The sequence below is a fragment of the Crinia signifera genome, chromosome 1 (genome assembly GCF_055691185.1).
Source record: "Crinia signifera chromosome 1, ASM5569118v1, whole genome shotgun sequence".
Lineage (NCBI taxonomy): Eukaryota > Metazoa > Chordata > Amphibia > Anura > Myobatrachidae > Crinia > Crinia signifera.
Genome location: NC_139217.1, coordinates 81,951,718 through 82,931,689, shown reverse-complemented (window position 1 = coordinate 82,931,689; position 979,972 = coordinate 81,951,718). Strand labels below are relative to the sequence as shown.

The 979,972-nt window shown below is 44.5% G+C and overlaps 3 protein-coding genes and 1 long non-coding RNA gene across 14 annotated transcripts; 1 reads left to right on the top strand and 3 right to left on the bottom strand.

Moving 5' to 3' along the window:
* Positions 1–14,128: 14,128 nt before the first annotated feature.
* Positions 14,129–496,874, bottom strand: SCFD2 (sec1 family domain containing 2). The gene is made up of 9 exons (XM_083168483.1): positions 495,986–496,874; positions 488,106–488,274; positions 473,720–473,847; positions 436,959–437,134; positions 332,753–333,002; positions 108,778–108,923; positions 66,919–67,053; positions 37,107–37,226; positions 14,129–14,981 (listed from the first exon to the last, which is right to left on the bottom strand). The coding sequence occupies exons 1-9, from the start codon at positions 496,857–496,859 to the stop codon at positions 14,889–14,891; spliced, it is 2,091 nt and encodes a 696-aa protein (XP_083024609.1). The 5' UTR covers positions 496,860–496,874; the 3' UTR covers positions 14,129–14,888.
* Positions 496,875–502,669: 5,795 nt separating this feature from the next.
* FIP1L1 (factor interacting with PAPOLA and CPSF1) lies at positions 502,670–556,279 on the top strand. Of its 9 annotated transcripts, none has more exons than XM_083168481.1 (19): positions 502,670–502,784; positions 506,577–506,625; positions 507,034–507,091; positions 508,843–508,943; positions 509,029–509,093; positions 510,607–510,711; positions 511,099–511,229; positions 513,418–513,527; positions 514,405–514,501; positions 518,719–518,881; positions 521,222–521,269; positions 523,542–523,568; positions 533,123–533,177; positions 534,356–534,388; positions 537,067–537,122; positions 542,483–542,711; positions 547,711–547,782; positions 553,769–553,924; positions 555,877–556,279. In XM_083168481.1, the coding sequence occupies exons 1-19, from the start codon at positions 502,721–502,723 to the stop codon at positions 556,019–556,021; spliced, it is 1,764 nt and encodes a 587-aa protein (XP_083024607.1). In that variant the 5' UTR covers positions 502,670–502,720; the 3' UTR covers positions 556,022–556,279. The 9 variants fall into 9 exon arrangements, with proteins under 9 accessions (XP_083024607.1, XP_083024602.1, XP_083024599.1 ...); XM_083168476.1 differs by lacking the exon at positions 502,670–502,784 and adding an exon at positions 502,815–503,057 and having other exon boundaries at positions 514,408–514,501; XM_083168473.1 differs by lacking the exon at positions 502,670–502,784 and adding an exon at positions 502,815–503,057 and having other exon boundaries at positions 555,880–556,279.
* A 7,084-nt stretch (positions 556,280–563,363) lies between these two features.
* LNX1 (ligand of numb-protein X 1) lies at positions 563,364–720,422 on the bottom strand. 2 transcript variants are annotated; one of them, XM_083168392.1, is made up of 10 exons: positions 719,997–720,420; positions 657,309–657,550; positions 650,034–650,195; positions 644,867–645,069; positions 635,908–636,279; positions 608,604–608,738; positions 594,878–595,055; positions 589,402–589,636; positions 570,784–570,942; positions 563,364–567,835 (listed from the first exon to the last, which is right to left on the bottom strand). In XM_083168392.1, exons 1-10 carry the CDS (start codon positions 720,086–720,088, stop codon positions 567,700–567,702), a joined length of 1,914 nt encoding a protein of 637 aa, XP_083024518.1. In that variant the 5' UTR covers positions 720,089–720,420; the 3' UTR covers positions 563,364–567,699. The 2 variants fall into 2 exon arrangements, with proteins under 2 accessions (XP_083024518.1, XP_083024519.1); XM_083168393.1 differs by lacking the exon at positions 608,604–608,738 and having other exon boundaries at positions 719,997–720,422.
* An 18,296-nt stretch (positions 720,423–738,718) lies between these two features.
* On the bottom strand, positions 738,719–781,235 carry LOC146056614 (uncharacterized). Of its 2 annotated transcripts, XR_014469375.1 has the most exons (6): positions 781,172–781,235; positions 780,501–780,634; positions 777,551–777,639; positions 771,510–771,642; positions 769,263–769,391; positions 738,719–739,163 (listed from the first exon to the last, which is right to left on the bottom strand). It is a non-coding gene; the product is annotated as an uncharacterized LOC146056614 (long non-coding RNA). The 2 variants fall into 2 exon arrangements; XR_014469376.1 differs by lacking the exon at positions 777,551–777,639.
* Between the last annotated feature and the right edge of the window lie 198,737 nt (positions 781,236–979,972).

Genomic DNA, 979,972 nt, shown 5'->3' with positions numbered 1-979,972 from the left:
TGATAAAAACAGAACTTTCCTCACACGACAAGAGAAGGACACACTATATTTCACTAATAGAATAAGAGTTATAAAGGACTAAGAAATTAACAGCCTATTACCTTATTAAGGCTACTCAATCATCATGCTATCCAAGTTACAGGTCGTATGAAACTGTTATATTGTTATAATGTCGGCATATAATGTCTGCATATCTGTTTGATCACAGTGTTTAGTTTAAGAAAACCGTTAAGGAGCCGCTAGGGCTTAGGAGCACTAGGAAAAGATTACGAACGAGAGAAACAACTAGTTTCCCCGGAACGAGACAAGGAAGTCTCACAAAGATGTTATATTCTAGTTTTTGTTATGTTTTATTCCCCCCCTTGTAATTCCCCCCCCCCCCCCTAATTTGCATGCTTCACTCAGCGTAAGAATTGTAGAAAATGATTCCAAATGGCCCTACACATAGGAAGTTGGAATGTAGGGGGCATTAACTCCCCCATAAAAAGGAAAAAGATATTAATTTACCTCAACAAACTGAATCTAGATTTGGTGTTTATCCAGGAGTCCCACTTAATCCCCTCAGAGGTAACCAAACTTAACATCCTGAAATGGAAGGTGATAGCCTCAGCATCTTATAATTCAAAGGCAAGAGGAGTCGTGATACTAGCCAAAAACCATTTAGATGTAAATGTAATTAGAACTGTTGCAGACCCAAATGGTCGATATGTGTTATGTCAATTAAAAATAGGACAACAAAACCTGATATGTTTAAACGTATATGCCCCTAATCAGTACTCAGAATCCTTCCTGAGAAAACTTGTATCACTCTTATCTTCACACCCAAATGTCCCTATTATATTATGTGGAGACTTAAATCTAGTATCCTTAACTCAGCTAGATAAACAATGCCCACCAAAGCATCCCAGGAAGCTCCCAAAATTTGGAGTCCCGGCTTTATGTGAATCTTTACACCTTTTAGACACATGGAGAGCACTCCACCCCACTGAAAAAAGTTACTCATGCCTCTCGGCAGCTACAGGTCATATGTCTCGTATAGACTATATATTATTATCACATTTTATGTTACCACGGATCGAATATGCAGACATGGCCCCAATTATCATCTCGGATCACGGTGTAGTACACATTAAATTATATCTAAATCCCCCACAAAATTTATCAACAATGTGGAGATGCCCACAGGCGCTGGCTACTTCCACACAAATAAGAAATGCAGTGTTAAAGGCTTGGGATGATTATGCAATAAACAATGCCCCTACCCTGGAATCCGACCCCCTGTTGTATTGGCAGGCTTCAAAGGCCACAATTAGAGGGGAAATAATATCCCGAATGTCAACATTCAAACGAAATATGAAAGCAGATTATATAAAAGCACAAGAAACCTTAACAGATTCCTTTCAACTTTACAATGCCACCCCCACACTAACCAACAAACAAAAATATCTAGAATCCAAAGCCCTCTTTGAACAGCAAATTGAGAAATCAGAATCCATCTATTCATTCACAAAAGCATCCAGATTTCACCGATTTGGGAACAAATCAAGTAAACTATTGTCCTCCCTATTACAAGGCCAAAGAACCCCTGCTACGATACACCCCCTCCAAACCCCCAAAGGTACACTAGCCACCTCAAACCCTCAAATAGCGCAGACACTCTGCGACTACTACACAAATCTTTATTCTCAGCCACTTACCAACCCAGACTCTGAGAAACAATTTTGGGATGGCTTGGCAACCCCCCAGTTATCCCCAGAAAATTCAGAGGCCTTAATAAAGGATATCACATTAGAGGAAGTATCCAAAACAATCTCTGGACTAAAAACAGGAAAAGCCCCAGGGCCCGATGGCCTTTCATCGGACTACTATAAATTGCTAATTTCAAAAATCACTCCAGTTTTAACTAAAGTGTTTAACACTATAATACACTCCAAAACCATACCCTCATACTTCAACTCAGCAAATATACGAGTCATACCCAAACCTGGTAGAGATCCCTCCTCACCTAGCTCCTACAGGCCCATTTCGCTATTGAATTTGGATTATAAAATATTAACCAAGATTATAGCAGAACGCTTGAAGGAGATGCTCCCCTCCCTCATACACAGCGACCAAACAGGGTTTGTAAAAAACCGCAACTCCTCCATTAACATCAGGAGAGTTCTGGCGGCGATGGCTGGAGCCCAGTGCGCCGTGTCGGATAGCCCGAAGGCCATCCTTTCATTGGACGCTGAGAAGGCGTTCGACATGGTGCACTGGGATCACCTGTTCCACACACTGAGAAGATTTGCCTTCCCTGAACAATTCATTGTCTTACTAATGACATTATACAAGAATTCATCATCTAATATCATCTGTAACGGCATGCTGTCTGATCCATTCCCTATACTGAGAGGCACAAGGCAGGGGTGTCCCCTGTCCCCTCTGTTGTTCGTGCTTGCACTTGAACCTCTGGCAATCACCCTTAGAGAATCCCCCAAATTCCAGGGTATCATGCTGAGACATGTCGACCTGCGGGTTTCATTATTTGCGGACGACATGTTACTATTCCTCTCATATCCGCAGCATGCCGTGCCGATTGTATTCCAGATCCTGCGCTCCTTCGGAGAATTCGCAGGATACAAAGTGAACACCGACAAATCCGAACTCCTAACCACACAGGGACCTACCCCTAACTTCTCATCAGGAGATAATCTAAATCTCAACTCCATAAAATTAAACTCCAATCAAATCAAATACCTAGGAGTACAAATCCCCAATAAGCTATCAAACCTAAATAAAGTTAATTTCCCTCCAATAATCGAGAAACTCCTCAAGAAACTACAAGATTGGAAAAACTTACCTCTTTCACTCCTGGGCAGAGTAGAAGTGGTGAAAACTGTATTGATGCCTAAACTAATGTATGCATTGCAAATGCTCCCAATAAAAATAAAACCCCAGGAAATAAAAATAATAAATCAAGCATGTTCCAAATTTATATGGAACCACAAAAAAGCGAGGATTTCCCTACCTAAACTGCAGCTCCCAAAAAAAGGAGGTGGATTAGGACTACCAGACCTGACAAAATATTCTAGCTCCTTACTAGCAAGATTTGCAGTAGGTTGGCTTGCAGAAACCGACACCTTCTCAATTTACGCCCTTGACAGCGCGATATTCTTCCCTTACTCCCCAAAAGCCTTATTACACTCCGACCCCAAACATATACCAAAAAATATAATGAATAACCCCCTTTTCAAAGATATTTATTTAACATGGAAGCAGATATGCAAAAAAATAGACACTACCAATACACACACTGAATGGATACCTATTTGTGGCAACCCCATGTTCCCCCCAGCGGTGAACAACCCCACATTCAATCGTATTCAGGCAAAAGGCTTGAAAATGATCTCACAAGTATTCGACCCTGGAGGTAAACTAATCCCTTTCTCAGCCCTCAGAGAAAAATTTGAATTGCCACACAGCAGCCTATTCCCGATTATGCAGCTGCACCACTACGTCCTATCCCTCTCCCCGTCCCGAATTATCTCACACTCTCACACAGCAATAAATAGTTGGGTAGACAGAATCTTGAAAGGTACCTTTAAACATAAAGTTATTTATGAAGTACTGCTACTCCAAGATACACAGAATATATGGAACAAATCAAGACTTACATGGTTACAAGACGTTCCTTTATTAGACACAAGTAACATATACGATAAATATGAATATTCAATGCGGTTACTCCAAACATCAGTACTACAGGAGGTCCACTTTAGATTCATCCACAGAGCATATATGTCGCAGAAACAACGTAGCTATTTCGACCCGGAAGAGACAGGTCGATGCCTCAAATGTGGATACCATTCGGCATGTTTTTATCACAATTTTTGGACCTGCGGAAATATAAAAAAGTTTTGGAACAAAATAAAAAATTATGTGAATTCTACATTCAAAATAAACATATCACTACATCCAATTCCCATGCTGTTCCTAGACTTCACGATGTGGCAACTGGACAGGACACATTCCCATCTGATCCCATTCCTAACTGTTTTGTTTACCGCAGCAAAGAAGGTGATTCTAGCATCCTGGATAGATAAACATACTCCCAATTTATTGGACCTAGAAAACCTTCTATTGAAATATATGTCTTGTGAACGATACAACTCATTATGTGCAACAAAAACATTGTCCACCAGTTTCATGAGAAAATGGGAACCATTTATACGTTCAAAGTCCCCAGAATTTCAGGCAAGCATCCACTCGGCCTTAGATCTCTGAATGAAATTGTACTATTCGAAATGTAACCTGAAAGTCTGTATATTCTTATTTGCTAAGTAAATATTGCTCAATGCACCTTTAATGTATACATATGAGATGTGACCAAGAGACATAACCAGACAGGACATGTAGGTAATCAAATAAACTGGTAACCTCCAGAACTCCCAACACCATCTCCATCCCTCTCAAAATTTTCTACCCCCCCCCCCCCCCTCCTCTTCTTTCCTCTCCCTTACCGAGACAAACAGAAACCAACCAACCAAACATACATTAACTTATAAATACCTGTTTATTAGAAGACAGCATTCTATGACGAACATGTGACGTATGCAAATTCCTCCTCCCTCCCTCCCCCCCCCTCCCCTTCCCCCCTCCCTTTTTTCTACCCACCCCACCACTGTATATAGTTAACCCTATCCCCCTCTTCCCTCCCCTACTTCATTCTCCCTTCCCTAACGACCTCCACCAATTCATTGATTCTACCCCATCTGACAGCAGACTGAAACTAACTACCATAAAGGTGATTCGAATCATTTAGAAACTCAAGACCATGAAGGTTCTCAAACACCCAAGCACCGTCAAAATTATTTAAAACGAAAACACCAATGGTGACATATAAACACGATAACCCATACCCCACCCTTATGGGTAAACCCTCCTCCTCAACTCCTTTCTATATTAAGAAATGTCATTGCTGGTGTAAAACAGTTTGTTGTTATGTTGGAGAAATTGATGTATACTCTCCCCTCTTTCTTCATTGCCAAATGTATGTAATGGAAGTCTTTAATGCAAAAAATTTCAATAAACATATATTTGAAAAAAAAAAAAAGTGGGCAAAACGGGGCGGAAACGTGGGCGGACACGGGGGAGTACACTTATGTTGGGGGGCGTACATTCGGAAACCACTCCGAATGCACGCGATCAAAAAGGGCAGAAATGTGCGGTGTCCACAAGTGTACTATTGCTTTGCGGACACCACTCGTTCATGCGGTAGGCGAACGTACGCCTAATGACTACAAGCATTAACACCTGAACCCAATAGAATCTACTCCTTTACTCATTACTCACTAATAGGCCGCTTGTCAGTGCTTTAATTGAAACCATTGCTGCTTCAAGGAAACCTTAGTAATCCCCCACATATGCTGTACTTGTCCCACACTTAAAAACTGCTAACAATGGACATGACTGAATATTAATACTATCAATACACATGTGTATTCGACATGTACTCATGAAACCACACATTTTGGGTAAAGTAAACACATTTATTTATATTCATGTCACACTCAATGCCAGTGTGATGCAAAGACCATAAAATAATACATACAAACAATAAACAACATGGCAGGAATGCTGCAAAATAAATAATAATACAAAACATATATAATTGCACACAGATGGACTCCAGCACCTCCTATGTGCCACTGCACATGCAGCCAGTGGGAAATGAGGAGGCTGCTGGCCCTTCTACAGCAGGGCAAGCTGCACCTGACCATTCAACAGCAGGGCACCCTACACCTGGCCCTTCTGCAGCAGGCCAACCTGCAGCTGGCTCATATGCACCATCAGCAGAATCATTTGGAACACAACCGGGGACTTCACAAGATAGTACCATGGCCATCACTTCAAGTACAGCTGACAGTAATGGCAGGCAAAAGAGGGCAACAGGGGAACCACTAAGGACATATGAAGCAAGGGCTCATCTGGTTACCCTGAGCACGTGATTGGACACAAGAAGCTGACACACACAGCACAATGGAAGATTTGGGAACACATAACGGCGGAGATTAATGCAGCCACAAGTTCATTTCCGACCACGTTTGGCCTTGGTAGGCTCCTTGGCCTGTGCAGCAGCTCTTCGGGGACGGCCAGATGCTGGGGCAGGTGGAGCAGATGATGTGGAGGGGTTGGCTGGTCTACCCCTCCTGCCAGCAGGGAGTGTTTCCGGTGGTAATGCACCAGAAACGGATGACATTAGGACCCTGTTGCTGGTAATCAGCTCCACCATAAGCTCATTATGGTGGAGGAGGAGATCATTTTGGCGGGTGGCTTGCTCGGCCAGCACCTGAGCACTTGCAGCCATGGCCTGCATGCTCGCAGCCATGGACTGCTGGGTGCTGACCAAGCTCGCCAGGATCTCCTCGGTCCTACGCACCCGTTCTGATGCCAAGTCTCCCTGCTGGTTGATGTCCCCAAGCACCTGGGCCAAGGCGGCCAAATCGGCTTGGGCCGATGCCTGCTGCTGCACAGGCCTACCTCTGGGGCCAGGTGGCACGGACTCCTCCACCTCCTGAGCAGAGTCCTCACCAAGCGGTGGGGTGTCTGTGGGAAAAGATAAACACAATTAGGAGACATTCTACGATAATTACTTGCACAAGTTTATGGCATGACCAATATTTACCTTCCAGAAAAGACGCAAACACTTCAGCTGGGGCCTCGCTATCCATCGTGCTCACCCCCCTGATCTCCTCAACTGCTATACAGCTCTCGGCCATCACCTCCAGGGGGGTGAGCTCTAGCCCTGATGGCATGGGCCCGGCCCCAGATGTCTGGCTGTGTTCCCACCGCTTGGTCATCTTCCTCTTCAGGTTGGTTTTGAAGTCCTGCCACCTGCAATGTAAGTTGACATATTAATACATGTCACTCCCAATGTTAGCTGTTGCAGCCATTGCTCTGTGCTACATATTACAACATGTGATTAATGTCCCATATATAATATTACATGCAACTATGATATCAACCGTTACAATACACATTCACAATCACCCTACTCTAACTCTCAACCAAATAACATGGCAATAATGTATGTGTATCGTAACAACCTCACGGCCCATTTGCTAAATGCATCTAAGCATCAATTCAATCATTACTTGGCTATTACTGGGCACATGTATCACAAAACAACTTGCCTCTTCTTCACATGGTCCGTCTCACGAACTTGTGGCGCTACTTCATTAATCTCTGCCGTTATCTGTTCCCAAATCTTCCATCTGCGTGTGTGTGTCAGCTTCTCCGATGGACACTCAATCCAATCACGTGCTCGGGGAACCAGGATGGCAAGCTCCTGTGCTTCATATGCCTTATTTCTTGTAGTTGGTTCCTCTGTTGCCCTGGCTCGCCCCTTGCCACGTCCCTGGCCACGCCCCCTGGCACCAGTCGCTGCACTTGAAGTGCTGGCCATGGTACTACCTTGTGAAGTCCCCGGTTGTGTTCCAACCAATTCTGCTGATGGTGCATATGAGCCAGCTGCAGGTTGGGCTGCTGCAGAAGGGCCAGGTGTAGGTTGCCCTGCTGTAGAATGGTCAGGTGCAGCTTGCCCTGCTGTAGAAGGGCCAGCAGCCTCCTCATTACCCACTGCCCGCATGTGCAGTGGCACATAGGTGGTGCTGGAGTCCATCTGGTCAAATAGTTGCTGCAGATCTGGGTCCACCTCTGGTTGTGATCCAGACATGTTAGCAACAACATTGTCACCTTCTAATACACCTTTATATACTGTTTGTGTATCCTGTTTGGCGGACATCAGCGGCAGCTGCGTTCCGTGCGTGTGCGTACGTCGCTGTTTTTTCGCGCCGCATACGGTGGCGGAAATTCCATTGTGTAAAACCTGGCGAAAGTTCTACATGAAATACTGGTCACCAATGCTAACATTGCATAGAATCTTCTGATAAACCTGTGACTATTGCACAATACACATGCTATTTGCTAGCATGACATGACATTTGAATTATGACTACTGTGGTATTGTGGCGTTTTATTGCAAGCTAAAAGTAGCCCAATCCCTTAGATAATCCAAGCCACAAATCATGCAATACTCATCTCTACTGTTATAGACCACACATGTGAGAGCCCTATAAATAGTGAGTTGCTGCTAGAATCATTTGTCTCCAGATCTGGACTTGTCAGGGTCTAAGGTAAGCTCTTCCATGCTCCTTGTAGATATGATATCCATTAACAATGTAAGTGTATGAATGTATGCACCATTGCCTCACTGACTACAGATTGTTGGGCCAGCAAAGTGCGTGTATCATTATTGCAACATGTCACATGTTCACTATTTCACTCACAGGTCTTAAACATGTGTGGGTTCATCTATTGCAGGACAACATGTCCCAGCAATAGATGAAATGTCTCATAGTACATGATGTCGGCAAAAAATGCTGACACCTTTATCTGTGTGTTTTGGACGGTGTGTATTGAGTTCATATTATTGTGTCATCATTAGAGAGTCAAATGGATCTGCGGGATTACACGGGGCGGCCATCTATTGTACGTATTGAAGGCTACAAATCAATTTGTAGTGGGATATGGCCATTATGTGCATAGGTGCCTCAGTATTTATGTTCATTTCTTTATAGGTTGCAGAAGCTATTCTGCGCTACATGGAGAGGAGGCTAAGGGCACTTGCGGCTCTCCCCACTCGTCGCCCAAGGAGGCCAGGACGTGCTAGAATCTATCGCACACGGGTGACTCTGTTTGCTATGCCCGATGATGAGGTACTTACTAGGTACCGGTTACCCCCACATGTAATTCTGGATCTGCTCACCCTAATTCAGAGTGATTTGGAACCTCTACACGGGATCACGACAGCAATTCCGCCTCACACACAGCTGCTGGCGGTGTTGCATTTCTGCGCCTCAGGATCATTCCAACAAGTAGTGGCAGTACTTGCAGGAATATCTCAGCCGGCCTTCTGCCGAATCCTGAGGCGTGTGACGTCGGCCATGTTCAGGCGCAAGGGGCACTTCATGGCCATGACATTTGCCACCGAGACCCTGCGCAGAAGCCAGCAGGCCTTCCATCAAATTGCTGGCTTCCCTAATGTGATAGGGGCTGTGGATGGCACCCATGTACCATTTGTGCCTCCATCTCGAAGTGAGAAGATATATAGGAACCGCAAATTGTTCCACTCACTGAACGTGATGGTGGTATGTGGCCCATCCATGGAGATTCTCGCCTTCAACTCGAAGTTTCCCGGAAGTGCCCATGACTCTCATGTCATCCGACAAACCGGGATATGGCAAAGACTACAAGAGCTGGAAGGCCGTGATGCGTGGGTTCTGGGTGACTCCGGTTACCCATGTACGCCCTGGCTACTTACGCCGTACAGCTACCCAGCACCGGGCCCACAGGTGGCATTCAATCGGGCGCATGTTGCCACCAGGCAAGTGGTGGAGCGCTCAATTGGCCTTTTAAAAGGTCGATTTAGAGTGCTCCACCGCACTGGTGGTGACTTACAATATGCGCCTGAAATGGTGTCGAGGATCGTGGGCCTGTGTATATTTTTCCACAACATTGCTGTGCGGCGTGAGATACCCTTTGATGAGTGGGAGGTACCATCTGAGCCGCAAGATCCGCCCATGCGCCCATCCCGCGCCCCTGAATGCCGGAGGGGATACCAGCTGCGGGACTCTGTGGCGCAAAGATACTTCAGGTACATGTTATCGAGTTCACAGAACACACCAATTATTGTACAAATCACCCCTGCAAATAAGTACAGTGTGTTAGTTGTCAGTGTTACAACACGAAAATTAGCCAGCCTGCCCTCCTAATGGCAAAGAAATAGGATATATTTATCATATGTGCTTAGTTTTGGGGGAAGTTAAATATTGGTGGCAATTATTATACCTTGTTCAAGGGATCTTATGTGTTTGTTATATCTTCATTATTGTAGTTGATACTATCCCTGATGACTGGTGAGTACATTGATTTATTCTGTAATGTGTTAGGGATTTTTTCATGTGTTGATGTCTGATTTGTTTGCAGATATATATATATATATATATATATATATATATCTATATATATGATATTAGAATTTATTCACATGTTTCTACATTTCAAGGAGCAGGCAGCCAGGCAGGCAGGCAGGCAGGCAGGGCTGTTGTATAATGGTGGTCTCAGGATACCTGCAAGTGTGTGTATGTGTCTTTTACACATAAATGTACGCATACACATAGATGCATAGAGTAAATAATGCTAAGTACAGCTATGCGTTGCTAAGCTATAGCACGCGTTGCTTGGCGGAGCGAGGCGTCATTGGATTTGCTAAGTGCATACACACTGTGTTTTATATATATCAGATTTGTTCATTGCCATACATCAACACTACTGTTTGGAAGGCAAGCGAATTTGTCACCATTTGTGTTTGCGCAGAGACGCTGTTCATGTAAAGATGAACAATAAAGTTATTAACACAAATAACTGTGATCAACCAATGCCACCAGCTGATTGGTTGATAGATGCCATTGTCAACATGGCGGAGACACGAAGGGCAGAACCCTTTACACATGCGGAGCTGCGGGTTCTTGTCTCCGTCATGGAGACAAGGCTGGGCCGTGCAGGGCCCTTTATAACCAACAGGCATAAGCGGAGGGCCTATGCTGCGGCAGGGCGCCGAATTTACGCCCGCACTCGGGTGCGGAGGTCCCTCGGGCAGCTGGAGAGGCGGTGGTCGGACCTCCGCAGGCGCCAGCCCCAGCTGCTTCAGCAACTCAGGGGCGAAATAGCTGAGTGTGAGTATTTTAGCTATGAAATTTCGCACTTACAACATAGCATATATAAACAATAAAATGTGTCTCATGATAAGTGGGTGTCCATGGGTTTAAAAGTCCATAGACTGTTATGTGTGCTTCTTCCTGGTTAACATGCAGTCATGTGGCTTTTATATGTAATGCCATAGCATTGAGGATTATGATGCATACAATGTGCCAGATCTAATATGTGTTACACATTGATAAATGCCTGGGTTGTAATGTGTGAACAAATTACTACCAATCACATACTAATTTAAATGTCACTATTTGGAATCCATTAACAGTAAGGAGCTACTTTCCTGCATCGTTTGCCATCATTATCACCCTTCCATGTATGTCTTGTTATGGATTAATACATGTGCCCCAATGACCCCACATTGACCATGATGTTTTTTTCTAACACACAGCACGAGCCCAAGCACAACAGGCCCGGGAAGAGGCGGAGGCAGCCCTGGCACATGAGGAGGCCCAAGACCCGGAGGAGGAGGTGTCGGAAATGGTGGAGGAGGAGGAAGTGGAGGAGGAGGAGATGGTGGTGGAGGAGGAGGAGGTGCGTGAGGAGGTGGTGGAGGAGGATGTGGAAGCGGAGTTGGTTGCGGAGGAGGAGGTGTTGGTGGCGGAGGAGGAGGTGGAGGAGGTGGTGGTGGTGGAGGAGGAGGAGGAGGAGGAGGAGGAGTTGGAGGAGGAGGAGTTGGAGGAGGAGGAGTTGGAGGAGGAGGAGTTGGAGGAGGAGGTTGTTGGTGGAGAGGAGCTTGCGGAGGAGGGGTCTGAGGAGGCCACGGTTGCCCCGGAGGAGTCGGATGACGATGGGGAGGAGGCGTGCCAGGCCCCGGAATATGAGCAGATCGGTATGTTAACATAATGCATCATTCATGAAGTAGTTGTACTGGTATTTGTTATGTAGCACTGTTGGTAAAAAAATTGTTTGCCATACTATTCATATAGACCCCAAAGTGGGTAGCTACAGATACAGGTACGGGTTAGATGGGGTGTCCAAGGCATCCCTTTCATCCAGGACACCTCTGAATTACACCGGTTTGTGGGATGGGTTGGAGCTCCATTTTGACTGCCACATAACCGTTGTAGTTAAACAGGATCCTGGAGTAAAGGGATGAGTGGATCATTTGTGGCTTAAATTCACCTGCTGCAAGCGTGGATTATGACCCATCAAATAGTGGAATCTATATTGTTGGTGAATGTTATTTATAAACTCTAGGATGTATGCTATAAATGGAGTATGGCCCGGCCTACCTTGGAATGGAGTCAGAAGTTGCCAGTGTCCCAGGAGCCTCCTCTACCTAAACACCCCCTGTACTTCAGATTTTTTTTTTGCCCTCACAGAATTGTAGGTTGGTTTAGACAGAATTATGATTTTGAGGATGTGTACTGTGCATTCCTGACATTTGCATAACTCCCATGCCACGAACCATCACTGAACTTAGACTGAGCAGATTGTGACAAGTTCTTATTGACGGAGGCCATGACCTGCTTGTCATTGGTTAGTCATGGGTGGGTTGTGACTGAGAAGAAACAATATGACTGTTATGTCTTCTGCAGAGTAAAGGGTATAGGGCAAAAAATACAGTATGTAGTAAATAAGTTAGCATGTATGTATATATGTATGTGTCATATCTATTTATCTATGTGTGTCTCTATCTCTCTACATCATGGGTCCTCAAACTGCGGCCCTCCAGATGTTGTGAAACTACAAATCCCGCCATGCCTTGCCACAGTTTTAACACTTCCTTATAGCAAAACTGTGGCAAGGCATGCTGGGATTTGTAGTTTCACAACATCTGGAGGGCCGCAGTTTGAGGACCCATGCTCTACATAGATATATATATATATATATATACACACATGTCACCTAGCATTTGTGCAATTTATGTCGCAGTATGTGAAATGTATGCAAGAATAACATGACTAATTGTTGCCCCTTTGACATGCCCACAGATGACACCACACCGGCAGATGAGGGTGTGCGTGGGGCCCTCCGGCGACTGGAGCACCATCTGCGGCTGGCTCAAGCAGACCTGCAGGACCTGAAAGACCTTCTTATTTAATTTATAATTTTATATTTTTTTATTTCTGTTAATTGTGTAGTTCATTAAATTCTTTATGCAAGTTCACAGTTGTTGGTTTTATTTGCACTTTAAATAGTATATGTGTAGATTGTTTATAATCTTTTACACAGGGTGTAATACAAAGCATTGCACTTACATTGCTGTAAGGGTTAATGTGTGCAATGCATGTGTTAGGCATGCTTGTAAGGATATATTGGAATCTAATTGATTCCAATTCCAAATAAGCAGTTTTTTATGAGGATAGGTAATTGAATAAGTGGGTCATGTGATGTATTGCAGAAGATACTTCATAGTGGGTTGTTTGGCGTAAATACTCCGCTTACGTGCGGTAGCACCGCTTGGCTCCCGTTCGGATGCGGTATTCCCGAGCATACTCTGTAATACTCTGTAATACCGTGCCGAATCGGAGTGTTTCTCCCGCACACGCATGCTTTGTATGTCGTCCGTAAACACGCCCTGTTCTTAAAGAGTGAGTCCGTCCGAATGCGGAGGACACGTGGGCGTTTCTACGGACGATGGCCGCATGCGGCAAAACACCGTGGCGTGCGGACCGCTCCGTAAGAATGCGGGAATTTCCGCACAGATCAGAATAAAGGCCAATGTGAGAGGTGGCTGGAGGGACAGAGAGAGAAGGGGAAGCTGCTGAAGGGACATGGGAGGTGAGCAGCTGGAATGACAGATATGTGTATAAATTAAATTATACTACCACTGTGGGCATTATGTGTAAGGGGCATTGCTACTGTAGGCATTATCTTTAAGTGGCACTACTACTATGGGCATTATGTGTATAGTGGCACTATTACAGTAGCATTATGTGTATAAACAGCACTTCTACTGTGAACATTATGAGTAAGTGGTACTGGTACCATAGTATTATGTGTATAAGCAGCACTACTACTGTGGGCATTATGTGTATAAGGGATATGGCCATTATGTGTAAGGAGCAATATTACTGTGGACAATTTGTGTAAGAGGTACTATGGCTGTGAGCATTATGGGCCTAATTCTGGTTGGCTCGCAATACAAAATCTCTCTCTAATGGTCAAAACCATGTGCACTGCAGGAGGGGCAGATGTAACATGTGCAGAGAGAGTTACATTTGGGTGGGCTGTGTTCAAACTGAAATCTAAATTACAGTATAAAAATAAAGCAGCCAGTATTTATCCTGCACAGAAAAAAAATAACTCGCCAAATATAACTCTCTATGTACATGTTACATCTGCCCCACCTGCAGTGCACATGGTTTTGTCCATTAAAGAAGGAGTTTGCATTTGCGAGCCAACCTTGAATCACCCCCCATGTGTATAAACAGCACTACTAATGGGTGACATAATGTGAATAAGGGGTACTACTGTGTGTTTAAACGTGAATAAGGACCACTACTATGTGATGTAATATAAATTGGGGCACTACTTGCAGTGTAATGTGAATACGATTGCGTTACTCTGTGGTGTAATTTGAATTGGGCATACTACTGTGTGACCCTTCCTTATGGGACAATGTTTGCCAGAAACACTGACACTGGCCTTGGTTCCACCTAATTGAGGGGGGGGGGGGGGTACAGATGGGTGTTTGTTCTTGGCCAGAGTCACTCAAATGCCATTATTTCAATGGGTACATTAAGGACATGTGTGCATCTTACATTAAATCAATCAACACGTGCTGTCAAACATGTTTTATTAGTGTCAAAAGTTAACGTGTCAAAGAGTTAAACAGATAATGAGCGATACTGTATATAAAAGTATACTTTCTGCTGACAAGACAGAGAACAACTGTCGTTGCTGCAAGAATACAGAAAATGGCAAGGGATGGGATGGGTAACAAGGCCCATCTCTGAGACATTGCTCTTACTACCAATTATCTATTTAAATACACATTTCAGAGCACTTAACAAAAACTTATTTAAAAATATCATAGCTCCAGGCATGTTTTAGAAATTAACACAATCAGAGACACAGTTGTGTTTTTAACCCAGGATCATCACTCAGCTGGAAGATGACAACAGTCAAATGCCGGTGTCTGGGTGCAGACGGTCTGTTGCAAACAGTAACTCAGGAATGTCGAGCGGTTTCAGGAGTCTTGTTGACAGAACAACCACCTACAGTAAGAAAAGAAAAATTCAAAATAGTAAGAAAAGATAAATTCTGTTATGATGCAGTTTGCATCGTACACTCCGATAGGAGTTTAAAAAGGTTTTTTTCAATCATATAAATATATTGACATATTGTATACTGTATATCATGCTCTAGAAATGTACCTGATGTCCTCAGTAGCTACCCTGACCTGACGAAAGTGTGAGGAAGTCTCCTGGAGGTCGTGGATCTGCTGCCCCTACTTGCTGGCCTGTTACGTACTGTAGTTTACACTGAACCATGGCCCTGCCCTCAGCATCACAATGAGCAGAGCCCTGCCCCCAGCGTGATGAGCACAGCAGCGGGGATTAGACACTGTGCGCATGGAGAGACAGAGAGCGAGAGATGAGAGTGAGACAGACATGGATAGAGAGGGGGAAATGGGGAGCAAGAGACAGACATGTGAGAAGGAAACAGATACTGTATGCGGGGAAAAACATGAGGAGTGAGAGACAGACGAGGGCCAGATTCTCTAAGCTTCAAAAGTGATCAAATGGAGAGTGATAAACAGCCATCCAATCAGCTCCTACCTGCCACGACACAGACTGTGTTTGAAAAATGTCAGGCAGGAGCTGATTGGCTGGCTGTTTATCACTCTCCATTTTATCACTTTTGAAGCTTAGAGAATCTGTCCCATGGTGAGAATGAAACATATAAGAAGAGAGAAAAGCATGAAGAGAGCCAGATATGGGAAGGGAGACATTGACCTGGTGAGAGACTGACTTGGCGGGAAAGAGACTATGGGGCGGGATTCTCTAAAATCCGCAGCCCAGTATCGCCGGCATTCGCATTTCTAATGACCACATATTCTCTAAAATATGCGGTCATTAACGCAAGGGACAGCTCTTGCGTGACGGATCCCTCACACAGCGCTGCGGTAAGAAGCCCATAGGCTTCTGCAGGGGATCGCCAGCTTTTTCTGGCGATTTCCTCCGCAGCGCTGACACTGCGAAGGGGGGTTAGAGAATACAGAAATGCGGTAAAAACCCCGATAACGGGGGTTTTACCGCATTTCTGTGATAGAGAATCTCGCCCCAAGAGAGACAGGGGTAGATTTATGAAGTATAGTGGAGAAGTGTACCATGGCAACTAATCAGCTGCTATGTATCATTTTTTGGAGTGCACTTGATAAATGGTTACTTAAAGCTGATTGGTTGAGACAAACAAGGGGAGAGAGAGAGACATGGGGGAAAAATTGCTTCTGTTGGCTAATAATGTGGTAAAACTTTGCTTAATGCTGCCAGCCAGTATAGCAGAGCAGCTAACTATACCTATTGTCCCAGAATCTGTGGGAGTCACTTGATTTTATGGTATTCCCGGAATCACCCCTCTCCGATTCCGTGCACTTCCTAGTGAAGTGGGCAGAATGGGGAGGGCCTAATGAAGCATTTCTATAGCAACAATTGGTAATGATGCAACTAAGCTGACTGTGCTGCTGCCCCCTGGATTTCTTCTCCGGGGTTATCAAGTAGAGGCAGGCATCAGAGTAGGCAAGCATGTGATGGTTTCCATTAGCAACGATAAGGAGATCTTATGTACACAACAAGCTTGAGAGCAGGATTATGGGGCCTACACACACAAATAGCGATAGCGGTGTGAGGCCCGCACAGCATGCTGGATAAATCTAGAGAATTGTTGACCAGGGACAGTGTTCCCACCGGAGAACACTGACCCTCACAGATCGCTCAGCACAACGCTGACACATCGATGTGTGCTGAGCGATCTTGCTGAGCGTTCTAGCCTTGCTTAGAATGCTTAGCCAATCTCCCCATGTGTAGGCCGCTTAAGTCCATAGCACAATTTATTATCCACAGCCCAGATTTTATTACCAATTCATACAATACACTGCAGCCTTGATTAAGAGTCATAGACATTTGTCACTTTTTTTGTTATATAAAATATAACTATTTTATTACATGCCTTGTTTGCATCTTATTATATTTGCTTTTAGAGCTAATTTTATATGACAATGTTCTAGGTCATTAGGGTACAGTCTGTTCATAGTTACTCTATTATAACAAAAGGATCTCAATAATGATATGAATAACACAGGACAGCAACAAATCTTAAAATTTAAAAATCCCACTCGCTTCCCATGATGACCATTTATAGTAACAGGGCAGCGCTATGAATAGATAATTAAATGGGACAACTTGACAACTGCGGTGAACTGCGGAGCTCTCAGGTCGCTGCGTCTGATCCACAGACAACACTTCTGAGAACCACTGCACTTATATCACTGCTAGCTATGGGAACAAGGACCTGGCCAGAGCTTTTAACCTCGAAAAAATGCACTTTCTGTGAGGCAGAGAACGAGAAATGAATTGTTGACATTTTTATCATTATACTCTTGTAATATTGTAGATCTAATGACCTGGGGAAGCAGAGGAGCGGCACAGCTATTCCCGCTCAGCCAAAGATGAAGCGTCTCCTTCTATACATTCAATGGAAAGCAGCCGCACTGAGGAAGTGCACTTTGCTTAATGCAAGATAGAAAAATATGGGATATGGTCGCTGACACATGAAATAGGTCGACAGAATCCGAATGTCGGCACAAGCATTAGGTTGACTATGAAAATGTCGACAGTCGAAAGGTCAACATGTGTTTTTTCATTTATTTAAAAAAAAAAAAAAAAATAGGCAGAATTTCATACCCTACTATCCACTAGGGCGTGGAGAAAGAATATAATAGTGTGCCAAATGCAGCAAGGCACCGAGTCCGAAGCATGGCGAGCGCAGGGAGCCATGCGAGGGGACTCGGTACACTGATATGGGGTCCTTGGCCTGTCGCACTTTTTTGCATAAGAAAATGTGTCTTATCCAAGGGCGTTTTACGAGAGTAGAGGCCAGTGTGCAGCCTCCTCAGCCGGGCCACCACCTCTCTCCCGGGAGCAGTAGGGTCTGAGTGCTCTAGTGCTCAGACCCTACTGCCCATGTGCAAACCTCCACTGCGCTGTGGAAGCTGAGCACTAGAGCGCATGTGCAGATCACCAGAAAAATGTCTGCTGCCCCATTTTTCCAGTTATTTCTGCAGGACTCCAGAGGGAAAGCATTACCAAATGGGTGCAATGTGCACGGTGTGGGCCCCCCTGGGACTCAGGGGCCCACGTACACTGCACCCATTATAGATACGCTTCTGCTCATATACTATACTCTCCAGTTTGCATAATTTGTTTAAAGAGACACATAACTAAATGTGTATACTAATCACTGCACAACAAAACACACACTATCATTCATAAAATAAGTACAAAATATATAATATGTACTCATGAATGCTACACTGAATGCAATGGAACAGTCGCAATTCATGCACTAAACTAGTCTGAACTGCTTCACTGAAGTTCATATGGTTTCTCCTAATTCAACAATGCGGAGTTATTATAGCTCCTGTCACTTTCCAGTGAGGAATGCCTTCAAATACCCTAAGGGGTTCCATTAACCCACTGAGAACAGATAAACTGAACCTTAAAAAAAAAAAAAAGGGGGTACTTGTTTCCTAGCACGGCGCCCACGATGTTAATCTTATGCCATCGTTTTGATCGCATCGATCACATCGCATCGCATGCGACCAGATCACATGCGATGCGATCAATGCAATCAAAAATATTTTTTAATTGTACATGCACCCTGATGGGTGTTGCAAGAACAGCGAGCCACCAAGTCCGAAGCGTGGCGAGCGCAGCAAGCCCCGCGAGGGGACGCGGATAACTTCACATGTATTCCGCATCCGCTCACCACGCTTCGGGCTCGGTGGCTCGCTGCGCTCCCCACACTATATAAAATCGACTCCACGCTGACGTGGATAGTGGGGGTATGAAAAGGCTGCGCTCGCCACGCTTCGGGTTGGCACACACTATCATTTATAATAAGTACAAAATATATAATATGTACTCATGAATGCTACACTGAATGCAATGGAATTGTACCCCCACTATCCACGTCGGCGAGGAGTTGATTTTATATAGTGTGGCGAGCGCAGTGAGCCACCGAGCCCGAAGCGTGGCGAGCGCAGCGAGGGGACGCGGATAACTTCACATGATCGTGGGCGGGGGGGGTTCCTGGTGGTGCTTTCGAACATATTAATCAACCATCAGGGTGCCTGTACAATGTGAAATCGGGTGTAATCGCGTCGCAACGCATGTGGTAATGGCATGTGATGCGACGCAATGTTAAAATTGTATAGGAAGCTCTTAAAACCCTAATATCGGGTCAGATCGGGTCCCATCGCAACCCTCAACTAATGGTATGCGATGGGACCCGACGGGCGCCGTGCTAGGAAACAAGTACCAAAAAAGGCATAGCAGACCTTGTGTTGTACTAAACGCATATAATTGGGTTAAAAAACGGTGCATTCTTTGGGAGAAAGTGGCCTGTAACCTAGGAGCGTCACAGCTGGTAGAACTCCTGGGGCACTGATCAACCTACAATGACAAGTCATATAGTAATCTATTAACATTTACAGGAAAGTTGGTTTATCATCTAAATCTAACATCTAAAAATTCCTAATAATGTTAATTTGTGGGTATGGTCCAAAAAACATCAACTGTGACGGATTCATGCTGAAATGTAGGACATTTCTAGAGCATTTAAGTTATTATTAATCGGGCAGACAGTAATGGCCACAGTGAGGCACACATCAATCTAGGACTTTGTCATGTGACTTCTCACTGTTACATCTGCTGCATGTTTCCGTTATTTATAACAAAAGATTGCAATGTACAGTATACTGCTGAACTCCAAAGCAACACATATAACAGGGCACTGTAGCTAGCACCACAGCACTGAATCCCCTCAATCAGCACCAAAGGTGCTTGGCAGAAGTCCAGGCTATGGGGGTTATTATGGTTTACTCACAAAGGCAAATTCACTCTCAGATGGACAAAAAACCATGTGCACTGCAGGTGGGGCAGATGTAACATGTGCAGAGAGAGTTAGATTTGTTTGAGCTATTTTGTTTCTGTGCAGGGTAAATACAGGTTGCTTTATTTTTACATTGCGATATAGATATCAGTTTGAGTACATACCCCTCCCAAACATAACTCTCTCTGCATGTTACATTAGGCCCACCTGCAGTGCACGTGGTTTTGTCCATTAGAGAGTGAATTTGCCTTTGCGAGTGAACCAGAATAACCTCCTATATGTGACTGTTTAGAGACTACTAGCAGAGGCAATTATAGAGGCCCATTTGCCATGTAATATTTGCAGCTAATTCTAGCCACAAATAGTGAGTATACCCAGCATGCATCATGGAGGGAATGCAGCAGGTACTCCAATCCCTGCTGCCCCACCACCAGCTGCCTCCCCCATAGGCTTCTATGGTGGATGTGATGCTGCACAATGTATCCCCGTCATGCAGCATCACAGTGGGTCCTTGGGCCACCGCCATTCTGAGATGGTGGTAGCCCACTGTAGAGTTTGGGCTGCATACCACATTGCTGGTGGGGTAACGTGATCAGCGCTGACTGCGCATGCACAGATCCCCCTGACACCAGGTGAAGCAGAGCACAAGGACAGGCTCCTTTCGCAGCACCCCTCTACATTCTGCTGCCCAGATCGCATTTCATATATGATCCCTCAATAAATGGGTCCAAGGGCAGGGACTCCTCCAAAGTACTAGGATGGAAGAGCGTTTAAGGGAATTATTTGTTATTTAACTAGGTTTTATTCCAATAATTATTGCATTAATTAGCGCTGATTTTTCTACAGTACCCAACTAGCGCTACTGCTTTGTATTTCTATATCCCAGCTGTGAAATTTAGAGGTAATTTACTGCATCATATTTCATAGAAGTAGTTTGAAATTTTGATTTAATGCACAAAATGACTGTGAATCTATGTTGGACAGACTAAAGGCCCCCATACACTAGTCCGACTTGCCCTAAGGACAAGTCAAACCAGTTTGCCCTTGAGAGCCTGCCGGCAGCTCCCCGGGAGGCTTGCTTGCAATTTGGCACTTGATGTGCCATTTTTACATGCAATAAATCGCATGCAATTTAATACATATAATCCTGGGGAGCTGCTGCGGACGGCGAAGCGGGAAGCGCTACTGAATTTGAAAACATTTTGAAAAGACTGGCCAGATGCTGATTGGCTGAGAGATTCAGTCAATCAGCATCTGGCCAATCTTTTCAAACTGTTTTCAAATTCAGCAACGCTTCCTGCCCCGCTGTCTGGTAAATAGTGCTACAAGCTCCCAGCCACTGCTGCCCATCCTCCACTGCCTGGACACCACTTCCCAGCCACCACTGCCTGAATCCCTGCTGCTTGGACACCACTTCATAGCCGCGACTGCTCGAATCCATGCTGCCCAGACCCTGCTGCTGCACATAGGTGTGTGACAGCAGTGCTACACCACTGGTACACACCTACAGATCAGACCAACACATTATGGCTGCTAAAAAGCACCCACGATGTGCGGCTGATGGGTCCGATCCGACAGATGAACTGCAGCAAGTTCAATCTGTAGGGTCCGACCCGATGCACACTGGAAGGCGCATAGGGTCTGATGAGGTTTCAAACACCATCCCCCACACAATCTCACCTCCCACAACCTCATTATCTATTGATGGCACTACCCTTTCTCGCACAGGATTCTACCAAGACCCTTATCCACTCTCTGGTCATCTCCAGACTGGACTACTGTAATCTCCTCCTATGTGAAATCCCTGACAAATGTCTCTCTCCACACCAGTATATCCTCAATGCTGCAGCCTGGCTCATCTTCCTTATTAAATGCAGTACCTCTACCTCCCCACTATTACAAGCCCTGCCCTAGCTCCTACCAACAGTTAGGGTTAGGCACCTCCTGGAGGATTGGAGTTGGGCTGCGCATTGGAGTTTCACTAGGAGTAGGGTTAGGGATAGGGCAGGTATGATCGCTGGGCTCAGAAGAAAATGCTGGAGACTCCTCTACCACTGGGATCAGGTATGTAACTGCTTGGCCACCAGAAACATTAATTTGACTTTCTATTATTTTGATATGTTATCCGTGTTGATATGATTTATGTCAACACTGTCGATGTGCTACATTATCACTGCTGGTAAAGTCCACATCTGCCTCAGCTGTACCAAGCAACCTGAAAAAAGCTTAAAAATGCTGCTGGCATAGAGTAAGTTCTTGATTTGAAAGGTCCGTTATAATTTTATTATACAGAGTAGAAAACACCTTTAAAAGAACAAAGTGCACTAACAAGCATGCAGCAGGAGGTGGTTTAGGAAGCAAGCCAACATTCCTGATGCATTCTATTTAAACAACTTTCTTATTAATGATGTGCTGATCGTTTTGGTCTTTATTAGGGTCTCATTGAGAGGCGGCATCAGCCTGTCTATCAGTATGGAACAATTGAATTACCACTGAAGCCAGCGAAAGCATTTCTGTTGCTTTATTTGAAAGCGATGAATGAGAAGTGAAAGAGCCACGGACAGAGCACAATGCTCAACTGAGTAGTAAATTGAGCAAAAATATCTGTTAACACTTTCACTGCTGTATGGCTAAAACCTTGAAACTAAAAGCTATTCCCCCCCCCCCCCCCCCCCAAAAAAAAATTGTGATTGTTCCGCACAAAACACTGATAGTAAACCTCCTTACAAGTAAATCAATCTTGAATTAAAGTGGGTATTTGACTTGGCAAAAGCTGCAGCTGTAGTCTATCAACCTAGGGAGAAGTATAGGACTGAGGCAGTAAACAAGGTGCCCCGTCTACTGTATAACAATCCCAGTTCACTTGAATGAAAAGGAACACTAGGGTTGCTGATTCTGCATCACACATCGCTATCGTAGCAGTGCCTGCATCTTTATGCTATTGCTAGTATCAGCCCTCCCCTGGTGTACATCTGTGTGTCTGATTGTGGATGGACTGAGACGCCCACTATACGTATCTTTAGATGCTGTTGTAGTGCTTGGTGCATCTTCAGACACAACCATTGGATGCACCATATGAACTTGAACCAAGCTGCAGAGGCGTACCTACAGTAGATATTCGTAGGCCCCATAGCAAAAGTTTGTAAGGGCCCCCTATTTAGCAACTGATGGTGATAAATGTATGTAATACATATTACTTAGACAAAGATGGGCCCCCTTCAGCTACGGGCCCCATAGAAGCTGCACCCCATGCACCTATGGTAGTTACGTCTATGCAAGCACCTGAATTCATAACCAGTTCAGTGGCACTCCTATAACACTCCTATGAGGATTTGGATGTGGGTCATGGGGTCGACAGAAATTAGAACAATTCAGCCCTAGAAATGAACCTCCCCGAGGTGTCACCAACAACTCACAGTAACAATGTTGAAAATGGAAGACTTGGGGGGAAGCATATCAAAAGTTATAGTCCATACAAACTTCTCATAATGGGGATGAGCTGCTTTTCAGTGGGTAGGGTCTCTCATGGACGATGTCTTAGCATATTGGTGCTTCGATTCATGTGTATAAAACATAAACAATCTAAATATAAAGAGAAGATATGAAGATGTCCCAAATGGGTCGTTCTTGTTATGTGTAGTTGAATCGAAACGTGAAGTGAAGATGGTGGGTGTACCCAACTCACGGAAAGATAAGGTGATTTCAAACACGTAGTGGTTTCTTTCATCGATCTGAAGTGCTTTCTCAATAGACCAGAGAACCTGTGGAATGCTTCAATGTGAATTACATAAAAATCCAATCCGTAGCTTTGTTCATATCGTGTAAGGAATACGTGACGTATAGATAGTATATCTTATCAATCGCTCAGTGTGGTGCAGTAAGACATATATCAAGGTATCTTTTTCAAAAACGATAAAAAATGGGTATACCCTAACTCACAGAAAGTATATGGTGCATGTTCATATAATGGATTCATTGTCACCTGCATGTTTCTTTCAGGACCCTTGGATGTCCAATGGTGAAAACTCAAGACGGTGGAGTATAAATAAATGAATGAAACAAAACAAGACCTCCAAGGTATATTGATGTCTAAAGATGTGTAGACAATATATCTAACAATTACCCAAATAATACCCCCCCACACACACACCAAAAGGTATCTTTATTCGATATATAAAACAAAATGATGAGCGTACCACAACCCACAGAAAAGAGATGGTGTATGTTCGTATAGAGGTTTCATTATGGTCGGTATATTTTTTTCAGGACCCTTGAATATCCAGCGGTGGTGGGTGACTCAAGGTGGAGGTATACAAATAAAAAGTGGAGAGCCTCCAATCTGTAGTAAGGTATAAAGTAGATACACCCCCCCCCCCACCCCAAGATTTAAAACAATTCCCGTGCCATAAGGGGAACCCACTCTAAGGATAAAGTAGGAAACTTATGTCTAGGTATCTTTTAACACTCAAAGTGTGACAAGGGGACTGATGGCATACCTTACTCACCACAGATATAGTGGAAAAACAATCATAACGGTTTCTTTCAGAGCTTACTACCACAAATATACTACACTCAAAGACACCAATTTAAAAATAATGGGCGTACCCCAATCACTGTATTGTGTAGAGGTTTCACATATTTAGCGGTTTCTTTAGGTGGCCTAATGGGTGCTGAATAAAACTTTCACCTTTTTATATGCAAAAACGCTTCCCAATCCTAAATCGGAAGTCAATTTAGGTTTGCAGGCATAAGTTGAAATGCTCTGGCCTGTTGCTTCTGTTGCCATGGCATCAGGAGTGCATCTATTATTGAAGAAAAATTGCAACATTAATATTGACATAAAAATGTACGGGTTCAAGCTTCTCATAAAATAAAGCTTGAACCCGTACATTATTATGTCCAGATTTTAATGCTGCAATGTTTCTTCTATCATAGATGCACTCCTGATGCCAAGGCAACAGAAACAACAGTCCAGAGCATCTAAGCTTATGCCTCGGAACCTAAATTGACTTCCCAGTTTCCGGGGGATTACTAAATATGGGCATCCATTTAAGGACTATGACCCACGTCCCTGTTACCATGGCGCCATCAGGACACCTTCCACACACGCGCCATCTGAAAGAAGGGTGCCTCCTACACAGGTGCCTTGTATCTTCAAATTAATTCTAGTCGGTGAAACGGTTGCGGCTAGAACCACATCTGTCTTTTGATATTTCCCATCATGCACTGGGTCCACGTATACCTGGAGGGGGAATATAAAAGTGTTGCGAGCAAAGCGAGCCCGTGAGGGTACAATCCAGCTGCAATCAAATCAAATAACCTAAACCTACGTAAATTATAGATAAAATACAAAATGCTGTGAAGGCATGTAAAAACTTCTGCCCTCACCTAATGTCACATCCTCATCAAAGAGCAGAAGTGGATCTAGACAACCTCAGTGGAACGCCTTCTGGATATCCGTGTTTCATGTCTGACCAATCTCGGATGACCACTTCCGCCGTCTGCAATCCACGAGTCCCAACACTTCCGGGTTTGCAGATACAGTGATCTTTCTCCATATACCCTCACATACTCTCTCTATGGGCTCAATAAACATTTCCCTGTTCTGGAAATTTATATAAATGTGGGAACCTCTATTGAGGTCACTATTTATATATACAACTCTGGAACGGAAGTTGATCCTGCTGCTATGGCAACAGGATTTATAAGCTGTTTTTTTACATGCCAATTTGCTATGGTATTTTCTCTTCCTTTTAATATATGTATTCATATTCATCGGTACCTAATATTTTACTGATATTTTAGACTTTTCAGTCATATTGTTAATTGATGACCTCACTTCCTCTGTATGTCTATTGGCTGTTCATCATTTATATATTAGCTTCTCACTCTCTTCAAACACATCTTCATAAATGTCCACTGACTGAAATGCATTAATTGCATTTGAGGAGGGTGAACGGCCTTTTACCACACTGGATGTTTGTATGTACTGTACTTCACTTTTTAATTTTTACATTTTATTTCAATTTGTGAACCCCTTTTTATGGTTCGCTGAAGGACCGTGAATATTTGTTTTTATGTGAACTCCTTTACTGCCAGAAGGAGATTCTATGTCTGTCTTTGTTGAATCTTTTATTGAAACTGTTATTGAATTATTAAAGCAAATTTCGGGATATTTATTTGGGATTGGAAAGCGTTTTTGCATACAAAGGTGAAAGTTTCCTTCAGCATCCATTGGGCCACCAAAGAAACCGCTATATATGGGAAACCTCTATTCAAGTGAGTGAGTGGAGTACCAATTATTTTGAAATTGGTGTCTTTGAGTGTGGTATATTCATTGTACTAAGTTCTGAAAGAAACTGTTATGAACATTTTTCCACTACATCTGTGGTGAGTAAGGTATGCCATCAGTCCCCAAGTCTGAACCAAAGGTCGTGCTTTGAGTGTTTTAAAAAATATACGTTTCCTACTATATCCTTACCTAAGTCCGCATAAAAGGGGTTCCCCTTATGGCACAGGAATTGTTTTAAATCTTGTTTTGTTTGTATCTACTTTATACCTTACTAAACATTGGGGCTCTCCACTTTTTATTTGTATATCTCCCCCTTGAGTCACCATTGTTCCATGCCGCTGATGCTTACGTGAGCATCAGCGGCACAACAAGCCTTTTAATCATCTAAGTGGGGACACACACCCGTGCAATATAGAGGCTCACATTTACATAAGGAGGTGCAGAGAACAAGTGCATCACGTAGTTGAGGTCTTTCTACTGATATCTAAGGAGGTTGAGCATACATCCTAGTAATATACCCTTGGGATCATTTTTTGTAATCATATATTGGGTCGCCAAACTTATGCCAGTGCACGGACTCCCCTTTTTATATTTTATGGTCGATACGTGTATATAATTTTTTTTTAATGTATCCATTGTTATTGTTTATATATGAATGCATAATTAAATTTAGTGTGCTTGATTTTTTAAGTAGTTTATGCTATTGAGAAAGCACTTCAGGTCGATAAAAGAAACCACTACGTGTTTGAAATCACCTTAACTTACCGTGAGTTGGGTACTTCCACCATATTCACTTTACTTTTCGATCATACTACACATAACAAGAAGGCACCTTTTAGGACATGTTTACATCTAATCTTTATATATTGAGATTTTTATGCTTTATACACATGAATCGAAGCACTAATATCCTAAGACATCGTCCAGGAGAAACCCTACCCACTAAAAAGAAGATCATTCCCATTACAAGTACTTGTATGGAATATAACTTTTAAGATTCTGTTTATGTGCCTCTTGATGTGTCGTCGTCCCCGACCCCCACCAATCTTCCATTTCAACAGAAATTAGGCCAACATGCACTTGGTCGACATGTGGAAAAGGTCAATATGTGTTTTTTTCACTTTTTTGGTGTCCATTTCTACATCTGAGCATGTGGACCCCCAATTAGTGTGCCGCTTCACGTGGCAGACTACCGTTTCCAGTCGTAGTCCAAGTGGATGGTAAAGTATAAAAAAAGTTCAAAGAATGAAAAAATTCATGAAAAACTTGTGTCGACCATTACCATGTTGATCTTTTGCCTGTGTTGACTTATTGCCCATGTCAACACGTTGAATGTCAACTTAATACATGTCGACCAATAGCCCGGGCCAACCCTATAACACCATTTTCACGTGCCTGAATAGTCACCTACCAGTTCTCCAGGAATTGGCATCTATTGCTGTTTTACTTCAAATAAAGAAAACAAATGCTTAGCAAATTCTATTTGATTTATATATAGATTAAATGGTAACATTTTAGTGAATCGGGCATAATTGGCAATTTATAAATCTGCAAAAAAGTGCTTTTTTTGTGGCATTATGAGTGTACTGGGTACTTCTCAATTTTAGATCACGAAGCAAAGGAACAGTAGTGGCTGAGATCAGTAAGCTGTCTGAGGCTACTAACAGACAGGTTCCTACTTACAAAAATACATTTCAGGGAGATTGTGAAGTTGGCACCTAGAGGTGCAGACATGTACGGCTACATCTGAGAGGCACGTTGTAAAAAAACTTACATCCAAATGTAGATGAGCCCTAAAGCAGTAATTGCGATCTAATGCACTTGTTGAAGAAAAGGAACAAATTCATGTCATGTATTGAGTTTTACAAATGGTTTCATATAAGTGGCCACGAGAAACCTTATTTGGTACTTCTTTACTTTCACAGCGCCAGCATGGCGCCGCGCATACTTCCGGGTTACGCTCGCCACTAATTAAGTTAAATAAACGGAGTTAACGCCATGCCAACATGGATAGTTCATACCTTCACTATCCATGTTGGCACGGAGTTGATTTTAATTAGCGTAGCGAGCCACCTAGCCCGCAGCGTGGGCGAGCGAAGCGAGCCCCGCAAGGGGACTCTGACGCGCGGCGCCATGCTGGCGCCGTGAAAGTAAAGAAGTACCCCTTATTTAAATTGCATGTAGCCATAGGTATCAATGTGGAAGATGTATTAAGCCTGGAGAAGTGATAAAGCAGTATAGACTGTAAGCTTGCAGCAGGGCCCTCCTACCTCCAAGTCTGTTTGTTGTTACCCAGTGTGTTTTATCACTGTCTACTACTGTAAAGCGAATCTGCTGTGCTATATAAACAGAATCTGCTGCACTATATGTACTATATATATATGACACTGTAAATAAATAAATAAACAAATAAATAAAGTGGAAGGTGATAACTCACCAGCCAATCAGCTGTGAAAAATTACAGTTAGGAGTTGATTGGCTGGTGCGTTATCACCTTCCGCTTTATCACCACTTTATCACTTTACCAGGCTTAACACATCTGTCCTTATAGACAATGCAGGAAAAGTGCACTTGTCAATCCATGTGAATGTATAGATTTCTGATTTATTTCTCCCCACAGAACTATTACTGCTATATACTGTAATATGGGTTAGGTGAAATCAGGGAGATTCCCAGACTCTTCAGGGAGACAGGGAGACTGCTAATATTTCAGAGAGTCTCCTGCTGAATACGGGAGGGCAGGCAACTATGCACTAACATGATCCACTATGTTTTTATTGTTAGGTTTTATGTTTAGAAGAAATAAGCAGCAATTTAGTAGTAAAATTCTAATTATTGAAGCAGGAGATACAAGATTGATCGTAGGCCTAATCTGCATTGATTTTATTACAATTACACGAATCCATCCCCCAAAGGATGAAGGTACTGTAGGCATGTTCCCCACATGAGTCCACAAGGTGCTGTAATAAGTAACATTTTCGCAGACTGAAGTGATTATGCGTCTGTAGCCTTCATTACTTATATTGCAATAATGCATTTCGCAAACTACAGTTGCCCCAAGAGAATTTTTGATTGCAAATGACATGTAAATTTATGGAGTCATCTCGTGTCGGCTGTGAATATAAAATGGTACACCTTTTTTTTTTTTTTAAAGAACCATAATATAAAGCATTAGCCCTAAAGCCATGTACGTACGGGGCGATTATTCTAACCAATTTTGACTACATCGTCAAAATCGCTTAGAAAGTTTAGAAAGTGTGTACACAGCGGGTGATAGCGTGTGCTGCCCTGCATCGTCGCTATCGACCGGCTGAATAGACACTAGAGGCAAGAATATTTTGTCTGGACAATGCAGTGCCTATTCGGCTATACGCACGGGCTGCTGCTGGGGAGGGATCACGGCTTATCTCCGGCAGCGACATCGCGATTTTGACTAAGCAAAATCTCTTAGTCAAAATTGCCCAGCTGCAGCCCGTGTGTGCACCCCTTTACATACACATATAAGTCAATCAGCTTAAGTAGGGGCTTGGAAGAGGCCAGGAACCTGCAGTCTGGTACAATATAATTGGAGGGTTGCCTGACATAACTTCAAACAGGATGTCAAAGGCATAAGAATGCAAAAGACATATCTGTGGTTAAATAAAATATTTTACCGGACATGGTTTTAATTGTAAATTGTTGGGTATAATTTTGAAATCTTTCCCAGAGGGCACACGGATTACCAGCTCTAGCCTGAGTAAAATGTATACATGTATAACGCCGATATAACCTTGTATGCCCCCATGTAGTGTTCATTATAAATTAGTGCTCACTTGCCCAAATATTTGGCCCAGTAAACACTGATATGAATAGTCAGTAAAGAAATGGAAATGCAGAAATGGGAAAAGATGGCATGCCACGCTCTCCTATAATAGTAATCAGTTTCAAAGTCTAAAGAATTACTAGCAAGGCAACACTGACACTTGTTTAAGATACCTAAAGGGCTACAGTTGCCATGCCTAGATCCATTACTGACAGGCAGAATGGACAGAACACAGTGACACCACGTCCACGGTCACAATGTAGCCAGCACCTCAATTGTTGCTTACCTCAGAGACTCAGGCTGTTTACACACGGTGCTATAGCCTTTCTGTTTGATCGGGATGGAATCGCACGGCAAGACAAAAGCACGCATTCGATTTTGACTATATAGTACAGATCTATCCTATATAGTCATTGCTGCTCTATCGATATGTGCAGCAACGAAACATGTTCGATCTCCGTTGGATGTCTATTGATACTGATTCGATTTTGACTATATAGTCAAAATCAAAGGTTAAATTGCACCGTGTGTACACACCTTAACGCTAGAGGACACAAAACATTGTCTGGCCACATTGCCTCATGTTTGGCAAACACCATAGCTCTGACTTATACACCACATTTCTTACATAATTGAGACAGCTGGAATTGTCCAAACAGAGGTGGGAATGGTGGCCAGAGTGAGAAGCTCATGGGTTTGATGGTGCAGAAACAAGATGGGAAAGTGATGTTACTCTATCCACCTCTCAGGCAGTGGCATATCAAGACGCTTGAAAACCCAAGTCAACACTCAAGATGGACCTCCATAGGCAGGGCAGGCAACAGAAATCTTGGGGCCCAATTCGCTGATATCTCTGTGGGCCCCACCTCCAATGCTGTAAGATAAACTAAAAGTGCCCTGTAACCATTACTGGAGTGGTGAGGAGCAGGAAGGGAGGGTTGGAGTCAGGGGTGGATTGGGATGGAAAAACAGCCTGGGAAATTTCTAGGAGCAGCCCTATTCCTTCGCCCTGCGCTCTATGAAACTGATGCTGTCCCTCACCTTGCGCTCTATCACACAGACGTTCTCGCTCACCATGCGGCCTGCGCTCTATCATACTGAGCCACTGTCCCCTTTGACACTCCCCTGACACCAGGCCTGTCCATCGGTACCAACATAGCCAAACCGGGGAACCAGGGGTAACTCGCATGGACAGCATCCTCTATAGGAGGACCCCATTGACTAAGGAACTGACTCAGATACAGTAAGTGGCCGACAGCTAGAGCTCAGATGGGCATAGCAGGCAGCAGTGTTGGAGTGGTCGTGGAAGACTGTGATACAGGAGACTGTAAATTCATGACACGGCTTTGGTCCTATCCAGATGCAGGAGCTCATTGAGCACACTTTGCCTTGTGTGCCCTGGGACATTTGCCAATCTAGCCAGCCTAGTTATCCCACTGCCCTCAGTTCCAGATCTGAACCACACTTATTAGACTACTTTCAGACCGCAAATGCCGTGTCGCACACGGGATTAGGACACGGGTCCCATCCCCAGATCAACACGGCAATGCGGTCTGATAGTTCCGACACGGCATATTGCCAAGTCGGTGACGTCACATGGGGCGGAGCTGGGCGGCGGCGCGTCATCAGGGGCTCGGGAGGAGGCAGTACTTGGAGCTGACAGTGCTGCCTCCTCCATACTGTGAACGGGACACGGGTCGCTCGACCCAGGCACCCGTTCACACTGCACTTGACACAGGTCATAGCCGTGTTCAACCCTGGTAATTACCAGGGTTGAACACCCGTGTTGCTCGACCCGTGGTGGCCTTTTCAGACCGCACCTTGACAAGAACACAGCAATAACCCGGATCTAGAGTGCGGTCTGAAAGCGGTATTATTATATTGCACTAGTATGTTTGATGCATGCACATTAACACACCTTTAGAAATCCATCCACATTCTGAATGCAGACACATACGGACCTGTGTGTGGCTCAGCAGGAGCTCTGTACAGGCTTCTACTAGCTTGGTTGACACCATGCAAAGCAGCGATCACTGCATAGGTGAAGTGATAGAACCTTGTGCTCATTAATAAGTTGATTTGTTACTTTTTTTAACAATAATCTTAGATTTTACCCTTTATAAACTTAACACTCCTGACCACACTCAGAGCTTTGAAAACATGGCTACATAAACATCAGAACCACTGTAAAATATGGACACAGTTGTTACAGATAAACGACTATGGGGCAGTTGCACTAAGCTTCAAAAGTGATAAAATGGAGCGTGATAAACAACCAGCCAATCAGTTCCTTCCTGAATTTTTTCAAAAACAGTCTGTGACATGGCAGGTAGGAGCTGATTGGCTGGCTGTTTATTACTCTCCATTTTATCACTTTTGAAGCTTAGTGCATCTGGCCTACTGAAATAGAAATATGGGACCAACATAATATACATTTTATTTTAACTATGTATTGCAGTGGTGAATCAACTTTCTTGAACCCACAAGGTCCTATAGTTTCAGAATTGTTTTAACAGCACCCAGTTGCAAGATGACGGCCCGACAGTCAGGATTCCAATGGTCAGTATACCAATATCGGAATCCCAACTGTTCAAATGCCCAACAGCAAAATGTATTAAATTGAGTAAATTATACTTACCCATCATTTTAAGGGTCAGTTATGGGGGGGTGCAGTTTAAATCCTGGCGGTCGGGATCCCGGCGTTCAAAATCCCGACGCCAGAATCCCGAACGCCGAAATCCCGACACTTTCTCCCCCCGTCCACGACACCCTCGGAGGGAGAATAAATTAGTGTGCCGAGCGTAGGGAGGCACCGGGCCCGCTGGGTGGCGAGCGCAGCGAGCCTGCAAGGGGGGGCGATCCACGTCCCCCCCTTGTCGGGATTTCGGCGTTCGGGATTCCGGCGTCGGGATTTTAAACGCCGGGATCCCGACCGCCGGCTTTTCATGCCGAATCCGTTATGGGGTGGTGGACAGGGTTACGCTCCTGTTTGCCCACACATTTTATAACTGGCAGCCACCAGTACTGGTTTTGCCAATCACATTGCCCGCAAATAATTTGATTTGGTCCAGGACCACAAACCCGCGGCACCACCAGTGGCCTGTGGCACCCAGTTTGGGAACCACTGATGTATTGTATTACCATAAATTGCTATAATTCTCAGAATTCCCAAAATGACTACTAAACATGCAAAGCTGTAGAAATAGTGTAACCTTTCAGCAGCAGTCATGCCCTCATTATTCCAATTATTATGTGGCAATGAGACACACTACCCCAGCCGGTCAGTATGTTCCTAAGACTACTGTACCCAGAGCTGGATTAACAATGGGCCTGATGGAGCTACAGCTCCAGGCCCACTCTCTAAATAGGCCCATTTTGTAGCTGAGGGTCAGGGCTTTCCAACGAGCCCAGCCTCGTGTCTTTAGCCCCCCGGGAACCGGAGATACTGCCAGGCAAAGCTGGAACGTTTTCCCCATAGGATAACATGAGACCCACAAATTCCGACTCCCACCTGGTTCCAACGGCATCACAGAAGCTCAAGGTCTCAGTCTAACCCAAATTGCTGGGCCTTCAATCTGATACCAGGATGGTCCATATGGGTTCATTGGTTCTAGAGATATTTCGTGTAAACCGATTTTTTTTTTTCATTTTTGAAATGTAATTTCATGGTTGTTCATGTTGTTTGAGGACAGATTTCTCTGGAACCAAATGGCCCAGTTTCACAGGACCAAATTCATTTGAAAATAATTCGAATCCCTCGTGTAAATGGGTCAGTTGGTTCTGAAGATATAGCTGGTTGTTTAAAGGGGGGAGGGTAGTTTTCTCTCCTCCTCACGCCAGAAAATGCAGGAACTAGGCTGGTGTAAAAGGGGTCAATCCGGGAATGTCCCTGCATGATCCTGGGTCAATATTCCTGGGTAAATCCCTGCATTTTCTGGTGTGAAAGGGGTATTATATCAAATAGCTGGGACCTACATTGCTCTGAATACAGCCGGGCAGCCCCCTGCTCTCTGTCCGGCTGTCAATGGCTGTCATTTCTGCCTGGCGGCGGCTGTCCCTCAGTTACCACAAGCATGTATTCCCCCTTGGCAATGAGCATGTAATCCCACATGGCAATGAGCATGGAAACTCTGGCAATGAGCATGGAACCCCTGGCAATGAGCATATAGGTAAGCAGCACTTATGTAGCATAATTTTTAATAGGCATTATGGTGTTTGGCTTAATACGTAATGGACATTATGGTATGTGGCTTAACATGTAATGGATATTATGGTGTAATTTTTAATGCACACCTTTGGCGCGCAATGCCCGTTTATGAATCATATTGTGCATTATTGCTCAATCTGTTTGGTATAGTGTGTATTTTGGCTCAATCCATGTGGCAGAATGTGAATTTTTGTCTTAATCTGTGTGGCATAACGTGAATTTTGACTCAATCCGTGAAACCATAGTGTGAATTTTGGCTCAGTCAGTGTGAATTTTTTTCTCATTCCATGTGGCATAATGTGTAAGAGTATAAAGGGGTGTATACAGTATAAAGGGGTTACTATTGTGTTGCATGATTTGTCTAAGGGATATATGCCGACAAGGGGGGGCTGTGGATCGCTCCCCCTTTCGGGTTCGCTGCACTCGCCAAGCAGAGGGCATGGTGCCTTGCTACGCTCGGCACACTATTTTATTCTGACTGGAGTGCCGCCTCACCCCGCAAGTATCTTAGGACATCGGCATCCTGCGGGTGCACCTTTGGATATCTCCCTGCATTTTTCCTATGTCAGCCCCCTGCTTTTTCCAGGCATATATAATTAGTTGAAAGTATTTACAAAAATAGAGACACACCCATGAGCAGACCACCCAACCAGAACACTGGTCACGCCCCCCACATTATTAGGTGCTGGCCACAACCCCTATTATTGCGCATAATAGGCCCTTGATCATTTTCAGCTCCAGGCCCATTTAGACCTTAATCTGGCTCTGACTGTACCTTAAACACTATTTTTAAAAATGGACATTATGGCACAAATATGCTATTACATGGCAACTGGATGAAATGGAGATAGGAACAGCAAAAAGGCAAATGAAAGAACAGGTTCAGAGAGAACTTGTACAATACATGAATCACCACATTACGTTTCCCTAGCTGCCCATGTTATCTCGTCTGATGTGTGCAGGAATTACAGCCATTCATACTATTTATAAAAAGGTGAGAAGACTGGGTCCTCTGATACATCAGACACCTTCTATGAGGAGGCACATTTCATCCTGAGTTCTAGATTCATGTCCAGCTCTTACTGTAACACTGAGAGCAGAGGGCGGTAGTGATAGTGCTAATGGGGCTTCATATCTTGAAGCGTAGTAGGAGCATTAATGTATTACGTTAAATCCATTAGACCTAATCAGCTGAATTATGGACTAAGCTCTCACACATACAGATAAAAAGACTATGCTAGAAACAGAACCCATCGTATATCCAGTCTCTCCGATAGTGTTCATGACACAAATGGGAACCGGCCACAGACAGATATATCAGCTGAGTCCGCGGGATTAGGAAGCAGAGCGAACACTATTTACTTATATTCTATGGGAATCATCTCACTCTGTGAAGTTGCTGTTAGACTTTACCATATACATTTGTCATAAAGGTTCCGTATGGAATTGCGATGACTGAAAAATGTTTCCAGCTCCTAATCCTATCAGGGATGTGAGGAGAGACCCTCCCCGGCATGACAGGTCCACCTCACTGATTAACATAGTCAGGGGATTACACGCTCGTCACCAGGGAATGTCACTGCCTGAAAGCTGTCATAAAGTAATACTTCTAAAACATTTCTGAGTAAGAAGAATGCAGCTAAAGATATGTTGGTTGTAAAGTTCAATCAGATCCCTTATACAGTAAACAAGGATGTTCCCCTTCAAAGCAACCTGAATCAGCCTTCTGCCTACTTCCACTGAAGGACGTCGCAGTGTGATCAATGAGAACAGTGGCGTAACAACAAATTATGCAACCACCCACCGGCCGGGAAAATTTAGGCTCCGAGTCCTCTTGGCTCAGCCTCCTTATGAAAAATGTCCCTCACAAAATGTCCGCTACCTCTTCTAGCATCCTCAAATACTGTCTGCTGTAAGGGGGTGGCCATTTTGTGAGGGACATTTTTCATAAGGAGCCAGCCAGGAGGAGCGCCGGGATGCAGGCTAGTAAATAAGCGGGTCCTGACTCCCGGCCACAGCAGATGCGGCGGCAGCATAACAATAGCCCCGCGGATCCCCGATGCCCACACTTAGTCAGCCCCTTCCCCCGTCACGGGGTCTGTGGTGCTATTGTTACGCCACTGAATGAGAATTATTGTTCTAACTAGAAAAGAAAGCTGACAGGGCTATTTACAGGACTTTGTCAGACTATTTCTTTGTAACGTTTCAAGGATCTTCTTCCTTTGAGCCTGATTCTGAGTCAGACAATGCCCCATATCCTGCAAATAAAGGTTTTAGCATACTGAATGTAAACATTTTTGCTTATCTCCAAGCAATTCTAAAGTTGGCTGGATCTCTCCTTGCATGTAATGGGTGTTTCTTGCACCTGGAGTATCTTGCTATTCTGAAAGGAGCACACAGGCCTGTATCTGACGGATCTCTGTCACCCAGATGACAAGTCAGGTGCCACTGCTAACTGCAATGGACAAGTAAACAGTGACCAGTGTGGCTTCCTGGCATCAACCTTAGCATAAAGTAGTTAATCTGCTGCTTCCCACACCTACAGCCACTTTGTGTCTGTCCCTTGCTTATGGAAGGATCTATGACCATTGATTCAGAGATGGACGCTAATGCGAACGCAGATTATGTGCGAAAATAAACAACTGCTGCAACCAACTGGAAATGCACAGAGATGCGCAAGCGGCTTCACAGATCCAAGCAAATGTGCACAAATACACAGCTTTGGCCCCAGATCTTTTGATAATCGAACAACTATGTAGCCACATGATTGCGTAGAATGGTGGCAAGAACTGAGCTTTCTGTGTACGCAATTGCAGATGTGTGCAGAGTCATGTACCGAAATGCTCAGTGTCTATGATTTACATGTACAGTATGCTACTCTCTTTGTGTGTAGATTAATGCGGCAGATATTACTGCCATATTAGTACCTGAACACCAGGCTTGAGTGTTGCTACAAGATCTTTTACCATCCGAACTTCTGAGACAGTGACTCCTCCAATCACAAACAGGAACAGGAGGGAAGAGTCCCCAGGATGTGGTCGGCTCACCTGGACATATAACAGAAAAAAACACAGGTCTCAATAAAACAGCAAAATAAAGACAGATCATTACTAAGTTTACAATAATAGTATTTATTTAGGGAGGCTCCAGAGGTGGGGTTGCAGCAAAGTTCAAAATTCAAATAGGTTAGGAACAGCAACTACCACCAACTGCCATTCCAAACTGACTCACTGCCAGAGGGTGTTGCTCCCTTATTTAATTTTGGACTGTGCTACAGCCCTACTTCTGTAGTCTCCACAGTAATAATAAAAGCACAATTGAGTTTTAACATTGTGGGGGAAATTTACTAAAGGAAATTTGTAAAAAAAATAGGTGTATTTGTATCCAGAAATACACTTATTTTTTACATTTACGATCCCGAAAATACGGCAATTCGTATTCGCATTGATGTGCTATCAATACGAATACGAATTGCCGTATTTTCGGGATAGTAAATGTCAAAAATAAGTGTATTTCTGGATACAAATATACCTATTTTTTACAAATTTTCTTTAGTTAATTTCCCCTGTATGTCAGGTGTGGCCAACCTGTGGCTCTTGAGCTACATGTGGCTCATTTCCTAATAACATGTGGCTCCCGCACTGCCGCATGCCTCCTCTGTCTGTGCACTACTCAGCTGTGTGCTCAGTGTGATGTCATGACATCACATCGTGGGAGGAGCATGTTGTACCCTGCATCATACCTCCCAACTTTGTGTGTTCAGCCGTCGGGACGCTGCTGCTGCGCGTCGCAGGCGTGCCGAAATTTTCGGGGGGGGCGCCCTAATTTGGGGGCGTGGCCTATACTCGCGGCTCTTCCGCGAGGCCACGCCCCCATTTTGACGCTATGGGGGCATGACCCAGAGGCTCTGTGAGCCTCTAGCCATGCCCCCAGCCCCCTGGCTACGGGAATAGACGCTGTGCGCATGCGCACAGCGTTTATTCCCCGCTGCTTAGCAGCTGACAGGGGGGGACTACCAACAGCCCCCCCACACTGCGGGACACTGCCGCCCGCGGGTGGGACAGCGGGACAGGTCCTGATAATCGGGACTGTCCCTGATAATCGGGCTGTCCCTGATAATCGGGACTGTCCCGCTAAAAATCGGGACTGTTGGGAGGTATGCCAGCATTAAGCTGGAACAGAGACTGCGAAGGGTGAGAAGCTGGGTGTGCAGCAGCAGTAAGCCAGGGCAGGTCTGCAGCTGCATAGCAGAGTGTGGCGGCTGTCTACTTACTGTTGAGTCTTTTTTCAACACTGAAACAAGCAAAATCAGAACATTGATCTGTTTATACTGATAAAGAAAACAAGGATTATAAAAAGTCCCACTAATAAAAAATTACAGCAAAGTGAAAAGTTATAAAGTTTTTTTATAATGAGAAGATTTAGAAAATTGTGCATTTTTAAAGTGCTTGTCTCACCCCCAGCTAGGGTGGCCAATCCCGGGATCGGGATCGTCGGGATCCCGGGATTTGGCCCCCAAAACACCTGGATTTCAATCCCGGGATTGGAGATTCCAATCCCGGGATTTTGGGATTAGACTGCGCATGCGCAGTCTAATGCCGGGCAGCGTCTGAGCATCGCTCAGACGCTGCCCGGCTTCTCCCATAGCCGGAGAGCACTGCGCAGCGTGACCTCTCAGCGTGACATCAGAGGTCACGCTGTACAGGAAGGCAGGCAGAGATCACGCCCGCCCACAGCAAGGGACTTTGCAGAGTCCGCAGTCCCGCTCCCCCATGGCTCCCGGCACTATGAAGGGGCACTCCAGCCCGCCCACCTAGCCAGCAAACAGCAACCCGGGGTCCCGGCAGTATGAAACTGCCCACCCACCCAGCAACCCGGCCGCAAAAGTAAGCAAATGCGGGGCGGCCAGGGTGTTTTTTTTATTAGGAAAGCCAATCCCGGGATTGAGCATTTTTCAATCCCGAGATTGAAAAAATGCCCCGGGATTGGCTTCCCTACCCCCAGCTTAACAAAAAAAAACGAGGTTTGACACAAGGTCATGCTTCTACAAATGTAATTTCAAAGACGCAAAAATGAGGCATGGCCAGCTAGGCCACAACCCATGTAAAAATGGGGCGTGACCTCACTGGAGCTAGGCCACGCCCATTTTCTGCATGTTATCGGCTCTTCGTAACACATTTTTGGCTCATTGCCTCTGATTGGTTTGCCACCCCTGTTGTACGTTGTCGTGAAGCTATAAGTAAGCATTGCACCAAGGCCACACCTCACCGTGTGATACACAATCTGTGACAATTTACTGTCATGGTGACTGGAACCTGTAACGTGGCAGCCATGAGCTGATTAGATGGTAGTTTATGTATCTCCACTTTATCATTTTCTAACTCCCCCCTCCCCATGGGCTAAAGTTGTCTGTGTGCAAATCACCACAAGACTACGGAGATCTGCAGAAGTGTATCTTTACTCACTGCAATCATATTACGCTGAACCATCGCTGCAATGTCACTTCCAGTATGACAAGCATTTCCTGACAAACATGGTGGCAATGATGTAACGCCCAACATCCACATAGGGTTGACAGTCATTATGTCAACAAAAGCATAAGATCGACATGGAAAAGGTCGACGTGAATTTTTCATATTTTTTGTGTCTATGTTGACTTATGGACACCATATAAGTATACCACATTCCATCGCATGGATCACTTCACCTGCCATGCTTCAGGCACTATTATCGTATCACTCTATGCCCACTTGGATAGTAAAGTATGAAAAACCGCATTTTTTGGAATAACACGTCAACCTATTTCATGTGTCAACCTACAGTGGTTGCCCTAGCGACGGCATCCACATAAATCATACATCTACATATAGGACACATTATTTTTATATAAGGTATGATGCAGTGGTCACAACTGGTTCCTGTCCCGCCACTCCTCATCTCTCTATCGAAGTGGACTGCGCAGATGGTAAGCCGCAATGTGTTAGCGAAGGCTGGCTTGGGAACCCTAGATTTGGCACAGGTGTGCAGACGATGATGAACATAGTAGTAAATGCAGGTGTTCTGATTTCTATCCTGCCCTCAGACCACATGCACATTCAACGTATTTGTTCTCGAAGCCATTGTGTTCCTGGAGAGGAGAATGGTTTGATACTTATGAGAAATGTGTCTATTACCTCTCTACACATGACACGTACTCGCAGACAGATTTACCAAACACTGCTGAGCATTGTTAGGGATGTAGGGAACATTGGTGGATTTTCACAGAGATTAATGATTTACGAGTAGCAGTTACTGGCTGAGATTAGTTAATCCAGTCAGTAAACATGACGATAGTAGGTCAATACACTCATTTAAATAGCTCAGCAGATTAATACATATAGCTGGGTTAAATGGATTACAATACAGTGCTGCTTACGGTTTGACGTGGCAGAAATGAAGGCGCAAACTGCTGGAACCGAAATGGAGCCACACACACATCCCTGCCCTATACTGTAGTTCACACAACCACAACCTGCACATGTTCTACCTCAATGCAATGTCAATATTTAAATATTAAAGCTATTCCAACATGAACCATTTTTTACACATTAAGTGGGTAATCGTATTTAGCTGCAGTAATTTATCGCAGACTAACTTAAAGGTGGTTTAAATCCGGGTCGGCGCCTTGTATAATGGGTTTAATGTGAAAGCGGCTCTCCGCCTCGCTGTGCAGCCCTAGCCAGCTTCTATAATGATGCAGACTGTAGAAGCCAGGCTTTTGCACATGGGCAGTACCACTGCTGGTACTGCGAAAGCACCGGGCCTGGTGCCTGACAACTGTATTGTACAGGCGCCAGGACCCTGACAGCAGGGACCAGCAGAGATCTGGTGGGGAGCAGTAAGGACCGGCACATACCCACCACTAACAGGTAGGAGCTACCCCAGGTTTGCTCACATCTACTCCAACCTTGACCATACTAAAATTGGGGGATTGCCCTCAACCATTCCTAAAAGATACCAAGAAGTGTTACACAAAGAATTTTGAATTTGGGTCTCTACGACTGTTAAGAGGGTCACAATAAAACCCTGCAATATTTCAAATATTTTTGGGGTTTTAGCCTGCTTTTCTTGCACTACCTCCACCCACGCTACACAGAAAAAGTAAAACAGTTTAAATTGAAAAGTAGGGGGCTCAGGATGTATCCACACCTGCAAGATGGCTTTTCGAGCAGCTGCCCTGACTGCCAAGACTACATGTCTACTTCCCGTGAGATTCCAAGTCCTCTCGGGAGAATGCCAAACAAAACGCATTCAGGTGTCAATATACATAATTAAATATGTGTTCCTGGGAATAATTGAGCACTTGTACTCAAAATCCAGGAATAAATTGACAGGACCAGAAGCAATGGAATAGTTTAGAGTGAGTTGTTGAAAGTCCCATCATGAATCTCCTATGTGGAGACATTTATAACCTAAGTAATATCTCTGTATACATAGTAGAGGAAAGAATATGACATAATCTAGTATGAGCCTTTATGGGATCCTGGGATCTGGCCCCAAAATTGCCAGGATTTACAATCACGGGATTGGAGCTTCCAATCCCAGGATTTCAGCTTCTCTAGTCCCTGGCTGTGTGGCTCTGCGCAGGATGACGTAGTCAGAGGCCATGCTGTCCGCACAGCTGCGCACACCGACCCCCAGCCGCCTTGCTCCCGGCCACAACGCCTACCCGCCTCGGCCACATCACCCGGCTACCGCACACCAGTCCAGCTCCCGCACCTGCACATATACAGTAAGTAAATATGTGGCGCAGCCAGTGTGGTTTTTTTTATTTTTTTATTAAGGAAGCAAATCTTGGGTTTGCGCATTTTTCAATCCCAAATCCCAGGATTGAAAAATTTCCCCGGGATTGGCTTCCCTGGGGAGGACAGGTGTTCTAGATGCATGTCAACCACAGGCAGTGCACCAAACTCAAACTGGTCTCCATTATCAAAGGGAGTATAACTGATGCTGGGACCGTGTGGGCAGGATGTACAAAGCACTTGTGGTTCATCTCTCCATCCATCATGCCAATGCTAATCACATATATCTAACACAGTGGTTCTCAATCTCGGTCGTCAAGTACCCCCAACAATTCATGTTTTCTAGGTCACTCAGCAGGTGCACTCATTAGTCACTGACACATTTTAAAAGATCACATGTGGAGCTAATTATTTCACTTGTGATTCTGTGTGGAGACCTGGAAAACATGCACTGGTGGGGGTACTTGAGGACCGAGGTTGAGAACCACTGTAAACCATACTTGACTACTTTTGAAAACTAGTTTCAGGGAGATTATTGTTGGTAGAAGAATTTTGCACAGTGCCCCATTGAGGGGGCGTGTCATGCTCCAACCAAAGGGCGTGTCTAGTTCTATATATGGATAGATTGTGAAAGGAGATTGTGAACGTGGCACCTAGCAGCACGGGTGTGCACTGCTACATCTGAGAGGAATCTTTTAAAAGGACTTATATCCAAATGTAGATGATCCCCATAGCAGTTAGTAAGAGCTTCTATGCTTGGTAAAGTGCTGGGAAATGGTGCTGATGATTCAATGTAAATGTATCTGTCTCTCATTCCTTTTTTCCCAAAAATGTAACAGTGTAATGTGGGCTAGGTGAAATGAGGGAGATTGGTAGACTAATGAGGGAGAGAGGGAGATTGCTGTTATTTCAGGGAGTCTCCTGCAGAAAGCAGGAGGGTAGGCAACTATGCTGTAAACAAAGTGTAGGTTGCCCAACCTACACTTTGTTTATTTTTGTATCCATATAGGAATTGACACTCCCTCTTCAGGTTGCTGCTTGGTAGACAACACATACAGGCGCCCCACCAGGTACACTAGTATCTGTTTTCCTATTTGAGAACCACTGTAATAACATATAGGAGCTGCTCTTCTCAATCAGTGCCGGTACGATCGCATTGCTGAGAGGTACACTGCATGCCGGTCACCTTACCCTGTCCTGGGCGGCCCCCAGCATACGAACGACTGCAGCTGAAGTTTTGTTATTTGTAATTGATCCTGAATTAGCCTTATTATTATTATTAGGCAATTAAAATGCATGTAGTTACAGTGTCATAAACGTTGTACTTCTGTTACTAACACTGATTACATTTTCTATCAGCAAAATATGAATAACAGATTGTTAGACTGGCAATTGTCCTAAGAGCCAGCTCTAAGTGAATAGAAGGAGTCGGACCATCTGGATTAGAATGAACATCACAAAAGGCTGCACGATCTCCGGACAATAATAACAGACATGTCTCTCTTCCAGCTGTGACTGCTCTTCATCTACTGCATACAGGTACGGGAATGACTCATGCACACACCATTCTCATTGATAAATCCATTTCAGTTATATAATGAACACACGCTGCTTCTGCTTCTCCTGTCTACTACGCATTTTTAGCCAATGGTGCATACGGCTAGTCTCGTACAGGCAATGATTAGGCCTCTGCTACTCTCGTAAAGAAATTATTGGTTGGAATTTAATTTGAAAAAAAAAAACTTTCTTCTGGGGACAAATGTGGAAGTTGTTGCATGATAAATCTGGGTACACACAATACGATTCCTCCATGAGTGATATCATTAATGATATTGCTTGAACAAACTAGCACTTAAAGACTGAACAATAATGTTAACGATATCATTCAGTGACCAGATGATCGCCTAGCCCCCGCTCAAAACCTGTATTCTGACAGTATAATCAAAATATTACTTCATGTTCAGACAACAGGGGGGTCATTAACCACGGGAGTGCGCATCATTAATCATATAGTGGGCGAGATGCACTAAGTGAAAAATGCAGTAAAACCCCCGTTTTCAAGGGTTTTACCGCATTTTCAAATGTACTAAGACCCGGCCGCCGCATCTCCGCCGGGCAGGGTATTGCCACCTTTGGGTGGCGCTACCCTATAGAAGCCTATGTGCTTCTATCGCCGCCTGCCGCAGACACCAACCCAATCCTGTCCTCCGTCAAACTACACCGCCCCCGCGCAACATGTCACAGCAGGATGTTCTTCCGGCTGTAGGGGGGAGGAGGTGCCAGGAGACAGCCGCCAAAGCCAGGGATGTGGTGGAGATGCACACCACATCACAGGTATCGCGGGGGGCCTCCACCACCGCATTGCGATGCTAGGCGCATACGTTAGTACATATGCGCTAGCATTGCTGCGGTGGTGCGGTGATGTATTTTAATAAATCCCGCCCAGTGTGTACCCATTAGATAATATCCTTAACGATATATTTATCATGCATATCATTTAGATAGTGTGTACCCAGCTTAAGGTGTGTTGCTCCATTATTTTTAATAATGCCTTCAGAAGACCGGCGCGGCATCCTTGATAGGATCAATATAATGACACTGGGGGGGGGGGGGGTAGATTTAGGCGGTGGGATGCAGCGGTTTGTTGTAGACACTAACTGGGAGGTTAAGTGTCAGACTGCGGAGGGTTTAGGTTGCTGTAAGGGAGGGTTAGGGGCGGGCAATTATACTTACCTCAGCAACCTGATCGCCATTCATCTGTATTTATCCCTGTTATACAGCAGAAGACCACTGCCCAGAGGCAAGAAATAAAAAAAAAAAAAGAATATCTAGTAAATTGAGTGTTTAAACTAAAGTAGTTGGATTTTCTGCTGAAGCTTTAAGTACATTGCTATAAATATTGGAGGGCGGTAACTAACCCAAGTTACACACATAGCTGCGCTCTGTGACATTTCCCTCTAGACTGCAGATAGAACATTCTAGGATGCACGTGAGTGATTAGGATAAAGCTCCCCCCATTAACTGAATCTATGCTAATAAGAGCCATGCGTGTGCCTCGGGTACACTGTGCACATGCTGAGGGGGTGAGCGATGACACTAACAGGGCCGTCTCTGCTTCACAGCATCAAATGTTTAACAGTAGAAATTATATAAACACAGCGCTGCCATAAAAACCCAAGGAACAGAACGTTGTGGTTTTATTTTCCTATTTCCTATGAAATGAGATTCAAATTGCTGGCCAAACAAAGCGGCATAGTAATAACATGCTTATGATAAACACACATAACATAATATTCTGTATATTATACTACTGTGGATTCTTACTATTATATCCCAAACAGGTGCTTGGTGCTTACCTGTATGACTTTATGGTCAGAGTATTCTCAGTGAAGTCCATGTTACACTCCTTTCACATCACAATGTTGGGTCCAACTCTGGAATGAGATCCCGGGTCCAATCCGGGTCAGGTGCTTTCACATTAAATCCAGGTCGCCCATTTAACCCTTCTTATAACCCAGGTCAAATTGCCAGGTTGGATGACCTGGGTTAAAAGCTTTGGTGCTTTTACACAGCACCTTGACCCGGGTCCTCCTTACGTCACCAACCCGGCAATAACCTGGGCCCAAGGTGCAATGTAAAATGGGTAACAGTGTCCTTAGTCAGTAAAACCTTGACAGTATTGGTAACAATGTAAATAGTGTAAGCTGACTGGGCCTGTTTCAAGTCCAGAAGCTATAGCGGCACAAGTGGCAAAGTACTGATGTTCAGTACATTGTGCATGCTCCAGACCCATACTGGAGTGTAGGTCTGGAACATCGGATGCAGGATGGCATTAGACTGTCAGTGATGGACAGTCATGCCAATAGGGGGCAGTGGGCGAAACAGGGGCGTGTTGCCAGCTCTGTGGGGGACAGACAAGGCCAGGATCTCCATCAGAGAATGGAGATTTCCTGGTCTCTTTGTAGCTTCTGCAACGTCCGGCATGTGTAACCCCACTGATGAAGCAGCCGGTCAGTGGTGCCACAGCTGATCTGATGCCACTCGGACCAGTAATACATGCAGGGGACATGATCTCATACCGTTTTTTTTATTCTATGTACGCATTAAGGAACTTTTTTTTTTATTTGCTGTGTTATTGCAAAAGAATATTATAATGGGTACTTGTTTCCTAGTACGGAGCCCATCTCGTTGATTGTATGCCTTAACTTTAAGGCACTTAAGGCATACAATCAATGCGATGGACCTGATTTTCTGTCAATCACCAGCTAATTTGCCGGTGAAAGAGAAAATCACGTTGATCGCGTCCATCGCGGCCCTTAATAAGGTGCCGCCATGCGACCGACGCGATGAACGCGATTTTTCCATAGACTTCAATGTTAAATTATTTTTCAAGTGAAAATCGAGTTGATCGCGGGCCATTATAATGGCCTGCGATGCGATCAACGCGATTTTACATAGGTGACAATGTGAAATGGGCCAATATGGCCCATTTCACATTGAATATAGTTGTAAAGTATCTTTAATGCCCCCGTCATTATTAACGCCACCCCGCTATTGACGCCAACCCGAAGCGTGGCGAGCGCAGAGAGCCCGCGAGGGGCGGCGGTACGCGTCCTCCGACCTTTTCATACCCCTACTATCCACGTCGGCGTGGAGTTGATTTTATAAAGTGTGGCGAGCGCAGCGAGCCACCGAGCCCGAAGCATGGCGAGCGCTGCGAGCCCCGCGAGGGGACGCGTATACCTGTGAAGTTATGCGCGTCCCCTCGCTTCGGGCTCACCACATTTTATAAAATCAACTCCACGCCGACGTGGATAGTGGGGGTATGAAAAGGTCGGAGGATGCGTACCGCCGCTCCTTGCGGGCTCGCTGCACTTGCCACGCTTCGGGTTGGCGTCAATAGTGGGGTGGCGTTAACAATGGGGGGGGGGGCATTTCAAACATGAGGGGGGGTTTGGTATTAAAATGGGGTGTTTTGGGGCTTTTTACATTGAAATCAATGGAAAATCGGGTCTCAGGGACCATTTTACATTGATTCCAATGTAAAAATCGGGTCGATAGCATCGCATGCGATTTGGTTGGCATGCAATGCGATCGATGGATACAATCAAAATCGGTGGCGCCGTGCTAATAAACAAGTTCCTTATAATGCACTATGGAGAATTTCATTATCATCACATGCCTTATGAAAGCCTGTAAACACATTTCAATAGTTATACTATCTGGTATACAGCATCGTGAGTGGATTAACTAAAATCATTTAATAGCAATTTACGCTTATTAGAGATGGAAGTTTAATTAGCCCCAATGATCCTTTGTGCAACCAATGTGCATAAATATGCTAATGCCATCTGGTCAGATGCCCTCCGACCGTCTGGCAAATCTCAGCATCTGCGTACAAACACACAGAAGTGCTTGCAGATCCTTCAATAACCGACCATTTGAGCAGTGGCATAACTACTGTAAGACAGCCCCAACTGCTGCTTGGGGGAGCAAGCGGCAGTGGGGTCTGTGTGGGCGCCGGCACCTGCTCGACGCACAGACATGCTGCTGTCTGCCTCTGCTCACTGGCTGAGCACTGGAGGCGAGTCAGCACGGGTGCGGCCATGGCAGAAACGACAAATCCCCTCACTGATTCAATTAACTGTACACAGAGCCAGCTATTGGCTACTGTGTACAGGATGGGCGGGAGGATGGGCGTGCTAGGGCGGCCTGGTATGCGCCGGAGCCAAGGGAAGCAGCAGTGTCTGCTGGTCTCTCTATCTCTATCCACAAACGTTTTGGCAGGGAGGAACAAAATTTATAGTTACGCCACTGCATTTGAGTAACCCTATAATCACGCAGTGAGACAGTAGCACCATGTTTTCTGCCTATGGTATCTGAGCTGTAGACAGAATCATGGTCATGGCACTCCTGCATTTTTGCCACCACCCTCTCCCCAAGCATTTCCTGGCTGTCAGACAGTTTACAAAGAAATCCTCAGTGCAACTTCAGCAACATACTTTGGCGCAAGTCCAGTGCAACAGTAACGCAGGCACAGTTGGACCAATAATTGCTCAGCTACGTTAATAGCAGCATTGCATACATCTTTGATTCAGGTAAAAAGGAGGTAACAAATATCTATAAATTGTTTGTTTTTCTATAATAAAAGTCTAAAAGTCAAGATGTTCCTCTCCATAGTTCATTTAGAAAGTAATCATTTCAGAGAATGTTGCTATATTTACTTGTCTAGGAAAGAGAATCCTCCTAATCTAACTGGCTTTATAAATTTTACACAAAACCAAATTGTAACCGCACCAAGCAAATGGACCTTAAATTCACGACAAATACATTTGATGCAAAAGCTACAACCACACAAAAATTAAACAAAAATCATTTTATAATGTTTCCTGGCGACCAGATTTTTTGCATGGAGGGAGGAAGCAGAATCTGGTCATGGGCAGGTCAGCAGCAGCACGGGCAGCGGTGCCTGACCCCCCCTCCCCCCACCTAACTGACCAGTGGCAGTGCAGGCAGCGGCGCCTGACCCCCCTCTCCCACTACTGCTGGAAGTCAACGGGAGAAGCCCGGAGAGGAGACTCTTTGCAGCACTTCTGGAGTTGGGGCGGAGCTTGACATCTTTAAGCCACACCCCCACATGGTAAATGTAGTGTTGTTTGCGGCTGTTCAGGAAGGGGGAGGGGCTAAGTGGCACAAATTACATCATTTAGCCCCACCCCCTCCCTGAACAGCCATGAATGCCGGTATTTTACTGGCAGAGGAGGTGGCTGCGGAGTGGGGCTGATGCGATCGGCAGGAATTCGGGAGGCTTACCTACACTTTCAAGGGGGCCTGGAGGATGACCCCAATTTCGGGACCCTCCCGGCCATTCCAGGAGGGTAGGTAAGTATGTATTAAGCATAGAGTGTTGGATATAATGCTCATTATGTGTTTTAAATACTGTATGTGCCAAAACATTTGTAAACTAATTGTAGCTCTGCTGTAGCATTCTGAATTGGATATGTGCAGTGATTAGATATTTTGTATAATTTCCAAATATCCTTACTGGCCTCTAAAAGCTAAGAGGGGGTCACAATGATGTCCCAAATGCAAATTAATTTAATGTATGTTGCTAGTTGGGCAGCTCCATAAACACATACCTCCCAACATCTGAAGACAGGCTGAATTTTTGAGGGGCTTGGCCTACAAAAAAGGGGCATGGTCTATACCCGTGACGCTGCCGCGAGGCCACACCCCATTTTTGCAGCTATGGGGGCATGCCCAGCAGCTCCGTGAGCTACTGGCTATGCCCCCAGCCCCTCTGGCTGCAAGAATAGAATGTGCACAGCATCTATTCATTGATGACAGGGGGGGGACACCCAACTGCCCCCTGCGGGACACTACCGGCCGCGGGAGGGACGCGGGAATGTCCCAAAAAAACAGGGACATTCCCGCGATAAGCGGGAGAGTTGGGAGGTATGATAACATGGTATGGTAGTGTTCATTCTATCACCCGCTATCTTTGAAAACCCATGCAGTTCCTCTTCCGTGCCTGGGGTGTCACTGTCTGCTGTTGTGCTTCAAGCAAAGTATGGACTCTATATCAGCACTGATATGAAGACCAGACCTGTGCTAGAAACACCACAGCAGACAGCGACACCCCAGGCAGCGAAGAGGAACTGCATGGGTTTTCAAAGATAGCGGGTGATAGAATGAACACTAGTATGTGTGTGAGGGATATTGCATACTGTAACATTCGTGTTTGGAACAAGATGTACAGTACAGAACATACTGTATTAGGTATTTCAATACAGACTGATAGAATCAATTTATTCTGGGTCACATTCCTCACCTATGTGCATTTAAGTGTAAATGCAAACTATCATCAAAAGGGAAAAGTGTGTCTGATGTACGTTAATTAAATAAGTACAAACTGTTCAAGCAATCCGATCTGGCGAATTACCTACTGATCTGTACACTATTACCAGTTCCTTCAGAAAAATGCTGTCAAGCAACTGTCACTGAAGCAGAATAGATAATTATGAGAATCTAGCCTATGGTGTAAGGTTTCTTGGCACCCTAGGCAAAACATCAACCTACTACCCCCCGGGGTGTAACATAACTCCCAGAGGCCATGGAGTCACCTGCCTCCGGACTAACAGCACTGAAGGGGCACCTGTATGTATGTACAGCAGCACCTGTGCGGTTCACAGTGGAATCCAAGTGTGACCGTTGCTCTTCCACTGGAACTTGGCTGTGCACCTGCATTGTTAACAGACTCTATCCCAGGATTCAGACTTGTTGGTGCCCCCAGATCCTGGCACCCTAGGCAGTTGCCTAAAGTTGCCTAGTGGTAGAGCCGGCCCTGCCTGACGCACTCAGTGATATTGCTGGTTCCTAGTGCTGCATTCTTAAAATGGCAGCTGACTGAATGGTTTATAGACAATATATGTGAACTGCAGAGCAACTTGTTCTTGTACTGTACTTTACAATGGAAAAAAAGTAAAACACAAAGTTAGATAGGCCCATAAGGATACAGAGTACACGGTACAGGGTACACCCCCCAGACTGTGTACTTGTATTGTATGTTACCTTATTGCCAAGGATTGTGGTGTATTTTCTAAAGGGCATTGCTGTTATTAATCTTGTACATCATCAAGCACACATTAACAGTATAATATATATTGATGAAGAGGCCCAGCCCACGCACTCTGTAATGGTTAGGCAAACCAATGTGGAGACTGGCCACACCCCTAAATATGGCCCCCTACTACTGGCCATTTATGCCCCAGTCCAACACTGCAGGTACATGTATGAGGGACGGATTGTTGGGATACTTACAGAGGTTTAAAACCTCCAGTGCAAAAATTATACAATATTGTACAATACAGCAGGTAGATTCAGGTGACCACTAGAGATTGAAGTGCCCTAAAACAAAGAGGCTTTTAATACAGAAAGTGGTACAGCCAGTGCAACAGCTCCTTTCACAGAAGTACAAACAGCAGCTCAGTGACACAGCAACTTAGCCTCACAGGGGAGCAGTAATACCCTCGGTCAGGGTACACAACAATTTGGAATTGCTTGATTGGAAGTGCTGGTCTCTGCCACATGGCTCTTCTTCGGATCTATCCATGTTGTCATATGATGTTATATTATTACTGACCTGGCACTCCCATTCATTTTTTGAAGAAAGTGCGTCTCCCTTACCGGTACTCCAGCAATCTATACAACAATGTGGTGCCACAATCCACCATATGTACATAAACACGTTTTCAGAGCCTAAGCTCCATGATCTGGCACTCCGCTCAGCAGTAAAAAGAGACCTCACACGGTCATTGATTAGTCAACGTTTCTGGAGCTTTATTATTGCTCCTTTCGTCAGGACAGCGTTAGGGCGGGGCCTGTGACGTCCGCTCCTTACTGCTGCCCTGGTTTTCCTGATTACTAGTTATATATGAATGTAGTATATCAATATGCCTGGCATGTTGTAGCCAATAACACAATCATTAATAGAAAACACATTGATTTAGAATTGTCATAGTTTGCGGACTGAGGGGGAAATCTCACAAGACATTATTCGGCCCAAACTACAGCGGCAGAAGGACGCGCTTCCATCCAAGTGCGATCTATTGTGCCAATGCTGCGCGCCCCCAAGACCCAGCGCACAGGCTGCTGCCTAATCAGCCTACTGGCTAATCAGGCCCTGCTGGTACCACCGGCACCACTATACAGGTCGGGAGACAATCACCTCTGTAAAGGGCGTGCGGGGGGGCGGCTAATGTGCCAAGTCACTCCTAGGAAAAGGGGGGGGGGGTGATTCGGCTGCGGACACCGAGTCACTCCAAGAGGGTGGGGTGGCGGGTGATGTGGTGAGGGCCTGCGGGGGGTTGCAGGTCAGATGTGACGCGGGACGCTGAGTCGCTCCAGGTGGGGGGAGAGTTGCAGCCGGCGTCGCTCACCTCTATTCCAGGGGGGGGGGGGGGGGACCTGCTCCCAAGTGCTGCCCTCCAGTGGCCAGCGCCCCAGGCAAATGCCTAAAGCTGCCTAGTAGTGCCGCCGGCCCTGCCTCTGTACTCTTGGTCCTTTTCAGATGACAACTTACAAGAACACCTACTGTAGTATACAGATCTGTGCCTGTAGCTCATGCTGAGATCACTGGGGGTTATACTTGTGAAAGGATCTTTACTTGCTAAATACACTTGCTGTGTGTACACATCTGAGCAGGCAGCGCTGGTTTGCAGACCAGAGACATTTTCTGCAGAAATCTATCACTGTAACAGAACCCTAATTTTCCCTTCAGTCAAAACAAGTCTACAGGAAAAACAGATTCTGTAAGACAGGTCTTCACCGGGGCCGATTCCAAACCACAAATTGCAATACCACTCATTCACAATGTCACTTGGTATGGGAATGGATTTTAAATTAAATTACAGTTTCAATGGCTGTGTTCTGGAGACAAGTGATTTGGGTATAGACTGGGGTTTTAGTTATTTGGCCGTGTGAAGAATGCTGCAGTGTTCCAGACTTCTATTTATACTGGCAGCAGTGTTGCTGCAGCTCAAGCTTTTACTTGAAATAAAACATTACCAAGGCCCTCGTCCCTATGACAGCAGTTTCCACATTATTTAACTATACCTTTACAGGGATGCAGTCATTAGGATGACAGTCAAAAGGTTAACAACTATTGGTTGACAGTCAAAACAGGGTCAAAAGGTCAACTCAATCAAAAATTCGACACAAGCAAAATTTTGACATGAAAAAGTTAATATGGGTTGACTTATGCGGTGTCCATTTCAACATATCACCAAAACCCGTGAAAAACCCATGTCGACCTTTTCCATGTTGATCTTTTGCTTGTGTCGACCTTATGACCATGTTGAGGTCTTGATGGCTAACCTTGACACTCCAGCTGTTGTTGAACTACACATCCCAGCATGCTCTACATCAGATTTAGCATGGCCAAAATAACAAAACTGAAGCAGAGCATGCTGGGATGTGTAGCTTAAAAACATCTGGAGTGTCAAGGTTAGCCATCAAGGATCTAAGGCATGTCAATCTTTTTCATGTGTCGACCTTTTGCCTGTCAACCCTATGGGGTGCCGGATGACTGCCCAACAGTCTGTACTCCGACTTCCGAATCCCGACAGTTTAAATACCCGACAGTCGGGATCCACGACCCCCATAGAGGGAGAATAGAACCTGTGGCGAGCAAATTGTCAGACCCCCATACCTCACCCAACCCTATGACCCATACCACATTTACCAATGTTAAAAGTTGGAGATAACAAAGATGTTTCCGACATTTGGAACAGTAGTGAGGCCATCTCTGGTGACGGAAATCATTTTACTACTTTTGTCATTGCAGGGATGGGCTTTAGAAGGGAACACCACTATATACAGAGATAAAAGACATTCATTTGCAGAGCACTCTAATTTCTATATACACCCTATAATGAGGAGGTGCACAGCCTGCAGGCTACAATGGTCCCTGCACACATTTACTATGTGTTTCATGCTTTGCTCCTAAACCATATAAAGCCATAGTGCTGGTCTGCCGGGATAGTGCCGAAAAACGAAGGCATGGATCACGATTGGGAATTGTCCTTTTACACGTACTTTTTTTAAATTGGGTAATTTTTTATTGAAGCAAATGAAACTAAATGTACATCTGCACAAGTAACATGTTACATAAATATTAATGACACATATTGAGTGGTACAACAATGAAAAAAATAAACATTTGACAACTTTTCAAAATGAGTGAGTCTTGGAGTGTTTTCTGCGTCGAAACTCAATGTCCACATACAAAAAACTGAATTTTAGTGGAAGTACAGATGCGCACATGAATCAATGGAGTATATTTTTTCCCTAGTAAACTTAACCCGGCACTCATAAGTTGAGTACCATCTCCCCACCCCCCTAACAAATAAAGAGAAAAAAAAAGAAACATATGAAGAGCGATTTACAAGTGAGCAATATAATGAGCAATTGAGATCACAATAAAGTACAATGTATTGGAATCATCCAACAACCCAGGGAGAGGGTGTTCTCATTGGATTGAGGCCAGTGGGGATGGTGTGATATAGACCGCAGCCTAGAGGGGGGAAGGAAGCGGGAGACAGCGAGGTCCCGATGTTGAGAATCAATGAGCGGGAGGCTCTCACTGGGGGCCAGCGGACAGGGCCAGCCTAGAGGAGGTCCATCTACCCCATTTAGCAACATAAGGGGCAAGCGAGCCCCGTGACCTATATGTAAACCTTTCGTGACCCACAACCTCATTAACGAGTGCCCTCCAGTTATATATATTCGGGTGTGTAACGTCAAACCATTTCCTAGCTATAAGCACCTTAGCAAGGGCAGTAAGGCAAAGGACATATTTATTAACTGGGGGCGAGTGGGATTCCTGGAGACCCAGAGCAAACATTCAGTATTTAGAGTCGAAGGGAGGGAGAGACGGTTCAGTGGTGAGTATGTCGGTCCAGACCAGTTCCCAGAAAGCCAAAATCGGCGGGCAGGACCACAACATGTGCCAGAAGTCAGCGTTAGCTGTCGCGCATCTGGGGCAGGTGTCGTCTGGTCTTAGCCCCGTTCGCAGCATGGAAACTGGAGAACGATAAGCCCTATGTAGAACATAAAATGATACTTGCTGATATCTCAAGCAGGGGGTGGTATGTCTAACCGAGTCGAGGGCCTCGGCCCACTGCTCTCCGTCAAGTGCCCCAATGCTTAGCTCCCATTTAGCTTTAAGAGGGTCAAGGCTATTAGTGTCTATTCGGTTGATAATACATTTGTAGATGGTGGAGACTTGTTTTGTGGTGGCCAGGGTTTGAAGGAGGGTTTTAATCGGGGAGTCGGAGGTAGAGGGGGGGAGTCCCCAAACTGAGCCTGGGCCGCATGCCTAAGTTGTAGGTATCGGTAGAAATTTCTATTAGGTATTTGGAGTTCCCCCGAGATTTGCTGGAATGTTTTAATTGCGCCTGCGGAGAAAAGCTAAGAAATTGATGTAAGGCGTGCCCTTAACCAGAAACCATCGGAGGATAGCTGCTTGAACTCCGAGTATGTTCTATTGAACCATAAGGGAGTTTCCCCATCTACCCCATCCCAACCACATATCTTGTGAGATTGGCGCCATACAAGTAGCGCCTGTTTAAAGAGAGGGGACAGAGTAGGCTTAAAGGGAGAGGAGAGGAGGAATTGAAGGGGGAGGAGGCGGGACCCCACACACTCGGCGAATGAGCCCTCAAAGGTAGGGCCGGATCTCCCCAACACCCAGTCTGATATATGTGCCAGTTGGGCAGCGAGGTAGTAAAGCCGGAAATCAGGGAGCCCCAGACCCCCATCCACCCTCGGTTTAGTGAGGGTCTTAAGTGCAATCCTAGGAGGTCTATTCGCCCACACAAAGGAGGAGAGAAGTGAGTTAATGGCCATGAAAACGAATTTGGGTATATAGATCGGGGAGTGTTGAAGTAGGTATAGGTACTTGGGGAGCATAGACATTTTGATTAGGTTAATTCTGCCCATTACTATCAGGGGGAGTTTCTTCCATAAGTGTATTTTATTTTTAAGTTCCTTGGTGACCACATTGATATTAAGGCCTACAAAGTCTGTAATATTAGGAGTTACCCAGACCCCCAAGTATTTAAACTTGAGGACCCACTGAAGTGGAGAGGTAGTTGACAACCTATCTGGTATTACACCGGAGAGGGGGAGGATGCTGGATTTTCCCCAATTGACCAGGAGACCCGAATACATCCCAAATGATTGTACTATCTGCAGCACCTCCCCAAGGGAGGCCTCAGCATCGTTTAAAAACAGGAGGGTGTCATCGGCGTATAGTGCGACAACGTCCTCCCGTCCACCAAGGGGGATGCCCCGGAAAACCGGGGAGTCTCGCAGCATGATGGCCATGGGTTCAATGGCAAGGGCAAAGAGGGTAGGTGATAGTGGACAGCCTTGCCTGGTGCCCCTACCTAGTGGAAACGCCTCTGTCACATAGCCATTGACTGAAATACGGGCCACCGGTGAGGAGTACAACAGACGCACCCATTGTATGAAGTTGGGACCAAAGGCAAATCTACGTAATACTTCCCAGAGATAGCCCCACTCCACTGAGTCAAAGGCATTGGCAGCGTCCAGGGACACCACCACAGCCCCTCACCGATCCGCACTACCCCCTGTATGTGACAGAACAGTCTCCTGAGGTTTCGAGTAGTGGAGCGGCCCGGCATAAAGCCAGATTGATCCTCATGTATGACTAAGGTTACTACTGAGTTGAGCCTGGTCGCTAGAATTTTAGCGAGTATTTTTACATCTGTTGAGAGGAGTGATATGGGGCGATAAGAGTCCGGGAGGGACGGGTCCTTCCCAGGCTTAGGGATCACTACAATAATTGCCTCCGCCATGGACGGGGGCAGGGCACCCCCTTTTTTAAGGTCTTCATACAGCTGAAGGAGGTAAGGCACAAAATAGTCTTTATATTTTTTGTATATCTCTATCGGCATGCCGTCACTACCAGGGGCTTTTTTATTGGGAAAGGAGGCTATGGCAGCCTCAATCTCAGAGGGGGTAATGTCTGCCTCTAACAGGGCAGCAGATTGTTGGGACAAGGAAGGTATATTAACCCCCGAGAGGTATTGGACTAGCTGTTGGGAGGAGTATGTCGCCCGGGATGAGTACAGTGAGGAGTAGAAGGCCAAGAAGATTTGTGCAATCTCTGGCGTGGTGTAGTGTTCCCCTCCCTGCGGATCACATATTTTTTGTATGGAACAGGAGGACCTCTCATCCCGTGCAAGATACGACAAATAACTACCTCCTACATCGGACTGGGAGTACCTGGCATGGGCTGAGAAGAGGAGCTTACATTTAGATTTGTCAAGTAGGTGGTCATTCCACAGTTTGCGGGCCACATCCCACCTCAGTCTATCTTCAGGAAGGCCAGAGCGCAGGTATTCGGCCTCACGTAGCGAGCATGCCCCCTCTAGTCTGACCTCCTCCTCCCACCCGGCCCTCTTGATGTTTGCTATTCTCTTAAGGAGGGAGCCGCGGATGACTGTTTTGAATGTCTCGTGCTTGACAGCCGGGTACCGGCATGAAGCATTATCCTCGTGGAACCCGGATCACTCCCCCATCAGCACGCTATTATCAGTCAACAGGGTGAGCCAAAAGGGGTTAAACTTCCAGGTGCTGGCGCCGCGAGAGGGCATCAGATCCAGCGTGACAGACAGGGGAGAATGATCCGATATTCCCCTCTGGAGGTACTCCACAGCAAGGATTTTAGGTAGCAAATCAGGGGAAACAAGCACGAGGTCTATCCTAGAAAATGAGTGATGACCCGGGGAAAAGCAGGAAAACTGCCTATGAGTGGGATGTCTATGTCTCCAAGCATCAATTAAGTCTAGTTCAGTGGTTAGTTTGGCAAACGGGGTGGGCGAGAGAGCAGAGGGGAGGGAGGGTGGCCCGAAGCCGACAATCTGTCAAGGGATTTGTCAAGAATATTATTAAAGTCCCCGATACAGATCGTGGGGGCCGACGGGAAGGAGGCAATAAATGCTCCTTTTACACATACTTGCCAACTTTCACATTTGCCTCTCCGGGGTTCTCCCGGAGAGGCCAGCAAAATCTTATGGTCGGGGGATGGGAACAAGGTGACCGACTCAAAGCCCCGCCTCCAATCCACGCAAACACCGCGATTTGCGGGTCCTCGAGCGGTTTGCGTCATTATAGCCCCGTCCCTCTCCGCGGACCCGCAATTTGCGGTAAACGCCGGTAATATGATCAGCGGAGAAGGGGGGTGCAGGGGCTCTGGCCGGCAAGTGGGAGACTTGCCCACCTTTCCGGGGTGTCAGGAGGCGGACGCGATTTTCGGGAGCCTCCTGGCCATTCCGGGAGGGTAGGCAAGCCTGCTTTTACCCATCCCACGTCAATTTTAAAGAGAGCATGCAGGTATTTCTCTTAAAGACCACTTTAAGGAGTTATTCTAAGGACCCAGCCAAAAACCTATCACTTTTAAGGATCCCATAGTTCTTTTGAATGATATTTTTTAATTGCCTAGAATGGGTATTAAATGTGGAACACAAATGGGTAACTAATTCTCAAAAAAAGACTTCTTTAGTTTTCAATACTTGTGTTAATAGGGATTCCTGAGTAATCTTCAAAACTTCCTCTTTAGCTTTCTCAAGAAGATGTACAGGATAATATCCCAACTCCAAAAAAGCCACAGAAAGCTCATCCGCTTGTCTGAAGAACTCAGTGTCATCAGAACAGTTATGCCGAATTCTCAAATACTGACTTCTGGGGATATTGGTGACCCATGGTCGATGATGACAACTTTTATAGTTAAAAAAACTGTGACAATCCACTTCTTTGCGATATGTGGATGTGTAAATAGTATCACCTCTGGCGGAGATGGCGATATCCAAAAAAGTGATCTCGGTGATGTGCATTGTGCTGGTGAAAGTTAACCCATAAGTGTTGTTATTCAATTATAAAACAAACTCGCAAGCAGATGTACAGATTTAACACCTGTCATTCAGCCGGGGCTGGCGATAGTATCGGCGCTGTCCGCTGGTGCCCCCCGCCTCCCCACACTCCCCCTAACCCTGCGCTGAAGCGGATACGGGCAGGGATTCCCCTGTCCACCGTCAAAAGATGGAGACAGACACACATGTGTGTGAGGAGCTAGCGCATCACCATCAGATGGAGTGCCTGTCTGCTGGCTCTTGCCAGCGGAGGGGATCTAGCGAGAGCTGGTGCTGAATGACAGGCTTTTCATCCGTAAAATCCCCATCCCAAATGAAAAAATAAATCATGTATGGAATTCAATGTTCTGGCTGTCGGGTGTCGGAAAGTCCGTTTATTGGTGAAAATAGCATTTCTGACAATACAAAGTCGCCTCCATAGGAAGGAGGGTCTGTAACAGGCATGTCCTGGCCAGGATTGAATGCTGAATTGCCGATATTTCCAGTGTGGGAAATATCGGCAGAGACTGCATATCCCCCATAGTATTCTGAGACATGTTTCCTCTTCATGTGACTTGTTCATGCTAATCAACATACTTCCTATATGTGCCTATGTTTGATTTGTTTGAAAAGCTAAAAACATATTATAATGTATACAGGGGCGTAACTAGACCTTGGTGGGCCCCATAGCAACATCTTGAAAGGGCCCCCCAACCTTGCGAGAGAGTGTGTGGCAGGAAGAAAGAGACTGTCAGATAGAGGAAATGTCAGGGAGCAAGAGAAGGAGAGAGCAGGATAGAGTCACAGAGGGAGCAACATAGTCTGGGTTATAGAGTGTCAGAGACGAAGTGTCAGGGAGAAGGAGAGAGAGTCAGTGTCAGAGAGAGACATAGTTGGGGAATGGGATTGTCAGATTTTCAGGAAGAGAGCGGGAGAAAAAAAAAGAGAGGCTGTCAGAGCGAGATAGAGAGAGACACACACACTGTCACATAGATAGAGGGGAGCAAGAGAGTGTGTTAGGGAGACAGAGAATGGAGAGAGACAAAAGAAAAGGGCTGACAATTTCAGGCAGATGGGGAATCATCTTTCACATGCATTAGAGAGCAAGGGGGTGGTGGGCATACGCAGGGCAGCAAGGAGGGGGGGGGGTCAGGCTCTGTAGACACATGCTTGGGAGCATGGGGGGCAGGCTTTGACTTGTGGGGGGCAATAGCAAGACAACATGGGGGGTCAGGCTTAGCAGGCACACCCTGGAGAGTGGGGGTGGGGCCGATGGCAGGTTGTGAAGTGCTGGGGGGGGGGGGGGGAACATCAGCGGGGCAGCAAGGGGAAGTCAGGCTCTGCAGACACAAGAGGAGAGTAGGGCGGCAGGCGGAGATATGCGGGGGTGAGGCATCAGCAAAATAAATAAGGGGGGTCAGGCTGCAGAAAGAGGTGGGGCAGGCTCTGCACATACCTGCATACACAAGCTGGAGAGCGGGAGAAGGGGGCCATCAGCAGCCGAGGGAAGCAGCCTGTGTGATCCACCATGCCGCTGTTTTAAATCCAGTATGTGGCTACCCCGGCACTCCCCACCGCCCACCTCCCTCTACCTGTTCAGGCAGCCGTGGGACTCGCTGGAAGGTTTATCCTTTTCAGTCTTCCGGTGGGTACACCGCTGGCTCTGCGTCGCTGCGCTTGGGGGAGGAGGAGACTGTCATGTCAGGACTCGGGACTGTACAGGGCTGACTGCACAAGCCCCAACAAATAGAAAACAGAAAAGGCAGCTGCGGCACTGCTGAGTGCCGACCTGTCTATATTCTGCCTAATTCCCTACCCACCCCGAACTCGGTGCCGCGGCTACATTATAAATTCAAAAAAATAAAGTATTTTAATTAAAAAGGGTGCAGGGGATTTCCTGCTGGGCCCTCGGCCCCCCCAAGCCCCGGGCCCCATAGCAGTTGCACCCCCTGCACCCTCCATAGTTACGCCACTGAATGTATAGCAGTACAGCAATTCAGCAGACCTTCACATGGATGCTTATAGAATGGCCCTGCTATCTTACCGTTACAGGCCTGCAGCTATCCGCCAATCAGCATGAGGACATCCAGTCACTGTCTGACTGCAGGCTGCCCACCCTTGCTCAAAGGCTCTTAGCATCTCAACACCCTAGACCAGGCATTCCCAACCACGGTCCTCAAGGCACACCAACAGTGCAGGTTTTAGTGATATCCAGGCTTGAGCACAGGTGACTTAATTAGTATCTGAGGGATTCTGATTAAACCATCTGTGCTGAAGCCTGGATATCACTAAAACCTGCACTGTTGGTGTGCCTTGAGGGCTGTGGTTGGGAATGCTTGCCCTAGGCAGCTGCCTAGTGTGCCTGATGTTAAAATGGCACTGTATATACCTATTGAATGCATCAGACAGGCGCAAAAAAAAAAGAGCCATGTGTCTGTGTTTATACATATATATATATATATATATATATATATATATATATATATATATATACATACCCATACATACATATACACACTGTATATATACTATATATATATATATATATATATATATATATATATATATACACACACACACACAGTATATATATTATATACACTAAAATTAATTAAACTTACCTTTATTGAGCACTATGAATAATGTAGCTCATTACACAGATAAACAAACGTGTTCTAAATACATTCCGAGCAGAGCGTCTTTTCTCATTTAGCGACCATAATATATGAGCAATTTTCAATGATAGTGGAAATATTTTTTTCCTTCTTTGCAAATTCACGTGGCCCATTTTATACAGATACACGAAACATTCACGTGTACAAAAGCAAGACTGTTCTTATTTAGCAGTTTGAAAGCCAGAATGAACAAATAATATCCACCTACATTGTTATATGATAATAATGGTTAAGTCCACTAAACACATCTCACGCACTTCCTCAGCTGCTGCTGCTGTCACAACATTGTGCCTTCTCCAACTGGGGGAATGTGATTAAAGGGAGGTTATTACGAATGTCTTCTGTGTAGTAACACATGCAAGGACATGTGCTCAGCTGTCTGCTATTCAAAGCTTTATTTGCAAGCGTTATACAATAGACGGACAAAAGTCTGAATCATGCGCAGGTTAAATAAGAACTCTATAAAAATGAAAGGCAAACATAAATATCAGGAACATTATATAGATTGTTATGTTATATTCTTTGGAATATTAATGTCTAATATTGAAGGAAGTTTATTGTATATTTTACAGGAAAAAATATTATGGAATAATGGGGCAGATGTATTAAGCCTTAACAAGAGATAAATGCAAGGGTGATAAAGAGAGATAAACGTCCAGCCAATCACCTGCCAACTGCCATGTTACAGGCTGTGTTTGAAAAAAGTCAGTAAGTAGCTGATTGGCTGGACGTTTAATCTCTCCTTATCACACTTGCATTTATCTCTTGTTAAGGCTTAATACATCTGCCCCTATGTCTGAAATACCTTATTACAAATGTTAGCAACTTAAACCACAACCTAAGGGGTCAATCCAATTGACCCCTGAATGCCCATGAAACGCTGGGCATTCACATATGCTAATGAGCCTGCCTGGCACCCCACACCCCTCCCCACCCAGCGAATTGATTTTTCGCCGATTTCGCACGCACCCAGTGTATACAATGCGCAAACCATCGGTCTCCTTTGCGAATTCGCACACATTCGAGTCAACCACAATAAGGCCCATGGTGTGTACACACGGTGAGATTCCTTTGCTATTCGACTAAGATTCGATTACTATACAATCTTTGCAACTCATGTGCTATTTACATACAATTCATACTATCTACATTCAATCTGCACTGTGGGCCTTATTCTAGTTCACTCTTAGAGGCAAATTCCTTCTCAGATGGACAAAACCATGTGCACTGCAGGGGGCAGATGTAACATGTGCAGATATAATTAGATTTGGATGTCATTTTGTTTCTGTGCAGGGAAAATACTGGCTGCTTTATTTTTAGACTGCAATATAGATCTCACTTTGAAGAAAAACTCCCACCCAAATCTAACGCTCTCTGCACATGTTATATCTGCCCCACCTGCAGTGCACATGGTTTTGTCCATTTGAGAAGGAATTTGCCTCTATGAGTGAACTAGAATAAGGCCCTATATACTCATGTCTATTTGGCTTTTCGATTTCAGCTGAACGGGAGCGTACATCTGCATCGATTCAGGATAGAAAGCTTAAAAATATGTTCTATCTCCATTTGATGTCTATGCGATCCCAATTCAATTTTGACTATATAGTCAAAATCGAATGTCAAATTGTACCGTGTGTACACAGCAATAGCCAAAGAGGCAGAGAACCACCCAGTGGTTGACCACACTCAGTCACTTGGGGCTGTTCCTACTGTGGCTTGGAAAATAACTCTGGAGCACTGACTAGAGCATAAGCACAATTGGTATGGGCTGTGGGGTACCCTAAATTCTCAGTAACCAGCTCAAGACCAAGACAAGCTAGACTGCTCATACTCCATGGGAGATGTATCAAACATTGGGCCAGATGCACTAAGCTTCAAAAAGTGATAAAATAGAGTGATAAATCACCAGCCAATCAGCTCGTAATTTACATGTCACAGGCTGGGTTTGAAAAATGTCAGGCAGGAAGTGATTGGTTGGTTGTTTATAACTTTCTATTTTATCACTTTTTGAAGCTTAGTGCATCTGGCCCATTGTAGAGAGAGAGAGGAGAGATACAAAGTACCAACTCATTGGCTAATAACAGTTAATTATCAGGGGCTCTATCTAGGGGCTTCCTGTGGTTGGCATGTATTTAAAAATCTTTTCTTTTAGCTAAATGTTGTGTGCACGGGAGTGGGGTAGCTTCACCTATATGCTGATGTGACAATGATTTATGGTGCTGAGCATCGGGAGTGCAATGCATTACTGTACACTGAGTGCACAAGTGTGCAATGCATTACTGGGAGTTGACTAAGTCCCATGAGAATGTGCACAAGAGGTCAGAGGCAGAGAGGCTTCTCAGGTCCGTGGAGGACAGCAGCAGCAGCAGTCTCATCATCGGAGGGTTTTTAATCAGAGGCAGTGCTGAGCCTGTGAGGTCTCCTACAGGTACAGAGGGACAAGCACAGGCTCTTCATGTGGTGTCTATCTATCTATCTATCTATATCCCCCCTGCAGTTACCCATTGACCAAGTTTATACTGCCTTTACTCTTTACTGTTTTGACAGTGCAATATTCTCCCGTACAATTTACTGCCAGTAATGACAAGAGAGAGAGAGAGGGCCCCACTGTTAAACGTGACCTGGGCCCCCGAAGGCCTAGGGCCAGATGCAATATGCTTCAAAAGTGATAAAATGGAGAGTGATAAACAACCAACCAATCAGCTCCTGCCTGATATTTTTCAAACACAACGTGTGACATGACAAATAGGAGCAAATTGGCTAGCTTTTTATCACTCTCCATTTTATCACTTTTGAAGCTTAGTACATCTGGCCCTTAATCCAGGCCTGCAACCATACATTAACCACCATGCTGTAGGATGCTTGTGTTCCAGGGCATTTCTACAGCTCTCATTTATATACTTACCTCTATCATTTCTCACGTGTGCTTTTTTCTTCATGTCTTTGTTCCCTTTCCTATTCACAAGTGTACCTTTTCCATTTGCTTAACTCTCCTCCTTACCCCACAACTGTTCTGGTTTCCTCTTTAGACTGGTGCCACACTTTAGCGTTTTAGCTAGGCAGAAAGGTGGTACAATGCGTTTTTTGGCTGGATCCCAAAGAACAGGATCCGGCCATTGCCCCCTCTGGATTTCAAGTAGAACACAATGCGGTGCTGCCACACTGTGTGAACACATACATCCAAAAGTATGTGTTAAATGCAGTTGTCCTGCCATCCTGTCCAACCAACTCCAGTGTGCTGTGGTTTCATCCAATGGCTGCACCCAGTAACCAATGCTCTGGTCTACATTCTACAGGTTATTTTTGAAAAAGTCACAGTATCATTAAGTGCTGTAGTGGTACTAAAAACCCCAACCAAGCCCTCTAGGAAACCTAAATAAAATGTAACATACTATAAACTATTATTAGTATCTTTTATTTACATGGCGCCACAAGGGATTCGTAGCACCCAATTACAGAGTACATAAACAAATATGAAAAACAAGAACACAGCAACTTACAGTTCCAAACAACATAGGACAATAACAGAGTATATAAACTTAGCTACATCAGCAAACAACACTGAAACAAGTATCAGGTTGGTAGAAAACCAAGGGATTTCATGCTGTCAACTTGGCGGACGAATTTGTTCGTGGCATTTGCCCCACGCCAACTGCCCCACGCCAACAGTTTACATATATACTCTCATCTAGTGTGCCTGATTTTATTTATTTTCGCCTCCAATAGCTCATCCGTATGAGCATCTTTTGAGACCATTATTCTATTTATAGCATGGTCATTTTGTGTATTGTTATTTATTACCATTACTATGTGTCATGCGTACTTATATTTTAGCTTAAGTTCGTCAATAAAAGTTACATTTTAAATATACAAATCCTTCTCATTCTACAAGTGTGCCCCAAAAACCCTTTTGTTCTCCCTTTGTCATCCTTGTGACAAATATTTTTTCGGAAATATAGACGTAGAAGGTTTGTGCTGCAATCTGCACCTCCAGACATAGGGGGCAGCAAAGGTAAATTATATATAACTGTATATGGCCCATGCACGGTAACTTGTTGCAACCTGCAGTTAGGGCGGGATGTATTAATATACATCACCGCCCTTCGCCCGGTGTCCGCCGCGATGCCAGCGCATATGTACTAACATATGCGGCTGGCATCGCGGTGCGGTAACGGAGACCCCCTGCGATACCTGTATTGTGGTCTGCGGGGGGTCTCCGTCTCCTCCCTGCCAGTTCCTGATGCCTACACGCCGAGGACAGCTAAGCAGGCTGTCCCCAGCGCCTCCTCCTCCCCCCTGCAGCCGGAAGGACGTCCGGCTGCGTTGATAGGGGGAGGAAGGGCTTACCTCGTTTTACCGCATTTTCCCTTTAGTACATCCCGCCCTTAGTCTGATATCCACTTATGACAGAGGTGCTGCATGTTCCTAAACCACACATGACTATGAAGCAAGTATACGACTACACTAATCTGAGATAAGGAACAATGTTATGTAGCCTACATAAAAAAAATTACCACACACATTTCTTATTGTAAACAAATGGGTTGGGATCATTTGGTCTACAGCATGATGGTCGACAGTCATTAGGTCGACACCATTAGGTCGACATGGTAAAAGGTTGACATGGATCTAGGTCAATGTGGGAAAAGGTCGACGTGGTTCTAGGTCGAAAGGTCATTAGTTCGACAGGTCTTTAGTACGACAATGTCTATGTCAACAGTTAAAAGGTCGACATGGGGTTTTTCAGTGTTCTGAGCGATGCTAGATCACTTCCGCGTGAATGCTCAGCACACAGCAATGTGTCAGCGCTGTGTGCTGAGTGATCTATTAGGGCCAGTGTTCTCACTGGCCCTGACTGATTAATATCCAGCGTGCTGGATATTAATTGCCGGGCGATAGTGACTAGCGAGGCCACGCATCGCTATGGCCCCTACACACGGAGTGACATAGGGGCATTTTCTAAGCGATCTGGTGAGATCGCTTAGGAAATCCCTGTATATCGCTACGTGTGTAGCCCCATAAGCTTTCTGCAACTTTTCTCTGGTTGGTAACGCTATCTAAAGATAGTTAAAGCACAGACAGAGCGAGACCCGCCGACCACTCCTGGGCAGCCCATGCACTCCTCCCCTCTCACCTAGGGGGAGATTCTCTAAGAATCTCCACCCCCCTTCGCCGCCCATCGCATTTATAATTATCGCATATGTTCTAACATATGCGATAATTATAGCAAAGGACAGCTCTTGCGTTAAGAGCTGTCCTTTGCGGTGAGAGTCGCCGGGTCCCAGCAGGTCCCGGCGGCTCTCCCCTCCCTCCCACACCCGGCGCTGCTGCTGCTGCGCCGGGCTCTCCTCCTCCCTGCACCCGGAAGAGGATCAGTGCAGGGAGGAGGTCACAGGTCCGGGCAGCACAGCTCTGTGCTGCCCGGACACAGGTGAGGGGGGAGGGGGCGATGCGGGGCGGCGGGGGGTCGTTGCGGGGCGGCGGTGGGATGCGGTAGAAGCCCATTGGCTTCTATGGGGCATCGCCAGATTTTTCTGGCGATGCCCCCCGCCGCGTTAAGCTTGCGGGGGATGCTTAGAGCATCCCAAAATGCGGTAAAAACCACGATAACGGGGTTTTTACCGCATTTCTTGTTTAGAGAATCTCCCCCCTAGTATCATTTTTACATGCCTGAAGTAAAGTCATAGCTATTGCTATGACGTTACTGTACACTCTATGCCAGGACACCCTCTTACCAGAGGTACAGGTAACACCCAGCAAGTGTTATTCATAAATTGCTCAGGTGCTAAAACCAATATTATTATTATTAGGGATGGGTAAAAAAAAATACAATTCTACTTAACTCACCTTCATAAACATACTGAATCCAGTCTTGAGTAGGTCAGTGAGGCCAGAAGACATGTGCTCGATATCCTTGGGTTCTGCATGATCGGGGTGAAAGATTTCTTCAACAACTTGCCTCAGTAGGGGCCTGTACGATGCCTGGGAAGAAATAATTACAGTTACTTACTGTAGCAATACCTTGGTAGCACACTGCTCGATAAATGGTTGTAATTAGTTTACACACCAACAGTAGAACAGAAAATAAGAAAGGGTGCCGTAAACCTGGAGCGGCATGGACCATGACGTTGGAGCTGGCTTGAGTTGTGGTCACCAGTTATAATTTTACCAATAGCTAATGTAAGGGATGCCATTTGTTTATGTCGTTTAAGACTCTGACTTAAGGGCTCCGGCATCTTTCCCTGAAGAAAGTTGTTGACTATTTCAGCCGGAAAGTATGCCAACTTATTAGGGTGGGTGCACTTGTTGGTTACTTGCAGTCATGTTCATGCAGATTTATTGGAAATAAAATGCCATATGTTTTAAAAATGTATTGTTATATTATTATTATTTATTGATATTGGTTTATCACAATCATTTCTTATTATTTTTCGTGTGATTTAAAAATATATATATATATATATATAGAAGAAACTGTTCACCTTTTATTGCATATAATATACAGCCTGTACTGGTACAACCCCTTTTCTTCTTGAACTCTATATTTGGGGCTGACAACCCCAGTACCACACACTTGATCTTTGAGAAAGCCGCTGACACAAGTAAGCGGGGAAACGCGTCAGTTCACAAATCCTACTGCCAACTGAAAGGTACGGCTTATTGGAGCTCCACCTCTAACTCTGTCTCTAAGTATTTGGGACCTACACAAAAATGCTCTCTTTGTGAGACTTTTTGATGCTAACAGCACCTTCTCTATGCCCCCCAGCCGAGTGGGAGTGTGGTAAATATACCAAGTGTCTAATCAATAATACTAACATTGGATTAATTATATGTGACTGTCTTCCATACTAACAATATTGGATTGCCTATTTACCATCATCACTAAACCTAGTTTGGGCTTGAGGTTGGAGAAAGTGGATTTATCCGATCTCATATTAAAAGAGGACGTTGATCTCCTCCTCTGCAATATATGGGCTATTTTAGTATATTTTAATTACTATTCAGGATAATCCTGAATTTTTATATATTTTTTACTGTTTACATTTATATTGTTATTTAATTGTTTATGTCTGGTATCGGCCAGTACCTATGAAATTGATTATTAAATCTTATTACTGTCATTATTATTGTTGGTACTTGTTTCCTAGCACGGCACCCGTCGTAGGTAATCGCATACCTTAAGTTAAGGTAACTTAAGGTATGCAATTGACGCGACCGACCCGATATTTTGGTATTTTTAGCCTTTTTTCCCCATCAATGAAAAAATCGCGTTGATCGTGACCATTGCATGCCATTATAATGGCTTGCGAGGCGACCGACGCGATCAACGCGATTTTACATAGGGAGTAATGTTAAATTAGCCGTCAATGACAAAATCGCGTTGATCGCGACCATTGCATGCCATTATACGCGATCAACGCGATTTTACATAGGGAACAATGTTAAAAGGGCCAATGGCCCCGATTTTTTATTGTATAGGAACCCTAATGGGTATTTTACATGTGAAATGGCCCCCCATTGTTAAGGCCACCCCAGTATTGACGCTAACCCGAAGCGTGCCGAGCGCAGTAAGCCCACGAGGGGTGGAGGTGCGCGTCCTCCGACCTTTTCATAACCCCATTATCCACGTCGGCGTGGAGTTGATTTTATAAAGTGTGGCGAGCGCAGCGAGCCAACCAAGCGCCCTCGCGTGACGAGTCCCGCAAGGGGACGCGTAATACCTGTGAAGTAATGCGCGTGCGCTCGCCACACTTCGGGCTTGGTGGCTCGCTGCGCTCGCCACACTTTATAAAAGCAACTCCACGCCGTGGATAGTGGGGGTATGAAAAGGTCGGAGGATGCGTACCGCTGCCCCTCGCCACGCTTCGGGTTGGCGCCAATACTGGGGTGGCGTTAACTATGGGGGGGCCATTTCACCCATGAGGGGGGTATGCAATAAAAATTGGGTCCCAGGGACCATTTTACATTGCTTCCAATGTAAAAATCGCGTTGATCGCATCGCATGCAATTTGGTTACATGCGAAGCGATCGATGCGATTTTTTAGGTCCCGATGCCTGCAATTAAAATCGCTGTGCCGTGCTAGGAAACAAGTACCTTATTGTTTCTGTATCTTTGAACGTTCTTAATTAATTTCACTAGAGATTGGCTTTATTCTATCCCCTGAATCCAAGCGCTTTTTTTGCTTTGTTGTTGTTAACCCCATGTTAGTGGCACACCTCTCACAACCACTTGTTTCAGATTGTTTGGGAATTCTGGGTCACCCTCACGGTAGGGGGCAGCGAAGACACATTTCCGGGTGGAAAGATTGCATTGGATATCCTATTTTTAGTTTTAAGAGCACCCTGAGGGTTGACATGGCCTGTTATGCAATTATTGTTTGGTTAGCATTATAGGGTTGTGCTCATTGGGGCATGCTGATCTTCCCTAATCCCAATTCTTGCTGAGAAAGTTCCATCATTTGGCTGCCCTGAAAGAAAAAAATGTTTTCCTTCTAACTAAGTGAACAAAATCTTCATTACTCTAATCTAAACTCATGCCCACGTGTCCTAGAGTCCTTCCGCAAAGTGAAAAGGCTCCCTGAAAGTTCCTTATATTGGCCCCTGATATAGATGTACATATTTAACATGTCCCCCCTTAAATGTCTCTTTTCTACTGTAAATAATTCCAATTTGTCCAATCTGTCTTAATAGCTTAAATTTTCCAACCCCTTTATTGGCTTTGTTGCTCTTCTTTGGACTTTTTCTAGTTCTATGATGCCCTTTTTATAGTGCGGGGCCCAGAATTGTACTCCATATTCTAGATGTGGTCTAACCAATGCTTTGTAAAGAGGCATGATTACATTTGAGTCCCTAATCTCCATAGCCCTTCTTATACAGCCTAGTATCCTGTTGGCCTTATTTGTTGCTATAGGACACTGAACATTATGGGGGAAATTTACTAAAGGAAATTTGTAAAAAAAATAGGTGCATTTGTATCCAGAAATACACTTATTTTTGACATTTACTATCCCGAAAATACGGCAATTTGTAGTCGTATTGATGTGCTATCAATACAAATATGAATTGCCGTATTTTCAGGATAGTAAATGTCAAAAATAAGTGTATTTCTGGATACAAATACACCTATTTTTTACAAATTTCCTTTAGTAAATTTCCCCCTATATGTTTACAAGCAAATATTTCTCATGTAATCACATTAGCAGAGAAATGTATATTATTGGTCAGTATGTACATATTATCTGCATATGATCGCCTCAGTCATTCAGAGATTGAATCTGTTTTATTTTGACAAAACATTGCACAATACTTGCAATCTCCTAAGCATATCATAATAGAGAAAAACAAGCACCTTACGCAAATCTTATTATTGTAATATGTTTTTAATTACCTGAGGCACAGCCAAGCACCAACACACACAGTGGGAGAGGGACAGTGTTATCATTTGGGCAAAAACACTTTGTTATGATTGTATGACTGGTGCTTAACCAAACATGACAACTCTGATCAACATCATAACTAATTATACAGATGAGGTCAGTCCTTCACCACAGGTGCTTGGGGCCCAGACGCTGTGCTTTCAAACCTGTATATGTTTTATACAATTTATCTTATTTATGTTATTCCCACAGACATGAGCTCTGAAGTTGTGCATGACACCGATGTCATAAACGCATAGTTTTCTCACTGCTACAGAGTGTGTTTAACCCATTGAGCGCCAAGTGAATTTGTCAGAATAGGTGTGAAAATTGACAAGCAAACATTGTTATTCATCATATTGTCCTGTAATGTTTACCTTATATAGCAACTTTTTTATTTGAGTTTATATAATAAATGTGAGCGACGCTGGCATTTTTTAGCAGATATTATGCATATCTCTCTCAGAGATGCTGGCACTCAAAAAGGGTTAATGCTAAGCATCATCCATAACTAGGGGTATGCAAATGGTACCTATGGGCAGGGCCACAGGGGAAGCTCTGTAGCTGGCCCTCGACATTTGTATGTGACTTGCAGGGTGCCTGGAACAGCACCATGCAGCCAGTAGGGCTACTGCAAAGCAGTGGACGCTCCAGGCAGGCTCCCTGCATCCCCAAGACAGCAGCCCTGCTCCCTAGGTGTAATGTCATGACGCCACTATTAGTACTACTACCACTGCTATTAGCACTGCTTCTGCTACCACTTATACTACTATTATAATTCATCAAAAGAATACATTTAGTTACTTAATAAACACATAGGGGCAGATTTATTAAGCTTGGAGAAGAGATAAACTGGAGATAAAGCGGAGAAAAGGTAAAAGGAGATAAAGCACCAGCCAATCAGCTCCCAACTGTCTTTTTCAAACACAGCTGATTGGCTGGTGCTTTATCTCCTTTTACCTTTTTGTCCGCTTTATCTCCAGTTTATCTCTTCTCCAAGCTTAATAAATCTGCCCATAATCACATACCTTTGTCCCATTATATATATATATATATATATATATATACAAGATATTGGTGGTACTAGCGCTGAGTGAATGCCCCCCTGTCAAGTCTTTTTAGGAAAATTGACACAATGTGTCTGTTTCTCTATAGTCCTGCCCAGGTCCTCTTTTTCGAGTGGCTGCTCCTCTCCTGTTGATTCCTGTTCCCGGGAATCTTTGTATGTGAATCTGGAAAAGAGTGAGATGGGCGCCTTCTGGTGCAGTATATTGATATCAAAACGGATCCCTCCACCTTAAGTGAATAGATCACCCCTAGTGCGTACAAGTGTACCGTAATCAGTGGTCTCCCAACCACTCTTTCATTCGCTCAATTGATAGATGCCTCTGGGTGTCTGGTAGCCTCAATATTTCTCAGCTCCGTGTATACACAACAACACACCTCAGGTTCACAGGAATGGAAAAAGGAATATAATAGCGTAATATTGCTAACACAAATTTATTAAAAAGCAAACAAGACAAAATATGCCCGTACAATAAAAAAGATTTTTGAGAGCTTATCTGATGCATTGGATGAGGTCATTCAGTCATCGCATAGGTAAGAATCCCTCTCTCAACGCGTTTCATCCCCCGCCTTACAACGGCTTGGACTTCCTCAGGAGTGTAAGTCCTCTCTCAAAACAGGCTTCTATTTATACTACTTCCATGGTTGTGGATCCCGCCAATTCGCGGTTCTCCACTCCCTCTTCCGGGTATGTGGAACGCATACGCGTCACTTCCGGAAGTCCCGTGACACGCACGAGGCTTCCGGTTCTAGACGCGACTTCCGGGTGTCTTCCCCGGCATTCTGAGCCATCCATAGACTCTCTGGCTACATGGAACGCACGCGCATCATCACCAGGAGTCCCGTGACACGCACGCTGACTTCCGGTTTCGTGCGCGATTTCCTGGTTCTGCTGTCACTAGCTAGAACCATTAGTAAATACCTCGGTTGTCATATATATATATATATAAACTGGTTCAAAAGCAATTCTACAAAGGAATGACATCTTGGCATTTGAATTATTATATGAATACATACAAAGTCTTATGAATTAGGGCCATCGAGGATCTGTCCATTTTAGAGCCCTGAGACATACCCCTTTTACACCAAAATCCCTGATCGGACCCTGGTCTTTGAACATGGGAGTTTCCAGGGTTGGACCCAGCTTTATACCCCATTTACACAGCACTGTGACCCAGATCGGACCCAGGTCTGCACCGTTTACACTGAACCTGGGTCAGCACTGCTTTTCCCTATGGCTGACATTAAAAATGTCCATTTTAGGATAAACTGCCATCCAACTTTCCCTCAATGATTTAAAATAAAAAAATTAAAAGACATGACAAGTTAGCACTGAAAAATGTTGGTTTTTTTATTTAGTAAAATATTTTTCAAAAAGTTTTATTCACTGCTCAAGCACACATAGCGGTATAAAAGTGCAGCATCACCCATGTGCTCCCCCCCCCGGCCCCTTCCACTGCAGCAGCAGACCGAATTTCCCATGTGCTCCCCCCCCCCCAAAAAAATATATAATAATAATAATAATAATAATAATAATAATATTATAAATGATACTGCATCCAATTGATTTCTGTGTGCACTGCCCATATCCTTCCTGGCTGCTGTCTTTTGCCATTGCAGCGCACTGTGGAAAGGCGTCCAGCACTTCTGGTATCCTTTCAGCACTACCCAGATGTCCCAACCTGGGTTGGTACCATTTACACCGCCCACGACCCAGGTCCAACCAGTGTTCAACCCTGGTCAGGACCTGGGTAGGAGACCAGTGTTACTGGACCTGGGTTGACCCCTTTTACACCAACGCTGACCTGGGTCCGACCTGGGTTATTTCTTGGTGTAAAAGGGGTATAATTCACTCAGAGACAAAACACATATACCCCTTTTACACCAAGGAAAAACCCAGGTTGGACCCAGGTCAGCTTTGGTGTAAAAGGGGCCAATCCAGGTCCAGTAACACTGGTCTCCTACCCAGGTCCTGACCAGGGTTGAACACTGGTTAGACCTGGGTCATGGGCGGTGTAAATGGTCCCAACCCAGGTTGGGACATCTGGGTAGTGCTGAAAGGATACCAGAAGTGCTGGACGCCTTTCCACAGTGTGCTGCAGTGGCAAAAGACAGCAGCCAGGAAGGATACGGGCAGTGCACACAGAAATCATAATTGGATGCAGTATTATTTATGTTATTTTTTTTATTGGGGGGAGCACATGGGAGATTCGGTCTGCTGCTGCAGGGGAAGGGGACTGGGGATAGCAGATGAAAGATGCTGCACTTTTATACCGCTGTGTGTGCCACTGAATATAACTTTTTGAAAAATATTTTACAAAATAAACAAACCAAAATTCTTCAATGCAAACTAGTCATGTCTTTTACTTTTTATTCTAAATCATTGAAGGAAGGTTGGATGGCAGTTTATCAGTCCTAAAATGGAAATTTTTAATGTCATCCATAGGGAAAAGCAGGGCTGACCCAGGTTCAGTGTAAACAGCGCAGACCTGGGTCCGACCTGGGTCACAGTGCTGTGTATATGGGGTAGGAAGCTGGGTCCAACCCTGGAAACTCCCGTGTACAAAGACCAGGGTCTGACCAGGGATTTTGGTGTAAAAGGGGTAATAGGGTACAGACTTTATGACTCACCTGAGGATTCTTAAGAAAATACTACAGATGAAAGGGTCAACAACGCAAATGTCCAGGAATGGAGAACCATACAGTAAATGCTTTTTGTATTTGGTATGAATTACGGTTTACTGTGTGATATTGCAATACAATTTTAATAAATTGTGTACCCGGCGATATTGGTGGTGGCGGGAACCCGGTGGAATGTATACACACTTGCTGATGACGGCGGGGAGGGAGCAACGACAGAGGGAGCGGGGGCCATGCTGCAGCTGCGTTAATGAGGCCCTCCCTTGGCTGACCTTTTCAGATGATAGAGGGGGTTGATAATTGGACTGCTCATCGCTAACGATGCTGAGAGTACACACTATAGTGTCCATTCTAGCACTCCCCATCTTTGAAAACCCATACAGTTTCTCTTTCCTGCCTGGGGTGGTGCTGTCTGCTGTAGTGCTTCTAGCACAGTGTGGTGTGTATATCAGCACTGATATGCAAACCAGACCTGCACTAGAAACACCACAGCAGACAGCGACACCCAAGGCAGGGAACAGGAACTGCATGGGTTTTCAAAGATGGAAGGTTCTAGAATAAACACTACCCTAGTCTAGATAGTGTCACTCAGAAGGGTGAATTTTATAATGAGCAGGTGTTTAAAGAGCTCCTACTTGTCTTTCTGGGTTTGAATGCATTATACCCCCCCCTCCTGACTTGCTCCTTTTCTCATAAAGAAAACCATACTTAAAAATTAGGAAAATCATATTATTATGCTGGTTTTATAAATAAATGCTTCATGTTGTGAGCAGGCAGTGTGTACAGTTCAGCGACACATGAGCAGCCTAGCCAACATGTATATTGTGACAGGTGCACATGATAAGGCCACGTGGCAAGTGACGCAGAAAGAAAACCTAAAAATATGTTCATTATATCATTAAGTCTTTGTTATGTCAACAAAACACCTAAAATACACAGCAAGATGATATTCTCCGCCAAATCTTATTTCCAGTAATCATTTTCTTCCTGACATCTTCAATACTACTGACGTCACATCGCACCGCTACAAACGAGAATATTTCAACTTAATTTCCATCTGAAGGCACTACTGAGAAAATATAATTACCCTTTTATTTGGAGTTAATTTCTCATGCATAAAAGAAGATGCAGAGGAGAATACTGCTCATGAATGAATAGAAACAACACTGTACTTGGATTCAAATACTACGAGCACCATATTCGGGTACTTATTGACGAGTAACAATATACTGCAATGATGGGTTGCTAGAAACATTGATACTCATCATATTTTTTATAGACTAAAGCTATACAAATCTTTTTCCATCCAAATTGTTGGGTTTTGATCATAGAGTCAAGTGGTCGACATGAAAAGGTGAATATTGACAAAAGGTCAACATGGAAAAGGGAGACACAAGTTTTCAGCGTTTTTTGCCGTCAATGTCGACACCTAAGCACGTGGAACCATAATGAGTATTATCCTTTGCTTGCCCTGCTATTTCTGCGTTCGACACACTTTACTTTTCCTAATCGGAATCCATTTTTGCTTCCAGGCATCCTGTTTGGAGGAAACCAGGCCATTACCATCCCTACAGTGAAGCATGGTGGTGGCAGCATCATGTTGTGGGGATGTTTGTCAAGGGCAGGGACTGGGGGACTAGTCAGGATAGAGGGAAAGATAAATGCAGCAATGCAGACACATCCTGGAAGTAAACCTGCTACAGAGCGCTCTTAACCTCAGACTGGGGCGATGGTTCATCTTTCAGCAGGACACGACCCTAAGCACACTGCCAATATTTCAAAGGAATGGCTTCAGTACAACTCTGTGACTGTCCTTGAGTGGCCCAGCCAGAGTCCAGACTTGAATCCAATTAAAAATCTGATAATGGCTGTGCACTGACGCTTCCCATGCAACCTGATGGAGCTTGAGAGGTGCTGCAAGGAGGAAAGAACAAAACTGCACATTGATAGGTGTTCGGAGCTTGTGGCATCAATTCAAAAAGACTCGAGGCTGTAATTGCTGCCAAAGGTGCATCAACAAAGTATTGAGAAAAGGCTGTGAATACTTATGTACATGTCCTAGTGTCTCCAGTATTCCCTCTTTCTTTTTCTCCCAATGCATTCACCACGATATATGGAGAAATTCAGAAGACCATTAATTAGATATCATTATGTGCATTCACTGATGCTAGGTGAAACATATAAAGAATGATGATGGATGGGCGTACCCCAATCACGGTAAGTATGGTGATGTAAAGATGGAGCCCCTCTCATTCATCCCCAGCGCCCCCCAGAATGTCCCCGCTGGTGAGCGCTGACTGAGAGGGACACCATCAGACTAGGACAGGCAAGCATCTCATACGCACGCGCAGCCCAGTCACTTGGTGGCAGAAACCCTGCCCGTTTCCGCTTCAGGGAGACAGGCAGGGTTAGGGGGGAGTGGGGAGGTGGTAGGGACCGGCAAACGGCGATGGCGAGACAGCAGAGGGGAGCTCCGTCGGAACAAGGCGTAGTGTCTCAATGGATGGCGGGGTCTGGTGTCTGGCAATTCTATCGCCAGCCCAAGCAATGCTGAAAGGGGCTCCATCTGTATGTCCTTGTAGCGTTTTCTCTTTCCTATCACCTTCTCTTCTGTGATGTGGACGTGGATATGAAAGTGAAAAATAAAAACAATGTGTAGGAGAATTGATTTCTGAGCGTACCTCACTCACCCAGAAATGAGAAGGCACATATAAAGGTTTCTTTTATTTGTCACATCCAGAAATCGTAACAGAACTTCCACGGTGTGGTGTTTCTTTAGATGTGTAACAGTTTCTTTATAAGGATAAATAATGGTTGGGCGTACCCCACTCACGGTAAATATAGTGATGTATGTGATTGTAGCTTTTTCTTTTTCCTAAATAAATAAGAACAATGTGCACACTTGTTTCATTTTATAGTGTTCAATACACCCAGTGAAAGAGGGAAATTAACTTGTGAGCGTACCTCACTCACCAAAAGATGAGGGTAGGCATTAATATAAAGGTTTCTTTTATTTGTGGCATTCAAAATTCGTACCAGAACTCACATGGTGTGTGGTTTCTTAAAGTACATAACGGTTTCTTTGTGGGGATCAGCAATCCTCACTCAAAGTATCCTCGACCTCGTACAGTGCATTCATGTATGGTAGGTGATATATACCTAAGGTGGTTTCTTTCAGAATATAATTAAATGATGGGCGTACCCGAGTTACGATTAGGTAAGTCTTTTAACTCGCATAGCGTTTTCTTTTTTTTGAAGCCTTGGTGTATGCCTGAGGTTATTTCAAAGTAGTAGTACCAGTGAATGGGAAAAAGAGGAGGGTCAATATCCCTAAATGTTCTGTTAAGGATATGTGGATGTGTGTACCCAGATTTCTTTCTATATCATAAAAAAACATATAATGTCTCTTCCTGTGTTTATCTTGAACTCCTTTAAGATATTCCAACAAAATTCTTACAAAATAATTTATTTGAACCAAAAGCACAATAAAAAATTCCCAACCCCAACAATGAAGAATTTTGATATACATCCAAAAAGACAATCCATGAAAAACAATTATTTGATAAAAAATAAAGCAGAAACACCAGGTAATTTGTATGATACGTACATCCAGTGCAGGATAAAGGGAGATGGCTGCTCACACTCCACAATGGCTGTCGACGTGTTTCGGTATGTAGACACCTTTTTCAAGACATGCCTTGAGAAAGGCATGTCTTGAAAAAGTTGCCTACACACCGAAATGGTGTGTAGACATGAGTCCTCATACATTAATGCTGCAGTCACGCCAATCTTCTACTGAAGAGCCTGGCCCCAGTATGATGTTGTTAGCATAACAGACATGCTGACCTTGATAAATAGGCCCCTCAGTGAGCCTCATGTATTAAAATGTCTATATCTCAGAAAACTCAAGTTTATTCCCATTTGCTTTCTAAGTTACAGTCAATTTAATGTATAGAGCCTCTGCTGTGTTCTATTCTTAGGGGGTAAAAATAACAAATCCTTTCTAAATGCGTGACAAATAGCTGGCTGCTAGATTAACCGGCTTACGGTGGCTTTAAACCATTCACGGTAACAATACATTTACTAATGCCACTTTAATCACTACAAACCACTCCCTGAACAGATTCTGTTTTTATTACTAGAACCACATATCTTCATGCCAACAACAAGCATCATGTAAATATAGTAAATTAAATGATAGCTTTAGTGCATGTGCAGTACAATTATAAAATACATGGGTACCTGTTTCCTAGCACGGTGCCCCGATGTCCATCGTACGCCAGCGCATCGCATATAGCCGCATACGATGCATGCGATGCGATGCACAGCACCCTCATGGGTTCTTACAATGTTAAATGCTCCCCCACGCCACCCCCACTATCAACGCAAAGGAGAAGCGCAAACCCGAAGCGTGGCGAGAGCAGCGAGGCCACGGTACGCGTCCTCTGACCTTTTCATACCCCCACTATCCATGTCGGCGTGGAGTTTATCTTCGATAGTGTGGCGAGCGCAGCGAGCCACCGAGCCCGAAGCGTGGCGAGCGCAGCGCGCCCCGCGAGGGGACGCGTATTACTTCACATGTATTCCGCGTATGGCATACGATGCGATGCAATATTTTATTGTACAATGTCGCATCGCATACCATCGTATACCTTATTTAGTATAATGGTATACGATGTGATGGGCGCCGTGCTAGGAAACAAGTACCTATACATGTGTATATATATATATATACACAGTATATATATATATACAGTATATATATATATATATCTATATAGATATAGATATATATATATCTATATAGATATAGATATATATATCTATAGAGAAAGTGGGGTATCAGAGTGCGCCAATTCATTTGCATATACAACAGTATTGTTGAACAAACGGTAATTAGAAGCAGAATCTTAAAATCAATTTTTTTTAAGCAGAATTCTTCCAAGAGATGATAGGGCCTGTATCATCTCTTGGAAGAATTCTGATTAAAAAAAATTGATTTTAAGATTCTGCTTCTAATTACCGTTTGTTCAACAATACTGTTGTATATGCAAATGAATTGGCGCACTCTGATACCCCACTTTCTCTATCTCTAAACCCTGGGTCCTGTCTAACAGGGGGCCCCTCAGAGGTGCTGCCTTCTCTCCGAGAGGCGCGGTTGGGTTTCTCGATCTTATATATATCTATATCTATATAGATATATATATATACTGTATATATATATGTATGCGATCTGTCAGGGCCAGTGTTCTCTGTTGGCCCCGACCGATTATTAACCGCTGTGCCGGTTCTTAATCGGCGCCAGATACAGCAACGGGTTTTGTTTTATTTTTTGCACACAACTGTTGATTATTAATTTATTAACAGTTATCAGAAAGACTATTTTAGATATGTTTTACTGCCAAGTGGCAAGAGAAATTTTGAAAAAAGCACTAATGGGCCATACACACGTAGAGCGATATTGAGGCATTTTCTGAGCTGTTCAGTGAAATTATGTAAAATCGCTCAGTAAATGCTTGAGTTTCGCTCTGTGTGTATATAGGGCCCATAAGTGCTTTTTTTCAAACTTTCTCTTGCCACTTGGCAGTAAAACATATCTAAAATAGTCTTTCTTATAACTGTTCATAAATGAATAGTTTTGCGCAAAAAATAAATAAAACAAAACCCCTTGCTGTTACCCATAACAACCAATCAGATGTTTCAAAACTGCATGAGAATCCTATTGGTTGCTATGTGATACAAAGGATTTCTTGCACAGCACCTGAGCACCACTATTGTATTAAATACTCCCTAGGTGGCTTTAGCTGCACAACTTGTGAAACGCCTGTACTTACAGTAAAATAACTATTTAATTGTTCTTGTTCCCTCCAAAATGCTGCTTTGAGTTCTCAATGATACACATCTGTTAAAGCTAAAAAAAAAAAAAAAAAATCCATACATTATTTACAATGTCGGTGTCTTACTTCTCTACATTCCTGGAATGTCCAAGAGACTTCTGAATTTCAGGACATCTCAGGGAATTCCAAGACAGTAGTCCAGCCTCCTGAATGACGTTCACTTCCCATGTGAACATGGTCATCCTAAAGACTCACCTGGCTCCCATTCAGCCACATTGCATGCTAAGAACAAATGCTACTACCCAGAGGCATAACTCTGGGAGGCAATGGAGTCATCTGCCGCCGGGCTCCTGCTCTCAAGGGGGCACCTCTCCACCACTGCCAGTTTAAAACCATTAATTGAAAGCCATCAAAATTGCTTCTGTGGCTGACTTCTGAAATGTGTTCTCTCTCTTTCTCTCTCTCTCTCTGTATATATATATATATATACAGTATATAATATATATTTCATAACAGACTATATATTTTTTGATTAACATTATGTGTGTGTGTGTGTGTGTGGGGGGGGGGGGGCACCAATATTCATCTTGCCTCCGGGGAACTGGGACAAACTTACGCCACTGCTACTACCAAGGCACCAAGTGATGCCCGCTTTGCCTTATACACCACCCTCAGACAGATAGTGGCCTTGGTACAGTATACAAACATCAGTAAAGGGCATGACTGTAGGCGTTAGATCAGTGTTGATGAATTCCAGTCCTCACGTTCACCAAGTAGATCATGTTTTTCTCAAAAACGTGCACGTGACTTACTCTAATTGGCTAGGTGATTAATTATCCTACCTGGAGTCGCAGACATACATTCTCAGATATGGGGGGAGATTCTCTTACATTCGCAGCGAATCTGCCTATTTAACGCTGCTTGAACGGCACATTTGCTGTTAACCCCTTCCCGACATTTGACGTACATTTACGTCATGGCCGGGATGTACTTCCCGACACATGGCATAAATGTACGTCATGACTTTAAACTGTCACTGCGTCTCGAGACGCAGTGACAGAGGGACGATGTCTGCTGTCCCTGACAGCAGACATGTCCCTGCATGCCCAGGGGGGGCTGCGATGTCGCCCCCCCGTCGGCGATCGCTGTGATTGGCTGTTCAGTGTGAACAGCCATTCACAGCGTTTTCCTGTGTTACCAGCGAATCAGACGCTCGGTAACACAGGTGTCAATCACCGCCGGGCGTCAGGGGGCATGAGCGGGTCATCGGTGACGATGACACCTCACCCCACCCTCACCCCACCTGCCCCCAAGGCTGTGATTGGTCCGTGGGACCCACGGACCAATCACAGCCAAGGCGCGACATTTAAACTAACGGTGACTGCGCTGCAGACGCCATTCCGGTCTGGAATAGCGTGCAGAGCGGTCACCGTGCCTATCTGCCGTGATACTGACCTGATCCTTGCTAATACTTACCTGATCCTTGCAAATACCTTACCTGATTACCTGATCACTGCTTGTAGCGTGCTGGACGCTTCCTGGATCTGACTTCTTGGGACTTCCTGCTGCTGCTGCAGTGTGATAGAGAGAGATAGAGAGAGATAGAGAGATAGTGACAGAGAGAGCTATATTTTGTGTCTGCTACCCCCCCTTTTTGGGGGTGCAGGGTTTTTTTATATATAAATAACTGTCAGTGCTGCTGCTGCTGCAGTGTCATAGAGTGATAGATAGTGAGAGATAGTGAGAGATAGTGAGAGATAGAGAGATTTGTGTCTGCTACCCCCCCCTTTTTGGGGGTGCAGGTTTTTTTTTTATATATATAACTGTCAGTGCTGCTGCTGCAGTGTCATAGAGTGATAGATAGTGATAGATAGTGAGAGATAGAGAGATAGAGAGAGATAGTGACAGAGAGTGATAGAGAGTGTATATTTTGTGTCTGCTACCCCCCCTTTTTGGGGGTGCAGGTTTTTTTTTATACATATAACTGTCAGTGCTGCTGCTGCAGTGTCCTAGAGTGATAGATAGTGATAGATAGTGAGAGATAGTGAGAGATAGTGAGAGATAGTGAGAGATAGTGAGAGATAGAGAGAGATAGAGAGAGATAGTGACAGAGAGTGATAGAGAGTGTATATTTTGTGTCTGCTACCCCCCCTTTTGTGCTGATCAGTATATATGAGCTGATCAGCAACTTTTTGGGGCGCAGGGTTTTTTTTTTTTTATATATATACCGGTCAATTGCTGCCAGTTGCACCAAAGGTTGTGCACCTGCTGCCCCTCACTGGTAATCAGTGTTGCATCACTGATCACCTTTTTTTTTTTTGAGGCTGCTGTGGGTCTTTTTTTAATTTTTTTTTTACACACACTGTGATTTTGTGGGTGTCCTGTGGCCACTGTGCGCTGATCAGTGACGTACATCACTGATCAGCTTTTTCGGCACAGGGTTGATCTTTTTTTTTTTTTTTTTTGATCAAATTCCTGTTGCCTTTGAGCGCTGTTCAGTGACGGACGTTACTGACCAACATCTGTGCTCAATTTTTGGCGCAGGAGCTTTTTTTTTTTTTTTTTTTAACCCCTTCAATTTTTTTTTTTTTTAATTGGGTTCAAATTCCTGTATAAAGTATTTTTTTTTTTTCTGCACTACATAATACACACTACACACTACATACCCCCCGGGTTGAAATAAAGTTTGTACCCCCCCCTACACTATACACGTGTTGAAACATTTCACTACCAGTAACACAAAAATAAAAATGGCATCCCAAATGTCATCCCAAATGTCATCCCAGTCATCCAGAAGAATATATTCAGCGGAGGAGGCATATGCCATGCTTGCCTCTGATTCTGACACAGCCAGTGAGGCAAGCGGGGAATTTGAAGGATTCATCTTAAGCTCCTCTTCCTCCTCTAGTGATGAGGGACCCCCTCAAAGACGCCCCCGTAGAGCAGCTGAGACTCCCCCCCCAATAATTGATCTCGTATGGACCCCACCACCAGACAATTTTGAGCCCCAGGTTCCTGAGTTTTTGGCCATGCCAGGAATCCAATTTGATTCCACAGGTCTCAGAGAAATTGACTTTTTCAAATTATTTTTCTCTGATTTTATAAATTTAATTGTGGACCAAACTAATTTATATGCCCAGCAGTTTATTGCTCAAAACCCCCCGTCATCATTTGCTAGGTGGACCCCTGTAAATGCAGTAGAGATGATGACGTTTTGGGGTCTGGTGTTTCATATGGGCATAGTAAAAAAGCCAGAAATTAGGCAATATTGGAGTACAGATGTTCTGTACAGCACCCCATTTTACCATATGGCCATGCCCCGGGCTCGATTTGAGACGATCCTTAAATTTTTGCATTACAACGATAATGCACAGTGCCCACCCAGAGATGATCCCACCTTTGACCGGCTATTCAAAGTCAGGCCGGTCATTGATCATTTCAGTGCCAAATTTGAAGAGATGTACATCCCAGATAAATTCATTTGCATAGACGAGTCCCTTATACATTTTAAAGGAAGGGTTAAATTCCGCCAGTACCTTCCCAGTAAGAGGGCAAGGTATGGCATAAAAATGTATAAGCTGTGTAAAAGCACCTCAGGGTACACCCACAGGTTTAGGGTATATGAAGGGAAGGATTCAAGAATTGAACCGCCAGAATGCCCCCCCTCCCTCGTAGGTGTTAGTGGAAAAATTGTCTGGGATTTAGTGCACCCCTTCCTGGATAAAGGTTATCACCTCTATGTGGATAACTTTTACACCAGCATCCCCCTGTTTAAGGCCCTTGGTTCAAGAGGTACAGCAGCTTGCGGTACTGTGCGCAAGAACCAAAGAGGCCTCCCAAAAACGCACATTGCCCAAGTAATGAGAAGGGGTGAAAGCAGGGGAATATGCACCGAAAATATGTTGTTGGTCAAATATAAGGACAAGAGGGATGTCCTTATACTGACAACAATTCACGGAGACAGTACCACCTCCGTCCCTGTACGAGGTACCAGTACCCACACCTCCAAACCTAATTGTATCCTGGATTACAATAGGTACATGGGCGGAGTGGATCTTTCAGATCAGGTACTGAAGCCGTACAGTGCCCTGCGGAAAACAAAAATCTGGTACAAGAAGCTGGCCGTGTATATCATCCAGATGGCACTGTATAACGCTTACGTGCTATTCCGTTCTACCGGCCAGAGGGGGACATTTATGCACTTTCAAGAGGAAGTCATAAAGGGCCTAGTATTTGGGAACCAGCAGGCAGAGGGCCCCAGTACTTCTAGTACTGGCCCCCGTATTGTACCAGGGCAGCATTTTCCTGATGAAATCCCCTCCACTGGAAAAAAGGGCAGGACACAAAAAAGGTGCAAAGTTTGCTATAAAAAGGGAATAAGAAAGCAAACTATTTTCCAGTGTGACACTTGCCCCGACAAACCCGGCCTATGTATAAAGGAGTGTTTTAAAATATACCACACATCTATGGATTTTTAGGTTCATCATTTCACCGTGCTTCGGGGGTCTTGCTAATGCCACATAGCACCCACCATTCATTCCACCAGAATCTGAGCCGCAAAATCCAAAAATCACTCCTTCCCTTCTGAGTCCTGCCATGCACCCAACTGGTATTTTTTGGTCACATGTGAGGCATTGCCGTACTCGGGAGAAATTGGGGCACAGATTTTGGGGTGCTTTTTCTCCTTCATACCTTCTGAAAATGAAAAATTTTGAGCCAGAACTGCATTTTTGTGTAAAAAAATGTAATTTTTCATTTTCACTGCCCAGTTGTATCAAAATTGGTGAAACCCCTGGGGGTTTGAAATGTACACTATACCCCTAGATGAATTCCCTGAGGGGTGTAGTTTGCAAAATGGGGTCACTTGTGGGGGGGTTCCACTGTATTGGTGCTTTGGGGGTCTTGATAATGCGACATAGCACCCACCAACATTCCACCAGAATTTGTGCTGCAAAATCCAAATATCACTCCTTCCCTTCTGAGTCCTGCCACTTTTTGGTCACACATGAGGCATTGCCGTACTCGGGAGAAATTGGGGCACAGATTTTGGGGTGCTTTTTCTCCTTCATACCTTCTGAAAATGAAAAATTTTGAGCCAGAACTGCATTTTTGTGTAAAAAAATGTAATTTTTCATTTTCACTCACCAGTTGTATCAAAATTGGTGAAACCCCTGGGGGTTTGAAATGTACACTATACCCCTAGATGAATTCCCTGAGGGGTGTAGTTTGCAAAATGGGGTCACTTGTGGGGGGGTTCCACTGTATTGGTGCTTTGGGGGTCTTGCTAATGCGACATAGCACCCACCAACATTCCACCAGAATTTGTGCTGCAAAATCCAAATATCACTCCTTCCCTTCTGAGTCCTGACACTTTTTGGTCACACATGAGGCATTGCCGTACTCGGGAGAAATTGGGGCACAGATTTTGGGGTGCTTTTTCTCCTTCATACCTTCTGAAAATGAAAAATTTTGAGCCAGAACTGCATTTTTGTGTAAAAAAATGTAATTTTTAATTTTCACTGCCCAGTTGTATCAAAATTGGTGAAACCCCTGGGGGTTTGAAATGTACACTATACCCCTAGATGAATTCCCTGAGGGGTGTAGTTTGCAAAATGGGGTCACTTGTGGGGGGGTTCCACTGTATTGGTGCTTTGGGGGTCTTGCTAATGCGACATAGCACCCACCAACATTCCACCACCAAAAATCACTCCTTCCCTTCTGAGTCCTGCCATGCACCCAACTGGTATTTTTTGGTCACATATGAGGCATTGCCATACTCGGGAGAAATTGGGGCACAGATTTTGGGGTGCTTTTTCTCCTTCATACCTTCTGAAAATGAAAAATTTTGAGCCAGAACTGCATTTTTGTGTAAAAAAATGTAATTTTTCATTTTCACTGCCCAGTTGTATCAAAATTGGTGAAACCCCTGGGGGTTTGAAATGTACACTATACCCCTAGATGAATTCCCTGAGGGGTGTAGTTTGCAAAATGGGGTCACTTGTGGGGGGGGTTCCACTGTATTGGTGCTTGGGGGGTCTTGCTAATGCGACATAGCACCCACCAAAATTCCACCAGAATCTGAGCTGCAAAATCCAAAAATCACTCCTTCCCTTCTGAGTCCTGCCATGCGCCCAAATGGTATTTTTTGGTCACATGTGAGGCATTGCCGTACTCGGGAGAAATTGGGGCACAGATTTTGGGGTGCTTTTTCTCCTTCATACCTTCTGAAAATGAAAAATTTTGAGCCAGAACTGCATTTTTGTGTAAACAAAATGTAATTTTTAATTTTCACTGCCCAGTTGTATCAAAATTGGTGAAACCCCTGGGGGTTTAAAATGTACACTATACCCTTAGGTGAATTCCCTGAGGGGTGTAGTTTGCAAAATGGGGTCACTTGTGGGGGGGTTCCACTGTATTGGTGCTTTGGGGGTCTTGCTAATGCGACATAGCACCCACCAACATTCCACCACCAAAAATCACTCCTTCCCTTCTGAGTCCTGCCATGCACCCAACTGGTATTTTTTGGTCACATATGAGGCATTGCCATACTCGGGAGAAATTGGGGCACAGATTTTGGGGTGCTTTGTCTCCTTCATTCCTTGTGAAAATGAAAAATTTTGAGCCAGAACTGCATTTTTGTGTAAAAAAATGTAATTTTTCATTTTCACTGCCCAGTTGTATCAAAATTGGTGAAACCCCTGGGGGTTTGAAATGTACACTATACCCCTAGATGAATTCCCTGAGGGGTGTAGTTTGCAAAATGGGGTCACTTGTGGGGGGGTTCCACTGTATTGGTGCTTGGGGGGGTCTTGCTAATGCAACATAGCACCCACCAACATTCCACCAGAATCTGAACTGCAAAATCCAAAAATCACTCCTTCCTTTCTGAGTCCTGCCATGCACCCAAATGGTATTTTTTGGTCACATGTGAGGCATTGCCGTACTCGGGAGAAATTGGGGCACAGATTTTGGGGTGCTTTGTCTCCTTCATTCCTTGTGAAAATGAAAAATTTTGAGCCAGAACTGCATTTTTGTGTAAAAAATTTAATTTTTCATTTTCACTGCCCAGTTGTACCACAATTGGTGAAACCCCTGGGGGTTTGAAATGTACACTATACCCCTAGATGAATTCCCTGAGGGGTGTAGTTTGCAAAATGGGGTCACTTGTGGGGGGGTTCCTAAATTTTAGCATCTTATGGTGCCTAGAAACCTACATGGTGCCTAAAAAATAATCTCATAAAAAGGAGGCTCCAAAATCAAGTAGGTGCTCCTTCTATTATGAAGCCTGTGGTTTGGTCAACGTGCACACTAGGGCCACATATAGGATATTTATGAAAACAAAAGAATTGGGGGAATCAATTTTTAGTCACATTTCTCTAGTAAAATGTACTGTGTTCCTTAGAAAAATGTATTAAAATTGCAAATCTGCAAAAAAAAAATGAAATTTTGAAATTTCACCTACACTTTGTTTTAATTCCTGTGAAACACCTAAAGGGTTAACAAACTTCCAAAATGCTGTTTTGAATACTGTGAGGGGTGCAGTTTTTGAAATGGTATCATTTATGGGGGTGTCTCACATACAAGTCCCTCAAAGTCACATCAGAACTGAACTGGTCCCTAAAAAAATCAGTGTTTGAAATTTTCTTGAAAATTTGAGAATTTGCTATTCATATTATAAGCCTCCTAGTGTCCAAAAAAATTAAAAGGAAGTTGAAATAATGATGGAAACATAAAGTAGACATATGGTCTATGTTAGTTATTAACTATTTTGAGTGGTATGATTATTTGTCTCACAAGCAGAAAATTTAACATTTTGCAAATTGCTAAATTTTCCATTTTTTCACGACATTTTGGTATTTTTCACAAAAAAACACAGACTGTATCGACCCAAATTTACCACTAATTTGAAGTACAATGTGTCACGAAAAAACAATCTCAAAATCACTGGGATAAGTAAAAGCAAAAAAAAGTTATCCCCACTTAAGTGATACATGTCAGATTTGAAAAAAAGGGCTCTGTCAGGAACGCAAAAACTGGCTCTGTCAGGAAGGGGTTAATGATACTCGCTTCACCTTATTCTGTAACAATCCAGTTAACGCAATCGGTTTGCGGTAACTCACCCCTCTGCGATCCCCGGCTTTGGTGTCCAGTGCGCATGCGCTCGCTGTGCGCTGAGCGGACATGTGCACCAGCACCCTCCGGATGCTGCGTAGCTCAGGGAGAAAATAGTAAATGGGAAAAAAGTAAAAAAAAGAAAATGCACATCAAAAACCAAAATGTATTAATTTAAATACATAGAAAAGGCACCACAAACTTCTGGACACACATACAATATAATAATTACTAAAGGGATAAACTACATCTTCGCTAGCCTAAAGTATACCACTGCTCTGTTTACCGAGGCGGGGCTTTGAGCATAGGGTGCGCGCGCCTCTCCTATACAGGTCAATGGGGAGAGAAGCGCGCACTGAAGAAACCTGGAATGCGGAAGTGAAGAGAAGCACACAACACCGCCGGCGGGACAGAGCATACGGAGAAGAGACAGCGGTGCCGTTAAAGATGGCTGACCGCTGCGTTAAAGGTTAGAGAATCTCCCCCATGATCTGATGGGGGTGAACAAGCAATGGAGTTCAGAAACACTGTGTATGGAAGGAGAGGATCTTCCTGCCAAGAAATAATTGCAGGCCTGACTGGATACTGGGGATATTAGAGATCTGTTTTCTGTAAAGCTGGTAATTGAATAAAAAGTTTCTTCCATTAAACCTCTCCAATTTCTTAGTCAGGTCTTACAGCCAGGAGCTACTGATCCTCAACTGTAGAATATTTCCCGATGGAAAATTCACACAGTATGCTTTCTGGCTTGGTGTAGTGCAGTGTGGACTGTATTCCTTTATGTATAGCATTAGGGGCTAGAAAGAAAACTGAAGTGATATTAGAGCTTTGGAGAACCGGCGCTGTTGAGAATTTTGAGGATTTTTCAACAAAAAAAACCCCGAAATTGCATCAGGACTGAATGTCACTCCCTTTATTGGTGAGAGATGTGACTGGGGAGATAACAGAAGAACAGTTTCTACAGAAAGCTTAAGGTGCCCATACACGATGCGAGAATCACATGCATTTTGGGCTAGATCGCATCGCATGCGTTTTGCATGCAATGTGCGTGCGATCAGAAAGCAGTACAAAAAGTATGTGCAGCATATACTTTTTGTACTGTGTGATGCGATGCCTGCGTGTATGGCCACCTTTAGCTAGACACATTTTGAGTTCTGTCAGCAAAGTTGCCAAAAGATTACCATCATTTTTGGGTCATCTTTTTCAAAAGGAGATTGTCCATATTGGATTTTGGCAATCACCCAAATCAGGGATTACCCAAATAATAGTTGATGCATGGGTGTTAAAATGAGGACACAAAGAAAATTAATTTAACATATTATTTACCACTGGTTTCTTTCCCCGTTATCCCAGGGTTGCCGACTTTCAGAAAATCCTCTCCGGGAGAAGCCCGGAGAGGAATCTTGCATTACGCGTTTTGGGGACGGGGCTTAACGGTGACATCATTAAGCCCCGCCCCCATTACGGCAAATAGCTGAATTAACTGATATCCATGGAGGGGGCGGGGCTAAAACGTCACGATTGTGCCGTTTTAGCTCCGCCCCCTCCCCTGAGACCCGCGGATTGCGGCATATAAATGCCGCGATCGAGGGGCTCAGTGGGGGTCCCCCTGATTCCGGGAGGGTTGCCCACCCTTCTGGGGGCCGGGAGGAAGGACCCGATTTTCGGGAGACTTCCGCAAATTCCGGGAGGGTCGGCAACCCTGCGTTATCCCCTTCTTATTTGTTTTACATCATTCACACCATAGTGTTTGAAAATACAATTTTCTATAAAAGATACAAAAATAATCTATTTTACTTTACTTTATTCCACTGTACTTTACTGTGGCCCTTGCACCGCTTGTAAGACTACACAAAAAAGAAACTGCATGCATGAAAGATGGAGCGGACCCAAGAAAGTGAAACAGTACAGAGCAACCAAATGCTAAAAAAAGGGTTAATTACTTTAGCAAAATAAGACTTCCTTTGAAAAAAAAGAAAGGACCAGCAATATAAATGGGCAGAAGAAAACGTTATTTTTGTGTACATGTGTGCGGGAAGCCACTCTTTGAAGCTGATTGGGGGTCGTCCCAGCACATGTGCTTAGCATCCAAGCAACACAAGATGACTGCCTGTGAGTTGTTGTAATAGAGAATTCCACAGTCAGTCTCAAATCCAGTCACGCAATGTTTAAAAACCTGAACCTTTGTTTGCAAGCTTGAAATTCAGCATGTAAGCAACATATGTTTAATATCCACAATACTGAAAGGAACCGGCACATATAAAACAATTTTAACTATAGGAAGTAGTGACTAAGGGTGTATAAATGCATCAGCCCATTGTAGCTGTAGAGGTATAACACAAGAGAACTATTCTCTACAAAATGTGCACACTGAGAGAACGCTATACATCTACTCAAACTGATAATACAAATAATAATACAAATAATAATAATAAATGGACACCATCTCACAATACATTTTGATTTTACTGCTCAGTTTTATTTGGATATAAAGGATAATGAATTGGCAATCACGTTTGCCTTTCAACAAGCTGCAGGTGTTTCATGCAGTCATTACAAGATATTTTAAAAATCCAGATCATTTTACTTGGATTTTTCAGCAAATAGCCCATTTCCATCTTACGTAACGTTTTTTGGGCCTGTACTTAACATAGCTAATGATGGGGCAGATGTATGAGGCCTGGTGTAGAGATAAAGTGGAGATAAAGTGGAAGGTGATAGCACACCAGCCAATCATCTGTATTTGAAAAATGACAGTTGGGAATTGATTGGCTGGTGCGTTATCATCTTCCACTTTCTCTCTTCACCAGGCTTAATACATCTGCCCCAATTGTTTGAATTAAAAGGACCAGCAGAAAAAATGTAGATTGGTTGCAGAACATCAGAAAGCACCCAACAGGGATCAGTCGGTGGGTTATATAACCCATACTTGTCTACTTTTGAGACCTCCCCTATTGGTCCAAGTGGCAAATGCCTGGAGAGCGGCTAGGTGACGCTATCCACATTGTGGCTCCTTTCCTTGTTGCACAATGCTTCAACTTGCTTTATAGTTGCAGGGGCAGCACATCACTATTTAAAGTCAGTACCCCAACCATTTCCAAAGAGAAGTAGGTGTGATCCAGGAGGATGCACTCTTCTCCTGGGAGTTAGGAGAATGCTACAAAATTCAGAAGTCTCCTAGATATTTCAGGAGAGTAGACAAGTATGTCATGACCATAGCTGCGAGACTCCCACCAGCACTCTATGAGCAGGAGAAGTCATGCTGTCCAATGAGGTTGACCAACAAGATGTCCGCTTAATGAAAGATTAAGCCTTACAAAGACAGAGAATGGTAAAGAACAAGGAGTGGGGGGTGGGGGTGGGGGCACAAGTGTTCTTTCAAACACAACATGCACCTTTGGCATGCAGCGGTATACCTTCTGCTGAAGATCCCGATATTCAACTCAGGGCGTGGGTGATATGCTTAGGCATACCTCCTATACAGGCATTTCTCTAGGTAGTCCTGCAGGCATCAGCTGTGTATTTGGGCTCTAGCATGGTAACAGGACATATATTAACAAAAGTCAATGGCAGGGCCCAAAGTTATGGAGATAATTACAGTGAGGCCTACGTGTGCCCATCACCACTGTTGTATTTGCATTTGATAATTAGATTAATAGAAAAACCTACAGATACCGATATCAGATTTACAGACCTCAGAGGCTCATATATAGATATTAGAGGTGGACACAAATCCCCCCCCCCCCCCAAGACTTTATATGCAGCAGCTATGTGAAAATATGTAAATGGAGCAAGAGGCATCTTATGGAAAAAGCTGCCCACTGCCAGCTTCTCTGATCCATTGCCTGTATCGAAAGAGTCTGCATCGGTTCAATACAGTAAGCATCAGTCGCAACCTCTGAGCAAATCTAAGGTCAGAAAAGCCAACATCCCATCAGGTCCGCCAACAGGGGGGGTCTGGAGTACCGGGCCCTTATAGAGAAGGGGGCCCGGACCTGTTCCTACAACTATTACCATCAATAGCTCCTTACCAGCTATCTATTTCTGCCCCTGTTTTCTGTCCCCGGACCTGTGGTGTGTGCATCAGCTAAGCATCCCATTGCTGCCGAGGCCAGTAAAGATGCATTTCTGGTAGAACTCCCATCGCTATATCCACACGACTGCAGCTTGTCAATCAGGCTGAGGAGAAAGACACTGTACCATTGTGATGCATGCGCACTGCAATTTAATGGAAATGCAGTCTATAGTGACTGAATCATGCACTATTTGTATTTTTTTTTTTTAAATAAAGCACATTCATACCCTTTTCCCGGCTAAATATTTTACCCAGCATTACAATCCTCTTTCTGACATGTATTAAAGTATTATGACTAAGTATTATGAGGTGCATTATATTTTCACCCCTGTGTTCCTTTGTTAGAACAATCACTTGCTTTTCTTTCCTCTCTGATCCATGCCTGCTCCTTTTCAATGCATAGGACTCTTTGGCAGTCATGAGGTTACTGAAATCATTGGGTATACAGTATTTCCCAGGTTTCTATATAGTGCCACATGCCTGCATACAGTATTATGTACAATATTATGTGCCCGCCTTTTGGCTAAGATAGAGTGTAGTATCTGTTCTAATCAGTGGGTATGGACTGGCCTCTGGCAGAGAATAGAGAAAGGCTGGACTGAGTAGCTGCTCTGATTGGCGGAGGGTTTGGGACCCCTCATGCCTGGGAGTGGTGAAAAGTCTGGCTGAGTACCTTAACCTTGGGATCGGAGAAACACTGAGACTGAGTAGATTGCTCTTCCGCCTCATCCCCTAAGAGAGTCATTCGAAAAGCCCAGTGGAGTACCCATTCCCATGCCAGGGGCTGGAAAGTGCCATACGATGGGAGCAGAGAAACACTTGGTCGGACGCTGATCGGTAGGCTGCCTGGGGTCCGAGGCTGCACTGTGCCCCTGGGGAAACTCAGGGGTGCCGGACCTGCACGGGTGAGCCCAAAAATCACCTTGCACAAGTAAGCACTTGCACTGCGCACTTCCCTCTAGGTTAGGCTGCACGTCCTTACCTCGTCGTCCTTTTGGATGGGGTAGGACAATTTTTCACACCCCCACCCGGCCTTCTGACTGGGGTCTCTTTATTATTTATTTCTTTTCCTTCTTCACGTTCGTCACTTTTCATGTTTTCTGTAGTGTGTCACATATTGGGTTGTGTGGTTGACCCCTATGGGCCTACCATTCCCCAATGTACCGAAGCTCTCATCCTTTTGGGGAGAGCTTTGGCCCCCTCGAGGGCGACCCCGAGTTGCAAGGCGGAGGGAAGCCTAATGCGGGTCTCTCCAAACCTTCAGGTGCGGAGGACCCACCGTCCTGACCCTTCCGGGGGTTGAGGAAAGAGGGTCTCTCAGCTCCGGCCTTATGGCTGAGAGGGGTTAGGGAAAAACGGGGCCCTTCTCCTTTGGGAGAGGGTCTATTTGATCGAACGACCCCCTATGCACGTGTTTAGGCACAGCACTGGTGGTAAGGAGCACACCTCGGGCTCCTGAGTTTTTTCAAACTCATTATGTGCCTTTGTCATTACTGGTGCTGCTATCTATAAAACAGTGTGCCGAAGTGCCACCTAGTGTATGAACATGAATGGTCAGTGCCACTGCCCATTCCAACAATTACAGCTATCTATTTCGGACAGCAGTCATTACCCTATCACCACAGCAGGGACACTGCCTGCAATGGCTGCCAGCTCCAGTCTGCATAGGAGATCTCAGGATAGTAGCAGAATCATACGCATGACCTGCATCCCTGTGGTAAAGAGGCAAAGCAGGAAATGCTATAGTGGCACTATCACTGCCACTCTAGTACATCTACAGTACCCCTGTGGTTGGAAAATGATAACTGATTGATTGGTACTTATGTATTCACTCTCACAGTTAGATCGGGTCCGCCTCCCGACCCCCCGGGAAGGTGGGCAAGTCTCCCGCTTTGTGGTCATAGCCCCCGCTCCTCCCCTACCCGCTGGTTTAATTACCGCAAATCCCGGGTCTGTGGAGAAAGGGCGGGGCTAAAATGACGTGACGTGATGACAGCCTTGCCCCCGTCCCCCTTATGTGCTGCCGGCTTCTCCCGATGAGGTCAAATTCAAAGTAGGCAAGTACGAGTTAGATTCTGGCTTGTACATTTTGTAAATCTTATTTAATTAACAGTTCTATTGTTAGAATCCAGATATGATTATTTTGGCAATATTTAATTGCCTATGAAGAATAACTCTCCAGTTACACATTCATGGTGTATTTATTTACAGGGATCTGATGGCATACAACCTACCAGGAAATTGCAGTCTGTGTGTGAAATAATGAAACATATTTGTAAGCACCAGGGAGAAGGGCAAGATACAGCACTGAAAATATATACTTTGGCCACAGCACAAAAAACCCTAAAAGTATGTAAAATATGTGATGTTAGTGACAGTCCATCAATGGCCATTACAGTCCAGCTTTTTAAAATATGCATGGATGAGAACAAGTGACTTAATTAACACCTCAGTCAATCTGATTTATCCTTCTGGACTCAAACATGGATATCCTTAAAACCTGGACTGTAATGACAAAGTTTGGAAAACTCTGCCAAAAGCTCCCCATACATTACGGTGACTTCTCCCCTCAGAGAAGGCACACGCAGTGCCCCCTTGAGCCGCCTGGGATATATCTCATGTGGTTCCAGCCAAGCCTGCCCGGCTTAGAAGCCATCTTGCAGATTACTTCTTCAGCTAGTGCGACTCGGAGGGTCCGATGAGCACAGGACCAGGCATCCATCAGACCTCCTGTCATTCTCCTGAAATGTGGCTCTTTTCCTATGACTGACCACCACAATCGCAGGAAAAGAGCCCAAATTGCAGGTGAAGTGCATAGTGTATCGGGGCCTTTACATGTTCTAGACGAGTGGTTCTCAACCTCGATCCTCAAGGACCCCCCAACAGTACATGTTTTCCAGGTCACCCTGCGGGTGCACAGCTGCACTCATTATTCACTGACACATTTTAAAAAATCCACAGGTGGAGATAATTACTTCACTTGCGACTCTGTGTGGAGACCTGGGAAACGTGAACTGTTGGGGGTCCTTGAGGACTGAGGTTGAGAACCACTGGTCTAGACAACGCTGTCAGACCTGGAAACTAATGGTGCCTCATTACATGTCTGTGACAAATCAGTATTAACATTACAAAATAAATCAGACTATAGAACTGGACAATTTGAGTATATTTAAAATAGAAATAAAATGCAGTTAATATGTATAATTTACAAATAAATATTTACAAAAATTTTATTGGATTTTTTTTTTAACCAGGGGAGGAATTGCCATATACCTTGGAGGCCACACACGGGGCAATTTCAGGGCATTTTCAAAGCGATCTCACTAGATCACTTAGAAAATGCCCCTACATTGTTCCTTGTGTAGGGGCCATAGCGTTAGTGATGTTTGGCCCCACACGTCACTATTGCCCGGCAATTAATACCCAGCATTCTGGATATTAATCTCTTAATCGCCAATGAGGGCTAGTGTTCTCACCGGAGAACACTGGCCCTGACAGATGGCTCAGCACACAGCTCTGATACATCGCTGTGTGCCGAGTGATCTTGCTGAGTTTCCTGAGCGATCTAGCATCGTTCTGAACGTCAGCCGCATCTTCTATGTGTAGGCCCATTAAGACTTTCCCTGGTCAGTCTGATGTCCGTTTTGTTTTTCTGTCATTCCATATATATATATATTTTTTTTTTAAACACAATTATTTTCCATATGGTTGTGGTGGGATGGCTGCCTCAGCTGTTTCACCTTATAACAGCCGTCCCCAGCCTAAAGAGGTCAGCCTGGAAGTTAGATAGTGGAGACAGGCATCCTGTTGTCTGTAATTGTTAAGTGGGGACTCATTCCAACCAGGAACCCAATCAGTGGAGTGGTGGAGACAGGGGACATATATTCAGGAAAACTTGGATGGAAAAAATAACTGGTATTTTCCATACAATACATACAATAATTTTATTTTAACGTTCCTGTTAAGTTCTTTCTTTTTTAAATTATATATATATATACTTCTTTCTATCTATATAATCAATATGTTTTCTTATAAATCGTTCCACCCCCAGACCCTGGGTTCCTGAACTTAATTCCCCCCCCCCATGGAGCATGTGGGCCCGCTTTATGGCACTGCAATTATATAATTTTTTATATTGTTTCATACTGTATTAACGGATGAAGTCACACCCACTTTTTACCTTTTTTAAAAAACCTTATGCTTTATCAGTCTTCCTTCAGCCTTTGCATTTTTCTTACACGATTGGCACCACCTTGATAAAGGCTGTTTAGGAGTTAAAATTCGTTGGTGCAGTGTCGCTATACATTCTGTTTTTAGGTGTATTCAATGCGTACGGCGGCGGCGGCAAGGGGGGTTTGTACGGCTAGGATGCCTTTTTTGGGCATGGAAAAGCCATCCTCGCCCTCCAACCCTCTTGGGCTTATTCAATGTTTTGCAAAAATCCTCTGATTCCCTTAAAGGGCGAAGTTCGCTGCAAATGCAAGGAGCCTGCTGCATTTTGTGGCGAGCCCCACCGTTTTGATGGCCACATTCACCGTTTTCACCCCGCCTCAGGGAACAGGCGGGGTGGAAACTACGAGTGAAGGGGAAGTTCCATAATGCTCGCCGTCAGGGGCTCACCGCCTGCACTGAATACACCTCTTTGTGTTTTGGAGCATCCCATTTGCAGTTATATTACTTTGTGTGTGGGATACTGATAAATGGGTTTAGTTGCCCTTCCCCACAGATGTCCAACACTTTAATTGTTAATTACAAACACCTTGAAAACACTGAAGATGATGTTCTATAGCACAGATTGTCAAAGTCGGTCCTCAGGACCTTACACAGTGCATGTTTTGCAGGTCTCCTCACAGAATTACGTGAAATAATTATCTCCAGCTGTGCATCTTGTAAAATGTGTCAGTCAGTAATGAGTACACCTGCTGTGCACCTGTCGGGTGAAACTGTGTGGGGTCCTGAGGACCGAGTTTGAGAACCACTGTTCTATAGTGAATGACCAAGGGGGTTATTCAGACCTGATCGCTGTTGTGTGAATTCGCAAACTGGTCGATTATCGAATGAAAGAGCATGTGTTTGGATCATTACACACATGTGTAGCGACAAGAACCAGCGATCGCTGTTTTTCACAATCCCCTCACAACTTGACTGACAGGATTCCGTCATTAGGAGGATGGTAACCTGCTGTTTTTTGGGAGTGTCAGAAAAAACGCAGGCATGCCCAGCTCCGGCCTTGATCAGTCTGTCTCTGTCTCAGGCTTGTGGAAGGGTCAGAGTTACACCCATTTGCACATACTAGGAAAATCATTCAGTGCAGTGGTGATTCACAGACTTGCACAGGGTAGGATTACACTGTCTGGGTGACGGCTATCTTCAACTGCAAATTCGCAAAGCAGCGATCAGGTCTGAATCAAGCCCCAAGTGTGCTGACCTTTACTGAATAGTGCAGAGTTCGTGGTATCTGCATATTTAATACCTGGTACTGCAAGAGTCAATAACTATTTAGTTTTATCATGCATCGCTAGGGCGATTTCCTGTGCACTGATTGGGAGAAGTTTGGAGCTCAGGCAGTGTTCACATGCAAACCTCCTGCAAAGGGGGAAGACAGGAAGTGTAAGTTATACCACTTTCAGACCGCACTGTGAACACGGGTTATTGCCGTGTTCGCAGGGCTTAAACACGGGTGAAGGTGCGGTATGAAAGCGCCACACTCAGAAAACCCGTGTTGAGCAACACGGCTTTTCAACCCTGGTATTTACCAGGGTTGAACACGGCTCTAACACGTGTTTGCGTGCGGTCAGTAAGGCCCCGACACGTGTCATCCGACACTACTGTTTGTGAAATGCCGCTATTGGTGGATTCCTGTGAGGTCAGCAGTCTGACCCCGGAAACCAACAAGCAGCACGCTGGAGCTGCGGACCACGGGACACAGGCAACATCCCAGCCTGCGCCCCACACTTCTTCAGCCTGCAATCCACACTTTTGGAAGCCTATAGCTCCACGCTGGTACAGACTGCAATACACACTTGTCCAGTGTGTATTCCACACTTCTACAGCCTGCAATCTAGTGTGTATTCCACACAGCCTGCTTTACAGCAATATGTCCTCTCTCTGGACAGATGAGGAGGTGAGGGAATTGCTGAACATTAGGGGTGACGAGGAGATCCGCAGACAGATCACCGGAACCGTAAAGGACGCTGTGGTCTACAAAAATATTGCGATGGTATTGGCATCCCGTGGCTACAAAAGGACACAGCAACAGGTGGTCAATAAGCTCAAGGCGCTGCGGAAACAATTCATGAAGGTACACGACCACAACAGACACAAAAGTGGTGCGGCACGCCTAGAATGGAAACACTATGACCAGTGTGCAGGTGTTTTTGGATACACAGCATTAGCCACACCAGTCAGGCTGTCATCCAATTTATCTGCTTCAAGCAGCCAGGCTTCTGCAAGGGACCATGACAACAGCAGACTCTTGTCCACCGTCGCCACTGTTAATAGATGATGACCCGGCAGACACCATGGAGCAACATCCTGGGGGCCATGATGACAGTATCGGTGCGTCTGTTGAAGCGACAGAAGGGACACAGGCCGTAGCCTGTACTTCATCTGGAGTCAATACATCGGCTGGAGCCACGCCATCTCCAAATAGCCAGACCCCACCGTTGCGCAGCAACAGTAAGTACAAATGTATTAAAAAATGTGTGATGCCACTATTTATTTTAAAGTGAGTGTGTGTGTGTGTGTGTATGTATATACATACATACATACACACACACACACACACAGACAGACTCACACCCACAAGTACTCCAAAAGTTAGCGTAATATTTATTTTTTTGGGGGGGTGGGGGGGTATGTGTGTGCAATCGTTTGTGTGTGTGTGTGTATATATATATATATATATATATATATACATATATACACACACACACATACATATACACACACTGACAACCAAAGAATCTTCCAACTGAAAAAAATTTCAACAACATTTATTAAATAAATATTTGTAATCTTTTGCAGTGTTGCTATTGTGGAGGTGGACGAATACCACAACCACGTGTTTGCTATCTCCACTGCTATGTTAATACAATATTAAGCTGATTGTAATGTTCCTTTTTTTTCTCCCTTTTCTAGTATATTCGGTTCCCCTGAGAAGAAAGCGAGTGAATAAAAACGAACAAATGGCTAGAGTCATGGCCAATGTCATTGGCGAAAAATTGCAGGAAATGGACGCAGCAATGTCCGCACAAGAAGATGCTCGCCTAGATAGATTCCTCAAGGCACAGGATGCTATGCAAAATGCGTTTTTGACACAGGTGATAGCCATACAGGAGCGTCAAAGCAGGGACGCAGAGTTACTGCAAAGAAATGCCCATCAGTTCCAGATGACATTCCTTGAGCGAATACTCGCCAGTCGCAATCAAGGGCATCCCTCAGTTCCACAAATACAACAGGCACCTCACTACCCAAATCAACCCTACCCCCAATATAACCCTGGCCCGTTGTATGACCATGCTCACCCTCCTGAAAGGGCAGAAAGGGTAGAAACTCCTCCTGAATACTCTGTGTACAGGAACTTATCCTAACTTGGCACTTTGTTTTTATATGCCTCCAGTTTTTTACATATGTAAACAGCACTTTTTATAGTTGTAGTTTCACTTGCCAGAACAAGGAATGTTTGTTTTTAGGGGCAAAGATGCTCCTTGCACTATAGTGTTTGTGTGTTTACCTGTAAATGGTAATATGTTTACAACAAAGTTTTTTACATGTTTTACCGTGTGTTGAAGTACACAATTTTAAACGGGTACACTGCTTGAACCAGAATAAACCTGTTTTAATATTTAAACCACAACTTTGTATTTGCATTTATGTTGACAGTAGTGAAGGAAGATTCACCATTAGAGCAGAGCGGATCTGTTCTGCATTCCCGCTATCATCCCCAACAAACTCTGCGGCATCCACAGATGAGTACTCAAGTGTAGAGTCCTGTACAGCCCACTCAGGGAGAAATTGCTCATTACGAGCCTCACATATGTTGTGCAGTACACAACAAGCTGCGACAACATCAGGCATAATCATCAGATCCACATCATTTCGCTTCATGACGCAGCGCCAACGTCCTTTTAATCTGCCAAACGCATTCTCCACGACCATCCTAGCAGAGCTCAAGGTGTGGGTGAAGGCAATCTGTTCAGGGCTCAACTGCACATGTTGCGTGAATCCCTTCATCAACCAGTGGCGTAAAGGGTAGGCCGCATCTCCAATAATATGCACTGGTATCTCAACCCCATCAATAATCTTTGATTTCTGTAAGCAAAGAGGAAAAGATAAGTATTTGTAACGTGTTAAAATTGCCTACACCACTGGTTCTTAACCTCGGTACTCAAGGACCCCCAACAGTGCATGTTGGGGGCCCTTGAGGACTGAGGTTGTGAACCACTGGCCTACACCATTGTTACCCTTCAGATGTTGGTGATCTACACATACAAGCATTCCTTGCACCACTTGTAGTATGACCTAATGTAAGGCAAAGCATGGCAGTATGTGTAGTTCATCAGCAGGTGGAGGGCCGCATATGGCTCACTTCTGGTCTCCCCCACAACTTGACAAACGTGTAATTTCTTACCTCTCTTGGGAACAGCCAGCCACCTTGCTTTTCCTCCGCTAGTTGGAAGAGGTCAGAATTGGCGAGGACTCTGGAGTCATGTGCTCGGCCTGGCCACCCAATGAAGACATCAGTGAAGCTAAAAGGAATGTATGTTTAGTTTTGAAAAATGGTCTAAATGCACATAACATCAGACACACACTGCAAAAAACTAACTTACCAGTACTGGTGATCCACGACTGCTTGTAAAACGATGGAATGCCACCCCTTCCTGTTGTAATAGTCAGCTGGGCTTTCACGGGGTGCAATAATAGGGATATGTGTCCCATCAATGGCCCCAGCACACTGTGGATACCCCCGCCTGCGGAAACCTTCGATGGTGTCCTCTAGGCGCTGTCCCTTTGGAAGGGAGATGGACCGCTGGAAGAGAGTATCCAGTATTGCACGTGTGACTTGGTAGACTATGCTGCAGACTGTAGAGATCCCAACTCCAAACAAGCAGGACAGCGTGCGGTACTCCCCAGGTGTAGCATACCACCACAAGGCGATGGCTAGCCTCCTGCTTGGCTCAATGGGTCTCCTGTAGTTGGTGGTCTTCATAGTGAGTGTAGGGGTCAGTACATCCAGAAGGTGTTTAAACGTGCCACGTGTCATTCGAAAATGAGCCATCCACTGTTCATCTTGGAAAGATTCCACAGCTAGCATGAAAGCTTGCCCATGACTCCGGTCTCTGGCCCACAATGTTCTGGCTGATGCTGTGTTCAGGTGTAGTGCGGTCGTCATCGAAGACGAAATAAATGCTCTCCTCCTGCGCAAATAAAGGCGTCGCTCTTTGTTTATCTCTGCCCAGAACTGTGCACTTTTCCTCAGCATGAAATAAGTGTACAGCATGTTGCACAGTGTGACACTCTGCTGCATGCTAACACCTGAATCACACAGAATCAAAGCACAAACATCCATGAGGTCAGAGAAGTCTGCCATGCTGCTTCTGCTGCTGCTGCAATGCTGTGAACAATCTCCGCCCCTCACTTTTATTTCCTTTGTGACATCATTATTGTGAGCCAGTCAATTTTTAATGACACACATAGGTTTTGCAGGCCGGACACGGGTTCAGTGTGTAAGCACCAATCAAGAAAACCCGGGTTGAAGTGCAGTGTGAAAGGGGTGTTTTAAGAGTCTGACACGGCTCTTCACAAGGACAAACCCGTGTTCAAAATACAGGGTTTGACACGGGTTTGCGGTCTGAAAGTAGTATTAGAAAGCAGCAGAAGTCTGGAGTGATAGTAAGGAGAAGGTGCATGCATGTTTGCTGGGACCATGGGACGGCCTGCTGTCGTTTCCATGGTCCCCAGCTTCGGAAACAGCAGCCATGAGTTGCACCCCTTCTATGGAGAGAACAGCAGCACCTGTGGGTTGCTGTGTATAGAGCCCATTTCTGAAGAGTAACATAAGGAGAATGCAGCCCCTCACAGCACATGTGGGAAGTGCTGCCATTCCCAGCAAGGCCAGAGAGAGAGAGACCGCAGTGTGAGAGCAGCAGTCCTGAGTCCAGTGAGAGGCAGGGGCGAATTTAGGGGACAGGCCGCCCCTAGGCACAACATTTTTGTGTCCCCCCCCCTTGTAGTTTTACGCAAAATGGATTCAGTATGACCATAATCTGACTTTTTTTTTTTTGTATCTGCGCCAATGCTGTGAATGTAGATGAAGTTGAGGGCATCTGTTAAATCTTAGGTGGGCATCTCTATAGAAATCTTATTGGCTGTTAAATTAGCATATTTTTACCCATACTCAAAAAAACGTATCTGAGGCAGTATTAGCATACAACTCTACATACAATACATACAAATCTGGCCTGTGGAGTACAGTAGGTGAGATTTATTTATGATGATTTGTGTAAGTACAGTAGTCAGGAGCATGAGATTCCTGGCTGCAGTGCTGTTGTAGTAACCCCCCCCCCGGATGTATATGTGCACGATTGCGGCGGCACTCCAAATAGGCAACAGATTATGAAAATGGTAATAAGTGCTGTGCCCTCCAAGCCGGGGGTCGAGCAAACAATAACTTGTGGGGGGATGGTGGCACTAGCAAAGAATACACAGCAGGCAAAGGGTTTACTAACGTTTCGTGGCAAATGATGTCACTTTATAAAGGTGCCAATGAACAATGCCAGGTTCATTGGCACCTTCATAAATTGGCATCCTTTGCCACGAAACGTTGCCTCCCTACAAGATTAGATTATATATAGTACACTGATGTTGGAGACATAATAATTAGCTCTGGTAAACAGAGACACACTTTTAACATTAAAATTTAGTAGCACTTACTGTTCATAGAAATGATGCAAACAGTTAAAGTGTCTGCTCCAGACACATTCCTCTCCGTGCAGCAGCAATATGAGGGGAGGGAGGGCTCGGTATTGTGCACGGAGAATAGTTCCTTGTGCTGCACGGAGAATAGTTCCTTGCCTCTTGCAAGGAACGGAAAGTAACACACTAGTAGATAACAGTTTTTTACAGCCTGTGTGGGCAGACTCCTCCGGAGTTTCAGGCTGTCCGTGTGTGGAGGCAAGCAGGCATACTGTCTGCATGAACTGCTCTGAAGGAGGGAGGAAGGGACAGAACTGTAGCTTCAGGCTGCCGGCGCTGCTGCCCAGAGTAGGACAGGTACAGCGGCAGCCAGCAGCCGTCAGCAGCAGCAGCGCTGAGCGCACACAGGCAGTACATAAGTGCAGGCACAGCTGTGGGAATGCAGAGAGATCCTCCCTGCACTGAGGAGCCGCGGCAAGCGGGCGCTCTGTAAAAGTGTCCGACTGACATACTGTACTGGGTGACAGCAGGTGCCTGCCCGGCGGCTGCCGCCCATGATAGGTGCCGCCCCTAGGCCCGTGCCTCACGGGCCTAGTGACAAATCCGGCCCTGGTGAGAGGGTGATGCCCACCTGTAGAGGTGCCCTAGAAGAGTGCCATGTGTGAGTCTCAGGAGAGGACGTATCTGGGTGAGTGGTCGAAGCCACGTGGCACGCTTAGTAGCTCCCCATTGACAAGAGTCCTTGTTATGTATGAGAGAGACAGTAACCTATGATGTGTAGCAGTACTGGTCCCAGGATGCCCTGGTATGTATTGTTGTTTGCCATATTTATGCTGCTGTAATTAAGTGATGTGCTGGAGGAGGTGCCCTTATGTATTGTAACCGATGCAATTAATGAGCTGGAGGAGATGACGTGCTTGATAAGTGACCTAATGTAACCATTATGCTTTGTGCTGGAGGAGAGTGTTCAAGAAGTTATCCCTGCTATATGTTAAATAAACTGTTTATGCTGTTTTATGAGATGGCCGGGCGCCCAATTCTTTCTGCGCTGCACTGACACCTGTAGTCCACTCCCACAATGCAACTGTCATTAAACTCCTGACTATTCAGGGGACCCCCTGGTACCTGTGCCTTACCCATGACCAGCCGGAGGAAAGTAAGTGTTATGCACTATACACAGTGACTGCAGGTATGCCATACCTCGTGCCAGTGGGGTTTTACACATACATAAAAAGGAAGAAAAGGATATGAACCACGGTGTCAGTTATAGCTGCTGTATGTGGGAGTGTGTAAAGCTCCAAGTTAATTAATGGTACAAGCAGAAAAGGGTATACAGCGCTTGGGTTATTCTGAATGATGGTCAAACACAAATAGGTTAAAAAAATATAAAGACATTTATTATAATACAATTTAAAGAGAATTCTCTGTATATGAAAAATAGAAAAAATTGCGCAATTAATTAAAAATGGGGGGGAATGGTAAAAACAGTCAATGCATGCAAAGTGCTCCCAGGAAGAAGATAAGGCAGTTTTTTAGGGCCCAAATGGTTTGAAAATAATTACCGCCAGTGGTGTTCACACTTCAGGGTCTCAATGACCAAAGAATAATTCCGGTCAATTTCCCAGCATGTGGGTCCAGGTGGCCTCAGATGGAAATGGAGCAGGAATGGTTGGTGGAATGATGTAAATGCCACCGCCGAGAGTCACTGCAACAGAGGTATGGACCTGTAAAACCCAGGGGGATGGAGGCTGGTCCGGAATAGGATTCACCACATGGAGACTGGAGCAAGGAGTTTGTGTAAGCTTCAGGTAGATACCAAACAATTAGTCGGGCTTCTGTATAGGCTGTAAGATAGGGCCAATCAAGTGGTAGGGCTCAGGGCCAATCAGAAGGTAGGGCTCAACGCGTTTCGACGTGCTAAACACGTGCTCCTGATGAAGACGTGTTTAGCACGTCGAAACGCGTTGAGCCCTACCTTCTGATTGGCCCTGAGCCCTACCACTTGATTGGCCCTATCTTACAACCTATACAGAAGCCCGACCAATTGTTTGGTATCTACCTGAAGCTTACACGAACTCCTTGCTCCAGTCTCCATGTGGTGAATCCTATTCCGGACCAGCCTCCATCCCCCTGGGTTTTACAGGTCCATACCTCTGTTGCAGTGACTCTCGGCGGTGGCATTTACATCATTCCACCAACCATTCCTGCTCCATTTCCATCTGAGGCCACCTGGACCCACATGCTGGGAAATTGACCGGAATTATTCTTTGGTCATTGAGACCCTGAAGTGTGAACACCACTGGCGGTAATTATTTTCAAACCATTTGGGCCCTAAAAAACTGCCTTATCTTCTTCCTGGGAGCATTTTGCATGCATTGACTGTTTTTACCATTCCCCCCCCCCCCCCATTTTTAATTCATTGCGCTATTTTTTATATTTTTCATATACAGAGAATTCTCTTTAAATTGTATTATAATAAATGTCTTTATAATTTTTCAACCTATTTGTGTTTGACCATCATTCAGAATAACCCAAGTGCTGTATACCCTTTTACACATACATAGTACAATTATGTTCTTAACACAGTTATGTTGAAGGGTTCCTGTCCTTACTTTGTTAAATTCCCAACAGCACAGCGATTGGCTGTGATACATTTGGAATGGGCTTGGTTATGATAAAATTAGCTTACTAATCTATATAATAAGTTGAAGTGTGTGTGCGTGTGTGTGCATGTCCGTTGCATTGTGGACACACCGTGGCACTCAGAGACACCAAATTCAGCAACAAGATACCTCTGGACCCGGTGGTGTGCACCTCGAAGCCGTTTTTGGGAAATTTCACTTAGAAATTTAAAAAACACCAAGTTTTAATTTGCCTTCATTGATGATCTGGGAAAAAGATAAACGATCTGGGAAACCGTTGCGAACGAACAACTTCACACCTGATTTCATTGCTGTCATTGAGTATGAATGACACATTCTAAAGGTGGCCATACACACGCAGTTTTATCTGCAGATCTGTCTGGTTGGAACAAAATCCTGGTAATGGATGAGAGCAAATGACAGTTGACCATTTGCTTGGAAATGCTGGAAAACTGACAAACTGTCACTCATCCATAACCATGTTTTTGTTCCAACCAGCCAGATCTGCAGATAAATCTTACTAGTGTATGGGCACCTTAACATTATGGTGGAGACTTTAAACAATTAGGAATAATTGAGGATATACATAGACCACACATCACACACAAACGTACACATTGAACACGCGCGCACACACACAGTACACCACATACGCACAAATAGTACACAACACACACATATATACGTAGCGAACCTCACACACTTACACATTGGACAGATACACACAACAAAACACACACATAACACACCACATGCAGTACATCACAAACCCATATACACTACAACACACACCCAAAAACAGTACAACAAACACACAGAACACACACACCTAAACATTGTGCAGATACAGAAACACACAGAACACACACAAACATTGCCAGGATAGGCACAGCACACTACACACACATGTATACGTAGCGCACCTCACAAACTTACACATTCGGCAGATACACACAACACAACACACACACATATCACACCACTCACAGTACAACACACACCCACATTCACTACAACACACACCCAAAAACAGTACAATACACAGATCACACACACTTAAACATTGCACAGATACACACAGCACACTACACACACACACACATTTATACGTAGCACACCGTACGCTCTTACACATAGGGCAGATACACACAGCACACACACACATAACATACATCTAACAGCACAACACACACCCACATTCACCATACACACCCAAAAAACAGTATAACATACACAAAACACACACTTAAACATTGCACAGATACACAAAACACACATACACATACTGTATATACATAGCACACCTCACACACTTACGCATTGGACAGATACATGCAACACACACAACCACATACACTACAACACACACACAAAAACAGTACAACACACACAAACACACAGAACACATAAGAAACATTGACGTTTATTTAACAGTCTGTACCGGCAAAAAAAACCTGTACCTAATGTACCGTTTTTTCTTTTTTCCCCATATCCGTCTCCAGTCCTCCAGCCTGTCACTGCGCTCCCCAGCCAGTTGCACTGGGAAATCTTTGTCCTGGCCAATGCACCCGTTGATCAATACAAAGTGCACTCACCCTGTTAGTCAGTTGAATGTTAGGCACTGCTCTGTCTTGAGGGTGTCCCAGATTCTTTTGGTTCATAGATAATGTTTGGGCGATGGGCATGAGCGCTGCATGTATTTGTTTGAATGTTATGAGTGTAAGAAGTTGAAGAATAACACTGAGATGAAGATTTGCCCTGTTAAAATGTACAATTTACTCAATAAATCGTGCAAAAAATATATGTACATAGAAGTAAAATCAAGAAATAAAAGTAGGATTAAAAAATAAATTCTAATTCAAACTGATAATTGTTTGGATGGAGGTGGGTTGCCAAACAAATCTATAGGTGGAGGGCGGTATGGATATTGTGGGCATAATTGGTGTTTGGTACACCTACAGGGGGTCCCCAGTTGATGAGAAATTTTCTCTTTAACATGGAAAATTTTATCTCAGTCTTATTCTTCAACTTCTTACACTCCAAACCTTATCAATGCACCCATTGATGATTGCGATGGCTGGATCGGTGGATTGGCCTGGCGGGTGTAGGGAAGAATTTGGCCCATTGCACCCGTTCCCAGTGGTGCGGGTAGCCTGCGTCGCGTTATGACGTCATGTGGCCAGGCCCGCGGACCTGCTCCCACACTCAGGGGCTGCCCCACTTGTAGAGATGCCTGGTGCATGTGGTTTACAGATCTCCAGACCTCAGAGACTGCTGAGTGGCAGGGAGCGTTGAATTTTTAATTAATTATGGCGCGGTAAGTAACGCCCACCCCGGTCTCCACGCACTCAGCGCCTGTAATTACACAACCTAGAAACTGTACCATTAAAAGTATAGAATTGGAGGTGTGGCCACATCCCTTTCTGATTTTGTACCGATTTCTGACCCTCAGATGTTGGAGGGTATGTCATGGGTCCTAAATCTCAGGAGTGGATGTAGAATTCATCAACGCATACAAGTTATCAACTCAGGATCGTTGTGTTTCAAACAACAACACCACACCTGAATTCATTGCCGTCATTGAGTATCAATGCAAACACATTCTAACATTATGGTGGAATCTACAACAAATTACAATCTTAGGTCTTTGGCACAGCATACTGTAAGATTACATTTTTCAGCAATTTTGGTAATAAAAAAACCCCAAGGTTTTCCCGGGCAACGCCGGGCGGGTCAGCTAGTAATCAAAAAAATCATGTGCACCACCTAAAATGTCTAATATATAATACATCAATGCAGAATTTTGTGATTAAAGGTAGAGAGGTTGGATGGCTTCAGGCCACGTTCTTTTCCCTGAGAAATGAATACTGCAGCTTCTGCCGGAAGGCATACTGTATAATACTAGTTAAACTCTATTGTATCATCTCTATGTATCTATTACTCCAAGCATCCAATGATTCACTGAGTTTCCAGCCTACTGGTAATCAGATAGATTTGCTCACCTGTTGAACGTTGCTCCCAGGGACATGAACCGAATGGAATAATTTCAGGTGAGCTCGAACCTTCGTGAGATCCCACAAAGATGCAAAGATTTCATCCACCGCAGCGGAGGACTTTTCCAGTGTTAGTTCCTGGGAACATTCACATCCTGCAACAAGACATAACTTTGTCATACAGCTCTAAGTACCTTCATGGTTTTCACAAATGAGTTTGTCAGCAATAGAGAATATAAGTACATACATTTTAAATACTGATACACACTGTAACAAGAAGTAGTGTGATTTACTTTATTACTATGGGCCAGATGCTCTAAGCTTTAAAAAGTGATAAAGTGGGGTGTGATAAACAACTAGCCAATCAGCTCCTAGCTGTCATACTACAGGCTGGGTTTGGAATATGACAGCTAAGAACTTATTGGCTGATTATCAATTATGAGACTTTAGTGCATCTGGCCAATGAGAATTAATATTTGTCTTCACTGGGATTTTAGTCATCCAGTATTGTGTGATTCTCCATATAACAGTGATTGCTTGTCTTGGAGTAATTATTTAATAATGTTTCTTCGTAAATATTTTTATCCAGAAAATCCAATTATGAAGATATAATGTAGAGTAGTTTGTAAAATAGGCAGATACAGTATTAATTATTCCAACAACTATTTTTTACCTATTGTTCCCCATGTCTTGTAGAAAGCAAAGCAATCTGGTCTCCATTGTTTCTTGAAGACGTATGTAATATGTTTGTATTATGGTCTACACAGTACAGCGCTGCGCGGCACGTTGCTTTGATATAAACCAGCCACAGGGCTTATTGGCAGGGGAACCGCAGTCCCAGGTTTTCTACTTTTAATGAAATTCCAGATTTGTCACAAACAGTTCTGAAGTGGTCAGTTTGCCAGTAAATGAATTTATAATTGAGAACAATCAAGCACGTTGTACAAATATTCACGTGGCCACTACCAATGGTGAGACCTGATCAGTACATGGCTAGTGTGGACTGTACACATCTGGCTGCACATGGCCAGAAGAAAGGAGAGTACAGGATGTACAGTACTAAGCCTGGACACTGCACCACTAAAGAATTCACATTAAACCGAAACTGTGTCTGTTAATATAACAAGGCATGAGGATCGGTCTGTAGACAACTCAACCAATGAATCAAGACGTAATAAAGCAAAAGAAACAAAATTGCTTTGCCCAGAAAATATTGTTGTGCAGACTGATTCGCTAGGAAATGGGCCTAGAGCCCAGAGCTGGCTTAGTAGACCAAAGTACAAATCCACAGCTGAATTTCAGCTTCTAAAGAAATCAAAGGCCTCAACTAAAAAGCCACAAGGTGCTGAAAGACAACCACACCCAGTATAAATGTCTATTTCCAGACTATCTGGCACTAGAAGCAATGAATACAGAAAATGTGCTACTATGAGCTAGAGATAGCTATTAGTGGACTGAAATTAAAAGACAGAATTCTCAAGACTGGAGGAGGGTCGCGTGAGACGGGCTTGGTTTGCTTGAATCATTGCCAAAACACACACACAGTTACAGTTCGGACTGGTAGCGTGACCCGCAGAGGCACTCTGCGGTTTGATCACGGTGCAGCCTGTTGCATGTTGAGCCAGGTGTGTGCCTTTAAACAATGAAACTACTTTTCAAGAATGCTTAGCCCTCATAACGACACGCCATTTTAATGTGCAATGTCAATAAGCTTTGATAAAACACTTCTGACATAAGCGATCTAGATTTCTCTTTCTTTACATAACATACTGTATTTGTTTTCCCACAGCAGAATCCCATTTATGTTAGAAGTATGGTAGACTTTCTTAATGCTAAAAAATAAAAACATCTAAATGTAAGTCTTGTATAATCAGTGGATTAAAGAAACTATAAAGCTAATAGGAAAACCATCACTAACGTTTAATCAGGATAAAGTGCTGCATTATGCTATTGTATACATGGTTTCACCGCGGTTCCTTGAGTACACATTATAAAGTGCAGTTGTTGGGCGACTGTGTAAAGGATCATTAGTGACGGCATGCAGCACTTAGATCACAGAAATGACTACTGTATATCTGTCTGTGGTGTTTGATCCTCTCCCCACACATTTGCCGTGTTGTATAAAGGATAAGGTTTGTGCATTAATGTCTTAAAACTTAGGCCCTTATTCTGGTTCACTCGCAAAGGCAAATTCCTTCTCAAATGGACAAAACCATGTGCACTGCAAGGGGGCGGGGGGTCAGATGTAACATGTGCAGAGAGATTTAGATTTGGGTGGGTTCTTTTGTTTCTGGGCAGGGAAAAATACTGACTGCTTTATTTTTACACTGCAATATAGATCTCACTTTTAAGTAAAACCTCACCCAGATCTTATTTTCTCGCACAAGTTACATCTGCCCCCCCCCCTGCAGTGCACATGGTTTTGTCCATTTGAGAAGGAATTTGTCTTTGCGAGTGAACCAGAATAATCCCCTTGCTCTGTTACTCACAGCAATGCTGGGTAGACACAATACCAAAACATCGGCAGTTTGGCTGGTCCGAAGGTTGGTGAGTGCCTACACACCTATTGATCATTGGCCTGGTGTGTGGTGCCTGACATCATTACTGGTTGGGCATTTACATGTGCCCGCCCAGTTGTCAGTCATCGGCGGCCTCTGCAGCAAGTGAACACACAGCACGATACATACACTGATATATCTGAAATATACCACTATCGGCTGTCCTGCTGGGTCGACTATGTCATTCACAGACATATCGGGGGTACACACATGCCCATGTTATGTCAGCCATTCAGTTGAATGGTCAACATGTAATTGGCCAGTGGTTGCCCATAGCTACATCACATGTGAAGTCTTCTTCCCATCTTAGTAAATTTCCCCCTATATGTGGCATATTATACATATATCACTAAAGGAGTATATTTACTACAGGTCGATTTTGGTTGATTTTAATCAATGGTAGATGGTTAAAAATCGATCTTTCTCAATAATAGGCATTTTTAAGCAATGTCGTTTAAAATCAACCGTTAGTATCTATACGCCTAAGATACATACTAGAGAAGTGGTTTACTATACGTAGTGTTCCTTCTAGCACTCGCTATCTTTGAAAACCCATGCAGTTCCTCTTCCCTGCCTGGGGTGTCGCTGTCTGCTGTAGTGCTTTTAGCACAGTGTGGTCTGTATATCAGCAATGATATGCAAACCAGATCTGTGCTAGAAACACCACGACAGACAGCGCCACCCCAGGCTGGGAAGAGGAACTGCGTGAGTTTTCAAAGATAGCGGGTGCTAGAATGAACACTAATACATAATACACTAGAAAATATAGTACTTACAGTACTACAGATAGTATACTCTACGTGGCTTCCTATACAACATAAGCTAATAACAACACCACCTCCTATACCCTGGAAGTGTTATATCTTGGAGTTATCCTTGACTTCTTCACTCTTCTACGAAACCACAATTCAGTAGCTACCACAGGCCAGATGTTTCCTCTTCAGAAATATCTTTAAGCTTAGACCCTTTCTTGCAGTGCAGACAACGGAAATCTTCATCCACCCATTGGTCATCGCCACATTGGACTACTGTGACCTTCTCTTACCTGGTCTCGTTTCTACTCCAATCTGGCTTCAATGTTGCTGCTCAGCTTATTTTCCTTCCCAAATCTACACTGGATCCCCTTCCCCCATAACCCAATTCAAGCTCCTCACACTTACTCAAAGCCCTTATTCAATGCTCTACTATTTATACAGTATCTCTGCCCACATCTCCCTCCATACCCATCCTTCCACTTTGCTCCACAATGTCGCCTCTCCTTCCAACTGATTACTTCCTCCCACTCCCGCCTTCAAGATTTTGCCTGTTCTGCTCCCACTTTCATTCTTTGCCTCTCTACAAAGTGTCAAACAGGCTCTCATGACCCACATCTTTATCAAAGCCTTCTGCATGAACAATATATACACCTAGTTTATGACATGTCATCCTAGATGGTGCAAAGTAACTGAAATATAAGCGTATAACTACTGGTCTGCTTGAGCCTCATAGAGTGAATATTCCCTCGATGAACTTTGCCTATCTGATAAATGCTCTCTTTACTTATGTTCAATTTCTATGCCAGCACAGAGCAAAAACATGCTACGCAGTTACACTACTCCAGTGAACCAGCACCATAATGTACAAATGTGGCCCAGGCTGCTAAGACACCATGGGGGCCCTGGTAGTTTAGGAGACCAAGAGCTGGCGATGGCAGCAGTGATGGACTGAGGGATGAAGGGCCCACCGGGGGAATGCAGTGGCAGGGTGTGGACAGTCTCCAGAGGGGGAGCAGCCAACTAACACTGAGGTTTGGCTAGCCATTAGTGGGTGCATGGTCTGTGCCCTTTGATAAATATAACCGTATCCCTAGAAGAAGAGGTGGGGACCACGGGCCCCCTGTGGGCCAATCCAACCCTTTCTGTGAGCGTGGGAAGGACTCCCTTGTGTTGTTATATCTTATTAATGTGAAAAGGAAATCAGTCCAGGTGTATCCCTCAAAAGGTTGGAGGTTTATTTACAGTAGGATAACAGTGGTCGTCAGCAATAATATAGGTAGGTGAGTGTGTATAGGTAGGTAAGTGTGTATAGGTAGGTAAGAGTAAGTGGTGGTGGGCGTAACTCTGGGAGACAATGGAGTCTGTGGCTGTCTCCCCCTTCTAACATCATTTTTGCAATTGTAATCGAACCTATGACCTGTCTTACTGGAGGCAGATACCTTACTGATTAAGCCAATTGGGGGGCACCAAAATTTATCTTGCCTCCGGGCAACTGGGATGAACTTACGCCACCAGTTATGAGTACAGTATCTGCAGCAAGACTTCCACATAGGAACATGTGCTGCGCCTTGCTACACACATCCAACATAGCAACGAAGGCTTCAATGTAGGATCAGGAAATAACTGCACATTATTGCACATTCTTACCACCCTACCTATAACAATATACCAATCATCTAAGGTACCCTATACCACAATCACAATTCTTTTATATTTAACGTAGAAAATGTAGTAAATGTAATTTTTGAGGTAGGATGATTGTTGTACAGGTTACACAGCGATGCCTGAGGATGGGTACCGGCAGCAGGTGGGAGATCTTCCAGAGGCTGAGCAGTGAAGAAATGTCATGCTGTGGACAATGTTATTCTCCTAAATGAGGGGTAATGACTGTAACTGAGTGTATAATAAATGTCATCCTGACCGAGAGCGATTACTGGTCTGCATCACTTCATGCCGTTACTAACATTTATTTCTCTTCTCATTATATCCCCCTTTATTATCAGCCCATGAAAAGTGACAGAACAACTTAGCAGTAAAATATATATATATATATATATATATATATATATATATATATATATAATAGTAATTTGGGCAGCACTCACATATAACAATATTATACAGCCTAGATGCCCTCCATACACATAAGATCTGGAATAGCGGCACTTAGTAATCATGTGATAGTAACAGCGCACACTGCCGTAACATTTCTGCAGCTATTCTATGCATTTAGATGGTGCTAAAACTTTTCAGTTGTTAAAACACATTAATTGGAAAATTTGTAAAGGTATAGGATACAGTATGTTGTTATATTATATATTTATGTTGACTGTGTCGACATTCAGGTAAAAAAAGGTGAAAACTTTTTCAATGTCGACCTTACCCATGTCGACCTAACCCATGTCGACATTTAGTCATGTCGACCTACTTGCTAGTGAACTAATGATCAATACCCACTACTGACCATTTGGCCTGTCTAGTCACAACAGTGGCTTAGTGTGCAGGCCTGCTGGCCAATGTATCTATAATTACTAGATTGTAAGCTCCTCAGAGCAGGGCCCTCTTCCCTCCTCTTGTCTAAGCCCTCTTCTCTTCACATTTCACTCACAGCTCTCCCATACTCAAGCACTCAGTGACCATCTTTGTCCACATACCCATCTCCATCTTTGGCCACCAGCCCCTAGTAATATGTAAATCCTCCTCACTACTTACATATAAGCTGTACTGTGTATTTAATTGTGGCATTACTTTTACCTGTACTCTATTTTTGTTATTCATTTATTGTAATGTTTTCGGGGACATTCCCGCATCCATCCCGCGGTTGGCAGTGTCCCGTGGCGAGGGGGGGGCTGTTGGGAGTCCCCCCTGTTGGCTGCTGAGTAGCAGGGAATAAAAGCTGTGCGCATGTGCACAGCATCTATTCCCGCAGCCAGGGGACTGGGGGCATGGCTAGAGGCTCACAGAAACTCTGGGTCATGCCCCCATAGCGTCAAAATGGGGCGTGGCCTCACGGGAGAGCCGTGAGTATAGGCCATGCCCCCATAATTAGGCTACGTCCCTTAAATTTTCGGCGTGCCTGCGGGGCGCAACAATCTGTCCCTCCTCCGTCTCCCTTAAAGTTGGGAGGTATGCACCTGCATTGCGCCATGCAAGTCGCACAATGAGCGTGGCTACATCTGTATACACACACACGCACACATTAAAATGATTGAACAATATAACAGTAATATCAGTGTCTGTGTGTGCTCGACTGGAGAAACACACAAATTGCTCAGTCGCACAATACTTGAATTCCCCCCATAGAGATCAGAAGCAGCATAAGACTTTTATTATATAGAATATTATAGTATTCCACCAAGGGAAAGCTATAGGGCATGCAATATAGGAAATAGCATAAAGGGGCATAAACATGCAGAGATAGAAACAAGAATGCTGATTAAGCAATGAGGGAGCATAAACCACTGATGGGTTCCTGCAGGTTGCACTTTGTAGTTAGTCATGTGATATGGTAATGAAGATGGGCACAAGGCCTATCCGAGCAGGGGGAGGGATTTAGCCAGGGTAAGAAAAATCACATGCTAGATGTGAACTTCCTCTGTCCTGTGAAGCCCCACCCACCCTTCCCTATTTCTCTTCTTCGGCGGCGGTAAAGAACGGTCATCCTTGTAAGATCTTGTGTGTGTGTAGATAGTGGGGTGCACTCTCCCTTGACATCGATTGTCATGGGCCGTGCTTCTGCACGGGGGATGGCCACACCACCTGCCTGGGTAGATGACCAGGGAGAGTGATCACCAGCGATGGTGTGTTTGGGTAGTCATCTTTAACCACCACTTTCCTATAGTGACCGTTCTTTAGTGCCGCCACCATTTATAGTCATAGTTTAATTGTCAAAAATAAATTTGACATTCATTTTTGAAGCGCCAGCACTTTGTGTCTGTGTCTTTTTTATTAGATAAGTTAGTTAAGTTAAGGTTAAGTTACGGTTTAGTGTGTTAAGTTGTAAAGTGTGGACCTGGGGATACCCGATGGTGAGTTTAAATGCTGAGTGTACTGAGTCTTGCTAGATCGTGCAGAACACTCAGCAAGATCGCTCAGCACACAGCGATGTGTTTTCCTGGCCCTGACCCCGGCGATAAGAGATTAATATTCAGGATGCTGGATATTAATCACTGGGGCGATAGTGACGCATGGGGCCTCGCATCGCTATCACCCCTACACACGGAGCGATGTACTGTATGGGCTTTTTCGGAGCGATGTACTTATGTAGGTCCTATTGAGGTGTAGATTTATCAAAGTTTGGAGGGAGAAAAAGAGAAGAAAGACAAAGTACCAACTAATCAACTTCTAAGTTATCGTGTTCCAAACACAGCCTTTAACATGACAGGATATGATTGGGTGTTACATGTTACTTTATCTCTCTTCAAGTTACATAATATACTTGTATAACATACTGTTAGGTAGAGGAGAGCGCTTCCTGTTCACAGGAGCTGACATTATAGAGGGTTGAAGGAAAATGCTATTTTTGTTTTGAGTTCAGTGTGTTGACAATTATACCACATTTAACGGAATGGCGGGTTATATTATTCAGATTAGACACTTGACCCATCAGTCCCACACAGATAACACATAGGACTGTTAAAGGCCATGAGAACAGTACACAGACATTGACCTTCCAAAATGATTTAAGTTTTACAAATGAACTGTGAGAGAAAAGTTGTGTCATAAGGCCCCATGTAATGTATATAATAATGGGGCAGATGTATTAAGCCTGGAGAAGAGATAAAGTGGAGATAAAGTACAAGGAGATAAAGCACCAGCCAATGAACTGTGTGTGAAAATGACAGCTAGGAGTTGATTGGCTGGTGCTATATCTTCATTTTATCTCTTCTCCAGGCTTAATACATCTGCCCCAAAGTACTATACATATATGTACAAAGTACATATATTTTTATCTTAAATTATGGTTTGTAATCAGGGCCGGTGTAAGGCTTCTCAGCACCCTAGGCAAAACTTCAACCCACTGCCGCCCCCGCCCCCCCCCCCCCATACTGCCACCAATAACCATTTTCCAACCCCTTAATGCATACTTGCCTAAAATTCTGGAATGGCAGGGAGCCTCCCAAAAATTGAGTGGCCCACCCAGCCTCCCAGGAAGGTGGGAAAGACCCTTGCTTTCCCTGGAGGCCCCAGCACTCTCCCCTTTGACACTCATAACAGAGTACAGGAAGGGAGGGCAAGGAAGTATGCCTCAAGAGAAAGTGTGGAGGAGAGGTCTTAGAAGTTCCACAGCAGCCACCTGCATTAATTACAACAAGGATCGTCACAGACATCATTGATTTTTTGATAGGCAGACTTGGTGGCGCCCCCTAGAACCTGGCGCCCTAGGCAACTGCCTAAAGCTGCCTAGTGATAGAGCCGGCCCTGTTTGTAATGTTTATGGCAGATGGAGGACTGGCGGCTAATTTGTAGCTTCTTTGTCCACAGACGTCTCTACTTGCTAAATACAACATAAACCAGCCTGTTTTTCACATGTATAATGTAATTGCTCACCTCACACATACAATGGCTATAACGCTCCCATGGGAACGTGGCATATGGTCGTTCAGGTGACATGCATTGAGTCAACATGGCTCAGGTCAAGACATGAAAAAGGGCGACATGGCTAAGGTTGACAGGGTTGGAAGGTCAACACAAGCATCAGGTCGACGATGGCTAAATCAACAGTCAAAAGGTCAACATCCATTTTTCACATTTTTTTTAGGCGACGTGCTAACAGGCACATGCCCTACTATCCACCAGGGCATGGAGGAAGAATAGAATAGTATTGGCTGACCCAATCACCCATAGCCAGGAATGTAACTACAAAATCAGCAGACCTGAGTTTTAATGACAGGCAGGTTATCAGTAGAACGTATGTGTGCCAGTCACAGTATCTACAGTTTAGAAGCGCTGCCATTGTTAAGGTAGAAAAGACAATCATAAAACACGATGTTGCTCTACAGCAGGGACGTGCAGTCAGGGGAGGCAGGGGAGGCAGAGCCTCCCCTGTCATAAATCATAAAAAAAAATACAATGATGATATTTATAACACACAATGGGGCAGATGTATCAAGCCTGGCAAAGAGATAAACTGGAGATAAAGTGGAGAAAAAGTGGAAGGAGATAACACACCAGCCAATCAACTCCCAACTGTCATATTTCAAACACATCTGATTGGCTGGTGCATTATCTCCTTCCACTTTTTCTCCACTTTATCTCCAGTTTATATCTTTACCAGGCTTAATACATCTGCCCCACTGTGTAATAAATATCTAATAAGTATTTTTTTTTAATAAGTTGCTGTGTGGGATTACTGGGAGGCATCGGGAGCCGTGCCTCCTGCTGACAATTCAAAACTGTCAGCAGCAGGGGCGGGGCTAAATTGCGGGGACAAAAAGAGGCTGAAAATCCCATTGAAAAGTAACAGGGAAGCGGCACCTATTCCTCTGCCTCAGTGACAGGAACGTGCCTTCAGCCCACATACAAAGCACGCCCCTGTCACTGAGACAGATGTGATAGGACAGCGGATCAGGCTGTCACACATTGACAGACTGATCCACTGTCACTAAGTCTGTAGTGCAGGGACATTTGGTGCTTACTGCTCAGAGCCAGGCAGCCCTAGGCATAGACAAACTAGGCATTTGCCATGCCTAGGGGTGGCTCATTTTTACATGGTTGGGGCATCTGATCGCGCTGCCTGCCTCAGCTGAGATCGGGGTAGCCACCAGCGCAGTGAGTAGTTTAGGTACATGGTGGAGGGGGGAGCGCCGTAGCTACTGCAGAGCAGAGGCACTGCTAGCCTAGCTGCCAATAATAATCATGCAGCCTGCTCCTAGCTGGGCAGCCGCCGGCAGTGCGACTCACACAGCTAATCTGACTTTAGGCTGCTTTGGGAGGGATTATGCAGAGGCTCCTCTGCCCATAGGAAACAGGTATATTGTGGAAAGAGGCTGTCTGGGCCGGCTCCCACTAACATATCCAGTGCTGTAACTACCAAGCACTGGATATATTAGTGGGAGCCGGCAATTATACAATACATTGCTAATATGCCCGAAGCCCCGCCCACCCATGACCCGGTAAGCCCCGCCCATCCACGGCCCGGTAAGCCCCGCCTCCCGCATATGGCAGGTGGTCCTTGGCACACTTCACTTGTGCAATGAGAAAGGAAGAGGAAGAGGCTGAGCTGCATGGCACAACTAAGTACAGAGGCAATACCTGGCTGAGGAAGACAGGGAAGCTGTCACTGACTGTGAGGTGACCTCTGCATGCATCCCACAGGTCAGTTATCTGGATTCTAGACCAATTTCCTTTGCCTTCACTCCCCCCATCACTTTCACCATAGCCTCTCAGCTGCACAACCACACTGCCCCCATAGACGTACACGCACGCTGCCCCCATAGCCGTAAACACACGCTGCCCCCACAGCCAAACACGCACAATGGCCCATAGCCACACACGCACGCTGCCCCCAAAGCCGCATGCGCACGCGGCCCCCTTAGCTGCACACGCATGCTGCCCCCATAGAAGCACTCACACGTACGCTGCCCCTATAGCCGCACATGCACGCTGCCCCCATAGACGCACACGCACGCTGCCCCCATAGCCACACACTGCTCCCATAGCCACACACGCACGCTGCCCCCATAGCCGCACACGTATGCTGTCCCCATAGCCGCACACACACGCTGCCCCCATAGCCGCACACAGACACTGCCCCAATAGCCGCACACTGCCCCTGTAGCTGTACACCCACACTACCCCTTAGCCTCATACACATAATACCCCATAATGGCACACACACACGCTGCTCATGCACAGACACTGTCCCACAGCCTCATTTATTTTATGCCCTCATGTGCTGACCCATAGCCTCATACACACACACACACACACACACACACACACACACATTTCGCCCCTGTCCTCATCCCATGAATCTTGTGTAGTCTGACTTCTGCAGACGAGATGCGGTCATTAGGTCGGCACACGAAAGGTCGACAGGCAGAAGGTCGACATGATCCTTAGGTCAACCGGCCGAATGTCGACACATATTTTTAGATTATTTTTTTTAAGGTGTCTAGATCTAGACATCTAGTTCTGGACACTGTCTAAGATCTAGATGCCTAAAAAAAAATAATTGTGTGGCATTGTGCACTGTGCTCCACTCATTTCCGGATGTGAGACTGGTGCGCAAAGATGCCAGGTGACGCAACACATTACGCTGCGTTCCACCCAGGCAAGGTGGCGGGCGGCAGAACATGATCATATACTGTAGTCTGCTGGTATGCTTAATTGTCTGCCATTATTAAGGGATCTGGTCTGTTGTTTAGTGTGGGTCTGGCCTACTCATTAGTTCTTCATGCAAGCATTGGCCAGGTGTTCCCATCAGTGTGCTAAACCTGAGTACTTTTATAGCTAACCTGATTTATTTGACTTTGTGCAGTCCAAGATGAAGGTGTAGAAACCACTGAAATGGTATTGTTGACTGACCTTGTACCTTTTAGCCAATATGTATGGGTGACTGTCGATATCCCACTTGTTTTCCATAGGCCATATGTATTTGCTATAACAGAGCTATAACTTTTGAATACTATATTGGTAGGGTTACCACCTAGTCCCTTTAATTCCGGACACATATTAATTACACAGGTTCTGTGGCTGGCTGACTTCAAGACTCCACTCCACCTGATTTTAAACTGCCACAGAACCTGTGTAATTAACATGTGTCCGGAATTAAAGGGACTAGGTGGTAACCCTATATATTGGACATAAATATACACACAAGGAAGTGAGCTGCATACCTCCCAACATGACCCTCTCCAGGAGGGACACAATGCTCTGTTTCTGGACTTCCCTCTTAATTTACGGTCCTTTCCGGCTTTAATAGCAGGTGTGGCCTAAAGTGCTATGAGCATTACGATGTGTGGCATAATATGATATGGACATTATGGTGTGCAGCATATTGCGACATTACAGTGTGTGATATAATGTGATTAGGGCATTATTGTATGGAGCATAATGTGATATGGGCATTACAGTGTATGGCATAATGTGATATGGACATAAGCTGTAAGGAGAATTACGGTGTTATTGGTATTATTATGTGGCCATGTCCCTTTTATCATGAAGCCACGCCAGTAAAATTTTGGTGAACACCTTCCCTGTTTTCAGTATGGGGGGGCACCAATTCCCTTTCTGGCACAGGGGCACCAAAATGTCTAGTTACGGCACTGGCAGGACTCGTTCCCACTTTGCAAAAGCGAGTGCCTCACCTGCCACTAACCTCACCGCACGTCACTGCTCTACAGAGTTTTGAACATAAAGTATGCTGATTGCAATCAGCATACTTTATGTTCAAAACTCTGTAGAGCAATATCGTATTGGTCAAGAACGTCATCCACTCCCCCTTTCTCTACATCCAAAGGCCTCTTCTCTATCCTCATCCAGCTTGATCTGTCGGCTGCCTTTGACACTGTTGACCACCCACTCCTGCTCAACACCCTCCGCTCCTTTGGCATCACTTGCACGGTCTTCTCCTGGTTCACCTCATACCTCTCCGATCGCTCCTTCTCCGTCTCCACTCCGAGCTCCTCCTCTCCTACTACCCTGCAGCCAGTCGGTGTTCCCCAAGGGTCAGTCCTTGGCCCTCTCCTCTTCTCCCTCTACACCACCTCTCTGGGCACCCTCATCAGCTCCTATGGTTTTCATTACCACCTTTATGCTGATGATACCCTAATCTATCTCTCCTCCCCCAACTTATCCCCATCACTCCTGTCCAAGGTCTCCGAATGCCTCACGGCCATCTCAGCCTGGATGACCCAACGCTTCCTGAAACTAAACATGGCTAAAACTGAATCTAATCTTCCATCCCCCGAACATCCCCTCTTCTCCCACTATCTCCATCAGCATTGGTGAAACCGAGATCATGTCCACCGACCAAACGCGCTGCCTCGGTGTCATCATTGACTCCTCCCTCTCTTTCACCCCCCACATTCGTGCTCTCTCACAGTCTTGCCGCTTTCACCTACGCAACATCTCACGCATCAGACCATTCCTCTCCACTGACGCGACCAAAGTTCTCATTCACTCTCTTGTCATCTCCCGCCTTGACTACTGCAACATCTTCTCTTTGGGCTACCTCTCACCCGCCTCGCACCTCTCCAATCCATTCTTAACGCTGCTGCTAGGCTCATCTTCCTCTCCCGCCGCTCTACCTCCACCTCCCCCCTCTGTCTATCTCTTCACTGGCTCCCCATTCCTTTCCCAGTTCTCTTTAAATTCCTCACCACCACCTACAAGGCTCTCTCCTCCTCCACCGCTCCTTACCTCTGTTCACTGATCTCTATCCACACTCCCTCCCGTCCTCTTCGCTCCATCGCTGACCTCTCACCTAATCACCTCCTCCCACTCCCGTGTCCAAGACTTCTCTTGCGCTGCCCCCCTGCACTGGAACAACCTCCCGCCACCCATCAGGCTTTCTGATTCCCTTACCTCCTTCAAGCGCTCCCTCAAAACCCACTTTTTTCGACTAGCCTATCCCTCCTCCTAACCTCTTTTGATCCTCCTATCCTGCCTCCGTTCCCCTCCGTTCCTACTTATCCTATTGTTTTTCGTTCGTCCACCCACCTATTTTTAGTATGTTAACTCTTATGAGTAGGGTCCTCCTTCCTCACGTACTCACCCTACCTCATTACCTCACCTGTGCTCCTGTCCTGTTCTTCCCTTCCTCTACTTCATCTTCAGTCTCCTTGACAATTTTGACACCTACTTCTGAACTGATGCTGATTTTAGTTCTACCAGCTATACCCCTATTTATACTGTATTTTTTCAACACACCCTGTACGTTACCTTGTAATTTGTTTTTTTTGTTTGCTATGTACGGCGCTGCGTACATTTTGCGGCGCCTTATAAATAAACGTACTACTACTACTACTACTACTACTACATGCAGTTGCTGAAGATATTGCCAGGTTGAGCTGCATGTACAGACGACATAGGGGTCCGTTAATGACCTGCAGCTGCTTGCTTTTTTTAATGATGTTGACCGGACGATATGCACGGCATATCGTTTACGCTGTCCATATAGTTAGTTAATGATATATTGCCCAGTCTGTACCCAGCTTATCTCTGCAACAGGTCATGGAGACATTAGCAATAAAGACGTAATGGTGAAATATGTAGTAGTGACCATATGCCATGTAACTTGGCACCAAACATTAAGTCATGTTCACTTACACCAGTGAGACTCATCTTTCCCAGCACTTCTGAAAAACGCTATACATGCAGTGTCGTAATTATAACTTTAACACCCTTCCCCCATGGCATTTTAGTGCTGCTTACACAGATAATGCCCCTTGTAGTGCCGCTTACACACATTGCACCCACTAGCGTCACTTAAAGATAATTCCCCTAGTATTACATGCTCATTGCCAGGTTTTCCTTGCTAGTTTCCAGGTGTTACATTCTTCTTTGCCAGGTTTTTTTTTTGCTTACTGCCAGGTGTTACATGCTCCATGCCTTGGGGTTCCATGCTTGTTGCCTGTGGATCACATGCTTGTTGTATACTGCATAAATGGGGTCCTGGAGTTCAGTACTTCCGAGTAGCACTGGGCTCCCCTGACAGACTCTAGAGGTCCAATAAAACCTTTAGTGTCTGTCTCCTCCAAGGTAGAAGTAATTTCTGGAGGGGCGCAGGGTCTCTGTCCATGAAAAAAGACACTCTGCGCACCTGCGGCACCGTTGCTTGAGCTAGTGGTACAGAGAATAGGCAACATATTTCTTACAGGTATGCTTAATTCACTCCTTCCTAGGTGTAGCGGAATGTTGTGCGAGAGAGCTATATGAGGTTTCCTTCCCATCTTAGCAGGTAGTGTGAAGGGAGCGGCAAACAGAAAGGAAGGAAGTCAGGTGGTTTAGAATGTATGGGGAAGGTCAAGCTTATATATTTCGTTGCACAGAGATATCACCTTCATTATGCAAACTAACACTGTAGACCACAGCTCTCATTGGGGCAGATGTATTAAGCCTGGTGAAGAGATAAAGTGGAGATAAAGTGGCAGGAGATAACACACCAGCCAATCAACCAGCCAATTGTCTCTCAATTCCTCTTCCATCATTGATCAGCAGCCTCCATAGGTGGGGCTACACTATAGTCTGAAATTCAAATACAACTGCTACCTCAACTGCTACTAAACACTACCGACCAGGACTCACTGTGGGTGTGGCTCCTCTATTTAAATTTGGGATTGTCCCGCAGCCCCACCCCTGGATATGCAACTGGAGTGCAATATATTGAGTGGGTGCTGGACAGTCATTACGCCGACGTCGGAATCCCGACTGCTCCCTTGTGGGGGTACATGACGCCCATAGAGGGAGAATAAAATAGGTGGCGAGCGCAGCGAGCCACTATGCCCGCAGCCTGGCGAGCGCAGCGAGCCCGCAAGGGGCTTCGTTGCGCTCCCCCCCGCTGTGCAGTCGGGATTCTGACGTTGGGCTAATGACTGTCGGAATCCCGACTGTCGGTGTGTTATACCACACCCCTATTGAGTATTATCCTTTTCTTGACTTGCAGAGAAATGAGCCTGGCCCTAACAAGGAAAATAAACATGAATCCAGCAGTGTCTGTGTTTCAGGCCAGTAAAGGAAGTGGGGTTTTCCATTTCTTGGTGTGTTTGTGTTAAAGGGAATTAAATTAGCTGCTGTATATGCATCAGAATGTGAGCTGACTGCTTCTCCACACTGTGACCTATCGCTTACTGTTTGGATTATAGAATATGTTTATATATTCCAAGCATATTTCGGAAGCGTATGCCACAGCGGAAGAAACAGGGTTTGGGAGTCGCTCTTAACTCCCTGCCAGCTCCATTGCTTCCTTCTCTTTCAGACATCGTAAAACTAAAATTAGAAAAAACAAATGTGAACCAAAACAGTTCAGCCAGTAATAAAATTCACCTAAAGGATTTGACTTCAAATGCGCTTTTTACTGTATTCATATTTCAGATTTTGTTTTCCATGGCACAAATCCAGGAGAACCACCCAATTCAGCTCCCAGCTACAACTCTTTGAAGTTTCAAAGATAATAACTAACCTACCACAAAGCCACCTGACTATCATATAAACCTGAGTAAACCTGGCTTTTTCTGACTACAGTAACCTGATAATAGACAAAAGATGACAGGAAAAGTTGTCCAGGACACGGGTAGAAGATGTATTTTCAGCTGCTGATGCCAAAACACACATCACGCGACCCTGCTTGTTACGTACCCAGGTCACAGCAGGTAATAACAAAATGCTTCGGCCAGCAACCCAGAGTACATTCTATATACACTCCTATATCGGTTCCCCCTCCCGGCCCCCCGGAAAGGTGGGCAAACCTCCCGCATTCTGAGGTGCTCACCCATTCACCTGCAGTCTCGCTATTTAAATACCGAAAAGCGGTGTTTAAATACCGCGATCCGTGGCTTGTAACATCCGTTTTTTGCAGGGCTTCAAGATGCTTCATGATGTCTGTATCAGTCCCCGCCCTACGCAGCTCTGCTGACAGTCCTCCACCTTCCCCCGGAGCTTCTTCTGGAGAAGTAGGTAACCCTGTTCTATATACCGTAACTAGTACTGCTTGGGCCTTGGGGCAGGCAATTAAGGGCAACACTCAATAGGTTGACACTTTAAAAGGTTGACATGGCTTAGATCCACATGGTCAACCTGAAAAAAAGGGTACTCTTTACCTAGAACGGCGCCAGCGATTGAAATCGCGGGCGTCGTGGGTAAAAATCGCGGTGATCGCGGTCATCGCGGGCATCGCGGTTAAATCGGGATGGCCGCGATGACCGCGATCACCGCGATTTTCCCATAGGGAACAATGTTAAAACGGCTGATTGACCGCGATTTTACTGTTAAATGCCTCAATGGACCCGATTTGGGGCCAAATAGGCCAAATTAACCCTTAAATGTCCCCCCAAATGTTTAACGCCACCCCACGATCCACGCCAACCCGAAGCGTGGCGAGCGCAGCGAGCCCGCGAGGGGCGGCGGTACGCGTCCTCCGACCTTTTCATGCCCTACTATCCACTAGGGCGTGGTGTGAGAATATAATAGTGTGGCGAGCGCAGCGAGCCACCGAGCCCGAAGCGTGGCGAGCGCAGCGAGCCCCGCGAGGGGACGCGGATACCTTCACAGGTAGACGCGTCCCCTCGCGGGCTTCACAGGTGTCCACCTCGCCACGGACACCTGTGAAGCCCGCGAGGGGACGCGTCTACCTGTGAAGGTATCCGCGTCCCCTCGCGGGGCTCGCTGCGCTCGCCACGCTTCGGGCTCGGTGGCTCGCTGCGCTCGCCACACTATTATATTCTCACACCACGCCCTAGTGGATAGTAGGGCATGAAAAGGTCGGAGGACGCGTACCGCCGCCCCTCGCGGGCTCGCTGCGCTCGCCACGCTTCGGGTTGGCGTGGATCGTGGGGTGGCGTTAAAAATTTGGGGGGACATTTAAGGGTTAATGGGCTCTGTGGCCCATTTAACATTGATTCCTATGGCCAAATCGGGTGGATTGAGGCATTTAACAGTAAAATCGGGTCCATCGCGCCTTTTAACATTGATTCCTATGGGAAATCGGGAGCATCGCGTCGCGGGCATCGCGGGTACATTTATGGACGGCCGCGACGCGACCGACACGATTTCAAAGTTTAACATTGGTTTCAATGGGAAATCGCGGGCATCGCGTCGGTCGCGTCGCGGCCATACATAAATGTACCCGCGATGCCCGCGACGGGCGCCGTTCTAGGTAAAGAGTACCAAAAAAAGTTTCACAAATGAAAAAAAAGGTACACAAATGAATAGCAGTAATAAGAGAATGTTAGGGGGTTCACTACTCTGCAAATGTAGCAGTTCTGTACCCCACCAGCATCTATTTCAGGGTTGCTGACTTTCAAATGCTCCTCTCTAGGAGAAGCCCGGAGAGGAGACTTTCATTACCCGTTCGGGGGACGGGGCTTGACTGTGGCGTCATTAAGCCCCGCCCCCATTACGGGAAATAGTCAAAATCACTGATCTCCATGGAGGGGGCGGGGCTAAAATGACAGGAGTGAGCTGATTGACAGGCACTGAATGTGACAGCACAACAAGAACAATACAAAGATCAGGCACTGTTCAATGAACTGAAGCTGTATTCCCAGTTCCTGACACCTCTGATCTCCCTACAGCAGAATGGTGCTTGTCTGTAGTTCCAAATTCTGTGCCTGGCAAATGGAAAATACCAAACAAAACTATCAGCTTTGAAATGGGATGGGGACTATGTTGAAAAGTGAATAGTGCATTACATAGAGGATAAACTGAGTTATCATGTAAAAAAAAAAGTGTTCAAATGCGTTCACAAATAAACAACTTATAGCCATGGAGGCATTGCATTCAATCCAGCCTCGTACCAACCAATTAGCTCCTATCATTTATAGCCTGTAAAATGATAGAAGATGATTGGTTGGCACTTTATTTCTCTCCACTCTTTATTTCGGGCACATTATTTGGCATAAGTATAACCAACCACGTATAGGGAAGTATGTATAGTACAGTGCACAATTGGTTCCCACTATTCATGTGGACCCAGACTCGGCAGGCAATTATCACTTTTCCTAATGTTTTTTTTTTTTAGTTTTAGTAATAAATTGTTTTGCATCTTTATAAGCTTTGCTTTCTATTAATCAGTCTCAGTGTATACTGTAGGTTCTTCTCCCTGACTTCATGCCCCATCTATGTACAGGGATTTGCTGTGTGGGCTCACCTCTGAAAAGTTCTACAATCTATAATTTACCAGATCACAGGGGAGAGACAGCAATATTTATACCATATTTAGATGCCTTATACAACTATGATTCATGTAGTGGGGGATATAGTGGGATTTTACACATCTGTGTTCCCCTCTGCTCTGTATAACATGGCTATGCAGCAGGCAGGATGCCAAGAAGCAGATGCAGACACAATACCGCTTGAGGAGCACAACGCTTGCATTACAACTGCTAAGATACAGATCTAGACTATAGTAACAGGAAGTCATTATCTTTGGACCAGTAGAACCACAATAGGCCATACTTGCATGTTTTTGAAAACTAGTTTCAGGGAGATTATAGTTGGAAATAGAATTTTGCCAAGCGCCCCATTGAGGGGGTGTGTCATGCTCCACCCAAAAGGCGTGTCTAGTTCCATATATGGAGAGATTGCGAAAAGAGATTGTGAATGTGGCACCTAGAAGCGTGGGTGTGTAAATTAAAATGACTTCTATCCAAATGTAGATATGCCCCAAAGCAGTTAGTAAGAGTTACTATACTTGCTAAAGTGCTGGGAAATGGCGCTGATGATTCAATGTAAATGTATCTGTCTCTCATTCCCTTTATCACCAAAAATGTAACAGTGTAATGTGGGCTAGGTGAAATGAGGGAGATTGCTAGACTAATGAGGGAGAGAGGGAGATTGCTGCTATTTCAGGGAGTCTCCTGCAGAATGCAGGAGGGTAGGCAACTATGCAATAGGCATATGTTTCACTTACCGGTTAATGTCAGTATTATCAGTGGGATTTTCCTGCTAGTGGCCAGTGCTGTTTAGCAAAAAATGTAGCAATGCAAGAAGAACTATCTTTTACAAAATATATTAATTCAATGAAAACCATGTAGACATCTAGCATAATTTGTTGACATGTGCAGACACCACCCTTTCAGGAGGTGGAAGCAGAACTGAGCCAAAGTAGTCCAGGATTATTGTTGAACAGAACTTGACTGGATCTGTCTTTCTGTAAAATTAGGTGATTAGTGGGAAGCAACTATACTGCAATAATGTGAGCACAGGGAAATACTAAGGCAATGTGTGATTCTGAGTCTTATATAAGGAGACGGGAAGCCTTTTTTTGTCAAATTTCTAGCATGGATCTTGCAGAACACAATCCTTGTATTTAAGCAGTACAGATGCTCACATGAATATAAGGTAATCAGGCCTCCACAGCTACAGACAGTTGAGAGTATTTAATCCCAGCTAACATTTCCAGCAGTCAAAAATATCGGCCATCAGTATTCAATTCGGGCCAGAGCACGCCTATGCAGATTTGATTTTTAAAATAGCTGCTGGATAGTCAAATCCGTGGCTGCTTTTGCCGATCCACGGGCTTTCCAACTGTATGGGCTTTTACCGCGACCCACCTCCGCCCTGCACCGACCCCCGCCGCCCTGCATCGATCCCCCCTCACTTGTGTCCGGGCCGCACAGTGCAGGGAGCTGCCCCTCACTGCAAAGGACAGCTCTTAACGCAAGAGCTGTCCTTTGCCATAATTACCACATATTTTAGAGCATATGCGATAATTATGTAGGCGATCTGCGACGATGTGCGGCGGTAAGGGGGCGCGCATGTTAGAGCATCCCCACTATTATCTTTTCCAACAGATGGAAAAACCGACCTGATATTGAATAGGTCAAATGTAAAATCGACCTATTTTTGACAAAAAGATCTGATATTTCCGCCTGTCAGAAATATCATTTGGAATTAAATGAATATCCCCCTTTGAGTACATTTAAGCCCCAAGAATCATGTAAAGTAAAGCTCTGCCTCCTGTGCTCATCCTCCTAACCTAACTAAAGTCTGCCATCCCTCTCTAAACTGGCATCTTCCCTTCACTGTTCAACCATGTAATGATTCCTCCTATTCTGAAAAAGCACACTCCTGACCCAAACTCACAGTGGGATGTATTAAGCTAAAAATGCAGTAAAACCCCCGTTTTGGGGGGTTTTACCGCATTTCCTAATGTATTAATGTCCGGCCGCCACATGACCACATAGCAGGGTATCGCCACCCTTTGGGCTTCTTTCCACCCCCCGCCGCAAACCCCCCTCCCCCTGGTTTACCTTGCTGCAGATCCTCCTGGACCCGGGAGGTAAACCCCTCCTCCCGCCAGCAAGGCAGCCGGACGTCCTTCCGGTTGCAGGGGGAAGGAAGAGGCGCTATCGGGGACAGCCACGCTGAGCTGTCCCGGCATGAAGGGAGCAGAAGGCGTAAGGGAGGTGACGGAGACCCCCTGCACACCACATTACAGGTATCGCGGGGGGCCTCCGTCACCACACCGCGATGGCAGCCGCATATATTAGTACATATATGCTGGCATCGCGCCCTCACTCTCAAACAAAGCTCCCATGCCCCTCCAAGCTACTTGAGAGTCATGCCTACACTTGCCTCACACACTTTCTAAACTCACACCGCTTATTGGACCCACACTTCAGTCAGTCTTTCTTTCCCAATACTCCACAAAGACAGCACTGAATAAAGTAGTTAAGGGTCTGCTCACTGCTAAGCCTAAAGGCCATTACTCACTACTTATTCTTGTAGATCTCTCTGCGGCATTTGACACTGCTGACAATTCTCTTCTTGTACAATCATTACAATCCCTAGCTCTTCAGAATACAACCCTTTCTTTATTCTCAACTTCCCTATCCCTACACTGCTAAAACTATAATCGATGCTCGTATAATCTCCCACATTGATTATTGCAATAGTACTAATAATAATTGCACTTTCTGGTCTTACAAAAAGAAACTCTCACCACAAAAAAACTTTTTGAAGGCAGCTGCAAGGATGAGCCTCTTCGCCAGACATTCATCGTCTGTGAAACTGCTTTGTCAGTCCCTCCATTGGTTACTTGTATTCTACTATATTACATATAAAATACTTAAACACAAGACTATAAACCAAAACTACACCAATGTACATCACTTTTCTTATTTGACCTGACCTCTTCGCTCCTCACAAGATGTACGTATCTCAGCCACACTCATTACTTGCTCCCATGCATGATTGCAGCACTTTCTTTAGGCTGCACCCACACTATGGAATGCCCTCCCAAGCACAAAAATACTCTCCTGTAGTCTCCAAACCTTCAAGCGATCCCTGAAAACTCACCTCTTCAGGCAAGCTTATAAAATTCTGGAACCACCCACATTACCTTTATAAACCTTTCCTATTTAATTACATCCCCGCTGTACAGTCCAAACATATCCTCGCTTATTTTTTCTTTTTTCACTTTCTCATCCTCCTGACCCCAGGCCAACATTGCTGGGTCACCGTATCATACAGCCCAGCAAGAACCTTCACAATCTGGTGGACCATTATGCAATAAGTAACACCTATCCTTGTATATCAATGCCTGTTCGCTTATAGATTGTAAGCTTGCAAGCAGGGCTCTATGACTGTATGTTATTACTCAGTTTTGTTTGATCACTGTTGCTTCCAACTGTAAAGCAAAGTGTGCTGCAATATATAAGAAACTTGCAAAATAAATAATATGAAGATGTACAAGGGATCTAACCAATAACAGACACAATCTGATAGAATAAATACTGGATTTGGTGGCTGAAATGTGCAGGTTTTTGCTAAGAGAACTGATTAAAAAAAAAAAGATTCTCTGCACATTTTCACATTAGCTGTATCCCCCTATGAGTCCAGGTCAGAGAATATGAGGTCTGCTATGCAGAGCACAAAGCAGAGGATCACATTCGCTCTCACTGTACTGGCAGAATGAACGGAAAGCTGCTTTTCATCACCGCACAACCTGATGTCATCTGTTCCGCCGCTCACTGTGCCCAATTCAATTTTACTGTGTTAACAGCACCATTGTGTGGAATGGGTCCCAAAGTGATACAGACAATGTGGTGGTGAAATGCATCCATCTTCAAATAATAGCTGAGCATTTAATTAAGAAAGCAGAAATCGTTTAAAAATCTGGCAGGATTTTACAGATTGCCTTCTGTGGAAGTAACAAAGCTGCTGTCTGACTTTCTAATCAAAACAAATCTGTCTATATTACAAATTAATTATGTAACATGCTAAGGGCTTTATTTACTAAACACAAAAACCTCTTTTTCCAGATGGAGAAAATAAATTTTTCTCGTCTCCCTATTTATAGAAGAGAAAACTGCAGTGAAGTCTACAATTTCACTAAAACCAATTTTACACCAAAATGCCGGGTCGCACCTGGGTTTTTGGACCGGGCTCCAACCCGGATGAGACTCGGCAGTTGACCCTTTTTACACCAGCGCTTCGGCCCGACATATCGACCCAACATAATGTAGAGTGGATGACATCAGAATAGGCGGATCCAAGGGTCGGGAAATCCACTAGCCAGGATCCCTACAACGCCAATTGACATGCTAGGGCGCGACAGCACCTGGGAAAGCTTCTGGACTGCCCCCAGCCTTTGTCCATGAGGTGAAAAGATGCCACACACAGGCTCCACTGCTATCTGCATAGTACAGCACACAACAGCAGAGGTTGTATGCACCCTTTGCCCAGCTGCCGAACTGGTGTAAACAGGTCGGTTTACCCGTTTACACTGCCCCTGAACCTGGGTCTGACCCAAGTTCAACCCGGATCGTTTCCCGGGTAGAATTGCCGGGTACCAGGACCCAGGTTATTTTTCTTCATCCCATTCACACCAAGCACTGACCTGAGTTGGGTTTGGTGTAAAAGGGGTGTGAGCTACTTCATACCAGAGAGGCTGCATAGAATTTGGCCATCGTCCTCTAATTCTTGTTGGAGGAAATGTGGTAACATTGGGGACATTTTCTACATATTTTTGGAATGCCCACACCTGCGGCCTCTCTGGGGGGGAAGTGTTTTGCATATGGACTAACATATGCCATGAGCAACGCAAAGTGCAGATCTCCTGATAAGAGCTGCCCTTTGTGATCCCCCTGGCTGCCTGGACTTCCTTGTTTTCTGACGGGGAAGTCCAATTGCACATGCGCAAAGTAGCCAATGTATTTTATTTTTTATATCTGTGTGATTGTTTTTTTTTTTGTATATGGTGGGCCAATATGTTTTTTTTTTTTTTCCTGTGGGGGGTCAATGTGTTTTGCCCTGTGGGGATCTCGTGGTGTGCCTTGGCAATTTTAAAATCTTATATATTTTGCCGCAAAGTAAAAAGTTGGATGTGCATCTCGAAAAGCGTTTCTAGGCACATGTAAAGATCATGATGAGAAAGGTGCACTTTAAAACCCTTTACTACTGAGAACGTTGGTCATATACCCTAACAAATTCCTAGCCTGTAGTAATTGAAGGTATAAATATAAAAAAAAAACACTGCACATTTTGTTTAACTTGCTAATCTACTTATTTGCGAGCTGTAAAATGTGAAGAATGTAGTCACCATTATCACAAAATCTCCCATGGTTTCTGTTTTCTCTGATATTATTCAGCTGAATATTTGCCTCTGATAACAGCACTGACTGAAAGGAATTGTGGGGCTTTACACAATCTTCAATACCAGGAGAATTACAGGGATTTCCCCCTATATATAGGGAAACCATGTGTGCAATCTTTTTCTCATATTTATTTTAAGAAGTAAATCATTTCAGTAGCTACTGTACAATTCAAGTTCTCAAAGGTGAATTCAATTTATAAACAGCGCTATTAATAATATCTAATTATTCCTTGATGGTTTCAGCTGAAAGAAAAACAAAACAAAGTTTCCCCTTACTTTGAAATGTGGCATACAGGGCGTGAATCATTAGGTGTCTAGACTGACAGTCAAAAGGTCGACCAATATTGGTTGATATGCAAAAGGTCAATACATGGAACAGGTCGGCAAGGATAAACGGTCGACAGTCAAAAAGTCAACATGGAAATAGTGGACAAGTTTTTTTTTTGTAGAGGGCATGGGCCCCCAATTAGTGTAAAGATTCGCTTGCCATGCTTTGGCTCATTTATTTTTTACACTTGCTACACTATTATATTCTCCCTCTGTGTCGACATGGATGGAGAAGAAAAAGTTGGTTTATAAATAACAAATCATGAAAAACATGTCAACATTTTTATGTGTATTTGATATAGTCTTGCCAGCAGTCTATTTTTCTATTCAATTTAGACAAAAAGGGATCAAATGCGTCTAAAATTGTTCATTTTGGTTAGATTTTGCTTCTAGAAGCAAAACACTATTCCAAAACATGTCAAAATCGAAGCATGTGTACACCCCCATTAAGCTAAAATAATACCGTGGATATATGCATGTCAATATTATAGTGTCAACAAATTGACTTTTGACATTCTGCATGTTGACCTATCATACCAAATCCATTGAGAGGGTCTGGCCAGAAGATAAAGAAATGATGATGTAGTTATGGTATCATTACTGAAAAGGTTAAAATGTCTTGAAATCAATTTTAAATATGAAAGGTAAATTTAGTTTGGAACGGAAGCATCTCTAAATATGGGATTACAGGAAGGGTAGGGTATGAGTGTTGCTACAGATATGGGATTACCGGAAGGGTACGGTATGAGCGTTGCTACAGATAACATGATATAAGTCAGTAGAGCGTGTAGCCGTAAGCAGAACATATACAGACTCGTTTTATGCATTTTATGTGAATCATGTTCAACCTAGAATGAAAATATTTAGTGTAAAGACAGCAGCTGTCGATTACAAGTAACGACTCATGGCTTCATTATTCCTTTTCTAAACGGAATATTATACAAACGACACTTTTTAAATAATTTCAACTTATTTTCTTTCCAAAGATGCAAACCCTGCTCTCACATTTAAATAAAACGGAGATTACATGGTATAAATAACATATCTGAATTACTGTATATGGTTTATTCATACTCAAATATTTTCAAATAAATATTCTGATCATGTAAATGGCAATTTAATAGTCTATCTTATAATATATTGTTGTGTGAGATCTACTACTAAGTGAAGGAACACTGAGGCATTCCACTAGACTGGATGTGACATTCAGGGGTGCGCATAAACTGTTCTGTAATGGTGGAGCAGGGATGGCCATCCCAATTATATTTATACTGTACATGCTGAGAATAACTCTGGCTGCTTGTGACAACTTGCTGGGTACCCTCTGTGACCAAGAGCAGAGTCCCCTTGTACAAATATAGGCGTTCTTAATGGCGGCACTCTTACAAATGACAGAACACCAGCATCATTTTTAACTGTCAGTGCCTTTAATGATGCTTTTGAAAAAAGGACATTAAAGGCTGATTTAAATTATGGAGTGCTGCTGTTTATATATCTATATATCAGACAAAATCACACGATTGTGTCTGATATTTGTCTGCATAACCTACTAAGTGCCAGGGTTTAGGCATCTGCCTGGGGCACCGGCCACTGGAGGGCAGCAGGAGGGAGCAGGATGGAGGTGAGCAACTCCCCCCCCCCCCCGGAGTGACCAGGCGGCCCGCGCCACATCACACCCACCCTTGCAGTTCAATATAGTCATGTGTCACAGTTAGCATTAGGCCCTGTATGGGAGTGATGCCTTTGTCTTCTTACAGAGACCTGTAAGTGGAGAAGTGGAGGAAGAGCAAGACTGAGGATGGTGAGAACCATCTTTGTTTGTTAGTCCCTGTGTGTCTGTCCCTATCTATTTCTGTTCTTTCTGGGACCAGGTAAAAGATTTGATTTTAACCTGGTGCGCGAGCACCCATAGGTGATAATTCAAGATCTGATGCCAAGGATGACCTTCACTTCATACTGAAGCTCTGATTTGGGGACATGTTGTGGGAAGGTAGGCACATTGGACTGAGTTCAGGAAAGACGGTACTCAAGTCATCTCCCTCCTCCTAGGTCATCGTGTCCAGGTCCAATCGGGGTACCAGGACGATTGATTTATATCTTGGACTGAAGGTAAGAGAGGGTGGAGTCAGGTGGTCAAGCTATACTTGCACGGAATTGCGCTGTACTCTTACATTTAGCATAGTCGGCAGGATACCTGGGGACACAACGTGGAAGGTCCCCCATGAGTGTGAGGACAAGTGATTGAGTTACGGTGTCAGGAGCAGACATCATTAAGTCTCAGAGAGAAGGGACCAAGAAGGCTGATGTGATCCCCTTCAAGGTGGATCGGTACTTGGGACAATTTACAATTGTCCCTGGCATAAGGTTACAGTGAGAGAAGACTGAGTGACATTCCCGAAAATCACCCAGATATGTGTACCAGGCATAAACAGGGCCGGTGTAAGGTTTCTCAGCACCCTAGGCAAAACTTCAACTTACTGCTTCCCCCCCCCCCCATACTGCCACCAATAACCACTGTCCAACCCCTTAAGACATACAGTACTTAAGGCATACTTGCCTAACATTCCAGAATGGCAGGGAGGCTTCCAAAAACTGGGTGGTCCTCCCAGCCCCATAGGAAGGTGGGCAAGTCCTCTGCTTTCCCTGGAGGCCCCCATCACCCTCCCCTTTACCACCCACAACAGAGTACAAGGAAGAGGGGAAAGCAAAGTAGGGAAGTATGCCTCAAGGGAAAGTATGGAGGTGAGGTCTTGAGGTCTTAGAAGTTCAACATCGGCCACCTGCATTAAGTACAACAAGGATCCTCATAGACATCCTTGGTTTTTGCGACAGGCAGACTTGGTGGCGACCACAGATCCCAGCTGCCTAATGGTAAAACCGGCCCTGGGCATAAAGCCTTTACAGGCTGCAGTTATGAAGGAAAACAGTAGCTGCTGCCACTGAAACATGTTCATGCTGGTATATTTTACGACTAATAAATTTTAAATTTCTAACACTACCCAGATACTGCTATTTATATCTGCATTTGAAGATTATCTTTTGTCTGTGTCCTGATAAACCTGGGCAGAGAATGACTTCCACTTCACTGAACAAGCTTTTCTGCTCAGCTCTGAAAGGTTGAAGCTAAACTGTATATTGTTCAGATCTCTGGTGGTACGATAGTATTCTATTGTCCAACCTACAGGGCTAACGACAGATACAATTCATTTCTACTTTCTCATTAAGTTTCAATTATGGCTTTTTGCCGGGGAGTGCAACCCCAAGAGATAAAGCTGCCTCTAATTCCAGCTATAATTTGATGAATTGGATTTGTATAAAAACAAACATGCATCTGTTCTTTATGACACGTATAAAAGACTCAATATTAACCAGACCTTGGACTTGATGTTTCCTTTAAATGTTCTCAAAACAAGTATCTCAATGATTGCATAACTGTGTACTTTACTGCATTGTAATACAGCTGAGAAACTAATTAGCTCATGAACTGTTATGAAATAACTAAAAGGAGCCAATGTATTTCTTATATGAGATGGCATTTATTTATGTAGACCATGGGCAAAATTTAAATTTACCAATGGTTAATTTTGGTGAATTTGATAGCGCTTTTTTCAAAATTTTTGGAATGTTTTGTTCTTTATTTTTTTATTTGTGCGGGCTTTTTATTTTATAAACCAGCTCTGGAACTCTAAAGGATAAAACGTACCAGTGGTGATGGTAGCGGGAGGCGGACTGCTTGTAGTGGTGGGCAGCGGGGTCCGAGCCGCGGCTGGACCTTGTAGCGGCACTTTGCCAGGCGGTGGGATACGGCTGCTGAATATTTTGCAATGACTGGCTAGACGTTGATTGGCTGAGACTCTCAGCCAATCAACGTCTGGTCAGTCATTTAAAATTATTCATGTAATCAATTATCACACTGCAGGTTGGGACGATATTATCACAGCACATCTACATCTGAGGATCCGGATGGTGATAAATCAGAAATGCGAGCAGTGTTGAAATTGTCCCCTAGATCCATCTGACTGATCTGCCGTCTACGTCATTTATTCCTCAGTTGTCATCAAAAGCTATTTGGACACTTTATTTTGTTACACAATCTTTTTAGTTTGCCTGTAGGCATATTGCACTGAGTGAGAGGCAATGCATTAAAGACTCAGACATATACAAGAATTTCACAAAAATGAAGTCTGCCAGATCGAGAGCTATTCTATTATTGTACCAGCCTGCTGTGGTTGGAGAAGTCCAATGTGTACTGTTCGTCTAGTAAGTATATTAGCAAATCACTGTCACTTTATATAAAAGCAAACACATTTATTTTTTAATGGCTGACTATCAGCGTTCTCCAAGTTGTTTAAAGACAGTGTAGATATGGTAACGATACATATTCAAAAGGCATATTCCATTACAGAATATACCATATTAAAGCCTATGGAAGTGCGAAGGGAGACAGGGCCCGTGCTAGGTTCCTCATCGCCCTAGGCAGTGGCATAACTATAGCACCGCAGCCCCCGGAACCGCGGGGGGGGGGCGCTGTGCATATGGGGGCGCCGGGGGCTGCGGTGCTATAGTTACAACTCCCCCCAATCCCCCGCAGGCTTACCTATTTCGCTGGTCCCGGCGGCTCCGTTCTTCTGCTGAGGACCACCACAAAATGGCCGCCCCCATTTTGTGGTGGTCCTCAGCAGAAGCACAGAGCCGCCGGGACCAGCACGAAAGGTAAGGCTGCGGGGGATTGGGGGGGTTTGCATGGGCGGCGGGAGGGGGGGGGGGGGCCTAAAACGTAGCTACGCCACTGGCCCTAGGCAAATTGTCTGCCCCCCCATATGCAAATGAGGGAGATATATATATATATATATATATTGCGGGTAAGAGGGGGTGGTGGAAGATAACAAGTTATCAAAAGGTGGGGGGCGCAAACGATGAGTTGCCCTATCAAAGCTGCTGTGTACTAAAAAGGGGTGGTCAAACCTGTAAAAGTGGACAAGACAGATGAATGGTGTACACTGCGCTGGTAAATGGATGTGACAGTTGTATTTATAGACAGGTGCCAATATAAATCAATAAAAACAATTTATTAATACATAATAAAAAATGTGAATAAAAACTGAATGGACATGAGTAACAACACTAAATGGCATTGAGTACTCGAATGGATAGAGCTTTTAGGGAGGGATTACAAGTTAAAGATCAGTCCATACGGTACCGTATTTCTTTGGGGAGTGATAGGTGAGATCCGTTCCTATGGTGCCTTTAGGATGTCCTTATTGTAGTCCCGTTAGATGGGGGGTCCTGTGCCTAATAGGATGGCGGTTGTTAAGGGGGTAACGTTCCCCAGCCAGATGGTAAGGCGCCCACTTCGGTGGACTCAGGACAAATCCTCCAAAACTGGGGTAAAGGACAAGATGGATACAGGATAGGCTAGTTCGGACTCAGATGAAATCTCCCAATGCTTGTAGCAATTACAAACAAAAAACTGCAGTTGAGGTGTATCTGTGCCAAATTGGACTGCTGCACTGTGTCACACCAAGGGATACCAACCCCTTTTTTTCAACAGACACCTATACACAAATGGTGAACACAATTGCGCTGTCCCTTAACTGAAGAATAAACAGTTCACAATAAAGAAGAAGAGTGAACTGTTTATTCGGTACTGCTTTCCTAGCACGGCGCCCATCTCATTGATTGTATGCCTTAAGTTTAAGGTTCTTATGCATACAATCAACGCGATGGACCAGATTTTTTAATCTCATGGATCTTATGCATCCATAAGATGCATGAGATCCATGAGATCCATGAGATAAAAAATCGTGAGCCCCCAATAACCATTGTTAACGCCACCAGCACTATCAACGCCAACCCGAAGCGTGGCGAGCGCAGCAAGCACGCGAGGGTCGGCGGTACGCGTCCTCCAACCTTTTCATACCACTATCCACATCGGCGTGGAGTTGATTCTATATAGTGTGGCGAGCGCAGCGAGGGGACGCGGACTACTTTACATGTATTCCGCGTCCGCTCGCCACGCTTCAATAGTGGGGTGGCGTTAACAATGGGGGGCCATTTCACCCATGAGGGGGGGGGGGGGGGTTAGCAATTAAAATTGGGGTTTTGGGGGCTTTTTACATTGATTCCAATGTAAAAATCTCATCGATCGCGTCGATTGCATCATCTCATGCATCTTATGCCGCACAAACACATAAGATGCATGAGATGCTTGAGATATCAGCCCCACACATACAATCTAGATCGTGAGCGCCGTGCTAGGAAAGCAGTACCGTTTAGTCTTCAGTTAAGGGACAGCGCAATTGTGTTCACCATTTGCTTGTAGCAATTAGTATGGGACTGTGGGTTCCCTCTCCTCCACCAACGCGTTTCGCCTGTAGAAAAGACTTTTTCAAGGTGTCTATAAATACAACTGTCACATCCATTTACCAGCGCAGTGTACACCATTCATCTGTCTTATTACGGGTAACAGCCTGGCAGTCAGGATGCCAGCAGTCCGTATACCGACGCTGGCATCCTGATTGCTTTCACAACACAAGAAGCAGGACTTGCCTCTGGAATATTGACAGTTGGGGTGGGGGGATTAGGTTTCGGCACTAGTGGCAGGACTTAGGGTTTTACTGCGGGAAAGAGAGGCTTAGGGTGAAGGGGGGAGGGTTAGGTTTAGGCACTTATAAAGGGGTTAGGGGGGACACCCTCATCCATACAGATGCAGCTGTAACACAGGGGGAGATGCCAGAGTTATCTGCCGCTGGGGTCACCAGACAGGAGCAGGAACAGAGGGTAGTGGCAACAAGGGAAGGAGTAGAGTAAGCCAGCAACACCCAAATCCCACACTGGTCTGAGATGAGCAGCACTGTGGGTGGGGGGGGGGGGGGGGCTGGGTAGGGTTGCTGGGGGACAGGGTTTCATCTGACCCCCAGGTCACTAGGGGGGGGGGGGGGTAGAGCCTCTGCACCTCATGCCTCCTCCTGTTCCGCCCTGGGTGCAACTATATTGCTTACTTTTCTTGTGCCCAACAGCCGCTAAACTGTTCCTGCAGATAAGAGTCCAGCGCTGGGGTGCACACACTGTAGTATGGCTGGATGGAACTGCAGAGGGAGCCAGCTGGTAACTCAGGATGAGTCATCAGCGCTGGCCCCACAGTGGTATTCTCCTTGCACTGTCCGACGGCACTGACAGGGGGGCCGCAGGTCAACAGCAGCTGCACAATGCATTGAGCTTTCATGTGTCTCCCAGCCATCGGGAGTGTTTTCACATTGTTATGTGGCTAACAGGTATGCAATACAGCGCGCAGCTGCTGTCAGCGGGCGGCCCCGGAGTTGTAAAACATTAGTGTCCTGGGGGGCAGGGTACCCCCGAGAACAAGTGCTCCTCCTGCACGGCGGTCCCCCCCCCCCCCCCGTCCTCTCAGACCAGTGTCGGATCTGAGTGCTGCTGGCAGGGCCGGTGCAAATGATATAGGCACCCAGCCGCTCACCCGCTGGGGGAGAGCGCGTTGTTACCGCTGCCAACATGTGGCGGGGGGAGGTGGATGCGGCCGCTGACAAATTGCATGGGGGGGGGTGTCGCCATCCTGCTCCGGGCAGGGAGGGGGTGGGGGGTAGATTCGGCCGCCGAGTTGCACAAGAGGGCCGCTGCTGTCCTGCTGCCTGGGGGGATGTGCCGAGTCGCAAGGGGGGGGGACGCCACCGACCTGCTCAAGTAGAGGGGGGATTTGTATCCATGATCTGCCGCTTACCTGGCTCCTGGCGCCACCGCTGACCTGCTTGAAAGTGCTGCCTAGTGGTGGCGCCGGCCCTGAAGGGAGATACTAAGCCGACCCACTACGCAACTCGTGGGACAATAAACACATTGCCCAATATGACGCTGCTCTGTAACATAACTTGTAAATGACAGACAGATATAATATAATGTTCTGTATGAGGTTATCTTTTGCCAGCCTGGCCTAAGTGCCTGACTATATTAGTTGCTCTGTCATGATGACAGCAGCCATAAAAAAGCAACACGGCACTGATTCCGGTACCTCAGTTCCACACAATCCCACACACCAGTTCCTCCTTTACAGAGGATTTATAGGAATGTTATACATGCATATTTACAGTAATCTGGTTCAAACCAGCTCGCAGCGGCTACAACCCAGCTTTGGTCCATAACATATTCTCCTGATAAATGGCCTTGAGAACAAGTACGAGACACCAAATGTCTTAAGACATTGCAGTCAATAAACTATGGCCAGTTTTTGGAACCCTGCCTACAGCTGAGAATGTTCCTTAACTCCTTCTGTCTAGTGAGGATCCTTTTAGCTGTAAGCTGGTTGTGTCTGAAGACGACTGCATGGAAAATGTTAAAGTAACGGAACACGTTCTATAGCCACGTGTCTTCTTGTTGGCCCATGTTCTCATGTCAAAGGAGGAAAAGAATAGTAAAGCGATTCCAAGGGCCTTATGGATATAGCAGGACGAAGTATGTAAAATAAATCATACACGCAAAGATAGCTTCCATTTATATTAAATGTTGTTTTTATGCTACAATAGGTTATCCAGATCCTCACATAGAAAAACTTTTTTTTCATGCTCGACCACAATGGAAAACAGTGTGTATTTTTGCATTGTAGTACAGACATCATAACAAGCTGTTTGCTTCAAAGTTGCTGCCTCATTCCTTTTTTTCAAACGGTAATGAGGTGTTTTATAGAAACCATCTCCACATAGACATCCAGAAGTTCCTGGTTACCTGCTCTCCCAAAGAAACTGAAGTACAGTATGCTGCCAACGGCATAAGATGTATTGTGTATATTTAGTAACAATAAGAACTGCTAGTAAAATACACACGTTTGCACTTAAGCAAGCAAAAGATCACACTGACAAACATTTTATTCAGGGGACTCATGGTGGTTAGTGAAACCAGCTGAGCTGACAAATGCTGCTTTCAGACCGCAAAACTGGCTTTGACCAGGTATTTTGAAACGTTTCTAAAAACGGGTTTGCCAGGTAAAACCCCTTTCACACCGCATCTCTTAAACGGGATATTACCATTTAAGTGCCGTTTTTTGACACTGGCAGACCTGTTTTTTTTTTGGAAACTTTCCAAATACAGGATCAAAGCCAGTGCGGTCTTCAGCAACCCCCCCCCCCCCCCCTGTAACACGCTGTGTAGCAGCGTGTTACAGTTAACACCCCCCCCCCCCCCCATGTGTTTAAGAAAAAAACCCATGCAGCCGGTACCTCATGCCTTGCGGATCCCGGCTGTGCAGAGTCCTGCTGCTTATGAAAAAAGTGACTTTCGGAAAATGGCTGCCCCATACCAAAGACAGTTTTTTCAAACAGTCTTTCCTATGGGGCAGCCATTTTCCGAAAGTCACTTTTTTTTTAATAAGTATCAGAAGCCGACAGCCGGGATCGTAAGGCACGAGGTACCGCCGCATGGGGGCTTTCTTAAACACATTTGGGGGGGGGGGGGGGGGAGGGTTGGACTCATGAAAAGAGGTATGGCGGCATGGGGTATGTCCAGCCTAGCTTACCCGGACATGCTGGCCTGCACCCATAGACTCATTTGGCTGCATTGCTGGCTCCTACACTCTGACAGGAGCCTAATGCTACAGAAAATGTCATAGTTCAGCATCAGGCTCCTGGTACAGAGGAGGAGCTGGCATATTGGTGTCACCTCTCAGAGGGTGACACCTGAATGCGGTCTGCACACCCCTAGTTATGCCACTGACTTCATTAACTACAGTACAAAACTATAGCTACACTAGGAAATTGATTATTTTCTGACATGAGCCCTGTGAAATAGATCTGCATTATGTGGTTGTGGCATATGTCTTTGGCATTCATCACTGATGTTATGCTGACATTATATTTATACAAGTGCTAAAACTTGTTCTGATTGATAAAGCTTGTTCCATATGATAAATGGTTTTCCAGCCAATTAGATCATAATTGTCATGTGTTGGGAAAATGACATTTGGCTGAAGCACCATTATGGAAGTTGGTGGCAATTACTGTGCCTCCCCTAATTTAATTTTAATTAAGCTGCAGCCCCTCCTCTGGAGCCTCCCATGCATTGTTAAAAGGGCCCCTTTATATATTGTGTGGTTTCCTGTATTTTTTTAAAGAACATACTGTATTACCAGGAAACTTAAGACATTATGACTACAGTGTATTGTGCAGTTTGAGGAATGAAAGGAATATATTCAAAATTACATTTAAAAAAAACGACCCCTGTGTTAGGTCTCACTGTTCCGGTGAGAGCTTAGTACTGTAGTCTAAGTGATGCTCCTCATAGTGACTGCAAGACCTGCTGGTTGCAGCTCTTTGTGTGACATTAGCAGAAAGCAGCAATTATTTTCGTTCTTTCTTTATCCAAGCAGCCTATTGTAGCAGTCATTATCACGCCTGCGCTATGTCCCAAGTTTTGATGCAGGTTGGGATAGAACAACCTGTAGCAAAACAGATCATCAGAACATTCGCAGCAGGAAATGAGTGTCCTCCGTTTCTATTTCAAAAAGAGGATGTGCCGATCTTACGATGATTTGTCAAATGCAAAAGATCTTGAAGTGACTCCATACACTGAGAGATCAGCACGATTCAACCGTATACTGATGAGACAGCAGGAAACCCGCTGAAGGATCATATATACTTGAAAATCAAATTAAAAATCAAGAATTTCTGGCATTTTCAACCAGATTATAGAACATCTTCATAACGCCATTATCCTGCCTGATGTGACACTGACAGATTATATTTCAGTGTAGGTCATTTACAATACGTTGACACACATGTGGTCGACACAAGTTCTGTTTTGCTTGATTTTATTTTTTATTTTTTCAACTTCAACTGAATTCGATACCATCCATGAGCACTACTATAGGGATCAATATCCAAGAGTAGCAAGACTCCTCATCCAAATGCAAGGGGATCGGGTATATTAATTGGGGTCACAAATAAAATGACATAAAATAGAGGGGAATATCCTTCAAAGGAAGAGACATATTCATACTCAAGGGCATACACCAAAACTGGAGGGAGGTTCGAGGGTAATTTTAGGAAAACTTTACAAAAAGGGTAGTGGATAGGTGAAATAGCCTCCAGTCAGAGATGGTAGAAGGCAAGACAAAGCAATTTAAAAATGCTCAGGATAGACATATGAATATCCTTACAAAGCATACATGAACAAATAAGTTTGAGGTTATCTAAAGAAAGAAACCCGATGGACGAATAAGCACAGAGGTGACATAAACCACTGAAGGGTTCTGTGATGCTGTCACTTAAAGTAGCATGTTGTTTAGTTGCTATGAGATCTGATGAGGTAGGGATTAGCCAATGGGGTAAAAGGGGAGGAGTAGGCAGGCTAGGAGAGGACAGGAAGTGATGTGATCAGCCTCTTTGTGAAGTTTTCCCCCTCCCATCCCTATTTTTTTATTCTCCGCGGAGGTAAAGAACGGGCACTTGTTTATATATAGTAGTATTAAGATAGTGAGTGGGCTCTCACGACATTGATATCTCATTAGCTCATGCTCCTGGATGTGAGATGGCTTACACCACCTGCACGGGTGGGTTGTGAAGGGAGAGTTGATCACCAGTGTTGTGTGAATTGTGTGTGGTGATGTTACCCCTTTCCCCTGACTGCCACCATCTATAGTCAGATCATAGTCGATCAATAAATTTGACATTCGTTTTGAAATTCCAGCACTTGTGTCCGTGTCTTATTTTAGTGTTAAGAATTATAAGGTTTAACTTGATTAAAGCAGGGGTCCTCAAACTATTTTGCTCTGGAACCCCATCAGACAATAAAAATAATGGCAGGACCCCAGCAAGTGACTGCAGAAGGTCATCACGTCACATGTGTAGTCAGCAGACAGCACATACATGGCAGCATTGTGGAGGCACAACATGATGTAAAGAGTCTCACATAACAGACAATTCAACAGATTATTCAGACTCGAATAACTGACTGAGATGAGATAAATCATCAGCCTGATGGTCAGCAACATGGAGTCTCGACCCATGCTGAGAAGGCTGGGACCCACTTTGGGGTCAGGTCCCACAGTTTGAGAACCGCTGGATTAAAGGATAAGTTTGTTACAGTGTATGCATAAGGATACCTGATGGTGAGTTTATGAGAAAAGGGTCAAACTAGATGGGCCAACTGGTTCTTACCTATCATCAATTTCTATATAACTCTCTGGGTCGTGGAACCCCTAGCTTCAGACAGCTATGTCTCCATCCCACAGTAATGGTGCCACCAATATATTAACTAAAACCAGTAAATTCACTCTTTAAGAAGCATATTGGTATAGTAATTCCCCATATACCGAGACAGCTTCAGTGATTGCATTCTCTCAGTTGTCAAGACAGAATAATCACATGGATCTGCAATTTGTCCTGCCATATATTTTACAAATGAGCTCTAGTCATTTACTAAATGACCTTTGGATGATCCTTTAAAAAGAGCCTTTATTCAAAGATTTAGAAAAAATGCTTATTTTTTTATGTGTAAGTAGAGAAAGCTCTGTTTTCATATGAACAATGCCAAGTATTTCTTAATTAATTCCTGTTTCCAGGTTGTATATTTCCTTTGAGTAGCCTGAGGGTCATTCCGAAGAAACGCTACATAATCAGTGGAAGGTCTTCTAAAAAAACGAACAACAAAATGTCCAACTCTGCGGTCTATAGTAATCTGTACAGAAATGTGTCATGCAACCTTTATAGAACAGCAAAAGCCACACAGTGATACAACAGGTTCCTCGTATAGAATGCCAAGGTTCCAATGTCTGCGCTTGTAGCAGTATTTTGTAGGTTGTAAAATCTGATGGGGTGCCAAGGTCAATCCTACTTGGTGTAGAAGGACATGGTAGATTTCAGTGGACTTGGGGAAATGTATTCCTGTTTAATGTAGAGCAGCTGGATGATAGCGTTCACCAGGAAGCACCAAGCAGACGGATTGATATTGTGTTGCCAATACAGCAGCAGAATTCTAACACAAACTAATCAGGGGAAAGTTTTGTATCACAACTATAATTGTGTTAAAAATAAGTAAATATTCCAATACTTCTAGCTGTGCTATGTTCCACTAATTTTTAATAATAACTTAATAGTATTAACTTAAATACTACTTACATTGATGAGCCAACACATTATGACCACCAGCCTAATAAGATGTTGCTATACTATGTGCCACCAAAACAGTTCTGACCCATTGGCATGGACTCTAGAAGACCTCTAAGGTGCATTGTGGGATCCTGAAACCAGATCTTATAGTACCAACTCCGTTAAGTTGCGAGGTGGAGCTGTTGCGGATCGAACTTGTTGCCCCAACACATACAACAGATGCCCAATTTTTATATCAGGTAAATTTGAAGACCAGGTCTATCATTATAGGCATAGTGGGGTAGTCAATTAGTCCCATTTGTTTGTCTAGGTGCCTTTTCATCCTTATTTGAGGGATGACTAAAAAGCTTGTCTTTTTTTGCCCATGCCAAATTTTTCATTTAGGTGAAAAATCAGCAACAATTGGATACTCCTCATAGTCGCGTCTGATTTGATGTGTGTAATGTACAGAATTAGTGTTAGTCAGCACTATATATTCAGAATATTGTCAGTATATTGCAAGCGCCACTCTACGTACAATTACCAGGTTCTAGCAACACTTTCGGGTTATTTCCTAACACTGTGCTGAATGAAGGGAAGCCATTTATCATGAGCAAGCACAGACTACAAATGATTAAGCCAATTCCTTCTGCATTATGTAATGCTGTTGCTGTCTTTTTCTAACACTCTAACAGCTCCTTGATTATTGTACTGTATAACAAAAGATAATATTGGCTAGTCTCCCGGCTGCAGGCGGCAGCCACACACATCAGTAGCCTTAAGCATTTAAATATATACACTGTAATATATATATATATATATATATATATATATATATATATATATATATATATATATGCACATATGTCACCACTGACATTGCCACTAATGCCACCGCTGGCACCCCCTCACCGTTGCATACAAGTTCTGTGTATTTTTATTATAATTTTTATTTGGCTGCGGATTCATATGGTTTAAGCAGAGCAGTGTGTAGAAACTTATCATACTGAACTACTGTACAACAGTCTTACCCACAACAGAGCACAAGGCAGCTGGGGACGCTAATACAATCAATGCATGGACTGCGACTGACCACCTTTATAGGTACAGCTGCTACGCTCCCTGTTAGGTGGAATTGCTGGTATATGATGTATGGAGTGCTACTGGGCACCTTTATAGGTACAGCTGCTACACTCCCTCTTAGGGGGAATTGGTGGTATATGATGTATGGAGTGCTACTGGGCACCTTTATAGGCACAGCTGGTACGCTCCCTGTTAGGGGGAATTGGTGGTATATGATGTAGGGAGTGCTACTGGGCACCTTTATAGGAACAGCTTCTACACTCCCTGTTAGGGGGAATTGGTGGTATATGATGTATGGAGTGCTACTGGGCATCTATATAGGCACAGCTGGTACACTCCCTGTTAGGGGGAATTGGTGGTATATGATGTAAGGAGTGCTACTGGGCACCTTTATAGGCACAGCGGGTACACTCCCTGTTAGGGGTATTTGGTGGTATATGATGTATGGGGTGCTACTGGGCACCTTTATAGGCACAGCTGGTACGCTCCCTGTTAGGGGGAATTGCTGGTATAATGAATGTACAGTAAGGAGTGTTACTGGGCATCTTTATAGGCACAGCGGGTACACTCCCTGTTAGGGGTATTTGGTGGTATATGATGTATGGGGTGCTACTGGGCACCTTTATAGGCACAGCTGGTACGCTCCCTGTTAGGTGGAATTGGTGGTATATGATGTACAGTATGGAGTGCTACTGGGCATCTATATAGGCACAGCTGGTCCGCTCCCTCTTAGGGAGAATTGCTGGTATATGATGTATGGAGTGCTACTGGGCACCTTTATAGGCACAGCTGGTAAGCTCCCTGTTAGGGGGAATTGGTGGTATAATGAATGTACAGTAAGGAGTGTTACTGGGCATCTTTATAGGCACAGCTGGTACGCTCCCTGTTAGATGGAATTGGTGGTATATGATGTACAGTATGGAGTGCTACTGGGCATCTATATAGGCACAGCTGCTACAGTCCCTGATAGGGGGAATTGCTGGTATATGATGTACAGTATGGAGTGCTACTGGGCATCTATATAGGCATAGCTGCTACAGTCCCTGTTAGGGGGAATTGCTGGTATATGATGTAAGGAGTGCTATTGGGCACCTTCATAGGCACAGCTGGAACGCTCCCTGGTTTGGGACATGAATTAGAATACTTCGTTACTAACAGATCAGAACCATGGCGCTGAGGGTTACACAGCCTTGCCTAAAGACAAATTGAATCTAAAAGTACATTTCCAATTTTTTTTAAATATTTTTCTTTTTCCCAGATCCTCATTTTTGCAACTGTATATTCAGCCTCTAATGTGCTGCTAATGAATATAGATACCTTGCTCATTCTCTGGCTCGTTGTGAGTAGCAGGATAAAGTGTACCCCTCAGCTGGCAGCCCGAACAGCTGACTATCCTCCGGTACATCACACTGCTGACGTCACCATGGATTGAAAAGCACAGTGTGAACAGAGGTCTGGCATTGCTAATAATACCACTTGAAATCAGGAGCTCTAGAAATGGACACGTGTGTTTCATGTTCAGAAAATCCTCAGCACCACTAGAATGTGAAGGAGAATTGCTGCTTCACCAGACCAATTCCGATCAGAACTTTGACAAATGTGACATAAAATGGTTTGTTAAAATACTGTGGTTAATTTCCACTAATGTTAATTATACTGTTACAGTATTTCATTTTTTTTTTTCTTATAAGCACCATAAAAAAAAACAAGAACAGTACAAAGCAAAGCTGTGCCAGTATCACCCAGATAGCAACACATAGTTTCGCTGCACATAAAGCACACAGAGGTATTAGTAATCACAGAGCTATTTCAGCAACTGCTTTCAGTACAGGAAAGCAAACAGTGCAATCAAGGGTATAACTACCAGAAGATACCTGGCAAAAAAAAAATCTATGGGTTCCAAAATAAATACTGTGCAGTTCAGAGGCAGAACTTGAAGGCAATGGAGTCATCTGCCGGCGGGCTCCTGCTCCCAAGGGGGCACCTCTACTCCCTTGCAAGTTTAAATCAGTTAATTGAAAGCCATTGACATTGCTTGCCTAGCATGATAGATAGAGGTCACATTCTTTATTTTAAACATACTATACAGTACATACTATACATACTCACAAAAATACATATATTTATACTGTATAAGGTGGTATATGTGTGTGTTTGTGGGGAAGGGGGGCACTAATATTTATCTTGCATCCGGGCAGGTGGGACGAACTTACGCCACTGGTGCAGTTCATTAACACCTTATATCATTACTAGTTACAGGCCCGCCAAAATGACAGCACCTGCAATGTACTTTCATTTTGAGCTGTGAACGTTTTTACTTTCACTTTGAGTTGTGACAGTTTTTAGGCCACAAACATTCCACCCCACACCAGTCCCTACCTGCTCCTACCTCCATTTTCTTCACAGATCCCTCTCTCCATATCCATCAAGTTTGAAACAGACCAGTGTCCCTGCAAAAATTGCTTTCACTTTTTGTTATGAAATGATGAATAAGCACACAAAGGAATTATTTGGTCTGTCGAGTGGCCGCTAGTGGTCAGCAGTGGTACTTCCCTAGATAGATAGATAGATAGATAGATAGACAGACAGACAGACAGACAGACAGACAGACACTAAACCACCGGAGGTTTCACCATAATGCATCTGTAATCTGCACTGACTCTCCATATCCACATCCGCAACAACAAATTCAGGGTATTTTACTGTATTTTTCTCCATATGGTCGTTAGCAAATCACTCACTAATGAGAGACTTATTGCTTATATAAATAGCACCAACCAACCAACCAACATGCACATGGCAAAAGCACTGGAAAATGATGGTGCACATATCCGACCATCTCCTGTACACAAGATATAACATATACACCAAAAATAGATAATCTTGTTTTGGGGGTGCTCCTGGAGAGATAAAGGACTTGGTCAGCTAAGTTGCAATGTCACGATGTCTGCACTTCTGGGTCACAATGTCATGGAGTCTTTGTGAGAACCCCTAGGTATTACCCCCTGGACAAGCTTCCGTGGAGAGTGACATCTTAGCCACTCGGTTGTTACGGCCCATTCATGAAGGCCAAATGCAGTGCCACATTTACACACATACTGTACAGTTGGGAAAATGCAAAATCTCCAACCATGGTCATATTAAGGCAGTGCTCTACCTAGGGCAAAAATATTATAAGACTAGATGGGAGCAGTACAATAATAATTTACCTAGTCCAACATTGCTATGCTAATTACCCAATGCCAGTCAGACAACACCAACTGTTAACTCAACTAATGGGTAGTTATTCCCCTTGAATCCATTTCAACACTTACTGAATCTGAGGAAGTGAACAAGAGATACAGTACAGTGTATAGTAGTCGCAGCTCTCCTGGACATGCTAGGAACACGGTATATTCAATGAGTGTCGAAACTGCTGTCTTGCCAAAAAAGATGGCAGTTTTCGACATGAATATATCGGAAGTGGTTCCTATCTATTCAATGATAGCTTTTTTTTTTTTGTCGAAATGTTTCGACATGCTGAAAAGAAGGTGGAGTAACGGAATAACCGCTAATACACCTGGTTTTGATGGAAACACAGCCAAAACCGAAAGGTTTTGGCTGTGTTTCCGTCATTCTCAATCCGACATAACAAAATGCTGGATTAAGGCAGGGAAGACAGCGCTGGGTGAGCAGCAGCAGCTTACCCGGCGCCGTCCTCCTGTCCGCTGCAGCCCGCACCCTCATGCCGCCGCCCACACCCTCCCGCCGACTCCCATACCTACATACCGCCAGGCCGGTTGAGAGTAGCTCACCTGGCTCCATCCAGGCTCCCGCGCTCACCCAACATCTGGATTTATACGCTGGATTGAATAATGGATGCCGGATCCATTCCGGCAAAAGAATGTCAGAATGGATCCGGCATCAATTGAATACAGTATAATATCGTTGTAAGGATATCATTCTGGTACTGCAGACCAGTCATAAGCATCACATTTACGTATAAACTAATGTCTCCTGCCCAATATGCAAGTATTTCCTGTTTTCCCTTACGTAGGACCTGTTCTTCACATGGGCAGTGTCCCCATCAGACTTGTACACAAGCTATCGGGTTACGTATTAATTACTTTCTGTAGCATTCTCTAGAAAATGTAATCCTTTTTGATAACGATTGGGGACAGTATTTTTTTCTATTGAATGAAATAGATTGTGTTACGATTACTAGAACCACAGCCTCAGATACACAGAGAAGAGCTAATTGTAGAACATCTGTTGCTCACCTAAATCTGTCAGTCATTTATACATTGTATGTCAATACTGTAGCGTATTTTGAATGTATTCTACTACTTTTCTTCATATTTTTGGTTTTGCAAAGGTGAACTATTTGGTTATCTTCTCCTACCTGTAAAATAACATCTACCCTGTATAATAAACACTTCATAAGTATCTCCTGCATTCATGAAGGAACTGCAGAGCACCGCTTTTCCACTAGATGGCAATGTAGTCTGATTTACCAAGTTCGGAGGAGCAAAGGTTTCTCAAGCTGGGTCACAGTGGTGTTATCTATAATGGCATATAGCCTAGGCTACAATTTTCCTCAAGGTGGGATCTTTGGGACACTTCTCAGCAACCCATATGGTGTGAACACAAGGTACGATTTTGCTTGCGATTCAATCCTGAATCAATTGGGAACGAATCGGGATCGAATCGATCGGTACGCAAAATGCATTCAATTTAGGCTATACAGTACAGATCTGTATTATATAGTCTTGCCTGCACAGTCTATTTTACTGTTCAATTTACACTAAACAGGAGCGCGCATTGGGATCGAATCTACATCGAATAAGGCTGAAAACCTTCTATGTCCATTCGATTTCGATTCGATTTTGACTATATATATACAAAATTGAACACAAAATCTCACCGTGTGTACACAGCAGTACTTGCAATTGTGTGGTGCATTGGCCTTGCCTATGGAGTGTCATGGGTCTTCAAACTGTGGCCCTCCAGATGTTGTGAAACTACAAATCCCAGCATGCCTTGCCACAGTTTTAACACTCCCTTATAGCAAAACTGTGGCAAGGCATGCTGGGATTTGTAGTTTCATAACATCTGGAGCGCCACAGTTTGAAGACCCATGTAGTAGATAATCTGACTATGAACCCAGCAGCAAGGTGAAAGTGCAAATAGGGGAGTCGCTATTTTTCAAGCAGTTTTATTATTATTGTATTTAAAAATTTTCAATAAATATTTATTTAAAAAAAAAGGAATTTTGTATTTTATTTATCAAGTCAGAGACTCCATTGCCTATTTGCATGTGTACTGGTCATGCAAGGGTAGATAGCCCAAGACTGTTATCACTGCTACCAGCCAGTATATTTTGTAAGAAACAGGTACTCGTTTTAACAAAGACTCGAGCTATGTAAAAGCTTTGCATTGCTGCATAACTGTACTGTAAGTAGGCCTGAATAAAAGGAAAAGATAGAATTTGGATATAACCTGTCCCTCACAACATTGGTGGTTAGAGGAGCGGGACACTGCATGCGTGACTGAAGGGCAGGCCGTCTTAACTGCATTGTAGACCCCAGGCAAAGCAATGCATTTGGGGCCCCACCAAACCCATCCATGTAAAAAAATGTAAACAAAAAAAAAATCATCACACCCCTCCTGTGGTCCCACTCTAATCGATGGATAGCTCCAGCATCAGCATGCTGACAACCATTCACTGTCTGGCTGCAAGCAGGGAGGCAGGTAGAGATTGCTGGATGCTGGTGAATGGCTGGAGCTATCCACCAATCAATCAGCATGCTGACAATCATTCGCTGTCTGGCTGTAGGCTAAGAGGTAGGTAGAGAACGCTGGACTCTGATTGGTGGATAGCTCCAGCCATTCACCAGCATCCAGCAATCTCTACCTGCCTCCTAGCTTACAGGAAGGCAGGTAGCTATTGGTGGATAGCTCCAGCCATCTGCCAATCAGCATGCTGACAGCCATTTACTGTCTGGTTGCAGGTTGGAAAGCAGGAAGAGAAGTATACCTAGTCACTCTGATTGTGTATAATTCACAATCAGTGATACCAGGCAGCATTCTATACTGCCTTCCAAGAAGCTCAGGAGACAGATGCACACAACCCAATCCTCCAAAGCATAAAGGTACATAGAATTGGGGGCCCTTGGGCAGCTGCCTAATGAGTCTTAACATTAAGATGTCCCTGGTGAAGGGGAGAAGCCTAAGAGAAAGGGTATGTAGCTCAGAGGCACCCCTATTCCCACCACTGTGTGGGTCTGATTAGCACTCTCCAAGTTTCTGGACTGCCTCCAGGGTTCTGGTACAGCGTGAATAGATGTTCTGCACTGCTCCCAACTTCTCCACAGCTCGAACAGACCTAGGAAAATGGGTCTCGCTGAATTCAGGACAGCTGGGAGGTACGCAGAACCATATCTAGACAAATTTACAAAAACAGAATGGCAACTTGTTTGCTACTACATAGTATTACTATTAGCACAAAACACTTTACATAAGATAAACCATCATTTAGAAAAAGACATAGCCAATAAAAAACCATTAATGTGATTAATATAAGACTATATTATAACTAAACCCAGGCATCTCCCTAGCTTACAAATTTTACCTTTCTAAATAAGTTTTTGGTCTCAAGAAGTGTAAAACATATTGTTTAATAATATTGGCAGTAACCATAGTAACCAGTATAGAAATCAGCTGATCAAAAGCAGTAAATTACTATCCTATAACACATTGATGTGGTTTCATATATGCATGATAGTAATGCAATACTGTTTATTTTTCAGGTTAAAATGACATCTGGCGATTCCTTTACCCACATATAGCAGCAAATGGATAGCTGCAGGCAAGATAGTCATCAGTAAGTGATCAATGAGATACAAGAAAGAAACAAAACGGTCATTTACAAACTTAAAACAGCAATCCTACATAGGGTTTTTCCTTGAATAAGAAGTTAAGTACCTTTTAAGCATGCGTCTGATTTTTCTCAGCTGTGGTCGTACAATTCATTACATTATCTCCTTTTCATAAACAATTTGTAAAGTAGACGAGGATCGCTGCCAGTCACACAGGCTAAAGGGAGGGGGAAATTAATGTAGCTTGTCCTGTTATCAGGATTTTATGTGATTTGTAGTTACACTGACAGATGTATTATGGGCAAATGCACTGTCACACTGCAGAGAAGATGCCAGATTCAAATGGGACGTAATGCAATGCTCCAATCTGATATCTTTCTGTTTAAGAAGAATTAGCTAAAAAAATAGCCAGAAAAGTAAGATGGACACAATCCTGTCCATTATTATCAATGTAAGATGGACACAATCCTGTCCATTATTAACTACTGTGTATGGCAGGGCTTTTCGCTGCCCGGTGTCAGCCGGAGCGTGTGAAACCACCCTTACAGTCTGTGGATCTTAAATACAGCATATGATTTGCCATGAATCTGAATTCATTTCACCCCTTAGACCAGGGCTGGGCAACACCGGCCCTCCAGATGTTGATGAACTACACATCCCAGCATGCCTTGCATCAGTTTCAGCATGGCCACATAGAAAAACTATGATGTGTAGTTCATTAACATCTGGAGGGCCGGTGTTGCCCAGCCCTGCCTTAGACTCTTAGTTTGTCAATTGAATAGAGAGGAGATGGAGGATTTACAGTGCAAACATAGTAATGTCCCTTGCAACATATTATGTGCCACACAGTAATGTCCCATGTGCCATATCATTCCCCACATGGTAATACTGCTGCCTTTACTAATTATGCCACAGTGCCTGTCAGGGACCCCTGCATGCTACTGCCAGCCTGCGGTCACAGCTAGATAGGGCCATCGATGATTCAAAATCATTGATGGTTCATGGCCGATGTCGAATACTTTCGCTATCGATGGGGGATATCCAGATGATTTCCCTCCATTGATGGAACAGCAAAACGATGTTTTGCTTTTTTTTTTTTTCAAAGTGCCGGGACACTGAGCATAGCTCTGACACCCGTGAAGCCCCCCCCCCCCCCCCCCCGTGTTTTAATTGGCCCACAGGACAATCAATCAAACACAATGGAAGACCATCGATATGTAAAAATATTGATGGTCATCCATTGCATAGTTTAGCACTATCGATGGCCAGTTGCAGAATTGCCATCGATGGCAATGGCAACGATGGCCATCCCTAGTCACAGCATTTCTAATGCCTGCCTGCCTCTTTCACTGAGCCGCTATTACATGGCCATCCCAAAATGAGCACCACCTCCTCCTCTAACATCCGTAACAACTGTATCCTCTGAGGCAGCATTTTGAGAAGGACATGGAGCTCCATGGGGCGCCCTCCAGTGGTCTAGGTGAGGAGCAGCTCTCATTATATATATCAGTATTTGCTAGATGGGAAAAATTAAGGATAATGGTATTTACCAAGTTTCTGATATACTGTCTAGATTGCCACAGTGATTTATGGATAACCTGTCCTGAATGAAATAGTGACAAACCTTTGAGAACAAAGTTAAGCTTGATAAACAATGGAGTGATAGGGATTGGTTTCAATATTAAAGATTGCCAGTACACCATCTGGAGTGATGTTAATGAGGGATGGAATGATCATTTCCATCCTTTCATTAGTATGCATGTTGTCACTAGTGAGATGGCCAGGTTTGATGTGCAGCACTTAAACCCGGACGTTGCATGCGACTGCAGGAACAGACACCTAGGCTGGTCTGATCCACCTGGCCTGTTGCTCAGTGTGTACCCAGCTTTAGAGACACTGCTCAAGACACCTCTTGAGGAACTTTCCATGAAAGACTGTACAGCTGCAAGACACAATCCAATGGGAGGCGATGACAAACTAGACAAATTCTGTACAAAACTTTTTTTTTTTCCCATCAATAAATTTTTATTAACACAAGTTTTTATATGGGGTACAGAAATAAGAAAAAAAGGGGGGGGGGGACTGCATATTGGGTCACGGATAATTTAGTGCGTCGTTTTTTACACCATAGATTTTACACAAAAGCAAACAAGCATAATATGTCGCTACATAGAGCGAGCTATACTAAAATATTAACAGTACAAAATCAGTTATAACATAGACCAAGGGTTAACATCTCTACGTAGAGATTGGTGGGGAAGGTGGGTCTGAATCAGGGGGTTCGTTCAGACTAAAGGTGGCTGATTGATCATGCACAGTCGGGGGAAAGAATCTAGTGCCCTCCCTCACCGTTGTGTATGTGGACCAAGGAGCCCACTTTGTGTGGGGCGAGGAGGGTTTGGGGGAGTAGGGTTGAAAACCGGTCTCCATATGGAAATGATGGTTCGTCTTTAGAATAACCTGAAGAAAGAGGGGGGGGGAAGGCTGTTTCCATTGTTGGGCTAAGTTTGCTCTTGCTGCTATTAGAATATGTCCTAAGACATATGTTTTCCCTATCGGGAGGTCCTGTGGGTATACATGGAATAGGGCTAGGAGGGGATTGGGGGAGAGGGTTAGCTGAATCACTTCAGATATCAATTTAAAGACTTCGCCCCAGTATGCCCTAAGTTTGGGACAGGACCAGAAGATATGATAAATGGTGCCCATGTGGCCACACTGTCGCCAGCACATATTGGAACATGTTGGCCAAAAGGTGTGGAGGCGGTCTGGAGTTAGATAGAGGCGATTGATCAATTTGATATGCATCTCCGAGTGGTTGAGGCAGCGAGACATAGTGAATGAGGATAGGAAAATCTTACGCCATTGGGGGGCGGAGAGCTGGATGCCCAGGTCCGCCTCCCATTTCCTATGGGCCGATGTTTTGGTGAACTCTACAGGGGTTATCAGGGTGTCGTACCAAAAGGAGATGTCCCCTTTGGAGAGAGTCAAGGAAGGTCGTGAGAGAACCGTCTGGTGACGGGGGTCCAAGGGAGGGCGTTTGGAGAAGTGAGAGTTCCACCAGTGTGCTACCTGTAGGTAGTGGAGGTACTCGTGAGGGGGGAGAGAATATGTTTCCTGGAGTAGGGAGAAGGGGAGGATTTTATTAGTGTCTATTACATCCCCTAGGGATGTGATCCCATTGAGTTTCCAGAGGGACAGATTGAGGTTAGGGATTAGCCTAGACACGGTAGTGATAGGGAGAGTATTGATAAGGGAGAATGAGGCGCGAAGGGAGGAAAGTAATTGGTCCCATGCGTATAGAGTAGCGGAGGTCGTTGGTAGAAGGGTGGGCAGTGGGGGTCTAGTGTGTTTAGGTATCCTAAAAAGGTCACATAGAGGAATATTAGGGGAATGGAATTGTTCAATATCAACCCAGGACCTAGATGAAGGACTTTCAAAATAGTGTTTAGATGGGGCAAGGAGACAGGCTATTTGGTATTGAAACAAGTCAGGGAGGTCCAGTCCTCCGAATGCCCTTGGGATTGACATTTTGGAGCGAGCAATAGCGGGGGTTTTAGATGACCAAATGTACTTCGTCAGAATTGTAGTAGCTTGTTGCAAGGATTTCTTGGGGAAAATATAGGGGATGGTGCGAAACAGGTACATTAGTTTGGGCAGGAGCGACATCTTAAATGCCGCCATCCTACCCATCCATGAGATTTCGTATGCTGACCATGATCTGGTTAGTGATGCGAGGGAGGTTAGAAGGGGGGTGAGGTTAGCCTCAAATACAGCTGTCATGATAGCAGGGATATGGATGCCTAAATATTTTATAGAGGTGTCTTGCCAGTTATAGGTGTATGTGGTTTTCAGTAAGGGGAGGTGGTCTGTTAGGTTGATCGGTAATGCGTCAGTTTTGGATGTATTGAGCTTGTAGTAGGATGCTGCGCTGTAGGAGTCTAATGTCTCGTGGATGTGTGGGAGTGTATGGGTGGGGTCTGTCACAAATAGTAGCACATCGTCCGCAAAGAGGCTTAGTTTATGGTCGGTGGTGCCTACTCGAAGGCCAGGAATGTCAGGGTTGTTGCGGATGGACATAGCTAATGGTTCAATGGAAAGGACGAATATTAGGGGTGAGAGTGGGCATCCCTGTCTTGTGCCATTGGAGATATTAAAGGGGGCGGAGAGAAAACCATTACTGAACACCCGGGCCGAGGGGGAGCTATATAAAGACATAATTGATGTCAATATCCGATCCTTAAAGCCAAAGCGAGATAAAACTTCCCGCATGTATTGCCAATTAAGTCGGTCAAATGCCTTCTCAGCATCTAATGAGATGAGGAGAAGTTCCTGGTCTGTAGACAGTGAATCTATTAAATTAAATACTCTCCGTGTGTTGTCCGGAGCTTGACGGCCTGGGACAAACCCCGTCTGGTCCGGGTGTATCAGCGAGGATAAGAAGGGGTTAATTCGGGATGCTATTAATTTGGCAAAGATTTTGATGTCACTATTCAATAGGGCTATTGGGCGGTAGTTTTGGCACAAGGCTGGATTCTTACCGGGTTTCGGGATGGTAACAATTCTGGCCTCTAATAGTTCAGGGGGGGTATGCCCTACCGAGGAAATTTCGTTGAACAGGTCTGTGAGGTAGGGAGAGAGCACTCCGCTAAAAGTCTTGTAAAAATCTGTTATGAACCCATCTGGTCCGGGTGCCTTGTTGCGTGGGAGTGACTTTATGACCGCCTGGACCTCCGTCTGGGACCATGGGGTATTTAATAGGTCAAGTTGTTCCTGGGAAAGTGAAGGGAAATGTAGGTTTTCTAGAAAACTATGGATAGAAGTGGGGGTGGGCTGTGGTGTGGAAGAGTCCATGGAGAGATTGTATAGCTTGGAGTAGTAGTCAGCGAACTGGTCAGCGATGTCTTTAGGGTTTTGGATTTTCTCTTTATTAGGGGAGGTGATAAATTTTATTCGGTTTCTAGCATGCTGGGCCCGTAGTTTTCGGGCCAACATTCTGCCCGACCTGTTGCTAGCGAGATAGAACCTATGCCTTATCCGGTTTAAAGCTGATTGAGTGCGGGCGAGGAGTATTTTCTGGAGCTGACTTCGTACTGAGGCCAACTCCAGCTTTAGGGAGTTGGAGGGGGTCGACTTATTTCTCGCATCAAGGTCAAGTAGTTTGGACTCTAAGGCTTTTTGGGTTTCGATGGCCTTACGTTTCAGAGTTGCTCCAGCCTGGATAGCTGCCCCTCTGGTAACCGCTTTGAAAGCGCACCAGTGATTGGTCACCGAGGTGTCTGTCGTTTTATTGTTGGACATATATGATTCTATTGCTTTTAGAATGGTATTTTTGGCAGAAGGGTCTATTAGTAGGTGGGGGAACAACCGCCACGGCCTAGGGGGGATTCTAGAGGACCGGAAATTCCACTGCCATACCACAGGGGCATGGTCCGACCACGTTATGGGGAGGATATCAACTCCTGCGGAGTGTTGGAGGGTCCACTTATCACAGAGGACATAATCAATTCTCGAGTACGTGTTGTGGACTTGGGAGTGGAAGGTGTATTCCCGCCCTGTGGGGTATGTTGTTCTCCAAATGTCATACAGGTCGAATTCTAAAAGAAGGTTACGTAGGGCTAGCGATTGGTTGTCGGAGTGGGATTGATGGCTGGAGGGGAGTCGGGATTTGTCCAGTCGGGGGTCAAGTACCAGGTTAAAGTCACCTAATAGTATCAGGGAGCCTTTTGTGATTTTTTTGTACAAGAGTGAAGAGCTTGCGGAGAAAGGCCACCTGATTTGTGTTGGGGGCATAGATAGAGACGATAGTAGTCAGTCTGTCCTCTAATAGGCCAGTTACGATCAAGTACCTGCCATTCTTGTCAGCGGTCTGGGAGTGACAAACAAATGGGGTATGTCGGTTAAGGAGAATGGCGACACCATTACGTTTAAAAGGTCCGTTGGCGTAAAAGGCGGTCGGGTAGTTGGAGTCCCTGAATGTGGGGGGGTGAGGGGAAGCAAAATGTGTCTCTTGGATGGCCACTATGTCCGCCTTCTGTTTGTGAAAATATGTCAGGGCCATTCTGCGCTTATGAGGAGAGTTTAGACCTTTAACATTTAAAGAAATCAATTTAGGCATGGTGGGGCATTAGAGAGCACAGAGGAGATCTAGCTACAACAATAGGAGGGTAAGCGAGAGAGGAGGTGAGATGGGAGGTATGCAGTCTATGGGGGAGAGGTGGAGAGAGGGGGGGGGGAGTAAAGAGTAAAGATAAGAGGGGAGGTAAAGGGAGAGGTAGAACAGAAGGGTCCATACACTAGGACCCGCATGACTACTGCAGGGGAAGAGGGAGAAGTTTTCGTGCAGTAGTATACAGAGAGGTTGGGGGTGGTGGCCTGGCATCTTCCGGGGAGAGGACAGGAAGCTAGGCCACCCCTCCAATAACGACATTGTTAACTTAACAAAACATTATATATAACACTCCGCCTGAGGAACCTAGGAGGAAAATCAAAATAGAAACAAGGTATAACAGTAAATACTTCTAACTAAGGTTACGGAGGAGAAAGAGAGAACCCCAGCCAGTGGGGAGCTATATTCTATAGTGGAAAACCGAAACCTTAAACTCACTAACAATGTGCTGCTACGGACAGTGAGCAGCTTGGATCCAATGCCTAAAGGCCTGCACCAATAATAGGAAATAAGAAAGCAAAAACTAATACTTATCGCTAAAGCCTCGACCCACGGTGGGGAGGTGGTGGGGGCCTGAAGGCACGGGTAACTGGTATTGGGTAATAACGGCTGTATAAGAACACCGATCATCAAGTGTTGGCCCATTCCCGGCGAAGGGGTTGTGGGCGCTGTTGTCCCTGAGGTACGGTGGTGGAAATGTCCCAATCTAGTAGAAGCTTCATTCCGGCGTCTAGTGATGATACAGTATATGTGGTGTCTTCATGGGTGATGATCAACTTCACCGGGAACCCCCAGCGGTACCGGATCTCATGATTGCGGAGTGCCTGGGTGATAGGAGCAAACGCCCTTCTGCTGGCTAGAGTTGCAGGGGAAAAGTCCTGAAACACTTGGAGGCCGCCGAGTGTGTCCTTTGTTTTTGCATCTCGGGCTGCCCTCAGTAGACGTTCTTTTACTGTGTAGAAGTGTACCCGAAGAAGGGTGTCCTTAGGTAGGTCGGCCGAGATCGCTTTGGGTCTTGGTAGTCGGTGGATACGATCTATTAGCAGATCTTTGGGGTCGACGGAGGGCAGGAGCCGACGGAACAGTGCTGTGGCGTAGCCTTCAAGCTCAGCGTTAGTCACCGACTCAGGAATGCCTCTGATCTTAATATTGTTCCGCCTGGATCTGTCCTCCAGATCTGCCATTTTGGATTTGAACTGCTCCATCTCGAGTTGCTGACGGTCATATGATGACACCAAAACATTGTGAGATGTGACCAGCTCCTCCATTTTCCTCTCTAATTGGTCTGTTCTGTCACCAATCGCGACCAGCTCAGTTTTCACCTCACGGATGGCCATTTTAAGATCTTTGGCCAGCTCAGCTTGGAATGCCGAGAAGACCTGGCAGAGGGATCTAACTGTCACTGGTTCATTGGATTCAGCATCTATGCCCGCTATTCCAGAGGGAGGGCTGTACTCTGTTTGTATACTCGAGGGGGCAGACACTTGTTTCAGGGGACTTGATTGTAGTAGAGGGGTCTGTGGGGGTCTCCCAGCAGGCATATTGATCTTGGTGGGGGCCGCCTCCTTGGGCTTCTTTGGAGGCATGGTAGGGACAGGCACTTTTTATATTGTAGGATAGAGAGTGAGGATCAGGCACATCGGGGGTTCAAGCAGTAGATACGGGTTCACATAGGGGAGTGGGTTTTAGTCGTCATGAAGAGGTAGCCATGCAGAATTGGTGATCACATTAGGTCCCGCTGGCAAGCTTTAGCGTGAGAGACCTGAAGGGGGGAGGCAGTATGGAGGGTGGCTCAGATGGCACCCAGGCAGCTGGTGTCTCCAGGGAAGGGATGGAAAGAATTGCCTCTATACCCAGCTGGGTGGGGACACGGGGGCCCGGGGCACGCCAAAACAAACAGAGGGGGGTATATTGTGGGCAAATAAGAGCGCAGTGGGGATTTATAGATGTGGGTGAGGGCCGCAACTGCAGGTGAGCACTGGCTTGATGTTAGGCCGCAAGGAAGATGGCGGCGTCCACTAGGAGGTCCCAGCTCTGGCCGGGTCCAGCCGCAGCCAGGACTGGGGAGATGGTCGGAGGGGTCTCTCCTCTGCAGTAGTGACTCACCCCCGGGATGGCGTCTATGGGGTCCGTACCTGCTGCGGCGGATGGTGCGGTGTCTCCCTGCGTCCGCTCCGGCAGTGAAGCTCGCACCAGTCGGGCGGCGGGGAGTCAGTTCTTAGCGCCGGCGGGCGGCTGGTGATGGTGCCGGCTGGCTGGGGAGGCAGAGGAGCAACCACCTTGGCAGCCGCGTCCCCCTCGTCCAGCTCCGTGGCGTCGCTCCTTGGCGTCTCTCCGATCTCGGCGCCAAACTCGAGGCCCCGGCTTCTGATCCCGGACCAGGCCGCAACCCGCAGCGGCGCTTAAAAGCACCGCCCGGCTCCGCAACCTCGGACCGAGTCAAACCGGGGCACAGATGAAGCAGGCAGTAGGTAAGGGGGGAGTCCAGAGGCGTTGGGGGAGATGCTGTGGGGTACAAAGCTCCGGGTGTAGCGGGAGCTCCGGGCATACACGTCCGCTCTGTAAGCGCGCCAGGCCACGCCCCCTGTACAAAACTTTTTTTACATCTTAGATCCAGTTGCCAAAAATGTTCAAATTAGCACAAACTATGTGATTTTGAGAAGTCTGATAAGCCTAACACAAGGTCAATTAGAAGCTAAAATATTATTCAATAATTTATTCATCCGATAGCTGAAGTATGATCCAGTTTTATACCAAATACTGTAATAAATGCATTCAAACCATACAGGGACCCATTGTTCTCAATGCCATTGCATACACATATAAACACTCCTCTGCAGTCAATTTACCTGGCTGTGGAATTTATGTTGGCAATGAAATCTTCTGGAAGGCACGTCTACACCATATGGTGCAAGAAACCACCAGGCTGACACAGACAGATCAGTGAAATGCCTCTCCGCACATGTTTATGCACTCTTACTCAATGACCTTATTGCTAGTTCTCACTTGTTTGATTGTTTAAAATTTATTGTCTTCAGAAAACCCTACCACAAGCAATGACAGAGAGATGTACCTGTAGGCGTAAATGTAGGTCACATAACCTAGTTCACATTGCATTAGCCTTGCAGATTGTCTAAAGCTTTCATTTGACCAAGATTCTTATCTTGTTACAACAGTTATCCACAGACCAAATGAGTTGAGGCAGACTATAAGATGCTGGTTGTTGTGTCTGTAAACTAGGGTTAGTATAATAAAGTTTCTGAGTTTTTCACAGTGCAGGCAGCCAATCCGGTGGTTTGTGACATGCACTTACTGACTGGGCCGGGCTGTTCAAACTGCAGCAAGATAATGGTATAGTGCCTTCCTGAGCTTTACCAGTTGTAATCTAGTGATTACATTTGATCACTAGATTTTACATTTAACACTAAATTTAACAAAAAATAATTTTCCACATTTGTCGGGATCTCATGCGTATGATAAATGAAAAGTCCACTCACCTCTTAACAGTGGCATATTTATAATGGGTGTGTGGTGCACACTGGACCCATTATTGAAATACTTACCCTCTGGAGTCCATCACATGAAGCAGTGATCGCCGGGAAAATGGCCACCGTGCCATTTTTCCGACAATCTGCACTCTAGAGCTTAGACTCCACACTGCTGCTGCTGCAGAAATCGCCAGGAAAAATGGCCACCGATCTGCACATTTGTAGTAGTGCTCAGATCCTGCTATTCCCGGAAGAGAGGAGGGGGCCAAGCCTGGCCTTGAGAAGGCTGCCTCCTTTTCACTTAAAATGCCCCTGCTCTTTTACCAGATTCAGCACATTGTTAGCATTTAGTTTAAGATGGAATAATCTAAAATGTACAGTATTAGCAGATTTTATTATTAATAGTCTTGTTTTTTTCTGTTTGGAAATTAGCTAAATGCCGCAGCAAGAAAGACTAAAAAAGTATTTCTTTGTTGCTTTTATATATATATATATATATATATATATATATATATATATATATATATAAAAATAAGCACATTTGTGTTTAAGAAGAGGAGGAATGAGGCAAGAAACATTGAAGCTCCCTGGGGTGAGGTGTGTGATAATGAAATCACTGCAGCTCCCTGTGATGTGAACAGGAGAATTATGAGGATGGGAAGGAGAAGGAGGAGGGGCTATACTGTGGTGTAATGTGTAAAAGGGATTTTGCTATGTGACGTAAAGTGTACAAGGGAAATACTGTGTGGCATAACATGTATATGGAACGCTGCTGTCTGGTGTAATGTTTATAAGGAGCTCTACTGTGTGACATTATGTGTATAAGTTGACTCATCTATTCAAATATGAGAGAAAAAGTAAAATCATGTTTAGCATTGTGATATTGAACAACGTAAGGAACATATTCCTTATATCTTTATACACTCAACTTATGATTTAATGTGATTATGTAAAAAACAAAACAGTAAAATACTGTATGGTCTTACAGTTAGAAAATATTACAAGCTACAAATCAAATATTTCCCTCTCTTCAAAAAAGTATTCATTTTGTTCAACTTTTAAAAAAGGCGTATAAAATACCTTTAAAGATGAAAAAGTATAAGCTACAAAATGCCTGATATGTCAATTCTCTCCATTTCCATTTGGAGTTTATTTTTAATATAGTTTTAAAACTAGATTAATTTAAGTAATATAAAAGCAATGAACACTTATACTAATGTGCATGCAGTTGGGAGTAGTAATATAACAGAGATAAGAGCTAATAGCCCAATTATTTTTATGTAATCCATATAATGCAATTTTAACCCCCACTCTCCCAGCTGCCTTAGTTTATTATTAAATAAGATCACCTGAAGTGTTAGCAAACAGGAGGAACATTAAATGGACGCTGGGCCATAAATAAGGTCAGGTTTCTGGTCAACAAGAAAGAATAACAATTGTTGGGAGTGGGGAGGGGTGATTTGATGGGGTCTTTAAAAAACCTTTTCATAATCAACTATGGCAGTGATTCCAAAACACGGTCTTTAAGGTACCTTAGCAATAAAACTCAAATTGACCGAAATACTAATTAAGCCACCTGTGCTCAACGATGGATGTCCTTAAAATCTGAACGGTTAGGAATCCTTGAGGACCACTGACCTATGGACTACTGAATCATTAGAACTTAATTCTAGACTTTCATTTTGCAGCCTTTGATTTTTATAGAACTTTATTTATCAAACAAAAGTCATCTAGTGCTTTGAAATCTATTTGTAGAGGGATAGAAATGAGGTAATGCAAAAGTAACAATTATTACATTCCACAAATACAATTTACTAAGGAATCTAGTTTGTATTGTATATAAGGCAATACAGTATGTCAAACTTACATTCCTACTAGACTCTAAGAATGAAATATGGCTGCCACCCAAACCTCAGACCTATGGGCCAATAGGAACTGACCATATGATGAAAGTAAGCTTGAATAGGTTTTTGTGTCTGAGACTCAATTTCAGTGCCAACACGTCTTTATATGGTTTAGATGTGGAATCTCTGTGAAGATGAATACAAACATTTATTGTTCTAGGTACTGTATGACAGCATGAATATCTTTCCAGGAAAGCACTGCTGAAGATTTTAAAACAGGCACGTCCAAACTATGACCCTCCAGCTTTTGTGAAACTACATGTCCCATCATGCCTTGCCACAGTTTTGCTATAAGGGAATGCTAAAACTATGCAAAAATGTGCATAGATGGCGTGACGTATGTCTCTTCTTACGTGCAGAAGAAGCTGCCAGCTTGGTCCTCTCTGTTCCACTAGCCGGCTTTCTGAATAGAAAAGGCAAATAAGTGGAATGATATGCAATGGCCAAGTCAATCACCTGACCTGACCATGCATTTCCCTTGAGGAAGACAAAACTGAAGGAAAAATGCCCCAAGAACAAGCAGAAACTGAAGACATTTGCAGTAGAGGCCTGGCAGAGCATCACCAGGGATGAAACCCAGCATCTGGTGATGTCAAAGTATTAAAATGTGAAGGTTTGATTTAGGATTGTTTGGTTTGTCCCATTACTTTTGGTCCCTTAAAATGTGTGAGGCACATATAGAAACCATTGTAATTCCTACACCGTTCCCCTGATTTGGATGTAAATACCCTCAAATGAAAGCTGAAAGTCTGCAGTTAAAGCACATCTTGTTTGGTTCATTTCATACCCATTGTGGTGGTGTATAGAGACCAAAATACGAGAATTGTGTTGATGTCCCAATATTTATGGACCTGACTGTATAAACCCAGGTTATAGTGATCCGAATACAACACATAACAACAAGTGTAGAAAGCAAAGTGTTTAGTGTTCACCAGAGCCCATTCCTTTAGTAAGTGCCTGCACAATGCAGCACATATGTTGCAGAGCAGAGTGCTAGCACAATAACCAGCATCAAAGGCAGAACACAATTCTGGTGTCAAGTACCCAGGCATCTCCCATCTGGGAACCAGGTTACAACACATTCTAGTGTCACACATAGTAAATAGAGTTCACTTGTCACTCATACTTCCAGTTGCTGCTAAATGGATCATGCCTGCTGGGTACAGACGTCATCACTGTGTTGCTTCAAGAGCCCGGGTTGCTGGAATTCCTGTACAAGATGACACATTTCTTGGTCTGTTATCTGTGCATAATGCACAACCACTTTAGTAGTGATAACATACTGTATATAACATTGGATTTATGATAACAAAATAAATAACTATATTTCTAGCTAGCCGTAGTAACATGTATGCGCATATTCTGTGAGACTGCCACAGCGAGGTACGCAACACTACACCATAGTATTTTATTGATAGACTCTGATGATAGATGAGACCATATAAAATTAGCTTTTTTGCTGCATATTGATATAGAGACCACAGTGTACACGGATTCGGTATGAAATCCCAACAGTCAAAATCCCAAATGGGTCATAATACCGACAAGGACAAAATCTGTCGGGATTTTAAATGTCGGGATTGTGTCCTTGTCGGGATTTTAAATGCTGGGATTTTGTCCTTGTCTGTATTATGACCCATTTGGGATTTTGACCCTGTCAGGATTTTGACTGCATCCCGTGTACACACATCTCTAATGTGATGATGATGTGGATGAGATACTGTGATTGGAACAGGCAACGCAGCTGTCTTACGGTTGGTTACGGTAATATCAAGGCGACTCATTCTATACCAGATGTGTGTGTGACCACAGGTTCTGTTTCAGAATATTTAGCTTTGCTTAGAACAGGAAACTCTCCCAGCTGTTTTCTATAATACACAGCATAGCAATGTATTACACTAAGAATACTCACTGCAAAATAAAGACAAATACACTTGACAGCATGTAAATCCATGTCTCATACATGCGCCATGTCTGAACTAGGGATTAGGCTCTGCAATGGAGTCTATTGATTACCTGGTAAATTCCTTTTATCTTAAGATGTCTCAGACTCTGACAGTGCTGTCCTGATCAGTAGTAGGTGTCATAGTCTGTCTGTCAGCAGGTGTCCTGTACTTGCTCTTTTCCTGACCTGTCCCCATGGGTTGTGGTATAAAAGGCCAACAGTGAAAAAGTTGACGATGTCTAGGTCAAATACAAAAGGTAGACGTAGACAAAGGGTTAACAAGGAAATGGTCGACACATGACAAAGGTTGACATGTTTTTTTTGGGGTGTCAATATGTAGATTTCAGCACATAGACAGCAAATTAGGGTACTGTGTCCACCATGCTTTGGGTAAGATGCCACTTTATCACTCACAATCTAGTTGTGGGAAGGGCGCAGGGGTGCGGGCGCGGCCTGCGCATACGTAAAAAAGGGGAGAGGGCCAGCAGGGGAGAGGAGTGGCCCCACCGGCATTACTATTGCCCCGCAGAGTAAGTAAGGGCTGTACTAGCACAGCACTGTTCCAGCCCTGGCTACTCCCATGGTTATACACGTGGACATATAACCCATGATGAACATGATCATTTTAAACTGTTTTTACAACCACCATATCAACATAAATTTGCTTCATATTTGTGGGAGGCCGTGGGGCGTACTGGTGGGATCCGGTCTGATCTCTCTCCGGAGGGATACGGATAGAAGTCCATAGGCTTCTATATGGTAATGTCAGCAAAGGCTGGTGTTACCCTCCGCACCAAATCCCTGGCATGCAGTAAAAATAAGTTTTTGGTGCATTTTCTCTTTAGCACATCCCACCCCAGAAGAGCTTGCTTTTGCGGTACTGATAGCATGTGTTAGTACAGATGGAGCAGAATGCCCCCACTGGCGAGGGCCGGCGGTGAGGCGCGCCATCTGACTGGGATGCGCAAGCATCTCACACACACACACACGTGTCCCAGTTTTCCGGCGGCTGGGAGACGGTCAGGGTTAGTGGGTTGCGGGGAGGTGACGGGGACCGGCAGACAGCGGCAGGGACCGGCAGACAGCGGCAGGGACCGACAGGGAGCTCCGTCGGAAGGGGATGCGTGCGTGTCCCCTTCCGGGGGCTGGCGGTTGGCGATCTAACCTGCCAGACCCCCGCGGCTCCATCTGTACATACGCGATTAGAAAAAACACAATGTGTGCTGGAATGTACCGTGGATGTGCTTAATACATTCAGCAAACAATGTAATAAGCTCCACACATCCAAGTCAGGGAGCAATGCAGTAGCAAATACAAAGTTCCACACCTGTATAATACTTATTATTATAATTATTGTTTATTTATATAGTGCCAAAACACCTGACTATACATAAATGAGTAAAAATAAGAAAATAATGAATTCCAGTACAAGGAAGTTTAGGGCAAGTATATGGTAAATAAAGACAGTTGCATCAGAACAGGACACGGAATACTGCTGTATATAGAGCAATGCTGTATCACATTATACAGTCTAGGTGTTTGTATGGGGAGTCTGGCTTGCATACAGATTAATGACTGGAACGTATGAGCACTTAATTTGTTATGAAAATCAACTGAGAACAAATGTAAAACGCTGCTAAGATGAGACATTTATTATGTAGGTGACATTTTAAAACTGTACATTTCCTTGAAGAATTCACTTATCTGTCCCGCCGGCTTTCAACGGGCGCTCTTGGCTATCTATTATCTAGGCCAAACGCGAAGGTGCTAAGGCCTAAGAAAACAGTTTCCGTGATGAAATAATACATTAGTCCTGCAGTGCGACCTCTTAGTGATAGACAGTAACTCTGCCCACTGCAGGTCACACACGTTCTCACCATTATCTGGCATGAGGCGCTAGCTGGACAGATTTGCTTGTGTGTTCTGGCACTCAGGGGGATTTATAAATTGCCTGCTATTTCCTGCAGGATGACTAATGGTGCATTGATTAAATGCATATTTCATTGTAATGGAGAAATGATTTACTTGTGCCATTTATTGCTCTTTGATTTCACAAGACCTTTGAGATGGATTACGTCTCTAACAATTATACCCCCTGCTACAGTGTTCTTTAATCTGGTAGAGACCTGGTGATAGATAGATCTTGTAATCTGCCGACGTGGAAAAATAAGATTTAGACAATACAGCTAATGTACAATGAGATATTTCATTAGCAAAGCAGAGGAGCTCATAAGGGGAACGGTGTGTAGAGAGATTTAAAGGCATACTTGCCTACTTTTAAAAACTACTTTCAGGGAGATTATAGTTGAAAGCAGAATTTAGCAAAGTGCCCCATTGAGGGGGCGTGTCATGCTCCAACCAACTGGTGTGTTCCATATATGGAGAGATTTTGAAAAGAGATTGTGCACGTTGCACCAGGAATCGTGGGTGTGTACTGCTACATCTGAGAGGCATCTTTTAAATTACTTACATCCAAATGTAGATGAGCCCCAAAGCAGTTAGTAAGAGATAAAGTGCTGGCTGGTGCATTGCCACCTTCTACTTTATTTCTTTGTCAGGCTAATGACTCAATATGAAGGTTTATGTCTTGGAATTATCCCCCTCCCCCCCCCCCCAAAAAAAAAAGTATATAACAACTACATAATGGGGGTAAGGTGCAATCAGGAGATTGCTAGACTCTTCAGGGAGTCCGGGAGATTGCTACTAGTTCAGGGAGTCTCCCTAACAATGAGAAGGAGTTGGCAAGTATGGACTAAAGTACATATATAATAATTCCACATTACAGTGCTGCCCAATTTGTTAAATACTACATATTATATATATATATATATATATATATATATATATATATATATATATATATATATATTAGAAATAGTAATAAGTACTTGGCGGATGTAACAGTTTGGTTTGGCCCATCGAACATTTTATTACTGGGTACATACAGTAATGAGTGGTTTGCATTCCCCATATAGACCCACGCTTGTCCTGTATTCTCCCGCAGGACAAAAAGGTACCCTTTTTAGTGGCCTCGGCTCTCCTTGTGTATGTGTCCGTGGTTTGTCTGATGTGGATGATTCTACAAAGCCAGTTCAATGCAAGGAAAATTGGCACTTCAGATAAATGTAATGAAACATGCACATCAAAGTGATCTCAAGTCCTGTACTTAGAAGAAAGTGCAGCAATGGTGGGAACCAATTACATCCATTACACTGTTGCCAGTAATCCTATTGGTGGACAGTGCTTTTGGTGGACAGCATCTCAGACCCTCTTGAAACAATAACTAGTAAGTTGCCAGTGTTATCCAATAATCAAACTGCTGGGAGCTAGATATGACAGAAAGCGTTATACCCAGGACTGCCGACTTTTCTATTCCCGGAGAGGAGACATTCAGGAGGCGTTTGGGGGTGGGGCTTGAGCGTGATATCATTGAGGCCCGCCCCCATGAAGGAAAATGACCCAATTTGCTGATCTCCGCTGAGGGGGCGGAGCTAAAATTAAGCTGTTATGACACTTTAGTCCCTCATAGAAGATCAACAGATCATGTTATTTAAATGGCGGAAGCCACGATCAGGGGGGGGAGGGGTTCCCCCCAAAACCGGGAGGGTTGCCTACCTTTCCGGGGGTCAGGGAGGGGGACATGATTTTCAGGACCCTCGCCAGGGTTGCCTACCCTCCCGGTTATACCCTGGTTATACTTTGCGGTATTGCCCCTGTACATTGACTAGTGGATAGAGCTTGCCATTCAGCATGTTAAGACCTTCCTTCACTTAGGGGCAGATGTAGTAAGCCTGGAGAACTCAAAAAGTGGAAGTTGATAAAGCAGCAGCGAAACAGCTCCTGTCATTTTTTTCAAACCCAGCCTGTAACTTGACAATTAGTAGCTGATTGGCTGGTGCGTTATCACCTTCCACTTTATCACTTCACCAGGCTTAGGACACCTGCCCCCTTAGCTTGGTGACTAGTCTGCATGTCATATAGAAGGTGCCGAACACATGAATGATCTCAGCGAGGGCAAATTACCATTGTTAGCAGCATACCTCTGCATCTAAAAAGAGCGACCAGTAAATCACTACACGGAATGGATTGTCAGTACTGGATTATCACCTTCCATGAAACAAGGCATAGTGTAATGCACATGTGCCACATGTAGAGCCTCAGGACTACAGGTTTGTAAGTAATAGGAAACCAATAATCCCTAAGGCATCCGTCTCTCTCTGAACCATATTTCTATAGCCTGTTCCAGCAAAGTAAATATACGAAACACATGTTCCCTCTTATATGTGACAATGAACCTCACAATGAATATACATTAAACAAAGGCACAGACAATAAAACTGTGTTAACATGTTATATTGCTCATTTTAAATGAAAGGCATACAATCTACAAATAAGGTGCAATATACAGAAGAACTTTTCTACCCCAGCTAGCTGCATCTGTAGTTCCCAGAATCTGTAATTTCATGTAAATGAGATGTCAAGTGGAATCTGCAAAGTGCTGCGATCTCGTTACATAACCCTTCCAAACTCTATGGGGAGAAATAATGACATCAGTTGTTTTACCTTTCCTATGGTTTAACGGACGGATCCGTCTCTTCTGTTTCCTTTATAAAGGGCTCGCACCACAGTCTCTAATTGGCTTTTAATATGAGCACCATTTGTGTTACCAACATGTAATTAGTAAATAGTCTGAGCACAATTAGTACATGTGAACTATCAGCGAGCAAAGACACAGATGTGAACATAGGGGGTTATTCTGGTTGATTCGCAAGGCTGCACATATTTCGATGGTTGCTGACCATCGGTCCCCGTGAGAACGTATTCTGGTTGCGAAGCAGGGGTGGTTATGTGGCCCATACAACAATCCTCTGCCTGACCATATATTCTCATAGTGTTATCTGTCCTCATCTCCAGATACAGCACCCAGTGCTTACAGATTTGTCTTTGGAAATGCCCCTATGTTTCATAATTGGCCAGGTACACCAACAAAATCCCTTTTTTTATATGTCATATGCAATTATTAACGTCTACTTTTATTATATACTGTAGGCTTTAGAACTTTAGAGTTCAGATAGTCAGTATGGCATGATGGGAGTTGTATGCGCCAAAATCCCCAAAGTTATAAATGTACAGTATGTCATTACCACAGCAATCTATCACAGGAAAAGGGCCCAAATGGCAGGTGACTGACAGCAGGTCTGATGCAATGCGCGATCCTTGTGCATATTACCGGATCCTCCGAATCTCCCCTGCAGCAGATTGCCTCAGGTGGGATTGCATGTGATATATATCTCATGTAATCCTGCCGCAAAGGAAGGTTCTGGGGTGGCTGAGGGAGCATTGCATGCGACTTCTACGAGGGGAGAAGTTGCTGCTGCAATGTATGGGGGCCTTAAGGACGCAGCTTTGAATTACCAATACAATTTTCGATGATTACAGGCACAACCAGCATGCGTAAGAGGACACAGATGCGTGTCAATAGGACGACCACAGGTCATTGGTCGACACATGAAAAAGGTCGACATGATCAAAGTGTCGACACAAGCAATATATCGACATGAAAAATGTCAACATGAGGTCAACCGGTGTTTTTTCATGCTTTACTATTCAAGTGCCCAAAGCATGAAGAGCAAAGCGAACTATGCATGGGGACACGGTACACTCATACTGTGTACATGCTAACATACATAACAAAAAACATGAAAAAATAATGTCGACCTTTTCATGTTGACCATTTCCATGTCGAACTATTGCTTGTATCGACCTTTTGACCATGTCGACCTAAAGCACAGATGTAGCGGGATTCATCTTTGCAGGTGATGGCGTCGCCATCGCCATCCCCTGCCCCACCGTCATCTGTATGCCGGAAGGGGACGCACGTACGAGGTGCGCGTGCTTCCCCATTCCGACGGTGCACCCCCCCCCCCCCCGCAGTGCCTGGGGTCCCCCCCAGCCCCCTCGAGCGGGAGGCGGACAGTATTGCGTCCGCCTCGCCGCCCGGATACTGAGACGCGTCAGATAGAGGTGCCGCGTTGCTGGCGGATCGCCAGCAACGAGGCCAGATTCATCTGTATGTCTACCTTTTTCATGTGTCCATTTATGGCCTGTTGACCTAATTACTGTCCACTCTATGACTCATATCTAATCTGAGCTGGATGTAAAAACGTATCTGGTCACAGGGAGTCATCCGACTCGTAATGAGTCCCTTTATGAGAACATACAGCCTCCCCGCTGCATTCACAATGCATTGTAGTGATGGAAGTGTAATGGAGAGCAGTAGGGAGACTACTGCAATAGTCAATGCGGGAGATAATGAGTGCATGGATTACAGATCTAGCTGTGCTTTATGAGACATATGCAGTGCCACCGAGACGGTCATGTACTAATTACCTAGACCCGGGCTGCTGGAGGAGCCTGTCAGAGCCTGTCTGCTGCACAGTTTTTAGGCCATGTCCCCCTCTTTTCCGGTACCTGGCATGGCTCTCTACCCCCTGGAGATACCCCCTGGAAATATTCTGAAAATGTTTCTTAGATATAAGTAACATGGAGGGGCCCCATAGCAACATACTGAAGGGGCCCCAGCCCCAATGCTTCTTTATACTACTCCACAGCAGTTCTTCATGTTTTGTACCCAAAGTAGTGCCCTAGTATGTTTTATGAACTATACTAGTTCCCTGGTTTACATGATGCCACACTGTAGGGCTTCCGGATCACATTATGCCACACAGTATCCACAGTTATTATGCCACCATAGTGCCTCCAATTCTTATCATGTAATTATGTATTATAGTGCCCTCCACATTATAATGAGCAGAGCAAATGACACATTACATTGCCCCTCCAGTTTATATTGTGCCACATGACAGTGGCCCCCAATCTATTATAACATCTGCTACACACTCTCACTGTCGGAGGGTAAGTACACTTATCTGACCCCTTTTTAGGATTTCCTCCTCCGGGATGCCCCCATCTGTATTCTGGCCGCAGGTAATCTGTATGTATCCCGGGATACTACCAAAAACTGCACCACCTTAAACCATTGAGTGAATTTGGAAGAATAGGTGTGAAAATTGCCAAGCAAACATTGTTCTTCATCATAATGACCTGTATTGTTTACCTTATATAGGAATGCATGTCGACCTAATGGTGTCAATCTAATGACTGTCGACCCAATGCTTGTAGACCTAATGACTGTATCCTGTACCAGGCACCCTACTTGTTTGAACAGATGGTAGGTTTGGTTTATGTGTAGGAAGACTGCTGGTGCAAATGGGTATAAGGAGAAAGACATTGCATGTTACCCATCTACCCTCCGGGTGCAGGACCACAGCTGGACACAACACAGGGTTCACTTTTTGGCTCATGAAGAGAAAACTGAGCAAGCGTTTGCCATGTGTGAGCTCATCATACCCAATCATTCTACCTGGCCATGTGCTGGACCCAGAAATACAATATGTGGCTGTTTGATGTACCCAGCTATAAAAATATGTCATCACTGCCCACCGAGCTGGGTGTTAGGCAGTTGCACAGCTGAACAAGGTCCCTAAATTTGGGGTCGTTCTACTTGAATGTACTGCTAAGAATGCCTCCGACTATCCCTGCACAGTTAAAGCAGTCAGCACATTATCAATAGCACATTCACATTACACAAATCCAGTCCCAGCACTACAGCTACAGATAATAACACAGAGACTCTCCGCCAGGTAAACTTGCCAGGTGAAATAGCAGCTGCATTCCTGCTACATCAACAGCTGTTTGCAGATGACAGATGGGACATAAACCAATTTTCAGATAAGACACATTAATTCTGAAACAATGTCGGATCTCAATAATGTGTCTTTTCATTCCTTCGTTCCTAATACATTATTTTCAGTATGCATTCAATTTCTAACTAGGTTGCAGGCTTGTTTTTGCCATAGTAGCTTTTGAGTTGTATGTATTCATGCTCAGCCATGTGACTGTTACACTGCATAGTTTCTGCTATGATGCTAGAGCGCCACTGTGTGGTCATACTAAAGAATACAGTATATCCTTTCATGCTGCATTGCTGCCATCTGCTGGTAGCTTCTAGTAATGTAAATATGTAATTCATTTTCTCTCACGGCACATCGTTTCACAAACAACTGTAAAAGTTGTTTTTCTTTCACAGCGCATATCATTTATTAATGTTATTAGCATATATCACAGTATTTATAGCTAATAAAATAACCAACAGAGTCATATCGAACAAGGAGTTATCAAGCCAAGCATTTTACAGACATTTCCTTCAATAGAGAAAGGGAGACCTCTGCTGGATGTTAGAGGTATAGCAAAATTAACAAATGCAGTGATACTGTATATCTACAGTAAAAAAAAAATCTGCAAATGACTATAAACGTTGCTGTCATGGATTTCCATTCAACTTTAAACAATATAACATTCATAAAATAAATTAAAAGTTTTTCTTATAATGTACAAATTCCACAGGAAAAAAAAAACACAAAAAGAGCACAAGACATATCAACCTTTACAAAGTGATAAAGCCAATCAGCTCCTAACTGTCATTTTACTGTCTAGATTTGAAAAATGAAAGTAAAGGGCTGATTGGCTGGTTGTTTATCACTCACTTTATCATTTTTTGAAGCTTGATACACCTGGCCCTAAGGTAGAAACAACAGAGGCCGTCTGACGCCGTCAGTGTAGCGTACCTGTCAGAATCAGCATAGTGTTCCCACGCCCAGTGTAGTTAGCGTAGTCAGTCAGAAGTAGCATAGCGTCTTTGGCTGCCTTACTTGTGTAGTTTCACGGTGGCAGCGTAAGCTGCGTTACCAGCATAGGCTGGTGAAGTGAAACTACACAAGTAACTACAGTTCTGTTGCCGGGAACAGCATCTCTGTCCCCAGCGTCCCTGGCAAGCCTAGTTAGGGCCTCTCTCACACCGCCGGCGCCAGCATGATCCCCTGTCTTTGGCAGAGAGGTGATCATGCTGGCACCGGCGGGGAGAGAGGCGCTCCATCTGTTTGAGACGCCGGCGCCAGCATGATCACCTCTCCCCCAAAGACAGGGAATCATGCTGGCGCCGGCGGTGTGAGAGAGGCGCTGACTAGGCTTGCCAGGGACGTCGGGGACAGAGATGCAGTTACCGGCAACAGTACGGTAGTTACTTGTCTAGTTTCACGGCGCCAGCGTACGCTGATAACGTAGCTTACGCTGCCGCCATGAAACTACACAATTAAGGCAACCATTGGGCTACGCTATTAGCGTAGATTCAAACGTAGCGTAAGCTGGCGCCATGAAACTACACAAGTACCACAACAGATTAGGGTTTCAAGTTTGGCATAGGTGGCAGTCTTGTTCACCCAGACATTTAACCACGCCCATCAGGGCCAACCCAGCAAACTGTGTATTGGTCTAAACCAGGGGTAGCCAAGTCCTCGAGAGCTACCAACAGTTCATGTTTTCCAGGTCACCTCGTAGGTACACAGGTACACTCATTACTTACTAACATGGATGTCTTAGGAGTTGTTGGAGGAGAAAATGGAGGTACTGGGGGTTTGACCAGTCAGGTCAATCACAAAGGAATCAGGGTTATAGAGGGTATGGGAGCCCCAGGTGTCCCTGGAGGTTCCCTGCTCCTAGATAGAGATGCAGACCAAGAAGAGAGTGAAGACAAAAGCAGGGGAAAAGGTCAGGCAGTAGGGCAAGACTCTGCAGAAAAGGGATTTGATGGTGGATGTGCGCTAAAATTGGCTGCCTTGTAGGGGTGATATCAATAGTGTGGTAACCCTAGAACCACAGAAATCATGTATTGCGTAGAAAAGGTAATTGATAACTCCTCCACTGGCGCCAATTAATACGTTCCTATATATGTGGGAACGGTCCTCTTCTCCAAAAATGGGGAAAGCTTAGGTATAAATACGGTACTCTTTACTTAGAAGGGCTCCCACGATTTTGATCGTGGGCATCGTTAGTAAAAAATCTGCCCGAGATTTCCCATAGGGAACAATGTTAAATGTCTCAATTGACCCGATTTTTTAGTGCATTCAATGCCCGAGATGGGCGCCCTTCTAAGTAAAGAGTACCCTAAATACCGTACGCCCCTTAAAGTATAAGAGGGCTCCTCTTCTCCGAATGGCTGAGCTCAATAGGATCACACGAGTGGACACCCAAATAAAGGAACTGTGTAGGTTCTTCACACGGTCGTCTCAAACAATGGTGACCCAAAATAAAGATAATGGGGGGGTATAGTGTAAAATCATTTATTTGTATAAAATAACATAGAAATGGAGGACAAAGAAACCAAATGGCATGTTACCGTCTTATGGAGAACAAAGAAATAAATCAGAGTTCTCAACAAGGTAAGTGAGGTTAGTCCAGGGGGTGAAGACAGCCCACGTTCCCTCCAAGTGCGGTTAGGTAAATGCCAGGTCCTTCAAGGAAATCCTCCACAAATTTGGTCCAAAATGACTCCAAAGACTCTGCCTGTGCCCCTACCGCCCAGCATTACCTAGCTTATTCACTGCCAACGTGAGATCTCTTCTAAATAAAATGGACGAAATTCAGGCAAGAATGGCAAGGCAGTACTTGCTTTAGACCTGCTCTCTTATGATATTTACGGAGCCTTTGTTGAATGAATCTGTTCTGGACTCTGCTGTTCAACTTACAGATAGGTCCGTGTTTAGAGCTGATAGAATGGACAACTCCGGTAAATCAAAAGGAGGTGGACGGTGTATATGTTAACAATAAGTGGTGCTCTGACACTAGTTTATTTATATCATCATGTTCAGCTGATGTGGAATTTGTAGTTGTTAAATGTCATCCCTTTTATCTACCAAGGGAATTTTCGGTAAATGTCCCCCCCATTTTAGTCGTAGGGGATTTCAACCAAGCGCGGTTGAAGTCAGTATTACCGAAATTTTATCAATACGTCAAAAATCCAACACGTGGAGAGAATATTCTCAACCACGTTTATTGTAATATTAAGGATGCCTGCCGTTCTTTTAGAGAGGCAAACATTGGTCATTCGGACCATGTTCCCTTGTTTTTAACCCCACTTATGTCTCTCTTGTTCAGCGTATGAAGCCGACAAAATCCGTCAATACTGTCTGGCCCGAGGGTGCCATGGCTAACCTGCAGGATAGGTTGGAATCTACTGATTGGGAATTATTTATTGAAGAGTCCATGGATAGCAACAACTTAGTGAAGATCGATATTCTGACAACTATGGTCTTAGGTTACCTGAATTGTAGCATAGAGATTGTGAATGTCAGGAAGCAGATACCTTCATTTGCTAATGATAAACCCTCGATAAATGGGGAAGCCCGCTCTCTATTACGCGAGAGATAATGCCTTTAGATCTGGTGACCCGACCATTTTTAAGGCTGCTTGTCTTAATTTAAAAAAAAAAAAGGAATTGCTAGGGCAAAAAAGGCTTATTCTGTAAAATTAGAGAACATTTTTTGCCAGGAAAATGATGCCAAGACTTTATGGAAAGGCATCCAAACTATTACAAACTATAAAATGGATAAAAATTCACTAAGATTAATATAGTGATTCCTCGTTTGGGGATAATTTAAACACTTTTTATGCCCGTTTTGATAGACCAACTGTGGGCCTTATTCTGGTTGGTGCGGTTCTGTCCGCGTGCGGTCGGTCCGCTGATGTTTTGTGTTTGCGCATGTGCAGAGGCATATCTGCGCATGTGCGAACGGGACGTACGTCCAAATACCGCATGAATTGTGTACACTACGAACAGGGGGAGGAGAGGGGTGTGAAGGGCTGTTTGGGCTCATTACCATATGTGTACACCCCGCGTTTCATGGGCGTTCCCATAAAAACGCTGGGCGTACGTATGGTAATGCGGCCGTGACGCACGTGTAGGGGGCGGACATATGACATTGCCGGATGTCTGCTGCCCGCCCAGATCCCTGCTTTTGCACAGAGAAATGCCCGAGTGGTCTCGAGCACTCGGTGGTGCTACCATCGAATGATGGGGGAGGTTCCCAGAGATGGAGGAGGTGTATACATGAGAAATCCACTCGTGCACCGTGCGGTCAGCGGCTTACAGCATTCAGACGCAGTGAGCGGTCCGTACGGAAGGCGGGGCTCAGGACGCTCGGTCCTGTCCGCATATTCGGATCCGACCGCACCAACCAGAATAAGGCCCTGTGTCACAAACCCTACCAGTGGGAAACTCTGAGGATGTAAGCCCTCTAGAGTTAGACGTCGATTCTGTTAGACAGTGTTTTGCCAGGACCAAGTTAGGGAAGGCCCCAGGCCCGGACGGGATCCCAGGGAAAGTTTTAACCCCTTCCCGACATTTGACGTACATTTACGTCATGGTCGGGAAGCACTTCCCGACACATGGCGTAAATGTACGTCATGGATTTAAACTGTCACCGCGTCTATAGACGCGGTGACAGTTTCAACATGTCTGCTGTCCCTGACAGCAGACATGTCCGTGCATGCCCAGGGGGGGCTGCGATGCCGCCCCCCCGTCGGCGATCGCTGTGATTGGCTGTTCAGTGTGAACAGCCATTCACAGCGTTTTCCTGTGTCACCGGCGAATAACGTTCGCCGGTGACACGGGATCAGAGGTGATTGGTGCTGTAAAGTACAGCACCAATCACCGCGGGGTGTAAGGGTGACACTGGTGTCACCCCACCTCACCCCGCCCGCCCCCAAAGGCCGTGATTGGTCCGTCGGACCGACGGACCAATCACAGCCAAGGAGGGGGATTTAAACTAACGGTGACTGCACTGCAGACGCCATTCCGGTCTGGAATAGCGTGCAGTGCGGTCACCGTGCCCACCTGCCGCCATATACTGACCAGAACCTTGCTCCATACTTACCTGATCGCTGCTTCATCACTGCTTGATCACTGCTTGATCTGTGCTGGATGCTTCCTGGATCCTGTTGCTACTTGTGCCTTCCTGTGCTGTGAAATTGTGCTGCTGCAGTGTAATAGCTAGATAGAGAGATAGATAGAGAGAGATAGAGAGATAGAGAGAGATAGAGAGAGATAGAGAGAGATAGAGAGAGAGATAGTGTCAGAGAGTGCTATATTTTGTGCTGCTGCAGTGTGATATAGTTATAGATAGAGAGAGAGAGATAGAGAGATAGAGAGAGATAGAGAGAGAGAGAGAGAGAGAGAGATAGAGAGGCCTAGTGACAGAGTGCTATATTTTGTGCTGCTGAAGTGTAATAGTTATAGAGAGATAGAGAGAGATAGAGAGAGAGAGATAGAGAGAGATAGTGACAGATTGTGCTATATATTTTTTATATAACTGACTGCTGCCCCCTCCTTTTGTGCTGATCAGTATAAATTTACTGATCAGCAACTTTTTGGGGGCGCAGGTTTTTTTTTATATATAGATATACCTGTCAGTGCTGCTGCTGCAGTGTCATAGAGTGATAGATAGTGAGAGATAGAGAGATAGAGAGAGATAGTGACAGAGAGTGATAGAGAGTGCTAAATTTTGTGTCTGCTGCCCCCGCCTTTTGTGCTGATCACTATATCTGAGGTGATCAGCAACTTTTTTGGGGGTACAGAGGTTTTTTTTTTTTTTATATATACCTGTCAGTTGCACCAAAGGTTGTGCACCTGCTGCACCTCACTGGTAATCAGTGTCGCATCACTGATCACCTTTTTTTTTTGTGTGTGTGCTGTGGGGTCTTTTTTTAATTTTTTTTTTACACACACTGTGATTTTGTGGGTGTCCTGTGGCCGCTGTGCGCTGATCAGTGACGTACATCACTGATCATCTTTTTCGGCACAGGGTTGATCTATTTTTTTTTTTTTTTTGATCAAATTCCTGTTGCCTTTGAGCGCTGTTCAGTGACAGACGTTACTGACCAACATCTGTGCTCAATTTTTGGCGCAGGACCTTTTTTTTTTTTTTTTTAACCCCTTCAATTTTTTATTTTTAACCCCTTCATTTTTTTTTTTTTTTTTATTGGTATAAAGTATTTTTTTTTTTCTGCACTACATACACACTACACACTACATACCCCCCGGGTTGAAATAAAGTTTGTACCCCCCCCTACACTATACACGTGTTGAAACATTTCACTACCAGTAACACAAAAATAAAAATGGCATCCCAAATGTCCTCCCAAATGTCCTCCCAAATGTCCTCCCAGTCATCCAGGAGAATGTATTCAGTGGAGGAGGCATATGCCATGCTTGCCTCTGACTCAGACACAGCCAGTGATGCAAGCGGGGAATTTGAAGGATTCGTCTTAAGCTCCTCTTCCTCCTCTGGTGATGAGGGACCCCCTCAAAGACGCCCCCGTAGAGCAGCTGAGACCCCCCCCCCAACAATTGATCTCGTATGGACCCCACCACCAGACAATTTTGAGCCCCAGGTTCCTGAGTTTTTGGCCATGCCAGGAATCCAATTTGATTCCACAGGTCTCAGAGAAATTGACTTTTTCAAATTATTTTTCTCTGATGATTTTATAAATTTAATGGTGGACCAAACTAATTTATATGCCCAGCAGTTTATTGCTCAAAACCCCACGTCATCATTTGCTAGGTGGACCCCTGTAGATGCAGTAGAGATGATGACGTTTTGGGGTCTGGTGTTTCATATGGGCATAGTAAAAAAGCCAGAAATTAGGCAATATTGGAGTACAGATGTTCTGTACAGTACTCCATTTTACCGTATGGCCATGACCCGGACTCGATTTGAGACAATTCTTAAATTTATACATTACACCGATAATGCACAGTGCCCACCCAGAGATGATCCCACCTTTGACCGGCTATTCAAAGTCAGGCCGGTCATTGATCATTTCAGTGCCAAATTTGAAGAGGTGTACATCCCTGAAAAATTTATTTGTATCGACGAGTCCCTTATACATTTTAAAGGAAGGGTTAAATTCCGCCAGTACCTTCCCAGTAAGAGGGCAAGGTATGGCATAAAAATGTATAAACTGTGTGAAAGCACCTCAGGGTACACCCACAGGTTTAGGGTTTATGAAGGGAAGGATTCAAGAATTGAACCGCCAGAATGCCCCCCCTCCCTCGTAGGCGTTAGTGGGAAAATTGTCTGGGATTTAGTGCACCCCTTCCTGGATAAAGGTTATTACCTCTATGTGGATAACTTTTACACTAGCATCCCCCTGTTTAAGGCCCTTGGTTCAAGAGGTACAGCAGCTTGCGGTACTGTGCGCAAGAACCAAAGAGGCCTCCCAAAAACGCACATTGCCCAAGTAATGAGAAGGGGTGAAAGCAGGGGAATATGCAACGAAAATATGTTGTTGGTCAAATATAAGGACAAGAGGGATGTCCTTATACTGACAACAATTCACGGAGACAGTACCACCTCCGTCCCTGTACGAGGTACCAGTACCCACACCTCCAAACCTAATTGTATCCTGGATTACAATAGGTACATGGGCGGAGTGGATCTTTCAGATCAGGTACTGAAGCCGTACAGTGCCCTGCGGAAAACAAAAATCTGGTACAAGAAGGTGGCCGTGTATATCATCCAGATGGCACTGTATAACGCTTACGTGCTATTCCGTTCTACCGGCCAGAGGGGGACATTTATGCACTTTCAAGAGGAAGTCATAAAGGGCCTAATATTTGGGAACCAGCAGGCAGAGGGCCCCAGTACTTCTAGTACTGGCCCCCGTATTGTACCAGGGCAGCATTTTCCTGATGAAATCCCCTCCACTGGAAAAAAGGGCAGGACACAAAAAAGGTGCAAAGTTTGCTATAAAAAGGGAATAAGAAAGCAAACTATTTTCCAGTGTGACACTTGCCCCGACAAACCCGGCCTATGTATAAAGGAGTGTTTTAAAATATACCACACATCTATGGAATATTAGGTTCATAATTTCACCGTGCTTCGGGGGTCTTGCTAATGCCACATAGCACCCACCATTCATTCCACCAGAATCTGAGCCGCAAAATCCAAAAATCACTCCTTCCCTTCTGAGTCCTGCCATGCACCCAACTGGTATTTTTTGGTCACATGTGAGGCATTGCCGTACTTGGGAGATATTGGGGCACAGATTTTGGGGTGCTTTTTCTCCTTCATTCCTTGTGAAAATGAAAAATTTTGAGCCAGAACTGCATTTTTGTGTAAAAAAATGTAATTTTTCATGTTCACTGCCCAGTTTTATCAAAATTGGTGAAACCCCTGGGGGTTTGAAATGTACACTATACCCCTAGATGAATTCCCTGAGGGGTGTAGTTTGCAAAATGGGGTCACTTGTGGGGGGGTTCCACTGTATTGGTGCTTTGGGGGTCTTGCTAATGCGACATAGCACCCACCATCATTCCACCAGAATTTGTGCTGCAAACTCCAAATATCACTCCTTCCCTTCTGAGTCCTGCCACTTTTTGGTCACACATGAGGCATTGCCGTACTCGGGAGAAATTGGGGCACAGATTTTGGGGTGCTTTGTCTCCTTCATTCCTTCTGAAAATGAAAAATTTTGAGCCAGAACTGCATTTTTGTGTAAAAAAATGTAATTTTTCATTTTCACTGCCCACTTGTATCAAAATTGGTGAAACCCCTGGGGGTTTGAAATGTACACTATACCCCTAGATGAATTCCCTGAGGGGTGTACTTTGCAAAATGGGGTGACTTGTGGGGGGGTTCCACTGTATTGGTGCAACATAGCACCCACCATTCATTCCACCAAAATCTGTGCTGCAAAATCCAAAAATCACTCCTTCCCTTCTGAGTCCTGCCATGCACCCAACTGGTATTTTTTTGTCACATGTGAGGCATTGCCGTACTCGGGAGAAATTGGGGCACAGATTTTGGGGTGCTTTTTCTCCTTCATACCTTCTGAAAATGAAAAATTTTGAGCCAGAACTGCATTTTTGTGTAAAAAAATGTAATTTTTCATGTTCACTGCCCACTTGTATCAAAATTGGTGAAACCCCTGGGGGTTTGAAATGTACACTATACCCCTAGATGAATTCCCTGAGGGGTGTAGTTTGCAAAATGGGGTCACTTGTGGGGGGGTTCCACTGTCTTGGTGCTTGGGGGGTCTTGCTAATGCGACATAGCACCCACCAAAATTCCACCAGAATCTGAGCTGCAAAATCCAAAAATCTCTCCTTCCCTTCTGAGTCCTGCCATGCACCCAACTGGTATTTTTGGTCACATGTGAGGCATTGCCGTACTCGGGAGAAATTGGGGCACAGATTTTGGGGTGCTTTTTCTCCTTCATACCTTCTGAAAATGAAAAATTTTGAGCCAGAACTGCATTTTTGTGTAAAAAAATGTAATTTTTCATTTTCACTGCCCACTTGTATCAAAATTGGTGAAACCCCTGGGGGTTTGAAATGTACACTATACCCCTAGATGAATTCCCTGAGGGGTGTACTTTGCAAAATGGGGTGACTTGTGGGGGGGTTCCACTGTATTGGTGCAACATAGCACCCACCATTCATTCCACCAAAATCTGTGCTGCAAAATCCAAAAATCACTCCTTCCCTTCTGAGTCCTGCCATGCACCCAACTGGTATTTTTTGGTCACATGTGAGGCATTGCCGTACTTGGGAGATATTGGGGCACAGATTTTGGGGTGCTTTTTCTCCTTCATTCCTTGTAAAAATGAAAAATTTTGAGCCAGAACTGCATTTTTGTGTAAAAAAATGTAATTTTTCATGTTCACTGCCCAGTTTTATCAAAATTGGTGAAACCCCTGGGGGTTTGAAATGTACACTATACCCCTAGATGAATTCCCTGAGGGGTGTAGTTTGCAAAATGGGGTCACTTGTGGGGGGGTTCCACTGTATTGGTGCTTGGGGGGTCTTGCTAATGCGACATAGCACCCACCAAAATTCCACCAGAATCTGAGCTGCAAAATCCAAAAATCACTCCTTCCCTTCTGAGTCCTGCCATGCACCCAACTGGTATTTTTTGGTCACATGTGAGGCATTGCCGTTCTCGGGAGAAATTGGGGCACAGATTTTGGGGTGCTTTTTCTCCTTCATACCTTCTGAAAATGAAAAATTTTGAGCCAGAACTGCATTTTTGTGTAAAAAAATGTAATTTTTCATTTTCACTGCCCACTTGTATCAAAATTGGTGAAACCCCTGGGGGTTTGAAATGTACACTATACCCCTAGATGAATTCCCTGAGGGGTGTAGTTTGCAAAATGGGGTCACTTGTGGGGGGGTTCCACTGTATTGGTGCTTGGGGGGTCTTGCTAATGCGACATAGCACCCACCAAAATTCCACCAGAATCTGAGCTGCAAAATCCAAAAATCACTCCTTCCCTTCTGAGTCCTGCCATGCACCCAACTGGTATTTTTTGGTCACATGTGAGGCATTGCCGTACTCTGGAGAAATTGGGGCACAGATTTTGGGGTGCTTTTTCTCCTTCATACCTTCTGAAAATGAAAAATTTTGAGCCAGAACTGCATTTTTGTGTAAAAAAATGTAATTTTTCATGTTCACTGCCCACTTGTATCAAAATTGGTGAAACCCCTGGGGGTTTGAAATGTACACTATACCCCTAGATGAATTCCCTGAGGGGTGTAGTTTGCAAAATGGGGTCACTTGTGGGGGGGTTCCACTGTCTTGGTGCTTGGGGGGTCTTGCTAATGCGACATAGCACCCACCAAAATTCCACCAGAATCTGAGCTGCAAAATCCAAAAATCTCTCCTTCCCTTCTGAGTCCTGCCATGCACCCAACTGGTATTTTTTGGTCACATGTGAGGCATTGCCGTACTCGGGAGAAATTGGGGCACAGATTTTGGGGTGCTTTTTCTCCTTCATACCTTCTGAAAATGAAAAATTTTGAGCCAGAACTGCATTTTTGTGTAAAAAAATTTAATTTTTCATTTTCACTGCCCACTTGTATCAAAATTGGTGAAACCCCTGGGGGTTTGAAATGTACACTATACCCCTAGATGAATTCCCTGAGGGGTGTACTTTGCAAAATGGGGTGACTTGTGGGGGGGTTCCACTGTATTGGTGCAACATAGCACCCACCATTCATTCCACCAAAATCTGTGCTGCAAAATCCAAAAATCACTCCTTCCCTTCTGAGTCCTGCCATGCACCCAACTGGTATTTTTTGTTCACATGTGAGGCATTGCCGTACTCGGGAGAAATTGGGGCACATATTTTGGGGTGCTTTTTCTCCTTCATACCTTCTGAAAATGAAAAATTTTGAGCCAGAACTGCATTTTTGTGTAAAAAAATGTAATTTTTCATTTTCACTGCCCACTTGTATCAAAATTGGTGAAACCCCTGGGGGTTTGAAATGTACACTATACCCCTAGATGAATTCCCTGAGGGGTGTAGTTTGCAAAATGGGGTCACTTGTGGGGGGGTTCCACTGTATTGGTGCTTGGGGGGTCTTGCTAATGCGACATAGCACCCACCAAAATTCCACCAGAATCTGAGCTGCAAAATCCAAAAATCACTCCTTCCCTTCTGAGTCCTGCCATGCACCCAACTGGTATTTTTTGGTCACATGTGAGGCATTGCCGTACTCGGGAGAAATTGGGGCACAGATTTTGGGGTGCTTTTTCTCCTTCATACCTTCTGAAAATGAAAAATTTTGAGCCAGAACTGCATTTTTGTGTAAAAAATGTAATTTTTCATTTTCACTGCCCAGTTGTACCACAATTGGTGAAACCCCTGGGGGTTTGAAATGTACACTATACCCCTAGATGAATTCCCTGAGGGGTGTAGTTTGCAAAATGGGGTAACTTGTGGGGGGGTTCCTAAATTGTAGCATCTTATGGTGCCTAGAAACCTACATGGTGCCTAAAAAATAATCTCATAAAAAGGAGGCTCCAAAATCAAGTAGGTGCTCCTTCTATTATGAAGCCTGTGGTTTGGTCAACGTGCACACTAGGGCCACATATAGGATATTTTTGAAAACAAAAGAATTGGGGGAATCAATTTTTAGTCACATTTCTCTAGTAAAATGTACTGTGTTCCTTAGAAAAATGTATTAAAATTGCAAATCTGCAAAAAAAATGAAATTTTGAAATTTCACCTACACTTTGTTTTAATTCCTGTGAAACACCTAAAGGGTTAACAAACTTCCAAAATGCTGTTTTGAATACTGTGAGGGGTGCAGTTTTTGAAATGGCATCATTTATGGGGGTGTCTCACATACAAGTCCCTCAAAGTCATATCAGAACTGAACTGGTCCCTAAAAAAATCAGTGTTTGAAATTTTCTTGAAAATTTGAGAATTTGCTATTCATATTGTAAGCCTCCTAGTGTCCAAAAAAATTAAAAGGAAGTTGAAATAATGATGGAAACATAAAGTAGACATATGGTCTATGTTAGTTATTAACTATTTTGAGTGGTATGATTATTTGTCTCACAAGCAGAAAATTTAACATTTTGCAAATCGCTAAATTTTCCATTTTTTCACGACATTTTGGTATTTTTCACAAAAAAACACAGACTGTATCGACCCAAATTTACCACTAATTTGAAGTACAATGTGTCACGAAAAAACAATCTCAAAATCACTGGGATAAGTAAAAGCAAAAAAAAGTTATCCCCACTTAAGTGATACATGTCAGATTTGAAAAAAATGGCTCTGTCAGGAACGCAAAAACTAGCTCTGTCAGGAAGGGGTTAAAGGAATGTTCAGCACAGCTTGCTGAAATTGTTTTCTATTATTTTTAATCTGTCCCTTAGTATGTGTTATGTGCCCAAAAGTTTTAAATCTACCATTATTATTACCCCAGTACCAAAAGGTAGGGCTTATACTTTAAATGATTACCGCCCAATTGCTTTAACTTCCCTTAAAGCATTCAAAAGATTGGTCTAATTACATATTAAGGAATGTATTCCACCCAGTTTTGACCCCTTCCAGTTTGCCTATAAAGCAAATAGATCCCCAATAAACCCCATGTTGACCTTTTTACTGTCGACCTTGCTCATGTCAACCTAATGCTAGTGTCGACCTAATTTCCCGTTGACCTAGACACATGTCGACCTAGACACATGTTGACCTGACCCATGTCGACCTAGACCCATGTCGACCTAATGGTGTTGACCCAATGCTTGTCCATCCAATTGGTTGTAGACCTAACGATCCACACCCTTTTAAAATAATAATAATAATCCTTTATTGTCATCAACTGTCAACATAAAATATGCACAATTAACGAAATTCCAATGTAAACAGCAGCATGAACAGAGCAAAATAAATAAGACGACATCAGGACATAGAACTATATATCATTACCACCAGTAATCCCACTATTTATTTAAAGTACAGGAAACAAACTTTCCCTAAACCGTCCAGTTTTACACAAAATTGAACGGTATCTCCTGTTCGATGGTAATAAAGAGAACAGCCCTCCACTGGGTTGAGTGGGGTCCCTCAAAATACCCTTCACCTTTGACAGTAGACGGTTTTCATATACTTGTTGGATACTCGGTAGAGCTACATACTCCAATTATTTTACTTGCCTTCGAAACGACTCTCTGGAGAGATTCACACTCAGCAGCAGAGTAAGTACCAAACCATGCTAAAACACCATAGGTTAAAACGCTTTAAATAATGCAAGAATAAAACTTCACCAATGTTCCCTTGCACATACCAGATGAACGTAGTTTCTTTAATAAAAAACATTCGTTGGTGGGCCTTTTTTATAACAAGTTCCGTGTGTGTACTCCATGTAAGATCACTTGATATATTTTTTTGGAGCTTCGGCGAAGAGAACCCACCAATACCTATTTTCCCCTCTTGGGTCTTTTGGCTGAAAGGGTTAGGGGACTAATGAGGCATTTCTCCTTTGGGAGAGGGTACATACGTACGTACGTATGTACGTACAGTACGTCCCCTATGCACGATTTAGTTCACTGCACTGGGTGTTTGGAGCACCACCTTGGGCTCCAAAAAACAAAAAATATGCACTTAACGCTGGTTAATACACCTGTGTTTGGTCACTGTATCATACAGCCCAGCAAGAACCTTTGCAATCTGGCAGACCAGTTGGTTTTTTCCCTATTTCCCATTGTTAAGTGCAATGGAACCTGCTGCGCTGTATAAGAATCTGTTAAGAAGGGATAAATAGTCATTTGTTTTCCCAAAGTGTGATGTCTTTTTTCATCATAGTTTTTTTTTGTATCCCTAACAGTGTCCAGTTTATTCCCCACTGTTATGATGCCAACATTATACCAACACTAGGTGATTCATTGCGCCCTACGGGCGCTCTTCACACCGTCGTAAGGGGCTGCGCCCCCTTTATTTGTGAACGTTTGTATCAACGCGAACCCGAAGCGTGGCGAGCGGCGGCAGTACGCGTCCTACGACCTTTTCATACCCCCACTATCCACGTCGGCGTGGAGCTGAGAATAGAAAGTGTGGCGAGCGCAGCGCTTCACAGGTGTCCGCGTCCCCTCACCACGCTTCGGGCTCCGTTGCTCGCTGCGCTCGCCACACTTTCTATTCTCAACTCCACGCCGACGTGGATAGTGGGGGTATGAAAAGGTCGTAGGACGCGTACCGCCGACCGCTCGCTACGCTTCGGGTTCACATTGATAGTGGGGGTGGTACAGCCTCAAAAATGCCAGTTGGGGGCCATTGAACATGTTTAATACTAATTCCAATGCATTTGGATGCTTTTCAGTGCAAAATCGTATGCGATCGCATACGATCAAATCACATGCGATTGCATACGATTTTGTCAAAAAACGGCCAAAATCTGTAAAAATCGTATCGCATCACATGCCACTATGTATGGCATGCGATGGCAGCCGTGAAATTCCACAAGTACCAAGGTTTTTGGCTGTTGCAGAGTAGGGATGGGCATTGGTGCAGACGCCATCAATGGTTGGCATTGATAGCGATTTTGCACCATGCCATCGATAGTAGTAACATATTACTTGGATAACCATCGATTGTTGTAGCTATCGATGGTCATCCAATATATCTGGCTGAATAGGCCGTGGGTCAATCAGTGGGACTTCCGGGTGCGGGGGGGCGGAGCTATGCTCTGTGTCCCGGCACCTTAAAAAAATTTGAAACTTGATTGGTTCTCCTTTGTCATTGATGTAGGGAAACCATCTGGTCCTTCCACATCGATGGCAAAAGTATTCAACATCGGCCATAAACCATCGATGATTTGAAATAATTTATGGTCGATGGGCATCCCTAGAACTGGAGGAGGGTGGGGGACAGTATGCAGCTCCCGGCAGTGGGTGAGCGTCTTCTCGCACTGGGAGTGGGGGGTGTATGAGAGCAGGAGGGGGGGTGCCGTGAATCACGGGAGGGGGCGGGGGTTGACAAATTGCGGGAGGGAGGCGCAGCAAATCACGGGAGGGGGGCGCGGTGGTGCAGTGAATCGCGGGGGTGCCATGAATTGCGGGAGGGGGGGGGGGTTGCGTGGCACCGCTAATCGCGGGAGGGGGTCTGTGGGGGTTGGATGTCATCAACCAAGATGCTCCGTACAAAAGATATTTTATTCCCTCCTCCTCACCAACGCTTTCAGGCTCACTGTTCAGCCCTTTTTTAAGGCTCACTGTTCAGCCCTTTTTCTAGACACCTTGAAAAAGGGCTGAACAGTGAGCCTAAAAGCGTTGGTGAGGAGGAGGGGACACATCTGACGGTGAGACCATTTGCTATTTTCATCTAGCAACACCTTTCATCCTGTTCCGGATGCAGGAGGGGAGTGTGAAATTTCTGGTCCCACACGTCAGTGTGCAACTTTTAATATAGTTTTATTGTCTGCTTTTATTCTGAATATGTACCTGGAATAAAATATATTTTTGTACGGAGCATCTTGGTTGATGACATCCTCAATTACTGGAGAAAGGAAAAAAAGACCAAAGAAACCTTTTGGTGAAAATAGGGCCTCTTATTGGGGTGAGTGTTGATCCACGTGGCTTCTGGTGTGCATATGGTTTATGGAAATTGATTGCCGAGTGATACAGAAGTTGGGGACTCCGCCATAAAGATACCTTTACAGACGGCGCCGGCCTTATGCTTGCTGGCGAATCGCCAGCAGCATGCTGCTGGCGATGCGCCAGCAACACGGCGCGCCATCTGACTGAGACGCGCGTGCGTCCCCCACGCACGCGCGTCTCAGTATCCGGGCGGCCGGCCGGCGAGGCGGACGCAATACTGTCCGCCTCCCGCTCGAGGGGGGCTGGGGGGACCCGAGGAGGCTGTGGGGGGGTGCGGGCGCCCGGTGTGGGCACCGGGCGACCGTCGGAAGGGGACGGCAGCACCGTCGGAAGGGGACGCGCGCGCACCTCGTGCGCGCGTGTCCTCTTCCGACACACAGATGGCGCGGGAGCAGGGAATGGCGATGGCGTCGCCATCGCCATCCCCTGCAAAGATGAGCCCGGCCCCATCTGTATGTGCAAATAGGGCCTTATATACAGGTCAGTAGCGGAGTGATTCCATACCTCAGGAACTTGTGTATTGAAGAAGAATTTTCCCAGGTGATATACATAAAGATACCTTTATGTGAACATCGGGACCCCTATAGAGGTCAGTAGGAGTCCTAACGTTCCACCGTGAAATTATCAGGTCCATTGCGACTACAATCAATATCAAAAAAGGATTTCACCTTATTGTTGGATAGCGCTGAAGTGTATTTTTCAGTTTTTGTTTGTAGATCCCTGACAGCTTGTGAGTGCAACTCGATAGGGGTGTTCTGTATGCGCCGCCAGAAACCTGCTCCTCCAATATCATAGCATACCACCCAATATACGTATGATTGTTTAAAGAGAGGAACAAATCCCTGCCTAAAGATAGTTATTGCTATAGATATACCTGTGTGACCGGACAAGGGTTAGGCTCTTGCCCCGGTTTTACAACTGCTTGCTTGTCACAAAGTCTAAATCGCTCAGTGTGTAAAAGAATAATCTACACTAGCACAATTCTGAGCACTAATCCATTGCCCCGGCTATCATCATCTATGAGTGTGCAAACTATATGCCACAAACAGTGCAGTGATTACTCACATTGCTCTATGTACATGCCACAGTATACGTGAAAATATAAAATCCATGCTTTGGCACTAACCTGCTGCACTATCCAGGCTTTGGGTATTAGAATACCTTCACGTAAATGCCACAATACTGATCTAACATCGGACTCACGCCTTGAAATTGCACAGTGTGTAGACCACGCATGATATATTATTAAAAAGCAGAGGGAAGGGTGATAGGCTGAACGGCACACACACTTCCTATCTGCGCTCTGATTACTGTATGCGAATATACACAAACTACACCCCATCTATGAAGGGATAATAGCATGCATAGCATGAGGTACTGAATTACTGTTACTAGATCAGACCTGTGCTTATATGCACTAATAATATGTGTGGCACATAAAAGTATATGTGAATAAGTGTGCATGGTGCATGCCAGACACGGAGGCAATATTATAGTATGAATGCAGTGTGGTAATAGCCACAAACCAAATTGCAACATATTTTTTACCCACTGTGACATAGATACAAGCAAATATTATCACAGGATATACCTACATCTGAATTAGACACATTTATGCAATAGCTACAATATATCTCTGCTGAGTATAGACACAGAGATACAAATGTTGCAAATGTGAAGATTATATACTATTCACATTAAAGAGAAACCCAGAATCATTATATGATCTGAGAACCTGGCTGAACTATATATCATTACCACCAGTAATCCCACTATTTATTTAAAGTACAGGAAACAAACTTTCCCTAAACCGTCCAGTTTTACACAAAATTGAACGGTATCTCCTGTTCGATGGTAATAAAGAGAACAGCCCTCCACTGGGTTGAGTGGGGTCCCTCAAAATACCCTTCACCTTTGACAGTAGACGGTTTTCATATACTTGTTGGATACTCGGTAGAGCTACATACTCTAATTATTTTACTTGCCTTCGAAACGACTCTCTGGAGAGATTCACACTCAGCAGCAGAGTAAGTACCAAACCATGCTAAAACACCATAGGTTAAAACGCTTTAAATAATGCAAGAATAAAACTTCACCAATGTTCCCTTGCACATACCAGATGAACGTAGTTTCTTTAATAAAAAACATTCGTTGGTGGGCCTTTTTTATAACAAGTTCCGTGTGTGTACTCAATGTAAAATCACTTGATATATTTTTTTGGAGCTTCGGCGAAGAGAACCCACCAATACCTATTTTCCCCTCTTGGGTCTTTTGGCTGAAAGGGTTAGGGGACTAATGAGGCATTTCTCCTTTGGGAGAGGGTACATACGTACGTACGTATGTACGTACAGTACGTCCCCTATGCACGATTTAGTTCACTGCACTGGGTGTTTGGAGCACCACCTTGGGCTCCAAAAAACAAAAAATATGCACTTAACGCTGGTTAATACACCTGTGTTTGGTCACTGTATCATACAGCCCAGCAAGAACCTTTGCAATCTGGCAGACCAGTTGGTTTTTTCCCTATTTCCCATTGTTAAGTGCAATGGAACCTGCTGCGCTGTATAAGAATCTGTTAAGAAGGGATAAATAGTCATTTGTTTTCCCAAAGTGTGATGTCTTTTTTCATCATAGTTTTTTTTTGTATCCCTAACAGTGTCCAGTTTATTCCCCACTGTTATGATGCCAACATTATACCAACACTAGGTGATTCATTGCGCCCTACGGGCGCTCTTCACACCGTCGTAAGGGGCTGCGCCCCCTTTATTTGTGAACGTTTGTATCAACACGAACCCGAAGCGTGGCGAGCGGCGGCAGTACGCGTCCTACGACCTTTTCATACCCCCACTATCCACGTCGGCGTGGAGCTGAGAATAGAAAGTGTGGCGAGCGCAGCGCTTCACAGGTGTCCGCGTCCCCTCCCCACGCTTCGGGCTCCGTTGCTCGCTGCGCTCGCCACACTTTCTATTCTCAACTCCACGCCGACGTGGATAGTGGGGGTATGAAAAGGTCGTAGGACGCGTACCGCCGACCGCTCGCTACGCTTCGGGTTCACATTGATAGTGGGGGTGGTACAGCCTCAAAAATGCCAGTTGGGGGCCATTGAACATGTTTAATACTAATTCCAATGCATTTGGATGCTTTTCAGTGCAAAATCGTATGCGATCGCATACGATCAAATCACATGCGATTGCATACGATTTTGTCAAAAAACGGCCAAAATCTGTAAAAATAAAAGTTCTGTAAAAAAGAATAATCTACACTAGCACAATTCTGAGCACTAATCCATTGCCCCGGCTATCATCATCTATGAGTGTGCAAACTATATGCCACAAACAGTGCAGTGATTACTCACATTGCTCTATGTACATGCCACAGTATACGTGAAAATATAAAATCCATGCTTTGGCACTAACCTGCTGCACTATCCAGGCTTTGGGTATTAGAATACCTTCACGTAAATGCCACAATACTGATCTAACATCGGACTCACGCCTTGAAATTGCACAGTGTGTAGACCACGCATTATATATTATTAAAAAGCAGAGGGAAGGGTGATAGGCTGAACGGCACACACACTTCCTATCTGCGCTCTGATTACTGTATGCGAATATACACAAACTACACCCCATCTATGAAGGGATAATAGCATGCATAGCATGAGGTACTGAATTACTGTTACTAGATCAGACCTGTGCTTATATGCACTAATAATATGTGTGGCACATAAAAGTATATGTGAATAAGTGTGCATGGTGCATGCCAGACACGGAGGCAATATTATAGTATGAATGCAGTGTGGTAATAGCCACAAACCAAATTGCAACATATTTTTTACCCACTGTGACATAGATACAAGCAAATATTATCACAGGATAAACCTACATCTGAATTAGACACATTTATGCAATAGCTACAATATATCTCTGCTGAGTATAGACACAGAGATACAAATGTTGCAAATGTGAAGATTATATACTATTCACATTAAAGAGAAACCCAGAATCATTATATGATCTGAGAACCTGGCTGAAATACATTTTTTTGATTGATGCAATATAACGTCTATGTAAAATTATTCACATTGGCATGCATAATTTGATAGGGCATAACAAAGCCCTCCTAATGTAAATTGAAATTAATAAACGGATTACAGGGACTAATTTTAATCTTCTGAATTTTCTTTTTCTCTATACTCACCATTCTTTTTTTTAACAATTTTCGCCATGTTAATCTCTGTTACAGGGAATAGATTACCAGGTCATATATAATTAATAAAATGATCAAATAGAAATTAAATTGATGGCCTGCTAGCTATAGAGTTGAATATACTTTAATAAAATATAAACCTTTCTAGGTATGATACATTGTTGTTTTCCCATTTACTGGCGGAAGATAATTTTCTACCTTTTTTTAATAAATGAATCTGTGTATTTAGTTGACGGCCCAGAAATGCCCATTTCACGGAAAGAGTGATCCATTGATGGACAGAACAATCTGCACACAATTGCGCTCTTCATCCGTGTGTCTACTCCTTGTCTTGCACAGGCGCAGTTGGCAATTTCGAGGTACGGTGCATGTGCAGTACACATGTAACCACACGATGCATCTGCTTTTCCACCTGTGTCCAACACAGAATCAGGCTCAACACATTTAGTAATGTCACTGTGATATACAGCAACTGTAGCCATGAATTTACAGGATTTTTTTTTACTATAATACATACTGTATAGCACAAAGTGATAGGATGTTACGCGTTTGCTAATTATAAATAGCTGCACGGCTATCTGATGCTGTCAGAGTACACATGATATAAGTGAACTATTCTTCCTATCTTTGGGCCTGATTCAGACCAGGGCAAAAGTGCCAAAATATCTCAAATCACTATTTTTGGACAACTGCACATGTGTGCGCGTGCACAAACACTTAAACACTCTCTCATGACTCACCCTGTTCCTCCTCTCTTATCTCCACTGATGCCTCCTATCTCTCTCGTGTCCCCCTATTCCTCCTCTCTCTCACATCTTCCCCTGTTCCTCTTTCCCTTGTCTCTCCCTATGCCTCTTTTCTCATTTCCTCCATTTCCTTACTCTCCCAGACATCTCTCTCTATTCTTCCTCTTTCTCATCTACAAACTATTTGTCCACCACTCTGTCCAGCCTTCCACTGTTCTTCCTCTCATCTCCCTGTACTTTTCCTCCTCCTCCTCCTCCTCTATTATGATGGAGCTGCTCCTGGCCTTTCATTCGCCACCGCCGCCAGAAGGGGGCGTGTGTGCACGAGATGCTCACAGGCCCCTTTCTGTCTGAGCCCTCCGCCAGTCTTCCCGCAGCCCCAGCAGATGCCCCAGCCTGCCCCCACTCCCTGCCTGTCTCCCTGAAGCAGGGACGAGCAGGGAAACCATTCCCCACCGCCTTGCTGACAGGGACACGTGAGAAAGTGAGATGCTAGCATGTCCCCATCAGATGGAGCTCCTGTCTCCTGTCCACCAGCCTGCGCCAGCTCAGGAGATCTGGCGATCCTGCAGGCTGGCTGACAGGGGCTACATCTGTATTTCTCATTTCTATCTATCCATTTCCTTTCAAAATTTCTCTTCTCTCTCCCATCTCAACTATTTCTCCACTTACCATATTTTTTTTCACTTTCCTTTTTACCCCTTTCCCTCTTTCTCTCTTATATCTACCCCATTCCTCCTCACATCGCTCGTTATGCTTCTCTCTCTCCCTTCTCCCGTTATTTCTACTCTCTCTTACATCTCCACCTATGCCTCCTATCTCTCTTCTCTCTGTCACATTTCCCCCTTTGCCTCCTTGTTCGCTAACATTTCCCCCTATTCTTCCTCACTCTCATCTCCCCCTATGCCTCTCTCCCTCTCCTTCCTCCAACCTTTCCTCCTCTCTCTGGGCGGGATGTATTAACATACATTAACATACATGCATATGTACTAACATACAGTATGCGACTAGCATAGCGGTGCGGTGACAGAAGTCCTTTGCGATACCTGCTATGTGGTGTGCGGGGGTCTCTGCCACCTCCTTGGTTATGCGGCGTCCCAGGCATCTCCTCCTCCCCCCTGCAGCCGGAAGGACATCCTCGGCTGGCTGTGACATGCTGCTGGGGGTGGAGGAGCAGCACGGAGGAGGTGGAGGGAGGGTGCGGAGGCTAAGGTGGGCGGCGATAGAAGCCTTTGGGTGGCAATACCCTGCCCTGCGGTGATGCGGCGGCCGGGTTTCAATACATATGAAAATGCGGTAAAATGGGGGGGGGGGGGGGTTAATTCCTTTTTATCACTTTCAAATACAAAAAATATATAAAACATCACCTTATGTATCATAAATACACTGAATGTACACATAACATAACATACAATATACACATACATAGAAACACAGTGGATATTCATTAATATTACCATTATACCTCCTTTCTCCATCCCTATACAACCACTGCATACCACATCCATATTGGACACACATACCTGAGACTAACAACCCTTGTCCGTTATCTCCTGCTTTGCTCCAGCTTGCAATCTAGTATGAGTTCTTTTATTCTATCCTCGTTAACCAGTAAATTATTGTCCTTATCTCCATATTAATTTAATTGTAATTAATAGGGCTTTCTTTTATTGAGTTCTTTTTTATCCATATGTGTATATATATATATATATACCAGAACTGCTGGGGGTGGAGGAGCAGCACGGAGGAGGTGGAGGGAGGGTGCGGAGGCTAAGGTGGGCGGCGATAGAAGCCTTTGGGTGGCAATATTGGTTAAGGTTTTTTGGGGGTACTCGGTCCTGCGCGCCTCCTTCGGCTGCCTAATGATTATCACTAAGGTCACCCTCTGACCTTCAGGTTATAGAAATTTTTGAAAGCAATGGGTGTGATAATTGTACTTGGCGCCAAAGTTTAGAATATAACAGGGTTTATTGATACAAACACAATTAAAATGTTAAGAACATGTAAAACACAATACAGTGTGTAAACACATAAAACACAAGCAAGTGTGAATCTTCTTACCCCTAAGGGCATTTGGAGCCAGCAAGGATGGAAATATGGCAGGATGCAGTCCGGATTGTGCACCCTGCTTGAGGCTCCAAATACCTTAGCTCTGGGTTGGTCCTGATAGGGATTGTGGATACCAGTCACTTCCGACGCGTTTCGAGCATCTGGGTGCTCTTCTTACTGGGCGCAGTGACTGGCATCCACCTTGGGCTGGTATTTATAGTACAGCAAGCGCTGCGTCATGTCTGTGACCGGAAGTGCGTCATCGTCACTTCCGGTCCGGCGGTTTTGACAATAATGTATAAAAAACGTGTATAAACATAATGTTTTACTAAAGCTGGTCCATGGTATGAGGGGGGCATATCTTAGCTTGTTTCCCCTATTAAGAATGTCCCGTTCCGTGACATAATTGCGATGTACGTATCGCAGCTTCCGGAACCTGGTCTATGGGGGTGGCAATACCTTGCCCTGCGGTGACGCGGCGGCCGGGTTTTAATACATATGAAAATGCGGTAAAATGGGGGGTTTACCGCATTTTCGGCTTAGTACATCTCGCCCTCTCTCTCTTTCTTACATCTACCCGATTCCTCCTCTCTCCTACTTTCTCTATGTTTCCCACTATTCCTCCTGTCTCACCTATACCTTCTCTATCTCATGTTTCACCCTATGCCTCCCCACTCTCCCTTCTCCTGCTATTCCTCCTCTTTTATGTCTACCCCAATTCCTCCCCTATCTCATGTCTCACCCTATGCCTCCTCTCTCACATTGCCCCCTATATCTCCTCTGTCTCACATATCCCCCTTATACCTTCTCTCTCTCTCACATTGCCCCCTATATCTCCTCTGTCTCACATATCCCCCTTATACCTCCTCTCTCTCTCACATTGCCCCCTATATCTCCTCTGTCTCACATATCCCCCTTATACCTCCTCTCTCTCTCACATTGCCCCCTATATCTCCTCTGTCTCACATATCCCCCTTATACCTCCTCTCTCTCTCACATTGCCCCCTATATCTCCTCTGTCTCACAAACCCTATACATACCTCTCTCTCTCTCTCACCCTATACCTCTTCTCTCTCACATCTCCCCTTATATCTACCCCACTCTCCCTCTACTCACAGTTCCTCCGTTCTCTCTCTTTAATGTCTCTTCCATTTCCTCCACTATCTCTCATGTCTCCCCCTATTCCTTCTTTCCTTACAAACTTTTAGATTGCCGCTTATATGCACGATGCCCACGTTCGCAGTACCGCTTATACACATAATGCCCAAATTTGCAGTGCTGCTTATACTCATAATGCCCACATTTGCAGTGCCGCTTATACACACAATGCCCACATTTGCAGTGCTGCCTATACACATAGTGCCCTCATTCGCAGTGCCGCTTATACACATCATGCCCTCATTCGCAGTGCCGCTTATACACATAATGCCCTCATTTGCAGTGCCGCTTATACACATAATGCCCTCATTCGCAGTGGTGCTTATATACATAATGCCCACATTTGCAGTGCCAGTTATTTTGTGCCCATCAACACTTTCCTCACTCCATCTATATGTTCTGCCTATCACACTCCACCAAATACTTTAAGTACATCACCCCCACCCCTTATTTAATTTCAGTGAGTGCAGCAGCCCTGCAAGGGAGTCAAAGAAAACCGGCAGCTGTGGGTCTGGACACCAAAGGGGATCATCGGAATTGGCAAAGTGCACGCTTTCTTGGTGGCCCAATCCGCCCCTGAGCTGAGCTGTCCCTAGGCCGGCTGTGCTCCTCTACTCTCCACCAGAGTGTGTGCGTGCCTGTAAGCATGACAGAATTTCAAATGTGTCACATGCATTCTTGGCTTGGCAGCCAATCAGGAGTAGCTGCTGTGGCTGCCTGTCCGCAAGCTCCAATTGGCAATCGGCCGGAGCCACATTTGAAATACTGTCAGTGCTATCGTCATGACTGCCCTCCGGCTAAGCAGCGCCCTAATTGTTCTGGCGCTCAACTGCAGGGAAGGTGGGCTGGCGGAGGTGGAACGGTTCCACCTCCAAATAGAACTGACAGAATGCAGTTCCACCCCATTCCGACCCACTTTAACCCCTGAACAAGTGTTACAGGAATGTAACTGGTGCTGTACCGGCCTACATTGTGGGTGGGCTAGATGCTTTATATGTTTTTAGTAGCTTATACAAACAGCGCTTTGCTAAATGACCCATATCCACAAGTACGAGCTGACGAACAGTAGAAAGGAACCAGTTGTGCTTCTCTGCTTCATGTAATATCTATAGCATGAACCGCTTCTCATATCACATCGTTTTCTTAAATACATGAGCTCCATGGAAATGTATAAGCGGGCCCGTACAGTATATTATGTATAAAGCATATCCTGAAACAAGCCTTGGTGTAATGTAATACCCTCTCGTCACTTACCAGGTTATTTCTTTCTAAAGGCAATTATTTCAAATTATTTCCTTTGACAATTGATTTAATTAGATTCCTTTTGGTAGTGTAGTATTGTTGTGGGTCACACTGGCAATAAAACTGTCACAGTACATCGATGTACACCTGATGAATTACACTATTGCATTACAGGCAAACGGTTCCAACTTTCCACAGCTGCAGAACTGTACTACGCTTAGGGATTACAGTAGATCAATGCGATTCTTGCATCCAATCCAAACAGTGATTTAATAGACAAGAGAAGCAGATTTACATGGTCCAGCCATGAAAAAGAGAAATGTGACCTGCAGAAGTCGAAAATTAATAATGGGAAATGGAGCCGATGTAGTCCCTGGTTATCACAACCAGCATACAGAGAGTTGCCAAGGGATTTTATGCTAGAAACAATGGAGACTTTTGGCCACAGTTTCTGTCCAGTAGAGCAGATGTCTTACAATAGACAGCAAAATGATCACTTGGGTTTATTGTAATAAATGATTAAACCCACACAGGCTACAGCTTCAAGAGCCAAAGAGAGACAGTGGGGATGACCGCTGACCACTTTAGTTTACAATCAATGATAATCTCTGCTTGATGCCAAGTGCTTTTACCCTCGTTGGTGGTCGGGGTTTGCACATAAAATCTGTGACAGGCAGCAGGGCAACACAGAAACTGTGACAGGCAGCAGGGCAACACAGAAACTGTGACAGGCAGCAGGACAACACAGAAACTGTGACAGGCAGTAGGTCAACACAGAAACTGTGACAGGCAGTAAGGCAACACAAAAACTGACAGGCAGTAAGGGAACACAGAAACTGTGACAGGCAGCAGGGAAACACAGAAACGTTGACAGGCAGTAAGACAACACAGAAACTGTGACAGGCAGTAAGGCAACACAGAAACTGTGACAGGCAGTAAGGCAACACAGAAACTGTGACAGGCAGCAGGGAAACACAGAAACTGAGAGGCAGCAGGGAAACACAAAAACTGACAGGCAGCAGGGCAACACAGAAACTGTGACAGGCAGCAGGGAAACAATAATTGTGACAGGCAGCAGGGCAACACAGAAACGGTGAAAGGCAGCAGGGCAACACAGAAACAGTGACAGGCAGCAGGGCAACACAGAAACTGTGACAGGCAGCAGGGCAACACAGAAAAAGCAGGGCAACACAGAAAATGTGACAAGAAACAGGAAAACACAAAATGTGACAGCAACAGTGAGAGGCTGCAGAGAAACACAAATTGTGACAGGCAGCAGAGAAACACATAAACTAACAGGCAGCAGGGCAACACAGAAAATGTGAGTAATAATAGTTAATTATAAGCTATTTGATATTAAAATAGCATAAAAAGCTGTAATACTGTACTTGTTTAGGGCCATTTGAGGCCTAAGAACAGTACAGTATAGTCAGGCTGAGAGTGGCTGTAGCCTTACAGATATGGGTGAGATGCATGAAAGTGAAAAATGGAGCCAAACCTCTGAAAATTAAGTTTTCAGAGGTTTGGTTGCATTCTGCATATGCACCAAGTCCGGCTTGGATGTGGTGGGCATCGCCATTATTAAACCTTCTTTGCCCATAAAAGTCTATGGGCTTCTACTGTGGATTCCTACTGTGAGGAATCCAATCGTATCCTTTGCACTATCCCTGGCAGTGCACACGTTACTCGGCACATGCACAGATGAATCTCAGGGTCCTTAACCAAAAAGTTCTATCATCGCAAAGGATGGCTCTTACCGCAAGAGCGATCCTTTGTCAAATTATTCATGCACAAGGCGCTACTAGGTGCCAGTATGCATGTAGAGACTGGCAGCAAGCAAGCATCACAAGTTGCTTGCACTACTTGCTGCATTCCGCCCAAGAACTTTAGAGATAAGAGATAAGCATTGGTACTAGCCAATTGACATTTTTGGCATCCAATACCCAGTTTATGGGATGTAAGACAAGACTGCAGACTATGAGATTGCAATCAGATGTTTGTATATATAATATATTGATTCTGGGCATCTGCTTAGAGATCTTCCTGGACGGAACCTAAACTGTGTTCAAAAGAATAAAATACATCTGTATTGTGTGAATTTTTTTTCTGTCAGCGGAATGAAAAACCCACACAATACAATGCAACATGCAGTAAGGAAAAAAGTACAGTGACAGGTAGCAGGGAATCAGAGAAATGGTGATATGAAGTCGGGACACACAGAAACAGCGACGGGCAGTGGAGACAAACAGGAACTGTGACAGGCAGCTTGGATACACAAGCAATGTGGCAGGTAGTGGAGATACACAGAAACTAACAGACAGTGGGGACACATAGGGGCAGTGACAGACAGTGGGAACACATATGGACAGGGACAGACAGTGGGGAGAAAGGCTCCGGGGATACACAGGAAATGTGACAGGCAGTGGGGATACAGCAGGAACCAACAGGGACAGTAACAGACAGAAGGGAATACACAGCGAATTTAACAATCCACATTAGCCAAACTCCCTGTTTTAATTGCTTTTCTCACTTGTTGCTCACACCACCATCATAGGTCTCAGGACTATCTTAGAGGTGAAGCTGTTCTGATGTATTCTGTGGTTGCCCCTAGTTTCTGTAGTTCCACGCCGCTCAACAATGCTCCTGTTTTCCCCAGAATCTACTCCCTTGTCTGTCATGGCGGCGATAATCGCAGTACTGCTGCATTAAGTACTACTGGGCCAATTGAATACAGCCCAAAAGCTTTCAAAACGTTTACAGTCTGGGGGAGGGGCACAGGGCACCCGACCCCCTCATCCCAACCGGCCTCTGTATATGCCCATGCATTTTGAGAATAAACTATTTGGAATATACACTTTGTATAAATAGGGTATATTGTCTCTTTAACATTAACATGTCGGAATAATTTCTTAGCGTTCTTGGCTTCTCTGAGCAAAACCAATTGTCCCCTTAGCCAAACGAAAGCATGAATGTATTTTCCGGAGCCCCATTTTCTAGCATTGGCCCTATCTCACCAGACCATAGTATGTCTGTAATGTCTGTAGTGCTGCCAAGAAACAGCAGAGTGTTTGGATTAAATATGAAAATATTTTTACGGCTCACCCATGAATTATTGTGAAATAAGGGTTGTGAAATTAGCCATATAGGAGACACAGGCTTGCTGGCTTCATTGCTGGTCATTTTCATGCATTCTGCGGGTTCTCTCACATTTTACTGTGCAAACTCACAGCAACCACCTGAGAGACATTAATACAAGCAGGCAAAAGTCTGTTTCAAAAGCAAAGTGACTTCTAAAACAAAAATTTCCTGCAATTGTTCCCTGAATATAAAATTGGGAAAAATCTTGCTATGAGTAATTGATCTCCTTCATTGGCGAATTCAGGGGGATGGACGAGAAGACCGAATCACATGCCCCAGTTAAGAGTGGTGAATTTAACAGAATGGGGGAGGGGACCGGGTCATATGCCTCCATTTAAGAGCAAATTAAATTGTACCAGGGAAAACTATGACCATACAATATGTAACATAGTAGGTAATATGATATGCTATAATCACACTTCCACTGATAATAGTACAACAATGCTGGTCATTTTATAACTGAGTGACCAGAGAGTCTGCCGCCACTTTTGTATGGTGGCACACAATATTTGTAGAGTGGTTATGACTATGTTAAACATGTGAGTTGCCACCATGACCAACTCCAAGTTATTGTCAATCATAATACTGTAAAATCCTGCCCTACGCACACAATGGGGCAGATGTATTAAGTCTGGTGAAGATATAAAGTGGAGATAGTGGACGGTGATTAACGCACCAGCCAATCAGCTACAGTTGAAAAAGGGACAGTTACTATTTTGATTGGCTGTTGCGTTATTACCTTCCAATTTATCTCTTCACCAGGCATAATACATCTGCCCCATTGAGCCTAATATTAATAGTCTAAGCGCTTGGCTATAAATCCAGGATATAGCAATAATAATAATAATAATAATATACCTAGGCAAGGAAAACAGCTATATACCCTACTACTAAGAGCATAAGAGGCATCTCACTGCCAGTTGCCAGCCACATCTATATCATAAAGATGGCTCCCTTACTGTATTCCGGACACAGATTGCACTTCACAGGCAACTTTAGGCATCTGAAATGCAGAGAGCAGATCACCAGGTGAGGCCTAGACTGCTACATAAGTGAGAAAAAAAGAAGGATGCTGGGAACTTGTAAGTAATGGATATCCCTATTGCATATACTGTATGTACTGAGTGTACAAACTAGACCACACCCATTGTACCGCCCTGTAAGACACAATTATGTACCCAAAATGCTGCAGCCCATCCCGATTCCAAACATGCAACACTGTCCTAAAGTATACAGGGGTTTCCCAGATCAAAGCTATTCAGGTGGAATCAGTTTGTGCACCTAAGTCATTATAAATAATTATATTACCATTTCAAGAGATTTGTTTGCATATATGAAAATTATAATACCATTTTGTGATCTCATGACCATGTTTTCTTATAAAGGCCAAAGCTGTGTGAAGTTTTACATTTTTCCCATGCTTGCTTGAGTTTCCTCTGAGTACTCCAGTTTCCTACCACAATCCTGGGACTGATCGGAAAAGTCAGATATTTTATAGTCCTAAGAACTGCTAATCAGAATATAATAAATTCTGCAATTCAACCCCAAAAAAAAAGAAAATTGAGGTGTTTAGCATAATTTTGGGTCAAAATTTTGGGCCTACCAACCATAACCAGGTGATCTGATAGAGTGGAACCCTAACACTAAGGTTCAAATTAAGGGCATGGTACAGATGAAGCCGGCCTTATTCATTGCCAGCGCCCGCCAGATCCTCTCCTCTAGCGAGCACCGGCGATAGGGACTGGGATGCGCGTGTGTCTCAGGTGCACGCGTGTCCCAGTATCACCGCGGCTGGGCAGTGTCTCCCTGCCCGTCTCCATTTCACAGGGGCGAGGGGGACCGGTGGCAACGGCAGGAGAGGTGGCGGGGACCCGGGGAAAGCTCCGTTGCCACAGGGCGCGCGAGCGTCTCGTGCCGCTGGCGGAGGCTGGCGATAGAATCGCCAGCCCCTGCAAGGAAGAGGGGTGCTACATCTGTACCCACCAAGTCAGCACAGGCCAACCACTCCAATAAATCACAGTAGTGAGAGGTTATAGTGTTAATCAGTGCTACATAAGTAAGAAGCAGAAGCTATGTGTTACTGTATATTGGTAAGAAGTAATAATTAGAATATTAAAAGGGTTACTTATACCCCTTTCAGACAGAAAAGTCTGAAAATCCCAGCAAATACACAGCATTTCAAATGCCGTGTCATTTTGCTGGGTGCAGCCTGTCCCCCCTTCACACAGAAGAACAAATTACCGGGTTAAAAATTTCCACCCAGTAATTTGCTGAATAACACGGGTATTTCTTCTGTGTGAAAGGGTCAACACGGGTCATAAATCCTGTGTCCTCGACCCTGGTCAATTCCAGGGTCGGAGACACAGGATTTACGACACAGGTGTGCCCCTTCACACAGAAAAAGGACCCGTGTAGTTAATGAAATTCCTGGGTGGAACTGCTTCACTCGGGTACTTCATTTTCAATGTGAAAGGGTTACTTAGGTAGAAAATTCATTAGGTGCTACAAAAATGCTAGATCGAACATTACAATGAGATGCCCCAAAGCAGCCAGATCACACCAACCCAGGAACCCAGCATACCAAACTCATCCGCAGGGCTTAAAGTGGTCCTGGAGAGGTGGTGGAACTCCGCTCCCCTAACACCGCCCCCTACCCCCATTAGGCAGAGCCGAGAACAGTGCTAGGGAATTGTGCCTTACCACCCATAAAGGGATAATGGTCCCACCATACATGGTAGCACAATCGTATACACATTACACCGCATGTAGTGCCCTTGATTCGTATTAAGTCACACAGTTATTCCCCTTATACACATAATGCCCACAGTTGTTCATCTTAACTTTACATTATGTACGCCGTGACAGAAGAAGAAGCCGATGGGACAGGTTTTTCTGTTGGAATTACTGTTCAGGGCTATGGTGGAGGTGGAACTCAGTTCCCCCTACCATTAGAGGTGGTGGAACTCAGTTCCACCCAGTTCCCCCTCACTTTAACCCCTGCTCATCCCTAACCTTAAGTTAAGGGTCCTCCATATGAGGTCACCTGGTCGCAGTTGGTAGTCCCATATTTTGGCCAAATGTATACAAAATACAAACATTTTCTCTGTGTTGAATTGCAGAATTTGTTCTGATTAGCAGTTCTTAGGACTATAAAATATCTGACTATTCCTATCAGTCCCAGGATTGTGGTAGGAAACTGTGGAATACTCAGAGGAAACTCACGCAAGCATGGGAGAAATGTAAAACTTCACACAGCTTTGGCCTTAATTTTGTTCGATGTTAGATTGCAGAGTTTATTATATTCTGTTTAGCAGTACAGGTTGAGTATCCAGGATCCGGAAATCCCTTATCCGAATTATTCCAAAAACCGTGGTTTTTGGAATCATTCGAATTATTATTATTTTTTTTAACCCCCTAACCCTCTTTTCATACTTACCAAGTCCCCGGGCGTCCACAGCAGGCCTCCGGCATCTTCTCCAGGGTCTCCAGCGGTCCTAGGAATGCATTGCGCGAGTGTGCGCGCGCGCCGGTGACGTCACCGGTGCGCGCGCACACTCGCGCAATGCATTCCTGGGACCGCTGGAGACCCAGAGAAGATGCCGGAGGCCTGCTGTGGACGCCCGGGGACTGCGTGGACGCCGAGGGACCACCGGACACCATCAGGGGACAGGTAAGTATGCTTTAAAAAATATATTCCAAAAACCGAAAAATTCCCCTATCCGGAATGCTCGTGGTCCCGAGCATTTCGGATAGGGGATACTCAACCTGTACTTAGTACGAACATGTGCATCTGCATTTTTATTTCTTTGTAGAATTACAAGTCTCAGCGTGATGGCACCGGGAAAAGAAGTAATAGAACTTGCGGACATGCACTGAAACTGGAGGGAGGTAGGTTCAGGGGAAATGTTAGAAAGAATTACTTCACAGAAAGGGTAGTGGATAAGTGGAATAGCCTCCCATCAGAGGTGGTAGAGGCTAAGACAGTAGAACAATTTAAACATGCTTGGGATAGGCATATGAATATCCTTACAAAGAAATAAGGATCAAAACGGGTTGAGATTACCTGAAGGATAAAAAAGAGGCAGACTAGATGGGCCAAATGGGTCTTATCTGCCGTCTAATTCTATGTTTCTAATGTCTGGGAAACTCCTGCTACTTTGGGAAGGTAGGCAAAGACTACTATTTAACTACACATAAAAATAGTTTTTTGTAGTTAAATCCGTGAGAGTCTTTATTAGCTTACAGGTATGAAACAGGGTAAGCACACCTGGAGGGGTAAAACAAATGGTTGATGATCTAGGTAGATTAGAGGAAAGAAGAAGAGTATAGCAATTACAGTTTAATGCCAAAAAATGCAAAACCATATATTTGGGTCTCAAAAATCCAAAGGCTAAATATAGTATAATTGGCACTATATTGGAAAATACTGTAGGAAACTAGAAGTGACTATTTCAGGTGACTTAAAGGCAGGTAGGCAATGTAACAAAGCAATGAGGAAGGTACTGTACAGTAAGTCAGATGCTTGGTCGCATAGCGAGAGGAATCAGCAGCAGAAAGAAATAAGTAATAATGCCACTGTATAGGTCATTGGTACAACCTCATCTAGAGTATTGTGTTCAGTTCTGGGGTTTTAACAAGGTCCAGGAGGGGAACAATCTTCAAATGAAGGGAAGTATTAGAACACGTAGACATGCACTGACACTGGAGAGAGGTAGGTTTAAGGAAACATCTAAAGAAAAATTACTTCACAGAAAGGGTAGTGGACAAGTGAAATAGGCTTCCATTAGAAGTGGCAGAGGCCAAGACAGTAGAACAATTTAAACATGCATGGGATAGACATTTAGATATCGGTCAGTGACGTCACCTACCCCACACTCTATACATGCAGTCTCTGACAATATTGACTGGTTGAGCTGCATGTACAGAAGATTGGGGTCATTAACAATATAATGGGTACAAACTGAGCAAATTGCACCATATATATAGTTAACTATATCAATACTGTCTATATCACCCAGTGTGTACCTAGCTTAAAATGTGTGAGGCCAGCAATATGCAGACATGAAAGCAAAAGAGTAATTTCTGCTGATTCCGTGTGTGTGTGTGTGTGTTACGGGGGGGTCAGTGTAGTATGCAAAATTAAGGCCTGGCAACAGAAATCTTATATATAAAGTTTTTGAGGCTGAAATGTCAACATTTACATACATACACACACACACACACACCCCATGGGTAGAGCTAGACACTACCCTTTCCTTAACACCAGAATCATCTGCTCCCTGAAAATATTTTCCAAAGATGGGTAAGTGTGCCACAAAATGGCTGCCGTTATTGTGCAGCTTGTGCAGATAGGAGAAGCACATGCGGTACAGTAAACACACTCTACATTTGTGTATTTTTCTTTCTAGCTCCATTGCTCTCCAGAGACGAAGCTGCGGCCAGCCTGCTCTGTGTTTTGTTTCATGCAGCGCTGGTCAGGCACACGTTATGGGACTTTTTGGGACACAAAGTTCAAAATTCAATCGACTTTATAGAGTTAACGGTCTGCTTCATAATTTAACTGTGACAGACTGAAAAAAAAAATGTAATGAGAACCATGTTTATCTACTCAGAGGCACAGAGGAAATTCATTACTCAGAGGAATAGTACACTCCACAAGTGAAATGAAAGTAATCTTATTTATGGCAGGAAGAGGCCTTTACTACACAGTACTCTAACACAATCAGACTGATACATAAAGCCTGATAGAAACTAAACACACAACTTCTACTGAAAACATTCTGGATTTAGAATGGTCCTCTCTAACCACCTCCCTCTGCAGCATCAGGGGAATACAGTTATTATTCTTTCAGTAGGTATGATGACATTATTGTTTCTAGATTTATAGATTCTTTATACAGTTCTTGTTCATTCTAGCACCCGCTATCTTTGAAAAAACATGCAGTTCCTGTTCCTTGCCTGAGGTGTCGCTGTCTGCTGTGGTGTTTCTAGCACAGGTCTGGTTTGCATATCAGTGCTGGTATACAGTATAAGTGATTCCAGAGCCGTAACTGGGGGGGGGGGGGCTGGGGGGTCACGCACCCCGGGCGCTAAATGGGGTGGTCACTGTCAGGGCCGGGCAGCAGGGGTTCGGGGACAGGCAGCGGGGGTCCGGGGACGGGCGTAGCGGCAGCTGGAATCAAGCTACGCTATTTGCCAGACGGGAAGCAGATTTTGAAAAGACTTACCGGGCGCTGATTGGCTGAATTCTCTCAGCCGATCAGCGTCCGGCAAGTCTTTTGAAAATCAGAAGCGCTTCCAGCTGCCAGGCAAATAGTGTAGCTTGCTACAAGTGAAAGCCGCTGCTGTCCGTCCTAGGATCCCCGCTGCCCGTCCCCCGCTGTACAACATAGGTACAGTATGTGGTGCGGGGGTCGCTCAGCCTCCGGTGCCAGGGGCAAGGCATTCATTTGGTCCCGACCAAATGACTGCCTTGCCCCGGGCGCCAGAAACCCTAGTTTCGGCCCTGGTGATTCTTAGTCAAATACAGACCAGTCCTATTTTTAATAATGTGAACTTTTGTTTGAATGTGGTGTTATTTAAGATATTGTATAATGAAAAAGGATTAAAACAGCAATTTCACATTCATTTTTAGTATTATTATTATTTTTATTATTAGATAGAAAGTTAAGTACAGTACTTTCTAAGCATGCATCTTTCCATCCTTCTACAAATCATTATCTCCCTTTCAAATCTCGGTGGAGTGGATACAAAGATGGCCACCATGTTCTCACTATGGCCGGGATGTATCAACGCTTACCGCTGCGCTGACATCCCGTTTTCGAGGCTTTTGTCCTTCTTCCTGATGTATCAATAATGTTTCACATTTTTCATTTCCGCATTTTTAAAGTCTCGCAGTGGTCCCGCAGAGAAGTATACTTACATTGGTCTGAATGTAAGCTGACGTCCTGTGATATGTATTAATATTCGTGATGCCCTTTGTTGTTTCTCCAAGTTTGACTGGCGGTATTGGTCTGGAGAGGAGGCGGGACCTGGGTGTAAGTTGGGGGTGTGGAGGGGAAAACACATCCCCCGGGTGCCTGAGCCAAGGGACAGATACTTTGACATGTGGGTGTCTGACCAGGGGCAGGAGGTCAGGATGCAAGACCTCTGCTGCTGGGAGCCTGAGCGGGTAGTGAGGCGGCATGCTGCGAGAGGTAGGGAGTGTGGGACCGGCGCCGGGTGACAGGGGTCGGAGCAATCTCCTGTCGGCTGGAGGGAGGGAGGAGTGCAGGAGATTGCTTCGACCCCTGTCTTGTCACCCGGCGCCGGTCCCACACTCCCTACCACTCGCAGCATGCCGCCTCACTACCCGCTTAGGCTCCCGGCAGCAGTCCTGCACTCCTCCCCCCTCTGAGGGAGAACAGACACAAAAAAAAAACTCGGAAAAATATCGGTGGAGGGCACAGTATATGCAGCCCAGAAAAAAAGAATACATAAAGCGGAAAGTCCCGCAAAACGGATGCGATACAGGCACGAAAAAAACAGGTAACACCCACGAATATTGATACATCCCGCCCTATTGGAGTATGTCATGTGATAGCAGAGGGTGGAGAAGAAAGGTGGAAACTGGAAAGAACATTTAATGGAGAGAAAGTTATGAATTGATTTGCAAATCAGCAATGCATTTGCAAGCCATTCCTAGACTTGTACAGGGTGAGATTTCACTGTGTGTGTGCGAAAGCTATTTGATCGCAGTCCGCTGCAGATCCACACAGCAGCAATCAGGTCTGAGTTAGGCCAAGTCTTACATACCTCCTAACCATCCCAATTTCAGCAGGACAGTCCTGACTTCCCACAGTTGATCAGGAGGCCTGGGTGAGTGGAATTTATTTAATGTTGGGGGCGGCTGCTGGATTGCTGGGATGACACCCGGCACGAGAAGACACGGGGGGGGCTGTGCACAGGGTCACATAACTTAAAGAGATACCTTCATGGGCAACGGTCTAGGTGGTAAATGCCACACCCACCTGTGTATGCACAGCATAAGAATTTTTTTTGGTATGATGTCATGTGCCATTGACTGTGGTTGCCATGGTAGTCACATAGAATCAGAGAAGTTGATGTCCGCTGAGAACCACTTGGCCCATCTAGTCTGTCCCCTTTTTATCAATTAGGCATACAAACTTTAAACCACATTGGCCATCATATGCAGCTCTATGATTAATGTATCCAGTCCAGTAGCCAGCACAAATAGCTCCATGCCCACCATACACATAAATGTCCACACAAGTCTGTTTTCTAACTGAAATCTTTAGCTAAAAATTCCTAATATTCCCATAATTCTTACTCTTGATTTACACCATTTACATTGGTGGGTACATTACCTAATTGGTGAATATACTGGTTTATTGGGAATTGTGTTATATATATGGTGGATTTAAGTTAAATAAGTTGACAATGACATAAAAGATAAAAAATATTCTTATTGGATATCAGTAAGTACCAAAGACAGGGATAGATTTCACAGTTCTACAATATAGTATTCCCTTGATTATCTATACATATTCTATATGACAAGAAACCTAGGTTTTTAGAAAAAAAACCATCGGGCGCAAACACTAGTATGGTCACACTTATGGAAATAGAGGGATGGTAGAAGAAATAGTAATTGGCAGCTCCCAATTAGCAAATTGGATATATTTGCAAACTAGATACAGGGGAAAGCAAGAAGTGTGTACTGGTAACTGTACACAACCAGAGAGCGCCAAACGATTGGGGAAGGTACAAATGATTTTTATTTTTATATTAAAAGTGTATAAAACAACATTATATCAAATTATAAACACATAATAATAGAATATAAAATTTATAAATGAAAAGACATATTTACACTCAATGTGAAATCGTAGCAGCAGTCAATAGTCCCAATTGCGGGTATATGCTCTCCTTTGAGCCAAGGTTTCTAATACTGAGTGTCCAGCTTAAAGATGATGGTAAATAGCGATCGATTATAAACAATTTGATGCAGTCTGCAGACTGCTCAAGCCACTCTGCCAGCTGACGCCGCCTGTTGACGAACAGCTGATTTTGTATTGAGCAGAGAGCGAGCTGTCTGCCTCGGCAACAGCTTGGATGGCACACGCTGAATTGCCGGAGACTTTTGCACAACAGGTATGACAAGTGCACTCACCCAGGCTTATGTGATTCTGCCGACGTGCGGCTAGCGTGGTTCTTGCTGTGACGGCTGGGGAGGCTTGATGCTTAAATCAGCTGGTAAGCAGGAGATGATAGGAAACCTTTGTGAAGGAGCTGCTGGAAAGGATTTCACGATTAGAGTGAGATTGGTCTCTGTATCTTGACGCGTTTCTCCGCTGTAACTGTACGTAGCGGTTTCTTCAGAAGGGTACCCTTCTGAAGAAACCGCTACATACAGTTACAGCGGAGAAACGCGTCAAGATACAGAGACCAATCTCACTCTAATCGTGAAATCCTTTCCAGCAGCTCCTTCACAAAGGTTTCCTATCATCTCCTGCTTACCAGCTGATTTAAGCATCAAGCCTCCCCAGCCGTCACAGCAAGAACCACGCTAGCCGCACGTCGGCAGAATCACATAAGCCTGGGTGAGTGCACTTGTCATACCTGTTGTGCAAAAGTCTCCGGCAATTCAGCGTGTGCCATCCAAGCTGTTGCCGAGGCAGACAGCTCGCTCTCTGCTCAATACAAAATCAGCTGTTCGTCAACAGGCGGCGTCAGCTGGCAGAGTGGCTTGAGCAGTCTGCAGACTGCATCAAATTGTTTATAATCGATCGCTATTTACCATCATCTTTAAGCTGGACACTCAGTATTAGAAACCTTGGCTCAAAGGAGAGCATATACCCGCAATTGGGACTATTGACTGCTGCTACGATTTCACATTGAGTGTAAATATGTCTTTTCATTTATAAATTTTATATTCTATTATTATGTGTTTATAATTTGATATAATGTTGTTTTATACACTTTTAATATAAAAATAAAAATCATTTGTACCTTCCCCAATCGTTTGGCGCTCTCTGGTTGTGTACAGTTACCAGTACACACTTCTTGCTTTCCCCTATATTCTATATGACTATTTCCACTGGTTATGTGATCTTGTGTAGTTATTGTACTGTATAATATAATGAGTGTGTGGAACAGAAAATATGATGTAACCACATACAGTGATCATCAGGTTATGTTGAGTAAGTGAAATGTTCTATGTCTTTATAGAAGTGAATAATAATCATAAACAATTGTCAGGTCAAGTTGCTAAATCTAGTTTCCTATGTCTGTAAGATTATACAGTAATTATGCTGTGTACACACTTGTACAATCTGCATGAGATCCAGATGAGATTTTGACTATATAGATGCGATGCGCGCTCCCGTATCGCAGCCAGAAAGTCTTGGCTGCATAGACTATATGGTGCAAATCTGCACTATATAGTCTAAATTGTATGCAGATAGTCTAAATTGTATATATTGTATGCAGATAGTCTAAATTGTATATATTGTATGCAGATAGTCTTGTAGATCTCATGCAGATTGTACAAGTGTAATGTCTAGAATTCCATTATAATTGTGTAGATTGATCTTGTGTAAAAGGACCCAGGCCAGTCCCACAATCTCAGACTTGAATAACTTGTACCCGCTGCACCTCTCGGCACCCTGGACTAAAATTATACAGTAATTTGGGAATTTGAGAAAGCTCAAAACAAAACCAATTAATTTCCATTTTTTTAGGACGTCGACCTATTCTGCACATATACTGGTTACTGTACATTGTACATGTACTGCACACACACTGATCACTGTACATGCACTGCACACACACTGATTACTGTACATGCACTGCACACACACCGATTACTGTACATGCACTGCACACACACTGATTACTGTACATGCACTGCACACACACACACACTGATTACTGTACATGCACTGCACACACACCGATTACTGTACATGCACTGCACACACACTGATTACTGTACATGCACTGCACACACACACACTGATTACTGTACATGCACTGCACACACACCGATTACTGTACATGCACTGCACACACACTGATTAATGTACATGCACTGCACACACACACACGCTGATTACTGTACATGCACTGCATGCACAGATTACTGTACATGTACTGCACACGGAATACTGTATATCCACTGCACATATACTTATTAATGTACATGTACTGCACATACATTGATTACTGTACATATACTGCACACACACTGATTACTGTACATCATAGTTGCCTACCCTCCTGCATTCTGCAGGAGACTCCCTCAAATAGCAGCAATCTCCCTCTCTCCCTCATTAGTCTACTAATCTCCCTCATTTCACCTAGCCCACATTACACTATTACATTTTTGGGTAAAAAACGGAATTAGAGACAGATATTTACATTGAATTATCAGCACCATTTCCCAGTAGCTCGTAGTAACTGCTTTGGGGCTCATCTACATTTGGATATAAGTCATTTTAAAAGATTCCTCTCAGATGTAGCAGTACACACCCACGCTTCTAGGTGCCACATTCACAATCTCTTTTCACAATCTCTCCTTATATGGAACTAGACACACCCTTTGGGTGGAGTAATGACACGACCCCTCAATGGGGCGCTGTGCAAAATTCTCCTGCCAACTATAATCTCCCTGAAATTAGTTTTCAAAAGTAGGCAAGTATGCTGTACATGCACTGCACACAAGGGCGTAACTACAATAGGTGCAGGGGGTGCAGTTGCTATGGGGCCCAGAGCTGAGAGGGGCCCACTTAGTCTGTCAAAGTATCATGTGCTGTATACATTTTCAGCATTAGGTGATAAATAGGGGCCCTTAATATCTTTTGCTATGGGGCCCACAAGTATCTAGTTACGCCACTGACTGCACACACGCTGATTACTGTACATGCACTACACACACGCTGATTACTGTACTGCACATATACTGATTAGTGTACATGCACTGCACGCACTGATTAATGCACACACACACACACACACACTGATTACTGCACATGCACTGCACACACACTGATCACTGTACATGTACTGCACACACACTGATTACGGTACTTATGTAATATCTGGACTCCCGTTTTTCTTATGAGACCGCGTCCCCTCGCGGGGCTCGCTGCGCTCACCACGCTTCGGGCACGGTGGCTCGCTGCGCTCGCCACACTATATAAAATCAACTCCATGCGTAGTTGGATAGTAGGGGTATGAAAAAATGGGGTGCATTTAACATGGGAGTCCAGATAATACATAAGTACCCTGATTACTGTACATGCACTACACACACTGATTACTGCACATGCACTGCAAATACACTGATTACTGTACTGGACATACAGTATACTGATTACTGTACATGCACTGCACACACACTGATTACTGCACATGCACTGCACACACACCGATTACTGTACATGCACTGTACCCAACGATTACTGTACATGCACTGCACACGGAATACTGTACATGCACTGCACATATACTTATTACTGTGCATGTACTGCACATACATTGATTACTGTACATGCACTGCACACACACTGATTATTGCACCTGTATTTTTGAATCCAGGAGTTTAAAATATGATAAGAAAAAGTAGAATAGACCTTACAAATACTGTTATACACGGGGGGGGGGGGGATTCAATTAACAGGCTAATTGATCCCATGGGGCTTTCCAATTAGCCCCAAAAGCTGGCAGTCACCTGTCTTAGGCAGGAGAACACTCAATATTCCACCATGTTAAACTGCAGAATTGATTATAATCAGTCTTATTACAATGTGCTTAGTGTTTAGAGTGTGCATCTGCATTTTCTATGTGATTGTTACTTATTTTCCAATATGTTAAACCATAGAGTTAAAAGCAAGGGTACTTTATTTACTTGCTTGTATGAGGGGGTACGGCTCATTCCACAGTAAAAAGGTTGACAGTCTAAAGGTTCGAATACTATTGGTGGACCGTAAAAAGGTCGACACATGAGAATTTCGGATGCATTAGGTCAACATGGTCAAACGGTCTACACAAGCAAAATGTCGACATGAAAAAGGTTGACATGGGAAAAGGTAGACGTGAGTTTTTTTTAGGTTTTGTTGTGTCTATGTCGTCATGGACTCCACATAAGTGTACCGTTGCACCTGCCATGCTTCGGGCACACTAAAAAACTCGTCAACCGAATGTATGTCGACCTTTTTCATGTGTCGACTGTGTAAATGTCTACCAATAGTGGTCTACCTTTTTATTGTCGACCTAATGACCGCATACCATATGTGTGTGTGCTTGGAGCTTTGATATTATACATAAATACATATATTAATATTATTATTATTATTATTAGGCAAAGTGCACCTAGAGCTGAACTACTTTGCTGAAGCGGGCAGTGCAAAATGCATCAAATCCAAAATACTGTGGGCCGCATTGCAAATTTTGAAGGCCCCCTCCCAACAGATCTCCACCAGAATGGGTATGGCTAGTACCGCAGAAGAGCTGTGGTTCGTGTTGCCCACCATTTTGAAGCAGGCCCACGATGCAACCCAATGCAACGTTCTGATTTTTTAAAAGTTGTTGACCTTTATTGAAACTCGGGGTCTTGTCAGTGGTTGGCTTTGGGGGTGGGTCACCAGGTCTGTGTATGTGTCGCTGACTGTACTTCTGCCTGCCGCAGAGGGGTTAGGGTTATTTATTTATCTCATCTCTCATATTTACCTTTGTTCCTCTCTTATAGGGCGTACACACAGTTCAATGTAGTCTCTTTCTATTCCATTTTGGTACAGATGGGGCAGGGGGGGAAGGGGGTGCGGAATAGGGTGCGCATGCACAAGACACTCGTGCACCCTGTTCCGACGGTGCCCTCCGCAGCTCCCCCCCCCCGATCCCTACCCATGTCCCTGAAGCGGATATGGGCAGGGAAAGCGCTCTCCACCGCCGTGTTGACGAGGATGCTCGCGCGTCCCTGTCCCATGGAGAACCTCTCCGCCAGCGATCGCCAGCTAAGGGAATCTGGCGCTGGCTGAGAGGCACTCCATCTGTATCTTCCATATTCTGCTACATGTATCTACTTTTTCTCGGTCTCTCTCATTCTCTTTTACACACACTATGTGGTATATTCAATGCTTTTTACAAGCTGTCACAGCGGTCAGTATTCAGCTTGCACGGTCAATATTCAACTGACCACCCCCCCCCCCCCTGCACACTCCATTTCCACATCGCTGGGTTTTTACAGCCGTTCAATACCCATATACATATAATGCTCCTGTGATGCAGACTGAATACATTCAAATAGTATAATACATGACAAATAAGATCCTGGTACCAACAGTAACACACTTCTCCCACAAGATGGCAGTCTGCAACTGCGGAAACAAAAATACTTTGTTTTGTACTGAATGGTCTCATTATATTTGTACTGTACAATGTGTACTTTTCCAAAACTAAATGAGACAGCTGCTTTTGTTGGAATTCAGATGTTTGTGTAACAGTCAGGTTAGATACTTACCCATAGTCAAGAGATAAGAAGTCAAAACGGCATAAGATTTACTGTAACGGACATTTTGGCGGTATACATTTACCGTTCCAAGCTTTGGATTTAAAGAAAACTAACCTGTTACCATTCTTTATTTATTCCAGCTATAATTAGAAACACTTGAAAGGCTTTGGTTAAATTCTCAGAGCCCACAAAACCTGCTAATTACAACCATGTATTGTTGATTTGTCTGAGGAAAATGTAGGGCACTAGGGCGTATCACCACCCGCTGCCAGAATTTTTTCTTTATTAGTTATTCAAAACTTGAGTAAATATTAGCAAGCATTCAGTCTCTAAATAACGCATGTTGCTGCTGTTATTATTTTACAAAAGAACATGCTGCTTCTGCATGTCAATCTTTCAAGGGGCGCAAGAAGAGCTCATTCAGAGTTGGGAGTAACCCTAACAAAAGTAGTGCCTGACCTGAACATACAAAATAAATAAAGTTTTGAATTTTGAATGCTGGTCTTTAACACAAGTGTAGAACCAATAACAACAGAGTCCCTGTTCGGATATCGAATTTCGAGTTTTCTGTTGCAAAACATTACATGATTTTAGCGGTTTCTATCTATTAGTATTATTATTATTTAACCAATGAGTTTTTTTTAACGATTTTTAAACCTAAAAAAATCTTATTCCGAACAAAACACTTAAGGGTGGTTTTGCAAAACCATAACAAGAGAATGAAATTAAAACCAAAACTAATAACCATAGGGGTCAGCGCACATCTCTACGAAATATGCACATATTAAAACCTGTTCCATGCAGAGCGAAGATTTCCACTACTCTGGACCAGTTCCAAAGCAACACAAGCGCCATCTATTACTCGCTGCTAATATTATAAGCTTGCTCCGTTGTTAAATAAAAAAACAAGTCATCAATGTTTTCCAGCTGAAAAAGCACAATGTACATAAATCTAGATTTACGCTTTGTTGCACACTGTCCATTGATCAGAAAGTTGTAACGATGAAAGATCTGTGTGTTTTGTTAAACCGTTTCAGACATCTGGAATTCTGTTCCCTCTGCACAAGGAGCTTTAGCCGACAGAAAATGACGGGAGCTCGAGCTATCCCGGTTGTTTCCAGACACTGCAGAAAACTAGTTATATTTTAAGGAAAACAGTAGAACTCAAAGGGGGAAATTTACTAAGATGGGAATTAGACTACACATATGATGTTGCTATGGGCAACCAATCAGATCCTGTCTACTATCTTCTAGAGGGTGCTAAATAAATAATAAGTAGATTCTGATTGGTTGCCTATAGCAACATCACATGTGAAGTCTATTTCCCATCTTAGTAAATTTCCCCCAAAGTGTTGTGTGTGCTTATATATTTCACAATTAATACTGCTAATTCATTTATTTGATTACTTCAGTTCTACCATATTCCACAGTGCAGTGCAAATAAAAGGATGTTTATTCATTGAAATCGGTCCCTGCCCCAATGGAGCTTACATTCTATTTTCCCTACCAAAGTCACAAAAACACATATACACAAACCAGAGCCAATTTTTTTTTTTCAGAGGCCAATTAACCTCCCATTATTGTCTTTAGACTGTTGGAATCTGGAGCATCAGGAAGAAACGCATGTAAATACAGGATCCACGCCTGGACGGAGTCAAACAGAAGCCTCAGCAGAAGGCAGCAAGGCTAACTGGCGTGCTGTGAACATGGATAATGATAGAATGTAGGTGGTAGGACAAGCTTGGAAATGGTCTCTTGTTTATGCTAGTTAGAACATCTGAAAAGCCACAGAGCTGAATAAAGCATGTGGAGAAGAACCTGGAGCTATTTTGCGGGTGTAAATTTTAGTTGCTGCTGTTTGTATGTGAACCTTGACTATCAATATGCGAAAGTAAATATGAACATATTCTAATAAACATAATTAGAAGTAACGCCATTACTGTGGATGATACGGCACTCCAGTTCAGCTGTGCCTTAGAGGCACACTGTCCGGTTGTAGCTAGTGTTCATTCTAGCACTCACCATCTTTGAAAACCCATGCAGTTCCTCTTCCCTGCCTGGGGTGTCACTGTTTGCTGTGGTGTTTCGAGGACAGGTCTGGTTTGCATATCAGTGCTGATATCACGTAGCCCTAGTTCAGAGATTAGGGGTGGTTATTTTGACACTGCCTGTGATGTCAGCACAAGCCCAGTGAAGCCTAAATGGGGCTCCCATGAGAAGATCATAGAGGGGGGGGGGGGTTCAGGGTGCATGGACATTATTTATAGATCCACCACCAAATTACCAAATTCTTCCTATCTAATTTACAAAGCAGCAGCAGCAGCTTTTAAGCGGTTCTTTAAATCTGTAGGCAACTATGGCAGGATGAGTATCACTTAACACTGTCATACGGCATAGCCATTTATCCAGTGGCGTAGCTAAGTTTTGCCCCCCCCCCCCCCCCGCCCCGACAAGCCAAGCACCATGGCCGCCCATGCAAACCCCCCCCCCCCAATCCCCTGCAGCCTTACCTATCGCGCTGGTCCCGGCGGCTTCGTTCTTCTGCTGAGGACCACCACAAAATGGCCGCCCCCATACTGCAGACAGTTTCAGAGAACTGTGTGCTATATGGGGGCGACCATTTTGTGGTGGTCCTCAGCAGAACAACGGAGCAGCCGAAACCAGCAAGATAGGTAAGTCTGCAAGGGATTGGGGGGTGTAACTATAGCACCGCACCCCCCCCCCCCCCCCCCCGCGATGGCGGGGGCTGCGGTGCTATAGTTACACCGCTGCATTTATCATCTGGTTAACATTTAGTTAAATGGTTTCAACTGATACTTCTCTATTGTAAAGCGTTATGACTGAAGTCATTAAGCTGTTTCAACTGTATAAAATTGACACAAAAATTGTGCATGGAGAAGTGACCCATGGTTAGATTTGTAATGCACAAACCAAGCATTAGGCTAAAAGCCACGGGACAAACTCTTCTACTTCACTAAACACATCTAGGAGACCAATGGACAGTACTGCATGGAATTCTCAGACGGTTGGGTGCGGTACTGCAGGCATTTTGTAACTGAAGCTGGGAATTATTAAAATGTCCCAGGGCACACTTTATAAATATCTTACATGTTAGGGGGTCTGCAATACAACCCATACATACACATACTGGAAGATGCCTCTCGACACTGCTGATTTACTGTACATGGATATCTGGAGCTCGGATACAGCTACGAGCCCTGTCACACTATACAGATATGCATTGTACTAATAAATGCAACTTGTGCTGGTTTATGAATTGAAGATAATTATTGCATTAACGTCTGTTTTATAATTTGATTTTTTTTTTTGGGGGGGGGGGGGGTGGTTTACAATAGGACTCCATATTTTGGTACTTGTGTAATATCTGGGCGTCCAATGTGTTTGATTGTATGCCTTAACTTAAGGCATACAATCAGATGCGATGCGATTCGATTTTCAGGAAAATCGCATTGCATTGCATGCAACCAAATCGCATGCGATGCGATGGACGCAATTTTCCATAGGATTCAATGTTAAATGGTCCCTGTTCATGAGGAAAAGGTGGAGCGGTTGCGCTATATATTACTATTCAGCCATGCATTCAATAAAACATGGGTTTTTATTACAATATAAAATATATAACAATAAAAAAAGTATAGATTTGTGTATTCACAGAATGATGTTAGTGCACACTTCTTAGGCCTGTGGCTAGAAGAATAAAAAAGTATCAATGAATACTTGTAACATGTAAAAATACATGGAAAAAATGCAAGAAATAGGTGCTGCTGTATTTTGTATAGGGGGATGAAAGTCCCAAAAAAAAGGTTCACCTCAGATCAGTTGTGTCCTGTCCTCTTTTGGGCCCAAAAGGAAGTCTTTTTTCCTTAGTGATGGAATGGATAAACCACTGTGTACTCTCCGTGGTAATTTGGTGTAGGAGGCACTCCAGGGATAGATGGTTCAGAGTCACCCCAATGATGGTATGGAAGTGGGGTCCTGGTTCGGCAGTGTTACAGAGGTGGCGTTCCTCCACAAAAGATGGTGTTGCCCGTCCTAGGATCCCGCACTCCAGGGGGTTTAGGAAGTCCCTGTGGGAGTCTGTTTTTGGAAGCTCCGCTGGTGGGCACAGACTGAGGATGATGGAAGGTGAACTGGCAGCTGGGTGGGTGTACCAAATGGCCGACGCGTTTCGCTGCCCCTGCAGCTTTTTCAAGGTGGTTTGCTAGGTACAGCGTCTGGGTATAAATACCCTCTATGATTGGGGTATTGTGCACATCTGTGTGAATTCAATTAATTTATTTTTTTCACAAAACATATCATAAATTGTAGCTATCCCTGGAGTGCCTCCTACACCAAATTACCACGGAGAGTACACAGTGGTTTATCCATTCCATCACTAAGGAAAAGACTTCCTTTTGGGCCCAAAAGAGGACAGGACACAACTGATCTGAGGTCAACCTTTTTTTTTGGGACTTTCATCCCCCTATACAAAATACAGCAGCACCTATTTCTTGCATTTTTTCCATGTATTTTTACATGTTACAAGTATTCATTGATACTTTTTTATTCTTCTAGCCACAGGCCTAAGAAGTGTGCACTAACATCATTCTGTGAATACACAAATCTATACTTTTTTATTGTTATATATTTTATATTGTAATAAAAACCCATGTTTTATTGAATGCATGGCTGAATAGTAATATATAGCGCAACCGCTCCACCTTTTCCTCTTTTTCATTGTAAGGGCGTGACACCCCTTTTTCAGGTTGCCGCTTGGCAAGGCATACCCATATTGGCGCCCCCTATCGATACCTAGGTATCCTTTTCTGGTCCCTGTTCATACCCTCACTATCCAAGTGGGCATGGAGTTGATTTTATATAGCATGGCGAGCGCAGCGAGACACCAAGCACGAAGCGTGGTGAGCGCAGCGAGCCCTGCGAGGCCCTTACTTAACAAGTATTCCGCGCTGCGCTCACCATGCTATATAAAATCAACTCCATGCCCACTTGGATAGTGGGGGTATGAATAGGGACCATTTAACATTGAACCACATGGAAAATCGCGTCGATCGCAACGCATGCGATTTGGTTGCATGCGATGCGATTTTTCCGACCCGATCAGAAAATTGGGCGCCCAGATATTACACAAGTACCCATATTTTTTTCCCCATCCCACAAATACTTATCTTGCCTTATTACAGGCTCATGTCCGACTAGATTAATTTATTACTAGTGTCATTATTATTATTAGTATCATTATTATTATATATTAATTTACAAGGCATGTTTCACAGCGCCGTACAAAGGAGCAGTACAGGGAGACAAAAAAACATTACAGTAAGTAAATAACAAAAATAGAGTACAGGTAAAAAGAGCGCCACAATTCAATACACGGTACAGCTTAGTGAGGACGCGATCAATGTACTACTGGGGGCCAGTGGCCAAAGATGGAGAAGAGTATGAGGACGAAGATGGTCGCTGAATGTTTGAGTATGGGAGAGCTGTGAGTGAAATGTGGAGAAAAGAGTGCTTTGACAACAGGAGGGAAGAGGGCCCTGCTCTGAAGAGCTTACAATCTATAATTAAATCGCAGTCATTACTATTGTATATTTAAAACAGTTGTGACCTTGTAGATAGAAATTAAACTCAATGGCAGAGGTATAGCTGCCTACCCTCCTGCTCCCTGAACTAGCAGCAATCTCCCTGACTCCCTGAAGAGTCTAGAAATAAGGAATTTGGTACTCACCGATAATTCCCTTTCTCCAAGGCAGCAGGGGACACTGCAGAGTCATGACGTACGGGATAGTGTTGGTGCTGTGGAGTCGGCACTTTAAGATGCTTTTGAAGTGGCTGGCTCCTCCCCCCTCTATCCCCACCAAGCCCCAGTCTTAGTAAAACTGTGACCGAGAGAGGAAGAGAAACAAGGCAAGAAGAACTAGAAGGAGGAGGAAATAAAACATACAACATGTAATATTTAATCAGATAAACGATCTGAGTTAGTAAGTAAGGTATAGAGAACAGAATCACCCAACATAACAACAACATGAATGATACACTCATGGTAAACTGAGTCCTCCTGAGGAAGGACCAACTTGTAGGAACATGTAGTAACCTATATAACCTGGTAAGAAAACAGCGCTGGGAGGGCGTGCAGTGTCCCCTGCTGCCTTGGAGAAAGGGAATTATCGGTGAGTACCAAATTCCTTATTTCTCCCTCGCCCAGCAGGGGACACTGCAGAGTCATGACGTATGGGAAGAATACCAAAGCACTACTCCCGGGTGGGAGAGCGCTGAGATTCCCCCAGGACAGCCCTGCCAAAGGACATTTCAGCCTTGGCAAAGGCGTCGAATTTATAGAACCGGGCAAAGGTGTTCGCACTTGCCCAGGTCGCAGCTCTGCACACCTGAGAGAGGGAAACTCCTCTTGCCAGGGCCCATGATGTGCTAACCGACCTTGTCGAGTGAGCCGTAATGGCTGAAGGGACATTCCTGTCTGCATGTCTGTAGGCCTCTTTAATGGTGAGGCACATCCAACGAGCCAACGTTCTTTTGGACGCAGGCCATCCCCTGCGTTCATGACAATAGAGAGTAAAAAGACTATCAGTCTTCCGCAATGCTGACGTTTTTTCCAAGTATATTCGCAATGCCCTTACAGCATCTAGGGAAGCGGAGTCTTCAGTGAAAGCTGGAATGACAATCGGCTGGTTAAGATGAAAAGAAGAGACCACCGTAGGGAGAAAAGAACTATTAGTCCTTAATTCTGCCCTGTCAGTGAAGAACTGTAGGAAAGGAGGCCGACATGATAAGGCCCCTAGTTCCGAAACACGACGCGCTGAAGCTAATGCAACTAGCATAACAGTCTTCCAGGTGACATATTTTAGATGTACCGAGTCTAACGGTTCAAAAAGGTCTGATTGCAAGTATCGTAAAACCACTGATAAGTCCCAGGGTTCAGTGGGTGATCTGAAGGGAGGTTGAAGCCTCAACACCCCCTTTATAAACGTTTGTATCTCTGGAATGACCGCCACCCTGCGGTGAAAGAAGACAGATAGCGCCGCCAGTTGCACCTTCAGAGAGGCTAAATGAAGACCTTTGTCAAGTCCTTCCTGGAGAAATTCTAGTAACCTAGGTAGGCTAAACACCGCCTTAGGATAGCCAAGCCTTTCGCACCAGGAAATGTAGGACTTCCAAATCCTGTGGTAATGCGCCGAAGTCACACTCTTCCTAGCATGGAGCATTGTTGGAATAACCCTGGATGGGATACCTCTGCGTTTCAGCAATTCGGCCTCAACAACCATGCCGTTAAATGCAGAAGCCGTAAGTTTTGGAAGGTAAATGGTCCTTGGAGAAGCAAGTCTTCTCTTTGAGGTAGGATCCATGGGTTGTCTATTGACATTAGTCTTAGATCCGAGTACCATGCCCTCCTCGGCCAGTTCAGGGCAATTAAGATGACTGTTGTTGTTTCTCTTTTCAGCTTCTTCAGCACTCTTGGAAGCGATGGGAAAGGTGGAAATATGTATACCAGCTGGTAGTGCCATGGTATTGATAGGGCGTCGACTGCCACCGCTCCTGGATCCAGTGACCTGGCACAGTAGAGAGGAACCTGATGATTCAATCTGGAGGCCATCAGGTCTATGTCGGGGGTCCCCCACCGAAGCGTCAGTTGATGGAAGACCTCCGGGTGAAGAGACCACTCCCCTGGGAGGAACGTTTGGCGGCTTAGATAGTCCGCCTGCCAATTCTCTACTCCCGGAATAAATATTGCTGAAAAGGCCTTGGAGTGGGCTTCTGCCCATTCTAATATGGGACGAACCTCTCACATGGCTGCCCTGCTCCTGGTGCCCCCTTGTCGATTTATATATGCGACCGCTGTCACGTTGTCCGATTGTATCCTGATCTGTAGACTTGGAGCAGGTTGTGAGCCTGTAGTAAAGTTAGTCTGATTGCTCTTAGTTCTAAGATATTGATTGGAAGCTTTGCCTCCTGCAGCGACCAGCGTCCTTGGAACCTGTGGCCTAGCGCGACTGCTCCCCAGCCCTTGAGACTGGCGTCTGTTGTGACGACTGTCCATGTGCAAGGGCTGAAACTGCGTCCTTGAAGCAGGTTTGGGGTGTGAAGCCACCAAAGCAGGGATGAGCGGGCCTTCTGAAACAAGATGATACACTTGTGAATTTGAAGGTGTGAGCCCGACCATTGTGATAGTAGATTCTCTTGGAAAGTCCGAGAATGGAAGCGACCGTAAGGGACCGCCTCGAAAGCAGCTACCATCAGACCCAAGAGTTGAGTGCACAGATGTGCTGAGAGTCTTTTCTGATGTAGTACCTGTCTGACCTTTGCTTGTAGAGTTATGATCTTGTCTGGTGGAAGGAAAATCCTTTCCTCTACTGTGTCCAATATGAGGCCCAGAAATTGTAGGCGTTGTGATGGGTTGAGTTGTGATTTTTTGAAGTTCACAACCCACCCATTTTTCACTAAAAACCTGTAAGTTGTCGTGGCATCTGCCATCAGCTTTTCCCGAGTTGGAGCTTTGAGGAGAAGGTCGTCTAAGTAGGGGATAATAGTTATCCCCTGCAGACAAAGAGCCTTGGTCATGCATGCCATTATTTTTGTAAAAACCCGAGGAGCGGAAGAAAGTCCGAAGGGTAGACCCCTGAACTGGAAATGGCGATCCTGCAGTGCGAATCTCAAGAATCGCTGATGAGGTTCCCAGATTGGAACGTGCAGGTACGCGTCCTTTATATCTTGAGACAAGAGAAATTCTCCTTTCTCCAGGGATGCAATAACTGACCGAATCGATTCCATCTTGAATCTGTGGTAAAGAACAAATTCGTTCAGGGGCTTCAGATTTAGAATGGGTCGGGCAGATCCGTCTGGCTTTGGGACCACGAAAATGCTTGAATAGTATCCCGTGCACTGCTGATGGGCTGGCACCGGGATAATTACTCCCGACTCGAGCAGGGTTTGTACGGCCCCGAATAGGCTCAAACCTGCCTCTACTGATGGAGGGCGACCTATTGGGAAGAACCTGTTTGGAGGTTGTGTGGCAAATTCCAGTTTGTACCCCTGGGAGACAATCTGGAGAACCCACGCGTCGGTGCAATGAGACCTCCATTCCTCCGCGAACAGTAACAATCTGGCGCCCACCTTGGGATCCCCCAAGTGAGCCGGTAGGCCGTCATGCCACTGGCTTGTCTGTGGTCTTTGGATTGAGAGAGAGATTGGCAGTGGTCTGGGGGGCTCTGGCCCCTCTGCCTCGGCGGCCTCTGAAGGAAGAGAAACCGCCTCTGGCTCTCCCCCTGAAGCCCGCATTACCCCGAAAGGAACGAAAGGAAGGACTTACAAATTGCCTCTTCGGTGCAGGAGCTGAAGAGGGCAAAAAAGTCGACTTCCCCCCCGTGGCCTGGGAAATGAGCTTGTCCAATTCTGGCCCGAAAAGCATATCTCCTGAGAAGGGGAGGGCTTCCACCGCTTTTTTAATTTCTGGCTCGGCTTGCCAAGAACGTAGCCACACAGTGCGTCTAGCCAGGACGGCAGAAGCTGAAACCTTTGCTGCTAATGTGGAAACATCAGAGGCTGCTTCCCCAACATAGGTAGAAGCGTCCCTGATACATTCTGCCAAGGGTAGCAATTCCTCCTTGGGAGTATCCTGTTCCAGGCCCCTGATCAAATCAGCGGCCCATGTTTCCATTGCCCTGGCTACCCATGAGGAGGCGAGGGCTGGACGTAATATAACACCTGCGGTAGTGTAAATATTTTTGAGGGCACTATCAAGACGTTTATCTGGTGCTTCTTTAAGCGATACCGCTCCCGGAATGGGGAGGGTGGTTTTCTTTGATAAACATGACAATGAGGCGTCCGGAGTGGGAGGAGTCTCCCATCTAGCTCTAGACTCGGCCGAAAATGGGTATAAGGAATGAAATCTTTTAGACATCTGAAACTTCTTATCAGGTGTCTTCCAGACTTTTACTAAGGGGTTATCTAATTCCTCAGAGTCTGGAAAAGTTATTGGTTGTTTCTGAACCCTGCCAAAAATGGATACCTGAGGCGGGATAGGAGAGTCAGCAATATTAAGAGTAGATCTGATCTCTCTTATGAGACCCTCAATGCCTTGGGCATCCTGATCATCAAGATCATCAGTAGGTATATTCTGATAAGGTTCGTCTATGTAGTCAGGGTCCAGTTGGTTATCATCATCTGGGGCAAAAACCACTGACGTAGCCTTCCTCTTCCCGGTTCCCGGAGAGGATGGCCTAACCTGTACTGAGGCAGTCACAGACTGCTGCAGTGAATCCACTGTGGAGGAGATCTGAGTCAATTGGGACTGAAAAACCTCCCTATCCCTCTTTGATGCCGCTAACTCGGCTGTGAGGTTAGCCAGAATAGCCTGCAAAGCCTCTGGGGACTGTAAGGGTGACTGATGTAAAGGTGAATGGCTCACACTGGTTCCCTGCTTAGAGGCATAGCATGACTCACAGAGGGATACTCCCTTAACATGTTGAGTGTATTGCCCTTTGCAAGTCTTACAGGTGTAAACCTTTTGGGCTGCTTTAGAAGAAGTAGTCCTGTCTGCCATGACAAACAGTGTATAACAAATAACACACACTCACACAGAAATAGAAAATACAGGACAGGTGAAGCTTGTGCTTCGATAGGGAGAGAGGAGCCACAACCCTCCCAATAAAGGCTGCCAATATATATAATGGCGCCCCAAAGTTACCCCCTAAGACTCACAGTGTCCCTGTGATCGTCGGGGAGAGCGCTGACAGTCGCAGATGCTGGAAAACCAGTTGCTGCCGGTCACAATACACAGCGTGCAGGAGACTTGCTGCTGGTTCCGAACAATGGCGCCGCCGGAGAGAAGGAGAGTAAACTCCTCCCCCTTTCTGGCGTGTCCTTCCCGCGCCGATTCAGTGGCGCCAATTTTAAAAGGTAGCAGTAATGGAGACCGCCGCGAGCACTGTAAGCTGCGGCTGTCTCCGTCTCCGTCGCGGCTGACGCGCTCACGTCAGCCGGCCCCCTGCTAATGGCGCTCAGCGCCGCTTACCCGTAGGCAGCTCCTGGAGTGCGGGGGAGAAGCCTTGGACCCGTCCTGCTAAGCTGCGTGCAGCCGCTACGGATCCCCAGAGCTGTGGCTCTGGTGGCCTGGGTACCGGAGGAAACACTGCGTGCAGTGTCGACCGGACCCCTCCAGGTCCCACGTAGCAGGCAGATGCCTGTCCTCCGTAAAAATTAAAAGTTAAAAATCCATTTTCTTAGTTAAAAAATTGAGTCTCCTTAAGGAGACTCCCACGTAGTGACCGACTCATCGGGCACTTTTACTAAGACTGGGGCTTGGTGGGGATAGAGGGGGGAGGGGCCAGCCACTTCAAAAGCATCTTAAAGTGCCGACTCCACAGCACCAACACTATCCCATACGTCATGACTCTGCAGTGTCCCCTGCTGGCCGAGGGAGAAATCTCCCAGATTTCACCTAACTCACATTATGCAGCTGTTATATTTTTTGGGGAAAAAAGAAATTAGAGATATATATATTGAAAAGGAATAATCAATGCCTGCATTGAGTAAAAGCACAATGATCCCTATGGCTACATGCATTCTAAATAAGGTTTGTCATGGCTACTTATATGGAACCACTTGTAAAACACAATACATGAACAAGCCCTGACACTTAGCTGTGTTGTTTCTTCAGCAAGTAATAATAATAATAATAATAATAATAATAATAATAATGTTATTTATATAGTATAGTAGCTCTTACTGACTGCTTTGGGGCTCATCTACATTTGGATGGAAGTCATTTTATTTTGTTTTTCACCTTTCAGACATCCCTGACACACCACCAGCCTAGTGCCAAGGCCCTAACAAGACATCTTAAAAAAACCTCTCATGAAACATTGAGTGTAAATGGCGTCAATCTCATACTCCAATGGACTTCCTCACATATAAGACTATCTACCGTACGGAGCTCAGGTGGAGGATATTCACACCCTACCTAGTGTAGTAGATATCCTTGGTCATTCTGTATAAATTCCCAAGGGTATCATAGGAATGGACTCTGGCAACATTTGAATGCATGTGGGGTGCCCTGTATTCATATATTTCTATTATTTTTATATATAAAATGTTTTTAATATATAATATGTTTTATTAAATCTTTGTTCAAGAACATCCAACCAATTTTTACTTTTCTTCATTGATTCTCGGTACTGTGTGCTGCTATAATATATTGGTGTTCTGTTGTTTCTCTATGGGACTAACTATCCCGTTTATCTAGCAGCTGTAAAAAAGTCCACACCTGGTAAGCGGCCCCCAGTTCTGCGCCTGTGGGTCAGTCCTAACCTCATACTTTTTCTTGTTATCTACCACTCCTATCCGCCAAACAAACATATTTCCAAACTCTGATCAGGCTTCTAACCCCAAATTACTTTTTAATACACTTACATCACGTCTCAACCCTCCCTCACCCAAGCCACCAGCCACTATCAGTGAACAACATCTTGCTTCATACTCAACGGACAAGACTGTCCGAGATTAAATTAGTCAGTGACCTGCTCAATTCCCTACCTGAACCCTCTTGTACATTCTCTTCATTTGATTCCCACAAATGATGATGAAGTATCCAATCTTTGCCTCGCGCTCATCACAACCTTAGCAAAAAAGCTGTAATTAGCATCCAGGTGACCTTGTCTCTATGGTGGGTCCCTAATACTAAGTTTCAATCCAGGGTGCGGGACCCCATAAAAGAAACTTAAAAAAGCCAGTAACCCCAGGGTAGCACACTTGTGTGTTAACGTGGGATGCACTAAAGTGAAAATGCTGTAAAACTCCAGTTTCAGGGTTTTTATTGCATTTTTGTATGCATTAAAGCCCCTCCGCTGAGAAGGGAATCACCAGAAAAAGCTGGCGATACCCTATAGAAGCCCATGGGCCTCTCTGCGCAGCGCTCACAGTATGCTCAATGGCCAGTGCCGCCAATTTGCGCATGTGCAAAGGGACTCCTGGGTCTCAGATCCAGAAGTCCAGCACTGAAGCCACATCTCAAAGAACAGCAGTTATTGCAAGAGCTGTCCTTTGCATTACTAATTGCATATGTCAATGCATATGCAATTATTATGGATGCGGTAAGCAGCGATGTGTGGCGGCAGATATAAGATCTTCCAGACCTTAGTGAGTTAATAAAAAAGAAACAAAAGCCAGGGGTTAAAAGGTGTTACATAGGTGAAAAATGCTAGAAAGTATAATATTAGTAGAAAATATATAGTGCTAAATGAATGTTATGGTGTGCCACCCCAAAGGCAACCCTGTCACACCAACTCAAGGGGAGCTGTGCCCCAAATTCATCCCTAAAACTAGCAAACTGTACAAATGTGTAGGATCTGTGACTTCTGTGGAAGTGTTGCCTGCTGCACCTGGGAATATGTAATTAGCCTCCTGTGTACACGTCCAGCCTCAGTTCCAAGCAGCTGCATGTCCACTTGGGGGATAGAGTTAGGTGGGGTTTGTTAACATCTGCCTTGGACTTTGAATTGCAGTGCGTGCTGAAATGGTGGCTTGACGCCACTGTACAGAAACTTATGAATAACCCTGTAAGTATCATTCGTGTTGATGAGATTCTTCAATGCAATGTGCTACTATTTATCCCTACAGCAGACATAGGACTGGTTATTTTATGAAAGAATATATTCATGCTACCTAAGCTTGTGGCCAGCTACATATTAACGTGGAATTAATCATTTAGCCTAAAACCTCCCAATCTATTTATGTAAGATTATGTGATGCTCTCCTAGTACCCACGCTACTGCTGCACAGACTAAATGGGCTGCACCTCTAACAGCCACCGGTCCCAGGTGATGCCGCCAGGTACTAGGACGCCGCCAGGTAGGCGAGGAAGCAGTGAGCTGGAGTGGTAATGTAATCGCGGGCTATGCAGGATGCAATGCAGGTATCAAAAAAATAAGGGCATATTCACTGACAGGCGGAGGCGGAATATTTTACACCCCCCGTCATGTAAGTCCAATACGCTGCTGAAAGCGCGGGGGGGGGACGACAGGATGGGATGCGGCTGTACCAGCCGCTCTCAGCAGAGTAGGTGTCGGTGAGCGGGCTGTCAGGATGACGGGGGACTAAATGTGGCTAAAACAACTCAGAGCAGCGTGTCAGCTATTCCAGCCACATCCAGTCCCCCGCCGCGCTGATAGCCCGCTCACCTACTCTGCTGAGCAGCATGTCGCTTTTCCAGCCCTTGGGCAATGACCCCCCTCCCCCCTCCGTGGCAAAAAGCAAAAAACGCCCCCCCCCCCCCCCTCCACTGTGGCAACGAACCTAAAATGCCAACCCCCTTCCCACCTCATGGCAACCAGCATAAAACGCCCCCTACCCTGTGGCAACCAGCATAAAATGCCCCCCAGCATGTAACCCCTGCAAGGAGCATATAACCCCTAGCAACAAGCATGTAGGTAAGCAGCACTTATGTGCTATAATATATACTTGTCATAAAAGTGTGTACTATAATGTGTACTGGGCATATCGGTGTGTTCTATAATGTGTACTGGGCATAATGGTGTGTACTGTAATGTGTACTGGGCATAACGGCCTGTACTGGGCATAACGGTGTGTACTGTAATGTGTACTGGGCATAAGTGTACTGTAATGTGTACTGGGCATAACGGTGTGTACTGGGCATAACGGCGTGTACTGTAATGTGTACTGGGCATAACGGTGTGTACTGTAATGTGTACTGGGCATAACGGTGTGTACTGGGCATAACGGTGTGTGCTGTAATGTGAATTGGTACTACTATGTGACCACACCACTTCCCCCAAAAAAACATGCCCTAAATTTTTATCGCGCGCACTGTCTCTTTTTTCAGGTTTATATAGTTTCTAGTGTATACTGTATGTATCTTTATGCGAGTGGGCCAATTGATACTTCCCCCCCGACACACATGTGCCATGCTGGGGAGAAGGGGAGAGGAAGCTTTATTCCGTTGGGACCCAGAAAAGGTCAGGTAGGACCCCAATTTTTAGAAGTGAAGGGTCCCCAGGACCCACTTTTTTGGGTGGCTTTCGCGAACACTGGGACCCACTCATTATTATTCACTGTGAGCTGGGGTCACGCTCATTAGCTGTCAGCACCCCCCACCCCCTGTAGCCCCCCCTCCTCCCACAGTGTCAGCACTGCTGATCCTTCAGAGCCAGCCCCAAACACCCACACACACACACACACACACACACACACACACACACACACACACACCCTGCTGTAAGTGTGGCAGCTTGGAAGGGGGAGAGAGTGCTCAGCCAAGCTGTTCCTCTTCTACCCCTTTTGCATGTAGCACATTTACATTATTTTTTTTATTTTATATATATATATATATATATATATATCATATATATATACACACACATACAATGAAAAGGTTAATGTTTTGTACACTAGTCCCAACAGAAAAAAATGTCTAGTTTACATTGTCTAAATCCTGACTTAAAACTGTCGAATTCATTTAGACAGTTTGACACCGAATAGGCTAAATCAGATTGACATTACAATTAGACAAAAAAGTCTAAATATTTGACTTTAGACAGTTGAGGCAAAGGAAATGAGTTGACAGGCGGAATGCTTTAGACTGGCGAGAAAAAAATAACCTTGAATAGGTTAAATCAATTCAATTTCTATTTGTTTTGCAGAAAATATGCTGTTTCTTCAAAAACAGACCTAATGACCAACACTGAATAACCCCCATAAACTAACCCAGGGCCAGGCATGGCTAGAACAGGCTGGGATCCTGGAAAAATTAACAAGGCAGGTACAAGGGCAGAATGGTAACCACTGACTAGTAGAGGTTATAAAGGTCAGAGATGCTACAGGGGTGTTTTCAAAATCACATTATTATAGTTTCACTGAAATGTATTAAATGCATTTTAGAGCAGTTTTTGTGAAAAAGGACAGTATTCTCAACCATTTAAATCAATTTCTTTTTTTTTCTCTAACCAGATCGCATTTCTCAAGCTTAAAATAGGAAATGCGATCTGGCCAAATTTACATGAATTAAAACAAAAGTGAATAAACGAAGGGCACACAAGCTGATCACTCCCCACACATATCCATTGAGCTGCCTGGGAATGTCCTAGGTGGCAGGATTGCATGTGATACGTATATCGCACAATCAATCCATGAGATTGCTTCTGCAGCCAGTGTGATACGCAGGCTACAGTGCGATGCACACAAGGCCGCACATACAGTATTGCATCGGACCTGCTTTCATTCACCTGCAATTTAGGAATATCAACATGTGTTAATTATACCATATGTTCATATTTGTTGTTATATTTATTATATTTGATTCAAAATTGATGACTTAACTTACTGTACAAACTGTGTACTGTACAGAAAATGTGCGCCATGCAACAATTATTCTGCAACATTTATCACTTGTTACGATATGGTTATAATATAAAACAAAATAAATATATAAATTGCATTCCGTTAAACTTAATTTTCATTATCAATGTATGATAGAAATATTAATGGGAATATTCAATGAGGGTGGTGAGCCGTGCCGATAGCTCGCCGTCGGAGTATTTAATTGCCCTCACTCGCCGTTTCCACCTCACCTGTTCCCTGAGGCAAGGTGGAAACGGCGAGTGTGACCATTAAAACGGCGGTGCTCGCTGCATTTGCTCACCATTTAAGGGAATCCTCACCGTTCTGATTTTGCCAGAAAATTGAATACAGCGAGCAGCCAGCGAGGGTGTTTGACGGAAACAAACTATCCTCGCCGTACAAACCCCCTTGCTGGAGGCATTGAATATACCCCTATGTCTGACCTTTCATACCAAACAAAAAATGGCTGCTTTAATACTAGAACATTACAAAAAATATAAATTAATTTACTAGTTAACCTTTTTAGTGTCAAGTCAACAGTACAGGTATCCGTCACGGCATCGCGATGCCAGCCTCATATGTTAGTAAATATGCGCTGGCATCGTGGCAGGGGCGTGGCGAAGGGCGGCGATGTATATTAATATATACCGCCCATAGAGTGAACTCTGCCCCCTCACACTCTGACAGGTTTGGGCTAAAACAACTGACGCTACCTGTCCGCCCAGTGGCCCCCTCCCTTCCCCCGGGCCATTGCTCACCTGGACTCCAAGCCAGGGGCACAACTACTTGCGGTGCAGCCGGCGCAGCGCACCCGGTCCCAAGGAGTTAAAAGGGGCCTGCTGCCCTCCGCACACATTCCGCCATTTCCATTTATTCAAAATATGTAAGTGCAGCGGCAGTGGCCCGCCCCGGCTCTTGCCTTACTGCTTTTCCCCCACCAGCAGCTCTTTCCCTGCCTTGTGCAGCTGACCAGCTCACCGCAGTGGAAAATGAAACTCCGTCCACACTCTGCCCGGCGCCTCCGTCCCACATCTGTCCACCAGCAACAGCTTTCTTCAAGCCAGCGAGCAGCGACATGCTCTCTGCTTCCTGTGCCCTGCCCAGAGTCAGGAAGCTGCCCCAGTGCCTCTCCTCTCCCCTGTCCTAAAGACCTCAAGCGGCTCCCCAGCCGGTCGCAGCACCGAGCGGGAAGCTGCTTCTCCTCTCCCCCCTCTGCATTGGCTGGCAGCAGCAATTTGAACATAGAAGCTCCCTGAAGCACAGTGGTTTACAGGGCACAGTGGCAGCTCCGCACCCCTCTCCTTCCCTCCCATCTTCAGCAGCAGCAACATGGACAGATGCCTGATGCCTGCCTGTGAGCATTATCTGTATTGGACACTACTGGGGGCATTATCTTTATTGGACACTACTGGGGGCATTATCTGTATTGGACACTACTGGGGGCATTATGCATAACGGACACTACTGGGGGCATTATCTGTATTGGACACTACTGGGGCATTATGCATAACAGACACTACTGGGGGCATTATCTGTATTGGACACTACTGAGGGCATTATCTGTATTGGACACTACTGGGGGCATTATACATAACGGACACTACTGGGGGCATTATCTGTATTGGACACTACTGTGGTCATTATACATAACGGACACTACTGGGGGCATTATCTGTATTGGACACTACTGGGGCATTATGCATAACAGACACTATTAAGAGCATTATCTGTATTGGACACTACTGGGGGCATTATGCATAACGGACACTACTGGAGGCCTTATCTGTATTGGACACTACTGGGGGCATTATCTGTATTTGACACTACTGGGGGCATTATCTTTATTGGACACTACTGGGGGGCATTATCTTTATTGGACACTACTGGGGGGCATTATACATAACGGACACTACTAGGGCAATATACATACCGGACACTACTGGGGGCATTATCTGTATTGGACACTACTGGGGGCATTATCTGTATTGGACACTACTGGGGGCATTATCTTTATTGGACACTACTGGACGGCATTATACATAACGGACACTACTGGGGGGGGGGGCATTATCTGTATTGGACACTACTGGGGGGCATTATACATAACGGACACTACTGGGGGCATTGTCTGTATTGGACACTACCGGGGGCATTGTGTGTATTGGACACTACTGGGGGCATTGTCTGTATTGGACACTACCAGAGGCATTGTGTGTATTGGACACTCCTGGGGGCATTGTCTGTATTGGACACTACTGGTGGCATTGCCTGTATTGGACACTACCTGGGGACATTGTCTGTATTGGACACTACTGGGGGCATTATCTATATTGGACACTACAGTGGCTATTATGCATAATTGACACAAATGAGGGCATTGTGTGTAATAGACACTACTGGGCGCATTAATTGTGGAAGCAGGAGTAGTGTGGGGCATTACGGATTGCCGCAAAATGTGTAATGCGCATTAGGATGTGAATGTGTAATGGCCATTACGGTGTGTGAATGTGTAATGGACACTATAGTGTGCGGCATAATGTCTAATAGGCTTTAAATTTAAAGTAAACAAAACAAAAGCACACTTTGCATTTTTTGGTGTGTGTTTGAGGCCCAAACCATATTACAGGACAAAGAGCCAGGGCGCGCCTATAGTGGGGCGAGGGCCGGAGCTCTGGAGCATGTGCACTGAGGGCATTGCTGAGGCCAGCATCCTATGTCATTCATTCAAGCATTTCCTATATTATATATGCCACTCCCCCATCCACACCACCCCTGCACACACACGCTCCTCCTCAACCCGCGGTACCACTGAACCTACCCACAGCACACCCGCAACTGCACCTACTGCGCATGCAGCACACCCACATCCATACGTGGATCACCTGCAGCCGCCCCTCGCCCACCCACAGTACCCTCACAACCGCCCCTCACCCACCCGCAACACCACCGCACCTGCCCCAGCACCACTGCAAGAGCAACTCCACCACCTGCAGCACACCCGCACCCGCCCCTCACACACCCACAGTGCCCCTGGACACCCTCCACCACCTGCACCAACCCCACACCTGCCACTCCCCCACCAACTCCACACCAGCCTCTCTTCCCATCCACACCGAGGCAAGACGTATCCTCAAACCATAATTCACCCAATAAAGGTGTTCACTGGTTAAAGGGGGCGCGATGAATCACCTAGTATATATATATATATTTTCGCTGTATGTCCGGCACTCCTCGCACTCTCCTATTGCCTTGCACGGGTGCCCTCCTTGGTGGGCAGTGTTTCACCCTTAGATAGCAGCAAAAGAACAGACGTCACTCTGGGTCTTGTATAGCAAAAAAAAACATGGGTTTACTTTGTGCTTAACGGTCTAAGCCATTTCGGGCATTCACCCTTCGTCAGGACCAAACACAAATTTTGGTGTTTGGTCCTGACGAAGGGCGAATGCCTGAAATGGCGTAGACCGTTAAGCACAAAGTAAACAAAAGATTTTTTGCAATACAAGACGCGGAGTGATGTAATTACTTTTGCTGCTATATATATAGTTTACTGCTTTGCTCATCATGCTTCGGTTGTGCTTGGTCCACTTTACTGATTCCTAATCGGCGTCCACAGGGATGATGAAGTATGAAACAGTTAAAAAAAATCCGCCACTGAAAAAAAGGTAAAAAAAAAAACAGGTTGACCTTTTATTGTTATTTATGTCAACCTAATGACTGTCGACAATCCGGATACCCTGATCTGCATGCGGTGGTTCTCTTGCATCTCTGCACAAACTTCATTGGTGTAACATTACAAGCAAAGTTGCTGTCAAGAATTTTTGAATGTCAGCGGTAAAACAAATGCTTGGAAACGTTGATGAGACCAATTTCGTACAGTTATTTCTGTAGACTCCATAAAAGTATGTGTCAGTTTTTAAAAATATACAAACAAAGAAGCCAAAGGTTGAGTCAGTTTAACATGTAATACATGTAACCAAAGCCTTAAATTGTATGGGTATATGCTTAGTAGGTAGGAATGAAACCTACAGTTATTTCATTATGGAAATGGAATTAAATAAAATATATATATATATATATATATATATCTGTGCACTTTTGTATATATCAGCTAATATATATATATATATATATATATATATATATATATATATATATATACACCATATATACTCAAGTATAAGCCTACTTTTTCAGAACATTTTTTTTGCTGAAAAATCCCCCCTCGGCTTATACTCGAGTGAGGGTCCCACTTGAGTCAATACGTTTTTCCCAGTTTTTTGTTGTAAAATTAGGTGCCTCGGCTTATATTCGGGTAGACTTATACTCGAGTATATACGGTGTATATATATATATATATATGTATTTTGTGTAACACTAAAAATTAAAGAAATATGAAAATGGCTATTAGTTATGGTTTTGGACGGATATTCGGGATTGAAGGAAAGTGAAATGCGCTGACCCTACCTTTCCCTAGTCTCAGGGCAGAGCAGCGTGCCTCTCTGACGTTGCTGGCCTGTGTGAGAGTCCCCTACTTCCACTGTACAACACGACACTACAGTGATGTCCTGCTTCATGCTGTCAGCAGTAAACACATTTACTGCAATGTATATTACATGTTACACATACAGTGAATGATCCTTGTACTATGGTACCAGCCAAAAAATCCATTTTAAAATCTTATGCACCTCTAAAACCGTATTTTACCTACTTTTTGGGGGAACTCCGCTCCTTGTATAAATAAACTCATCCTCAGCGCTCCCAATCAAATGATAGATAACACAAAAATCAAAATAGAGCAGTTTGTTATTCAATGTGTCCCCCAGGTAACCTCAGGGTGCAGTACTGTCCACTTAGGGAATTACTGCTATTAATCATGATTACAAGTCCTTATGGCATACAGTGCATATGCATAGATATCTTTAAGCTATCTACCACTCTGCAGGTGCCCCAATAATAGGCTGAGACTAATATCTATCAATATTGGGCTACATAAATTAATGTTATATTTTTATGCTGAGAGTGGCTAACACAAGTACAGTAATGTACAGTACTAGGACAGATGCAGACCTCCCATGATGCCTTATTATACAGAGCTACAAAGGAGAACAAGCCAATACATCAGTTTATAACTGGCAGATAAGATCCTAGAATCACAAACTAACATATCTTCTTCTCTTTGATATTGTGTGATGCTTCACAGAATAATAATAAAAAATATATATAAAACAAAGGGTTTGGATCCAGTCCTTATGGGGCCTGCACAAAATAATACTCCCACACTCCCTAAAACTGAAGATCCCCTCTCCAATTCCCCTATAACCTCTATCTAAAGCAACTCTTTTTTAAGAGCTAAATCCAAATGCATCTGAAGTTCCCTACTGATTTTTGTTTCCTACACTTTTTTAGTTGCAATATTAACACTTAGAATCACTTAGCAGTATATGATAATATCCGGGAAAATGTTTTACTGAGCCACCGCAGGGACAGGGTTCAGAAAGGAGCACATCCCTGTGATGCGTTCCGTATGGTAGCGGGACTCCGCAAATAATAGGCTGAAAATATTTCATAATAAATCAGCACCAATGGCATCTAATAGTATTGAAAACGTTTATACAGGTGGGGTCTCCTTTATCCGTGTAATCCAAAAACTGAAATACTCAGAAAATCGTGGTTTTTCAGAATATTTCAATTTTATTTTTTTTGATACCTAGCCCCTTTTTTCCATGTCCTTTTTTGGATGTCCACGGTGGCCTCCGGGATCCTCTTCAGTGGCATCTCCGGTCCCAGAGGTGCATTGCAATGCCTCTGAAGAGGATCCTGAATGCCACCATGGACACCGTGGACATCAGGGCACCACCAGGTAAGTATGGACACCGTGGATGTCAAGGGACCATCAGGGCACTTACCAGGTAAGTACTAGAAAAAAAAATTCCAAAACCAGAAAAAAATCGCTTATCCAAAATGCTTGTGGCCCAGAGCATTTCGGATAAGGGATATTCAACCTGTATTACTTATATTCTAAAGTAAAACAAGGCTTATAACTAATATATTTGATGTGAAGAAAATATGCTAAATTATTATTTTCCTGTTTTATTCTGTATGGTCTACTTTTTTCTCTTTTTTTGTTACTACAAGCAAAGCAATTTCTAAATTATGTAATTTTATTACAAAATATGTATTGAGGCAGCACGGACGGTGTAATAATAGTTAGCATTACTGCCTCACAGCTCTGTGGTCATGGGTTCGATCCCCACCATGGCCCTAACTGTGCGGAGTTTGTATATTCTCCCCTGTGCTTGCGTGGGTTTCCTCCGGGAACTCCGGTTTCCTCCCACAATCCAAAAACATACTGGTAGGTCAATTGACTTCCGACAAAATTAACCCTAGAATGTCTGTGTGTGCGTATACATGTGGTAGGGAATATAGATTGTAAGCTCCACTGGGGCAGGGACTGATGTGAATGTTCAAATATTTTCTGTAAATCGCTGCGATATATGTGTGCGCTATATAAGAAACTGTTAATAAATAAATATTAAAACAGTCAGCATGGTAAGTTTCATCATTTTCTTACATAATATGTTGTGTACATTATATTTTGGTGGGTGCTCCTGTTTCTGACACCAAAGTGCTACATGGCAGAGAACCATCAAGCTTGTGGTTTGGGCACATATTACTATCCTTAGACTGAAAGCCAACACATGAATAAAGGGAAACCCATGCTTGGATGCTGAGAAGCAAATCATATTAGGTCTACAGCAAATAGGTCGACAAGCATTGGGTCAAATCCACTAGGTCGACAGGCAGCAAGGTCGACATGGGTCTAGGTTGTCATGGGTCAAGGTCGACATGGGGTAAGGTCGACACAAGCATTAGGCTCACATGGGCAAGGTCGACAGTCAAAAGGTCGACATGGGGGTTTTCACAGGTTTTTTTACCCGAATGTCAACACTGTCGACGTGGACACAGTTTGAAGTGCACCGCATCCCCTTGCTTCGCTCACTACGCTTGGCACACTATTTTATTCTCCCACCACGCCCTAGTGGATTGTAGGGCATGAAATACCGCCTGTCGGCACATGTTGGCTCGAAAAACCACATGTCGACCTTTTGACTGTCGACATTGCACATGTCGACCTAATGCTTGTGTCGACCTAATGACCTGTCGACCTAAACCCATGCCGACCTAGTGGTGTCGATCTAATGCTTACAGAAAAAAATTGTGAAGCTGATATACAATTAGGCGCAATAAGATACTTAGAAGAACCCGTGGGGTATAGTCCTCTTTTTGTTGAGGGTGTCCCTTTTCAGTTATGTTGAAGTCCAGACCGTTTATGTCCGTTGCTGTATATATATTCGTGATGATCCAAAAAAAACAAAACAATAAAGGTTTTAAAATGTGTACAATGTGTAGTTCTAAAATTTCTTTCAAACGGATGTGCAAGATATTGTGTGCGTACCAAACTCACATTTGTCTACGCTGGTGAACACTTATAAAGGTATCTTTAGGTGATGTTTTTGAAGCAGAGGATTTTTTGCTTGAAGCAGGAGATACTTCCTCTTTCAGATGTGCTCAGAATAAAGAAAAAAAGTGCGACATGTGTAGCATTGACATGCACTAAATGTGGAACTTTTTTTATAATAATATTATATGTGAGGAGCTAAATTAGCGTACCTCACTCACCAAATAGTGAAGAGTAATAAACATATAAAGGTTTCTTTTATTGAAAATATGGGCGTACCCCAACTCACGGTATTCAGATGTTATTCAAACTCATAAAGGTTTCTTTGTCCTTTCAGCTTGTCGTATGGGGGTCACCCAGTTTATCTCAAAGGGAAGTTTAATAGACCGAGTATTAGAATTTACCAAGGTTCAGTTATAGAATATTATAATCCCGTTAGGGGTGGTTGTATGGGGTGGGCGTACCCTAACTCACACTTGTGTGCTGGGTAGTCCACTCATAAAGGTTTCTTTGTTCCTCTAAAGCCTGGGATTTTCACACAATTTCCTATTCACCGTATCTCATCCAGGGTATATATAAAGAGAGAATATGTACCCAAATGTAGATGTTGTTTCTATCATACACCAAATTTAAAGATAAAGATAGGCCAAGATTGTTGGCGTACCTTACTCACCACTTTAGGTGGCTTCACCAGACCTGTAGCGGTTTCTTTAGAATTTCCCAAAGATGGATACCAATCAACGTTTTTTTTAAAAATACGTGAAAAACTTTAATCCAAAAACACCCAACAAGGGCTCAAAACACGATAAAAACAAGTCCAAATGTAAACACCAAAATGGCGTAAAAATACAATTTAAAAACAGAACAAAATCCGATACATACATCCAGGGGGTGGTGGCTGTTCACTCCTCTCCAGTAGCATCAACGCGTTTCGGTCGTAGACCTTTCTCAAGATGTGCTGGAGTGGAGTGAGAAGCCAGTATTTATCTGATGAACAGCCAATCAGCATTTTGCAGGAAGTGATGTCAGTGAATGCATTTATACGGTTTAAAATAATCTTTTTACAATGAAACCATGAATATAAAATCATCTGAAGCAATAAAATAATCCCACATCGGGACCCAATGAAAATTACATACATAACCATGTATACACTTAAAGTAAACAGGTGTCAAAGTCCGTTGCCATGGGAACGTAATCAGCTTCCTTTAACAAATGTGTAGTGTGGAGTCTTTAAATGCTATTTATAGCCACATTTGGAGGTTAGGGGGGATAGCGCGATGTCAGCGCTTGTTCCCGCTGGTCAAAGAATTCCTGTACATATAGTAGATGAAGCGCAGTTTGTAGGAGCCTCCGTATACCCGGAAGCGCGCGCTGCGATGGTGACACGCACGCTGCCGGAAGTTCTCCCTCCTTATAGGGTGTAGATGGAACGCATGACGCGTATCTGCATCCTGTATAGCCAGAATGGACCAGGAAGTAGTGTATACATAAACAGATGACGCTGTGGACCGCAAAAAGCGGAAGTGTTATGCTTTGGAAGACATGGGACTCGTATTATCTCCATGGCAACGGACATCCACATCCTGAAACATATAAAGCACAAATTATAATCCAAAACTATATAGCAGAATTATAGTTTTCTACATATATGGCGCTTTATAATCAACATTACATATAAATGATAGAGGAATACTACAAATTCTTATACAAAAAGATAGGCAATGTTAAGGAACAATGATAATTATAAAAATCAAGTGTATGGAGCCCAGTGGTTATAAGAACCACTTGAGCTCGAAATCACTATTAAGCCCATTGGGCATAAGTGTGTTGCAATTGAAAATTAGGTTCATTTCTGCTTTGGCCAGGGTTGTTGCGCAGTCTGGTTGTCTTAGACTGCCTTTAACCAATCTGAGACCTCCAAAGTCAATTATCTCATTGGTGGAGCTTTGATGAACCTGTTTAAAATGCAGAGCTAAGGCATGGGTTTCCAGCCCCTTTTTTATATTTCTAAGGTGTTCCCCTAGGCGAGTTTTTAGGGGTCTGGACGTCCTGCCGATGTAATATTTATTGCAACTGCATTTAACCATGTATACCACATTTTTGGAATTGCAAGATATAAAATCCTTCACTTTGATGTTGTACCCATTAATCGAATAGTCTTGTCTTTTGTTACTACCTAGGCTTTTTGTATTTTTACAAGCAAGACAACTACCGCATCTGTAAAAACCCTTAGATGTAATCCCTTTTATTTGGGTCTTATTACAGAAATTACCACCTACCAGATCATTGCGTAAATTAGGTGCTTTACGGTAGATATACTTAGGGCATTTAGGAACAACTTTCCCTAGGATGGGATCTTTAAGGATTATGTTCCAATGCTTTTTAAAAATGTGCTCTATCTTCTTGTGTTCCATGGTATATGTAGTGATAAAAGCATATGCGTAATCATTATCGTTTTTTTCTCCTTTCTTAGCTTTTTGATTCTGCGCGGCCTGTTGATGTACAGCCGACTGCATACCTCTTTCTACTACATCCTCTTTATATCCACAAGCTATAAATTTATTCTTCATTTGGCCCGCCTGTTCTGAGAAAACTTTGTCATCTTTTACAATTTCTCCGTAATCTTTTAAATTGCCCTGTTGGCACAGAGTTGAGCCAATGGTCGTGGTGACAGCTTGTATATGGGATGTAGGTCCCAGAATCTGTGGGCTTTATATAGTTTTTAAATTTGAGGGAACTGTTCTCAACGTAGAGTGTAATATCTAAAAAATTAATTTCCACCATCTGGATATCGAACGTAAGTTTGATATTCAGACTGTTATTATTCAATGTATTACAGAATATCTTAAGGGTGTCTTGATCACCCCTCCACACAAAAAAAATATCATCTATATAACGTGCATAGGACACCAGATTCGCTCCGAGGGGGTTGTTTGCCCAGATGTTATCGAGTTCCCATGCGCCCATAAATAGGTTCGCATAACTCGGAGCGAATCTGGTGCCCATAGCAGTCCCTGTCTTCTGCAAAAAATATTCGTTATTAAAAATAAAATAATTATTCTGCAGGATAAATTGAATCCCATCCAAGATAAAGTTTTGGAGATCTTTAGATTTCTCAGATGTTTCAAGGAACCTTTTAACGCTTTGTACACCATCATTGTGATCAATGATGGTGTATAGCGAATTCACGTCAGCCGTGACCAAGATGTAATCATCCTTCCATTCCAAAGAGGATACCATTTTTTAAAAATCTCCTGTGTCTTTAAGATGGGATTTATTTAATAGTACTAAAGGTTGTAAATGATAATCGATGAGCATGGATAAATTGGCTGTAAGAGAGTCAACCCCTGAAATTATGGGGCGACCTGGGGGATCTGTAAGTGTTTTATGCACTTTAGGGAGTATATATATAATAGGAGTCAAAGGCTTCTCATTAATTAAAAACTGAGCTTCATTTTTAGTTAGTACTTCCTTTTCAATTCCCTTTTGGATTAAGGTTTTAGGTTTTGGTAGCATGGTGGGGGTGGGGTCGTTTCTTAACCTCTTATAAGTCGCGGTATCGTTAAGTTGTCGCATGACTTCCTTTTCATATTTTACTGTGTCAAGAATAACTACCCCCCCCCCTTTATCCGCAGGATTTATAATAATGTCAGGATTATTTTTCAAAGATCTAATGGCCTCTTTTTCTTTTCTAGATAAATTGGAGTATTTTTTGTTGATCTCCATGGATTTTGCTTCCTCTAAGACCATAGCAGCAAACGTTTCTAAGAAGGGTCCTTTACAGTGTTGCGGATAGAACACTGATTTAGGTTTGAACTTTGTATTACCTTCTTCTATTCTTTGGGTTTCCTCTTCTTTAAAGAAAAAACGCTTTAAAGTGAGCTTGCGAATGAAACGTTGAACGTCTATGTACAGATTAAAGGGATCAGTGTGGTTAGTTGGGGCATATTTCAGGCCTTTTTGAAGTAGGCCTGTTTCATCCACAGATAAGGTATATGAACTTAGATTAAAAATTTTCGTAACCATCAGTTTCTCACTGGGATTGTCCCTTTGAATAGAGGATGTACCTTTTTCAGTCGTCCTTCTTTTATGGATTTTTTTAGATCTTTTTTGGGGTTTCTTTTTTCCTCCTCTTTTGCCTCTATATGGTTTAATCATCTGTTTGTGGAGTATAGATGGTTTATCTCTAAAAAAGGAGACTGCGACTTTTCGTATCTTTCTGGCGTATCAAAGTCGTAGACTTCTAAGGGGGAGAACCGATTCCCTAACATGAATCTCTCTGGAGGGGTATGTTGTTTCTCATTCCTTCTCCTGTAGGGTTTAGGGGGTATTCTCCATTCTGGAGTCTTATTCGCCCTGTGGTACCTCCTATTCCTTTCCCCTGAGTGGTCTCTCCGTCTATCGTAATTTTTAGGTGATGGAGATCTTAGAAACGTTTGCTGCTATGGTCTTAGAGGAAGCAAAATCCATGGAGATCAACAAAAAATACTCCAATTTATCTAGAAAAGAAAAAGAGGCCATTAGATCTTTGAAAAATAATCCTGACATTATTATAAAGCCTGCGGATAAAGGGGGGGGGGGTAGTTATTCTTGACACAGTAAAATATGAAAAGGAAGTCATGCGACAACTTAACGATACCGCGACTTATAAGAGGTTAAGAAATGACCCCACCCCCACCATGCTACCAAAACTTAAAACCTTAATCCAAAAGGGAATTGAAAAGGAAGTACTAACGGCTGACGTGAATTCGCTATACACCATCATTGATCACAATGATGGTGTACAAAGCGTTAAAAGGTTCCTTGAAACATCTGAGAAATCTAAAGATCTCCAAAACTTTATCTTGGATGGGATTCAATTTATCCTGCAGAATAATTATTTTATTTTTAATAACGAATATTTTTTGCAGAAGACAGGGACTGCTATGGGCACCAGATTCGCTCCGAGTTATGCGAACCTATTTATGGGCGCATGGGAACTCGATAACATCTGGGCAAACAACCCCCTCGGAGCGAATCTGGTGTCCTATGCACGTTATATAGATGATATTTTTTTTGTGTGGAGGGGTGATCAAGACACCCTTAAGACATTCTGTAATACATTGAATAATAACAGTCTGAATATCAAACTTACGTTCGATATCCAGATGGTGGAAATTAATTTTTTAGATATTACACTCTACGTTGAGAACAGTTCCCTCAAATTTAAAAACTATATAAAGCCCACAGATTCTGGGACCTACATCCCATATACAAGCTGTCACCACGACCATTGGCTCAACTCTGTGCCAACAGGGCAATTTAAAAGATTACGGAGAAATTGTAAAGATGACAAAGTTTTCTCAGAACAGGCGGGCCAAATGAAGAATAAATTTATAGCTTGTGGATATAAAGAGGATGTAGTAGAAAGAGGTATGCAGTCGGCTGTACATCAACAGGCCGCGCAGAATCAAAAAGCTAAGAAAGGAGAAAAAAACGATAATGATTACGCATATGCTTTTATCACTACATATACCATGGAACACAAGAAGATAGAGCACATTTTTAAAAAGCATTGGAACATAATCCTTAAAGATAACATCCTAGGGAAAGTTGTTCCTAAATGCCCTAAGTATATCTACCGTAAAGCACCTAATTTACGCAATGATCTGGTAGGTGGTAATTTCTGTAATAAGACCCAAATAAAAGGGATTACATCTAAGGGTTTTTACAGATGCGGTAGTTGTCTTGCTTGTAAAAATACAAAAAGCCTAGGTAGTAACAAAAGACAAGACTATTCGATTAATGGGTACAACATCAAAGTGAAGGATTTTATATCTTGCAATTCCAAAAATGTGGTATACATGGTTAAATGCAGTTGCAATAAATATTACATCGGCAGGACGTCCAGACCCCTAAAAACTCGCCTAGGGGAACACCTTAGAAATATAAAAAAGGGGCTGGAAACCCATGCCTTAGCTCTGCATTTTAAACAGGTTCATCAAAGCTCCACCAATGAGATAATTGACTTTGGAGGTCTCAGATTGGTTAAAGGCAGTCTAAGACAACCAGACTGCGCAACAACCCTGGCCAAAGCAGAAATGAACCTAATTTTCAATTGCAACACACTTATGCCCAATGGGCTTAATAGTGATTTCGAGCTCAAGTGGTTCTTATAACCACTGGGCTCCATACACTTGATTTTTATAATTATCATTGTTCCTTAACATTGCCTATCTTTTTGTATAAGAATTTGTAGTATTCCTCTATCATTTATATGTAATGTTGATTATAAAGCGCCATATATGTAGAAAACTATAATTCTGCTATATAGTTTTGGATTATAATTTGTGCTTTATATGTTTCAGGATGTGGATGTCCGTTGCCATGGAGATAATACGAGTCCCATGTCTTCCAAAGCATAACACTTCCGCTTTTTGCGGTCCACAGCGTCATCTGTTTATGTATACACTACTTCCTGGTCCATTCTGGCTATACAGGATGCAGATATGCGTCATGCGTTCCATCTACACCCTATCAGGAGGGAGAACTTCCGGCAGCGTGCGTGTCACCATCGCAGCGCGCGCTTCCGGGTATACGGAGGCTCCTACAAACTGCGCTTCATCTACTATATGTACAGGAATTCTTTGACCAGCGGGAACAAGCGCTGACATCGCGCTATCCCCCCTAACCTCCAAATGTGGCTATAAATAGCATTTAAAGACTCCACACTACACATTTGTTAAAGGAAGCTGATTACGTTCCCATGGCAACGGACTTTGACACCTGTTTACTTTAAGTGTATACATGGTTATGTATGTAATTTTCATTGGGTCCCGATGTGGGATTATTTTATTGCTTCAGATGATTTTATATTCATGGTTTCATTGTAAAAAGATTATTTTAAACCGTATAAATGCATTCACTGACATCACTTCCTGCAAAATGCTGATTGGCTGTTCATCAGATAAATACTGGCTTCTCACTCCACTCCAGCACATCTTGAGAAAGGTCTACGACCGAAACGCGTTGAGAGGAGTGAACAGCCACCACCCCCTGGATGTATGTATCGGATTTTGTTCTGTTTTTAAATTGTATTTTTACGCCATTTTGGTGTTTACATTTGGACTTGTTTTTATCGTGTTTTGAGCCCTTGTTGGGTGTTTTTGGATTAAAGTTTTTCACGGATTTTTAAAAAAAAGTTGATTGGTATCCATCTTTGGGAAATTCTAAAGAAACCGCTACAGGTCTGGTGAAGCCACCTAAAGTGGTGAGTAAGGTACGCCAACAATCTTGGCCTATCTTTATCTTTAAATTTGGTGTATGATAGAAACAACATCTACATTTGGGTACATATTCTCTCTTTATATATACCCTGGATGAGATACGGTGAATAGGAAATTGTGTGAAAATCCCAGGCTTTAGAGGAACAAAGAAACCTTTATGAGTGGACTACCCAGCACACAAGTGTGAGTTAGGGTACGCCCACCCCATACAACCACCCCTAACGGGATTATAATATTCTATAACTGAACCTTGGTAAATTCTAATACTCGGTCTATTAAACTTCCCTTTGAGATAAACCGGGTGACCCCCATACGACAAGCTGAAAGGACAAAGAAACCTTTATGAGTTTGAATAACATCTGAATACTGTGAGTTGGGGTACGCCCATATTTTCAATAAAAGAAACCTTTATATGTTTATTACTCTTCACTATTTGGTGAGTGAGGTACGCTAATTTAGCTCCTCACATATAATATTATTATAAAAAAAGTTCCACATTTAGTGCATGTCAATGCTACACATGTCGCACTTTTTTTCTTTATTCTGAGCACATCTGAAAGAGGAAGTATCTCCTGCTTCAAGCAAAAAAATCCTCTGCTTCAAAAACATCACCTAAAGATACGTTTATAAGTGTTCACCAGCGTAGACAAACGTGAGTTTGGTACGCACACAATATCTTGCACATCCGTTTGAAAGAAATTTTAGAACTACACATTGTACACATTTTAAAACCTTTATTGTTTTGTTTTTTTTGGATCATCACGAATATATATACGGCAACGGACATAAACGGTCTGGACTTCAACATAACTGAAAAGGGACACCCTCAACAAAAAGAGGACTATACCCCACGGGTTCTTCTAAGTATCTTATTGCGCCTAATTGTATATCAGCTTCACAATTTTTTTCTGTTGGTATGGTTGTTTAAGTGTTGGTGACACTTACGTGAGTTGTAACATCAGGACAGCATAGCGCCATATATCATTCTGTCACTTTTTTCTGTTGTGCCTCGATCTAATGCTTGCCTAGTTGCTGTAGACCTAATGACCGTATCCCAATTATTTCACCCTCTCCTATATAAACATGCCATACCATACATAGGGTGCGGTATTGGGACCCGACAGTCAGGATCCCGACAGTCATGATCCCGACTGGCCGGACCCAGACAGCATGGTGAGCGCAACTAAGCCCGCAACTAACCCTATTACTCCCACAGATTATACCTAACCTCCCCATCCCGCAGCCTTACCCTTACACTCCCACAGCTTATACCTAACCACCCCCGTCCATAGCCTAACCCCTAACACTCCCACAGCTTATACCTAAACTCCACCTCCAGCAGCCAACCCTCCCTCAGGTTAATTCTTACTGGCAGGATGTGTCAGGATACTGACAGTCAGGATGCCACGGCCGGTACTGTGACATCAGCATCCTAACTGTCAGGATGCTGAATATGTTCGCTTTAATTTCTGATTGTATGTACTTTACAGAAAACTTATTAGGTTCCTACTGGTCTTTTTCATCAGCTAAGACAGTGGTTCCCAAACTGTGTGCCTAGGCACCCTGGGGTGCATCAGAACACTTGCAGTGGTTCATTGAGTTGGTGGACCATGATCAATTCATATTATTTATGTTCAATATAACAGGCAAAACCAGTGTTGGTGGCTGCCAATCATAATATATGAGGACAAACAGAAGCAAATCCTGTTCCTCACCACTTAATTGTGATATATATTTACAATTTACTTCATTTAATATTTTTTTCTGAATTTCTCAATAAGAAACATGTGGCCTAGGGGTGCCTTGAAAATATTTTAATGTTCTACGGTGCCGTGATCCCAAAAAGTTTGGGAATCACGGAGCTAAGAGCATATCATACACTTAGATATTCATTGATGTTTGATCAAATTCAGTGGACATACAACGGCACCTGCTACATATACAAATGTCTGTCCGCACACTGAACCCCATTCATGTCTGGTTGGTATTCTGTCTTGATGCACAAAGTATCTACAGTATTACTGCTTCTTCCATGAAAAAGTGCTAGTTGCTGCCAGTCAATCAAAAGTACAACTGTACACCAGCACATAACTGAGCCGAAGGATGACAGGAAGGCATCATTTACTTAATTTAATAAAGTTTTTCCAAGTTTTTCGCTGCCTAGGGGTCATCCTTGATTCTGAACTGTCCTTCATTCCTCACATTCAGTCTGTCTCTAAGGGGGAGATTCTCTAAACAAGGAATGCGGTAAAAACCCCGTTATCTGGGTTTTTACCGCATTTTGGGATGCTGTAAGCATCCCCCGCCAGGTTAACGCGGCGGGGGGCATCGCCAGAAAAATCTGGCGATGCCCCATAGAAGCCAATGGGCTTCTACCGCATCCCTCCGCCGCCCCGCGCCGACCCCCGGCCGCCCCGCATCGCCCCCTCCCCCCTCACCTGTGTCCGGGCAGCACAGCGCAGTGCTGCCCGGACCTGTGACCTCCTCCCTGCACTGATCCTCTTCCGGGTGCAGGGAGGAGGAGAGCCCGGCGCAGTGGTGTTTGAGGGAGGGGGGAGCCGCCGGGACCTACTGGGACCCGGCGACTCCCACCGCAAAGGACAGCTCTTAACGCAAGAGCTGTCCTTTGCCTTAATTATCGCATATGTTACAACATATGCGATAATTAAGTATGCGATGGGCGGCGAAGGGGGGCGGAGATTCTTAGAGAATCTCCCCCTCTATCATGTTACATGCATCTAAAAAACATATAAAAAATTCATCCGTACCTTACACAAGACACTGCAAAAACTCTCCTCCATGCACTCATTATATCACGCATTGACTATTGCAATAGACTCCTTACCGGTCTTCCTAAGAAACGACTCTCACCACTACAATCCATTTTGAATGCAGCTACAAGGCTGATCTTCCTGGCTAGACGTTCATAGTCTGCTGATCCGCTCTGTCAGTCATTGGTTACCTGTATATTACCGCATTCAATATAAAATACTTCTACTTACATACAAGGCCATTACTCTGACTTCACCGACTTATATCTCTTCGCTTATCTCAAAATATATCTCCACCCAACCTCTCTGCTCTGCACAAGATCTGCGTCTCTCATCCACACCCATTACTTGCTCCCATTTACACTTGCAGGATTTTTGTTGGGCAGCACCCACCTTATGGAACCCCCTTCCACACACATTAAGACTCTCCTCTAGCCTCCAAACGTTCTAGTGTTCCCTGAAAACTCAACTCTTCAGGCAAGCTGATCATATTCAGGACCCCCACACAAGCTCCAGTAGCATTCATATCTAATTGCATCCCATCAGGACAGTCTTGTAATCTGACGGGACTGCCATGCTATGGAATTCTATCCTTATGTATCCCTCCTATTATCCCAATAGATTGTAAGCTTGCGAGCAGGGCCCTCCTACCTCCATGTCAGTTTGTATCTACCCAGTTTGTTTAATCACTGTTTAAAATTGTCATGCGCAACGGAATCTGCTGCGCTATATAAGAAACTGTAAATAATAATAAATATATAAATAAAAAAACTGTTCTGCCTTGAAATAAATGCTGATACTCTAGGGCACTGTGATTCCAATGTTTGGAAACCTCTTATGTACATTGTTCTTATCTGCAAATGGAAAGATACTAGAATAAAAATATTTAAAACTAGGGGAAGATCAAGGAAACTTCAATTTCAAAATGACATTGATAATATTAACTTGTGTACAAACTACAAGTTGATGCTCAAACTTCTTTCATGAACAAAATAAATAATTGTTTAATTTGTATATATTATATTGTGCATCAGTTTAGTATAAACAGGCAAAAACAGCAGCATGAAAAAGTCACTAGTTTTCAAGGACCTCTCAACGTTCCCTTTAATGTATGACAGGCAATGAAACAATTGGAAGTTGCTGCTAATGACTACTGACTGCTATAGGCATTCCAGCAACTGAGTACCATGTTCAAATTAAGAATTTGATGTGTAGCAAACTATGGTTACACTCTTCAACAGCTTCCTAATACTTCCCATCCCTTCTAAAAATGACTAATTCCACTATCAAAGAAAGACGACCACATGCACCTATAAAGCTGTTTTTGTAACAGAAGCATAGTTGGGTTGTTGATTTTTTTATTTTAAGACAAATTATGTCTACACACCATCTCCAGTCTGAATACAGCCAGCTGCACCCCAGACAATCTTTTCGTATATCAACTATTTTTAAATGCTAAGATTTTCCCAGAAAAGGTACTGATACGTTCCAGATGTTTAGCAAAAAGAAAAAATCTAAATTGGATTTCCTAGAATGAAAGAAGGAAAAAAAATCTTCTGAACTGAGTCATGTTTGCTGCATGAAAATGGTGATATATGAAAATCCTAGCCTGTCAACAAACATTAAACATCGCCGGGTGTTCAGGCTATTGTGCAACACAAGTGACTTATATAATGATAAGTTTACAATGACAAACGCTGATGTGATCAGTGATAAAGGTCCGAATAATGCAAAACAACATTTCAAAATAGTGAATTAAAAATGAAACCACTAGAAAATAAGAGGTGGATTTATTAAGCTTGGTGAAGTGATAAAGTGGCCGGTACCTTATCACTGGCCAATCAGCTCCTAGCTGTTAAGATGCAGGCTGGGTTTTAAAAATGAGTTATGGGCTAATTGGCTGGTGATAATAGTCTGCCCTTAGATCTCTGAAGTGTTTACCATAAGATAACTAACCTAAAAAAACTGATTTTGAAAAGGTTTAAACATAATTGTACCCATGACTAAATAAAAATAGCCACAAGGGGACAAAACCAAAGGCTGAACTGGGGGCGTGGCCTGGCACGCAAGCCGAGAAGACGCATCCATAGCGAGCTCCTGGAGCACAAGTAGCTATAGCGCCTACCCTGCACCCCTGGTGCCCACTAGACCCTACCACAGACATCTATCGGGAGGGAGGCATCCCCCGGAACCTCCGGTCCACGGCAGCGGAGCCGGGCAGCTCTTTTAAGGGCTGCCGCGGGTTGCGGCCTGGTCCGGGAACGGAAGCCGGGGCCTCGAGTTTGGAGCCGGAGTCGGAGCGTCGGCGCGAAGGGAAACGCGGTCCTCAGGTGAGCCCCGCTCTCCCCCTGCAGTCACCCGACATCGCTGCCTGCTGCACACCGGTGCCCGGCCCTGATCGCTGCGTCCCCATCCCACGCAGACTGCCTGAGCCTGGACTACGGAGCGAGAGGCAGAGCCCTATCACGCGCCGCCTTCCGCGCACCTTCCCTGCTGATCTAGCGGGGCTCCAGCGAGGGAGCTGGGTCCCCACCTGCAAAGTACAGCTATCGGGGTTATCCTCCCCTCTCCCCTATACATTAGAGGCACCATCTTTCAGCCTCAATCGCCACAGGCGCCCACGTGGTGCCCGCCATCTTCCCCCCCAGGTCCCTATCATTAACCGGTGACCTCCACAGGTGGAGGCATTAGACCTTCCCCCCTCCCTCAGGGACCACGCAAATCTGCCACACCTTGCGCCCCACTACCCCCAGCCTCCTCCACAAACACAGAGCTCACCACATCACCTGCACAGGACTGCCTCCACCAAGTGAATCAGCCCTGCCCTGTGCTGCGGCTATTCGCTCCCTCTTGAGACCGGGCTCCACAAAGCCCATCTTGCTCCCATTCCCTCTCCTTAACTCTCCCCCCCCCTCTGCCAAATCCACCTACCAGAGCTTAATGTGACCAATGTAACCACATGGCAGCCTCTCCGTGACGACTACAGCCTGTCAACTTCCATGTGAAAACGCAACAGCCATAGGGACCCCCACAGTGCCTGATCTCCATCTCCTCTCCATACATTTAAACAGTGCCTGCCACCGTCATGCCCCCAAAGAGGCCTAGAGAAGTCACACCCACCAAGATCAACATGCCTGCTAGAAAATCCCCACAAACCCCCCAACACCAACCAAGTCCTCTGAAACAAGTGTATAATCACCCGAATGCACTACCAGAGCCCAGCCCCCCTCCTGGATTAGCTGGCATAGATGCGGAATCAGACGAGCCGGTGACGGTGAAGTCACTATGCCAAGTCTTCTCAGCTTTCCAGGCTGAACTGGCCAGAGATCTCAAACTGGCCATTCGGGAGGTTAAAACCGAATTAGTGGCAATAGGTGACAGAACAGATCACCTGGAGAAGAAGATGGAGGAATTGGTCACATCCCACAATGCTCTCGTATCATCCTATGACCGCCAACAACTTGAGATGGACCAGTACAAAGCTAAATTAGCTGATCTGGAGGACAGATCTAGAAGGAACAATATTAAAATCAGGGGCATCCCAGAATCGGTGACCAACGCTGAACTTGAAGGATATGCCACAGCATTGTTCCGCAGGCTCCTCCCCTCAGTCGATCCTAAGGACCTCCTCATTGATCGTATCCACCGCCTGCCAAGACCCAAAACGATCTCAACCGACCTACCCAAGGACACCCTGCTCCGGGTGCACTTCTACACAGTCAAAGAACGCCTACTTAAGGCGGCACGTGACGCAAAGCTCTCAGACACGCTAGGGGGCCTCCAGGTGTTCCAAGACCTCTCTCCCGCAACACTGGCCAGCAGACGGTCGCTTGCCCCTATTACCCTGGCACTTCGCAACCACGAGATCCGGTACAGGTGGGGGTTCCCGGTGAAATTAATCATCACACATGAAGACACCACCTATACAATATCATCTTTGGATGCAGGGGTGAAACTCCTGCTAGAATGGGACATCTCCATCGCCGCCCCCCAGGGGCAGAAGCGCCCACAACCCCTTCGCCAGGATTGGTCCGACACTTGATGTCTAGCCGCCGTTTACTACCTCCTTTCCTAAAGATGGACTTCCCACGCCAACGGACCTTCACCACCTCCCCACCGCGGGTCGAGGCCTCATTGCTAAGTATCACCTTTTATTATTTACCAATGGTGCAGGTCTAGGTGCACTGGGACTTTGCTGTTCTTAGTTTGTAGCAGCTCACTGTTAGCTTGTTAGCCTGTTTAAGGCTCCGTTAGTCTTTTATAGCTTATTGTTCCTCACTGGTTGGGGACCCGTTACCTCACTATCTTAAGTAGCCTTGATGGGATTTAACTTATGTTATAGCGTGTTTCCCCCCCTGAGTTCTCAGGTGGATTGTTATATCTATACGTTATGATTTAAAGCATATATTAAATGTTTGTTTAGTTACATATGTCGTTACTGGAGGGGTGGCCAATCTCTCCCCCCGCTCTATAATCAGAGTCGCCAGGCCACCACCCCCAACCTCTCCATATACTACTGCATTAAAATGCCTTTCTTTTCCCCTGCAGTAGTTGTGCGGGTCCTAGATATTGGACCCTTTTGTTTTTTCCTATCCTTGTCCCCCCCTCCCTGTCAACATACTATCCCTCTCAAGCCCATCCCTTCCCTCCCCTGGACTGCACTACTACCACCTACCTCCCCCTCTCTGCGCCCTCCCTTCATAGAAGCAGCTGCTACTTTTACGCATTACTTAACACCCTGCCATGCCTAAGTTCCTTTGGTACTTATGTAGTATCTGGGCTGCCGATTTCTAAATCGGGTCGAATCGGGCACATCGCATCGCATCGCATGCGACCATCGATGCGATGCGATGCGATGCGATGACCCGATTTTTCCATAGGAATCAATGTTAAAATGGACTGAGTCCATTTTAACATGGAATTCAATGGGAAAAAGGGGTCCTTTTCATACCCCTACTATCCAAGTGGGCATGGAGTTGGATATAAACCTGTGGCGAGCGTAGCGAGCCACCGAGCCCGAAGCGTGGCGAGCGTAGCGAGCCCCGCGAGGGGACACAGAATACCGGCCGCTCGCCACGCTTCGGGCTCGGTGGCTCGCTACGCTCGCCACAGGTTTATATCCAACTCCATGCCCACTTGGATAGTAGGGGTATGAAAAGGACCCCTTTTTCCCATTGAATTCCATGTTAAAATGGACTCAGTCCATTTTAACATTGATTCCTATGGAAAAATCGGGTCATCGCATCCGATGGTCGCATGCGATGCGATGCGATATCGCATCGCATCGCATCTGATTGTATGCCTTAACTTAAGGCATACAATCAAAAAATCGGCAGCCCAGATACTACATAAGTACCGTTCCTTTCACTAAATGTCAAAGGGCTGAACTCCCCCCACAAGCGCAGAATGGCATTGTCATACTTCCACAAACAGAAAGCCGACGTTGTGGCCCTCCAGGAGACCCACTTCGCCTCCCCCCGACCACCCACATTTAGGGATTCCAACTACCCGACCGCCTTTTACGCCAATGGACCCTTTAAACGTAATGGTGTAGCCAATCTGTTTAACAGAAACACCCCCTTTATCTGTCACTCCCAGACCGCCGATAAGAACGGTAGGTACCTGATCTTAACCGGCTCCCTGGAGGACAGACTTACGACATTAGTCTGTATCTATGCTCCCAACACGAACCAAGTAGCCTTCCTCCGTAAACTCTTTACCCTCTTACAAAAAACCACCAAGGGCTCCTTAATAATATTGGGAGACTTTAATTTAACATTAGACCCTCGCCTGGACAAATCCCACCTCCCATCTAGTCACCAATCTTACACAGATAATCAATCAACAGCCTTCCGTAACCTCCTCTCAGAGTTCGACTTATATGACACATGGAGAACAACATACCCCACAGGACGGGAATATACCTTCCACTCTCAAGTACACAACACCTACTCGAGGATTGATTATATCCTCTGTGAAAAGTGGTCCCTACAGCATTCCGCAGGAGTTGATATTCTCCCAATCACGTGGTCTGACCACGCTCCAGTGGTGTGGCAATGGAACTTCCATCCCTCCAGAGCCGCCCCTAGGCCCTGGCGCTTGTTCCCTCACTTACTGTCTAATCCAGCAGCCAAAAGCACCATCCAAAAATCTATGGAACTATATATGTCTAATAATAAAGTCTCAGACACCTCGGTGATCAACCATTGGTGCGCTTTTAAAGCGGTTACAAGAGGAGCTGCTATCCAGGCTGGGGCAACTCTGAAAAGAAACGCTGCCGCAACTCAAAAAGCCCTAGAGGCTAAATTAGTGGAACTAGATGCCAGAAACAAAGCTACTCCCTCTAACTCCCTGAAAGTAGAGCTGGCTTCAGTACGGAGCCAACTACAGAAACTGCTCCTCACCCGTACCCAATCGGCCTTAAAGAGAATAAGACACAGGTTCTACCTCGCCAGCAACAGATCGGGAAGAATGTTAGCCCGGAAGCTGCGCGCCCAGCATGCCAGAAACCGTATTAAATACATTACAGCCCCCAACAAAGTGAAAATACTAAACCCCAAAGATATAGCCAACCAGTTCGCAGATTACTACTCCAACCTATACAACCTCTCCAAAGACCCTTCCACGCCACAGCCCACCCCCGCCTCTATCCACAGTTTTCTTGAGAGCCTACACTTACCCACCCTTTCCCAGGACCAATTAGACGCTTTAAATGCCCCCTGGTCCCGTTTAGAGGTCCAGACAGTTATAAAGGAACTCCCGAGCAATAAAGCCCCAGGGCCCGATGGGTTCATTACAGAATTCTATAAAACCTTTAGTGACTTGCTCTCCCCCTACCTCACTGACATGTTCAATGAACTCTCCTCGCTTGGACGCGCCCCCCCTGAACTCTTAGAAGCCAGAATTATTACTATCCCAAAACCCGGTAAGAACCCTGCCCTGTGCCAAAACTATCGCCCTATAGCCCTCCTGAACAGTGACATCAAGATCTTCGCCAAATTAATGGCATCCCGAATCAACCTCTACCTACCCTTGCTGATACACCCGGACCAGACGGGGTTCGTTCCGGGACGCCAAGCCCCGGACAACACCCGGAGAGTCTTTAACTTAATAGACTCCCTGTCAGCTAAACAGGATCTACTTCTTGTCTCACTCGATGCCGAAAAGGCATTCGACCGCCTTAACTGGCAGTATATGCAGGAAGTCTTGTCTCGCTTCGGTTTCAGGGATCGTATATTATCATCAATTATGTCATTATATAGCTCCCCCTCGGCCCGAGTGTTCAGCAATGGCTTTCTTTCCTCCCCCTTCAATATCACGAATGGCACAAGGCAGGGTTGTCCACTCTCACCCCTAATATTCGTCCTCTCTATTGAACCATTGGCCGCGGCCATCCGCAAAAACCCCAACATTCCCGGTCTCCAGGTGGGCCCCAATAAGCATAAACTAAGCCTCTTCGCGGATGACGTGCTACTATTCGTGACAGACCCCATCCACACGCTCCCTTCACGAGACACTTACTGCTTACAGTGCCGCATCCTATTATAAACTCAATACTTCCAAGACGGATGCACTGCCAATTAATCTCACAGATCAGCTCCCCCTACTGAAAACCTCTTACACCTACAACTGGCAAACCACCTCCATAAAATACCTAGGTATCCACATCCCACCCAATATGTCATCAGTATTCGACGTTAACCTTTCCCCCCTCCTAGCCTCCCTTACAATATTATCCAGATCTTGGTCGGCCTATGAAATCTCATGGATGGGCAGGATGGCGGCATTTAAAATGTCACTCCTGCCCAAACTAATGTATCTGTTTCGCACTATCCCCTATGTCTTTCCTAAAAAGTCCCTTCAACAAGCTACCTCCATCCTGACAAAATATATCTGGGCATCTAAGCCCCCCACTTTGGCCCGCTCCAAAATGACACTCCCAAGAGCTTATGGGGGTCTCGATCTTCCAGACCTATCTCAATACCAACTAGCCTGCCTACTTGCCCCCTCCAAACACTATTCTGAAAGCCCTACTCATAGAGCTTGGGTAGATATTGAGCAACGCCACTCCCCCGATATTCCCCTTTGTGACCTCCTCAAGATCCCTAAACACATCAGGCCCCCTTTACCTTCCCTTCTCCCTACAACGTCCGCCACTCTTTCTGCATGGGACCAACTACTGTCCACCATGCGTGCCTCTACTTCCCTTATCACTACCCTCCCCATCACGACTGTGGCGAAACTAATCCCCAACCTCAACCTCACCCTTTGGAGACAAAGGGGTATTACAGCCCTGGGGGATATAGTCGACGTCAACTCAATCCGACCGTTTTCTTACCTTCAGGAAGCATACTCTCTCCCCCCCCAAGAGTACCTCCACTATTTTCAGGTGGCACACTGGTGGAACTCCCACTTTTCTAGCTGTCCCACAAAAGACCCCCGCCACCAGATGATCCTAACCCGCCCCTCTCAGACACTATCCAGAGGAGACATCTCCTTCTGGTACAACTCGCTTATAACCCCCACAGAGTTCACCAAATCTCCTGCCCATAAAAAATGGGAATCTGATTTGGGCATTCAGCTCTCGGGTCCTCAATGGCGTAAGATATTCCTATCCTCTTACACAATGTCTCGTTGCCTCAATCACTCGGAGATGCATATCAAACTGATAAACCGCCTCTACCTAACCCCGGATCGCCTCCACACCTTTTGGCCAACGTGCTCCAATATGTGCTGGCGACAATGCGGAAATATTGGTTCCATCTACCACATTTTCTGGTCCTGCCATAAGCTCAAGGCATACTGGAGTAAGGTTTTTAAACTCATCTCGGAAGTGGTACAACTAACCCTTGTTCCAGACCCACTCCTAGCACTATTCCATGTATACCCACAGGAACTCCCAAGTGGGAAAACCTATGTCCTCGGACACATCCTCATAGCAGCAAGAGCAAACCTAGCTCAGCACTGGAAGCAGCCCTCGCCCCCCCCTTTTTTCCAGGTTATATTAAAAATAAACCACCATTTCCTCATGGAAACAGGTTTTCAGCCCCACTCCCCCAACCCTTCCTCGCCTCACTCTAAATGGGCTCCCTGGCACACATATATGTCTGGGAGAGAGAGCTCGAGACTCTTCCCCCCAACTATGTCTGGACAAACCACCCTTTTTAGCCTGAATGAACCCCCAGACTCGGATTCAGATCCTCCCTCACCCCCTACCTAGGTCTAATCGAGGATCTCCCACCCTAGACTAACTTTATACCAAAATTTGTATTTGTATGTCTGTTTTCAGTTCGCTCTGCGTAGCGTTCTACCATGAATGTTATTGTCCTGTATAAAACTTTGTATGTAAACTATTATTGTCCTATATTGTTCGCACCCTCCCTGACTGCAGTCCCCCCCCCCCTCCCTCCCCCCCCCCTTTTTTTCTTTTCTGTACCCCATAAATAATTTTGTATCAATAAAAATCTATTGATGGAAAAAAAAAACCCAAAGGCTGAACTGCCATCAGTTCATGCTCCAGTTATATGTATTGGTAATTCAAGTCACATTTTAAGCTCAGAGAATATTACTGAGGTGTGACTCTGGATAATGGAGGGATTTCTAGGAAAGAAATTTTGAGCATAACTTAAAAGGCCTGGCATTGGTTATATTAGTTTTACATAGTTGTCTTGCTGTGCACCATGTTGTAAGAACCTTCCTGTTAGGAGCCCCTTTATTATGGCTCATTTCTGTCTTGTCAGTTCTATGATTTTTGCATGGTATTTGACTCTCTGGTGGCCTCCGGTGGTAGATCTGTGCCATTGCATCTCAATCTCCTGTGAGCTGATTTATGAACAAGTCTGAGAGTTAATGACCTCGTTATCCCAGCTTGGTAATTGGGCTGGATCTGTCACAGGTGTTTTGATCACCTGAGCCCTTCTTAAGGCATTCTCCCCAGCACTGCACAGCGGTTATAGTTCCTAGTGGAGTTCTGCTCAAGTTTTGTCTAACCCTTGTCAGAGTCCTATCATAGTCCTGTTACAGTCCTGTGTAATCCAGCAAGTACTCCTGCTGAGCGTCCTGAGCCCCAAGCCTTGCTTGTGCTACAGTGTTCGTGTTCCTGGTCCCAGTCAGCAGTCCTGTCTGCCTGCGCTGCAGTCTCCTGAGATCTGTCTGCTGTTATACCATCATTCCAGATGTCAGGGTCTTCTCCCTGCAGCTTCTTATTTTATTAATATTGTATGGTACCATCTCTGCACCAGCTCGCACTGGGGGTCAGGTTTGCCCTCTAGGGGTCATTCCTTCCCTGTGCAGTAGTCTGGGGTTGTATTGTTTATTTACCACCTTAGTGCATTGTTGCACCGATGGGGAATATTCCCCACATTTTTGTAGACTCTGGGGGTACCCCATCCTGTTTGTCTCTTTAGTTAGCTTCCTCTTGCGCTCTCTCTACCTCATTGGACACGTTGTCTCACGTAAGTCCTGCCGGCATCGGGTTTGAGCCGGCATAACCAGCTCCTTCGAACATGGCTGTTAGAGGTGAAGCTTAGCACCGCATATGTCCACCGACCACGGGGAGAGGCAATAGAGTTAGGGTTCAGGTTTGGGGGTGTTTCCCAGGGTCCTAACACTTCCTTTACATTGCCTCAAGGATACAGTATATACAGTTTTAACTTCTTCAGTCCTGTACCATGCGCAATGGCCCTTATTCAGATCTTATCTCAGTACAACTTTGTTCTCAAAATGGGCAAAACCATGTGCACTGCAGGTGGGGCAGATGTAACATGTGCAGAGAAAGCTGCGTTCTCATTGCTGCCCCTGCAAAATCCCAGGTTTTTGTTCCCTTGTTTTTGGCGGGGCACAGAGCATCTCGGCTCTACAGACCCCATTTATACTGCACCTTAGACCCGGGAAATTCCCGTGTCTGCCCCGTTCACACTGCTTCCCCTGGTATGCCTTCCATCAAGTGTGTGGCATCTAAGAGCAGCTTTGATTGGATGTTTAAAAAGTATCTTTGATTGGCTGTTTAAAAAGCAGCTTTGAGCAATGCAATGAACTTGCTTTTTTGCATTTTGTGAAAAAAACACAGGTCTAGCCTGTTCACACTGCCATACACCTGTGTATTACCCAGGAAAAACCATGCAAAAAACCCGTGTGCAATTCCTGGGGCATAACACCAGGGAATTTCACAAAGACCCTTTCACACTGAGACAGGACACGGGAAATTGCTGCTTGCCCTGGCAAAAACCCGGGTTTTTGCGGCAGTGAGAACAGGGGAAAACATGCTCTCTGGCAAAGTTCTTGCTGAATACATTGTTTTATATTGTGTGACCCATTGTGGGTTTTTACTATAGCGCTTACATCCTGTAAGCAGGGGGTTTCGTTTCATTTTTTTACCCTTGGATAAGGTACAGCTGCAGCACAGTTCAAAATTCAAATAGGAGAACCACAGCAACTGCCATTCCAGACTAAGGAGAGGTGTTTCCCTCCAATATGAATTTTGAACTGAGCTGCAACCCCTCCTCTGGAACCGCCCCATAAAAGGTTGAGCAAGTGGTTTCTGGTTGATAGTTCTTTTGTCAACGTCAAACTTGTGCTTGTCGACCTCTTGGTGTCGAAATATCGACTGTCTATTTAGACACTGTAGATCTGGACTGGAATGAGCAGCTGTATTGGAGAGCTAGGAAAGCATTGTGGACAAACAAGGAAATTAAACACGCGATTTGTATTTAGTAAAGGTTGCAGACTAGCATGTACGGTGACCACAGTAGCTTACTGCACTAAAGAGCAAGTCCAGAGGATATGGGATGACACAATTTATATGACTGTGGAAACACCACTAATGCCCTGTACACATGAGGGAATGGGAGCTTTGTGCTGAACGATCTAGTTAAGCACAAATCGTTCAGCACAGTGATGCCTCAGCAATGTGCACTGAGCGATCTGTCATGGCCAGTGTCCTCAATTGAGAGAAAACTGGTGATGACTAGATTTATACTGCATGCAATATGAATCTAGTCAGGCCATACCGATGCGTGGGTGCGTTGGGCCGCGTATTGCTGCCGGGGCCAATCATTTCTAAGCAATCAAATCAGATCGCTTAGAAATTAGGCTGTAATCGCCCCATGTGTATGGTCCATTACAGTGCCACGATTCCCATCATAAAGAGATGGGCACATAATGGCACGATTTGCTGAGACAATAAGACCGGCCTTCTCCTCTATAGAAGTAGGCGGGTTAAAGAACCGCAGGCCAGTACCAAGCCAACCAGAATAACCACCATTTAAAATTGTAGGAAAACACACGCAATTATTTCCCCCTTTATAATGAGGTTATTTTAGTGTTCTATATAGAAACATTGCATTTCTTTTGTAAGACAAAACTTGCTCAGATAACCATCTTAAATTATATGTCTATATAAGTATATACACACACACACACACACATATATATATATATATATATATATATATATATATATATATATATATATATATGTGCGTTGTCAGCCTGGCACTCCACGAGGATCTCGATGCAGTTGCCGCGGGTGCCTTCCAGTCCAGATAAATAAACAGTAATACGAAACAAGTAGAGGCACTCCAGCGGTCTTGGTGAGAAAACAAAGTTTACTGTGAAACAGACGTTTCGGGGATACAAACACCCCTTCTTCAAGTGTACAATAACAAACGTGAGACATGTAATGGCATACCTTTATACCGTGCGCATGAAGAGGCTCGCTCTCCTGTCTGGCCGTCCCTGCGGCGTCTGACGCGGCTTCCGGGTACGTCACTGGGAGGTGAGACGTCCTGCCGGTTCCTGGCGTCTGTTACCTGGCAACCAGGAGACGCATCCGGGCTGTCATGGCTACCGGGGGGCTGGACAGACTGCGGAGAAGGGAGACAAATGTTACATCCAACAGACAATGCAAAAAAAACGTAATCAATAAAAACACTTAGGAACCAGAAAATGTCATAAATCACTGCTCCCTGAATCATGATTTTGGGATCAGGGGGAAGCGGTGCGGTGAACTGCTCTGTGTCCCGAAGGGTACAGGCTTGTGGGTGGAATCTTGTGGGTATTCTAATGGGCCGCTAGTGAGGAGATGGGGAGTGTCCATACGTGTCCCCTCTCGTTGTGTAGTGGGCGCGGGGTGAAAAATCAAAGTGGATATGGGTAATGGAAATAAAAATATAGGAAAACGTTGACGCCCTGCAGGTATGGCTATCATAGGCATAGCCGTCTTCCTGCGTCGTCAAGTGCAGTCGGTGCAAGAGAAATGCAGCTTAGAAGTTAATCCCAGTTCTTGCTGTGGGGTTTTTTTTCCCTTTTTTATTTTCCTCCAATAAAAAGGAAAAAAAAACCCACAGCAAGAACTGGGATTAACTTCTAAGCTGCATTTCTCTTGCACCGACTGCACTTGACGACGCAGGAAGACGGCTATGCCTATGATAGCCATACCTGCAGGGCGTCAACGTTTTCCTATATTTTTATTTCCATTACCCATATCCACTTTGATTTTTCACCCCGCGCCCACTACACAACGAGAGGGGACACGTATGGACACTCCCCATCTCCTCACTAGCGGCCCATTAGAATACCCACAAGATTCCACCCACAAGCCTGTACCCTTCGGGACACAGAGCAGTTCACCGCACCGCTTCCCCCTGATCCCAAAATCATGATTCAGGGAGCGGTGATTTATGACATTTTCTGGTTCCTAAGTGTTTTTATTGATTACGTTTTTTTTGCATTGTCTGTTGGATGTAACATTTGTCTCCCTTCTCCGCAGTCTGTCCAGCCCCCCGGTAGCCATGACAGCCCGGATGCGTCTCCTGGTTGCCAGGTAACAGACGCCAGGAACCGGCAGGACGTCTCACCTCCCAGTGACGTACCCGGAATCCGCGTCAGACGCCGCAGGGACGGCCAGACAGGAGAGCGAGCCTCTTCATGCGCACGGTATAAAGGTATGCCATTACATGTCTCACGTTTGTTATTGTACACTTGAAGAAGGGGTGTTTGTATCCCCGAAACGTCTGTTTCACAGTAAACTTTGTTTTCTCACCAAGACCACTGGAGTGCCTCTACTTGTTTCGTATTACTGTTTATATATATATATATATATATATATATATATATATATATATATAAAATCTGTAGAGTGTGAACACATAAGGGAACGCTAGTGTAACACATGACACTGAAGATAATGACATCTCAGCAGAGTAATGTCAAACAACACTTCACTTCCCGCAACACTATGAGGGAAAACCTGGCCATTTGGACATGGGTGACATATGGCTGCTGTACACGACAGAAAAATAAATATTTCTGGAAAAATGTGCTCTTACTTCATTTCAGAGAATGCATTGTAAATCAGACACCCCAATGCCTGACCTCAGACCTTCACACATATTTGCATTCTGCAGTCTTGTTCCCAGTCTCAATAAACGTCAAAAAGGAAATCACAATGAAGACAAATTCCAGCTGTGTGTTATCCAAGAGGGACCTCTATGTCCCCTTCAGATCTTCCTTACCGATATTGTAATGTAGAGAATAAATATATACTTACACAGGTTCTGTTGCTGGTTACAGTGGCAAAAGCAGGATTTGGGTGTAGAGGGGTCGCGCATGCAGGGGAGGGGGATGGGGGGGGGGGGGAGGCGCCAGAAACTATTTTGGAAAAATTTATTAGCATTCATTCTAGCAACCGCTATCTTTGACAACCCATGCAGTTCCTCTTCCTTGCGTGTCACTGTCTGCTGTGGTGTTTCTAGCACAGGTCTGGTTTGCATATCAGTGCTGATATACAGGCCATGCTGTGCTAGAAGCACTACAGCAGACGGTGAGACAGTATGAGAAAAGGTATTGCAGCGGCCAAACTATCATAGCGATGCATGTTCAATATTCTGCCCCTTGCAAAATGATTTGACCACCAGCAGTAACCCCCTACATTTATATATAGGGAAACATAAAATAGTAATTACACCTTAGAATTCATATCGCTAATGCCACAAAGTACACAAAGGCGCATACAAAGTGGCTTCATTATAGTTGGGCAGACTCATTTCAACAGATCTGGTTCTGATAAATGAATGGTTTATTCACAGGTTGTATTAGACCACAATTAATTCCTGTAGATACTGACCTCACAGACTGCAGCGGCTACATGCAAATTAATACTCTATCAAGAACGACTTATAAACACTTTTCTGTAATGTGTTCAATGTGCAAATTCATTCCAAGCTAAAGGCTTTTCAAAGATGCCGAAAAACATCAGAATTTTCTATGGCTTAGTACACAAAACTGCATTAACGTTAAACTGATAAAATCAGTCAGAAGTTATACTGTAGATATAAAAGCCAACCCAGCATGATAACTGGCATAGCTATTTAATTATCACTACAGAAAGTCATTATAAATCTGCAACTTCAGAAGCTATTTAAAATGATAAGATGTATCTAGAGTCCATATTTGACTCTAGCGGCATACCTCTAGCCATTTCTGACAATTCGCGGCCGATTTCACCAATTTCAGGACTTTACAACACGACTGTCGGTACGTTGAATGCCAACAGCCGAATTAGTGTCGGAAGCCGGTGAAAAACATCCAGGATTACGACCGTCTGGATATTCTGACAGTCGGAATCCCGGATTTAATACCCCCTTAAGAACAAATGCCCTTTCACAGATTACACAAAACAACATTAGGGTGAGTGGTGTTATTCCTAAATCTTTGAATATGGAGACTTAGGGGTAGAGTTATGCCCCTTTAACACCAAAATCCGACCCTGGTTTTTGGAAAACTGTTCCATTCCGGGTTAGACCGGGGTAAGCTAAAGATTCTGTTTCACTTTCTAAAATGCAATAGCAGAAACTGATTCAAACTGAATAGCAGAACTATTCAAAATAGTTTTTAACAAAAGTTTTTTTTTTATACTTTGGAGTTTGTTTGAATATAGGCCTAAAATCAGGGGCATCGGGCATACCTAGAACTTTGCAGCCCCCATAGCAACATTCTGAATGGGCCTCTGTCCCAGTACTTCTTGAGAAACACCTCTCTGCAGCAGTTATTAATGTTATGCCCTATAGTTTATTTTATATACCATCTTGGTTCCCTAGTTTACATTTCGTCAGATTACAGAGCTGCCAGTACACATTATGCCACACAGTATACCCATTTCACATATGACAATGTTCCCATTTCATATTATGCCACATTACAGGGCCTCCATTTCATTGTTTACATAATTAGAGTGTCCCAGGTCTTATTATGCAACATCATAGTGCGCTCCACATTACAATGAGCAAATCAGATAAAACATTACAGGGCCCTAGAGTTCAAATGATGACACATTACAGTGCCCCCTTGCCATTATAACATCAACTGTATGGCACTGCGGACTACTTAATCTCACGGTTATATGAACCTCCAGAATAGTGTAATAAAACGGGACAGTTACAAAAAAGTGCCAATAAGCCTAGCTTTCTATTACAGATTATAGCGACCATTGAAGCAAAAATGTATTTTAAAATAAAATTAAAAAGAGAAAACCATGTATTTATAAATATTTGTTTTGTTAATACATATAAACTGAAAAGTTTTCTCCATTAAGTATTTTCTGTTATGTGGGGTACACACCAGGACGACCACCGTCGTTCACGACCGATAGACGACCATGGAACGATTTCCCTTGGACTTCCCGGGAGCTCCCAGGCAGTCCCCAGCAAACGATTAGCAAAAATTGTGTTTTTTTGCGGAACGATCTAGATCCGATCCCGATGCGCCCGCGATGGTCGTTAAGACGGTCGGATCGCTGGTTTTTGTTTTTTTTGCAAGAACACATGCGACCGTCGTCAGATGGGCCTTTGAAATTTGAATGAAGGGGCTGGACTAGCAGAGGGGGAGGACTAGCAGAGGGGGATAGGAATAGCAGCAGCCATTTTAAACCAGTGTATTTCTGCTTTGTTACTAGTGAGGCTTGGTTTATACCTGCTGAACGCTGGACATAGCTATTTACACATTACTTTGTTTTGCCTGCCATTACAAAGTGTCTTTTAACCCTGCACTATGGAGAATGCAGTGATGGGTAGTCACCAGCAACAGTACCTGCTCTATTATGCAGTTTTGAAGCTCAGGCGTCAGAGAGCCCAGCGCAGGAGAGAAAGATCATGCTGGACAAAGCAGTGGCTACTTCAGCGTCAGACTCGTTCGCACATGCCACTGCTCAGGGACATCAGGGAGAATAACCCAGACGATTTCCGTAACTTCTTGAGGATGGATGATGCCACATTCCAGGAATTGCTGCGTCTGGTGACTCCCCACATCGAGAAGCAGGATACCAAGTATCGCATGGCTATCCCTGCTGAGGAACGGCTGGTGGTCACCCTGAGGTTTCTGGCGACAGGACGGTCTCTTGCTGACCTAAAGTTTGGATCCCTCATCTCCCCGCAAGCTTTGGGCCTCATCATCCCGGAGACCTGCAAAGCCATTGTGAAGGTGCTGCAGTACCAGTATTGCAAGGTAAGGATGAAATATACACTGTACACTTTATTGTGCAAACAAAATATTTTTATTTATAATTTAGGCCTAGGACAGAAACAGGTTTTTTAGGCCTTTCATGGTTAAAACATGTAAAATAGTAAATAGATTGTGTCAACAAAAATATATTATAATACCATATATAAAAGATATTGTACAAAAACACACACTATATATAAAGATTTAAGTATGTATGACCCAGTTTAAACTTTCCCAATAAGTACGGGCTACTGTGTGGCAGAGGATGTCTGCCGCAGATAAGTAAAGGCTGCGGCCCACATGGCGCATGGCGCAGATGCAATGGTCCCGGCCCCATTGATGTGCGCCATACGCCATGTGAGCAGTGGCCATCACATACCTGCAGCTGAGACCATGTCTGCCGCACAGTACCCCATACTATTGGTAAAGACAAAAGGGCAATAAATGGAGTTTGCTATCCAGATTGAGGAGAATCCTGTTCTCCCTCTGGTAATGCAGGTACAGGTAGCAGCATATAAAAAAACAAAAAACACACTCTGGTAACTTCTGGAACAGGCACTTACAACAGTAGGGATAAGGTACTGTGTGGCAGAGGATGTCTGCTGCAGATATGTAAAGGCTGCGGCCCACATGGCGCATGGCGCAGATGCAATGGCCCCCGCCCCATTGATGTGCGCCATACACCATGTGAGCAGTGGCCATCACATACCTGCAGCTGAGACCATGTCTTCGGCACAGTACCCCATACTATTGGCAAAGAAAAAAGGGCAATAAATGGAGTTTGCTATCCAGATTGAGGAGAATCCTGTTCTCCCTCTGGTAATGCAGGTACAGGTAGCAGCATATATGTAGAAAACCAAGACAAAAGACACTCTGGTAACTTCTGGAACATGCCCTTACAACAGTAGGGATAAGGTACTGTGCGGCAGAGGATGTCTGCTGCAGATATGTAAAGGCTGCGGCCCACATGGCGCATGGCGCAGATGCAATGGCCCCCGCCCCATTGATGTGCGCCATACGCCATGTGAGCAGTGGCCATCACATACCTGCAGCCGAGACCATGTCTGCCGCACAGTACCCCATACTATTGGCAAAGAAAAAAGGGCAATAAATGGAGTTTGCTATCCAGATTGAGGAGAATCCTGTTCTCCCTCTGGTAATGCAGGTACAGGTAGCAGCATATAAATAAACAAAAATACACACTGTGGCCCTTGTGTGGCAGAGGATGTCTGCTGCAGATATGTAAAGGCTGCGGCCCACATGGCGCATGGCGCAGATGCAATGGTCCCGGCCCCATTGATGTGCGCCATACGCCATGTGAGCAGTGGCCATCACATACCTGCAGCTGAGACCATGTCGATGGTAAATGATAAAGTAGCCTATTTTTTAAGACAGATCCTCAAAAACAGGACACTCTGGATCTTCTATCAGTAAAGAACTGTAGAATTGACGGTACTGGGGGGGTTGAGAAGGCTGTGTAGGTGTTGACTGGGTATGTGTTGGAATTGTGCTCGACTGGCCTGCTACGGTGGCAGGCGGAGTAGGCACTGGTGATTCTAATGACAGTGGTGTGTCTGGTGCACTACCAATGCCAACTATTTTAGTGCCACTGTTGAGATACCCTAAACTGCCATTATACACCAACTCCATGCATAACTTTTCAAAAGTAAGTTGCTGGTCAGGAGCCATGTTGCGAACACACTCTGCCACATAAGTGAAGTAGTTGTCATGTTTGTCCGGGTTTCTTTGCAGGACTTGATGTGCCCGCATCATAAATTCTTCATGTGCCGCTGCTTCTCCTTTTTTTCCTTTGCCACGCATTTTTTTGGCACGGGGGAGTGGTGGAGTGGGTTCCAGGGTGGGTGGCGGAGTGCGTGCCGGAGTAGGAACTTCGTTAGATGTGCATGCATTATCAGATAGGACAGATAGGTCTGGGGTTGCAGGTGGGTAGTCACCAAGCTGTAAAAAAATTGAACATGTTTACTAATCAATTCTATTTACTTCTAATTTCAGTTCCCTACCAGCGTGAATGAATGGAAAGTCATCGCAGAGGAGTTTGAACAGCGATGGAACTTCCCAAATTGCGGTGGAGCCATTGATGGCAAACATGTCCGCATAGCCCAGCCTATCAATAGTGGTTCCTACTATTTTAATTACAAGGGCTATTTTAGCATTGTACTAATGGCTGTGGTGAATGCCAACTATGAGTTTATCTTCCTGGATGTAGGAAGGAATGGCCGTGCATCGGATGGTGGCACTTTCAAGGACACAAAGTTCTACGAAAGGCTCATAGCGAACACCCTTCACTTGCCGTCTGTCCAGGAAACTAAACAGGGGCTTAACTTTGTTTTTGTGGCTGACGAGGCTTTTGGCCTGCACGAGCATGTCATGAAGCCATATGCGCAAAGGGGCCTGAACCATGACAAAAGGATCTTTAACTACAGGCTATCCAGGGCACGGCGTGTTGTGGAAAATGCTTTTGGCATCCTGGCAAGCCGGTTTCGCATTTTTCACACTGCCATTAACCTGAGGGTGGACAAAATTGACTGGGTTGTCACGGCGTGCTGTGTCCTGCACAATTTGCTCCGCAGAAAAGCCACACAGCAAAGGGCTACAGGCACAGCACTCCAAGAAGACCAAGAACTGCCAGAGGAGGTAGTGCAGATATCCTCCTTGCAAACCCCAACACAACGCTACACAGGGAGTGCACGAGCCAAACAGGTGAGGGAAGAGTACATGGCCTACTTTAATGGGGAGGGCGCTGTGGATTGGCAGGAGGAATCAATTAGATAGCCAAAAAAATAGACTCACCGATGCAGACTGCGAATTCTCCTCCTCCTCCTGCGCCGCGACTTCTTGGTTTTCCTGTTCGACCATAAGGACTACTCCTGTCCTCATCGACTCCTGGCTGAGGGTGAATGTCAACCGGTCATAGTACCAGAGCGATGTTTGATACATCTCGTCGACTCCAGCACCAGACTTCTTTGCAGCCTCCATCTTCTTGTGTTCCTTTAAGAACACCGTGCGCATATTCTGGATGCGTTTCCTCACCCATTCAACATTGGCCTCTGGGTGAAATGGAAGACTGTAGCGTGCCAACTCCTCCAAGGCTTGGTTTCTTTTAATTTTGTTTGAATACTCCTTGGATTTGGTTCTCCACAGGCATTCGTGTGTACGATATTTTTCAATAAACCCTTCCAAAAACTCTTGTTCCTTTGCGTTGGACATTGGGACTGTAAAAAGATAAAACCATTTTAGTTGTTATAGTTATACCCATGTTTTGTTTCATATTTAAATTTTTATAGTTATAGTTACCAGTTTACCTAGTTCTTATGTTTTAAGTATTTAAAATGTTAATAAACTTTTATGAAAACCACTATACATTTTATTGTGCAGATTGCTATTCACACACACAGGTGAATGGGGCCTAGCAGAGAGGAGTGCATGGAATACTGCAATGGTGGACAATGGTTTATGTATATATATCTATATATACACAAACACACACACACAGGTGAATGGGGCCTAGCAGAGAGGAGTGCTTGGAATACTGCAATGGTGGACAATGGTTTATGTATATATATCTATATATACACAAACACACACACACAGGTGAATGGGGCCTAGCAGAGAGGAGTGCTTGGAATACTGCAATGGTGGACAATGGTTTATGTATATATATCTATATATACACAAACACACACACACAGGTGAATGGGGCCTAGCAGAGAGGAGTGCTTGGAATACTGCAATGGTGGACAATGGTTTATGTATATATATCTATATATACACAAACACACACACACAGGTGAATGGGGCCTAGCAGAGAGGAGTGCTTGGAATACTGCAATGGTGGACAATGGTTTATGTATATATATCTATATATACACAAACACACACACACAGGTGAATGGGGCCTAGCAGAGAGGAGTGCTTGGAATACTGCAATGGTGGACATTGGTTATATGTATACACACAGACATGGGGCCCACCCAAAAAAAACAGTGACATGGTCGGGTGCACGGTTGCCAAACCAGTGCTTTATACACACTATATACATTGGTGGCAACAGTGGGCATGCATAGAAGAGCATTGGGAGTGCAAACATACCAGGTTGTTGTTCTGGGAGATGAGACAAGAAGGAGAGTCCAACTGCTGCGCCAGCGCTGTTTGCTATGTGGAAAAACATGGCGCCGGGGGAGTGTTTAGGAAATGCCACTCAAATAGGCTGGATCAAACGACGGACGCACCGACGGACGGACGACGGAGGCGGCAAAAAACACTCACGATCTGCATACGATTGACGGTCGGTCGGCCTGGGATTGACGGATCCTACCTGCAGCACGTAGGACCAAAGATGCGACCAAACGAGCGGCGTGAACGCGCATTTGATCGGAATCGGATCAAATAAATGTCAAAAACACACGATAGTACATACAATCTGCATACAACCGGTCGGAATTGGATCTAAATTGACAGAATCGTGCCCTAGTCGTCCTGGTGTGTACCCAGCATTATTGTAACACTGAAACGGCAACAGCAAAAGGAAAATTGTGGTGGTACAAGGTAAATAGGCTTCCACGCAAGTGGGGAGGAGATTTAGGGGAACATTTAATATTGGGCGCTATTTCCGACAGGGGAAATAGCACCCGCGGCCTATTTAATGCTGCCGTTTCCGACATTGAAGGTACATTTTGTAAAAACATAATGTACAGATGTAGCGGGATTCATCTTTGCAGGTGATGGCGATGGCGTCGCCATCGCCATCCGCTGCCCCGCCGCCATCTGTATGCCGGAAGGGGACGCGCGCGCACGAGGTGCGCGCGCGTCCCCTTCCGACGGTGCTGCCCTCGGTCGCCCGGTGCCCACACCGGGCGACCGCACCCCCCGCAGTGCCCTCGGGTCCCCCCCTGCCCCCTCGAGCGGTAGGCAGGACAGTATTGCGTCTGCCTCGCCGTCCGGATACTGAGACGCGCGTGCGTGGGGGACGCACGCGCGTCTCAGTCAGATGGAGCGCCGTGTTGCTGGCGGATCGCCAGCAAAGATAAAACCGGCCCCATCTGTATCTGGCTTTGAAACCAGTCGGATCTGTTTTGTCGGAAATGACCGTGGATTGTCGAAATCACTGCCGTTTCCCGACAATCCACGGCCGCTTTCCCCGACATGCCCCCTTTTTGACACTCGACAGGCAGAACATTGCATTCCGCCTGTCGAGTTGCAGGCGAGCAGGCCCAAAATGGCCTGAGATTCCGACTGACAGTCAGAATACAACACTGAATACCCCCCCTTTGTCATGCATAAAATAAGACCCCAAATCACTCACAAGCAGTGTCAGGGCCATGAAGGGACCACAGGGGAATTTACGTGGTTGTGGCACTTGTTTAGGGATGTGGCCAGCTGCCAGAGTGGTTTATTCTGAGCCCCTTGATAGTGCATGCATGGTAATGTACTAGATTAATAACAGCAATACACTGAAAACACCTTAGCTCCATGCAGTATAAGGTAACATATATACAATATAATTTAAGTGCACAGTCCGGAACCTGAACCCTGGAGCTGGGCTTCCAGGCAGTCCAACACTGCTCACAGAGGTACATTTATACCCCATTCACACTGCAGCTCTTAACCGGTATATTGACGATTTTTTTTTTTAGCCTTTTAAACCGGTTAGAGCTGCAGTGTGAAAGCGCCAGTCTGCATTTACCGGTTACAAATAACCGGTATTTGCAAACGGTTAAAAAGCAGAGTCCTACACGGTTCAAAGCCATTTTTTATGCAGTGTGAACGGCTCTGAACAGGTATATAGGACTCAGGCAGTAGCTATGAGAGCTCAGTGCATATATAATGAGATGCTCATTACATACTGTATGCGCATATGTAATGAGCACAGTGCATATGTAATGAGTCGCTCATTACATATGCACATATGTAATGAGCAGCTCATTACATATGCACTACGCTGTCTTATAGCTACTGTCTGTCCTGCTTTCACACTGCAAACCTGCTTGAGACCCGGTATTTATGTGCAGAGTGAAAGGGGTTTAAAACGGTAATATACCGTTTTAAATACCGTTTCAAAATACCGGCTCTCAAACGTTTAGGCAATGTGAAAGCAGCATAAGTCAATCAGAGGATCAGAATATGTATAGCTCTCAACCAACTGATAGGGCATAATAATGTATACAGCACAACAGCTCACAGAGCCAACTGTAACAGTCAGTTACAAAATACAGCATAGTGACAATGTACCAGAGGCAGAACTCTGGGAGGCAATGGAGTCATCTGCCGCCGGGCTCCTGCTCCCAAGGGGGCACCTCTCCTCCACCTGGAAGTTTAAATCAGTTAATTTAAAGGAAATTGCTTCTATTGCTGAGTAATGAAATATAAATGTGTTCTCTATCTATATTTCTGAACAGAAAAATATATTGTATATAAGTTTATATAGGGTTGTGTGTGGGGGAGGGGGGGCACCAATATATATCTTGCCTCCGGGCAATTGGAACGAACTTACGCCACTGCAATGTACTATATTATATAATAAATATGGATATCCCGGGCAGGTATTGCTGGTTCAGGTTAATATAAATTATAGAAGCACAGGTTTTGCAGACAGGAGCGTTGAGAGACAGCTGGAAATCCGATCACTTTACGATAGCAGCTCAGATGGTCTGACAGAGAGGAAGAGATGGGAGAGCTGCTCATACACTGAGGCAGTAACTCTTTATGGACTGAGAAACACAAATTCACCTAAAAACAATATTGTGCTGCTGGCGGGGAACAGACTGGCTGCTGAAAGCCACTTGGGACGGCTAATATAATGGCTTACGGTAAGGCCCATTGTGGTTTTCTCTCTGTAAGTCTGTGTGTTACTACAACTGTTTATTATAGGACTCCCTCAGAACATACCTGTTATAGCCAACACATGTGTCAGGGGCAGCCTTACATTTTAGGAGGAATGTCACCTATAGTGAGACAGTTCCCAGGTTAGAGAGTGCACACTGGCTGCTAAATATCAGTAATATACGTATAAGCATTTTGGGACTGACTGGGTGCTCTGGAATGGTTAAAGCTGGACTTGCAGCTATATGATGTGTCACATGAAAATGTATATCAGTAGACTGACTCCGGATGCAGAGGGCCTACGCCTGATCCATGACCATGAAGTCACTGTTTGCTTACCCGTAGGGGCTCATCAGTGGGATCGTGGTTACTGCTGCTAGGTCACTAAAGGGGCATTTACTGATCCAATGCTCTCTGTTAGCGGCACACATTTATAATTATATATCCATTGCAGGCATTATTAGAACACTGTCGTTTGAATCTTTCACTCATATTACAGTTTCATAAATAAATATAACATACCATCAATTCAGATCAGCCAAATATATTGTATTTCTTGCAATTTCATTATATGCTTTATCCAAAGACTAAGCTGAAGTTCACTATTGTATGCTTGGGGAACTGACAGAACCAATATTCCTTTTATACAGCTCTCTAGGACGCACATAGTAATGTGGTATAGAGCACCAGAAGCTACAGTATACAGAACCCATTTTATAATGGCTGTAACTAGTAAGACCAGAGTAAACGATAACAAGGTATCTCAGCATCCTCTGTTACAAGGGGCACTAACAAACCCTTGCCACAGCTGACATGGCCGTCCATTCACAATGATTCTTTCTGCTAGAGACAGCACTGAACATTGTGCAGCTAAAATGGTTTCATTTAATCATATATTGTCAGTAGAAATTAAAACAGTATCTCCAATTTAATACTTTTAACCACTCCTCTACTAACTACATGTGCAATGTACTTTGTGTGTTCATGTCTATTGTCTTTAACCCAGGGTTGCCTATCCTCCCGGAATGGCCAGGAGGATCCCGAAAATCGGGTCCTCCTCCCGGGCCCCCGGAAAAGTGGGCAACCCTCCCGGATTCTGGGGGACCCCCAAGCCACCCCTCGATTGCAGTGTGGTCCCCCATACCTCTGGGTTTAAATGTGGCAATCCGCAGGTCTCAGAGGAGGGGGGGGGGAGCTAAAATGTCCACAATCGCGTCATTTTAGCCCCACCCCCTCCACGGAGATCCGTGAATTGGGGTTTTTAAAATACTGGGGGCGGGCTTAATGATTTAACGCTCAAGCCCCGCCCCCCAAACTGCAGCTGGAAGCCTCCTCTCCGGGCTTCTCCCAGAGAGGAGACAGAAAAAGTCAGCAACCCTGCTTTAACCACATGAAGCTCAGGTGTATTTTTAGGGGCTTATTTACTAATATGTGTAGAGAGTTAAAGTAACAGCCAAGCAGTGTTTGAAAAATGACAGAAGCTGATTGGATGGTAGTTTATCTCGCTCTCAACTTTATCACTCTTCAATGTTTAGTCCATCTGCCCTTTAGAACTTTCACAAGTCCAAACCAACTTTCAACCAATCAAGTTCATTTGAATATTCAAGGAAGAGATCAAGGGCCCAATTCAGACCTGCTTGCTGGGCTGCGTGTGTTCGGGCCCAGCGAGCAGGTCAACGCCATCCCCCCTTAGTTTGAACACATGTGCAAAGCTGCAAACGGATGTGTACATATCCGTTCACTATCGCCCACACAGAGGAGTAACCATCCGAGAATTACTCCTCCTTTGGCTGGCGGGTGTGGTATAATTACCCGACAGTCGGGATTCCGACAGTCATTAATCAGACGTCGGAATCCTGACTGCACAGCATGGGGAGCGCAATGAAGCCCCTTGCGGGCACACCTATTTTATTCTCCCTCTATGGGGGTCGTGGACCCCCACGAGGGGAGCAGTCGGGATTCCGACGTCGGAGTAATGACTGTCGGAATCCCGACTGTCGGGGAGCCGTCCGGCACCCTGGCTGGCACGTGACTCAGGAATCACTCAGCGGCTGCTTGTATGGACCCGAAATTGGGGAGGGCGCCGATGTCTTTGTTCCGACAGGCTCGCCCAGTGTTTCTGTTAGCACTGTTTTTGTTGGCACATCCATGAAGTCAGGCTGCGAGCACCTCGGCGAGGTAGAAATTTGCCAAAAGCTGTGGCATGCGCATTAGAGGCAATGCGCATGTGCATAGGGGCCGAATTCAGACTGCTGTGAGCACCTAACTCTCCATCTAATGTGCTCAGCAATGATCACATCTGGGGCCTGATTGGGATGTGGACAAGGAGCCTATCGCTGCTGCTTACATGGAAGCAGCAGCGATAGCATTACTACGGTAATGCTGCAGGAGGTGTAATGCCTCATGAATGAATCCATGATTCTAGCTACGTCCTGGTTGGGTGGAACTCTTCAGTGCTTAGTAAATAGAGTCCTTTGTATCTAAATTGACTCATATTTTCTATACCTTTTTATTGTTTTGAAAAGAAGTATAAGACAAACTATTGCACTGCTTTTCAGCTATAGACTACTACTTCTATACCTGTCCACTTTAAATATACAAAATACTAAAATAAACACTGAAATACTTGGACTGTGGCAGTGATGACACTGACTGTATGTGTAAAGCAGCAATAATTTACAAAGCAAAACCAGGCGGGTTTAAAAATATGACACTCCTCAGAATTCCCACACAGACTGTACTTCTCGGGCTGTTACATACTGTAAGCCACAAAGTGTCCTTATAATGAGTTGGGTCACACAAGTCAGCTTCCATAAAACAAGGCACAGATTCTGCTATTAAAGAGATGGAAGTTCTTCCATAAGTCATTCCATCCATTCAGGTTTAGTTCAAATGAGTGGAAATTACCATCCCTGGAAGTGAACCAGAGTCTCCAATGTTCAGTGACTATGAATGCTGTCTATAGGATGATATTTAAGAACATTTCACTCGCATAAAGCAGTAGATGCATCACCATGATTGGAGGTTATTACTATGTACTTACTTAAGGGTAGAATGGACCTAAGCTATACTTACTGGACTGTACTCCTTAAGCAACTATAGCAACTTAAGTGACTATAAATTTTGCTCCCCCCCCCCCCCCATGCCACCCCCCAGGACACATTTCATTATACACAGCCCCCCTCCCCCATGTTACCCCCTCCAGGACACACTGCATTATACACAGCCCCCCTCCCCCATGTCCCCCCCCCCAGGACACACTACAGTATACACAGATACACAGCCCCCCTCCCCCATGTTACCCCCCCCCCCCCCCCCCCAGGACACACTGCATTACACACAGCCCCCCCCCCGGACACACTGCATAACACACAGCACCCCTCCCCCCCAGGACACACTGCCCCTCCCCCCCCATGTTAGCCCCCCAGAACACACTGCATTATACACAGCCCCCCTCCCCCCCCAGGACACACTGCATTATACACAGCCCCAGTCCCCATTATACCCCCCCCCAAGGACACACTGCATTATACACAGCCCCCCTCCCCATGTTACCCCCCCCCCCAAGGACACACTACATTATACACAGCCCCTCTCCCCCATGTTACCCCCCAGGACACACTGCATTATACAAACCCCCCCTCCTACCATGTTACACCCCCCAGGACACACTGCATTATACACAGCCCCCTCCCCCAGAACACACTGCATTGTACACAGCCCCCCTCCCCCATGTTACCCCCCTAGGACACACTGCATTGTACACAGCCCCCCTCCCTCATGTCCCCCACCAGTAAGCACAACCCCCTCATGACTTCTGTGTTTCTTCCTTTGCAGAGCAGACTGGGCAGTATGGTGAGGCAGCTGCAGCACAGTCGGGCACATGAGGAGCAGGTGGCGGAGGCCGCTGGGCTGAGCCCACACTTGTGGGTGGGGCCAGCCCGTGTGTGAACTAAAGAAGGTGCCGAAGCTAGGAAGCAGGGGAGGCTCTATCTGAACACTGCCCGATCAGAGCGGCCGTGCTGGGAGGGCAGTCAGCCAGCATGTCAGTGCGCCGGGCACCAGCGCCCACCACAGAACCCGCTGGCGCTTGCTCCTCCAAGCAGCCACGGGGTCTGCCACATGGAAGCTACGCCACAGTCCTTAAACGAGTTATTCACATGAGCAACAAGACCTGGTCATTGTTGGCTTCTGTTTGAAAGCTTAACACACTCATCTGCAGGGGCAGAAGCTGGATTTCTGGAGGGAGTTTCCAAATATTTGAGTAAGGAGCAATTGTTGGCAGCCGTTGAAGGATGCATAATTAGCATGTTACAAGGTATGCAAAGATGCAGCGGCCTGGATGCAGAGTCTGAATCAGCCAATGTTTGTGGAAAATCAACAAGAGGAGTAAACTTAGGGGGAAATGTAATAGGGTGAAAAAAATATATATTTTTTAAAGCGGCAATCATTTACACTGAAAAACAAGTTTGATTTTGCCGTGTAAATGGTTGCCGCTTTAAAAAAATTGGAGATTTCTTACCAAATCTCTCACTTTCTGATTCTCTCATCCTATTACATTTCACCACATCTCTCTGCAGTTCTCACCAAGCATGCACCAACTATTCTATTGCCTCTTCTTCAACCCATGGTTACCAAAATACTGACCTACCAACATTTTCAAAGAGGAATCAAGTGATGTGAAGAGTTTAGGTAACCCAACAGTGTGGTAACACCTGCTTTTCATATTATTTCTATGCTTCATTTTAGTAGTCAAATAGTGTATATGTGAAAATGTGTGTACCTGTGACAGACACCTAAATATACAGATATAGTAAATTCAAGGGCACAAGTATAACCAGAACAGTCCAAGCAACTGCTACTATTCATGACCCAGAAGGACAGCGGACCTGTTCCAATGCAAAAATAATATTGTGCTAAAATAAAAATGTAATACCACTTTATTTAATGAAGTTATCCATGACCTGGAAAATAATCAGGACAAAAAAATGACTGTATATAACCATTACAGTACATGATGTGCTAGACTACAGCTAATGCAAAGAGGACTTTGCTATATTGGACATAGGGATCTATTTACTAAGCCTTGAATGTAGATAAAGTGGAAGGAGATAAATCACCAGCCAATCAGCTCCTAACGTTCCTGTTACTGCTGTGTTTGAAAAATGACAGGAGCTGGTTGACTGGAACTTTATCTCCCTCGAAGGCTTAGTACATAGACACTGAGCGCTGATGGAGCAGACATTGTGGTGAGTGATATGTCATTATGGTACACAGACAGCCCTATCACAGTCCTGCTATAAGACAGATGTAATTAGTTACGCCCCTGAATGCATACTACAATAACAGAGTGGATGGAACTTTGAAGTAGCAATACACAAATCCCGAGTATATAACAACTGTTCCAACATTGCAAGTCCCAGATTAATGACAAATAACAAACCCCACAAGAACAAAAAGAAAGACCACATGCGTCAGGCTTCCTGGTTACGCCAATGCAAGACTAGCTACCTTATCATGACTACATGTGGTATGTTTCAAGAGCACATTTAGATTTCATAATTGTTAACATACATTATTTTATCATGGTTAAATTGTAAACATTTTTTCTCTAATATACATTCATATTTAACACTAGAATTCTTATTATTGAGATTTAGTTTGGAACATTGATTAACCTTTTAATGAAGCAAAGTATTACCTTTTTTATGGATTATGACATATACATTACGAATATGCTACGTGCCAAAAAGTGTTTTCAAAGTCGCTCATTATGCTTATATGTTTGATAATCTTGTTTCAAACCATGGGCAATAAAAATGAGTTGGTCCTACATTGCTGTTAGAACAGCCTCCATTCCTCTGGAAAGACTCTTCATTACATTTTAGGTCATAGCTGCTGGAACTGGCATCTATACAGCTGCAAGAAGAGTATTAGGTGCAGGGCTGGCCCGCCTGTTTACGCAGGATACGCACAAGAGTAAGGCACCATAGTAATCAAGGCGCGGCCAGTGTCTTCTCCATTAATGTCAGAGCCCTGATTACTATGGGCCATTACTGTGCGCTCGCAGTAACAGTCAGGGCAGTTGGACAGTGGGCTGTACGCTTGTTTTAACATGGGTACAGCCAGATAGAGCGGAGTGTAGCAGAGGCTCAGAGCAGGTCCGTGGCTAATTCAAATGCCACGCCAATCAGAGCTTGCAAGCCGGCTCTGAGCCTCTGATACAGCCGGGTTGCCCTCCGCTCTACCTGGCTGTACCCATGTTACATCAATCGAACTGCTCACTGCCCAGCTGAGCATTGTAATCCCCCCGTGGCAAAAGGCATTGTAATCCCCCGCAGCAATGAGCATTGTAATCTCCTGGCATTGAGCATGAAATCCCTGGCATTGAACATGAAGCTCCAGGCAATCAGCATGTAGGTAAGCAACACTTATGTGGTATAATATGTAATGGGCATTACGGTGTGTGGTATAATATGTCATGGGAAATACGGAGTGTGGCACAATGTGTAATGGGCATCACAGTGTGTGGTCTAATGTGTAATGGGCATTACAGTGTGTGGCCTAATGTGCAATGGCCATCACGGTGTGTGTCGCATAATGTGTAAAGGACATCACAGTGTGTGGCATAATGTGTAATGGGCATCATGTTGTGTGGCATAATGTGTAATGGGCATCATGTTGTGTGGCATAATGTGTAATGGGCAAATGTTCACATACTTTTGGCCAAGTAGTATACAATACAGTCTAAAATATTGCCTCAATAAAATAATAGTGAATAACTATTATTAATAATGTTAGTGTATTTGTATTCTAGTGTGTGTACATATGATCTATCGTCTCTATTTTGGGTTGGATATACTGTTGCCCAGTAGCCCATGCGGTAACTTTATATAGGCTATATGCACTGATAAAAATATGGCTTTGCTCCACATAAGAAATCAGATTTATGTGTAAATAAACTGAACAATGCTATATTTCCATGGATTCTTTATATAATGTATCCAGAGAATAACTATATCATGCCCAAGTTACAGCCCTTTCAAATTTTACTTAAACATAAAAACAAAACACATATCTTTAAGCTGCTGTTTATATTACCAGACTCCTACATATAAACCAACTGGCCTAATCAAAACAGGATTCCAGCTGTATAGAACTGAATGTGGCAATGTCACGAGGATGTGCTCTTACACAGCTGTAAGCAGGGTACAGAGCGGTAATGCACCACCATTACATTATTCCTACATAGAACATCTTCATAAAGAGAAAAATCTAAATTTACAAGCAAGAGTTAAAGCTTATTGTAAAAAATGATTTCAAACGTTACGCTTTCAGAATAACAGGAACCAATGAGCTAATACAGACATGTACTGTACAGTAAGTAAATACAAAAGCACCAAAGGTCACTACTACAGTATAAATAAAGACTGCAATGGACAATCGATGGCTGTCATTTACTCAGTACAGTATATTGCAGCCAATGACCCAAAGTTCAAATCCTTATCTTTGGGGTCAAGTCTCACCAAGTAAGCCTATGCCTCAAGCACTTTGTCCCGTAAACTGGCACTGCTCCACCAAACATAGCAGGTATGACAGAGTGTACACCAAAAATAGCAGAAACTTGGGTACTTTTTTCCTAGAACGGCGCCCACGATATTGATCTTAGGCATCGCAAGGAAAAAAATTGCGACGGTCGCATCGCATGCAGCCAAAAAAATTGCATGCGATGCGACCGACGCGATTACCGCGATTTTACATAGGGAACAATGTTAAATAGCCCAATTGACCCGATTTCACATAGGGAACAATGTTAAATGGCCCACAGACCCCAAATAGCCACCCTGAAGTGTGAAATGGCCCCCCCAATTGTTAACGCCACCCCACGATCAACGGCAACCCGAAGGGGCGGCGGTACGCGTCCTCTGACCTTTTCATACCCCCACTATCCACGTTGGCGTGGAGTTAAGAATAGAAAGTGTGGCGAGCGCAACGAGCCACCGAGCCCGAAGCGTGACGAGCGCAGCGTGGCGAGCCCCGCGAGGGGACGCGGATACCTTCATAGCTATACGCGTCCCCTCGCGGGCTTCACAGGTATCCGCGTCCCCTCGCGGGGCTCGCCGCGCTTCGGGCTTGGTGGCTCGCTGCGCTCGCCAGACTTTCTATTCTCAACTCCACGCCGACGTGAATAGTGGGGGTATGAAAAGGTCGGAGGACCCGTACCGCTGCGCTCGCCACGCTTCGGGTTGACGTTGATCGTGGAGTGGCGTTAACAATTGGGGGGGCCATTTCACACTTCAGGGTGGCTATTTGGGGTCTGTGGGCCATTTAACAGTGTTCCCTATGTGAAATCGGGTGAATTGGGCCATTTAACATTGTTCCCTATGTAAAATCGGTAATCGCGTCGGTCGCATCGCATGCGATTTTTTTGGCCGCATGCGATGCGACCGACGCGATTTACATTTTACCATGCATTTCTATGTAAAATTGCGGTCATCGCATCGCATGCAATTATATTGGCATGCGATGCCCGCGATGGGCGCCGTTCTAGGAAACAAGTACCGAAACTTGACAAAAGTATAGGCATGTATATACTTGCTCTCAATTTTGTACGGCTAGGCAGTGGCGTAGCTACAATAAAGGCACCCCCCGCGGCTGCTTGGGGGAGCCACCTGCGGTGGGCGCCCGTGTACTAACTAGTGTGCAGGGAGGGATGACAGGCAGCAGCGCCGGCTGTGATGAAAGCAGCAGCTGCTGCTGGACGGGACTCAGGAGCCGGGGCTTACATAGGAGGGCAGCAGCAGCAGAGGAAGTCACTTTACTTTCAGTTTCCACGCTGCAGTTCTGAGCCCCGCCTCCTCCCTCCAGTCACTGCTGACTGAGAACAAGCGTGGATTCCTGGAGCCGGAGCTGCTGCCTCTTCTCTGCCCTGGACAATTAAGCTGGACCCTGCAAACACCTGCTGCTGGTCTCCCTAGTGCTGCTGCTGGCAGGCCCCCTACCCAGCGCCAGTGGTATGTTACTATTATTAATAATATATTGGGATATATGTATAGATGTCATTTTGGGGACATATGTATGTATGTATGTATGTATGTATGTATGTATGAGGGAGGCAGTGTATGTATTTATGTATGCATAAGGAAGTCAGTGTATGTATGTATGTATGCATAAGGAAGTCAGTGTATGTATGTATGTATGTATGTATGTATGTATGTATGCATAAGGAAGTCAGTGTATGTATGTATGTATGTATGCATAAGGAAGTCAGTGTATGTATGTATGTATGTATGCATAAGGAAGTCAGTGTATGTATGTATGTATGTATGTATGTATGCATAAGGAAGTCAGTGTATGTATGTATGTATGTATGTATGTATGCATAAGGAAGTCAGTGTATGTATGTATGTATGTATGCATAAGGAAGTCAGTGTATGTATGTATGCATAAGGAAGTCAGTGTATGTATGTATGTATGTATGTATGTATGCATAAGGAAGTCAGTGTATGTATGTATGTATGCATAAGGAAGTCAGTGTATGTATGTATGCATAAGGAAGTCAGTGTATGTATGTATGTATGTATGCATAAGGAAGTCAGTGTATGTATGTATGTATGTATGTATGTATGTATGTATGCATAAGGAAGTCAGTGTATGTATGTATGCATAAGGAAGTCAGTGTATGTATGTATGTATGTATGTATGTATGCATAAGGAAGTCAGTGTATGTATGTATGTATGTATGTATGTATGTATGCATAAGGAAGTCAGTGTATGTATGTATGTATGTATGTATGTATGTATGTATGTATGCATAAGGAAGTCAGTGTATGTATGTATGCATAAGGAAGTCAGTGTATGTATGTATGTATGTATGTATGTATGCATGCATAAGGAAGTCTATGTATGTATGTATGCATAAGGAAGTCAGTGTATGTATGTATGTATGAGGTAGGCAGTGTATGGATGTACTGTATGTATCAGGGAGGCAGTGTGTGTATGTATGTATGTATGTATGTATGCATGCATAAGGAAGTCAATGTATGTATGTATGTATGTATGTATGCATAAGGAAGTCAGTGTATGTATGTATGTATGAGGTAGGCAGTGTATGGATGTACTGTATGTATCAGGGAGGCAGTGTATGTATGTATGTATGTATGTATGTATGTATGAGGGAGGTACAGATATATATATATATATATATATATATATATATAGTTAGTGGGGGGGGGCGCCACAACTTTTTTGGCTTGGGGGAGCAAAATTTATAGTTACGCCACTGCGGCTAGGGCTGGATACACAGCAGACATAGTAGACCCACAGAGCGACCAATTCAAGTACTTACACTTACCAATTGGCCCGCTTGTGTTGGTCAGGACACCCAGATGGGTGGGAATTTTAATTTGCCCACCAGGCTCTGATATCAGCCCCTGCACCCAGTGTACAGGCGGTCAGTCGACCACCCTTACACACAGTCAGATGCACCAATATTTTTTTTAAATACTCCATATAGACCATTAGCTGTGCTGCACAACCGACATGATATGTGTGTGAACACAGTCATTCAAACTCCTGCTCCAATGGTCGGGGTTTGCGCATGAGAACCATGGGATTTCTGTAGTCCGTCACCAAGTTTGTCTCCTGATATAATAGCAATAAAGCTTTACAATAAACAGACTTTGAATACAGCACCTGTATGTCAGAATCATTCCAGCTCTGTCAATTTAGAAGCATTGTATATTATATCAACCCACCCCCCTTCTTCCTTGGCCCAACTCTGGGAAAAAAAGGGATTTATTTTTGAGTAAACAGTGCTGAAGTAGAATATATATGTAATATATTTAGCATACAATCTTAAAAGCCAGGTTGTTTTAAAAGAGGTTTGTGAAACATTTACCCATATTATTTAAAGCACTGTATAACTGCAATCCGTTCCCTTTATTGTCACCACTGTATGTCTAAGAAATTGTTAAGTGAGTACATGTCAGGCAAACACAATAATATGTCATGCTATAGTATTGCCAATTACTATTACTTTCGAAAGGTATAAGTGGATTTTGATATAGACCAGCCACAAATAGTTCAAACTATTGTGCGTACTGTAGATGACACTAAGCTGTATCTGCAAAGTGAATTTCCTATTCCGCTTTACAATAAATCTTAGTTCTTTAGATTTCATAGCTAATGAGTAATCGCAGTTCTGTCAGCACCAAGTTGACGTAGACCATCAAATTATTTAGATTGAAAATGAATGATTTTGTATTTACATGCATGATATCAGTGGTGTAAGTTCATCCAAGTTGCCCGGAGGCAAGATAAGTATTAGTGCCCCCCAAATAGCTCAAACAGTAAGGTGTCTGTCTCCAGTAAGGTCATGGGATCTAATACAGGGTGTGATACTTGCAAAAATGATGTTAGAAGGGGGAGTCAGCCACATTAGCAATATCAACTGCTTTTAATTAACTGATTCAAACTTGATGGGGAAGAGAGGTGCCCCCTTGGGAGCTGGAGCCCGGCGGCAGATGACCCCATTGCCTCCCAGAGTTCTGCCTCTGCATGATATATATATGCGATAAATGTAAGGTAGAAGGAAATAAAAAGAGAAATGTTAGGGTGCCAATATTAAGCCAAAAATTGAGATTAATAGGTAACCAGTATATGTTATGAGTTGCTATAGTCACACAATGCTTTTCGGTCACAACATATTTAGTTATATATTTATATTTAATTATATAAAATTACATATCTATTATATTTACATTTAGTTATAGGACAAGAGTAAGCATTGACTTGTCACCTTTTTTTCCATACTTTGGTACATTTCCATTCCCAAATCATAAGTACAATTGCTAAAACTAGGACATAACAGTTAACTGGGACCTTTCTGATTGCTTTTACTTTAAGACGCTATCCTCTTCATATACTGTAGATGCTTAAACTCCCCAAAAACATATTCTCAGAATTTAAGTTACATAATTAAATGCATTAATCTAACCTAATATTATGGGCAGTACAATTTTTTTTTTTTTTATTATTATAATTACGTTAATCCTGACCAAATGTTTTGTAATTTGCTACAGAGATGGCAAAGATGGTGTAAAATGGCATATAGTGTTACATATCAATTACAAAATAGCTACATTAGTATTAGGCAAAAATAGACCAGGTTAAAAGGCTGATAATCGGGTATGGAAGGTGTAGAAATACTGGAGGATTTAACTTACTGTATTTTGAAACTTAAAAAAAAACATTTTCATATAATACCAGATAATTAGTAATACTTAAGCCGTATAATAATACTACATACTAATAATCTTTTTCTGGGGATAACATTTTAAGAACTTCTACTGTTAAGGATTTATTTAATTTCTTCTTGAGAAGATAAGCAATGTGCATAGAGATTTAAGAATTCATTTCATGTATCATTTTAAATTTAAGTGACTAATGAACAAATGTTGAGAAATAATCGAAAATAAGCCGAAAAATTATTATATTAAACTTGTTATGATTTTAAAAAGCCTATTTTTCCATGCAAACAGCACATTTTGTACTGTACATGCACAGTAAACACATGTAACTATATTTACCTATGTAGATTAAGACATATATTGTCAATGTACAATAATATTGTATGTTCATGCAAATACTGTACATCACATGCAGACCACAAAAAACACACAAACATGAATCTGTGAAAAAGTGTATTACTTGTGTGTGTGATCAAATTGTGGTTTAAAATACACCTTGAGAAGCTGATAAATTGCCACTGATTCAGACTGGTTAAATGCGTCTTGGTTCAGGTCAATGCATACTATTGCTATAATTAGTATGGCTTTGATCTATTTACAATAAATTAGCAGGAAAACAAATTTCTATGCTTAGCAATACATCAACGATACACTTGTATATATGTATAAAATAGTTTTATCTGTTTGAGGGATATAACCACAAAGCATGTGTCACAAATAACGTAAAAAAACATAGGAAGGAAGGAAGGAAGAAAGAAAAGGACAAAGCATTTTATTTAAATTGCTAAAACACTTCACCTGTCCACTTCAGGTGTGTGAGAGTAGACATGCGAAAGTCTTTTAGGAATGTTTGGTACTGTAATCATGTTATGAGAGGAATCCTATTGTTGGCGAATATCTTCACCCAACTGAATCAGCGGTGGTCCAATCTTGCACAAAAGCGTTTGCTGTCACATAGAGTCAGTTGGTTGTACGATGGTATGAGATGTGGTGCTGTTGCTTGTGTTAAACATTGTGACAAAAGCAATTAGCACCCTTTGAGAGCAATTGAATTGCCCAATACATGTCTATTCAGTTCTTTTGAAATAAGCTAAAGCAGCATATTGTTTTACTATAATCACCAACTTTACAAGTGGCAAACTGCAATTGTACCTTCTTTGGAAAAAAAATGGTAGAACTCAATCATAAAGAATCACAAAAAAAAAATGAAAAAGTTAATCCTGGAGCATGCACAATGCAAAAGGATGCCTGTTACACCTCATAGCTTGTGCACAATATGTACACAAATAATATAAAATTAGAAACAATGACATGTACTAACACAATTGAAATGTTTCCAACAGAAAGCTTTAAAATAATGTACATAGATTGATAGCTTGATATACTGTAATGTATTAAATACAAATAATTCAAACTACATTTAAATTAAACGTTATTCAAGTGGATATATTAATAAGATTTATTTAATAAAACCAGCATTATAAACAGTCCGTTATTTCTATATATTTTAATATAAGAAATACAAGTGGAGATTTATCAAAGATTAGAGAGATAAAGGAGAGTATTCAATCATGGATCACGACTATTGATCCATCCCGACAGCGGTGACCCTGGTCCATTTTAGTTCTGCTTGACTGCATATCGCCAGGCGGGATGGCTCAATGTCTCAGCTGGCGATCAGGGAAAAGGGGGCGTGTCCGCGTAAACGGCCTTGAATTGTTGAGATTCAGCCGTGATCGCGTCAATTCACGGCCATTATCGACAAAATGGGCCCGACTGCTTTTAAACTCAGGCCTGTTTTTCAATCTGTCTCTTCAATGCTATTGGGAAAGACAGCACTGAATAGGCGCCCGCTGCTATTTCCCCTGTCGAAAATAGCTGCATGGATTGAATATGTCCCAAAGTACTAACCACACAGCTTCCAAAGTGGCCTACACACGGGGAGATTCTGTTGCTCAGAACACTTCAGCATGATCGTTCAGCACACAGCAATGTTTCAGCGCTGTGTGCTGAGTGATCTGTCAGGGCCACTTTTCTCTGATGAGAACACTGGCCCTGACACCGTAGATTCCAGACTTATCCAGCATGCGTGCGGGTCACGCATCGCTATCACTCTGGCCCTCATACACAGAGCGATGTAGGGGCATTTTCTAAGCGATCTAGTGAGAACGCTTAGAAAATGACCTCAAATCGCCCTGTGGGTCAGCTCCCTAACTTACAGTTTACAAGTTGAGTTGACTGACTGGTTCTTTAACTCTCTCCAAGCGTTGATAAATCTTCCTAACAGAGGTACTGTATACTCATTATTTATATATTTACACTAGCACCTATGGATTTCTGTCAGTTGTCATAGATAATGAAAATCTTTTTCAGTGACTTCCTGATCTCACTAATAACTAATATTTGTTTTCCCCTGATTAATTAGTCTTAGGTGCACAAATGCCAAGGAGACTGAGAATGGCGCCTGTGTTTTTCTAAGGTGTCATAGAAGTGTGTACAGGCGTTAATCCCTTCACTGTTCTCTACAATCCAACCAATGTTCCCTAGGCAAACCTAACCTCAATAAAACCATTACTGTCAACTCATGAAGGTCGCAAAACACTTGTAGAAATTCTTCATAGATACAGAGAAGTATTCACAGTATAAAAGCATAGATTTTTTTTTTAAATGTTTATATACTTGGGACCTTTGTCTGCATGATACAACCCATATATAACTGGATTTATTTTTAGCATACTGAAAATGTATAAAATGCTTGTTTTGCTATATATCAATCTGGGCTAAGCTCAAAAGAATAAGCAAAACATACTGTATGAAGAATTAGACATCATTGGGATACGATCCAAGTATCTGCTCCACATCTTGATGTAATTTACAGAAGGCTAATTGTATTGTATCTCCTCTCAGCGGGTGATCATAACGAAGAGACATTTATGAGCATCACGGCATCTTTTAGGTCACTTCTGTAATAGTCCTTTCACTCGGAGCAAGGGACCAACATCTTAATCATTTTTTTGTTTTGGGTAAGATGCATTATTTATGCAAGAATATTAATAATTTGCCTTGGCCAGGCCCTCTTATTATTCTGGGCAGCCATTTGCAGTCATACTGGGGGTTACTGTTCTTGCTTTCAGTAGAGGATTTTCAAAATGTAAATCTAAACATTAGTGATGTTGAGGGAAACATGGCTGGGCTCTTGTGCAACAAAGAATGCTAGTCATGTCCTTAATAATTAGAGCACTGTGTTAACGCCAGAAGAGAGGACGGGAAGGAAACCAGTCATACACTGCTCAAAATGTTCCTTGTGGCCAAGAAAACACATTCCTATCACTCAAGTCAAATACTTGTAAGAACATCATGTTTGTGGTAATCTCTTAATCACAGGCGAGCAAATTGAATGTTGTACTGTTTGCAGCGCTACATAAATTCAGATGATAAATACACCACTGGTATGTGTGTTTGTCACACGTTTTCACTTGTATTAGCTTCGCAATGCCTGTTTGAGTTTGCAATCAGCGCTGTTATGATTTCCGTAACCCTGCCACCAATCTGCACGTGTATCAATGAACTAATAATATTAGCCAACATGCGCTTTAATGTAAAGTACTAGATAAAATTACATAAAACATCAGGTCTGCCTACTGCAGTGGTTCCCAAACTGTGCGCCTAGGCTCCCTGGGGTGCCTCGGAACACTTGCAAGGGGTGCCTCAGGTCGCTGGTCTAAAACCAATTCTAATTATTTTTGGTCAATGAAATAGGCAAAATCAGTGCTTGTGGCTTCCAGTTATAAAATATGTGGGTAAACAGAAGTGAATCATGTTCTTCACCACATAACTTGACCTAAGGATACAATGAAATCCCAATTTATTTAATTTAATATTTTTTTCTGAAATTCTCAGTAACAAACTCTTGGCCTAGGGGTGCAGTGAAAAATATGCGGAAACTGAAGGGTGCCGTGTTTCAAAAAGTTTGGGAACCCTTGGCCTACTGTATTATAAAGCAGTACATGTATTGGTGCACCTTGTATAGCAAAGCCCAAGAACACCTGTTCAGGTGGTTTCCTAAGTGATAAACAGCAAAAAGCCATGGTGGAGGTCTTTAAAAGGCTGTGTGCAGGAAGTATGCCTTATATTTAACCTCTATGTGATAGCAAAAAAAGCTAGTTTCAGGGAGATTATAGTTGGTAATAGAAATTTGCAAAGCGTCCCATTGAGAGGGCGTGTCATGCTCCACCCACAGGGCGTGATATGGAGAGATTGTGAAGAGAGATTGTGACCGTGGCACCTAGAAGTGTGGGTGTGTACTGCTACATCTAAGAGGAATCTTTTTAAATGACTAATATCCAAATGTAGATGAGCCCCAAAGCAGTTAGTAAGAGCTACTATATGTGTTAAAGTGATGGGAAATGGTGCCTATAAATCATTGTGAATGTATCTGTCTCTCATTCCTTTTTTCCCCAAAATGTAACAGTGTAATGTGGGCTAGGTTAAATGAGGGAGATTGCTGGACTAATGAGGGAGATTGCTGCTATTTCAGGGAGTCTCCTGCAGAAAGCAGGATGGTAGGCAACTATGGTTCAAGGTGCACTGCTAGTAGCAGCCGGTAAGAGGAGTGTCAAACTTCACTATAAAGCACTGTATGCTTAACGGGCCAATCATTGTGTATGTACCAACACTGACTAAAAAATGAATAGCTAAATTTAGTATAAAATTCTATTACGTTTTTTTCTATACAATTAAATCTGTATTATAAACTACTGACACTAAGAACCTGCATTTTATGGACCAGTGTTGCTTGTTTGGACACTGTTTGGAGCAATTATTTTTTTCTACACTGAACATTTTCCACTTGTGGGGAAAACCCTGGCGGTTATCAGCATTTACAAGTGAACCAGGTACTGCTACCATCCCACTGCATAACCCCATGAGCAGCTTCTGTAAAATAAGGATTACACGGCTCTTTGACATTTGTGGAGATCTATCATCACCTGGTAAAACATTGCTTGTTAATATCCTTCTTGGAGAAGGTCCATTAATGACATAATAAGAGTGTTATTTTAAATGAGAGGCTATTTACAATTTGTCTGGATGGACACCGTCATTGTGTCAGTTTTACCTATCTGATTTTATTTGAGTGTTATTACATTTTATTTTACAATAAATTGCATTCTTTACAAAAAAGAGTCCTACCATTTGTTACTAAACTTAGATGTAGTCATCTGTTATAGCAACTGTCATGTTTGCAACTCTGAGTGCTAGCGTAGAACTGACCAGATGGGGAAGACTTCAGCACTGATATTTTATCAAATGTTGAAACAATTGAAACTAACGCTCTATGAAATAAGTTTGTTTGTAGTGTATGTAGGGCCTGATTCCAGTTGGTTCACAAAGAGCCGAATTGGGTCCGGGGACCAATGTTGCTGGTCTTCACAAGCATATTGGCGAAATACGCATGTGCAGACCCACAGTGGAAACGCCTTCGGCGACTATACCATTCGTCGAGGCAGTCGCACACAGTGGTGCTGACAGGAGGCTGGAGCATGGGGAGGCTGGAGCATGGGGATGCCCAGCATGTCCTGGGCGTTTCCACAAAAATGGTGCGTGCACCTAGAAAACCACTGGGCGTCCCAATGTGAATGCTGCTCGGGGTGGGCGGCTGACGTCATGCAGGCCTCTACACATCCATTCATGTGAACCTAATAAAATAATAACATGGTGTCCCTTTGGGTCCTATACAAACTCTCCACACGTTTCCATACAGTGATTGGCTATCAGCACTCTAATTGGTGGATAGTTCCAGCAATCAGCATTCTAACAGCAATTCACTGTCTGGCTGCAGGCTGGGAGGCAGGTAGAGATACTGCCTCACCGCTCTGAATGTATGTCCACCACTCACCTCTGCTCGAAGGACCCAAGAATTGTGGGATCCCGGACTGCTGCCCAATGTGCCCATACGTTAATGGTGTCCTGCATCTATGATGTCTAACTATCTACACATATACACAGAGACTGGCCCAACGAAGGCTAATTTTACCTTTATTGCAGATTAGTGCTCAGCTACATCTGCAGGTTTTGTGTGATTGATTGCTACAGTATAAACAGATGAATAAATAAGCCAATATAATGCACACAACCACCGATACATTCTGCGACTGCCAATGACAGCGTGTCAGCTGTCTAGCAATTATGCTACGAATGATGTGAAGGGAATAACAGTGCCATTAGTGTTGTGGACCTCAATCTCCAGTTCTGGCTCCTACAATAACAGGCTCTTACAATCACTCAAGCCTCCAAGAAGGACCTCATGCTGAAGGACTTTCAGCCTGATGCTACTCTTGCAACATGTGGGGAAACAGACTCTTCCTGCAATATCCCCCTACACTACCAAGGCGGAATTCAGGATAAATTATTTTGGAGAAATCTAATCACAAAGAGCTGACAAAGCTCTCACATTAAGTGCTGAGTGTAACATATTACACATTTAGACTCAAACTACTTTTGCAGCCATAATCCCCCAGGAACACCAACGCTGTGCAGTCACTGAGTTGTGCTATATAACACAGCGCCTGAAGGTGAAAAGTCTTACAGTATCCATCCCTCTCCCAGGACCCAGACATGAAACAACAAACACACTTTCTAAATATGTTGCAGATTAGTTTCCAAAGATCAAACACAATCTGTTTAATTTCCTAGGAACAAATATACTCCAATTGTGTGCCTTGTAACTTTATATCCAACCCTGCCTTCAGCTGCTCTACAGACCCAGAGATGTAGCATGAAGCCGCCCATTGCACACGTGTACAATGGCGACCACTCTGATGCAAAGGGGCGTGTCTAGCATATTAGGCTGATTTGCAGTGGTGGCTCCAGGGGTGGGGTTGTAGCACAGATCAAAATTCAAATAGTGCAGTCAAACCAACTGCTCGGGAGTCAGTTTGGAATGGCAGTTGCCGATAGTTTCTGTGGCTCCCCTATATGAAATTTTAACTGTGCTGCAGCCCACCTCTGCAGCCGCCACTGCATAAATGTAGCGGAGGAATACATCACCTTTATTACAGAGAACCTATTTTTCTGTATAATATATGTACAAGGTATTGCTTCAGAAATGTTATGCGTAGAGACAGGATTATATGCAACATAAAAAGCTTGAAATATGCATGCAAATATGCATGAAAAATACTTAAAATATGCATGAAAAGTGTTAAAATATGCTACATTAAATAATAAAAAAAAGTAATTTTTAACTTATTTATTTAAAAATCAGCATAAAATTTGTTGCAAATAAACCTCAAAAATAGGCCCACGGCATCTGCAGATGTCTAGCGCTATACACAGTATTTTTTTTCTACCTGGCTGCTGCATCATACTGCAGCGTCCAAAGCTCTTCTTGCATCAAATACACGGACACTCATCTCCAGCACCAATGGATCAAATGTCAGCATAGCGTGAGGGCGGCGCAGTGGAAGGCTTCCTCTCTGCGCCGCATACTCACTGTGACACGGCATTTCCTCCACGCCGCGTGATGTCACAACCCTTCTGCCCGCCTCCTCTGCTGCAGAAGTCTGTCTCTTGGTGTAAAGTCCCAGGCCAGGGGCAGGCAAAGGTTCAAGAGCTTCGTAATGGCATCCGCCCGACTTTTATCAATATGGATTGGCAGCCTAGAGCAGTGTCAGACATATCGTACATCCAAGGTTCCCCACACTGTGCACATATTGCCCCAGCCTGCACACTCTACCACTTCCTGGCCAGCAGTAGCAGGGCAAAGTAGTGCTGTGACTCGCGGGTGGAAAGGGGGCAGGGCTTAAAATATGCACCATCACTAGATTTTAGGTAAAATATGCAATAACCAGTGAGAAAGGGCAAAATATGCAAATGCATATAATCCTGTCTCTAGTTATAAGTGAGACAAATATTTATATATGGATTATAACAAACATCGGTTAAACATTTACACCCTCAAATCCAGAACCTAGGAAGACAAAGGTGAGTTCTTCTAGGCCTTATACCATTGTCCATTGCCCCTAATATGTCAATACACTCCTGCACATGTATCTTTTTATCTACCCCACCCAGGGGTGGACTGGGAATGGACAGTGGCCCTGGAAAGTTTTGTAGAAGATGCCTGACATGGGAAGCACCAGTGGCAACAGACAGCATGTGCCGTGTAGCCATATCAGCATCACTGAATGGCAGAGTTACTCTAATGCACAGATGGAATAACAAAATTAATGGGGACACTGCAGTGTACCAAGTACAGTGGGCTGTCTGCAGGGGGGTGGAGGGTACCTGTGAAAATAAATTATACTCACCAGCTCCTCCGGCTTAGATCGGTCCCCTTCGTTCCCTGTAGGAATCCACAGGTTTAAAAAATAACAAACCGCTGACCCAACAGTGGGGAGGAGCTGCAAGTGTGTAAATACACTTGTGGTTCCTCATGTTCGCATCGTGTTGGGTCAGGAGTTTGATATTTTTTACACCCGTGGATGCCTACAGGGAATAAAGCTGACCAATCTACACCGGAGGAGCTGGTAAGTATAATTTATTTTCATAGGTGCAGTACCACATTGGATTCTACTGGAGAAGTGGAATGAATCTATGTGGCAACATAGTTATAAGATAGTGTGTGCAAATGATTTGTTGGAACTTGTGGTTCGCCAAGTCACTGCATTCGGGGGAGGCTTGCTGGGACTTGTAGTTCCAAAACAAACCCCAATGTTTAGATTTCTATTTTTTTTAGACTTTTCATGGCATCAGCCCGGTGCCATGGCTGTCACATTTTGGCTGAGGGAGCTTGTGTCAAACGTCTTCCCCAGCTGTGACATGACACTGATTGATGTTTGCGCTTGGTGCTTGTTTACAAAAAATGGGGGACCCCTACTCATTTTGTACCCCCGGATTTTGGGAACCAGGACCGGGCCAAGGACCTTATTCTGGTTCTCACACAATGCTGTGAAATTCGCCCACCCCCCTCTCGCTCACAGAGTTCCCCCGCCCAGCTGCGAATTAATGTTTAGCATTAACATCCATTTGCAGCCTTGGGTGTTGGCGCCAAATCATTTGATTGAATGATTTCGATCAAATGATTTGGAAGGTGCACGCAGATGTAAGACACCTTTCTGGGACGGCAAACTAGCAGTTCCCAGTGCCCGCTCGCACCCAGCTTCTGCGCATGCGCATTAATGCACTGATGCTAAACATCGCTATAGCGATAAAATGGTACTCACCGCACCAAGGGAGAGCCTTGGCAGGGAGCCAGGAACCGGGTCACAGAAGCCAGGGTACATGCGACAGGGGAGAGCCGGGTAAAAGCAGCACTTCCAGAAGCTTAACTGACAGGGGCTGCTGTGACTGGACAACAGCTGGATCTGCTGTCCAATCACAGCAGCCCCTGCCAATGAAGCACTTCTAGAAGTGACGCTTTTGCTCTTATTTTTAATGGGCTTTTTTAGCCCACAGCTTATCCCCGTCCCAAGCACCGCGCTCTGCTTCATCCCTTTACACTAGTTAGTGGAAGGCATCGCTTATGGTGCCTCCATAACTAGTGTACAGTAAATGCTTCAAATTACTGAAATAATACAAAGAAAATACTTATGACACAGAAAATGACAGGGGAAGCACTGATGGAACTTCCCTGCATAGAGGAAGAGCTATACTTACAAAAAAAAAGTTTGCATAAATTTCTTTTAAGTGTAATATTTTTTTTCCATTTTTTAAAAGGCATTAACTTTTGATTGACTTTGTAGGCATTAAATAAGGCCAGGTGAAGATAATCCAGAGGTAAGGAAATAATGAATCTAACCTCTCAAGATGTTATGCCTTTCCTAACAACTGCAGACTGCATGGAAAAAAAAAGATTACAAAACAACACGGCAAACAGCTGAAGTTGGTAAAACAATACTTAATTCAAACTTTTTTGGAACTAATTGTGGACTGATAAAGCAAAAATGTAACTATTTGTAGACAAGTGGCGACATTCAAGCAGAGCATTTAAATAAAGAGCAAATTCCCAACCATGAAGCATTAGCTGCTGGGTTGTGTGGCAGCCAGTGACAGGAAATACAGTACAGGTGGGAGGAAGACTGGATTCCGCTAAATAACAACAAATCCTAGAAGAGAATAATGAAGAAAAGCTAAAGAGCTAAAAATACAGTACATTGGATATTTCAGCAAGACAACGATCCAAAACTTACCTCAAAGCAAACATGTAGCACTCACAGGAAGGAAATATTAAAGTTGTGGAATGGCCTTTACAGTCCGCAGTTTGGAATATTATTAAAATTCTGTGGGAAAATGTCAGATATGCAATGCATGTACGGGTATAAAGACCTAAGAATAATACTCAGCTAGAATTCCTAAAGGAAGACTGGGGGAAAAAACCCTAAAGGAAAAATCCTGGGCAGCACGGTGGTCAGTACGGTAGCTTCACAACGCTGGGGTCATGAGTTTGATATCAGACCACGGACAGGATATCGCCACCCTCCGCCAGGCTTTGCATTGCTAATGATTGCATATGCTCTAACATATGCGATAATTAACACAAGGGACAGCTCTTACGAGATAGGAGCAGTCCCTTGCAATGCGGCTCTGGACTTCCGGGTCTGAAACCCGGGAGTCCGTCTGCGCATGCACAGAACACGGCGCCGGCCACGGGGCATGCTGGGAGGGATATGTGACGGATCCCTCACACAGCGCTGCGGTAAGAAGAGCATAGGCTTCTGCAGGTGATTCCCTCCGCAGCGCTGACACTGCTGAGGGGGGTTACTGCATACAGAAATGCTGTAAAAACCCGATAACACGGTTTTTACGGCATTTCTGCTTTAGAGAATCCCGCCCCACGACCCTATATGTTTGGAGTTTTTAATTATCCTGGAAGTGGTTTTATTTATGTGTGCTGTGTTCTTCCCATATTTTGAAAACATACTTTATATCAGGGATGGGGAACCTTCGGCCCTCCAGCTGTTGTTGAACTACACATCCCAGCATTCCCTGCAACAGTTTTAGCATGGTCACATAGCAAACCTGTAGTAGGGCATGCTGGGATGTGTAGTTCAACAACAGCTGTGGGGCTGAAGGTTCCCCATCCCTGCTTTATATGGACCCTACAGTATCAATATAGAATTAAATCTACAATGGGATATTAATTCATATGGTAACAAATATTTTCTGTACAGTGCTGTGCAATTGGTGCCGTTATACAAATATACAATAATCCTATATAATAAAATGCTAACGCTGTTCCTCACCTCTATGGTGGGAATTCAAGTGTTTTGCATACTGGCAGCCACTCGATGGCACCAAACGGGAAAATTTAAGAGCTGCTTTTTGGGGCGAACACAGCCTCTGGCACTGACATTACTGTTATGTTGTTCTGTAGTAATTGTAATTGGTAAGTAGTAATTAGAATATTGCCTGACTTCACACTGCGCATGTCCAGAAACTTGCACACTCACATACACCCATGTAGATTTGTTTGTTCGTTGCCTGGCGAGTAACAGTGGGTGAGGGCAATCGAGAACACATGCAGACAGGGACGATGCTCGGGGAATCTGTGTTATGCACATGGTCTGAGGCAGTTACAAATAGCGGATGATGTGGAACACTTGTGATTGCCAGCTTACTAAGTGATAGTGATAGTGATCAATGCATTTATCATTGCTCATAGGGGCACAGACTCGGTGCTTAAGAACTTTTATTTGTGTCTGTGAGGTGGTGTCACTGGTGCACTAGGGGGTTTTGTAGTATAACTGATGGTTGTGTCTAGATCCACTTCGTTTTGTTTTTTTTACGAGGATGTGACGTTAGGTAAGGGCGGAGTTGTTAGATGAGCTCACAGTGTTTTTTTATTTTAATTTATATTTAATTTACATTGGGTTATTTTCTTTTATTGCAGCTGGATTGTACCCTCGCGGGCTCCCTTCGCTCACCACCCTTCGGGCACGGTGGCTCCCTTCGCTCGCCACACATTTATATCCGCCCTCCAGGTATACGTGGACCCAGTGCATGATGGGAAATGTCAAAAGGCAGAAGTGGTTTTAGCCGCAACATAGAACAGATGTCCAATAATAGAAATTACGTTTTTTACATGTCAAATACTGTAAATGGTTTAGTGAAGTAAGCCAGTAGCACGTCTGTGACTTGCGCATGCAGTACACCATACACACGTTACTGTGCTGGCTAGAATGCATCTGGAGCTCTGCATTGGCTGAAAGGCTGCATACTATTAGAGCAGGGAGGCAATATGCTCACGTATTACATCATCACTTATACTACGTATATTATAATTTGCATATTCTGCATAGGGAAATAAACGTAGGCTTTTATTATATTTTATCTTTATAATGGCTGCAGTGTGGGTTGCTACAGCGGCGAGGGATTCAGTTTATGGGTCTGTACAGAAATGTTGGCTACGAAAAGGGCATAAACTTAGGCCTAGGAAAGAGCCTGCTGCACTAAGGGCCAATAGCAGTTTTTTGCTTTTCTCTCATTTTGAGCCCAATATCGCCCACTCTGGGGTAAAATGTACAATTTGTCTTTACAAAAGTAACTAATTTGGCTTCTGCATAGCACCTGGCATTCCCCCTGGTGACATTTTGGGTATATATGCGTATCAAAGATTCCCATTTGGAAATGTCAAAGAGGAGACAAGTACGTGTTGTGATAAAGATTCAGAAAAAGTTTGGTGTACATACAGATGGAGCTGGTCTCTTCATTGCTGGCGCTGCGCCAGTGCCAGAATCTGGCGAAGAGACGCCCCATCTGACTGAGACGTGCGTGCGTCTCACACGCACACGCATCTCAGTTTCCCATCGGCGGGGGGATGGGAACCCTGTCCGTCTTCGCTTCAGGAGACGGAGAGGGTTGGGGGGGGGGCAGAGAGGCGGCGGAGAGCCCCGTTGTAAGGCGATGCGCGGCATCTCGTGCGCACGCGTCGCCTTACAGCGGCTGGTGGGGGATGGCGGATGGCGAATCTTCCACCATCCCCTGCAAGAGCGAGGCCCGCTCCATCTGTACTAGCTTTAAGAACTTGTCAAGAAAATAAAAGAGTCTTGTCTAGCATTGGTATAGTTAAGGTAGGAAAATTTATGGTAATTAACATGTTTAACATTGGTATTGTATTAGGAATACATGTTTTACCAAAATGAAAGTCAGCGGTTAATATGCTGACAGGAGAATACAGAAGAAGCCATACCCACACAGTTGTAGTTTAAAAGTATTTTAACAGTGTCGTCAATATAACTATAGACATGACCATAAAGCGTTCATTGCAAAGTTATGTTTATATGCTTATAATGATTATTTAACTAACAATACAACTGTGTCAGCATTATGCGGTCTGCATTCTGAACAACCTAATGGCTGGATAGACATGAAGTGAATTAAACATGATAAGCTGGGTGTGTACCTTGGACAGCATGTGACTCGGGGGAGCCTATAGGGACATTAGGAATGGCCTGTTAGCTGAGATATTAGTCCAGGAAAGGGAGGAGTCTTCCTCTCTTTCCTGAAAAGTTTCCCGCCCTCCCTTCCCTGTTAGGTGGTTTTAGGGTGGTGGTTAATCGCGTGAGCTGATAGGCGGGAAAGAACGGCAAGTTGATAGATTTTAAGGCTTTCATTAAGTTATGTTTGCAGCATATTTGGTTTGTTTCGGTGCGCTCGCCTCTCATTGGCTTAGGCCTTCGCTGGATCACCCGCTCGGGGAAAGCGACCCCACCCGGATGGGTGGGTAGTCAATGCAGTAGGTGGAGTGGATGCCGCTTTTTGAGTTAGGCCGAATTACATATCCTAGTTTTGGGGTGGCGCTTAGTCGAATAGCCGTTCTTTCTGGTCCACCACTAAATAATTAATTAATAATCAAACATTAAAATTAGCTTAAAAATGTTTCAAATAAATTCAGCTAACAATTTCTGCCAAACCTATGTCTCCGAGTCGTTATTTCAGGTTTAAGTGTATTAAGAGGTTTAAGTTATTATTCTATACATGCTAGAGGTCACACATCTGCTGTTACAATGTTTACTGATCCGCATAGTCACGGTCGACATATTGAGAGTTGACTACTTCCCTTGTATTATACAGTATGGAAATGTAGGGAAGCCTAGATATAATGGACACATACAATATGTTATGCCATAATTTGTAACTGTGTTCTATATATATGCTTTGTACTATTTATGTAGCATAACATGGAATACATTCCAGTGTTGTTCTTCAGATATAAATTCTCCATCCAGTGGTTTCCAGCTTGTTCCTTCCACATGCTCAGATGTGAGCCTCAGAGCTCCACTCAGATGTTTGTTATTCAGGAAATGATTCCATTACATTCCAAATACAACGCAATTTGAGTAAACTGAATTACTGGCTATCGATCAATAGCAAGTATGGAATTTACCCAGCAAGCATTATTATTTCACTATGCAAAGCAAAAAGCAGGAGTTTACATTTCTTAAGTAGTAAAACTCTTATCTTACATGCACATAGAATAACATAAGTTAACAATTATTTTCAGTTAAAACTGGGTATTTATATTATATACATATATAAATAAGCAAATTACCCAAATTACATCTGTATTTATACAAGAACTACAATAATACACCTTTCAGACCGTACAGTTATTGCCGGGTCATTACGTCACCAACCCAGGTCAAGATGTGGTGTGGTGTGAAAGGGTAACTGGGTCGATCAACCCGGGTCCCTTCACAGTATGGAGGAAGCAGTGCGACCTGGCATTTGAGCTCTGAAAGCAGTATTACTTACCTGTAATATACATACGGAAATTAATAAGAATAGCAGAAGGAAAACACCACACATTAGTCATACAGATGGAGCGCCTCTCGTTCAGTTACGGGGCTCGCCAGAATGCCCCCACTGGCAAGCTGGCGCTCCATCTGACAGAGACACGTGCGCGCTGGTACGTGAACCCTGCACGTCTCTGCTTCAGGGAGACGGGCAGGGTTGTGGGGGGGAGCGGGGAGGTTGGGGATGGTTTTTTGGGAACTGGCAACAAGGTGGTGGGGATCCGAGGGGAGCTCCGATTGAATGGGATGCTCGTGCATCTCATGCGCAAGCATCCCCTCCCGGCGGCTGGCAGCTGGTGATCCGACTGCCAGCCCCCAGCTGGATAGAGTGTGCTCCATATGTATATTGATTAATTTCTTTGAGGGTCTACCGGGATGTAATTAGCTAAATATACAATACACAGCTTAATAAATAAGTGCTTATTTCTGCTCCTATTGAGACACGAAAACCGTTTACCATGTGATTCATTGCAGTGCAAACATAACTTGACTTGTTTATAATTATAATTCTCCACTGAGTCAGGAGGAGCAAATTAATAGCAGTAAGCACATCTGCTTGTGCTTTGTTACCTGGCATTTAACTGTAGTTGGTGTTCTATGTTTGTAATCTAATACAATGTCCATTATATTCTGTAATTTCATTAAAAACCTAATCTATGGGATGTATTCCCATTGAAAGCTATTTCCTTTTAAATGTCTATATTAAACATGCGTGGAAACAGTGGCGGATCCATGGGTTGGGGATGAGGTGCAGCTTACAGGACCAGCCCCCACATCATAAGCAGTATGAGGCTGCAGAGAGGTCAGCAGACGGAACCCATCCTGCTATTGTGCAGCAGCAGCCAGGTCTTCACACACCTACCAACAGGGTTCACCCTGGCAGGGGTATAACTAGTGAGTTGTCGACAGGACAGAGGAGGTGCAAGAAGAGGAGTAATCTGGCTACACATGTTGGAATAACCGGCTGGGGAGATTTCAGGACTCACTCCTGGCTACAGATGGATTCCATGAAAATACATAGTGGGTGCTGTTACAGAGCTATCAACAACTGCTACATTGCTAATTGGCACATCATCAAAGTGGTGGGAGGTCTTCACACAGTGATTGGTGTACGGTAGGAGCTATACACAAATCAGATTGGGAGAACAAAGGGGAATAATTTAGGATGTCCCTTAGATCTGAGGTCAAAAAGGGGATGGGGAGGGGCAATTTGAATATGGAGACATAATTTGGATTTACCTTGGCCATGTTGGTCTCAGTTTTGGGGCACAAAACTAGTGTATCTGATGAAAAAAAACTATCTAGAACAGACAATACTGCAGACCCAGCAAAGGATCCTTGTCCAAGTAATAATTTGGGGAAGGGTATTCAAATAAACGTCCGATAATAATATGTGGAAGTCATATCGCAGCTGAAGTTATATCAGTCACCAGTCTTCTGGCTAATTTTGCAATAACGTCAAACATAATGCAGCAGCTGGCAACGTATCTGTGGGCGTATATTGCATTGACTGATGAGCCTGCTGGTCTCAGCACATTGGAGAATCCAGGACTGGAAGTGGGAGGAGTAATGTGTACAGAAAGAAGGAATTGAGATTCATTTTTTAAACCACCACCATCTCCTAAAAGACAAGTCCAAATCTGTCCCTGAAGGGAGGTAGCAGCTTGCTCGGTAAATAAACCACTAGGCCGCTAGCTGTTAATACTAACCAGGTATAATTGTCTCCTATACTAACAGACAGGCAGTTCATGATTAGACTGGTGTTAAAAGCTACAAATATTACAATTAATTCTCTAGGCTGGTAGAAGTGGTGTTGGTGACCACTTAGCACTGACACTGAGGAGCAGCATCACCACAGGCAGGTGGCTGTTGGGTATCCATATGTTAGGTCAGTGGTTCCCAAACTTTTTTGAATCATGGCACCCTACAGTATCAGAAATGTCTTCACAACGCCCCTAGCCCAAGATTTTCTTATTGAGAAATTAATTCTTAAAGGTCAGTTATGTGGTGAGGTAGAGTTTTCACTTCTGTTTGTCCATATCTGTTATGATTGGTAGCCACAAGCACTGGTTTTGCCTATTACAATGATCAGAAATAATTTGAATTGGTCCAGGACCACCAACTCAGGGCACCCGGCAAGTGTCCTGCGGCACCCAGGATGCCACAGCACACAGTTTGGGAACCACAGATCCATAGGTCTACCACTATTGGTTGACATGCATTAAGTCAATATCTCTGTAGGGAAATAAACACAACTCAATGTGGGTCGCACAGGGGCGGATTGGCCTGCCGGGAAACCGGGCTATTTCCCGGTGGGCCGGCCCATAATAGACCTAAAACGGCCGCTCACCCCCCTGGCTGGGCCGCGGACCGCACGGCCGCGGCCGCAGCAGTTTTCCCTAAACAAATATGGCTGCCGTAAGTAAAAGTAAATGTAAGCAGCCAGCAGTAAAAATGGCCGCGGGAGAGCTGGTGCGCATGTGTGGCCACACGCAGCTGCTCCCGCGGTTCTGTCACTGTTACCTGCTGGCTGCTTTAGACCCCCGCTGCTGTCAGGCTCTGTGGCTGCCCGGCAGACAGTAAACTGTCACACTGACTGCATTGAGGCAGCAGCGCCGGCAGCACACAGAACAGAGGGGTAGATTTATGAAGCAGCGCTGTGGGGCATATGCGTTATCCCCGCACGCTAAAGCAGGGGATAACGCTTCACTTCATTTATGACACCCGCGATGCGGGTCTGTAACGCTCGGCGCTATGGGGGAGGAGGGGTAACGTATATACTTTAGGGGGAAGTGGGCGCCTGCCTCATACCTTATTTATCAACATACTTTGTGGCCACGCGCTGCTGCTTTTAGCTCTTGTACATAGCGCCGGATTTTTCTGGCGCTGTGTAGTAGTTTAAACGGAGTTTTTTTTTTTTTGTTCATTAAAAAAACTTTATTGGTCCTCTGGGGTAGATTTATTAAGTGGAGATAAGGGGCATATGCGCTATCCCCATGCGCTAAAGCAGGGGATAGCGCTTCCCCTTATCTATGAAACCTGCGTTGCCTGTGTCCTAACGGCGGCGATGGGAGGGCGGGGACATAGCGCAAGTACTATTACAAGTACGGCGCTTAGCGGTCAAACCTGATTTACGATTTGCCGCTATCCTCCTCCCGGCGGCTTAGCGCTGCTGTCTGCTACGCCAGTCAGATCTGGCGTTGTTTCACTTCGTTATGAACTTTTTTTTTTTTTTCAATCCAAACAAACTTTATTGTTCATAATGTATTGGTCAGTCCGGCAGCAGCCGTGTCAGTTTCCTCGGCAGCACTACTCTTCACTCTCTCCTGTCATTGCAAGGTGTGCAATAACTTGTCACCCACTCCCCCCAGCCCCCAAATCCACAGTAAATAACACACACACACACGTCAGTCACCACACAACACTTAAAGATGTAGACCAATAAACCCTAAATTAATAACAGAAATTTACAAGCAGCCTCCAACATGAGGCATCCATCCACTCCTGCCTTGAGAGCAGTGCAGCTGCGGCACTCACAGGGAAAATAAACTAGAAAATGGGCCACAGATGAAAAATTACCACAAGGTGCAGGTGTAAATAATTGCAGCCCCGAGCTTCGCGCGTGCACCACTGACTTCCCCCCCCCCCCCCCCCGTCTGCCTTTGTAAACTGCGCATGCGCCGGATACCAACGCGAGACCAAGATATCCGGCGCATGCGCAGAAGACGCCGTCGGACGCCAGCGAGTCTTCCGTTATGGGAGGTAGCGTATCCCCGGCAGGAGGGGATAACGCACACCCATAACGTGCAGGCAAAGAATGATAGATTCGGGCGATAGACAGGTTCTCTTCACCACGATAAAGTGGTGAAGCGAACCTGCGCCCTTACAGAACGTTAGGGCTCTCTTCGTAAATCTACCCCTCTGCCCGGCTGACAGAGGTTTCTCTCCCCGGCGCCTGCTGGTCCCCGCCGTGCGACGGATGTATCTGCGCATGCGCCGGGTACACAGCGCCTGACAAGGTAACCGGCGCATGCGCAGTACTCGGGAGAGGGGGGAGCGCACAAACGTTATGGGAGGAAGCGTATCCCCGGCAGGAGGGGATAGCGCACTCCCATAACGTACAGTCGAACATTGATAGATTCGGGCGATAGACAGGTTCTCTTCACCACGATAAAGTGGTGAAGCGAACCTGCGCCCTTAAGGAACGTTAGGGCTGTCTTCATAAATCTACCCCTGAGCTCTCTCCTGGCTCCCAACCCCCTTGATGTCATGTCATCAATAATGACAACGGATCCTGGAAAGGGGGCGGAGCTTCACGAGTGGAAGGGGGCGGAGCTACACGGGCACTCAGTTAATGAAAGAATTTGAAAGAAGCCAGCTTTTAAGGTAAATACAGTTGTGGTGCTGATGTTACACAGCACTACTACTGGTGCGTGCATTATGCAGCACTACTACTGGTGCTGGCATTATGCAGCACTACTACTGGTGGCAACTGATGAGGGCATTATGCAGTCACTGCATAATGCCCTCACCAGTTGCCGACAGTAGTGACACTGCATAATGCCCACACTGCATTGCAGTGTCACTACTGTCGGCAACTGATGTGGGCATTATGCAGTGTCACTACTGTCGGCAACTGGTGTGGGCATTATGCAGTGTCACTACTGTCGGCAACTAGTGTGGGCATTATGCAGTGTCACTACTGTCGGCAAATGGTGTGGGCATTATGCAGTGTCACCAGGGCCGTTTCTAGAGGCGGACAAGCCGTGCAGCAGCCCGGGGCACCGCACGGCTTGTCCGCCTCTGATAAATAGCTGGGGCGCCCAGCAGCTTCTCTAGCGTCGCCGCCGCCTCCCCCCTTCCTATCCCTTGCCGCCCGACGAGATCATCACGATCACGGCGGCCGCGGCGGGACATTGCGACTGCGCACTTGCGTCCTGGCTCCAGCAACAAGCTGGCCGCCGGGACTCTGCAGTCTGCACAGGAATCCCCCATGTGTGCGGCGTGACATAATGACGTCACGCCGCGCTCGATAAACGAGGAGCAGCGCAGCAAGATTTGCTGCATGCCATGCTGCTTATCTGGAGAGAGGAGCTGCCTGACAGCCACCCTGACCCCGGGCTTAAGGTCATTAATTAAAAGTGCCCGGAGAGGGGACGGAATTGAGGGGGGGAGGGGGAGGGAATTGAGGGAGGGAGGGAGGGAGGGAGGGGGGGAGGGGGGGGGGTGCGAAGTGTGCCCACTACCCACCAATGTGTATACATTTATACATCCACTGCCCACCAATGTATACATTTATACATCCACTGCCCACCAATGTATGTATTTTAATATGCCCTCTGCCCACCAATGTATGTATTTTAATATGCCCTCTGCCCACCAATGTATATATTTTAATATGCCCACTATTGTGTATATTTTTATATATCCACTGCCCACCAATGTGTATATTTTTATATGCCCACTGATGTATATATTTTTATATGCCCACTGCTACCAATGTATATTTAAACACCACTGCCCACCAATGTTTATTAACAATAGGTGGTAACGTATAAATTAATGGCGCAGGCCAGCAATATATATGTTACTGCCTATTATTAATAAACATTGGTGGGCAGTGGTGTTTAAATAAATATACATTGGTGACAGTGGGCATATAAATATTGGTGGGCAGTGGGCATAAAAATATATACATCAGTGGGCATATAAAAATATACATTGCTGGGCAGTGGGCATATACAAATATATACATTGCTGGGCAGTGGGCATATACAAATATATACATTGGTGGGCATCGAACATTGGTGGGCTCATTACATTGTGCAGCGTAATGTGTAATTGGCATCACAGTGTGCGGCGTAATGTGTAATTGTCATCACAGTGTGCGGCGTAATGTGTAATTGTCATCACAGTGTGCGGCGTAATGTGTAATTGTCATCACAGTGTGCGGCGTAATGTGTAATTGTCATCACAGTGTGCGGCGTAATGTGTAATTGTCATCACGGTGTGTGACATAATGTGTAATTGGCATCACGGATAAATAGTGTATAATGATTCAAGTAGCCTGTCATTGTTTGGCCTTGATCTGTGAGGCGTACTAGCAGAGGCGGATTGGCCCACCGGGAAACCGGGCCATTTCCCGGTGGGCCGGACCAGATTTCACTCTGGCTGGGCCGCTTACCTTTGTTAGAAGCGGCCGCAGCCCAGCCTGGTCACGAACGGCAGCATTGCCCACAACAAACATGGCCGTCGCATATATGCATATATTAAATGCACATATGCGGCGGCCATATTGGTTTTGGGCAATGCTGCACTGTCTGAGGAGTGGACGCAGGATGCCGACGGAAGCGCAGCTGTGAGTGATGTCCGCACACCCGCCACCCCCCCTGGCCGTGGCGACAGCAACCCCCACCACCCCCCACCCCCCCCGCAGTGAGGAGCATCGGGCAGACAGGGGAATCAGCGGCCGTTGATTGGCTGAGAGAGCCCTCTGTCACGGCTCTCAGCCAATCAGCGGTTCACCTTTACTTTACTTTTCAAAATGGCAAGCCCGCTGTCATCGCTCCACAGCCCCCCTTCACTAATGTGCACTAAGTTTTGGGGCCATCCTGCTCACTAAAAGCTGCAAGACATGCACAGGCAGCACACTGCACACCACAAAGGTATTCATCCTGGGGGAGGAGGGATGCGAGGGATTGCATACATCTGTATGCTGTACTGTATGTGTGTCAGTGTGCCCCATGCCATTATACAATGTGTGTGTCAGCGTGCCCCATGCCATTATACAATGTGTGTGTCAGCGTGCCCCATGCCATTATACAATGTGTGTGTCAGCGTGCCCCTTGTTATTATACAATGTGTGTGTCAGCGTGCCCCATGCCATTATACAATGTGTGTGTCAGCGTGCCCCATGCCATTATACAATGTGTGTGTCAGCGTGCCCCATGTCATTATACAATGTGTGTGTAGGGTCACCACCCGTCCGGTTCGCCGGGTGTTCAGCAGTAGCTTGGCTGAGCTCCGACGCATTGCGGGTCCTCACTTGGGGCAGTGACCTCCTCTCTCTGCTGAGTGAGGTGACTTCCCCAGCGTGAGATTTTGCGCCTTCTCCGTTGCCTCATGCTGTGCTCATTTGTCACCGCCGCTGGTCCAATTGGGCCTCTTGTATCTGGTAAACTTTTTTTTTTTTTTTAAACCGTGTGTGTGCTGGCTATTTGTGCAGTGCGCATCTGCTTTGTGAAGTGCGCAGTAGTTCAATTTGCCTTTGACTCCAACCTGTGGGGCATATATATAATGGGCATCATGTGTGTGGCATATGTATAATGAGCATCAAGGTGTGGGGAATATGTATAATGGAGCATCACGGTGCGGGGCATAATGTGTAATGGGCATCACGGTGTGTTGAGTAATGTGTAATGGGCATCACGATGTGTGGCATAATGTGTAATGGGAATGAAAGTGTTTGGTATAACGTGTAATGGGCATTATAGCGTGATGTAATGGGTATTATGGCACGTGGTATAATATGTTTTGGGTGTGTGAAGTGTAGCAAGCATAACGGTGTAAATTTTTGACGCGCGCCTTCGGCGCGCACTTTCCCTATTGTCCTTGGTTTTTAAAAATTGTTGAGCCCTTGCATAACTCGTAATGGGCATCATGGCCTCTGGTGCGCACTGTCACTGTTGTCTTTCTTTTATGAAAAATTGTTGAGCCCTGGCATAATGTGTAATAGGCACTATGGCATGTGGTATAATATAATATAATTTTTGGTGCGTGCCTTCAGCGTAACATGTAATGGGCATCACGGTGTGTGCCATAATGTATAATGGGCATCAGTGTGTGTCGTAACGTGTATGTGGTATTACCGTGTGCGAAATCAAGAAAAGATTGAAGCAAATGTAAAAAATAAGGCGGGTCAATGGGTGGGCTGTGGGTGTGGGTGAGCTACTAGCCATGACCCCACAGCGGCAAAAATGGGGCGTGACCTCATTGAAATAGGCCACGCCCCCATGTCACTAGGTTACGCCCCCTAAAAATGTTGGCGCGCCTGCGGCCTACCCTCGGCCCCCCTAGGGCTGCTTCAAATAATTTCCCGGGCTGCTTTTAATTCCCAATCCGCCCCTGGGGTCGCACATTACAATATGAAGGACACACTTATTGAGTCTGTACCAAGTGAGCCTGAGCTCAGCAGCCGCACTGGGTACATGTGTTAGGCAGATGTCCGTGCTTTGATTAAAGTTTGGACACTTGTTGATGACTGGATGTTCTTTTTTGTTCCATTAACATCTAAAGCAGTCGTGTGACAGTGATCTGCATATCATCCTGTGTCAGATCTGTGCAGAGCAATGTTAGTGCTGCGGTATTTATTTGTGAACACTGACAGAGTAAAGATGATCGGCTGCTGGGCAAAATCTTGTCATCACCCCTGCAGTAACAGAACAGGGAAATGCAGCCCCATTATGTAGCAACAACAGTGGGTCTGAGGCGAGCTGAGTTACATACAGATGTAGCCAAGCTCAACTGTCCTACCATTTGGTAAATACAATATGATACGTAGTCAGTCATTCTCGGCCCGCCACTGTGTTGTACAGTAATTATGCTATGTAGATGCTCATTCAGCCCTAGGGACTCAGTGGGGAAATGTATGCCGAGTTTAGCTCCGTAAGAGTGGGCAAAGTTCTGCATACTGTACATTTCCCCACCGAGTCTCTCAGGCTGAATGAGCATCTACGTAGTGGACGTCACACACCATCCCATCAAATGCCTGGACACCTGCGGTTTTTTTCTGACACTCCCAGGAAATGGCCAGGTGAAACCCATTAATGCTGTCTTCCTGTCAATCACCTTGTGTATAACCAGCAATTTAAAAAAAGCTGGATTTTATCACAGGATGGCCTCGCGGACGTGCACTACAATCCGTATGTATGCCCACTGACCCTAACAAAAAATCTCTTATATATTTAGCCAGATCTGTCACTCAACCCCTGTGGAGAACGTTCCTGTGTAGAACAGTTTCACTTTCATGTGTCTGACGTTCCACCCCCTTGACATCACCTCCCCCCGCCCAGCCAGGGCTACAGTACACGCCCAACATCCACCATTACTCCACAGCCACCATACACCATCACTCCTGCACATCCCCCCTCCCGCGAATCGCGGGACCCCCGCGACCCCCCTCCCGCGATTCGCGGGACCCCCGCGACCCCCCCTCCCGCCATTCGCGGGACCCCGCACCCCCCCTCCCGCGATTCGTGGGACCCCCACTTTCCACCCTCCCGCGAGTCGCGGGACCCCCGCGACCCCCCCTTCCGTGATTCGCGGGACCCCCGCGAAACCCCCCTCCCGCGATTCGCGGGACCCCCGCGACCACCCCGGTATCCGGACTATTGTTAGACAGCACTTACATCGACAGCCATTACATCGACACCATTAGTTCGACAGCTCAATAGGTCGACATGGTTTTAGGTCGACATACCATTAGGTCGACATGTCATTATGTCGACAGCTCATTAGGTCGACATGTTTTAGGTCGACAGTGTCTATGTCGACAGTCAAAAGGTCGACATGGGTTTTTTCACTGTTTATTGAGCCGACATGTGCCGACAGGCGGTATTTCATGCCCTACTATCCACACTAGGGCGTGGTGGGAGAATAAAAGTGTGCCCGAAGCATAGCGAGCGGCTGCGGTACACTTCAAACTGTGTCCATGTCGACTGTGTCGACATTTCGGCAAAAAAACAGTGAAAAAACCCATGTCGACCTTTTGACTGTCGACATAGACTCTGTCGACCTAATGGCAGTGTCGACCTAAAAACATGTCGACCTAATGAGCTGTCGACCTAATAAGCTGTCGACATAATGACATGTCGACCTAATGGTATGTCGACCTAAAACCATGTCGACCTATTGAGCTGTCGAACTAATGGTGTCGATGTAATGGCTGTCGATGACGGTCTAATATCCGTCCCAGACCCGACCACCCCCTCCCGCTGGACCTCCGCGACCACCCCCCTCCCGCGAAACGCGGGACCCCCGCGACCCTCCCGCAAATCGCGGGACCCCAGCGACCCCTCCCTCCTGCATCCTCCCCTCCCGCGATTCACGGAACCCCCCGTAGCGCCCCCCTCCCGCGATTTGCGGGCCCCCTCGGCACTTCTCGCGATTTGCGACCGCCCCCTAACTCACACATTCGGGGACCCCACCTCCCGCGATTCATGCCCCCCTCACGCAATTCACGGCACCACCCACACCCCCCTTCCTGCGATTCGCAACCCCCCACGACCCCCCCTCCCGCGATTTGCGGGCCCCCTCGGCACCTCTCGCGATTTGCGACCGCCCCATAATTCACACATTCGGGGACCCCCCCTCCCGCGATTCATGCCCCCCTCACGCAATTTACGGCACCCCCCATACCCCCCTTCCTGCGATTCGGAACCCCCCACGACCCCCCCTCCCGCGATTCATGCCCCCTCCCGCGATTCACGGACCCCCGCACCACCCCCCTGCGCCCACCCTCCCTTGATTCACGCCCCCCTCATGCAATTCACGGCAACCCCCCACACCCCCCCTCCTGCAATTCGCAGCCCCCCCACGACCCCCGCCTCCTGCGATTCATGACCCCTCCCGTGATTCACGGACCCCCGCACCACCCCCCCTTGACTCACGGCACCCCACGCGCCCCTCCCGCAATTCACGGACCTCCGCAACCCCCCCTCCCGCAATTCACTAACCCCGACAACCCCCCTCCCGCAATTTGCGGACCCCCCTTCCCACGATTCAAGCCCCCCCGCGCCCCCGCCCACGATTTGCGGACCCCCGCCCCCTCCCGCTAACCGCGGATCCCCACACACCACCCCCCCTCCCGCAATTTGCAGACCCCCCAGACCCCCTCCCGGCAATTCCACCCCCCAGCCGACCACCGCGGCCCCCGCTCCCGCATTTCACGTACCCCCGTGACAATGGGGGATCCTGTACCACCACAAGCAGGTACCGCCCCTAGGTGGGAAATCCGGCCCTGGCTGCCGCACTGCAGGTTTCCCCACTGCCCTCTGCACCAGCGCCACAACTTTTATCAATGTCTTGCCCACATACCACTATTATACAGCCTCCTGCTCTCATGCACGCTCACTCCCTCCCAGTGGGAGGAGATGCTCACCCACTGCCGGGAGCTGCATACTGTCCCCCACCCTCCTCCAGTTCTAGGGATGCCCATCGACCATCAATGATTTTCAAATAATCGATAGTTTATGGCCGATGTTGAATACTTTTGCCATCAATGTGGGAGGACACTGCCCTGCCTCCTGTTCTCCTGCCCCGTAACTTCCGCCAGTGGAGACCCGCTCACCCTGTGTTGCCCACATTCCCCTATCATGCTTTACCACCCAGCCTCCTGCTCTCATGCACCCTAACTCCCACCCAGTCGGAGGAGACACTGACTCCTGTATTTCTGTGCTGCCACGCTGGACCCTCACCCACTGGCAGAAGCTGCACAGTGTCCACCACCCTCTTTAGTCCCCCGTATGCCCACACACCCCTATCACTACCCAGCTTCCTGCTCTCCTGAACCGTAACTTCCACCACTGGGTAATCGCTGACGCTGTGTTGCCCACATACCCCTATCATGCCTCATATCCCAGCCTCCTGCTCTCATGCACCCTAACTCCCACCCAGTAGGAGGAGACACTGACTCAGGGCCACCGTCCGGTACTCCTGTGCTGCCACGCTGGACCCTCACCCACTGCCAGAAGCTGCAATACAGGGCATCTTTCATACAGTTCTAACCATATTTCTCACAATACAAATGTTCACAAATTAAGGGGCGTAGCCCCTTACGCCGGTGTGAAGAGCGCCCGTAGGGCGCGATGAATCACCTAGTACTCTTATAAGCAGTACTGTAGTAAGGTATATGGACCCAAGAAGAGGGGAACATCTCCCCTTAATATAACTGAGAAACCTGGGGTGAGATTTAATAGGATGAGAGATTCAGAAAGTGAGAGATTTGGTGAGAAATCTCCAGGTTTCTTTAAAGCGGCAATCATTTACACTGCAAAATCCAACTGGTTTTGCAGTGTAAATGGTTGCCGCTTTAAAAAAACTGGAGATTTCTCACCAAATCTCTCACTTTCTGAATCTCTCATCCTATTAAATCTCACCCTTAAGGTGCGTACACACGGGGCAATATGATCGCTGGCAATATATTGCTAGCAATATATTGCTCAGCAATCATATTGCCCCATGTCCCGTTTTCATCTGCGACCAGAGATGGTCGCAGATGAAAATTTAAACACTGCTGGGTGAAGAGGCAGGGGATGTCGCTGGTCGGAGGAGCATGTTCCTCCGACCAGCGACCATTCAGGGGCTGAAAACGGGAGCGTGCACCCGGCGATTTATCGCTGGTGCACACTCCAATCACTGGCAATATGGTCGCTCAGCGACCATATTCCCAGCGATTTCAGCCCCTATCGCCCCCGTGTGTACACAGCATTAGTGTCACCACAGACTATTAATCAAGGGGTCTGTAGGACACTGGGGCTTGGGAAAATGCAGGAAAAGGTATTTTGGTTTAAGATTAATAATTCAGCACAGAGGAGCGCTACTTGGGGAAAGGTGGCCTGGGTGACTGGGTCTGAGAGATGTTGGACAAGAGGAAACTGAATATCAAAATGACAGTAGTATGGTCTGGGTTTATGTGGGTACTCCTTATGGTGGGAAGTCTTAGACATAAGAGATACTGTACGACAAGTGGTTTTAGGTTTAAAAGGGTACAAGATATGTTATCCTGGTTACGTGGGTTAAGTACAGGATGGGATACTAGCACTTCAAGTCAATTGACCAGTATGTAGAAGTTATTATATTTAGATAATATATGGTACATTACATGGAACATGCTGTTCAGGGTAAATATGCATTTGTGTTAAAGATCAGGGTAATTATGATCGGCAGGAATGTGAGGTCTGGGGGCGAAATTGCCCCTTTAAAAAACATCTGAGCTCAGCAAACATCCCGCACTGCAGCTGAACTCGGGTGTCATTACATCCCGCCCTGGGGATTACACAGAGAAATGGATGGTCACTTTTCACATACTGTACAGTAGATCAGGCATTCGCAACACAGTCTTCCGGGCACACCCACAGTGTAGGTTTTGGTTATAGCAAGGCTTCAGCACAGATGCATACCTCCCAACTTGTGTAAGGGTGAAGTCGGGACCGGCCGCGATGAAGGTGAGGCCGAGCAAAAAAAATGGGTTGAGCTACCAGGTGGGTGTGGCCTCAGGTACAGGGGCCACAAAGCCATTTTCAGCATTTTTGCCTGTGCTACCCTACCAGCTGTGCAGCCCCCGCTTCCCTCCAACTGCACCCACCTGACCGCAAGACATTGCCACCCACGAGAGGGACAGTGGGACAGTCTCCAAATAGTGGGACTGTCCTGCTGTAATTGAGACAGTTGGGAAGTATGCAGCTGGTTAAATAAAAAATTAAGTCACCTGTGCTTAAGCCTGGATTGCACTAAAAACCTGCATTGGTTGTGTGCCTTGAAGACTGAGGTTGGGAATGCCTGACATAAATGAAGTGTAAGAGAGGGGCTAGTCTGGTAGTCAGAGGGAAAGCATACAAAACAGCACTGGATGGTTGAGGAAGCCTCTATGCAGACAAGCTAGAAGGTAGTGACCTCCCTTTCTGGCCTGGACATCATACCCACTCCTGAGGGAGGGAGGTCAGCTACATTCTCCCTGCAGCAGTCACTGTAGTACCACAGAGAGCCAATGGATCTGTGAACGGAAGAGAAGAAAATGACATTGAGCAGAAGAAGACAGCACATGGCCAGCTGGGGAACTGAAGAACATGGGTCTGTAATTATGAATTAACTTAACACTTTCAGCAGCCATTTACGCTGTGATCACTGAACCTGGGTCACAAGCTTGTGTCTGATAAAATATCATTGAATGCCGGAAGTGGAAACGGGAGCAAATATCGCTAAGGGGGTGGTACAAACATTAGATGGTGCGGATGGGAGGAGCCCCCAATTTTATTCTCGCCCTGGGCACAATGCTTCAATGCTACTTAAATGACCAGGGCACATCGGTGCCACTGACTGGAATCATATCTCTTAGATGCTTCAAGTAATATATTAAATACCAATCAGATAGAAGACTGGGCAACACACTGTGCATTAGCCAATGGGAGGTGACCTCTTCTCACTGCTAGCTTACACATATCTCCTCACTGCGACTTTACTGTCAGGCAGCATTATTATAGCCCATATTTCAGTGGTAATAGAATTATAAGCAACTCTTCCCACATGAACTTGCGTACCCCATGCCGCCATCGCAGCCGGGAAAACTCAAATCATTGCAGAAAGAAAAAATACCCAGCAGCAGCAGCTATGAGGCCAACAGGAAACTATTAAAAGATAACGTATGAAAATAGTATAAACACAAATGTTGCTTTTATCCACTTGCAATCCCACGCACCTATACAGATATGATAGAAAACATGACTTCACTCCTCTGAAGCCCCATTAATTGAGGGAGCGTGTTTTCTCTCTATCACTGAGAAGTCCCTCCAGTGTAGTACTGTGTAGGCAGAATAACATTAGTTCAGTGTTATCTGCACTAACAAGGCGGCTGTTGTGGCAGGAGCTGCAGCTGTGTGCGTCCCTTTCACTCGGCCAGATCAATGCTACACATTGTATGTGCAATTTGTATGTGGGAGATGGGTCTTCCTGCGGAAACAGATGCTTTGTGAACACCCATTGTGAAATCCGCTAATTAATAGGAGTGGAATAAAACTTGTCTTCAGACATGTGAATTAATGGAAAGGGCACAGGAGATGCTAATGTGTGGGAAGAGAAAAGGTGATTGAAACAGATACACACAGACTAGAAAGAGAGGGGTGATACTCACGTGCATGGGCCATATAGACAGACAGCACAGCTGTGCAGGCTTCAGCCACAATGACAACTGTGTGCACACAGAAAAAGTACAATTCACCCAGATCCTCCTAAATGTGCCCTCTGCTGTGCTCGTTTCACTACATTGTCACCTGCATGCTTCTCTGCTAATAAATGGCTCCCATCAGCAACCGTTCCTACAAAAGTCCTGGTTTAGGACCACAAAAGCCAGACGTGATAATGATAACGCATTTTTTTCTAAAATATAAAACTAATAAAATTCACAAACCTATACATAAATATTCTCATACCTTGTAACAACTGAAATACTTTATTTCCATTTGTTGCGCAGTTAAACACTGGCTTTTGTTCTCTGTTATCATAAAGAGAACTAGGAAGGACTCGGATCACTCTGTACAGACTGCATTGTAAGGGGAGAGGGAATTATTTCACGTCACTTTTAGCTACCCTAAATGAGCATTTTTTTCTGTTGACAGCATAATTGGTGACTATGAAATGACCTCCCCTGGTGACATGGGGGATGGGGAGAAGCCCAAGGGTGTCCCCTAAAGGATTTATAGCTGCACAAGGGAGAGAGATACATGGGACCCTCAAGATAACACCTGGGCATCATTCATATCACATTCCCCACACTGCCCTAGCAGGGTATACAGTCGATGGGTGGACAGAAAAAAGGTTGACACATGAAAAAGTTTTTCCTGTTTTTTTTTTTTATTTATATATTTTACTTACTTGTCCTTACTTTACAATCTGTGGGCATAGAGGAAGAATATAATAGTGTGGCGATAACGGAGTCCCTGTCCCCGAAGCATGGTGAGCACAGCAAGCCATGTGAGGGGACACGGTACACTTATACAGTGTCCATGACAGCAGATTTCAACATAGACACCAAAAAAGTGAAAAACACATGTGGTCCTTTTCCCATGTCGACCTTTTTGTCAATGATGACTTTTTTCATGTGTTGGCCTATTGCGTGTCAACCAATAGTGGTTGACTTATTGACTGGTGACCTAATTACTGTCAACCTAATAATCCCCTTCCCCCAGGACATTTTCATAAATATGAGCATTAAACCTTAGGCCAGGGCTGGGCAATTGCGGCCCTCCAGATGTTGAGGAACTACACATCCCAGGATGCTTTGCATTAGTTTTGCTATGTGGCCTTGCTGAAACTGATGCAAGGCATGCTGGGATGTGTAGTTCCTCAACATCTGGAGGGCCGCAATTGCCCAGCCCTGCCTTAGGCCATCATGCAATCAGCAAAAGGGACGGGGGAGGAACTACCAAGGCAGACACTGTATGTTTTAATTAATTTCTATACACAGGGGGCAACTTAGAACACTGAAGGGTCTAGAACGCAAATGGTCTAGAAATAGTATAGCAGCTGGGTCATAATTGTATTTATTTTGTGTTGGGTACTGACCCCAGACCGACTGAGTTGCTGAAACCAGCAACTCAACTAACTAACTAACTAACTAACCAACCCTAATCTTAACCCTAAACCCGCCCCTCCCACTTTTTAAAACTAATCTATTATAGATATGCCACTTATTTATATTATAGAACACAATGATTCATTTTTGTTAATCCTAGATGTGGTCTAGGATTAAAAACAAGACAAAAAACAAGGGGTTCACATAAAAAGGAGCTCTACAGGGACTATAATCCCACTGTTTTATGGAGCTGTGCCTTCGTCGCCCAAACTATGGTCACATGTATTAAGCCTGGTGAAGTGATAAAATGGTGATAAAGTAGAAGATAGGTAGGAGTTGATTGGTTTAATAAATCTGCCCCTCTGTACTCTTCAATGCCAATATCCTCATAGTTTTGTCAGTTCCACTAAAGGTCCAGACACACTGTGCGACTATGCCCAGCATGTAAGGACAGCGATGATAGCATTAATCGCTGCGGGGAAAGCCGCTCAGTGCATACACACTGAGCAGCTTTACCCCTGCCCGGCACCGACGGTGGGGGGAGGACAGCGTTGCATAGCGCAGCGCTATGCAAAGCTGTCCCCAAAGCCACTCATCTGCTGGTATAACCAGCAGATGAGCGGCTTTCCCGGCGATGAAGCGTGAGCGCGCAGCAGCGCTCACCGCCGGGCCATACACACTGGCCGGCTTTGAGCTGAAAGCCTCTCAAACCTGCTGCTTTCAGCACAAAGCCGCCCAGTGTACATGGGCCTTAAGAAAGCAAAATCTGCTGAGGCTTTCATATGCACACAGGCACAAGTCAGGACTAGACCAACAGGAGTAATGACCCCAAGTTAGCCTGACTGAAAATAGAAGTAAGAACCAGGATTGAAGGTTTCTGGGCTCCCTCATGTAACCTGGATCCAGTCCCCATGCTGTTGTTGCTATGATGGTGCTGAACCTAGATAACATTTGACCTGACTGTGTAACTGCTTAATTAACGGCAGTTGCTTAAATTTCCCCAAGTTCTTGGATGCCAACAGACCCTTGGCAGAGATAATCTCCAGATGGCAAAGTTGTCTTTATCCCATTCCAGCATTAGGGGCCCATTTATCATGATCGCATTTACAATGAGATCTGGGCGGAATATTGCCGCCCATGATCGCATTGTAAAATGCGATCATATCGGGGCAATGTATCAATATTAAGGGCGCAGGGACAGGGCTCCGATAGGAGCCCGTCCCTGCGAAGCCCTAACCCGGAAGCCGGGAGGTCAGCGCATGTGCAGTTATGCGCTGACCCCCGCCGACCCCTCTTACCCGGCTGTGTGTGTTACAGTACTGTAGTGTGTAGTTTACAAGGACCTGGTGCAGTGCGTCAGGTCCTGGTGTATAACACACTTCCCTGCATGATGCCCCGCCTGCAAGTCTGCCCGCTTCTTCAGTAGAGTTGACTAGTTGCTGCGCCATCATGGTAGTGCGCAGTCTGTACTGCCGCTGCGGTGCCGATGTTCTTTGTCCGGTTATAGGATCCTTTCAATGTATACCCATCTCTAGTCTAGGGAAAAAACTTTGCACAGACTGTCACTATATCATATTGATATACTGACATTAATAGTTGCCTGGATGTCACATTATCAATGGCTATACCACACACAGCCATACATGGTAATCCTCATCAGCATCATCAATAGCTGCCAGGCTGTGTACCGTACTAACAGGATATGTAATCAATTTCTGGGGGTACCGCGTGTATTATAATTATATGATTTCCTTCCAAATCAAAGCGGTAACGTCAACGTATCTAAATATATTTTGGGGTAAAAGGGGAAAAAAAAGTTTGTTGACCCCTGTTCTAGAACATAGTAGATAGAATCTGATTGGTTGCTATGGGCAACATCCCATCTTCAATAGAACTCCCATCAACAAAGAGGGTGATTCTGGCTGGTTTGCAAAAGCAAACTCCTTCTTTAATGGACAAAACCGTGCCTGGGTGGGGTGTGTTCAAACTGAAATCTAAATTGCAGTCAGTATTTCGTCTGCACAGAAACAAAATAACTCACCCAACTGTAACTCTCTCTGCGCATGTTACATCTGCCCCACCTGCAGTGCACGTGGTTTTGCTTTTGCAAACCAACCAGAATCACCCCCAAAGTCTGTGTATATTGAACCATCAAAAGCAAAATTGTCATGAGTATGGTCATCAGTAGGTGCTTAAAAAAGCTGGATTTCACATAAGGGATACTCAACCTGTATGCACTTAAAACAAGCTATTCTTACATGAGGATGGATTTGAGGGGAGCAGTATATGAGTGCACACAGCGATGATGCTTAGGGGTCAGTTCCTTTGGCAGCAATGTAATAGAAGCCAGGGATGCCTTAACAGCAAAGAAATGCTCTGGGGTCCTTATTCACCAATTCATAGGATAATTGACAATGATGTCCCTTGACCCAGCCCACCCCGGCTCAAAGACCTTTAAAATAGTGGAGTGAATCGGCTATATTCCTTGCAGGGCAGATTCCCAGTAGGCCGGTGACCCATTGAGGCCACCTGTTAACCTGTGACTTATTTTATTTTTTAAGATTTGTGCCTTCCCAGAGTAGTGGCCCCTTCTCCCCACTGTCTCCCACACAAACAACCTTTGACTGTCACAAAGTAGAGAACCCGACACTGCAAATACTCATCTAAGGCAGGCACTCATTTTTTTTGGGGGGGGGGGTATTTGTGATATTTGGGGATTATGGTAATAAATTGTTTGTCTGCATGATGGATGGTTGGGGGACTCTGCTCAGTCTTAGTGGGGGGAGTTTGGGTATTATTCAAAATGTGGAAGTTAGTGGTTTGGTCACAGCAGCATAAAAAGTCTCGAGGCTACCATACTGCCAAGTGTATTGAACCCGACAGCTTCTACACAGGTGTCAAGATGTATTCATCCATCCTATATTGGTGTTGGTTCTGCCCACATTTGATTTAATGCTGCCTGTGTGAGGCCACTTCCAGAAAAATTTCCAGGGCTACTTTTAGTTACCAATCCAACCCTGCGTTGGGCCTTGTGCAGTTGCCTATAAGGTAAGGTGTCCCTGACAATAGCCTCAATGTGTGCAGTTTAATAGCCACCCCTATGGATCTAGGAACTAGCTTACAGAGTTTAGGGTTGAATTACAGAAGGTGTTGGGGAGATATAGGGTGCTTTTGCTGGCATTCAAAGATCATTACAATGGCACATTGCCCACACGTTGGGGGAAATTTAACAATGCATGAAGAGAGACAAAGTGGTAAGAAAGTACCAACCAATCAACTCATTGTCATTTTTCAAACACTGGGGCAGATGCACTAAGCTTCAAAAGTGATAAAATGGTGAGTGATAAACAGCCAACCAATGAGCTCCTGACTAGGGATGGCCATTTTTGCAATAGCCATCAATGGTCATACTTAAACCAGCCAACGATAGTAACAAACTATGTGATGATAACCATCGATAATTTAAGCTATTGCTCCGTGTCCCGGCACCTTGGAAAAAAAATACCTCAGTTCTGCTGTGCCATCGATGGAGGGAAATCATCTGGTTCTCTCTCATTGATTAAAAAATATTTGGCATCGTCCATAAACTGCAGTATCAATGATTTCGAATCATCGATGCTTGATGGCCATCCCTAAACCTAACTGAACTGACCCCTTTAGAGTAGTTGCTCAACAACATTCAGAACTGCTGCATAAATATGGTTTGTGTGACAATAAAACAACAAACTCAATCACAACAGGTTGACGCGAGAACTTCAAGGTCATTAGTACAGAAAAGCAGATGATTACAGTACATTTGCCTTGTGAAGCATTAAGCTTCTGGAGAAAAATCCTTGAGACATTTGCATGTTCAAGAAAAAAAATAATAACAGCAGACTAATGAGTGTAGCAGTATATTGATTTCCTGCTCTACTTGGCTGACTTGTAAAGTTGGCAAATGTACAGGGGGCCTGCACAGCTCCAGGCATATGTCTCATGTTAAGAAAGACTGCATGTTATAAACACTTCAATGAAAATTACCATTCAGTTTGAGGCCAATTCAGACCAGGTGCTGAATGAAGAATAAATAGGTAACATATGAACTCAAGAAAGAAAGAAATGGAGGGGGGGTGGAGGAGAGGGGAGATTATATAGATATTATTCCTTATGCGGAATCGAGAACTCATTTGGAAAGATGTATGGTGCACTACAGGCCAGCGAGACGATCCTGGAAAGAGTCCAAGGAACGAATAAGAAAGCTGATATAATCCATCGCTCCCTTTATCGCCACATGAGTCTGCAGCTTGTTCTATGGCTGGTTCACAATAATGCAGTTAAACAAAGGCAAAATTCTAACACCGTATTTATATATACTTACCAATGTTTTAAAGCCTGAGCTTTGTACGACAATGGCATATACGGACACGTTTGTTGTAATGGCACTTTTCCCCAAAGTCTCCGAAAATATAGGTTATGGTAAATCCTACTAATGACCGATAGGAGAATTGGATCCAGCAAAGGTTAATGTTCCCATGGGCTATTAGAACAGTTAATAAGGGAGCAGATGTCAGCGCCAGGCCAAGAAAGTCAGCTAGGGATTTGAAGTAAAGTCTCCAATTTTAATTAAAATAAAATTTACAAGGTCACAGTGTACTATGTTTATGCTGAAGGGTATGTAAAAAAGTTTCCTAAAACCACAAACTGCTAGATTCATATATTTAGCGTTTGCAGGTAAGAGACTAGAACCGAGGAACGTGCCAAGGGTTCTCCCTCTCCGTGCCTCCAAGGGTAGGACTGGAGTGGACAATGAATGTACAAGATAGCTGACTGAGACAAAAAGGAGGTGCGGTATTACTGTTTCACATAAAATGTGGTTTCCTGCAGCTAGCTTGTACTTTGATTTGTCCTCAAATCCACAATACGCATTTACTTTGGAATGAAAATACAGCAGAGCGTCATGCTTTAAAAAAAAAATACAAAAACCCTGTGATTTCTATTTATTTATTTTTTTACCCTTTTTCTCACTTTAAAAGTATGACATAAAACAGATAGGAGCCCTTCCAGTGTCTGTTAAGCAGAAAAAAAGGAGTACTTTCAAAATAGCCATTACTGTATGTAGGATAAGGCAATGGTCTGTTTTGTATGAACTATCAATTCACAAAAAGTTTCAGTGATGACCTTGGCTCTAAGGAAGTCATCAGCCTAAAGGTGCCCACAGACGCATCAATCCCGGCGTGCGTTCTGTGCTTAACTAGCACACATAGCATTGCATCGTATGCCTTGTGCATGCGATGCGATGCGATAAAAAGCTAGTACAAAAAGTATGTGCAGCACATACTTTTTGTACTGTGCGATGAGGTGCCGTGGGAGCGCGCACCCCATCGCATAGCATCGCCGGGATCGGTGCGTGTGTGGGCACCATTACGTTTGTGGATTGGTAGTGAATATTAGGTAATATGCGCTCAAATTTATCATTAGCATAGGAAAACAAAAACAGAAAGGACAAGCTGTTCGCAAGTGGGAGGAGCTATGAATTTTGGGAGTGGAGAGGGAAAAAAATGGAGGAGCAAAGAGATAAAGGGGAGAGAGATAAAGTAAGGAAAGAGAGATAAAGGGGAGATATGCTGTTGTTTTCATCTTCTTTTCTTCTTCTTTTTTCCTTCTACCAACATCGCTCCATATCATAAGGCATATCATATGCTTATTGATCTCTTTAAAACCCTAATAAAGTGATAACTGCAAAAGACATTAGAACCGATGAACACCCAGAACCATCGATTCCCACATATAAAGTACTCACATAGACTCCCCTCTAAAGATTATCTTTGCACACTACATAAACAGCTCTAAGAACTCACTCATTGAAGCTTCACCACCAGCCACAGCAAACAGATTATGCTCCAATCACCAATAATTACTGCCCAGCCTACAGACCTGTATATAAACCCCTCTCCACAGATCATCAACATTCCTTGACAAAGGCCCTAGTAGCTGAAACGCTTTGGGCCACCTTATCACCCTCTGATTTCACCCTCAGACTTCAACAATCCACCTCCGACATCTCCACCCCTCCTGCCGCAGCCTCCTCCCAGCTGGGAGTCGAGCCTGCAGTACTCTGTCAATCGTTTCCAAGGGAACCGTGATCTCGCAAAAGAAGAACCCGGAAGTCACGAGCGACAGTGACTGTGGAGCCGGGTGCTGGCGCACAGCTGTGCATCCACCCGCACCATCTACAGCAGCTCCCACCAGGCGGCAGAAACTCTCCTACAAGGATCCGGTAAGAGCACAAAGCGGGACGCCGCTCACTGTCCTCCACCCCGGCTACATTCAACAACATACAGCATTGGATAACCTCCATATCCTGTGAAAAGCACCACAATACGAGACTTTTACACAGTACCACAGGACTATTGCACCCTGCAATACTGTGACCATTGACTTTGCTATATGCATTCCCTCATCCCCTTGCCCTAACAGACCGCTGCGGTCACCCACATAGGTACATAGGTTCCAATTAAGGGACCTATGGCTTAAAGAGACCTACATAGGTCACACTTATACCTTTGATAATAGGCCTAGTGGAGTGATACCCCGCTGGCCTATTCCTGCACCACCAGGACTCCATGCATTCTCCCACTGCAACTCCACTTTAACTTTTAATAATCAATAAATTCGTTTTGAATTTTTACCAACATAACCATCTCATTCTTTTCATTTACTTATCTATCTATATACTGCATCATCACAATTACCATAAGCGCATCGCAGGTGAGCGCAGTTTATCTATTTCTTACGTTTGTGGATACTGAATAGGCCAAACACTCAATCGTGTAGGTGACAGGTACAGTGTAAAGTAGTGGCATGTGCCAAAGTGTAGTTAAACCTAAGGATAACTTTAAATAAAGTAATGAAAAATATTTTCCCTCCCAGATCATGTGTAGCTATATTAGTATAAGTACATGGGACTGTCCTTATAGTGTTAAGCTCCAGGATTCAGCAGAAGGCAGGCAGCCCATGCAAAGTCTTGGGAGCTTATGGAAAACCTGATGTAGCAATACACTATAAAGTAAGATAAATAGGGGCAGAAGTGTGTTTAAAAGCCGCAATGCACGGTTAATTAGAGGACTGTACACATAAACAGAATTAATCTAAGCACAAAGCTAAACTTTTTTGTGTCGTAAAAAAATATATATGAATGTAGTCATTTTTTAGGGTTCCAGATTTCTCAAAAAAAAAAAAAAGCTCTTAAAAGGTCTGATGTCTACATAAATGGGCAAGAGATGGAAACAATTGCATACACTGCTCTGATCCACTCAACTTACAGGAATATGAAGATTTCACCCTTGGTTTAGCAAACAGATGAGTATATGGCCACTTTAGACCCTGCTGTCCTTTTTATCCATGCCCCCCTTCTCCGCCACTCATATAGAGCGGTTTTACCCCATTTTCAAATTTACTAAAACCCGGCGTCCGCACCCCCCCTCCCGTGTCCTCCATGCTGCACCTCCTCCCCCAGCAGCATTTTGCAGCCAGGGATATCCTTTTGGCTGCCCTGGATCCTTCCGACCGCAGAGCCCTGGAGGTGACAAAGACCCCCGCAAACTACAATACAGGTATCGCGGGGGGTGGGGGCTCCGTCACCGCACCGCGATGCTAGCCGCATATGTTAGTACATATGCGCTGGCATCGCGGTGGCGAGGGGCAGCGATGTATATTAATACATCCCGCACATAGACTTATTTCCTTGCTAGCACCTTACAAATGATGGTTGCCCTTTGTGTGTTGATCATATTACAGTTTATGGCCGTCCTTGTCGGGATTGTGGATACAAGTATGGTATATACTGTGTGCGCAATAAAATTTAGATTTTTCTGCAAGTCAATGCCAATCTTACCACCTGCTGTAATACTCTACAGATATCATCGATATATATAAATGTCTAGTGTCCGTGCTGCTCCGAAACACCTGTTGGCAGAGAGTGAAACTACAGCTACTAGCTTTCAAAGCATTTGGTACGATCGGGCTTACTAGTAATAAATAATTACTATAGAGCACTACTTAAAATATAAAATATGTACTATTATCTAGTGCTTTAAATGTTTGGGCCCTCATCATCACAAGTCACTCACCTTAATTATTAAAGGATGTTATTAAGAAAGTGACAGTAACATAGCTGGAATGCATCTGTCAGGCTGTGACATCTACGACCTAACTCTTGCAGGTCTCCGGAAGCTGCCTTGCACTGACACAGAGCTGATTTGTATGGCTTACGACCTCTTAAGGGCATGAGACAGAGGTGACTGCTCAATATTAATTCCTCTTGACCTCTGCAGCATCTAATAGAAGGTCCATAGAGTTTATTAAAACAACTGTGTAACTGCTGCAAACACAGTAGCCTATTTGTCATATGGGGAAAAAAAACCTCTGTGAAAAAAGGGTATATTTACCAAAAATAACCCACTGACCTATACATCACGGTGCTCTTTTTAACTTTATTTTCGCACGTGGGACTGAAACGTTAAAATTGGGCCTTTCATACAACAGTGCATATGCCTGACAAATCGTCAAGTGAAAATTTACCACTTCGGGTCAGTATCGCCCAGCTGGCTTGGTGAGATTTATTGTTTATTACCAGTTATTTATATAGCGCAGAACTTTACAGAGAATATTTCACTATTTACATCAGTCACTGCCCCAGTGGAGTTTACAATCTATAATCCCTACCACTTGTACCTGCACATTCTTCATCTTTAATTATAATTTGGGGAAATGTCCCTGCATACTATAATTTTTTTTATCAGATATCATGGCAAAATTTTTTTTTATTTTTGTTATTTATCAAAATTCTCTTTCTCAGACTGTGGGCGATATTCAATTGATGTCGAAACTGTCGTCTTGCCGAAAAGACGGCAGTTTTTGACATTAATAGGTTGGAAGGAGTTTTGACCTATTCAGTGTTAGCTGTTTTTTTTCCGCCATTTCGGAATTTTCCGACCTGCCCAAACCCAGGTGGATTGATGGAATAGCCGCAAATCCACTTGCTTTTGACGGAAACACAGCCAAAACCGAAAGGTTTTGGCCAGGTTTCCGGCAAAATCAATCAGTCATTGATGCCAGATTGAAGCAGGGAGGACGGCGCCGGATGAACAACGGCAGCTTACACGGCGCTGTCCTACTGTCCGCTGCCTCCCGTACCCACCTGCCACACTCACCTGTCCCGCTGCTGGGCCGGGTCAGTGCAGCTCACCCAGCCCCATTCTGGCTCCCACTGTGCGCTCACCCAGTCCCCGCTCCAGCCGGGTGAGCATCAATCCGGCTGGAGCTGCTGCATTGAATAATGAATGATGGATCCATTACGTCAAAAGAATTTCGGAATGGATCCGGCATCCATTGAATATACCTATGTAACTCATACATGTCAATTTCCCCAGGTCCTGGACAAACAATATTTCGAGTAGTCCCCCATTTGCCCTATACAATGGGCCACCGTCACATATCCCATCCACTTCCTAGTGAAGTGGGCAGATTGGGGGATATAAATACCTTTAATCTGTGATCCATCAGTAAGGGACAGGGCCTAATATTATGATATTGTAAATTCATAATTTATAATTGACCTTATAAAAATGGCATTTTAACTGCAGGGGCCAGAGCCTAACTATGTGATTTGCCCAGCTCTGCCCCCTTCGCCCCTACCTGCTTTTCTTCTCCGGGCTTCTCCTGGGGAGGAGAATTAACATTTTTTGCTGTAACTCTGATAACAACTTGTCCCACAAAGTCATCTAATGTGTATGGGGATTTAAGTTATCACTTTACTGATGATATATGACTCAACTTGCCTACTGCGCATCTTCACTGATCAAGGAGAGCATACAGTAGGTGCTGGTGAGGGAAACGTACTGTATATACTTTTTTCAGGTTTTTTTTTAAATGTCGTCAATTATCCACAGAAACTCATTGGAGAGAGCTTGCAAGTCTGAAAACAGTGAAAACTAGGATGGTGTGGGGGCAATGAAGATATTTAACTTCCAAATAAATACCCCCGATACCTACATAATTCTCTAATGCCTGTTTTCTGAGCATTGGCCACAAAACAAATATAACCAATAGGCCCTTAAATATTATTTGGAAATGCAGTCACAAGCACTAACTCCTCCCCTGTATAATTGTATTATTTAAATAACACTTCTTAGGAAAGTATACATTGTGTATGCATTATTAACAGACAAAGACTAACCGCTATGGTGAACACTATAGCGAGCCCCATTCAATCATTGCTTGTGGGTCTTCCTGCACCTTGACAAAGCCTATACGGGCTGCATGACTGATATGTGTCTTGTTTGCAATAAAAAATATTATCAATCAATTTTAATTCAAAGGAAAAAAACTCAATAAAAAAAACTATTATGTTAAGATCATTTCAAATTGTATGTATTTTAAGACATCTTAAATTTAAATATGTTTCTTGAAAAATCTAGATGGATGAAAGTAAAAGATGTATTTAGGGACAAAGCAATTTCTTATGGGGGGAGGGAGAAAAGTAAAGAAATAAAAACCACAGCTTCGAGTTAAACTCTACCCTAGAGAACCATAATACAAGAATCATAGATTTAATCTAAAGAAAGTTTAAGTGAAATTCCAGATGTACCAGGAACACATGTATCAACTTATGCAAAGACCGTCATGTTTAAAAGCCATCAAATTGGTCAGTATGGGATTTACGTAATGTACCAAACTTTTTTGGAAGGAATAAAAAAGTATGACTATAGCAACAAAAGAAAGAAATTTGCATACCATGACTTTGTTTGTTAATCAAACATTGAGTGAGAAAGTTACATGGCTCAATGATGTGTCAAGAAAAAATAATCTTTGCACATTCACTTGAATATTGAGTATTATAACAGAGGCCAATTAGTACAACAGGCGACTTGGCAATGATTGACAGTGTTCTGTAGACTTCCTGTGATACACTGGGTTCACCAATGACCATACAGGGATGGAAGAAAGCCGTATTTCAGTACAAGGAGCGTTCAACACCAGGAATGGGGTCTTTGTAGTATTCATTAAAGTAATTATCTGATACCAGTGATAATATCACTTTAACAGGTGCACAATTGTTACTATTAATGGTGAACTACATGATGAAAACAATAATAATAATTAATATTTTATTGAGCTTTAGTATATGGTTTATACCCTTTTAATACCTTACAAAAATTATGAAATATTACACTTTTTTATCCAATCAACAGCTACTGCACATAGTATACTGCTTTAGTGGAAAAGTGTGATTTTCAGTATAGATCTAAGGTGTAAGGAACTCTCAGTTACATGAAATTAACTTTAATGAGAATAAGCTCAAAAATGACCTTGTAGGTTGGTGCACTGAATTCCCCATACAGTATACACACATTTTCATTTGGCACTTAAATGAGTCCCTGACGTACCTGGATGTGCTCACAGTCCATCATCTTTTTGATTTTAGGACAGATAAAGCGCACATAGCATTTGATTTACAGTGTACACAACACTAAATTATCTGAACGATTATATGCCTTAAAGCAAGGGCGTAAATACCATAGGTGCAAGGGGTGCAGCTGCTATGGGGCCCAGAGCTGAAGGAGGCCCATCTTTGCTGTTTAACTAATATACAAAATTTTGCTATGAGGCCTACAAATATCTAGGTACGCCTCTGCCCTAAAGTTAGTCATAGATCACATTTTACATGAAATACAGTATTAATAAACAAATGTAGAACAGATCATGTAGACACAATGGACGTGCACAATCTAGGCTCGCTGTTTTGGATAAATAATTTGTAGCAGGCAAGATCAGAGTGGTTATTATACAATAATTGGTCCTGTGTGCTATGTACACAGTGTGCAATAAATGGACGGAGCAGCAGAAAATCAGCTGCTTGGACCAATTATTGCACAGTTTGTTCCAGAGATAAATTAGAGCTGCACAGGGACACAATGTAACCTGAGGCGGACACTGTGACCTTATGTGATTATTTATCCTGCAAAAGTACTGTATACTGCAATACAGGTCTGTGTATTACACTAACCTGTTATCTTCTGGATAACAGGGCTCAACTCAGGTTCATCACACAAGCACTGGATGAGAACTTTCCTCATTTGACCTTCTATGACCTCTAGTTCCGAATTCTTCTGGACCTCTCCCGTCACAGAGTAAATATAAACCAGCAGCATGAAAAGCTCCTCGGTGCTGAAGTCATCGGGGCCCCTTTCATTGTGAGACTTAATCATGGGGTACATCTGATTGAGGACTGTCGGTAGCTCTGATTTCCCAGTACTCTGCAATAAAACCAAACAAATAAAAACTATTTATTAGACACCCAGCATAACATGAGTGTTCACATGCATTGCCAGCACAGAAACAGTAGCCCACTGGTAAAAAGCAAACAGACAACAAATTACATGTATAATAATGAGTGAACAATACCTAGTAACCTCAAAGTACTTGTCTGCCAAAGAGGCAAGGAATGAGTGTTACCAAGTGCCAAGTCAAGCAGTGTATTCTAATAATATTAACCATCATCCCACTGCTGTTTCTTTGTTTTAAAGGCATCAAGAGATTTATATGACTACAAGTAGTATCCAGAATGGAACCTAATGCCACATACAGCAACACAATTGTGAGCATTAGTAGGATTCCTTGTGGTTTCCGTACACTTGAAAAAATGGCCGGTCAGCCTGTTCGTTTCTCTACAGCCTATAACTATTAGCTGCTACATCTGTACCAAGTTTTCTAACGTAGTGTTTCCCAATCTTGGACCTCAAGTCCAGGTTTTAATCATATCCATGCAGATGGATATAGCAAAATAAATGAGGCACTATTTTAGTCACCTGTGCTCAAGTAAGTCTATCCTTAGATTATTGACTGTTACTGTGCCTTGAGAAGTTTGGTTGGAAGCCCTGTTGTAGTGGGTTGTGCAATAGGTTCCAAGATCACAGAACAGATTCCAGCTAAATGTAAAGTGCCAAGTAGTTATATGGCAAAACCAACGTTATAACCTATTCAAGCTTCTTAACTTAGCTTCATACTTACTGATATCATGGCAATTCCGTTGTAGCCACCGTAACTGCCACACGTTATAGACCAGCCTTCCCTACCTCCACATGTGATACTGTAGCCACTATGACCTCTGCATGTGTAACTATCATAACCTTCACATTTGATGCTGCAGCCACTATGACCTCCACATATAAATATTGCAGCCACCATTCTAGGTCCAGGGTCAGTTATGGATGTCATCAGGTAGAACGCGAGCCCTGGTATACTGTGGTCAAGAGCCAGGCTTATAGGTGTTGCAGCAGGTGCCACTGAAGCACTCTTGGAACTCAGAACCATAGTGCATAAGTGACTACTGTGATCCATAAAGCTAACATAGGCCTTTTACTTAATACATTTGGGTCTTTCTTATAACTATGGTGAAAAAAAAATATTAACAGTAACCACACAAATATAAAGTAAAGTTATACTACTGGCAGCGAGTGAAAATCTGCATGTAAGGGTAATACATAATACTGTATGTAAGGGTTTCCCTCACCCTTGTTAAGATTGATATTTCTGCAATTTACATGACTAGGAACAGTCAGTAGCCAAATGTAGCTTTTAATTGTGCATATCCTACTTTGATGGATTAAATCTTACATTACAAATGCTAGGGAGTAACATGGAAACCACGGTTTGTCTGTCTCCATTGGTCAAATATGCCGTACATCCACAAAGCCTCAGATCTGCATCGATACTCAATTTAATCCCATGCAATAAATGGAACCATATCAACCATATTAATATAAAATCAATGTGTGCCTGCTTGCCGGACCACCAATGGAAAGCACAGGTTTGGCAAGCAGGACAGTGTGATGCTTAACACAAAAACCAGAAAAAAAAAAAGATCTCTATTTGAATGCTATACTTTTTAGAACCTAGATTGTCTCGCTCTGAAATCCTACTGTACAAGAACATCAGCATTACATCACTGTATATTGCATTGTCAGGTGCACAGTTACCTACCTTCCAACTGTCCCACTTTCCGCGGGAACATCCCATTTTTGGGGACATTCCCTCGTCCCGTCCGGGGCTGGCAGTGTCCCGCTGTGGGGGGGGGGGGCTGTGAATAGATGCTGTGCGCACGGCGTCTATTTATGCCCCCACAGCGGCAAAACAGGGCGTGTAAAGACCACGCCCCTTCCCCTAGGATACGCCCCCACAATTTATGGCATGCATGAGTGTCCCTTCTCGGCCATCCTGAAAGTTGGGAGGTGTGCATAGTTTAGGGACAGTGTAGGGATGCCTGTCTGTTAACAATTTTTGCAGTATTTGTGGCTATTTATTGTACTGAGCTGTCCCAGATACTAATAGCAATCCCATACACACCCATTGCTCCAGCTAGCCACGAATGGGCAGGAACACTATGCTGATACTGACAGGGACGCTGACTACGCTGGCCGCGGGAACACTACGCTGATACTGACAGGAACGCTGACTACACTGGCCGCGGGAACACTACGCTGATACTGACAGGAACGCTGACTACACTGGCCGCGGGAACACTACGCTGATACTGACAGGAACGCTGACTACACTGGCCACGGGAACACTACACTGATTCTGACAGGGACGCTACGCTAACTACGTAACCGCCGCTGTGAAACTACACAAGTACCATGAAATCTATTCACAGAAAACAATATTGTAGAGAACAGTAAACAGCAAGCTGTACAGTATAAGTCCATAACTGCATTTTAGTCTGGCAAATGCACCTGGGCACTTGGAGCAGGAGGTAATTTATCGCACAGCCACAGACTGCAGCACCTCGCTTACAGCTACAGGAAGGGAGATGACAGGTAGCTGAAAAAACCCAAATGGCAGAGTAGATGTAATATTGATAGCATTGTGTATAAACCTACATCATTAATACTAAGCCCTTTTGTTACAGGGGGAGCTGCTCTTTATCTCTAAGCAGCACTGCAGGGAATAATAAGGCAACAATTCTACTGGCACGTTCATAAATTGATTTCTAACGTCCTCTGGGGGGTTACTGCTAAGAAATAACTGACCCATATTAGCTTGATTTACAACTGTGACTACATGTCCTTTGCAAACTATTACTCACGATATGCTACAGAAAACTCACATATACTTAATCACTAAAATACATAACTTATACACACAGGACGGGTGACTGTGAGACAGCTTCTAACAGGCATTTATAAGTAATGTCTACATACATTATTTACACGACAAGACACTGAAGATTTATATAATAGGAGGCAAATGTAGGCAGATTGTTACAAAGCTGTGTATCTCTGCTTCCTCCACAGGGGCCACCAATAGGATATTGTCGTGGCACAATGAACGGTACCGAACTTGGGTGCCCAAAGCTTATGAAACCCCACGTTATTGTCCCATGGAAATGCTTTGGATTTATTTCCTCACATATTGCTTTATTTTCTGAATCCCACCATAAAGTATTATGGAAAATGTCAATAAAATCCAAAGAATGATGGAAAAGTGCACTCTGAGATCTCATCCATTTTTTCCATTTATTTTTAATGCCTAAAAATGGCCACACTGCTCTCCCTATTAAACTTGAAGGTTCTATACCATTATTATGTTCTAGATTCCTCTATAATTGGCAGAAAGAATCCATTCGGCATCTGGGCATAAATGTCCCTGCAGACACTATGAAAGTTTTTGCAGTGAATCTACCATCCCTTCTTAGCTCCTTAACAACTCTTTCCAAGTCTTGGCTTGCATTCGACATCTCATGGCTAGGTTGTATGGCTGCTTTCAAAAAGTTTTTTACCTATATTAAGGTATTTATTTTGCACAATTCCATATATTTTTCCAAAACAGCTCGCCACGTGTAATTCAATTTTGCTTGAATACATTTGGTCCTCTGGTCCTCCTAAACTGGCCTGCTCCAGGATGATTCTCCCCAGAGCCAAAGGTGGATTGACTCTACCAGATTTGACCCTTTATCATGATGCATGTCAATTAGCCCAGATAAAATCCTATGTTGATGTGCACTCTGAGTTGAATTGATTGCGTCCTGAGGTCACACTTATCGCTCCCCATTGACGATATCTTTAGAATACCCAAATCTCTTAGACCTGACTTTCAACCACTCCTATCCTCCACTCTAGCCTCCCTTCTGGTGTGGGATAAACTGACCACTATACTTTCTCACCCTACGTCCCAGCTACCATATATCTCCCTGAAGACAATATCTAAATTGGTATCCAACCTAAACCTCTCACACTAGATTGCTTCTGGGGTGACAAAGTTGGGATATATGCTAGATGGCTAACATCTACTACCATTCCCCACCTGCGACAAAACTTATTTTTGCCTGATTTTGAACTTTTTTTTATTATTTTCAAATTTTTCACTGGTGGAACAGTGTTCCTAAACAAACTAGTCCACCCAATACTTTAACTTCACAAATCTAAACTCGTCTTACACAATCAAATTCTAGAGGGGACATCACATTCTGGTACAAAATGCTTTTAAATGTACTCGAAGTTCCTAACTCAAATGCACAGAAAAAATTGGAAGTTGACAAATATGACAAATTCAGACGCTCAATGAAGCACATCATCCTCTCTTCACTTTTCATATTCCATGTCAAGATGGTTGAATCATACCGAAATGTAACTTAAATTGATCCACAGGCTCAATATGACTCCAGTCATATGAAATACCTTTTGGCCTTCATGCTCTAAATTCTGCTAGAGACAATGTTGGGAAATTTGCCACATTTACCATATATTTGGTCTTGCCCATCCATTTCTGTATATTGGAGGGAAATGTAAGCGATATGTCCTAGGGCATATTTTAATTGCGGCCCGCATGGCCCTAGCTCAGAACTGACATCAATACACTGCCCCTCCATTATTGTGATTATAACTGTCATGTTACAGGTTGGGTATAAAAAAAATTACAGGTGAGATAGATCTGATTGATGCATCTGGCGCTTGGTAAGATATACTCGTTTGGCCAGGTCCCCTCTGGCTGCTCAGGACAGAATTCTGGTAGTGACTGGATAACACAGTAGTTTGAGCCATGTCCAGCCAGAATAGCGCATATGTTCAGCCTCTTCTATATCAAAAACATGCTGGTAATATGATAGCCGGAAATAGATCCATTTAAAAATGTATGATTGACATTGCTTCCAAGAGTCTGCAATTTCAGCTGGGTATTAATGGGTGAAACCTCATGCCCCCCCCCCCCCCCCCCCCCCAAAAGGAAATAAAAGTATTCATGATCATTTAACATGTTTTTTTCAGACATGCCACTATTCGTTACAGACCTGCCACTATATGATCCCTAACTGCTATCTCCTGCTGCAGTACTGTGGCTTCAGCTCCACCTACAAATCAGCATCCCTGCTGCTCTCACCCAAAGGCCCGCGACATCTCCGTCAAGCCCCGATACTTTCTCTGAGTGTGACCGGTGAGAGAGCCTTTTTCCATTGCAGGTTAGGAGAGGCGAGAGGGGGAAGGGGGGCGGTGCAGACACCACATACTTGCAGTCCCTACTCTCTTCCTTGCCTGACAATTACTTGTAATTCTTCCCCAGCATTTATAATACAAACCCCATTAAAAACAATGACGTGCCTGGAGTAGTGTTCATAACTTCAGAACGTTATTACTCGGGGAGGACACCGCAGAGGAGAACTATATCACTTTTCTGAAAAGCGGTTTCTGCAAAAGCAACTTTTCAGAAGTGATAATTTCATAATGGATGAATGAAAAAAGGATTGTAAATTATAAGTGTCCTTTGCTACCTGCCCCAGAACACCCCCCCCCCCCCCAATAGTATCCACTATGCTGTATTTTTATACAAATGTGTGCAAATGTAGATAGACTCTGCCAACAGGTAGGTGGTGTGGAGGTTAAGTCCAGCTGCCCTGAATGGCATTCAGCAATTAGGGGGCGCCAAAATTAAATTATATCTCGGCCCCTCAACCTAAATGGCTGTGGCACCCCTGCATAAAATCTCTCATGTTCCCCAAACAAAAGCAAACAATAGCATGGACAGGGCTCGTTCCCTTCTCTGTCTACCTGATGTTCTCTGACCTTGTCTCCTCTGATATCCCAACAGTTAAGTCACTATAGTTAATGTTGAAGAATTGTATTAACTGCTCAGTAAATCTGCAATGAGAACTCTCTAAGGGGCAGATTTATTAAGCTTGGAGAAGAGATAAACTGGAGATAAAGTGGAGAAAAGGTAAAAGGAGATAAAGCACCAGCCAATCAGCTGTGTTTAAAAAAGACAGTTGGGAGTTGAATGGCTGGTGCTTTATCTCCTTTTACCTTTTCTCTGCTTTATCTCCAGTTTATCTCTTCTCCAAGCTTAATAAATCTGCCCCTAAGTCAGGTTTCCCATTAAGAGTTTGCACAGTTATGTGGCCTCTCCAACACAGCATGGAATCCCAGCGCAGTAAATACCCCCCATATTCAATCCCGAGTCAGGACTGTCGGTCCCTCCCGACAGCTGTGACCCTGGCCCATTTTCGTTTTGCTCGACCGTAAATCGGCAGACGGGATTCAATGTCTCACCTGCCAATCTGCAAAAAGAGGGCGTGGTCGCGTAAACGGCTGCAGATTGTCAAGATCCGGCCATGATCTCGACAATTCACTGCCGTTCTCCGCAAAAAGGGCAAGATGCCAAATCCGTTTAAATTCCTTTGGGGTGCTGTTCAATGCTGGTACAGAGTCATTGCTTTATAAAACCTATTATGAAAGGCAAAAAATGTGACCCTGATGACTTTACTTCAACCTGAAACCTGTTTAGTGCACAGCAAATTGGAGGCCCTTTGGGCGGGTGCCATTCCTATAGTAAACCTGTGTGACTAATTTAGAATACATGCTGGGGGGGGGGGGGGGGTGTGCTTTAATAACGTTTGGAGAATAAAGTACTAACCAATCATCGTATAGCATTTTTGCTCAGAAAGTGTTGAAAACTTGTGGGAAAAAAAAAAATCACGATCCAGGTGCTTTTCACCACTGCCGAATGTTTGGTCTACGTGAAAAATTTACCCTCCATTTGAATAGGGCGAGTCCCCATTTACCCTAAAAAACATATACTCCCCCCCCCCCAAGCCTGAAATGTTGCTTATTGATGCACCATGTACAACATTAGCCAAAATGTATAAAGTAAGTGTACCCCAAACTGTAGCCAAGTTAATTAAAGCTCCATTGTCTGAGAAGCAGCCGTGTTGCCTCCAGGAAGCAGGGCTACAGCTACACCCATTACTTTAATCTACTCCAATACCGTGCACACATTCTGAGAGCACTTGGAGCACAGGGCTGCTTTGGCTCACTGCAATTTACAAGGGACTGGAATACTGCCAATATTAGTCCTCTGTTTCCAGATGTATCTTAGCACCCTTAAAATACATTAAACATATGGGATGTCTATAGGCAGCCCCATAAATTAGGCAATGTTATTACTAGTCACAAAATAGCACACAGCATTTATTCTTCTGCTGCTCATGCTGTTTTTCCACATTTTCTGCCTTCAATCCAACCAGCTTTCACTAATAACAGTACACAAATAATTTGTTGACTCCAGTGGACAAACAACTCATGTGTCCCTGTGTGGTCATCTGTACTGTATACAGAGCGATGAGTCTAATATAATCGGTCAGCTTAGTAAATGTGTATTCCTGGTGTGCCGGATGGTATACGGTTTTTAAGTTGACTCTATTAAGGTCGACATGCATTGGCTCAACCACTGAAGGTCAACAGACCTTAAGTCGCCACATGACAAAGGTCAACATAGCTAAGTTAAAAAAGTCGACACAAGCATTAGGTTGACAATCGGAAGGTCGACATGGATTTTTCAAGTATTTTTAAACGACATGTTCTGACAGCCTGTATTTCATGCCTTACCATCCACTAGGGCGAGGAGGAAGAATATAATAGTGTGGCGAGCATAGCGAGACACCGAGCCCGGAGTTGATAGATTTAACTTATCGTGCAGCAGATTTTGTGACATCAAACTACGTAATGGAAAACTATGAATGGGTTTACCCACTCAAAGTCATTCCTGCTCTTTCACTCACAGGACCATGGGCCAATCAGAACATCGAGATTGGGCTTTAAAGGTACTGGGGGTGGAGGTATGCTTGGCCCCAGAAACAACTAGGAAAAATAAAATAAAAACATCAGGGGGCTCTGTATCATTGATAGCGTAGTTCTCTTTGTTCTCTTCCATTGACGGCAACATGATCTATTATTGGTGGTTAACCATTGATGGTCAATGGCCAACCCTACTTTGAGGAATGGCTTTTATATTAAGATTTAGGGGTCTATTTAGTAACCAAAATGAAGGCTTTTCTTAAGTGTTTTGGCTGGAGAAAGCCTTCAATTTTGTTTCTCACTGCTTAGAACAGGCTTTCCCAACCACGGTCCTCAAGACACACAGTGCAGGTTTCAGTACAGCTGGCTATTTCAAAATAACTGAGGCACTTATAATGTCACCTGTGTTCAATCATGGAAATCGCTAATACCTTGGCTGTGAGTGAGACTTAAAGACCGTGGTCGGGAAAGACTGACTTACAATAACGGTGAGTGCGTGGAAATCACCAATTCCTCTACCTTTGCTTTTCAGTGCTGCAGCCCCCATAGGTTTTAAATAAAATGAGATACTATAAGGGAAGCTTCTCGCTGAAACATAACGCCATCTCAGGGATCTCATCATTGCACCCCGTGTTCTAGTTTCCTTTTTCAATCCTGTTTAAACACCCATTGATTAAACAAGGTGTCACTCCGGTGGCTTGTCAACAGAGACCATCTCTAGTCATTTCTCAACACTACTGACTGCAGCATTCTGTAGGTCTGCTTTATTTTCTTTTAATCCAGATTTCGCCCACATACCCTGCTGCATGTCACATCTGCTGGCCATTATATTGTGTAACTGTTGTAGTAGTGTCCATTAAAACAAAGATGAACTGGAAAGGTCTCAGAGGATCTAAATGAGATTTTGCACTTCTAGACCTGTGCCAACTAAAAACTACACAAGACAGCTGTTCTGTGCTTATTGCTGTTGTGTTTAGACATTGTCTTTCAGTGAGTGGTCACAGAACAATTAACTATCACAAAAGGGAAAAATCTACTCTTCAGAGACTGGGCTCAGTGTATAGGTCCACTCGATGGCCCTTATTCTGGTTGACACGCAAGTCCACCAAACCTCGCCTGGCAAATGCCCGGCCCCCCCTTTTGCAGCACGGGTTCGCCCACACTGGCTGCGAATGGATTAGAAAGTTGAGCAATTATTGAATGACTGTTCATGCATACCGCACGTACCTCAAATGCGTGAGGGAAATAGTGACTGAAAATGCATATTAACGGTAAACGTAGTCCACTTGCAGTGTGAATGACAGAAAATTAGCGTTTGGGGGTGTAAACCTGACGTTTTCTGGGTGTATGCTAAAAGAATGCACATGGGTTTTTGTGGTGGGGCTGTGACATCAGCACTGACCATTTCCAGAGTGTCTAAGAGTTGTAGATTAGTGGCAGCCTCAGACACTCAGATATGCAGAGAACGCAAAGAATATTTGATGTTTTGGGAATTGCGTATAAAGTGGATATTGATTGCCAATACATTCACAATTCTCTTTTCTTTCTGTCTGGGTAGCAGCAATCTACTCGCATTTCACTGCAAGTTCTCAGATTAGTGATCCATGCTGAATTAGGCCCATAGGGGGATAATCAATGCCCCGCCGCTTTTCCGACAGGGGAAATAGCAACAGAGCCCTATTCAACGCTGAACAGGGATCTTGGCAGAATGGACCCGACTTTAGAAGCAGTCATGCCCATTCTGTCGAGAATGGACATGGATTGTCGAGTTCCTGGCCATAACTCGCCGATCCACGGCCGTATCTCATGGCAACACCCCTTTTTTGGCATTCGGCAGGCGGACATTGAATCCTGCCTGCTGATTCTTAGTTGTGTCGGCTGAGAACGGGACAGGGTCACGGCTGCCGGGCCAGCCTGACAGTCAGGACCCAGAATTGAATATCCCCCTTAGTCTTGAAATCTGACAGTGAGGTTAGACAAGCAACCAAGTGTGCCTTAGAACACCTACATTCATTCACTGTGATATAAAAAAAATATATAAGTAATTATATTACACAGCTTAAATTACCGCTAGATTGTATAGGTCCATCGTACCTACCGCCAAAGCATTGCACCCTTGTTAATAAGAACAATAAAAATGGAAATAAAGGGGTGTACACACGGAGCAAATTTGTGCTATTTTCTAAGCAATCTGACTGATTGCTTAGAAAGTAAGCACAGATCTCTCCATGTGTATGCTCCGAGAGATTAAATATCTCTTGCTAACTAAGTCAGTGCATGCAGTCAAAATCTAGTCAGATTGCTTAGCAAATTACTGCAAATCTCTCAGTGTGTACAGAATGAGAGATACTGATCACAATCTCTCATTGTGAACAACTACCCGGCCTTTTTTTGCTTAAGCAAAATTGCTTAGCACAAATCTCTGCATGTGTATGTGCTCCCCATGGGAGATCTTGACACCAGCAAAATTGCTTAGCACAGGTCTCTACGTGTGTATGCCCCTATAAGATCAAGTAAAAAAAATGGCATAAAATGCAATAAAAGTAAATAAATATATAATCATAAACTCGCTAAATGTGCTATTTGTTTCATAGTACCCATATGCTTCTTCAGGTCCTATCAGGGGTAACAAAAGGTGAATGTTTTATCCAGTAAAGGAGGTAGTCCTCAAATGCTTATAGGCCAGATACTGTATTTCCAGTTGGATCTGCAATACCGCAAAAGGTGTATGCAGACTGGTTTTCTCAAGCTGGTTCAAAGAACCGGACTGTGGGTGTGCACCGATGAATGTTTTAAGCCGCCATTTGGTGCATTGCCGCAAACAGAAATCACCGCTTTATTTTTTCATTGATGAAACCAGTCACAGAAAAAGGAAACTATAAAAATGACAAAAAGATCCAACATTTTGCTTACAACGCCTATTTCTACAGTATATTATATTGGCAATGCACCAATAGCAAAGATGAAGTCTACAATTCTTAAGTGTATTCAATGTAAAACTACATTATTTCTATAAACTCACTCGTTTTAGCTGATAGCTGTGTTTTTTTATTTAACTTTTCAAGGAATGTTATCCGAAGGTCATATAATTCAAATAAACATTTAAGAAGAGTGACAGCACGGAGAAATCTGTAGCTGACTTGTGGTGAGTTTTCTTAGGGGGCAGCTCAGGGAAAGGGGCTTGATCGGTACAAGAATCAGCCTGGGCCAATGAAACGGGATATGTGTTATATGAAATGGAGCACTGTCTGGCTCGCTGGCTGCTAGGAAGCTGAATTTTTTTTGTGTAATTTAAACAACCCAAGTCCTTGACTGCAAACTAAAATATATATATATTTCAGGCATATAGTTACAATGATTAATAAATAGAGGAATGGTTATGAAAATATAAAGATCAATGTTAAACCAAAGAATAACGCAGAAACAATATACTTATGGACTTGGATTATTTATTGACACCTTAAAGATGCTTTTATTATCAACTGATGACTAGAAAACAAACAGCATGGTCTTTTTCTATTAGTATCTGTAATGTACATTTTCCTTTCTTGGTACCCTCCTAGCCCATGCTGGATACCTGGAGACTAGCACCTGCTGCACTAAAATGATTGAGCGTCTGCCAGTATGCATTTCCACTGCACAGTATGGGAATAAAGGACTTTGGACTCTACGATATCAGTATGGGAAGAAAGGACTTTAGGCTCTACAATAAAAGCTTATAATTAGGGATGTACTACGCCTACTGGATGCAGTTAAAATCCCGGCGGTCGGGATCCCGGCGTTCAGAATCCCGACGCCGGAATCCCGACCGCCGAAATGCCGACACATTCTCCCTCCTGGGGTGTCCACGACACCCCTGGAGGGAGAATAAATTAGTGTGCCGAGCGTAGCGAGGCACCGGGCCCGCTGCGTGGCGAGCGCAGCGAGCCCGCAAGGGGGGGGCGATCCACGTCCCCCCCTTGTCGCCATTTCGGCTGTCGGGATTCCGGCGTCGGGATTCTGAACGCCGGGATCCCGACCGTCGGGATTCAATACTGAATCCACGCCTACTGCTGCCACTGCTGGGAGTCAATCATCATCCCAGAGGGGTGTTTGGAACACCGCTACATCTTTCACTAAGCAATTGACCATCTAACAGTCTATTGAGATGAAGATGAAGTACGACAGGGGTCATCATATGGCAAAGCAGATAACTGTGGCCTTGACAGCTATATTGGTGTCAGATGTACGTCCATTATCTGCCATCAGTGGAGTGGAAACTAGATGATTGATGGAGGTATTGTGTCCCCGGGACCAAATCCCATCTAGATTCCACTTCACTAGGCAGGTGATACCCAGGATACATCCAAATAAAGTGTCCTCAGCCCTGAAAAATGTGGTTGTACCCACTGCCACGTAACTGTGGACAAGTGGTACAGGGCAAACTAAGGACTAAATGACAGCCCACTGGGTAGATGAGTCCCCTTTCGAAGCAACAGCAGCATCAGTAGCAGCATCTCCGAAACGCCAGCTTGTTCCAAGGCAGGAAACACTTTGGGGGAAATTTACTAAGAATACGAATGTGTTTGTTTATATTCGGATTCTTAATACAAATGAATACGACTGCATACGGCTGATTTAGCCATATGCTAATTCGTATTCCGGAGGGCAATTTACAAAGCAGTCAAATACAACTGCTTTTTAATCCCCGATGTCGTATTCAGTCAGATTCCCCCTGTGTATCACCGGTTCCACTAAGTGGCACAATGCTGACAACATCCTAGAGAAACTGAGTGAAATCATCGCACAGTGGCTTACCCCACTTAGACTCTCCTGGGGATTTGTGATATCAGGCAACGCCAGTAACATTGTGCGGGCATTACATAGGGGCAATTTCAAACATGTGCTATGTTTTGCCCACACAATAAATTTGGTGGTGCAGCATTTTCTTAAAAGTGACAGGGGCGCGCTTGGAGATGCTTGTGGTGGCCCGCAAAACTGCAGGACACTTTTGCCATTCTTTCAAGACTGGTGCGCCATCAATCCCTCCTGAACCTACCATACCATCACCTCAAACAAGAGGTTGTGACACAGTGGAACTACACCCTCTATATGCTGCAGAGGATGGAGGAGCAGCAAAAGGCCATTGAAGCCTACACAGCCACCTATGACATAAGCTAAGGAGGGGGAATGCACTTGACTCAAGCACAGTGGAGAATGATTTCCGTGTTGTGCAAGGTTTTCCAGCCATTTAAACTTCCCACACATGAAGTCAGTTCCGACACTTCCAGCTTGAGTCAGGTCATTCCCCTGATCAGGCTGATGCTGAAACAGCTGGAGAAAGTAATTTTGGTCACTGTGCTCGATCCTCGGCTTAAAGCCTATGTTGTGTCTCTCTTTCTGGCTGACACAAGTCTACAGAGGTGCAAAGACCTGCTGGTCAGGAGATTGTCATCAGAAGCGGACAGTGACACGGCAACAGCTCCTCCTTAATTTTCTTCCACACCTGAGGCTGCGAGGAAACAACTCAGATTTCCTACAAGACCCGCTGCAGTGATGCAGAGAAAGCAGGAGCGAGTTTGATATTGTCCGGACTGAAGGACCTGCCAACGATTGCCGACATGTCTACTGTCACTGCATACAATGCTGTCACCATTGAAAAAATGGTGGAGGATTACTTTGGTGACAGCATCCAAGTAGACATATCAGGCAGTCCATACCTGTACTGGCAGAAAAAAAAGGCAGATTGGAGGCCCCTGTGCAAAGTGGCTTTATTTTACCCGAGTTGTTCCCCACCCCCCTACAGTGTGTACTATGAAAGAGTTTTTAGTGCAGCCGGGAATCTGGTCAGCGAGCGGCATAGGCGGTTGCTTACACAAAATGTGAAGAAGATAATGTTCATCAAAATGAACCATCAATTCTTCAACGAAGACCAGCAATTGCCTCCAGAGACTAAAGAGGGACCTGTAATGGTGGATTCAAGTGGGGATGAAGTTATAATCTGTGAGGATGAGGATGTACGTACTGAATGGGGTGAGGAATTGGAAGATGATGATGAGGGCGACATCTTGCCTCGGTAGAGCCAGTTTGTACAGGGAGATATGATTTGCTTCTTTTTTTGTGGGGGCCCAAACAAACCAATCATCGAGTGGCAAACCCTGTCGCTGAAATAATTGGGTTGTTTAAGACAGTGTGCATTTCCTATTTACACAACATAAGGGTGGGTGCTTTGCACCTCTTTTTTTGGCATTATGTGCTCTTTGGGGCCTAGTTTTTCAACTGCCATCCTGTTTGCCGCTGCAGTGTCAATACTATATGGGCCGTGTGTTTGTGACGTCCACTTGTATCGATTAGCATAGCCATCCAGCTCGGTGCAACGTCTTGGCTTACAACAACATTGTGAGGTATTCAGGATAAGCTGGAAATGAGTGAAATTAAAGTCATTGAGGTTAATAATACAGCAGGAGCAAAAAAAAAAAGAGAGCAGTTTTTATGTTGTTTAAAAAAAAAAAAAAAATTGGTACTTGTTTCCTAGCACGGTGCCCACTACGTTAATTGCGTAGAGGGCTATTCTGCGTAAAAAAATCACAACGCATCGCATGCCGTTTTAGTGGCATGCGATGCAATTTTTTTTAGTTCATTTATTCACTGCTTTTATGTCCCCAGGCCATTTCATCGCATCTCCCGCAAAATTGCCTTCCATCGCCTGCGATGGGATGCAATTTTTTTGTTAATTTAGTCACTGCTCTTATGTCCCCAGGCCCATCTCATCGCACCTCTCGCAAAATCGCATGCGATTTTCTGGGGTGCTATGCCATGACATTAGGTATACAATAATATGATTGTATGTCCCAAAAATAGGTGTAACGCACCCCCCCCCCACTATCCATGCCACCCCGAAGCGTGGCGAGGGGCAGCAGAACGCGTCCTCCGACTGTTTCATTACCCCACTATCCACGTCGGTGTGGAGTCGATTTTAAATAGTGTGGCGAGCGCAGCGAAACACGGAGCCCGAAGCGTGTCGAGCCCCGCAGGGGGACGCAGAATACATGTGAAGTAATCCGCGTGCGCTCACCACGCTTCGGGCTCGGTATAAGTTCCGAGTTATAAGTTCAACTCCACGCCGACGTGGATAGCGGGGTAATAAAAAAGTCGGAGGATGCGTTCCGCCACTGCTCGCCACGCTTCGGGGTGGCGTGGATAGTGGGGGGGTGCGCTAAACCTATTTTTGGGACATACAATCATATTATTGTATACCTAATGTCATGGCGTCGCACACCCTATAAAATCGCATAGAATCATGGGCTAGTCAAGTGTACCGACAACTTTGAAAACCGCTTTGCATAGTCATCTATAAATGCAAGGGACATTGTCAGCGCTAGAAGATGACACCACATTCATTTTAATGCACATGGCATACTGTACCAATTACATAGTACAGTATATTTACTAGGAGACATCCATATTATCATTATTTGCCAACAACAATCCACATCTGCAGTAAAATGAACTCAGAAAAGAGTAGCAAATAATAGCAAACCCAACTTGTTATATGTAAATTATTAAGGAATGTGCTCAATGCGGAGACAAGAGGATTACACTGTATGTGACCTGATAATTGATTCCAGATCAAACTCTTTAGTAAAGATGACAGATGCCCGACACATAATACATGCTGCTAGAGTGATACATACAAAGTCGTGTATCCATATGATCTGTGCTACGGAACTTTGTTTTTCCTAAACGGTATTAAAGTCAACATGAAACTGTAATTACCCCGGCCGTGATTGCAAAGAAATGTGATAATAGCTTCAAGCTGTTCGTTCCTGATGAGGAAATTAAGATGATATGTAACCTTGCTCTATAGAACGCCAAACAATGAAAGTTAAATAACGTGTTAAAGACTGTACAAAACTACATTTCCCATAATCCTATGTTTGATGGCAATTATGCTTAAAAGCCCTCACAAATTCTGTTTTTCATAAACTGTACATGAAAAATGAATTGTAAACACTGACATTATGTTTAGGTTATCCCTCTTGTACAGGCTATTAGTGACCTTAGACAGTTTTGTATGTCATTTCTAGACATAGTAGCTAGGCACTCCGTGATGATTCCATCCCCAATGACTCCAAATACTTTGGGGTCAATTCAGTTCAGTGTGATGTAAATAGAGCTGGGAAGGAAGCCCTGTAGCTATTTAAGTGAGGGCACTCGTATGCCCAACCAGGGGATTGCTTCTTGCATCCCTCCTGAAGTGCGAGCAGAAAACGTACTAAACTTGTGTCGCGATGCTGGGTTCTGCCTTTAGCGCTGCGCAAACAGCATCCCCTTAAGACGGAGAATACTGGTTCTGCTACTAAACACCCGGCTTAAGTCAACAAATCAGAGTGGTCATTTGAATAGCTCCAGTAGATCCTTACCGGTGCAATAGATTCCTTATATTCTCCATCCTTTCGTTGCTGAGGAGGGATAATAGCAAGAGAACAATCACAGCTCTTGATTGTGGCTTATGATTGGTCTTCATGTTCACACCTCTAACCTGGTTTCTGCAAGTGTTGTGATCGCAACAGCCATAGGAACTATGACAGCATGGTGCAGTCTTCAGGGCTTTGGGGAGGGGTAAAGCAAAAGAAGGAGAAAAAAGACTCTCTTTTTGTTGGGGCACTCTTTAATTGACTGATTTATTGTAATGTAATAGGTATGGTGTGGGATTACGTTAATATTGAAAATAAACTCCTAATCAAAAATATTGGTTTTGCTGTGTTTTTGGGGTAATACCACGATGAAAATAGTTAAAATTTAACTTTTATTGACTCAAGAATAAAATAAATTAGGATGGGTTGACACGCACTGATACAGACACATACAAGACAAAAAACATATACTATGTGTACTCTAATACACTATATAGGAGAATCTGAATTTAGTCTCCTTCCTGGATAGATAGAACAGTAAGGTTATGCTGTACAAATGGAAAGTATAACATTGTTTTAGAAAGAGCTCATTACAATGTAACAATAAAAAATGGCAACATTGTTGTCTATCTGTTTGTTAGTTAGTTAGTTAGTTAGTTAGTTAGTAAGTATATCCAGGTTGTGCATTCAGAAATCTGTGTAAACTAAACAAACACTCTGTTAGCAGGTATTATAGCACCTCAATTGTCTCCTATCTGGATAAATTAGGGCAAATTAGTCTGATAAATCACAGTAATATAGTGTTAATAAGACAAATGAGTATATGCTTCAATCAGATTTAGAGTAATCTTATCAGGAAGAAATATCTGACAGATAATCAATAAGTCTTAGATCATAGTCTTCCTAGGTACTCTATTAAGTTTATAGCCAGCGAAAATATTATTCAAAGGTAAGACACATTTATCTGAAAACAACTGTAGAATTTTGTGACAATCCGCAGTACTAAAATGGTTAGATAAAGTCTATAATATTGTTTCAAATAACATTGGACAGATTATGCCATCAATTTCAGGAAGGACAATTTAAGGTTAACCGTCTCCCCTTAATGGTTGTAAGGGTTTAAGGGAAAAAGTCTCCCAGGTGTGTTATCCCACCCAGACTGCTGTTGCTCTACTTTGTATACCTGGAGAGAGCAGTGTTAAATCATTAGATGGTCATAGGAAGGTCCGGTATTACAGGGTCACAGTTTAGGAATATGTACAAATGCTGATATCTACTCTCTCCTTTATGGGGAGAGTTCCCTGATGTTAAATCCCCACTTGTGAGATGAAAGTTGCAGCGATTATAGATTGGGTAAACAGTTTGGCAGAGCAGTCTTTTCACTATACTGTTTGCTCTGCTGCTATACACATACGGGAGGCCCGCATTGGTGTATAGCAGGGGTGGGGAACCTCAGGCCCGGGGGCCGTATGCAGCCCCCATAGCCGGTCTGAGTGGCCCTCCCACCCGCCCGGCAGCTTTGCCGGTAGTCAAGTACAGCGGAATTCTTGTGAGAGGTCGGTAGTTCTCGCAAGATTCCTCTTAGTCAACAGCAGCCGGAGACTGTCAGTCCTATTCAGCTGCAGCTGCCGGAGTGTGGGACGGCTGCAGCAGGACAATTTGTCAGGGATATTTTTACATATGGCCCACGAAGGATATTTTCCCCATACAAACGGCCCTTGGCACGAAAAAGGATCCCCACCCCTGGTGTATAGTGAGCGGCATCAGGTAGTAATAGTGGAGAGCTGAAAGACAGGCAGCACCGGGTGGTGTCTGTACTTAGCTGGTGGAGCAGCTTCAGGTGAGAGAGAGAAGGAGGTGATGGGGAGATGGAGCGGTACCTTTAACCTTTGGGGAGGGGGGTCTTTAGGAAAAATGTTTGTTAATTGGTGCTGCTCCTTTAATACATATGCGTCCATTACGTAAATACAGAAATAAAAACACTAAAATATCATGGCTAATCTCTTAAATAAATGAATTTGCTGGACATCAAAGTTCATCTACTAAATACACAAGTTTCAAACTAATACATAAGTACATTGATGAGCACAACTCAGATCTTTGTGATAGACGTAACAGGAGACAAAGGCATGCTAAAGAACAACGTACCATACTCCCCTCCTCCTGATTAACCAGGAGATCAGCCATGTACTCATTACCTGCTCCGACTTCCTCTGACTGGATGACAACAGAAATGGGGGGCGAGACATCCTGAAGTGGTCAACCCATCACATGCCTACCCTATATGGTGCCATTACTCAAAATCCAGGATGATTAAAAGCATTGTGAAGCAGTCTGGAACCCCATGGGTCATCTAACTGGCAATTCAGCATATATATATATATATATTTATATATATGTGTGTGTGTATATATTGAATTTGACCGGGTATCATAATAACCGTGAGTAAAGTCCCCTTACCACCTTAGGACAGAAGCAGGTAGAAAAAAAAACATAAAAGAGTCAAGAACAGTAAATAATGAACAACCTGTATCTAATAAAAGCAAGCAATACCAAACATGGCATGGAAAAATACATGCTTACAGGTTTGCAGCGGGGAAAAAAATCTGCAATTCTCAATATTAAACAGACTTTCTTTACTGAACAAAGGTCTGACAACATCTTAAATGCATTTCACAATGGAAAGGAGCAGAACCCACTACAAAGAGCTCTTTTCAAGAGCCTATTGTTATGTTGCTGTTAACCCTGATTTGCCATTTTAATAATATGGAATTGTTTCCTATGATGCCAAAAATCCAGGCAAGTACTTCAGACAGACACCTGATCATGCTGCAACATTGACCGAGTGCTCAATGGAGACCCAGACACAGTCCCAAATTGGTTGCACATGACTGATTATTTTTTTAAAGAAACTTTATTTGAAGGAGAGATAACAGTTGAATGACCTACACAGAGGTCCATAATAGACAAATGGTACAACAATAATAAGCAGGAATCCTACAATATGAATAAAAACAGATAAGCTCTGTGCTGGTGTTATAGCGCACATGTTCTGCATTTGTGCTGCATCTCTGATGGCAATGTGTTGGTGAGGTGTCGACTAACCCGGCATTTTTGACCTGGGTTATAAGAAGGGTTAAATCCAGGTCCCCTCAGTATAACGGGCACCCAGGTATAATCTGAATGCGCCGGGCTCGGAATCGCAATGTGAAATAATGGAGGATAGGTCAAGAGGAAAAACTAAACGAGGCCTGATCTCACTGGAAATCAGGAGTAATTGCCCAGCAGAGGGTGGAACAACCAGTAGGAGACACTCAATTTGGTTGTATTTCATTTATATAACAAATGGAGATTTTACGGGAGCTGTATATCAATGTAAAGAATGCTATTAGAGGCCCAAGTTAGATGAAAGGGATTTCCCCAAGAGGGCAGTTAACAGGGGGCAAGGACATTGCTACCCTTTCCAATAATGACAATATATTCTGACACGACCACATTAGAAGAGCTTCTCCATAACCCTCTTGCAAACATTCCATTAGGTTGGAATTAAACTATGGAGAGTATTAGTGAAGGCTAATAACGCAAGAGATAAACGGCCAGTAGGAATGCCCTGGAATTCCTGGAGGGACTGAATGATCAGTATTAAATGACCTAGAGCTAAACTGAATAAAAAAGGAGATAATGGTCAACCCTGTCGGGTGCCTTTAGACATTCCAATGGGGTCCATACTTAAATTGATAACACCCGTGGCAAGATTATCATAAAACAAATGAACTAAACAGGTATAAGAGGGACCAAAATATCAAGTAAAGTCATCTTCAGAAAAAAACGCCTCAATTAACCTGCTCCTACCTAAAGCACAGTGACCTCCACCAACCCTGAGCACACTGTGAGGTAGGAAACAAGGAAAACGGAGGAAGGCAGAAATAAGGATACTGTTATATTGTTCATATCAATCACTGAGGCTGTGGGCAAGTTCTAAAAATCACAAAGTCCTTAATTTATTTTCCACTTCTATACTAGTCATAAGAAAACGTTTTGACAGCCTTTAAGTGTTTCATATGTTGGAACATATGAATAGAACAGTCCAACTGGTGAAGTCCAACTGCACAAACACTGTTTTATTTATTTCCATACTTTTTTTTTAGCATTCGGAAGTAAACATAAAACAAACAAATAAAAAATAAGAGAAAAAAAAAACAGACTCTGCCTGAGTCAAACCAAACATAAAATCAGCCAAATCAAAACTTCCATCTGCCTGGCATAAATCTATGAGGTTACATGGACCAATTAAATCCAATTCATTCTGTGCACCCCATTAACTTGGTTATTTATAACTGAATAAGGGACAAGTGCCAAAGTCAGCACAGAAGGTCCAAAGCAGTATACAGAATTCTAGAAAGACCGCACTTAGGAACTAGTCACAGAACTTTCATGGTACAGGTACGCAGCTTAAAAAAGGAAGATGGCATGTAAATAAACAAATAAAAATGTAATAACATTTAAGCAGAAGTCGGAACGGTACATTATGAAAGAATACTTTCTGTTCTGAAATATTTAAACACATTTTGGTATAAAATTATTTAAATTACATGAATGAATGTATTGGTTTATTTACTTCGTCTAGCTCAATTATGGTTTACTAGTCCTAAGGCCTGTCTGAAGGACGGGCGAAAGTTTATGCTTATGCAATTCTTGTACCAACTACCCTACCCAACCACAGTAGAGCAGAAGCTGCTGCAATAGCCAGAGCAAGTCTCCAACTATCCACATACCCTTCCTAACCACAGCAGGGCAGAAGCTGCTTCAGTAGCCAGAGCAAGTCTCCAGCTATCCACTCACCCTTCCCAACCACAGCAGGGCAGAAGCTGCTGCAGCAGCCAGAGCAAGTCTCCAGGTATCCACTTACCCTGCCCAACCACAGCAGGGCAGAAGCTGCTGCAGCAGCCAGAGCAAGTCTCCAGCTATCCACTTACCCTGCCCAACCACAGCAGGGCAGAAGCTGCTGCAGCAGCCAGAGCAAGTCTCCAGCTATCCACTTACTGTTGCCAACCACAGCAGGGCAGGAGCTGCTGCAGCAGGTACAGAAGAACCAGAAAACCCTCAATGAATAAGAAAACAATCAAGAGAAAAAAAGAACTGACTGGGGATCGATCTCCCATGGATGTCACAACGATTTCAGTTTGTCAAAAGTTCTGTAAAGTGAAAACAATTTTATTTAATGGACCCCTATCAGCTTTTAAGGGTCCCCTTAAGGGAGTCTGCTTATTGCAGGGGTTCCCAATCTTTTTTGAATCACGGCACCCTAGAGTATCAAAAATTTTTCACGGCACCCCTAGGCCAAAAATAAATTTATTAGATTGGGTTTATATGTGATTCTTTGGGTCAGGTATGTGGTAAAGGACAGGATTTGCTTCTGTTTGTACACATTTTATTAATGGCAGCCACCAGCATTGCTTTTGCTTATAAATAATTAACCATTAATAATTTGAGTTGGTCCTGGACAACCAACCCAGGGCACCCCTGCATGTGTCCCGAGGCACCCCAGGGAGCCACGGCACACAGTTTGGGAACCACTGGCTTATTGTGTTGTATTCATAATGTCATAAGCTTTCCAAAGACATATCACAATGCATGAAAACAAGAGAAATAGCATGGACCCTTATGACAGCACCCTTAAGGGCTTGTCCGATTAAACCCATCTTTGAATTTAGATCATCCTTTAAGATGATAAGGTAGTAGTATATACAGTATATGGAGAACCAGCACAGGCAGAGTCCCATCCCTGAGCTGTAGAACATAAATGCAGGTAGTATTTGGCTGGAAAGCTGGATGAACAATACACAAAGCTAATTGTCTTTCACTGTTCTGCAGACTCTAATGCTGCCGGTTTATCTATTATCAATGGGCTTTGTGCAGATCTTCTCTTTTGATATTTTAACCAGTGAGTAAAGGTTGACATCTTGCGGTGTAAAAGACAAGCAGAAGCATCGCTTGTAACTTCATGACTATACCAGACGTAGGTCAGATTTGGTGGGAGTAAATAATGCTAACATTTCCATCACTCTTGCAATAAATACAAACCAAAGTATATGTCGGCCAAACCTCAACATCCAGAGGGAGAAAATGTCTCCATATCTGCGGCTTCCTATATTATTATTAGTGTCATTCTCTAAGCGCATAAATATCTTGCTGCAAGAGTGGGTTATCTTATAATTGCATCTAGCCCATAATGACATCTATGTAGCGATCTCAGTAACGGGGATCTGTATTCTGGTTCCAAATGGAATTCACTGGTTTCACCAAACTTCACTGCAGAGTGTATAATGACATATCCAGATAAGGAAGAGAAATGATCAATTAATAATTAACCAAGAAGTTTTATACTTTAACTACTTAAAAGCCTGTCAAAATGACGGCTTCTACAATGTACTTTCAGTTTGAGCTGTAACAGTTTTTACTTTCACTTTGAGCTGTGACCGTTTTATCCCACAAACTCTCCACTCCAGTCCCTATGTGCTCCTAACTCCATTCTCTGTCTTCACAGCTCCCTCTCTCCATATCCAACAAGTTTGAAACAGATTAGTGTCCCTGCAAAAATAGCTTTCAGTATTTTGGTCCGTCGAGTGGCTTCTAGTTGTCAGTGGTGGCACTTCACCTCATACTATGGCCTCATTATGGCTCACATGAGGGGGTCATGATTAGGTATAAGAAACACAAGGAGACCGTGCTTTTCAAACTGGCACAATAGACATAAAATCCCCATATCTGAAGGGGCAGGATGCAGTATAGAGGCCCTTATTCTGGTTGGTGCGGATATTCCCGCATTCTTACGGTGCGGTCCGCACGCCACGGTGTTTTGCCGCGTGCGGCCATCGTCCGTAGAAACGCCCACGTGTCCTCCGCATTCGGACGGACTCACTCTTTAAGAACAGGGCGTGTTTACGGACGACATACAAACCATGCGTGTGCGGGAGAAACACTCCGATTCTGCACGGTATTACAGAGTATTACAGAGTATGCTCGGAAATACCGCATCCGAACGGGAGCCAAGCGGTGCTACCGCCCGTAAGCGGAGTATTTACGCCAAACAACCCACTATTATGTCAATTCTGCAATACATCACATGACCCACTTATTCAATTACCTATCCTCATAAAAAACAGCTTATTTGGAATTGGAATCAATTAGATGCCAATATATCCTTACAAGCATGCCTAACACATCCATTGCACACATTAACCCTTACAGCAATGTAAGTGCAATGGTTTGTATTACACCCTGTGTAAAAGATTATAAACAATCTACACATATACTGTTTCAAGTGCAAATAAAACCAACAACTGTGAACTTGCATAAAGAATTTATTTTAAATCAACATTAACATAAAAAATAAAATATAAAATATAATAAATCAAAGCAGCAGATCGCGGATGTCCTGCAGGTCTGCTAGAAGGAGCCTTAAATGTTGCTCCGCTCGCAGGACGGCCCCACGCACCCCCTCATCTGCCGGTGTGGTGTCATCTGTGGGCATGTCAAAGGGGCAAAAATTAGTCATGTTATTCATGCATACATTTCACATACTGCGACATAAATTGCACAAATGCTAGGTGACATGTGTGTATATATATATATATCTATCTATGTAGAGAGATAGAGACACACATAGATAAATAGATATGACACATACATATATACATACATGCTAACTTATTTACTACATACTGTCTTTTTTGGCCTCTACCCTTTACTCTGCAGAAGACATAACAGTCATATTGTTTCTTCTCAGTCACAACCCACCCATGACTAACCAATGACAAGCATGTCATGGCCTCCGTCAATAAGAACTTGTCACAATCTGCTCAGTCTAAGTTCAGTGATGGTTCGTGGCATGGGAGTTATGCAAATGTCAGGAATGCACAGTACACATCCTCAAATTCATAATTCTGTCTAAACCAACCTACAATTCTGTGAGGGCAAAAAAACAATCTGAACTACAGGGGGTGTTTAGGTAGAGGAGGCTCCTGGGACACTGGCAACTTCTGACTCCATTCCAAGGTAGGCCGGCCCATACTCCATTTATAGCATACATCCTATAGTTTAGAAATAACATTCACCAACAATATAGATTCCACTATTTGATGGGTCATAATCAACACTTGCAGCAGGTGAATTTCATCCACAAATGATCCACTCATCCCTTTACTCCAGGATCCTGTTTAACTACTACGGTTATGTGGCAGTCAAAATGGAGCTCCAACCCATCCCACAAACCTGTGTAATTCAGAGGTGTCCTGGATGAAAGGGATGCCTTGGACACCCCATCTAACCCGTACCTGTATCTGTAGCTACCCACTTTGGGGTCTATATGAATAGTATGGGCCAAAAATTTGTTATCACCAGTGCTACATAACAAATACCAGTACAACTACTTCATTAATGATGCATTATGTTAACATACCGATCTGATGGTACTCCGGGGCCTGGCACGCCTCCTCCCCCTCATCATCAGACTCCTCCGGGGCAACCGTGGCCTCCTCAGCCCCCTCCTCCGCCAGCTCCTCTGCCACAATATCCTCCTCCTCCAACTCCTCCTCCACCTCCTCCTCCTCCTCCTCCTCCTCCTCCTCCACCACCACCACCACCTCCTCCACCTCCTCCTCCGCCACCAACACCTCCTCCTCCGCAACCAACTCCGCTTCCACATCCTCCTCCACCACCTCCTCACGCACCTCCTCCTCCTCCTCCACTTCCTCCTCACGCACCTCCTCCTCCTCCACCACCATCTCCTCCTCCTCCACTTCCTCCTCCTCCACCCTTGCCGCCACCTCCTCCTCCGGGTCTTGGGCCTCCTCCTGGCCCAGGGCTGCCTCCGCCTCTTCACGGGCCTGTCGGGCTTGGGCTCGTGCTGTGTGGTAGAAAAAAAAATCATGGTCAATGTCGGGTCATTGGGGCACATGTATTAATCCATAACAAGACATACATGGAAGGGTGATAATGATGGCAAACGATGCAGGAAAGTAGCTCCTTACTGTTCATGGATTCCAAATTGTGACATGTAAATTATTATGTGATTGTTAGTAATTTGTTCACACATTACAACCCAGGCATTTATCAATGTGTAACACATATTAGATCTGGCACATTGTATGCATCAGAATCCTCAATGCTATGGCATTACATATAAAAGCCACATGACTGCATGTTAACCAGGAAGAAGCACACATAACAGTCTATGGACTTTTAAACCCATGGACACCCAGTTATCATGAGACACATTTTATTGTTTATATATGCTATGTTGTAAGTGCGAAATTTCATAGCTAAAATACTCACAATCAGCAATTTCGCTCCTGAGTTGCTGGAGCAGCTGGGGCTGGCGCCTGCGGAGGTCCGACCACCGCCTCTCAAGCTGCCCGAGGGACCTCCGCACCCGAGTGCGGGCGTAAATTCGGCGCCCTGCCGCAGCATAGGCCCTCCGCTTATGGCGGTTTGTGATAAACGGCCCCGCACGGCCCAGCCTTGTCTCCATGACGGAGACAAGAACCCTCAGCTCCGCATGTGTGAAGGGTTCTGCCCTTCGTGTCTCCGCCATGTTGACAATGGCATCTATCAACCAATCAGGTGGTGGCATTGGTTGATCACAGTTATTTGTGTTAATAACTTTATTGTTCATCTTTACATGAACAGCGTGTCTGCGCCAACACAAATGGTGACAAATTCGCATGCCTTCAAAACAGTAGTGTTGATGTATGGCAATGAACAAATCTGATATATATAAAACACAGTGTGTATGCACTTAGCAAATCCAATGACGCCTCGCTCCGCCAAGCAACGCGTGCTATAGCTTAGCAACGCCTAGCTGTACTTAGCATTATTTACTCTATGCATCTATGTGTATGCGTACATTTATGTGTAAAAGACACATACACACACTTGCAGGTATCCTGAGACCAGCATTATACACCAGCCCTGCCTGCCTGCCTGCCTGCCTGCCTGCCTGCCTGCCTGGCTGCCTGCCTGCCTGCCTGGCTGCCTGCTCCTTGAAATGTTGAAACATGTGAATAAATTCTAATAGCATATATATATATATATATATATATATATCTGCAAACAAATCAGACATCAACACATGAAAAAATCCCAAACACATTACAGAATAAATCAATGTACTCACCAGTCATCAGGGATAGTATCAACTACAATAATGAAGATATAACAAACACATAAGATCCCTTGAACAAGGTATAATAATTAGCACCTATATTTAACTTCCCCCAAAACTAAGCACATATGATAAATATCTCCTATTTCTTTGCCATTAGGAGGGCAGGCTGGCTAATTTTCGTGTTGTAACACTGACAACTAACACACTGTACTTATTTGAAGGGGTGATTTTTACAATAATTGGTGTGTTCTGTCAACTCGATAACATGTACCTGAAGTATCTTTGCGCCACAGAGTCCCGCAGCTGGTATCCCCTCCGGCATTCAGGGGCGCGGGATGGGCGCATGGGCGGATCTTGCGGCTCAGATGGTACCTCCCACTCATCAAAGGGTATCTCACGCCGCACAGCAATGTTGTGGAAAAATATACACAGGCCCACGATCCTCGACACCATTTCAGGCGCATATTGTAAGTCACCACCAGTGCGGTGGAGCACTCTAAATCGACCTTTTAAAAGGCCAATTGAGCGCTCCACCACTTGCCTGGTGGCAACATGCGCCCGATTGAATGCCTCCTGTGGGCCCGGTGCTGGGTAGCTGTACGGCGTAAGTAGCCAGGGCGTACATGGGTAACCGGAGTCACCCAGAACCCACGCATCACGGCCTTCCAGCTCTTGGAGTCTTTGCCATATCCCGGTTTGTCGGATGACATGAGAGTCATGGGCACTTCCGGGAAACTTCGAGTTGAAGGCGAGAATCTCCATGGATGGGCCACATACCACCATCACGTTCAGTGAGTGGAACAATTTGCGGTTCCTATATATCTTCTCACTTCGAGATGGAGGCACAAATGGTACATGGGTGCCATCCACAGCCCCTATCACATTAGGGAAGCCAGCAATTTGATGGAAGGCCTGCTGGCTTCTGCGCAGGGTCTCGGTGGCAAATGTCATGGCCATGAAGTGCCCCTTGCGCCTGAACATGGCCGACGTCACACGCCTCAGGATTCGGCAGAAGGCCGGCTGAGATATTCCAGCAAGTACTGCCACTACTTGTTGGAATGATCCTGAGGCGCAGAAATGCAACACCGCCAGCAGCTGTGTGTGAGGCGGAATTGCTGTCGTGATCCCGTGTAGAGGTTCCAGATCGCTCTGAATTAAGGTGAGCAGATCCAGAATTACATGTGGCGGTAACCGGTACCTAGTAAGTACCTCATCATCGGGCATAGCAAACAGAGTCACCCGTGTGCGATAGATTCTAGCACGTCCTGGCCTCCTTGGCCGACGAGTGGGGAGAGCCGCAAGTGCCCTTAGCCTCCTCTCCATGTAGCGCATAATAGCTTCAGCAACCTATAAAGAAATGAACATAAATACTGATGCACCTATGCACATAATGGCCATATCCCACTACAAATAGATTTGTAGCCTTCAATACGTACAATAGATGGCCGCCCCGTGAAATCCCGCAGATCCATTTGACTCTCTAATGATGACACAATAATATGAACTCAATACACACCGTCCAAAACACACAGATAAAGGTGTCAGCATTTTTTGCCGACATCATGTACTATGACACATTTCATCTATTGCTGGGACATGTTGTCCTGCAATAGATGAACCCACACAGGTTGAAGACCTGTGAGTGAAATAGTGAACATGTGACATGTTGCAATAATGATACACCACTTTGCTGGCCCAACAATCTGTAGTCAGTGAGGCAATGGTGCATACATTCATACACTTACATTGTTAATGGATATCATATCTACAAGGAGCATGGAAGAGCTTACCTTAGACCCTGACAAGTCCAGATCTGGAGACAAATGATTCTAGCAGGAAGTCACTATTTATAGGGCTCTCACATGTGTGGTCTATAACAGTAGAGATGAGTATTGCATGACTTGTGGGCTGGATTCTCTAAGGGATTGGGCTACTTTTAGCTTGCACTAAAACGCCACAATACCACAGTAGTCATGAATGAAATGTCATGTCATGCTAGCAAATAGCATGTGTATTGTGCAATAGTCACAGGTGTATCAGAAGATTCTATGCAATGTTAGCATTGGTGACCAGTATTTCATGTAGAACTTTCGCCAGGTTTTACACAATGGAATTTCCGCCACCGTATGCGGCGCGAAAAAACAGCGACGTACGCTCACGCACGGAACGCAGCTGCCGCTGATGTCCGCCAAACAGATTACACAAACAGTATATAAAGGTGTATTAGAAGGTGACAATGTTGTTGCTAACATGTCTGGATCCCAACCAGAGGTGGACCCAGTGCTGCAGCAACTATTTGACCAGATGGACTCCAGCACCACCTATGTGCCACTGCATATGCGGCCAGTGGGTAATGAGGAGGCTGCTGCCCCTTCTACAGCAGGGGAACCTGCACCTGACCATTCTACAGCAGGGCAACCTACACCTGGCCCTTCTGCAGCAGCCCAACCTGCAGCTGGCTCATATCCACCATCAGCAGAATTGTTTGGAACACAACAGGGGACTTCACAAGGTAGTACCATGGCCAGCACTTCAAGTGCAGCGACTGGTGCCAGGGGGCGTGGCCAGGGACGTGGCAAGGGGCGAGCCAGTGCAACAGCGGAACCACCCAAAAAAAATAAGGCATATGAAGCACAGGAGCTGGCCATCCTGGTTCCCCGAGCACGTGATTGGATAGAGTGTCCATCCGAGAAGCTGACACACACACGCAGATGGAAGATTTGGGAACAGATAACGGCAGAGATTAATGAAGTAGCGCCACAAGTTCGTGAGACGGACCATGTGAAGAAGAGGCAAGTTGTTTTGTGATACATGTGGCCAGTAATAGCCAAGTAATGATTGAATTGATGCTTAGATGCATTTAGCAAATGGGCCGTGAGGTTGTTACGATACACATACATTATTGCCATGTTATTTCGTTGAGAGTTAGAGTAGGGTGATTGTGAATGTGTATTGTAACGGTTGATATCATAGTTGCATGTAATATTATATATGGGACATTAATCACATGTTGTAATATGTAGCACAGAGCAATGGCTGCAACAGCTAACATTGGGAGTGACATGTATTAATATGTCAACTTACATTGCAGGTGGCAGGACTTCAAAACCAACCTGAAGAGGAAGATGACCAAGCGGTGGGAACACAGCCAGACATCTGGGGCCGGCCCCATGCCATCAGGGCTAGAGCTCACCCCCCTGGAGGTGATGGCCGAGAGCTGTATATCAGTTCAGGAGATCAGGGGGGTGAGCACGATGGATAGCGAGGCCCCAGCTGAAGTGTTTGCGTCTTTTCTGGAAGGTAAATATTGGTCATGCCATAAACTTGTGCAAGTAATTATCGTAGAATGTCTCCTAATTGTGTTTATCTTTTCCCACAGACACCCCACCGCTTGGTGACGACTCTGTTCAGGAGGTGGAGGAGTCCGTGCCACCTGGCCCCAGAGGTAGGCCTGTGCAGCAGCAGGCATCGGGCCAAGCCGATTTGGCCGCCTTGGCCGAGGTGCTTGGGGACATCAACCAGCAGGGAGACTTGGCATCAGAACGGGTGCGTAGGACCGAGGAGATCCTGGCGAGCTTGGTCAGCACCCAGCAGTCCATGGCTGCGAGCATGCAGGCCATGGCTGCAAGTGCTCAGGTGCTGGCCGAGCAAGCCACCCGCCAAAATGATCTCCTCCTCCACCATAATGAGCTTATGGTGGAGCTGGTTACCAGCAACAGGGTCCTAATGGCATCCGTTTCTGGTGCATTACCACCGGCAACACTCCCTGCTGGCAGGAGGGGTAGACCAGCCAACCCCTCCACATCATCTGCTCCACCTGCCCCAGCATCTGGCCGTCCCCGAAGAGCTGCTGCACAGGCCAAGGAGCCTACCAAGGCCAAACGTGGTCGGAAATGAACTTGTGGCTGCATTAATCTCCGCCGTTATGTGTTCCCAAATCTTCCATTGTGCTGTGTGTGTCAGCTTCTTGTGTCCAATCACGTGCTGAGGGTAACCAGCTGAGCCCTTGCTTCATATGTCCTTTGTGGTTCCCCTGTTGCCCTCTTTTGCCTGCCATTACTGTCAGCTGTACTTGAAGTGATGGCCATGGTACTATCTTGTGAAGTCCCCGGTTGTGTTCCAAATGATTCTGCTGATGGTGCATATGAGCCAGCTGCAGGTTGGCCTGCTGCAGAAGGGCCAGGTGTAGGGTGCCCTGCTGTTGAATGGTCAGGTGCAGCTTGCCCTGCTGTAGAAGGGCCAGCAGCCTCCTCATTTCCCACTGGCTGCATGTGCAGTGGCACATAGGAGGTGCTGGAGTCCATCTGTGTGCAATTATATTTGTTTTGTATTATTATTTATTTTGCTGCATTCCTGCCATGTTGTTTATTGTTTGTATGTATTATTTTATGGTCATTGCATCACACTGGCATTAACTGTGACATGAATATAAATAAATGTGTTTACTTTACCCAAAATGTGTGGTTTCATGAGTACATGTCAAATACACATGTGTATTGCTAGTATTAATATTCTGTCATGTCCATTGTTAGCAGTTTGAAAGTGTCTGACAAGTACAGCATATGTGGGGGACTAGTAAGGTTTCCTTGAAGCAGCAATGGTTTCAATTAAAGCACTGACAAGCGGCCTATTAGTGAGTAATGAGTAAAGGAGTAGATTCTATTGGGTTCAGGTGTTAATGGTTGTAGTCATTAGGCGTACGTTCGCCTACCGCATGAACGAGTGGTGTCCGCAAAGCAATAGTACACTTGTGGACACCGCACATTTCTGCCCTTTTTGATCGCGTGCATTCGGAGTGGTTTCCGAATGTACGCCCCCCAACATAAGTGTACTCCCCCGTGTCCGCCCATGTTTCCGCCCCGTTTTGCCCACTTTGAAACTACGCCCATGTGTCATTCCGCATGACGCCCATAATACGCCCCTATTTCCCGACTGATAGCGGTGAACAGTTTTGGACGGGATTTGCCCGAACTGGTACCGAGTCAAGGCGTGGCACATGCGCGTAGCGTTCTCCACGCATGCGCAGATGCCGTAAAGACGCGATCCGTAAGTACGCGGTAAAGTCCGCGTCAATCAGAATAAGGGCCATAGTACTCAAGTACCGCCCCAAAGTAATCGAGTATTCATAGAATATATTGTACGCCACTAATATCCATGTAAACTTATTTTCCTGTGGACTGTATATGTTTTACTATTTTATTCCTAAAGCACGTCAAGTGTATCACGGAACACAGAGAAAAAAGAATAGTAAGAAAATTTCAATGCAATTCAATGGAATCTGCTGCGTTATATAAGAAACTGTAAATAAATAAATAAATAAATAAATATGGAAAAGATCACATTTCTTATGGGAGCAAGGTGATTCTGGTTTCATAACGAATGTCACTTAGAATGGAATTCAATTAGGTGGGAGTTTGCATAATTAACAACACGCACTTCATGTGCGCATCGGAGAGTAGCACAATTTAATTAGAAATGCCTATTTGTACTACCCGCAGGAAGGTTATGCAAATGTTGTACAAAAAGCAAATAAGAGCCAAGACCTTCCTGTACCCTAAAACATGACAACTTCTATGCCGCATACTATCTATAATCTTGCAAATGATCCAGAAACCGCTCAGCTAAAAATTGATTTATCCCTGATTCTCAAGGCTAAGATACATTTACCCTCACTTGGCTTAAATATTATTCATAAATTTGAACATTCCTGGTCATTGGAGGAGTTTATTACGGTTATCGACTCTCTCCCAGCCGATGAGACTCCTGGCCCAAATAGCTTTAATACATTTTATTGCTGTTTTAAAGATACTCTTTCCCCTCTTCTGGTTCAAATGTTCAATGAAGCTTCAAATATTGGTGGCTTCCCAAAAGAAATGCTAGATGTGAGATTAGTTGCCTCTCTCAAATCGGAGGAAAATCCCCACTATTATAGCCAACTACCGTCCCATTGCACTACTCAATACAGATGTTAATGTCAAACTGATAGCCAATAGGAAACTCATTTCAATTCCTCCTCCCCCTCAAAATTCTCCAATCATAAATTCCCCACATGTTATATGTCCAATGGACTGACTAAAAAAAGCTGGGGTAGCTATTTTAATGGCCAGTTCCTGTGACTTTACAGTAACTAAGCAGCTCTCTGATCAGGAGGGCAGGTACTTAATTTTGGTGGGTAAACTTTAAGATAAACCTGTCACTATAGCTACAATTTATGTCCCCAACACCAAACAGGTTCCCTTTATCTGCAAGTTCTGTAATGTACTACAATCTTGCTTATCGGGCCATTTGCTCCTTTTAGGGTATTTTAATACGGTGGTTGATCAGAGCATAGATAAATCATCTAAGCTTCGCCCCTCGAAAGTCCCAAATAGATGTGACAACTCAGCTGCTTTTCAGCGTATAATTCATGAATATCTGGAGAGCCAAAAATCCTAAGAACAGAGATTTTACATTTTACTCCCCTGTCCATGGGTCGTTTTCCAGAATTGACTTGGCATTTTCAGATAAGTGGACATTGCAACAGATGAGTAAGGCTTCTATCCTGCAACTGCATGGTCCGATCATTCTGCTCTCCTGTTGACTTGGGATCTCCAATCCTTTAGAACCCCACCCAGCCCCTGGCGTTTAGGCGAGCATCTTTTAGCAAATCCTGAAACTAGAGAAATAATTGCCCAATCAAATTCCACATATTTGGACACTAATGACCTGATGGACACCTCAGTATTTACGCATTGGTGCACTCTTAAAGCGGTGACTAGGGGAGCTGCCATCCAGGCGGCTGCGCAGTTGCGTAAGAAGAGAGAGATTCACCAAAAGGAAGTTGAGACTTGAGGCTTGCAGATTTGGAAAATAGGCTTAAATCCTCTCCTTCCAAAAAAAACAGTATACCGAGAACTCCTTAAGGCAAGAGAGGAGTGGAACATTATTGCCCTGACAGAAGTCCACAGAAATGTATTTCGTCTAAAGCAGAGGTATTATACCCAGGAGAATAGGGTGGGTAGATTATTAGCAAGGCAATTGTGGGCAAAAATGGAAAAAATAGAGTGAAGGGGATAACTAATCCTCAAGGAGTAAAGGTTTCTGATCCGGCAGATATTGCATCTGCCTTTGCCAAATATTACTCTGACATATATAATTTGAAAGACGATGCTAACACCCCTCAACCAACTGCTTCAGATATAGACTCCTTCTTAAGGAAGCCATCTCTACCCAGTTTGAAGACGTCCGATCTCCAGGCTCTAGATCTCCCTGGACGGAGACAGAACTCATGCAGGTTATCAAATGCCATCCGTAAGACAAAGCCCCAGGCCCAGATGGTTTATAAACAAGTTTTATTCCTGCTTTCAGGAAAATTTGCCTTCTGTAATACTTGAAGCTTCTGCTGCAGGTTTGTTTCCTTCTGAAATGCTGGAAGAAACTGTGACATCAGTGATGTCACTGAAGGCCACTGCAGACTCCGGAGGACATCAGGGGACCAGGTAAGTATGAAAAAAAACATATATTCCAAAATCGGAAAAAATCCCTTATCCAAAATGCTCATGGTCCGGAGCATTTCGGATAAGGGATTCTGAACCTGTACCATAGTGCGAATGCGCAAGGCGGCTAGCGCTACATGGTAATGCAGGATGTGGCTTCCTACAGGTAGCCAGCTCTCTGCTTATTGCAGCCAGGACTGGCAGTCCCGAATGGAAGAAATGCCTCCCAATGGGACTGTCTTTACTGTGGGTGACTGGCAGTGACTTCCAATAGGAAGTCACTGCCAGTCACAGGGAAGGCAGTGCAGTCTCCCATACTGCAGTTGGCTTCATTAACTATGCCCATGGTGGCCGATTTTACAGTACCTGGACGGTCTGCAGTCCATAATTAAATCCACCACTGGTCACACAGCAATGTTGGCCAAAGCTCAGGAGGATGGTAATGTTCAGAAAGAGAAAATATGCAAGGATATACAGTATGTGGACTTGACAGAAGGAAGGTAAGTAGATAGGGAAGCACAAATGTAACTCGCAATGCGCACTTGCTGTGAATTCAGCTCTGAGCTTTCCCAACAAATGGGTATTCTGTAATTGGGTACGCACAAGGTATTACATTGTGTTATACTGTATCTAACTTTATTTGTTTACATTTCCTATTAAACAAAATTGTTGCTCTTATGGCAAGTTTCTTCACTTTTTATCCTCTAATATAAATATTAATGCAGGTCAGATGTGCTCTAAGTGGATGGCTTTCCTAACATGATTAAATTGGTTACACACACACAAACATATTTAAGGATGAATTTTTGGGGATTCTAATAAAATCACATTGTTGGAGGGAGGGGTGTTTAGGTCTTTAAAAAGCATCATAGTTACATCTGTTAGCTGGAAGATTCACATATCAAATTACACGTCAATAAGTTAAAGTTTACATATTTAAACAAATCCTTGACCATTTGCCATTTAAATAGCCCTGGCTAGGATATAATAATAAAATAACATTTTTATAAGAAAAATAATATACTAAAGTAATAAAAGAAACCGCACCCAGGTGGCTGGACAAAGTAGTAACAGGAAGCAAAGAACTGTTGTCCAGGCAATGACTGATATTACCGATAATTATCAAACAGCAGCCAACATTAGCCAGTAACAACATCTTCACCCATTCACTTTACTCCTATGCAAGCCTTCCAGCTTCAGCGCAGAGATGCTGACATTGGGGACTTGTAAGTCATGGGGGACTTGTAAGAATTTGCTAGCAATTTTGTTCCATGAATCAGGAACAACTATTTGTGGCAGATATATTCCTTATACAACTAAAATACTCAGGTCAAAACGAAAAAAAATTAAAAAATAAACCATTTTAGACAAGCACACAAAGCGGTCCATTTTTTTAAACATTTGTGACGCTTTGTGCAACACATATACTGTAGAAGTTATGAGTTTTTTGTGCATGTGCAGTTGTAAAACATTGGTCAACTGTGTGTACAATAGGATTTTGTGCAGCGTTGAATCAGGCCCAATGGGAGAAGAGGGCAGGAATACGGGAAGGTATGTTAAGCTAGAATTAACAAAATACGTTTTATAGGACAAACTTAAAGACTGGGGGCCAAATGTAATAGGGTGAGAGTTTCAGAAAGTGAGAGATTTTGGGAGAGTTTTCCCATGTTTTTTAAAGCAGCAATCAATTACATGGCAAAATCAACCTGGTTTTGCAGTGTAATTGATTGCTCCTTTAAAAAAAGGGGGGAAAACTCTCCCAAAATCTCTCACTTTCTGAAACTCTCACCCTATTACATTTGGCCCTGGGAGGCTGGATAAGAGTTAAATTGAATGAGGGAGGGAATTCCCAATTATCGGACCGAAAACCATCATTGGGACTTACAAAGGAGATCCAGCAGCAACTATTGACCCACGGGGACCACACCAAGTCTAATCGTATAAGTGGACAACATCCCAGATATGTGAGTGTCTTTTGACTGCATCTCTCCACCTCCCATGAATACTGTCCGAGGAGTAAGCTAACTGTATCCATCTATAGGTAGAAAAAGTGGGGACACTCTTTTCAGAGAAACAAAGGCCCACCACACAAGTGGAGCCGTTAAGTGCCATATATGCACGATTCAACATCCAATTGGCCATTAAGTGTACACTTCATGTGATTTTAACTATATTTATTCATTTATTAACATTGCATTATTTTATGTAAAAATGTATGTAATTAAATTTATATTGTTTATCAATTGATTGTTGATTTAGTTCCTCAAATAGCGCAGTTTTTCATCTTCTTTCCGGCTTTCAAAACATGGCCGCAGTCTACAAGAACATGGCAGCCGGCCTCCAGGGCTATGTGGAGGAGTACCCGGCGGCCTGTTCCTCCTGATGCCTGGCAGTGAAAGACGCTGATGACGCTGCCCGCCCGCCCATGCGTCAGTGGAGCTGTGGAGATGTGGAGCTTATCTGGCAGGCGGAGGACGGGGACTGTGTCCACGAACAAGTAAGCACTAAGTGGGGAGCCGCAGCAGCAACATTTCTGCTGTTTCCTGTGGTGTCCCCCTTTTAATGTGCCTGTTGTGACCTTTTATTATGCTGGGGGAGCACCCTGTGGTGCCCTTGTTTTATGCTGGGGGAGCAGCCTGTTTGACCTTTGATTATGGTCAGGAGCAATGCGGGAGAAAACCTGAATGCGAGAATTGAAAATTTGATCAATAAACTATCTCTCAATGATGTTTTTTATTGTAGAGAGTTATAAAGTAATTTCTTATGATAGTTTACAATAAAAACAAAATATAGGCATACAAGGATACAAAGTTCTATTGTAAAAGGATGACATGATATAAAGGGGTGTCCACTATAATAATAGTCCTATAAAACTTTTACATCATTGGTTATGAAATTGCATGATGTGTTTTCTGGAAAAATGGAAATAGCATTTATTTTTTCCAATGAAAACGATAGGCCAGGTACACAATATAGACGTAAGCTGTTACACACGTGCGCTGACAAAGTGCAGAGACGTACAACAATACTCTGATTTATGGGCATCAGTGAAATTGGATTTCATTTTTGGCCTTATTACGCTGCGTTGCTATAGGGACGGTGTGAGTTTACAGCTGCAGCGAATCCCTTTTAATGGGTTCAAGAGACTCCAAAAGCATCAGGATGTTAAAAATAAAAGTTGTGTTGCGGACTGTGCTCTTTGGCACTTCCAGTAAACAAAACGAAAACATACCACATGGCTAAATCCTTGCATAATTCGAGGATGTGAATCACCCCTTAAAGTAACTGTTTAAGAGGCAAATTGGTTTCTCTCAAAATTCCGATCTTGCAGGTTGTCAGGGGTTAGGAAGAACCTTGAACCCTAAAACACTTTCAGCGAACAATGGGGCAGATGTATTAAGCCTGGAGAAGAGATAAACTGTTCGAATTAAAGTGGAGATAAAATGAAAGTAGATAAAGCACCAGCCAATCAACTCCTAACTGTCATTTTTAAATAAAGTTCATTGCTTGGTGCTTTATCTCCACTTTATCTCCAGTTTCTCTCTTATCCGGGCTCAATACATCTGCCCCAATGTGACATGGTCCTGAGCAGCTCACCTGGATCTACTTTGATGCACTGAGTGAGGTTTAAGCCACATACAGTATAACAAGATCAGTCTGCCATAAGAAGCAATCAGACTAACGCAATGTTTTCCCTCTTCTTGACATTTTAATTTCACAAGAGTGGTCTGGACAAAGACGTCATCCTGTAAAAACAACTGCGTGGGTATATGGTTGACTTTGGGGTGTTTGGTTTGTCTAAAGTTAGAACGCAGATTATTTTATAAAGCTGACAGACTTGTTGTTTTCAAAAACAAAATGTGTGATGCTGCTTCACACATTCACCTTCATTCTGTATTTCTTTGTTTGTGGGGTAATCGTAAAATGAAACGCAAAAAGAATACATATAAAATGAAATATGCTGCTAGGTTTGCATATTGAGATGCTATCGGTATCCTAGCTCAAGGGATGCCAGAGGTCAGAGGATTTACTATGTACTTGTCCTAACTTGCCTTGTGCTTTTATTCGTTATTTTCTTGTTTCTCGCTCATCTATGTATTGTCAGGCACTGCGGAAGCCTTGTGGTGCCACATACAGTAAATAACGATAGTACAGGGTTGCCGACTTTCAAATGCTCCTCTCCGGGAGAAGCCCGGAGAGGAGACTTTTATTACCCGTTTGGGGGGCGGGGCTTGACTGTGATGTCATTAAGCCCCGTCTCCATTATGGGAAATAGCCGAAATCACTGATCTCCATGGAGGGGGCGGGGCTAAAATGACACGAGTGTCTCGTTTTAGCTCCACCCTCTCCTCTGAGACCTGCGGATTGCGGCATTTAAATGCCGTGATCGGGGGGCCGGGAGGGGGACCCGATTTTCGGGAGACTCCCGGTAATTCCGGGAGGGTCGGCAACCCTGCGATAGTAATAATAATAATAAAAATGCTATTTATGGGCATTTTCTTCTGGAGAAATGATCGTCATTGATTCCTTTCAGTATATGTCCACAGCAAGATATCGCACTATTACAGTAATACATAAAGCAAGGGTGACAGCGGATATCTTGCTCATTGAGAGGGAAGCTTGCTTACTAAAGTGAAGCTTGATTACTTAAGTGAGTTGGAAACTGAAGCAGGTGAGTTAGAATACTGAAAAAGGTGAGTTTGAACACAGTCTAAATTTTCATATTCTGTTTTATTGTAATATATTCATCTTCTTTCTATCCTATTGTAACCTGTTGCTCAATTTTGACATTTAATTCATTGTATCTATATTTTTCCAACATTGTATTTCATTTTACTCATTCACTATTATTTTATCTTATCTTTGCCACACATTTATTGCACTCTGTTTCCCTCTTCACGCCTGCTCACATTTGCCTCACTTCTGACCTTCTCTGTTCCCTTCATCCTCTCACTTGTAGTTGTTTCATACTTAATTGGATTACTCAATCAACCTGATTTTACCCACTGGTTTCCTCTCTGACAGTAGTTCCTTGCCTGTTACCTTCTCTCTCACTCTGTTTTCTACCAAATCTACTACAGACGCTGTCTGTCCTCCCAAATCCCTCTGTCTGCTTTCACTAACCTACCCTCTCACCTTCGGTTCCTCATGGCTGTTAATCTCTCAACTTCACTTTCTCCAACTGCTCCTCACCCCTCCCATCCCATACCTATCCTGACCACTCGCCCCCGCACCCCCACCCTCCCAATGACCCCCCCTCGCTTCTGCAATCCCAAAAACCTTATCCACATAAATACACAACCCACCCCCCCTCTTTCCTGTGCACTATGGAACGCCAGATCCATCTGCAACAAACTCCCTGCCATCCACGACCTATTCATCTCTAGGGCATTCCACCTCCTTGCTATCACCGAGACCTGGCTCTCCACCTCTGATTCTGTCTCTCCAGCTGCTCTCTCCCACGGTGGCCTCTCTTTCTCTCACACTCCCAGGCCTGACGGTCGCCAAGGTGGCGGTGTGGGTTTTCTCCTCTCAGCCTCATGCACCCACAGTGTCATTCACCGTGAACCCTCTCTCCTTTTCTCCTCCTTTGAGTCTCACTCTATCCGTCTATACTACCCCTACCACCTCCGTGTCGCTGCAATCTACCGCCCCCCTGGCCCTATCTCCCAATTTCTTGACAACTTTGCCGCCTGGCTTCCACACTTCCTCTCCTCTGACCTGCCATCTGTCATTCTTGGTGACTTTAACACCCCGCTGATCCTGGCACCTCCAAACTCCTCTCTCTCTGCTCCTCTCTTGGCCTATCTCAGTGGACTACCTCTCCCACCCACATCCAAGGACACTCCCTCGATCTCGTCTTCTCTCGCTCTTGTTCTCTTACTGACTACACTATCTCAGCTTTTCCTCTTTCTGACCATCACCTCATCTCCTTCTCCCTCACTGCTTCCCCCTCTCCCACCCCCCCTCCCAAGCGCATTGTCTCACGGCATAACGTCAACACACTTGATCTTGCTGCCTTCTCAAACACGCTGTGTCCTCTTCTCGCCCCAATCGCCCTCATGTCCTGCCCGAACCTCGCTGCCTCCCTCTATAATGACACCCTATCTTCGGCATTGGACTCTGCCTGCCCTCCCTCCTCTATCCCCCTTCGATGCTCCAACCCCCAACCGTGGCACTCACCTATCACCCGATTCCTTAAAAAGTGCTCTCGCACTGCTGAGCGCTTCTGGAAGAAATCACGCTCCCTTGCGGATTATCTCCATTTCAAATTCATTCTTTCCTCCTTCAGCTCTGCCCTTGCTCTGGCCAAGGAATCCTACTTTAAGTCCCTCATCCTTTCCCAATCATCCAATCCCCGCAGGCTCTTCGCCACCTTCAACTCCTTGCTCTCCCCCCCTCCTCCAGCTCTTCCGTCCTCCATCGTAGCCGCTGATTTTGCTACCTACTTTTCAACCAAAATCTCCTCTCTCAGGACTGCCATCACTGCTGCCATGACCTCACCCTCTCCCTCCTCCCCTCCTACATCTCCACTCTCCTCCTTCCAACCCCTGTCCTCATTTTACCCCACCACTGCTGCTGAAGTCCACTCTATCCTTCAATCCTCTTCTCCCTCCACCTGCCCGCTCGATCCTATCCCCTCCAATATTATCCGTCGTCTCAGTCCATCAGTCTGCTCTCACCTGGCTCACCTCTTTAATCTTTCCCTATCCTCTGGGATCTTCCCTTCCTCCTTCAAACACGCTCTTGTCTCCCCAATTCTCAAAAAAACAAATCTGGACCCCAACTCTCCATCCAACTACAGGCCCATCTCCAACGTCTGACCTATAATCGTCTCCTAAGCCACCTTACTGCTAACTCCATTCTAGACCCCCTCCAATCCGGGTTCCGCCCTTTACATTCCACTGAAACTGCCCTGACCAAAGTCACTAACGATCTACTATCGGCTAAATCCAAAGGCCTCTTCTCTATCCTCATCCAGCTTGATCTGTCGGCTGCCTTTGACACTGTTGACCACCCTCTCCTGCTCAACACCCTCCGCTCCTTTGGCATCACTGGCACGGTCTTCTCCTGGTTCACCTCATACCTCTCCGATCGCTCCTTCTCCGTCTCCACTCCGAGCTCCTCCTCTCCTACTACCCCCCAGCCAGTCGGTGTTCCCCAAGGGTCAGTCCTTGGCCCTCTCCTCTTCTCCCTCTACACCACCTCTCTGGGCACCCTCATCAGCTCCTATGGTTTTCATTGCCACCTTTATGCTGATGATACCCTAATCTATCTCTCCTCCCCCGACTTATCCCCATCACTCCTGTCCAAGGTCTCCGAATGCCTCACGGCCATCTCAGTCTGGATGACCCAACGCTTCCTGAAACTAAACATGGCTAAAACTGAACTTCTAATCTTCCATCCCCCGAACATCCCCTCTTCTCCCACTATCTCCATCAGCATTGGTGAAACCGAGATCACGTCCACCGACCAAACGCGCTGCCTCGGTGTCATCATTGACTCCTCCCTCTCTTTCACCCCCCACATTCGTGCTCTCTCACAGTCTTGCCGCTTTCACCTACGCAACATCTCACGCATCAGACCATTCCTCTCCACTGACGCGACCAAAATTCTCATTCACTCTCTTGTCATCTCCCGCATTGACTACTGCAACATCCTTCTCTCTGGGCTACCTCTCACCCGCCTTGCACCTCTCCAATCCATTCTTAACGCTGCTGCTAGGCTCATCTTCCTCTCCCGCCGCTCTACCTCCGCCTCCCCCTCTGTCTATCTCTTCACTGGCTCCCCATTCCTTTCCGAGTTCTCTTTAAACTCCTCACCACCACCTACAAGGCTCTCTCCTCCTCCACAGCTCCCTACCTCTCTTCACTGATCTCTATCCACACTCCCTCCCGTCCTCTTCGCTCCATCGCTGACCGCCGACTAACCTCTCACCTAATCACTTCCTCCCACTCCCGTGTCCAAGATTTCTCTCGCGCTGCCCCCCATGCACTGGAACAACCTCCCGCCACCCATCAGGCTATCTGATTCCCTTACCTCCTTCAAGCGCTCCCTCAAAACCCACTTTTTTCGACTAGCCTATCCCTCCTCCTAACCTCTTTTGATCCTCCTATCCTGCCTCCGTTCCCCTCCGTTCCTACTTATCCTATTGTATTTCGTTCGTCCACCCACCTATTTTTAGTATGTTAACTCTTATGAGCAGGGCCCTCCTTCCTCACGTACTCACCCTACCTCATTACCTCACCTGTGCTCCTGTCCTGTTCTTCCCTTCCTCTACTTCATCTTCAGTCTCCTTGACAATTTTGACACCTACTTCTGAACTGATGCTGATTTTAGTTCTACCAGCTATACCCCTATTTATACTGTATCTTTCAACACACCCTGTACGTTACCTTGTAATTTGTTTTTTTTTTGTTTGCTATGTACGGCGCTGCGGACACCTTGCGGCGCCTTATAAATAAACGTACTACTACTACTACTACTATCTGTGTGTGTGTGTGTGTGTGTGTGTATCTCATGTCCTGAAAATATCCAGTTTACACTAACCTTCTTATATAACGATGTATCCACAAACACATGGTCCATCTGTGTGTCCAATGTCCACTAAACTAAACTAGACGTGTCATGCATATATGTAGGGGTGGAGCTAGGGATGGAGAAGTGTTAATAACATGGGAAACGGATGTAATAGGTTTGATGGTATCCACGGCTAGAGGCTATCAGGATACCACCTTTCTCAATGAGAATGGTGCCTCAATAAGGTTTGGCGGTGAAGAGTGGGTGAAGGAAAGGAGTTTAAGCCGAGCAGCAGTACTGCTATTGACTTGATGGCACTGGTGGTGAGGAGACTGTCACAGCAAGGAGTGGCATTCCCAATATTCAGATTTATTTGATTTATTAACAGTTTCTTATATAGTGCACAATATTCCGTTGCGCTTTACACTAGGAGACAGTGATACAATAAACTGGGTATTTACAGACAGTCAAAGGTATGAGGGCCGTGCTTGCAAGCTTACAATAGGGAAATAGGCATTGATACATAAGGATAGATATTCTTTATTGCATAAAGTCCACCAGAATGCAAAGGTTCTTGGTGTGCTGTATGATACGGTGACCCAGCAGTTTGGCCAGAAGTCAGGACGATGGAAAATGTGAAAAAGAAAGAGAGAGAATATGAGAGAGAATATGTGTGGCCTGGTGGGGATGTGATTGGATAGGAACGGTATATGAAGGTTAAGTGGCTGGTTCTGGAATTTGATAAGCTTGCCTGCTGCTGATGGCACAGATAGCATTGTCTTAAGGAGTGGCACAGATGTTGTACCAATGGTGCTAGTGGTGAGAAGTGCTATGTTATATTCTGTAGTGGTAAAATCTCTGCTTACATTTTTTTATTTAATGTAGTTATCCTATTACTGTAATATATTAGAACCTGTACAAAAAAGCTAAATCCTTTAATTTGGCCAGTAACTGCTTTTAAAACCTCACATAAACTAGCCTGGCAGATCTCTAACATCACTTGGTACAGTCATCGGAACAGAAGGGTAGGACGAGAGGTGCTGTAATGCACACAAGCTTTGAACCTCACATGATTCAGCCGTGAAAGGCACCCTCAAATTACTGTGTATATATGAGTAACAGGTTGTATGCATTTCTGTATCACATCCTGAATGATCTTTAAAGCCATGGCTTTGTGGTAGGTGAGCATTGATTGCCCAAACATGTAATACACTGGCACACACTACCATCAATATGCCTTTACTATGTCAAAAAAACTATACATTCATAATGATTAAAGAAAAAGAGAAATCTGCAGGAAATTAGAGAAAAAAAGGGTGAGAATAGGATGTGAGATTCAGAAAGTGAGAGATTTGGTAAGAAATCTCCAGTGTTTTTTTTTTAAAGCAGCAATCATTTACACAGCAAAACCGGTGAAGTGGAAAGGATTGCCGCTTTAAAAAAACCTGGAGATTTCTAACCAAATCTCTCATTCTATTAAATCTCATCCAAAAAGTAAAAAATTCCAGAGTCCTCTTTTCTCCAATATTATTAAGTCACATCATTTTTCTCATCTCCATTCTGCTCCAAACTGCACACTAAAATGTTTATTTGGAATTGCACTAGAGATGACCTTCGTCACAGTATGACGAATGTAGAAATGCAGCTGTAATTTGTTGAAGATTCCTAAATAACAGGCTAATGTCCCAGCAGCTTCCAGTTGTCTGCCTGGTAATAAGCCCCTACAACTAATCGTAAGTGGCGATGCTCTCAGGTGAGAATGGATGCTTGCAGGGGACGGACAGGGCAATGGTTGCGGTGTTGCCACACATGTACTCTTACTTTGTCTGTGTACAGCATTTTATGGCGTTACCTCCTTGGTATTGCGGTAATTGCTGCAGAAAAGTCTAATCTACTCACTGACAGCTACTGAAGCAATGAGTAAAGGGCTTTAGATTTGTTTAAAATCTCCAGTCCAAATTATTTGCACATTTACCCACAGTCTTGCTGACCGCTTCTCCACTTATAAACAACTCCAGTCTGGCTGACCCTACGCCATCCATCACATACAGGAAATAGGTCTCACATTATTTTTGGAAATGCGCACAGCTACTGCCGTGTTTGCACATGTATTATAATGACATATCTCAGGTTTTGCTGGACAAAAGACAAAGATTTATAACTAGAACTGGTCCTCTCGGGAAAGGAACATTTACCTCCTGTGACCGCTAAAATCATTCACAGCCAATGTACAAACATCTATTGTAGCAAATGTCCAGAACACATTAGTATTAAACACTACATAATTCAAGTACTATCGTTAACTAAAACAGCCCTGCCAATCTCATGTCTTCCATGAGGACACTTTAGGGACAATGTAAATTTAGGGGGCTGCATCTTAAATGCTCAAAATTTTCACACCCTAGTTGCCCATTTTCTTCCTTCAGGAAGGGGGCAGTCAGGTTGTCGCTGTGTAAGGCCTGGCATAGCCAAGCTGGCAGTATGAAGTCATAATGCCAAGATTGCCAAAGGGTTGTTGCGAAGGTGAAGGGAAACATAATACAATACAGTTGGTTGATAAACATATAGAATAGTGTCACTTTGAGGAAACCAAAGGAAGGTACATATGTGTAAAAAAAAAAAAAAAAGGAGGAGGAGGTGGATCTGAGGCAGGAACGCCAAAGGAGTAGTAATGGGTGCATAATTGTTGGTGGCACTATTGTGAAGCTAGGAAAGGTTTGCCAATATCCTGGGATTCTGGATTTGAGCAAATTTGTGGGGGCAATCATGGAGATATTAAGTAATCTTTTCTATGTTTGCTACGTATCCAATAAAATTGTGAAGTGCCTGAAGAGTGGGAGGACAGGGTAATTTCCAGTTTTTGGCAATGAGAGTCTTAGCGGCTGATAGTACATGGGAGAATAATTTATTCATGTGGGGGTCAACGTTTTGAAAGGGGCGAGCAAGGAGACAGGACCAAGGGTCCATAGTAAGTGGGATGTCAGAGAGAGATTTCAGCAAATTGAGGACCTGGGACCATAAGGTACTGTAGCTATGATAGGGAAGGACCACCAGATGTGATATAAGGTACCTGTCATCCCGCATGCCCACCAGCAGGTCGGAGTAGTAAAGGGAACAATTTTAGGGGTAGAATACCACCTGTACTACAACTTGTAGGAGGTTCCTTTAATGCATGCCGAGATTAAGCACTTGGCAATCCTCTCTCTTACTTCTTCCCAGCATGAATCATATGTGGGGGGGGGGGGGGGGGGGGCAAGGTCTCTCTCCCATTCCATCTCATGGTGGGTTTGCTTGGAAGCTGCATCTTCTATTAGGATAGAGTATACGCGAGAGATCATACCCCTGCCTTGGATTAGCCAAACATTCACGCTCAAAGGGTAGGAGTTGCTATAGGCCTTGTGTGGAAAAGCGTACTAAAAAAAATGACGGATCTGGAAATATTCATAAAAGTGGGGATTCAGCAAGGGAAATTTAATGTTGAGACCATCAAGGGAGGCCAGTGAGCCTTTGACAAAGTGGTCCGACACTAGTTTAATGCCTACTTTAGACCAGGATTTAAATTGGTTAGGAGAACAGCCCGGTGAAAAATCTAGATTATCCCATAGAGGTATGAGATGGGACGGGGAGGAGGAGAGCTTATACTTGGTAGAAGAATTGTCCCAGAGTGTGAGGGGCCAGCAGGGGCCCTGGTCTGACCCCTCCCTTCCCCCTCTGTCCCTCCTGGGCAGCAACAGCAGCACGCTCTTCTACAGCATGTGCTGTGCTGACAGCAGGCTCAGCATGAGCGTCTCACTGACAGCATGAGAGCTCATTGTCAGCCCAGCGTTTTTCCTCATCATCGGTCAGCATACACGCTGGGCAAAATCACCGTGTGTATGGACCTTAAAGTTTCAGCATCATTACAAAGTCACTAGGAGCATGGTTTTAGAAAGGATAACTTACAGTCAATATATTGAAACAAAAAATGTTTTATATATTGTATCTTACGGTCATTGCATGTTGTACAGTAAATGTTATATATTGCATATCAATGATTGCAACTGATCAGAATCAGATCAGTTGCAATCATTGATATGCAATATCTAACATTTACTGTACAACATGCAATGACCGTAAAGGTGCCCACAGACGCACCGATCCCGGCGGTGCGATGCTATACGATAGGGTGCGCGCTCTCGCGGCACCTCATCGCACAGTACAAAAAGTATGTGCTGCACTTTTTCTAGCATAGCATCGCATCGCATGCACATCGTATGCACAAGGCATACGATGCGATGCTATGTGTGCTAGTTAAGCCCACAACGCACGCCGGGATCGGTGCGTGTGTGGGCACCTTAAGATACAATATATAAAACATTTTTGTTTCAATATATTGACTGTAAGTTACCATGCTCCTAGGTTTTAGAAAGGATAACTTACAGTCAATATATTGAAACAAAAAATATTTTATATATTGTATATTATGGCAATATAGGCAATTCTTACATTTCTTGAAATATTCCCAGATGCAAAAAGCGTGAACAACATCCGCTCTTACAGCGTGTGGTTTGGTGGAAATTATAAGCTGCACATTTAATCGCTTGAGTGTATCTTGCTTGTTTACTACTTAGAGGATACAGTTCCTGTGAAGAGTCTGGTTGAAACGCTAATCTCTGATTTTATCAATGGGAAGCAAAGGTTCTTTATGCGTATCGAGGCCCTTCAATAATGGAGAACAAAGAACATCTCAGTGAACCTAAGCCTCCGTCACACCACACAGACCTGCAGTTGCAATGGCGGTCACTAGACGTTGTATTTGGTCTGTGGCAAATTCCTGTCTACTTTCATGTGTTGTATACATATGATTTCTTTCTATAATTATTATATTCAGTAGTCAAATCATTGTCTGGATTGTAACATAGGATAGCTGGGTAAAGAGTGCGGGTAATAAGAGAACTACATGCATGGGTAACAAGAGGACCACATGCTGCTTACAGGAAAATTCCTGTAATTTTAAGAATAATGGTTGAATCTGAATAAGACCTCAACAGGAATAGTGGTGCAATCCGAAATTCTATATATCTAACAACATAGGAAGGTTACGAATAGGGCTTCATGCAGGTGGGGTGTAAAAGTGCACTACATGCACCAAGTATTGGTACATAATATTGGGCAGGACTGAAAAGCTCAATTTTAAATTCTACATGTACAGGTATTGATAGCATCTGTAACAATAGTCAACGTGGAATGCACTGTCAAGCCAGGAGTACATAAAGGTAATATGTAAAGGTAATGGTACAGTAGGTGGTTCCACTGTACTGTGATGTCTTGCAAATGCCCAGTTCTGCGTCAGTTGTAATCTACGATCTAGAGTCAGTTTGAACATTGGCTGATCATGGCAAGGTGACACAAATGATCAGAGCTTGAACATGGTATGATAGAAGGTGCCCAACGGATGGGACATTCCATTTCCGAAGTTGTGCAGACATTCAACCTTCCCATGGTGTCATGTGTGTACAAGGAATACCTCATCCTCATGAAAGAAATTGTTACCCACTATGGACAGTGCCGGGGCTGGCCATTTGTACTTAATAATCTTGACAGTAGTAAAAATCAGTGTTCTCTGGTTAGAACACTGGCGACCTGACTAGTTCTTGACTACATGTAATCAAGATCTAGTCAGGGGATGGCGATGAGTGGTACATTACCGCACATTGACGTCACTCAGGGGCATGCACACGGAGCAATCGTGCTTCATTTCTAAGTTATCTAGTCAGTATTGGCCTTAACAAGACCTCTTGGAGCCTGATCCAGCTTGTGGTCAGCAGGAGAAGGACAGATAGGGGAGGTAGCAGGTAGATCGCTGAGTAAGAAACCCACCTATCATGGAAAGTGTACAACGTCACTTGGCTAAGGGGTTAGACTCTGTCAAAGTACCTTGTGGAATGTATCATCCGCCCTGTGTGAGCTCAGCAACTCTCCTACAGTATGTGGAGCCTTCAGTGCTGTGTGGACTTATACAAATGTACTACTGCAGACTATTTCACGATCATGGCTTTGTGTTTGCGGTGTGGAACCCTGTGAAATTGGGCGGACTAATCTGCTATCACTGCTTTGTGGATCAGTGATAGCTTTGCTGTGTGGGCGGTTTCTGTTTCAATCCTGGGCGGAACTGTTGTGAAAGTGATCTTCTACAAGGACTGCCTGTCTAGACCGCTAACTGCATATTGGTTCCGCGCTACATTTACCTCTTGTTCCTGTGCTTCATCTATATCTGTGTGCGATGAGAAATAAACCATTATTTTGGTTTCATCTGCTCGGTGCTTGGGTGATAAAAGAACCCCATATCCTCACAGTCCACATCTATCTAGAGGTCTTTCATCCACTTGTGGAATCTATACCACATAGAATTGCTGCATATTGTCAGACTAGAGGGAGTTCTATTAAGCAAATATCCTTCTTTACTGTATAAGCACGATATTATAACATGGAGGTTTTTTGTAAGGCAAAAAGAAAGGGTGTGTTTCAATAGATCTACAGTAGAAGGAGTGGATAGTCAATACGTCAAACTCAAAGTATCAACATGCAAAAGGTCGACAGGGTCAAAGACAAAAAAGGTAGACCGTAGAAAACGTCGGCAGTCTAAAGTTCAACATAACTTTTTTCTGTGTCTTTTTTTATGTTTTACCATATCCAGGGGCGAATTGGCCCGCCGGGAAACCGGGCCATTTCCCGGTGGGCTGGTCCAGATTTGGCCGCTTTTCCCCCCTGGCCGGGCCGCCGCTTTCCCCCCTGGGCCGCCGCCTGGCTGTGCAGCCCGCACTAAATACGGCCGTGGCCGGCTGCGGCTTTGACCATTTGGAAGATGGCTGCAGCCGGCGCTGTGAGTGTGACACGCACTGAGCACACTGAGCAGAGTTCCGGTCTGGGGATTGCTGCTGCTGCCGCCACTGTGCAGGCAGAGTCCTCCCTTCCCAGCCTCCTCCCATCGCATGCTGTGCACCGGAGCCCGGCAAGCGGTGGTAGCACCCGCTCCCCCCCCCCCCCCGGGTCAGTAGCACTACTAGCACCAGTGCCCCCGGTCCTCTAGCATTACCACAACCCCCGTCCTCTAGCGTTACTGCCGCCTCCCCCCCGTCCTCTAGCGTTACTGCCACCACCACAACACCCCCACCCCCCACCCAGTCCTCTAGCGTAACTGACACCCCCTCGCCCCCCCCGGCTGCTTCAATGATTCTCCCAGGCTGGATTTACTCACCAATCCGCCCTTGCCCATATCTCAGCAAAATGAGTACAAATGTGTACTCTTGCAGACTCTCTTCAGGCAAGGTCTCTATTTCTAACAGTAGTCCACATGAATAGCAACCGAAGAAATAGTTGAAACAAATGAAAAAAAAAAAAAAACATTGTGTTGACCATTGTCATGTCAACATCATGAACCTGTCTAACTTAATCACTGTCTACCTTTCACCGGTCGACCTTTGCATGCCAACCATTTGAGATTGATGTGTTGACAATTTATTTGCTTAAGGTGTGATTTGATTTACACTATCTTGCAATTTAGCCCTAGATCAAATACATTCTACAGGTGAGATAGTCAGGATAGACTTGCCTGCACAGTCTATTTTTCTATTCGATACTGATTAAATTGAGGCGTGCATCGGCATCGAATGTGGCTGAACACTGTACATTTTAGACTAACTTTCTATTGGATTTTGACTATAGAGTCAGAATCCCACACAGTGTGACCACAGCTTTACTGTAGCTCTAGTAAGGAAATATTTAAAGAATTAAAGAGGTTTGGTCCCATTCTTGGTGCATGTACTATATTATTCCAAGCACTAAGGATTCACAGTTCACACCTTCCGTTTTGTCTTGGATGCCACAGAACTTGAACTCTTTCTAGTAGGATGGCAAAAATAAATACCACCTTAAACAGATCTAGCACAGCATTACCTTTCAGCACATGCCCAGCATAGCAATATAGATATGCTTCTGCTAAACTGACCTTCCTATTTATGCTTTTGTTCCCCCCCACAGGGCTAAATTAACTAAATGGAATTAAAATGAAAAAATGTGCCCTATAAATCAGAACACATGTAGAAATTATACTTTAAATTCAATTAATAAATTATCTGTAGAAAGTAAATTTTATCATCTGTAACCGGACTGAGTCACAAATAACACCCATTGGTGTAGACAAGGTTCACACTTTCGGTATATTAATTTGCACTGTGGACTGTTTACATGAACGTTGTCCTATTGCTGTCACCAGTTAAGGAAAGGAATTGGCTGTTTGCTTGTTATTCTGACAGGGTGGAAAAGCTCATTAAAAAAGATTATACAGTATGTGGTGGTAGTGCTGGGCTGAAAGGAAAATGTTACTGGATTTCCTTGTAAATAAAGTTTAACCATCTCCCATCACTGGATCTCTGCACCAAGACACACAATGGTAGCAAAATGCTGCTGTAATTATATCAAAGGAAATATCCACCTTTTGGTCCTTTATTCACTAATTTAGATTAAATAGACATATTATTAGACTTTTATTATTCCATTAGGTGATTCATTGCGCCCTACGGGCGCTCGTCACCATACCTCCCAACATTTGGACAGGTATTCAATGCTCTGGCGAGCGCAAGGTAGCGAATCCTGTTTTGGATTCGCTGTGCGCTCGCCAGCAAATATCGCTGATCTTGAATTCGTGTGGCTCCCCCAGCCCACACTATTCAATGCGTCAGGGGCTCGCTGCCCCTGACTTCGAATACAGGCGAATGGTAGTGGGGAATGGTAGTGGCGATTCCCCCCCCCACCCCCCCCCCAGCGCGCACAGCCCGCAGCAGCAGTCCTCCAGCTCTGGCAGCCCCAGCGCTGACATCACCGTGCTGTGGCTGCCGGAGCTAAAGGCCTGCTGCTGCTGCGTCCCTGTGGGGGCTCCCGGCATGAGTGAGGGGGGCAGGCGGCAGGCGGACGAATCCCTGAGGCGAATCCCCCTTTCCTCCCCCCCCCCGCACAGCCTGCAGCAGCAGTCCTCCGGCAGCCCCAGCGCTGACATCAAGAGGTCTGCTACTGCTGGAGCTGCATATCTCTCCCCCCTCCCGTCCCCTCTCCTCCCTCCCCTCACCTCACCCCCAGCAGAAGGGCAGGGTGCTGCTGGGGTCGGAGCCGCTGCACTCACTGGTCCCGATCGTGCCTATGTAATGATCGGGACCAGTGTGCAGTGAATATATGAATATTAATGAGCGGCTCCGGCTCCCGGCCCCCTGCTGGCGAATGTGTAAAAAAAAAAAAAAAAATATTGTTTAAAAAATAAAAAAAATTTGGAAAATATATTCATGTGCTGCAAGTATATGAATAAAAATAGCATGCCCTTTCATAGAAAAAATATTCTGATTTTTTAACACCAAAAAAATAAATAAAAACGCTTTAATTTAAAAGAACACATTACAGTTCACCTAAAAAAGATGACGAATGCTAAACGGAGACTCATGGCGAATTTCAATGGAGAATGCAGCACTCGAATGTCGGCGAATTCCACTGAAAACCCCATTGAAAATCACAGGCGAATTGTGGAGAATCATTTTCGGCGAATCGGCAGACATTCGTGGTTCATTTATGGCGAATTGCCTCCATAGAATATGGCGAATTGTTTTTTCTAACAGAAAATTCGCCATTCAACCAGGGAATTGCCAGATTCACTGAAAAAAACGGCGAATCTGAGGCACTGAATACTGGCCTTGGCTTGAAGAAATCGGGACACTCGCGCGGCTTCGAAAAGGGGGCGGGGCGTATGCAAATGAGGGCGCGGCTTATGCTAATTAGCCGAGACCTCATTTTCATACGAGAATAGACGCTGTGCGCATGCGCACAGCGTCTATTCTACTAGATTGGGGGGTCTCCCAACTGCCACCCCCCGCAGCGGGACAATGCCTGCCGCGGGTGGGACAGAGGGACAGGACCCGAAAATCGGGACTGTACCTCTAAAACCGTGACAGTTGGGAGTTATGTCGTCACATCGTCGTAAGGGTCTTTGCTCCCTTAATCTGGCACTATACGGGCACACAGCAGGCTGACTCCCGCACTGACACCTCCGTGGAGATGCTGGGCGGCGAGTGGCCGGGCTGTGGGCTGGGAGAAGAAGCTGGTGGCAGCGGCTCCGGGATTTTGGGGAGGAGGAGTTTGAAGTTCCTCCTTCCCCTCCCCCCCCCCGGTTGCAGGGATGTAAGGCACGGTACGGCAGATGTATGAACCCCTCTGGCGGCTGTGTCTTTTGTGCGGGGACGGCGGCAGCAAGGGTGTCATGGCTAAGTGACTGCTGTGAGTGGGGGAGTTGCAGGCAGAAGGGGACCTGCTCCCTCCCCTCTCTTCTGAGTGGCAGGGCAGGGACTGATGGCGGCCCTGGATAGGGTTATAGCCAGATCTGTCTGGCTATTATATAAGAGCTTTATTTATGAGGCACCAGAGTACCGTGAATATGAAACACAGAACAATACAGGATACAGAGAACTAAACATAAAAATTACTGAATAACTAAAAAAGAGCACAGGTGACAATTAGTACCACAATTCTCATTAGACAACAGAGCCGAGGAAGCAAAAGGAGTATTTGCTATACTACTGTGGGCAGGCAGCCATTGGTAGAAATGAACGTGTGAGAGGATATGCAAGTATAGATGGTTGCTGAGTAGGAGAAAGCTGTAATTGAAGCGCTAGAGAAGAGGGATGTGAGAAAAGGAGGAAAGAGGGCCCTGCTTTAACAAGCTTACAATCCAAGAGAAGACAGATAACATGAGGCGCAAGCAAGCAGAAAGTGGCCCGATGGCATGAAATAAGTAAGGAAGAGATGGGCAAGGCATTAGGCAGGGGGTTGGGATATTAAAAAAAAAAAGTATCATAAGATTCATAAAATCTAGTGGTTGTTTCTTGTTTTGTTCATTTTATCCCTCACTGAATGTTTTATTAACTTGTGTTATCTATTGTAATACTGATGACAGTTTTGTTTTTAATTCTAAGGCATAATATTACTGTAAAGTGCCATATGCCAATTTCATATCCAAATCATGACAATTAGGAAAATAATATTTTAACATCGTCATGATCGATCTGAATTTATCTAAAGGCAAAATGACTGGCAACCAATCCCTGTGCGTAAGCAAATAAAGGTTAATGCAGTGGTTGGCAAACTGTTTTCTTAGGCACCCTGTGGTGCCATAGAATACTTGCAAGGTTGCCTCAGGTTGGCGGTCCAGGACCAAAACAAATTATTTAACCTAAAAGTGATAGGCAAAACTAGTGCTTGTGGCTGGCACTGATAACATATGAGGACAATTAGAACCACAACTATGTCCACCACCACATAACTGAGCCTAATGGTGAAACAAAAGCACACTTTTATTAACATAATATATTTTGATATAATTTATCAATAAGAAACCTCTGACCTAGTAGTGCCTTGAAAAAAGGCTGATACTCTAGGGCAGGGGTCCTCAAACTATTTTCTCCTGGACCCCATCAGACAATATAAATAATGACAGGACCCCAGCAAGTTACTGCAGAAGGTCATCACATCACGTGTAGTCAGCAGACAGCACATACATGGCAGCATTGTGGAGGCACAAAATGATGGGAGGAGTCTAACATAACAGACAACAGACTCCTTAAATCACTGACTGACATTAGAACGGTCATCAACCTGATGGTCAGCAACATGGAGAAAGTTGGTACCCTCTTTGGGGCCTGGACCCACAGTTTGAAGAACATTTGGAAACTAGTGGGTTAATGTATTATGAAAAGAAGCAGACATTTATGGGTACAGTCAATAAGGTTGACTCGAACAGTCTTTTCTCACCTGTAAAATGCCTGGAGTTATTTAACTAGAGACCCAGGATCAACTTGCAATAAGCCCAGAGGTAGCAGTTAATGCTTATTTTTGCTGAGGAGCAAGGTGCAAACAGAATCAGCCAGCATAAGTGACATATTTGAGCCACAGCAACACTGCACATACTACATTTGGATGTGAAGATGTCTGATGTCTACATAGATGTATACTTGCCTACTTTGATTTTCACCTCTCTGGGGGCGGGATGTATTAATATACATCGCCACCCTTCGCGCCCCCCCCTAACATATGCGGCTGGCATCGCGATGCGGTGATGGAGGCCCCCCGCGTAGGGTTACCACCTAGGACCTTTAATTCCGGACACATGTTAATTACACAGGTTCTGTGGCAGTTTAAAATCAGGTGAAGTGGAGTCTTGAAGTCAGCCAATATGTGTCCGGAATTAAAGGGACTAGGTGGTAAGGCTACCCCCGCGATACCCGGAATGTGGTGTGCGGGGGGGGTCTCCGTCACCTCCTGCATCCCTCACGCTGGGGACAGCTAAGCAAGCTGTCCCTGGCGCCTCCTCCTCCCCCCTGCAGCCGGAAGGACGTCCGGCTGCGTCACTAGGGGGAGGAAGGTGTTACCTTTCGGGTCCAGGAGGACCTGGACCAGGTAAGAGAGGGAGGGGGAGAGGGGGGTCGGCGGGTTTTTCGGCGGAGGCATCGGGCGGCGAAAAAAAGCCCATAGGCTTCTATAGGGTATCGCCACCCAAAGGTGGCGATACCCTACACTGCAGTGACGTGGCGGTCGGGTAATAGTACATAGGAAAATGCGGTAAAACAGGGGTTTTACTGCATTTTCCCTTTAGTACATCTCTCCCCTGGAGAGGTAACACGTCAGGGGGGTGGGGACAAGGCTGACATTACTTGGCCCCGCCCCAGGCAATAAAACTCAGTGATTCGTGGGCCGCGGAGAGGGGGTGGGGCTTAAATTATGCAAAATGGCGATACTGCATCATTTTAGCCCTGTCCCCTCTCCGCGGACCCACAATTTGTGGTAATTGAACCAGTGGGGATGGGGGGTGCAGGGGCTCTGGCCAGCAAGCTGGAGACGGGAGGTGGACCCGATTTTCGAGAGCCCATTGTGGGAGGGTAGACAAACCTGCATAGATATTTGACCTCTGAAAGTATCTGGTTATCCTGTGGCAATGTGAAATGTCCAATAAAAAAAAAAACCTATATGAATAATGTATCTCCCCCAAAGAATCAATATAACACAATCATGCTCCCTATCTATATGTGCATATACGTATACCATGTACAGTAGAATGAAGGATATACGGGTATGGTCAATTTGGTCAACGTGCATTGGGTCAAACACTGAAGATCGATATGGCTTAGGCCTACACATGAAATAGGTCGACATGGTTGGAATGTCAACACAAGCATTAGGTCGACAATGACTAGGTCGACATTCAAAAGGCCAACACGGGTTTTTCACTTTTTTGTCCTGAATGTCAACAATGTTAACTATTATATTCTCCCTCCACGCCCTAGTGGATGGTAGAGCATGATATACCACCTGTTGAATTTTGGCTGTCGACCTAATGCAAGTGTCAATCTTCCAGCCCTATTGACCGTAGCCACGTCGACATTCAGTGGTTGACCCAATGGATGTCAAACCTTATATGTGTCGACGTGTCAACATGCCGGCTATATGCCTGCTATGCTCCTGAAGGAATTTAAGGCAGAAGAAATAAGTTGCCAGTAAATCAGCATAAACACAAAAACACTTCTTTCAGTGATGCCACAAAGTGAATTTGGGGCAAGAAAGAACAAGATTTACAAAGTAACCTAATAAGATTTAAAAGTTGTCATTTTACAGAGCGCCAGTTGGCTACAAAGAACTTGTCCACTTCTAACCCACCCCCAAAACAAAATAAAAAAATATATATTTATTTTCGGTTTTATTCCAAGAAATTATAAGTCATAGACAACTAACAAAAACAAACTGAAGATTTCCTAGCAGTCTCTTAGCAAAACCTTAGTGGTGGGCAGGAGTATACTTTAAAGTGGGAGATTTTTGAGGGATTTCGTTTAGCTGGGTGTAGAAAGAAAATGTGGTTTTGTGCATATTAACCCTTTCACGCCCCTTATCACGCATAACAAAAGGTGGGTCTTGTGGGTAAAATGGTCATTATGCAAAATGTTTCATCTAGCACTGTGCAATGCAGAAAGAATTGTTTGCATAAGGAAAGTATTAGACAAATGAAGGCTAATATCTCATTGGGCAGTACGGATGGTGTAATGGTTAGCATTTCTGCCTCACAGCACTAAGGTCATGGGTTCTATTCCCATCATGGCTATAACTGTGCGGAGTTTGTATATACTCCCCGTAATTGCATGGGTTTCCTCTGGGTACTCCGGTTTCCTCCCTCAATCCAAAAATATACTGGTAGGCTAATTGGCTCCCAACAAATTAACCCTAGAATGCCACATGTACATGTGGTATGGAATATAGATTGTAAGCTCCACTGGGGCAGGGACTGATGTGAATGTTCAAATATTCTCTGTAAAGCGCTGCGGAATCTGTATGCGCTTTATAAGAAACTGTTAATAAATAAAGAATTGGTCACTGTTAATTATAGTTTTACTAGTCCTATTTTATTTTGTGAAAATCAAATCCCCGAGGAGATACAGAAATAGTTCTACAGCCCACATAAGCAATGTTTATATTAGCCCCCTACAACATGGACTTTAGAAGCTACTCACTACATAATAAATGACCTGTTTCCTTATGTTTGCCACTGAAAGCAAAACTGGAACTAATTTTAAATCTGGGTTTGATGCCTGTCCACTCCCTGCTTTTATGAGCAAATTTAACGCTCAGCATTACTGCCGACAATATCAATGATTCACGTGTTAAGTGGATTTTGATTTGTTTTCTTAAGCAGCGATGTAAGCACCAGCAACCCCTATACCACCTTGTTAAATGCACACAGCATCCCGAGCACACCAACACAATGCTGTGAGCACACGCACTGGAAACACATGATGGGAATATCATTCAACCTCCAGGTTTGCAGACAGGGCTTGGAGCTCACCCAAGAAAAATGTCTTTTGTCTGTAATACACTATGCAACAAGAGTTTAGCTAGCGAATAATATTATTCACTGGCAGTCTATGATCTTGCTGCTCTTTTGTTAGACACAGGAAAACGCCAATTATAGGATGCTGAATCACATTTTGAGGTTAATTTCTATTTTATCCCCAACTACTTTATCTGCTTTTATTCTTGAATTAATGGCAGCATATATTCTTGTTGTTGACTGAATCACAGGGATAAGGGGTTTGAATTGCTAGTAAGAATAACAGAAGTGGTAGTCACTGAACTCTAATTAGCAACATCCTGTAAACCATAATTAAGGACCAAGGCTCATTTTCAATTTTTTTGGGAGCAAAAGATTTATTATCATTTACTCCCATACAGATTTTCGCTCCAACCAGAAAGTTTGGACAAATGATCTTATAGTGTTTGTGTATCTGTATAATACATGCTTTTTATATTTAAAACTATGTAAAGATAATTAAAAGGAGACCAACATTTAGCTTTAACATTTTAGTTTACTTTTTCAAATGAAACTTGTGATTGATTTAAAATGCAATGTAACCAACTTTTTGATAGGCAGATTATGTATACCTGATTCAGGAACATTTACAAAACATTTTACATTAATACCCCGTTCTCACCGCAGGCAAATTCCCGGGTCTATCATGTCGACCCGGGAATTTGCCTTTTAACACAGGTTTTTCTGTGTCGCATACCTGGATCTCATACACAGGTAAAACCCTTCTTTATACCTCTGTTTGAGATCCGGGTATGCAGACACAGGTATGCAGAAAAACCCGTTTTATAAGGCAAATTACCGGGTAGAACTTCTTCACCCGGGAATTTGCCTTGCAGTGAGAACGAGGGTCCGTCCCTGCAGTCCCCTGCATTTTAATGCCAGGGAAAAGCCATGTATTTCTCACTGGCAGTAAGAACACGGTATTAATTGTAAAATCTTTGTTACAGGCATAACCCGGTACCAAAAATTACTTCACATAATGGGTCTAGTCTCGCGGCTGCTCTAGTTGTCTCTGCTCACTCAGTGAGACGGGCTTCATAGCACAGGGACGAGGTAAAATGATTCAGTTTAGCTTTGTGGTCCAGTTTTTGCCAAGGTCAACATTGCAAGAAAATAAGTTTCTCGGAATCTGGCTGGAACTGAAGAAACGTAGAGCTACGTCAACACAAAAGCAGTTTCTGTTCATGTCTTCTATCTTTCCAGCAAAGAACACATACGGATGGGAGAGATTGCTGTAGGGCCCGATGTGTTTCCTCTCTGAGTCCTTCATTTGTCAATGAAACACTGATTAATTGTCTCATTCTGCTTGTAGAGCATTAATCTAATACGGGCTAGCTAGGGTACCTGAGGACATGCCAGTAGCTCTTTAAGTCTCAGCCGTCTCCATATCATCCCCAGGGCAAGGAACAGTAGATGGCATATCAATGTTTATGTGATATATACTGCATAAGTAATAATGTACTCTTATTTTAAAAATGAAAGCATTTAAAAAAAAAACAGTAAATAACATTACAAAATCTATAATGAAACAAAATTTTAGCTGTAATTGAATCACTGAGATTGAAAGGACAGTATTTGCTCAGGGACAAATAACAGCTAAAAAGGAAAAAAAAACAATAATACGAATAAGGAAACAGATTACTTATTTAGTTTTTTTCTTATTTAAAATTGTATATTGTTTTATATTGTAAATTGTTAGCTAATTTTTTTTTTGTGGAGGGTACAAATCAACAAACCAACCAATAGATGGCAGTGTTGTACTACTTTATTTAATCAGATCAGCTCAGTTACTGAAAGAAAAAAACAGCGAGAGTCCCTGCCCACATCATTTCATCACTTTTTATGCACAGCAGAAACGTGGCATAATTTTTTTGGAAGATATATTTAAAAAATAAAGATAACTTAGAAGTCATTCAACTGAGGAAGCTACATGATCACTATGCCAATTCCCAGGAGGAAATGCAGCCAGATCCCATCTCGCATTATAATCAGCCGCAATGTGGGTTTTTGATAGAGACAACAATATTTTTGTTCTACAGTTTAAAGTTAAGTAAACATTAATGCAACATTTGGCAACAGAACTGTACCCTTCTATTGTTCTTATTTATTTTATTAACTGCTAGCAAAAGTGAATAATTCATGTAATGGATAAGGGTCAGGGGAAGGCAGTGATAAGCTGCCTGCAGAAATTAGGTTATTGAGTGGGATGTACCACTACCCAAGAAATTGACCATTAAGAATACCCCCCTCCCCCCATAGTGTTCAATTTAAGCACATCACAAGTACACTGGGGAAACACTAAGTTCAAATATTTAAACTTGCCAGTAAATTGCTTGCACATTACACCCAGTATTTTCTAATGCAACAGATAACTGCTGTTCTCCCACTGAACAAGTGGCAACTAAGCAAGTGACCAGTATCATCTACCTGGATAGGTTTGTCGGTACTTCTTTACTTTCACGGCGCAAGCATGGCGCCGCGCTACTTCCGGGTTACGCTCGCCACAAACTAAGTAAAATAAACGAAGTTAACGCCATGCCAACATGGATAGTTCATACCTCCACTATCCATGTTGGCATGGAGTTGACTTTAATTAGCGTGGCGAGCGTAGCGAGCCACCGAGCCCGCAGCGTGGGCGAGCGAAGCGAGCCCCGCAAGGGGACTCTGATGCGCGGCGCCATGCTGGCGCTGTGAAAGTAAATAAGTACCGGTTTGTCATATACACAGAGAGAAGTGGACAAGTGCAGTAGTTGACCATAGCAATCAATCAGCTTCTACCTATTATTTAGATGGGAATTCACTGGACGTGGAAAATTTAAATAAAATAAACCCACGGCAAAGGTTTTTCCCTGCAGGGTCAATTAGAAGACTGAAAATTACGGTATGTAGAATTCTTTAGAATGTAAGCTCTCACGAGCAGGGCCATCTCTCCTCATGTGCCTTTTAGAATATATAAACCTCTGCCACCCTGATGATTGCTTCAGTGTCCTGTCCCCTGGTGCAACTATCCATACTAACCATGTACTTGTCCTAAACTGTCTTGTACTGTGATTTGTAATGTGTTTTTGCTCATAACTATGCTCTGTAAAGCGTTGCGCAATATGTGCGATATATAAGAAACTGTTAATAAATAAATAAATGATTACTGCCAGTGGCGGCTCCTACCTCTTTCAGGGAGGGGGACTGCCTCTGGCCTCAGGCACCCCCCTCCCCCTTTCAACGCCACTGCCTTCAGGTTCCTGGCGCCTTTCCTATGATGACAGGCGCCGGGACTGGCGCATGCGCAGTACAAACATATGTACTGCGCATATGGCCAGCTTCTATGGGCTGCTTCGGCAGCAGCCCATAGAAGCAATCATGGTCCCGGCGCCTGTACAATATAAGTTACAGGCACCGGGACCCACGCGTGCGCAGTAACGATATAGGTACTGCGCATGCGCATTTGCCGCTTTTGCACGGCAGCCCGCAGCAAGGTGTCCCAGAGGGAGGTAACACCTTCCAATGGGACTGCCTTTGTGAATGGCAGGTCAGATTTCCAATAGGAAGTCACTGCCAGTCACAGTAAAGCCAGTGCAGTCTCAAAGACTGAATCGGGCTTCACTATAGTGGTGGATTTTACCCGGGAGGGGGGGCTACAGCTCTGCGCAGCCCATATGTAAAAATCACCACGGATTACCGCATTTTTTTTTCTCACACCCACAACACAAGTCTGATTTTTCCTAAATTCATTATTTTTAGGAAAAATAACAGGACTTTCTCTTGCACCTCAGTGGCACATCCCCCACAAGGAATAATTAAGCAATTTCAAGTTTACAGATCGCTTAGTTAGTCCGTAATTATCCATCTTTTGAAACAGTGTTCTCTCATCCAGCATTAGGATCCCGATTCATGCGGCAGAGATGAGTAAATGAGTATATGTGAGTGAGTTAGTGTGGTCCCCGGCATATGCACGGCCCCCTGGAGACAGCAGCTGCAAGAACTACCTCTCCCTGTAGCCAGGTCTCTTCTCAGCAGCTCCCGAGCCTCCCAGAAGCCCTCTATCCATATTAAAGATGGAGGCGAGACCTAAGGGAGCCGTGGAGACCACCAGACAGGTATTATTATTTTTAACACATACTCGACCTGCAGTGTGTATTCAGAACAGAAAACACCAACAATTTAAAATAAAAATTGAAGAACACGGGACCAGTGGTGCCAGTGACAGTCCAAAACTGGGTGCAAGTTGAGCAAGGTTATTTGCTTTGCTACACCTCTCGCTCAACTGCATTTCCCCCAATATGGCTTCCTGGATGAGGAATGTTCTGATCTTGGAAATACTACAGACATGAAAGTAAGAATAGGAGAAAAACTGATGCCGGAACCATTCCGACATTCTTTTGCGTCATTGGACAATTCCAAGATGGCAACACTTATTACCGGCAGAGAACCTCCAGTTGGACAACGAGCTGCTGCCTGCACGCCAATCAGATGCAGGGACCAATGTGCCTGGACAGGTGAGTAGTCATGTCCTGTGCGTAAACCTCATCAGACCATGACATTGGGAGTATAATGGGTTTATTTTTCATCAGAAACACATTTGTGCGCATGATGGTTTTTTAGGTGTCTAAATGTACCTTAGATATTATGTAAGACTGCATTTCTTAAGTATTATTTTGAATTAATATTGCTTGAAATCGTTAATGGAAGCAAATAAAAAAAAAAATATTCTGACCTAAAAGAATCTGCAGAGAATGAAGGATCCCAAAGTAAGAATAATAATAAAAAAAAGGTTTCGGCCAACATCTGGAAGTTGTTATTGAAATAGTGCTGACTGAAACGGTGCAAGAACTTTCACACAAGTCAAATTCACTCTTAAATTCCTTTTACTTTTTATGAAAACTTTATATTAATAGTAATTAGATGTTAAACTAACACGATATCCTGCAGCGGTCAAACCAACTAGCATTCAATCAAAGATCAAAACATACAAATAGAATAGTGGTGGGAGGTGGCATATAATTGTTCATGACAACTGTGTGCAGATAAATGAGGGCATATATCTCGTAATTAACATGTTTTAGATATAGATTCTTATATATTATTTATTCAAAAAGGGTTCAATCATAAGGAGGGATTTATGTCTTTAAGGATCATTACACTTAAAATAGAAGTCACTTCATAGAAATCATTTAGTAATAACATTAACAAATATTTTGTAAGTAAAATAAGGGCTATCTTAACTAAAGTTGTGATAATGATGGGAGATTATATCATATTATTGGGAGATTATCCTGTTTATACTAAAAAGAATGCTGCCAAACAAATAGGTCCTGAGTTTAAGGAACCGGCATGTTTTCCACAAGTTAGCTGCTAAATTTAAAGAGGCAATAACTTGTTAGGAAAACCTACCTTATAATTGCCTCTTTAAATTTAGTAACTTACTCGCTGAAAACATGCCGGTTCCTCAAATTTATAAATCTGTTAAATATCTCACTTTGGGGTATATTCAATAACTATCGAAACTGCCATCTTGCCGAAAAGATGGCAGTTTTCGACATGAATAGATCAGAAGGGGTTCAGAAGGGGTTCGGACATATTCAGTGAAGGGGTTTTTTTTTCGGCAGGTCGAAATAATCCGACCTGCCGAAAACCAGGTCCAAGATAATGGAATAGCCGCTAATCCACCTGCTTTTGACGGAAACACAGCCAAAACCGAAAGGTTTTGGCCTTGTTTCCGGCAATCTCAATCTGACATGAAAACATGCCGGATTAAGTCAGGGAGGATGGCGCCGGGCGAGCACAGCCCAGTCCTTATATCTACCGCCGCCCGAAGCCTCCGGCCGCCACCCATACCAGGCCTGCCACACTCACCGGCCCGGGTGAGAGCATACCTTCATGTTATATAAGTAGAAGTGAAGGATGGAGCTAATCAGTAAAAAAAAAAAAAGGGTTGTGCATACATTTCCTATTATTTATAAGAACTTGGGGGGGGGGGGTTACAAAGTACAGGTTGAGTATCCGGTATCCGGACATCCCTTATCTGAATTAATCCAAAAAACGTGGTTTTCGGAATCATTCGAATTTTTTTTTTTTTTTTTTTTTAACCCTTAACCCTCTTTTCATACTTACCAAGTCCCTGGGCGTCCACAGCAGGCCTCCGGCATCTTCTCCAGGGTCTCCAGCGGTCCAAGGAATGCATTGCGCGAGTGTGTGCGCGCGCCGGTGACGTCACCGGTGCGCGCGCACACTCGCGCAATGCATTCCTGGGACCGCTGGAGACCAGGAGAAGATGCCGGAGGCCTGCTGTGGACGCCCGGGGACTGCGCGGACGCCGAGGGACGCCCGGGGACCATCAGGGGACAGGTAAGTATGGCTGCAAAAAAAATATTCTAAAAACCGAAAAATTCCCCTATCCGAAATGCTCGCGGTCCCGAGCATTTCGGATAGGGGATACTCAACCTGAAGTGTGGTGAAACCAGCAGTATAAAAATGAATAAAAATTTCCAGCTCACCAGTCTTAATGTGTCGGAATGATTTAGGGTGTTTTCAGAGTTTCGGCATTGGGAGAATTCTTCGGAAATGACACACAAGGGTTGGAAGAGCACCAGTCCCATCATGTACATTGCTTTGCTTGGGAGGAGTTTTCCTAAACAGCATTAGTGTATCTGGTCAGATCACAGACTGGGAATACAGTCTCATCAATGTCATCTACAGTCTCACATGAAACCTACGGGGAGATTTATTGGAAACTGCAGATATCGGTGAAGGTGGTAATGTCCCCAGTAACTGATATTTGATTGAGATTTCTAAAATGTTTTAGAATGATGTGTTCAAATAGGATTTTGATGGGTAAAGTATAGTTATCTGTGGAATTGGTTTTCAAAGGTATATACAGTTGCAAGAAAAAGTATGTAAACCCTTTGGAATTACCTGGATTTCTGCATAAATTGGTTTCAAAAGTCACAAACACAGTCTGCTTAAACTAATACCACACAAATCCCACCTCGTATTCAAAGTTTTTTGTGCAAGGGAAGTTATGCACAGTTATGAGGATTTAAGTTAAAAGCGAATTGATAAGTTCAGGGAAGATCACAGACTTAATTAACTAACCAACCAACCAACCAACCAACCAGTGATACTCTACCTATAAAGAGGATACCCGCAGTTAGGATGCAAGCGATCAGAATACAGACACTGACATGATGAAAGGTAGAAGCAATTAAACTAACCATATCCCTACCCATTCCACAGCCTAAACCTAACCCTCCCCTCCCACAGCCTAAGGGGGGTATTCAATGTCAGGGGAACGGCTGTCGAGCAAGCTCGACAGCCGTGCCCCTGTCCCGTTCTCGTTTTGCTCGCCTGGAGCTCGGCAGTCGGGATTCAATGTCCCGGCCGCCGAGAAGGGGGCGTGGCCGCGAGTTGATAACGAAAATAGCCTATTTCCGGCTTTTCTCGGCAGAACCCCTGTTCAATGCTGTCGTGGAAGACAGCATTGAATAGGGCCCCGCAGCCATCTCCCCCGTCGGGAGATGGCTGCGGGAGCACGCCTAACATTGAATACCCCCCTAAGCCTGACCTTTTACTCCCACAGCTTAAACCTGATCCTTCCATCCCACAGCCTAAACCTAATCCTCCCCTACCACAGCCTAACCCTCCACTCCCACACCCATAAACCCCCCTCCCACAGCGTAAACCAAACACTCCCACCAGGATGCCAACTACGTTTCCATTAAATAGCACTTTTGTTCTATGTTCTGACTTTGTCCTTACGCTTCTCCAGGGACAAGTTAACTGTAATTTTTCCTATTTTTATTTGACATTGCAAATACATGTCAAGGACTTTGAAACATTTTATTCTTGTAACCTATTTCTCTAAATAAGGATTGCATTTGTACTATTTTTTTTAAAAAAAAGTATTTTTTGTTACTCTTTCATGGGTGTGGTATATTGGCCCGACAGTCAGGATTCCAGAATCCTAGCTGCCAGTACTCCGACAAGGGGTGAGCGCATCAAAGCCCTTTACGGAACCCCCACAAGGTAGAATAGCCCTTGTAACTCAGGATCCCGACTGTTGGGCATTTAACAATCGGAAAGGATGTCGGTGTACCGACTATCAGAATCCCGACCGTTGAGCGGTCACGCAGCACCCCTCTTTGGGTGTGGTATAGTGACCCGACAGTTGAGATTCTGACTGTCAGTATACATACATCAGAACTCATATATGCTACTGCAATTGTTAAATATCGTGTTACGGGAGTGGAAGCCCCTTTGAGTAGTTACCATCGGTGGTGGCAGGATATGGTATTGGGTACAACGAGGTATTTAAATTACGGTGCTCTGACTTAAGTCCACAATGCAAACTGCCCATCAGTCAGGGATAGTTAATGAGGTTGCGGACACCCCCCCGAGAACCTGTGCAATGTGGATTGACTTGTATCAGATATATAGCACTTATCCACATGTACTTAATGTCTATCTAACCTTGAGAGCAGGGTAGAGCAAATAGAAATAAGTTGAAGACAAGTGACGTTTCCATGAAACAATCAAGAAACTGGTCTACGCATACAACCTTAATTACTCAAAGGCTGCCAATGCGTATTTTTTCTTCTTTTATTGCGTAATAAGATAAATTTGTTACAAGCAAACGACTATCAAATATAGCAGGAAAGAATCTCCCAATCATTGAGGGAAGAAGGTTGGGTGTAATTTACCAGTGTATCAATGGACAGAAGGAGGTGAGGAATACTAAAAAAAGCAAAATAATAAGAACTACGTACAAAACACATAGCAACGTTCAATTATATTCAACAACATCCAAAATACTCTATCTGAATTCATAATATACCACATCAGACTGCTTGTGCCTTGAAAGCTGTGGTATAGTGAGGGACAGGGTTTTTCCATCCACTGGTGAGACATAGGGCCAGATGCACTAAGCACCAGCCGCATGAATCCCCTCGATAGCATATGAGGGGAGGGGTACGGAATCCCCTCGCATTCGGCCGCAAGGAGGAGAAATCATTTGATGCTCGCACCCCATCATATTATTTTTCCAGCCTTCAGTCTGAGAAGTCTATATTTACTTTTCAGATGGCCACTGTCCTCTGAATGTGGGGTGGGTGCTGAAGTCACGTGACGTCCGCTGCCAAGCCAGCATCTCCACGCCTGTGATAGCAGGGGAAAGCCCGCCCATAAAATGCTGGGCGTTCCCCTGCTGCCACCCCCTGCCTTCAGCAAGGGGGAAACTTGTCAAAACTGTATACTCTCACAATCCCTGAACATTGGGGATGGGGGCGGAATTCGGATATGGGGGGGGGGGGTTTATGGGTGACTGAATTAAATGTTAACCGGCATGTACCTAGTGGGAAGGGATAGAGGGGCTCAAAAACATGTCTGCAGGGCAGCAAGATTTATATTCCCAGTACTACATAGGAGTCTGTGGTCCAGTCACTCATTTCTTTGTGAGCAACCAAAGAACACTTAATAAAATAAAGTGGTGCCAAATAAAATGGAAAATATCAGCTTGCAAAAGTTTCAAAGCAGGGAATGACACTGGATGGGTAAAATACTAAAAATTACAACTTTCCTGACAGAATTATCCTGCCAAAGTGCATAAAATATAGATGAAATTGGATGAACTGTGTCTTTGAGAACATTTAACTGGATAGTCCGGAAAAGAGGACACACATTGGGCCAGATGTGTCAAGCTTCAAAAGTGATAAAATGGAGAGTGATAAACAAACAGCCAATCCACTCCTGTCATTTTTCAAACCCAGCCTGTGTCATGACAGGTAGGAGCTGATTGGCTGGCTGTTTTTCTCCCTCCATTTTAGAACTTTTTGAAGCTTAGTGCATCTGGCCCATTATGTGAACAGAAGGATGGAGGGGTAGGTGCAGGCTAGTGAGGTATTGGTGTGGCCAAAAATTGTGATGGAAAGTGACTGCAAGAGTGTGAGACCGGGATTAGGGAAAGGCAGATAATGCAGTTTATATAGATTTATTTGGAAACTTCAAAGGAGGTAAAACTTAAGTGAGTGTAACATTAGCGAAGTTGGTTTCATAGACATAGCGCATCATTTATAAAAACTAAGACATTCAAGCCTCAAAGACCATAACTACTTTCCTTTTGGTATTAACATGAATGTGAACAACTAGCAGTTTGAGGCTTGAAAATTAATGTTATTTATATAGCACTTTTCTCCTAAAAATGTTTGTATTAGCCTTCTACAGCAAAAAAATACAAAACAAACTTAACAGGGTACATTAGTGAAATGCTTGGGTGAACAGGAATGTCTTGAGTCTCTTTTTGAATGTTTCCAGAGTGGAAGCTTCTCCAACTGTGGCCCTTATTCTGATCTGATTGCAGTACAAATTTGTTTGGAAAATGGGCAAAACCATGTGCACTGCAGGTGGGGCAGATGTAACATGTGCAGAGAGAGTTACATTTGGGTGGGGTGTGTAGAAACTGAAATCTAAATTGCAGTGTAAAAATAATGCAGCCAGTATTTACCCTGCACAGAAACAAAATAACTCATACATATCTAACTCTCTCTGCACATGTTACATCTGCCCCACCTGCAGTGCACATGGTTTTGCCCATTTTCCAAACAAATTTGTACTGTGATCAGATCAGAATAAGGGCCTGTGTGGGAAAGTGAGTTCCATAGAGTCAGTCACAGCTCTGAAAGCTCAACCTTCGGATAAATTCAGGGAAATTCTGGGTACTGTTAGTAGTCCTTCATGAACCGATTGCAGTAATCGAGTGGGACATAAGGGTTAAGAAGCTCCTGCAGGTACCTTGGACCCTGGTCATGTAGAGCTTTGAAAGTCAATAATCTTGAAAATTATTTGCCATCATTTATAGGCAGCCAGTGAAGGGTGTACAGAATGGGTGTTATGTGGCTTGAACGGGGCTGATTGGTTAATAGCCGTATTTTGTACCATCTGCAAGCCGCGCAATTCTTCTGCGGGGAGACCAAGGTAGAGGGCATTGCAGTAGTCAAGGGGATTCCGCACATGTTCCGTGTTTTGAAGTTCTGCCCGCCCAAGCATAATTGCTGTTGGTTGGCTCTTCTGCAGCCTTATCCTGTGACCTATCATAAGCACCTCTGTTTTATCAGGGTTCAGTTGCAGCCAATTGGCTCATCCACTCCTTAAGCTCAGCTAGACAGTGGTAAACCAGGCCATGATGTCTGATTATTTCACTTAGTGGTAGCATGTAAACTGCAAAAAGCATGGGAGATAATATGGAACCCTGCGGGACACCACATGGAAGTGGCATTAGTGATGCTGAATACACTCCAGATTAAAATCTGATCTACCAGTGAGAAATTATTTGAACCAGCTAAGAACTGTTGCAACCCACAGACATTTTTCAGGCTCTGACTTGGAATATCATGGTCCACGGTATCAAAAGCTGCCGAGAGATCCAGAAGGATTAAGATATATCAGTCATGAAGAAGAGGGACCAAAATGGCAACTGGATCAGAAAATACAGAGATGATTTTCAAATAAATATTAATTAACATTAAAACTATGCCATAGGGAAGGCATAGGCAACCTGTGTCTCTACAGCTGTTGTGAAACTACAAGTAACTTTGAGGGGAAAAGGGTATGTGGGAGTAGACCAAGGCACAGGTTAGCATGTATTATCTATAACAACGGAAAAGTGTATGTGATCCACAGTGTTAAGAAAAATAAGTTGGGCTAGTATACTAGCGTCCTTACAGAACAATATAGGTAGTGGAGGTGCTCCCTGGAGAGTATTGATAGTATTTTAGAAGAAAAGAAGGGAAAGACTCTCTCTTTGTTGGGGCACTCTTATAATGAAATTTTAAATTTCAATAGTTCAAAACAGTATTAAAGTATAAAGAGGGGACACACACAAAGGCCCCCCCAAAAGAAAACGGTAAGTATTGATTAGGATAATTAGTGCGACATTCGCTTTACATATGTGTATGAAAAATTCTTAAAATTCTCTTTAATAGTATGTTTATTAAAACTAAGCACTAAACACAAACAGACAAAAATACATGTAACATAGAACACTGATTGAGCTTCAATTGAGCTTCAATTGGTAATGGTAATCAGATTAATCAAATCAATCGGACCTGAGGAGAAAAAATATATTATCTCTAGGAGAGAAATTCTCTTCAAGGCTCAAAATTAGAATCACACTGTGGTCATTGTCCCCAATTTTAAGCTGCTTCCAAAAATGAGCTCAAATATAGACGTTCTAATAGGGATCAATTTCAATCACAGAGAAACAGTAGATGATGGGCTTTTGTGCTGGCCCGGGTGTCCACAGTGGTGACACGCTATTATCAGGTATAGATTAGGTTTGTCACTTCTTTCATAGTACCATAATGAACATCTACATCAAAACTGTTATTCCTGTGACATACTGTCTGATATACGTCCCTATTCAACAGTCAGAGAAATGTGTATCAGTTTATACAGTAAAATAATGGTCACACATCAATCAAAGAATAGCGAAAATATAATGTACATTTTTGTAAAAGAATTTTTTCAGTAAGTACAAGGGAAACACTGTCCCCTCTCCCCTAGAGGGTAAATATAGTGGTATAGTTGAGAAGAAGTAAAAGGGAAAAGAAAGGAAAGAAAAAAGCACTGTAATAGGGGGCGGGGATTTATATGGGAGTAGATGGAGAAAAGAAAAAAGAGAAAAAAGAGAAAGAAGAAAAAAGAAAGAAGAGTGTTGCCTCAAAGGGTGACAATTCACCAACTTAGTATACCTATAGTGTGCCGGGAAAGATGAGTTCTCGCAAAGAGGTCTCCCTCAAATGTTACTCGTCACCACCTGGCACACCAGCTGCCATCTATAATAGATGGGCCTTTAAGGTATTGTGGGAAGTCAGACCTGTGCTCCCTGATTTAGCCCCCTAGGGCTGCTGCTGCCCAGCTATATATACCTATGACCAAATGGGGGTACAACGATTTCCTTAGAGGGGTCTCCCCCTACTGTGTACTCAGTTATACCTCAAATTGGTCAGCTTCCTTTAGCAGATAATGCAAAAAAAGGGCTTTCGAGGTATTGCGGGTGAGCGAGTCCTATTATCAGGGGTTGCAGGGAGAGAGGATGGCACGCAGAGGGACAAGCAAACAAAGTATTGAACAGAAAAGAGAAGAAAAAGAGAATTGAGAAAGAAGCAGGAGAGCCGGAAATAACAAAAGATGGATGTTACCTCAAAGGTGACAAATCACCAACTTTATATACCTACAGAAGGCCAGGAAAGGTGAGTTATCGCAGTGAGGTCTCCCCCAAATGTTACTCGTCACCACCTGGCCTGCCAGCTGCCATCTAAGAATGATGGGCCTTATAGGTATTGTGGGCAGTCAAACCTATACTCCCTGATTTAACTCCAAAGGACTGCTGCTGCCCAGCTATATATACCTATGACCATGAAGTAGTACAACGGTTTCCTTAGTGGGGTCTCCCCCTTCTTGTACTCAGTTATATCTCACCTTGGTCAGCTTCCTTCAGCAACTAGTGCAAGAAGGGCTTTAAAGGTATTGTGGGTGAGCGAGTCCTAGTAGTAGGAGTTACAGGGAGAGAGGATAACAAGAGAAAAATAGAGTATAGAAAATAAAAAAACTCCCAAGACACTAATGAAATAGTGGTAGGGTAGATTCCCCCAGTTTAGGTTGATGTGGTTAAGCGGTATGTCTCTCAGCTCCCTAGTTGAGAGTTACTTGAGAGAGGTATGTCAGGTGGTATTGCTCCTATTATTCAGAAATTAAGTGTACACATGAATCCCCCATGAGTTATAACAGTGGGGGGATGGGCGAGGTATGGCCCCGGGTATATTGTGGATAACTGATAAGGGCAATTACCAGTAATAAAGAGAGAAAAAAAAGAAAAAAGTCAGCGCAATATAGAAAGGAAATATAAAACAAAATAAATAAATAAAAATAAAATGAAGTAGGAAGAAAAACTGGGTAAAAGAAAAAAGGGGAAAGAAGAAAGAAAGAGATTGGGGGAGAGGCACAGTGGATACCTGTAGTTTCACCCCGGGGATCTGGTCCTAGATCTCCACCGGGTCTGCCGCTGTGACTGGAGGTACGTGATCCCTGCTGTTTCTGTGTATACTGGTCTCTGGAGTACTGCCGTCAGGTCGCTGTATCAGCGATTTCAGGGTCTCTGGGTCGGTGTCTCCTTAGTGTTATAAGTCAGCCGCATAGGTATCCGAGTTGGGAAGCACCGGATAGGTATGCCGGCGTCCCCTCTGTATTGTAAGTCAGCGTTCCTATTCGCAGCATAGATGTGAGATGCTGTGAATCAGCGTCTCCATCTCAAGCGGGATGTATAGGTAAGAGTGTCAGCAGGCACTGGGCAAATGCACCGGTGTCTCCCGTGTGCTGTGAAGCCACGTTTCAGTCCAACAGGTGCTGTCAATCAGCGAATTTGTCACGAGCGGGATGCGCAGGTATCAAGATCAGGGGGCACTGGGTAGATGCACCGGTGTCCCTTCTCTGCTGTAAATCAGCGTTTCTGTCCACACAGACGATCGTTTCGCCACGGAGGCTTTCTCAATGTGTAACAGTGAATGGATGTGACGCCCTTAAGTAGCGTCTGGGTCTGTAATTAGTGCTAATTGATCTGCAGCCTGAAAGGGAGTAAAAAATCTCCTTTCTTGCAATAGCAATTGCGGTATACATATCTATCAGGTTGCTGTGTATAGGTTAATAGAAATGGAATGAAATATAAGGAATATATGATAACATTAAATATTGGATAATATAGAAAAGTATCTGAACAGGGAAAAAGGTCAAATGTCAAGCGGCCACCGGTTTTGCGGGGATTCTATGTTATATGGTTGGCAATGCTGGAGGAAAACCTGAAATGGAAAGTGATTTACAATAAGTGGAGCTTCATTTAAGATGAAGATAAATATAAATATAATTATAAGAATAACACATGAAATAAAGAGAAAGAGAGAAAGAAAAAAGGAGAGAGAGAGAAAAAGAAAAAAAGAGAAAAAAGAGAAAAAGCAGAGAAATGGCCAATATTGATTGTAGAACTGCATTGGTGATACTTTGCACGGTATAAGGGAGGAGTCGACACAAGGAAAAGACGACACCAACCTATTAGTTATAGTTCTGAAGGCTATAGGTAGTAGATATGCCATTGCAGACTTTATCGGGTAGTCTAGGAGCGGTACAAAAAATGTCAATTTAAAGCGAGGTGCCACATATGATTTTATATGTTGTTTTTAGTGTTGCTGCTAATAGGGCAGAACAATAGGTGGTGCTGATCAAAAAATTAGAATTTATATGATAAAGATGAATCTGTATGTCGACTGTGTCGTCTAATGTTTTATAAATAATACTATGGTTTCAAACATGAATCATAATAAATTAATCCTAGTGCTATCCTTAAAGTATATATTGTGGTCTTGAATGTTATGCATATTTGTAAAGGGGTTTAAGGTTATAGGATAGGGATTTGGGTGATAATTGAGAATAGTTAAATTAATGTGAAAGAGGGTGAGGGAGTATAGTAATCGTCTGGATGATCCATAGGTGGTAAACTTGTGTATTTACGTGAGTAAGAGTTATACATAAATTTTTTGAAAGGGGAAGAGAAAGGTATATTTTTTATTTTTTGGTAGATATAGTGACTAGAAGAAAAGGGAAGAGTATATAGTGAAAAAAAGGTGGGGGGTGGACGCGTAAAATATTTTGTGAAAAAACCGGTGAAAGTGTTTCTCCTAGCGAGTGACCCTTATGGTGTGGATGCACTATCCTTAAGTTGGTTAATCCAAAAGGTAAGTGAAAGTCCTATCCTGATAGGATGGAGGTATGTGAATGAGGAATTGGTGTGGGCATAAAAACCCTAAGAGGGGACCCACCCAACCTACATAATGAGTAGGGGGTTTTGTGGGGAAAAAAAGGGAGAAAGGGAGAGAGAAGAAAGAAAAAGAAGGGGTGTGCTGAATAAAATTGTTAAAGCTGGTTCTTAAATTGGACCAAATCCTGTGAAACATGAGAGTATCATAGAAACAGAATTACGACTAGGTTTTATTGTATGGTTTTGGTATGAAAGAAAGGAATTTACTGCAAAAAGGATCCAAATGTGTTGTTTTCATTTAGGCCGTATGGATTTACGGTATTCAATTCGAAAATCCATTTGCATTCCTTCCGTAAGAGCTCTTTTGTTAGATCTCCTCCACGTATTCCCATTCTGATGTTCTCCAAACCGTAGATTTTGAGTCCCTGTGGGGACCCTCCATGCTTGGTCCGGAAATGCCTTGCTACTGACGTTAGTTTTTTCATTTTCTGGACGTCAGTTTCGGCATTCCGGATGTTTCCGACATGTTCCAGGAGTCTTTGTTTTAATTTGCGGCTGGTCATGCCCACATACTTCATATTGCAGGGGCACTCCAAACAATATATCACTCCTGAAGTTTCACAGCTTATGAAACTCTGAATTTTGAGTATTTTGCCAAATCTGTTGGTTACCTGGTTTTTCTTCATAATATAGCCACATCCCTTGCATTTTCCACATGGGAATGTGCCTGTCACTTTTGGTCTGAATTTGGGATTTCTCTGGAAATGACTTTGTACCAAGTTATCCCTTAGATTCTTTGCTCTTCTCCAACTAAACTGTGGGCCTTTGGAGGTTATAGGGTCGAGGTCTGGGTCCATTTTGAGCACTGGCCAGTGTCGTTGGATGATACCTTGCAAATCTTTCCACTGATCACAGTAATTTGTGATAAATCTGGTGGTTTGTTCTTTTTGATCTGGTTTATCTTTGACAAAGATGAGATCTTCACGTCTCTTGTTGGTTGCTTGGTATCTGGCCCACTTCACTGACCTTTTGCTGTACCCTCGTTCAATCAATCTGGTGGTCAACTCGGAGCTCTGTTCCAGGAAGGTTTGGGTGGTTGAGCAGTTCCTTCTTAGCCGTAGGAATTCACCTTTCGGGATGTTTTTAATGGTGGGAGGAAAATGTGCACTACCTTGGAGTAGGAGGCTATTTGTAGCTGTCTCCTTTCTGTATAGCTTAGTTAGTAGTTGGTTGTTCTCTGAGCGATAGATATTGAGGTCCAGAAAGTTGATTTCATTCTTATCAATACAGTGTGTCAGTTTTAGGTTCAGATCATTCTCATTGAGCCTATCGATGAATTGTAACAGACTTATCTGGTCCCCTTGCCATATGAGCATAATGTCATCTATATACCTGACCCAGGTGATGACTTTACTGGTATATACTTCATTGGCCTCTGAGAAAACATGTTCCTTCTCCCACCATCCGAGGAACATGTTGGCATATGTGGGCGCACATGCAGCGCCCATTGCTGTTCCCCGGATCTGCAAGAAGTATCGGTCGTTGAAGGTGAAACAGTTACGGTTAAGGACAAATTCCAGCAGTTCTAGGAGGAATTCCCCAAAGTCGTTGATACCTTCCATTGTTAGGAAGTATCTAACTGCTGAGATACCAAGATTATGGGCGATGCTGGTATACAGGGATTCTACGTCTAGCGTGGCCAGCAGCTGATCCTCTTCCAAAATGACATCATGTATCCTGGCCAGGACATCCCTAGTATCCTGTACATAGGATGGTAGTGTATGTACATGATGTCGGAGGTGTTTGTCTATGAAGATGCTGGCTTGTTCTGATATGCCATTGATGCCCGACACTATGGGTCTTCCTGGTGGGTTCTGCAGGTTTTTATGCACCTTCGGGAGCATATAGAAGGTCGGGGTTCTGGGATGTTCCGTTTTGAGGAAGGCATGTTCGCTTTTTAAGATGGTACCTTTTTTGTAAGCTCCATCAATCAGACGATTATACACAATCCTGTAGTTGTCAGTTGGATTAAACATCATCTGTCTGTAACACTTTGTGTCCAGGAGTTGGCGGTTTGCCTCTTTGACATAGAGGTCTTTGGGCCATAGTACAACGTTGCCTCCCTTATCGGATGGTTTAATAATGACATCTTCCCATGATGAGATGTCCTTGAGGGTCTGTTGTTCCTCTCTGGTCAGATTGGGGATGTTACTAGGTCGAGTTTGTGTTGTTAGATTGTTCATGTCTCTGGATACAAGGTCCAGGAATATCGTGAAACTACAAGTCCCATCATGCTGTGCCAGTATTAGCACTCCCTAATAGCAAAACTGTGGCAAGGCATGCTGGGACTTGTAGTTTCATAACTGGAGAACCACAGGTTGCCTACGCCTGCCACAGGGCTTGCCAGTACGAACCAGATTATAATATGTCAGCAGTGGTAACTGCTGACATTCACTAGTAAAGGACATCAGATTTTTTCTTTATTGGGGGGGCCAATCCTGGGATCCCGTGATTGAGCATTTTTCAATCCCGAATCCTGGGATTTAAAATAAAATTACCTGGGATTGGCATCCCTACTCACAGGGTTGTGCATACTAAACTTTATTCAGCAGCCAGAAATGTCATTTACGCCATTAAATGTTCGTGCAACCTATTTTAAATAGGGAAGATTTCGCGCCCAATAAAAACACATATTGCAGAACATAAAAAAAGGTCTAGAGACACACGCCCCATCACTACATTTTAAAAAAAAACACAATTGTTTAGGATCACATATCACAGTTTTTTTTTTTTTTGGTCATTAAAGGTCATTACTCCAGACCTCAGAGATAAAGACACAGCAACGAGACTAGCAAAAACCGAAATGCACTTTATCTTTGACTGTAAATATTTAACACCAACAGGAAATAACAGTGATTTTGAAATCAAATGGTTTTTGTAAAAATAGAAAAGCAAAATTTAGCTTCTTTGATTGTTTGCCTTTTTCATTACATCATTGGGTAAAATGTATAACTTCCCACACTTCTCATTCTTTTCAGTTTTCAAAAATGATCTTTGGGAAGAAAATGTCATATTTACATATCCACTATATTTTTGCAATTTTTGATGTCTTACATATTTAGTTGTACTTTTATCATGTATGTATAGCCTAATATTTCTTGATGTATTCACATGTATTGATATTTTTATTGGTCTTAACATGTGTGTAAAGTGCAATCATCCTCTTTTTTATTTAAAAAAAACAAACAAACTATTTTTACTGCATGACCTGTAATTATAAACAGTATGCACAGCGGATATAGGAGATTGACTTCCTGGATAGTGGAACGCAAATCCAGGAAGTCCAAATCACTGTGGAGCGGTGGAACGCATCCGCATTACCGATGGAACGCACACAAGTAAATACTCATTCTATAAGGAATGATAGCGTGTTTAAACCCACTTATCCACCCCAGAGTCAGTTTCTAAAGGGGATGTTTGCGTAGATTTTGTAAAGATATACACTGTATTGTTGGACCTGGAAACAGGAAGTAAGGTTACTTTTGAACCATCAGCATCCCTTGAAAAAGATACATAGAGGATCAAAACGCATTGGGAAGCAGAGCAGGACCTTATTCTTCATCTTTTTGAGACTGGGACATCCTGATGAGAGTCACACCTTAGAACCCACAGTGAGTTGGAGTACGCTCCTCTATTGGAGATCCACTAAAGATAACCTTATAACAAAGATCTACCTAAGCACGCTGTGAGTGGGGGTAACAACGTCTTTTAAGAACACAAAAGATACCTTCACATATGGTTTCTTTTTATCACCTATGTGAGTTTCAGTACAACACCGTTAACATCTTCTGAGTGTGGAAGGACGTCTTTAGAAACACTCTTTCTGGATTTCCATGCACTGAGGTTCCAAATCAAATTGAATCTCTATTACTGCATTTTGCACTAATATTTGGGAAACAAAATAGCTGCCCATTTGGCGATATGGTCCTCAGAGGCTTTTTATGTCCTGGACCATACCATATCATCATTAATCCTTTGAGTGCCAAGGAAATTTGTCAAAATAGGTGTGAAAATTGGCAAGCAAACCTTTTTATTACCCCTTTGAGTGCCAACATTGCTGTGAGAGATCCTCAAAATAGCTCCTAAAAATGGCAGCGTCACTCACAGCGAATGTTCTTTATTTTGGTGCAATATTGAAATAAACTTAATTTAATTGACTTGGCTGCATTTGTATTTATTTATACAAAGAGAACAGTCGCTGTGAGCAACGCTGGCATTTTAGCGGATATTTTGAGGATCGCTCACAGCAACGTTGGCACTGAAAGGGTTAAGAAACTCCAGGACATAATTTTTCATGTGAGAACATACAGTAGGTTTAATATACATGGGGCCCTGTCCATGTAACATAAGATGGACACAGTGTTAGAGATGGCCATCGACCATCGATGATTCAAAATCATCGAAGGTTTGTGGCCGAATCTTTTGCCATCGATGGGGGAGAACCAGATGGTTTCCCTACATCGATAGCACAGCCTAACCATTGTGTTTATTTCTTTTTTTCAAAGTGCCGGGACACAGAGCCCCCAACACCCGCAAAGCCCCTCCCACGTGTTTTGATTGGCCCACAGGCCAATCACTCAAACATAATAGAGGACCATCGATGGTCATCCATTGAATAGTTTTACACTATCGATGGCCAGTTGCACTTTTGCCATCAATGGCAACGGCACCGATGGCCATCCCTACACAGTGTAGAAGAACATATGGCAGATGTCAGACCACAAAAGTCTGCCATCTCCATTACAATACAAACCATAGAAGAACCAGGCTCATCATAATGAAATTATCCAATGAAATGTTTTCTTGTAAAACAAAAGAAGAAATTCCACAATAAATAAAAAAAGAGGAGGGTTCATAAATGGGTTAATGGCCATGTTCTTACATCTAATAAACCTTTTTGGCCAAGTTACAGACACTCCTACACAAAAGCACTATTTCTTGCTGTAAACATCCACCTCCTTTCTTATCAGTCACTCCCACTTACTTGTGATGTCTTTCCAAAATTCTGCTACACACACTTTTAAACGGAGCAAACTGCAGTCAGCCGCATAATATACAGTAACTGCTACTGCTTGACAGACAGGGGTTTCCTGGCAAAGCAGTGCCCCGAAACTGTCATGCTTCCCAAATATATGGTCTGGGGCAGTTTTACGATTCAGGCACAAGATTTGTGGGCTCCTTAAATAAAATGGTAAATCCTTTATGTCAGAGATGACAACGTAAACTTATAATGGAAGCATTCACATAGATATGAAAAGTGGACAGTGTTTTTTTAACCAGTTATACCAGAGTATATTTCTGGTTATTATTTTTTTTTTAAAATAGGTATTATTGCATTTCCCTCATAACATTCCTATTCTCTGTACAATGTTTTACATTATATGTAACAAACAGTTTTTCAGGTTAAGTGATGCTCTTTGTTCATTTATATTTTTAAAATAAATTTGTCTGCTGTTAGTCTTTAGAGCAGCATTCACACTAAACGCTGCTAATGCAATCCGACTCCAGCCACTAGTACTTATTTATTTATTAACAGTTTCTTATATAGCGCACACAGATTCCGCAATGCTTTACAGAGAATATTTGAACACTCACATCAGTCCGTGCCCCAGTGGAGCCTACAATCTATATTCCCTACCACATGTACGTACGCACACATTCTAAGGAAGCCAATTAACCCTTTGAGGTCCGCACAACAAAAAAAGCAAAGGAAAAAAAATTTCTTTGCATTTTTTTATTCACTGAGGATAATATTAACAACCAACAACAATCAATAGTTTTTTTAAAATGAGACCCCACAATTTTTGAGATATAGGCCTCTACCAAACGGTTGAGAAATCCGTTTATGATAAACTTTTTTTTTTTTTGTGCGGACCTCAAAGGGTTAACCTAACAGTATATTTTTGGATTGTGGGGGAAACCGGAGTACCCGGAGGAAACCACGCAAGCATGGGGAGAACATACAAACTCTGCACAGTTAGGGCCGTACCCATGGCCTCAGTGCTGTGAGGCAGTAATGCTAACCATTACACCATCCATGCTTCCCCATTGCAGACCATTGCATTATGTTTCCAGCATTGTGCTTTTGGGTTTTAGCAAAGCATTTAAGCATGAAACACACCCTCTTCGTCATGCATTAATAAGTACCATCTGTATTTTTTTTTTATAAAGATTGTACCCTTAATATAACAATATATATATAGTTCAACACCAAAAGTTAGACATTGACAAACATTAGACATGCATTAGTTAGACGGTGACAAAAGAGACGACACAAGTAAAATGTCAAAGTCTATATGTGTAGATGGACCCAGTATAAGTGTACCGCGTCCCCTCCCATGCTTTGGGCATGGTGTCTTGTCTCTGCACACTATTTGATGCTCCCTCTATGCCCACAGGGATGGTAAAGTATGAACAAGTCAGTTTAAAAAAAAAACCAAAAAAAAACAGTTTGGTTGTCGGAATATGGAGTGCCTTGGCATATCTAACGAATGCATGTTATCGAATACATTTTGTCAATGTCTTATTTGGGGTTGGAAAACCTTTGGGCCTCCAGCTATTGTTGAACTACACATTACAGCATTTAGCATGGCCAAATAGAAAAACTGTAGCAGGGCATGCTGGGATGTATAGTTCAACAACAGCTAGAGGGCCAAAGGTTCCCCCATCCCTGGTGTAACTTTGTCAATGTTTAACTAATGCATGTTTAATTTTTGGTGTCGGCCTATTGACTGTCTGACTAGACATTGGGGGGTACTCAATCTCTGCCGATATTTCCAACAGTGGAAATATCGGCAGCTCAGTATTCAATCCCGGCGGGGACTCGCCTGCTACAGACCCACCTCCCCGCAGAGGTTTGTCTGATCTGTGGCTGTTTATTTACAAAACGGCAGTTTGACACTCGGCGGTTGGAACATTGAATTACGAATCCTGGATTGACCACCCCACTTGTCTGTCAGCCGTCTGTAACCCATATATAAATCATTGTACTGATGCAAATGGTTTAACAATTCATAACATTATTGTCAGTATCCAATTAGCCCTGTTAACTTATCTCTTCCCCCCAAAAACGGTCTGACAGCATGATTTATGAACCAGAATTTTGTACTTTTAATCAACCATAAGCAGGACATACTGCATTCACAATAAAGTTAGAATCTCAGGTTTGGGTACTCCAGTGTGGAGAGGGTATATAGTGCACTGAAAGTAGGAGGAGTACTGGTGTGTGCCAAGGGTGTGTGCCAAGGGGTGTCACCAAAATGCAGACTCTTGTTCAGCAACAGGAAGCAGGTGCTGTACTGTAAAGTTACACATCGGTACAGCACCCACATAACTCTGCGGTCTGGGAGATGCGGGCAGTACCAACAAAGTGCTGAAATCCATGCCCCTCAAATAAGGCCATGCCCCTTACTATGGCTGGCTGCACCAAGTGTCAACAGGATACGTCATGGTTGCATGGTAGGAGAGGAACTGACCTGCAACTTTCCATGTAAAGACAAATCTGCCTAGTGCCTTCAACAGTAAGGGTTGACAGCTTGGCAATGTCTGTATTAAAGAGCATAAACACTGAACGATTTTCGCCCATCCAATGGATCTTCCCCAGGGTGGATTGGTTTTCATATCAGAACGCTATAGAAATCCATTCACCACGCCGCTTATCTGCTTGTAACACTAGCAGATGAGCAGCGGCATGCCAGCAATGATGCAGAAGCGCGCGCATCAGTGCTCACCGCTCATTGCCGAGCCATACACACTGGGCGGCTTGTGAGATGAAAGCAGTTTTAAGCTGTTAAAGTGAGCTGCTTTCAGCTCAAAATCGCCCAGTGTTAAGAGGCCTTTAGGACCAGATGTATCAAGCTTCACAAAGGGATAAAATGGAGAGTGATAAATAGCCAGCCAATCAGCTGCTAACTGTCATATTACAGGCTGGGTTTGAAAAATATCATGTAGGAGCTGATTGGCTGGTTGTTTATCACACTCCACTTTATCACTTTGTGAAGCTTGATACATCTGGCACTTAGAGTTTTATGAACACTTGTTGCCATTTGGGGGTGCAACAAGCTTAGTTTCTGAAAATGGAGGTAGGTTTCCAATGTTTAGTGGAAAATAAGTGGTCTCAGAGTGCCAAGGTTTAAAGAGCACCTACAACACTGAATGACTAACATAATGACACCGTTCCAAACCCCCTAACTGTCCTGGTTTAATCAAGATGGATGCAACACCCCCCTTCCCCACTGTACAGGATCTCAGCACCACACTATAAGATCAGCTGTACAATGGCACAATATATTTTTCTATACTACATTAACTATAGTGCGTTGGCCATGGAAACGTTCCACTGGACATGCAGCACATCCAATGCAAGTGCTGGATATAATGCACTGGAGGTACACAATATGCAATGTGTATGATATATCATTCCGAATCTTAAGCCCCGTACACACGGGGGAGATATATTGCTCAGCCAAATATTGCTAGCAATATATGGCTGAGCAATATATTACTCAGTTTCTCCTTTTCATCAGCGACCAGAGATGGTCGCTGATGAAATGGAACCTCTGCCAGCGGTGCCGCAGAGGTATTCAGCTGGTTGCAGGAGCAAGCTCCTGCGACCGGCGATTAGAACGGGGCTGAAAATGGGAGCGCGCACCCGGCGATTTATCGCCGGGGCACATTCCCATCACTGGCAATATGGTCGCCTGCGACCATATTTCCAGCGATTTCAGCTCCTATCACCCCCCGTGTGTACACAGCATTAAAAAATATATTGGATGAGCTCTATTTTAGCAAACTGCACACATGAATCAAATTACTACACAAGACCCTGTACAGATAAATGCCCCAATAAGTGGCATATAGTTGTATACAATGTAGCTTATTTTCATAGGCTTATTATCTCTTATTGGTAAGTAAGCGTTAACCAGAGCAAGCAGGAAATTAAAACTGTATGCATTAACTGCCTAAATTTTAATGGACAATATTCCTCTGGGGTAAGCAGTTTGCCAGAACCTGACACTGGGAATGCTGCCATTCCAAAATCTCTTTTATTAAATAAAGATCAGATGCTTAGAAGAATATATTGCTAAATATTTAGAAGTTTAATTTGCTTTTTAAATTTATTGTATACAGCTATAAGTTACAGATTTTTCCGAGGGGGGAGTGAATGGCTAAACTGCACACAATGCTCAGTTTGCCTGTTATTAATCCCAGAAAATACCATTCATCAAACATTGTTTAAGCTAAACATTTCAGTTGAAAAAGTCTACATCACACAGTGAAACAATTTGTTTAAAAAAAACCAGAGAAGTCATCTACAATTAACACTTAAGGCCCATACACACCGGGCGACTTTGAGCCGAAAGCAGCTCAGTTCTGTCTTTTGAGCTGCTTTCAGCTAAAAACCGTGGTCCCGCATCATTGCTGGCCCCACCGCTCATCTATTGGTATTACAGATGAGCGACAGGGTGGAAAGCTTTCCATAGGATCCTGCTTTGGAAAGTCGTCCACCCACAAGAAAATCGCTAAAATGGGCGAAAAATGTATGTACTGAGCGATTTTCAGCCCAGTGAACTTCCCCATCATCATTGTCCATACACTCTAAGCAAAATCACCCAGTGTGTATGAACCTTTACTCATACCACATCCAGTCAGGATCTCTTACAGGATCTCTTAATGTTTAAATAGCATAATTATGACCTACAGATGGAGCCGCTGCAGTGTAGCGGGGATGTGGCGGTCGGATGGCCAACCACCAGCCCCCAAAAGGGGACGCACGTGCGCGACGCTCACGCGTCCCCTTCTGATGGAGCTCACCATCTGTGTTGTCCCCCCCCAAACCCTGCCTGTCTCCCTAAAACGGAGACCCAAAAACTGGGATGCGCGTGCGTCTGAGATGCTCGCGTGTCCCAGTCGCCAGCGGGGGCATTCTGGCGAGCCCCGGCGTGTGTAACAAAGTATTTTCAGGTGTTTCGCTACATATAGAACGGTTAAAGTATGTAGGATGCGTACTTTTTTAGGGGAAACACATTTTTGTATCTGAAGATGGGACTTGGAAGTGTTATTGCCCAGTAGTTTTTAAACTTGATAAAAACGATGAAAAATCTTATAATATACATTTTTTTGTACCCAAAATAATGTAGAGGCTTTACTTTTGTAAAAAAAAAACATTGCTTCAAAATAATACAAAAAAGGAAAAGCAAAGGTAATAATATCTGACGCTTTTGAATAACATCAAATACTTTGCTTATGTTCACTAGCAGCCTTCTATAAGGTCATCCAATCTTATTTGCCTCTTAGGTACTTGTTTCCTAGCACGGCGCCACTGATTTTAATTGTATGTAATCGGGTTGCAAAAATCGGGCCAATCGCATCGCATGCAACCAAATAGCATGCGATGCGATCGCCTCGACTGACCTGATTTTTTACATTGGAACCAATGTTAAATGGTCCCTGAGACCCGATTTTACATTGGCCCCAATGTTAAATGCCCCCCAGACCCCATTATTCATTGTATGCCCCCCCCCATTTTTAACGCCATGCCACGATCAACGTGAACCCGAAGCGTGGCAAGCGCAGCGATCCCGCGAGGGGTGGCGGTACGCGTCCTCTGACCTTTTCATACCCCCACTATCCACGTCGGCGTGGAGTTGATTTGATATAGTGTGGCGAGCGCAGCGAGCCACCAAGCCCAAAGCGTGGCGAGCGCAGTGAGCCCCGCGAGGGGCCACGCATTACTTCACAGGTATTACGCGTCCCCTCGCGGGGCTTGATGGCTCGCTGCGCTCGCCACTATATATAAAGTCAACTCCACGCCGATGTGGATAGTGGGGGTAGGAAAAGGTCGGAGGACGCATACTGCCACCCCTCGCGGGCTCGCTGTGCTCGCCACGCTTCGGGTTCACGTTGATCGTGGCGTGGCGTTAAAAATGGGGGGGCTTACAATGAAAAATGGGGTCTGGGGGGCATTTAAAATTGGGTTGGCGTTCATCGTGGGGTGGCGTTAACAAGGGGGGGGGGGCATTTGACATAGAAATTACCCATCAGGGTGGGTACACAATCAAAAATTGGGTATTGGGGGCAAATTAACATTGGTTCCTATGTAAAATCGGGTCCATCGCATTGGTCGCATTGTATGCCATTATAATGGCATACAATGGACCCGATTTTACATAGGAATTTAACATTACATACAATGCTTACAATGTAAAATCGGGTCGGTCGCATCGCATGCCATTATAATCGCATGCGATGGACCCGATTTTACATTTGTCGGGAAACCTCAAAAAAAGCCCGAAATCGGGTCGGTCGGGTCCCATCGCATACCTTAAGTTAAGGTATGCGATGGGACCCGATGGGCGCCGTGCTAGGAAACAAGTACCGCCTCTTATTTGTAATTCAGTTGATTTCACCTACATTTTTAGGCCCATCCTCTCAGGTCAACCCATATAGAATTGCCATGCTTAGGCTTTTACAATTGCTGTGCAGTTTTCAAGAGAATAAAACCTGGAACTTCTATGGTTGGAACTCACAGGTAACTTTATTGAGCCCAGAATATGAGTAAAAGGTGACTGTTTCATCTTGACTACAATGAATACAATTCCTGCCATTACTGGGACTCACTTTTCCAATTCACCATGTATATCATGAATATACTATGATTAGTTTCCAATTGGCTCTAGTTTTTGAGATATGTATAATGTATGTCTCCTCCTAGCCTTAGTGATGAGATATAAATGTGCAAACATGACTACCAGCTACGCTATCACAAATTAAACAAATTCTTGTTATTATTACAAAAGCAAAACTACGTCAATTCTTTTAAGTAAAGTTGCCTAGACTAGTAAGGTACTTTAAATGGAGAATATAATTGAATTTTATAGTTTTTATATTAATTTCACGGAGGAACAAAATTTTTTTTTTCTTGCCAAGGATTTAAGAGAAGTTTGCGAGTACTCGCATGTCCTATGCTTGCAATTCTCTCCAGTTTTCAAATGAAAGATAAATTACAAAATGTTATTATTTTCTCCATGTAAAAGTACCTCACTAGTTTAGGCCGCTTTACTTAAAAAAAAGCAAAACAAAGTAGATTCTGTTAAGAACTACCTTTTTTTAACAACAACATGAATTTATTTGTGATAACGTAGCTGGTGGTCACGTCTGAGATGCATTAACACATTCATATCTCCTCACTATTGCTGGCTGGAGACATATGCATAACTCTATAACTGGAGCCAATTGAAAAACAAGCATGGCATATTCATGATAAGGAGCACAAAATTCATCAAAATCAACATCTAAATCCCTGAAAACAGACTGACTGTTCCCATGGGTTACCTTTATTCATTTTAGTTTTCCAGCCTAGACAACATTACCCATTGTAATGTTTTAATTTCTCTGCTTTAAAGGAGATTTTCAACTTCATGTTATTGGGTATGTCTCATGGGGCCTTATTTTGGTTCACTCTTTCTGACAAAATCCTTCTTAGATGGACAAAACCATGTGCACTGCAGGGGGGCATATACAAAATGTGCAGAGAGAGTTAGATTTGGGTGGGGTTTTATTTCAAAGTGAGATCTATATTGAAGTGTAAAAATAAAGCAGCCAGTATTTTCCCTGCACAGAAACAAAATTACTCACCCAAATCTAATTCTCTCTGCACATGTTACATCTGCCCCCCTGCAGTGCACATGGTTTTGTCCATCTAAGTAGTATTTTGTCAGAAAGAGTGAACCAAAATAAGGCCCATGGTGCTGTAGGCATGGGCAATAAATAAAACATATGATTGACATACAGTGCAAACAAGTGTAAACTGTTTAGCGAAAAGCTAAAAATAAAAAAATCATTAAAAAACAGTTAAGCAGGCTTCCTACCCCTGTCATTGTTATACCCTACCCATTCTTACCTATTTTGGTGCTCCTCTATAGGAGAAGCCTGTTTAAGTTTGTAGAATACCAATTTGTGTTTTTATTACGTAATTCGATCAGGGGGTATAAATATAATTAGACTATTTATCAATATTTTGTTAATTTTAATTGCCTATAAAAAAATATTAATAAATAGATTTCTCACAGCCCTGATCTTACTTTAGACCAGGCATGTCCAAACTATGGCCCTACAGCTGTTATGAAACTACACATCCCAGCATGCCTTGCCAAACTTTTAGCATTCCCTAATAGTAAAACTGTGGCAAGGCATGATGGAACTTGTAGTTTCACAACAGCTGGAGGGCCATAGTTTGGACATGCATGCTTTAGACTGACTAGTTAAAGGTGTAATGTTATGTAAAGCATTTATCAATATATGATCTCTCCAGTAAATTTCAGATTCTTTGTAAAAGTAATTAAAGCTGTATACCCTCTTTTGAAACTTATAAACATAACATTGGAGTTTAACAAAAACAAAGCCGCAGGGTGAGAAATCGCATGAATAGTGTCAAATCACATGTGTTTTACTGCCATTTCTGATCCGATGTGCGGTTTCGTGGGCATCAGATCGGAGCCTGAGATCGCAAGGGCTACAATATTGATATATCCAATCCAGCAGCCTTGGCTTGGAATGCATACGATACATCGAACGGAAAAGACTTGATACAGTATATTATATGCAATAATGCTGCCCTGGAAGCTGCCGGGGAGTTTAAGGAAAACTGTATGCGACTTCTCCCCTCGAGAAGTTGCGTAAGTGTATGGTGGCCTTTCGTGTCATCACTTACAGACGACACTGATTTGATTTCTTTGCTGTGCAGATGTCAGTAATAAGCCCACCAGGAATAGATCAGGAAAGCTGACAGAGAAAGACTTTGCAAGAGGTAAGCCATGCTTAAAATCTGATTAAAATATCCATCAAAAGGGCAAGAGGCTTGGATGGGGGCAATATAGAACCCTAATTCACAGGTCTTAAGGCACATATATGGAGAATGATGTCATATGAAACATCTCATTGCACTAAATTAGATAATTACAATCTTTAGTAATCAGAGCGGATACTAAGTGCCATGTGTTGATCCAGTCAACAGTTTAATGATTTACTGTAATAAATAACTCTAGAAAGAAAAAGTTAATTTGTCAGTATATGTCCTACCTTTAAGTGACTATTCTTACATGAAACCGATATCACTATAGTTATAACATATATACATCAAAGACATTACAAGGGAGATTTATGATTGTAATAATATTTCATAAGTACTCTGTTTCCAGTTAAACCCATCCGAGATATTTTTCTGCAAGTCTGTTGGTTGCTGACTGGATTTTATTTGAAAACACACAATACAGAATACCATAGTGATCACACTAGAGTCCTATTATAAGCTGCATGCAGAGGTGTAGGAACTGGGGGGCAGAAGGGGATGCCCCAACCCCTTTCCCATAATTTCTGTTGCGTGAGCAAAGATTGTGTTTTGTTCCCCTTGAACACAAAAGCAAATGGGGATGAATGAAATGAAAATGAGGATGAAGCAACAATACCCTTTTTGAACTCGCCAACTGTTGTCCTTTCTGTTTCCCAAAAGTCCCCCAACACTTTTTTTTTCTTTCTTAGGACCAGATGTATCAAGCTTCAATAAGTGATAAAATGGAGAGTGATAACAGCCAGCCAATAAGCTCCTAACTGCCAGGTTACAGGCTGGGTTTAAAAAATAAAAGGAAGAAGCTGATTGGCTAGTTTATTATCAATCTCCCCTTTATCACTTTTTGAAGCTTGATACATCTGGCCCTTAGAAGCCCCACTCATTTTGCTATAACAATTAGCAGTTGGCATAAGCACACACAGGAGCCCAGGAAGCTGCACTTCCTTGTAAGACAATGAAACAAAACTTGTTAAACTTAAAAAAAGATGGTCGGAAGGGTCCCATACACTACAACGATATGTCAGACCCTGAAGTCGAATGCAATTTCCCTTGAACTCCCCCTGGACCTTCCCCGGAGTGATTCCATCTGATTTTGTACTTTGGTGTCTTTTTTGCATAAGATCTCTCTCCTTTGATTGATCAAGTCAAGATAAATCGCATGAGATATATCTTATGGCAGTGGTTCCCAAACTGTGCACTGCGGCTCCGTGGGGTGCCGCAGTGCTGTCACAGGGGTGCCGCGGCCGATGTTCCTTGAGAGAGGTAGCCACATGTATGAGTGGAGTCAGCTGGCGGCAGGGTTGCGGATGTGATGTGTGATGAACAGAGTCAGCCGGGACGGGTGAATGTGCTCGGGTGAGTGAGGCAGCCTGCGCCAGCGGTGTACAGTCCTGGCGGCTGTCAGAGGAGCAGAATAGCGCTTCTGTGCTGGCTGGCAATCCAAGTGTCCCCCCTGCCAGAGGCACTGCTGTAGTCCCAAGCACCACCCGCAGCAGTCCCATTCCTCCGCAAGCGGTGCTGCTGCAGTCCCGCGCTCCCCCCTCCCAGCAGCACCGCCGCTGTCCCATGTACCCAGCAGCCGGCGGACGCAGAACAGGGGACACTTCCTCTACATCTACTAGTAGATGGGGATATTATCAGTGTGCCATATATATCAAATGTGGAGAGTGTTGCAGATACAGTAAAGAGGAAGGGAGAAGAAGTAAAGTAGATGTTCTTTTGCCGAAAAGAGGTGAATTATATTGGTACTCTCTTGTCCTAAAGTGGATTTTTTTAAAGCCCCCTTAACAAGAATATAGAATCAAAGCAGTCAATGCATTATATTACAATGAGCATTGGAGATTTAGCTGTATGGTATTTATAAATTGTATTAACTGCACTTTTTACTGCTACTACATTTTATGTACCTTAGAATACGCAGAACTGTAGTTGAATTAATTGAACTGTTAAACTGAGCTAGGGTTACATTTTTTATGTGCAGGGTAAATAATGGCTACTTTTGCATGTTGCTTGCAAATGTTAGAAACTCAGTTTGAAAATACCCCACCTAAACCTAAATGTCTCTGCACGTTATATCTAGCCAACTGCAGTGCAACATGGTTTTGCTATTTTGTGTGCATTTTTGCTTTGCTTGCAAACTTGAATCAGGCCCTAAATCTGCTGTATGGTAAAACAAGCAGACATCTTCTACTTCAGAAGAGCATCCTAGAACTCACCATTAGATCTCTCAGTCACCAGTGGGCAGCCTACAGAACCAATGATGTTGTGCAAGCTGCTCACCGCAGAGGCCAAGAGTTCTATAATGGAGATCCCTGGCCTATTCTCGCTCTCTAAATGGTGGCAACATGTCTCCATTTTCACAAAACAAAGGGCATTAAAACCCACCCACACCCCCCACCCCCCCAGATGGCGGTAAACTACCAATCACTGACAGTCTTCTAGGGCTCTGCGTCCTATGACACAGGACCTGTTTGCAACTATTCCAGCTGAAAAAAATAGCCCTATTTATTCTTGGATTTATGTTTAATATATTTGTAACCAAGTTAATAAGTATTTTTAGCTGATCTAAATACTAATAGCATTATTTTTACAGAACTACTTAAAAAAAAAAGTTCGGTAATTATTTTGACTAAAGGGTGCCTTGAAAAAGTAATTGAGACCCAAAGGGTGCCTCGAACCTAAAAAGTTTGGGAACCATTGTCTTATGGTATACAATTGTATCATAAGATATATCGGATGGGCTAGATTAGGGGGCTAGAGGGACTGGAAACATCGGTCAAACTTCCTGCGATAAATCGCATGCACAAAAACACTCCCTTTTCCATCCGATTCCATGTGATTCCGATCAATCAATGGTGCAGTATGAGCGATCTATCTAAAACTCAGGGGACTTTATATCGGATGGAAAACACATACAATTTGCCACTTTACAAACTATATAATCGGCCCGAAACATTGAAATCAAATTAAATTGTGCAAAATTGTTGTAGTAGTGTATGGGGGGCCTTTAGAATAACGAGCAATTGTTCTTTATTACAAATTGGCTTAGTATACAGATTGATTGATTGATTGATTGATTGATTAGTTTGAAATCTCTTTGTGTCCCATTCATAAACATTTAATAATAACCTGTATTGATGACCAACTATTCACTTTACTTTTACGCTGAATTTCGTGTGGTGCATCCGATAACAAACATGAGATATACAGTAGCAATATAAATTGACAGCACATTCTATAACCAGATAGGCAGTGGACTAGATTTAAAAATACTTACAATCAAATGAGATTAGACTGTCAAATCTGAATAAAAACCAGGTTAATGATGAAAAGTGTTAATTTTTAAGATGAACTTCGCTATCTTTCGAAAAGTTACTGTACTAATTGGTAGTTATTAATAATAATAATAATAATAATAATAATATGTAATCATGTATAAATACATTTTTATAGTAAAAAGACAATGAAACTGGTGCTGGCCAACCTCAAAAACAATACTGGAAACTAACATAGAATTGGGAGTCTTTGTAGATCTGCACTCACTGTTACAACTGTGGTAAGCAAGTCTATAAAAGTATTATCAGAAGTAAGTAAAATTCTATTCACAATATTTTACACATAGGCGCTTTTAGTCATCGAGTCACAGGGATGTCCCCATCCTATAAATAGATACAGACAATATATATTTATTTAAGTGCTGTCAGAAATCTTAACTAGGTATCATCCTATGTATTACTAGAAGAACCACTCGAAATGCAAGTATATAGGATGTCACCACTAGAGGCAGGGCTGCCAGCACTAGGAAGTAGAACTTTGCTGGGAGCATCCTTAGGACAGTTCTACATTCTGCCCCTTGGACCCAACTCTGAAACAATGCTACTGGCCTTAGGCTGCCATTCCAAGCACCTAGCAAGCCAAATGCAGGAGTTGCGGAACAGCGCTCTGGGAGCTGTGACGTGTTATGTGTAGAATTCGGGCAGTCCCATGCAGGCGTGTGGGCATGTACACTGTATAAACTATCAGCCCCAATGTCTCTATAAATATGTCAAAGTATAAAAATTGCATCAGTTTAAGAGGAAAATACAAAACACAATTTATGGACAACCATGTGGCCACCTAGTGTCTTCTTCATGCTGAGAAGATGATGCGAGGCCTGGAGCTGTAGGCCAATGTGCCCCATTGTTAATCTGGCAATGACTGTTCATTTCCACAGCAACAGGCATTCAGTGGATATTTGCATTATTTAATCCCAGGCACAAATCGCAGCTGAGAATACATTGTTCTTGTTCCATAATAAATCATCAACGTAACCAGTGCAAATGTGTTAAGACACTAAATACTAGCACCCACTCATACATTCAGCCTTATGTGCCTTTGATATTGCACTATCTGCAGGGAACAAGCAATTCATGACATCTGCAACACACTCTTGAATGAGTACAATTGTGTATGGAAGCCCCAAAGACGATCAAGCACATTAACCACATGGTAACCAGATGGGGTTAGCAGGAGATGCTGATTGATGGCTTTGTACTGTGATACCAGAAAACTGTAACATAACCCAGTATGTCCAGCAGACCTCGCTACAGCAATCCGCTATTATGCAACTTACCTTACAGCACAAATATGCCCATTTATCTTCATCACAGAAACCCAACACAATTCCCATTGAAATTTTAACATATTATTGCTTATGAAACTGTTCACATTAAGGACTTTAAAAGTGGCAGTGGTACTTTTTTTTTTTTTTTTTTAAACATAGAATGCAGCATTTCCGCTATGGTTCTCCTTAGAGTTTGCACTATGACATTACTATAAAGAAAAATCTTAGCAGAAAGTCACATGAAATGTAAGATATTAATCCAACAAGTGTATTCACAGCATTAGCAGCTTCACCAGTGTATGCACTGCCACCGCTAGTGGCCACCCCCTGCAATTCTGACTCCTTCTCTGAGGGAAGCCCTGCTGCTAATCATGTACATTATAGAGGGCAGCACTAAAGCCCACCAGTGAGCTCCGCCCACCCATCTTCCGTGTCTGCAGGAACTGCGAGGGACATCATGGCATCTACCCAGAGGGACTTCCGCTGCATGCAAGAGCCATACCGCGGCTGTTGCTGGGTACAACAAAGGTACACTGCATAGCTGCTCTGTAACTCACAATGGGGCAGATGTATTAGTCCTGGTGAAGAGATAAAGTGGGGGAAAAGCGGAAGGTAATAATGCACCAGCCAATCAACTCCTAACAGTCAATTTTCAAACATAGCTGATTGGCTGGTGCATTATCACCTTCTACTTTATCTACACTTGATCTCTTAACCAGGCTTAATACATCTGCCCCTTTGTGAGTAATACCTCAGTGTGGAAGCCATTGCAGTTCAATCAGTGTGTGTGCGCAGACCCATTGGGGATGATATTATATAGCCCCTGATCCTATACACCATGATAACCTCCTTGTGTAGTTATCTTTTGAAATAGGATTATGTGGATTTTATGTCATTAAAGATGATGTGGTAGGTGCACAAATAATGTAGTGGGCATGAACAGGGACGCTGAGAGGTATGCCAGGCCCCGGTAAAATTGTAGAGGCGTGGCCTAATCGCGGTAGGCATGGCCACATCCCATGATTAGGCCACACCCCAAACTGTTTAGAGGGGGTGAAAAAAAAACCTCTAAAGTTTAAGGGGGGGGGGGGTTATTGCCACACCCCACCCCAGCACACACCTACAGCATGAGCTCGTACGCTGTCAGCACAGCACATGCTGTAGAGGTGTGTGTCTGGGAGGGAAGGGAAAGGGGTAGGGGGGCAGACCAGGAATGAATCAGAAATAAAAAAAGAAAGTGCTATAGATTATATGAGGGAGGAGTCCCCGAACCAGTACCCTGCCTAGGGCCCTGTGCGGTCATAATCCGACTCTCAGAAGTATGTAAATTGTATTTCATGGAAAATCAAATGCGCAGCAGAAAAAATAATCAGCACAGATGAAGTGTAAATCATTGTAGGTGCATTTACAGACATTTATACTCACATGGAAAGAGAGAAATCTGCCCCTGACAATATCGTTTACTATGAAATGTTTACACCCATGTGTCAGAGGCATTCCACAGCACTGCGGACACTTAATACCCCTTCTGAGTGCATGACACCGCCTTGACTCATAATCATTAAACACTGATGTTTTGAAGAGTCACTAAGAATATCGGTCACAATATTTATTTACTTAAACCTTGAAAGGCCAAGTAAATGATCAACTTGAATTTCACATTGGATGTTTATAATTACTATTGTCCTAAACATTTAGCAATCTGCCACAAACGATACACGAGAGAACATGATATATTTCCTAACAAACTGACTTATGAAACTAGAACCAAACCACAGGAATTGCCCTGTATGGTTTCGTACATGGGACCTCTGGCAATGCTGATCATCTGCTCCATTCTAGCCAGTGATAGACAGCAGTGCATACTGCACAAACATGTGCCTGCGTCAGCCTCTCAGGCTGTTTTATTGCCAAGTAAATATTTGCTATAAAATGGTGTATTTGACACGTGCTAGACACAATATGCATATACTGCTGCCCAGTGAGTGGGCCGTTCACATGTCAGTTATTGCTGCTGGGAGCTGCCAAACCTAGAGGACTCAGACTACACATTATCTCATGGAAAAACATTGCTGATTGCCTTTCTATAAACATTCAAATGAGGACAGGTTAGATTAGCTAACAAGGCAATTTACCCTGGCTGCTCATTTGCCAAATGTGCACATAATAGGAGGGGTTTAAAGGTTTCCCTGGGAGGATTGGGGAGTTGCAGGGAAACGCAGGGTTTAGGGCCTTTAGCAAAGCTTATTCCAGTTTTAATGAATTCAGTCTGTGGAGTCATTCATTTGTCAGGAAGGTCCTGGTTGCTTTTAGCTGAATTGTATCATCTATGATGTACAAGGTGCTAAGTACCTGGCCTGTACACTGACTTCTGTATTAAAGATACCTGCAGGACTTTCACAGTTCTCGAGTGTATATTATACTGCTTTGTATTGATGTGTTGAAACTAGGTAATATTTATTGCATAGAGCAGTGGTTCCCAAACTTTTTTCAATCATGGCACCCTTGAGTATCAGAATTTTTTTCACGGCACCCCAGGCGAAAACCTTATACTTAAGAAATTTAGATGTAAAATATTAAATTAAGAAATTTGTGATTATAGCTCATTGTTAGGGTTTAATTATGTGGTGATGGATAAGATTAAATTCTGTTTGTCTATATATTTTATAATTGGTAGCAAAAAGCAATGGTTTGGACTATTATATTAAATATAAACTATTTGAATTTGTCCTGGACCACCAGTCCAGGGCACCCCTGCAAGTGTCCCAAGGCACCCCAGGGTGCCACGGCACAAAGTTTGGGAACCACTGGCATAGAGGAAGTACTATTGTCATAATTGAAGGCACTTGCCAAGAGAAGGGGGCTTCCAGGCAACCAGAACCCCACCCCCTGCGTTTGCCTATGCATATCCCATGGAAGCTATTAAAAAGGCTTTCAGGACAATGCACACAAGGAACCCAAAAGGTGCACACTCATATAAGCCTGCACAAACAGATATTTAAATAATAATAATAATAATAATAATAATAGTAACTATTTATATAGTGTTTTTTCTCTATTAGGACTCAAATGATGTCTGCGACTTAGTTTCTGTCTTGTTTGGATTCTGCATTTTTCCCTATGTGACTCAGGAAGTTTTTTTTATGCCTGCACTTGAAACCGCCTTGGCCACACAATGTCATTTTCCACTTGCAAGTAATCTGACATAAAAAGTGTTTAAAACACCAAAGTTGAAATGCTCACATAATGTAGATTATAACATTATAACAGGGTACAGTACTTAGCCATTCCTTGTGTGCTCTACTGCCAGAAACCCACTATAAATGTATTTGTGTTAGTATTCTTTTAGATTCAATGTATGAAATGTTTTCCTGACACTTCCCTGAGCGCTGGCAAAGATAAATTGTTGGTATCCATTTCAGTGTCCGTTAGGAATTTAGTGTTGTGCTTGTTTTTATTTCAAATGTGGGAACCACACCCTGTTGTTCCCAATGTCTACCATATGAGCTCATTATCCGCTGTTTTGTTTCATTCACTAACTGAAAAAGTTACAGAATATAAAAATGGAATCTAAAATTTTGAACAGTGAAACAGAGTTCACAAGGGCACATAAGCAGACCAAAACTGATACTCCTTTTACACTCAGCAAATAACCCAGGATATTGCTTGGTCTGGTCTCGACCCTGGTCGCTACTAGGGCTATTTTTGGTCCAACCTGGGTTGCCTGTGGTGTCAAAGATCAGACCCTGGTTTTGTGATCCAGATTACGCTGCTGATTGGCTTTGTATGTGGAGGTCTGCATCAAAGGCAGTGGCGCCCTTGGAATACAGAGACAGTTTCAGAATTTGCTACTTGGTATCTGACAGCATGCCCCTATACAGGAGTGGATCCAGAAAAAAAATTACAGGGTGGGGACAACTCAACAGCGAAATGTGGGTGGGTCGTAATTAGCACCTGTGGAAATGAGTGCGGCCTCATAACAAGGAGCTTGGCCTCACAGCGAATGCTGCACCAATGGTCCACAAGATTGGTAAATACTGTACGAGAATGCAGAGCACCCTCAAATGCAGCCGGGACATGACTATTCAGTAAAAAAAAGATACTAAAAGAACGAGGGTGTGGGGAGGGGAGAGAGACACAGAGAAGGTGTAGAACCACACGTCTGCACTCCTACATAGAAACATAGAATTTGATGGAAGAAAAGAATCATCTAATCTGCCCTTTTAAAGTTAGATTATTAGTGTTACAGCCAGCTTAGATAGAGTAGGATCAGGGTTAGGGGTTTGGTTAGGTATTCGTTTTAAGGCATTACAGTCAAGATTGGGGTATTTGTGTTAACGTTAGGGTCATTCTATCACACAATATACTGCCTCCAGCCTTCTCTATTGAGCATCAGGAGCCCTACACAGACACACACACATGTAGGGTCTACACAGCACCTACACCTCACTCCCTGACGCGGTCTGACATTCAGTCACCGCCAAGCTGCCTGTTCTTCTGCTGTCGGGTGACATCAGGATGGAGAAGCCCCTAAGCCGCAAGATCCCGCCAAAGGCATTGCGCAGGCCATAGTGTAAAAATGCAGCTAGCATCTGTCACCTTGCCCCTGCTCAGCCCGCCACGATATCAGTCATAGCAGCTACAATATAAAATTTAAGTTCATACAAAGAAAATGTAAACAACAGAAAGGGGGATACGTGCTTGGGTGACCCCCTGCCTTGAATCTGCGTATAAGGTTATTTGCTGATAGTCTAGATCCATATGAACTAGGATAATTCATCTAATGATACAGTATACACTACTTCCATACATGTTCTTAGGAAGTGTGGTGATATAGTACAAGTATTACATAGTTAAATAGAAAATGGGTACTTATGTAGTATCTGGGCGTCCGACTTTGTGATTGTATGCCTTACCTTAAGGCATACAATCAGATGCGATGCGATGCGATTTTGCATAGGATTCAATGTTAAGAAGGTCCTGTTCATTTCCCCACTATCCAAGTGGGCATAGAGTTGATTTTATATAGCGTGGCGAGCGCAGCGAGCCACTGAGCCCGAAGCGTGCCGAGCGAAGCGAGCCCCGCGAGGGGACGCATATTTCTTAAAAAGTATTCTGTGTCCGCTCGCCTCGCTACGCTCGCCACAGGTTTATATCAAACTCCATGCCCACTTGGATAGTGGGGAAAGGAAAAGGACCCCTTTTTCCCATTGAATTCTATGTTAAAATGGACTCAGACCATTTTAACATTGAATCCTATGGAAAAATCTTGACCATCGCATCACATACGATTTGGTCGCATGCGATCCGATCCGATTTCTAAATCGGACGCCCAGATACTACATAAGTACCAGAAAATGTGGTGATCATAATTAAATGTAAAATGACTCTTATTACTGGCACCCTCAGAAGCCAAATTCTGTGCAGGATCTAATGACTTTAAACAAGGGAGCTATTTTGCTAATTAAATAGAAACTATTATAGCTACGTCAGGGTGCACCCCCAGTCAGCCTATGGGCTACTGTGTTTCTGATTCCTATTCCTCCCTATCGGCACGCAATGTCGCAGGCGCTGCCCTACAGCCACTCATGCACAATTATCTTAAGAGTGACATTACATAAATAAGGGGCATTGTTGTGAGGTGTAATGTGTAAAATGCAAATGGATACTATTATGTGGAGTAACGTGAATAAGGAACACTGCATGATGTAACGTGAATAAGGTTGCACCATTATGTGTCATAATTTGAATCGGGGGTAAAATTGATTTACCACGCCGCTTTGCAGCAAGACCACATTCTTTTTGCGATATGGGAGCGCCAATTCTCTTGCTAGAACAGGGCACCAAAATGTCTAATTACAGCTCTGGATAAGGATTGCTATTGGTCTGGGATGATAAGAGTTGCTAGCTGCTGCTGTGATCTGTGCCATGCTGGCTCAGAGGAAGAACTAGCGGTGATGCTAGGGAGCAGCAGACAAAATTTTGCCTAGGGCATTAAATTGGTTAGGGCCAGCTCCAATCAGAGCATACACTGTAGGGGATTAGAATACAGTGGAGGTTTAAGATTGCATCCTCACAAAGATTCCCAGATACATTATACAGTATATGAGGACTCAAGTTCAACATTGAGTATGGTACACATAACTGGCTATGGAGAATAATACAGTGGATTTTGCTTAAAGAAACCTTGATATGAAGTGCCCTCATTGATTTCTTGTGCGCTTCGTCTTTAACATCATGGATATAGTAGTTATTTGAGCATTTTACGAGGTGTACAGCTGTACTCATTACAATATATTAACACTACAAGAATATCATGGCTGTTTCACATCATTGAAGGATCTACAACGAAGACCAGAATAATGGATGCCTAAGTATAAATGAACTAGTTATTGTTTTTATTCAATTAGGATGGTCTGTTTTGGACTATATTGAGTAATTCTCTGATAAAGCTTCTGAAGATGAAGTGAAATGCATCAGTTTAGTACCTGCACCCTATCGTCATCCAAATATCCATTACCATACAGTATGTGCCTAAACGCCCGGAATTCTGGTATCCCATCAGAACTTATTTAGATAACAGGAGCTCAGCTTCACCAATTTCACCATCTCATATAGCCTGCACACACCAACAGTCATTGAAATTGCAATAACCAGATTGCAACCCCCCAAGTGGCATACTGACGGGGAAGCTAGATACCACCAGTATACTATCTACAGTACTAGAGGTCTGGTTTGACCAGATCAATATTTCTTCTCTCGTCACTTTACATGCTGTTTACATAGAACTTTTCCTACACAGATTTTTCAATGGTACAAGGGCAACATAGGAATGGACACTGTGGTCTAATGTATTATGTTTTTATGATTTTGAGGTGCATCTCATACACTCTATTTTTTATATTGAGAAATCTACCTGCTTTATTTACAATAAATCCACCAAATTATTATAAGTGCATTTGTTTTTAAGATTTCTGTCTAAAGATAGTTAATACCTATTTAATGAGTATTCCAATCGGGAGGCAGTTTATAGTCACATGATACTACTCTCAGCCTATCTCTGTTAAGCCAGTGATTACCGGTACATAAATCTACTTGCACAAGGTTTCATATCATTATCGCCTCTGACAACTCTCTCCTTTGCTTTCTTGGGCCCATTCTCAGTGTGATACAGACAATGATACCAAACAGCAGAACAACTTTTCTTCATTTAAATTGACTGAACGGCTGAAAAAGATTGAAGGCATAGGATTCTAATTCAAGAAAGCAATCCTTTTAAAATATCCCTGCAATCCATTTATTATCTTTTCTTAGGAGTCCCAACAATATTGTCCAGGCCACTCTGGAGAATAAGTAATATTCTTTTTACAGATTCTTTGCTTTATTCTATGACATAACAACAGCGTGCAGGTATACATGAAACAATAATTTTTCATTTAATCAAGTTTAAGGAGGCATAAAGCATTGTTTCAATAAGCTGTAAAGGTATCAACATTTGTCCAGGTCTGTAGATCTTATAGGTGAGACATCTCAAGCTACAGAAGTGACCTTAACCCACATGCAACTTCATCGGCCCCTTAGTTGTTTTCAAACCTTAACACATTACCAGCTGTATAGTGAATCCTGCAGTTTGGACACAAACCTACATCTCAGACTTTCCCAATATTTCAATGTGATTATAGATCATCTTTATATTTTACATAATTTGAGAAAATAGACTTTCTTGGGCTAGCGTACTCCGTGCCTGGTCACCTATACCAAGCATGATTCCTAAATGTTATTTGAAGAACTTCATGGCCCCTAGTGTCTAGTACCTTAACATCATACTCATATAAAAAAAGCTAATGATAAAAAGAATTAATGATGTTCTTAATGGTTATTTCTGGGAAGTGGTCCAACGGAATGGAACACATCTGCGTGATAAATCCCAGCAGTCTTTGTCATTATTATATCAAATAATCCTGGAAAGATGATGTGTACCATACTGCACTGGTCGGATCACTCGCCTCCACAATAATAACATTGAAAGAGACTTAAAGATAAAAAAATAAATCTCTACCCAGGACAGGAAATGAAACGTCACATATGAGCAATGCCCTAAGAGTTAGATAAACACTAGATCCTGTTCTTGCTAATTTTTTTCAGGGGGGGGGGGAAACACAGTCCTTAAAGTTTGTTCAAACGAACCGTTGTCCTATTGGTCTGTGGTCCTGAGAGCCATCTAAATAATATCAACTGCATAGACTGGGGTATTCCACTTATTAGGAATCAAATTTTACTTCTAATAAATAAATAAATAAATAATAAATAGGCCAACCTTTTTCATAGTAGAGAAGAATCTTCTTATTCTCAGTAACACACAAATATATAAAAAGAATTTAACAAGAGAATGGTGCCACCCCATAGTCAGCCCAACTGCACTGCCTAGTCAGCCCAACTGCACTGACTTTCTATGACCAGAGTCCTTCTTCTGGTGATTAATGGACAATGCTAAGTCCAATGAGAGCTAAAACCAGTCTGGAAGCATACAGTATAATGCTTAATGATGCACTACACTTCTAAGCTGCACTCCACTGAGATATAACATAGCAAAGAACTGCAAATGCTGCCACTGGTCTGAGAGGCACCAGAAGCGGCCAGCCATTCTGTGTGCTTGTGCCCTACAAAATTAAGACCATGAAAGAACGTCATAAAGGATAGGGATATGGCAAATTATACAGGCCACTCTCCCATACCGCACTAAGTAGCAGACACTGGGGCAGATGTATTAAGCCTTAACAAGAGAAAAATGCAAGGGAGATAAAGAGAGATAAACGTCCGGCCAATCAAATCCTTACTGACTTTTTTCAAACACAGCCTGTAACATGGCAGTTAGCAGGTGATTGGCTGGACGTTTATCTCTCCTTATCACCCTTAAGGTGCCCATAGACGCTCCGATGCGGCGGTGTCCGTTTTGTACTTTGAGATGCGCGCTCCCGCGGCATCTCATCGTACAATAAAAAAGTATGTGCTGCACATACTTTTTGTACATGCTTTTATTGCATTGCATGCACAAGGCATGCGGTGCGTGCTATTTAAGCACAAAACGGACGCCCGCATCGGAGCGTCTATGGGCACCTTTACCTTTTTATCTCTTGTTAAAGCTTAATACATCTGCTCCACTATATCATATCTCAAGTATGTTTTCCACATATATGTCACTTAGAATGTTTATTTGGAGCAGTATCCACCACCCAGGGTACTAGGATCACCTTATTTTGTTTTTTTATATTTTTCTTATATGTGAGGGAGCGTACACATGTTGAGATTTTAGGCTATTTTGGGAATCTAACCTATGACCTCAGTGCTGTGAGGAAGTAATGCTAATGTGTATGCCCCTTAACTTTCACATAAAAGAAGCAACTTTAATATTATGCAACATTTTAATTAAAAAAATATATAAATTTTTCGAAATAGTAAACATGTCTTAAAAATACCCAGTGATGTAACCACAGCCAGACATATACAGTGTTATGTACTCTTCCAAACCATAGATTGCAGCAGGAAGATTGGGTCATGGCGTGAAACGTTAAGCCTTTGTTTGTTTGCAAAGTGTGTACTTTGTGGTTTACATGGGTTACAAAACAACATTGCAATCTGTTATTATATTGCAAGTGGTATGCACATCACTGTCTGGGACATCCATGGACAAGCAGCGAGATACAATGCAGTTAGTACTAGTAGGTGGTTGATAAAGTATAATTACATCGGAATCGGTACATCTGTCAGACCACACTTAGGTCTACAGTCATTAGGTCGACCCCACTAGGTCGACTGGCAGGAAGGTCGACCTGACTTTAGGTCGACATGGGCCAAGGTCGACATGACTTAAGGTCGAAATTGCATAAAGGTCGACATGAGGAAGGTCGACTGGTCATAAGGTCGACATGGGTTTTTCACTGTTTTTTTACCCGAATGTCGACACAGTCGACATGGACACAGTTGGCAATGAGAATCGGACCCTCGCTTCGCTCGCAATGCTTCGGGCACGGTGGCTCGCTTCGCTCGCCACAGCTTTAATAACCTCCTCCACGCCCTAGTGGATGGCAGGGCATGAAATACCGCCTGTCGGCACATGTCGGCTCAAAAAACAGTGAAAAACCCATGTCGACCTTATGACCAGCTGACCTTCCTCATGTCGACCTTTATGCAAATTCGACCTTAAGTCATGTCGACCTTGGCCCATGTCGACCTTAAGTCAGGTCGACCTTCCTGCCAGTCGACCTAGTGGGGTCGACCTAATGACTGTAGACCTAAGTTCATTCTAATAGATGACCGCTTCCCATTACATCGCAGTTCTCTATAAAAAGGAAACCATTGTAAACTGCGCTTGTGAGGAATTATTTAAATGATATCACACAGCGTAGATAGCAAAAATCAATAAAACATTTATTAACACATCATTTTATAGTGTTCCCTTTAAGCTTCTTTTGCCCATTTTTAAAACCTCAAAATGCACCCTGCCCCTTTTGTGTGTGGCACTGTGCGCCCTTATGCTGCCCCCCACTGCGCTGACATGCCGCTGAGAACTTTCATGTGTGCCATCATGTGTAATGGGTATTACGGTGTATGCCATCATGTGTAATGGGTATTATGGTATAATGTGTAATACGGTGTATGGTATAATGTGTAATTGTCATTACGACAGAATGTGATTTTTTTTTATATATATATATGGTATTTTTTTGTGTCTAATGTAAATTTCTTTTTTTAAATAATAAATCTTTATTCTAAACTTCTAATATAAAATGTGCCCTCCCCATTGAACCCTGCCCTAAAAAAATCCTAGACTGAACATTATTGCTGGGTAAGGGCACAGATCACCCATTCTTTTTTCTCCATATAAAGGATCCTGTTCCTATAACAGACTCTACTTGTGACACAGTCAGTGAACAGAGGCGGGTATGCAGATGGTCAATTTTAAAAACATGATTTCTGGGAAGCCTCGCACCAATGTGCGGGAATGGTTGTTGCCCTTTGGAGTGGTGTCAGCTGGATGATGTCTGAATTTAGAATTGTGCTCCTCTAACAAGATTCAGTGTCCAAAGGTCCTGGTTCAGGTATCCCAATAGCAAGTCAATTATGACGATTCAATTGCTGGTGAATAAAATGGGGTGAAAGTGTCCAACGTGCTTCTTCGGGAGTTCCCAGCTTTTTTAAAGGCGTGTCGGCATAAGGGAAAAGCACAGGAAAGGGGCAGGGCACATTTACAAGTTAAACATACAGTATGGGCATGGCACAGAGCCCTTTCAAAACAAGCTTAGAGCGAACACTAAAGCTGTCCATACACGGCCCGATGCCGGGCTGTGCGTTCCTTGCTTTGAGGTGCGTGCTCCCGCGGCACCTCATCGCACAGTACAAAAGTACTTTTTGTACTTAGTTCACATCACATTGCATCGCATTGCATGCACAACGGATGCACATGCAATGCAATGTGATGTGATCTGAGCTATTTAAGCCCACAATGCACGCCCGTATCGGGACATGTATGGGCTGCTTAAGAACTATACATACTGTATTAACTTGAAATTACTGAGATCTATATTTAAACATAAAAATATATAATTTTGTCATGAGATTGACTTCGACAATTGTACTCAAATTATTTTTTATATACAGTTTATTATGAAACAAAGTAAAAGGAAAACCCTTATGACTCTAATACAGGAGGAATGTATAGGGGAAACTCCTTCAGGAAGAATACATAGTTAATAATAGCAGAAACACATGAGGCAAGGTATAAAGTGTATAGTATATATCATAGGTGTAGATAAGTGTTACATATTCCTGATCACTTGCTTAGGGTATATGCCAGTGGTTCCCAAACATTTTTGCATCACGGCACCCTACAATATCAGAATATTTTTCACGGCACCCCAGGTGCAAAGTTTGTTACCGAGAATTTCAGAAAACAATAAGTTGTGCTTATTTGTCCTCCTTAGGTCCAGTTATATTGTGATGTACAGGATTAATATTTGTTAATCTACATATTTTAAAATTGGAAGCTACAAGCACTGTTTTTTTCCTTTTACATTGACCATAAATAATTTTAATGGATTCTGGACCACCAAACCAAGGCACCCCTGCAAGTGCTACACGGCACCCCAGGGAGCCACGGCACACAGTTGGGGAACCACTGGTATAGGCAGTAATAAAAATGTGTCAACTTCCATTAGTTTAGGTGCCAACAGATCCACAATCTGTGAATAATAATTACAACTATGGTGCCAAAAACAAGGAACCAAAGCACCAATGTATTGTCCTAATTAATGATTCTATCATGTAAACACTAAAATAAAACAAATATGGAAAATGTAAATGATGTACCTGTAAGATGAGTCTTTCAAATGCGAGGAAGCTGTCCCACTTGGTGCACTGGGGATGCTTTAGTGTCTGGACTGTGGCCAGTGCCAGCTGGAGCAGGCCGCAGTGGTTTTCTAGGGCTTGCTGTTTCTCTTTGAAAAGCAGGACATTGGCTCGGAGTTGCTCAGGTGTTACTCTACCTGAAGAGACCACAAAGATATCTTTACTAAACAGAATGCAAACACATGGCCACATATACCTGTCTCAATGTGGACGAAAATCACGCTCTGAAAGCAAAATATGACTGCCTTGATTAGAGCAAATCCTACCTCTGAACCTTAGGAAGAAGTATGTTTTAGCAAGGGCACAGACCTTCCACGGGGGTTATCAAGCACACTGAAAGCAGATGTTAGTGGGACTGGGCCCTTACGTTACGTTTATATGACTATTTTGTATACGTTTCAGAAATATTACACATATAAGCTTACACTTTTAAAAATTCATTTTCTCTAATCTACTTTTCTCGCATTATACTACTGGGTATAAATACATATATTACACCTCTATTGATATACATATGATCTGTCCATTTAGCCTGTGCAACTTCCTACATAATAGATCTGATCTCAGCACACTATACGCAGTGACTTTCTCCCACAGGACAACACTAAGTAAAAAATAAATATTTTAGAAGAACAGCATGGCTAACATAGCAGTCACTGCAACATTATTTCATTCAGACTGTAGGAGACATCCCAAAAATATGTAGTAGACTAGAGCAAAAACGTACTTGCACACTCCCTGTGAGCAGCAGAATAATTTCTGAGATACAGGTCTCTTGTCAGAATCAGAATCAGCTTTATTGGCCAGGTATACTTGCATATACTAGGAATTTGGTTTGGATTGCTGTGCAACAGCCAGTTAATACAGTTAAACAGTGACAGTACAGATATACATAACACATACAGGCATACGCTTGATATACCCTGGGGATTATAGACGCAGGGAACATAAATTTGCTGAGCTGCACAACGCCTAGGCAGCCATCAGCGGCACCACTGGTCATTGCAGCAGCCAGGTAGGTAACTATATAAGCAGAGACAATACAGTTTTCACACAGGGAACACCTACCCGCCAAGCTGCACAGCATCTAGGCAGCCTCTTACTGCGGGAAATACATGTCTCTTGTGGGGGCAATGCTTCTACTGTGAGAGATACAGGTCTCTTGTGGGGGCAATGTTCCTACCATGAGAAATACAGGTCTTGTGTGTGGGTAATACCCCTACTTTGAGACATACAGTTTTCTCTGTGCGCGGGCAATGCCCCTACTGGTGGAGATACAGGTCTTTTATAGAGGGGAAACGCCCTTACTGTGGGACATACACGTCTCTTGATGGATTTAAGTAGCAGCTTTCAGTAACACTACCCATGAGCGGCTAAGTTGGACCATTGGTTAATCGTCTAACTTGTAAATCTATCACATGACAATTGCATTACCATTCCAGTCTCAGTGAGGATTAATTCTCAAATGATTGACGGGGAGGTTCTGTGTTGTGGGAGCTAATGGGTAGGGGTAGCCAAAATGCGAATGTCTTGTACACAGGGAACACATTTCGGTACTCGTGTAGTTTCACGGCGCCACTTACGTAGTCAACGTAGTGTCCTGTCAGCATCAGCGTTGTGTTCCCATAGTCAGCGTAGTCAGCTTGTGTCTGCGACTGTGTGTACGTTTGCAGCTAACCGGAGCTTACACAGTTAGCGTAGTCAGTCAGCGTTACGCAGTTAGCATAGTCAGTCAGCGTTACGTCACCGCTTATTACATTGTGTGAGAACCATTGACTATTTTTAACCTGCCTGACATGACAGGTGTGAACATGTTCCTTTACATGTATTCCGTGTCCGCTCGCCACGCTTCGGGCTCGTTTTCCAGCTGTGCTCGCCATGCTTCAGGCTCGGTGGCTTGCCATACTTTATAAAGTCAACTCCACGCCAATGTGGTTAATGGGGGTATTAGTGTTCATTCTAGCACCCGCTATCTTTGAAGACTCACGCAGTTCCTCTTCCCTGCCTGGGGTGTCGCTGTCTGCTGTAGTGCTTCTAACAGTGTGGTCTGTATATCAACACTGATATGCAAACCAGACCTGTTCTAGAAAACACCACAGCAGACAACGACACCCCAGACAGGGGAGAGGAACTGCGTGAGTCTTCAAAGATAGCGGGTGCTAGAATGAACACTAGGTATGAACAGGTCAGGAGGACGCGTAACGCGTCCGCTCACCACACTTTGGGCTGACGTGGATAGTGGGGGTTTTAAATGAAGGCATTTTCCAGTATGTAACATGGAGCACTGGCAAATGCGCCCTTTATTGTGCATGAGACACACTTGCGCCCGCACCCCCCCTTTGTGCACGAGACACACGTGCAACTGAATCCCCTAACCCTGACGTCTCCCTGAAGCAGACACGGGCAGGGTTGCCATACCCTGCCGCACAAATTACTGAGATGCACTTGCATATGAGACGCTCGTGCGTCCCAGGCAGATGGAGCACCTCTCGGCCGGCGATCCGGCAGTTACCAGCACTGTATGAGAGGCACTCACTAGTCTTGCCAGGGATGCCGGGGACAGAGCTGCAGCTCGCAGGGACACGATGTATGAGAGGCGCTCACTAGGCTTGCCGGGGATCCTGGGGACAGAGCTGCAGCGCGCGGGGACAGTACGGTGACTATGCAGGGTTGCCGTGGGGACACTACGCAGACCTGCTGTTGGCCTACACTGACAGCATAGCGGAACGTGGCGCAGTGAAACTACACAAGTACCCACGTCACCAATCACGCTCAAGGCATGTGAGCAGCGCTAAGTAAGGAATGGCACACAGTAATTAGTTGCAATAAAAAATAAGTTTACTTAAATAAAAAGAAACATGTAATATATCACAATATAAAAACAATTAATAATGACATATAAATAAGCTCTTCATATCACAGGAAAAGTAGGTGTATAATACACTGGGTACGATAGTGACCCCAAGGCGAATGTGTGGCTGGAAGAAGGAGGGGATGGGGCGAGTGAAATGGAGTCACAGGTAAGTGCACTTTACCAGAGGTTGGAGGTCAAGGTGTCCAAGGTTCCCACTTGGGTGGTAGTGAGATCCTCACGATGGTGTGCGGTATTATAGCACCCTTAGGAGGGCAAAACGGCTTCCGCCTAATTGAGTACCCCTCGTCTGTTGTATGGAGGGGGATGGGGAGAGATGGATTATCCCCAAAGAGCGGTGTCCGCCGATTTGGCCAAAGCCAAGTGGAGTGGTGATATCAGCTTACTGAGCAGTGTCCTCCTGTTTGGTGGCAAGTTGAAATTTTGCCGCTGGATGTATTTGGGAGGCGCAGTATTTACCAGACTGAATGAAAGAAAGTTCCTGGGGGGAAATATGGGTGCTAATACACCTGGAACAGATGAGACCAATTGCAGGTATCGGAGTTCACAATTGAGGTCCTGTGGATGAAGAGCAAGGCAGTCCACCTAACGCGTTTCAATGCCAACTGCAGCTTTATCAAAGGCCTTTGATAAAGCTGCAGTTGGCAGTGAAACGTGTCAGAGGCACTGCCTTGCTCTTCATCCACAGGACCTCAATTGTGAACTCCGATACTGTTTCCACCTCGCCTGTTCCCTGAGGCGAGGTGAAAACCGCGAGTGTGGCCATTAAAATGGTGGGGCTTTCCACAAAATGCGGCGAACTCGCTGCATTTGTAGCGAACCTCGACGTTCAAGAGGATCCTCGCCGTCCTCTCATGGCGGATTTGGCCCTTGCATTGAATACACCATACAAACCCCCTGGCCGGACGCACTGAATACCCCTCCAAGGTACCAGGGCAACACAGATCATATTAAATTAAATATATAGGATTCTTTTTTTTACAAAGCAGATCTTAACTGTGGCGATATTTTACACACTACAAACCACTAAGCAATATAAAAAAAAACAATCTGAAAAAATTTGCTTAAAAGAAAGTAGAAGTCTTAAGAAGATAAAAGCTCAATTTCACCCTGTCCAACAGCTTTCTTCAAAAGTGCGTTACATTAATCTGTCAACTGCAGTGTACAAAAGAAGAAATAAAAAAAAATCAGCATTTCTTTAAACTAAACATGCGCCACACCTGAAATAACACATTGGATGCTACATCAATGCAACCAAGTCTGAGGGTACAGCTATCCAAACCACTGAGACCTCAGCAGAGGGAACTTGGAGCAGGCGGGTTAATGAACCAAAGGGCAAAGTAAAGCACAACACAGGGAGTTTTGCATTGAGGGGGCTTTACATTTTACGTAACATACAAATAAAGCTACAATGGGAAATATGTAAATCTATGGTAGAAAAAAAAAACATCAATCGCAGTTCTGAATAATAGCAGTTGTCTCAGAATTATGACAAAACTACTTTGGATAAACAAACCTTTAGACAATTAGTAATATAGGAGAAGGTAACTGATATGTCACAGTCCCGCAGTCTATAGCCCCCTGAAAAATAAAAATAAAATCCTAAGGCATTTCAACACATGCTTTTCATTTCCTGCATGAAACATAAGCAAACATGTCATTTGTAAAATATACCCTTCTAATCGGAGAGAGGGACTCTAGGGGGCACTGCCTGCAAAGTCACTGCCAAAAGTGTTTGTGCAGCATAAAAGACGTGACGATTAATGCAAATTCTGAAACATGTTGTTTAATTCCTTATGCCAAAAGTCAGACGCATTAAGCCACTCTACTATGGTAAATGATACACATAATGGTTCCATTAGCATGTTAGCCCCACCAGGAAAAGATTACAGTACAGATGACTGTACTTCTACACTGAATAAAGATAAATGACTGTACTTTTTCAACCCACAGCCCGCATAAAGAAAGCACACTTTTAAAATACGTCTTTACTGACCAGGTGGTAATAAGATGCTATCAAAGTTCTTTTTTGCAATCTCCCACAAGTAAGAGAAAATGCAGAACATACTATTCAGCCATGCAAGTAAAAGTCAATTAAACTTTTAAAAAGAAAAATATGATGTGGCATAAAAAAGATAAGTTCTTAAGTTGAGGTGCAATGTGCAATACTACATCTGAGCTTCGACTGTTATGTAATGTGATAGCTTTACCCCAAATCGGTGCCCTTTATTTTTGTGTAGCGTTTTTATGGAAAAAAAAATTCAGATATGTGTTTTAGGAAGGTTTGCTAACTTCTGGTGAACCAGGAACCTCAAGCAATACAATGCAGGCCTGAGTCAACGTGCCACGAAGCAAATTAAATTCTAGAAGGGGCTGCTGCATTATATTGACAGTTTCCACTTAACATTTTCAAGTGGACTAATGAAATCCTTCACAGTTCATACTGAACAATGCATTCAGGGGAATCACTTTACTGTGTGGAGTAGAGAATATGGTGATTCTTTTAAGGGGAAAGGAAAGTTTTACTTCAAAATCCAGATATGTACCCAAGTTCACTTTTCCTGGATAGGAAAACTCAATAGCAATGTTATTAAAGAATGAAAATAAAATACCTCAGTACAGAACACTAACCATTACAGACTAATGTCCATTGTCTTTCCGTCAGACATAATGGAGGTGCTACGGTAATGAGTATGCTGGGACAGTCAATCAGCATGAACATGCAGAGACACTACATTCACCTGGGTGGTAGCATCCAGTCTAATGTCCTGCAGTACCTGCTGCTATCAAATGTAACGACGGGGTGGAGGTGGCTACATGAATAAACCTGTCCATTATATTATCTAGGAAACCATTGCGTTGTGGTATGGTATAGCGCACAGACCATGTCTAGGTCGACGGTCATTAGGTTGAGAGCAAAACATCAACATGCACAAGGTCGACATTGACAAAAAGTAAACAAGAGTTTTATGAAAACATTGCTGTCAATGTCGACATCTGAACACAGGGCAGGGCCGGCAAGAGGTATGCTGGGCCCTGGTAAATTGTTTGGGGGGTGGCCTAATCGCGGGAGGTGTGGCCACCTCCCATGATTAGGCTACGCCCCCAAAATGTTTAGAGGGGGTGAAAAAAACACTCTAAAGTCTAGGGGGAGTGTTAATGTCATTGTCCCCCCTCAACCTCAGCAGCACACACCTACAGCATGTGCTGTGCTAACAGCAGGCTCAACACGAGCTCTCACTGTCTATGAGACGCTCATGCTGGGCCTGCTGTCAGCACAGCACATGCTGTACATGTGTGCTGCTGCTGCCGCCCGGGAGGGACGGAGGGGGAAAGTCAGACCAAGGCCCCGGCCGGGCCCCTCCAGCAAGCCCAGGCCCGAGTAATTAGTACACCTCCACCCCCCACCCCTCTCGGCGGGCCTGTGCTTTGGCCAGGTGCCTCCTCCGCAAAGTTCAGTTCACTTTACGGTTTCCAATTGAGGCCACGTAGATGGTAAGGTATAAACAAGTTCAAAAAAGGACACCCCCCTCCAAAAAGAGCCACATCATCAACCTTTTCATGTGTCTAACTTTTGCTTGTGTTGACACTAATAGATGTATCAGGTCATGTTACATAGCACACACGGGATAACATTAAAACAATTTTGAAGATTCAGATGCAAAGTACTCAGAGGCAACCTTTGTTATTTAATTGGACCAGTGGAGAACTTGGATGTTGGAGCGAGGGCGTCCATTGATTGATAACCTTGATTTAATTAGGCCAGACCCCTGCTCTCACCACTGTAATGCATTCTCACATCTGGAACGCCAGGTCTGCTTCAAAATGTTATTTTGTCAACCAAGATCAAATGGTGGCAGAACGAATGGCCTCTTGATTACAGTTTGCGATTGATTCCCTCTTAGATCCACCCAAGGCAGGGCTGTGATGGGTAAAGCCAAAGCTTTAGCTGCAGGCAATTCTCTATGTAAAGCTGGCCATACATCTACAGAAAAACAAAAACCTGGTAATGGATGAGAGTAAATGACAGTTGACCAATTGCTTTGAAATGCTGGAAAACTGCCAAAAACTGTCACTCATCCATTACCAGATTTTTGTTCCAACCAGCCCAATCTGACAATCAATCTGTAGATGTATGGGCACCTTAAGTCCTGAAATAATACTGGAGATTGTATTGAAGAAACACAGACCCTGAAAATAAAACACAAAAAAGGTAACCAATGTATTTTGGGGCAGCGGGCCAACCCAAGTTTGTTCAGTTTATCAAGTGAACGGTCATTCTTGTTCTTGCCTTTGTTATTGGTGTTGCAGAATAAGCGTCTTTCAATCAAACATTATGGAGGTGTTTCAGGAATACTCACAAACTTCCTAGACCTAATACAGACAGGAAGGAGAATATTTTGGAACATTGTATTGAGGAAAAAACAAAACACACACATAGCACCATCTATGGTCTATCCTGATTGATCATTTAAATAGTGTTCCACCTGTAATCTGTTGCTACACTCTAACAAGTGGCTTTTTCTAGTCACAGATGCAGTAATATTGTTACCATAGTCTAGTCATCTCCATCAGTCCTTCTCCAACAACGGACGCCTTGCTTATTTTGGTCAGCGCACATAATTATCCCGCCCAATTAATAAACCAAAATGTCCAATAATTATTTGGTGACCTGAGCTAGTCTGGCTGTAGTTCTGTGTGTTCCTTGTGTGATCTAATCCTAAATACGTCTGTGTGTATGTACGGCACAACCTGATAGGACAGGTAGAAACACTAACGAAGCATGAGACCTCTGTTCTCTCCCCGAAATCTAACACTAGATTTAGTTCCTGTATCTATTTGGTTACCCTTTGGTAACCATTTAGCATGTTTTGTGGCATCCAATATTATTACGCTGTGATGTTTGTGTCCAAATCCATGCAGTGAAAGGCTCAGTACAGGCTCCCCGAGTCAAAGTTCTGCCCAGCGTATACCAATGGGAAGAGCAAACGGGACCCTAACCGCTATAATGCTTGGCCAGGATCCAACAGAAGCACGTAGCATTGGTTTCACCGCAGTTGGTTCAAGGGTGGCCGAAAGCATAACCAGACAAACAGAATGTTATACACAAGATTAGGTAGTGAGTGGCTATAGACTGTAGTAGTGCTGCATTTATTGCTGAGAGACAGAATATGGGGGTTATTCTGGTTGATTTGCTCTGATGCATATACACATCCTTGCGAGTCACCCTAACCCCGCCTTGCAAATGGTGGCACACTGGCCCACCATTCGCAAGGCGAGTTCCTTCGAACTGGCAGCACATTGATGTTTTGCATAGCCATCCATTCGCAGCATGCAGGGGAATGCCAACATTATTTGATGTTCGCCGACAATTGAATGATGTGGAACGTACTCGCAAGGGTCTGAGGCACCCTTACATATGCAAGGACATTCTGAAGGAAATGGGAGGATAGCTGACATCTAAGGATGTCAGCTGCTCACCCCCGTCGGCCACGTCATGGCCTCATTAGCATGGGAACGCACAGCGTTCCCATGGGAACACCCATAAAACACTGGGGACTCACATATGCTAATGGGTCCACCCGCCACACCTCTCCGTCCCCCGCCCGCTGTCCCCAGCGATTCGTATATTCACAGTGGGTGCACGCACCCTGCGTATGCACATGTGCAGAAATGCGCATGCACAGTAACAAAAAAATCATGTGAACGAACCTGAATAAAGTCCTATGTCTGTATGTTCATATTCTGAAGTCACTGACCATCAGGGCTGCCGACAAGGGGGTGCCGTGGGTACAACTGTTCCGGGCTCCGGCCTCTGGAGGGGCCCGAGCAGCTGCCCACAGTGGCAAAGCACCCCCCCCCCTGCACCCGCACGATGCATCCCCCTCGGCCAGGCACGCACAATACACAGTGCAGCCTGCAGAGCGCCGGGCCTAGGATACAGAGGGGCTCGGTGCTCTGCAGGCTGCACTGTGCAGTAAGTGCTCCGAGTCCCGACTGTTGGAGGAGGGAGAAGATGCCGCGCCGCCGCTGCTGGAGGGAGATGTTGGTAAGTAATACTAATTGGGGGGTGTAGGGGGAGGCGGAGTGCTAGCGCGAGGGGGGGTGCCGCTGGGGGCCCGGGCTGATGGTCAGTCCCGGGCCCCAACATCACTAGTGGCAGCCCTTCTGACCATACTAACTTCTGCATTTTCAACTCAGTGGGAGGTTCTTGCAGGATAATTGTGTGTTGCTCTGTGTTTAAAATAAGTGTTGGTTATTTCCTGTAAGGAAACAGAGAGTAAATGGCACTGTGTGAAGGATTTAGTCCAACAACTACATATCGTAGAGAACATATTCTCTAACTCCCCTTTCTAGTCTTTGCACCAAAATCCAAGAAGGCGGAGAAGATGAGAGGTGGGGAAACAGAAGGGGAGGAAGAAGAAGGGAAACAGGGAGGAAGAAGAATGGTAAGGAAAGGAAAATTATTGGACAGGCAAGGAGGCAAAGGAAGAAGCAGGAAAGGTTAAAAAAAAAAAAAGAGAAAGGGAAAGTAAAGCAAGAGGAACAGAAAAAGTTAACAAAACAAGACGATGAAGAAAAAACAATGAAGAGAAGATAAAGGAAGGGAGGGAAGGAATGGAACAGAAGCAGATGGAAAAACTAAAATACAAAATAAACCAAATTAAGAACAAAACCAAAGCCAAATTTGAAATGAAATGAAATAAATATAAGGAAAGAAAAGAAAGATACTAAGTTACATGGAAGATGCACACATTTGTATATATGTCTACACAAACGCTGCTGGGCTTTTGTACTTCCACGTCATTTGTGTTTATCCTCAGATGTAAGTAAATTCTGAAGTACCATCTTTCATCTGCTATTTACATCCATTAAAGCAGTCTGATGACAGTGCGAGATTAGAGCAATGACTGCATACTTAGCTATTAGTCACAAAAGCAATGCTGGATCCCGCAATGGTTGTGAGCAATTCCAGCTGTCTCACTCATCTGGACATTCCCAGTATTGGTGGACCTGAAATAAATACTATAAGATTAGGGATTATTTAGAATACCGCAGACAGAACCGACCTTAAGGCACATATACACTAGGAGATTCTGAGTTTAAAGCAGCTTGGTTTTCCTGTTTTGAGCTACTTTAAGCTCAGAATCTTCAAGTGTATATGGACAGGCAATCAGCGCAGAAGCGCTTCCACATTACCGCCTACCATTGTCGGCCTGTTTTACAGGCCAAGTGAACCACTTTCCACAGTCTTTTTCTGTGGAAAGTAGTTCACCTCCCGTGAAAACCACTGGGCCGGGTGAAAATCTCTCTGTGTGTATGCACCAAGTGATTTTGTCGCCAGTGATTTTCATATGATCACTGGGGGTGTGGATCGTTTTATCGACCATAGTTCGGTCGACAGTCATTAGGTCGACACAGTTGGGTCGACAGGTGGGAAGGTCGACATGGTTCTAGTCCAACATAGATGAAGGTCGACAGGTGTCTAGGTCGACATGGGACATGGTCGACATGGTTTTTCACTGTTTTTTACCTGAATGTCGACACAGTCGACATGGACACAGTTGGAAGTCAACTGCAGCCGCTCGCTATGCTTTGGGCATGGTGCCTCGCTGCGCTCGGCACACTATTTTATTCTCACACCGTGTCCTAGTGGATGGTAGGGCATGAAATACCACCTGTTGGCACATGTCAGCACAAAAAACAGTGAAAAAAACCATGTTGACCTAACGACCTGTCGAACTAACCCATGTCGACCTAATGCATTTGTCGACCTAAACCCATGTTGACCTAGAACCCTGTCTACCTTCCCACCTGTCGACCCAACGGTGTCGACCTAAGTGCTGTCGACAATATGACCGTATCCCGATCACTGGGCATACACACCTGCAAAAACACCCAGCTTTTGTTCACTTTAAGGCTGTAAAGTGAAATATAGATGAACCCAATCAACAATGTATTATAGATTTCCCACACAGATTATTTTGATATCCAAGGGCTTCCTTACAAACACCATACATCGAATACTCTAGCATCCTTTATTACGCTGTGTGCTGGCATTGGGATTAAGTTACTGCCACATCAGGGGACCCATGGCAAGACACGAAGTGACAGCTCAACATCACCGGCAGACATAAACTAACATAAGTGAATAGAGACATGTAAAGCCCAATGTAAGTCTACTGTGAATGCTGAGTAGTTGGTTACAATAACGGGCACTGTAATTGGTTACTTGAAATGTCACAGTGTAAAGAAGCATGAATAAAAGGAAAGTGACAGTTTCCATGCAACTCAAGCAGAAAAACAAATACACTAAGATAAAGCTAAATGTTAACATAAATATGATTTTATTAAATTGGCAGACAAAGTTGTGAAAGAAAAGATTTATCTTATTTTGTAAGAACATTTTTTTTTTTTTAATAAAAATGGACAAAAATAAACAAAAAATAGTAGCCTTCAAACAAAAATGAATTAATTATTATGGGTAATTAGAAAGACATTGGTACACATTAAGGCCCTTATTCTGATTGAGTCGGACAGTTGCGTATTTCGGACGGGCACCGGGTGTTCTTAACCCCGCCTATTGTATGGATCGCTCACACCGTCCGAATGCGGTAGGATGCCAGGGGAATGGACCGTGAGTGGATGTTTCATGTGAACACCAATCGCTGGCCTGTGGGAACCTCCCCCATCCTCCGATGGTCGCAGACCATCGAATGATTGACAGAGCGGTCAGGCAGCCACAAGTGCTCCAGACCACTCGGACAGTTATCCGTGTGAAAGCAGGGATATGGGCGGGCAGCTGACATCCACCTATGTCAGCTGCCCGCCCCCCACACGTGCGTCACGGCCGGATTTCCATACGCACGCCCATCGTTTTCATGGGAAGGCCTATGAAACACGGGGTGTACGCATATGGTAATGAGCCCAAACAGCCCTTCACGCCCCTCTCCACCCCCTGCTCGGATGGTTCCGTACAATCGTTTTACGCACGGAAGTCACCCCGTGTTCGGACGTGCGAGGCGTTCGCAAATGTGCAGAAACACCTCTGCATATGCTCAAACACCAAACATCAGCCCTCCGACCGCACAAGCAGCCGTCCGACCGCACACGCAGCCGTCTGACCGCACACGCAGCCGCCCGACTCAATCAGAATAACCCCCTTAGCGTTTACCTTAACAAATGAAAAGTAAACACAGTATGGCTACAGCAATTATACAACGCTGGAGGATTTGTACAGGGTGTTCAGAACTTATGCGAATCAGCAGCAAGCCATTGTGTATGGGGTGCTATGGACTGGGTGCTGGTGCAGTCAACCCTGTAACCAGACTGGTCACTGTGATCACATCACCCACTAGGGCTGCAGTATGACATTTTTCACAGTGGTGGAAACTGCATTAGGTTTCATATAAAGAGCATAAGTTGTTGTATATATCTTTTTGTCTGAATCTTGCTACCTTTGGAAAGCTAATACTGCGCATTAAACCCCACTACTATTACATGGAATACATATGGATGACCGGCGGATGGGATGACAGTGTGTCATGCGTTTGATTCCCACCTAATAAATAATCTATCCTGTAGCAGTTCTAGGTTGAATTATTATTATTTAATTTCTAAAGCCTCACATTGTTTATGCAGTGCTGCACAGGGAAACAGGAAAGTTTGACATATCAAAAAGGTGCTGTACAATCAATGCAAATTCAAATAATGGCTTAATGCAGAGCACGTAACAAACTAGTGATAAAGTAGGTAGGATGTGAACAGGGAATAATGGTAGATAAGGCAAGTGAATTAAAATGTATTAAGCCACCCAAATGGGCCCTTACGCCTAACACTTCTTGTCTGTCTTCGGGACAGAGAATTTTACCAAAATTGGCTGCTGCAACACGCAAAAAGATTCTCTTTCAGAGGATCGTGTCCAATACTCTGTCTAGAACACTACTTTTGCAGATGATCTAGTACCTCTTTCAAATGGACTGGTTAGAGATGTCCCTTAATAAAGAGACTAAGGCCAAGAAATTATTTGCGATATGGCTGCACATCCCTACCTCCCTCTATCAAAAATTCTCGCACCAGCCAATTAGCACACCAGCCAATCATCTCTCAACTGTCATTTCTCAAACACAGCTGATTGGCGGTTGCGTTATCACCTTCCAATTTATCTCTTCAACAGGCTTATTACATCTGCCACTGAGGGGTAGATGTATGAAGCAGTGGTAAGGGAGAAGTGATAAAGTGACTGGTACTTTATCACCGGCCAACCAGCTCCTAACTGTCCCTTTTTAAACCCAGACTGTAATTTAACAGTCAGGAGCTGATTGGCTGGTGATTAAGTACCATGCACGTTATCACTTCTCCTCCCTTATCACTGCTTCATACACCTACCTCTGAGTCACAAGGAGAGGAAGGCAGATCAGCCCTCAATGAGGCTACGGCCAATGAAAGTGGAGCAGAGGTGCTAAAGGGGACACGGAAACAGTAAGCTCTGGAAGCAAGGATAGTGCTGCAGGAAACATGAGGAAGGATGACCCTGACTGTGAGCACTCTAATAGGAGAGTGAATAATAGAATCCAACATAATGAGTCAACACTATGGGGGAAATTTACTAAAGGAAATTTGTAAAAAATAGGTGTATTTGTATCCAGAAATACATTTACTATCCCGAAAATACGGCAATTCGTATTTGTATTGATAGCACATCAATACGAATAGCCGTATTTTCGGGATAGTAAATGTCAAAAATAAGTGTATTTCTGGATACAAATACACATTTTTTTTACAAATTTCCTTTAGTAAATTTCCCCCTATGTGGTAAATTTACTAAGTTCTTTTAAAGATGGGATGTTGCCCACAGCAACCATATTCTGATTATTATTTAGCACCTTCTAGACCAGGACAGGCTAACTTGTGGCTCTCCAGATGTTGTGAAACTGAAAAGGTAAACCCGGGATTTCACTCCCGGCTACTGAGCACCTGCAATTGACCAGGGTTTTTCCCAGTATTTTACTCCCGGGTATAATACCCGGCTTATGTCTGAATGGTATTACCCAGTTTTTTCAGTTTTAAACATGTGATGTGGCTTTTTTTTGCTGCCGAGGCGTCTTCTAATGAGGTCATGAGCTGTAGCCGAGGAAGACGCCTCAGGCACATGTGCAGAGGCAGTGGCTGCATGTTGCTCCTTTGCTCCCTTTGCAGCAACAGAGTGCAGAGTCCTGTGGGAAGTCAGGTGGCATGGCACATCATTGGAAGGAAGAGGAGGTCAGGGAGCTGTTACATGTGCGTGGAGAAGAGAAGTTTAAATCTCAAATCACAGGCACTGTGAAGGATGCCATAGTGTATGCAAATATTGCAAAGGTCCTTGCCCATTTTAATGATGAAACACTGAAATGCATGAAAAGCCTGGCTTATGTGTGAAAGGGGTATACCCGGGTTTTTCCCGGATCTGAGGTGTAGTGTGAAAGGGAGTCTGTTACTAAAATCCAGGGAGTGACCTGGGTTGAAAATCCCAGGTAAACCTGGCCAAAATCCTGGATAGTATGTCTAAAAGGGGTATTAGTGGTGCTCTCCACAATCATATCTGTGTGTGTGTGTATGTGTGTGTGTGTGTGTGTGTGTGTGTGTGTGTGTGTGTGTGTGTGTGTGTGTGTGTGTGTGTGTGTGTGTGTGTGTCATTAACACAAAGCTGTGGCAATTGCTGCTCGTCTTTTATATGACATTGAAATGAGGACACCATTTCTAAATTAAAAGAAAAGAAGTGAAGCTGCTGATGGATCAGGCCTAAAATAGAAAAACTATACTAAAAAGTTAATGCAGAAATCCTGAAAATTTACATACGTTTGGCTAACAAAGAAGCCTTTCTCTTCCAGTGGTTTATGCAGACAAGTAGCGAAAATATTTGAAAAGAGATTAAAAGAAAGTTGTTACCACATGAAAGGTATTCCATGCTGTGTATGGCAAGCATTGGTCTCTCGAAGGAGAACCTGGCCTGCTGCTGGCATAATCGGACAACTGAGCATGGAACAGCACAAGAGACCGTCCCTTGTCTACTCAGCAGAGAGGAGATTTCAGAAGTGCAGATGCCCGTAATACAAGTAACTGACAAATAACATTGCTGCTACTACTACTGTAGACATTCACCAAGACTCCCATCACCAGTGATGAACTTTACAGGACTACTTTTACTCAGGAGAATTAAAAAGTATTATTGTAATGATTTTACTTAAAGCAATAAAAAGCATGCACAATGATGTCAACAAATTTCATGTTAAATTCAGCATACCTGCCAACCCACCAGAAACAGCCAGAAGGATCCAGAAAATGGAGTGGACCTTCTAGCCTTCCAGAAGGGTAGACAGGCTTCCAGAACCACACACCACTTGGATGCGGTCGTCCACTTCCTGTGAGAAGTGGTCAGTAGGGGTGGCCAGTGCAACGATTTGTGTTTCATCATGTCATCGTTGCCCTCCCCCCACTTCACAATGCCAATAATAAGTGTATGGTCTAGCATGGAAGGGGGGGGGGGGGGGTCACACTGATAATGCAATTATACTCATGCCACCAGCACTGCCCACTTCTACTTGCCTCAGACCTGGTTGCTCTCTATCTCTCAAGGGAGGACAGCCCAAATGTCAGCAAGTATCACATAACTATCTGCAAACGATTCATCGCTTATATTGGGGGCCTGTGCACATCTGATGGTAGCATCTAAATATGTACTATGTGGGCATCCCAGTCCTTGCACATTCATCCGCACACTTTTACACCAGGCAAAGACTACAGCAGACAACCCTCATAGCAGAGTAATAATGGGCCAGATGCTCGAAGCTTCAAAAGTGATAAAATGGAGAGATAAACAACCAGCCAATCAGCTTCTACCTGCCATGTCACAGACTGTGTTTGAAAAATGTCAGGCAGGAGCTGATTGTTTGGTTCTTTATTACTCTCCATTTTATCACTTATGAAGCTTAGTGCATCTGGCCCAGTGTCTGTAATCTAAACACTGCATTAGAAGCCAAAACCACTTTCACTGATCGCACCATACCGAAGGAACATTGAAGATGTAGGAAGCAGTGATAACTGTGGAGAAGCATATACTGTAGCAGCCAATCAGCTTTGATGTAGCATTTATCAAATACATGCTATAAAATTATACGAAGAAGCAGCTTGGTTGCCATGGGCAAACTCTCCACTCTTTTCTCTGCTTCATATAGGTCACCAATTATATCCTACTACTTAATGGAGCACCACCTAAGCCGCCATGGGTGTGTATAGTTTGGTCTACAGCAACTAGGTCGACAAGTATTGGGTCGTCACCACTAGGTCGACAGGCGTCAAGGTCGACATGGGTCAAGACAAGCACTAGGTCTACATGGGGTTTTTCACAGTTTTTGTATCTGAATGTCAACACTGTCGACATAGACACACAGTTTGCTCACTTCGATCTCGATGCTACACTCGGCACACTTTTATTCTCCCTAGTGGATGGTAGGGCATGAAATACCGCCTGTCAGCACATGTCGGCTCGAAAAAACCATGAAAAATCCCACGTCGACTTTTTGACTGTCGACCTTGCCCATGTTGACCTAATGCTTGTGTCGACCTAATGACCTGTCAACATAAACCCATGTCGACCTAGTTGCTGTAGACCTAATGACCGTATCCCACCTCCATATAACAATCATAATAAGGTACAGTAGTCTAGTTTACGTCAATTCAACCAGCTTAATATTAACTTTGGGGGGGAATTATTGGATGTTGGGAACTTTATATTAAAATGCATTGTTTTATATTACTTGGGGAGGGCAGGTAATATTAAATAGATATTATATGGTGAAAATTTTGGGAAAATGTGCTTAGAAGAAAAATGAAATGTTCTAATGCATCACTGGGATAATGCGTGTGACGGGATGCAGTCGGCGGGTCGACAGACAATAGGCACAAAAAAAACCCAGGAAAAACAAAGTTTATTGCTACAAAAAGCCAAACCAATTTAACAAAAATTGTAACAATAGCTGAAAAGTTATGTAGTTTAAAATAAAACATGTACAGCAAATTGTTAGATTCCAAAACATTAAAGAGGGTAAAATTACCACGTTGTAATGTGAACGTATGTTTTTGTGGAAAATGTACTGTGAGGTACTGTCACAGCAGCTTATATCCAACCTCATATTGTAATGACCCTGATCAATAGTCACAGCAGGAAGAAACCACCAGCACCATAATAGACACTGGCTCACAGCGAATTACCTGCAATTCATCATACACCTTAGCCAGGACTGCAGGGTGTGGGCATTCCTTCCAGCCATCTCGGTGGTCCGCTAACATTCTATTTTGGGGTCTGACAGTTGGCAGTCCTGTAACACATGCTAAGCATTAGCAATAAGGTGTGTTGGCTATATGAGGTGAATCGCTTTCCAAAACACATTACAAAGTGCCCTGGCACCAAATTCCCTCCATCTGCTGTATAAGTTGTAGCCTCATTTACTAACGGACAATCATTTCTATTCTAACTCTACTACCCACTTATAGAACCAGATGGAGAGAGCGATTCATTTTATTAAATAGTGTTGACAGATCACAGAAATGAAATCTACTGTGTGTGCCCCCAATCCAAAATGCCATATTTCCAGATGTCAAATGCCACGTACAGGGCCGCCATCAGGGGAGACCGGGGATACCAGTGTATGGGACCCACACCGATAGTGGGGTCGATCCTATTAGCGCCAAAGGGTGCGAGGTTCCATTCGGGTGCTGTTTAAAGGCTGAAAACAGCACCCGAATTCAGTCGATCTCACACTCTTCACTGGGCAGAATTCACTTAAAATAGCTCGCACCCCTATGGAGGTGCAAGCACTCTTAAGCGAATTCAGTCCACCGTAAAGTGCGCCTGGTGCCGTGATGATTCGCGAGTGCGAATCATCCGCACCTAATAGGATCCACCCCAGTGACTGATGATCCTGGCTACAGGTTGCCTCTTGTTCACATGTCTACCTTTGAGTAATAAGGCAATGCCCTGGCTGTGGCATTACACTGTACTAGTTGAGCCCAAACCAGGACCTGGTTTGGGCTCAACTAGGTCCTGTTCGTTAGCTTGGTGCTGGTTCTTAAAATACGAGAGAACTTTGCTCCCCCCCCCCCCCCCCTGTATTTTAATAACCAGGACTGGCTCAAAGATACTGTATATTCCTTTTTTCTACCTTTTTTCTAGGTATGGAGTCCTAAACCCGCACCCTGCTACATTGGAAGAGTTGTATTTTTTTTCCATTGGAAAACATCTGGAAGTGAATTTGGTCACTGTGCATTGTGGGAGAGGAATAAATATGTAAGTTTGCATGTTCTGGTACCCTATTACAGGGATGAGTTACTGTAGGTAAGTTAGAAAAAGGCTTGCCTGCCATCTAAGCCTGCATTTCAAGCGTGTCATCTGAAGCATGAGTTTGATTGGAGAGAAGTATTAAAACCATCTCATCTCCTATTTTACAGGTACATGAATCTCATTTTGAACATATGATGCTTTTCATTTAAAGAACAGTCTGCATTGTAAATTGTTTTGTTACTGGGAGCCTGCAACTTCCCCCACCATTAATTAACTTGAGCAATTTGTTCAAACACCATCCTCTCCCCCTGGTACCAGCTGACCCAAACTTTCCTTAAAATTGGAAATATTTGGAAGCCTGCTCAAAGGCTTGCCTGCCATCTAAGCCTGCATTTTAAGCATGTCATCTGAAGCAGGAGTTTGGACTGGATTTGGACCCATTTTATTTTCATCTAAGCTGATGAAATCTATTTATTACTTTTTGTTTACTGTTTCTTTACCATGATTTGTACCATGTACCTCCACCCCCACTGTATGCAAAGCCTGTATGCTGTACCACCACTGGTTGCACACCCTGCCAGCAACAATCTGCCAGCAACAAGCTATGGAAGAAAAGTGCCATATAAATAAAATTATTATTATTACTGCTTCCTTTGAGCAACATGATCAAGATGGCACCGCAAATGGATGCCTAGGAACTGTGCCACTCAGCCATATGTACCCCTGTGTCTCCCCTGTTTCGCACACTGCATAGCAACCTACAATCCCCAGTACACCTCGAGCGTATACCTGTATGTGTTATGTATATCTGTACTGTCACTGTTTAACTGTTACCTAAACGGCTATTGCACAGCAATCCAAATCAAAATCCTAGTATACACAAGTATGCCTGGCCAATAAAGCGGATTCTGATTCTGAAGTTTGGCAATAAACTTGCCCATTTACAGGTCTTGCAACCCTATTACATTTTGCCCCTGGATGGAATTTCTTACATGCACGAAGCAGTCACAGCACTCAAATTAACGCAGCACGAGTTGTCACACCCCTGGACGCGTTACTGATCATGATCTACACAACCATTGGCTGGCTGCATGACAGCCACCGCAGCAACAACAGAGGCCAGGAAATCTATGTCCTTGGACGGAGATGGAGATCCTGTCTCGATCACACAAAGCTATATAGAATGACTGCACAAAAAAAAAAAAACTGATGTTACTGTTCTTTTAAGAAGCGTTTGCATAAAGAACAATATATTAGGGATTAGTAATGTAGTTGAAGTGCGTTTTATACCTGTATTCTCTTCATACAGAAAAGGATGAACTGAAAAATAATATGGTGAAATTTAATAGGATGAGATTCAGAAAGTGAGAGATTTGGTAAGAAATCTCCATTTTTTTGCAAAATCAAACTGGTTCTGCAGTGTAACTGATTGCCGCTTAAAAAAATAAAAAAAAACCTGGAGATTTCTTACCAAATCTCTCACTTTCTGACTCTCTCATCCTATTTAATATCCCCCATGATGTTGTGCAGCTGGTAACATGAAAGCAATGAAGAAACAAAATACATGGCCAATAGAAGACCTCTGAATTAAACATTGAGACAAGTCCTGCAGTATGTGGTATATAAATATTGCACAAAATAATGCTTATTATTTGCTGTAACTTTTGATCTGTTTGGAATTCGCTCTCCTATTCCCCACTTCCTTTACAACCCTTTAATCCAGGTGGTATTATAAATAAGTACTTTCCGTAGCCTAGCGCGCTCCTGCTGAGTGATCAGAAAGGAAGGAAGGGAGCCTACCCTCCAGAGCCAGGCATGCCCACCCTATCATTTCCTGCAGGGACCCTCTTATTCCTCTACTACGGGCTGAGCAAACAGAAAAGACTGTAATGAGAAGCACTGTACTGCTTGCACATCACATTCCCAGCACATAGGACAGATTAGTGGAACACTGCAGAAAGCACAGTGTCGAGAATGGATGGAAGAGTTTGTAATTCCATCAACTTGCCAGTCAATTTTACAACCATAAAAATTGATTAAAAAAATCCTTGTTCTCTGGATTCAAATGGACCTGTGCATAAACATTCCATGTCATTCCCCCTGTCCACTTCATAAAAAGGAGGATATGGCCATTGGGTCGACAAGCATTGGGTTGAGACCATGCAGAAAGGTTGACATGGGTCTAGGGCGACAAGAGTCTAGGTCGACAGGTCATTAGGTCAACACAAGCATTAGGTTGACTGTCAAAAGGTCGACATGAGGTTTTTCACTTTTTTTGCGCCAACAGGTGGTATTTCATGCCCTACCATCCACTAGGGCGTGGTGGGAGAATAAAATAGTGTGCCGAGCGTAGCAAGGCACTGTGCCCGAAGCGAGCCATGCGAGGGGACGTGGTGCTACGTTTCAGTGTCCATATTGACTGAGTTGAGAATAAAAACCCATGTCAACCTTTTGATTGTTGAACTTGCCCTTGTCGACCTAATGACCTATCGACCTAGAGCCATGTCGACCTAGACCCTTGATGGCGATACACATCCCAGCATGCCTTGCATCAGTTTTGGCATGGTCAAATAGCAAAACTGTAGCATGGCATGCTGGGATGTGTAGTTCAACAACAGCTGGAGTGTCAAAGTTAGCCATCAAGGACATAGACCCATGTCGACCTAGACCCATGTTGACCTAATGGTGTTGACTCAATGCTTGTTGACCATTCTCTTGTAGACCTAATAAACCATACCCATAAAAGGATGACTCCTAAACACCTCCTGGGCGTCTATCAGTCTGCTTTCTTACTGGCTGAAAGCTGCAAAGAACTAATTGGTTGCCAGCGTTTAGTGCAGATAAGGGAAAAGCAGAATCAGAGCAAGTTAATACACTCTCTGCCACATGGAAGACAGAAGGATGGACAGCGTGGAACCCCATTGTCATCAGGGCCCAGTTAAAACAGATTGTTGGATATCTTGTCAAATATAACTAGCAACAGAGACAGTTCAGCATAGCTGACAGTGATATAGCTTTGCATTGCATACTTGAAGACGGATGTGCAATAGGAGTACCTAGCTGCAGAAAAATTGGACATTAACACCGTAAGTACAAAACATTTGTTTAAACCCTCAAGGGCTCCCTTGCTGTGTGCAAACAATGTCAGCCCACACCACGGTCAGTCAGTCATCTTCATTTAGCACATCTCTACTTTGAGGTAATACCATATTATTTATTCAGGTTCTTACTTAACATTTCTGTACTCTCTTCATGGATTGGGGCAGAGCAATACCTTAATCTGATTTAACAAGGTTCTGTCATCCTTTCGTAAATGCAGATATCTCTGCCTATCTTTCATTATCAAGCACCCTTTGGATGCTGTCCTCTGGGGTTCACTGTGGAAGCAACCCTTTTGATCTCCATAGTGTCTGCCTTTATCACTTTCACATACTACAATAGATTATAGCATTCTATGTGTTCTACTACAATTATTGCATTTGTTACTGAAGAGATTACGGTGGCATTCATTTAGGGTTGTAAATCACTTCAATGGGCATCGTTCTCTGACCTGTAAATCTTTGCTCTCCTACAGTATATAGACCAGTGTAATTGCCAACCTCCATCACTTTAAAATTCATATTGTCACCTGCATATTATTTCTCCTCTGGCAGTCTGCATATTTCCCTATAACTGGACTTCTTACAGGTCAATAACTACATTTTTTGGTACTCTTTACCTAGAAGGGCGCCCGCGATTGGAATCGCGGGCGTCGGGGGTAAAAAATCGCGGCCATCACAGGTAACGCTTTTCGCCACGGACACCTGTGAAGCCCGCGAGGGGACGCGTATAACTGTGAAGGTATCCGCTGCGCTCGCCACGCTTCGGGCATGAAAAGGTCGGAGGACGCGTACCGCCGCCGCTCGCCACGCTTCGGGTTCACGTTGATCGTGGGGTGGCGTTAACAATTGTGGGGGCCATTTCAGAGTTCACGGTGACTATTAGGGCTCTGTGGCCCATTTAACATTGTTTCCTATGTAAAAATCGCGGGCATTGAGGCATTGAGGCATTGAACACTAAAATCGGGTCCAATCTCATTTTTAACATTGGTCCCTATGGGAAATCGCGGCCATCGCGGGCATCGCGTCGCACCCGATTTTTAGTGCATTCGATGGTCGCGATGGGCGCCCTTCTAGGTAAAGAGTACCCATTTTTTTTATTTATATATATATATATATATATATATATATATATATATATAGAGAGAGAGAGAGAGAGAGAGAGAAAATGGGGTATCAGAGTGCGCCAATTGAATTGCATATACAACAGTATTGTTGAACAGACAGTAGTTAGAAGCAGAATCATAAAATAATTTTTTAATCAGGAATCTTCCAAGAGATGATACAGGCCCAACGCGTTTCGTCAACAGATTGACTTCATCAGGGGCATTGGAAGCAGAACGGTACAAAGCAATTTCACAGTATATAATTTTCATTGTTTGATTAAAAAACATACAGCAGAAGTTTTCATGCGAAAGGTAAAACCGGAAATGGTTTACGCACTAGGGATCAGCAACATTGATAAAGCATCGCAATCCAATGGTATCCAAAGTTAAATCGCAATTTCAGGGGGAGGGTAAGTATCCCCAGTATATAGTAATAGCAGAGCAGAACGGAAGTGAACTCCTGGGATCCAAAATGCTGAATGTTTTTCGGTTATATATATATATATATATATATATATATATATATATATATATATATATATATATATAACGAAAATAAAGGATGGCACTCAGGAGTCTTGGAAAAACGTGCTGTATTCAAGCGTGCAAAAGAGGACCAACGTTTCGGGGTGTGTACCCCTTTGTCAAGGTGCTAGTGAGAACAATAATTTAAACAAGGTGCTTACCTTATAAAGGAGTGGGTATGTGAGGGTTCGCGCCATCCAGCGCCGATCACCTGTGGCCGCGCCGTCTCCCCGCCGGAAGGACGGGGGCTCAGGCAGGACATGCGTCACACCGACACGTAGGACGGGATTGTGTGGTACGCAAGCTGTATAGTTGCTATGGAAACCGCTGCGTTCTGAAGCTGCGGCTGCGGCTGGCGGTAACCGGGGGCTGGACTTTGCGAATCCTATACAAAACATAATAAACAAACATTAAAGTGAATACTCGAAGACTGTGTGTCATTTAAAATGTACCTGTTGCGTGTGTATTAAAACTTTCATGAGCTGCCGTGTAGGACATATTGCACTGTTACGTGCCGTGATAGGAAGGCAGGGACCTGTCATATTGCGGCTCCTGCTGATGTGGTCTACTGGTGAATTGTGTTTTTTATAAAAGCGCTGTGTGTACAGTGTGGTGGTAGTGTATATACGTGCTCGGGGGTATGGATGTCCGAACTGCAGCACTGCACCATCCTAATTCCCACTAACGCAGATTCTCCATTGGGCTATATCCTAAGATATGTATTTAGCACAACTTAAGGCTTGTCAGTAAGGCTGTCAGGGATTGGCAGTTCCCTGAGTGTGCTACTCTTTAGGCTACATGTTGGTGGGCACTGGCCGGTGTTCGACCTCTCTATGTAAATGAGGCTACCGTCTTTTATATCTGGGCCCCATGTTGGGCCTTGTTGGCTGAGGGGAACGCGGCTCTCTGTGGTACATGATAGCTTCCCAGGGTATATGTGTGTGTTGGCTGTTCTGTGGTAGAGAGAAAAACAAGGATAGGAAAGGAGTTTGAAACAAAAAATTATGGAAAACGAAGAGAGCAACGAAAAGGAAGGAGAAAAAAAGGAAGGAGAAAAAAAGGAAAGAAAAAGAGAAGAAGGAGAGAAAGAAAAAGGGGGGAGACTAAGAAGAAGGAAAAAAGGAAGGGGAAATAGGAAATGTGAGGGAGGAAAGAAGAAACGGAAACTGACAGAAAAAAGAGAGAAGAAGAAAAAATAGAGAAAGTGGAAAAGAGACGGGGTAGATTGGAGAGGAAGAAATAAGATAGGAAGACCTTGGGGAAAAAAATTTTAGGGGAACAAAGGAAAGATAGCACAAGAAAAAGCTATGAGAAATGAGGAATGAGATCACAAGAATACTGCCAGTGATAGTCTATCATTGAGTCCATTGGGCTTCACTGAATTTAGGCGGTGAATCCACCGGGCTTCCAGTCTCAGTAGTTTGCCCGCTCGATCTCCCCTTCTCAATCCTTCCGGAATATGGTCCACTGCCATATGCTTCAGATCCGAAAGTCTGTGGTTTTTGGCCTTGAAATGCTTCGCCACTGGTTGCTCTACTCCTTTCCCTAGTTGTACTTGGCCAATGGCTGATCGATGAAGGGCCATTCTCTCTCGCATCGTCCGGATCGTTTTGCCCACGTATATTAGCCGGCATGGGCATGTGATGACATATATAATGTGGGTCGAGAGGCATGAAAGAACATGCTTAATGGCCGTTTTCTGTAGGTTAACTGGATGAACGAAGTTGGGGCCTGTGATCATATGCTGGCACGTCGTGCACCCCAAACATTTGTAACACCCCGGAGGGCGACTGAGAAAGTGAGTATCTCTTGGGACTGGGGCATCAAACCCTGTAATGTCACTATGGACTATAATGTCCTTAATGCTTCGCCCTTTAGTATAGCACATCATGGGTCGTTTGGTTTTCAATCCGGGGAGACTGCTGTCTGTTTTTACGATGGGCCATAGTGCTCTCGTGGCTCGAGGTAGTACTGCACTTGCTACATTCAATTTGGTCACAAAGGGTAGAATAGCTTCTTCTTTGGCGGTAGCAGATGTCCTGCTGTTTTTGGACAATAATAGGTCTTTCCTTTCGATGGCCAAGTCTTCCTCTTTTTGTAATTCAAGGGCAGATCTCCTGTACCCCCTTTCTTCGAATCTGGAGACTACCTGATCTAGTGCTGCTGGTAAGTTGCCCCGCTCACTGGTGATTCTGGCCGCTCTCACCATTTGGGATTTTGGGAGGCCTCTCTTCAAGGGTTTGGGATGAAAGCTGTTATACTTGAGGAGTGTATTCCGGTCAGTTGGTTTATGGTACACTTCCGGACGATGCGAGAGAGAATGGCCCTTCATCGATCAGCCATTGGCCAAGTACAACTAGGGAAAGGAGTAGAGCAACCAGTGGCGAAGCATTTCAAGGCCAAAAACCACAGACTTTCGGATCTGAAGCATATGGCAGTGGACCATATTCCGGAAGGATTGAGAAGGGGAGATCGAGCGGGCAAACTACTGAGACTGGAAGCCCGGTGGATTCACCGCCTAAATTCAGTGAAGCCCAATGGACTCAATGATAGACTATCACTGGCAGTATTCTTGTGATCTCATTCCTCATTTCTCATAGCTTTTTCTTGTGCTATCTTTCCTTTGTTCCCCTAAAATTTTTTTCCCCAAGGTCTTCCTATCTTATTTCTTCCTCTCCAATCTACCCCGTCTCTTTTCCACTTTCTCTATTTTTTCTTCTTCTCTCTTTTTTCTGTCAGTTTCCGTTTCTTCTTTCCTCCCTCACATTTCCTATTTCCCCTTCCTTTTTTCCTTCTTCTTAGTCTCCCCCCTTTTTCTTTCTCTCCTTCTTCTCTTTTTCTTTCCTTTTTTTCTCCTTCCTTTTTTTCTCCTTCCTTTTCGTTGCTCTCTTCGTTTTCCATAATTTTTTGTTTCAAACTCCTTTCCTATCCTTGTTTTTCTCTCTACCACAGAACAGCCAACACACACATATACCCTGGGAAGCTATCATGTACCACAGAGAGCCGCGTTCCCCTCAGCCAACAAGGCCCAACATGGGGCCCAGATATAAAAGACGGTAGCCTCATTTACATAGAGAGGTCGAACACCGGCCAGTGCCCACCAACATGTAGCCTAAAGAGTAGCACACTCAGGGAACTGCCAATCCCTGACAGCCTTACTGACAAGCCTTAAGTTGTGCTAAATACATATCTTAGGATATAGCCCAATGGAGAATCTGCGTTAGTGGGAATTAGGATGGTGCAGTGCTGCAGTTCGGACATCCATACCCCCGAGCACGTATATACACTACCACCACACTGTACACACAGCGCTTTTATAAAAAACACAATTCACCAGTAGACCACATCAGCAGGAGCCGCAATATGACAGGTCCCTGCCTTCCTATCACGGCACGTAACAGTGCAATATGTCCTACACGGCAGCTCATGAAAGTTTTAATACACACGCAACAGGTACATTTTAAATGACACACAGTCTTCGAGTATTCACTTTAATGTTTGTTTATTATGTTTTGTATAGGATTCGCAAAGTCCAGCCCCCGGTTACCGCCAGCCGCAGCCGCAGCTTCAGAACGCAGCGGTTTCCATAGCAACTATACAGCTTGCGTACCACACAATCCCGTCCTACGTGTCGGTGTGACGCATGTCCTGCCTGAGCCCCCGTCCTTCCGGCGGGGAGACGGCGCGGCCACAGGTGATCGGCGCTGGATGGCGCGAACCCTCACATACCCACTCCTTTATAAGGTAAGCACCTTGTTTAAATTATTGTTCTCACTAGCACCTTGACAAAGGGGTACACACCCCGAAACGTTGGTCCTCTTTTGCACGCTTGAATACAGCACGTTTTTCCAAGACTCCTGAGTGCCATCCTTTATTTTCGTTATACCCATCCCCCTGTGGAAGGGCACCGGGGCAGCTGACCAAGTTAGTGGAGTGCCGGGCCGCAGAAGCTCTCTCTCTCTATATATATATATATATATAGGCGTGGCCATCGTGACGTCTATCTTGGAAACTTCTGGCAGAGAGCAAGCACGAGCGGTGCAACATCTCCCCTGGAACCTTGCGAGACGCCGGCTGTCCGGAGAACCAGGAGGTCCCGTGAAAGCATCTGAAGCGGTGACTATACCTTGTGGAATGCAGCATTGCCAGTGAGGATTGTATATATATCTAGTGGTATTCAGCCCACTGCTGAGGTCAAACTCGGTACGAGTCCTTTTTATTGAGTGTTTTTTACCCTGTTTTTTTAAAAATAAAAAAAACTTTATTGCACTATTGGGCGCCCCCCTCTATCTTTCCATTTCCTCTAGATTCTTGGTGCTTGGGATAAGCACAAAACAGAAGGGGAGCGACGGTCCAATATATTATTTAAGGACAAGTGCAGCCTATAATTAATTAACTCCATAATGCCTGGAAAGTTCACCAATACCGGCACAAGAGCCCTGATATTCGGGCGTACTTCTGCAAGTGTCAGCGCTCCTTTACCAACAACCCATTCGATATATATATATTTAAGTTTTTCAAAGGGTAAGAAAATCATAACAAATTTTTTAAACACAAATCATTGTACAGACTGGATATAATAGGACAGTGAGTATCATCAATGTAATACTTACAATACCATGTCACGTCTCGTCCATGCATAGTAAAAATTAAAATCTCTACAGTGTCCAGTCTGGTGATTTAACCTTTGCATATTATCATAACCCTTCTAAGTACAATAATGATTGTATTAGCAAGACAAATGATTTAGAAAGGGTAAGGGTAGAGTTTAGGAGAGAAGGGGATTGTGGTCGTGTTAACATAAAACGTGCGCTGAGTGTATCTGATATCTCAGGTATTTCCCAATCTGTGTATTAGAGCATATATGTGGCCAGCCTTATATGTGGGGGAGGACTTAAAATTAAGCCAAGGTGACCATGTGGCTACATAATCTGATTGTTTTTCAAAGGTTGAATAGTATATGTCCTCCATGGCTCTATTGAACTCAACTCTCTGGAACCATTCCCAGATGGTAGGAGGCTCTGTAGACCTCCAATGGACCGGTATCACTGCTCTCGCTGTGTTATTAAGGTGTTTTAGAAGGGATTGTTTATATTTAGTGAACGGGATGGTGGTGTGGGATAGCAGCCAACAGTCAAGGGTATCGGGGGGCTCAGAATCCCAGTATTTCAGAGGAAAGTTGGATGACCTTGTTCCAAAAGGTCCCAATCCGGGGGCAATCCCACCATATATGTAGCAGAGTTCCCGCTGGGTGTTGCAACGCCAGCAAAGGGGAGAGATCGAGGGGAAAAACCTGTGTATCAAAGGGGGACATCGATACCATCTGGTAAATAATTTGTACTGTGTTTCCACAACCTCCAAACTCGTTGAGCATCGAGCCATATTATCGCAGTGGTTTTTACAGTTAATATGTATTCCCCATAGGGGGAGATCAGAGTCCCAGGCTGCACAAAAAGAAGGATCAACCCTGGAGTAGTTGTGGAGTATAATCTTATAAATTGTTGATAGAACATGCACGGGTTCTGAGGAGTGGGAGCACAGTATTTCAAATGGCGTGGGCTCTTTCATCAATGTGGTAGCGGACCTCTGTGAATGAATAAAGTGTCGTGCTTGAAGATAAAACCAAAGGTCTGTCGGAGGGATCTTATCATCTGTCCTTAATTCGTTAAAGGGTTTAAGCTTTCCCTCCGATACCAAGTGCATTACCCTGGACAAACCAGCTCGCCTCCATCTAGTGGTAATGTTTCCGACAGCTCCCGGCGGAAACCCCGGGTTGTTGATAAAAGGTAGCAGTAGGGCAGGGGTGGCCAACCCATCAGAGACAAAAAATTTGTTCTGGGAAGACAAAGAGCCGCGACCATTAAAAAGATGGGTGTGGCCTAACTCCCAGAAGGCCACGCCCCATTTTAAAGTGTTAAATATTATAATATACATATATATATTCCACGAGATCCCGGCACTCAAAATGCTGAATAGCTGTAGGGCTCTGGTGCCATCCGTGACTGCAATGTTCAAATATATTCCGTGTGAGCAACGGCACTTAAAGAGACTTTATAGCAGTGAAAAAATATCGTTTATTCCGACATATGTTTCGAGCAGGATCTGCTCGTCATCTTTGTCCCTGATGACGAGCAGATCCTGCTCGAAACATATGTCGGAATAAACAATATTTTTTCACTGCTCACACGGAATATTTGAATGAAGAAGGTTACCACAAAATGCTGCTTTCAGGCCGTATATACATACACACACACACACACACATTATATATATATATATATATATATATATATATATATATATATATATATATATATATATATATATATATATATATATATATATATATATATATATATATATATATATATATGGATAAAACAAAGGAATGGGAAGAGAGCGCTTCCTAGTGTATTAAAAGAGATTTTATTGGACACCAACACGGTAAAAATCCCAGGTACAACACTGAATTGCCCGTACCTGTAGAAAAGACACTGTGGGCTGGCTACCACACGGCTCAAACAGTATAACCAAAACGACAAGCTGCTCACACGGTCCGTACTGTAAGTGGCACCGGGTCTCAGTGGCGTGCTGACACTGGATTGCGCCACACGGAAACAGGACACCGGTAGGCGAGAAACAGACGTCCGAGGAGACACAGGAGAGCAGGAACGTAGCAGGCCACGCCCTGACGCGTTTCGTCACTGGGGACTTCGTCAGAGGGCGTGGCTAATGCTTACGTTCATGCTCATTACATACTCAACAGCTGCCAATCACAGTGCGAGGGCCCGACTCGTCTGAGCAAATAAAAAAATAGCTGGAAAATCCACAGCTGTTTATTAATGAATCTAAAAAGCCGTGAAACGACTAAACAGATTATGTTTAAAAAACATATTTGGAATAGAGGAATATTACCCCATACCCCAAACGCCTTCATAATATATACAGCGTATTATAAAAATAAGACAAGAAAGAATGAAACAAGAAAAAAATAATAAAGAGTAAAAACCGGCCGCGCACATATATTGGCAGCCGTACCAACTAATAAATATTACATGAACAACAATATTAAAAAAGTCACATTAATTCATACATATATGTAACAATAACACAATAAACATCTCCTAAAAAATTATCAATTAATAAAATATACATGCATTGTCGACACAGCACAAGAGTCGACTTAGTACAGTCAATTAAGTAAAATTCATCACATTAGGCAATAATTGATAAATGTAGGATATTATAACAACACAGGGGACTATGAGAACATACAATTAATTGATAAAAGGGGTAATCTCGTATCCCTCGTTCAAGCCAAAAGGAACAAGCGTATTGAGGGTCAAAATCCATGACGTCTCACGCTTGAGTAGAAATTTTTCCATGTCTCCCCCTCTTTTAGGTTGCTGTATTCTCTCAATACCTTTCACACGCAAGCTTGACGGGTCACAACCATGTACTTCTTTAAAATGTCGGGATACCCCATGGTTTGTGACCCCATGCTTAATATTTCTGATGTGCTCAAGGATACGGGTCTTCAGGCACCTTTTAGTTTTCCCGACATACCTTAAGCCACATCCACATTTAAGAAGATATACTACAAAGACAGAATTGCAGTTGATAAAATCTTTGATTCTGCAATCTGAATCCCATATGTTTGGACCTTTTTCTACAAAGGGACAGACCTTGCAGCCATTACAAGGAAAACTGCCCTTGATTGACAAGAAAGTATCACTGGGAGCCCGCGTCGGCAGACTCGCCAGCTGACTTTTAGAAACCATGGCTTTGACTGTTTTAGCACGTCTAAAAATAATTTTTGGCCACTCTGGTAGATGATTGGCCAAAATCGGATCCAATTTTAAAACGTTCCAATGTTTCCTGAACATCGAATGCAGTTCTTTATCTCCATTACTGTACTGGGTTATAAACATAGTGTCATAGGATGTACTAGTATTCGGGGAAGGGGGAGCCTCATTCTTAGTAACCAAAAGATTTCTTCTGTCAAGGTTTTTAGCTCTTGTTAGTGCAGATTTAATGATGCTTTCAGGGTAACCCTTCTCTCTGAATCTCTCAGTATAAATAGAGGCTTGGTCATTAAAGACCGCAATGTCAGAGCAATTTCTTCTCAGCCTAAGAAACTGTGAATATGGAATATTATCACGCCAGGGACCGTAGTGGCAACTCCTGTAATCTAAGTAATTATTGGAGTCAACCGCCTTGAAATAAGTAGATGTTTCAATGTATTCAACAACGGGAAATTTATCCACACTCAATAGTATGTCAAGGAATTCTATCTTCCTGTGCTGAAAGTTGGAGGTAAACCTAAGATTGTGTTCATTAATATTGATATAAGCCATAAATTCATTAAACATCAATTCATCACCCCTCCATATGATGACGATATCGTCAATATAACGCTTTATCAAAACGATGTTCTCCTTCCACAGACCTGTGAGACAGCTGGTTTCCCAGTCTGCCATATATATATTGGCCAGACTGGGTGCGCAAATCGTACCCATCGCTGTCCCACAGGTCTGCAGGAACCACTCGCTGAGAAACTCAAAATAATTGTGTTTTAACACAAAACGAAGGCAATCACACAAAAAGTTTATCATATCCCCTGACATTTTGACATCTAGCCTACAGCCTGTATACCTTTTTCATGTGGTATACTTGTGTATAACGCCTGAACATCTATAGTGGCAAATTTATAATCCGAATGCCACTTAATAGATTCAATCATTTGGAGTAAATGCGTCGAATCTCTAATATAGGTCTCAATTAATGGGACATAGACCTTAATATAAGAGTCAACATACTCTGAGATGCGTGAGGTCAAAGACCCAACCCCTGCAACAATAGGCCTCCCCGGTGGCTGCATTGCGTTCTTATGCAGTTTGGGCAGGTGGTAGAACGTAGCAAGATTAGGGGTATTGTTAAGTAAGTATCTATGTTCTTGAATACTTATTAGTTTATGGGTCAGCCCCTTTTTTAAGAGCTGTTCGAGTTCGCCCAAGTACAAATTAGTGGGGTCACTGCCCAATTTAACGTAAGATTGTTCATCTAATAAGAGGTTATACGCTTCATTAACATAATATTCTCTATCCATGATGACTGTGCCACCCCCTTTGTCAGCATTCTTTATCACGATGCTGGTGTCTGATGTTAAATTAAGAAGGGCATCCCATTCATTTTTACTTAAATTGTGCTTATTTTTATTTAAAGTACACATTTTCTCCATATCCTTTTTTATAAGTTCGGAAAAAAGGTCTATATATGGACCCCTGGATTCCACCGGGTAATACGTGGACTTAAGTTTTAGCCCAGAGGAATTAACAGATGTCTCAAGTTGTTGACTAGGTTCAGTGCTTGCATTTTTTCTTAGAAAGTGGCGTTTTAAAGTCAACTTTCGTGTGAAAAGATTCAGATCAATTAATAGATCAACTTTGTTGGGAGCTTTATTTGGAGCAAAAGAGAGCCCCTTTTGGAGAACAGATAATTCAAATGGAGTTAGAATTTTTTTAGAAATATTAAAAATACCTCTCGGAACAATATCAGTATCAGTATTAGGAACAGCAGACTCTTCTATCATTGTATGTATCTGAGTTTTGGTTCTCGTCCGGGAGCGTCTTTGTCCCCGCCTTCCCCTAGTCTTCTTTTTAGTCTCATTGGTGTTCTCTGGGAAGTAGACGGTCGACCCGATGTGTCGGCTGTCTCCCCTAATCCTAAAAAATGTTGGTTTTCAAGGTTGGGGTTATTAAGTGGTTCATATTTATTTCTATGCTCCCACGTTTTGCGTTCATATTTATCAAATACTGGTTTATTCCATGTTTTTTTTGGGTCTTTAATTCCATGCTTATTTCTAAAAGGAACTTGTCTCCAATTATTAGATTCGTCTCTTCTATTACTGTATGACCTTAGTCTATTTCTCGAGGTGCTATTTACAAATCTGTTATTATGGGGTGACTGAATTATCTCCCGATCATTAAATTGTCTCCAATGAGACGAATTTCTAACAAAGGGCTGCTTTTTATAACCAGTGTTTTGCTGGCGAGCAAGGTGCCAAGTTCTCACCTGGTTGTTCTGATAATCAGTTTTGTCTCGCAAAAACTTTTTCTGTTTATTTTCCATAATTTTATCTTCAATATTGGAAACTTTTTTATCAATATCAAGTTTTGCGATAGTTAGTGATTCTTTATCATATTTCTCATCTAGAGTAGGTAGAATTAGGGCTATCTTTTTTTCAACCTCTACTAGAACTTTTTTCTTTTCAAATATCAGGAGTCGCATTAGCTCAAATGAGCACTCATCTAATATTCTATGCCACTCCTTCATAAATTTCTCATCATCAATACCTGTGGTGGGGGCTTTATTAATTCTTAGACCACGTGGTACACGTCCACAGGAGACATAATTATCAAGTCCCCTGATGTCCCACCAGGTTTTAGCCTCTTTTATCAAGAGTCTTTCAAGGTCAACTAGCCCACCAACATTAGTCGACATAGTTTCAATTTCAACAACAGGTGTCGACAATTCTGAAAATATTCTCAATGAAGCCTGTGAGCGTTTGTCGTTAAGCTCACTATTTCTAGACATTTTTATAAATGAGAAACAGTAATATGACACAGAAAAATAGGCTCAATAGCACCAAATACAAAAAGCTGCTAAAACAATATTCTGAACCCAAAGGAAACAGATAGAAACAGTACTTGAATATCGTAGCGCTGAAGGTATATGGAAACGAATTAGTCCAGCAACACCACCTGAGATTGACTCAGGGGCACACATGCACCAAAGTCCTTTTAAAGACTGCAGCTCAATCTCCCAGCAAGCTCCTGGATTCAGTGGAGAAACAATCTGGATAAAACAAAGGAATGGGAAGAGAGCGCTTCCTAGTGTATTAAAAGAGATTTTATTGGACACCAACACGGTAAAAATCCCAGGTACAACACTGAATTGCCCGTACCTGTAGAAAAGACACTGTGGGCTGGCTACCACACGGCTCAAACAGTATAACCAAAACGACAAGCTGCTCACACGGTCCGTACTGTAAGTGGCACCGGGTCTCAGTGGCGTGCTGACACTGGATTGCGCCGCACGGAAACAGGACACCGGTAGGCGAGAAACAGACGTCCGAGGAGACACAGGAGAGCAGGAACGTAGCAGGCCACGCCCTGACGCGTTTCGTCACTGGGGACTTCGTCAGAGGGCGTGGCTAATGCTTACGTTCATGCTCATTACATACTCAACAGCTGCCAATCACAGTGCGAGGGCCCGACTCGTCTGAGCAAATAAAAAAATAGCTGGAAAATCCACAGCTGTTTATTAATGAATCTAAAAAGCCGTGAAACGACTAAACAGATTATGTTTAAAAAACATATTTGGAATAGAGGAATATTACCCCATACCCCAAACGCCTTCATAATATATACAGCGTATTATAAAAATAAGACAAGAAAGAATGAAACAAGAAAAAAATAATAAAGAGTAAAAACCGGCCGCGCACATATATTGGCAGCCGTACCAACTAATAAATATTACATGAACAACAATATTAAAAAAGTCACATTAATTCATACATATATGTAACAATAACACAATAAACATCTCCTAAAAAATTATCAATTAATAAAATATACATGCATTGTCGACACAGCACAAGAGTCGACTTAGTACAGTCAATTAAGTAAAATTCATCACATTAGGCAATAATTGATAAATGTAGGATATTATAACAACACAGGGGACTATGAGAACATACAATTAATTGATAAAAGGGGTAATCTCGTATCCCTCGTTCAAGCCAAAAGGAACAAGCGTATTGAGGGTCAAAATCCATGACGTCTCACGCTTGAGTAGAAATTTTTCCATGTCTCCCCCTCTTTTAGGTTGCTGTATTCTCTCAATACCTTTCACACGCAAGCTTGACGGGTCACAACCATGTACTTCTTTAAAATGTCGGGATACCCCATGGTTTGTGACCCCATGCTTAATATTTCTGATGTGCTCAAGGATACGGGTCTTCAGGCACCGTGTGAGCAGCTTGTCGTTTTGGTTATACTGTTTGAGCCGTGTGGTAGCCAGCCCACAGTGTCTTTTCTACAGGTACGGGCAATTCAGTGTTGTACCTGGGATTTTTACCGTGTTGGTGTCCAATAAAATCTCTTTTAATACACTAGGAAGCGCTCTCTTCCCATTCCTTTGTTTTATCCAGATTGTTTCTCCACTGAATCCAGGAGCTTGCTGGGAGATTGAGCTGCAGTCTTTAAAAGGACTTTGGTGCATGTGTGCCCCTGAGTCAATCTCAGGTGGTGTTGCTGGACTAATTCGTTTCCATATACCTTCAGCGCTACGATATTCAAGTACTATATATATATATATATATATATATATATATATATATATATATATATATATATATATATATATATATATATATATATATAGACACATACATACATACATATACACATTATATATATATATATATATATATATATATATATATATATATATATATATACACACACACACACACACACACACACACACACATATATATATACATATACATACACACACACACACACACACACATATATATATTACTCAAAGTGTTCCCACTATCTCCGGCACTCGCTTCAATTCTCTGAAAGAACTCACATACACACAAGGTGCATTGCACCTTGTGTGTATGTGAGTTCTTTCAGAGAATTGAGGCGAGTGCCGGAGATAGTGGGAATACGTGTGAGCTGTGGCTTGTCCTGCGCACCGCCGTGCTGATCACAGAGTGCAAGTGACGGCTATTCGCTGTATATATTACTCAAAGTGTATATAAATACTTGTGACAGACTCACTCCAGAGCAGTCAGTGTTGAGGATGGCAGAGCAGGAGGCCTCAGTGAAGGAGCAGACTGAGGGGAGGACAACTATGGTGCCGGGGACGCTGCCGCCTAGCGTGCCTGCACTGGGTCATCACGGCCGCGGACTGTGGTGCCGGGGACGCTGCAGCCTAGCCTGACTGCGCATGCGCCAGGTAATCACAGCCGCGGGCCGTCACGCTGTGCTGCCACGGCTGGACGGCGGCTGCAGGGGGCAAGGGAGCCGCACATAGGAAAAAGAAGAGCCGCATGCGGCTCGCGAGCCGCGGGTTGGCCACCCCTGCAGTAGGGAGTCAGGTGAGGAGAGACCCAGCTTGTAGCGTATTGATCTCCAGAGAGCCAGAGTGGGTTCAACTGTCAAGTGTGTTGAACGTACAATGCTTGGAAGACATGGTACTGCCCGAAGGCATAGACCAGAGGTGTATCTTGGGTGCTCTTCCGCCACTGTATATACGTGTATAGATCTATTTTGTTAAATGCAAAACATCAAAGAGATCGGTATGAACAGAGAGCTAAACAAAACTTGCAAATCTGTGTGTCAGAAATAACAGAACCTGGACACCAAGTGCGCAGACATGAAAAAAATTGTTTAGGTTCGTCCTCCTCCCCTAATTACTGCATTTCCCAGTATCCTCAATGTGAACCAAGGGGGAACTGCCTAAGTATAATTGGTGACTGCTAGGTGCTGTTGGGAGTATATAGGCTCAGCTTAGAGGGGATGGGGCAAGTGAGGGCATAACGAAGCATGTTCTGTTTTTATCTAAGTGCGAATTTAGGGAGGAATATTCTGAAATTCCACATTTTTGAATTAATATCCAATGTTCTAGACATCTACTGGCACCTAATAAATGTATAAATACTTATCTGTAAATCATCTGAGGAGCATGTTAATTATTCCATATATACAAGACTGAATGCTCACCCATGCTCATCTTAATGGGCAGCTTCTCCCTGCTGGCTGCATCTACAAGATGTCTTCTGACTTCCATCACCGCCTCCTTATGCTTCATGCTCAGCAAAGACTCCCACAAGGATTTGGCAGAAGGGTCACTACAAAACAAGATGGAATTGCTGGTTAATTAACAGAAATCTAAAAAAATTATAATAATACAACTATTGTGTACATGAACACGCACATCCACTAATTTCCCACTAGCACACAATGATCACTGTACATATACTGAATGTATTTTCTAATATTCATCTGGGTTGCAGATGGAGAACTAACCACAAAATTTAATTAAAATGTTAGAAATGAAGAAATTGCCATAAAGCCACACAGACAGAACCGTAAACATGGATTCATTTTGGCAGGTTTAACACAAAAAAAAATGGATCAATAGAAATATCGTAAAAATGACACTTTATAAAAATTTGTCTATTAGTGTTCAGAGAATTACTACAATTAATTGCAGACAAATACCATATTGTTGTGGCAATGCTGTCCAGCTGGTGTGCTTATGTAACCCGTGCTTGTGTACACAGTGATCGATGTTAATGAAGGATGGAACAATCACAGTTCTGTCCTTCATTAGCATACATTATGTCGCTAGCGATATTGTCAGGTTTGATATGCAGCACTGAGAAAGTCAGTAGTGGCCGCGGGAACTCACTTATCAGGTATACACCCTGGCCAATATGAGATATTCTAAGCTATCTACCGGATCAGACAACATATTGCTCAGTGTACAGTACATCTAGTCTTAGAACACCAACATTTTTTCCATTGTTTATTGGTTAACTCAGTTTAACGTTATGTACTCTGGAATGAAAGCATAGAACCATTTTGTTTAACAACACTGAATACAAATTTTAACTCCTCAAAGCAGTCACCTTGTGCAGATATAAACATTGAAGACATTCTTTCTGCAATGGAAGTTAATTATTGTTCTTCAGATGTGTTGTAGTTAGCTTTGCTTACACTCTTTTTCCCAGATTCATCCAAAACCAGCTTGATGGTGGATAAAGGCTGGAGACTGTGCCGTCGCCATTCCGTGATTTGAAGCCTACCATCTTGCCTTTTACCTCAGAAATATGTCTGAAGTAGTCTGGAGGGTCTGGAGGATCAGCATCCAGGCAGTCAGGATGCTGGCGTTCAGTATACAGTCACAAGCATTCTGACTGCCGCTAAAAGACAGGTGGCCAAAATCTCAAAAGGATCAGGATGCAGACACTGGGAACACGTCAGTTGGCATCCGGATTGGTAAGTATGCGGGCGGGTTATGTTTAGGTGTTAATAGGGGAATTTAGGGCTAGGCTGCAGTAAGGGGATGGTTAGAGTAAGGCTGGGGGTTAGGGTTAGGTGGTGGGGGTTATGTTTACCAGAGGGTTAGGGATAGGCTGATAGGAGGGGGGGGGGGGGAGTGTTAGGTTTAGGGGGGGGGGGGCAGGGGGAGAGTAAGTATACTTACCTGGCCCTTGTCTGGATTGCTGGCACCAGTATTCTAACTGCTGGTCATCCGTATGTGTCCCATCTGGAAATATGTTTTCTTACTGTACAACGAACCCTGCAAAATACTGTGGGTAGTCCTTTTGCATGAGGGTGCCAGTCGCCAACTTGGGAACCAAGCATAAGAGCCCCTCCCTCCTCCAAGTTTGATATCTGGTGTAACGGCTTTCTGAGAAACAGCAGGTTTAAACAATAAATGTAAAAACGGGAAATGCTTTTAATATCAAAACATGGGGTTTGCTTAATACATAAGCCCCACACACGTTTTTTTAATTGCTATGGTAAGCACCTTTGTACCATTACAAGTTGTTCAATGGTTGTGAATTGCTTATGTCTCAATAAAAACTGCTAAATAGGAGATGTTCTAGAACAGGGGTAGCCAACTCCAGTCCTCGAGAGCTATTAAAGGTGCCCACACACTAGAAAGATCTGCGATCGTAAGATGTGCGCATAAATTAGCCTTGAAATCTTTTTTCCGTTTTTCTTAAGATCCCCTGTGCATTCCTATGGATCTTTTGTTAAATCTTCTGATCTTTCGTGCAGCACGTAAGATCAGAAAATTCAGTTAAAGATCCACGGGAGCGCGCATCGGACATAAATCGGGCGATTTTCGACCGATTATTGGTAAACATCGGACACAGTTTACGGTTTCTTGCTCACCTCACAGGTGCACAGCTGTACTCATTACTCACTGACACATTTTAAAATAGCCACAAGTGGAGTTAAATACTTCACTTGTGATTCTGTGATGAGATCTGGAAGACGTTAACTGTTGGTAACTCTCAAGGACTGGAGTTGGCTACCCCTGGTCTAGAACTTTTAGTAGTATATACAGTTTTTTCTTAACCGAGTCCAAGCTGTTGTCACGAATAATTAACTATTGAAGTGTTTGATGAGCCGATAGATATTTCCTTTAATATACAGACAGAATCCCTGATTTGCAAGGGTGTAACTACCATAGGGGTGCAGCTGCTATGGGGCCCAGAGCTGAGATCGGCCCATTTTGCCTGTCAAAGTATCATGCGCTATATACATTTTTCAGCATTAGTTGATGAATAGGGGCAATTACAAACTTTTGCTATGGGGCCCACATGTATCTAGTTACGCCACTGCTGGTTTGCATTGAATCAAATTTAACATCTTTATTAGATACCAGCAATTCTAGTACAATTGTTATATACTTATAAGATTCCCATAGAGATGTGCAATAATCTATTTCTGTAAGTGCCAGCAGTATCTTTCATAAGTAACTTATTGGTGCCTAAAGTATTTAGCACAGGTTGTATTTTAGTCATGCTAGAAACTCATTCTTGTATAGAAATGAATAGCAAAAAATAAAAACTAATGCCCTAATGCCACCCAAGACCATTATTGGCACATACAACATTACATATACTAGACCTATCATATATATATATATATATATATATATATATATATATATATATATATATATATATATATATATATATATATATATATATATATATATATATATATATATATATGTCTAGTGTCCATGAGTCTCCAAAACACTGCCATCTGCTGGCAGAGAGTAAAACTACATCTCTTTCTCACACATGCACAAACACAGAAGGTAGCAGACTAGCTTTCAAAGCTTTTGCTTCAAGCGGGCTTACTAGTTTTATGACTATTTAGAAACACTAGTTGTAAATAACTTTTACTAACGAGCATTGTCCCTTCATACCTGAAGTTACTAAAGTATAAATTTATGAGAAAATATATATAAATAAATAACCTGTGTGTCGACACCCCAGTTGCGAGTCTGAACTGTGACAAGCTGTTTGTTATTATTAGCCAACAGGAAACGCTAACTGCATAAATGTGTTTGGAAACTGTGGGGTTTTTTAGAAAGTTAGACAAGTTCTGAATGAATGAATCAGTTCAGTTTTGGACAGTACATATTTCTAACACTGTGTTTGTTGGAATCACTTCAACCTTCGGAGGAGGCAACAATGGGAAAGAAAAAAAACTTTACAATGAGTTGCAGGCCCAAAGCGATTAAAGGGTGAATACATTTGATGATCACACGCCCAACTCCAGATGGAAAACATCAGTTTAAAAATCAATGGAGATTTCACTAAAACAACTTACACTAATGGAACTAAAGAGCACATATTAGAAATTAACTCATTTCTTGACAGATGGATAATTCAAAATGATATTTTGGATAAAACATGTATGGATTGTTTCATATTTCTCGTGATCTATTCCATGCGACATTGTCTTCTAGAACCCGGAAAATATTGCTCATGGCCAAGTCAATGTTATTACTCACAGAGGCGCAAACATGCGAAGTAGAACTCAGGTTATTTACATATAACAGATACTGAAGGAACAAACACAAAAGCAAATGGCCTAATGCTACTGTTAAATAGCTCCTATGACTTTTAAAAGGACAATGTTTTAAGACTTAATGGGTTTATATGCAGGTTACAAAGCTGAAAGTCCAATCACTTGAGTTGTTGACACTTCCCGGTCATGTGTATGAATCCACCAATAAGGCTCTCTGCAAAGCAAGGTTAACAAGACATCATTCACTCCATGGCCCTTATTCTGATCGGTTCGGAAACGGCCGCATGCGGCCGTTCCGCCGATGTTTTCGCTCTGCGCATGTGCAGAGGGCACTCTGCGCATGTGCAGGCGAAATCGCTGCACACTTTTTTTGACCGCCGCAAAGGGGGCGGATAGGGGCGTGAGGGGCTACTTAGCCTCATTTCCCTATGCATACGCCCCGCGTTTCATGGGCGTTCCCATGCAAACGCGGGGCGTATGCATGGTAATGAGGCCATGACGCGCGTGTAGGGGGCGGGCAGCTGACATCGCCGGATGTCAGCTGCCCGCCCCAATACAAGATTTCACACGGACAAGTGTCCGTGTGGTCTTGTGTTGCGGGACCTGGTGGAGCGTGCGGCCCTGCATTCGATGTTCGGCGACCATCGAATGCAGGGGCTGCTCCCAAGGTGGAGGAGGCGTATCCCCGTCCACTTTCATACGGATCGCCACATATCCGCGTACGGACGGAGGTGGCGATCCGTACGCAAGGCGGGGATTCGTCTGTGCGGTCGGAGCCGCATATGCGGCTCCGGCCGCACCGATCAGAATAAGGGCCCATGTCTGCTATGTACAGAAGCACCTGCTTCTAAGAAGTCAATTTACTGCAAATGAGACCACAATGGACATTTTTAGTCATAGTAAAAATATTAAAAGAACCATTTTCCTCACTGGGCGGTATTCAATGTGAATACCGGCGACGTGCAGCGAATCCTGTTTAGGATTCGCTGCACATTCGCCACTGCTCGCTGCGTTCCGGAGCCTCGCCGGCTCCGGTATTCAACGAGTCAAGGGCTCGCTGCCCCTGACCGGCGAATTTGAGCTCCTGCGGCGGACGCCGCAGGGAGCCTGAGGACGGTGGCAGGCAGGGAGATGGAAGTCTCCCTGCCTGCCCCAGAACGTTTGTGGGGGGGAGGTGGGCTCCCCGGGTGCCAGGCAGCACAGGCTGCCCCCCGGGGGTGCCAGCAGGGGACCGGGAATATTCACTACACCCGATCATGCATATGGAATGATCAGGTGAAGTGAATATATGAATATCTAATGAGCGGCTCGGCTCTGGCCCCCTGCTGGCTGGTCTGTGTCAAAAAAATATATATATATATATTTTTTTTTAAATTAAATATATATTCATGTGCTTACAGCACATGAATAAAAATAGCATGCCCCTCCTCAGAAAAAAATTCCAGATTTTTTGACACCAATTGTAAAAAACAAAACACTTTATTTTAAAAGTTCACCTTCCACTTCACCATAAAAAGATAGCGATTGCTACTCGGTGAATCATGGCGCAAAAAACCTTGAAATGTATTCGCCATCTGGTCATTGAATAGGGTGATTCACCGTTTTAGTCAGAAATTCGCCTTACAGCACAAAATCGCCATAAAAACATGGCGAATCAGGCTCATTGAATACCGCCCATTGTCTTTTTATTATATATCTTACAGCACTTTGTATTTACTCATTCCCCTATCCCCTCATTGACCAGTGAGAAGTACAGCGGTGGTATGAGGTACAGAGGAAGCCATGAAGCAGTATGAAGCTACACTAGTAATTGAGCTGTGATAAAAGTGACCTCTATAAAAAAAGTCAGGTAAATGGAGTCATATAGGCACACTGGATGTTTTGTCAAAAACACACAGGGCACAAGGCACCATGAACTATAGAGATAAAACCACTGTGACAACTTCAATTCCCTCCATAATGCTCAAAGTGACCACAATATAAAGCAGAGAGCATCACTGACTGCCATACAGTGGGGATTGAAAGTTTGGGCACCCCAGGCAAAAATTCATTTTAATGTGCAAAAAGAAGCCAAGGAAAGATGGGAAATCTCCAAAAGGCATCAAATTACAGATTAGACATTCTTATAACATGTCAAAAAAAGATTGATTTTATTTCCATCATTTACACTTTTAAAAGAACAGAAAACAAAAAAATGGCATCTGCAAAAGTTTGGGCACCCTGCAGAGTTTATAGCATGCACCGCCCCCTTTGGACAGCTGAGATCTGGCAGTGTCATGGATTGTTCTCAATCATCGTCTGGAAAGACCAGGTGATGTCAATCCCAAAGATTTTAAAAGCCCAGACTCATCTGACCTTGCCCCACCAATCAGCACCATGGGTTCCTCTAAGCAGTTATGTAGAACACTGAAACTGAGAATAGTTGACGTTCACAAAGCAGGAGAACCATGTATGAAGCATTTATGAGAACGGTATTTGGTTTAAAGAAGCCTAGACATTTGGTAGCAAATTAGACATTTGGTGGACAATTCTCACATAGGAAGTGCTAGGTTAATCGATACTTGTGTAGTTTCACGGCGCCATGCTACTTCTGGGTTCTACGCTCACCACAAACTATGTTAAAAAAAAGTAACTTAACTCTATGCCAACATGGATAGTTCATACCTCTACTATCTACATTGGCATGGAGTTGATTTTAAATAGCGTGGCGAGCGTAGCGAGCCACCGAGCCCGCAGCGTGGGCGAGCGAAGCGAGCCCCGCAAGGGGACTCAGACATACTGGCGCCGTGAAACTACACAAGTACCGGTTAATCCTCTTTGCATATTAAATACTGTGTTCAGATGCAACGCACTGGCAGAGACCTAGAGTTAGGTGCCATTGCATGGATTAAAAAACCCATTCTGTGCCTAGTGTATATATGGGGCTTAAAGCCGGTTTTTTTAACCCACACTGGGAACTGCAAACATACACCTTAAAAAAGCTGTTGGAAAAACAGCGAAAGGCGTTGGTGGAGAGGTGCGGACCTATATATTTATGCACCCGGAGACCCTGATCCAATTACCCTGTAAACCACCAACTTATTACACCTGCTTGGCAGAACTTATGTGGACAAATTATATTAATACCCGCTAAACTCAATATTGTGGATACCATCCGGCCAACTTCCATCTACTGGTTCAAGGGAGATCGGTATATTCAGCCTGCTGCTAAGATACAGGGAACTACCATCTCACCAGAGGCAAGCTACCTCACCAGCATCAATTTGGCAATCAGGACTGAAATCCAAATGGACGTTAAAAGATCTGGGGTCAAAGGCTACTATATAACAATTAATGCATGCACCTTCTATTACAGTTATCTTTATCAATAACATTGTTGTCTTTTTATTTTTATGTAATTTATTGTTTCATTTTCATATAGTTTGCTTTTTTAAACTAATAATTGATCTGAATAAAAAAATAACATTTAATTTAAAATGTATATTCATTATTCAACGCAGCAAACCCCTCGTTTTTGGTTTTGAAAATAGTCTAAGGGAGTGACTCCCCCGATATATTGCTGCTGCTATTGTGTAGGGCAGCCCTAGTCCATACTAGCGCCTTTTGAGATATCTTCATATCTGGCTTAAAGCAGTTTGCAGAATGAACAAGCGACTATAATCAGTCAGTCCAACACATGGGGTGAAATACTGCAGTTCAGACCAGTAAATAAAATACTGATTTACCTAAGCAATTATAATATCCATTTGTTCTCCTCTATTTTGGGTACTTGCATGTGACTGCTGAACTGCGAGCTGCACTACTGATCTCACACTTGCAGGGAGGAACAGAGGAGATTTGTTTCACCGATGTTGAACATATGCGTATAAAAGGAGTGGTGGACATACATTACCTTGTGGATATTACACAGGAACAAGCTTTGTTATATGGGACAGTGTTGTTGTGGAGGTTGCCAAAGATTTTATGAAATGTGGGAATCATCTTTAGGTTTCTTTGCCACTTGCGCATTTATTAGTTGGAAAATGATTTGCAATAACTTCATGTGCTTTATCCCCTTTCATGGCTACTGCTATCAATATATACTTGTCTTAACCAACCAAGATGGACACAGAACATACAAATCTTACCGACTGCTATTATGTCATTGTGTACAATATTTTACTATTTTATTCAACAAACTACTGTTGCAAAATAAATAATTCTCCCCTGCTGCGATTCCAGAGTACAGTTTCTATCACATCGGCTCTGACAGATGGTTTTGGACAAAGAAATAACCCGACACCCCAGAGATCTGTAGACATGATACATTGTGCATTACGGCTGTCATAATTATGGAAGATGAAATAAAGAACACAGTGTAAATCGCAATATCAGATCATCCTTACTTTGTTCCAAACCTCAAGTCATTCGTAGACTGACTTTCCCATGTGTACATTGGCAGGGACACAACATGTAGAGGTTATTGCTGGATACGTGCGCCAAATCTCCCACAGATAAACAATGAACAGAACCAGCAGCCATCCATTTACAGTCATGTTCATAGAGAATTACTGATGTACACTAAAAATGTAGGCCATTACATTAAATCAGTAGTATATAGGGAAAAGGGGGTTTACTGGTTACATGTGTCCTCCCCAGTATTCACCAGTCATTATAGAGAGCTCTCCGATAGGTACAAAGTTTGTACTCGATAGACAGCAGGACACATCTACAATGGTACATGCAGCATTGCAGCGAGCCATGATCTTAGCGTGTATGTATGTCACGTCTGCCATCAACGATCTCTCTAGAGGAAATGCTCCCATTCTACCCAGTATATAAGGGGTGCTGGACGGGTTCCCGACAGTCGGGATCCCGACAGTCATTTACCCGACGTCGGGATCCCAACTGTCAAAATGCCGACAGCCGGGTGCCCGACGGACACCCGCTATTTTCCCTCGTGGGGGTCCACGACCCCCATAGAGGGAGAATAGAATAGGTTGCTCACGTAGCGAGCCACCGTGCCCGCAGCGTGGCGAGCCAGCGAGCCCGCAAGGGGCTTTTTTGCGCTCGCCATGCTGTCTGACTCCGGGCAGTCGGGATCCCGACGTCGGGATAATGACTGTCGGAGTCCTATACCACACCCGTATATAAGTACAGTAGTCTAAAGCATATCGTACTACACGAGATATGCTAGTGGCTATAGTGATTGCTGATACTGGTGAATCACAACAAAGACTTCAGCTGGAACATACTGTATGTGCTACCATCTGCTTCACTATATTGAGGTATTTTGAAAGCCAAACTGTCCAGACAATAAATATTACCCTGAATTAACTTTTAATAAACTGTAATTAGATAAATGTCGGTAGAAGATAAAATAATTCAGTTATCATGGAGGTAGAAAATGTCCTGTTTAGAACCTTTAAAAAAAACACAATTAAATCCATTGTGTGCACATAAGCAACAATAATACCATCAAGATTCTGGGGTGATATTTATATGTGAAACATCCTCAAGGGTTGTAACGGTAGTGAGGCGGAGCAGGGTGCAAACAGGGTGCAAAGCAGAATAGTGGAGGGAGGGCAGCCTGGTGCACAGATTTGTAGTGGTTGAATTGCTGGTGCTACAGCTCAGATTAACGTTGGGCAATTCTAGAACAACTCAAAGCAATAGAGGTCCTCATACCTGTGGCTTCAGTCGCACCAAAACGTTTCCTTTCAGCATGCCAGGTCCCTGGCAACTAGGCTTCACCAGCAACTTTGTGGTTTAAAATGAATTCCAGTGCGGTAACAGTGCCCACGTGTATGAGGACACATCAGGAGGCCAGAACAATTTGGTGCTTTGTGCAAGATTTTAGCTTGTGCCCCTTAAATGACCGCAATTCCTACCAAGCACTGTGTGTTATGATTTTGTGTGTGAATCCACAGCCGTGACCACTGTTTAGGATGGCCACGGCAAGTCCTACTCTGACTCTGTTGCCTAATCACGAGGGTGGCTGGTACCTGCGGGGCTAGACGTTCACCTATAAAAACCACGTTTGCTGGGGCAAATTAAGTCTGCCCCAGCTTGGGTGCTACCAGGTCTTATGAGTGACAAAGTACCAGCGAACAGAAGAGGAAAAAGCAGAACTATCTAAAGGACCTAACTAGAATTAAATTGTGGCTTTCAGTAACTACCTAACACTGCAAAAAGCACCACTGACCAAGTCGCACACAAAAGATAAAATACACCACACCAAAATGCACAGCACAAACGATACAAACAACACGGAATACACCGAAAATGCCGGTAAAGGGTAAAAACCCAAACGGCACCAAACGGAGGTAAAGAATGGAGTTGAGGCCCACTCTGATAGCACCAGAGGAGTTACAAATAAATGAACAGGCCTTGAATGGTAGAAACATATAACTAGAAATAACAAAAGTCACTCAGTCTCCAAATGGAGAACTTACGGCACCAGAATAAGCAACAGCAGGGCTGGTCAGGATCATCCAGGAGCCGAGACACCACGAAAGAGCAGGGATGAGCTTATTCCTTTAAAGCTGCTAATGCAGAATGAGCCATTCAAGTAATCCAACCAGAGTATCAAAGGGGTAACAAGGGCCCTTGTTACCCCATTTGATACTCTGGTTGGATTACTTGAATTGCTGTGCTGCCTTGAGAATGGTCCTAAGGGACCGAAACGTTGGCAGGCTTCTCATTTGACTGAATAATTCGATTGGGACACTAATCCCATTGGCTACATTCAACAAGTCTACTGAGTGCTGTGTTCCCCATTGGGGAGTCTCTGTATCGATATAGCAGTGTGAGTCCTGGCTACACCACTATTTATACGGCACCCTAGCGGCTACCTGATATATGAGGATGAGAGTGCAGGTCTTGTTAGTGTGTAGGGCTGTAGGAATTACTGCGTGGTTTGCTGTGTGGATGGCTTCTGGACTTTATATGCTGTTATGACTCCTGATGACGGTGCCAAGAGGACAGAAACGTTGAGTATCTTATATTTGAATTATTTGCATCCTATACATTAAAATACACAGCTGTTTTTTATTCTAATAACTCTGGAGAGTGCTTCCTTTTTTCATTATATATATATATATATATATATATATATATATATATATATATATATATATATATATATATATATATATATATATATATATATATATATATATATCAAAGATGTGGGGCGGCGGCACTCAGGCAAATAAAAGCATGAAGAGACAGTGTTATAAACACTGTCTGTTTGTGCTTTTATTTGCCTGAGTGCCGCCGCCCCACATCTTTGATATTGTACCGAGAGATACTACTGGCTCTCCCGGATTTGGAAGGCACCGGATTTACTGCAATCCTCATTTATCAAGCCTGCAAAATAGCTTGGGCTCATTAGAGTGCTAACCTTATACCTCTCTCATATATATATAAAACATATTTTTTATTAGATTCAAGGAACTAAACATAAAAAAATTATATAATAAAGGGTGTAACACAATTACACAGAATAGAAAACAAAAATGTAAAAATGATGACAATATAAATATATATATATATATATATATATTATGTCATCATTTTTACAGTTTTGTTTTCTTTTTTTGTGTAATTGTGTAACACCCTTTATTATATAATTTTTTCAATTTTTATGTTTAGCTCCTTGATATGATAGATAGAGAGATAGAGAGATAGAGATAGAGAGATTTGATATAGATGAAAATAAATAACTCCATAAATGATTCCACAAGAAATAAGACTACAAACTGCAGTGATTGTGGTGGGATCGTATATCAGCTGTCAGACATTAAAGCGGTGAATGTGACTGCTGTACCACACACCACTACAGTATCTACCAAATATCTCCGTCTCTTTTGAAGACAAGATTGCTTCAATAGTTCCATATAAAGGCAAACAAATGTTCAGACAAAGATATAGATCTTGGCTCATAAGTATCCACATGACAGTTGGTATCAGCAATTTTGACAATCTATGCAATTTGAAATAAAAAAGGACATATGATTATAGGCATCAGCTCTCTCATGACTGGGTAGAAATATTAGCTTGGGGTAGTGATCTGGCAAAGGGGGAGATGGCGATGCTGGCGAATCTGGCAATGCCCCATAGAAGCCTATGGGCTTCTAACGTGACCCCCTGCCACCCCTGCACCGCCCCACACCGCACCCCCCTCACCTGTGTCCGGGCAGCACAGAGCTGTGCTGCCCGGACCTGTGACCTCCTCCTCCCTGCACTATGATCCTCTTCCGGGTGCAGGGAGGAGGAAAGCCAGCCCCCCCACCGCAGCAGCAGCACAGTGCCGGGTAAGGGAGGGAGGGGGGAGCCGCCGGGTCCAGATGGGACCCGCTGACTCACCGCAAAGGACAGCTCTTTACGTAAGAGCTGTCCTTTGCCATAATTATCGCATATGTTACAGCATATGCGATAATTATGTATGCGGTAGCTGGCAATAGGGGGCGGTAAGGGGGCTCGGATGTTAGAGCATCCCCCTCACAGTCTTTAGAAGTATACCATATACAGTACAACTCCCTGGATATGCTGGTTAAAGGGTAAATTAGTGTAATTTGCTTATAGGTAATCAATACTCAGGTCTGTACAATATGCATTATATATCTTCTGGCTTATTATATGTAGGGAATGAACCAGGGGTGCTATAAGGGAGGAGGAGGTCCATGTGCAGCATCCTCCATTGGACCCTTTCCTCTATCCCGGCAGTAGCGCCCTGCCACACAGCGCAATAGAGTCTGCGCACTAAAGGGCTCAGACTGTACCGCACATGTGCAGACCTCTGGGAAAAATGGTGCAGAGGCTATTTTATCTGCGATTCCAAAAGTGCTGCCATCATCACAGGACTCCAGAGGGGAAAGTATAATAAAATGGGTGCAGTGAGCTTGACCTGGGCCACCCCCTGGGGCTCAGGGGCCTGGGTGCACTGCATACATTCCACGCATTATAAATACGCCACTGGAATGGACAGTACAAAAATGTTTAGCTAAATTAGAAAATTCTGATTGGATGTAGGGGGTAGGAAAGTGCCAGAATTAACTTATTATGGACACATAACTTGATGAAGACCTAAGCATAAGGTTGAAACCCGTTGGGTGCTCTCCAGGCATGATGACTGCAATGTGGTGACTACCATCAGAAGTGGGAGGCCTGCAAGCCTACGCAGGACACGATCCGGTGTGAAGAGCCACTTGTGTTTTTGAACTGGATTCATTTTTAGTTCAAACATCTTTGGTAATCACAACCTTTGCACCCATTGCAACGGGGAAGTTTTATTGCATTTGTATTGCTTTGTGTATTTTAGATCTGCATTGTTATTTTATTAAATCGTATTACATTATGGATTTTCTCTCTTATCTTCTCCTTTATGGTGGATCATTACTGATTGGTCGGAGAGACGCAAGAAAAGATCCTGAATATAACGATAATAGGAGAAGTCTTTGTATTTCCATAAAGAGAAATCTGTGTTTATCATAGGTGAAGGGATTACTCTATTTCTTTTGTTTCCATTGTACAGTATCTCTTGGAGTAAAGAGGACTATGCTCAGTGTCTTCCCTATCTGGCTGCTGCATTGTGTGTGTTGTTGTTTCATTCAGCCACATGAAATGCTAATAGACTTCTGACCAGGGCAACAATTGAATAGCCACCCATTGGTATAGACACTAAGCAAGAAAGGAAGGAAACAATTAAATCAGTCATGTGTTTTGTTAGCAACAACACACCACAACAACCATGAATGATTCTGGATATTAGAACCTCATACCAGTTAAACACTATCCCCAATATCTGTAATAAATGACTGTAAAAGATGTATTACCCTATATGTAGTACACAATAACCCCTAAACCAATCTGGAGGGTGTGAACACTAATGCAATCACTTATTTTTTTTTTTTCATTATTACTTTTGACCGATAGAAATAATTTCCTTGCGAAACATTATCTAGTACTTTGTGTTGATTAGTGGAAAAAAAATGAAATCCATCATGGTACCCGGATGTCACAGAGCTAGTTTTAACAAAACCCTGTTGAACAGACCATAATCTATTCAATTATATTTACTTTGTAATGGCTATAAATGGGTTACTTCTGTATTTCGCTTATACCTTCGAGAACTTTATTAGCGCTTTGTGTCATTTATCATGCAACACCTTACTAAATACTATGGGGGTTATTCTGGTTCACTTCTTCTGGCAAATTCCTTCTTAAATGGACAAAACCATGTGCACTGCAGGGGGCCAGATGTAACTTGTGCAAAGAGAATTAGATTTGGGTGAGTTATTTTGTTTCTGTGCAGGGAAAATACTGACTGCTTTATTCCTACACTGCAATATAGATCTCACTTTGAAGTAAAACCCCACCCAAATCCAACGCTCTCTGCACAAGTAACATCTACCCCATCTGCAGTGCACATGGTTTTGTCCATTTGAGAAGGAATTTGCCAGAAGGAGTGAACCAGAATAACTCCCTATATGCTGCTTGACCCTAGTGTCACCTGCACCCATTATAAAGTTCTAAGTTTAGACTTATTTTCATTACTTACTTTGACTGTGACAAGCATCCAGGTGCTATAATCCCCTCATTGTCACCATCAATTCGTAAATGTGTGAGCACATCCATGTTAACCATCACATCAGTTTTGTGTCCAGGAATACGGGGAAGAATGGCAAGGACCTTCTCCACAAGACTGTCTCCATGATGACCAACAGCTCCTAAAACAAGGACGAGGAATCCATTTTTGAGAACTTCAACGCTACACTAAAATAAAACAAAATGTCCTGTAGCCTTACGACACCGAAGTAATAAACATCAAGCCATCAATATTTTTTTGTGAATATTTCCAGTTACGATAACCTAAAGCCCAGAAGTAAACTAAATATGTTTCATTGGGGCAGATGTATTAAGCCTGGAGAAGAGATAAAGTGGAGATAAGGTAAAAGGAGATAAAGCACCAGCAAATCAACACTCAACTGTCATTTTCAAACCCAGTTAATTGGCTGGTGCTTTATCTCCTTTCACTTTATCTCCAGTTTATCTCTTCTCCAGGCTTAATACATATGCCCCAATGTGTGGTTTCAATATTAATTTAGCTCTGGTTAATTTGAATACACCAGGGTTGCCGACTTTCTTATTCTCCTCTCTGGGAGAAGCCCGGAGAGGAGAGATTCAGTAGCCGCTCAGGGGGCGGGGCTTAAGCGTGACATCACTAATTCACACACAGGCATCCATTCCCCTCCTCTGCTGCTGTCTGCAGATTATAGCAGATAGTGACATCACTAATTCACACACAGGCATCCATTCCCCTCCTCTGCTGCTGTCTGCAGAGTATAGCAGATAGCAATGGAGGCTGTGTTCCCCCCCCCCCCCGTCCAACCTGCGGACACTTCGGTCCACAGGTTGTACGTCCCCCATTGATGTGGAGCCGGGTCGGATGATCAGGCGTATCCGTTTACACCGCCCTCTACCCAGGTCAGGACCTGGGCAAAAGTCCTGTGTAAAGGGACATGGTGTGACCCATTTACACTGCCGCTGACCCGGGTCTGACTTGCCGATGACCTGGGTTTTTGCGGCGGTGTAGAAGGGGTATTTTTGTAGTGGGAGAATAATTAGAGATCAAATTATGCTGTGTACACACGGGGGTGATTTCAGCACATATCGCTGAGTGACCATATTGCTGGTGCTTTCATGTGCTGTGGGTCGCAGGAGCATGCTCCTCCAATTTATGTCTAAAAATGCTTGTCACTGGTGCACAGGTGATTTCTAGTCAAAATGAGGTAGAGACATAATAGCTTGTAATTTTCAGCCAAAATCGCTGGTCGCTGATGAAAACAGTACACTGAGCAATATATTGCTGAGTGAATTTAAGCCAAAATCGCTCAGCGACCAAATCGCACCGTGTGTACACAGCTTTAGATTTAATTCAGGGCTTTTCCTATCAAGCCATTAATAAAATCACTTGAAGTTTATGAATCACTTCCGTCTGTTGCCTCTAATGTAATTATTCAATTTCTCAGTTTTCAAGAAACAAAATTGGGGGTTGTTTGGCCACCCAATAAATGTGAATACTAATCACACACCAATTTAATACTATCGGATGGCACTGATCAATATGCTATCTATCCTATAGAGAAGTAGGAACCAGGGGTGTATGTCCATAGTATTGACTGGTATCATTCCTTATGGGATTGTCCAATAATCAGGGGATTTTGGATAAGAGTGAAGCAAGATGTCAGGGTTCGGGTAACTGGTGTCCCCGGCTGCGGCAGCAGTGACCCAGTGGAAGGGTCAGGGAACAGGTACACAGGAGGCTTGAGATAAGGACAGTTCATAGAGCACTGGACACTGAGGACACAGGTGGGGGAGTTGACGAGACTCTGAACAGGCACACAGAGTCTAAGCCCACCGACGACAGAGTAAAGGTTGGCTCACAGTATATATGGTATGTGTATCCAGATTATAGCTAACATGCACAGGGCTCTACCACTTTGTGTTACTGCACAAATAAACGGATAAGCATGATTTCACTGTATAGAAAGCCATGTATGTGAGCAGAAATAACTGGGAGTATGCAGGTGGAGGAGACACAATTTGGGCCCATGCGTCACTATTTTGATAGACTATCTGTAATGCTGCCCATACACTTGTGAGATATTGCATGGAATCTTTCGACTTCAACCACATTTGGCCGATAAATCGAATGATTGTATGCATTGTTGAGGGACGATTTGACGCGATGCACGGGCACGCCTCCGAATGTTATGTCTATAGATCTTATGTGCTGCAAGTAATATCTATCGAATTGCAGGAGCAATCGCATGTGGTTTTTAACCACGTGATGCTCGAATGCAATTCGTCGGTGGGGGACAGGAGAGGGGGCTGGAGGGCCCGCTGGTGGCATAGGAGATGGCGGGCAGAGGATAGCATTATAGCGTAGCGCAAGAAGTAGCGCTAGTGGGTGGCAGGGGTCAGCGATGGGCAGATTTGTTTTAAACACTAGGCAGCCCTCTGATTGGTGAGCTCTCTCAGCCAATCAGAGGACTGCCCAGTGTTTTAAACACTTCTGCCACCACCATGCAGCTAGCGCTACTTCTAGCTCTCCTTTACAACACCGCCCTCTGCCCACCCTCTTCCAGCACCTGATGTGCCATCTCAAGATGTCATGCGACATCGGGTGCTGTAAGGGGGCACTTTTTGCACCACAAGATGCAATCGGGTTAGATTGCATAAGTGTATGGGAAACATTAGAGGGAATATATTATATACAGTCCTTCATTGATACATAACAAACATTACTACAGTATGTCCTACTGCCCTGATGGCTAACCTGTGACACGCCAAGGCACTTTCGGTGACATGCGTGCCGGTGTGCAGAGAGATATGCTCGGCGTTTGATTGGTATGCCTGGGCAAGGAGCTTTACTCTTCCCAGGAGATGCAGGCTTTTGTGGATGCAGTCGTCTGCTGGTTAAGCGAATTTGGAGATCAGCGTGTGGCCAAATGTCTTGTGTCCTCCTCTCCTGCCATGGAAGCCCACCAAGCAGCATTAACAAGTCACCAAGTCAGTGAGTGACCTATTTAAAGTTTGCAGGGGTGGCACATGCTGGCCGGGGATGGGGTGGGGGCAGTGGCGTAACCACTGTATAAGGCCGCAGAACCTGCTGTGGCTTGTAGGAGCCAGCGAGGTCTGCGGTGTATAATGGAGCCTCACGGTGTGTGGCATATGTATAATGGAGCCTCACGGTGTGTGGCATATGTATAATGGTGATCACGGTGTGTGGCATATGTATAATGGGCATCATCTTTATTATGGCTGCAAATATCACCAAATTATTGATATTTCTTGAAGTGACAGACAACTCGAGGAAAGCTACACCTTTTCATGAATTTTGGACACACCAAGCTGAAAAGGTTAGTCATCACTGTCTAACTCTATACTAGTGTGACTTACAAAATGTGCAATAACAACATTTGTACAGGCCTGCCTTATTGAATACATAATAAAAATAAATGACGCAAAATAAAACATTTAAGAATTTAATATTTATTACAAAATATAAACCTCAATATTTTAACCCAAATAGGTGAAATAATATGCACATAACTTCATCATAGAGAAGTCATTGAACTATATATAAACACACACACACACACACTAATACAATATATAATATATACATATACACATTATATATATATATATATATATATATATATATATATATATATATATATATATATATATATATATATATATATATATATATATATATATATATATATATATATATATACACACATACATACATACATACATACACATACACACACACACACACACACAGCTGGAGTGTCAAGGTTAGCCATCACTGATATAGATATATCTATATCTGTGATGGCTAACCTTGACACACCAGCTGTTGTTGAACTACACATTCCAGCATGCCCTGCATCAGTTTTAGCATGGCCAAATAGTAAAACTGTAGCAGGGCATGCTGGGATGTGTAGTTCAACAACAGCTGGAATGTCAAGGTTAGCCATCACTGATCTCTCTATAATATATATATATGCTGTTGCAGAAGCAAATTATGTGTATTACACACACACACACATACCTCAAAAAATAAAAGGGAACACTTAAACAACACAATGTAACTCCAAGTCAATCACACGGTACTTGTTTAGTTTCACGGTGCCCAATATATCGGATGCGATATATCGAAGCTATCCGATGCGATTTTTTACCTGTTTATAACCCCACTATCCACTACACATGGAGTTGATTTTATATACTGTGGCGAGTGCAGCGAGCCACCGAGCCCGAATCGTGATGAGCGGACGCGGATTACTGCGCTCGCCACACTATATAAAATCAACTCCAGGCGTAGTGGATAGTGGGGTTATGAACAGGTAAAAAAAAGGATCGGATCGCATCTATATAAATCGGCCGATATCGCATCTGATATATCGGGCGCCGTGAAACTAAACAAGTACCAATCACACTTCTGTGAAATCAAACTGTCCACTTAGGAAGCAACACTGATTGACAATCAATTTTGTATGCTGTTGTGCAAATGGAATTGACAACAGGTGGAAATTATAAGCAATTAGCAAGACACCCCCAATAAAGGAGTTGTTCTGCAGATGGTGACCACAGACCACTTCTCAGCTCCTATACTTTCTGGCTGATGTTTAGGTCACTTTTCAAAGCTGGCGGTGCTTTCACTCTAGTGGTAGCATGAGACAGAGTCTACAACCCACACAAGTGGATCAGGTAGTGCAGCTCATCCAGGATGGCACATCAATGCTTACTGTGGCAAGGTTTGCGGTGTCTGTCAGCGTAGTGTCCAGAGCATGGAGGCGCTACCAGGAGACCGGTCAGTACATCAGGAGACGTGGAGGAGGCCGTAGGAGGGCAACAACCCAGCAGCAGCAATGCTACCTCCGCCTTTGTGCAAGGAGGAGCACTGCCAGAGCCCTGCAAAATGACCTCCAGCAGGCCACAAATGTACATGTGTCTACTCAAACGGTCAGAAACAGACTCCATGAGGGTGGTATGAGGGCCTGAAGTCCACAGGTGGGGGTTCTGCTTACAGCCCAACACCGTGCAGGACGTTTGGCATTTGCCAGAGAACACCAAGATTGGCAAAATTACCACTAGCGCCCTGTGCTCTTAACAGATGAAAGCAGGTTCACACTGAGCACGTGACATATGTGACAGTCTGGAGATGCCAAGGAGAACGTTCTGCTGCCTGCAACATGCTCCAGCATGACCGGTTTGCCAGTGGGTCAGTAATGGTGTGGGGTGGCATTTCTTTGGGGGGCCGCACAGCCCTCCATGTGCTTGCCAGAGGTAGCCTGACTGCCATTAGGTACCGAGATGAGATCCTCAGACCCCTTGTGAGGCCATATGCTGGTGTGGTTGGCCCTGGGCTCCTCCTAATGCAAGACAATGCTAGACCTCATGTGGCTGGAGTATTAGTAGTTCCTGCAAGATGAAGGCATTGATGCTATGGACTGGTCCGCCCGTTCCCCATCCCTGAATCCTATTGAGCACATCTGGGACATCAGGTTTCACTCCAGCCACCAATGCAACGTTGCACCACAGACTGTCCAGGAGTTGGCAGATGCTTGAGTCCAGGTCTGGGAGGAGATCCCTCAGGAGACTATGCCCTGGTGTTGTAGGGAGGTCATACAGGCACGTGGAGGCCACACACATTACTGAGCCTCATTTTGACTTGTTTTAAAGGACATTACATCAAAGTTGGATCAGCCTGTAGTGTGTTTTTCCATATTCATTTTGAGGGGGGCTCCAAATCCAGACCTCCATGGGTTAATACATTTGATTTCCATTGATAATTTTTGTGGGTTTTGTGGTCAGCACATTCAACTACTTAAAGAACAAAGTATTTAATATGAATATTTCATTCATTCAGATCTAGGATGTGTTATGTTAGTGTTCCCTCTATTTTTTTGAGCAGTGTATATGAACAAATACACTACATGGGCAACAGTTTGTGGACACTTGGGGGGGTTGGCAGTGTCTAGATAGACACCAAAAGGTCAACATGTACAATGTCAATTTATAATTTCATTTATATATATATATATATATATATATATATATATATATATATATATATATATATATATATATTTTTATGTGCCCCATTTCTTTTGCTACGTATGTCTCCATTTGTGGGTGGTTTGTGAATAAGATGGATAGCGCTCAAGATAACTATATTCAGAGGTTAATCAAACCTCAGGTATATTACCAAAACCACATACACCTTGTTTTACTCGATGGTCATATGGCTGGTACACACAGGTCCCTCTTTTCTCTCCTATTAAACAAGCAGGGTAGACGCAATAGAACAGGACATAGTGCAGATCAATAATGTAAAAAAGGTTTAATACAACAGTTGCACTTACAATAAAATGATTGGTAAAAGCATGAGACAAGCAATCCTCATGGCAAAGCAGCATACAGACGTCAGGGGTAGAAGTTCTCTCAAACTGGGTTCACCGGTCCGGAATCGGATAGCCACAGTTCAGGGTCCAACTTCTATCAGGATGTGCCGCTTGCGGGATATGCCAGTCCAAAGGTGTAAACGATGGCACGCTTAACGCGTTTCGGAATTTATATTCCTTCTTCAGAAGCATGCCAAATAGTCTTAGGGCTCAGGTATATATACCTGTAGATAGGTTTACACAGCTGAACAAATTGCGCCGCTAATCGGCGTACAACTTCCGGGTTCCCCCTGAACAAACATGGCCGTGCGTTCCAAATGACGGAAGTACGTCACCGCGTTAATCATGTATAGTCGGAAGTGCCTTCTCTCTAATTCTTCCGTATGGGCTAACGTCTCCTTACGTTGTCATGACGCCCGCTTGCGCTCCGCTGTGAATTTGGGTATAGCTGCACTTGATTTCATTGCGCAACCATCTGTCAATAACTTTTCTTGATCGTGGGGTGGCGTTAACAATTCTGGGGGCCATTTCACACTTCAGGGGGACTATTAGGGCTCTGTGGCCCATTTAACATTGTTTCCTATGGAAAAATCGCGAGCATTGAGGCATTGAACACAAAAATCGCGTCCATTGACACTTTTAACATTGTTCCCTATGGGAAATCGCGGGCATCGCGTCGCACCCGTTTTTTAGTGCATGCGATGGCCACGATGCCCGCGATTTTTTACCCCCGATGATCGCGATGCCAATCGCGGGCGCCGTGCTAGGTAAAGAGTACCAAACAAATTTTGGGGTCAAATCTATTCTATGCACTGTGAATAGCGCAGGGAAAAAGCGCTCCAGGCGCTATTTTAATCAGCAAACTGCTACGGCCAACTAGCAGACCCTAAAGCGGGACGAAACACGTTGGATGAACCTCCGGTGAACTGGGGACGGCTGTGTGACACGTACATACTGGACAAGATCCTGCTGAAGGTTGCCAGTGAAATTTAATCAAACTGTTCTTTTGGATGGTTCCGACCAATCCGGTAATTACACTGCTACAACACTGTTTACACCACCACCTGGGGACATTGTGTTTAGTGTATATTTCTGTGAAGTATGTGTCAATTATGTATTAAAACAGTATTATTGTCTTGTAAGACACCTGCGTTAATAACACAACCTTGGATTTATCAGATAAGCAGAAATTGTGATAATTTACATTGGTTTGGAGAAAGGCCGCAGATGTAATATCCAATGATGGTAGAGTTCTCAGTGTTACCAGCATGGACTTAAACATAATGTAGACACATTTCTCATTTGCTCCAATAAAAAAAAAAAATAATAATAATCATCAAGCCGTCACCATATTTACACCATCAACACAGAACATGACTGGCGCTCACCCACCCCTCATAATGTCAAAGTATTTTCACTAAATAAACTAAATTGTGTCTGAAGATGGTCCTCATACCCGCAACATCGAGGATTCTGTCTACGAAGACCAGTGACGCCTTGTTCTGCGTGGTCTTCCTGCGGTTCTTCGCCTGGGGGTAATTGGCCAGTTCTCCAGCAATGACACGGCTGAGATGACCCACAGAGAAGCATTCCTCACGCACCCCGATGCCTTCCATGAGGTGGTGTAGACCGGACACCAAGCTCCTAATATGAGTCTGGAGCTCATGGGGGAGCGAAGGGAAGTCCACATCGCCCAAGCCCGGGAACCGCTTCTTGTCTGGACGGCTGCGGTTCAGGGCTTGCAGGTCCAAGGCTGGAAGGAGGGGGAAGAGGGAATGGAAGGCCGGTGCCAGAAAGAGGTGGGGGCTGACAGGGGCCAGCAGCAGTGGGGCCCACAGCACCTCCGCGGTGTAGCCCATGTTCCCCATCCACTCACACAGCTTCTCCTCCAGCTGCTCATGGGCGGCTCTCTCCTCCGGCTCCGCGGGGCTCAGCGCCGTCACCACCACGCAGTACTGGAAGCTGCTCTGGGTGACTACGTCCCGGATCACCTCCAGCGCCCGTCCCCGCAGCGGGCTGCTCACCACGAACACCGCCTTGGGCTGCCCGGGGCCGCCGGACTCAAAGCTAGAAAACTCCTTGATGTTCAGAGCTCCGGCCGCCAGGAGTAACTCGGTGCCGCCACACCAGTGCAGAATCTCCGCGCACGGCTCGTCCATAAACACCACCGCTCGGCGGGACTTGGCCAGCACAGGCTCCCATACCTTCAAGCTGAACGCTGTCACCGCTGTACCTGCCATACTGACAGCTGCTATCGCTGTACTGTCGCTGCTGGCAGGTGCCGGCTGATGACTTCTCGCAGTATGAGCGGCGCGCAAATGTGACGTCATCCTGGGCACGCTCTAGCCAGGTCCAGGCTGTCCAGACTCCAGACAAGCTGTGCACTGTGTGCTAGCTAGAGAGAAGCTGAAAAAGGCTTATCAGTTATCAGTAACCTGCAGAAGTGATGAAAGATTAACTTTTATAACAGTGTGGGTGTCCTGGGTTATATAGGTGGGTCTAGATTAATTTATTTCCCCGGTAATAATTGCAGGAGGGAAACCTCCGTAAGACCTGTAATTTCTTTCTACCAGATCGTCATCAACTTAGAACATGACAGGGTAATGTACTATACTGCGACTTGCATGTATTGGCGAGTGTCCAGCAAGTCTGGATGATGCTTGTCACTTTAAACAATGTCCAGACTTGCAAAGTAACTTGCCTATGCATGCAAGTCGCACATTTACCTCGATATCTTTAATCATGCGAAAGTAACACTTTTACTTTATTGAATTATGATTATTATATCCCTAGCCAGTGCAGTGGCAAGGCTTAAGTTCATCCGTCACCCAGAAACTAGTTGGAATTTCGTGCCCTCCTCCCCTTAAAAAAACAACAAAAAAAAGTGTGATAATGGGCAGTGGATCCGAGTCAGGCTTTCAGGATTCAGCCACCTACAGCATGCAGAATCAGCATTCATCGGCGGGTCCCATCTCACAGTCTGGCGGCAGCAGCAGCAGGTGCACCGTCTCTTGCTGCAGTGCAGGCTGAGCTGTCCAGTCCCCTGTTGCAGGTGTTAAGGTGCGTACACACAGGGGAGATATATTGCTAGCATAATATTGCTTGCAATATATTGCTGAGCAATATATTGCTCAGTGTCTCCTTTTCAACAAGCGACCAGAGATGGTCGCTGTTGAAAAGGAACCTCTGCTGGGGGTGCCGCAGAGGTAATTAGCTGGTCGCAGGAGCAAGCTCCTGCGACCAGCGATTACAATGGGGCAGAAAACGGGAGCGCGCACCCGGCGATTTATCGCCGGGGCTCACTCCCAATCACTGGCAATATTCCCAGCGATTACAGCCCATATCTCCCCCGTGTGTACACAGCATTAGCAATGCTCCTAGAACAGAACTTATTACAGCTGCAGCACTCCACTGGAAGAGCAGTGGTCACCCTTGGATCCCACAGGTGCTGCTGTACATGCAGGTGCCCCTTCAGGGCTTGGAGCCTGGAGGTAGGCAACTCCATTGCCTCTGGGAGTTACGCCCCTAATGCTGGCCACACATCAGACCAACTTTCCTCCAAATATCCAACTGTTAGCTTGGATGGAATAAAAATATAGTACTGGATGGGAGAAAATTTAATATTTACTTGAGGAATTTGCTCCAAAAATCTGGAAAAGAGACAAAAACTGTAGCTCAGACACGGTACTGAACCTGTTTGATTTAAACAATTTGACTGAATGTTTTTGTCCATTTTCCTGGGTTTGTGAGCACATTTCTGATTGTCCTTTGCTCCCATCCAGTACTATATTTTTATTCCATCCAAGCTACTAGTTGGATGGTTGGAGGAAAGTTGGTCTGATGTGTGGCCAGCATAAGCCAGTGGTCGAAGTGGGGGTATGGAAATTAAAAGGGATTTAGGCTGATATCTAGGCCCTAAGAACAAACCTCCCAACATTTAGGGCAAAATATGTTTATTGACATTTAAAGGGGTACAATAAACAGGGATACAACACTTTAGGATAGTCTTAACAATGATCCAACATCACATATAGAATATATGGATATATGGACATACAAAGGCTTAAAAAGGTAGAGAGTGGGGGGATATCGGGTAGGGGAGTAAAAGGGAAGGAATGGGGGATAAGAGTGGGAGGAGGGGTGGACCCGATATATAATAGCAAAAAAAAAAAAAAAGCTTGAAGATAATATGCCTATATTCCTGTAGAAAGCATAGAGGGTGTAGGATGTGCGTGTGTGGAGTATAAAAAAGATAAGAGTCTAATGCATGGTCAGCAAACTGGAGGGGCTCTAGGGTAGTTGTGGTGGGGGAGGTGATACAGCTGCTCTGTATGCGATAGATTCTTTAAAATTCATCCACACTGACCAAGTATCCCTAAAAGTAGCATAATCATTATCAGCCGAATACACTACATCCTCCATGTCCGTATATGAATCTAATCGGTGCAACCAGTCTAAGATTGTAGGGGGAAGAGGGGAGCGCCATCGGACTGGAATAACAGCTTTAGCTGCGTTATTCAGGCGGCAAAGGATAGATTTCTTGTATCTCGCGACTGAGCCTGTCGAATAATGGAATGACCAAAACAGAGGATCTGTTGGAGCTGGTTCACCCAATATTTTCCCAGAGATGGAGATGTATTTATAGATGGGCAGCTCCACCAGATGTGTAGAAGATCTCCCGGGCTCGCGGAGCACCGCCAACACTTGTTGGGAAGGCCTAAGCCCATTTTGGAGAGTGTGTAAGGACATCTATACCATCGCGACAACAACTTGTATTGTGTCTCAACCACTAACGTGTTAGGGGAGCAATGGTGTGCAAATTTGAAATTTTTTTCCCAATCAGCTTCTTTGAGATCTACCTTCAGATCTTTGTTCCATCTCGTAGTGAAAGGAGGAGGACTTTGGCTCCTGTCTTTCATTAGGAGACTATAGATCTGGGATACTGGCCGGGGAGGGGGATCCGTTGCGTCAAACAACTGTTCAAAGGGGGGTAAGAGTGGAGAGGATCGGGGTTAGGGGTTCAGGGATTGGAGGTAGTGACGCACTTGGAGGTATCGCCAGAATTCGTTAGCAGGCAAGTTCCATTTGTTTTGTAGATCTGTGAAAGGGACTATAGACCCTTCGGACATTAGCTGGCCTACACGGAACAAACCTAGATCATACCATGGGCGGAAAGTGTTGGCCTCACAAACGGGGGGGGGGGGGGGGGAGCGTTTATCGGAAAGAAAGGACATGTAAGGGGAAGAAAGTGAGGAAATGGATGGGAATTTGCGAATAGTCTTCCAGCAGGACAGGGTTGGGCTTATTGTAGGATGAGTAGAGCTAGGCAGATTTAAGAGCCAAGGCATAATATTTATGGGGGAAGGAAGTGAATAACTCTATCTAAACCCATTGCTTGATAGTGCGTAGTCTGGACCAATCAAGTTTTCTGTTTAAGAGGCAAGCTTGGTAATACCCTTGAACGTCCGGTAGTCTAATACCCCCTGAGTTTTTCTGTCTTTGTAAGAGAGCAAGGCCCACTCTGGGTCTTTTTTAACGTCACACAAAATCTCGGAAGAGATTGAATCTCTTTGAACCATCTAGGCAGGATTTTAATTGGGAGGTTCTGAAGAAGGTATAATATTTTGGGGAGTGAGTTCATTTTAAGGATCCCTACTCTACCAAACCAAGAAAAAAAGACTTAGATTTCTAAGATTGGTGATCTAGGCAACATTTGTATAGAAGGGGGGTAAAATTAATGTCAAACAATCTAGTGAGGTCTTTGGAGAGTGTAACTCCTAGATACTTGAGGTGGGATGCATGCCATGCAAATGGGAATGAGGATTTGAGGTTTGTCACAGTAGCCGGAGGGGCAGAAACGTTCATGGCCACCGACTTTGTAAAATAAATTTTGAAATTTGAGAGGGTACTAAAGCACTTAAATTCGGACATTAGGCTAGGGAGGGAGATCATGGGATTAGTAATGGTAAAGAGTAAATCATCAGCAAAGAGGGCAAGTTTATACTCCTGTCCAGCTATTGTAATCCCGCTGTTCTGATTACCTCTAATCGCCCTGGCCAGAGCTTCTATGCATAGAATGAAAATTAGGGGGGAGAGTGGGCAACCCTGACGGGTCCCATTGCGGATAGTGAATGTGTTTGACAGTGAACCATTAATCCTTATTCTGGCGGAGGGGGAAGTGTATAGAGCTAAGATCCATTGGAAGCATATTGGTCCTAGGCCAAGATGGCTCAGCACACCTCTCATGAAACCCCAGTCAATTCTATCAAAAGCCTTCTCAGCGTCTGTTGACAGAAGGATACCAGTGGTTTTAGTGGATGTAAGGTGGTGGTGTTCAGGGTGATTTATACCCCTTTTACACCAAAACGCTGGGTCGCACCCGGCTTTTTTAGACCCAGGTTCAAGCCGGGTGCGACCCGGCGTTTAGTGCAATTTACACCGCACCCGCGCCGCCCCCCGTGCTTGGAGATGACAGGACGATGTCATCTCCAAGCGCCAATCACCGCCGCCGCCGGACCGGAACGCTGCTGGGGGCAGCCCAGCACTAAGGCAAGCTGCTGGCCGGGCTGCCCCCAGTCCCCGCGCACACTCCCCCCGCCGTCGCACAGGAGGTGAATGGATGCCGCACACAGGCATCCATTCACCTCCCTCCCCCGCCGCCGCTGCTGTCTGCAGGGTATAGCAGACAGCAGCGCCGGCTGTCAGTATCAGGCTGACAACCCGTCCAACCTGCGGACGCTGCGGTCCGCAGATTGGACATTCCCCATTCATGTAAATGGGAGCCGGGTCATCCGACCCGGCTTTCCCATTTACACCGCCCTCTACCCAGGTCCTAGCCGTGTTCTACCCAGGTCTGGACCTGGGTAGAAGTCCCGTGTAAAGGGACACGGCGTTAGGGATTTACACCGCCGAAGATCCGGGTCTGACCCGCCTCTGACCCGGATTTTTCGGCGGTGTAAAAGGGGTATTACTTGGAGGTGTTATCTTTAGTTTCATGACCTGGTACAAAGCCTACTTGGTCACTGTGAATAATGGCAGGCAATAGGTGTTTTAATCTGTTCGCTAATAATTTGGCGTAAAGCTTCACATCAATATTGAGGGAGGAAGGGAAAGGGAAGGGTCTTTGCCCTCTTTAGGAATAACTGTTATATGGGCTTCTAGGGATTGGGAGGGAAAAGGATGAGAAGCGTTAACTGTGTTAAAAGCCCGTAGTAAAAGAGGGAGTAGTCTGTGTTTGAAACTATAGTAAGAGATAGTAAAACCATCTGGGCCCGGACTTTTACCAGAGGGGGTTCACTTAATTGCCTCTATCAGCTCAGACTCTGTAAACGGTCTATGGGCTTCTCTCTGCTGCAGCTCTCACTGCCCGGCTGTCATTTCTTTAAATTAGGTGTGTCCTACGGCTTCCTTACTCCCCCTTGGCAACAAGCAATCCCCCCCCCCCTCAGCAACGAGCTATTCTCCCCCCCCTGGCAACGAGCTATCCCCCCCCCCCTGGCAACGAGCAATTCCCTCCGCCCCTTGGCATCAAGCATGAAGCCTTCTTGGCATCAAGCATGAAGCCCCCTTGGCATCGAACATGAAGCCCTTGGCATCAAGCAAGAACCCCCTAGCAATGAGCATGTAGGTAAGCGGCACTTGTGTGTCAAATATATAATGGGCATTACGGCTTGTTATATAGCATATAATGGGCATTATGGTGTGTGGCCTTATGTGTAATTGGCATTATGGCGTATGGCTTTATGTGTAATGGGTATTACGGAGTTTGCTAAAATGTGTAATGGGCATTATGGTGTGTGGTCTAAAGTGTAATACCATGCCCCTTTTTGTGGTGCCATGCCACCTTCCCATGAGGCCACACCCCCTTCTCGCCACGCAAAGGTCCACCCTGCTTGTATATTTGGATTTGGGACCACCCATTACCATAATTCTAGATTCGCTTATGTATGGCATGATTTCATAAATGCTAAATTATTTAAAATAGCATGTGAAACTGAGTGCAAAGAGCGCATCTATTGAGTCTGTAGCAAATTTAGCAACTACCATGCCATTTATCTCTAACAGCAGCAGGGGCTGGGCACGCTGGGATTAGAATAACCACAGCTGAGCTGGAGAGGAAGCTGCTTGCTCGTGTGTCACTGATGGAAGCAATAAAGCTATCAGAAAAGGGCAGACGGTGACCACAGCTAACATGGCCGCTACTACAGCCGAAACACTGTCACGTGGTAGCTACAGCGGCTTCCGATTGCTTGCAGGTAGATCCGGGTACTGGCGGCTGAGGGGCTGGAGGACTCTCGCGATAACCTGATCCTTCCCTCCTTCTCCAGGAAAGATGTCCGCCGGCGGGGAGCTGCTGGAGAGGATGGTGGTGACAACGGAGAGCAGTACCGGCAATGATACCGCCGCCGTCGTTGCCGCTCCCTCCTCATCCGCCTCTCCTCCTCCGTCAGCCGTAGCCACCACTCCACCCACCACGGTGACCGCGGGCGGAGGAGTCGGGGATGAGGAGGAGGAATGGCTATATGGGGGTACGAGCGTGCAGCTGTGTGTCTCATGTCTCCACAACATATCCTGGTCTGCTATTGTCAGGGAGGGCACTCCGTATTCCTCACACGTGGGGGCTGATTTGACAGTATGTAGGGCCAGTATGCATCTACAGTTCATTTCCTAAGTTGATGAGTAAGGGCCTACTGTGTCCCACCAGGAGAAACCTGCCGTGTCCAACCAGGGGAAACATGTGTTCCTCCAGCGGAAAGGGTGCACACTAGTGTCCTCATTGCATCCCACCAGGGCAAAGGACACTAGTGTCCTCGCTGCAATCCACCATGGGGGAAGGGTGCTCACTAGTGTCCTCACTGTGTCCCACCAGGGGGGAAGGGTGATTGCTAGTGTCCTTGCTGTGTCCCACCAGGGAGAATGGTGCTCGCTAGTGTCCCACCAAGAAGAGAATGGCGCTCGCTAGTGTCCTCGCTGTGTCCCACCAAGAAGAGAATGGCGCTCGCTAGTGTCCTCGCTGTGTCCCACCAGGGAGAAGGGTGCTCGCTAGTGTCCTCGCTGTGTCCCACCAGGGAGAAGGGTGCTCGCTAGTGTCCTCGCTGTGTCCCACCAGGGAGAAGGGTGCTCGCTAGTGTCCGCCCTGTGTCCCACCAGGGGAAAGGGTGCTCGCTAGTGTCCGCCCTGTGTCCCACCAGGGGAAAGGGTGCTCGCTAGTGTCCGCCCTGTGTCCCACCAGGGAGAAAGGTGCTCAGTAGTGTCATCATTGTGTCCCACGGAAGGGCACTTGTTGCCCCCCCCCCCCCCTCCCCAGCTACATCCACCAGGAGTCAAGGGGGTTCACTGGTGCCCTCGCTGCATCCTACCAAAGGGAAGTGTCATTATTGTGTCCCTCCAGAGAGAAGGGCGCTCACTGGTGACCTTGCTACATCCCTCCAAGGAATAGGGTGCTCGTTAGTATCCAACCAGGGATAAGGGTGCTTGCTAGTGTCCATGCTTTTTCCCACCAAGGGTAGTGGCTCTTACTAGTGTCTTTTTTTTGTCCCTGGAACAAGGACCTTGACCAGTGCCTTCACAGTGCTGAAGGGAATGGCCCTGTGCCTAGTGCACCGGTTCTCAAACCTGGTTCATATTTTTCAAGTCACCTATAGATGTTTAAAATGTGACAGTTGGTGATACAGTGTACCTTCAAGCGACCTGTGTATGGTCATGAGGATGGGGTTTGAGAGCCACTGTATTAGTGCACTCATTGGCTCCATACTTATGTCTATGCTCAGGCTCTAAGGGGGCATACACACTAGGTGGTTTTTGCCTATTTTCTAAGCGATTTCTATCGCTGGCTCAGATACTTTAGAGCATGCACAAAATATCAAGTAAGATTGCTTGGCACAGAATGTCTTTTGTTTGTGCCCCTAAGCTTTACAACACCTGTTTAGGTTTGCACTAGTGGTGTAATTGTAAAGGGGGGGTTATCACTGTATGCTACCTGAGAGGAGGAGTTCACTACTGCCCTCATGTTCCAGTGGAAGAGGAGTGAGTTCTCCTACTTGTTGCCACTTATCAAGTGCAGGGGTGGGGGCGAAAGCTTTAACTAATGTCTTCACTAGTCACATGGGAGGGTGGCTTATTAATGGCCTTACTCTATCCAAGTGCATTGTGGGGCATTTTCAGTCCTCCATATGTCTGAATGCAAGTGGGATACAATTCTCTTGTATATTCCTAGTGTGAGAGGTCTTATCAGGCCCTAATCAGTGCAACAGAGTTTCTGCTTTCTGTAGTGTTGCTGTTTCCCGGTGTGAGGGGTGAGCAGCCGCACAAGTGTCCACTGTTACTGGGATGCGTAGTTCCGCAGCTACTGGATGGATGCATGTTGAATACCCCTGCTGTATTACACATTAATACTTCAATGCCCCAAACACTTGCTCAAGTAATGCCAATAGTTTCATGCATTCATTTAACACTTTTTTCTTTCCGTGACTGTTACATATTAATTCTGTGTGTGCAATTATTTGCATTCACCATGCTCAGTCCCTAAACCTTAAGTTGCTTGTTGCTATTTTTTCTACAATAGTCCATTTTGCTGTTCCCTGCATTAGTACCTGCGTTTGTTAAAAGAAAATGAGTTCCTTCTCATGTGACACGTCGGGCAGCCTGCTCCAGTGTGCCATCATTGTTAAATACAGAAAATTGTTTCCTCTTGGGCAAAATGGAGTTATGATCATAAATAGGCCAATCTGATATGACACAATAGCTATAGCAGCAGCAGTGAGCTTATGTTTTTATGTTGTGTCTATATCTTATAGATAATATATATATTTTTAAGTGTTTCTTAAAAACACCTAAAACTAATTCACAGATTCTGCAATTCAATTTCACAAGTTTAATCTCCGTAATGTTTAATCCTTTTTAGCTATGGTGACCTTCTAAAGCAGGCATGTCCAACGTTGGCCCTCCAGATGTTTTGACACTACACATCCCAGCATGCTTTGCAATAGTTTTAGCATTCTCTAATAGCAAAACTGTGGCAATGCATGCTGGGATGTGTAGTTTCATAACATCTGGAGGGCCAACGTTGGACATGCCTGTTCTAAAGCTAGGTTTGTCCAAGTTCACTATTGTCTTTATAATTATGTCCTGCTAGCTTATTGTCCTCATACATTGGTAGCACTGATCCAACGACACTGGCAATCTGTCAGGGAAATTAAACTTGTTAAAGTTCACGATTCCCGTCCATTTTCGATCACGGGATCAGGATTTTTAAACATGTTTAACTCTTTGAGTGCCAACTTCTGTGAGATGCGTAAAAATATCCTCTAAAAATGGCAGCATTTCATTGAGAGATAAAATATGAGTGCCAACCGCTCTGAGATCTATTGGCTAAAAATGCCGGTGTCACTCACATTTGTTCTATGAATTCAAATAACAAATGTTGTGTAAACAACGATTATATTTCCTATACAGGTAAACATTACAGGTCATTATGATGAATAAAAATGTTTGCTTGGCAATTTTCACACCGATTTTGACAAATTCACTTGGCACACAATTAATATTCCCGACTTCCCCAACCTGGCCATTAAGGGATCAGTATAAAAGCCTCAATGTGTTGGGGGCCATTACTCCTGTATTGTTTATGGTTAGCATTTCTTCCTACCTATGTGCAAGGTGCAACTACCTTATTAATCCCCTCATTTTGTCTAATTGAGATTAGTAGGGTATAGCTATAAGTGCTGGATATGAAATGTCATTAACAAAAAAGTTACAATTGGGGGTTTAAAAAAAAAACTTCACGAAATGACTTATTTTTGGTTATTCATATCTTCGATTGATACATCATTTTTACTTCAGAAAAGACATCCAACTAGAATAGCTCTTTATAACCATGGAAACCAGATCATTTCCACTTCTAGTAAGTTAGCCAACTTCCTATTGAGAACCTAAAGAAGCCTTCCTTTTCCAATTTTCTCCCTTCCGTAATTTCTCTGTACAGCAAAACGATGTTTTATGTAGTCGTTGGGTTGCACCTTAATTTACAAATTCTTGTATTTTTGCAGAGGAAAACGAAGCTGCGGGGCCAGATGATGATGAAGAGGATATAACAAGGTAGGCGGGTTAAGACACACTGAGGGCCGTATTCAATGTGGCCGGCGAGGGGGTTAAATGTTGGGGATTGCCGAAAACAAGCGCTGGGGAAATCCTCTCTGTGAGAGGATGGCGAGGATATCCTCAATCAGCGAGGCTCATGGCTATTGCATGGAGCGGCCGCATACACTGTTTCCCCCTCGTTCCACAAACCTAGCAAGGGGGGAAATGGCCTGTAGAGGGGGTCAGTTGAATACTAACCCTGCGCGCTGTGACAGAGAGCAGGCAGCACTGCTCGCTTTCACAGCCAGCAAAAAGCATTGAATACACCTCTATGTATATTGACGTTATGTACTACAAGCCTTCTTTATTGTAATGGCTCATTTTACATAATACTTTCTTTAATTTTCTTATCCATTTATTCCACAGCTCTCATCCCTTAACAGTTGTTGAAGCTGAGACTACTGAGAATGGCGTTGTAAAAACGGTAATATTCCCCCTTCTGTTTTCATTTCAAAGATTAACTGTTTGGTAATACGTGGATTCAGAACCAGAGATTGTAATCCGATTTGTCACAAGGAAGAGTAAAGCTAGTGTCACATAAACTAGAAAACAAAAGATGACAAGTTGTGTGTTTTTTTTTTTTTTTTTCTTTCGTTTTTTTAGTTAAGCGAATGTAGAATGTTTTAGGAATTTTCTTATAGAATTTTGGACAGCTTTTTGTATTGTACGAAACCTAAATACATTCATTTTTTAAATAAATGTAACATAGTTCAGTTGTACGAAAATTAATCCTTAATGGGGCCTACACACTGAAAGCCGCCCAAACTTGGTGTTTTGAGTGGCTTTCAGCTCAAAGCTACTCAGTGGGCGGTATTCAATGTGAATACCTGCGAGGTGCAGCGAATCCTTTTTTGGATTCGCTGCACATTCGCCACGTTCCGGAGCCAGCGGGCTCCGGTATTCAACGTGTCAGGGGCTCGCTGCCCCTGACTGGCGAATATAAGCTCCTGCGGCGATTGCCGCAGGGAGCCTGAGGACGGTGCCAGGCAGAGAGATGGTAGTCTCTCTGCCTAGCCCAGACCTTTGTGGGGGGTTAGGTGGGCTCCCCGGGTGCCAGGCAGCACAGGCTGCCCCCCCGGGGGTGCCAGCAGGGGGGCGTATATTCACTACACACGAACGTAACATCGGGTGCAGTGAATATATGAATATGTAATGAGCGGCTCGGCTCCGGCGCCCCCTGCTGGCTGCTGTGTAAAAAAATAAAATAAAAAAAAATATTATTTTTAAAATTAAATATATATTCATGTGCTTACAGCACATGAATAAAAATAGCATGCCCCTCCTCAGAATAAAATTCCTGATTTTTTGACACCAAATGTAAAAAACAAAACACTTTATTTTAAAAGTTCACATTCCACTTCACCATAAAAAGATAGCGATTGCTACTCGGTGAATCATGGCGAAAAAAACCTTCAAATGTATTCGCCATGTGGTCATTGAATAGGGTGATTCACCGTTTTTGTCAGAAATTCGCCAAACAGCACAAATTCGCCATAAAAACCTGGCGAATCAGGCTCATTGAATACTGCCCATAGTGTAAGGCCCGGCGATGAGCGGTGATGCGTGCTCCTGCATCATCGCTGGGAAAGCCGCTCATCTGCTTGTATTACCAGCAGATGAGCGGCTTTGTGGACGACTTTCCATAGCACTATGGAAAGCCATCCTGCCCCCGCTGACGGTGCCGGGCAGGGGGGAAGCGGAGCAGCTTTCTCCACAGCGATCATCCCTGTCCATACACAATGGGCAAAATCGCCCAGTGTGTATAAACCATGGGTCCTCAAACTGCGGCCCTCCAGATGTTGTGAAACTACAAATCCCAGCATGCCTTGCCACAGTTTTGCTATAAGGGAATGTTAAAACTGTAGCAAGGCATGCTGGGATTTGTAGTTTCACAACATCTGGAGGGCCGCAGTTTGAGGACCCATGGTATAAACCTTCATTTCATTTGATTTCTTGTTAGTGTGTTTTTTTTTTTAAATCTAATTGTGTATTGTATGTATTTTTGCATGTATATGGTTATATCAAGTATGTTTTTTGCTTGTTGGGAGCCAAAGTACTTTATAAATAGGAAAGTGCTGAGGCATTACATGTTTACAGCTCAGCGATGCCATTTAATGCTAATTCTGTGTCTATTCCACTGGAATTGTAACATGTGTATGTTTTTGCCTGTGTAAGGTGACAGAGACAGAGGATGACAGCGAAAGTGACAGTGATGACGATGAAGATGATGTCCATGTTACTATTGGAGATATTAAAACAGGAGCTCCCCAGTTTGGGTAGGTCGCTATTCTTTCAAGCATTTAGCTCGCTAATGTCCTATCTTATGAATGAAATTGTTAAAACTTGTAACTTCTGTTTTAGGAGCTATGGGGCAACCCCAGTTAACCTGAACATTAAAACTGGTGGCAGGATTTATGGCTCATCTGGTAAGACGCATGAAATATTGTGGCTGTTGCTTTTATAGAGCGAGTTTCATACATTTAAAATCTCCACTGGTGACTATCCAGAGATGCCAAGGGCTTTCAGCCCATATGGCCTGGCTGATTTTCACATTGTCTGAGTCTTTTCCCATTGGCAGGAACTTCTCTACAGTGTGAATAGTAGTCAGATGATGGTTCTATTGATTTGGATCTCGTCTGTCTGCTTCCCTTTTACATTTGTGTACTACTGATAATGACTTGGGCTGTAGGATTGGTCACAGGGGATACGGTCATTTGGTAACCAGCATGATAGTTGACATGCTTTACGTCGACCTGCGTCTAGTTGGACAGTCAAAAGGTCGACATGGGGTTTTTCATTGTGTTTTGAGCCAACATGTGCCGACAGTCTGTATGTCATGTCCTACCATCCACTAGGGCATGACGGGAGAATAAAATAGTGCGCCGAGCGTAGCATGGTGAGCGCAGCGGTGCACTTTAACCTGTGCCCATGTCGACTTGAGTCGACATTCAGGGAAAAAAAGTGAAAACCCCATGTCGACCTAATGACCCTGTGGACCTTCCTGCATGTCGACCAACTTGCTGGTGACCAACTGATCCACACCCGGTCACAGTTTAAGGTTTTTACTTAAAATACAAAAGGTTTCTTAACCACTGAACTGAGTAATATTTTTTCAAAATCAATTTATGGAAATAGGTTCAAACCCGAATAATGTCATTTTATTATTTAATCAGATTTGTTAGAAAAATGGGACTTAATAAGGGTCAAATAGTTCTTATTCATGGTTATATATGGAATCAAAATCAAAAACTTTCTAAAATGATTTTCTTTCACTTCACAGTCTCTTCCCCCCCCCCCCCCTTCCCCCCCCCCCCCCCCCCCCCTTCCCCCCCCCAACTATCAACAGGAAGAGATGCTAAAAGCCTGTACACACTGGGCAATTATGTCCCCCCCGCCGATATAATACTCACTGAATGATCTAGTTCAGTGACATTATTGGGTCCCCTGCTGATCATGCAGTCGCTGATAGTATTGTCAGACACAAGCATGCACAGACCCAGGAGTGCACATCCCTGAACCTGGGCTGCTGGAATATTGTCTTCCTGCAACTGGGGGATTCTTAAAATCTCCCTTGTCCTGGAAGCAGGATGCCGCGTCAAACAAGGGGCCAGCTGATTGGGCTGAGCCCAGCAACTGCATTGTGTTTACCTTACAGCATTCGCTGCAGGCATCTCTAACATGTTTGTATTCGATGCGACTGTGTCAGTGAAAGCCCAACTTGATGTGGTCACTTTTATATTTGCCAACCTCCTTCTCTTATAGTTGGTAATTGTGATTCCTATTCTAATAGACTGTTGCTTAAGGTTTACTTACATAGCTAAAAAACACTACATATGCAGCTAATGCTGACTTTCTACTGAAACTGTTACTTCATGTAAGTGAGGAATACTTTTTGTTTCCAAATGAAATTAATGAAACTTTTCTACTTTCTCTATGAAGGAAAAGGTAAAGGGGTAGATTTGGATGCCCCCGGCAATATCAACGGCGTTCCTCTGTTAGAAGTGGACTTGGATTCTTTTGAGGACAAACCTTGGAGAAAACCAGGTAATATGGTGTTCTGCATTATATTTGCCACCAATGTAAAACTAGAAACCATCCTCTTAGACAGCTTATGTACCACAGGAAACTCAAAAGATGCTCCGTGTCCTGAACTGATGTTTTCAGACCATTTAGTCACAATAACTAAAGCCTAGGAATTGTAAATGTTGTGTGTGTTTTTTTTTTTTTATTTATTTTTTATTTTATTTCTGAAATGGCTTTTAACCTTTTATTAGATTTTTTTTTTTTTTAAATTGTAAAATAGTGTGTGTGTGTATATGTATATGTGTGTATGTGTGTATATATATATATATATATATATATATATATATATATATATATATATATATATTTTATGTTCCTCCAACTTGAAATTTTCTTTGCATTTTGTAGGCGCTGATCTCTCAGACTATTTCAATTATGGTTTTAATGAAGATACTTGGAAAGCGTACTGTGAAAAGCAGAAGAGATTAAGGATGGGCTTAGAAGCCATTCCTGTTTCTTCTACAACCAATAAAATTACGGTACAGTAAAAAAAAAAGACGAACAAACAGAAAATATGCTTTGTTTCACGGCAAATAAGCCAAGAAATAATCCTGAACATTCATAAGTGCATGTATTCTCCCCCCGCCACTAAATCATGTCTATTTATGAATAATATATGTGGAAATTATATTACTATGGATACTGTGCGGGGAGGGTATTCAATGAAAAACCATTTTTAGGTCGAATTTAGATTCGACCTATTCAGTCAAAGTACTGTTTTTGTAGATCGCGAAATTGTGGTTGTCAACATTTTTTTATTCCTATATCGCTGATGCTGAATTCACCAGACTTTATTGAATACTCCTCTGTATGTGCCAGCATTAAATGCAATTCATTCATCTGAAAACCATTAAATCTCCATTATCAGTGCAGAGTATGTTTAAGGTCTGTATTTATGTGTGTTACTTACAGGCGAAACGCAAAAAATTTGAATATTGTCAAAAAGTTCATTTATTTCACTAATTCAACTTAAAAGGTGAAACTAATATATAGACTCATTGCATGCAAAGGGACAGATGTATTAAGCCTTAACAAGTGATAAATGCAAGTGTGATAATGAGAGATAAACGTCCAGCCAATCTCCTGCTAACTGAAGGTGCTCATACACTAGTAAGATCTGGCTGGTTGGAACAAAAACATGGTTATGGATGACAGTTTGTCAGTTTTCCAGCATTTCAAGCAAATTATCAACTGTCATTAGCTCTCACCCATAACCATGTTTTTGTTCCAACCAGCCTGATCTGAAGATAAATCTGCGTGTGTATGGCCACCTTAAAATTCACCCTTGCATTTATCTCTTGTTAAGGCAAAAAAACGCTTGCAATATCTCACTATGGGGCAGATGTATTAAACATCTGCCCCATAGTGAGATATTGCAAGCCTTTTTTTGTTATAATTTTGATGATTACAGCTTATGAAAATCCAAAATCTCAGAAAATTTGAATGTTGTGAAATGGTTTAATAATGTAGGCTCAAAGGGTCACACTCTAATCAGCTAATTCAAAACGCCTACAAAGGGTCGCCGAGCCTTTTAAATGGTCTCTCAGTCAAGTTCAGTAGAATTCACAATCATGGGGAAGACTGCTGACCTGACAGTTGTACAGAAAAGCATCATTGACACCACCCACAAGGAGGGAAAGCCTGACACAAGGAGTAGAAGGGAATCGTGTGGAAGAAAAGTGTGCACAATGTCGTATTCCTCTTGTCAAGCTCCTGAATAACATGCAACGTCATATACATCTTATCTGGGCTAAAAAAGAAAGAACTGGTTTGATGAGAGCAGATTTTGCATCTTCTTTGGAAACCAAGGTCCCAGAGTCTGGGAGAGGCACACAATCCAAGTTCATTGTGAAGTTTCCACAGTCTGTTTAGATTTGGGAAACCATATCCTTTGCTGGTGTTTGTCCACTGTGCTTTATTACGTCCAGAGTCCATGCAGCCATCTATCAGGTCATGTTAGAGCACGTCATGCTTCCTTCAGCAGACTAGCTATATGGAGATGCTGACATAATTTTCCAGTAGGGCTTGGCACCTGCCCACACTGCCAAAAGTACCAAAATCTGGTTCAATGAGTGTGGGATTACTGTGCTGGATTGGCCAGCAAGCTCAGCTGACCTGAACCCCATAGAGAATCTGTGGGGCATTGACATGAGACAGAACAATACAGAAGAGCTTAAGGCCGCAAGTGCAGCATCCTGATGTTCCATAACACCTCAGCAGTGCCACAGGCTGATAGCATCCATGCCATGCCGCATTTAGTCAGTAATTCATCCAAAACGGGCCCAAACCAAGTGCTGAGTATATACACCTTATTATACTGATATTTCTGTATTTAAATTATTTTAATCAAGGCTTTAAATAGCTCACTTTGCATGCAATGAGTCTATACTGTACATTAGTTTCACTTTTTTAAGTTGAATTACTGAAATGAACTTTTGGACGATATTCAAATTTTTTGCGTTTCGCCTGTATAGTAAGTTACTTGAGACCGCACAAAGTAACACTTTGACTGTCGGACATCACCACATATGTGGTTTATTTTTCCTCTTCATAATGCTGTTCATCCATATGTTCTGGCAACAAGTGTTATGCAGCTGTGCTTTATTGAATTTGGGTGACGTACAGAACACTTTTCCCCTTATACTTTCTTTGACTATATATCCATAGGTACAACAGGGCAGAACTGGAAACCCAGAGAAAGATCAGATCATACAACCTGCTAAACAAGAGTTTACTTCTCCCACATCATTATTTAAAGCTGGAGCTCCGCCCCCAAGGTGAGATATACAAGTGTTCTGTGGTGACTAGCATGGTGTTTTATGAGCACAACTGAGGAAATGTGCTTGCATTTCTCTCCTGTATGGTGTCTGTGTAGACACCTGAACACGTGGATCCCATGCTCTGGGCCATGTGGCAAAATACTGCAGCATATTTTACAGTTCCCAATGAGTCCACGTGGGTGGTACAGTATGAAAAAGTTATATACAAAAAATTGTGAAACTCATGCTGATCTCTTCATGTCTCAACCATTGGCGCGTCTATCTATTGATTGTCAATCTATAATCCTGATACAATTTTAAAGTTCTAGGCTTTAATTATAACATTCTTATTATTCGTTTGGGCATGAATGGAGTTTAGAACAGTTAATGTCCAATTATCTGTTAAGACACATCATATGGTTGTTCCTAGAAATTATTTACATCCCACCTCTCCGTTTAAAATAATCATTTGTTTAGTTAAATACGAGTTTATTTGTCAGGTTGGGGCACTATCACTACGGTTGTCTTGTTGGGGGCATTTAGGTTTATCCTGTTTGTGCCCACCCACTGACACAACCTGTTCAAGAGACACCAGCTATGCAGGTGTAATAGTTATCTGCCAATAAGTCTTTCTTGTGTAAGTACTGTATGTTTATGGGGTGAACATCCTTTATTGAACGTTTATCTGGCTGCAGGGGACGTGTTATTAACTTAAAGTGGAGATGTTCCTTAAAGCAAACAATAAGCTTCCTGCTAGCAATTTTGGGTAACTTTTCCACGTATCCACTCTTTAGAGGGTTTGATAGATTTCCTCCTGTATTGTTTTGCATAGTATTCACGTAATGATGTGCACTTATTTCCTTACATGTATTCTTAACATTGAATTGTTTTACAGTAGGAAGCTGTCGGGCTCAATCGATGTCATTGGTCAAACAACCACAATCACACGTGTTGAAGGACGGCGGAGGGGAGCCAATGAGAGCAACATCCAGGTGTCTCTTTGTGTGCATATTTTAGTTTTCTCCTGTTTTAATGGCAACTGACTTTTTTTTTTTTTACTATCCTATCCGTGTGTACACAGTCAATGCTACTGGCACTACTGCTACTAGGGATGTCTTCTGATCTACCCTGCAGCGTGGCTGACCAAAATACATCGCTAGCAATAGTGGGAACGAGCATATTGGTCATGCACACTTCCCAACATGTGCCAATATGAGCTGGGAAGGTGGGATGACCCATTGCCTTGTGTGTGTGCCCGGCTTTAATTCCTCAGATGTTGTCCAAGGGGAGAAGTCGCATCAGATCCCCCTTGAGGCACCTGGGGCCTTCCCGGGCGGCAGGATTGCATGCAAAACTTTGTCCTTCTGCATGTCTCATTGCATGCGATCCTGTTTGCCGCAGGGAGGGTGTCAGTCGGAGGTTGGACATGCAGCACGCCCAGCCTCCAACTCCGTCCAGATGAGTACGGGACCGGATGTCATACACATGCGTCCTGGGCTGTTTTTTTTTTTTTTTTTACCTGATTTTTTCATCCTGATCTGCTGGAATTGGGTGAAATCGTTCCAAAATCGTATAGTGTATGGGTACCTTTTTAATCTGGCCATTGCTCAATGTGTAAGGATGTTTTCTTCCCAAACTCTTCTCTATTGGTGCAAGAGGCAGGCTATTTGTGAGTCACTTGCGGGTGGGTTGATGTTATGACCAATAGTACAGAGGGGGAGCACTTTTTATTACTTGTGTAGTGACTTCTATATATTGCAGAAAAAGATAGGCATCCATTTAAACCAAACATCGTTTTCCTAAATTACTCTTACTTTACTTTTGCTAGAACATCTGTGAAAAGGCCAGCTGTATCCTCTCGCATAGTTACTGGATAGCAGACACGTTATTATACACGCCAGTTAATTTCTCCTTTTTGGTTTCTTATTCCTCCTATGGTATTTTATTACTGCTGTAATATGTAATGTCAGGTTTTGCTAAATCATTTAATTTGCTGAACTCCTCTAAAACAAAACAAGTATTTCATTGTGCTGCGTGTGCCCGAGTTGAACATGTTGCACAGTCAGGGGTGTAGTTTTGTCTGTTCAGTTGTTCCAAAAGAATTCTGAAAGAAAACACTGAACGCTGGGAAGTAGAAAGAATAAAATCTCCTTGATATATGTATTTTTTTTTTTTTCTTTCAACTGTCCCTGATATATGAGAATTTCCTGTTGTAAGTGTGGTGCAATTAAGCGCACCCCCCTATCCCCTCCCCCTTTTTTTTTATCTGCAAGCATTTGTGAATTCTGATACTGCAGGATGTGTTTCTTCTGGCAGCCTTCCAGTTTGTGTTCATAACTTACTAGCTAAATGACCTCCTTTCTTTGGTTGCTGTACAGGGCTCTAGGCTGTGACAAAGCACATTCCACTTCAACAGTAGCCAGCAATGTCAAATTTAAAAACAAACATAAGTGTTGTTGCAATTTAAAATGATTGTGGACCCTTTTGAAAGGGAAAAATAACAAACAGGACGCATACCCAATAAATGATGTGTGTACCTGGCGATTGGACACGGGGGCACCCTGATCGAGTGTATATGCCGCAGCGAGAGGGGAGGGGATTTTTGCAACTTTAATAAAATAAAAAATAAAAAAATCAAGAAATCGCATGTACATAAGTATTCACAACGTGTGCTTAATGCTTTGTTGATGCACCTTTGGCAGCAATTACAGAAGTCTTTTTGAATATGATGCCACAAGTTGGCACACCGATCTCTGGCCAGTTTCACCATTCCTCTTTGAAGCACCTCTCAAGCTCCATCATGTTACGTGGGAAGCCTCGGTGCACAGCCATTTTGAGATGTTTAATCGGATTTAATTTTGTGCTCTGGCTGGGCCACTCAAGGACATGCAGAGTTGTCCTGAAGCCAGCTGTGTGCTTAGGGTCATTGTCCTGCTGATGGATGAACCGTCGCCCCCAGTCTTGGGTCACGAGCACGCTGGAGCAGGTTTTGTTCCACGATGTTTCTGAGCATTGCTTCGGTCATCTTTCCCTCTATCCTGACTAATCTCCCAGTTCCTCCCTCTGCAAAACATCCCAACAGCTTGACGCTGCCACCACCATGCTTCACTGAAGGGATGGTATTGGCCTGGTGATGAGCGGTGCCTGGTTTCCTCTAAAAATGATATTCACGCCATAGAGTTCAATCTTTGTCTCATCAGACCAGATAATTTTGTTTCTCATGGCCTGAGCGTCCTTCAGGTGCATTTAGGTAAACTCCAGGTGGGCTGCCAATTTTTTTTTTTTTTTTTTTTTACACTAAGGAGTGGCTACCTTCTGTCCGCTCTACCATTCCGGCCTGTTTGGTGGATTGCTGCAGAGATGGTTGTCCTTCTGGAAGGTTCACCTCTCCACAGAGGAATGCGATTTCACTGACCGAGTGACTGTCGGGTTCTTTGTCACCTCCCTGACTAGGACCCTTCTCCCTCAATAACTCTAATTAGATGGCCGGCCAGCTCCAGGAAGAGTCCTGTTGGTTCTTAACATCTTCAATTTACGGATGGCGAAGGCTATTGTGCTCATTGGGAGCTTCAAAACAGCAGATCTTTTTCTGTACCCTTCCCCATATTTGTTCCTTGAGACAATCCTGAGGTCTACAGACTACAGTATTCCTTTGACTTAATGCCTGGTTTTTGCTCTGACCTGTACTGTCAAGTGTGGGACCTTTTTATATAGACAGGTATGTATCTTTCCAAATTATGATCTTAATTTTGAGCTTCATGACAAAGGTTATGAAAACTTATGTACATGTGATTTCTTAGTCTATTTTTTATTTTTGCTGAATTTGCAAAAATCTTCAAACTTTTTTCACATTGCCATTATGGGTTATTGTTTGTAAAGAGAAGAGTGACGTGCTGTGAATACTTTTACAAACCAGATTGGTCTTCCATAATATCATTGTCTCAGGATAGTTCTCCATTTCCCTGCTCCTTCTATCAATATTTTTGGTACTTGTTTCCTAGCACGGCCACAAATCTTGGCCATCGGGGGTAATTTGAGTGGCCTGCGACGCGACCGACGCGATGACCCCGATTTTTTTTCCATTGAAAACAGTGAAAAATCGGGTCGGTCGCGTCGTGTGCACCTAAAAATGCTTAAATGGTCCAGACACGATGCCCCCGATTTCCCCATAGGGAACAATGTTAAATGCCTCAATTTACCCGCGATGACCACGATTTCCCATAGGAAACAATGTTAAATGGATCAATTTACCCAAATCAGCATAGGAACAATAGTAAATGGGCCAAAAACACCCCTGAACATTGAAATGTCCCCCAAAAGTAGTTGACGCCACCCCGCCATCAACGTGAACCCGAAGCGTGGCGAGCGCAGCGGTACGCGTCCTCCGACCTTTTCATGCCCTACTATCCACTAGGGCGTGGAGTGAGAATAGAATAGTGTGGCGAGCCCGAAGCGTGGCGAGGGGACGTGGATACCTTCACAGGTAAACGCGTCCCTTCGCGGGCTTCCCAGGTGTCCGCGTCGCCATGGACACCTGGGAAGCCCGCGAGGGGACGCGTATAACTGTGAAGGTATCCGCGTCCCCTCGCGGGGCTCGCCAAGCTTCGGGCTCGGTGGCTGGCTGCGCTCGCCACACTATTCTATTCTCACTCCACGCACTAGTGGATAGTAGGGCATGAAAAGGTCGGAGGACGCGTACCGCCGCCCCTCGCGGGCTCGCTTCGCTCGCCACGCTTCGGGTTCACGTTGATGGCGGGGTGGCGTCAACTACTTTTGGGGGGACATTTCAATGTTCAGGGGTGTTTTTGGCCCATTTACTATTGTTCCTATGATAATTTGGCTAAATTGAGCCATTTCACATTGTTTCCTATGGGAAATCGTGGTCATCGCGGGTAAATTGAGGCATTTAACATTGTTCTCTATGGGGAAATCGCGGGCATCGCGTCTGGCCTATCGCACCCGATTTTTTTAGCGGCCGCGATGGCCCCGATTTTACCCCCGATGACCGCGATTATGATCGTTGTGGCCGTGCTAGGAAACAAGTACCATATTTTTCTTTATTTATACTATGTTTGACTCAGTTTTCATTACTTAGTACTCATTTAACATAGAACAAAAAGGAAGTTCTATACTAGACCGATCATGAACTAAGAACATATGTGATGATTTAAATACTTTTAAGTAAACCATTATGTGTGCTGTCTTGCAGGTGGTTACAGAACAATCTCCTTCAGAAGTGGATAATAATAATTTCATTAAGCCTCCACCACCATTCTTTCCTCCTGGTGCTCCGCCTACTCACCTACCACCACCTCCGTTATTCCCTCCTCCTCCAAATGTCAGTACTGCCCCTCCTCTAATTCCTCCTCCAGGTAAGATTAAAGTGTATAGTCACTACTATTGTGTGTCATTTAATCTGTAGGAAATGTCTATACAGGCAATCAACACTGCAAATTTGTATGTATGTTATGTGTTTCATATATTGTATAAATATATTCTACAGTATATTACACGAGGACTGCATAACTCCTAGGGCAGTGATGGCTAACCTTGACACTCCAGCTGTTGAACTATTTCCCTGCTGCAGTTTCTCTATTTGGCCTTGCTAAAACTGATGCAGGACATGCTGGGATGTGTAGTTCAACAGCTGGAGTGTCAAGGTTTGCCATCGCTCTCCTAGGGGCGTCATTTATTAAGGCATGTAATTCCCTAAAGGCAGGCTAGCATAGTATTAAGGGAACAATTAACAATTGCAGACCATTATAATTCTGTAAATTCTGCTGTTTTTGTGTGGCAAAGTAACATGCACCTGTGTGAGAGTCCAAAGGCCTGGTCTCTTGTCAGTGCCCGTGGACGGCCAATATTTAAAAGGTAGAATAACAATGTTTTATACACTTTGCATACAACACGTTCTGATTCATAAATGGACACTATTGTATATCCAGTCAGCTAGCTATACTGTGACTCGGGAACTTGCCAGGCTTAACAAGCTGGCAGATTCCAGGGTCTCTGCTCCATGATCAGGGTCCTGGACCTGTAAATTTATCCTGTTTTTTTTTTTTTCCACACATTCAGTAATACCGGGGTAATACACTTTCACGTGTAAATATCCAGGTTATAGCTTCATACATCAAAGTGGTATTCAATCCTTATTTTTTAGGTTTTAAAAGATAATTATTTTATAATTAATTTGCATATATGATGAGTCTGCATATGTGACTGACTGGTGAGAGCAGGCCCCTAAAATAGTTTCTCAACCTCCTTTAGAGTTTTCACCAAATTATTGGTATGACTAAAAGATTCTACAGGTTCCCAGATTATTTTGTCTACTAGTGATTTAAAACCTAAAAACTGTAAATAATGCCTACTTTCCAAGTACATTTTAACATGCTCTTTTTATTTCTAGATTTGTTTTGCTCACTCTAGAGTTAGATTCTCACTAAAGAGCCATAGTCCGCATTGTTTGCACTTTGAAAGGGGACAAACCTTTAGTCCTTATTTTCATCACTTTTATTGATCTGAACCCTGCCTGCGTGTCAGCACCTTGTCTCTACGCTTATAGATACAATATGTCTTTGCTCCGCAAGCAGGTTTCTTCCAGTCTACTCGCTGTAACTCAATAGTGGCTGTACATCTGCAGCAAACCATGCAGGCCTGTGGCTTTGGCTCCCAATGGGCCCTGCTTTATTTGTGCTGCAGCCAGCACTTTATCTTCAAAGCCGTTACAAAAATAGCGCTGTGCCATACCTCCTTGGTTCATCTGGGGAGGGAGGCACAGTTGTTACCTCATATTAACTGGGAGAGAGAGTAAGCCAAAAAATCAAGACTTGCAAATATAAAACATCCTGTGGAAGCTCTTTGGAAAGCATAAGCCACTTTGAAATCCGATTCTTAGACTGTATTTTCTTGCTCGTCAAACTCCTTGCAAGAAAAACCCTGCCTGATTTATTCTAGTAAGGTGACCTATTGTTTTATTAACACCGTGACTGTTCTATACAGCCGCTCATTCAGGAGAGCGATGTTTGGCACACAGCAGGAACCAGCATGTTACACTATCAGTAGGCAGATCTTGGTACAGTATGTTTATGTTTTGCTGGCCGGATTATTAGGCCTGAGCGTCAGTGGATACTATAAGTTGCCTGATCGAGAAAAATAAATCGTTCAGTTCCATGGCCTTGTTTCCTAATGTGTTCCGCTACGCAAGAATTTTCAGGCCTCTTTGTAACATGATCTCTTCACTTAGTGTGGTCGCAACATATGTCTATACGCCCTTGCGTATCCTGATAGCATGGCATTTGGGACAATAATGCTAATTGAAATTAGAGAATAAAAGAAGAGTTCTACCTTTTGGGTGGGGAGTTGTTAAATGAACAGAGAAATGGTATCTTACGAGTTAGTTTGTTGTTCAGTCTTATTAATGTGAATTGTGTTCAGTATTGCTTAGATTAAAGCAATATATTCAGCAGAGGGTTCCCAGATTGCATCATCTGCTCTAATTGGTGTAAAATGGTTACAGATGTGGCGTCTTAATAACGGGGTCGTTCTTTTATCTTCACCAGAGCATGTCCTGTCCATCTAACGCTGCTAGTCCAGCTTCGGTGCATGGAATGTGCGCTTATATCCGTCTGCTGTGTTATCTTGCCAACAATTATGCAAATGGCCTGTGCCAAGTGACTGTGTAAAAACCATGCCATTATCTCCCCTTCTTCTAGGATCTGGAATGCAGTTATCGTTCTCCATGCAAAAGCCATCTAGATATGGTACAGTGGATTTCCTAATACTCATGCTTACTGGATTTGTTTTTGAGGGGGGCTAGGCATTGTGGCTGAGAATATACTGTTAAGCAGTGGTGCATACTGTTGTGGTGGTGGATTGTGAATGATGTGTGTTGTGTAAATTAAGATTCCAATTATCATTGGATTACCTATCCTGCTATATTACTTTGAAATAACTTTGTTGCACTATTAATGCCGTCTGATTCATTGTGTTAGCCATTGCAGCACAGGCAGCCAGTATATGACATTGGGATTGTGCAGGAGACCTATATGTATACATGCAGATTTGTAGCTCTTTCTCTTCTCTTTAGCCCCATTTTTTTTCTCATTAACTGAAAGATTAATGCATTTTAGATTACTAACTCAGGAGTCACTGGCTGCAAACACTCCATTGGTTATAGCTAACTATAATGGCCGGGGGTGGTCGATTTTTCAGTGTACATACTGTGCAATATCTGTAAACAATATTGGGTACTTGTGGATTATCACGGCTCCCATCGCATGCCATATATAGTGGCATGCGATGGGATGCGATTTTTGCTGTTTTTTTGCCATTTTTTGTCAAAATCGAATGCGATTTTTAACTGAAAAGCATCCAAATACATTGGAATTAGTATGAAACATGTTCAATGGCATTTTTGAGGCTGTACCACCCCCACTATCAACGCGAACCCGAAGCGTGGCGAGCGCAGCGGTACGCGTCCTACAACCTTTTCATACCCCCACTATCCACGTCGGCGTGGAGTTGAGAATAGAAAGTGTGGCGAGCCCGAAGCGTGACGAGTGGACGCGGACACCTGTGAAGCTCGTGAGGGGACGCGGATACCTTCACAGGTGGCTCGCTGCGCACGCCACACTTTCTATTCTCTACTCCACGCCGACGTGGATAGTGGGGTTATGAAAAGGTTGTAGGACGCGTACCGCCGCGTTGATAGTGGGGGTGGTACAGCCTCAAAAATGCCATTTGGGGGCCATTGAACATGTTTCATACTAATTCCAATGCATTTGGATGCTCTTCAGTTAAAAATCGCATCGCATTTTTTTTTCATGTGTGATGGCCATCGTGGGAGCCGTGATAATCCACAAGTACTCAATATTGTTCACTGGTACCTGCTGAATATGCAGCCCATTGGCTATATAGCCAAGTTGACCTGCAAGCTCAGTAGACTGAAAGGGTCGTTAATATGCAGAAGCATGCATCCTCTAGGTCAGTGATGGCTCACCTTGACACTCCAGCTGTTGTAGAACTACACATCCAAGCATGCCCTGCTACAGGTTTTCTATTTGGCCCTGCTAAAACTGTTGCGGGGCATTCTGGGATGTGTAGTTCAACAACAGCTGGAGTGTCAAGGTTAGCCATCACTGCTCTAGGTAGTGTGTATGTAATTAAATGGTATGCAAATCAAGTCATTAGGCAGCTTAGGTTTTGTATCTTACCTTTATGTGGGGCCATTTTTTAATCAGAACTCCTGAAAGTCTATTGATCTCCAGTATATCTGAGCACTTATATAATGCTGCTCACAGGTCACGTCATTTGCTATGAGTGACCTTTTGTGGTAAACTGATGCTGCTTGGAAACCAATTTAAAACCCATATATTTTAATTTTGTACACCATTAGTGATAAGATGAGTGATTCACTTTGATTTCGAATATAAAATGTTGGACATGCACATGTTCTGTGTAAAAGGAGACCTACAAAGCAATGGGTATATATTTCAGCTTCAGAAATTAATCCAAAGGGGCATAATCCAATTACGCTCAGGGTTTCGTCATTCTGCATTTTCCTCACACGATAAACCCCATGACAAAGTGCAAAAACGTATAAATTCTATGTAAAGTGATGACATTTGTTGGTTTCTCTGCATGTTCTATCCCAGAGGCTGCGGTTGAAAACTTGCACCTCTGGGGCTTGTCTGGGTATCGGCAGCGAATTGAATTGGTCTTGGCTGACTATTATCCCATAGATAATTGGATATGGTTCTAAGTGAAACTGTTATAAACGCTGATAAAATGCAATGCAATTGTATTTGTTTTCAGTACTATACCCTTTTTGTTTTGGATCCATTTTGTAGTAGTGAACTCATCCATAGATAAATTCCTCTGCACACAGTCAATGTAGGAATTACTAGTGTGGAGTTTTCGACGAAGCCTCACCCTGCAGCAGAGCTTTGTGGGGGGGAAAAAAATTATATCTATCTATCTATCTCTTTATTAATATAAACTTTATTAAAGTGACATTTGTGTTCTGTTTTATAGGGATACCCATTACAGTACCACCACCAGGCAAGTATCTGCTTCCAATGTACTGCTCTAGTTGCATGTGTATTGTCAATTTTGTCATTTCTTTATCGCTTGCAAAATGCGACCATATAATTTTGTGATGCTGTAGCCACGTTTTGTGCTAGCACACATGTGTGTGATGTATTTCTGAGCTGCTCTTATGCCATGCAATGCATGTAACTTTATTTTAAAGTCTACAGTAATGTCAAGATGCGAAAAAACCCATGGAGTTTTGTGTGGGTCTTAGACAGGAGAGGGGGGCGCGATGGGGAGATTGGGTGGTCACTATGAAGGGAGTATTGTCATGTGTGATCGGCGTCTGAACAGAAGTTTTATAGGTCTTACACACATTTAGTTTTTTCATTGGTAATGGAAAGAACATCCAATATGTAACCAAATACAAATAAATGAGCTCCTCTTTTGTAGTATCAAGAGGAAACACTTCTGCCTGGACAATATAATTAGTTGAAGGTGGATTTCCTATTTATTCACTTTATTCATACTAAATAGTCAGGTATGCAAATATTGTGCAGTCCTTTTTTATGTTCCCCTTTATGAAATAGTTGGGTAAGACACTTGTAGAATGCCAAATCCACAAATATCCGTAATGGGACGGTATCTGTTCTAAGGGTCAACAATGTCTAGTTCCACCACTATTGGTCAACAGACCCTAGGTAGACTATGACCGGTCAACACAAGCTTAAGGTCAGCATGTACATGGTTGGCACAAGTTTTTCATGGTTTTTTTCTTTAATCATTTGGTTCATACTTCTTTTTTTTTGTAAACATATTTTATTGGGTTTTCAATACAGAATAAAGAAATAAATGTCAAACAGATGACCGATGAAAATTAAGCGGAACATGACAGAATCATGGTATCAATACAGTATACACAACAGTCCTATTTGACAGTGTCATATACACATAGCTTTACTGTAGCTCAATAGGACTAGTAGAGTGGAGATCCTGCAAGATATAATTATATCTAATACAGAAAAAAAAAAAAAATAGAGATAACATAAATAAAACTACTATCTGAAAATATATGAGCTGAATAAGGGGAAGACGGACAGACAAGGGAGAGGGGGGAACAAACATACGGGAGGCAGTATAGGGGGGATATATAGTGAAAGATCCAGGTCAGTAATTCTGGTGTAACCGGAGTAAAGTACAAATGAAACATATCATGATTAATCTGTCAGGAATGTCAATTACCAGTCGCTATCCGACGCAGCAAGCTCCAGGAGGTATTTTCAAACAGTCTCATGATGTGATCTTGAGATTGGGTGTCAAGGGTATTAATAAAGTGCTCCCATTTTTTATAGAATTTCTCTACACCTGCCTCCACATCTGGGATCGTAGAGCGTCTATCGCAATATAGGATTTGGATTAATTTCTGTTTGACCTCTGTAAGGGAGGGGGCCGACCGGGTAGTCCAATGTATAAGGATGGTTTTCTTGGCAACTGTGATTATCGTGGCCAGAAGTCGAATTTTATATTGTTTATTCTGTTTGTCAGGGCCTAAGTTCCAATTTTTGAAGTTCCCACAGATGCATGCTAGTGGATCTGGGGTCAGGTGAAGGGAGAGCATGGAGTTAATAAATTGAGTGACTTTGTTCCAGAATTTCCGTATCTTCCCACAACCCCAGATGCAGTGAAAGAAATCTGCGTGCGAAAGCATGCATTTGACACAGGCACCTGTCTCTGCATTTGTCATGTGTTTCCTCTGAGCAGGGGAGATATATGCCCTGTGGATCGTTCTGATATGGACTTCTTGTAAATAAGAGGAGTGTAGGTATTTAAGGGTAGTGTCGTATTGGGACAGAAGGTCAGGTAACAATGAGATGCTGGGGGTATCTGTGGACCATTTCTGTAAAGTTGTAGACCAACTGGAGGACGCTGTTAGGGATATTAATGGTATATATAGGGAACTGATTCTGTATGGAACAGAGGGAATGAGTTTGAGGAGGGATTGGAAAAGGCATGCCGTGTTATCCGAATTATTCGGCTTAGGAAGCGATTGGATGTAGTGTCTGGCTTGAAGGTACATGTAGAAGTTTTGAGAGGGAAGTTGGTATCGCAATTGGAGGTCAGCAAAGGAGAGCAATTCGCCTCCAGGGTCAAATACTTTATTGATGGAGGCTAGGCCCTTCATTTTCCATTGGGAAAAAGTAGAGTTAGTTAGTGACGGAGGAAAGGCTGGATTGCCCCACAGAGAAATGTATGGGGAGTATAAGGGGCTACAATGAAATTTCTTCGAAATAGTTATCCAGGCTCTGTATGTATCTGTAAATAAAGGATGTTCTTTAATAAAAGCTGGGAGGTCTGGCCATTTAGTGTGGAGCAGCCCGTTTGGCGAGAACGGGGCAAACAAAGCGGAATCTAGTTGGGTATCTGTGTAGGAACTATTGTCAAGCAGCCAGTCACCAATATACCTGAAGAATATGGCATTAGAGTATTGTGACAGGTCTGGAAAGCCCTGTCCTCCTTTGTTACGGGGTAGACGCAGTTTGGCGAAGGCTATTCGGGGTCTTTTTCCTTGCCACAGGAAGCGAGAAAAAAGGGAATTGAGGACTTTTATATCTTTGGGTTGAAGTGTTATGGGTAACATCTGCATTATATAAAAAATTTTGGGGAACAGAATGCTTTTTATCGCCGCTATCCGTCCTAGCAGGGAGATGGGCAGAGACATCCAACTATCCAGGTATCTCTTGATTTTGTCAATTATTGGGGTAAAGTTTATTTTGTATAAGTCAGCGAGGTCTGAGGGAATATTGATGCCTAAATATTTAATGGAAGTGAAGGAGATGTGGAAAGGTTGGAGTATCGGCAATGTTTGGAAATATAATGGTGCACCTTGAATTGGGAGGATCTCAGATTTGCTCAAGTTTACTTTATACCCTGAGACCCAGCCAAAGGCAGCTATCAAATCAAGCACTGCGGGAAGGGATGTAGAAGGATTGGAAAGGAACAAGATCATGTCATCCGCATATAAGGACACTTTTAGTACATGGTTTTGGATAGGGATCCCCTCAATTAGGGAAGAGTTACGTATCGCGATCGCTAAGGGCTCTATGGCAATGGCAAATAAGAGGGGGGATAATGGGCATCCCTGTCTGGTGCCCCTTGAAACTGTAAATGATGAGGAGATAGAGCCATTGCATGATATTTGAGATACTGGGGAATTGTATAAAGTACGTAGGATGTTGATTAAGCCAGGAGTAAACCCAAAATGGTGCATTGTTGTAAAGAGATATTCCCATCTAATGCCTTCTCGGCGTCGAAGGAAACAATTAGTTTAGGGGTCGAAGGGGGCGTGTATGACATATGATGAATAATTCCTAGCATCTTCCTAACATTTATTACGGAGTGTCTGCCTACTATGAACCCTGTCTGGTCCGGATGGATGATCCGCGGTAAATGGAATTTTAATCTATCTGCCAAGATCTTCGTAAATACCTTATAATCAAAGTTAAGTAAAGAAATGGGTCTGTAAGATCCCGGCTGAGCTGGATCTCTGCCCGGCTTGGGGAGCAATCTAATAACCGCAGAATTGAAGTATAGCGGGATGGATTGGGTAGTAATGATATGGTTATAGAATTTAACTAAATTATCACCAAGCCGGGGGAGGAGAATTTTGTAAAATTCCGCGGACATGCCATCCGGTCCAGGGGCTTTTGAAGGTTTAGATTGTTGGATCACTCTCGTGACCTCATCTAGTGTAATTGGGGCTTCTAGTCTATCGGCATATTCCTCTGGATATTGGGGGAGGGTGGGAAGTGCCCAAGGAGGGGGAGATGACTCTATTAGGGGGTTGTTTGTGTGTTGGGGGGGTTCAGTGTAAATCTGCGAATAAAAAGTCCTCATTACCTCAGTTATCTGGCTGCTTGACGACACCATAGTTCCATCTGCGCTACGCAGGGGGTGTACTAGTGTGGTTGGCTGTGAGCCACGTAGAATGTTGGATAGGAGTTTGCCCGTTTTGTTTCCATAACGGTGGAATTTGAAATTAGATGAAAACATATATCTATCGCTTTTTGATTTTAGATATTCATCATAGTGAATTTTAGCTGTGTTATAGGCTGCTTTATTGTTAGGGGATGGAGTTGATTTAAATGCCTGGAACGAGTTTGTTAGGTTTGTTTGTAAATCGAGGTAGGCTGTTGCCATCTTTTTATTTTCAGCTGCGACATAGGAGATAACTACTCCACGCATAACAGCCTTACCCGATTGCCAAAACAAAGCCGGATCTGACTCTGCACTCTCTGCGTTATTAAATTGAAAATCCATCCAGGCTGCATCTAATTTATTTCGGAAAGAGATAGATTGGGAGAGGTAGTTTGGGAATTTCCATAGTCTGAAGGAGCCTCTATTAGTGTTGGTTTGGAGTGTTATCCACATAAGAGCATGATCGGATAAACATATTGGTTCAATTACGGCTTCTTGAATATTAGGAAATAGTGAGGAGGCTAGTAAGATATAATCTATTCTGGATAGCGTTTGGTGAGCAGAAGAAAGGCAGGTATAATCTCTTTCTATTGGATTAATTGCCCTCCATGCATCTATTAGTTGAAGTTGTTTGGCTAGGGCCGGCACACCCAGTTTTGGCAGTACAGTGGGGGTTCTCTGTGAGGAGGATCTGTCCAGAATGGGCGAGGATATTAAGTTGAGGTCACCCAATAAGATTAGGGAAGAGGGGTTATACGGGAGTAGCCTAGTAATCAGGGAGGTGAAGAAAGATTTCTTGTATACATTTGGGGCATATATCGTACAGAAAACATAAGGTACATTGTCAATAGTAGTTTCAGCTATAAGATATCGACCGTCGGGGTCAATGTCGGTCTTTGTAATAGAGATATTTAAACAGCGTCTAACAAGAATAGCCACACCACGAGATTTGGAATTGAATGGGGCAGCTGCCAGTAATTTCCAGCCCATCATCTGTAATTTGAGATGTTCGGCTGCAGTTAGATGTGTCTCCTGGAGACAAGCCACATCCAATTTCAACTTGGTTAGATAAGTGAGAATTTTCCTTCTCTTGGCCGGGGAGTTAATGCCTCCCACGTTCCAAGTTCCAATTTTTAATGACATTTAAGTAATAGGAGAATTGTATCTGCACCAGTGTAAGACATAAATACTGAATCCAACAGAAGCTGAGTTATAGGAGGGGGGAAGGGAAAGAACACAAGGAAAGCAACATACGGACAGGGGGGGACAGTACGACTCATGAAAAAATAGGGCTGATAAAAGGTACATTGGCCCAATTCTAATAATCTGAAATAAGCAACTAAGCATGAACATATAATTTATCATTGTTGTGAAACCGAACTTTATCACTATGGTGATAGGAGGTAGAAACAATGAACCTCAAACCTGAACACTTTGAACAACCTACGTGTATAGAATGTATGTTAAATACGCTCTGACATTAATTTCTCTCTAATGCTCTATATGTTATTAGGAGCAATACTATTATGTTCAAAACGTTTAAAGAGCTATGAAAGCCGTTGAAACTAACTATGAACATTTTTTATGAAGAAAACCTGACAGTTGTTAGGCTGTAATTCTGTGGAGATCATCCGTGACCTGAGGGAGGGTCAGATATATCCGAAGTATGGTCACTATGTTGTCTGTCCTCCCTGAGGAACGACTCGGCATCTTGTGGGGTGTTGAAGTCTTTGAAAGAGGTCCCGTCAAAGATTCTCAATTTGGCGGGATATATCATTGCAAATTTTTTCTGCTCTGTCACCAGACGAGAGCAAATCGGGGAGAAGGCTTTCCGCGCACGAGACAGTTCCACAGAAAAGTCTTGGAATAGGTATAGTCTGGAGGACTCCCAGATAATTTCTTTTTTGCTCCGGGAGGCTGACCAGATGGCTTGCTTGTGGAGATAGTTAAGGCAACGAAACAATACCACTCGGGGGCGGTTGGATGTGGATGAGGAATTCTGGCCCACTCTGTGGACTCTTTCGATCACCATGTCTCGACAGTCCGATTCTATGCCCAAAAGGGAGGGCAGGGTGTTTCGGACGAAGTGGGCTAGTGCTGGTCCCTTGACTGCTTCTGGGAGGCCTACCAGACGGATATTGTTCCGTCGAGACCTATTTTCGAGATCATCCACCTTGTTCCAGAGCTGATAGTTGCTTTTGTCTAGCCGTGGTACATCTCTTTTAAGGCGGGAGACATCTTGAAAAATTTCGCCGACTCTATGTTCAGTCTCCTCGACTCTGTGGGTGAGGTGATGTAGCTGAGCAGTGATATCTGCTACCGCCTTTGATAGTAATGGGCCCATAGTTGCTGTAATTGCATCTACTACAACATTATATGTGACATAAGAGTCTTGAGCTGCCACCGCTTTTTTATGAGCAGGTGATAGATCTTGGTTCTCAGAGTCGGTTGTCGTATTCGGGTCAGCACGTCTCTTTTCCTGACGTTGCTGATGGGACTGCATGGTAGAGAGTAGCAAGGAGGGTTTATTTATGAAAGATGTTCTAAAAGTATACGGGACAGGACAGGAGAGTATGTCTGAATGATATCCGTATCAGAGCGTATTGGAGGTAGTGGTCTAGGTGAGGTTCATATAAGATATGTTCAGTGCATGACCACGTTAATTGGCATAGAGAATTAAATAGACAGGATCAGTTGTGAATGAGATTCAATTAGAATTGGCTATCTGTAGAATGTGAGTAGCAGACTGACCAGCATGTCTGCAATCACTGAGGAGAAGTTTTGTCTACAGGTGTATAGCATACAGTCAAATGTGAAGGTCACAAAGATCCTTTAAGGGGGTGGTGAAGGATGGCAGTGTCCACTTGTGGCTGCAGACCGAATAGGGGAGAGACTGAGTCTCAGTAAGCAATAGTAAGCTGGAGTGTGGCACCTAGCTGCTAATAAAGCTTATATACAGCGATTGTCTGGTAGCTGAGGAGTTGCTGCTAAGTATGATTAGCGTGCAGAGACGCTGAGGCAGTTCAGCAGGGTTAGGATTATACTCACTGTTGTGTGAGGGAGCTTTTCTGTGTGCTGCTGCACCAAAGAAAATGGCCGCCGGTCTGTGGGGATGAGAGCTTTTAGATGGCGTCTTCTGCCTTTCCAGACCAAGTAAGCTGCGCTGGAGGTCCCCTGGGAGCGTCCACGTAGGTAGGAGAGATGGTGAGGGGTATGTGAAGCGAGCTATGTGCCTCCAGCGGGTTTTCAGGCCCGCGAACGTAGCTGCGGCGTCCGCGCCCCGGCTGGGTGTTGAAATCGAGGCCCCGGCTTCTCCGGCGGGTAGGCCGCAACCCGCAAAGACGTTATATAACGTCCCCCGGCTCCGCTGCGCTGCCCGCCGGGTGTCTGCTGTGTCCGTGGGGTGGGGAGAGTCTGCTGGTGTGGGGATATGGGGTGTAAGACTCCCCAAAGGGCTTGTTTGAAGAAGCTTGATCGCGGAGCTCCAGGAAGGTGCGTCTGCTCCCTATCTCGGTCAGGCCACGCCCCGGTTCATACTTCTATACAAGAGCAAGTAAGTAGTTAGGTTGCACTAGGACACAATTAGATCTAAAACTATTTTTTTGTATGCTTTAAAATTAATATATTTAAAGCTGCGAAATATTAAAAAGTTAGAATAAGTATAGATAAAATAAGTGTATTCATTAAATCTCCTTATTCAGAGTCTATCAGTGGTTGCTTGAAATGATTGCTGCCAATAGTAGGGTTACACATTATAACATGACAAGTATCAAAGCTAGAATATATCAGTAGTTATAATGTTGGTATGTGCAAGCACTAATATGCTGGTTATTTGACAGTATTCGAACATATTCATTTACTATATGATGGGCGGTATTCAATGCTGCGGGTTTTCTACGGCGAGGTTGGCGAGGAAAAGCCACCCTTGCCGCAAAACCAGAGTCCGCTGCATTTTGTGACAAGCCCCCGCCGTTTTAATGGCCACACTCGTCGTTCCCACCGTGCAAAGGGAACCAGCGAAGTGGAAACGGCAGGTGAAGGGGTGGGAATTGAATACTTGACTGCAAGCTATCGGCACTTCTCGCCCTCAGGGGCATTGAATACCCCTCCATTTCACACCGGTGACACTCATGTATTATAACATAAATATGGGTATTGATTTTCCCTATAGTTCAACTACAATCAGTATCCCTGATTAACGAATGGTCAATGATTTAGCAGCAATAGATAGTGACTCGGCATAGCAGAATTCCTTCTAGCAGTCCGTGGTTAGCTAGTTAGATAGCAGAGATGATCATTTTTGAATTTTTTTTAGAGCTAAATAGTAATAACTTTATTGCCAAACATTGAAGTCAGTGTGTGTGTGGTTTGTTATGGACACTCACATCTGAGTAGCGGTTAATGCTCCTGAAGCTGGTATCGGCTGAGCTACAGTGCCCATAACAAACCACACACTGGCTGCATCACTGATTGGCAATAATTATTCCTATTTAGCTAAAAGACGATAATACACGAGTTGTCACCAGTGTTATATTATATAGAGCAAATTAATATATTCTAATACGTATTAGTGCTGGCACATACCAACATCATAACTACTGATGTATTCTAAATTTGATACTAGTTAAGTTATAATGTGTAACCCTACAATAGCAGCACAGCATATGCACAGTTACTGAGCCATATATGCTCATTTCAGGCAACCACTGACATCAGACCCTGAATCAGGAGTTTTAATTTATACAAATTTTTTTTTTCTAGACTTAGGGGCAGATTTATTAAGCTTGGAGAAGAGATAAACTGGAGATAAAGCGGAGAAAAGGTAAAAGGGGATAAAGCACCAGCCAATCAGATCCCAACTGTCTTTTTCAAACACAGCTGATTGGCTGGTGCTTTATCTCCTTTTACCTTTTCTCCGCTTTATCTCCAGTTTATCTCTTCTCCAAGCTTAATAAATCTGCCCCTTATTCTCACTACTTTTTTTTTTTTTAATATTTCACCTGTTTAAATAGATTACTTATAATGCAAACAAATAAAAAGGATGTTTTAGTTCTAATTGTGTGCTAGTGCACTTTGCTATACTTGCTTGCTCTCATATAACTATTACCCCAAGTAGTGGGTAGCATCTCAGTGTTAATGTATGTGACTTCCATGTAACAATGTCCTATCTGAGATGGGACTAAAAGATTATTATATATAACCAATAATGCCAAACCGGTGCGGCAGTGGCTCCATTCTATAATTTGTTCATACTTTATTATCCAAGTGGGCATATAGTTACATTATAATAGTGTGCCTGACACATGGTGAGCGTACGCGGTACTTTTATACAGTGTCCATGTTGACCTGTCAACATAGACGCCAAAAAGGTGAAAGGTCATATCAGCCTTTTAAGTACGACCATGCACATGGCGACCTACTATCATTGTTGATCTAGGGTATGTCAACCATTCTTATGTATCGACTTGGACATTGTGAGCCCATTGTGTCAGAACCAATGGGACTTGGCTGTGTTTATCTAACCTATGTGCACGTCATCCTCTTTAGTTGTGACTTACACTGTGAATGTGAAATGCATGTATCATAAAATGTAACTGTAATCCTTTCAGGTTTCCCTCCTCCACATGGCGGACCGCCCCCGTCTCTTATACCCACAATAGAAAGGTATGTCCCTTGCATCGTCTTTATCGCATGCCTACTGGTGTGTAAATCGGTTCAAGTATAGTGTTCCCACCAGTCTCTCAGTATAAATTGTGCAATTTGTAACCCATTCATTTTTGTCTTGTGTTTTTATTTTACATTTTTTAAAGTAATAATTCATTATACTTTCTTGTGAAGTGCTAAAATAAACTAGTTGCTTGTTGATACGGTAATTGTAAAGAGCATTGTATATTCCAATGGCTTACCAAACTCTGTCCTCAATACACCCTCATGGTCCCTTTGCTTTCTTATGGATAGTGATGCTTTGCACAGATGTTGAATCCAGTTGACTGAGGTACTAGTTACACCAGCCCTGCGTGAGGATGCCTTGAGTTTGGGAACCCACTATAATAATCTGTATACGAGAACATGACTCTGTTGCTGTGGTCGTGGCTACATAGGTTACGTCCTTATCCCCCCCCCCCCTTATATCTCTACCATATAGCTGCTGGACCCCGTTCAGTACTCCAGTGTGTTGTTTTTTTTTTTTTTTGCTATTCTGTTGTGCTTTTGCACTGATTTTATTTTTTTGCCATGTTGTCCATTGTTTTTTTTTTTTTATTTAAAAACAAAATTTGTGCATGGCTAAGTGGCACTTAAGTGCTACTTCCTTTAATGGGCCATGGCTTGAGCTGCCTTTGGTGGAAGCAGGATTACAGTCAGAGAGGCCGTGATCTAATGGTGAAACCGTGGAAGGTTTTGCTTAGACCTGTAGTTTCTGCAGCTGTAGAGCCACAGATGGCCAGGCCTGCTTTACATTGTCCAGGTTGCCGCTGTTCTTACAGGATGGGGGCTAGGTGTGGAACTGATATTTACTTCCATGAAAGGTCAGGATTTTCCATAGAAATCTGACCTTACCATATGTGCAGGTGTTTTATAGGGTTCACAGTCCTTTAGTTGTGCCTCCTTTTGTTCTATGGGATTTTTAATCTGGTGTTCAATGCCTCACAGCATCCTTCCTTTTTTGAGGTCAGTTCATACTTACACCAGTTTCATGGGTTGCTTCAGCTACCACATTTTGAAGGATTGTGCTTTGCACCGATTCCACCCATCGCCGCAATGTTTCCATTTTCCCTCAATAGGATAATAAAGACTATATTTGTACTTACATTAAATCCTTTTCTTTATGCCAACGTCTCCAGTGTCCACAATGGGCTCAAAGAAAAAGATTTAACGTAAGTATAAAATCTATCTTCTTTGTCTTTTGTGTGATATTGGAAATTTTAACTGTACACTCACTTGAATTTTGATTTACACTGATTTTAGGGCTTTCATGTTAACGTATTCTTTTTTACGCCAAAGACCTCCTCTAAGCTGGATACCTACCTGACCAGTATATAACGAGATATTGCATCGCTGTACCAACTAAACATTGCGCTATAAAATGGCGCAATGTATAAGTACACGATGAATGTTACTGTATGTGCTATGGAATCTCACATTAATAAATTGGGTGGATGCAGTTCTTCACATCCAAACAATGAATTGTGTGGATTTGAGGTTACAAACTACACACAATGTTCTGTCCATATTCTAAACCATTACATCTAGTTTATAGAAATGAATTTTCAAATTCTCATGTGCAGTGTGTGCAACAAAAACAAAGTAGTGTTTAAAAGGCTGTATCTTACAAGTTCATTGGCTGTACACTTACTGATGTGTATGCAACTGATTGGACCCAGCATGCGGCAAGTGCCTACACGCTTGCGGATGCCAGGTTCAACGAAGGGAGCAATGTGACCTGCTGTATTCTGTAGTAGATATTTCCTGTCGGCCTGCTGCATGGCTGAGGGGATGTCTCTAGTAGAGTGAGCGGGTTCAGTTTTACTTGGATCTCAAAGCAGGATTTTATTGGTTATACAAAACACGTGACAGCCGATTAGCCAATTGGAAACAGCCGAAATTGTGATAATTTAGTGATAAGAACCAAGTAAAACCGAACTCCCTTATATCTAGTGACCCACAGGAGAGTGCACATCATGAGTACACCCTTGACAATGTACCCTTTGTCGCTATGCTCTGCAGGATCGGGTGACACTATTATCTAGTGTGTCGGTAGCTTTAGAACAGGCATGTCCAACCTTGGCCCTCCAGCTGTTGTGAAACTACAGGTCCCATCATGCCTTGCCACAGTTTTGCTATTCGAGAATGCTAAAACTATTGCAAAGCATGCTGGGATGTGTAGTTTCCCAACAGCTGGAGGGCCAACGTTGGACATTTCTGCTTTGGAAGGTCTGGGAATGAATACCCAGAGCCAGGGTTAGCTGGTTTAAACCACGGTCTAAAACTGTTCGTGTTGACTATAGACACAACATAACCTACCAGGTTATCTCTGGTATTATGTCACATTCTTTTTTTCTTGTGTTCTTTATCTAAGTAAGCTGAACCAATGCAATAAATCACACTCCACACACAAACACACAAAACAGATATAGGGAGGTTAATCAGATGATGTGTGCGAAGTCTACCTCGCATCAAGTTTCTCCCCCAATATCTGTTAATCTGTTAATCGGTATGTGTTTCATATTGAACAACTTCTGACTGCTCAGTTCTCTTCTGCTGTGTAGAAAGCATTTTTTGTCACAGCTTGCAAGGTCCATATTCAACCGACCCCCCTGCACACGCCGTTTCCACCTCGCTAAGTTTTTACAGCGATGTGTTAACGGCGTGTGCAGTTACCAGAACAGCAAGGTTCGCAGCTAAATGCAGCGGGCTCCCTGCATTAGCCGCGAACCTCGCTGTATGGGAGAATCCTTGCCATCTGACAGTGAGGCTTCCCCTGGAACATTGAATATGGTGAGCAGCCAGTGCAGGGGTTAATCGGCGAGGGTTGCTTTTTTTCGATTATTCATTTTTACAAATTAAGGCGATTTATGGTGACTTACGTAAGGCGACTCATGGTTAATAGCATCAAGCCCGTACCCTAGTAAGGGGAGATTTTTTAGTCTTCCTTGCAAGTTGCAAGCCTGTGCTCACATTAAATACTTAGGCCAGTATCCTATTAGGTGCAATTTTTTTTCCCCCCGATAATAAACAGTTTGATTTGACCTATTGCACTTTCCAATTATATCTCTATTAGTCAAAAATGGACCGACAGTCATGCAATAACACATTGGGTCTGGGATAAGTTCCCGATCTCGTGTTACTGTGGATACGACAACTGCTTATCTTACCTGAAGCACCCGAAGAAACTCCACCCCGCCCATATCATTAAGAGCTGCAAATAATTGGATAGTCCTGGCCGAATGCATTAGCTTCCATGAAATACCACAAATAATTGAATGCTGGATTTAACGTTCAGATGAAATTGCCATTACACCAATAGAGTATAGGTCCCAGATGGTGTTGCATTTCCAATATGCTTGGTAATTCATGTTGCAACTTAATGCTCAACAAGAAATGGATGCATTCCACACTAATAATAGATGGGGGGCAACTTACCCCTTGGGAAAATGTAATTAATTAGCTTACAGCATCTGCAGGGATGATTATAGCGTTGTTTTATGTCTACAATTCATAAATATACTTATTGCAATACTTGCCGTAAATGTGGGACGCTTTGTCATGTAAATCCACTGTGCATGGACAATAAAGGAAGAGGATCTGCATTATCCCGTATTGTGTGATATTGACATGTATGTGTCAGTCTGTGGAGGGTATGCGTTTTGGCATTCAGCCTCTCTGGATTCATTGCCTGTGTTGTGCATAACTAGCAATGTAACTGCCCATATCTGTAATAGTTTCATTATTCAGATTTGTTTTTGTTTTTTTTTACGCTGTTGTTCTTTGTATCACTTTAAATGCTTAAACCTAGTCTCTGTATGCATATGATTAACCCACATTCTGCTTCTAGTGGACACTCCTCAGCCTACGATGGACGATCGACGCCCGCTTTCCCTTATGGTAGTGGTAAGTGTACATATATTTTTCTATTGGTCTACAAGACTTGTGATCGGCCCTGTAGGGGATCTTGTTGGCGTGCATACGGAGTTGTTAAAGGCTTGAGGTGAAAGCAGTCTTGCTAAAGTTGAGTTTAGAAGTGTAAAAAAAAAAAAAACGTTGCAAGTTTAATAATTTTATTTGGATGTGTTTTTTGAATTGCACATTTCTCAAGATCATCAGCTGAAAAGTGGAGCCACAGGTTCTATTTTTCCTCTATGGGGGTCGTGGACCCCCTCAATGGAGAATAGCCCATGAGTCAGGATCCCCCCCCTGTCGGAGCGTCATCCGGCACCCCTGCTGATAGCGGTATATCTGTATGTGTGTGTATAGGTGAACTTGCTGCCGGAGCCATTAGCAGTGGTCATTTTATCATGGGTGGAACAGGTTGGCAGCTTCACCATTTAACAGCCTGGCATATTTTTTTTTACAGCCCCTTTTCATTTGTGGCACCTACACAAGAGCCATTTAACGTGGATTCTGAAATCCTTTATAATTGCAGCCAGCGGACTGCCACCAGCACTAATTGAATAGCTGCTACTCCGGTCGCAACCAAGTTTGAGCCTATTTATTCACTAGAAGCTTCCATTCCCTAGTGAATATTGCTCAGTCCACAAATAATGGAACTTAATGGTATATTTCATAAACCTGCCTATAGACAGCACATATACTATTATATAATGTCTCATACTGTTTCCCCATATAAATATACTGTAGACTGAGCTCCATGAGCAGGTGCCTATGTGCCTTGTCTGTGTGGCATTAGTCAGCCTTAGTTGTCACCAGTGGTGTAAGTGTACTCAGCAGCGCAGAACAGTCAGAGCTACCGTACAGAATTATTGTGGCGCTTCTACATACTGTAGGTGGTGGCGATGACTTAAATGAATATGCCAGTGACAAAGGTACGAAAGCAGACTAGGGCTCTGCAATTAATAACACAATTATCATGATTATTATTTCTGTAACTTAGCCATTTCCTGCCCATATGGTCACTATTTTTACAGATGTCTGGTTCTTAGTAAAATGCTATTTTAAAGCTTTAAGTGTAACCTTGTTTTATAGAAAGTGGAGTGGAATTCATTTTTATCTATTTAGAAACTTCCTTTCTGTTCAGCAGCGTTACTGTGGATCTTACATCTCCCGCTGCTAGCCATTTAGGGCCTACATGATTGCAATACTTGTTCTGGTGCTTCGGGCATCATTCGCTAAAGAGAGGTACCGAGGCTGCCTCCTCCATTATCCGCACTGGAGGGAAGTTCTGTATAGTGAACCTAACTCTGCGAGCTTCCAGCAAGCTGCTTTTGTGAAGCTTGGCTGCTGTCGGTTGTTTACAGCATAAACTGTACAGCTGGTGTAGATCAAGAGGAGACAGGCGTATGCATATAGGTTATGTGACCTAACTGACTTCATTTGCACCCTGCTAGCCATTTTATGTGGAGCAAACTGAATAAATATTATTTAAAAAAAGTCACTGCTGATGCGTAACAAAGCTGCTTCAAAACTAAAAGTATGCTTTCTGCTTACTATAGCTACATTTGTATCATTCGAAGCAAAGCACATACATCCTTCCACTGAACACCACAATTTCTCAGCATTTGGTTCTTTTCTTACACCTTGTGGAGTTTATGGGGTCCTGTCACTCCTTAAGTAGGAAGCAACCCATTCATTACAGATCTATTCTTATCTTGCAGCCCTTATGCATTCTGCCACCCCCACTAGTATGGCAACTTACGTTCAACAAACTCTCTGAAAATGGAACATTTTCAGTGTTTGACTACAGGAAGTGAAGTTCTGTTTTTGGAGCCCTCCTCCTCACAATAACGTGCTTTACGTAGCAGAATCCATTGGCCCCCTCTGGCAGTGCACTGGAATGGTGTAGCCTTTCACAGCTAGTTTTTGGGGGTCAGTGTAGTGTTGGTAGCTGTTTTTCAGAGCGGCTATCCCTGCCCCATAGCAATAGTGACCACCTCTGGAAGTTTGCTCTCTGTTGATGTCACATTGAGGTGGCCAGATGTCAGAGTCATGTCTTGCCCCTCTTACAAAAGCTGTGTTTTAATAGTTAAGATTTGTGTGTAATAAAGTGACTCTAAAGATGGCTACACACTGAAGCAATGTTTTCTTAGCCCGACCTAACAGAATTTGGTTACACACTGAGCAATGTCAATGAAAGAGGAAATGGTTCCAGTTTATACTTTCGTTAGCATACATGTTGTCACTAGTAATATAGTCAGGCGAGATGTGCAGCATAGGAAGCCTGACCATGTTGTTATCGACCATGGGCACCCACATATCTGGCATTCACACCGCCCCATATCTAAGGAAGTGATTGTGTTGGTCCAATTCACCGGATGGGACAACATATCGCTCGGTGTGTACCCAAAGTAAGTAGGAATAAATACCAAAGAAAGCACACATGGTGATGAAGAGTTAAATATTACAAGTGAGCAGTACATGGCTCTAAGAGAAAAGTGAAGCTTAAAAATGTTGTCTTGGGCGTAGTCAGAATTATTAATGCAAGAAAAAATGTACCGCTATCCGCTCCAGCAGATCCCCCGATATCTGATACCGTCCAGGCAGGAGATCCTCTGTCTTCCTCAGGCAGGGTGTTTTTCTAAGTCCCTTATGTTAAAATAAACTAGAAGGAATAACAAAATAAATACCCCGTGCAGGGCAGAGTATCTCCTATTGGACTGTTACGGCTACCAAGGCATTTGCAGGGAATGGAATTAAAGTACCGATAACCATTTTGTTTGGATAGATTACCATTTGCAACTTTTTTTTTTGGGGGGGGGGGGGGTGTCCTTTTGCATGCTTTCAGCTATGACCGTAAGACTTTCCTTGCAAAGAAAAAAAGGTTCTCTGCAGTGAGCCTGGAGACGACTGCTATAATGCTAGTTTATGCACTGGTGACACAGAGCTGACTGTTGGTATCTGCTCATTTGTATGCCTGTAAGATCACATTGACCAAGCCCTCATAGCTTGCTGAACTCCGTCACAACAGTTGTTGGACACAAGCGGCCCGAGCACAGTTCTCTCTGAAAGCTGACTCTGATACTGAGATAAATCTATTAGGTTGCATGTTACATATTGCACTGCACTTCTTGTTGACATCATAGCAAGTCAAGGAAATTAGCGGGCCAGCAAATCCAGCTGCTGCTTGCTATTCCTGGCTGCTTTCCCTGCTTGGGGAATCGGACTATTGGCAGACGTATTCTATAGGATATTAACAGTCTCCACTTTAACTCTTTAAGTCTCTGTGAAATACTACATCACTTGTAGTGATCAGCTCATGTATTCTGGGTTAGAACTTGTCCTTAGGAACACTAACACTGTGCCAGCTTTGCATATGAGGTGCATTCTAATTCTGCATGTTTAGTTTAAATGATTCAAAAATAGCAAAACTTTATGGCTGATGTTTCCAGTCCTCTATAAGCTTCATTGCTATCGATAAGGGAAATGCTAGTGAAGGGTTCAGCAGCGTGTGGCATTCCAGCTGCTGTAGAACTACACATCCCAGCATGCTTGCACTGCTACAGTTTTGATGTTATAGAGTGCTAAAACTCACGGCATGGAGTGCAGCATGTTGCCTTCCCCTGTGCCAGGGATTAGTAGGGTACCGATGAATCCGCCCTGCGTAGTTATAGGATGTCTTAAATATTTAAATAGCTGGAATAATAAAATGGTGGCCCCTCAACTCCACTAACATTATTGGCTAGGCTTAATTTGGATGGAAATGACTAATCCTTTAAATTGATGTGTCTTGTACTCGACATCTTATTTGTCAGACTCTTGCTTGCAATACATATTAATTATTCTACCGCCTAGTTATGCAGTGTCACTATAAGAACTACCCATAGAACTTTCTACTTCCTACTTCAAGACAGCCCCTTCTCCTATTTCTACACGGGTAGTTTTTTCCCTTAGGGTCAGCACACCGCTCCTCTCTCTCTTTTCCTGTCTTGTCTTGTAATTGGTAGTAAGAGTAAAGCACGTACACAAATTGTGTCTCCCCGTACACCCAGGGATATGCTTGCTGAGCGACTATATCTCCGGCGATTCTTAACACAGGTAGTGTCCAATCTACTGGGTTGCTATGAAGCTCAGGCTTACATCAGATCCAATGTGCAAAATATTTTAGCTCACCAGATTTTCTTCAATGGAATAAAAGCAATCCTTTATTAAATCATCCTTAAAAAAAAAAATGATAGCACCTCATGGTGCTTGGAGCTGCCTATGACTCTGTCTTGAAAAAGGACCCGAAACGTCGACCTGACTATCGTTTTTTTAAGGATGATTTAATAAAGGATTACTTTTATTCTGTTGAAGATAATTTGCTGAGTGAACTGTCTGTCTAATATAATATAACATAAAGATGGGATGGGTCACAGAGAGGACCTTCCACTCAGATGGACTAAATCTGGTATTAGCTGGCAAACATTGATGTTGGATGTAATCCTGCTGGGATATTAAACTCCTGTCCCTATTTGTAAATACATGAAACGTAAGGAGCATGTCCAATCAGGATAGATAGATGGATAGAATTATTGCACACAACCTACCTCTGACTGTCTGTCTTTAACCACCCAGTTTGTGTTATCTAATTTGTTCCCAATTTGTATAGTACAATATAATTTGCTGTTCTATAGAAGAAACTGATAATAAATAATATTACTTCTAGAAAATGTTATTGGACACACATCTTAAAAAAATAAAATATACCAATACACCTAGATTTTAAACTCCTAACCTGTTGCCTTCCAGCCAAATACATTACTCATTGAGCTATTTGATCCTGCGTAAGGAGTTTTTTTTTTTTCTACTAAATGAAGCGAATTGTACTTTTGTGAAAAATATTCATCATTCACCCCCCCCCCCCAACAAGGTGACCTTCAAATAGGTAGACTTCTCTAGCTTTGTATGCAGGGTCAGGCAGCTTAGTTAATAGCATCTGACTGCAATTGGTACCAAGGTATGTCAGCAGTTTTCTATTCGGTCAACCTGTCCTTTTATCACATTTCAAAGAGCTCTTACGTTAATGTCCTATAGGTATTTGCAATGGGTTGGGAAGGAAACATGAGTGGCCAGGAGATGCATGGCTTCAGAGAAGGAAAGCTATAAGTGAAAGTTAAAACGAAAAATTAACAAGTTCCACCAACAGAGCCCCCTACATTGCTGTGTGCGATGCATACTTTGCACCACGCTAGTTACTGCACTGTAATAATTATCAGTCACTACAGTAGGAAGTCTACAATAAAATCTATGTTCATTTATAACTAAACCCTATCATTTTGTCTGACCTCGTATGAGATTTTTATGTTGTTTTGCCGCAGTGTCCTTCCCACACATGCCTGGCTCTGGTGGCCCATGGTCCAGTCTAGTAGAAACCTCCAAACCATGGGGAGACTACTATCCTCGAAGGGAGAAGGAGAGAGATCGTGATCGGGACAGAGAACGTGACAGGGACCGGGAGAGGGACAGAGAGCGCGAACGTCCGCGAGAAAGAGAACGGGAAAGAGAGCGAGAACGTGATCACAGTCCCAGTGTGGGAGCTTACAATAGGTATGTGATATTGTTTGCCTTTTTGTATTTCAGCTGATTGACTTGTTGAAGATCAGGTAATTGGATAATTTGTGGTCTTGACCATTGTGCACTCATTGGTGAGATTAGTTTCATTTAGTAAAACACTCCAGGGTACTTGTGTAGTATCACAGCTCCCACGATGGGCATCGTATACGAAAAAATCGCATCGCATGCGATGCCATTTTTCACAGAAATCATTGACGTGTTAAAATCATGTTAAATGCACCCCAAAGGGCATTTGTTACTGTACCACCCCCACTATGAACGCCAACCCGAAGCGTGGCGAGCGGCGGCGGTACGCGTCCTACGACCTTTTCATACCCCCACTATCCACGTCGGCGTGGAGTTGAGAATAGAAAGTGTGGCGAGCCACCGAGCCCGAAGCGTGGCGAGCGGACACTGATACCTGTGAATCCCACGAGGGGACACTGATACCTGTGAAGGTATCCGCGTCCCCTCGCGGGGCGCGCTTTGCTCGCCACGCTTCGGGCACTTTCTATTCTGAACTCCACGCCGACATGGATAGTGGCGGTATGAAAAGGTCGTAGGACGCGTACCGACGCCCGTCGAGGGCTCGCTGTGCTCGCCAAGCTTTGGGTTGGCGTTGATAGTGGGGGTGGTACAGTGTGCAAAAAAGACATTTTGTGGTGCATTTAACAGGTTTGCTAATAATTTTAATGCATTTGTGAGCAAAATCGCATGCCATCACATAGCTTTGCATCGCATGGCATGCGATTTTTACATCAAATGCATAAAAAACCCACTGGCATGCGATGGGAGCCGTGATAGTATAAAAGTACCCACTCCAGTAATCCATTTAAACAGATCATCACTGTAACGGTAAATGTTCATCTTCCTATCTTGTTTTAGAACCAGCATTATCCCATATTAGATGGCCATTGCTTCTGGATTCGTTTTTGTCCAAAAGGTGCAATTAAACAGCGCTTGGCCACACTTTCTAGAACGGAGGGTTATTTGTTTCATGCAATAATCCGTTTATTTTCTAGCTGTGAGCATGATACGGCTCACTATTGAAATACTTTGTTTCCCCCGATGACTTATTTTAGTCGCACAATGTTATCTATATAGAACACCTCACATACATAGGAAATGCTTATGCAACTATTGTACTATTATTTATTTTTTGTGAAATAAAGCATGTAGCAAGGTATGTACTTTTAGTGTTACCATCGCATTCTGCTACAACCTGGATAAGTGATAGTATTTCATCCCTCCCCCTTCAGTAGAGGCCAATGTAGTACCTCCTATATCTATTGGATGTGATCCTAATGATATTTTGTGCAGTTATGTTAGTTGTAATGCAGGAATTGTACATCATGGAGTTATTTATTGAAGATTGTGCATTCCTTCTTAAAAAAAAATAATAATAATTATATTATAAAAATGTGGCAGCAACTTTTTTTTTTAATTTAAATTTAATAGGCTCTCTACAGTGTATAATAGATGGCGTTCGATTAGCTAAATGGAGCATAGTATAAAGTGGTTGTTCTGTCCTATTGCACCTTAGTAGAACTGTGTGCCAAATGTTGTTTTTGTGTGTTTTTATTATGAGGTAGCTCCATGCAGTACCCCACTCCAATGTAGCCGGTCACTGGACCCTGCATTCTCTACATGGAAAATTCTGCAAGAACAGAGAGCACAACCAATGGAATGGCTGCCAGTAGGCTTACCTCCAAATGAGTTTTATTAATGGCTGTTCTAGAAACTCTACTAGCCTTCAGAGGTCAAATTGGTACATTTAGGCCAGTCCCATGTTGAAAATTCCCTCTCTGGCAAATGATTTCCACTCCTTCCATCTGTCCATTGTGGAAATCGTGTAATATCTACGGTCTCCTTTTTATAATGGTCTATTCTATGACTCCCAATTCCACTTTTAAAGATAACTGGTATATATTTCCAGTATTTGAGATTTGCCTTATTTAAGTTTTGCCTAGTACACACCAGAACGATACAGATCACGATCTGTTGGAGCTCACGACCTGCACACGCTCTGAATCTGATCTCGACCTGTTCTCAGCTGAATGGTTGTTTCCAGATCCTACCTGCTGCAGGGGGCCGCATATCGAATCTGATCTGAAATGGCCCAAAACATGACCAATTTACATACAGTCGGTCGAGATTATATCTAAGTTTGTTTTGAGTCCAAATCGTTCTGGTGTTTGGCCTACATTAGGTGTTTTGAATAGTCCTATTTTAATTACAAAAACTAACATTTCTGAATGAACATCTTTGGGTTATGAGAAAGCGGTTCTTATGTAACAGTCTCACCATATATATAGGAGAGTGCTCCTAAAGAAGAACCCACATATTCATAGTCATTTGGATGACTGGAGGAGCATTTTATGTGGAATGATAGGGCTCCTCTACCACCCAGACATCTGTAGTGTATTCCAATTACTGAAAGGAGTCAACATGGCTAAATTTGGAAAATATTTCCATTGTTGATCACCGAAGCTTTCCACAAGGTAATGTCTAATAAGGGAATGTACATAATGGGGCAGATGTGAAGAGAAAAAGTGGAGATTGACTGGTGCTTTATCTCCTCACCAAGCTTAATACATCTGCCCCAATGACCTTAACAGTACGTACAGAATTATCGATTCAGATGGCTCAATTGGTTTTGTTAATATTCAGAGAGAACATTTCCCCTAAAGCAAACACCCACCAACCCTGAGATTCCCACTTCTATTCTGAAGTGTCATGACGCTAGACGAACCCTCAATTGTGGGTTATGCATAATTAAGTCAGAGGGGAGATTGGGAAGATGTGTCCGCTTCCAATTTTCTTTCCAGCATATAGGTATAGTAGTAAGGTGAGAAATTAAGGGAACGTCTGGAAGCCAGTGAAAAGCGACCTTTTATTGCTGACACGTTTTTTGTTCCGGATTTTTCTATTTTGTGTCCATAAAAGAAATGCGGCATTGTAAAGAGGATAATGGTTAGAACTTAAAATATTTATTTTCATATGATACTTAAATAAAAACTATAAAAAGAAAATGTATTTTCTACACTATGAAACTATAATTTTTCTTCTACCTCATGACTTAAGAAAATGAAGAACTTCACCAGCTACTGTTTGGTCCCCTACTGTATACTTTGGCACATATGCCAGACTCTTATCACCATATTAACACACAGAAATTTGTTACCAGTGTTTTCAGACAAACTGGTTAAATGGCCAGAATTGTATCTCCAATTTCACAACCACTTATATACTGTATACTATACCTTTTTTAGATGTATTTACAAAAATACTCATTTTCAAGTTTCAAGCAAATCCAGCTACGGTTAAACTACAGCTGCATACTTTTTGTGTTTGTGCTGCAGGCAAAAGCAGGCCATATTTACCATGCATGCAAAAAGAAAAGAAAAAAATAGTGCCCCCTTACATTATCATATGGTTTATTAAGTGCAAATTAGCACTCAGACTGTGATTTTGTTCCTAAGTAAAAGAGGCTGAAGTGCATAATGACAACTGTTGAATATAAGCACCACCATTATCCTAATGGTAACCGTGCCGTGTGCTAATAGTGTGAGCGCGGTGCAGCGTACAATATAGCCTTCATGTTGTAGATGGAAACGTTTTACTTGCACAGTCTTCAATACGTTTTGTTCTGCCTCTTGCAGTAGAGAAGACCATAAAGGCAAGAAACCACTACAGACCCTTCCCTAGATCCCTAGCTCCTTTATGATGTGTCTGGAGTGATTGCAGAAATTGATCCTCCACCTCCCTCCCCCATTTGTAGCTGTGTGGAGGTGTTCATATGGTAGTCGTTAACCTGCCTCTCTCGGAGCCTGTAGAACTGCCTGCACATAGACCAGTGGAAGCGCTAGGAGTCGGTGTTGCCTTCTGGTTGCTGGATGTTTACAGTGTTTGTACGAGGGTGTTTTCTGTGATTTGTGGTCTTGGTAAATGCAGCTTATGTAGATGCAGATTAGATGCTGGGGACTCGTATGTCTTTGTTTTTTCCCTCTAGTTACAGTGTTCTGGTTCTGTAAATGGCGCGCGTCTTGTGTTACAAATTACAGGTTGAGTGTTTTGGAGTCAGGAACCATATCCACATATGTTGAACAGACCCCTTGAGTCAAGTCCAAAATGTAAAGAAACCCTGCTGCTTAACCCCTTCCCGCTGCTTGTTTCTGACACTGATCAGTTGTGGAAGAGTTAACATGCGCTGACTCAATAGTTTCCAGACAAAGCCAAGTCTCTGTGCTCCAGCCAGCTATGAAAACAGAGGCATCTGAGGGGAGACCTACATTTTTATTTATTCTCTTTTTTTAAATGGTCCCCCTGCCCCTCACCACTGCCGTGTGGCTCTTTCTGACTGTACCAGTCCTTGCCATGATTATAGACCACCACATAGATGCAGGCGTTACTCACTGTTCCGCTTTATGCTACACACTAGAGTTGCATACATGTACTTTCCACATCAATGACTTTCTTTTGGAAACATTTTTGCTAACGCTTAAAATAAATATAATGATCCATGTAGCATGTTATTTTCCAGCTTGACCTAGGAAATGCGAATTTAGTTAAAGAAAGATGGCGTTGGGCACTGCTGTTTGCCGATGTGTTTTGCACCACACACCCGTTCGGTCCTTGTAGTTAGTAAGGCAATGTTACATTTAGTGGGACTCCTCCTCACACGTGATCCTTGCTTTCTCTTCCCGTAATTGGTGTGTGGCCTGCTGATGCTGAACATATGTCAGTGTTTTGCTGTTCATCACGCTGTTATGCAGATAAATGTTCCCAAATGAGCACACCCGCTCAAACTGCATGAAAACACCTCAGCTGCCCAGCGTCATGCTACAGCGGGAACAATAGAGATGTCAGTAATGTATTCTCCTTACGTAGCGATTATGTGGCATCTGCCAGATTGCGCTGATGTAGCCTAGCGAGTCAGCATTACGTAGGACAGTGATGTTAATGTTACGATCTAACTTTGTGTCACCTGCAGGAGTCCATATAGGGCAAGCATTTCTGTCCCCATCAACAAGTCTTCACGGCTAGACGGTGAATCTACCCTGAAGTTAGTAATATATAAGACTATACAATCCTCTTTAAAGAGCAAGATAGCTAGATTAACTTGTGTTTCCATGCAAAATTATATACCCGACATTTCATTGTATATTTGTTTGCATTTATGTAAATGTGTGCACAAGAAGACATTGCTGTAGTAGGAGGCAGCAACTGTTAAAGGACTTTCGGAGTGCTGCTCCATGGAGTATCATCTATATGTGCCTAGTGTCTGTGTGTTGCCGAAACACTGCCATCTGTTGGCAGCAAGTGAAACTATATCTCTCACACAAGCTGCCTTATTAGCTTTCTAAGCATTTGCTTTGAGCGGGCTTACTGGTAAATAGATATACTGCATAGTGATCATTGTAGCGGTGCAGTGCCTCTTTCCTGCCTAGGGTGTTGCTCTCGAACAATGATTACCAAAAGTTTCTGAATCATGGCGCCCCTGCGTATTAGAATTTGTCCCACAGCGCCCCTGGGGTATATGTTTCTCATTGATTAAATCAGAAACAAATATATGAAATTAAGTAAACTGTGTTAAATCTCATGCTTTTGGGTCAGTTATGTGGTAATGAACAGGATTACCTAACTAGAACCTTAATTCAAAAGGGCTACAACTGCATTTGGCAACACCATGCAGTACCCTCTGGTCTACATATCATTTGAGGAAAAGGAACAGCCCAGACTTCATACATGAACCCCATTGAGCGGATTTCAGGTGGACTGGACAGAAGCATGAAATAAAGCGTTTGTGGGAACATCTGTAACTGTGTTGGGAAGAACTTGTAGCATTCCATTGTATATAGAATGCTACAAGTGTGTTCGGCAGTTATATCCGCAGAAGAGCGCTGTTTTTATCACTTTTTTTTTTTTTTCTCCAGTTTTCTTTTTATTCAAGTTAATTTACGTTTTGACATTTTCAATAAAATTAGTGTGATTCAAATCTTTTAAACTAGAGATTATATTTTTTCGATATATTTTAGGCAGAAACAATAAAGGCAAAAAGGCCACCTACTAATACTATTTGTATAATTTAATAATAAAAAGAAGATAACCCAGTACCAATAAGTGGCTGGTACTTCAGACCTGTTCCCTAGGCTTTGTATATTCACAGCCTAGCGAACAGGTCAGCGCCGCTGGCATGCAAGGTGATGTGTATGAGAACATGCAGCCAAAGGGTCGCTGACCATCAAACAATTTCTCTCCCTTCAGTAAAAAGTCAGTCAAAACTGACTTTCTGTTGGAGATTTCCAAAAAGGGGGTATGGCAGACGTCATGGTTAGTCATCCGCCTACCCCGAGCAGGCATTGGCCTGCTTGGACGCCAAGCGTTTTCATGGGGACACCCATAAAACACTGGGCATGTCCCAGCTCCCTGCCCGCCCCCTTTCCTCCCTCAACAAAGTGTGAAAGTAGGTCTGCATCTGCACATAATCGTGCATGCACAGACCTCCAACATTGGAAACTGAGCCGAATTCGGCCCTATCCGCTCTACCGTGGATCAGGCCCCGTCTGCTGTGTGTGTGTGTGTGTGTGTGTGTGTGTGTGTGTGTGTTCCATTACACCAGAGACGGAATCGGGTAAGTGGCTTACCTGCATGTGTCTGATGTACTACATTACATAGCCTGCCCCTTGTGACATGCTTATTATCCATCCTTCATGGGCTGCAGACAATCGCTCTAAAATCAAACCTTTGGGAACCCCACTAGAGAATCCTGCGTTTGCCCCTTAAAGTGTGATAAGAAAATAATGGATTCTCCTGAAAGACCTGCTCTGCTTTTTCCAAAAGAGGTTCTCCCCATAGATGAAAATATTAAGACAACATAATTGTATTAAGAGGAAAATGCCACTTAATGACATTTAATACCACTCCTGTCGGTGCTGCTGTCCGTGGAATGAGTCCATCCGTCTACTCAAAAACATTCTGAACATCCCCCTGAACATTACCAAGGGCAGAAGTAACCAACAAGCAAAATGCCCAACACATTTTGTCTTAACCCTTTGACTGCCGACATCTGTGAGAATATCTGCTAAAAATGCCAGTGTAGCTCAAGTTTGTTATATAAATTCAAATAAAATGCGTTAAATATTTGCTATATAAGGTAAACATTACAGGTCGTCATGATGAATAAAAATGTTTGCTTGGCACTCAAAGGGTTAATGTAATACTACTAATCTTCCTTGGGAGTGTGCGTACATTAGCGATATTTATTTTTTGCCATTATATTGTGTTACACATTGGTATGGGGAACAAAACAAGTTGGATTAGGAGATGTCTTGTTTCTTGATTTTGTTTTTATTATTTTATTAGGTTTTATATGCTGATTACATGGGGAACTTGCTTTTCATTTCAGTTGTGCTTCTAATTGAAGCTCCACCTTCGGGTAATTGATGTATAATGATTATAGCACAGCAGTGTTGGAGGTGTTACAAAGAGATGCAAGACGTTACTCTACCTCTTCCCTAGTCTGTGCTCCCCATCAGACTTATCTTCAGAACTCAGCCCTACAACACGCGTCAGCCTTTGGATCACTTTCTTATTTCCTAACAACAAATCCTTTTGCGATTCCTCAAAATTCGTGCATCCCAGTTAGCTTCTTTAGTCATGGTGCCAAATCCTGTATTTTAAATAAAGCAAGTAAAGTTTGAATATCCCTTATCCAAAATGCTCGGAACCAAAATAATTTTGGATAATGGATTATTCTGTATTTCAGAATATTTCTATATTTCAGTGATGTATCTTGAGGTATATTGTGTGTATTTCATGTGTTTGTACAACATAAATGCAAATGTTTTATTTATGCATGAAACAAGGTTTCAAACCCTAAAACAAAGTTTGTGTCCTATCTCAGGCACTGAATTTGAATGTCAAGCAATCGTTTTCTTGCACATATTTAGTGCCAGATACATATCATGTCCTCAGCAGTGCTGTTACAGGTGTCCGCAGTAGTGCCAGATACATATTATGTCCCCAGCAGTGCTGTTACAGGTGTCCGCAGTAGTGCCAGATACATATAATGTACTCAGCAGTGCTGTTACAGGTGTCCACAGTAGTGCCAGATACATATTATGTACTCAGCAGTGCTGTTACAGGTGTCCGCAGTAGTGTCAGATACATATTATGTACTCAGCAGTGCTGTTACAGGTGTCTGCAGTAGTCAGATACATATTATGTACTCAGCAGTGCTGTTACAGGTGTCCGCAGTAGTGCCAGATACATATTATGTACTCAGCAGTGCTGTTACAGGTGTCCGCAGTAGTGCCAGATACATATTATGTACTCAGCAGTGCTGTTACAGGTGTCCGCAGTAGTGCCAGATACATATTATGTACTCAGCAGTGCTGTTACAGGTGTCCGCAGTAGTGCCAGATACATATTATGTCCCCAGCAGTGCTGTTACAGGTGTCCGCAGTAGTGCCAGTAACCTATTATGTCCCCAGCAGTGCGGTTACAGATGTCCCCAGTAGTCCCTTTCTTGAATGTTTGATTTTTGGAATAATTTGGATAATGGAATTTTGGATAAGTGATACTCAGCCTTTAATATTTATAATTGTTCTTTGGATAGTGATCTTAGTATGTTCCTTGTACGTATCATCAGGGGTGAGTACACCGGAGCTGCTATAGGATGGTGGCAGTTTCCCACTTCCTAAACTCTCTTGGATTCATTTAAGAGGCATATCTTTAGCAGTAAGGGCTGTATCTGATCAAGCCAATGGGTCTGAGGAACAAAACTGTCCCCTCCCAATGATCACCACAGCTGTATATCATTGGGATATGTTCTGATATCATGTTCAGTCTACTCTGCAGTATAGAAGATAAAGCGTAACTGAGTACAGGTCTGTTTGTAATCTTCTGCAGTCGTAAAGGGATACTCAGCCTCAGACAGGTATTTAGTGCTTTTTTTCACCCTGTGCAGCGAATCCTGTTTTGGATTTGCTGCACAATCGCTGGGTTCCGGAGGGCTGGAGCATTCGTTGCCAGCCCTCCTCCCCCTATTCAACGCCTTAGATGCTCGCTGCCCCTGATGGTAATTTTTAACACACACCCCCGGCGAATGCCACAGGTAGCCAGGGGGACGGCGCAAAGCAGTGAGATGGAAGCCTCCCTGCCTGCGCCAGAATGTGTCGGGGAGAAGGAGGGCTCCCGGGAGAGCTGGCAGGGGATGCGGTGGAGGGAGCCACTGCGCTGGTACCTCTCCTGAATATGTAATGAGCAGCTGACGTGTAAAAAATAAAATAAAAAATGGTACTCTTTACTTAGAACGGCGCCCACGATTTTGATCGTGGGCATCGTTAGTAAAAAATCTCGGGCATTGAATGCACTAAAAAATCGGGTGCGTTGCGACCGACGAGATGCCCGCGATTTCCCATAGGGAACAATGTTAAATGTCTCAATTGACCCAATTTTCCTGTTCAATGCCTCAATTGACCCGATTTTTCCATAGGAAACAATGTTAAATGGGCCACAGAGGCCAAATAATGGCCACCCGAATTGTTAACGCCACCCCACGATCAACGTCAACCCGAAGCGTGGCGAGCGCAGCGGTACGCGTCCTACGACCTTTTCATACCCCCACTATCCACGTCGGCGTGGAGTTGAGAATAGAAAGTGTGGCGAGCGCACGTGGACAGCTGTGAAGCCCGCGAGGGGACGCGTATAACTGTGAAGGTATCCGCGTCCCCTCGCGGGGCACGCTGCGCTCGCCACGCTTCGGGCTCGCTGCGCTCGCCACACTTTCTATTCTCAACTCCACGCCGACGTAGATAGTGGGGGTATGAAAATGTCGTAGGACGCGTACCGCCGCCCCTCGCGGGCTCGCCACGCTTCGGGTTGACGTTGATCGTGGGGTGGCGTTAACAATTCGGGTGGCCATTATTCACTTCAGGGTGCCTATTTGGCCTCTGTGGCCCATTTAACATTGTTTCCTATGGAAAAATTGGGTCAATTGAGGCATTGAACAGGAAAATCGGGTCAATTGAGACATTTAACATTGTTCCCTATGGGAAATCGCGGGCATCTCGTCGGTCGCATCGCACCCGATTTTTTAGTGCATGAGATGGCCATGATGGGCGCCCTTCTAAGTAAAGAGTACCTAAAAAATATGTAAAATGAAATAATATTCAGGTGCTGCAAGTTCTCCATCGTAGCATTGAATACACTCTCGGCGAATCACCGTGAAAACCCCATTGAAATACACCAGCGAATCGCAGCGAGCATGAAACTGAGAACTGGCCGGCATTCAATGTTCGGTTTCGGTGAACACTGAATAGTGTGAATCAGATTTTCAGTGAAAAAGATTCACCGTAGATAGTGAAAACAGCCTGATTCTCCAGAAAAAAACTATGAATCAGGAGCATTGAATACTGCCCTCAGACTTACTGCGGTATAGCAAGTACATGGCAGTTATTCACTAATATATGGAAGTCAAAAGGGTTTAAACCCTTCTGGTTAGTCTTTCTAGGGGCACAAAATAAAATGACGTTTTCCTTACTCTCCTCTGTGCGATTATAAGGCGATAAGCCTTATAAAGACAATCTGGCTATTTATTGAATGCTGGCCAGGCACAGTGATGTCTGGCAATTGATTGCAATGTATGAGTAGAAAATTATTTGCCCGCATTCATTTGCTGCGGTCGCGCCAAAGAATCCTCTATTAGGGTCTGTTAGCGTCTTCTGAAAATGCATCTTCGTCACACTGCAATGCAAGGAAACCATGCGGATTACAATGTAGCAGCCGCAGCAGGTTCCAAACACAAGTTATTTCTGTGCTATTTACATAATAGTTGCTGCTAGACCTGTGTGTGTGGTGTGGGGGGGAGAGACTTTCTATCATCGGTGCAGACTGCTGCCGAGCTGTGGTGCTGTGTGCGGAAAAGTACATAAAGTTGTAACTTATGGCACATCCTTTGTCTGTCATGCTCACTTACTTGAGCATTTGATTTGAGATTTGGTTCCTGCAAGGTGTGTTCTTATTCTGTGCGTGTGATTCCTCCACAGTGAAGAAGAACGATACAGGTACAAGGAGTACACTGAGAGAACAGAGCGGGAATATGTTCGGCACAGGGAGAGAATTAGCCGGGAGAAGGAGGAACGGCACAGAGAGCGGAGGCATCGAGAAAAGGAAGAGTCCACCAGGCATAAATCATCAAGAAGGTAATATCTATGCAATATGTACGAAGACTGATATTGTACAGATGTGTCGTAGAATTGTCTGCTCCACTGGTAGTAGAGTACTACAAACCAACATCTTCGTACAATCCCCTGCGGTATACCTTATTTTATCATCTGTATGATTTATTTGTGTGGGCATTCACATAGATGCTATGGGGGTTATTCTTGTTGATTCAAGTCCACCAAACCCCTCCTGGCGAATGAGCACCCCCCCACCCCCCTCGCAGTGCGGGTTCGCCTGCACAGGCTGCAAATGGATGTTTTGCATAAACATCAATTCGTATGCCTCGGGTAACCGCCCACATCTTTCGATGGTCATGATGTGGTGCGTGCACGCATGTAAAAGTGACTTAAGTCGCTTACATATGCTGGCACGGACATGGGTGGGCAGCTGGCATCCAGTGATATCAGCTGCCCGCCCCCCCACACCCGCGTCACCACCTCGTTACCATGAGAATGCCCAGCGTTCTCATTGGAACGCCCATGGCATGCTGGACATTCCCATATGGTAATGGGGCAGCCCGACGCCCCCCGCCCTTCTACGCCCCCCGCACGACATCATGAGCGCATGCACCCGGTGAACCGAAAGATCGCCGTGGGTGCACGCACCCTACGTCTGCACATGCGCAGAAACACAACATCAGCCGAACAAATGTGAATAACCCCCTTTGTCCATTGTCTTTAATTTACTTTAAAAGAAATTAAAGCTAAATCATACTTCCTTTCCCCCTTTTTATTCTGCTTTTACACATGATCATTGGGTACTCAATCAGCAGTTCTCTTCCACCTGGTCTTAAGGCCCGTACACACTAGGGCAATTTTTGAGCTAAAAGTAGCTCACGTTTGGTGTTTTGAGCTCGTTTCAGCTCAAAATCCCCCAGTTTGTATGCTCTGCCCTTTTTGTGGTTTTAGCAGCCGTGTGAACCACTTTATGTAGTCTTGTACTATAATCTTCCGCCCAGCGATTTTTACATCATTTCTCCTCATACCTGCTGTGCAAACTCCCATTGGGCATGTGGTTTAAGTTTTTTCTATTCTACAAAACATTTGTATGCCGTTTTCCCAGTTTCCATAAGTAAAGCTGGCCAAACATCTAGAGATTTATTGTCTTGATCTTTTTGAGTAATTCCAAACGTTTTAATTTTTTTATTATTTTTTTTTTTATTTGGTAGAGCTTTATCACCTAACTACAGATGCTCATCTTTGCTTCAATGTGGCGTGCTGCAGCAGTGATGGTGGCCCTATTCATTCTGTAGGAATTATTATTATTATTATTGGACCAAACACTTGCTGCCAATAGTCGCAGCTTTCTGCGCCATTCAGCAAGCCTTGTTGCAGCATGCCGCAGGTTCTCCTGCACACTAATAATTGCTACTGAGCAGCATTTGTGCAGATTTGTATGTTCTGGAAGAGAAACCTACACTATACAAGTCCTTTTCCCACCAGACTTACATTAGAACAGGTTAGAGATGCTTTTGAGGGACCCTAGTCTTGATCTAGATTGACAACTGTGCCCATTCCTGTTGGATTGAAATTTGCTCTAGCCATGGCACAGCTTAGCTGGAAACACAGAGGAGGTCATTTGTAATGTGACCACAATGCTCCCAAACATGGGGCAAAATAAGCCAATTCATGTGTTTGGTCAAGCACTGCTTAAATCCGCTTGTAATATAATTGTCCACCCTGGAAAGCAGTTCTCCTGATCTCTGCGATTATTTGCCTTCTCTCAGAAGCCACAAAACTTCATATACCTATTAGTTCCTTTTATCTCATAGGTTCTCTTCAACCACTCACATCTTGGTTGAATATTACATTGACATTGTTTTCTGCTAAAGCTCTGCACAGAAGCCTCAGTGAGCGGCTTCCTGTGCACGGAATTATGGATCCATTTGCCCATTATAACCAGCGTGCACTGATGTGCTTCCTTTCCCCAGCAGCAGCAGGCGCCGCCATGATAGCGAAGAAGGCGACAGTCACAGAAGGCACAAGCACAAAAAATCCAAAAGAAGCAAAGAAGGGAAGGACACTGGAACAGAGCCTGCCGCAGAACCAGAGAGTGTTGACGCGTCCGCTGACTAGGTCTCTGCAGCCCGGATCTGGTGCAGAAACCACTCCCAGTTTTACAAAGATTTATTTGTGGGCCAGGAGCCAGGATGCCATTGTTAGAAGTATCAATATTTTTTTTCAGGATATTAAAAAAAAAAAAAAAAAAAAAAATGGAAAAAAAAGTCTCTCTAAAATTTGTTTATTAGCACAACTTCATTTCAGAGTGCAGAATGTTTGGGGGCGGGGGATTGTTCTTGGTGACCTGGGAAAATAAAGAGTGATTTTTGTTTTTGTTACTTTGTTTAAAAAAAAAAAAAAAACAATGCAGTTCTGCTTCTACCGGGTGCCGTTCCTTCCTGTGTATATAAATAAGTTTAGGACACATTCATGCTTTCGGTCACAGTTTATATTCAAAGATGGTGATTGGATCTGAGGATATGTAGTAATTCAAACATATAATCAAACTGAAAATGGATTGAGGGACAGTGATGGGTATAATAATCACACTGGCATCTTCCTGTCCATGATGCTGCTCATTTTTAGTTTACAGAAGACAAATCCAACTTACAGTTGTAGCACCAGGTAAGTGGCCATCCTTGCTGTCATTTGCAGCCACTTCCTGCTCTGCTTATTTGTTATAGATTGTGAACCTTTCTTTGTATTGTTACAGAAATGTCTCTTACTAATTATGTATTTATTGCCACCGTTGAGTGCTGACATTTTTACATTTTATAGTGCTGCGCAGTGGTTGATCCCATAGTTTTACAGCTGCCCGGGTTCTAGGTATTCCTATATATTCCATTATAAGGCTTACACACGGTTAGATTTGTATATGTTTTTTATTCAATTTCGCTTCTAGAGGCAAAATAAAGTTGAATCAAAATCACACCATGTTAACCGCCTTCGATCTAGATTCGGTCCTGATGCCTGGCACTGGGATTGAGAGCAGAAATAGACTTGCCTGGCAAATCTTTTTCTGCTTCAATCGGTAAGATCAAATGCAGTTACATGCTACTCTCTGCCCCCCCTCAACCCATCTTCCAGCCAAAAGTTTGATTCCAGCAGTCATCGATATCGAATCGATGGTTATGGCCATGGGATTGAACTGTCTGTACACCCTAATAGACTTTATATATACTCTAATCTTCACCGGTCAGAACACTGGCCCTGCCTGGCAATATTACTAGATTTTTTTTTTTTTTTTTATTTAATACATTTTTGAGTATAAAGCAGGGTTAGAGAAAGTCATCCATATAAAATCAAATCATGCACTTACAATAAAGAAGAAACATAGTAAGGTAGTTACCTAACATGTACAATATCTTTAAGGGTAACATCAAATTGCAGTTGTGCTTAACCCTGAAAACAAAGACATAATATTCATGCCACCTATATTAGTATATTATGGAGCATACAGCAGTCATAAGAGTGGCACTGCATAAAGATAGAAGAAAAAGAAAGAGGAAAAGGGGGAAGTGGGAGATAAAGAAAAGGAAAGAATGGGTAGGAGGGGGTAGTATGGGAAAGGGATGGGGAATGCTTTTTTAGGAGTCACTGCGTGCTGAAAGGGGCTCTATCGGACGACACGTGTATAGAGTAATCTGGTGATTCTTTAAAGGTAAGCCAACTCAGCCAAGTGGCAGTAAAGGTCAGGGTGGAGTGTTTTAAAAAGGATGTAAGATCCTCCATGGACATATAGAGGTCTATTCTGCGAAACCAATGGAAAAGAGGAGGAGAAGGAGTGGGAGCCCTCCAGTGGCACGGTATGACAGCTCTTGCTGCATTCATCAAGTGTCTAAGTAATGATTTTTTAAAATGCTAAATAGGTATATCCATCAGATTAAGTAACCAGAAATCAGGGCTAAAGGGGAGTGAAGAGCTAGTAATCTTCTCGGAGATATCGTGGACCTGGCGCCAGTATCTCTGGAGGAACGGGTACGACCACCAGATGTGTAAGGGGGTACCTGGGGATTGATCACATGTCCAGCAGTGATTAGGTAGCGCCGTATTCATTTGGTGTAATATGGAAGGGCATCTGTACCAGCGCGACTCTGGTTCCGTGGGGGGAGAGAAGAAATATAATGTCTGACCTGGAGATAGAACCAAAAGAAATTTGGCGGAAGACCAATGACATCTCGTAGAACCGCGAAGGGAACGCAGGCCCGATCCATCTACCAGTTGACCCAGGTAGGACACATCCATAGAGACAAGGCTAGAGAGATTCCTTAAATTGAATCCCGGAGGGAATTCAGGGTTGTTGATCAATGGTGTGAGGAGTGTGGTGCCTGGGTCAAAATAGGAGAGGTGCCTGAATTTAGCCCAACACTTGAGTATTGGGGACAAGGTGGGATGCCGCACCGAGGGGATCTTCCGGAGCCATGGTATGACCCGGGGAGAAACTCCTACTAAGTGGCCCTCGACAGCGGGCCATAGCTTATGTTGGACTGGCCTGGACATCTCTATTATTCTGGTGACGTGAACAGAATGATATCTGAGAAAGTGGGGAAGTTGAAGGCCACCCCCCTCGCGGCCCTGAATTAGAATTTTTTGGGATAGTCTTGGTCAACGGTTCTCCCAAATAAATTTACCCACTAGGCTTTGCAATTCCTTAAAAACCGAAGGGGGTATCGCAATGGTGAGAGCCTGAAGTATATAGAGCACTCTAGGGAGGACATTCATCTTTATCGTATTAATTCTGTCCAGCCATGAGCGTTTAAGTGAAGACCATTTTGTAAACTCTGCTTTTAATTTAGGCAGCAACGGCGCAAAATTAAGTTGGAAAAGATTTGAGTTGTCTTTTGATAACAGGACCCCTAATTATTTAATGTGCGATGGGTGCCAGTGGAAAGGGAATGCCTTTTTAAGTCCTTCTATTAGGTTATCCGGGGCAGACACATTTAAAGCCACTGATTTTGTAAAATTAATCTTAAAATTAGATAACTGTGCAAACCTCTCAAATTCCAGCATCAAGGATGGCAAAGACGTGGCAGGACTAGAACTGGAGGCCAGGAGATCGTCCGCATACCAAGCCAATTTATGTTCAGATCTACCTATCCTAACACCCTTGATGTTCTCATTCATACGGATCGCACGGGCCAAGGCTTCCATGCATAGTACGAATATTAAGAGTGACAAGGGACAGCCCTGTCTTGTGCCGTTTCGAATGTGGAAAGGATCCGAGAGGGCACCATTAACCCGGACACGAGCTGATGGATTACTATACAAGGTTAGAATACGTTGAAGGCAAGTTGAACCCAGCCCAATGTGTTCGAGAAGGGCCTTCATAAAAGTCCAGTTTATCCTATCAAAGGCCTCTGCATCAGTGGACAGGAGAACCACGTGGGCTCCCTGGAGCTTAGTAAACTGAATTAGATCGATTATTCTAGTGGTGTTATCTTTAGCTTCTCTACCTGAAAAAAGCACACCTGGTCCCCATGAACCAACTCAGGGAGAAGGGGTCCTAGTCTCATGGCCAGCAACTTAGCAAAGAGTTTCAGGTCTACATTTAGGAGTGAAATAGGTCTGTAGTTCGAACACTGGGCCGGGTCCTTACCCTCTTTGGGAATTAAAGAGATATGGGCCTCAAGACTTTGGGGTGAGAATAGCTTCTCTTTAGAGATCGTATTACATGCTTTTAGGAAGAGGGGCATTAACATCGAGCGGAAGGACTTATAGTAACTTGTTGGGAGACCATCCGGACTGGGACTCTTCCCACTGGGGGTACTAGAAAGGGCCTGTTCAAGCTCCTCTATGGAAAAGGGCCTTTCAAGTAAAGATATGTCCATTTCCAACAGACGAGGAAATTTGACCAAGGTCAAGTAATTCTTAATCTCTTGCTTGAAGGAGAGTCTAACTGAAGTGGATGTCCCCCCCTTAAGATTATAGAGTCGAGTGTAATATTCTTGAAAGGTTTTTGCTATCTGGGCAAAAGTATGTACCCTTTTCCCTGAGGCATCAACAACGTTTTGGATATATGTCTGCGTCCTCTGTGCTCTTAAGGCTCTTGCCAACATTGAGCTAGGCTTATTACTCCATAGGTAATATTTGTGTCTACACTTGCGCAGTTCGAGTTTAGTTTTATCTCGCAAGAGCACGTTGAGTGCCGTTCTAGCCTCAGTTCTTTTAAGACATCTGGTGAGAGGGTGGATTTATGAGTTGATTCTAAGGACGCTATCTGTTCTAATAATTTTATCCTCCTAGCCACTTTTTCTTTCTTCATTATCGAACCCAACTGTATACACTTCCCCCTGATAACGCATTTGTGTGCTTCCCAGACTATTATTGGGGAGGATTGCTTATTGTCATTATTGGAGATATAATCTTGAATTGCTGAAGATAAGTCTTTTTTTTAAATCTGGGGTCAGAGAGGAGGAGTTCGTTAAAGCGCCAAGACCATGGGCGCGGATGAGAAGAGGGGGTAGCCACTGTAGCATAGACAGGGGCATTATCGGACCAGGTGACCTGACTGATTTCACTATCTGTTAAATGTTGTAAGAATCGATGGTCTACTAAAAAGTAGTCTAGGCGCGAATAGGTGGAGTGTGGTGTATAGTAAAAGGTATAGTCCTTTACCGAGGGGTGCTGAATTCTCCATAAATCTATCAGCTGGTGTTCATGGAGAAGTTATCTAATTTTGCGGTGGTCTCTTATACATGGGGAATTTGGGACCGGGTTACAGTCAAGGAGAGGGTCCAGCGACCAGTTCAGATCACCTCCCAAAACCACACAGCCCTCTCTAAGTGGCTCAATGAAACTGTCGTTGTTTAGTATTAGGGAAATACACATTAACAAATGTGTATTTTTGTGAAAAGATCGAACATTTAAGGACATGGCAGCGTCCCTCTATCAGGACATGATGTGAGATATTCAAAGGTTTTAGTCTACGGGAAAACAACAGGGTTTTACTTACCGGATTGTCACTTGAGTAAGTTAGGGGATAGTAATAACTACTCAGTCTAGGTGAGGCTGCAAGTTTAAAGTGCGTCTCCTGTAGAAAAGCCACATCTATCCGCTTAGACCTGAGATCTCTGGATAACGTGGATCTTTTCTCGGGTACGTTGAGACCTTTTACGTTCAGGGAGCAAAATTTAAGAGTTGGGATGTTGGCTGAGGCCATGTCTACAATGTTAGGGGGGTAGGGGGTGTGATCTCCTGTTGGGGGGAGGAGGAGTAAGAGGGGAGAAGAGCAAGAAAGGGGGGTATATAGAAAAAAACAGCATATAAAATGAGCAAGGTACAAACATTTAACAAGAAGAATTCTAAGCCACCTTTGGCGATATTACTAGATTTATCCAGCAAGCAAGCAATGATTTGTAGGTCTGTGCAGCACTATTACTATACTCCTACACACTGAGCGATGTAGGGCCATTTTCTATGCAAACTAGTGAGATCGCTTAGAAAATGCATTTGAATACAATAGAGGACCAGTGTAGAGTACATAAATATATCTGCATCAGTAGAGGACACTGAAATCAGAGTGGAAGAATACTGCAGGATTTGGTACCATCAAATATATTTATGTAATAGAAGGACAAGCACATGAATGATGAGGGTCCTGCTCGTCAGAGCTTAAATTCTAAAGCTTAAATTCTAAAGCAGAGGGGAGCAGATAACTGGGTGATACAGCTGGGGGACACAAAAGGTTCTTGATCGGATCCTGGTGAAAAATGGTTCAATCCTGGAAATATTTTGAAGATGAAAACGGCAGGTTTGTGTGGTGATGAATGTGTGGTTTGAAGGAGAGGGAGGAGTCTAGGATTACTCCAAGACATTGCACTTGGCTAGAGGAAGCCATCAACAGAAACAGACTGTGTGGGAGGATGATCAGCTCAATCTAAAGGCCCCCCATGCACTACGATGAATCAGGCTGTAAAATCAGACCAAATTGCACATGTAGACCTCTCCTCCGACCCAATGCATGGTCCCGTGTTTATCGGATCTGAGTCTGTAGGTTGGACACGGGCTGCACATAAGATATGCTAAATCTTATGTACAGCCGGCCGGAGAACGGCACCTTCCCCCCCGCTTCCGTTCCCTCACCAGAGTCTGCAGCTCCCCAGGAGTTGCATGCGATTTATTACATGCAAAACTTGGCACATGAAGTGCCTAATTGCATGTGATCCCTCCCGGGACAATCCGGTCTGACTTGTCAAGTCAAACTAATGTATGGGGGTCTTTAGACGTGTTAAGTTTAAGAAAGTTCTGAAACATCCAAGAAGAGATAAGAGAGAGACAATTGGAGGACACAAGTGAGGAGTGAGGTCACAGTGACATAATCAGCCTAGATATGTTATTGGAAGTCAAAAGAGCTAATGAGTTCACCTACAAAGGACGCACTTGTATGTATGTATGTATGTATGTATATATATATAGAGAGAGAGAGAGAGAGAAAAGAAGAGAACCTAGTTATTAGGTGCAGTCTGACTAATGGTGCCCATACACGCACATACTTTTTGTACTAGCTTTTTATCGCATGCACAAGGCATATGATGCGATGTGTGCTAGTTAAGCACAGAACGCACACCGGGATCGGTGCGTGTATGGGCACCATAAGTCACCTTCAATCTTTGCCTCTGCTAACGATCTAGGAGCCCCACTTCATTTTCATTCATCCTTAAGATTGTGTATTGGAGAACTTATCCTCACCAAATTGGCATCCAGTGAGACCGGCATATGCAGCCTGCTGCAATCATACAGCTCCTGCCATCTTACTAGAGGAACGCCACCTCGCCACTAACTTGAGGAATCCACAAATATGTTGGTACCAACAGACTTTTGCACATCTCCGCTGTGAGACTCCCCATTTACATTGGACAAGTCAGAGGACATTGGGGACTATAAATACTAAATGCACCGCTGCTATTATTGTTTATTATATTCCATATTTTTTATTTCCATTTTCATGTTTATTATGTTTTAACTCATTCCAGCATGCTTGAACATGCAATTTTGCATGAACATTTATTAAAAGTTTATATATTTTAAATCTATCATACACCGTTTTTATTGTATAAGCGCAGCATACCCCCCCCCCCCCCCTTTCTTGTTCAAGTAGGGAGTGAGAGGAAAGAAAGACAGTAAGGTGGTTGTAGACATTATGCTTGAGGAGTTTTAAGGCAGAAGGGAGTAGAAAGATGGGTTGGTAGATGGAGAGGGTGTTTGGATCAAGGGTAGGTGAGGGAGAGATTGAGAAGGATTCTGAAGCAATTCTCAATTTTCTACTAAAAGTTGGGTTATATTCAACATTCCTGTATATTGTTTGAAAGGTCAGGCAGGACTCTTAAAAAGGAACCAGACATTTGTACAATATAAATGAAGTAGACTTTTATTGACATCAAATATAATTTTGTTCACTTATACACAGTTTAAGAAACAATACTTTTACAAAAAATAATCTCGTTGACACATGAGAAAAAAAAATATTCAACAGTAACATTTGTAGAAACCCATTATCTAGATTAGAAAAATATTTTAAATGGTTTGACATGCAATTGATTACCAGTCAAAAAAAATCACTATTTTTTATTTTATTTTTATTTTTTTCAATTTACACTTCACAAATTCAAAACGATTCATCTGTAAATAGCAATGTAACATATTTACTTTTTAAAAATACAACAGCAAAGACAAAAGTGTTAGAAAGAAGACAGGAAGGAGTCTTGTTCAGATCTGTATTGAAAATACTATTGTCAGGCACATCTTGTGATACAGGGGATTTTTAGTATTCTACAATATTCCTATATTAATGTACATGGTTCAAGATCATGTCTGTAAACTATGGTGCGTACTTGTAAGTGTGTCACCAAATTAATATGTACAAAGTTTAGTTCTGTAGCGTTTGGTGGAACTTTGCTTTGACTAATTCCTAAGACTATGGTCCCCTGCAAAATGCGCAGTGGAGATGTCCATTGCATTGCGCAGGGTTACTTATCAAAACAGGCAGATGATGGAATGTAAACTTTTGTATGAGGTGATGTGAGGAGCTCGGCCTGGTCACTCCTTGCCGAGTCTAGGATCTTTTTATGACGATGTACAAAGCCAAAATTTATATTTGCAGTGCAAAATATTTAAATAAGATTAAGGAGGTATTTATCAAAAGCATGGATGCAGGCAAAATTATGAGTCATAAAGTAACAAACAATTGGTTCCTGTCATTTTTTAAACAGCCTATAAAATGTAAGGATTGTCTGGTACTTTGGGGACTTCTTTTGCTGTGCATGCTTCATTGTGGCTGCCACACTTGACGGAAGTGAGGTCTCACACAAAATGGTTCACTCTCCCAGAGTGTAGTGAGCACTTTTGTGCGACTCGGCATTCGGATGGGTGAAGGGTGTGAAAAGGGGTGCTGTTGCTGGTGTTTAAGTACCCTTCACCCTGAATTGAATCCCACCGCCTTTCTTGCAATTTTATGAGCTTTGATAAATACCCCTTGAACCCTTTGCAGTCCAATTGTTTTTTTGCAATAACATTCTGGTTTAAATTAATGTTTTTTTTTTTATTATTATTATTGAAAAATGGTCTGCATTGAATGTTGAACGATGTTAATGTTCTTATTTTAAAGTGGCTCACCATTGGATCTGCTACTAGCGCTAGGGCTGTTGAGCCTGACCTAGACATTGGACCTGAAAGGGTTAATGTTTATAGGGTGTGATATACAAAGAACTTGGATTATACTGCTATCAAGGCATGTTAAAATTGTCAGGGCATGTTGGGATGTGGAGTTCAGCAGAAGGGCTGCTTCTTGTCCACCCCTGAAATTGTTTGTGTTAGAAGACCCATCACCTACTCATAAAGGCGGCCATTTAATCAGCTGACCCAACAATCACCTTGGTAATTCATCAGAAACTAGTGATTGCTGTGGCCTGATTGGATGTCGAGAATGAACAGACTGAATGTGGATTGGTCCAGCCAACAATAGTTGTTTTATCATGCAGATGCTAATGTCAACCAAAGCATTCACTCAATATGTATAATAGATAAAATATAAGATGGAAATAAATAATAAGATTGGTGTATTGTGGTTCCACATTGTATACCTAAATTGTGTGGCCAGGAACCATATCTATCACTAGTTACCTATCTGTAACTGAGCTTTTGCCAAACGATCCATAATTGCGTGTAGTGTTGCTGCAGCTGCATACCTCGGACACATTGCAGAATTACCGCAGAAGCCTTGGAATGTGATGTGACTTTCTGCAGCATGTGTGTGTTCATTACAACTTTAATAATTGTAACAAAGTGCAGAACCACTGTATTTTCCTAGAATTGGCTTCATTTCCCTGACCGCTTAACTAAAAAGCAGGAGGACCAATCACAAGCCACCGTCTTAAAAGTTGCCCCCTCCATGGCTATTGGTTAATAGTTTGGGAATTGCATATAACTGAACCTGCAGATCTCTGGGCTTCAGGCTAGGTTTCTATTGTTGGTCCACATCAGAAGAACAAATGCTCTTATAATATTGATTGATTTATATTTGGAGCATTTTTTTTTAGCAGTGCAATTTTGAGCAATTTCTTTGTTTATTTCATTTTATTTATTTGTTTTTTATTCAGCCAAGAGAGTGTTAACAATAAACCAACAATGACCTAAAACGCTGGTCCTAGTGTAACCCTATCACTCCATACTTGCTGCATTTGGTAAAGTTCACCAAGGGGTGGAGCAAGCCCTCCTGTATCTTACCCACTTCACTGGAGATGATGCGACTCGCTGTGAATAACCCCCACAGCTCCCACTTAGTCCTCCCCCTCCATGTTTATTATATCACCTAAGAATGTTCTATCACTATTTGGTCCTATATAAGTCCCTGAATAAGTTCAAATTCATATTGTTCTATACAAACTGTAGTGTTTTAAGTTTTTTTTTTTTACTGAGCTTACAGTGCTGTAACCTGTTGTGTTACTTTGTTGTAATTGGTCCATGACTAACTGCAACACAAGCCTCTGGTAGTGATAATCAGACACTATGGGGCTTATTTACAAACTTGTGTATGATGGGGGTGATTTGGCCAATCAGCTCCCAAATATAATTTTTCAAGCACATGGCAGTTAAGAGCAGATTGGCTGACGCACCATTTATTATACCCAACAAGTTTTATCATTCGCAACGCGTTTTAGCACTCATGAGTAAATGATTCCCTAAGTGTCCTTTACATCAAACCAGCAAAACAACACAGAATATAACTTTTTTTTATACACCTGGAATGTCATGTCCTGCTTTGCTAGCCCAAGATATTGTGGCTTTTGCAAAGTGCTTCAGATTTGTTCTGGATAATGGGTGGATCTTAGCATTCTATATAAATCATTAACTGATTGTGAAAGTATGGGGACGAGATATAGGGTAAAACATACATTGCACCTGTGAATGGAAGATTTTCCAATGATGGTCTAGTAATCGCTTGAGAACAGTATTTTAAAGGATGTGCACATCCTCACCCCAAAAGCACCAAGATAATGTATGGGGCTAATACGACAATATTTAGGGACAAATTTAACAATAACAATATTCTCTGTCCCAATCTTAAATGGTCTGGTCCAATCTCAAATCAGCTCATTTTTCAAATTTATAATCAGAGCTGACTGACTGATTCATTCTCACCATTTAGAATTAGTAAAGAGTGATACCATAAATACACCTTATTGTTAAATCTGCCCCGTAATATTAAAAACTTTTTAAGACACTTGGAATAAAGCCTTAATACTTTCTCAAGATAATACCATACTGAATTATAGCGCAGGGTCCTGTAAGAAATTAGCTCCCAAATTCCTAGGAATCGGCTCTTTGTATCTTTGTACTATGATGTATCACAGAACATTATACAAAGTGCAGGAAGTGTGCAGAGGGCTAGTTCATGCTTATTTGTGCATGGTGGCTTCATCAGTGGCTGACAGATGCCCAACTTTACAGTTTACCCCCTTACTTGCCAGTCAAATGGAATTGTCATAAAAAAACTTAATGCGTGAAGAGATGAGCTCATCCCTGACACGCGAGTGTCATGCTGACAGTATGTCCTGAAACATGACCGATTCCATCCAGATCACAGCTAAGACTTTTCACACTAGATCTGTCACAGTTCCTACTCAAGACTTGGTCACTTGGTAATCTGATGGGATTATGGAGGGCCCTGATTGACCGTCTAGGAACTGATAGACATTCTGACCGGCCATTGGCTGACCTCATTTTCGTATAAATAGATTACTGCAGCTCTGGATTTGGCAGGTTAAGCAAACTGTATATACTGTACCATTTTTGTTACCTTCCAAATTAGGTTACTGATGAATTTCAATGTAACAACCGAATACTGAGATGATTCCACAAGTGATAGACGTAGCAATAGTAACACTACCATTAATTATTGCCACAATATGCGGCCACATCCTTGTACTTCACAGACAGTAGCAGTGGCTGGTAAATGTATACAGTATGGCAATGTAATACACAGGACAAAAGTCAGTATTAACAGAGTCAATACTGGGAGTAAAACACAGATACACTCGTCAGACAACAGATACACATCTAAACAGTTACATGGTGTAAAGTGCTTTGATCTCTGGCGTTTTAAAACCGCATCTTCTTGCATGCATGTTTAACACATCTGTGATCATTTACACCCAATATTGACAAACAGTGCACATTAGGGAAACCCAATACCGGTATTACGAACACAGGAGCAGTACGTAATGTTGAATGTGAAATACGTGACAGTGACACATTGCCTACAAGAAGGAGCCAGGCCATGACGCGATTGTTAGAACCACTCTTCCTTTCAATTCTTTCAGCATCCTTACTAGGAGGGAATACGGTATCCCAGATGTACACCTCCCATTCACAGCCAGGAGTATGTCTCCACACCTGGAGAAAAGACAGATCGTTAGAGGTCACCTTTCATAATCAAATACTAGGAGTGATGGGATTTTCAAATTTATGACCCAATCAAATTTTTCAATGTTTTGTCAATACAATAAAACTGTAAATGACTTGCCCATTTTTTTATTTACCAATATCAAATTATTTTACTTGTACCTGGTATGTTAATAAAGGACAGTAAAGGGCACAGCAAGGTCACATAGCACGAACTGTGTAGGGTACCTTAATCTACTCAAAGATAAAAAAAAATTGCTGGTCAAACTAGTGGTGTCCTCAGGCTGGGGTAGGAAGCAGAACCTCGCATTGCCTGGCTCGCTCACTTCCAGGCCACAAAGCGCCACTGATGTAATGTGCTAATATGCAGCAGACGACAATCACTCATTACATAGAGTCATTGCGTTATGTTCCTGATGCTTTTCCCAACTTTACATAAGCAATTGAGAAATACATCTGTTGCCTTTTTCTAGGCGTAAAAGCACATAACATAAGGATTGAAAAATATATATCATTTTACCTTATTATTTTGTGTATTATGAAGAACATAAAAGGTAATAAAACTAGAATTTTAATGAAAATGAAAGTGATACTTGGCTGGAAGTCTGACTGCGGCATTAGCACATTTTGCTGCAAAAAAATAATTGTCCATTTGAGTTGTCCTGTAAAATCATATGTAGGGTACACACCAGAACAATTCGGCCTCAATTCCCCCAATTTCAATCCAATTCCGACTGATTGTATGTTGATTGTTGGTAAATTAGGCAGGTTTTGTACGTTTAGATCCGAAGCGCGTCCCCGCTGGTCGTTTTACAGATCCTATCTGCTGCAGGTAAGATCTGTAAAAGATCCATTCAACAGGATACAGATCCAGGTCAGATTGGGATTGGATCGTATGCAGATCGTGTGACCATCACACTATCTGCTCATGATCTGCTAATGATCAGGATCGTTCTGGTGTGCATTACAAATACCGTTGTGCTCATAAGTTTACATACCCTAGCAGAATTTGTGATTTTCTGGCCATTTTTCAGAGAATGTGAATGATAACTCACAAACGTTTCTTTCACTCATGGTTAGTGGTCGGGTGAAGCCATTTATTGTCAAACAATTGTGTTTACTCTTTTTAAATCAGAATGACAACAGAAACTACCCAAATGACCCTGATCAAAAGTTTACATACCCTGGAGATCTTGGCCTGATCACATGCACACAAGTTGACACAAACGGTTTTGAATGGCTACTAACGGTAACCATCCTCACCTGTTATCTGTTTGCTTGTAATCAGTGTGTGTGTGTGTGTGTGTGTGTGTGTGTGTGTGTGTGTGTGTGTAATAGGTCAGTGAGTTTTTAGTCTTGCATCTTTCATTCAGTGTTGCACTGACGTGTCTGGAGTCATGGGGAAAACAAAAGAATTGTCAAAGTATCTGCGGGAAAAGGTAATTGAACTGTATAAAACAAGAAAGGGATATAAAAAGATATCCAAGTGTTTGAGAATGCCAATCAGCAGTGTTTAAACTCTAATTAAGAAGTGGAAAATGAGGGATTCTGTGGAAACCAAATCACGGTCAGGTAGACCAGTGGTTCCCAATCCTGGTCCTGAATTACCCCCAACAGTGCACATTTTCCAGTTCACCTGGCAGGTGCACTCATTAATCAAACACATTTTAAAAGATGTGTTTCTTGAGGACCAGGGTTGGGAACCACTGAGGTAGACCAACAAAATTTTCAGCCACAACTATCAGGAAAATTGTTCGGGATGCAAAGAAAAATCCACAAATGACTTCAGCTGAAATACAGGACTCTCTGAAAAAAGTGGTGTGGTTGTTTCAAGATGCACAATAAGGAGGCATTTAAAGAAAAATGGGCTGCATGGTCGAGTCGCCAGAAGAAAGCAATTACTACGCAAATGCCACAAAGCATCCCACTTACAATACTCTAAACAGCACAGAGACCAGCCTCAAAACTTCTGTAACCAACTATTTGGAGTGATTAGACCAAAATTGAACTTTTTGGCCGCAACCATAAATGTTACATTTGGAGAGGAGTCAACAAGGCCTATGCTGAAAGGTACACCATTCCTACTGTGAAACATAGAGGTGGATCGCTGATGTTTTGGGTATGTGTGAGCTACAAAGGCACTGGAAACTTGGTCAAAATGCATGGCAAGATGAATGCAGCATATTATCAGAAAATACTGGAGGAAAATTCGCACTCAGCCAGGAAGCTGCGCATGGGATGTACTTGGACGTTCCAACATGACAATGATTCAAAACACAAGGCCAAGTCTTCCTGTCATTGGCTACAGCAGAATAAAGTGAAAGTTCTGGAGTGGCCATCTAAGTCTCCTGACCTCAATATCATTGAGCCACTCTGGAGAGATATAAATTGTGCGGATCATGCAAGACAGCCAAAGAATTTACAGGAACTGGAGGCTTTTTGCCAAAAAGAATGGGCAGCTTTGCCATCTGAGAAAATAAAGAGCCTCATCCACAACTACCACAAAAGACTTCAAGATGTCATGGATGTTAAAGGGGGCAATACACAGTATTAAGAACTGGGGTATGTACACTTTTGATCAGGGTCATTTGGGTAGTTTCTTTTGTCATTGAGATTTAAATAGAGTAAACACAGTTGTTTGACAATAAATGGCTTCACCCAACCATGAGTGAAAGAAAAGTTTGTGAGTTATCATTCACATTCTCTCTGACAAATGGCCAGAAAATCACAAATTCTGCTAGGGTATGTAAACTTATGAGCACAACTGTATGTGCCCTGTGATAGAGTTCTGAGAATACATTGCACAATAAAGAGGGCAGTGACAGTATACTAGTGATCATGGGTCGCTGAGAGCACTTGGGAGGCCCAGTAAACCATTCTCAGCTACTGTACCTAATATCACACATGGCGTCACTCACACAGGTAGTAAAAGCAATTACCTGATTCTTCCATCATTGTATGCGGGGGTGCCCTCTAGTATGGATTTAATAAAGAATGGTTTGTTCCGGTTGCAGTCCTCAGAACCTCCTACAATGCTGAAACCCAGGCTCCCCGCTGTATTCCTCCTCAGCACAATCTCTCTGCAGCTGTATAAATACCTAAACACAGAGACATGGAAGTGTTTATTCATCGCTTAATCACTCTGAAGCCTTCCTCAATTATGTTGCTGTTTGGTTTGGCCCATATCACACTTTTTTATTTGACTGTCATTTCAGATATGGACATACCAAGTATTTGTATCAAACACACACAAGAATTTACAAGGAATCCTGGAAGGACACTTGGTATGAAGATACAGTTACACAGAAAACCTCTCAAATCTCTATTTGAGCAGAATAGTCTCATTTGCTGCTGCAACAGGGTAGTAGTGGTGAACAGGCGCTCTGTGCATCTACTGCTGATACTACTGGCGTGCCTGGCAGGGAGTGAGGGGGAGATCTTAAGGTGCTCACACACGCACCGATCCCGGCGTGCGTTGTGGGCTTAACTAGCACACACAGCATCGCATCGTATGCCTTGTGCATACGATGTGCATGCGATGCGATGCTATGTGATAAAAAAGCTAGTACAAAAAGTATGTGCAGCACATACTTTTTGTACTGTGCGATGAGGTGCTGCGGGAGCGCGCACCCCATCGTATAGCATCGCACCGCCAGGATCGGTGCGTGTGTGGGCACCTTTAGGCCACCATTACTGATGTGACCATGTCCCCTGTCCCAGTTCTCAGACATACACTTCACTTGGTGGTTCTTACACCTCACTTGGTGGTACCTCTCTGCACATCAAGGCCTCTTTTACATAGCTTTCATACAGTATATTCTATATTGTTTGCTGGATTAATATTGTAATTCTGTAGTTGTAGCTCAGTAAGCTACAAATCCATCTTAAAGACGTTCCATTATCAGAAACAAAAATTGCTATTAGATTGAGGACTGCAGGCCTGACCCTTTGAGCAGGGGCGTAACTACTTCCTTCTGGGCCCCATAGCAAAATTTTGAAAGGGCCCCCCCCCCTCGCCACAGGAGAAGAGGGTGACAGGTGTGTGGGGGGGGAGGGAGAGAGAGAGATTATATGGAAGGGGTGGGGGTGTAAAGGGGAGGTTGTAGCAGAAGAGAGGGAGAAAAAAAGGAGAGACATGGTGGGGAGGGATTAATGAGAGGAGGTGGAGAGAGACAGAGCGAGAGACATACAGAGAGAGAGAGAGACATACAGAGAGAGAGAGAGAGACATACAGAGAGAGAAAGAGACATACAGAGAGAGAAAGAGACATACAGAGAGAGAAAGAAACATACAGAGAGAGAGACAGAGAGAGAGAGAGGGTCATACAGAGAAAGAGAGAGACAGAGAGAGAGACACAGAGAGAGAGAGAGAGAGACACAGAGAGACATACAGAGAGAGAGAGAGACATACACAGAGAGAGAGAGACATACAGAGAGACAGACATACAGAGAGAGAGACAGACAGAGAGAGACAGACAGAGAGACATACAGAGAGACATACAGACAGACATACAGACAGAGAGACAGACAGAGAGAGAGAGAGAGAGAGAGGACATACAGAGAGAGACACAGACAGACAGACAGAGAGAGAGAGAAAGAGAGAGAGAGAGCAGGGAAGAAAATGAGAAGGGGGTACCTGCATCACTTTTTTCTTCTTCTATTCACATCCTCTCCCCTCCGACCCACAGTTCAGGCTGCCCTGTTCCTCCCTCCCTCCCCCTCCCCTCCCCCTCTTACCAGTACAATTGATGCTGTCAGTGCCGAGTTTTCCTGCACTGACAGCTCCGTGTCTCCTGTTTCCCAGGGCCTGGGTCTCCCACACAGAGCAGGCAAGCAGCACAGCGTGTTTCACGCCGGGGCTGGTCACTAGATAGTGACGTCAGTCCCCGGCAGCATCAAAGCAGGGAGAGGGGGGAAGGCTGATACAGCCGGACCACCACCTTCCCTTCATTATGTAGCAGCGCATCGTCGCTAGCGGGGGGAGGGGGCAGAGACGGCACCACCGACACTGCCATTCAGCCAAGCGAGCATAAGGAAAAAGGGTGCAGGGGATGCCTGCTGTGCTATGGGGCCCCCCAAGGGCCCGGGCCCCATAGCAGCTGCATCCCCTGCACCCTCCATAGTTACGCCACTGCCTTTGAGTGCCAACGTTGCTCATCAAAATATCCGCTGAAAATGCCAGTGCCGCTCACAGCGACTGTTCTATTATTATAAGTAAATACAAATACAGCCAAGCCAAATTAATTGAAGCTTAGTTAAATATTACACCCAATGTGAGCGGCGCTGGTATTTTTAGTGGATATTTTGCACATCTCTCACAGCAATGTTGGCGCTGAAAGGGTTAAAGATGCACTCGCGCACCTCCAGCTCTGTATATAGCCCACAGTTCCATCCACATGACCACACTGACCTAAGCCTAAGTGAGAATGTCCCATTACAGCCCAGTGATGTTAGTGCATAACTACTAACCGGAAATGTGACTGCTATACGTAAGACGCTACATCTCCTGTGCTTGCGTGCACACAGAAGCGGAACACGCACAGAGCTAGGACACGCAAGCTACGCTCCACAGACAGACTTACGTTCAACTCAGTATCAGCTCCTGTAATGTTCAATACAATCAATGTGCTACAATAGCATCACATTGTGCCTATGTGACGTCACTGAAAACAAAAGTTATTCTTCTATCCATTCAGGAAACAGCCGAGAACACAGCACTGCTGGCCTCCGTGCTGGCACATGTCTCTCATACTACTACAGGCATTCCCAACCACGGTCCTCAAGGCACACCAACAGTGCAGGTTTTAGTGATATCCAGGCTTCAGCACAGATGGTTTAATCAGAATCCCTGAGATACTAATTAAGTCACCTGTGCTCAAGCCTGGATATCTACAAAACCTGCACTGTTGGTGTGCCTTGAGGACCGTGGTTGGGAATGCCTGTACTACTAGGTGGCAGACTTGAGTTGTCAGGATAGCACAGTATACTCTGGATCTGAGCAAGTGAGCTGAGTGTACGAAGGACTCATCCACTGAGTGCTCATCTCATCCTGCTGCAGCAGGATCTTCACCAGATGACAACAGAAATAGAACCAGCAAATGTAAAACCATGAGTTTTACATGTGACAATGCTGAAAGCCATCTGACATTGTATGATTTATGTTACAATACACATTTACTGTAAAACATGTGAAGCATGGGGGGGAATGTCCGCTGCTTTTTTATGGCTTCAGAAAGCAGCAAAGCATTTTACTGTCTATATAATGTGTATTTTACATATGCAACCTGTTAGGATTTTACTGCGTAACTAGGAGCCTGACCTCTGGCCTCTTACCTCCTGTGGCCTTAATCAGCAAGTGTTACTAAAACAACACACACATCACGCTCCTCCTCAGATTCCTAGCACTTCCCAGAATCATCTACACTGTGTCTATTACAGATAGGAAGGACCAAGAGAAAAATATGGCACATGTGTGAAACTCATTATTTGTTTCAAGCTACTTTGTTTACATCTTTTTCTGATCAGTTTCAGGCACAGGTTGAGCGCTGAATCCTAATAAAATATAACTAGGTGATTCATCGCGCCCTACGGGCGCTCTTCACACCGTCGTAAGGGGCTGCGCCCCCTTAATTGGTGAACGTTTGTATATGAGAAATATGGTTAGAATTGTATGAAAGATGCCCTGTATTGCAACTTAGGTGTCCGCGAATTGCAGGAGGGGGGGTCGCGGGGGGTGCCGCGAATTGCAGGAGGGGGGGTTGTGGGGGGGTGGATGCTGCGAATCGCGGGAGGGGAGGGATTGCAGAGAATCGCGGGAGGGGGGTCGCGGGGTGGGTTCCCGCAAATCGCGGGAGGGGGGTTACGGGGGCGGGGGTTGCGGCGAATCATGGTAGGGGGGGTCGCGGGGGATGTGCAGTGAATCACGGGAGGGGGGGTCACGGGGTGGGGTGCCGAGAATCGCGGGGGTGTGTGTGTGTGCCGTGAATCGCGGGAGTGGGGGTTGCGGGGGGTGGGGGGGGTGACGCGAATCGCCACAAGAAAAAATCAACACAGAAAGGTCAACACATGTAAATGTTGACATAAGTGTGGCACTTCATTGGTGTCCATGTCGACACATGAGAATGAATATGAAAACATTCAAAAAAATGAAAAAAAAAACCTTCAAAAACTCATGTCAACCTTTTTCATTGTCGACCATAGCCATGTCAGTGTTTTCCATGTGCAATTTAATTCTGGAGCTGCCGCGAATCACGGGGGGTGCCGCGAATTGCGGGAGGGGGGGGTCGCGGGGTTGGGTGCCGCGAATCGCGGGAGGGCGGGGTTCACAGGGGTTCCGGTGGGGAGTTTCCGCGAATTGCGGGAGGTGGGGGGTCACGGGGGTACCGCGAATCGCGGGAGGGGGGTTTGCGGGGGGTGTGACGCGAATCGCCACAAGAAAAACTCAACACAGAAAGGTCAACACATGTAAATGTTGACATAACTGTGCCACTTCATTGGTGTCCATGTTGACACATGACAATGAATATGAAAAACATTCAAAAAATGAAATAAATCTTCAAAAACTCATGTCAACCTTTTTCATTGTCGACCATAGCCGTGCCAGTGTTTTGCATGTGCCATTTAATCCTGGGGCTGCCGCGAATCGCGGGGGGTGCCGCGATTTGCGGGGGTGGGTGCTGCGAATCGCGGGAGAGCGGGGTTCATGGGGATTCCGGTGGGGGGTTGCCGCGAATTGCGGGAGGGGGGGGGGGTCGCGGGGGTGCCGCGAATCGCCACAAGAAAAAAATCAACACAGAAAGGTCAACACATGTAAATGTTGACATAAGTGTGGCACTTCATTGGTGTCCATGTCGACACATGAGAATGAATATGAAAATATTCAAAAAATGACAAAAAAACTTCAAAAACTCATGTCACCTTTTTCATTGTCGACCATAGCCATGTCAGTGTTTTCCATGTGCAATTTAATTCTGGAGCTGCCGCGAATCACAGGGGGTGCCGCGAATTGCGGGGAGGGGGGTCACGGGGGTGGATGCCGCGAATCGCGGGAGGGCGGGGTTCACAGGGGTTCCGGTGGGGGGTTGACGCGAATTGCGGGAGGTGGGGGGTCACGGGGGGTGCCGCGAATCGCGGGAGGGGGGGTTGCGGGTGGTGTGACGTGAATCGCCACAAGAAAAAATCAACACAGAAAGGTCAACACATGTAAATGTTGACATAAGTGTGCCACTTCATTGGTGTCCATGTCGACACATGACAATGAATATGAAAAAATTAAAAAATGTAAAAATAAATCCTCAAAAACTCATGTCAACCTTTTTCATTGTCGACCCTAGCCAATGTCAGTGTTTTGCATGTGCCATTTAATCCTGGGGGCTGCTGCGAATTGCGGGGGGGGGGTTATGGGGGGGGGGGGGTGCCGCGAATCGCGGGAGGGGGGTCGCAGGGGGGGTGCCGCCAATCGTGCAAGGGGGGGTCGCGGGGGGGTCCTTTTTGCCGCGAATCGCGGGAGGGAGGTCGCGGGGGGGGGGTGTTTTTTCCGCGAATCGGGGGGGGGGGGGGGGTGTCACGGGGGAGGGTTTGCCGCGATTCGCGGGACGGGGGGTCGCGGGGTGGTGGTTATGCCGCGAATTGCGGGAGGGGTCGTGGGGGGGTTCTTTTTGCAGCGAATCGCGGGAGGGGGGGTCGCGGGGGTGTTTTTGCTGCGAATCGCGGTAGGGGGGTTGCGGGGGAGCGAGTATTTTTGCCGCAAATCGCGGGAGGGGGGGCGCGCGGGGGGGGAGGTTTTGCCGCAAATCGCGGGAAGGGGGCGCTCACCTGGTGGCTGTGGAGTAGCAGTGCTGGGCAACATGGGAAGGCAGTGGGTGTCTGGCACTGTCTGTGGGCTCACTGGGCTGGTTCTCTGTCACATACCTCCCAACATGACCCTCTCCAGGAGGGACACAATGCTCTGTTTCTAGACTTCCCCTTAATGTATGATTGCCATCACCTGTTTTTAAACAGGTTAATTTCTCAGAAAGGTGTTCAGCACAGATGAAGGCAATCACACATTAAGAGGAAAGTCCAGGAACAGAGCGTTATAGACACAGACACCCACTTTGAGTGACAGATGTAGCCAAATATATAGGAGATATATACACAACATGTTTTGGTGTGGCAGAGTTTGAGTGGCCTACACAAAGCGCTGACCGCAACCTTAGCAAACACCTTTGGGACGAACTGGAACCACAAACTGCGAGCCAGCTGTTACAGACCAACAATGGCTGACCCCACTGACGCTATTGTGTCTGAATGGATGGCACTCTGAGACCAGTTTATTAGGTATACACGTGCCCATGCACAAATATCTAATGTGCCAATTATGTGGCAGCAACTCAATACATCAAAGTATACAGCCAAGATTAAGAGGATCAGTTATTGGTCTGAGAAATTCCATTGACTGAGAAATGATTGTTTGTGCCAGGTGGGATGGTTTGAAAATCTCAAAAACTGGTAACCTCCTAGGATTCTGACATACAACAGTCTCTAGAATTACCATTTACCAGGGAACGGTGCACAAATGATAAAAGCAAACATGCAGTGAGCTGCAGTTCTGTGGACTAAAAGCCGTGTAAATCAAAGAGGTCAGAGGAGAATGACCAGACTGCTTCAAGCAAGTGATTCAAGTAAATTGATATGGTAGCTGGTATTGTACTGACAGTGCCATAGCTGTGACGCAGACCAAGTCACAACATTTGTCATGAAGGACAGAACAGAAGATGTCATGGTTAGCACTGAGTTTATGGGTTCGATTACCACCACGGTCATAACTGTGTGGAGTTTGTATATTCTCCCTGTACTTGCGTGGGTCCTCCAGGCACTCAATTTCCTCCCACATTCCAAAAATATACTGGTAGGTTAATTAGCTCCCAACAAGGATTCAGTATTGAATCCCGGCGGTCGGGATCCCGGCGTTCAGAATCCCGACGCCGGAATCCCGACAGCCGAAATGCCGACAAGGGGGGGACGTGGATCGCCCCCCCCCCCCTTGCGGGCTCGCTGCGCTCGCCACGCGCGCCACGCGGGCCCGGTGCCTCGCTACGCTCGGCACACTAATTTATTCTCCCTCCAGGGGTGTCGTGGACACCCACGGAGGGAGAAAGTGTCGGCATTTCGGCGGTCGGGATTCCGGCGTCGGGATTCTGAGCGCCGGGATCCCGACCACCGGGATGGTAACTGCATCCCCCAACAAAATTAACCCAGAATAAATGTGTATGTGGTAGGGAATATCGATTGTAAGCTCCACTGGGGCAGGGACTGATGTGAATGTTCAAATATTCTCTGTAAAGCACTGCAGAATATGTGTGCGCTATATAAGGAACTGTTAATAAATACGTAATAAATAAATGGGCTGTGTGCGACACAACGCCATGCCGAGCTTGCCAACACACACACATGCCACTTCCAATGGACAATTAATATAGCTCAATCAGCAATTTATCCATATAGGTAAAAAGATTGGGCCGCCATATACATTGCCCTCTGTGACCAATCCAAGCTAACATTGCGGTGTTTAATATGGCTGAAGTGGCTGGGTTCAGTATCTTGCAGTAAATCATATTTTAAAGTCTCATTCTGTATATTTTTACATATATCTTGTGAATAGGTGATGGTAAATGATTTTTGTTAACTTCGGATTTTAAGATAAGAAAAACTAGATAAGTTACGGTACTTCTGTAGTTTCACGGCGCCACCGCGCGCACAGTCTGTAACAGAAACTTGGCAGCCTGCCAGAGGCTCTGTTTCACTGTGCGCGTGCCGCTCTAGCTCTGTCTGACTGAGCTTGTGCCGCTCTAGCTGTACGTAAACAGCGTAGCGGCCGGCCAGCAGCAGCAGCAGCGCTGCCCAGGCGCTGACAGGTCAATGTCACTGTGGCACTTGTAGTTCCACAGTGAAATAGGCAGCGCCTGGGCACCGCTGACAACGGGGGTATGTTAAAGTGGACACCCCGGCACAGCGATGCCGGGGCTTCTAAACTGTACGCGAGATTCAGACGCAACTGCGTCTGAATCTCGAGTCACATAGATAGCCGCTAAGAAGCCGGAAAGCCTGGATTCAGACGTGGCCCTAGGGGAACACTATTGAAACCCACCCTCAGTGCCACTAGTGGAAGCCACAGCTGTGGACCGTGTAAATCCCACTATCCACGCCCACTGTACAGATCACACATATCCACTCTCTTTCTTTGTCACATTTTCCATCCTCCTGACCAATGGCCAAACTCTTGGGTCACCGTATCTTACAGCACACCCGGAACCTTTGCATTCTGGTGGCATCTATACAGTATCTATTCTTATGTATCAATGCCTATTTCCCTATAGCTTGTCAGCTTGCGAGCAGGGCCCTCCTACCTTTGACTGTCTGTAAATACCCTGTTTGTTGTATCACTGTCTCCTTTTGTAAAGCGCAACGGAATATGCTGCGCTATATAAGAAACTGTTCATAAATAAATAAATAAATAATGCAGCACAAGATCCTGGCTTGCGCAGCACTAGGCCCTGGCTAATGCAGCACAAAATCCTGGACGGCACAGCACTAGAAACACCATACATAAGCACTAAGGGGGATATTAAGACCTGATCCTGTTGTACAAACTCACAAGCTGATCAATATCACACTGCACATGTGTATGGATCGTAGTGAGCATGCAATACGCCAAACAGCAACAAAAATCATTACTTTGGGGGTGGTAACGGCTGTTTTCTGGTATTGTCAAGGAAAACACAGCTGTGCGGAGCTGTTTTCAGGGAGGGTGTGTGACACCAGCACCGTCCTCGATCAAACTGTATCTGTCGCAGAGTTATGGAAGGGTCACATTTGATGGTGAGTGAGTTGTAAATGGATTTGCACATCAGGGACCCAGGCTCGCAGGGGTGGAATTTCACTCTTTATGGGCGGTGGCTAACTGATCCCAGGGCTCTTGAAATTCGCACAGCAGCAATCTGGTCCGGATCAGGCCCTAAAGGGGCAAACACACACACACAGTGCGATTTTGTCTTAACTTTCGTTATGATTTTGACTATATAGTCAAATTCCTAAGGAAAGTTAGCCAAAATTGCACAGTGTTAAGGGGCTTGTGGTACCGATGCAGAACCCCGCAAGGGCAGTGCAGGCACAGTCTATTTTTGCTATGGAGCAGATCTTATAGGTGGGCCATGCTGCAGAATGGAGAATGCAGCATGGCCCCCATTCCCCCCAACACCCAGCCGCCATCGGCAAATGTAAATGCATTTGCCGATACCAGCACCCCACATCCCCCAATATCAACAGCTGTGGGGATATTGCTCCGTGTGCTATAGTTGCAGAACCCCTCTATAGTAAAAGAGCTCTTTGTCTCATGTTCTAGCACACAAAGGGGCTAAGCTGTTGTTTATCCAAGAATCACGGCTAGAAATGCACAGATAATAAATGTATCATGTGTATTAACATCATTCCAAGAAAAACAATAATTAACTTTCCCCTCTTATACATTTAGGACACTGTGTTTACAGCCTGGAGATTTTGAGAAGTAGCCCCACAAGGATGCGCGTTAAATAAGGGGGCAGGGGGGTGATGAGTTAGGATTGTGGAGAAATGAATCTCTTATACTCAGTAATGTGCATCTTGGCAGGAAAACTGAAAGGGATTCCAGATGTGGAATCTGAGGCCTGCAAGGTCACATAAGTTAACACTCAAGGTCACCAGGCACCAGAGTGAGTCAATTACTTTTGGTGATGATAAAATTAAAATATGACAACTGTCCAAGTGTTGTAAAGGAACAGTTTCCATGAAATGAGTCTAATTATTTGGGCAGAAATACTGCAGCTTAATATTAAATTACATTCTGTGGCCTTAGTGAAACTAAATTAGTGTAAGGATAATTATACAGAAACTCTTATACTTCCAACCCTCCAAGTGCTCCTTGTGGACTCCGTCCTATTCACGTTTTCCTACACTGCGTGTTCCTGGTAATAGTACAATCTTTCCACGCCTTGTTCTGGGTGCCATTATAGCAGGGTTACCCCATGTTTTAGTTGAATCTGCTTATCTGGGATTTGGGCGAGGGATAGTTTTTGTGGTTTATTTTCATTTCCTTCTGTACCCAAGTTTATCCCACAAATTTCAATGGGCTTTCTGAATCTAGCACGCACATTGTAAAGTCCATTGAAATACATGGACCATTGAAACACATAGGGGGGGGGGGGGGGCAATGTAATAGGGTGTGAGAATCAGAAAGTGAGAGATTTGGTGAAAATTATCCAGTTTTTTAAAAGCGGCAATCATTTACACTGCCAAACCAGGTTGATTTTGCCATGTAAATGATTGGCGCTTAAAAAAAACCTAAATAATAATAATAAAGAATTCTCACCAAGGGGGGTATTCAATCCCAGTCAAATTTTTTGTCAGGTGAAAAAATCTGCAATTTTTAACTGTTTTTTTTTTGGGCAAATTCGACTCGCCCTAGTCAATCCCAGTGCATCGATGAAAACCTGTGAAATTGCCGCAAATTCCGGTATTTTGACAAACCCGTCACCGTTTTCACCGATCTTTGCAGCCTTTTTTGCCCATCCAGATTCTCCCCCCCCCCCCCAAAATAAAAGTGAAACGGCAGCGAAAATGGACTAAAAAACTGACGAAAACGCCCATGATTGAATAAAAATCTCAGCATTATTGCCGATTTTCCGCCTGGCCAGGAATTCGGCTGGGATTGAATGCACCCCCCCCCCCCCCAAATATCTCACTTTCTGATTCTCACATGCTATTACCCCCATGTGGCCTGAATATGATTGATTATAGATAAAATTGCTGTTACTAGATTACAGTATTTGGCCAATGAATTCTCAATTTTCTTAAGGTGAAGTAGAGAAATTTGAAATTCCTGAACAGAATGGCCCCTTAGTAGATTCCCCATAATGCCCCTGTGAAATGGAGACCTCCTTGTTCCTGTACATACACAAATGGAGTAAAAAAAATTCAGTCTCGGAACACTTTGTTCAATATCAAGAACAGGTTGGACTCATTTACATTCTTTCCACTGAAATGGGTAATAAATCCTGTCCAGGGGAGCGATCATTTTCAATTGTTAAAAGAAAAAAAAAATGGGTTATTAAAGTAAACCAAGATTTATCTTTAATCTTTATCTTGCGTAGTATTAGGAAACCTTAAACGACATCTGCTGATGATTAAAACTCCCAACATCTTGTACCAAAAAACAAGTAGACAAACAAATGGGAGTGGTAATTCAACAACATACAGGTACTGAGCAAGCAATTTCTCAGTAACACAAAAGATACCTCCATAACAGTCCTGTTTTGTACAAGACTTTTGAGAGAACTTTGGCCACTAGGGGACACTCAACCACTGAATTCTATTCTATTTATTTATTTATTTTCAAATGTTATAGCACCTCCTCCCTGAACTACATTATGGACTTGATGCAATTAGCTGGGAAGGGGAGAGTTGTCCTTGCAATGGTACCTCACGCTGCCCCATCTGGCTTTGCGCATTTTTGTATTGGGTTTGCAATCAGCAAATCAGGAGCTACAGTAGGTTTGCTGCAAACCAAGTGACTAGGATTACTGCTTAAACATATTAAACATCAGTCAGCAGACAATAAAGTGAAAATTCAATATGAAAAACCATATTGCAATGAAAATATAAATATTATCAATTATATTATTACATTATAAAACGTTAAAGTTACATTTTTTTAATTCTTAATTACGGTAATTAAAATGACATTTTCAATACATATTTTTCCTCTTTGTAATTTTTTTTATGTTTTAAAATTTTTTCCTAGTAATTAATTTGCTGTTACCTTTCATACATTACGCTTGTATGGCGTCATAGTTTTCCCTACCGGCAGATTACACAACTTGTATAGTACACTTACTAAAATTAGTGGCATTCCACCTATTAGAGTTGCAGACATCTCTGAACAGGGAAACTCTAATACCCCTTTCACACCGCACATGTTAAACGGTATATTGCCGTTTTTTTCCCCATTTCAAAACGCTTAAGGCTGCCGTGGGAAAGTGCCAGAGTTGATTTACCGGTTAAAGATAACAGGTATTTCATAACGTTTAAAAAGGGTTTAAAAAGAGTCCTACACGTTGCAAAACAGTTTTTTATGCAGTGAGAATGGCTCTGAAACGGTATTTAGTAAATACAACAGACTACATACCTGTGATAGGCTCTCCCCTGCATTCTGCCTTGAAACATGTTCAGGGGATTAAACGGGTTGACTGATGTGAATGGTACTTAAACGGTATTTAAAACGGTAATCTACTGCAATGTGAAGGCTCAGACCCGTTTTAAATACAGTTTCAAAATACCGGTTTTTGAAACGTTTTGGCAGTGTGAAAGCGGTATAATTGTGGCCATGTTGGATGTGTATGTTTATGTAGCAGTTACGCTGATATATACATTGTATATCCAGCAGCAGTACAAGTCCTGATGTTTGATACGGTTGCACTGCAGAATCCATGACACTATATGATACACTGAATCTGTAAGTAGGACTTTGGCATCTTTTCTAGAACTCAGCCACTCAAATCTGAGGTGGGGTAATTCTAACCTGATCACACTGGTGTGAATTCGCTGCAGCCAGCCTTAAGTTAAGCCACCGCCCTGCTCGAGACAAATGTCTCTTGCGAATTAATGCTCTCACTGTTGCGAATGGATGTTTATGGATGCACATCCATTCACAGCTGAGCAAATATGTCAAAAATTCATCAGAACAGACTCACCATCGAATGATTTTTTACAGTGGGTACAAGTCATCGCATGCTCAGATAAGCCAGAGGTTTACAGTACTTGGTGGTGCAATGAAAAACAGGCGCATCTGGGCTGGAGCTGATGTCACAAACACTCCCCTAACTGCCATTGGCACACCCACATTCTCCCTGTCCCTTCCTGCATTTTTTTTGCTTGCCTATCATTTTACTAAGCACTCCTATAAAACGTCTGGTTTCACCCCCACACATCCACTGCAATCATCTTGCGAATGGCCAGCGATCAAAAAAAGTTGCAGGAATTCATCACCACCTGGGCATCAGACACAAGCAATGCAGCCCAAACACATGCGCAGTTCATCAATAATTGGCAGTTTTACAAATTCGCAGCCATGCAATCAGGGCTGAATTGGGCCCTGAATCGATGATTTCCTTGTTAATATTGTGTGCGCTGATTCTATACTATATATTCAGTGTTTGGGATGTAAATTAGGTAGCAGTAAATGGCAGTATTTATTTATTATTTATTTATTTACAGTTTCTTATATAGTGCAGCATTTTCCATTGCGCTTTACAATGGGAAACAATAGTGATTAAACAAACTGGGTAGAAACAAGCCAACATAGAGGTAGGAGGGCCCTGCTCGCAAGCTTACAATCTATAGGGATAATAGGAGGGATACATAAGGATAGAATTCCATAGCATGGCAGTCCCACCAGATTACAAGACTTTCCTGATGGGATGCAATTAGATATGACTGCTACTGGAGGTTGTGTGGGGGTTCCGGAATATGATAAACTTGCCTGAAGAGGTGAGTTTTCAGGGAACGCTTGAAAGTTTGGAGGCTATAAATAAAGTATACTTTGTTACATGATATGGATCCCATTGTATCGTGCTCCTGTAACTGTACAGCACCTTTACTCCATTGTTTAGGCTGAACAAAAGATGACATAATGCAAGCCAATATAATATTACTCCACGACACCGATTCAGACCTGCACACTGTTCTGCGAGTTTTTGGTGCCCAGTGAGCAAGGAAAGGCTGCCCCATGCTATACTTACTCAGTGCTGCGAAGGCAATGGGGAGGTCAAAATGCTGACCTCAGCGGTACTCCCTCCCAACAGCCAGGAAACACCTGCGTTTTCTTAGGCACTCCCAGAAAACGCATGGTTACTGCCCCCAAATGGCCGCAGGGTGTCAATCAACCCTACTAGCTATGGATGCACCCAACATACCGCAGCCATCCGATAATAGCTTATGCTGCAATTTCGCAGCAGAGCGAACAGGCCTGAATAATGCCCCATGTCTCTATTCACCTTCCCTAATGCTTACATGATCACAGACAAAGCTGTGCTTACCAGGTGTCTTCAGGCCAAACACTCCAATTCTACTAACTTCAACGTAACACTCACTGGTAAATGTCATTTGGAAGCTACAAGAGCTTAACAGTACAAGGACTGCATTTGCCGAGTGTGGCCCATTGACACTGTGAACGGATGATTCATCTCCATGTTCCTAATTGGCATAGTGAGTAAATGTTGAGTGATCATTTATCTGGTTCTGCAACAACTACTAGTGTTATGCAGAATATTTTACAAGCACACAGTGCACTTGATGCCCAAACTTTGTTTGGGGAGATGTTTTACTTGCCTTGTAAGCTTTTGAAATATTTGTTCTAAATACATTGTAGCACATGAACAGAGGTTTCCATTGATAACAAAAACAAAACAAAAAAAACTTTGTTTGAGTCCAGCAAGTTAATAAAGGATTTTGGATTGAAGAAGGTGTCCAAGAGAAACAATGTATTCTGGATGCTCTGAAATTTGCCAATATAAATACAAGGCCCTGATTCTGAATGCAGACAGGTCTCACTATATTTAGTACACTGCTCATGCATGACAGCCTGAGCCTCCATATCATATGCATTTTGTGTCAGCTGCTTCACTCAAGATACTGAATGGGCTTCAATGTGTGTTGTAAGAATGGGGTCTGCATAAAAATAAGTGCCCCCTGGGTGTCTGGGTGTGATGTGAGTGGGCAGATAGGCCTGTACATGAATGACTTCCCCTCAATGGAAGGGGTCAAGTCTCTACATTGGTTACGTCAGAGTATTGGTTTTTGGTGCTGAGGATTTAATCTATCATGAAATTAGCACAGATAGATAGATAGATAGATAGATAGATAGATAGATAGATAGATAGATAGGATAATACAAAAGGAAGGCAATTTACACCTGCTTAGGATAGTTTAGTCTGTCTGCCAAATAAAATACTACCTACGTGCATAGTTACCTACACTCCTGCATTATGCAGGAGACTCCCTGAAAATAGCAGCAATCACTATCTCCCTCTCTTCCTCATTAGTCTAGCAATCTCCCTCATTTCACCTAGCCCATATTACACTGGCACATTTTTGTGGAAAAAAGGAATGAGAGCTAGATACATTTTTATTGAATCATCAGCGCCATTTCCCAGCATTGGTGATAAAACACAATGACCCCACAATGAACGCTACATGCATTTCTGACACGGGTCCTACTATCCAAGTGGGAATGGAGTTGGATATAAACCTGTGGCGAGCGTAGCGAGCCACCGAGCCCGAAGCGCGGCGAGCGAAGCGAGCCCCGCGAGGGGACGTATTCTGTGTCCCCTCGCGGGGCTCGCTACGCTCGCCACGCTTCAGGCTCGGTGGCTCGCTACGCTCGCCACAGGTTTATATCCAACTCCATGCCCACTTGGATAGTAGGGGTATGAAAAGGACCCCTTTTTCCCATTGAATTCCATGTTAAAATGGACTCAGTCCATTTTAACATTGAATCCTATGGAAAAATCGGGTCATCGCATCGCATGCGATATCGCATCTGATTGTATGCCTTAACTTAAGGCATACAATTAAAATATCGGGCGCCCAGATACTACATAAGTACCTGAGCATGACACGCCCCCTCAATGGGGCGCTGTGCACAATTCTACTACCAACTATAATCTCCCTGAAACTAGTTTTCAAAAGTAGGCAAGTATGCCTACATGTATTTATATAAAATGCTGTACACAGTAACAGTGCTTACAATGTGTGTGTGTGTGTGGCAAGCCAGGGTCATTTCCTCCCATAGCACAGGATAAGGACTGGAGTAGGCCAGTGGTCAGTCACTGCTAACAGAGGGAAAGCTGTAACAATATTTGTCTCCGGCATCACTCATACTATAGCTGAACAATCAAATACAGTATGAAGTGTCAGTAACCGCCTTCCTGAAGGGCTGGAGTTTAATGCTTGTTCCTTGTGTTGCTTTGCCAGATTCATAATCTGCAGACGAACCTAATGATGACTAATAAACAAAATAAAAACCTGGACCGACTTCTATTTCCCTGTTTCCTTCCATTTCTTTAATAGGTATTGTGTAGGCTATTATATTGTTCACGCTCTCCTCCCTTTAGCAATTTCTTTATTATAACCAGAAGCTCCTCTGTTTCTCGGACTTTCTTTTGACATTCATGTTAATATTATTCTGGCTGTTGCATGACACGGTCTATTTACTAATATGCTCTTTCTAGTTATTCCTTCATAAATGACAGAAGTGCCACATAGTTTCCATCTTTTCAGCCTTTGATCTACATTACTGTTATTGGAATGTGATATGTTGATGATTTTATACTTCTTCAAACAGTAACAATGGAACCGTTTGTAAACTTCTTCATCTGCAGCCACGTCGGTCCATGCAGTCGCTGTGTGCTTTTACAATGCACTGGAGTGAGATCTGGTTTACACACACACAGCTGCTTCCTGAGCAGGGACCAGATACATATATACACACAGTGCAAGGATGGAAGGTTCTAAGAACACAGCAAGTTCTTCACTGGAATGTGTGCAGAACATCTGGCCTCAGCCAGGCAATTGTCATACGACCCTTTCTGTGCTGGCAGTAGGGATAATATTGCTGTGCTAATGGGGAAACGGACGCTTGGTCGACACTATGAAGGTCGACATACATTAGATCGACCACTAAAGGTCAACAGGGCTTATGTCGGCACATGAAATAGGTCGACGTGGCTAATGTCAACAGGGCCAGAAGGTCGATGCAAGCATTAGGTCGACAATGGGACGGTTGACTGTCAAATGGTCCACAAGAGTTTTTTATGAGGTTTTTTTGCTGACCTGTGCCAACAGGCGGTATTTCATACCCGAGTCATGTGCGGGGACGAGGTTCACTCATACAGTGTTCATGTCAAAATTCGGGACAAAAAAAGTCATGTCGACCTTTTTGACGGTTGACTTAAGGCTTGTGTCGACCTTCCAACCCTGTTGACCGTAGCCATGTCGACCTATTTTTTGTGTCAACCTAAGCCATTGACCTTTAGTGATCGACATAATGTATGTCAACCTTTAAGCAGTCGACCCTATGACCTATGCCCGTGCTAATGTACTAGACTAACATTACATCTATAGATCTCTCTATCCCTCAATTCATTTCCATGGTTCAAAACCATCTGGAGTTACAAGACAAGCTCATACACGTGCACGTATAGCACACACGTTTAGGACACAATTAGCGTATTTACAGTAAATTAGCATATGCCAGTAAACAATCTTTTACACCAAATGAAACAATCCAACTCCAAAAACACAAGTGTATCTCAACATCCCCACTCCTAAAAAATAAATGAATTGTATATAACCTATTACTAGTGCAACAAACACAGACACGGGAAATAATCATATACTATATAGACCATTCTTGAGACCAATTATACTCGGACCCCCCCCCCCTAATGAGATACATTTGCACATCCCCTCATGGTATATGTATGCGTTTATCTGCCACTGTAGTGGGTGCTGCAACTCTGGGTAGTTTCCACCAAGTTCCCCAAGGTCACCACTCAGTACAGGGGGCCACTTTTGAGCCTGCACCGGACCTGACTGGGGTTCCCTGTGGATGTGTCAGAGCCAAGCACACATTAGAGAGGCCCCACTGTTTCACAGGAAGCCTGAGGGGCTGGAGTGGTATTGGTGGGTCCTGCCCATTTTTGTATGCTTGTAATTCAGGGGGCCAGATGTGTCAAGCTTCAAAAAAGTGATACAATGAAGAGTGATAAACAATCAGCTCCTTACTGCCATTTTTCAAACCTAGCCTGTAATATGGACGTTATGGGTTGATTGTTTATCATTCCATTTTATCGCTTTTTTGAAGCTTGATACATCTGGCCCAGAGGGAGAGACTGACGGGCTGAACTGGCACTACTTAGCAGTCGTGGCACCAAAAGCTGGCCAACCCAAAACTCAGATGCTATTTATCACCAACTATGTTCCAGCTATCAGGCACTGAGCCTCTCTCATATCTTGCCGAATTGGAAACTGGTAATCTAAGTATGAAAAATGAAGTTGCTTTCATCAACATAGTTAAGAAACCCGAATAATTTACATTTTCCTAGTACAAATAGTAAATGAGTCAGAGCAGGAGGAATGCATACATGTGTGTCATCTACAAACGCCATGTACGTGACATAACTGAAATGACACTTGTTGCTGGAGGCATATGTAAATGACCTGACAAACACACACTCAGCCACTCACTCAGGAACAGCGAAGGGATGTGAGCAATATCTGGAGCATCCTGCGCAATGTCCTAGCTATGGACTGTATGCATGCAATTAGGAAAGCAAAACATACTCTTATGCTAAGTTCTAAAGCTAAATCTGGCTTTAATTACGATGACACATCACTATAGCGAATGATAAACAGGGAACAGCCCGAGAAACATAAATCTTTCCACCCACACTCCTGTAGGAGATTGGTTGTGATATCGGGACCTACCGAGGCAGCTTCAGCCACATGACCCAGACTGGTGACCATTCTCTGCTTTCATAGTCATTCTGGATGGAGTCCATGAGCAGGGAGTCGCTGCTGATGTCTTCGTCCGGCTCATATTCTTTTGTTTCTAAGGCTCGCAGAACCGCACACGAGGAAGAAGAGTTCTTTAGCAATGACACAGCTTCACTACGGCTGACTCCTGTTAGGTCTATTCCATTGACGTTCAGCAATATGTCACCTGGGCACCAAATGAATAGACACATATTAAAAGCACCATCATTTATATGCAAACACACACACACACACACACACACACACACACACACACACACACAGTACTAGAAGTATTTAGCATTTTTCCAATTGTTTTGTGTGCACGGTTCATACTTACATAGAGATAGAGCGCCTTTCAGCCAGCGCTGGGAATCATCTAATTCCCTTAGCTGGTGATCCCCGGCGGAGAGGTGCTCCATCTGAGGGGGACGCGAACGTGTGACCCCGTTAACATGGTGGCGGTGGGCACTTTCCCTGCCTGTCTCTGCTTCAGGGAGATTGGCGGCGGAGGGCTCTGTCGGAATGCCTTTCTTCCGCCCTTCTGGCGGATGCCGGTGGCTGGCAGTTGGCAATTCGATCGGCAGCTGTATGGCCTAATTCCAAGATGTTTGCAAACTTGATGGTTCACGTACATCTCTGATGGTGTGTGTGATCTGCGTGTATGCAGATTCATTCTGTGAGATCGTTCAGAGTGCCCTTTTGGGGGCAGGGGCGGGACTTCCGACACAGATTTACTGGCCTTGTAGAAAGGTGACCCCTAGGATCTTACCAGGTGCTGGGATGAGCTCTATAATCCAGCAGCTGGGAAAAATGGGAAAGTCAACCCCAATACACATCACATGCAACTAAAATACACAGCGCTGATATTTGAGGGAAGGTCAATAAAGATACTCAAGGGATTACATTTAATGGAAATCTCTTACATATTTGTCCGGTATGCATTCGGACACTGTTGGCACTGATTTGGGGCAAAACCAACGCAAGGTGAGTTGATTGGGTCCGGCCACAACACAAAATGGGTCAGATCCAGGAGCCCACCACAGAGAGGTGTATGCCGGTCACACCATGGGCATGACGGGCTTAAAACAAGAGAAGGATAAAGTTCAAGTAATGCTAATTGCACAACCAAACATGCGCCACACCGGGTACCTCAGCTAGTCACAATGTAAAATCAATACAATAGGGGAAATGTACAAAGAATATGACTAGATGCAATTCATATTCGTATTTTGGCTATGCTTGTCTACGACTCGCATCGGGTGTGTATTTTGAATTCTTATGTGTATTTTTATTCAACATTTACAAAGCTGTTGTATTTTTACAATTCCTATTTTCCGATGACATATGGGGGGGAATTTACTAAAGGAAATTTGTAAAAAAATAGGTGTATTTGTATCCAGAAATACACTTATTTTTGACATTTACTATCCCGAAAATACAGCAATTCGTAGTCGTATTGATGTGCTATCAATACGAATAGCCGTATTTTCGGTATAGTAAATGTAAAAAATAAGTGTATTTCTGGATACAAATACACCTATTTTTTACAAATTTCCTTTAGTAAATTTCCCCCATGGTGTCGTATGGATTTGTATTTTTCCATGCATAATTGTATTTCTGTTACCATATGTATTTTAGTCTGTTTTACAGGTGTTTTATCCTACTTTTACATACATATTTCCAATTAATTTCAATTAATATACCTACATATTATTTCTCAAACCTAAACCCACTTAGTGATTGGCTGCAAGTTACAAACTTGGGAGTGTTCTCCCAGCCATATATAAGTTTGAGGTCCAAATGGAAAGAGGAGTACAGAACTATTTTACCTAAAGAAAGTCTGCTTTTGGGATACACCTGACCCGTTTTGCTGGGGGACCCAGCTTTTTCATAGGAAGGGGCCTAAATACCACATCACAGCTCAGTTGAGTGCTTTCCTCATTAAGAAAGTCTGCATTTCCACCATTCACTATTTCAAGCCACCATTATTCATATTACTATTGATATAATTGCTAATACTGTTGTCAAGATATGATTATTGATGATACCATTGTATTGATTTTATATTGTGACTTTCATTAAATATAATTATTTCATTCATCTCTTGAGTATTGATATGGACCGTCCCTCCAATATCAGCGCTGTACATTTTTCTGAAGCAGCACAATGTTTTCCTACTGTCCGCTGTGTTTCCTACTTGTCATGCCAAGTTTTGGTTTCTTGTGCCCCTGACTTTGGGCGTTGTCTATAACCCTTGAGCTAAATTGGGCAAGCCTCAACCACATTCATTGTGCTTCCCTCATGTAAATAATGACTGCAAAGTCTATTGTTGGCAGACATTCATTAAGATAATGAAACAAGAGGGTAGTGGTTGGTTGAGTGCTTGCCTGCAGTGCCACTGTGCCAGAATTCCAGTCCTGACTTAATACTACTGGCAACTCTCTTAATCGGACTTGAGGTCTTAGCTGGACAAACCGGAGATAACACATACATGTGCAGAGATAGTAGTTAGTATAGAGCACTGCTGCATACAGGAGTGTGGGTGACATCGGTAGAACTATGTGGGGGACAAATCATGTGGTCAAACAGCCTATGCAGCATTAACAGAAGCGGAGGTCACAAAGCCTGCTTACATCATAGTCACATGACACCTTTTTACATTCTCAAATACATTTAAATATTCATCATATTGCTCAATGTATGGGATTTTGGATCTGCAGGCCTAAGTTAGCATGGATTACTAATTACAGAAGACTCATATCACGTGATTATTGGTCGACTGAGCATGTGCTGCTTTCGCACTGCGCATGCGCCCATAAATCTGGGCCTGAAAATAATCCCAAAAAGGGGCGAGGCTAAGGGGTGGGCATGACATTGGGCAGAGCGGGCATGGCCTAGCCCAGCAACCTCCGTTTTATAATTTTCGGGGGCGTACTCAGCGCTCCTCTAGGGACTGGGCAGCCCCCAGCCTCCTCCTTACACTCCCTCACTGCACTGAAAGAATGCTGAACAGATCAGTGTTGATCTCTGGGTCCCCCCAGCTGCTCCCAATAAGACATTGCCACCCATGGGAAGGACAGCAGGACAGTCCCCAAATAGCGGGACTGTCTCACAATAATTGGGACGGTTGAGAGGTATGCTTAGACTTAGGGCGGGATGTATTAATATACATCGCCGCCCTTTGCCACGCTCCCGCCACGATGCCAGCACATGTGTACTTACATATGCGGCTGGCATCGCGGTGCAGTGACGAAGGCCCCCCACGATACCTGTACTGTGGTGTGCGGGGGGGGGGGGGGGGGTCTCTGTCACTTCCCAGCCGCCTACTGCTCCCCTGCAGCCGGGACAGCTCAGCGTGGCTGTCCCTGGTGCCGCCTCCTCCTACCCATTGTAGCCGGAAGGACGTCCGGCTGCCTTGCTAGCGGAGGAGGGGCTTACCTTCCGGGGTCCAGGAGGACCTGCAAGAAGGTAAGCTGGAGGGAGGGGGAGAGGGGGGTCAGCGAGGCGGCGGAGGTGGCAGGCTTCTATAGGGTATCACCACCCAAAGTTGGCGATACCCTACTATGCGGTATCGGTGCGGTCAAGTTTTAATACATAGGAAAATGCGGTAAAGCAGGGGTTTTACCGCATTTTTAGCTTAATACATCTCGCCCTTACTCTGTCTTGCTCAGATGGAAAGTACACTTGATATTTCAGACTTTGCGAATGGATTAGCATTCTACTTATACAGAAACCCGCATCACTTCCCTCCCCTTTCTCCAGCAGAAATCAGCACAAAGTAGTTACTGCAGAGCATCAGTGACCCTTTCACAATGAAATACATGTCATTTAGTGATGAAACATCTTGTTTGACAAGGTTTACAGGAAAGTGGGAGACTGTGCTGAGGACTGGGGCTGTCTTGGGAAATATGGAATGTGCACGCAGTACAGATAAGGGCTAAGAGAGTGACTCAGGGCCAGAGCACACATAGGGGGGTTATTCTAGTTCATTCTTTCTGACAAAATCCTTCTTAGATGGACAAAACCATGTGCACTGCGGGTTGTAGCAGATGTAACTTGTGCAGAGAGAATTAGATTTGGGTGGGGTTTTTTTTCAAAGTGAGATCTATATTGCAGTGTAAAATAAAGCAGTCAGTATTTTCTCTGCACAGAAACAAAATAACTCACCCAAATCTAATTCTATCTGCACATGTTACATCTGCCCCCCTGCAGTGCACATGGTTTTGTCCATCTAAGAAGGATTTTGTCAGAAAGAATGAACTAGAATAAACCCCATAGTTACCCTGCCATGTGCTGCTCTGCTCGTTGATGTAACACAGCAGCCACTACTACTACTACACACTACACCAAGGAAATACCAATGAGGTTGCTTAACAGAGAATGGCAAAAATGACATTTACTGTATGCAGAAGCAGAACACAAGAGAAACAAACTTTGCATCACTTGTACCCCCTATGTTCTTATGTGTTAAACCAATCAATAAATACATCTCCTTATGTGACATCTAATCAGATACACCCCCCCCCCCGAAATTCGTATAAGCAATTTGCTGTAACTGCTCGCGGCTGCACATGTGCATAAAAGTTTATGCGCATGCACAGTCACTAAACATCGCTCCCCTGTGCGAATGCGCAGGGGAGCGAAGCGACCTGAATCAGGGCCTGTGTGTGTATTTGGCCACATAGACACGCAGTTAGTCAAAATTGACTTGTCTGCACTGTCTTTATCGCCAGGCCGGCCATGGCTATACCCCGCATTGTACACACAGGGCGATTCCAGCTTACTTGTTAGGTGATTTTTAATATCTAGTCAAAAATCACCTGGCCTAATCACACCACATGTGCAGGACTTGTTACATCATATCCAGATGCCCTGCAGTCCTCTTCCCTCCTGTTTTCTTGTCTGCTCCAACCACCGGTGTGAGATGGAATGCCACGGCTTGCGTCATCTGCATAACATTTGTTAGTTATATTCCTTACCTATTGGGGGAAATTTACTAAGATGTGTATTCTACTTCACATGTGATGTTGCTATAGGAAACCAATCAGATCCTGTCTACTATCTTCTAGAGGGTGCTAAATAAATAAGACGTAGATTCTTATTAGTTGCCCATAGCAACATCACATGTGAAGTACAATACACATCTTAGTAAATTTCCCCCATTATGTTTTATGGGCAGTGTTGTGCTTCATTCTAATCCAGCATTAGTGCTTCTTGCATGCTGTATTTTCATTTTCCTGTTAGTCCCCTATATCTTTGTACTACAGTATGCTCAGTTTCTACACTGTACAGCACAATAATAAGTGTAAATGCTGCAATTTATGTCAGGCTGGCCAGAGGCATCAGGGGCTTCAGCGTTGTCACATGCAGTCACAGCCATGGTGAAAGAAGCCTTGTGGGAATAAAGTTCCAAAAGTAAGTGTACCTGTTTTAATTCTCCCATCCCTTCCGATGACTCCGTCGGGGTCTACGCTTGTGATGAAGATGGGCAGGTCCCACTCCCAATTGGATACACCGCCAGCCACTGTCATTCCCAAAGATTCTGTGTGATCCTTAACGATGTTCACAATCTTCTCCACACATAGAACTGCCCGATTAGCATTCTGATAGAGAAAGTGACAGGACTGGTCATGATAATCCCACATATAAACACAATGTAACCAAACTATTATACATATACATGTGCATTTTAAGTAACCAGATCACAAATCCCATATGAGTATGAGCAGCTGGGGTAGCGGGCGTGGGGGTGGGGTTTGTTGCAAAGGGGGGTGGGGGGGGCAGCATTGGTGGTCATAGCAGTGTCGATGTTTGTGGTGGTGCATGTGCAGAACATACTCAAGGTATTTTTCATGAAAAATACCCGGATAAGACTGCGGAAGGCAATCACAAGGACAAAGCTTTCTCAAAAGCTCATGTATTCAAATTGTTTGAATGCATTGCAAAGAGCGTTCTAAGGGGGTAATTCAGACTGACTGGCTAGGCTGTGTATAGTCACTGCCTAGTGAGCAGGATAGCACTGCCCAGGATAGCACTGCCCTGCACTGGTGCGCAAATTGAGGGTGGGCGCTGACATCATGTGAGGTCAGCCACCCGCCCCGAGCAGTCATGGACACAGGCTTGCAGGGGTTAAATAACACTGCTGGGGTCTGTTGTGCCACAGAGCTTGCACAGTATCTTCCTGTACGCCGTGTGATGCCTCTATACGTGTCTGAACATCCACAACAACAGGAAGTTGTCCTGCATAGCCAATCAGCAGTGGCAACCCGGGAAGGAGGGACATGTCCCTGAACCTTTCATACTGGCCAATGGGGGAGATTCTCTAAAACTCGCCGTCCAGCTCCGCCCCCCTTCGCCGTCCATCGCAATCATAATTATCGCATATGTTCTAACATATGCGATAATTATAGCAAAGGACAGCTCTTGCGTTAAGAGCTGTCCTTTGCGGTAAGAGTCGCCGGGTCCCAGCAGGTCCCGGCGGCTCACCCCTCCCTCCCACACCCGGCGCTGCTGCGCCGTGCTCTCCTCCTCCCTGCACCCAGAAGAGGATCAGTGCAGGGAGGAGGTCACAGATCTGGGCAGCACAGCTCTGTGCTGCCCGGACACAGGTGAGGGGGCGATGCGGGGCGGCGGGGGTCCGTGCGGGGCAGTGGTGGGTTCGCGTTAGAAGCCCATTGGCTTCTATGGGGCATCGCCAGATTTAGAGCATTCCAGAATGCGGTAAAAACCCTGATAACGGGGTTTTTACCGCATTTTTACCATAGAGAATCTCCCCCAATACCCCGGAAAAGACCCTGGAGCAACCCTGGTAGCTAGCAGGGCTGAAATCCTGGAGCATTGGTTCCAGAAGTTTTGCCTGGGACCCTTTCACATCAGCACTAGACCCAGATTGTTCCTGGGGCCAACCTGGGAATTTTGTGTGGTGTGAAAGGGGTATGAGTGGCCTTTCGTGTCACTTTAAAACTACCTCAAACCTCACAAAATATAAATCAGCGGAAGTGACATTACCTCTAAGACATAAACCACTCCGAGTGTTATCAGTTTATGGTTTGGCTAGAACCTTCCATTTTTCCCAGCTGTTCTTCTAAAATAATCCTTTCCAGCCATGACATGCAACACAACACAGCTTGTCCCGAGTTTTATGTTTACTAAGGGATAAATGTTTATATCGGAAATTCACAATCTCTAAGGTTGTAATGCGTGTCCCACACACACAAGTCACAGCTGCGTGTGCGCTGGACACTGATAGCATCACTCCCCGCAGCTGCCGACTGACACAGGAACATGTGCAAGGCACTGACCGTCGCACAGCACGCATCTACAAGCTCACTCTTATTTATACAGTACATTACAAGGATGTCATAAAGGATCCAGAAGAGAATGAAATGTCTTCACTAGATGCTGACCTATTTCTGTCATATTAAATGTAATGGGCTTTTAACGATACATTACAGTCTACAAATTGTCATTATAACTTAGTTCATTACTGCTTCACTGTTATACATTCTCACAACTTAAAGGGGAAAGGACACAGTAATCCGCTTTGGGAAATTTATATGTAGCACTGAGCAGCTTTAACTGCTGCCCTGTTCGATTTCTTGCTGACTTTAAATACAGTGGAGATTCCACTTGTGGCAGACAGAGGGCATGGGAGCAGAACCTTGCATCTCAGTGGGATATGCCTGATCTAGTAGAGCAGGTGACGCTGTAGCGAGGCTATGCAGCATGAGGTGGATTTGAAACTAATAGTGGCCCTGGAAAAATTTCTAGAAGTGGCCTAAAGTGGGCGTCACCAAATGAAATGTAGGCAGAACCAACAGCAAAATAGGCGGGATTAATCCATCAATCCGTTGGTTTCAAAACACTTGGCATTCTAGTGGTCCTTGCTGCTGTGACAACACACAAAGCCCAACATTTTAAATAATACCCCCTTCTCCCCACTGAGACTGAACACGGAACCCGAAACCTCCATCAAGCAGACAAACAACTCATTACTGTAATACACCGAATATCACAAATATCCCTAAAGCAGCCCAGAAACACCCCAGAAATAGTTACACCCCCAGATAGCACCCACTCCTGTCATTTAACAGATGTCACAATGCATATAAATTGCTACGCAATTAATACTCGCACTTCTCTCAGCCCAAAATGTTCAATTAGTGTTGCTTAATGGAGAAGAGAGGTGGTGGCGGTGGTGGTGGTGGTGTCTTGTACCTTTGCTGTCCATGATAACTTGGATTCCCTATGCTTTGCAGTTTGCACCAGAGGATGCAGGACTTTGAAAATTGTCATTCCCTGCAACGTCTGGTTGTCCCATGATTTAGGGCTTTATGCCTTGATAAATAGATTGCTGAATTTAAAAATATATTAATTGACTCATCTTCATACTGAAAAAAAGCAATGGGGCAGATGCTTGTGGATTAGGTAAAACAATCCAGACCCTGGAATGCCAGACGCGCTACATGCAGCAACGTTTGCCATCGTTGTCCCGTCTGGGGGTTGTCTTTGACAAATGTCCCCAGGGTGGGGAGAGAATACAGATTCCCTGAATGGTTTAGGGATGGCAATAAAAAATCTTCCAGATAAATTTGATGCATGCACAGTGTCAGTATTCAAGAACTGTATAATGTAATCTCTTTTCATCTTGTCTGTAAAACATGTCTATTTTGAGTAGAAAACTGTTTTCCAATTTTTTTGTAGTACATGTTAAGGTACTTGTTTCCTAGCACGGCCACAAATCTTATGGATCGTGTACCTTTAGTTAAGGTACACGATCCATAAGATGGACCCGATTTCCTTTGAAATCAGGTCCATTTGGCCGGCTAGGATAAAATATCGGGGGCATCGCGTCGGTCGGGACCGTTAAGAATGGTCCCGACGCGACCGACGCGATGCCCGCGATTTCCCCATAGGCTTCAATGTTATACGCGTCCCCTCGCGGGCTTCACAGGTGTCCGTGGCGACGCGAAGGGACGCGTTTACCTGTGAAGGTATCCGCGTCCCCTCGCGGGGCTCGCTGCGCTCGCCACGCTTCGGGCTCGGTGGCTCGCTGCGCTCGCCACACTATTCTATTCTCAACCTCACGCCGACGTGGATAGTAGGGGAATGAAAAGGTCGGAGCTCGCCACGCTTCGGGTTGGCGTCTATCGTGGGGTGCGGTGTACGCCGTTAAATTTGGGGGGGGGGTTGGGAATATTTTTACATTGAATACAATGTAAAATCGGGTCCCAGGGACCCGATTTACATTTCATTAAAAAAAAAATCGGGTCCAAAATCGGTCGGTTGCGTCGATCGCATCGCATGCGACCAAATCGCATGCGATGCGATCGACCCGATTTTTCCGACACGACCACCCCGATGTAAATCGGTGTGGCCGTGCTAGGAAACAAGTACCCATGTTAATTTGTGTACACTTATGCTGCTTTCAGACCGCAAAACTGGCTTTGACCAGGTATTTAAAAACGGGTCTGCCAGCTAAAACCCCTTTCACACTGCATGTCTTTAAACGGTATTTCAATGCAGTTTTTGTTCCTTCACAACACTGAACACGTTTTAACCCATAGAAAACAGTGGATGAAAAAAAACGTGTCTGAAACGGGTAGGACCCTGCTTTATTACCATTTAGAAATACCAGTTCAATAGAACCGGTAAATTCACTCTGCACCTTTCAGACTGCACAAATTACCGGTTTAAAACGGTATCTTTTCAATGATTAATATAGACATTTACTTTTCTCTTCTCACACTTGTAGCTACCATCTTCATATGTTACCTCCTGTGTCTTTGGGTCCGATTCAGACCTATTTGGCGTTTGCAAGGTGTTTAACAGCAGGCGGCCATTTGTGGGTGGCGCGCCAGCTTTTTTTGGGAGTGTCCTGGCCGTTGAGAGGGAGGTTTGCTGAGCAAGCAGCGGCCTCCGTCTCCCCACGGCCATCGCAGTGCAGAGTAAGTTGACTTACTCGGTGACTGTGGGCAAAATTAGCTGCCTGGGTCCTTCCAGAGGCCCGGGCCCGGGATAGCTGTACCCACAGCACCCCCCTATCGGCGGCCCTGCTTACCAATATTGTCATTTATGGTCGACCATTTATGGTAACCACACCGACAGCCATCCCTATGGCGGGGTCATGCAGAAACAGGGGGGGCAGGGGTCATTACTACAGAGTACGGTCACTTGGATGAGATAACCATTTTCCAACTGCCCCCCCTCCCCCCATGGATATGCTTTGCCTCTATGACATTCCTGACAAGGAAGCTGCAACTCCAGATCCACACCCCACACACATACTCACATTTCTCTCCATAATGCACTGGCTTTGATTTGTAGTAATGCCCCAAAAAATTGCTTCACTTGACCTCATGGTATTTTTAAGGACAGAAATGGCATAAAACAAAACATACTAGGTCTAAATGTAACAGGTGCGATTTGCACTGAACATCACACATGTAATAGAGTGTGAATTTTACGAACAAGCCAGATGTCTGGCGCATTTAATTAATGAGAATGTGCAATTTTTTTGTAAAGGTGCAATTTTTACTTTGTCCTGGTTTGAGAAATACAGGGGGAAAAGGAACTGGGGTCCCCTCATATTAAAAAAAACAACACCGGCTCTTGGACCGGTCCTGGTTTAAAAAATATGAGTGATTAAAAAAGGTAGGCCCCCCAAATTTTAGAACCAGCACCGTGCTCAAACAGCCAGCAGGGTAATGCCACTGCCGGGGGACACTTTATACAAGGTCCTCCGGCCAAGGTCACCCTGTCCCACATATATGGGGACCAGGACCAGTCCCATGGAATACATGTAAAGGAATTTGCGGGGCTCGCTGCGCTCGCCACACTATATAAAATCAACTCCATGCGTAGTGGATAGTGGGGTAATGAACAGGTCAAAAATCGCATCAAATCGGATGTGATATCGCATGCAATATCTGCAGCCGTGAAACTAAACAAGTACCACATCTTTTTTTTTTTTATGTGCGATTTATTTATTTTTTGATCACAAGAAAATTTGCAATTTTTACAGCAAATTGCACCATATGGCCCTTATTCAGATTCGCGCGGTACGGCCCGCGTGCGGCCGTACCGCCGATGTTTTCCGTCTGCACATGCGCAGAGGTCAATCTGCGCATGTGCAGGCGAATTCGCCGCACAGAAATTTACTACGCCGCAAAGGGGGCGTATAGGGGAGTGAGGGGCTTCATGCCCTCATTTCCCTATGTATACGCCCCGCGTTTCATGGGCGTTCCCATGCAAACGCGGGGCGTACGCATGCTAATGAGGGCATGACGCAACTCATGGGGGCGGAAAGCTGACGTCGCCGGATGTCAGCTTTCAGCCCCCATACAAGCTACCACACGGACGATTGTCCGTGTGGTCTCAGCTTGCGGGAGCTGCCGCGGCGTGCGGACCTGCCTTCGATGGTCGACGACCATCGAATGCAGGGGGCAGCTCCCACCATGGTGGAGGCGTAGCCTCCACCATTTTTATGCGGATCGCCAGCCGTCCGTGTACGGACGGCCGTGGCGATCCGTAGGGTGGGCGGGGATTCGTCTGGTGCGGTCGGAGCCGCATATGCGGCTCGACCGCACCAACCAGAATAAGGATGAGGGATTTGCAGTAAACATGTGATTTTTGCTGTTTTTCAGTACTTAAAAAATAAATGGCACCCTTTTACATTTTGAACATAGAATCTATTTATTGCTATTCTTTACTAGAACTTGGTTAAGTCAAATCCTAGATCTTCTTTATATCACAGATGACGCTGAACACACACATTGTGTCCGTGAACAGTGGCGCAGACAGGAAGCCACATCCACATGAAAAAAAATAGACCAGAGGAAGCGAGAGTACAGGCTGCAGCTTAAGTTGTCTCTCTCCACAGCTCTACACATGGCACTGAGCAGCATGTGCTGAGCTGGGGAGAGAGGCTGTGCTGCGGCGGCAGCCTGTGATCTCTGTCCACACTCCCTGGCTCCCTGCAACAGGGGATGTGAGAGCGGGACCCGAGCCCAGGTAAGAAGTACCCAGTCTTCACCCCTCTCAATGTCACTGTGTGAAGCCAAAAGGAAGTCTTATTTGCAACACTACCACTGTAGCGTAGCATTTCGGATGCAGAAACAACAGAAGCTGCACACAGAATACAGTTATGCCACACAGTGGCAGAACTTGTGAGTGGTGGGCCCAGGTGCAAAAATATAACTTGGGCCCCCCTCCTTTGCTTTCCCAATCCAAGTTTACAATATGCCACACCGCATGGGCCCCTTAGTCCTCAATGTACCCAATGCAATGCACCTGCTGCACCAATGGCAGTTCTGCCCCTGATGCCACATATCATTTTAATCAATCGCAAACAGAAGGGCTGCTGTGACTGCAGCAACGATGCGTGAGGACACATCTGTAAATTCTAAGCAAAAGCAGCTTTTCATGTGGGATGAACAATAAGTTGTGGCTTGTGACCCCCTCCCTTCCAACAAGTGTGCTGGTCTAAGTTTAGAAATGTTCTTACGAGGCCGAGTCAAAAATCAATACCAGACATGTTTCCCTAGATAAGCTATAAAAGCTTACACATTGCGCTAAACATTTGTGTAGGACAGTATAGGGGTGACACAGATGTCCCAAGGGGGGTTTAGGCTGCAAAGTGCAGCCCTGCCGAACGCACGCAGACATGCACACAGGGGAAAAATCGTTCACCATCGAATTGTGAACCTGAATCAGGCCTATAATGCACACTAGACCAGCAGTTCTCAAACTGTGGGTCCTGACCCCCAAGTGGGTCCCGACCTTCTCAGTATGGGGTTGCAACTATTCAAAAATCTGTTGAATTGTTTCCTTTTATGCCTCCACAATGCTGCCATGCAGGTGCTCTCTGATGACTACACATGTTATGTGATCTTCTGCAGTAACTTTCTGGGGTCCCGTAATTATTTTTATTGTCTGATGGGGTCACAGAGCAAAATAGTTTGAGGACCCCTGCACTAGACAATATGAAGATTTGGTCATTCCATCCCATTGGAATCTGAAAAATTGTTTATATAATCGTCTAGTGTGTATCCAGTGCAATGAGGCACCAATCGGTATTTGAGCATATAAAGTGGGCGTGTCAGCCCTTGCATATTCAGACATAAGGCTGTACAGTAGGATAGGGTTGGTTCAGGTTTTGTATAAAGATGCAGAAGTATTACGGGCAAAAGATGCTTACACAAATGATGGAGCATCTGACTCAGAACATTAATTTAGCCACACGGTTTACACTGCAGCTAATTTATTGTGCAATACAATTTATTAGCCTTTTCCCAGTGAGGTAATCTCTGAGACACCAAGGGAGATGAGAAACCTTGTCTGCATTCTCAGGAAACCACGATTAGATGTCACAAACTGTATAAATCGGTTATTGGTCAATTTGGTACCTGGCATTACCAGTGAGCAACAATGTCTGCATTATGGAACAGACCTCGTTGTCCAAAATGTCTACATAGTCTATATGTCTGGTGATACCCCTTAAAATACTATGGGCTTTTCTCCGCAGCGCTGTATGAGGAATCCATCACAGATCCCTCCCAGCATGCCCCATGGCCGGGCCGTCACTCTGTGAATGCTCCGAGGGGCTCCCAGGTCTCAGACCCGGAAGTCCAGGGAGGGCGCTGCATCACAAAGGACAGCTGTTAACACCAGGGGCGAATTTAGGGGTCAGGCCGCCCCTAGGCACAAAATATTTGGCCGCCCCCCCCCCCCCGTACATACATATACTATATATACGGGGCGGATTTAGGGATGAGGGCGCCCCTAGGCACAACAATAATGTTTACTAAGTAGGACAGTTTATAGGGGCAGTATCTGCATGTCCTATCCATTTACACTCTATTTAAGATGGAATATAGTACAGTACAGTGGATATTTTGCAGTTATTGGTACATTTTGGGCTGACAGTACTATCACAGGCATCCAAGTGCCGCCCCCAAACATGTGCCGCCCCTAGGCCGGTGCCTCACGTGCCTAATGGGAAATTCGGCTCTGGTTAACACAAGAACTGTTCTTTGCATGGGATGCAGTCATTTGGTCTACAGCATGATGGTAGACAGTCATTAGGTCGACACCATTAGGTCGACATGGGAAAAGGTCGACATGGGTCTAGGTCGACATAGGAAAAGGTCGATATGGGTCTAGGGCGAAAGGTCATTAGTTCGACAGGTCATTATGTCTAAGTCGACAGTAAAAAGGTCGACATGGGGTTTTCACTGTTTTTTTGAGCCAACATGTGCCGACAGGTAGTATTTCTTTCCTTACCATCCACTAGGGCGTGGTGGGAGAATATAATAGTGTGCCGAGCGTAGCGAGGCACCGTGCCCGACGCATTGCGAGCACAAACTGTGTCCATGTCGACTGTGTTGACATTCAGGTAAAAAACTGTGAAAACCCCATGCCCACCTTTTGACTGTCGACCTAGACATTGTCGAACTAATGACCTGTCGAACTAACGACCCGTCGAACTAACGACCTTTCGACCTAGAACCATGTCGACATTTTCCCATGTCAACCTAGACCCATGTCGACATTTTCCCATGTCGACCTAATGGTGTCGACCTAATGACTGTCGACCATCATGCTGTAGACCAAATGATCCCAACCCTCTTTGTATTACTAATCGTAAGAATACGGTAGCCGGCAGAGAGGGGCTGCGGATGATAGAGCATCCCGCCCAGGATGTAGAATATGGGAATTCAGTTCAGTGGTTGTCTTCTTCTTCTTCTTGGCCAGTTGACAATTTCGTGAACTTTGGTGTTCAGCTGATGTTGTTTTTCCGAAAACGGTGTTTGTGAATTGTGGATTGTGAATCAGAGAATTCGCAATCCATTCACATCGCGCATGTGCAGCGGCAATGATCAAATAAATATCATTACACATAGAAGTGGCCATTTTTTTTAAGCCGGCGTTAAGGGGCGGAAACATGACGTTTCCTGCGTGTTTGTGAAAACGTTCAGGCGTGTCCATGCGTTTTTCAGGTGGGTCTCTTACATCACCGATGACCACTTCCAGCCTGGTTTTTGAGCCGATGAGTGGATGCCATAGACTAGCGCAAATCGAAAGAACAGTTTGATGGTTCGGTTTTTGCGTTTGGATCGCTATTTGTGATATATGCGCAATTTTGCATTTGGGGTGGTTATTCGTTCTGTACGTACGGCAACTTTTTGATCACAGGCAACTGGTTTTGCTCTATGTAGCAATCCACGCTGAATTGGGAGCATAGCCGGAAACTGCACAGACCAGCTACTACCGCATTTCAAGCGTGATTAAGCAACTTCCACAAAGCAATCTAAATATTTCAGCTACTTATACTACTGTTGTTGTTAAAAGTTTATCCTGACTGGCTTTGAAATGTATTCTGTTTATAATTACTTTGCCACAGTTATCATAAGGGTACTTCATTAAAGTTTGATAGGACTATAACATTCAGCCTACTCTATCAACAATTTGCCCAGATGTATCTTTGTTTAAAGAACGGGTGCTTAAGCACGTCATTAGGAAAAGACATTTCTTCCTCCTGTCCTAGACAGATCAGTGACCCAGCTGTGCACTCCAGGTCTCAGCATGCAAATCACTCCCATGCACTAACAATTGTCTCTACAGTGACCAATCATCTGCAAGCATGGAAGAAGGAACGATGGAGGAATCGGTGTGCTATGAACCAGATGCTGGGATGTGGTCACAAGGTTCTTGATCTATGTTTTAATCCAGACACAGCAAAGAAGTTAAGCCTCTTACAGCTGTTATCATAACACGTTACAGTTTGCAATAAGAGACTGAGACCAGGATAGGAGTCGGCAGAGAGCTGGCTCTTGTTGCCCCATGTAAATGTACGCTCTTGCTGTAACAATTAAGCCTTTCTCACTGCAAAAGGAATGTCTTAATTAAATCCATCATTAGCATCTTGCAATTGGTCAGTCTACTATTACTTGTGTCATGAATGTAATCACCGACTCAAGAGGGAAGCCCGGATTGTTGTTCTATGCTCTAAGAAAGCTTCTCATGATGTGGAATTAGGAGATTACTATTTACTGCTCTAGTAATCCTCAGCGCTTTTGAATTCAGGGTATTCATTGAAAGAGAGTTATATAAAAATAGAAGCAGATCTTACATAAAAAGCATTCTAACAAAGGGCAAACCCCTGATTCTCGTCTTCCTCCCAAAGTGAAGAGTAAATGCTCAAGATGAATTTCATACATACCATATATATATATATATATATATATATATATATATATATATATATATATCAACAATAATAATGAATGGATGCCTAACCTGGTGGTAATGTATAGAATAATTTCCCCACTTGACAATATTATAAAATGTCAAGAATAAAAATGATCAAATGTATCACAGTTACTGTCTAATATATTTATTAAAAACAATTCTTCTTGTGTTCACTTGTATGTTAATATAAGGAATTCAATCCAAAGCCGTTTTAGCAGTGTTCATGTTGTACAAAACATTTGAAGTAACAAAACCCGAGACGTTTCGTCTCCAAGACACTTCATCAGGAGTTTATCTAAAATCATAAAATAAACTATTTAAGAAACATAATACAATATCGTTAAAACATTTAGTACAATTATACATATATATATATATATATATATATATATATATCTCAAGAGAGACCTTAAATACAACATTTTTAACAATCATGGAGACATATAAATACATAATACATGATATCAGAGAAGAGAGAGAATCAGATAAGGAAGGAGGCAGAAATGGACAATCAAAAGGGCAGTGGGAGAAAATGAACAAAGAATGATGAAGACATTGCAGACATATATACCTTATATTGGTTAGTATTCCTCATCCAAAAGATGCATGGATAATTATGAATTTTTGAAAGCATTAGGGAAAGAAGTAAACCTAATAAAAGACAATATATTGGTATATTTGTAAGTATATGCTACAGAATGATAACATGATCAAAGGGACACAATGTGATCAGTACACATAGCTGGTCCTCAAAGTATCAGAAATAGAAAATTCATAGGGCGCAGAATCCTAAAATAACCAATGGAGTGTGCATCACAGACAGACTCTAATAGTGCAAAGTGCAGGGTCCTAGTAAACATAAATGTAATGGGGTTCAAATCAAATGTATATATAATGTGTAGGTTAAATGTAAGCGATCCCCAATTGTAAGTCCTATTTATATAGTAATTACAATTCTATACTCGTATTTGTGTGTTTGTGTGTATACACTGCATATATATATATATATATACTGCATATATATATATATATATATATATATATATATATACAATCTGTTGGTAGGTCCTGATGTAGGTTACATACCGCACGGCACTCCAGGTAGTTGGTGACAACAATATTTATTTGCAACGGTTTCGGAGCTCTAAGCTTCTTCGTCAGGCATATAGGTTACACAGTGTAACCTATATGGCTGACGAAGGAGCTTAGAGCTCCGAAACCGTTGCAAATAAATATTGTTGTCACCAACTACCTGGAGTGCCGTGTGGTATGTAACCTACATCAGGGCCTACCAACAGATTGTATATCTTATTTTGGCAAAGGCACCCAGGCTCCTTTATCTCTGTGCAGAGAGTGCCGGATCGACATTGTGTCCTCTTGATCATGTTATCATTCTGTAATATATAAGAGGCTGGATTGAAAAGCAATGCCTCCATGGCTATAACTTTTTTATTTGTGAATAGATTTGAAACTTTTTTGTTGCACATAATAACGCAGTTTATTCTCTATGTAATGTACTATTCATTTTCAATGTAGTACCCATCCCTTTCCACGCATGTGCGCCAATGCTGGACGAGTCACACAAACCCGTCGGAGAAGAAAGCTGGGGTTATGGTCGACACCAAGACCGAATGGCAGCTTTCACTTAGTCGTCAGAGTTTAAGTGTTGACCCTTAAGGTGCTCTTAGAAGTTTGGGAAGAGGTGAAAGTCACAGTGCACAAGGTCAGGCTGTATGATGGGTGTGGCAGAACCTCCTTGAACTGCAGGCGCCGCCGCCCTATTCCCAAAGATGAAAGAGCAATTACTTTTCAATCCAGCCTCGTACTTACAAAGATACTTTATTATGTTAACTTTTTTCCCTAATTCTTTGGAAAATGTTTAATTATCCATGCATCTTTTTGATAAGGAATACTTACCAATCTATGGTATATATCTTCATATGTCCATGTATCACGCTGCCCTTTTGATTTTCCATCTCTGCCTTCTTCCAGATTCTCTCTCTTTGATATCATGTATAATGTATTTATATGTCCCCATGATAGTTTAAAGTTGTATTTAAGGTCTCTTTTGATGTATTTATGTACAATTGTACTGAATGTTTATTCAACATTGTATCACATTTCTTAAAGAGTATATTTTATGATTTTAGATAAACCCCTGATGAAGTCTCTTGAAGTCGATACGTGTTGGTTTTGTTATTTTTTGTATAACATGAACACTGCTAAAACGGCTTTGGATTGAGTTCTTTATATGAACATCCAAGTATACACAAGAAGAATAGTTTTTAATAAATATATTATAACTGTGATACATTTCTGTTTTATTCTTGACATTTTATACTATTGTCAAGTGGGGAGATTATTCTATACATTACCACCAGGTTAGGCACCCATTCACCATTGTTGCCATTTTGTTCTGTTGGTCCCCCCTAACAGGGTCCCTAGTGAAAGAGGCAGCCTTATACACGTTTTGTCCAATATCAGATTTGGGGTATTGTTGATTTTATATATATTTATTTATTTATTTATAGTGTTCATTCTAGCACCCTGAATATTTAATAAACCATGCAGTTCCTAGTCTGTGTATCAGTACTGAAATACAGACCAGACTGTGCTAGAAGCAACACAGCAGTGAGTGACACCCCAGGTAGGGAATAGGAACTGCATGGGATTTACACATACACAAAATATGGTGTAGGTGTTGTAATGGATTACTGAAATGATGGATGCTGTAACCAACTACAGCTGCAAAATATTCTGACACGTGTCACTTTCTCTTGTCACCACTTTGAGTATCATGCGTGCTTGCTACTCACTGATTAAGAAAGGGGGCACATTTGCTGTTGGAGGGAAAATATAATAAATCGCCATCATATTCCCATAAGTAAAAAGTAAAATACCTTGTTAAATTGGTTTCTTTCATTAGGGCATGGTGGAGGGCTGCTGTTGTTATGCCATCCAGCCTCCTGCAAGATATCAGGGGTCTGATGTCTGGTCTGTCGTGAAACAACAAAGTAAACCCCCTCTTCGCTGGCCTGTGTGATAAAAGACAGATGTAAATGCTGCTGTTTTACTGGTCCAGACAGAAACCTTCTTATAGGTTCAGAAAGGTCATTTTATGCCAAACTTTGCTCTGGTTTAATCCCTTCTATTCTTGATTTATCACCAACACAGAGATATGAATCCACAAGTCAGGAGTTGAAAACAGTTTTTTTTTTAAATAAATACTGTAAATATATATTTAGATGTGTGTATATATATATATATATATATATATATATATATATATATATATATATATATATACATACACACACACACACACACACACACACACACACACACACAAATAAGGACATCACTGTGGTAACTTCAGATATTGCTAATGCTTCAGTCTCCTTTTATTTCAGATTGGATAACAGCACAGTGGACTACAGTATATTGTGTGTACCACTGTTAGATTACATAGTGAAATACTAGTAATCCCGCTCGAAGCAAAACCTTCGCAAGCTAGTCTGCTACCTTCTGTGATTGTGCATGTGTGAGAATGCGATGTAGTTTCAGTCTCTGCCAGCAGATGGCAATGTTTCGGAGACTCACGGACACTAGACATATATAGATGATACTTTTTTGGCATGACAGACCGCTGGTTCTCAGTCATTGTTAGCCGAACGAGCACAGGACATGAGAACCAGTGTAACAGACTGCACTTCAAAAGCATGAATTGGAAGGACAGGACACTTACAGTATTAAAGGAAATAACTGTGCTTGATCTGGATACAGTAAATTGGTTTTATAACCAGTAAACACTAAACAACATGTGGCTTAGGACCCCCTAGTATGCAAAACATTAGAATTCATATAACCTTTGGTGGTTCCTGAACATTAGCTATTCCTTTGGTGAGATTGTATGTAAGGAGAGACAGACGGAGGACCGGACACACAGAACGGGAGATCCAGCAGTTTGGCCACTGAAGGACTGTTCAGAAGCTCTTTTGGAACTGTTTTCTTACCAGTTCCCACTTGATCCGGTAACCTCAGAACTTGTCTACATATGGATTTTAAATTGATGTTTTTAATTGTGGATATCCTGTTATATGTTTTATGTTATTAAATAAGTGCACAAAGGAAAAAAACGTACTTCACTATTTCCTGCTCTTATTTTCTTTCCACTACATGTGAACCTCTCGGAGTAATCTGAGTGAATTTGAGGACCCCAAGCGCCCCAATAAGTTGTTTTTCCATTTTTTGTGGTGTATTAGCTATTCCTTTGCTTAGCAAAAAAACTTTCTATCTGAATATATGGGGGTATCCTATCAACAGCAATATCACAATTTTAGCCCAATGGTCATTACTGGGCAATACAATTCCTGAAAAATCACCCTGGTTATCAGGGATTTTGCTTTGCGTGCCTTAGGTATGTGAAGCATAATCCCAGCTAAGGCCCAGTTTGTTAAGGTTCATTGGATAGCACTCAGGGATCCATTATCCTGGTAATACCCCTTTTGCACCAGTGTAAATGGGGTTAACCCATGTCCCTTTACACGGGACTTCTACCCAGGTCCTGATCAGGGAAGAACACATGCAGGACTTGGGTAGAGAGCAGTGTAAATGGGTACGCCAGGTCATCCAACCCGGCTCCCGTTTACATCAATGGGGGAAGCCCAACCTCTGGACCACAGGTTGGACGGGGGGGCACACACGGCCTCCGCTGCTGTCTGCTGTACTCTTCAGACAGCAGCGGAGGCAGGGAGGAGGTGAATGAATGCCTGTGTGCGGCATCCACTGGCGGATTTAGGGGGGGCACCCCGGCACGTGCCCCCCTGTCATTTCTAAGTTGTTTTTTTTCCGGGCCGCTCGCGTTAACAGGGACAGCCGGCCCGTCACCATCGCGGCCGCCAGGAACAACTTTATATGCGCAGAGAGCCGGGGGCTGCCCGGCTCGCTGTATTCACACAGTGCTGCACGTCTATTTGAAATCTCGCGCTGCCGCTGCAGCAGCGCGGGATTTCAAATAGCCGGGGGTCCGGAACGTGCAGCCCTGTATGAATACAGCCGGACACAGACAGCCCCCGGCTCCGGCGGCCGGGTATGAAGGACACCCACAGGGAGTCCGGCGGCTGCACCATCATCCCCCCCTCTCCCGGCCCTTACCAGCCAGACAGAAGTGTACAGTAGGCAGTGTCACTGGCAGCAGCTGCTTTAAACGCCCCACAGCCCCACTGGTGAACTGTCCTTAAAAGAGAGAGCCACCCTGACAGGCAGTACCAATGGTGAGTTACTCCTGGGTCCCAGAACCCCTTTCTCACCATTTTGACAATCTTTGCCTAAACTGGATCACATGTGTATGAATATTCATGTAAGCATATTTATATGTGTAGGTATATATGCATATGTATGCGTGTGCAGGTATATATGTATCAGTTTATATGCATATGTATGTACTGTAGGTATATACTGTATGTGTGTAGGTATATATGTACTGTATGTTTATATGTGTGTAAGTACAGTATATGTCACATCTGTATGTCCGGTGGTTGGAATGCCAGGGTCAGTACTGACACAAGCGTCCTAATGGAGAGAATTCCTCCCCCTGCACCTCTAACCCACCCTTCCCTCAGCCTAAGGCTGGTTTCACACACTCCGGCTCCCCCGCGGCCAGGGAGCCATGGCGCACACAGTAGATTATCATGGAGGGGATGGCCACAGCCCGGCAACCGTCCCTTCCAGGGGCGGGGTCCGGCTGCAACCGTGCTTAGTATAGTGGGGGCCTCCACTCAGCGGCAATGACAGGATATGCACCAAATTGCGTAACTGAAGCCATGCGCCACTTTAGAATGCCGGTAACCTTGTCATTATATAATTAGTGGTGTGGCCACAATGTCACGATCATGCACAGTTTCCTTAGCATCTTCCAAACTCCACCACTCCCATTACCAACCCACCTGCTCCATCCCCTCTGAGACGACATAGCTCAGACGGGTGCAGCCAGAAAGTTGGCAACTATGAAATAAAAGTTCTCCAATATTTGATGTTTCCTATGGAAACAAGCATTGAGAAAGCCTCAAGTGAGCTCCACATTATAGTTTTTAAATGCAAACAGACCAGCAAATCTGAAGCCTTCATACGCTCAGTTCAGCATGGGGTAACACGTGAGGCTGTATATTAATGCTTCGTTAACTCATATTATATCATTAAACTCCATGATACATTTTATGTATTTGGGTGATTACAATGTAAAAATGAATTATTATTATTATTATTATTAATAATTTATTTATTTTACCCTAGCAGCAATGCAATTAGTAAACTCCTAAGAAATGTACCTTCATGCATTCATTAGCATACATACAATACAAATGACACTGATATGTAAAAGCCTCTCGCTGCATAGTAATATTCCATCTATGAGAACGCATGCATAAATTGCTACAATTTGTCCCATACTGTAATTGTACTATATGTGGCCTTTGCACATCTCAGCTGTTCAAAAGCTTTCACATTAAGTAACCCACTAGTTACGGTACATATGTATGAATGTAAACACTGTATGTATCAACATATATATATAAAAAAAAGTATTTTTTTGCAGAAATGATTCATGCTGCATAAGTAATGTCTTGATGATTATTCAAACACTCATTAGGGCTTATTTGAGTTGGGCGTAAAGAAAAAATGGAAAGTATCTATGCACCTGGACAAACCATATTGCACTACAAGGGGAAAGGCAATATCTTTTTTGCATGCAGCTTTGTTTTTACACTTAACATTAGATTTGAATTGGGACACGTATCTCCCATATCTGTAGATGGGTACTCACTGAGGGGTGTGGCTTGGAAGCCAAAGAGGACAGTCCCAGCACCACTGAGCTCCCACTCTGGAGCTCCATATTACACCCTGAGTGCTCCCTCTATCTGGCTCTCCCACCTGGAAACAGCTTCCCCAGCCCTCAGCATACTGCTGCTCAGAAACTGGCTTCCATGCCTCCCTTACCATCATGATGGCGAATCTCCCACCTGTGTCCTACTCACCGCCACCCTGCCCATTTGCTGTACAGCACACTCCCGGCTACACTGGTACGCTCCCATGGGAGTCTGCATACAAGCCCTTGTCCTTGTCTGTCTGCTCAGACCTGCCCTGGCATTCAGCCATACTGAATCCTGCTGCTCTGTGGTTGCATTTCCATTACGACTTGGGAGTTTTACAGCAGCCATCTTTAACCACACATTCTCCTGACAATTTACATTTCAAATCTGTGAGTACAGTAATTTATCACCCTACCTCATCTTTATTGATGTCCCCTGTTGCCTGCAGCTAATACTTAGTACACAATCTTTGCTTATGTGTTCCAGTTATATTCACTAAGGTTGTGGCTGACTTTTCCAGTTGTTGTCCCTTCTAATTCTACTACTCCTGCCATCTAGAGGCCATATAGATGGTTTGTCAAACTTAACTATGGCCTCTAGATGGCTGCAATCTAGAGGTCATAGTTACGTTTGACAAACCATCTGCTTACACCCCACGCACTTGCGCTGGGAAAAAAGGGGACAATACTATGGTTGCGGATAACCCGGATGTTGATTGTGAATTGGATACTGCTGTTTGGACTCCCACCGGTGTCACCGGTGTCATTCCTATGAATTCTGCTATCCTGCTGACTTATGAGGATATAGTTTGGAAAGATAGGGGAGGATCCGCACTGGCCAGATTATATAGATGAATTGAATGACCAACTTAACCCCTTCCCGACATTTGACGTACATTTACGTCATGGTCGGGAAGTACTTCCCGACACATGGCGTAAATGTACGTCATGACTTTAAATTGACACCCCGTCTCGAGACGAGGTGGCAGAGGGACAATGTCTGCTGTCCCTGACAGCAGACATCCTCCCTCATTGCCCAGGGGGGGCAGCGATGCCTCCCGTCTTGGGCGATCGCTGCTATTGGCCGTTAAAAAGTTAATTAACTGTATCGACCAAATTTCACCACTAATTTAAAGTACAATGTGTCACGGGAAAACAATCTCAAAATCACTGGGATAAATAAAACCAAAAAAAAATTATACCCACATAAGTGATACATGTCAGATTTGAAAAAAATGGCTCTGTCAGGAAGGCAAAAACTGGCTGCGTCAGGAAGGGGTTAAAAAACTACAATCTGGATGATTCTGGTAGTTCTGTGGTTGGTGGTACGCCCAGCGTTAAATGCCAGTAACTGGATAAATGTTTTTTTGTGTTTGCCGAGGGGCAAACCAAAAGACAGACAACGCTTTTTGGGCGCACTCTTTATAAATGAAATCTAAAGTTAGTTTAAAACATAGCTTTTATTATAGACTTGGTTAATATAAATGGCTAAATATTTTTTTAAATAAAATAATTATTGTTGTGTGATTGATTTATAGATCTATCTTAATATAGATCAATTATTTGTCACACATTACTTTTCTTTTACTGCACTGTATCAGCGATGGTATGATAACCAAAGTGACCCTAGGCTGTAAAATGAGAAGATTCCCCAGTGTGCTGTCATTCAAATAAACTTCAATGTTATATATACACACACCAAAAAACCCACAAGTAAATTGGGGATCGGTTACCCCACGGCACTATACCATTGGCCCTGTAGAAGCGGTAGCTCAGGCAGTAGGCGTCTCCAAGACTATTGACTTTTGACTATATAGCCCCCTTATTGGGTTTACCACACCCGGTCAGTATGAAGACGCGGCAATCCAGGTCCCTGCTGCTGAGGACTTCCGTGCCTGTGTGGCGGATGGTGGGGGCTCTAAAAATTGTCGGTGTCTGGCTGACTGCCATAGGGAAGGCTTGAGCGTCCATGCCCGTGGGGCGGCTGGAGGGAGCGCTCAGAGTTGACAGTGTCCTGTAGGTGCCGTGGGGTAAGCTGGCTGGACACGTGTTTCGCCTATTGGGAAGGCTTCTTCATGCAGCGCCGTGAGGATATTGTCCAGGACATAATGTTCACCATTCTGGAGCAACAGCCAGTCCAATGTGCTAATGCCCTTAAAGAAGTTAAAGAACAATCTGAATCCACTGATAAATACTGTAGGTGGTACAGAACCAATCCAAGATTGACCGATATGACCAAGCTCTTTTGGAATTACAGCAACAGCTTGACCCGGAGAGAAAAAAACATTAGCAGCATCTTTTTGAACAAAGTCGATGACCTGGAGAACCGTTCAACAAGGAACAACCACCACATTTTTGGCTATCTGAAAAGCATAAAAGGTCCAGACCTTTATAAATTTCTATGCAAGGACTTACTACAATCCTTGAAACTTTCTTTGGAACTTTCTGATCTAGCAGTTGAAAAGGCTCTTAGGCTGGGACTGTACCAAGAAGCCAAACACAAAACATGGTGATATTCCACTGCCTCAACTTTGCTCATAAGACAGCCATTGGTCTCCAGCCCCATTAAGGGTCCTTTGGAGTAGCCAAGGGAACCATCTCCTTATGTTTCAAGATTATTCAGCTTGTTAAGATATGGCACCAGTCTGTACCAAATGAATATAAGTTTAAAAAAATGCTCTTCTGTTCCCCGTGTAACTCATGATTTTCAGAGGTTTTGGCTATAAAGGTTTTACCTCTCTGCTGATATGTATTTCCCCCTGATTTTTTTATCTCTCATTTAAGCTTTCAATTCTTTGACTTCCTTTTATATTAAAGGCTAACAATTGTCTTTGTACACCTTTTCTGCTCTTTATCTCCCCTCTTATTTTATCTTGTTTTGCAGCCTCTAACTATTGCTTTATGGCCTGACTCACAGTTTTATGGTGTTAAGATTGGCAAAGTTAAAATTAATATTTATTTATTTGCGGATGAAAATCAAAAAGGTAAAGCTTAGCACTAACAATATAAATAATAATGTTGTATAATTAATTTATTCATGTATGATTAAAACAGTGGTTAAAACATAAGGTAATAAAACAGAGGAAAGAAATATTATCATAAAATCATAATAAAATGGGACAAAATGCACAAATGATTAAAATACATGGACTGTTCAGGGGCGGATTTAGGGGGGAGGGCACCCATAGGCACAACAATAACGCCCCCCCCCCCCAGCCTAAATGTATTATTTTTATTGATTAGTTATAAGCCCTCATCTGATAAAAGCCAATTTAATAGAATAATTAAAATCCACTAACTGTCACCTTTTCTATCATGTATACATATTTACTAAGTAGGACAGTTTACAGGGGCAGTATCTGCATGTCCTATCCATTTATACTCTATTCAAGATGGAATATGGTGCAGTACAGTGGAAATGGTACACGTAGTTTCAGTAGTGGGAAGTGGTACATTTCATGCTGACAGTACTATCACAAGCATCCAAGTGCCACCCCCCAAACATGTGCCGCCCCTAGGCACGTGCCTCTTGTGCCTAATGGGAAATTCGGCACTGGGACTGTTCTAATATGCTAACAACAGAGACATATAGACAAACAAAGTCTACCTAATGCCCCGCACACACGGTTCGATTTGGTCTATTTTTCTATAGTATTTTGCTTATATAAGCAAAATCGAATTAAAATTGAATTGAAATCGAATGGACATAGAACGGTTTCAGCCTCATTCAATGCTGATTTGATCCGGATGCGTGGCCCTGTGGCATTGAAATCGAATACAAAAATAGACTGTGCAGGCAAGACTATATAGAGCAGATCTGTGCATTTTGCATGCCATTCAATTCAATCCCTTCAATTACAATTGAATCATGATCGAATCACATGCAAAATCACACTGTGTGAATGCCCCTTAAGAGTGCAAAATGTGGGAATTCTGGGAAACTCAGCCACGGTACCCACTGCACTGTGATGTGTGGGAAGGGGAATATACTCTATGGCTAAGAAGGGGTCTATTGAGTTGTAGTGAGGGGACTGCAGCACTAGTCAGTCTATCATAAAACATAGTAACATTGCCATACAGCCCTTATGATGTTAGATTACTTTTAAAGACCTTCTGAAGCATGAGAGATTTTGGGATCTTAACCTGAATATATAAAAGTAAACATATTATCATTACAGTAGTATTCATCTCCCCATGAGAACTGTTGTTAAAGAGCAGCTGAAGAGTCTTGATTAATCTGCCTACAAATGTAATATGTCTAGCAGTTTAATATTTATGTGACATTATCAGCCGCATCTGACAAGAGTGTGTGTAGTCAAAGTACTAATGCATTCTGGCATAAGCAGAGTGATGTAAATGTAAGCAATCTATCATAAGCTGACCCCAAAGGTTCAAATAAACAAGCAAATTCAAAGGTGATCTGTGACTCTTCTCCAGGGTGGACTGTTAGGTGCATTGCCCCGTAGCAAAGTTTTTGGACCTTTTTTGTTTTTTAACATCTATCCTAGAATTTAAAATGTCCCTTGAGGACTATTTTAGCAGGAGGACTACAGCATCTGAGCCGAAAAAAATAACAATTTAATAAGTTTAGTCTGACTTGCAAGAGTTCAACCTCAACTTATCCAATTTCTGATTTTTTTTTTTGTTTTGCCAAGAAACTGAAACCAAACTGCTGATCAGCAAACGAGATGGGTTTACAACAAATCAATGGCATATTAACCTTGTTGTGTAGACTGATGGGGGTTTTCCAGAGACAAGTTTTACAAACCTTCTCCAATATATAAACAATGGATAAAAAAAGCCTAACGAGGGGGGCAGTGATAAAAAAGGGAAAAAATCATCCCTATAAGTGAAAAAGGAAATATAGAATATAAAAATATACTGGTAGGATAATTGGCTGCAAACAAAATGAACCCTAGAATGAATGTGTGTGTGTGTACATCGAGTGCTCCAGACCACTCGGGCACTTCTCCGTGCAAAAGCAGGGATATGGGCGGGCAGCTGGCATCCGGCTATGTCAGCTGTCCGCCCCCCACATGTGCGCCACGGTCGGATTACCTTACGTACGCCCAGCGTTTTCATGGGAACGCGAACAGTCCCAAACAGGGCACAGTTAGTGTTTGTGTATAAATACTCTAGTGTATGGGTTCCCAAACATTTTTGTTTAATGGTGACCTAGACTAAACATATTTTCTACAGCACCCCAAGCCAAAAGTTTCCTATAGAAAATTCAGAAAAGATCATTAAATTAATTAAATTGTGCTTACCTGTCATATTGTTTGCAAATGTTATTGTTGGCAGCCACCAGCATTGGCTTTGCCTATCAGATTGACGTTAAAATATTTGGTCCTGGAATGCCAACCCGTGGCACCTGTGCTTAAGTGGCCTGCAGCACCCCTGCAAGTGCTTCACAGAAACCAGTTTGGGAAGCACTGCTCTAGTGAAAGTATTTGGAGTAGGCCATTCTGGGTCAGGTTTATGGAGAAGGGTAGTTTGTGTCCAATAGTTCTCTTGCACCTAAAACGGAGTTAGTGCAAGTGTGGGGGCACTAATTCTGATGCTGCTGAAGCAGGCGTAAAATGAATGGGTGGTTTCCACTTACAGACACACAAACTCCCTCACTAGTCCTATGGAGCATTGGTTTTTGGTCATTTGGAAATTTTGAATTGAATAACTTTAATAGTAATGATAGCGGCATCATTAGTCCACTAAGCTGAAACTGTCTACATGGACATATCAGAAGCTGATGATATTGTACACGTTGTCTCTGGTATCGCTGATGCTGTACAGGCAAAGCACAGTGATGGGGAACTTTAACCTATCTGTGATTAGGAACAGCTCTGACTAAAAGACAAGGGGAAGGTTTATGTTACAGAACTCCTGCAAGATTCATCTAGTAATATGCATAATGCTTCAAGGAAATCATCAAGTTGTTATTTAATATGGTAGGAGCGGCTGGAGCTGAGGTTTCCAAAGGGTAGCCGGACTGATCATAGACTGACTCATGATAGACAGTCATATGGTCGGCCACTAATGGTCCACAGTCAATAGGTCGACAGGGTCAAAAGGTAGACAGTCAAAAGGTCGACAGGGTTTATAGGTCGACACACAATAGGCAGACAGGGTCTAAAGGTCGACATGGAAAAGGTCGACATGAAAAAGGTAGACCTACATTTTTTACACAATTTTCAGCCGACATGTGCCGGCAGGCGGTATTTTATGCCCTACCAATCACTAGGGCGTGGAAGGAGAATAAAATAGTGTGCCGAGTGCAGCGAGGCACCGAGCCCAAAGCATGGCGAGTGCAGCGAGCCATGCGAGGGGACGTAGTACACTTAGACAGTGTCCATGTCGACCTATGTCAACATAGACACCCTAAAAACATTAAAAACGCATGTCGACATTTTTCCATATCGACCGCTTGTCTGTTGATCTTTTGACCATGTCGACCTTTTTCAGGTTGACCTTAAAGTTTTAACCATGTCGACCTTTTACCTGTCGACTTTTAGACTGTCGACCTTTAGACCCTGTCGACTTTGTGACTGTCGACCATTAGTGGTCGACCATATGACTGTCTATCATGAGTCAGTCTATGTTTTATGCCATAACCCTTGGTGTAATGCCGGGCTTACTGCTCTGTACCAGCTCATAGGCTCCTCACAGCGCCAAGTACATCCTAAGTGGCCCCTGGACGTAGTCTGTCCGGTGTAATTGTCATGGATCCATGCTGGTGTCCTGGTTATCAGCTGCTGACTGACTAATACAGTAGGTCCAATAACAATGATAATTTCTCTTCCACAGACGGCATAGTACACTGTACAATCTGGCAAGTTGTCTTTAATAAACTCTACCGTTATTTATTTGGGATCAGTATGAAATCCGGCGGTCGGAATACCGATGCCGGAATCCCGACCGCCACTATGCCGACAAGGGGTGGCCGTGGACCCCCCCCCCCCCAGTAGGCCCGGTGGCTCCCTATGCTCGGAACACTATTTTATTCTCCCTCTATGGGTTTCGTGGACATCAATAGAGGAACAAAGTGCCGGCATTGCGGTGGTCGGGATTCCGGCATCGGTATTTCGATTGCATCCCATTTATTTATGTTTTTCAATAAAACAATTCTGGTGCAATATATATAGTATATTACAAGTTTACTGTATGGGGGGGAGATGTCAGAGGTTGGAAATTTGAAGCAACTCTGTATGGAGGTTATTCTGGTTGACACACAAAGCTGTGAAATTTGCAGCTTTGCATGTCATTCAAACTCTGCCCACAACCTGTACTCCCGGCCGGCCCCCTCCCTTGTACGCTGCAAGCATGCAAATGGAGGTTTTACACAGGGCCGGCGCCACCACTAGGCAGCTCTAGGCATTTGCCTAGGGCGCCGACACCTGAAGGGCGGCAGTTCGCCCCTCACCCCCAGCATAAAGCTGGCAGCGTCAGCGTCCCTGCAGTGCTGTAGCGGGCAGGGTTGTCCGTGCCGCGTGGGTACCTGCGGCGCTGTCACTGTAAGTGTATAAAGCTGCTGGCGGCAGCGGGGTCCCTGTAGTGAATAGAGAGTAACTAGCGCTATGCGCGCGACGGCGCGGGAAGCATTTCTGGGTTTGAAAACAGGCAAGTGTTTTCAAAATCAGAAGCGCTTCCCACGCCGTCGCGTGCATAGCGCTAGTTATTCTCTATTCACTGCAGGGACCCCGCTGCCGCCAGCAGCTTTATACACTTACAGTAACAGCGGCACGGACACCTCTGCCCGCTCCAGCACTGCAGGGACGTCGACAGCTTCATAATACAGGTACCCCCCCCCCCCGGGCGCCCCCGCCCCGACTCGCCTGGGGCGCTCCGGTGCCTTGCACCGGCCCTGGTTTTACATACACATCCATTCGCAGGCTTGGGGACAAAATCATTGGAATGATTTTGCAAGTGCTCGCAGACCTAAGACACCTCTGTGGTGTCTTAAGTCAGTGGGCACCCTGTACAGGAAGCGGGCAGGCAGCTGACATCCACTGACGCATGGGAATGTCTATGAAATGCTGGGCATTCCCATGGGCACATCCCTTCGCCGCTGCACTGCTAGGTGTGAACAGGATGGCAAACAAGCAGCTTGCCACGCCTGCTCGCACCAACCGGCTGCACATGTGCATAACGGTATATGGGCATACGCAGTTGCTCACCATCGCTCCCCTGCGCAAACACGAGAGCGGTCAGCAAAACCAAAACCTGTTGTTGGAAGCATAAGAAGCATAGTGCCTGTGAGCCTGGTTCAGAGGTGGATGCTATGTATGTATGTGTGTATGTATGTGTGTATGTATGTGCAGTTGTTGATTCTTCTGTATTCATATCTGCAAAAATATGCAGTCACCATCTCTACTGGCAGCAATGCCATGTGACACTGTGACTGCCATCGTCACAGTTTACACATCCGCGGTAAGGGTTTTCAGCACTTTCATGCATGCGGAATAGCAAAATTTCTCAACTGAGAAAATATCAGTATATGGGCCACCTCTGAATCAGGCTCATTGACCAGTGGCGTAACTACTGTAAGGCAGCCCCAGCAGCCGCTTGGGGGAGCAAGCGGCCGCGGGGTCTGTGTGGGCGCCAGCACCTGCTTGACGCACTGACATGCTGCTGCCTGCCGCTGCCTGCTGGCTGAGCACCGGAGGCGAGTCAGTCATGACAGAGACGACAAATCCTCCCACTGATTCAATTGAATGTACATAAAGCCGGCTATATGCTGTGTACAGGATGGGCGTGCTGGGGCAGCTGGGACGTGTCTGACCCAGGGTAAGCAGAAATGTCTGCTGGTCTCTCTGCTTCTCTCCTGGGGGGGGAGGCACCACAAACTTTTTGGCAGGGGGGAGCAAAATTTATAGTTATGCCACTGCCATTGACAATGGTAGATCTCTGCTAATTACGTGAACTAAAAGTAGATCCCGAGTCTCAAAAGTCCGGCCACCCGTAGCGTAGATGATGGAAAGCCTTTGTATGCAAGCAATGAATGTAACACACACACACATGCAGTATACAGTAGCAGAGCTGACAGTGTAGCACTACTGCAGATTTGCCCACAGTGTCCAAGTGATGTTTTGTGCAGGCACCCAGAGTAATTGCCATGGGCCATATTGTACGTTATACACAAATCTGTTTAATCCATCACTAAGTTGGCTCTATACCCCCCACTGAACATATAGGGGGGTATGCAATCCTTCGCCGCTATTTTCGACAGGTGAAATAGCGGCGGGGCCCTATTCAATGCTGTCTTTGCCGACAGCATTAAAGAGGCATCATGGCAGAACAAGCCCGACTTTAAAAGCTGTCGGGCCCGTTCTGCTGATCCCGGACGTATACAGACAAACCACGACCGTTTACGCAGACACGCCACCTCTTTGCCGATCGGCATGTGGGGCATTGAATCTAGCCTGCCGATTTGATGTTGGACAAACCGCAAACGGGCCAGGATCACGGCTGTTGGGAGGGGCCGTAATTCAGGATTGCATACCCCCAACATAGTGCATACACACTAGACGATATGCACAATAGATTGTTAAAGATATCGTTATTGTGCATCCCGTTAATGATAAGGAGTGTAGTGCATACGCCCCTTAGCAAAAATGATAAACATTTGTCTGTATAAATATAGGATTGGTGTTTCAAAGTAGAGATGTGCAGACTCTGATTTACTCTGATTTCAAAGCAGGATCTTATTGGCTATCCCAAATCACATGACAGTTGTTGACAGTTGATAACCAATAAGATCCTGCTTTGAAATCAGAGTAAATCAGAGCCTTTACATCTCTATTTCAAAGTGGACTAGTAGTGGACTAGTAGAGCAATATTGGCACACCCAATGTTTTTCAGTCAATTATAAGTCTACTATCAAACTACAGGAGGGTTGCCTACCATCCCGGATGGCCGGAAGGGTCCCGGAAATTGAGACCCCCTCCTGGCCCCCTGGAAAGGGTATAACCCTCCCGGAGAGCCATACGGCTCCTGCGACCCTCCTCTTGCATGGAGGGCCGGGGCTAAAATGACGTGATTGCTCTGGCCCCGCCCCCAAGCAAGTCACCCCTCCTGTGGTGCACTCATGTCCTGCCCTTTTTCGCTCCTGGTGGCAAGCCCGCCACCCTGCCTCACTGAGCTGGCTGCCCTCCCCCGGAGAGGGCAGCCAGAAAGTAGGCAAGTATTGTCTACAGGCTATTCTATCCCAGTAGGTTATCACAAATAACCACAGAAGAGGACTGAGTAGATGAACTGCCTAGTGTTAATGCAGTCAGGTTCACATTTTGGAACATGGGATTGTTTTCTTACATCGCATACTGTATACTGATCTAAAATGGTGTACAGGAGATATAAGGTGGAACGAGGGCTGTATAAGCCCAAGTGTAGTTAAGAGACTGTGAATTGGGCTTGTGTAATAAAGTTCAGTGAAAATGACTAGGCATAGTAGGAGGGGTTAATGCAGGGCGGGAAGCCCCCACCAATGGGTGGCCAGGGGGTAGCACCCCAGGTCAGGGGTATATAAGCTGAGGTAGCAAGGGTTACATTCCTCTTTGATTTTTGATCTTCAGGGATCAGCGTCAAAGAAGATAAGTACAGCGCTGCTTTCAGTGTCTTACCTAAAGTTAAGCATGTCCAACAGGCCCAGGAGGAATGCTCCACCGCCGCGCTGGCTGGCGGACGCCGCGCACCCGCTCAGCCATGTCCCTGGTCGCGGGGATGTATCCGCCGGGCGCTCCGTGGTGACGGTAGCGGGGGGCGGCGGGTCGCGGCCTGCATCTCCTGCCGCTCATGGTAGCGGCGAGGCAGGCGGGTGGGCCCCCCCTCCTGCCCTCTCTACATGCGCCGGTAATGCCCCCGGATCCGGAGATGTTATGGCGGCGGTGACTTCGGCTCGGCCGGGCCTTCTGCCGCGTCACCAAGGGGCGGGGAGCCAGGCGGTGCGCGTTCCCCCCTCTCGCGCTCTACAGGCTTACTCGCGCCGGGGGATGACGGCAGCAGTCCGTCAATATCCCCCTCACAGCACAGCGCTCCAACGGGGGATATGCTATTGGGGGATGGAGACCGCGCAGCTCCCTGCGCGGTCTCGGTATCTCAGACGGGAGACAGGGGGACGGCAGCGCCCCCTGCTGACTCCCAGGATAATGTGCATGACATAAGAGTCGAAGCGCCATCTGCTGGAGAGTCCAGGCAGTTGGCAGGGGCACAGGCCCAGGGAATGGAGGAGGCAGAGATTGAAAACATAGGTTTGGGCTCCCCGGGTGCCAGTAACCGGATGGGACTTATAGATGGGAATGAGGGCCGCCCAGGCAGAAGGGCGAGCCCCATGATGGTTATCACGGGTGGCCCCGCGCCTGGGCAAAGTATGGAAGGGGGGCCTCGCCTATGGCGCATGCAAGCCCCGATAGCGGGAGGGCATTATGGGCATGGGGCAGCTCGCCCCCCGGCCGGGGAGCGATTTTATGAGGACCACGGGCTGGGCGCAGGGGGTCAGCCACCTCAGGGAAGTTTTGTACCTGGGTTACCAGGATATGGGACCCAACCACAACATAACTATGCACCAGGCCCACAATTTAATCGGACACCGGGAAGCTCGACCCATTACCTCCCCCAGCATTTCATGGGGCAACAGGGGCAGGGGCAGTGGCCAAATCAGTATCAAACATTTGGGAGTTACGGCGGGCCTCAGTTCCCGTACTGGGGTTCGGGGCCCGGCCACTCCTTTAATTTCGGCATGCCAACATACAACCCCTACATCCAACAAGGCGGATATGGTTTTCCTGGTTATCAAATGCAACCATACGGGGGCTGGGCGACCCCGCCAAGGGGCCATTTTGCGGCGGGCCCCGACATGCACCTCAGGCAAAGCGGAGAAGTGGTAGACAGGCATAGTTGTAGCTCTCGCGCGCCGGCCTTGCAAACAGATCTAGGGGGCGCTGAAGTTGGCGAGCTTGCATCGGCTTCGCCCAGTCGTTCAGTTATTGACGCTCCTTCTATTTCAGCCTCTGAACCACGGCCAGCTACACCGATGCTTTTGTTGGAGTCGGGGTCTCGTGAGAGGTCGGCAGCTGCAGCAACACCGCGGTCGACACAAGGGGAGAGCGCATCAGCTGCCCAGCCATCCAAGAAGACGGGAGAGACATCGGCCGCGAAGGAAGCCCCTGTGCGTGAAGCGGTGGCGGAGGTCGATGAAAATGCGTCGCAAGAGGGAGATGGTGAAGAGGAGGGATCTTCTTCGGGTGAGTCAGGGTCTTCTGCATCTTCAGGTGGTAGCGATGAGTCAGGCGCTGCGAAGCGGCCGCGTAAGCTAGCGAAGCTAGTCGCAAAGCAAGTGGCGAAAGAGGTGCGGGGAAAAAAGCGTAAGAGGCAACCTAGCCCGCCAGCAGCGCCAGCAAATATTGGGGAAGCATCGCACTGCTCTAACACAGCGGTAGCTCGAGGACTCAGGAAGGGAGTTAGGGAAAAAATTCGCAAAGGTAAATTTGTCGACTTCTTTACCATTACAACAGAGATGAAGAAAGAATTCGACAAGGTAAAGAAGGCTACGCCCAACGGCGAAGCAGCCTTTAAGGGTTTCCATAATTGGTTGAGAGGTTTTCTGGCATTTTCATCATGTTACCTCACACTTAGACCCACAGAATATTTGAATGTTATTAGGTATTTACATCTCATAAACGAGACTTTTATGAGTTATAAAGGTCCAGCGTGGAGGGAATATGATGAAAAATTCCGGCTTTGTCACGAGGGTACCCCCGTCATGCCCATGGGCTCAAAACATGTTGAGATTTGGTGGGAGGTTATAGGGAAAAGTCAGCCTATGACAGAACCCGCCGGGAAGAAGTCCTTTCAAGGGGGAAAAGCGTCGGGGAAATCGGGGGGGAAAGGGCGATGTTTCGCCTACAACGACGGAAAATGTGACAGGGGGGCCAAGTGCCGTTTTAAGCACGAATGTAAGATATGCGGGGCAGGTCACCCTGCCAAATCCTGTAAAGGGGGCACCAAGTCGGGAGACACCGGAGAGGGCACGTCTAGCTCTAAATAAGGCGGAATCCCCCATAGTTGTACATCAGTTGGCTCGTTATTTGAAAGAGTACCCCATTAAGTTAGATGCTGAGTTTTTGTTGGAGGGTTTCGTTTATGGTTTCCCATTACCCATTCCAAAGAATTTTTTCACGTCCACAAATAGGAATCTAAAGTCAGCCAGGGAATTGCCGGATGTGGTTAGGGATAAGGTGTTAACTGAGGTCAAGCTGGGCAGGATGGAGGGACCTTTTGAGGTACAACCTATACCGGGTCTGTGCATATCACCGCTAGGCGTGGTGCCCAAAAAGACTCCAGGCAAATTTCGCCTGATACAGCACCTGTCCCACCCACCTGGCAATTCCGTTAACGATGCCATTCCTGAGGAGTTGGCAAGCGTTCGATACCAATTGTTTGATGAAGTTCTGAGTTTGGTTAAGAGTTTTGGCCCAGGGGCGCTTATGGCCAAATTAGACATAGAATCTGCGTTTCGGTTGCTTCCACTGCACCCCGATTCGTTCAGATTTATGGGTTTTAAGCTGGAAGGGGCCTATTACATAGACAAATGTCTCCCCATGGGTTGTTCGATTTCTTGTTCATTTTTTGAAAAATTTAGTACATTCCTTCAGTGGTGCATTCAAAGTGAGGCTGACTCCAAAGGGGTAGCTCACTATCTGGATGATTTCCTAATAGTAGGACCAGCAGGTCGAGCAGCATGTGGGGAGACATTGCGAGTCGCTTTACGGGTTTTTACTTCGTTAGGAGTTCCCATAGCCCACGACAAAACAGAGGGACCCGTAACGGTCCTGTCGTACTTGGGTATCGAAATTGATACTGGGGAGGGTTGCTGTAGGCTGCCAGCGGACAAGGTCCACAAGCTGCAGGAGCTTATCGTTGAATGCGGAAAAAGAAAAAGGGTTCAGCTGAGGACCGTTCAGTCCCTGCTGGGTTCTTTTAATTTTGCTTGTAGGGTAATACCTATGGGCAGGGTGTTCTGCAGGAAATTGGAAAGGGCCACTGCCGGGGTTAAGAATCCGCACCATACAATCCGTTTAGGAAAGGAAATTAAGGATGATTTGAATACTTGGTACGAGTTCTTGATTAGTTTTAATCATCGCCTAATGTGGCAATCCGAGGCGGCTTCAAACTGGGACTTGCAGCTGTTTACAGACGCTGCGGGATCATCAGGCTTTGGTGCTTTCTTTCAAGGGGAATGGTGTTGTGGGAAGTGGCCGCAATCCTGGATTAACAGGGGGTTTACAGTAAACATGTTATTACTGGAACTTTTCCCCATTATAGTCGCAGTGGAGCTATGGTCAGGCCAGCTCGCAAACAGAAACATAATCTTCTGGTGCGATAATTTAGGGGTTGTCCACTCGGTAAACAATCAAAGGGCAACATCACCGGAAGCATTGAGATTGCTGAGGCACCTTGTCCTTATTTGCTTGAAGAACAATATCAATTTCAGGGCCGAGCACGTACCAGGTGTTGAGAATGAAGTGGCAGATGCTTTATCAAGATTTCAGTTCACTAGGTTCCGCGAATTAGCACCAACAGCAGCCGAGACCGGCCTAAGTTGTCCAAATTCTGTCTGGCAGGTGGTAGAGCCGGCATGACAGAATTGGCATTTCGGTCTTTGGCGCCAGCTACTCGTAGGGCATACGGAAAAGCCTGGGAGGATTGGTGTAGATATCAGCAGCAGCCGGAGGCTAGGGGTAAGTCTGTTGATGACTGCCTCCTGGCTTTTGTATGGGAAAATTATAATAGCGGCCGGTCAAAGTCGGCTATGGCGGCGACATTGGCTGGAATAGCGTTTCATTGCCGTCTATTTAGCATGCCGGATCCAACGAAGTCATTCATTATCAGTAAAGCGATGAAGGGTTGGTCTCGAGTTCAGCCGGGTCAACCCGATAATAGGCGCCCCTTGGACGAAGTTAAGTTAGGAGAACTATTGCAAGTGTTGGCATCGGTGGCAGACAATGGCTCGGAGCTAGCACTTTTTAAGGTGGCTTACGCCTGGGCTTTCCACGGCGCGTTTAGGGTTAGCGAGCTAACAGCGCGTAATAAGAGAGTACACTCGGGCATACTTTGGGAGGACGTGGTGGTTAGCAAGGAGCGGGTGCTATGCAGGCTGAGGAGGTCTAAAACAGACCAGCAAGGCAGGGGCACCTGGATTACGCTGAGACCACACCCAAACAAGAGTATTTGTCCAGTCACTCTAGCTGGCGAGTATGTAGCAGTGAGACAATGTGCGGCCGCACAGTTTTTGGCGCATGCAGATGGGTCTCCGCTAACGAAGTTTCAATTTGCTGCGGTCATGAAGAAGGGAGTAGCCGCGTTAGGGCTAAGGCCTGAGGATTTCGGAACGCATTCGTTCAGAATTGGCGCAGCTACGTCAGCAGCAGTGGCAGGCTTGCCACAGAGCGCAATCAAAGCCGTGGGCAGGTGGAAATCCAATAGTTTTAAGAAATACGTTAGAATTGAAATGCTTTAAGTGTATAGTATAAGTATAAGTTAGCTATAGTTAAGTATAGTATGCGCCTGTTGCGCGGGTCCAAAAACGTCATGTTTACAAACGGTTATGGAACGATTAGCGTTCCGCAATCGTCGGTGTGGAGTGAATTTTTTATTTTTCCTCTAAGAGGTGCTTAATTCAATCTGGCCCCACACTAAGAAGCCCTCTAGAGGTTTTTGAGTTTTTCACCTCCACTTGGACCCCAGTCAAATCCCGTTAATTGTTACTATAGAGCATAAGTAGAGATACTAATCAATAGGTTTTGCTTCTTTTTTCAGCCCCTCCCCCTCCCTTTGGCCCCACAGGGGTAGTTTGGTTTGTAGGGCACTCATATGTTTTTTGGGCGGAAAGAAACACCCTAGCCAGAACCTCGCCAGTGCTAGCGAAGGCAAAATCAGTGCGGTGGTTAGGTGTTAGAGGCATGTTGTGGAAGGACCTACTTGGGTTTTAGAGAAGAAAGTTAGCGGATTTGTCAAGCCGGATATTCTGGTCATACATCTGGGAGGTAATGACTTGGCCAAAACTACAGGTATAGCTTTAAGGATCAAAATGGAGAAAGATCTGATGGTTTTGTTGCATAAATGGAGCGGCTTGAGGCTGGTGTGGTCAGACATCGTCCCACGTTTTTGTTGGAGAGGCGCTAAAAACCCAGAGGCAATTGAGAGGGCTAGGAAGAAGTTAAATCACGCTTTAACCAGATTTGTCGTAAGGCAGGGGGGAGCGGCAGTGAGACACCCAGAGATTGTGAAGGAGAACCCAGGCATGTACAGGCCAGATGGGGTGCACCTCTCAGAGGAGGGCATGGCGGTGTTTCTGAGTGATATTTTTAAACAGTTAATTTAGTTTTGGTTTTTTCAGTTATAGGGGATGGCGGGGCATTGGTACTAGGTGTCCAGGACAGTAGAGGGTACCATTGCTGTGGCGGGACAGCACCCTCGACCAGGATTCTAGAAGGGTGTCAGGTGGTCCCTGCGTGGTATTACCCCTCTCCTTGCCAGGAGGGCGGACGGGCCTCGACTCAGCGCGGTGGGGCGACGAACATTTAGGCGGATATGTTCGCGTCAGGCCTTAGAGGCGGGGGGATGTCCACGCAGGGCGGGCTGTGCCTTTGGTAAGGGGTGTTTAGGAGATTGGGAACGACCTGGTCGTTGCCCGGGGTAACACCCCTGAACCGTCTCTGGTCTCAGGTGCCTGGTCTTTGCCATCCCCTTTATCAGGGGTCATACCAGTTTCTTAAATAAATAAGTATGACCGTTTAAACTAAGCTATCGGTGTCGCGTCATTATTTTTAGATAAGTGTGTCCGTGTGAAGTTATTTCTAGGCCGGTTATGTATATATTAAGATCCCAAGCAACATATTCACTAGGCTGCTTAGGTGGAACGAGGGCTGTATAAGCCCAAGTGTAGTTAAGAGACTGTGAATTGGGCTTGTGTAATAAAGTTCAGTGAAAATGACTAGGCATAGTAGGAGGGGTTAATGCAGGGCGGGAAGCCCCCACCAATGGGTGGCCAGGGGGTAGCACCCCAGGTCAGGGGTATATAAGCTGAGGTAGCAAAGGTTACATTCCTCTTTGATTTTTGATCCCCACCCTCCCTTTCCCTTATCCATAAAGGCTGTGCCTTATCAAATTTGATCCAATTGGCTATATCTTAATAGGCGGGACAGCACCCTCGACCAGGATTCTAGAAGGGTGTCAGGTGGTCCCTGCGTGGTATTACCCCTCTCCTTGCCAGGAGGGCGGACGGGCCTCGACTCAGCGCGGTGGGGCGACGAACATTTAGGCGGATATGTTCGCGTCAGGCCTTAGAGGCGGGGGGATGTCCACGCAGGGCGGGCTGTGCCTTTGGTAAGGGGTGTTTAGGAGATTGGGAACGACCTGGTCGTTGCCCGGGGTAACACCCCTGAACGGTCTCTGGTCTCAGGTGCCTGGTCTTTGCCATCCCCTTTATCAGGGGTCATACCAGTTTCTTAAATAAATAAGTATGACCGTTTAAACTAAGCTATCGGTGTCGCGTCATTATTTTTAGATAAGTGTGTCCGTGTGAAGTTATTTCTAGGCCGGTTATGTATATATTAAGATCCCAAGCAACATATTCACTAGGCTGCTTATAGTTTTTGTCTAACCTCACTTTGTTGGAGACTTCTATAGAACAATGAAAAGTATAGGTCAATGATATCAATAACATACTGTATACAGGATTCATAGTATTTCATGTAACAAGTCTCTTCTGATATATCCCTTTCACACGAAAATCCCAGGTCCAACCACTGCATTTGGAACAAGGGGGAAGATGTATGAAGCAGTGATAAGAGAGAAGTGATAAAGTGCCTGGTACTTTATCACTGGCCAATCAGCTCCTAGCTGTCCATTTTTAAACCCATTCTGTAACTTAACAGCCAGGAGCTGATTGGCTGGTGATAAAGGGCCTTATTCTAGTTCACTCTTTCTGACAAATTCCTTCTTAGATGGACAAAACCATGTGCACTGCAGGTGGGGTATATGTTACTTGTGCAGAGATAATTAGATTTGGGTGGGGTTTTACTTCAAAATGAGATCTATTTTGCAGAGGAAAAATAAAGCAGCCAGTATTTACACTGCACAGAAACAAAATAACTTACCCAAATCTAAATATATCTGCACATTTTACATCTGAGCCCCCTGCAGTGCACATGGATTTGTCCATCTAAAGGTGCCCATACACGGTCCGTTAAACGGATCCGTTTGGGTCTTAATTAGCATGCATCGTATCGGATCGCATGCCTAGTGCATGCCTAGTGCATGCAATGTGATCCGATACGATGTTTAGCTAGTACAAAAAGTATGTGCAGCACATAATTTTTGTACCGTACTATGTGATGCGCGGGAGCGCGCATCGCATAGTACAAAACGGACGGTCCGGGAACGGACCGTCTATGGGTACCTTAAGAAGGATTTTGTCAGAAAGAGTGAACTAGAATAAGGCCCAAAGTACCAGATACTTTATCACTTCTCCCTTATCACTGCTTCATACATCTACCCCATGGTTCGAATTCATCTAAGACCTAGGACAGACTCCTTTCACACGGGTGCAGTGTTTTTCCAGTGCCTCAAAATCATTTCCAGCTTCGGGAATCAAGCTCTCCCTATGTTGTGAACAGGACCAGATAACCTGGGTTGTGTGTTCCCTCCTAACCTTGGTCCTTATCATGTCCAACCCTGCAAGCAACTCAGGTTGGATTGCAAGGTCACTGGACCCAGCTTTGTATTTGAGGGGGTAGACCCTATCTGTATTTCACCCTACAACTAGTGTAATATACTGAAACCAATCAATATCAATAATCCCTCCAAAAAGATATTACTATGTACAAAATAGCTAGATCGTGTGACCCTTCTCCTCTATATTTTATTTCTGTTGGAAATAAGATATAATAATAATAATAATAAATAAGTCAGGTTAAATTGCATTATCATTTAACTGCCCCAAACAAATAATAAAGTCAGGCAGTAATTAACCACTGTTCCTATAATTTGCACACACAAGCAGTCTGGGCAAGTAAAACTTGGTTGTAAAACCAGTTCTCTTGTAAATGAGTAGAGGTGAGTGAACTGGTGAATTTCCTCCATCACACTGGTTAACCCCATGTAGTCGTATTTCACAGACACAGATGTAAGCAATCAAGGACTTTTAAGGTAAACCAGGGTTGCCTACTTCTACAGTCTCCTGTCTGGGAGAAGCCCAGACAGGAGACTGTCAGCAGAGCTGCGGGGGATGGGGCCTGATATTGGCATCATCAAGCCTAACCCACAGCCCGGCAAATACCGGGATTTGCGGATCTCTTAGGAGGGGGCGGGATTAAAATGATGTTCTCTTAGCCCCGCCCCTCCCGAAAATCCGCGAATTGTGGTATTTAAACACTGTGTTGCGGTATTTAAATACCAGCACCGTGAATGAATGGGTGGGCACCTCGGAATCCAGAAGGTTTGCCCACCTTCCAGCCAATACGGGAGGTTTGCCCACCTTTCCGGGGGGGCCGGGAGCGGGACCCGATTTCCGGGACCCTCCCAGCCAATCTGGGAGGGTAGGCAACCCTAAGGTAAACTTCACCTTTTTATCGCAAGGCCCCATTTGATTACATGTGTATTATACACATATTAAATACACTTGTAGGTATTTTTGCTTGACTAACTTTTATGATGCTACTATGTATGACAAAGCATATTTGTTTAAGTTGTAAAATATGATGCCATGTTTTCAGCATTCCTCAGGAAAACATTGATATTGTAAGGAATAAAACACCCTGCTCCCCCTCGGAGACAGTGACCTATAAATCCACTCAGCCTGTGGCCTCGTCTCTCTCATATACTGTATACTATAAATAGCAACATTCACCAGTCAACTCCTTAAGCTGTCTATTATTATTTTTATCATACATTAATATAGTGCCATCAATTATGCAATAAATTCTATAGAATATTTGTAATTTGAATGAGACCCCGCCCCTGTGGAGCTAACAGCAGTGGCATCACTGAGGATGGTGTCACCCAGTAGGCGGAAAAGGGGGCATGGCTCCACAGGAGGAGGTGTGTCATCAAGGCTCACCCCAGTTTCAATCACTCTGGGGGTGGGCCCAGAATTCCCAGATATGTTGGAGCCGATGACGGCAGAGTCGACCTGGGAGTCGATAACAGCAGAGTCGACCAGGGAGTCCTGTGCTGCACTCAGGAAGCTGACTGTAAGCTGGATGCTCTACTGTGGTGTAACATATATTGTATAAGGCTCTACTGTGGCCTAACATGTATATGGGGTTCTACTTTTGCAGAGCATGTATATGGGGCTCTACCATGCCATAATGTGTATAAGGGGCTCTACCATAGCATAATAGACCTGATTCTGTTTGGCTCAATAAGCTGCACACAATTTCTGATGGCAGCCCTGTATGGCGGTCACTGTATGTATACACTCTGTTGCCCTCTCCATTTTATGTTTTGGTGTGGGTGAGGCCGTGTAATACAAGCTGAGATTTTGGATGCACCAGAACCAAAAAATTGATGCAGCAAGCATTGGCACCTTTATGTATGAGCTCTACCCTCAACCTACAAATGTTTTAGCCTTTACATTGTTGATGTCTATATTCAAGCATCCCGAGGGTGGCTACTACATACAGAGAAGAGGGGCACCAAACAGAGTATTTGTCGACGTTGGTATGAAGTCTAGCTTCATCGGTGTGAATAACAATGCTGGAACATACATTACTGGCCGACTGAGCATATACAGTAGTTTGTAGTACACTCTCCCAAGGGATTCTATCTCTGGTTCTATCTCTGGAACACATCTAGTGTCACTTTAACAATGGGTTATGGTAACTTAAGAGGAGGGACATGCCATACCCTCAAGGATTCCAGTGTGATCAGCGAGCAGTGTTGTTAAAAGTTACACCAGGAAATCTCTGATCTTTCCATATATTAAGGTATCAGTAAAGTAAACTGGGAATTTGTGTATGCAACCATGAGCTGGTAAGCTATAAAAGTATATCAGTTTCTCCAGCGACTGCATATTCTCAGTGGCCCTTCTGTAACCTCAGTGATTTTGCAAAGAGGTAGCGCACATGAGCTATGTAATCACTTTCAGGTGTTGTGCTCAACAAATTACAAATGTTGGCAACTTGTCAGAGATTTCTGGAGTCAACGGTGAGAAAAGGAATGATTATGATGGCCATGACAGATATAACAAGAGGGCCCCACATGGCCTGCTTTATGTCGCTTGCTCTGGACAGCTTTCATGAGAGAAGGAATGTTATAATTGCGGGCTAAGTATGTGTCAGAAGAGTAGATCCCAATGGTTTTCCAGCTTTTATTTCTCTCCTGTCCTTGGCAGGAGGAACATTTTAAGCATCCTGCACTAAACAACAAGCCTGGAGCCCGTGTCTTGGACAACAGTGAGATTCGCTATTGTACTGTATTGAGTAAAGAGATCCAGAAAACTGACACAGCTGCATAAAGGAAGCATGTTGTACTGTAAGTAAGACACTAAGGAGAATAATACAGGGACAAACAGACAACAGAACATTGGAAGACCCGAAATCCAGATAATGGTCTGCAAGTAATACACAAACCACACACACACAACAAAAAGAGAACTGCCACAACATACACTGAGAGACGCACAACAGACAACGTGTAAATCATTATAATCCTGTTGAAAGTGAATTAAATCAAAGCCTGACTTTATAACAAAGTACTTGATACAGCACGAGAGATGAACAGATGTTTCCATCATAAAGAAGATAATTCAGTGCAGATTTTGCACACACTGAGGGGGGTAACATAAAGGACTTCTCGTGCTTTAACGCAATGTAACCTGAAGGTCTGTACAGTGTACAGAAATTGGCTTTCTACCATATTTTCATTAGGCCATTCAATCACTCTATATACAATGACACATACTGTAGCCAAGTGGGACATAAATAGAGAAGTTACGTTACGTACTATTGAGTCCTGATATATTTAGGGACCAAACAGTTTCAAAAAGTATGTAACAATTGTACATGGTTATGTCACAGTTCTCCCTAACTGGTAATCTCAAATTGTAAAAACTTTATTTAGCAGGAACATGTCAACGGCAATGTATTTTGTTATGTCCTACCTGCTCTTTGAGCAATTTATATGATTTATTGTTTTTAGTTTTATTGGCAGTGAATCTAATTTACAGGGAACGCTGGGAGTCTAGTGCAATATTGGGTTTTCTACCGGAATGGATAGCTGGCCCACCCAGTACATATAATGGATCTCATCTACTCTCATGCTCTCAATCGATGACTCTGTAAACTACCATGTCTAGTTTTGTGTGTTTTAAGCATTTATTTACAATAGGCAAAGTCTTTACAATTCACCACTTAAGTGCAACTGGAAGGCGAAAATAGACCCAATTACTAGTAGAGGACATTAATAATAATAAATAATAACAATAATTTTATTTATATAGCGCTCTTTCTCCAATAGGTCTTAAGGCCGCTTAACAGATAAAATGAATGTAATACAGTACAGGAATACTAAAGTACTGAAAAGCTTTTCATAAACAATACTTAAGGGAATTATGGAAATGCTTGAGTAAACAGAAAAGTTTTGAGTCTGTTTTTGAAGTATTCTTTGGCAGCTCACAGCTATTGCAAATATATAGTCCTTTCTTAGAGTGTAAATGGCGTTCTCCTAGTAAGCTACACTCTTCTTAGAAAGGAAATATAATTTTTAACCTGCTTAAAATTTTAACCATGAGCCATGTATTTCTTAGTGATATGCATCTAAGCTACACTGGGCATGCTTCCTACTCCGAGGGTTATACCGATCACACTACTTCATGCACAAAGTACCGCTGTTTGGTAATTTGTGCATGCGCAGGATTCGCTCTACGCATATCTTGCATAACACTAGGGGTGAGATTTAATAGGATGAGAGATCCAGAAAGTTAGAGATTTGGTGAGAAATCTCCTTTTTTTTTAAAGCGGCAATCATTTACACTACAAAATCGAACTGGTTTTGCAGTGTAAATGATTGCCGCTTTAAAAAAACCTGGAGATTTCTTACCAAATCTCTCACTTTCTGAATCTTTCATCCTATTAAATCTCACCCTTGGTTTCTATATACCTGGAACCTGGCTACAGGTATACTGAAATTACACTACAAAATACAAGAGGTGCAAGGAAAGAATATGGATTGGCTGGTGAGGTGCTTGGTGGGGCAATAACCATAGACTAAAAATCTCCATTTTATGACTTCTTATACATTATTAATGAGTATTATATATACTGCTATAGTACAGAATTATAACCAACCTGTATGAGTTGGGCTGCAATTTCTGGTGTCCCGTTGCGTACGTCATGGCCGTTAATGGCCAAAACCCGATCATTCTCATGCAAGTAGCCATCTCGAGCTGCCACTCCTCCTTCCAATAAATTAAAAATAAATATCCCAGGCTCATCGCGCTTCCTGACCAGCTTTATTCCAAGTTGTACATCTTGACTGCTTTTGCTTAACACAACATGTATGCTGTCATCCCGAGGTGTGTGTGGGTCTGTGATAATTCCATTGCCCCTCCATTTGTACCTCTGCTCCCTGAGAACTGTAAGCTTTAGCACCTGGCAGGGCTGTCTGAGGATGGAAAGTGCATAATTATGAGGCACATTGCTGATGTCGATGCCATTGACCTACAAAACAAAAGAAAACATAAGGAAGTGATAGATATTGTGTTCGGTAACAATCAGACAAACAAAGAAACTCAGTCAACTCTACACAACTGTGGTTTGAAAAGGGACAGTTTGAGTACATTTTGATCATTCATTCCTAAATAGGCAAAAAGATTTAAAGGAAATGCTATGAGACTGATACAAGCACAAGCTAGAGTTTCCAAGCAATACTTAGCCTGCAGCTGTTGCTATTCTCCAAGAGACATGATGCAACAGTACACATTCCAGTAAATTAATATAAAAGAATGTATAGACCAGCCCCATTGGCCCAGGTCAGAGTAAATGGGATACTTTCAGAACCCATATGCATCTCAAATGGTACCCGAGAGGGATGCCTGCTTTCACCTCTGATCTTTGTACTATGTATGGAGGCACTAGCGCAGTGGTCTCCAACCTTTTTTGGGTCGGGAGCTACTCGCGACAAAATAAACCGCCCGAAGAGCTACTAAAGTAAAAAATGTTAAAAAATCTGCATAATATAAAAAAAAACACACTGCAATGCCCCAGACATAATATGGCACACACTGCAATGTCCAATATGTCACAAACATACCTTCCAACACTGTAGGCAGAGGAGAAGAGACATCTACGTGTGCCGAAGGCACGCGCCAAAAATTATAGGGTTCAGCTACTACCGTGGAACTCCTGCGAGGCTACATCCCCCATTTTTTCCGCTATGGGGGCATGGTCAGCTCTCTAACAGCTGTAGCCACATGGGGTGCGGCCATGAAAAATGGGGGTGTGGTACACATATGCCCTCAATAGTGCAGTGCCAGATACACATGACCCTAATAGTGCAGTCCGTGATACCCATTATAAATATGCCCCGCACCGTGATGCTCCATTATACATATGCCACACACACAATGCCCATTATACATATGCCCAACAACGTGATACTCCGTTATACAAATGCCCCACACCGTGATGCTCCATTATACATATGCCACACACCGTGATGCTCCATTATACATATGCCACACCGTGATGCTCCATTATACACATGCCACACACCGTGAGGCACCATTATACATATGCCACACACCGTGATGCTCCATTACACATATGCCACACCGTGATGCTCCATTATACACATGCCACACACCGTGAGGCACCATTATACATATGCCACACAGCACACACCGTGATGACGATTATGCCTATGACCCACAAAGTGAAGCTCCTTTATACATATGCCCCACACATTGATGCTCATTAAACATATGCCCCACAAATGATGCTCATTAAACATATGCCCCACAAATGATGCTCATTAAACATATGCCCCACAAATGATGCCCATTAAACATATGCCCCACAAATGATGCCCATTAAACATACAGTATGCCCCACAAATGATGCCCATTAAACATATGCCCCACAAATGATGCCCATTAAACATATGCCCCACAAATGATGCCCATTAAACATATGCCCCACAAATGATGCCCATTAAACATATGCCCCACAAATGATGCCCATTAAACATATGCCCCACAAATGATGCCCATTAAACATATGCCCCACACATTGATGCTCATTAAACATATGCCACACAAATGATGCCCATTAAACATATGCCCCACACCCAAGGTGTGGGGCATATGTTTAATGGGCATCATTTGTGTGGCATATGTTTAATGACTCAATGCCACACAGACGATGCCCACTTTGCGCACACAGAGTTTTACAATTTTTTTTTACCAAAACGAAGGACTTGCGCGCAGGACTTGAGCAGAGGCTGTGGCGGCGTGGCGCAGGACGGGCTGCTCGGCTGTGGCGTCGATGGAAAGTGCGCGAATTCATGCGCTGGGGACGTCAGGCGGTCACGCGGCACGGAGTCACTCTCTGCCGCCAAGCGAGGTTGGAACCGCTACGCTGCAGGAGGTCACTGCCGCAAAGTCAGGACCACAAACTCTGCATTACATCACTTTCTGACCTCCTGCCGCCAAGCAAGGAACCTCTACGCGGCAGGAGGTCAGTGGAAGCTGCCGAGCTACTTCAATACACCCGCCGAGCTACCCGTCGCTCGCGAGCGACGGGTTGGCGAACCCTGCGCGAGTGCAATTAGGAAGAACTCTAGCATTACTGGCCTGCAAGTTAATTTAAATCATCACCTGGCACTTTTTGTGGATGACTTGTTGGCAGTAATAACCAACGCAATAGTTTCCCTACCCAACCGTATGGAGGAATTTGTAAGTTTTGGCAAAATGTCTAATTTTAAAATGAATTACTCAAAATCTACAGCATTGGATATCTATCTCTCTAACTCAATGGCGTCTACCTTTGCAATGTCGTTTCCTTTTACTTGGCACCCCTCCCACATAAAATACTTAGGAATACTGATTCCTACAGTATATCTCATATCTCTCTTTATGACAGTTACCATTAATCATACCCCCCTTATTACGAAAACTGCGACAGGAGATGACGACATGGCTAACACAGAAGTTTTCCTGGCTTGGCCATATAAATATAGTAAAAATGAATATCCTCCCCAGACTGCTATACCATTTCCAGACAATTCCACTGAAGCTCCCTTTGAAGGGCACGCAGTATATTTTTCACAGTCTGTTCAAAGGGGTTAAAATAGGGCTACAACCTGCATGGGTACCTTGCAATAGGGATTGGCAAAGATTCAGTTAAAAACCCATCTCCTGGGTCCACTCCAATTCCCTACTCAGTATAATAGCTAAGTAGTCAGGACCGGCTCAACCCTTAGGCAGGGTTCCTAAGATCGTACAGGCTGATGGGGGGCTTTGCACCTGTAAACAGCACATCAGGGAAAACACAGGCACTGGGGTACAATACAGTACATACAGTATGGAGTAGGGGGGTCAGTAAAGAATTTCCGAATGGGAGAATCGAAGTCAATAAGGAGCATATGAATATGTGTATGTAAATATCCCCAGCAGATATATATTTATATTATCCTTGAGTAGCACAGATGGTGTAATGGTTAGCATTACTGCCTCACAGCACTGAGGTCATGGGTTCAATACCCACCATGGCCCTAACTGTGCGGAGTTTGTATATTCTCCCCGTGTATGCGTGGGTTTACTACGGGTACTCTGGTTTCCTCCCACATTCCAAAAATATACTGGTAGGTCAATTGGCTTCCAAGAAAAATTAACCCTAGAATGTCTGTGTGTGCGTGTACATGTGGTAGGGAATATAGATTGTAAGCTCCACTGGGGCAGGGACTGATGTGAATGTTCAACTATACTCTGTAAAGCGCTGCGGAATATGTATGCGCTATATAAGAAACGGGATGCGGTCATTTGGTCTACTGCATTATGGTCGACAGTCATTAGGTCGAATCCATTAGGTCGACATGCTAAAAGGTCGACATGACTCTAGGTCGACATGGGAAAAGGTCGACATGATTCTAGTTCGAAAGGTCATTAGTTCGACAGGTCATTAGTTCGACAAGGTCATTAGTTCGACATTGTCTATGTCGACATTCACAAGGTCGACATGGAGTTTTTCACTGTTTTTTGAGCCAACATGTGCCGACAGGCGGTATTTCATGCCCTACCATCCACTAGGGCGTGGTGGGAGAATAAAATAGTGTGCCGGGCGTAGCGAGGCACCGTGCCCGACGCATAGCGAGCGCAGCGAGCGATGCGAGGGGATGCAGTGCACTTTAAACTGTGTCCATGTCGACTGTGTTGACATTCAGGTAAAAAAACAGTGAAAAACCCCATGTCGACCTTGTGAATGTCGACATAGACAATGTTGAACTAATGACCTTGTCGAACTAATGACCTGTCGAACTAATGACCTTTCGACCTAGAATCATGTCGACCTTTTCCCATGTCGACCTAGAGTCATGTCGACCTTTTAGCATGTCGACCTAATGGATTCGACCTAATGACTTTCGACCATAATGCAATAGACCAAATGATCCCAACCCTAAGAAACTGTTAATAAATAATAAATTATTCTGGCACATTTCAAAAAAGTTACATTGTCCTATGCCCTAACACCTGCATCTCCCCTCTGGGAGGTGTATGCATGGGGGGTGCATATTATGACTCCCCCACTAGGATGTGTATTTTATTTATTAGCAGTTTCTTATATAGTGCACACATATTCCGCAGCGCTTAAGAGTAAACATTCACATCAGTCCCTTCCCCAGTGGAGCTTATAATCTGTATTCCCGACCACATGTACACGCACACACAGATATTCTTGAGTTCATTTTGTTGGGAGCCAATTAACCTACCAGTATAGTTTTGGATTAAAGATTAAGGTTCAAAAAGTTATAAAATGGAGAGTGATAAACAGCTAGCCAATCAGCTCTCACTTGCCATTTTACAGACTGGATTTGAAAAATGACAGGAGCTGATTGGCTGGTTGTTTATCAGTCTCCACTTTATCACTTTTGAAGCTTGATACATCTGTCCCACAGTAGGACATGATGGGGCTAGGGAATAATACAGTGGGCGGGATAGAGAGAGGCTTGTCTACAAACAAACCATGTCCATATGTCTATAAACCATTCTGATGGCCTGTAAATTCAAGTCCACTTAATAGTCAGACTTTCCTTGACATGAAATAGTTAAACAGTCCACTTGCTAACCTTAAAGTCACCTGCCCCCACGCTGTCATACTTTCCATCTGTATTCATTTTCAAATTAGCTAGGTTTCACTCTCACTCTCGGGTAAATGTATCACAGAAAATCTGAGCAGTCAGCATATTTGGTAAAGATACAAAGCCACTCATGCCTGACATACTAGGCTGATTAGAGACAGCTTTTATACGGCTTCAAATCCCACGGAAAAAATGATGAAATATATTAAAATATGAAAACGTTTCAGGAAACCCAGATTAACCTTTTGGGTTCTCCGTAAATCTGTCTGATGCCAGAAGTATGAAAAAAAATCATGTGCCAAGCTTTTGATTTGGATTTGCATATCGGAAACCAGGATCGCTTGCAATAAAATGTGTGCATAATTATCGCAGCACTGAGGATTCTAAAGTGTTGTAGGACAGACATAGATTTAGGGGGAGGGGACCCACGCCCATCTGTTATTTATATAGACCAATCAGACTAGGTGTCTGTTGCGCATTTTTCAACCATAATATTCAGAAATAAAGTGATTAAGCAGAAGATAGCAATGATTCCGGCATGAATCATGTGACTGCCGCCATATTGGAGACCTATTTGTTTAATCTTCCAAAAATGGACAGAATATTTAAGTATCAAGGCAATTTAATGTGAGGATTCTGTCACAAGTGTTTCTAATCCTCAGAGAAGGGTCTACAGTAGACCAGTAAAATATAGTATGTATTTTATGTACATACTAAAACGAAGGCTCCTACCTCCAATCTTCACAGCTCCATATCCAGGAAACTTATCATTTTGATTTCACTTTTTGTTAAAGAGTAATTTGTTCCATCAAGTGGCCACTAGTGGTACATACAATGTGCAACTTCACCCGGTGCACGCAGAACCCCCTACGGGGATAAATAAATACTGTGTGATGCAGCGTTCATAGTTCAATAAACGACCACCAAGGCAGAGGTAAAAGTTTCAACGTTTCAATCCGAAGATTGTCATCAGGAAGCTTCCTGATGACAATCTTCGGATTGAAACGTTGAAACTTTTACCTCTGCCTTGGTGGTCGTTTTATTGAACTACGAGCGCTGCATCACACAGTATATATTTAGTATATATAAATATATATAGATACTTGTCTGAAAGTGACGTCAGCCTTTAAGAACATCATATGATCTGACATCTTATAGAAAAAGGTAAAAATAATACATAATATACAGTAGTATATACAGCACTCTGCAAAATCTTACATTCAAAATATGTCGAAGAGTAAAAAAACAATTCTTATCTGAAATGATCAATGAATGCAAATTCTGCCGATTGATAGCACAAAAAGTAAATATATTACTTCCCTAAACAGTAAACTAAGTGGATGATTATTACATATAACACCAGAATGTGATGGTGGGGGAAGGAGGACTACTTGTATCTCTAACTTCATATATTAATAAAAAAATAATAATGAGATGGCAGGTATGTTGGCAGTTTCAGTTCATTAACAGTTGGCGCAGTCATTAAGTGATGCCTAGGCCTCATCTCTAGTATATCATGGAAGAGACATGAAAGGCAAACTGAGATCAGAGCAGGATGAGCAACGAGACATCTTGCTGGGAATAGCGCCCGGAGCAAGAACCAGCAGAAAGAAACTTGCATTTGAATTGACTTCTGTGTCTGTATCAATCTGGAGCACACACACACACAGTCTTCAGACAAAGCATTCTTCTGATCCTTCTAAAGTTTCAATGACCAGATGTGTACACAAAACCAAAACAATCATCACACTACCATAAACTAGACAAAGAAAAGGGATTCTAAAAAAAACACCCAAAACAAAAAACAAAAAAAAAACCAAAGAAGTAAATGACCCTAAAGGAAGCCTTTTAATTATCTTTCAATTATATGATTTTATTATTTATTGCTGTACAAAAGGAAATGATCAACTTGAGTGATCACGCACACTACCAAATACACTGTGCCAAACCAGTATTCACATAGAACTTCATAGTACTTTATGATTGTATTTTTGGTTTATTAATAAATGGCCCTACCCTGGGTATTTATCTTAGAACATTTCAGGATTATGAAGACTATACAGTTAAAGTGAATATCGTAATCTTTATTATTCTAAGGATTTCATGTCATATTTAATGCACTCTGGGAAAACGGTAATAATGACAACGCAGAACATTTGGATCGCATTACTCTATTATGGAGGCTCACTAAGTCAATAATGAAAGGCCATGTAATGTCATATAGTACATGTATGAGAAAAGGGTAAGTTTAGTCCTTTGGTTTAGATTTGAACCTCATACTGTAGTTTAACTTGACTATGTAATAAGGTAAAAAATAGTATCTGAACACCATCCTAATAAATAAGGCTGAATGGTCCACGGATGAACAGAAAAACAATTAGAATAGGCGATATCCATGCAACATTTACTAACCTATTTAGATCTACAGAATACACAAGCAACACAAATATATAAACGTACTTATTTTATGAACCATAATAAAATGATTTTGTATCTTAGAGGTAAGCTCAGGAGTCAATTTTTAATATAATCAATGTTCTGCCTAGTTCCCAAATACATTTCTTAAGTTTTGCTAATCCTCATTTGTTATATTAACATGTCATATCACAAAGGTAAATACAGGTTGAGTATCCCTTATGCGAATATTTGGTTTACAAATTATTCTGAAAACCATAGTTTCGGGAATGTACTTTTTTGCTGTTGTTGCTAAAAGCACTACTGGGGACATGATATGCAATGGGCACTACTAGGGGCATCTGTAACTGTCACTACTGGGGACATGATATGTAACTGTCACTACTGGGGACATCTGTAACTGTCACTACTGGGACATGATCTGTAACTGGCACTACTGGGGATATCTATAACTGGCACCACTGGAGACATAATATGTAACTGGCACTACTGATGACATCTATAACTGGCACTACTGGGGACATGATATGTAACTGGCACTACTGGGGACACTACTGGTTATATGATATGGAACTGGCACTACTGGGGACATGATATGTAACTGGCACTACTGGGGACATGAAATGGAACTGGCACTACTGGGGACATGATATGTAACTGGCACTACTGGGGACACTACTGGTTATATGATATGGAACTGGCACTACTGGGGACATGATATGTAACTGGCACTACTGGGGACATGAAATGGAACTGGCACTACTGGGGACATGATATGTAACTGGCACTAATGGGGACATGATATATAACTGGCACTACTGGGGACATGATATGTAACTGGCACTACTGGGGACATGATATGTAACAGGCACTACTGGGGACATGATATGGAACTGGCACTACTATATACACACTATATATAACTGGCACTGCACGGGACATGATATGTAACAGCACTACTGAGGACATAATATGTAACTGGCACTACTTAGGACATGATATGTAACTGGCACTATTGGGGACATGATATGTAACTCGCACTACTGGGGACATGATATGTAACTGGCACTACTGGGGACATAATATGTAACAGGCACTACTGGGGACATGATTTGGAACTGGCACTACTGGGGACATGATATGGAACTGGCACTACTTTGCACACTATATATAACTGGCACTGCACAGGACATGATATGTAACATGCACTAAATATGTGCAAGAAAATGATTGCTTAGCAATCAAATTCAGTGCCTGAGATAGTACGCAAACTTTGTTTTATGTTTTAAAACCTTTTTTTCATGCACAAACAAAACATATTTGTGTGTATTTCATGTGTTTAATGTGTTTACACAACATACATGCATTTTTTTGTTCACACATGGGACCCATCTTCAAGATACATCATTGAAATATAAAAATATTCTGAAATACGGAATACTCCGTCATCCAAAATGCTTCTGGTTCCGAGGATTTTGGATAAAGGATACTCAACCTGTAATGGAAAGTTTTCTACATACAGTAGCAATATCTTACCTTTAAGATCATATCCCCAGGAAGAAGCCTGCCGTCTTGAGCAATGAGCCCATCTTGATATATATGTTGTATGATGATGTGGGTCAAAGGTGTTTCATTCCCACCCACCACTCTAATGCCGAGACATTCACTGGGATCTGAGCGATTGATTTTGATGCAAGTAATTTCTCCATCCGGAATAAGATGAGAAAGATTTGGCAGTACTGGAAATGACAAATATAAATGAGCATTAATCTGATGTAAATGCTTCATAAAGAATGGTGATCTGGAGGACTAAATTACCCCCTCAACTTGCTTTTTATCCCCCTTTCTGCTCTCATTTATATTTATTGATGATTGTTTTTTGTTTATTTTTATTATGTATCAAGGAAATGTTCTTAAATGTTATTATTATTAATATTATTATTAATAATATTAGAAAGAAAGGTAGAAGTACAGTTTACACTAGGGGATATCCTTTTACCCACAATGCCACTTCTGGCAATTAAAACTAATGGATATTACGGTATCCAATAAGCAGCCAGCAGCGTTCACATGAAAATTCATGGGAACAATGATAATCACTGCTGCTAACAGGATACCCCCAAGCTATATTTATGTGTTACATTTTATATTTATGGTTCTTATGTGGAAATGCTATTCCATCATCTACATATTTTACACTATTATTGATAACTGCACTTTGCCCATTGTGATTTGTTTAATAAAACATGTTTTAATAAAAACTGTTTGTGTGACTAAATTCTGACTGAGCTCTAAAAAGCTACCATGAAATGAATGCTGGAAGCACACTAGGCAAATGGCGATATACTGGGCATTCAAACAAACAGCTGAAATATACAGTATATCGGTCTTTGCGTTTGTACACCTGATATTTCTGTTTACAGATTTATTGCATCAGTTGGCTGCACAGCCAATGCCCCCAAAAATCTGAATTGGTATAATTAACCTACAACACAAGGTCCTAGATGTATCAAGCTTCAAAAATTGATAATGTGGAGAGTGATCAACAGCCAGCCAATCAGCTCCTATCTGCCATGTCACAGGCTTGGTTTGAAAAATGACAGGTAGGAGCTGATTGGCTGGTTGTTGATCACTCCACATGATCACTTTTTGAAGCTTGCTACATATGGCCCTAAGGGAGAAATGTATCAAACTAAAAAAACAAGTGGGGGAGCTGTCAATAGTAACCAATCAACTACTAACTACTATTTATCAAGTGTGTTCCATAAAATGGTAGGTAGAAGTTCTGTTACAATATGTCATACATCTCCCCATGAATCGCCACATAAACTCATGAGTGCATGTATCCAGTGATAAATCTCCATTGTTTGAGATAATAACATTGGGAGCTGTTGACACAGCTTTAAAAATATTTATTAAACAAATACCAATTAGAAAAAAAATAATCCAAGTTAAATTTAATAAGAGAGAGATAATAGGTTCTTGCTGACTTATGAGTCAGGGCCTGGGGAGAGAACAGGAAGAGACCACGGTGGGTTTGCACTGTAACACCTGTTGTGCCCTTGATGTACAAAGCCACAGTTTGCATCATTGTGCACAGGTGGCTAGCCCTTTCAGCATCCCTCCCCCAGATCGCCCACTTCCCTTGGATGGGAGGATAGCCTACTCTCTGGGCAGTCTGGTAGAGCTCTCAGCGATTCAGAAGTCTCTCGAACTTTCCAGGGGAACAGACATCTGTCCACTTCACTGGATTATTTCTAAAATGCTACTGTAGCAGAGATTTTTAGGAACATTTCTCAAAAACATTTACAAACAGGGGAAAACGACTGTTTCCGTGCCAACCAATCTTTTTTAATGCTGTTTATAAAATGTATATATGTGTGGTTGCTATGTCTAACACTGCTTTTGCATGCACTCATATATGATTAATTCGATATTTACTGAGTCTTACTGTATGTGATATTGATGTGGTTTTATTTGATGTGTACATTGGTGATATATCTGTTTATATTTAAAGTGCAGAGAAAAAAAATGTTCCGGTCTTTGGAAGCAATTAGCGGCAGTGGCATGCAGTAATGTGATTTTCAGCGATTACACTTTGATTACTATCTGCAAATTTAATTTGTTTAAATGTGTTACTGATTAGACTTGTATCAAAGTGAAGCCACATGTCACACTGAATTCTGTGTAGCTCCCTCGTTAAGGGCGAAGCATATGTGAAATACATTTTTAATCTTGGGTAAAGACATCTTGTGCGCAGAGGGTCACGTCTATAATGAAAGCATGGCGGGTGGTTTTGCGGTATAACCATTTCTATAGCTGCAAAATATCCCTTCATTCTCAGTGGATAGTTGCAGACATATTAAAAGCATATCCACTTTTTTAGCTTGTGCCACTAGATGTGAATCACACTTATGCTGGGTACACACCAGGACGACTAGGGCCCGATCCCCTCAATCTAGATCCAATTCCGACCAATTGGATGTAGATTGTGTGGTGATTGGGCCCTTTTCTGTCCTGGTGTGGACCGATACCGATCCGATGCGCGGTCCCGCGGGTCGGTCGTTATTGAGATCCTACCTGCTGCAGGTAGGATCTGAATGATGACCTCACAGCCGGGTGCGGGTCGCCATCGGATCGGACCCGCTCACGGTGCACATCGTGAGCGGGTCGTGCCCCCCCCGCGTCACCGTGAGCGGGTCGGACGAGACACTGACATGAGCGGTCGTTGTGGTGTGTGCCCTACATTATAGTTGCAGGCAAGCAAATTTGTAGAATCTTAGATGAACACTGAAATAGGAATCATTTTAAAACCAAATTTCAATGCCGTGCAACTATGATTCCATGAGCCATGCTTGATTGTCTATAAGGCAAATATTGGTCCTAATTATATCACAGCTTTCCAAATAAACCCAGCATGGGAAACCCTTAGGGGTGTATCTACCTGACCATCCATGTTTGGTGACCCTATACATTTACACACATTGGGGCAGATGTATTAAGCCTTAACAAGAGATAAATTTAAGGGTGATAAAGAGAGACAAATGTCCAGCCAATCAGAAAACAGGAGTATGTCAGCCTCATTTTCTGGGAATGCAGGAGTCAGTGGCTTCATGTGGACAGTGCATATTTGATCGTACTGACCCATTTGCTGAAACCTTTGTTCAGACTGCTGGAAGGTCAGTAGATATGATCCTGCTCACCGTAGCATGTGAGCGTAGGGATTCTAATGGTCTATAGGGGAGGGATGCTGGAGGTGGCCTCTCGCTAGGGTGGTCACATGACCCAATGATACATAATCCTGCTCTGTTCTACTTTGTCACTGCGAAGCCATTGTTGTGAGGTAGATCTTTTTTGCAAGTCTTCCTATATAAAAGAAGGCTTTAAACATACAGAAGTCCAAGTAATAAATAAAGATCTGATGTCCCAGTGATCACATGATTAATTAAATCTATAGACAAGGATAAACTGCATAATATTTTATGGGGAAAAAAAAACTTAATTGAGTGAAAGAGATTAATGTAAAACTGTAGGAGTGTGACCTTACACATGTGCACATGTGACCTGCAGCGGTGTCACCCAGAGCGGACTGTATGTCTTGCTTTATTTTCATTTGTGCAGATGAGGTAAGAGAAAGGTCGGACCCCATACGGGAAGGCTGACATGGCATAAGAATCACTAAGCAAGGCTAGGAAATATATACACACTTATTTCACCCTAAGGGCACCAGAAAGGCACATGTCTGAACCACGCAGAAATAACAAATTCTATTCACATGAAACATGGGCAGAAGTACATCAGACGCACACTGCTCGCAAGAAGAGTGTATGGGAAAGTATATTTATTCACACACAGAGTTGTATGCATCTGAAGCGGGCACCATGATCATGGGCTTAGAGCAGTGGTTCTCAGAACCCAACACAGGTCATGTTTTCCAGCTTACCCGGCAGGAGCCCTGTGTATCACCTACTGTCACATTTTAGAAATCCACAGCTGACCTGGAAAACATGAACTGTGTGGGGTCCTGAGGGCAGAGTTTGAGAATCTGATGCCTGTGCAGATTAAGTTATGCTTGTGCAAATAAAGGAGCCATATGGGTTCATAGATTTTGTGGTTCGTACATTAGCCCTATTATTACGTATTTATTAAGTACAGAAACTATCACATCGCCTCTCACTCTGGCACCTCTCACCCACACTGCTCATAATAACTTTGGTATGACTTCCTACTTCGGAAAAGATTTCTACCCAACTTAAATGAGAAACTGACCTACATACAAAGCCGTAGGAGGAAGAGCACAGTAGGATTTTCTTAATGGAGTTAAAGGGCCAGATGTATCAAGCTTCAAAAGTGATACAGCAGAGAGTGATAGACAACCAGCCAATCAGCTCCTACCTGACACGTTACAGACTGGGTTTGAAAAATAACAGGTAGGAGCTGATTGGCTGGTTGTTTATCACTCTCCAATTTATCACTTTTGAAGCTTAGTATATCTGCCCAAAAATTTTAAAATAACCAAAATGATGTAGACATACATAACCCAGATCATATGGGAATGTCCTAAATTTTGGTCCTTTTGGAGGGATATTAGGCCACATGCTTAATGTTTTGGACTCATCTTTTACACTGGAACTTGTGTAGTCCCAGTGGTATAACAATAGCCCCGCAGACCCTGCGATCGCGGGGAGGCGATGAGTTAAGTGTGGACAACGGGGGTCTGCGCTGCACTGATCGGGACCAGCAGCCTGTCTTACCCCTCAAATGTGATGCCGTCGAGTCCTGGCGCTCCTCGCTGCTGCTTGAAAACGACCATCTCAAAATGGCTGCCCACTTACACTTTTTGAGTGACACTTTTTGAGGATGCTAGAGGAGGCGACGGCTCAGCACACAGCGCTGACAGATCGCTCAGCAGTGTCACCCTGTGTGTAGGGCGGCCCTTTTAGAACAAACTCCAATTTCTGTTTATTCATTGTTTTTTTAATTGTTTTTATTGTTTAGCCCAACTCTATATTCATGTGGTTATAATAATGTGTATTTGTCACACATTTGAAGGATACAGTATGTTTCTCCCAGGCCTCTGCAATCTTCCCTTTTCCCCTTTTTTCAGTTTTTCCCCATATACTAATTTAAAAAAAAATGTATAAAATAGTGTAGAAATGAAACTGCTTAAAAGAAAATAAATTATCCCGAAAAGAAAACAAACCTAAAGAGTCATCTGTGACATTTGCATTTTGCAGGATCCCTCGCTCTCTCTCCGCGGAATGCACAACGACGCTTCCACTCTTTGTTCTCCGAAGAACGCTGAGAGCTCGGTTTATCTTCTTAAATGACAGGCTCCTGACAGTGGAACGCTCAAAGGTACGACCTGCAAGACAAAAATATACTTTCTTTCACAGAGACTAATCTATAAACATTAAGGAACACTTTTGCCTTAAGTAGGACACAGTGTTGGAGACTGTGAATAGCCCTGACATGTCACCATTACTTAAACTATTATCTAATGAGTGTGCGCCAAATGATGGAAAAAACAAGTACAAAATGAAGTTTTAAATCTTTTTGTTAAAACAAAATAAACCACATTTACTAAGTCTGTGAATTATTAATTAAATAATAACCTCCTGATGCTACATACACATTCTGTAAAGGCAGCTATCGATATCGTTAACCATTTCCCTTGAACTCCCCGCAGCTACAGAACGAACGATATAGAGCATACACACAGAACAGTTTCAAAAGATAAAGGGGGAAATTAACTTTGATGTGTATTCTACTTCACATGTGATGTGGCTGTGGGCAACCAATCAGGTCCTGTCTACTATCTTCTAGAGCAGTGGTAGCCAACCCTAGCCTACGAGAGCTACCAACAGTTCACATTTTCCAGACAACCTAGCTGCTGCACAGCTGCACTCATTAACCACTGACACATTTTAAAAGATACACAGATGGAGCTAATTAGCTCACTTGCGATTCTGTGAGGAGACCTGCAAAACATGCACTGTTGGTAGCTCTCGAGGACTAGGGTTGGCTACCCCAGTTCTAGAGGGTGCTAAAAAATATAATTAGATTCTGATTGGTTGCCCATAGCAACATCACATGTGAAGTAGAATACAAATCTTAGTAAATTTCCCCCAAAGAGTTTGCTTTACCACCGCCCATCTTGTTTTATGAAAAATGTATCTTTATTTTTCATACATACTGAACAATTTGCACCTAGGAGCCGATTCAGATTTGATGAAATGGCTGCGAATTCACAGCGGCCAGCATTCAGTTAAGCCGCCTAGAGTGAGATCCCATCTTGCAAATTAATGTGAGGGCTGTGCGTATGGATGTGTGCCGCTACAAATCTCTTTGCAGCCAAGCGGATATGTCCAAATCCCACCGTAACAGGCTCACTATCAAGTGGTTTCTACATTGGGCAGCAGTCATCGCAGGCTCAGAGCAGCCAGAGACTTCCTCAGTGGTGCGATGGAAAAAGGCATACACGGCCTGGAGCTGACATCACACACATCCTCCCCTAGAGCGCTTTGGCACCCCTAGCATTTTCACGCACACTCCAAGCGTTCCCCAGGCATGGCTGCATTTTACTTAGCACTCGGTTTCTGTCCCCAGACGCCTACTTCCGGTCATCACCTTGCGCAAAAAAAAAAGCAGCAGGCTTTCATCGCAAAACGGCCTTGCGCATGCGTACTGCGGGCCTGCATGTGCTGTGTATCGATTATCGGTCGTGCAAATTCGCAGGTCTGAATTACCCCCCTAATCATTAACCCCTTGAGTGATGGGTTTTGCTGGGGCAGGACAAACCTGTCCTGCCCCAGCAAAATCCACCACAAAAAGTTGTAAGCCCCCCCTCACCTCCGCTCCGGTATTAGTGCGCCGGAGCTTCCCTGCAGTGCTGCCGCTATCCCCCCTGACTAAGCCACTTGTCACATTCAGCAGTGACGTCGGCGGCAGGCTGGGGGATGTTCGCAGTGGCTTGGGAGAACTCGAGTGCCTGAGTGCTCCCAAGTCCCCCCAAGCCGCGCCAACCATACCCGAACCTGCCACCGACGTCACTGTAAATTGAGTGACAGCTGTCAGGCAGGTCAACGGAGCTCCGGCGTACCGATCGCCAGAGAGAAGGGGGGGGGGACTGGAAGGGTGGTGGGGTGGGGGCTCTAGAGGTGCTGCTCCAGTGGTGCACACCTGGACACCACTGGCGCACACCTATTCTATCTTAGTGATATGCCCGGGCATACCACTAAAGGGGTTAACATTCATTGACAAAATTGGACTACATGTACAGACGAGAAAGGTAGATAATGATAATTAAAAACAATGTAGGAGTGTTAGGGGTGATTTTACTAAGATGGGATGCCCCTAGCAACAGATTCTACTTTTTTATTTAACTACTTTTAGAAGATAATACAATCTGATTGGTTGCGATAGGCAACATCCCATCTTTATTAGAACTCCCATCTTAGTAAATGTATCCCTAAAGCTGCGCATACACGGTCCGTTTAACGGATCCGTTTGGGACTTATATAGTACACATCGCATCCTGCATGCCTGCCTTGTGCATGCCTTGTGCATGCAGTGTGCATGCAATGCGATGCGATAACTAGCTAGTATAAAAAGTATGTGCAGCACATACTTTTTGTACCGTACGATGAGATGCGCGGGAGCGCGCATCTCATAGTACAGAACGGACGGTCCGGGAACAGACCGTCTATGGGCAGCTTAACTGTGACATCTTCCAGCCAAATCATTAACTGAAAATCAGGGGATCTTAGCTTCCAGTTGTGGCAATGCTTATGTTACACAGCTCACCATTAGTAGCAACAGTATCAATAACAGTGTTCCTCCCTTGAATGTATTATTGTTAAATGGCCAATGTTCATTATTTGCCTCGTTTGTTAATAATCCACGAAGGCGCATAAATCCCATAGTCACTCACAAATGTATTATTAAAAGCAAGTCCGCCTTAGAAAGCAAATGCAGTCACCAGTACATCCTATTGCTGGCGGTGATACAGTGCTTGCCTCATGCTTGCTTCTGCGGTATACAGGAGATGGATCAGATTACAGGAACCTACATGACACATTGGGGGACATTTACCAAAATGGATTCGTAGAAAAAAGGTGTATTCGTAGGGAGAAATACACCTTTTTTTTACGAATTTGTATTTTCGGGATTTACAATCCCAAAAATACAACAATTCGTAGTCCTAAAGATGGAACATTCGTATTTGTAGTTACAAATACGAATGTCTACACCATCGATAGGATACGACAGAAATCACCATTCAAAAGAATGGTGGTTTCTGATTTACTAAGCAGCCGTACTGACAATACGGCTGCTTAGTGGTGTGAAACACCCACGCAAATACGACAGGAAAATAGAACACCATTTTCCTGTTCTATTTGCGTTTTAGCCTGCACGGATCAGTCAGATCCGTGCAGGCTGCAGTGTAAAAAAATAGAAAAAATAAATAAATAAAAAAAAAAAACGGCGTGGGGTCCCCCCCACAGCCATAACCAGCACCAGGCTGAAGGAGCCGGGGCCGGTAATTAAAAATCAGGGAGCCCGACAAATAGGGGTTCCCCGATTTTTAACAACCAGCCCCAGGCTCCAGGTCCGGGGCTGGTTCCCAAAATACGGGGGACAAAATGAGTAGGGGTCCCCCGTATTTTAAGAACCAGCCCCAGGCACAACCAGCCGGCAGGGTAATGTCACAGCCGGGGGACACTTATAATATAAGGTCCCGCGGCCAAAACATTCTCCCTACCGACCAGTCAGCCTGGCCAGGGGCCCTGGGGGAGTGGGGACCCCCCCAATAAAGGGGTCCCCCCCCTCCAGGACTTACCTGACCAGGCTGAAGCCTGGTGCTGTCCTCGATGCCCCTGGGCGGTGGGCATCGAGCTGATAAATGTTGTAAAAAATAGATAAACCATTGTTTTTTACTGTGGCACTACAAGTGCCAGCAAGCCTCCCCAGCAAGCTGGGACTTGGAGAACCACAAGTCCCAGCCTGCTGGGCATTAAAGGGCCCGCTGGCACTTGTAGTTCTACAGTTAAAAAAATAGTGCACAAAACACACTGACACACTTTTAAAATAAAACTTTATTACACACAAAGCCCACACATACTAATACTTACCTATCTTCTCTCCGTAGGTAGCCCTGATGTCCTGTGTCGGCGTCTTCTGGTCCTGTGTCGTCTTCTTCCTCCATGTCGACGTCGCTGTCGGCGATGGTGTCCCCGTCCGGATCCGAAGAAATCCATTTGGGAAGCTGTGGAAGGAAACCATACTCACCTGTCCCAGCGCGACGTAGTCCAGGTAAGTGTCTTTGCAAAAAAACAAAACGCACACCCGAATCCAAGCGGACACGACGGAGACACACGTGTGTTTGTTTACATCGTGCGGCTCCGCCTCCCGAATGCCGCTATTGGCCGCCTTGCGGCCTAGCGGCCAATCAGGAGCCGCTAGGCCGCAAGGCGGCCAATAGCGGCATTCGGGAGGCGGAGCCGCACGATGTAAACACCGTGCGGCTCCCTGCTTGTCCGGCTGGATTCGGGTGTGCGTTTTGTTGTTTTGCAAAGACCCTTACCTGGACTACGTCGCGCTGGGACAGGTGAGTATGGTTTCCTTCCACAGCTTCCCAAATGGATTTCGTCGGATCCGGACGGCGACAGCGACGGTCGACATGGAGGAAGAAGACGACACAGGACCAGAAGACGCCGACACAGGACATCAGGGCGACCTATGGGAAGAAGATAGGTAAGTATCAGTATGTGTGGGCTTTGTGTGTAATAAAGTTTTATTTTAAAAGTGTGTCAGTGTGTTTTGTGCACTATTTTTTTAACTGTAGAACTACAAGTGCCAGCGGGCCCTTTAATGCCCAGCAGGCTGGGACTTGTGGTTCTCCAAGTCCCAGCTTGCTGGGGAGGCTTGCTGGCACTTGTAGTGCCACAGTAAAAAACAATGGTTTATCTATTTTTTACAACATTTATCAGCTCGATGCCCACCGCCCAGGGGCATCGAGGACAGCACCAGGCTTCAGCCTGGTCAGGTAAGTCCTGGAGGGGGGGGACCCCTTTATTGGGGGGGTCCCCACTCCCCCAGGGCCCCTGGCCAGGCTGACTGGTCGGTAGGGAGAATGTTTTGGCCGCGGGACCTTATATTATAAGTGTCCCCCGGCTGTGACATTACCCTGCCGGCTGGTTGTGCCTGGGGCTGGTTCTTAAAATACGGGGGACCCCTACTCATTTTGTCCCCCGTATTTTGGGAACCAGCCCCGGACCTGGAGCCTGGGGCTGGTTGTTAAAAATCGGGGAACCCCTATTTGTCGGGCTCCCTGATTTTTAATTACCGGCCCCGGCTCCTTCAGCCTGGTGCTGGTTATAGCTGTGGGGGGGACCCCACGCCGTTTTTTTTTTTATTTATTTATTTTTCTATTTTTTTTTACACCTTGCAGCCTGCACGGATCTGACTGATCCGTGCAGACTGCTAGAAATAATTCGTATTAGCAGCCGTATATACGGCCGCTAATACGAATCATTACACCATCGGAGGGTTACAAAGCAGTCGTATATGACTGCTTTGTAACTGATCCTCCGGAACACGACTTTGCATACGACTTAAACAGTCGTATGCAGTCGTAGGGAAAATACCAATACGAAAAACTAGGTTTTTCATATTGGTAAATTTCCATTTTATCTGCAAGTTTGGACCTTTCCAAAGATATCAAACAGGGAGCAATCATGAGTTTAAATTCTCTACAAATACTTCCCACAATCTCATTCCAGATGCCGGACTTAGATTATCATAAATCTTGAAGTAAGAAGATCCTCTGATTCTTAGGAGAATAGAAAATGTATAATTTAAGGGATTAGCAAATGTGATTTATTGTATTGTAAGAAAGCTTTACATTTTAACTCATTCCACATCTGTTAAAACCGGTATTTGATTCACACTGTTTATGTGATTGTTTACATATCGCTGTCACACTATCAGTATTTGATCTATTTAAAATTGTTAATTGTTATTTCGTGGCTAGCAGCTAGCATAGGCCACCAGGTGAAGTGCCTGTTATAGGTACCACAGCCACCCTGTGCATTAACTACAACATGTCACGGATATCTGTTTTTATTGATCTGTGTCGGGACCTTTGGTTTTAGTTGATGCTGGATTGAAGCGGAGATTGGATGCTTTTATGAGACTTCTCTAGGGTAGACTAATCAGTAGCACTGGAAACAAGGTAGGATGCTAGACCAGGAACTGGGCTGGAGTATGGAATTCAAAGTAATACAACCTGTAACGAATCATGGAGCGCTCAACCCCAGAACCTGATCCCGTAATCCTGGATATGGAACCCACTACTGGGAACCCAGGAGTGCAAAGGCAATGGAGACTCAGAACCGGGCACAACTAGAACTGTAATCAATAATCCAAAACCAGAAATGAGGAAATCGGGACTGTACCCTGAATCCCAGAGCATAGAACTGGAGCCTGCAGACTAGCAAGCAGAGCTGGAATTGGAAACTGAAACTCAAAAATTACACCAGATACCAGATAGCCAGGACATTAGAACAAATATCTGAAACTGATGGAATGCTATAGGACATCCATATATAGTGGTACTCGGTAGAGAGGCAGGTGCTTGATGGAGATTGGTAAAGGTGCAGATGGTACCATAGGGTTCTTGCTGGAGATCAGATACTGAGTATGGCACAACGTTTGCAGGAATATGAACTTGCAGAAGTTAATTTATAAACCAGGCACCAAGGGTCCCATTTAAGAACAACATTACCCATTTAGCACTAAAAGGGGCAATGTCCTTGTTTCAGTATTCAACCATCACTGTAGGTGTGATGTACTAAGCATTACATCAGCGATACATCCCGTCTTTTATCCGGTAGTTAATAATGCCAGTATGCACCAGGAAATTACCAAAGGAGAGCTGTTATTTGCGATAGCAAGACTTCTGGGTTTAGGACCCGATAGTCCTTCTGCACTTGCGTAGGGTGATGTGACAGCTGTCGGGGTGGTGGGAGAGATCCACTTGGATCCATCTCAGAGGGAAACGTGAAGAGAAGCCCATAGTCATCTATCGGACATGTAAAGATGCAGAACAGTGCTCCATGAATGACCAGGAGATGCTCGGGCAACCATGAAGTGACAGCACTGGACAGGAGAAGTGGAACTAATGCTAAATACAGACTGGTTTATATATCGGCTGTTCATGCGAGCGCTTGATATATCGTGAGCCCGTAGGGAAGTGTACCTCCAATATGTCTATGGCCTATATATCTGCAGATATATTGGTCCATATTGCTATATACTTGGTCATCACAATGGTGGCTTGCTGATGGATTGGTCGGGTGTGAAACCCACTGAGGATGTTTCTGTCAGAGGCATCCTTAATTTCGTGATAGACAGACTCAGTGGCGCGCATGAATTATAAATCTCAGCAATAAATCAGAGTGGAGGCTTTACTTACTCCTGTTCCTATTAATTCTGCACGGTTCTTCCGGTCCAATTCCCAGATGGCTGTCTCCTGTGGGTGAGCTATATACAAGGTTGTCCTGACCCGTTTCGTCAGATGCTAAGGCTGATGCAGTGGACAGTTCAGGGGACACTGCTGCTACTGTTAAGTCCAGTGAGGAGCTGCAGTCTGGGGACCCATCCTGTGAACGTCTCTTGCGCTCTTTGGTAAGGCCATAGTGTGATGCACCTTTACACCTGTGGGTAGGAAAGCAGTGACCATAGATTATTACTGGGCTTTAGCAAAATACAGTTTTCTAGGACCATGATATGTAAAGTATAACCTAAGTTAAAAAGAAAGATAAAACACTGACAATATGTTTTAAATATACAATTATAATTGAAAATAAATAAATAACTTCACTTACAGAAGCCACACACACACACACACACACACACACACACACACACACACACACACACACACACACACACACACACACACACACACACACACACACACACACACACACAGCTTTCCTACTGTTATACCTGCTGTTCCACTACATTATATGTGAATTATTCCACACACCCCTTAAAGTGCAAGCTCATTTGGGTACAGCCATCTTTCTCTTCTGTTTAACGTTACCGTGTGTAAATAGTTTTAATAGTATCCTGCCACAATGAAGGGTTGCATAATATGTTTGCGCTTTAAATATAAAGGATAATAACACCAATGACCTATGGAGCCAGATGCACTAAGCTTTAACACATTTGAAGCTAAAGGTCCATACACACTGGGCGATTATGCCCACCATGTATGGACAGCGATGATCGCTATCATCGCTGGGGGGGAAAGCTGCTCGGTGCATACACACTGAGCTGCTTTCTCCATGCCTGGTGTCGACAGCGGGGGGGGGGGGGGGGGGGGGGTACGGAGCTGCTCATCTGCTTCTAATACCAGCAGATGAACGGCTTTCCCGGGGATGAGGTGGGAGTGTGCAGCAGCACTCACTGCTCATCGCCGTGCCATACACACTGGGCGGCTTTGAGCTGAAAGCCGCTCAAACTTGCTGGTTGCAAGTTTGCAAACGAGTAAAAGGGGTTTAAAACGGTAATATACAGTTTTAAAAACCATTTCAAAATACCAACGTTTAGGCAATGTGAAAGCAGTATCTGTGTACCCATCGCACTGTGTTTGTGGGACAGAGAGAGAGAGAGAGATTTATTTGCTATTATTGCTGACTGGCGGTGAGATTGGTGGAAGACTGCAGCTTGGCCTTCCTTGTAGTGCACGGAATCCCTGATCTTTTGATCAAAAAATTAACACAATTTCACAAGGTTAGAACAAGATATTTTCCAATTATTGCAAATCATTTGGATGCTCCATCTAGGCACACAAAGCTAAATAATTAGGGGTTTATTTATGAAGATGGTAGTTCTACTGAAAATGGGATGGTGCTAGCCCAATATTTCCCAAGTTCTTCCCATACCGACCCTCTCCAGTTTAGTCTGAAAGAAGCTCCTACCACTTAACCGTTGAGATTGTTGATTACTTATAAAGCGTTAATGTTTGTTATGTTCTATATTACCTTTCTGTACCTGTTTCTCATATTGTACTATTAGGTTTCAGGGCTGACACCATGGGGGAAATTTACTAACAAATATTTGTGAAATTTTTTTTTTTCGTATTCATATTGATGGGACATTCGTATTTGTATTTACTAATACGAATGAATACACCATCGATAGAATACGCCAGGAATCACCATTCAAAAGAATGGTGGTTCCTGATTTACTAAGCGGCCGCATTGAAAATACGGCCGGTAATTAGTGTAAAACGGCCACGAATATACGGCAGGAAAATAGACTTTATTTTCCTGTCGTATTTGGCAGAAGCCTGCACGGATCAGTCAGATCCGTGCAGGCTTCAGTGTTAAAAAATAGAGAAATAAATAAAAAAAACGGCGTGGGCCCCCCCCCCCCCCCACACAGCCGTAACCAGCACCAGGCTGAAAGAGCCGGGCCAGTAATAAAAAATCAGGAAACCCGACAAATAGGGGTTCACCGTTTTTTTTAAAACCAGCCCCAGGCTCCAGGTCCGGGGCTGGTTCCCAAAATACGGGGGACAAAATGACTAAGGGTCCCCTGTATTTTAAGTATTTTAAGAACCAGCCCCAGGCCAAACCAGCCAGCAGGGTAATGTCACAGCCGGGGGACACCTATTATATAAGCCGAGAAAGTTGGCTCCTGATTGGCCGCTAGGCGGCCAATAGAATTATTCAGAGGAGAGGCGCGGAAGATGAAAGATCTCTGCGCCTCTCCACAGTCCGATGCGGGGAGCTGCCGGAATTGCCGGCATGTGCCAGAAGACCAGGACTATGTCGGATCAAGAGGACAGACTTCGCAGGAGGACCTCGGTGAATTGGATTTCCTTCCACAGGTTCCCCATGGATTTCTTCGGACCCGGACGCCGACACAGACGCCGCTGACATGGAGCCGAACGCCGACATGGACCAGGATACCGGACCAGGACCCAGGGACCTACCTACGGGCTCAAGATAGGTAAGTATCAGTATGTATGGGCTTTGGATGTATTAAAGTTTTATTTTCATTGTGTGTTAGTGTGTGTTTATTTGACTATTTTTATTACTGTGGAACTAGAAGTGCCAGCGGGCCCTTTAATGCCCCACATGCTGGGACTTGTGGTTCTCCAAGTCCCAGCTTGCGGGGGAGGCTTTCTGGGACTCATAGTTTCACAGTATTAAACAATAGTTTTATCTTTCTTTTACACTGAAATCAGCCTGGTGACCACCGCACAGGGTCACCGGGGACAGCACCAGGCTTCAGCCTGGTCAGGTAAGTCCTGGAGGGGGGGACCCCTTTATTGGGGGGGGGTCCCCACTCCACCCGGGGCCCCTGGCCAGGCTGACTGGTCAGTAGGGTGATGTTTTGGCCGTGGGACCTTATATAATAAGTGTCCCCCGGCTGTGACATTACCCTGCTGGCTGGTTTGGCCTGGGGCTGGTTCTTAAAATACCCATTTGTCGGGTTTCCTGATTTTATATTACCGGCCCCGGCTCTTGCAGCCTGGTGCTTATTACAACTGTGGGGGGGACCCCATGCCGTTTTTTTATTTATTTATTTTTCTATTTTTTTTTACACCTTGCAGCCTGCATGGATCTGAATGATCCGTGCAGACTGCCTGTAGGAATTCGTATTAGCGGCCGTATATACGGAGGTTAATACGAATTAATACACCATCGGAGGGTTACAAAGCAGTCGTATTTGACTGCTTTATTAATCCCCCCCCGGAACACGACTTTGCATACGGCTGAAACAGCCGTATACAGTTGTAGTCATTCGTATCAAGAATACGAATACAATTTTTTGTATTCAGATTCTTAGTAAATTTCACCCATATGTCCACGTAATCTGACAGTTCTGCAATATTCTGCTGTTCATGTGACTTGTTATCTGTAATGTGGCTTATGCCAAATTTTGGATGTACCCTAATTCCACCCCCTTCCCCGCTTGATGGAAAATGGGATGGTGCTGTGAGCAACCAATCTATTATCTTCTAGAAGGTGCTAAATAAATAAGTAGAATCTGATTGGTTGCTATAGGCAACATCTCATCTTCAATAGAACTCCCATATAGTAGATAAACCCCTATTGTCCAATCAGGCTGGTTGGAATAAAAAGCTGGTAATGTATGGGAGCAAATGGTCAATGGGCCTTATTCTAGTTCACTCTTTCTCACAAAATCCTTCTTAGATGGACAAAACCATGTGCACTGCAGGGGGGCAGATGTAAAATGTGTGAATTAGATTTGGGTGAGTTATTTTGTATATGTGCAGGGTAAATACTGACTGCTTTATATTTACACTGCAATATAGATCTCACTTTGAAGAAAAACCCCACCCAAATCTAATTCTCTCTGCACAAGTAACATCTGCCCCACCTGCAGTGCACATGGTTTTGTCTATCTAAGAAGGATTTTGTCAGAAAGAGTGGACTAGAATAAGGCCCATTGACCATTTGCTTTGAAATAACTAAAGTAATTCAAACAAATTGGTTAAATCAAGTGGATTTAACCAATTTGCCTGATTGACTATTTTGTCTGTTTTTCAGTGTTAAGGCCCATACACACTCTGTGAACAAATTACAATCAACCATTTAATTCCAAAAGCTGGAACATGGACAAAAAGCAGTCATCGGCATACATTGATTTAACCAGTTTGTCTGATGACCATTTTTAGTTTTGTCTGTTTTCCATGTTTAGGAGCAAATGGACAATTCTAATTTGCTTCCAAAAATTCCATTCCAACCAGCGAGATTGGAAAGATAATCTTAGTGTATATGGGCCATTAGGGAGAAAATGATCATTTATACCCATATACAGACATTCCTCACTTAACGACCTACCTGTTTACCGACTGCCCGGAGTTACGACCCGGTTTTTTTAGCATCCGCGCTGCGACTGCTCGGACTTACGACCCTGCCCACTCGGATTTACGACCCGCGCGCCTACCCACTCGCAGTTACCACCCGCCCAGACTGTTTAGCGACCCGAGGCGTACAGTACTGTACGTACAGCGTCAGTTTGACATGGCAGAGAAAAGGAAGAATATGACAGGAGAACGTGGCAAGAAAAGGAGGGCTATTGATCTTCAGCAGAAAATGAGGATCATAAACGATCATGAAGCTGGAAAGAAAGTGAAAGAGATTGCAAGTGAGTTGGAGCTGGCACATTCAACCATTTCAACAATCTTGAAGGATAAGGATAGAGTGAAGGAGGCAGTGAAAGCATCAACAGGCTATAAAGCCATAATAACTAGGCAGCGGAAAGGCCTCTTTCATGAAATGGAGAAATTACTGGCAATCTGGTTTAATGACCACATACAAAAAAGAATGCCACTGAGCCTTTCAATAATTCAAGCCAAGGCACACTGTATCTTCCAGACTTTGAAGGTACGTGAAGGGGAAGAATCAACAGGTGCATTTACAGCAAGCAATGGATGGTTTCAAAGGTTCCGTCGCAGATTCAACCTGCATAATCGCAGTATCAGCGTTGAGGCTGCAAGTGCTGATGTAGAAGCAGCAGGAAAATTTGTGGATGAATTGATGAATTCATCAAGGAAAGCAGCTACTGTCCAGAACAGATCTTTAATGTGGATGAAACTGGCCTTTTTTGGAAAAAAATGCCTGAAAGGTCCTACATACACACAGAAGCTAAAACAATGCCCGGCTTCAAGGCTTTTAAGGACAGAGTCACTTTACTGTTGGGAGGAAATGCCGCTGGTTTCAAATTAAAGCCTTTGCTCATCTATCGCTCCCTGAACCCATGTGCATTGAAGCAGATTAGCAAGCACATGCTGCCTGTTTACTACCGTGCAAATAGCAAGGCATGGATGACACAAGCTTTATTTGAAGATTGGTTCATCAACTGCTTCATACCCCAGGTCAAGCAATATTGTCTGCAGAAGGGTGTTCCCTTTCATATTATCCTCCTGCTTGATAATTGCCCAGGACACCCTCAACATCTTGATGATGTAAACCCGGATGTAAAGGTTATGTTTCTACCTAAAAACACAACTGCTATCCTACAGCCAATGGACCAAGGGGCTATAGCCACGTTTAAGGCATACTATTTGCGCACCACTTTTTCCAAACTTGTATCAGCAACAGAAAATGATGAAGTAACCCTTCGTGAATTTTGGAAGGCCTACAACATTTTAGACTGCATAAAGAACATTGAAACAGCTTGGGAAGAAGTGACAGAAAATTGTTTGCAAGGCATATGGAAAAAATGTCTAAAATGTTTCATGAATAATGTCGAAGGGTTGGACACAGCTTGTCGATGTCATAAATCAAAACACTGTGGAGCTGGCTAACAAGCTTAATTTAGATGTGGAAGTGGAAGATATTGAAGAATTAGTGGAATATGTTGAGGGAGAGTTAACAAACGAAGTTCTAATAGAATTGGAAGCACAGCAGCACTTGGAAGAGAAAGAAGGAGAAGAAGAGGAAAGAGCAGAAGTAGAAAATAAGTTCACTGTAAAGGGGTTAGCTGGTGTGTTCTCAAAAGTGAATGCGGCTATGTTACAGCTTGAGGGTATGGACCCTAATGTTGAAAGGTCCACGAAAGTGGAACGCCAAATGAACGAACTTTTACAATGCTATCGTGAAATTTATGAAGAAAAGAAGGCAAAGAAAAAGCAGACCACGCTGACGGGTTTCTTCTCAAAAGCTACACCCAGTAGCACTCCCCCTACAAGTTCTGTAATTTCCTTGCCATCATCTCCCCTACTTGGGCCCTCAACAACTGCGGGTAACCCTGCTGATGACCAATGATGATGGTATTGTACTGTAGTCTGATTTTTATTTTTTTTGTGTTTTCCTTTTGTTTTGATTTATTTTCTTTATGCAAGTTATGTGAAGTAAAAAAGCATGCAAATTAAAGCAAGTTATGTTATGCAAAGTAAAAAAACTTGCAAAATAAAACATGCAAATTAAACAAATTTATGTTAACAAAGCTTAAAAGCAAAGTAAAGCAAGTTATGTTTAAAAAAGTGCATACAGTACTGTTTGCAAAAATAAAAAAAATGCAAAGTAAAAGAAGTTATGCAAAGTAAAACAAGTATCATTCTTCTTTATTTCTTTATTTAGAAGTGTATTTCTTTATTTAGCCCCTTTACTTGTTATAAGGGGTTTTATATAGGCTCGTTTAACGACCAATTCGCTTAACGTCTGGGTCGTAGAAACGGAACCTGGTCGTTAAGTGAGGAATGTCTGTATTACAATATTTTCTTTCCAACCAGATCGAAGAATAAATCCTCAGGTGTATGGTTAGTCTAATGCCCACTCCCCACATATCTATTGAAGGCCCCCTTGCTCTGCAGGCCTCTCTATGTAGGACTGAATTGCATGCACTGGTGTGGCAGGGACCAACCGCTGTCACGTCGTCGTGATGTGCGTCACGATGATCAGGCAGATCCCAAAGTGAAACATTCTGCACACAAAGGATGCATGCTACAGAACACTTGCCAACGTAATAACTAACAGAGCTTGTTACTGTCGGATGATTGATTATACGTATTCTAAAAGGATCTCTTTACAGTTAACACATGTTCACCACTTGTGAGCTATCAAAGCAGCATTATTCCCCCTGACATCAGTACTTATATCACATCTCAGATGTACAGTACGCCTGGAGAAGATGTGCCTAGATATTCAGCTCCCTGCCTTGTTAGGTAACGCGGCACACATGTACACGCTGCCTGAACAGCCTCAGGTCTCTGTGTGCAAGCTATTGTGACAATATTCATTTCTATATAAGGAAGGACTGGGTTCCAAACATGAAAGTAACATGAAGGCAAGCTGCCACATTAGCACAAGACTGCTTGGGATCGCGGTGTAACATTATTTTTAATCATGACTACAAGACTTTGATCATGGCTCATGTTTGACAAATCTCAAGTCTTTGTCAAATCATTTGTAACTGTGCATTAAGTTGAAGTGAAGTGTATTATTATAAAGAGGTGCTATCTGTAATAACAGTCTCATCTACCCACTTTCATCACATAGCCATTATATACATTAATGGGTAAGAATAGGGCAGACCGGCTTTTATGAAAAAAGTGTCTGTGCATGCTATTTGTAGCGGGGTTGCACAACTTTTTTTAAGGGCCAGATGTACTAAGCTTCAAAAGAGATAAAAAGGAGAGTGATAAACAACCAACCAATCAGATTTTTCAAACACAGCCTGTAACAAGGCAGGTAGGAGCTGATTGGCTGGTTGTTTATCACGCTCCACTTTATCGTGTTTTAAAGTTTGGTGCACCCGGCCCTATATATTAGTTGCATTTACAAGATTAAAAGATCCCGGCCCCTGTTTTATGATTGTTCGAGACTTTGTTACTTCCCGACCATTATGTGGCCTGCTCAGACAATAGATATAAGTACATAGATATAAGTCACTCATAAAAGTAATATTTCTGTTAATAATAATAATAATAATAATAAAAAAAGTATTTATAATAAGTTTATTTATATAGCTGTTTTCTCCAGCAGGACTCAAAGTCGCTTTACAAACAGAAAAACAAACACCAATTTAAACCGTTTTGTATTGCAGGATTGGTTCAGTCATTTTGGGAAATAAATTCCATGGGCTTTATATTCCACTCATGAAAGGTACCAGGTGAGGCAGCCATCTTGGGCACGCTACATTGGATTACTCTGGGTGGAATTGGTTGTGCCTAGAGTGAATTATACAAAATGTGGCTTGTAGTAGGGTCCTAACACAACACTTAGGCCCATGTATTGTCCATCCAATCAACTAGAGCATCGGTTGAGGCAGTCATGGTGGGTGCACTACAAAGGTTACACTGTGAGAGGTAAGACATGCAAGGACCCAAGTCATATATGGAGTCATATATGGGGGAATGGTCACACTTGTGCAGTATGATACAGATGGAGTCCGTCCGTCTCTTTCATTGCTCTTTCATCGCTGGCGAGCGCTGGTGGAGAGGGACTCCATCAGACTGGGACATGGTTAATAGCCTGATTGCTGCAATTTGTACCATCTGCAAGCAGTGCAATTCTTCGGCTGTGAGATCAAGGTAGAGGGCACTGCAGCATTCTATGCGTTCTGATCTTCTGAGGAAGTGCACGGTTCTGGCTATGGGCCTTATTCTAGTTCACTCTTTCTGACAAAATCCTTCTTAGATGGACAAAACCATGTGCACTGCAGGGGGGCAGACGTAAAATGTGCAGATAATTAGATTTGGGTGAGTAATTGTGTTTCTGTGCAGGGTAAATACTGGCTGCTTTATTTTTACACTGCAATATATATCTCACATTGAAGTAAAACCCCACCCAAATCTAATTCTCTCTGCACAAGTAACATCTGAACCACCTGCAGTGCACATGGTTTTGTCCATCTAAGAAGGATTTTGTCAGAAAGAGTGAACTAGAATAAGGCCCTATGTTCCCCAGATGAAAGAACGAGGATTTGATTGCGGCTGATACCTGAATGTGAAGGTGAAACCACATAAAAATGAATGTGCACCTGAGGCTGCGCTTTTAATGCATTTTGCATGTAATTTTCTTGTGATGAACTTTTAATAATACAAATGATGCCTCAGCCAGCTCTCCTTACTGCATGAGAAATAGGTCATGCTATTTTGTATTATTAAAATCAAAGGCTTTTAACTTTCATTTGAACTATTTTTAATGATTTTGTTACGGTGGAAGAACTGGATAGGTGTGATCAAGCCCTAAAGGTACACGCTGGTCATTGGACAAGAACTGGGACACGGATCAGAATATCGCATGCACGTGAAAAATGGTAAGAACAAATTTGGTATTACTTTAAATCATTAAGCAATGACATACACAAACATACAAAACTTTGCTCAGCTTAAATACACTAAATCATAAATGAAGTAATAGCCGGCAGATACAGTTCTGCCGTTGATATTTAAGATGAGCAAAGTTCAAACAGAGAGTGTGCTATCAGCTATCATTATATTATATTATACAGTGTTCCTGCAGGAGTAAACCTAATGTACACAGTGTCAGCTATTTCAGCATTATTCTTATGCAAGCGGACAGGGTACAATGAGAGGAGGGAAACATATGGTAAGTATAAAATTCATATACCTGAAGGCAGAGAACACAGTTTTTTCTTGTCTATTTTAATGCTCTTTAAGTGTCAGTGTGTATAATTGTGTTTGCTAGTAACATCTGCAGAGAATATTTGCTTACGCAGGGCCACAATTAGGGGGGGCTAGGGGGCTGCATGCCCCGGGTGCTGGATGTGAAACACATACGTGCATGCAGGTAGGGGGACGGAGAGGAGCTACATTTCTGCCTTGCCCCGAGTAACAAAACTCTATGTTTCAGCCCTGGTTTATGGACTTATTTGCTGCCGGTAGGCCCTACCTGTAGAGGGATTTGCTGTCTATCTTTTGCAATAGAATCACTCAGTTACTCAGAAACAATAACTTCCGCAGATTGTTTCAATAATGGACCTTTCTGTGGCTGTGATAAGCATAAATTCCAACTGTCCATTTACTGCAAGAACGTCCCGGTTTTTGAGGACGTACCCACGACCCACCCGGGGCCAGCAGTTGGGAGTCCCCGCTGCCACCCGCTTGTCAGCAGGGAACAGACGCACAGCATCTATTCCCCGCAAGCAGAGGGGAAGCAACGTCAAAACAGAGAAGTGGTCTCGCGCGAGTGACGCGATTAAAGGCCACGTCCCCAACATTTCGGCCGCAGTGCGAAGGTCCCACTAGACCACCAATGAAAGTTGGGAAGTATGTGATAAGTAATAATGGAAAAGCTTTGTTATACTACGTAGTGGTTTTAGTCACTTATACTGGTTTCAGAAATCGGGTCTTGTATTAGGCGATCCAATGGGATTGCCGAATAAAAAAATATTGCCCAAAAATTCAGAAGAAATAGCGAAACACAGCAATTTTCCAGCTCCCCATGTATTACCGGGGTTATAGGATATCGTCCTAATTTTAGATTCAGTATAATTACAGATTTGTTAATAAAATGATACTGAACCAGGATAAATAGGTATTGTTTTGCATCATTTGATTATTTTAATTTTCTTTTAAATAGGTCAAAAGATTAAGGGGAATGTTGTCGTGTCATAAAATGTCAGTGCCAGCATGATCATGAAGGTACCTTGGCGCATGCAGCAATAGCGGCACATGTGAAGTCATGCGGATAATCATTCCATTGCAAAAACATCAGCGTTGCATACAAGCATGCATTAGGCCCAGTGTATCGGCAGCTTTACTATATGAATTCCCTGTTTACAGAGGGGAGTATTTGGTACATGACCCCAAACAGCGGCTATGCATGTAAGAGATCAGTCAGCTTGGTCAGGGAGTACATCTATTGCCAAAATATGTTAGTAACATTCTGATAGCACAACTCCCAAGTGTATGTATCTGGGAATAGGGAACGTACAAGTGATTTATGAGGACGCGTCATTGAGTCCGGCAGGAAGGGACAGCTCTTTGCTGCTTGTATTAATTATCTTGAAATAAAGTGAAGTGTTTCCTAAGACCTAAACACACTGCAACTATTAACCTTGATGTAAGTGGTCAGTGGACTGGTATTATCAGTGCATTTTCTTACTAGGCATTATAGTCATCCATACTGTACATTCTGCTAAGAAGCACACATGAGATCAAATATGGGTTCCAGAAATAGAAAAAGGCCAAATTTTTTTTTCAGCTCAATCAAGAGTTAGTTCAAGAGTTAGTTCTTTAAGTGAATTTATATTTAATGGTAGTTTAGTAAATGGCTTCTGGAGAGGGAGCTGTGGGGAGGGTGAGATTAGGCTGTGGGGAGGGGGAGGTTAGGCTGTGGGGAGGTAGAGATTAGGATCAGGCTGTCGGGAGAGGGAGGTTAAGGTTGGGCTGCAGGGTTAGGGAGGTTAGGGTTAAAAAGTAGGAGGGAGAGGTTAAGGTTAGGCTGAAGGGATGGGGAGGTTAGGGTTAAGCTGCAGGGAGAGGAAGGTTAGGGCTAGGATGCAGGGAGGGTGAGGTTAGGGTTAGGATGTGGGGAGGGGGCGGTTAGGGTTAGGCTGCGGTCAGGGGGATTAGGCCGTGTTGATTCATAATTGTGGCCCTACGCTGCCGCCAATCAGGTGCGGAGCTCCCAGGGAGCCCGCTCCTCATTGGCTGAGGAAATTCCCTATGACTGACATCAAGTCAGTTTTGGGGAGCCCCTCAGTGTCTGCTTAGATTCGGGTGAATGGTTTGGGTTTTTTTTAACCGGTGGACTGCCTACATGGACTGAAGAGGATGCAATCTACGCCGGATGGGATGGTGAGTATGATTTTTTATCACAGGTACCCTATGGATTCTACAGAGAAGAGGACAGGCCTATGGTGGACCCTATAGGTAAATATGTATATGTGTGTTTAAAATGATACTTAATTACTGTGTGTGTTTTATTTAGGTATTATTTCTGCTGTGGAACTACAAGAACCAGCGGGTCCATTAACCCCCTCCACAACAGACCCCAATAATTGATTCTGTTTTTTTAAACATTACTGGTATCAGCCTGGCCCCCACAGCCTAGAGAGGCTGGGGACAGCCTCATGCTTCATCCCGGGTTAGGGATGCCCTGGAGGGTCCAGTGCTGACCAGCCAAAGGTTAATGCTTTGGCTGGGGAGCATGTACATAAAGTGTCCCCTGGCTGTGGCATCAGCCTGCTGGCTGTTTGAGCCCGGTGCTGGTTGCCGAAATACAGATGACCCCTAGTAATTTTGTCCCCATGTATTTTGGGAACCAGGTTTGGGCCAAGAGCCCAGTGCTGGATTAAGAAATACAGGGGGACCCCACATCATTTGTTCCCCTGCATTTCTGTAACCAGGACTGGCTCTAAGAGCAGAGGCTGGTTATAGCCGGGAGGGGTGAACTGCAAGACGGTTTTTTTAAATCATTTATTTATTGTTTCTTATTTTTACACAGAGAAGCCTGCACGGATCTGACTGATCAGCCCAATATGCCTGGAAAATGAGGTCTATATTCCAGTCGGATTTACTGCTGAGTCCTAGCCAAATTCAGCAGTATGAATGATTGTAAATTAGCCGATCAGATAGAACTCTGTGGTCAAATAAAGGCAAATCAGCCGAATTTGACTATTTGTAAATTTCCCCTAATGTGTCTTAAGCTGGGCATATACACTACTGTGAATCCTCTCAGCAGTGTGTGCCCAGCCAATCACCTGCGAGCCTCATAGGACCTTCATCACATGCGGTCCTTTATACTTGTGATGGATCGCAAGCGACCCCAGTTCCCCGCCCGGCCCTCTGACGGGAGGGAGGTCGGAGGTCGAACTGGCATGCGGGACCGCCATTAGATCTGAGGGGACATCACAATGACCCGATTTGGGAAGATTTCTTGGCCCGTTTCTTCAAAATCGAGTTAGTGTATAGTGTATGCCTTAAAATACATAAGATAAATAAGGTTATTGCCATATGACAACTGACACCAAGCAATCATTTAGTGTGTAATCATTTGGTCACATATACAGAAGAAATCTATTATAGATAGGGATATATTTGTAGTTTGAATGATCACAGGGCACTCTAATGCCCCTTTCAGACCGCACTTTTTACCCGTTATTTTGCTGTTTTTTTACCGTTTTAAAACGGTAATTTCTGCAGTCTGAAAGGTGCAGAGTGAATTTACCGGTTCTATTGAACTGGTATTTCTCAACGGTAATAAAGCAGGGTCCTACCCGTTTCAGACCCGTTTTTTTTCATCCACTGTTTTCTATGGGTTAAAACGGGTTCAGTGTTGTGAAGGAACAAAAACTGCATTGAAATACCGTTTAAGGACAAAAACTGCATTGAATTACCAATTAAAGACATGCGGTGTGCAAGGGGGTTTTAGCTGGCAGACCCGTTTTTAGAAACGTTTTAAAATACCTGGTCAAAGCCAGTTTTGCGGTCTGAAAGCAGCATAATGTATGCTTACTCCAGGCTGTCCACCAGCACTAACACTTCATGATGGATTTGGAACACAAAGCAAAAGAAAACAGATTAACAAAGTAATTTCTTTACTCCCCAGGTGCACGACTCCAGCCTGCAGATTAACCACACTCCCAAATAAACACAATCTTATGTGTTTGTTACTGTATTATGAACATTTCTGAAAAATAATTATTATAAAGCACTGTGAAAAATGATGCCACATTATTATTATTATTGTCATCATCTTTACATATAACAAAACTGTAATAGAATTGTTTTGGGAGAAATATACTCCAAGGTACTATGGTATATGAACTTTTTGTCTGTCTGTCCGTTCCAGCATCACAGAAAATGCTGGATGAATATGGAACACGTATTTACTATTGTATAGCTCAGTGACCTAAATAGAATCTGAGGTATGTATTCTTTCGATGTGACATGGAGGGAGCCATAAAATAAAAACCAGAAGCATTACACCCAGCACGTGTTAGTCCCGCTGAGCAATAACAGACATCCATGAGAGGGAAGCCACGGGCAAATGGTTATTAATAATTGTACTTTCCTTTATTATGTATCCTTCATAAAGAATGGGCGGTGAAACAAACAATATATTAGTTGTTGTTGTTGAATCCTAGCCGTCTTTTATTTGAGCTAATTATTCAGCTGCTTTGTCCAGAGAACATTTTATCTGGAAGGTCACATTCTGCATACCAATAGGTCTAGACAAAATGGAACGCTACAAAGTATCTTGTCAGGGGTGGGCCCTTGTTAGTTAAGCTGTCAATGTGTCTCATACAGAACACTGAAAGCAAGAACATGTTGCTTTGTCTGGTGTCCAACAGTCTGAACATCACAGAGGAACTGTTGTTTATCATTGTCTTCTGACATCGTTCACATAATGTAATAGGAGAGGTAAGACTTTTGGGCAATGCTACTGGTTGCACAGACACCGGAATATACTCTAATACTTACAATGGAAATGTTATGCATTTTGTTACATTAATGTTATTTTATGTGGACTACAGTATAAAATAATTTTATATTTTTGTGAGTGCTACGTCCCAGCGCACTATCCTGTTGGTTCTGTACACCTGTAGTCTCCCTAGGGACCAGTAATGAGTAAAGTATCTGTTGTATTGACCATAGTTAATAGTATAATAAATGTATGTTATTATAAAGAGTATATGGTACAAAGTAGATAAGAAAAAGTATGTATGCTTTAATGTACATGTTATTTATTTATTAACAGTTTCTTATATAGCGCATACATATTCCGCAGCGCTTTACAGAGAATATTTGAACATTCACATCAGTCCCTGCCCCAGTGGAGCTTACAATCTATATTTCCTACCACATGTACATGCACACACATTCATTCTAGGGATAATTTTTGTTGTGACCCAATTAACCTACCGGTATATTTTTGGATTGTGGGAGGAAACCCACGGGTTCTCCGGTTTCACAACGCATGCTTTGTCTTATCTACTTTGTACCATATACTCTTTTAGAATAAAAATATATTTATTAGAATCTGAGCACCCATGGTCCATATACCAGATATTCTTAAAAAATTAATTAGACTCCAGAACACAAGCAGGAGAGGGCGAGGGTCTTCAGTTATACCCCTTTTACAACAAAAACACTGAGTTGCACTCAGGTTTTTGAACCCTGCTTCAAGCTGGGTGCGACCCGGCGTTTCTTCCCTTTTACACCGCCCACAGCCCCCCCGCCGTCGCTTGGAGATGATGTAATCTCCAAGCGCCGATCGCCGCCGCCAGGACCCGTACCGCTGCGCTGGGGCAAGCCCAGCACTAAGGTAATCTGCTGGGCTGCCCCCTGCCCCCGTGCACCCCCCAGCCCTTGTCCAGGAGGTGAATAGATGCCACACACAGGCATCCATTCACCTCCTCCGCTGCTGCTGTCTGCAGAGTATAGCAGACAGCAGCGCAGGCTGTGTGTGCCTCCCCGTCCAACCTGCAGATGCTGCGATCTGCAGGTTGTACGTCCCCCATTGATGTAAATGGGAGCCAGGTCCTAGCCGTGTTCTACCCAGGTCAGAACCTGGGTAGAAGTCCCGTGTAAAGGGACATGGCGTGACCCGCCGAAGACCTGGGGTTTTGCGGCGGTGTAAAAGGGGTATTACAGTGGCCTTTTGAGGCCATGTGATATATATATATATATGAAGAAAACACGCAGTGGTAAATTAGCGCTAATTAGGAGTCCAACCAGCTGGAAGAACCACGGAGTACTAGACTCCGGGTTACAGACACTAAAGCAGCCCATACACGCTGCAATGCGGGCTGTGCATTGTGTGCTTTGAGGTGCGCGCTCCCGCCGGCACCACATTGCACAGTACAAAAAGTATGTGCTGCACATACTTTTTGTACTTAGTTTACATCGCATCGCATTGCATGCACAGGGCACAGTTAAGCACCGAACGCACGCCCGTATCGCAGCGTGTATGGCCAGCATAAGTCCTAATAAAATCCGGACTGCAGCTCCCTCCAAACGATTTCCCAGGATTCATGGGAACAAATGAAGATCTGTTAAGATAAAGCAAAGGAGGAGCGCTCCATAGTGTAAAACCAAGTGTTCAGAGATACAGCCAGCGAGTGCTTGTACCAAAATACAAACTGCTGTGGGCTGGTTACCACAAGATTTCACAATTGAAAAGCCAGGCAGAGCTCTGGTAACATTGGTACGAGCACTCACTAGCTGTATCTGCGAACACTTGTATCTCTTATTAAACTTTGGTTTTACACTATCTTTGGAGCCCTACTCCTTTGTTTTATTCGAACATATATATATATATATATATATATATATATATAGACTTGGAATCAGAGGCAAGCACATTCTGTTCATCAATGAAAAAAGTCTTTTATATTTCAATAGGTACGTGGACAATCCATCAGATCAAAAGGCGCAGTCAGATACATCAAAATCCATGATACACATAGTTGACAAGTATACCAGTACAGACAGCAGCACAGGATGGAGGTCCATAGGTAGGTTATTCATGCCCGACGGCCGTTTCGGTTGTGTGTCACCGTCGTCAGGAGCATGAATAAACTGGTCCCAGGATCAGATATATATGGCATAGACAATTAAGCGAAATCGGACACACCTGCTCACCTGTCCAACCAGCGACGTACTCTCCTCTGTTCAAAGAACTGGCCCAGGTGCACATAGGAACATCACCTAGGAGCCGGAAGCTGCCGGTCACCACGTGTGTCTCTAAGGCAAACAACTGAGGCGTAGACTGCCGGCGTCATCACCAGTAGCCGGAAGCTAACTAGGGAGGTAACCCCAGCCAGCGTCCGCTGTCATGGTAACGACTAGACGGCATCTTATGCCGCAGCAAGTGCAAGCGCTGTAGATACGGTTGGAACCTGAAAAAAACAGGATCCACCGATCCAGCATTGCTAAAGCACTGCCGCTCAATATAATCACAGGTTATCAAAACTGGTTACCGATTTTCATCGGATCGCCAGTGACCACCAGGCGAAAAGACAAAAATATAGAGGCATTGAGTATGTGGTCACCTGGTATGGGCGGGAGGTGTGTCCATTACATAACATCGCATTACTCCAATGTCAAAATTTAACCATATACATCAACATATGAAATATATCGGACCAATACATAAATACAAATACAAATAGAGCAAAAAAAGAGTAAATATAATAATGAAAAATATCAAGAAAAAATACATATCATAAATAACTATGAAATGAATGATCTTCATTTAGTCCTTTGGGGGAAACACAGTCCAACTGGTGGATCCAGTAACATTCCCTTTGTAAAAGGAGGTTTCCACGATCTCCTCCCCTTCTCAAGGGAGGGACATGGTCAATGGGTAAAAATCGAAAATCCTTCATTGTATGCTTTGAACTGAAAAAATGCCTAGCCACAGGTGGGGTATTGGCATCAATTGTGACAAGTGCCTTTTTTATTGAAGAACGGTGCATTGAGATCCTCTCTTTGAGTGTCCGTATAGTTTTCCCTATATAAATCAGCTTGCAAGGGCAAATGATTGCATACACAACATACCTAGAATCACAATCTAGATGGTATTTGATTGGATATGACACTGCTGTAATAGGGTTTAGCAAAACATTGGTGACAATCAAAAACTGACAGTTGACACATTTGGTACATTTAAAGCTCCCATTTTTTGGAGATAACCAACTCTGATGCTTTATGGGTAACAAATCTGATTTAGCTACTACATCTTTTACATTCCTGCTCCTCTTGTAGCAAAACATAGGAGTGTTTTGACAGAATGGACCCATAACGTTATCAGACTGTAAAATGTGCCAATGTTTGAGCACAGTTTCTCGTATTCGTGTAGATGCTGTTGAATATGTGCTCACAAAGGTCATTCTGTTTGGTTCTTGCTTTCTAACAGTAGATGAAAGGGACTGCTCTTGGGGAAGACTCATGCAGCGTTGTATAGCTTCACAAATTTCATGCTGGGGATATCCCCTTTCAAGAAATTTGTCACCCATCTCTAATAATGCAGCAGACAGTTCATCATTATTAGATGTTACTCTTCTCACCCTCAAGAGTTGCGAAAAGGGCAAACCTCGCTTAAGGGGAGTCGGATGAAAACTGTCTGAAGCCAATAAAGTGTTTTTATCAGTGGATTTCCTAAAGATTCTAGTCACAAATGTACCCTCTGTAATACCCACATTAACATCCAGAAAGCTAATTTGCGACTCACTGTATGCCATAGTGAATCTTATAGGGGTGGGCAAGGCATTAAGATAATCAACAAAGTCTGTCAAGAGTTTGGGTCCACCAGTCCACACCATGAACAGGTCGTCTATGTAACGAACGTAAAATATTATGAATGGTGAAAAAGTGAAATTTGACATAATGTACTGGTTTTCGTACATATGCATGTACAGATTGGCGTAGGCTGGGGCCATATTGGACCCCATTGCCGTGCCTTGAAGCTGCAAATAAAAAGCATTTTCAAAAAGAAAATAATTCTTAGTAAGTACAACCTCCATCAATAACAAAAGAAAATTCACATTCGGACCTGCATAGTGTGGACTGGCGGATACCAAACTCCTGACAGCATCTAATCCCTCCTTGTGTACAATGTTTGTGTACAAACTTGAGACGTCTAGGGTCACAAGAAGTGCGTTTGGGGGTACTGTGCCTAACTTTTTCAATTTAAGAATAAAATCTGTAGTGTCACGCAGATAATATGCAGTGTTCTGGACAACTGGCTGTAGCCAGAAGTCTATGAATTGTGACAACGGTTGGCAGATTGATCCACAGGAGGAAACAATGGGTCGACCGGGGGGATTGACCATAGTCTTGTGGATTTTAGGCAAGACATAAAGGATCGGGATGCGTGGATGTGTCTGGGTCAAAAACTCAGCTGTTTTTTCGTCAAGCCAGTTATTACCCAATCCTAGTGTAATAATAGAATCAATTTCTTTTTTATATTTGTAGGTGGGGTCATAGGTGAGGACTTTATAACATATAGTATCAGTTAATTGTCTCAGAACTTCTGACACATAATCTGATCTATTTAAAATCACTATCCCGCCCCCTTTATCGGCGGGGCGGACCGTGATTGCGTTATTGTCCCTAAGGCTTTTTAGGGCAGTGCTTTGATCTCTAGTTAGATTAGAAAAAGACTTTTTTTGTTGTCGCATATATTGCAATGTGTCTCTTTTTACCAAATTGATGAACACATCAATCGATGAATTAGTACTAGGGGGGTCGAATGTACTATGTGGTCTAAATTGACTATCCTGTTTGTGAGTTTGGGGATGTCTAGAGAAAAAGTCTTTTAATCTAAGAGAGCGGTGAAAGCGATATAGCTCAACTTCAAAATTAAACGGGTGTTGTCTAAACGTCTCGACGAATGAGAGGCCCTTAGACAAAACCTCCAACTCATCCTTATTAGGTGTATAGTCTGATAAATTGAAAATTACTTGTTCGCCTTTCTGTTCTTGCCCCCTGCCTGCTTTCTTCCTATTGACTCCACCCCTTCTGCAAGGTCTTCTGTTGGGTTGGCTTTGTATTTTGACCTGGTCACACTGCCTCTGGGAAAAACCCGTTGCTGCGATTGATCTGAATCACTCGCAGAGGTATGTGTATCCAGGTCAGAATAGCCCTTATCAACCCTTCCTCCACGTCTTCTACGAGATCTAACATTGTCCCTCCAATTGGTTCTATTTTCATGACCTTGTACCCAACTGTATACCCGCATCTCCTTGTAATCTTCTTTAACGACCTTGTATTTGCTTTTTTTGAAAGTCAGCAGCTCAAGTCTAAAGTTGTTAACTGTCTCCTCAAGTTTAACCAATAAATCCCCATCTGGACTAGTAGCTAACTGTTCTTTACCAGTTTTATCATAAGCAAGTATCTCATGCTCTAACAACTCTAAATCCGTGTTGACCTGCTCAATAACCAACAAAATTAACTGAAATGAACATTCATTAAGAATTTGGCACCATTGTTTACAAAAAGCTAAATTGGTTCTGCCCACAGTGGGCTGGTTGCGTATGCGGAAACCCCGCGGTATGATCTTCTCCTTGTAATACTGCGTAAGCGTTAAACCATGCAATGTTAATTCAACTTTTCGCTTTTTAAGCTTCAACAAATCAGAGTATATTTCAGCAGGAGTATCCACATCAAAGGCAAGGGAGTCTGTATTAGAAAACAAGATGCGTGCTTCATCACGGCTATCAAATCTCTTCGTACAGGTCAGAGCATCGGATAATGAGCCAGTTGTATCCATATTCATGTGTAGGAACCAAGATATTCCATAAAAATCAAGCAAAAACCAAGAAAAAAACAAAAAATGCAAAAAGTAAAAAAAACGTGAAAAACTAGAAAAAAGTATATACACTGTCTCTTTAAGACCGGGTGCAAAATTGCATAATAATGGTATATTGCAGAGTGCAATGATGCACACCCCTTGGTTGCAACTTTGAAGTGCTAGGCCACATAAATGTAATTAGGCAGACTTGGAATCAGAGGCAAGCACATTCTGTTCATCAATGAAAAAAGTCTTTTATATTTCAATAGGTACGTGGACAATCCATCAGATCAAAAGGCGCAGTCAGATACATCAAAATCCATGATACACATAGTTGACAAGTATACCAGTACAGACAGCAGCACAGGATGGAGGTCCATAGGTAGGTTATTCATGCCCGACGGCCGTTTCGGTTGTGTGTCACCGTCGTCAGGAGCATGAATAAACTGGTCCCAGGATCAGATATATATGGCATAGACAATTAAGCGAAATCGGACACACCTGCTCACCTGTCCAACCAGCGACGTACTCTCCTCTGTTCAAAGAACTGGCCCAGGTGCACATAGGAACATCACCTAGGAGCCGGAAGCTGCCGGTCACCACGTGTGTCTCTAAGGCAAACAACTGAGGCGTAGACTGCCGGCGTCATCACCAGTAGCCGGAAGCTAACTAGGGAGGTAACCCCAGCCAGCGTCCGCTGTCATGGTAACGACTAGATGGCATCTTATGCCGCAGCAAGTGCAAGCGCTGTAGATACGGTTGGAACCTGAAAAAAACAGGATCCACCGATCCAGCATTGCTAAAGCACTGCCGCTCAATATAATCACAGGTTATCAAAACTGGTTACCGATTTTCATCGGATCGCCAGTGACCACCAGGCGAAAAGACAAAAATATAGAGGCATTGAGTATGTGGTCACCTGGTATGGGCGGGAGGTGTGTCCATTACATAACATCGCATTAATCCAATGTCAAAATTTAACCATATACATCAACATATGAAATATATCGGACCAATACATAAATACAAATACAAATAGAGCAAAAAAAGAGTAAATATAATAATGAAAAATATCAAGAAAAAATACATATCATAAATAACTATGAAATGAATGATCTTCATTTAGTCCTTTGGGGGAAACACAGTCCAACTGGTGGATCCAGTAACATTCCCTTTGTAAAAGGAGGTTTCCACGATCTCCTCCCCTTCTCAAGGGAGGGACATGGTCAATGGGTAAAAATCGAAAATCCTTCATTGTATGCTTTGAACTGAAAAAATGCCTAGCCACAGGTGGGGTATTGGCATCAATTGTGACAAGTGCCTTTTTTATTGAAGAACGGTGCATTGAGATCCTCTCTTTGAGTGTCCGTATAGTTTTCCCTATATAAATCAGCATGACAGCGGACGCTGGCTGGGGTTACCTCCCTAGTTAGCTTCCGGCTACTGGTGATGACGCCGGCAGTCTACGCCTCAGTTGTTTGCCTTAGAGACACACGTGGTGACCGGCAGCTTCCGGCTCCTAGGTGATGTTCCTATGTGCACCTGGGCCAGTTCTTTGAACAGAGGAGAGTACGTCGCTGGTTGGACAGGTGAGCAGGTGTGTCCGATTTCGCTTAATTGTCTATGCCATATATATCTGATCCTGGGACCAGTTTATTCATGCTCCTGACGACGGTGACACACAACCGAAACGGCCGTCGGGCATGAATAACCTACCTATGGACCTCCATCCTGTGCTGCTGTCTGTACTGGTATACTTGTCAACTATGTGTATCATGGATTTTGATGTATCTGACTGCGCCTTTTGATCTGATGGATTGTCCACGTACCTATTGAAATATAAAAGACTTTTTTCATTGATGAACAGAATGTGCTTGCCTCTGATTCCAAGTCTGCCTAATTACATTTATGTGGCCTAGCACTTCAAAGTTGCAACCAAGGGGTGTGCATCATTGCACTCTGCAATATACCATTATTATGCAATTTTGCACCCGGTCTTAAAGAGACAGTGTATATACTTTTTTCTAGTTTTTCACGTTTTTTTTACTTTTTGCATTTTTTGTTTTTTTCTTGGTTTTTGCTTGATTTTTATGGAATATCTTGGTTCCTACACATGAATATGGATACAACTGGCTCATTATCCGATGCTCTGACCTGTACGAAGAGATTTGATAGCCGTGATGAAGCACGCATCTTGTTTTCTAATACAGACTCCCTTGCCTTTGATGTGGATACTCCTGCTGAAATATACTCTGATTTGTTGAAGCTTAAAAAGCGAAAAGTTGAATTAACATTGCATGGTTTAACGCTTACGCAGTATTACAAGGAGAAGATCATACCGCGGGGTTTCCGCATACGCAACCAGCCCACTGTGGGCAGAACCAATTTAGCTTTTTGTAAACAATGGTGCCAAATTCTTAATGAATGTTCATTTCAGTTAATTTTGTTGGTTATTGAGCAGGTCAACACGGATTTAGAGTTGTTAGAGCATGAGATACTTGCTTATGATAAAACTGGTAAAGAACAGTTAGCTACTAGTCCAGATGGGGATTTATTGGTTAAACTTGAGGAGACAGTTAACAACTTTAGACTTGAGCTGCTGACTTTCAAAAAAAGCAAATACAAGGTCGTTAAAGAAGATTACAAGGAGATGCGGGTATACAGTTGGGTACAAGGTCATGAAAATAGAACCAATTGGAGGGACAATGTTAGATCTCGTAGAAGACGTGGAGGAAGGGTTGATAAGGGCTATTCTGACCTGGATACACATACCTCTGCGAGTGATTCAGATCAATCGCAGCAACGGGTTTTTCCCAGAGGCAGTGTGACCAGGTCAAAATACAAAGCCAACCCAACAGAAGACCTTGCAGAAGGGGTGGAGTCAATAGGAAGAAAGCAGGCAGGGGGCAAGAACAGAAAGGCGAACAAGTAATTTTCAATTTATCAGACTATACACCTAATAAGGATGAGTTGGAGGTTTTGTCTAAGGGCCTCTCATTCGTCGAGACGTTTAGACAACACCCGTTTAATTTTGAAGTTGAGCTATATCGCTTTCACCGCTCTCTTAGATTAAAAGACTTTTTCTCTAGACATCCCCAAACTCACAAACAGGATAGTCAATTTAGACCACATAGTACATTCGACCCCCCTAGTACTAATTCATCGATTGATGTGTTCATCAATTTGGTAAAAAGAGACACATTGCAATATATGCGACAACAAAAAAAGTCTTTTTCTAATCTAACTAGAGATCAAAGCACTGCCCTAAAAAGCCTTAGGGACAATAACGCAATCACGGTCCGCCCCGCCGATAAAGGGGGCGGGATAGTGATTTTAAATAGATCAGATTATGTGTCAGAAGTTCTGAGACAATTAACTGATACTATATGTTATAAAGTCCTCACCTATGACCCCACCTACAAATATAAAAAAGAAATTGATTCTATTATTACACTAGGATTGGGTAATAACTGGCTTGACGAAAAAACAGCTGAGTTTTTGACCCAGACACATCCACGCATCCCGATCCTTTATGTCTTGCCTAAAATCCACAAGACTATGGTCAATCCCCCCGGTCGACCCATTGTTTCCTCCTGTGGATCAATCTGCCAACCGTTGTCACAATTCATAGACTTCTGGCTACAGCCAGTTGTCCAGAACACTGCATATTATCTGCGTGACACTACAGATTTTATTCTTAAATTGAAAAAGTTAGGCACAGTACCCCCAAACGCACTTCTTGTGACCCTAGACGTCTCAAGTTTGTACACAAACATTGTACACAAGGAGGGATTAGATGCTGTCAGGAGTTTGGTATCCGCCAGTCCACACTATGCAGGTCCGAATGTGAATTTTCTTTTGTTATTGATGGAGGTTGTACTTACTAAGAATTATTTTCTTTTTGAAAATGCTTTTTATTTGCAGCTTCAAGGCACGGCAATGGGGTCCAATATGGCCCCAGCCTACGCCAATCTGTACATGCATATGTACGAAAACCAGTACATTATGTCAAATTTCACTTTTTCACCATTCATAATATTTTACGTTCGTTACATAGACGACCTGTTCATGGTGTGGACTGGTGGACCCAAACTCTTGACAGACTTTGTTGATTATCTTAATGCCTTGCCCACCCCTATAAGATTCACTATGGCATACAGTGAGTCGCAAATTAGCTTTCTGGATGTTAATGTGGGTATTACAGAGGGTACATTTGTGACTAGAATCTTTAGGAAATCCACTGATAAAAACACTTTATTGGCTTCAGACAGTTTTCATCCGACTCCCCTTAAGCGAGGTTTGCCCTTTTCGCAACTCTTGAGGGTGAGAAGAGTAACATCTAATAATGATGAACTGTCTGCTGCATTATTAGAGATGGGTGACAAATTTCTTGAAAGGGGATATCCCCAGCATGAAATTTGTGAAGCCATACAACGCTGCATGAGTCTTCCCCAAGAGCAGTCCCTTTCATCTACTGTTAGAAAGCAAGAACCAAACAGAATGACCTTTGTGAGCACATATTCAACAGCATCTACACGAATACGAGAAACTGTGCTCAAACATTGGCACATTTTACAGTCTGATAACGTTATGGGTCCATTCTGTCAAAACACTCCTATGTTTTGCTACAAGAGGAGCAGGAATGTAAAAGATGTAGTAGCTAAATCAGATTTGTTACCCATAAAGCATCAGAGTTGGTTATCTCCAAAAAATGGGAGCTTTAAATGTACCAAATGTGTCAACTGTCAGTTTTTGATTGTCACCAATGTTTTGCTAAACCCTATTACAGCAGTGTCATATCCAATCAAATACCATCTAGATTGTGATTCTAGGTATGTTGTGTATGCAATCATTTGCCCTTGCAAGCTGATTTATATAGGGAAAACTATACGGACACTCAAAGAGAGGATCTCAATGCACCGTTCTTCAATAAAAAAGGCACTTGTCACAATTGATGCCAATACCCCACCTGTGGCTAGGCATTTTTTCAGTTCAAAGCATACAATGAAGGATTTTCGATTTTTACCCATTGACCATGTCCCTCCCTTGAGAAGGGGAGGAGATCGTGGAAACCTCCTTTTACAAAGGGAATGTTACTGGATCCACCAGTTGGACTGTGTTTCCCCCAAAGGACTAAATGAAGATCATTCATTTCATAGTTATTTATGATATGTATTTTTTCTTGATATTTTTCATTATTATATTTACTCTTTTTTTGCTCTATTTGTATTTGTATTTATGTATTGGTCCGATATATTTCATATGTTGATGTATATGGTTAAATTTTGACATTGGAGTAATGCGATGTTATGTAATGGACACACCTCCCGCCCATACCAGGTGACCACATACTCAATGCCTCTATATTTTTGTCTTTTCGCCTGGTGGTCACTGGCGATCCGATGAAAATCGGTAACCAGTTTTGATAACCTGTGATTATATTGAGCGGCAGTGCTTTAGCAATGCTGGATCGGTGGATCCTGTTTTTTTCAGGTTCCAACCGTATCTACAGCGCTTGCACTTGCTGCGGCATAAGATGCCGTCTAGTCGTTACCATGACAGCGGACGCTGGCTGGGGTTACCTCCCTAGTTAGCTTCCGGCTACTGGTGATGACGCCGGCAGTCTACGCCTCAGTTGTTTGCCTTAGAGACACACGTGGTGACCTGCAGCTTCCGGCTCCTAGGTGATGTTCCTATGTGCACCTGGGCCAGTTCTTTGAACAGAGGAGAGTACGTCGCTGGTTGGACAGGTGAGCAGGTGTGTCCGATTTCGCTTAATTGTCTATGCCATATATATCTGATCCTGGGACCAGTTTATTCATGCTCCTGACGACGGTGACACACAACCGAAACGGCCGTCGGGCATGAATAACCTACCTATGGACCTCCATCCTGTGCTGCTGTCTGTACTGGTATACTTGTCAACTATGTGTATCATGGATTTTGATGTATCTGACTGCGCCTTTTGATCTGATGGATTGTCCACGTACCTATTGAAATATAAAAGACTTTTTTCATTGATGAACAGAATGTGCTTGCCTCTGATTCCAAGTCTGCCTAATTACATTTATGTGGCCTAGCACTTCAAAGTTGCAACCAAGGGGTGTGCATCATTGCACTCTGCAATATATATATATATATATATATATATATATATACACATACAGTATTTATATACACATTTTTTTTTATCAAAGCAAAGACCATGACCATGTACTATCTATTGGTTATTATCCAAGCCTCTGTGGTGGCTGGCCGCACTCCCTCTGGAGACTGGCCACACCACTAAACATGGGCCCCTACCATTGCATTCTCCTCGTGGGCCCTTCATGCCCCTGTCCGACACTGCTTACACCTCAACTTTTGGCAGTGACTTACTCCATATTGAGGGTTATTCTGGTTCACTCGCAAAGTCAAATTCACTCTGAGATTCAGTTTTGAATATCTTTCACAGCGATTCTAGCACTCAAAGGGTTAATATATTTAGGATGTAATGTAACAGTGATTTGCGTAAGATTTGTTTTGTGGCTAGTGGCTGTGTGTACAGTGATGTATATTTACTGTGTGTTAGTTCCGTTGTTTGCCTGATGCAATGAACAAAATTAAATGTTCCTGTTTACACTAATGTCTGCGGCTCTAAGCATGTAAGCCTACAGTTTGGGGCTCATGTAGAGTCTTACAGTATGTGGTTATCCTGTGAAAACCATTTTTTTCCAGTACACAATCCAATAATGAATTTTGGATGCCTTCAAGCTAGTAAAACCCAACCATGCATCAAGTTGGAAGTCAATGGACAGCTTCTTTTAAAGAATTATAGTATCTCGGGGGAAACACAGCTCCTGGCTGCTGGAGGTTGTCACAATGATTTTGTTGATTGGCCTTTATTGTGTAGCCGAGAATTTGTAAATGCTGCATCTGCATTGTAAATTTTACATGTTGCTCTCGGCCCATCTTTTCTTAATGGGTATCAACATCTGGTACATTACTAAGAAAAAACCCTCAATCGCTGGCGACAGTTCTAATGTGAATTACAATTTTTGTAATAAAAGAGAGGCTGATGTGCATCATGTTTAACTAAAAGGTCAACAGTTGGCAATAACAGATTAAAACATAAAAGAAAATATACACATGAAATTAGTTTTGATTGAAATGTACTATTTATTATTTTTACAACTTTCTATTATTTCCAAGTACCATAATTAAAGGAATGCAACATAAAAATGTTTTACTGCCACACCCTCCAAAATATGGGCAGTGGGAATTGGAACATAAGGGGGCGTGGCTCTTGAATGATGTGGATGTTGCAACTATTGTCATTGTGACAACGCCTCCTGCCTCTATTGGGTTTGAAGTTAAGAGGGATGCACTGGAATGTAATCAGTGTCTCAAGGGTCAGGATACAGGCAGTCACAAAACAGCAGAATCCCAGCAGAGTATTATGGGTACAGTTAAGGTTAGTTTTAGGGTTAGGCTACAAGAGGATGGGTTTAGGTTTAGCCTGCGGGAGGAGACGGTTACGGTTAATATATCCTCCTGGTCCTTTGGCATTGTGACCATCCGGATGCACTCTTTAGCTGGACTAGCTCTTCACTTTGAGGCCCAGAACATGTAGGTTGTGGTAAGTTGTATAACAAATAAGCTATCAGTACAGTCATTTACATAAATGTTAAATGTGCACCTCCTGCAGTAAAACCTATGGGTTTATTTACTAACATGGGAGTTCTACAGCATTTCAGATGAGATGTTGCTATGGACAACCTTTCAGATTCTATCTATTATCTTCTATAAAGAAGGTGTTAAATAAATAATTAGATTGTGACTGGTTGCCCATAGCAACATCCCATCTGAAATAGAACTCCCATCTTAGTAAATAAACCCCCTAGTTTTGCCACAGTGGATAAGTGTAACTGCTCCTCTATGCATCGGTGTAACGGCTCCTCTGTGCATAGGTGTAACGGCTCCTCTCTACATATGTGTAATGACTCCTCTATGCATAAGTGCAACAGCTCCTCTGTGCATATGTGTAACAGCTCCTCTGTGCATATGTGTAACAGCTCCTCTGTACATGTGTAACAGCTCCTCCGTGCATAAGTGTAATGGCTCCTCCGTGCATAAGTGTAACAGCTCCTCTGTACATAAGTGTAAAGGCTCCTCTGTGCATAAGTGTAACGGCTCCTCTGTACATAAGTGTAATGGCTCCTCTGTACATATGTGTAATCGGCTCCTCTTTGCATATGTGTAATGGTTCCTCTGTACATGCAGTATGTGTAATGGCACCTCTGTTCATAAGTGTAAAAGCTCCTCTGTGCATAAGTGTAACGACTCCTCTGTACATATGAGTAACGGCTCCTCTGTGCATAAGTGTAAGGTCTCCTCTGTGCATAGGTGTAACGTCTCCTCTGTACATATGTGTAACTGCTCCTCTGTACATATGTGTAACAGCTCCTCTGTGCATAAGTGTAATGACTCCTCTGTACATATGTGTACCGGCTCCTCTGTACATATGTGTTACAGCTCATCTGTACATATGTGGAACTTCTCCTCTGTACATATGTGGAACAGCTCCTCTGTGCATAAGTGTAACGGCTCCTCTGTGCATAAGTGTAACAGCTCCTCTCTGCACAAGTGTAACTGTTTCACTGTGCATACGTGTAATTGCTCCACTGTGCACATGTGTAACTGCTCCTCTGTGCACAAGTGTAACTGCTCCTCTGTGCACAAGTGTAACTGCTCCTCTGTGCACGTGTGTAACTGCTCCACTGTGCACAATTGTAACTGCTCCACTGTGCACAAGTGTAACTGCTCTTCTGTGCACGTGTGTAACTGCTCCTCTGTGCATGTGTGTAACTGCTTCTCTGTGCACATGTGTAACTGCTCCTCTGTGTACGTGTGTAACTGCTGCTCTGTGCACGTGTGTAACTGCTCCTCTGTGCACGTGTGTAACTGCTCCTCTGTGCATGTGTGTAACTGCTCCTCTGTGCACATGTGTAACTGCTCCTCTGTGTATGTGTGTTACTGCTCCTCTGTGCACATGTGTAACTGCTCCTCTGTGTATGTGTGTTACTGCTCCTCTGTGCACGTGTGTAACTGCTCCTCTGTGCACGTGTGTAACTGCTCCTCTGTGCACGTGTGTAACTGCTCCTCTGTGCACGTGTGTAACTGCTCCTCTGTGCATGTGTGTAACTGCTCCTCTGTGCACATGTGTAACTGCTCCTCTGTGCATGTGTGTAACTGCTCCACTGTGCACAAGTGTAACTGCTCTGACAGAAAATACTGTATTTTATGATGTTTTATGGATGTAGAATAGATGAGAATAAGGAAAAACACAAATTGTAAAACAGGAGAACTAAACAGATTAGAAGTATGAGATTTTGTCATTTTTTTTTTGTCATAGTTTTATTTATCAGTGTGTCAATAGGAGCTCTTTGTAGTCATTATTAGATGGAGAACATGTGTAGAGTTCTTCTAGGAGATCTGTTTCTGGGGTAACAAATGAAGAACAGTAGTCGAGTATCTTCTGCTTTGCACCCACTCGGAGCCTCAAATGTTCCCGTTACTGACCTGTTCCACATTCTAGTGTCCATCTCCCGCAGAGAACTATATATTTTGCCAGTTTATATGTGTCTGCTCACGCAACTAAACATCTGTTTTAAAATAGGTCCACATAAAACAAAAGGGATGTACTGGGGTAAAATTACAAAGGTGCACACATTGTATATTAGAAAACTAAAATCCAGATTGTGCAATAGTTTACAAGTGAATCCATTTCTTAAGACATTGGGCGGGTTGCACTAACATCCGCACCCCCTCTACGTCGCACATCGCCGGCTACCGCAGAAATAATTATCGCATATGCACTTACATATGCGATAATTATTGCAAAGGACAGCTCTTGCATTACGAGTTGTCCTTTGCATTGTGGCTGGCGATGTGCCCCCTCCCTCCCTGGACCCTTACTCGGTGGCTGCTGCTGCTTGGCCAGGGCTCCTCCTCCACCACCCTGCACCCGGAAGAGGTGCATGAAGGAGGAGGAGGGCATTTTTAGAAGCATTAAGTACAGTATAATTACCCCTAAGCCTGGAAAATGAAATCATATCATATTGCAACAGAATGTGTCATTCTCATTTTGACATTTCAAACATAATATAACAATATGTTAGCAAACAATAAAATGTATTCTAATACCAATTTGTATCCTATAACCAAAATACTTGTTGGTTTAGAAGTCATTGGTGGGGGTAGATGTAGCAAACATCGGAGAGAAATAAAATACCAACCAATTAGCTTCTAACTGCCATTTTACAAGCTATAAATAAATGACAGTTATGAAAATAACAGTTAATACTTTATCTCCAAGCTTTGATACATCAACCCCCAAGAGAGAGGTTTTCTGTGTACATTCAAATGAATAAATAAATGTCACTGTTATGTGAGGCAAAGCTCTCAAACCCCCATCTCACCCCAAGTGCTTCCAATACTACACAGAGACTTCTAATTAAAGTACCAAATGTACAGTAAGGTGCAGTTCTCGCCATCTGTCCTCTGTTCCCTCCACCCACTCCCTCGTTTTCCGCTCACAGATCACTAAGTTGAATTTCCCAGCTGCCAACCTCATCACCTCTGTAACTAGCCTATCTGCACTGCTAATGGCTCCTGTGCTTACAGTGCTCTGTTCACCGTTCGGTAAGTACAACTGATGGTCTGGGGTATGCTACAGAGCTGGTTGCTACAATAATGCATAATGACTATTTAGCAACATCAAAAAAACACTAGAAAATCACATTATATAATATGTATATATAGAAACATGCCATTGTAATCATGTAGGTGCAGAGACATTCAACCTACTGTATATGCAGACAAGACGCTCTTTCTCTGTAATGAGATAGGTTATAAGACTGTATCAAAAGCAAACCTTCACAGTGGTGGATTGGATTACATTCACGCCTGAATGCTCTCCTCCTTAATATCGCTCCATGTATCCTGATGGAGCTGGGTTATGCCTATCTCTGGGGCATCTGTGATGTTTCCCTGATGCCCTCTGGTCCAGAACTTGGATTTTCTGATTGATAATTGAAGCTCTGGTGAAATGTTCACCTCCCCCCACTTGTTTAGTGAAGCTTTCTGGCATTTATCTCCAGTGGCTGCGTAATGGGAATTATTGGCTGCAGACGGGCTCCTGGTGGTCATCTCTTCCCTCAGCATGGACTGGGTTGTTTGGCTGGCTGCCTCTCTTACTCCAGGACTCCATTGGGCTCTACTGGCTCCCTGCACTGAATTCAGCCATCTTGGATTTTAGATCTTCTGCTGCTGACTGACACATGCTGACACTTCTGGTCTTTGTGTAGAGAGGCATTTTCCTTGCAACTTTCTGATATTTTGAATGGTTTTTGGTTCTACAGATTGATCTTGCTTTATTTGATATTTTTCCTAAATGGAACGTCAATGGCTGGGGAGGCACTGGCTAGTAGCAGAGACAGATTTACTCCATACTTCATATGGCAGCCGGACACGGTCCCGACAGTCGGGATCCCTACAGTCATTTACCCGACTTCGGGATCCCGACTATCAAAACGCAGACAGGCAGGTGCCCGACGGCCACTCGCTGTTTTCCCTCGTGGGGGTCCACGACCCCCATAGAGGGAGAATAGAATAGGTGGCGAGCGTATTAAGCCACCGTGCCCGCAAGGGGCTTTGTTGCTCTCACCATGCTGTCTGAGTCCGGCCAGTCGGGATCCTGACATCGGTCTAATGACTGTCAGTATCCCGACTTTCGGAACCCTATACCACACCCCTGCATATCCCCCTATATATAACCCATGCCCACTGCAAGCAGTACAGTAATGAGAACATTACTTGAGCCTTGCAACACACCAGGGTTTTTAAACACACAGTTTGGGAACCACTGTCCAGGTATGGGTAAAAACCGGACCAGGACAAGACCCGCGGACCACTGGGGGGGTGTCCTGTCCTGGGGTGTCCTGCCCGGGGGGCTGCCTGTGACACCTGTCACCAGGGAGAGGAGGAGGGGGAGCATAAAGCCTCCTTGTATGGTCTGGGCATGTAGCAAAAACCGGAACGGTCCGGACCACACAGGGAGGCTGTAATCTCCCCTTCCCCATGTTCCTGGAGACACCCCCTGGACCAGACCGGTCCGGCAGTCCGGGGTCTAGTCCGGGTTCCGGTTTGTACATAGTCCCCCACTGTCCTACTGTAAGGAATGTGGAAAAGACTGTGTGCTGAGCCGCAGCAAACCAGTTTGTTAAGAGAACTGGAAGAATGGGCTTTGTTAGGAGTGTTCAGGAGGAAAATGTGTAGAAATACACCCACACATGGATATACATATATGTGTGATGGGAAAATGCAGGATTTGTAGAGTGGTGCTTTTCGCTCTCTCGTTCACTCTCTCTCTATGCAGTAATTGGAGCATAGTATAATTCTAGGATAACTGTTCTGACTTCTGACATGGGTGACAGGCCTACTGTAGTATGGAGATTTATTCCAAAATAAGTCAGTGAAATGTAATTAAAATGGAAATGTTAAAGTGCCACCTTGCACAAACAATATAAGAACATGATTAGTTTACGCTTATACCAAAAATACATTCCAATTACTGAGTTAACTTTCTTTTTACTACTCATATGACTACTGGACATTTATTATTTATTTACCAGTTATTCATATATCGCACATATATTACACAGCGCTTTACAGAGAATATTTGATCATTCACATCAGACCCAGCTATAGATGGAAGTGCAGAACCAGGATTTCTTATAGTTTCATCGTTGTCTTTATATATAATTTAGTATTTATTGTTTTGTACATAACTCTACATGAACAGTCATTTTGAGCTTACTTTATCAGGATTTCCGAAGTCTTGGTTATTGTTCTCCTGGCTGTAAAAGGCCTGAGAGGTAATGTTGTACCCCTTATTCTATAGCAGCCCCCAAACATCTGCTTTCCCTCTGCATTTATTTATAAAGGCTGCATGGCTTTTTGAAGCACGTTGTCATTCTTCCATAGAAGCCACTGTATCTGTGGAATATCACTGCAACTGATGAAATATATATTGCACTTTCGTGAAACTAGATTGCCTTGGATACTGGCCATAGAAGACTTTAAGTTGCCTGTCTTTTCTATTGATTTAATATATATGGTGTGTCTTTTGTCAGGATTCCAGAAACAGTCCATGTTTGGATTTGAAACAAAAAACAGGAAGATCTATCTGTGCATAGGGGGAAAACATTTCCAAATCTGCTGCAAAGAGAATCAAAGCAATCTGTGATATGTCCATGACGGAGTTGGATGGGTTCTCTATACATTCATTCATTTCCGAACCACTACTTGGCATTCAATGAAGAGAAACATCTTTAAGAACTTCTTCTTCCAATAATGACATATAAAATAACAAAAATATGTCTACATTTTTCTAATGAATTAATTCAAATTGTAACTGTACTACACTGTGGAGGTTATTCTGATCGGTGCGGCCAAACGTGCGTACGTTCGCTATTAACGTACGCTATCCGCACGCGGCCGTTGGGGTTAAGTCCACCCACAACTCAGCCGCATACGTACGGCCAGAAACAACGTCAAAGGGGAGTGGCGTACAAATGAGCGTACGCCAACGTACACGGACGGGCCAGCCCTTACACTCCGTCAACTGGCGTACAATTGCGCGTACGCCACCGTTTACGGACGTCTCTCGTCCGTCTTCCCACCGACTTCTTGCGGCTATCTGAGCGTACGCCAGCTTGCACGGACGGGTCCCTATTGTTTTCAATAGAAAACTCAGCTTATGTCACCGCTCGTGAGAGTGAGCGTACGTCCGTGTACGCTGGCATACCCTTCACATATATGGACCTGCAAATCTTGCCTTTGAACTATAATTATGAAAATTAATTAATTGATTGAATTAATTAATGTGCAAAATAGTGGGCATGGCCTTAAAACATTGCTGAAACATCCTTTGTAGGTGTTAGATGTGGTTTATGTTATTGTATCATAAATACAAAACCTATGTTTGTAATAGAGTGAACACGTTGACACATGTCGACTTGTGTAGATTGAGTGTGCTACTGTGTAAAGTCTATGAAAGCACGTAGTGAATGTGTATAACTGTTTAGCAAATACCTACCTTAGCATATATAAGCAGGTCTTAAAAAGATTCTTACCTTAAATTAAACAAACCTTTAAATGTCGAGAAGTATAGAAAGATAAGCTTCCAATGTGTTTGAGTGCTGTGTGTGGCTTGCAGGTAGTGAAATCATGGTTTTGACTTAATAGACTGCAGCATTGGTTATTACATTCAGGTGTATGTGTTTGAGTAGTAATCAGCGTAAATTAGCAAACCCAGGCGCACGCAGGCATGCGGTATCTGTAGGGGTGGTCTGAGATGGCGGTTGGCGGCCGCCTGTTTTGTGTCCGAAATGAACGGTGCTTTAGTCGATCGTGCGGTAGTAGCACCGCTCATTTTTGGTGCACACCCCCGTGTACGCCCATGTTTACGCCCATTTTCCCTCATTATTTCGGCTGCTCCCCTCAACACGCCCCTATGCCGCCCCCAATGCCCGTTCACTCGCGTACAGGTTTTTTCGCACGTAGAGACCCGTCCGTAAGCGTTGTGGAGTGTTTGCGCCTGCGCATTAGCGAATGTACGCATGCGCAGATCATAAAAAACCCCGGGACGTACGCGTACGGCCCGGCCGCACCAACCAGAATAAGGCCCTAAGTGCGCTAGTCCTTAGCATTTATTATTGCGTAAGGTTAGATTTACTATAGGGTGTATTTGTTTTTCGTTGCATTTTCCATTTTTTTTATCCTGATTTGATTCTATTATCCTGCTTATAACTACAATCACAATGGTAACGGCAAATAATATTGCACCCATTATGGTGTACATAAAAAGTTATTTTACAGCCTCTAATGGGGCCTACACACAGGCCATTTCGGGAATTTTCTATATGATCTAACTAGATCGCTTAGAAAATGTCCCTACATCGCTCCATGGGCCTTATTCAGGTGCGTCCGAACGAGACAGATGTTTTCCCAATGCGCATGCGCTAGGTACATGCGGCCACGGTCAACAAACTGTTTGCAGGGTGCACGCATTCAAACTTGGGGCGTGGGTTGGCGGGCAGGGGTACATGCCCTTGGGGACCCCCAGCGTTTCATGGGCATTTCCATGAAACCGCTGGGTGTTCCCATGGTAATCAGCTGGTGACATAGGAGCTGGGGGCCGGCAGCTGACATCACCGGATGTCAGCTGCCCGCCCTCTTCTCTTCCCTCAGAATGTGCACGCACATCTAAGTTCCACATCATTCAATGGTCGGCGACCATTGAATGATGTGGGTGTTCTCCCGCAGGCTGCAAAAGGAGGTTTATGTAAAACTTCCATTCGCAGCCAGTGCGTGCAAACACACACTGCGCATGGGTGGCGGTCAGGCCACCATTCGCAAGGTGGGGCATGGATGTGAACTCGCATCTGAACAAATCAACCAGAACAACTCCCCATGTGTAGGGGCCACAGCATCGCTATCGCCCAGCAATTAATATCCAGCCGCCTGGATATTAATCTCTTAATCGGAGAACACTGACCCTGACAGATCGCTCAGCACACAGCACTGACACAGAAGCCACATCTCCCCGTGTGTAAGGTAGTATTATTTGAACAATGTGTACATACTTCTAGCCATAGTAACATGCTTTAAGCTTATCTGTCTCCCTCCTATGTTTTTCTATTTGTATAGCATCCCCTATTATACGTCCCACTATGTAACAGACTGTAGTTCACACTTCGGATCTGTGAAGCTGTGACTTATGTCTTTGCTGCTTACTGTTAGGCAGATTTGAAATGTAAGGAATTGTAAGCATTGCGTCACATTCCATATACTGTATGCTACAGAGTTATTACTGTATTACTGTATATCACTGGATTTTATTTTTTTTCTGTTATATTTTGTTCTTTCTCTTTGTGGATTTATATCAACATGTGTCACATACTATGGCATCTTATTGTTTAACACACTGCTTGGTACTTATGAGTTATCCGGGCGCCCGATTTCTAAATCGGGTCGGATCGGGCACATCGCATCGCATCGCATGCGACCATCGGATGCGATGCGATGCGATGACCTGATTTTTCCATAGGAATCAATGTTAAAATGGACAGAGTCCATTTTAACATGGAATTCAATGGGAAAAAGGGGTCCTTTTCATACCCCTACTATCCAAGTGGGCATGGAGTTGGATATAAACCTGTGGCGAGCGTAGCGAGCCACCGAGCCCGAAGCGTGGCGAGCGTAGCGAGCCCCGCGAGGGGACATAGAATACCGTCCCCTCGCGGGGCTCGCTTCGCTCGCCACGCTTCGGGCTCGGTGGCTCGCTACGCTCGCCACAGGTTTATATCCAACTCCATGCCCACTTGGATAGTAGGGGTATGAAGAGGACCCCTTTTTCCCATTGAATTCCATGTTAAAATGGACTCTGTCCATTTTAACATTGATTCCTATGGAAAAATCGGGTCATCGCATCCGATGGTCGCATGCGATGCGATGTGATGCGATATCGCATCGCATCGCATCTGATTGTATGCCTTAACTTAAGGCATACAATCAAAAAATCGGGCGCCCAGATAACTCATAAGTACCCACTGCTTGGGATATTGTTATTTCAATATCACTGCAGTATTTTTTATTATATGTTGTATGCCACTGGTTCCCAAATGTGATGTCGTTATTTATAGTTACTCAGCAGGGCCGCTGACAGAGCTGCCGGGCCCTGATAAAAAGGGGTGTGGTCAACGGGAGGGGCGTGGGCACGCCCCTGGTAAAAAAAAATTAGAATGGTGCGGGCCCTATGATGTGGACATGCTGCATCATGAGACTCTTAGCGATTTATGCCTTTTGGGAGTGAGGGGGGGGGGGGGGGGAGCTGTTTCTGAAAGCTGTCACTATCGCTGCAGGGGAGGAACAAAGGCCGGGATCTTGGTCTACAGATGGAAATTTAATCACCTTGTGTTCAGCCCTGCAGTGGCCTTGGATCACACAGCTATAGCTTTAATAAATAGACCAGCAGGCCGATTTTCCCTTCTCACCTGGCCAAATTAACCTAAAATTATTTGCTATCCTATGGGGTAATAAACACCTTTTGACCGAGATCCCACCTCCACTGGGTAAATGCAGCCCTGTTATGGCAGTTCAGAAGATGTTTTCATGGTGTGCAAAAATTAGTAGTTGCTACTGTACAGCCGTCCCTGGAGGGTACCTCAGCCTACTTGGGTACAGTGGCACTCAGATTTTAGAACATGATCCGATTTGCGATGATGGTACCGATGTGTCAGCGATTATAAGCTGTCGGATGGAAATGATGAGACAGCAGTTGATGTCCCTATGCACATGTTGGCTTCCGCCAATATTACCATCTAATTACAAATGCATTTTTCAGAAGACAACAACAGCATTAGCAAGAACAACCACATATGAATAATCCACTAGCCTCCAAACTTTCAAGTGTTCCCTGAAAACTCACCTCTTCAGGCAAGCCTATCATATTTAAGTTCTACACGCATAACTCTCTGAGGCACTTATGTATTATATAGCTTCCCTACTGGACCTACAAGCTATGCTATTACTGGTGCCTGTCCTTGTGTTTCCCTCCTATGTCCCTATAGATTGTAGCTTGCAGCAGGGCCCTCCTACCTCCAAGTCTGTCTGTCGTTACCCAGTTTGTTCTATTACTGTCTACCATTGTAAAACGCAATGGAATCTGCTGCGCTATATAAGAAACTGTAAATAAATAAATAAGGTTCTACATGCCACATAATGGACTCATTGACACTGAGATAAGCCCTTACTCCTGCAGCTTTCCAGACATAGGACTTTTTTTAGCATCTCTCAATTTATTAAAAGGTTTACGTTGGAGAGATCAGAGTTTCATCAGGTGTTTACTTAGCTTATGACCGTCCCACACTTGCTGGGAACAGACAGCTTAAGGTTGGCTATGTGGCGGGGGCAGAAGTGGCCATCTTGTTAACCTATGATGGTATTATCAATGTGACCGGGCCACCATTTATTGCCAACATTGTGAAGCAGAGGGTCGGGGCCACGATAATACTTGCCCACTATACTGGGCGGGCCACTCGGGATTTGAGAGCCAGAAGGATAGTCAATAGAGTTGTTGGAACCCCCTGGTTTGAGAAACTGTGATATGCAGCCATACCTAACACAGCCACTGACCCAATAATGGTATATGGAGTCATTAATAATATATGGAGTCATTAATGATTGGGGTTTCCATTTCTTAAACCAGGAAACGTAAATCTCATACATGAACATTCTTTCACTGCATGTGTATGTGCTCCTGGCAATTGTTATTTCTGTGCATTCACTAATGCTGTGTAACAGCTTTTGTTTGTTGGAATGTAACTCACCACTAATGATAACCATTCTCTGTATACATTACAAAGTCACGCTTCCCAAGTTCCACTTAAAATGAATGACACTGATAACAATATATATAATGTGCCAAATTAAAACAGTAATATGTGCTAATTAGTGTTTATCCTCAACAAGAACTCATTGTGTTTGCAATGCAATGAAGAAATACAGCATATCCCGCCGGATAGCCTACATCATATACTACTAATGCTAACCTGAGGAAGGGAGGATTTTGGCAATTGTTTACAATACTGCTTCAGGTAATAGAATCCCACACCTGGCAGCTGCCTATCTATGTGTACCGTAGGTCAACATTAAGAATGTCGGCACCGGAATGTCAACCTGATCTGCATGCCAATATGGACGTTATTGTCCTGTAACATGCACAATGTAGACATGGTCTATAATGTTGACATTGCATGTCAGCAGTTGGCATGTAGATAACATTTTTCTAAAGAATAAATGGTGTACCCAGACAATATGCTGGCCAACAGGCATACATATTGCAGCTGCGGTACACATCAGAACAAAGAATGGAACATTCCCTCATTCCGTCCTTTGTTATACTTCACGGCAGGCAATATTGTCCAGTTGGCTATGCAGCACACCTGACCGGAGGCTATAACTGATGACAGACATATCTGGGGTACACACCCTCTGATGGGCATACAATATACTGTATCACCTAGTGCAGTGGTTCCCAAAATGTGTACCGAGACTCCCTGGGGTTCCTAGGGACACTTGCAAGGGTGCCTTGGATTGGTGATCCAGGTCGAATTAAATTTATTTATGGTCAATTGAATAGGCAAATCCAGAGATGGTGGCTGCCAATTTTGTGCTTTGCTATCAAGTCTGAATTAGGCATATAATAAGTAAAAATTAGCTATTATTTTTATTTATTTATGAAACATTAAACGGTTATAAACCCTCTCTATTTACTCTGTTATCATCACTTATGTAATACTTTCCTATGTTTAGGATCTCGCCTAATAAAGAGAATTAAAAAGATATCTTATATGTCCCTGTGTTAATTAGGATGCTAATGAATGCTTTCCACATGTGTTGCAGTCTGACTGGATCTGAGAACTCACCTCCACATGACCTTCATTACCGTTCCTATCCAATTTCATACCCACTGTACAGTCCAAACATATCCTCACTTGTTATTCTCTTTCTTTACTTTCCCATCTTCCTGACCCCAGGCCAACATTGCTGGGCCACCGTATCATACAACCCAGCACAAACCTTTACAATCTGCCAGGACCATAATGCAATAGATAACACATATTTGTATTAATGCCTATTTTCCTATATATTGTAAGGTTGTGAGCAGGGCCCTCCTACTTCTATGACTGTCTGTAGCTACCTAGTTTGTTTTATCACTGATTCCCATTTGTAAAGTGCAACAAAATTTGCTGCACTTTACAAGAAACAGTTAATACAGGCTGAGTATCCCTTTTTCAAAATGCTAGGGACCACGAGCATTTTGGATAAGGGATTTTTTCGGATTTTGGATTTTTTTTCTACATACTTACCTAGACTTCTGGTGATGCCCCGATGTTCCCACCGTCGTTCATGGTGTCCCCCGGCGTCCTCCAGGATCCTCTGCAGTGGCATTCGCACAATACACCCCTGGGACCGGAGATGACGCTGAAGAGGATCCCTGAGGCCTCCGTGGTTAACGGGGGACGAGGTAAGTATGAAAAAAAAGGGTTTGGGAGAAAAAAAACCCCCACCCCCCGAAATATTCAGAAAAACCACGGTTTTTGGAATATTTAGGTTTTTGGAATACACGGATAAGGGAGACCCGACCTGTAATAATAATAATAATAATAATAATAATAATAATAATATTACTAATAGTAATAATCTGTGCACAATAGAGATGGACTGCACTCTCTTTCCAGCTATTTAAGGCTCATTCAATGTTCTTGTGGCAATGGGAGTCAGCAGCTAAACTAATTTGTATCTTGCCAGATTAAAGCTGATCTGATTAAAACTGATTAGATTTTAAAAGTTTTACATCAGGCGTCAGTGTGTATAATTATGTCCTACGATAGCCCACAGTAAGATTACAGATGTGGTTTAGCAGTGTAAGGCAATAGATGCTGAAGTCGCTCTGGTGTTTACAAAATTGTCCTTGTGCCTTGTAGCACCAACAGTCAGTAATCATTAAAAAAGGCTATTAATGCAAAAATGGACATAGCCAGTATTCTATCCAGGATCAGATGGACAGAGAAGTGAGAGCTATCAGCAGAACACTTTTGTTTGTTATGAAGAATCCAAGAGTGGCCTTCACAGCTCAAAAGAAGCATCATTGAAGTCAAAAGATTGTTAGCTCCTCGGGTCACAAGACACATACGTTCGATTTTCTGTTTTTTTTTTTCATACCAAAACATTTTGATAATCTGAAGTGTAATATCTTTGCTTTATATAACTGGATCTTGCTTGTGCCAACTATTCCCTTTTTTACCATATTTGTAATAAGTCATTGTTATTTATATATAAACCAGCTGGAGGCGATACAGAGCACATTGGCCTTTTGAATTATATTCTTCACACAGCAATACATATCTATAGTCTGCAACAGTATCTGTAGCTTTCATTAATTGTGACTCGGAGATAGGTGTCTCAGGCTTTAGTCATTATTCTGCTTCAGTGAACAAAATATTACATTTTCCTCCTCAGTAGCCTTAGGGAGTTCTCTTGCCATCATAGGAGTACAATACAGGAATAGAATGTTTCTTTTGTTATGCTATGAACAAATACATTTTATTTGGCGTTATGTGATAAACTTCATTACAAGCACCAGCTATTTCCTAGACAATATGTGTTGTGAGGCAAAAAAAAATGATACCTCATAATTCCCATAGGCACTGTCTGCACCGTGTAGACTTGTGCAAATAATTCCCCTGAATTATAAGGTTTTTTTGGGGGGGAAAATAGACTGGGTAACATAGTAACATAGTAGTTAAGGTTGAAAGAAGACTTACATCCATCAAGTTCAACCATTTACAGGACCCATTAGAGGGTGTTGTTTAGATGTTAAATCTCTATGAATTTTTCACTTTGCTTCTACTTTGGGATAAATTATGTGTATCGGTTGTACCCCTGGATGGTTTTATCCAATAAATGTTTGTCCAACCATAATTTAACTGTATTTCTTGTGCCTGTCGTCACCACTTCTTCTGGAAGAGGAGTTCCATACTTTTACTGTCCTGACCGTAAAAAAGCCTTTCCTTTGTATGGTGCAAAATCTTCTCTCCTCCAGCCTGAGCGCATGCCCATGTGTCCTAGTTTCCAACCTCATAGTAAATAGGGTATCTGGCAGATTGTTATATTGTCCCGATATATTTGTACATGTTAAGCATGTCACCCCGTAAACGTCTCTTTTCGAGCGTAAACGTTCCTAATTCGGCTAATCTGTCCTCATAGCTTAATGACTCCAACCCTATTGTAAGCTTGGTTGCCCTTCTCTGGACTGTTTTCAGTTCTATAATGTCGTAGCGAAGTGCCCAGATTTGTACTCCAAATTCTAGATGAGGTCTAACCAGTGCCTTGTACAGCGGCATAATTATTTCGGTCCCCATAGCTTTCATGCTTATTTTTTATACAGGCTAGTATCTTGTTGGACATATTGGCTGCTGCATGGCAATAAGCACTTTACCCCAGTTTGTTGTCAATTTGGACTTCTAGGTCCAAAGCATTGCATCTCTCCATCTAGCAACATGGACCACCATGTAATGGGTCCTATTTACTTTCATTCTTTTCCACCTGTTGCCCAGTGACCAGTGCAGTGGAAACAGAGGTAAGAATCTACTTAATGACCAAAGTCCTGTGTATGAGCCAATACAATACTACTACTACTAGAGTAAGGAGGAGGGTTCACCTAGGCAAAAGTTTACAAATCTACCTAAAATTTGAGACACTTTAAATCAAGCGACTATACCCCTGAAATGTCTTGGTTGCCTGCAACTCACAGGATATTATCTGCACTGCTAGAGTCTATTTCTTTCCTAGCAGGGCACTGTACAGCCACAGCAACCGACAGAACTCCAAATTGTTCGAGCTAAAGAATAACAGCTTTGTATACAAGATTGACATGATAAATAGCTTTATCTTCTCATTTAAATAAAAAAGTATTATATAATGTCTTCTAGACATGGGCAAATCCATGAGACTGAATTTACTACTAGAAAATCAAACTTCTATACTTTACTCGCAACTATAATTTAGAACAAAAGGCGATGTAAGATATAAGCGAAGACTAATCTTCTATCTAGAGCAGACTTTGTTGGTGTTTTAAACCTGCTATCCGTCATCAGCAGTTTTCCTCTTCAATCCACCAGATTTACTATTACAGGGTTTGGAGGGCGAGTTGGAACCAGCAGTTTACAAATGGCTAATACTTCGCCATAAATCGGCGCTATCTATGCGGTCATCCAGAAGTGGAAGATCCCCAATAAACTTTTACTGAAGGCAATTATTATGTACTATTCATCAGACCATCAATATTCCAGCTTCCCTATATGGTCCAGGCTGCTCCGGTTGTTACCCCATATTTCCATACATGGTGGTTGTATTCTCTCCCTCCACAGTGACATCTGTCCACCACCTTTCCTGCTCTCCATTGGCAGGTCAGCTCTGATCGTCATTCATGGGAGATTCAGTGCTTGGAGATTATGTTATCCCCAAGCAGCATTAGAAAAGGGGAAAGTCCCAGGACCTTGTTCCGAATCCCAGGTCAGACCCGGAACTTTAGTGGAAAAGGGGTATAATCGTACTTTTACAGGAGGTAATATTATCTTTAGAAAAAAAATAAAATATATCTATCTATCTATCTATCTATCTATCTATCTATCTATCTATCTATCTATCTATCTATATATATATATATATATATATATATATATATATATATATATATATATATATATAGATATATGAGGGATATATGAGGGCAACTTTTATGAATGTAGAAATGGTGGCAAGGATGTTACCCATCCATATATATTTCTTTTAACTATAATTATAAAACAATTTTTGTAATTTTGCCCCTATAAAATAAAACATTAAAATACCAATAATCTTTTTTTTTAGTTTTAGTATTCTTTTCATTTCAATAATAATTTTTTTTTTCCAGTTGGCACCCATGGCAAAAGCCATGCTGTTATTACGTTAACCACGCTAGATAATACCAAATTGGGTGTTCTGACGAATAGGCAAAATAGTTTTTGCAGGATATAAGGCTTTTTGGACTAGATGAATAGAACCAGATTGAAATTTGCAGACACTTATGAATGGTGTGCCCACTTACTGTATGGGCAGTATTCAATGCTCTGGATTCATAGTTTTTTTCGGCGAATCAGGCTGTTTTCACTCCTTGTGGTTAATCTTTTTCACTGAAAATCTGATTCACCCTATTTAATGTTCACTGAAAGCGAACAGTGAATGCCGGACAGTTCTCCGTTTCATGCTTGCTGCAATTCGCTGTTGTTTTTCAATGGGTTTTTCAATGTGATTCGCCATGAGTGTATTCAATGCTCGGATGGCGAATTGCTTTCAATGTGATTTTTGCCGTGTGTCACAGTTTAGAAATTGCCACCTTTTTAAGGTGTACTGGAATAAAGGTTTGTTTTTTTTGGGTGTCAAAAAATCACTCATTTTATTCTGTGAAGGGGTATGCTATTTGTATTCATGTGCTTGTAATTTTTTGTTTGTACACATTAACCCAGCAGGGGGCGGGGAGGCGCTCATTACATATTCACTGAACATTGGTCCCGCTCATTACATATGCATGGAGTGGGACCAGCGCAGCAGCTCCCTTCACCACATCCCCTGCCAGCTCTCCTGGGGGGCAGGCTTCCATCTCCCTGCGGCATTTGCCGGGGGGGTTAAAAATAGGGTGAGAGGGATGACTGGCAGCGAATGCTCCAGCCGCCCGGAACGCGGCGAATGTGCAGCGAATCCTAAACAGGATTCGCTGCACATAGCGATTAAACACATTGAATACTACCCTATGTGTAAAGTCAAACACTTTCAATGACACAAACTGGTCTAGGTCTGGAACTTTGCAAACCAGAGCTCCAACTGACTTGAGTAAAGTCATGATTCAGCCATGCAACGTGTCAGCAACAATGCACTGCCAATTTAAGCATGTTGCCACATCATTCATAAGATGACAAGCAGGGCCGCCAAGAGAAATCCTGGGCCCCGGTACAACAACTTCCTGGGGCCCTCACGGATGGAGCTCCCTGCACACTCTACAGACTTTTGTTACGCCACTGCTTCCAAGGTGGATACAGGGACATAAATTTACACTGTAATGCCTATTACACATGTCACACACCCATTACATATTATACCACATGCCATAATGCTTATTACACATTATGCCATACACCGTAATAACTATTACATATTTTACCACATGCCATAATGCCCATTACACATTATTCCCCACACTGTAATTCTCATTGCATATTATGCCACACACTGTAATGTCTATTACATATAATACCACACATATTATGCCACATACTGTAAGTTCCACTTATCTAAATGCTCATTGCTATGGGCTTCATGCTTGATGCCAGGGGTTAACATGCTCGTTGCTACCAGGGGTTAACATGCTCGTTACCATGGGTTTACATGCTCTGCCTGGAGTTACATGCTCTGCCAGGGGTTAACATTCTCTGCCAGGGGTTAACATGCTCTTTGCCATGGGATTAACCTGCTCTGCCAGGGGTTACATGCTCTGCCAGGGCTTCACATGCTCTTTGCCATGGGATCAACCTGCTCTGCTAGGGGTTACATGCTCTGCCAGAGGTTACATGCTCTGCCAGAGGTTAACATGCTTGTTGGCATGGGTTTACATGCTCTGCCTGGAGTTACATGCTCTGCCAGGGGTTAACATTCTCTGTCAGGGGTTAACATGCTCTTTGCCATGGGATTAAATGCTCTGCCAGGGGTTACATGCTCTGCCAGGGGTTAATACAGGCATGTCCAAACTATGGCCCTCCAGCTGTTGTGAAACTAATCATCCCAGCATGCCTTGCCATAGTTTTAGCATTCTCTAGAAGCAAAACTGTGGCAAGGCATGATGGGATTTGTAGTTTTTTGTTTCACAACAGCTGGAGGGCCATATTTTGGACATGCCTGGGTTAACATTCTCTTTGCCATAGGATTAACCTGCTCTGCCATGGGTTAACATGCTCGTTGTCATGGAGTTACAGTACATGCTCTGCCAGGGGTTACATGCCGACTTCCAGAGTTGTATCTCACCCCCAGCAGCATGCAGGGAGGCAGCAGACACAGAGCAAGCAGCCACCCACCTTCCAACTTGGAACACAGTGACCTGGACATGGGAGTGGAACCAGGTATGGGACTGCTTAGCTGGAGATATGGCACTGGCACCTGGTGCTGCTGGTGGCGTCTGGGATGGAAATGTGGGGAGCGAGGTGGGCTGGATTCTGCAGAGTGGGTGGTACTCCCGCAGGAGGTGGCCTCTCTCTGACCCAGCTAGCCCCCGGGAACTGGAGATACCGCCGGGCATAGCTGGAACATTTCCGACCCTTACCCGGTTCAGACGGCTGTTGGTTCCTCCACCGGCATCACAGAAGCTCATGGTTAATCTCATTAGAACGACAGGCCTTCAATCTGATACCAGGCTGGTCCATATGGGTCAATTGGTTCCGGAGCTATTGTGGGTAAACCAATTTTTTTATTTCTGAAATGTAATATCATGGCTGTTCATGTTCTCTGAGAGCAGATTTCTCTGGAACCAAACTACCCAGTTTCACGGGACCAGAATCTTTCAAAGCCCACCCCAAGTTCTTTAATATGATACTGAACTTGTGTAAGTGGGTCAATTGGTTCTAAAGATATAGCGGGTAAACGATATAGCCGGTTAAAGGGGGGTGGTTTTCTCTCCCCCCTGACACCAGAAAATGCAGGGACCATATTCCGGGTAAGTACCTGCATTTTCTGGTGTGAAAGGGGTATTAGATGGGACCTGCAGTGCTCTGAATACAGCCGTGCAGCCCACCACTCGCTGCCCGGCTGTCATTGGCTGTCACTTCTGCCCGGCGGCGACTGTACCCCAGTTTCTATGAGCATGTATTCCCCCTTTGCAACAAGCATGTAATCCCACATGGCAATGAGCATGGAACCCCTGGCAATGAGCACATAGGTAAGCATACCTATTATGTAGCATAATTTTGAATAGGCATTATGGTGTTTGGCATAATATGTAATGGACATTATGGTTTGTGGCTTAACGTGTTATGGCCTTCGGCTTGCAATGTCCCTGTTTATTAAGCATATTGTGAACTTTAGATTAATCCGTGTAGCATTATGTGAATTTTGGCTCAATCCGTGTAGCATTATGTGAATTTTGGCTCAATCCGTGTGGCATTATGTGAATTCTGGCTAATTCCGTTTGGCATCATGTAAGTATAATGGGGTCTAATTTTTTGTTGCATAGTGTGCAAAAGTGGTATATGGTGTGGTACACTACACTTAAGGACACGGCCCCTTTTGAGTGGCTACACCCCATTTTCCGGAGCGCACGCTTTCAGCGCGCACATAACTACATCCTTTGCTTTTGACGCTGAGGCGGGCCTGTGTACTTTAAATGACAGGGCCTATTTTTATTCACATTCCCACCTTTTCGCTGCTCTCCTCTCTCTCACCATAAACTAACCATCGGGTATCTCCAGGCCCACACTTTAAAAATTAACCAACACTTAACCATAACTTAACCTTAACTTAACTAATAACTTAACCTAAAATAAAGACACAGACACGAGTGCTGGCGTTTCAAAATGAATGTCAAAATTTATTTTGACAAATTAAATATATAACTATAAATGGTGGCGGCACCAAAGAACGGTCAATAAAGGAAAGTGGGGGTAAACCATGCATACACACATCACTGGTGATCACTCTCCCTGCTCAAACCACCCGGGCAGATGGTGTGGCCATCCCCAGTGCAGAAGCATGGCCCATGACAATCGATGTCAAGTGAGAGTGCACCCACTATCTACATACACACAGAGCTATTAAAGATGACCGTTCTTTACCGCCGCCGAATAAGAAAAATAGGGAAGGGTGGGTGGGGCTTTTCAGGACAGAGGCAGATCACTCTAACACGTGATCACTCCTAACCATTCTAATCCCTCCCCCTGCTCTGATAGGCCTTATGCCCCCCTTTTCATTACCATAACACATGACTAGCTACTAAAGTGCAGCCTGCAGGAACCCTTCAGTGGTTTATGTCTACCTCACTGCTTAATCAGCATTCGGTGTCTCTCTCTCTGAGCATGGACACTGGCACCACTAACACCCCCCTCCCCCTCTCCTATCATGGTGCCCCACCTGTCATTTTCTCCTGGATCCGACCCTGGTGGTGGTGGTAGTAGTAGTGTAAGTATTCATCAATAAATATATCACATGGTCAAAAAGGTACAAATTCTTGCTTAGTTTATAAATTCTATAAAATGAAAGCTATGGTTGCTATTGATACTTGCAATTCTGCACTTGTCTTTTTGAGAGGGTATGATAAATCTTGTCCTTATACTAGGCACATATTATGCAATTATTCGCCAATAATTGCATAGTAGTGGTGAGCATTTCCATGTTTCATTGATAAAATGGACCAAACATGACTAGAAATGCTAGACTTGATTATTCGATGATGCAGACTTATCAAAATATTGCCAAAACGTCATTGTATACAGTAGGGCATAGGCTATGCAAATTTAGTGTAGTATACCAGAAAATCAGTCTGTGCTGGCAGCCCACATCTACAAATTCAGTATGATTTACTAAATAGACAGTTGATGACATAATAGTTATTTTTATATCCTTTTCATTGGCATCTATGGTATGACGGTTCACCTGGAGCAGTCCTTTCTTGAAATCAGACCTTTCTTGAGTTACTTGTTTTATCATCAGGGTTCTCAACACTTAACAAAAGTGGTTTATTCCACATAAGTAGCATATGCCATAAACCAAAGTAATAACATATCAAATTATTTGCCTTCAAAGACCATTTGCTGTTTTTATATAAACTGTAGGATTCATCACATCATCTAAAGAGACATCAGTGACCCTAAACCATCATATGTAAACAACATTATGGCGCCTAGTGGGACGTTGGTGCTTGTGTCTTGCACGGTGTTACAAAAAGTTAGTAATTAAATGTACTAACAGTCTGAATCCAGACACAAATCCAGCCCATTGTCTGTAAATATGGCTGCACCAGCAGATGTGTAATCCAGCCAAACTGACCATCTTTTTCAAAACACAATATTATTGCAGCAACAGTAGGAAATTCCTTTGTTTCTCCTTTTAAAACAACTGCTTAATATGGAAGATTTAAGACAGGATGTTTTCAACCACAAGAGACTAAACAACGTGATTAAGTCATGTATTACATTATTGCTATTAAAAACACTGGATAATTCATAAATCTCATTTTACAGTCGTTAATATCACATGGTTTTTCACTTTTTTTAAGTGCAACCATTGTATAATTACTAAAAACAAACAATTCCTATGTATTGTATTCTATTGTCAGCAAAATTTGTGAAAGAAACAGCGAGACTACGGTGGACAACCACGGTGCATTTTTTCAATCCCAGGATTGAAAAATGCAAAATTCCGTGATTGAGCCACCCTAGTGAGTCCTGCTGGAAAAAGTGCGCTATATAAAATTGACTAGTATCTGTACATTTGGTTAAATAAATCCCCCCCCCTCCCAAATCAGCCGACCTGCAGTGATACTTTCATGGGGCTGGCAGGTGGTGGCATTTAGAGATGGCAGTAGCTCTACTAATGGTAATAGTGTCAGTGGGAAAGATTCAGACACAATCATGATGATCACAAGCTTCTATGTTGCAATAGGGGTTAATCAACCACATGCAATTCACCTCCTGACAGGCACCTAGGAGTTTTCTTGTGTTCAGCATGGGATGCATTTTGCTGGAATGTGCTCCTACTGTACTTTGCTAGAAACACATTTAACATAGAGGCACAAAACAGGTTCCATTATAGGTTTTATATAGGAAAACTTAATATCACTTTGGCAGAGCGTAAAAAGGCAAGAAACACCACGGAAATGAATAATCCCTAGTTTAAGCGAGACTATACTACGTACAGTTATGTATCTAGAAGAAGATGGTATTGATATCTTGACGGATATAATCCCGACAGCGGCGCTCTGATGTTCAACACCCCGATGGATCCCGGTGAGTATTTTGGCACTAATCTTAACCGTATACACTAAACTTTGACCCACCCCTTCTGCCACCTTACCCTTATACACCCCTTCTGAAGCTGAACCCTAACCCACCCCTCCTATAGCCAAACTCTAATGCACCCCTCCTGCAGCCTAACCCTAACACACCGCTCCTGCAGCTTAATCTTAACCCACCCCTCCTGCAGCCTAACATTAACCCACCCCTCCTGCAGCTTAATCCTAATCAACCCTTCTGTCAGCCTACCCCTAAACCACCGCTCCTTCAGCCTAACCCTAATCCATCTCTCCTGCAGCTTAATCCTAACCCACCCTTCCTGCCGCCTAACCCCATCATCAACCCCCCCCAACACAGCAGCCTAACCTACCCCCTAGTACTTACCATTGGAATGCTGTTATAGGTATTCTGACTGTTGGGATTTCAAGTATGGTAAGTATGTACCAATGGCTTTAAAACACTAGTTAAAAAGCAATGATAAGCCATTTACTTCACAGAACATTAGCAAAGTGTGCTATGTTCTCATATAATGCCTCTTTATTTAAATAGCGTTAACACTTCTGAAAGCTGTAGGCAATGTCAAAACTAATGTAAATTGATACAGAATGTTTGTGTACGTTATTTTTAGCATGTGCACATGTGGAATGGGTTTCAGTAATTTGTGTTACATGTATAAAATGCTTATCAAGGTCTTTGAAGCAAATGGTTTTGGGCGTGCCATGTCCCGTGTGACTCTACTTACGTCAAGCCTCTTTTTCAAGTGAATGAGCATCTTAGTCATAATGTCAGCCTCAGCATTGTATGACTTTGTACACAGATTCAGCCTCAGTCGCACACCGATAAGTAGGTGTCAAACATATCAAATGAATCAGTGTAGTCCCGAGAGGTGGTTTTGCAACTAAAGCACACATTAATACAAAAAATGCAAGCGAGCCCCTGCGAGGGGACGCGGATTACTTTACATGCATTCTGCATCCCCTCGCAGGGCTCGCCACGCTTCGGGCTCGGTGACTCGCTACGCTCGCCACACTATATAAAATCAACTCCATGCGTAGTTGGATAGTGGGGGTATGAAATCACCCATGGGTGACTATAAAATTAAAAATCTGGTCTTTACAATGAAAAATCACATTGCATTGCATTGCATGCCTTAAGTAGTGCGATGCGATGCAATACAATGAAAAAATCGGGCGCCCAGATATTACACAAGTACCCAAAAAAATAAATAAAAATAAATTGAAAATAATGACCCCCCATTTGTTTTTGCAATCGCTGAAAACTGCAATCACATCACAATTTAGAGGATTATCGCAACCATTGGTCGTGATGTCCCGTCCCTCTTTGATTGCAGCCTTACTTTACTCAGGCTTGTACAGTCGCAGCCTGGCTTGCAAGACCATGGAAACTGTTCCCCGCAGAGCAGTTCTTGGCCTTACCATACCACTCCAGGAAAAACCGGATGACACACTGGAAACCAGAGCCTTATTAAAGGTTCATTCATTTGTAGCTCCCCTTGTAATGCTGCTAAACACACGTGTATGGGCACTCAGAGACTTGCCGGTCATACTGTCCATGTGCATGTAATGTAGGTTATACAAATGGAATGTAGGATCTATTGCGGGAATGTGGCATGGGAAGGAGACTTTGGCTTTAAGCTGCCCAGCTGGCGCTGTAGCACAATCTACATAAAGAAATGTTTCTAAAAGTAAGTTACATCGGCACAGCCATCTGGCAGTCAACTTAAGAACTTTTACCCCCACAGTACATCGCGACAGGTGATGGCTAACAAGCATGGAATAAATTAGGCCTTCATTTTATTACTTGGCTGTCATCTGAAAGTCCCCCCCCCCCCCCATTAATGTCAGCTGCCCCGGCCCTCCCCATCACTGCTCATTCTTTTCTCTCAGGCAGAGGCGCAGATTGGGTCCTGTGCATCAGCAGAACTGCACCATCAGAGGAACCGTGGATTGGATTGCTCATGCATACATTTGATTACTTGCAGCTCATACACTAAACTAGGGCCCTTATTCAGGTTGACTCACAAGTCTGCGAATTTCGCAGGCTTGCAAGTCAACCATTCACCGCCTCCACAGCTGCTCGCCCTCCCTCGCACAGTGTTATTACCTGCAGATATGCGAATGGATGGTTTGCATAATCATCCATTCACAACTTTGCATTCGGACACAATTCGATGGTCTTGGACCATCGAATGATTTTTTCAATCGTTCGCAAATCTAAGACACTACTTTGGTGTGTTACATCTGCGAGTGCCTGTACGGAAAGCGAGCGTCAGGGAATTACCATGACAACCGCCATCGTTTTCAATTCTGGGCGTTCCCAAGGGGGAATCCCCCAGCCCGCAAGACCACGCCCCTCGCCCCACACTGATGTGTGCGAGTGCAAGCAAAAAATCTATTTGGCGTGGCCGCTCGCACTTATGCGCATAACTGACTATGTGCATGCACAGTCGCAGTTCATGTTTTCCTGGTCACTCGGCAGGTGCAGAGGTGCACTCGTTACTCGCTGACACATTTTAAAAGATCCACAGGTGGAGCTAATTATTTCACTTGCCAATCTAACAGGGGGACTAAAAAACAAGGCTTTTGGGTGTCCTATAGGACCAAGCTTGGGAACCATTGTTCTAGATCATCATTAAACAAAAGCTTTTCTACAATGTATAAATGACAGGCAAAAAGTAGATAGTGCCAACAGTGGTGCGCAATTAAAACAGTGTGCAGCTAATGTGAATTCACCAAGGGGTATAACATCCAAATACACCCACAGGGGATACAACAAATACAAAAGAAGGTATTTCACATACAGCGCTCAATGTAACCATAAAAATAAGACTGAATATCACCGTAAAATTCCACAGATTTCCTTGATGGAAAGCTCAATCTGGATAGGCTTGATATCTGAAATAACATCTACCTAGCCTCACAATTTATTGTGGGCAGGTAGAGAAATAGAAAGCAAACATAGTGCAGATTAACCTTTTAATAAAGATATTTTTATTATTTGTCCGCACTTACTCAGTGAAGACTTTTTAGACAGCGTAGGATATCAAAACCCAGGCAAGGCAGCTCACAGTCAGATGGGTATAACTTCCCAAGGCTAACAGCCAGATGGTATAATTCGATCGGGTAAATGTAATACCTATAACGATATCCACCAATTCTCACAATCCATGTGAGTTGGTGGAATAAAATACAATATAGTGCAAATTATCTTTTGGTTAAAAAAGACATTTAATATAAGTCCACACTTACACAATGTAGACTAGTAAAAAAGCATAAGGAATATAAGCCAAGGCAAAGCAGCTACAGATCAGATGGTAAATGACGAACCACACGCAGGTCCATATACCCGTCCGGAGCTTTGGGGGATGGTACCACAGTCCGTTCGTCAGATCGTCAGTAGAAGCTTCTTCCTGGCAGGGTCCTTATCCCAACACTCAACGCGTTTCGGGATACCTTCTTCAGGAGTGTATGAAGAAGGTATCCTGAAGAAGGTATCCCGAAACGCGTTGAGTGTTTGGATAAGGACCCTGCCAGGAAGAAGCTTCTACTGACGATCTGACGAACGGACTGTGGTACCATCCCCCAAAGCTCCGGACGGGTATATGGACCTGCGTGTGGTTCGTCATTTACCATCTGATCTGTAGCTGCTTTGCCTTGGCTTATATTCCTTATGCTTTTTTACTAGTCTACATTGTGTAAGTGTGGACTTATATTAAATGTCTTTTTTAACCAAAAGATAATTTGCACTATATTGTATTTTATTCCACCAACTCACATGGATTGTGAGAATTGGTGGATATCGTTATAGGTATTACATTTACCCGATCGAATTATACCATCTGGCTGTTAGCCTTGGGAAGTTATACCCATCTGACTGTGAGCTGCCTTGCCTGGGTTTTGATATCCTACGCTGTCTAAAAAGTCTTCACTGAGTAAGTGCGGACAAATAATAAAAATATCTTTATTAAAAGGTTAATCTGCACTATGTTTGCTTTCTATTTCTCTACCTGCCCACAATAAATTGTGAGGCTAGGTAGATGTTATTTCAGATATCAAGCCTATCCAGATTGAGCTTTCCATCAAGGAAATCTGTGGAATTTTATGGTGATATTCAGTCTTATTTTTATGGTTACATTGAGCGCTGTATGTGAAACACCTTCTTTTGTATTTACAATGTATAAATGTACCTTTAACGAAAACACAAATAATTGATAAACGTGAAGAGAAATTTGTTATATAATCTTGACGTCTTTTTATTAAAGCTGTTATAAAGTGCGTAGAACTGTTTTGTTCCCTATGAGGATAAGAAGTATATGTATACAGTTTCAATTAAATTGAATAAATGTTCTGTTATTATGAAAGCGTTATTAAGTCTGGAGGAGCAGTCCCAGGTGTCACACCGATATTCATCTAGCAGCTGTTCAGCAGACCAACGATAAAATAGTATTTTACAATTGAGCAGGGCAAGTGGGTATTACAGTCAGTCACTATATAAGCTTCTCACCCTGTCTAATGTATGTTCTGTAGGCAGTCTTTTATTTTTGGGGAGGGGGTTGGGTCATGAGTGGAGGGTATAACTTATTCATGTCTACAAACAAAGGCAATTGTGCAATGTGATAAAAAAAAAAGTGTGCAACCTCAATATTTCGTTTTTATTGTACACCCTATGTTCCCAGTGCCTGATTCACCAATAGGCTGACTAGGCTGCAGACTAGGATGCCAGGACTGGAGGAAGGGGGGCGCCTTTCAGGTGACAGCTAGGGTTACCATCACCCATTTGGGATTACTCCAGCCAGTGCAGTAATTAAGATCGGAGTCCAGAGGGGCGGAGTTCCTGGACTATACAATGTCCGGGAATAGGCGGCTATTCCCAGGCATTGTATAGTCTGGGAATGCCACCCCTCCGGATGCAGGTCTTAATTACCGGACTTTCCTGAGTTATCCCGGAGGGGTGGTAACCCAAGTGACAGCCAAGGAATAAAATGAATGCGTAATTTATTCCATGCTTCTTAGCTATAACCCGTCCCGTTGTACTGTTCTTAAGGTGACTGCTAGATGGCTGTGCCAATGTAACTTACTGATAGGACCATTACTTTATGTACATTGTGCTACAGCGCCAGCTGGGCAACCTAAAGCCAAAGTCTCCTTCACACGCCAAAAGCATTAGATCATACATGCCAGATGTATAACCTTTGTTACATGCACTGGGTAGTATGACTGGTGAGTCCATGAGCACCCATAAATGTGTTATTAGCCTAGGACACCTGGAACCTGAATACCCCTTTCCCACTGCAGCTCTTAAACGGTAAATTGCCATTTTTTTTGCCTTTTTATACGGGTAGAGCTGCAGTGGGAAAGCTCCAGGTTGCTTTACCCGTTTAACAAATACCGGTATTTGTTAAACGTGTAAAAAACAGTGTTTTACCCGTTTAAGAGCCGTTTTTTTGCCAGTGGGAAAGGCTCTTAAATAGTATTTAGTAATTATAATTAAAGTTAAGAACATGATTGGCTTCCTGCATGTGATGACTGTACAGTGGGGCAAGAAAAGTCCATTTATATGACAGCCCATGTTTACAATAGCTTTAAACGGGTTGCTTTGTGGTTTAAACGGTTACAATGTGAATGTGACAAAAACTGTATTTAAACGGCAATTTACCGTTTAAGAGCTGCAGTGGGAAAGGGTCTTTATGGCTCTTACCCGTTTAAAGACCCGTTTACAAATACCGGGTCATTACCCGTTTAGGCAGTGGGAAAGCAGCATTAATTTGTTCCCCAAACACCTCTTATCTCATATGTTTTACTACTGCTCCCCTGATTTAAGGTCACTCTTACAAATACAAATTGAAAAATCTGGTGTATTTGAGCTCAAATTCTGCAGTTCACATAGACCTGGAAGAACATACACCCTATGAGATAAAGGCAGACGCTATGCATGACAGTAATATTGTTAACAATGCTATAGTGTATATTGTTTAGTGTGTACAAACGATAATGATGCGTGCTTCTGTGAGTCATTATGTCCATGTACTTTCTCATCTGTACATGCAGTCCAATTTTGCCTAAGTCGTTTATGACTAGGTGTACATCGTTCAATGTGCATGAACGATAAAGATACATTTTTCATAAAACAAGTAGTCAGTGGTAAAACAAACTCTTTGGGGCAGATGCACTAAGCTTGAAAAGTGATAAAATGAAGAGTGATATATCAGCAGCCAATCAGCTCCTACCAGACGTTTTTCAAACACATCATGTGACATAGCAGTTATAAACAGATTGGCTGGTGCGTTATCACTCTCCATTTTATCACTTATCAAGCTTAGTGCATCTCCCCTTTATCTTTGTTTTTATCGTTTACAATCGTAGCTCCGGGGGGTTTGAGAAAAATCGTTAACGACATTGTTAGCTGCCTTTATCGCATAGTATGTAAGCAGCATTCAGCACTTAGCTTATAGTAAAAGAGACTACTGTGCCCCCCGAATATTGGGAATAAAACAGCACAGAACCGCCAATATTTATCATGGAGGGTTTATCCACGGCCCTGGAATTCGGGTCTAGAAAGTTTATCTGTAACAGTATTCCGCAGAAGGCTGCTCTCCTGCTCCAATGGGTGGACAGCTTAAATTAAAGACTGGCCAAATAATTAAAAATGAAAGAAAGTAAATAGTTGTGTAACTGAAGTTTATTTTCCATGACACCAGCAGCTGGGATTGCTTTCTCACAAAAACGTAATTAGGGTTGCCTGCTAAGAGGTTCTACGACAGGCAGGGAGAAAATATTAAATGGCTGTTGCACAAACTTTCATACCAGAAGATTTTTTTTTATAGGATTTAAGTATTTTTGGATGGTGTTTTCTCTGATTCACTGCTGTAAGTTGTAGTTAGTGTCACAGCAATATAATGAGAATGGATAATTTTGCATAAAGCAAAGCTCAAAAACATCGGTTTTGCATGGAAAAAAAATGCAAGAAATTCTAAAAATAGTGAGAACATGTCAGAGCAAATGAATAATGTGACCTGAATCTTGCTGGTTTGAGTCTTGGTAATTAGGGGAGTTATTTACTAATCCTTGGAGAGAAAAAGGTGGGAAGAAATATCTCTGCCTGGGCTGGAAAAGGGACAGCTGTGTGCGCTTAAGGTGTACGGCTGAAATGAGGAGGTGTGGCCTTACCGGATGCGCCACGATCGCGAGCTGATTCTCATCACTGTGGGAACATGCAGCAAGTGGGAGGGGCATCCAAAGTAATGGGCCCCATACATCAGCAATCACAATTTATGGATTTCCAGATACAGGGATTTTTTGGCCAGATAAATGGATTCTACAATCTATTTGACTTGCCCACACATTTCAGATTTATTTCAGTGATCGGCAGAATTTTCCATCTAAAGATTGCATCTTCATATCTGGAAATTGCCAATCGATTGTCATTTCAGCTGTTCATAATGTAAATAGATGAAGAAGACGAATTGGGACTGCCCACACATATAAAAAAGATCTGCAGATAATACCAGATTATTAAACATGTTTGAAAACCTGATTAAGCAATCGATTGGCGATTTTGATTGGAATTGCCAAAAGGGGGAGCCCACACATCTAAAATTAATTGTGGCAATCATCTCCATATCTGAAAATTGTCACAATTAATTGCTGGTGTATGGGGCCCTTAACTGCTTTGTTACATAAAGTATTGAAATAATGACATTTAGGAGCTGTTTGGATTATAATTTCTGTCTATTTTATATTTCTCCAAGGCTTATTATATTGGCCCAAAATCTGTTTGTTGACAAATAGTTTAGGCCAGAGGTTCCCAAACGTGGTCCTTAAGGCAGCCTAGCAGTTCAGGTTTTGATTATATCCATGCTTGGCCACAGGTTCCTTAACAAGTGCATTAGTCTATTTACTGTAATTTAACCATGTGTTTTGAACCATAGATATCTTTAAAACCTGGATTATTAGTGTGGTTTGGGGACCTCTGGTTTAGGGCCAGATGTATCAACCTTCAAAAGTGATAAAAATGGAGAGTGATAAATAACCAACCAATCAGCTCCTACCTGTAACATGGCAGGTAGGAGCTAGATGGCTGGATGTTTATCACTCTCCATTTTATAACTTGATACATCTGGCCATTAGACTCAAATCTTCTCATGTACTTTCCCACATTCTATTCATGCTCTCTCAATTAGAAGAATGGACAGACGAGCATTGCATATACATATACTGTATGCAAAGTGTGCCACTTTCACTTCTGGACTGACATTACTGTACTTTTGCTGCAATTACACCAGGCTTGCCTGAATGCGGGAGGCTCACGATTTTTACAGGAGCCTACCGCTGCCCCGTAAATCCCCTCTATCCTCCAGATTTCTGGGACCCCTCCATAGAAATCCAGACTACAAATGCATGAGTCTGAAAATGGTGGGGGTGGGACCCGCAGGGACTACATCACAGCCGGCCGCCTTGGGGTTGTGGGTATCGGTGGCCGAGCTGCTGTGTGCAAACAGGAAGTCACTGTGCTTGACTGTTCACATCGGAAGAGCAGAGAGCTGGCAGCCAAGGCTCTGCTGCTATTTCCTTGAAGATGGCCCCGACCACCACTGACTGAGCTCCATAAGGCCTGCTCTCTTCTTGCTCCTGCCACGGTGCCTGCGGTGAGCTGTCTGCCTCACTTTCACTCTGCTGGGTCCCTGCACCTCATGGAGCAACACAGCCAGGTGAGTGCTGTGTATAGTGGGGGAGTGGAGGCTGTATATAATGTGTGTGTGTGGGTGTGTATAATGTATCACACTGGCACATCTACTGGATGTAATATGAGGGTGGTGGATGTGTATTATTTACACACCCCATCATCATCAGTTTTGTCCTCCCCCATATGCACAAAATGCATCTTAGCAAGGAGACTGAGGTCTAAAAACTGAAAAAATAAATAAAATAAAGTGATTTGGTCATTCCTGTCCAACTCTACTAACAGACGTCCCATAAGCAGTTTAAGGAGAAGTGTAAATGCCAGTGGCAGTGAGCAGTACAGTTGGGGTCATATGTAAATAGATATTAGCATAATTTAGTTATTATGGTACACACACAGCCTCATACAATATTCCCCAAGATCCAAGTGCTTCCGGACCCGGTCAATAGATCTGAAACAGGACCATTTTTATTGTTGCCAAATATTTTTCAATACATATATGGTTTACACACCGTGCCCCTCATTTAGCCCAAAGACAATCTAATGTTTTGTGAAATAACCAAAAACTTTCTTGTTCAAAGAATGCTTCACATACGTGATAACAATTTTAAAACAATTTATTAACATACTGTAGGGGCAGATGTAATAACTATGGCAAAGTGATAAAGTGGAAGGTGATAATGCACCAGCCAATCAAGTCCTAACTGTCAAAATACAGGCTGGATCTCAAAACTGACACCTAGGAGCTTCCACTTTATCATTTCACCAGATTTAATACATCTTCTCCATAGTCACAGTTAAAACATCATTAATCTGTTTACCTTGACTGAATCACTTAATCATTTTTTTGTTGTTGTTATTTTATCACCTTGAGTGGTGTTATAGTGTAAAGCTGTGTACACACGGTGCGATTCTGGCTAACGATTTTAATTATACAGTCAAAATCGAATAGAAAGTTAGTCAGAATCGCACAGTATTCAGCCACACTTGATTGCTGATGCGTGCCCCAGTTTAGTCAGTATCTCATAGAAAAATAGACTGTTCAGGCAAGTCTGTAGAATGTATTTGGCCAAGGACCAAATTGCAAGATAGTCTAAATCTAAAGTACATCTAAAGTGTAGTTAGCCAAAATTGGATAGTCAAAATTTGCCATGAGACAGAACTGAATTGTGTATACACACATTCGGGTGGTGGTGCTTTCTCACTAATTGTACATGAAAACAAATCTAGACTAAAATGTATTTTAATAAAAACACTTAAGACCTGTACACAGGGGCGATATTATCCAGAATTGCTGGCTAAATGAGTGACCATATCGCCCATGTTTTCTAGTGTGTACAGGGCGATATCACTAGGAGTGCACTCCCGCAACCAGCCCTGTACGGGTCCCAGGAGCATGCTCCTTCGATTTTGACTATAAATTGCTGGTTGCTGGTACACATCTCCCTTGGACCCTCCCACAAGGAATGAGGACAGCAACCGCCAGCGCACAGCACTCTGAAGCCCACTTTTCCCGCCACACCGGGGCACATTAATTAAAGTGAGTGCGCTTGTCAACCATGTATAGTTTATTGGTGTTGGCCAGCATGATTATGTTCACAAGGACTGCCCTCAACCCATGTCAATCAAAAATAAATAAAGGTAAAAAAAAAAAAGTCTAAGGGCGAGATTCACCAAACTGAAAATGCCGTAAAAACTAAGTTTTCAGGGTTTTTACCGCATTTTCATATGCAACAAAGCCCCACCGCCGGGGCTTCACTGCGGGGGGTTACGCCAGTTGTAGATGGCGTAACCCCATGGAAGCCTATGGGCTTCCCTTCGCGTCCCCCACCCCCCCGCACGCCCGCGCCGATCTGTGATGCACCCCCCTCACCTGTGTCCGGCAGCCTCCTGCTGTTCTGCCCGGACCAGTGATCTCCTCCTCCCTGCACCTCTTCCGAATGCAGGGAGGAGGAAACGGAGCCCTTACAGCCGTGTAAGGGTGCAGGCAGGGAGGGGGAACCCGCTGCACATCGACGGCCATCGCATTTGAGTTAATAATCGCATAGGTTAGTGCATATGCGATTATTAACACTGCGAATGCCGACGATGTGCAGCGGGGGTTATTAGTGAATCCCGCCCTAAATCACTGGTCGCTGAGCCATATGGTCGCATAGTGATACAGTATATTTCTTAGCGATATTAAGCCTAAAACGCTCAGCGACCAAATCGCACCATGCGTACACACCTTAAAGTAACAACCAGTATACTACTTGGGTGCTGATTGGTGTACTACGTGTCAATATGCTGTAGGCATAGATTTTTAACTCACACTTAAAAAAGCCTTTGTTCAAAAGGCATCCTTATACTTAACCTTGTCTGATAAGACGCAGTGACAAGTATTGGCAGCATTGGCATCAGTTACATTGAAATCACACGATATACGCCAACAGTGGCTTTTCTGCCTGCTGCCCATTCATTGATTCATCTGTTGACATTGCAAAACAGTGTGCCAGATTACCTCTAATCAGTGCTTGGGATGTGAGATTATTATTCCGGTTACACCTACTATATGTGTGTCTGCGTGCCACCCTGTTGCAAAGGTAGATCACAAAGCGTAAACACCCGGGACACGTGACAAGACATATCTGTTGATTCAGACTTCACAGAGAGCTAATTGGAGAAGAGGAATGGCTGCTCTAGCCCCATTTTTTTTTTCAGTCATGCCATGAGCAATTACAAAGCTATTAATTAATGATTAACGATGTGCAAGAAATCAGGATGTATTTTACAATAAGCTCTTTGTTTCAGTCCCCATTTGTTAGGTCTGTTTAATTGGGGCCAGGCGTACTTGCTGTCAGTTAGAGATCCTGTCTGGACCGGGTCCTGCAATGTCACATTAACCCAGTCTCTAGGGCTCATCCATCACTCCAGCACTTAGTCACCAGTTCAACGCTTGTTTCACTTGTGACCTGCATTACTTATGCTTATCGCAAGCACGGTCATAAGGGAAAATGAATTCATCATAAAGATATTTCACACACTCACATACACAAAACCACAAACACACACACACACACACACACACACACACACACACACACACACAAACCCTGCTCACTTTACTGTTGCTGCATGGTAAAATGGATCATCTCCATGTCAGCAAACAGATGATTTTCTTATTCACATTGCTTATTCATGAGCAAAAGCAGAAGATTCTGCTTGAATGAGAGGACGCTAATTATCTTCCTTACGCATACTAATGAGCTGTCTTAAAGTGACAGGCTTGGTCTTAGGGAGGCTAACAGCATGGTTAGCAACTGACAAAATGGACCCTCTGATGTGTATATATATATATATATATACTGTATATGTATTTGTGTAGCAGGATATATAGACTGTAAGCTTCAATAGGGACATGAAGTGATGTGAAGAACTATACATAGTCTCTACATAATCTCTATATACATGCATTAATAAATAATAAGAAACAATAATAATAAACAAAAAATCCCAGTGCTGTGCAACTGCATAAGACATTTTGCCCTGAGGTAAATTAGCCAGTGACCAGCGTATAGTATCCCACCGATACAATGGATCATTGCCTTGTGATACCCAGCAGATACACACCTACTGTACAGGTAGTTTAAGGGGAGGTTTATGTAGTGGTGCATCGCTTCTGACAATTCTACCTATACTTTAAGACTTCTCTCTCCTGGTTTAATACATATACAAATCTACAATAATCCCTATAGATTTAACACCTTCTCATCCATACCAAACAGTATTTCCTTTGTCTATGCCAGGGACCTGTGGCACACAGTTTCCAGTCAAACACACAGAACAGCATAATACAAGTATAGATTTTATTGTGGGGGGATTATTTATCTTTAATGCAGAACAAAACTTGTCAGGGACCTATCAGTGAAAGGGTACAGAACCTCCAATTACCAAAGCAGCGAGGGTGCGGACACAGACGTGGACAGGACACACAGACACACATATAGTATCACTGTGAGTACTCACAGTTCAGAATACAGGAAATGAAGATTGCCCATATTGTCTATATAGTTGGCAGGGCTTAGCCAAGGTAGAACCAACAATAGTAGAGCCTTCATTGTGAGCACAGCGTCGGTATGGCTTCTTCCTCACAAATGTCTTTGCCTGCTATTACGATAAAGAGGGACAAAAGGCTTCCAGCTTCTAGGACAGACAACTCTTGCTCAGATGGCGGGTTAGTTGCATACATCAGATGTAGCACACCATGGTTCTGATTGAGATTTCATACTAAGCAATGCCGGGAGTAAAAAAAAAAAAAAAAAATCATTGACCTGTAAGAGGATTAGTTCATTTGGATGTGAGATTGGTAGAGACGTGAAGGGTTAGAGACAATGCAGCATGGATGGCGAGACAGTGACTTATGCTGGGAAACAGGCTGATGTAAGGTAAAGGGACCAGCCTCCTGCACGACACAGAGTGGTTCTCCACAAACAGCTGGTACATTTACATCACTGGCTACAAGCATATGGGTTGTGAGAGCTTAGGAGGGAGCACAGAGACCTGACTGCCTGATGCTGTGCCACACAATATACAATATAAAGTGTGTATATATATATATATATATATATATATATATATAGATAGATAGATAGATCTCTCACTATTAATATATATATATATATATACACACACATATATATCTATAGATCTATACACACTCACGCACACACACATATACATACATACACATATATATATATATATATATATATATATATATATATATATATATACAGAACAAAGATACCCAGCGCAAAGTCCTTAATGTTTTCTCAGGTATAAATCCACATCAAGTCCCAAATGTGTGCAGTCTTTCTCTGGGATCGTGCCAATGATCCAGCGGGGAAAACTTGCAAAAGGAATAGAGAAGACGCACCAATGAGCAGAATGTAACAATACTTTACTTATGTAACAAGGCTCACATACATTGGGGTTAAAAATTTTATGCTTGCCAGCCAGATAGTTTATCACCGTCACAGCCCGGACATCAGTGTGAAAGAACCGCCACTCAGCTGCCGCCGTCAAGCCGCAGACCAGGGAACAGCACACACAGAGTCGGAAGGATCGCCGGCTGGATCGCAGGTGGAAGTAGGCCGTCTCCATGTCGGACCAAGAGGAAGCCACGCCCACCGCGTTTCGTCACCTGCGATCCAGCCGGCGATCCTTCCGACTCTGTGTGTGCTGTTCCCTGGTCTGCGGCTTGACGGCGGTAGCTGAGTGGCGGTTCTTTCACACTGATGTCCGGGCTGTGACGGTGATAAACTATCTGGCTGGCAAGCATAAAATTTTTAACCCCAATGTATGTGAGCTTTGTTACATAAGTAAAGTATTGTTACATTCTGCTCATTGGTGCGTCTTCTCTATTCCTTTTGCATATATATATATATATATATATGGTACTCTTTACCTAGAAGGGCGCCAGCGATTGGAATCGCGGGCGTCGGGGGTAAAATCGCGGTCATCGCGGGCATCGCGGGTAAATCGCGGGTACATAAAAATCTGCTGCCCGCGATGACCGCGATTTTCCCATAGGGAACAATGTTAAAAAGGCTGATTGACTGCGATTTTCATGTAAAATGCCTCAATGGCCGCGATTTGGCCATAGGAATCAATGTTAAATGGGCTACAGAGCCCAAATAGGCACAATTAACCCTTAAATGTCCCCCCAAATTTTTAACGCCACCCCACGATCCACGCCAACCCGAAGCGTGGCGAGCGCAGCGAGCCCGCGAGGGGCGGCGGTACGCGTCCTCCGACCTTTTCATGCCCTACTATCCACGTCGGCGTGGAGTTGAGAATAGAATAGTGTGGCGAGCGCAGCGAGCCCCGCGAGGGGACGCGGATACCTTCACAGGTAAACGCGTCCCTTCGCGGACTTCACAGGTGTCCGCGTGGCCACGGACACCTGTGAAGCCCGCGAGGGGACGCGTTTACCTGTGAAGGTATCCGCGTCCCCTCGCGGGGCTCGCTGCGCTCGCCACGCTTCGGGCTCGGTGGCTCGCTGCGCTCGCCACACTATTCTATTCTCAACTCCACGCCGACGTGGATAGTAGGGCATGAAAAGGTCGGAGGACGCGTACCGCCGCCCCTCGCGGGCTCGCTGCGCTCGCCACGCTTCGGGTTGGCGTGGATCGTGGGGTGGCGTTAAAAATTTGGGGGGACATTTAGGGGTTAATTGTGCCTATTTGGGCTCTGTAGCCCATTTAACATTGATTCCTATGGCCACATCGGGTCCATTGAGGCATTTAACAGTAAAATCGCGTCGGTCGGGCCATTTAACATTGATTCCTATGGGAAATCGGGTGCATCGCGTCGCGGGCATCGCGGGTACATTTATGGCCGGCCGCGACGCGACCGACGCGATTTCCATGTTTAACATGGGTTTTAATGGGAAATCGCGGGCATCGCGTCGGTCGCGTCGCGGCCAGACATAAATGTACCCGCGATCACCACGACGGGCGCCCTTCTAGGTAAAGAGTACCATATATATATATATATATATATATATATATATATATGACACAGACACACAATTGAGACCTTATTCTGATTGACTCGCAAGGCTGTGAAATTCGCTGCCTTGGCGAGTCCATCAGACGCCACCCGCTGCACGCAGTGCTGGCCGCCCCCCCTCGGTCGCATGACCCCCCGTACGGCTACGAATGGATAATTTACATAATCATCCATTTGCAGACGGGGAGAAATTATTAGATGGTCGCCGACCATCGAATAAGGACGGAGGACCGAACAGATCTGAATAAGATCCACAGTGTGGAAGTGTTTTAAATCTGAATCAGCGAATATCAATTTGCACTGCTGTAATATCTATTAATGCTATTGGAATGCATATTTCCCAAACTATAGAAATTCTTTAAATTGGCCACAGGTTGAAGGACAATTTATTTAAAGAAAACAACTGCTGCATACTGATTGTTATTGTACTTTTATATATATATATATATATTTATATATATATATATATATATATACTGTATATATATATATATTTTTTATAGATTCTTTATTTTCATTTTCAAAAGCACAAAATAACTTGTATACATTCCGAACAAATTCTCAGTTAATACAAATTTGTACTATTATATTTTTAATTGAATACAAGTAGAGATCCGTTATTGACAGAAGTCAATGTGAGTAAATAAATATATATGGGTAATGCTGGCCACACATCAGACCAACTTTCCTCCAACCATCCAACTAGTTGGTTGGATGGAATAAAAACCTGGTACTGGATAGGAGCAAATGTAATTTGTAATTAAGTCATTTGTTTCCCAAATCGGAAAATAGACAACAACTGTCACTCAGACAATGTACTGTAGTTGGACCTATTTGATTTAAACAATTTCACTGTTTTTGTCCATTCTCCTGAGTTTGTGAGCAAATTGCTTATTGGCATTTGCCTTCACACTGTATCCGATTTTCAGTCCAACCAACCACGTAGTTGGATGGTTGGAGGAAAGTTGGTCTGATGTGTGGCCAGCATTAGTGTAGTGCCCTGTACACACTATACAAAATGCAGAACTGCCGTCATATTATTATCAATAACGTTCAGTGACGACACCGGTTCCCATGCCAAATATGCAGTCACAGATGATATGGTCAGATTTGACTGCATGTTCAGACGATGGTGGTTATCGTTAACGATCCACCTGAGTGCACATCGTTAAACGATATAGTTGATACGCACGATAATAACTTTAACCATATGGTTATGGTGCATATCATTAACAAAAATCATATAGTGTGCACCCACATTCAGAGCTGTTGAGTATACACCCATCAGTCATAATATTTAAATAAGGTGAAGTGAATTACATTGAATATCTCGTTACAATGGCACCTGTCCAGGGGCGGGCTATATTTGGCAGCAGGTGAACACTCTGTTTATGAACTTAATGTGTTGGAAGCAGGAAAAATAGACAAGCGTAAAGCTGGGTAGACACTGGCACAATAACGTGCCGATTTTTCATCTGGGCAAATATGAAAGACAAATTGGGCGTATCATGCAATTGTGTGCTACTGGAGGGAACCATCTGAGGTTATGTTATTAGCCCATGCTGCAGGCACACAACCTCGCACGTGATGAAGTGACTTTTAAAGATTGACGATGCTGACAACTATACCCACCTGAGAGTCCTTACCCCAATTAAGGGGGTATATATATATATATATATATATATATATATATATGGCACTAAGAAACTCTCAAACCATAAAGCTCCTGAAGAAGGTGTACATTAAACCACAATGCGTTGAGCCTACAGTGTTATTGTTTTCGGACCAGCTCTCTAGGAGAAAGCATACACCATCACCGCCACCGTGCCGCCATATATGCGAGGAGGGCTTGCTAAAAAACACGGAACCAATAGATGGACTGCCTTTCCAAAGAACTGTTCCTCTCCAGCTGGTCAATTATCCAGAACTACTCAATCAGGTTATTATACCATCCCTCTCCTTTTACCATCTAAGAGATGGCCACCTGACTAGGGGCGGGATGCAGAAACAATAAATGCGGTAAAAACCCTGTTATCTGGATTTTTACTGCATTTCGGTATGCTCTAACCCCCCTCTGCAGTGCCAGCGCTGCGGAGGGTATCACCAGCAAAAGCTGGAGATTACCTGCAGAAGCCTAATCTTCTTACCGCAGCGCTGTGTGAGGGATCCGAGACGGATCCCTCCCAGCATGCCCCGTGGTCGGCCCCAGCGCTCTGCGCATGCCCAGAGGGACTCCCAGGTCTCAGACTGCATCACAAGGGACAGCTCTTATTGCAAGAGCTGTCCCTTGTGTTAATAATAGCATATGTTAGAGCATATGTGATTATTAAGAATGCGGTAACCGGCGAAGGGGAGCGAAAACGGGCGGCGGAACATCCCGCACTATTTCCTCAACTGACAGCTCCTTTTATCAAATCTGCTCAGCAAGTTATCTACTTCCCTGATCAAGAGGGTATGGATCATTAAATAGACAGCAAGTAGGTCAACAAGCATTCGGTCGACACCACTAGGTCGACATGCAGGAAGGTCAACACGACTGAAGGTCAACATGCAGGAAGGTCGACATGACTTAAAGTCGACATGGGTTAGGTCGACAGGGTCATTAGGTCGACATGGGGAAAGTCAACAGTCAATAGGTCGACATGGACCCGAATCGAATCATAGTCGTCATGGACACTGAAATGTAGCACCGGGTCCCCTCGCATGGCTCTCTGCACTCAGCACACTATTTTCTCCCACCATACCCTAGTGGATGGTAGGGCATGAAATACCGCCTGTCGGCATACTGTATGTTGGCTCAAAAAACAGTTAAAAACCCCATGTCGACCTTTTGACTGTCGACCTTCCCCATGTCGACCTAATGCTTGTATTGATCTAATGACCCTGTTGGGGATGCAGTTAAAATCCCGGCGGTCGGGATCCCGGCGTTCAGAATCCCGACGCCGGAATCCCGACCGCCGAAATCCCGACACTTTCTCCCTCCTGGGGTGTCCACGACACCCCTGGAGGGAGAATAAATTAGTGTGCCGAGCGTAGCGAGGCACCGGGCCCGTGCGTGGCAAGCGCAGCGAGCCCGCAAGGGGGGGGGGGGGCGAACCACGTCCCCCCCTTGTCGGGATTTCGGTGGTCGGGATTCCGGCGTCGGGATTTTGAACGCCGGGATCCCGACCGCCGGGATTTCATACTGCTTCCCCCTGTTGACCTAACCCATGTGGACCTTCAGTCATGTGGGCCTTCAGTCATGTGGGCCTTCAGTCATGTCGACCTTTATGCATTTCGACCTAGTGGTGTTGGCCTAATGCTTGTCAACCTAGTGACAATATTCCAATCAAGATTTGAATATGCCCAAAATGGTTACATATTGATTTATATGTGCACATACATTATCCGTTTTTAATTGTCTGTTGAATGTATATTATGTTTTATATTATATGTAGTAACATTGATGTTTAGAATAAATATTTTATATACAGGTTGAGTATCCCCTCTCCGAAATGCTCGGGACGACGAGCATTCCGGATAGGGGAATTTTTCAGTTTTTCAGTGTTGCATTTACTCAGTGAAACCGAGCACAGTCCACAACTTTTCTCTTTTTATCAAAAAAGATATTCCTGGAAACAGACATAGTCTGTATATTCATACTTAGGTGTCAGCACAGTCACCTCACCCTCACCTGCTGAGCATTGCCTAAGGAAGCACTAACTCCTCTTCAGTTAGATTCAGACAAAAAGTGTATGACTTAGCACTGCCCGTATTCCGTACACTCAAATGTTGCACAAGGACAGTATGAAAGCACACAAGATATGCTCCGCCAACAGCTAGGTGTTCTGCAACAGTCCCACAGAGTCTCACCAGATTTTAAAGAAAGTTTTTTTTAATTATTTTCTATAAAGGCTACACGTGAAAAACCTCAAAAAGTAATAGAAGACATTGATATACTGTACACACTGACAAACAAGGACATGATAGTAGTCAACATTCTTTTGTTATCTTCAAGGAAAACATACTGTAGGCAGCCAGATTGCCTCGGCAATGACCTCAACACAAGTCTTTGGGAAACATTCTTTGGCTGAGAAAGATACTGAGATGTCTTAAACATCCTTCTAGAAAAAAAATATATAACAGACACCAGTGGTCCTACGGATGGCCACTGACCATCGTTGTTTCAAAATATCGCTGTATAATGTCTGATGGTGAATTCTTTGCCATTGATGGGGGAGAACTAGATTGTTTCCCGTCATTGATGGTATAGAATCACCCAGGGCCATAACTAGGTGTGTGCCAGTGGGAGCACCATCTGGCAGAACCACCCACACGGCCACTCACCGCTACCCACTGACAATCGCCCGCTTTGCCACTCTGCTCTAGCTGACAAACATTTCAAATGTCTTGCTGCCACCAGCCTATCAGAGCTTGCAGACTGGGATCACAAGTTAGCAATTGGCTGCCAGACCACGAACTCTGAGCAGACTCACGAGCCAGCACCATATTTGAAATATCAACTCAGTGCGACTGCAGGCTCCGCTCTTCTCTACGCACTTCAGTAGTAGAAGCTGCATAGGGATGCCAGATGCTGGGCTAGGGCTGGACTGGATTACACAGTGAGCAGTACAGGGGGCATACTACAATAGACACTACTCTGGTCATTTTGTAAGGGACACTACAGGTGGCATTTTGTGTAATAGCCACAACGAGAGGGCATTGTAAAAGGGGCCCTACTGGGGGCATTATGTGTTAAGCAGGAGTACTGGGGCATCATTATTTATTTATTATTTATTTGCAGTTTCTTATATAGCGCAGCAGATTCCGTTGCGCTTTACAATAGTAAACAGTGATAAAACAAACTGGGTAACAACAGACAGACATGGAGGTAGGAGGGCCCTGCTGCAAGCTTACACAATGCCCCCAGTATAATAAGCACTGGGGGCATTGTGTAAGGCAGGGGTCCTCAAACTATGGCCCGCGGGCTAGATGCGGCCCGCTGAGGACGTTTATGCGGCCTGCCGGGTTATGGCAAAATCAGACCGGAAGCAGCTCTAAAAGGAGTGCTGCGGGCCGCGGTGCCTCACCTTCTCCTCCACTGTCGGCGGCCATGTTCCTGTAGGCTTTTAAAACATAGCCACGGCTACAGGAACATGGCCGCCGGCCTCCAGGTCTATGTGGAGGAGGTTCCCTCTGATGCCTCAGAGGCTGGGTGTGGATGTCATGACGCTGATGCCGCCCGCCCATGCGTCTGTGAAGCAAGTAGGAGCAGCAGGCTGTTGTAGGGGTGGACGGGGAGTCGGGAAAAACTGCCGCATGAAGCATCAAGCAAGCTGGGAGCCGCAGCAGCAGCAGGTGAGGATCAAACTCACAAAAAAAATAAAGAATTCTGCTGTTTCATGATGTGTCCTTCTTTAAATGTGTTAAGTTTTTAATAGTAATGCCATATAATAATGCCATGACACCACTGGCCGCTCTCCCTGTATAATATAAGTAATGCCATGACACCACAGGCTGCTCCCCCTGTATAATAATAATGCCATGACACCACAGGCTGCTCCCCCTGTATAATAATTTATTATACAGGGGGAACAGCCTGTGGTGTCATGGCATTATTATTATACAGGGGGAGCAGCCTGTGGTGTCCTGTTATACAGGGAGAGCAGCCTGTGGGGGCCCTGTTATTATACAGGGGAGCAGCCTGTGGGGGTCCTGTTATTATACAGGGGGAAGCAGCCTGTGGGGTCCCGTTATTATACAGGGGGGAGAATTTAACTTTACTTCATTTTAAATATTGTATTTGTTCCCATTTTGTTTCTTCACTTTAAAATAAGATATATATGCAGCGTGCATAGGAATTTGTTCATAGTTTCTGTTTTTACTATAGTCTGGCCCTCCAACAGTCTGAGGGACAGTGAACTGGCCCCCTATTTAAAAAGTTTGAGGACCCCTGGTGTAAGGGGTAAAACATGACCTTATCTTACACAAGACAATACTAAATCTCTAATCCATGCATTATATCCAGATTGATTAATTGCAATAGTCTCTTTACTAGTCTTCGCAAAAACAGACTCTAACCACTGCAATTTATTTAAAATGCTGCTGCTAGGCTTCCTTGCAAGACGCAAGGATTCTCTAAAGTCCACAGCCCTCTTCGCCGGCCACCGCATTTCTAATGACCGCATATTCTCTAAAATATGCGGTCATTAACGCAAGGGACAGCTCTTGCGGTAAGAGCTGTCCCTTGCGATGCGGCGCCGTTGCTGGACTTCCGGGTCTATGACCCGGGAGTCCGTCTGCGCATGCGCAGACTGACGCGCCGGCCGCAGGGCATGCTGGGAGGGATCCGTGACGGATCCCTCACACACCGCTGCGGTAAGAAGCCCATAGGCTTCTGCAGGGAACCGCCAGCTTTTGCTGGCGATTCCCTCCGCAGCGGTGACACTGCGGAGGGAGGTTAGAGAATACAGAAATGCGGTAAAAACCCTGATAACGGGGTTTTTACCGCATTTCTGTAATAGAGAATCTCGCCCATTGTCTGCTGATCCGCTCTGCCAGTCCCTCCATTAGTTGCCTGTATTTTACCGTATTCAATATAAAACACTTCTACTCGCATTCTGAATCTCTCATCCTATTACATTTCCCCCTAGATGTTTCAAAATTATGAAGAGAAAAATAATATTTAAAATAATCATAATAATAATAATAATAATAATAATAATAATAAAAAAATTGACAAATCTTAGTTTAGGAATCATGTTTTAAAGGATGTAAGCTTTTGTAACATTTCTCTTTTGTGTAATTACATTTGGATGGATGCGGAGGAGGAATTTTCAGTTTATGTTGTGAACCGTTGCAATCCGTGTGTAACAATAATCAGGCTGAGAAACTAAAAATAGCCCGTTTCTCAGCCACATTCTCCTGTATCCGGTTAATGGGTTTTATTCATACAGTAGATAGTAATTCATCGCCATGTGTCCTTAGGTTAGAGGATATTTTTCCAGTTGCATGCACTGCACGTGTTCTTTATGTCTAACCTACATTTTCCAGATCAGATCGTCATACTAAGATCTCATCTTGAGTTATTGCTCATTAGAGCTGACATACCAAGACCACATGACTGTGCTGACAAGCATTTCATGTAACATTTATACATTGCCAGCAATGGCCTCGTGTTGTCATCAAAGAGTGAACGGCACACCTAGATTCAGAAGCATTCCATTATCAGTAGAACAATTAGGGAATTATATCAGTCACAATCAGGAAGAGTGACAGCTATAATACTAGAAGATACGGAGGTTAAGTTCTATGATTGCATTTTTTGCTGCCTTTAAATGAAAGGGTTTAAAATGATTGTATATGAATGAAAAGCCCAATCCCTGTAATCTCCCCAGCAATATTCCATGGGAGAGGAACTATGTAGCCCTGAATTGCCAGTGTGCTGTGAGGGAGCCCATGGCTCCAGTTATTATGGTGTATTATTTATATTGCACACACACACACACACACACACACACACACACACACACACACACACACACACACACACACACACACACACACACACACACACACACACACACACACACACACACACACATATTTTGCAGCACTTTACATCAGTCTCCAGTGGAGCTGACAATCTACATTCACTGTCACATGGACACATATACACACTAGGGCCCTCATTGTAATCTGTTCAGTCCCTGTTGTATTTGCACCGGCACCGATGTTTACGTTCTGCACATGTGCATATTCGCACGTGCAGGGCTGTTGTGCGGACATTGAACGCAGGCAGGCGGCTGACGGGACAGGACATCAAGACTCACTTATATTTGCAAACAGGAGAAAATTAATTAGATGGTCGCCAACCATCGAATAATTTAGCCCCCATACGCACCATTGCGAATGGATGTTTATGCTAACCATCCATTCGCAAAAGCGGCTGGGATGTTTGAAGCAAGGCTTAGCGAGTCCACCAGAATTACCCCCTAGGTTTCTTTTTTGTCAGAAGCCAATTAACCCGCCAACACCTTCGATAAAGCCGCTGAGACAGTGAAACGCGTCAGATGCCTTGCCCACTCACATTTTATGGACTGATCCGGACCAGCCTCGAAACATCCCTTGGACCACACCATTTGCAAAATATTTGGACCTTGCCATTTGCACCGGAGGATTCCTGTACCACCATCTTTGACTGCAGCCCTTGGGTGTACTCCCCTACTCTTGGATGGTGACTCGGCCCAGTACATTCAGGCCTTGAGTCCCTGGGGGGAACAAGACGCACCACAGTTTTCAACAGGTGGACGGTAACATTTATTCCTTGCATTTGCACTTTATATGGTCCCGATTCGAGGCATATTAGGAATGGACAGCCCCTCCCCTTTTCTCCCCCACTCCTTATGTGAGGTCAACTTGCATCAAATACCAGCATTCCCCCAAATGGTCATTCATTGTATTGAATAAAATGTATTTATTTTAATGTACAATCAGTCCAATTTCCATTTGTTTTTTATTGATTTTATTTAATATAAGTCAGCGCTGCTTTTTCTTTTTTCTTTGCCATAGATGTCACAGTCCTTTTATTTGAAACATTATATAAATAACATATATACATAAATACACACATGCATACATATATTTATGTAAGGTGCTGTGTGTGTGTGTGTGTGAGAGCACTAATATTTATCTTGCCTCCGGGCCACTGGGACGAACTTGCACCACTGATTGGCGGACATAGGTCTTTTAAGTCTTACCTGATATAGTGATGCGTTTATTAGTAGCAATAATATTATAAAATATAAAGCGATAAAAGTAGTTTGACAATGTACTATGCCTTGAAAAGTGGAGAGTGATAAAGTGCCAGACAATCAGCTACACATAGCAGTACAGCGGGTCCAATTCAGCTACACCTGTTTGGCAGGAAGGAGACTGCAGACAGTCTCCTATTCTGCCTGTCACACACACAGCCACTGTATCCAACCACAACATGCTGTGGTAGGACAGGACGGTGAGACAACTGGACTTCAAGGCGAACACATACATTTGAATGACACTGTTCTGCCGGACAATATGACAATATAATATTAACACAGAGTAACAATGTGCTGCTCTACGTGCGCACCGCTAGCCACACGTGCTTCGCAGATTAGCTTCTTCAGGGCCAACCAGACCAGAGCCCTGATGTGATTTAAATACCTGTTTTGGTATGAACTTGTCCAATCAGCGTCAGTACAGGTTAAGTATACAGGGAAACTCTCCTCCCATGTCTTTTAATTAGTGGCACACATCTTATATTGTATCAAATATTTAATCTGGTGCAATACTGTAATTATCGGGCAATAAAACTCATTACAATCCTTGTATGGCAGGATTAAAAAAGGTAGTAAGTATTGTAGGGTATTACAGCTCTCAAGAGTGTGCGTCTCAAACACAGATGTAAGACAGGTTAGGGCTTTGTAGCAGCATCAGTATAAAGATGAAGATGCAACTATGGCAAAGAACTATGAATCAGACACATAATTAGTTACTGATCGGTCCTGGGGACCAATGGTGCCGCTCTGCGCATGCAAGTACTTTTGCATTTGCAGGGCTGCCTCACAAATGCCTTTTGGTGACTATCGCAGTCACCAAGGTATTTGCACGGGTAGGGGAGTGGGGGCAGGCAGGGGAATGCCCAGCGTTTTATGGGCACACCCTGGGGGGGGGGACTGATGTCACATGATGGCTGCGCCGTTCCCCCCCCCCTTTTATTTCTGAAGGGGAGAGATATAATTTGATGGTCGCGACCATTAAATGATTTCTTTCCCCTTCACCCGCATGTGAGGGATGTGTTCTTGTACCTCCTCACGCATGTTACCAAGGGGTTACAGCGGTGGGGGGCGTTCAGCCAGGCAGAGTGCGGCGTTAAGCTGCTGCTTAGCGACTAGTAGGGCTACTATTAAATGACACTTGGGTAATTAACAAAGAACATATATTAATAAACGTTAGCTCATGGGAGTAAGGTGACACCATTACAGAAATATTGTAAAGATATAATGCCCAATAATAGCTCTGCATAAAGACAATAAAATAAAACACAATAGGAGGAAATGAAGGAACTGAACAAAGAGCAATCTGGAGCTTTGGAAAAAACACTTCAGTTCTATAATAATGTCACTTCGGGATAACAAAGCCGATTTTTACCTTTGATGACCCATGCCCTGTCTCTCGTCTGTGTGCTAACATGTGTGTGCCAGGACATAGCTATGTTCCTAATTATCTCCGCACACAATACAACAAAGATCCTTTGGTGGAGAGCGGCTGGGCTATAATTGTTGTGATGTGTTTGCTTTGATCACTACAGATCAGCTGGAGGTTGCATCCAGCATGGCCACAGCCAGTACATATAAAATTATTTTTATAGGCCTATATCAATTGAGAGATTCTGATCTTGTAGCCATAGACTTAATCAAATGTTTTCCTGATGTCACATGAACACCAGACAAATATTACAAAAACCTGTTCTTGCCCTTAACATTTGTAAAGAAAAGTTTAACCATATAATATCCGTCAACTTGCGGCCAGTGTAAAGGTCCATACACGCTGGGCATAATCGCCCAGCGTGTATGGACAGCGATGACCACTGTCCTCACCCCATGCTGTCAGCGGGGGGATGGACGGCTTTGCATAGTGCTGCACTATGCAAAGCCGTCCTCAAAGCCGCTCATCCGCTGGTAATACCATGATGCAGGAGCACGCAGCAGCGCTCACCGCCGGCATACACACTGGGCGACTTTGAGCTAAAGTCACCCAGTGTGTATGGGGCTTAAGGGAATCAAAGGCCCAATTTGCCTATCCCAACTGGGAGGGATCAGGAAATAAGGATTTTTAAAAATGTTTAATACTCCCAATTCCCCAACATGGGTAATAATAATCCAAATTGCCCCAATACATCTATGATGCATGAGGGTCTTAAGTACACATGGTGGCATCGAACAGATTTAGGGCTAGCGGCAGAGATGTCGACAGTAACACATGCCGGGTATTTTATTCAAGCTCTGTCCCTGCATGTGATACCTGATACATCCATGAATGTAATCAATTATCGCATTTCATATTGAGATGATATTATGACATCACATCTGCATCTTTAGATGCGGCTGGTGATCAATTGGACCCTTAAAATGTATACCAGGGTTGCTGACCCTCCCGGAATTTGCGGGAGTCTCCCGAAAATCGGGTCCTTCCTCCCGGCCCCCGGAAGGGTGGGCAACCCTCCCGGAATCAGGGGGACCCCCACTGAGCCCCCTGATCGCGGCATTTATATGCCGCAATCCGCGGGTCTCAGGGGAGGGGGCGGAGCTAAAACGGCACAATCGTTACTTTTAGCCCCGCCCCCTCCATGGATAACTGTTATTTCGGCTATTTGTTGTAATAGGGGCGGGGCTTAATGACGTCACCGTTAAGCCCCGCCCCAAAACGCGTAATGCAAGATTCCTCTCCGGGCTTCTCCCGGAGAGGATTTTTTGAAAGTCGGCAACCCTGATGTATACGCTACCTAAAATGTATACGCTACCTAAAATGTATACGCTACCTAAAATGTATCCGCTACCTAAAATGTATCAGTTTTAATACTTACAAATTTGTTCTGATCTTACAACAAACCAGTTTTTACTTATGATAAAAGTCCACAAATAAGACAGTTATAAAATAGAAACATGCTCATAAAAACAACAAAAATAATTAAAAAACATGGATAATTATTCATAATCTATCAACAGCAACAACAAAAGGCTTACATTCATTGTCTTGCATGTGATTTAAGACATCACAGGGATACAGGATGGACCTTGTTCTGGTCCACATGCAGCGCTGCAAAATTTACAGTGTTTCGCATGAATGTAACACCTCCCGCATGGCCGCATGCCCCGCCCCTCGCTCGCCGTGTTCCCCGCATAGCTGCGAATGGATTTTTAGCATAAACATCCATTCGCAGCCTTGAGTGCGGGGGTGAAATCATTTGATGGACGCCAGTCATCGAATGTTCTCCAGTGCACGCAGGTGTAAGACATCTCCCTGGTGTCCATTGATGTCAGCTGCCCACCCCCGCATCACGGATGAATTACCATGGGAACATCCCAGCATTTTCATGGGCATGCCCATGAATGCTGGGTGTTCCCATGGGCGCGATACCTTGCAGCCACCTCACACCCCCCACCTGCACTGCTAGGTACCAACAGGAGAGCAAACTAGCTGGATGTGCCCGCTCACACCCAGCATATGCACATGCGCATAAATGCGCATGCGCAGATGCTCAACATCACTCCCCTGCGCGCACACACAGGGGAGCGTGCCAATTAGAATAACCCCCTATATGCAGTGCAAGGGCAGGACTCCGTGCCACCCTATAACAGCCCAGACCCCTGGACAATAGATGTAGAGATGACTCAATGATTCAAACTGACCCTGACACTACCACACAGGCCCCACCCCAGGCTCACTTTGTGGCCCACAGTGTAAAAACAAAAAACATATACACAATAAAATTTATTTAAATGAATAATTGTATTCAGCATCCCCCCACCATAAATGTAAATAAACAAAAAGAAAGAGTATCAATACTAATATATGACCAAAAAATATCTACATAAGTATAATTGAATGATGCGTGTGGGTCTGTATGTATCTGGATGTTCTACGATAACTCTTGAACGTCTAAAGGTGGCCATACATATACAGATGGATTGTCAGATTGGGCTGGTTGGAGCAAAAACCTGGTAATAGCTGAATGTCAGTTTTTGGCAATTTTTCAGCATTTCAAAGCAACTATCATTTGCTCTCATCCATTACCAGGATTTTGTTCTAACCAGCCCGATCTGAAAATCTATCTGTAGATGTACAGTATGGCCAGCTTAACCGTCTTCAAACTTTGCACACTACCTTATCATCTTAATGGACAATCTAGGTTCGAAGATGGGTTTAATTTGGTGACCCCTTAAGGGGGAGGTCATAAGGTCCATGGTATTTCTGTTGTTTTCATGCATTATGATATGTCATTGGAAAGCTTATGACTTTCCGACTACAAACAGGCCCACTGAAAGCCCCCGGTTACACCACGTCTAACAGTAGGGGCGGGGCCTTCCCCCTGTAAAAAAAAATATATACAGGGGGTGCAGGCTGTGTGCTTCCACTCTTCCCCGCTCAGCACTGAGCAGCGTATACTGAGGGGGGAAGGGGGGGGGGGGCCTGTGCTGCTGCGGCAGACTCTGCCCGCTACTCCCACTGCCTGGTCTCTACAGCAGGCGAGGGGGTCGTGGGACCCGGGCCTCTTTATCAGACCTGGGCCTGGGTAAAAATTACCCGCTCCCCCCCTCTCAACCGCACTGAATAAAACACAAAAAAACAGACTCCCTTAAGTGGACCCTTAACCCCTTAAGTGGTGGGTTTTCTTGGGGCAGAACAAACCTACCAGGGCAGGTTTGTCCTGCTCCATAAATACTCCCCACAGAAGAGGCAGCCGCTGCATCCTACAGCAGCTCCTGCTCCCCTGGGGTTGCTGCTGCTGTCTTTGGCTGTTTCCGACGCTTGGGGGGGTTTGGGAGTGCTCGGGTGTTCAGGCGCTCAGCCGTTCATCTGTTCAGGCATTCCGAGTGCGGCTGAATCTCCTTGAGAGGCCCTGACCCTTCCCGAGTAGCCCTGTCCTCCACGAGCCTCGATGGGGAGGATTGGCAACAGGGGCAGTGACGGAGAGGATCAGCATGGGGGGGGGGAATCAGCGACAGGGGGGGATGGTGGTGCGCCATTGGTTCACCGATGGAGCTACCACTGGTGTACCCTTTCTTTACAGTGGCATGCCCGAGAAATTTCCGGCCATACCACCAAAGGGGTTAAAAGCCCATAAGGGCACTTTAAATTAAAAACATTTTCACTTTGCAAAACTTTTGACAATTGCATAAGCATAAACTGTGGGCCATCCATCGGACGGTCTTTAAGACTAGTGTATATACATATATATATATATATATATATATATATATATATATACACACACACACACATTGGGGTAGTCCCCAAAAAACAGATACTTCTATAGGTAGCCATTATTCTGCTCAAAAAGGCAAACAGTGTAATATGGCAGTTGTAAATATGAAGATATACACAGAAATGTATGAAAGGACGGTATACTACCTGTATAAATACTACTACAAATTGAGCATGTAGTGTACACATACACAAGAGCGTAGAGAGCCTGTCCAGCACAGAGACTACTGCACAGAGCACAAACACAACCACGGTGAAACCACTCAGAGATCCTTGTAAGGCTTGTGGATTTGGAAAGCATTCATCTTCCGCTTTACAGATAATCCCTACTAATGTTATATTTGTTCATACTGGAGAATTACACATTGCTCTATAATCTTTGGCAGCCTCAGTCAGCAATTTACAAGCCAAAACACAAAACAAAAATGCTGCCGAACAGGTGAAAAGTAACTATAAACCAAAGTTCCAGCTATCATACAAAAGAAGCAGTGAAACAACAAGGAGCTCTCACTGGTAGAATACCTGCGCGTTTCATAAGAGGAAGTTCCAGGAAACCATTCTCTCAATTCATGGCTAACAAGTCTACAAGAACCATTTTGTGTCAAAATGATCAGCATAGGAAACTACAGTATAACTGACCATATTATAGACGCATTTAATCTAAATTTCATAAAATGAATGATGAAGTTAAATCATATTTATGTCATTATGTCATTTATGTCATTCAGAAGCATAATTCCCATATATTGTGTATAGAATTAGTTGATCCTTCTATTGAAATTCAGTCTGTTAGTTGTTGTTCTGTACAATTAATGATCTTATTAATTCCATTAGATAATGTTTGTTTAGCAGTGCGGACAGCTCAAATCCAATTTCCATAAATAAAATAATTTCAGAACACTAAGATTTTCTATATATTTTTATACATGGCCTGATACTTTGGGCAGTATTCAATGCTCCCGATTCACCATTTTTTTGGGGGGCGAATCAGGCTGTTTTCACTCCTTGCGGTGAATCTTTTTCACTGAAAATCTGATTCACCCGATTCAATGTTCACTGTTCGCCGAAAGCGAACAGTGAATGCCGGACAGTTCTCCGTTTCATGCTTGCTGCAATTCGCTGGTGTATTTCAATGTTGTTTTCACTGTGATTCGCCAAGAGTGTATTCAATGCTAGGATGGAGAACTGCTTTCAGCATGATTTTCGCCATGATTCACCGTTTTGCATTCGACATCTTTTTAAGGTGAACTGGAATGCGATCTTTTAAAATAAAGGTTTTTGTTTTTTTTTGGTGTAAAAAAATCAGTAATTTTATTCTGTGAAGGGGCATGCTTTTTTTATTCACGTGCTTGCAGCACATGAATATATATTTAATTTTTTATTTATTTTTTTACACATTACACCAGCAGGGGGCGGGGAGCCGCTCATTACACATTCACTGCATACTGGTCCCGCTCATTACATATGCACGAGCGGGACCAGTGCAGCAGCTCCCTAACCACGTCCCCTGCCAACTCTCCATCGGGGCAGCTTCTGCTGCCTGTGTCCCTGGGATGTAGGTCAGGAAAAGAGAGGTAGAATTTAGTGTTGCCAGTGCACAGATGACATCCTTACCATCATACTTATTTAGCAAAGTGCCTGTGCTTCAAAGATATTTCCTATTTTATATATTGCTATGTGATTTATTCAGTGCATGCAGTACCTCTTTTTTATTAAATATGTTTTTTTTTTATTTCATATATTGTCTAGCGCTACCACTTTTTCTTTTCTTGTACTTTTGTTAAAGGGACTTCTCACTCCCTTCTTCTACCCCACTATAGCGCCCGATTGTGTTGTCTAGACAACCACACCCACATATTCTGACATTGGAGGCTGAAAGAAATAATGAGATTTCCAATGATAGCAATAAACAGGGAAAAGAGAAAGGGCTGAGAATGTTTTCCAGTGGGATACCTAAAGGTAGCATAATGAAGTGGGACTAGAGGTAGAGACTGAAAAAGGGCAGATAATAAAGTGTGAGGATGAACCATGATAGTAAAGAGCTGCAGAGCTTAATGGGGTGGAGGAGGATGATGTCGACGGTTATATATAGATTAAGGATAAAAAGGAGAGAGGGAAGACCCGAATTCATACAGTATTACAGAGAGTAAACAATGAGACTTACCTGTTCAGGAGGTGATCCTTTAGGTCACATCGTTGAAGAACATCTTCACAATATTCTGATAAAGGGCAGATAACCAAAAGTTTATCCAACAAGTTCTTTACCAGGACTGTTGACTTTTTGCAAGACTGTAGCATGACATGTTTTCGATCCATGGGGCAAAAGTTCTCATGGAGAAGAAAGTTAGTGAGGCAGAGAGTGCAGTACGTATGACCGCATGGAGTGTCCAGCGGTTGTATAAGTGCATGTAGACAGATATGGCAAATTAGGTCATCATCCACTTCCTCGGTGTATCGGTAAAAGTGGTTTTCTTCAGCAGAATGCTGCTGCCCGCACACAGCACATACAGACAGAGGAAGGTCATTCTCCAGCGTTTCAATGCCATCAGCAGACTCCATAATGATGGTCCAAAATGCTTGTACAGTATGTTCCAAGAAGAATGTTGGCAAAGTGACCTTGGGTATAAACAAAACAGAACTGAACATTAAAACAACCAAAATGGGAACGAAAACTTTTAAAGTTATGATTGTCATGGGAAGGCTTTGGCATAATCATCCCTTACATACATTTTTGGAGAAATGTATTCAGAAGTTACAGAAAACTGTGTAAACATGTCATTAAATGGAATGTAGAACATTCCCGCAGGTCTTGCTCAGCTCTATATTCCATAAAGGTTTTTGTTATACAAAATAAACCACTTCAAAATGCAATAAGAGCAGTGACAACTGCAGGCTATATGAATAAACTATTCAATACTGCTGAAGGTGGGCAGGAATGCCGTCCGTTGTATAGTAATACACTGCAAAGATTAATTATATGCCAATTTACACAACATAATAGAAGATGACATCTGCCCATGAAATTCAATAGAATTACTTTTAGCTATTGGAGTATTTAGCTTTTATAAATAACATGCCGATATCAAGGCGGCAGAGATGAGACATGCAGTTTCCTCTTCTTTTATCCACCGGAATACAGCCAGAGTAATGGATTGCTCCCATTTCAGGAGTGATGTGTTACAATAAAGGATAGAAATGATAACCACAGGGATTTGTGCTACAGAGAAAATAAGTCCTAAATTAGGGACATATAGAAAGGTACATTTCTTACAAAAAAGGAAAGTATGTGGAAGGATCTGTCAGAAATAAGAAAATTAAGCTAATTTTATACAAGACAGAGTTAGAAGGAAAAAGCACAGAGGGAGGTTTTGTAAAGGTCACTTTTTCTATTGACTGGAGATTGTGATATTGGATTGGAGTTAAATATATCCTGACATTTTTCTGGCCGATCATCATTTCATCAATGACATAATTGTATTCTGCTCTCCGAGGAGTATTTCCAAAGTACTGTACGTCATCCCAGGCATACAAGCCATTATAACAGTATGAGTTATCATAAGAGCCACCAGTATTTCTTATGCAAGGTACACACTGTGCAATGATTGAACTTACTAGCCAACTCTCTGATGAGAGCACAGCGTGTACACAGAACGCGGAGCAGACTGTCATTCCTAAATCTGACAGATCGGCCCCTGACATCAAGGAATTTATTTACAAAGCGTCAGATTGTAAAAAAATAAATTATTTACAGTTTCTTATATAGCGCAGCATATTCTGTTGCGTTTTACAATTGGAAACAACAGTGATAAAACATACTCGGTAGTAACAAACTGACATAAAGGTAGGAGGGCCCTGCTCACAAGCTTACAATCTATAGTGACAATAGGAGGGATACATGAGGATAGGATTCCATAGCATGGCAGTCCCGCCAGATTACAAGATATTCCTGATGGATGCTATTAGATATGAATGCTACTGGAGGTTGTGTGGATGTTCCTGAATATGATAAGTTTGCCTGAAGAAGTGAGTTTTCAGGGAACGTTTATTTATTTATTAACAGTTTCTTGTATAGTGCAGCATATTTCGTGACCCAGAAGATTGGCCAGGGGTCATGAGGATGTAAAAATGTGAAGAGAGTGAATATGTGTGGACTATACAGTGGGAATGTGATTCGATAGGAACAGTATATTGTATGAAGGTTAGGTGGCTGGTTCTGGAATTTGATAAGCTTGCCTGAAGAGGTGATTTTTCAGGGAACGCTTGTAGGTTTGGAGACTGGAAGAGAGTCTTATTGTGCGTGGGAGGGCATTCCATAGAAAGCTTGAAAGTTTGGAGGCTAGAGGAGAGTCTTAGGACCTTATTCTTGTTGACTCACAAGGCTGTGAATTTTGCAGCCTTGCGAGTCCACCAGACACCGCCCGCAGTTCCTAGCGCTCACAGATCACCTCTATGGCGTCTCTGATCTCCGAACGCCCTGTGCGGGAAGCAGTCAGGAAGCTGACATCCGGTGATGCCAGCTGCCCACCCCCCCGTGTCACCGGGCAATTACCATGGGAACACCCAGGGTTTTCATGGGAACGTCCATGAAACGTTGGGCTTCCCATGGGCTGCTCCCCCCGACATTGGCCCATGTCCTCCACCCACACTGCTAGGTTCGAGCGGAATGGTGAACATGTAGTTAGCACCCTGTATCCGCACCCTGTATCCACACATGTGCAGATGCAAAACATCGGTCCCCCTTGCTAACGCCGAACCAACTAGAATAACCCCCTATATGTACGTGGAAGGGCATTCCATAGGTTGGGTGCTGCCCGACAAAAATCCTGCAAGTGTGGGAGCGAGTAATGAGTGGATGAAAGATGCAGATCTTGTGAAGTGGAGAGGTCGGGTGGGGATATATTTTGAGATAAGCAAATAGATATATGTTGGTGTAGTCCGAGTAATGGCTTTGTATGTAAGAAGAAGTGTTTTATATTGAATGCGGTAATATACAGGCAACCAATGGAGGGACTGACAGAGCGGATCAGCAGTGCTTCTATTCTTGTCTATGCCCAGAATTTGGGTGATGCTTTTATTATCCATGTCTTGCTAGTAAAGGCATTGCACTTTTTAATATTGTTCACAAGAATAGCCCTTAATGGGCATATATCTGCACACTAATATCAATGTATATTCAAATAAATTCTATCTGTGTATATAGTTGTATGGGGGTGCTGCCCATACAGCTGAAGTTGACGAGTATAAACAGAAAACAGAAAAAGAGACTGTCTACAAAGGGTGCACTACAGGAATTATATTAAAATGTAACATTTACTAATCAATACAGAAAATATTTTATATCAAGGGATAGAATGAAGACGACTGCAGTGAAATGGACTCATGGAATTATTACAAAATTGAATAAAGTAAATGTAAATGTCTTTGCACTTTAAAAAAAAACAATAAAAAGATATCGAATACAAAAATAACAAAAATCAATTGGATAAAGTACCATATCTGACTTGTGTTAATTGGATTCCTTAATATAAGGTTATATGGTAGGATTCAAATGTAACCAACTACTGTATGTGGAACTTAGTTCCTTTCCCAGAGTGGTACAAAAATAACACATTCAGTGTAATAGAAATTTGTGTTAAAGAAATTTTGAGCATAAATGTGATCAGAAGCGCTGGATGTTACAACCTTTTTGCTTTTTGAACAAACTCCCAGAAGTGCTGCATGAGATTCCAGGGGCGCATCCAGGAATTAAGGCGATAAGACTTCATACTATAGGGTATATTCAATGCTTTCTGCGAGCTGTGACAGCGAGCAGTGACAGTATTCGACTGACACCCCTGCATACATCGATTCCCCCTCGCTCCGTTTTTGGAGCGAGGGGGAATCGGCGTATGCGGCCGCAGAAAAAGCAGGCTCCCTGCATTATCCCGAGCTTAGCTGTTTGGGGGAATTCTCGCCGTCCGGTGACAGTGAGGATTCCCCCGCAACGTTAAATACGGGGAGTGGCCGATGACGGGTTAAATAGCGAGGATTGCTTGTTTTCAGCGATCCCTGTCATTTAACCCCCTCGCCGGTCGCATTGAATATGACACTATGGGTGAAATGTAATGGGATGAGAGATTCAGAAAGTGAGAGATTTGGTAAGAAATCTCCAGGTTTTTTTAAAGCGGCAATCATTTACACTGCAAAACCAGTTTGATTTTGCAGTGTAAATGATTGCTGCTTTAAAAAACCTGAAGATTTCTTACCAAATCTCTCACTTTCTGATCTCTCATCCTATTACAATTCACCCTATATCTCTCCACAACTATCACATGCAGGGAGAGGAGGCTGCTGCTGCTCCCCAGGTGAGCAGTGTTCAGGGGGAGAACTCATTGATCACCCCCCCCTCAGATCTACCCCTGTCATACTAGATGATTACAAGCCGATGTCGTGCAGCAAATGCAGTGTGTACAGACATTGACTGACAAACGCCACTAGAATTGTTGGGGCCCGGGACTGAACTACAGTCCGGGCCCCCAGCGGCACAGCACCCTACGTCCGCACCCCCTCACACACCTTCCCCCCCCCGCCCGCCCGTGCCTGCCAGCACCCCACCTCCCCCTACCCCATCACTATTACTTACCATCACACGGCATCGCTCCTTCAGCCTCCACCGTCGGTCAGGTCCGGAGCGCAGTGCGCACACTGCACAGTGCAGCCTGCAGAGTGCCGAGCCCCTCTGTGTCCTAGGCTTGGTGCTCTGCAGGCTGCATTGTGCGTGCCTGGCTGGGGAGCCGCCGGCGGCAGGAGGCGGTGTGCGGGTGCCTGGGGGGGAGGTTTGGAACCGCTGTGGACAGCTGCCCGGGCCCCTCCAGAGGACGGGGCCCGGGACAGCTGTACCCAGGGCACCCCCCTGTCAGAGGCCCTGGTTCCACCACCTCTAATGGTAGGGGGCACTCAGTTCCCCCTCCACCACAGTCCTGCATAGTAATTCCAACAGAAAACATGTCCCAGCGACTTCCTTTTCTGGTAAGGCTGAAGGTCGATATGGGGATAGGTCGACAGGGACATTAGTTTGACACATGCATCAGGTTGACATGGGCTAGGTTGACAGTCAAAAGGTCAACAAATAGTGTCCCGAGTGTAGCGAGGCACCATGCCGAAGCATGGCGAGCCATGCGAGGGGACGTGGTGTAGTTTGTTAGTGTCCATGTTTACTGTCGACATTTCAGATAAAAAAGTGAAAAACCACATGTTGACCTTTTGACTATTGACCTTGCGCATGTCGACCTAATGCTTGTGTTGACCTAATGACCCTGTTGACCTAACCCCACGTCGACCTTGATGCATGTCGACCTTCAGTGGTTGGTCCAATGCATGTTGACCTTCCTCTTGACCTCGACCCTATGACCCATACCCCTGTGTACCCTGTATTGTACCCAAGAACAGACTCTCGCCACTGCAATCCATTTTAAATGCGGCTGCTAGGCTGATCTTCGTTGCAAGATGCTCATCGTCTGCTGATCCGCTCTGCAAACCACTTGTGTTGCTTTATAAATAAAATGGGTACTTGTTTCCTAGCACGGCCACAATCTTGTGGATCGTGTACCTTTAAGTTAAGGTACACGATCCACACGATGGACCCGATTTCCTTTGAAATCAGGTCCATTTTGCTGGCTAAGGCACAATATCGGGGGCATCGCGTCGGTCGGGACCATTAACATTGGTCCCGACGCGACCGACGCGATGCCCCCGATTTTTCCATAGGCTTCAATGTTAAAAAATATTTTAACATTGAAATCGTGAGGATCGTGTCGGGAAAGGTAAAATATCGGGGGCATCGCGAGTGGGCATGACTTCGGGGCGAATTTGGTCCTCTGGCGAAGGTATATAGATGACATCCTATTCATTTGGCAAGGCACAGAAGAGACACTGAAGAATTTCATCACATACTTGAATTGCAACAACAGAAACATTATCCTCACAACCAACTACAGTAAAACCAAAGTAGAGTTCCTAGACCTTGACATTCACATAAAAGAACACAGGATAGAGACAAAAACATTCCACAAGACAGTAGACGTTAACAGCTACATTACATCTGACAGCGGACACCACCAGAACTGGCTCAAAAGCATCCCACTCGGACAATTTACAAGACTAAGACGAAACTGTACAGACATTGACGTATTCAAAACACAAAGCCAACAACTCAAAACCCAATTTCTAGAGAAAAAATATGATACACAACTAATTGATAAAGCATACAAAACAGCAGAACAGAAAGACAGAGCCAAACTGCTGGAACCCAAACCCACACACCCCGACAAAGAAAAGGCAAATAACGACATTTACTTCATCACACAATTCAGTGACTCGGCACAACAAGTCAAAAACATGGTCAAGAAACACTGGAAAATCTTACTAAAAGACGACACATTAGCAGACATCTTACCAAAAAATCCAAAAGTAGTATACAGAAAAGCACCTGACTTGAAACAGAAGCTAGTAAAAAATCACATCCCACCCAGAGAAATGAGACAGAGCCAACTAGAAACCAACTTAGACACAAACGGATTCCACAGATGTGGACAATGCATGGGGTGCAGAACCCAAAAACACAGAACCACAAAAACAGTCAAAACATTTACATCGACAATCACCAAGGAAACTCACACCATCAAGAGCGAACTCACATGCCACACCAAAGGTATCATATATCTTTTAACATGTCCGTGCGGCCTCCAGTACGTAGGCCGGACCATTAGACCATTCAAAACAAGATTAGCCGAGCACATAAGGAACATACGTAAAGGTTATGATCAACACAGCGTCTCAGCCCATTACAAATCCACACACAACCAAGATCCAAGCAATTTACAATTCTGCATTATCACACAGGTAAAACCAAACTGGAGGGGGGGTAATTATGGAAAAACCCTGGATCGGGAAGAACTTAGATGGATATACACCCTGAAGACCCTAGAGCCAAAAGGAATGAATATTGACTTCAATATTGCATCCATAATCTGATCACGTCACCCATCATACTCAGGCACCCCATATAGAAATAATCCAGCTCTCCCCGCTAACACAAATACAGAACCACCATCGGATATTCTCTTAATAATACCCACCCACAACATAAACCTGCAACCCCTAAATCATCAGGCATCAAGTTGCATCACCTATGTAGGGTTGAAGCGTATTATCAGCATAGACAAAAGCCAGAAACAGCACTCCCTCTCAACCCCCCAAAAAAACCCCGTAATTATCAATCACCTGTTTCAACATCACTCAACCACTCTCCGTTTTACCTCTCTCTCATAAGAGAGATTCACTGGCCACAACACAATTTCTTTTCACCTAACACCAATCACCGAATTAACATAGGTACACACCTGACACTAAACCAGCCCATCATCAGAAATTCCCTAAACATACGTAATGGAACCTGCATCACCCGTGCTAACTAAACCCACAGCTGCACAGTGATCACAGGGGAGGAATAGGCCAATCGCAGGCAAACAACCTCCCACCTTCAAGCAAAGAACCTATGAGATGACCAGAAATCTCAACCAATAAGGAGACACCCTCTCCTATGAATACAGACAGTTTGCAATCACCATGGCATCCTTGACAAAGGCTTAACCATAGCCGAAACGCGTTGGATCTCACCACATCCAGGACACCCAGGACACCCACAGAAGGTGCCCCAACAACATATCGGGCTCAGTCTCCTCCCGCGGGAGTAAGAGCGCACCGATCAAAGCGTGACGTCACCCGGATCAACGCTGCCGGTCTCGCGAGACCCGGCACCCGGAAGTGACCCCACGCCGAGGATCAGTGGAGCCAGGCACCGGTCCGCGAGTAAGACGCTGCGGCTGCAGCGCTACCGGACAAGAAGACAGTTCAATCCACTGCAAGGGAGACGGAGGCATAACAACGCCGCAGACTCCCAGACACCCAGCGGGTAAGAAGCAGGCTAGCGGGACGACGCTTCCTGCTCATCCCGCCCACTAACTTTGTTTGATCCCCTCGCCTCCACCAAGGACAGCTTGGGGGGACGTACGAGACTTACCCCCACAGTGCATACCCAGCACAATCAGGGTACTAACCAGAGAGACATAAACCCAGGCCGGGTTTATGGTACAAAGGGATCTGCTGACTCCCCAATTCCCCGAGAGGGCTCTCTGAGGCTGCACGGCACGGGCCCACACTGCCACCCCTTTCCCCCATCACATTTCACTGAGACATTTATTATTATTTATACTGCATTAACTGTATTTTGTAATAAAGCACTTTATGCACGAAATACTGACTCCAGCATTATTAAATTTAGACACAGGCAGCGCTTCAGCCCCACCTTCTTTTGCAACTTGTATTCCCACAGGGGGTACGGGACACCCCTGAGGCTAAGAGCAGCGCCAAAGCATACTATCCATAGGTGAGCGCGGTATAGTAACCTTTTCCAGATATTACCAGGTGTTTGATCCAACCAGCCAGATCTGACAATCAATCTGTAGATGTATGGCCAGCTTTACACCCATTATATCATTGTATTTTCCTTTGGGATTCTCACAATGTAATTGATTTGTCTCCTTTATTATAACATGTTTCAGAATATACGGATATTTTAAGCGAAAAACAAATATTGTTACATTTGAAAAACATGCTTTGTAAGAACTTGGCTTTGTTGGTCGCTAATGATAATGTACGATGGATAGACACCTCGGCATTGCTAAGGTTGTTTGGTACATTTACTATGCATACACGTGTTCAATGTGTTTGCAAAGTTTGTAAGGAAAATTCCAGCACCATTTGTAATTTACTGACGCTCTCTACCTGAAAAACAAGAATCTGGTCCTGTGCCAGTCACAGCGAGCCCTGACACACAGGAAACAAACACGTCTTATCGCAGCACAGGAAGCAAAACCAGTCATTCCACTATTTCAATTTGGCTAGATTACCGAATACAGCGTCACATACTGTATATGATTAACATTAAATATCATAGGGGTCAATTGAATTAAACCTGACCTTAAATTGCATGTTCCGACACAAGGCGCAGATGACAGGCGCTGCATACATCACCCACACATATGATGGGCTAATGATGCATGGCCAAAGTAGGGGTGATGTAAGGTGCATGCGACCCCCCCCATTGCATCTAATTGTAACAAAGGGCCTGATTCAGACCAGTTCGCTAGGTTGCATATGTTCGCAGCCAAACAAACAAGTAAATGCTACCCACTGCCCAGCCGAATGCCCCCCTGGCCCCGCCAATCAAATTTCCTCACTAGAATCCCCTGCGTCCACCCACTTCCAGCCCACTATGGAGCGAAAGGCTCGGCAAGTGTGAAAATCACTGAAACCATTCGCTCATAATCGTGCATGCACTAACCCTGGCCATCAGGGGCGGGGCAGAATTCGGCCCGCTACGACCAGGGTCTGAATCGGCCCCAATATGTATATATTATTTTAGAATGTATTTGTCTTTTATTTTGATTACTATATAGATTTTTTTTTTATTGTTACAAGCTTAACATTTACCATGTGTAAATACAATCCATTTCTTATGAATATAAAGCTTGGGGGCACAATGTAACAGCCTGCGAGATGCAGGCATTTTGGGAATTCCTGTGAATCTGTATGTATTTTTAAAGCAGCAATCATTTACAAGGCAAAACCTACCTAGTTTTTCCCTGTAAATGATTGTCGCTTTGAAAACATGGGCCGACTCGCAGGAATTCCTAAACAGCGTGCATCTCTCCCCAAAAGTTCACCCCATATCTGATTTACTCTGTTTTTAGAATTGTATAAGGATCTTAACGTTGGCTTTGATATACAAACTGTACAGTCATCGTATGCTAGTCCGACCCAATTCCCCCCGAGCTCCCCCGGCAGCTCCCTGGGAGAGCTCACTAACGATTTGGCACTTGATGCGCCATTTTTTTAACATGGGATAAATAGCATGAGATTTATCCCATGAAAATGCCTGGGGAGCTGCGGGGGGGGGGGGGGGGGGGGGGGGCAGGAGAGTAACCCTGTGCAACCAGAAACCCCCTCGGCGTTTGCCGATGTAGTACCACTGCTGCACAGGTTTTTTTTTTTAACTCTCCTGCCCCCGCAGCTCCCCAGGCGTTTCCATGGGATAAATCTCATGCTATTTATCCCATGTAAAAAAATGGCGCATCAAGTGCCAAATCGTTAGTGAGCTCTCCCAGGGAGCTGCCGAGGGGAGCTCGGGGGAAATTGGGTCGGACTAGCATACGGTGACTGTACAGTTTGTATATCAAAGCCAACGTTAAGATCCTTATACAATTCTAAAAACAGAGTAAATCAGATATGGGGTGAACTTTTGGGGCGAGATGCATGCTGTTTAGGAATTCCTGCGAGTCGGCCCATGTTTTTAAAGCGACAATCCTCTTGGCAAGTGCCTTAACTTATGACAACAATAGCATTGGTATATAATATGATCAATAGAGCTGCCCCCATATCGGTGTAAGGGCCAAACCAAAGCCGCTGCACATGCACTGTTGGAGCAGCTTCTTCTAACAAGTTTGCTATGTGTGTGTGTGAGTGGATCTGAGCCCTCAAACATCGCAATAGACCAGAGTAGCTGACAGGAGGAAGAGACAGGAGCCTTAACATGAGGTGGGAGAATGTGATCCTAGAAAGTGCAGTACTGGTTCTACTTCTATTATGTCTGTGTATTTATTTATTATGGCATGTTTAACCTTTTCCTGACCACTTATCTTATTTAAATGTTTGAAACAGCCTATACTATAGACCTAGCATGTCCAAACTATGGCCCTCCAGCTGTTGTGCAGTTCCATCATGCCTTACCACAGTGTTGCTATTAGGGAATACTTCAACTATGGCAAAGCATGCTGGGATGTGTATTTTCATAACTGGAGAGCCACACTTTGGACATGACTGCTATAGACCATCTGTACTGTTAAAGAGTAATACTGTATTCCATACTGTATCCAGTGTATAAAAATACTAATTTTCAGGGCTGTTACCACTCCCCCAGACTCCCATACTTACTCTAATGTGCTGTAGAGTGGGAGACTTTGGATTACAATTGGAAACCCCCCTCTAAAAATCCTGCGTTGGCCACTTTACTGGGCTGTGCTGAACCGTCATGCAGCACAGTGTCCAGGAAGCACTGAGACGAGGCCACTGACTGGCTGAGAGAGAGAGCACTCTCAGCCAATCAACAGCCAACCTGGCTTTTGAATTAAAAAAATAATTTTGCCACCACTGGCCGCAGGTCCACTGAGCGATTCCCAGACACTGTGGACTGCCTGCCCCGCCGCAACTCTGCATGCCGGTCACCCACACCCCCCAGGCACTCAGCACAGCCGAGACCCACTGGCACACACCTACGGAGTGCTTTTTATCAAGCACCCCATGATGTGCTGCTGGTCTGATCTGATAGATTGAACCTGCAGCAGATTCAATCTGTAGGTTCCGACCCGATGCACACGGGTCCGCGCATCGGGTCAGAGAGGTCAAACACATCCGATTTGGGTCGATTTCTTGACCCGATCTGTCGGGATCGGGTGAAATCGGCCAAAATCTTATAAGTGTATGGGCACCTTTAGCCTTCAGGTGTGTACATATACAGCTAATATTGAATATATTGAGGGGAGTGCAAGGGTATAACTACCCTTAATGCAGGGAGTGCAACTGCTATGGGGCCCAGAGGTGCGAGATGCTCACCTTGCCTGTCAAAGTAACATGTGCTATGTACATTTTTCAACATTAAGTCAGTGGCGTAACTATAGAGGGTGCAGGGGATGCAGCTGCTATGGGGCCCGGCCGCTTGGGGGACCCGAGTACCAGCAGACGCCTTCCCCTGCACCCATTAAAAAAAATTATTTTACTTTGAAAAGTAGTGCCGCAAGGGCAGAAGCAGTAGCGCGGCTATCCTGTGGAAACTCCCACCCTCCCCTCAACAGCGGTGGAGGAGGACCAGCAGTTTCCCCTCTCCTTCCCCTTTCTGGCGCTGCTGGGCTGGAGAGCGGGATCTCAGAAAAGCAGTGCGGTTGGTGCACTTAAGTGCGGGAGGCACAGGGACCCGGCGCCGATGTGCGGGAGGCACAGGGACCCGGCTCTGATGTGCGGGTGGCACAGGGACCCGGCACCAATATGTGGGAGGCACTGGGACCCGGCGCCGATGTGCGCAAGGCACTGGGACACGGCGGTTATGTTGGGAGGCACAGGGACCCGGCAGTGATGTGCAGGAGGAACCCTGGTCCCTGCCCTTTCAACCCTTTCTCTCTCACTTCTCCACCATCTCTCTGCCCCTAATTTCTCTTTGGTTGGTCAATATGGCGCGCAGTGAATAGCAAGGGGGGAGGGAGCTGGAGCTATTCTAGTCAGCATGCTGCTAAATTAGAGAATGCTGGCAGTCACAAGTATCTGATTTTTTTTACTTAAGTGCCCCACACCTATACTGTTTGCACCACTTTAGGGCTTAGAACGGAATCGCCACCCTAGTTTTGCTGGTTTTCTGCTCGCACCCTAGAAGTGGTGCGAGCAGAAATACAAGGGTTGGAGCTAGCGGTGCGCTGATTAGAATAGCTGTGTAAGCTCCCTCCTTGTGCACCATATTGAATCGACCCCTTTATCTCTCTCACTGGGGGGGCAGATTTATTAAGCTTGGTGAAGAGATAAACTGTCTGTTTTTTATCACCGGCCAATCAGCTCCTACCTGTGAAGTTACAGGCTTGGTTTGAAAGTGATTGGCCTGTGATAAAAAACAGATAGTTTATCACTTCACCGAGCTTAATAAATCTACCCGTCTCTAGTCTCTCTCTTGATCTCTCTGACCCTGTTATCTCTCTCATCTTTCACCTTTTTCCCCAGACTTCACCCTCTCTATTTCCTCCGTTTCCCACTCTTCTCCCCCCTTTCTCACTGTCTTCCTACCTTGCGCTGTCTCTCTCTCTCTTTCTCTCTCCCTGTCTCTCCAACACCTTCTCTCTCATACTCTCCCTGTCATTCTTTCTATAAATGACACTACCTTCCTCCCTGACACGTTTGAGTGGGGGGGGGGCTTCCAAAATTTTGCTATGGGGCCCACAAAGTTCTAGTTACGCCCCTGCATTAAGTGGTACATAGGGGACTCTTAAAAAAACATTTGCTATGAGGCCTACACATATCTAGTACACCACTGGGGGGAGGGGGTCTAGACTGCACACCCTAGCTACTTATTAAGGGGTGTGCTTGTGCTACCTAGTGCATTACTAAACATAGAAACAATACTGCAAGTCTACAATACATCCATTACAATTATAATAAATGTAATAATTATACATGTTATAAGTTTTTTGGGCAAAAAATTTGCCAATATTATAAGCCTACTCAACAAACGTCAAGGTATCCTCATCGGTTAGGTCAACCCTGGATATCCTTAAAACCTGTTTTCTTTCTATGCTTATATGAATATCCAAATTAGAATCTTAGCTTTGTTTCATCTAGAGGTGGGTCTGACATTGCAATCTTTGATTTTAGCAACTTCACATAGCTAGCCTCTGCAGTTGTCAATATTAATTAATAGTAAGGGTAACTATACATTTCACTTGACCCCCCACTGTTACAGTTTTCTAGCCCAATGATGCAAGATTTTGCAAAAATGTTTAGTGGGTTTGAGAAGACAATGAGACAGATCTGAGCTCCTCTCGCTGTGATTAATGCAGCAAATTACAGTGGTCAGTAGGGGGCGGCCCTTATCGCAACAGATCAATACAGTGTAATCTCCTCTCGCTGTAAGTGTAAATTGCTACATAATCTCCTGGGAGAGGAGATTGCAGATATGTACCGATGGCATTAGTGGTAGATGGGCTGAGAAAACAAGACACAGGGCTTCCTTAGTAGCCTCGCAGTGTTTCCCCTGCTTGATGTTCAGGTGATCTTTCACCTAATATGGGAGAAGGAAATATGAGCACTGTTATCACTTCAATTACCAATTTCAACTACGGAATCTCAATGCTGCCATGCCTGCTTCAAAATTAGGGATATGTACAGATAAAGGCCCTCATTCTGGTCTGACCGTTCCCCTGCGAGTTCGCACAGGGAAACGCTGTTTGTGAGAGTGGGTGTGGCAAATTGATTATTCGTGGCAAATTGATTATTCCCATAGAGGGGCTAAGACACCAAAGAGTGTCTTAGATCTGTGAGCTCTAGAGAAATCATTCACACAAGCTGCGAAGGGATGTTTATGCGAATCATCCATTCGCATGTGTGCGGGAGAAATCTTTGTGCGGGTGGGTCAATCAGAATGAGGGCCAAAGTACAAATGCTCTTGCTGTAATCTAAGCACACCTAAAAAACTTTTAAATAAGTAGATATCTAGCATTATATGTAATGCAAAACATTAAGGGCCATATGCACTAAGCTTCCAAAGTGATAAAATGGAGAGTGATAAACAACCAACCAATCAGCTCCTGCCTGACATCTTTCAAACACAGTCTGTGACATGGCAGGTAGAAGCTGATTGGCTGGCTGTTTATCACTCTCCATTTTATCACTTTTGAAGCTTAGTACATCTGGCCCTAATACTGTATTGAAATGTCTGTTGAACGCTATAATCACGTTCATTAGCTTTCTAGAGAGTATAATGCACAGGTTCTTAAAGTTGGTCCTCAGAACCCCACATAGTGCATGTTTTGCAGGTCTCCTCACAGAATGAAGTGAAATAATTAGCTCCACCTGTGGATCTTTTAAAATGTGTAAATCAGTAATGAGTGCACCTGTCAGATAACCTGGAAAACGGGAACTGTGTGGGGTCCTGAGGACCGAGTTTGAGAACCATTGGTCTAATGAATTATAGTTAACTGTCATTTTTAGTATCAAGGCCATGTAAGAAAGCTATAAAGCAGGATATAGCACAATTATCTTCTGCGATAAAGAAGAGCAAGCAAGTTTCACCAGAATATAATGTTGGAGCCTTCTCTAGTACCCTATACTGTAGGAATGTGTGACCCAATGTTTTGTTGATCCAAGAAGATGTCTGTGTTGTGAATATTGGTAAACTACAGTTGAAACTCAATGGAAAACTACATTGGGTCTTAGACAAATTCTCCTGAACTTCCTGAGCTCTTGGGCAATCCGGGCCCTAGACATTTTACGTATGGCATTTACTGTAGTCTTACAACACTTAACAGTTTAGATCACAGCATTTAAAAAAAAAATGTAATGACTGCAAAGTGCCCAAAAGTAAGATACAGTATGGCCTAAGTTTGTAGAAATATTGTTATTGGAGTTAGAACAACATATACAAGTTTAGAAAACTGTGAAAATTCCCCTTATACCAATAACAGTTTTCCATTTCAGGCATATGAAGCTTTAAACCTTGCATTGGGTGTGAGTTTCAGTAGTCTTCTCACAGTAGCTGTATGCATCCTAGGTCATACTTGCCTACTTTTTAAAACTAGTTTCAGGGAGATTATAGTTGGTAGTAGAATTTTGCACAGCGCTCCATTGAGGGGGCGTGTCATGCTCCACCCAAAGGGCATGTCTAGTTCCATATATGGAGAGATTGTGAAAAGAGATTGTGAACGTGGCACCAAGAAGCGTGGGTGTGTACTGCTACGTCTTAGAGGAATCTTTTAAAATGACTTATATCCAAATGAAGATGAGCCCCAAAACAATTAGTAAGAACTACTATACTTGGTAAAGTGCTGGGAAATGGTGCAGATGATTCAATGTAAATGTATCTGTCTCTCATTCCTTTTTTCCCCAAAAACGTAAGAGTGTAATGTGGGCTAGGTGAAATGAGGGAGATTGCTGGAGAAATAAGGGAGAGAGGGAGATTGCTGCTTTTTCAGGGAGTCTCCTGCAGAATGCAGGAGGGTAGGCAACTATGTCCTAGGTACGGATGCATGCCTTTACAGTACTCCGGTGTTTTCAGCTCATGCACATAGAAGTAGAAATGATTACCCTTTTGAGTCAGTAGAACAATCATAACAGCTTGCATGTGACATTTTCCAGCATAGAACTTTTAATTGCACAATAGGTATTCCATCAGGTGGTCAGCGTCACCCACTACATTTACCAAGTAAGGAAGCTATTGTGTGTTCTCTGACGTGCCAGCGAGAGCTTTGGTGACAGACAACTATAAACCATATACATGCTTTGCCTAATTTTGTTAGGAGCAAACCTAGCAGCACTGAGTATGGTTCAATGCAGGCGGTGGAAATTATTATTATTTATTTTTGCATGCAGAGAGAGCATTGGCTGTTTTTGCATCTTGAAGACCCATAATAGGCAGTTTTATGCATTTATTTTCAATGCGAATACATAATGTCACAGTCACATGAGCAGCCAGTAACAGCAAGGTAGGAACCAGCAGAAGAATAACACATCCCATCTAAATGATATCCTGAAATCATATAATGGTTGCACGATGGATAGGAGTACACGATCTGCACACGATCTGTACCCAATCCAATGTAGATGGTAAACTCTCCAAAGCGACCTAACGGCTGACTGGGACACGCATGGCATTGAAAACATGCACAGTTCTGCTCTTTGTACATACATTTTGTACAGTATCTTTTTCTGTGATCCCTGAAAACACAGGAGAAAGTCTCACTTTCACAGCCAGTGACTCACTAGCCACAGGGAATATAAGGGAAGAACAGGGGCTCCCTTGTCTAGAGCCATTGGAAACAGAATGAGATAAAGCCCATTACTAAACACCTTTACAGCTGTTATGAAGAGCTAGGATCTACAGGTGTCTTCACAGAACCCATACGTAAATTTGGGGGGGGGGGGGTGTTTAAAGTTAGCCTAAGGTTAATCACTAAGCCTAATCACCTTGCAAAGGGCCAGCGAGCAAAAAAAGTAGCAGAAGTACATCGCTGCCGGGCATCACACACACACACAGGCACACACACAGGCATTGCAGCCCATACACATGCTCAGTTGAACAATAACCGGCCGCCACGAGAATTAACAGCCGTGCGATCAGGTCTGAATTACCCCCATGTCCTTAGGTAGAACTTTGCTGGCAACATGAACTTCTTGATCAGACCAGGATATGTTCAAAGTGGACAGAGATGCTGGGTCTATAGAGGAAAAAGCGATATCATGATGAAATGGAGAAGGCTGTCAGATGGAAGATGCCACCATAATCATACAGGCTATACAGCTCAGGGCTAGGGGTGACTATATATATGTGTATATATATATTTATATATGTATATATATATATATATATATATATATATATATATATATATATATATAAAAAGAGAAGTCATAGTGCACCAGAGGTTTCAGAGAATATTGCAGGAAGGAAAAGGTACACAAGGAACAGTACCAGTGGCATCCCGATGGAGAGATTACCGGCAGGGGTCCAGTAAGTATATTTACCTTCTCCCTGGCCCCCTAACCCTCTCTCCCCACAGCTTAACCCTAAACGCCCCCATGCAGATTATCCCCCCCTTAGTGCCTAACCTTCCTTCCCCACACCCTAAAGGTGCCGATACACTAGTAAGATTTATCTTCAGATCTGGCTGGTTGGCACAAAAACATGGTTTTGGATGAGTGACAGTTTGTCAGTTTTCCAGCATTTCCAAGCAAATGGTCAGCTGTCATTTGCTTTCATCCATAACCATGTTTTTGTTCCAACCAGCCAGATCTGAAGATAAATCTGCGTGTGTATGGCCACCTTAACACTAACCATTCACCTCAAGCCAAACCAAACCCCCACTTCTTTTTATTATAATTGTATTTATAAGGCACCACGAGTGTTTCACAGCGCCGTACAAAGGAACAGTACAGGGAGACAAAACTTGGCATAACATTGAATAAATAACAAAAATAGAGTACAAATAAAGAGCGCCACAGTTCAATACACATTACAGCTTAAATATAAGCAGTGAGGACTCAATAAACATACAACTAGAGGCTTGATGCCGTTCCTAACTATAACCATTTCAACCCACAGCCCAAACCTAACCTCCTCGAGCCCCCCCTCCCCGCATCCTAACAATAACCGCCTAAATCTAACAATACAGCGTCCTAACACTAAACCACCCCTCTAAAAACATACGATCAGGATGCTGGCACTTGGAATTCCCGCACCAGCACATTCAGTGATGTCGGTACTCCGGTGTTGATCTTCTGACTGTGAGTCGGGATTCCGGTGTCAGTATTTTGACAGCCGGCATCCTGACCGATGAGATACTAACCCCAGGGACTAAGTAAAAACCAGACCCGGACAAGACCATGGAACGCCGGGGGGGTCTGGGGGGATGATTGTGATACTGTAGTCTGGGGGAGATGCCTGTGATACTGTAGCTTTCACCAGGGACATTAGAAAGGGGAAATTACAGCCTCCCCGTGTGGTTTGGAACGTTCCGGTTTTTGATACATGCCCGGACTAAAGAGGGAGACTTTATGCTCGCCCTCTTCCTCTCCCTGGTGACAGCTGTCCGGCATTCCGGGGTCTTGTCCAGGACCGGTTTTTACTCATGTCCCTAACCGTATCCCCACAGATGGACTGGAGGGTACAGCATGGTTAGATGTAGGTCAGATCACAAGAGGAACTTGGCTGCGTCGGACTAGTTGTATCAGGTGACTGCAACACACTAATGCTCAGCTCTGTGGTCAGGCAAAGCACCTTGGCAGATTTATATTAACATTGATTTAGAGTTGAGCTAATATGAATACTCTATTCCAGCTTACAACCGATCCAGACATTTTAACTTTGCAGTTGCATAATAGGCATCCATATGACATACAAATGCTGTAAGGTCAGTTATCTGCATCACTTGTACAGTATGTGTTTCTTTCTGCTAAAAAAATTTTTTTTTTATAATGTTCAGTGAAAGTGAATCTTTCTTTGAGCTACAGTCTCATCCACCAAGGTGAGTTGATCCAGGGAGGTGGATCCACCAAACTACAGTTTTACTACAAATGATGTCTGGACATTATGAAACATGTGGACAAACTATCTCCAGGCTAGAAATAACATGGACAAGAAAAAGATCATGTTTAAGGCAAGGCAGAAAGACCCATACAAGAGGATTAGCTGACATGCTGGATCGAATGCCTCTCAATGTGCATTTCTTGACGTGCCAGAACAAGATGCAGTGTCTTGTTATATAGATAAATGAGCCCAAACCTGTTTTATGGATTTTCTAATGTCATAATGGGTGCAAACGTTCACAAAAGTATTACTCAGACTACCCACTAAAAACATTGGGATTTTAACTGCCAGATTCCAATATGGCATTTTTCCTTATTAGACACTAGACATTATACGCAAAAATACCATATTTTTTTAAAATAAACATATAAATTGGGTCTGTTTCAGAGATGGACACAGTTTGCATCGCTGCTGTGTCTTGCAAATATGCTATTGCTGCAGTTGGCACCTGACGACAAAAGACGCCTTTAATCAGCATCACAGATCCAAATTGCAGCCATTGGCAATTTGAGTATGCCGAAGCTTACTCAGAATGTCCGCCAGGGCCAGGAAATCTGTATCAGGAGACGCAGACAAAATGAGGCTCCGCCTCCCAAATGAGTGTAGCATGTCAATTATACTGCCACATGGGGGGCATTTCAAGCGGCAATGTAAGTGGAATTCAGAGTCGTAGTTGTGCTTACAACTATAAATCAGGACCAATGTCTACAAATACATATCTACATATACAGCAAAGTGTTCCTACATTACTGGCTGCCCCCTGGTTGTGCAGCCTAGCTACAGAACAGGGCAAAGGCAGGCAATGCAGTGGCTGCATGTCACAGAGTTGCAGCGACAATACACTGGTCCATACACACTTGCGTTGTCCAGTCCACACCCTGAAAATGGCGCATCATTGTCCTTGCAACAACCTGTCTCCGTCACCATGGCAACACTGCCACCTCTTCACTACTTAACTGCAGTCAAGACATGATGCTCACATGCACAGTGTTCCAAAAATCTCAAGCTATGATTTCCTGGACACTGTGAGGTTTACTAAATCAGCCACATAATCCCAAATTTAAATCTAATTTTTGTAATTGTGTGCTCATATCAGGTTGCATGATTGATATTTATTCCTTACCACTCGCGTATGGGTGCAAGGTATACTATGCACAGAGGCCCCTAGGTCCAGGGGTCCCCACAAACCACACAGCCATATAGTTCTACATTTGTACAGTGAGAGATGTGGTAAAAAATAAAATAGACCATCTCTCTCCTATTCCTGGGGAGTTGTACATGCTCAGGACCAGGGCCAAACTTCACATTAGGCACGTGAGGCACATGCATAGGGGTGGTACAGGTTTGCGGGTGGTACTTGGATGCTTGTGATGGTACTGCTAGTCTGAAATGTACCAGTAACTGCAAAATATCCACTGTACTGTACCATATTCCATCCTACAATGTAAGATCTAACGAGCAGGGCCCTCTCTCCTCATGTGATTTTCTAAGAATATAATCCTGTAGCTGTCTTTTATTTACCATGTACAGTACATATCCTAATTTTCTTGTTTTGTTCTTTTGCTCATCTATGTCAGGTGTCAGGTGCTGCGGAACCATTGTGGCACCATATAAACAATAATAATAACAGGACATGCAAATACTTCCCCTGTAAACTGTCACACCTAGGAAATATGTTTACATATAAAAAAAAAAAAAACAGTCAGTGTTTTTTTTAATTAATCCATTAAATTGGCTATTATCAAATGAGGGCTTATAAATAATCAATAAAAATAATACAATCAGGCCGGGGGGGGGGGGTGGCATTATTGTTGTTGTGCCTAAGGGTGCCCTCACCTCTAAATCCGCCCCTGCTCAGGACAGATGTCTAAGAGAATAAGGCACAGACGCCATATATATTGCTGCACACAGGCCCCATTCTCTCTTAAACCGTCTCTGCTCCCTACTACACATATACAAAATGCTTGACACCTTGGGGAAACTTAAGGCCCCCTTACATTATGCGATTTGGACACAATTTTGCCAGATTTGGATGAATCGGGCCGTGACATCGTCCCAAATCGCATATGGAGACATCCCCTCCGACCCGATGCGCGGCCCCGTGCGCATCGGATCGGAGTCGGGAGGTCGAACGGGCAGCACATAAATCTTATGTGCTGCCCGGAGCCGTGCTCCCCCCGCAACGGGGGACCTACCAGAGCCAGGCGGAGGGATCAGGCGCAGGGAGCCGGGCACAGGAGGAAGCCGCTGCCATCAGCGGGAGCAGGAGGGCGGCGCAGATTATCAGGGAGCCAGGCAGGAGAAGACGCTGCAGCAGCAGCACGAGTGGCTAGGGCAGCAGCAGAGCACTTAAAAAAAAAAAAAGCCCATACAAACGCATAGGAAGCCATTAATTGGCTGAGACCTCTCTCATCTCAGCCAATCGCTCATTGGCTGAGAGAGGTCTCAGCCAATCAATGGCTTCCTATGCGTTTGTATGTTTTTTTTTTTTTTGGAAGTGCTCTTCTGCTCCCACCACTCGCGCTGCTGCTGCAGCGTCTTCTCCTGCCCGGCTCCCTGGTACTCTGCGCCGCCCCCCCCCTGCTCCCTGCCCAGCGGCTTCTTGCCCGGCTCCCTGCACCAAATTATATCTAATATCTTCTAGAAGGTGCTAAATAAATAAGATGTATATTATGATTGGTTGCCCATAACAACATCCCATGTGAAAAAGAACTCCCATCTTAGTAAATCCCCCCTTGAGTTGGAATCAAGACCATGATCCCAGTGCAGTGAGTCTGCATTGCCATCCCCTGTGCTGCCCTGTGTGCATCTTATTTATAGCATGTAGAGTTACAAGAGTCTGTCATTTATAATATACTAGTAAGCCCACTCAAAGCAAAAGCTTCGAAAGCTAGACTGCTACATTCTGTGTTTGTGCATGTGTGAGAAAGAGATGTAGTTTCACACTCTGCCCGCAGATGGCAGTGTTTCAGAGACTCACGGACACTAGACATATATATATATAGATGATAATGTCTGTATGTTAGCAGGCTTACCAGATGGGCCATGTAAATTTGTACACAAACACAACATGCTTGGCTGCAATACATACACAGGGCCACCGGCAGGGTGGTGCCGTGGGTACAGCTGTCCCGGGCCCAGACCTCTGGAGGGGCCCGGCAGCTGCCCACAGTGGCTCGGCGCCACCCTCCCGCACCTGCACAACGCCTCCCCCACCCGGCGTCCCCCAGCCAGGCATGCACAATACACAGTGCAGCCTGCAGAGCGCCGAGCCTAGGATACAGAGACTACACTGTGCAGTGTGCGCTCCCGACCGTCACTGAAGTAGGGAGATGCCGCGCCCGATGTGCTCACGCTTGTGCCGCTGGGAGCCCGGACTGAAGGTCAGTCCCGGGCCCCAACATTTCTAGTGGCGGCCCTGTACACACATGACCTATTTAGGCATGGGGGAAAAACATGAACTAATTGTCTGATCTGGTTACCCTAGGTGTTAGTCATCTAATTAATGTATGCAGTAAATCTATTTATGTATACAATAACTATTCTTTATTTACCAGTATAGCCTACCATGACTTCATGTTAAGTGCTTCCTTGCATGACTTAAGTATAGATGTTATTTAAGAAATGCCTATTGCAGGAGATACAGTATCAGAGTTCTCTAAGGTGTCAGGCAAACTAATGTAGGGCCCATAACTTCCAATGGGGGCTATAGTCTAAAGTTACCAGGTTTATTAACTTGGCCTCATTACCTTTTGCCATCCTCAGATGGCATTATCCAATCTGTCCCTATGGAAGCTTATTTGCCTAGGGCAGTGGTTCCCAAACTTTTTGAATCACGGCACCTTACAGTATCAGAATATTTGGTACTTATGTAGTAACTGGGCTGCCGATTTTGAAATCGGGTCCATCGCATCGCATCGCACCCGACCAAATCGCATGCGATGCGATGCGATGCGATGGACCCGATTTTTCCATAGGATTCAATGTTAAAATGGACTGAGTCCATTTCAACATGGAATTCAATGGGAAAAGGGGTCCTTTTCATACCCCTACTATCCAAGTGGGCATGGAGTTGGATATAAACCTGTGGCGAGCGTAGCGAGCCACCGAGCCCGAAGCGTGGCGAGCGTAGCGAGCCCCGCGAGGGGACACAGAATACCGTCCCCTCGCGGGGCTCGCTTCGCTCGCCACGCTTCGGGCTCGGTGGTTTGCTACGCTCGCCACAGGTTTATATCCAACTCCATGCCCACTTGGATAGTAGGGGTATGAAAAGGACCCCTTTTTCCCATTGAATTCCATGTTAAAATGGACTCAGTCCATTTTAACATTGAATCCTATGGAAAAATCGGGTCATCGCATCGCATCGTATCGCATCGTATGCGATGCGATATCGCATCGCATCGCATCTGATTGTATGCCTTAACTTAAGGCATACAATCAAAAAATCGGCAGCCCAGATACTACATAAGTACCGAATATTTTTTCACGCCACCCTTAGGCAAAAAGTTTGTTACTGAGAATTTCAGAAAAAAAATATTAAATTAAATAAATCGGGAATAAATGTTATCCTTAGGTCAGTGGTTCCCAAACTGTGTGCCGTGGCTCCCTGGGGTGCCTCGGGACACTTGCAGGGGTGCCCTGGGTTGGTGGTCCAGGACCAATTAAAATTATTAATGGCTAATTATTTATGAGCAAAACAAGTGCTGGTGGCTGGCAATTATAAAATGTGTATAAACAGAAGCAAATCCTGCCCTTTACCACATAACTGATCCTAAGAATCGCATATAAACCCAATCTAATAAAAAAAAATTTGGCCTAGGGGTGCTGTGAATTTTTTTTTATACTCTAGGGTGCCGTGAATCAAAAAAGATTGGGAATCCCTGCCTTAGGTCCATTTATCTGGTGAGGAACATGATTCACTTCTGTTTACCCACATATTTTATAACTGGAAGCCACAAGCACTGCCTATTTCATTGACCATAAATAATTGGAATTGGTTCTGAACCACCAACCTGAGGCACCCCTGCAAGTGTTCCGAGGTACCCCTGGGAGCCTAGGCACACCGTTTGGGAAACACTGGCCTAGGGGTATCTCTGGGTCGCCATATGGCTGCCTCGGGGCGCCATATGGCCTGCGATTTCAGGGCATTTTCGAAGTGATCTCACTAAAATGCCCCTACATCGCTCCCTGTGTAGGGGCCACAGTGATAGTGGTGCGCGGCCTTGCGCAATGCTTTCACCCGGTGATTAATATCCAGCATGCTGGATAAATCTAGTTAATGACCAGGGTCAGTGGAGAACATTGACCCTGACAGATCGCTCAGCACACAGTGTTGACACATCGCTGACACATCACTGTGTGCTGAGCGATCTTGCTTAGCGCTCTGAGCAATCTAGCATAGCTCAGAACATTCAGCAAATCTCAGTGGCGTAACAATAGCCCCGCAGACCCCGCGGTCACAAGGAGGCGCTGAGTAAGTGTGGGTGTCGGGGGTCTGCGGGGCTATCGATACGCTGCACTGCCTTACCCTGCTGCTTGCCATTGCCTCTGCCGCCGGGTGTGTGGCCGGGACCCGCAGATCTACTTGTCTGCGGTCCCGGCTCTCCTCCTGGCTGGCTCCTGCTAATGAAAAAAATAGCCCCCCCCCCCTTACATCAGACACTTTTTGAGGATGCTCATTTTATAGTTATGCCACTGTCAAATCTCCCCATGTGTAGGCCCCCTAACTTTAGTCCCAACCTTTTCCTAAGTCATGTTGCTATCAAGTCCTCTGTACCGGCAAAGGTTTCCAAGTAGCCCAGAAAAATATACCTATATTGTAACAATATGTGTTTAAAAGTAAAGATATTGAATCTCAGGGACCCCATTCCCACCCTCTGTGCTTCATAGTATCTTCCTATTGCTCTGTATATGCAGCAGGTTATATGCAGCGCATGTCACATATCATAAGGGAGAAAACGACAGAACTCAAAGGGCAAAAACACACAGGACACATTTCAAGGACCAATCAATAGCAGATGTGAGAGCACAGTTCACTGGATGACACACCACCAGGGCTAAAGAAAGGCTATCCATATATCCTGGTCTGTTACCCACTTCTTTTCCTTTGAGAATTCCTGCTGTATATTTAGATCTTGGCTTCAGGAATAGAGCAAAGCATGGAGTGACATTAACCTGACCCACACAATCCAGGTGACACGTCTCTGCTGCTGATGTCAAAAGGACTCTGTTCCTGGATTAAGCTAAGCTCCATTAACTCATTCATGGGATTGTTTATATCAGGGCTGGGCAATTGCGGCCCTCCAGATGTTGATGAACTACACATCCCAGGATGCTTTGCATTAGTTTTGCTATGTGGCCATGCTGAAACTGATGCAAGGCCTGCTGGGATGTGTATTTCATCAACATCTGGAGGGCCGCAATTGCCCAGCCCTGGTTTATATATATATATATATATATATATATATATATATATATATATATATATAGTTGTGTTATGGCCGGCACTCCCAGTGGTAGGTCCAATTGTTTGCTGACCCAGTGCCTTCCAGTGTGGACCTTGTGGCCCCAATGCAGGGTGTGGGAAACAGGCGGCACTCTCGGATTTAGTGAAAGCAAAAAGTTGATTTATTAACCCGACATGTTTCGGGCCAAGTCAGCCCGTCCTCAGGGATCCCTGAGGACGGGCTGACTTGGCTCGAAACATGTTTGATTAATAAATCAACTTTTTGCTTTCACTAAATCCGAGAGTGCCCCCTGTTTCCCACACCCTATATATATATATATATATATATATATATATATACACACACACACACACACATATATATATATACAGATGGGGCAGGCCTCTTCTTTGCTGGCTGATCACCAGAACGTCACCGCTGGCGATCCGCCAGCAGCCTGGCTCACCATCTGACTGAGACGCGTGTGCGTCTCATGCGCACGCGCGTCTCAATCTCCGTCGGCGGGGCGACGGGAACCCTGTCTTCAGGGAGACGGACAGGGTTAGGGGGGGGGGGTGCGGGCAGGCGGCGGGGACCCCGGGTCACCGCCGGCAATCCGGCGGTGACCCGGGGGAAGCGCCGTCGGAAGGGGACGCGCGCGCCTCTCGTGCGTACGCGTCCCCTTCTCGCTATAGAGATGGCGCTGGCGGGGGATGGTAGCTGGTGTCGCCATCGCCATCCCCTGCAAAGATGGGACCTGCCCCATCTGTATATATATACACACATATATATACTGTATATATATATACATACATACACACACACACACACATTATATATATATATATATATATATATATATTATACATACATATATAAAGTAAATGACAGAACACTAAGGCTAAATACCAGTGATAAATTCAGAAGTGCATAAATCTCCTGAATGAAATAAAGGGGTGATTCAGACCCGCTCATAGCGGCCCGCACAATTTGCTCCCCTGGGCTATTTTTGGGGTTTGCTGATGCGCGAATGCCTTCAGCGAGTATCACACTTGCCGGGACGTTCACTCCAGCAGGGGTGGGCTCGAGCCATACCCAGGAGACCGGCCAGTGGTTCATGGGCGTGCCCACAAAACTGGTGTTGATGCCTGCTTTGGGAGGACGGCTGAGGTCACATGATGTCAGTGCCCACCCAGGATTTAGCATCTGCGGCCACAATAAATGTCAGTCTAGACTAACTTTCTATGGTGAGAAACCATCAAATGATTTTTCAAATGATGATTCATGTTCGGCCGCATGCAAGCGGATGTGCGTGCTAGGGAACGGATTAGGCCTGCGAGTGGGAGGGGGGGCGGCAGTGGGCAGCATTTACCTGCTCGCTAAGCTGCCAATATACAGCTTAGCGAACAGGACTGAATTGGGCCCTAGGTCTGGTGGATGATTCTCAGATTGCTGTACTTGGATCAAACCCAATCTGTGGTCACTTTCCAATTGCAGCTATATTACAATAAAAATGGTATTTACTTAGGAAATCCCAAAATGAAAACAATGTTAATAATTATAAAGACAATTCAACTTCAACAATAAGTAATGTACAGTAAACCCATACATAAATGGAGGGGGTTTTATAGCCAGAGAAAGGTAAGTTTGTACATGCTCTGCTTAACCCTTTGAGTGCCAATTTTTCAAAAATAGATGTGAAAATTGCCACGTTTGATTGAATTTATATAACAAATGTGAGCGAAGCCGGCATTTTTTTGCAGATATTGTGAACATCTCTCAAAGAGATGTCGGTGCTCAAAGGGTTAAAGCTACTGAAACCAATTTTATAGGTGTAGTGATACAATGCACCTTGTAGTGTAGTTTTATAGCGAATCTACTGAGGAAGTACTGTAGCCTATATACAGATGTACCACTGTATGCATTGCTGGTATATGGAGTACATAAGAGCTACGCACTTGTAACCTGATACCTGTCACAAATGAACCAACCTTCAAACTTTGAACCCACAAGGTCTGAACATAGACCCTTAATACACATCTATTACCCTTAGGATCCTACCCCCTGTCTCCCTCTCCCACCTCCATCTGGTACATCCCTCTCCCGCTCCCCTTCCCCATCGCATCAGCCCCCCCCCCCCCCATTCCTCATATTATCACAGCACTATAATACCTAGTTGGTCATAGCTTCCCACCCATTGGTTCTGCTCATCACCCATCATCATTTAATCATTTATCTAATGATTTAAAGTTTTCCTCAATTATTCATCATACCCCGTCATCTTATAGGTTTTTCTTCCCCCTTCCTTTATACTATTGCTCATACCACCATAATTCCACACACCCTCTGCCATCGTCACCATTGCCCGTCAGCTACACTCTCCCCCTCCCTTTTCTCCCCCCCCCCTCCCTTTCCCCCCCCCCCTTTCTTATATTCCCATCATTAATATTTCCTTCATAATCCTATATCGCCTCCATCTCCGTTGTCACCCTCATATCAGGCCATTTAATTACATCCACCGTCTGCACAGACCATTTACAGTTTACTGGCCAGCAGCAGCCTCACTGCGCCCCTCACACACAATCATTTTATGTGCCCCAGTCACGCAGGCACTTCCATTCATTTATATTACAACTCATCCCTTTATACTACAACTCCCGGCAGCCACCGCCCGACGCAGGCGGACTGCCCAGCCTCATCACCTTTTATACGCGTAGTTGGTCTTCCAACTACAATTCCCGGCAGCCACCGCCCAACGCAGGCGCACTGCCTGGCCTCACTATCCAGCATACGTGGAGGTCCTTTACTACATTTCCCAGCTACCCCTGCCCTGCACCACGTCGGATCACATCCGGCCGTCTTCTTTTGTCCTCCAAGCCCACCATCATTAAATACTACAATTCCCAGCTACCTCGGCACCCTACATACTTCTGACCACATCCGGTCACATCCCCCGTTATTATCTTAGCACCCGTGCGCCTTACCTGGCGCCCGCACATGCGCAGTCCACATCACATCCGTGATTAGACTACACTCCACAATTCGGGCTCTAGCGCCCAGGACTGTGCACATGCGCAATTCATTTCCACACCCCCGGAAGTGATTAGGACGCCAGGCACTTCAGCTGCAATGAAGACATTCAGCCTATTTAAACCACAGGACACAGCACTCCAGTTCTGCCATTGAAAAAGTCCCAATCTGGGATGAAACGCGTTTGGCTACACCTCACTTGGTAAATATTTGCTTACCTTCTTATACTTTAATTTGCTCCAGTTGTCACTGGTAATTACTTTTCAATGGTATTAATTTGTTGTACTAACTGTCTGTAATAGTCACAATAAATTAGCACCTTTTAAAATACTACCGGTCCACCTTTCATTCACTACACGTGCACCCCCAAGTCCTCTTTCACCCACCACACGGATACATTAGACTCCGGAACCGTGCCAGGACCTGGGGCATTCACGTACCATCGACATCAGCCGATACATCGATACCCTACGGTAAGCTACTACTACGTTTTCCTACTTACCACCTGCATACCCTGAACCATTCACATTATTTTTGGAGGTACACACATCCACTTCAGGATCTGACGTGAAGGGATCTGAGTACCGTGATACCACCACCTACCGGTGAGCCAGCAGGCATTGCCTCACCGTGGGACAGTTTATCATTACCTCAACCCAACTCGGGGACCACCCCACCACTTCCACCAGCAACACCCAGCCTACAGTTATTGTTTCCAGTCTCTACATCATCTCAACACCCAGCCTACAGTTATTGCTACCTGCTTCATTTATCACAACACCCAGCCCACAGTTATTGCTCCCAGCTCCCCACTTCCCATACATCAGACTATTCCTTCCCCCAAACAACCCCAGAGCGCCAACACTCCCCTCTCCTACTTCGACACTTGCCGGGACGTTCACTCCAGCAGGGGTGGGCTCGAGCCATACCCAGGAGACCGGCCAGTGGTTCATGGGCGTGCCCACAAAACTGGTGTTGATGCCTGCTTTGGGAGGACGGCTGAGGTCACATGATGTCAGTGCCCACCCAGGATTTAGCATCTGCGGCCACAATAAATGTCAGTCTAGACTAACTTTCTATGGTGAGAAACCATCAAATGATTTTTCAAATGATGATTCATGTTCGGCCGCATGCAAGCGGATGTGCGTGCTAGGGAACGGATTAGGCCTGCGAGTGGGAGGGGGGGCGGCAGTGGGCAGCATTTACCTGCTCGCTAAGCTGCCAATATACAGCTTAGCGAACAGGACTGAATTGGGCCCTAGGTCTGGTGGATGATTCTCAGATTGCTGTACTTGGATCAAACCCAATCTGTGGTCACTTTCCAATTGCAGCTATATTACAATAAAAATGGTATTTACTTAGGAAATCCCAAAATGAAAACAATGTTAATAATTATAAAGACAATTCAACTTCAACAATAAGTAATGTACAGTAAACCCATACATAAATGGAGGGGGTTTTATAGCCAGAGAAAGGTAAGTTTGTACATGCTCTGCTTAACCCTTTGAGTGCCAATTTTTCAAAAATAGATGTGAAAATTGCCACGTTTGATTGAATTTATATAACAAATGTGAGCGAAGCCGGCATTTTTTTGCAGATATTGTGAACATCTCTCAAAGAGATGTCGGTGCTCAAAGGGTTAAAGCTACTGAAACCAATTTTATAGGTGTAGTGATACAATGCACCTTGTAGTGTAGTTTTATAGCGAATCTACTGAGGAAGTACTGTAGCCTATATACAGATGTACCACTGTATGCATTGCTGGTATATGGAGTACATAAGAGCTACGCACTTGTAACCTGATACCTGTCACAAATGAACCAACCTCTGTCTGTACGAGTATCAGAACTCGCATAGGTATGTAGGTCATAGTCATTTGTTTTGTTTTTTTAAATTCTTGTCAAACTTTTTGTTTTTGCTTTTAATAAATCCCCCAAACCTGTTCCCAATCTGCATGTGACATTTCGGGAGACGCATATCTGGGTCACCTTTGGGGACAAAGCGAGTGACAGGAGTTCCTGTGTTCCCAACTGTGTCTGTAAAAGAGTCAGCCTATCCCAGGGGATTTCTGGCAGAGATGTTTCTGTATCGCTCAGATCTGATTCCTAAACACAAACCACCACACACACACACACACACACACACACACACACACACACACGCACACTGTATGAAGATGAACAACAATAATCCACTTTAGATCACTTTATTTTCTATAAATCCCTGCTTTACACCACCAGCATACTATCTACCTCACTATGGGGACCTGTTATGCATTAGGTCAGTCAGTAATATACAAATGATTACCTTCATATGCAGAAGCCAGATGTGCTGTGTGCTGGCGTTAGAACAGCCATTGTTCTGTGTGTAGTTTGTACGATACTGAGACGTTCTTCCAGTCACAAGGTGAGAACACTTCGCAACTCTGTACTCTTCCTGTAAATGAATGGGGAGGTAATGCATATGAAGGGTGACCTCACAGGTGACGCCCAGGTCCTGGCAGTCAGGCAGGGAAGACTTGCTGCAGCATGCTAATGAGATACTAATGAGATGCAGAGAGTTTACCTGAATACCTCTGCCATGGGTCACTGCAGTCATATAAACATGCTGTAGATTAGATTATATAAATATATATTAATATTAATACAATTGTGCAATGTATTATTATTAGTGGTATGATTATTACTACTGTTACTCGTTTGATTACAATACACCTAAGTATTTTACAAGTCACAGTAGTTATTATGATAAAGCCAGAAGATTGATGCCAAATATCCTGTTCCATGTCACTGAGTGGGTTATGAGAAGCCTATGCCATATATACAAGCCTGTGTCATACTAAATATGTTTATCGACAATATATAGTAGGCTAGTCGGACACAGACCTGGGAAACCTCCTGCTCCCTGACAGAGCATGCTGGCAAATTGTAGTTCCACAAAAGATGAGCAGATTGGCTGAGCAGACTACCTAAATGCCCTCCTGCCATTGCAGCTAGAATGCAGTGCGCAGACAGTAGGGATGGCCATCGTTGCCATTGCCATCGATGGTTGCCATCGATGGCAATTCTGCAACAGGCCATCGATAGTGCTAAACTATGCAATGGATGACCATCGATATTTTTTCATATCGATGGTCATCCATTGTGTTTGATTGATTGGCCTGTGGGCCAATCAAAACACGGGGGTGGGGCTTCGCGGGTGTCAGGGGCGGAGCTATGCTCAGTGTCGTTTTGCTGTTCCATCGATGGAGGGAAACCATCTGGATCTCCCCCATCGATGGCAAAAGTATTCGACATCGGCCATGAACCATCGATGATTTAGAATCATCGATGGTCGATGGCCATCCCTAGCAGACAGGCGGCTACCATTGTTATGGAAGCACTTCATAGTTCTGCAAAACACTCGCATTTCAGCGAGATGATTGCTAAATTTGGCAATCGCATCGTGAGAAGAGACTAGGCAAGCTGGACGGCCTTGCCCTGTGTTCCGTGGCCCCCAGCATTCAGGAGAGAGCAGTTGTTCTTTTATGATTTTTTGAGAAACTGCAACGACGGTTCGCTTACGAATGGGTTTACACTATCAAGTTTGTCCTTTTGATGTATGATTACCATTACCTGTGTTGAAACACCTTTCTCATACATCAAAAGGGAAGTCAAGGAGCAGAGCAATGTGTCCCTCCTGGAGAGGGTCATGTTGGGAGGTATGCAATTCCCAGGTTTGTAGCAACTCATAGGTAGGGCGGAACTAGGTAAAAACTGGAACCGGAACCTGGACTGGGCAGGCTCGATTAATCAAAGTTTGCTATTGCTGATGATGTAGTGTCCCATCCAGGGGTGCAGTCCAGGGCGGGTGCCTGTGACAGTTGGGGTGATGGGGAATCAGCAATTATAACGTTCCTGTATGGTCCGGACTGTTCCTGTTTTCACTACATCCTACAAATTTTGCAATCACAACACTGAAATACGAGCGTTTTGCAGAACTACAAATTGCTTGCATAGCAACGGTAGCCGCCTGTCTGCGCAGGACACCTTTGTGGTCACGAATCGGAATAGTGACCACAAAGGTGGGGACCCTGATTTGCCTGCTCAATGTCACAGCTCGCCCTGTCAGTATTCAACAGTATACCCCTGAATATGCTGATTCCCCCTCTCCATCCATTATTGGAGCGAGGGAGCATCGGCGTATGCGGACGCTGAAACAGCGAGGCTTGCGGCTAAATACAGCGGGCTCCCTGCATTAGCAGCGAGCCTCACTGTTCGGGGGAATTCTCGCCATCCTGTGACAGCGAGGATTTGCCCGGAATATTGAATAGGGTGAGCAGCTGGCGTGGGGGTTAAACATTGAGGATCGCTTGTGTTCTGCGATCCCCACCGTTTAACCCCCTCGCCGGTCACAATGAATACAGACCATAGACAGCATGACATTATAATAGATAAGTAATGTTAAAATGTACTGATAACAATATCTTAAACAACTTCAGAACATAATCATAAATATTAGAGATGAGCGGGTTCGGATCCTAGAGATCCGAACCCCGAACCCCCACAAACTTACCTTATCCAAGGCCAGATCCGAGGAGTTCGCCGGGTCCCGCCATTTTCAGGAGTCCAAATCGAGGCCAAAACATCATCATCCTGCGTCGGATTCGGATCTCTATAAAAGGTCCGGCTCCGGCGCCATCTTCATTCTGCATGGAGAAGTCAGACAGCACGGATGAAAAACCTACGGGGGACAAAAAAACACTGTGGGGGGATATACTAAGGTGGGGCAACTAATGGGGGACCAAATAGAGGCTGCATAAACTGAGTGGGGCTGCTCAAGGGGGACAACTGTAAAAGTCGGGAATCTAAAGGTACATTTACTAAGGAGGAACTAATGGTGCAGGAACTTTTGTACAGCTACTAAAGGGGAACTACTAAGTGGAAAACTGTTCAGGTTACAGCTACTAAGGGGGCATTACTAAGGCTACTACTAAAGGGGGGCTGTTATATGGGACTACTGTGGGGGACATTTAAGGGGGGCTCTCTGAAAAAAAAGTTGTTGTTTTATTTAAATAAAAAAGGTGTTTTTTTCCCCCTTAACCTGCAAGGGGTGTTAAGTGTGCCATATCAGTCCAGCTGTGCTACCCAGTGTCCTGTATCAGTCCAGGGGTGCCCGCATGTGTGCCGTATAATTCCAGGGGTGCCCAGTGTCCCATATCAGTCCAGGGATGCCCCCATGTGTGCCTTATAATTATATGGGTGCCCCCATGTGTCCCGTATAAGTCCAGGGGTGCCCCCATGTGTCCTGTATCAGACCAGGGGAGCTGCCCTTTTTTTTAATGAAAATAAAAAAGGTGTTTTTTTTTTAATTTTTACTGCAAGGGCTGTTATGTGCTGTATCAGTCCAGGGGTGAGCCAAGAGTGCCGTATAATTCAAGTGGTGTTACTAAAGTCTGCCGTATTATTCCAGGTGTGCTGCTCTTTTTTTTTTAATTAAAAGAATAAAAGTTTTTATTTTTTTTACTGCAGGAGTGTCACCATGTCTACCGTATAATTCCATGCCTGCCGCCATGTGTGCCGTATCAGTCCAGGGGTGCGCCATCTGTGCCGTATAATTCCATGTGTGCTGTATCAGGCCAGGGGTGCCCGCATGTGTGACGCATAATTCCTGGGGTGAGCCAAATGTGTCATATAATTCATGGGTTGCTGCCAAGTCTTCTGTATAATTCATGGGGTGCTGCTAAGTGTGCTGTATCCGTCCAGGGGTGATGCTAAGTGTGTCGTATAATTCCAGGGGTGAGCCAAGTCTGCCGTATAATTCATGGGGTGCTGCCAAGTGTGCTGTATTAGTCCAGGGGTGATGCTAAGTGTGCCATATCAGTCCAGGGGTGCTATTAAGTGTGCTGTATCAGTCCAGGGTTGCTATAAAGTGTGCTGTATTAGTCCAGGGGTGATGCTAAGTGTGTCGTATCAGTCCAGGGGTGATGCTAAGTGTGCCATATCAGTCCAGGGGTGCTATTAAGTGTGCTGTATCAGTCCAGGGGTGCTATTAAGTGTGCTGTATCAGTCCAGGGGTGATGCTAAGTGTGCTGTATCAGTCCAGGGGTGATGCTAAGTGTGCCATATCAGTCCAGGGGTGCTATTAAGTGTGCCGTATCAGTCTAGTGTTTGTGCCGCCCACTTGTGTCGCTTATTATAGATATCCAGCTACCTCGTTGCAACCTTTTGGCCTAAAAACAATATTGTGAGGTATGAGGTGTTCAGAATAGACTGGAAATGAGTGGAAATGAATGTTATTGAGGTTAATAATAGCGTAGGAGCAAAAAAAAAAAAAAAAACACACAATTCTGCGATTTTAGCAGTTTTTTATGCTCTTTTAAAAAAAAAATCAGAACCCAAAACCCAAAAAATCCAAACACAAAACGTTTAGGGGGTGTTTTGGCAAAACCCATTAGAACCCAAAACCTGAAGGTAATCAGAACCCAAAACGCGAAAAGTGGCTGGTGCACATCGCTAATAAATATATATAATGCCATAAATCAGCTCACACAGCAGACCCCTATTATGCAGGATGTACTGTAAGTCAGTAAATTATACAATGTACGAGTAAGCAACTTCATGTTTAGGTTACCTATATAGTTTGACACATTACAAAACAAATGCTGATTGAGGTTGTAATGTCATGTTTTTGTTGAGTATTTCATGTTGGGATTTATTAGCTGAACATCTTTATTTGTTAGCATTTCCTGCACCAGATGCTAGATTACAGATACACAGGAACAGGAGGGGAACGTGCTTTGTTATTTTTCTGCTTCCTCTTAGTAATATTTTATAGCAATATAAACAAATATATCACGGTTAAATCAATATTCCTTTCTTTAAATCAAAGGTTAAAGCATTTCCTACTATAAACCATACTGTTCACCGTGAATTGTTCTTGTATAAACAGCTCTAATTTAGTTGTAATTTAGCTGTAATCTTGTTTTCATCTAATTGTAATGTAACTGTACTGTAATCTGTTTCAAATGATTACCTGACAGCTATATTATATTGATTAATTTTTGCTTGTACACTATTTTGTGTATATACATTGATACACAATTCAGAGGCTTGATTGCAACAATATGATTGAAACATCAAATACAGAAAGAATACTGTAGGTACCATGTTTATGAAACTTGTCAACTGTTCTATAATGATACAAACAGTAACATAACAGAGTATACCCCCAAATAATTGGCAAACTTCAGAAGAATGGAGATCATTTATATCTTATATATAAAATTCATTTGTCTATTTGTCCAGTTATGTATTCAGACACTCCTGCACCAATTGAGATCAAACTAAAGCGAGGTGGTCCAGTTGGAACCTGGCCAAGTTTTAAGGGAGTTATGGTCCCGGTCGGATCTCTGTTGGTGTACACTGGGCAGAACTTTGACCAGAGGAGACTGTTCTGATTTGGACAAAATCTTCTTAAAGTGGTAACACTGGATCCCAGAAGACATACTAGAGAGTTGAGGTCTCCGTTAGATCTCCTGTTGGTGTACTCCAGGCAGAACTTTGACAAAGAGTGCCTGTTCTAGGCCAGCCACTGGATGGATTTTGATGAAAACTTTAATAAACTGTAATAACTGACATAAATAACCATAATTCAATGGCCTGAAGTCACTGACTGAAATAACCAGAAATCAATAAACTAAAATAACTCAAAAAATGGGGGTCGGAAGACAAAAACTCATGTGTACCCAAAGCCTTGGAATAGCAACATTGATAACAGAAGTAACATGTTAAACCCATTTTGCAATGTGAAAGTGATTATAGAACCCAACAGATTAGAAAGGTGGGATTAGGGTAACTGGCAATCCCCCCCCCCCCCCTTCCCACAAGAAAAAAACATTGGGCAGTCACCTCATTGGTGTAATGGAGGAGTTGCTTAGCTGCTGATTATTCATAAAATGTTGACAGTTACATCTAACTCATTGAAAATGTGAATGCAGACAATGCCGGGTACTATAGTCATAAGGTAGATATACATGTCAACATTGAATGATGTTATTGGGGGTAGGGGGGTAATACATCCTGCTGAGATCTACTCTGGTCATACAACTGATCGGAAAGGGGGTATAATGCTTTGAGGAGTGATAAGGTGGAGAAAGATACAGTACCTTCCAAACAGCTCCTAAATGTCATTTGTAAAACACAGCATCTAATAACATTTAGGAGCTGATTTGCTAGCTCTTTATCTCTCACCACTGCACCATTATCTAAGCTTAGGTACATTTTCACCATAATGTGTGAGGTATACCCGAAAGGATCCCATCAGATATTTATTTTTAGCAGCGTGAATGTGATCTCTCAGTGCTAATTGCTGGATGGTTGCCATTGGTTATTGCACATTGTCATCTGTAGATTGGTACATGTTGGAAAGTATAATTCCATTATAGAGTAGCTTTAGTTCTAGCGATAGATTTAAACTAAATTTAGAAGTCTTTTTGGTATCCCCATCTTACTAGTAAAACATACAGTATATACTACTTTATTCCACTGTATCGGCCAAGCACATAAATGTAATATACTGCTGCTTCTTTTGGCAAACACATTCACAGCAATGGCAGCCCCTCCCTTTGAGTAATGGAAACCCATATAAATTACAGGCAATTCAATCAATTCGGTGCAGGAACATGTTTATTTTATTGAGAATAAAATATTAAACATTCCTATGAATGGCTCAGTGATGCTGTCTGCATGCACCAGTTGTCTTTGACAGACTTACGCAAATATTTTTCTATCCCCCCCCCCCCCCAAAAAAAAATTCAGACAAAAATAGATGTATCCCAATGTATGCCTTTCTATGATGGTATTCTTAGCTCCACATATCCTTATGTGTGTATACTGTAGATACAATATTTAGATGTTCTTGGGGTAAAGATATTGTCATCATCATCATCAATGCAATGGGCAGCAGGCCCATGAGACACACAAAGGTGTATGTTTAGAGATCTGTGTAAGTCAAATGTTTTTCTCACATATAAGACTGTCTACCTCTCCTACTGCAATGCCTTGGACACTGCCAAACAAACATATTTCCAATCTCTCATCTCTTCTCATGCCACCAACCCTAAGCGACTTTTTAACACATTTAAGTCTCTTCTGTACCCCCCCCCCCCACACACACCAGAAACCATCAATGCACAAGAACTTGCCTCCTACTTTAAGGACACGATTGATAACGTCCGAAATTAAATGGTATGCTCTCCCACAACCTCTAACCCGCTCTCTTCTCCACATGAACCCTCTGGCACTTTCTCTTCATTTGAGCTCACAAATGAAAAGGAAGTATCCACACTCTTCTTATCCTCCTATTCTACTACCTCTCCTCTTGATCCTATACCTGCACAAGTCATTAATACTCTATCTCCTGTGCTTATCCCTACCTTAACTAAAATCTGCAATCTCTCTCTCTTGCTACTGGTACTTTTCCTTCTCTCTTGAAACATGCAGTGATTACTCCCATTCTGAAAAAACTAAATTCTGACTCTAACTCTCTTTCTAACTATCGTCCTATCATTCCCAACACTCCACTGAGACAGCACTGACTAAAACATTGAATGTTCTGGTAATTGCAAAGTGTAAAGGCCAATACTCTTTCAGTAACTTTTAGTAACATTTGTACGTGGACGATACTCAAATCTGTCTATCAACCACAGAGTTGTCACCAATGGTTTTGGGCCAAGTCTGTGAATGCCTCTCTACCATCTCATCTTGGATGTCTTGTCGCCACCTCAAACTAAATATTTCATAAATGGAATTACTTATATTCCCACCAGCCAAGAACAGTTACCATCCTGATATCTCCATAACTGTTGACAACTCGACAATCTACCCTACCCCACAAGTTCGTTGCCTAGGGGTCATCCTTGACTCTGAACTGTCCTTTGTTCCCCACATTCAATCTATCTCAAAATCATATTACATCACATGCATCTACAAACATATCCAAAATATAACCCTATCTCAGACAAGACACTACTAAATCCCTTATCCATGCACTCATTATATCCCGCATTGACTATTCCAATAGTCTCCTCATTGGTCTTCTCAAGAACAGACTCTCGCCACTGCAATCCATTCTAAATGCTGCTGCTAGGCTGATCTTCATTCATCGTCTGCTGATCCGCTGTATTTTACCGTATTCAACATAAAATACCTCTACTCACATATAAAGCTATTAACCATAATGCACCAGCATATATCTCCTTACTTATCACAAAATATCTTCCATCTCGACCACTCCGTTCTGCACAAGATCTGCGTCTCTCTTCTGCACGGATCACTAGCTCCCATTCACTATTACAGGACTTTCATCGGACTGCTCCCATCCTATGGAATGCCCTTCCATACACAATAAGACTGTCCACGAGCCTCTAAACTTTCATGTGTTCCCTTGTTCATATTTATGTTCCATATGCATAACCCTCTGAGGCACTCATGTATTATATAGCTTCCCTTCTGGACTAGCAACTTGGTGGGACTGCTATGCTATTACTGGTGCCTGTCCTTTTGTTTCCCTCCTATGTCCTTATAGATTGTAAGCTTGCAGCAGGGCCCTCCTACCTCCAAGTCTGTCTGTTGTTACCTGTTGTTTGTTTTATCTCTGTCTACAGTTGTAAAGCGCAATGGAATCTGCTGTGCTATATAAGAAACTGTAAATAAATAAAAAATAAATAAATACATTTAGAAGTCTGCAGTAATGTGCAGTTTATGTGCATTTGCTTCATTCCAGGTTTACTGGAGGGAAGCAACAACCGCCGGACAATTGACACAGCAAAACATACAAGTAAAACAGTGAGCAAACTTACCCTTAAATACCCCCAGCACGGACAACACTGAATTTCCTGGATCTTGTCTAAGTTTCCCACCACGAGCGGTGCACTCTGAGATGACATCATCACTGTCAGCCCATTGCCATGGTAATTGTCAACGAGTGCACCGCAAATATACTTACGCTGATCGTTCCCCCGGAAGACATCTGGTCAGCAAAAAGATCTTTGCCAAGCAACGAATAATGTGAAAAAATCAACAAAAACAATTTTCTGTTACCATGGCCATGCTGAAAATGTTTAATTGTGTTAAAACCATCAAACCATGTATTGTTTTATAATGGGAATCAACCTCCTTCACAGTGGGACTGCCTCACAGTGTCCTGACCACTGGATGAGGTCTCATCTCATCACCAAACATACCAATACAAATGCGATAAATCAGACACAATACCTGCAAATGTTAACAGTCATTACCTGCCAAGTGAGTAAACACAATTTTATATAAAATCAATTAAATATGTGTAATTAACTATTAATAAAAATATTAAGAAAAACATATATATATATATATATATATATATATATATATATATATTTGTATTTGTGATTACATCTGAGCATTTAAGACTTTTGCATTAATTGAGAGTTATGGGCAGTGGCGTAACAATAGCCCCACAGACCCTGCGGTGGCATGTGGGCACAGTAGGTCTGCGAGAGTTATCGCTGTACTGCACCGTTGCTGCCTGCCGGAACCTGCCTTACCCCTCTTCGCTTGCCGCTTGCTGCGGATCTGTAACAAGGACCCACAGATCTACTTGTCTGCGGTCCCAGCGCTCCTCCCTCACAAAATGTCCACCCCCTTGCAGCAGACAGTTTTTGAGGATGCTAGAGGAGGCTAGCTAAGGAAAATAGAGGGAAGAGGGGATAGGAAAAGAAGATTAGGTCAGGAGGGCTACAGTATGTGCAGTAGTACCGAGCGGCTACAGTCAATAAATGTAGAGGCAAATATACTAGGATGGGAGTTCTATTGAAGGTAGGATGTTACCCATAGCAACCAATCCGATCTAACATCTTCTAGAAGGAACTAAATAATACAATCTGATTGGTTGCTATGGGCAATATCACATCTTCAATAGAACTCCCATCTTAGTAAATTTTCCCCATAGAGTCCAAGGGCCCAGATTTTAGGGAAAGATTTTGATGCGTCATGCAAGATGCTCATCATAACATCCATCTGCTTTAGACCAAAACTGCTTGCATGGATGGAGGAGATGGCTTATGCTGGCAGGTGGTGGTGACACGACATGCCAAATTAGTTTATTCTGAAAAAATTAAAACATCCTTACATTGTTTATCTACAGTCTTTTTAGAAAGTAAACTGGGCATTTATATGGACTATTCAATTAAAGATTAAAAATGCTAACAGCATGTATGTAAATCCCACATGTTCTGCCAGGTGGTTTTCACCAAATAGTGTGCTTTGTTATGGAGCCAGTTTTTCCTGCCTGTTCAGGTTAATTAAAGAGAGCAATTAGTTTAGAATCTTGCTACCACAACGTGCTGTTATGGATATCATTCCCTTCTTGTCTCATGTCAATATTTATTAATACCATGCTGACTCATATATACCTGCTATACGGACTATAAAAGATCATTGCAAGAGCACAGTACAAAATCAACTTTGTGATGTGATGTACCTATTTTCTGCAAGTTCTCACGCATTTGAGGGGATAAGGCAGGGATGCCTACTTTTTCAAAGTGCTGCTGAAAGTCTCCTCTCTCGGCTTCTCCCAGAGAGGAGACTTTCAGCAGCACTTTGGGGGGTTGGTCTTGATCGCAACGTCATCAAGCCCCGCCCCCCAAAAAATGGCAAATATCCAGATAAAATGATGCGACAATGATGTTTTAGCCGCGCCCCCTCCTGGGAGACCCACAGAGTGGAGTATTTAATGCTGCGGTCGGGGGAAAGGATGCAGCAATCTGGGCGGGGGGGGGATTGTGAGCGGGCGTCCCTCAGAATCCGGGTTGGTTGGGAGTCTCTCAGCCATTCCAGGAGGGTAGGCAACCCTGGGATAAGGCAAAGTTCTAGACTTCCTAGAAAGTTTTGTAAGTACAAGAAAACAGAAACTTATGAAATTCAGAAATTCCTAATGTTAATGAACTGAAGGTAATTTGCCACTGAGCAATAGAACTGTTGCATAAAAAAATAAAATAAAAACAGAAGAGGAATGATCAATAATTACAAGAACGAGAGTTTACTCTAGTGAAGAGGTTGTTTTTGGGATTGCTGTTGCTATATTTGCCATACGCTAATACATACTTCCCAACTGTTCTAAATTTTGATGGGATAGTCTATGCCGCATTGGTGAATAGATGCTGTGTGCCCAGCCCCTTTGTCTATTCAGAGTGGCTGGGGTCATGGCCAGCAGCTCACAGCGCTCTCACCATGCCCCCAAAAACTGTGGTAACAATGGCCACACCTTCTCTCAGTGAAGCCACGCCCCCTAAATTTCAGGCACATACCTGACAGGTACATGCAGGCATCCCTCTTCACTGTGCCCCGAAGTGAGGAATTATGGTAATATAGGCAGAAGCTAACCTAAACATAGGAACACCCACTGCTGTTGCTTCCTTTTCGTACGACAACGTATACATGCTGATACATCAGTACAGCCATTGCAAATCAGGTATTGTCGCAGGATTGTGAGTACCTTTGTAGATGCCCTGGCTGAGCTGCTCACCTGGAATGCAGAGGGCTCTCCATTATTGGTCATCTGAGCGGTCATGGCATGCCTGCACTTATCTCGCCACTTCTCTTCCTGCAACTCATTTTGCCATTAATCAGTCTGAAACCTCATCGGAAACAGGCCGATTGCTACAGTGGAGGAGAAAATAATCAGGCCTACAACCTTGGTGTATTCTTCTATTTATTTACACAGTTTCTCCCTCTGTCTTTCTATCTTTTTAACTATTTTCATCTCTGAGGTGCCCATTTATCATTGAATATTTGTAGCTTAATCCCCAAAAACAACCATTTTGGGGGACAACTGCAATTATTTAGCATTCACAGAGGGACCACAGCAGATATCTCCAATACTTGCTGTGACCTCTCCATTCTCCTGGCAGCTGTGAACCCCATTGTTTTGTATGGAGGATGCAATACTGCCATATTTACCAGCCCCTTATAAGTACACAAGGTAATCTTAACCAGAAGAGGGCTCTCTCCAGCAATGGTGGCCACACATTTGGGCCATGTGCAAGAGTCCTGACAGCACACTGACACTGACAGTGGCAGTGTCCCTGTCCCTGCAGGCACTGGTTAATATTGTGCCCAGAAATAGAAATAGGATTATTAATGAACTAGTTAAAAGCCAGTCAAAATGACAGCTGCTTAGTCCCTATCTGCTCCTACCTCCAATCTCAGCCTTCACAGCTCCCTCTGTCCATATCCAGGTAGTTTGCAACGTTTGATTTTGGTTTCACTTTCTGTTAAGGAGTAATGTGGTCCATCGAATGGCCTCTAGTGGTCACTGGTGGTACTTCACTTCAAATGGTGATGAGGGTTAGCCTTTTATACTGCATATAGGCCCTTAATCAGATCTTATCGCAGCGCAGTACAAATTTGTTCTCAAAATGGGCAAAACCATGTGCACTGCAGTTGGGGCAGATGTAACATTTATAGAGAGAGTTAGATTTGTGTGAGTTATTTTGTTTCTGTGCAGGGTAAATACTGGCTGCATTATTTTTACACTGCAATTTAGATTTCAGTTTCAACACACCCCACCCAAATCTAACTCTCTGCACATGTAACATCTGCCCCACCTGCAGTGCACATGGTTTTGCCCATTTTTAGAACAAATTTGTACTGAGCTCAGATCTGAATTTGGGCCATAGTGATAGGATCCCTCACTGTCTTTCTCTGTCTTCCTCTTTTATACACTCTCTTTCTGTATAATTCTATATCACTGGTTCCTTCTCTCTTCCTTGTTCTCTGGGTCAAATAAAATTTTACATGTAAACCCAATAGTTTGAGCAGGGACGTGCAGTCAGGGGAGGCAGGGGTGGCAGTGCCTCCCCTGTCATTAATGATTAAAATGATACAAAGAAGTTTCTTATGACACATATTCTGTGTCATAAGTATTTTCTTTATATTAATGTAAACATTTTCAATGCCATATAATGTTTAAAGGGATTAGGAGGCACCGAAAACGATGCCTCCGGATGTCTATTACAAAATGCTGGGATCAGTGGGCGTGCAGGGGGCGAGGACAGGAAAGATGGCTGTAAAAGCCCATTAAAAAACCTATTGGAAGCGGCACCGTTACAGGTGCCGCGGTGACAGGGACGTGCTTTCAGCCACTATACAGCACGTCCCTGTCATCACTGAAACCAGTGTGATTGGTCACGGGCAGGACTGACCGTGCATCCGGCTGTTCAGTTGCAGAACTCCAGCTCTTGTCGGACCCCCCACAATCACTGACAGCAGCACTTGTCCCCGTCCCCATCCTGCTGTAATTTAGGGTTTTTCTCTTATCGAATGGACGCTGCTCCTCCTAGAGAAGTCCCAGCCACGGCCCGTGCAAGAATAAAGCTGCCTGCGCCAGGAAATCACATCGGCTCCTGCACACAAGTCTCAGTGCAGGAGCACTGTGGTGGACAGTTGCGAAGCCCGGCACATGGAGCCCAGCACTCGGATATCAGCGGAGCTGGGACTCGCAGTAGTGCAAGTGCAGCGGTACGGCGTACCGCTATATCATACTGTATATCAGAAATCGCGCTGACACTGCACATGCACCCGGCGCGTCCTCAACTTGCGTTGCCTCGTCGCCGGCAGTACCGATAAGTGGAGGAGCAGAAGTCATGGATGTGGCGCATATCTGTGGTGCGGGGGTCCCGGCGGCGGCAAATACATGTGGTGCAGAAGTTGCTGTGGTAAGTGGGGGAGCAGAAGACCTTGAGGCAGTGGTGGTGACCAGTAGCACAGGAGATCTGGCAATACCCGACATAGACTTTACACAACTTTTACTGTGGGGGGATGGGAGGGAACTGACTGAGGTACGGGGATGCTCCTAATGATGTGTCTCCAGCTCCCCTACAGCTGCTGACTCCCAGTCCCTGTCCCCTCTTGTCTTTGTCTCCTGACCTCCTCCTCCTGTTTCCCCAAACCCCCTCCATAAGTAAGCTTGTAAACCCAGTCACAGACTCCGTTTGTCCCTGGCTCCTTACCACCTCCTCCTATGTCCCAAGCTCATCCATCTGTAATATCTGACTCCCAGTACCTGTCCCAACTTGCCCGTGGCTCCTCACCTCCTCCTACTGTGTCTCCAACCTGTAATCTCTAACTCCCCTTCCCTCTCCCATCTTGCCCCTGGCTCCTCACCTCCTCCTACTGTGTCTCCAACCTGTAATCTCTAACTCCCCTTCCCTGTCCCATCTTGTCCCTGGCTCCTCACCTCCTTCTCCTGTTTCCCCAGCCCCCCTCCAGAAGTTATGACTCCCAGTCCCTGTCCCCTCTTGTCACTGACTCCCTATCTCCTTCCCCCATGCCGCATCAGACTACAGTATGCCCTGGTCTCCCTCCCTGTCACTTTCTCTTGCTCCCAACTTTCACGCATACTAGCACTCCTACCCCTCTCTGACACACTTTCTCTTTCACTCATTCTCTATTTTTTCATGATACTCTCTCTCCGACCCCCCTCTCTCACCCTCTCTTTCTCTTCCTTTCTTTATTGGTCTTCTCTCTTTCTCTCTCTCTCTTTCCCCCTGATACCCTATCTCACTCTCTCCTGACCACCTAAGGGGCATTGTAGTGGTGGCGGGCCTATTTAAAGATATTGCTATGGGGCCCATATAGTTCTAGTTACGCCCCTGACTGCGCTCACATTATTGGCAATGACTGTAAAAGTGGTTTTCAGGCGCTGCTAAGTCCTTTTGGTTCAGATGCAAAATTGTTGGGTGTGCTTGAGCCTCAACAATTTTGCATCTAAACCAAAAGGCCTTGAGCGCTGCCTCAGCCTGTATGCTTTGATTGTTTGGAATGATAAGAAGAGCCAGAGGTTAATAAAAATGTAATGGGTATTGTGTGTTTTTCAATAAAGTTGAAAGATACAGTTAACAGTGGTGATTAATATTTTATTAGTTTATAATTTGGAGGTGTGGGTCATGTGGAACATGGGGACTAATGGTACTTATCCTAGATGAGGCTGGGCAGTAAATTTGGTTATGCGTGCCCCCTTTGTCACATAGCCACTCCCACTAGTGTCCCATGACCACGCCCATTTTTTGGGTGTTTTGGACATAAAATGGTGTCAGCGGCATAACTGGGTGTGGCACAATGTGAAATGGGCATTACGTGTGTGACGTCATGTGTAATGGGCAAATTACGGTGTGTGGCGTCATATGTAATGGGCAATACGGTGTGTGGCATCATATGTAATGGGCATTACGGTGTGTGACGTCATGTGTAAGTGGCATTACAGTGTGTGGAGTAATGGACATTACAGTGTGTGTCGCCATGTGTAATAGGCATTACGGTGTGTGGTGTTGGCCGGGTGCCTCACCAGCCACTAACCTCACCGCACGTCACTGAGTTTGAGTACAAATACAATGTTGCAGATTTGAACAGACACAAGACCCAATGCTGCTCTGGTGAGGGCTGCCGGTCTTCAGGGTTCACTGCTGCTCTGTGACCCAACGGTACAGTAAAGTTATGCTGCAAAGCAGCAGCTCACTTTACAGCATCGGGTGTCACAGGAGGAGGCAGTCCTGAAGATCGGCAGTGTTGCGGGTGCCGATCCCAGGATGGTGAGTATGTTCAGTGGTGGAGGGGGGATTTGCGGCGATTACACGATTGGGGGATCATTGCAATGGAGAGGGGGTGCCTGCAACGGTAGTAGCAGCAATGTCAATGATGACAGTGCCTGCATAACACATGATTGGGGTATTTTTTTCAGAAAAATACCTCAATAGTGCTGTGAAGACCCACTGCAGTGACAGAGCTTTATGTCAAGCTCCGTCCCTGCATGCAATAATTACTACATCCGTGCTATGTAGTCAATTATTGCATTGCAAGTTGGGCCAGTATTATCACTGCGCATCCGCATCCTCAGGTGCGGATGGTCATAAATCGGCCCCTATGTCCCTAAGAATTATATAACAGTGGAATTATAAATGTTTCCACCAGTTGCTAGAAGTTACTAAAAAACTGTATTTAACAACAAATTTATTTGCAACACAAAATTAAGAATGATTACCACTATGGAACCAATGTAGCAAGCATATATTTTTATTTATATAAATTTTTGCAAATGTTTTGCCTGGACCTGTTAACAGTCTATGGGCCAGATCCACTAAGCTTCAATAGTGATAAAACAAAACTACCAACAAATCAGCACCTACTTGACATTTTTCAAACACAGTCTGTGACATGGCAGGTAGGAGCTGATTGGTTGGCTGTTTATCACTCTTCATTTTATCACTTTTGAAGCTTAGCGCATCTGGCGGATGATGGCGAGGGGAACAGTTAGCCGGCCAGGGTAGCCGGGCAGTAGGTGCAAATTTTTTTTTTTAAAGTCCATACAAATGAATGGGAAGCAACTGATTGGCTGAGACCTCTGAGACCCTGAGAGAGATCTTAGCCAATCAGTGGCTGCCCATTCATTTGTATGGGCTTTTTTTTAAAGTGTGCTCGCTAGCACTGCCCAGCAGTGGCTTCCCTTGCCCAGCTCCCTGGTTCACTCCGCTGGTCCACCTGCTCCCTCCGCCCAGCTCTCTTGTTGCTGCCATTCCCTGCCCGCTGTCATCCCCTGCTCCCTGGTCCCCACACAGGCATCTGCCGCCCCCTGCTCCCTCCACCTGCAGCTCCCTGGGAGTGGCATGTGATAAATCACATGTCACTCCTGATTGGCTGCTGGACCGTGAGCTCCAATTGGCTCATAGACCTGGCAGACGGCAGCATCTAATCCCCCCCCCCTGTCATTTTCTCCTGGATCTGCCCCTGTTTGGTTTTATTCTATTTTATCCTGATGAAGACTCAACAGTTCTTGTCCCAGCTGCTAACCACTGTACCACTTGCTGCCTCAAAGTAAGTGAATAATTGTATCTCTCATTCTTTGATTTCATGATGTCAGAAACATTGGTAACATCATCAACGGGTTCTTTTTAAAAGAGGGAAAGCGCCCGAGTCTTATCAAGTGCAGAGGGGTTCACTGGAGAAACTGACAATGCTGTAGCAGTAGCTTAGCTGTCACACACACAGACACACAGATTGAATCCTCATTCTCTCCTGCAATATTCAAATTCAATTATGTTTATTCAGTTATGCTAAAAAGTACAATATGTCCCAAAAAAGCAAAGTACAATGTGGTTATCTACAGTGGCCTGCAACAGAGAACATGTTATTCCTGTAATACTTGGCCTAGGCATATGGAGAAACACATAAAGGGATGATTTATTAATATTATTTTAACTAAAATAATGTGAAAAAGGGTATTTTAACACCCTTTCCTCATTATTTTCGTATCACCTGAATGCATTAACCATTTTAGTGTATATACAGGGCCGGCTCTACCATTAGGCAGCTTTAGGCAGCTGCCTAGGGCGCCAAGATCTGGGGGGCGCCACCAAGTCTGCCAATCAAAAAATCAAGGATTTCTCTGAAGATCCTTGTTGTACTTATTAATGCAGATGGCTACTGTAACTTGTAAGACTTCACCTCCATACTTTCCCTTGAGGCTTACTTCCCTACTTTGCTGCCCCCTCCTTCTTGTATTCTGTTGTGGGTGGCAAATGCAAATGGAGACTCCAGGGAAAGCAGGGGACTTTCACTCCACTCCAGGGGGCTGGGAGGACCACACAATTTTTGGGAGCCTCCCTGCCATTCTGGAATGTTAGGCAAGTATACCTTAAGGAGTAGGAAAGTGGGTATTGGTGGCAGTAAGGGGGGGGGGGGGGGGAATTAGGCTGAAGTTTTGCCTAGGGTGCTGAGAAGCCTTACACTGGCCCTGTGTATATACAATTTGATATAAATATTTTATTTTAATTTATATAACAAATGTGAGCGACGCTGGCATTTTTAGTGGATATTTTCCACATCTCTCCCATGTTGAGATGTTGGCGCTCAAAAAAGTTAGAGGGCTTTTGGAGCAGTTTTTTTTATTTTGCATGCACAAACCCCATTGTACCATGAAATGTTTCAGAACATGTGTCAATATGTATGATATATATATATATATATAGACGCATACACACCCACAAGCAAACACATTACATGGACTGCTTTCCGGCATTAGCATTTAGAACATGTTACAAGAGGTATAGGACCAGGATCTTTCTTCAATACAAAAAGACTGGCATTAGCCAATAGTGCCAGATGGCCAGTCCAGCCCTGCATACACTTATACACTTACAAAGCAGCATTTATTGGTTGTTACATCATGGGGATTGGACCGGACACCATCGTATTCTATGGGGACAAAATTACTTGATCTCATGGCTTCGTATCATATTCGCCCTGCCTGATCCCCATTAGCCCACGGCCATTGTGAACAAAATATAATTAGGGAGGGAGAAAGGGGATTCTGGGTACTCATAACCATCCCCTGTATGCGCAGCTGCCCAAATGTGTCTATCTGTACTCATTTACATAATGATTAAAGTTAAAGATCAGTTTTCTGTTTGTAATGAGTCCGTTTACCTTAAATGTAAATGTAGCAGGAGACGTGATGTGTATATTTAGTCGTACTATATACAATTTCAAATATTCTGCATACATTTCAAAATTTCACATTTTTTATTTGAATGATAAATCCAGAAGAAGGACTTCGCATTACCTTACATTACATGCACACATGTTCCTTCTTTGTTACTTTATGACACATTTCTGTACTTTTGTTGTGATGGACTAGGAAGAGTCTACCTCAGCAACCAAAACATTCTTTTGAAGAGGAAATTGAAGTCGTATTTGATTTGTTGCTTTCGCTCCTGATTTTATTAGTTGCTGTCTGCATTGCAGATCAATTTGTGAATTCCAGACAATCAGATAACTATGTCCAGCTTCTGAGCCGGAGTCTTAGTACATGTCTACTCTGATTATATGTAAAATTACAAGGTATGGAAAAGCCAAGGCTTTCCCTTCTTCCTGTTAACTTGAATAATGCACCTCGTAATAGAACCTGACACCGAGCCGAAGGTGACCAGTATCAAGTCATCTCTTTACTCTTTACATTCCTTTCCATATAGTGATAGTGAAACTTTGTTTGGAAAGGTACTAAAAACAACTACAGAATCTCACTTTAGAGCCCCATAGCAACCAATCAAATTCTACTACTTATTTATTTAGCACCTTCGGTACTTGTTTCCTAGCACAGCCACACCGATTTACATCGGGGTGGTCATGTCGGAAAAATCGGGTCGATCGCATCGCATGCGATTTGGTCGCATGCGATGCGATCGTCGCGACCGACCGATTTTGGACCCGATTTTTTTTTGGGAATTAAATGTAAATCGGGTCCCTGGGACCCGATTTTACATTGGATTCAATGTAAAATATTCCCAACCCCCCCAAATGTCACTGCGTACACCCCACCCCACGATAGACGCCAACCCGAAGCGTGGCGAGCGCAGCGAGCCCGCGAGGGGCGGCGGTGCGCCTCCTCCGACCTTTTCATTCCCCTACTATCCACGTCGGCGTGGCGTTGAGAATAGAATAGTGTGGCGAGCGCAGCGAGCCACCGAGCCCGAAGCGTGGCGAGCGCAGCGAGCCCCGCGAGGGGCCGCGGATACCTTCACAGGTAAACGCGTCCCTTCGCGGACTTCACAGGTGTCCGCGTCGCCACGGACACCTGTGAAGCCCGCGAAGGGACGCGTATAACTGTGAAGGTATCCGCGTCCCCTCGCGGGGCTCGCTGCGCTCGCCACGCTTTGGGCTCGGTGGCTCGCTGCGCTCGCCACACTATTCTATTCTCAACTCCACGCCGACGTGGATAATAGGGGAATGAAAAGGTCGGAGGACGCGCACCGCCGCCCCTCGCGGCCTCGCTGCGCTCGCCACGCTTCGGGTTGGCGTCTATCGTGGGGTGACGACGGGGACATCTAAAATGTGAAATGGGTCATATTGGCCCATTTCACATTTTTCACATTTTTTCAGGATTTCAATGTTAAAAAATCTTTTAACATTGAAGCCTATGTAAAAATCGGGGGCATCGCGTCGGGACCTATGTTAATGGTCCCGACCGACGCGATGCCCCCGATATGTTGAGAATAGAATAGTGTGGCGAGCGCAGCGAGCCACCGAGCCCGAAGCGTGGCGAGCGCAGCGAGCCCCGCGAGGGGCCGCGGATACCTTCACAGGTAAACGCGTCCCTTCGCGGACTTCACAGGTGTCCGCGTCGCCACGGACACCTGTGAAGCCCGCGAGGGGACGCGTATAACTGTGAAGGTATCCGCGTCCCCTCGCGGGGCTCGCTGCGCTCGCCACGCTTTGGGCTCGGTGGCTCGCTGCGCTCGCCACACTATTCTATTCTCAACTCCACGCCGACGTGGATAGTAGGGGAATGAAAAGGTCGGAGGACGCGCACCGCCGCCCCTCGCGGCCTCGCTGCGCTCGCCACGCTTCGGGTTGGCGTCTATCGTGGGGTGACGACGGGGACATCTAAAATGTGAAATGGGTCATATTGGCCCATTTCACATTTTTCACATTTTTTCAGGATTTCAATGTTAAAAAATCTTTTAACATTGAAGCCTATGTAAAAATCGGGGGCATCGCGTCGGAACCTATGTTAATGGTCCCGACCGACGCGATGCCCCCGATATTTTACCTTTCCCGACACGATTTCAATGTTAAAATATTTTTTAACATTGAAGCCTATGGGGAAATCGCGGGCATCGCGTCGGTCGCGTCGGGACCATTGTTAACGGTCCCGACCGACGCGATGCCCCCGATATTTTATCCTAGCCGGCCAAATGGACCTGATTTCAAAGGAAATCGGGTCCATCTTATGGATCGTGTACCTTAACTAAAGGTACACGATCCATAAGATATGTGGCCGTGCTAGGAAACAAGTACCGCACCTTCTAGATAATCTTATTGGTTGCTATGAACATCCCATCTACAACGGCCAAAAATCTGGTGCCTAGTGGCGGTGTTTGAACTTTAATTCCGGCATTGGTCTGGGATGCACTGAAGGGGTGTGGTATAGGGTTCCGACAGTTGGGATCCTGCCAGTCATTAGCCCGAAGTCGGGATCCCGACTGGCCGGACTCAGACCGCATGGCGAGCGCAACAAAGCCCCTTGCGGGCTCGCTGTGCTCGCCACGCTGCGCTCGCCACGCTGCGGGCACGGTGGCTTGCTACGCTCGCCATCTATTCTATTCTCCCTCTATGGGGTCATGGACCCCCATGAGGGAGAATAGCCGGTGACCATCGGGAACCCGTCTGTCTGTGTTTTAACAGTCGGGATCCCGACGTCGGGTAAATGACTGTCGGGATCATGAGTGTCGGGATCCCGACTGTCGGGACCCCACTGAAGCAATATGGGGGGGTCAATATGAGGGCCATATTGGAGGGGGACCCTACAATTTACTTGTCACAGGGCCCCCAAAAGTGTTAATCCGGCCCTGAAGTTACCATATGCCACGCGCCGCCGTGGCTTAGCATGTCGGGTACAGTACTCACCCGTCCGTGTCCGCTGACAGCTGGCATTTGTCCGCTGGGGTCCTCGTCGGATGAGCAGTGATGGTGTTGTGCAGCTGTGAGTGGCGCGCAGAGATTCAAACAAGAGGCGTGGCAGTCCGGCTGTCAGGAGGCTGACACCGAGTGCAGTGTCGCCATCTTGGTTAAAGGCGTAAGCAGTATTGGCCAGGTCAGGACTTTCCCTCCCATTCTGACCAGTTGGCCTATGGCAGTCCATCCCTTGGTATAAAGGGGAGCTGCCTAGGTCCATCTGTGTCAGAACAACTTGTTTCCTGAGCCTGCAAGCAAGGGGAAGTTCCTGGCATTCCTAGTGCCTATGCACTGTGCCCAAGCTGGTTGTCCCTGCTGGTCTCTGATCTCCTGGTTGCTGCCTCCGGTGAGCCACACACCTCAGTTGTCTCTCCTTCTGGGATATCCTCATATCCTGGTCGGTAATCCGCAACCATCTTGTCTCCAGTCATCAAATTCTCAAGCACCCAATCGTCAACCATTCAATCATCCAACCATCCAATCCTCTAATCATCCAATCATCCAATCGTCAATCATCCAATTATCCAATCATCCAATCTTCTAATCGTCAATCATCCAATCTTCACCTCTTTCAGTCGTCAATCATCCAGGTATTTCTATTCATTTATTCAAATATTTATATCGTTGTTTATACAAAGGACTGCATCCAAGTTATCATATTTCACAAGATTACCATCTTATTTACTTCTTGCAATACCAAAGACTGTTATTGTGTTTATTACCTTATACCAGAGACTCTTTGCTATTATTATTATTCCATCTATTCCAAGAAGTATTGATGCCAGTTATATTATACTTTGTATGACTTTGTTTATTAAACCTGCTAGTTTTAACCATACTTCTGCTGGTCCCGCCTCTGTTCCTGAGAACCGCACAACACCATCAGAACCCATAATTGTTACACCATACTCACAGAAGTAAGGGCTACGCAGGGCAGTCTGTAACTACCCCTGTGCGCAGATGGATCTTTTAGTCCTAGTGGGAGGCTGGTGCAATTGCACACTGATAATAATCATTTTGTAAACAAGATGGCACTGTATTGAGGTAAGTAGGAGAATTTTGATGTTTTGTTTATGGTTGGAGATTACTTGGGCTGTAACTTGCGGTGGATGAGTTGTGCTGCCATTCAGGGCTCAGTGACTCATGGCATCTACATTCAGCTTCCAGGATCTCATTAAGAACCTCATGCTGGTCCCATTAGCCCTGCCCCTAAACATGTGATCCGATGACATCATGATAAGTGGGTAGGGTCACCAGAACAAGGATGAAGCTGAGCAAGTGTCCTAAGGATTTCTGCCCCTCTGTAACTCGGCTGCTAGGAGGGTTTTAGGTTCTGCTGGCTAAAAGGGAGTTTAAAATAAGGTAAGGGGTCTTGCTTTGACCCATCATTAAATAACTTGTGATTAATTGAGCCATGAAAATTTTAACTTTGGAAATGATTGCCTTTAAATTTGACTGCACATAGGTTTATCTCAACATATATCATATGACCCGTAAAACTAAATAAAAGTCAACCATCAAGATATACAGTACATCTAATTTAAAGTAAAAATGCATGCAAAAAGTTAAGATAAAAAAGACAAATCAGCTATAACAGAATAAATATATTGCAACACTACTATGTAAGTATGGAAACCCAAAAATATTGAATATTGGGCGTAATTGACTACTGATCGCACATAAGCGATTACTGGGGATATGGGAATGCACAGGACCTGTTCTGCCCATGTGCAAAAATCGTCCTCCGATCTCATAAAAATGACATTCAGAGGCATTCGCTGACAGTGATTCGCGGGCAGGGATGAGGGTATAGACATCCATGGTTTGGAAAAACTGTACGTGGCACTCTTGTTTCCCGGGTGTGGTGAGGCCAAGGACTTGGCTTCGCAATGTCCCTCACGACTGCAAGTCTGTGTAAGGACTTTCTCAGTTGAACATCGCAATCAATGTTTGTGATGTTCACCTAGAACTGCAATTGTGCCTCCTCCTGCATTTGCTTTGCTCTGGATCACATATGCTAAACTGCTGCGAGCAGCTTAGCGTATACCATTCATGCTGAATGAGGCCCATTGTTCCTTTTTTCCCCCAAGGTGAATGCATCACCCATATATTGCCCACTGAGCCCCTGTTACCATGGTGATCTTTATTACTGTACTGATGACTTTGTACGTGGGAGGAATTGAGGAAACATGGAATGCCAGCTTTCTGATTAAACATTGCTTGTTACAACAATTAGGGAAAGGTACTCTACTGTAATCAGGAAACAATAGCCTGATCATCGCTGCCTGAGCCCTGGTAAGAATCAGAGGGTAATTGTATTTCCGTCTTGATCAGAAAGCCAACTGGCCAGTGATATATAGTCTGGCAAACACACAACATCATTACACAAGGGGCCACTAACACTGCAATACATCAGGGGGGCCAATCTGGATAATTCAGTGGCCTTATGTAGCCCTGTAGCCCGCTGTATACTCTATGATATATAAATGTTATAGGTAGTTATCAGGCTGAAAATCACAATTAATGTAATTTAAAGTTCCACTGTATGTTTTATTTTAGGGCTTGATCATAAGATGTATACAGTATCTTAACTTTGCATAGTGTAATGACAAGGTCCAGTTAGGCATGGGTCCCGCCGAACACAAGCCCCCGCCATCCGACCCCATGTGCAAACGCATGAGTGCGGGTGCACAGCCGTTCGCAAAGTACAAATCCTTCATAGGTTACTTACCATTTCTCCTCCTCTCCGCCCCCTGCCTGTCAATCAGGCTGCAAGCTCCTCGTCAAGGGAGAAATTTTCTGAAGGTTCTTGCAGCCAAGCCCTGCACATGCCCATAAGCAACAATGCGCATACGCAGTGGCCCACCATCGAAAGAGAGTCCGAATTTGGACTGCTCCCTGCAGGTCTGAATCAGCCCCAAAGTACCAGCAAACCAGCTCCCAACTGCCATTATTTAATCACAGCATGTAACATTTCTAAGCCACTTTCCTTGGCTTAGTGCCTAGACCTAATGCAGAATCCACCAAATATGAGAAAGAGATGGGGGCGACACCCAACACTGCTGTTCAAAATGAGGACGAGCTACCAAAATATCAGGTTTATGTGAAAGTCTGAATCAGGCCCTTTATTATATACAACACTTAGAACAAACAGCTAAAATGATTTTGGCATATTCATTATTAAAGTCTTCTCCCTACAAACCCCATACAGGAAACAGCATCAGATTACCAGTATTGGAGGCTTTGATAAACAGTTCAGTGCTTGAGAATACAACTGTACACAATCAAACAATAACCACAGCTGGTTTTAATCTCGCTCTGTCTCAGAGTTCTATCCTAGAAGCAGTATGTAGCTGCCTACAGCATTACTGCCAGATGAGCCAATGACAGAACAGGAACACAAAACACCATAGTACATGAGTCTCAGGAGAGGTCTTACCTTTGTGTCAAGGACACATCCTGCACAGAATTCTGCATCCAGAAAACTATTTTGTGTTCCACTTATTGCTCCGGCCGTTGGATGTAAATGGTGAAAATATATTATATGATATTACATAGCCCCTCATTGTGTTACTGCCGACAAAGGATCCAATCGTGGGCATCACTGTATGTGGGAAATACGCAAAAGTTACACTTATTGTATCATTTTGCTAATAGACCTGAAGGATTAATGTCAGCGTGCAGAAATGGAGAAATTTCATTAGTTGATTGCAAATACAGCAGGTTACATAACGAATAAAGCACTAATTAGAGTTTTTGCTGTTTTCAGTGTGTGTCAGTTTTTCTATAAATGTTAGCACAGTCCCATGTATTCATTGTAGTGTCACCATTCTAGACACACACACACACACGCGCACACGCACACACGCACACTGTGACATGTAGTTCCACAGAGATTCTGCACACAAGGTTTATTTGTGCAAATACATTTCTGTTTTTATACAGTATATATATATATATATATATATATATATATATATATATATATATATATATATATATATGTATTGTGTTCAGTTCTGGATGCCATATCTCCAGAAGGATATAAATACATTAGAGACTGTACAAAGAAGGGCAACTAAAATGGTGCATGGCCTACATCACAAAACGTACCAGGAAAGACTAAAAGATCTTAATATGTATACTTTAGAGCAGCAGAACACGAGGACATGCACTGAAACTAGAGGGAGGAAGATTCAGGGGAAATGTGAGGAAGAATTACTTCACAGAAAGGGTAGTAGATAAGTGGAATAGCCTCCCATCAGAGGTGGTAGACGCAAATACTGTAGTACAATTTAAACATGCTTGGGATAGGCATATTGATGTCCTTACAAAAAAATAAGGATCAAATATGGTTTGAGGTAACATGTTTAAAAAAAGGGGCAGACTACGCATAGCTAAACAAGTCCTTATTCTCTCCAAGCAAATGGGTGGGGTGGCATACCCGGATTTGGGGAGTTACTTCTCAGCCTGTGTACTGAACCAGGCAAGGGACTGGTTCGCCACTGGGCAGATGAAGCCGTGGGTGTCTATAGAGCAGTCCTTTCTGCCTTAAATCCGCCTGTCAGAGTTGTTCTGGCTGCCCAGGGGGGAAATTCCCTCTTGGGGGGGTCCAGGAATATCTATTAGAGATACCCTACTAACTTGGCATGACGTAATAGCAATAGAAGCGGAGGCCTCTCTGCCTGGTCCAGACCTGGCCATCATGACTATAGCTTCCCTCATCCCCAATTTAAAATTAGATAACTGGGTAACAAAGGGTATATCCACGCTCACGTATATTTGTCCAGTAGGTAATCTTATGTCCTTTTCAGAAATTGCAGAGAAATTTAGTATACCACGACAAGATTTTTATAAATATCTGCAACTAAGACACTGGCTGACTGCAGCTGCTGGTAGACCTGTAGTGCCACTCTCTTTCCCAAAAAGACTGGTCCTAGTCCTGACCTCGCAGAACAATAAAGGGGGCATCTCTAGATGGTACAACGTACTAGTAAATAGATTACACTCGGACAAATTACTATCCCAGGTCAGGTGGGAGACCGATTTGGGTAGGACCCTTACTAGGGAAGAATGGGATCTTATCGCACTCTCCTGCTTTAGGATCTCAAAATGTTTAAGTCACTCGGAAATGTACTACAAACTATGCCATAGAGCTTATTTCACTCCTCGGCGGATGCATACAATTTGGCCGACAGTCTCTAACCTCTGCTGGAGAGGGTGCGGATCTGTTGGGTCCCTCCTGCATATCTTCTGGGACTGCCCAAAGCTACGGCCGATTTGGGGGGAAGTGTTTGTCCTGTTGAGTGAAATTGTAGGGGTTCATCTACCCATGGACCCAGTCACCGCGCTGTTCCACCTATCTCCCTCCATCCCAGAACAAGATAAATATCTGACAGGTCAGATCCTAATTGCCACTAAAGCAGCGATTGGCCAATACTGGAAGTCCCCGGAGACTCCTGATATCCACTGCATTTTGGGTAAAATTCATAAACATTATTTATTTGAAACGATCGACTACAAATTTTCCTCCTCCGCCAACTCTACCCAATCCAAGTGGTTTAAGTGGTGTACCTATAGAGAGAAAAGAAACCTCCCACTAGGAATCTCCCTCCAGATGGACCCTGCCTCGATACTAAATGTCTCTGTTGATGTTTGAATGAGTGCCCTGGAACCCCTTCCCCCTCCCCCCCACTTACCCACATGTTTATTCCCCTGTGTGTCTGTCCTATGCGAATTACCACCTATGTTTCTCATGTCTTTATATTCTAGTTTTATGTCTAGTCCCCTTCCCCCCCTTTTTGTTTATATTGGCCAGAGTCTTCACCTTCTGGCCTGATAAATACGTCGGTACTTTACAGTTTTATGCTACATGAACTCATTTGTACCTTACATTACTATCCTGCTATGGTTCATTTATGTTGTGGCCTCATGTGAGGTATTTCATGTTCAAAACTTGTACTGTTCAAAATTTGTACTGATTAAATAAAAACTATTTTGAAAAAAAAAAAAAGGGGCAGACTAGATGGGCCAAGTGGTTCTTATCTGCCGTCAAATTCTATGTTTCTATGTATATATGTATATATATATATATATGTATATATATTATATATATATATATATATATATATATATATATATATATATATATATATATATATATATATATATAGTCCAGGTGATGATTGCACTCACACTGGTGATGGAGGCAACGATGGGGAGCATATAAAGAGGAACAGATATATCCATACCCCCAAACATAGACCAATTCTCTTGATTGAGAAATGTGCACTCGCCAATTTATCAAAGAAGAGTCAATTTGATAAAATCAATAACGTCTTTTTATTTCCAACGATGGCATCATGGATTGTGGACTGAAACGTTGGGGCTCATTTGTTGAAGTGTTTGTGACTCCTGTTACCACTAAATTCTCCTTGATAAAGGTCTGGATTGTGGACCGAAACGTCGGGGCTCATTTGTATTTTTATATCATACTCTGATGCCATTGTTGGAGATAAAAAGACGTTATTGATTTTATCAAATTGACTCTTCTTTGATAAATTGGCGAGTGCACATTTCTCAATCAAGAGAATTGGTCTATATATATATAGCAAACTCTGGAAGGAGCAGCACACCAGTGGTTTTTCTTCTAAAATATAACTTTTAATGCAACGTTTCAATGCCTATGCGGCATCGTCATCATAGCCTGATGACGATGCCGCATAGGCATTGAAACGTTGCATTAAAAGTTATATTTTAGAAGAAAAACCGCCGGTGTGCTGCTCCTTCCAGAGTTTGCTAAGTGTTCTTTCCTGAGCGGGCATCCGGCGTGGGAATCTTTTCAGTGGCTGTGCCGGACCTCTGCGTTTACATATATATATATATATATATATATATATTATACACACACACACACACACAATGCTAAAAACATGTTCCGCATCATTTTATGCAGAAACAGTCAATTATACTATCTATGTAATTGTCCTCCTAATGAATGGGGTCATTTGTAACTTATTTTGCTACACAGATGAAAAACCTGATTGCTTCGGTAAGTGTGTTAAATAAAGGTAAACATTTTAAATTCACAAAAAATACACTTTTTCCTTAATTTCTCCAAAAGGCACTTTAATGATTAAATCCATTATGCATGGATCTACTGCATTAGCCTTTCAGGGGATGCATAATTCTGCTTTCGCTTCAGGCTTTCCTACCCTATAGTGCGTCAGGGGGATTTCCTGGGATGAATGTGCTAGTACTTAATAGAGATGAGCGGGTTCGGATCCTAGAGATCCGAACCCCCACAGACTTACCTGATCCGAGGCCGGACCCAGGGAGTTCGGTGGTCGCCGCCATCTTCCCGGGTCCAAAACGAGGGCGAAACGTCATCACCCTGCGCCGGATTCGGATCTATATAAGATCCGGCTCCGGCGCCATTTTCATTCGGCATGTAGGAGTCAGACAGCACGGATGTGTCCGTGCTGTCTCTGCGCACAGGGAAAGGGGACAATAATAATTAATAACATTGTGGAGGACATTCTAAGGGGGGAACTAATAGAAGCTATACATTTATGGGGGCTGCTTAACAAAAGATACATTTACTAAGGGGGAACTACATGTGCAGGAACTGTTGTACATCTACTGAGGGGGAACTACTGAGGGGGAAACATATTTAGGTAACAGCTACTAAGGGGGCATTACTAAGGCTACTACTAAAGGGGGCTGTGTTATATGGGACCACTGTGGGGGACATCTAAAGGGATCTCTGAATTATTTTTTTTTTACTACAGGGCTGCCCCGAATTAGTCCAGCTGTGCTGCCCAGTGTCCCGTATCAGTCCAGGGGAGCTGCCCCCATTTTTTAATTGAAATAAAAAAAGGTTTGTTTTTTTAATCTGCAAGGGGTGTTAAGTGTACCATATCAGTCCAGCTGCTGTGCCCAGTGTCCCGTATCAGTCCAGGCGTGCCCGCATGTGTGCTGTATCCATCCAGGGGTGCCCACATGTGTGCTGTATTTGTCCAGGGGTGCACACATGTGTGCTGTATCAGTCCAGGGGTGCCCGCATGTGTGCCATATAATTCCATGGGTGCCCCCATGTGTCCTGTATCAGTCCTGGGGTGCCCGCATGTGTGCCGTATAATTCCAGGGGTGCCCCATGTGTCCCATATTAGACCAGGGGAGCTGCCCTTTTTTTTAATGAAAATAAAATTAAGGTGTTTTTTTTTTTTTTTTACTGCAAGGGCTGTTAAATGCGCTGTAGTCCAGGGGTGAGCCAAGAGTGCTGTATAATTCATGGGGTGTTGCTAAGTAAGATGTGCTGCTCTTTTTTATAATTAAAAGAATACAAATTTTTATTTTTACTGCAGGAATTTGTCTGTCGTATAATTCCATGCCTGCCGCCATGTGTGCCGTAACAGTCCAGGGGTGCCGCCATCTGTGCCGTATAATTCCATGTGTGCTGTATCAGGTCATGGGTGCCACCATCTGTGCCATATAATTCCTGGGGTAAGCCAAGTCTGCCGAATAATTCATGGGGTGCTGCCAAGTGTGCTGTATTAGTCCAGGGGTGATGCTAAGTGTGCCGTATCAGTCCAGGGGTGATGCTAAGTGTGCCATATCAGTCCAGGGGTGAGCCAAGTCTGCCAAATAATTCCTGGGGTGAGCCAAGTCTGCCGTATAATTCATGGGGTGCTGCCAAGTGTGCTGTATTAGTCCAGGGGTGATGCTAAGTGTGCCATGTCAGTCCAGGGGTGAGCCAAGTCTGCCAAATAATTCCTGGGGTGAGCCAAGTCTGCCGTATAATTCATGGGGTGCTGCCAAGTGTGCTGTATTAGTCCAGGGGTGATGCTAAGTGTGCCGTATCAGTCCAGGGGTGATGCTAAGTGTGCCATATCAGTCCAGGGGTGAGTCAAGTCTGCTGAATAATTCCTGGGGTGAGCCAAGTCTGCCGTATAATTCATGGGGTGCTGCCAAGTGTGCTGTATTAGTCCAGGGGTGATGCTAAGTGTGCCGTATCAGTCCAGGGGTGATGCTAAGTGTGCCATATCAGTCCAGGGGTGATGCTAGGTGTGCCGTATCAGACTAGGGGGGATGCTAAGTGTGCCATATAAGTCCAGGGGTGATGCTAAATGTGCCGTATCAGTCCAGGGGTGATGCTACCTGTGCCATATCAGTCCAGGGGTAATTCTAGGTGTGCAGTATCAGCCTAGAGGGTATGCTAAGTGTGCCATATCAGTCTAGTGTTTGTGCCGCACACTTGTGTGGCTTATCATAGTTATCCAGCTACCTCGGTGCAACCTTTTGCCCTAAAAACAATATTGTAAGGTGTGAGGTGTTCAGAATAGACTGGAAATGAGTGGAAATTAATGTCATTGAGCGTAGGAGCAAAAAAACTCACCCAAATTCTGCGATTTTAGCAGTTTTTATGCTTTTTTAACAAAAAATCAGAACCCAAAACCCAAAAAATCCAAACACAAAACACTTAGGAGGTGTTTTGCCAAAACCCATTAGAACCCAAAACCTCAAGGTAATCAGAACCCAAAACCCAAAACCCGAAAAGTGGCCGGTGCACTTCTCTAGTACTTAACATGTGCCCTTAACTTATGTAATGAATGTGAGGCCACAACTTAGTCCCAAATATCAAAATACGGGGCCTGGTGCAGAGTTGAAATTTAAGTCAGCCGCAATGGGTGCACGCAGCAAAATGCCGATATTCTGTACTTTGCGTTTGCGCCGGATCCCTATTGTACATAGGCAGTACTGGCCTGAGATGTCAGTCTATCAGTGATTCTGTCTGATTCTGTTTAGTGGTGGCGATGGCCTCTGTTTCCTAAAACGGAGTAGGGTTGGGATGAGATCAGGATTTCCATCCGAGGATAGAGATTTCCTGGCCTCTTTGTTGTATCTGGAGCAGCTGGCTTGTGGCTGGCAATAGTGTTGCGGATGATCCGATGACATCGTGGCACAACAGCGATGCACCCGTGATGCACCCACCATGTGTGCTGAGTGATCTGTGCTGAGCAGTGTTTTACCTACTGTATGCTCATAGGCCAAACACTGCAATCTAGCAGGATAGACGGTGGGCGCATGCATCGCTATGAGGCCTACACAAGGACTAATCCATGCTTCATTTCTAAGCAATCTATCATTTATTTATTTATTAACTGTTTCTTATATAGCGCAGCATATTCCGTTGTGCTTTACAAAGGAGACAGTGATACAACAAACAGGGTATTTACAGACAGTCAAAAGGTAGGAGGGCCCTGCTCGCAAGCTGACAATCTATAGGGAAATAGGCATTGATACATAAGGATAGATACTGTCTAGTCAGATTGCCCTGTGTGTATGGTAATATGTTATAACTTCTTAAAAGCTTAACATAACACAAACTACAGTAGTTCAAAAACACTGCCATTATGGTGTCCTGTGCATGTGTAATGACCCCGTTACCAGCTCTCAGCAGGAGTCACTACCCTGATGGGCAGCTGGCCACAAGCCCCCAGCACTGTGGTTTGGAAGACAAGTTTATGTTTGTGAAAAATGAACAACTTCAACACAGCGAGTGATTGGCTTCATGAATGCACAATCATACCCAGTGTTCCCTAACGCATAAATAAATGGAAGCTGAAAAAAAAAATCCTGGGAATAAATCCCCTTAAACATAAAAAACATATTGATTAGATTCCAAAGTGATATAAAAGGCCGTCAGCTACTTGTTCCTAATACAAAATAAACCCTTCAGTCATATTAGAAACTCAATAATGAGACTGAAATCTGGTACAATAGACATTAGACATGAATGAGCATGCAGATGAGTTGAAATGATGTCTCTTATGCAGTTCTATATAAATGAGGCATTTACTATACACAAAGTATAGTAATACCACATCTATAGCCTGCACCCAATCACTGAAATAGTTTACCTGCATAAGTCTTGGGACACCAACAGCCTACTGTCTGTACATTATAGAACATGCTTCAGTTTTTTTAATGTTAAAACTCATAATAAATAAAATAATAATGTGCCACAACACGTCACTAAATTTCTATCCTCTAACAGTGTAATATACTGTAATAAAGGCGAGTCAAGCAAGGGAAAAGCATGTCTACATGTAGTGTTTATTGTCCACCAGAAGGGGGAGTTATGGTTCATTAGTCTATTGTGCCATAAAGTCACAACAAGATAACAAGTGTGGGAAAGCAGGTCAAAGAGGGATGGAAGGATAATTGTATCTGGTTGGACGCAGTGCTACTTGTTTGTATCACTATATTACTGCCAAATGTCAGCAAGGTTACTGCCAGAGTCAGTAAATATAAGGCAGAGTTTAACCCTTTGGTTCAGGCATTCTGCTTGGCGTCTAAGGTGTACATGATATAACATAGGTAGGTATATCTTTGTTAACTGAGCCTGGGAAGAGGCAGGAGTTTCAATCCAATGTGAATCTCAGTGTTGGAATGCAATCCACTGATATTAAGGAGATGTCCACATAGGGCTGTACAAATTAAAGTAGGTCTCTGGATATTTTTGATGCTTCTGACGTCGGTTGTGTAGAAATTAAGCTGTTTTGTGGAGATGTTCAGGACCATTGTAAGAGGCGAGGCAGCCATCTTGGGGCGTGCTCAGTAACTTCCACATTAACCACATTTTTGTCTCACTTTTTCATTTGGTTCAACATTCATCTAGTTTTTACTTAGTCAAAAGTAGCAGTCGAGATTATTATTACTGTCAGTGGGGTAGATGTATGAAGGTGCCTTTAACATTTAAGACATATCAAGTCCCGCTTCTCCTGCCATAACATGGAGAAGCGGGCACCCGTATCTCCTAAATGTATTAAGGACCCCCTTGCCAATAAGAAGAGATGTTATGTCCACTGCTATACTTACCGGCGGCCCTGCCAGGACTGCGCATGCACCTTTGAAAAAAACCCTCCCTCTCTCCCCCAGTCAGCTTACAGGGCATGCGCAAGATCTCGCTATTATTGCACAGCCCAGAGCCAGCAGCAGGGCTAGCGTAGTCCCTGCAGTAGGAATAGGACAACGCCTATAGCCCTGGGTTGGCAAAGTGGCTGGGGCGGCTTAACGGGCGATGTATGCCTGGGAGGCTGTTCATACATTGCCCGCACTGCTAATTATTGGGGGATTGAAGGGGACAGCCGTGCCGAGCGTAACTTGGCGGGCTGTCCCTAGCACATGTTAGGTGCACTGATAATTACATTTTTAAAAATATTATCCCGCCAGTAAACTAGCATTAAGTGCGGCATATGTACTTCATTTATTTAATTTATTTTTATTTATTTACAGTTACTTATATAGCGCATACGTATTCCGCAGCGCTTTACAGAGTATAGTTGAACATTCACATCAGTCCCTGCCCCAGTGGAGCTTACAATCAATATTTCCTACCACATGTACACGCACACACAGACATTCTAGGGTTAATTTGTTGGGAGCCAATTAGCCTACCAGTATATTTTTGGATTGTGGGAGGAAACCGTAGTACCCGGAGGAAACCCACGCAAGTAAGGGGAGAATATACAAACTCTGCACAGTTAGGGCCATGGTGGGAATCAAACCCATGACCTCAGCGCTGTGAGGCAGTAATGCTAACCATTACACCATCCGTACTGCCCCGGATGTATGCTAGTTCATACATTTTGCCCCCCTATGTCTTACCCCAATCCTCAGAAAAAATATCCAATATGCACCAGCTGCTTTTGTGTTCTTTTATGCTTAGGGCTGCATTTAAAAAAGAAAAATAACTCCTTGCCCACTCGCTAAAGGAGTTATGTCCTCAGTATTATACTAACTTACAGTACGCCAACAATAGCTGACGAGAGTACCACTTGATCCCCGCCACAATTGTTGAAGGAGTCATGCACATGCGCACACTGGCCGTCATGCATGCAAGTCTCAAGGCCCCCATACACTATACGATTTTGGTCCGATTTCGGCACTTTGTGCCGATAATCGGATGAAATCGGCCCAAAATCGTATGTGTGTGATATCTGATCCGATCCGATGCGCGGTCCCGTGCGCATCGGACCGGATCAGGGAGGTCGGACGGTCTGTACATACGATCACGTCCGACTTCCCTGTATGCATATGCCTGCCACCTGACAGGCATATGCATGCAGACACCGGGGCAGCGGGTCCCTGAGCACCGGCGAGTGCTGCTGACTGACCTGGCCGGGCGGTGGTGGGGGCGGGCGGCGGGTGCGGTGAGCGCTGCTGACCTGGCCGGGCAGTGTACTTACTTACACATAGCAGCAGCGGGGACGGGCAGCGCAGTGGCGGCTATTAGATTTGTCAAATGACCGGCCGCTCTCTGATTGGCTGAGAGCTCTCCGGCCAATCAGAGAGCGGCCGGTCATTTGACAAGTATTTTAAAAATCTAATAGCCGCCACTACGCTGCCCGTCCCCGCTGCTGCTATGTGTAAGTAAGTACACTGCCCGGCCAGGTCAGCAGCGCTCACCGCACCCGCCGCCCGCCCCCACCACCGCTGGCCGCCCGCCCCCACCACCGCTGGCCGCCCCCACCACCGCAGCCGCCGCTGCCCGCCCCCGCTGCCCGCCCCCACTACTGCCGCTGCCCGCCCCCACTACTCCTCACCGCCCTGCAGCTCCCCGGTTTTTTTTTAACATGGGATAAATCGCATGCGATTTATCCCATGTAAAAAATGGCACATCAAGTGCCAAATTGTATGTGAGCCTCCCGGGGAGCTGCCGGGCGGCTCGCAGGTAAATTGGGTCCGACTTGTCCCTAGGACAAGTCGGCCAAATGTATGGGGGCCTTCAGCGTTAGGCTGCCAGCTGCAGAGTGATGGAAGCCACGGATGAGTGAGATGTCGCTGGATATCTCCAGTGAGGTATGTGATGCTGACTACCAACAGCATATTCGTTAATATCACTGCAATACTAAACAAAATATGTCGCTGATATTAAGGCACGTCATTAAATGGAGCCCTTTGGGGGGCAGACTTAACAATGAGTGATATTGTAGTTATCATTAATCTTAAATGGCACTCCAGCCAATCAGCTTTGAACGGTCATGTGTTTGAAAATTGACAGGAGCTAATTTGCTGGAACACCATTTAAGATTAGGAAAGAGTGACAAAGTAAAAGATGATCTCACTGCTATGTTCTTTCTGGGTTTAGGTTATTTTCAGTACAATGCTGTGAATTAAATCACTTTTATAGCCAGCCAAGCGCTTTCCTGTCCTTCGAACGTTATTTTTTATTTGCCAAAGAGACAGTAGTTCTTCTAACCACATGTGTAGTAGACATCCTGGCCATGAACTGTGTGTAATAATCCAAACAATTTAATGTACTGGTTCTTATGTCCTTAAAGCTTTCCTGCATCATAGATCTCCATAATTGTTAGTACTTGCGAATGCTACAGGCTGGACTATAATGTACATGCAGGAAAGAGCACCGAGGGTGCTGAGATGTGCCTGATGTGATTCTCGGCTGTATGCTGGCATTTCAGGGACTAGTCAGATGATTGGGGGTTAAGCTTTTGTTTGGAGGAACTCACTATTTATCAGAGTCTAATAGGATTGGTTGGGTAATGGGGAGGAGTTAGCGGCCTACAGTGTTTGTTAGGGAAGGTTCTGGAAAGTTGTTCTGTTTGTTTTTCTACTATATCCTACTTGCTTTCTTCTTCTCATTCACTAAACCTTTCTGTCATTTCCCTTTACTTTTTTTCCTCACTGTTCCCTTTATTTCAACTCATTCCTCTCTGTCTCTGCTTCCTTCTCCCACTACCTTCCTCTTTGATCATGGGTTCTAGGCCAAAGCATACCCTCAAACATCTGAAGAGCATAGAGTGTGCCGATAAGCTTTCTGGGTCTCCCTAGCTTCCCAGGAACAAGTCCCTGGATGCGCTGTTGTGCAGGTGCTGGGGAGAGACACAAAGATGTGGGGAGAGGTGGGCACTGAGTACCTGGCTGGAGACCCCACAAACGGGTGATGCTGCCTCCGAACTGAGCTCTGCATGCTGCCGCCGTGTCAGCCAGACGGAGACCCAGCAGCAATCATCACAGCAGCCAATCAGGGAGCAGGCTGGGGGCAGGGGTCACACAGGAATCATCTGACACAGAGAGAGAAGTAGTGGCTGTACCCTGTGGATGGTCCTGGAGGGGCTGTCTGTCTACGTGACTGAGGGGTAGATTTATTAAGCTCGGTGAAGTGATAAAGTGTCTGGTTTTTATCACCGGCCAATCAGCTCCTACCTGTCCTTTTTCAAACCAAGCCTGTAACTACACAGTTAGGAACTGATTGGCGGTGATAAAAACCAGACACTCTATCACTTCACTGAGCTTAATAAATCTGCCCCAGAGGTCTGTGTCCTTCCTGCCTGTAAAGTGCTGCAGCTCAAAACTGGTACAATAGGTACATTGGGTTTATCCGGTACAGACCATTAAAAAAACTGTACCGTACTTGTTACCATTGGAGACTATGCCAAAGCAATCGGTGAGGGTGCCAGCCTTCTATATTAGTGGGGAGGCAAGTGTTGATTGGTAGCCTGGGTGGCAAGTGCTGGAGCACACTTCCATACTGTGGCCCCAGCCATTGGTGGCTCTGTGCATTACAGCGCTGATCAGCTGCATGGGATCATGTCCCTCCATGTGCAGTGGTGCCCAATAATTTACAAGTTGCCTCCAGGGGTGCCATACCGGGTTGCGGTCATGCCTGTCCACCAAGTCGGACGTTGCCTTGTCGCCTCTGTGGTTCCCAGGGCATGAGGGGTACCACGGGGGTGTATTTAGCCAATGAACAGAGTGTACGACGCCCTGGTTTATGGCACACGGCTCTGTGGAGCACTGCAACTCGCATTCTGTGCATGGACGTTAGTAGTGGTCACCACTTGTCTGGGGTTTGCGATGACGATGTTGATGTGTTATCTGTTGGGAATGTTTCTTCTATTTCTTCAGAAGGAGAGGCTTCTCGTGATATGGACAGATGCAGATGTGACGTATCCTGGAAGGCTTTGGCCGCTGCTGATGAGTTTTCAAGGCATGGTGGTGAGTCCTCCTCTGATCCTGATCGGGTTAATTCTGCTGGTGGTGGTACTGTTTCAGGACGGAGCAGTCAGGATAGTTCTTCGATTGATAGCGGCGTTAGGAGCAGGAAGGCAGGCAGTAGGAAAAGATGCAGAAGGAGACATCGTCTTCCTCTTCTTTGTCTTCTTCCCAAGGACGGATTTGGGGAATCTTGGAGAAAGCGCAAGTATAGGCATAGATCTTATAGTTCTAAGTCATCTATGGTGTCTGTGGAATCGAAAGGAAAACTGCTCCAAACCTTTTAATTCGCATTTTTTAGTAAACAGAACACAATGCTTACTTATAATGGGAAATGTGATCTGGGCAAATTTACAAAAAAAAAAAACTGTAAAAGAAAAAGAAAATTGCATTGGGTCCTGTAATATTAACGCCAGCTTCAGCTGACGAATCACAGGACTCAGATACGAACGGGGGCTTTTGCATCTGCGGCATATACGGCGGTCAAAGCATCAGCCTACCAGAACCCATCCCCCCCCACCCAAAATGTCAGTCTTGGATTGTTGCACTCTACACAAGACGTCATCTGAATGCGCACTCACATGAGAAGCCAGCATGGGCATAGCTGCCATCCTAGAAGCGCAAACCAACTCACCCACCCTGAACACCTCATGATAGGCCACAGTAAAGGCCATCCTAAAAAGAGTGCACTAATTGCGATGACCCGCAATTAGGTCACATCCTCAAAATTTTACTGGGGCCCAGCACACCTCTCGGTGACCCTGCACACAAACGGGACACTGTGGCCAGTGGGACAGTCCCAAATAAAGTGACTGTCCCAAGATAATCGTGCCAGTTGTGAGGTATGCACTCCACAGTCACCTTGCAAGCAAAATGCCCCCAGGAAAGTTTTCTACCATACATGTTGTGTTATAAAAAACAATACTATCTGATACATTAACTTTCTAAAATTCAACAATGAAAACTTGTTAAATATGACATACGTCACAATGCATATTGAATAAAAATGGTGCTAAAAATTGTCATACTGAAAATATCCATGCAAAATAGTTTCTAAAAATAAAACAGAATTAAATGCAGAAACAGTCAGACTCACGTACTCTTTATACGGAACAGCGGGTAACTGCTTTTGTTTTGGTGACTGTTCATACTGTCATCTGTTACCTCTCACTGCTGGCATGTCTGTTATGTTTTCCCATGCCTCCTTGTGATGACATGACTATCTGGGGGCTGCTGTAATTCTGCTCTTTGATTGGTGCTTCCAAAGCTGCTGTTTGCATAACATGTGCATAGTTTATATGCAAGAATATTAAACGCACAACACATTTATAAGAATGCCAATATTGCATTAATTTACCTCTAGTATTCATTTAAAATGATGATATTAGTGTGGTCAATGTTTCTCGTGTCCTTTCCAGGGAGAGAGGGGGTGATCATGGAATTTTGAGCCCTGAATTGTAGTGGAAAAACCAATGGAAAAATGGAAACAACACTGATTCCATTTTTAGGCACTTTGAACGTTGCAAACTGTCCTGTATTGTTTTTACACTGTTATTGTGATCTGGAATGGATTCCCATTACACAGTATAGGGAGTTTCTAGGACTGAGTGGGTACTAGGGGGCCAGCCTGTTACAGCCTGTTGCTGTTACTTATTTTTTTTTTTATAAAACCTTCTTTATAGGAATGGTCAGTATTTGTTACCCATTAATGGTGCCAACCCTGATTTTGATGGCAATTATTTTTTGGAGGAGCTGCACAAGTAGCATAGAATTGCAAACTATGGGCCTGATTTAGAGGTGGGGCTGATGCAGGGCCGGATTAATCTAATGGTTTTGTGCATGGCAGTGGGGTAGTGTTGCAGCTTCACCTATCTGCCAATGTAACAATGATTAATGGTGCTGAGCATCGGCAGCCAAGGCACACTGACTGTACAAGTGTGCAGTGCATTAATGGGAGTTGACTAAGTTCCATGACACTTTGCACAAGAGGGCAGAGGCTGAGAGGTTTGTGCTGAGCTCTGGTTGGTGGAGCTCATTACATGCTTCTCAGGCCCATGGAGAAGAGCTGCAGCCTAGTCATGGGAGGGTTTTTAATCAGAGGCAGCACTGAGCCTGTGAGGTCTCCTAGAGTCCTACAGAGTAAGGTGCAGAGGGACAAATACAGGCTTTTCATGTGAGATTATATATCTATATATATATATATATATATATATATATATCTATATCTAGTTCTATCTATCTATATATATATAAATAGATATATGTATATCCCCCTGCAGTTACCCATTGACCAAGTTTGTACTGCCTTTACTCTGTGTTTTGACAGTGTAATATTCTCCCATGCAGTTTGCAGCCATTAATGACAAGCGCATGTGGAGCTGGTGAGAACTCAGTTCCCACAAGATCCGGTAATCCTTCAATCTTTGCCTTGTTCTGGATGCACATGCACTTTACTCCTAGTGCTAATTATTCTGGAAGAATTTTTAAAGATTGTGTTGTTTTTATATGTTTTATGGCTGTTATTAAATGATATGTACTAGTGATTGACGTACTTCACTATCCAGTTCATTTATTTCTTTATATGTGCTGAATGATTTGGAGACAACAGTGCAGAACCTAGGATATCAAGCGCCTGATAAGTGATCTTTCCCATTTTTCTGTTTATGTTGACTAATAGTGGTCGACCTTGTGATTGTTGACCTCATTACTGTCAACCTATCAACCACATCTCCTTTCAAGAGAGGAGAGGACCCGCGTGCGGTCTCTGCTGCGGATGCCCTGCTCTATGACGGTGATTAGACTAAGGGCATGCGCAGTTCTCCCGGAACAGGGTGCCCGGGCCTTGTTCCCAGTGACATATACAATGTGAATGCACAAATCACTCCAAAATGGCCATGACAGTCAGAGTGATTTGCATCTCAGATGCCAAGATGCTGTCACGGGACTCTGGAGGGGTAAGTATAATGTATGAGTGCAGTGTGGGCCACGCACACTGGAACCATTATAGAAATGCCCATGCCTGTTGTACATGCTGTAAGTGCAGCGGCATAGCTTTGTTTGGGGCGCCCCCCCGCCGTTAATTATGGGGCACCCCCCCTCCCCGCCCATCCATCCGTCTGGCCCCCCGTGCCCCCTCCCCCCATTGCCACATGCTTACCTGTCTGCGCGTCCCGGCTCCCCTCCTGGCTTCAATAAATTCTATGCAGACGGACCACGATAAAATGGCGCCCCCATACCGCAGACAGTTTCAGAGAACAGTCTGCTTTATGGGGCGGTCATTTTATCGTGGTCCGTCTCCATAGCATTGATTGAAGCCAGGAGGGGAGCCAGGACGCGCAGACAGGTAAGCATGCGGGGGATGGGGGGCGGGGGGATTACTATAGCACCGCAGCCCCCTCGGCGTCCCCATATGCACAGCGCCCCCCCGCGACCGCGGGGGCTGCGGTGCTATAGTTACGCCACTGTGTAAGTGCATAAGAATGTGCAAGGACTGAGATGCCCCTTTTAGCGCCTTAAGAAACTTGCAACAAACCTGATAATCCAGATAAAATGGGCGAGATGCAGCAAAGTGTAAAATTTAGCTAAACTGCATTTTGGGAAGTTTGGCCTCGTGACGCATATGCACCAAGGCCGGATACGATATATATTTTGCGGCTTGGATGCAGTAGGCAATGTTATCTTTAAATTGCCATTTACCTATAGACTTTTTTGGCACCTCCCTGCTGTTAGTGATCCAACTAGATTCCTCCCAGAACCCCCCCCGCAGCACGTGCAGATAGGACTTTGGGTCCTAAACCCAGAAGTCCGGTCATTGCAAAGAACAGCTCTTACCACAAGAGATGGTCTATGCTAAAATCTCATACATACCACATTATTAAATGCCGGCATGGATGTGGGGAGTGGTGGTATGCATCACAAGCAAAGTGCGATGGTTGCTGCATCCTGTCTAATGTCTCTGTATTAAATAGCATCCTGATCATGTAATGCATGGACAATAACGTACATTTATATCAAATGTGTCTTTAGATACACCATGGGGAGCGTGTGGGGACGCTGAATACAGCCCCGGGCTTTAGCCATTTAGCCCTGGACAGGTGAAGCCTGGGGGGGACCCCTTTATTGGGGGAGCCCCACTCCACCAGGTACCCCATCCAGGGCTGACCAGCCAGGGTGTTTGTGGTTTTGGCCAGGGGACCTTGCATAAAATGTGTCCCCCTGCTGTGGCATAACATGTTCCCATCACTTTTTGTCCCCTGTATTTTTGGAACCAGGACTGATCCAAGAGCCTGGTACTGGTTTCTTAAATAAGGGAGGACCCCATCACTTTTTTTCCCCATACTTGGGAAACCAGGACTGGTTATGCTCAGGGTTTGGGTGGGGACATTACTCACATTACTAAAAAATTGCACATTCCCACTACTAAAAATTGCACCTTTACTAAAAATCACACATTCCCGTTACTAAAAAATCACCAGAAGTAGCACGTGATTTCTGACTTTGTCTAAAAATTTGTACCCTATTACACGTGTGATTTTTGGCCGGAAATCTATGGTGCAATTTCTTTTAGCTGTCTAAAGAATGGCACCATATTACATCTCGCCCTATGTGTGTGCGATTCTGTCCTGCTTCTCTGAGTGCCAGCTATCAGGACTTTCTAATATGGTCTGCAGAACAAAAGCACTTTTTCAGTTCATAAGTTAATTGAGCCTCATTTAAAAATAAATATTGCAAAGTTACAACTGTAGAATATGCTTTCAAATACACTGCGGAGATGAACAATACTGGTCATGTTTGTTTAAGCAGATGCAATTTCTCTGTCTTTCAAGCCCTGTTGTAGCCTCAGCCAGGCCCTGCTTACAGCTGTGTATTGCATGCTATTTAGCAACAGTATGGCAAATGTTTGGTCTTAATAAAGTGGATCCACAAGGAACCTTTTTCTTGTAATCATAAATTATATCAAAGTGTCCTCTAGAACTAGGAGAACCTGGAGTTTAGAGAACTGAGTTTCACATCCTCAATGGAAATAATTTCCCAACAGATGTTTTTCACTTGTCCTGGTTTTTCTTTTACAAGAAGTAACTGTCTCCCTGCATACAGGATGAAATAGGAGTGTTTGCCAAACCTGATCACAATTAATAAATAATAAAATCATTAAAATAGCTTGCTGAAGAATCAGCCATTCTGTGAATTCCTCTCTGACTCCAGCATTTGCATTCTGTTAGGGACCCACACATGGAAATTGCTGCTGTATGTGCTGTAAATCTGGCTCAATTAATTTTCCACCCACATACAGAGGATGTATAAATAATAAACAGATTGTAACATGTATTGTGCAACTTGGCTATTTCTCTATTACTCATGCGTAGCTCATTTCTTGCAAGATTTTTTATGCAATTTATTTTTTCCTGTTGAGGGATGTTTTTTTTTTCAATACATTTCTTTTAAATGTTTTTTTTTTTGTTCTTGTTTTATACTCACTAGTTACACATTAGGACGATATTAGTACGATTTTCCATATCGGAAAAACAAATCATTGTGTATGCCTGGTTGCACGCTTGTGATATCTCTTGGTTATTGGCTGCACGGCCAATCAGAAGGATGGAAAGAGAAATTGTTCCACCATTCATTATATTTTACTAGTGTGTACAGGCAACTTGCGATGGACTGAGGCAAAGGCAAATCGACATGATTGTGTAGTCAGGCATATTAGAGTTAAATTGTAGATCATATACAATCAGTTCAGAAACAGTTAAAATATATCCAGACAAGAGGAAATCTGTTTTTATTCAAAATTGTACTTGAACAAATGTCTAAAATCATATAAAGTTGCAAAGCATTCACCACATCCAATTTGGCTTTATTGCTGTACTTCAAAACTATTTACAGCACCGCTACAATCTGTTTCTAACCTGTTTTCTAGCATATATCAACAATAACCATATTAGTTCTTAAGGGACCCACAATGTATTCGCCATTCTGCAACTAGCCTACTATAAAGGCATACAGTATTACATTTTCATTCCAACATCACAATAACATGTCCACTACCAGGGCCGGTGCCACCACTAGGCAGCTTTAGGCATTTGCCTGGGGTGGCAGCCACTGGCGGGAGGCACTGGGGAATCGGGAGCTGGTCCCACCCCCCCTTTGGAGCCAGGTGAGCGGTGGATGCATCTCCCACCTCGTCGTAGCGTGGGTGATCGATGGGACCGGTGTGATACCCCCACCCCAGACTCGGTGGCCGTATCACCTCACCATCCCCTGTTGAGTGGGTGTGAGTGGCGGGGCGCCCCCCCCCCACCTGGGGCGCTGCGGCGCCTCGCACCGGCCCTGTCCACTACGCACTTCTTCTTTCAGATTAATTTCACTCGTTGCCGCTGCAAGAGCGCCAATATTCATACAGGTTCAGTATCCCTTATCCCGCTGCCGACAATCCCCTCGCATGCGGCCAATGGGGAGAGAAATCATTCGATGGTCACCATCAAATAATTTCTCTTACCGAAATAATAAAATAAAAGTCAATCTAAACTTTATTTAGACTTTATTTTCATGAGACTCCGCCGAAGAGGGGGTGGGTGCTGGCGTCATGTGACATCAGCCCACGGCAGGCATCAACTCGCCTGCATGCCCAGGTGAACGCCCAGCATTTTCATGGGGATGCCCATAAAACGCTGTGCGCTCCCCTGCTCTGGACCCTGCCTGCACCCATTCCTCCCCTAACCGTGCCAACTCCTCCTAGTTGCCTAAGGTGTTCGCACAGCGGCCCTTCACATGCGTATCATCGGTCCCTGAATACGCTGTAGACCGAATTATATTGAATCACCCCTTAATGCTTTGATGTGCTCTTGCCGTTGTCCTCCTTATTTTTCCTAATGTGTTTTCCCTTTCCCACTCTCCCTCTCCTTTTCTTCCTTACTTTAAATATATTATGAATCTTTGGTAAGTGTATTTGGTACTTGTTTCCTAGCACGGCCACAATCGCGGCCATCGGGTGTAATTTCTAGTGGCCTGCGACGCGACCGACGCGATGCCCACGATTTTTCCATTGAAATGCATTGAAAACAGTGAAAATCGCGTCGGTCGGGTCGTATGCGGCCAAAAATGCTTAAATGGTCCACACGCGATGGCCGCGATTTCCCCATAGGGAACAATGTTAAATGGCTAACTTTACCCCCGATGACCGCGATTTCCCATAGGAAACAATGTTAAATGGGTCAATTTACCCAAATCATCATAGGGAACAATGGTAAATGGGCCAGAAACCCCAAAAAACACCCCTGAACATTGACATGTCCCCCCAAAAGTATTTCACGCCACCCCGCGATCAACGTGAACCCGAAGCGTGGCGAGCGCAGCGAGCCCGCGAGGGGCGGCGGTACGCGTCCTACGACCTTTTTATACCCCCACTATCCACGTCGGCGTGGAGTTGAGAATAGAATAGTGTGGCGAGCGCAGCGAGCCACTGAGCCCGAAGCGTGGCGAGCGCAGCGAGCCCCGCGAGGGGACGCGGATACCTTCCCAGGTAAACGCGTCCCTTCGCGGGCTTCACAGGTATCCGCGTCCCCTCGTGGGGCTCGCTGCGCTCGCCACGCTTCGGGCTCGCCACACTATTCTATTCTCAACTCCACGCCGACGTGGATAGTGGGGGTATGAAAAGGTCGGAGGACGCGTACCGCCGCCCCTCGCGGGCTCGCTGCGCTCGCCACGCTTCGGGTTCACGTTGATCGCGGGGTGGCGTAAACTACTTTTGGGGGGACATTTCAATGTTCAGGGGTGTTTTTGGGCCATTTACCATTGTTCCTATGATAATTTGGTTAAATTGAGCCATTTCACATTGTTTCCTATGGGAAATCGTGGTCATCGCGGGTAAATTGAGGCATTTAACATTGGTCTCTATGGGGAAATCGCGGCCATCGCGTCTGGCCCATCGCACCCGATTTTTTAGTGCATGCGATGGCCGCGATGCCCCCGATTTTACACCCGATGACCACGATCATGATCGTTGTGGCCGTGCTAGGAAACAAGTACCGTGTATTTCTTTATTGATTTGTCACTATTATTTGATCCCATTTTTGCATTATTTTGTAATCAGTGACCTGTCTTAAACAGTGACGTCTTTGTAATTAATAGTCAATAATAAAGTCAATAAAATGTAGTTAAAAAAAAAAAAATCCGCAATATCACACAACCATTCAAAAAGAATGCTGAGAGGGAACATGTATAGTGCGCTCGTTTATATATATATATATATAAATGTTACATTTGACACACCAAGAAGCCCACTCATTCTGTAGCTTGGCAGCTATAAAAATTAACATTTAGTAATATACCAGAAACAGAACTTAGACTGAAACATCTTTATTAATCATGGGAATAACCGAGGGACAAGATATGTAAATCTAGCACACATTTTCTATCCACAGAGCCAAAATTCCTATGCTTCATATGTGTTCCCGTCTGCCAATGTATTTTCTTTATACTCTATTTAGTAGGAAAACTAATTTCTTACTAAACAAATCCTGAGTAATGCTATAAAAATCCACAAGAATCTGTGTATAATCTTTGAATAAAGCGGACGATTCCTTGCTGTGATTTCTAAAAATAAAATAGGATTTTTAAAATGATTTGGCCATAAATATATAGTATCAAACAGCATTAAGAAAATAATACCTGTTTCATACTTACCAAGTTTAATTTATCTGTTCTAGATTGTTCAATCCTTCACCTGCATGTAGTTTGTACTTGGTATTGTTTTTATATTATTATTATTATTACATATGTATACTTTTTGTTGACATGCCTTAATAAAAAAACTTAAAATAACCGTAATACTACCCAGTGGCGTAACTATGGAGGGTGCAGGGGATGCAGCTGCTATGGGGCCCGGGCCCTTGGGGGGCCCCATAGCACAGCAGGCATCCCCTGCACCCTTTTTCCTTATTTGTGCCGCTTGCTTGGGAGTGTCAGTGGTGCCTCTGCCCCCTCCCCCGCTAGCGACGATGCGCTACATATGAAGGGGAATGTGGTGGTCCGGCTGTTGCAGCCTTCCCCCCTCTCCCTTCTTTGATGCTGCCGGGGACTGACGTCACTATCTAGTGACCAGCCCCGGCGTGACACACGCTGTGCTGCTTGCCTGGCCCTGGGAAACAGGAGACACGGAGCTGTCAGTGCTGGAAGACTCGGCACTGACAGCATGAATTATACTGGTAAGGGGGGGACAGGGTTAACTGTGGGTCGGAGGGGAGAGGATGTGAATAGGAGAAACACTGTGTGTGTGTGTGTGTCTATCTCTCTCTCTCTCTCTGTATGTCTGTCTCTCTGTCTCTCTCTGTCTGTGTGTGTCTCTCTCTGTATGTCTCTGTCTGTATGTCTCTTTCTCTGTCTGTATGTCTCTCTCTGTCTGTCTGTCTCTCTCTGTATGCCTCTCTCTCTGTCTCTCTCTCTCTGTGTATGTCTCTCTCTCTGTCTGTCTGTCTGTCTCTCTCTCTGTCTGTCTCTCTGTCTGTATGTCTCTCTCTGTCTCTCTGTCTGTCTGTATGTCTCTCTCTGTCTGTCTCTCTCTGTCTGTCTCTCTCTGTCTGTCTCTGTATGTCTCTGTCTGTCTCTCTCTGTATGTCTCTCTCTGTATGTCTCTCTCTGTATGTATCTCTCTGTCTGTCTCTCTCTCTGTCTGTCTCTCTCTCTGTCTGTCTCTCTCTCTGTCTGTCTCTCTCTCTCTGTCTCACTCTCTCTGTGTCTCTCTCTCTCTCTGTATGTCTTTCTCTCTCTCTCTCTCTCTCTCTGTATGTCTCTCACTCTCTCTCTCTCTGTATGTCTCTCTCTATGTGTATGTATCCCTCTCTATCTGTCTGTCTCTGTCTGTCTCTTTCTGTCTATGTCTCTATGTCTGTCTCTCTCCACCTCCTCTCATTTACTCCCTCCCCACCATGTCACTCCTCTTTTTCTCCCTCTCTTCTGCTACAACCCCCCCCCCCCCCTTTACACCTCGCCCCCTTCCATATAATCTCTCTCTCTATCTCCCTCCCCCCCCCCCCCCAAACACACACACCTGTCACCCTCTCCTCCTGTGGTGGGGGGCCCTTTCAAAATTTTGCTATGGGGCCCAGAAGGTAGTAGTTACGCCTCTGATACTACCTGCTATTGTTACTATTTCTTATAAAATAAGAAGCACACCGTAGCAGTGGTCTTAAAAGAGCTTTAATTTTGCCTTTATTGTTATTACAAAGGTAAGATATTATCTGTTGTGTGTGTTGAATGAGCAGGTGACCAATAGGGTACCCGAACATCAGTGGTTTACCTAGAAATTTTGCACCCCTTGGCAAAAAAAAAAATTCTGGTGCGCTCCCACCATACATTTATTATATCACCTAACTGCTCACTGCCAGGGGCTTCATGCTCATTGAAAATAGTTACATGCTCATTGACAGAGGAAATATATATTCCAGGGTCAATATATATTTATATATATATATATATATATATATATATATATATACCTCTGTTACTGTGATCAAAGTTTTTCATGCACCCTAGATAAGCTCATTTACCTGAAACCTGTGACAGCTGCCCCTTTAATACTAATTCAGGTGCTGTGTTTGGGATTGTCTCACCTTTTAAAAGCCATAAGGTACTTGGCAGTTGAGCATTAACCCAGAAAAAAACACATGTTCATTTTAGCTATGATGTGTAAGCAGGTGCCAGGTTCCTAAGAAAACCAGTTGTTAGTGTAGGACTTGCAGTGAAATGGGGTCCCTTGGCGATGGGCTGCAAGCTTAAATGCATTGATCAATTCATGAACTAAAACCCCATTATTTATTTGTTGATTATTTGAATGTGAAGGTGAGTTAGTTTGTTGTAGTGAGTGCTGGGCCCCCTGTGTTTGTATTTACTAGAGTGTGTGGTCACAGGCCACTGCACCCCATCCTGGGAAGTGGGTGCTGTTTGCACCCCATTCTTAGGAATGGCGAGTGTGTTGGTACTTCTGTATCTATATATTTGGGTTGATTTTTAATTAACCTCTGTTACTGTGATCATAGCTTTCTCATGCACCCTAGATAAGCTCATTTACCTGAAACCTGTGACAGCTGCCCCTTTAATACTAATTCAGGTGCTGTGTTTGGGATTGTCTCACCTTTTAAAAGCCATAAGGTACTTGGCAGTTGAGCATTAACCCAGAAAAAAACACATGTTCATTTTAGCTATGATGTGTAAGCAGGTGCCAGGTTCCTAAGAAAACCAGTTGTTAGTGTAGGACTTGCAGTGAAATGGGGTCCCTTGGCGATGGGCTGCAAGCTTAAATGCATTGATCAATTCATGAACTAAAACCCCATTATTTATTTGTTGATTATTTGAATGTGAAGGTGAGTTAGTTTGTTGTAGTGAGTGCTGGGCCCCCTGTGTTTGTATTTACTAGAGTGTGTGGTCACAGGCCACCGCACCCCACCCTGGGATGTGGGTGCTGTTTGCACCCCATTCTTAGGAATGGCGAGTGTGTTGGTACTTCTGTATCTATATATTTGGGTTGATTTTTAATTAACCTCTGTTACTGTGATCATAGCTTTCTCATGCACCCTAGATAAGCTAATTTACCTGAAACCTGTTACAGCTGCCCCTTTAATACTAATTCAGGTGCTGTGTTTGGGATTGTCTCACCTTATAAAAGCCATGTTACTTGGCAGTTGAGCATTAACCCAGAAAAAAACACATGTTCATTTTAGCTATGATGTGTAAGCAGGTACCAGGTTCCCAAGAAAACCAGTTGCTAGTGTAGGACTTGCAGTGAAATGGGGTCCCTTGGCGATGGGCTGCAAGCTTAAATGCATTGATCAATTCATGAACTAAAACCCCATTATTTATTTATTGATTATTTGAATGTTAAGGTGAGTTAGTTTGTTGTAGTGAGTGCTGGGCCCCCTGTGTTTGTATTTACTAGAGTGTGTGGTCACAGGCCACCGCACCCCACCCTGGGATGTGGGTGCTGTTTGCACCCCATTCCTAGGAATGGCGAGTGTGTTGGTACTTCTGTATCTATATATTTGGATTGATTTTTAATTAACCTCTGTTACTGTGATCATAGCTTTCTCATGCACCCTAGATAAGCTCATTTACCTGGAACCTGTGACAGCTGCCCCTTTAATACTAATTCAGGTGCTGTGTTTGGGATTGTCTCACCTTTTAAAAGCCATAAGGTACTTGGCAGTTAAGCATTAACCCAGAAAAAAAACAAATGTTCATTTTAGCTATGATGTGTAAGCAGGTGCCAGGTTCCTAAGAAAACCAGTTGTTAGTGTAGGACTTGCAGTGAAATGGGGCCCCTTGGCGATGGGCTGCAAGCTTAAATGCATTGATCAATTCATGAACTAAAACCCCATTATTTATTTATTGATTATTTGAATGTGAAGGTGAGTTAGTCTGTTGTAGTGAGTGCTGGGCCCCCTGTGTTTGTGTGTGTATATATGTGTGTATGTGTATATATATATATATATATATATATATATATATATATATATATATATAGTCTGTGGTGTCGGTCTGGCACTCTCCTTCTTGGGCAACTACCCGGGTGCCTTCTGGAACCAAATAGTAGCAGAGTTAGAGTAACAAACAGCGGCACTCAGTCGGGAGATTTTTCAAAGTGTATTAAAATCACAGCAACAATCCACGACTGTCAACTACTCTGCCCCGCTTTATCCATTACCCTGGCAACAGGGGCATGGTGGTGGGGTGACATAGGACGCAGTGTCCCGGCTGTCGAGTATCTGCTTCCTGAGCGGGCATGGCGGCTGTCGTGTCCGGATTGGTGGGAGCGTTAGATCTTGACAAATGAGCCTCGTAGTGTCTTGATGTTTTGTGGGTGGTGAGTCAGTGGGAGTGTATAAGTGTGGGTATTTATTTGACCTATGTACACCATGATATGTATGTATCATTTTCCCTGACGAAGGGGGTAACCCCGAAACCATTGGAAATAAACTTTTGTTACTTTCACCAAGTCTGTTGAGTGCCGCCTCCGATTGTACCTATATATACAGTGTGTGTGTGTGTATATATATATATATATATATATATCTACAGTATATCACTACCCAGAATCCATAACTTACGGTTAGTGATTTACGCTAAACCAGTAGGACCAGTTGTCCAGTAGGACCTCTGGCAATTGCGTCCTCCGAGGTGGCGGACATTTTTGAAAGGGCCATTTTCAACAGGTTCCATATGGATGACCAAACGTATTGGAATCTGCAGAGTCCAATGCTGGCTTTCCCAAGCCACCGCTTGGGCGGCAGTGCCATTGGTACACCACTGCCTCACATTTTGTCATAAGGGACAAATTTAGGAGTCAGCCATTATTGACTGCCACCCAGCTCCCATCATTTCCCCCTGAATCTTGGGGTCAGTCTGGATGCCTTGAGACTGCCAAAGCAGCCGCTCAGCCTCTCCCCAATACTACCTCCCAGACCACAATCTTCTTCCCAGTGTCCCACTTTAGTAATTTTGTGAGGAAAATAGAAATGCAACTCTTATTGTTGATGCCAATCATGTGGTCGTGTATGTGGCTGGGTATCATCAAGGAGTCCTCACGATGGGCCTATTTTTATGTGGAGGCCTGGGTGCAGTTCCATCTGCCCCATTGTTAATTTTGCCCTGGCGGTGCTTGCAGACCACCAACCACCATGTTTGTCTAATCCCATACCTCCCAACATGACCCATTCCTGGAGGGACAAAATGCTCTGCTCCTGGACTTCCTTGCCAGTGGCAGTTGCAGAGGTGGGACTGCACCATTGTCCAAAGTTCAGATAGGGGAACCACACAGTCCTGGACTGTGGTGTTTGGGTGGCAGTTGGTGGGGCTCCCCTGTCTGAATTTTGGACTGTGCTGCAGCCCGCAACGCTGCAACTGCCACTGGCAGGGCCGGCCTTCGGCATAGGCAAACTAGGCAATTGCCTAGGGCATTTGGAATGCCTATGGGGCATCAGCAGCTTCTGCTGATTAAAATGATTTGCAGCATGCCTATATTCTGTGTGTGAGTGAGGCTGTACCTGCATATGAAATAGTGTATTCATGGAAATCACTGTAACATAGCATTCTGTATGCAGGTACAGCCACAGTCACACACAGAATATATTCATGCCGCATATCATTTTAATCATCGGAAGCTCCTTGTGTGTGCTGGTCATAACAATGCAAATAAGACAAATTTTCAGCAAAAAAGGCACCCAACGTTAGCAGAACTGGCCAGGAGCTGCATGGCCTATTGAGACAAGATGCATGAGGAAACATCTGTATCCAAGCAGAGGCAGAGGTCACAGTGTTAGCGGCTGTGCGAGTGCTGTGTGCGGGTGGGTTGGTTGTGCAATAGTGTTCAGCATATGTGTAAGGGGCATTATGTGTGTCATGTATAAATGCATTAATAATGTGTGACATATGTGTAACAGGCATTATGTGTGTCATGTGTATAAGGGCATTAATAATGTGCAACATATGTGTAATGGGCATTATGTGTGTCATGTGTATAAGGGCATTAATAATGTGCAACATATGTGTAAGGGGCATTATGTGTGTCATTATGTGTATGAAGGGCATTAATAAAGGTTGGCATAATGTGTAAGGGGCATTATGGTTATAAGGACATTAATAATGTGTGTCATGTGTAAGAGGCATTACTGTGTGGTATTATCAGGGGTGCCGAGAGAAAGGCGTAGGGGTACAAATTACCAAGGCCAAAGTCTGATGGGAGGGCCCAGTGGGCCCCTCCCCTTAAGTGACAGCAGCAGCTGCAGCTCTTCTCCTCTGCCCAGCACACACTGCTTTGTGCTGGGTTGCAGTGTGGCCATGGAGGTGCTTAAAATACAATATTTTCTCAAGGAAATAATGTGAATAATGTGAGGAGTAATGTATATAAGGTAAAGTGGTACTACAGTGTGATGTAAATGAATAAGGGACACCATCGCATGATATAATGTGAATAAAGTTGCACTACTGTGTGGCATAATTTGAATTGGGGGTACTATTGTGTGGCCATGCCCCTTCCCAGCAAGAACACACCCCTGTTTGGGCTGCACACCAAATGTGTGCACTGTTTCTATGTAAATATTGCAGGTAGGAGCACCAAAATGATGACTGCTATAATGAGGGTTGATGGTGCTGGGAAAGGGAAGCAGGGTCAGAGGCAGAACTAGTGGCGGTGCTAGGGGGCACCAGCCAAAATCTTGCCATGGGCGTCATTTAGGCTAGGGCCGGCTCTGGCCACTGGCATGAAAGTCCATGAACAGAACATCTTGTCCCTCCTGGAATGGGTCATGTTGGGAGGTATGTAAATCCTGTTTGTGAAGAACACAATTTAAGAAACGCAGAAGGTGCCTATGTGAGCCCTATGGATTATACAAACATAATCTATCTGTTGTGTATTTCTTTCTGAAGTGACTCCATTATACACAGCAGGAGCATGCACTGAAAATAAACAGCGCACATAGACAGGCTCATTTCCTGCCTGCTGGAATTATATCTGTAAACAGCAACAGCACATCCAAAATGTGTTCTGTCTAATTAGAATGTTCCTACAATGAAATTGCATGCTTTCCCCTGGGACACAGTGACAATATCACATTCATTTACTTGTTTGGGATGAGGGAAAAGAGAAGACACACATCTAAATGGTAAACTAAACTCTATAGGGATCACTGCACATTTCATATCACGTGTAGTGCCCACTGGCACAGTGGAGACATGTAACCACACTCCCCAGACAAAGGGGAGATGAATGGAGCTGCGATATCAGGCTGCTCTATAGCTGGCTTTGTTCTCACTTATCAGCCTCAGGCGCTGTATGCAGCAGGTCACTGGCTGGGAGCATCAGAAGCACAACACAGAACAGGGAAGGATCTATTTTTGTGTCCAGGTGCTGCTATAGCTGTTAGTGAGCATTTAAATAGAATAAATTGGGGGCATTGGCTGCATTGGTTTCGTGACAGTTGAAACATAAACCCTAAACTTGTTCAATAGAGATTAGCATATGAATGTGTGGAATGGCAGCCAGTTGAAAATGTAACACATTGTATATATTATTTCTAGTAGGTTAGTTTTGATGATGATCCCTTTTTCTCCCTTCATAGTTGACCAAAATCGATAAATGCGGTAGCGCACACATCTGAGTATGCACAACCTCCCCCCCCACACGGGACAAATTTTTCTGTATGTGTGGCCAGAGGCACACAGTTACGGTGGCCGGGAGGCGGAAGCTGCAGTATGCGGGAAGTCACGGCGCCTGGGAGGCGGAAGCTGCAGTATGCGGGAGGCAGGAGCAGCAATGATGTGGGAGGCGGGATCGGCCGTGATGCAGGAGGCGGGAGTTGCCATGATGCGGGAGGCGGCAGCGATGCAGGAGTGATGCAGTATGTGGGTCGGGAGTCTTGAGCTGCAGTATGCCGGATTTGGAGGCGGGAGATGCAGTGGTGCGGGAGCGTCAGTGATGTCGGAGGCGGCAGAGATGCGGGAGTGATTCTGTATGTTGGAGTCATGAGCTGCAGTATGCAGGACTTGGAGGCGGGAGCTGCAGTGCAGGCAGTCCAGGCAGTGGCAGGGTGGAGGGTAGAACTCAGCTGACCTTTGCAGTGCTGGGGGGAAATAATCACTGGCAGTGAGAAGCAGTATGTCTTGTACTAAGCTGCAGGTGCTGCCAGCAACAGGTGTGCGTACATATACATATACTAGGTGATTCATCGCGCCCTACGGGCGCTCTTCACACCGTCGTAAGGGGCTCTGGCCAATTAACATGTGAACGACTTTAGTGTGTGAAATGTGCTTTTTATTAAATGGAGGATGACCTGTATTGGTATTTTAGTTATAAATTAAATGTTGAAGCTGAAAAGGGCGTTTGATTGTGAAGGGGGTGTAGGTTGTTTTGTTGGTATGAAGAGTGATTAGTTGTTGGGGGGGGTACTGCGTGATGGAGATGGACAGGTGCATTGTTTGGGCACGTGGATATCGGGGTGTTGCGGGTGGTGAAGTCGTAGGTAGGGGTGTGGTGGGTGTGTGATGGTTGGGTGCAAGGGTGCTATGCGCGTGGAAAGGTGCGGGGGTGGGCCAGTTGTAGGTGCGGGGGTGGGCCGTGTGGGTTGGTTAGGTGCGTGTGGGGGATGGGCGGGTGTGCTGTTGCCGCAGCTGGCTGCATGGATACTGCGGGTAGAGGAAGGTCGGGTGGGTGGATGAGGGAGTGGCAGGTGCGGGGTTGCCGCAGGTAGGGGAGGGTGTGAGGGTGCTGTGGGAGGGGCGGGTACAGTTGTTTTGTGGGTGGTGGAGTTGCAGGTGTGGGGGTGATGCATGTGGGTGCTGTAATTGGGTGGGGGGTGGTTGTGGGTGGTGCAGGTGTTAAAGGGGCGGGTTAGGTGTTTTTGCGTGGGTTAGGGAAGGTGTCTGGGTGTGCTGTGGGTGTGTGAAGTGCCGGTATACCGGTGGTGGGGGAGGGCCGGGTGTGGGTGTAATGTGGGTGTGTGAGGTGTGCTGGAGTCCCCCATGTGAATGCTGACGTTTCCCTACCTTGCGGAGGCTTGGTAATGCGGCTCTGCAGCTGTGTAATGTTAGGCAGCTAGGCATGCTCAATCCCTGGATTCTTGGGATTGGCATCCCTAGTTCGCAGGCGTGTGACCCATACCCACCCCCACACCGGCCGACCCGCACATTTACTTACATTGGCAGGTGGGTGGCCGGCCGGGAGTGGGTTCACCTCCTCATCAGCAGCCGGAGAAGAAGCAGGCGGGCGGGTAGGCACAGGAGAAGAGGTGGGGGGCAGGCGTCCAGGAGAAGGGGCGGGCAGGAGAAGGGGTGACAGCAGAGTGGGCGGCGTGGCCTGTGCAGCGTGACCTTCCCGCTGCGCAGGCCGCATGCCGGGGTGGTAAACAGCCGTGCAGCATCTGAGCGAGTGCTCAGACGCTGCCCAGCATTAGACTGCGCAGTCTATTCCCGTGATTGGATACTCCAATCCCGGACTTTTTCGTGGCAAATCCCGGGATCCCGCCGATCCGGATCCCGAGATTGACCACTCTAGTGTGGGTGCTTGTGTTCCCGGCCGTGTGCAGCAGCGGGTTGTGCGGGAGGGAGCATCAATGATGTCACCATTCTCTGATGCTCCCTCGGTGAGTGAGGGTCCACTGAGAGTAGGGATGGCCATCGACCAGCGTTGATGCAAAAACATTGATGGTTGATGGTCGATGTTGAATAGATTTGCCATCGATGGGGAGAACCAGATGGTTTCCCACCATCGATGTCAAGGTTAAAGGAATAGTTTTCCTTTTTCCTGGGACACAGCCAGGACGCCCGTGAAGCCCTGCCCTCAATTTCTGATTGGCCCACAGGTCATCAGTCAGAGAAAATGGATGTCCATCGATATTAAAAACATCGATGGTCAACCATCACATATGTGTGTACCATCGATGGTCAGTTGCACTTTGCCATTGCTGGTAAACATCGATGGCAAAGGCAACGATGGCCATCCCTAACCCTGGAGGAAGGAGTGACAGGCCCTTGGGAAATTGTGGGGGTGTGGCCTAATCACGGGAGGCGTGGCCACCTCCCATGATTAGGCCACGCCCCCAAGTTAGCATAATGCGTGAAAAAACCCTGAAAAGGTGAGGGGCAGTGATATTGTGCCCCCCCCCCCCCCCCGCATGTGCTGTGCTGCTCAGTGCTGACAGGAGGCTCAGCATGAGCTCTCATGCTGCGAGTGAGACGCTGAGCCTGCTGTGAGCACTCAGCACACAGCACATGCTGTATATGTGCTACTGCTGCTGGCCGGGAGGGAGGGAGGTCAGACCACGAACCAGGGTGAGTGGCAGCAGGGGCGGGCTCCCCTCTGTGTGCAGGAGCGGGCAGTGACAGTGCGGGATGCCGCTCCCCCGTGAGGTTCCCCTTCTTGTGCGGCAGTGGGGAGTGTGGCTTTAGCGGAGTGGCAGCAGGGGCGGGCTCCCCTCACTGTGCGGCAGCGGGGAGTGCGGAATGGAGCAGCAGGATTGCTCCATTGGTGAGTGGGTGGCAGCAGGGGTGGCTAGGTTGCGTGTTCCTGCGCAAGTTCCGGGTCGCAGGTGACCGGCCATGGGGATATGTGGAGTGGACACACTCTGGAGGCAAGTGGGGGAGTAGGAGAGAGACACGCTGCAGTGGGGAAAGGGGGGGGGGGAGAGACACGCTGGAGGCAGGGGAGGAGAGGGAGAGAGACACGCTGCAGCGGGGAAAGGGGGGGAGAGACACGCTGGAGGGGACGGGGGAGAGACATGCTGCAGGCTGGTTCTGTCACTCTGTGAGTGTGTGTGGGCGGGGTCAGAGGCACTGATAGGCTATTAGCCTATGACTCCGCCCAGCGTTCTGGACATACTCCTGATGAGTGACAGATGTAGCCAAATATATAAGTGATATATACTAGGTGATTCATCGCGCCCTACGGGCGCGCTCCCCTTAATTTGTGAACGTTTGTATATGAGAAAGATGGTTAGAATTGTATGAAAGATGGCCTGTATTGCAACTTGAGTTATAGGTGAAATGTGTTAAATAGAGAGCATATGATGTGGAAGGGGTGTGTATTGTTTTGTTTAATTAAAAAGCGGTTACAGAGTAAGATGTACATTGATAGTGTGGAGGGTACAGTGACATTTCGAATCGCGGGGGGGGGGGGTCGCGGGGGTCCCGGGAATGGGGGAGAAAATTGTAGTTACACCACTGGTTTGTTTAAAAACCGAGGTTAAACATTGACTTTGGTGCAGTAAGTTCCACCCCTCCACCTTCCCGCTGCCCAGTGTATGAAAAACATGTGCACAGAGCCCCGGCCAGGGGACGCAGAGAGGCAGTGGGCGCACTGGGCAGGGAGGGGACCGGAGAGCCGGGTCGCGTAGGGGAATATAGAAAAAACCCCACATACAAATGAATGGGCAGCCAGTGATTGGCTGAGAGCTCTCTCAACCAGGTTGATTTTCACCGTTGCGAATTTGCAACAGTGAGCGATGGTGATGACCTGCACATGTGCATATTCGCTTATTCGCGACAGAGCAGTGAGGGTGGGGGGAGTGGGGCGGCGGACACGGGTTGCGTCCATGGTAAAGCCCAGCGTTTCGGGTGTAGTATTTTCTCCGACAGTCGGGATCCCGACTGCCTGGACTCAGATAGCGTGACCAGCGCAACAAAGCCCCTTGCGGGCACGGTGGCTCGCTACGCTCTATCTATTGCGCTTCTATTCTCCCTCTATGGGGGTCGTGGACCCCCACGAGGGAAAATAGCCGACGGCCATCGGGAACCCGGCCATCGGTGTTTTAACAGTCGTGATCCCGACGTCGGGTTAATGACTGTCGGGTTCCTGTCCGGCACCCAGCGTTTCATGGGTGTCCCCATAAAAACGCCACCAGATGTCAACTACCCGCCTCTTCCCATACCAGGACACTGCAAATCTGAGTCACCAGAGAGATTTGCGAGCATCGAATGATTTCTGTCCCACAGAAAATCTGCGTGCGCGCAGTGGGCGTTCGTGCGGGCAGTGTTTAGTTGACTCGCTGTGAATTTCGCAGTTTTGTGAGTCAACCAAAATGACTTCCGAAATCTCTCACTTTCTGATTCTCACACCCTATCACATTTGGCCCCAACTGTCTGAAATTAGCAAACTGGTCTCCAGACAGCATCACTGATTTCCGGACATTGTGGAGGATTCCCGGACAAGTTGTACAATACCCCTGAACCGTCAGCTTCCACTGTGTTACATCCATTTTTGTTCCTTCAACAGCTCAGCTCCTCTGTTAGCACTCAGTATGAGATGCACGCTTGTACACAAGGAGCAGGGCTTTAGGCCCTGATTCTGATTACCGAACGTCCATGTTCCTTCGCACGGAGGTTCCATGTTGAAGCTCTGCGCGTGCGCATATTCGTTAATGCGCATGTGCAGAGATTCTATGCAGGCACCTTGGGAGACTTGCATAGTCTCCATGGTGGTCGCAAAGTGGAGTGTGTGGAGAAGGCGCGCAGGGGGTGTTCATTCCCCACAAAAACGCTAGGTGCACCCAGGAAAATGCTGGCTGGTATTTGCCTTTCGGAGGTGGGCGGCTGACGTAACTGGACATCAGCTGCTCGCCCAGTTCTCAGAGCAGGACGATGCAGATCTAAGTCAGCATAGACTGACTTAGATTTGCAAGCACTAGAGAAATCCTTAAAGACAATCAAAGGATTTCTGGACCGCACGCTAGCCTGCAAATGGATGTTTATGCAAAACATCCATTCGCTGTGTGGCGGGCATTCCCACGCCTAGCGGGCAGCGTTACAAGGCTCACTAAGCAGCGAACGCTGCTTAGTGAGCCAACCAGAATGACCTCCTTACACTCTTAGTAGTTGCAGAAAAAGATGCTAATTTGGTCGCATCAGTGTGTGACTGATTCTGCTGGAAAAGTATGAGCTGTAGAGTGTAGAGACTCCAGCAAGCTGCACAGCATGCCCAGCCAAGGCCCTCTGTCAGAGAAGGAGGAAAGAGACAGCTCAGGGCACAGTGAACATACTGGAGATGGTAGCAGCATGGAATGGGGAAGGCAGGGGGGGGGGGAGATCACAGTGCTAATATGTGTAAAAATATTTAAATGGGGATGTACAAGGTGGGTTTGCTTTTATTTTTCACTGATTTTGTTTGTAGACCACACCCCCTTGCAGCCAGACCACGCCCCCAAATTTCAGGCGCACATCTACGGCACTCGTTGATGTCCCTCCTGCACCTCTTTGAAGTTGGGAGGTATGAGTTGCTGGGGGCCCAAAGCATATGCTTACACCTGGGCCTATGGGTCGCTAGTTCCACCACTGCCCACCCTGCTAGTCTATTTAGGTTTGCTACTTGTTTCTTTTATTTGTGTCCTACTTTTCATTGTAAAAAAGTTAAGGTCACTTTAACATTACACAGTATCACAATCCATTGATGCATTTAACCCTTTGAGTGTCAACGTTGCTGTGAGATGTGCAAAATATCTGCTAAAAATGCCAGTGTCACTCACAGCTAATGTTCTTTTTTTTTGTGCAATATTTAACTAAACTTCAATTAATTGACTTGGCTGTATTTTTATTTATTTATACTAAAGAACAGTCGCTGTGAGCAACGCTGGCATTTTTAGCATATATTTCGACAACTCACACAGTACCTGGGATTTCCTGATATAAGGATTTCCAGGGCAGAGTGCGCTTGCTCTTTATGGTGGATTAGCCGCCCAAGCGATAGGCCAGGTGTCTGCAACCTAGGTATTCTGAGGTTGCCTGTATGCTACTGCCTGTAATTAAAAATGCACATGTAAATAGCCTGGATAGCGGTGACCTACTGTTGAAAATAAACATCTAAGTCTTCATCTGAGTCCCTATGTGTCACAATCCTGCCTTAATCCTGTATACCTGTCCTGTAATGTCTGCTCTCCAGTTCTCTGCATTGTTACTAATTAACACCTGTGGAATTCCTAACTATGGGCGGGATGTATCAACATACATCTCCGCCCTTCGCACGGCAGCCGCCGCGATGCTACCGCATATGTACTAACATATGCGGCCAGCATCGGGCTGCGGTAACGGAGACCCCCGCGATACCTGTGATGTGGGCTGCGGGGGTCTCCATCACCTCCCGGCGGCTGCCAGCGTCCCCCTGTGTCTCCTCCTCCCCCCTGAAGCCGGATGTCCTGCCGGCTGTGACACCAGGGGGAGGAGGAGGTTAAAGGAGGACGGGAGGGGGTGGGCGCGCGGACGTCAGACGGCGGGCGGCAAAAGAAGCCCATAGGCTTCTATAGGGTATCGCCACCCAGAGGGTGGCGATACCCTCCCTTGCGAAAACGGGGCGGACGGGTATTGATACATAGGAAAATGCAGTAAAACGGGGGTTTTACCGCATTTTCCCGTTAGTACATCCCGCCCTGTGTGAGATCTTTTGCTGCCATTAACTCTTCAGTTACCTGCTAAGTGGAATCATGCAACTTTCCTACTTCACACTGCTCCATTCTGAATCCTTTCCAGTCCTTGCAGTTTACTTTTGCCATGCCCTCCAATCAGTGCTCTGGTAATTCTCTGGTTCCAGTCACCCAGACTCCATTACTTGCTTCATTTCACAGTCTGCTGTATTCTCCAAGTCCGGTTCCCGTGTTTATTCTCCAAGTCTGACTCCAGTGTTACTCTCCGGGTCCGGTTCCAGTGTTATTCTCTAAGTGCGGTTCCAGTGTTATTCTCCAAGTCCGCCTCCGGAGTATTCTCCAAGTCCATCTCGAGTGTTATTCTAGTATTCTCTGGGCAGTTTCAGCTAGAATTCTAGCTGAGGCTGTCCAGGGAATACTCCCCCTGGCTGTAAGGTGATTGATTGGGCACTTATAGAATTTCATACACTATTGAACCATTTGAGCAGGTGATATTTTTTGGCCCGTCGAAGCTTTTTCCTGTGGGACCTCTCTTAAGGGAAATAGTTTGTATACTAATCATTCTAAAGCCCCATGAGAAACCAAGAACCCACACATCTACACCTATTGTGGTTATAGAACTACCTTGTCTGTATAGCAGATACCTAATTAAAAAGAGTGTAAAGACTTGGCTATTCTGATCAAACCTGGATCCATAACCTCATATTTACCCTGCCAAGATTGCCAAAATATTTAAGCTAAACTCCTGAAGAAGTCTCATAGGGGACAAAACGCGTTGGTTGATGCAGCACATTTTATTATAAATGTATAACAAATATCATCATTGAACATTTTCATTGGAAAAAAAAAGACTTTAATAAAGAAAGAAAAACTTTTGATACAGACTTTTGTGTTATACAATACTTGTGTCACCAATTGAGGTATATAGAGGACTTTCCATCTAGGATGCCACTCCACAATTGTATATATATATTCTGTCTCTTTTCCTTTACCAGCAGGGAAGTTTGTGGATAAGGCTGCATTGTATTGTGTTGAACAACATACATATATACCTTTCAAATTAACCAGGGCTGGATTGGAATATATATATATATATATTCATTAACCCCTTCCCGCCCTGAGACGTACCGGTACGTCACTGCAGCGAGGTAGTTCGCGCAACTTGCCGTACCGGTACGTCCCCGCCGTGTCATGTCACCTTGTCAAGTGACAAGGTGACATAGTAACAATGGCTGCTGTCATCGACAGCAGCCGATCACTGCAGTACCCCGGCGGACCAATCAGAGTGGTCCCCCCCGCCGATCGCTGTGATTGGTCAGTCAGTCCTGACTAAACCAATCACAGCCTTTCAATTGATACAGGAAGTTTTTGCTTCTCTTCCCGGGCTCTAACCGTCTCACTCGTGTTAGAGCCTTGGAGAGAGCTGTGTCAGAGCTGTATTTAGTGTAAAAAAACTAAAATTGCGCCGATCACCACATTACCCCTGCCTATACACATTTGATCACCCACCCTGTGCTGGGATCACCCTCCCTGTGGTCATCTGTGCTGTGATCACCCTCCCTGTGGTCATCTGTGCTGTGATCACCCTCCCTGTGGTCATCTGTGCTGTGATCACCCTCCCTGTGGTCATCTGTGCTGTGATCACCCTCCCTGTGGTCATCTGTGCTGTGATCACCCTCCCTGTGGTCATCTGTGCTGGGATCACCCTCCCTGTGGTCATCTGTGCTGGGATCACCCTCCCTGTGGTCATCTGTGCTGTGATCACCCTCCCTGTGGTCATCTGTGCTGTGATCACCCTCCCTGTGGTCATCTGTGCTGTGATCACCCTCCCTGTGGTCATCTGTGCTGTGATCACCCTCCCTGTGGTCATCTGTGCTGTGATCACCCTCCCTGTGGTCATCTGTGCTGTGATCACCCTCCCTGTGGTCATCTGTGCTGTGATCACCCTCCCTGTGGTCATCTGTGCTGTGATCACCCTCCCTGTGGTCACCACCTAATTTTGTGTGTTGTGATCCGTATAATTTTTCTGTACGTTATCCGTACACTATAATTTTTCTGTACTTTATCCGTACACTATAATTTTTCTGTAGGTGATCCGTACACTATATTTCTGTGCGTGATCCGCATACTATATTTCTGTACCTTATACGTACCCCATAATTTTTCTGTGCATTTGTACCCCATAATTTTTCTGTGCATTTGTACCCCATAATTTTTCTGTGCATTTGTACCCCATAATTTTTCTGTGCATTTGTACCCCATAATTTTTCAGTGCATTCGCACCCCATAATTTTTCAGTGCATTTGCACACTATAATTTTTCAGTGCATTCGCACACCATAATTTTTCAGTGCATTTGCACACTATAATTTTTCAGTGCATTCGCACACCATAATTTTTCAGTGCATTTACACACTATAATTTTTCAGTGCATTCGCACACCATAATTTTTCAGTGCATTTGCACACTATAATTTTTCAGTGCATTCGCACACCATAATTTTTCTTTACGTGGCTTAATTTTTCTGGAAAATTGTCAGTGCTACAAAACCCCACACGTGTTGAAGCACCTCATAAATACATACACCAATAAAACTATGTCCCACTGAACATATACTGCCGAGGAGGCATACGAGTTTCTGGCCTCTGATACTGAGTCTGCTAGCGAGGATGAGACAAATTTCCGTTTGTCATCCTCTTCATCATCTAGTGACTCTGATGAACCCCCAAGGAGGCAACGCAGGACTCCCACTACAGTAGTCGAGTCCTCTGACCCCACATGGACAACCACTGAAAACTACGTACCCCAGGTCCCTGAGTTCACAGGGAATCCAGGAATACAATTCAATTCAGCAGGGTTCAGAGAGCTGGACTTTTTAAAAAAAATTTTTACTGATGATTTAGTTAATCTAATGGTCACCCAGACTAATGTTTATGCCCAACAATTTATTGAGCAAAACCCCACCTCTAATTATGCCCAGCCCCGCAAGTGGACCCCTGTGCATAAAAATGAAATGGTTATATTTTGGGGCCTTGTACTGTGCATGGGGCTAGTGAAGAAGCCCACGATTAGGTCCTACTGGAACACAGACATCTTATACAATACACCAATGTTCCGTGTGGCTATGTCAAGGACCCGCTTCGAAGCGATCCTTAGGTTTCTCCATTATAGGGATAATGCACAGTGCCCACCCCGGGATGACCCCAATTATGACCGGTTATATAAACTTAGACCCCTAATAGACCATTTTAGTACCAAGTTTGCCCAGGCATACATCCCCGAGAAGCACATTTCAATAGATGAGTCCCTGGTACATTTCAAAGGGAGGCTCCAATTCCGCCAGTACCTGCCAAGTAAGAGGGCAAGGTATGGCGTGAAGATGTACAAGCTGTGTGAGAGTACATCAGGGTACACACACAAATTTAGGATATATGAAGGTAGAGACACAAAAATAGACCCCCCACAATGCCCCCCCTTACTCGGAATTAGTGGGAAGATAGTGTGGGATTTGGTGCACCCACTGCTGGACCAGGGATACCACCTGTACCTGGATAATTTCTATACCAGCGTCCCACTATTCAAAAGCCTCGCTTCCAGAAGTACTGTGGCATGCGGCACTGCACGTAAAAATAATAGAAGCCTCCCTAGGTCGCTGCTTGGGCAAACACTTAGAAGGGGCGAGAGCAGGGCATTATGCAGCGACAATGTACTGTGTGTCAAGTATAGGGACAAGAGAGATGTCCTTATCTTGACAACAGTGCATGGCCATAGCAGCACCCCTGTCCCAGTGCGGGGCACAAGTACCGTAACCCCAAAACCCAACTGCATTTTGGATTATAATAGGTACATGGGGGGGGTCGACCTGTCAGATCAAGTGCTGAAGCCTTACAGTGCCATGAGAAAAACAAGGTTCTGGTATAAAAAATTAGCTATACACATAGTACAAATGGCACTGTACAACGCATTTGTACTACATCGATTTGCAGGCCAAAGGGGGACATTCCTGGAGTACCAAGAGGCAGTAATAAAGGCCCTTATTTTTGGCAACCAGGAACAGGGGGGCCCTAGTACTTCTGGAAGCGAGGCCTCGCGAATTGTACCAGGGCAACATTTTCCGAGTGAAGTCCCCCACACTGGAAAGAAAGGAAGGTCCCAGAAACGATGTAGAGTATGCTACAAAAAGGGGATAAGAAAGGACACAATTTACCAATGTGAAACCTGCCCCACACAACCCGGCTTGTGCATCAAAGATTGTTTTAAGATATATCACACTTCCCTTGAATTTTAATGTTTTAAAATGTATTTAGATGTACTCCACACAGCTTGTACAAAGAGCCGCATGCCATTATCTTCCCTTCTGAGTCTTGCCATGTGTCCAAACAGAAATTTACAAACACATATATGCTATTGCCATACTCAGGAGAAAAAGCACCTCATAATATGTTACACAATTTCTCCTATTAACCCTTGTGAAAATGGCACATTTTGATCTAAAGCTACATATTAATGGAAAAAATTAGTTTTTTTTATTTTCACAGCCCATAACAATTTGACAAAACACCAGTGGGGTCAAAATGCTCACTACGGCCGTAAGTGAGTTCCATGAGGGGGGCTAGTAACAAAAAGGTATCACTTGCTTGGGATTTCCACTGCACAGGTACAATATGGGCTCTGCAAATGCAAGATGGCGCCCGAAAACCATTCCAGCAAACTCTGTGATAAAATGGCACTCCTTCCCTTCTGAAGCCTGCTGTCTGCCCAAATAGCGTTTTACAACCATATATGGGGTATTGCCATACTCAGGAGAAATTGTGTAACAAATTTTGGGGTGCTTTTTCTACTATTGCCCTTTGTGGAAGTATAAAATTATGGGGTGAATCTACAAATCAATGGAAAAAATGACATTTTTCATTTTCACGTATCGATGCCTAACAATTTGACAAAACACCAGTGGGGTCAAAGTACTCACTATACCCATAGATGAGTTCCTTGAGGGGTGTAGTTTACAAAATGGTATCACTTGTTGGGGTTTTTGACTGCTCTGATACAACAGGGGTTCTGCAAATGCAACATGGCGCATGAAAACCATTCCAGCAAAATCTGTGCCAAAAACGCCAAATGGCGCACCTTCCCTTCTGAAGCCTGCTGTCTGCCCAAATAGCGTTTTACAACCATATATGGGGTATTGCCATACTCAGGAGAAATTGTGTAACAAATTTTGGGGTGCTTTTTCTACTATTGCCCTTTGTGGAAGTATAAAATTATGGGGTGAATCTACAAATTAATGGAAAAAATGACATTTTTAATTTTCACGTATCGATGCCTAACAATTTGACAAAACACCAGTGGGGTCAAAGTACTCACTATACCCATAGATGAGTTCCTTGAGGGGTGTAGTTTACAAAATGGTATCACTTGTTGGGGTTTTTGACTGCTCTGATACAACAGGGGTTCTGCAAATGCAACATGGCGCATGAAAACCATTCCAGCAAAATCTGCGCCAAAAACGCCAAATGGCGCACCTTCCCTTCTGAAGCCTGCTGTCTGCCCAAATAGCGTTTTACAACCATATATGGGCTATTGCCATACTCAGGAGAAATTGTGTAACAAATTTTGGGGTGCTTTTTCTACTATTGCCCTTTGTGGAAGTATAAAATTATGGGGTGAATCTACAAATTAATGGAAAAAATGAAATTTTTCATTTTCACGTATCGATGCCTAACAATTTGACAAAACACCAGTGGGGTCAAAGTACTCACTATACCCATAGATGAGTTCCTTGAGGGGTGTAGTTTACAAAATGGTATCACTTGTTGGGGTTTTTGACTGCTCTGATACAACAGGGGTTCTGCAAATGCAACATGGCGCATGAAAACCATTCCAGCAAAATCTGCGCCAAAAACGCCAAATGGCGCACCTTCCCTTCTGAAGCCTGCTGTCTACCCAAATAGCGTTTTACAACCATATATGGGGTATTTCTAAAATCTGCAGAATCAGAGGATTATATTTTATATTTTGTCTCCTGGTTAACATATGTTATGTTACAGAATATAACTGATTAAACTTGAAATTCTGCCAAAAAAATGAAATTTTAAAATGTCACCTCCATGTTGCTTTAATTCCTGTGCAAAATCTAAAGGGTTACCACACTTCTAAAATGCTGTTTTGAATACTTTGAGGGGTGCAGCTTTTTAAATGAGGTGATTTATGGGGGTGTCTAACATACAGGCCCCTCAAAGCCACATCCATAGTGAACTGGTCCCTAAAATTTTGACATTTTGAAATTTTCTTGAAAATTTGAAAAATTGCTTCTATGTTTATAAGCCTCCTACCGTCCTAAAAATGTAAAAGGAAGTTTAAAAAATGATGCCAACATAAAGTAGACATATGGTAAATTCTAGTTATTAACTATTTTGTATGGTATGACTATCTATCTTACAAGCAGAAACTTTATCTTTTGAAAATGGCAAATTTTTTCACATTTTTGCAAAATTTTGGTATTTTTTACAAATAAACACAGACTGTATGAACCAAAATTTACCACTAACTTGAAATACAATGTGTCACGAAAAAACAATCTCAAAATCAGTTGGATAAGTAAAAGCATTAGAAAGTTATTCCCACACAAATTGACACATGTCTGATTTGAAAAATAGGGCTGCGTCCTTTGGGCCCAAATAGGCCGCGTCCTTAAGGGGTTAAATTATACCAAATAATCAAAAAATGCAGTGTTTATGTGATTTATTGCATAAACAGTTTATCACAGTTTGTGTCACATAAACAGATTATATTTGACTGAGAGTACACTTGAGATGTTGTTTTATATTGAAGAGTTCAACAAAGATGTAGCCATGAATATTCAGCATCTTGATCTATTATACTGATTAAGACATCAACAGGAAGTATATTTTGATGCACATAGCGCAGTGCCTTGTGCATCACACACACAAGACTCACTGTTGCAGGGAGGAAATATCGGAAAAGGTTACACAGCAATGAAGAAGCCCTCTGTGTATTCTCTCTCAAAGTCAAGTTGTTTCCAATAGAAGAGAGAATTGAGCGTACAGATCACACTTTAAACCTTGCACCTGGCCAGCTCTAACGTCTTCCTTCTACATTTCCCTTTTGCTCCCAGGGACTTTTTTTTATGAATCAGTCCAAGTTTTGAAGCAATGGCTAGACTGACACGCTAAATAAGTCATTCAGCTATTAGCCATTTAGCCACACGGATCACGAATAAGGCTCTTTGTTTATGGTGTGGGAAGTGGTATTCTCCAAAGGATGGAGAGCGCTAAAATCACTTAAATTAGTTCCCATAACAGAGGAATAAATAAGCAGCATGTGTGATGCTAATGACAGTAAACAGCAAATACTAGCGTTATTTATCACACTGCATGACTGGTATATTAAATTATAATTACATATAATATAATACTTACATTTTATAAAAGAGCTATTAATATAATTTACACACAGTAGGTAATGCTGTATGCACATTGTCCCTTATTCTGGTACACTCGCAAAGGCAAATTCCTTCTCAAATGGACAAAACCATGTGCACTGCAGGGGGGGGGGGGGGGGAATTGTGCAGAAAGAATTCGATTTGGGTGGGATTGTACTTCAAAGTGAGATCTATATTGCAGTGTAAAATTAAGCAGTCAGTATTTTCCCTGCACAGAAACAAAATAACGCATCCAAATCTAATTCTCTCTGCATATGTTACATCTGCCCCCCCCCTTCAGTGCAAATGCTTTTGTCTATTTGAGAATGAATTTGCCTTTGCGAGTGAATCAGAGTAATACACACTATTCACTTTTCCAGGGTACCACGGCAGCCTCCAGCCTGGTCCAGGTGAGCCTGCACTGCCGTGTCTTCACCATCGCCGTCCATCTAACTGCTGGGTCCAGGAGGGCCTGCACCATCTCTGCTGCCCCCCGGTTCATCTGCCGCATACAAGGGGTCACCATATAGCATGTAAAGAAACTTGCAGCTGGGCACCACTGCCCGCAGCCGCCGCATCTATTGCCATCCACGTAAATATTCTCTGCAGAACAATGCAAAATATGTATGAGCTATATAAATGTTGTAGGATATTGAGGAGAGCCACACACATTGAACAATAGGTGATTGGGACAAAAGGTCAAACTTAAATCCTGTTTGATGAGATATTGGCTTAGTGCCAATTTTGACTAAATGATTTTGAAGCTGATTTTGGCCTAGTGCACAAAGCGATTTTTTACTATGTGTGTGTGTGTTTGACCATAGGCCGAATACACACGTCCAGTGGCTTAGGGGGCATAAGATTTTAGCCCTATTTCTAAGTGATCTGTCTAAATTGCTTAGAAATGTAGTGATGCGCGGTCCTGTGCTTTGCAATCACCTGACTAAATCTTGACAACTTGTATGCAGGCTAGCAGATATCGCCCCTTGCATATGAGGCTTTAGTCAAAACTGCCTTGCCTGCACTGTCTATTTTGCCGGGCAATAGGGATGCATCGCTTCGCCCGCAGTGTACACATGGTGCGATTCTGGCTAAATTGCTAGGTGATTTTGACTATTTAGTCAAAATCGCCTGGTCAAATCTTACTATGGGGTTATTCTGGTTAAAGTGGTACATAGTGGGTATAGGTGTCCACTATTGGGCACTCCCCTTTATTTGGACGCAGGGTAATTGGAGGGAAGGGTGGAGTTATAATACGTTACTTTTCTTAATCTCCTATGGTGTGTTCCTCTGTTCCACCTTTTCTCCAGTTTTTCATTCCTCACATAGGCCCTTATTCTGGTTGGTGCGGTAATATCCGCGTGCGTTCGTGCCGCCGATGTTTTGTGTCTGCGCATGTGCAGAGGCGTCTCTGCGCATGTGTGAGCGGGGCGTACGGCCAAATCCCGCATGAAATGTGAACACTCTGAACAGGGGGTGGAGAGGGGCGTGAAGGGCTATTTGGGCTCATTACCATATGCATATGCCCCGCGTTTCATGGGCGTTCCCATGCAAACACTGGGCGTACGTATGGTAATGCAGTCGTGACGCACGTGTAGGGGGCGGACATATGACATCGCCGGATGTCAGCTGCCCACCCAGATCCCTGCTTTTGCACGGAAAAATGTCTGTGTTGGGTCGGAGGTTGCGGGAGCTGGTGGACCACTCGGTCTGCGACCATCGAATGATGGGGGAGGTTCCCTGAGATTGAGGAGGCGTATTCCATGAAAAATACACGTGCAGTCCATTCGGCCAGCTTCTTACCGCGTACGGACGGAGTTGGCGATCCGTATGGAAGGCGGGGTTTCGCACGCACGGTACTGGCCGCATATTCGGATCCGGCCGCACCGATCAGAATAAGGCCCATAGAATGGATGGTATCCAGAGATGATTATATGAGAAAATGGAGAAGATGGAAAGAATTTGCAATGTGAAGTACCGTAAAAATTATAACATCCAATAGATTACATATAGATGGGAGATTGGTTGCGTACCAAACTCACGTAAATCAAAAGAAATCACTAAGTATAAAGGTATCTTTAAACGATTGAACAGGGTGGCATACCCATACTCACATCGTGATAAGATGACTGAACAGTGGTGTAACTCCCGGAAGCAATGGAGACATTTGCCACCGGGCGTTAGCCATCAGGGTGGCACAGAGAAGTTGATTATAGAAAAAATAGGTACTTGTTTCCTAGCACGGTGCCCACGATAATGATATATATATATATAGTGTGGCGAGCCGAAGTGTGGAGAGCGGACGCGGATGACTTCACATGTATTCCGCATCCCCTCGTGGGGCTCGCCACGCTTCGGGCTCGGTGACTCGCTGCGCTCGCCACACTATCTAAAATCAACTCCATGCCGACGTGGATAGTGGGTGTATGAAAAGGTCGGTGGACGCGCTCACCACACTTCGGGTTGGCGTTCATAGTGGGGTGTCGTAAACAATGGGGGTGCATTTCACATATTAATCACCCATCAGGGTGGGTGTACAATTAAAACATCTGGTCTGGGGGTCCATTTAACATAGTAATTAGGCATCAGGGTACCTTTTTAATGTAAAATCGGGTCTCGTCGCATCGCATGCCATTGTAATGGCATGCGACGCGATGTTAAAATTGTTCAGCATTGTACGGAAAACTATGAAAAGCCTGATATCGGCTCTGATCGGGTCCCATCGCATACCTTAAGTTAATGGTATGCGATAGACCCGACGGGCGCCGTGCTAGGAAACAAGTACAAAAAAATATATCTATAATTGCAGAGCCGGCCCTAGGCAGGTACTGACCTAAGCCAAGGGGCTGGATCAGCTAACAGTGGTGGTTCGCGGGACACCGGCGGCTCTGCTCCTGTACAGAGCTGAGCCGCCGGTGATCAGTAGCGCAGTAGGGCACTGACAGCGGCGTGTTTGGACTCCGCAGCGCTGCCAGTGAATGGGGTGGTCACGCTCTCTTCTTTATTCTGGTTGATTCACTCGGATGCGAATTTGCACCCTTGCGTGTCAAACAGAACCCGCCCTGCAAATGGTGGTACGCCTGCCCCCCCTCGCTGCATGTTTAAACATCCATTCGCAGCCTGTGGGGGAACACCCACATCATTTGATGGTTGCCGACCATCGTATGATGTGGAACGTGCATGCATATCTGAGAGACTCTCAGGTCACTTAGTTTTGCATGCACCCTCGGGAGGAAGTGGGCGGGCAGCTGACATCCGGTGATGTCAGCTGCCGGCCTCCGGCTCCGAAGTCATGGCCCGATCACCATGGGAACGCCCAGCGTTTATATGGGAACGCCCATGAAACACTGGGCATGACTATCTGCCGCCGCCCCATGCACCCGGCGTATGCACATGCGCAGAAATGCGCCTGCACATACGCCAAACATCGGTCCTCGTGCAAACGAACGCTGGCTGTGAACGGACCAGAATAAGGGCCCATGTGTACACCCTTTTAGCAGGCAGAAACCGCGTATTCCGTGCTGAATAAAGCTGCCTAGGGGCTGTACTTACTGAGCACATTGAATGGCTCCGAGTCCTAATCATTAGGATAAAGATAACATCTTGGATTGTGAACAGGAAAAGATTTGGATTTTGCCACAGAGCTGCAGATGCATCTGTTATGAGATTATTAAAAAGAAGCTCAGATATCTTATTTTGGAATATGCAATGGTGTATCCTGAAAGCTTAGTGCGATGGGCCAAGAGAAAGGACTTCTTCCTTACATCTGCCACTGAGATACATGAATATATGGAGCAGACCTTTATCCATAAGGTCATTTATTTTATTTCAACTTTGCGTATACAGTACATACCTCTGGATTGTATTCATGCTAAAAATGGCTGTAACAATTAGGTCAAACTCCAGTCCAATTACATGCTATGGGCAGTCTTGTGATTTATTGTGCATGGCAAAAGAATAATAAAAATTTTCTCTGTCCCAAGAAAATAGAGATTGAAAGGTATACAGTGGTGTATGGTATACAGATGGAGCAGCTCCCGGCCCATTCTAATGGAGCCCGCTGCTCCCCGCTGGTCCCCCGAAGCTCCTCGCACCCCCCCCCTAACCCCCCCTAACCCTTCCCGTCTACCTGAAGCAGAGAGGGCCAGGAATTCTGCCAACCGCCGCCAAGTGTAGGGGACGCGCGTGTGTGCGAGATGCTGGCGATGCAGTGTCTCTCCGCCAGCGATCTCCAGCTCAGGGAATCTGGTGCTTTCTTGTGCTGGCTGAGGGGCGCTACATCTGTAACTTACCGACAGTCGGATTCCGATAGTCGTTTCTACACATCGGAATCTTGACTGTCAAGAGCCTGACAGGGGGCCAAGCGCATTTAAGCTCCTTGTGGGCTGGCTGCGCTCGCCACACTGCAGGCTTCGTTGGCTCGTCACTTATTCTATTCCCCCTCTATGGGGTCATGGAGCCCCACGAGGGAAAATAGCCCGCGAAAGTAGGGATTCCGACTGTCAGATTCCTGACAGGTGGGTTTCAGATGTCGGAGAAATGACTGTCGGATTCCCGACTGTCGCTGACGCATCCGGCATCCATACAGTATCTAGGTACACTGGTGGACATGCAATAGGTTGACACAGACAAAAGGTCGACATGCACTTGGTCAACATTGACAAAAGGTTGAAATGCAATTGGTAGACACTGACAAAAGTTTGACACAAGTAAAATGTTGACGTGACAATGGTCATCACAATTTCTTTTTAGGTATGCGCTGCACTAATTGGGGGGTCCATGTTGACAGGTGTCGATGTTGACATAAAACAGATGTCGGCATCTCCATGTGTTGAAATGCCCCATGTGGACCTTTTGCTTGCGTCGGTCTTTTGGCCATGTCAGCATTATCTCTGTGTCGATCTAGTGCATGTTAGCCTTATGTCTGTGCAAACCTTTTGCATGTCGACCTTTTGGTGTTGACCTATTGACACCTTATTGAAACTACATTTTACAAGCTAAAAAACAAATGCACCTCTGGAAATAGGAGTAATAAAAAAAACATTTTTTTATTTACAATTTGTTATATAGCGCAGCCGAACTGCAGGCAGCATCTCAGCGCTTGGTAAGCAGTGATTTCCGCCAAGCGGAATCAGGCCCCAAGTCTGCCGCAAATAATCAATAGTCAGTAATGCAAGGTTGCAATGTAATATTACCTGGCACAAATACTGTGCAGCCACTATGGAAGTCCTAAATAAGGAGGTTATTCTGATCGCGCGGCTGCAAATTTGCAGGCTGTGCATTTATCGATAGACTGTGGATGTGTTCAGATCATAGCGGGCTTGCTCAAGGCCATCCTGCGATAAAATACGGCTAATTTTTGTGATCGCTGGATGTTGATTGACAGCCTGTGTTTGTGGGTCTCATCCGCCCATTTACTGGGAGTGTCAGGGAAAACGCAGGCGTTCATAGGCATTTGAGGGGAAGGTGGGTGTCGTAATTTCCAGAACGTATCCATGTATATTAGGGCGGCGTGAAAAAGTTGAAATTGAGATATTCAAAACTGGCTAGTGTGGGAAAGCTGTGACTTGACCTGAATAAGAAATGTGCAAAAGCTTTTTGCTCTAAGTCTTCTGTTCCGGCAAGACACCTAAAGTTCGCTTTTTAGATGAAAATAACGATACGTACTGTATGGAGAAGCTCTGATCTAGTTAAAATTATGTCAGGTGGACAAAACCATGTGCACTGCAGGGGGGCAGATGTAACAGGTGCAGATAGAATTAGATTTGGGTGAGTTATTTTGTTTCTGTGCAGGGAAAATACTGACTGCTTTATTTTTACACTGCAATATAGATCTCACTTTGAAAAAAAAAACACACCCAAATTTAACTCTCTCTCTGCACATGTTACATCTGCCCCACCCAGGGCCGGTGCTAGGGTGTCCGGTGCCCTCCTGCAAACCATAAACTGGCACAGCACACTGAGAAGAGGGAAGGAAGGGCGGTGCTGCTGCCTGTTTGTTATTTGATTGACAGCTGACAGGCGCAGGGAGCAATGGGTAGGGGGCGGATCCGGACATGACATGTCATCCAGGCATTCACAGACAGCGCTACATGCCTCAGCGCAAATGTCTGTGAGGAAGAGGGGGCAGGTTGCATGATGAGGATAGTGTGTGTGCGCGGTGCAGGGAGCTGCTCAGCCTCTCCATACTGCCGCCCGCTGTCAGACAGGCACTGCGGGCAGTGTGCAGGCTGTGTGCATTCGTGGTGCAGGGAGAAGCTCTTTATACTGCCGCCTGCCCGCCCGCTGTCAGACAGGCACTGCGGGCGGCGTGCAGGAGGAAGTGACAGTGAGGGATGAGGCAGCTTTAGCAGAGCAGGGAGGGATACAGTGCCTTTTCAGCATGGCGCCTCCCTGCTTTGCAGGAGCTGCTGAGTGGGTAGCGCCGGCCCTGGCCCCACCTGCAGTGCACCTGGTTTTGTCCATTTGAGAAGGGATTTGCCTATGAGAGTTAACTAGAATAAGGCCCAAAGTAACAAAGTGCCACGTACACAAGGGGGGGCAGATGCTAACTTCTCCAGTCTCATACCTCCCAACAGTCCCGATTTTATCGGGACAGTCCCGATTGTCAGGGCATGTCCCGCTGTCCCACCTGCGGACGGCAGTGTCCCGCAGTGTGGGGGGGCTGTTGGGAGTCCCCCCGTCAGATGCTAAGCAGCGGGGAATAAACGCTGTGCGCATGCGCACAGCGTCTATTCCCGTAGCCAGGGGGCTGGGGGCATGGCTAGAGGCTCACAGAGCCTCCGGGTCATGCCCCCATAGCGGCAAAATGGGGGCATGGCCTCGCGGGAGAGCCGCGAGTATAGCCCACGCCCCCAAATTAGGCCACACCCCGAAAATTTCAACGCGCCTACGGCGCGCAGCAGCAACGTCCCGCCTGCTAACCGGCCAAAGTTGGGAGGTATGCAGTCCCCCTTACATGTATGTAGAATGCTATAACCTCCAACTGTACATTTCTGGCTGATGAAAAATAAAAAAAATTATGGCCTGTACCGGCCAAAAATGGCTTTGTACTGGTTTTCTGGGTCTCCAACTCTCCATTGAAAGTATAGGAAATGCCTCCTTCCAATTTTGTACCAGATGTTGGAGGGTAGGGGATATTTGTGCATCTCTCTCCATACCTCTGCCAATGCCCTGTTGAAAAAGTTATTCTCTGTGAAATACTTTAGAGCACAATCGATGCCCAGAATTCTATATTTTCACTCAATGCATAAAACATATAGGGATTTTTTTCTGAATCTCAATAATACATTTCACAATGAAATCCTATATTTGCTCCCATAACCAAATTCTGCTCTAGAACAGTCAGAGATAGTAAGACCCCCCCCCCCCCCCCTCCACAAGAAAAATATTGAGAATTCATTGCTCTACTTATATTACTTTGTTTTTCATGGAAGCTATGTTTTGAGGATAAACACACTGTACAAAACACAATTTATAGTTTTGGGAATAATTTACACGGGTAGCAAACCAGATGTAAAGCAGAATGACCTATATACATTTGTGGTCTTGCTGAAAGGGAAAATGCATGTTACGACCATTCAGTCTCTTGGTATTTGCATTGTAAAGTTGAAATCATTGCCATATATAAGTACACCATGACGGTCTTTGTTGATAGTCTGACTCTTCTCATTTTTACACTTTGTCATTCATTTTAAAGAGTACAACTTGCTTTAGAGTAGCAAACAGAATAGTTTGCCTATAATGTTTTCCAGTAGGGATGGCCATCAACCATCAATGATTCAAAATCATCGATGGCTTATGGCCGATGTTAAATACTTTTGCTATCGGTGGGGGAGAACCAGATGGTTCCCTCCATCGATGGCATAGCAAAACGATGGTTTGCTTTTTTTCCCAAAGTGCCAGGACACGGAGCATATCTCCGCCCCTGACAACTACAAAGCCCCACCCCCATGTTTTGATTTGCCCACAGGCCAATCAGTCAAACACAATGGATGACCATCGATATGCAAAAATATCGATGGTCATCCATTGCATAGTTTAGCACTATCGATGGCCAGTTGCACTATTGCCATTGATGGCAACCATCAGTGGCAATGGCAACAAAGGCCATCCCAATTATCCAGTACGATGATCTGCATCCTTTTTTTAACTTCAGTTTGTTACATCACATGACTGCAAAAACAACTGAACTTGCTAGTTTGTAATTGGCAAGAAAAAGCAGCGCTGATTTTAGCCAATCAATCAGTAATTATTTAATAACAATTAGACATGTTAAAATACAATACACTAAAAAACAGAAAATGAATAAAAATAAGTTAGTATGGACCCAATTCTATAGTCACCAAACTAAAGGGTATTTTGTCCCGCTCTGATCCTGGTGGATGAATGTGATGGAGTCTGTATTAGCCACTTTATGGTTTCCTGAAGATGTTTGAGTGGACTCAACCGATGGCACAGATTGAATTAGCCGAGTCGGGAGTCCTCACTAATGCGAGTGATCAGGTATCCATATTATAACTGGCAGGAGACTTCCAGGGGTAAAAGAGATCCGATCAGATAAATCAGCAGGTGGGCAAGTCCTTTGGTGTAGAAGGATGTTTCCTTAACCCCTTCCTGACACAGCCAGTTTTTGCCTTCCTGGCAGAGCCCTTTTTTTCAAATCTGACATGTATCACTTAAGTGGGGATAACTTTTTTTTGCTTTTACTTATCCCAGTGATTTTGAGATTGTTTTCTCGTGACACATTGTACTTCAAGTTAGTGGTAAATTTGGGTTGATACAGTCTGTGTTTTTTTGTGAAAAATACCAAAATGTCGCAAAAAAATGGAAAATTTAGCAATTTGCAAAATGTTAAATTTTCTGCTTGTGAGACAAATAATCATACCACTCAAAATAGTTAATAACTAACATAGACCATATGTCTACTTTATGTTTCCATCATTATTTCAACTTCCTTTTAAATTTTTTGGACACTAGGAGGCTTAAAATTCTCAAATTTTCAAGAAAATTTCAAACACTGATTTTTTTAGGGACCAGTTCAGTTCTGATGAGACTTTGAGGGACTTGTATGTGAGACACCCCCATAAATGATGCCATTTCAAAAACTGCACCCCTTACAGTATTCAAAACAGCATTTTGGAAGTTTGTTAACCCTTTAGGTGTTTCACAGGAATTAAAACAAAGTGTAGGTGAAATTTCAAAATTTCATTTTTTTTGCAGATTTGCAATTTTAATAAATTTTTCTAAGGAACACAGTACATTTTACTAGAGAAATGTGACTAAAAATTGATTCCCCCAATTCTTTTGTTTTCATAAATATCCTATATGTGGCCCTAGTGTGCACGTTGACCAAACCACAGGCTTCATAATAGAAGGAGCACCTACTTGATTTTGGAGCCTCCTTTTTATGAGATTATATTTTAGGCACCATGTAGGTTTCTAGGCACCATAAGATGCTAAAAGTTAGGAACCTCCCCCACAAGTGACCCCATTTTGCAAACTACACCCTTCAGGGAATTCATTTAGGGGTATAGTGTACATTTCAAACTCCCAGGGGTTTCACCAATTTTGATACAACTGGGCTGTGAAAATGAAAAAATTTAATTTTTCATTTTCACAGCTCAGTTGTATCAAAATTGGTGAAACCCCTGGGGGTTTGAAATGTACACTATACCCCCTGATGAATTCCCTGAAGGGTGTAGTTTGCAAAATGGGGTCACTTGTGGGGGGGTTCCACTGTATGGGTTCTTCAGGGGTCATTCAACCAGAATCTGTGCTGCAAAATCCAAATATCACTCCTTCCCTTCTGAGTCCTGCCATGCACCCAACTGGTATTTTTTGGTCACATGTGAGGCATTGCCATACTCGGGAGAAATTGGGGCACAGATTTTGGGGTGCTTTGTCTCCTTCATTCCTTGCGAAAATGAAAAATTTTGAGCCAGATCTGCATTTTTGTGTAAAAAAATGTAATTTATTACACAAAAATGCAGTTCTGGCTCAAAGTTTTTCTTTTTCACAAGGAATGAAGGAGACAAAGCACCCCAAAATCTGTGCCCCAATTTCTCCCGAGTACAGCAATGCCTCACATGTGACCAAAAAATACCAGTTGGGTGCATGGCAGGACTCAGAAGGGAAGGAGTGATATTTGGTGGTGGAATGAATGGTGGGTGCTATGTCGCATTAGCAAGACCCCCGAAGCTCCAATACAGTGGAACCCCCCTCACATGTGACCCCATTTTGTTCACCAGATTTGGGAGGGGGTCTGGCGCTGCGGCTGGTGGGGGGGTGGGAGGGGTGCTGGCGCTGCGGCAGCCGGGTGGGTGGGAGGGGGGACTGCCGGGTGGGGGGGGGGGGGGGCTGGCGATCGGTGGTGATCGGTGCTGTACTTAACAGCACCGATCACCACCGATCACTGTGTTACCGAGCGGCTTAGCTGCCGGTAACACAGAAAACGCTGTGAATGGCTGTTCAGATTTGAACAGCCAATCACAGCGATCGCCGACCGGGGCTCAGGGACAGCAGACATCTCCAAACTGTCACCGCGTCTATGGACGCGGTGACAGTTTAAAACTATGACGTATATATACGTCTTCGGTCGGGAATATCTATCTGTATATATATATATATGCCCAGGGGTCTACACTGCTGTTATGTATGTATATATATATATATATATATATATATATATATATATGTATATGTATATATATATGTATATATATGTATATATCTATATATATATATGTGTGTATATACACACATATATATATATATGTGTATATACACACATATATATATATATATGTGTATATACACACATACACACACATACACACACACACATATATATATATATATATATATATATATATAAAAAAAATCATTTCATTTTATTTCTTTCATTTTTACATGGCCCCGTAGGCTGCTGCTGCTGCTGGCGGGGGGGAGGGAAGGGGGAGGCAGCGCTGCGGCGCTGCTGGATCAGAGCAGAGGGAGGAGAGCGACTGCCAGGCTGGGGTAAGAGCACAGGGCTGCCGGGTGGGTGGGAGGGGGGGTCTGCGGATCGGTGGTGAACGGTGCTGTACTTAACAGCACCGATCACCACCGATCTCTGTGTTACCGAGCGGCTTAGCCGCCGGTAACACAGGAAACGCTGTGAATGGCTGTTCAGATTTGAACAGCCAATCACAGCGATCGCCGACCGGGGGGGCATCCCGGGATGTCAGGGACAGCAGACATCTCCAAACTGTCACCGCGTCTATAGACGCGGTGACAGTTTAAATCCATGACGTACATTTATGCCATGTGTCGGGAAGTACTTCCCGACCATGACGTAAATGTATGTCAAATGTCGGGAAGGGGTTAATAACAAATTGGGTCCAAAGAGGCAGGCACCAACGCGTTTAGCAGTGCTACTGACTGCTTTGTCAAGGTGTCGACAAAGCAGTCAGTAGCACTGTGAAACTTGTGTAAAAGGGGTATAATAAGCAAGGGATCTGGAAAACAATGGGGTAATCCAGATGTGGATGGAGTAGTGTTACTTGCAGAAAAATACCAATTATTGTTACTTAGCCAGTGTGCAGGGCCTGTTTTGCTTACTGTATGTGCAAATTGTTAATGCTCAGTTATTTATAAGGGGTGCAATGTGTGGTGCACACGGGCTCTTTAGTCCAGGGGGCCTACACTGCACATTCTGCACCCATTTCTAGAAAACTTAACCATCTGGAGTCCTGGGATAATGTATTCAGAAAGAAAAAGATATGTCCTTAGTTAGGTGCACCTCAGAGAAATTAATCAGGGCCCTGAGGAAGCTGAACTGCGAAGCGCGTGCCGGCTAGCGGTGTGCAGGCAGACAGCTGTTTATTATTTTTCATACAATGCATTTTGATTGATGTGTATGTCCGTTCTATGTGTTTGGTCCTAAGTCCAGTTTGAGACCCGCACCCACGTACCACTGTGCAATAGTGCTACCCAGAGAGTGTTACTCCCACCACACACCTCTGAATGCACCTTTGTCCTCCCTGGAAACCAATTCCCCCATAGAATTGATAATAGAGGGGTATCCAGGTTCATATGTGAGAACTCCTTAAGACCTGATCACATTGCTTTGGGCGCAATCTATCCATAAAGTGTCCAGTCACTAGTGTGTGGTCTACACACAAGATCAGTTGACGGGCACGGTGTCAATATTAACGGCAGGACCTCATTTCTATGTGAAAAAAGGAGTTAGAAGAGGTATATTACCCACTCCTTCACTGGCACCTATAAAGAACACGTGGCAATACCGCAGAAAGTCCAGTGGACCTGCGCTAATTGCACTGTTCTAAGGTCACCTACACACTACACAACCATTATTAGAGATTTCCTACAATAAGGTAGTCCATACCTGGTTATCACGGACACACATGTATTAAATTCTATATTGAAACAGCATTTTTCTGCCTGCCACCACAAGTTTTAAATTGTGTGAACCCCATTCATTTATGTTGTATGTTATTCTTTTAAAAATTTTCGCAGCCTTTTAACAAAGATTAAATAAAGGTTACATTTTTAATTAATTTCTCTGAGGTGCACCTAACTAAGGACATATCTTTTTCTTTCTGAATACTTGTTCCTATGCCCATGTCCCTAGGTAGCACACCCCTGTCTTTCAACCTACTTTTAGACTGGACATTCTAGGGGTCCGATTATTTTCAATTGTTATCTTGTGCGATTGACCCAACCCCTTCTTTTCCTGTCCTGGGATAATGGCAGCAGTGCTGCAGAAATCACTGGGAAAGTTTTTTATTTACTTTATTTATTAACCGTTTCTTATACAGTGGAGCAAATTCCATTGCGCTTTATATTTAGAAACAGTGATAACACAAACGGGGTGGTTACAGACTCAAAATGGTAGGAAGACCCTGCTTACAATCTATAGGGAAATAAGCATTGACACACAATGATAGGTGTTATCAATTACATAATGGTCCACCAGAATGCAAAGGTTCTTTCTGGGCTGTACGATACGGTGACCCAGTAATGTTGGCATGTTGGCCAGGAGTGTGAGAGAGAAAATAAGTGGGGATATGTTTAGACTGTACAGTAGGAATGTAATTGGATAGGAAAGGTTTATGAAGGTTTTATGGGCAGTTCTGGAATTGATAAGCTTGGGTAAAGAGGTGCACCATTTTCCCAGAGATCTGTGCATGTGCATTATAGTCTTAGCACTCTAGTGCTGAGACCCTACAGTGCTGCCCTGCTGCCATTGGAGAGGAGAGGGGCCGGATGGAGTAGGCTGCACATGGGGCTCCTCCTTTCTTAAAAAGCTCCTGATTTTGCATCTAGGTGGCTGCTGTTGTGGTTGGCTTGCACAACCACGTGGGTCACACACCCGGCAGATGGTGTCAGAGATGATGCGATACTGCGTCCTAGGACGGAGATGAGTAATACATCAGGACCCAAGAGGTATGACGCCTCCCCATGCATTACCATATTAGTGATAACACTCTTGTGTCTATCTAAGCAGCAGTGATAGCACCCACATCTCATTTAACCCCAATAAGCTGTTTGCAAGACTATGGACCCAGGGTTCTAACACAACTAGCAAAGTAACTGTCTTTGATAAAACAGAGATTAATTAATTTATTATTGCACAGTGTAGTCAATGTATTAATATTTTTTAGCTGCATTTCTCCATCGTACCTCTGTCTTTAGTATTTATTTATTTATATAGCGCATACATATTCCGCAGCGCTTTACAGAGTATAGTTGAACATTCACATCAGTTCCTGCCCCAGTGGAGCTTACAATCTATATTCCCTACCACATGTACACACAGGCAGACATTCTAGGGTTAAGTTTGTCGGAAGCCAATTGACCTACCAGTATACTTTTGGATTGTGGGAGGAAACCGGAGTACATGAAGGAAAGAAACCCACGCAATCACTTATACAATAGAATAGAATAGAATAGAATATAAAAACTCTGTTAGAGCCATGGTGGGATTTGAACCCATGACCTCAGCGCTGTGAGGCAGTAATGCTAACCATTACACCGTTTGTGATGTCTTTATGTCATTTTCTCTAAACTGTAAAAAACACACATCTCTCACCCAATGGTATCTAGGCAACAAATGATTGTCATTATGAGAGATTATGATGCTTCAATGGAGGCAAGAACCAAAAACACACTGTTGCTATGAAATTATCCCACATTATCTACTATAGAATTTCTTTCATTGCAGAACATGTAACAAAAGATACAGGTTTGTTCTCCCATATGCAAATGCGGGATAGAAGAATTTTGTATATTGGATGTTTCCGAACTTTAGTATATTTGTATCATAATGAGATAACTTGGGGATGAGGCCTAAGTCTTAACACAGAAAGCATTTATGTTCATATACAGCGTATACAATATTTTTTATACTTTGGTGCATGAAACAAAGTTTGTGAACACTGAACCATCATAAAGAAAACGTGTCCCTACATCAGTCATGCTCAAATAATTCTATATTTCAGAATAGTCCATATTATGGAATTTGTGAGACTCAACCTGTATCACTTTAGATGGGTGCTTCTCATTTGTTTATAGGCTATACAGGTTGAGAATCCCTTATCCAAATATCCCTTATCCAAATTATTGTGAAAACCATTCATTCCAGAAAGTGAATTTTTTTTTGTGCCAAAGGCACTACAAGGGACGTCTGTAACAGCACTACTGAGGGTATGATATGTAACTGGCACTACTGGGGACATCTGTAACAGCACTGCTGAGGGTATGATATGTAACTGGCACTACTGTGGGTATGATATGTAACTGGCACTACTGAGGGTATGATATGTAACTGTCACTACTGAGGGTATGATTTGTAACTGGCACTACTGGGGACATCTGTAACAGCACTTCTGAGGGTATGATATGTAACTGGCACTACTGTGGGTATGATATGTAACTGGCACTACTGAGGGTATGATATGTAACTGTCACTACTGAGGGTATGATATGTAACTGGCACTACTGGGGACATCTGTAACAGCACTGCTGAGGGTATGATATGTAACTGGCACTACTGTGGGTATGATATGTAACTGTCACTACTGAGGGTATGATATGTAACTGTCACTACTGAGGGTATGATATGTAACTGGCACTACTGGGGACATCTGTAACAGCACTGCTGAGGGTATGATATGTAACTGGCACTACTGTGGGTATGATATGTAACTGTCAGTACTGAGGGTATGATATGTAACTGGCACTAAATATGTGCAAGGAAATGATTGCTTGTCATTCAAATGCAGTGCCTGAGATACTGTAGTACACAAACTTTGTTTCATGTTTTGAAACCTTCTTTTATGCACAAATAATATACATTTGTGTGTATTTCATGTGTTTGATGTGTTTGTACAACATAAATGCAAGATACCTCAAGATACACCATTGAAATATAAAAATATTCTGTAAAACGGAATAAGCCGTTATCCAAAATTCTTCTGGTCCTTAGCAATTTGGATAAGGGATACCCAACCTGTATTAATAAGAAAGGTACGTTTCTAAAACTAATTTCTCACTGCATCTCAGTTGACAGCAGGGATCACAGTTTAGATCAGTTTTAATTTTTTTCTCTCTGTGATCAGCCTCACAGTTCGATCACAGAAGCTGGCCCAGGGCTCCACATGTTCTATCAGCATGCAGAAATAGCAAAGCAGGAATAGAGGAAATGGAGCAAAGCCCTAAAAACGCCATATTTAGTTGACGTTATTATCTCTAGTCTAGGTTCCTAATCCTTCCTCAGTATTATTTCACAATTTGTTTTAGTAAATCAGTAACAGATCACATTTCCCATTTTTTAAGGAAAACTACTCCAAAAGCCCTTTAATACATTTAAGTGATAATAAAATAATGTTAAAAAGGTATGAAAAAGTTTTATCACAATTTGCATTTGAGGATGCGTATGTGATCAAATCTCCCCAATCGTAAAAAGGTGAATCAAGTATCGCTTACAGGGGTTTAGCTTGCAAGAAAGCGCTATCCCAGCTGCCACAACCAGGTACGTTTCACAGGTGCATGGCTCCCCAAAAGGTTTTTTTTTTACATTTTGCTTTAGTAAATTTGGCCAGATTGCATTTCCAATTTCAAGTAAGAAATGTGATCTGATTACAGAAACTGCTAAAAAAAAATCGGTACTTGTTTCCTAGCACGGCCACAATCTTGTGGATCGTGTACCTTTAAGTTAAGGTACACGGTCCACACGATGGACCCGATTTCCTTTGAAATCAGGTCCATTTTGCCGGCAAAGGTACAATATCGGGGGCATCGCGTCGGTCGGGACCATTAACATTGGTCCCGACGCGACCGACGCGATGCCCCCGATTTCCCCATAGGCTTCAATGTTAAAATATTTTTTAACATTGAAATCGTGAGGATCGCGTCGGTCTTGTGCCATTATAATGGCACAAGATGAGATGGACTTGATTAAGTCCATCTCACCTTTAAAAAAATGTGAAAAATGTGAAATGGGCCAATATGACCCATTTCACATTATAGATGTCCCCGTCGTCACCCCACGATAGACGCCAACCCGAAGCGTGGCGAGCGCAGCGAGCCCGCGAGGGGCGGCGGTGCGCGTCCTCCGACCTTTTCATTCCCCTACTATCCACGTCGGCGTGGAGTTGAGAATTGAATAGTGTGGCGAGCGCAGCGAGCCACCGAGCCCGAAGCGTGGCGAGCGGACGCGTATAACTTCACAGGTATACGTGTCCCCTCGCGGGGCTCGCTGCGCTCGCCACGCTTCGGGCTCGGTGGCTCGCTGCGCTCGCCACACTATTCTATTCTCAACTCCACGCCGACGTGGATAGTAGGGGAATGAAAAGGTCGGAGGACGCGCACCGCCGCCCCTCGCGGGCTCGCTGCGCTCGCCACGCTTCGGGTTGGCGTCTATCGTGGGGTGGGGTTTACGTCGTTAAATTTGGGGGTGTAGGGAATATTTTACATTGAATCCAATGTAAAATCGGGTCCCAGGGACCCGATTTACATTTCATTCAATTAAAAAATCGGGTCGAAAATCGGGTCGGTCGCGTCGATCGCATCGCATGTGACCAAATCGCATGCGATGCGATCGACCCGATTTTTACGACACGACCACCCCGATGTAAATCGGTGTGGCCGTGCTAGGAAACAAGTACCAAAAAATCCCTTTAATGCATTTCAGAGAAAAGAAAATAATGTCAAAATTGAGTGAAAACCGGACTGAATCCTAAAAAAAACAATGGAGTTTAAAACTATCAATACTTTTATGGAAGAACCCAGATATACTGATGGTCAGTTTGTAAAATGACCAAAAACTGACCAAAACCAACAGCAAATTAGCCCAAATAATAGACTAGCAATTGACAAGCATGTTTGAGTTCTGAAACGTATTCTATTGGACAAAGAACTTATTAACAATTTTTTTACACATTAAAATATACAATTTTTTTGTGTTTTGTTATTGCAAAACTATAAATACAGTAATAATACCTCATATAGGATAAATGCTTGATGGATATCTACACCTACAATTGTTTAAAAAAAAAAAATTACAATGTAGATGTTTGTCAAAATACACATGGGAGCCGGGGGGTGATTCAATAGTGTTCGTAATTTGACCTCATTTCAATGGTCTGTGCATGGGTCTTCCCTGGGACACAGCCCCATCTTTGACGATCTGCATAGAAAATAAAATGATAATGATATCTCATGCAAAAATGTTAGCGAACACATCCCCTTGCATCGATGTGAAGGGATCTGGCCGTACAGCAGGGCAGGGTTAAGGTGCTCTCTAGGCAGCAAATATACACTGCCTAGCAAGTCAACCTGAATCACCCCCATTGTACACTATGCCAGTGTTTTTACAGTTGTACGATTATATATTATTTGTGGACTGCTCATACATCCAAGTCACACTGCACTCGTGTCACAGTCCATTCACATAGTCTCTCGCAGTGAGGATTAATTTGCAAAGTGATTGACAGGAAGGGACTGGCTGAGGAAGGTAATGGGAAGTGGCAGCAAGAATGCAAGCAGCTGTTTAGGGGTGTGCTGCAGCCTGCATCTGCTGTAACATACACATTAAAGATGGCTCTGATGTCTCAGTACAATGCCTGACCATGGAGTTACACAGAAGTCCGTTACTAAAGGATCTGCGATCGGACTGCGTCTTTGTACACAGTTGCTGGTATTAGCAAAGCAACAGATGGTTGTCTCAGTACAAATCCTACTGGCTGAGACATTTTGGCACATCGAATGGCAACTGCAGATGCATTAGGGTACAACTATGTCGACCTATTACCTCACAGTGTGTTTGGGAGGTTTCAGGCTTTTTATATAGAGTTTTCTGATGTACAGATATCATATAATATGTTTGTTTCTCCTACAGAAAGACATCAGAAAGTGTTTGTCTATTGTGGCCTATTTGTGGCATATTTTAGGTCTGTTTTGTCATTGGTTTTATTGTCAGTTTTCTTTGGAAATGTCAAAACTAATGACGCAACCAGCCAACATCGCTGTCTGTTTTCAATTGACACAGAAAACCGTTAATACTGATTTCTTTTTAGACACAAATGATGTTTTAGAACCGATGGTTAGTAAATACAGGTACAATATTACAGTATTTTTTATCTATTACCTTGTACACATTTTCATTTTTTGCATATACTGTACTGTACCAGAATAACCTCTTTCCTAAAAGTGTTGCTTGTATTCTGTAAAATAAAATTAATTTAAATAATGGTAAATCAAACAGTATATTATATTTAAGTGATGGCAAAAAGGAGGGACAGCACTGGATTTTAAGTAATATGAGTTGACTTACAAATATGTATCAATATAAAATATTTATTCCAAACATTAAAATAAGGATATCCTCACAATTAAAAACAATATATATATATATATAGGTAGAACAATAATAGGCGGCACTCCAAGGGTTTTCACAGAATTTTTGTATTCGGATAAGACTCTGTGAAAACCCTTGGAGTGCCGCCTATTATTGTTCTACCTACCTCGATCCTGTGGAGGGCACCGAGGTTATTTGTTTGGAGAGGGGAGAGTGCCGGACCGCAAGCAGTCTGTATATATATATATATATATATATATATATATATATATATATATATATATATATATATATATATATATATATATAAATATATATATGGACAAATCTTGAACAGTAGATCTGAAATTTGCACTCCTAGTGGTGTTGGAAAGGTAGTGCAGGTAGGTACCGATAAACTAATCGCACAGTCAATTACCACTTTCATATATTGTGCATGAGTGGAGAAGAGAGACAATACAGTCCTGGCCAAATTCCCAGCAGGAGGTATGGTGATATCCCGATGGTCAGGGTCCATCTGAATAGAGTCCGTTTTAGCAATATGTATTCACAACACTGTATGGAGCACGGAGACACCTCCTGGAATTTGTAGCAAGGCCGACACTGGACACTGGACACCTTCCTCGGGAGCTACTTAAGAAGGTGTGGGTGCCACACCCCAAAACATGTAGAGCCCTTACATCTTTCTACAAGTACCGAAGTTTTGTTTGTGAGGATATCCTTATTTTAAAGTTTAGAATAAATATTTGATATTGATTCATATGTGTACTCCAGCGCCGTTCTACCTTTTCTGCCTTTAAATACTTAGTAAATGTATATATGCACATTATGCAGTCATTAGAAATATAGAGAATGGCAGTTTCTATGGTTCAAGGTTTCCAAGAAAGCCTACAGGACACCTGTAGTCTGAGGAATATAAATGACATCTCTCCAAACCCCAGTATATAATTTTCATATACAATTACCACGTACTCTGGAAAATGTCAGTAACTGTTACTAGAGGAATAGCAGTGACATTCCTCAGCCATGAGTATGAGATCTGCAGAAAATGCCATTAGAATTCTAACCAGATGGCACACAACTCATAGAGCCCTCCAAACATGTATCCATCTGTGTGCAATTTATACCTCGGAAATGCCTTACAAAAATGAAACAATGAGTCATATGGTGGGAGTGTCACTTGTTACTGAAATGTTGGCTCCATTTGCTGTGTATTGAGAATTGGATGGTATAAGAGATAATCCATCTCAGAATTAGTTCTAGCCCTTGTGACTGAACTGCCCTGTGACTATCATTTATCATCCAGTAAATATTGGACAAGAAATAGGGAAAGGAAATGATCTAACTGTGGGGAGAATTAACCATAAACTTAGTGAAACTGGGTAATCATTGTTTTACATTCTCTACTCTCTCTCTTTCTCTCTCTCTCCCTCTCAAAGATATATAATACCTGCTTGTTGCTGTGTATATTTGGTTATATGTCTTGACAAAGGTCCCTGCGTGGACCGAAATGTCGACCTATTTGATGTTGCCCTGCTGACCCATGGAATAAAGACTCTATGTTGCACCTTTACAGTGCTGGTGAGTGCCTACTTCCTTGAATATATATATATATATATATATATATATATATATATATATATATATATACTTGCAATATGCCGGCACTCCATGTAGTAAAATCACAGCGTGGTGGGTGCACTTGTAGATTCCAAACACATTCTCCAAATGAAGGTACTCCACACAATTTTTGCAAATAAAAAGCTGTATTCAGATGCTCCACATGCTGATAGCTGCCGCTCCAGCGCTCACCTTTGCACTAAGGAAAGGCTAAAACTAGCATTTGCATATAATCACACCCACATTATTAGAGTGGACTTTTTGGCTGCTTGCAGTATTGTAATAGCGCATCTGCGGCTGTCTGGGACATTTTTGTTCTAATACAATCCATAAAGTAGGTGTTGCTAAACTTTGTAGCCTGTCAATAAATACTATAATATAAATACCACAGTATTCATTTTTATGACACAACAATGTTAGCATAATAATAGGCAAAGCTAGTATAATGATGATTAAATACGAATACATTTGAAATACAAAGTGAATTACAGCACATATTATTCATTTGCATTTAAAATACACTTCACAAATAATCCCAAATGCATTATCTTCTGCTTTGATCAAAAATTCTTCTGACACAGCCAGCTTGTTACTGTAGAGCAAAAGTATGCAAATATCTCCTGATGCACTGATTGGGAATAGCTGTCATAAATTATTAGCAGGCCTTGTGTTTACTTAGTGCTCTGTGTGTGTGTGTGTGTGTGTTTGTTATGAAATATATATTATAAACTGTATATATAGTTTATATACAGAGAGAGAGAGAGAGAGAGAGAGAGAGAGAGCACATATATTTCAAAACTCAGCCATAGAAGCAATTTTGATGGCTTTCAATTAATGGATTTAAACTTGCAGGGAAGGAGAGGTGCCCCCTTGAGAGCAGGAGCCCGGCGGCAGATGACTCCATTGCCTCCCAGAGTTCTGCCTCTGATGTAAGTGGTATATGGGCAAATAGCAGTTGCTTTTTGGTGAATACCAAAAGAACGTTATTACCCCTTTATAGTGTGCTAAAGGGGTTGTCTCGTTGTTAAATGGGGCCCTAAAACTGGGAAAACAAATGTCATAAAAGGGGACAGATGTGCACAGAGACAAATCAAAGAAGATTTTTTTTTTTTGGCACACTTCAGTAATAATTAGTTTCAAAACGTAGCTTTAAATAATATAACCTAAACCGCCATGAGTGCGTGAGTTTCAGTCACATAAGAAAGACTGAAATCCAAAGTACAGTAATAAGAAACATAAACTCAAATCATTTTGAAGCTATCTAGAGAACCATAAAAAACATTTTTCTGAAATAATATTTGTGGAAAATTCTGGAATATCAGCAAATATTCAGGATCTCCAGGATGTAAGAAGGACAAATTACATTAGATGTCTGTAGAGGGGTTGGGATCGTTTGGTCGAATGCATTATGGTCGAATGTCATTACATCGAATCCATTAGGTCGAATTGCTAAAAGGTCGACATGATTCTAGGTCGACATGGGAAAAGGTCGAAATGATTCTAGGTCGAAAGGTCATTAGTTCGACAGGTCATTAGGTCGACAAGGTCATTAGTTCGACATTGTCTAGGTCGACATTCACAAAGTCGACATGGGGTTTTTCACTGTTTTTTTACCTGAATGTCAACACAGTCGACATGGACACAGTTTAAAGTGCACTGCATCCCCTCGCATCGCTCGCAATGCGTCGGGCACGGTGCCTCGCTACGCTCGGCACACTATTTTATTCTCCCACCACGCCCTAGTGGATGGTAGGGCATGAAATACCGCCTGTCAGCACATGTCGGCTCAAAAAACAGTGAAAAACCCCATGTCGACTTTGTGAATGTCGACCTAGACAATGTCGAACTAATGACCTTGTCGACCTAATGACCTGTCGAACTAATGACCTTTCGACCTAGAATCATTTCGACCTTTTCCCATGTCGACCTAGAATCATGTCGACCTTTTAGCAATTCGACCTAATGGATTCGATGTAATGACATTCGACCATAATGCATTCGACCAAATGACCGCATCCCCTGTAGAGATGGTGCTATGTTTCTCCAAAAAAATAATAATATGCTAGAGACTTCTTTTATCTGTATCCAGTGGGGGGTGCAGAAATATGCCAGGAAAAATGAAAAGGTGGATAATCTGTGACTTTTCATTTAATTAAATAGAGAAACACAAACGTATGGCTTTCCCCAGCTAAAATATAAGAGGAAAGCCATAGTTTGTGTATTAAATAGACTACTTAATGACAAGGTTTCCACTGTTCTTGTCTATTCTTAAAAAGCAAACATCTAACACGTTTTAATATTTTGTCCCACAAAATTGTAATTAATATCATAACATTTATTAGACAATAACAACATAGGAATTTCTAAAATGGGTGCATCCATCCCAAGATGATGAAAGGGAGCAATAGGATCCTCTGCTGGGCTGGTCCGGACTGCAATCCAAAGTGGTGGTGGCAAAAGGGCAACAGCACTTCTTGGGACACTAAAACCCGGAATATCACCGCATACCATTCCAGACTTCACCACCCTGAGGTTATCCTTCTAAGTGTCCTAGACCAACTCCAGTGGACTTCGGGGTACTTGTTTCCTAGATAGGCGCCACCGATTTTGATTGTGACCATTGTGTCGGAAAAAATTGCGTCGATCGCATGCCAACCAAATCGCATGCGATGCGATCGACGCGACTGACCCGATTTTTACATTGGAATCAATGCAAAATGGTCCCTGACACCAGATTTTGCATTGATTTGAATGTGAAATGCCGCAAAACACCCCATTTTAATAGAAACCCCCCTGATGTTTGAAATGACCCCCAATTTTAACGCCACCCCGCTATTGACGCCAACCCGAAGCGTGGCGAGTGCAGCGAGCCCGCGAGGGGCGGCGGTACGCGTCCTCCGACCTTTTCATACCCCTACTATCCACGTCGGCATGGAGTCGAGAATAGAAAGTGTGGCGAGCGCAGCGAGCCACCGAGCCCGAAGCGTGGTGAGCGCAGCGTGCCCCGCGAGGGGACGCAGATACCTTCACAGGTATCGCGTCCCCTCGCGGGCTTCACAGGTATCCACGTCCCCCCGCGAGGCTCGGTGGCTCACTGCGCTCGCCACACTTTCTATTCTCAACTCCACGCCGACATGGATAGTAGGGGTATGAAAAGGTCGGAGGATGCGTACATCAATAGCGGGGTGGCATTAAAATTGGGGGGGCCCATTAATCATGCTTTTTACACATATTCAATGTGAAATGGGCCATATTAGCCCATTTCACATTGTCACCTATGTGAAATCGGCTTGATCGCAATCAACCTGATTTTCACTTTAACATTGTTCACTATGGGGAAATCGCGTTGATCGTGTCAGTTGCATCGCGGCCCCTTATTATTGGCAGCGATGGACGCGATCAACACGATTTTCACTTTTACCGGCATTTGAGCCAGTTAAAGGCCCTTATTCTGATTGATGCGGACTTTACCGCGTTCTTACGGATCGCGTCTTTACGGCGTCTGCGCATGCGTGGAGAACGCTACGCGCATGTGCCACGCCTTGACTCGGTACCAGTTCGGACAAAGCCCGTCCAAAACTGGTCACCGCAATCAGTCGGGAAATAGGGGCGTATTATGGGCGTCATGCGGAATGACACATGGGCGTAGTTTCAAAGTGGGCAAAACGGGGCGGAAACATGGGCGGACACGGGGGAGTACACTTATGTTGGGGGGCGTACATTCGGAAACCACTCCGAATGCACGCGAGCAAAAAGGGCTGAAATGTGCGGTGTCCACAAGTGTACTATTGCTTTGCGGACACCACTCGTTCATGCGGTAGGCGAACGTACGCCTAATGACTACAACCATTAACACCTGAACCCAATAACAATCTACTCCTTTACTCATTACTCACTAATAGGACGCTTGTCAGTGCTTTAATTGAAACCATTGCACTTCAATTGCTGTAAGGGTTAATGTGTGCTATGCATGTGTTAGGCATGCTTGTAAGGATATATTGGAATCTAATTGATTCCAATTCCAAATAAGCAGTTTTTTATGAGGATAGGTAATTGAATAAGTGGGTCATGTGATGTCTTGCAGAAGATACTTCATAGTGGGTTGTTTGGCGTAAATCCTCCGCTTACGTGCGGTAGCACCGCTTGGCTCCCGTTCGGATGCGGTATTCCCGAGCATACTCTGTAATACTCTGTAATACCGTGCCGAATCGGAGTGTTTCTCCCGCACACGCATGGTTTGTATGTCGTCCGTAAACACGCCCTGTTCTTAAAGAGTGAGTCCGTCCGAATGCGGAGGACACGTGGGCGTTTCTACGGACGATGGCCGCATGCGGCAAAACACCGTGGCGTGCGGACCGCTCCGTAAGAATGCGGGAATATCCGCACAGATCAGAATAAGGGCCTTTGGGTCCATCGCGTCCATCGCATGCCTTAAGTACCTTAACCTTACCTTAGGTGCCGTGCTAGGAAACAAGTACCGACTTCGGTTATTTGTGCCATCTTGGGCCGACCACGTGAATACCAGGACATTTTAACTACCAATATATATGGAGCGGTAACTATGCTTTCCTCTCTTTAAATATGGGCAAACTAGGAACGGACTCTCCTATTGCTGCTATAGTGTGAAATTGGGCGTTCATTATCAAATGAGACAAAAATTGTGAATGTGGGTTGGTACCAATTGGGACCAATCAATTCACAATCCCGGCGCTCTAAGAGTAGGTAAATGTAAGTAATTTAATGGGTGATAATAGGTGCCTATAATATGCACCGATAATTAATTATATACTCAGCTGCTGCACATGTTAAATGAGCTAGCCTGGCTCATATATAGAGGAAAAAATGGGAGGGTATTAACACAATTGCGCTGCTGAGTATTGTAGAACACTCTGAGTAATAGTCTGCTGACCAAAAAAGCACACTGGACACGCTTTATAAAATTATTAATTAAAATTATTAAAATTAAAAAAATTTATAATTTTCTAAAGCGTGTTTAGTGTGCTTTTTTGGTCAGCAGTCTATTACTCAGAGTGTTCTACAATACTCAGCAGCGCAATTGTGTTAATACCCTCCTGTTCATTATCAAATGCATTTTGTATAGGCAAATTATCTCAATTTTATTCATGTGTCTAAGTAAAACTTTTGTAAAGATCATCCAATTTCTCTTCTAAATTATTTTTAGCGCTACTACCACCCCTCTTTTTCTGTTTTATTTTTTTTACCTATACAGGAGTTACTAACCTTTTACATAGCAGCTGCTGGGAAGCCACTCCTACCAAGCACCCTCTAGATCCCTCCCCTACCTGGGGCGGGCTCGCCACTTTTTCTCGCACTTGTGTATACATGCCTGTAATTACCTGCTACATCTGTACCTGAATGCTATATTATTATTTAGTTTTTACAGTTACTTACATAGCGCAGCAGATTCCATTGCGCTTTACTGCATACCTGCAAGTTAATCATTTCAGTACTACTGTTAACTCTGTGTTCACTCAAATAAAACACATTCCTGGTTAAGCTTCCAAAACGTGTGTCGTCTAACAACACCACAAGCACCGCTATATACTCTGCCAACACCAAGGAGAAGCATAAAGTATAACCATTTAAATGCAGCCTTCAAAGCAGTATGCATACAAAAATATTAACATAGAGCAGCAGTAGCTGCCAATGAGAAACTATACTGCTAATTTATAAAGCAGATGTAGACAAGATTATCCAACTGCAGATGAAAGGAACTTGGTGGACTGAAATAAACCATCAAATTATGTGAGGAAGACTCAGAGGAGTAGGGAAGAGAATTATGGTAATTAGTTAAATTATAGTTACATACATATAAGCTACCAGTGAGACATCCATCTGAAACCAATCTCACCACATGAAATGAATGTGTAACCATGACAGATTTCTGTTTGCCGTGCATGAAGCCTCTGTGCGAGATGATGCAATGAATCCAAAATAATACAAAGTGGCAGGTACCTGCGTAATGTATTCTCAATGTGATAAATCTATGTAGAGAATACCATTTTAATGGAAGCAATATGTATGTCACAGTCCAAGCTCACATATTAAAAGCTGGATATTCAACAAAGACGCCAGTAACCAAATCTTAATATCGAATAGTACAGTAGGGAATACATCCATGTGCTGGTCAGATGCAACCAAACTGCTCTATACTGTAGTTTCATAAAGAAATTTAGTGCTGGAATGGGGGAGGTCTGTACTTCTTATGCACACATAAGAAGGTCAGAATCACTGAGTTCCAAGAGGTAGAAGATTGTCCATGGTGTGGGAGAAGGAGGGGGCAATCTGTACAAATGTGCAGACAAATAATATTGTTTTATATCTGGAGGGGAAGACTAGACCTGGACGTATGTGAAGACGACTAAATAACCAGCTGTTAGAACCACAGAAATCAATTTATAGAAATTTTTTGAGAAGAGACTAGTTTTGTCAGTTGTGTCATTGTTTTTGGATCAGGAGGTGTTCCTCAAACAATGACATTTATACTCACAGTTGCATAATCGAAGATCAGGATAATCACCCAGACCAGTGCCTTAATATAGATCATAAAGATAACAGGGGTCATTATTGATACCAGTCAGAAAGCACCATGCTTTGCACACTGAGGGAGGCAAATAAAGAGAAAGTATGCAATGCAGATAGGTAGGCCCAAGCCTACAGTAGAGTAGACCGTGTATAAAGAGCCATTCTAACCTAACAAGTTGCCATCAGCATGAGTTTCATGAAAGCAAGTGGCATGAGATCGATAACCTTGTTGGTATTGTTCTTAATTATGCTACCTGGCATAACCCCTACCTATTCCCAGTAGACAAATGTGGGCAATACAGTCATAACGCTCTGAACTACAGGCATAATAAATTGCCTAATATCAGTTTTGAGAAGTGAAACTGACCTGTAGCTCTAGGACTCTAGGCCAGGTCTGAGGCAAAATTAATTATCTCCATACCTACATATTTTGTTGTTTTAAAGCTGTATACAAACCTAAAGATTTGTCAGTCCAATCTGTCTGATGGGATCAATATCTGGTAATTTACAGTATGTGAACATACGACAACAAACCATTTTCTCCTAAACACCGTAAAACAGACAAAAACAATTGTTTGCATAAATGTGTTCGATCAAACAGGTTTCACCAATTTGTCTGAATGACCAATGTCTGTTTTCCAGTGTTTGAGAGCAAATGTACGATTCCTATATGCTCTCATTGTTCCCACCAGTCAAATAGGACAGATAAACCTTTCAATGAATATCCAGCTTTAGTGATGATAAGCAATCACTAAACCAATTGTGCACCTGAGTGGGAATAACAGTGTCAGGTTTTGCTGTGGATTTGTTTCCAGCGATGTGGGGGAAGCAGTGTGGGGTTTTTAAGTGAGTAAAACTAAACAAGGTGGTAGTATATAGTTACTTCTCATGTATACTTTTAGGATAATGAATGAATTCCAATAACTGATGTACCACAAGAGTACTAGGTACTGAAAAATAATTTTAATAGTCCAACAGTTCAGTCAAACAGGAATACTTTTTAGTAGTTTAATGATGCAGGGTATACATAGATGTATGGATCGTAGAACAGTTCTAGGATTCAGGATACTCTAGAGATAGGAATCAGTTCTTTAGGGCCCTCCTTCCTCACGTACTCACCCTACCTCTTTACCTTTTCCAGCGCTACTGCCCTGTTCTTCCCTTCCTCTACTTCATCTTCAGTTTCCTCGACAATTTCGACACCTACTTCAGAACTGCTGCTGATTTTAGTTCTACCAACTATACCCCTATTTATGCTGTATTTTATCAACACACACCTGTACGTTACCTTGTAATTTGTTTTTTGTTTGCTATGTACGGTGCTGCGGACACTTTGTGGCACCTTATAAATAAACAAACTACTACTACAGTTGAGCGGTAGATAAATTATACAGTTCCAGTCATTCAGAATACACTTTAGAAGAGGATATCAACTGCAATGTTAAAAAGTGTCAATACAATACCGGTCATTCTGGATACACTTATCTGTGGTATGGTTATGGGTGCAGGTTAACAGTATGCTGTGAAGCTGTAGAGCAGGTGCAGGAAAACAGTATGCTGTGAAACTGTAGTGCAGGTACGGGTTTACAGGATGCTGCGAACCTGTAGAGCAGGTGCAGGTTAACAGGATACTGCAAAGTTGTAGAGCAGGTGAAGGTTAGAAGGATGCTGTGAAGCTTTACAACAGGCGCAGCTTAATAGGATTTTAATGCAAAGCTGTTAAGCAGGTGAATGTTAAGGAGCTGCTGCAAAGGCTGTAGAGCAGGTGCAGGTTAACAAGATGCTGTGAAGCTGGGAGCTAGTGCAGGGTAACAGAATACTGTATATGTGGAGTAAGAGTACTGGTGCAGTTTGGCTTGTGTGTCAGCAGAAACATGTATCAAATGTATAACCAGGTAACGGTTAGTACAAGGCGCCAAGGTACCAGGACACATCCACATACCACAGCAGGGAGCGCGGTGACCTCTGGGAGAAGTGACTTGTTGCACTGGCGCCTTCCCTCTGGGCTGGACAGGTTTTATATGCACCATCGCACCGTTATTGGTTCAGGAAAACCTCTGGCTGGCCATTAGTACTGGTAGTCACCTGATGGTCTCCAACATGGCAGCACTTAGTTTGCAGACACAAACAAAAATGCCAAGCACCTGAAAGACACACCACCACTCCAAACACAGACCACCATTACACAAGTATTCCTGCACACTGACATAGTTGTAACCTCCGCTGTCTCACCTGCTGACTATGAGAAACTCACATGCCCCTCCACTAGCGTACCAGCACCCGGATAAGTAAGACCCCATAAACTAATGCCAGAGACCTGCACAGTCCTGATATATATTACATGACTTACACAACAAGCGCCTCAATTAGATATCTTGCCACTAAGCAGAACATCTTGTTCGTAGTTATATGCCCTGCGCAAGCAGCTTAAATGGATTAATTAGTCAACCATGGCCAAGTTGTATATTCCAACAGAAAAACTGACTGGAATGTGATTAAGCAATTTGAAAGAATAATGGAAACAGAATGACATTTCATTCCAGGAAAGTAGAATCTATATTATATAAATATAATTAAGTTGCAGCTTTATTTAGGTTCCCTTCCACAGGGTTGATACAATAAATTATTATTGTAAGTATGAGCGGAATCTAGAAGCGTGAGGGCTCTGGGTCCTAATGTGCTGGTCAGTAAAATTGCTAATGCTTCTGCTGGCATTTTGATGAGTGTTGGTGCGTGAGTTACTCAATGACTCACAAGATGCGGATGCATAGCCACACCATCCCCTTCAAGTCACATCCTCGCAGGGATTTATGTGAATGTTCAAATATTCTCTGTAAAGTGCTGCGGAATATGCTGCGCTATATAAGAAACTGTTAATAAATAAATAAGGGGTATTGATGACAGAAAATATTGCTAGTCACCCAGCTAGTTGGTGCAAAATGACACTGAGTGCATAATGTTACAGTGTTTGTGACTTCCTAGAGGTCGTAATGTTTTTGGTAGTGTTCGTTGCTCGCCATGTTTGGTACAGATGGCCAGGCCATATGACTTTATGAATTTATCATTTTGGCCATAGTACAGAGAAGTAGAATTGGTCATTCCAAGCCTTCTCATGTTCATTGTTTTGTGACTATTTCTCAGATATTGGTTGTCTTTAGTAAAATATAATGCTCCAAATACAATGTATTTTTATGTCAGACCAACCTGAATGCAGGGCCGGCAACAGAAATCTTAGGGCCCTGTACACTGATATTTCTGACCCCCCCCACGTAATCCCAAACCCAGCTCCTTGCCTAATGCCGCCTTACACATTACGCCTCAAACCATGATACCCGTTACGCCTCACATTGTGATGCCCATAACACATTTCACCACTCACTGTAATGCCCATTACACCACGCACCGTTTGCCCATTACTTCACAACCATAATGCCCATCATATGTTGCGCCTCACACTTTAAAGCCCATTACAAGTTACGCCTCAGACTGTGACACTTTGATGCCCATTACAAGTTACGCCTCAGACTATGATGCCCATTACACATTATGCCTCATACCGTGATGCCCATTACACATTACGCCTCACACCATGATGCCCATTAGACATTACGCTTCACACCGTGATGCCCATTACACCGCACACCATAATGCCCATTATATGTTGCGCCTCACACTGTGATGCTCATTACACATGGCACACCCTGATGTTGCTTACATGTTACGCCTCAGACTGTGATGCCCATTACACATTACAGCTCACACCATGATGGCCATTACACCTCACACTGTGGTGCCCATTACACATTACGCCACACACCGTGATGCCAATTTCACATTAATTGACTAATGTGATGCCCATTACACATTATGCCACATGCCATAATGTCTATTACATTACATATACCACACACTGTAAGGGCTATTACATATGATGCCACATAAGTGTTGCTTACCTACATGTTAATTGCTAGGGATTTCATGATTGATGCCAGGGCTTTCATTCAGTGTCCTTCAGTAGCTTCTGTGCATGCGCTGGACACACAGTGTATGGGGACAGAGTGCCATGGAGAGGGGGGCAGTGTCAGAGAGAGAGGGGGAGCAGTGTCAGGGAGAGGGGAGCATAGTGCCACGGATGGGGGGGAGGGGTAGTGTCAGAGAGAGAGGGGGGAGCAGTGCCAGGGAGAGAGGGGGAAGAGTGCCATGGAGAGAGGGGGGGCAGAGTGCCATGGAGAGAGGGGCAGTGTCAGAGAGAGAGGGGGAGCAGTGTCAGGGAGAGAGGGAGAGCAGTGTCATGGAGAGAGGGGGTGTGGGGCAGAGTGCCATGGAGAGGGGGGCAGTGTCAGAGAGAGAGGGGGAGCAGTGTCAGGGAGAGAGGGAGAGCAGTGTCATGGAGAGAGGGGGGCAGTGTCTGAGAGAGGGGGAGCAGAGTGCCATGGAGAGGGGGGCAGTGTCAGAGAGAGAGGGGGAGCAGTGTCAGGGAGAGAGGGAGAGCAGTGTCATGGAGAGAGGGGGGGCAGTGTCTGAGAGAGGGGGAGCAGAATGCCATGGAGAGGGGGCGCAGTGCCAGAGAGAGAGGGGGAGCAGTGTAATGGAGAGCAGAGTGCCATAGGGAGGGGAGAAGGGTGTTACAAAGAGAGGGAGGGTGTTAGGGACTCGGGAGAGGGGGCAGGGAGGCGAGCACACTACCTGTCCTGATCCAGCTGAGGTATCTGATGGGGGCGGACATTTTGCAGCATTAAGCCCCACCCCTTAATACCCGCGAATCGTGGAACTCTCCCCCTCTGAGCAGCTGCAGCAGCCTTGTGTTTACTGTGGATGTCTTCCTCCCAGACCAGCACTAGGTGCTGCAATCGTATGAGGTCATTAAGAGGTTCCTGTGCACCCCCGGCACCCCCGTGCGTACGCTCTGGGGCCCGGCGGATCACTGGGGCCCGTCACACATGTCCCCCTTGACCCCCCCACCCCTCCCTGTCGCCAGCCCTGCCTGAACGTGATGTATTGTACTGTATAACAGTTGCAGGCAGGGATGTAATGGGAGCAGAGTTAGAAAATCTCACATAAAACAGCTCTGTAAGTCAGATATAAATTGAGCTGTTTTGGGGGGTGAGTTGTATAATACAATGATAAAATTTACTTACAAGTACATAACTGCTGCACATTTCCAACAAATAAATATATTTTTTTATTATTTCTAACCTTAAAAATATGCTTTGATCTCTCAAAATAAGTCATGCACCATACATGTCATTTTTGCACTTTTTACCCTGTAAAATACAACTTATTTGCAGCTTATTTGCATCACAATGAAAATCTGATGCACAAGCAGCTTTTGCTGGTTAAAATGTTATGCAGCATATTCTATGAGTAATTGCAACTGTATCTGCATACAAAATGTTACGTTACAGGGTTTTCAATCCACACACTGTAACATATTTTGCAGTGCAGATACAGTCGCAATTAAACACAAAAATATAGGCATGCTGCATATAACTGAATGCAACTGTATCTGCATACCAAATTACATCACGACCAATGTCAAGATGGTAGTAACTGTTGTGGCTATTCTAAAACTTTACTTTTTAGGTTTCAAAATATGGATATTTTGCCTCCAAAAATAGATTCTTTAATGATTATAGATAATTTTATTTATATACAGCCTCCTGTGTCTGTCAATGATCACCTCACAATTTTAAAGTATCTGTGAGGCATTCTGCTTGGTGGTAGGACACAAAGGCACTGTACAATTTCCTTCTGTCGCTACCAGCTAAATTAAGGAGGTAAATGGTTTAAAGCTAACCACTTTCAGGAACTGTAGAATCCAAAAATAAGAGAACTCCAATTCTTGTGTGTTATGTATCTGAGTATCCTTGAAAGTTGCTTCTTTATATACCACCACTATTCAAGTTCAAGAAAATAATTAAAAAAAATAATATTGGCCACTCTTTATTGTGTTTACTTCTTTACACCCAAATAAAGAGCATCTCAAAGCATAAAAAGTTCAAAGTCTGTATACAAAGCACAATGGAACATAGGGGTAGATTTATTAAGCTCGGTGAAGTGATAAAGTGTCTGGTTTTTATCACCGGCCAATCAGCTCCTAATTGTCTTTTTCAAACCAAGCCTGTAACTTCATAGTTAGGACCTGATTGGCCAGTGATAAAAACCAGACACTTTATCACTTCACCGAGCTTAATAAATCTGCTCCATGGTGTGGAAAATAGCAGTAACATAGGGGGTTATTTTGGTTCACTCTTTCTGACAAATTCCTTCTTATATGGACAAAACCATGTGCACTGCAGGTGGGGCAGATGGAACATGTGCAGAGAGAATTAGTATTGGGTGAGTTATTTTGTTTCTGTACAGGGAAAATACTGACTGCTTTATTTTTACACTGCAAAATAGATCTTAGTTTGAAGTAAAACCCCACCCAAATCTAACTTTCTCTGCACAAGTAACATCTGCCCCACCTGCAGTGCACATGGTTTTGTCTATCTAAGAAGAAATTTGTCAGAAAGAGTGAACCAAATTAACCCCCATAGTAAGTAAGGTTGAATAAAGACGTACATCCATCAAGTTCTTTTTACATAACCCATTAGAGGGTTCGGTCTGGATGTCATATCCCCAACTGGGATTATATCATTTTATTCTACTTAGCTTAACTAGCTAGTGCTTAAATTGGCATTATTTTGCCTCCTGTTCCCTCTACTAAACTGTAGTTTGGTGGATATAACCCTGTATGTTGTTATATAATAAAGGGTACTTCCTCATCTTTGTGGCCACAACTTACGCCAGTTACGGTAGCCGATTTCAGAATAGCACTATTGTCGCTTACCACAAATTTACTAAAATTAATAGACGGTGGCGTGGACACAGGAGGGTGGCGTGGACCCGTGCGGGTTAGCTGTGGCCGCAAAGATGAGGAAGTACCCAATAAAGACTTGTTCAACCTTATCTTAAATGTATTTATTGTGTCTGCCAACACCACCTCCTCTGGCAAAGAGTTCCATACCTTTACTGCCCTAACCATAAAAAAAACTTTCCATATAAGGGTCTTAAATCTTCTCTCCTCCAGTCTAAGTGGGTGACCACGTGTCCTGGTCACCGAACTCCAAATAAAGAGGGTGCCTGAGAGTTCCTTATATTCCCCCTGATATATTTGTACATGTTAATCATGTATCCTATTAAAAATATAAACAGTCCTAATTTGGCTAATCTGTCGTCATAGCTCAAGGACTCCATCCCACTTAGCTTGGTTGCCCTTCGTTTAACTTTTCCAGTTCTGTAATGTCCTTTTTGTAGTTTGGAGCCCAGAATTGCACTCAGAATTACAGATGATGTCTAACCAATGCCTTGTAGAGTGGTATAATTACAGTGTGGTCCCTAGCTTCCATGCCCCTTTTTTATAAATGCTGGTATCCCATTGGCCTTATTTGCTGCTCCTTGACACTGAGCACTACATTCCAGTTTCTTATCAATTTGCACTCCAGTCCTTCTCCAGATGTGATTCGCCTAACTTTATCGCACTGCAGCAATTCACCTACAGACTCAGCCGCACACAGACATGCAAGTGTTGCATATAACATTAGTCAGTAGAGTCCCAATGTACAGTACCTGAAGAGCCAAGAGGAGCTGATTGGTGCAATTGTAGCAATAATGTACGAGGACACCACTGTATGTCTATTTCCAAGCAGTTCCTTTTATCTGTTATTGAATATAACATGTTTTCCCCCAAGGAAAACATGGTATCAGCAATAGAAGTATGTCATTTTATTTATCTGCTCACTAAATTATATTAGGTTTCATACCAAACCACTCCCGGACATTATGTTGTTTAGCTCTATAAATGAAGATTTATTATACCAGAAATTAATATTAAATTTGTTTCAAATAAATTGCATTGAGCCTTAATGTCTTCAGAAATGACAAGTGGAAGAAGTGTAGGAAGCGGGATGGATCTTAAAGAAGGATAGATTTATCTTCAGTTTACTTAAGCAATAAATATTTATACTAGGTGCTAAAAGTCAGCACTTCCCATGCATGGGATGATTTGAGCAGACAGCTTAAGGCTTTCTTTGCTGAGTAAATACTGTGGCAGTGCATTAAACCATCTTACTGCTATTAGTATTACCTAAATATTTACAAGATTAATAAAGCTGTAAAGGTATTGTAAAGGAAGGGCATGAAACCACATTATCAAGTTGACATCCTGGTTCTAGAGCATGTGCAAAAGTTCTTAATTGGTTTGCATTAAATAGAATATGTCTGCCAACGAGAACACTTGAGTTTATTTCCCATTGAATAGAAGAATCAGGTGAGTATTATATTTGAGGTCGGGGTTCCAAATAAGGTACCAGGATGTCTGGGTTAATGGCTGGCTGGCAACTGTTAAGCTCCGTATACACTAGACAACTCATGGCACCGCCGATATCGTTAACAACATTGAACATTTTTTTTAAAGATATCATTTAGAAGGCCCTTCTGAGTGTGCTGCCTAAAGACAGAGGGAACAAGTGCAGCAGTGTGATTACAGGAGTGTGCTGCAGGAGGAGGAAGCACTGAGGCATGTGTGAAAGAAAGTTGAAGAAGGCTGCTATACCAAGTGTGAGAAGGAAGAGAGAGAGGGAGCACACTGCAGCACCCAGCAGAGGGGCCAGACAGCATGCAGCAGTATAGCCAGTGATCCATGTGGCAGGAGCCAGCAACATAGCAGGTACTACTTTTCCCAGGATAACCTCCACTATTACTTCTAGTAAGGAAACAAGACACTATAAGGGCCAGAAGGCCTCCTTGCTGAAAGTGGGCATTTGACTCTTCACTGCACAACTTTGACCTCTGCATATGGTCAGCCCTGTTACTGAGTGGGTTACTAGCACATTCACAACCGTCCTGTGGACATTTTGGCGAGAGCCGTGGTATAAAGACATATGGTTCTTGTGGACTGATATTCTGCTGTGCTTATTTTCCCTGTTATTGTATTTGATATAAGTAAGTAGTGGCCGTCGCAATCCATATTATTCTGAGATTCCTGAGTGATAATTGTTCCTGTCTAATGCCGTATTGTAAATGTGTGCATAGTCTCGGAGCTCCGTATAGCAGTATAGTATTTTAGTATGTACATTTGATTCTAATAATCCTTTCTTTATAGCAGCGAGCAGTTTCTTTCCTGGTAAATAAACCTTTTGAGCTGCTAACTGTAGTAGTGTCACTTTTGTGGGTTCTCCTTGGGTTGTGCCATTCCCTGCCACAGGTTCTTCCAAGAAGAGGCCGTGAAGATCTGAAGCCGGCAAGTCCAGGTCCAGGTACGCCATCACACTGCACCATCACAGGGGCATTGTCACAGAAGGCCCAGTGCTGAAAGTTTGTGAGCAACAAGGCCGCAGGCTGTGTTCAGCGGCACCTGCTGAGATGACATTGCACGCACCCAGCGCCATCTGGACACCAGTATGCCACCGCTCTGACCTGGATTATAGTCTCGGAGCAAGTCTGGCCAAGCACCTGGAATGGAGATAAGTATGTCTCAAACCCTGAGTGGTGACATGTGTGTGTATGTGTTGTGTGTATGTGTCCAATGAGTGAGTGTGTGAGGTGCGCTATGTATATATGTGTGTGTAGTGTGCTGTGTGTATTTGTGCAATGTTTAACTGTGTGTGTTCTGTGTATCTGTGTGTGTTGTACTGTTTTTGTGTGTGTGTTGCAGTGTATGTGGGTGTGTGTTGTACTGCATGTGGTGTGTTATGTATATGTGTGTTGTGTGTATCTGTCCAATGTGTAAATGTGTGTGGTGCGCTACATATATATGTGTGTGTGTGTAGTGTAGTGTGCTGTGTGTGCGTATGTGGTGTACTGTGTGTGTGTGTGTACAATGTGTATGTATGTGTGATGTGTGGTATATGTATATCTCAAAGTATTCCTAATTGTTTAAAACTTTCAACATAATTTTAGAATGTACAATAGACAAAATTGACAGATTTTGAAACTGCGCCAAGAGCAGCTATATGGAGACCAACAAAAAGAGGTTACCAAACCTCTAACAATAAATACATAAACAACAAAAGTGATGGCTTCTTAATGGCACTCTTATCACCTGAGATTAAGGGTGTACTGCTTAAAGTCCTCTTTGTCCTCTCCTATACTCAAACACTCAGTGACCATCTTCGTCCGCATTCTCATCTCCATCATTGGCATCAAGTCTCTTATAGTATGTTGATTGAGTCCTCACTACTTTTATTTAAGATGTAATGTGTACTGAACTGTGGTGCTCTTTATTTGTACTCTATTTTTGTTATTTATTCAATGTTATGCCAAGTTTTGTCTCCCTGTATTGTTCCTTTGTACGGCGCTGCGAAACACTTGTGGCGCCTTATAAATAAAATTATAATAATAATAATAATAATAATAATAATAATTCTAGTGTTTACAGACTCATAAAGGTATCTTTCTCCTACTTGCATACATCACATACACAAATCTTCCTGATTGGCTAATCGTACATGAGCTCTGATAGGCTCAAAAGCAAGTGCAGCATTTTAATCGGCTGCTAGCGTCCTGCACTGAAGAAGCCTGTGCTTCGTTCAGTGCACTGAGCAGTCAGGGTGGCAGTGGGTAAAATAAGCTGCCTGGGCCCTTCCAGAGGCCGGGGCCTGGGACAGCTGTACCCATAGCACCCCCCTATCGGTGGCCCTGCAAGGAATCACCGTCACAGACATTCAATACAGGGAGAATTACAGTGATCAATATAAAGAATCAAAGGAATTCTAGTAATCAATATGCAACACCAGGAGCAATCTTTCAACTCATATTCAAAACATGGAGCATTCCAATGACCAATATCCAATAATGCAGGCATTCTAGTAACATAGATACAATAAAGGGACCATTGTAATGATCAATATGCAATACAGGAAGCTATTTAAAATATACAATACATGATGCTACAGTATTTATCTAACTTCCATTAAGCAAACCACACACATGCACAATTCATGATACCGTAACTAAATGTGTCCCTGTTCAAACACAGTAAAATAGCCTTTTAACATCTACATTTCTGGAAATTGGTGGATGCCACTCTTTTTTTGTAGGCTGTTATAATTGAATCCACTATATTTGTGTGTGTTTAGTACAGCAGCTTCTTTTCTAATTAACTTTATGAGCTTTTGCTTAATTGTCTATGGTAGACATAGATTTTGTCCAAAGCTTTCCTCCCACAATCCAAAAAATATACTGGTAGGCTAATTGGCTCCCAACAAATGAACCCTAGAATATCTGTATGTGTGTGTACACATGTGGTAAGGAATATAGATTGTAAGCTCCACTGGGTCAGGGACTGATGTTATTGTTCAAATATTAAACTAAATAAATTTACACACACATAGTGCTCGGAGATGTCCACTTGGTTTGCTAAATTATTATTGTCAATCTTTTGGCTGCAAACTGAAGCCAAAATGGACAGACTGCATCTAAACGGGCTACACAAAGCCAGCAGCTATAGATCTTGTTGCTTCTGGCTATGCCCCATTGTGACATCATTGTGTGACAATGAGTGGGCCACAGACAGAGTGGAATGTCTAGTACCTGAACATTCTAAACAGTCCCAGCAGTTGCAGACGCAGGTGGCAGAGAAATGAGAGGGCTGGAGAAGAGAGATGGTGGAGAAATAAGCTGAAGTAAAAGTAGATTTGAAGAAGAGAGACGTGATCTGGGGAGAAAGACATCTGAGGGTGATCAGAGACATCTTCACAAGCAACGGGAGAAAGTAAATCATTTCTGAGAAGAGAATGGGGTAAAACAGACATCTGGGAGAAATCAACTGGGGTGAAAAGAGAAAAAACAAGACTTCAGAGACCTTAAAGGTAGGAAGAGATGGAGAGAAACTGAAAAATAAAAAAACAGGAGGTAGGTAGAATTAAGGACTTTTTATGGATAAAGGGTGTTGTTGGGACATAGAGGGTTCGAGGAAAATTGCTTTTGTGGGAAACAGGAGGGTTGTCTCTGGAGATAGGGTATTGTGAGTACAACTGTTGCCATGGAGCAAAAGGACTGTGGGACAAAAGGAGTGGTCTTGTAGAGGAATTGAGAAGAAAAAGTGTGTTTTGGGGAACAGAATGTTTTGGTGATAACATGTATAGGGTGACATGTATAGGGTGACATGGTGAAAAAAAGTTTTTTTGGAGGGGGAAGAAATAGATATTGTGGAGGGGAAGAACAAGCAGGTAATGTGTAAATATACAATTGGCAAAATTTACTATGCATACGACTACATCACAGTTGTATTCATACTGTATTTTAGATACAACTGGCATCGGTAGTGTATTTGGATTTGGTAGTCGTATTTTTTTTTTATTTTACTAACCTGTCAGGGGAAATTTACTAAGATGGGGATTAGACTTCACATGTGATGTTGCTACGGGCAACCAATCAGAATCCACTTATTTATTTAGCACCCTCTATAACACAGGTCTTCAACCTGTGGCCCTCCAGATGTTGTGGAACTACATGTCCCAGCATGCCCTGACAGTTTTGGCATGCTCTTATAGGAAAAAATGTGGCAATGCATGTTGGAACATGTAGTTTCACAACATCTGGGGGGCCATAGGTTGAAGACCCATGCTCTATAAGATAGTAGACAGGATCTGATTGGTTGCCCATAGCAACAACACATGTGAAGTCTTATTCACATCTTAGTAAATTTCCCCGTCGTATTTATAAAATTCGGTACTTGTTTAGTTTCACGGCGCCCCATATATCGTATACCCCATGTATCAGATGCGATATCGGCCGATATATCGATGCAAACCGATGCAATGTTTTACCTGTTCATAACCCCACTATCCACTACGCATGGTGTATAGTGTGGCGATCAACTTGATGCGTAGTGGATAAATAGCTGAATAGCTGCAAAGTTAGTTCGGCAAGTTGCCTTCTTTAATATTCAGTCAGGCTCCCTTAGCCAGATTTCCTTTTGGCTGTACCCTTAGGGGGTCCCCGGTTCCTTGTCAACACATAACTCCTGGCTGCACCGGAGCTAGGGCGGGCGTAACTCGCCCTTTCAAACGTGGCGGCTGCAGGCGAAGCCTAGTTTCCGCAGGAACCGGTCACCTAGCTTTGGGGGCCAACAGAGGCAGTGTATGGTCCCGCCGTGGCTGTCCTAAACAGCAGTCCCGGCTACAGGTTCACTCTCGAAACCATAACAGACTTGAGCTGATATACAATGTGTTGTGGGGGAGAAAATGATATATGTAAAATCAAGCAGGAGAAAAGGAGAATTGTTAGTGAAAACTGCAATCTTGCTGACATTTTTTTTTTATTTCTGGCATAAAAGAAAACTTATTATAAAAAAAACACTGAAACAGACCAGACAGAGGTAAAGGTGAATAAAAGAGATATGACATAAAAGAGCTTACAAAAAAGAAAAGGGGAATAGAAAAGAGATCTGAAGAAGAAATGAGAGAACTGTAGAAGACAAAAATGGGGGAAACAAGAAATTCATATAAAAGAAATGGGAGCTGTAGCGAAACGATACTAGTAAAATATGATGAGGTGGAGAAAATAGAGTTAAAAGTGAAAAGTCCGTTCCAATAAAAATAAATCAAGGGAGTAGAAAAGACTTCCCAAAGGAGAAAACAGCTAAGTGAATAGTACAATAAAGAGAAGAGAGCTGAGGAAACAAAAGACGTGTTGCAACAATGGAGCTAGAGAAATGACCAAGGGGCACAAGGGGATCAAACATTTTAAAGGGATGCAGGGGCTTGAGGGGTTCAGGGTAATTGAGGGGGTAAATGGGCTTGAGGGGATCATTGGGATTGAGGGGATCATGGGGTTTGAGGGGATCATGGGGCTTGGGGGTTTTAAGGGTTTAGAGGGGATCAAGGGGTTTGAGGGGATCATGGGGTTTGAGGGGATCATGGGGTTTGAGGGGATCAAGGGGCTTGAGGGGATCATGGGGCTTGAGGGGATCATGGGGCTTGAGGGGATCAAGGGGTTTGAGGGGATCAAGGGGCTTGAGGGGATCAAGGGGATTGAGGGGATCATGGGGCTTGAGGGGATCGAGGGGATTGAGGGGATCATGGGGCTTGAGGGGATCAAGGGGTTTTAGGGGATCAAGGGGCTTGAGGGGACCATGGGGCTTGAGGGGATCAAGGGGCTTGAGGGGATCAAGGGGCTTGAGGGGATCAAGGGGCTTGAGGGGATCATTGGGGCTTGAGGGGATAATGGGGCTTGAGGGGATCATGGGGTTTGAGGGGATCAAGGGGTTTGAGGGGATCATGGGGCTTGAGGGGATCATGGGGCTTGAGGGGATCAAGGGGCTTGAGGGGATCAAGGGGATTGAGGGGATCATGGGGCTTGAGGGGATCAAGGGGTTTGAGGGGATCATGGGGCTTGAGGGGATCAAGGGGCTTGAGGGGATCATGGGCCTTGAGGGGATCATGGGGCTTGAGGGGATCAAGGGGCTTGAGGGGATCAAGGGGATTGAGGGGATCATGGGGCTTGAGGGGATCAAGGGGTTTGAGTGGATCAAGGGGCTTGAGGGGATCATGGGGCTTGAGGGGATCAAGGGGTTTGAGGGGATCATGGGGCTTGAGGGGATCAAGGGTATTGAGGGGATCAAGGGGATTGAGGGGATCATGGGGCTTGAGGGGATCAAGGGGTTTGAGGGGATCATGGGGCTTGAGGGGATCAAGTGGCTTGAGGGGATCATGGGCCTTGAGGGGATCATGGGGCTTGAGGGGATCAAGGGGCTTGAGGGGATCATGGGGATTGAGGGTTTCATGGGGTTTAAGGGGATCAAGGGGCTTGAGGGGATCAAGGAGTTTGAGGGGATCCAGGGCCTTCAGGGGATCCAGGGCCTGTGGTGATATACAATGTGATCCAGGGCCTTCATGGGATCCAGGGCCTTGAGCTGATATACAATGTGTTGTGGGGGAGAAAATGCTATACGTAAAATCAAGCAGGAGAAAAAGAGACGTGTTAGTGAAAACTGCAATCTTGCTGAAAATATTTTGTATTCCTGGCATAAAAGAAAACATATTGTAAAAAAAAAACACTGAAAAGGCCAGACAGAGGTAAAGGTGAAGAAAAGAGATATGACATAAAAGAGCTTACAAAAAAGAAAAGGGGAATAGAAAAGAGATCTGAAGAAGAAATGAGAGAACTGTAGAAGACAAAAATGGGGGAAACAAGAAATTCATATAAAAGAAATGGGAGCTGAAGCGAAACAATACTAGTAAAATGTGATGAGGTGGAGAAAATAGAGTTAAAAGTGAAAAGTCAGCTGCAAGAGAAAATAAATAGCTGCATAGCTGCAAAGTTAGTTCGGCAAGTTGCCTTCTTTAATATTCAGTCAGGCTCCCTTAGCCAGATTTCCTTTTGGCTGTACCCTTAGGGGGTCCCCGGTTCCTTGTCAACACATAACTCCTGGCTGCACCGGAGCTAGGGCGGGCGTAACTCGCCCTTTCAAACGTGGCGGCTACAGGCGAAGCCTAGTTTCCGCAGGAACCGGTCACCTAGCTTTGGGGGCCAACAGAGGCAGTGTATGGTCCCGCCGTGGCTGTCCTAAACAGCAGTCCCGGCTACAGGTTCACTCTCGAAACCATAACAGACTTGAGCTGATATACAATGTGTTGTGGGGGAGAAAATGATATATGTAAAATCAAGCAGGAGAAAAGGAGAATTGTTAGTGAAAACTGCAATCTTGCTGACATTTTTTTTTTATTTCTGGCATAAAAGAAAACTTATTATAAAAAAAACACTGAAACAGACCAGACAGAGGTAAAGGTGAATAAAAGAGATATGACATAAAAGAGCTTACAAAAAAGAAAAGGGGAATAGAAAAGAGATCTGAAGAAGAAATGAGAGAACTGTAGAAGACAAAAATGGGGGAAACAAGAAATTCATATAAAAGAAATGGGAGCTGTAGCGAAACGATACTAGTAAAATGTGATGAGGTGGAGAAAATAGAGTTAAAAGTGAAAAGTCCGTTCCAATAAAAATAAATCAAGGGAGTAGAAAAGACTTCCCAAAGGAGAAAACAGCTAAGTGAATAGTACAATAAAGAGAAGAGAGCTGAGGAAACAAAAGACATGTTGCAACAATGGAGCTAGAGAAATGACCAAGGGGCACAAGGGGATCAAACATTTTAAAGGGATGCAGGGGCTTGAGGGGTTCAGGGTAATTGAGGGGGTAAATGGGCTTGAGGGGATCATTGGGATTGAGGGGATCATGGGGTTTGAGGGGATCATGGGGCTTGAGGGTTTTAAGGGTTTAGAGGGGATCAAGGGGCTTGAGGGGATCATGGGGTTTGAGGGGATCATGGGGTTTGAGGGGATCAAGGGGTTTGAGGGGATCATGGGGCTTGAGGGGATCATGGGGCTTGAGGGGATCAAGGGGTTTGAGGGGATCAAGGGGCTTGAGGGGATCAAGGGGATTGAGGGGATCAAGGGGATTGAGGGGATCATGGGGCTTGAGGGGATCAAGGGGTTTTAGGGGATCAAGGGGCTTGAGGGGACCATGGGGCTTGAGGGGATCAAGGGGCTTGAGGGGATCAAGGGGCTTGAGGGGATCAAGGGGCTTGAGGGGATCATGGGGCTTGAGGGGATCATGGGGTTTGAGGGGATCAAGGGGTTTGAGGGGATCATGGGGCTTGAGGGGATCATGGGGCTTGAGGGGATCAAGGGGCTTGAGGGGATCAAGGGGATTGAGGGGATCATGGGGCTTGAGGGGATCAAGGGGTTTGAGGGGATCATGGGGCTTGAGGGGATCAAGGGGCTTGAGGGGATCATGGGCCTTGAGGGGATCATGGGGCTTGAGGGGATCAAGGGGCTTGAGGGGATCAAGGGGATTGAGGGGAACATGGGGTTTGAGGGGATCAAGGGGTTTGAGGGGATCATGGGGCTTGAGGGGATCATGGGGCTTGAGGAGATCAAGGGGCTTGAGGGGATCATGGGGTTTGAGGGGATCAAGGGGTTTGAGGGGATCATGGGGCTTGAGGGGATCATGGGGCTTGAGGGGATCAAGGGGATTGAGGGGATCATGGGGCTTGAGGGGATCAAGGGGTTTGAGGGGATCATGGGGCTTGAGGGGATCAAGGGGCTTGAGGGGATCATGGGCCTTGAGGGGATCATGGGGCTTGAGGGGATCAAGGGGCTTGAGGGGATCATGGGGATTGAGGGGATCATGGGGTTTAAGGGGATCAAGGGGCTTGAGGGGATCAAGGAGTTTGAGGGGATCCAGGGCCTTCAGGGGATCCAGGGCCTGTGGTGATATACAATGTGATCCAGGGCCTTCATGGGATCCAGGGCCTTGAGCTGATATACAATGTGTTGTGGGGGAGAAAATGGTATACGTAAAATCAAGTAGGAGAAAAAGAGACGTGTTAGTGAAAACTGCAATCTTGCTGAAAATATTTTGTATTCCTGGCATAAAAGAAAACATGTTGTAAAAAAAAAACACTGAAAAGGCCAGACAGAGGTAAAGGTGAAGAAAAGAGATATGACATAAAAGAGCTTACAAAAAAGAAAAGGGGAATAGAAAAGAGATCTGAAGAAGAAATGAGAGAACTGTAGAAGACAAAAATGGGGGAAACCAGAAATTCATATAAAAGAAATGGGAGCTGAAGCGAAACAATACTAGTAAAATGTGATGAGGTGGAGAAAATAGAGTTAAAAGTGAAAAGTCAGCTGCAAGAGAAAATAAATAGCTGCATAGCTGCATAGTTAGTTCGGCAAGTTGCCTTCTTTAATATTCAATCAGGCTCCCTTAGCCAGATTTCCTTTTGGCTGTACCCTTAGGGGGTCCCCGGTTCCTTGTCAACACATAACTCCTGGCTGCACCGGAGCTAGGGCGGGCGTAACTCGCCCTTTCAAACGTGGCGGCTACAGGCGAAGCCTAGTTTCCGCAGGAACCGGTCACCTAGCTTTGGGGGCCAACAGAGGCAGTGTATGGTCCCGCCGTGGCTGTCCTAAACAGCAGTCCCGGCTACAGGTTCACTCTCGAAACCATAACAGACTTGAGCTGATATACAATGTGTTGTGGGGGAGAAAAATGATATATGTAAAATCAAGCAGGAGAAAAGGAGAATTGTTAGTGAAAACTGCAATCTTGCTGACATTTTTTTTTATTTCTGGCATAAAAGAAAACTTATTATAAAAAAAACACTGAAACAGACCAGACAGAGGTAAAGGTGAATAAAAGAGATATGACATAAAAGAGCTTACAAAAAAGAAAAGGGGAATAGAAAAGAGATCTGAAGAAGAAATGAGAGAACTGTAGAAGACAAAAATGGGGGAAACAAGAAATTCATATAAAAGAAATGGGAGCTGTAGCGAAACGATACTAGTAAAATATGATGAGGTGGAGAAAATAGAGTTAAAAGTGAAAAGTCCGTTCCAATAAAAATAAATCAAGGGAGTAGAAAAGACTTCCCAAAGGAGAAAACAGCTAAGTGAATAGTACAATAAAGAGAAGAGAGCTGAGGAAACAAAAGACGTGTTGCAACAATGGAGCTAGAGAAATGACCAAGGGGCACAAGGGGATCAAACATTTTAAAGGGATGCAGGGGCTTGAGGGGTTCAGGGTAATTGAGGGGGTAAATGGGCTTGAGGGGATCATTGGGATTGAGGGGATCATGGGGTTTGAGGGGATCATGGGGCTTGAGGGTTTTAAGGGTTTAGAGGGGATCAAGGGGCTTGAGGGGATCATGGGGTTTGAGGGGATCATGGGGTTTGAGGGGATCAAGGGGTTTGAGGGGATCATGGGGCTTGAGGGGATCATGGGGCTTGAGGGGATCAAGGGGTTTGAGGGGATCAAGGGGCTTGAGGGGATCAAGGGGATTGAGGGGATCATGGGGCTTGAGGGGATCAAGGGGATTGAGGGGATCATGGGGCTTGAGGGGATCAAGGGGTTTTAGGGGATCAAGGGGCTTGAGGGGACCATGGGGCTTGAGGGGATCAAGGGGCTTGAGGGGATCAAGGGGATTGAGGGGATCAAGGGGCTTGAGGGGATCATGGGGCTTGAGGGGATAATGGGGCTTGAGGGGATCATGGGGTTTGAGGGGATCAAGGGGTTTGAGGGGATCATGGGGCTTGAGGGGATCATGGGGCTTGAGGGGATCATGGGGTTTGAGGGGATCAAGGGGATTGAGGGGATCATGGGGCTTGAGGGGATCAAGGGGTTTGAGGGGATCATGGGGCTTGAGGGGATCAAGGGGCTTGAGGGGATCATGGGCCTTGAGGGGTTCATGGGGCTTGAGGGGATCAAGGGGCTTGAGGGGATCAAGGGGATTGAGGGGATCATGGGGCTTGAGGGGATCAAGGGGTTTGAGTGGATCAAGGGGCTTGAGGGGATCATGGGGCTTGAGGGGATCAAGGGGTTTGAGGGGATCATGGGGCTTGAGGGGATCAAGGGTATTGAGGGGATCAAGGGGATTGAGGGGATCATGGGGCTTGAGGGGATCAAGGGGTTTGAGGGGATCATGGGGCTTGAGGGGATCAAGTGACTTGAGGGGATCATGGGCCTTGAGGGGATCATGGGGCTTGAGGGGATCAAGGGGCTTGAGGGGATCATGGGGATTGAGGGGATCATGGGGTTTAAGGGGATCAAGGGGCTTGAGGGGATCAAGGAGTTTGAGGGGATCCAGGGCCTTCAGGGGATCCAGGGCCTGTGGTGATATACAATGTGATCCAGGGCCTTCATGGGATCCAGGGCCTTGAGCTGATATACAATGTGTTGTGGGGGAGAAAATGCTATACGTAAAATCAAGCAGGAGAAAAAGAGACGTGTTAGTGAAAACTGCAATCTTGCTGAAAATATTTTGTATTCCTGGCATAAAAGAAAACATATTGTAAAAAAAAAACACTGAAAAGGCCAGACAGAGGTAAAGGTGAAGAAAAGAGATATGACATAAAAGAGCTTACAAAAAAGAAAAGGGGAATAGAAAAGAGATCTGAAGAAGAAATGAGAGAACTGTAGAAGACAAAAATGGGGGAAACAAGAAATTCATATAAAAGAAATGGGAGCTGAAGCGAAACAATACTAGTAAAATGTGATGAGGTGGAGAAAATAGAGTTAAAAGTGAAAAGTCAGCTGCAAGAGAAAATAAATAGCTGCATAGCTGCAAAGTTAGTTCGGCAAGTTGCCTTCTTTAATATTCAGTCAGGCTCCCTTAGCCAGATTTCCTTTTGGCTGTACCCTTAGGGGGTCCCCGGTTCCTTGTCAACACATAACTCCTGGCTGCACCGGAGCTAGGGCGGGCGTAACTCGCCCTTTCAAACGTGGCGGCTACAGGCGAAGCCTAGTTTCCGCAGGAACCGGTCACCTAGCTTTGGGGGCCAACAGAGGCAGTGTATGGTCCCGCCGTGGCTGTCCTAAACAGCAGTCCCGGCTACAGGTTCACTCTCGAAACCATAACAGACTTGAGCTGATATACAATGTGTTGTGGGGGAGAAAATGATATATGTAAAATCAAGCAGGAGAAAAGGAGAATTGTTAGTGAAAACTGCAATCTTGCTGACATTTTTTTTTTATTTCTGGCATAAAAGAAAACTTATTATAAAAAAAACACTGAAACAGACCAGACAGAGGTAAAGGTGAATAAAAGAGATATGACATAAAAGAGCTTACAAAAAAGAAAAGGGGAATAGAAAAGAGATCTGAAGAAGAAATGAGAGAACTGTAGAAGACAAAAATGGGGGAAACAAGAAATTCATATAAAAGAAATGGGAGCTGTAGCGAAACGATACTAGTAAAATGTGATGAGGTGGAGAAAATAGAGTTAAAAGTGAAAAGTCCGTTCCAATAAAAATAAATCAAGGGAGTAGAAAAGACTTCCCAAAGGAGAAAACAGCTAAGTGAATAGTACAATAAAGAGAAGAGAGCTGAGGAAACAAAAGACGTGTTGCAACAATGGAGCTAGAGAAATGACCAAGGGGCACAAGGGGATCAAACATTTTGAAGGGATGCAGGGGCTTGAGGGGTTCAGGGTAATTGAGGGGGTAAATGGGCTTGAGGGGATCATTGGGATTGAGGGGATCATGGGGTTTGAGGGGATCATGGGGCTTGAGGGTTTTAAGGGTTTAGAGGGGATCAAGGGGCTTGAGGGGATCATGGGGTTTGAGGGGATCATGGGGTTTGAGGGGATCAAGGGGTTTGAGGGGATCATGGGGCTTGAGGGGATCATGGGGCTTGAGGGGATCAAGGGGTTTGAGGGGATCAAGGGGCTTGAGGGGATCAAGGGGATTGAGGGGATCAAGGGGATTGAGGGGATCATGGGGCTTGAGGGGATCAAGGGGTTTTAGGGGATCAAGGGGCTTGAGGGGACCATGGGGCTTGAGGGGATCAAGGGGCTTGAGGGGATCAAGGGGCTTGAGGGGATCAAGGGGCTTGAGGGGATTATGGGGCTTGAGGGGATCATGGGGCTTGAGGGGATCATGGGGTTTGAGGGGATCAAGGGGTTTGAGGGGATCATGGGGCTTGAGGGGATCATGGGGCTTGAGGGGATCAAGGGGCTTGAGGGGATCAAGGGGATTGAGGGGATCATGGGGCTTGAGGGGATCAAGGGGTTTGAGGGGATCATGGGGCTTGAGGGGATCAAGGGGCTTGAGGGGATCATGGGCCTTGAGGGGATCATGGGGCTTGAGGGGATCAAGGGGCTTGAGGGGATCAAGGGGATTGAGGGGATCATGGGGTTTGAGGGGATCAAGGGGTTTGAGGGGATCATGGGGCTTGAGGGGATCATGGGGCTTGAGGAGATCAAGGGGCTTGAGGGGATCATGGGGTTTGAGGGGATCAAGGGGTTTGAGGGGATCATGGGGCTTGAGGGGATCATGGGGCTTGAAGGGATCAAGGGGATTGAGGGGATCATGGGGCTTGAGGGGATCAAGGGGTTTGAGGGGATCATGGGGCTTGAGGGGATCAAGTGGCTTGAGGGGATCATGGGCCTAGAGGGGATCATGGGGCTTGAGGGGATCAAGGGGCTTGAGGGGATCATGGGGATTGAGGGGATCATGGGGTTTAAGGGGATCAAGGGGCTTGAGGGGATCAAGGAGTTTGAGGGGATCCAGGGCCTTCAGGGGATCCAGGGCCTGTGGTGATATACAATGTGATCCAGGGCCTTCATGGGATCCAGGGCCTTGAGCTGATATACAATGTGTTGTGGGGGAGAAAATGGTATACGTAAAATCAAGTAGGAGAAAAAGAGACGTGTTAGTGAAAACTGCAATCTTGCTGAAAATATTTTGTATTCCTGGCATAAAAGAAAACATGTTGTAAAAAAAAAACACTGAAAAGGCCAGACAGAGGTAAAGGTGAAGAAAAGAGATATGACATAAAAGAGCTTACAAAAAAGAAAAGGGGAATAGAAAAGAGATCTGAAGAAGAAATGAGAGAACTGTAGAAGACAAAAATGGGGGAAACAAGAAATTCATATAAAAGAAATGGGAGCTGAAGCGAAACAATACTAGTAAAATGTTATGAGGTGGAGAAAATAGAGTTAAAAGTGAAAAGTCAGCTGCAAGAGAAAATAAATAGCTGCATAGCTGCATAGTTAGTTCGGCAAGTTGCCTTCTTTAATATTCAATCAGGCTCCCTTAGCCAGATTTCCTTTTGGCTGTACCCTTAGGGGGTCCCCGGTTCCTTGTCAACACATAACTCCTGGCTGCACCGGAGCTAGGGCGGGCGTAACTCGCCCTTTCAAACGTGGCGGCTACAGGCGAAGCCTAGTTTCCGCAGGAACCGGTCACCTAGCTTTGGGGGCCAACAGAGGCAGTGTATGGTCCCGCCGTGGCTGTCCTAAACAGCAGTCCCGGCTACAGGTTCACTCTCGAAACCATAACAGACTTGAGCTGATATACAATGTGTTGTGGGGGAGAAAATGATATATGTAAAATCAAGCAGGAGAAAAGGAGAATTGTTAGTGAAAACTGCAATTTTGCTGACATTTTTTTTTTATTTCTGGCATAAAAGAAAACTTATTATAAAAAAAACACTGAAACAGACCAGACAGAGGTAAAGGTGAATAAAAGAGATATGACATAAAAGAGCTTACAAAAAAGAAAAGGGGAATAGAAAAGAGATCTGAAGAAGAAATGAGAGAACTGTAGAAGACAAAAATGGGGGAAACAAGAAATTCATATAAAAGAAATGGGAGCTGTAGCGAAACGATACTAGTAAAATGTGATGAGGTGGAGAAAATAGAGTTAAAAGTGAAAAGTCCGTTCCAATAAAAATAAATCAAGGGAGTAGAAAAGACTTCCCAAAGGAGAAAACAGCTAAGTGAATAGTACAATAAAGAGAAGAGAGCTGAGGAAACAAAAGACGTGTTGCAACAATGGAGCTAGAGAAATGACCAAGGGGCACAAGGGGATCAAACATTTTAAAGGGATGCAGGGGCTTGAGGGGTTCAGGGTAATTGAGGGGGTAAATGGGCTTGAGGGGATCATTGGGATTGAGGGGATCATGGGGTTTGAGGGGATCATGCGTCTTGAGGGTTTTAAGGGTTTAGAGGGTATAAAGGGGCTTGAGGGGATCATGGGGTTTGAGGGGATCATGGGGTTTGAGGGGATCAAGGGGTTTGAGGGGATCATGGGGCTTGAGGGGATCGTGGGGCTTGAGGGGATCAAGGGGTTTGAGGGGATCAAGGGGCTTGAGGGGATCAAGGGGATTGAGGGGATCATGGGGCTTGAGGGGATCAAGGGGATTGAGGGGATCATGGGGCTTGAGGGGATCAAGGGGTTTTAGGGGATCAAGGGGCTTGAGGGGACCATGGGGCTTGAGGGGATCAAGGGGCTTGAGGGGATCATGGGGCTTGAGGGGATCATGGGGTTTGAGGGGATCAAGGGGTTTGAGGGGATCATGGGGCTTGAGGGGATCATGGGGCTTGAGGGGATCAAGGGGCTTGAGGGGATCAAGGGGATTGAGGGGATCATGGGGCTTGAGGGGATCAAGGGGTTTGAGGGGATCATGGGGCTTGAGGGGATCAAGGGGCTTGAGGGGATCATGGGCCTTGAGGGGATCATGGGGCTTGAGGGGATCAAGGGGCTTGAGGGGATCAAGGGGATTGAGGGGATCATGGGGCTTGAGGGGATCAAGGGGTTTGAGTGGATCAAGGGGCTTGAGGGGATCATGGGGCTTGAGGGGATCAAGGGGTTTGAGGGGATCATGGGGCTTGAGGGGATCAAGGGTATTGAGGGGATCAAGGGGATTGAGGGGATCATGGGGCTTGAGGGGATCAAGGGGTTTGAGGGGATCATGGGGCTTGAGGGGATCAAGTGGCTTGAGGGGATCATGGGCCTTGAGGGGATCATGGGGCTTGAGGGGATCAAGGGGCTTGAGGGGATCATGGGGATTGAGGGGATCATGGGGTTTAAGGGGATCAAGGGGCTTGAGGGGATCAAGGAGTTTGAGGGGATCCAGGGCCTTCAGGGGATCCAGGGCCTGTGGTGATATACAATGTGATCCAGGGCCTTCATGGGATCCAGGGCCTTGAGCTGATATACAATGTGTTGTGGGGGAGAAAATGCTATACGTAAAATCAAGCAGGAGAAAAAGAGACGTGTTAGTGAAAACTGCAATCTTGCTGAAAATATTTTGTATTCCTGGCATAAAAGAAAACATATTGTAAAAAAAAAACACTGAAAAGGCCAGACAGAGGTAAAGGTGAAGAAAAGAGATATGACATAAAAGAGCTTACAAAAAAGAAAAGGGGAATAGAAAAGAGATCTGAAGAAGAAATGAGAGAACTGTAGAAGACAAAAATGGGGGAAACAAGAAATTCATATAAAAGAAATGGGAGCTGAAGCGAAACAATACTAGTAAAATGTGATGAGGTGGAGAAAATAGAGTTAAAAGTGAAAAGTCAGCTGCAAGAGAAAATAAATAGCTGCGTAGCTGCAAAGTTAGTTCGGCAAGTTGCCTTCTTTAATATTCAGTCAGGCTCCCTTAGCCAGATTTCCTTTTGGCTGTACCCTTAGGGGGTCCCCGGTTCCTTGTCAACACATAACTCCTGGCTGCACCGGAGCTAGGGCGGGCGTAACTCGCCCTTTCAAACGTGGCGGCTACAGGCGAAGCCTAGTTTCCGCAGGAACCGGTCACCTAGCTTTGGGGGCCAACAGAGGCAGTGTATGGTCCCGCCGTGGCTGTCCTAAACAGCAGTCCCGGCTACAGGTTCACTCTCGAAACCATAACAGACTTGAGCTGATATACAATGTGTTGTGGGGGAGAAAATGATATATGTAAAATCAAGCAGGAGAAAAGGAGAATTGTTAGTGAAAACTGCAATCTTGCTGACATTTTTTTTTTATTTCTGGCATAAAAGAAAACTTATTATCAAAAAAACACTGAAACAGACCAGACAGAGGTAAAGGTGAATAAAAGAGATATGACATAAAAGAGCTTACAAAAAAGAAAAGGGGAATAGAAAAGAGATCTGAAGAAGAAATGAGAGAACTGTAGAAGACAAAAATGGGGGAAACAAGAAATTCATATAAAAGAAATGGGAGCTGTAGCGAAACGATACTAGTAAAATGTGATGAGGTGGAGAAAATAGAGTTAAAAGTGAAAAGTCCGTTCCAATAAAAATAAATCAAGGGAGTAGAAAAGACTTCCCAAAGGAGAAAACAGCTAAGTGAATAGTACAATAAAGAGAAGAGAGCTGAGGAAACAAAAGACGTGTTGGAACAATGGAGCTAGAGAAATGACCAAGGGGCACAAGGGGATCAAACATTTTGAAGGGATGCAGGGGCTTGAGGGGTTCAGGGTAATTGAGGGGGTAAATGGGCTTGAGGGGATCATTGGGATTGAGGGGATCATGGGGTTTGAGGGGATCATGGGGCTTGAGGGTTTTAAGGGTTTAGAGGGGATCAAGGGGCTTGAGGGGATCATGGGGTTTGAGGGGATCATGGGGTTTGAGGGGATCAAGGGGTTTGAGGGGATCATGGGGCTTGAGGGGATCATGGGGCTTGAGGGGATCAAGGGGTTTGAGGGGATCAAGGGGCTTGAGGGGATCAAGGGGATTGAGGGGATCAAGGGGATTGAGGGGATCATGGGGCTTGAGGGGATCAAGGGGTTTTAGGGGATCAAGGGGCTTGAGGGGACCATGGGGCTTGAGGGGATCAAGGGGCTTGAGGGGATCAAGGGGCTTGAGGGGATCAAGGGGCTTGAGGGGATTATGGGGCTTGAAGGGATCATGGGGCTTGAGGGGATCATGGGGTTTGAGGGGATCAAGGGGTTTGAGGGGATCATGGGGCTTGAGGGGATCATGGGGCTTGAGGGGATCAAGGGGCTTGAGGGGATCAAGGGGATTGAGGGGATCATGGGGCTTGAGGGGATCAAGGGGTTTGAGGGGATCATGGGGCTTGAGGGGATCAAGGGGCTTGAGGGGATCATGAGCCTTGAGGGGATCATGGGGCTTGAGGGGATCAAGGGGCTTGAGGGGATCAAGGGGATTGAGGGGATCATGGGGTTTGAGGGGATCAAGGGGTTTGAGGGGATCATGGGGCTTGAGGGGATCATGGGGCTTGAGGAGATCAAGGGGCTTGAGGGGATCATGGGGTTTGAGGGGATCAAGGGGTTTGAGGGGATCATGGGGCTTGAGGGGATCATGGGGCTTGAGGGGATCAAGGGGATTGAGGGGATCATGGGGCTTGAGGGGATCAAGGGGTTTGAGGGGATCATGGGGCTTGAGGGGATCAAGGGGCTTGAGGGGATCATGGGCCTTGAGGGGATCATGGGGCTTGAGGGGATCAAGGGGCTTGAGGGGATCATGGGGATTGAGGGGATCATGGGGTTTAAGGGGATCAAGGGGCTTGAGGGGATCAAGGAGTTTGAGGGGATCCAGGGCCTTCAGGGGATCCAGGGCCTGTGGTGATATACAATGTGATCCAGGGCCTTCATGGGATCCAGGGCCTTGAGCTGATATACAATGTGTTGTGGGGGAGAAAATGGTATACGTAAAATCAAGTAGGAGAAAAAGAGACGTGTTAGTGAAAACTGCAATCTTGCTGAAAATATTTTGTATTCCTGGCATAAAAGAAAACATGTTGTAAAAAAAAACCACTGAAAAGGCCAGACAGAGGTAAAGGTGAAGAAAAGAGATATGACATAAAAGAGCTTACAAAAAAGAAAAGGGGAATAGAAAAGAGATCTGAAGAAGAAATGAGAGAACTGTAGAAGACAAAAATGGGGGAAACAAGAAATTCATATAAAAAAAATGGGAGCTGAAGCGAAACAATACTAGTAAAATGTGATGAGGTGGAGAAAATAGAGTTAAAAGTAAAAAGTCAGCTGCAAGAGAAAATAAATAGCTGCATAGCTGCATAGTTAGTTCGGCAAGTTGCCTTCTTTAATATTCAGTCAGGCTCCCTTAGCCAGATTTCCTTTTGGCTGTACCCTTAGGGGGTCCCCGGTTCCTTGTCAACACATAACTCCTGGCTGCACCGGAGCTAGGGCGGGCGTAACTCGCCCTTTCAAACGTGGCGGCTACAGGCGAAGCCTAGTTTCCGCAGGAACCGGTCACCTAGCTTTGGGGGCCAACAGAGGCAGTGTATGGTCCCGCCGTGGCTGTCCTAAACAGCAGTCCCGGCTACAGGTTCACTCTCGAAACCATAACAGACTTGAGCTGATATACAATGTGTTGTGGGGGAGAAAATGATATATGTAAAATCAAGCAGGAGAAAAGGAGAATTGTTAGTGAAAACTGCAATCTTGCTGACATTTTTTTTTTATTTCTGGCATAAAAGAAAACTTATTATAAAAAAAACACTGAAACAGACCAGACAGAGGTAAAGGTGAATAAAAGAGATATGACATAAAAGAGCTTACAAAAAAGAAAAGGGGAATAGAAAAGAGATCTGAAGAAGAAATGAGAGAACTGTAGAAGACAAAAATGGGGGAAACAAGAAATTCATATAAAAGAAATGGGAGCTGTAGCGAAACGATACTAGTAAAATATGATGAGGTGGAGAAAATAGAGTTAAAAGTGAAAAGTCCGTTCCAATAAAAATAAATCAAGGGAGTAGAAAAGACTACCCAAAGGAGAAAACAGCTAAGTGAATAGTACAATAAAGAGAAGAGAGCTGAGGAAACAAAAGACGTGTTGCAACAATGGAGCTAGAGAAATGACCAAGGGGCACAAGGGGATCAAACATTTTAAAGGGATGCAGGGGCTTGAGGGGTTCAGGGTAATTGAGGGGGTAAATGGGCTTGAGGGGATCATTGGGATTGAGGGGATCATGGGGTTTGAGGGGATCATGCGTCTTGAGGGTTTTAAGGGTTTAGAGGGTATAAAGGGGCTTGAGGGGATCATGGGGTTTGAGGGGATCATGGGGTTTGAGGGGATCAAGGGGTTTGAGGGGATCATGGGGCTTGAGGGGATCATGGGGCTTGAGGGGATCAAGGGGTTTGAGGGGATCAAGGGGCTTGAGGGGATCAAGGGGATTGAGGGGATCATGGGGCTTGAGGGGATCAAGGGGATTGAGGGGATCATGGGGCTTGAGGGGATCAAGGGGTTTTAGGGGATCAAGGGGCTTGAGGGGACCATGGGGCTTGAGGGGATCAAGGGGCTTGAGGGGATCATGGGGCTTGAGGGGATCATGGGGTTTGAGGGGATCAAGGGGTTTGAGGGGATCATGGGGCTTGAGGGGATCATGGGGCTTGAGGGGATCAAGGGGCTTGAGGGGATCAAGGGGATTGAGGGGATCATGGGGCTTGAGGGGATCAAGGGGTTTGAGGGGATCATGGGGCTTGAGGGGATCAAGGGGCTTGAGGGGATCATGGGCCTTGAGGGGATCATGGGGCTTGAGGGGATCAAGGGGCTTGAGGGGATCAAGGGGATTGAGGGGATCATGGGGCTTGAGGGGATCAAGGGGTTTGAGTGGATCAAGGGGCTTGAGGGGATCATGGGGCTTGAGGGGATCAAGGGGTTTGAGGGGATCATGGGGCTTGAGGGGATCATGGGGTTTGAGGGGATCAAGGGGTTTGAGGGGATCATGGGGCTTGAGGGGATCATGGGGCTTGAGGGGATCAAGGGGCTTGAGGGGATCAAGGGGATTGAGGGGATCATGGGGCTTGAGGGGATCAAGGGGTTTGAGGGGATCATGGGGCTTGAGGGGATCAAGGGGCTTGAGGGGATCATGGGCCTTGAGGGGATCATGGGGCTTGAGGGGATCAAGGGGCTTGAGGGGATCAAGGGGATTGAGGGGATCATGGGGCTTGAGGGGATCAAGGGGTTTGAGTGGATCAAGGGGCTTGAGGGGATCATGGGGCTTGAGGGGATCAAGGGGTTTGAGGGGATCATGGGGCTTGAGGGGATCAAGGGTATTGAGGGGATCAAGGGGATTGAGGGGATCATGGGGCTTGAGGGGATCAAGGGGTTTGAGGGGATCATGGGGCTTGAGGGGATCAAGTGGCTTGAGGGGATCATGGGCCTTGAGGGGATCATGGGGCTTGAGGGGATCAAGGGGCTTGAGGGGATCATGGGGATTGAGGGGATCATGGGGTTTAAGGGGATCAAGGGGCTTGAGGGGATCAAGGAGTTTGAGGGGATCCAGGGCCTTCAGGGGATCCAGGGCCTGTGGTGATATACAATGTGATCCAGGGCCTTCATGGGATCCAGGGCCTTGAGCTGATATACAATGTGTTGTGGGGGAGAAAATGCTATACGTAAAATCAAGCAGGAGAAAAAGAGACGTGTTAGTGAAAACTGCAATCTTGCTGAAAATATTTTGTATTCCTGGCATAAAAGAAAACATATTGTAAAAAAAAAACACTGAAAAGGCCAGACAGAGGTAAAGGTGAAGAAAAGAGATATGACATAAAAGAGCTTACAAAAAAGAAAAGGGGAATAGAAAAGAGATCTGAAGAAGAAATGAGAGAACTGTAGAAGACAAAAATGGGGGAAACAAGAAATTCATATAAAAGAAATGGGAGCTGAAGCGAAACAATACTAGTAAAATGTGATGAGGTGGAGAAAATAGAGTTAAAAGTGAAAAGTCAGCTGCAAGAGAAAATAAATAGCTGCGTAGCTGCAAAGTTAGTTCGGCAAGTTGCCTTCTTTAATATTCAGTCAGGCTCCCTTAGCCAGATTTCCTTTTGGCTGTACCCTTAGGGGGTCCCCGGTTCCTTGTCAACACATAACTCCTGGCTGCACCGGAGCTAGGGCGGGCGTAACTCGCCCTTTCAAACGTGGCGGCTACAGGCGAAGCCTAGTTTCCGCAGGAACCGGTCACCTAGCTTTGGGGGCCAACAGAGGCAGTGTATGGTCCCGCCGTGGCTGTCCTAAACAGCAGTCCCGGCTACAGGTTCACTCTCGAAACCATAACAGACTTGAGCTGATATACAATGTGTTGTGGGGGAGAAAATGATATATGTAAAATCAAGCAGGAGAAAAGGAGAATTGTTAGTGAAAACTGCAATCTTGCTGACATTTTTTTTTTATTTCTGGCATAAAAGAAAACTTATTATAAAAAAAACACTGAAACAGACCAGACAGAGGTAAAGGTGAATAAAAGAGATATGACATAAAAGAGCTTACAAAAAAGAAAAGGGGAATAGAAAAGAGATCTGAAGAAGAAATGAGAGAACTGTAGAAGACAAAAATGGGGGAAACAAGAAATTCATATAAAAGAAATGGGAGCTGTAGCGAAACGATACTAGTAAAATGTGATGAGGTGGAGAAAATAGAGTTAAAAGTGAAAAGTCCGTTCCAATAAAAATAAATCAAGGGAGTAGAAAAGACTTCCCAAAGGAGAAAACAGCTAAGTGAATAGTACAATAAAGAGAAGAGAGCTGAGGAAACAAAAGACGTGTTGGAACAATGGAGCTAGAGAAATGACCAAGGGGCACAAGGGGATCAAACATTTTGAAGGGATGCAGGGGCTTGAGGGGTTCAGGGTAATTGAGGGGGTAAATGGGCTTGAGGGGATCATTGGGATTGAGGGGATCATGGGGTTTGAGGGGATCATGGGGCTTGAGGGTTTTAAGGGTTTAGAGGGGATCAAGGGGCTTGAGGGGATCATGGGGTTTGAGGGGATCATGGGGTTTGAGGGGATCAAGGGGTTTGAGGGGATCATGGGGCTTGAGGGGATCATGGGGCTTGAGGGGATCAAGGGGTTTGAGGGGATCAAGGGGCTTGAGGGGATCAAGGGGATTGAGGGGATCAAGGGGATTGAGGGGATCATGGGGCTTGAGGGGATCAAGGGGTTTTAGGGGATCAAGGGGCTTGAGGGGACCATGGGGCTTGAGGGGATCAAGGGGCTTGAGGGGATCAAGGGGCTTGAGGGGATCAAGGGGCTTGAGGGGATTATGCGGCTTGAGGGGATCATGGGGCTTGAGGGGATCATGGGGTTTGAGGGGATCAAGGGGTTTGAGGGGATCATGGGGCTTGAGGGGATCATGGGGCTTGAGGGGATCAAGGGGCTTGAGGGGATCAAGGGGATTGAGGGATCATGGGGCTTGAGGGGATCAAGGGGTTTGAGGGGATCATGGGGCTTGAGGGGATCAAGGGGCTTGAGGGGATCATGAGCCTTGAGGGGATCATGGGGCTTGAGGGGATCAAGGGGCTTGAGGGGATCAAGGGGATTGAGGGGATCATGGGGTTTGAGGGGATCAAGGGGTTTGAGGGGATCATGGGGCTTGAGGGGATCATGGGGCTTGAGGAGATCAAGGGGCTTGAGGGGATCATGGGGTTTGAGGGGATCAAGGGGTTTGAGGGGATCATGGGGCTTGAGGGGATCATGGGGCTTGAGGGGATCAAGGGGATTGAGGGGATCATGGGGCTTGAGGGGATCAAGGGGTTTGAGGGGATCATGGGGCTTGAGGGGATCAAGGGGCTTGAGGGGATCATGGGCCTTGAGGGGATCATGGGGCTTGAGGGGATCAAGGGGCTTGAGGGGATCATGGGGATTGAGGGGATCATGGGGTTTAAGGGGATCAAGGGGCTTGAGGGGATCAAGGAGTTTGAGGGGATCCAGGGCCTTCAGGGGATCCAGGGCCTGTGGTGATATACAATGTGATCCAGGGCCTTCATGGGATCCAGGGCCTTGAGCTGATATACAATGTGTTGTGGGGGAGAAAATGGTATACGTAAAATCAAGTAGGAGAAAAAGAGACGTGTTAGTGAAAACTGCAATCTTGCTGAAAATATTTTGTATTCCTGGCATAAAAGAAAACATGTTGTAAAAAAAAAACACTGAAAAGGCCAGACAGAGGTAAAGGTGAAGAAAAGAGATATGACATAAAAGAGCTTACAAAAAAGAAAAGGGGAATAGAAAAGAGATCTGAAGAAGAAATGAGAGAACTGTAGAAGACAAAAATGGGGGAAACAAGAAATTCATATAAAAAAAATGGGAGCTGAAGCGAAACAATACTAGTAAAATGTGATGAGGTGGAGAAAATAGAGTTAAAAGTGAAAAGTCAGCTGCAAGAGAAAATAAATAGCTGCATAGCTGCATAGTTAGTTCGGCAAGTTGCCTTCTTTAATATTCAATCAGGCTCCCTTAGCCAGATTTCCTTTTGGCTGTACCCTTAGGGGGTCCCCGGTTCCTTGTCAACACATAACTCCTGGCTGCACCGGAGCTAGGGCGGGCGTAACTCGCCCTTTCAAACGTGGCGGCTACAGGCGAAGCCTAGTTTCCGCAGGAACCGGTCACCTAGCTTTGGGGGCCAACAGAGGCAGTGTATGGTCCCGCCGTGGCTGTCCTAAACAGCAGTCCCGGCTACAGGTTCAATCTCGAAACCATAACAGACTTGAGCTGATATACAATGTGTTGTGGGGGAGAAAATGATATATGTAAAATCAAGCAGGAGAAAAGGAGAATTGTTAGTGAAAACTGCAATCTTGCTGACTTTTTTTTTTATTTCTGGCATAAAAGAAAACTTATTATAAAAAAAACACTGAAACAGACCAGACAGAGGTAAAGGTGAATAAAAGAGATATGACATAAAAGAGCTTACAAAAAAGAAAAGAGGAATAGAAAAGAGATCTGAAGAAGAAATGAGAGAACTGTAGAAGACAAAAATGGGGGAAACAAGAAATTCATATAAAAGAAATGGGAGCTGTAGCGAAACGATACTAGTAAAATGTGATGAGGTGGAGAAAATAGAGTTAAAAGTGAAAAGTCCGTTCCAATAAAAATAAATCAAGGGAGTAGAAAAGACTTCCCAAAGGAGAAAACAGCTAAGTGAATAGTACAATAAAGAGAAGAGAGCTGAGGAAACAAAAGACGTGTTGGAACAATGGAGCTAGAGAAATGACCAAGGGGCACAAGGGGATCAAACATTTTGAAGGGATGCAGGGGCTTGAGGGGTTCAGGGTAATTGAGGGGGTAAATGGGCTTGAGGGGATCATTGGGATTGAGGGGATCATGGGGTTTGAGGGGATCATGGGGCTTGAGGGTTTTAAGGGTTTAGAGGGGATCAAGGGGCTTGAGGGGATCATGGGGTTTGAGGGGATCATGGGGTTTGAGGGGATCAAGGGGTTTGAGGGGATCATGGGGCTTGAGGGGATCATGGGGCTTGAGGGGATCAAGGGGTTTGAGGGGATCAAGGGGCTTGAGGGGATCAAGGGGATTGAGGGGATCAAGGGGATTGAGGGGATCATGGGGCTTGAGGGGATCAAGGGGTTTTAGGGGATCAAGGGGCTTGAGGGGACCATGGGGCTTGAGGGGATCAAGGGGCTTGAGGGGATCAAGGGGCTTGAGGGGATCAAGGGGCTTGAGGGGATTATGGGGCTTGAAGGGATCATGGGGCTTGAGGGGATCATGGGGTTTGAGGGGATCAAGGGGTTTGAGGGGATCATGGGGCTTGAGGGGATCATGGGGCTTGAGGGGATCAAGGGGCTTGAGGGGATCAAGGGGATTGAGGGGATCATGGGGCTTGAGGGGATCAAGGGGTTTGAGGGGATCATGGGGCTTGAGGGGATCAAGGGGCTTGAGGGGATCATGAGCCTTGAGGGGATCATGGGGCTTGAGGGGATCAAGGGGCTTGAGGGGATCAAGGGGATTGAGGGGATCATGGGGTTTGAGGGGATCAAGGGGTTTGAGGGGATCATGGGGCTTGAGGGGATCATGGGGCTTGAGGAGATCAAGGGGCTTGAGGGGATCATGGGGTTTGAGGGGATCAAGGGGTTTGAGGGGATCATGGGGCTTGAGGGGATCATGGGGCTTGAGGGGATCAAGGGGATTGAGGGGATCATGGGGCTTGAGGGGATCAAGGGGTTTGAGGGGATCATGGGGCTTGAGGGGATCAAGGGGCTTGAGGGGATCATGGGCCTTGAGGGGATCATGGGGCTTGAGGGGATCAAGGGGCTTGAGGGGATCATGGGGATTGAGGGGATCATGGGGTTTAAGGGGATCAAGGGGCTTGAGGGGATCAAGGAGTTTGAGGGGATCCAGGGCCTTCAGGGGATCCAGGGCCTGTGGTGATATACAATGTGATCCAGGGCCTTCATGGGATCCAGGGCCTTGAGCTGATATACAATGTGTTGTGGGGGAGAAAATGGTATACGTAAAATCAAGTAGGAGAAAAAGAGACGTGTTAGTGAAAACTGCAATCTTGCTGAAAATATTTTGTATTCCTGGCATAAAAGAAAACATGTTGTAAAAAAAAACCACTGAAAAGGCCAGACAGAGGTAAAGGTGAAGAAAAGAGATATGACATAAAAGAGCTTACAAAAAAGAAAAGGGGAATAGAAAAGAGATCTGAAGAAGAAATGAGAGAACTGTAGAAGACAAAAATGGGGGAAACAAGAAATTCATATAAAAAAAATGGGAGCTGAAGCGAAACAATACTAGTAAAATGTGATGAGGTGGAGAAAATAGAGTTAAAAGTGAAAAGTCAGCTGCAAGAGAAAATAAATAGCTGCATAGCTGCATAGTTAGTTCGGCAAGTTGCCTTCTTTAATATTCAGTCAGGCTCCCTTAGCCAGATTTCCTTTTGGCTGTACCCTTAGGGGGTCCCCGGTTCCTTGTCAACACATAACTCCTGGCTGCACCGGAGCTAGGGCGGGCGTAACTCGCCCTTTCAAACGTGGCGGCTACAGGCGAAGCCTAGTTTCCGCAGGAACCGGTCACCTAGCTTTGGGGGCCAACAGAGGCAGTGTATGGTCCCGCCGTGGCTGTCCTAAACAGCAGTCCCGGCTACAGGTTCACTCTCGAAACCATAACAGACTTGAGCTGATATACAATGTGTTGTGGGGGAGAAAATGATATATGTAAAATCAAGCAGGAGAAAAGGAGAATTGTTAGTGAAAACTGCAATCTTGCTGACATTTTTTTTTTATTTCTGGCATAAAAGAAAACTTATTATAAAAAAAACACTGAAACAGACCAGACAGAGGTAAAGGTGAATAAAAGAGATATGACATAAAAGAGCTTACAAAAAAGAAAAGGGGAATAGAAAAGAGATCTGAAGAAGAAATGAGAGAACTGTAGAAGACAAAAATGGGGGAAACAAGAAATTCATATAAAAGAAATGGGAGCTGTAGCGAAACGATACTAGTAAAATATGATGAGGTGGAGAAAATAGAGTTAAAAGTGAAAAGTCCGTTCCAATAAAAATAAATCAAGGGAGTAGAAAAGACTACCCAAAGGAGAAAACAGCTAAGTGAATAGTACAATAAAGAGAAGAGAGCTGAGGAAACAAAAGACGTGTTGCAACAATGGAGCTAGAGAAATGACCAAGGGGCACAAGGGGATCAAACATTTTAAAGGGATGCAGGGGCTTGAGGGGTTCAGGGTAATTGAGGGGGTAAATGGGCTTGAGGGGATCATTGGGATTGAGGGGATCATGGGGTTTGAGGGGATCATGCGTCTTGAGGGTTTTAAGGGTTTAGAGGGTATAAAGGGGCTTGAGGGGATCATGGGGTTTGAGGGGATCATGGGGTTTGAGGGGATCAAGGGGTTTGAGGGGATCATGGGGCTTGAGGGGATCATGGGGCTTGAGGGGATCAAGGGGTTTGAGGGGATCAAGGGGCTTGAGGGGATCAAGGGGATTGAGGGGATCATGGGGCTTGAGGGGATCAAGGGGATTGAGGGGATCATGGGGCTTGAGGGGATCAAGGGGTTTTAGGGGATCAAGGGGCTTGAGGGGACCATGGGGCTTGAGGGGATCAAGGGGCTTGAGGGGATCATGGGGCTTGAGGGGATCATGGGGTTTGAGGGGATCAAGGGGTTTGAGGGGATCATGGGGCTTGAGGGGATCATGGGGCTTGAGGGGATCAAGGGGCTTGAGGGGATCAAGGGGATTGAGGGGATCATGGGGCTTGAGGGGATCAAGGGGTTTGAGGGGATCATGGGGCTTGAGGGGATCAAGGGGCTTGAGGGGATCATGGGCCTTGAGGGGATCATGGGGCTTGAGGGGATCAAGGGGCTTGAGGGGATCAAGGGGATTGAGGGGATCATGGGGCTTGAGGGGATCAAGGGGTTTGAGTGGATCAAGGGGCTTGAGGGGATCATGGGGCTTGAGGGGATCAAGGGGTTTGAGGGGATCATGGGGCTTGAGGGGATCATGGGGTTTGAGGGGATCAAGGGGTTTGAGGGGATCATGGGGCTTGAGGGGATCATGGGGCTTGAGGGGATCAAGGGGCTTGAGGGGATCAAGGGGATTGAGGGGATCATGGGGCTTGAGGGGATCAAGGGGTTTGAGGGGATCATGGGGCTTGAGGGGATCAAGGGGCTTGAGGGGATCATGGGCCTTGAGGGGATCATGGGGCTTGAGGGGATCAAGGGGCTTGAGGGGATCAAGGGGATTGAGGGGATCATGGGGCTTGAGGGGATCAAGGGGTTTGAGTGGATCAAGGGGCTTGAGGGGATCATGGGGCTTGAGGGGATCAAGGGGTTTGAGGGGATCATGGGGCTTGAGGGGATCAAGGGTATTGAGGGGATCAAGGGGATTGAGGGGATCATGGGGCTTGAGGGGATCAAGGGGTTTGAGGGGATCATGGGGCTTGAGGGGATCAAGTGGCTTGAGGGGATCATGGGCCTTGAGGGGATCATGGGGCTTGAGGGGATCAAGGGGCTTGAGGGGATCATGGGGATTGAGGGGATCATGGGGTTTAAGGGGATCAAGGGGCTTGAGGGGATCAAGGAGTTTGAGGGGATCCAGGGCCTTCAGGGGATCCAGGGCCTGTGGTGATATACAATGTGATCCAGGGCCTTCATGGGATCCAGGGCCTTGAGCTGATATACAATGTGTTGTGGGGGAGAAAATGCTATACGTAAAATCAAGCAGGAGAAAAAGAGACGTGTTAGTGAAAACTGCAATCTTGCTGAAAATATTTTGTATTCCTGGCATAAAAGAAAACATATTGTAAAAAAAAAACACTGAAAAGGCCAGACAGAGGTAAAGGTGAAGAAAAGAGATATGACATAAAAGAGCTTACAAAAAAGAAAAGGGGAATAGAAAAGAGATCTGAAGAAGAAATGAGAGAACTGTAGAAGACAAAAATGGGGGAAACAAGAAATTCATATAAAAGAAATGGGAGCTGAAGCGAAACAATACTAGTAAAATGTGATGAGGTGGAGAAAATAGAGTTAAAAGTGAAAAGTCAGCTGCAAGAGAAAATAAATAGCTGCGTAGCTGCAAAGTTAGTTCGGCAAGTTGCCTTCTTTAATATTCAGTCAGGCTCCCTTAGCCAGATTTCCTTTTGGCTGTACCCTTAGGGGGTCCCCGGTTCCTTGTCAACACATAACTCCTGGCTGCACCGGAGCTAGGGCGGGCGTAACTCGCCCTTTCAAACGTGGCGGCTACAGGCGAAGCCTAGTTTCCGCAGGAACCGGTCACCTAGCTTTGGGGGCCAACAGAGGCAGTGTATGGTCCCGCCGTGGCTGTCCTAAACAGCAGTCCCGGCTACAGGTTCACTCTCGAAACCATAACAGACTTGAGCTGATATACAATGTGTTGTGGGGGAGAAAATGATATATGTAAAATCAAGCAGGAGAAAAGGAGAATTGTTAGTGAAAACTGCAATCTTGCTGACATTTTTTTTTTATTTCTGGCATAAAAGAAAACTTATTATAAAAAAAACACTGAAACAGACCAGACAGAGGTAAAGGTGAATAAAAGAGATATGACATAAAAGAGCTTACAAAAAAGAAAAGGGGAATAGAAAAGAGATCTGAAGAAGAAATGAGAGAACTGTAGAAGACAAAAATGGGGGAAACAAGAAATTCATATAAAAGAAATGGGAGCTGTAGCGAAACGATACTAGTAAAATGTGATGAGGTGGAGAAAATAGAGTTAAAAGTGAAAAGTCCGTTCCAATAAAAATAAATCAAGGGAGTAGAAAAGACTTCCCAAAGGAGAAAACAGCTAAGTGAATAGTACAATAAAGAGAAGAGAGCTGAGGAAACAAAAGACGTGTTGGAACAATGGAGCTAGAGAAATGACCAAGGGGCACAAGGGGATCAAACATTTTGAAGGGATGCAGGGGCTTGAGGGGTTCAGGGTAATTGAGGGGGTAAATGGGCTTGAGGGGATCATTGGGATTGAGGGGATCATGGGGTTTGAGGGGATCATGGGGCTTGAGGGTTTTAAGGGTTTAGAGGGGATCAAGGGGCTTGAGGGGATCATGGGGTTTGAGGGGATCATGGGGTTTGAGGGGATCAAGGGGTTTGAGGGGATCATGGGGCTTGAGGGGATCATGGGGCTTGAGGGGATCAAGGGGTTTGAGGGGATCAAGGGGCTTGAGGGGATCAAGGGGATTGAGGGGATCAAGGGGATTGAGGGGATCATGGGGCTTGAGGGGATCAAGGGGTTTTAGGGGATCAAGGGGCTTGAGGGGACCATGGGGCTTGAGGGGATCAAGGGGCTTGAGGGGATCAAGGGGCTTGAGGGGATCAAGGGGCTTGAGGGGATTATGCGGCTTGAGGGGATCATGGGGCTTGAGGGGATCATGGGGTTTGAGGGGATCAAGGGGTTTGAGGGGATCATGGGGCTTGAGGGGATCATGGGGCTTGAGGGGATCAAGGGGCTTGAGGGGATCAAGGGGATTGAGGGATCATGGGGCTTGAGGGGATCAAGGGGTTTGAGGGGATCATGGGGCTTGAGGGGATCAAGGGGCTTGAGGGGATCATGAGCCTTGAGGGGATCATGGGGCTTGAGGGGATCAAGGGGCTTGAGGGGATCAAGGGGATTGAGGGGATCATGGGGTTTGAGGGGATCAAGGGGTTTGAGGGGATCATGGGGCTTGAGGGGATCATGGGGCTTGAGGAGATCAAGGGGCTTGAGGGGATCATGGGGTTTGAGGGGATCAAGGGGTTTGAGGGGATCATGGGGCTTGAGGGGATCATGGGGCTTGAGGGGATCAAGGGGATTGAGGGGATCATGGGGCTTGAGGGGATCAAGGGGTTTGAGGGGATCATGGGGCTTGAGGGGATCAAGGGGCTTGAGGGGATCATGGGCCTTGAGGGGATCATGGGGCTTGAGGGGATCAAGGGGCTTGAGGGGATCATGGGGATTGAGGGGATCATGGGGTTTAAGGGGATCAAGGGGCTTGAGGGGATCAAGGAGTTTGAGGGGATCCAGGGCCTTCAGGGGATCCAGGGCCTGTGGTGATATACAATGTGATCCAGGGCCTTCATGGGATCCAGGGCCTTGAGCTGATATACAATGTGTTGTGGGGGAGAAAATGGTATACGTAAAATCAAGTAGGAGAAAAAGAGACGTGTTAGTGAAAACTGCAATCTTGCTGAAAATATTTTGTATTCCTGGCATAAAAGAAAACATGTTGTAAAAAAAAAACACTGAAAAGGCCAGACAGAGGTAAAGGTGAAGAAAAGAGATATGACATAAAAGAGCTTACAAAAAAGAAAAGGGGAATAGAAAAGAGATCTGAAGAAGAAATGAGAGAACTGTAGAAGACAAAAATGGGGGAAACAAGAAATTCATATAAAAAAAATGGGAGCTGAAGCGAAACAATACTAGTAAAATGTGATGAGGTGGAGAAAATAGAGTTAAAAGTGAAAAGTCAGCTGCAAGAGAAAATAAATAGCTGCATAGCTGCATAGTTAGTTCGGCAAGTTGCCTTCTTTAATATTCAGTCAGGCTCCCTTAGCCAGATTTCCTTTTGGCTGTACCCTTAGGGGGTCCCCGGTTCCTTGTCAACACATAACTCCTGGCTGCACCGGAGCTAGGGCGGGCGTAACTCGCCCTTTCAAACGTGGCGGCTACAGGCGAAGCCTAGTTTCCGCAGGAACCGGTCACCTAGCTTTGGGGGCCAACAGAGGCAGTGTATGGTCCCGCCGTGGCTGTCCTAAACAGCAGTCCCGGCTACAGGTTCACTCTCGAAACCATAACAGACTTGAGCTGATATACAATGTGTTGTGGGGGAGAAAATGATATATGTAAAATCAAGCAGGAGAAAAGGAGAATTGTTAGTGAAAACTGCAATCTTGCTGACATTTTTTTTTTATTTCTGGCATAAAAGAAAACTTATTATAAAAAAAACACTGAAACAGACCAGACAGAGGTAAAGGTGAATAAAAGAGATATGACATAAAAGAGCTTACAAAAAAGAAAAGGGGAATAGAAAAGAGATCTGAAGAAGAAATGAGAGAACTGTAGAAGACAAAAATGGGGGAAACAAGAAATTCATATAAAAGAAATGGGAGCTGTAGCGAAACGATACTAGTAAAATATGATGAGGTGGAGAAAATAGAGTTAAAAGTGAAAAGTCCGTTCCAATAAAAATAAATCAAGGGAGTAGAAAAGACTTCCCAAAGGAGAAAACAGCTAAGTGAATAGTACAATAAAGAGAAGAGAGCTGAGGAAACAAAAGACGTGTTGCAACAATGGAGCTAGAGAAATGACCAAGGGGCACAAGGGGATCAAACATTTTAAAGGGATGCAGGGGCTTGAGGGGTTCAGGGTAATTGAGGGGGTAAATGGGCTTGAGGGGATCATTGGGATTGAGGGGATCATGGGGTTTGAGGGGATCATGCGTCTTGAGGGTTTTAAGGGTTTAGAGGGTATAAAGGGGCTTGAGGGGATCATGGGGTTTGAGGGGATCATGGGGTTTGAGGGGATCAAGGGGTTTGAGGGGATCATGGGGCTTGAGGGGATCATGGGGCTTGAGGGGATCAAGGGGTTTGAGGGGATCAAGGGGCTTGAGGGGATCAAGGGGATTGAGGGGATCATGGGGCTTGAGGGGATCAAGGGGATTGAGGGGATCATGGGGCTTGAGGGGATCAAGGGGTTTTAGGGGATCAAGGGGCTTGAGGGGACCATGGGGCTTGAGGGGATCAAGGGGCTTGAGGGGATCAAGGGGCTTGAGGGGATCAAGGGGCTTGAGGGGATCATGGGGCTTGAGGGGATCATGGGGTTTGAGGGGATCACGGGGTTTGAGGGGATCATGGGGCTTGAGGGGATCATGGGGCTTGAGGGGATCAAGGGGCTTGAGGGGATCAAGGGGATTGAGGGGATCATGGGGCTTGAGGGGATCAAGGGGTTTGAGGGGATCATGGGGCTTGAGGGGATCAAGGGGCTTGAGGGGATCATGGGCCTTGAGGGGATCATGGGGCTTGAGGGGATCAAGGGGCTTGAGGGGATCAAGGGGATTGAGGGGATCATGGGGCTTGAGGGGATCAAGGGGTTTGAGTGGATCAAGGGGCTTGAGGGGATCATGGGGCTTGAGGGGATCAAGGGGTTTGAGGGGATCATGGGGCTTGAGGGGATCAAGGGTATTGAGGGGATCAAGGGGATTGAGGGGATCATGGGGCTTGAGGAGATCAAGGAGCTTGAGGGGATCATGGGGTTTGAGGGGATCAAGGGGTTTGAGGGGATCATGGGGCTTGAGGGGATCATGGGGCTTGAGGGGATCAAGGGGATTGAGGGGATCATGGGGCTTGAGGGGATCAAGGGGTTTGAGGGGATCATGGGGCTTGAGGGGATCAAGGGGCTTGAGGGGATCATGGGCCTTGAGGGGATCATGGGGCTTGAGGGGATCAAGGGGCTTGAGGGGATCATGGGGATTGAGGGGATCATGGGGTTTAAGGGGATCAAGGGGCTTGAGGGGATCAAGGAGTTTGAGGGGATCCAGGGCCTTCAGGGGATCCAGGGCCTGTGGTGATATACAATGTGATCCAGGGCATTCATGGGATCCAGGGCCTTGAGCTGATATACAATGTGTTGTGGGGGAGAAAATGGTATACGTAAAATCAAGTAGGAGAAAAAGAGACGTGTTAGTGAAAACTGCAATCTTGCTGAAAATATTTTGTATTCCTGGCATAAAAGAAAACATGTTGTAAAAAAAAAACACTGAAAAGGCCAGACAGAGGTAAAGGTGAAGAAAAGAGATATGACATAAAAGAGCTTACAAAAAAGAAAAGGGGAATAGAAAAGAGATCTGAAGAAGAAATGAGAGAACTGTAGAAGACAAAAATGGGGGAAACAAGAAATTCATATAAAAAAAATGGGAGCTGAAGCGAAACAATACTAGTAAAATGTGATGAGGTGGAGAAAATAGAGTTAAAAGTGAAAAGTCAGCTGCAAGAGAAAATAAATAGCTGCATAGCTGCATAGTTAGTTCGGCAAGTTGCCTTCTTTAATATTCAGTCAGGCTCCCTTAGCCAGATTTCCTTTTGGCTGTACCCTTAGGGGGTCCCCGGTTCCTTGTCAACACATAACTCCTGGCTGCACCGGAGCTAGGGCGGGCGTAACTCGCCCTTTCAAACGTGGCGGCTACAGGCGAAGCCTAGTTTCCGCAGGAACCGGTCACCTAGCTTTGGGGGCCAACAGAGGCAGTGTATGGTCCCGCCGTGGCTGTCCTAAACAGCAGTCCCGGCTACAGGTTCACTCTCGAAACCATAACAGACTTGAGCTGATATACAATGTGTTGTGGGGGAGAAAATGATATATGTAAAATCAAGCAGGAGAAAAGGAGAATTGTTAGTGAAAACTGCAATCTTGCTGACATTTTTTTTTTATTTCTGGCATAAAAGAAAACTTATTATAAAAAAAACACTGAAACAGACCAGACAGAGGTAAAGGTGAATAAAAGAGATATGACATAAAAGAGCTTACAAAAAAGAAAAGGGGAATAGAAAAGAGATCTGAAGAAGAAATGAGAGAACTGTAGAAGACAAAAATGGGGGAAACAAGAAATTCATATAAAAGAAATGGGAGCTGTAGCGAAACGATACTAGTAAAATATGATGAGGTGGAGAAAATAGAGTTAAAAGTGAAAAGTCCGTTCCAATAAAAATAAATCAAGGGAGTAGAAAAGACTTCCCAAAGGAGAAAACAGCTAAGTGAATAGTACAATAAAGAGAAGAGAGCTGAGGAAACAAAAGACGTGTTGCAACAATGGAGCTAGAGAAATGACCAAGGGGCACAAGGGGATCAAACATTTTAAAGGGATGCAGGGGCTTGAGGGGTTCAGGGTAATTGAGGGGGTAAATGGGCTTGAGGGGATCATTGGGATTGAGGGGATCATGGGGTTTGAGGGGATCATGCGTCTTGAGGGTTTTAAGGGTTTAGAGGGTATAAAGGGGCTTGAGGGGATCATGGGGTTTGAGGGGATCATGGGGTTTGAGGGGATCAAGGGGTTTGAGGGGATCATGGGGCTTGAGGGGATCATGGGGCTTGAGGGGATCAAGGGGTTTGAGGGGATCAAGGGGCTTGAGGGGATCAAGGGGATTGAGGGGATCATGGGGCTTGAGGGGATCAAGGGGATTGAGGGGATCATGGGGCTTGAGGGGATCAAGGGGTTTTAGGGGATCAAGGGGCTTGAGGGGACCATGGGGCTTGAGGGGATTAAGGGGCTTGAGGGGATCAAGGGGCTTGAGGGGATCAAGGGGCTTGAGGGGATCATGGGGCTTGAGGGGATCATGGGGTTTGAGGGGATCACGGGGTTTGAGGGGATCACGGGGCTTGAGGGGATCATGGGGCTTGAGGGGATCAAGGGGCTTGAGGGGATCAAGGGGATTGAGGGGATCATGGGGCTTGAGGGGATCAAGGGGTTTGAGGGGATCATGGGGCTTGAGGGGATCAAGGGGCTTGAGGGGATCATGGGCCTTGAGGGGATCATGGGGCTTGAGGGGATCAAGGGGCTTGAGGGGATCAAGGGGATTGAGGGGATCATGGGGCTTGAGGGGATCAAGGGGTTTGAGTGGATCAAGGGGCTTGAGGGGATCATGGGGCTTGAGGGGATCAAGGGGTTTGAGGGGATCATGGGGCTTGAGGGGATCAAGGGTATTGAGGGGATCAAGGGGATTGAGGGGATCATGGGGCTTGAGGAGATCAAGGAGCTTGAGGGGATCATGGGGTTTGAGGGGATCAAGGGGTTTGAGGGGATCATGGGGCTTGAGGGGATCATGGGGCTTGAGGGGATCAAGGGGATTGAGGGGATCATGGGGCTTGAGGGGATCAAGGGGTTTGAGGGGATCATGGGGCTTGAGGGGATCAAGGGGCTTGAGGGGATCATGGGCCTTGAGGGGATCATGGGGCTTGAGGGGATCAAGGGGCTTGAGGGGATCATGGGGATTGAGGGGATCATGGGGTTTAAGGGGATCAAGGGGCTTGAGGGGATCAAGGAGTTTGAGGGGATCCAGGGCCTTCAGGGGATCCAGGGCCTGTGGTGATATACAATGTGATCCAGGGCCTTCATGGGATCCAGGGCCTTGAGCTGATATACAATGTGTTGTGGGGGAGAAAATGGTATACGTAAAATCAAGTAGGAGAAAAAGAGACGTGTTAGTGAAAACTGCAATCTTGCTGAAAATATTTTGTATTCCTGGCATAAAAGAAAACATGTTGTAAAAAAAAAACACTGAAAAGGCCAGACAGAGGTAAAGGTGAAGAAAAGAGATATGACATAAAAGAGCTTACAAAAAAGAAAAGGGGAATAGAAAAGAGATCTGAAGAAGAAATGAGAGAACTGTAGAAGACAAAAATGGGGGAAACAAGAAATTCATATAAAAGAAATGGGAGCTGAAGCGAAACAATACTAGTAAAATGTGATGAGGTGGAGAAAATAGAGTTAAAAGTGAAAAGTCAGCTGCAAGAGAAAATAAATAGCTGCATAGCTGCATAGTTAGTTCGGCAAGTTGCCTTCTTTAATATTCAGTCAGGCTCCCTTAGCCAGATTTCCTTTTGGCTGTACCCTTAGGGGGTCCCCGGTTCCTTGTCAACACATAACTCCTGGCTGCACCGGAGCTAGGGCGGGCGTAACTCGCCCTTTCAAACGTGGCGGCTACAGGCGAAGCCTAGTTTCCGCAGGAACCGGTCACCTAGCTTTGGGGGCCAACAGAGGCAGTGTATGGTCCCGCCGTGGCTGTCCTAAACAGCAGTCCCGGCTACAGGTTCACTCTCGAAACCATAACAGACTTGAGCTGATATACAATGTGTTGTGGGGGAGAAAATAATATATGTAAAATCAAGCAGGAGAAAAGGAGAATTGTTAGTGAAAACTGCAATCTTGCTGACATTTTTTTTTTATTTCTGGCATAAAAGAAAACTTATTATAAAAAAAACACTGAAACAGACCAGACAGAGGTAAAGGTGAATAAAAGAGATATGACATAAAAGAGCTTACAAAAAAGAAAAGGGGAATAGAAAAGAGATCTGAAGAAGAAATGAGAGAACTGTAGAAGACAAAAATGGGGGAAACAAGAAATTCATATAAAAGAAATGGGAGCTGTAGCGAAACGATACTAGTAAAATATGATGAGGTGGAGAAAATAGAGTTAAAAGTGAAAAGTCCGTTCCAATAAAAATAAATCAAGGGAGTAGAAAAGACTTCCCAAAGGAGAAAACAGCTAAGTGAATAGTACAATAAAGAGAAGAGAGCTGAGGAAACAAAAGACGTGTTGCAACAATGGAGCTAGAGAAATGACCAAGGGGCACAAGGGGATCAAACATTTTAAAGGGATGCAGGGGCTTGAGGGGTTCAGGGTAATTGAGGGGGTAAATGTGCTTGAGGGGATCATTGGGATTGAGGGGATCATGGGGTTTGAGGGGATCATGGGGCTTGAGGGTTTTAAGGGTTTAGAGGGGATCAAGGGGCTTGAGGGGATCATGGGGTTTGAGGGGATCATGGGGTTTGAGGGGATCAAGGGGTTTGAGGGGATCATGGGGCTTGAGGGGATCATGGGGCTTGAGGGGATCAAGGGGTTTGAGGGGATCAAGGGGCTTGAGGGGATCAAGGGGATTGAGGGGATCATGGGGCTTGAGGGGATCAAGGGGATTGAGGGGATCATGGGGCTTGAGGGGATCAAGGGGTTTTAGGGGATCAAGGGGCTTGAGGGGACCATGGGGCTTGAGGGGATCAAGGGGCTTGAGGGGATCAAGGGGCTTGAGGGGATCATGGGGCTTGAGGGGATAATGGGGCTTGAGGGGATCATGGGGTTTGAGGGGATCAAGGGGTTTGAGGGGATCATGGGGCTTGAGGGGATCATGGGGCTTGAGGGGATCAAGGGGTTTGAGGGGATCAAGGGGATTGAGGGGATCATGGGGCTTGAGGGGATCAAGGGGTTTGAGGGGATCATGGGGCTTGAGGGGATCAAGGGGCTTGAGGGGATCATGGGCCTTGAGGGGATCATGGGGCTTGAGGGGATCAAGGGGCTTGAGGGGATCAAGGGGATTGAGGGGATCATGGGGCTTGAGGGGATCAAGGGGTTTGAGTGGATCAAGGGGCTTGAGGGGATCATGGGGCTTGAGGGGATCAAGGGGTTTGAGGGGATCATGGGGCTTGAGGGGATCAAGGGTATTGAGGGGATCAAGGGGATTGAGGGGATCATGGGGCTTGAGGGGATCAAGGGGTTTGAGGGGATCATGGGGCTTGAGGGGATCAAGTGGCTTGAGGGGATCATGGGCCTTGAGGGGATCATGGGGCTTATGGGGATCAAGGGGCTTGAGGGGATCATGGGGATTGAGGGGATCATGGGGTTTAAAGGGATCAAGGGGCTTGAGGGGATCAAGGAGTTTGAGGGGATCCAGGGCCTTCAGGGGATCCAGGGCCTGTGGTGATATACAATGTGATCCAGGGCCTTCATGGGATCCAGGGCCTTGAGCTGATATACAATGTGTTGTGGGGGAGAAAATGCTATACGTAAAATCAAGCAGGAGAAAAAGAGACGTGTTAGTGAAAACTGCAATCTTGCTGAAAATATTTTGTATTCCTGGCATAAAAGAAAACATATTGTAAAAAAAAAACACTGAAAATGCCAGACAGAGGTAAAGGTGAAGAAAAGAGATATGACATAAAAGAGCTTACAAAAAAGAAAAGGGGAATAGAAAAGAGATCTGAAGAAGAAATGAGAGAACTGTAGAAGACAAAAATGGGGGAAACAAGAAATTCATATAAAAGAAATGGGAGCTGAAGCGAAACAATACTAGTAAAATGTGATGAGGTGGAGAAAATAGAGTTAAAAGTGAAAAGTCAGCTGCAAGAGAAAATAAATAGCTGCATAGCTGCAAAGTTAGTTCGGCAAGTTGCCTTCTTTAATATTCAGTCAGGCTCCCTTAGCCAGATTTCCTTTTGGCTGTACCCTTAGGGGGTCCCCGGTTCCTTGTCAACACATAACTCCTGGCTGCACCGGAGCTGGGGCGGGCGTAACTCGCCCTTTCAAACGTGGCGGCTACAGGCGAAGCCTAGTTTCCGCAGGAACCGGTCACCTAGCTTTGGGGGCCAACAGAGGCAGTGTATGGTCCCGCCGTGGCTGTCCTAAACAGCAGTCCCGGCTACAGGTTCACTCTCGAAACCATAACAGACTTGAGCTGATATACAATGTGTTGTGGGGGAGAAAATGATATATGTAAAATCAAGCAGGAGAAAAGGAGAATTGTTAGTGAAAACTGCAATCTTGCTGACATTTTTTTTTTTATTTCTGGCATAAAAGAAAACTTATTATAAAAAAAACACTGAAACAGACCAGACAGAGGTAAAGGTGAATAAAAGAGATATGACATAAAAGAGCTTACAAAAAAGAAAAGGGGAATAGAAAAGAGATCTGAAGAAGAAATGAGAGAACTGTAGAAGACAAAAATGGGGGAAACAAGAAATTCATATAAAAGAAATGGGAGCTGTAGCGAAACGATACTAGTAAAATGTGATGAGGTGGAGAAAATAGAGTTAAAAGTGAAAAGTCCGTTCCAATAAAAATAAATCAAGGGAGTAGAAAAGACTTCCCAAAGGAGAAAACAGCTAAGTGAATAGTACAATAAAGAGAAGAGAGCTGAGGAAACAAAAGACGTGTTGCAACAATGGAGCTAGAGAAATGACCAAGGGGCACAAGGGGATCAAACATTTTGAAGGGATGCAGGGGCTTGAGGGGTTCAGGGTAATTGAGGGGGTAAATGGGCTTGAGGGGATCATTGGGATTGAGGGGATCATGGGGTTTGAGGGGATCATGGGGCTTGAGGGTTTTAAGGGTTTAGAGGGGATCAAGGGGCTTGAGGGGATCATGGGGTTTGAGGGGATCATGGGGTTTGAGGGGATCAAGGGGTTTGAGGGGATCATGGGGCTTGAGAGGATCATGGGGCTTGAGGGGATCAAGGGGTTTGAGGGGATCAAGGGGCTTGAGGGGATCAAGGGGATTGAGGGGATCAAGGGGATTGAGGGGATCATGGGGCTTGAGGGGATCAAGGGGTTTTAGGGGATCAAGGGGCTTGAGGGGATCAAGGGGCTTGAGGGGACCATGGGGCTTGAGGGGATCAAGGGGCTTGAGGGGATCAAGGGGCTTGAGGGGATTATGGGGCTTGAGGGGATCATGGGGCTTGAGGGGATCATAGGGTTTGAGGGGATCAAGGGGTTTGAGGGGATCATGGGGCTTGAGGGGATCATGGGGCTTGAGGGGATCAAGGGGCTTGAGGGGATCATGGGGCTTGAGGGGATCAAGGGGTTTGAGGGGATCATGGGGCTTGAGGGGATCAAGGGGCTTGAGGGGATCATGGGCCTTGAGGGGATCATGGGGCTTGAGGGGATCAAGGGGCTTGAGGGGATCAAGGGGATTGAGGGGATCATGGGGTTTGAGGGGATCAAGGGGTTTGAGGGGATCATGGGGCTTGAGGGGATCATGGGGCTTGAGGAGATCAAGGGGCTTGAGGGGATCATGGGGTTTGAGGGGATCAAGGGGTTTGAGGGGATCATGGGGCTTGAGGGGATCATGGGGCTTGAGGGGATCAAGGGGATTGAGGGGATCATGGGGCTTGAGGGGATCAAGGGGTTTGAGGGGATCAAGGGGCTTGAGGGGATCATGGGCCTTGAGGGGATCATGGGGCTTGAGGGGATCAAGGGGCTTGAGGGGATCATGGGGATTGAGGGGATCATGGGGTTTAAGGGGATCAAGGGGCTTGAGGGGATCAAGGAGTTTGAGGGGATCCAGGGCCTTCAGGGGATCCAGGGCCTGTGGTGATATACAATGTGATCCAGGGCCTTCATGGGATCCAGGGCCTTGAGCTGATATACAATGTGTTGTGGGGGAGAAAATGGTATACGTAAAATCAAGTAGGAGAAAAAGAGACGTGTTAGTGAAAACTGCAATCTTGCTGAAAATATTTTGTATTCCTGGCATAAAAGAAAACATGTTGTAAAAAAAAAACACTGAAAAGGCCAGACAGAGGTAAAGGTGAAGAAAAGAGATATGACATAAAAGAGCTTACAAAAAAGAAAAGGGGAATAGAAAAGAGATCTGAAGAAGAAATGAGAGAACTGTAGAAGACAAAAATGGGGGAAACAAGAAATTCATATAAAAGAAATGGGAGCTGAAGCGAAACAATACTAGTAAAATGTGATGAGGTGGAGAAAATAGAGTTAAAAGTGAAAAGTCAGCTGCAAGAGAAAATAAATAGCTGCATAGCTGCATAGTTAGTTCGGCAAGTTGCCTTCTTTAAAATTCAATCAGGCTCCCTTAGCCAGATTTCCTTTTGGCTGTACCCTTAGGGGGTCCCCGGTTCCTTGTCAACACATAACTCCTGGCTGCACCGGAGCTAGGGCGGGCGTAACTCGCCCTTTCAAACGTGGCGGCTACAGGCGAAGCCTAGTTTCCGCAGGAACCGGTCACCTAGCTTTGGGGGCCAACAGAGGCAGTGTATGGTCCCGCCGTGGCTGTCCTAAACAGCAGTCCCGGCTACAGGTTCACTCTCGAAACCATAACAGACTTGAGCTGATATACAATGTGTTGTGGGGGAGAAAATGATATATGTAAAATCAAGCAGGAGAAAAGGAGAATTGTTAGTGAAAACTGCAATTTTGCTGACTTTTTTTTATTTCTGGCATAAAAGAAAACTTATTATAAAAAAAACACTGAAACAGACCAGACAGAGGTAAAGGTGAATAAAAGAGATATGACATAAAAGAGCTTACAAAAAAGAAAAGGGGAATAGAAAAGAGATCTGAAGAAGAAATGAGAGAACTGTAGAAGACAAAAATGGGGGAAACAAGAAATTCATATAAAAGAAATGGGAGCTGTAGCGAAACGATACTAGTAAAATGTGATGAGGTGGAGAAAATAGAGTTAAAAGTGAAAAGTCCGTTCCAATAAAAATAAATCAAGGGAGTAGAAAAGACTTCCCAAAGGAGAAAACAGCTAAGTGAATAGTACAATAAAGAGAAGAGAGCTGAGGAAACAAAAGACGTGTTGCAACAATGGAGCTAGAGAAATGACCAAGGGGCACAAGGGGATCAAACATTTTGAAGGGATGCAGGGGCTTGAGGGGTTCAGGGTAATTGAGGGGGTAAATGGGCTTGAGGGGATCATTGGGATTGAGGGGATCATGGGGTTTGAGGGGATCATGGGGCTTGAGGGTTTTAAGGGTTTAGAGGGGATCAAGGGGCTTGAGGGGATCATGGGGTTTGAGGGGATCATGAGGTTTGAGGGGATCAAGGGGTTTGAGGGGATCATGGGGCTTGAGAGGATCATGGGGCTTGAGGGGATCAAGGGGTTTGAGGGGATCAAGGGGCTTGAGGGGATCAAGGGGATTGAGGGGATCAAGGGGATTGAGGGGATCATGGGGCTTGAGGGGATCAAGGGGTTTTAGGGGATCAAGGGGCTTGAGGGGACCATGGGGCTTGAGGGGATCAAGGGGCTTGAGGGGATCAAGGGGCTTGAGGGGATTATGGGGCTTGAGGGGATCATGGGGCTTGAGGGGATCATGGGGTTTGAGGGGATCAAGGGGTTTGAGGGGATCATGGGGCTTGAGGGGATCATGGGGCTTGAGGGGATCAAGGGGCTTGAGGGGATCAAGGGGATTGAGGGGATCATGGGGCTTGAGGGGATCAAGGGGTTTGAGGGGATCATGGGGCTTGAGGGGATCAAGGGGCTTGAGGGGATCATGGGCCTTGAGGGGATCATGGGGCTTGAGGGGATCAAGGGGCTTGAGGGGATCAAGGGGATTGAGGGGATCATGGGGTTTGAGGGGATCAAGGGGTTTGAGGGGATCATGGGGCTTGAGGGGATCATGGGGCTTGAGGAGATCAAGGGGCTTGAGGGGATCATGGGGTTTGAGGGGATCAAGGGGTTTGAGGGGATCATGGGGCTTGAGGGGATCATGGGGCTTGAGGGGATCAAGGGGATTGAGGGGATCATGGGGCTTGAGGGGATCAAGGGGTTTGAGGGGATCAAGGGGCTTGAGGGGATCATGGGCCTTGAGGGGATCATGGGGCTTGAGGGGATCAAGGGGCTTGAGGGGATCATGGGGATTAAGGGGATCATGGGGTTTAAGGGGATCAAGGGGCTTGAGGGGATCAAGGAGTTTGAGGGGATCCAGGGCCTTCAGGGGATCCAGGGCCTGTGGTGATATACAATGTGATCCAGGGCCTTCATGGGATCCAGGGCCTTGAGCTGATATACAATGTGTTGTGGGGGAGAAAATGGTATACGTAAAATCAAGTAGGAGAAAAAGAGACGTGTTAGTGAAAACTGCAATCTTGCTGAAAATATTTTGTATTCCTGGCATAAAAGAAAACATGTTGTAAAAAAAAAAAACACTGAAAAGGCCAGACAGAGGTAAAGGTGAAGAAAAGAGATATGACATAAAAGAGCTTACAAAAAAGAAAAGGGGAATAGAAAAGAGATCTGAAGAAGAAATGAGAGAACTGTAGAAGACAAAAATGGGGGAAACAAGAAATTCATATAAAAGAAATGGGAGCTGAAGCGAAACAATACTAGTAAAATGTGATGAGGTGGAGAAAATAGAGTTAAAAGTGAAAAGTCAGCTGCAAGAGAAAATAAATAGCTGCATAGCTGCATAGTTAGTTCGGCAAGTTGCCTTCTTTAAAATTCAATCAGGCTCCCTTAGCCAGATTTCCTTTTGGCTGTACCCTTAGGGGGTCCCCGGTTCCTTGTCAACACATAACTCCTGGCTGCACCGGAGCTAGGGCGGGCGTAACTCGCCCTTTCAAACGTGGCGGCTACAGGCGAAGCCTAGTTTCCGCAGGAACCGGTCACCTAGCTTTGGGGGCCAACAGAGGCAGTGTATGGTCCCGCCGTGGCTGTCCTAAACAGCAGTCCCGGCTACAGGTTCACTCTCGAAACCATAACAGACTTGAGCTGATATACAATGTGTTGTGGGGGAGAAAATGATATATGTAAAATCAAGCAGGAGAAAAGGAGAATTGTTAGTGAAAACTGCAATTTTGCTGACATTTTTTTTTTATTTCTGGCATAAAAGAAAACTTATTATTAAAAAAACACTGAAACAGACCAGACAGAGGTAAAGGTGAATAAAAGAGATATGACATAAAAGAGCTTACAAAAAAGAAAAGGGGAATAGAAAAGAGATCTGAAGAAGAAATGAGAGAACTGTAGAAGACAAAAATGGGGGAAACAAGAAATTCATATAAAAGAAATGGGAGCTGTAGCGAAACGATACTAGTAAAATATGATGAGGTGGAGAAAATAGAGTAAAAAGTGAAAAGTCCGTTCCAATAAAAATAAATCAAGGGAGTAGAAAAGACTTCCCAAAGGAGAAAACAGCTAAGTGAATAGTACAATAAAGAGAAGAGAGCTGAGGAAACAAAAGACGTGTTGGAACAATGGAGCTAGAGAAATGACCAAGGGGCACAAGGGGATCAAACATTTTGAAGGGATGCAGGGGCTTGAGGGGTTCAGGGTAATTGAGGGGGTAAATGGGCTTGAGGGGATCATTGGGATTGAGGGGATCATGGGGTTTGAGGGGATCATGGGGCTTGAGGGTTTTAAGGGTTTAGAGGGGATCAAGGGGCTTGAGGGGATCATGGGGTTTGAGGGGATCATGGGGTTTGAGGGGATCAAGGGGTTTGAGGGGATCATGGGGCTTGAGGGGATCATGGGGCTTGAGGGGATCAAGGGGTTTGAGGGGATCAAGGGGCTTGAGGGGATCAAGGGGATTGAGGGGATCAAGGGGATTGAGGGGATCATGGGGCTTGAGGGGATCAAGGGGTTTTAGGGGATCAAGGGGCTTGAGGGGACCATGGGGCTTGAGGGGATCAAGGGGCTTGAGGGGATCAAGGGGCTTGAGGGGATCAAGGGGCTTGAGGGGATTATGGGGCTTGAGGGGATCATGGGGCTTGAGGGGATCATGGGGTTTGAGGGGATCAAGGGGTTTGAGGGGATCATGGGGCTTGAGGGGATCATGGGGCTTGAGGGGATCAAGGGGCTTGAGGGGATCAAGGGGATTGAGGGGATCATGGGGCTTGAGGGGATCAAGGGGTTTGAGGGGATCAAGGGGCTTGAGGGGATCAAGGGGCTTGAGGGGATCATGAGCCTTGAGGGGATCATGGGGCTTGAGGGGATCAAGGGGCTTGAGGGGATCAAGGGGATTGAGGGGATCATGGGGTTTGAGGGGATCAAGGGGTTTGAGGGGATCATGGGGCTTGAGGGGATCATGGGGCTTGAGGAGATCAAGGGGCTTGAGGGGATCATGGGGTTTGAGGGGATCAAGGGGTTTGAGGGGATCATGGGGCTTGAGGGGATCATGGGGCTTGAGGGGATCAAGGGGATTGAGGGGATCATGGGGCTTGAGGGGATCAAGGGGTTTGAGGGGATCATGGGGCTTGAGGGGATCAAGGGGCTTGAGGGGATCATGGGCCTTGAGGGGATCATGGGGCTTGAGGGGATCAAGGGGCTTGAGGGGATCATGGGGATTGAGGGGATCATGGGGTTTAAGGGGATCAAGGGGCTTGAGGGGATCAAGGAGTTTGAGGGGATCCAGGGCCTTCAGGGGATCCAGGGCCTGTGGTGATATACAATGTGATCCAGGGCCTTCATGGGATCCAGGGCCTTGAGCTGATATACAATGTGTTGTGGGGGAGAAAATGGTATACGTAAAATCAAGTAGGAGAAAAAGAGACGTGTTAGTGAAAACTGCAATCTTGCTGAAAATATTTTGTATTCCTGGCATAAAAGAAAACATGTTGTAAAAAAAAAACACTGAAAAGGCCAGACAGAGGTAAAGGTGAAGAAAAGAGATATGACATAAAAGAGCTTACAAAAAAGAAAAGGGGAATAGAAAAGAGATCTGAAGAAGAAATAAGAGAACTGTAGAAGACAAAAATGGGGGAAACAAGAAATTCATATAAAAGAAATGGGAGCTGAAGCGAAACAATACTAGTAAAATGTGATGAGGTGGAGAAAATAGAGTTAAAAGTGAAAAGTCAGCTGCAAGAGAAAATAAATAGCTGCATAGCTGCATAGTTAGTTCGGCAAGTTGCCTTCTTTAATATTCAGTCAGGCTCCCTTAGCCAGATTTCCTTTTGGCTGTACCCTTAGGGGGTCCCCGGTTCCTTGTCAACACATAACTCCTGGCTGCACCGGAGCTAGGGCGGGCGTAACTCGCCCTTTCAAACGTGGCGGCTACAGGCGAAGCCTAGTTTCCGCAGGAACCGGTCACCTAGCTTTGGGGGCCAACAGAGGCAGTGTATGGTCCCGCCGTGGCTGTCCTAAACAGCAGTCCCGGCTACAGGTTCACTCTCGAAACCATAACAGACTTGAGCTGATATACAATGTGTTGTGGGGGAGAAAATGATATATGTAAAATCAAGCAGGAGAAAAGGAGAATTGTTAGTGAAAACTGCAATCTTGCTGACATTTTTTTTTAATTTCTGGCATAAAAGAAAACTTATTATAAAAAAAACACTGAAACAGACCAGACAGAGGTAAAGGTGAATAAAAGAGATATGACATAAAATAGCTTACAAAAAAGAAAAGGGGAATAGAAAAGAGATCTGAAGAAGAAATGAGAGAACTGTAGAAGACAAAAATGGGGGAAACAAGAAATTCATATAAAAGAAATGGGAGCTGTAGCGAAACGATACTAGTAAAATATGATGAGGTGGAGAAAATAGAGTTAAAAGTGAAAAGTCCGTTCCAATAAAAATAAATCAAGGGAGTAGAAAAGACTTCCCAAAGGAGAAAACAGCTAAGTGAATAGTACAATAAAGAGAAGAGAGCTGAGGAAACAAAAGACGTGTTGCAACAATGGAGCTAGAGAAATGACCAAGGGGCACAAGGGGATCAAACATTTTAAAGGGATGCAGGGGCTTGAGGGGTTCAGGGTAATTGAGGGGGTAAATGGGCTTGAGGGGATCATTGGGATTGAGGGGATCATGGGGTTTGAGGGGATCATGCGTCTTGAGGGTTTTAAGGGTTTAGAGGGTATAAAGGGGCTTGAGGGGATCATGGGGTTTGAGGGGATCATGGGGTTTGAGGGGATCAAGGGGTTTGAGGGGATCATGGGGCTTGAGGGGATCATGGGGCTTGAGGGGATCAAGGGGTTTGAGGGGATCAAGGGGCTTGAGGGGATCAAGGGGATTGAGGGGATCATGGGGCTTGAAGGGATCAAGGGGATTGAGGGGATCATGGGGCTTGAGGGGATCAAGGGGTTTTAGGGGATCAAGGGGCTTGAGGGGACCATGGGGCTTGAGGGGATCAAGGGGCTTGAGGGGATCATGGGGCTTGAGGGGATCATGGGGTTTGAGGGGATCAAGGGGTTTGAGGGGATCATGGGGCTTGAGGGGATCAAGGGTATTGAGGGGATCAAGGGGATTGAGGGGATCATGGGGCTTGAGGAGATCAAGGGGCTTGAGGGGATCATGGGGTTTGAGGGGATCAAGGGGTTTGAGGGGATCATGGGGATTGAGGGGATCATGGGGCTTGAGGGGATCAAGGGGTTTGAGGGGATCATGGGGCTTGAGGGGATCAAGGGGCTTGAGGGGATCATGAGCCTTGAGGGGATCATGGGGCTTGAGGGGATCAAGGGGCTTGAGGGGATCAAGGGGATTGAGGGGATCATGGGGTTTGAGGGGATCAAGGGGTTTGAGGGGATCATGGGGCTTGAGGGGATCATGGGGCTTGAGGAGATCAAGGGGCTTGAGGTGATCATGGGGTTTGAGGGGATCAAGGGGTTTGAGGGGATCATGGGGCTTGAGGGGATCATGGGGCTTGAGGGGATCAAGGGGATTGAGGGGATCATGGGGCTTGAGGGGATCAAGGGGTTTGAGGGGATCATGGGGCTTGAGGGGATCAAGGGGCTTGAGGGGATCATGGGCCTTGAGGGGATCATGGGGCTTGAGGGGATCAAGGGGCTTGAGGGGATCATGGGGATTGAGGGGATCATGGGGTTTAAGGGGATCAAGGGGCTTGAGGGGATCAAGGAGTTTGAGGGGATCCAGGGCCTTCAGGGGATCCAGGGCCTGTGGTGATATACAATGTGATCCAGGGCCTTCATGGGATCCAGGGCCTTGAGCTGATATACAATGTGTTGTGGGGGAGAAAATGGTATACGTAAAATCAAGTAGGAGAAAAAGAGACGTGTTAGTGAAAACTGCAATCTTGCTGAAAATATTTTGTATTCCTGGCATAAAAGAAAACATGTTGTAAAAAAAAAACACTGAAAAGGCCAGACAGAGGTAAAGGTGAAGAAAAGAGATATGACATAAAAGAGCTTACAAAAAAGAAAAGGGGAATAGAAAAGAGATCTGAAGAAGAAATGAGAGAACTGTAGAAGACAAAAATGGGGGAAACAAGAAATTCATATAAAAGAAATGGGAGCTGAAGCGAAACAATACTAGTAAAATGTGATGAGGTGGAGAAAATAGAGTTAAAAGTGAAAAGTCAGCTGCAAGAGAAAATAAATAGCTGCATAGCTGCATAGTTAGTTCGGCAAGTTGCCTTCTTTAATATTCAGTCAGGCTCCCTTAGCCAGATTTCCTTTTGGCTGTACCCTTAGGGGGTCCCCGGTTCCTTGTCAACACATAACTCCTGGCTGCACCGGAGCTAGGGCGGGCGTAACTCGCCCTTTCAAACGTGGCGGCTACAGGCGAAGCCTAGTTTCCGCAGGAACCGGTCACCTAGCTTTGGGGGCCAACAGAGGCAGTGTATGGTCCCGCCGTGGCTGTCCTAAACAGCAGTCCCGGCTACAGGTTCACTCTCGAAACCATAACAGACTTGAGCTGATATACAATGTGTTGTGGGGGAGAAAATGATATATGTAAAATCAAGCAGGAGAAAAGGAGAATTGTTAGTGAAAACTGCAATCTTGCTGACATTTTTTTTTTATTTCTGGCATAAAAGAAAACTTATTATAAAAAAAACACTGAAACAGACCAGACAGAGGTAAAGGTGAATAAAAGAGATATGACATAAAAGAGCTTACAAAAAAGAAAAGGGGAATAGAAAAGAGATCTGAAGAAGAAATGAGAGAACTGTAGAAGACAAAAATGGGGGAAACAAGAAATTCATATAAAAGAAATGGGAGCTGTAGCGAAACGATACTAGTAAAATATGATGAGGTGGAGAAAATAGAGTTAAAAGTGAAAAGTCCGTTCCAATAAAAATAAATCAAGGGAGTAGAAAAGACTTCCCAAAGGAGAAAACAGCTAAGTGAATAGTACAATAAAGAGAAGAGAGCTGAGGAAACAAAAGACGTGTTGCAACAATGGAGCTAGAGAAATGACCAAGGGGCACAAGGGGATCAAACATTTTAAAGGGATGCAGGGGCTTGAGGGGTTCAGGGTAATTGAGGGGGTAAATGGGCTTGAGGGGATCATTGGGATTGAGGGGATCATGGGGTTTGAGGGGATCATGCGTCTTGAGGGTTTTAAGGGTTTAGAGGGTATAAAGGGGCTTGAGGGGATCATGGGGTTTGAGGGGATCATGGGGTTTGAGGGGATCAAGGGGTTTGAGGGGATCATGGGGCTTGAGGGGATCATGGGGCTTGAGGGGATCAAGGGGTTTGAGGGGATCAAGGGGCTTGAGGGGATCAAGGGGATTGAGGGGATCATGGGGCTTGAGGGGATCAAGGGGATTGAGGGGATCATGGGGCTTGAGGGGATCAAGGGGTTTTAGGGGATCAAGGGGCTTGAGGGGACCATGGGGCTTGAGGGGATCAAGGGGCTTGAGGGGATCAAGGGGCTTGAGGGGATCAAGGGGCTTGAGGGGATCATGGGGCTTGAGGGGATCATGGGGTTTGAGGGGATCAAGGGGTTTGAGGGGATCATGGGGCTTGAGGGGATCATGGGGCTTGAGGGGATCAAGGGGCTTGAGGGGATCAAGGGGATTGAGGGGATCATGGGGCTTGAGGGGATCAAGGGGTTTGAGGGGATCATGGGGCTTGAGGGGATCAAGGGGCTTGAGGGGATCATGGGCCTTGAGGGGATCATGGGGCTTGAGGGGATCAAGGGGCTTGAGGGGATCAAGGGGATTGAGGGGATCATGGGGCTTGAGGGGATCAAGGGGTTTGAGTGGATCAAGGGGCTTGAGGGGATCATGGGGCTTGAGGGGATCAAGGGGTTTGAGGGGATCATGGGGCTTGAGGGGATCAAGGGTATTGAGGGGATCAAGGGGATTGAGGGGATCATGGGGCTTGAGGAGATCAAGGGGCTTGAGGGGATCATGGGGTTTGAGGGGATCAAGGGGTTTGAGGGGATCATGGGGCTTGAGGGGATCATGGGGCTTGAGGGGATCAAGGGGATTGAGGGGATCATGGGGCTTGAGGGGATCAAGGGGTTTGAGGGGATCATGGGGCTTGAGGGGATCAAGGGGCTTGAGGGGATCATGGGCCTTGAGGGGATCATGGGGCTTGAGGGGATCAAGGGGCTTGAGGGGATCATGGGGATTGAGGGGATCATGGGGTTTAAGGGGATCAAGGGGCTTGAGGGGATCAAGGAGTTTGAGGGGATCCAGGGCCTTCAGGGGATCCAGGGCCTGTGGTGATATACAATGTGATCCAGGGCCTTCATGGGATCCAGGGCCTTGAGCTGATATACAATGTGTTGTGGGGGAGAAAATGGTATACGTAAAATCAAGTAGGAGAAAAAGAGACGTGTTAGTGAAAACTGCAATCTTGCTGAAAATATTTTGTATTCCTGGCATAAAAGAAAACATGTTGTAAAAAAAAAACACTGAAAAGGCCAGACAGAGGTAAAGGTGAAGAAAAGAGATATGACATAAAAGAGCTTACAAAAAAGAAAAGGGGAATAGAAAAGAGATCTGAAGAAGAAATGAGAGAACTGTAGAAGACAAAAATGGGGGAAACAAGAAATTCATATAAAAGAAATGGGAGCTGAAGCGAAACAATACTAGTAAAATGTGATGAGGTGGAGAAAATAGAGTTAAAAGTGAAAAGTCAGCTGCAAGAGAAAATAAATAGCTGCATAGCTGCATAGTTAGTTCGGCAAGTTGCCTTCTTTAATATTCAGTCAGGCTCCCTTAGCCAGATTTCCTTTTGGCTGTACCCTTAGGGGGTCCCCGGTTCCTTGTCAACACATAACTCCTGGCTGCACCGGAGCTAGGGCGGGCGTAACTCGCCCTTTCAAACGTGGCGGCTACAGGCGAAGCCTAGTTTCCGCAGGAACCGGTCACCTAGCTTTGGGGGCCAACAGAGGCAGTGTATGGTCCCGCCGTGGCTGTCCTAAACAGCAGTCCCGGCTACAGGTTCACTCTCGAAACCATAACAGACTTGAGCTGATATACAATGTGTTGTGGGGGAGAAAATGATATATGTAAAATCAAGCAGGAGAAAAGGAGAATTGTTAGTGAAAACTGCAATCTTGCTGACATTTTTTTTTTATTTCTGGCATAAAAGAAAACTTATTATAAAAAAAACACTGAAACAGACCAGACAGAGGTAAAGGTGAATAAAAGAGATATGACATAAAAGAGCTTACAAAAAAGAAAAGGGGAATAGAAAAGAGATCTGAAGAAGAAATGAGAGAACTGTAGAAGACAAAAATGGGGGAAACAAGAAATTCATATAAAAGAAATGGGAGCTGTAGCGAAACGATACTAGTAAAATATGATGAGGTGGAGAAAATAGAGTTAAAAGTGAAAAGTCCGTTCCAATAAAAATAAATCAAGGGAGTAGAAAAGACTTCCCAAAGGAGAAAACAGCTAAGTGAATAGTACAATAAAGAGAAGAGAGCTGAGGAAACAAAAGACGTGTTGCAACAATGGAGCTAGAGAAATGACCAAGGGGCACAAGGGGATCAAACATTTTAAAGGGATGCAGGGGCTTGAGGGGTTCAGGGTAATTGAGGGGGTAAATGTGCTTGAGGGGATCATTGGGATTGAGGGGATCATGGGGTTTGAGGGGATCATGGGGCTTGAGGGTTTTAAGGGTTTAGAGGGGATCAAGGGGCTTGAGGGGATCATGGGGTTTGAGGGGATCATGGGGTTTGAGGGGATCAAGGGGTTTGAGGGGATCATGGGGCTTGAGGGGATCATGGGGCTTGAGGGGATCAAGGGGTTTGAGGGGATCAAGGGGCTTGAGGGGATCAAGGGGATTGAGGGGATCATGGGGCTTGAGGGGATCAAGGGGATTGAGGGGATCATGGGGCTTGAGGGGATCAAGGGGCTTGAGGGGATTATGGGGCTTGAGGGGATCATGGGGCTTGAGGGGATCATGGGGTTTGAGGGGATCAAGGGGTTTGAGGGGATCATGGGGCTTGAGGGGATCATGGGGCTTGAGGGGATCAAGGGGCTTGAGGGGATCATGGGGCTTGAGGGGATCAAGGGGTTTGAGGGGATCATGGGGCTTGAGGGGATCAAGGGGCTTGAGGGGATCATGGGCCTTGAGGGGATCATGGGGCTTGAGGGGATCAAGGGGCTTGAGGGGATCAAGGGGATTGAGGGGATCATGGGGTTTGAGGGGATCAAGGGGTTTGAGGGGATCATGGGGCTTGAGGGGATCATGGGGCTTGAGGAGATCAAGGGGCTTGAGGGGATCATGGGGTTTGAGGGGATCAAGGGGTTTAAGGGGATCATGGGGCTTGAGGGGATCATGGGGCTTGAGGGGATCAAGGGGATTGAGGGGATCATGGGGCTTGAGGGGATCAAGGGGTTTGAGGGGATCAAGGGGCTTGAGGGGATCATGGGCCTTGAGGGGATCATGGGGCTTGAGGGGATCAAGTGGCTTGAGGGGATCATGGGGATTGAGGGGATCATGGGGTTTAAGGGGATCAAGGGGCTTGAGGGGATCAAGGAGTTTGAGGGGATCCAGGGCCTTCAGGGGATCCAGGGCCTGTGGTGATATACAATGTGATCCAGGGCCTTCATGGGATCCAGGGCCTTGAGCTGATATACAATGTGTTGTGGGGGAGAAAATGGTATACGTAAAATCAAGTAGGAGAAAAAGAGACGTGTTAGTGAAAACTGCAATCTTGCTGAAAATATTTTGTATTCCTGGCATAAAAGAAAACATGTTGTAAAAAAAAAACACTGAAAAGGCCAGACAGAGGTAAAGGTGAAGAAAAGAGATATGACATAAAAGAGCTTACAAAAAAGAAAAGGGGAATAGAAAAGAGATCTGAAGAAGAAATGAGAGAACTGTAGAAGACAAAAATGGGGGAAACAAGAAATTCATATAAAAGAAATGGGAGCTGAAGCGAAACAATACTAGTAAAATGTGATGAGGTGGAGAAAATAGAGTTAAAAGTGAAAAGTCAGCTGCAAGAGAAAATAAATAGCTGCATAGCTGCATAGTTAGTTCGGCAAGTTGCCTTCTTTAAAATTCAATCAGGCTCCCTTAGCCAGATTTCCTTTTGGCTGTACCCTTAGGGGGTCCCCGGTTCCTTGTCAACACATAACTCCTGGCTGCACCGGAGCTAGGGCGGGCGTAACTCGCCCTTTCAAACGTGGCGGCTACAGGCGAAGCCTAGTTTCCGCAGGAACCGGTCACCTAGCTTTGGGGGCCAACAGAGGCAGTGTATGGTCCCGCCGTGGCTGTCCTAAACAGCAGTCCCGGCTACAGGTTCACTCTCGAAACCATAACAGACTTGAGCTGATATACAATGTGTTGTGGGGGAGAAAATGATATATGTAAAATCAAGCAGGAGAAAAGGAGAATTGTTAGTGAAAACTGCAATTTTGCTGACATTTTTTTTTTATTTCTGGCATAAAAGAAAACTTATTATAAAAAAAACACTGAAACAGACCAGACAGAGGTAAAGGTGAATAAAAGAGATATGACATAAAAGAGCTTACAAAAAAGAAAAGGGGAATAGAAAAGAGATCTGAAGAAGAAATGAGAGAACTGTAGAAGACAAAAATGGGGGAAACAAGAAATTCATATAAAAGAAATGGGAGCTGTAGCGAAACGATACTAGTAAAATGTGATGAGGTGGAGAAAATAGAGTTAAAAGTGAAAAGTCTGTTCCAATAAAAATAAATCAAGGGAGTAGAAAAGACTTCCCAAAGGAGAAAACAGCTAAGTGAATAGTACAATAAAGAGAAGAGAGCTGAGGAAACAAAAGACGTGTTGCAACAATGGAGCTAGAGAAATGACCAAGGGGCACAAGGGGATCAAACATTTTGAAGGGATGCAGGGGCTTGAGGGGTTCAGGGTAATTGAGGGGGTAAATGGGCTTGAGGGGATCATTGGGATTGAGGGGATCATGGGGTTTGAGGGGATCATGGGGCTTGAGGGTTTTAAGGGTTTAGAGGGGATCAAGGGGCTTGAGGGGATCATGGGGTTTGAGGGGATCATGAGGTTTGAGGGGATCAAGGGGTTTGAGGGGATCATGGGGCTTGAGAGGATCATGGGGCTTGAGGGGATCAAGGGGTTTGAGGGGATCAAGGGGCTTGAGGGGATCAAGGGGATTGAGGGGATCAAGGGGATTGAGGGGATCATGGGGCTTGAGGGGATCAAGGGGTTTTAGGGGATCAAGGGGCTTGAGGGGACCATGGGGCTTGAGGGGATCAAGGGGCTTGAGGGGATCAAGGGGCTTGAGGGGATCAAGGGGCTTGAGGGGATCAAGGGGCTTGAGGGGATCATGGGGCTTGAGGGGATCATGGGGTTTGAGGGGATCAAGGGGTTTGAGGGGATCATGGGGCTTGAGGGGATCATGGGGCTTGAGGGGATCAAGGGGCTTGAGGGGATCAAGGGGATTGAGGGGATCATGGGGCTTGAGGGGATCAAGGGGTTTGAGGGGATCATGGGGCTTGAGGGGATCAAGGGGCTTGAGGGGATCATGGGCCTTGAGGGGATCATGGGGCTTGAGGGGATCAAGGGGCTTGAGGGGATCAAGGGGATTGAGGGGATCATGGGGTTTGAGGGGATCAAGGGGTTTGAGGGGATCATGGGGCTTGAGGGGATCATGGGGCTTGAGGAGATCAAGGGGCTTGAGGGGATCATGGGGTTTGAGGGGATCAAGGGGTTTGAGGGGATCATGGGGCTTGAGGGGATCATGGGGCTTGAGGGGATCAAGGGGATTGAGGGGATCATGGGGCTTGAGGGGATCAAGGGGTTTGAGGGGATCAAGGGGCTTGAGGGGATCATGGGCCTTGAGGGGATCATGGGGCTTGAGGGGATCAAGGGGCTTGAGGGGATTATGGGGATTAAGGGGATCATGGGGTTTAAGGGGATCAAGGGGCTTGAGGGGATCAAGGAGTTTGAGGGGATCCAGGGCCTTCAGGGGATCCAGGGCCTGTGGTGATATACAATGTGATCCAGGGCCTTCATGGGATCCAGGGCCTTGAGCTGATATACAATGTGTTGTGGGGGAGAAAATGGTATACGTAAAATCAAGTAGGAGAAAAAGAGACGTGTTAGTGAAAACTGCAATCTTGCTGAAAATATTTTGTATTCCTGGCATAAAAGAAAACATGTTGTAAAAAAAAAAACACTGAAAAGGCCAGACAGAGGTAAAGGTGAAGAAAAGAGATATGACATAAAAGAGCTTACAAAAAAGAAAAGGGGAATAGAAAAGAGATCTGAAGAAGAAATGAGAGAACTGTAGAAGACAAAAATGGGGGAAACAAGAAATTCATATAAAAGAAATGGGAGCTGAAGCGAAACAATACTAGTAAAATGTGATGAGGTGGAGAAAATAGAGTTAAAAGTGAAAAGTCAGCTGCAAGAGAAAATAAATAGCTGCATAGCTGCATAGTTAGTTCGGCAAGTTGCCTTCTTTAAAATTCAATCAGGCTCCCTTAGCCAGATTTCCTTTTGGCTGTACCCTTAGGGGGTCCCCGGTTCCTTGTCAACACATAACTCCTGGCTGCACCGGAGCTAGGGCGGGCGTAACTCGCCCTTTCAAACGTGGCGGCTACAGGCGAAGCCTAGTTTCCGCAGGAACCGGTCACCTAGCTTTGGGGGCCAACAGAGGCAGTGTATGGTCCCGCCGTGGCTGTCCTAAACAGCAGTCCCGGCTACAGGTTCACTCTCGAAACCATAACAGACTTGAGCTGATATACAATGTGTTGTGGGGGAGAAAATGATATATGTAAAATCAAGCAGGAGAAAAGGAGAATTGTTAGTGAAAACTGCAATTTTGCTGACATTTTTTTTTTATTTCTGGCATAAAAGAAAACTTATTATAAAAAAAACACTGAAACAGACCAGACAGAGGTAAAGGTGAATAAAAGAGATATGACATAAAAGAGCTTACAAAAAAGAAAAGGGGAATAGAAAAGAGATCTGAAGAAGAAATGAGAGAACTGTAGAAGACAAAAATGGGGGAAACAAGAAATTCATATAAAAGAAATGGGAGCTGTAGCGAAACGATACTAGTAAAATATGATGAGGTGGAGAAAATAGAGTAAAAAGTGAAAAGTCCGTTCCAATAAAAATAAATCAAGGGAGTAGAAAAGACTTCCCAAAGGAGAAAACAGCTAAGTGAATAGTACAATAAAGAGAAGAGAGCTGAGGAAACAAAAGACGTGTTGCAACAATGGAGCTAGAGAAATGACCAAGGGGCACAAGGGGATCAAACATTTTAAAGGGATGCAGGGGCTTGAGGGGTTCAGGGTAATTGAGGGGGTAAATGGGCTTGAGGGGATCATTGGGATTGAGGGGATCATGGGGTTTGAGGGGATCATGGGGCTTGAGGGTTTTAAGGGTTTAGAGGGGATCAAGGGGCTTGAGGGGATCATGGGGTTTGAGGGGATCATGGGGTTTGAGGGGATCAAGGGGTTTGAGGGGATCATGGGGCTTGAGGGGATCATGGGGCTTGAGGGGATCAAGGGGTTTGAGGGGATCAAGGGGCTTGAGGGGATCAAGGGGATTGAGGGGATCAAGGGGATTGAGGGGATCATGGGGCTTGAGGGGATCAAGGGGTTTTAGGGGATCAAGGGGCTTGAGGGGACCATGGGGCTTGAGGGGATCAAGGGGCTTGAGGGGATCAAGGGGCTTGAGGGGATCAAGGGGCTTGAGGGGATTATGGGGCTTGAGGGGATCATGGGGCTTGAGGGGATCATGGGGTTTGAGGGTATCAAGGGGTTTGAGGGGATCATGGGGCTTGAGGGGATCATGGGGCTTGAGGGGATCAAGGGGCTTGAGGGGATCAAGGGGATTGAGGGGATCATGGGGCTTGAGGGGATCAAGGGGTTTGAGGGGATCATGGGGCTTGAGGGGATCAAGGGGCTTGAGGGGATCATGAGCCTTGAGGGGATCATGGGGCTTGAGGGGATCAAGGGGCTTGAGGGGATCAAGGGGATTGAGGGGATCATGGGGTTTGAGGGGATCAAGGGGTTTGAGGGGATCATGGGGCTTGAGGGGATCATGGGGCTTGAGGAGATCAAGGGGCTTGAGGGGATCATGGGGTTTGAGGGGATCAAGGGGTTTGAGGGGATCATGGGGCTTGAGGGGATCATGGGGCTTGAGGGGATCAAGGGGATTGAGGGGATCATGGGGCTTGAGGGGATCAAGGGGTTTGAGGGGATCATGGGGCTTGAGGGGATCAAGGGGCTTGAGGGGATCATGGGCCTTGAGGGGATCATGGGGCTTGAGGGGATCAAGGGGCTTGAGGGGATCATGGGGATTGAGGGGATCATGGGGTTTAAGGGGATCAAGGGGCTTGAGGGGATCAAGGAGTTTGAGGGGATCCAGGGCCTTCAGGGGATCCAGGGCCTGTGGTGATATACAATGTGATCCAGGGCCTTCATGGGATCCAGGGCCTTGAGCTGATATACAATGTGTTGTGGGGGAGAAAATGGTATACGTAAAATCAAGTAGGAGAAAAAGAGACGTGTTAGTGAAAACTGCAATCTTGCTGAAAATATTTTGTATTCCTGGCATAAAAGAAAACATGTTGTAAAAAAAAAACACTGAAAAGGCCAGACAGAGGTAAAGGTGAAGAAAAGAGATATGACATAAAAGAGCTTACAAAAAAGAAAAGGGGAATAGAAAAGAGATCTGAAGAAGAAATGAGAGAACTGTAGAAGACAAAAATGGGGGAAACAAGAAATTCATATAAAAGAAATGGGAGCTGAAGCGAAACAATACTAGTAAAATGTGATGAGGTGGAGAAAATAGAGTTAAAAGTGAAAAGTCAGCTGCAAGAGAAAATAAATAGCTGCATAGCTGCATAGTTAGTTCGGCAAGTTGCCTTCTTTAATATTCAGTCAGGCTCCCTTAGCCAGATTTCCTTTTGGCTGTACCCTTAGGGGGTCCCCGGTTCCTTGTCAACACATAACTCCTGGCTGCACCGGAGCTAGGGCGGGCGTAACTCGCCCTTTCAAACGTGGCGGCTACAGGCGAAGCCTAGTTTCCGCAGGAACCGGTCACCTAGCTTTGGGGGCCAACAGAGGCAGTGTATGGTCCCGCCGTGGCTGTCCTAAACAGCAGTCCCGGCTACAGGTTCACTCTCGAAACCATAACAGACTTGAGCTGATATACAATGTGTTGTGGGGGAGAAAATGATATATGTAAAATCAAGCAGGAGAAAAGGAGAATTGTTAGTGAAAACTGCAATCTTGCTGACATTTTTTTTTTATTTCTGGCATAAAAGAAAACTTATTATAAAAAAAACACTGAAACAGACCAGACAGAGGTAAAGGTGAATAAAAGAGATATGACATAAAAGAGCTTACAAAAAAGAAAAGGGGAATAGAAAAGAGATCTGAAGAAGAAATGAGAGAACTGTAGAAGACAAAAATGGGGGAAACAAGAAATTCATATAAAAGAAATGGGAGCTGTAGCGAAACGATACTAGTAAAATATGATGAGGTGGAGAAAATAGAGTTAAAAGTGAAAAGTCCGTTCCAATAAAAATAAATCAAGGGAGTAGAAAAGACTTCCCAAAGGAGAAAACAGCTAAGTGAATAGTACAATAAAGAGAAGAGAGCTGAGGAAACAAAAGACGTGTTGCAACAATGGAGCTAGAGAAATGACCAAGGGGCACAAGGGGATCAAACATTTTAAAGGGATGCAGGGGCTTGAGGGGTTCAGGGTAATTGAGGGGGTAAATGGGCTTGAGGGGATCATTGGGATTGAGGGGATCATGGGGTTTGAGGGGATCATGCGTCTTGAGGGTTTTAAGGGTTTAGAGGGTATAAAGGGGCTTGAGGGGATCATGGGGTTTGAGGGGATCATGGGGTTTGAGGGGATCAAGGGGTTTGAGGGGATCATGGGGCTTGAGGGGATCATGGGGCTTGAGGGGATCAAGGGGTTTGAGGGGATCAAGGGGCTTGAGGGGATCAAGGGGATTGAGGGGATCATGGGGCTTGAGGGGATCAAGGGGATTGAGGGGATCATGGGGCTTGAGGGGATCAAGGGGTTTTAGGGGATCAAGGGGCTTGAGGGGACCATGGGGCTTGAGGGGATCAAGGGGCTTGAGGGGATCATGGGGCTTGAGGGGATCATGGGGTTTGAGGGGATCAAGGGGTTTGAGGGGATCATGGGGCTTGAGGGGATCATGGGGCTTGAGGGGATCAAGGGGCTTGAGGGGATCAAGGGGATTGAGGGGATCATGGGGCTTGAGGGGATCAAGGGGTTTGAGGGGATCATGGGGCTTGAGGGGATCAAGGGGCTTGAGGGGATCATGGGCCTTGAGGGGATCATGGGGCTTGAGGGGATCAAGGGGCTTGAGGGGATCAAGGGGATTGAGGGGATCATGGGGCTTGAGGGGATCAAGGGGTTTGAGTGGATCAAGGGGCTTGAGGGGATCATGGGGCTTGAGGGGATCAAGGGGTTTGAGGGGATCATGGGGCTTGAGGGGATCAAGGGTATTGAGGGGATCAAGGGGATTGAGGGGATCATGGGGCTTGAGGGGATCAAGGGGTTTGAGGGGATCATGGGGCTTGAGGGGATCAAGTGGCTTGAGGGGATCATGGGCCTTGAGGGGATCATGGGGCTTGAGGGGATCAAGGGGCTTGAGGGGATCATGGGGATTGAGGGGATCATGGGGTTTAAGGGGATCAAGGGGCTTGAGGGGATCAAGGAGTTTGAGGGGATCCAGGGCCTTCAGGGGATCCAGGGCCTGTGGTGATATACAATGTGATCCAGGGCCTTCATGGGATCCAGGGCCTTGAGCTGATATACAATGTGTTGTGGGGGAGAAAATGCTATACGTAAAATCAAGCAGGAGAAAAAGAGACGTGTTAGTGAAAACTGCAATCTTGCTGAAAATATTTTGTATTCCTGGCATAAAAGAAAACATATTGTAAAAAAAAAACACTGAAAAGGCCAGACAGAGGTAAAGGTGAAGAAAAGAGATATGACATAAAAGAGCTTACAAAAAAGAAAAGGGGAATAGAAAAGAGATCTGAAGAAGAAATGAGAGAACTGTAGAAGACAAAAATGGGGGAAACAAGAAATTCATATAAAAGAAATGGGAGCTGAAGCGAAACAATACTAGTAAAATGTGATGAGGTGGAGAAAATAGAGTTAAAAGTGAAAAGTCAGCTGCAAGAGAAAATAAATAGCTGCGTAGCTGCAAAGTTAGTTCGGCAAGTTGCCTTCTTTAATATTCAGTCAGGCTCCCTTAGCCAGATTTCCTTTTGGCTGTACCCTTAGGGGGTCCCCGGTTCCTTGTCAACACATAACTCCTGGCTGCACCGGAGCTAGGGCGGGCGTAACTCGCCCTTTCAAACGTGGCGGCTACAGGCGAAGCCTAGTTTCCGCAGGAACCGGTCACCTAGCTTTGGGGGCCAACAGAGGCAGTGTATGGTCCCGCCGTGGCTGTCCTAAACAGCAGTCCCGGCTACAGGTTCACTCTCGAAACCATAACAGACTTGAGCTGATATACAATGTGTTGTGGGGGAGAAAATGATATATGTAAAATCAAGCAGGAGAAAAGGAGAATTGTTAGTGAAAACTGCAATCTTGCTGACATTTTTTTTTTATTTCTGGCATAAAAGAAAACTTATTATAAAAAAAACACTGAAACAGACCAGACAGAGGTAAAGGTGAATAAAAGAGATATGACATAAAAGAGCTTACAAAAAAGAAAAGGGGAATAGAAAAGAGATCTGAAGAAGAAATGAGAGAACTGTAGAAGACAAAAATGGGGGAAACAAGAAATTCATATAAAAGAAATGGGAGCTGTAGCGAAACGATACTAGTAAAATATGACGAGGTGGAGAAAATAGAGTTAAAAGTGAAAAGTCCGTTCCAATAAAAATAAATCAAGGGAGTAGAAAAGACTTCCCAAAGGAGAAAACAGCTAAGTGAATAGTACAATAAAGAGAAGAGAGCTGAGGAAACAAAAGACGTGTTGCAACAATGGAGCTAGAGAAATGACCAAGGGGCACAAGGGGATCAAACATTTTAAAGGGATGCAGGGGCTTGAGGGGTTCAGGGTAATTGAGGGGGTAAATGGGCTTGAGGGGATCCTTGGGATTGAGGGGATCATGGGGTTTGAGGGGATCATGCGTCTTGAGGGTTTTAAGGGTTTAGAGGGTATAAAGGGGCTTGAGGGGATCATGGGGTTTGAGGGGATCATGGGGTTTGAGGGGATCAAGGGGTTTGAGGGGATCATGGGGCTTGAGGGGATCATGGGGCTTGAGGGGATCAAGGGGTTTGAGGGGATCAAGGGGCTTGAGGGGATCAAGGGGATTGAGGGGATCATGGGGCTTGAGGGGATCAAGGGGATTGAGGGGATCATGGGGCTTGAGGGGATCAAGGGGTTTTAGGGGATCAAGGGGCTTGAGGGGACCATGGGGCTTGAGGGGATCAAGGGGCTTGAGGGGATCAAGGGGCTTGAGGGGATCAAGGGGCTTGAGGGGATCATGGGGCTTGAGGGGATCATGGGGTTTGAGGGGATCAAGGGGTTTGAGGGGATCATGGGGCTTGAGGGGATCATGGGGCTTGAGGGGATCAAGGGGCTTGAGGGGATCAAGGGGATTGAGGGGATCATGGGGCTTGAGGGGATTAAGGGGTTTGAGGGGATCATGGGGCTTGAGGGGATCAAGGGGCTTGAGGGGATCATGGGCCTTGAGGGGATCATGGGGCTTGAGGGGATCAAGGGGCTTGAGGGGATCAAGGGGATTGAGGGGATCATGGGGCTTGAGGGGATCAAGGGGTTTGAGTGGATCAAGGGTCTTGAGGGGATCATGGGGCTTGAGGGGATCAAGGGGTTTGAGGGGATCATGGGGCTTGAGGGGATCAAGGGTATTGAGGGGATCAAGGGGATTGAGGGGATCATGGGGCTTGAGGAGATCAAGGGGCTTGAGGGGATCATGGGGTTTGAGGGGATCAAGGGGTTTGAGGGGATCATGGGGCTTGAGGGGATCATGGGGCTTGAGGGGATCAAGGGGATTGAGGGGATCATGGGGCTTGAGGGGATCAAGGGGTTTGAGGGGATCATGGGGCTTGAGGGGATCAAGAAGCTTGAGGGGATCATGGGCCTTGAGGGGATCATGGGGCTTGAGGGGATCAAGGGGCTTGAGGGGATCATGGGGATTGAGGGGATCATGGGGTTTAAGGGGATCAAGGGGCTTGAGGGGATCAAGGAGTTTGAGGGGATCCAGGGCCTTCAGGGGATCCAGGGCCTGTGGTGATATACAATGTGATCCAGGGCCTTCATGGGATCCAGGGCCTTGAGCTGATATACAATGTGTTGTGGGGGAGAAAATGGTATACGTAAAATCAAGTAGGAGAAAAAGAGACGTGTTAGTGAAAACTGCAATCTTGCTGAAAATATTTTGTATTCCTGGCATAAAAGAAAACATGTTGTAAAAAAAAAACACTGAAAAGGCCAGACAGAGGTAAAGGTGAAGAAAAGAGATATGACATAAAAGAGCTTACAAAAAAGAAAAGGGGAATAGAAAAGAGATCTGAAGAAGAAATGAGAGAACTGTAGAAGACAAAAATGGGGGAAACAAGAAATTCATATAAAAGAAATGGGAGCTGAAGCGAAACAATACTAGTAAAATGTGATGAGGTGGAGAAAATAGAGTTAAAAGTGAAAAGTCAGCTGCAAGAGAAAATAAATAGCTGCATAGCTGCATAGTTAGTTCGGCAAGTTGCCTTCTTTAATATTCAGTCAGGCTCCCTTAGCCAGATTTCCTTTTGGCTGTACCCTTAGGGGGTCCCCGGTTCCTTGTCAACACATAACTCCTGGCTGCACCGGAGCTAGGGCGGGCGTAACTCGCCCTTTCAAACGTGGCGGCTACAGGCGAAGCCTAGTTTCCGCAGGAACCGGTCACCTAGCTTTGGGGGCCAACAGAGGCAGTGTATGGTCCCGCCGTGGCTGTCCTAAACAGCAGTCCCGGCTACAGGTTCACTCTCGAAACCATAACAGACTTGAGCTGATATACAATGTGTTGTGGGGGAGAAAATGATATATGTAAAATCAAGCAGGAGAAAAGGAGAATTGTTAGTGAAAACTGCAATCTTGCTGACATTTTTTTTTTATTTCTGGCATAAAAGAAAACTTATTATAAAAAAAACACTGAAACAGACCAGACAGAGGTAAAGGTGAATAAAAGAGACATGACATAAAAGAGCTTACAAAAAAGAAAAGGGGAATAGAAAAGAGATCTGAAGAAGAAATGAGAGAACTGTAGAAGACAAAAATGGGGGAAACAAGAAATTCATATAAAAGAAATGGGAGCTGTAGCGAAACGATACTAGTAAAATATGATGAGGTGGAGAAAATAGAGTTAAAAGTGAAAAGTCCGTTCCAATAAAAATAAATCAAGGGAGTAGAAAAGACTTCCCAAAGGAGAAAACAGCTAAGTGAATAGTACAATAAAGAGAAGAGAGCTGAGGAAACAAAAGACGTGTTGCAACAATGGAGCTAGAGAAATGACCAAGGGGCACAAGGGGATCAAACATTTTAAAGGGATGCAGGGGCTTGAGGGGTTCAGGGTAATTGAGGGGGTAAATGTGCTTGAGGGGATCATTGGGATTGAGGGGATCATGGGGTTTGAGGGGATCATGGGGCTTGAGGGTTTTAAGGGTTTAGAGGGGATCAAGGGGCTTGAGGGGATCATGGGGTTTGAGGGGATCATGGGGTTTGAGGGGATCAAGGGGTTTGAGGGGATCATGGGGCTTGAGGGGATCATGGGGCTTGAGGGGATCAAGGGGTTTGAGGGGATCAAGGGGCTTGAGGGGATCAAGGGGATTGAGGGGATCATGGGGCTTGAGGGGATCAAGGGGATTGAGGGGATCATGGGGCTTGAGGGGATCAAGGGGTTTTAGGGGATCAAGGGGCTTGAGGGGACCATGGGGCTTGAGGGGATCAAGGGGCTTGAGGGGATCAAGGGGCTTGAGGGGATCATGGGGCTTGAGGGGATAATGGGGCTTGAGGGGATCATGGGGTTTGAGGGGATCAAGGGGTTTGAGGGGATCATGGGGCTTGAGGGGATCATGGGGCTTGAGGGGATCAAGGGGTTTGAGGGGATCAAGGGGATTGAGGGGATCATGGGGCTTGAGGGGATCAAGGGGTTTGAGGGGATCATGGGGCTTGAGGGGATCAAGGGGCTTGAGGGGATCATGGGCCTTGAGGGGATCATGGGGCTTGAGGGGATCAAGGGGCTTGAGGGGATCAAGGGGATTGAGGGGATCATGGGGCTTGAGGGGATCAAGGGGTTTGAGTGGATCAAGGGGCTTGAGGGGATCATGGGGCTTGAGGGGATCAAGGGGTTTGAGGGGATCATGGGGCTTGAGGGGATCAAGGGTATTGAGGGGATCAAGGGGATTGAGGGGATCATGGGGCTTGAGGGGATCAAGGGGTTTGAGGGGATCATGGGGCTTGAGGGGATCAAGTGGCTTGAGGGGATCATGTGCCTTGAGGGGATCATGGGGCTTATGGGGATCAAGGGGCTTGAGGGGATCATGGGGATTGAGGGGATCATGGGGTTTAAGGGGATCAAGGGGCTTGAGGGGATCAAGGAGTTTGAGGGGATCCAGGGCCTTCAGGGGATCCAGGGCCTGTGGTGATATACAATGTGATCCAGGGCCTTCATGGGATCCAGGGCCTTGAGCTGATATACAATGTGTTGTGGGGGAGAAAATGCTATACGTAAAATCAAGCAGGAGAAAAAGAGACGTGTTAGTGAAAACTGCAATCTTGCTGAAAATATTTTGTATTCCTGGCATAAAAGAAAACATATTGTAAAAAAAAAACACTGAAAAGGCCAGACAGAGGTAAAGGTGAAGAAAAGAGATATGACATAAAAGAGCTTACAAAAAAGAAAAGGGGAATAGAAAAGAGATCTGAAGAAGAAATGAGAGAACTGTAGAAGACAAAAATGGGGGAAACAAGAAATTCATATAAAAGAAATGGGAGCTGAAGCGAAACAATACTAGTAAAATGTGATGAGGTGGAGAAAATAGAGTTAAAAGTGAAAAGTCAGCTGCAAGAGAAAATAAATAGCTGCATAGCTGCAAAGTTAGTTCGGCAAGTTGCCTTCTTTAATATTCAGTCAGGCTCCCTTAGCCAGATTTCCTTTTGGCTGTACCCTTAGGGGGTCCCCGGTTCCTTGTCAACACATAACTCCTGGCTGCACCGGAGCTGGGGCGGGCGTAACTCGCCCTTTCAAACGTGGCGGCTACAGGCGAAGCCTAGTTTCCGCAGGAACCGGTCACCTAGCTTTGGGGGCCAACAGAGGCAGTGTATGGTCCCGCCGTGGCTGTCCTAAACAGCAGTCCCGGCTACAGGTTCACTCTCAAAACCATAACAGACTTGAGCTGATATACAATGTGTTGTGGGGGAGAAAATGATATATGTAAAATCAAGCAGGAGAAAAGGAGAATTGTTAGTGAAAACTGCAATCTTGCTGACATTTTTTTTTTTATTTCTGGCATAAAAGAAAACTTATTATAAAAAAAACACTGAAACAGACCAGACAGAGGTAAAGGTGAATAAAAGAGATATGACATAAAAGAGCTTACAAAAAAGAAAAGGGGAATAGAAAAGAGATCTGAAGAAGAAATGAGAGAACTGTAGAAGACAAAAATGGGGGAAACAAGAAATTCATATAAAAGAAATGGGAGCTGTAGCGAAACGATACTAGTAAAATGTGATGAGGTGGAGAAAATAGAGTTAAAAGTGAAAAGTCCGTTCCAATAAAAATAAATCAAGGGAGTAGAAAAGACTTCCCAAAGGAGAAAACAGCTAAGTGAATAGTACAATAAAGAGAAGAGAGCTGAGGAAACAAAAGACGTGTTGCAACAATGGAGCTAGAGAAATGACCAAGGGGCACAAGGGGATCAAACATTTTGAAGGGATGCAGGGGCTTGAGGGGTTCAGGGTAATTGAGGGGGTAAATGGGCTTGAGGGGATCATTGGGATTGAGGGGATCATGGGGTTTGAGGGGATCATGGGGCTTGAGGGTTTTAAGGGTTTAGAGGGGATCAAGGGGCTTGAGGGGATCATGGGGTTTGAGGGGATCATGGGGTTTGAGGGGACCAAGGGGTTTGAGGGGATCATGGGGCTTGAGAGGATCATGGGGCTTGAGGGGATCAAGGGGTTTGAGGGGATCAAGGGGCTTGAGGGGATCAAGGGGATTGAGGGGATCAAGGGGATTGAGGGGATCATGGGGCTTGAGGGGATCAAGGGGTTTTAGGGGATCAATGGGCTTGAGGGGATCAAGGGGCTTGAGGGGACCATGGGGCTTGAGGGGATCAAGGGGCTTGAGGGGATCAAGGGGCTTGAGGGGATTATGGGGCTTGAGGGGATCATGGGGCTTGAGGGGATCATGGGGTTTGAGGGGATCAAGGGGTTTGAGGGGATCATGGGGCTTGAGGGGATCATGGGGCTTGAGGGGATCAAGGGGCTTGAGGGGATCATGGGGCTTGAGGGGATCAAGGGGTTTGAGGGGATCATGGGGCTTGAGGGGATCAAGGGGCTTGAGGGGATCAAGGGGCTTGAGGGGATCATGGGGCTTGAGGGGATCAAGGGGCTTGAGGGGATCAAGGGGATTGAGGGGATCATGGGGTTTGAGGGGATCAAGGGGTTTGAGGGGATCATGGGGCTTGAGGGGATCATGGGGCTTGAGGAGATCAAGGGGCTTGAGGGGATCATGGGGTTTGAGGGGATCAAGGGGTTTGAGGGGATCATGGGGCTTGAGGGGATCATGGGGCTTGAGGGGATCAAGGGGATTGAGGGGATCATGGGGCTTGAGGGGATCAAGGGGTTTGAGGGGATCAAGGGGCTTGAGGGGATCATGGGCCTTGAGGGGATCATGGGGCTTGAGGGGATCAAGGGGCTTGAGGGGATCATGGGGATTGAGGGGATCATGGGGTTTAAGGGGATCAAGGGGCTTGAGGGGATCAAGGAGTTTGAGGGGATCCAGGGCCTTCAGGGGATCCAGGGCCTGTGGTGATATACAATGTGATCCAGGGCCTTCATGGGATCCAGGGCCTTGAGCTGATATACAATGTGTTGTGGGGGAGAAAATGGTATACGTAAAATCAAGTAGGAGAAAAAGAGACGTGTTAGTGAAAACTGCAATCTTGCTGAAAATATTTTGTATTCCTGGCATAAAAGAAAACATGTTGTAAAAAAAAAACACTGAAAAGGCCAGACAGAGGTAAAGGTGAAGAAAAGAGATATGACATAAAAGAGCTTACAAAAAAGAAAAGGGGAATAGAAAAGAGATCTGAAGAAGAAATGAGAGAACTGTAGAAGACAAAAATGGGGGAAACAAGAAATTCATATAAAAGAAATGGGAGCTGAAGCGAAACAATACTAGTAAAATGTGATGAGGTGGAGAAAATAGAGTTAAAAGTGAAAAGTCAGCTGCAAGAGAAAATAAATAGCTGCATAGCTGCATAGTTAGTTCGGCAAGTTGCCTTCTTTAAAATTCAATCAGGCTCCCTTAGCCAGATTTCCTTTTGGCTGTACCCTTAGGGGGTCCCCGGTTCCTTGTCAACACATAACTCCTGGCTGCACCGGAGCTAGGGCGGGCGTAACTCGCCCTTTCAAACGTGGCGGCTACAGGCGAAGCCTAGTTTCCGCAGGAACCGGTCACCTAGCTTTGGGGGCCAACAGAGGCAGTGTATGGTCCCGCCGTGGCTGTCCTAAACAGCAGTCCCGGCTACAGGTTCACTCTCGAAACCATAACAGACTTGAGCTGATATACAATGTGTTGTGGGGGAGAAAATGATATATGTAAAATCAAGCAGGAGAAAAGGAGAATTGTTAGTGAAAACTGCAATTTTGCTGACATTTTTTTTTTATTTCTGGCATAAAAGAAAACTTATTATAAAAAAAACACTGAAACAGACCAGACAGAGGTAAAGGTGAATAAAAGAGATATGACATAAAAGAGCTTACAAAAAAGAAAAGGGGAATAGAAAAGAGATCTGAAGAAGAAATGAGAGAACTGTAGAAGACAAAAATGGGGGAAACAAGAAATTCATATAAAAGAAATGGGAGCTGTAGCGAAACGATACTAGTAAAATGTGATGAGGTGGAGAAAATAGAGTTAAAAGTGAAAAGTCCGTTCCAATAAAAATAAATCAAGGGAGTAGAAAAGACTTCCCAAAGGAGAAAACAGCTAAGTGAATAGTACAATAAAGAGAAGAGAGCTGAGGAAACAAAAGACGTGTTGCAACAATGGAGCTAGAGAAATGACCAAGGGGCACAAGGGGATCAAACATTTTGAAGGGATGCAGGGGCTTGAGGGGTTCAGGGTAATTGAGGGGGTAAATGGGCTTGAGGGGATCATTGGGATTGAGGGGATCATGGGGTTTGAGGGGATCATGGGGCTTGAGGGTTTTAAGGGTTTAGAGGGGATCAAGGGGCTTGAGGGGATCATGGGGTTTGAGGGGATCATGAGGTTTGAGGGGATCAAGGGGTTTGAGGGGATCATGGGGCTTGAGAGGATCATGGGGCTTGAGGGGATCAAGGGGTTTGAGGGGATCAAGGGGCTTGAGGGGATCAAGGGGATTGAGGGGATCAAGGGGATTGAGGGGATCATGGGGCTTGAGGGGATCAAGGGGTTTTAGGGGATCAAGGGGCTTGAGGGGACCATGGGGCTTGAGGGGATCAAGGGGCTTGAGGGGATCAAGGGGCTTGAGGGGATCAAGGGGCTTGAGGGGATTATGGGGCTTGAGGGGATCATGGGGCTTGAGGGGATCATGGGGTTTGAGGGGATCAAGGGGTTTGAGGGGATCATGGGGCTTGAGGGGATCAAGGGGCTTGAGGGGATCAAGGGGATTGAGGGGATCATGGGGCTTGAGGGGATCAAGGGGTTTGAGGGGATCATGGGGCTTGAGGGGATCAAGGGGCTTGAGGGGATCATGGGCCTTGAGGGGATCATGGGGCTTGAGGGGATCAAGGGGCTTGAGGGGATCAAGGGGATTGAGGGGATCATGGGGTTTGAGGGGATCAAGGGGTTTGAGGGGATCATGGGGCTTGAGGGGATCATGGGGCTTGAGGAGATCAAGGGGCTTGAGGGGATCATGGGGTTTGAGGGGATCAAGGGGTTTGAGGGGATCATGGGGCTTGAGGGGATCATGGGGCTTGAGGGGATCAAGGGGATTGAGGGGATCATGGGGCTTGAGGGGATCAAGGGGTTTGAGGGGATCAAGGGGCTTGAGGGGATCATGGGGATTAAGGGGATCATGGGGTTTAAGGGGATCAAGGGGCTTGAGGGGATCAAGGAGTTTGAGGGGATCCAGGGCCTTCAGGGGATCCAGGGCCTGTGGTGATATACAATGTGATCCAGGGCCTTCATGGGATCCAGGGCCTTGAGCTGATATACAATGTGTTGTGGGGGAGAAAATGGTATACGTAAAATCAAGTAGGAGAAAAAGAGACGTGTTAGTGAAAACTGCAATCTTGCTGAAAATATTTTGTATTCCTGGCATAAAAGAAAACATGTTGTAAAAAAAAAAACACTGAAAAGGCCAGACAGAGGTAAAGGTGAAGAAAAGAGATATGACATAAAAGAGCTTACAAAAAAGAAAAGGGGAATAGAAAAGAGATCTGAAGAAGAAATGAGAGAACTGTAGAAGACAAAAATGGGGGAAACAAGAAATTCATATAAAAGAAATGGGAGCTGAAGCGAAACAATACTAGTAAAATGTGATGAGGTGGAGAAAATAGAGTTAAAAGTGAAAAGTCAGCTGCAAGAGAAAATAAATAGCTGCATAGCTGCATAGTTAGTTCGGCAAGTTGCCTTCTTTAAAATTCAATCAGGCTCCCTTAGCCAGATTTCCTTTTGGCTGTACCCTTAGGGGGTCCCCGGTTCCTTGTCAACACATAACTCCTGGCTGCACCGGAGCTAGGGCGGGCGTAACTCGCCCTTTCAAACGTGGCGGCTACAGGCGAAGCCTAGTTTCCGCAGGAACCGGTCACCTAGCTTTGGGGGCCAACAGAGGCAGTGTATGGTCCCGCCGTGGCTGTCCTAAACAGCAGTCCCGGCTACAGGTTCACTCTCGAAACCATAACAGACTTGAGCTGATATACAATGTGTTGTGGGGGAGAAAATGATATATGTAAAATCAAGCAGGAGAAAAGGAGAATTGTTAGTGAAAACTGCAATTTTGCTGACATTTTTTTTTTATTTCTGGCATAAAAGAAAACTTATTATAAAAAAAACACTGAAACAGACCAGACAGAGGTAAAGGTGAATAAAAGAGATATGACATAAAAGAGCTTACAAAAAAGAAAAGGGGAATAGAAAAGAGATCTGAAGAAGAAATGAGAGAACTGTAGAAGACAAAAATGGGGGAAACAAGAAATTCATATAAAAGAAATGGGAGCTGTAGCGAAACGATACTAGTAAAATGTGATGAGGTGGAGAAAATAGAGTTAAAAGTGAAAAGTCCGTTCCAATAAAAATAAATCAAGGGAGTAGAAAAGACTTCCCAAAGGAGAAAACAGCTAAGTGAATAGTACAATAAAGAGAAGAGAGCTGAGGAAACAAAAGACGTGTTGCAACAATGGAGCTAGAGAAATGACCAAGGGGCACAAGGGGATCAAACATTTTGAAGGGATGCAGGGGCTTAAGGGGTTCAGGGTAATTGAGGGGGTAAATGGGCTTGAGGGGATCATTGGGATTGAGGGGATCATGGGGTTTGAGGGGATCATGGGGCTTGAGGGTTTTAAGGGTTTAGAGGGGATCAAGGGGCTTGAGGGGATCATGGGGTTTGAGGGGATCATGAGGTTTGAGGGGATCAAGGGGTTTGAGGGGATCATGGGGCTTGAGAGGATCATGGGGCTTGAGGGGATCAAGGGGTTTGAGGGGATCAAGGGGCTTGAGGGGATCAAGGGGATTGAGGGGATCAAGGGGATTGAGGGGATCATGGGGCTTGAGGGGATCAAGGGGTTTTAGGGGATCAAGGGGCTTGAGGGGACCATGGGGCTTGAGGGGATCAAGGGGCTTGAGGGGATCAAGGGGCTTGAGGGGATCAAGGGGCTTGAGGGGATTATGGGGCTTGAGGGGATCATGGGGCTTGAGGGGATCATGGGGTTTGAGGGGATCAAGGGGTTTGAGGGGATCATGGGGCTTGAGGGGATCATGGGGCTTGAGGGGATCAAGGGGCTTGAGGGGATCAAGGGGATTGAGGGGATCATGGGGCTTGAGGGGATCAAGGGGTTTGAGGGGATCATGGGGCTTGAGGGGATCAAGGGGCTTGAGGGGATCATGGGCCTTGAGGGGATCATGGGGCTTGAGGGGATCAAGGGGCTTGAGGGGATCAAGGGGATTGAGGGGATCATGGGGTTTGAGGGGATCAAGGGGTTTGAGGGGATCATGGGGCTTGAGGGGATCATGGGGCTTGAGGAGATCAAGGGGCTTGAGGGGATCATGGGGTTTGAGGGGATCAAGGGGTTTGAGGGGATCATGGGGCTTGAGGGGATCATGGGGCTTGAGGGGATCAAGGGGATTGAGGGGATCATGGGGCTTGAGGGGATCAAGGGGTTTGAGGGGATCAAGGGGCTTGAGGGGATCATGTGCCTTGAGGGGATCATGGGGCTTGAGGGGATCAAGGGGCTTGAGGGGATCATGGGGATTAAGGGGATCATGGGGTTTAAGGGGATCAAGGGGCTTGAGGGGATCAAGGAGTTTGAGGGGATCCAGGGCCTTCAGGGGATCCAGGGCCTGTGGTGATATACAATGTGATCCAGGGCCTTCATGGGATCCAGGGCCTTGAGCTGATATACAATGTGTTGTGGGGGAGAAAATGGTATACGTAAAATCAAGTAGGAGAAAAAGAGACGTGTTAGTGAAAACTGCAATCTTGCTGAAAATATTTTGTATTCCTGGCATAAAAGAAAACATGTTGTAAAAAAAAAAACACTGAAAAGGCCAGACAGAGGTAAAGGTGAAGAAAAGAGATATGACATAAAAGAGCTTACAAAAAAGAAAAGGGGAATAGAAAAGAGATCTGAAGAAGAAATGAGAGAACTGTAGAAGACAAAAATGGGGGAAACAAGAAATTCATATAAAAGAAATGGGAGCTGAAGCGAAACAATACTAGTAAAATGTGATGAGGTGGAGAAAATAGAGTTAAAAGTGAAAAGTCAGCTGCAAGAGAAAATAAATAGCTGCATAGCTGCATAGTTAGTTCGGCAAGTTGCCTTCTTTAAAATTCAATCAGGCTCCCTTAGCCAGATTTCCTTTTGGCTGTACCCTTAGGGGGTCCCCGGTTCCTTGTCAACACATAACTCCTGGCTGCACCGGAGCTAGGGCGGGCGTAACTCGCCCTTTCAAACGTGGCGGCTACAGGCGAAGCCTAGTTTCCGCAGGAACCGGTCACCTAGCTTTGGGGGCCAACAGAGGCAGTGTATGGTCCCGCCGTGGCTGTCCTAAACAGCAGTCCCGGCTACAGGTTCACTCTCGAAACCATAACAGACTTGAGCTGATATACAATGTGTTGTGGGGGAGAAAATGATATATGTAAAATCAAGCAGGAGAAAAGGAGAATTGTTAGTGAAAACTGCAATTTTGCTGACATTTTTTTTTTATTTCTGGCATAAAAGAAAACTTATTATAAAAAAAACACTGAAACAGACCAGACAGAGGTAAAGGTGAATAAAAGAGATATGACATAAAAGAGCTTACAAAAAAGAAAAGGGGAATAGAAAAGAGATCTGAAGAAGAAATGAGAGAACTGTAGAAGACAAAAATGGGGGAAACAAGAAATTCATATAAAAGAAATGGGAGCTGTAGCGAAACGATACTAGTAAAATATGATGAGGTGGAGAAAATAGAGTAAAAAGTGAAAAGTCCGTTCCAATAAAAATAAATCAAGGGAGTAGAAAAGACTTCCCAAAGGAGAAAACAGCTAAGTGAATAGTACAATAAAGAGAAGAGAGCTGAGGAAACAAAAGACGTGTTGCAACAATGGAGCTAGAGAAATGACCAAGGGGCACAAGGGGATCAAACATTTTAAAGGGATGCAGGGGCTTGAGGGGTTCAGGGTAATTGAGGGGGTAAATGGGCTTGAGGGGATCATTGGGATTGAGGGGATCATGGGGTTTGAGGGGATCATGGGGCTTGAGGGTTTTAAGGGTTTAGAGGGGATCAAGGGGCTTGAGGGGATCATGGGGTTTGAGGGGATCATGGGGTTTGAGGGGATCAAGGGGTTTGAGGGGATCATGGGGCTTGAGGGGATCATGGGGCTTGAGGGGATCAAGGGGTTTGAGGGGATCAAGGGGCTTGAGGGGATCAAGGGGATTGAGGGGATCATGGGGCTTGAGGGGATCAAGGGGATTGAGGGGATCATGGGGCTTGAGGGGATCAAGGGGTTTTAGGGGATCAAGGGGCTTGAGGGGACCATGGGGCTTGAGGGGATCAAGGGGCTTGAGGGGATCAAGGGGCTTGAGGGGATCAAGGGGCTTGAGGGGATCATGGGGCTTGAGGGGATAATGGGGCTTGAGGGGATCATGGGGTTTGAGGGGATCAAGGGGTTTGAGGGGATCATGGGGCTTGAGGGGATCATGGGGCTTGAGGGGATCAAGGGGTTTGAGGGGATCAAGGGGATTGAGGGGATCATGGGGCTTGAGGGAATCAAGGGGTTTGAGGGGATCATGGGGCTTGAGGGGATCAAGGGGCTTGAGGGGATCATGGGCCTTGAGGGGATCATGGGGCTTGAGGGGATCAAGGGGCTTGAGGGGATCAAGGGGATTGAGGGGATCATGGGGCTTGAGGGGATCAAGGGGTTTGAGTGGATCAAGGGGCTTGAGGGGATCATGGGGCTTGAGGGGATCAAGGGGTTTGAGGGGATCATGGGGCTTGAGGGGATCAAGGGTATTGAGGGGATCAAGGGGATTGAGGGGATCATGGGGCTTGAGGGGATCAAGGGGTTTGAGGGGATCATGGGGCTTGAGGGGATCAAGTGGCTTGAGGGGATCATGGGCCTTGAGGGGATCATGGGGCTTGAGGGGATCAAGGGGCTTGAGGGGATCATGGGGATTGAGGGGATCATGGGGTTTAAGGGGATCAAGGGGCTTGAGGGGATCAAGGAGTTTGAGGGGATCCAGGGCCTTCAGGGGATCCAGGGCCTGTGGTGATATACAATGTGATCCAGGGCCTTCATGGGATCCAGGGCCTTGAGCTGATATACAATGTGTTGTGGGGGAGAAAATGCTATACGTAAAATCAAGCAGGAGAAAAAGAGACGTGTTAGTGAAAACTGCAATCTTGCTGAAAATATTTTGTATTCCTGGCATAAAAGAAAACATATTGTAAAAAAAAAACACTGAAAAGGCCAGACAGAGGTAAAGGTGAAGAAAAGAGATATGACATAAAAGAGCTTACAAAAAAGAAAAGGGGAATAGAAAAGAGATCTGAAGAAGAAATGAGAGAACTGTAGAAGACAAAAATGGGGGAAACAAGAAATTCATATAAAAGAAATGGGAGCTGAAGCGAAACAATACTAGTAAAATGTGATGAGGTGGAGAAAATAGAGTTAAAAGTGAAAAGTCAGCTGCAAGAGAAAATAAATAGCTGCATAGCTGCAAAGTTAGTTCGGCAAGTTGCCTTCTTTAATATTCAGTCAGGCTCCCTTAGCCAGATTTCCTTTTGGCTGTACCCTTAGGGGGTCCCCGGTTCCTTGTCAACACATAACTCCTGGCTGCACCGGAGCTAGGGCGGGCGTAACTCGCCCTTTCAAACGTGGCGGCTACAGGCGAAGCCTAGTTTCCGCAGGAACCGGTCACCTAGCTTTGGGGGCCAACAGAGGCAGTGTATGGTCCCGCCGTGGCTGTCCTAAACAGCAGTCCCGGCTACAGGTTCACTCTCGAAACCATAACAGACTTGAGCTGATATACAATGTGTTGTGGGGGAGAAAATGATATATGTAAAATCAAGCAGGAGAAAAGGAGAATTGTTAGTGAAAACTGCAATCTTGCTGACATTTTTTTTTTATTTCTGGCATAAAAGAAAACTTATTATAAAAAAAACACTGAAACAGACCAGACAGAGGTAAAGGTGAATAAAAGAGATATGACATAAAAGAGCTTACAAAAAAGAAAAGGGGAATAGAAAAGAGATCTGAAGAAGAAATGAGAGAACTGTAGAAGACAAAAATGGGGGAAACAAGAAATTCATATAAAAGAAATGGGAGCTGTAGCGAAACGATACTAGTAAAATGTGATGAGGTGGAGAAAATAGAGTTAAAAGTGAAAAGTCCGTTCCAATAAAAATAAATCAAGGGAGTAGAAAAGACTTCCCAAAGGAGAAAACAGCTAAGTGAATAGTACAATAAAGAGAAGAGAGCTGAGGAAACAAAAGACGTGTTGCAACAATGGAGCTAGAGAAATGACCAAGGGGCACAAGGGGATCAAACATTTTGAAGGGATGCAGGGGCTTGAGGGGTTCAGGGTAATTGAGGGGGTAAATGGGCTTGAGGGGATCATTGGGATTGAGGGGATCATGGGGTTTGAGGGGATCATGGGGCTTGAGGGTTTTAAGGGTTTAGAGGGGATCAAGGGGCTTGAGGGGATCATGGGGTTTGAGGGGATCAAGGGGTTTGAGGGGATCATGGGGCTTGAGGGGATCATGGGGCTTGAGGGGATCAAGGGGTTTGAGGGGATCAAGGGGCTTGAGGGGATCAAGGGGATTGAGGGGATCAAGGGGATTGAGGGGATCATGGGGCTTGAGGGGATCAAGGGGTTTTAGGGGATCAAGGGGCTTGAGGGGACCATGGGGCTTGAGGGGATCAAGGGGCTTGAGGGGATCAAGGGGCTTGAGGGGATTATGGGGCTTGAGGGGATCATGGGGCTTGAGGGGATCATGGGGTTTGAGGGGATCAAGGGGTTTGAGGGGATCATGGGGCTTGAGGGGATCATGGGGCTTGAGGGGATCAAGGGGCTTGAGGGGATCAAGAGGATTGAGGGGATCATGGGGCTTGAGGGGATCAAGGGGTTTGAGGGGATCATGGGGCTTGAGGGGATCAAGGGGCTTGAGGGGATCATGGGCCTTGAGGGGATCATGGGGCTTGAGGGGATCAAGGGGCTTGAGGGGATCAAGGGGCATGAGGGGACCATGGGGCTTGAGGGGATCAAGGGGCTTGAGGGGATCAAGGGGCTTGAGGGGATCATGGGGCTTGAGGAGATCAAGGGGCTTGAGGGGATCATGGGGTTTGAGGGGATCAAGGGGTTTGAGGGGATCATGGGGCTTGAGGGGATCATGGGGCTTGAGGGGATCAAGGGGATTGAGGGGATCATGGGGCTTGAGGGGATCAAGGGGTTTGAGGGGATCATGGGGCTTGAGGGGATCATGGGGCTTGAGGGGATCAAGGGGCTTGAGGGGATCATGGGGCTTGAGGGGATCAAGGGGCTTGAGGGGATCATGGGGATTGAGGGGATCATGGGGTTTAAGGGGATCAAGGGGCTTGTGGGGATCAAGGAGTTTGAGGGGATCCAGGGCCTTCAGGGGATCCAGGGCCTGTGGTGATATACAATGTGATCCATGGCCTTCATGGGATCCAGGGCCTTGAGCTGATATACAATGTGTTGTGGGGGAGAAAATGGTATACGTAAAATCAAGCAGGAGAAAAAGAGACGTGTTAGTGAAAACTGCAATCTTGCTGAAAATATTTTGTATTCCTGGCATAAAAGAAAACATATTGTAAAAAAAAAACACTGAAACAGACCAGACAGAGGTAAAGGTGAATAAAAGAGATATGACATAAAAGAGCTTACAAAAAAGAAAAGGGGAATAGAAAAGAGATCTGAAGAAGAAATGAGAGAACTGTAGAAGACAAAAATGGGGGAAACAAGAAATTCATATAAAAGAAATGTTAGCTGTAGCGAAACGATACTAGTAAAATGTGATGAGGTGGAGAAAATAGAGTTAAAAGTGAAAAGTCTGTTCCAATAAAAATAAATCAAGGGAGTAGAAAAGACTTCCCAAAGGAGAAAACAGCTAAGTGAATAGTACAATAAAGAGAAGAGAGCTGAGGAGACAAAAGACGTGTTGCAACAAAGGAGCTAGAGAAATGACCAAGGGGCACAAGGGGATCAAACATTTTGAAGGGATGCAGGGGCTTGAGGGGTTCAGGGTAATTGAGGGGGTCAATGGGCTTGAGGGGATCATTGGGATTGAGGGGATCATGGGGTTTGAGGGGATCATGGGGCTTGAGGGTTTTAAGGGTTTAGAGGGGATCAAGGGGCTTGAGGGGATCATGGGGTTTGAGGGGATCATGGGGTTTGAGGGGATCAAGGGGTTTGAGGGGATCATGGGGCTTGAGGGGATCATGGGGCTTGAGGGGATCATGGGGCTTGAGGGGATCAAGGGGTTTGAGGGGATCAAGGGGTTTGAGGGGATCAAGGGGCTTGAGGGGATCAAGGGGATTGAGGGGATCATGGGGCTTGAGGGGATCAAGGGGATTGAGGGGATCATGGGGCTTGAGGGGATCAAGGGGTTTGAGGGGATCAAGGGGCTTGAGGGGACCATGGGGCTTGAGGGGATCAAGGGGCTTGAGGGGATCAAGGGGCTTGAGGGGATCATGGGGCTTGAGGGGATCAAGGGGCTTGAGGGGATCATGGGGCTTGAGGGGATCATGGGGCTTGAGGGGATCATGGGGTTTGAGGGGATCAAGGGGTTTGAGAAGATCATGGGGCTTGAGGGGATCAAGGGGCTTGAGGGGATCAAGGGGATTGAGGGGATCATGGGGCTTGAGGGGATCATGGGGTTTGAGGGGATCATGGGGCTTGAGGGGATCAAGTGGCTTGAGGGGATCATGGGCCTTGAGGGGATCATGGGGCTTGAGGGGATCAAGGGGCTTAAGGGGATCAAGGGGATTGAGGGGATCATGGAGCTTGAGGGGATCAAGGGGTTTGAGGGGATCAAGGGGCTTGAGGGGATCATGGGGCTTGAGGGGATCAAGGGGTTTGATTGGATCATGGGGCTTGAGGGGATCAAGGGGCTTGAGGGGATCAAGGGGCTTGAGGGGATCATGGGGTTTGAGGGGATCATGGGGTTTGAGGGGATCATGGGGTTTGAGGGGATCAAGGGGTTTGAGGGAATCAAGGGGCTTGAGGGGATCAAGGGGATTGAGGGGATCATGGGGCTTGAGTGGATCAAGGGGTTTGAGGGGATCAAGGGGCTTGAGGGGATCACGGGGTTTGAGGGGATCAAGGAGTTTGAGGGGATCCAGGGCCTTCAGGGGATCCAGGGCCTTTGGTGATATACAATGTGAACCAGGGCCTTCATGGGATCCAGCGCCTTGAGCTGATATACAATGTGTTGTGGGGGAGAAAATGGTATACGTAAAATCAAGCAGGAGAAAAAGAGACTTGTTGGTGAAAACTGCAATCTTGCTGAAAATATTTTGTATTCCTGGCATAAAAGAAAACTTATTATAAAAAAAACACTGAAAAGGCCAGACAGAGGTAAAGGTGAAGAAAAGAGATATGACATAAAAGAGCTTACAAAAAAGAAAAGGGGAATAGAAATGAGATCTGAAGAAGAAATGAGAGAACTGTAGAAGACAAAAATGGGGGAAACAAGAATTTCATATAAAATAAAATGGGAGCTGGAGTGAAACGATACTAGTAAAATGTGATGAGGTGGAGAAAATAGAGTTAAAAGTGAAAAGTCAGCTGCAAGAGAAAATAAATAGCTGCATAGCTGCAAAGTTAGTTCGGCAAGTTGCCTTCTTTAATATTCAGTCAGGCTCCCTTAGCCAGATTTCCTTTTGGCTGTACCCTTAGGGGGTCCCCGGTTCCTTGTCATCACATAACTCCTGGCTGCACCGGAGCTAGGGCGGGCGTAACTCGCCCTTTTAAACGTGGCGACTACAGGCGAAGCCTAGTTTCCGCAGGAACCGGTCACCTAGCTTTGGGGGCCAACAGAGGCAGTGTATGGTCCCGCCGTGGCTGTCCTAAACAGCAGTCCTGGCTACAGGTTCACTCTCGAAACCATAACAGACTTGAGCTGATATACAATGTGTTGTGGGGGAGAAAATGATATATGTAAAATCAAGCAGGAGAAAAAGAGAATTGTTAGTGAAAAAAGCAATCTTGCTGACATTTTTTTTTTATTCCTGGCATAAAAGAAAACTTATTATAAAAAAAACACTGAAACAGGCCAGACAGAGGTAAAGGTGAATAAAAGAGATATGACATAAAGGAGCTTACAAAAAAGAAAAGGGAATTAGCAAATAGATCTGAAGAAGAAATGAGAGAACTGTAGAAGACAAAAATGGGGGAAGCAAGAAATTCATATAAAAGAAATAGGAGCTGGAGCAAAACAATACTGGTAAAATGTGATGAGGTGGAGAAAATAGAGTTAAAAGTGAAAAGTCAGATGCAAGAGAAAATAAATCAAGGGAGTAGAAAAGACTTCCCAAAGGAGAAAACAGCTAAGTGAATAGTACAATAAAGAGAAGAGAGCTGTGGAGACAAAAGATGTGTTGCAACAAAGGAGCTAGAGAAATGCTCAAGGGGCAAAAGGGGATCAAAGATTTTGAAGGGATGCAGGGGCTTTAGGGGTTCAGGGTAATTGAGGTCAATGGGCTTGAGGGGATCATTGGGATTGATGGGATCATGGGGTTTGAGGGGATCATGGGGCTTGAGGGTTTTAAGGGATGAGAGGGGATCAATTGGCTTTAGGGGATCATGGGGTTTGAGGGGATCATGGGGCTTGAGGGGATCAAGGGGTTTGAGGGGATCAAGGGGCTTGAGGGGATCAAGGGGCTTGAGGGGATCATGGGGCTTGAGGGGATCAAGGGGCTTGAGGGGATCATGGGGCTTGAGGGGATCATGGGGTTTGAGGGGATCAAGGGGTTTGAGGGGATCATGGGGCTTGAGGGGATCAAGGGGCTTGAGGGGATCAAGGGGATTGAGGGGATCAAGGGGCTTGAGGGGATCAAGGGGATTGAGGGGATCATGGGGCTTGAGGGGATCAAGGGGATTGAGGGGATCATGGGGCTTGAGGGGATCAAGGGGTTTTAGGGGATCAAGGGGCTTGAGGGGACCATGGGGCTTGAGGGGATCAAGGGGCTTGAGGGGATCAAGGGGCTTGAGGGGATCAAGGGGCTTGAGGGGATCATGGGGCTTGAGGGGATAATGGGGCTTGAGGGGATCATGGGGTTTGAGGGGATCAAGGGGTTTGAGGGGATCATGGGGCTTGAGGGGATCATGGGGCTTGAGGGGATCAAGGGGTTTGAGGGGATCAAGGGGATTGAGGGGATCATGGGGCTTGAGGGGATCAAGGGGTTTGAGGGGATCATGGGGCTTGAGGGGATCAAGGGGCTTGAGGGGATCATGGGCCTTGAAGGGATCATGGGGCTTGAGGGGATCAAGGGGCTTGAGGGGATCAAGGGAATTGAGGGGATCATGGGGCTTGAGGGGATCAAGGGGTTTGAGTGGATCAAGGGGCTTGAGGGGATCATGGGGCTTGAGGGGATCAAGGGGTTTGAGGGGATCATGGGGCTTGAGGGGATCAAGGGTATTGAGGGGATCAAGGGGATGGAGGGGATCATGGGGCTTGAGGGGATCAAGGGGTTTGAGGGGATCATTGGGCTTGAGGGGATCAAGTGGCTTGAGGGGATCATGGGCCTTGAGGGGATCATGGGGCTTGAGGGGATCAAGGGGCTTGAGGGGATCATGGGGATTGAGGGGATCATGGGGTTTAAGGGGATCAAGGGGCTTGAGGGGATTAAGGAGTTTGAGGGGATCCAGGGCCTTCAGGGGATCCAGGGCCTGTGGTGATATACAATGTGATCCAGGGCCTTCATGGGATCCAGGGCCTTGAGCTGATATACAATGTGTTGTGGGGGAGAAAATGCTATACGTAAAATCAAGCAGGAGAAAAAGAGACGTGTTAGTGAAAACTGCAATCTTGCTGAAAATATTTTGTATTCCTGGCATAAAAGAAAACATATTGTAAAAAAAAAACACTGAAAAGGCCAGACAGAGGTAAAGGTGAAGAAAAAAAATATGACATAAAAGAGCTTACAAAAAAGAAAAGGGGAATAGAAAAGAGATCTGAAGAAGAAATGAGAGAACTGTAGAAGACAAAAATGGGGGAAACAAGAAATTCATATAAAAGAAATGGGAGCTGAAGCGAAACAATACTAGTAAAATGTGATGAGGTGGAGAAAATAGAGTTAAAAGTGAAAAGTCAGCTGCAAGAGAAAATAAATAGCTGCATAGCTGCAAAGTTAGTTCGGCAAGTTGCCTTCTTTAATATTCAGTCAGGCTCCCTTAGCCAGATTTCCTTTTGGCTGTACCCTTAGGGGGTCCCCGGTTCCTTGTCAACACATAACTCCTGGCTGCACCGGAGCTAGGGCGGGCGTAACTCGCCCTTTCAAACGTGGCGGCTACAGGCGAAGCCTAGTTTCCGCAGGAACCGGTCACCTAGCTTTGGGGGCCAACAGAGGCAGTGTATGGTCCCGCCGTGGCTGTCCTAAACAGCAGTCCCGGCTACAGGTTCACTCTCGAAACCATAACAGACTTGAGCTGATATACAATGTGTTGTGGGGGAGAAAATGATATATGTAAAATCAAGCAGGAGAAAAGGAGAATTGTTAGTGAAAACTGCAATCTTGCTGACATTTTTTTTTTATTTCTGGCATAAAAGAAAACTTATTATAAAAAAAACACTGAAACAGACCAGACAGAGGTAAAGGTGAATAAAAGAGATATGACATAAAAGAGCTTACAAAAAAGAAAAGGGGAATAGAAAAGAGATCTGAAGAAGAAATGAGAGAACTGTAGAAGACAAAAATGGGGGAAACAAGAAATTCATATAAAAGAAATGGGAGCTGTAGCGAAACGATACTAGTAAAATGTGATGAGGTGGAGAAAATAGAGTTAAAAGTGAAAAGTCCGTTCCAATAAAAATAAATCAAGGGAGTAGAAAAGACTTTTTAAAGGAGAAAACAGCTAAGTGAATAGTACAATAAAGAGAAGAGAGCTGAGGAAACAAAAGACGTGTTGCAACATTGGAGCTAGAGAAATGACCAAGGGGCACAAGGGGATCAAACATTTTGAAGGGATGCAGGGGCTTGAGGGGTTCAGGGTAATTGAGGGGGTAAATGGGCTTGAGGGGATCATTGGGATTGAGGGGATCATGGGGTTTGAGGGGATCATGGGGCTTGAGGGTTTTAAGGGTTTAGAGGGGATCAAGGGGCTTGAGGGGATCATGGGGTTTGAGGGGATCATGGGGTTTGAGGGGATCAATGGGTTTGAGGGGATCATGGGGCTTGAGGGGATCATGGGGCTTGAGGGGATCAAGGGGTTTGAGGGGATCAAGGGGCTTGAGGGGATCAAGGGGATTGAGGGGATCAAGGGGATTGAGGGGATCATGGGGCTTGAGGGGATCAAGGGGTTTTAGGGGATCAAGGGGCTTGAGGGGACCATGGGGCTTGAGGGGATCAAGGGGCTTGAGGGGATCAAGGGGCTTGAGGGGATTATGGGGCTTGAGGGGATCATGGGGCTTGAGGGGATCATGGGGTTTGAGGGGATCAAGGGGTTTGAGGGGATCATGGGGCTTCAGGGGATCATGGGGCTTGAGGGGATCAAGGGGCTTGAGGGGATCAAGGGGATTGAGGGGATCATGGGGCTTGAGGGGATCAAGGGGTTTGAGGGGATCATGGGGCTTGAGGGGATCAAGGGGCTTGAGGGGATCATGGGCCTTGAGGGGATCATGGGGCTTGAGGGGATCAAGGGGCTTGAGGGGATCAAGGGGATTGAGGGGATCATGGGGTTTGAGGGGATCAAGGGGTTTGAGGGGATCATGGGGCTTGAGGGGATCATGGGGCTTGAGGAGATCAAGGGGCTTGAGGGGATCATGGGGTTTGAGGGGATCAAGGGGTTTGAGGGGATCATGGGGCTTGAGGGGATCATGGGGCTTGAGGGGATCAAGGGGATTGAGGGGATCATGGGGCTTGAGGGGATCAAGGGGTTTGAGGGGATCATGGGGCTTGAGGGGATCAAGGGGCTTGAGGGGATCATGGGCCTTGAGGGGATCATGGGGCTTGAGGGGATCAAGGGGCTTGAGGGGATCATGGGGATTGAGGGGATCATGGGGTTTAAGGGGATCAAGGGGCTTGAGGGGATCAAGGAGTTTGAGGGGATCCAGGGCCTTCAGGGGATCCAGGGCCTGTGGTGATATACAATGTGATCCAGGGCCTTCATGGGATCCAGGGCGTTGAGCTGATATACAATGTGTTGTGGGGGAGAAAATGGTATACGTAAAATCAAGTAGGAGAAAAAGAGACGTGTTAGTGAAAACTGCAATCTTGCTGAAAATATTTTGTATTCCTGGCATAAAAGAAAACATGTTGTAAAAAAAAAACACTGAAAAGGCCAGACAGAGGTAAAGGTGAAGAAAAGAGATATGACATAAAAGAGCTTACAAAAAAGAAAAGGGGAATAGAAAAGAGATCTGAAGAAGAAATGAGAGAACTGTAGAAGACAAAAATGGGGGAAACAAGAAATTCATATAAAAGAAATGGGAGCTGAAGCGAAACAATACTAGTAAAATGTGATGAGGTGGAGAAAATAGAGTTAAAAGTGAAAAGTCAGCTGCAAGAGAAAATAAATAGCTGCATAGCTGCATAGTTAGTTCGGCAAGTTGCCTTCTTTAATATTCAATCAGGCTCCCTTAGCCAGATTTCCTTTTGGCTGTACCCTTAGGGGGTCCCCGGTTCCTTGTCAACACATAACTCCTGGCTGCACCGGAGCTAGGGCGGGCGTAACTCGCCCTTTCAAACGTGGCGGCTACAGGCGAAGCCTAGTTTCCGCAGGAACCGGTCACCTAGCTTTGGGGGCCAACAGAGGCAGTGTATGGTCCCGCCGTGGCTGTCCTAAACAGCAGTCCCGGCTACAGGTTCACTCTCGAAACCATAACAGACTTGAGCTGATATACAATGTGTTGTGGGGGAGAAAATGATATATGTAAAATCAAGCAGGAGAAAAGGAGAATTGTTAGTGAAAACTGCAATCTTGCTGACATTTTTTTTTTATTTCTGGCATAAAAGAAAACTTATTATAAAAAAAACACTGAAACAGACCAGACAGAGGTAAAGGTGAATAAAAGAGATATGACATAAAAGAGCTTACAAAAAAGAAAAGGGGAATAGAAAAGAGATCTGAAGAAGAAATAAGAGAACTGTAGAAGACAAAAATGGGGGAAACAAGAAATTCATATAAAAGAAATGGGAGCTGTAGCGAAACGATACTAGTAAAATGTGATGAGGTGGAGAAAATAGAGTTAAAAGTGAAAAGTCCGTTCCAATAAAAATAAATCAAGGGAGTAGAAAAGACTTCCCAAAGGAGAAAACAGCTAAGTGAATAGTACAATAAAGAGAAGAGAGCTGAGGAAACAAAAGACGTGTTGCAACAATGGAGCTAGAGAAATGCACAAGGGGCACAAGGGGATCAAACATTTTGAAGGGATGCAGGGGCTTGAGGGGTTCAGGGTAATTGAGGGGGTAAATGGGCTTGAGGGGATCATTGGGATTGAGGGGATCATGGGGTTTGAGGGGATCATGGGGCTTGAGGGTTTTAAGGGTTTAGAGGGGATCAAGGGGCTTGAGGGGATCATGGGGTTTGAGGGGATCAAGGGGCTTGAGGGGATCAAGGGGATTGAGGGGATCATGGGGCTTGAGGGGATCAAGGGGATTGAGGGGATCAAGGGGTTTGAGGGGATCAAGGGGCTTGAGGGGATCAAGGGGATTGAGGGGATCAAGGGGATTGAGGGGATCATGGGGCTTGAGGGGATCAAGGGGTTTTAGGGGATCAAGGGGCTTGAGGGGATCATGGGGCTTGAGGGGATAATGGGGCTTGAGGGGATCAAGGGGTTTGAGGGGATTATGGGGTTTGAGGGGATCATGGGGCTTGAGGGGATCATGGGGCTTGAGGGGATCAAGGGGTTTGAGGGGATCAAGGGGATTGAGGGGATCATGGGGCTTGAGGGGATCAAGGGGTTTGAGGGGATCATGGGGCTTGAGGGGATCAAGGGGCTTGAGGGGATCATGGGCCTTGAGGGGATCATGGGGCTTGAGGGGATCAAGGGGCTTGAGGGGATCATGGGCCTTGAGGGGATCATGGGGCTTGAGGGGATCAAGGGGTTTGAGTGGATCACGGGGCTTGAGGGGATCATGGGGCTTGAGGGGATCAAGGGGTTTGAGGGGATCATGGGGCTTGAGGGGATCAAGGGTATTGAGGGGATCAAGGGGATTGAGGGGATCATGGGGCTTGAGGGGATCAAGGGGTTTGAGGGGATCATGGGGCTTGAGGGGATCAAGTGGCTTGAGGGGATCATGGGGATTGAGGGGATCATGGGGCTTGAGGGGATCAAGGGGTTTGAGGGGATCATGGGGCTTGAGGGGATCAAGGGGCTTGAGGGGATCATGGGCCTTGAGGGGATCAAGGAGTTTGAGGGGATCCAGGGCCTTCAGGGGATCCAGGGCCTGTGGTGATATACAATGTGATCCAGGGCCTTCATGGGATCCAGGGCCTTGAGCTGATATACAATGTGTTGTGGGGGAGAAAATGCTATACGTAAAATCAAGCAGGAGAAAAAGAGACGTGTTAGTGAAAACTGCAATCTTGCTGAAAATATTTTGTATTCCTGGCATAAAAGAAAACATATTGTAAAAAAAAAACACTGAAAAGGCCAGACAGAGGTAAAGGTGAAGAAAAGAGATATGACATAAAAGAGCTTACAAAAAAGAAAAGGGGAATAGAAAAGAGATCTGAAGAAGAAATGAGAGAACTGTAGAAGACAAAAATGGGGGAAACAAGAAATTCATATAAAAGAAATCGGAGCTGAAGCGAAACAATACTAGTAAAATGTGATGAGGTGGAGAAAATAGAGTTAAAAGTGAAAAGTCAGCTGCAAGAGAAAATAAATAGCTGCATAGCTGCAAAGTTAGTTCGGCAAGTTGCCTTCTTTAATATTCAGTCAGGCTCCCTTAGCCAGATTTCCTTTTGGCTGTACCCTTAGGGGGTCCCCGGTTCCTTGTCAACACATAACTCCTGGCTGCACCGGAGCTAGGGCGGGCGTAACTCGCCCTTTCAAACGTGGCGGCTACAGGCGAAGCCTAGTTTCCGCAGGAACCGGTCACCTAGCTTTGGGGGCCAACAGAGGCAGTGTATGGTCCCGCCGTGGCTGTCCTAAACAGCAGTCCCGGCTACAGGTTCACTCTCGAAACCATAACAGACTTGAGCTGATATACAATGTGTTGTGGGGGAGAAAATGATATATGTAAAATCAAGCAGGAGAAAAGGAGAATTGTTAGTGAAAACTGCAATCTTGCTGACATTTTTTTTTTATTTCTGGCATAAAAGAAAACTTATTATAAAAAAAACACTGAAACAGACCAGACAGAGGTAAAGGTGAATAAAAGAGATATGACATAAAAGAGCTTACAAAAAAGAAAAGGGGAATAGAAAAGAGATCTGAAGAAGAAATGAGAGAACTGTAGAAGACAAAAATGGGGGAAACAAGAAATTCATATAAAAGAAATGGGAGCTGTAGCGAAACGATACTAGTAAAATGTGATGAGGTGGAGAAAATAGAGTTAAAAGTGAAAAGTCCGTTCCAATAAAAATAAATCAAGGGAGTAGAAAAGACTTCCCAAAGGAGAAAACAGCTAAGTGAATAGTACAATAAAGAGAAGAGAGCTGAGGAAACAAAAGACGTGTTGGAACAATGGAGCTAGAGAAATGACCAAGGGGCACAAGGGGATCAAACATTTTGAAGGGATGCAGGGGCTTGAGGGGTTCAGGGTAATTGAGGGGGTAAATGGGCTTGAGGGGATCATTGGGATTGAGGGGATCATGGGGTTTGAGGGGATCATGGGGCTTGAGGGTTTTAAGGGTTTAGAGGGGATCAAGGGGCTTGAGGGGATCATGGGGTTTGAGCGGATCATGGGGTTTGAGGGGATCAAGGGGTTTGAGGGGATCATGGGGCTTGAGGGGATCATGGGGCTTGAGGGGATCAAGGGGTTTGAGGGGATCAAGGGGCTTGAGGGGACCATGGGGCTTGAGGGGATCAAGGGGCTTGAGGGGATCAAGGGGCTTGAGGGGATCAAGGGGCTTGAGGGGATTATGGGGCTTGAGGGGATCATGGGGCTTGAGGGGATCATGGGGTTTGAGGGGATCAAGGGGTTTGAGGGGATCATGGGGCTTGAGGGGATCATGGGGCTTGAGGGGATCAAGGGGTTTGAGGGGATCATGGGGCTTGAGGGGATCAAGGGGCTTGAGGGGATCATGGGCCTTGAGGGGATCATGGGGCTTGAGGGGATCAAGGGGCTTGAGGGGATCAAGGGGATTAGGGGGATCATGGGGTTTGAGGGGATCAAGGGGTTTGAGGGGATCATGGGGCTTGAGGGGATCATTGGGCTTGAGGAGATCAAGGGGCTGGAGGGGATCATGGGGTTTGAGGGGATCAAGGGGTTTGAGGGGATCATGGGGCTTGAGGGGATCATGGGGCTTGAGGGGATCAAGGGGATTGAGGGGATCATGGGGCTTGAGGGGATCAAGGGGTTTGAGGGGATCATGGGGCTTGAGGGGATCAAGGGGCTTGAGGGGATCATGGGCCTTGAGGGGATCATGGGGCTTGAGGGGATCAAGGGGCTTGAGGGGATCATTGGGATTGAGGGGATCATGGGGTTTAAGGGGATCAAGGGGCTTGAGGGGATCAAGGAGTTTGAGGGGATCCAGGGCCTTCAGGGGATCCAGGGCCTGTGGTGATATACAATGTGATCCAGGGCCTTCATGGGATCCAGGGCCTTGAGCTGATATACAATGTGTTGTGGGGGAGAAAATGGTATACGTAAAATCAAGTAGGAGAAAAAGAGACGTGTTAGTGAATACTGCAATCTTGCTGAAAATATTTTGTATTCCTGGCATAAAAGAAAACATGTTGTAAAAAAAAAAACACTGAAAAGGCCAGACAGAGGTAAAGGTGAAGAAAAGAGATATGACATAAAAGAGCTTACAAAAAAGAAAAGGGGAATAGAAAAGAGATCTGAAGAAGAAATGAGAGAACTGTAGAAGACAAAAATGGGGGAAACAAGAAATTCATATAAAAGAAATGGGAGCTGAAGCGAAACAATACTAGTAAAATGTGATGAGGTGGAGAAAATAGAGTTAAAAGTGAAAAGTCAGCTGCAAGAGAAAATAAATAGCTGCATAGCTGCATAGTTAGTTCGGCAAGTTGCCTTCTTTAATATTCAATCAGGCTCCCTTAGCCAGATTTCCTTTTGGCTGTACCCTTAGGGGGTCCCCGGTTCCTTGTCAACACATAACTCCTGGCTGCACCGGAGCTAGGGCGGGCGTAACTCGCCCTTTCAAACGTGGCGGCTACAGGCGAAGCCTAGTTTCCGCAGGAACCGGTCACCTAGCTTTGGGGGCCAACAGAGGCAGTGTATGGTCCCGCCGTGGCTGTCCTAAACAGCAGTCCCGGCTACAGGTTCAATCTCGAAACCATAACAGACTTGAGCTGATATACAATGTGTTGTGGGGGAGAAAATGATATATGTAAAATCAAGCAGGAGAAAAGGAGAATTGTTAGTGAAAACTGCAATCTTGCTGACTTTTTTTTTTATTTCTGGCATAAAAGAAAACTTATTATAAAAAAAACACTGAAACAGACCAGACAGAGGTAAAGGTGAATAAAAGAGATATGACATAAAAGAGCTTACAAAAAAGAAAAGAGGAATAGAAAAGAGATCTGAAGAAGAAATGAGAGAACTGTAGAAGACAAAAATGGGGGAAACAAGAAATTCATATAAAAGAAATGGGAGCTGTAGCGAAACGATACTAGTAAAATATGATGAGGTGGAGAAAATAGAGTTAAAAGTGAAAAGTCCGTTCCAATAAAAATAAATCAAGGGAGTAGAAAAGACTTCCCAAAGGAGAAAACAGCTAAGTGAATAGTACAATAAAGAGAAGAGAGCTGAGGAAACAAAATACGTGTTGCAACAATGGAGCTAGAGAAATGACCAAGGGGCACAAGGGGATCAAACATTTTAAAGGGATGCAGGGGCTTGAGGGGTTCAGGGTAATTGAGGGGGTAAATGGGCTTGAGGGGATCATTGGGATTGAGGGGATCATGGGGTTTGAGGGGATCATGGGGCTTGAGGGTTTTAAGGGTTTAGAGGGGATCAAGGGGCTTGAGGGGATCATGGGGTTTGAGGGGATCATGGGGTTTGAGGGGATCAAGGGGTTTGAGGGGATCATGGGGCTTGAGGGGATCATGGGGCTTGAGGGGATCAAGGGGTTTGAGGGGATCAAGGGGCTTGAGGGGATCAAGGGGATTGAGGGGATCATGGGGCTTGAGGGGATCAAGGGGATTGAGGGGATCATGGGGCTTGAGGGGATCAAGGGTTTTTAGGGGATCAAGGGGCTTGAGGGGACCATGGGGCTTGAGGGGATCAAGGGGCTTGAGGGGATCAAGGGGCTTGAGGGGATCAAGGGGCTTGAGGGGATAATGGGGCTTGAGGGGATCATGGGGTTTGAGGGGATCAAGGGGTTTGAGGGGATCATGGGGCTTGAGGGGATCATGGGGCTTGAGGGGATCAAGGGGTTTGAGGGGATCAAGGGGATTGAGGGGATCATGGGGCTTGAGGGGATCAAGGGGTTTGAGGGGATCATGGGGCTTGAGGGGATCAAGGGGCTTGAGGGGATCATGGGCCTTGAGGGGATCATGGGGCTTGAGGGGATCAAGGGGCTTAAGGGGATCAAGGGGATTGAGGGGATCATGGGGCTTGAGGGGATCAAGGGGTTTGAGTGGATCAAGGGGCTTGAGGGGATCATGGGGCTTGAGGGGATCAAGGGGTTTGAGGGGATAATGGGGCTTGAGGGGATCAAGGGTATTGAGGGGATCAAGGGGATTGAGGGGATCATGGGGCTTGAGGGGATCAAGGGGTTTGAGGGGATCATGGGGCTTGAGGGGATCAAGTGGCTTGAGGGGATCATGGGCCTTGAGGGGATCATGGGGCTTTAGGGGATCAAGGGCCTTGAGGGGATCATGGGGATTGAGGGGATCATGGGGTTTAAGGGGATCAAGGGGCTTGAGGGGATCAAGGAGTTTGAGGGGATCCAGGGCCTTCAGGGGATCCAGGGCCTGTGGTGATATACAATGTGATCCAGGGCCTTCATGGGATCCAGGGCCTTGAGCTGATATACAATGTGTTGTGGGGGAGAAAATGCTATACGTAAAATCAAGCAGGAGAAAAAGAGACGTGTTAGTGAAAACTGCAATCTTGCTGAAAATATTTTGTATTCCTGGCATAAAAGAAAACATATTGTAAAAAAAAAACACTGAAAAGGCCAGACAGAGGTAAAGGTGAAGAAAAGAGATATGACATAAAAGAGCTTACAAAAAAGAAAAGGGGAATAGAAAAGAGATCTGAAGAAGAAATGAGAGAACTGTAGAAGACAAAAATGGGGGAAACAAGAAATTCATATAAAAGAAATGGGAGCTGAAGCGAAACAATACTAGTAAAATGTGATGAGGTGGAGAAAATAGAGTTAAAAGTGAAAAGTCAGCTGCAAGAGAAAATAAATAGCTGCATAGCTGCAAAGTTAGTTCGGCAAGTTGCCTTCTTTAATATTCAGTCAGGCTCCCTTAGCCAGATTTCCTTTTGGCTGTACCCTTAGGGGGTCCCCGGTTCCTTGTCAACACATAACTCCTGGCTGCACCGGAGCTAGGGCGGGCGTAACTCGCCCTTTCAAACGTGGCGGCTACAGGCGAAGCCTAGTTTCCGCAGGAACCGGTCACCTAGCTTTGGGGGCCAACAGAGGCAGTGTATGGTCCCGCCGTGGCTGTCCTAAACAGCAGTCCCGGCTACAGGTTCACTCTCGAAACCATAACAGACTTGAGCTGATATACAATGTGTTGTGGGGGAGAAAATGATATATGTAAAATCAAGCAGGAGAAAAGGAGAATTGTTAGTGAAAACTGCAATCTTGCTGACATTTTTTTTTTATTTCTGGCATAAAAGAAAACTTATTATAAAAAAAACACTGAAACAGACCAGACAGAGGTAAAGGTGAATAAAAGAGATATGACATAAAAGAGCTTACAAAAAAGAAAAGGGGAATAGAAAAGAGATCTGAAGAAGAAATGAGAGAACTGTAGAAGACAAAAATGGGGGAAACAAGAAATTCATATAAAAGAAATGGGAGCTGTAGCGAAACGATACTAGTAAAATGTGATGAGGTGGAGAAAATAGAGTTAAAAGTGAAAAGTCCGTTCCAATAAAAATAAATCAAGGGAGTAGAAAAGACTTCCCAAAGGAGAAAACAGCTAAGTGAATAGTACAATAAAGAGAAGAGAGCTGAGGAAACAAAAGACGTGTTGCAACAATGGAGCTAGAGAAATGACCAAGGGGCACAAGGGGATCAAACATTTTGAAGGGATGCAGGGGCTTGAGGGGTTCAGGGTAATTGAGGGGGTAAATGGGCTTGAGGGGATCATTGGGATTGAGGGGATCATGGGGTTTGAGGGGATCATGGGGCTTGAGGGTTTTAAGGGTTTAGAGGGGATCAAGGGGCTTGAGGGGATCATGGGGTGTGAGGGGATCATGGGGTTTGAGGGGATCAAGGGGTTTGAGGGGATCATGGGGCTTGAGGGGATCATGGGGCTTGAGGGGATCAAGGGGTTTGAGGGGATCAAGGGGCTTGAGGGGATCAAGGGGATTGAGGGGATCAAGGGGATTGAGGGGATCATGGGGCTTGAGGGGATCAAGGGGTTTTAGGGGATCAAGGGGTTTGAGGGGACCATGGGGCTTGAGGGGATCAAGGGGCTTGAGGGGATCAAGGGGCTTGAGGGGATCAAGGGGCTTGAGGGGATTATGGGGCTTGAGGGGATCATGGGGCTTGAGGGGATCATGGGGTTTGAGGGGATCAAGGGGTTTGAGGGGATCATGGGGCTTGAGGGGATCATGGGGCTTGAGGGGATCAAGGGGCTTGAGGGGATCAAGGGGATTGAGGGGATCATGGGGCTTGAGGGGATCAAGGGGTTTGAGGGGATCATGGGGCTTGAGGGGATCAAGGGGCTTGAGGGGATCATGGGCCTTGAGGGGATCATGGGGCTTGAGGGAATCAAGGGGCTTGAGGGGATCAAGGGGATTGAGGGGATCATGGGGTTTGAGGGGATCAAGGGGTTTGAGGGGATCATGGGGCTTGAGGGGATCATGGGGCTTGAGGAGATCAAGGGGCTTGAGGGGATCATGGGGTTTGAGGGGATCAAGGGGTTTGAGGGGATCATGGGGCTTGAGGGGATCATGGGGCTTGAGGGGATCAAGAGGATTGAGGGGATCATGGGGCTTGAGGGGATCAAGGGGTTTGAGGGGATCATGGGGCTTGAGGGGATCAAGGGGCTTGAGGGGATCATGGGCCTTGAGGGGATCATGGGGCTTGAGGGGATCAAGGGGCTTGAGGGGATCATGGGGATTGAGGGGATCATGGGGTTTAAGGGGATCAAGGGGCTTGAGGGGATCAAGGAGTTTGAGGGGATCCAGGGCCTTCAGGGGATCCAGGGCCTGTGGTGATATACAATGTGATCCAGGGCCTTCATGGGATCCAGGGCCTTGAGCTGATATACAATGTGTTGTGGGGGAGAAAATGGTATACGTAAAATCAAGTAGGAGAAAAAGAGACGTGTTAGTGAAAACTGCAATCTTGCTGAAAATATTTTGTATTCCTGGCATAAAAGAAAACATGTTGTAAAAAAAAAACAGTGAAAAGGCAGACAGAGGTAAAGGTGAAGAAAAGAGATATGACATAAAAGAGCTTACAAAAAAGAAAAGGGGAATAGAAAAGAGATCTGAAGAAGAAATGAGAGAACTGTAGAAGACAAAAATGGGGGAAACAAGAAATTCATATAAAAGAAATGGGAGCTGAAGCGAAACAATACTAGTAAAATGTGATGAGGTGGAGAAAATAGAGTTAAAAGTGAAAAGTCAGCTGCAAGAGAAAATAAATAGCTGCATAGCTGCATAGTTACTTCGGCAAGTTGCCTTCTTTAATATTCAATCAGGCTCCCTTAGCCAGATTTCCTTTTGGCTGTACCCTTAGGGGGTCCCCGGTTCCTTGTCAACACATAACTCCTGGCTGCACCGGAGCTAGGGCGGGCGTAACTCGCCCTTTCAAACGTGGCGGCTACAGGCGAAGCCTAGTTTCCGCAGGAACCGGTTACCTAGCTTTGGGGGCCAACAGAGGCAGTGTATGGTCCCGCCGTGGCTGTCCTAAACAGCAGTCCCGGCTACAGGTTCACTCTCGAAACCATAACAGACTTGAGCTGATATACAATGTGTTGTGGGGGAGAAAATGATATATGTAAAATCAAGCAGGAGAAAAGGAGAATTGTTAGTGAAAACTGCAATCTTGCTGACATTTTTTTTTTATTTCTGGCATAAAAGAAAACTTATTATAAAAAAAACACTGAAACAGACCAGACAGAGGTAAAGGTGAATAAAAGAGATATGACATAAAAGAGCTTACAAAAAAGAAAAGAGGAATAGAAAAGAGATCTGAAGAAGAAATGAGAGAACTGTAGAAGACAAAAATGGTTGAAACAAGAAATTCATATAAAAGAAATGGGAGCTGTAGCGAAACGATACTAGTAAAATATGATGAGGTGGAGAAAATAGAGTTAAAAGTGAAAAGTCCGTTCCAATAAAAATAAATCAAGGGAGTAGAAAAGACTTCCCAAAGGAGAAAACAGCTAAGTGAATAGTACAATAAAGAGAAGAGAGCTGAGGAAACAAAAGACGTGTTGCAACAATGGAGCTAGAGAAATGACCAAGGGGCACAAGGGGATCAAACATTGTAAAGGGATGCAGGGGCTTGAGGGGTTCAGGGTAATTGAGGGGGTAAATGGGCTTGAGGGGATCATTGGGATTGAGGGGATCATGGGGTTTGAGGGGATCATGGGGCTTGAGGGTTTTAAGGGTTTAGAGGGGATCAAGGGGCTTGAGGGGATCATGGGGTTTGAGGGGATCATGGGGTTTGAGGGGATCAAGGGGTTTGAGGGGATCATGGGGCTTGAGGGGATCATGGGGCTTGAGGGGATCAAGGGGTTTGAGGGGATCAAGGGGCTTGAGGGGATCAAGGGGATTGAGGGGATCATGGGGCTTGAGGGGATCAAGGGGATTGAGGGGATCATGGGGCTTGAGGGGATCAAGGGGTTTTAGGGGATCAAGGGGCTTGAGGGGACCATGGGGCTTGAGGGGATCAAGGGGCTTGAGGGGATCAAGGGGCTTGAGGGGATCAAGGGGCTTGAGGGGATCATGGGGCTTGAGGGGATCATGGGGCTTGAGGGGATCATGGGGTTTGAGGGGATCAAGGGGTTTGAGGGGATCATGGGGCTTGAGGGGATCATGGGGCTTGAGGGGATCAAGGGGTTTGAGGGGATCAAGGGGATTGAGGGGATCATGGGGCTTGAGGGGATCAAGGGGTTTGAGGGGATCATGGGGCTTGAGGGGATCAAGGGGCTTGAGGGGATCATGGGCCTTGAGGGGATCATGGGGCTTGAGGGGATCAAGGGGCTTGAGGGGATCAAGGGGATTGAGGGGATCATGGGGCTTGAGGGGATCAAGGGGTTTGAGTGGATCAAGGGGCTTGAGGGGATCATGGGGCTTGAGGGGATCAAGGGGTTTGAGGGGATCATGGGGCTTGAGGGGATCAAGGGTATTGAGGGGATCAAGGGGATTGAGGGGATCATGGGGCTTGAGGGGATCAAGGGGTTTGAGGGGATCATGGGGCTTGAGGGGATCAAGTGGCTTGAGGGGATCATGGGCCTTGAGGGGATCATGGGGCTTGAGGGGATCAAGGGGCTTGAGGGGATCATGGGGATTGAGGGGATCATGGGGTTTAAGGGGATCAAGGGGCTTGAGGGGATCAAGGAGTTTGAGGGGATCCAGGGCCTTCAGGGGATCCAGGGCCTGTGGTGATATACAATGTGATCCAGGGCCTTCATGGGATCCAGGGCCTTGAGCTGATATACAATGTGTTGTGGGGGAGAAAATGCTATACGTAAAATCAAGCAGGAGAAAAAGAGACGTGTTAGTGAAAACTGCAATCTTGCTGAAAATATTTTGTATTCCTGGCATAAAAGAAAACATATTGTAAAAAAAAAACACTGAAAAGGCCAGACAGAGGTAAAGGTGAAGAAAAGAGATATGACATAAAAGAGCTTACAAAAAAGAAAAGGGGAATAGAAAAGAGATCTGAAGAAGAAATGAGAGAACTGTAGAAGACAAAAATGGGGGAAACAAGAAATTCATATAAAAGAAATGGGAGCTGAAGCGAAACAATACTAGTAAAATGTGATGAGGTGGAGAAAATAGAGTTAAAAGTGAAAAGTCAGCTGCAAGAGAAAATAAATAGCTGCATAGCTGCAAAGTTAGTTCGGCAAGTTGCCTTCTTTAATATTCAGTCTGGCTCCCTTAGCCAGATTTCCTTTTGGCTGTACCCTTAGGGGGTCCCCGGTTCCTTGTCAACACATAACTCCTGGCTGCACCGGAGCTAGGGCGGGCGTAACTCGCCCTTTCAAACGTGGCGGCTACAGGCGAAGCCTAGTTTCCGCAGGAACCGGTCACCTAGCTTTGGGGGCCAACAGAGGCAGTGTATGGTCCCGCCGTGGCTGTCCTAAACAGCAGTCCCGGCTACAGGTTCACTCTCGAAACCATAACAGACTTGAGCTGATATACAATGTGTTGTGGGGGAGAAAATGATATATGTAAAATCAAGCAGGAGAAAAGGAGAATTGTTAGTGAAAACTGCAATCTTGCTGACATTTTTTTTTTATTTCTGGCATAAAAGAAAACTTATTATAAAAAAAACACTGAAACAGACCAGACAGAGGTAAAGGTGAATAAAAGAGATATGACATAAAAGAGCTTACAAAAAAGAAAAGGGGAATAGAAAAGAGATCTGAAGAAGAAATGAGAGAACTGTAGAAGACAAAAATGGGGGAAACAAGAAATTCATATAAAAGAAATGGGAGCTGTAGCGAAACGATACTAGTAAAATGTGATGAGGTGGAGAAAATAGAGTTAAAAGTGAAAAGTCCGTTCCAATAAAAATAAATCAAGGGAGTAGAAAAGACTTCCCAAAGGAGAAAACAGCTAAGTGAATAGTACAATAAAGAGAAGAGAGCTGAGGAAACAAAAGACGTGTTGCAACAATGGAGCTAGAGAAATGACCAAGGGGCACAAGGGGATCAAACATTTTGAAGGGATGCAGGGGCTTGAGGGGTTCAGGGTAATTGAGGGGGTAAATGGGCTTGAGGGGATCATTGGGATTGAGGGGATCATGGGGTTTGAGGGGATCATGGGGCTTGAGGGTTTTAAGGGTTTAGAGGGGATCAAGGGGCTTGAGGGGATCATGGGGTTTGAGGGGATCAAGGGGTTTGAGGGGATCATGGGGCTTGAGGGGATCATGGGGCTTGAGGGGATCAAGGGGTTTGAGGGGATCAAGGGGCTTGAGGGGATCAAGGGGATTGAGGGGATCAAGGGGATTGAGGGGATCATGGGGCTTGAGGGGATCAAGGGGTTTTAGGGGATCAAGGGGCTTGAGGGGACCATGGGGCTTGAGGGGATCAAGGGGCTTGAGGGGATCAAGGGGCTTGAGGGGATCAAGGGGCATGAGGGGATTATGGGGCTTGAGGGGATCATGGGGCTTGAGGGGATCATGGGGTTTGAGGGGATCAAGGGGTTTGAGGGGATCATGGGGCTTGAGGGGATCATGGGGCTTGAGGGGATCAAGGGGCTTGAGGGGATCAAGGGGATTGAGGGGATCATGGGGCTTGAGGGGATCAAGGGGTTTGAGGGGATCATGGGGCTTGAGGGGATCAAGGGGCTTGAGGGGATCATAGGCCTTGAGGGGATCATGGGGCTTGAGGGGATCAAGGGGCTTGAGGGGATCAAGGGGATTGAGGGGATCATGGGGTTTGAGGGGATCAAGGGGTTTGAGGGGATCATGGGGCTTGAGGGGATCATGGGGCTTGAGGAGATCAAGGGGCTTGAGGGGATCATGGGGTTTGAGGGGATCAAGGGGTTTGATGGGATCATGGGGCTTGAGGGGATCATGGGGCTTGAGGGGATCAAGGGGATTGAGGGGATCATGGGGCTTGAGGGGATCAAGGGGTTTGAGGGGATCATGGGGCTTGAGGGGATCAAGGGGCTTGAGGGGATCATGGGCCTTGAGGGGATCATGGGGCTTGAGGGGATCAAGGGGCTTGAGGGGATCATGACGATTGAGGGGATCATGGGGTTTAAGGGGATCAAGGGGCTTGAGGGGATCAAGGAGTTTGAGGGGATCCAGGGCCTTCAGGGGATCCAGGGCCTGTGGTGATATACAATGTGATCCAGGGCCTTCAATGGGATCCAGGGCCTTGAGCTGATATACAATGTGTTGTGGGGGAGAAAATGGTATACGTAAAATCAAGCAGGAGAAAAAGAGACGTGTTAGTGAAAACTGCAATCTTGCTGAAAATATTTTGTATTCCTGGCATAAAAGAAAACATGTTGTAAAAAAAAAAACACTGAAAAGGCCAGACAGAGGTAAAGGTGAAGAAAAGAGATATGACATAAAAGAGCTTACAAAAAAGAAAAGGGGAATAGAAAAGAGATCTGAAGAAGAAATGAGAGAACTGTAGAAGACAAAAATGGGGGAAACAAGAAATTCATATAAAAGAAATGGGAGCTGAAGCGAAACAATACTAGTAAAATGTGATGAGGTGGAGAAAATAGAGTTAAAAGTGAAAAGTCAGCTGCAAGAGAAAATAAATAGCTGCATAGCTGCATAGTTAGTTCGGCAAGTTGCCTTCTTTAATATTCAATCAGGCTCCCTTAGCCAGATTTCCTTTTGGCTGTACCCTTAGGGGGTCCCCGGTTCCTTGTCAACACATAACTCCTGGCTGCACCGGAGCTAGGGCGGGCGTAACTCGCCCTTTCAAACGTGGCGGCTACAGGCGAATCCTAGTTTCCGCAGGAACCGGTCACCTAGCTTTGGGGGCCAACAGAGGCAGTGTATGGTCCCTCCGTGGCTGTCCTAAACAGCAGTCCCGGCTACAGGTTCACTCTCGAAACCATAACAGACTTGAGCTGATATACAATGTGTTGTGGGGGAGAAAATTATATATGTAAAATCAAGCAGGAGAAAAAGAGAATTGTTAGTGAAAAAAGCAATCTTGCTGACATTTTTTTTTTATTCCTGGCATAAAAGAAAACTTATTATAAAAAAAACACTGAAACAGGCCAGACAGAGGTAAAGGTGAATAAAAGAGATATGACATAAAGGAGCTTACAAAAAAAGAAAAGGGAATTAGCAAAGAGATCTGAAGAAGAAATGAGAGAACTGTAGAAGACAAAAATGGGGGAAGCAAGAAATTCATATAAAAGAAATGGGAGCTGGAGCAAAACAATACTGGTAAAATGTGATGAGGTGGAGAAAATAGAGTTAAAAGTGAAAAGTCAGCTGCAAGAGAAAATAAATAGCTGCATAGCTGCATAGTTAGTTTGGCAAGTTGCCTTCTTTAATATTCAGTCAGGCTCCCTTAGCCAGATTTCCTTTTGGCTGTACCCTTAGGGGGTCCCCGGTTCCTTGTCATCACATAACTCCTGGCTGCACCGGAGCTAGGGCGGGCGTAACTCGCCCTTTCAAACGTGGCGGCTACAGGCAAAGCCTAGTTTCCGCAGGAACCGGTCACCTAGCTTTGGGGGCCAACAGAGGCAATGTATGGTCCCGCCGTGGCTGTCCTAAACAGCAGTCCCGGCTACGGGTTCACTCTCGAAACCATAACAGACTTGAGCTGATATACAATGTGTTGTGGGGGAGAAAATGATATATGTAAAATCAAGCAGGAGAAAAGGAGAATTGTTAGTGAAAACTGCAATCTTGCTGACATTTTTTTTTATTTCTGGCATAAAAGAAAACTTATTACAAAAAAAACACTGAAACAGGCCAGACAGAGGTAAAGGTGAATAAAAGAGATATAACATAAAAGAGCTTACAAAAAAGAAAAGGGGAATAGAAAAGAGATCTGAAGAAGAAATGAGAGAACTGTAGAAGACAAAAATGGGGGAAACAAGAAATTCATATAAAAGAAATGGGAGCTGTAGCGAAACGATACTAGTAAAATGTGATGAGGTGGAGAAAATAGAGTTAAAAGTGAAAAGTCCGTTCCAATAAAAATAAATCAAGGGAGTAGAAAAGACTTCCCAAAAGGAGAAAACAGCTAAGTGAATAGTACAATAAAGAGAAGAGAGCTGAGGAGACAAAAGACGTGTTGCAACAAAGGAGCTAGAGAAATGACCAAGGGGCACAAGGGGATCAAACATTTTGAAGTGATGCAGGGGCTTGAGGGGTTCAGGGTATATGAGGGGGTCAATGGGCTTGAGGGGATCATTGGGATTGAGGGGATCATGGGGTTTGAGAGGATCATGGGGCTTGAGGGTTTTAAGGGTTTAGAGGGGATCAAGGGGCGTGAGAGGATCATGGGGTTTGAGGGGATCATGGGGTTTGAGGGGATCAAGGGGTTTGAGGGGATCATGGGGCTTGAGGGGATCATGGGGCTTGAGGGGATCAAGGGGTTTGAGGGGATCAAGGGGCTTGAGGGGATCAAGGGGATTGAGGGGATCATGGGGCTTGAGGGGATCAAGGGGATTGAGGGGATCATGGGGCTTGAGGGGATCAAGGGGTTTTAGGGGATCAAGGGGCTTGAGGGGACCATGGGGCTTGAGGGGATCAAGGGGCTTGAGGGGATCAAGGGGCTTGAGGGGATCATGGGGCTTGAGGGGATCAAGGGGCTTGAGGGGATCATGGGGCTTGAGGGGATCATGGGGCTTGAGGGGATCATGGGGTTTGAGGGGATCAAGGGGTTTGAGGGGATCATGGGGCTTGAGGGGATCAAGGGGTTTGAGGGGATCAAGGGGTTTGAGGGGATCATGGGGCTTGAGGGGATCAAGGGGATTGAGGGGATCATGGGGCTTGAGGGGATCAAGGGGTTTGAGGGGATCATGGGGCTTGAGGGGATCAAGGGGCTTGAGGGGATCATGGGCCTTGAGGGGATCATGGGGCTTGAGGGGATCAAGGGGCTTGAGGGGATCATGGGGATTGAGGGGATCATGGGGTTTAAGGGGATCAAGGGGCTTGTGGGGATCAAGGAGTTTGAGGGGATCCAGGGCCTTCAGGGGATCCAGGGCCTGTGGTGATATACAATGTGATCCAGGGCCTTCATGGGATCCAGGGCCTTGAGCTGATATACAATGTGTTGTGGGGGAGAAAATGGTATACGTAAAATCAAGCAGGAGAAAAAGAGACGTGTTAGTGAAAACTGCAATCTTGCTGAAAATATTTTGTATTCCTGGCATAAAAGAAAACATACTGTATTGTAAAAAAAAAACACTGAAACAGACCAGACAGAGGTAAAGGTGAATAAAAGAGATATGACATAAAAGAGCTTACAAAAAAGAAAAGGGGAATAGAAAAGAGATCTGAAGAAGAAATGAGAGAACTGTAGAAGACAAAAATGGGGCAAACAAGAAATTCATATAAAAGAAATGGGAGCTGTAGCGAAACGATACTAGTAAAATGTGATGAGGTGGAGAAAATAGAGTTAAAAGTGAAAAGTCTGTTCCAATAAAAATAAATCAAGGGAGTAGAAAAGACTTCCCAAAGGAGAAAACAGCTAAGTGAATAGTACAATAAAGAGAAGAGAGCTGAGGAGACAAAAGACGTGTTGCAACAAAGGAGCTAGAGAAATGACCAAGGGGCACAAGGGGATCAAACATTTTGAAGGGATGCAGGGGCTTGAGGGGTTCAGGGTAATTGAGGGGGTCAATGGGCTTGAGGGGATCATTGGGATTGAGGGGATCATGGGGTTTGAGGGGATCATGGGGCTTGAGGGTTTTAAGGGTTTAGAGGGGATCAAGGGGCTTGAGGGGATCATGGGGTTTGAGGGGATCATGGGGTTTGAGGGGATCAAGGGGTTTGAGGGGATCATGGGGCTTGAGGGGATCATGGGGCTTGAGGGGATCATGGGGCTTGAGGGGATCAAGGGGTTTGAGGGGATCAAGGGGTTTGAGGGGATCAAGGGGCTTGAGGGGATCAAGGGGATTGAGGGGATCATGGGGCTTGAGGGGATCAAGGGGATTGAGGGGATCATGGGGCTTGAGGGGATCAAGGGGTTTGAGGGGATCAAGGGGCTTGAGGGGACCATGGGGCTTGAGGGGATCAAGGGGCTTCAGGGGATCAAGGGGCTTGAGGGGATCATGGGGCTTGAGGGAATCAAGGGGCTTGAGGGGATCATGGGGCTTAAGGGGATCATGGGGCTTGAGGGGATCATGGGGTTTGAGGGGATCAAGGGGTTTGAGGGGATCATGGGGCTTGAGGGGATCAAGGGGCTTGAGGGGATCAAGGGGATTGAGGGGATCATGGGGCTTGAGGGGATCATGGGGTTTGAGGGGATCATGGGGCTTGAGGGGATCAAGTGGCTTGAGGGGATCATGGGCCTTGAGGGGATCATGGGGCTTGAGGGAATCAAGGGGCTTAAGGGGATCAAGGGGATTGAGGGGATCATGGGGCTTGAGGGGATCAAGGGGTTTGAGGGGATCAAGGGGCTTGAGGGGATCATGGGGCTTGAGGGGATCAAGGGGCTTGAGGGGATCATGGGGCTTGAAGGGATCAAGGGGCTTGAGGGGATCAAGGGGCTTGAGGGGATCATGGGGTTTGAGTGGATCATGGGGTTTGAGGGGATCATGGGGTTTGAGGGGATCAAGGGGTTTGAGGGAATCATGGGGCTTGGGGGATCAAGGGGATTGAGGGGATCATGGGGCTTGAGGGGATCAAGGGGTTTGAGGGGATCAAGGGGCTTGAGGGGATCACGGGGTTTGAGGGGATCAAGGAGTTTGAGGGGATCCAGGGCCTTCAGGGGATCCAGGGCCTTTGGTGATATACAATGAGAACCAGGGCCTTCATGGGATCCAGGGCCTTGAGCTGATATACAATGTGTTGTGGGGGAGAAAATGGTATACGTAAAATCAAGCAGGAGAAAAAGAGACTTGTTAGTGAAAACTGCAATCTTGCTGAAAATATTTTGTATTCCTGGCATAAAAGAAAACTTATTATAAAAAAACACTGAAAAGGCCAGACAGAGGTAAAGGTGAAGAAAAGAGATATGACATAAAAGAGCTTACAAAAAAGAAAAGGGGAATAGAAATGAGATCTGAAGAAGAAATGAGAGAACTGTAGAAGACAAAAATGGGGGAAACAAGAATTTCATATAAAATAAAATGGGAGCTGGAGTGAAACGATACTAGTAAAATGTGATGAGGTGGAGAAAATAGAGTTAAAAGTGAAAAGTCAGCTGCAAGAGAAAATAAATAGCTGCATAGCTGCATAGTTAGTTTGGCAAGTTGCCTTCTTTAATATTCAGTCAGGCTCCCTTAGCCAGATTTCCTTTTGGCTGTACCCTTAGGGGGTCCCCGGTTCCTTGTCATCACATAACTCCTGGCTGCACCGGAGCTAGGGCGGGCGTAACTCGCCCTTTCAAACGTGGCGACTACAGGCGAAGCCTAGTTTCCGCAGGAACCGGTCACCTAGCTTTGGGGGCCAACAGAGGCAGTGTATGGTCCCGCCGTGGCTGTCCTAAACAGCAGTCCTGGCTACAGGTTCACTCTCGAAACCATAACAGACTTGAGCTGATATACAATGTGTTGTGGGGGAGAAAATGATATATGTAAAATCAAGCAGGAGAAAAGGAGAATTGTTAGTGAAAAAAGCAATCTTGCTGACATTTTTTTTTTATTTCTGGCATAAAAGAAAACTTATTATAAAAAAAACACTGAAACAGACCAGACAGAGGTAAAGGTGAATAAAAGAGATATGACATAAAAGAGCTTACAAAAAAGAAAAGGGGAATAGAAAAGAGATCTGAAGAAGAAATGAGAGAACTGTAGAAGACAAAAATGGGGGAAACAAGAAATTCATATAAAAGAAATGGGAGCTGTAGCGAAACGATACTAGTAAAATGTGATGAGGTGGAGAAAATAGAGTTAAACGTGAAAAGTCCGTTCCAATAAAAATAAATCAAGGGAGTAGAAAAGACTTCCCAAAGGAGAAAACAGCTAAGTGAATAGTACAATAAAGAGAAGAGAGCTGAGGAAACAAAAGACGTGTTGCAACAATGGAGCTAGAGAAATGACCAAGGGGCACAAGGGGATCAAACATTTTGAAGGGATGCAGGGGCTTGAGGGGTTCAGGGTAATTGAGGGGGTAAATGGGCTTGAGGGGATCATTGGGATTGAGGGGATCATGGGGTTTGAGGGGATCATGGGGCTTGAGGGTTTTAAGGGTTTAGAGGGGATCAAGGGGCTTGAGGGGATCATGGGGTTTGAGGGGATCAAGGGGTTTAAGGGGATCATGGGGCTTGAGGGGATCATGGGGCTTGAGGGGATCAAGGGGTTTGAGGGGATCATGGGGCTTCAGGGGATCATGGGGCTTGAGGGGATCAAGGGGTTTGAGGGGATCAAGGGGCTTGAGGGGATCAAGGGGATTGAGGGGATCATGGGGCTTGAGGGGATCAAGGGGATTGAGGGGATCATGGGGCTTGAGGGGATCAAGGGGTTTTAGGGGATCAAGGGGCTTGAGGGGACCATGGGGCTTGAGGGGATCAAGGGGCTTGAGGGGATCAAGGGGCTTGAGGGGATCAAGGGGCTTGAGGGGATCATGGGGCTTGAGGGGATAATGGGGCTTGAGGGGATCATGGGGTTTGAGGGGATCAAGGGGTTTGAGGGGATCATGGGGCTTGAGGGGATCATGGGGCTTGAGGGGATCAAGGGGTTTGAGGGGATCAAGGGGATTGAGGGGATCATGGGGCTTGAGGGGATCAAGGGGTTTGAGGGGATCATGGGGCTTGAGGGGATCAAGGGGCTTGAGGGGATCATGGGCCTTGAGGGGATCATGGGGCTTGAGGGGATCAAGGGGCTTGAGGGGATCAAGGGGATTGAGGGGATCATGGGGCTTGAGGGGATCAAGGGGTTTGAGTGGATCAAGGGGCTTGAGGGGATCATGGGGCTTGAGGGGATCAAGGGGTTTGAGGGGATCATGGGGCTTGAGGGGATCAAGGGTATTGAGGGGATCAAGGGGATTGAGGGGATCATGGGGCTTGAAGGGATCAAGGGATTTGAGGGGATCATGGGGCTTGAGGGGATCAAGTGGCTTGAGGGGATCATGGGCCTTGAGGGGATCATGGGGCTTGAGGGGATCAAGGGGCTTGAGGGGATCATGGGGATTAAGGGGATCATGGGGTTTAAGGGGATCAAGGGGCTTGAGGGGATCAAGGAGTTTGAGGGGATCCAGGGCCTTCAGGGGATCCAGGGCCTGTGGTGATATACAATGTGATCCAGGGCCTTCATGGGATCCAGGGCCTTGAGCTGATATACAATGTGTTGTGGGGGAGAAAATGCTATACGTAAAATCAAGCAGGAGAAAAAGAGACGTGTTAGTGAAAACTGCAATCTTGCTGAAAATATTTTGTATTCCTGGCATAAAAGAAAACATATTGTAAAAAAAAAACACTGAAAAGGCCAGACAGAGGTAAAGGTGAAGAAAAGAGATATGACATAAAAGAGCTTACAAAAAAGAAAAGGGGAATAGAAAAGAGATCTGAAGAAGAAATGAGAGAACTGTAGAAGACAAAAATGGGGGAAACAAGAAATTCATATAAAAGAAATGGGAGCTGAAGCGAAACAATACTAGTAAAATGTGATGAGGTGGAGAAAATAGAGTTAAAAGTGAAAAGTCAGCTGCAAGAGAAAATAAATAGCTGCATAGCTGCAAAGTTAGTTCGGCAAGTTGCCTTCTTTAATATTCAGTCAGGCTCCCTTAGCCAGATTTCCTTTTGGCTGTACCCTTAGGGGGTCCCCGGTTCCTTGTCAACACATAACTCCTGGCTGCACCGGAGCTAGGGCGGGCGTAACTCGCCCTTTCAAACGTGGCGGCTACAGGAGAAGCCTAGTTTCCGCAGGAACCGGTCACCTAGCTTTGGGGGCCAACAGAGGCAGTGTATGGTCCCGCCGTGGCTGTCCTAAACAGCAGTCCCGGCTACAGGTTCACTCTCGAAACCATAACAGACTTGAGCTGATATACAATGTGTTGTGGGGGAGAAAATGATATATGTAAAATCAAGCAGGAGAAAAGGAGAATTGTTAGTGAAAACTGCAATCTTGCTGACATTTTTTTTTTATTTCTGGCATAAAAGAAAACTTATTATAAAAAAAACACTGAAACAGACCAGACAGAGGTAAAGGTGAATAAAAGAGATATGACATAAAAGAGCTTACAAAAAAGAAAAGGGGAATAGAAAAGAGATCTGAAGAAGAAATGAGAGAACTGTAGAAGACAAAAATGGGGGAAACAAGAAATTCATATAAAAGAAATGGGAGCTGTAGCGAAACGATACTAGTAAAATGTGATGAGGTGGAGAAAATAGAGTTAAAAGTGAAAAGTCCGTTCCAATAAAAATAAATCAAGGGAGTAGAAAAGACTTCCCAAAGGAGAAAACAGCTAAGTGAATAGTACAATAAAGAGAAGAGAGCTGAGGAAACAAAATACGTGTTGCAACAATGGAGCTAGAGAAATGACCAAGGGGCACAAGGGGATAAAACATTTTGAAGGGATGCAGGGGCTTGAGGGGTTCAGGGTAATTGAGGGGGTAAATGGGCTTGAGGGGATCATTGGGATTGAGGGGATCATGGGGTTTGAGGGGATCATGGGGCTTGAGGGTTTTAAGGGTTTAGAGGGGATCAAGGGGCTTGAGGGGATCATGGGGTTTGAGGGGATCATGGGGTTTGAGGGGATCAAGGGGTTTGAGGGGATCATGGGGCTTGAGGGGATCATGGGGTCTTGAGGGGATCAAGGGGTTTGAGGGGATCAAGGGGCTTGAGGGGATCAAGGGGATTGAGGGGATCAAGGGGCTTGAGGGGATCAAGGGGTTTTAGGTGATCAAGGGGCTTGAGGGGACCATGGGGCTTGAGGGGATCAAGGGGCTTGAGGGGATCAAGGGGCTTGAGGGGATCAAGGGGCTTGAGGGGATCATGGGGCTTGAGGGGATCATGGGGTTTGAGGGGATCAAGGGGTTTGAGGGGATCATGGGGCTTGAGGGGATCATGGGGCTTGAGGGGATCATGGGGCTTGAGGGGATCAAGGGGCTTGAGGGGATCAAGGGGATTAAGGGGATCATGGGGCTTGAGGGGATCATGGGGTTTGAGGGGATCAAGGGGTTTGAGGGGATCATGGGGCTTAAGGGGATCATGGGGCTTGAGGGGATCAAGGGGCTTGAGGGGATCAAGGGGATTGAGGGGATCATGGGGCTTGAGGGGATCAAGGGGTTTGAGGGGATCATGGGGCTTGAGGGGATCAAGGGGCTTGAGGGGATCATGGGCCTTGAGGGGATCATGGGGCTTGAGGGGATCAAGGGGCTTGAGGGGATCAAGGGGATTGAGGGGATCATGGGGTTTGAGGGGATCAAGGGGTTTGAGGGGATCATGGGGCTTGAGGGGATCATGGGGCTTGAGGAGATCAAGGGGCTTGAGGGGATCATGGGGTTTGAGGGGATCAAGGGGTTTGAGGGGATCATGGGGCTTGAGGGGATCATGGGGCTTGAGGGGATCAAGGGGCTTGAGGGGATCATGGGGCTTGAGGGGATCAAGGGGTTTGAGGGGATCATGGGGCTTGAGGGGATCAAGGGGCTTGAGGGGATCATGGGCCTTGAGGGGATCATGGGGCTTGAGGGGATCAAGGGGCTTGAGGGGATCATGGGGATTGAGGGGATCATGGGGTTTAAGGGGATCAAGGGGCTTGAGGGGATCAAGGAGTTTGAGGGGATCCAGGGCCTTCAGGGGATCCAGGGCCTGTGGTGATATACAATGTGATCCAGGGCCTTCATGGGATCCAGGGCCTTGAGCTGATATACAATGTGTTGTGGGGGAGAAAATGGTATATGTAAAATCAAGTAGGAGAAAAAGAGACGTGTTAGTGAAAACTGCAATCTTGCTGAAAATATTTTGTATTCCTGGCATAAAAGAAAACATGTTGTAAAAAAAAAACACTGAAAAGGCCAGACAGAGGTAAAGGTGAAGAAAAGAGATTAGACATAAAAGAGCTTACAAAAA

Excerpts from the sequence above, each read along its gene's own strand:
- SCFD2 (XM_083168483.1), bottom strand. The coding sequence starts at position 496,859 with ATGACGTCACATTTGCGCGCCGCTCATACTGCGAGAAGTCATCAGCCG. Across the intron at positions 488,275-495,985 it reads CAGAATCCTCGATGTTGCGG|GAGCTGTTGGTCATCATGGA; the intron begins GTATGAGGACCA and ends TCCTTGTTTTAG. Across the intron at positions 333,003-436,958 it reads TTGAAAGACTCATCTTACAG|AGTACTGGGAAATCAGAGCT; the intron begins GTACATCATTTA and ends GTTTTATTGCAG.
- FIP1L1 (XM_083168448.1), top strand. The coding sequence starts at position 502,862 with ATGTCCGCCGGCGGGGAGCTGCTGGAGAGGATGGTGGTGACAACGGAG. Across the intron at positions 514,502-518,718 it reads CCAATGAGAGCAACATCCAG|GTGGTTACAGAACAATCTCC; the intron begins GTGTCTCTTTGT and ends GCTGTCTTGCAG. Across the intron at positions 533,178-534,355 it reads CTTATACCCACAATAGAAAG|TGTCCACAATGGGCTCAAAG; the intron begins GTATGTCCCTTG and ends CAACGTCTCCAG.
- LNX1 (XM_083168392.1), bottom strand. The coding sequence starts at position 720,088 with ATGAAGGCTCTACTATTGTTGGTTCTACCTTGGCTAAGCCCTGCCAAC. Across the intron at positions 570,943-589,401 it reads ATGTGGCTGAAGCTGCCTCG|GTATTTATACAGCTGCAGAG; the intron begins GTAGGTCCCGAT and ends CTCTGTGTTTAG. Across the intron at positions 567,836-570,783 it reads TACAATGATGGAAGAATCAG|GTGTGGAGACATACTCCTGG; the intron begins GTAATTGCTTTT and ends TCTTTTCTCCAG.